This window comes from Maniola hyperantus, chromosome 16, assembly GCF_902806685.2.
Source record: "Maniola hyperantus chromosome 16, iAphHyp1.2, whole genome shotgun sequence".
NCBI classification, from domain to species: Eukaryota; Metazoa; Arthropoda; class Insecta; order Lepidoptera; family Nymphalidae; genus Maniola; species Maniola hyperantus.
Window position 1 is genome coordinate 7,199,647 of NC_048551.1, and position 1,100,560 is coordinate 8,300,206.

General features: G+C 36.6%; 29 protein-coding genes, 3 long non-coding RNA genes and 1 other non-coding gene across 66 annotated transcripts; 15 read left to right on the plus strand and 18 right to left on the minus strand.

The window, feature by feature from the left end:
• Positions 1 to 50,122: 50,122 nt before the first annotated feature.
• On the plus strand, positions 50,123 to 52,068 carry LOC138403427 (uncharacterized). The gene has a single exon (XM_069503917.1). It carries the CDS (start codon positions 50,123 to 50,125, stop codon positions 51,935 to 51,937), a length of 1,815 nt encoding a protein of 604 aa, XP_069360018.1. The 3' UTR covers positions 51,938 to 52,068.
• Positions 52,069 to 115,099: 63,031 nt separating this feature from the next.
• On the plus strand, positions 115,100 to 123,183 carry LOC117989620 (uncharacterized). Of its 3 annotated transcripts, XR_011237694.1 has the most exons (4): positions 115,100 to 116,314; positions 117,597 to 117,728; positions 118,253 to 120,980; positions 121,430 to 123,183. XR_011237694.1 is itself a non-coding variant. In XM_034977008.2 (3 exons), exons 1-3 carry the CDS (start codon positions 115,274 to 115,276, stop codon positions 118,328 to 118,330), a joined length of 1,251 nt encoding a protein of 416 aa, XP_034832899.1. In that variant the 5' UTR covers positions 115,100 to 115,273; the 3' UTR covers positions 118,331 to 123,183. The 3 variants fall into 3 exon arrangements, 2 of the variants coding, with proteins under 2 accessions (XP_034832899.1, XP_034832900.1); XM_034977008.2 differs by having other exon boundaries at positions 118,253 to 123,183; XM_034977009.2 differs by having other exon boundaries at positions 118,256 to 123,183.
• Positions 123,184 to 123,737: 554 nt separating this feature from the next.
• Positions 123,738 to 146,086, minus strand: LOC117989609 (nuclear factor related to kappa-B-binding protein). Of its 3 annotated transcripts, none has more exons than XM_069503896.1 (23): positions 145,326 to 146,086; positions 144,538 to 144,831; positions 144,241 to 144,357; positions 143,041 to 143,414; positions 142,325 to 142,455; positions 141,873 to 142,127; positions 140,666 to 140,778; positions 139,593 to 139,708; positions 139,259 to 139,375; positions 138,156 to 138,341; positions 137,335 to 137,481; positions 136,367 to 136,439; positions 135,508 to 136,206; positions 134,489 to 134,599; positions 133,423 to 133,518; positions 132,772 to 132,871; positions 132,412 to 132,479; positions 131,430 to 132,338; positions 130,819 to 130,962; positions 129,846 to 129,924; positions 128,870 to 128,925; positions 127,854 to 127,904; positions 123,738 to 126,156 (listed from the first exon to the last, which is right to left on the minus strand). In XM_069503896.1, exons 1-23 carry the CDS (start codon positions 145,761 to 145,763, stop codon positions 126,025 to 126,027), a joined length of 4,806 nt encoding a protein of 1,601 aa, XP_069359997.1. In that variant the 5' UTR covers positions 145,764 to 146,086; the 3' UTR covers positions 123,738 to 126,024. The 3 variants fall into 3 exon arrangements, with proteins under 3 accessions (XP_069359997.1, XP_034832870.1, XP_069359998.1); XM_034976979.2 differs by having other exon boundaries at positions 136,346 to 136,439; XM_069503897.1 differs by lacking the exon at positions 127,854 to 127,904 and having other exon boundaries at positions 136,346 to 136,439.
• Positions 146,087 to 146,354: 268 nt separating this feature from the next.
• On the plus strand, positions 146,355 to 159,032 carry LOC117989626 (serine/threonine-protein phosphatase PP1-beta catalytic subunit). Of its 3 annotated transcripts, XM_034977019.2 has the most exons (8): positions 146,414 to 146,467; positions 146,891 to 146,956; positions 148,268 to 148,399; positions 149,607 to 149,822; positions 150,012 to 150,203; positions 155,054 to 155,205; positions 155,657 to 155,791; positions 156,195 to 159,032. In XM_034977019.2, exons 1-8 carry the CDS (start codon positions 146,419 to 146,421, stop codon positions 156,291 to 156,293), a joined length of 1,041 nt encoding a protein of 346 aa, XP_034832910.1. In that variant the 5' UTR covers positions 146,414 to 146,418; the 3' UTR covers positions 156,294 to 159,032. The 3 variants fall into 3 exon arrangements, with proteins under 3 accessions (XP_034832911.1, XP_034832910.1, XP_069360010.1); XM_034977020.2 differs by lacking the exon at positions 146,891 to 146,956 and having other exon boundaries at positions 146,355 to 146,467; XM_069503909.1 differs by lacking the exons at positions 146,414 to 146,467; positions 146,891 to 146,956 and adding an exon at positions 146,534 to 146,591.
• LOC117989634 (chromosome partition protein Smc-like) lies at positions 158,929 to 161,495 on the minus strand. Its single transcript, XM_034977029.2, has 3 exons — positions 161,254 to 161,495; positions 159,879 to 160,082; positions 158,929 to 159,380 (listed from the first exon to the last, which is right to left on the minus strand). Exons 1-3 carry the CDS (start codon positions 161,367 to 161,369, stop codon positions 159,056 to 159,058), a joined length of 645 nt encoding a protein of 214 aa, XP_034832920.1. The 5' UTR covers positions 161,370 to 161,495; the 3' UTR covers positions 158,929 to 159,055.
• A 2,040-nt stretch (positions 161,496 to 163,535) lies between these two features.
• Mf (myofilin) lies at positions 163,536 to 174,803 on the minus strand. Of its 9 annotated transcripts, none has more exons than XR_011237651.1 (8): positions 174,647 to 174,803; positions 170,963 to 171,080; positions 170,161 to 170,400; positions 168,287 to 168,532; positions 166,966 to 167,130; positions 165,837 to 166,067; positions 165,575 to 165,697; positions 163,536 to 163,843 (listed from the first exon to the last, which is right to left on the minus strand). XR_011237651.1 is itself a non-coding variant. In XM_034977014.2 (8 exons), exons 2-7 carry the CDS (start codon positions 171,051 to 171,053, stop codon positions 165,627 to 165,629), a joined length of 1,044 nt encoding a protein of 347 aa, XP_034832905.1. In that variant the 5' UTR covers positions 171,054 to 171,080; positions 174,647 to 174,803; the 3' UTR covers positions 163,536 to 163,843; positions 165,615 to 165,626. The 9 variants fall into 9 exon arrangements, 8 of the variants coding, with proteins under 8 accessions (XP_034832905.1, XP_069359861.1, XP_069359862.1 ...); XM_034977014.2 differs by having other exon boundaries at positions 165,615 to 165,697; XM_069503760.1 differs by having other exon boundaries at positions 165,604 to 165,697.
• A 27,750-nt stretch (positions 174,804 to 202,553) lies between these two features.
• LOC138403424 (uncharacterized) lies at positions 202,554 to 218,234 on the minus strand. Its single transcript, XR_011237696.1, has 3 exons — positions 218,211 to 218,234; positions 202,742 to 202,839; positions 202,554 to 202,595 (listed from the first exon to the last, which is right to left on the minus strand). It is a non-coding gene; the product is annotated as an uncharacterized lncRNA (long non-coding RNA).
• A 15,285-nt stretch (positions 218,235 to 233,519) lies between these two features.
• On the minus strand, positions 233,520 to 251,477 carry LOC117989628 (homeobox protein Nkx-2.5-like). Of its 2 annotated transcripts, none has more exons than XM_034977021.2 (3): positions 251,119 to 251,477; positions 240,276 to 240,487; positions 233,520 to 236,044 (listed from the first exon to the last, which is right to left on the minus strand). In XM_034977021.2, the coding sequence occupies exons 1-3, from the start codon at positions 251,271 to 251,273 to the stop codon at positions 235,449 to 235,451; spliced, it is 963 nt and encodes a 320-aa protein (XP_034832912.1). In that variant the 5' UTR covers positions 251,274 to 251,477; the 3' UTR covers positions 233,520 to 235,448. The 2 variants fall into 2 exon arrangements, with proteins under 2 accessions (XP_034832912.1, XP_034832913.1); XM_034977022.2 differs by lacking the exon at positions 251,119 to 251,477 and adding an exon at positions 242,503 to 242,718.
• A 2,689-nt stretch (positions 251,478 to 254,166) lies between these two features.
• TRNAR-CCU (transfer RNA arginine (anticodon CCU)) lies at positions 254,167 to 254,239 on the minus strand. Its single transcript has one exon. It is a non-coding gene; the product is annotated as a tRNA-Arg (tRNA).
• A 1,192-nt stretch (positions 254,240 to 255,431) lies between these two features.
• On the minus strand, positions 255,432 to 273,468 carry Vps39 (vacuolar protein sorting 39). The gene is made up of 13 exons (XM_069503885.1): positions 273,137 to 273,468; positions 272,389 to 272,538; positions 271,677 to 271,804; positions 270,304 to 270,507; positions 269,641 to 269,827; positions 266,012 to 266,129; positions 265,259 to 265,385; positions 260,676 to 261,065; positions 259,688 to 259,910; positions 259,003 to 259,458; positions 258,700 to 258,929; positions 257,989 to 258,123; positions 255,432 to 257,162 (listed from the first exon to the last, which is right to left on the minus strand). Exons 1-13 carry the CDS (start codon positions 273,204 to 273,206, stop codon positions 257,007 to 257,009), a joined length of 2,574 nt encoding a protein of 857 aa, XP_069359986.1. The 5' UTR covers positions 273,207 to 273,468; the 3' UTR covers positions 255,432 to 257,006.
• Positions 273,469 to 275,751: 2,283 nt separating this feature from the next.
• LOC117989619 (glycogen synthase kinase-3 beta-like) lies at positions 275,752 to 314,329 on the minus strand. Of its 10 annotated transcripts, none has more exons than XM_034976997.2 (11): positions 313,890 to 314,329; positions 296,127 to 296,189; positions 288,695 to 288,885; positions 288,162 to 288,245; positions 287,937 to 287,996; positions 283,937 to 284,047; positions 282,604 to 282,841; positions 281,816 to 281,913; positions 281,091 to 281,186; positions 278,204 to 278,501; positions 275,752 to 278,072 (listed from the first exon to the last, which is right to left on the minus strand). In XM_034976997.2, exons 1-11 carry the CDS (start codon positions 313,996 to 313,998, stop codon positions 278,023 to 278,025), a joined length of 1,398 nt encoding a protein of 465 aa, XP_034832888.1. In that variant the 5' UTR covers positions 313,999 to 314,329; the 3' UTR covers positions 275,752 to 278,022. The 10 variants fall into 10 exon arrangements, with proteins under 10 accessions (XP_034832888.1, XP_034832887.1, XP_069360008.1 ...); XM_034976996.2 differs by lacking the exon at positions 313,890 to 314,329 and adding an exon at positions 296,350 to 296,651; XM_069503907.1 differs by lacking the exon at positions 313,890 to 314,329 and adding an exon at positions 296,350 to 296,612 and having other exon boundaries at positions 275,752 to 278,069.
• A 4,015-nt stretch (positions 314,330 to 318,344) lies between these two features.
• On the plus strand, positions 318,345 to 323,009 carry LOC117989624 (leucine-rich repeat-containing protein 58). Its single transcript, XM_034977013.2, has 4 exons — positions 318,345 to 318,995; positions 321,177 to 321,393; positions 321,850 to 322,039; positions 322,495 to 323,009. Exons 1-4 carry the CDS (start codon positions 318,505 to 318,507, stop codon positions 322,668 to 322,670), a joined length of 1,074 nt encoding a protein of 357 aa, XP_034832904.1. The 5' UTR covers positions 318,345 to 318,504; the 3' UTR covers positions 322,671 to 323,009.
• A 669-nt stretch (positions 323,010 to 323,678) lies between these two features.
• mRpS2 (mitochondrial ribosomal protein S2) lies at positions 323,679 to 325,244 on the minus strand. Its single transcript, XM_034977028.2, has 3 exons — positions 325,084 to 325,244; positions 324,928 to 325,008; positions 323,679 to 324,435 (listed from the first exon to the last, which is right to left on the minus strand). Exons 1-3 carry the CDS (start codon positions 325,100 to 325,102, stop codon positions 323,789 to 323,791), a joined length of 747 nt encoding a protein of 248 aa, XP_034832919.1. The 5' UTR covers positions 325,103 to 325,244; the 3' UTR covers positions 323,679 to 323,788.
• Positions 325,245 to 327,681: 2,437 nt separating this feature from the next.
• Positions 327,682 to 330,510, plus strand: LOC117989631 (dnaJ homolog subfamily C member 17). The gene is made up of 3 exons (XM_034977026.2): positions 327,682 to 327,908; positions 328,318 to 328,918; positions 330,301 to 330,510. The coding sequence occupies exons 1-3, from the start codon at positions 327,834 to 327,836 to the stop codon at positions 330,495 to 330,497; spliced, it is 873 nt and encodes a 290-aa protein (XP_034832917.1). The 5' UTR covers positions 327,682 to 327,833; the 3' UTR covers positions 330,498 to 330,510.
• Positions 330,511 to 330,887: 377 nt separating this feature from the next.
• LOC117989612 (CWF19-like protein 2 homolog) lies at positions 330,888 to 334,711 on the minus strand. 2 transcript variants are annotated; one of them, XM_034976983.2, is made up of 5 exons: positions 334,519 to 334,711; positions 333,584 to 334,426; positions 332,610 to 332,993; positions 331,401 to 331,739; positions 330,888 to 331,126 (listed from the first exon to the last, which is right to left on the minus strand). In XM_034976983.2, exons 1-5 carry the CDS (start codon positions 334,606 to 334,608, stop codon positions 330,983 to 330,985), a joined length of 1,800 nt encoding a protein of 599 aa, XP_034832874.1. In that variant the 5' UTR covers positions 334,609 to 334,711; the 3' UTR covers positions 330,888 to 330,982. The 2 variants fall into 2 exon arrangements, with proteins under 2 accessions (XP_034832874.1, XP_034832875.1); XM_034976984.2 differs by having other exon boundaries at positions 333,584 to 334,434; positions 334,519 to 334,644.
• A 1,103-nt stretch (positions 334,712 to 335,814) lies between these two features.
• mbt (serine/threonine-protein kinase PAK mbt) lies at positions 335,815 to 349,189 on the plus strand. Of its 4 annotated transcripts, none has more exons than XM_034976987.2 (10): positions 335,815 to 336,120; positions 336,437 to 336,593; positions 337,359 to 337,917; positions 338,653 to 338,759; positions 339,835 to 340,026; positions 340,732 to 340,908; positions 341,291 to 341,413; positions 341,908 to 342,072; positions 342,778 to 342,990; positions 343,527 to 349,189. In XM_034976987.2, exons 2-9 carry the CDS (start codon positions 336,453 to 336,455, stop codon positions 342,979 to 342,981), a joined length of 1,668 nt encoding a protein of 555 aa, XP_034832878.1. In that variant the 5' UTR covers positions 335,815 to 336,120; positions 336,437 to 336,452; the 3' UTR covers positions 342,982 to 342,990; positions 343,527 to 349,189. The 4 variants fall into 4 exon arrangements, with proteins under 4 accessions (XP_034832878.1, XP_034832877.1, XP_069359800.1 ...); XM_034976986.2 differs by having other exon boundaries at positions 335,815 to 336,116; XM_069503699.1 differs by having other exon boundaries at positions 335,815 to 336,073.
• Positions 349,190 to 350,241: 1,052 nt separating this feature from the next.
• Rpt3 (26S proteasome regulatory subunit Rpt3) lies at positions 350,242 to 446,489 on the minus strand. The gene is made up of 11 exons (XM_034977010.2): positions 446,479 to 446,489; positions 357,494 to 357,546; positions 357,323 to 357,415; positions 356,649 to 356,820; positions 355,377 to 355,538; positions 354,662 to 354,865; positions 353,982 to 354,129; positions 353,024 to 353,120; positions 352,845 to 352,939; positions 352,237 to 352,395; positions 350,242 to 350,409 (listed from the first exon to the last, which is right to left on the minus strand). The coding sequence occupies exons 2-11, from the start codon at positions 357,524 to 357,526 to the stop codon at positions 350,325 to 350,327; spliced, it is 1,248 nt and encodes a 415-aa protein (XP_034832901.1). The 5' UTR covers positions 357,527 to 357,546; positions 446,479 to 446,489; the 3' UTR covers positions 350,242 to 350,324.
• LOC117989782 (chymotrypsin-1-like) lies at positions 359,540 to 362,638 on the minus strand. The gene is made up of 5 exons (XM_034977192.2): positions 362,106 to 362,638; positions 361,396 to 361,669; positions 361,208 to 361,306; positions 360,504 to 360,697; positions 359,540 to 359,757 (listed from the first exon to the last, which is right to left on the minus strand). Exons 1-5 carry the CDS (start codon positions 362,319 to 362,321, stop codon positions 359,659 to 359,661), a joined length of 882 nt encoding a protein of 293 aa, XP_034833083.1. The 5' UTR covers positions 362,322 to 362,638; the 3' UTR covers positions 359,540 to 359,658.
• LOC117989629 (brachyurin-like) lies at positions 362,636 to 365,399 on the minus strand. Its single transcript, XM_034977023.2, has 5 exons — positions 364,878 to 365,399; positions 364,151 to 364,424; positions 363,923 to 364,021; positions 363,465 to 363,658; positions 362,636 to 362,794 (listed from the first exon to the last, which is right to left on the minus strand). Exons 1-5 carry the CDS (start codon positions 365,094 to 365,096, stop codon positions 362,690 to 362,692), a joined length of 891 nt encoding a protein of 296 aa, XP_034832914.1. The 5' UTR covers positions 365,097 to 365,399; the 3' UTR covers positions 362,636 to 362,689.
• Positions 399,456 to 820,061, minus strand: LOC117989611 (semaphorin-2A-like). Of its 4 annotated transcripts, XM_069503903.1 has the most exons (20): positions 819,769 to 820,061; positions 811,353 to 811,488; positions 798,277 to 798,314; positions 698,687 to 698,719; positions 667,615 to 667,650; positions 614,900 to 615,038; positions 468,886 to 468,973; positions 465,552 to 465,603; positions 465,181 to 465,243; positions 456,643 to 456,750; positions 438,705 to 438,975; positions 434,158 to 434,388; positions 429,670 to 429,928; positions 428,116 to 428,270; positions 410,498 to 410,598; positions 409,067 to 409,239; positions 407,826 to 408,017; positions 406,555 to 406,692; positions 405,179 to 405,287; positions 399,456 to 404,791 (listed from the first exon to the last, which is right to left on the minus strand). In XM_069503903.1, the coding sequence occupies exons 6-20, from the start codon at positions 615,003 to 615,005 to the stop codon at positions 404,735 to 404,737; spliced, it is 2,103 nt and encodes a 700-aa protein (XP_069360004.1). In that variant the 5' UTR covers positions 615,006 to 615,038; positions 667,615 to 667,650; positions 698,687 to 698,719; positions 798,277 to 798,314; positions 811,353 to 811,488; positions 819,769 to 820,061; the 3' UTR covers positions 399,456 to 404,734. The 4 variants fall into 4 exon arrangements, with proteins under 4 accessions (XP_069360004.1, XP_069360003.1, XP_069360005.1 ...); XM_069503902.1 differs by lacking the exon at positions 811,353 to 811,488; XM_069503904.1 differs by lacking the exons at positions 667,615 to 667,650; positions 811,353 to 811,488.
• LOC138403428 (uncharacterized) lies at positions 585,370 to 589,830 on the minus strand. The gene is made up of 2 exons (XM_069503918.1): positions 589,020 to 589,830; positions 585,370 to 588,491 (listed from the first exon to the last, which is right to left on the minus strand). Exons 1-2 carry the CDS (start codon positions 589,819 to 589,821, stop codon positions 585,370 to 585,372), a joined length of 3,924 nt encoding a protein of 1,307 aa, XP_069360019.1. The 5' UTR covers positions 589,822 to 589,830.
• On the plus strand, positions 628,440 to 629,178 carry LOC138403392 (uncharacterized). The gene is made up of 2 exons (XR_011237650.1): positions 628,440 to 628,926; positions 629,016 to 629,178. It is a non-coding gene; the product is annotated as an uncharacterized lncRNA (long non-coding RNA).
• LOC138403423 (uncharacterized) lies at positions 706,536 to 708,441 on the plus strand. The gene is made up of 3 exons (XR_011237695.1): positions 706,536 to 706,750; positions 707,076 to 707,272; positions 707,681 to 708,441. It is a non-coding gene; the product is annotated as an uncharacterized lncRNA (long non-coding RNA).
• On the minus strand, positions 736,388 to 738,175 carry LOC117989623 (uncharacterized). The gene is made up of 2 exons (XM_034977012.2): positions 737,879 to 738,175; positions 736,388 to 737,265 (listed from the first exon to the last, which is right to left on the minus strand). Exons 1-2 carry the CDS (start codon positions 738,173 to 738,175, stop codon positions 736,483 to 736,485), a joined length of 1,080 nt encoding a protein of 359 aa, XP_034832903.1. The 3' UTR covers positions 736,388 to 736,482.
• A 58,737-nt stretch (positions 820,062 to 878,798) lies between the features above and the next one.
• Cpr100A (Cuticular protein 100A) lies at positions 878,799 to 879,963 on the plus strand. Its single transcript, XM_034977027.2, has one exon. The coding sequence runs from the start codon at positions 878,850 to 878,852 to the stop codon at positions 879,675 to 879,677; it is 828 nt and encodes a 275-aa protein (XP_034832918.1). The 5' UTR covers positions 878,799 to 878,849; the 3' UTR covers positions 879,678 to 879,963.
• Positions 879,964 to 926,223: 46,260 nt separating this feature from the next.
• Positions 926,224 to 937,794, plus strand: LOC117989630 (brachyurin-like). Its single transcript, XM_034977025.2, has 5 exons — positions 926,224 to 926,646; positions 927,112 to 927,379; positions 927,988 to 928,086; positions 929,059 to 929,255; positions 935,983 to 937,794. Exons 1-5 carry the CDS (start codon positions 926,425 to 926,427, stop codon positions 936,082 to 936,084), a joined length of 888 nt encoding a protein of 295 aa, XP_034832916.1. The 5' UTR covers positions 926,224 to 926,424; the 3' UTR covers positions 936,085 to 937,794.
• A 5,942-nt stretch (positions 937,795 to 943,736) lies between these two features.
• On the plus strand, positions 943,737 to 950,991 carry LOC117989615 (UDP-glycosyltransferase UGT5-like). The gene is made up of 4 exons (XM_034976991.2): positions 943,737 to 944,824; positions 945,378 to 945,600; positions 946,002 to 946,218; positions 950,448 to 950,991. Exons 1-4 carry the CDS (start codon positions 944,003 to 944,005, stop codon positions 950,761 to 950,763), a joined length of 1,578 nt encoding a protein of 525 aa, XP_034832882.1. The 5' UTR covers positions 943,737 to 944,002; the 3' UTR covers positions 950,764 to 950,991.
• A 2,251-nt stretch (positions 950,992 to 953,242) lies between these two features.
• LOC117989783 (uncharacterized) lies at positions 953,243 to 965,516 on the plus strand. The gene is made up of 10 exons (XM_034977193.2): positions 953,243 to 954,118; positions 955,779 to 956,001; positions 956,262 to 956,478; positions 957,250 to 957,412; positions 959,239 to 959,255; positions 960,446 to 960,470; positions 962,902 to 963,714; positions 964,070 to 964,292; positions 964,631 to 964,847; positions 965,228 to 965,516. The coding sequence occupies exons 1-10, from the start codon at positions 953,297 to 953,299 to the stop codon at positions 965,514 to 965,516; spliced, it is 3,009 nt and encodes a 1,002-aa protein (XP_034833084.2). The 5' UTR covers positions 953,243 to 953,296.
• A 312-nt stretch (positions 965,517 to 965,828) lies between these two features.
• LOC117989616 (uncharacterized) lies at positions 965,829 to 973,823 on the plus strand. The gene is made up of 8 exons (XM_034976992.2): positions 965,829 to 966,658; positions 967,141 to 967,363; positions 968,472 to 968,688; positions 969,149 to 969,441; positions 971,135 to 971,949; positions 972,070 to 972,292; positions 972,597 to 972,813; positions 973,459 to 973,823. Exons 1-8 carry the CDS (start codon positions 965,843 to 965,845, stop codon positions 973,757 to 973,759), a joined length of 3,105 nt encoding a protein of 1,034 aa, XP_034832883.2. The 5' UTR covers positions 965,829 to 965,842; the 3' UTR covers positions 973,760 to 973,823.
• Positions 973,824 to 975,273: 1,450 nt separating this feature from the next.
• On the plus strand, positions 975,274 to 976,953 carry LOC117989635 (uncharacterized). Its single transcript, XM_034977030.2, has 3 exons — positions 975,274 to 975,309; positions 975,669 to 975,808; positions 976,471 to 976,953. Exons 1-3 carry the CDS (start codon positions 975,282 to 975,284, stop codon positions 976,936 to 976,938), a joined length of 636 nt encoding a protein of 211 aa, XP_034832921.1. The 5' UTR covers positions 975,274 to 975,281; the 3' UTR covers positions 976,939 to 976,953.
• Positions 976,954 to 978,100: 1,147 nt separating this feature from the next.
• LOC117989636 (mitochondrial import inner membrane translocase subunit Tim9-like) lies at positions 978,101 to 979,150 on the minus strand. The gene is made up of 3 exons (XM_034977031.2): positions 978,915 to 979,150; positions 978,664 to 978,759; positions 978,101 to 978,311 (listed from the first exon to the last, which is right to left on the minus strand). Exons 1-3 carry the CDS (start codon positions 978,957 to 978,959, stop codon positions 978,177 to 978,179), a joined length of 276 nt encoding a protein of 91 aa, XP_034832922.1. The 5' UTR covers positions 978,960 to 979,150; the 3' UTR covers positions 978,101 to 978,176.
• Positions 979,151 to 979,560: 410 nt separating this feature from the next.
• Positions 979,561 to 993,015, plus strand: Tip60 (Histone acetyltransferase Tip60). Of its 3 annotated transcripts, XM_034976988.2 has the most exons (14): positions 979,561 to 979,691; positions 979,768 to 979,894; positions 980,326 to 980,481; positions 982,351 to 982,485; positions 984,634 to 984,788; positions 985,558 to 985,752; positions 985,894 to 985,977; positions 986,865 to 987,066; positions 988,220 to 988,342; positions 989,015 to 989,177; positions 989,705 to 989,813; positions 989,925 to 990,028; positions 990,955 to 991,003; positions 992,821 to 993,015. In XM_034976988.2, the coding sequence occupies exons 1-13, from the start codon at positions 979,647 to 979,649 to the stop codon at positions 990,959 to 990,961; spliced, it is 1,605 nt and encodes a 534-aa protein (XP_034832879.1). In that variant the 5' UTR covers positions 979,561 to 979,646; the 3' UTR covers positions 990,962 to 991,003; positions 992,821 to 993,015. The 3 variants fall into 3 exon arrangements, with proteins under 3 accessions (XP_034832879.1, XP_034832880.1, XP_034832881.1); XM_034976989.2 differs by lacking the exon at positions 990,955 to 991,003; XM_034976990.2 differs by lacking the exon at positions 982,351 to 982,485.
• Positions 993,016 to 995,422: 2,407 nt separating this feature from the next.
• Atf3 (Activating transcription factor 3) lies at positions 995,423 to 1,077,883 on the minus strand. The gene is made up of 6 exons (XM_034977011.2): positions 1,077,431 to 1,077,883; positions 1,011,789 to 1,012,258; positions 1,005,973 to 1,006,062; positions 1,002,664 to 1,002,819; positions 1,000,586 to 1,000,744; positions 995,423 to 998,647 (listed from the first exon to the last, which is right to left on the minus strand). Exons 2-6 carry the CDS (start codon positions 1,012,050 to 1,012,052, stop codon positions 998,108 to 998,110), a joined length of 1,209 nt encoding a protein of 402 aa, XP_034832902.1. The 5' UTR covers positions 1,012,053 to 1,012,258; positions 1,077,431 to 1,077,883; the 3' UTR covers positions 995,423 to 998,107.
• Between the last annotated feature and the right edge of the window lie 22,677 nt (positions 1,077,884 to 1,100,560).

Consider the following 1,100,560-nt stretch of genomic DNA (forward strand, 5'->3'; position numbering starts at 1 on the left):
AAAGTAGTTGTCGCTAATGCTCATTTTTAGTGTAAAGTAAACAAAGTGATGTATAGACTGATAGGTAGATTATTTTGGCTGTGTACGAGTTAGAAAAGTCCTTTGAAAACTACTTAACTTCTTAGCAGTTATTATAATTATGCTGGAAAACAAAATTGACTTAGAGTAAAAAGCCTGTAGTGTGTATTATTTAAAAAAAACAGACATAGTTTCGTAAGGTCAAATCGAAAGATAAGGATTTTAAAGAATCTTGGCGTAATGCACTTCATTGGCAAACGATCACAAAAACTATCTATCACCCAATAGATGCAGCTCTAAATGTCAAGAAATAAAATTATTTTCAACGAAATTACAGTACGCAGCAGAAAGTAATGTACATCGGCCTTTAGAATGACATTTCGGCTTTGTAGAGCATTGTCTCTGTCACTCATACCTATATAACATTTTATCGGTCTCAACAATAAAGACAATGCTCTACAACTCTGCTATCTCCTTCTAAAGGTCGATATACATTACTTTAAGTAATTGGTTCTGCCTAGATTGGACACCGATATCGAGGTTTCGAATTCAAAAAATGTTTCCACAGATGGACAAATTTTGTTACGTTCGTTCCAACACCTACACCAAAGGAAGTAATTGGCAGCGAATGTAAATTTTGCAAATTGGTAGGTGAGAGAAAGTAAACTGATATATTTAGCACGTCCCCATTCTGTATTGGAAACTGCGAAATCTTGAATCGGGATGCGATTTCACTTATGCACTCGTACAGTTATAAGAATACATAACTCAGCACTCACTGATTTGCTTATTTTGAGACACCCTACTCGAAAATTTCAAAGGTTTGCACAGAACATACCTTTAGTTTTTCAGTCAGAAGAATCCATCTATATAAAAGGAAAACTGACTGATCTATGAACACACAGCTCAAACTACTGGACAGTTCGGGCTGAAATTTGGCATGCAGATAGTTATTATGACGTAGACATCCGCTAAGAAAGGATTTTTGAAAATTCAACCACGGGAAATAGGAGTTTGAAATTTGTGTAGTCCACGCGGAAGAAGTCGCATAAGCTGATTAGAGCATAAAAATTTAAGTTATGTTTAATTTCTCACAGAAAAATCTAGAACTGTACAATTGAATTGTGATGAGAATTATCGACACGATGCCATGATCTGAATAGACCCTTCTGAACTTTTCCATTCGCCCGTTGAAAAAACGTCTCTCCCGCTGTATTGTAAAGGACGGCGTGTTTATGAGGCGGATTAATATTTATCAGTTCTCGGATACAACAATAACAGCGAATCAAGGTATCGGTGTGTTAAAGAGCTTATGAATATAAAGCAAAATTTACATACCTACCCACTTCATCTCATACATACATGTATCTACGACTAAAGTCTCCATGTTTTGTTAGGGTTGTAACTCTTGTAAAGTGACATAAATTACTATACCCTGTCTGTTCATCGAAACGAGCTAATAGGGAGGTAAGAAACTGCACGTCATTGGTATGCAGATAATGCACATAGGGCACGTTGGCGTTACGACCAAAATCTTATTGTCTTAATAGAGAAAGAATCTGTGAGGGCCAGACTTTCATCTAAATATATAAAAGAGAAATACCACTCACTCACTCACTCTCTAAATCTCAGGAACTATAAAGCCTACAAACTTGAAATTTGGAAGGTAGGTTCTTTCTAGGACGTAGGTTTCAGCTAAGAAACTGTTTCGAAAAATTCCCCAAATGGGGGTTGAAAGGTGGTATGAAAGTCCTATGTTTTTGAAGTTAGATACATGAAAATCGACATTTAGGTTGTTAGCTTTAAATAATAAAATTCTGTTTAATTCAATTTGGGAAATTCCCCCCTAAAGGGTGGTAAAATAAGGGGGAAAGTTTTTATAGATTTTTTTTAACTATTGTTATTTTTACTTGAAATTTGAAACGTAGATTCTTTCTAGGGGATAGGTATAAGATAAGAAAGGATCTTACTCAATTCTCTCCCCAAGGGAGTGAAATAGGGGTTGAAATGTTATATGAAAATCCTATGTTTTTGAAGTTAGAGATATGAAAATTGGCATTTAGGTATTCTGGGTTCCGTGCCTTAAGGTGAGACTGAGTGAGTAGGTAAGTGAGGCCTTTTGCAACGGAAAAATTTCCGATCTCATGAGAAACCAGAAATTTTACGCAGACGAAGTCGCGGGCAACTGCTATTTATTTTATAAAACTGAAAGTTTCTCTGCACATTGTCACCAACACAGGGAGGAACAAGCAGTGACTATGAAGTTTAGATCGTCGTGGCTTTGGCAGATAACAGGTAACAAACGTGTATACAGTTTTCTTCAGAATAGTATTACAAATCACGTCATGCATTTCCAGACAATAAGTAAGTATCGTGGCAACCTCCTGCCAGACACCCTCAAAATTTGAAAGTTTTGAGGGTGTATTTTCTTGGTTATTTTCTCCTTAATAAAGCTCAATGCAGTCCGAAATTCTACTAACAAAAGTGGTGCAATAGAGGAAGCATTCAATTCGATAGAGAGACCCGCCACTAGGTGGACATACGATATCAAACGAGTTGCAGAGAGCTGCTGGATTCGGGCAAGACCGTGGCGTGTGGAGGTCCCTACAATAGATATATTTATCAGTTGACGACGACGACGATGATGATGATGATGATGATGATGATGATGAAATTATATTAAGCGTTTTGATATTACAGATATGTAAGAATATAGTCACACTCACAGCCCTAGTTTTTACATGCTTTACGAAATCGATCGTCAGTTTAATAGTCGGCCTCGACTGCAGGGTCGACGAACGATAAAACACTTATAGACATTTATCATGTTCGTGTTATACGGTCATATTTGTGTATAAGCTAAGACAATGTGTCTAATGACAAACTATTTACTCGTCGAGGTTTTATCTCGAAACCAACTTACAACCTCTGGTGACTCAGTGCGTTGCACAAAAGATAGTTTACGCACCTTACTGCACATTAAATATTTACTTATCTAAAACCTGTCGGAAATATCTGCGCACCTCGCTGGAATGCGCCTCCCCTGGCACTTTCCCGCAGCTCGCCTATTTTCGCCAATACCCAAAGAGTACTAAACACTACGTTCTACCAGTACCGCGTCCAGTACCAGTGCCAGTACCATTGCCAACCCAAGCACGTTCGAAGATTTCCGACGGCTTGTAAGTTATTCATAAAGCTTATCACACTCGGGACCGATGATATGCCACCAGTCCTCATATCTTACGATATAGGTCTTCATAATAAATCAACATACGTACGAAAAACCTTCCCACCAGGTGGACAGAGACAGTGCCTGGTCTCCCATAGGAGAACTAAAGTAACCAACATAGTATGGGTTGCGAAGCTAAAGTGGAGACCTTGCACCGGAAAATGCAGCGTTGGAAGACCCACTACTTACTAGGAGGCCAGACGTCATCAAACGAGTCGCAGGAAGCTGCTAGATTCAGGCGGCGCAATACCACAATACCGTAGCGAGTGGAAGTCCCTACAAGCTGTGGACGTGACGAAAAATGATGACGCTGACGAAAATTCCTGTTGTTCCTCGTAGTGCGTCAAAATATTATAGGCATAACATTTATGGAAACTTAATAAAAAAATAAAATCTTGAAGTGGGCAGATATTTAGTTTCAGAGGTTCTGCCCAAATTCTTCAATTTTAAATATACATGTTAATCAAATTTAAAAGTAAGTATCTAGTAAATCTAATAGGTAAGCGGTATCATTTTCTCTATAAAAAATGGTCCTAGGTCGTACAAAAATGGATTAGCTGAATGTTTGGTTAAGTATAGGTACTAGCAGTATTATGTTGCTATACGTATGAGTTGTATTCGTTCAAATACCTAGGCCATTGATCCATATGACCTAGGCACAAAAAGTAATCCATTGGAAGAACAAAGCATTTTTAAAATCATGAGAGAACACAGTCATTTTGTTAGAAAAAGAACGCATCGAAAAAACTGCTGGTAAACTGTATGTATTCCTGCTGGTGAGAAAAGTGTTATTCGCTGCACTTTTATGAAGTTTAACCGCATTCTTCAAGTTTGAAACCGCAACCATATAAAGCTTTCATAGCCGTTGTCCCTTTTATGTTAGGGCTCCATCATCGGGGTTCGTCAAATGATTAAAAAATTCGGGCATACGATAGTTCGGCATTTGGCAAATGAACTGGCCACATTATTCAGAACACAGCGAATCTTTTGCGTTTGGCAAATTTTTAAATAAGTTTGGCAAATCAACCAACCGGCAGACGCGACATTCTGTGACAGCAAGTAGTCTTCCCTGTGGTGCATTAGTTATATCTCGGAAAATAAAGAGTTTTTATAAAAATCTATATTTGCTCCAACCTTTCGGGTTAGCGCCAATATGCAGAACGATACGATACCGGGCACACAATTCGCGATGCCACTAATCATTTCCCGAATCCCTATAGTGGAGCTGAGTCATTAGCACAATAAGTGTATCCAATACCCGTCGTTCGCCAATTATTGTTCTTTGAAAAAACCAACCCTAGCTACGACCATGCGGGTCGCGTGCATCGCGCGTGTCCCCTATGCTACGCAAATTTAAACAAAGAAGTTTCAACAGCACTCAAAACACGAACGCACTACGCGATGAGCTATTTAAAACGAACAGCAATATGCTTTAATGTAATATCGTTTAGAAGGGACTTCGATCATTAAAGTACAACATAAATACAGACACAAAAAATATTAAATCTGTAAACGAAAAAATATATTCTTCGTTAAGTACTTTACAGACAGGCTAAGCATTCATGTAGGTACTATGTGTCTATAGACACGAGGGCTTTATGTATTATTATTTTTCGCCCAATGTGAATGATTGGTCCCAAAAGTGTTGAAAATGGAGGACGGGAAATCCCATCGGGCAAACGGCTAATATCTTATAGAAATGGTTTAGGTACGCATGGTTACGCTTCGAGTTTAAATTTTTGCAGTTATCAGCAGAACCAAAAAAATAAGCAAAAGTAATTTTTACAAACTACTTTAAACCTGATTCTGTGTTTATATATCCGAAGTTTTATTTCTGTATACAAAACTAGTTGATGAATGATTGACTTTGGACTGGATTTAGGCTTTAAAAATCTCATGGGAACTTCGATTTTGCGGGATAAAATACCTACGTGATAAGTCACTCTTCACGTCTTTATTCATCTTCTTTTTCTCTATATATAAAAATGAATCGCTAAATGTGTTGCTGATAGCAAATCTCGAGAACAGCTGAACCGATTTCGCTAATTCTTTTTTTACAATATTCCTTGAAGTACGAGGATGGTTCTTACGGAGAGAAAAATTTAAAAATTTTGAATCGACTGTTAGGCGGTACGAAGTTCGCCAGGGCAGCTAGTTACTCATAAAAACCTATATAACCCACCCATACAAACTCATATAACCAACCCATATAAAAAAACTACGTCGATCTGTTGCTCCTTGTGGCGTGATCGAAGGTCAAATCGTCAAACAAACACACTTACTACTAGTATAAATAATATTAGTAGGATACTTGTGCACAATCGTTGCTCAGCACTTATTTCTAACGGACACTTTTTGACGACCAACAACATATCTTACACATTAATGATCAAAGCCATAATATTATATATTAGAAGGGGTGAACAGCGAACACCGAGGGAAGGTGTGAAAGATCAAGGCTCCGGCGGTATAAACAGATTTACATACAGAGAGGTTTTACGAAGAGTACACACCGGTTGATATTTCAAACCGGATCCTATTAGTAACATCATCTGTCATTATGAATTCACGACTGTTTGTAAAAAATTGAAGTGGGACTAATTAATGTAGAATATTAAATACAAGTAAGTATTCGCGACATCGCTTATTGAGTTCAAGAGTTTAGATTATTCTTATTTTTAAAAGTTGTAAATTTTTTACGTGATTCATCAATGAACTAGTGAAGACCTGCCTGGCGTAGTGGTGAGCGCTGTGGTCTGTATTAGCAGGTGGGATTAGCACTAATTAAAACACTAATTAAACACATTAGATTAGCACCTGGATTCGATTCCCGGTAGGGGAAATTTGGAATTTTATAATTCCTAAATTTTCTCTGGTCTGGTCTGGCTGATTGACCTCATGATTATAGACCGACAGTCGGCGACTGAGTCAGTCGACTGTTCGACGCCTAGGTACCTATGTACGCGACAGGTCGAGATGGCAATCGGGATATGAGGCGGGGACGCCCCGCACACCTGCACCTCACCCGCGCTATCTCGCACCGGGTTAGCGCGTTAGCGCGGAGGCTGTGCGAGTGTGCGGGGGGTCTCTACCTCGATTGCCACCTATACCTATCGTAAGTTTGTTATTAGAGGCAAATATCAAACAATTTTACTAAACAAAGAATATTACCAGTTTATTTAGTAAATTAGCAGTCATTCTGGGTTATTAATTTAATTAGGTAATAAAACAAAATTAAGTTTTATAGTAAGTAGTAGGTATAGATATTATTACAGACTACAGTATAGAGATAATAATATTCGGGTGCATTTCAAACCAAAAATAAAACAAAAATTCCCATGAAAACATATTTTATCTAATGTTTTTTTTACAAACCCGTTTGAGAATTAAAGTGCTAATGGTGTTAATTGCATTTTCAACGATCAAAGGACCTGTCTTGTGAAGGAGACTGATGTCTTTTTTTGTTTTTATCATCCATACTATCACACTAATATCAACTAATATTTTACAGGCGAAAGTTTGTATGTATGTATGTGTGTGTGTGTGTGTGTGTGTGTGTGTGTGTGTGTGTGTATTTTTGTTACTTTTTCACGAAATTTTAACCACTTGACGGATTTGGCTGACATTTGGAATGGAGACAGCTTATATCCTATAATTTATTACATAGGCTTTTTATCACGTAAAATCAAAGAGTTCCTGTGGGTTAAATAAAACTATAGCGTTTTATATATATATATATATATATATATATATATATTCTTAGGTCACGCCACCTCTCTTAATGAGCTTAGCTATAAAAGCTGAGCGCGCGCGAGCACTGGGCTCATTTCGCTACTGATTTTTGTGCTGTATTCATCGTGGTCTGGTTTGAATTATGTTTTTCTTTATTACTGACTTTTACTTTTTGTGTCTTTCGTGTTAAATTTTGTTCCAATCATTAAAAGTTTGATAATTGTAAAAGTATTTGGTTTTGTGTTAATAAATTGTGTTTTTTTTAATTGAATTTTACTTCTGTACCTAAATTCAGAACTGGGATTCCTATTCAATAGCCCACTATAGTTAAAATCTAGTCACTGACAATCAGTTTGCTTAAATTGGAACAAAATTCTAACCTTTAAATTTTTGTTGTTGTTCTTGTACGATGTCGGATCGCGGGTATCGTAACCGCGATCGTAGCCGTGATGTGCCGTGATCAACATCGAAGTTCTCGAAGCAGACCACGTGGATGTGAAACAGCAGGGCCTAGATGTAGGTCGCGAGATCACGCACTTAGTCGTGTTTTTATCCAAACGTTGCACTCAATAATGAATCAATACTCCGCGATCGAGAAAAACGTGTCGAGACTTGTCGAAAATAGTTTAACCTCGGTAGTAACTAAACGCGAGTGTAATATTAATCGTCTCGGTAACACTGTGACCGTTCAAACAGAATGCAACACTCCCGTTTCTGCACCTTGTTCCGAACAAGATGAAGTCACTGCAATTAAATCTTTAAAATCAAGTACCTAAACCTTTGGCTTTATGGCTAAGCACGTATTGGCCACGCGAACGTATCTAGTTCAAGTGTGTTTATCCAAATTGAATTTTTGTCTAAAAGTTTTCACGTCTACCCTACGTGTTTTTGTGAATTAATAATGCCGTCGTCTAAATCTACTAATCGATTTAAGTATAAAAGTAATTCACGTAAATTGAATAATGAACAAAGGCGTGCTAGTCGGTGTCGTACAATTAGTGGAACGTAGATGTCTTTATTTTTGGTCTCGATTTTTAATGATGTTGATGCATGATGTAAAAAAAGTTGATCATGTTCGTAACCTCAACCGATGGCATAGCCGTGTGGTAGTTTCGTAAAGTGGAACTTGTACAAAGGTTTTTGTTATGATCAGTCTTAGATCAATTTTAAAACGGAATTTATTCCGCTGTGTCCACGAGAGGTCGATATTGAGAACATTTATGTCGGTCCATTAGTCACTTCATGAAGTATCTCACCAAAGATACCCGCAATTTAAATTTGCAGTTTAAGACTAGAAAGCGTAGTCTTAAACTGCGAAAGTCTAAAGTTTTAGTCTAGTACTTTCCAATCACGCTGTTTTCTGAGTGAAAATTAGGATCACAGAGTGTACCTACTGTACGAAAACTTAAAACTTATCGAAAACCAAAAACATCGGTTTTGATGCAGTTTGTTCTTTTTGTAAAAAGAGTAACCGTAATGTAGGTAGATGAGTTTTTGCTAAACAATTATTTTTGCCACGAGATAACAAATTGAGTTTCCACAAGATTAGAAATCAGTCTTCATGTGGTGTTAGATCGTTGTATGAATAGGTGGATCTGTCGTAATAAGGACTGTACTAAACCAACTGGGAAATACTTATATTCGAACACGATTCGAACATAGTCGAACATAGTCGAACATAGTGCTCACATTTATCTTTCTTTTCTCGAATGTTCCGACGCAATGCTGCACGCTTGGCTGCGGGCTTTGGAATTCTGCATGAGAGCGAGGCTGGCTATGCTCTGGCCTGACGCTGCGCTGGCGTTGCTGCGCCGTGCCGCGCCGCCGCCGCGCCTTTCTGCGCTCTGCACGAGCGTGACGCTGCGCTGGCGTTGCTGCGCCGTGCCGCGCCGCTGCCGTGCCTTTCTGCGCTCTGCACGAGCGTGACGCTGCGCTGGCGTTGCTGCGCCGTGCCGCGCCGCCGCCGCGCCTTTCTGCGCTCTGCACGAGCGTGACTGTGCGCTGGCGTTGCTGCGCCATGCCGCGCCGCTGCCATGCCTTCCTGCGCTCTGCACGAGCGTGACGCTGCGCTGGCGTTGCTGCGCCGTGCCGCGCCGCTGCCATGCCTTTCTGCGCTCTGCACGAGCGTGACGATGCGCTGGCGTTGCTGCGCCGTGCCGCGCCGCTGCCATGCCTTCCTGCGCTCTGCACGAGCGTGACGCTGCGCTGGCGTTGCTGCGCCGTGCCGCGCCGCTGCCATGCCTTTCTGCGCTCTGCACGAGCGTGACGGTGCGCTGGCGTTGCTGCGCCGTGCCGCTCCGCTGCCATGCCTTTCTGCGCTCTGCACGAGCGTGACGGTGCGCTGGCGTTGCTGCGCCATGCCGCGCCGCTGCCATGCCTTCCTGCGCTCTGCACGAGCGTGACGCTGCGCTGGCGTTGCTGCGCCGCTGCCGCGCCTTTCTGCGCCGTGCCGCGCCGCTGCCGCGCCTTTCTGCGCTCTTGGCGAGCCAGACGGCGCGCTGGTGGTACTGCGCTGCGTGCGCCGCTGCGGGCTATGGTGCTTCTCGCGAGCATGGGGCTCACTGGTGTCGCGGCACCAAACCGCGCATGCTGCTCCAAGCTTCGGCGCCCTTCGCAAACGTTGCAGCTCACTGGTATTGTGGCACGATGCCATGCGCATCGTGGGGCAACACAAGCGCTGCCAAGCCCTTGTACGAGCTGATTGGTGAGAATGTTCTTTTTTTAAAGTTAGTGTCCATGATTTCGATATGCACGTGTTGTATTAAAGCACGTGACCTACGCATACCGTCTTGGACTTGAAGGTGTTTCGTATGACATGCTAGCCAGCGACGCACTGTAGTGTGTTCGTAAATAATGTAACGTGGGTAGATTCAACTCTTTTAGAAAATCTGATAATTCCCGTTACCGATTGTTTCCGAGTTTACCATTTTTATGAGATTCATTTGTTAGGGTCAGGCGAGGCCGAGTCTTTAGGACAAGGCCATAACGTAGGTAAAAGTCCTTACCCCTTGAGTACATTAAACAAATCTGGCAATCTAAGATCTAGCTGGGTACTTTCGGCGCTACGTTGAGGAGTATGCTATTCAGACAGCCTGCCTTGCACGTTTGACGAAAAAAAGAGGTTCCTTTTCATTGAGGCCCTGAACATGAAAAGATACGTCAGAACATCACTGAGCGACTCACCACTGAGTCTAAGGTAGCAATCTTTGCTGATTTACCCAGGGTGCAGTGAGTAGGTAGTACTCCTACGTGCTGGAAGCGACTTCCGCCACCATTTGGTTTGTCTTCAGTGTAAGGGTGTGACCAACTACAACGCTTTCACAGCCACCGAGCGCTGCTGCTGCCGCTGCTGCGCGTTACCCGTAAGTGGATTTATTTCCATGACTTCATCTTCGCCTTTGAGTACTAAAAGCGCACGATGATGTGTTGTGGCGACTATCTTAGCTGCAACCCTTTAAGTCAACGGCATCACCAAGCCGAGCAACTGGGTTTAGATGGTGCAGGTCGCAGATCAAGACACGCTCGTCGAGTATCTGTAAGTGGGACAGCTAGACTCTCATCGGTATGTGTACTAAAGTGTTACGCTCTATTACCGCTACTCACCAGTAGGAGCGGAAGCGTGGTTTTCGTGATACCGTCTTAGTCTGCTGCAAGTCTTCGTCGAAAAGACTCTGGACCTGACCCTGAAGTACTTCTGGTTTCTTGGGCTACGTGAGTTCGTAGTCAAGCGTGTGGTTTACTGCCTGGTTTGTATATCAAACAAGCAGGTCTCCAGAGTTCCTCACCAGCACACAATGTGGTTGCTGAAACTGTACGGCTTGATCGAGTGGCATGGCGTGAAATGTGACGCTCCAGGGCAAGTAAGCTGCTGAGGTGAAATCAGTCCCGGCAGGATGCCTATGCTAACCAGAATCGTCGTCCACCTCGCGTGTTGAAGGCTGGAGGCATGGTGTTGGTGATCAAGTATTCCCAGTCAACGGGGAAGTTTGACTCTGGCATGTGAGGTCCATGCAAGGTCCTGAATCGGCCGCTACGAGCTGGAGCTGCTGAGTGGGTCGTATGGCAAGACCGCTCAGGTGGCGGCGGAGGGCATGGTGCCCTGGCAAGGAGTGGTGCCCGGATGCGTGTGGTGCCTTCTTCGAATGTAAGTTCAGCTTGTTGACTACTTTGTGGTGGTGAAGATGAAAGTCGTGATTTTGTTAATCATAGCCCCAAAACTCTCACCCTCCTTACTAAAAAGGCCTTGCTTGCTCCCTTACGTACTTATCTACTGACGGACTGATCCACGACATCTATTTTTGTGCTATGACTAAACAAATCACGGTAATGCTTTACTCCTCAAGGGAAGTTCAACGATGGCTGGTTGAGATGCACTTTCATAGACTGTTGCCCGAGCCCGGTGGTCTGATGAAGTTCATCTCAAGTTCCTGCTCCATAGACCGTTGCCCGAGTCTGGTGGTCTGAGACCGTTGCCCGAGTCTGGTGGTCTGATGAAGGTCATCTCAAGTTCCTGCTCCATAGACCGTTGCCCGAGTCTGACGGTCTGAGACCGTTCCCCGAGTCTGGCGGTCTGAAGATGACGAGAAGAAGCGCGCGCTAGGTTTGAGACGTCTCATAGGTTGTTAGGTGTCACCTCCTCTGGGTGATAGGGACACCCCATAAAACTAAATGATTTATCTACATGTCTAGCTAATACTAAGTCGCATTTCGAATTGCTTACCCATTGTGTTACCATTTATAGCTATGGAGTTGTGCTATATCGAAGCTAATTTCAGGTGATGACTATGAAGTAGTTGGCCCAGGTGCTGGTCCCCCTTCCGCACCTGAGTCTGCCCCGGCACCTTACGCGGTAGAGGCAGAGGCATCGCTCCATTCGGCGAGCTCCTCACCGGTCTCCCCTCGCGCACCGCACGCCGACAGCGTTGCGGCACCAGCTGCAAGTCTCCGCAGAGAAGATCTCACGACCTTTTCTGGCTATTTTGGCGGGCGAGGACGCCGCATAGTCAGGAGAGGCCGTCTTAGGTCACGCCACCTCTCTTAATGAGCTTAGCTATAAAAGCTGAGCGCGCGCGAGCACTGGGCTCATTTCGCTACTGATTTTTGTGCTGTATTCATCGTGGTCTGGTTTGAATTATGTTTTTCTTTATTACTGACTTTTACTTTTTGTGTCTTTCGTGTTAAATTTTGTTCCAATCATTAAAAGTTTGATAATTGTAAAAGTATTTGGTTTTGTGTTAATAAATTGTGTTTTTTTTAATTGAATTTTACTTCTGTACCTAAATATATATATATATATATAAAACGAAGTCCCGGGTATCGTCTAGTGTAGTTACCTACTATATATGATACGTACGATGCCTGCGGCTTTATCCACGTTGATTAAGTTTTTTTTCTAGTATCCAATGGGTATTCTGTGATTTTCCGGGACACAAAATAGCATAAGTCCATCGCCAAGGTATGTTACCCCTGTACTAAATTTCTGCAAAATCTGTTAAACGGATGAGCCAGTGAAAAGCTAGCAGACAGATAGACCTACTTAACCAGGATTGATGATTGATTTTTTTAAAATATTAGACGAGCTTTCTTATGATTATAATAATAATTTATTGTTACCTATAGGTATGTACTTGTAAGACTGGTAACTGTTTTGTGTAATCAACCCTACGTTAACAGTTGATAAGTGAATACGTTAACCTTTACCCCGACGAGGGTGCGAGCTCGTCCGTTAGCGACTGTAATGAATCTCACCCCTCAGTCATACACGACTAATTGAGTTACGTGTCTGTATAATACTAACTGATGCCCGCGATTTCATCCGCGTTTTAAAGTTAGGTTAGGTTTTTAAAAATCCCGTGGGAGTTCTTTGATTTTTCCGGGATTAAAAGTAGCCTATGCCACTCTCTAGGTCTTACTATACCCATGCAAAAATTACTTCAATCTGTTGCTCCGTTGCGACGTGACTGAAACTTGAAAGACAAACCAACAAACCAATAAACCATGAAACAAACACACTTTCGCATTTACAATATGAGTCGGGATAGCTAAAGTGTTATAGTTTTAATATTTCTTTTGTTTAAATTTAGTACTAAAACATAATGCCTGCTACTTTATCCGCGTGGATTTAGGTTTTTTATAATCCCAAACAAACTATTCGATTTTCCGGGAAACAGTAGCTCATATCTTTAAACGTGATGCACCAAATAGACGATGCTAGCGGCTACGTCCACGTGGAATTAGGTTTTTAAAATATCCCGTGGGAACTCTTTGATTTTCTGGGATAAAAAGTGAGTAACAAATTATCAAAGAATTACTTTATACACATTTTTAGGGTTCCGTACCTCAAAAAGAAAAACGGAACCCTTATAGGATCACTTTGTTGTCTGTCTGTCTGTCTGTCTGTCTGTCTGTCCGTCTGTCTGTCAAGAAACCTACAGGGTACTTCCCGTTGACCTAGAATCATGAAATTTGGCAGGTAGGTAGATCTTATAGCTGACATTTGGGGAAAAATCTGAAAACCGTGAATTTAGGATTAGATCACACAAAAAAAAAAAATGTGGTCAAGAACTAATAATTGGTATTTTCAACTTTCGAAGAGAGTGACTATATCAAGTGGGGTATCATATGAAAGGTCGTCACCTGTACATTCTAAAACAGATTTTTATTTATTTTTATGCATCATAGTTTTTGAATTATCGTGCAAAATGTCGAAAAAATAGGACTGTAGTACGGAACCCTCATTGCGCGAGCCTGACTCGCACTTGGCCGGTTTTTTTATGTTAACTATAAAGAAACAATACGAGGAAATCTTGCAATGTTTAAACACTTATTTAAGTCAAGCGTATACGCTTCCGTATATGAAAGGGTCAAACGCTGAACGTTAATACATTTATGTCATACTGCAATGGTTTCTTCCGCCTTGGTGATTTATTGTGTTTAGCTAAGCTCAAGCCGCGTCGGTCGTTTCTGTTCAAATCTAGCGAGTCTTTCAATAGATAATTTCATAGGTACGCCGCCTGTCTTTTAAAAGTTAAAATTACACTCTCTAATTTAAAGAGAAAGAGAAAAAGAGAGAGAGAGTTGTCAGAATGTTTAATTTCAACATCTCTTTTAATTTCTCCTTCTAAATATATAAAAAGAAAAGGCAACTGACTCACTGACTGGCTGGTCTATCAACGCACAGTTCAAACTACTGGACAGATCGGGCTGAAATTGGGCATGCAAGATACTTAGCTAGTAACATGACGTAGATATCCGCTAAGAACGGATTTTTGGAAATTCAAGCCCTAAGGGGGTAAAATAGGGGTTTGAAATTTGTGTGCCTAGTGGATGAAGTCAGGGGCATAAGCTATTTCTTTCATAAAGCCAACAAAGGGTTTTCTCAGTTTCGTAGAATCTATCTATAGGTATTGTAGTTTCGAATTAAATTTCCTTATTTTTCAGAAACGTTCTGGCATGGTAGGTACGTTATTTACGTTCTGAAATTCAGATTCAGATAAAAAGTAATACTATTAATGGTAAGTACTATAAGAAGCGCTTGGGCCACATCTGTCACTGCACATTATGGAGAATTCTCAAACATGCAGGTTGTCTCACTTTGTTTCCTTCACCGTTAAATCAAGTGATATTTAATTGCTTAAAACACACATAATTCCGAAAAGTGAGAGATGCGTGCCCGGTACCAAATCCCCGATCCCCGGATAGGAGGCGGACGTCTAGGCTAGGCTATCACAGATCACAGCTTCGCTTAGTTTATTCGCTTGCCCATGGCGATATTATAATTTCTCATGATGGAGCTTGTGTGTACGCAATTTCTATAAAACAACAAACTCTACCCCAATCAACCCGTCCGTCCCCGTGATTGTAAGTTTTTCTGATAGCGATAATAAATAACTAATAATAATTATAAAGCTATCAGGATCCCACGTCAAGTTCCCATGGCATCAATCTTCCCTGTTTTGATTTCCACGTTAATAGCAGATTGCAAAAATTTCGGCTTCCCAAAAATAATATTTAATTTGAATCATGTTTCTTTATAGTTAAGATTTATAATGCGGTGCGTAGTTTAAATGTGGATAAAATATGTTATAGCTCATGAGGACCCGCATGTTTTGCCCTTCACACAAATTGCGTTATTTTGGGGTGACCAGCCCCTACACTATATTATAGTTCAAGAGCACTAGCATATGATAAATTCGGTTAACGATCCTTTATTGCTTTTCGCGCCCTCTACACGTCATTTCTCCTAATTAATGTTCTCACACTGATCTTAAATTTTACATTCTTGACATTAGATGCATTCGACGTTATTATTCAAAGTATAGGCAAGTAGGTAAGTAGGTAAGTATGCATAATAATTATTCAGAACAGAATAAGCACGAGATTTTATCGTGGTATTTAAATCCAACTCTAAATTACTCTAAAATAAAAACAGACGAAAATATATTTTATTTTTATTTAAAAACTAGACGATGCCTGCGACTTCATCCGCAAGGATTTAGCTATTTAAAAAACTCCAAGGGAATTTTCTGGGATAAAAAGTAACCTAAGTATACCTACTTACCTATCCATATAGCAGGATGGACGCTATCCTATCGCTGCATACCTATCAAATAGATGATGCACTGACTTAGTCTACGTGAATTTAGTTTTTTAAAAATCCCGTGGGAACTCATCAATTGGAAAACTTTTACTTAATGTCACGGAAAATAAACATTTTTCGGGACATAAAGTAGCCTATTTTCATCCCCGGGATGCAAGTTATTTCAGTACTGAATTTCCTAAAAATCGTTTAAACGGATGGGTCGTGAAAAGCTATCAAACAGACATACACATTTCGCATTTATGTTACTATGGATTTAAATATGAAATAAGATAAAGACTACATTTTATATAGGTAATTAGGTACCTACCTACATACCTACGTTTGATTCATTTAAATTACTTAAAACTTAAAAATTAAAATCCATAAGGCGACCATTGAACTATTATAATATTATGTACTAACAAGTCGAGGCGAGTGCATATTATAAACAACTTAACCTCCAATCCGGGTTTATTAGTCTTGGGATGACCCTAATATGAATCAAACGCAGTTCCAATGTCCACAGTCTTATATTCAGGTACACTTGTCACATCCACTTAGTTTATATCTAGCTTAATTAATCACCTAGTACTTATATCTCCCTTAATTACTTTTATATCGTCCCTCTTTTTACTCCCGCGCGCTGTCACACCTCCACTGACGGGTGACAGATGCCAGGTTTTCTGTGTTGCCCACAGTCGTCCATCCTGCTCCAGATATGTCCCCATATCTGGCCACTCGGCCTTCCAACCGAGGGTAATGCCCTCATACCCATAACTCAATAGGAGCAACATAGAATACCTTAATATTATAATTAATATGATTAGTATAATAATTCCTCTAACAGATCAAAGCTAACATTGTTAGATTTAACAAGTGCACAAAACAAGTGCCAATGAGACCTACAAAATACTGGTATCAATAATCATTATGTACATTGCAATCAACATCTGTAAGTCTAATTCTTATAAATACACAACAAATCACACTGAGATAAGTAAATAGTAAATACTATAAGTCATTCTGATTTAAGCTTGATATTAAGAAAATTCTATAATCTAGTTATTGTTAGTGATATACGTATACAACCAATTCACAATAGTATAATCAAATATTGAAATCAACACAATTCATGTTAATACTTAATACAAGGAAATTATAGTGAAATCAATAATTTAATTTTTAAATATTATTATGAACTACATATTCTTCAAGTTTGTATTTGTATTTAGTAATACGTGAATAAATATTTGCATGGCAAATGTGGCAATACTAATTATGAGAATTATAAAACATCTTTGGTAAATTGCATTTAAAGCGAATAAAATATAATCAAACTTAAACAAAACAACAACGAGGAAAGAAAAGAAGGATGGTGAATTATCACCAACTTGAATTCTGAGTGCTAAGTACTCTATGATTTTAAACCATGTCACTATCAGTTTTCAATTAAAGTAAGTTTGTTTGCCCTTTCCTTCTTACCACTGTAATGACATGAATTCTAATCCTACATAATGCTCTAATGCAACACAAATACAATATTTTCATTAGTATAAACATTTTAAGAGATATGGTAAGAGTTGTTGGATCCCATTGACCATTACTAACACTTTATACAAAATTAATCACAAAGTTCTACAATATACCAATGAACCTAACTACTTCTGTAGACTTCATAATTTCTTTAAACTTAAAAATAAATTAAAAGAATATCTTATAATCCAATGTTCTCATACAATTGATAAATATTTGATATGAGTTGACCTTGATTATAATGTCTTTGTAGTGTTTCATGAATTACCAATTTGACTATCGTGAATTGACATTTAATTATTCTCAAGTGGTACCTACTGATTGACACCGTTGAAAAAAATAATAATATTACAATATAAGTATGTAACGTAAAACAAATAATAAGAAAACCATATACCAATCTTTAATTGCATATATGTAGTATTATACTAAGCAATATCGGTAAGTATATGAATAATGATTGTAAAATAATTTTGCAGACCAGAAAGGCAGAGATGTCGGCACAGATATTATGTGACCATATTTTGTACTCTACTTGAATAACAATAAAAGATAATTACCTATCAAATTGAATTATTGAATATTGAACCTATGTCTACGAAATCAAGATAAATAATATGGTTAAATGTAGTTGTTATTATTAATAAGTACTAAGATCGAAACAAACCACAATGTATTCTAAGGAGACCCCCAATAATCATATTATAATAATATAATATAATATATTTATTTATTTAATAATAATATAATATATTTATTTATTTAAAAAACTCAGTACAGTAATCAACTCTCTGGAATCCTGACCCCTAAACTAGGAAATCCCGTGTCTTAGGGGCCAGTGCCTTCCCAAACATAATTTGAATAGTTAATAATTTACAGCTAGGTATTACAACTATATAAAATAAATAAATCAACAAAACACAAGGTTAAAGCGTGAAACAAACCATGGGACGCGTCCGTAAGCTATGGCTAAGAACCGCGATTGTAATATTATTTCAGAAATTTAAAGAAACATGAATCCACTAATTGATAATGATACACAGTACAGATCACTATGAGATCTACAATGTGCACAATGTAATCCTATATTTTCAAATAACTGAGACGACTGCCTCTGACTCTATCTCGATTGTAGTACAACAAATACTATTATTAATATAACAAAATAAGTCACAATTATGTTAGCCAAGGTATTATTGTATTATTATAAACTCGTTACCCGTGATGCCCCATATCATCCTTGCACTAGGGGTAGATGCATGCATAACTGTGTCTACCATAAGCCCCGTAAGTGCGATAGAGAGCGCAACAGACGGCGTTTTGTTGCCCCATTTTATTGTCTCGCAAGCAACGAGTCCTTGATGGCACTATAGACTTAATTGATGTAACATACAATAAAATCTGATTTCTGGAAACTTCCATTCTTGTACATTCTTGAGCGCGTAAGGACGAACGATGCCAGAGACCCTCGTCCTCTTATGATAATATGGTTAACTTGAACACGGTGATTGAGGACAGACAGCACCCAACGCTGCACCAACCCAGCGTCATGCTGAGCCGTGAATTGCTGCATCGGTCACCGTTGCTTGTCTCGTGTCAGTGTGTGACAAATGAATGACAAAGATGTAGGAAATTATTTCGTGATACATTGGTGTACTTATACGCTTTGGTAACATATCAACGATCCATACATTAATACCTAGCGAGTGAAGTAAGCAAGCCTTCGTGCGCGAACTGCTTATATAGTCTATTGGAATATATGTTACTTGAAATAGTATTTAAGAATTTGCTCTGTACTGTGCTGTTTCCACCAAACATCAACGTAATACAATGAGTGACTGCGAAGATGTACATTAACATGAACCGATATTTAGCATTTACAATCAGCATGTCATTTTAGATCTACTTTAAAGGGTCTATACAACTTCTACTACGTACCGAATTCAGCAAGACATAATTAATATATTATTACTGAATACGTCCATTATAAGAACTTTAATTTGAATTTAAGTAACCCTTGAACATTAGTATCTGCTAGAACAGGTAAAGTGATTTCCAACCATGATATCTACTTCTGTACCCCTATTCTGTAGATAAATCTATTATTATTAATAAAAAGGATACACCCTTTCCACTTGCCGACCGAGTTAGTCTGCTTGTTTTCCATCAACTTAACTGGACTCCCTCTTGTCACCATCGCGACCCGATCAGTTGCTGAAGTTCATACTGAAGATCACCGTCCACTCGCATCGGGATTATCGAATCAGGTTTTACCAGACTATTATTGTTCGTCATTTTTCAGACGCTTCGTCAGCCGTTTTCCAATTCGTTTGTTGGTTCTTACTAGGACCAGCTTTTGTCACCGGAATACGATCCATTGTTTACGTTAGTATTGCCACCTTCCATTTGTCATTCTTGATTCCTTATTCTTAGGTTTATATTATAGTCAATGCTGCCCTCCTTTGGCACGATTGCTACAAAATCAAAAATTTCCACTTGCTGTATGTCACAATTGGGACATGAATTAAATTTTCCAATAACAATATGTCTCATTTGGAACATATAAAATAGACAACCTTTGACACAATTGGGACAAGGTATATTACATAAACTATTCTCAGCAATTACCGCTTATCACACCAGGAATAAGTCCATACATAAGTCGGTATTCTTTTCTCTCATTTGCCGGTTGGTTCATCATAAAATATTCTCAGGAATAACCGCTTATCACACCAGGAATAAATCCATACATAAGTCGGTATTCTTTTCAACTATTCTCAGGAATCACCGCTTATCGCACCAGGAATAAGTCCATACATAAGTCGGTATTCGTTTCCCTGATTTGCTTGTTAGGTTATTATAAAATACTCTCAAGAATCACCGCTTATCACACCAGGAATAAATCCATACATAAGTCGGTATTCTTCTCTCTTATTTGCTCGTTAGGTTATCATAAAATACTCTCAAGAATCACCGCTTATCACACCAGGAATAAATCCATACATAAGTCGGTATTCTTTTCAACTATTCTCAGGAATCACCGCTTATCGCACCAGGAATAAGTCCATACATAAGTCGGTATTCGTTTCCCTTATTTGCTTGTTAGGTTATCATTAAATACTCTCAAGAATCACCGCTTATCACACCAGGAATAAGTCCATACATAAGTCGGTATTCTTCTCTCTTATTTGCTCCTTAGGTTATCATAAAATACTCTCAAGAATCACCGCTTATCACACTAGGAATAAGTTCATACATAAGTCGGTATTCTTTTCAGATATTCTCAGGAATCACCGCTTATCGCACCAGGAATAAGTCCATACATAAGTCGGTATTCTTCTCTCTTATTTGCTCCTTAGGTTATCATAAAATACTCTCAAGAATCACCGCTTATCACACTAGGAATAAGTCCATACATAAGTCGGTATTCTTTTCAGATATTCTCAGGAATCACCGCTTATCGCACCAGGAGTAAGTCCATACATAAGTCGGTATTCGTTTCTAATATACTCAGGGATCACCGCTTATCACACCAGGACTCAGTCCATACATAAGTCGGTATCCTTTTCTCTCATTCACTGGTTGTCAGTTTGTTTAGAGTCTAAAAATAATAATCACATTTATAACAATGACACGTTATATCATAATAATATTAAACACCATTTTTTTTTTTTCAGCCACCAGAAGCGATTATTTGTGTACAGTCAATAGAATGAATATTATAGTGTCAACGGTTATGGCAAACCCGCTAAGTGTTTGCTCCCTTAATACCTCATTTGATTAATCTTCTTCTTAATTTGCTTTATGGCTTTTAGTAATTTGATTAATGATTTGAAAGACTAGTTATCGAGACTACTGAACTCAATACTCAAATCGATATTCTCAACGATTTGTGGAGTATCTACAGTAGTAAACACCTTTAGTTCACCGTGGGCTCTACCGCGGTTGTTTGACAGCTACAATGTCACGATCGCAATCATCTCTGATTGGTTAATGCTCGCTCACTATTGGCCACAATGCATTGTTGCAACAAGAATCGCACAAATTCAGCCAATCAGAACAATAATGATTGATGCAGGTTTTAGACAATCGCCCTACGTGTAATGTCTGCAAGTGATAATAATTGTGCAACTCGTTTGAAATTTTAATATAATTTAAGGGCACACACACAAGAGAGCAATCCGTCTTTTGTTTATAATAATTATATTAATAATTTATTTATTTAGTAAAAATATGCATCTCATAAGCTCCTTTTTCCAAAGTCAAATAGCTAGTCAAAATTTGGGCAGTAAAAGTAGGGAATCCGTTTCTCCACTATTTATCCGATGGGGCTTGCAAGGTTAAGATTTACACTTCTCTGTATACTGACAATTTCATTTCTTATTTCAGATCTAAACCTAAGTCAGAGATCGAATTATTCGTGTATTATTTATACCCGATAAACAACGATATGATAAAATTATGTGTTAGTAGGCTATATAAAGAAATACAACAGTCCAGACCCTGTAATACATAACATTGCCAGTAGTGGCGTGCACAGAGTTCGAAGCCAGGGTAAGCATTAGTAAGATAGGCCTTAGATACACCTTATATAGACCTACTGAATGGCAGGTCATAAAGAAAAATGGGCACTGGTCATTTCAACTAGGGTAAGCAGTACTTTTATGCCTCTATGAATTGCACGCCACTGATTGCCACAGTCATTGCCACTTCATTTAATAACACCTTCGTAACTCTCTTTTGTTATTAGAGACACATGTTTCAAAGTTTCCTTTACTCGTACATAAAAATTGAACTTCGTAACTTAGTATTTCTTTCGAATTTCTATTATTACAGCAGATAGTATCATCTATTAAGTTGGTAAGCCAATCCAATAATAACAACAGTAAATATGATGTACTTGGTAGTTAACCTGTTGTTCAGTGCGTGTTTTTCCGAGGTAGTAAGTACCTAAAGGCTTTGATTTATGATAGCAGATTGTACAACAAGGGCACCAAACAAGCCACTTGAGCAGAGTTATAAACACTGCTTTTCACTTTGCTTGCGAGGAAATGTAACAATAATATTACTATAAGTACATATCTATAGATTGATCGAAAAGAGTAGGGATTAAATGAGGGTGCTGTAATGAGTTTGTAGGTATAGGTCGCAACCTCAATACAAGTGCAAAAGTTCACTGGCACCATAGAAATTACATACATTCTTTCTCATCCATATGTCATTCAGAGAGACTGTTGTTTACCTATAAATACCTTGTGCATAACAGCATGAAACGCACTTTAGTCCTCTTATAGCCAGCGTAAAATAGAACCTTACGAGCATGAGAAGTGGAAACGTATTTTTATTTTATTATTATTGTTATTTTCCGAATTCTAAAAATCACGAATGCATGTCATCTATTAGTATAAGAGGATGCCAGCCACTAGTGACTTTATATGAATGTGATAGCCCATATAATTTTACCTTTTTAATTATAAAACTCTAAGAACATTTGAAAGAACCACTGTTATGCTGATAAATAAATATTTTAATTCAATTCCATTTATTTATTTTCATCTGATCTGATCAGTTAAATTCACTTTAGGTTAATATAATAATGATTCAATTCATTTTCCTTTCATAACCTCACCTCTCCTTAAATGGTAGTTGCAGCCAATGTAATTTATAATTTTCACAAGGGTGAGCAAGCGGAACAAAAGTACATACTAGCACTTAATATAAATTTTATTGGTATAAGAATCAAATAAAATTCCAACATCCACATGGCTACTTTCGTGAGCATGAGTGTTGTATGTCTTTCTGTTTCTGGTATGTACATAGTTAGATTAATTCAAACCTGATATTTCATACCCTATACCTACTAGGTATTCAAAGTAATCTAATAACTCTAATTTGGTCGAATAAGTAAACCTACAGATTCAAAATAGGTTCAATGTTACCTACTTTATCTAGTGGACCAATTAATTATTTATTAGCTGATCCACCCCAGGTAGAATTTTCCAAAATCTTTTCTTTGTGTCCAGTAGTAGCTTAGTAGAGAACTCAAATCATATTTGATTATGCAGGGCCTGCGGGTTGATCTATGTCTGTCAGTACATAATACAGACTATTCAGTCGGTAGATAGGTATTAAATGGGTGCATCTAGCAATCGACTCTATTAGTCTCCCTATCACTGTCTATCATTCTCACAACCATACCATGCCTACCATAGACCCAAATCCAAAAATCTTACATTAAATGGTAGGTTATGAAAACACATGCACCTGACACATATTTCAGGCATTCTATCCTTAAATTGTACTAAAATATTACTATGTGTATAGTTAAGTATGTAATTATTTAATTAAACAAGAATAACTACTCATATTGAGACTATTCAATTCAAAGTTTTAAGACTTTATTTTAGTTACTAGGTAAACTAGATTTGCTTCAATTAACCATAGTAGTATTCAGATGTTTCTTACCTTCTTATTACTGTATTACATAACAATACCTTGAGGTTACACCCTCCATCATAATGAGGCAGGCAGGGATGGCTTTTTTTTTTTTCTTTTGTATCATTATAACAGGCCTCACACCAAGAGTTACTGTGTTCTTATCCGATCCATGCAGGTACATGACTGCTTCTAATCACAACTTGAAGGTTATGTGCACTTCTCCACCACAGATGCCGGCCAAAACCACTTGTTCATCTCACATTCGTCGACCTCATCGTCAAGTCGGGGTCACATGGTCGTGGACATCATCAGAAAAGTTGTCGAACATGAAAAAAATGGTAACAGTTGAATAATCTCGAAAATATTGCATTTAAGTGACACCAGTATCAAGTACATACCTACTTGATTATATCAGACCCCTGTATATAACCCAAATTTTGCACTAAAACCATTGATTGACCCATTGATGTAGATATGACCGTTGTTATTGTAAGATTATTATTTCTATTTTTAACTAAAGCACATGTACATATTTCTTTTTTAAAATGATTGTTGAATGATTTAAATTAAGACTTGAATAAAATTATATTGTCAACATTACTTCCTAGATAGATAAAGTTATATATAAATGAGTTAAGTAGATATTATTCATTCTAAATTTTCACATTTTATTATGCTATGATAATGTACTATAGGTAATAATTTGCACACTCAGTTATTGGTTGAATGTGTTAGATCAAAACAGATTTACGACCAAATTGTACCACATTCTAGCAAATAAACTCTACTTTTTTATTTCTACATTAGCTCATGTATCAAGTACTTACCTACATAATAATCTAATTGTTTTCTTGATTCTACTTTAATATAGGTAGGTGCCTATTTGGTTTAAAGTATTTGATATCACTTATTACCTTATTTCGATTTTAAAATACAAGGTGTTAGTACTACGGTGCGTTGCATCCAGTCTTGAAATTAATACTAATACTACTTATAACTTCATAGATCAAATCTTGGGCTAGGTATGTTCCTACATAATAATCCATTAAAGCGGTCAGAATAAAACTATAATCCCTTACTTTGAACTCTCAAATAAGTCATAATGCTGATATCTACTTACTATTAATAATTATAGCCTTCACTTACTCTGTTCTAAAAGTATCAATTGGTAATATTGTGACTTATCAAATACCTACTTAGGTATTTTGATGCAGTAATCTTACATTAGGCACTCTTAATATTCACCCATGCTTTAATGAACATCCACTGTAAGAAGGTAAGTACACAGATTCACCGCTTTCAATACAACCTATGGATGCATTGGACCCATCGACCTACGTACTTCTGCTTGTTCCAGACAGTATAAGGTGCTTTCCTCAAACCAATCTCTTGAGTAGTTGCGTTGGAGACAAGTCCTCCAACTCGACACAGGTCTACTCAAGTACTCCCAAAGTAATAGTGTAGCACCATTGCAGTTTGTATGTTTTTCATATTCACTTTGTTATTCGTTCAGGTAGGTTTCTTCATATAATTTCCGATATAAGTACCTAATAAATATGTTGCTATGCGTCTTGTACAGGCACTTTTAACATCTTCCAGGATAGACCCGCATTTTTGGGCATGAATCACATCCAATCTTCTGATATAAACAACTTAACCTCCAATCCGGGTTTATTAGTCTTGGGATGACCCTAATATGAATCAAACGCAGTTCCAATGTCCACAGTCTTATATTCAGGTACACTTGTCACATCCACTTAGTTTATATCTAGCTTAATTAATCACCTAGTACTTATATCTCCCTTAATTACTTTTATATCGTCCCTCTTTTTACTCCCGCGCGCTGTCACACCTCCACTGACGGGTGACAGATGCCAGGTTTTCTGTGTTGCCCACAATATGATACATCGAAAGTGGCTTTGTTTCCATTTTAATTGTAAAAAGTCATTGCTTATCAGAGCAAAATCAATATGTTAATCAGTATCGCCAACCGCCGCTTGAGAAAAACAACCAGTGGGGAAGCGCGGCAAATGTGAACTACCCGCATGTGAGGTATAAATTATAATGGCAGTGCGCCAATCTAGTTTTTCCCCTCACCGCCTTATTTAACACGAAAGGGGCTTTTAAAATGGATCAACAGGGCAACAATGTGATTATTATGCGATCATTATAACGGTTTATGAAGCGTGCATAGAGCGGTAGCACTTCGGTTCCTCAGAGTTCAATACCGAGTAAGCATTGTCAAACAAGAATATTTCATTGTACGAACTATATAGCTTATCAATTACTTTATTTATACAGATTTTGTTAATTAATAAAACTATTAAGCGCTTTTGAATAACCTGTCATCATCCTCATCAACCAATCGCCGGCTCACTACTGTGCACCAGCTGAGGAGGCCTCCTCTCAGAATTGGGAGGGTCTGACCATAGTCTACCACTGGACAAGTGCGGATTTGCAGACTTCACAAAGCTTTGAGAACATTATGCAGAACTCTCTGGCATGAAGATTTCCTCACGATGTTTTCCTTCACCGAGGTATAGTTACTTAAGGGTTTTCACCAGAATTCCTGGAGGGATAGGTTAATGATGATGATGATGATGATGATGATGATGATGATGATGATGATGATGATGATGATGATGATGATGATGATGATGATGGTGAATGTATTAGACCCGTGCAGTTCGTCCGCGTAACTATTTACGAGTTGATGTTTTCCATAATTATTATGTACCAGCTGATGCCCGCAACTTTGTCGCGTGGCCCGTGGGAACTCTTTGATTTTTCGGGATAAAAAGTAGCCCATGTCCTCTCCAGGTCTTTAACTAACCCATACAAAGAATCACGTCGATCCGTTGCTCCGTTGCGACGTGATTGAAGGACAAACCAACAAAACCAATAAACTAACAAACTAGCAAACAAACACACTTTTGCATTTATAATATGGGTACTTACAGCCGCACTCAAGAGTCGCTAATCGTTACTTAAGATTGGGTTAAAACGAGACAGATTTATGTGAGAAATACTTATAGCTCTGTCTCGATTTAACTAAACTTAAGTAACGATTAAGCGACATTTACAACCGTACAGGGTCGCTTAATCGTTACTTAAGTTTAGTTAAAACGAGACAGAGCTATATCTCTCACATAATCTTAAGTAACGATTAGCGACTCTAGGCGGTTAGTGAGGTAGTGACTAATTACTATGTATGAATGAACAAAAGTTTTAAACTACGTGAATCATTACGTCTTAAAGGCTAAGCTAAAACACGAGAATCTAAAGGTAATGCGCACACAAACGTCACCTCGCCAGAGTTGGCCAAATTAAGTTAATTTGCGTGCATCTACCACGCCAGTCACGTTCAAAACCGAAGGCCTGCGGCCACCGACCGCTTTCCGAGAACACTCAAGAACAACATTTAGTTCGTCCCTCTGAGCGAAATAATTCCACTCTACAGAATCCAAGAGCTGATTTTTCTAGCGTATGTGTATTTTTAGGGTTCCGTGGCAAAACAAGGAACCATAATTCATAATTCATAATTCATAATTCATAATTCATAATTCATAATTCATAATTCATAATTCATAATTCATAATTTTTTATTGCAAAAAATACACGTGATACACATAATACACATAATAATCTGTATTAGCGTTTAAAGCTATTTTAGGGTTCGAAACTAGTCGGGCTAACGTCGACTAAACACGTGAGTACAGCCGGGACAGATATCATTATGAGCTGTCTGTCCGTATGTCTGTGTGTCACAGCCATTATAAAAATAAACTTTAGCAGGTGTAAAGTTGAAACTTAAATATAAACCTACTAGCGACCCGCCTCGGCTTCGCACGGGTAGCTTATTACAATTTTCATAGGGATCTGAATTTTTTTCAAAATAAAATATAGCCAGGAATAATGTAGCCTTCTGTCGGTGAAAGAATTTTCAAAATCAGTTCAGTAGTTCCAGAGCTTACTTCCTACAAACAAACTTAAACTTTACCTCTTTACCGCAACATAGAGGCAAATTGAAATTTTGAAACAAGAAATTTTAGTGTATCTCCAGAAGTCCAGAACATGAAAAGCGAGTGCAAAAACAATTTTAGATTACCCCGTGAGTGATACCTCATTAAATAGGTATTTTAAAATCATTATGAGGTTTGTTAGACAGTTTTTCGAAAAGAACTGACCGTCAATTTTTTTTAGTACCTAACTAGCATGCTACGGAACCCTACCTAATACGAATTCTGACATGTACTTGACCAGTTTTTTACGTCCACTCGAATACCATGTGATTTGCTTGTTAGAGATTGTTTCTTGAAATGTAAAAATGAGTTCTTGTCTAGTGGTCTTTAGATTTCGTAATATTTCAGTCTAGTAATTAATGAACCTAAGTAGGTATAATGTGTTATACTGATTCGAATGTTTTTGTTTTTCCGTAACCTGGTATTGGATTAGCGTCAATCCAAGAGCTTGGCCAAGTAATGAAGACTGCGACTGTGTCCGCGTGGTATATTAGGTATTTAAAAATTCCGTAGGAACTCTTTCATTTCCGTCTTTGTCACTCTCCCATTCAACTAAATTCCATTTAAAGGACAAACCAACATAATATACAAACACACTTTTGCATACTTATTTGTAATCTATACATATACATAATACATATGTACTTAGTGATTTTAATACTGCCATCGAACGCAGAAAGTCTTCAAAACGCGATGCAGGATCGATCCAGTCGCATAATCGCCGATCATGAGCACAGAGCATCGTGTCTGCTATGGCCCAAATGCCTTAAGCAAATGTCAATACAGCAAAACTCAAACTAACTTTGTTCGAGCTGTGCCAAACTTAGTTAATTTGTGTGCATCTAAGTCGCGAGTCACGTTCAAAAACAAAAGGCCCCCGGCCACCGACAGCTTTCCGAGAACACTTGAACTACATTTAGCTCGTCCCCCTGAGCGAAAATAATCCCGCTCTGCAGCATTCGCGAGCTGAGTTTCTAGCGTAAACAGTTTACTTTTTGTCGAGTTTACGAATACTCTGTAATTTACTTGTTGGTAATAATTATTTGTAGGGCTGTTTATTTCAAAGAGGTTGAATATAATTATTACTAGATCTTGTGTCTAGATCAATTTGGGAGGTTCAATCCCGGGACCTCTAATTTTTCCGAGCTAGTGCGTCTAAGCACTTATATCACTTGCTCGGTGAAGAAAAACATCCTGAGAAAACCTGCGTGCTTGAAAGTTCTCCAAAATGTTCTCAAAGTTGTGTGAAATCTGCCAGTCCGCATTTGGCCAGCGTGTGGACTACGGCCTAAACCTTCTTCAGAGACTAATCTGAACCTAAGCTCTGCTCATTCTGAGAGGAGATTTTGGCCGCCGATGGATTGATAATGAATAGTAGTAGTAGATGATGGTAGACCTCTAATACTTAACTAACCACCTTCTAAGTTAACCACCTATACCTACTTTACTTACATATTTGTGTTAGCCATTTACAAGTTTCTTATATAACATTCACCACTACCCGTCTAAAACTACTTCATACAATATAATACTATGTCATTAAATTTCCTGATAGAAAATGTAAATAAACCGGTATTGGGGTTGTACACGAGGCATTATAAGATATGAAGGCGCAATGAGACGGTTGTCGCTATAAATTGCCACTTCTGGTTGCCACACCCACTGCATGCCTAAGCACCATTTACAATACGCAATCAAGGATAAATGGCTAGATTTTGATAAGATTTCCATACTTAAATTCACAATGAATTGCGCAATTACATTAAATAATTTAATTATCGGTACGTGCCCACGTAGCGTTAAGATTTACCTAAAGATCATTTATGGGTTCTTAAGATGGAATAAGATAAGGGGTTTATTAAGCAATTAAAACCCTACCAACTGATTCACTAAATCATTTTATTACGCAGATCAAATGCATTACCTATGACAAATTTTATAGTATGTAGGTACCTACCTATACCTATCCACTAAACCAGTGATCTGGTAATTGGTAGCAACTGTGGCTCAAATACTATAACTTTTCCGATGACCTAGCTTATCTAGTACTAGCTTCTGCTCGCGGCTTCGCCCGCGTGGCCTACAGGAAACAAATGGCATTTTTTTCAGGAACAAACATTATAACATCAGGACGCGCACTATGAACAGCACCGAATAACACATAATATAACCTTCCAACCCCCATTTCATTCCTTTAGGGGGGGATTTTCTCATAGTCGTTTCTTAGCTGACACCTAACCTCAAGAAAAAACCTACTTTCCAAATTTCAAGTTAATAATATCAATAATTAAAACTTTCCCATACAAACTTTCATCCCCTATTTTACCACCCTTATGGGCGAATTTTCAAAAAATCCTGAAACACGTATTTCTTAATTTGTGACCGAGAACCCAAATACCAATATTCATGCAAATAACTTGAAAAATGACGGACTTTCACACAAACTTCCATCCCTCATTTAACCCACTTAGGGGTAGAATTTCGAAAAATCCTTTCTTAGTGGATACTTACTCTTTACAAAGAATAGACACTCCAAATTTCATGTCTTTAGGACCAGCGGTTTAGGCTGTGCGTTGATATATATGTCAGTCAGTCAGGACTTTGAATTTTATATTTATAGATTATCTGTAACTACTGACGGATGGAAGTTAAAAGAAAAACTATCACAATACTAAGTAGGCTTTACAAGTTAACGAGTAATAGTCAACCCACTTACAAAATTCACCTACTTGTAGTACCTACCTAGTATACAAATTGAAAATTATACATATATGAAGTTGTTAGTTGCATAAAACAGCAAATAAATATTATGTTACATGTTACAACTACGGAACGGAACCGTATAGGTACCTACTTATTTTGCCTGTATTTTTCTCTACATTTTCATAACCACGATATAACTTATAAGCTTCCTTGTTAGCGTATCATTGACAGCATACCTACTATATTGCAGAAGGGTAGGTATATTGGCATAATACAGCTTGCGCAGTCCTTATTTCCGTTAGATAAGGTTCACAATGTAATTTATGGCGATATCGAGGGGAAGAGGTCGAGGCTATCTAGAGATAAGGAGTCCACCGCGCGTCGAGTTGAAAGCCCAAATGACAAACTCACGATTGTTGATAGGTACTCGTATGAGTTAACGTTGTTTGCTTCGACACACCCGGGTGCTTCTTAGAACCTTGAAAAAAGCTCTTGTAGGTACAAAAAACATGACCCTTTTTATCTTCTTAGGTTTGTAGATGGTATCTATATAAATATATTATTACCATCATATATAAAAGGAAAAGCTGACTAACTGACTGACTGAACTATCAACGCACAGTTCAAACTTCAAACGACTGGACGGATCGGGCTGAAATTTCTCATGCAGATAGCTATTATGACGAAGACATCCGCTAAGAAAGGATTTTTGAAAATTCAACCCCTAGGAGATAAAATAGGATTTTGAAAGTGTAGTCCACGCGGACGAAGTCGCGAGCATAAGCGCGAGCTAGTTATAATACATAAAATATCTATTTTTATTTAAATATTTACAAAGCTTTGTTTAACAAAATTGTTATAAATAACAAAACAGTTATTATAAGTATATGTGGTTTACTCATATCTAATTTGAGATTAAGGCCCATATAAGGTCCCTAAATATAAAAAAACCGGCCAAGTGCGAGTCAGGCTCGCGCAATGAGGGTTCCGTACTACAGTCGTATTTTTTCGACATTTTGCACGAAAATTCAAAAACTATGATGCATAAAAATAAATAAAAATCTGTTTTAGAATGTACAGGTAAAGACCTTTCATATGATACCCCACTTGATATAGTTATCTAGGTCAACGGGAAGTACCCCGTAGGTTTCTTGACAGACAGACAGACAGACAACAAAGTGATCCTATAAGGGTTCCGTTTTTCCTTCTGAGGTACGGAACCCTAAAAATGGTAGGTATAGATATTAATAAAAATACCTACTTACATTATATTAATGGTAGGTACCTACTACCAGTCGATAATTCGATTATTTTCTAAATCGTTTATAATAATTAGACGCTGTTATCTGAACTCTATTAATAAATAGTTAATAACATATTACTCATAGAGCTTATATAGAGCATTAGTTAAGTAAGTATAAATAAATTATTATTTATATTATTTATTATTATTATTTGATTTAATTCGTTATTTATTTACCTATCCTATACATATTTATGAATCTTAGGTTAATTTTCACGCTAAACTTTGAATAAACTGCCAAACATCAAAATGATAAAATGAATGGTTACACAAAATAAGTATAAATAACTATTTTAGAAATTCATAAGTTGTTTAATTAATACTCAATTAACTACCAAAATAGTGGAACTAACCAGGTAGGTGATTTGCGACTTGTCTATAACCTAATGCAGGTCGATATAAACTCTGTATTAAATAACTCACATAAATTATTATCTAACAAAATATTTCAAGTCGAGAATCCGGTTTCCATAAATTATTACGACAATATTCTCTAATCCGATTAAGGAAATCAAGGTCTGTAGGGTACAAAATAACGTCTAACGATCTTACAACACAGAAAGCGTTCACTTTTACTTTCAACACGATCGCTCTGCCCTCACTTCCCACTTAAAAAAGGAGGGATGTGCTGCAGACTGTCTCTTTTACTCCCATTTCGTTATTATATTCCATCGTCTTGCTCTTGCCTTAGTATCTTCGAGATTTAAACGAGTTTTCTTATAAGAGCTTAGTCATCTTGGGTCAGCGATAGGAGGCCGAAATGTCATTGCAATCGACTTGAATAGCAATTTAAATTTGATTCACAAGTAACGAAAATACATAACATTCATCGTTTTTGTTAGATCGTCCAAGGGCTCACCTTGGCTGGAAGTGAAGGTACCCCTTAAAGCTCGCACCTTCGGCGGCATAAAATTGGAAATATTGTTGTTATTATGACTGTTGAAAGACATTTCTGGATACCTACCTACTTTGAACCAATGAATCCAGCTTAAAGGCATGCTACTGTCTGTATTTATTATCGGAATCAAGTTTCACAGTAGGTATAGGTATATTCCTAAGTTCCCAATAAATTATCCTAGAGTAACTAATATTACCTATTAAACGAGTGATCTCTTTTTTAGGGTTCCGTACCTCTAAAGGAAAAACGGAACCCTTACAGGATCACTTTGTTGTCTGTCTGTCTGTCTGTCAAGAAACTTACAGGGTACCTACTTCCCGTTGACCTAGAATCATGAAATTTGGCAGGTAGGTAGATCTTATAGCTGACATTTAGGGAAACATCTGAAAACCGTGAATTAAAAAAAAAAATTAAATTGTGGTCATGAACTAATAATTAGTATTTTCAACTTTCGAAGTGAGTGACCATATCAAGTGGGGCATCATATGAAAGGTCTTCACCTGTACATTCTAAAACAGATTTTTATTTATTTTTATGCATCATAGTTTTTGAATTATCGTGCAAAATGTCGAAATAATACGACTGTAGTACGAAATCCTCATTGCGCGAGCCTGACTCGCACTTAGTCGGTTTTTTTTAAATTACCAATCCAATTTCAGGAATCAAGGTTCTCATGGTATCTTGATTTGATAGACTATCATAGGTCTATCATTTGTTACAATTTTTTTTACTATGAATATTTATTGAGTACAAGCTGTGATAGCCTAGACGTGGTTAGGACATCCGCCTTCTAATCGGAGGTCAATGGTTCGATCCCGGGCACGCACCTCTAACTTTTCGGAGTTATGTGCGTTTTAATTAATTAAATGTCATTTGCTTTAACGGTGAAGGAAAACATTGTGAGAAAACCTGCATGCCTAAGAGTTCTCCATAATGTTCTCAATTGTGTGTGAAATCTACCAATCCACACATGGCCAGCGTGGTAGACTATGGCCAAAACCCTTCTCATTTTGAGAGGAGACCCGTGCTCTGTAGTGAGCCGGCGATCATGATGATGATGATTTATTGCGTTATGGGAGTGGGAACATGGTTTAAATAAGATTGACATCATAATTTATTATTTATAATAAATATCATGATATCATAAAAGTTTCTACTTTGTAGTTTCAAATTCGCTATTATGTTATATTATACTCAGCAGAACGAAATATACGGTCGATCCTATTAATAGCCTTAGAGCCTGCGACTAAATAACTTAGTAGAAATATCATTGTAACAGCTCATGGTACTAGCCACAGGCGAAGCCTCCGACCAGATCTGTTGTATCTCAATCCGTGTGACGTCACGATGCCTTATGAACCTTAACACTAATCGCGACTAGCGTTTTTACGGGGAAAATTGAAATACAAAATTAAAATGCATTTTTGTTGCACTTATCGATCGAATACAATTTTTGAGAATTTTTGGTTGTTTATTATCACCATAGATCAAATTAAGATACTTTTCAAAAAAGGGTAAAATACCCTATTAGGACACCTGTTCGAGATCAGTAAGTTTGATAGCGCGCGCGCGTTCGGATGAGTAAAATCGCTCGCACTTGCGATGATCGCGTATTCGCGTTGTATTAGGACAACGCTTTTCACTTCAAGTAGTTCGTCGCCAAATGCTTATGAGTTGTGGTGTTCAGTTTTAGACAATTTTATGTGGGCTCTTGGTTTAAGTGCAATATCGATTACCAGGGCCCGCATGCTTATCAATTCACAAGGCAAATAGTGCTTAATGTGTCGACTTCACAGCGATAACTTGATAGCCGCTTTGAAATTTATTTAAGGAATCAACTCAGATAGGAAATGCAAATATAAGTCGGAAATGGTTTGTGATAGGGTACATATTTAAAAAGAGCAAAATACAAAGGTTAAATATTTTCTGAAGAGAAGGGAAATACTATGTAATACTTTTACTTATACTTATACTTACTATTAAAATAAAACACATCAAGTATTTATGTCGTAGCCGGAAGATAGCATAATAATCCTAATTTTTTTATCCGATTTCATTACATAAATTAGATGAGGTTCATTGATAGGATTCCTTACAAGTACACAGGACGAGCTCTGATCTCTTCAGGCATTATGGAGATAGCCTAATCCAGCAGCCTCCATTATTCTGTGTTTAGTCTATTTATGTGTCTACAACGAATGCCCGCATACCTCTTCTGTCTCGAAAGCAAGATCCCGGGAGATTCGATTCCCGTTTTATCGGTTGGTTTCAGGGGATAATTTAGTCCAAATTGGCTTCTTTTGGAAATTTACCAGCTTATCGATTGTCGTACTCGTATTTACAGCTTAGTGATAAAATTTACCTCACGATGCCGTGAAGAAGTTAAATGTTATTTCTCATGTGCCAAAAGGAAAAAAAAACTTTACTCATGTACTCATACTAAATGTACCTAATTACTTACCTTTTAAGTAATCCGTCGATTCCATTTACAGTAAATCATAAAAAGTACATACATATTTAAGTAACTATAAGTAACATACTTTTTCCTGGAATTAGAGGTTTTATTTCCGACATAAGAAAAGCCGGGCAGTTTTTTCCGGCTTTTTTTGAGTTTTTGATCTCTTATACAATTTTAATAGTTCGTCTGTTTATTTAAAACCACTTTAATATCCTTTCAATGAATTTTGTAGGACGGAAACTCAGTTAAATTTATGTATGTACTTAGAAATAAATCAGGCAAAGTATTTTCCGGGCAACCTGTTATTTCAGTAATTTTCAAGTTGACCGATAGAGGACAAGCTTTCCCATTCTAAGTTCAGACTTGAGACGCATATTCCATACCTACTGTTTTTAATTAAAGTGGAGTAGAGTTACATCGATACGCGCACATGCAACAAAGCTGTGATCATTTCAGGTATTACAAAGATAGCCTAAAGCGACACTCCACTATTGTGCCTCGTTTAGACGAAATTGTATGCAATTTTCAAATCAGGGGAATCGTGTTTTTCTTCACATGGACAACGGATATAAATGGCTATCTACGCATCGTACCTACCTACTTATCAGCTTATATTCATTTTCTTGTTGTAGTTTAGCTTTAAATATTGTTAAACAAAAACAAGTTAGGTAAGTATATAGTTATAATAGGTACGCCGCCGAGCGAATGTAGGTTTTAAAAAATTTCTATATTCTTTTACGTCATAATGTCTTAAACATATTATGTAAAAATATTAATACGGAGTAGGTAGGTAGGTACATGTACCTATTGCCAATTTATTTTTTACTTTTCTTGCCAATATATGGAGCACCGAACTCTTCAGTTCAAATAATTGCATAACTAGGTACCTACCCTACTTACTTATAAGCATATATTAATTATTGGTCTCGCTCCGCTCTACCTTATAAGGTTTAAAAAATCGATTACCACTAAGAAAGGAGTTTCAGTTTTATCCAAACGAAGCCCGGCAGATCAGCTAGTGCATATAACCATAAAAAAACACAAAAAGTATTTTTATGATAACAAGGAATAAGGAATTGAATACGAAATTCGACATTTATAAATGACAGTTGAAATTATTCAGAGGCAAAGGCAACGCAACCGCGTGTTCTAAATTTCAAATGTGTAATGGCCGTATTACATTAATTTTGTAGTACGAGCAATACAAAACGCAACGTATTATAATATGCCTATCACTGACCTCTACTGAATAGCAAGTACGCTGGACTTGCTATTGCCTGTTCTTTAACCAACTTGATCATCGCAATTTTAGCGCTGGTAACAGCAGTTCACTATCATGTGAGCTCGTACTAAATATTAGTGATGAACAAAGTGTCAATACTTACGTAGACCATTTGACACTTACTTATCTAATATATATTATTCTGTGATTTGACACAGGGTCAATTTTAATTCCGGTGCGCTCGGCAAGGTGCTTTGAAACGGCACAAAATAAATATCATTTTGTATGCTTTGCCTCATCTATATGTCTTATCTGTGATGCCTACCCAACACTATTTAGTACTTTATATAATTTTGATATTTTTAGATTAATTGAATCAGACCTGGAAATTGTAATTTTCTTAATTGATCCTTACTGAATCAACAGCAGAGTTCTCAGAACTCTGCTGTTGATTCGAACGCAGTACTGGACACTTGTAAGGCCAGAGCGCCAACGCGCCAGGGAGATTATAAAAACTCCTCTTGCTAAGACCCTACTTATTCGGATGGATCAGAGTAAAGGTGAAAAACTTATTCGTCCTCGTGGAATTTCGTAAAATCTTAGTGGGATTTAAGGGATTCATAATCCAATCCATCAGGCTGTATTTTTCCACTGCTATGTACATATAAGACCTTTTCAAGAACACGCCATCAAACGCGGTCTTCCGCATTTTTTTCCCAGCAGGCTAGGGGTCGTCCCACACTACGTTAACCGGTGTGGTCTTCATTCCAGAACGTGTCTGCTCCATCGCCTATCTCTTCTGCGACATACATAACAGATATTATGATTATTTTATTATCTGTAGTCATATTATGCACGCATGTTTCTAGATCCAGAAGTTTAAGCTACATATAATTATGATACTAGCTTATGCTCGCGACTTCATTTTCAAACCCCTATTTCACCCCCTTAGGGGTGGAATTTTCAAAAATCCTTTCTTAGTGGATGCCTACGTCATAATAGCTGCATGCCAAATTTCAGCCCAATCCGTCCAGTAGTTTCAGCTGTGCGTTGATAGATCAGTCAGTCAGTCACCTTTTCGTTTTATATATTAGTCAGCCAGTCAGCCAGTTTCACCTTTTATACACATAGAAAATTACGTAATGTTACTAAGCATGTCAGATGAGCAAGCAACTATTCGGAACGTCACCAAGTAAGTGAGCAAGCAGAACGCAAGCGGCATACCAAGGTTACTCGCAGTTCTGCTTGCCTCATACCATCACTTCCTTGTTGGCTCGCGACTTGTGCAAGCGCCTCTCACCTGAATTAGGTACTTGCGTTATTGCATACATACATCACTCAGATTTAAATCTTTTGAAATCTAAACAAAACTAAAAAAGCGTACCTATTGTAAGTTTAACACGTTTTTATTAACTCGATTTCTTGTTGGTTATAATTTACGAAGATCAAAATTAGATGTACGAAATTAAATTAACTTGTTTTGTGATGTTTTTATGACAGTATGTTTTAAATAATTTGTCACTGACCTTTACTAATACTAGTAGGCTAGACCTGCGATTGCCGACCTGTTTTTGAAGCAACTTGGTTTTCGCCATTTTGGCGCTGATAGCAGCAGTGAGCGTCAAGTGAGTTTTTTTTTGCGCTCAACTTTGGTTATTTTAAAATTCTTAACCATTGTCGTAAATAAATATTTATCTTAAGTGTTATATTACCGATATCTAGATATATAGGTAAGAAAATTCTACGTTATTACTTAAAGTTCAATTGTAAAACAACTCGATATAATGCCATTTCCCTATATAATTAAAAAAACAGTTTCCTTATTGCAAAAGGAATAAATATTATGCCGGTATAGCAAGTCCTGTATAAATATTACCTATAGTGAACGTACAACACATTCTCCATATAACGTTAATTCAACATAAGCAATATAAGTACCTATCTACATTATTATACCTAGGTACCTAACTACCTATAGTCCGAGACAGGTCAAGACGGCAATCGGGTATGACATATGAGGCGGGGGGTACGCCCCGCACGTCACCCGCGCTCGCCTGCACCGGGCTAGCGCAGGGGCTGTGCGGGTGTGCGGGGCGTTCCCTCCATGATTGTAGGTATGAGTAGATAACTGGTAAATAATCCACGAGTAAGTACATAATTCGTCTGCGTAAAGATACTTTTATGGCCAACAAGAGCAATACACAAGTTGATTACACAATAATTTACGCCTCTTGCGACACAAAGGTCAAACAGTGACAATGTTTCCCAAATAAAAATTGATATAGGAGCTAGCTCTACATCGAAGAAACCTTACACATATTATTGTGTGAGGTTACTCGACTCCTGTTCTCTGTAGCTCCTCGGAGCGCTCGGTCTGCGGTAGCCCTTAGTAACCGTTATCATTAGGATCGCTTGGCCAACCCAAAGTCTAACTTGCTGCGTTATAAGAACCCAAATAAGCTTTTAGTTCTTTTGTTTTGCCGTAGATAAAGGCGGCTTTTTTCTTTTAATTAAAGGCTACCTACAAACTATCAGATTGTTTCATTAATGTTGACCGCAAATTGCGACTGAGCCGCACGAGTAGTTAGCACCGCAATACCAATACAATAAATGTTATTGATTTATTAAGTAATACCATCCAACCACCCTATCAGCCTGTAGGTATATTGTATCCGACGTTGTTTAGGTAACTTCTTATTAGGTATGTATTATTTTTGTTTCGTATACACATAAAAAACCTACTTTAGTACTTTACTATAAAGTATAGTAGTATAATACTTTAGTATAAAGTATAGTATGCAATTGTTTATGTTGAACGAAGTGTTGCTCGATGTTATACGGGTGAATCGGATTTATTAGTCCAAGAAAACTGCTTCCATTATAGTGTGATTAATCGAAAGGGGTCACAAGTCACGACGCGCTCAGCAATGAGGAATACGACGTGTAGAGAGAAATGCGGAAAATGTGCTTATATGTGCGTTTTTTACCTGCATGCGCCCAATGCTGAAAGAAAGAAAGAAATAACTCATTTCCGTAGCACGCCACTGCATTATCTACTCATGTGACTGCACTTGGACGGCCGCCTTTCTTGTCCACCAATTCCCTGTCCTTCTTGTTGTCGTTAGTCCGACATGCCCGCATCTCATTCTCACCTATTTGGTATGGCCTGCTACTCATACTTACTGCTGACGCTCCGTGCGGAAAAAAACCGTTACGTTCGATGCGTGCGGCTCTTGGATGTACGGTTTACCTGATGTGTGATCAACATAAATCAATATACTAAGTAATATGCTGTGTGGCGGTGTGTAGTATGAAATGAGTATTGGTTCCTACAATTGCCAATTAGTTCTTTGCCGTAGGTAGATAGATATGTTAATCGTATAATGAAATAAATTAACATAAACACAGCACTGGGACTCGAACCGGCCCGTTTATCGGCGACTTGCTATTTAACTTTCAAGGTTGGGACTGAGGCCTGCCGTGTAATCTGTAGACAACAAACTTCGAGCAGACCCTTGTGCAGACTACAGACTACTGCGCACTGTAGACAAAACAAATAAGATAAATCTATGCTCCCATACTAATATTATGATTGCGGATAATAGATACCTACTTATGTATGTATCTGTCTGCCTGTTAATTTCTTTAAGATAGGCTCAACTTCTAAAATTTCGTATAAAGATAAGTGTTTGCACACGTCGCATCCCATACAAGCGACCTGCCCATCCTCCAAGGAACGAGCGTCATACCATCAGTCTCTTGCCATCGCTAAGCGGCAAGCCAAAAGGTGGCTAGGCGGATGATATCGTTAAACGACTTGTTTTCTGTTCATTAAAAATTAACGCTTATAGTATGTAGGTACATTCTTTGTCTCGGGTGTCCAGCTGATCCTACAAAGTTCAAGTTTATCATAATGAGTAAGCAATAAGCATGTCACTTCTTGGTAAGTATGTCGAACTGTAACAAAGAAAGGTTGGATTATAAAAGCTAAATTAACTTTCAAATGTCGTTGGAACAAAGGATGCAACACATTCAATACATTGTATTTCGTAAAACAAGGTGTAGGGTGTCGGATGTTATGCTTTAACAAGCCAGAAATAAAGTGGCTTTGGTTTTTGGATCCAATTTGTGAATTCTGTTTTTGAATTCCCAAAATATTTCGCTGTTAAAACTTCATCTTTGAACCATTTTCCTGTAGTTTATTCTGAGTTTTTCATTCATTGTCTTCTCTCTAATTAGTCATTCTGATTCTTTTATCAAGGTCTCATGCAGGTTCACTTCATTTCATAGACAAAAATCTAAGCTACATCCAAACTACACTATCTCAGAGAGCTGGCTCTCTACTCAGATATTGCTTAATCCACTTATTGAGAATCGAACCTAAATTACTAGGCGAGTACTAAATAGAGCTATCCCATCGCAACGTTAGTATGTAACCGTCTTTATATTAGTAAAGATGGTGGTCAGTGACGTCACAAAGTAGTTCCTGATATGAAGCAGGAAGTAAAGTGGTTCGCGAATAATTAAATCGCGAATAACTACTGCTCTACTGATGACTTTAATAATATTTACGGACGATTAAGAACAAAAAAACAGGTTATACGTTCTGGTTGATCGGTTAGTATTACGACTTGCGACTTCGTAACGTGATATTTACATTTAATCTATTTTAGTTACGTTGTTAAAATTCGGTCTTTTGGGGCCCTGTACGGAAAAAAACCAGCCAAGTGCGAGTTAGACTTGTCCCCTGAGGGTTCCGTAGCTTGGGCAGAAACATAATATCTGAGTGCTGATTTTTATGTAGGTATGTTGTAGAGAATAGGTATAGTTAATAACTCATTAAATCCAATTAATCCCACACATTTTGTTACTTTGAGCTAACATTGATCTTGCTCTATAAGCAAAGTCAAAGTTAGCACTATTCTATAGATCCTGAGATCTGAGATAACACAGATGTTAGGCCCACAGCCCACTAATAATACCACGTGATTGAGTAACAAAGGAAGTAGGACAGAACACTGAACTGAACTGAAAATAGCATAAAAATTAATGATTTTGAGAAAGGCATGCACGAGCAATATAAATTAGCGTGTTTGGCCACGGAACCTCGGAACGAATTCGTGAGCTCGACTTCAAATGACCGATATTTTTTTGTTATACAATGTAAGTAGCTTCTTTTATTTGATGAAATTGCGCAAGAGCAAGTTTTTAAGATCATTCCTCACGATTTGCTGGTTTTGTTGGTTTTAAAATGAGATGTTTGAATTTCTGGTATTTAATGCTTACACCTACTTACTTATTTATAATTAATTTCAATTCAGTTTATAAGAAAAATGTTTTGCAAGAATGTGATGCCATAAGGGCATTGCAGGTAATGCAAAGGTTTTTGAACGCAGTTTCTGAACTACGCTACGGCTAATGAACTTTATAATAATTATTATTATCATCTTTTGTAACACACATTATGCAAATAAATCATTCATCTGTCACAAAATCATAAGATTTTACATTATTCATCACAAAATCATAAGATTTTGTGATGAATAATAAATCATAGATTCACAAATCTATCATTTCTAAACCTAACTAAAAATATCTTCATTGAATTTTTTTTTAAGTTTGCCTAGATATACCTACCTACTACCTAGATTGTATGCATGAGTCTGGATCTTAGAATTCTTAGAATGCGCGGCGTAGTGGCTATAAGAGTAGACATAGGTATAATAATATGTTTGAATGACCATAAAGTCTGTGGTATATTTGTGAAGAATGCGTTTTAAAACTGGTTATCTTTATTAAAAGTGAAACAGGTGATACACTACTTGTAGAGTTGTTTATTCCATCAATGGCGGCGGGATTGATACAAAAAATACATAAAAGGTTTCATTGGCATTCAGTGTTAGTAAACAAAGTAGGTACCGAGGAACATACGCAATAAGAATATACGTAAACAGATAATAGCCAATTACCATAATATATATTGCTGACAGAGTTTTTTATTAGCAGTATATTTATTTCGGTTTTAATAATCATGCTTTTATAATAGGATTTTATGCTACCTACTTCGAATTCGAATAGATACCTAGGTATGCTTAAAATACAGAACGAATTTAGATTTGATGATAATTTTTAGCAAATTTAAATTTTAAACACAAATTGATAGTTAAAACTAATGCATGGTATTGTTACGTAAGCGGACGTCATAATTATTGCATAGGTATTTCCGCGTAATAACAATAAAATTATTGTTTTAGGTAGATAGAAATAGTGTTGAAACTGAATAAAAAATTGACCAAGTGCGAGTAAGACTCGCGCATCGAGGTTCCGTACTACACTTACAGTCGTATTTTTCCAACATTTAGCACGATAAATCAAATAATTTCATGCGTAAAAATAAAAATAAATCGCTTTTAGAATCTATAGGTAAAGCCCTTTCATATGGTACCCCACTTGGTATAGTTATCTTACTTTTAAAATTGAAAATACTATTATTTGTTCATGAACACATTTTAATTTTTTTGCGATGTAACCACAAATTCAAGATTTTTGGATTTATTCCTTTACTTGTGCTATAAGAGCTACACGAGACGAGAAGTAATAAAGATCCGTGACCAGAAAGTTAAAGTGGCCATTGGCAAGATGTATCCTTGAGCAACACATTATGACCAAAGTCGCTTCCTCATTTTTTGCAAAGTATAACGAGCTTTACATGTAGAGTATCTTAAGTGCGTACTTAGAAGTATCTTCTATTTAGTTTAAAAAAATTAAACTGTCACATTAATTAAGTTTTTAGGGAAAAGGACTATTTAGTTAGACAACATATATGGAGTAAAATTATTTAGCAATTTTTAGCTACTTAGTAACAGATAAATCAGGTATTGTTGTTAGGTATGTATTACACGTTCACTTGTGCAATATGCAAGTGCATTGCAATCACCTATGAACCAAGCTATAAATCGTTCACGCAACATCGCAATGCATAACTAATAGATACAACTAGGTAATAATATGGCAGCCTCTATGTTTCAAACATGTAAAACATGTATAAAACAGGACAAAGAAACTAAAAACTAATATATAATTCGCCTGAATACATAGATTTTATCTTTGAATTCTTTTGATGTAAAATAACACAAGTAATACTTAATTTCCGGAGTAGGTAGGTTCTCAATTAAACAAAACCGTGACTGCATACCTACAAACTCTGTGTGATAATTTAGGATTCTCTTAATTTTGTAAAATCCGAATAAAACAAATCCTACTCCTGATGATATAATTTAGTCCGGCACTGCATATAAAATTACATAATATCTCTTTACATAATAGCTTAGTCTAGTAGTAGTCTAGTACTAGTAGCACTAGTCACGTTTTCTCAATCATGAAGTCTCAAAAAATTACCTATAACATCAATAATAATAATAATAATAATTATAAAGTTTCTTTCTCAGAAGACGCTTGATGATATCTAGGAAATTAGAATAGGTAAATGCGTAGCTTAGCAACCAGTTTTGAGGCTTGACGTAGCAAACAAAAAGAAAAACTACCTAATTTTTCTTAGTGCAGAATAGATTGTAGAAAAAATCCTTGAACTTGATACTTGATAATGGAAATAAAATGAAAGCTGCATCTAAAAGGTGACAAAGAAAAATAATGTTATAAGTACCTACTCCTTATATTATTATATATTATACTCTTGTACATCTATTGATTTCTGAGACCTCCTCTAGATACCTATCTAAGTAATTCGATGGCTCGGAGGACACTTTGTTTGAGCGTCAGTTTATTTGCGAGTCTCTATTTTGGGACGAATTTACTTACTTAATCGACGTTGAGCTGAACTGCTCACGTTTTATCATTCTAAACACGCGAACTCATTGCTGAATAAAAAAAACTACGTATAATCTTGTATGTGTATCTATGCTCGGGGCGGCAAACTTCGTGATTCTTTTTAAAACAGGTTTACTTGTCCGTAACGCCCGCAAGTCTGCCTCGCCCAGTGTTATGTTGTAAAAAAGTAAAACCTCAACAAAAAAGTAAATCGATTACGTGCGAACCCACTCTATATTACCGGGGTTCTGCAATGAAAGTAAATCCTGATAAACGACCTTTATACGCCTAACAATATTTGAAATTGAGTTTTATATATAAATAGCGCCGCAGAAACTTGTCGACCTACGAAGGAAATTGATTAAATGACTCACTTACTACCTACCTAGTTGTTCCAACTTTTTTAATTAGGGGATTTTGTGACTTAAGTGCATGTCAGCCCCACATAATATAATAATATAATATTTACATACCATATTATATTAAAAACAAAATAATGTTCATTTAACAAAATAACACAATAAAAATAAATCATTAATATGTAATAATTAAGTACAATTAAAAACAAACAAAAGAAACTCTTTAAGTGATAACAACATAGAACGTTTAACCGAGGAATGACTTCTGACAGTTTTTATATAGAAAAGTAAAAAAATTTAATTCCTTAATTACCTACTTATTTAAAGACTAGATGATGCCCGTGACTTCGTCCGCGTGGATTTAGGTTTTTAAAATCCCGTGGGAACTCTTTGATTTTCCGGGATATAAAGTAGCCTATGTCCTTCCCCGGAATGCAAGCTATCTCTGTACCAAATTTCGTCAAAATCTATTGAACGGGTGGGCTGTGAAAAGCTAGCAGACAGACAGACACACTTTCACATTTATAATATTAGTATGGAAGTATGGATTATTAGGTGATTGAAAGATCAGGCTAAATAATAAATTATACGGATCGTCTTTAGCTCGGCCCACATTAAGGTTAACGTCAATACACAACAACGGGTATAATTATCGCGATAATTCAGCCGATAATTAACGCGTTAAACTGAGTGGCCACACTTGAACGGTTAACGTCTAATGCCAATGGAATTGGCACTAAAATCGTCTAAAGCCAAACGGCAATGTGAATGCCGTTGTCAAATTATCGCGTTAGGTCGTGGCTACACCTACGATTAACTGCCACTAACGCGTTTATCAACGGCGTTTTCCATTAATGTAGCTGGAGCATTAGGTAAACGAGGCTTCATTTGGCATACAATATGTGCATGACTGAGGTATTTCATTGGACCGCCTTTTTTTCTCCAACTGAGCAAAGTTTTCTGATTATCAATGACGCTGTGAAGGCTAAAGATAGCTTGCTTTTGACCCCAATTGCATAGCTGTACATATATCCCTTTATTATGTAACCTACATTCCAGGTAACCCTACAAAAGCAAAATAGGATTCGCTGTAGTATTTTTATTACGGAACCACATAGTATTGAATCGTTAATGATTACCTTTATCATGTACTCGAGAAAATGTCAACAGTGTAAAAAATTATCTAGAGGATTAATTTCAAACTGGACAGAGATATGAATTAAATTATACTTGTTGTAATATATAAGTAGAATAAAATTGCTTTAATTAAATCGAACTGTTGAACATGAATACATGATTTGCATTTTTAAAAGAACAGAGGATACAGGAAAATCGGTGATTCTTAGTCACCCATAAAGTTCAAAGTTTATAGGTATCATAAAAGTAAATTGTGGTTATAGGTAGACCAGAATCTCATGAAATGAAATTCCAAATTTAGCAACACAGTAATCTGTGAATATCCTATGTACATAGTACTCTGGCCACAGAGTAACACATAGGACATTCACAGAGTACAGAGTTGCTAACTTTGGAATTTCATTTCAGTATTTCTCATGAGATTCTAGTCTACCTAAAACTTTTATGCGTTCTTAAGATTTGAATGCATTCTAAACTCAGATTATTATTATCGTCTAAAGTTTAGGCCCTATTAGCTATAGGCACCTTAAATATCTTAAATATTTTGTATAGTTTAAATTTAGAAAATAAGTAATTATAAGATTACCATTAAAATGAACATTTTTTCGCATTTATCTCCTCTATCTAGAAGCTTACAATTTTAAATTTATGGACCAAAGTAGTTGCAAAGCTTCTTTCTTTAGCATCCTCATTTCATGTGAAGTTATGCGATGATGCAGCCTTATTATGAATCATTTAGTAAATAGAGCGCTTACGTATTTATTGCCATTTAGGTAAATAATTTTATTAACTTCTTTATGAGCCTTTTTCTAGTAGGTAGGTATTTTTGTTATTTTTTCCTCGTTAGCCATGCCTAGTTCAAATCGATAAGTGGTCTTCTTCAACATCTCGACTTGTATCAGAACGGGTTAAAAGCAAAAAATCTCAACGCGTTTACTTCGCTACAGTATTAAGCTGACGAGTTACATAAACAATAATTATCAAGACCTAATATTACACATGCAAAGCGGGAATGATTTATTATGGCAAGGGCGATCCAGCGATCTCGTTTGTGCAAATAACTGGTCTCTCGTACATTCTTAAAGTAGGTAGGTATAGTACGTGACAATTCGAGATGACTATCGACTTACAGTACTTTTTCCGTTCTAGGGACGTTTATTATACATTAAGTACCTGTAGATATACCTATTTCTACTTTCAGATAGATACTTGAGAGCGTGCTCCATTATTTTCATTTTCATCGTCTTACCTATTCTGATTTTTCGTCTTTTCTTACAATGGTTCAATGCAGAAAAGAGTGTAAATAAATTCATCGATATTATGTAGTATTAGTATCAATAATATCACAGCCATCCCGTTTTTTCTTGTTTCACAATAAATAAATAAATAGATACTTAGCGATTTATTTATACTTTCATGTAGAGTTCTAGACACCGTCACAATATTATTGTGTTACGCCCCGATCTATCTCTCTTGCTACAGGAGAGAATATTTATAGATGATAACTTACTTAAAACAATACAATACAGCCATCAGGATTATCGAAGCTAAGAAAATGGTCTATAAACTTCAGTAACAGGCATAACGACGTTGCCAACGCGTTAATAAAATACTACCGGCCACTAAAGGCTTGGAAATACTAAACGTAGGGCGGCAACGCGACATGTCGTTGGGTGCTTCCTAAAAGTTGTAAACCGAGGAACTGTGTGAAATGTGGTGTGTGTGTGCAGACGCATGTACTGCAATCAATACCGCATACTTGCCGGATCGCAGGATTTCGACAACATCCGGATACATTGCGATCCTGTCAATACCTACTTGTATCAATATCATCACGAGATTTGCGATATAGAGGCGATCATGTATTCTGTAGCATGACGTTCTTAATGTGGTATTATGAGATTTTACATCTCATCAACGTTGATAGAATTCGAGCGTCGAAACACAATAAAGTTCGAGTAAAATAGACCTAACCGTCCTTGATTTACATTAAAAAATTCAATATCTATCGCTGATTTAATTTCGCAAAATTAGCGCTTGCCTGTAGATGTATTATAGGCGGTTGGGCAGATTACACCAACCGAGTAGTGAAGCGAGACATTAAAATGTCACTCGGCCGAGACAGAGCTGTGGCTGAGAAACCAGTCCAACCAGCGAGTCAGTGTCCTCGGCCGAGTACTGCCGAGGACACTGACTCGCCACTGTACTCGGTAGGTGTAATCTGCCCATCAAAGTCCAAGGTTTTACTTTTAATGCTAGTGTTTCGACGCTTGAATATAGTCTTGGACTGTAGTAATATAAAATGAAGTCATTTTCTGTAAAGAGGTATTCAACGCTTTACTTATCTATATAAGTTCCTTGTGTTATGAATTAATTGTAGGAGTGTACAGTTGCCGTTGCGTATCGCTACCACATGAGTAGAGTGTCGCGACCGCAGCGCTTTGTGTGTGTCCAAACCTTATTTTAAGAGTGAAACAAAAAGTTACCGCGATACATGACCGGTAACGTCTAAATAAGGAGAAGAATGTACTTGAAAAAAGACTGAAGCAAGGTTTTTTTTCTACTTATCGCTTGGTTCGGTATAAATTCAATTATCTGAATCGTAATGTCAGACTGAGCTTTGAAGATGGGCTTAAATTTCTGTGACATGTCTTTATTTTGTACTTATGAAATTCAATTCGAGGCTGACAAAAAGCCATCGCATCGGTCTACTCTAGGGGTAAGTTGGGAAGTATAAGTCCCGCAAATTGCTATTGCGCTGGAACCAGGTCTCATTAACATCGAAATGACGTCATTTTGACGTCAGCCGAAATAAAAATAGCTTCCATCAGCTCGAAACTTCAGTCTAGTGCTGACGTCACTAAAAAGGCGGCCACGCGCTTTAGCAATTTGCGGGACTATATACATAGGTACAGCATCACTACCGTTATTTTATAATAACATTCATATATGCGATGCGAAAGTGTGTTTGTTTGTTGGTTTATTGGTGTGTCCTTCAATCACGTCGCAACGGAGTTTATTAATATCTTTGTTGATTGCATTGAAAATCGCATCATCATCATCATCATGATGATCAACCCATCGCCAGCTCACTACTAAACAGGGTTTACGCCAGGGCTCTCAGAACGAGAAGGGTTTGGCCATACTCTACCACGCTGACTCACTGTGGCACATCGATGAGTCGATGACTGCGGCAGACTGGCAGACTTCACACATCTTTGAGAACGTTATGGAGACATCCAGGTTTCCTCACAATGTTTTCTTCACCGTTAAAGCACGCAAATAATTTCAAAAATTTAGAGGTGCGTGCCCGGAATTGAACCTCCGATCTCCCGAATAGGAGGCCGACGGGCGTCTTGACCACTAGGCTATCACCGCTATAACGCGAAAAACGCTTGGTATTTTCCAGTCGAAAGACTTTTCAATGATGTAATAAAGATTTACCCACACGTTTGTGTTAGTGGCGACAAGTGAAATTTCACAGACCTTGACTTTGTCCCCATTTCCTTATGTGAGGGTTACGTCAGACACGTAACGTCGAGAACTCGAGACACGTCGCGATAGCATACGAAATTATGCGTTTGACAAGTGGACGGACGTGCTTGAAGTAAACGTGTCTTATTTCACTTCTTGGCGTTAATTATATTGTTGGTTACAGGTTTGTTAAGTACCGGGTTTCATTGGAGACTCCACAGAATCCATTTCACGGCTCAAACTTGACGAGTTGACGACAGCAAAGTTTTGAGATACTTAGGTAGGCAGGAAGGCAATAGGAAATAGGCAATCTTTATTTTTACAACTCCTTGGGGTATAGGTATTCTCTTAGCCGATGCTCGACTTTCATAAATAACTAATCAGGGAAGTTATTGTTTAACATCATTGGCACGTTATTTAGCTACTTGCAATGTATCAATTTGTACATTATCTAGCAATATTCTCTATCATTATTAAATAACAGATCAGGAAATATTTTATTTCTAATACCGGATCTTAGACCATAAAGTCGGCAAGTTGGCCGGCGCGCGCGGCATGGCGAGATACCTACCTAATGTATAGAAAATAATATGGTACCTATAGTAGGTACGCGACAGGTCTAGATGGCAACGGGGAGGGAACACCCCGCACAGCTGCACAGTCCCCGCGCTAACCCGGTGCGGGTGAGCGCGAGTGACGTGTGGGTGTGCGGTGCGCCCCCGCCTCATACCACGATTGACATCTCGACCTCTCGCGGGCTATACAAGTAGTGCGACTTGTCGTATAGGTATTAGGTACCTACACGTTCACCGAGTGTATAGGCCGAGTCATCCCCGGCGTGGCAGAGCTAGTTAATGTTTCTGGGTTTCAGCCGTTATTTTAAGGTGGCCCACGTCTCATTCGCTAGTTAGGCTAAACGAGGCATCCTTCATGCAACCGGGCGGGTCGGCGGGGTTGCGGATTGCCGGTGTCCCCTGGACCCTGGACAAGAAGGAACTGCTACGGTACCACTCCCAACACCTGAGCAGAGCCTAGACCATACTCCCGTGTTCCCACCATCCGACTCCGATCCAAACAACCCTCCATTAAACTCCCTACAAACCACCCTAAAATCCCGCACACTCCACAAGCACTTACACACATACATACACACACAAACACTACTCAGATAACACATTTAAACCCAAAATGGCGGATCTAAAAACACGTATCGGTCTCCTGGTGGGTAGCGGCTTAACGCCCAAATCCCACCCTGGCACCCAGGTGCCGTCCACGGACGGCGCCCAGGGCCCAGGCTGCCCCACCGTATCAGGAGGGGGCATAGAACCGCTAAACATCGGAACGACAACGATGTTACCAACGACCTCGGCGAGCAACACGGACATGTCCTCCATAGCCGCAGCGATCCCTGCGCCTGCTAGCGCAAGCGCATGGACGCTCGTGGCCCCCAAAAAGAAAAAGAAGGGAAACAGGACAGACAGACGGACCAAGAAACACACGAGCACATACGCTGACAGACAGACGGACTCAGATGCCAACCGACCGACTGACACTAGGGACGAAGGCGGGAAGCGGAAAGACTCCGACTGCCTGACTGCGGACACCAGCGACCTGGTCGGGGGAGGCAAAAGGAGAAGCGAAGGGAGGCCACCACTAAGTGGCGACCGTCCTCTCGTGGACACTGGCGCAACCCCTAACCGCCTCGCGGGTGAACACGCGGACGGGCAGAGACCGGCCTCTGACCACAACCCACAAGCCTCGGGTGAGTCGGGCACCACCACCATCAGGGCTGGGCAAACCGTGGCCAAGGAGAGGGCAAACGTTGGTGGTCACACTGACCCCGACGGGAACCCCATCCGGGTGCGGGGCGCAACGGGCCCTGGCGGTTCCAACACCGCCCGACCCCCAAAAACAACAACAGAGACAACAGACAAAACTGGAACAAACATACCTGAGACCCAGAATCCACCTAGATCGCGGGCACACCCTCGGTTTAGGAAGCGAAACAGGGGACCAGGGAAAGCCAAACAAAATAACCCCGGACCGTCATCGAGCCAACCCCAAAAAAGAGACAGACTTGATGACACGATTTCACCCCGGGGTGAATACAAACGCGCACGGACGGAAGGCGGGCAAACTCGAGATGCGAAGGGCTCCTATGCTAGAGCAGCCCAATCGCACTTGAGCGTAGCCATAACCATAACACCTAGAACAGACCTTACCCAAACTGAGGCAAGTTCCATACAGGGTCAGATACAGAAAGCGATTTTCGCGGCCTGTATCGAACCCTTGGCACCAGGCCAGACCCGATACGCCCCGGCGTTCGAGGGAAAAGCCTTCCTCAGTGAGGGTGTACTGAAAATGTGGTGCCACGATGACAAAGCCCTCAGCTGGCTTGTCAACGTGGTGCCCAAACTAACATCGCCTAGGAGCGGAACGAGGCTCGCTGTGATACCTCAGACCGATATACCAGTCCGGGTCAGATCGGGACTCTTCGTCCCCGACTACGACGGAGAGATAGGCCTTTTACACAAAGTCCTATCTCACCAAAACCCATGGTATGACGTATCGCAGTGGACCCTGTTCAGCTACAGCAGAACGACCAGCAGCCCTCCCGGGGTGTTCCTGATTCTAGGAATACCCAATGAAGAGCTGCCAAAGATCATAGAACGCGAAAGGAAGGTCGCCTACTCCACGGGCACTATCTATGTCAGGTTCTTCACGGATGAAGGACTGAGTGATGTACCGCCCGGGCATAGCTCAGAGCCTGAAAACCGGGAGGAGCCTGATGTGGGTGGTGACATGGATGTGGATGAACCAACCAGACAGCTACATGCAACACCTGAGCCCTCCGTAAGCGCAGTCCTCGGCAACATCGAGGAACTGCTAGCGGACTCCCGGATTAACCCTATACAACCCCGGGAGAGAAAGGCGGAACAAAACGCGTCAGACAAAACTGCCCCTGCCGAACTACCCCCGGCACAGAGGGCGACAGAAAAATAAAAATTTTACAAACCAACCTCCAGCACAAACACCTCGCCACGGCCTCACTACGAAGGCAGCTGGAGGTTGAAGACGAGACCATCGCCCTGATCCAGGAGCCGTGGGTCAGGGGAAAAACCATATGTGGTTTCGGAAGCTGTAATGGTAAGATCTATTCACACAGTAATGACGAACCACCGAGAACATGCATTTACATTCCACGCTGTGTTACAGCACTATTACTAACACAATACTGTTCCAGAGATCTGACAGCAGTCAAAATAAATAATGGAATACAACAAGGCATGGGGCGACCGCCAAGACCGGTGGTTCTAGCATCAATATACATGCCCATCGAAGACCAAATACCACCAAAAGAACTGGTGGAACTTGTAATACACTGTGAGGATAACGACATCGATTTAATTATCTCTGTCGATAGCAACGCGCATCACAACCTATGGGGATGCAAAGTCAACAACAAACGTGGTGAGCAATTTGTGAACTATATACTAACCACTTACCTAACAATTATTAACATAGGCACCGAACCGACCTTCGTGACGAGTAGGTACCAAACCATAATTGATATAACCTTAGCGTCAACCAGAGCCGCAGATCAGGTAAAAAACTGGCGAGTCAGTGACGAGCCTTCACTATCTGACCACAGGCGGATATGCTACGAGCTAGATCTCATGATAACTCCACACGTACCAAGGAGAAACCCAAGAAAAACCGACAGATTAAAATACAAAAGCCTGCTGACACATCAGATAGGCGTAAATAAACCACAAGACATCGATGATATCGCCAACATCGAAGAAAACGTAAATAAACTAACGAAATATATTAAGACAAGCTATGAACAAGCTTGTCCCCTAAAGAAAAACAACATAAAGCAACCATCGAAAAACAACTGGTGGGGTCCTGATCTGGAAAGAATGAGGAAAAAACTCAGACATCTTTTCAACAGAGCCAAAAACACCAAGCAAGAACAAGATTGGGACAACTATAAGGAAGCCCAATACCAATACAATAAACGCGTCAGGGAAAAGGAAAAAGCTTCCTGGCATAAGTTCTGCACAAGCATAGAATCAAACGATACTGCTGCTCGCATACGCAAAATTCTAGCAAACGACAACACCCGCACACTCGGCTCACTGAGGAAAGCGGACGGAACATACACCAAGGACGACAAAGAGATAAGCGAAACGCTCATCGAAACACACTTCCCTGGCTGTAGAATAGTAGATTCAACAGACTGGGGAAGCACCCTTGGTCACCATCCAATAGAAGAGGATTGGGACTTTGCCAACAACATAGTCACGCGAGATAGAATCAGCTGGGCTATTGACACCTTCCACCCTTTCAAAACAGGAGGGACCGACACCATTTTCCCAGCACTTTTACAATGGGGAAAACTTCAACTGACACCATGGCTGGAAATAATATACAAGGCCTGCATAGCATACAAATACATACCAATGGCCTGGAGAGAAGTGAAAGTGGTCTTCCTACCAAAACCTGGAAGGAGTGACTACACATTGCCGAAGTCCTTCAGACCAATCAGCCTTACATCTTTCCTACTAAAAACGCTCGAAAGACTTGTCGACAGGTCCCTCAGGGACAGAACCTTAAAACATCTACCTTTACACTCACATCAACACGCTTACAGTACGGGCAAATCAACAGAAACCGCACTTCATTCTGTTGTTACCAAAATCGAACATGACCTCGAAAACAAATTATCGACACTAGGCGTGTTCATAGACATTGAAGGAGCCTTTGATAAAACAACTTTCGATAGCATAGACAAAGCCTTGGGAAGATACAAGGCGTCAAAAACCATACGCAGCTGGATAAGAGCTTTACTAGAACAGAGAATCATACAACTAGACATCAACGGAGTCACAAAAGGCATAGTGGCGAGAGGCTGTCCTCAAGGAGGTGTCCTGTCACCAATACTATGGAACCTTGTAGTTGACGACCTGATAACCAAACTAAACAAAAGTGGGTTCTATACCATTGGTTATGCAGATGATCTCACCATCCTAATCAGTGGCAAGCTAGAAAACACATTATACGAAGTCATGCAACGAGCTTTGCGCTTAATAGAAAGATGGTGCAATGAAAACGAACTTACAGTAAATCCGAAGAAAACAGAGATGATACTGTTTACCAACAAAAGGAAAATTGAACTAACCAAACCACCAACTTTGTTTAACACAAGCCTTGAACTGTCCGCAGAGGTAAAATATCTCGGTGTGACACTGGACAGCAAACTCAGCTGGAAAAGGCATACAGAAGATAAAACCAAAAAATCACTAGCAATACTAAACCAATGCAAACGCATGCTAGGGAAAAAATGGGGGCTAAAACCAAAGATAATGAAATGGTTATACCTATCGGTAGTAAGATGTTCACTAACATATGCTGCACTTGTATGGTGGCCAAGAACTCTCCTTACTACCGCCCAGCAAGAACTACAGAAATTTCAACGACAAGCATGCCTCGCCATTACCGGCTGCATGAGTACCACACCAACAGCAGCGTTAGAAGTCATATTGGGCATTCCGCCCCTACACATACACATCAAAGAAGAAGCAACACTCGCAGCCCTGAGACTGAAAACCTCAGGGCATTGGAAAGAACAAAACACAATGCACACTAAAATTCTAGGGCAAAGCATAAACAAAGAACCACGTTTGCAGTGGAAATGCGACAGAACCGAAAAACAACACATACTAGACAAAAACTACAAGATAAACTCAGAGAAGAACTTAGATCCGAAGCCAGCACAAGACACAATAGAAGTGTACACCGACGGATCCAAAACGAAAACGGGCACAGGAGCTGGAGCCTACTGCCAAGAACTAAACATGAGAATAAGTCACGCACTCGGTAAGGACAACTCTGTCTTCCAAGCAGAGTGTGTGGGCATTATGACCGCGGCTATAGCCGTGGCCAATCGACAGGTAACAAACTTTAAAATTAACATTAACTCTGATAGCCAAGCTGCTCTTAAAGCCTTGGCTAGATTCTCGACGACCTCACAACTTATACAAGACTGCCACAAGACTCTGGAAACACTCGCCATGTCAAACGACATCACCCTAAGGTGGGTCAAAGGACATGATGGAGACCAGGGAAACGAGGCGGCCGACGCACTAGCACGAAAGGCTACGACATTGAAGGTGATCGGGCCAGAACCTATTGTTCCCATACCCTTCAGTGAGTATAAAACCTGGTTGCATGAACTAACACAAAAAGAGCATTCCCAACTATGGGCGAACACAACAGACTGCAGGCAAGCCAAAGAGGCTTTCCCCAACATAGACAAACGGCAAACTAACAAACTACTCCGCCTGGACAGAGGTAAACTTAGAATGGTGGTGGGACTCATAACAGGGCATAGCCCACTAAACAAACACCTTTTCGTTATAGGTGTCACCGACAGTCCTTTGTGCAGGGCATGCATGGAGGTCGACGAAACACCGACGCACGTGGTCCTAGAGTGCACGGGCGTAGCAGAACAACGCGAACGCCATTTGGGTTCCCCGACCTCATTCCATGAAGCCCTCGGCAACCTGGGCGGTCTACTCGGCTTCTGGAGTGAGCTTGGATGGCTGGAGTGAAGACTTCAGCGGGGAGGGGCAATGCACGCACAACAGACGGAAACGTTTAAGTGCGGAAACCAGCCCAGAGCGAAGAAGAAGAAGAAGGCCGAGTCATCATCATCATCATGATCAACCCATCGCTGGCTCACTACAGATAACGGGTCTCCTCTCAGTATGAGAAGGGTTTCATAGTCTACCACGCTGGCCAATTTGCGGATTGGCATTTCACACGCATTTGAGAACATTAGGTATGTAGAACTCTCAGGCATGCAGGTTTCCTCACGATGTTTTCCTTCACCGTTAAAGCAAGTGATATAATTATCATTTCTTAAAACGCACATAACTCTGAAAAGTTAGAGGTGCGTGCCCGGGACTGAACCCACGACCTCCCGAATAGGAGGTGGACGTCCTAACCACTAGGCCATCACGGCTCACACCGTGGACCACACTCATGTGATTGCAGTGATTGCACTATTGGCCACCAGGGCTCCACTATTGGCTGAGCGCATTGGGTCAATGTGTTGGCTTGGGTTTATAGATATCTTGCATTGATTAGTTATGACTAAAAACTTATGTTATGAAAAAAAATGTGTCTTTAAATAGATACCTACATATTTTCAAGTAGTATAATAATTGGCAAAAAATATCAGGTAGGTACTATATATTTCATTCAAAGATTTAAACAAAAAATTGACAGTCGTATTAAAATTAATTAATTACTTATGAAAAAAATACAATAACAAAAAAAACTCCGGTTAGCAACTCGTGTTACAAGAAACGTTTACCCGTTTCAATAATTACGTTAACATCTGAGAAAAGATAATAATTATTTGGTGCAATGCATTGTCCGATAACATTTTGATAAACTTTAATACTCTATGACTTACGGGACATTTTCTGTGAACTACAATACTTACATTAAAATAATTTTAGATAACGTCAATTATTCTGAGTTGATACATCCTCAGACATTAGTCAATGTTTCACTGGCATATCTATGTATGTCCTTCGCCAGGATGCAAGCTATCTCTGTACCTCATCAAAATTGGGTAAACGGATGGACCGCGAAAAGCTAGCAGACAGACTTTCGCAATTATGATAAGTATAATTAGATAAGAAATATGATAAAGGTACGTAACTAAGTGAGTTTATTCCCGGTATGTTCAGAACACATATTATTATGAATTCAACCTCAAGAGTACGCATATACAAGGTTTTGCATGAAAACAAAATAGTAAAATGTTGGCGGAGGACAGGAGAGAATGCTTTGTTGTGACTCAAAAGTCACGTAATCAAGACAATATGCGGAATGAGGGTACCGAACGGGGGTGGGCAGACTTTGCTAAGCAACTGCCTAAGCTTGGCGATCGGGGGTGACCGGCTATTAGGCGTCTGTAGGTGGTAGTCTGTTCAGTATCAGCATTCTGTACCTACTGGTGGTAGGTTCTCTACCAACAGGTAAACGCTATGAGTCACTAGTGTAGTAACTGTACATTTAAAGGTCTTCTCGAATAATTATTGAGTTAGGGATAAACATAGGATAACAATCGTAAAGTATTTTTAAGTGAAAACTTCTTTAGGAATGTTGGTTGAGTTCTGGATGTGTAAAAACTTCGAGGTCGCATCACCGACATGCTAATGTTAATAATGTGCTCGGAGTGCCGATAGATGTTTTAATTGACAAATTATGATTTTTTTTATCTTATTACTATACAAATCATGCCCGCGTGGAATATAGCCAGCCCGCGAAGAATACTGGCTGCGTTTCCGCGCTAGACAGCCAGGCTGATCTATTGCACAAAAAATGAATATTTAATTACTGACACTACAATTATTACTTTAAAAATCAAAAAACCGATATTAAGTATTTCATAGTTTTTATTTATGCCGGCAGTCCCCCCTGATTGCCAATTTTTTTCCATTTGTTGGAAAGAATTTCAAAATTAAAAACATGTGCAATAGGCTACTTGACTCATATCTAATTTCGTCCAATAAATGATTATTTATTATAGTATTTTGCTTAAGACAACGAAATATATCAATAACAATTATTAAAAACGCAGGATGGATATATAAATCCAATTTAAAAAAATACAGTTTTTATTTTTATTTGAAACGCAGAAAACGCTGTCAGCCATGATGTGACGTCATTAAAATATGTAAACAAAGAAATGTCATCCCTATGTCACGCGGGGACTAACGTAGTATCCATATATATAAAATTTAGAGTCCTGACTAACTTATATATCAACGCACAGCCTAAACAGCTGGTCCTAGATACATGAAATTTGGTGGGTGTGTTCTTTGTAGGTAAAGAGAAGGTATCCACTAGGAAAGGATTTTTTGAAATTCCACCCCTGAGTGGGTTAAATGGAGGTTTGAAATTTATGAAGTCCACGCGGGCGAAGTCACGTGCATAAGCTAGTTTTTATATATTTCTAAAAACTCATAGTAAACGTAAAAAAATATCGTTTTCTCTTTATAAATTGAATAAGTTATTAAGTAAGACTTACAACAAAGTGATCTTTGCAAAAATAAATTTGGGTTGAAGTCGTTAGTCATATAGGATCCCTTTAAGCAAGTCTTTGCGTGTTACGTATATTTATTTCACTGGGCACTCTAATCCACAACTTTCCTGTGGTCTTTATCGATGCGTTTTTTACTTTCTCGGATGATACAATAACGATAATTACTATATTTTTCATGTAAACTAGTATAGAAGTCATGTTTATTAAACTTTGGGAGGTTATGCTGTTGTTTACAAATGCATGACGTCAGAGCACAGATAATCTATCGGCCAAACATGGCCGACCAGTGTTTTCACCTGTCTAAGAAAAATATATTTTTAAATTAAAGTTTTACGGTTATTAGGGCGCAAAAAAATATAGTGTTAATTTTTTTGATATAATAGGACAAATATTAACCATTTAAGACCAACTTAAAAAAAGAGTCAAGTAGCCTATTGTCCACTCATAAACATTATTATTATTACGAAGGTTTCTTTCGAAAGTGGTTTCGTAAAATTGCATTTTGATTTTTAATTGCACTACCTACTACTACTTTGCGTAATTTACACATTGTTGCCATGGTTAGGTACATAGATATTAAATACGAATATTATATTATACTTGCAATTATTACAATACGATAAGCAACAAAGAAATTGTTTTTCTTCACCGCTAACAGTGATATTTTATAATTTCTTCAAACACACTCCGAAAAGTTAGAGGTGCGTGCCTGGAGTATTCACTTGATAGGTACACGCGATAAATTTTTGACATAGGTACTTCCAAAAAGGAGGTGGTTCTCAATTCGGCCTGTTTTTTAAATTTATATACACCAATTATTATTGAACTTCAGATCCCAACTCTTCAATCCTGATGCTGCAAGGCACTGAACTCCTAAGTCGTGAGGATTCGGGAATTTCTGACGATGAATTGATATTTTAGGTATCAAGCAATAGTTTCATGATTACAGTCCAAATTAGAACTCCTCAAACCTGATGATGCAGAGTACAGCACTCCTAAAGCATAGAGATTCAGGAACTGCTCCTGGTGAAATAATACTGTGAATGCCGAGCAAAGATATTTTGTTATTTAATTCCAAATCCCAACTCCTCAATCCTGATGCTGTTAGGTACTAAACTCCTAAGCCGTGTGGATTTGGAAAGTTTTGCTGGTGAATTGATATAATTGACTACTTAAACTAAAAAGCTTAAGATAAAGAAATAAATATTTAATAAATATTTAAAAATCGTTTGTTTTCTACACGTGTATGTACCTATGTGAGAAGTCGGGCGAGCATAATAAAAGAAACTAGGAATTAAAGAGTGAATGAAGCTCGCCCAACTTCAACATACCCAACACGTGTAGAAACAATTTTTTTTATTTGTAGTGGTTTTGGAGATCGATCCCATTAAAAATCCAATCAAAGTTTATTATTATACGATAAAAACTTAGTTGACAATGCGACATAGCTTGATTAATGATTACAATTCAGGACTTATCAGTTATCAAACAGCGTCCGTGTCAGGATTTTTTGTATGGTAATTTGCAATTTAATGAGCCCAATGCTTTGTGAACAATTGTATTGAATAAATAATTCTTCTATGCATAAATTTTATTGCTACTCCTACGCCGACATGACGTATTAATTTATAATACTTATTTTATCTTGGGGTTAAGGGAAATTAAGCTAAGTGAGATATAGTATAGTACGCGACAGGTCGAGATAGCAATCGGGGTGGGGACGCCCCGCACAACCACACAGCCCCCACGCTAACCCAGTGCGGGATAGTGCGGGTGAGGTGCGAGTATGCGGGATGTCCCTCCGCCTCATACACCGATTGCCGTCTCGACGTGTCGCGTATCGGTAGTCTTCGACAAAACATGTAAATATGTAGGTATATACAAATCAATGTAGGTATATTTTTATCATGTTATTTTATTAAAGGACTTGCAAAATTACATTATATAGTTATTTACGAAAGATGTTCTAAAAAACAACGATACAATGTGCATAACAAAATCTTAAGTGGGCTCAGTTCGGTGCTTTCTTCATACAAACGTAGGAGGGTAATTACTACATTATTTGATATTGTATGCTCAAAACTAAGTATTATATTGATTAATCTCGTCATTATCTAGGTTTATTGATATATGAAACATTAAAAAAAATATATGTTTTAAAGTTACGAGCCTCAAAAGATTCCTATTTTAAGACAAAATTTATGACAACTTTGGGCGTTAATAAATAAGATTATGGGTATGAAAATTGTACAAGAATTTAACATTAGACATAGTTTATTTATTCATTAGTTGAAATAACTATACTTTGTAAACATAAAACTAGTAATTTTTTCTCAAAAATACTTTTCCTAAACCCTTGATTTTGGTGAAAATCATCGTGCCTCTCACCTTTCTCATACAATGTCAAGTGAAAAGCAAACAGGTTCGGTCGATCGTACTGCGTCACCTTAATAAACTCAATATAACCGCATTCAGAAATTGGAAACAAGAGAGCGCATCCAATTCAATAAGGATATTTACAGCTGTGTCATCAAGTGTTGTAAAGTAGGTATTGAATTGGTTTACAATTTTACATATTGTAATTAAAATAAATTGTAAACGTTACAGTTGCGGACCTGGACGATGCGGCACCTGGGGACCGGTCCCACTCGTTCTGTGACTCTACAACTCACAACCCACGCAACCACCTCTAGCAACTATACAGTCGGACGACAAAATAATGTGCTTGCACAGAATGCGGAATGCCGCAAGATTTTGGAAACCCACTATTTGAAAACTATATAAATACAATAACTTTGACATAATTATTACAACTTGCTTTTTGCTTGTTTAGTGTTTTTTGCGTCTTTGATGAAATGTTTTGTCATTTAAAATAGAATATGATTGGTTGTAATTTTACAAAAAAAAAAAAGAATTCTCCGGAGTTTATTTTTAATCGGAAACGGTTATTACTTAACTTTTATTTGTATGATGAAAAAGCCAGTAGGAAGTGTTATCTTAAGCTCTGGGCTGTCATATACTGAATGACGCGTCATTCAGTGTCATCATAGTGCCCACAGAAGGCCCACAGAAAGGGTTTTAGTTTTGTTATTAGATGGAGGATCACTAAGAAACCTCTTATCATGGCATATACTAACTACTTAGATGATGAATTTCACGATTTTAGCTTTGGTGTTAGTTCAAGTTATAAGCTATCTTCATTGCAAAATTCAGCCAAATCGGTTCAGTCGTTATGGCTATGAATATGCTACTTTTTATCCCGGAAAATCAATGAGTTCCCACGGGATTTAAAAAACCTAAATCCACGCGGACAAAGTCGCGGGCATCATCTAGTCCCGACTATAATATTATAAAGGCGAAAGTTTGTATATGTGTGTGTGTGTGTGTGTGTGTGTGTGTGTGTGTGTGTGTGTTTGTGTGTGTGTGTGCGTGTGTGTGTGTGTGTGTGTATGTGTATGTGTATGTTACTCCTTCATGCAAAAACTACTGGACGGATACATTATACTTACCCTGGATTAAGACATAGGCTACTTTTTATACCGGAAAATCAAAGAGTTCCCGCGGGATTTTGAAAAACGTACATCCACGCGGACAAAGTCGCGGGCATCATCTAGTTAATAATATATTAGTATTATAACGTATTCAGTGATGATGAGTCAATGCTATATTATACCTACCTACTGTAAGTGACGGCAATGCTATCCTAAGAAACTGGAGCTTTAGTTGATGAAAATGAGCATTAGAATAAATTTCAATATCAAGAAAGCATGGTTAGTTGCCTATAACACTTACTAAATTAATCAATATCCATCGGTGTGATAATGTGATTACTGAACTTTTCTTCTACCAAGGAATCCTACACCACTAAGTCTCAAAAATAATCACAATTGCAAATATCTATACATTATCCGTTGCATATTACGAAAAACATAATAATGTGCGTCAAATACCTACAGTACCTACTTAATACATTTTGAATATTCAAATAAAGATACCTAAGTAGGAAGATAATTAATTCTTGGCTGTAGAAGCGCAACTCTCGAGTGGACGCCTAGGTAGTTGCCAAACTTTTTGCGTGGATTAGTATTATTCCACAATAACTTGACCTCCCTTGTGTGAAACATGTATGAGTAGGTATCCTATTAAAAGATGAATTACAAGAACTCTAGTATCTGCCTGCTTTAAATGTTAGACATCGTATTTTTTTTTTCAATATTTCTAGTTACATAGGTAGGTACGCGAGGTACCTATCCTAATACATAGTTACTCTGCTCTGCCGTTTAATATTAAGTAGATACCTACTTATATAAAATCTATTCTGAGCTACTGTTTGGTGATGTTTTTTTGACTTTTTAGGGTTCCGTACCTCAAAGGGAAAAAAGGAACCCTTATATGATTACCTTGTTGTCTGTCTGTCCATCTGTCTGTCCTGTCTGTTAAGAAACCTATAGAGTACTTCCCGTTGACATAGAAACTTTGAGACTCTCCCATTTCCTGTCGTGAGCAAATTGTCAGATTATTGAAATGCGCACTTTTCTACATCTAATTAGCTGACCTTGCGTTAATCTGCCGCTCTCGAGTAAATCTCAAAATCCCCGCAGCCGCTTGGGCTCTCCTAGCATACACTAGTCAATACACCTATTTCATGTATGTAATCGTTGAAAATTGAGCGAAAGTTGACCGAGCAGCGAGCACGGCTGATAAGGCGCAGCTATGGCGGGCGGGTAGCACGCCGGAAGTGACGTCGTCCGTCACCGCCTTCCGCTCGGAAGCAACGAGCTTCCTGGAACGCTCTACTCGAGGCCGTATTGCTGTTCCGGAATCCGGAGCGCATATGTCATTATATGTGTATAATAGTGTTGTTTGTCACATTTTGTTATTGATTTAAGTAAGTACTAACTTTTTGATGTTAAAACATCTCTAGGCGCGTTGGGCGATTTTGGACTGGGTACCTTCAAGGTAGCGTCACCGACATGCTAACGCTAATAGTGCTCGGAGTGCTAAATGCTGATAGATCAAAACTTAACTAGTGTATGTATTTAAATGGTTTTAATTTACAAATTATGAAATTTTAATTTTAGCCAAGTAAGTACAATTAATTTGAAAAGGTAAAAAGCACCCACTTTCATTAATTTAACATAGTTTTAAGTTTTCATTTCTGTCGGCAGTCCGTACTGAGTACTGACTGCCAATTGTTTTTCTTATTACTTTTTATTTTTCTACCATTGCATCGCGCATATAATCATAGGCCTCAATAGCTCAACGGTTAAAGGAGCGGACTGAAAATCGAAGGGTTTAAACCCCACCCGTTGCACTATTGTCGTGCCTACTCCTAGCACAAGCGTAACTTCGATGGAGGGGAAAGGGGAATGTAAGTCATGACAAAAATGGCTAATATTCTTTTAAAAAAAAGAAAAAATATAACTTCATCGACCTCTAGTCATAGTGTACCTAGAATTAGATGGGTCTTTTCGAACATCGTGCTATGAAGATGCCTGCGTGTGTCATAACTCATAACTTTCATTGCGGAGGGTCGTGAGCCTTCTATTGATCATTATACTATAATAGTGAGAGTTTCCATGTAAATTGTAGATAAGTACTCAATATTTTTTATCAAAATGTGAAAATAAATCAATCAACAATCATAATTAAATATATTGGAAACGCAAGCGAGTAGAATATTAAAAGTTTAAGGAAGGAAGGTATGAAAACGGGATCACCTTCACGTTTTATCTTATCCTTCCTGCAGTGCGGAATGTTTATTAAAAATTTTAGTACTTACTGCTTTTAGTCGATGATTTATTACTCTGGGAGTAAATATTTTCCTCTCATGCCATATTTTCAAAGGTGTTAAACATTGATTTACATATAGATACTTAGGTATCATAATACAGGTTGTAACCAGAACGCCAGCAAAAACAAAGACAGGTGTTAGTAATACTGCTGCTCGATTGCGGTAGAATGACAGCTACAATGTCACGATCGCAATCACCTCTGATTGGTTGACGCTCGCTCACTATTGGCTACAATGCATTGTTGCAACAAGAATCGCACAAATTCAGCCAATCAGAACAATTGAGATTGTAATAATGATTGATGCAGGTTTTAGACAATCGCCCTGCAGATGATACCACAAAAAAAGCGATTTTTTTGAAATCCTATATTTTGTAAAAGTTCACGATATATTGCAAATTAAACTTCTGACTGACGCTAGAGGTTAACGAACTTTGCGTAAGTAGGCCTTTCGGAGTCAATTCCACGTCGTAAATAGGACATTGACAACATTTTTGAACGCTATACAAGGGGCCGATTCTCTTGTACACAATCTCTAAACTAAATTAAATTAACAGGTCTAAATCCAGTGCTATCCTTTTCCGCAAGCAACGTTATGAAAGGGATGGCAATAGATTTAGACGTGCCGTTTTAGTTTAGTTTAGAGATTGTGTACAACGGAATTAGCCACATTGCGGATTTAAAAATACCAAACCACTAAATGACTAAAACTACAAAATGAGGCAAATGGTTATTGGTATTGGATGGTGTTTAGATAGTATAATAACGCTAAGTTCTTGCTAGCGTCTGGTTACACCCTGTCTATACAAGTATAGGTACCTACTTAGGTATCTATTATCAAATTGATCGCTCTCCATTGTAAACGCAAACGGAATTAAATTTTTATTGCAATTTTCATTGGTTTGTAAGCTTCCACATCACAACAAATGCTAAAGCATTTAATAAGTAGGCATTACATTTCCTCTGAGTCATTTGAATGTGAATTCAAATTATTGTTCCCTTTATTTCCGCACATACTGTTGCGTTAGTTCCACCAAGTCGCCATGTGTCCTGCATATTTTGCACATTTCGCTGATTCGCGTGAATCACACTGTATGCACAATACACTATTGCGAAAACATTTGAAACTATCATCATATTGCCATATTGCTTAATATCATGATAGTTTCGTATATTATATATCCTCTTCCTGTCAGCACTTTGTGAATAACTTTTACGATACATTCGTGTAGATTGTAGAAGTAGTAGTAATAAGTATAGTTCGCGACAGGTCGAGATGATAATCGGGGTATGGGGAGGGGGGGGGGGGGGGGCCCCCCGTTTGCCATCTCGACCTGTTGCGTACTATTTGATCAGTGAGGTTGACCTTTGTTTCACGTCGTGATATTTGGACTTTAGCCGTTTCTCTTCCTAAAAGTACTCAAGTGCTCTTCTAACAAGTGTTTAAAATAAATAACATAGGCTCACTTCACAAACTTTTAATTTTTGATATCTTGTAATACAATGACGCAATCTACAAAACTGTGGTCAAATATTTGTGGCATACAAAACGGCGATAGTCACGCCACGCTTCGAGTCAGTTACATAAGAAACGCATTTCAAGATTTACTAGTGTAAGTGTCTTTTCACACGTTCCGGCTTCGGTTAACGTGCTAGAGCCTGCCGGGCCTGAGCCGTGCTACGTTCTCGAGGCACGTGCGACGCACGGACAATCAAGCGACTGCAATTTTAAATGAAGAAACGTAACTCGGACCGGACTCGGAAGACTCGAACATGGCACGGTCTGATGTGACTTCATACAAATTTCCAATCTCTGTGCCTCAGACGCGGACATGGCACGGCTTTGGACCAGCACCGTGTTAGCGCCCGCGCGGGTACCCGGATGTGTATACCAAAGTGTATACACATTTTACCGAAAATCTACGCCACTTTTCCACTACGTGTAAAAGCTTTTATACACTTTGCTACTGACTACTCAGTGCCGGTATACCAAACAACGGGAACGTGTGAAGAAGCATTATAAATTATTGTGCCACTATAAATTTAATGCATTAGGGTACCATAATGAATTAAATTGCGTAACTAATACGTAAAAGGTTAATAAACGTATTGAATGACGTGTGTAATCTTATGTTACGTTCATGTAAAAGCTACTTACTTACGTCTTTGGCGTTGTTGGGGCGTTTGTGCACTCATCCGTATTCGGTTCGTTTCCGTGATTCTTCGAAGTGGCCATCATACAAATACATAATTCAATTCATATTTTGACGGATCCGTAAAATCACGGATGAGTGCACCAGACGCCGTTATAGTGTGTAAATATAGAATAGATATAACTAATCTTAACGCAGTTTCTATAAATTATTAATTTTTAAGGTTCCGTACCTCAAAAGGAAAAACGGAACCCTTATCACTTTGTTGTCTGTCTGTCTGTCTGTCTGTCTGTCTGTCAAGAAACCTATAGGGTACTTTCTGTTGACCTAGAAACATGAAATTTGGCAGGAAGGTAGGTCTTATAGCAGACATAGGGGGAAAAATCTAAAAACCGTGAATTTGTCGTTACATCACAAGAAAAAAATTAAAATGTGTTTATGAACAAATTGCTATTTTCAACTTTCAAAGTAAGATTACTATACCAAGTGTGGTATCATATGATAGGGCTTTACTTGCACATTCTAAAACAGTTTTTTATTTATTTTTAGACATAATAGTTTTTGATTTATCGTGCAAAATGTCGATAAAATACGATTATAGTACGGAACTCTCAGTGCGCGAGTCTGACTCGAACTTGGCCGGTCTTTTGTTGTTACACACTCTCTTGACCACGACCATGCCTAACAACTGATAATAAGCAATTATTCCATTTTTTTTAAATAGAGATAGCGAGCAAACGAGCAGGCGGGTCACCTGATGTTAAGTGATTACCGCCGCCCATGAACATTTGCAGCACCAGAGGAACCGCCGATGCGTTGCCGGCCTTTTTAGAATTTGTTGACATAATATGTTGAAATTGTATTCATTTTGACGCTACTCGGTGTGGCATTCCGTACAGTTAATTCTCCATAATATTGTTCTCCGGAAAGTCCTTGAGTGGAGACCGCGTAGCAAGCGTAGTGTGGGACGCCCTCCAGCACGATGGACCGACGATATAAAGAGGCTGGCGGGAAGTGGCTGGATGAGGAAGGCTGAGGACCGGGTGTGGTGGCGCTCTTTAGGGAAGGCCTATGTCCAACAGTGGACATTCACAGGATGATGATGATGATGATGATGAATATTGTTCTCACAAAGTGTGTTTGCCGATCCGCTTTTGGCCAGCTTCTCATTCTGAGAGGATACTCGTTCACAGTAGTGAGCCGGTGATGGGTTGCAACTTTCAAATTTCTTACTGGATCTCAACGCAGTCGTCACGACAAGGTGTAGGTATAACTATTACACGTTCAGAAGACATCCACATACCTACATTACATTACATACTTTATAGAATAAGTAAGCCCATTTGTACGACACCCGGCGAATCAGCTAGTTATTTAAACTTATCTTGAATACTTTAAAAAACTTGTCCATACAAGAGTATTTCAGCTCTATTATAAATTGTCATGTTTGCCAGATGACATAGTAGGTATAGATAGAAGTAATTCTATGATATAAAAATGAATCACTAAATGTGTTGCTCATCGCAAATCTCGAGAACAGCTGAACCGATTTCGCTAATTCTTTTTTTATAATATTCCTTGAAGTACGAGAATGGTTCTTACGGAGAGAAAAATGTAATTCAAACTCCCCCTCAATTTTCTAAACTCCACCCGAGCGAAGTTGGGGCGTGTCAGCTAGTGTCTCATAAAAAAACAGGCAACACCTAAAGTCGTATACCTACCGAGTTATTCTGTTCCGCGAATCATTTACGAGTTTTATAGTGGTGTTTACAAATATTTATCAGATATTTCTGTCGATCGTGGGCTACGGTGAGACGCGTTTGAGACAAGGGGGTCATTAAACCTTTCGGCGGATTAACAAAAAGATAAACATCGTAATTAGGTAGATATATAGCAGTAAGCTTAGGGTTGTCAATTGCCATTCGTCCCGAATCAGGACATGTCCCGATGCAATGCACCGGGACTCCCAATACATCCACAGTATGTCATGACAGGAGTTTAAATCTGCATGAAAAATCATCAGTTTGAAATGCCTATATAAGTCCCGCAAATTGCTATTACGCTGGAACCATGTCTCATTAACTTCGAAATGACGTCATTTTGACGTCAGCCGAAATAAAAATACACCATCAGCTCGAAACTTCAGTCAAGTGCTGATGTCACTAAAATGGCGGCCACACGTTTTAGCAATTTGCGGGACTTATGCCAAAATGTTGTTCTTGATGCTAAACATAGATCCATACCAGTATTTAAATGCGAAAGTGTGTCTGTCTGTCTGTCTGCTAGCTTTACACGGCTCAACCGTTCAACCGATTTTGACGAAATTAGGTACAAAGATAGTTTGCATCCCGGGGAAGGACATAGGCTACTTTTTATTCCGGAAAATCAAAGAGTTCTCACGGGATTTTTAAAAACCTAATTCCACGCGGACGAAGTCGCGGGCATCAGCTAGTATAAGTATATGTATGACTTTAAATATTCAAATTGAATCTTCAGTATTTAGCATCATTATTAGTATTTCAAGGCTTATTTCAATAAAACAAACACATTTTTAAACGACCGTGCCCCGATTGCGTCTAATTAAACTCAAAATGAAAAATATGTTTAGGATTAACTAACGTAAGATTTAATAAGTCTCGCGTAATTATGCAAAGGAGATTTTGCGACACTGCGTAAACAGATGCGCTCGCTGTTTTGCATATTATATGTACATAATTAAACCGATTACTGTTCTAGAGAATTGCACGAGAATATCCCTGACCACAGAGATGTCATATTACAAGAGCATGCATGTTTCGCAAAATTGGTTAAACTTGACTAGTAGCTCAACAAATTACGAGTAGCAAGCTAAAGTGCCTCTAACTTTTTGGATGTGCGTTTTAAGTAATTAAAAATCACTAGCTTTAACGGTGAAGAAAAACATCGTGAGGAAACCTGCATGCTCGAGAGTTCTCGAGTGTGTGAAGTCTACCAATCCGCACATGGCTAGCGTGGTAGACTATGACCAAAACCCTTCTCACTCTGAGAGGAGACCCGTGCTCTGTAGTGAGCCTATGATATGTAAGATCATGATATGAAGCTAAAGTAGCGGTGGACAGTTCAATGTCTGTCGCAGAACCGATGACCGCTGGGACGTCTCCTGGAGTTCCTAGAGATCGCGTACCAATAAGCGCAGTGTGGGATGACTTTCAACCCGTTAATCTGGTACTCAGCAAGAAGTGGTTAGATGACGAAGGCGGCGGACCACAACTGGTGGCGCGCTCTCAAGAAGTTCCAGTAGTGGACGCAAACATGCTGGTCGATTGACAAGGACACAGTCTTAGGTACTTTTTATCGTTCAGTGAAATGGCACTATATACCTGCCGATTGGCGGTATCATTAACAAACTCTGTCTGCCAATATAATGTTTATTATTTATTACATTATATTGGCAGACAGAGATCTTAATCATATGATAATATTATTATTTAAGTAAATAATATGATAAATATGATTTTAAAATTTATTAGTTCCTTTACATCCTTGTAACTTGAACGAATTATTTTTTAATCATTAGACGCTTTTTTAATTTATGGTTACGCTAATTTATGAGCTCTGTTTCTCCATAGATGTTTATCTCGATGTCCACAACAGCTTACCCTAGAAGCTATTATTTTAAATAAAACCAGGCTAAAAACTGGTTTACACTTGCGGCTCCCTTTGATACATCGTTGCGAGGATGCTTAAAATGCGAAAATTGCTATTGCTTACTTAGAGCTAAAAATATTTACAATTTGACACTACTTTAAAATTCTTTAAGGTACAATCTTTTAATATTAAAGGTAAGTTAATATATTGTATGATAAATAGACCTCAACTTTCCAAATCTTCAAAAAAATTATACCTACTTGCTGTGAACACTTGGAAAATAATAATAATAATAAAGGACTAGTAGGTAAAAGTAGGTGTTGTGTCATACAATAATATTTAGGTTTACTTAGGTAGTAATACCTGCAAACTAGTATCGAATAGGTAATATTTTAATAACTAATAAGTATGCATGTAATGTAAGTATATAAACTTGATTTTGAGAAGGATCTCATGTAATTTGGTGATGTCTATGTAGTTACGCTTAAAAATGCCTTATAAGCAGAATACGAGAGATTTTATATTATCTGATGAACGAAAATAGCCAAGACGTGCCAAATTTTAGCCGGGAACAAAGACTGGCTGTTCCAACGTCCCGCGCCCAAAGTTAATTGGTGCCTTGAGATTCCAAGAAGTCACTAAAGTCTCTTATATGTAGACACAAAGGACTTTTTCATCGTTAATTGGCATGAGTGGTTCATAATATAAATATGGATGAACGTTTACTAACATTTGCCTCGTCCTACTTTGGGTGTTTACTGAGTCTTGAGTTAATGACCAATCCATACAAGACGAATAAAATATAATAATAAGACAAGACAGGTTCTTTCTTTTCCGTATTTGGATTTATTTTTTATTGGATTAGGTGAAAGTGATCTCATGATATCATAAAACAATAGTATCCTTAGAACTTAGACCTCGCACTAGGTGGACGGACAACATCAGACGAGTCGCAGGGAGTCGCTGGATTCAGGCGGCGCAAGACCGCGGGGTGTGGAAGTCCTTACAAGAGACCTATGTCCAGCAGTGGACGTCAATCGGTTGCTGATGATGATGATGATAGTACATATCCTTAATGTAGAGATTAATTAGGCCACCATTCGATCACTTTCCTGCTGTGTGAAGTTTGTCAATACTTGGCCAGAGCGTGGTATGGGTACACTAATGGCCAATCCGTTCTCATTCTGAAAGGAGATCAGTGTTCAGTAGTGAGACGGCAATGGGTTGATCATGATGAATTCCAGATGTACCAATTCCGTGGGAGTCCCAGAATATTTGGTAACCCTATAGAATATACAACTGATGTGAGGAAGACAAAGAGACCTTGTGCGCAATGAAGGCCGACAGCTTGCGCCGACGAGTTACTTGCGCCTCGCACTGTCTCGTCTCTCCCACTAGCAATGTACTCGCACATTCGTTTCACCGAGTTCATGGCTGCTCTTTATTTTTGTGTGAGACTGGCCTTTGCCCGTGGCTCCGACCGCCTGAATAATTATTATGGTTAAAATAATGCGTATGATTGAATTTGTGATTGCATCACAAAAAAATAAAAATGTGTTCATGAACTAATAATTAGTATTTTCAATAATTTTCAAAGTTAGATAACTATATCAAGTGGGGTATCATATTATGAAAGGGCTTTACCTGTAGATTCTAAAACAGATTTTTATTTATTTTTATGCGTAATAGTTTTTGATTTATCATCCAAAATGTTGAAAACATACGACTGTAGTACGGAACCCTCAGTACGCAAGTCTGACTCGCATTTGGTCGGTTTTTTCGTAAATATAAACACACAGTTTAAATTTAACAATAGTAGGTAGATAAACTCTGATGAAAAAGGTCAAGGACTGTGTTTTTGGCGGATGCGCGTTCGGCGGCTGCCAACAACACCGTTTTCAATTTGCTTTCTTTGTTTGAGTGAAGTCAGGTGGTATTAATGGGCCTGTAGTAAACACATTTAATTTCATTCACGGACTTTTATAACGATATAAATCAGATTTACTAGCTTTACATTTCACTCAACTCTACTACTACTAGATTTTAAGTCAATAAAAACTAGTAGACTTGAGTGAAATAAAAAGCTAGTAATTTTTTTTGGACTAGGTAGGTAGGTACCATTCAAAGGCGAATTATACCTATGGTATGTAGTAGATAGGTAAAAGGTTACCCTGAGCACCAAAAGCGTTCCTTTTTTACCCAACTACGGCAATGCTAAAAGGAAGGGTTATGGTTTTAGTAGTATGTAATATGTATGTATGTTTGTATGTGTGTCCCACCGAGGTGCCTAAACTACAGAACCGATTTTGATGAATGGGGTATCAATCGATTTGTTATTAATTATTATAGTCGGGGTGACATAGACTACATTTTAAATGAACAAAATCAATATGGCGGATGTTGCACTCAAAAAGTGGGGGTCTCAATTTTTTTGTTATCTATTTAATAGTAATTAGTATTTTCAATTTTCGAAGTAAGATAACTATATCAAGTGGGGTATCATATTATGAAAGGTCTTCACTTGTACATTCTAAAACAGATTTTTATTTATTTTAATGCATCATAGTTTTTGAATTACCGTGCAAAATGTTGAAAAAATACGACTGTAGAACGGAACCCTCGTTGCGCGAGCCTGACTCGCGGTTCGCGGGACTCGGTTTTTTTTCTAAAGTTCGCATAAGGTATTCATCGTAGCACATGAATTAGCATTTGGCTGGCGATTCGTTGGTGTCTGTCCTTGAAATAAGGATGTGTTGAATTGCTAACTGTTTGCTTTAGGTCTTCATCGACTTTACTATTATTGTTACTCATTGAACCAGTACCTAAGTAATGTGTCAAACGAGTACATTAACGACTTTGTTAAGCGTAGAGAAAACGATTTCAAAAAAATATTAAAAATATCTCACTCTGAGAGGAGACCCATGCTTTGTTGTGAGCCGGCGATGTGTAGATCATGATGATGATGATGTAAGTATAAAATGTATTTTTGAGTTAAATACAAGAAATCCTTTATGTATTTGTGATAGTAAAATAATCCGGTATAATATGTACGAAATATACACATAATACTAAGTAATGAGTAATGTCATGGTCGTTTTCGGCGTGTATCCGTCTTGCAAATATACTCTGTAAACACATTACACATGTAAACTGTCATACAATGCATAAGCCTCGTTAAAACTTAAAATATTTTGACCTCATCATAAATATTAACCAAACATGATTAATATTAATATGTATGTTTATTACTTCTGTAAAATCAACAAGTTGTTCTTGTTAACCGCTTGTCTAACCGCTTATAAAATAATTAGGTATTATAGGACTTTTTAATTTTCTTTGGCTAGGATCCCATTTTCCGGCTTATTTTACGGCTTACCTATGGGAGTACCTATAATAAAAATTAAATGAAATTGGAATAGGGTTTGTTTCTTGTTCTTGTAAAGTTAGGTATAGTAGATTTTGTAAGAATAAGGAAGAAAGGAGAAATTGTTTCTCCCCAAAGAAATCGGGTACCATAATATTATACTTACTTAAGAAGATTACGCCACTAACAAAAAACTCAGCTTAAGTATACTCGTACATCGCTTAGCTTGAGTCTGATTCCATAAAAAAAAATGAGTTTTAGTAGATATCTCACCTACCAAGAAGAAGCACTTGTGTCCGCGTTTTTGTTGCAATAATCTTAAACTACCTATGAATAAATAAGAGTTTGAATTACCTCGTGATGACGCACTGGCTAATAGCTCTTCAATTTGTAGCTCTATTGATAACTTTGACAAATAAATTAATCCTTGCACATTTTTTGTGTAACAAAGAACAACTTACGCCTCAAGAGGTACCTACCAATGGCGGCACAAGCGACTTGAGCATTTCAAATATTTTTTCTTCATAAAATTCTCAAAGTTGTGTGTAGTCTGCCAATCCGCACTGGGGAGGTGAGGCGCGTTGGCGATTGGCAGACTTCACACATCTACTATGGCCCAAACGTTTGCCATTCTGAGAGGAGACTTGTGCTCAGTAGTAGCACACGAGTGAGATATCTACTCGTGTGGTAGTAGGCCCACGATGGTTTGAGTTGAGAGAGAAAGACATACATACCTACTGAATGTTTTTAAAAGTGGGTTAGAGAGATTTTATTTCGTGATAAATTCATAGAAAGTTAATCTAAGTAGGTACATATTATTCATAAGTAATTCGACAAATATTTGTATCATATTTGTACTAGGTGATTCTTGCTTTATTGAGTTTACAAAAGGGTTATCAAGATTTTCAAAACAGTACAACCACTACAAATGAAACCAATGGATGTGTAGTATAGCCTATTTCAAACATCAAAGGTTACCTAGGTACCTACCTACCTAATTGTTGCATAAAAACCCGTGATAATAACATACAATTAAAGACTCTGTTTCGCGTTCGCGTAGGAGATCAATTATTTAAAATAGCTTGCTTCAAATCCAACTAAATGTATCCACCACTCAATGTAATCATCTGTACTTCTAATGACGTGATCCGGAAGAACTGTGACCTCGTCCTCAAACGAGGAAGGTAAAATACTGACACATTAATAAGCTCCAGATTTAGTTTTCTTTGTTTGAAACGAGAATTTGGGTTTATAATGAGAAAAGCCTGTCCAGTTACAGACAAAGATTGAAAATCAAAACTAAATAGATTATTTATTTTTATTAAGTTAGTAAATGTTCAGAATACATACACAATAAATAAGTAAAAGTAAACAGGTAGAATATTGTTTATAACTAAGTATTTAATCAATACCAAATAGGTACCTATAGGATATTTTTTATGGAATCTTGCATGCTTTTCACTTATTTATTATTTTTTCAGAAAATATGCTAAAAGTGAAATAGGTACAATCTTATTGTATTTTTCCTTAGAACTCCTCCTAGGAGATATGTAGGTAGGTATTTTAGGAGTGTGTACTTTCTTAGGTAGTTAAGTACATAGGTGCGTGTATATATCCTTGGTTATTTAAATATTAAATAGTCTAGCTAATAAATATGACAATTAAATTCACAGTTCCGTAGATAAAACAAATACGTCTTATAGTTTATTTATTTGCTATAGGTAGGTACGAGTAAGTGCTAATAAATTAATTACTTCTCTAGTAACAGAGCTATTTATCTTTCTCATAGCAAAAACAAAGTCACAAAACATTTACATTTACTTACAACCTTGTTAGTTGTTTTGCTGACGACTTTTCAAAGTATAGAAGCATGGAAAACATTGCCAAGATTTTATGATCGAATACACTGAATACTTACTTACAGGATGGCGTGACTTATACGCGGCGTGGCTATACCGCGGTATTAACCGTATCAATGATACGGGGTCCCCAGGCTAAAGGGGCCCTGAAAGTGTGTCAGAAGGATTTCCTAAAATGTTATCCACAATCTATTATAGATTAATAATATTTTTGAGAATAATTGCTGGGTCAACTATTTTATTTACTGTCTAAGGCAAGCTACGCCACTGCTTAGTTATTTATAAATAGTGATTGGATAGGTAAACTTCTTGGGTATTTATTGGATTTTGGTCATCTAAGTAGGTAATTTGCCAACACGAAAGAATAATTAAAGCGCGCGATAATTGTTCGCGAAATCTTGAATTTATTGAACCCATGGGACCGTAGTTTTTAAAACTCTACCTAAAATAATTTAGCAAAGTATAAAATAATTTTGTTATAAACTTGAGAAAAAAAGAAAGCGCCCCTGAGGACTATCCTCGAGACAATGCTTCGAGACGCATTTAGGGAAGTGCGTGACCGGCATTATGACTTGCGGTCACACTTTACAGAGCTGCGCCTACAATACGTGTTCGTTTCAGTATCGATATTTTGTATCGATATTATATGGCAATAATTTTGTGTGTATTTTTAGCAAATGTCTCTCTGTAAAGTGAATTTTACTTCAATGAGGCGAATTTATCATGCGAAGGACTTTCAAACTTCAAAATTTTCCAGACACGCGGAGAGTTCAAGAAAATGAGTCTACTGGTACTTGGGTCTTAGACACTTGGGTATAAAATATAATCGAATAGATGATGCCCGCGACTTCGTCCGCGTGGATTTAGGTTTGTAAAAAATCCCGTGGGAACTCTTTGATTTTCCGGGATAAATCGCCTATATCCTTCCCCGGGATGCAAGCTATCGTTGTACTAAATTTCGTCAAAATCGGTTGAGTGGATGGGCCGTGAAAGGCTAGCAGACAGACAGACAGACAGACACACGGACAGACGGTCAGACAGACAGACACATTTTCACATTTCTAATATTAGTATGGATTACGAAATTTCAGTTAAATTACTTAGTTTAAGTACCAGTTATGTCTAATATTGGCTAATAACAATTATGATCACAGTTGGTCATTTTCTTAGTCAAAATACTCTTAAATTTTACGATGATTTATCGAATACATTATTGTCACTTCCCTTTTGCGGTTAGTCTGCCGCGTCTGTCGAACTATAAAAGTGCATTGTACTTACACCTCTTGGAAAAACGTACGTCATGCAACATATTTACATACTTAGCATACATGCATACATAGAGGTAGAGCTAAGTACTGTTCAACGTTTATTATAAAACGTGCGCCGCTTCATAATGCGTATTTATGCAGATGTTCGTGCACATAGCTCTCAGAGTCTTTAGGATACATAGTACTTACATACTATATTTACGCTACATATTTCAAAGATATACGTACAGAGTGTAATCAGAGCGCTAGCAAAAACTTAGCGTTATTATTATACTATCTAAATCCAATACCAATAACCATTTGCCTCATTTTGTAGTTTTAGTGATTTCGTATTTTTCAAACTCGAAATGTATAGCGTGCAAAACTGGGCCAATTCGCGTTTTTTTATGGTATTATATCAGTACTATCACCTATCTTCGTTTTTGCTGGCGTTCTGGTTACATCCTGTAGTATAGGTACCTACCTTTTTTTTTTTTTTTTTTTCGAGGGGGAAATCTTCTAAAGATACCCAATCGGGTTATGTGGGATTTCTACCCACTAAAACCCCCTCGGTGGCCCTCCTCAGCGCGTTATTGAGAGGCTCCGGGAACTCTAAACAACGTACGCCGGTGCCTCTCTCGCGCGACGCCCGTTGGACACATCCTGGCGAAAGTGCAGCTAGTCGCGACCTCGAAGTCCTAGCGCGTGGGACTATTGGTTAGACTGATCAGGACGTTGATCAACGCCGCGCTGATGTCTCCGCCTTCGAGCAATCAGCTCGCTCGCGAACCCGCTCGGCGGCCTCCTTCTTGAATATACTGTTTCACAGAAGGAGACCACTGCCCGCCATGCTTCATTGTCCTCCAGCATTGCCGCTATGACAGCCGGTCGTGACAAGTCTTTCCCTATGCAGCCGACCAGGGTGCACCGCTCGGACTCCCAGGTAGGGCACTCTTCAAGCGTGTGCTGCGCGGAGTCCCTGTCCTCTTCACAGTGATGACATCGCGGGGTCATCTCGCGACCGATCCGACACAGGTACTCACCGAAACAACCATGTCCGGTAAGTACCTGCGTCAGTCTGAAGGTTACGCTGCCATGTTTTCTCCCCAGCCAGGTTTCGAAGTTTGGTAGAATGGCACCGACAGTGCGTTGGCGTGCGTTTCTCTCCTCGTCTAAACGCTTGCGCCAATTTACTAATGCTTGCCGGTGCGCTTGCCGTCGCAGAATTCCGGTATTTAACCCGCCTGCACTCCTCTCGCAAACTGCGCGGGTCTGGGTATACAGTCTCGCATCCATGTCCGCCAATATATCCAGAGGCGGAAAACGAGCCAGAATAGTAGCCGCCTCGAAGGATATGGTGCGGTATCCACGTGCAACCCTTATGGCTATCTTGCGCTGTACGCTATTTAGCTTCTTCCTGAGACGCTGGACACCTGAAAGCCTTTGCGACCATACAGGCGCCCCGTAGAGAGCTATTGATCGTACTACCCCGGCGTAAAGTCGACAAACCCCTTCTCGTGGCCCCCCGAGATTAGGCAGCAGACCGTGCATTGCACCAACTACTTTTTGGATTCTGGGGACAAGGCGCTCAAAATGTTCTTCAAATCCCCATCTGCCGTCCAAGGTAAGACCCAAATATTTTAGGTATTTTCCTACCTGAACATCTACGTCACCCACGCGAATCAACGAACTGGGTGGTTCCAGAGTCCAGACGCCTGGGTAGCCCGTGGAACCATAGTGCCTCTGTTTTATATATAGGTACCTACCTACTGTGCTATCCAAACTAAGTGTTTCAAAAATAAACATTTGAAACAAATAATAGCGGAAGAATACACGGCTAGAATGTAATAAGTTTACAAAGAATTTGAGACAATGAATGGCGAACATTTGTTTTCGTGCAGCGTGCTGGGTTGTCTTGAAAAAACGCGCCCGCGCCCATTTTACATGCCAGGCTCGACCTCTGCCGCTTCTACGAAATTAAACAAAGACTCACACAGTTACGTCTATCAGATACCTACTAACTAAATGTTAAAACATACTAGACGGAACAGCACGAGGACAAGAACAATTTGGGACGAACGCGCCAAAATGTTATTTAAGTATGAAACTATTTATTAGCAACAACCTAATAGAAGGAAAACTTTATGGAAAATCATCAAATGTAGTTCAGCACTTTAAAGTTAACTTCCTGGTCAGGAAGTTAATCTAGCATTTTTTTATTATTCAGATACAAGTTATCAATCTCACCTGGTGGTAAGCTACGGGCAATCGAGCCTTACCTCGAACGACTGATCGTCTCACGAGAATGGACTTTAATGGAGTGCTACATCCAACCGTCAATCCGGCTCATCCGACATCAAGGGCATCATCTCACTATGTATTTATACAGGTTTCATAGGCATATTAAAAAGAATAACGACCAATTAAGTAAGACACGCCCATTGTGGTCTGAGCCTAAATCAAAAGGTTCATTAACGCTGTAGATAACATCACATTCGCATCGTTTATTTAAAGGTGCAAAAATGACCTAGTTTTAAATAGCCGTAAAATTAAATTCGTATATTTATTACACAGTTGGGACATAATGTGTTACATTTGTGTCGCCAACCTGCGTACTTAATACAATACAGACAGCTTTACAATGTGCCCATTACCGTAGTATACTATTAAGTAGATATATATATTATTCTGTGCCATCACTTTACTACATACTAACATAATTTATTTTAAGTATACACAACTTTTTATTAATAAAGAAGATAAACCAGCTTAGAAGTGGCTCGTTTTATGGCAAATGTTAAACGTCACAGTGAATTAAAAATAAACGTCAAATGAGCTCGGTGGCTTGCATTCAGCGTTGGACAGTGACTTAGCGAATCCTCTTGTTCATCAATCAGGTTCGTTTTGCGAGACTTTTCCACTTCTAGTAGAATGTATGGCTCCGCTATTATAAACATTCATCACATTTATATCTCGAAAATAATCGTTTTCCATTTTCCAAATTATAAGTACTACATTAAAATCTTTTTCAACATTTACACATAAGTTCATTCGTGACCGCATCATTATGCCGCGATGCGTTTTTCACCAAAGGTTTAGTTCATGTTCGCTTACAATTCATTTTGCTCGCTTTTCGCTTAAAAAGCTCGAGCTCGAGCCGAGCCACGTACGGCTGTAATCAAAGAGATCCGCTTGCGATACGTGATCGCATTTCACAAAATAAAGGTTTTATTCATCGTTCTTTCTTACTTTTTATGTAGATATGAATAAGTTAACACAATCTTATAGGTATATAGTAAGCACCTATGTAGACATTAGCGAAAATACTGCATTTTTTATATAATATTTTGAGGATTCCGTATTTTCGAATAAAAAACCGAATTCTTATAGTGTGTCTGTCTGTCTGCCTGCTTCCCATCTAAAAGTAGGTAAGTAACTAAAAATAAAAATTGAGCACTCCAAACCAGAAGAAGTTCTCTTCATAATGTAGACAAGGAATAAGGCCAGAGTTTTCACAATTCCAATGGGAGCGTAGCTGCAGGCGATCGCTAGTTTTGTATGAATAGGTTCCCAATTAATTAACAAATTTTAACATAAAAATAATACTTACAGACAAACAAGGTAATAATTAACATTAACATGGCTACAGCAGAGTCAATTTTTTGCATAACATAAAAACATAATGGCACCAGCAAATTTTACTGTCAATTAGTTATTTATAGTAGAGCCTACGCAAGCATGTTTATGGACCATTAGGAGGTTCTCCAAAGGGCGAGAAATTCAATAACATAAAATCAGTTCGTAAGGGCCTCGAAAGTTTTCCGTTGTCACCATTCTACGGCACATTTTTTTGTTCAAGTTTCGGCCCGTCAACCCCACTCACTTAGAAAACAAAACAACTTAGTGATGTGCACTGTGTATTAAATTGCTTTCCAAGTTCATAATCAACTTAGTTTTTGATTTGTTTTGCAAGTGTTTGTAAATACTATGTAGTTAGCTGTTAGTGGTACCTACGCAGGAGGCATAATAGATCAGAGGCTAGAGAAATAATTTAAATTAAGTAAATAGTTTACTTACTTACTTAATTTAAAAACGTTGCACGACCATATTAAGTGAATAAATTTTTTGAATTGAAACAGACCAAAATTAGGTTGTACTTAACAATAAATATAAATATGGTAAGTAACCTTACCTTACCTACCATGTTAATTATATTACTCACTAGCGACCCGCCCCGGCTTCGCAAGGGTGCAATGTAGATAACTAGATACTCATGTGGTGTCAGTGAGGAGGATTAATAATAATTTCTATAGGTAGGTACTTCCATACTAATACCTATTATAAATGCGACCACCGCCGCCTGCGTCTCGTTTTGCGCGTTAGTTCGTCATATTATTTCAACAAATTAACACAAACCAATATTAAGCTGTACATATAAACCTTCCTCTTGAATCAATCTATCTATTGGTGAAAAACGCAATAAAATCCGTTGTGTAGTTTAAAAGATCTACGCGTTCATACATACATACATACAGACAGCGGGAAGCGACTTTATTATATACTATGTGGAGACTATGTAGAGATAGAGATGTAAGACTAGATTATGCTCGCGACTTCGTCCTCGTGGACTACACAAATTTCAAACCCCTATGTTACTCCCTCAGTGGTTGAATTTTCATAAATCCTTTCTTAGCGGATGTCTACGTTATAATAGCTATCTGCATGCCGATCCGTCCAATAGTTTGAGCTGTGCGATGATAGATCAGTCAGTCAGCTTTTCCTTTTATATATTAAGACTGGTGATATTTTGACCCAGTTGAATATTGTTTTTGACAGACTACGATAGTCTCGCTCGACGTAGGCAGTTTTTTTTAAATATATTTTTCAGTTGCAGCAACGAGAGCGGTGCGCTGCTTCAGGTTCATTAACGGCTGAAATTAATAATCAATCCTATCTGCAATCTGTTTTTACTTAGCAACGTTCTTATTTGCCAATAATTTTATGGTATTTTTTGACAAATGCTTATCGAGCGACGGACTGATTATTTATTAATTTCCGCCATAAGCTGCCACTGATAAGTGATAGTATCTATCTTCCATCTATCTTCTGAAGTTTTAATTCATTAGTGTCACATAATCACGAGATAAGTCCAAAATTATTAAAATTAATTTAAGCACCTAAGTCCTAATAGGTCAGCTACCTATCTATAATACCTATATATAATAGTCAGACATCTATGCTGCGGCCCGCTAATGTATACACAAAAAGTACATTTTAAATAAATTCGATTGTAAAGAAAGTTAGCTAAATAGGTATTAAAGTAGCAAGAAAATCAGTCTGCTTCATTTCTGTACCTGAGTGTTTCAGTATTTTGCAATTAATGTGTTATTTTACAGTCCATGAAATGAGGAATAAAAAATAATTTAATGGCACAGTAAAATAAATACCAAGTTATAATATGAAATATTAATACATATATAATTTCATCGATAACATTAAGCAATAAATCCCATCCCTAACCAGTGGCGGCGTCACTTCACAAGTGCAAGTTGGGCTAGGTCAGGTGTCACACTCGAGTGCACGTGTAGTTGTATATTCGGGACCGACTGTACCAAGTGCCATCGTACACAATACAAACAAACTTGTCTTCGTTTTTAGAGCTTCCACATTTTAACAAAATCTCGGCTAATCAAGGTACCAACGAAATGACGACTTTTTTTAAAATAGGTACCTACCTAATTCGAAGTGAAACTATTTTTAGATGAATCTAAATCAAAAATCTGGTAGATTTTATAGTATATAGAAGGACCAAGCAATCGTAAAAAAATATTTACAAATTTAAAATTAAAAAAATTTACAAAAAAAATAAAAACCGACTTCGTTACATAAACACTAAAAATTGAAATATAATTTAATTTATTACCGAATATATTATGTATACAAGAGTTAATATAGTTCCATAATAATATTTTTTGGGGTCGGTGCCAATGAGGTGGTGCATTTGAGCATTTTATATCTGCCGCTGCCGTAGAGATTGAACTTCTTCTTTAGGCGCTATGGATGCTGGGGAGTGTAGAACTTGTGCTTGGAGTACGTACAACAATAGCCCAACGGGTGGGTAAAATGTTTGACAAGAAAAATAGCTGTGCAGCATGTGAATCAACATAAAAAAATATTTAAAAAGCATTCGTGTGGTGTTTTATTACTGCAAAATGCGACTGCGAAAAATTGCACGAAATATGAGTAGGTAGCGTGCGTAAATCTGATCGAAGCCATATACACCGCATTTGGTACCAACTAGGCTTGCCAGGCTAAAAACTTTTATTTAAGGATAAGAGCTCCGCGGCTTGAAACTACGGGGTGGACTGTGGAGTCCCAAACTTGAACTCGATTATAAGTCCTCCATTTCAGTGACCTCAGCACTAGACTGAAGTTTCGAGCTGATGGTATATTTTATTTCAGCTGACGTCAAAATGATGTAATTCGCCGTTAATGAGACATGGTTCCAGTGCAATAGCAATTTGCGGGACTTACACGGAAAATAACAGCAACAATGTTAACCGTAATCAAATCTGATAAGCCGACCTTCGTGTTCGACAGTTTCTCGCTATTGGATATAAGTGCATTTTAGCAGCAAAAAGTCGACCAGCTGATCACGCGTAGGTATGCTATCAAACGAAAAGGAGTGATGCAAGAACGTTCACAATATGTTGAAGTCGGAATATCAGTATGAGAAGTGTGGAAAGAGAAAAGCAAGAAAAAGAAGAGAGAAAGCAATTAGAGAATCAACACGAAGCAATGCAATACAATGGTTTCGGGCTGACCTGGGTGAAAAAGAGATAGGTACATAAAGAAAGTAGGTATGCTCTTGGAAGTCAGTTTTGTCCAGGAAAATCAAAGAGTTCTCACGGGATTTTTCGAAAGCATGATTTCACGCGGACGAAGTTGCGGGCATCACAGTCCAATATTACATCAAATCCACCATTTTTCGCGTTCCATTATCGATTGTGTGAGGAAGTAGGTATTAATTTATTTCAGAATTTTCAAATTCATGATAACCATCAAAATCATTAATCGTACAATGCTTAGAATAATGTAAACACCAGGAAAACTGCGTCAACAAGATCCTTGACGGAAATTATTTTAAAGCATACCTACATTTAAAACGGGTCAGCCCGCTAATGTTGGGATAGTTGGCAAACCTACGGTTACCTACCTACGGATTCATGGGCTTTTTGTGGGCCCACGTCCGCCATCTGCAAAATCCACACTCTCCGGCGGGACACATGCATCAATTGTTTGGGAAATTATGTGTACCGCAGAGTTCAGTGCACGACAAATAAACAATCTTTTATCTTCTCGTTATCGCACATGTGTAAAGTGTCATCCGTCAACGACTTGTCGCGGCCTACAGTTAACTAACTTCAAAACGTTACCAAGTCTTTCTCGACATCTACGATGACTCCTCACTGACAACTCACATCGTTTCACAGTACCAATTACATGTTTAATCCCCTGATAATTCATTAATCAATTATGCGTATTATATCAATTAGCGTCAAGCGTCAAATCGTCACTCCGGAGTCCTGAAGCCCTAGGCGTTAAAATGCGATGAAGACCCGGGAGGTAAAATTGACCAGAATAAACAGAACTTTGTCGCCATTCACTTGTCGGTATAATGTTATTATTTATTGCAGGGACGTGGAATAGCTCCATTTATAATGGTCGGTGCCACATGGTGTAACGCGGGGGCGGGGGACGAGGCATCGTGGGAACGGTTCAGGAGCACATATGGAGCGCAGCTTTATCTTCCACCATGCATATTACGCGAGGATTAATAATAATAACATTTAGTTAATCTACACCTACTCCGTAATGATGAGCTGCACGTTCAGATTAACGCTATGGTTTTAAGTGGTTTGGAAGATAGGTATATTATGTAGTGTGATCGTGAATGTAGCTGTACCTATCTCAGCTCGCCTTGAGCATCGGTTTTGTACTCGTGTAACGTGCACGGAGTATAAGGAACATGGCTTGTTGTTGAATAAATTACTCACAATGAGCGCAATTATAATTTTATTAGCAACTATGTTTGTCTTGTTCTAACTGCACTCTATACGTGTGTAGGTAATCGTATACCTACGTATCGATGAGTAGGTAATTATCAAATGTATATTTATGTTTAATAGCCGTGATAGCCTAGTGGTCCTACTCGGGAGGTCAGGGGTTCGATCCTGCTCACCCACTTTCAGAGTTATGTGTGCTTCAAGCAATTAATTAATGTAATTTGCTTTAATGTTGAAGGAAAACATCGTGAGGAAACCTGCTTCCCTTAGAATTCTCCACAATGTTCTTAGAAGTGTGTGAAGTCTGCCAATCCGTATTTGATGATGATGATGATGATGATCGCTAATTTATATTCCAAGAAGTTTAGAAGCAAAGATACAACGCCATTGGTGACAGGGCTGTCGTCGTTTTATACATCCCTATAAGGTTAGCCGGTAAAGCACAAATAGCTATCACTCCCTCTTGAAGCTCGTAAGTTGTCTAATAGGCGTGAGTTACAATCAAAATAGGAATCAGATTCTGCGTAGTGGGAAAATGCGAGATTGAAGATTCACTAGTGATTCATTAATACTAAACTGTAGACCGTTGTGAATCACTCGTATTATAAATGTGATGTGGCATGTTTTACAGGTTTTAGAAAATTAAGAAAATTATTTTTCATTTGTCACTTTTGTCTGACTCAAACTGGAGTTCTGTGGGAAATTCTAAGAAACTGTGCCAAATTGTCTAGCCGAGTTTTCAAGATCGTGATTAGTACAGTAAATAGATTGTCAGGTGTAATAAAACTTTTCACAGCTGAGACTATTTTTTTTCAGATTGTATGTTTTCAGGCTCCACAAGTAGATACAAAAAGCTCGGTAGAGTCGATATTCTTAGCAAAATTACAAAGTACTGGGCGTGGCGGACTATGTGTCATCATTTAATTCTGAGATGAGACCCGTTCCCAGTAGTGGGCCGGCGATGGGTTGATCATGACGACGATAATGAGAGTGGAATGCAACTTTTGTGTGTGTGTGTTGTTTCGGATTGACTATGCTGCGTAGGCCCTACTGGCCGCTACAGCGTCACCGGGGAGGTTGGCGAGCGCGAAGCTCCGCCTGGGGGTGAGCCCTAGGGCTCGAAGAAATAATTCGAGAGGTCGGGGGGCAACTTCCTCCTAAGGGCGCCTCCTGTGAGGCTCGGACCACGGCTTAGGATGACGTTGGGATGGGTGGAGATGTTGGACTACTGGTTAGTCCGTACGCCCCCGAGACGCCGTGGCGTGAGTCCACGTCCGGGTGACGTTAGAAATCGTTCCTCGTCTTCGCCGGCGAAGACGCTGTGATGAGGTTGTATTGTGTAGCCCTACGAGATAGGGAGCATTGTCGGTCACGATTTGATCGTCGGGATCGTTAAGGACGTGCTTAGGGCGTCTTTTATCGGGGGGGGGGGGGGGGGGGGAATGCAACCGAGACACAGTGTTTTTATAGCAACTCAAACTATGTGGCCTTCGTTATTACCACTTCAGCTTCGCGATCTATTGGGCTATGTTGAGTACTCTGATTCTTCTCCGGATCTTCCTCGGAGATTCCTGATCACGGCATAGCTCTCTCCGAGAGTGTGTGAGCTTTCTTACGAGGACTGGAGCGACCATGTTTCGGATTCATATTTCTTCACTAGCATAACAACACGGAATGTTTAAAATAAAACACAATTAAAAAATAAAAATACCCCCACAAAGAGTCATTAAATTCTCGACACGGAACTGTGTGCGTCTACCTATTTGTTTGTACTAGATAGTGAAGATAAACATATACTTGTGATATACGCGCACAAGTGCATGTCGTAGAACGCACGTGTAAAGTTCATCGGCCTGCCTCCCGAGCCTATGCCAATGCCAATAGCAACTATTCTATATGCTCCTATGACTATGCAAGTGCATGTGAAATTGTGAAATATTGCCAAAAACTAATATTGTAGCGGCATTTTAAAGCTTTAAGAGCTTCCGAAACGGTCAAGCGCATCAAGTAGCTTGATCAAGCAAAACAAATCTACGTGCTTGATGTCAACCCGCTTGACAGTGGAAGAGGAGTAGTAATCATGTTAAACAATGCTTAAGTATTAGTAATAAGTAAGTATTATTTTTAAAAAACTTTGTAACTTTAAATTTTTGAGGGTAGTTATTTTCTCGCTTAAAATAATTATCTTAGTAATATTCTCCTGACCGAATTAGGACAGAACAGAACTTGACAGAACCCTACCCATATAATGTTTTTTGCTAACCTGGCCTCGAGTCCGGAACCTCATAAGTCATAACAAACTTACCACAAAACCAACGAGGTAGTCTACTCGAGTAAGAGCAGTACCGGCTATGCATACATAACATTTGGATAATGTGAAGTTCGTCGGCCCTGCTGCCAAGCCTATGCCAATGCCAACAAACCCCAATTAATTGCCCATTATAGCGCAGCGGGTAATGAATTGGAACACTGTCGTTTGAAGTGATTCCTCGGGCAAACACGATCGTATTGGTTTTTTTAATCTGGTGTTATTTTGTTTACGTATTCCCCTTTATTTACTCTGAAACTTTAGAAGCTGGCGTCATTAATCAATCGATAAGGTATTAAACGGCAGTTTATCCGTTTCTGAAGGTGTCTAGTCGTAAAGAGTTTTTCTAATAGCTATATTACTTACAATAATACTGCAATGTGATCAGTGATGACATTGCAGAATTATTGTATAGGTACCTATAGTACGCGACAGGTCAACATGGTCATCGGAGTATGAGGCGGTAGGACACCCCACACACCCGCACGTCACCCGCACTCGCCCGCGCCGGGTAAGCGCGGGGGCTGTGCGGATGTGCGAGGCGTTCCCTCTCCGATTGCCATTTCAACCTGTCGCGTACTTATAGGTTTAGGTGTAGTTTTAGGTGGTTTTATTATGTTATTGCGATGTCTGGTACATCACGAGGACCGTTGCTGCGGGTTGAACCGCTCTGCTTCAATCTGAGGCACAAGTTGCGCCATGAAGCTGCTCGACCCAAGATTGTTTAAACTGACTTCATCGTCATCAACTTCAACCACAGACCAGTGAATTCAACCTATCGCCGGCTCACTACTGAGTACGGCTCTCCTCACAGAATGAGAAGGGTTTGGTCATAGTCTAAGTGCGGATTGACAGACTTCAGCATTCTGGTACCTCTCAGGTATGCAGGTTTCCTTCACTGTATTAACGAATCTTTACTTCTAAATATGAAAAAATACGATTGGGAAAAAATACGATTGTGAAAAAACAATATTTTCCACAAAATAGGTAAATTACCCGAAACCTAATTGATGTAACTTTGTTATACGAGTTATTTCACAGAAAGAAAACATTAGATACACTAGTGACTAGACGATAAATAAAAACACATCATCGTGATCTACAAACACAATTGAAGAAGAAATCAGAAATAGCTATAAGTGTAGTAAAAAAGATAATTTGCGGAACGATGCGGAAGGTTCGGACTGTGCGCTGGCGGGTTGCCCAGGCGCAGATATGTAGTGGCATTGGGCCAGCCAGGGTCAGGAGCGGCCGATGCACCCTCCCGTCACAGTCGATCACACGCCAATTATAAATAACGTGCTGACTTGAAAACAATGGACACACATCTTAAGCGTCATCGACGCATCGATATGTTGCAGGGAATAGCTGGTATAAGTGCGTGCTATTGAAGACTGTAGTAGTAGGGGATTCGCCGGTTCTGGCCCACCTCCTGGGCCCCCTCCCAACCTCGGCCCCCTCCGCCGGTCGGTCAACTTTGAAATCTAAAAAAAAAAAAAAAAAAAAAAAAAAAAAAAAAAAAAAAAAAAAAAAAAAAAAAAAAAAAGGTTTTGGGGTGCGCTGAATCGTTTGCGCTAACTCCCGTCTTCGTATCTCTAACCGTTTAAAAGTTAGCTTTTCGTCAAAATTAATCCCTAGTTCGTTATCTACTTGCTAATGACCTACTAATCACCCTCTATTGTTCGCATCCTCGCTGCTTCGTTTCAAAGGAATTACAAAGGAAAGTCTTATCCATAGATTATCTACTATATACTAGAGATAGATGTGTGGATCGGCGACGTGTAAATAGTCACTGATCCTGGGTGCGTGTGCGAAATTAATTATAATAATTATACTGCAATAGTATGAAATTAGCGGCGATGGTATGTGCAACAAAAGACCTAGAAAAAACAACAAAATAATGCCTAAAACAGATATATACAAGGAAGAAATCACTGACCTGTTCTTATGAAATTCTCCAGGACTCCTTGAATCAGCCTTAGGGATGCGTGAGAGCGTTTCTAGATTTTCGTGCTGGTACCAATGCAAGGCCATAGGTGGCCTGCGCGCGAGCGGATGTTAGCGTGTCGTTTTTCAGACTGCGTTTTTACATATGGCGTTGACAGGTGCTCCTATGACGGGAGCGTGTGTGCGCGCGATTTGCCGCGATGCAACACCTATATAGCGTCATCTAGGGAGCTATGAATGAATTAACTAAAGAAAACGGTACAATGATTCTTTCTAGTAATAGGTGTATTAAACAATATTCTGCGTAATAATTTCCAGGGTTCTCATTGCACAACCATACTCCCCGCGTTGACGAAGTCCAATACTTCATAATTATTGCAATAATTTGCGCGAGTGATAATTAATCTAACTAAATAAAATAAAGTTTATTTATAAATCTAATAAAATAGCGGTAAAGAAATTATATTTACATCAAATTAATCAAGTTAAACACTAAGGTATCTATAGCTACTTATTCTAATTACTTTTTATAAATTACAATGCGTTTATTGCGTTGGAAGTGGGTAAAGTTTTACAACAGGACGTTTGAATTCGCCAGATTCGGTTTTCACTAGAGCAACACGAACCACATTATCAGCCCCAGGATAAACCTTCGTAATTATTCCTAGCGGCCATTGTAAAGGCGGTAAATCATCATGCCCAATTAAAACTACCGTACCTACTTTAACCGGACTATCAGGTGTACACCACTTTTGCCTAACTTGTAAAGTGTGTAAGTATTCTAAGCGCCATTTCTTCCAGTAAGACTGAACTAAGCTATCTAGTAGTCTTTTTCGCTGTACGAGGTTAGGGCGTTCGCTAGGTAAAGGCGCTGCTGGAAAATATTGTAGCGGAGTAGACATTAAGAAGTGGGCCGGCGTTAAAATTTCAGGATGCGGATCTGACGATGTTAAACAAAGCGGGCGCGAGTTTAGTATGCATTCAATTTGCGTTAGCACAGTAACTAACTCTTCGTAAGTAAGAAGCTGATTACCGATAACTCGATATAAATGTGTTTTGACACATTTTATATTACTTTCCCACATAGATCCAAAGTGAGGGGACCGAGGGGGAATATTTTTCCATTCAATGCGATTAATTTGTAATTCAAGGTTTAACTTATTTTTATAATCGGAACTATTCAGAAGTGAATATACTTCGTTCAACTGCGATTTGGCTTTAAGGAAAGTTCCAGAATTGTCACTGTAAAAACAGGAAATCGGACCTTTGCGTGCTAAAAATCTTTTTACAGCCATGACAAAACAGTCAGTAGTTAAATCTGACGAAAGCTCAATATGAACGGCCTTTGTCACAAGGCATACAAATAAGCATATATAAGCTTTTTGCGACTGATAACCGCGGCGGCGCGTTGGTGTTACACGAAGTGGACCTGCGTGGTCCACACCTGTGTGCATAAAGGCTTTCGCTTCTTGCAGACGATAAGAGGGAAGATCAGCCATTATTGGCGTAGGATGCACGGGTTTTACTCGGAAACACGTGTTACATTTGTGCACTCTAGACCTAATGATTGTCCTAGCGTCTAATATCCAAAATCGTTGTCGAATAAGGGACATTAAAAGACTAGGCCCGGTGTGACAATTGCGCGAATGATAATGATCGATGATCAAGTTAACCGCATGATCATGTTTCGGAAGAAGTGCGGGGTGTTTCGATTCGTAAGGTAAATCCGATTTAGAAAGCCGACCTCCAATTCGTAAAATGTCGTCATTATCTAAAAACACGGCTAGCCTTTGCAATTTCTTTGAAGGTAATTTTTTATTTTTTAATCGCGTGATTTCATCGCAGAAGTGAACCTTTTGAATGTCCTTTATTATTGCGTTTTCAACAGAATTAAATTTGTCAACTTCTCCGGTCGGCGGTAGAAGTCGTGCGAAGCGTAATACATAAGAAGCGGAGCGAATAAGTTTATTCCATGAGGAAAAGCGTTGCGATAAAACATATAATATCGGTTGTTCACATTGAACATCGGTTGTTATTAAAGCGGTTGATTTGAATTCCGGTAATTGATCGTCCTTGGTAGGCGAGAACTTATTTATTGGCCATTCCGATGGCGAGTCGCGAAGCCATTCTGGGCCGTTCCACCAAAGAGGGTGCGAGAGTAACTGCGATGGCAAAATACCACGTGATAAGCAGTCACTTGGATTTTCGATTCCGGCAACATGATAAAAATGTTGTGGGTTTAAATTTTCTTGACATTGCGCGACGCGGTTGCTAACGAAAGTATTCCACCTATGAGGCGAAGATTTTATCCATGACAGAGCTACAGTGGAATCGGAAAATGCAAAAATTCCTTCAATAGGAATGCGGGAGGAATAAGTATCTCTTACGACCTTAACCAATTTTGACATTAAAAGCGCGGCGCATAATTCCAATCTAGCGAGTGTTGTTATTTTGGTAGGCGAAACTTTCGATTTTGAGCACAATAAATTAACGCGTATGTTACCGAGAGCATCAGTAACATGTAAATAAATCACACAGCCATAGCCATTTAAGCTAGCATCACTGAAGGCGACTATATTTACTCTGCATCCGTCGGTGATACCAGTGTGACGCGGTATTTTTAAATTTGGAAGTACTGAAAAGTCGTGGACCAAGTCTAAGTACTTTTTAATTATATCTTCGGAAGGAGTTTCATCCCAGTCGATTTTTTGGAGCCAGAGGTATTTGATCAACAGTTTAGCGTACAAGATAACTGGCGCGACTAATCCTAAAACATCGAACAATCTAGCGACGAGGGATAAAATTGTGCGTTTGGTGCATTTGTGATCGATTTTTGAAATAGTCATGCGAAAAACATCTTCACTGGGCTCCCAAGACAGCCCTAAGACCTTTGTGGTATTATTGCTGTCTGTGAAGTTTACCGAAGCGCGATGCGTGTCTGGCAGACTGTCCAAAAGCGTTGACGAGTTACTTGACCATTTGATCAACTCAAAGGAACCTAATTTGAACAACTCGATTAATTCTTGCGACAATGTTATAGCGGTTTGATCGTTAGTAGCTGAATGCACAAGGTCATCCATATATAATTGAGATTCAGCTATTTTTGCGGCGTCCGTGAAGCGATCACCTTCGTCCTGGCACAGTTGTCGTACAGTACGCATGGCCAAATATGGACTGGACTTAAGTCCAAACGGTACGCGGTTAAACTGAAAGGTGCGTATTTTATCATTTGCGTCAAATCTAAAGAGGATTTTTAAATACCTACGATCGCGTGGCAAAATTTCAATTTGTAAGTACATTTGCTTTATATCCGCAGTCATAGCGACTGGAAATAATCGGAAATTTAATAAAAGTAAAAATAAATCTGCCTGTAAGTTAGGTCCAGTATGAAGTACGTCATTTAATGATAGGATTCTATCCGCGGTTTTAGCCGATGCATCGGTCACGATTCTAACGCGACTCGAGCTTTTTTCGGGGCGAATAACAGCGTGGTGCGGAATATAATAGCCCTCGTCTGTATTGCTACGATCCGAGACTTCAGGTAAGTAACCTTTTTTTATGTACTCCATAATGACCTCATTATAAGCAAGGCGCAAAGAATGATCCGTCTTCAACTTACGCTCTAACGCTAGCAAGCGGCGGTGAGCGACACAGCGCGAGTTACCTAGTTCGGCTGCATTTTGCGAAAAGGGTAAACCGACTGAGTATCGACCACTCTCATCGCGAGAGACGGAAGCGCGGTATAAGTTCTCGCATTCCGTTTCTGCGGGGCTGAGGTGCGGTTTTTCATTAATTTGTTCCAGTTCCCAAAATTTTTGAAGATTTGTTTCTAAATCCTCCAGTGCGAGCGCGGAGAACGAGGATTCATCCAAATGTTTGGGACTGCACGGCGTGTAATCTCCCATTAATACGTATCCTAACGTTGTTGATAAGGCGGCCGGGACGTTACTACCCGATAATATTTTATCGCCTAGATAAATATGTGGAAACAATTGGGCACCTAAAATTACGTCAATGTCTCCAGGTGCGTTCCATGCCAAGTCTGCTAGGGGTAAATCTTTGACATGGCTTATATCACAATTTTCAATAAAGTGTGACGGTAAATTGTCTGTAAGACAATCTAAAACTAAAGCCTTAATATGATACTTATTAACAGGGTAAACGCGCGATTCTATGTTTAAATAAACATAACCATGTATTGGTTGCGATTTTAAACCTATACCTTTAATAGATGAATTAAAAACGGGAGTAATAGGCAAATTAAGCAATTTACAACATTTATAACTAATAATGTTGTTCTGTGACCCAGTATCTAATAAACAGCGAATAGTTAATTTCTTATTACTATTATAAGGCTGGGCGTATACTTGCGCGGTGGACAATAAAACGCTCGAACGCGAGTTATTTGTAGTGAACGAGCTCGAAGCGTGCGTAGGTAACGAAGTACTTGTGGATTGAACACTAGTCAGAGAGGCGGGCGCGGGAGACACGTCCACAGTTACCGCGGGCGCCGTGCTTGTGTGCGTGCGTCCTAACAGCGAATTGTTATTGTTTGTATCCAAATTATTATTTCGACATAAGCTGGAATGGTGTTTTTTCCTAGCTGGGAGACACCGGACACAAGACGATCTAGACTTACATTTACTAAGAGTATGGAATAAAGATAGGCAATTTACGCACGCGTTCTTAGACTTAATAAAGTCGAATCTCGCTTGCGGCGATTCCATCTCCATATACTTATTGCACTGATATAAGTTTTTATGTATACCCTTACACAGTGCGCATTCGCTTTGCGTCGAGGTGGTGGACTCGTTGTTCTCACACGCGACAAATGACTTGTAGGTACCTCGAGAACTAGCATTCGATTTGTCCGATCTATTAATAGAATAGGTAGGTTTATTTGAGCGCTCGAGAACTTTAACGTGATATTGAATGAACTCAATAAATTGCGTGTATGACGGTATGTCGGACTGACTTGATCGCATCGTCATTTCGAAGTTTTGTATAGTTTGCGAATCTATCTTCTTTAAAGCAAGATATAAAAATATAAAATCAGTAAGATCTGGAATGTCTAACTGTTTTAAAGCGGCGATCGAAGCGGAGAATTTTTCGATAAATGTATTTAAACTATTAGCGTTATTTGTACAGTTCTTTAGTTCAAAAATATTATTTAAATAATGCGTGCCTAGTGCTCGCTTGTCTTGATACTTTTTTACCAAACTATCCCAAATAATATGATAGGTTTCCCCTGTAGGTACAATACCTGCAGTGAAATGCAATGCACCGTGCGATAATTTACTAATTAAATATTGAACGCGCTGTGCATCGGTTAAATTACTATTATTATGTATATTGGCCTTAAAAGATTCATAAAATAAGGGCCAATTCTCATTTTTTCCATCAAAACTTGGAATATTAATAGGCGGTAGCTTTATTTGAGGCTGAAATTGGCTATCATTGTTGCTTGTAGTTGTGGAATCATTGCAACATGATAAGATTTTATTGCGTATTCTCTTAACAGGCGCATACAAATCCTCGAAAGCATCAAGAGGCTGATAATTAGGCGGTTCTGGTGGATCTAATTTCAGCGAAATAACGTTTATTTCGTCTAATATCGATTCAAACTTTGATCGAAGTTCATCTACCGTCTCTGACTCACTCAAGAATCTTTCATTTTTTCTCGAATCAAAATTTGAAATACCTTTAGATAGTTCATATAACCTATTCATTCGTTGAAATAGATTTTCCTTTTTGCAAATTAAAATATTTAAATGCGACGTTAATTTGTCCATTTTAACGACAAATTAACAGCAATAGTTCACAAATAAAATGTTAGCTAAGATGGCGGCTAACAAAGAACAGACAATGCGTTACGAGTAATTTACGTAAATCGAGTATATATTATGTGACTAGAAACAATATCCTAGGTTCGAATGGACCATTAAATGGATCGGCGACGTGTAAATAGTCACTGATCCTGGGTGCGTGTGCGAAATTAATTATAATAATTATACTGCAATAGTATGAAATTAGCGGCGATGGTATGTGCAACAAAAGACCTAGAAAAAACAACAAAATAATGCCTAAAACAGATATATACAAGGAAGAAATCACTGACCTGTTCTTATGAAATTCTCCAGGACTCCTTGAATCAGCCTTAGGGATGCGTGAGAGCGTTTCTAGATTTTCGTGCTGGTACCAATGCAAGGCCATAGGTGGCCTGCGCGCGAGCGGATGTTAGCGTGTCGTTTTTCAGACTGCGTTTTTACATATGGCGTTGACAGGTGCTCCTATGACGGGAGCGTGTGTGCGCGCGATTTGCCGCGATGCAACACCTATATAGCGTCATCTAGGGAGCTATGAATGAATTAACTAAAGAAAACGGTACAATGATTCTTTCTAGTAATAGGTGTATTAAACAATATTCTGCGTAATAATTTCCAGGGTTCTCATTGCACAACCAATGTGCGACTCTAGATTTCTTTTTCAAAGTTACGCGTGTGCTCACATCTAGAGGGCACTAAAAACGCGCTAGGCGTGCGAGAGCGCGAAAATTTAAATGCTATTTAAATGTACTTTACTAGAATATTTTATATTTTTGAACATGTTTTAAAAAAACATCAATAATTCCATTAACGTTTGTTTAAAACATGTTTAAAAATATATATTACAAGACTGACTCTTTAAGATACTAAATTATAAAACACTATAGAAATAAAAAGGTTTTAAGGTTTTGTAAAATATTTTATTTTCATAAATTCGTAACTAGGTACATAAAATACATACCCAAATTCAAGACCCACGAGATTGTGAAATAGGTAACGCTCAAATCCAAAATTTTTGGTTATTTACTTTTCATAACTTTCATATTACTACCACAACTGGTGTATATCAACGATCTTCAAACTGGTGATTGCAAATTTGATAATTCGTAACTATAATATAATATTATTTCATTATCAGTCTTGCTTTCTAAATGTTGTCCTACTATCTCTTTTCATTGTTTAAATGGTTTCAAGGAGAGGAGTAGCCAGGTTTTGGAAAGCCATGCAAACATCTGAAAAAGTAATAACATAAAATATGCATTAGTCTATACTTACTTATTGTACTTAATTAGTTGATAGCTGATACCTATAATATAAAAATAACTTAGTCAATAAAGTTCAAAACAAATGTTGTAAGCACACTTAATTACAAAACAAACAATTTACAGAATTAGTAGTTAATAATCCATAGCAATATGATAAATGCAAAAGTGTGTCAACCTGTCAGTATGCTAGCTTTTTTCAGTAAATTTGTGTAACCGTTTATGATGAAAGTTAGTACAGAGATAACTTGCATCCAGGTAAGGACATAGGCTTCTTTTGTCACGGAAAACTCAAACAGTTCCCATGGGATTCCCAAAAACCCTAAATCCACGTAGACAAAGTGGTGGTCATCATCTGTTTGGTACAGAGATAGCTTGCATCAGACGGTTGTAACTTGTAGGCCACATTTATCCCGGAAAATTGGACTTCTCACGGGATTTCTAAAATAGTTTTTTCGAGCGGACGAAATCGCAGGAACTATATACCTAGTATCATGATAAAATACCTAATGTGCTAATGGTGCCTTAATGGTGCACAGAGTTTGACTCATTGAAGTAATTTTGAGTTAGATTACGAGTAAACTGATTTTATACTTACCGAATTAGTCACATCCAGACACACATCGAGATCTCCGTGGCATTTTTCTGCACAAATATATTCACAGAAAAATCAGAAAGTCCGTAATCCGTAGCCGTGGTCAATCGTTCAGGCATGAATCGATTCACTAAATCAATCCTTAGAATCCAGACTACAGAGTCCTGTTATTAAAGCAGGGTCAGATAAATTTAACAGAAATATAAATATTTACTACAGCACACGAAAACATGAAAACTTGGTTATAATTTATTAATGTCATTAAAATTACACCAATGTGCCCGCCATCTATTGACGTCTTTTGTAAACTGTTCTCTATTTGTTTAGCCGTGCTCGCGCTTAGATGGCACCACAAGCGATTTTTAATTTGCGATTTTTTAATGTTCTAGAGTTGCACCCCTATGGTCTTATCTCTCATAAGTACTGTTTATTGGCCTCCAAATATTGATTTAAATAATTCTAACAAAAACATATCATTCTCTAGTGTATTTTTATTGAATAAATCTAAAAAATCTGAACTTGTATAGTAGCCCGTAAACATGAAATATAAATACATTATACAATATTCGCCGCAAACTGCTGTATAATCATTTTTAATCCTCCTTGTATTGAAAAACTTTGAACTTGTATAGTAAGTAACCAGCACCAATCAACCTGACTGGACATGGGCCTTCCCAAGAGTACACCACCACACACGATCCTCTGCCTTCCTCATCCACCCACTTCCCGCTACCTTCACGCTGAGCGACTTTGAATTGCTAATGACCTACTAATCACCGGTCTATTGTACGCATGCATGGGGATTTCAAAGGAAACTTCTTATATGTCATAACTACTGTTTATTATTCTTCAATATCTACCACAAAAACAAATCATTCGGTACAATATTTTTATTGAATAAATCTAAACAATCTGAACTTGTATTGTAAGTAACCAGTACCAATCAACCTATTTAGCGTTCACAGCTGGACATAGGCCTTCCCAAGAGCGCGCCAACATACACGTTCCTCTGCCTTCCTCATCCATCTACTTCCCACAGCTTAGCATATTATTTTGATGACATTTCGTACAGACTTAGCTTACATCCTGGGATAGGACGCTACTTTTTATCTCGGAAAATCAACGAGTTCTCATGGTATTTTTAAAAACCTAAATCCATGCGGATGAAGTCGCGGGCGTCATCTACTCAGAAATATATTCGTATTACACTAACGATTGCTTTTCTGCATATCGGGCATAACATTTTATCCAATGATAAAGCACATTTAGTACACGTTATAGCATGACCACATGGTCTATAACACATGCCTACTTCTTCTACAAGACAAATTTTACAGCAAAGTTTAAATGTTTCTTCAGCATTTTCTACACATAATATGTTTCTGCCTGCAAATTTAGAACTTATTGTATTGTTATTTACAAATTGTTCAGAGTCTTTTGATGTACCACAAACATCTTTGGCAATAGTTTGTATGTATGTTTCACCCATCACAAGTAAAACATAGGGGCAGGACGGAAACCAACGAGCGTGCTCCGACCATGGAAGATCTTCGATGTCCCAATCTTTGAGTCCACCATCACAAAAGTAACAAATCACTCGATCACTTTTTCCTGTATAAAAAAAAACCAGCGTCTGCCATTTCTTGAGGTTTTTGATTTAAACCTTGAGGCCAGGCATCAAAACTTCGCAATCTTGCGATTTTAGTTGCATAACTAGGATATTTGGGATATAGAAACTCCATTTCGATCTACGAACAATGGATTTCGATGTTAATAAAATATATTATAACAGATTTTTAGTAAGGTTTGCAAGCTTATTACACATTATTATTTATTGAAAATTAATTCTTTAATAACGATTTTACACACATTTACTGCTATTTAAGTATATTTCGATTTTTAACATTTTTAACATTTTATATCTACCTATAAAAAAAAAAACATATTTAAGGTGATGGTGGATAACTTAAAATAAAACAAAAAATATCTTTTAGCATTGTTTTATTACAAACCTTAATGAAAATGTAGATACAAGTTTTGGCTTAATCTATTTACTAGATTTTCTTAACTGCTAGTATATATAATATGATAATTTTTAAAGTTGAATGAGTTTCCTTGTAAGAGTTCCTTACATTCATTTTAGCCATTTTTTTGATTTAATCATTCTTTAGTTTTAATAATTTATCAAAGCTACTAAACCGAACAGAGTGTTTTTGGTCATAATATTATTCATTTCTAATAAGGGGTCCATTTTTCCCAATCAATTTTTTTCTTTATTTTTTTAATGTGTTTATCACCACTACCCTTTGGAGTCTTTAAAGTTCCTTCGTTAGATGTAAAATTCCCTTCGAGCGATTTCATCTGCAGTTGATGAATAAAATCAGACCTTTTAGAATTTCCGATGTAAGTCAAAGGTATTTTAATTGCATGTAATGTCTTAGCAAACTTTTCCCAACCTATTGGATCACTTTTTTTTAGAGGTCTCAATGTATCATTAATTAGATCAACAATATTACTGCCGGGAATTTTTTCATTGTTTATTAACACTGTACCATCAGCATGATCCCAATAAATTGCATTTTTACTCAAAGAAATCGAGTTTAATAACAACTCACCTTTTTTCAAATATGATTTTGGTATCAGACTTAAAATTTGAGTTGTTGTGTAACGTGGTTGATTATTTTCTTTTTCTGTTACATCATCTGTCGGTGTTTTGAATGACATTAAGTTTTCATTTTCTGTGTCTTTATTTTTGTAACTCTTATTTTCATTAATACTGTCAGTAATAATTGGTAACAAGATAGGTTGACGTTCTTCCTCGGTGAAATGTAGATATCTTTGTAGAATTTGTAAATATAAAATACATTTTTTACGATCTTCAATATTACTATTTAAAATCTTTTGCATTTCTACATCTAATCGGGACATGGGATTTTCAACATTGGTTTGCTGTTTGAGTCTTTCTATAAAACTAGGCTCAACAAGCAACATTTTTTTGGCATTTTCCATATTAAACTAATCCACTCAAAATAAACTCCAAAATGAAAGGTAAAAATGCTCCTACTTTTTGTATCAATATATTTTTCTTTAGTTTTTTTTTCCCTTGTGATACAAAGTGCGAAGTATACTTTTAAATTTTTTTAACTTTTTCTTTTGTACATTCACAAATGCAATTTATCTCTTCTTCTCCACACGATTTTAATAATGCTTTTTGACATTTAGGTTTAAGTATATGCAATGCGAGTAACAACTTTTTATGTGTCTTCAGACTTCAGTGCATTATTTGTAAATAATAGGAATTTGACGATTCTTTAAACTTTTACTATTCTTTGTTGAAATATTATATTCTACACAAAATTCATCACAGGTAAATATTTTTGATTTAATTGGACACATCATTTGCATCTTGTTTAAGATCAATCATTAAATATCCATGTGCTTCTTTTGTTGCATCCTTATAGCCATCCTCAATGAATTTTAAATTATCTGGTGACACTTGTCTTGATAAGTATCGTATTTGGTTTTATGATATCACGAGGATTTTAAAAATAAATAATGTAGCTTTAATTCAAAGATATAATATCTATTTAATCTTTTCCATGATGAAAAAAAATTTTCAGTAAAACAAAATGACTTCCTTTAGTGAATTTGTTTTTGTGTTTAATTATTAAAAAAAAAAAAAAAAAAAAAAAAAAAAAAAGGTTTTGGGGTGCGCTGAATCGTTTGCGCTCACTCCCGTCTTCGTATCTCTAACCGTTTAAAAGTTAGCTTTTCGTCAAAATTAATCCCTAGTTCGTTATCTACTTGCTAATGACCTACTAATCACCCTCTATTGTTCGCATGCTCACTGCTTCATTTCATGGGGATTACAAAGGAAAGTCTTATCTCTCATAAGTACTGTTTATTGGCCTCCAAATATTGATTTAAATAATTCTAACAAAAACATATCATTCTCTAGTGTATTTTTATTGAATAAATCTAAAAAATCTGAACTTGTATAGTAGCCCGTAAACATGAAATACAAATACATTATACAATATTCGCCGCAAACTGCTGTATAATCATTTTTAATCCTCCTTGTATTGAAAAACTTTGAACTTGTATAGTAAGTAACCAGCACCAATCAACCTGACTGGACATGGGCCTTCCCAAGAGTACACCACCACACACGATCCTCTGCCTTCCTCATCCACCCACTTCCCGCTACCTTCACGCTGAGCGACTTTGAATTGCTAATGACCTACTAATCACCGGTCTATTGTACGCATGCATGGGGATTTCAAAGGAAACTTCTTATATGTCATAACTACTGTTTATTATTCTTCAATATCTACCACAAAAACAAATCATTCGGTACAATATTTTTATTGAATAAATCTAAACAATCTGAACTTGTATTGTAAGTAACCAGTACCAATCAACCTATTTAGCGTTCACAGCTGGACATAGGCCTTCCCAAGAGCGCGCCAACATACACGTTCCTCTGCCTTCCTCATCCATCTACTTCCCACAGCTTAACATATTATTTTGATGACATTTCGTACAGACTTAGCTTACATCCTGGGATAGGACGCTACTTTTTATCTCGGAAAATCAACGAGTTCTCATGGTATTTTTAAAAACCTAAATCCATGCGGATGAAGTCGCGGGCGTCATCTACTCAGAAATATATTCGTATTACACTAACGATTGCTTTTCTGCATATCGGGCATAACATTTTATCCAATGATAAAGCACATTTAGTACACGTTATAGCATGACCACATGGTCTATAACACATGCCTACTTCTTCTACAAGACAAATTTTACAGCAAAGTTTAAATGTTTCTTCAGCATTTTCTACACATAATATGTTTCTGCCTGCAAATTTAGAACTTATTGTATTGTTATTTACAAATTGTTCAGAGTCTTTTGATGTACCACAAACATCTTTGGCAATAGTTTGTATGTATGTTTCACCCATCACAAGTAAAACATAGGGGCAGGACGGAAACCAACGAGCGTGCTCCGACCATGGAAGATCTTCGATGTCCCAATCTTTGAGTCCACCATCACAAAAGTAACAAATCACTCGATCACTTTTTCCTGTATAAAAAAAACCAGCTGTCTGCCATTTCTTGAGGTTTTTGATTTAAACCTTGAGGCCAGGCATCAAAACTTCGCAATCTTGCGATTTTAGTTGCATAACTAGGATATTTGGGATATAGAAACTCCATTTCGATCTACGAACAATGGATTTCGATGTTAATAAAATATATTATAACAGATTTTTAGTAAGGTTTGCAAGCTTATTACACATTATTATTTATTGAAAATTAATTCTTTAATAACGATTTTACACACATTTACTGCTATTTAAGTATATTTCGATTTTTAACATTTTTAACATTTTATATCTACCTATAAAAAAAAAAACATATTTAAGGTGATGGTGGATAACTTAAAATAAAACAAAAAATATCTTTTAGCATTGTTTTATTACAAACCTTAATGAAAATGTAGATACAAGTTTTGGCTTAATCTATTTACTAGATTTTCTTAACTGCTAGTATATATAATATGATAATTTTTAAAGTTGAATGAGTTTCCTTGTAAGAGTTCCTTACATTCATTTTAGCCATTTTTTTGATTTAATCATTCTTTAGTTTTAATAATTTATCAAAGCTACTAAACCGAACAGAGTGTTTTTGGTCATAATATTATTCATTTCTAATAAGGGGTCCATTTTTCCCAATCAATTTTTTTCTTTATTTTTTTAATGTGTTTATCACCACTACCCTTTGGAGTCTTTAAAGTTCCTTCGTTAGATGTAAAATTCCCTTCGAGCGATTTCATCTGCAGTTGATGAATAAAATCAGACCTTTTAGAATTTCCGATGTAAGTCAAAGGTATTTTAATTGCATGTAATGTCTTAGCAAACTTTTCCCAACCTATTGGATCACTTTTTTTTAGAGGTCTCAATGTATCATTAATTAGATCAACAATATTACTGCCGGGAATTTTTTCATTGTTTATTAACACTGTACCATCAGCATGATCCCAATAAATTGCATTTTTACTCAAAGAAATCGAGTTTAATAACAACTCACCTTTTTTCAAATATGATTTTGGTATCAGACTTAAAATTTGAGTTGTTGTGTAACGTGGTTGATTATTTTCTTTTTCTGTTACATCATCTGTCGGTGTTTTGAATGACATTAAGTTTTCATTTTCTGTGTCTTTATTTTTGTAACTCTTATTTTCATTAATACTGTCAGTAATAATTGGTAACAAGATAGGTTGACGTTCTTCCTCGGTGAAATGTAGATATCTTTGTAGAATTTGTAAATATAAAATACATTTTTTACGATCTTCAATATTACTATTTAAAATCTTTTGCATTTCTACATCTAATCGGGACATGGGATTTTCAACATTGGTTTGCTGTTTGAGTCTTTCTATAAAACTAGGCTCAACAAGCAACATTTTTTTGGCATTTTCCATATTAAACTAATCCACTCAAAATAAACTCCAAAATGAAAGGTAAAAATGCTCCTACTTTTTGTATCAATATATTTTTCTTTAGTTTTTTTTTCCCTTTTGATACAAAGTGCGAAGTATACTTTTAAATTTTTTTAACTTTTTCTTTTGTACATTCACAAATGCAATTTATCTCTTCTTCTCCACACGATTTTAATAATGCTTTTTGACATTTAGGTTTAAGTATATGCAATGCGAGTAACAACTTTTTATGTGTCTTCAGACTTCAGTGCATTATTTGTAAATAATAGGAATTTGACGATTCTTTAAACTTTTACTATTCTTTGTTGAAATATTATATTCTACACAAAATTCATCACAGGTAAATATTTTTGATTTAATTGGACACATCATTTGCATCTTGTTTAAGATCAATCATTAAATATCCATGTGCTTCTTTTGTTGCATCCTTATAGCCATCCTCAATGAATTTTAAATTATCTGGTGACACTTGTCTTGATAAGTATCGTATTTGGTTTTATGATATCACGAGGATTTTAAAAATAAATAATGTAGCTTTAATTCAAAGATATAATATCTATTTAATCTTTTCCATGATGAAAAAAAAATTTCAGTAAAACAAAATGACTTCCTTTAGTGAATTTGTTTTTGTGTTTAATTATTTTTTAAATAAGTTTTCAACTTTTATTTCATTCATTGAATTTTATGGAACGTGAAAACAAAGTTTTATCTCTAAATATTTTTTTGTGTTTAATTATTTTTTTAAATAAGTTTTCGACTTTTATTTTAATCATTGAATTGAATTAAATTTTATTTTATTGAAATAATCCTTGCGATGTTCGTTCTAACAATATAATGTGTTTGGAGAAATTTAAATTTATATGATTTAAACTTTGTTTTCACGTTCCATAAAATTCTATGAAGAAATAAAAGTTCTGTAAAACAAGTTAAAATTTAATTCAATTCAATGATTAAAATAAAAGTCGAAAACTTATTTAAAAAAATAATTAAACACAAAAAAATATTTAGAGATAAAACTTTGTTTTCACGTTCCATAAAATTCAATGAATGAAATAAAAGTTGAAAACTTATTTAAAAAATAATTAAACACAAAAACAAATTCACTAAAGGAAGTCATTTTGTTTTACTGAAATTTTTTTTCATCATGGAAAAGATTAAATAGATATTATATCTTTGAATTAAAGCTACATTATTTATTTTTAAAATCCTCGTGATATCATAAAACCAAATACGATACTTATCAAGACAAGTGTCACCAGATAATTTAAAATTCATTGAGGATGGCTATAAGGATGCAACAAAAGAAGCACATGGATATTTAATGATTGATCTTAAACAAGATGCAAATGATGTGTCCAATTAAATCAAAAATATTTACCTGTGATGAATTTTGTGTAGAATATAATATTTCAACAAAGAATAGTAAAAGTTTAAAGAATCGTCAAATTCCTATTATTTACAAATAATGCACTGAAGTCTGAAGACACATAAAAAGTTGTTACTCGCATTGCATATACTTAAACCTAAATGTCAAAAAGCATTATTAAAATCGTGTGGAGAAGAAGAGATAAATTGCATTTGTGAATGTACAAAAGAAAAAGTTAAAAAAATTTAAAAGTATACTTCGCACTTTGTATCACAAGGGAAAAAAAAACTAAAGAAAAATATATTGATACAAAAAGTAGGAGCATTTTTACCTTTCATTTTGGAGTTTATTTTGAGTGGATTAGTTTAATATGGAAAATGCCAAAAAAATGTTGCTTGTTGAGCCTAGTTTTATAGAAAGACTCAAACAGCAAACCAATGTTGAAAATCCCATGTCCCGATTAGATGTAGAAATGCAAAAGATTTTAAATAGTAATATTGAAGATCGTAAAAAATGTATTTTATATTTACAAATTCTACAAAGATATCTACATTTCACCGAGGAAGAACGTCAACCTATCTTGTTACCAATTATTACTGACAGTATTAATGAAAATAAGAGTTACAAAAATAAAGACACAGAAAATGAAAACTTAATGTCATTCAAAACACCGACAGATGATGTAACAGAAAAAGAAAATAATCAACCACGTTACACAACAACTCAAATTTTAAGTCTGATACCAAAATCATATTTGAAAAAAGGTGAGTTGTTATTAAACTCGATTTCTTTGAGTAAAAATGCAATTTATTGGGATCATGCTGATGGTACAGTGTTAATAAACAATGAAAAAATTCCCGGCAGTAATATTGTTGATCTAATTAATGATACATTGAGACCTCTAAAAAAAAGTGATCCAATAGGTTGGGAAAAGTTTGCTAAGACATTACATGCAATTAAAATACCTTTGACTTACATCGGAAATTCTAAAAGGTCTGATTTTATTCATCAACTGCAGATGAAATCGCTCGAAGGGAATTTTACATCTAACGAAGGAACTTTAAAGACTCCAAAGGGTAGTGGTGATAAACACATTAAAAAAATAAAGAAAAAAATTGATTGGGAAAAATGGACCCCTTATTAGAAATGAATAATATTATGACCAAAAACACTCTGTTCGGTTTAGTAGCTTTGATAAATTATTAAAACTAAAGAATGATTAAATCAAAAAAATGGCTAAAATGAATGTAAGGAACTCTTACAAGGAAACTCATTCAACCTTAAAAATTATCATATTATATATACTAGCAGTTAAGAAAATCTAGTAAATAGATTAAGCCAAAACTTGTATCTACATTTTCATTAAGGTTTGTAATAAAACAATGCTAAAAGATATTTTTTGTTTTATTTTAAGTTATCCACCATCACCTTAAATATGTTTTTTTTTATAGGTAGATATAAAATGTTAAAAATGTTAAAAATCGAAATATACTTAAATAGCAGTAAATGTGTGTAAAATCGTTATTAAAGAATTAATTTTCAATAAATAATAATGTGTAATAAGCTTGCAAACCTTACTAAAAATCTGTTATAATATATTTTATTAACATCGAAATCCATTGTTCGTAGATCGAAATGGAGTTTCTATATCCCAAATATCCTAGTTATGCAACTAAAATCGCAAGATTGCGAAGTTTTGATGCCTGGCCTCAAGGTTTAAATCAAAAACCTCAAGAAATGGCAGACGCTGGTTTTTTTTATACAGGAAAAAGTGATCGAGTGATTTGTTACTTTTGTGATGGTGGACTCAAAGATTGGGACATCGAAGATCTTCCATGGTCGGAGCACGCTCGTTGGTTTCCGTCCTGCCCCTATGTTTTACTTGTGATGGGTGAAACATACATACAAACTATTGCCAAAGATGTTTGTGGTACATCAAAAGACTCTGAACAATTTGTAAATAACAATACAATAAGTTCTAAATTTGCAGGCAGAAACATATTATGTGTAGAAAATGCTGAAGAAACATTTAAACTTTGCTGTAAAATTTGTCTTGTAGAAGAAGTAGGCATGTGTTATAGACCATGTGGTCATGCTATAACGTGTACTAAATGTGCTTTATCATTGGATAAAATGTTATGCCCGATATGCAGAAAAGCAATCGTTAGTGTAATACGAATATATTTCTGAGTAGATGACGCCCGCGACTTCATCCGCATGGATTTAGGTTTTTAAAAATACCATGAGAACTCGTTGATTTTCCGAGATAAAAAGTAGCGTCCTATCCCAGGATGTAAGCTAAGTCTGTACGAAATGTCATCAAAATAATATGTTAAGCTGTGGGAAGTAGATGGATGAGGAAGGCAGAGGAACGTGTATGTTGGCGCGCTCTTGGGAAGGCCTATGTCCAGCTGTGAACGCTAAATAGGTTGATTGGTACTGGTTACTTACAATACAAGTTCAGATTGTTTAGATTTATTCAATAAAAATATTGTACCGAATGATTTGTTTTTGTGGTAGATATTGAAGAATAATAAACAGTAGTTATGACATATAAGAAGTTTCCTTTGAAATCCCCATGCATGCGTACAATAGACCGGTGATTAGTAGGTCATTAGCAATTCAAAGTCGCTCAGCGTGAAGGTAGCGGGAAGTGGGTGGATGAGGAAGGCAGAGGATCGTGTGTGGTGGTGTACTCTTGGGAAGGCCCATGTCCAGTCAGGTTGATTGGTGCTGGTTACTTACTATACAAGTTCAAAGTTTTTCAATACAAGGAGGATTAAAAATGATTATACAGCAGTTTGCGGCGAATATTGTATAATGTATTTGTATTTCATGTTTACGGGCTACTATACAAGTTCAGATTTTTTAGATTTATTCAATAAAAATACACTAGAGAATGATATGTTTTTGTTAGAATTATTTAAATCAATATTTGGAGGCCAATAAACAGTACTTATGAGAGATAAGACTTTCCTTTGTAATCCCCATGAAATGAAGCAGTGAGCATGCGAACAATAGAGGGTGATTAGTAGGTCATTAGCAAGTAGATAACGAACTAGGGATTAATTTTGACGAAAAGCTAACTTTTAAACGGTTAGAGATACGAAGACGGGAGTGAGCGCAAACGATTCAGCGCACCCCAAAACCTTTTTTTTTTTTTTTTTTTTTTTTTTTTTTTAGATTTCGAAGTTGACCGACCGGCGGAGGGGGCCGAGGTTGGGAGGGGGCCCAGGAGGTGGGCCAGAACCGGCGAATCCCCTACTACTGACTGTTTACAAGAAGTTTTCTTCCCTAATTGCAGGAGCTAATAAATATTACAGGATTCTTTAAGAGGAGTGTAAGAATGATTTATAATTCGATGCGTACAAGGTTTTGAGCCCGTGTAACTTTGAAACTACATAGTACAGATATTTTCAGATAGGTGGTGCTTATATGACAAACCACAGCTGTTACAGCTGATAGGCATTAATTTGTAGAGCGTAAAATTTCATTTAGTTTGATTGGTTAGTGCATATTCAAATAAGAATCTTTCTATTTACTCGGTATAAGACAGAGTCTGGATTCGGCAGTTCAGGATGAGACAGATTTCGCCTTGCCGTATACGGCAGCTAAATTGTAGTAGGTACAGTCAAACGATAAAAGTCATAAAAAATATTTAGATTACTTACCTAAGTACTAAAAACTCAGAGGTGTGTACCTACTAGGCAGTGGCGTGCACAGGGTTTGAAGCCAGGATAGGCATTAGTAAGGTAGGAACCTGTTTACTGGCAGGTCATAATGTAAAATTTGCATTAAGCTATTACAACTGGGGTAAGCACTGCATTTATGCCTCTATGACCTGCACGCCACTGCTACTAGGCATTTATACCTAACTTATTCTAAATAGGAAGAGTCGATAAATAATGAACTTTTAAATTTTTTTCTTTTCATTTTAAAAGTTTTGATGGAACAATATAAATCCACAAAATGAGAAAATAATTCATGGATAAAGCCAAAGATATTTTAATGTCTTTGTAGCTTAGGATTTGCTTAAACATGCTATAAATAAAACAAAACATAAAGTCATAACATAAGTTATTAAATGATAAAACATAAAAAATGTAAAAGTAGGTTATCATCTGATATTCTACACTATATCTACGTTTTTTTATAAAGCTTAACTAAATAAAGAAATCTGTTAAACAAAATTAAAATGTACCTTCGCTATCTAAGGCCAAAGGGACTCTCGGATAAGATAAAGTACTTATCTTAACCCCGAGGGACGCGGACGGAGAAACTGTTGATAAAAAACCCGGCCAAGTGCGAGTCGGACAGGCGCACGAAGGTTTCCGTACCATTATCTACAAAAACGAGCAAAAAAATCACATTTGATGTAAGCCCCCTTAAATATTTATTTTATTCTGTTTTTTTAGTATTTGTTGTTATAGCGGCAACAGAAATACCTCATCTGTGAAAATTTCAACTGTTTAACTATCACGGTTCATGAGATACAGCCTGGTGACAGACGGACAGACAGACGGATAGACGGACGGACATCGGAGTCTTAACTCTTAGTAATAGGGTCCCGTTTTACCCTTTGGGTACGGAACCCTAAGAACAACCATAAAAACTTTCTTGAGGCTTTAGAGCCGGGTAGGTAGGACGAAACTTAGACGACTTTGAAAAAAATGATATCGAACTTTTTCTTTGAAAACCTCAATACCTAGTATTTTGATTGTTGGGGTTTTTCTAATATTACATTTGTATTTACTAATTTTATTGATTTTCGAGTTTTTGCTAGGCCCTGGGATTTACATGCTTGCTTTTTAGATTTTTTTAACAAGAATTGATAAAATATTTTTCGATATAGAAGCCTCGATATCCGTGGACGAGCTATACAAAACATTTTGCTCTGTGAAATTTTTAGTTGACCCAAAACTGTCCTCTTACAAAACAAACACCTTGTGTCGCAATAATTTTCTTTGACAAAGGTCGAAGTATTTAAGCATATTTCGCCAATGTTCGTGGCCAAACACATGTGCGTGTGTTTGTTTAGGCAAACTCGTTAAACTGACGGGATGTGCTTTGAACCCTCAAGGTTGCCGAGGTTATTTTCAATGTACATTTTGCCAAGCATGATTTCACTAGAAAACGTGATTTATTTTTAGGGAAGGGTCGTTATAACTTGCTACCTACTTGCTTTTTTGATGTTTTTACCTCAACCGTAGCGTATAATAATAATACTAAGTAGTACCTATATCTATCACGAATCCAACAAAAAGATATTTCCAACAAATGTATCTTTCCTGTAGCAACTAACTGCATATATTGTATGTAAATAATATTACTAGATGATGCCCGCGACTTAGTCCCCGTGGATTTAGGTTGTTAAAAATCCCGAGGTAACCCTTTGATTTTCCGGGATAAAAAGTAGCCTATGTCCTACCCCGGGATGTAAGCTAACTCTGTACCAAATTTCATAAAAATCGATTGAACTGTTGGGCCGTGAAAAGCTAGCAGACAGACAGACAGACACACTTTCGCATTTATAATATTAGTATGGATAAATGTGAAAGTTTGGATGTTTGTTACTCCTTCACGCCCGGGCCAAAATGACTGAACCGATTTGGCTGGAATTTGGAACGGAGATAGCTTAAGTATTACCATGAATTAACACATCGGCTGCTTTATATCCCAGAGAAAATCAAACAGTTCCCATGGGATTTTTAAAACCTAAATCCTTCTGAGAAGAAGCTATAGGCTAGAAGCTTCATCTAAATATATAAAAGGAAAAGGTGACTGACTGACTGACTGATCTATCAACGCACAGCTCAAACTACTGGACGGATCGGGCTGAAATTTGGCATGCAGATAGCTGTTATGACGTAGGCAATTAGGCATCCGTTAAGAAAGGATTTTTGAAAATTCAACCCCTAAGGGGGTGAAATAGGGGGTTGAAATTTGTGTAGTCCACGCGGACAAAGTCGCGAGCATAAGCTAGTCTCATAGAAAATAATAACAAGAGTTTAGGAGGCATTTAGGCAATGGTATGAATAAAATCACGCAAAAAAAATCCTTATAGTTTGCCTGCTATAGAGATTTGTGTTATTGTTGGACTAGTAGGTAAGCATACAGACAACATATTAGGCAGACATATACCTAGGCATCAAGTCAATGAAATGAACAGTTCAAGTAAAGCAACTATAGGTAAAATAATATTTTATATAAAGCTTTGTATCAATGCAGCTATTATAATATATTCTGTGATATAGGTACAAAAGTAATTCACTCCGTAGGTATATCTAAATCGATGGATCGATTAGAACTTGTTAGTAATATTTCCATAATCTCTGCATTTATCAGTGTTGAGCATGGGTAGCTAAACCTACAGTTGAGAGACACCTAAGAATGACTCTTATTTTCTGAGATATACCTACAATCTACATTAATATATATATAGCTGTTCGTGCTGATTCACTGATTGACTGACTGACTCACTCATTGATCACCTCTCCTGAACATTTTTGTATGAAAAAAATTTTTTTTACTGATATATTCGTATAGAAGACAAAAATTCATTCGGAACAAAAATAAGGATAAAGCTGATGATTGAGGATTTCGGAGACAAGTGAAGAGCACGCTTAAGGTATTGAAGATAGGTGGGGGGTGCTTGAGCAAATGTCATTCGAAACGTCATCCAATTGCCAATGAGCTGAAAAAAATTCAAAATGGCGAAAAAAAGATGGCCGCCATACAAATTTCGTCGGTGTCTATCTCGGAGAGTATAAAAAATGGAAGAGTAGTTTCTTCGCAAAAGATGATCAAGATCCGAAGGTCTACTCGACGAATAGAAAAAAAGTTCAAGATGGCGGAATTTATTTTTCCATAGAAAATTTAGCAAATAAAGTCCACATTTTGAAAAACTAACGCTGCATGCTCGCGGACCACTTCAGTGGTCCGCGCACCCACGCACCCTACTAGTATTATAATATATTTATAATATATTGCATGTATTCGTAGTGTTATTTCAGCGGAGTTTTCTGGTCACAATCTGTAAAAACGACACAACAAAGTCCACTAATAAAAATCTGATATTATGAATTATTGTTTAAAAACATGGTGTATCTAGTTCATTATGTATTTTAATTAGGTATTTGAATTAGACACTAATGATCCCAAAACATAATATTATTATTTTATGGTCGATAGATTAAGCTTATTGATCAATAGTTTTTGTACCTACCAATGTGTCTGACTATAATTAATATGTGTATTGCGTGTGGGTTCAAATAAATTAAATATTCACAGTGTTGAATAAGGAAATAACCTATGAATTGAATAGATATTAATCAATCTCTGTTTTTTGTGATGCTGCTATGTACAGAGCTACAGAGGATTCACACGCGAAGTTGGTATCTACCTACTAAATATATAACTATTAACCTTAAAAACGTGTTATTATGTTTCACACTAATTATGTACTTCAATATAAATATAAATTGTAAGACTGAGATAAGAGCCGTGATAGCCCAGTGGTCGGCGGTTCGATCCCGGGCATCGAACTTTTCGGAGTTATGTGCGTTTTAAGCAATTAAATATCACTTACTTTAACGGTGAAGGAAAACGTAAGGAAACCTGCATGCCTTAGAGGCCTTAGAGTTCTCCATAATGTTCCCAACGGTATGTGGAGTCTGCCAATCCGCACTGGGCCCGCGTGGCAGACTATGACCTAAAAACCCTTCTGATTCTGAAAGTAGACCAGTGTTTAGTAGTGGGCCGGCAAAGGGTTGATCATGATGATGATAAGACTGGGATCCCTATTCCGTCTGAGAAAACAACTGATCTGATACATTTCCTGTTCCATGCTGAAAGAGGATCAAATTAGATTTTTTTTTTATCAAAACCTACTGCAAAGTGCAAACTATTTGCCCTGCATCGAAGTGCAACAGCACACACACACGATAGATTAGTTCGCGTTTACATGATGCCCTGCCCAAGCAGTTTTGGCCTAATTCCAGAAACTACCTACTTTTTTCCATGTCATTATACTTAAGTAGTAGGTAAAAGCCTACCTACTAGTTTTCATTCCTTTTAGGGTTTCGTACCTCGAAACTAAAACTAAAACTCAAAACCCTTATAGGATCACTTCGTTGTCTGTTTGTATGTCTGTCAAGAAAACCTAGGTTACTTCTCGTTGACCTAGAATCATAAAATTTGGTAGATAGGTAGTTCTTATGGCACAAGTAGAGGAATAAATCCAAAAACCGTGAAATTGTGGTTACCTACTTTACAAAAAAATTAAAATGTATTCATGAACAAATAATTAGTAGTAGGTACTTTTAACTTTCAAAGTAAGATTACTATACCAAGTGGGATATCATAGGAAAGGACTTTACCTATACATTCTAAAAAAGATTCTTATTTATTTTTTATTTTATTTAGTTTTTGATTTATCGTGCAAAATGTCGAAAAATACGACGTGTCGGACGGAACCCTCGGTGCGCGAGTCTGACTCGCACTTGGCTCGTTTTTTTTAATCCTTTCCAAGCACTGTTCTTCTTTAATTTAAAAGTCAGCTAAGTAAGATAAGTTACATTTTCCTTTAGCTTTTTAGTCACAGCATCTGTTCCATCAATGATGCTCGTCTTCGCAGCGTGTGTTAGTCGAGTAGCGTTTATTTACGCGACGCCCCACGGCGTTGGCTTGGTTCCAGAAGCTCACTAAAATAGCACCTTTGTCCATGTCATTGTACTAAATGAAACCCTACTCAACGTACGCACGCCCTTTGTAACTAATGAAATACTCGTAATTCACTCTTACTTAGATGAATTAGTAAATGTGTGGCTGTTAAAGCAAACAAAACTGTTTGTTAGTGACTTTTTAGGAATCACTTTAATATGGCAGCCTCAGAATACAGATTCTGTATTCTGAGATGGCAGCAATACCGTTGAGTTTTCTTAAGTCGACAAATCTGAAAAAGGTTTCACGAAGAGAAAAGAAGAGAAAAATTCGTGACCAAATAAAAAAGTGTGTAGCTCTTTAAAATAATTAAAGTTGAAAAAATCGTAATATTGATTTCTGTAATTAAAAAAAAATTTCACGTTTCTACAAACTTTGATAGGTATATTACGGGACAGGTCGAACAATCGAAACGCCCCGCACACCCGCACAGCCCCCGCGCTATCTCGGTGCGGGTGACGTGCAGATATGCGTGGCATCCCCCCACCGCATACTACGATTGCCATCTCGACCTTTCGCGGTCTTACATTTATTTCAAAAGAATTTGATAACGAACCAAAACAATTGACACGTTTAAAGAAGTATCTTCACTCTTGAATTACTATCGTCCCCGTCCGTATCGAATGAACGTTTTTTTCTTTCCCGTCCAATCCAAAGAACATTGTAAGGATGCGGAACAAACGAGTCCCTTTATCTAACCCGTCGCTTCATCAAAGTAGAAAAAGATGCTCGACCAACAAAAAGTGGGGCGATTCGTTCGCCCAACCCTTTTATTTTGTTTCGCTCAGCTCTTTTTACTTTTATTCTAAAAATATCGCATTCACGAACCCATTTCGAAAGGAAACGTGATTCTGTCCAAGGTCAAGTGAATTAGTATTCGCATGGTGTTTGCAGTTTGACCGGACGCAAAAACTCGTTAATATGCTGCTTGGTGATTTTTTTAACAATGCTTAGAATTGCCTGAGTCGGGCTCCTTCTAATGTTTCATAAGTTATGTAGGTAATTGAATGAATTTGAAGAAGATAAAAGGCGCAGACAAAAGGAGTGGGTTTTGTATTACGTAACTCTGTTAATCCCATTGAATTATTATGTACCTACTCGTTAATCCATACTTAAAATAATAAATGCGAAAGTGTGTCTGTCCGTCTGCTAGCTTTTTACGGCCCAACAGTTAAACCGATTTTGATGAAATTTGGTACAGAGTTAGCTTACATCCCGGGGACGGACATAGACTCCCGGAAAATCAAGGAGTTCCCACAGGATTTTTAAAAACCTAAATCCACACGGATGAAGTCACGGATATCATTTAGTAAGAAAAGAAAACTTTTTCTATTTTGATCACTAACTAAACTAATAAAATTAATCTAAGCCTCGGTTCGCCTTCCCGGCGAACCGAGTGGAGTTTTCGAATTAATCAGGTGCCGGAAAACCTGGAGGTCCGGAATTGCGAGAAACCTGAGTGAGTCACTAAATGAGAAGCCATACAAAGATGGCAGCGAAATAGGGGACTTAATGACGACGATTTTATATTCGCTCAGTGATGATAAATCATATAGTACAAAGCTAATCCTGGGTATTGTAGAAATAAAAAGAAAAGCAAAGGTTCGTTTGTAAAACTCTACGTTAGTGACTCTACGAAAAGATAGTTCTAAATCGTTATCTGGATATCGAACTTCGTTACCTCAACGTCGACCTCGGTTACCTCAAAGTCGACTTTCATAACATCGGCATCGACTGTCATTACCTCGAAGTCGACTTTTATATCCTTGACAGTCGACAACGAACTTCCTGTCCTCGACATGGAAGTTCGTGCCCGCGAAGTTGACTTTCATATCCTCGAAGTCGACTTTCGTATCCTCAAAGTCGATTTTCGTATCCTCAAAGTCAACCTTTGTATCACTTTCCCTTCACTTTTTGATTTTCATTTTTACGACCTTGTAGAAACTTGTCCTTATAAAGCTTAAGTTAGTACCTACCTAAATATATACCTACTTACATCAATATACCTATTCTAATTTTGTTTCATAGGAGAGAATCACAGAATTCAGAAATAGGTTACTTTATTCAGAGTTCTGTGGAGACCTTATTATTAATTTGAAAGCTGAACCGACCTCAAAAACCACCTATTCAACATTTATAGCTGTATACCCTTCTATAACAATGAAATATGCTCTCGACTGCCTGAGGACGGCTTAACGTTGTCACGTCGCTAATGAGACGAACCGTCTGTTATGTTATTGTTATTGTCATGAGTGCGATGTAGAATTTATGAAGCCGGCATCCAAGTCAAAGCCGGGGCCGTTGAGCTGCCGGAAGACAGTAGGGGAACGCGCAGCCGCTCAATGTTGTCGCGCATGCGTCCCGCACTTGAACCTACCAGAGAACTATCCACGCTGCACAAAACCGGAACAGACCCGACACTCGCACTAACCGGGTACAACATAAATGAACCGCGACACCCGGGTGCGTTTACAAAACGGTGCCATCTTACATTAGTGACAAATACGAGCATGTGATAAGACTAAAAGCAAAAATAATATTTTACGTAGTGTTTCTTTTCGTGACTTAAACTACTATCATGTACAAGACCGTAAGACACGGCGAAAACAGTCTTCAGTATACCATACTACCGCAAACGGAGGAAGTCCTAAGTAATAGTGGGTTGAAGGGCAAAGGCCGAGATTACAGCCCCTCCATCCATGTGAGACGTGCTAATAGAAAGTTCGCGCTCAAGTTCGTTTTATTTATAGTTATCGGGGTAATAGTTTCGATAGGATTTGCATCAATTCCAATTTACAGTGTCCTGTATGCACGAAGAACTCAACACAACCAACATGAAGTTATGACTAGTGCGCCTCTCCCAACACACGGGCAGGATATAGTTAGATCACGGAAAAAGGAATTGAAGATTTATCCGGAAGGATCATCGACTTTAAAAACAAGTTTAGAATCCAGCGTTGCACCTCTAACCACAAAATCGCCCTCAACTTTTAGCCCAACACTAAACAGTGAAAAAGCTACTACGCCACCATGGAATATGCCTGCTCTGAGATCGTGGAAGTTTTCATCATCTTCTACGACCATCCAGCCAATCCCGACTGAGGATAGTGCGGAAATTCCTCTCATTGGAACACCATCTGGAAGTGTCCGTTTACTGGATCATTACATGTCAATGTCGATGAAACCCTGGGAGAAAGATACCATTATCCGAGCAACAGTAACGCCAGAACCGATCACGATCCGAAATGTTTTTAGATACTACTCCCATGCCTTTAGCCCATCAGAGAAACCAGTTACCTCAATTCCGAAACTGTTTGAAGATGTCCTGATAACTACAAAAGGGACAACTACGCAGACTCCGATGACTACGGAAGTAGCGCAAACAAGTGAAAATTCCAAATTGCAGGATTTGAAGGACACACTTCTGTCCGTGGACGACGACGATGAATTCAAAGAATCTCTGGAGGTCGACGAAGTTTTCTCTCTACCTCCACTGAAGCCAGATTCAGCTTCGCCTGGAACAGATTCAGACGAAGTAACAGTTTCAAAGGCAACTGACGGCGGGTGGTACGGCGCTCGGTGGCCATTCGTCGATACGTCGTCTTACTTCCAATGGACGGTAAGTGCAATTACGAATTAGGTATCTAACTTATGTAATGTTTATATTTACGTGAGCGTGAATTGCGTGATCGATATACCTACCTACTACTCGTAAGTCGTAATCAATTCCTAACGTAGTACAAATTATGAAATAGGTAGTTAAATTACTTAGTTAACTTTACGTCGTGATTACTGCATTTTGATTACGAAAAAAATTTTACAAAATTGGCGTAGGATAGGATGAGGATAGAAGTTTACGTCGCATCTTTATTATGAAACTTATACTTAGTAGTAGTAAAGAAAGTAAGTAAGAATTTATGTATATTACTTATAATGCTAATGCCCGGCCCTTCCTAAGTACATATATTAAAAATCTTCAAGCGCAGAATGCACCTATAAATGTTTAACCCAAGACAGTACATGGGTAGGAATAGCAAGGAACACAAATGGCAAATTTGTTCGTGCTTCAGAAGGTTTAACATAATATTTGTATGCATTTATGTAAACTATACCATGTCTTCATTCAAAGCCCGTCAAGCTCTTCCATCACTAATCTTTTAGATCACGATAATATTCAAGTATAATTTACATTAAATGCTTCCTAAGTACCTATTTTGTAACATTTACTTTCCCTCTCAAAGATCACATAGCTGTCGATCCTGGTTACTATTAAAATGTCGTCTGTTGATAATAAATCAATTGTCCTGTCGCGGTCGTAATTACCACCCATGTAATAGGAATCAGCATAACTTAGCACCTAACGGAAATGTCGTAACTCGTACCTGGTAGATATGGTGGCAGACCGGCTAAGTTTCAGCTTTCCAGAGACAGTTTCTCGAGTGTAGAATGAAGATGTACGCTTGGTTAGAAAATAGATCTGTTTAACTAATTCCAGCGGGCCTATAATAATTGCATAAATCACGTAGGTAGGTACATAACGTAGCGACTTTCCACAGAATTCTAAAACATCCAGACGGAAAGATTTTCGAGAAATAACTCCACGCTATAGATAAGCATTTCAAGTTTCTTTCACTCCAAAAAATCGATATGTCCAGGGCACCTGCTAGAAAAGCAATCGATATCTGGGTAAAACAAAAAAAGTCTAAAAATGAATTTGTAGCACAACACCAAAATCACCAGACAGATAAAGCGGCGAACATCTTCAAATACCAGCCTACAATCAAGACTGATTTGCTGAAAGGTGAAAACAAACCCTTTGACCTCTTTAAGTTACTCTCCGAAGAAGACTCTCCATCCATACTTCCATTTTTTTAAAATTATAACTGGAACGTTGTTTATAGGGTTATACACCCGGGGACAACCTTCTGCTGCCGCTGCTCGTGGCGGCGATGTCGTCTATCGCGCTGGTCTTTTTACTAGCGTTGGCAGTCCGACGACGCAAAAGAAATACCACTGCCTCCGCACAAATTGGGGTAATTATAAATTCTTTTATTTTTTACTTATAATAAAACTGTTACTGAACGATTCCTGTACATTTTAAATACCTAAGTATATTTTGAAAGTTCTAATCGGGGCAAGCATTACTAGGGATACAGACCCCAAAACAAATAGGTATAATTGTAGGTATATTTTAAAATTTACTCTGTCTGACAGTGCACGCTTCACACCGAAATTAGGTACCTACTTAATTGATTTAAATGAACTTAACATGGCATACCTACTTTCACCTAATACTTCGGGTTAACATAGACTTTATTATCTTGAAAAACAACGTGATCATATTATAAGGGTTCCTTTTTTCTTTTTGAGGCACGGAACTCTAAAAGTAGATTCAAACTTAAGATTTTACATGTAGGTTGTCTCTACAAATTAGAGCCCCATTAACAAAGGATTTTCAGAAATCCCATCCAATTGAAGCCGGGGTGTTGATTTTATGCTGTACTTACTTATGTAGATAAAGATCTTCATGATGCATAATACGTGACCCTTGTTCTAGAAGTTAACCACCGACCTGCAAGCGGATGACAATACTAACCTGCTAACGGCAGAAAATCCAGAAGAAACCGAGGAATGAAGGCGCTAATTGCTTTTAAGCTTGCTCCGAACTGAATGCCTAATATGTTTGATGAGGAGATACAGCTGGTTCCTTTAATAGTACCTATTGGCTTCGCATTTTACGCACACAATTGAGTAAAACAGTCAATAAACCCATAGCAAAAATTACTTCCGGTTCTGAAATAATATTACTACACGACTGCCCACAAAAAGAAGATAACCCTTTTAGGGTGTATGTGTGCAAGTTTCTTTATGCCACCATAGCTTCTAAATCTCCAAATGCCTCAACAGATTAGAATGTAGGGCCTATGGGGTGCCATCGTCAGAAGGCTATTTTTTTGAAAAAAATCAATAACATAGCGGCAGCTGTATGGCGCCGATTTCAAATGTTAAAAAGTCTTTTAGTTTGTTTTTGGCAGGGCAGTCATAGCCATGTATTTTTTTTTAAATTGCGACTTGTTTTAAGCGTTATGGAATTGAATGACGCAAACAATAGAAGCATACCTACCTAATTACCTACTGGAAATTTCAAACACCGGAGTAGGTAGGTATCTAGGTAAGACTTAGATAATGCCAATTAAAGTTTTTATGTGTATAAGGAAGTGAACATTATTGAATTGCAATCGCTAAATTATTGTAGTAGATCATCAGGAAAACGTGAAATTTAAGGTAAACATTCGACCGCCGACGAGGAAGCGACTAGCTATAGACTATAGTTCTCGCTCAAGAAACGTGCAATCGATAAGTATAATATCATGATGTCGTATAAAGAGATAAATACATATATTATAAGATTATCGCTAATTGTGCACACAATCGTCGAGAACTCTCGATCTACTAGTTTTTCGTAGCAAAAAAATAGTAAAAAAATTTAAATATGTATGACTCGCGCAGCCTATCCGATCGAACGGTGCGAGTAATCGCCCGTCGCAATCGCACACTCCTTTATAGCTTAGCGACAAAACTATCTCAACTAAACGCTCGATTCTCGTTGCTCACCACTAGTTTCTAGTTTTTAGCTAAACTCATTACTCGCTAATCGTCGGCGGTGGGACAAGTGCCTAAAATAATAATGTTCCTATCATTTTGTCTTTTTGACTCGATCCTTATGTAAGGCATTCGAAACAATATTTTGACATAATTATATTGAATCGCCGCCGCGCCGTAGTTCGATGTTTCACTGCAATAAAAACCTAGGTAAGGCGACTGGCGAATCGTTGTTCATATTCAAGCTTAGCCGTGTTGCGTGTTCAACTAAATTTATTGGGTCACATTATGGTTTTGTTGTGAACACGAAAACTATGCGACGTAAAGTTAAATATCTTCAATCATTTAAACTTAGTATGCCACGATCTCGATATGAAATCGCATTTTCAACTTTTTGACCAACTCCAATTTTTTTTTTTTTTTTTTTTTTAATAGATATAGCGAGCAAGCGAGCAGGCGGGTCACCTTATGTTAAGTGATTACCGCCGCCCATGAACATTTGCAGCACCAGAGGAGCCGCCGATGCGTTGCCGGCCTTTTAGGAATTTGTTGGTCCGCCCCTTGAATAACCCCATGTTATAATCTAGTGGGAACACCGCCGATGGGAGTTGGTTCCACAGTTTGCACGTGCGTGGAAAGAAGGATCTGGCGCAGCGGACGGTCGAAGTGCACCAGACACCCAGATGGTGAGGGTGAAATTCCTATTGTGAAATTATGTCATAGTTGAAGATAGCTGCTTTTTTATTGCTATTAAAAATTAAGCAGGCACTGTATTGTTTGATAATATGGTATGTATGGGCAATGGGCATAAACTCTTCTTATAATCGTCTTAAAACATTCAGTGCCTATTATTTGTATAATATAACGAAATTTTAGCTAGGCTTTTTACCTGAAAGCCAAAAGATTGCTTATTCAGAGATACGATATAATATGTAATTCTGTAGTTTAAGTACCTAACCTATATTTTGTAATCACCTAGATTTTGACTGTTTAGGTAAAGTCCAATGCCAAAGCTACTAAAAATATTTTTGTTACGAGTGTAATTCTACAACGTGTTTTATTGGAAGTCATTTTATCATAAGGCTGAAGAAAGTAGACGACATTAAAACTCAACCATTCATCTTTAAGTATTTATATTTAGCTTCAAAAATGTCATGTCAGGCAATGGATTTTATGCTGAAGATTATCCATGACATGAAGTAGTACCTACCTACTTATACCAATCATAAAGTTTGAAAAATTCAAATAAAAATATTCTGCATTTCGCATGTTTGAGCTTCGAAACTTTTTAAAAACTAGGTAAGTACGTCGACGATGTCATATCGATATCCGATTTATTACTGACTGTTGTCAGTCGCAAAAATAAAATTTATGAAGTAATCAGTGAACGACAAAGTATAGAAGGCGCGTTTCTAACAATTGCCATTCGAAAATAGCGAGCAAATTCACGTTTGTTAAATACCTACCTACCTACGTGAATCGCAACAGCCTCATGATTTGTTCGTACTGTCACGCGATAGTGACCGCTGTAGAGCGTGTGGAATATATTATATAATATCTACTTTGTCATTCACTGTACATGGAATTCTTATAAATGTACATTGTAGCTAGTAGCTACGTACCTTTTATCTACCTATGTCTACTTACGAAGATAATTACATGGATTAAATACTGCTTATTAGGTAAGTATGACAGCTTACTTACTTTACTCTTAGGTAGACGAAAGCTCGAAGCTCGAACGTGGACTGTAGCACATACATTATGAGCAAGAATACATGATAGACAATCCACTAGCTATCCTAAAACAAACCTATATCATATCTCTGAACACCCCAATTGTAAGACTCGTCAGTATTAACAATCCCTGTGGTATATCAAAATAAGCGTACCTATTCATTTGTTATTGTGTAGTCATAGGATGTAAGATGGAATTTACTTATTTATTATCAATCTTATTGTTACTCGGTTTCTATGTCTGTATGTATTTCTTCATCAATTCTCACCTCTTGATTATATCATTTTTGTATAGAAATAAGACTGATATAGGCTTGCGTTGTGTTCCAGTAATTGGGGATGTGATTTTTTTTGTGTTGAACATATTTTTATAACAGCACTATTTCTTTTTGTACAGATTTGTACAGGTAAAAAGAGCTCTGGATATGGATAAATACAAGTATGCTAGATAAAGTGTGCCATACAAGATTATAGTTATTTTTTGGTGCCAATTCAAAGCCAAGCCAAGCGTACCAAGAATGGAAATCGATACTTTGTGTCAAATGGTCTTCGTATTTACATTATTTTGACAGATGTCTCATCAATAACATTTAGTACCGAGAACGCTCACATGACACTCAGTGCTGATATCATCGCCAAAATGGCGATTATCAAGTTGCTTCAAGAACAGTCGGCAATAGCAAGTCCAGCTGATACTATACTACTTACTATATAATTGTATCAGTGGAGATCAGTATCTGGATGGCAGTGGAAGGAATGTAACTATAATATAAGCGTTTGGTAACTGTACGATTCTATGGCACGGGAAGCAAAGATTAACTGACGAACCAAAAGCGGGGCATCAGAAACACCCATCGTTGCATTTCACTTCGCACCATGATACACCGAGCGGGTTCTAGATCAGAGTTCTTTTATCCAGGTGGCATATATTATATTAACCCTTTGCGTGTTATAATATAAATCAATGTTAGTAGGTATAACTATAGGTAGACAGTACAGAACTACCACTTCAATCAGTTACGCCGAGGTATCTTCGATTCTGCGCAGAAATCTAATTTTTGAATGGCGCGAAAATATTTCAGCCAATCATAACGTGCATTCGTCCGCTATTGGTTGTTGTCTACGCGCGAATTATGAGCGAGACAGCACGAGTTTCTGATGTTCTTGAGTTTAAAATCTTAACGCCAGGCAAAATGGTATGTATTTCATTGGTGTACATTCGGTTTTAGTCGGCGTTAGGTTGCGCTTTTTGCCTTTTGTTGCGCATATGGTGGTAGTACTGTACTGGCATCATGGCATGTGTATTGTGTACTGTGAGACGAGAGGTAGATAGCTAGGTAATTGAACATGGAACAGACTGGAAGTTAGAAAATAATAAAGGCAGGGGCTGAAGTAAAACTTGGTCAAACGTGGACATAGCAATCATCATCATCATCATCATTTTTAGTATCATCATGGTTAACCCATCGCCGGCCCACTACTGAGAACGGGTCTACTGTGAGAATTTTTATACAATTAAAATAACAAGTAGAATTAAATTAAAAAATATTTTTTTGGAAAATTCTAAATGACAATGTTGGTTGGGGTCCCATTAGGTGCTAGAATGGCGACCTCGCACCGGAAAGCGCAGTGTTGGAAGACCACCATTAAGTGGACAGACGACATCAAACGAGTCGAAGGGAGCCGCTGCATTCAGGCGGCGTAAAATCATGGCGTGTGGATTGTGGAAGTCCCTAGAAGAGACATAGGTCCGCCAGCGGATATCTATCAGTTAACAATGATGATGATGATGAAATGATAAGACGGTTTGGTAGGGCTAGGGACTCATCTTGGCACACTTGATCCAGTTTTACTTACCCCCATAAGTCCCCATAGAACATGAGTAGATATTGCATAGTGCATTATAATCGCGTTGATTGAACAAAAAGACTTAAGAGCCGGACACGCATTTACGTAACACCATAAATACATAAATTATCACGCCAGCAATATTTTATATCATGCAAAATGTATATCGCACATAATAATATATTTATAGATGTTAAGTTTATAATATTAGCTTTTGTGTAATAGTTTGTCTTGAGGCAGTGTGATTATTTTATATGCTGGAAACACCCACCATGTACATAATGAAATAAATTGTTTTCCCACTGAAGTCTTATTTATATAATCTCTTTAGAGTAACTTTAGCAGGCTAATTCTAAGTAACGGTAATAATTGAAAGTTTAAGAATAGAAAAACCAGTGAACGACAAAGGAAAAAATATTTCATTCACTTCATTATAGCGCAACGAAATCTAGGTATACTTTACCGCGCGCATCTTCAATTCGATTGAAGCTCCATAGCAGTAATGTCACTTCGGGTCGGCCAGTCACGGCAGCAGCCAGTGTCGCATGTTACACAGTACGAATCAATCATGAGCCTGTGGCAATTTACGCTAATTGATTGAAATTACTTGTGGCCTCTGTTTTTGAATGACTTTCTGCTATTTTTATACTGGTTTTATAAGACGTGCATAGTGCATACCACGTAGTCTATTATGCCGTTCTGGCGCGCAAACGTAGGTACGAAAGTCGAAACGCACTCTGAATTCTGTTTCGTCGATCATTGCATTGCAAGTTGCAACATACAGCTATAAACAGTAGTTTTATAGCACTAAAGTACACACTAAACAAACTGATAAGTATAAATAAAAGCCATTTTCGTTTCAATTGACTTATATTGTAGAAAATTCCAAATATTGCAACCATTTTAAACATAAGTTTAACCTAACTTACAATTATTATTATAAACTAATTTAAATCTTACATATTTCACAATAAATAAAAACATATTTATCCTTTTTTGTTATTAATAATACACATATTTAGTTAACTAAAATATACACCACACTGGGTCATAATGTACAAACATAACATATTATAAATAATAATTTTTTTATTATTATTATTGATACAATTAAATATCACTTTAGAAGAACAACAAAGGCATTAACTTAATACAAAATCTTTAACCTTTCCAACATTTGGCTCTTTTAAAAGCTTTTTATTATTTTGACTTGTTATTTATAGTGATTTTTAGACACGCGTGGTTTGGATGACAATGGATGATTATGGTACCATTGAGCGTCTCTGATGATGGAGGTGGGACGTGGAAATTGCAACTCCTCGATGGTATACGGCAGGACAGTCAAGTTTGGACGCATTTACATTATTTTCGTGAGTATAGATGTACATAAGAATAGATGATCTAAATATATAAAAGGAAAAAGGTGACTGACTGACTGACTGATCTATCAACGCACAGCTCAAACTACTGGACGGATCGGGCTGAAATTTCGCATGAAGATAGTTATTATGACGTAGGCATCCGCTAAGAAAGGATTTTAGAAAATTCAAACCCTAAGGGGGTGAAATAGGGGTTTGAAATTAGTGTAGTCCACGCGGACAAAGTCGCGAACATAATCTAGTTTATACATAATATGATAACTAGAGTCCGATGATGGAGGTGGGATGTGTGCACTATAACTCCAAATTGGGCTAAGATGTATAGTACGCGACAGCTCGAGATGACAATCGGGCTGGGGATGTCCGGCACACCCACACAGCCCCCCCCTAACCCGGTGAGGGATAGCGCGGAGGACGTGCGAGTGTGTGGGACATCCACTTCATACCCGGAGTGCCATCTCGCCCTGTCACGTACTATACCTTCATGTATTGTTATAGATAAAACAATATTCGTCATACCAGAGCATGACACTCTATAGTAAGAAACAAAACTTCTGAATACTTAATACAATGTTTAGCTATCATTTTAACTAAAAATATTTTCGTAAGTATAATACTACTAAATTTGTATAGTTTGTAAAGAATTTGTCCTTTAAACAACAACACCATATGGTGGATTTGTTAAACAATACAAAAAACCTTGGTTTTAACCTATTTTAGTTATTATATTATTATTATATCTCTCTGGTGATCGTCACTTAATCAGCTATATTGTGAACTTTTTACTTAGCAAAATGTTTAAGCCACATCCAGGTTTTATCAAATCAACCTACTCTTATTCTATATGTTTATACAAAAAACCTAAACCTTATTTGAATTGTGTATATTCTAGTCTACGAGTATTGTACAAATATGGTTATGGTAGATCGGTTTGAATTTTATATTTATCGACTATGTCTAACAAAAGCTGATAGTGAATTTTTCGAAACTTGCCTAAACTATCACCTCACCTGGCTTTGATACTAGGTTTATTTATCTAGATGATGCCCATGACTCCGCGTGGATTTAGGTGTTTAAAAATCCTGTGGGAACTCCTAAAAATCCTATGTCCTTCCCCGGGATGCAAGCTATCTCTGTACCAAATTTCGTCAAAATCGGTTGAACGGTTGAGCCGTGAAAAGCTAGCAGACAGACAGACACACTTCCGCATTTATAATATTAGTATGTACTATACACGACCTAATATTTTTCGCCGCACTTTTCGATTATCAGCTTTGACTAGACAGACTAATAAATAACCAGAACGATATCTTATTATATAAATAATGTACATTGTATATGAAAACACAACATATAATATAATATAATTAATGTATATTGTATATCAAAATACAACGACTTAATTAATGTGAAAACAAAAATTATTGATGACTATTATTATTTTAACTACTTGACGTTACAATACTTCTAATAACAATAAGGATGGGCATAGTTCACTAAACTAGTAGTTATCGATTTTATATTAAACAGCTTTTAGGTAGGTATTCAAATAAGCATTTAAACTTTACGACACTACTAAGGTTACAGGCGTATCCTTAGTATCCGTACAAAAATTCGAGTCCGACCTATCGAAATAATTTCACATAAAGGTAAAGACAGATTGAGGCAATTACGCAACGTATGCAACGTAAATGCCTAAGGTATTATATTATTTTTACCTTAAACCTGAAAGTAAGTAAACCATTAAACAAATTAGCTACCAGTCCTAAGGCGGCGGATGTGCAGGTTTGAGTAATCGCGCCAGGACGTGCCTGCCGCTAACTAGTTTCAATTGCTGGCCGTCCATGAGGACGCTCCTTACGCCAGTTGGCGTCGCTCCTGACGCGCTTGTTACCGCCTGCAGAATAGAGGACATTCAGTTTTATACCCTATCCGCGGAAAGAGGTTAGTCTAGCGCTCTCTCTGTTACGTAATCCTATACAAATGATAGAACCAAAAATCTCAGTGAGGCGCTAACCATTTTGTGTCACCAACTAATGCCAAACAAAACTATGTGTATTCATTGATTTTCGAATGTTTTTAAACACATTTTCGAATGTTTATTGAAAAAATGTTTGTGATTGGTTGGTAATTCGAAATGGTTGACTCACTGAAATTTTTGACTATCATTTGTATGGGATTAAGTAACAGAGCGAGCGCTACACTAACTTCTTTCCACGGATAGGGTAACAGTACATGTGAAAAGTTTTAAGTGTTAAGTGAAATAGTACATTCTTTAAAAATCGTTTAATAATAGGCCATTAGTAGTTTTCTAAATACATACTAACTGCAGATCTTCAATATGTAAATGTGTATTTTACTTTATTAACCAATTATAATAACTACAAAAAAGTAGTTTTTCTAAACAGCGTTAAATAAAAATATCAGAAAGCTTTCGGCACGTAATTGTTATCTTTAAAACTAACAAATTTTGCTCTACGACTTTTCAAAATTCTGTATTAATTTATTTCATACCAAAAATTTAATAAATTATGTTTCCTCTTTGAATCCAAATACACGAGAGTCGAGACCCAGACGTGCGTGTGGTTCGCGTGGCGTTACAGGAGAGAATCTTTGTAAAATATTGAATATTTGATATTCCACGAAATATCTAATAAAAAAAATTGTATAACAAAAATTGTAGTTTTAATAATAACAATTACGTGCCGAGAGCTTTCTGATATATTTTATTTAGTCCTGTATAAATCATACAATCATTTTGGCTGTAGTAGTGTTAAAATTTGAATAAAATTTTAAAATATGCCATTGCAATATATTAGGTAAATTGTGATTTTAAGCAGTGTTAATAAAACCGAGCTACATTAAACCTAAAACCCATTTCGTGGCGTTTACATGCTTTCATTCTGTTTCATGCATAAAGGTGATAGCAGACGTTTTATTTCGAGTGAAGGATGCCGAATGAAAGACAAATGAATAAAAAATGAACCGTCTTATATCATCTCAACCAAGTTTTATTCATCCTTTAGCGTCTCCTTCCACTAATAAAGACCGTACCGTGACCAAACGTAGCATATTATTTTATTTTAAAGGGCTACCTCGAAAATAAATATAGAAGTATGAGGATTTCGTGTATCAAGAAAAAAATTGCAGAGCTGCAAATGGGCAGAAAGTGACCAAAAAATCTGTCATTTTATTGACAAACTGTGCTAATCCATACTTAATATTATAAATGCAAAAGTGTGTTTGTCTGCTAGCTTTTCACTTTTTGAACCGAAAATCCCAAAAAAAGATCCCAGGGGATTTTTTAAAAACCTAATTCCACATGGACGAAGTCGCAGGCATCATCTATTTGGTATATAAACAGACAACTCGCATCCCGATGACCGATGACCGATGACACGGATAAGGATACTATTTATTCTGGAAAATCAAAGAGTTCCCTTAGGATTTTAAGAAACCTGAGAGAAATGCATGCGGACGAAGTCTCGAGCATCATCTAGTATCGAATATAATACGGATATGCTCACGGCACGTTCCTAGATTTTGGGTGAAAATCTTTAACTCATTTCATTGGCATGCAGATATAGTTATCACCTGCTGAATTTTAATTCCCTGCGGAAGTTTAACCTGATGTATCGGATTCACCTGCGGTAACGATAACGGATTGTATCAAAAATAATATTTTGGACGTGCTTGCCACAATGTAAAGGAAAAAGACGGATAGTAAACTGGCACAAATTGGCGACAGTATGATTGCAGCTACATCTGCACAAAAAGCCACCTAAGCTTTGAGTTCGTAAGTTGCCACTGCCATAAAAATTTGACACTGAGGTTGTTCATCTGCCAAAATGGCATTGAGATGTCTATCAATGAATCAACTTTAACATGATCAAAAAAAAAATTGCAAATGGTTACAGAAACCTCGAAAAAAATCGATGTACATACATTTAAAAAAACGGCCCGAATTGAGAACCACCTCCTTTTTGAAAGTCGGTTAAAAAAACACGCCAAAAACTTACGCCTACATCCAAGTCCCGCTTCTTTACTCTAAAGACTTTAAAAACTTTGTCGTATTGTTTCACCTTTAAGCCACTTATTGTAAGAAACCTTCCTGCAAGTCTCAACAACAACTGTACCACGTCTGTATATATTGTTAGTTTTCCCTGTTTTAGTACCGCCTTCTTAAGAGTTCTCTAACCTGTTGCCTGGAAGAGATCGCTTTTTTAGCGATAAGGCCGCATGTTGTACTTATACTATACATTGCGTTATTGTATAATGTATATTTTTTGGTGTACACTGTACAAGTATATTACGTTTACGCTCCAACTCATCGGATGAATGATAAGGGAACGCGTAGGTGGCATTAGTAACGAACAGAATGGGTAAACATTAATTTTTTATGCCTTTCCCAAGAAAGATCTTTTTTAACCGACTTCCAAAAAGGAGGAGGTTCTCAATTCGTCGGAAACTTTGTTTTTTTAATGTATTTTCCTTTATACTGTGGCAAGCGTAACACATAAAAATAGGCAAAATAACATGAATCATTTTCTAAAATTAAAAAGGAACACACACACATTTATATGAAAGACAAAAATATGAAAGTAATTTACCTGTTGTAATTTCAACATTGGCGCTGTAGTTGAGGAGGTTGTGACAGTTTGAGCTCCTGTAATGAGATACATATTTGAAATATTAAATCCATGCTCGGTAGTGAAACTGTGATGAGTTGATCATCATCATCAACCCGTCACCAGCTCACTAGTGAGCACAGGTCTCCTCTCATAATGAGAAGGGTTTGACCACGCTGGCCAAGTGCGGATTCACACACCTTTAAGAACATTACGGAGAACTCTCAGGCATACGGGTTTGTTTCATGCACTCCTTCACCGTTAAAGCAAGTATTGGGGCCGATTCCCTTGTACAGAATCTCTAAACTTAACTAAATTAACAGGTCTAAATCTAGTGCTATCCTTTTCTCCAGGCAAAATTATGAAAGGGATAGCAATAGATTTAGACGTGCCATTTTAGTTTAGTTTAGAGATTGTGTACAACGGAATTAGCCACAATATCTAATTGCTTAAGTCCAGGATGGAATTCCAAACCCTCCGACTGGAATTCGGACGTCTTAACCACTATAAGCTATCACCGTTTTTTTCATATTAAAAATAGGAAACAGTACTCGTATATAAATTACTATTTAAATTACATTCCCGCGACTTCGTCCGCATGGACTATACAAAATACAAAGCCCTATTTTACCCCCTTAGGGTTTGAATTTTCAAAAATTATTTCTTAGACTTCTACGTCGTAATAGCTATCTGCATGCCAAATTTCAGCCCGATCGGTCCAGTAGTTTCGGCTGTGCGTTGATAGATCAGTCAGTCAGTCAGCTTTTCCTTTTATATATTTAGATTTTTTTCATTAGTTCAACTTCGGCAGAGTGAACGTGATTATGAGTTCTTTCAGTTCTACTGAAAGATTATTATTATTATTTTATTTCAACACCTACGTCTAGCTTTACAGCTTTAAAGATGCGTTGCGTTCGGCTTATGCCGTTCGCCTCTATGTGCCATTATAACAACTTACCTATATTGCTAAGCATTATTGTTTGTGAGGTTGGCGTCCCACTGGCAGAAGTAACTCGAATAGCGGATCCGTCGCTTTGCTAAAATGAAAAAAATAACTCAAAATGTGACAACTTCTAAAAACAAATGTTTAGAAATCCAGCAAATGTGTCACGTCTTGGCTAATCCCATTGTATACAATCTCTAAACTTAGCTAAAATGACAAGTCTAAATGTATGTAATGTATTGCTTACATCTTGTATCCTTTCCATAATCTTCCCCACAAAAAACGATAGCACTAAATTTAGATATAATTCAAGTCAATTTAGTTTAGTTTAGAGATTGTGTACAAAAGATTAGCCACACTAGCAGGTAAGACACAGCGCGCTAGCTAGTAGGCAGTAGTAGTCTACTAAGAAAACAAAACTTAAGATTATATATTTACTAGATGATGCCCGCGACTTCGTCCGCGTAGATTGAGAAAAGATTAAAAAAAATCCCGTGGGACTCTTTGATATTCCGGGCTAAAAAGTAGCCTATGGTCCATCTCCAGGATGCAAAGTGCAAACTAACTCTGTACCAAGTAAAACATGACAACAACTTTGTTCATGTGAATTTAGGATGCCTAAAAATGTGCTGTCTGATTTTCCAGGACAAAAAGTAGTATACATAATATGTCCTTCCCCGGGATACAAGCCACAGAGTGAACTAGAATGAGGGATCTTTCGGTTTGATCCTGAATCGACAATATGTCAAATATTAGGCTATTATGACGTGAAATCATAGAAAAAATGACTACCCGTGTCAAATGTACTAATATACGACGCCTGCCAGTGACGTAGAAGCCTTTTGAACTTTGAAGAACGTTTTTTTTATAAGTTCCCTAACTGTCGTGAACTGTGAACTATCTCTGTACCAGTTAAAATTGGTTTAATTGAAAAGCTAGCAGACATACAGACATACACTTTCGCATTTATAATATTAGTATGGATTACCTGTAATATTAGATTGTGTAACGGTTTGGCGGCGGTGAGCAGTAAGGGCCTGGCCAAACGGGACGTGGGCGCCAACACGCGGACGCCTCGAGCTCGCCCCGCCCCCGCGCCGCCCATCATGCTCTCTAGCGAGATCATCTGTGTCTGAATGAAATATACAGGCACTTTTGGTAAATATAAAACTATATAAACCTTCAGGTACTCAACAACTAAACAGGAGTAGAAAAGACTCCTACCCCTCTACTGTGTATCGTGTGATGATTGTGTGTTGCCCCCCACCCCACTCGAAACCGATAATTTTTTGCAAAGAGTTTACCGTGCAAATACTTCAGTATTCGATAATAAGCAAACTTCAAAAAAATTTAGCATGATTTTTAGTCATTTTAACTTTTTTAAACATATGAATGTATTATGCCAACTAACAATATGAACTAAATTTTTTTATGAATATTGAATGGAATTTTCAACTTATTTTTGTATCAATCAAGTGTTTTGATTGTGATTCTCTCAAATTGTTATAGTTTTAGATTAAAAGTTAGATGTTAATTTGTAACGATGGGGCTGGCATATAGGTCACCTAGGAAAGCTTCTTGAAAATTATTAAAACTTACCTGGGCATTGGTTAACAATTTCGCAACAATAGGCTGCGAATTCTTATCACCTGGGGTCTGCGTTCTAACTACTTGAGCTATAGACTTTGGAGTCTGTTGATTCGCTAGCTGTAGCGTCTGTCCATTTGCCAACTGCAAAGTCTGGCCACTAGACAACTGAACCGTTTGTCCACTAGATAACTGCAACGTCTGTCCACTGGGCAACTGAACTGTTTGTCCTCCCGCTAATTGGACAGTCTGACCGCCAATTTGCACTGTCTGAGTCCCTAATTGCACATTTTGTCCACTGGGCATTTGCACAGTTTGACCACTTAATTGAACGTTTTGCCCCAACTGAACGCCTTGCACGTTCCCACTCGCTAACTGAACTGTTTGACCACTAGGCAGTTGAACACTTTGCGGCGGTAGAACACTCTGACTTGCCACTTGTACACTTTGTCCGCTTGGTAATTTAACCGTGTGACCCGATAATTGCACACTTTGGCCAGCCAGTTGCACGGATTGGCCGGCGATTTGGACGGTTTGTCCGGCCAACTGGACCGTTGAGACCGGTATTTGAACTGATTGGTTGATGGGTTTGATGGTTGATATAGCGGTTTGTATTCTCGGGCTTGGGTTTCTGACTTGGGTTGTGGAGATGGCTCGGACTTGTTGCATGGTTTGTGGTGATGCAAGTTGTACTGTTTGTCCGCTGGGTAACCGAACACTGTGGGTGGGCAACTGTAGTGATGACAGTTGCAAAGTGTGTCCTGAAGACAGTTGCACAGCTTGTCCACTGGGCAAGTGGACCGTTTGGTTGGCAGCGAGCTGAACCGTTCGACCGCCAGCCAACTGCACCGTCCTGGTCGTTACGGACGAGGATACAGCCGTTGGAATACTCGATACCACGTTTGTTGTACTTGTAGTGCTCTGGAATAGAAAGAATTCCAAGAATTTCTTTTAAAATATTTCTTGGTTTCTTCCATGCAAAAAAAATACGTACCTGTGCGACTGTCATTACTGAGGTTGTACCTGGTACGGCCGGCCGTTTTTTAGTAGTGGGTGCCGTACCTGAAAAAATAAATTGGTTTATCAATTGAAATGCGTATGGTATCTGATAGAAATTGATTGATTGGACTGACTCATTTTTGCGCAAAGGATTAGCCTGGCTGTCTAGCGCGGAAATGCAGCCATTCTTGGCACCATTCCACGCGGGAATGAGTTGTAGGTACAGTTAGTTTAGGCTAGCAATAAGTTTTATATTAGTATTTTTTTAAATATACATTTATTGACGTTCAACATGTAAGTAGCAATTTCATCGAATAAATCATTAGGGGATAATGTTTTGGAACAGCAAACTTACTCTGTTGCATAAGGGCACGCGGCGAAATAAGGGATTTTCCGGAAGATGGCGCCGCTGGACTCAAAACTCTGACTACCCCTCGCCTTGCACTTGGAGTTACCTGCATGACGAAATTATACATCAATTATATAATATACATCAAATATATAAAGGCATTCCGAACCAGTGGTGGATGCATCCGACTATTCGTAAGTACTTGTAAAAGTTTATTCGAATAAAAAAGATTTTTATTTTATTTTATATATCTATGTATGTGACTGTAATAATGATAAGTTCACAAAAATCAATAAACAACAAAAAATATTCGTGTGACTATAATATGATAAAGTCACAAAATCGTTAAGACAATTATTTATTAATTATTACAAATCTAAAAAAAATGTGCTCATAGGCTAAATTCATGAGGGTAATCAGTTTTATAAAAATGTGCATCAGCGTCAATGCCAACAAGGTTATAGTTCGCGACAGGTCGAGCTGGCAATCTGGGTGGGGACACCCCGCACACCCGCACAGTCCCCGCGCTTATTCAATGCGAGCGCTTCATACCCCGATTGCCGACATGTCGGGTACTACAGGTAAATATTTGATAAATATATTTAGGATAAATAAATCAATTGATTAAAGACAAAATAAATAAAATATATGGCATGCCTGAGTAGTCGAAGTGCACACAGTGATTGTGGGGGCCGTAGCTGCAGTTTGACCCGACGGCGGCCTGATCAGTAGAGATCGCGTCACTTGAGCCAACTGACAAAAATAAACAAAAAGGAGATGGACAAAAATTGTATGGAGGCGTGCCCCAGAACGTTACGTTGTACAGAGATGATAATATATGTACCATTTAATAAATGTCATCATCATGATCAACCCATCACCGGCTCACTGCAGAGCGCGGGTCTCCTCTCAGAGTGAGAAGGGTTTTTGGCCAAAGTCTACCACGCTGGCCATGTGCGGATTGGTAGATTTCACACACCTTTGAGAACATTATGGAGAACTCTCAGGCATGCAGGTTTCCTCACAATGTTTTCCTTCACCGTTAAAGCAAATGATATTTAATTAATTAAAACGCACATTACTCCGAAAAGTTAGAGGTGCGTGCCCGGGATCGAACCCCCGACCTCCGATTAGAAGGCGGACGTCCTAACCACTAGGCAATCACAGCTTATGTAGGCTATCACAGCTTACCAAGGCTATTATCACAGCTTATTAATAAATGTACAGAGATAATATATCTGCCATTTGATAGTAAAAACCTACTTTTAAGAAAAAAAAAGTCGCATATTGTTTTGCAGTCATGGCATTAAGTTCATGATAGGCATAGTTCAGCCTGGGGCAAATTTTGAACATCTCGTTTAAAAAAACCCCCGACACAACGACCTCTAAAAAGTGAAAAAATAATATTAGTATTGGCCCTTTAAGTTTAATATAAATAGTAAAATTTATATCCAATACTAGCTTATGCTCGCGACTTCGTCCGCATGGACTACACAAATTTCGAACCCCTATTACACCCCCTTAGGGGTTGAATTTTAAAAATTCTTTCTTAGCGCATACCTACGTCATAATAGCTATCTGCATGCCAAACTTCAGCCCGATCCGTCCAGTAGTTTGAGCTGTGCGTTGATAGATCGGTCAATCAGTCAGTCAGTCAGATTATATTGTTTCAGATTCAGTATTCAGATAGTAAAATAAAGATATTATTAATTGATATTTTTACCTTAGCAGATTGGTTTATGGTATTTTGTTGGAGAGACACCATATTATTCAAGTTGGGTGATACCATAGTTGGGACTGATGGCGATTGTTGTACTGGTAAATTCAGTGTTACCTATATAATAAAAACATTAAACATTAATTATTGTTATACAAGTCAGAACATAATATTATGAATGCAATTTTTACAAAATGTGGCTAATTCTCTTGAACACAATCTCTAAAATTAAACTAAATTACTATATAGTGCAAGAATCATTATAATCGGTCCACTCGCTTAGTCTCTAGACAGCAACAAAGGAATAAAATCGACCAAGTGCGAGTCAGACTTACGTACCGAGGGTTCTCGGATATTTTTTTCGACATTTTGCACATTAAACCTAAAACTATTGTGCATAAAAATAAATAAAAATCTGTTTTTTAGAATATACAGGTAAAGCCCCTTCATATGATACCCCACTTTGTATAGTTATCTTACTTTGAAAATTTAAAATAATAATAATCATTTGTTCATTATCACATTTTGATTTTTTGTGTGTGATTTAACCACAAATTCACGGTTTTCGGATTTTTTCCTTTACTTGTGCTATGAGACCTACCTACCTGCCAAATTTCATAATTCTGGGAAAACGGGAAGTACCCCATAGGTTTTCTTGACAGACAGACAGACAACAAAGTGATCCTGTAAGGGTTCCTTTTTTCCTTTTGAGGTATGGAACCCTAAAAAAGAAACATTATATAGACTGATGAACACGTAACCACTCCTTTGCGTTCCGCAATCGGGTGATAAAAGACAACATGAGAGCACAGAATCAGTACCCATATTATAAATGTGAAAGTGTGTTGGTTTGTCCTCCAATCACGTCGCAATGGAGCAACGGATCGACGTGATTTGCATGGGTATAGTTAAAGACCTGGAGAGTGACATAGGCTTTACTTACTTTTTATCCCGGGAAATCAAAGAGTTCCCACGGGATTTTTAAAAACCTAAATCCACGCGTACGCTAGTTCAAAATAACTTACAGGTACTTGTGATGTTTCGATCTTCAAAGACTTTTGCTTTGTCAAAGGCGACCGTTGAGGAGTTACAACTATAGATGGCATAGTAGACGGCGCCTGCAACATCGGCTCACTATTATGCTTCGTCATTGTAACATTTTGCTTCACAGTTTGCACGACTATCTGCTTCTGCTTCGGCGACGCCGCACTTTGTTTCACTGTTTGCTTCTGTGCGGCTGTTTGCTTCGGAGTGCTTGGTTTAGTTAAATTTGGCATTGATTTAGGTGGAGTTAATAAGCTTGGTAGTTTTTGATTCGTTTGTGCGGATTGTTTTGGATTTGTTTGAGCTGTCTGTTTCAGGGTTGTTTTTGGTGTTGTGTTCGATTGTTTTGGCGTTTGGTTGGATTGTTTGGGCGATGGGTTTGTTTGGTTGGTTTTTGGTGGTGCGTTAGCTTGTTTTGGTGTTTGTTTTGTTTGAACTAAGGAGGGAGTTTTGGCGTTTTGTTTAGGGGTTATTGTTTTAACTTTAGGGGTTGCTGGAGCGAGTTTGCCCTTGTGTTTGTTCGTGGGAGTCTGTTTAGGTGTGGCTTGTGTAGCCTGCATGAGCAATTGTGCGGAGGAGAGGTGCGGCGCGGCGGGCGGGGCTCCGGAGTCGTCCACGTCTACGTCACTATCCGACGCATTTTCATGCCCTTCTTCTATACTAGGTCCATCTACTTCCATCTGGTGGAGAAAAAAGAAATCTATGACTGAAATCATACTCGATTTTAAATAGGTCAACTAGTTAATAAATATATGCATTGAACAAGATGACAGAATTTGTAAAATTGGGACTAAAAATTTGTTTAAAAATAGTACGTACGGGAGTCGGTGGGGAACTAACTTGAGGAGCTGCTGCAACAGCTTTGTGAGCTCGCCCACGAGCCGTCGTATTTTTCGCCCAATCTTCTTCGCTCCTAAAAACATACATCTATACAAAACATTTAATTAAGCAATTATTTATTAAATTGACATTTTCTAACGACAACTGAGAGCGATTAAGCAATTCATTTCAGTCATCCGAATTATATCCGTCATCCGTGAGAATACCAGTGATTGTCTACGACATAATGTCATAAGCTATCATACTTAACAAAAAGGAACGTATTTTCACGGACTCGGATCTGATGAGTGCGTAATCGCCGTAAGGGAGGTCATCCACGGCCAATTTTTGGTGTTCGATATAGGTGGCGCAAGACCTCGGCGTGTGGAAGTCCCTACAAGAGAACCTATGTCCATTAGTAGTCCATTTTTCCTTAGTTTGCTTAAAAGATAAACAAATCGCACAATTTCTCTCGAAGAAACACGTAAGCGATGCCATTACCCCAGCGCTTTAGACCTTCTGGAGTTAGATTTTTCACTCGTATCATGATTTCAGTTGTCAGTAGCGGTGCCTAACAAGGTTGTTAGGCCCGCGTATAGTTCGCCTCTTCCACATTTCAGCGAGAAGTCACTTGTTTACCTTTTAACTAAGTAAAAAGCTACGATAGCCCAGTGGTTAGGACGTCCGTCTTCTAATCGGAGGTTTGGGTTTCGATCCCGGGCACGCACCTCTAACTTTTCGGCGTTTCGGAATATCACTTGGTGAAGGAAAACATCGCGAGGAAACCTGCATATCTGAGAGCTCTCAATAATGTTCTCAAAAGGTGTGTGAAGTCTGCCAATTCGCACTTGGCCAGCGTGGTAGACTATGGCTAAAACCGTTCTCACAGACCCGTGCACTGTAGTGAGCTGGCGATGGGTTGATCATGATAATGACGACGATTAGTATCGGTAGACGGGAACGATTTGGAAGTTCGGGTTTGTACTCACTTGTGCCTATGCAGATAAGTCCACGTAGCCGTGCGTTGGTCGTACTTGACGATGGGATCCCTCTTGACCGCCACTAGTCGCTCCAGGGCGCTGGCGACTGCCACGGACAACGCTTGCTCACTGCACGGTACTATCCATTGCGACATTCTGCGATCATATCAAATTGTGTGGCGCATGATTATTTAGTAGTTTGAGCTGTGCGTTGATAAATCAGTCAGTCAGTCAGTCAGATTTTCCTTTTATATATTTAGACAATTGTGTCTTTCTTCATACTGTGACAAGGCGTAACAGACGCCAAAACAAACATGCAAACAAATTTTTTTTTCATCTTGTAGTTTTTTTTATAGTTATAGTGTAGTTTTGTTCAAGTTGTTAAAATTGAGATAGAACCGGTTGACAGTTCAGTCTATTTACAGGTTACAGGTAACCAGAACGCTGGCAAAAACTAAAGACAGTTGATAGAACTGATGATTTCTGATACAATATCACAAAAAAACGCGAAAAAAACCTATATTTTGTAAAAGCATATATTGCGAATAAAACATCTGACTGTCGCTAGAGGCAACGAACGTTGCGTAAGTAGGCCACTTGGAGTCAATGCCACGTCGTAGGTGGGGCATTGACCCGAGTTTTGCACGTTATACATTGCGGGTTTGAAAAATACTAAATCATTAAAATTACAAAATGAGGCAAATGGTTATTGGTATTGGATTGTGTTTAGGTAGTATAACACCCTGTGTAGAACTCAGTTCATAGTTGTTACAAACTGTAGGATTTTTTGCGATTAATGAGTTTTTGCAGTAAGCTGAGGATTTACTTACTTGAGCAAAGTGACTATGTCCCGCCGAGTGCCCTCACCATTAGGCATCCTGGCGAGCGCGTCGCGCAGCAGCGCCAGGAAGGCCGCCGCACGCGGCCGCTGCTGCGTGAGCAGCGCCGCGCCCGCGCCGCCCGCCGCGCCCGCACCCGCGCGCTGCCCTGTCGCCGGACCCACCACGGACCGGTAACTGTATGAATAAGGGTCATAGCAGACACGATGCTTTTAGCATCCAATTCCTAAACAAGTTAGACCTTGATTGCGATCTCACCTGGTGGTAATTGAGGATACAGTCTAAGATGATAGCGGGCTAACCTGGAAGGGGTATGGCAGTTTCATTAAAACCCATACTCCTGGTCGGTTCCTGCGCGACATCGCATCGGAAGTCGGAACGCTAAATCGCTTGGCGGCATGATTTGTTTCACGGTATACCTACAGCGATCGAACGCAGAAACGCAGCATCGAGACAAACGCTAAAATCTGCGATTTCAATACAACGATCGAACGCAGCAAGTCGTCAAAACGCGATGCAGCATCGAAACAATCGCTAAAATGCTCGATTTCAGTACAGCAATAGAATGCAGGAAATCGTCAAAACACGATGCAACATCGATGAAGTTGCGCTTCATATATTGACTGTCATCTCAACCTGTTGCGAACTATAGTTATAGCCGGCTACAAGCTGGTAGTAGTGGAGTGCAACTCAAACCGGAACTACTCCCGGACGACTTTATGATTGAGCTCCTCAAACCTGTTGATGTAGAGTAAAGCTCTCCTAAGCTGTGGGGATTTAGGGACTGTTGATAATGAATTCACCCCCCACTAGGTGGACGGACGACATCAGACGAGTCGCTGGATTCAAGGGGCGCAAGACGGTAGCGTATGGAAGCCCCTACGTCCAGCAGTGGACGTGTATCGGTTGATGATGATGATGAATTGAGATTACATATAGGTATCAAGCAGTAACTTCATGATTGAACTCTAAGTCCCAAGCCTCAACCCTGATGATGCAGGGTACTGTAAACGAAATTCCACTTGGCTTCAAGGATAAAAAGACACATTACAGTAACGAAAGTCTAGAATTAGGTACTTAAAACCGTCACTCACCCATATTGCATGTATGTGAATGGCTTGGAGGCAGAGGCAAATCTCTTGCGCTCCTGCGTTCTGAAATCGGTTATTTCTGCCGTCGTCGGCTGTCTCACTATCCATGACGTTGGATACCTACAAGATAAATGAAAAAATCTGTCAAGTGCGAGTCGGCCTCGCGCACGTAAGATTCCGTACCATAGTAGAAGAAATAACATTTTTTTTAACAATTGCCATGGCGGCCATTTCGAAATTTTTATTATTTGTTGTCATAGTGTAAGAATTTCAACTCGGTTTACGAGACACAGCCCGCTGACAGACGGACGGATGGACAGCGGAGGCTTAGAATTACCTGGGCGGTGGAGGTTCGCTGGCCAGCGGCGGCGGCGACACTGCGCGGAGCCATCGCTCACACAGTCTGCCCAATATCGCATCGCAGTCCCGCCCTGCGCCGATCCATTGGTACATCTACCATAAATACAAGGCGAACTGAAATAGTTGCACAAAATACCTAATAGTACCTTTAGGTTAGAAAGAATGGACGAATCGAAAATGAGTTCTTATTTGCACAACATTGCTGCATACAAAAGTACATTTTAAACTTCAAATAAAATATTTTAAAGTTTCTTTATTCGTTTTGCTAATGAATCGCCGAAATGTATGTAGGTACGCGCATAACTTCCGAACGCCTGCACCAAACGGTGCAGGTGTTCGGAATTATTCTTTTCTTGTGTTCATTGGTGTCAGAACAAGGTTGTATGAAATAATTTTTTTTGAGAATCCACTGGAGGGCCGCGGTACGCGGACAAAGTCGCGGGCAACGGCTAGTATGACACAATTATGTACAGTACCCGGAACGAAATATTGTACATCAACCTTTAGAAAGAGATAGCGGTTTCGTAGAGCGTTGCCTCTGTTGTTGAGACCGACAAAACGTCACATGGATATGAGTGACAGAGACAACGCTCTGCAAAGCCAAAATCTCTCTAAAGGTTGATGTACAATATTCTTGCCAGCTACTTCATAATCATCATCATCATCAACCAATAGACGTCCACTGCTGGACATAGGTCTCTTGTAGGGACTTCCACACGCCACGGTTTTGCGCCGCCTGGATCCAGCAGCTCCCTGCGACTCGTCTGATGTCGTCCGTCCACCTAGTGGGGGGTCTTCCAACGCTGCGTCTTCCGGTGCGAGGTCGCCATTCCAACACCTTGGGACCCCAACGTCTATCGGTTGTACGAACTATGTGTCCTACCTGTGTGTACTGTAGCTACTTGCATGTAAATAATCAAAAGGATGATTTTATATGAAAAAGTCAAAACAAGTTATTATCAACATCTGCACTGAAGTAGCCAGTTCTTAACTAAATAAAACTTTTCTAACATCTCTATTTTCTCGACAGATCTTTACGTTCAAACTTACCTGTGTTTCGGACATAAACTGGAGATATGGAACAAAGTCATCAGGGTGAGGTCCTCTCTCGCCGGCCAGGAAATCTAGTGCCGAATTCAACTCTCCGCACCAATCGTCCGACACTGGAATATGATTGCTGTTTTAGCTCTAAATTTTATATTGCACTATATTTACAACATGCGGTTATTCAAAATTTATTGTTTATTTTTAAAAAAATATTTATTATATTTAAAAAAAAAATTATATTTAAAAAAAAATTATTTATTATTTATTTATTCAAGGGGCAGACCAACAAATTCCGGCAACGCATTGGCGGTTCCTCTGGTGCTGCAAATGTTCATGGGCGGCGGTAATTATTAACATCAGGTGACCCGCCGCGCCTGCTCGATTGCTCGCTATTTTTATTTGAAAAAAAAAGTACAAATTGTTTTTTGCAAAAAAATATCCCTATAAAAATAGCCCAACCACAATTGTGAGTTTTTCACGCAGGAGTCGTAAAATAGTAAAGCTAGGTACAATCTAGAACTAACTGGTTCTCTAGATTCAAAGTCGGTGTAAAAAGTCACACACTTGTTAAACTTTACTTGAACAAAAATATATTCTACTTCTATTCTATTCTACTAGACTAGCTGATCCCCACGGCTTCGCCCACGTGGATTTAGGTTTTTAATGATCCTGTATAGCTTATGTCACTCAGGAATAATGTAGTTTTCTACTAGTGAAAGAGAAACTACTTAAAATCGGTTCAGTAGTTCCAAAGATTACCCCCTACAAACCAACTTAACCACATTACCTCTTTATAATATTAGTATAGATGATGCCCGCGACTTCGTTCGCGTGGATTTAACTCTTTCATTTCCCAGGATAAAAAGTAGCCTATGTCCTTCCCCGGGATGTAAGCTAACTCTAACTATCTAACAAAAAAATATATTGTCAAACACTATAGTTTTAAAATATATATAAGTTTTATTATTGTATAAATTCACCGTATCTTAAATAATGATTTCTTCTATATTTATGTTTAAAATTGTTCTCATGTAAGTGAACTTTTGTTCTTTTTTGAGAAAATAAAAGTCTTTAAACCTAACTCTGTACCAAATTTCACCAAAATCGATTAAACTGTTGTACCGTGAATAGCTAGCAGACAGACAAACAGACAGACACACTTTCGTATTTATAATATTAGTATGGATTCTATTCTATCCTAATTACTTACAATTGTACCAAGTATTGAGAGGCGCGATCGGAGATCTCATGACGGCGGCACATCTCGCATGCAGCTGGTGTTTGGACGCGCGGTGCGCCGTCCTCGCGGGGAACAAAGCCCGCACCAGAGACAGGAAGTTCGCATGTGTCGTCTCAGTTAGAGCCTCGTCTGTCTCGAGGTGATTTTCTTCAGTCTCAGTCGACGTGTCCACAGGGACCACTTCGCCAGAGTCGTCGGCTAGCTCTACTGGCAGAGCCATCATATCTGTAAAAAGCAATTTCTTTCAATTTTTTTTTCTAGGATTCCGTACCCTTATACAAGTGTAAGAGTAAGAGTACAAAGCTTAGTAATAGGGTCCCGTTGGCACCCTCTGGGTACAGAACCACAAAAATTACGTCATATCTGAAACCTAGATGCTTATGAAATAAAAAATACCATTTATCTTTATTTGCATTATTTACCTATTCCATCCAAATCTTCCAATTTGATAGGCACTGGTTGGCATATTCGTGAAGTGTTTTGTATTGAAAATGCAGGATCCTGTGGCTCTTGTTTTATTACTCTCTCCACATCATTTTCAAGAAAGTTTGTGCTGAAAATAATTCAAATTATATTATAATAATTATTCAAGCTCATTCCTGCGACTTCATCCATATGGATTTAGGTTTTTTAAGATCCTGTTGACACTCAACTTCATGCAAAATTTCAAGTTTCTAGAATCTAGAAACGGACAACACACAGCGTAAACTGGTCGATCTAGAATCTAGATAGATAGATTTCACTCTGAGTTTTGTCACTTATCAATCATTCAATGAATATCTACAATTCATTTCAATATGTAAAATAAAGATTAACAGCTGATTACTGAAATGTAAGTACAGTACGTGGCCGAAAGTGATGAACATGGGCCTTTAGAATGACATTTCATCTTTGTAGAGCGTTGTCTCTGTCACTCATACCCATATGACGCTTTGTTGTTTTCAATGGCCGAGACAGTGCTCTACAAATCTGTTGTCTCATTCTAAAGATGTTCATCACTTTTGGCCGCGTACTGTATCAATTTTTTTAATTGATAAAATTAATATTTAAAAAGTTAAATAAACAATTCAATATTTTGAGATAAAAATGAGCATTTTCTGAGTACTACTTACTTACTACATTACTAAATAATACTTACTTTGAATACCTCAAGTCAGATACTTCTTGTTTAATATCCATATCCATTAGCTTTTTGTTATTTTTCGGGCTAGTCACAGGGTCTAAAAATGATGAGCTTTCTGAATCTGAATCTTCTTTTTCACATTTTATCTTTATATTAGGCAAAAGTGGTTTGTTTTCTACGCTATCCTGTTCTTCCTTGATTTTCTTATTAGGTGGTTTACCATCCTGCTTCTGTTTAGATGTATCCTTTCTAGCACCTTTTTTTAGCTTTTGTATGGGAGCCTCAGATTTCTGACCACCAAACATAAGCTTCTTGGCTCCGTTCAATAATGCCACTCTCTGTTTTATGTCATCTAATGTAATACCTGTGGTGTTGAGTTCTGGGTGATTCTAAAATTAAGAAACAGAACTTGTAAAATTATTGACCTTGTACAGGTTGAATCACATAATTATGACATCGCCTACGTCCATCGGGAATAGTAGCAGTGGTTCCAGAACTTATCCTCCACATTTTACACATAAATTCAAAAAAGCTTTGGAATTTTTGATATGACATTGGTACTGATTCTGAGCACAACCTAATTTTAGAGTATTCGCATCCTCTTCTTACTAATGTAATAAGAAAAGGAGAGATGCAGTTTGACAGTTTTAGGTTTAATTTTTAGATGGTAAAACCCATGATTTTAGTGCACAGTCGCGAGCCTACTGTTTAAATTTGTAGAGTGCACTAAAATTTAGAGTCATTAAATGTAAAGTTCATGTTCTGTCCCTTTTTAGCATTGTTAAAAAGAAAAGGATGCAGATACTCTAAATTTAGTTTAGTCTTTCTTTCTCTAAACTAAATGGGTCCCAATATGACATTAAAAATTGATTTAAGTCATACTGATATTATGTTTATTAATAACATACTTGTAAAAGTTTAATTGAATAAAAAATATTTTTATTTTATACTAGCTGACCCGGCGAACTTCGTACCGCCTAACAGAGATATTTATTTATAATAGAGGGCAGTGTCATTAAGCAGTCTCAATATATAAAACACAAAAATGTTTCCACCTATGTCCAGTATAGACTTTGAAACCATACAACCAAATGTCCCAAACCAGTTTCATTAGAAAGGGAACGCGAAGATAGGTTTAGACAAAAACTTTTTTGTAGCATAGTACCACATACTGGGTATCCTCTAGTAACTAGTTAATACTATAAATAAATGAACCTCTCTATACTGTCGCCTTGCTCTATGAGTAGCCAGAACATTCTTCAAGCAGTCCAGAGAGGCAGGGTGTGAAGCATCAGCTATGCCAAGTGTTCCAGACACATTTGCATCTCCACTCTGTAAATTAAAACTTAGTTTTAACTGTTGGTTTGCTTGGTTTAAGTTCTATAATAAAATAAAAACAGACTTTATGACTATTGTTTATGATCAAAAACAAAATATATTAGGGATTGAAAATGTTACGAATGTTAGGGATTGAAAAATTATATTAGGAATAAGAAAAATTCTAGTACAGACCTGTCCAAGGTGCATTGTTTTTCTTCTTTTGAATGTATTCTCAGGTGGTCCTTCTGGATAGTTTTCATCCTCAGATTCAAGCCCGCCCACCTCACTCCAAATGGCAGACAGCTCTTCAAAGTACCTTTGTCTCGCTCTAACATATAGAGGCTTATAGTTGTTCTTGCTAGAAGGCTTTGGAGCCATAACTGGAACGAATGGTACCGGTCCAGGAGGTGCAGCTTTTGCTGTAGCTAGCAGTCTCTCTCTAGAGATAAGCACCTCTGGTAACATTTTTGCATAATATGACTTTCTCTGTGAAATAAGAAAAAAATCATTACTTTCTGTTGTTTTAAAATATACAATGCACTAGCTGCCCACAAGTTTGTCCGCGTACACTATACAAATTTCAAATCCCTATTTCACCCCCTTAGGAGTTGAATTTTCCATAATCCTTTAATTCCATAATATAAGATTTAAGTTTTTAAAAATCCTTTGAAAACTTTGATTTTGCAGAATAAAAAGTAGCCTGTGTCCTTCTCCAGGATGCAAGTTGCCTATATACTAGATTTCGTAAAATCTGTCAAACAGACAGGCCATGAAAAGCTAGCAGACACACTTTCCCATTCATATTCATAATATTAATATGGATAAAGAAGTCAAAATTGTTAGTATTTGCAACTTGTACCAAATAATAACAGTGATATCACTTGTCAATTATGCTTATATTGTTTTAAAAATATGGTAATTGTTGGTACCTAGTCTTGTATGACAACAAGACTAACAATGAAAAGTGGCTACAAGATCACCTTATGCCTTTGCTGTTTGGCTCTGGCTTTTGTCAAAAACTTCCTCATTCTAGCAATATCTGGTCTGTAATTCCCTTGCCTCAAATTAGTAAAGAACTGATTCATTGGTGATTTGAAATGAAGTGGTTCAAAGTCAAACAACATTTTGATTGTGGTCTCTTTTTTTTCTTCGTCATTGTCAGGAAATGTTGGAAGTAACTCTTTGAGATATTCCTTGTGTTTGTCTTCTAAGCTGTCCCAAATTTTCATGGAAAAGAACTCCTTGAAAACTGAGTAATCTTCACAAAGTCCTTGTGGAAGTTCGAAGGTATGCCCAAGAATGCGCACTGGCTCTGTGGCCTCCTCCTCGTACTCTGAACTTGCGCTAGAACTACCAGAAGAGCTGCTACTTGTACTCTCACTGCTGTAACTGATTTCACTCTCCATCTTCTCCTCCATGACTGAACAATACGGGTGGGGTGATTATCTTATATGTTCGTGCAAGCCATTTACGGTTTATCACGCGCGAAATGAAAGATTTTCCATACACTACAACGATATTTCGCGATGTTTTGCTACCGATGTTGACGAAAAACCTAATCACCGAATTAATATTATCCAACAGAAAGCCATGGACTTTTTTAAACAGCCGTCAAGTCTTGTCTAAAATAAAATACAACGCACACGACAATCTGAAGAGTTTCATACATACTATGCGCCAGAACGGCACATTGCGATGAGAAAATAGCTTGACAACCCAGAACAGCGACATTTTGCCTTTTCAAAATAGAATTTAAAAACAAAATAAGCCTTGTCTATGCTCTTGACATTTAACTATAGTCTATGGCCAACCCACAGATTATAATAGGCTGATGTTTTGACTCGAAGTTTGCCGTCCGACACTACAAGGGGTTAAGTGGGTTAAGTAGTAGCAGTGCACAAGTTCCCTGACACAGAGCCATCACGCACTCTTCCTATGACTAGGACTAGACTATAGACTATGCTTTATACATCTCTATACACTGTAGTCTTTACTCTTTGGTGTAGTGGTAGTGTCAAAGAGTACCTATATCGTAGAGTATGTAATCACTACGTTTTATTTAGTGTAGTAAATATGGCTGACGAACTCAATGTTGACAGTCTTATTCACAGACTTTTAGAAGGTAAAGTGCATTTATTAATGTTAAATCAACTAAATTTGCAATCTGCACCTACGAAAGTTTTGTGTAAAACATTATTTCAGTATGTGTTTGGCTTATAGTTGCGTAATTACTGCTGAGTGTATAGGTATAGAAACGTCTTAACTCATAAATAAATCGATTATCCTAAATTCTTATCTGAATCTAGTATGGATGTTCATGTTCAAAAGCCTTGTAGACGGCTATTTTTGTGTTAACAATAGCGTGTATTGTAAATTGAACGACAGTCACGACTCCTCTAGTCTAGTATCAAGTATTTTTAAGTGGATGACAGATTCCATAGCATCGAATAGTTTCATGGGCTTATTGTTATGCTTTGTTCGCATTGTATGTTACTTTACTTGTTTAATTTCACTTTATCATGCTGCTTTTTATGGGTTACATCAGTATACAGGCTGCAACAGGAAACTGCACGACGAAAAGGGAAATTCAAAGACATCTTTTCAGGAGAATGTATGGTTACCCCCAAAGTTCTATTTTCAGTATTGAGCTAGAAGTTATACTTTTTCTTATTCTATTCCTTTGAAATGGACTGCTCTTGTTTCGTTTTTATCAATTTACATGTTTTTTATTTTATTACCCATAATAATTATTATGATGACAACATTGAAAATCCTCATTGAATCCCCATTGAACTTTTGGAACAAGGTTGCTTTGGTCCAAAACACTCACACTGATCATTGTATACACTATACAGCATATAACTGCAATGTACATAAGAGAAGACCTAATCTTTATTTGATGTGAATGATAATGTTTATAGAATAAGTATTTAGTTTTATTCCGTATTAACTGTTTTTGATGTAAATATCATAAATAAGTCTTCCTTGAATGTGTCACAAAAATGGTAACTCTAGCATGTCAAATAAACTGTTTAGTTTAATATCCACTTAGTCACCAAATCAAGTTATTTGCTTCCATATAATAGTTTATTAGCAAAGACACATGGCACTCCAAACTAAATAACTTGCACATTAAAAAAATTTAATTAAAAAATTTAAATTATATGAGAAGTAAAATACTGATTCGATTTGGCAATATAAGTGAATGTTAGTTTAGAGGTGTATATTTCTTTTTATGTTGTGCAGTGAACAACAAAGAATAAAAATATACTGTATGCTCCATTATATGAGGGCAGTGCATATATTATTAGAGTATGATATTACTCTAAGCATCTTTTCTTCTTGATTGAAACTTTCATCTTCTATTTGATTGAAACTCTGTACCCGTCACTTGCCAGCGTCACACAGTTGGCAAGTTACAGTAGCAGCCAGTGTCGCATGACCCGCATTAGGTACAGATCAAACTTGAGCCCATTGTGATTTGTTGCCCTTATTTTATTAATGTAGATTGTAAGAAACACACTTATGCTTTGTCGTTCACAGATGTTGTGCAATATTTCTGCAAAATGTTCCTAAGGCAACAAGTTCTTCAAACAAAAACAATTCACAGCATATTATCTCAGTTCAGTAACCATACAGTTGTCCAAAACTGTTGACAGCAGGTGCCTGAGACCACTATGTCTGTATTTAAGCATTTCAAAACACACATCTATTACATATTTATGCTGAAGATTTATAGTGTGTCACTGGCAGCCGTCCTGCTTTGTCACAACATAAAATAGCTAACGCAAACCATACACAGTCAGCTCAACTGTATCATTGCTAAACTGTGATTCATCCTTTTCATAATCAGCATTTGTGTCTGTTGCTTAAAGGCGAACTAAATGAACCAAGAATTAATTTTAGTGTATCTTTGTCGCAGTTCGAGGATGCCGCCCTGGGAAGACTGTGCAAATGTCCGAGTCGGAGGTGCGGGGACTATGCACAAAGTCGCGGGAGATATTCCTACAACAGCCAATATTACTCGAACTAGAGGCGCCACTCAAAATTTGTGGTGAGATTGTAGTGTGAATATGTTAGCCTAATATGAGGAATGTTCAACTATTTTAATTATGCGCCAAGAGTAGGTGGCCCACTCCACAGCCGGTATACGCGACTGGCTGGCAGGGATGACATCGCATTATTATGTACGATTTTTTTCATGCACCATGAGTCACAGAGTGTAGAGGCTGTGGACAGAACTTTACAGGATATCAGAAACTCCGCTGCCGTCATGTCATGGGTGGGATTACTTTTGTATTTGTTTGCTGGAGATTTCCGAGTTCCGACAGACACAGTTCCCGTTGTTAACAGAGGAACGCGTTCAGATATTATCATAACTTGCACCCGTGCGAAGCCGAGGTGGGTCGCTAGTCAGTTAAATTTTCCGCGATATTTTAAACTACTATCCTTACCCTACTGGTTACATCCATTCCATTGACCTAGAATCATGTTTTTTTGTAGATGGAGATAAAGCAACAAAATAATTATGCGATTGGGTTTTTTATAGCTCGACTATATTTTATCCTTTTATTTTTACAAGACTAGGGACAGATCGAGCGGGACTCGCGTTCATTTTTTCGCTGGCAAGTTTGCCCTTAGATTAATTCCTGATTTTAATTGAAAAGATAAATTAAGTGAGAAGTTGTTTGTTTTGTTAAACATATTATCAGTTAAAACACATCTTAATAATCTACTGATTAAATGAATGGTTGTACCTAAATATAAATGTATCCATGTATGTATCAGATCAGTGACCAACTAAAATTGAGTCACCAGATGATTATGTGACTCCTTTCCTCTAGTCTGAGATCTGTGTGCTACGTTATATGCCTTAATTTGTTTGTCAATTCAAATTAAGCCCAACTGCGTTCATGCCTCGTCCAATCACAAATGTATAGACAACTAGACGATGCCCATGACTTAGATCGAGTGAATTTAGGGGTTTTAAACCGTTGGAAACTTGATTTTTGGGACCAAAAACAGCCTAAGTATGTCCATTCAAAGGATGCAAGTCAACTCTGTACCTCGTTAAATCGGTTAAACGGGATGGGCCGTGAAAAGCATAGTGGTTATTTTCCCTTTGCTAGCAGACAGACACACATTTTCACTTTTATAATATTGCTTAGTATGAATTAATTGCTTGTCCATGCACGACTTAACATAAATCATGCTTATGGGTTTCTTCGGTTTTAGTCATTAATCGTAATTTTTGTTTCCAGGTGATATACACGGCCAGTACACAGATTTGTTGCGTCTATTCGAATATGGCGGGTTTCCGCCAGAAGCCAATTATCTATTTTTGGGCGATTACGTGGATCGCGGCAAGCAGTCTCTCGAAACCATATGCCTCTTGCTTGCTTACAAAATCAAGTATCCCGAAAATTTCTTTTTGTTACGAGGCAACCACGAATGCGCCAGCATAAATCGTATTTATGGTAAACATTATTTTACACTACACAAAGAACTCCCACTACCTTTGTTTATTAAACTCAGTTAATGTTTGGTAGGTACAATAGGTACACCAAAATTTTTTTTCATTTAAAATGTTACTTGACCATGTTTATATCTAATAGCCATTCTTAATCTAAATAATATAAAATTTTACTATAAATTATGTTTTGTAGGGTTTTATGACGAATGCAAACGTCGGTACAACATAAAGTTATGGAAAACCTTCACCGACTGCTTCAACTGCCTCCCGATTGCCGCCATCATTGACGAGAAGATATTCTGCTGCCATGGAGGACTGTCGCCCGACTTGCAGGGAATGGAACAAATTAGACGGATAATGAGACCCACTGATGTCCCTGATACAGGTAATCATCATCAAGATCATCAACCAATAGACATCCACTGCTGGACAAAGGTCTCTTGTAGGGACTTCCACACACCACGGTCTTGCACCGTCTGAATCCAGCGGCTCTATGCGACTCGTCTGATGTCGTCCGTCCACCTAGTGGGGAATCTTCCAACACTGCCTTTTCAGGTGCGAGGTCGCCATTCCAGCACCATGGGACCCCAACGTCTATCAGTTTTTCGAACTATGTGCCCTGCCATGCACTTCAGCTTTGCCACCCGTTGAGCTATATCTCCTACAGATAACCTCATTTCTGATTTGATCATGTAGAGTAACTCCAAGCATAAAGGTAACATAGATGAATTTAAGAAAGAGAAGATTATTATGAAAAAATGATTAAGAATGAATGCAATATGCTTTAATGTATACCATCATAAAAAGAAACAAAAATAAAACATTACACTACAAAAATAGTAGTACAATTTGGCGGCCTTATCGCTTTGAAGCGAACTCTGTCAGGCGTACCTAACACTGAGAGTGGAGTGGAGACGAGATGTTTCCCTAGCGCACTTCCCAGCGCTCTCCATACAAATGTAATTTGGGTCTCGCTTGACTACATTATATTACTAGATTTTAGAACTCTTCGATTTTCGGGATAAAAAGTAGCCTATGTCCTACCCCGGGATGTCTATCTCTGTACCAAATTTCGTCAAAATCGGTTGAACGGATGGGCCGTGAAAGGCTAGCAGACAGACAGACACACTTTCGCATTTATAATATTAGTATGGATAGTATGGATTAACCAATCAAACTCAATGAGTAGATATGTACATTCTAGAAACAAATATCTGTCTTGCGAGATTTCTGTAAAAATGTGATCCCAAAGATTCGCATGTAAATCTTTGAGCATGCCCGGGATTGAACTCCGGACACCCCGAATAGAAGGCCCACATCTTACCATTAAGCTATCACCACACTCAGCATCAAATGTTCTTAATTCGCTTAACATTCTTTCGAGTACAACTTTCAAATATGTAATTTAGTACCTAGTAGAGAATACTGTATTAGTTTAAAATCGGATAGAAGTGTGAATGTTCTGTAACTGGATTAAGTGGTTTCCAAACTTAGAATGTTCGCATGCAACGTGAGACTGACGCACCGCACGGTGATCATGATATAGTTTCAAACATTATTTCTAGTATCTGGCTAGTATCTTTGCTTAGCCACTTACATGTTTGATTGCAACAGATGCTATTCGTATAACTCTAGTTTCAATTTATTCTAATGGCGCGATTACACTTGGTCGCTAGCCCGTAATCTCGAGTACACAATTTCCTGCACCTTTTTAGGGCTCCGTACCCGAAGGGTGCCAACCAGTGGCGTGCAGCTCATAGAAGCATAAACGCACTGCTTACCCTTATTGTAATAAATCAATGCTTATTTTTCATTATAACCTGCCGTAAAATAAGTTCATACCTAAATGCATACCCTGACTTGAACTCCTGTGCACGCCACTGGTGCCAACGGGACCCTATTACTAAGACTCCGCTGTCCGTCCATCCACCAGTCCGTCTATCTGTCAGCGGGCTGTATATCGTGAACCGTAATAGGTAGAGAGCTGAAATTTTCATAGAATGTGTAGTTCTTATTGCCGCTATGACAACAAATTATACCTAAACATTTCAAAATTGCCGCAATAAAAATTTAAAGTGTTATTTCTTGTACAATGGGCGTTACCTTCCTGATTGCCATCTCGACCTGACGTGTACTATACCTACCTACCCAACTACCTATTGACTTACCTTACATAAACATTTCTTGATTAATGTGATAAGATTTAGTAGGCATGAGGTTATTCTTGACTCTGTTCGATTTTATAAAAGCAAGTGTTCGATAGCTGGTATACACAAACTAATTTATTTTTGATCTAGCAGATACCCGCGACCTTGTCAGCTTGAACGATTTAAAATAATTTAGATTTAATCAGATGTTCTTAAGCCGGATAACATCCTTTAGAGTACCTACAACTTCTGTTAAAATAAATTGCATTAATTGTTTAACTTTGAACTACGGATTTTCAGTCGGATATTTTTCGCAGTGTGACGCTCACTGACCTTTGCGAGTCACGACTAAATACTTTGTATTATTAATTACTGATACTACTACTAGATCTGTCCGCTGTCAGTTCAGAGATTTTTATACAACCAAGATAGCAACAATGAAAAACCAGCGCCCGCCTATTAACTCAATTTGCAGGCTTTTGTTCGTCAGTTATTCATGTTACAAGTGCGGTATGATGAAAATTACAGTCGAGGCGTTTTTAAATAACGCCAGAGTGCAATTCATAATGCGCTGCACGTGTTTCATATTTTCAATTGTCATTTCTTCTAATCAATGCTCATATTATGCTTATTATGCATTTTTACTTAGGTATTTTCATTGTACTGGTATATGCTGCAAATATGCTTTAGCTTGAATATTCATATGGCTTAGCTCGAGAATCAATTTTTTTTAAAGAATATTAGTAGGTACGACAATAGTGCAACGGGCGGAGTTTGAACCGTCGACCTTTAAGTTTTCAGTACACTCCTTTACCTGTTGAGCTATTGAGGCTCTAATCTATACTCTATACTATCTATACTCATAAATAAAATTGAAGTGTATGTCTGTAATTTCGAAATAACTACCTCATATTGAGCTCATTTGGTTATTTGAACTGTACCATGACTGAATCAAACGTTTTTAAAATTTTAGTCTGTCTGTTTGAACAGGCTATAATCTTCGGAACGGCTGAATCTATTTTGATATGACTTTCACAGAGAAATATAGGATTAACCAGGTAGTAACATAAGCTACTTTTGTAACCGACTTTCAAAAAGGAAGAGTTGTGTTTTTCTACCCACGTACACCGAAATCTCCGAGATTACTGAACCGATTTGCTAGTTTCTTTTTAATTGATAGAAAAACTTTGCAACATTGTTTCAAAAGAAAATTGGATCCTAACTCCTCAATCCTGATGCTGCAGGAGACCTGATCACCTAAACTGATGAGATTTAGAACCTCTCGGTTATAAATTGATATTCGATGTACCTATCAAGTAAAGACTATCGTTGAACTCGAGGACCCAACTCCTCAACCCTGATGCTGTAAGGAATTGCATTCTCCAATCGTGGTGATTTAAAAGCGGGCCTACCATGTCGGTTAGAAAAAGGAACGACTAAACTATACATATTATATAAAATATAAGGAAAAGCTGACTGACTGACTGACTAATCTATCAACGTATAGTTCAAACTACTGGACGGATCGAGCTGAAATTTGGCATGCAGATAGCTATTATGACGTAGACATCCGCTAAGAAAGGATTTTTGAACGTTCAATCCCTAAAGGGGTAAAACAGGGGGTTGAAAGTAAATGTAGTCCACGCGGTTGAAGTCGCGGGCTTAACCTAATATTTCTGTAAATTTTTTGTGGGTTTGTTGTTGATAAACGTTATCAAACTATCCTTATCACGTCTTTTGTCATCCGGAGTATCTGCTTCTATTCGAAATTTTGATAGAATTGTGCATAATCTATTTGTTGGATAGATTCTTGAATAGGATAATAGACTATTATGCTGTGTAGATCAACTGTATTTATCTATATGTAAAAGTCCAAAGCGAATGGCCTAGGATTCAGAGACTCGATGGTACCGTAATCATCTATTGTCATCCAGCCCACACGACACACTCGTGACTCTTAGTTTGTTTACCTGTTCCTACTTAAACATATTTAGTACACGTTGAAAATTGTATCGACAATCAGCGTAGTCTTCCTCGCTAACAATGCTAATCGATTACGTAACGTCAGGCAAATATCAGCTTAAATTCATAACCATAGAGCGTACCTATTGCAAACTCATAATCTTCTACACCTTTACGATCATTAATTATTATTATCCTATATTATTAACTCTCACGCCCGTGTAGAAAATATGTAGATACATATAAAAGTAAGAAGAAACATAATAGGTATAGTACCATAATAGGGTATTTTCGAAGGGTTTCGTGCGTGACATCGGCCGTCGAGGGAAAGAGGCTGCGATCCGCGCTTTTACATCTAAGTATGGCTCACTAGCTTTAAAAAAGCGGCCATGCAACTCCTTCTCCTTCCATAATATTATGGTCTCCCAGTCAGAGGGAGTTATTATCTACATCTACACTTTTACACCAAGTATCCATACTAATATTATAAATGCGAAAGTGTGTCTGTCTGTCTGCTAGCTTTTCACGGCTCAACCGTTCAACCGATTTTGACGAAATTTGGTACAAATTGCCGGGGATACCGGGGAAGGACATAGGCTACTTTTTATGCCGGAAAAATGAAGAGTTCCCACAGGAATTTTAAAAACCTAAATCCACGCGGACGAAGTCGCGGGCATCATTTAGTAATATTATAAAGAGGAAAGATTTGTATTTTTGTATGTTTGTAACGAATAAACTCAAAAACTACTGGACCGATTTCAAAATTTCTTTCACTATTAAAATGCTACGTTATCTCTGAGCATTACTGTATACTGTTGTTAGGCTATATAGCCTTAGTTAGGCTATAACATTTTTGGTAAATATTCCCCAAATTTTTTTAAAAATAAATGTCCACCAGTGCGAAGCTGGGACAAACCGCTAGTTATTATTAAATAGGAACGAATCACTTCGTTCAGTACTGGTACCTGTTTATTAATATTTATCAGTGTTGCAAAAGTAGGTACCCGATTTATTTGTATCTCCCGATTACCGATTCTAGGTTTTTTTTTATTGGTCACGAAAATGATTCCATTCCATCTACAATTTTGAATACTGACATCATTATCATGAAATATGTCAATTTCAGGTTTACTTTGCGATCTTCTGTGGTCGGATCCAGACAAGGATGTGCAAGGGTGGGGAGAGAACGACCGCGGTGTATCGTTTACATTCGGGCCAGACGTCGTCAGCAAATTTCTCAACCGACATGACTTGGATTTGATCTGCAGGGCCCATCAAGTATGTATGCTATGTTATTTTAAAATTTTAGAAAGTGCAATATCATGTTTGTCCTACAAATTAGCGTCTCAAAAGTGCGCATCTGAGTTGCATTGCGACGAACAGACGACCAAGACTACCATTTTTAGGATGCGTAGTAAACAAGGAACCCTTATAGTTTCGCCATGTCCGTCCGTCCGTCCTCGGTTAATCTCAGAGACTAATAGTGCTAGAAATCTGTAATTTGGCATGGGTATAAATATTAATCACGCCGGCAAAGTGTGAAATAAAATTGTGATATTTTTTTAGGGTAGCTCCCCTACATGTTAAGTGGGTATGATTTTTTTTCTCGTCTACCCCATAGTGTGGGGTGTCGTTGAATAGGTCTTTTAAAAATACTGTGTTCTAGTCTATAAGTTTAACCTAACTAAACTCGACAAAATGAAGACTAAACTACACTAAACGATTTTAGGTTGTAGAAGATGGTTACGAGTTCTTTGCGAAGCGGCAACTGGTGACTCTGTTCTCGGCGCCCAACTACTGCGGCGAGTTCGACAACGCGGGCGGCATGATGTCCGTGGACGAAACACTCATGTGCTCATTTCAGGTATGCTACAGTCCGTTCTGAGCCCTGAAATACACGGATAGTACGCGACAGGTTGAGATGGCAATCAGGGTATGAGGCGGGGGGGACGCCCTGTACACCCGCACCGGCTTAACACGGGGGCTGTGCGGGTAAGTTCCCATCCCGATTGCCATCTCGACCTGTCGCGCGGACTATACACAAATTCAGTACCTGAACTGACATTTTTACTTTATGTCGTCATTCGTGTTAATCATTCAAGAAGATAAAGTGCAGCAGTATTTCAGTTTTCGAGTTTGGTTTTGGAGCCGATTCAGCCCTATTCAGAATACAACATGGTCAGCTTGTTGAACTATGGTTTATACCCTTCTCATTTGAGAGAAGATTCATGCTCAGTAGTGGATGATGATGATTGTTTTTTGCACAGATCTTGAAGCCCTCGGAGAAGAAGGCGAAGTACCAGTACAACGGCATCAACAGCGGCAGACCGGCCACGCCTCAGAGATCGCCGCCCAAAAAGAAATAACTGACGTTTGGAATCCAGTGTGCTGCTCAGTGAGAGATGCTACAAATAATTTAATTATATCGAGTTATAATTGTAATTACATTTCACGTTGTCATCGGACAGAGCCGAATAAGATGCTTATATGAGTATTGTTAAAATTTAATGATTATTTATTGATTATTGCTTGTGCCTTCTTATTTTTAATTTTACTTTAAATGTGAGTGATATTAATTTATGAGTTTAGTTTACAGAGGTTTTGTGAGGGTTGTTGGTAGTGTTTATTCGGCGATGTCTCTTGACTTGCTTCTTTCGGTCCCTGGCGTTGCAGCCCGACATCGGACGATCTATGTTATGTTATTGACCTATTAATTTTTGATTGACAAATTGTTTGTTTCATCAATGTTGAAGTTAAAGATGGCTAGCGATCTTAAAGATGCGGGCATTGGACGAGAGCGTCGTTACATTGAATACTGTTTAAGTTGTAGTGGATCAGAAGCACCATTGCTTTGTTTGTTCTATAACTAATGTGCCTATAAATGTAAATTATATATTATATAGGTCTCGGTATAGGTAACGAAAATCTGTTGACTCGAAATTATAGTTCTTGTGAAATAATTTCAAATCATCAAATAAGGTGATGTAAGTTTTTAAAAAACTAAATCATTATGTTGGTTCGTTCCTATAAGGCCAGATTCTTTAAAGGACAAAGTCCTACAAGGACAGAATTTAATACATTCATACACATTAATTTAGTTTATGTACTTTTCATTTATTTATTCACGTGTTACATATTTTTGCCGACGATGTCTTGGGTTTTTATACATATAGTCTTGCTGATTAATCTGAAAAATGCATAAGATTGGGTGGAATGTGGCCCTGGATGAAATACGAGCACCCTGACTCCAAGTCTTGTGTACCCCTCTTGATTGTGGAAAGTAAGAAGCCAGTTGCTCTCGAAGGAGATCGGCGACAGAAGCGAGTCACTGACATCAGTAGCAAAACGAAGTAGCAATGATGTAAATAAAGGGACAACGAAGGGACAGTACGCGGCTGAAAGTAATGTACGAATGACATTTCGGATTTGTCTCTGTCACTCATACCTATATCACGTTTTGTCGGTCTTAATGACAAATACAGTGCTCTACAAAACTGCTATGTGCTTCTAAAGATCGATGTACATTATTTTCTGCCGCATAATGTAAGTCTTCTAGCATAGCCCGCTTAATAAACTTGTCTTTCTTCATGCTCCAACTGATAGGATTGGACTATAATATAGTGGTATGCTATACTTAGATTAGAGTATGAAGACAAGTATTCCTAATGCTCCAATCAGTTCAGTTCCCTAGTTGGAGCACGAGAAAAGACTATCTGAAAGATAATTTTCAAATTTACTTCTATGAAAATTACAGGAATCTGTCCTATTAAGTATTTATCCTAGTGAAAATCTGGCCTTAAAGGAATGGACCATCATGATGTTCTCCACTTATTGGGCTTTATACCAGCTTTATTTATTTGGTACTGAGATGGCCTAAAGACGTGATGATAACCTTTGCAGTGGTAGCTAACACGCTGATTTTCATTTCTAGGACTCCATTGCGATTCCCACTAAGCTAAGAGAGTGAGCTGACGCCCAGTGAAATTTATGTTATTTTGCACACAGTATTACTCTTAATCATTAAGTAGATGTTTCCAAATTGTTTGGCAGATTGGCACAATCGCCTGAGGCTTTAACTTCACAGATATATAATAAGCCTCAAAATGAATTGATTACTAAAGGCGGTAGAAGCAGTGTAGTCCTCGCAACAATAGTGCAATTGCTATATTATAAAATATTGAAAATTATATGCAGGTTTTGCATTGTACAATTTTATTTTTTAGCTATGTTAACAATGTCAAATAATATGCATTAATAAATATTACTATTTAAAGTAAGAAGTTTTTTTTTTGTTTCATTTTCTCAGAGGTATAAAAGTATACAAAGAATTGTAATTTCTTATGATATATAATTATTGTTTCTGTTTAGATTACTGATTTGCTAAAATTATCTCCTGTATGTCTAATTTTAAAAGCATAATTTCACAGTTTGTAGTTTAGACTCCTCATTGCTTTTCCAAATTGAGGATCTTGTCTGCTCTTAGTGCTGCCGCAGACTGGACCACGGGTGGCGACGACTAGTGGCTGCTACAAGATGTGGACGACATTATTCATACATTTTGTATAACATCGGCGCTAACTGAGCGTTTGAGTGGCCTAGTGAGAGCCACAAGCTGCAGAAGTGGTCAGTGCTCGCTTCTCTCTGCTGCCCGCCCGTCCAGTCTTGTTACAAACATAGTACTGAATGTACATAAGACACAATGCATAAAACCAAGTGTTTCCATTTTACACAAACAAACACGTCCAACCCCTGCTGTGGGAAAATGGATTCTCGCCACTAGTGGCTGCGATTGGTGGTTGCGTCTAATGGCTTAACTTAACCACTAGTGATCTCGTTTAGTGGCCGCCACAGTAGCTCAGTGGGTGGCAGCACTTATAGAAATTTAAATTGTTATGCTATTAGCTAATTCATAATACATAGGTTGCGAGATAGATTTTGTGATTTTTCTATTTGTAACTCTATATTACATATGATAATTCTTCTCTTTTTTCTTCTAAGCTGTAAAGATAGTTTCTGAGTTAATTGATTTGAAATCTAGACATAATTTTTTGTTGTACTTTCTCAGATTCTGTGTACATTTTCTGAAATATAAATTTTACTCAATACTTCATTGTATTATGTTATCACTTTATTCATCCATCCCTGAATCTAGTGAACGATTTATGTCGTCCACATCAATATCCATATTTGGTGCCATATATTCTACTAAGTTCCCATGGTTTACAATATTGTCATGTATTTTTGATATTATTTGCTCATTTTTCTTTTGATATTTTTGAATATCCATTTGCAATGCTTTCAAGTATCCTCGTTTTGCTGCAACTGTTTTTTTAAGTCTATTCACTTTAGATTCATTTTCCTGTACCAAAGATACTAGTAATGCCTTTTGCTTTCGTAGGTTTGCTACATCAAAAGCTCTAAGTTGACCTTTCACATCAGTATGCTGTGGTCTCCTAAAAAAATAGCATTATAAAGATAAAGAAAATTGTTTTTAGGGTTACATACCTCAAAAGGAAAAACGGAACCCTTATAGGATCACTTTATTGTTTGTCTGTCTGTCTGTCAAGAAACCTACAGGGTACTTCCTGTTGACCTAGAATTATGAAATTTGGCAGGTAGGTGGATCTTATAGCTGACATTCGGGGAAAAATCTGAAAACCGTGAATTTGTGGTTACATCACACAAAAAAAATTAAATTGTGGTCATGAACTAATAATTAATATGTTCAATTTTTAAAGTAAGATAACTATATCAAGTGGGGTATCATATGAAAGGTCTTCACCTGAGCATTCTAAAACAGATTTTTATTTATTTTTATGTATCATACCTGTTCTTGAATTATCCTGCAAAATGTCGAAAAAATACGACTGTAGTACAGAACCCTTGCGTGAGCCTGACTCGCACTTGGCCGGTTTTTAATTCGTAACTACATAATTAAATGAACATCTTACCACACAGTTTTAATAGGATTGATTTCTGTATATTTTTCCTTCTGTTTCTCTAAGATATCAAGTTTTTTAGACATATTTTCAAATTCCCACATAGAACTGATTTCCTGCTCCATTTCACTCAGAATATCTTCCTTTAAGCAGTTTAATAACTGAACCCATTTCACACCTCTTAGTTTAGAAACTATTTCTAGGAACTCCTCTGTTCTAGAACAATTATTTATTTGCCATGTTATTATAAATATCAAAGGGGCCCTGCAGTCATAATACTGTATGACATTTTGATGCAAAATGTATTTTAACCGGTTATAAATCCTACCTTAGTCCTTAACACCATGAGGATTAAGAAAAATTCAGCCTTATTCCTTGTCTATATACTATACTAACTATAGAAAGAATCTCTACAAAATTTCAGCTTTTTAGATTTATGGGTCAGTGAGTCAGGACTTTTTACATATTTGGATTTTCAACAGTTCAACAATCAAGAAGATTGAAATCCTAAAGATGGACGTTTCAAACCACATCTGTTGCACTGTTATACCTACTCCTAGCAAAAGCTTAATTAGTACAGTTTGAGATTTTTTATCGATTACAAGTTAGCCCTTGACTGCAATCTCACCTGGTGGTAAGTGATGATGCAGTCTAAGATGTAAGTGGGCTAACTTGGAAGGGATATGACAGTTTTATTAAACCTGTACCCCTTTTTTGGAATTGGAGATTAGATTTCGCTTAGATATCTACAGACTTACAACGAGACAGACAAGTTCTATCAAAGACAAGTCACAAGACCCAGTTGCTTAACTGATAGTTACAAGTTCTGTCACTGTAATCTTTGACTGTCAATATAAGTAAAATGGATAGCACAAGTCAGGAGTAGTAAAATTTTTCCTTTAACCTTAATCGTGGCGGTATGGATACTAACTTGTGCAACCCACTTTTCTTTTTGTGGGTGGTTAAAATTTAACGCTAACCGTTATGTAACTTCAACCATATATCATGCAACTGGACCCAAGTTTTGGAAAGGAGGTATGCTACAGATTTCAGGCTTAGCACTTTTGACCTACAGTTGCAGACCACCAACCAATAAAAGACATTGGTCGACTGTAAAAGTAACAATAAACCTAAATCTAATATATTAAAGGAAAAGCTGACTGACTGACTGATCTATCAACACACAGCTCAAACTACTGGACGGATCGGGCTGAAATTTTGCATGCAGATAGCTATTATGACGTAGTGTAGACATCCACATTTTTGAAAATTCAATCCCTAAGTAAAAGGATAAAACAGGAGTTTGAAATTTGTGTAGCCCACGCGGACGAAGTCGCGCGTTAGCGGGCGGGCTAGTCAGTCATAAAATTTAAAAATAATACCTTACCTGACGAGTTTAGCTATATTGCTGAACTCTTTGAGTATTCTAAAATTATCAAATGTTACCACAGAACTGTTCATAGTTGTCTCATTCTTGTTATAGTCTGCTACTTGTTCACTCATTTCATCGACTTAAATTACAGGTGAACAATTATAACTTCTCTTTTTTAATACGTTATTATTATTTGTTTACTTCTCCAAGCCAAAAGCCAACACCAACGTACAAAATTCAAATAATTCAAACAAATTACCACAGACCAATGTAAACCATAGACAACGCATTCTAGAATCTACAATGAGTAAACCATCAAAGAATCTAGATGACGTTTGACGTTCAGGCTCTGCGTTAGCGTTAGTCTTCAGGCTCTGGGTTCTTGTCTATCTTGTTGTCATTTTTTAAAATCTGCTAACCATGGATGTAAGAAACTCATGGATGTAGTTACTATAATTATGATAATTCGAAACTTAATAATTTGCTACTTTTAGTTAGGGCACAAACATCATGGTTCAAGAATATACATTAGATCGACCGGATCTAATCCGGATGAGTAAGTCACTGCATATTATAAGCATCCAAAATTAAATACCTACCTAGCGTGAGCAGCCACGCTAGGTAGGTATTTAATAAAAACACTCAACCTTCCGTGGTTGTAAAAACCGCCTTACCGTTAGTCAAAAAGAAAAATACTGTACCTAATCAGAAACAAAGTTCCTTATTTTTTGTAAATTTTTCTTAGGTACCTATACAGTTATGATACTTACTGTCGATGTCGGTTCTGTGTAAGTTTACACCGACCACACAGAATGTTCTATCTTGGTCGAACTAAAGATCATGTTAAAAGCTAGTTAGGTTAGTAACTAACCTAACGGCCGGTTAGTTATTGCTATCACATTACTTCACCGAGCGAAGCGAGATCTCTGGATCTACTTGAGTAAAATTGCATTTGTCCGTCTGTCTGTCTATCACAGCCTTATAACTTTTGAATTAGTGAACGTAATTACTTCAAATTTTAACATAAAACGTAAACTGATTCAGCCGAATATTGCATAAAAAATATAAAAACTTAAAAAGCTTAAAACAAATACTAAAATTAGATAAATTATTCCTCTCACAATACCTACTTGACCGAGCGAAGCGAGGTCTCTTGAGTCTACTTAAGTGAAATTGCATTTGTCCGTCTGTCACAGGCTTATAACTTCTGAATTACCTACTAAACGTACCTACCTAATTACTTCAAAAAACATAATATGTAAACTGATGGCCTTCAGCCGAATATTGCACAAAAAATATCAAAAGCTTTAATTTAGGGAGGCTCTTATACGAAATGCGGGGCTTTGAAGTGGAGACTGAATTCGACGCTACATGTCAAAAACGACTACAAATTAGAAACTGAAACATGTGTATAATTTCAGTTATTTGACCAACAAATACCTACTGAAATTAGATAAATATTGTAAAAAACGAAATTATTTCATTTTAATGGGTATCAGAATTTTTAACATAACTTTGTAGTAATGTTAATAAATGGCGCTGTTAACATTATAAGACTATCGGGAATTATGGGATACCGCAAGGTTTTAGTCCGGTTCGAACCCCTAGTAATTATACTAAACTCAAATTATTTATTCAGAATTGGTAAAATTTTACCTACGCTTCCTGATTGTCATAAATTTTTATTTGTAAGATGATATGATATAGATGGCCCAAAATCGAACAAGCAGGTATCGTCTGCATAGAAAGTGAAATGACCATGCAATCCTAATTATCGGATGTTTTAATGTAGATCAGACAAAGTCTAGATTAACAACATCCAAGAATGCTTATATGCATATTTCCTTAAAACGGATATATAGGTACTTAACTGTGCGTGCCCAGTCCCGCACCTCCGAATAATATGCTGAAATCTTCACCACTAGGTAGGATCCCGGGCACGCACCTCTAACTTTTCGGAGCTATGTGCGTTTTAATTAATTTAATATCGTAAAACATCGTGAGGAAACGTGCAAATAAATTATTTGATTTGATTTGAACCTGCATGCCTAAGAGTTCTCCATAATGTTCTCAAAGGTGTGTGAAGTCTGCCAATCCACACTCAGCCGTGCACCGTCTGAGTTGCACGTTCTGCACCGTGGTAGGCGGTAGACTCCCGTCACCCCGTCCCGTCGTGGTAGGGTCAATACCCTTCTCACTCGAGAGGAGAGCCGTGCTCGGTAGTGAGCCGGCAATGGATTGATCATGATGATGATGAAATCATAGTTATTGTAGATCTGCCAGGAAAATAAAATAACTTTTGCTTTTTGTGTTTTATTGTTTTTTTTTTTAGTTTTGAAGTAGGTACATAAAAATAATTTTATTATAATAAAAACAATTTCACTGTAACAATGTTCATTTCCGTGGCAGTGACTATGTTAATGCAGTCTTTGAGATCTTAAAAAAAATATAAACCGGAAAAATTCAGTAAGTGATGTAAAAATAATATTAACATAGTCGTAATTGAAACGAATGAACAATTAAAAATAAATGTTTTAACAGGAAGGAATTATAAAAATTAACTTAATAAATAGAGAGCGGTGGCCAGCCCTTTAGTAAGCAGCAGCTGAAAGAAAAATTTCCATTTAATGTTAAATAAAAACCGACCAAGTGCGAGTCAGACTCGCGCAACGGGAGTTCCGTACTACAGAATTATTTTTATATTTTTTCGACATTTTGCATGATAATTCAAAAACTATGATGCATAAAATAAATAAAAATCTGTTTAAGAATGCACATATAAATACCTTTCATATGATACCCCACTTGATATAGTTATCTTACTTTAAAAATTGAAAATCGTAATTATTAGTTCATGACCACCATTTAATTTTTTTATGTGATGTAACCACAAATTCATGGTTTTCAGATTTTTCCGCGAATGTCTGCCATAAGACCTACCTACATGCCAAATTTCATGTTTATAGGTCAACGGGGAGTATACCCTGTAGGTTTCTTGACAGACAGACAACAAAGTGATCCTAGAAGGGTTCCGTTTTTCCTTTGAGGTAAGGAACCCTAAAAATAAAATAAAACAAATGGTAAGGGACTTGACTTGAAGAGTGAGTGAGATAGTTTGTACGAAGATCCAAATAGATCTCGTAATATAGATATATCGTACATCTATGTTTGATTCTTTCAGTATGAACTTAATTTGAATAAAGAACTCTACGATATTTAATGTTCATTATTTTGGAAAAACTATCGTAACTAGGTATAACTTGCTAACTATATATGTCCACGACAGGTGAAGATGGCAGTCGGGGTATGAGGCGGGGGACGCCCCGCACATCCCACGCTCGCCCGCATCGAGGGCTGCGCGGGTGTGCGGGGGGTTCCCATCCCGATTGTCATCTCGGCCTGTCGCGTACGTAAGTAGCGCTACGAAATACAATAATGTAGTGCGTCGTAGCAATGTTCACTAAAATGGCTTCGCTAGGTACTCGTATAGCTATATGCGTAGATATTGTACATTATTTGGAAACCGTTGCTAATTTTGTAAACTTTCTGTTACTGAAGCCATCATATTGCGATAATAAGCACTGTTGTTATTAAAGCGTAGACTGTAAGGAACTGCAAATCAGCAAATTCATAGTGCTACGCAGCGTTGCTACGCGGTACACCGCGCGCTACGCAACCTGTCGAAAAGACCGTCTCATGAAACAACACCATGCAATGTTTATTGATAGATTTATCTCTTATTCGGTGAAATTGTTAGAACAGTAAATCCAGTAGGTAGGTGTTTTGAAATATATTAGGTTTTGTATGTTACGGAAAGTGTTGCGACTAGCAAGATATTAGATAATGATAGAAATAAATAGAGAAGTAACTTAAATACACATAATTTAAAAAACGCTTAAAACTAAGTTAAAATTTACAAACTAGAAAATAAAGTATTTATAAGATTGAAGATATTAGTTACTTGAGTAAGTAGTAGATAGGTATATAGCATCGATCATAATATTATTATTTTGTGCCAAACGTATGAAAGGAAATGGAAAGATATGCAACATGAACATAATCTCTGAAAAACAAATATCTTCCTACAATCCACATACTATGATACACTATTTTAACAAAATAGCTAGTTAGGTACCTTGAAAATGCTGTTAGTAATAAATAGGGCGAAAATATAGAATAAATCAGTTAACATATTCATTGCTAGAAAACTTATGAATAGGGATTGGCAGAGTCACTTTGGGTATAGATATACCAACTGATGCGATTCAAGGAAGTTTTGTTAGATTACAAAATACGTTTTATTGACAAATGGGGTACAATACTCATAACTGTTTACATTCTAGTAGTAATATCCTTTTTACCCACTGAAGAGGTACCTGGTGCTTTCATTATAGACTATGGATGAAGGGCATTGTCTTGCTTAAATCATCCACTGTTAATCTGTCGTACACCATTAGATCTGTCATGATCAGAGATTCAGAATTAGCACTCATTGCATTTATAATGATTAGAGAAGAGCTGCAAGTTCATGATTGATAGGCCAATTTTACAGCTCGCATATAAAGCATTTTTCGTATAATAAACAGCGACCCACTAACCTAAAGGTCTGATCGGGTGCTTGTCCCAGAGGAAGGTGCGTTTGACGGGTGAGAGGTACGAGTCACGGATGTAGGAGGGGCTGCGATCCCATCGGGCTATGGGTCTCAGCTCCGGCCAGTCGTACCAGAAGGGGTCCCGAATGATCGCCGAGTAAGGCAGGGATGGGCTCGGGTTGAAAATGTTAGCCCATGGCCTGCGTCGCAGCCCGCTGGCGGTGTATAGCGGCGCACCTATTATACGTCATAATCATTAATGCCCTGACAACAGACACTCAGTTTATGTTTCGTCATCGCTCCGGCACTGTAAATAAGCGTTACAGCAATTTATTGTTACACAAATGAAGCTGCATGTAGTAAAATGTTCTTTTTATTAAAATATAACTAAAATGTCACGTAGGTAAATAAATACACTTGTAACACACATAAGTCATAACTTGTATATCTATGTGCTATACTCGTATAAGTGATGCTAAAAATGTTTTATTTTTAACAAGAATTAAACATGTTATATTTCTAATGTATGGAATATATTTTTAAGTAAGTATATCTTGTATTACAACCAAGTTTGATTGACGTTTAAATATTTCCTAATAAGCAGAAAAATGTGTTCTCATAAAATTATTTTCTGCAGTTTTCCACTAGAAATACCAAATGACTAAAATATAGTAAGTATTATTAACATGCTATAAGTATTTGGTGCCATGAAAACCATTGTGCAAAATATGAACTATGTTATTCTCTTAAACAACAGTGATTACTGATTATATTTAAAAATAATGAGTAACAAAGTGGAAATGATTATGGAAAACTTAATTGATAGTGATGTGTTTCACATGCTATCACATCTATTTACAAAAGAACACATACACTCAGTTGAATATGTAGGTACTATATCTACCATAGAAAAGGTATTTGTGAATATAGAAAGTCCTGATATCATATTCACAGGAATCATTCATTTTAAAGAAGAGCATTTTTTGTCTGGAAGATTAAATATCTAAATACTTTAATTAATTTGGCAAAGTGCTGGAGTGAAGACGGCAGTTTTACTTGGGTTCAGATAATATTAAAACATTAAAACGTATAACAAGAAAGGGTTTGACGAAGACAAGGTGTCTGTTGCCCTTACCATCGGCATCGAATGCGACCTCGCTATCTCGTGGCGGACTTATCCTCGGCTTGACGGGTGTCGGGGATCTCCCTCGAAGTGTGCGGTCAAAATCGGCCCATTTTTCAGCCTCAGCAAAAAATGGATCCTTTTTGAACACGTCCGATATCCTCGCCGGCCACGCTCCTTCACGGTAAGTCTTATAGTCAGTACCACGCAATAAAACCAAAACTTTTAGCGTGGTACTATTCTTTTGTATAGTTGCATTTTTAATTCTGATAGAGCAGACAGAGTGTTGTGTTCACCGATATGAATATCGTACTTATTAGACGTGAACATTCCAGTAAGTTTTGCTTCGCTATATACAATGCGTTTCATGCACATGTCAAATGAAAAATATGAATGCATGATTTTTTGTAATCAATATTGCGTGTTAAAATCATTTAACTCTTTAGAAAGTTAAGAATGACTTATTTTACATAGACTTAGAAAATGAGAGGAAGGTTACTAATCTACTAAATCAAAATACGGATCGGTCTTTTATATTTTAATTAAAAAAATATGAATGGGTTAGTATGTTTTTTGTACTAATTATTTATAAAGTACGTACCAATACATTCACAAAGTATTAAAGGCCTACTTTTAGTTGTGGGTCTGTGGGTATGTATGTTTTGATTAACAATGATTTGTTCAATATCCATTTGTTTTTATGGTGCTATTGTGTCGTACATTTTATATACAAAAATGAGCTCAAAATAGAAAAACAGAAATAAGTAAAAACTTGTATAAGACTATAAACAATTAGTTAATATTCAAAATATCTTAAAGTCTAAAAGTTGCTTTTCTCTATTTTTATTTTGCATAGATCTTAATAGTTTCATGATAAATTAAATAATCATCTTAATATCATAAGATAACTATAATCTCTCAAACTATTAAGATTCAATAAAAAAATTGTATCCAAGAGAGAGTGATGTTCCATTTGCAATAATCTGTATCCACGTGATTTACCTTAGAACGGAATGATCCAATTTATATGCAAAAAGTTTACTCAATAGGTAATAAACTCTCAATAACATGATCGGAATCATTCATTGTCCAGTTCATAACGCGGACCAGCTTACCTACCAAGCTTCGTCCATTCGTAACTTACAAAAATCAATCAGTCTTTTCGAGACACACTAAAAGACCAAGTGGCAGGCAGGTATCTCAATCATGTCAACTTTCATCGACGTAACCTCAAAGTGAAAATTATTCCGAACGAAATTCGAATGGGCCAATCTTGGCAGCTCTTATTCTATAGCTTTTTAAACTCTGTTACTAATAGTTTTTTAGAATTTACCTTTTCCCCAGTGAGGTTTGGAGTCGGGTTCATATTCGATGCCTCTAAGGCTCTTAGGTGATGAGTAAGGGTCGATAATGGGAGCGGACAGATCGGTGATGGGGTATGCCCTGTCCTTCAAGTAGAGCCCGTAGCGAGAGGGGTACAGACGATCGATGGCGGACAGTCTGTCGAGATGGTCCTGCCAGGCCTTGTGAGCGTCGAAGGGGTCAACGCCTCGTCTCACACGCCTCGGTACATGGTAAACTGTTAGTACAAACAACGTTACATTAACAAAATGTGTAGGTAAAATAATAAACCGAGAGAGAAAAATCAAAAAACATTTCTAAGTAAAAATAGTTAAATCAACAATCAACAATAAAAAAGAATTATATAGATCACAGGTACGAAAAGACTCGGACAAGAAAAGAAATAAGAAATTACAAACTCATGAATATAAATAACTAACAAGAAATCTATCAATAAAATAATAATCATATTTACAATTTGTATTAGTAAAGTGTTAACAAGCATTAGCTTTTAAGCTTTAATTAAAAGTTATCATGTAAGTAAATAAAAAAAGAGTTTCCTGAGAAGAACTCACCTCTTTCCACGCAAGACTTGGTTATAATAATATGATGGTGAATTTCATATTTTTACAGGATAAAGGGTTACTTTTTATTGTAAAAATAAAAAAATGTGTCACCTGAGGAATGCTTGAAGATTTAACAATTATGTCAAAAACGTTTATGAATAGGTATGATATTTATAAATGTGAGTGATTGTTATGAGTAAGAGGTGACTTCTAGTTTTACATGCAATAATGAAACATGAATTGGATAAAACTTGCAAGCAAACATTTAACGCTACTTAAACAATTTACAATACTTAGCAAGATTGAATACGATAGAAAATTGGCAATGTACATAAATATAATATATCAACTGCAGCTTTCGTCTTCAACTCTATAATACCTAGCACTAACTGGTACAAACTTTAACTCTTTAAGAAATAGAAACATGTCGTCGGTTTATGAAATTAAAACAAGAATTAAAGAATTATGAAATATTGAATGGCCTGTTTGTGATTGTGTAATGCATTGATGTGATGTCGATCAATGATTTAAATCTCCGAGCTTTACACAGGCTCCACGTCAATGTTTAAATGCTTAAACTTTATTTTTAAAAATGTATACAAATAGTAACATTTCAAATTTACAGCTAATTTAAGAATAATGATCATTTACAAGATTTTTTTTAGGTAATATTACAAATGGCAAATATATTAAATTTTCCTTCATTCATTATAAATATTATGTTCTTCGATAACATCAGTATTGTTATACAAATATGCCCGCAGTAGATATTTTATAATTCTAAATCATTTTATACAGCCCCTGCCATGGATTTTGCTGAAACAATTTAAAAAAATGCCAATATTTACATCCATGCATCAATTTAGTGTGCGTACTCTACTCGACAGTTTGTTTTCTAGTTTTGATACCTTTAGAAATCTCAAACCATATTTATTAACCATAATCAGTAATAAGTACATAAGATTATAAATGTTTCTTACATAACAAAATACAATAAACAAAAATACTTAAATAGAATATTATAAATGATTATCTGACAAAAAGCCAATAAGTACTGCAAACGCTATTTTAATAGGTGATATTAATATTTAAGAGATAATTTTTTGCCAATGCATATTAAGTAGGTACATTAAGACGTGTTATGTGATGTGAAGCCAATAAATCGTCAACGAATATAAAATTAATGCAAGCTCTCAACTGCTTTCAATTAATAAATATAGCATAATAATAACCAGCTTTAATATATTTGCGATAGCATCCGTTGACGATTTTGCAAGTTGTGTAGAAGTTTGGTACTAACTTGGCCTGTACGCTTCGAGGGGGCGAGGGTAGTTGTGGGCATAGATGGCGCGTGGTGAGTAGCCGTATGTTTCGCGGTGCACTGGCAGGTAGCGGTATCCGGGGACTGTGATCCTCTCGGCGGCGCCGATGGGGTCATCGTAGATGGATTTGCTGTAGGGGTAGCTGCTGGACAGAAGCTCCGGGAATACGCTGCGGCGCGTCGGCCTGTACCTGTCTTCGGCTCTGAGGTCTTCCGATCCTATTCGATAAATTAATACCTTCATATATAAACTCAATCTGAATATATAAAAGGAAAAGGTGACTGACTGACTGACTGACTGAATGACTGACTGACTGACTGACTGACTGATCTATCAACGCACAGCTCAAACTACTGGACGGATCGGGCTGAAATTTGGCATGCAGATTTTTAGGACGATGAGCTATTAGGACGTAGGCATCCGCTAAGAAAGGATTTTTGAAAATTCAACCCCTAAGGGGGTGAAATAGGGGTTTGAAATTTATGTAGTCCACGCGGACGACGTCGCGAGCATAAGCTAGTCAACTATAATTTAATTCCGATAGTTTTTCAATAAACGGTGAAGTCGACCTTTTCGAGGTTCGATCCCGGGCACCTCTAACTTTTCGGAGTTGTGTGCGTCGCAATTAAATATCATTTGATTTAACGGTGTTAAGAAAACATCGTACCTGAGAGTTCTCCATTATGTTCTCAAAGGTATATTCTGTGAGATGATCATGATGATGATGGTAAGTTTTTCAATCCGTTTAATTAAAAAACGTTATAGAGATTTCGACATTACCTTTTAGAGAACGCACGAAGGATTGCCAAAATCTGGCTTTCTTCGATGGCGTCTCATTTCTGCCAATCATTTCTAAATGACTTTTAAACATGTTGGCTGTTTATGTCGAGCTCGTTTTCTGCAAAAAAAATATTCTCATTTAGGTTTTGGAAACTATAGTGTTTGTTTAGTATATTCGATAGAAGGTAAAGAGTTTGCCAGGTGACTGGTGACATAATGAATACAATAGCGCACACGTTCCTCTCGTAAATAGAGCAATGACGTTTGTAGCGTTAGCATCTGTGCCGCAAATAGCCGTCTCTGTGGCTGCGCCGGTTCGAATGGCCCATGGACTTGGCCGACAGCCAACCTAACGAGCGTGAAGAGTAACTCGAAAACGACCGTTTTTACCAATGTTTGATCATCGCTTAGCTATTTTCGAGTTTGTCACGACCTTGTAGTGAGGTTCGACGTGGATAAGTCAGCGGCCTATTCCAGACTATTTATGCAACTCGTGGTGTTAAGTACGTAGGTAGGTAGGTATTACATACGCTGCGTATATTAGTGACAAGCAGGTTTCAAGAGAAAAAAGAGGGCTTGTTTCAAAGTTCCATTCTAATAATTTATATATGCAACTGTCTGTTTGTCTATCTGTCTGTAACCTTTTCGCAGCCCACCCACTTAGCCGATTTTGATGTAATTTGGTACAGGTTAGCTTGCATCTTGGAGTTGGTTATAGGCTAGGTACTATTTATCCCAAAAAACAAAGAATTTCTACGGGATTTTACAAAATCTTATTCAATCCGGATGAAGTTGTAGGTATCATCTAGTGGAATTATATGACTAATTTCAAGGTTTATGATTACACATTAATTCAATAGCCCAGATTTATCGAAGGAAATCTTTACTGTATACGATTAGTGTGATCAAAGTTTTTGTAAGTAGATAACACTGTAAGCACGGAATATACATTGTCAAGGCAGCTAAGACAATTAATCCAATCGCTAGTCTAAGCTACGTGCGTCTTTCTTGATGGATTCCCGAGATCCTTGAATATGCTATGGAATACCCGAGGCGTTTGCGTCATACCTACTGTAATTGTATATTTATTAAGCCATCTATCAAAGCTACTATCGTACACAAATCGACGTTTCGACAGATCGACATTCATAATACACATATTGGTATCTCAAATTAATTAGGTATATTATTGGAAGCTTTATGTGCTTCTGCTGTTTCGTTGACGTACCTACTACGCAGCGATCTCTATTACATATATTATATCTTTATTAAAGATATCTATATAACGTCTCCATTTCTACTATTGTAGAATGTAATATCTAATTTTCACTTTATTTTTTGTATTATTCTTATATATATATTTTTTTTACTTATTAAATATTTAATTTGAATACACTTAAATCTAAAAAAAAAACAACATTAAATTAAAACTAAAATAAACTATTTAATTTATTTTAGTTTTAATTTAATGTTGTTTTTTTTTTAGATTTAAGTTTATTAATAGTTTATTTGTTAACCATTGATAATAAAACCTACTATTGGTTATTTGAATACCAAGAATTTAACATTATCAGCATAAAATATATAAATATATATTCTTATATTGTGATTGATAATAGAAAATGACAACTCTTTTTTATGGTTTTATTCATTCGAAAATATTTCATTTACATTGAAATTTTCATTCCAAATCTCGGTCATCATTCCCTCATACGTAGGTTAAGCAGACAGACCAGTAATTCATAGTTAGGGATATTTCCACTTTGTAATAAATTGGTAAATTTAAAAAAAAATTGTCAAATCACTTGAATCTCAAATGGGAGATGTCAAGCACTAGAACAGTTTATGATTGTATGTGTTGTGTGTTGTATGTTTTCTTACCCTTAATTTTTGTTTTTTTTCTTACCTTTGTGTTTCTTACTTACTACTTATATTGTTAATTCTAAGTTCTTTCGTACGACTTTTCCGTTTAAATTTGCATGCTGTAGCCACCTATAATTGGAATTGTACAATAACTTGGCACCTAGGAGTTAAATAATGTATTTTTTTGTATATGTTCAATAAAATCGAATATATTTTTATATATTCGAATAAAAAAAAATTAAAACAAGCTATACCTACCTAAGTTCAAACAGAATTTTTATTCCAATATATCTCTATCAAGTCGAAAATAATTAGTACTTAATTTTTATATTGGTTTTAATGAACCGATAAATCCAAACTAACAATTTATAGAGAGGTAAGTAGGAATAGACAATTAAGAATGTTTCCACAGAAAATAATCGGCTATACCTCATTTAGATATAAATAAAAGACATCATTTTATAAATATTGTTAATGGTTGTATTATTTACTTTTATTTAGATAAGTAGGTACTCTATTTAGAGAATAGATAAGCTCAAATTTTAAATGAACTGAGCTTTAAAATTTAAAAACGGAAATTAAAAGAAATACTTAGATAGTATTGAAATTGCTAAATAGAATCCCTTTTCTAGTACAACGACTGATTTTTATACGTATAAAATACCTATGTAAGAAATACTAATTAAAAATAAATAAGATACAATGTGCAGATACGTTTATATGTATGAAATGAAATAGACGCGATTCAAATTAATAAATTATTTGTAGGATATACCTAAAAGTAAGTATATAGATAAAACAAATGCATTGATAACAGAAAACTTTGTACTAAATATTCAGGAAAATGGTAATTCTGGAATATAAATAAAACTTGTTGTTTTAGAAAAGCTAAATAAAAAATATTGTAGGTCAAGACTATAGGCCAATGTCAGATTTATTTTGCTATTTTGCCTTTTCGTGTGACCTGTTTAAATTATAGTCATGCCAGACGAAGTCTCTCGCCGTAAATGCCAACAGGCGTACCTGGCTACGTACGTGTGTCGATGAAAGATAGATTACCCGAAAAATGAATTGTGAAACGGATACAAAAATACTCGGAGGCGCGTCGATTTGCCGAGATTGCAATTTTGGCTCGAGTGAGAATCGCCCAAAATAGACGAGCCGCGCTAGGATCAAATTAACAGCATTCTCAATGCTGCAGAGCATCGCGTCGCGTCACGCAACAGGTGGACCGATACCTTAGGCACATTGTACTTTATTTCGTCTTATCATTTATGGCTTCATATATTAAACAGTACTGAGTTACAGGAAGTAGAAAATATTAGACACCAATCTAAAAAAAATGGAGCACTAGATTTTAACACCTTTTAAATTAATATAATATTATAAATAATGCTAACGTTAATGAGACTTTTTATCAATTAAATTTTATTACTTAATTAGAAATTTAAAATTAAATTATACTACAAAATCCTCTAAATGATATTTATTTAAATCACACTGTTAAATATCTGTAGAATTATTGCAATGGGATGATATAAGTAGGCAAATTGAAATGCTCATTTCATCACTGAAAACATTAGATAACTTACGTGCTGTTGAGAAAAAGTTACCCTGTCAATGATGTGCTGGTCTATATCGTAATCACCCGCGAAACGAACCAGAGTAGAGAAGCAGAGAGGGATAATACGTAAACATCCGCAACTAGACAGAGACGGCTACACTTCGGACCACAAGATTGATGGCTTTTTCTTTACGGTATATCACTTTTGCCGCATAAACAATACATTTTATGTAAGAACTGGGAACCACTTATCTTACCGATTAATATATTGATCGTTATATGTTAGGTGCTGTATGTCTGACGAGCCGACGTCGAGTGTCGGACCTGGGCGGGCGCGCACTGAGGGCGCGCGGCGGCGCCCGGTCGCCGTCCAATCCGCCCCCGCGGCCGCCCAGTAAACTTTTCAGTTTTCAGCCTCATTCGCACATACTCAATTTTATATCACAACTGAAAAGATTTGTTTTAATTTCATTTGATCAGAAAAGAAATGGTTGAGCTTTCAATAACACGCTAAGCTTTAGTTGGATAATTGACAAATGACAATAAAAACACAAAAATAAATGGGGTGTATACTTGACATTACTTGATTCCTTTGTATTATTTACTTACACTAGTTATTATAATATTCGTATGTTGATCGTAAAACCGTACTTAATTTATTTTGTAACGTAACTATAGGATATCTTAACCAGTAAACTTAATTCTAAACCATCTTAAACCATCATCTAGTAATAAATAAGTAGATACATTTTTAAAAAACCCACAAAACTTTTGATCTCAGTAGTACTAGTTCACTCTGGTTGAACTATGATCTAAGTACATGAAACCACAGTTTTAGGATCTGAAACCAAAAATAGGTGGCTTTGTTGACATTTTTACAAATAGCAGTTACATACAGTTTTCTACTGCGTAAATAAATTCTCAGTTTATTTCGAAGCGAATCATTTTTATACCACCGGATGTTATGATTTAAGCTCAGAATATACGATTTTAATTTAATTGAATCTTCTTTCTGAAAGACAAGGTCAATCCTATCAATACAGAACGTCCTCTAATGTCTCGAATATTTTTAGAATTGAACATAATACTGCTTCTGTTGAAATATTATGGCTCATTAAAATTTTGCGCTGTTTTTCAATAGTTAATTGGTGAAAAGTTATAGTTAGACGAAATCCATGCTTATATCCTACTAATATTATAAATGTGAAAGTGTGGATGTTTGGATGTTTGTTCCTCAAGCTAGATTATACCCTGGATTAACACACAGGCTACTTTTTATCCCGGAAAATCAAAGAGTTCCCGCGGGATTTTGAAAAATATAAATCCACGCAGACGAAGTCGCGGGCATCAGCTAGTAAAGTTATAAATACGAAAGTGTGTCTGGCTGATAGCTATTCACGGCTCATCTATTTAACGGATATTGACAGAATTTGGTACTGAGATAGCTTACATCCCTGGAAAGGATTTTGCCTCAGAAAATCTAAAACTTCTAATCTATAATAAAATCTAGAATTTTAAAAAGCCTAAACCCTATCGAAGAAGTAGCGGGCATCATCCATTTGGTTTGGATATAGCGTGCATCTCGGAGGCAAATATAGGCTACTTTCATGCCAGAAAATCAAAGTTTCCACGGGATTTAAAGAAATACAAACTAACGCGGACGAAGTAGCGACCATCGTCTAGTATAGTATACCAACTAATTATAATATTGATTTTCTTCCTGGCAATACCGAAATAATCTATTGGGATAAAGTCTATACTTATAACTATATGTATAACATTGGTATTTGGTTTATTTTTAAGCTCGTAGCAATGTATTATTAATTGCGACACATGTCAACAGAAATACCCAATTAATTAAATATATATTTAACAAATTATAACTAGCCATAAGCACTGGTTTCGTATAGGTACTTACTTATTTTACGTTAAGTAGTAATATTAATTTAATTCAGTCTGTTTTTAAGTTTATTTGAGCAGAAGTAATATTAATATATTATTATAAAGAGGTAAAGTTTGTAAGTTTGGAAGGAAATAAGTAATCTCCGAAACTACACATCCGATTTCCGACACAATATTTTCTGCCGCGTACCTACTGTACCTATATCTACATAATAATAATAATTCTGGTGGGAGGCTTCGGCCGTGGCTAGTTACCACCCTACCGGCAAAGCCGTGCCGCCAAGAAATTTAGCGTTCCGGTACGATGCCGTGTAGAAACCAAAGGGGTATGGGTTTAATAAAAACTGCAATACCCCTTCCAGGTTAGCCCGCTATCATCTTAGACTGCATCATCACTTACCACCAGGTGAGATTGCAGTCAAGGGCTAACTTGTATCTAAATAAATAAAAAAAACATGGAATTTTGCGTAGGCACGCGTAGCCCGTATAGCTACATGATTACGCGTAGCATTTCGAGTAGTCATTACTCGGTGTTCATTTCACATGGATAATTATTAATAATTGGCATTCTACTTACATTACAGACACACAAATTTGTCTTCTAGCAGCCACAAGCGATAAAAATACAAACGTAATAAGTAAATAATGATGAGGGTACTAGGTAGTTGGTACCTACTATATTTTAGCAGATATCCTCTTTAGTGAGTCTTTAATGTATGTTTAAAGTTCATAAGCTTTTATAAAATATGTGATTCGGAAATTAAATTAATTACCTACCTCTAATTACCCACTAATTTTGTTGTTTTTATATCACAAATTTTAATCTCACATAATATTACTGACTCTCGGAAAAATAGTTGAGACACTAACTTTGAATGACAGTGTGGCTAATTCCACTGTACACAATCTCTAAACTAAACTAAAATGTCACGCCTAAATCTATTGCTATCCCTTTCATAATGTTGCTTGCGGAAAAGGATGGCACTAGATTTAGATCTGTTAATTTAGTTTAGTTTAGAAATTGTGTTCAAGAGAATCGGCCCCAATAATTACATATACTTATTATATTTTTTCAAATTATCGAGTAGCTCATGCACATATAATGAATTTTTCGAATTTGTTAATTACCTTTTATGTAAAAGTGTGACTACGATTGTATATAGGTACTATGACGCCATTCATCCCACGATTTTCGCTTCAAACGTCACATTTTATTGAGTTTTGGCGACTAATAATAATTTTAAAAATAACTTTGTAACGATCTTCTGCTGAAGATACCTACGCATACAAAGCATTACGGCATAGCTTGTAGAATACTTGAAGCTATCAATATGATTTAAAGCGACATCGTTAACATACTACATAGCTACTTAGTTAGTTATGTAGTATGGTAATAACATCCTGTTAATGGCCAGCAGCTGGGAAAATCTGTCCATCAGCGAGATGGAAGCTGCTACATTGTTGGTTGACTTTAAATAAAGTTAACGTTATTCCTAATTAGGACGTTTACTACCTATCTTCGTCATGATGTTTTCCTTCTGTCAAAAGCGAAAACAATATACAGTCCGCGACAGATTGAGATAGCGATCGGGGTATGAGGCGAGGGGAAGCCCAGCACAGCCGCACGTCACCCGCTTTCACCCGCACCGGATTAGCGCGGGGACTGTGCGGGTGTGTGGGGCATTCCCTCCACGATTGCCATCTCGATCTGTCGCGTATCATACAAAAATTAACACTAAGGGCGATCTGGGGCGATTACGCACTGCATCTGATCCGAATCCGTAAAAAAACGTTCCGAAGAAGTCACAGAATTACTATTTGTGTGGTATCTTATGCACTAGCTCCGATTACCGTCCTCCGAGTTCTCTCTGACATCCGTGGAAATATCTCGGATGTGCCTCGAATTCAAATCGGACATATCACGTAGATAAGTCAAAGATGTCCACTAAATAGCTATAAGATTTCGGTCAGACATCGGATTAGTGCGTAACAGATATATATCCGAGTTTTTTATCCGTATTTTCACGGACTGGGATCGGATAAGTGCGTAACCGGTCTAACAGCACCGCGCCGCCCGTTAGGCTCTTTATGCACTACATCCGACCCAAATCCTAGAATTCTTTTGGGGTTGCGAACTTACTCAGTCCGAATTTCGCTTACTGACTTCAGAGTAGGCACATATGAGGCACATTAATAACGCATTGTAAGCGGCCCATACTTACAAAGTTGTTAACGCAAACTAACAATGAAATCATGATACGATTGAAAAACTTAACTACTTATAGAAGGTTTAAACCGCCAGGCAAATAGTTTCGCTTACGCATTTCTACTTATTTTTTAAGCAAACGGAAAAAGCAGGTGCCTATTGTACACTTTTTGCGAATAAAATAAGATCTTAATTGAAATAGTACTTTTCATGATGTCTATCAATAGTATTTTTTTTTTGTAAATTCGTTAATTACAGACTACTTACCTATTCGTTTGAGTAATAACAATTAAATATAATTGGAGACAATTAAGCTACGATGCGGCAACAGACGGCCTATTCGTTAACCGAGATCCATTTGCCAAATCTACGTGTGACATTAATTAATGTTTTAATATGACTGCCACTTTTAATTTTAGGACTCGTTTCATCATCATCAACCATCACCGGCTCACTGCTGAGCCCGAGTCTTCTCTCAGAATGAGAAGTATTTGGCTATAGTCTACCACGCTGGCCAAGTGCGGATTGGAAGACTTCTAACACCTTTGAGAACATTATGGAGAACTCTCAGGCATGCAAGTTTCCTCACGATTCTTCACCGTTAGAGCAAGTGATATTTATACTCCGAAAAGTTAGAGGTGCCTGTCCGGGATCGAAACCCAGACCCTTTTAGTCTAAGGACTAAAGGATTTAAAGCTGAACCGTACTTCTGACATGACAGTTGACACATACTTACAGCTAAAATGGCGAGTGAGATCTCAAAATGTACACATGTATACTTCTGGATACATAACTTTTTAATGGTAAAAGAGAATTATTAAAATCGTTTAAGTACTTTCATCATCATCATCATCATCATCATCATCAACCAATAGACGTCCACTGCTGGACATAGGTCTCTTGTAGGGACTTCCACACGCCACGATCTTGCGCCGCCTGGATCCAGCGGCTCCCTGCGACTCGTCTGATGTCGGCCGTCCACCTAGTGGGGGGTCTTCCAACGCTGCTTAAGTAAGGCAAGTACTTTTAGACTTTATTGATTACAAATAAATAAACAAATCTTGCCTATTTATATAATATTAGTATCAGATTATGACCTGTTTAAGTATTTGAATAAAATACAATTGCTATTGTAGATAGAATATAATTATACTTTCCACTTTCCGAACAGAATAACTTGAAATTTTTAGGTACCTTTTTTATATTCTTACACAGGAAATGCCTGACGCATATCCCTCCGTCAGGGGAATCGGAAGGGTTATGTGGCGCTTGCACCCACCTGTGTTCCTCCCTCAACAGACTAGCGGTTGCGCGGGTGTTACTTAGTAGTATTGCTACCGCGCTCCCACCAGATTTGACCCGCCACGAACTGACAGGCGCGATCGCTAGCCTGGTTGCTACCAACCCGTCTCAGAAGCGCACTCGGAACACGGCGCGCTACTTCCTGACCTGCTTATATTTAGGTTGACGAACGCCCCTTACGCCCGTCAACCAAATTTTTAGGTACCTAAATCACAATTTTATAATATAGATACGTGACACTTAGGTAAATTATAAATTTTTAGAGAAAAACATGAAAACGATTTCGGTTTCAGAGTTGGTTAACCGTTTTCCCGTTTGCCACTTTCTTTTTTAGATAAGACTCAATTCATTTTCGTCATAAAAATCCATTTATTTTATGTGTTTGCCTAGTTTTTTTATTCACGCGACCATGTAACAATTTTTTAAGATCTTACCTATAATCTAATAATAACTGACTATTCGTAACCACGCAGCTTTAGCTGGAGGCCTAAACAGCGGCACTGTCGTTTGAAGGGTCTCAGATTCAATTACTTCTCGTGAGAAAAAAAAAATTAGCAATCTACTTACTTCATATTCCATTTTTTGTGCGGTTCTTAAAAAATTCTTTGTGGGGTTGATTCTATATTCGACCTTTTACATAATTTGGATCCCGAAGAAAATCTTGAATTATAATTACAAGTTAGTGTAGAATATCATTACCGTTGTTAGTATAAATACGAAAGTATGTTTGTTTGTTGGCCACCGCCTGTCCAGCGTGCAATGCGTAAACCATTTTTATTCTAAATCCATCCTTTTCAAATAGCCTAACTAACCAAAACAGCTTAGGTGCAACGAACCACCAAAAATGGAGAAAAGCATTACACGGGATGCTGTGCGATCTGGAATCGATAATATCTGAAGTTTTCATGTATCTAGATCACCTCATCAGTAACCACGTCCACTCTGTCGAGAGCGTATACCACTGAGAAAATATAACCTACCTATATTGAGTATACGCTAGTAAGCACGGCTTGTCGGAAGAATGTTAATGATACTTCCACCGTCTAAATCCCACCAGAGGAAGTATCCAGAGGCATGAGTCATTTTGACAAAATATTCTCAAGCGGAGGCGATCTTACCTTGGGACAAGGCGAGTATTCATTTATTATACGTGTGTGTCGTCGTAAATTATACAGTCTTGTTTATATTCTAATAAGTAGGTAAGTACTATGTTTATATTATACTTACATGATGTTTACGTTATTCCAAAGTTAATAATAACCGTTTACTAATGTTCATTCAATGACAGAATCCGACGTCACACAGCAATAACATCTATTTTAAGATAAATTATTGATTCACGGCACCATTCACGACGCAATCATCTCCTGCGGCTTTTGCAAGGCTTTGTCGTGTCCATGAAAAAACTGCGAGAAAGTTTTGTCACTTTGACTATGCTTGAACCAAAGAATTTGCAAGTACTACTACGGTGTATTCCTATGTCGATGGCTTGAACTCCTGTAAATGTCGTCTAGTTTCGTTCTGTCTAATTCAACTTCTTATTTTTTTTAAATTATAAAATCTGCATAGTTTTTTAAATATAATTTAAATTACTAGGTAATAGAAATTGATAAAGGTATTAGTATCTATTGGGATTCTAAACGAACTAGAAATTACATCTTCAGATAATTTTAAGATGTAAAAGTACTTATCATTAAAATGAAAAAGATCTAAGTCTATCAGGTACGTTTACGTCTGTTTATGTTTTCAAAGCTAATGCGCACGAGAAGGCACGGTGCATAAATTAGAAAATAGCAGACTTTTGCTTACATGCTACTAATGTACCGTTTCAGACATAGATTAATAACGTAGTAACTACTACTTTATTTTATACTTAGTGAGGTAGAGATAATAAAATATTAATGGGCATAGTTTGCAAATGTATTCTATTATTTGCTATTAAAGTAAAACTGCGGAGTTCAAACAATAAAACTTAAATACCAAATGAAAATACTAAAGCTTTTAGATTATTGGTTATTTAGATACGAGGTTTTCTATTTACCTACCTACTACTTAGTTCTAAAAATACGTACCTTGAAAATCCAGTTTTTAATGCAAGTCATGGTAAACCTAATAGGAAAGGTAGGCCCTCAATAGCTATGATCTCATCCAGACCTGCTTCTATTCGTTTATGGTCGCTATAAACTATTCACGTCAACAACAGCTACGCTCGAAATACCATAGTATATACCTACCTATTGAAAATAAATTAATAAGCTGTAATGAAGTTCCTCTGCCAAATCGGTAAATAAAATACAATATTTTTTTTTATTTTTTTTTATTTTTTTTATTAAATTAACTAACGGCTACTTACACTAATACATTTTAAAAAAAAACTTAATTCTGAAAATATTAACAATATATCTATAGGTATGAAAAATAAAAATAAAATCTTATAAGAATATTTCAATAGGTAGGTACCAGTGGTCAGGGCCAGCCTATCCATCAAGGCGATATAGGCGATCGACTCCGAACTCGTGAGGGTACGGTGAGGCGCGCGCCTCATCAGTTTTGCAAACAACAAAACAAAATTGTAAAAAATAGTTTTTAATAACAGCCATCCATCGTCGTCGCCCCGAGTAATTAGAAAATTTTCGGTCTTGCTTCGCTCGCGCTTATATTCCAAGTTCAAAGTTAATATTTTGTGTTTGTTCGTAGGTATTTATTTTACAAATATTATGAGAATCGACTGGCTCTCGCCATTACTCAGTACCTGAAAATGCCATGATACACCTATATACTTAGCGTGCTGCCCTCTCGGACAATAGATAAAGCGGTTGGAAGTGCGTAGTCTTAATTTTTTTAACTTTCATAATATTAAGTACCTATGTCTTGAGAGAAAATTATTTGAATGGTCATTTGTGCTTTAGTTTTTACGAAATTCTTGTCGCAAGGCCAAGGCCGGGAGTCCAGTAATTCGCCTAGGGAGCCAAGGCCCTGCAAGGGGTTCTGGTAATTAAGAAGCAATCTTGGACAAGTTTTTAAACAATTACTTAAGTACTCGTTTTTGGTCAGATACTCAATTTAAACTACACAAGTGACGTATATTAGTTTGAGTAGGAAGACAATACACAGCGAAAACTATTGTGAACAAATTACCACTCTAACCAGACCCATACCGCTCCTCTCCGCTCTTTATTTGAACGAACTTGAAGGGAAAGTTGGTCGAAACGGCTAAGGTCAGGTATAATTTGGCTGATGAGACTGTAATACTATATCGCCTGGCCTTGCTACGAATAGTGTCCGCCCACGTAGACGCAGTGGAAACGATGCGTTATACGAGTCATTGGTAATATTACCTATACCCACCAGATTTGATCTTTTAAAGTACATCATCGTCATCATCATCAACCGGTACATGTCCACTGCTTGACATAGTTCTCATGTAGGGACTTCCACAGGCCACGGTCATGCGCCTCCTGATTCCAGTAGCTAACTGCGACTGATGTTGACGTCATCCGTCCACCTAATGGGGGGTCTTCCAGCGCTGCCGTCATCCCAGCAGCTTAAGACTCTGACGTCTATTGGTTTTTTGAAATATGTGCCCTGTTCATTACCACTTCAGCTTTATAATCCAAAGAACTAAGATTTTTGCATTTTTATTTCAAAACCAAATTTTGAGAAATCTATGGTCTTAAAAATATAATGTACTTTTAAGTGAATTGCTCAATACTTATTGTGCGAACACCATATTAATTATCGTATGGAACCATCTCCGCGCGAGTTCAACTCGCACTTGTCCGGTTTTCAGTGCTTCTATGCTGTATTTGGAGTAGTAGTATGCCTATTGCTTTATTTTTCAAAATATGGGAATTGATTTTCATATTATGTACCTAAGTACATATTAAAAACATCCAGTTTATTATTAAAACATTGTATGAACTTGAAAAACGAGGCGAAAGAGTCTCAATATTAGGTATTATTGATTTGTGCTACTTCCAAGAAACAAAATATAAATCTCCTCAAGAATTGAATGAATAAAAAGACCCTCAAGGAAACTTTAAGGCATCCGTTCCCGAGTTGACAGCTTGAGACTTTTTGAAGAGAGGCCGGAAACATGTCAGTGTATTGGACAGCTGTAGATGGCGCCACAATAGGAAAGTTACGGGATTCCCTCGCAACGATGTGAGCTCCACCGCTTCCGGGCGGGAATTTTGCGCATAGAAATGGCAGCATTACACATTGTTACACAAAACTTTTACTGTAAAGCTCTCCGCTGCATGCCTCACTCAATATTTCAGGGAGCACTTCCCGTTGGACAAGTTGTTCGATAAACAGAAAAGTTCTCATTCTATTTTCGTGTATCTAGTGAATCGTAAACACAGGAACCTGGAAGTTTCGCTACAACAAATTGGATTTGGAAATACTACTTATATTACTTATTTTATAAGTTGTTACAAGCTTGTAGTGTAGTAGGTAGGTATAGTACGCGACGTCCCGCACACCCGCGCTATCCCGCACCGCGGGTTAGCGCAAGGGCTGTGCGCGTGTGCCCACTCCGAGTGCCATCTTGACCTGTCACGTAGGTACTATGTGGTCAAATCTTGCAATTGAATTTCAAACTTTGAATTTGACGATTGAGTTGTTTGAAACTCAATATAGTAACTGGACATAAGAACTCCTCAACTTCTCAACACAACTCCGTTGTGTTTGGGCTCATTGGATTGGTCTCGACGAGTACAATAGACCTAGATGATATCATTGATATGCCTCTGGATATTGGCTGGGTTGGCGGTGTACTTGTCTTCCTCCAACCTCTACCATTCCCCTTCTAATGATAAAGCCGGAGGTAGTCAGAAGAACTCCTCATGTACCTACCCTTCATAACTTGGTCGTGGTCTTGATATTATATTCGTTTCACTTTTATTAGGTGCATAGCTTACATAAAAGCTTGTTTTTAAAAAGTTCTTTTAAATAGAGCATATTATTTACTTTATTAATTCTCTTGGCCAAATACTTAGATTACTTAGCTAACTTTTCAGGTTAACTACCTTAAAAATCCACTGCTACGCGGATGACAGTACGGGTGATGCCCCCTATAAAGGACATGCACAGCTATCTTGCGTAGTGCTGGAGGAGTGTAGAGCCAAACTTGTGTCTGACATAGAAACCTGCCTAGGTAAAGTGTCAGAATGGGGTTCACAAAAACTAATGCAATTTCATCCGACAAAAACACAAGTTTGTGCGTTTACCGCCAAAACGACCACGTTTACCTAACCTCTTCTCTTTCAAAGCACTTCCCTCACCCAGCATTGGGATTCTTAGAGTCCACATTTCGAAGGAGGTCACCAAATTAGCCTCTTAAAAGCTTGAAGTGCTCAACAGAGCTAAGCGATGGAACTTATATATGTACATTTAAATATAAACATACCTACTTACATAAGTACATAATTATAATCATTTTCAGTTTTCATTTCATAGACTGCTAAAATTGTAAGCCTTCCTTTTGGATTTGCCGTAGTCGGGTAAAAAACAAAGCATACCTTAGGCATTAATTTCAAATCTAGTTCGATCTGCGAGCAAAGTGTAACACTGTATTTCATTTATTTCAACCCCAGAATAGATATTGACACGCTGTTAGTGGGCAAATATGGACAATGTACATTGCACACACAGGCGCGGCGCTGCAAATGTTTGCCGTGCCATACTCGCTTGCCGCCTCCTGTGAACAAACGCATTCTGACATTAACGTTTGCTCAATTTATTACGGCGATGGGCACCTTAATTACTATGTCAAAGGTCAAATATCACTGACCAGATCTCTACGAATACAAGTTCTCTGGACTTGCGATTACCAACCTGCTTGTGAAGCAACTTGGTTTTCGCCATTTTGGCGCTGAGAGCAGCAGTGAGCGTCATGTGAGCGTACCTAACTGTGGCGTAGAGTGAGAAGGTAGATAAAGTACCTCCAGGTCCAGGATTACACAAGCTCAAATCTTCACAGAAAGAAAAATTAGGTACCTTATGCTAAAGTGCAACTAACTAAATAAAACCCCTTTTAAAAATACATTACCTATAATTATTATAAAAAGTGACTTTTACTTAAAATTACATGCACCCTGCAAGTGACACTCATCAATAAAACATTCGCTGCACGACATGATGTTCCAGATAATTACTAGACAACCATTAACGCTCTAGATAAAACAATCACAAATTCAAAAAAATATTTTAAAATGACAAAAGCGTCACAGAATATACGTACAAAAATATACGTAATAATTACATGCAACAGAGTTTATAGTTGCATATTAATTTCCAATGAAATGGGGATTGTTTTTCTTACGGGCAACAAACAGCAATGTTGCAGGGTGTAATTCAAAGATGGCGGCACGCGTCGCGCTCGTGTCGGAAGCGACTTCAGGAAGCGCGGGAAAGCCGCCCTCGCCCGCCGAAACAATACAATCGTGTAAATTGATATAAATTGATGCACTCGCATTGTTTTGCTTACAATAACTTTCACGGGTCATCATGAAAGGTTCTTTATTACCTTTAAAGTTATATGAAGATGTGGAAAAGCGTTTTAAGTGAAATACTTACCTATCTGATTTTTTAAGCCGCTACAGAAGTTCAAGCTTAAAGAAGAAGAAGAAGCTCAAGATGCTTCTCTATGAGATCTATGATATTTGCTTTGAAAATGCTTCCGTTCGGATACTCGTCGTGAGCTACACGTATTGATGTTCATTGATTCTATAATGTTAGTACAAGTTCCAATGTTCAACTCCCACCTCCAATAATCAATATTAAGTAATTAGTAAAATACCTATCGACATCGAAACAACACGTGTCTGAAAACTTCAAATCAATCTGACAAAAAGCCAAAGTACCTACTTAGCCAAAAAATTTGTTACTAATTTCGACGAATAATGACGTAAAAAGCTTCGACTTGCTGAAAAGAAGCATTCATTCAGGCGCTAGTAGCCAATGGGCGACCAGCCCTCAACAGTTTATTTTCTCTCCGAATCCGATCATTGAAACTTGAAATTATTGAGGTCGAGGTGAGAATATCAAACAAATTGGGTATGCATTAAACTAAATTAATAACTAACACACAACCAAGAAAATACAAACAGTTTTAAAATAAACATTGGTAATTAATGACTCCCACGGGAGGGTGAGAGTAAGCAAACGCTAGGGACACGACTACCGTTCCCGCGCCCTCGGTGACTCGTCGCGCTAATTACGCAATCAGTTCACACAATTATGCGACGCCCGCCCGTGTGCATTACCTGACGTTTCACTTATCTACACGCTGATCTTCATAATGTTGGAAATAGTTTATCAGCTGAAACAAAAGTGAAAATATTATTATGGCGCATAGGAAAAGATGCTTAAATTATTTTTTCTATGTTATAGCCGTGTTATAGCGCTATTATTTTAGGTTTCGTTTATCTCATTCCGTTATTTTAGGTCCAAAAATTTAATTAAGTACTGTACGCAGCTATCTACCAACCTAGCGGAAAACCCCTTAAGAGGGTTCCGTTTCTTTGCTGCGACCACGCGTTTTGGGCGTGAAAAAGATTATTATTAAGAACCTCGCTTCTATCCTGCTGCCTGCATATCTGAACTATCACCACACCCAGAGATAATATCTCTGCCACGCCTATCTAAATAACTTATATTTTACTGTGCGTTTTGGCATGTCTGAACTGGCATTTAGCGTTCCTGTCAATGTTTACAAATCAACTAAAGGGAATAAAGGGAAGGATCAAGGAAACTAAAGGGTCTATGCTTGGATTAAAGATTGGTCTCCGCTACGCTCAGCAGAGTTCAATGCTTAATAAGGGTCTGTGAAACTAAGATACCTCTTCAGGATTAGCCTGTTTCTATCGTAGACGCTCCAAACCACGAACCTACCTATTTAGTGTATAGGTATAATAAATAAATGAAGTCGTTATATTACATTAGGACAATGGTTTTATCCGAGGCTCATTAAGTTCATATTGTAATTGAAAGTGGTGGTAAGGCAAGGGAGTTGCCCTTCACATTACTAATAGCGAAGATACGGCAACGGCTTGTTTGTTGCTCACTAACGGATTACGACGCAGCGAAATGATTTGGTGAACAGAAAAAACTGTAGAAAAACCCTATAAATGGTGCTCATGTAAATAAATAAATAAATAAATAAATAAAAATCATTTTTATTCGTATAAACTTTTACAAGTACTTACGAATAGTCGGATGCATCTACTACTGGTCATCAATCATGTCATGAGCATCATTTATCGGGTGTATATAATCCATACTAATATTATAAATGCGAAAGTGTGTCTGTCTGTCTGTCTGTTCGTCTGTTCGTCTGTCCGTCTGTCTGTCTGTCTGCTAGCCTTTCACGGCCCATCCGTTCAACCAATTTTGACGAAATTTGGTACAGCGATAGCTTGGTACTGGTACTTGGTACTGATTTGAAAATCCGATAAACAGTACTCTTATTTCATAGTTTTAAGTTTTGACTTCCGCCGCCGACAGAAACGTGAAAGACTGACTGGCATTTTTTTTTATATAATCATTTTATTTGACGACTCCATAGATGAATGTGATTAAGAGATGACAAATACGCATCGGAAGCGATCCATTTCGGCGGGAAACGCACAGGAAGTCGATTCGCCGACCGCGAACATTGCGGCGCCATAGTCGAGCGAGCCGGCTTGCCAGCTTCCAACTGTTTTGTACTTTTGTTTACAATAGGTACACATTAATGATTAACGAAATGGAAATTTGCTCTCTAGAAGTCAATTCTTTTCTGTTTGAAAATATTTTATACTTAGTAAGTATAAATCGACAGAAAAGAATAGAAATTAAATGAGTGCGCCACTTTCGTTCTTCTGGTTACATATACCTACAGGGTGTAAACCGAACGCTGGCGAAAACTTAACGCTATTGTTATACAACCTAAACAACTATCCAATTACCTCTCACTAGTTGTAAATTCTCCGCGATCTACTTAGGTAGGTCTCAAACTGATATAGGATTTTATTAAATTTTTTTTCGCTTTTTTTCAGCGTGTCAGTAATTATCAGTAGGTACTATCACCTTTCTTCGTTTTTGCCTGCGTTCTGTGTACACCCTGTATACTGCACTGCATCCCACCTGCAACCAAAACAATATTGATATTTGATATTTTTAAAATTATTAAAAAACACCGGAGAATCCTACATCGTAATAATAGTAAAATTGCATTTATAATTTACCTCGTGTAAACTATCAATTTTTTATTAATTTATTTATACTTAGTCGGATTACAGTTTTTAATTTTTTTTTCTTTTTTTCAGTAGTCGTTTTCTTTTGAGGTACGAAGGAACCGAACGAAACGAAACTTTACGAAATTTTATATATTTTTTAGGGTTCCTAAAAAATATATAAAAGGCACAGCTGCCATTCGACCCGCCTTCCATCTGCACATGTTTAAAGAACTACTTAAATAAAATTTAGAAGATCACATAATATAAATTAAACAATCATATTGACAAAAGTGGGTGCGTTTCGAATCACGGTAAAAGGAATGAAACAGTTAGGGTCGCGTGGAGGCCAGGTGCTTCGAAGTCAATCTTCGATGACAAATCATCATTGTGTTTTTTAGAGAGCTCAAGTTTTATATTTTAGACGACAAAGGCAATAAAACGTTGATAATTTTTATGTAACCTTAAATGATGTATTGCATAGGTATATATTTGTCATTTTATAGCGGAAGGTTAAAAACTCGAAATGCTCGAAACGGATTAAGCCATTGTCAAACGATTTCATATAAAAGTTGCAAATGTAATTTCATCATGATCACCCTATCACAGGTTATATTTTTAGTCGTTGACAATTTAGCTCTGGATTGCGATGTAATTTACAGTACTGCATTCTGCAAAGTACAAAACTAAAGAGTTCAAATAGTTCTACACATACCTACTACCTACTTAGTTCTTGATACCCACCCCACACCTACAACATAAATCTTTTATTAGGGTTCCGTACCCAAAGGGTAAGATGGAAGTCGGGACCCTATTACTAAGACTCCGCTGTCCGTCCGTCTGTCTGTCGGTCTGTCTGTCAGTCTGTCACCATAATATACATATATACCACCATAGTAAATTTGTCGATATTGATAACGGCAAGAGGTAGATGCTTGAAATATTCACAGAATAATTACAGTTACATTTTAAAATTAAAAAATTAAATTAAAATAAAACAAATAGCCCCAATAGGTAGCCCACCTTAAATAAGGGGGACTACTAGACAGACGTGATTTTTTTGCCGTTTTTATAGATAATGGTACGGAAGCCCTCGAGCGCGAGTCCGACTCGCACTTGACCGGTTTTTTTTAATTCCACAGATCTTTACGCGACGCAGTTTTTGAAGGCAAGTTTGAGGATTTAACCCAGAGGTTAAAAGTGTACAATATTGTACACTCATGGAAATGAAATTCGTGTGCAAAGTTTCATAGAATAGGCTCAGTAAGTATAATTAAAAATTCGCCGCAAGATCTATAATAGGTAAATTGTTTGAAAACTAACACTGAAGTTTACTTTTTATAACTTTACATATTAGCTCAATTCATCTGCAAAATAGGTATTTTGATATGGCGTAGATCTGCTACGCGATATCTTGTTTAACTACGGGTTAAGAAGCCTTTACTTTGATCTAACAGACTTTCTAGTATCTAATAGCAGGTATGGTACGCGACAGGTCAAGATGGCAATCGGTGAGGGAACGCTCCGCACACCCACCCCCCGCGGTAGCCCGGTGCGGGCGAGCGCGGGTGACGTGCAGGCGTCCCTCCGCCCCATACCCCGATTGCCATCTCAACCTGTCGCGGACTATATGTATTCTAAGGAAGTTTAAAACAGCGTAGACCTGCTACGCGGTTATTTATTTAATTAGGAGTTAAAAAGTTATTTTTAAGTAAATAAGATTTCTAACTAAGTATTTATCTCTTTGTAGATCACCGATCACAATGTTAATGGAATAGAAATTATTCACTTCCTTCCTTGGCTTGGAAGAATTCCATTGTGTCTATCGGCCAGTGAGGGTGTAACCCTTAACGATTCGTATTACGTATAAAGAAGCTGCTTTTCTTTGTACAATGACTTTTGTGATAGAGAGTAGAATAATAATTTTAAGTAGGTAGGTAGGTATATCTACCTAGGTTTAGAACAAAACCCTCAAAATCATTTTCTGTATCCGTCTGCTAATTTTATTTTCAATTTTAAATTTTTTAATCCATGGACTTCTAAATACTTAGTCTCCAGTCCCTTTTAGAGATTTTTTGAGAATTTACAGTATTTTATCGCTTTTGTCCACTCTTAAATTGTCAGCACTTTACCTTTATTACCAACCTTCCTTATTTTGAATCTATCGCTGTAAAAATCAATTGTATCACATGGTCATCTATAGCCCGGACGACTGACGCTATTGTCCATTAATGCATCCTATCGTAGAGGGTGAAATTTCATCGGCTATATTGCTGATTCAGTTTCTAATGCTCGATTAGTTGTAGCAAATATCAACAAAGGTATAGACACAACGCAATGGACTCGATGGTTTTCATAGCTGGTGTTTTAGTAGGGGTTGATTTAACACCGCAGTTACAACTCAGTTTACCATTGCTAGCTAATTACACGGTGTGGTGATGGTTGATAGTATACGATATGCGATAACAGTAAAAGTGCCATAATGGCCGCTCCGACGCCGTGTGTGTCAACAAAGTCGGCCGCTCTTAATGGTGCCATGAATTAATTGCTCGACTGCTATTAAACTTTGTCTTAAATTTATTAGATTCAAAGGGGATGAAAGACCCTCCAGATCAGTAAACTTTGCAGGTACCATAGTTACATACATCCCTTTATTCATTCAAACTTGTTATGTCCCTATTTTGAAGAAAAAATGTTAGCATCCTTGGATGAAATTTTTAACCGAATGGATCAAATTCTGGCTTGTACAATTCTTTGTCAAATATGAAACGCCGACACCTGAGCATACACGAAACTAATGACTTTTAACATCCAAACACAAGTGGCTTAAAAGTTCCGAAAGCTCGTGAAGTCATTTCCGATTGTTAGTAATGAACGATGACCCATTTTGAATTGTGGGTGGAAACATCCTTGCGCGACAAAACGCCAATACATTCTTTGTTCGAGAGATATTGCGTAAAAACCACCGCCTTGCGTTTGTCGGCGGTGAGTCGACGCGAATCGCATCCGCTCTTCCGACTTTTGTAGTTGTCCCATTGTAGCATTGCAGCGTCCGAATATTTTTGATAAAATTACGTCACACAATAGGAAGAACGCTCAATGTCTTGTTGTTTGATTGTTGCAGTTCATTGAGCGAATGATAAATGTCCGGGGGCCTTTAGTTGTTCCTTCCGATTTCATTGCGTTTGCTGATTCTATTGCACAATTAACTCAATGTTATACCAAGGTTCAAGATGAACTGGAAACAGAATTTGTTACAGTTTTATCAGTCTACTTGCCTATTTTTTAATATAATATTTGTAGACTTACCTACCTACATGACCAAGTTATTTAACAATTAAGTAGGTATAGAATTGTACAATATGTAATTCCATAATTTTAGAATAATTACAAACTCTTTGAAAACTAATATTATAAATGCGAATGCGTGTCTGTCTAGTATCTGTGTTAGTTTATCATAGCAAATTCGGTTAAACAATTTTGACGAAATTTGGTACAGAAAGCTTTCATCTGTCACGGAAAATCAAAGTTTCCACGGGATTTTCAAAAACCTAAATCCACGTGGTCGAAGTCGCTGTCATCATTAATTAAGAATTCTGTAGTTGTAGAATTCAATATACTTAATTGGGTATTTGACTACATCAAAAATAAATTATTTCTTAGTAATTATAAATAGAGGGTCTTCCAAAATACGTAAAATCCACGTCCTTTGTTGGTTTTAAGTGTAATAACCATTTTAAATTATCGATTAAACTAAAAAAAAGCACGTCAAATGATTGTGACGTCACACACCGGTATTGCATAGAATCTCGCATACTAAGCGCGCGTTTTGACGTTTGATAAAAGTTACTGATTTGACTAGCTGTCAAATACCTACCGTATTGTAGAATTAGAGACTGACCTACTCCAAGCTTCACGTAACTACCTAAGTACCTACATCATTTCTTGCGTGATTACCATCTGACCTCCATGAGCCGGTAAAGATAATCTGAATCTAGATAAATATCATCTGCAGATAACATTTATTTATCTATATTCAATTTTCCAAAGAAATATCAGTGTTACGAATCATTCCTTTGAGAAATCCTACATTTTTCATAGCAGATTAATATAGCAATTTATTTACCAGTTTTCCGGAACCATGTAGATCGTTGTTGCATATCTGTTCTTACTTTACCTATTTATCTATTGAACAACTAAACAGTAGGTAAGTCAGTCAGTCAGTCAATAAGAAATAAAAACTCTATCTAGCTATAGGTACGTAGATAGATGTATTTGAGCCTTTTTGTGTTCAATTGATGTAAAAAGTACAATTTTCAATGTTCCACGAGAATGGTTTAATGGAAATTATGCGTAGCCGTAAACGTCATAACATGAATGTAGACCGTGCTCAAAGCAACCCTTTCGGGTCCCGTGGACGCTTTGTCAGAATTAATAGCCCGAAAACACGACCCGCTTCCACGGCTGTTGCTACTTTCCTGATTTTCGGATTGTTTTACGCGTTATTAAACTAGCAATCCAATTACATCAGTAAGATTGAAATGTTGATAGTACTTAGGTACCTACTTACTTTGGATATAAAAATATGGCTACAAACCATGCCCGAGTATGGTAAGTAGGTGATAACCAGCAACCGTGTTTCGTTATAAATACATATCAATAAAGTGCAGATCAAATTAAAATATTATTATTTTATGTAAGGCCTATAGGCACTTTACAGGCGCTTATGAGAAGTCACATATAAGTCTACCTGTATTGACTCTAGGCACAGAATAATCTCTAGGTACCTACTGGGTACCTCTATGAATCAGTTGATTGATTTTTGTTCCATCTAATCCAATATACCTAATCATGCACTGATGTTGTTTGTGAAAGTTTTGCTTTTTAAACAAAATAGGTACGCTATTTTCTCTACCTACTTACTTATGTGAGTATGAAATTGTAAATAAGCTTTTATTACTGAGCTACTAATAAAAGCATATTTATACTAGTAGTAGGGTAAATTTTTCGGGTCTGTTTCAAAGTTCTAATGGATTTTATTTTCACTTAGGTAAATACAGTCTCTTGAACTTGTAAATTTTTATAACAATACCATCTACTTAGTATATATTATGTAGTAAAAACATCATGTACCTACTTATTTTATACCTAAGACCTACCAAAACATTTTAGAGAAGAGAAGCTGTGAAAGGAAATTCAACGCCAAAACTGTATTCAAATTAATTACGTTACACACTGGCAAATGTGCGTAAAATCTCTTTAGCTAAGCGGCTAACAATGTGAAATCAATCTTCCGGGGCGAGGCGATGAATGCTAAAACAACTGTGAGGGTGCGAGGGATGATGAGGCAATATTGCGACCCTCCGGCGCGCCCTGCGACCCCTGTTACATCTTACTTAACGCTCCCGAGCCATTTGATCGGACATCTGATTTCTGAGCAGCAATATTAGCTGTGTAAGTACGTTTTGGGGTTAAAGGTGCAAGGCTTACTTATTTGATAGCTTAACGTAAAAAAATAAAACGATTCCAACGAATTCAGAATTGAGAATTGAGAACTTTTTTGAAATCGGTTAAAACGAAACGAATACCTAAATAATTTGATTGATTGAACGGTACTTAGGAGGTACCTATAGTACGCAACCGATCGAGATGGTAATCGGGGTATGAGGCAGGGGACACCCCGCACGTCAACTGCGTTAGCGGGCCACTAATCCTAACGTGTAAAAAGTTTTCAAAAACCTTCCTTTGGTTAGGAGTCGGTAATAGTCTCATAATAATTATGTAGTATGTTAGTAGTTAAGTAACTGTATGCTGCAGATTTATATGAAGCTCTGTATGCTTACATATCAGCTTTATACCTATATAAATTTAGGAGCTTACATTCGCAAAGCAGGCTACTTATTTTAAATGTAAACTACCAAAGCCTAGAATTTATAAATTTTAATGGGCAGGATGTTGGTTGGACGTTTCAGAGCAGATATTAAAAGGATCCATCACAGCAGCTTTGCGGTGTCACCCTTTATTCGCTTAATTACACCGCCATTGTCGCCTCTGTTTATTGTTTACTTTTTAAATAAGATTTTCACCAACTGTTAAAATTTTACTCGAAAATTCAAGTAAAATATAAGTCAATCTGAAAATTCATAAAAAATAAGATGACACTGAACACTCCCTGCTATCTAAACTGGATATCATAACAAACAATTACGAATTACGATAGAATTCTACACAAATATTTGTGTTGTATTCTATCTAATTAAGTAGGTATTAATTTACTGTTGTATTTTTGTGAGCATCATCAATAGACGTAGTATGTAGTTCATTATTGTATCTACCTAATATAATTATTGAAAGCGGAAATGTTTTTAGTTCTTTGATAGTAAGTTTCCAGTTAGTTTCTTAATTTATAGGGAGGTAGGTACCGTTTATTGCAATAAAAATGTACCACATATTAATATGTTAATATGGCTTATCAATTATTATAATATGTCGGATTAGATATATTGGTGTAATGATCTTATTGGTAAAATGTAACATGTACTTTTAAATATTATGTTTTAGTCATTGATAGTTTTCCACATAAAAGATAAGATCACCACATAGTTATTATTTTAACATCTATTGTTTACTCAAACTCGAGTTTGTTTGAACTTGGCAGTTCATTATTATTTCATACAGCAAAGCAACATAAAGTTCTAAAAAGTGTTTAAAAATTAAAATCTGAAAAAATGAATATTACTTATTATATGATTTTATGATAAGTAGGTAGCTTCTTAGCTCTTCATCGTTTAACGTCTTTCGCTAAAAAGTACCTTTATCATTACTGACTAAGTAGGTACAGATAAAATATTATTACTTATGTACCTACCTAAAATAAGGAAAATTATTATACAAAATAAGTATAAATATATTCGATGCTATTAATAGGCATCAAATTTTAATAAAGTTAGCAAATGTAACACACGAGTCAATATAAAACCGGAGGACTGGCTGTATTCGGATTAGTTGTAAATCCGCGCATGGATACGCATACTACGAGGGCGCTAGCAAGTAGCTACTATTACTCTTGTGGCTTAAGTTACAAGCTTTAGCTATAATTTTTCTTAAAAATGTAATGTAATACGTGTTTCTATAAACAATGTAAATTGTTTAGAGAAGCACTATTATTATGTACCTATTAAGAAGTAGACGGAATGACACACTTTTTAAACCTTCGTGGTTTTTTGCTGTCTAAATTGGATTTGTTAAACATTCTTTATGTTGGTAATTTAAGAAAAAATATTGATTTGATAATAAAATTGTACTAAGTATGTTAAGACTTTTCTTTTTTACACTTGTAGCACAACCATTGCGTATTTACCCTAGAGTCCAATTTTTTGCTATTTAGTGACAATTATTGTAAACTGTATTTTATTATTCTATGTAATAACATAGAATCTGGTTAACTACAAAATAAACAGTAGCAAAATGACGTACTATTATTCTTTTTTGGATCTGATGTGTGAACGGATCAAACCATTGATTTAATTTGTAAAACCTGTACTAAGTATAATTCATATATATGTATATTTGTATATTTCAAGTTCACTTTTCAAATTAAGGGTCAAACTTCTAGATAATGCCCGTGGATTCAGGTTTTTAAAAATCCCGTGGGAACTTTTTGATTTTACGGGATAAAAAGTAGCTTATGTCCTTCCCCGGGATGCTAGTTATATCTGTACCAAGAAAAGCTAGCAGACAGACAGACAGACAGACAGACAGACGGAAAGACAGACAGACACACTTTCGCATTTATAATATTAGTACGGATTAAAATTCTGCATTGACTCGGCTAGTTGAAGTATTTTAATTTCATTCACTCTATTTAGTTTTTATCCTATAAAATAAAAACAAAAACACAATCATGCATCAAAAAATACGATATAATATGTACCTAGATACTGTCGTGTAAACAGTCAGTAAAGTTGCACCCACGTATGACCTTCATGATCTCTATGTAACTCCTACGTAATATGACCATATTATGATGATGTTGTATACCTATGTACCTATTTGTATTTATGAGTTATATTTAAGTTGCAAGAATGGTGGAGTGTAGAAAACCTTAGGTACAAAAGATCTACTTGTAGGTTACTTACCCGGCAGTGTACATCCATTAGTAAGACGTCGACAACTAATTTTTAATCGCTTTTCTCTCGTAGCTTCGACTGAGGCCTAAATGTGCAGGGGCGGCTGCAACACAACAATCAAAATGTAATGGTGGTTCTAATATTGTCGACGATTTATAAGGATAAGTCAGCGAGAGTAAATATTAAATTTGTTAGCGATACTTTCAGATTAAGTGGGAGGGACCTCTACCTCTTATTGGTCCCCAGGGCTTCACTAGGATTAACTTTATTGGTACGTAACAGTGTATTTTGTTTGTATAAAATCTTAGGTAACTAGCTGTACATAATTAATAATAAAGAATGTTTATCTGTCTGTTTCTTACATATGCATTCGCGAATCATTCATCCAATTGAATTGAAACTTTTTGCAGTTGTTGTTGGGACTTGCGGAAAGGTTTGTGACATAGATCAAGAGTTAGGTGATTCGCGAATTACACTGCAACGCACGCCGGGCATTTTTTTTTTTACATAAATATCGAGCAAACACACGAAGAACATTTCTCTGCACCAGAGGAACCACCAACGTTGTTGGTGGACCTCTGGTTTCCTACTTCGTGACCCCACCCTAAAGTTTACTGAGAACACCGTCGAAGAGAGTTGGGAGAGGAACTGGAAGGGTGGTCGAAAAAAAAACGATCAAGTGCGAATCAGACTCGCGCACTGAGGGTTCCGTAGTACAATCCTGTTTTACCGACATTTTGCACGATAAATCAAAAACTACTTACTAGATCTCGTTCAAACCAATTTTCGGTGGAAGTTTGCATGGTAATGTACATCATATATTTTTTTTAGTTTTATCATTCTCTTATTTTAGAAGTTACAGGGAGGGGGGACACATTTTACACCACTTTGGAAGTGTCTCTCAGTGTGAAAATGATATTAGAAATCTCAATATCATTTGGGTACCTACGTATGGGTTTGATGAAAAAAAAATTTTTGAGTTTCAGTTCTAAGTATGGGGAACCCCAAAATTTTTTGTTTTTTTCTATTTTTGTGTAAAAATCGAATACATCTATTTACCAAGTTTCAACAGTATAGCTCTTATAGTTTCGGAAAATAGTGGCTGTGACATACGGACGGACAGACAGACATGACGAATCTATAAGTGTTCCGTTTTTTGCCATTCGGCTACTAAAGGCTTCAGCTAAAAAGAAGCCCTAAAATAATAACTGGGCTACTAAACATACACCTACCTCATTTACATGTACGCCCAGTGCTACCGAAACTGAATGAACCCCGCCGATTCACACTGAGATAGTAAGGTACGGCTTATTGTTATTTCAGGCACGACGAGCTGCCTACCCGCTGGCTAGCTCAGTACCCGTAGTATAAGATTTTACGTCTCACCAAACGTTGCTAGAATTCGAGAATCGAAACACAATAACATCAAAGTAAAATGGACCTAAAGAGCCTTGAATTGAAGTAAAAAATTCAATGCCACTGATTTTAATTTCGCAACGTTTCCGCTTGGAGCGCTGGCTGTAGATGTGTAGACAAACTTGAGCTTTAAAACAAGGCCTTTAAGATCCAGTTTACTATAACGCAGAAGTGTTTCGACTCTCGAATTCTAGCAACGTTTGGTGTGACGTAAAATCTTATACTACGGGTACCGATGGGGCTTTGATACGGCTTGCCGCCTGATACCATCAAACTCCACGGCATAAAGTGCCTCTAAGTGGTGATAACTGTCAAATTTGCGAGCTTGCACGGACCTGCTAGCCGTGTTGCTAGTTACTAGTGGACCCAGTATATATAATGTACTCTGTGAGTGGACCGTTTAACTGAAGAAACAAAGAAAACAGCCGATTTTTTTCTGAAGTTTCTTTTTCAGTTGTAATTTTTGGTTAATTCCACTGGAATCGTTTATTTTCGAGGCACCCAGACCCAGGTGGTGAGGGTGAAATTTCTTGCGGTGCGGTATACTTATTAAATTTAAATAAAGTGTAATTACAACTCCCTATTTTAGAAAACCTTTATATAAGTGTCTAAGGTCCACTTCCATGACAGGCGGTTAAAGATACGATACGGTTGTCAGTAAACTGCAAAATTGATGACAGCAGTATCTGATCATTTACACTTAGGTATTATGGTAACGTTGATCTCATGATTTAGCTGAAGATTGGACAAGAACATAATATGTTCTTGTCCAATCCTCTGATGCGATATACTTAGTCAAATTTGGACTACCTACTTATGCACTTATGCACATGGAGATCAGAGATGGAAGGTAGGCATTGGAACTCGCTATTGACATACGTAATGGCAGAATAATTGTGATTGGAGTATGGACTTGCCTACACAGTACACACCTTAAGCACAGCCGTAGCACAGAGTAGGGCCGAATATGAGATGGTTGCCAAATATGAGTTAGTGTGGTTTTAGCGTAACTAATCACCGCCGCTATTTGGCACTACTGTAGACTGTCGGTAGATCAACAGATCGAAACGTGTCTTAGTGCTTTCCGGTCTGAGACGCAGTTAGGTTGCGTACGCGCGGGTTTTTATGGAACCACAAAACTAAATTTTTGACGTCATGTGTATAGTTCATTAAAAAAAGCCGGGACTTCGATTTTTTTTTTTACTTTAAGTTTGATACGTAAATGAACACTATTATTTTAACTAATATTACTCGCACTACTAATACAAAATAATATGTATTCGAAGCTTAAAAGAGTTGTATAAGATAATCGAACACTCCCTTGCCAGCAATAAGCAGCACCGCGCGCAATACCCCACATCATCTATCCTTATTAGCTCGACAGGCCGGCTGGTTGCTGCCGTCATAAGCATTAGGTGCGTTTATTAAAATTTTAAATAAGTCGTATTAGGTTTATGAAGCTATTTAAAAAAGTAGTTTCTAGGGTTCCGTAACTCAAAAGGGAAAAGGGAAACCCTTATAGAATCTCTTCGTTGTCTGTCTGTCAAGACCCATCAAGGAAATCAATACCTAGAGGTAGAGGGTACTTCCCGTTGACCTGAACCATGAAAGGAAATAAACAATGTGTCATAGCACACGTAAAGAAAAAATCCGGAATCCATAGTTTTAGTTGTCTGGCAATTACAAATTTATATTTGCAGTAAAATAATTAAGTACATGTTAAAAAAGGCTGATAGCCTAGCGGTTAGGACATCCGCCTTCTAATCGGAAGTTGGGGGTTCGGGGGAGAATTAAATATCACTTGCTTTAACGGTGAAGGAAAACATCGTGAGGAAACCTGCATGCCTGAGAGTTCTCCATAATGTTCTCAAAGGTGTGTGAAGTCTACCAATCCGCACATGGCCAGCGTGGTAGAGAGATGTAAGTACCTACCCTACCTTATTTACCTTGCATATTCACCTTTTTGTTAGATTGGTACCTAATAACATGGTGCAAACATAATATTATTAGGTAAGGAAAGCGAGCGACAATGGAAATAAGTGGCATCGTAAGGCGTCGTCGTATTCTGCGTACATAAGAAGGTATATAAATCTTCGCATATTGCCTCACATTCAGGGTTGCCACCTTGACCAATTTTCCACCATTCCAAAATTCTTCCACAATTTTTTAATCTTGGAAGTACTATTCAAATTCTAATTATAAGTACCTAACACCTACCTATACAGACTGCATCACACAGGGCATTGAATAACAGTAACTCAAGAGCTCTTCGGTTCGCTGTCGCTACTATTGGTACATGAAGTTAACCTGCATCTTACTGAATCACAAACTAAGGAAACAACTTGGACGGAAGTAAAAACACAAACAGATGTTTTAACTTCTACTCTACTGCATCAGAAGGAGGGTATAATGTTATTACGGTGTCCCTGTTGAATACATGCAATTTGACGACCTCCCTGGCGCAGTGGTAAGCGCTGTGGTCTTATTAGTGGGAGGTTTCGGGTTCGATTCCCGGCAGCGATTTGGAACTTTATCCGCAACCGCCGAGTTTCTTGCTGGTTCTTCTCGGTAGGAACGGCATTCCGAACCAGTGGTAAATTAAACCTGACTATTCATAAGCACTTTTAAAAAGGTTACATGAATAAAAAAACATTCTATTCTATTCTATTCTATTCTATCTAAAATTTCTATTCTGGTCTGGTGGGAGGCTTCGGCCGTGGCTAGTTACCACCCTACCGGCAAAGCCGAGCCGCTAAGCGATTTAGCGTTCCGGTGCGATGCCGTGTAGAAACCAAAGGAGTGTGGGTTGAACAAAAACTATCATACTCCTTCCAGGTAGGCCCGCTTCCATCTATTGGATTGCATAATCCCTTACCACCGGATGAGATTGCAATCAAGGGCTAACTTGTATCAGAATTAAAAAAAGTAAAAGTCGGAGATCCGACTCTTGTGACTTCTTCCTTTTTCAGCCTCCTAAATGTTTAGTAGCAGCAACCCTACTGGCACCAAGTATCACGCCTGAGAAACAACTAACCCTTGGGTGCCTCGTTATTGAGCTCTCACTCCCAAATGCTCTATCCCTTTCCTTCGCATACTGAAAACCAATGTAGCTGAACGTACTTTCTTCCTCCGATTTCAATTTACTCGAGACACATTTTCAGGGATTCGTAAGATCAGTGGGCAGTATATGCAAAAAAATAAACTAGATAGGTACTAAGTAATTGTTTGTTATTTTGTTATTCTTTTAAGACATGCTACTAGCTACTATAACAAATTACCTACTTAAAGTAAATTGTATAGCGTATCTACTAGTAGGTATTCGCCTTAGGTATGTAAGAAGCTATGAAGTAAGTAGATAGATAATGGGAAAGTACCTACCTACCCGTCATAACATGAGGCATTGTTTGCCGCAAGTGGGTAGGCAAAATATTTTTCAAAATTCTCAACAATAGGCAAACTGACTACACATTACGAACCGCCTAGCTGAGCGCGCCGATTGAATGAAACACATTTTTCCGTGGAAAATGCGACGCGACGTCATCAGAATGCCAGTTGGTGGGCGGATAGATTGGCTTGTTTATAAAACTTGATGTGTGATTAGTGGCGATATTTACAAGGTCTGTCAAGGTCCGATTTGCCGAATTTTAGGGTTCCATACCTTAAATGGAAAAACGAACCCATATAGGATCACTTCTTTTTCTGTCTGTCTATCTGTATGCCGTGTCTGACAAGAAAAGAGAATCAAAACCTATACGGTACATCCCGTTGACCTAGAATCATGAAATTTGGCAGGTAGGTAGTTTTTATATCACAAGTAAAGCCAATTTTTTTCATAGTAGGTAAAAATATACTTACAAAAACAAAAAATACAGTTTTATCTGTTTCATTAACTCATACTATTGAAACCGTGATTTGCTAAGTAATAGCAACGACAGCCTTTGTTAGTAAGGAGGGCAGGGTACAGTACCTACTACATAAGTTTGGTACTGCCTTTCTCTCTAAGTAGGTATGATATGAAAACTGAAACTGAGACCTGAAAATAAGAAAATTTGTTATTTCATTATTTTCAAAGATATAAAAATTAAAACAGAAAAGAAAAGGAGAAACTGATTGAGTGACTTAACCAATATACATACAGCCACAAAATCAGAAGCTTCTTGACCACTAAGTAGTAAGTACCTATCGATTTAGGTTTTTAAAATCCCGTGGGAAGTCTATGATTTTCTGAGATCAAAAGCAGCCTAAGTATGTGTCCTTCTCCGGGATGCAAGCTATCTCTGTAACAAATTTCATCAAAATCGGTTAAGCGAATTGGCCGGGAAAAGCTAACAGACAGACAGACACACAAACAGACAGAAAGACATATTTTCGCATTTATAATATTATTAGTATGGATTATGAGGGTTTTATTAAAAGTTTTAGATTTCATCTGCACTTAAAAAAAGATTTTACCTAGGTACTTATAATGTTATCGAAATAATATTTTTTACTAATGCGTAATCTTTGATAGGTACTAACACGTAGAAGGCGGGGAAGTCATCGTTCAGAAGTGGGTGTGAGCTGCTTTATCGCCGACCGAAATAGCGCACATCTGCTCAAATTAATGTATTTCTTTCTTTCATTTGACATTCTGTGGTTTTTATTTGCACTTTTGAGCATTGCATCACACATTATTATCTCATTAAGCTTTTATATCACTATGGTTCATACCTACTGAACTTTACCTACCAACACATAAGTCTACCAGGCAGACTGTTGAGACCATCGATGTGTTGAGACGAGTTTTATTTAACCGAAATCATGGTCTATTTTATTAAAAAAAAAAAACTGCCATGCTCCTTCCAGGTTAGCCCGCTCCCACCTTAGACTGCATCGTCACTTACCATCAGGTGAGATTGCAGTCAAGGGCTAACTTGTATCTGAATAAAAAAAATAAAAAAAAAATTGTATCGTTACAAAGAAAGCAAAATAAAGTTACGATTAGTACAGGAAACTGATAGCTCGGCCTGGTGCGGCCATGGTGGTAGGTAACATGCATTGCTTACAAGTGATTTTTTCAGCTGAACCTACAGCTTTTATACCTAGTTGAAGTGTTAAACAACATTTTTTTTAAAAGAATATTACCTAGCCATGTTAAATGACTAATATTCCCCTTTCCTCTCCAATTAAGCGTCAGGCTTGTGCTAGGAGTAGGTACGACAATAGTGCAACGGGCGGGGTTTGAACCGTCGACCTTTCGGTTTTCAGTCCACTCCTATACCGGTTGAGCTATTGAGGCTCTAACATTAATTGTTAAGTCACGGTTATCCTACAATTGACGAATGTCTAATAGTTAGGGAGGCGAATAGGGGAATTTTCGGTAATACTCGAGCGTGGCAGTTTCATATATGAGAGATACCTTAGACCTAATAGAACAACCTTGTAAAGTATTTAGCTCTATATGTAGTGACGCGCGCCTAGGATAGACGATCAGATTAGTAAAAAAAATTCGATAGTCTGAAATACTCGAGCGCGTCAGATTAAGATATTGGGGGTTGATTTTAGTGTTTTAAGATTAAATTTAACTAATCTGACGATAAGTCCTTGACGCCGCCGAGTTATAGGGTCGCGAACTGGTAAAAAAAACGTTAATCCGGCATTCTCGAGCGCGATTTTTTTTATTTTGATTTTGAAGAATATAATCTAAAACTTACTAAAAATACAAAATCTGCCGGTTTCCGCATGACCGGAAGTGTGGAGGAGCCATTTCGTCTTCCGAAAAACGCGTTGCGGCATATAAGTCGCGAACGATACATTTTACCAAAAAAAAGTTTAAATAAACAAAAAAGGTAATTTTATTTTACACAAAAAAGGTCTCTTTACATTTTTGTCCAAAGTTAAAACTTTTTGACTTGAAGTATCATAAAAACTCAAACTCCCGGTTTTTTGAGAATATCTCGAAAACTGAGGGTGTTAAAAAAAGTAGATATGAAATAACGATAATTAAATTATGTGACTTTTATTATATCTCAAATTTTTTTTTCTAAAGCTTCTCGACAATTTTCGTGGACTCGGAAAAAGTTACGCGTATCTGTATACAAAAGTATCATTAACATGTACAGTTTCATGTAGGTATGTATATTAATTAATAGCCTGTTGATCCTCAAATTGTTTTTTGGACGTACCGTAAGCAAAACGAAGTGAAGAATTGAAGCAAAAAAGAGGAATTTGCCATAAACATGTAATAGAGACTGAGCGCTTCGCGGAAATATGCCGTCCTACCAGTATTTTTCCTTAATTTCGCAACATTGATGGTGGGGGAAGAAGCGGTAGAAGGGAATTTTCGGTACACCCTAATATATATATATATATATATATATATATATATATATATATATACGTTTATAAAGACATTACACTCAGCAGGAAAGAATTGTGGATGAGGAGCCACAATATGAAAGTTCCAGTGAAGAAGAAGACGATGAATTGTATTGAGCAAAAATGTAAAGGTCATACATAACAATACAAATATAATACTATTTTTATAACATTTCATTTTTTTATACGATAAATAATACAATTCGTACTACATTTCATCTTCATTTACGTTGGTTGTATCTATCGCTTTATTGTCATTCTTAAATTCCCCGTTTTATCAAGGAGAAAGAAAGGAAAAAAAAGAAACCAAAAAACCTTTTTCGGTCAGATTAAGAGAACCCACCAACATTTTTGTCAGATTAAGAAAATATGCTTTCAGGATACCGAGATAAACCTCCCCTATAAAAATCTGACGCGCTCGAGTATTTCGAAAAAACTTTATTTTTGCATTTTCAAAAATTCATCGTAACTTATCGTCGCGCCGAAATCGTCAGTTTTTTTAAAGGGAGCTTCCTTGGGGCCTACTCAACACCCCTTCCGAAAATCTGACGCGCTCGAGTAATTTTTTTTTTCTTGCATTTTTGAGTACTTTATATGCCTACCCCCACCACGCAAACCGGCAGATTAGTATACCGTTGTTATCAGAGGCACTTGGGGCATACGTAGTATGAATATCTGACGCGCTCGAGAATGCCCAAGTAACTGTTTTTCTTCAACATTTTTGAAAAACCGTACACGCCAAACCCACCGCTAAAATGGTTTTTACCATACGAGCTTTTCATTTCGAAATTATTTTATCTTTCGATTTTGATAGGTCTCGACGGCGCCGTTGAATTACGCCATTTAGCTACCTCGCCTCCCTAACTATAAACAACAATGTTGCATGGAAACTGTCTTGCTTGTATGGTATATGTATAATTACCTAATTACATATTGTAACATTTTTTAAAGAGGAACTGCTGAGTTTCCTGCCGGCTTTTCTCAGTAGAATCTGTGCGTTCCGAGCCCGTGACATGATATCATAAGTGGCATGTTGTCCGACATGATCTAACAATGAAATTAATTTCAAAGATTAATTATTAATATCATTTCATTTAGTTTATTTTAAATGGCTGAGCCACACAGACAAACATCTGTTTGAATGTAGACAGATGAACTGAACTGGTCAAAACTAAGAAGGTTATTTTTTTTACTTTATAATCCTAAGAAATGGACTAGCCGACTAAACACCCCATTAACCGTAGAGCTATTGACACTTCTTGTTTATCGTCCTGTATCTACAATTTACCTACATCCTACATACTTACCTATTTTATAAAGCGGAATGTTGCTTTTACTTGATTCGGCAGTTATTGGGTGCTCATGCGCAGAGTGTGCGGTCGCCATTCAAGGAACATCCCTCATTGTCCCATTGTCCGTCTGTCAGTGGCATCCCAAACAAGTATTCTCTCTAGGCAGTTGAAAAAATCAATGTTTACCTTTATACTCGAGCACATATTTTTATACAGAGTATAATAAGCACCGTTTACAGAATCACGCTTGTCCACAATGCCCATAATGTGGGCTGGTATTAAAGGTGTGATAAATGGACGCGGCTATCTATGGCTAATGATGGTGGTGAAACAAGGAAGTATTTCACATTCAAGAAGAATACTTATTACAAAGGCGTAGGTAGGTACTGTATGTGAATGTATGTATCTAGGTAGATATGTATGTACTTACCTATTTACAAGTTATAGGAAATTTATCAATAGGTATAGATATTCTAATATATTACAAGATTATGACTAATGTCGTTCGTTATCAAAAATATAAGGGCTTGTTTTAATGGGACTAATATGATACGACAAGCGCATTTTATTCATCTATATTTAGTGAGTAGTTAGGTATTTATTTCAAAATCTTTATTTATAAACGTAATTTATTATCATGTATTTATTATCATGTATCAAAATTTTGCGAATAACAAATAAAAAAATAAAAAAACCGACTTCAATAACCACCAACACTAAAAAGTAAAAAATAATTTAATTTATTACCCAATATATTATGTATATAAGAGTTATTGTAGTTCTTTAGTAATATTTATTGGAGCCGGTGCCAATTAGCCGCACGAACCGTCTCTCTACTCTTCATAGTGTTTTGCGACTCCACATTTTTTTTTTGAATTTTTTTTATTTCACAATTTTTAGTGGCCTCATCGTACTAAAATATGATATGCTTGGTTAAAAACCTACTGTTTCAAAGAATCATTTTAAATCGGTTCATATTTGGCGAAGAAATCGCGTAACAAACATACAAAAAGACATACATTCGAATTGAGAAACTCCTCCTTTTTTCAAGTCGGTTAAAAATATGCTATGCCTGGTTAAAACCCTACTGTTTACAAAGCTATTACACTGATCGCGAGCAATTTACTCTTATTAATTGAGGAGTTCCGTTCTCCATCTCCGAAGATATTCATCAGATCTTTACCAAATTAAAATGGGACCACCTCGAGGTATGTCCTACAAAACAAAAAAAGAATCATCAAAATCGGTTCATAATTGACAGAGTAATCACGTAACAAACATACAAAAAAAAAACATACAGTCGAATTGATAACCTCCTCCTTTTTTTGAAGTCGGTTAAAAATGAAATGGAACCCGTGATCTAAAATTGATAATAATCTGTGGGTATGATCTTTTGAACTGATTTTCTTTCAATGATTTCCATCGGTACGCGAGATAATGATGAAGCTTAAAAATAAATTGACCGTCAATAAACGGGAGCAAGTTTGTATTAAGGCGAAGGTCGGCGCAGTTGGCACACGACGCGATTTTCGCTATTCGGCGCACGATTATGTTTAGTCGATTTACAATTTAATTATTAAATTTAAATATTCCACTATCATTATCGTGAAAGAAACGTGTTTAAATATTGTTGCAAACACAAGTCTTGTTACTTAAAATCCGCTTCTGGCAATCGTTATGCTTTTTTTATTATGTAAAATTACGTAGCAGAGTGAGTCTGTTGTTTGTTCTGACATGAAATGTACCTACTTACAATACAATTGAAGTTATGAGACTAATTAAAAAACATAAGCCTATCTGTTAATCGAATTGATCGAAACGGAAACATGATCTTTTCCAAAAATGCTTAATTTGGTAGAGCTTTCGCTGCATTCCAGTCGTTTGAAAATTGAAAACTTCCTTTGTTTATAGTTCAGTTCAGCGAATATATAATAATAGTAGATATTATAACATTTGTACTTCTTTCAATTTCGGTATTATTAAGTTCCTAATAATGATTTGTTTCGTTTTAAGAGTTTTACTTAAAAAAATATTTTAATACTAGTTTTTCTGCGCTTAGGTTTCGCGAAATATTACATACGTATCAAACCAGCGTCAGAGAATGTCCTGTGACTATATAAGATTCAAGTTATCTCTGTGCGAAATTTTGATCACTGAGCCATCAAAGAAACAGACAGACATACGCGTTTATTATCACTATCCATATTATAAATGTGAAAGTCTGTTTTTTATTAGTTTGTCATTCAATCATGCCGCAACGGGACAACGTACCAGCGTGATTTTTTGCATAGAGTAAAAGATCTGGAGACTTGGAGAGTAACATAGACTTTTATCGAGGAAAATCAATGAGTCCGCACGGGATTCTTTAAAACCTAAATCCACGCGGACAAAGACACGTGTATCAGCTGGTCAACACATCCCCTTTACACCACACCCACCGCTTAGGTAAGTGCGACTCTTTGGGAACCCACCTATTCTATAATAATAACAATACTTTCTTGCGGTTACACTTTAGCACGAGAGTGCACTAGTGCTCTGAGCACACTGGGTGGTCAGGGCTCATTGTGATGGAATGTAAACAGGCCACCACAGTCCATAGTCTCACCGGACGTTTCCGTGCGGATATCGGAACAATCGGATCTAAGAGCTTTGTATGGCCGTATTAAAATTATGAAAGTTTATGCCCGTTTGCAATTGCAAGAAGATTCTGAGATACATTCTCTTTCAGTCCTATAGGTAACCTTTTATTTAACGCGTTTTTCTTACTTATCTATTAAATTAGATACGAGTCCACATTCCTCACTCTTATCTATATATTAAAACTAGTATTTTGCTCGCTGCTCGAGCTGCTAAAGCAGCTCTCGAGGTCTATAATGGCCATTTTGAACAATTTAAAAAAGTCATACATTTTCTATGAAAAAAAAAAATCCGCCATTTTGAATTTTTTTTCCATCCATCGAGTAGACCTTCGGACCCTGATCATCTCTTGCTAAGAAACCACTCTTCCATCTTTCATACCCTCCGAGATGGACGCCGATGAAATTTGTATGGCGGCCATCTTTTTTTCACAATTTTGATTTTTTTTTTAAATTTTTGGCAATTGGATGAGGTTTCGAATGACATTTGGTCGAGCACCTCCCACCTATCTTCAATACCTCGAGCGTGCCCTTCACCCGTCTCCGAAATCCTCAATCATCAGCTACCTCCATCTGTTGCCCTAAAGGAATCTTTATCTTCTATATGAAACCATAAGTGAAAAAAATAAGTTTCATACAAAATTTTACAGGAGGAAATTTTTTGAAAATCTCGGCCGCCATCTTGTTTTTCCAATTTTTTTCACTTTTTCTAAAAATCGTTTGCTAATATCTAAAATAACTGCAAGTTTAAACAAAATCGGTTGGAAAACAAAAAAGTTACAAAAGTCAGGTCGGCCGCCATCTTGTTTTTCTGAAATGTCATAATTTTTCCCTAGTCAAATCCCACTCCTGAACATATCTCCCATACATTATTATATCATTTTCTGTCTCTTTCTAGGAGAACAATTATGTCAATGAGTGAGTCAGTGAGTGAGTGAGTGGTAATTGAGCTATATATAGTATAACTAGTATTTTGCTCGCTGCTCGAGCTGCTAAAGCAGCTCTCGAGGTCTATAATGGCCATTTTGAACAATTTTAAAAAAGTCATACATTTTGTATGAAAAAAAAAAATCCGCCATTTTGAATTTTTTTTCAATCCATCGAGTAGACCTTCGGATCCTGATCATGTCTTGCCAAGAAACCACTCTTCCATCTTTCATACCCTCCGCGATGGACGCTGATGAAATTTGTATGGCGGCCATCTTTTTTTCGGAATTTTAAAAAAAAATTCAAATTTTTGGCAATTGGATGAGGTTTCGAATGACATTTGGTCGAGCACCTCCCACCTATCTTCAATACCTCGAGCGTGCCCTTCACCCGTCTCCGAAATCCTCAATCATCAGCTCCCTCCATATGTTGCCCTAAAGGAATCTTTGTCTTCTATATGAAACCATAAGTGAAAAAAAAAAGTTTCATACAAAATTTTACAGGAGGAAATTTTTTGATAATCTCGGCCGCCATCTTGTTTTTTCAATTTTTTACACTTTTTCTAAAAATCGTTTGCTAATATCTTCAATTGTTGCAAGTTGTAACAAAATCGGTTGGAAAACAAAAAAGTTACAAAAGTCAGGTCGGCCGCCATCTTGTTTTTCTGAAATGTCATAATTTTTCCCTACTCGAATCCCACTTCTGAACATATCTCCCATACATTATTATATCATTTTCTATCTCTTTCTAGGAGAACAATTATGTCAATCAGTGAGTCAGTGAGTCAGTGAGTGGTAATTGAGCTATATATAGTATAACTAGTATTTTGCTCGCTGCTCGAGCTGCTAAAGCAGCTCTCGAGGTCTATAATGGCCATTTTGAACAATTTAAAAAAAGTCATACATTTTGTATGAAAAAAAAAAATCCGCCATTTTGAATTTTTTTTCATCCATCGAGTAGACCTTCGGATCCTGATCATCTTTTGCCAAGAAACCACTCTTCCATCTTTCATACCCTCCGAGATGGACGCCGACGAAATTTGTATGGCGGCCATCTTTTTTTCGGAATTTTAAAAAAAAATTCAAATTTTTGGCAATTGGATGAGGTTTCGAATGACATTTGGTCAAGCACCTCCCACCTTCACCCGCCTCCGAAATCCTCAATCATCAGCTCCCTCCATATGTTGCCCTAAAGGAATCTTTGTCTTCTATATGAATCCATAAGTGAAAAAAAAAAGTTTCATACAAAATTTTACAGGAGGGAATTTTTTGAAAATCTCGGCCGCCATCTTGTTTTTCCAATTTTTTTTACATTTTCTAAAAATCGTTTACTAACATCTACAAGAGCTGCAAGTTGTAACAAAATCGGTTGGAAAACAAAAAAGTTACAAAAGTCAGGTCGGCCGCCATCTTGTTTTTCTGAAATGTCATAATTTTTCCCTACTCGAATCCCACTTCTGAACATATCTCCCATACATTATAATATCATTTTCTGTCTCTTTCTAGGAGAACAATTATGTCAATGAGTCAGTCAGTGAGTGAGTGAGTGAGTGGTAATTGAGCTATATATAGTATAAAGCTATATATAGTATAACTAGTATTTTGCTCGCTGCTCGAGCTGCTAAAGCAGCTCTCGAGGTCTATATTCGCCATTTTGAATAATAAAAATTTTTGTATGAAAAAAAAAAATCCCGCTATTTTGAATTTTTTTCCATCCATCGAGTAGACCTTCGGACCCTGATCATCTCTTGCCAAGAAACCACTCTTCCATCTTTCGTACCCTCCGAGATGGACGCCGATGAAATTTGTATGGCGGCCATCTTTTTTTTCGGAATTTTGAATTTTTTTCCAAATTTTTGGCAATTGGATGAGGTTTCGAATGACATTTGGTCGAGCACCTCCCACCTATCTTCGATACCTAAAGCGTGCCCTTCACCCGTCTCCGAAATCCTCAATCATCAGCTCCCTCCATATGTTGCCCTAAAGGAATCTTTGTCTTCTATACGAAAGTATTAGTGAAAAAAAAAAGTTTCATACAAAATTTTACAGGAGGAAATTTTTTGAAAATCTCGGCCGCCATCTTGTTTTTCCAATTTTTTACACTTTTTCTAAAACATGTTTACTAATATCTTCAATAGTTGCAAGTTGTAACAAAATCGGTTGGAAAACAAAAAAGTTACAAAAGTCAGGTCGGCCGCCATCTTGTTTTTCTGAAATGTCATAATTTTTCCCTAGTCGAATCCCACTTCTGAACATATCTCCCATACATTATTATATCATTTTCTATCTCTTTCTAGGAGAACAATTATGTCAATGAGTCAGTCAGTGGTAATTGAGCTATATATAGTATAAATAACTAGTATTTTGCTCGCTGCTCGAGCTGCTAAAGCAGCTCTCGAGGTCTATAATCGTCATTTTGAATAATAAAAAATTTTGTATGAAAAAAAAAATTCCGCCATTTTGAATTTTTTTTCAATCCATCGAGTAGACCTTCGGATCCTGATCATCTCTTGCCAAGAAACCACTCTTCCATCTTTCGTACCCTCCGAGATGGACGCCGATGAAATTTGTATGGCGGCCATCTTTTTTTCGGAATTTTGAATTTTTTTTTAAATTTTTGGCAATTGGATGAGGTTTCGAATGACATTTGGTCGAGCACCTCCCACCTATCTTCAATACCTCGAGCGTGCCCTTCACCCGTCTCCGAAATCCTCAATCATCAGCTCCCTCCATATGTTGCCCTAAAGCAATCTTTGTCTTCTATATGAAACCATAAGTGAAAAAAAAAAGTTTCATACAAAATTTTACAGGAGGGAATTTTTTGAAAATCTCGGCCGCCATCTTGTTTTTCCAATTTTTTTCACTTTTTCTAAAAATCGTTTGCTAATATCTAAAATAACTGCAAGTTTAAACAAAATCGGTTGGAAAACAAAAAAGTTACAAAAGTCAGGTCGGCCGCCATCTTGTTTTTCTGAAATGTCATAATTTTTCTCTACTCGAATCCCACTTCTGAACATATCTCCCATACATTATTATATCATTTTCTGTCTCTTTCTAGGAGAACAATTATGTCAATGAGTCAGTCAGTGAGTGAGTGGTAATTGAGCTATATATAGTATAACTAGTATTTTGCTCGCTGCTCGAGCTGCTAAAGCAGCTCTCGAGGTCTATAATGGCCATTTTGAATAATAAAAATTTTTGTATGAAAAAAAAAATTCCGCCATTTTGAATTTTTTTTCCATCCATCGAGTAGACCTTTGGACCCTGATCATCTCTTGCCAAGAAACCACTTTTCCATCTTTCATACCCTCCGAGATGGACGCCGATGAAATTTGTATGGCGGCCATCTTTTTTTCGGAATTTTGAATTTTTTTTCAAATTTTTGGCAATTGGATGACGTTTCGAATGACATTTGGTCGAGCACCTCCCACCTATCTTCAATACCTTGAGCGTGCCCTTCACCCGCCTCCGAAATCCTCAATCATCAGCTCCCTCCATATGTTGCCCTTAAGGAATCATTGTCTTCTGTACGAAAGTATTAGTGAAAAAAAAAAGTTTCATACAAAATTTTACAGGAGGAAATTTTTTGAAAATCTCGGCCGCCATCTTGTTTTTCCAATTTTTTTTACATTTTCTAAAAATCGTTTGCTAATATCTAAAATAACTGCAAGTTTAAACAAAATCGGTTGGAAAACAAAAAAGATACAAAAGTCACGTCGGCCGCCATCTTGTTTTTCTGAAATGTCATAATTTTTCCCTAGTCGAATCCCACTTCTGAACATATCTCCCATACATTATTATATCATTTTCTATCTCTTTCTAGGAGAACAATTATGTCAATCAGTGAGTGAGTGGTAATTGAGCTATATATAGTATAATAACTAGTATTTTGCTCGCTGCTCGAGCTGCTAAAGCAGCTCTCGAGGTCTATAATCGTCATTTTGAATAATAAAAAATTTTGTATGAAAAAAAAAATTCCGCCATTTTGAATTTTTTTTCAATCCATCGAGTAGACCTTCGGATCCTGATCATCTCTTGCCAAGAAACCACTCTTCCATCTTTCGTACCCTCCGAGATGGACGCCGATGAAATTTGTATGGCGGCCATCTTTTTTTCGGAATTTTGAATTTTTTTTTAAATTTTTGGCAATTGGATGAGGTTTCGAATGACATTTGGTCGAGCACCTCCCACCTATCTTCAATACCTCGAGCGTGCCCTTCACCCGTCTCCGAAATCCTCAATCATCAGCTCCCTCCATATGTTGCCCTAAAGCAATCTTTGTCTTCTATATGAAACCATAAGTGAAAAAAAAAAGTTTCATACAAAATTTTACAGGAGGGAATTTTTTGAAAATCTCGGCCGCCATCTTGTTTTTCCAATTTTTTTCACTTTTTCTAAAAATCGTTTGCTAATATCTAAAATAACTGCAAGTTTAAACAAAATCGGTTGGAAAACAAAAAAGTTACAAAAGTCAGGTCGGCCGCCATCTTGTTTTTCTGAAATGTCATAATTTTTCTCTACTCGAATCCCACTTCTGAACATATCTCCCATACATTATTATATCATTTTCTGTCTCTTTCTAGGAGAACAATTATGTCAATGAGTCAGTCAGTGAGTGAGTGGTAATTGAGCTATATATAGTATAACTAGTATTTTGCTCGCTGCTCGAGCTGCTAAAGCAGCTCTCGAGGTCTATAATGGCCATTTTGAATAATAAAAATTTTTGTATGAAAAAAAAAATTCCGCCATTTTGAATTTTTTTTCCATCCATCGAGTAGACCTTTGGACCCTGATCATCTCTTGCCAAGAAACCACTTTTCCATCTTTCATACCCTCCGAGATGGACGCCGATGAAATTTGTATGGCGGCCATCTTTTTTTCGGAATTTTGAATTTTTTTTCAAATTTTTGGCAATTGGATGACGTTTCGAATGACATTTGGTCGAGCACCTCCCACCTATCTTCAATACCTTGAGCGTGCCCTTCACCCGCCTCCGAAATCCTCAATCATCAGCTCCCTCCATATGTTGCCCTTAAGGAATCATTGTCTTCTGTACGAAAGTATTAGTGAAAAAAAAAAGTTTCATACAAAATTTTACAGGAGGAAATTTTTTGAAAATCTCGGCCGCCATCTTGTTTTTCCAATTTTTTTTACATTTTCTAAAAATCGTTTGCTAATATCTAAAATAACTGCAAGTTTAAACAAAATCGGTTGGAAAACAAAAAAGATACAAAAGTCACGTCGGCCGCCATCTTGTTTTTCTGAAATGTCATAATTTTTCCCTAGTCGAATCCCACTTCTGAACATATCTCCCATACATTATTATATCATTTTCTATCTCTTTCTAGGAGAACAATTATGTCAATCAGTGAGTGAGTGGTAATTGAGCTATATATAGTATAACTAGTATTTTGCTCGCTGCTCGAGCTGCTAAAGCAGCTCTCGAGGTCTATAATGGCCATTTTGAACAATTTAAAAAAAAGTCATACAAAAATAAATTCCGCCATTTTGAATTTTTTTTCCATTCATCGAGTAGACCTTCGGATCCTGATCATCTCTTGCCAAGAAACCATTCTTCCATCTTTCATACCCTCCGAGATGGACGCCGATGAAATTTGTATGGCGGCCATCTTTTTTTCGGAATTTTAAAAAAAAAATCAAGTTTTTGGCAATTGGATGAGGTTTCGAATGACATTTGGTCGAGCACCTCCCACCTATCTTCAATACCTCGAGCGTGCCCTTCACCCGTCTCCGAAATCCTCAATCATCAGCTCCCTCCATATGTTGCCCTAAAGAAATCTTGGTCTTCTATATGAAACCATAAGTGAAAAAAAAAAGTTTCATACAAAATTTTACAGGAGGGAATTTTTTGAAAATCTCGGCCGCCATCTTGTTTTTCCAATTTTTTTTACATTTTCTAAAAATCGTTTACTAACATCTACAAGTGCTGCAAGTTTAAACAAAATCGGTTGGAAAACAAAAAAGTTACAAAAGTCAGGTCGGCCGCCATCTTGTTTTTCTGAAATGTCATAATTTTTCCCTACTCGAATCCCACTTCTGAACATATCTCCCATACATTATTATATCATTTTCTATCTCTTTCTAGGAGAACAATTATGTCAATCAGTGAGTGAGTGAGTGGTAATTGAGCTATATATAGTATAACTAGTATTTTGCTCGCTGCTCGAGCTGCTAAAGCAGCTCTCGAGGTCTATAATGTCCATTTTGAATAATAAAAAATTTTGTATGAAAAAATAAATTCCGCCATTTTGAATTTTTTTTCCACCCATCGAGTAGACCTTGGGATCCTGATCATCTCTTGCCAAGAAACCACTCTTCCATCTTTCATACCCTCCGAGATGGACGCCGATGAAATTTGTATGGCGGCCATCTTTTTTTCACAATTTTGAATTTTTTTTCAAATTTTTGGCAATTGGATGAGGTTTCGAATGACATTTGGTCGAGCACCTCCCACCTATCTTCAATACCTCGAGCGTGCCCTTCACCCGTCTCCGAAATCCTCAATCATCAGCTCCCTCCATATGTTGCCCTAAAGGAATCTTTGTCTTCTATATGAAACCGTAAGTGAAAAAAAAAAGTTTCATACAAAATTTTACAGGAGGGAATTTTTTGAAAATCTCGGCCGCCATCTTGTTTTTCAAATTTTTTTCACTTTTTCTAAAAACCGTTTACTAATATCTGCAAGACCTGCAAGTTGTAACAAAATCGGTTGGAAAACAAAAAAGTTACAAAAGTCAGGTCGGCCGCCATCTTGTTTTTCTGAAATGTCATAATTTTTCCCTACTCGAATCCCACTTCTGAACATATCTCCCATACATTATTATATCATTTTCTGTCTCTTTCTAGGAGAACAATTATGTCAATCAGTGAGTGAGTGGTAATTGAGCTATATATAGTATAACTAGTATTTTGCTCGCTGCTCGAGCTGCTAAAGCAGCTCTCGAGGTCTATAATGGCCATTTTGAATAATAAAAATTTTTGTATGAAAAAAAAAAAATCGGTTGGAAAACAAAAAAGATACAAAAGTCACGTCGGCCGCCATCTTGTTTTTCTGAAATGTCATAATTTTTCCCTAGTCGAATCCCACTTCTGAACATATCTCCCATACATTATTATATCATTTTCTATCTCTTTCTAGGAGAACAATTATGTCAATCAGTGAGTGAGTGGTAATTGAGCTATATATAGTATAATAATAATAATATAATAATTAGCTTATCAAGTAATGTTGGATGGACATACCGACATGAATGGACATAGCTTAAACTTCACACGAGTGACTTAGTCATTTCGATCATTTGAGAAGCCTCATCATTACTTATAAGTACCTACTAGTGCCTAGTCACATACATATACCTATCTATAATTTACCCATGTCACGACAAAGTCAATAGTAGATACTTATGTAGGTATAGTTTCTCTGTTAAATAAGCTTTGAGGGCAAGGTAAAACTGACACATCTGTTACCCAAATCAATAGGATTCGTGCGCTTTGTCTAACTAGCGTTTCTTCTCAAACAAAAGGATGAACAAGTGTTGAAGACTTCATAAACTGTAATAACTGTGCCATCGTGGGAACCGAGTGGGCAAAGCATTCGCATCCGGACAATTACCTGACTAACAAATTTTTTGCCTTGTAAAACACTCTAGAACTAAATAGACTATTGAAATGTGCGTTAAAAGTGTCGGATTTGATACTCAATGACTAAGAAATTATTCATCTCGAGCTGAATCACTCATTGAAATCAAAAACCCGGTATTTGACTGAATCTGCGGATAGATGTCGAAAATTACCATATTATTAACATTTACTTACGTTAGGTACCTATTTATCTACATAATATAATTGTGGAATTATTATTTTTTTGTACCTTAGACCTATGTATATAAGTACCTATCTACCACTTTATTACTAAATAATTTTTGTGTAGGTAAAACACTATCATAAAAAACTGGCTGGATTGAGAACCACCTTCTTTTTGGAAGTCGGTTAATAAACACTTTATTACTTCTATTACTTCACCCCACATAGGTACGAGTAGATACATCATTTAAATATTAATAATTTCTCTCTAGGGTATTCGGATCGCAGCAAAGACAAAATCTGCTAAAACACTAATAATATGTCTAGGCTAAGATTATCACTAATACCTATTATAATGTTTTAGCAGATTTTGATGAAATGCTTAGTTGCTCGTCTACAGACTAGTTACTAGTCTGTAGTTGACCAACTAAGCATTTCATAAAATAGATGAGAATTCTCTTAAAATATTGATAGCAATAAATTCAAAATATACCTAACATACTTACCCTGTTATCCACGCTTATACCAAGCTTAAATTTGCAGGACACTTTCCTCAAAAAGGATGAATGAATGCGTAAAATATAAAACGATCGCATAGTAAAGTATGAACTACCTGCGACTTGTGAGTAGCCCGTAGTGGTCCAAGTTGTAGAATAAGTATGACTTACGAATGAAAGTCGCTTGAATGAATGAACGATTGGGCAGAAACTTCCGTTTATTCAATAAGCCGGACCCAATCAATTTCACGCATCACGCCGTTGCATAAAACTAATCACAAATACGAGTATCCAGGGTTACGTATTGAAGAAATTCGCCACAATGTTATATATTCTGTGACAATGTTAAGGTGATGGAATAACAAATTACATGTGTGAACGCCTCCTGAGAATAAAAAGAATTCTAACAGTGAATTGGCTTCGATCAATCAGTTTATTTATAAAATGATACTATTTAAGATCATATAGATTTTTTGTTAACCGACAACAAAAATTGTACAATTGTGTCGTTAAAATAATAATCACATATCATCTAATAGGTATATGTATCAATGTAGTTAGTTTTATTTTGTAAAGAATACAATAATGGTCGTACAGGTTTTTTTAAGTGCAGGTCATGCAGGTATACACTATGTCATACTCATCTTTTGCATTATTTATTGACGCTTTGAGAATCATCTGCCTTATGCCAGAGTGAATTAACCACAGATACGTATCTGTGGATTTAACTGTACTTCTATTCCTTTTCAGATAAATTATTTAACTTTTCTTTACAGTAAACGAAGGAAAAAGCGATTATACGATTATATAGATAGAATATTCTAGAATATTATAACGCTCTTCTCAATAGGTAGGTAATAAGTATAGTAGCGGAAAATATCTGTGCTATAATCAATGTTTTTACCAATTAGGTACCAATCATAGCGATACTTAATGTTATCGAACAATACCAATAGATAGACATTAAATCGTTTGTTATCATTATTGTTTATTATCTTTAAATATTGTAAAAGTACTTCACAATATAGATAAAATCAGTATTTCTTATCAAAAATATATCGACACACGTCTCCTTGCAAAGGCTAGATCGCAAATCACTTAACTACAAATAGGGTAGGATTATTAATTAAAATAAATAATAACTGTCTTCCTTCTTAACATTAATTCCTTCCTTTTTAACCGACTTCAAAAAAAGGAGGAGGTTCTCAATTCGTCGGAATCTTATTTTTTTTTTTTTTATGTATGTTCCCCGATTACTCGAAGACGCCTGGACTGATTTTAAAAATTCTTTTTTTTGTTTGAAAGGGTATACTTCAAAGTTGGTCCCATTTAAATTTGGTGAAGATCTGATGAACATTTTCGAAGATAGATAATAGAACTCCTCAACGGATAAGAGTAAATTGCTCGCGATCAGTGTAATAGCTTAGTAAACAGTAGATTTTTAACCAGGCATAGCATATTTTAATACCATGGGGCCACTAAAAATTGTGAAATAATTTTTTTTTACAAAAAAAATAGAAACCGACTTCGATACACAAACACTAAAAATTGAAAAATAATTTAATTTATTACCGAATATATTATGTATACAAGAGTTGATATCGTCCCATAATAATATTTTTTGGGGTCGGTGCCAATGAGGTGCCATTGTGGAGTCTAAAATTCGAAGTCTAGACGATTCGCGCAGCTGAAGCTAATTGGCACCGGCACCAAAAAATATTATTATGGAACTATATCAACTCTTGTATACATAATATATTCGGTAATAAATGTAGCACGATGATGGGCAGGTCGCTTGTTTGGGATGCAACTTGTGTAGACACTTTAGCTGCATCCCACATTCAGGCGACCTCCTCTATGGCGGGTGCAGCGGCCATCAGCGCCGAACAGGCCAAGAGTCGCAAATATGAAAACCTCGATGGGAGCTTCGTATTCGTGCCTTTTGGTGTGGAGACCTTGGGGCCGTGGGGCCCGGGGGCTCGAGCTCTTTTTGAAGAAATTGCGAAAAGAGTTATCGAGTCAACCTAGGACCCGAGAGCTGGCAGCTACCTTGGTCAAAGAATTAGTTTGGCCATCCAAAGGGGTAATGCTGCCAGCATCTTGGGTACAATGCCTCGCTGCGGTGGTCTCGACGAGGTTTTAGATTTAATTTAATTTATTTTAGTTTTAATTTAATGTTGTTTTTTTTAGATTTAAGTTTATTAATAGTTCATTTGTTAACCATTGGTAATAAATTAAATTATTTTTCAATTTTTAGTGTTTGTGTATCGAAGTCGGTTTTTATTTTTTTTGTAATTTTTTTTTTAATTTATAGACATGGCGCTTGGCTGCACTCAGACTCGTTGGCAAGAGATGATACAGCCCTTAGGCTTATGGAGCGTAGTGGAGGTATATGGAGCGCTTCCTAGAAATTGCCTTTTCACTCTTAACTTGAAGTATGCACCCACCTAATATAGTAGAGGGAAGTACTGATGCCGGAAGGGCGTTTCATATCCTAGCGGTCATAACTATAAACGAGGAAGCAAATCGCTTCGTTTCAATTCAAGATTAGGTAGCAAAATATAATAAATAATAATTAAGTAAATGTACCTATGCCAAACTCAGCAAATTTTGGTGGCTTTCAATAGCCACAAACATTGGCGACAGACTGTCTGGTGGAATACAAAGGACGCACGTAAATATTCTCGTACCCTGCCATTACAAATCCTTTTATAGGCGCGATGCCTTGACGTGGGTCTTCTTTCCGGTGGCCGGTATAAAGGCGCCAATTATAAGCATTACCTACGCCTGGCTGTCTTTAAAGACCCTCCAGCTCGGCTTCCGAATTTCAAAGAAACGGCAAAGAATAAGTTAAGGGATTAACGCAATTTAGTTTATTTGTGATGGGTGTATCAAAAATGAAATGATTTGTTTCTTGCAAGAAAAAAACCAATCAGGAAGATGATGGATGTGCATTGTGCAGGAGGTGTGAATTATGAAAACTTCTTTATAATCATAATCATAATCATAATCATAATTTATTATTGCGAATACACATTTTATAGGTCTTTAGGCCTAAACAACCTCATTAAAAAATTGATTGAATTTCACTTTAGACATGTACTGATAATTGGTATTATTATTGTTTCATTTCCTCGCAATTGAAGTGAAAAGCAGAGTGTTTGGTTTGGTGAAAAGCAGAGTGCCGAGTTATCTCGGTCATATTACGTCTACGAGGATAAGAAGTGAAAAAATAATAAATTGTACAACAAGGGTAATCATTACAAAATTGATCGAATTTCGCTTTAGACAATAATATGCTTACTTATAATAATATTATTGTTTTATTTTCTGGCAATCGAATCTTATAATCTGCTTATTATTTAATGCTTAGTTTTGTCCGGTTAATTTTGTACATATCTGCGTCGAAGCAGATAGCTTCAATAAAAATTTGGAACTGAGACAAACTTTACAAAGAACTGAACAGTTTTTAAAATGTAGGAAAACGGAACAAATCCTGATGATGGATAATCTCAGTTGCGAATAACTTTTTTGTTTAAAATTTATTTCATCCTGCTTAGAGACGACGAAATTTGTGTTTTTGTCATTGCAAAGTCCGCATATTCTTTTGTCAACGGGCCGGACCCCCGCTGCTATCTAATTTCCCCGTTTGGTGGACACTGGTACGTGATATACCGACAGTGACAATGCAAGCCTCAATAGCTCAGTGCAAGAAAGGGTAGACTGAATCTACGTTACGTCACCTGGAAGAACTAATATGACCGTACATTATAAGTAGTCCTAGATCAGATTTTTAAGCATAATGAGATTATGGGACATGGAACACTCAGATTTTGTTTCTAAAGAATAGTTTATTATTTCTGTTTTGAATAGAGAATCTCCGATATAAAAATATAAAATAATAATATAAGATGTTGTATTAGTGTAATTCGTTGTACTTACTTACCTAATAATGATTATGATGTCAATATAAAAGTATAATTAACATCATTCTAATAAAACAGACCAAAAATAATTGAAAAATTCCTTGAGTCCGGAAAATTTACCAATAAAAAACAAGTAGGTACCTACTACTCTCGTTCTAGTCAAAAATAGAACACGATTTTTAAAGAGCGAACGATATTTTTTTTCCCGCCGCATCCACTTATAAGTACCTAACTCTGAGCTCTCATCATTGAGCCATCAGCTGGCTTGATTTGGTGGAGTCTTGATAAAGATAATTAATCATGTCCCAACAAACCAAATGACCATTAGCCGGCTGCTGAATCACGCACCTAACACGGTGGTCGACTGAGCACATAAAATATAACTTCAAAGCACTTTGTACGTATGTATAAATTGTTATACATACGTACAAAGTGTATTTTTTATACATTGTACATACCTACCTTACCGACTCAATAATAAAAGTAAGGACGAGCTATTAAAGTGTTGAGTTAAAAACAAATTCCGTAAAAAAAAAACTAATTGAGACATTTCCAGCTGCCATCTTGGCAAAGTTATAGCGGTCATCTTGGTGTCTGTTTGGTCGTTGGTGGCCAATGGTTGTGATAATCTGTGGACAGTAACAATCTGTGGCTCATTAATTGACATTTGACAGGTCTTTCACAACAGTCAGCGGGGGCGCAATTATTGCAGTGGCGACCGGAAGTGCGTCAATATTGACGTCTCAATTCCGTTCTTCCTGTCTCAGCAAGGGGAATCAGGATTCAGGGTCAGGGAGTACAAAATCATTGGAACTTACCACAAAAAGATAAATGAAAAGTCCTTTCGTTTTTGGACAACCTGTTAGTAATGTAAGCCCCGATATCTGTCGATATTTTACTAATTAGGGAAAAATACATGGACGACGGAAGTCGGATGTACTGCGTAAGCTACCATACAAATAAGTATTCGGAACGTATTTTCCGGACGGACTCGGATGGGATGAGAGCACGATCGCTCTTACACCAAACAGACATATTGCAATGCAATTTTGAAATGTTCTTAAGTAGGTACTATTTTAATAATAAAAAATAAAGAAGTTATGTAGGTATCATTTATTTCTACGATTCCAAAATTATCCTAGGACAAATTCATCTGAAACACACACCATGCATCCACGTGCTAATTTATTATTCAACTAGCTCATGTCCGCGACTTCGTCCGCGTAGACTAAACAAATTCCAAACCCCTATTTTACCCCCTTAGGGGTTGAGTTTCCAAAAAGCCTACGTGATGTCTGATTGTCTACGTCATGCCACAGCCCGATTTATCCAGTAGTTTGAGCTGTGATAGTTTGATAGCTCAGTCAGTCAGTCAGTCAGTCAGTGAGTCACCTTTTCCTCTTATATATTTAGACATAATGTACATAAGTGCCCGACGTAGGTACGTATATACTCGTACAGGTGACAGGATTGCACGTAAAAATTACACCGATACTAGAATAGAATAGAATAGAAGAATAGAATGTTTTTTTATTCATGTAAACTTTTTACAAGTGTTTATGAATAGTCAGGTAGTTTTAATTTACCACTGGTTCGGAACGCCGTTCCCACCGAGAAGAACCAGCAAGAAACTCGGCGGTTGCTCTTTTTAATTTTTCAATTTACAATGTTATTATACCGTACTATACAAGCCATTGCAGCCCCGTGCATTGCTGGAGCGAGTCAAATCCAAGCTTTTTTATCGTTTACATAGTCTGCGACTGTATAATAAGTATGCTTTTTTTAGGAGCATACTTTTAACACATTTTTTAAACTTGTGTAAAGGCAAGTCTAAAATTGCTTGTGGCATTTTATTATAAAATATACTTTTCGATAGTTTCAAGGTACCTAAGTATTTTCGCTATGCTGTCTAGGTGTCATAAATTCAAAAGCGAAGACGTGACAGCATAATAATTGCATAACGTAGGTACCTACCTAATTCTTCATGGTTTTTGCACTGAGTATTTTCATGACAAAAATTCTAAATTGAAGCTGTCGCTATTATAGCAAACCCTACCAACCATGTCACATTCCAACTATTTTCATTAAATAAAAGATCTTATACCTACTTTTAATTGACCTCTACGATCAAGGAGGTCATTACAGATCTCTATTTATAATTATCTATACTAAGTACACGTTAGATAATCAGATGAAATCTCAGATAGGAAAAACCCCTGATCAACAAAATAAATCTTCTAAAAGAAATTCATTTAGAGAAGTTACTTTCGATTATTGGAACTTAGCGTAAACAAGAAAAACTATCAAAGTTTGCTTGACACGAGGGCTGAAAGTTGTAAATGGACGGACAGGCGAGTAGACTCGCGGTAAATGCTCGCTTCATATCGATTTTCTGATTTAGCCTCCCCCTGCTGATAACGACAGGCGACAGGTAACCTCGACGATTGTATTACATCAACCTTTTTAGACTCTTTGATAAAGTTAAGTATTCTAGTTTTCATAAACGCCTTTCATAGTAGAGCTATGAGATGGTATCATGTAACTGTACAGTCGGATTACAAGATAATATAGGTATATACCGCAAAGAATAGTCATCATCATCATCAAATCATTTCCAGTCCACTACTGAGTACGGGTCTCCTCTCAGAATGAGAAGGGAATAAGCCATAGTCCACCATGCTGGTCATGTGCGGATTGACAGACTTTACACAACTTTGAAAACACACCTATGGAAAATTCTCAGGCATGCAGTTAAAGCAAAGTGATATTTAATTTCTTAAACGAAAAGTAAGAGGGATGTGCCCGGTATCGAACCCCCGACGCGACCCCCCGAATGAGGCTGACTTCTGAACTAGGTACCTACTAGGCTATCATCGAATCATAGAATATGTAATTCATTCTAATAATCGTATTCATATTATCGTATAGTATCGTGTTTTGTATTGGATGAACCCTTTTCCTGAAGTGCCACAACACAATCATTTTTTCACTTAATATTTTTGTAGACAGAATAAGTAGTTGAAGAAAAAATAGGCTAGGTAGGTATGTAGCCAAGCCAAAAGAGACACTCAATCGTAGCCAATAAATTATTATAAATAACATATAGAATACAATTAAACAATACTATAATAATGGAGCCGATAAAAAGTCCAATAAAATAAAGTATAGCATTAATAAAGATATACGACGATATAGCGAAGAATTTCCTTTGATTGGGCGGCGATTTATCGTGCGGAAATGCCGTTACTCTGTAATATTTCCGCCCCGAACTGTTCATTTTCCCTTTTTTGCTAAAAAAGGGCGCGAGACGTCTTAATCGAACTACTCGTTTCAAATATCCGAACCCTACGCCAGCGGACACAGCCTAAAAATTACTCGTACCATTCTTGAGCGAACGTAACAGTGAGTAAATTTTTTCTGTGTAAATTTTTTACTGAGTTCAATAGTAACAGATAATGATAAAATATTGTCTCCGCGGGAGATCACACGGATTGCTAAAGTATTGTAATACACTTAGGTACTAAGTTCACAAGTACAAAAACTATTAACAATTTGCTTTTAAAGTTTTTTGATTAGTGATAATAGAGAATTGTTTTGGTAATTTTAAAGTTTAAGAATAAAATATTAAGTGGCCACACCACATAAGCAAGAAAAATCTGGTTATGGATTATAAGGTTATAACCTTATCATAACAGTATTAATTCTAATATACTAACAGAATATGAAACTTTGTATACTAAGGACATAGTAACAAGTTCGTGCAGGTAGGTATCTACAACGTAAAAGAGTAGGTATACGTGTGCATGCCCACGCGTTTAAAACAATAGACTGGAAGAAATATACCTACTAAGTGGATTAAACGGGATCACAAATACGAATGAAAAAGGAAATGTCTAGTTTGCGCAACCGATAAGACAAATTGTTACGCCTGGCCCTACGGAATCGAGACGTAACCCCAAAATGCGCGCATCCGCAACGATGATATATGCGAGGGTGTTTCCTGACACCGGCCAGTAGCTACTTGATTTAGCGGAAAGTCAGATAAAACCTAATGCGAACAACAAAAAATATATCACAATACCAGCGCCATAAATATGACGGCCTGTCGTAAACCTTTATGTCTGTGCGTTGTTGCTGGCACGTGAAAAATGGGACTTGCGATACAAATAGAAAAACTAAAACATTTTTCTGCGAACGTCAGATAGTAACGGCGCTTTCGCGGGGCATTGTTGCTATGTGCTTTTGGCTTCTAAACTTTGGGTTAAAATACTATCAATTTATTATGTCTATGCTAATTATATTGAAATAGCAGCGGTATCTATAATAATTATTATTCCACTATCTAACTAACTCGCCGCAGCTTTGTATTGTATGGCTATATAATTATGAAGTAATGAACTAATCAACAAAATATTTTTTATTTAGATAAATTTTTACAAGTACTTTTGTATCGTCAAGTGGACCTACCACTGGTTCGGAATGCCTTTTCTACCGTGAAGAACCAGCAAAAAACTCGGCGGTTGATCTGTTCGAAGATAGGTACAATAGTATCTATGCCATGTATGAAATAATTGCAGTCCCACGCATTGCTGGAGTGAGCTACAGTCAAATCTCGATCAAAAAACGCTCTTTTTCATTTACTTAATCTTCGATTGCGTAATACCTAGGTATGCTTTTTTCAGGAGCATACTTTTAATCGATTTTAACTTATGTCAAGGCAACTGTTTATCACTATACCTCTATTATAAATGTGTGTTTGTTTGTTGGTTTGTCCTTCAATCACGTCGCAACGGAGCAACGGATCGACGTGATTTTTTGCATGGGTTTAGTTTAAGACTTGAAAAAGGACATACCTATGCTGCTTTTTATCCCGGAAAATCGATCGAAAAAAGAGTTCCCACGGGATTTTTAAAAACCTAAATCCACTCGTACGAAATCGCGGGCATCAGCTAGTTAAGTCATAAAATTGATTACGGAATTTTATTATAAAAAAGGCATAAAAGGTTATAAAATCTAAATCAAATAAATTTATTTCATATCCTACTAACCCTACTAATATTATAAATGTGAAAGTGTGGAATTTTGGATGTTTGGATGTTTGTTACTCAATCACGCAAAACGGCTGAACGGATTTGGATGAAATTTGGAATGTATATTATATACATATACGCTACTTTTTATCCTGGAAAATCAAAGATTCCAAGTTGAAGATGAAGATTCAAAGATGAACTCGCAGGCATCGGCTAGTAGGACATAATGGTTACCACTTCAAGACTACTACCGCGCCGCGCGCCGGATCGAAATGCGGATTAATGACTGAACACGGCTAGCTGACTTAAATTATTTGTTAATATAGTTAAACTTACCTACTAGGTATATAATATGTAGGTAGGGCAAGCGAATCTAAAAGCAAAAATCATGGCGGGGAAGCGTGTTATTAATATTCATTAGGTACCTACATAACGTGTTTATTAGACAATAAACCACCGGCTGAGGGTGCTAGCCGCAAAGTGCTCCCGCGTGCCTATTTTACTACGACCATTTTCCTTGAGGTCAGCTGTTTCCTTTCATTTTTAGGGTTCCTTAGCCGAATAGCAAAAAACGGAACCGAACCGGTTATCGATAATTTCAATTTATGCTTTAAATCACATACATAAATAAAACCGGCCAAGTGCGAGTCAGGCTCGCGCGACGAGGGTTCCGTAATACAGTCGTATTTTTTAGACATTTTGCACGATAATTCAAAAATTATGATACTTAAAATAAATAAAAATCTGTTTTAGAATGTCCAGGCGAAGACCTTTCATATGATACCCCACTTGATATAGTCACTCACTTCGAAAGTTGAAAATACTAATTATTAGTTCTTGACCACAATTTAATTCTTTTTTGTGTGATCTAACCCTAAATTCACGGTTTTCAGATTTTTCCCCAAATGTCAGCTATAAGATGTACCTACCTGCCAAATTTCATGATTCTAGGTCCACGGGAAGTACCCTGTAGGTTTCTTGAGAGACAGACGGACAGACAGACAGACAGACAGACAGACAACAAAGTGATCCTATAAGGGTTCCGTTTTTCCTTTTGAGGTACGGAACCCTAAAAAGGGTAAACTAACTAAATGAGTGACATTATCAACGTAGGTACCTACAGCCTAAGTCACTGGGTCTAGAAACTTGAAATTTTGTGAGCAGGTACCTATAGGTATAACTTTTCGCAATAAACTTTATAGAAAAAGTGTAAGAAAAGATTTTGAGAATTTCCACGATAATCAGGCACGGCCTGAATATCGTGTATGCTGTAGTAGGTATATTTATTATAAGCTGTATTTATTATTATTATTATTAGGTACCTAAATCATTATAACCTTGCCCCTGAAAGCTTAATTAAGTATCTGAATATTTTCAAACCATAATCATAACGGCAAAAATAACATTTGTGTTATTCATTAGCCATACAAAGTTCATAACGTCTTTATTAGAGCCAGTAGGCATAAACCGCCGGCACGCCGCAAATGCCTCGCGCGTGCTAACTAAGCTCTTACAACGTTCTTCAGGCCTACTAGAAAGCTTCATGACTTTGATTTACTTATTGGATTAGCTGCCTGCATGTGAACATTGTAAATGCAATTTGTGCAGCCATAAATGACTTTTGGATTAGGCGTAGGTACCTTACCTTCTACGTAATGAAGGTTTGGAATTGATAATGGAAACTATTCCTTTACTCAATTTCAGTTAATAGGTAGATATGTACTTTTAGATAATGCCCGCGACATCTTCCGCGTAAATTCAGTTTAAAAAAATCCTGTGGGAATTTTTGTTTTTCTGGGATAAATAGAAGCCTATACCTACCTATCTGTCTTCGGGATGCAAGCTATCTCTGTACCAAATAGGTAGATAATTCCTATCCGTGACTTTGGTGTGATTTAGGTTTTAAAAATCCCATGGGAACTCTTTATCTTTATTAATGTCTTTCCCTGGGAGCAAGCTATACCTGTATCAAATTTCGTCATAATTTAAGTATTAAACGGATGGCCCGTGAAAAACTAGCAGACAGACAGACATGTAGCATTTATTATTAAATACAGATGGGCAAGTACCTATAATAAAAGTAGGTATTCTTATACTCAGACAACTTGGCAACTATTTAGTTTCCACAGGCCGAGACACCGCGATAGATTACCCCAACTTTGTCTATTATTTATTTATTTTGGGGCGAAGCTTTTTACGAACGTTTGGGCTCCACCTCGTTGGCTTCCGGTAAAATTAAAAACCGTACATCGTACTTACCTACATTACCTTTCTTCAGACAAAGGTACAAGAAACAATTACTATTTTGCTTGACTTCTCTTTGCTTGGTTGGACTGGACCGGTCCGGATTGGACTGAATCGGTTTGGACCGGACCGAATCAGTACACCTGCACCGCCGCGGAAATTAACCCTTACTGAAAAGTACCTCGATAATATACTTATAGCTTCTGTTCGGGAATCCCCCGAGTCTTATATTTTTTTCATCTAGTTACGAACATTATAGAAATACACACTTACTTCTTAGTAATTTAATCAGGCTTGTTAATAAATTGCTCTGGATAGGACATGAATCGGTATTAGGGAAAATATACCTATACCAATGATTTTAAGCTTATTTCATGGTTTAACAACATAATATTTTAATGTAGTAACGGGTACATTACATACCACGATTAATTTGAAGTTTCTATTTGTCGATACTTCAAAACAATTGCACGGGTCGTGGTCACAACGGGATATCGACAAATAAAAACTTCAAATTAATCGTGGAAAACATATAGTTATTAAACTAGCTAAATAGGTGTTAGGTACTTGAAAAATGTAATCTAATGTCCTATTTATGTTTATGATACATCCATTAGATAAATTACTTACATTATCTTGTAATCAAGGAACCATCACACGAACAAGGTGTGAAGTGTAGTCAGTAGTGCATCAATGTTATCGTGTTTCTACTCCATTGCGCACTGACCGGCCACCGCTCGTCCATCATAACGATATTGCGCTTACATCAACAATATTGTCTCAAACCACTACCCATTATTTACGCAATTATACACCTTGCAGCTTTCATTTTTGGCATCAATATAGCTTGACAAACAAATAGATACAACCCTCACTTAATACCAGCGTGGAAGACCAATGAAATTTCAACTGTGTTGCAGAGCAAGATGATTTGTAATAATAAAGTAATGTTTGTCATTTACGGTGTTTTCGCAATGAAGCAAAAGCTTTCTTACGGCTATAATATTATTATGCTGTGTCATAAATGTAAAGCGTCCATTAGTAGCACTGTTGTATCGTTTATGGATGAAAATACAAGTATTGTAGGTAATCACAATAAGTCGGACCTAATAATAAATTCTGTTGTCTAATCTCTCTTGCAAGTGTCTGAAATCCGAACATATTATTATGTAACGAAAGTACCTGCCTACTGAAAGCAACACATGCCACATAGGTACCCCATTCTACTAATTAGTGGCAAATCAGCACAGTGTTGATCAAAACATAATTAGCTCTTTGAATTGGCAGAACGCGAGACTTGAGAACAGGTAAAAACTCATTATATTTACAGATTGAAAAATATTATATTTTAGGTACCTACCAGGTACTTATCTACATATTTTTACTTTTATAATCTATAGTGCAGTGAAGTAATTTATATTGCCTTACATGTTACAATTTACTTCTTAAAAAAACTTAAACTTAAAAAGGTTTAATAACTTTACTTGTTATATTGTTGAAATTGTAGAGCCAAAACACTCAATTTGTAGTTTCAATTTTCACACAAATAGAAATCACATGTGTCAAAATCAGCGTCAGGAGCCGAAAGTACCGAAAGGCTGTATTTGTTGTGTATCGAACTAATCGGCTTAACCGTCGCTCCGACACTTCTATTGGGTCCTTGGGCTTTATCGAAGGCGTTTTGAGAATTCATCGAAATTAATTCCCAGTTTGTTTGCCCATTGTCGAACTACCGACGGCGACGGCGGGCTTTTGTATGGGGGTTATTATTTATTTAATAAACGGCGACATCTCTTTGTGTGACGTGTTCTCAATCAATGCACGGAGGCGTTAGCTCTTTGTGGAAGTAGGTATTTGTCGGAAATGTACACTCCTTCACAAATGCGTGCGCGCTGAGGCACGTCTATTTTGCTGTGTATTTATATTGGAGATTAGTAAATACTCAACACAATAAATACGATCTCTCATGTAGGTACCTACTTACAGGCAACCTCCAAGAACATTGTTGCACAAAAATACAAGAAAAATACAACAGAAAATAAGATATATTTTTTTCAACGATAAGTCCTCTCATTTCATTTTAAGTTTTCATTCAAATTCCTACTATACAATAGTAGGATTTTGAATGAAAACTTCCTACTATTGTATGCTGAAATTACATAGTACGTACGTAATTAAATAAACGCAAGTTTAGAAAATGTCTGCAAATGCGTTTTTGCTCATTGTGCGTGTGGATTTTGAATTCAACCAGCTCCAGCTGTTTCTTTTAATTTCGTGTACTTAAGTAACCATGACCTGTTGGGTAGCTAAAAGCGGTGCTACCTAATCGAGGGTCTGGGGTTCGATCCCGGGTTTGCACCTCTAACTTTGCAGTTTAACGATGAAGGAAAACGTCGTGACTCGTGAGGAGATCTACATGCCTGAGAGTTCTCTATAATATTCTCAAAAGTCTATGAAGTTTGTCAATCCGCACTTGGCTAACGTGGTAGATTATTACCGAATCCTTCAAGGAGACCAGTGCTCGTAGTAAGCCGGCGATGGGCCCACTATTATATCGTCCGTAATCACTCGCGTCTTTATAGCAACCTGAAGCCTAGTACGCTAATTTTGAAAATTAGAATTAGAATTGTCCAAACAAAGCAAGATTTTTTTCTTTGCAATAGTAAATTTTCCTAAAAGATAGTTTTATATATTTGCCGCAAGTATGAAAGATCATCACTAGGCTGAAAGGCTCGACCGATATTTTGCCTATATTTGTTAAGCTCATTTTACACTACGGGATGTAAATTACATTATACTCCGGTCCAACTAGACAGGTCAAGCTTAGCTTATTCGCATAGAGCTTTAAATTAGGGCAGAATTGTGAAAAGTCCCCATCGATTTATATTGATGTACCTAATGATGTTCCTAACATTTGTTCCAATTTTTAGCCCCATGCGAATTATTATAACTTGAATGTCTATTAAGTATAATATTTAAGTAATTTGTATCCCGTAGTGTGAAATTAGCTTCATTGTGTTCATAATTTGATTGTCAGACAAGGTTTTTACAACTAACAAATTTTATTGGAAAATCAACCGGAAAAGTCGGAAAGAATGATGGGTACTTTTGTATGAAAATCTCAATAGGTAGGTACTCTTCACTCATTAGTAAATTATACCCATGTGAAGTCGGGGCGGGTCGCTAGTAAAAAATATTTTTGTAGGCATCTAACATAATAGAGCAGGTGTAAAGAAAACATCGGGTAACAAGTATGTCAGTAATCGGGTCGCGGACTATCGGCAGCCGCAGATTAGATAAATAACGGTACCGCAAATATTTAACTGGCAAACAATGGACGGCGTACGTATGTACCGCAGAACTTTTCATGAAACATTTTATACAGTTATCTCGAAGACGAGAAGGCAAGTCAGTACCTTAGTCCTTATACACCCGCAAGACTCACTTGAGGCGTTAAAACCGCATGACAGACAAGATGAGATCTTCTTTTTCTATAGGTACCAACGTATTGTAGGTATATAGAAGGAATGATCTAGCTCACAAACTACTGGACGGATCGGGCTGAAAATTAGCATGCAGATAGCTATTATGACATGACGTAGGTATACACATCCGTTAAGGATTTTTGAAAATTCAACCCCTAAAGAACTAAAATAGGGATTCGAAATGTATGTACTAAGTCCACGCGAACGAAGTCACGGGAATAAGCTAAGTAGTAATATATGTATATTTTAGTAGATACTAAAAAGCGAGTGACATGTTATATCATTATCATGATCAATCCATCGCCGCCCGGCTCACCACCAGAGCACGGGTCTCCTCTCAGAACGAGAAGGGTTTGGCCATAGTCACGCTGGTAGTGAGGATTGTCAGACTCCACACACAGGATATTATGGAGAATTCTCAGGTTTCATCACGATGTTTTCCTTCGCCCTTAAAGCAAGTGATATTTACCTAATTATTGTTAAAAAATCGCACATAGCTCAAAAAGTTAGAGATACGTTCGCGGACCTCCGACCTCCCGATTAGAAGGTGGGATATCATGGTTTTTGATATGGAAAACATCGAACCATAAAAATGAGAAAGCATAGGTTACGGTAACAGGTACAGGGCCGAACGATACCCTCGGTGCGCGAGACTGACTCGTACTTGGCTGTTTTTTTACTTTTAAACTTGATCTCGTTTCTGGAAGAAAAGTTTGTAGGTGCACATAAAAACAAAAGCATTTTGTCAATCAGTTTAATATTCACATAATAATTTATATTTTAAATAGTTTTATACAAATTTAACATTATTATAGATATAGATAGGTAATAGGTAGATAAGTACTTAGAAACGAATACACCTTTGGTTCTTTTTAAAACACATTTTAGCGGAATATTAAAAAGTTAGGTATACAAAGAAGGTCCCCTAAAAGTAACAAGAAAGGTATAGAAGTACAAAACTGCAAGGTGGTTCGACGTGTATAAGTAGTACTTATTAAGTAAGATTCTGCACTTTGTAAAGCGCCCTGAAATCAATTATATACAAAATATACAATTTCTAATCTACACAATTTTTAAACTACATAAATTATAAATATATTTTTTGGAATAGGTATGCATAAAATATAAACTATTCACTAGGCATATTCGACTATGATAATACTGAGCCTTACAACTAAATATTGCAATCTGATAAAATCTGATCAACTTTCATAATGATATCTTAGATAGGTAATACTTTTACTTTCTTTTTACATTAATATACAAAGGAATGTTATATTGGAATGTTTTAAGGACTTAGCTATATTTTTTTTTAATTTTATGAATATGGAGCATCTGTCAAGGTTTATATTATTGAAAGGTTACATGACTGCAATTACCGGCAAACTTGTCTAGAAAAAGTCTTGAAAAATACGGGTTTCGGATTTTTGTAAGTTTCTCATGACGTGTCTGAGTGCTAGATTTTTTAAAATTAAACAATGGAATGTAGCATAGGAATGTATTGATTGATAATAATTTGCCAATAGTAAAACAGATGAGTGTATGTGATGTGATGAATTTCATAACCCGTTTGTTGAGTTTACGTTGGCACGCATAGATTCTTTGACAGATTTCAAGATGGCTGTGAATTGTTCCTGTTGTGCAAACAAGTTCCTCTTCAAGTTCGCATAATTTGTTGAACTTGAAGAGGAACTAGTTCAATACAGTTTTCAACGAATGTATTTTGGTGTAAATGTTACGTCAATACAAGCTCACGGCAATTTATCTAGTTTATCCTCTCCTATCATTATTCCGAATCTTATAAAAAAATAGGAACCAACACCTCAAATTTAACAATGTATCTAGTAATAGGTACTTTTATAGTATTCGAGTTGTTAACTGATCCACATAATATTGTTTGGTCTTTCGAAAAATATTATGAAAATTTAAAAATCATAGCTACTTAATACGTTATGCTTGCAAAATCATTTAACCAGACCAATGCCAATATTCTGTTTCTATGTTACCTTCATACTTATCAGTTTGCTGTATAAACCGATTGCATGCGTCAGATAGATAAGCATAGCGTTGGCACACACTGGATCTTCACGGATAAAATGTACCTATAATAGGAAATTCCTATGAAATCACAATTTCACGGAATATACTTAAAGAAAAAACGTACCTAACACTATAGCGGAAATAGCCTGATAGTTGGCCTTGTCCACAAGTTGTGGATAAGGCCAACTATCAGTGTGCTATGGAGAGGGCTATGCAGTTGGGAGTCTCTCTGAGGTACAAAATCCATACCGAGGAAATCCGTAAGGGAATCAAAGTACCTAACCAACATAGCTCAACGAATTAGCAACCTGGTGCCAGAGGGCAGGCCATGTCCGTCGTGTTCTGAAGTGGAGACCGGGTATCAGCAAGCGCAGTGTGAGATGACCTCCATCTATTGGGAAGTGAGAGCTCCATCGCTCGGGAAATCTATAACCAGCTGTGACGCAAACAAGTTGATTGCTTGATTGATAGCAGAAATATCATGCCATCAATTTTTGATTTCTTTTAAAAACAGATAGATAACAAAATATGGGCATTGGAATATGGAATATAGTCATTGTTTTATTAATATTGCAAACTTCAGCTACATCGACTAGGTAACCACATTAAACTCATAGATAACCTATTTTTCACCACCAACATCCATTTGGCTGAGGACCGTGCCCCGTAACGGGAGGTTGATGATGCATTGGTTGGTAGGGTGGTAGGCCCATTCCGAGCGGTGGCAATCCGTCTGGTTTACCGATACACGGCCTACCATCCTTCACTAATACAGGAACTACGACGCGCCGCGGTGATTTTATACCACCCATGTTCAGGTCATGGGCGCCCTTTTCTTGAACGGCGCGTTTCGTTTTGTACCTGTGGTTTTGGAACCATATCTTCACTTGTGTCGGTGTTAAACGTATTAAGCTGGCTAGATGTTCTCTTTCAGGAGCGGATAAGTATCGTTGTTGCCTGAATCGCCTTTCTAGTTCGTAGGTTTGTGCTTTGGAGAACAGGACCCGCCGTTTGCGCTTTTTATGTGAGAGGACGTTATCGGCGGTGTGCGGAGGTTGGTCGTGGTCGTTGTCGTCGTCGTGGTCGAGGCTGTGGTCGTGGTCGTGGTCGTCTTGGTCGTGGCGAGGGTCGACTACGGTGGGGGACGATGCGGAAGGTCCCACTGCGTAAGATAAGTCGGAAGCTCTGGACGTGCTGTCCGGACTTACTTGTTGGCCGAGGACACCTACAACAAAGGAAAGGCAGTTTAAAATCTAGACTCTAACACATTACTAGCCAATACTTTCAATTTAAAATATTGAAAGTTAAGAAAATCCTGTCCATCATATTATTATAGTGAGGTAAGGTACCTAGATAGATAAAACTGCACATAACACTTGACGCTTTAAGGATGAATAGACCGTAACCTTGTTCGTTGATTGCATTGATAACTACTAATGACGTTGCAACTTACATGCACCTTCTATACCTACCTAAGAATACCTACCTACCGAATGACTTAATAAAGTTGGCATTAATCTACAATTCACATTTCACACTGTTCTCATGTGACTACTCATGGTAAATTAAAACTACCTGACTATTCATAAGCACTTGTAAAAAGTTTACATGAATAAAAAAACATTCTATTCTATTCTAATAGGTATTTATTCGGTAAGTACCTACTTTTTGCAAGTCAACGTACTTATATCGTTGTATGATAATAAAATTAAAGGCAATTATTTGATTAATTTGTAGGTACCTAACCAAGCCACAGGTAGGTACCACCGTCGAGTAACCCTGTGAGTATCGATGTATAAGTACCTCATCATCGTTATCATCAACCCACCGCCGGCTCACTACTGAGCACATATGTCTCCTCACAGAATGAGAGCGGTTTGGCCATACCTAATTCCACCTAATTCCGAAAATTGCTTGCCCAAGATCGAACATTTATATTAGATGATATTATGTGGCAGGTATGGCTCCCTATGTAGGTAGTTGTAGTCACATTTCAAAATAGTTTTTTACTAAGCGCCGTCTACCTACTTAAAAATGAAATAACAAACAATTGCATTACAACAATACAACATAATATACCTATACCTACCTACTACAGTTTCACACTCACATCTAAATCTCCACTTAATCTGTTGGGGTCGCTCTATTTAACTCTAACTAGAAGCTACCAGAAGAATAATGGGACATGAAAAAATCACCGCAAATATTGCATTGTTCGACTGTTCCCCAGCCTCCCCTCGCGAATTCGAATCAGTTTCACACGATATGCTCACTCATGATATGTAGAGGCGGGAGTGAGGCTGGGCGTGGTGATGCGGGGGGGAGGGGGGGAACACCCACCCGCCGGCAGATGTCTCCATTGTTCTGAGATCGCCGTTCTGATAAGCGCATCTCGGTAATGGAGGTAATAAGTGTCATTTAACGTTCTGCTATCTAACTATAAATACATACCTATAACTTATAAGTATCTAAAATTATTTGTCCTTACTGACTGACTGATCTATCAACGCAAAACCTAAACTACTGGAGTTAGAAACCTGAAATTTTAACCGTACTACTACTTAAGTACTTAGGTAATTTTATAACGTAGGTTGGTAACTAAACACTCGCTAAGTAAAAAATTAGTAAATTCCACTGGTACTTAATTCACGTCATGTGAGTTTTGGGCATGAACCTACAAATTTAGTTTCGATAAATTGTAACATGTGGGATTCTTATAAAGATCACAGATTCAATTAACCCTTGGTTTGAACAATTGGCCATTGGCCATTTACACGACCTATACTTTATTAGGAGACAAAGAAGCAATATTGAAGCCCTTTTATAAGTCCATCTAACATCAGAGCCTAAACAACACCCATTACAACAGTTACAACAATAGAATCTATAACTGTCGTCGAATAATGAACAAATAGCATCCCTAACAGCCGCAAACAGTGTAATTGATAGCCAGCTGCCTCGCTCGTCGATTGGCGACAAATTCGTGCCGCATCGCACCCCTAGCAAGTTAAACAATCGGTTAGCCCCCAATCTGAGGGCGTGACGCGCCTACATACCCTATTTACGACGATCTGTATGAGATTTCATAGAAATTTATATGATATCACCAAAAATCATTTATCATTAGGGATCACTACAAAAGGTCAACGTCAGAACGCATGGATGGGAAAGCGGAAAATCACAGTTTTTGCAAAAATATTCTGACTCGTCTCGTAAACTTATTTACCGACGCGAAGGGAAAACGTTAACAAACAAAATATTTACGAAAATACTTTATTTATTCGTTTTTAGAGTTCCGTACCTCAAAAGGAAAACGGAACCCTTATAGGATCACTTTGTTGTCTGTCTGCCTGTCAAGAACCCTAGAGGGTACTTCCCGTTGACCTAGAATCATGAAATTTGGCAGGAAGGTAGGTCTTATAGCAGACATGAGGAGAAAAATCTGAAAACAGTGAATTTGTGGTTACATCACAAGGAAAAAATTTAAATGTGTGAACACATTGAAAGAAATATTTGTTCATGAATGAACAAATATTGCTACATTTTCAACTTTCAAAGTAAGATTACTATACTAAGTGGGGTACCATATGAAAGGGCTTTACTTGTAGATTCTAAAACAGTTTTTTATTTATTTTTACATAGGTATAATAGTTTTTGATTTATCGTTCAAAAATGTCGACAGAATACGATTGTAGTACGGAACCCTCGGTGCGCGTGTCTGACTCGCACTGGCCGGTTTTTTATATTCGGGTAAAGCAAGTAAGTACCTAAGTAGGTAGTTAATCACAACAGAGGATTAGTGTTTTTCAACAGGCAATCAAAATGTAACGACGAGTGCCGAAATATTAGATAAGCGATAACATAATTAATGACAACCGCAGATTAGCGACGGAAGGCACTTCATTGGAGGAGCATTTCAAAAAATAATCTCGCCCTCTCGAACTAACTACCGAACACCTATTATTTTCGAGTGGGTCAATATATTTGTGTACGATAATTCGTCTAGGTACTTGTCTTCATTGAGTGATAAATTTGAAGATATTCAAATGGATGTTATCAGATTATCCATGAACGAAAAAGAACATATAAATAGCATGTTCCTACCCATATACGAGTAGGTAGGTATAGGTGCATAAAACATTTTGCGATTCAGGTATTTGAATTACGAATTGGTAAATACTTAGATAGTTTTTTTTCTATTCTGTCCCCTATTATGTTATTTAGCGACCTTAAAATTCAAACATTGCTAATTGCCAGTATCCTAGATTTTTTTTTATTTCTCAGCATCAAAATAAACGTTTCCTTTTTCTCAGGGATATCTCGGTAGGGTTCACGTAATTCAACCGTCATACCTACCCTCCAGATAATAGTTATATTACGCTAATATTTAGCAATACCTACTATCTATTACAAATAAATAAAGGATATAAACATAACATAATAATAAGGGAAGGTAGGTATATCTAAATTTATAGTCACCGAAAACGATTAAAAGACTGTGTTACTTTTCCTAATTACTGAGGCCTACCTACCTAGATAAATGAATAAGAAGTTTTATTAAATATCAATGGTTTTTATACCAAAGTAAACTAATACTTATTAACGATGATAACGTCTTCCATGTAGGTAAATTTAAACAGACTTTCATGTAAGATTTAACATCAAATTTATCTGATATCTTCGGATAAAAACGTCAATTTTGTAAGGACAAGTTAAAATTCACTCCTTTTGTACAGTTTACCGTGATATCGAGAAACTGGTAGGCACAGCTGTTACGATCAATTTACCCGCTGAAAGTTATTATTAAACTATGAAGTAGGTAAGTAGGTACCTACATAGCTTATAAGTAGTACAAGTTCTTCAAAGATAATGCCGTCTTATAATATAATATATTATAAGACGGCAATATAAATTGCTTTTGGACTTGATAGAGTTCTCAACCAATCGATTAATTTTTTATGATGTTGATTGAATAGCTAGCTAAAATATCCAAATAAAACCCAAGTATTTAGGTTACCTACTGCCTTATGCTTAGTTAAATAAAACAAGTTTAAAGTACCTACTCTGAGAGCTCCTCATGTTTAGTTTTTACGACTCTACAATATTGGTACCAGCTATTCAGCTAAAAACATTAGTAACTAATGTGAAGGATCATTATCTAAAGTTGCTCTTCATTGTGAAAAGCACGGTCAATATTCGCAAAAGGGCTACTTCTACTACCTCAATTATCTACTACATGCTTACCTCAATTTTACTTCGTACTGTAGAGTAATAAAACTGTGACAGCCAAGTGGTTAGGACGTCCGCCTCCTAATCGGAGGTTGGGGGTTCGATCCCGGGCACGCACCCCTAACTTTTTTATAACTAACGAGTTATGTGCGTTTTAAGTAATTAAATATCACTTGCTTTATACCTATCTTTTTCTATCTGTCAAAACTTTTCAGGTTCGTACTTACCGGTACCATCGTGTTGATCCAAGGATAGCCAAGGTTGATGGTGCCTTAACAACTCCTGCGAGTAGCTGTGATGCGGGGCGTAAGGAGGTAGCTCAAGGGGGTTTAAGCCTCCCTGAGGTGGCGCATCCAGACCTTTAGCTTCGTTCAGCCCGAGGATGTCCGAGATTTGGAAGCCCGGCCGCTGTCCCGGCATCTTCATACTGTCTAGTAACCTGTAACAAAGACGATTTGATCAGACATCACACCCATCCATAATAATATTACATATTTTTTGTAAGTTTTTTTGTAGGAAGAAATCTCTGGAACTACTGAAGTATTTTTGAAAATGCTTTCACCAGTAGAAAGCTACATTATTCCTGAGTGACATAGACTATATCTATTTTATTTTCAAAAATTAGAGATCCTACGAAAATTGTAATAAGCGACCTGTGCGAAGACGGGACTGGTCGCGGGTAAATTATAGGTAAATGAGAAAGTGTGTTTGTTGGTTTGTTGAACCAATAAGAACCAAAAGATTGAGTACTATTAGATATAAGTATAATTACATTTAAATAATTAATTAATATAGAAACCTAAGTATTATAAGCCTATCATTATTTAAGTATAACTTGGGATAAATTGGCAAACATCGGTAAAATAAAAGAGTAATTAGTAGTTAGGTATAAGTCTCATATAACTCAATGAATAGAAGCGGACTGAATTCTGAAAGGTCGGCAGTTCAAACCCCACCCGTTGCACTATTGTCGTAACTACCTACTACTACAAGCTTTTCGCTTAGTTGGAGAGAAAAGAGGAATATTAGTCATGATTAACGTAGATAATATTCTTTTTTTAAATTTTTTTGAACGGAAGGGTTAGTCTATTTCCTTTGTACCTACTTATTGAAATATAATATGGAGAAGATTTGAGACTCAAATATAATATTTTGAGATGAGCGACCGCGACACGATGCGATACAGCCATAGAATGATTAGCTAGTCAATTGCCGACGATATACCTACCTACACAGTCGCTGTAGCGCGTCGGGTCGCGTAGCTCAAAAACTGCCCTATTCAAAAGACATAAACGCGTTTGGTTACGAAGGCTCTACAGTAATTATTGTTTTGGCCCAAAGTTATTTTAAAAGTTTATCTTATTGTTACTTAGTTTTGTTTCTAATAAAGTAAAATATTCCCGTTACTTAATATTACAAAATAGGTATATCTACTAAAAGATGACGAAGCTCAGTAAGTAGGTAGGTAGTACCTATCTACTATTAAAAAAAATTCAAACTCTACATTGATGGATAACAACTAACGTGCCGCGACAAAATAAACATACTAGATACCTACCTACCTAATGTAGACTTGAGTTGAGGGTGTATAATTGAAAAGAAACACACACAAATTCCATCAATTCAACTGCTCAATTGTGAAGTGAGAACCTCTCCAGAAAACGTGACACGCATAATAGGCTCCACAGATTCAACAAGAGCCAAACTGTCGAATGTCTATTAAAATACAAGAATTACATATAGCCGTGAAGGTTCCGTACGTGACCGGATGAAAGGGCGGCGGTACAAGGGACTTTAGCAGGTTGTAAACACTACTATTAACAAGCTCTCAGTGAGTGTGAGTTTCTAGGAATGTAAGGAAACTGTCGCATGTCACGATTTCGGGATTATTGGAATCTTCACATACTTAAATAGTCACAGACCACAGTGATATCTAATAAAAGGAATTTTCTTCATCACTTTATATCTACCTAATTAGACTAACAAGTATACCTATAACAATAAACATATTGAGTCTTTGAGTGTAGGTAGGTAGGTAGTAGGTACCTAATCAGATTTAATTTAAGGATGATTTGTGCTAACACGTGGCGGGCGCGAACCGTGCCACGTACGAGGCGCGGATGAAGCATAAACTGTTTCATATAAATGTTCGTGATATTATGAATCCGTACCTTGTCCGCGCCTCGTACGTGGCACAGACCGCGCCCGCCACGTGTTAGATTAAATCAACCCTTATTTTAATTAGACACAGTTACGTAATCCCAATAGTTCAACTTAAATAAAATTTTCTACGTCATGATTTTCGCAATAAACATTATTCTCACTGAAAACCCATTTTCGCAAAAACGCAAAATTGCATAGCTAGCTGGCATTCCGTCGCTTCAAAATTATAGTTTAATAGTATTTCCATACTACAAGTAACCATATGCTTAGAACGGGCATTCCGTCGCTTACCCTGGAAAAGCAGATCGGAAAGCCGCCGGGTAAAGAGCTGGCAGGAAGGCAGGCCCCCATGGTGGAAGCAGTATGGGACTCCAGGCCAGCAGCGAAGCTGGCGGTAGCAGAGGCGGCGGAGAGCGCGCGCTCTCGCCTTCCTCACACTTCATCTCCCGACCGGGAGAACTCGCCTTCGGAATAATCTTGGAAACTGATAAGACACACCCGCGTGAACACGTGCTACGTCTCGCGACGCCGCGCCCGCACTAAACAACCCTCGAGTGGCCCTCGGGGTGAAGAACACCCCGCGCCGTCGTACTTCGACAGCCTACTCAGCTCAGTTTGAGGGTGCTCCACTGACCTGCGCCAATAGCGACGTTCCTTCGACTGGGCGGGCCTCGATCCAACCAATAGCGGTCTTTCAAAGCCTTCCCAACAAAAAAACTGGAGTATACTTTTGAATAGAGGAGCTTTCGACGTAGCACGTTACGTTATGTTGCTTTTGTAATGAGTGCGCACGTTAAGCCCATTGTTGAGGCCGGGTTCGTTATGGACGCCGCTCTAAATGCCCGGATAACGATTTTCATTTAGAGTGTTTTTAATAAGTCGCATAAGCTCGTGTTGAGATTTTTTCTAAATAATTTTTTTCTGATGTGAGTGAATATTTACTTAGAGCTTACTGCATTCCATCATGTACCTACCTATTTATCTCTTTGGTATTTTTTTTCAAATCTTCAGTATCCACATCGAAAATGATGTAACTTGTAATCATCTGTTATTTCGAACTTCATGTCCTTGGTCCTTGGGACAGCAAAAAGCATTAAGTACAATACAAGTTTGCACATGTGCAAGTACTTAGTACATTGTCACTCAAAAAACAATTAGGTATCACTACGGCGAAGTTCCGTGAACAGTTACAAAAAGTCGTAGGTACCTACCTAGTTATAAGTTTATGACTTGCACGTGTGCGCTGACGCATTGTTTCAGTTCAAGTCTTTCAATTGTTTGTGTTATTTTAAAGTGTTAAAAGGACAAATATTGGTTTTCAAAGGAATTGCTTAATTATATTGAATTCGACCCTGAATTCCCGATGTCTGGGGTTCGATAATAAATTTATTTATTAGCTTGAAATTTCCACTCTTCAATGTGAGCTTTTGGTAAAATGTTGGTAGATATGTATCTACCTACCTACTTTTACCTCATCATCATTATCATCTACAACCAATAGGTATGCATACACTGTTGGACATATAGGCCTTTTGAGTAGCACCAACGTGCTCTATCTTCGGCTTTTCGCATCCATTGATACCAGCAAGCCTCCGGATGTCGTCGATCCACCTTGCTTTTTTATTTCTTCTGGGGAGGAAAAACTCCCTACGAACTTCTGCCTAAAATAACCTTCTCGTGTCTTCCAAGGTTAGCACGGAACTGTGTGGCATTAATTCATGCATGACCTTCCAAATTTAAATCTTCTTCTTTTTCTCTCTCTGCTCTTCTTATCATTGTAGCTCTCAGCATTCGGCTAAATCCTTGCCAGGCGTCTTCGCTCGACAGCATTCGCGCTATAAGATTTCGGGCATTCTCACCCTCCGCGTCGGTCGATCCTTGCGCCTCTGACATCAGGTCGGTATAACCAGGACATTGAAACTCGGGGTGTCTTCCTCGCCGCAGACGTAGCAATCTTAGCTCGGTGCTTTTCCAATTGCAAAGAAGTAGGTAGGTGTTAAACACCCCAGACCGCTAGGAGTCTGCGTCAGCCACCGGTTTATCTCTACATACTTTCTTTTGTGCCACTTTTCTAGGTCGGTAACCAGTTCCCTCTGTTCCCTTGTTCAGGTCCCCTTCCCTAATCCTGTCCATTCACTTTACCATTCCATCAGGGTATTCTCCCGAACTTCTGCAGATTGTTATATAGACTATGTTTTATAAAACACCCAAATGTTAGGCAATAGATTCCTAATAAAGGTTGAAAAGGGATCAAACATCTGTTTGTATTTATTTAAGTAAGTAGATAGATAAATATAGCTTACCTAATAATACAATAGGACTAGGGAAGACGCCAGGTGTGCAACTGCGATTAAGTGAAGTTAGAACAATCATTTGTTAAACAATAACATTTAACTTGAATGGTGTCACGATTTGCTAGATTAAAAAAAATATAATAGGCAAACGCTTGACGACAATCACACTTGGATGGAAAGTATAGGTAATAATGTGGCTTAAAGTGAAGAGATGGGCCTAAAATCATATTTTTTTAATTTTCATTTTTGAGGGTTTGTGTAAACCACATTGATAAGACTATTCACTATATCAAGTCCATAGACCATAACAGGTGTTCCTAATCCATTCCATATGTTGCTGACTTAAAAGTTTTAACGTAAGTATAACAATAAACTCGTTGAGAAAAATGCTGTCTTTAGTACCTACTTATTCTAACAATACTGGCTAAACAATAGCTTATAGCTAGGTGCTTAGCATGATAAGTAGGTACCTACCTACTTAACAGAATTTTTATTTGTATTTTTAACTAGCTTATACCCGCAAGTTCGTCCGCGTGGACTACAAAAATTTCAACCCCCTATTTTACCCCCTTAGGGTTTGAATTTTTAAAAATCCTTTCCGTCCGACGTCCGTTAAGGACGTCTACATCATAAAAGCTATCTGCATGCCAAACTTCAGCCAGATCCGTCCTGTAGTTTGAGCTGTGCGTTGATAGATTAGTCAGTCACTCACCTTTTTCTTTTATAGATTAGATGATGCCCGCGACTTTGTCCGCGTGAAATTAGGTTTTTCAAAAAACCCGTGGGTTATCTTTAATTTTCTAAGATAAAAAGTAGCCTATGTTCCTTCCCCTGGATGTTAGATAACTCTGTACCAAATTTCATCAAAATCTCTTAAACTAACAGACCTAATCGCATTTATAATAAGTATGGAAGTATGGATACTAAACTAAAATCGTTTCACCTAGCATCAAAGCTTATTAACGCATCTACGATGATTTTAAAATCGACCCGCCAACCTCGGCGCATAAAGGGCAACAATAACAAAGGGCAATCATTTATATTAGAACCAGCCCCTAAGTGGCGTGCAGCGCACGTTAAATGTTTAATTGACTTATTGAGAATGAGTTTTAAAAATATCTACAATCTACCCATCGCTTTATAATCAGCGCTTTACGGCTCTAGTATACCCATGCTTAATATGAAGAAACATATTATTTTGCTGAAGGGGACTACAAAGAGAAGCGGGCAGCCCATCACCTTGAAGTCAAAAAAAGCAACCCACAATCTATTGCAAGAAAGGCCGCCGCCGCGCCGCGCCGGTTTGGCAAACCATTGAGATTGACTTGCTACCAGTGTCTACACAGTCACAGAATATGTAATAGTACTAATGTGGTGTACGTGACTTGCCGAAACTGACTTCTCCAAGTTTTATTACTATAAATTTTAAGTGGGCCCTTCGCCTAAATAAAAGTTTGCGTTGTGATAATTATTGGATCATTTTTTTGTTGAAGAATAATAAATTTAATTGACTCATTTTTCACTGAAACCAATCCAAGGAATCGAATTTAGAACGTTCTCTGTTTTTGAAATTATGTAAAAAATCACTTTTTTACGTACCTACCTACTTAATAGGACTATCTACTACCACTATCACAGTGTTAACTCCGCCGACCGCCTCAACTAAAACAAAGGAATTAGTTTTTATTATAAGGTTATTTTTATTACTAGATGATGCTCGTGACTTTGTCCGCGTGGATTCAGGTTTTTTAAAAATCTTTGAGATTGTTATTTTTGTAATTTTGAAAAATCGGTCTGATTTCATATCAGTGCGACGTAGCGCCATGTAATTTTCCCGCGTTTGTGTTTTTGTATTTTTTTTCAATAAACAGCTTTCTATTGCAAGTTGCAAGCCAGTTAGAAATCAAAATAAAACTTTTGATACCTATTTCGGAGTAAAAAAGGTTCCATTTTTAATTACACGACGGATATGAGTTGACTATGTAATTTATTTGGATGCTAAACCTCGACAGAAATGGATTTTCATACAACTTTTGCCGGCCGCTGCTCGCATGTACCTACCTATTTGGCCAGTAGGTACAGCAATCTCGATTTATCCCGAAGAAAGTTGTCATAATAATGCTCAAATTTCCAAGCATGTTTGAGAAAATTGATTTAACGGTAACCTTTAACGTACTTACCTGTATTTTATTTTGTAAAATTAAAGCAACTTAAAATTTCGCTTATACTGCCTCAGGTACGAGTAAGCTGCGAGGGCCAGATTAGTGAGGGGCGCGCGGCAGGTGCGAGCGCCCTCCGCAGGCCGCACCGTGCGCTACCCGTCCGACTCCGATCCGACGTGTGTACACTGTACCAATTTGCTTACCCTACCCCGATTGAAAACTTTTTTAACCTAAGTAGGTATATGGATTTGGCAAAAAAGTTATTTAAACTTGTTTTTGCAGTTGATAAAACAAAGACTACGACTACTAGTCTACTACTAGTAGTACTAGACGACGATGACTACTTACAACTAAGGCTTATAATATTATTATTTATTACTATAGACGATGCCCGCGATTTTATCCGAATGGATTTAGGTTTGTTCCCCTGGGACCTCTGATTTTCTGGGATAAAAGTAGCCTATATCTATTTCTAGGATGCAACTATCTCTGTAGCAAATAGTAGATGGTCGGTCGCTAATTCGTACACGTGAAAATAGGTTTTTTTAAATCCTGTCGGAACTCTTTGCTTTTCTGGGACAAAAAGGTTATATTAGGTATGTATGTATGACAAAAAGGTTACGTAAGGTAATATTAGGTATATCTGTCCACGGGATGCAAGCTCTATGTAGGTACCAAGTTTCGTCAAAATCGGTTAAACAGATAGGCCGTGAAAAGCTAGCAAACAGACATAGGTACACACTTTTAATAATGTATGGATAATATGATTGAACATAATCTTACACGCGACTATGTTAGTAATTTTAATTTTAAATAGGTAGGTAAAAAATATGCTACTAGGTAGGTACCTATATAGGTACTTTAGCTAAGTTCTACCTATCTCTATTTTTGTTTCTTTATTTTACTAACCTAAGTTGAATAGTCAAAAATATAAAGCAGAAAAAATGTTTTTACTTAATTCGATAAACATCTAATCGATAGGTACTTATAATAAAAATGGCAGCCAAACTTTTATGCTTTATAACAATAACAGTTAGCCATTTATTCTTAACAGCTGTAGGTACAGTAAGAAATTCTGCAGAAACAATTTCCAAATACGACATCCAAATTCTACAGTGCTTTCATTTCGCCAGACATAAAACGACGACACAAAAAAGAATGAGTGTTCGAGTCATTTCAATACATTAGCTTTCCAAAGCGCTCGCTCCAGCGAAATTGCTGAAGTAGACTAATAGAAAGAGATCTCAATTCGTTAGACAATAGCATAGGTATTTGCTGTATCTGAACTTGCATTTACCTATTTTAAAATTATTTCATTTCGGGAACTGGTAAGACAAAATAGAATAAGTAAATATTATTTCAAATGAAAAATAACATTTATTTATTTAATAGTCTAGCAGGGGAAAGCGAAAGCCCGTTATTCATTTTCGAAGCTTTTCATTTTGCCCATAACCTATACTTCTGGTGGAAAAGAGAGACAGGTGGATTTCACACACGATCCACGTAGGTACCTATGTACCTACCCTCCCAACCTTTCGTAGAAAGGCGACCTAAGCTAGTGATGAAAATGAAGTCTGGCGAATCAATTACAGATCCTTTACGGATAGATAGTACACTCACCCTCTGTTAGGTGGGTATAAACTCCCGGCAGGGGTAAGTAATTTGTACAACGCATTGTCTGCCTAACTGGTATAGGATTAATAATAAATATTTCCAAGGTTGAATCCAATTATTAAATCTTTAACTCAAATAAGCGAGGTAAGGAAACGATTAGGTAGCTACTAAAGCGCTGAATTCGAAGAGACAATCGTTTGATATTCGCAACAGTAGATAGGTAATGATAAAATAATAGGGGCTGATGGTCGACACGATAGGAAAGTAATTTGTGTAAAAGTTTAGTGGGTTATATTATATTGAACCTACTGTACAGCGCACGACGCTCGTACCACCCGCCGCTCATCGCGAGAAAAAACTACCCCATGACCAGACTTACTCATACCATTGCCTCTTTACAGTAGGTACACCCCGAGTCAAATTACGCGACAGTTTTTACATAATGTCTCAATTACGAACAGCGAAAACAAGCAATAAATATGCTAAATCAAGGCCGAAGGAGCTTATTGTGCCGACAGTGGTGTAATGAGTTTTCGTCTTGCCGCGTTCGTGACAAAAAAACAAACTAATACCAAACATAATATCCGTCAGTCAGCACCTATTGTACTTAAAGAAAATTTATGGCGCAAAGTTTCCCAATATCAGAAACTTCGCGACGCTATGCGTAGAAGTCGATGGGATTTCACGAATATTTCGTTGTGGCGATATGGTTAGGCGCACTGTGCCTAATGGTTGAAAGCACGGCAAGCCGCGAAGAGGGCTTCCGAACCAATTAAGGGTTCCACGAAGGCATGGGAGAAGACGCAGCTGGCGGATTACGAGCTCGATGGTACTCAGGCACTGCCACTGGGACGATTGGCCTGGATCACGCAACCGAAGCCAACGAACCGATAAACGCTTTAGGTTATTAATCGATTAGAAATTTAAATATTTTAATTTTGGTTCAATAAAATATGCTTACTTTACAAAAAAAAGGTACCTATAGGTACCTACCTAATTACTTAATAAATATTGGGGACTATAGGGTTGAGTTTCTTATATAAATCACATGTAGGTAACAAAATGACTCATCCAATGACGTAAACTTAAGCACCGAACACGTATGCACTATGCAGGTCTAGGACTTAGATACCTAGATACATTTCAAAGATATGGGAGATAATATAATTCATCATCATCATGATGATGATGAATTATTCAGTAGGAAATTGATGAACTTTAGTTAGGTTAGGTTATTTTTCTCCCACTTGCTCGGAAATCGCTACTTTACTGAAGAAAGGATTTCATTACAGGGGACTGTAATTGGATCTTTACTGGCCTTCCAATATTACTCGACCAGTAATCGCTTTATTTCAGGCCTGGGCTGTAATGTACCTACTATTAAATGAGTCGAAATATTGAGAAATTACAGTAGAGCTTGAAGCCATATGCTTACCATTTGTTACCAAAAAGAAGACTGAAAAAAGTTGCAAGCTGAAATACCTATCGAGCTACGAATATAGACCGGAGCTTCTATAATCTACCTACCTACACACATAATCTACCTACACAAATAACGGATTCCCATTTTGAGAATTATTTGTTATATAAAAGACTAGCTTATTTCCGCGGCTTCGCCCGCGTGAACTGGGTACACGAATTTCAAACCCCATTTAACACCTTTAGACTTGGAGGTTGAATTTTCAAAAATCCTTTCTTAGCGGATGTCTGCGTCATAATAGCTATCTGCATGGCAAATTTCAGCCCGATTCATCGAGTAGTTTGAGCTGTGCGTTAATAGATCAGTCAGTCATTCAGTCAGCTTTTTCGTTTATACATAGGTATAGGTATAGATTATTCGTAGCACAAAAATCTATATTATGTTACCTACCTAGATAACAAAACACATTTTTATTAATGAGTAGGTACTTAGGTATATCAAAAATTATTATTTTACGTCGGTAAACCTACTTCGGTAAAGTAAATACCTAGGTAGGTATTTATACTATAGGTAACTAGTCTACTTTACTTATCTAGTTATTTTTCAGCTAAAACTTTAACTTAAAATGTAAGCGTAATAAAATTAATCGTTATGCTGTTTAACTGATAGGGAAGAAAGGAAAATTCTGAATAGAAAAGTGACCTATGCCTATGCACCCTATGAAATATTAACAATATGAAGGTACCTATTTTACCTATTTACCTATAGGTACGTAGACCAAGTTTGTCATGCAGTCAATTTCAGCGCACTCAGGCGAAATAGATACATACTTATTTTTAAGTTAGTTTTATTACAAAAGTACTTGCAATAAACAATAACATACTGTACCTAACTATACCTAAAGCTTGTAATCTGTATAACATAGACACGTATATTTTATTTTATTATAATTAAATTTAATTAGATAATTATCTATGTAAGTACCTATAGCATTATAGATATAGGTTACAAGTAATGTGTGGATTACATTTCACTGAAATAAACTTATTTGCCGCTGACAGAGACGACTGAAATGAAATGAATAAAATTTCAGTCATCGCTATTAGCTTAGTGAGGAATAAGTAGAGAATCATGTCTAATAAAAAATGTACCTTAGTATACCTACCCAGAGAAATAGATAGGCACATATTATGGTAAAACATCAAGTCTTAGGTGAATTATTCGCCGCCGCATTAATTTCAAAATATTCATAACGGATTTTGTCTAATAGAGAGCATCTTAGAGAAGGTTCATCGCTAGGTAATTGGTACAGGTAAATAAATATTAGTATAACCGCTACAGACTCATTTAGAGTAATCTCTGTATGAGTCTGTAGCTGTAGGTAGGTAAATTATGTAAAAATGTGCTAGAAACTTACGCGTAAGTACCGTAACGATAGTCTTCTTCTTGCGGCTGCCTGTACTGGCAGCTCGGGTCGGGGCCGTAGTCCGGGGGAATGATGGACCAGCTATTGTCATAGCAATTGTAGTAGTCCCCGTAGCCCGCTTCGCCGTCGCCCATCATTTTCATCATACGCCAACCACCCAAGTAAGAACTAAGAATCACTGCACTAATCGGGCGTCAAATTAATTCCAGTATTTTGACAGTTTTAATCTGTATCAACAATATCCATTTACGATCCAAATCGCCGCGATAAGACGATAGATGCTTAATTATTGAAGTCTGTACGACAGAGTGCAGGCGATCATAGCGACTGATCGATGGCTCACCGGCCGTTATCAATAAAATTGTATCGTTATCATATCTAACAGCTTTTCCCCGCGATACGGGACTTTTATACCTAAATGCGACAACTCGCACCGACGCTAATGTAAATATAAAATATATATAAAAGGAAAAGTTGACTGACTGACTGATCTATCAACGCAAACCACTGGACGGATCGGGCTGAAAGATAGCTATTATGACATAAATGTATGTAGTAGGTAGTAGGTACGTACCTACCTTAGTTCGTGATGGCAATCGGGGTATGAGGCGGGGAGACGCCCCGCACACCCGCGCTATCCCGCACCGGGTTAACGCGGGGGTTGCGCGGGTGTGCGGGGCGTCCCCATCCTGATTGCCATCTCGACCTGTCTACTCGAGATAAGAACCTATCCGCGCGAAATCGCGGGCAAAAGCTAGTATATTTAGTAGGGACCTACCTATATAACAGGTGCCTTTTACACAAGATAGCTTTATCTGATTCAGATGGTAAATAAAGAATCATTATGAAGGAACACAAAATACTGGAATGGCAGGTTGTCGCGCTAGCGTGTTATAAAAATTATTGTTTGTTATAATTATTAATAGGTAACCATTGCTGTAGCCTAATATCAGACGGTTAATTTTTTTCTGTCTTTAATTTGGCATCGTTTACTGTAAATAAAACATCTGAACACAAAATCAAAAATGAACGTGGACTGAAAACAAAATGAATCCCACTCGAGTGAACATTCACTTGAATGAACCGTGTGATATCACCTTAACTGAAGGGAGTAATACTTGTTATAGAGGTACGATAGGCAGATGCTGATAGACCGTACTATAAGTTTACATTTTTATTTACTTTTTTTTTTTTTTTTTTAAATCTGTTATTTTGTAAGGGGCTTTTACAGATAATCTATATGCCAGCCCCATCGTTACAAACTAAATTAAAATCAAACTACATAATTAAACCTAAAACTATATCAATTTGAGAGAATCACTAACAAATTTATACACTTTGATTGCCGAAATGCTCGAAGGCTTGTTCAAAATACAGTTAAAAATACCAATACTCATAAAATTTAAATTTAGTTCACAGGTTAGTGCTTCTCTCAAATTATGATTACGAACACATGCCAATAGTAAGTGCGAAACATCTTCTACCTTACCACATACTTCGCAATTGGGAGAATCCCTTTTCCTCATTAATTTATTTACTTAATAGACAAAACGAAATCCTAAACTAGAAAGTTCGAGCGTGTAAACCTTTAAGATCATGACTTCTTTGCTAGAACATTTCTATAAACCTTACACTTTTGCATGGGTATAGATATAGACCTATACCTACCTACTTAAGGACGGGTGAGTTATTTAGGGAACCTACTTTTATCCCGGAAAATAAAAGAGTTCCCAAGGGGTTTTAAAAAAAAAACTAAATCCACGCGAACGAAATCTCGCGGGCACGGGGCAACATCTAGTTTCTAATTTTTTTTTTGCTAATCGGTAGGTAATTATACCTACCTGGGAAATAAGTATTTAAATTACTGCATAAGTACTATCTACCTGCAATAATTTCTTATCAAATAAATTACTTAAGTGTAAACTTTTATTGATTTAATTGCAGTTTTTCACTTTAAAAGTACATTAAGATAAGTAATACCTACTTACTAAATTAAAATCAAAGTAATCAATGTAGGTAGGTACCTAGCTAGCTACCTTAATAATATGTAATTATATCGTTTGATAAGGTCCAAATGGAATCACGACTACTGTAACAGTAACGAACATTAAATTTGTGAAAAAAACACGATAAAAATGTTCTTACTTCAAATATAAAATTACTAGCTTATGCCCGCGTAGACTACATAAATTTCAACCCCCTATTTTACTCCCTTAGGGGTTGAATTTTCAAAAATCCCTTTTTAGCGGACGCCTCTGCATAATAGCTATCTGCATGCCAAACAGCCCAATTCGTCCAGTAGGTAATTTCAGCTGTACTTTGATAGATCAGTCAGTCGGTAAAATGCATGTAAAATGTAAAGATCCCGTTGAGAGGTTGTAAAGGAGGTCAAATAAACTATTAAAAAAAGTATTTTTGAATAGGAATAAAAATAAATAGATAGGTACAGGTACTACATTTCCGTCAATTTATGATACAAAAATGCAATATTTGTTGACGTAGAGCAACCAATACCTACTTATTATTATATTATAGTAAGGGTAAGGGGTATCTACGCACAGTATAGGTACTTTTGAACATTAAATATAGCGCCAGTAGAAAATGCGTCTATCGCCGAATTGGAATTGGAAGATTGATTCTATCGAGAAGTAGCCGGCAAAGGAGGTAGTCATCATTACCATGATCAACCCATCGCCAGCTCCACTACACAGGTCTCCACTCAGAATGAGAAGGGTTCATTAGGATGGGAATGCGAAGGGTATTTACAGTCTTCACCTACATTTGCGAGCATTATGAAGAATTCTCAGGCATGCAGGTTTCTGCACAATGTTTTCCTTACCTTCTGTTAAAGAAAGTGATATTTAATCCCTTAAAACGCACATAGCTCCGCAAAGTTAGAGGTTCGTGCTCGGAATCGAACTCCCAACCTCCCGAATAGGAGGCGGACGTCTTAACCTCTAGGCACGAGAAACTCAGAAGGTTAATATTGTTTTTGCTTTTTGCATTTTTTTTTATTTTTTTTTGTAAAAATTGTTGCAGTACCTCTGGTGGGACTCGAACCCACAATCCTCGGCTTAGGAGGCCGATGCCTTATCCATTGGGCCACAGAGGCGCGCGGCGGAGCGGCGCGAGAGCCGGCCCACGTTCTTCCAGCGCGACGGGCTTGCGTCACCGCTCAAGCACGACATACGATATACGCGTCACTCGCTAGCTGTAGGTACAATTACTTAGCGCTGATAAATTATTCCGCTATATTTATGAGCATATTTTTATATCGAGACAAATCTATTTTTAGTCTGTCTTGCCGTATTCTTGTTTTCCAATATTGATTGATGCTGTTTAAAGATTCTTGTACTGTGTACAGTACGCGGCAGAAAGTAATGTAGGTAGGTACATGAAAGAGATATCAGATTTGTAGAGCATTATATCTCTGTCGTCGAGACCGACAAAACGTCATATAGGTATGAGTGACAGAGACAACGCTCTACAAAGCCGTAATATCATTCTAATGGCCGATACACATTAGATTCTGCCGCGTACTGAACTTAGGTAGTTTTTCACTTAGATGTAAAATAATTCATCTAAGGTCGTAAGGTCACTTGCCAGCATTTGCGTTATAAGATTTCGGGCGTCCATACCGTCGCTTCCAGTTCTTAGCTCCGCATAACCGGGACATTCAAAGATTGCGTGTCTCGAGGTGTCTTCCTCTAGAAGAAACCGTCAATCGATGCTTTTCGACAGTCGCTGCTGTGTGCCTCGTAGTCTGTGCGCAATATGGTGAATAAAGGCAGGAATTGCCCAGAGCCTATAGCTTGGTCCGCTCTGGGATACTTACCTACTATTATTAATTTGTTTGATATCTACCTAAATAAAAATAAAAATGTATCATCCGACATCCGCACAAATGCAAACGAATCTATTAATTTTGATATACTTCCTAAGGTTATTACGAACGTGCGAACGGGGCCATAAACCATATTCATTACAATCATACGGTTACGAAAATGCCGTAGAAGTCGTTATTGATATAAAGGTATGTATGCCGTTCGGACGCAGGTAGTACACGCAGGTGAAAAGTATGGGCGTTTTTTGTAACCTGTTATCGACTATCCACATAATATTCTTTTTTTACTGTTACACACAACACCAGAACATCAGATTCCAGTTCCATAAGACCTGTAAGCGCGAGCGAGAGGTCTGATAAAAATGATTTATGACCCATTTCGCACATTCGTAATAGCCCAACTATAGCGTATTACAAATTTTAGGTTTGTAGTGGTCCCCACAAAATAAAATAAAAACTATTTCTTTCGTTTGTAAAATTTACTTTAGAATAAAAATATTTATACATGATTACATATTATATTATTATTACTATTACGTACAAGATTAGTATTATTCAGAACAGCCATCGAAAATATACATATAAACAACAGTAGTATACCTATTTATAGAGGTGAAACTACAAGATTTTACACTTATCTATACATTGTGGCTAATTCCGTTGTACACAATCTCTAAACTAAACTAAAATGGCACGTCTAAATCTATTGCTATCCCTTTCATAATGTTGCTTGCGGAAAAGGATAGCACTAGATTTAGACATGTTAATTTATTTTAATTTAGAGATTGTGTACAAGAGAATCGACCCCAATGTCTTAGATATTACAATATAAATAAAAGGCATAGCAGTTCCACACTAAATAAAGATTCATTACTCATTTACTAAAGCTCATGCAACACCAGAGGCGGCAGCGAAGCGACGAGTTTCAAAGCTAAAATGTACGCAGTATTTTTTTGTAAATCCTACAATAAAATTCTTTACAGTATAAATAAAAGCTCGATTAATGGGTGCCATAAATATGGGCTTCGAATGTATTCGGAACAAGGTTTGACTAGTAGCCAGTTGTTTTAACTGGAAAAAAAAATTGTTAGACAATAGGCCAGAGAAATGCTTGTTGCTTTTTTGAACCCCATTTGAACCGGAATGCTTAACATGTATTTTATTAAAGTTGTATCCTTCTCCTAGTGACTTTACCTTATTAAGCTGCATTACCAAAATAGATAGATACTGGTTGAGAGGCTCAAACGACCAGTTTGGTGGTTACATGCGACCTCTCAAATCTTGCAAGTTTAGACCGCTGCCATCTCAGTGTGAGTTGACCCTAAAAGCTGATAATAGTAGATATAAATAGCTAACCCAAATATCAGCTGCCAAATAAAAGATCCAATTTGTCGATAACCGTTGAAAGACGTATCGATTTATTATTTCAAGCCAGATTCGATTGCATTAGCCTAAAAGGTTTCAGGAAATATCTTTAAATCTAAAATTCCAAGATTAAGAAGGTAGTTTCACACTGAGGATTTTATTAAATCAAAATTTAAAAATAAATTGCCACGAAAAATTACACATCGAATTTAGAACCTACGCTTGGCACAGGGCATGCAGTATGCAAATGTGTTTTTTAATGATTCTAATAAATGTAACTTTTTCAATGAGTAAATGAATCTTCAGTTCGAAACCTACAATGGTATGGTACTGATTCTGATGGCAACCTCGCATGTTTTTCTTATCAATGTAATAAGAAAAGGACAGACAAACTTATTCTAATTTAAAACTGTAAAACCCCGTGACTCTAGGTGCTAGACTTGAGCAAATAGTGCTATCTGTAGAGTAAGTTGGAAGTTGTTAATTTAAAATTCATTTTCCGTCCTTTTTTAGTAGTATTGAAAAGAAAAAGCTAAATTTATTCTAGAGAAAGACATCAGAACCGACGCCAATGGCAAAATAAATATCTAAATCACGCAGAAGAAACGATAGTCTGAAACCACTACAACTTCAATAGAGTGTGTTTCTACCATAAAAGATGACTTTTTGTTTACTTATCGAGCCTACAGGAATAGTGCACGATATCGCCGTTAGGATAACGAACAAACGCACTCTGGTTTCCGAATCGTTTCTTGCAAACCGGACACAGGTCATAGTCGTGGATCACGATTTTCTGAGACTCGTGGAAATGCTTCACTTCTTGTACCTGTAAATATTAAAATAATTAATACGTTCACGGCTTCTCGCTGTTTTGTGGTAGAATGGTGGAGGAACGCGGTTGGACAATAATTATTATGATGACTAGCTTATGCTCGCGACTTCGTCCGCGTGGACTACACAAATTTCAAACCCCTATTTCACCCCCTTAGGGGCTGAATTTTTAAAAATCCTTTCTTAGCGGATGCCTACGTCATAATAGCTATCTGCATGCTAAATCGATCCGTTTAGTAGTTTGAGCTGTGCGTTGATAGATCAGTCAGTCAATCAATCCTTTTATATATTTAGAAGAAGAAGAATATGATTGTAAGCTTATTTCGTGATTTAACACCATATTATATTGTAGATAACGGGTACATACCACGATTACATACGGGGTCATGTGTCGTGGTCCCGTCGACACAAATATCGACAAGTCAAAATCATCACATCGTGGCATGTACCAGTTATCTACAATCACAGAGAATTCACCGCAAGAGTACGCATGTACAAGGTTTTGCATGAAAACGAAATCGTAATATGAATGCTTTGTTGTGATCGGTGGATTCAAAAGTCACCTAATCGAGACAATGTGAGGAATGAGGGTACTGAACGGGGGTGGGCCGACTTTTATGCTAAGCAACTGCCTAAACTTGACGATCGCGGGTGTCCAGCTATTAGGAGTCTATAGGTGGTGGTCTGTGTCTACAATATACCCCTTCCAGGTTAGCCCGCTTCCATCTTAGACGGCATCATCACTTACAACCGGGTGAGATTACAGTCACGGGCTAACTTGTATCTGAATAAAATAAAAAAAGATGATGATGATCGATTACCTGCAAGTGTTCAGCATACAGCAGCCCCTTCAGCACCTGCGTGCGTCGCTTGAGCGTGAGTTGACTCTCCAACGCGCTCTCGAGGAAGCACTTCAGACGCCCCAGCGGCACTCCGTCCGGTAATACTGATAACGCCTAAAAACGTACAAAAATACATGTTTGTACTCTTTTCTAGTATACAGAAGACATCAAAATCTAGAGACGTGCTAAACGCGACGATTAAAGGCCGGCCGCATAATATTATTATCAGAAAATGTGGCTAATTCTGTTTTACACGATTACTGAACAAAAATGTATTGTGTCCTTTTCATGACGTTCATGACGTTCCGGGAAATGACAGCGGATTTAGAGCTGTCGATTTAGTTTAGAGATTATGTATTGCACACATTGTAAGTGTGGTGGTGTGGCACGCTTAACTATGTCTCCATTCTTTTCTGATGGCTGCCTTCCTTGTGCACTCATGTAAGGGCACTGATGGGGTCCCAAGGTGCTGGAATGGTGGCGTCGCACCGGAAGGCGTAGCGTTGAAAGACCCCCACTAGGTGGACGAACGACATCAGAGGAGTCGCAGGGAGCAGCTAGATGGCGGCGACGCAAGACCGTAGCGTGTGGAAGTCCTTACAAGAGACCTATGTCCAGCAGTGGACGTCTTTCGGTTGTTGTTGTTGATGATGATGATAGTACCGAATAGGTACCTATTTATTAACGTACCTTCATGGGAGATATTTTGTCTGCGTGCTTCTCCAATATACTAAGAGCAGTTTCCATGTCCTGGACTTTTGACTTCGGATGCCTCGCTACGTTGGCCAGGGGACCAGTAAGAGAATTGCATTGTTCGGGATTCATAAGAATTTTCATTAAAATTACATAAACATCGACGTTTTTGTCTTTGGATTTCTCGCCTACATTTTCACAGTATCGAATTGCCTTTTCCACGTCACCTAAAATGTTATACATAATTTTATTTTTGTTTTTATTTTGAAAGGAGTATTAAAAAATTACGATTGTACTCACCAAGAATCTGTACATAAATGGCTAGCGCTTGTTCATGTATCCCAAGTTTACCCAAAATGATCGCTCGCTCCTCGAACAACGTGTCATTCGGGAAATGCAATATCACTCTCTCGGGCGTGTAGTGAGAGGATGTTTCCAAAAACGTAACAAGTTTAGATTTAATATGCTGCAGTTCTTCCTCAGTCGAATTTGCCTTTTTATCCGTAATTTTCTCCCTATACATCTTTATCAAAGCGTCATGGAAAAATGGATTCGTATCATTCCACGTATGTATAACATGTTCTAAATACGGGATAACTAGAGATTCGTGTTCCCTCAACAGAAAGTCTAGAACTTTCGCACGCGGTAGATTTTCTACTTCGACTATGTCCTCGGTGAATATTTTTAAGCCTTCTTCGGGGTATTCTTTCAGTATCCAATCCGAAAACTTGAATATTAAATGAATGTGCTCCGAACCTGAAATATTCGGTAATTTAGCACATGTTTTAAATTTAAGGATAAGGAAACGTTTAAAAGATTATAAGCGCCATTCAAATATTTGCATAAACTTAATAATTGGTTTCGTCATTTAGACCAAGCAGCATTGTTGTCTTTGTTTATCCAAAGATACATAATAATTTGACAGATCGAGGGTAGAGAGTTGGCTCGTATTGTCTAAATCCACCTTGACATAAAATATTTTTACCAAGATGTTGCAGATAATGTTTGGTCCTGTGGTAGCCCTTCAGGCTGGAGTCAGGCTGCTTGGCCTGCTCGCGCAGCAGCTGCAGCGCCTTGGTGTGCTGGCCCTTGGTCTGGTACAGGATGATGAGCTCGCTGTGCTTGCTGTGCTGCAGCAGCGTCCGCTCCGCTTCGTCAAGACGACAGTAGTTTAAGCGGAGAAGAGCTGCTACGAGAGCATCGTTAGTCTGTAAAGTAGTGTATTGAGTCAAAAACTCTGAAAACTTATAAAAATCATGAAAAAACGTCCTAATTTTGCTCTGACTTGCTCATAGAAAATAACACGTCATGTAGAAACAAGTCTAAAATATAGGGTTTTGTGAAAGACCTTGTGTGGAGATTCAGTTTGGAAAGTCCAAGTCTAACAGGATGATACTTTGCTAGCTAGTAGCTGGTGATTGATAGGTCTAATTTATTATTTAATGAGCATTCACACTAAAGTAATACCAGCCACCGCCTGTGAGAAGGCTCACTGTGACTCTTAATATGAACATTAAATCAGACTGCATTTTTCGTAAACACTATGTTGACAATGCGGTGTTACTACATAGTGATCTATCTGCGTTCGCGATGCATAGTGGCGTAGTATAATAATCGGCCGCTGAGATTCAGCAACCACGCATAGCGTAACAGCATAATGTCGGTTTGGTGTGAGCGATAAGTTAATATGCACAGGAAGGCAGTAAACTTTGTAAAGCTCACACAGTCGGCGCGTGACAGTACGTTTGGCGTGATTGCGCTTAATCCGAACGAATATAGTCCGTATAAAAAGACTTCTCACGCGCCATTTTAACTCTATGGATCAACAGTCATGTCAAGAGTACGGTTCACCTTTAAAATAAGGACTAAAATGGTACTTTTGACATGGACACCTAAAGTTAAAATGGCACGTGATAAGTAATTTTTTACGCATTATTGGCATTATTAATGGCACGTGATAAGTCATTTTTTACCTGTAAATAGCATTTCAACAGCGTTGTATCAATCAACTCCAATTGTTGGGTGACATTCCTTTGGCTCGTTGACTCGTCTTGATTCTCGCTCTCTTTCGCTGGTTTTACGCCAATTTTCCTTCTTAATGCCAATAGATATTCGATCAACGCTTTCAGAGCTTTTTCTAGATCCTTCTTTTTGGCGTCAGTTTCTGTACCTTTCCTTTGACTGTCAGCTGGTTTGTCCAACTCGGGAAAGAGTTTGATGACGTCAGCAGGGTCAGTGTTCAGTTTAAGAAATTCGTTCATGGATTGCGAGTATTCTTTGTTATCAAACAGCTCTAGCGCGAACAGTTTTTGTATAGAATGTACCGTTTGCTTCTTCTCTTCAGCCGAACTATCTGACAAATTCTGTCAAATAACATACACTTTATCTATAATTTCATAATCTTACTAATTTTATAAACTAGATGATGCCCGCGACTTCGTTTGCGTGGATTTAGGTTTTAAAAATCCCATGGCAACTGTTTGATTTTCCGGAATAAAAAGTAGCCTATGTCCATCTCCGAGGTGTAAGCTAACTCTGTACTAAATTTAATAGTTATTGTGGCGTACAATAACTAAACCGATTTGGCTTATACCCTGAATTAACACAGATTACTTTTTATCCCGGAAAATCAAACAGCTCAAACGGAATTTTTAAAAACCTTAATCCACACAGACGAAGTCGCGGGTATCGGAGGCGGGTAGGCAGGCAGTTATATATGTATAAAAACTTGTAAGTGCGAGTCAGACTCGCAAACGAATGGTTCCGTACCATCGTACAAGAAAAACACTTTTTAATATAAAAAACATGGCGGCATTTCTGTTTTTTTTAATTATTTGTTGCTATAGCGGCTACCTATTATGGTTTACGAGATACAGCCCGCTGACAGATAGACGGACGGACAGACGGGCGGGAGTAATAGGGTCCTGTTGGCACCCTCGGGTACGGAATCCTAAAAAGGAGAAACTGACTGATTGATATATCAACTTACAACTGAAACCGCTGGGTCTAGAACCTTGAGGAGGTATTCTTGTAGTCTTTTTCTATATGTAGAATTGTAGACCCCACTAAGAAATGATTTACAGAAATCCCATCCGAACGAACGGTTCTTCTGGTTTTTTTTACAATGGTTTATTTTGTTGTGCCCTGCACCGTTTTCCATATTTTTCTGTTCATTGCAACACTCGTCCATTTTTTTTTGTGTAATTTTTTCCTCTATCTTCCCTTCCCACACGGGCTCTCTGGCGCTTTGTTGTCTGTCTGTCTGTCTGTCAAGAAACCTATAGGATATAGGGTATTTCCCGTTGACCTAGAATCATGAAATTTGGCAGGAAGGTAGATCTTATAGCAGACATGAGGGGAAAAATCTGAAAACTGTGAATTTGTGGTTACATCACAAGAAAAATTTTTAAATGTGTTCATAATTTTCAACTTTCAAAGTAAGATTACTATACCAAGTGGGGTGTCATATGAAAGGGCTTTACTTGTACATTCTAAAACAGGTTTTTATTTATTTTTAGGCATAATAGTTTTTGATTTATCGTGCAAAATTTCGATAAAATACGATCGTAGTACGGAACCCTCAGTGCGCAAGTCTAACTTGCACTTGGCCGGTTTTTGTTCCAGAGCATACTGAAGAGCGTCTATTAGCTTAGTTTTCTTAGTTTCTGTATTATTCTCGGCGTCAATTTGCTTCTTTCCATAGCGTGGCATATTATAATAAGGTATTATATTTTTATTATAACTTTATATACTATAGAATATACATAAAATCTGTTTAATGTTGTATTATACTCTTTACTTACCGTTAATAGAAGTTTCATCGTATCTTTACGTTTTTTACTGTGAACTCGCGGCAAAGGCATGGTTTAAATTTTGGTTTCACTTTGTATATTCAAACAATTAAATATAGTATAAACAATGAATACTTTTTCTATACATACATAACATACATACAGTAAGTAAAATATTCACATTTAGATATTTTACACGGGTATCTCACGTAGATAAAACAATTATTTTTAGAACAATATAAGTAGATATGTACTTACATTAATAAGTCTGATAATTTGGGCTTGTCTTTTTTTGATTTTCGTATGAAACATTTTTAATATATTTTTTTCAGATTAAAATATCAAAACTAGCTGTTTCAAACCTAGTAGTAGTAGTACCTATATAATGTTGTATGGTATTTTTCCTCATCGATATCACTTATCGAATTAATCAGAGCGAACATATACAATTAATTAAACTATTATGTGCCATTTCAAATATTACAGATTCGAGAGTGATTTTTGTTTCTCTGTAATGTTTTCCCGCAAAGTTCAAGCCACTGAACAAACTCAATATTTTAATAAAATATGAAATACAGAAATTCTTTTTTTCTGTTTTTGCTTTGTTTATTGAATGATGAAATTAACAACGATGAAAGAATACAAACTACAGAATCATATAATATTTTACTTTACACCTACGAAAACTTTAATTTTAACTTTTTTTAAATAAAAAACGGTAATCAATTTTTTAATAAACAACGAAAATTTGTGGTTTATTTATATTAGTTAAAATATATGTGTCATATCAATGGTATTTATTCTTGAACTAAATAATATTTAGAATAGTGTAATGTTAATAAAATTATAGGATATTTCAACACTTGCAGATATACAATTAAATAATAACTAATCACAATTTGAGTATAAAATAAGCATGAATAAATAAAATTACATTTAGTAAAATATTAAACTGTTTTTAATTATAATGTACACTTTATTTCAATTGAAAACTGCTTACACAAACTTATGAAGCCACTGTGATACAGGGAAACTGAAGGAGGAAGGAAATTACATTCGTGTTATTATTAGCGACAATAATTATTATTGTAAAATTAATGCGTCTAATTTATCTATATCTGTATATAAAAGGAAAAGGTGACTGACTGATCTATCAACGCATAACTAGAGGACGGATCGAGCTGAATTTGGCATGCAGATATACATATTATGAATTTATGACGTAGGCATCCGCTAAGAGAGGATTTTCAAAAATTCAACCCCTAAAGAGATTAATCAGAAGTTTAAAATTTGTGTAGTCCACGCGTAAAATAAATTTGCGAATCACGCCCAAAAGGACTGAACAATTTAATAAAAAGTACTTTGATTCAATATTCTTCAATATTCTATCAAACGTATGTTTTAATGGAGACAGAACCTTTATCACACATAAATTAATATACAGCAGAACCACCCCTTTTATTGAGGTAAAAATAAGCGCGCTTTAGGGGAGACGGAGATAGGTACTAATAATATTCACAAATAAAAAAGTATACATCTGCATATATACGTAACATCGCTTATAGCTACGCGTGCAGCTTACCGTTAAATCAATAGCAATTTGGAACTGCTTGTCCTTCAGTAGCTGCTGCCGCTGCTTGGTGATGTCCACGGAGCTCAGGCACCACACTTGCCCCACTGACGACACGAATATCAGGCCGCGCTCACACCTGCAGGTACAGAACATCGCTATACCTACGCGTGTAGCTTACCGTTAAATCAATAGCAATTTGGAACTGCTTGTCCTTCAGTAGCTGCTGCCGCTGCTTGGTGATGTCCACGGAGCTCAGGCACCACACTTGCCCCACTGACGACACGAACATCAGGCCGCGCTCACACCTGCAGGTACAGAACATCGCTATACCTACGCGTGTAGCTTACCGTTAAATCAATAGCAATTTGGAACTGCTTGTCCTTCAGTAGCTGCTGCCGCTGCTTGGTGATGTCCACGGAGCTCAGGCACCACACTTGCCCCACTGACGACACGAACATCAGGCCGCGCTCACACCTGCAGGTACAGAACATCGCTATACCTACGCGTGTAGCTTACCGTTAAATCAATAGCAATTTGGAACTGCTTGTCCTTCAGTAGCTGCTGCCGCTGCTTGGTGATGTCCACGGAGCTCAGGCACCACACTTGCCCCACTGACGACACGAACATCAGGCCGCGCTCACACCTGCAGGTACAGAACATCGCTATACCTACGCGTGTAGCTTACCGTTAAATCAATAGCAATTTGGAACTGCTTGTCCTTCAGTAGCTGCTGCCGCTGCTTGGTGATGTCCACGGAGCTCAGGCACCACACTTGCCCCACTGACGACACGAACATCAGGCCGCGCTCACACCTGCAGGTACAGAACATCGCTATACCTACGCGTGTAGCTTACCGTTAAATCAATAGCAATTTGGAACTGCTTGTCCTTCAGTAGCTGCTGCCGCTGCTTGGTGATGTCCACGGAGCTCAGGCACCACACTTGCCCCACTGACGACACGAACATCAGGCCGCGCTCACACCTGCAGGTACAGAACATCGCTATACCTACGCGTGTAGCTTACCGTTAAATCAATAGCAATTTGGAACTGCTTGTCCTTCAGTAGCTGCTGCCGCTGCTTGGTGATGTCCACGGAGCTCAGGCACCACACTTGCCCCACTGACGACACGAACATCAGGCCGCGCTCACACCTGCAGGTACAGAACATCGCTATACCTACGCGTGTAGCTTACCGTTAAATCAATAGCAATTTGGAACTGCTTGTCCTTCAGTAGCTGCTGCCGCTGCTTGGTGATGTCCACGGAGCTCAGGCACCACACTTGCCCCACTGACGACACGAACATCAGGCCGCGCTCACACCTGCAGGTACAGAACATCGCTATACCTACGCGTGTAGCTTACCGTTAAATCAATAGCAATTTGGAACTGCTTGTCCTTCAGTAGCTGCTGCCGCTGCTTGGTGATGTCCACGGAGCTCAGGCACCACACTTGCCCCACTGACGACACGAATATCAGGCCGCGCTTACACCTGTAGGTACAGAACATCGCAGGTTAAGTAACTTATAAGTTAAAACATAATGTAAGGGATAAGATGGCACAATTCTAAAACTTTAGGAAAACTATAATTATAATTTATACCGTATGTATTTACCAGAAACGGATTGCGGGAAATTAGACAATAGGGTATTTTACACAAAGTTAGAAAAATCTATAAACAAGATAGTATATTAGCAATAAGCAATCGAAAAATGTTAGTTTCAGTTTATAAAATTATATAATGGATTTTATAATTCATTTTAAAAATTTCACTTTTTTATCTGTTCTACAAGTATCCGAAAGCGCGGGTGACGTGCGGGTGTGCGGGGCGCCCCCCGCCTCATACCCCGATTGCCATCTCGCCTTTGCCGCGGACTATAGTTTGTTTTTTAAAATCAGTTTTTATCCGAAACATAAAGCAGTTCTAGTAAATAAATGACTCGGTTTACCTATACATCAGTCTTGCTTTATTGAGATCAGGTAGTGTCTGTATGAACAGTGACGGCTCCACTGTTTGCACGATCACTTGGTCTTGTAACAAACCTAACACAAACGGCTCGTCCCACACTGCAACAGAACACACATTGGATAGAAGCAGGCGTTACTTTGCGGAAGTCCAAACAAGAGAAGATAAACAAGGAACCACAAGTTTAATCATTACCCATATTATGAATTCGAAAGTGTGTTTGTTTGTTGGTTTGTCCTTCAATCACGTCGCATCGGAGCAATGGATTGACGTGATTTTTTGCATGGGTATAGTTAAAGACTGTAGGGCGATTGTCTAAGACCTGCATCAATCATTATTACAATCTCAATTGTTCTGATTGGCTGAATTTGTGCGATTCTTGTTGCAACAATGTATTGTAGCCAATAGTGAACGAGCATTAACCAATCAGAGATGATTGCGATCGTGACATTGTAGCTGTCATTCTCCCGCAATCGCGCACCAGCAGGCCGATTGCCGTAAACTGACATGTGACATCGCAATAGAAATATCCTTAAGAATCGTGATCGTTACAGTTGATAAATTTGCTATCGCGGACGACTAATGCACTATATCGCATTTGGTCATTATCGACATTTTGATGACGTATTGGTAGCACGGACCTATTTATAACCCGACTAAATCGAATATCTATGGTAATCACTTGGTAATCTAGCAATTTACATGGACATAACAGTCTCCTAAATTTGGCTACGTTACTTATTACAAATAAGTAGTTAGTCTGTGGTAACTATTTAGAACCCCAGACCACAAAGTACAATTTTTTGTTGTTTTTCCTTAGTTTACGCGTTTGTTTTTTGTGATTATTTCTGCAACTTTGCTTGCTCCTCTGACTCCGGAGACTTAGTTTTTCTCACTGAACTTATACGCAAATGCCTGGGCACTGATTTGCCTAAGTATTGGGACCCTTATTGACGGACTGTGGCTGCTTGGAAGTTAGAACTCGTAAGTTAACAAACGTTATCAATACTTATAATAAATCATTCAATACAAGTAAAGGCTCTCATGCGGGTTTCCTCACGATCTTCCTTTTCCTTCACAGCTAAGCAAGTGATATTTAGTTGTTACAATGGTATTAAACTCCGAAAAGTTAGAGGAGTTTTAACAGCGTTTCATAAAGTACCTATTATACAAATTGAGTCCATTGCTACTGGTGGTTATGACTTCATAGTAAGTACCTCCACACTACAAGTGCTTTCTCGAGTATGTTTCCTTATGTATCTAGAGCTGCCTAAAACGTTGCTCTTCATATGAAAGTTTGGATGTTTCTTACTCCTTCGCACCACAAATATTTAAAGAAACAATTTGGATTAGCTAAATTAGTAACAAAGATACCATATACACTGATTCTAAAGTCTTCGCAGACAACGTCATACCTAAACAGAAGCTGGTAGTGCCTAGTGGTATAGATTAAGCAACACAGTCAGTGGTCACTTACTCAGTTATCATAATTTTTTTTCAGGCAATGGTGATACAGTGCTGCATTCATTTCTTCATCCTGACAAAGATATGGATTGGGATATGTTGTGAACTCGAGCTCTTGGACCCCGTGCAGAGACAAATAAAATAATGAACGGTGCCAGATTAGATTTATAAGAAGCAGATGGTGATATAATTAAAATGTCTGAATCTAATCTACTTTAACAAAAGAATACATAAAAAATCATCAAACTGTTGTTTTATTATAAGAAGCAGATGGTGATATAATTAAAATGTCTGAATCTAATCTACTTTAATAAAAGAATACATAAAAAATCATCAAACTGTTGTTTTATTTGCCTAAATAATTTAAATTCCAAAGTAATTTCCAAAGCTAAATCAATTAAATCAGAAAATGATTTGACTTTTGGACATTACTTTGGGGAATAATTTTAGAAGTTCCCCGAAGAGCCTAGTGGTTAGGATGTCCACCTCTGAATAATTGAAGGTTGGGGGTTCAATTCTAGGTACGCATCTATAAGAGTTATGTGCGTTTTAAACAATTAATTATACTTAACTTGATTTAGCGATGAAGGAAACATCATGAGAAAATCTGCATGCCTGAGAGTTCTCCATATTGTTCTCAAAGGAGTCAAAGGTATACTATTATGTTCAGCTTGTCGCTGGCTCACTATAGAGTACGGTTCTCTTGAGTGTGAGAAGAGTTTTGGCCATAGTCTACCATGCTGGCCAAATGCGGATTGGTAGACTTCACTTCACACACCTTTGATAACATTTTGGAGAACTCTCAGGCATGCAGGTTTCCACACAATGTTTTCCATCACCGTTAAAGCAATGATATTTAATTATTTAGTTAAAATGCACATAACTGTTCTCCAAGAAGTTATAGGTGCGTGTAAAAAGTACTCTGTGATTCTCGTTTCTCAGTGTTAGTATACCTCTATATTTAATGTACTCTGTGCATCAAACCTACTAATGAAAGAGTCATCACATATTCTTTTAAAAGTACTTATGAGACTTACATTAATCTAAAAATACTTTTATACTATTATACTAGCTTCTAAAATTAATAATTGATTTCTTATCTAGCAGAAGAATTACTATAGCCTTTTTTAATCCCTTTCATAACTTTATTTTAATTAATATGAGTAGTAAAACGATTTGCGGATAGCTTATGTCACTGATAAAAACACCTCTCGAGTTGTTTCAATGAAAACCTCATTTGACGTAACATTTGTCGAGGTTCTTATATGACATCAAACTTCAAAACGCGTCCGCAATAGCATTTTTCATACAATAAATTTTATCGATAGTGTAAATGAACTGTCAAAACATTTTTTTGTCCACATCTATCCTTTATGGACTGTCTCACCGAACCGTGATAGGAAAACCATATTTTGACATTGATGCTGTCATTAAATGATAGATGCAGTCGATTCGCAATCGGCCTGCTGGAGATTGACAGTGACTTTTATCCCAGAAATGAGAAAATCAAACAGTTTTAAAAATATAAATCTACGCGGAGGAAGTCGCGGGCATCAGCTATTTCGCTATAATCCGCCAAAAGACATATCTGTATGGTACGCAGCAGAAGCGTGCGTGCGTGGTGCATATGATATGCACCATCAATCAACCCTCTTACTACTAAAAGCAGGAAAAGCAAGCAACACACACCACCAATACAACAGCACACTGTATGTGTTGGCAGGTGTTACTTGTGAATTAGGTTAGTTCCTTAACACAACATCTTTTTGAAAGCCCCAGCCCCTGTAAAAGGACACCTGTCCACTGAAGCGGAGCAGAGCAGAGATATGCTCAACAGACTATAATCAAACAATTATTAAAATATTGAATTAATAATCTGATTAGTCTACTGAACACGTGTCTGCTTGTTTCAATGGACAGACACCCTAAAATCTTATTTACATTGGTCGATAGTTCTGACGACCTCTCTGGCGCAGTGGTGAGCGCGGTAGTCTTTATAAATGAGAACTCCTGGATTCGATTCTCGACAAGAGCAATTTGGGAATTAATAATTTTTAAATAGTCTCTGGTGTTGTCCTCTGGGAGGCTTCAGCCATTGCTAGTACCAAAACCGCTAAATAAAATTAATAGCCAAACCCATTTTCTTACCGACAGCTATAGGTGCTTCCTTCCACTTGATAGTCTTTTTAATCTTAATATCTTCACCTTCTTCCACTAGCACAGAGGTATTATCTCGGCCTAGCAGAAATGTTGCTTCGGAATACTTAGCTATCGTAGGCTCTAATGACTTTGAACTGCTTGTGGGAAACAGTTCCTTTGGCTCTCTGGTTGATATCTGGAAATGTATATTGAACACTTTATTGGAAAAATATGAGCGAGTGGACAACTCCCACGGGGGTGTAATCGCCCGTCATACATTATTAATCCTTGTGCAAACTGTACGAGTATTTTAGAGGCCAAGAGAGGTTCGTCGCTGCGACAATCAATAACTTGTGGAGAGAGAGTTCTCGCTGGCAGGTTGCACAGTCAGCGGTCAACTATTTATATATTTATCGTTTTATTGTCTCAGAATCATACATGTATCTGGCGGCCACAGGATTTGACAAGGAAATGTGAAGTGGAGGCAAACACAATAGATCGAAGATTGTTGTAGTGATACAGGGTATTCAAGAACCTGCATAGCCCTAAAGTATAAGAAGAAGAAGATCATACATCGATTGTACGTTTTTAGCGAGAAAATAGTCGATAGCTAATCGTTTCCTCATCGGCGGTGGAACAAGCGCTTTAGAGTAATTAATACAACATACGAACATCAAACATAGTGTATTCTCCTTTGAAGCCAACACAGAGGTACTGCAGTCCCCAATCCATCACTTTGGGCACATCTGGTATTGTGAATTCAAATGGGTGCTTTTTGAATTCTTTATTTTTCCCATAATATATTTGCAGTTTTCTCCTCACAGCAACACAGAGTTGTACGAGGGAATTCGATTCGCCAGTCATTGAGGTAGCCGACTGAAAACAACAATTTCTCATAATAAAAGTTATGCTATTCATGACAACAAACTGTTTCTATAAAAACTTTTAAGCTTTAAATGTCTTATGTGACATGATAAGACTTAGAGTGAATACCTACTGATTTCAAAAGTTTACCAAAATTTCACTGGTTTTTATAAATCCTGTGGAAACTGTTAACCCAGGGTAAAAGTATTCTGTGACAGCCTTGGACGTTCAAGCGATCTTTGCGCCAAATTAGATCCAGATTGGTTCAGCAGTTGTGAAATGATAAGAATGATAACTGAGTCATTTAAGCATTTATATTATTAGCTGCCTACAACTTTGTCCATAACTTTGTTGATTTTTCAAAAATTCAGTGGAAAAAGTATCCTGTCTGTTTCCAAGATGCAAGCCCAGTCAAAATAGGCTACTTGACAATTTTTTTAAGTTGGTCTTAAATGGTTAATATTTGTCCTATTATATCAAAAAAATTAACACTATATTTTTTTGCGCCCTAAAAACCGTAAAACTTTAATTTAAAAAAATATTTTTCTTAGACAGGTGAAAACACTGTCGGCCATGTTTGGCCGATAGATTATCTGTGCTCTGACGTCATGCATTTGTAAACAACAGTATAACCCTGTGGTTATACTGTTACCACAGGGTTATACTGTTGTTTACAAATGCATGACGTCAGAGCACAGATAATCTATCGGCCAAACATGGCCGACAGTGTTTTCACCTGTCTAAGAAAAATATTTTTTTAAATTAAAGTTTTACGGTTTTTAGGGCGCAAAAAAATATAGTGTTAATTTTTTTGATATAATAGGACAAATATTAACCATTTAAGACCAACTTAAAAAAATTGTCAAGTAGCCTATTAAGTTTCACAGTTGAGCCGTCTATACGCACGGTTGACTAGTCGCCCGTCGACTCAGTCAACAGTGACCGTTAGAATCTGTAATTTATATGGACGTCGTCGTGTGTATGCGAAGCCTGTCGCACCAACTTCCATATAAATTACAGATTATCACGGTCGCCGCCGACTGAGTCGCCGGGCGACTAGTCGACCGTGCGTATAGAGCCTTAAAGGCAACAGACCACATAGCTTTATGTAAATTTAATTTTATAATAAGCGATATGTATTAAGTGTGTTATAAATATGAATAAATCAATGTCCAACCAACCTTGATGTGCAATGCAAACAATGAAGCCCCTTTAGTTTCATGGAATGTGTTGACTAACGGAAAATTTACTCCATTTATGTCATATGAAGATATAATATTGTCAGTGAGACATAGTAGCAAGTGGTCCTCTACAAAAAAAATTGGCAAAAATCATAAAAACAGCATTGATGTTAATTCAGTTGATTACAAATCTCTAACTTAATGGGTCTTAACTTAACGGTAATGTGTAAACATAGTCTTCACCTAGAGAAACACATAGTGCACCCAGAAGATAAACATCTTGGTCAAGAAGCTGCTGCTGTACCTGGCAGCAATGGATGAGAGCTATAGACTGTGGTGATCAATATAGATCAACAATGGCGCCGATTCTGTTGTCTTTCTCTAAACTAAATTTAGAGTATCTGCTTCTTTTTCTTTTTAGTAGTGCTAAAAAAGGATGGAAGATGAATTTTACATTTAGACTCCAAATTTTAGCGCACTACAAATTTAAACAATAAGCTCGTGACTGGCAGCTAAAGTCACGAGGTTTGACAGCTCTAAATCAAATTTAAAACTTTCCAACTGTGTCTGTCCTTTTCTTAGTACATTAGTAAGAAGAGGATGTGAATACTCCAAAATTTAGAATCAGTACCAATGGCCAACAGGGTCTGCAAGAGCCCTGCACAGCTGCCAATGAGAAGTAGAACAGTGGAACTCAAAAGTATTAATTTACCTGGTATGACATCTATTTGCTGAATAGGTTTCTTACTGAAGTTTTTACAGTAGCGAAATAGCTGCAGTTCATATTTTTGATTACCGTTATTGTTGGATAATGAGTACATCAACAGATGGCCCTGTCTTGTACCTAATAACAAGTTTCCATCTGAAAGAGAAATCAGCATACATACTTTATATTAACTCACAAGCTGATGCCTGTGACTTCATTTGCATAGATTTAGGTAGTTTTTAAAAATACTGTGAACTGTTTAAGTTTCCGGATTCAAAAGACTCTGTAAACTTAAACAGTTCCCACAGGATGATGTGTGTATGTCACTCTCCAGGTCTTTAACTACACCCATGCAAAAAATCATGCGACATGTTTGAAGGATAAACCAACAAAGAAACACTTTCGCATTTATAATATTAGTAGTAATATCTCATGTCTAAGTACATTATATTTTGTCAATGAGATAAAAGATTGTTCTTAGTTTACTTTGCTGCTTCTAGAATGTCAGAGGGAATCTAATTCTCAACAGTATTTAGTACCTAAGTACCTAATGTTCCAGAGTACTACAGCCAACATCTAGACCCAGATTAGAAGTTTGAGCCATGATTTTAATTGCTCCTATAGGTAGAACATAGATAGTTGTAAAGCAGCGCCAGGAGCACATAGAAAGAGTTCTTAATAAGGGAAGTAGGTACCTAGTTTGGCAATGTTAGTTATTTATTTTAATGTCTAACTTTGTTATTTTAGTACTTACCATACGCAGCGATTGCCTCTATTTGTACAGTTGCGTTCAGCAAATGAGAAACTTCGTACGCTTCGTGCATTATTGAAATATTAATTATAATGGAACAATCAACAATAAATGTAAGGCCTCAGTCTAACCAAATTTAGTAAAAACAAGCTCATGTAGCTAAACAATAAACATAGCTGGAATATCTAGACATGTTCATTGTAAATATTTTTGAACTCGCGTTAGAATATTCCTTGCTCGATAAAATATGGTTCTTCCTGAATATCCTATGATCCTAGAACAAAACTAATAAACGACGAAAACGAAACAAATTGCCTTCATGGATTGTTAAAATGTCGTCAATTGCCAACTGACAACTTGTCAATGTTTTTTTTTTGTCTATGGGTCAACTTTTATGACACAAGTACAGTTCACCCCTTAAGCGCCCCGTAAACGGTCAAACATGTTTGTCAAACACGCCGTCAATCAAATTTGCCAAACACACATATTTTGTTTGACAATCACGTAGTTTGTTTGACAAACGCAGCCGTAAGCCTTCAAGCATGTTTGACAAACACGTTTGCCAAACACTCAGAATAAGGACTATTAGAAGTAGCCCTATTGTGACACTTACTGTTAGAGCTAGATAGCTAAATGCATTTAAGCTCTTATTAGAACGTGACAAAATGATTATGTTTTGTCCGTATCACCGTGGCCACTATTTTTTGTTTGCCAAAATGTATTTGTACGTGAGATTTTCACATTTCACAAGTAAATACCTCTGCTTGAGCGAGAGGGACTGAGGGGGCCACGCTGGTTGCATATCTGCACATATCTGTGGCCAAACACGTAGGTAGTTTGTTTGACAAACGCATCTAACACGCCAGCATTCAAGACAGCAGACATTCAAATAATTTTACATACATGTTTGATCGTTGATCGTTTACGGGGCACTTTAAGAATAAAAGACTTCTCACTTGACACGTTTCTTATGTTACCCGTACTGTACAGTACGATTCAAACGTAAATGCGCCTCTGAAGTTTGCGCACGACGTTGCGCACCACACACGTTTTGGGTGTCCGGGGTAGCGGGGAGGGTAACAGCGCACGTCTCGCAACTTCACGCAGACGCATTTAAGTTTGAATCGTACTGTAGGTACAATGCGACCATCATCGATATAGTAGGTAATAATTCTTATTACATAAAATTTCTTTGAGTGCGACAAGCCTGTCTTATCGCGTGGCGAAAATCGGAACTAGCGTTGCCGTCAAGCGTAGACGGGGTAAAAAATCTAGACAAAGGAACGTTTGCTTTCTCATTCACACTAAAAAGAGAGCACAGATAAAGTTACTAATGTGATAAACAGAGACGCAGCTAACCTATTTTTGTCCCTTATCGTGTAACCGGTTTTTTCAAGAATACATACAAGGAATGCAACTTTAGTTGTAAAACAAACCATGAGAATTCGTGGCGTGATTGTATTTCTCATTACTCATTTACTTGTTTTCTCATAAAAAACGTTTAATACAAATATTGTTGATCGGTTAATACAAATATAATTCATCGTTACGTCGTGCTATCGCTATCTCATACGCGGTTACACACTACTTTAACCTAGCTTTTTTACTCAATCTACGGACACGAAGCAAAAATTAGATTTTTTTCAACTTATTTTACGGCTTTGGGTTCTAGCTTTTTTGAGAGATCAGACCAAAGACTAAACAGTGGCCAATCAATCCGTAGTTAACTGTGTAACCGCATATGAGATAGCGATAGCACGACGTAACGATGAATTTTAGTAGTCAATATTTGTATTAACCGATCAACAATATTTGTATAAAACGTTTTTTATGTGAAAACAAGTAAATAACTAATGAGAAATACAATTACGCCACGAATTCTCATGGTTTGTTTGCAACCAAAGTTGCATTCCTTTGTATGTATTCTTGAAAAAAACCGGTTACACGATAAGGGACAAAAAATAAGTTAGCTGCGTCTCTGTTTATCACATTAGCAACTTTATCAGTGCTCTTTTTAGTGTGAATAAGAAAGCAAACGTTCCTGTATCTACCTTTATTACTCTAAATACGAATCAATCCATTCCAAAGAGCAACCGCAGTTTCTTGCTGTAAGCTGTTAAACCGTAAGGCGTGCGTAAGGCATTCGAAGCCCTGTGCGCTGTTTCGGACGGTTATTAAAATTGTATCAACCAAAAGCACGAAACAAAGGCTTAGAACATTCAAACACGAACAAAGGGGACACTTGACGGCATTCCAATTTTCGCCACGCGCCAAGATAGCTTTGTCCTACTGTAAAGGCCGATGTACGATGGATGTACATTACTTTCTGCCGCGTTCTGTACCTAGTCCAATCTGAAGCTGCAAGATGGCGGTTCACGCAAGATTATACAAGCCGGAGCTGAGATCTGTTTTTACAATGAGCAGTCTTTCACCTCGTGTTCAAATTTGACTATGTACTTGTTTTGCGCGCACTTAATAATCAGTCGATCCATGAAGCTATCACAACTTTGTACTAAAACGTAGTGATTATATACTCTTTGCTTTGTACGGCAACTTGCTTCGCTAATGACGATGGTTCGGGAAATGCATGAGAAACTTTAAATATATAAAATAAAAACCACGCTTACTATTCATTTAATATTTACTTTTATAATTATGTTATTTTCATTCATAACTAACAACGATATGGGTGTTACGATGTATTCAAATTCAGTAAAACAAATTAAAACAAAATACAAATTTCACTCACTATTAAATTTAATATTACAGTACTATAAGAAAACTCTTTTACTTTAAATAATTTATATAAAGTCAACCCCATTTCGAAGTAATGTTTGCGGTAAATTCTCTTGTGTTAAAATATGTGCTCGTGAATGTGAGAATTCAGTGGGATCAAGACGTTCTGTAACATCGCTTCAAACATTCAGGTCACTAGTATGTCTTAACTTTTTACACAGAGGGTTTTTAGAAGCAACGCGACGTTTGGTTACAAAATTCATCTTAGATAGACTTAATAAAATATGCGTACCTAAACTATCGTAATACCTCACTGACCTCGAGTCGAGCGAACCGCGGCCAGCAGAACTACGACCGGCTAACGTTATCCAGAGTCATACCGTAAAGATAATAATTACTATTATAATATATTTACACGAATTATAAAGGTGTCAGCAAAGGAATAGTCGCAGGGACGACAACTAAGCTCCACTATGTGTGATTTGAAATCGTGCGCCGAGCGCATTATATGTCTTAACATACTAAAAATTTATAAGTAATTAGTACATACAAATATGTAATAATACGAGCGTATTTTATATACGTTAAGGGGCCAGATTTGTATTACAGTTATCAGATGAGCTAATTTGAATTTGCTTGGCACGCTAATGTGATAATTATATCAAAATGTGCTAACATTTCACTCCGTAGCTAATGGTCTAGTGTTGAGTGGTGTCTCGTAAGTTTCTAGCGCACTAGTCGGTGCAAGAGGTGCTCTCTTAAAAGATATGATGCGAACGTTTTTACATCGAATATTACGCATTAAGGCTATGTATATCTAAAAACCTTGCATAGACTTTTGTTACTCTATATTAAGAGGCTCCAAAACATTCTTCTAATAACTGTACTGCAACTCTGAGTGCAAAATTAAATTGCTCAAGTACTTAAAACTATGACGATGAATTTAATTATTACTTTAATATTATAGTTTTTCATAAATGACTACTATCAATGACGTGTTCTCAATGACAATTTTTACATAGCAGAAATATCATTTATAGAATATAGAATACAATATTATCGAAAAACTATGACGTTATAATAGGACACAGACAGTGCTATTAATATATATAAAATACATTACATTTAGCCAGAGCTGAAAAAGAGGTACACTGCGTTAAAAAATACTAATGTAAAGTTGCCCGAATAAACAAATATTTATAATGTAGTAAATCTAAATTTTATATCTTTTGAATTGTTTATACAAATACATAATCATCTGAAATATCATTAAATATTAAAATTATCTTGAGAGATCAGTTTACGCTAGTTATAAAAATTTACAAGTATGCTCATTTTTTATGCAACAAAATGCTTCATCTGCGTCTGTCGTTGATGCGACGGCGTCGCAAGTCGGAAACTTCCCTCAGCAAATATTCTATGCGCTACTGAACTGCTACTGATTACATGGCCAAGCGAGGACACTGCACGGGCTCAGGCGACCGGCGACCGGCGACCGCGCGGGACGAGCGCGTCGATACTCCCGCCGATTATACATCGTTTTAGAAATACATCAGGATATACAAGGTAAAAAAGAAAAGTATAACATTTTACAAAGGGTTTCGACGAAACGATCTCTCATACACCGATCCGTCGTTCACCGCGAGTTATAACACAGCAGTAAGGTATGTACACGAGGAAGGGTTTTGAGCTTACAAAAGTACAAATCAATCACATTGCGACGGCTCAGAATCTACATAGGATTTACCCTTCTCACCGACTACAACAGCTCAAGCTTCATCGACGATTACACTACAGTATCACCAGAGGACCCGCTGAAAACATCTATTATGCATAATTTTTCTGATGGCCAACACGAAAAGTACTATCATCTAAAATAGCATACGACCGACTCCCGACAAGAGAGCGGCGAGCGCCTGAATGCTGGAAGCGGCCGCTGCGGTCGAGCGCGACCGCCGTACAAATTAACATTCTATCAAAAAAATATAAATTCAATAGCGCCCACTAGGAATCCTCGTCAAAAACCAAAATCATGCACAGCACCTCCGACCGCGGTCGATACGGGCGCGGCTGCGGCGCGAGCCGGCGTCTGCGCCCCTCGCGTCAGCTGTTCGGCGGCCGCGGGCGGGCGCGGCGGCAGGCTGCCCAGCCGTCTACGACGCGCCCGGGGAGCCGCCGCTCGGCCCGCTCGCTGCGTTCTCTGCTGCCGAAAACGAACCATTCAAATAGAGCTCGATATTAAATGGCAACTACGACTATATTGGGTCAATTTGTTCTCTTCAACACGTTTTTATTCTTTGGAAAATAAGTTTGCAAACAAAATGTATGGCGTACCTTGCGCGTCGTGGTCCTGCGCGGGGGCGGGCATGGCGGCGGGCGCGGCGTCAGGCGGCGGCGCGGCGCGCGGCTTGAGGAAGTCGTTAAGCGAAGGCTGGATGCCCAGCTCGTAGTCGGTGAAGTTGAACAGCGGCGGCAGCGGGCGGCCGTTGGGCAGCTGCGCGTTGGGCTCGCGCAGCTCGTCGAAGAAGCTGTGCGCGCACGCCTGCAGCGGCGACAGGCGCGTGCCCGGCGTATACTCCAGCAGCCGCGACACCAGCGAGATGGCGTCCGGCGGCGTGCACGCGCGGAACACCTGCGCCACCAGCAACCGTTACATGAGCCACATACATCAAATTAACAACTAAATAACACACTTATCGATGAATATTTAACACAACTTTTATGAGGATGATTTAATGATGGCGAATTTATTTACACTGTTAATGATTAGAAAACGATTAGCAGCTTTTGACGTATGTGTGCGTAATGATGAAAAGTGCCGTTTCAGAGTAAGTCCTGTAAACCGAAGGGCCTTTGTTACGATACGAATAGCGACATTTTAAAATGATAAAAAGAAAAACTGCACTCATGTAGCTTGGCAAGTATGCACACTGAACACCAACAAACGTTACGCAAGAAACCAATTAGTGTAACCTTTAGTTAACACATGCCGAAGGCTGGAACTATACCTGACCTACAAATTTATTCGCAATACGATTCTCGGGTTACAAATGGGTATTAACTAACATGGAAATGGATAACAGATAAAATATAGACTATTTAAAATGAACACCGCTATTTAACTGAACTTTACCGGTTTACACAAAGATTTTTTAGTATAGGTATAGCTGTAATGGTGCGAATAAATTGTACACACTAAATGCCTTCACCTCAAGATGGAACAAATCACTGAAGCATTTAAATATGGGCATAAATTCAAATGAGCGGACAGAAATCAAAAACTTTTATAAGAATATAGCTCTTTAAATCAGCTTGCATCTTTGAATTAATTTGGTGTGTAACCATCGGCGTAGATTTTCTGTATAAAATAACTAGATTTAGCCTCCAAAAAAATTATAACCAATTTTGAGAATATATTTGAGATCTAAACCAAACTTCAGCTTTACCGTGATATATTCTAGGGACTTGATATAGCTAATTCCCCAGGCGCGCGGACGGGGCACTGTAGGGAAAAGATGTATGGTGCTCTTATTTATGGAACTGGGTCCTTGCTATATCAATTCCCTAAGAACAACAATTTTATTGTAGCTTTTGTTTAATACATACTATCCATATTAATATTATTATAAATCCGAAAGTGTCTGACTGTCTTTCACGGCCCAACAGTTAAATCAATTTTGATGAAGTTTGGTACAGAGTTAGCTTGCATCCCGGGAAAGGACATAGTCTGCTTTTTATCCCGGAAAATTAAAGAGTTCCCACGGGATTTTTAAAAACCTAAATCCACGCGGATGAAGTCGCGGGCATTATCTAGTAAGTACATATTGTGTTTGGTCTATTAGTACTACTTCCTTTTATATAGCTATAAAGTATAAATATACTCAAAATTGGCCGTTTCGCAATTTGACGATCTTGTCTGATGTCTCTATATTTTCAGATGCAGAATGATTAGGTTAAATTTCAGAAAGCTCACGTAAAATCATCGCTCACTATCATATGGAACCCGGTAAACCTGCAGATTATCTAGATAATGTTACTACTACTGTTGTACACAATCTCTGAACTAAATTAACAGCTCTACATCTAGTGCTATCGTGTATCGCAGGGAAAATAACGAAAGGGATAGCAATACATTTAGACCTATCATTTTAGTTTAGAGATTGTGTACGACAGGATTATCCACATTGCGTAGATTTACGTACGTCGCATTCATGGTAATAGATACACAATTTAATTAGGACAAAAAGCATGAAGGCATTTAGTTCAGTCGTGTATCTTACTCGGATGCGCTGGTGGTCAGTGGCAGACTTGGGCATCGTCATTCTCTGCAACATGTACTGTAAGCACGGGCCGATGTGTATAAATATTGGGTATAGTATTTTCACAAGAACTCCGCTCAGACACTCAGCGGGCAGTGGAGAGAGCTAAGCTTGAAGTTTCTCTACATGATCACATGATACAGGAGGAGGTGTAGAGTAATAGACATAGCTCAATGAGTTGCGAAGCTGAAGTGGCAATGGGCAGGGCACATAGTTCGTAAACCAGTAGCGATAAATAGCGATATCGCACTGGAAAGCGCAGCATTTGCAGACACCCATTAAGTGGACAGGCGACATCAATCGATGACAGCTCTAGGTATCAGGCGGCGCAACACCGTGGCGTGTGGAAGTCCCTACAAGAAACTTATGCCCAGCAGTAGACGTCTATTGGTTGTCGATGATGATAATGATGATGATGATAGTACTATGACATATTATCAATACATTTTGATATAATTGTATAGTAACAAATATTATGCTGATAGAACATAAAGGATATATAAGTTTTACGCGACGAGCTCATGCATACTTCAGTCAGTCGGTTTCTCTTTTTATATTTATTCATACTAATATAATTATAAATGCGAAAGTGTCTATCTAGCTACTAGATTTCCAAGACCTATCAGTTGAACCGATTTTAACGACATTTAGTACAGAGTTAGCTTACATCCCAGGGATGGACATAGGCTACTATTTGTCCCAGAAAATCAAAGAGTTCCCATGGGATTTTTAAGAAACCTATATCCACACAGACTCAGACGCGTACGTCATCTAGTTTATAGATTAACTAGTTTTAGAATAATTTTATCTTTAAAAAATGTTTGAAAAACAATGATATGACTATTAAACATTAGCTACATGACAATATATTAAGGAAATTTGTTTCAATATTATGGACTTACCTTTGCCCATGGATGACTTTTGATTTGTGGAAACTTGAATTCTGTGTAGTTGGGATTCATCTCGCGTATTTGTTCCCGTGTTGGTGTGCCTAGTACCTATTAAAAACGAAATTACTGTTGTTTATTTAAATTAACAACTTAGATTGTACTGAATCCAAAGTTTTTAGTTAACTCTCACTTCATTTAGTTTTTAGAGTTCCATACCTCAAAAGGAAAAAAGGAACCCTTATAGGATCACTTCGTTGTCTGTCTGTCTGTCGTGTCTGTCAAGAAAACTTACCTATAGGGTACTTCCCATTGACCTAGAATCATGAAATTTGGCAGGTAGGTAGGTCTTATAGCACAAGTAAAGGAAAAAATCCGAAACCCGTGAATTTGTGGTTACATCATATAAAAAAATGTGTTCATGAACAAATAATTAGTATTTTCAACTTTCAAAGTAAGGTACCAAGTACGGTATCATTTGAAAGGGCTTTACCTATACATTCTAAAGCAGATTTTTATTTATTTTTATGCATAATACTTTTTGATTTATCATGCAAAATGTCGACAAAATGGCAGGGGTCAAACCTATATTTGACACTGGGTAGAATATGAAACAACAATTTTTCTTTGATTTCACGTCACCCATATCCTAATATCATCGAGTCAGGATCAAACCGAGAGTTCCCTCACTCTAGTTCATTCTAATTTTAGTACAGAACCCTAATAGTAAAATTCAAAACCTTGATGATTTCGACGAGCTGATCGACGCCCGAGTCTCCGGGGAAGATAGGCTGACCCAGCAGGAGTTCCGCTACTACGCACCCCGCACTCCATACATCTGGAAAATTTATTATATTAATTATTATTGAGCATGACTCAATACAAATTACAATCACGTTAGTTCGGCCGAACAAATTGTTCGAGGTATGGCACAAACATAACTGTTCATGGTAAGGCTAAAGTGTATTAGATTTGGCCTTCTTCTTCTTATACTTTGGGTCTGTGCAGGTTCTTGAATACCCTGTATCACTGCGACCGTGTCCGATCTATTGTGTTTGCCTCCACTTCACATTTCATTGTCAAATCCTGTGGTTGTGAGATACAGCAGCACTTTTTTGACTGGAATTGAAGTAACATCCTCAGGGTATACAATGTGTTTCCTTAGGTGGATGCTACGTTTGTGCATTAAAGCGGGGCAGTCTCGATAGACTCGTGGCACAGTCTGCAGATATCCGAGCCCTGGAGCTTAAGGTTGTACAGGTTTAAAACACAGTGACCTGTTGAAGCTTGCACTAGAATGCACAGATTACTCCTATTAAGCGCCAGCACCTCAGAGGCTGCCTCCTTGTTGAAGGATTTGACCGGCGCTTTCGTGCATCGTCGCTTACCACCACGGCACAGGTGAGATTGCAGGCAAGAGGTAACTTGTATCTGAATTTTAAAAAACTGTGATCCCGCAGGGAGCCACCACAGTGGTTTCATGTACAGCAGACAGAAAAGAAACCCATAACAGAAGAAGAAGACTCACCGATTTTAGTAGTATAGTCTATAGCTCCGAAGATGAGTTCGGGCGCGCGGTAGTATCGCGAGCAGATGTAGGAGACGTTGGGCTCGCCGCGCACCAGGTGCTTGGCCGAGCCGAAGTCGCACAGCTTTAGCACACCCGTCTTGGGGTCGAGCAGCAGGTTCTGCGGCTTGATGTCCCGGTGGCAGATGCCCAGCGAGTGGATGTACGCCAGGCTTCTGAACAACTGGTACATGTACAGCTGCAAAACGACAAGTCACTGCTGTACTCCTGTGCCCTGCACGTCGATCCGAACCGAGTTCAAAGTTCTATGTACCCATGTCAAAACTAACCAGAAACTTATACCAACGAATTTAGATTAAATACCCAAAAATCATATAATCAACTGCCAAAGGTATTTTATTTATAGTTTACAAATTGTAGACTCAAAAGTCGCAAAAGTTTCATTTATATAAAGCCTTAACGCTATTCGTCTTAGACGTGATCTACTGGTAAGTTTTGACAGCAGAACGGAGAACTCAACTCTAGAAATAAGGCCAATGGACCTATGGCCTGTTGGTGAGTATACATTTTATAACGTCAAAGTATTATAAACCTAAAGATCTTAGTTTTAAAGTCGAACTTTGTGTACTCCTCATTTTTGTTTCACTATGTTGCAGGTGGCTGTAGATTACGACAAAAAAATCACTTTCGAAACCGTAAAAATTAATAATAGGCCCTTACAATAAAGAGTTTGTTTAAAAGGTTTGAAGCCAGTGTAGACATTGCTTAGGTAGGTAACTATTTACTGGTAGGTCATAGTAAAGAATGAGTATTGAGCTATTTTTACTACCGCAAGTAGTGCTTGTGTGCCTCTATGACTTGAACACCACTGTGTTTGAGGTGTTTACCATTTTAAATGAAAAAATAGTGGCAATGGAATAATTTTACATAATACATATTACTTTGTGTCTCAGACTGACAATGTATTCTTCAACAATGTACAAAATAAAATGAATTTAGAGACTTTTCTGGTTGTTAAAGTTTTGCTCGAATAACCTAACATTATTTTTAACTCATCATCATCATGATCAACCCATCGTCGGCTCACTACAGAGCAAGGGTCTCTCCTCTCTGAATGAAAGGGGATTTGGCCACGCTGGTCAAGTGTGTATTGGCAGACTTCACACGCCTTTGAGAAGATTATGGAAAACTCTCAGGCATACAGGTTTCCTCACGATGTCTTCCTTCACCGTTACAGCCTGAAACGTTACAGGTGCGTGCCCATGATTGAACCCCCGACCTCCGATTAGGAGGTAGGCGTCTTAACCACTAGGCTATTTCATTTTCAACTCACCTTTATAAAACTAATTGGTATGGTTTGTTCATCTTTGGAGTAGTGACGTGCGACTTTATACACAGTCTCTGGTATGTACTCCAGCACCAAATTCAGGTACACTTCGTCTTTCTGCAAATAAAACCTTTATTAAAACACCGCTATCTCTACAGCAAATATATATATGTACAACAATAAATAAATCTAGTTAAGTATATACTTAGTTCTATATTATGTATGAATCGAATATAAGAAAGGCACAAAATATTATAAAAAATTTATCCTCAATAAATATTTTACGGTATATAATCCCAACCAAATGGTTAACTATTTTTTAACTTTTGTTATTTTCAATGCTTTTCATATTATTACTTGTTTTTAAACAAAAATCACAAGATGTAAATAGAACTCTTTGGGCCTTTTGTAGTGGATGAACATTTGCAAAATATGGTAGTATGGATCTCAAAATGTCACGACTAACGGAGCCCGAATAAGGTAGTTACCAGAGTAGAATTCTGGTATGTAAAACTACTAGATGCTGGATTAAATGCACTTAAATCCACTCCACATCAAAGGAATGAAAAGAGATGAAGAAGCTTCAGTTTAATTCAATTTAGGTAAGGAATATCAACTAGTTGAATTGAATGAACTGTTTCCAAAATGCGTTAGTTTTTCAATTGATTCCAGCAAGAGTGTGCGCAAACTCCTAATAAAACCAACTGAATAGGTACCTACAGAAGTGCGATTGATTTAGCGAAGAGTCTGTAAGACAAATACATTAAACATCATTACTACGAATAAATACTATTAGAATATACTAGTACGGACGATAGTGACTTAATATCAAGGTTTTGCCATGAGGCATAAATTCACAATGACCACTTCAGACATGTAAACCATAACCACAGCCTTGCGAACGTATCAAAATAGGTAATAAAAATAATATTTTCATAATAATACAGTCGCAAAAAAACTCACGAACAAACACAGTTTGCAAAGGAAAAACATCTAAAGAAATATAAACGAGCAACATTTTGAATAGCGATACTCAGTGTCCTATTTTTTGTACACAAGTAAAAACGTAGGATATGTTTACGCGAAAAACTCGTTATGTTAGCGCGTAGATAATAACTGCAAATTGGCACACGTCCAAAGGTTTTGGCGTCTGACTTGAACTGCTAAGGATAAAAATCTTGACCTTGAACTAGTAACATAAAGTGAGTTAGTTATTATAATATTATTATTCTGTAGATTATTGGATTACAAGCTTCTTTGAGGAAATGTATTTATTTATAAACTAGTTTAAAATCTTTAAATCCTTAGATTTCAGACAAGACCGTTTCGTAGTTTATAAGTGCAAATTTATTTTTGTTTTTGTATAGTGCACGAAAACTTTTCAGAAAGGTCATTCTTATTGTAAAGAATTTAAACTTTCATAAAAAATAATATAATAGGTTCTCGTAGTAATGAAATCGTGGCCAATTCGATATTTCGACAGATGAAACAATACAAAAAATTTACCTACCTACCATTCGATTGTCATGTTCGGTGTTTGTCCCACGGTTGAGGAATATTTAGATTTTTCAAATAAAAAACAGGAGTTTCTTTTAGTGTATAGTTACAAAAATATTTATTTGCTAAGACGTGTATTTATAAAATAGGAGAAATTCGACGAGATTTGAAATTTTCTCAATATAATAAAATTATGATTTAAATAATATTTATAACTTTAAATTCGCAATATTGGCATGTTGTTATTATTTTTTGTATTTTTCGATAGTTGCACTTGCAATATTAGGTACCTACTTACTCTTAGAGTTCAGGTTTGGCGTTTTACTAACATTGAGATTAATACCTACATCAAAAGGAGGTTCGGGTTCCAGTGGATTGAACACAAGCACAACAGAAAAATGTTGAAATATTTTCGGCACAAAATATTTTTTCGTCGAAATTTCGGAGGCTCACTCATCTAACCAGAACCACAAAGAAAATGCCACTTGTAAAATTCTTCAACTCTTTATTCTTCACGTGAATATACAAAGAAAATTGTTTCACTACTAAGATTTAAATAAAACAACTCCACAGGAAACTGAAAGCTATAGTAATCTATATATTATATAAAAAAAAATAAAAACCGACTTCGTTACACAAACACTAAAAATTGAAAAATAATTTAATTTATTACCGAATATATTATGTATACAAGAGTTAATATAGTTCCATAATAATACTTTTTGCTGCCGGTGCCAATTAGCTTTAGCGAATCGTCTAGACTTCATATTTTTATGGGACTCCACAATGGCACCTCATTGGCACCGACCCCAAAAAATATTATTATGGAACTATATTAACTCTTGTAATACATAATATATTCGGTAATAAATTAAATTATTTTTCAATTTTTAGTGTTTGTGTAACGAAGTCGGTTTTTATTTTTTTTGTAAAAAAAATTTATTTCACAATTTTTAGTGGCCCCATGGAATTATGCTATGACTGGTTAAAAATCTACTGTTTACTAAGCTATTACACTGATCGCGAGCAATTTACTCTTATCCGTTGAGGAGTTCCAGTATCTATCTTCGAAGATGTTCATCAGATCTTCACCAAATTGAAATGGGACCAACTTTGAAGTATACCCTTTCAAACAAAAAAAGAATTTTCAAAATCGGTCCAGGCGTTTTCGAGTAATCGGGGAACATACATAAAAAAAAAAAAAAAAAAAAAAAAGATTCCGACGAATTGAGAACCTCCTCCTTTTTTTGAAGTCGGTTAAAAAGAGAAATACCACTCACTCACTCACTGACTAATCACGAAATCTCAGGAACTATAAAGCCTACAAACTTGGAATTTGGAAGGTAGGTCCTTCTAGGACGTAGGTGTCAGCTAAGAAACGGTTTTGAGTACATCCCCCCCTAAGGGGGTGAAATGGGGGGTGGAAGGTTATATGAAAGTCCTGTTTTTGAAGTTAGAGATATGAAAATTGGCATTTAGGTATTCTGGGTTCCGTGCCTTAAGGTGAGACTGAGTGAGTAGGTAAGTGAGGAATTTTGCAGCGGGAAAATTTCAGATCTTATGAGAAACCAGAAATTTTACGCGAACGAAGTCGCGGGCAACTGCTAGTTCATTTATAATATAACTGTTAAAATGCTTTCTATTTTAGACTGCATCATCCTTCGTCATCAATCAGGCAAGTTTATATAAACAAAAGCTCATAACAAATAATGATAATCGTTAAAATATAAAACAGTACCTATAATTAAGTACTAACAGCGTAATTATGTAAAACTCAAAAAAGGGTAAGTTTAAAAATCATGAAAAAATTATAGGTGGAAAAATTTGCGAAACATTCGACACCATAACATAACCATGAGTCCAAATAATAATATATGAACTATTATTATAATAAGTTAAACTTACATGATTTTTAGTGCTTTATTTAAAGCAGAGTGCAAGTATGAAAATGAAAACTTAAAACAACACAAAAAACAAAACAAGCAAAATCTGATGGACGGAAGAAAAGTGATAATGATGGTTTCGAGCTTGAATCGATTCAAAACAAAAACAAAAGCTCTGGACTAATGACATGATTGTAACTCGCTTTTGACTTAAAGTTGCATCAACACACAACTGCAAAAGGCTGTATAAGGTCACCGACCGATATTTTATGAAAATTCATTTGTAAGGCCAAGCGCGCACATTAGAATCTTTCTGCCCGCGGGCCTGCTCCAATAATACCATTTTGCAAAATGTGACACAAGCCCGATAAATTAATTGCCTTTCGCAATCGTCGAGCCTACAAAAGTTTAGTCCTCGAGCAGCCTGTCTTCGTCCCAATTGCTAAGATAGAATACTGATAAACTATATACTGTCGCGGTTGGTCTGCTAATGTGCGGCCAAGCTTAAGGAATTAAGGATACGAGCAAAATAGTCATTCAAAATGTTAATCGGTAACCCTAGCCGGAGAGTCCTAGATGTGCGTTAGCACGCTAGCTTAAAAAATTTATTTGTTCATTAGACATACTGCGACTTCTAGAGACTGCATTGCATTTAGCAGAGAGCTAACGGCGTCGGGCACTGCCATCTTTCCCCAAATAAAACATACAAATTACATACTCTGATTAACTGCACTATTAGCATCACATATTATAAAAGGTTCAAACAAATTTTAAATATATTTAACTAAAATCACATATTTAGTAGTAGATACTTGTTATTAATAATTGCGTAGTGATATGTAAGTAATTACCTTTTCTCCACTTGAATAAAAGAAGTATTTCAATTTGACAATATTACAATGCTCCAGCCGTCGCATGATTTGCAGTTCCCGATTCTGTAATATTAAAAATGAACAACGATAGATCAATAAAAACTGTAATATTCATCTATTTACGATAAATATTTTAATATCGACCACGGAGTATGCGATGTCCGACGTGCATATTGATGCATCCATAAACCTTTTCTGAGGCCATACGTCTGCCTCAAAAGATAGTACTCACTTACTTTACTCGTTCAGTGACCGAAAGATAAGAGGATCTTGGCTTTTATGACTAGAGCACTCGCACATCCCCATGCCACTTTTAATCGGGTCTTCTCTTGTCTTGGAGATCTTTGCATGCGATACCTGGGGTGTCCAACAGGGCATTTTCCTATTGGGCAATCCAAATATGCTCTTCCTACAGCACGATCCTTTCTCATCCTCTCTAAGGTACCACGCCAAAATACGATCATTAGAATTTAGAATACGCTTTTAATGTGGCGTTTCAACTTTGGACGTACCTTAAACCTTTTGTCCTGGAGCACCTTCTTGATGGCAATGAGTTCGCCGGTGTCACATAGCTTGGCCTGGTAGACGACGCCGAAGCTGCCGTTTCCGATGAGCTTCATGTCAGCATAGCTCACCTCCTGCGGCCTGTCGGGGCCTTGCCCCGGCGTCGCTACCACGGTCGTCACCTTCGAGCCGTCCTTGCCTGTAACGTAAAGTGTTTCAATTAATATTTATGCTATACTAGAGAACAACACACACCTAAAAGTATGAAGGTTAAGGTTAGTTTGTAGGCTTGCCTGACAATAGTCATGTAGAAAATCGGGTAGAAAGCAATTTTTAGTCCATCGGAAGTACAACAATGAATCGGTCGCCCTTGAAGAAACATAAACTCCCTAAAACCCAAGATTTAGGTTTTCCTAATAGTTGTAAAGGACCCAAGGTGAACTTTGGGTCGTTCTATCGAAATTTGATAATGAATAATTTAAAGAGTTACTAACTACCACCCTAGTTTTCGAGACATCGCATCGACGCACCGATAGCGTCGTCTTCAACTCAGCGACCAAGATAACTAACACTCTAAACATAATTTCATTCGAAAGTAATTATCTAATAGCGATTACGCAGAGATACATTTGAAAGTAGCGTAATTAAATCGATGATAAAAAAGATGTACTTAGTAGATACAGTAAATAGTTGCCTACCTAAAGTAATGACTCTTTCACATAGAACATACAATAGGTACATATTATAATGGCATTTTATATAGGTGTGTTGTCTTGATAATTTATTTCAGATATTAGGTAGGTATTATTAATATCTTCAATTTGTTGCAAGTTACATAAATCGATAAATGAAATCGGTTAGTAAAGTTTACTAAATAGGTAAGTCAAAGATTTCTTGAAGTTATCTTTCTATGTAACAAATAAAAATTATTCTAAATTGTATGTTCTAGTTTTAAATAACTGTAAAACCTAACAAAAAATATAAAAACATATTATGTAAAGTTACGAATAACAATTGTTATGCAAATGGACATAGGTTACTTTTATGCAATGACGAAGTAATTGTTTTTATGCCGAAAAATCCCACGGGATTTTTTTAAACTTTAACCCACGCGGACGAAGTCGCGAGCATCATCTAGTAAACCATCAGGGATGTCCTGCATGAAAGCAATGAGCAAACGAGATGTTGCATCGAGAAGTCCTAATGAACATAATTGCAGGCAATAAATAGTAATTATCACATTCCACTTTGCAATACTTGTAGATATCTTTGTTATCACATCATATTTATCTCAATATTAAGGGTTGATTTTTCAATCGCCAAATAAACTTTAACTAACGAATTCTTGAATAATGATAGATTTCCTACACAAAAACTGTCAAAACGTCAAATTAATCAACCTCAGTTAAAAGTTAATTGACGATTGAAAAATCGGCCTCTATCGATATTTTTAAATGGCTAAACATCAGGCTTTATTGATAAACCTCTCATGAAGTAAACGTAGGTAGCTTTCGGTAACAAATTACGAGCACTGAACTTGAAGCCTATTCAATTACACGCATGTTTACAGTAGGTATGGTACGGAGCTAATTTCATATTATGGAGAGATCACCTCACTATAAAGTTCCTATTTATAGCAATCACTGTTAACGACTAGGACCTAGGTTTACTATTGCGTGGCGCACGACGTACCTAAGTAGAATAGAAAATCCCACTGTTCGCCGTTTGATTAAAAAAAAGGTACGTTTCAAGTGCGGCTTAAATTATTGACATCTCGAATTGCGGACTATGTGCTTGAGTAAATGAATTATTGCTTAAACTCTTAGAAATTGGACTTAAAGTAGTGTAGTTATTTAGAAGGGACTTATGTTTTAGATTTATTAAGCGCTTGACGGGACTAGAGGCCAATTGGTAACAAATTTATGTAAGTTCTTTGTTTTTAAGTTGTAAATCAACCTATTTTATGGTAGAAATAAGTGGGTAAAACTTAGTGTGAACAAAGAGGGTTCTCAAAGGGTGTGCCTGTGCACATTGGCGTGGGAATATTGAACTCGCTGCAATATTTTTCCTGTATGAATACCACTCGTTGAGCCAAATAAAGTTAGTCAGCCCAGAGCACTGGTATACGAAATAGCTCTTTTATTTTAATACAACTATCCAGTATCCACTCTTCGTCACTACAAGTAGTCTAGGTCTACCTGTCGCTGTAGAGGTGCACGACCGGGGTGCACAGGACGGGACGTCAACCAGCCTATAAGATCAGCGAGTCAGCAAGCCTAACGAACATGGTACAAATACTTGTTCGCTTACTCGCTGTAACATAAACGAGCCAACGAGCCAACTAAGGGACAGGGTGCAAAATAAATACCTGTCCACTCACTCGCGCCCCGTCTAAGTGGGACAAGTTCCCAGGCGTTGTAACGCACGTGTTAACCTGAGATGAGACCTACCTACCTACCAAATTTCATGATTCTAGGTCAACGGGAAGTACCCTGTAAGTTTCTTGACAGACAGACAGACAGACAACAAAGTGATCCAATAAGGGTTCCGTTTTTCCTTTTGAAGTACGGAACCCTACAAATGTGTTCATGAACAAATAGTTAGTAGGTATTTTCAACTTTCAAAGTAAGGTACAAAGTGCGGTATCATATTATGAAGTTTAAAATGTCGACAAAAAATTCCTGCAAAACCCCTCAGTGCGCGAGTCTGACTCGCACTTGGCCGGTTTTTTTTTAAATCATTAGCTTTTGTGATCCAGCTAGACTTTACTACATCGAGAACACGTAGTAGATAAGATTTTTCATAGTAGGTACATTTATTCGAAAAGAAATTCGACGCCCAGTTCGTTATGATGACGTAAGAGTACATAAATACGCATCTATTCAACCTATGGAACTAGGAATTCAGTTTTGCTCCATTCAACAAGCGCAGCGCATCCTTCTAGTAAAACCTTGTGCAATTACAACCGATATAGGTAGTACTATTGGATCTTTCAGTACATTAGGTACCTACCCTAAAGTTATGAAATTTTACGAAAAAAGATAGGGACAATTCATTCCATTTCAATTTCATTCCAATTTCATTTTCCGAATCTAAAGATTCGGCAAAATGAAATAGCTTCAGGCATGTAAAATTCGCATACCTAACCGCAATTTTAGTATTTCCTCATCTACTGAAACCTTCCGAATATGGGTTAAGTCTGTAAAAAACTTGTGACATTTAAGTAAATAAGATTTTTAGCATTTCGGCAATCGAACTAGACCAAGGTGCGCCCCAATTTTCGTGTCCCCCTACCGCACGCTCCCTATACTCTTGCAAACATAAATCTTAGTGGGTAGAGTCAACCGTAAAATATAGAATCGTACGAGACACGAGTCTAATTTGTTGCAGAAAGTATGACGAAAAAGGAGGAAATGAGCCAGAAATAACTTCGGAATGTCTCCTTAATTTCAAGTCGAATTTTGGCCTCGTGAAAGACAAAATATAAATACATATTCCAGCAGAAATGGCACATTATTATTAAGCAAATCCGTATGGAATGTGGATGTTTATATTCCGTTTTTAACCGACTTCAAAAAAAGGAGGTTCTTTTTTTTTTTTTTGAAGCATGACTTGTTTGGGAATAATAATAAAACCGGCCAAGTGTGAGTCGGACTCGCGCACAAAGGAATCTGTATCATCTATATTCTATACTATAATATTATAAAGAGGTAATTGTTTGTAGGGGGTAATCTTTAGTACTATACTGAACCGATTTTAAAAATTCTTTCACCAGTAGAAAGCTACATTATTCCTGAGTGACATAGGCTATACTCTATTTTCAAAAAATTAGAGATCCCTACGAAAATTGTAATAAACTAACCGTGCGAAACCGGGGTGGGTCGCTAGTTATCTATAAAAACGGCAAAAAAATCCTGTCTGTTTTATGGGAGCCCCTTAAATATTTATTTTATTCTGTTTTTAGGGTTCCGTACCTCAAAAGGAAAAACGGAACCCTTATAGGATCACTTTGTTGTCTGTCTGTCTGTCAAGAAACCTTCAGGGTACTTCCCGTTGACCTAGAATCATGAAATTTGAAATTTCATGAATAGTATGAATACCTATTCTGCAACTTGAATGGCTTCAAGAGAAATGGATAATTAAGAGCGTTAAGTTTAACTAGGAATTAACGATTAGTTAACACTACATTTAGATCAGAAAAATAAACCTATAAAAATCTCTACAAGCCCGTAAACACAGAATAATACCTACAGGAGTTTTTCTAGCAAGATTGCGTTGCTCTTGACGATAACCATGCTTAGTAAAAAGTAATGATGAGATCTAGGTTTCTCAGGCGCTTGCCCTAGAACTCGCTATTCTTTGGTAGAATGGTGAAGGAGGAACAAGGTCGTGAGGTTCCTGAGCACACCAAAGTATATCCGATAAAAGACCGACAAGCAGACGACATGGCGTCGTCGGTGCTGTAAGCTGAGCAATTTCGTCCGAATGAATCGTCGTGGATCCTTCATACAATATAACCTATCTGATTGAAACCAAAATCATATAATACAAAAATGATACACAAAGGTGAATATCATCATCATCATCATGATCAACCCATCGCCGGCTCACTACAGAGCACCGGTCTCCTCTCAGAGTGAGAAGGGTTTTGGCCATAGTCTACCACGCTGGCCATGTGCGGATTGGTAGACTTCACACACCTTTGAGAACATTATGGAGAACTCTCAGGCCTGCAGGTTTCCTCACGATGTTTTCCTTCACCGTTAAAACCAGTGATATTTAATTACTTAAAACGCACATAACTCCGAAAAGTTAGAGGTGCGTGCCTGGGATCGAACCCCCGACCTCCGATTAGAAGGCGGACGTCCTAACCGCTAGGCTATCACAGCAAGGTGAGTATAAGTTTAGGTAACCTTTTCAAGCCATAAAGGGAATGAAGTAGATACATTACATTAGATAGACACGACGATAAACAAGGGTGTAGAACGCTTAAGGTTGCGTCAACATCCAACAAGACTAGTTCAGGGTGTGGCATGAACCTTTCGATCAGACTTTGACGGATGTAATGACCACGTGGTTAGTAGGTAATAAGAAACAAAAACCAAACTTTCTAAGAAATCTCTCAAACTTTAGTAACATCGCATTAGGTTTTAGATGCTATTATGTTTATTAGTTAATGCTACTCGCGCACCACCCATATTAGTGCGTTGATAGTTGATTTGTACTACTAAGTTACTATGGAAGCAATCACAGTGTTTTCTTTACGTAGCTCAAGATCAATTAAATTTCTCACACAATAAATTAGGGAAATAGTAAATCCGAATATTATAATAATATTTTGAGGCGGTTGGACGATAGAGTTGTTTTAAAGAAAGTCTCAGGCTGAAGATAAGGGCAAACGAAATGAAGGTACAATATAGCTAGGCTAGGTATCTAATTTATGTGAATGCGTGCCCATCTTTTGAAAGCGACCGGGAAGTGAGAGAACGCTAATTGACCTACAAAGTGGAAGCCTCGATGGATTTTGTGTGCCTTCAATTTAGTACCACAAGCTCGATTTAGATCGATCAATCTTGTTAACTCAGAAGTCAGAACAATGTTTATCTATATAAGCTTTTAATTTTTTAGCTAATTTAATAATTACTAGATGATGCCCGCGACTTCGTCTGCGTGGATTTAGGTTTTTAAAAATCCCGTGGGAACTCTTTGATTTTCTGGGATAAAAAGTAGCCTATGTCCTTCAACGGGATGCAAACTATCTCTGTACCAAATTTCATCAAAATCGGTTGAACGGATGGGCCGTGAAAAGCTAGCAGACAGACAGACAGACACACTTTCGCATTTATAATATTAAGTATGGATAGTAAAATATTATTATAGTTAAGTTCAAAAATGGATCTATCTCATTAACGAAGAACAACGTTTACTACGTTAATGTTATCTAAGATTACTTTCCACTTTTTAGGATTCCATACCTCAAAAGGAAAAACAGAACCCTTATAGGATCACTTTGTTGTCTGTCTATTTGTCTGTCAAGAAACCTGTAGGATACTTCCCATTGACCTAGAGTCATGAAATTTGATAGGTAGGTCTTATAGCACACGTAAGGAGTACAATCTGAAAACCGTAAACTTGTGGTTACATTACAAAAAAACCGGCCAAGTGCGAGTCAGGCTCGCGCAACGAGGGTTCCCTAGTACAGTCGTATTTTTTTGACATTTTGCACGATAAATCAAAAACTATGATTCATAAAAATAAATAAAAATCTGTTTTAGAATCCACAGGTGAAGCCCTTTCATATAATACCCCACTTGATATACTTATCTTACTTGGATAATTGAATATACTAATTATTAGTTCATGACCAGAATTTAATTTTTTTGTGTGATACAACCCTAAATTCACGGTTTTCAGATTTTTCCCCGAATGTCAGCTATAAGACCTACCTACCTGCCAAATTTCGTGATTCTAGGTCAACGGGAAGTACCCTGTAGGTTTCTTGACAGACAGACAGACAGACAACAAAGTGATCCTATAAGGGTTCCGTTTTTCCTTTTGAGGTACGGAACCCTAAAAAATGTGTTCATGAACAAATAATTAGTGTTTTCAACTTTCAAAGTAAGATAACTATGCCAAGTGGGGTATTATAATATGAAAGGGCTTTACCTGTACATTCTCTGACAGATTTTTATTTATTTTTATGCATTATAGTTTTTCGTGCAAAATGTCGGAAAAATAAGACTGCATTACGGAACCCTCGGTGCGCGAGTCTAACTAGCACTTGGCTGGTTTTTTATCAATTAATTATAATGATTCAAAATATTTATCTACTATCTATGGCATTTAGAATCAAATGCAGACTAGTTAATAATGACCTGGGTTGTTAAATAGCATTTAACAAAATATAAGCTCCATTTATATACCTACCAACAATAGGTGGATTGATCTAGTTTATATGCAGAACAATAAAATTTATATCTACCTCTCTACGAAGTAAAACTTGTTTTAAGTTACTTACATTTCCAGCTATTTTAACTTTATTCAAATGTGCTTATCAATAGTTTGAAATTTTTTACGTAAAAACTAGAACTTTTAGTTTTAGATTTTTAGTACAATACTATCATTCACGTGACGCGACTTGGATTATATCACTTTTAGCACTTCTTAAACTTACTTAACTCAAAATAATCTTACTGGTTAATATATCCAAAACTTTGAACACTACAAAATCAGGAACACGTACACACACATGACCAAAAAAACTAATGAGTGAAATGAGATGACATTAAGAAATGTTTGAAGCTAAAAAACAATACATTACAAATTAGAGGATAGTTGCTAAAATAAATTTGATACATAATTAAATGTGTAATGTCATGAAAATGTGAAAAAACTAACATCTATTTACAGCAGAGCTAGTGTGCCACATCTAGCACTTACGATGAGAGGCGGCAGGTTTCTTTTCCGAAGCCAGCTCGGTCTTTTTAGGTGTATCCACGTCGCCTGTGTGCCGCGGCAAAATACAAAAGCAACATTAGAACATTGAAATGGACAAACATGTATGAAACAATAGACTAATATGAAATGAGTAGAGGGCGTGATGAATGAACCGGGAGACCGCATCGAGCACTTTCATTTTGCGAAACGGTCAAACGAAACTCACTGATCGTACGCCGCAATTTCTTAAAACAAGTGGAAAGGCGATCACGAGCTCTGCTCAATTGGCCACTTTTATCCGCGTCAACTAATCGTAGCAGAGAGGGTTCGGAGCGGGCGGTCACCTCGCCTACGTGGCGAAGGCCCATAGTCGCGGGACCATCGGAGACTCTTAAACTGTCCAGACATATCGGGCCTCCGGGAAACTCCAGTTTGGCGGAGGATCGCACACGAGCGCGCGTCGTAGCAAACTGCCGGCAAGCTGTGCGACACCCCGCCCCGCCCCAAGAGTACGGCCCTCGCTCGCTAAACTCATACAACAATGAGCTATTCAAACTTCGCAAGTACTCTCTGTTATGACTTGTATACTTAGATACTTTCTGACTAAAATATAAAACAGTGAATCATAACGAAGCATGACTTCAACGGGCATTAGATTTCCGTTTTTTGCCATTTGGCTACGGAACCCTAAAAATAACTGGACACCGAAATAATGAGTGGATGTATAACTTGTGGTACCTAAGTAATATACTTAACAAAGCCAATAGGAAAAGTAGAACGAATTTCAACAACGTACAGCATTGACTAATTACTGTAAAATTTAATTATTTATTTATCAAGCCAGTTAAAAACACTAAGTTAAACAACATCAATGGATGAGATGCTAATTAAAATAAAGAAAATGTTCGCGACAAAAGAACTAGGTAATTGAACACAAATTGTAGACGTCATTTAAAGATAACACGTTACACGACATGTTATATTCCTTTCAGGCTTGATCAGTATCACAAAGCATGAGCGCGTGTTCATCTCTTTATACTGTTGCTGATAATTTAGTCAGGTGACGTCACATATTGTCAAATCATACTATACAAGCGTTAAAAAACTGCGTACACAAATCCCTAATCATAACCAGTGTAATTTACAAATATCTCCTAGATTCTTTTATCAAATCTAAAAATATAATATTTATTCTCAATAATGTCTATCCATACGTTACGACATACAACCATGATGAAAAAATCAAGATCATGGTAAGACGATTTTGCTATCGCTAGAGGATATAATTATAAGCAAATCGCTTGGACAATGCTCCTTTAGGTCAATATCAAAATTTTAAGCACTAAAAAACGAATGCCTTGAGATCTTAAATAAAAATATCTGGATAGGTACTGGATGTATTTTGGCAGGATTATCATATTATGAAGCTTCTTACAATGCATTTTCTCTAGCACTAATTTCATTTTCCTATGTTATTGCTCGATTTAAATATTTTGTTAGTCTTGAAATATTTGAATTCGTACTTCTAGGTTTTTTGCAGATTTAATGTTATACCATATTTCATTCTAATATTATAAATGCGAAAGTGTGTCTGTCTGTCTGTCTGCTAGCTTTTCACGGCCCAACAGTTTAACCGATTTTGATGAAATTTGGTACAGAGTCAGCTTACATTCCGGGAAAGGACATAGGCTTTTTTATCCCCGAAAATCAAAGAGTCCTAACGGGATTTTAAAAAACCTAAACCCATGCGGACGAAGTCGCATCATCTAGTTATTTAATAAATCAAATTATATATTTAACTACTACTTAGGAGCGACGTAACAGTATATATGTCCATTTTCTATAAATATGTAACACATTTCCATTGGATTATATTTATGAAATATAAAAAGAAACTCCACTTACACATACTCGTTAAAAGCGAACATTGTAGCATATAGTGCTAAAACATGTATTGTTACATAACATAAGAATAGCTCTATAAATGGTCATATTCTTTCCGACTATTACATTTATATCAAATCAACAAGCTAATGCTAAACATCTTTGCGATTAACTACATATTAACGTATACCTAGTACCTACCTACTGTGTCACCCGTGTGAAGTCACGAACGAATCAAGGGTAACTATTTGCTCAATTTTATTATTATATACTTTTAGTACATAATCCAGTTAAAATTAGTTTCGTGGTTAAAATAATTATTATATTGGGATTTGGGACGTATTTACATTACATAATTATATTGTAACTAGATGATGCCCGCGACTTCACGTGTAAAATCTTTAATTTCCCTCGGTCAAAAGTAACATATGCCCTTTCCCGGAATGCAAGCTATCTCTGTACCAAATTTTATCAAAATCTGACTGATCTATCAACGGCTCAAACTACTAGACGGATCGAACTGAAAGGAGTATGCCCATGGACAGTACTCTCACCAGAAGCATTGTACCTTAAATATTTTATTTATTTATTAAAGCTTCATGAATATTTGTTTTAGGATATTTTTTTCGTAAATCAAAGTATTTTAAGGCAGTGGTCCGACCGTTTTACTTTCTAGCTGAACCTAACCTCAAAATATTGTAATTTTTTATGGTTAATATTTCTGAAATTCGGAAACCATTTTCGTTAATTTTTTTTACAAATATTCTACAAATATTCTGATGATGTCATTGATCAGATAGAATTTGATTTGATGGTAATACAAAAATCTTGAAGACAGTAGGTACGGTACATTTGTTCATACACTTGAATGGGCATTGTCTTTTGGCATGCAGAAAGCTATTAAATATGACGTAGACATCCGCTAAGAAAAGATTTTTGAAAATTCAATTCCTAAAGGGGTAAGACGCGGGCATAAGCTAGTTTAACGATAAGATAAGAAATTTCGAATGTATTACAAAAATAAACTGTTTTGCTATTTGCTAGTACCACAATCAGTACCCTTATTATAAATGCGAAAGTGTGTTTGTTTTTTGGTTTGTCCTTCAATCATGTCCCAACGGTGCAACGGATTGACGTGTTTTTTTGCATGGGTATAGATAGATAAAGACCTGGAGGGTGACATAGGCTACTTTTTATCCCGGAAAATCAATGAGTTCCCACGGAATTTTTAAAAAACCCAATTACACGCGGACGAAGTCGCGGGCATCAGCTAGTCTAAAATATTTCGAACATAACAGAATTCATTTTAGTTTTAAAATTAATAATATTATACAAAGTATCTGCTGGGCGTTAGGATTTATGACGAGTAGGCTTATAAGAACTCTAGTTAGTGCGGCATAACACAATATAGGACAATTGGATTAGAAGTTTTGGCGAAGTTAGTTGGATTCTTTGCACGCGACAGACCGCGAGTGTCTGCCATTCGATACGCTTTCGCTTTCTAGCAGAATATTGATTGATTTCAAGCTGTGATATATTGCTTCAGGAATCGTTACTACGATAAGCTGGTATATAATTTCTGAGTATTTTTCAGGGGATTGCTTCCAAAAAACCCATATTTCGTAAACAGATGCGCATTCGTTTTCTTAACTTAGTTATTTAGAGAGACCATAATATCTTAGGCCGTTAAAGATGTGCCATTGAATAAAAGCCAAAAGTGATGCAGTACAATGAATGTCTTACGTACTAAAGAATTACTGTATGACACCAGTGAAATAGCAATTTTTCTGATAAATGTATTGGCAGAAAAGGACCCATCCTGTGGTCTTTATGACCAGGCTTGATCCGTACCATAGGACACATTTTGACGATGAACTAACTGTTACCTCCTCCTCTAAATCACAGCTCAAATTCCCTGACTCTAGGGAATCTTAGAGTAAGACTTTACTTGAGGGGTGACTAAATCACAACTCAAATTCCCTGACCCTGGGGAATCTTAGAGTAAGACTTTACTTGAGGAGTGACTAAATCACAACTCAAATTCCCTGACCCTGGGGAATCTTAGAGTAAGACTTTACTTGAGGAGTGACTAAATCACAACTCAAATTCCCTGACCCTTGGTAATCTTAGAGTAAGACTTTACTTGAGGAGTGACTAAATCACAACTCAAATTCCCCGACCCTGCCTGTAGAATCTTAGAGTAAGACTTTACTTGAGGAGTGACTAAATCACAACTCAAATTCCCTGACCCTGGCTGTGGAATCTTAAAGTAAGACTTTACTTGAGGAGTGACTAAATCACAACTCAAATTCCCTGACCCTGGCTGTGGAATCTTAGAGTAAAGACTTTACTTGAGGAGTGACTAAATCACAACTCAAATTCCCTGACCCTGGCTGTGGAATCTTAGAAGACTTTACTTGAGAAGTGACTCAATCACAACAAATTATTATTCTTAAGTAATTAGTTAATACCTAATCGTTGCAGCTAGGCAGAGGACAAACCTCTGTGGGTTTTTCGGTGTTTTAGACTAAGCTTTTTGAATTGTATTTTGATTTGATAATAAACAAAAAAAATCCTTGACCCTGGCGTGCCCTGGCTGTGGCATCTTAGAGTAAGACTTTACTTGAGGAGTGACTAAATCACAACTCAAATTCCCTGACCCTGGGGAATCTTAAGTAAGATTTACCCTTTCTTTCCTGGATATTAACGCTCGAAATAACTGCTAGTTCCAGGAGGAAAATTGTCGCAATCTATTTGCCACTAGTTTATCTCTTAATAAGTTGCGGAGGTCAGATGTCAATCGCGGCGTATAAAAACTGGCAGCGTGCCTAATTATTATTCTAATATATGAAAACCGTGGTAAAAACTATTATTATGGTAAATCGCGATAAGAATTATCCAATTCGGAACATATTTTGACTTAGCCAAAATAATTGATGATACAACTAAAAAATACAGCTAGCTAATTAAAGTATCGTTTATGTAACGAATTGCGACAAAGATCTTGTAATATGAGTGGTTCATTTCCTAGTCACAGTCTGGGCACATGCATTGTTAGTGGAAACCGACACCCTTTCTTACTTGTACGCTGCGTTGCATACACCGGCTGCTTTTGATCGCGACCAAGGCAATGTCGCAACATACCGACCGACATAATAGTGGAAGGAACCGGTCACACCACTTTTGACGCATCATCACATACGTCACAAATGCGCCATTTGTTACTACGCGGTGAGTGGCATCATATATTTTGATAGATTTTGAAGCGCATGTACCTACGTACAACGTTTAACTAACTGAGCGAAGTTTTTTACAACTGAATATACTAAGCAATCTCGTTCTCGTTCTCTCTAAAAAATCTTGTTTTACTACTTTTCCCTGAATTTTCTCTCCCCTAGTCGAGTTTTTTTTGTTTTTCTTATGTTTATTCTATCTGTGAAAACTTGTCATTAGCTTCTATCTTTTTCTGTTTTTACCTATTCATTTTTTCATATTAGCTGTAAGTTATCCTGTTAAATAAAATAAAATAAATAAGTAATAGTTATGCATACAAGAAAGGTCCCGATTATATCGATTAAGTACCTACCAATTTTATTAGTAAAATTCTTGTCGTCAAATCATAAATTAATAAATTTTGAAATACACAGCTCTCCAAAATCCTGATAGTAGAGATCGTATTTAAATATGTTAATTAAGTATCCCCCAATAAGTAAAATCTGATATTTACTGACTGACTATCTGACTGACATTATCCGATATTTATTGTCAATTAACTATATACCTAATAGTTAAACAGTTTCAGATTCGTACAGCAGACAAAAAAATGCGAAAGTGATTATCAACAGTGCTACAATCTCAATTGTTGTGATTAGCTGAATTTATGGCATTCTTGCTGCGACAGTGCATTTTGGCCAATAGCGATTGTTTCACTGTAGCTTTAAATTACGGCAATCGATCCCCGGGTTTTTAAGAACCCAAATGGAAAAGTTGATCTTCCGTTCCGACCCTTTAGTTACATAAGACAGATTGGTGCACTGCCATCTAAGCCTAACTATGTAATATAAAGGTATTTAACTAATTATAATGGTAACTATAATAATTATTAATAGTAACCCGAAAAGTATTCACCACTTCCAATACCAGTAATAATTATTATCTACTGATAAATTTTATCAAAGTTAGCTACTTAACGTGCCATTCGATCTTCAGGAGCATGTGATGCAGATGAGATAACACAACAGATGAGACAAGTTGTTGGCAATTTCTAGAATCTACATAAACTGAATGATGTATATTTTACGTCCTTGTATTTTATCTGATCTTAATCAGTGTTTTGTTATTCGTTGTTACAAGGCGAAATACCAGCTACTATACTTCGTTTGTCTTCCAGGCAGAAGAGTCTGAGGTTACATACTTAGAAGCTCGGATTTTCGATGTTACGATGTCATAGTCGTCGAGTTTACGATGTGAGATTTTAAGCTTTACGAAAGAGTATGAGAAAGGCCCTTTCTGAAAGGGGCGTAACTTCAGCTTGCAGTTATTTAACGGAGATAGCGCTACTAATATAACTTGGTCAGGACTTTCTACGACCGCTCTCTCACGAGCAACACAGCAACCCACAAGTGTAGAAGGCGACAAAGAGGACGCCGCGAATGATATCATTTGGGTCATGTTCGCATGACAACACTAATAAGCGTAGACGACTCGGGTCTCCTGGTCAAGACAATATCGAGAAAGCAATCTTCCCCGTAAGATTAACAGCTCAGGATTAGCAGGAATTTCTGTTCACGATCAGAAGAAAAACCATCGTCGGATGGGATGATTGATATGTAAGTAGAATAGCATCTACGATTATTTACTTCTTGAACTAGGTGCCTACTTAATGTTTGAAAATGTATCATCTATAAGTACATATAGAAAGACGTCCTGACTCCTAACTGACTGACTCACTGTCACAGATGTATCAACGCACAGCCTAAACCTAGGGTTTGAAACTTGAATGATATTAGATTCCTTGTGGAATGTAATATCATTCACGTAGGCGCCGAAAAGATTTTTGGAAATTACACCCCCTAAGGGATTTTCAGACATTCCACCTGAGTGAAGTAGGGGCGGGATTAGGTAGTAATTTTAAAGATAACAATTTAGCGTAAACTTATAAAAATAAGTTTTAAACGGTTTCAAGTCGAAGTCAAAAACCGCTCTATGGCAAAGTCGCATACAAAATCACGTTATAGGTACATGACATAAATAATGGTTGTTAAATCAATACTGTGAGGGAAGACAATGGGGAATTTCCAAGGAAATTCTGTCTAGTGTCTTGATAAATAGATACACTTTGCTAAATAGGTACACTTTAAATTAAATCTATCTGTATAGAAATTAATGTATCTTTGTTTGCTGTTGTTTGCCCCTTTTGTGTTTCTACTCGTATATTCATCCGATTGCTATAAAACTTTGTACAGTTGTTGCTGGGACTTGTGGAAAGGTTTCTGATATACATGGTAGGTACTGTCGACGTAAGTAAATAGATGGATTGTGAATCGTTCATATTATCTTGTTCATAGAAAGAGGCATTGATGAATGAATGAAATAGATGATGCCTACAAATTCATCCACGTTGATTCAGGATTTTTTAAATGCCATGGAAATCCTTAAATTTCCTAAGACAATAGCCCAAGTCCATCCCCAGATATCTTTAACAAATTTCGTCAAAATCGGTTAAACAGATGGGCCTTGAAAAGCTAGCAGACGGAAAGAGAGACAGACACATACACATTTTTATAATATTAGTTTATGGATCAAATATTATTTGGTAACAAATGTTTATTTGGATTTATTTTATCTACTGAAGATTTAATCACTATTATCAGCTAATCGTGTAATGTGCCAATTTAGACAAAAAGTAGGTAGGTCTATGTATAATAATATAATGTATCTACATAATTATTGTTTTATTATGATGATATTGTAAATTAGCAATGTGACTTACTCATCCACACTAATATTATAAATGCGAAAGTGTGTCTGTCTGTCTGTCTCTCTGTCTGCTAGCTTTTCACGGCCCAACAGTTCAATCGATTTTGATGAAATTTGGTACAGAGTTAGCTTACATCCCGGGGAAGGACATAGGACTTTTTATCCCAGAAAATTAAAGAGTTCCTGCGGGATTTTTGAAAAACCTAAATCCACGCGGACGAAGTCGCGGGCATCATCTAGTATAAAATAAACCTTCTTGGCTTATAAACTTTGTTGAATAATTAATTACATAAGTGTTGCACACTTTATCTAAGCTTATAAAATTGCTATTTACCTATCTACTATGCACTAGACGGGTCATACAACTGACCTCTAATAATACAAGTACTTAGTACACTGGACTTGCGATTGCCGACTTGTTTTTGAAGCAACATGATTTTCGACATGTTACAAGTCTTAGGTATAATATATGAAATGTCAAATCCTTATACTTTAAGTGGTGGTAGTAAAGGCCCCAGTAGTATATAACAGCACTGAATTATGATTTATTTATTCATTTGCTTTCATGGTTACATGAAGCCCCGTTAGGGAATTGCAAAGTTAGGTACATTAACAATAGATTTTATCAGGTAATTATATAGGGCGTACAGGTATTATGAGCGTCCTGTGAGCGCAAACTGATAGTTTTAAGAAACATCATTATCATTTAATATCATTTTTTTAACATATTTTTAGGGTTCCGTACCTCAAAAGGAAAAACGGAACCCTTATAGTATCACTTTGTTGTCTGTATGTACGAGGGTCATTCAATAAGTAAAGAGACAAATTCTATAATTTTAAAACTATTCAATGAATGTGTACAATCTTTTCAGGGGTGTTAGTTGGCAACCTTGGGATATGCTCTGATCAGCTGTTTCATCATATGTCAACATAACCTCAAAATGTTTAATTCACCATGGCAAGTCCACTAGAAGATTGCACCTTAAAAGAGCAGCGCTCAGTCATTAGATTTTTAGTCGCAGAAGGTGTAAAACCTAGTGATTTTGTTTCTAGAATGTTGATACAGTACGGTAGAAGTTGTATGAACCGTGCGAATTTTTACAAGTGGGTACGGTTTAAAAGTGGCCGAACAAGTGTAGGTGATGAACCCCGATGTGGACGTACAGTGGAAGTTTCTGGTCCCTCGTTGGAATCGAGGATTGACGGAGTTATGCGTGATAACAGAATAATTACTGTTAAAATGATAGCTGAGGAAGTTCAAGTAAGTGTTGGAACTGTTCACAATGTCATTCAGAACAATTTAAACCGTTTTTGAGCCATTTGTCTCTTTACTTATTGAATGACCCTAGTATGTCTGTCTGTCGGTCTGTCGGTCTGTCAAGCAAACTACAGGATACTTTCCGTTGACTTAGTCATGAAATTTGGCAGGTAGGTAGGTCTTATAGCAGACATTAGGGGAAAAATCTGAAAACCGTGAATTTAGGATTACATCACACAAAAAAATTAAATTGTGGTCATGAACTAATAATTAGTATTTTCAGTTTTCGAAGTAAGATAACTATATCAAGTGGGGTATCATATGATAGGCTTCACCTTTGCATTCCAAAACAGATTTTTATTTATTTTTATGCATCATAGTTTTTGAATTATCGTGCAAAATGTCGAAAAAATACGACTATAGTACGGAACCCTCCATTTTACCAATTTGACGGGTACAGAGATAGCTTGCATCTCGGATACGGACATAGGCTACTTTTTATCCCGAAAAAAAAAGAGTTCCCACGAAAATTTAGAAAAACATACTCGTAAATGCACGGTTACGATGTTGCAAGTTTCATTTAGTTCATAACGAATACCTATTATAAATGCGGAAATGTTATTGGTTATTTGTTCCCTTTTCACCGAACTTGACGAAGGCATAAAGCTAGCTTGCATTCTTGAGACAGATAAATGATACTTTTTATCCCGAAAAATCAAAGAGTTTCTAAATCCACCCGGGCAAAGTCACGGGCTACGGTACTAAAATAGGAATATGCCTGGTAAATCTGAATTAAAAATATTTTTCCGAAATGAATGACTTCTCCAATGAAGTTTTGATCTTTGCAGTACCTTAACCCCTATTGGCAGTTGGCACGTGGTTCAAGCGGCTCTCCAGAGTTGATTGGTTCTTGAACTTGTCGACGACCGCTACAATAAAGCCTTTTGAAAGACAACACGTCGCCAATACACCAACTTTTGTTGATGCCGCGATACATTGTATTTTGTGATGTCGGCATTTCGTACTTTTCTGTACATATATGTATGTTACGAGTTAGGTGGCCAAGAACTTTTTAGATATTATAATTAATTACTAGATGATGCCCGCTACTTCGTTGACGTGGATTTAGGCTTCTTCACAATCCTGTGGAAACTCTTTAATTTTTGGGATATATCCCGTCCCTTTGGCCTATGTCCTTCGTCGGAATGTAAGCTAACTCTGTACTAAATTTTATCAAAATCGGTTAAACTGTTGGGCCGTGAAGGCTAACAGTCCGCTGACAGATGGACGGATGGACGGACGGACGGACGGATGGACGGACGGACGGACAGCGAAGTCTTAGTAATAGGGTCCCGTTGGCATCCTTCGGGTACGGAACCCTAAAACCACTCATACGCAACTTAGTATACTTCAGTATTAAGTACCTACTTAATATGTATATATCTTTTTACACGCTTTTAAACCTATTGTTAATGACCTAGGTCATCGCAGCTATGCAATAGTTCACCTTGCGAGTTGCGGCATCAGCTCGTACGCTAAGCCACCTTCGGGTGAAATGTTTTTATTGCATGCCTACCTAATGCGTAGTTGCGAGTTATATTTAAGCACCAGCATTGTAGGGGGAGGCAAGAGGGTATTTTAATCTTAATCTTAATCTATATATATAAAAGTAAAAGGTGACTGACTGACTGACTGAATGACTGACTGACTGACTGACTGATCTATCAACGCACAGCTCAAACTACTGGACGGATCGGGCTGAAATTTGGCATGCAGATAGCTATTATGACGCAGGCATCCGCTAAGAAAGGATTTTTGAAAATTCAACTCCTAAGGGGGTGAAATAGGGTTTTGAAATTTTGTAGTACACGCGGACGAAGTCGCGAGCATAAGCTAGTCTAAATATATAAAAGGAAAAGGTGACTGACTGACTGACTGACTGATCTATCAACGCACAGCTCTAACTACTGGACGGATCGGCCTGAAATTTGGCATGCAGATAGCTATTATGACGTAGGCATCCGTTAAGAAAGGGTTTTTGAAAATTCATCCCCTGAGGGGGTGAAATAGGGGTTTGAAATTTGTGTAGTCCACGCGGACGAAGTCGCGAGCATAAGCTAGTATTAATTATACTAAGCAGTGACCCACTGGTGTTACAAACAATTCTTTACACTGCAGTTAATAATTGTTTCAAATTACTTAATACCGGAAGTTATGATAGCGATAAAATTAAATGCAATAGAAGAACTAATTACAATATGGTTAGGCACGCCGCTGCCAAACCGAGATTGTGTCTTTGTTGGTTTCTTCAAAATTAACAACTTGATGTAGGTACCTTTGTATAAACTACTTGAATAAAATTGAGTAAAAGGACATTGAAACCACTATCTATGTGCTCGAACCATTTATCTCTTTAGGACATGAAGGTATTTAGTATATACATATACTACACAATATGTATCACAATAAATAATATATATTATAATATGTGTAATACAAAGAACCGATAGAAACGTTACGCCGGTACTTAGATATAGTATTTCATTTCTATTATTTTTATTTGCAAAGTTTTGCATGAAAGATAATATCATTAATCCGAATCTCTACTCAAAATACATGTACCTATATCATAATATCACATAATATGTTTGTATGTATTACTTACATCTTATCTTGATATATTATACTAAAGTACATGTCGTATAATTTAGAACAACTGTCGTAAAACGTGATGACGGTGGTTATCGTCAAGTATCGGTTATTGGGATGATATTAGGCAAAAATATAAAAATCTAAATATATAGAAGGAAAAGGTGACTGACTGACTGACTGACTGACTGACTGATCTATCAACGCATAGCTCAAACTACTGGATGGATCAGGCTGAAATTTGGCATGCAGACAGCTATTATGACGTAGGCATCCACTAAGAAAGGATTTTTGAACATTCAACCTTTAAAGGTGTAAAATAGGGGTTTGAAGTTTGTGTAGTCCACGCGGACGAAGTCGCGGGCATAAGCTTGTAAAATATAATTTACCTATGCAAAAATTTTCAATATTACTGAATAAAAATATGTAATAATATGTAACTAAGGAATATAATATGTATATAATATTATAGTTCTATTAAAAAACTTAATTTATAAACTTTAGACACTTGCTGATGTTAGTAATGAATTTTTATGTGAACGTTCAACAAAACGAAAGTAATATTATATTACTCACTTAATTGAAAACAATAACTGGATTATGTAAATAATATTATATTAATTTCATGTTATAATGTTAGCGCTTATTGTTATCACATACTCAGGTATATTTTAAAAAAAAAATTACAGAGAGTAGATAACTATGCAGGATTAAACTTAATAACCAAAGATTTAAGTAAATCAATAATTGAATCATTGGTTGTCATTTGTTAGAACTTCAACTAAACCTTATGTACAGAAATTTTACTACAAAATGATAGAGGTTTCAAGACTTATTTGCTCTGGCCCATAATAAATTGTATAGTAAATATGAATTACCTAGTTTCTTTGATATAAGTGTAGTTAGATCAGTGGACTTTGTCCGCAGTCCAGAATCAGCATTTACTGTATACGTTCCTCGACGTCGTAGCATGATTAATACGAACTGGATAATATCCGCACAACATTAAATCACCATCAAACTTTTGACACTTAATCATGACTTTTCACACTTAACACCAAGTACAGCTTAACTTGCGCGATCATACACTAACATCACTATCTGTTAATCAATGAATTTGCTACAGTTAAGTAATATATAAAACATGTGCATAGTTTATAATTTTATTTCACAATCGATGCATACAAGCGCGCTAATGGTAAGTGGGTTAACGAACCGATAAATAATTTAGCAACTAACGTGCACTGGCCGCGGCGACCACCTTTCCGACGCAAAAGTTTTGAATGGGCTGTGGGGCGAAAGGCGAAACCCAAGAGTACGTTGGCACGGTTATGACACGAATGGGATGGAAGCGCTCTTGCCTCGACCGCGAGATAGCGAGATCGCCGACACTTGCTGATAACGCGGCCGATAACGTCGACAAATGGTCATATCAAACGATACTAGAAACAAGCAGTAAATGTCACTGGATGCTCTTTTCCGGATCACTTTAGAGGGTGATACACATTTTAGGATCTACTCATGTGCTTTAGGTAGTGTGTTCGGGAAAAGATAAGTGGTCAGAATCAAATTTTGAAAGATGTCCAATTTATTGAACCTGATTTTTTAAATAACCAAAATATCTACTTTTATTAAGGTTCTGTACATTTCCAGAACAAATTGAACATTCCCCTTCCCATTTCCAATAAGTGAGCATACAATTTTGAAAAAAAAATGCATAATATAGTTTTACATAACATAATAAATCTCTGTTATACACACTTACAATATATTCACTGTACGAAACCCTCTTCACGCGAGTTCAACTTGCACTTGTCCGGTTTTTGTCTTAATGCTCTAGTTATGGGTGCAATAGTTCAAAGGATAACATTCAAGCCCACAGCTTTGTAGACCTATAAAAGATTCAGTTGTAAATACGTATGTACCTTGATAATTATTTTTGTAAGTTGTAACACTGCCTCATTAGTAGGTAAGCCACAGAGCGTTAAGCCAAGGTTGTGTCAACTTTATCAAAAATTCAAACTTCGCGTCCTACAAAGTATTTAACAACGACAGTCCCGGGGATGTTGAATTTTTAACGTATCCACATAGCAACAGGAGTGTGCAAACTTACCTATACCTACCCATACATACATTTGGTAAGATTTCAAGGTAGGAGTAATGTGATACAAATAACTAACTGCCTAGATCACCTGAGATAATTTATATAATATCAGTATATTATATTATATCAGTAGATCAGTAGAACTCCACAATTGTACATAATTAAACATTAACTATGCTAAAGGATATCTGTCTGTTACCTTTTCACAGCCCATTTGCTTAACCGATTTTGACATTGTATGTATTGTTTTGATACACAGTTAGCTTGCATCTCGAAGACGTACATAGGCCACTTTTAATCCGAGAAAATCAAAGAGTTCCCACTGGATATAAAAAAAAAACCTAAATCCACTGCAAACGAAGTCTAGAGATAACACAGAATGTATAATTAGGTATCAAGTACTATAAGTATGAACTAAACATCAAGTTTGTCTTCATAGTAGTTATCAGTACCCTTATTATAAATGCGAAAGTGTGTTTGTTTGTTTATTGGTTTGTCCTTCAATCACGTCGCAACGGAGTGCAAAGTGTATAAATAAAACCGATCGACTCATTTTTTGCAAGGGTATAGTTAAAGACCTGGACATAGGCTACTTTTTATCCCAGAAAATCAAAGAGTTCCCCGGGATTTCAAATACCTAACGAATCCACGCAAACGAAGTCGCGGGCATCAGCTAGTTGTAAATATATTGCGAGGCTACTGTAAGGATACCTATTTCCTTAAATTTCTCTCGAAGGGAATCGCGTGGTCTTAAGTTATAAATTGCGTGTATTGCCCTTTTTTTCCCAATATCTGCCGCTTTAACCCATATTAAGATTCCATAAGACGTAATAATATGGAAATAAGGGTTTTACACGTCAGTTAACTGCCGAATGTGTTAATAGATCAGTCAGTCAGTCAGTTAGTCACCTTTTCCTTTTATATATATATAGTAGACTAGGATATCACAGTTCTCATAGAACAAATAAACATTCTTCGAAAGCTAAACATTAAAACTTTTAAATATAAAATTAAAGAATTTTTACTACATAAAAGATACTATTCCATTAAAGAGTATTTAACAGACACAAATTTATAATAAGTTGTAGCATTTTTTATTTATTTTATTAGCAGTCTTTAAATTGTATTGTATTATATTGTTAAATCTAGTAGGTATGTATAAAATATAATTATTAACTGTATTAAATAATAGTAATAATAGATAATTCAATTGTAATTTAAGTCAGTAAGTTGGTTTTAGTTTTTAGGAGTTAGTTTTATTTTTTGCATGCCATAATATGGCTATTTGTGGTGAAACTATAATAAGTGTAACATCTGTATATACATACATACCCACATGTGCAATAAAGAATATTTGATTTGATTTGATTTGATTTGATTTGAAATAAAATTATATAAATCTAGGCTAAGATTACGTTCCATTTTCCTACGACAAATTTATCGGTCGAGTTGCGCCCTTTTATAGTGTACGCAAATTGGTATTGATGAATGGATGACATCCGTATTGCAACAATGACAGGTAATGATAGAGACAAAAGTCTGATGCTTTTAGTTCATCTTGTAGAGATTGTGTGGTTAATGATAAGGTTTTAATAATGATTGCCTTTATATCATGTAATAGTATTTAAATATCATAAAAAGAACTGCTTCCTTACTTGTAGTAAGTGCTTAAGGAACCATAGCCTAGGGCTTATAATCTAGCTAAGGAAGATATCGCAATCTCGCGGGATCCAACATTATTTGAAGCAAAATCTATCAATCAAACAAAATCTATTCAAATCTGCGGCACTTTCAATAGCTAAAGTCTGGGGTGCATGGGTAGAGTAAAGTAGTAAGAGTAACGATAGTCAGCTAGCTTAATTCTGTTCATACATAATCCTAAACTGGGCTATGTCGGCTAATATGCGATGCCCATTGGTGCATTCAGCTTCACAACCCAAATGACATTATTTCGATGTTAATGAGACATGGTTCCAGCACAATAGCAATTTGCGGGACTTATACAGTTTGTATTATAATTTGAAATGAGTTTATTTTTGTAGTAAAAAAACTCAAAAGCATGAATATGGAACTACCACATGCATGTTCTGAGGTGCACTTGACCAGTTTTTAGAGTTCCGTACCCCAAAAGGAAAATGGAACCCTTATAATATAATCACTTCGTTGTCTGTCTGCCAAGAAAACCTAAGAGTACTTCTTGTTGACCTAGAATATTGAAAGGCAGGTAGGTAGGTCTTATAGCACAAGTAAAGGAAAAATCTGAAAACTGCGAATTTGTGGTTACTCCACAAATAAAAAATTGAAATGTTTTCATGAACAAATAATTAGTAGGTATTTTCAATTTTCAAAATAAGATAACTATACCATATGAAAGGGTTTTACCTGTATATTCTAAAACAAAACAAAATGTTTTATTTATTTTATGAAGAAAAGTGTTGCAGAGAGAAAAGACAGATTTTATAGCTTAAGTAAAAATACTTTATGATCACTATGTACCTACTTATAAAATATTGTTTTAAGGTACAATTTTTATTTCAAATACTTAGTTTATACTTATATACTGTACATTTGTAAGCTATTTTCAAATAGCATTTTTAACATAAAAGTAGTCTGCAAAGATTTTTAAGATATTAATGAAAATATCAATATTTATGTAAATTAATTAGGTTATCACTTATCACTAATATGCACAAGCCATTATCAATATTTTCTACTAATTGTGATTTGTGACCCAATTTATGGGTGGTTTGACTAAAATTTTATAGTTTACTATTATGGCTACCGGGTTTAAGCTTTGCAGTTATTGTTCCAACTCCCTAACCTCTTGCTGCAAGGGAAGTCGACACAGTTGTTTGTTTTTTGGTTCATCAGTATCCTAACCTGATCATAAGACTAACATGTTTTTTCACAACTTAGTCCATGAGGACTTAGGTTTTTAAAAGATCTTGTTGGAATTTCCCCAATTCTTCATCATCATTGATTCTAAGAACCTTGAAATACACATACCAGTAACATCTCAGAACTCTAATGGTGAATTTTAATGAGTTATTCAGAAGGGGAAATAACTCAAAATCGGGCACTGTACTCATTATATTGTGAGACCTACTCTTAAATTGTGATATTATTATACCTACCTACACTTTATTTGTACCACCACAAGAAAAAAAATAACAAAAGAACAGCTGATTTTTTGCACAATTTTATGAAAATTGATTAAAATGATAGTGACCCTCCATGACTTTTGGCTTTTGACTTAATTTTGTACAATATAATATACAAGGCTTTTGAAAATGCTCATAGCTCTGGAAAAATTACATACCTACTCATACTTTAAGTTTGTTTTTAAGCAAACTTTGCTGAGCAAAAATTAATTAAACAAAAAATATGATAATTTAAATAAAACAACTGATAGACCTTACAACAAGACTAGGACTTTACTGCTACAACTATGAAAAAAATAAGAATTAGTACAGGTCCTATCATTTAATTACGTCATTAAAATGTAACCTCAAAACCGATTAAATTTACAAATACTCAAGTTTTACCTGATGAAGGGATAATTAAATTTATAGATATAGATCGTGGTTTTAAGTTATGACGTACTTTTATGATAATCCAATTATTTTATGCACAAGTATAGTAATTTGCGTGATATCTGTCACATAAATCAAGGCTTATGTGGCAAGCCCTGACCCAGAGCTTCACAGGCCATTTTATAACTTAAAATGATGTGGACCTTTTTACCTCGATATCGATTTCATTTATAATGTCTAGGTTACATGATTTCTACGTAGATTGGAGACAATCAAAATCCCACCAAATGTCAGAACAGGGAAACGTCACAGTCTAAGAAATCACGATGGCCGACAAAGAATGGTTAGGTGGTACTCACTGCTAATTTTTACGCCTCCTAGAGTTGGTTTTGGTGGTTGATTATCGAATGTCTTTCGAACGGATTTGCTGCCCTCGGCGAATGACGTGGTCCTAGGGCGTCCGCTCATTATTATAGGTATAAAATAAACGGCCGAATCCTGAACTTCATAGATACTACTTCACATTTCTCGTTACCACCCTTGCTTGCACTCGCACTGAACTCTCTCACTTTGCCGACGAAATACAAAGTTAGGGATTCACTTGTCTGATCTGTATCACTACTATAGTGTTAAGATAACAATAAAACTGTACTACGGTTTTACAAGATCATTTTGTTAGATTTTTATTAAAATTTACATCAATAAAGAGAACGACAAATTTTTAGTTTCTTTGGACTTCACAGACTTTACGCTGGCTCGTTCATTCGGCAGCTCGGCTAATTTCGGCTTTCGCTCGGTTTATGCTCGGACCTTCGATCAGTGACGTAGTATCCATTCCTTCGAACGCAGACAATTTACAATGCAAATTTTGTATATTTAAAAATTATAGTATAAATAAAATGTAATCTAAATTTATAAAAGGAAAAGATGACTGACTGACTGATTTATCAACGCACAACTCAAACTACTGGACGGATCGGGCTGAAATTTGGCATGCAAATAGCTATTATGACGTAGGCATCCGCTAAGAAAGGATTTTTGAAAATTCAACCCCAAGGGGGGTGAAATACGGATTTGAAATTTGTATAGGCCACGCGGACGAAGTCGCGAGCATAAGCTAGTTAAAAATAAATCAACAAGTATGCGTATTGATTTATGAATTTTTATCATCCATGGATAAATCAAATGATGATTTTTTTTTTAAATATTCATTTTCTGATTTAGCAATGCAATTAACTACCTATGTAGTTAGTTAGTTTATTAACCTACCTAATTTGTTTTTTATGTGATTTTCTCGGCAACTCAGAGCCTCATTAGACCAAGTGCATTAGACCATCATTAGACATAAAAATGACATGGGTTGATTTCTACATTGCTGCTTCACTAAGTGATATTATAATAATTTTTCGTAGATATGGATTATGGATGTGGATTAATAATAAATGTCTTCGAATTTCGATGCCCGGTAACTATCATTCAAGTGTTGGTCACTAAGTTAGCGAATCATCCCACAGGTCTTCTATCAGATATAGGAGGGTTTGGTCATAGTCTACCACGCTGACCAAGTGCACTTGGCAGACGCCACATGCCTTTGAGTTTGAGAGTATAGTCACAGATTTGTTCTGAGAATATGGTAGATATAGATCATTTATGCCGTCAAAGCAAGTGACGTAAACTCCAAAAAGTGAAAAGTGCGTGCACGGCATTGAACCGGTCCCAGTGGTTAAGACGTCAGCCTTCTAGGCTATCACCGCTTTTTTATATTTTATTAACTGGCGTTTAGTTAGTTGGCGATAGTTAATAAATAAAATTATTCTTATACTCCTTTTGTTTTGTTTGTAGTAATTATAGTAGACCATACCTAAATTATTGTGGTACCTAGTAAAGGAACGTTTTAAAGCTACCTATATGACGTCACATTTTACTGTTTCTAGCGCCATCTCTTGCGAACATTAAGTAAAATGAAAATATAATTCATAGACAATTATTATCTACTTCCAGAGGAAACAGATAAGATAAAGTGTCAGAGTCATTTAATCTATGCACCCATCTCAGATTAAAAATAAGAAACAACAGACAACAACTAAGAATAAGAACAAAAGAAATAATACTTATAAAAGATTACGTTTCATAATTTGCGTTCGCTACAACTTTTACACAGCAATGCAACATAACTAAATGGCTTCTACACACCTTCAATACTAAATGTAAAAGAGGAAACTAAATAAAAACTCGTAATATTCGCAATAAATTACTATCACAGAGGTTTGTTGGGCACAAACTACAACGTGCCCAACAAAAAAAGATAAACTATGACAAAGACAAAAAACTGTGTTTACGTCTCTCTAACAAGGTATTGGGGCTAATTCTGAGCACAACCTAATATTAGAGTATTCGCATGCTCTTCTTACTAATGTAATATGAAAAGGACAGACACAGTTTGACAGTTTAAATTAATTTTTTAGACGGTAAAACCCGTGATTTTAGCACGCAGTCGCGAACCTACTGTTTAAATTTGTATTGTGCACTAAAATTTAGAGTCTTTAAATGTGAAAGTCATGTTCCGTTCCTTCTTTAGCATTAGTAAAAAGAAAAGGATGCAGATACTCTAAATTTAGTTTAGAGAGAGACTAGAGAATCGAGGCCATAATTATTTTAATGCTAAATCTATCTTGATTCTTAATCTGAGGCACCCATGCACCCTATAGAGATTTATTAAGCCTATGATGCACCCTCAGAATAAATACCGATGCACCTCACTTCATCCACTCACCTTATCACCACCCAAGGTGTAGTAGCCAATACATTCTGAGACATAGACAGGTATTTATTCTGAGAGTACATAGCGACAAGGCTCTTCTGGCACTTGAATGACATTGACAGGGGGGCGTAGGTAGTTACCTATAGAATATAATATAGCCAGCATGTAGCCAGCAAATAAATTGTCCTCAATTTTACGGAATAACTAGGTATATTGAAAATGTCAACGTCAAAAATCGAGTTTCATCTAATTTTGACTGAATTAGAAATTGGGAAAGCCGTCCCTGTTTCCAAATCGAGATAGAAGAATAAAAACCATTTATAGGCCATGGACTTGCAACTTATCATGTTTTCCTGCTCAATTACTATATTTACCTAGTGCTTAATATAGCTATAAGGTGCAGACACATTTACGCTGTATTATTATCATGATATATCGTGATGTTATGCATATGGAACGGCTCTAATATTCAACAAAAACAGTGAATTTTAAGTTTTTTTTTAGCAACACCGTATTTAAGGGGAAAGCGTGACACTTCTCAAGATGGCGGCGTTAGTTCCAATTTTAGCTAAGCGCCAAAAGGGTCTTGTCCATAGAGGTCTTGTCGCACTGTACTTCGTGGTCCATAATCATAATGCTCAAGTTAAGAGGACCAGTCACCAGACCTGAGTAGTTATTACAGTAGTTACAGTACGCGGCAGAAAATAATGTACATCAGCCATTTGCCAGGAAATGACATTTCGGCTTTGCAAGAGCGTAAAATGCTCTAAGGTAGAGCGTTGTCTCTATCAGTCATACCTATATATTATATGACCTCGGTCTCCACGACAGAGACAACGCTCTACAAATCTGCTATGTCTTTCTAAACGCCGATGTACATTACTTTCTGCCACGTACCTACTGTAACTAATGTGTTACAAATCAAGTTGTGAGTCGACGTTGAATATTTTTCTCTAAGGAGTCCACATTTCATGAAAATAACAGAAATACGATGGAAAAATAAATACCTAAGTAGTAATGTAATAGTAAGCTGTGATAGCCTAGTGGTTAGGACGTCCGCCTTCTAATCGGAGGTCGGCGGTTCGATCCCGGGCCGGGCACGCAGCTCTAACTTTTCGGAGTTATGTGAGTTTTAATTAATTAAATATCACTTGCTTTAGCGGTGAAGGAAAACATCGTGAGGAAACCTGCATGCTTGAGAATTCTCCATAATGTTCTCTAAGGTGTGTGAAGTCTACCAATCCGCAAATGGCCAGCGTGGTAGACTATGGCCAAAACCCTTCTCACTCTGAGAGGAGACCCGTGCTCTGTAGTGAGCCGGCGATGGGTTGATCATGATGATGATGATGAAGTAATAATGCACTAAAAGTTCGTAGCGCCCGCGCCCAACCGAGCGTACCGGGAATTAAAATTGAAGTGTCACCAATCACCATCCATCTATCCTACCTGACTCCCCATGGCTCAACACAGAGTAGAAGTGCAGTAGGTACCCTGCAGCATCAGGACTCCTGATGCTGCAGGGTACCTAATTCAGGACTAAAGAGTTAGGACTTCGAGTTCAATAGTGAAGTTTATACTTAGACTTCACCACCATTTCGAAATCCCGAGTTCCTTGGAGTTCAAACGAACTCGTTGCTTGATACACAACATACTAATTCAACCTCAACAGTTCCTGAATTTCCATAATTTCTGAAATTTTAAGGAATTGGAACCAGAATTTTTGAAAAACTTTAAAATAAAAATAAACAATTGTGTAAATCGGTACCTATCGCTAAAGAAGTCTCAAAGAAATCGGTTTACATCGTAGGCACACATAAATAAAAAACCTCCGCCTTGGAAGTTGGATAAAGATATTTTAAAATTCATTTAAATGAACCGTTTCAAGCCTGCGATTCATATCATACTACGCAGTACATATAGTATCTATTTGATAACGGTTTGAATAGGTTCATCATATTATAAAGTATACCTAAGTACTATTATAATTTAAGTACATAATGCAAGGTATAATAATTTACAAAGCCCGTAAACAGATAAAGCCGGAGAGGAGAGTAGGCAACAGTCACTTGTATCAACTCAGCTCATTAGTTGCGCGTGCGCCGCGATAGAGGCGACTGGTTTATAAGTAACCGAAGCCAGTTCCGATAATGTGAAATAATAACAAACCTCACAAAAAATAATATCTGGCTTGCCTGCTTGTTATTTTGATCAAAATGGAGTGCTATACATCGGATAGTTGCGACAGTGACAGCAGAGAGCAGAAAACACTCGATCTATCAAATCGATCTTTGGATTTCGAGACAATATCGTCTGAAATGGAGAGCATTATCGAAGAAAAGGGTTGTGTGGCAAAATACGAGATCATTTTGCTCTACAGTAATCAAATAGAGGCACTGCCGAGCTCTGTCAACAAGTTTATCAACCTAAAAATACTAGACATAAGCAACAACAGACTGACCTCGCTTCCCGATGTGCTCAAAAATTGCCCACTTACATCATTGATAGCCAAACACAATCAACTGACCAACGAGTCGTTACCGAAATGCTTCTACACATCAAAAAATACCCTACGAGAACTCAACTTGAGTGGCAACAAGTTAAACTTTTTTCCAGAACAAGTATTACAATTAACGTCGCTGAGATATCTTTATTTGGGCGGTAACAGTATAGTCAATATACCAAAGGATGTTTGGAAGTTGAATAGGTAAGGTATCCTATTGGAAAACTGAACTACTTACCTACCCGTAAATAACTTTAAAATGGTAGGGCAAACAAAAAACTAGCGAGTTAAAAGTGCGAGTTAGTTTCACGCACCGAGGGTTCCGTACGCGGCAGAAAGTAATGTATATCGACTTTTAGTAGGATTTGTAGAGCATTGTCTCTATCGTTGAGACCGAAGAAACGTCATATAGGTATAAGTGACAGAGACAACGCTCTACAACGCCGAAATGTCATTCTAAAGGCCGATGTATATTACTTTCGGCCGCGTACCTACCTACTGTACAGAAGAAGTAAAACGGTAAGAATCACTTTTGTTAACGTACTTTGCAAAACTGGGTTTGTTTGTAGACTTGTAGAGGGATTTTTTCGACATTTTGCAAGATATGATTTATTGAGCAAAATGAAGAAAAAATGTAACTGTAGCACGGAATCCTATTGCACTTGGCCGGTTTTTCGAAAACGCTGCAGTTGGTCCGACCACTAGCTAGCTCTTAGTTAAAAATCGGTCAAGTGCGAGTCAGACTCGTAGTACAGCGATCTAAGCCGCCTAGATACTTATCCACTTTAAAAAGTAAGTATTATAGGTTATTATGAATACTTCAGTGTTAAAGCTGAATCATGTACCTACCTAAGTTGCAGCTGTGATTACAATATTGCTAGTCATACAACAGGTCACAAAAACTTTTTCATTTATACTTTATATGGATAAAATGATAACACTATTATCGTGCCATGTAAACATCAAAGTAATCACTACGGTGAAGATAACTCATAATGATGTCTGTCTAATAACAACCCAAAAAAACTATGTAGTTTCAAGTGCAAAATTCTGCAAAACAGCAATGAATAATTCTTAATTATTATTGTTATGCCATAATTAACTAAATCGGCAAATAATGTCATCAAAATATTCATAGAAATAATTACTAAGAGCAGCTAGTTACCTACTTACTTACCCAGGGGTGTTGCGAATATTCGCATCCGCAAATGCGGAACATTCGTATTAATTCAGACATCCGCATCAATTAATACGGAGTACGCGTACGCGTGCCTCGCGCGTGTTTCCTAGTTGATATTATGTTCGTTCGCTAACTGACCAATCAAAAAGTGTAGGTACAAATTACAATGGTTCCCAACAGGGGTGTTACGGATATTTGCATCCGCATCCGCAAATGCGGAACTTTCGCATCCGCGTCCGCGGATGTCAAAATATTGACTACTTATCACCAGCCATTGTGTGAATGTGACGATCGCTATCAACTCTGATTGGCCGACACCTTTTCACTATTGGCTGAAAAGTGTTGTTGCATACCTACCTAATTCCGCTATAAATTCAGCAGAGTGATTTGATTTAATCATGATTGATGCAGCTTTTCCGTAATCGAGATTCGAGCAGCGGATTTTATTGCTAAATTGTATCATAATTGTACCTCTAAGTAAGTATCTTAAGTTATCACTTGGTAAGTATAAGGTACCTATTAGGTACATAGGTACACTACGCTACGTCTCTATCTTACTTCGAAGAAAAAATAAAATGTATTGTCATTGTAATATCTCGCTTATCACGCGGAGTTTATCGCGACATTTGCACTTTCTGATAAAGTTATTATACTCAAGTCTCAAAGTATTCATCTCTACGTAGGTACCTACTTATTCGTACTGTACCAGACCGGTCGTCTTACTCGACGACGCGACCGGTCTGCGAGATGACATATGCGAAGACTCACGTCACAAGGCAATAGGCATTAGTGTTAATAGTTGCGTGGAAGCAACCGGCTGAGCTTTCAGTTTTATTGTTACATACTTGTTATTGTAACTTTTTATGATTTGAAAAGAGCAACTGTTGAGTTTCTTGACAGTAGAATTTTATTATCACTCGGAAGCGGTGCATGGTGGGCGGTAGAGACTAGAGTCAGATGTAGCATAAGCACCGGTGAGCATAAGAGACACTAGTTGTCCTGCATGAAATAAATAAATTTTGATATTATAGTGCATGAAATTTAAGAAAGTAGGTACCGCCATTTTTGCTCTATAATATGACGCTATAGCAAATATGATCCGATTAGGTAGGGTCACCAAAAATATGATCATTTTCTGTGAACTCTCCATACCTTGCCTTGCCTTATTTATTTACTAAGCTGTTATTTCTTTTTGTTGTCCACAGCTTACAAATATTATCATTAGGAGGCAACCAAATAACGGAGGTACCTGACTCGGTGGGAGGTCTGGTGTCTCTCCAAGCTTTAGTTCTAAGCAATAACCAAATAGAGCAGCTCCCAAACAGCATCGCGAACCTTAAGCAACTCAGGACGTTGCTGATCCACCAAAACAGACTGAAGACTTTACCGACTCAAATCATAAAGCTGAAATGCCTGAACGAGGTAAGTTTCTTATACCATATTAAGCGACGGAAAATTATTAATATTTTCCACTTTGTAGGTACCTACCTATACTGGGTAAGACTAATTGAATAGAATTCAGGTTGTCCGAGGTTCGAAGTCGGGCACACTTCTAACTTTTCGGAGTTATTGCGTTTAAAGAAATTAATTATCCCTTGCTTTAACGGTGAAGGAAACGTGCAAACATCTGCAACGTGAGGAAATCGGCATGCCTTAGAGTTCTCTTTAAAAAACCAATACCTATCACCTATGTAGGTATATTTTAGCCCCTTCACATTAGCTTTTCGCACGCATCAATAATCTGCGCGAGACTAGCGCAGCTGAAATTATTTTATATTGGCTTAACTAGGGTAAAAATAATTTCAAATAGTTCACAAATATGTTCCTTATCCATCCATTCAGCTCCATATCCATTAGCATTATCATATCCATTTTCAGTTGAGTCTCCGCGACAACCCTCTCGTAGTGAGATTCGTACGGGACATGACATTGCAGCCACCTTCGTTGCTCGAGTTAGCCGGTCGAACGATAAAGCTGCATGAAATTCCGATAAAACCCGGGGAAGTGCCCGCTACGTTGATCAAGTATTTAACAACTGCCCAGTGTTGTGTTAATCCGAAATGTAAAGGTTTGTCTCTTATCTTTGTCTATCTACTTAATTAAGAACAGTCCACACAAACGCAAACACAAAATTGTGAAGAGTCACACCTAAGTATGTTTTCATAATATTTTAGGCAAGAAATCTAGAGGCTAAAAATCGTGAAAGAATAATGATATTAACAACAAACCGCTGAAAACGTTTTAGGATTCCGTAGCAAAATCTTAAAAGAAAGAAACTTATAGTATGACTAAGTCTGTTACTTACCACCTGTAGCGCCTGTAGTATGGTTAATTCACCTTGGGTAGTGGTCAAATTTATCCCATCCACCATCCCATCAACCAAGTCGAACCCCATCTTATCCGGTTTCCCATAGTGTTTCATAGTTTATACTGCAGAGAAGTCTTGTCAAAAAATTGTTACTTGAGCGATTGCAGTAATTTAATAGGATATTTAATTAATTTTAATAAAATCTCTAATTTCAGGTGTATTCTTCGATAATCGCGTGGAGCACATAAAGTTTGTCGATTTCTGCGGTAGATACCAGATACCCTTGCTACAGTATCTTTGCAGTTCTAAATGCATCACCGGCCGATGGGAGAGTCGCGAAGTGGATACCCACGCGCCATCACACATGATGAGGAAGGTTCTGTTGGGGTGAAAAGTGTTCCTGTGCCTACCAAATCTTTACTACTATCAACCGATAGACCACAGCTGGTCATAAATTTCTTGTATGGACTTCCACAAGCCACATTACACTCCCTGCAACTCGTTTGATGTTGTCTGTCCACCTAGTGAGGGTCTTCCAACGCTGCGCTTTTCGTACGTCGTTAAAACCTTATCACCCAAAACAATATTTCAAGAGTAAAATGTAGGCAAATACCTACTTGCAACTATATCTTTCACGAGAAGAAGGCAGCAAAGCGGCGTGAAAAGATAGCATTTTTGAAAATACCTACTCACGTCGCGTTTTGTCACTAGACAGTAGACAATAGTCTTAACAATGTGGCTAATTCTATTGTTCACAAGCTCTAAACTAAACTAAATTAACAGGTTTAAATCTAGTGCTATCCTTTTCCGCAAACAACATTATGACAGGGATAGCAATAGATTTAGACGTGTCATTTTAGTTTAGTTTAGAGATTGTGTACAAGAGAATCGACCCCAATGCATAATTAAATTTGGTAGACTCTAAATAGCAGCAAAAGTCGTGCAATGCTCAGATTATGTAAATATTTAATATGCCTTAATCATGTTTATTATCTTTGTTATTTTTTATTCAGAATTAAGAATATATATTATGTAGTTAATAATATGACTATTGATAATTATTATTGTAGTTAATAAAAATTAATAAGTAAGACCGCCACCTCGGCAACAGCGGGAGCAGGGTGGTGAGCAGTGATGCATTCATTTATAGTTTACCCTGCTGTTTTGGAGAACAACGGGAGATACCATAGTGTAAAATATGTATGCATACTTACCATAGATGAAGACGTTTAAGTGCGGAAACCTGACCAGAAAGAAGAAAGAAGAAAGGTACCTATGTATGTGTATTGTAAACAGTGTCATCACCACATTTTAGACGGCGCTCCCACCACCCTACTCAACACTGTCGTCGAGGCAGCAGCCTAAAAGTAATATACAGGGACTAAGTAAAAGATGTAAGAATTCTAAAGACATTAATAATATTATATTATCAATTGTTATTGTTTATGAAACAAATTATTATCCTATTCTATTGCTGCAATAAAACAATTCATTTGCAAGATTTTTGTTTTAATTATTCTCCTGCAAAAACTTCATTCTTGCTTCTTTTCCTCTTGAAATGGCAGCTTTAAAAAGCTTACAATATAATTCGATTGCTACTGGAGTGTCATCATTTCCTGGTACTGGATAAGTGATTAAATTTGGGCTACAATTTGAATCAACAATACCAATTGTAGGTATTAACATTTTGGCACTATCCCGCACAGCTGTGTGTTGACTAAGAATATTGTTCTGTGTGTTTAAAAATATACAAAGATCTGGCAATCTTGTGACAGCTCCAAACTGGTGGTTAGCATTTGTGAAGATACCTCCCCGCCAAAATCTTGTATGAGCATATTCACCGCATTCTTGGGCAGTTTTTTCCACTAAGCGTGCATTTAGAGCATTTCTATTGAAGAAGCAAATAATTCCTCCTCTGTAAGCAATATGTGCACTGAAGTTAAGAGCTTTGCGCAAATGATCAGCTGTTATGTCTAAATCAAAAATTAAATGCCCTTGTCTAGAGCCATAGATGTATGGTATCATATACTCATTAAGGGAACCTTCCTTGTGTCCAAAATGCACTCTGGCTTCGAAGAGATCCTTAACAGTGAATAGGTTATGCACTTGAAAATAATCTGGATGATCCAGTGAATTTGTGCAAAGAGCTTTGGTATCTGTGAATAAGAAAGTAATATTTTATCCATACTAATATTATAAATGTGAAAGTGTGTCTGTCTACTAGCTTTTCACGGCTCAACCGTTCAACCGATTTTGATGAAATTTGGTACATAGCTTGCATCCCGGGGAAGGACATAGGCGTTTTATCCCGGAAAATTGGAGAGTTCCTACAGGATATTTTAAACCTAAAATAAATTAGTCGCGGGCATCATCTAGTAGTGTATAAATACAACAGCTTTGAAACTGGACAAGAATTCATTAGAAATTAGGTACTATGTTGTTAGGGTACAGTTGATATTATCATACTTTGTTGATTCAAAATACACCTCGATGGGGAACAGGCGTTGCACAGACTAACTTTAATTGCTTAAAATGTATTAATACTGCAAACACCTTGAACATCTGGACACGGGATAGATATTTCTCTTAATAAATGCACCCTAAGTCTTAACCTATACATCAATACAAATACTTTATATGAAACATACTTTCTTGTGTAGCTTCTGAAAGCTCTGGTAGCGAAGCTGTAGAATTACTTCGGCTGAATAGAAACGCGTGTACAGGGCGCGCTAAAACAATCAAAAATATAGTAACTTCTTATCATTGTTTTGCATAAATTACATTAATCTTCAGTGAACACATACCGATACATCGCGATATCATTGCGGTTGTTTTATTATTAGGCTGTTAATTTAATATAAGTTGTGTTTTTGTTAACAAAATCCAAAAACCACAAAATCCTATATTCTACTGTGCACAAAATGCAATGCACCGACCAGAAATAAAAAGATGATGAAGATCAAAGAGTATATATGAAGATGATCATAAAAAACACAGACCAATAACATATATAATAATGTGGATAAAAATCATAGGCTTTTTTTAAACTGGAATTTACGGCTCTGGGCTCTAACCCTTTAGAGCCTAAATCATAGGCTCATAGGGGTGCAACTCTAGAACATTAAAAAATCGCAAATTGAAAATCGCTTGTGGTGCCATCTAAGCGCGAGCACGGCTAAACAAATAGAGAACAGTTTACAAAAGACGTCAATAGATGGCGGGCACATTGGTGTAATTTTAATGACATTAATAAATTATAACCAAGTTTTCATGTTTTCGTGTGCTGTAGTAAATATTTATATTTCTGTTAAATTTATCTGACCCTGCTTTAATAACAGGACTCTGTAGTCTGTATTTCCTTTCACCACCTCGATAACTATATTCTAAGGATTGATTTAGTGACTCGATTTATGCCTGAACGATTGACCACGGCTACGGATTACGGACTTGTTTTTGCTTTGTGAAATGATTTTTCTGTGAATATATTTGTGCAGAAAAATGCCACGGAGATCTCGATGTGTGTCTGGATGTGACTAATTCGGTAAGTATAAAATCAGCTTACTCGTAATCTAACTCAAAATTACTTCAATGAGTCAAACTCTATGCACCATTAAGGCACCATTAGCACATTAGGTATTTTATCATGATACTAGGTATATAGTTCCTGCGATTTCGTCCGCTCGAAAAAACTATTTTAGAAATCCCGTGAGAAGTCCAATTTTCCGGGATAAATGTGGCCTACAAGTTACAACCGTCTGATGCAAGCTATCTCTGTACCAAACAGATGATGACCACCACTTTGTCTAGGTGGATTTAGGGTTTTTGGGAATCCCATGGGAACTGTTTGAGTTTTCCGTGACAAAAGAAGCCTATGTCCTTTCCTGGATGCAAGTTATCTCTGTACTAACTTTCATCATAAACGGTTACACAAATTTACTGTAAAAAGCTAGCATACAGACAGGTTGACACACTTTTGCATTTATCATATTGCTATGGATTATTAACTACTAATTCTGTAAATTTTTTGTTTTGTAATTAAGTGTACTTACAACATTTGTTTTGAACTTTATTGACTAAGTTATTTTTATATTATAGGTATCAGCTATCAACTAATTAAGTACAATAAGTAAGTATAGACTAATGCATATTTTATGTTATTACTTTTTCAGATGTTTGCATGGCTTTCCAAAACCTGGCTACTCCTCTCCTTGAAACCATTTAAACAATGAAAAGAGATAGTAGGACAACATTTAGAAAGCAAGACTGATAATGAAATAATATATAGTTACGAATTATCAAATTTGCAATCACCAGTTTGAAGATCGTTGAAATACACCAGTTGTGGTAGTAATATGAAAGTTATGAAAAGTAAATAACCAAAAATTTTGGATTTGAGCGTTACCTATTTCACAATCTCATGGGTCTTGAATTTGGGTATGTATTTTATGTACCTAGTAACGAATTTATGAAAATAAAATATTTTACAAACCCTTAAAACCTTTTTATTTCTAGTGTTTTATAATTTAGTATCTTAAAGAGTCAGTCTTGTAATATATATTTTTAAACATGTTTTAAACAAACGTTAATGGAATTATTGATGTTTTTTTAAAACATGTTCAAAAATATAAAATATTCTAGTAAAGTACATTTAAATAGTATTTAAATTTTCGCGCTCTCGCACGCCTTGCGCGCTTTTAGTGCCCTCTAGATGTGAGCACACGCGTAACTTTGAAAAAGAAATCTAGAGTCGCACATCTATCTCTAGTATATAGTAGATAATCTATGCATAGGCTTATAGTCAAGTCGTAGATAGAGTAATAAAGGTAGATGCAGGAACGTTTGCTTTCTCATTCGCACTAAAAAGAGAGCACAGATAAAGTTACTAATGTGATAAACAGATAGGTACGCAGCTAACCTATTTTTTGTCCCTTATCGTGTAACTGGTTTTTTTCAAGAATACACAAGAAGTTGCAAAACAAACTTTGAGAATTCGTGGCGTAATTGTATTTCTCACATACGTAGTAATACTTCTAACTTCTTTGATTTTTCATGAGTTATTTACTTGTTTTCACATAAAAAACGTTTAATACAAATAATTGTTGATCGGTTATTACAAATATTGACTACTAAACACACCTACCTGTTCAAGCGAGAGGGACTGAGGGGGCCACGCTATTTGCTGATCTGACAGATCTGTGGAGTACCCCTATTGTGACACTAAGCGCCTGTGAATTCACCATCCATCTTGCTGTACGTCCCGCCAAGACCATGCACGATGAGTTATTGGATTGGTCTATGTTTTGTAAAACGTAGTGATTATATACATATACTCTTTGGTGTTTTGAACTTTAATTTTCTTGTAGGCCTTAAAGGACTGTTATCCAGGGCCGTAAAAAAAAAAAATCTTGTCCATCCAATCCTTTTATGTGCATCCAATTCCAATTCCATTTAGTACAATACTATTTATGAATAATTGTTTAATGTTTTCGTGTGGTTTGAGTTGGATAGGTATAACGAGTTTTAATAATCCTCGTGCTACTCATTATCCTGTAAAATGTCAAAGAAAAAGATTGAAGATTTAGATTTATATGGGATACTTGACATCCAAATAACAGCTACTGAAGCAGAGGTATTTAAAATTATTTCTTGCTCCATATTTCATAATTAGTAATCTAATTTTAATACATATCAGCAAAATCTGTCGAGACTAGCCGTTCTCAAGTGATGAGATGATGTTTCATAGCTACATGCAGCAATTGACTTTTATAATAGACTAGCTTATGCCCGCGACTTCGTCTGCGTGGATTACACAAATTTCAAACCCCTATTTTACCCTCTTAGGGGTTGAATTTTCAAAAACCTTTCTTAGCAGATGTCTACATCATAATAGCTATCTGCATACAAGCGATATTACTACATACAGCGAATTTCAGCCTGATCCATCCTGTAGTTTGAGATGTATTGATAGGTCAGTCAGTCACCTTTTATATAATATATTTAGATTGTAAATTTACTGATAACCATTCAATTTCTTACAGATAAAAAAAGCGTACAGGAAAAAAGCTCTACAATGCCACCCAGATAAAAACCCTGATGATCCAAAAGCTGCAGAGACTTTTCATGAATTATCTAATGCTCTCGAGATATTAACTGACACTGCGGCCAGAGCGGCTTACGATAAAGTATTAAGAGCAAAAGCTGCTGCAAAATTGCGACACCAGGAATTAGACAGTAAGAGACAAAAGCTTAAAGAAGATTTAGAAAGGCGGGAACGTGAAGCCGGTTCAAATGTAAATCTAACTGATGAACAAAAGCTTGCTGCAGAAATTGCAAGATTACAAAAAGAAGGTAGTCGACTTCTACAAGAAGAACAACAAAGAGTAAAAGAAGAAATTCAAAGAACTAAAAAAAGGCTCAATGAACCTGTGTGGGATTCAAGTTTAAATAGGTTAAAAATCAGTTGGAAAGCAGATAAAAATGATGAAAGTAATGGTGGATATGATGAATCAAATTTAAGAAGGTTCCTTAAGAAATATGGTGAAATAGTTGCATTGATTATGTCATCCAAGAAAAAAGGCAGTGCCTTAGTAGAGTTTGCTACTAAGGAGGCTTCAGACATGGCTTTGGAATTAGAAAAGGGTAAGAATCTTATTCTCAACACATTGAAGAAATTAATTGTTAGTACTGGATTTCTAAGCTTTTAATCAGTACCCATATTATAAATGAGAAAGTGTGTTTGTTTGTTGGTTGGTTTGTCCTTCAATTACGTCACAACGGAGCAACAAATCGACGTGATTTTTGGCATAGGTATAGTTAAAGACCAGGAGAGTGACATAGGCTACTTTTTATCCCGGGAAATTAAGGAGTTCCCACTGGATTTTTAAAAACCTAAATCCACACGTACAAAGTTGCAGGCATCAGCTAGTTGATTATAAATTGGTTTATGCTTAGTTGAGCTAAGTAAGATTGAAATTGGTTGAATAGTATAAAAAGATATCAAAACGTTATGCTGACTAAATGCTAGGCTATTCATTGATTGAATAGTGTAAATACACAAACACTAAAAATTGAAAAATAATTTAATTTATTACCGAATATATTATGTATACAAGAATTAATATAGTTCCATAATAATACTTTTTGGTGCCGGTGCCAATTAGCTTTAGCTGCGCGAATCGTCTAGTCTTCATATTTTTATGAGACTCCACAATGGCACCTCATTGGCACCGACCCCAAAAAATATTATTATGGAACTATATTAATTCTTGTATACATAATATATTCGGTAATAAATTAAATTATTTTTCAATTTTTAGTGTTTGTGTATCGAAGTCGGTTTTTATTTTTTTTGTAAAAATTTTTTATTTCACAATTTTTAGTGGTCCCATGGAATTATGCTATGACTGGTTAAAAATCTACTGTTTACTAAGCTATTACACTGATCGCGAGCAATTTACTCTTATCCGTTGAGGAGTTCCAGTATCTATCTTCGAAGATGTTCATCAGATCTTCACCAAATTTAAATGGGACCAACTTTGAAGTATACCCTTTCAAACAAAAAAAGAATTTTCAAAATCGGTCCAGGCGTCTTCGAGTAATCGGGGAACATACATAAAAAATAAAAAAAAAAAAAAAAAAAAAGATTCCGACGAATTGAGAACCTCCTCCTTTTTTTGAAGTCGGTTAAAAAGATATCAAAATGTTATGCTGGCTAAATGCTAGGCTATTCATTGATTGAAATTGGTTGAATAGTGTAAAAAGATACCAACATGTTATGCTAGCTAAATGCTAGGCAACATTCATACAAGAATCTATTTAATTAATTTCAACCATTCTTTTAGTTCACTTCTGACATCATTATCATAATATTCAACCCATTACTGAACAGGGAATTATCTCTTCACACAATGGGAAGGGCTTAGGTCATATTCCAGTATGGATTGACAGATTTCACACACCTTTGAGAACAATAATTCACAATTTTTAGTAGCTCTTTGTTTAATAACTATTTCTTGTTACAGGTCTACCAGAAAATCCTCTGAAATTAAAGTGGGTAAACGACAGGCCAATATTAACAACTAAGAGAGATATACCAGTAGTAAATTCAGTAGTAACAGACAGAGATTATGAATCATTGGTGTTAACCAAAATGCGACAAGCAGCGGAAAGGCAAAGATTAATTGAAGAAATGTTGAAGGAAGAACAAGAAAAAATATAAAATAAATTCTATAAAAATCTTATTTAGTTTCATTTTAAAATCTTGCATGAATATCAAATTTTTTTTATCAACTTTTTGTTGAAATTAATTTAGGTTTATCAAGATAAAAAAATTCTTTCTTATCATATTATTGAAACAAAATCTCACAGGCAGACACTTGTATAAGCATAAAACCCCTGTATTTAAAAAAGAAGAACCTTAATTTGTGCTTCCTACTTGTGTTAATATATAAAAAGAAAAGGTGACTGACTGATCTATCAAACAATCTATCAATTTGTGTGGTCCACATGGACGAAGTCTCGAATATAGGTATAGTCGCGATAATTAATTGTTTTATTCAGAAAAGCTTTTGTAGTCAGATTTTTGCAGACAAGAATCAGAAGTCCTATAGATATTGTAAACATTTATTTTAAATTTTATATTTTACAAGAAAATTATATTTTATTCTATAAAATTGAACTTTTAAGTAGATGATGGTTAGTCTATTAATTTTTTCCTTTGAATGATTGTTCAAAAGGTTTCCAGCCTTTTATGAAATCCAATACTTTCTTTCTCTGCAAGTCACCATATTCTTTCTTAGGATTCCTCCATATGGTGTGATCCAAGTCTAACATACCACCAATAACCTCCTAAAACAATATTTAATTTATAAGACTAAGCCTTACTATGTCAGTCTGTCTGTTACCTTTTCACTGCCCATCCATAAACCATCCAATGAACTAATTTTAACAAAAGGTATAGAGATAGCTTGCATCCTAGATACTACATACTTCTACTGCTTAAAGCTTCTTTTTATCCCGGAAAATCAGAGTTGCAATGGGATTTGTAAAAAACCTCATAAAGGGATCACCTAATAAGCTGTAGACTAAAAATGTTATTAAAAAAACTAGTAAATTTATTTACCTCAGCAAAATTTTTTGGAAACAATTGTTGATCTTCTATAACGTGAGCAAATCCTGGCTCCATTCCAAAATCTATCCAAAAATATGGCAACCCCTTTGGGACTCCTTTTCTGATATTTTTGCCCTTTAAATCTACCACTTTCTTGTTCATAGACCATTCTGCCTCACATTCTAAGAGAGCTTTTTTAAAATATATTGAGGCCATGTCTCCCACATCCCTTGGCAGAGGCACACAGTTGATCACCATGTGTGGAAACCTGTACAATCTGGTAGCTGTCTCATAAAACACTACATCCTGATTTTGAGAGTTGAAAAACTGAGTGATCATTTTCCTGTAATTCTGTAAAACAAAATATGCCATAAGCAACTCTTTAAAAATGTCTCCTTAAAGTCTTTTAGACATTTGCAACACTAAAAGAAGAAACAAAGCAACCTTGCACTTTGTTAGTGTATTGAATCTCGTTCAATTATTGATGTTAGTGATGAGGTGACCTCTTGTTGTTCTAAACACTACAATTTTAACTTCCAGCTTACTGGTTCATATCAAAGTGTCACATGTTGTCAGGTGGAAGTTAGCAAATGAATCATCACTACATTAAATCCATACTAAAAAGCAAAAGTGTGTCTGCCTGTCTGCTAACTTTTAAGAGCCCACCGGTTTAACCGATTTTGACGAAATCTGGTATAGAGTAGAGACAGCTTAGATTTTGGAGATTGGCATAGGGTACTTTCTATCCTGGAAAATCAATGAGTTCTCAGAGAATTAAAAAATCAGACTCCATGCTCGGGTATTTTCTCGACATTTTGCACAATAAATCAAAAACTATTATGCATTAAAATAAAAATCTGTTTTAGAATGTACAGGTAAAGCCTTTTCATATCATACCCCACTTGGTATAGTTATCTTACTTTGGAAATACTAATTATTTTAATTTTTTTTTTGTGATGTAACCACAAATTCATGGTTATTGGATTTTTACCTTTACATGTGCTATAAGACCTACCTACCTGCTAAATTTCATGTTTCTAGGACAACGGAAAGTACCTTATAGGTTTTCTTGACAGACACAACAGATGGACAGACAGTAAACAACGTGATCCTATAAGGGTTCCTTTTTTCCCTTTTGAGGTACGGAACCCTAAAAAAAGTCCACACAACAAAGTCACAGGCATGAAATTATAGTTCTATAATAAGATTAATACACTTTACCATTATTTCTTCCCAAATGTCTTCATCTAAGTTGGTGACACATGTAGAATGCTGTATAGTGGTTAAAATACAGTGACCCTGTACAAGGGACTTCTTGGCAGGTACAGCCAAGTATATTTTACTACCACAACTTACTATTAGATGTTTAAGCATATTCTTAGAGTCAAAACAGTGTTCACAGCCTTCCAAAGACCTCTCCAATTTTACATTCTGGTTTATAGCACGCTGCTTTTCTTTCTCACTCTCCTTAGAAGGATTTTTATTTTTAGATATATTATCCAAAAATATATCTTCTAAATCATCATTGGGATTCTTACTCTTGCTCGCAACATGAGCCAATTCTGCATCCTCATCATAGTTTGTACCGTATTTTTCTTCTTGGAACTGAAAATATAGAAAATTTAGGGATATTTACTATGGTGAATTCAAGCAGAGATGGTACGACTAAATAGTGCAGAACTGCTGCGATAAAAATGCTTGAAACTCAAAGAAATAAAGAATTGAAGGAAGTTATCATAACATTATTTTAACTGCAAGAAACTACTATACAAAACGTTTAAAGATAGATAGTTAGATAAGTTTTTACTGCACATAAAATAGGAAAAACAAAGAAACTAAAACTGTGGCCTTTTGCTTATTGCAATCTCAACCTACTACAGTGTGACAAGGCACTCTTGGCACTCAAATGACTCACAGGGAGGCGCTGTTGGAGAACAAAGGCTTAGAATATTCAAACAAGAACAAAGGGGACACTTGATGGCAACATTAGTTCCGCTTTTCGCCATGCACCAAGATAGCCTTGTCGCACTGTAGTTGAGACCTTTGGTGAGAGGACTGACTGAGGTGTGTAGACTGTAGGGTAGCATGTGATGTGTACACATAATGGTTTACAATACATTTTACAATTCTTGTTTATAATAAAATACTATAGAGAGATTGTAGTAAAGATTTATATATATTTCATGGTTGCTTACCATTTGAGCTAAATCATATCTATCATCACTACCAAAGTATTTGACCCTGCCAGAAGAGTCATGAGTTTCAGCCTTTCGTTTGCCTCCTTTGCTCCGAGGATCTCCAGATTTGCTTGTTAGAGGCCTACTATTACCACTGCTAGTGGTTGACATTAGCATAATTCTATCATCTTCTTCTACCATTTTACCAGCATCAGGATTATTCTTTCTATATTCTCTCGCTGCTTCCAATTTAGTTTTTAACTCTTCAACTAATTTCATATTCCCCATGATTTCAGCTTTGACTATCTTTGCAGCCAATTTGTTCATCTTTTCATCAGATAGGTATAAAATATTTTTTTCTTTACTGTGGCTTATGCATGACTCTGTTTTGTCTCTGTCGGAAGTTGGTTCATTATAAATTTTTATCTCTTCTTCTAAAGATTCTGATTTTGTTTCCTTGGAACTTTTACGCCAATTGGATGATTTTCTTTCATAATTCAAGTCAGTCTTTGTAGTATATGAAGATTTACTTCTATCTCTACTAGATGAACTTGATTGTGAATAATAATTGTCATCATCTGATGGTTTAATAAATTGTCTTGACTTACGGAAACTCTCTGCAGTTTGTGGCACACCAGTCCCACCATCCTTCCAATAAGGATTCAATTCCCTACTACTTGTACTTGGATTATAGGAATCAATGTGCTTTTTGTCCTTCACCTCTTGTTTCGGTTTAATATCGTCTTTAGTATATGTTTTGAACATTCCTGTCATACCCATCCATTCCTCCCGATCGGAAGGTTTTGCTGGTTGCTTCTCAACCCATTCATCACAACTGGAAGATTTTGAAGACTCTGAAGACTAAATATCTATTTGAGTTTAATTTAGTTAACAAAACTAATGACTTTAGTTAACGAAACTAATGATTTTAAACTGTATAAGTATGTACTTACGCTTTTTCGCCTGCTTTTCTTTTTCATCTCTTTACAGGACTCATCCTTGTAACTCTTTTTGTGATTTCTCTTGTGACGCTTTTCTTTCATTTCTAGAGCCAGGCGTAAAAACTTAAAAGAACCAGTAGTAAAATTAATAAATCCAAAATTTTACACGATTTATCAATATTTAAAAACACAGAAAACTTCAAATACATTTACCAAAGAGTATAATATAATCACTAGACTGTGATCACTACGTTTACATTTACTTAAAAAATCTACTACTGTCTGTGAGTTGTGAGGTGGTTGGGTTGTGAGTAATGTGACTGTAGTATAAAGTACTCTGTGCTGTAGTAGTATTGTATGTAGCCTGTACGTAGATAGAGTAATAAAGGTAGATTTTTTTTTTTTTTTTTTTTTACTATTTTTTTTTTAATACAATAAAACTTAAGGCTAGCCTTATCTAATTACTATATAAATCATGACCGCGTGGAATGGTGCCAAGAATACTGGCTGCATTTCCGCGCTGGACAGCCAGGCTGATCCGCTGCGCAAAAAATGAGCCAGCCCTTCTGTCACGGTAGATTGAAGTATTGTGTAACCGCGTATGAGATAGCGATAGCACGACGTAACGATGAATAACACGACAATTATTACCATTGTTTAGTAGTTAATATTTGTATTAACCGATCAACAATATTTGTATTAAACGTTTTTTATGTGAAAACAATTAAATAACTAATGAGAAATACAATTACGCCACGAATTCTCAAAGTTTGTTGTGCAACTAAAGTTGCATTCCTAGTATGTATTCTTGAAAAAAACCAGTTACACGATAAGGGACAAAAAATAGGTCAGCTGCGTCTCTGTTTAACACATTAGTAACTTTATTTGTGCTCTCTTTTTAGTGTGAATGAGAAAGCAAACGATCCTGTATGTACCTTTATTACTCTATCTACGGGCTTAGACTGTACTAACAACAACGTTAGTTCTGATCAATGTACTCTGTGGTTCTGATTTTCGCCCCGCGCCAAGATAGCCTTGTCGCACTTTATGTACAGTGTACACAGGATACTCAGAGTACAGCGTTGCTAATTATTCCGGAATCCCACTTCAATATTTTTCATGAGATTCTGGTCCACCTATATCAACAGACCATCAATAGTCTATCGATATTCTACTATTGATACGATAGGCAACTCTAGCAACTGAACTCAACTAAACCAACTCAACTCTCAAGTCTCAACAAAAGCACCATAGTGAGCACCTAGAGCCGTAAAGCCAGTTAAAAAAATTGTAGTTTTTTTTGTTGTGATAATTTTTGTCATGTTTTTGCCTTTGCCCGTTTTTATCACTCTTGTGCTCTTGATGGTTAATAATTTTTTCTTGGAGGAGGTACTTAAGTATGGGGTTTTAAAACACATAATTTATTAAATTGAGTGATTTCCACCATAACTGAACTTTTAGTAAACTTGAAAAGTGCATAATAGGCGGCTTAGCACGAAGATTTATATACCTTATATGTTTTGTGTATGTGTTTTGGCATGCCTACGAAGTGAAATTAAATTATAAGGTGTGTTTCATGTTTGGAAAGGTGTAGACAACCGGTGGTGTTGGTTGGTATGGATTTATTTCCTTTTTGCGTGTAACTTTCTACTAAAGCGTGTAGATGCATAACAATTCGGCTGGAATGATTATTATTTATTGTAATTTGTTCCGTTGTCACTTTCCTTTCGTCGTGTATGTTATCGTTGATTGATATTATTGATGTTTATCGTGGAGCAGGTGGTATGTTGTTAATATTTTTTTTAAGTTATTTCTATTTCCTATCAATCTCTTTTCTAAACTTAAAAGGAAAACTAATTCAGAATTATATTGAAACTAAATTTCCTAAAAACTACTTTCTATCTAAGAGTTATTTCTGCTGCTGTTACAGTTAATTTGTAAAGGCCATGTTTTCAAAAAAAAAGAAGAAGCCGCTAATATCTCCGCCAAGTAATTTTGAGCATAGAGTACACACAGGCTTTGACAAAAGAGAAGGCAAGTTTGTTGGTCTTCCTCTGCAATGGGCTTCCCTGGTTGGCAATAACCAGGTAAGGAATTTATATTATTGGTCATTGTAAGTTATGAGGTACTAAGTTGTTAGGAGAGGCGGCACAATAAAAATGATAGAAAGTCAATATAATGCAGTATTTTTTTATCCACACTCTTATTATCTTCATATCCTAAAAACAGCTAGTCAATTAATTAATTTTTTACTATTTTAGAACTGACCAGGTGAGATATTAACACAGGGGAGAGATATTGATGTTGTTTTACATTTTTACATACATATACATTTTTCATGTTTAAGGTGCTTTTGTGACTAAATTATATACATTTAATAATTGGTGAATTTAAGTGACCATAAAGAAAGTGGTAGCTAAATATGATTTTTTATCATTGCCTTCGAAAATACCTCATAACTTAGAATCACCATGTTGCATGTTACAAATGATTTTAGACAAATAATCACTTTCACTATGATTATTAGATAACTAAAGTTATAAATTATAATTCAAATTATTATGCTATGGAAAAATCAGTCAGTAATTTAAAGAAGTACCTTTTAGCTGTAGGCACTCTAATGAAAGTAAAAATAAAACTGATACTATACTAAAAAGTATTGTAATTTTAAAGACCATGACAGAAACAACTGCTGTAGTATCAAAAGATAACAATATTGATAAGTACCTAGTATTGTTAGATAGTTCTTTTATTGCATTTATTAGGTCATAAACTTAATAATGTTAATCCGATGTGAGTGATGTCATGATAGCAAGAACTATATAAGTTTATCAATATAAATTCCTTTTCAGATATTAAAATCCACAAATAGGCCTTTACCCCTCGTGGATCCCTCAGAGATTACTCCCACCGAAATATTAGATTTAAAGACAATTGTAAGGGGCGATCACCGAACTACCTCAGTTGCTGCAGTGTCCCGTCCAGTGTCCACAAACCCGATAAGTCAGCCACTACAAAATGGTGTTGTTTTGCCCAAAACATCTAATGTTGCGAGATCAAATTCATTAAGAAGTTCAAGTCCGCCTAGAATACGTCGTGATCTTCGAAATCAGCCGAACATCCCTCCATCAGTACCGGAAGAATCGCCTCCCGTTCCTCCTGCACCTCAACAATATCCTAGCTTAAGACGGGAGCAGAGTAATTACGCTTTAAACAAGCCAATATCTAACTCACCTATTGAATGGAGTCATTCACACGAAGCAACAGTGAGACCAGTGTCAGAAATAAATGACAATCAACAGGCAGCCATGATGTACCAAAATATACAAAATGCAAACATACCATATCAGCATAACCACCCGCCTCAGCCAATGGTTCAAGGACATGGCATGAATGGAAACAACAATTTGGGTATGAAATCTGTTTTGCTTTACAAAATTGTTTGAATATTATGAATTCTTCTGAAGAAGTCAGCTTCTTGTTTGCTCAATGTTTGTTGCTTATTCCAATTTCATCTTACTCAACAAATTTTAATAACATTCATGATTCATATAGTCATCGTGATCAATCTTTTGAATCACATTATCTTCTACACCTTAAAAATATGTAAATGAGTTAATGTTTACACTGTGACTCATCAGCTCAGTATATTATTAACCTCCTAAAGATGGTTCTTGCATATTAACATATTTTTAAAATTTAAAACTGGTGCTTTGAACTATTGGGGCCGATTCTCTTGTACACAATCTCTAAACTAAACTAAAATGACACGTCTAAATTTATTGCTGTCTCTGTCATAATGTTGCTTGCGGAAAAGGATAGCACTAGATTTAGACCTGTTAATTTAGTTTAGTTTAGAGATTGTGTACAAGAGAATCAGCCCCACTAATTATTGTATTTTTACCAGATTTAGAATTGCCAACAATAAACTGAAAGTGCATATAAGCTCAAGAATGTAAACATTAAATTGCTACCTATAATAACATAGCTTTTTTGATGCATAATTTGTATTCAGATTTCAGATAGTATTATCGCAGGACTTTATAGCTCCTAAATAGATGAACAAATTATTCTTTTGAAATGATGGTTTTCTTGCTATAATAAATTGTATCTATCTGATCTGATAATGTTGAATCTGTTTTGAAGGTGAACCATATCCAGCTACAATACGCCACCCGCAGCCAGGTCCGCCGGGTGCTCCCCACCTACCTATAACTGAGAACAAGCATGAGTTGCGTCTTACTCACGAACAGGTAAGTTAGTTCAGTTTAGCTTTAAGCTCTAGTTTTTAGGGTTCTGTATCTCCCAAGTAAAAAGGAACACTTATGCTCACTTCGTTGTCTGTCTATCAAAACCCCTTGAAGGTATCATACATTTCCCGTTGATCTAGAATCACGAAAGGCAGGTTACAATGTCGTAAAGCACAAGAAAAGGAAAAAATTCGAAAACAAAAAAATTGTGGTCGCATCACGAAAAATAGTGTTATATTTTCTTCTATGATGGTACAGAGGTTTCCGAGTCCTACTCGCACTTGACCGGTTTTTGTCGAATAGCGGAGCCGTCGTATAACAGTCTCCTAGAGAGCGTTTTTGATACAGTTACAGCCCGTTCCCAACTGTTGTCTGTTGGGCCTGGATTTTAATTGGATGTTCCAGTGGCAGAACATTTTATGTGAAGCTATTCACCCGTCTTGTCTGAAATCTATTTTGTGTCAAAATGTTCTGCCACTGGAGCATCCGATTAAAATCCCGGTCCGACAGCCGACAAGTGGGAAACGGGCTGTAAGGATTCGGGACCGTAAGTTAGTATGTACAAATAAAAATCGCATGAGCACTGTCGTCGCAGTGGCGCGGCCCTACGCCGCCATTGCATTACGACCGTGTCATAAAATATGTGTGTCGGGTAACCGTGTTGAATCTATAATGTGATCTTTATTATTTCCATGTACGACACATCAGATGCAAATGGTCTTTTATGGTATTAAAATACATTGGCGCGTCTCATGTCCTACTTTACAGTTGTCCTGAAAACCCTATTTAACAAGATCGCTTAGGGATATAGTCCGTGACACCGTCGCTCCTCAGATTTGAAAAGAAAAACAGGGTCACTTTAACTCTTGCTTTTCAAAGAAGAGTTTGTTTTTTAATCTCTTTGATGTCGGTGCAATATAAAGCTAATGCTGTGCCAGCTTAACGTGTTTTCCGAGGCACGGAGGAAACGCAAGGTTTAGTAGTTACCGACTTGGGTTAACATTAACAATGGCAATCGATCGATATGCGTTGTCACAACTAGGCTACACGTCGCTAAATATACACACTTGTTTGACAGTTCCGAGCGGCCCTCCGACTGGTGGTGAGCGAAGGCGACCCTCGCGAGACGTTAAGCGGGTTCAGCAAGATCGGCGAGGGCAGCACGGGCGTGGTGTGCGCCGCCACGGACACGCGCACGCGGCGCCGCGTCGCCGTCAAGATGATGAACCTGCGCAAGCAGCACCGGCGCGAGCTGCTGTTCAACGAAGTGGTGAGTGTAATGTATTGTGTACCGTGCATAGACGAGTCGATGAAATAAAATGATATTTATTTCATGTAGGACAGCTTGTGTCATTTATGACAATTTTGATTCGGGAGGTACTGAAGTATGCAGAGAGCATTGCATGAATATTATGTCATTTAATGTTCTCGGCCTACATTCAAAATCCTTTAATGTTTTATCATTTTGTATTTTGTGTCTTTTTTTGTACCTTTATTTGTATTTAAATTTATCATTAATCATCTAGTGTAAGTGGCACTGCCGTTCTAATTAGATATAAAATAAAATAAATAAATGATAAATCAATATTTAACATCGATTCGCAAAACGGCTTCCACTGAAAAGAGCCGGCAAGAAACCTAGCAGTTGTTCTTTTTAAAAGTACATTGTAGATATAGTTATAGGTACAATACATAAGCAATGTAACCATACCTTGTGTGGGATCTGACTGTAAAAAAGCAGACTGATTCTATAATGACACAATTTCTGTGTCATTTCTTAATGACCCAATTGTCTGTTTCATTAGGAAATTCCTTAATTGTATAATAGCCGCGACTTAACTTATGTTGTTTAACAATGTTTATGACTTGCGTAGACGAACGATGACGCTATAACTATAGCTTACATACTTTATAGTCAAAAAATGAATCGCGGGCGCTCCTAGATTTGTTTACATATTTTGTTTGTTTGGAACAGGTGATAATGCGCGACTACCCGCACCCGAACATAGTGGAGATGCACGCATCCTACCTGGTGGGCGACGAGCTGTGGGTGGTGATGGAGTACATGGCGGGCGCGTCGCTCACGCAGATTGTGACGCGCGCCAGGATGGATCCCGAGCAGATCGCCACGGTCTGCAAACAGTGCTTGAAGGTAAACTGATATTGCGTGTGAACAATTCGAAAGAAGATCTCCCGTATCCTAATTCCCAAGCAATGTAAATTAAACTGTAAAATTAAGTTTATAAGTCTTCTTTTACATTAACACTTAACATCACACTTCACTAAAATCACACTAATATTATAAAGGCGAAAATTTGTATGTATGTGTGTGTGTTTTTTACACTTCCACGCAAAAACTACTGGACAGATTTGGCTGAAATTTGAAATGGAGATAGATTATACTCTGGATTAACACATAGGCTACTTTTATCCTGGAAAATCAAACAGTTCCCGCGGGATTAAAAAACTTGTATCCACGCGGACAAAGTCGCGGTTATCATCTATTAAACATGTACTTATAATACCTTGTTCAGGCATTGGCATTCCTGCACGGTCAAGGCGTCATACATCGGGACATCAAATCAGACTCCATACTGATGACGGCAGATGGCAGAGTCAAACTGTCTGACTTTGGTTTTTGCGCTCAAGTATCACAGGTAAAACTTTTGACCATGATCTTTTGATGATATTCTCTATAGTGTATATCCCTACATACTTAGTATAAAACAAAGTTCCTTCCCGTCGCCCGTGCCTCTGTACGCTTAGATCTTTTGAACTACGCAACTGATTTTATTGCGGTATTCATCAATGGATCAAGTGATTCAAGAGGAAGGTTTATACTTACTTAGTTGAAGTATGACGATAATTGTTCAAGATCAAGATCAAGAAATCAAGCCAACTGCGAAAAATCGATAATTCTTTGTTTTCTTTTGAAATATTACAAACTAACATCACATTAGTATCTACATGGCACCCGTGCGTAGCCGGGGCGGGTCGCTAGTTTCTTGCTGCTTCTCGGTAGGAAAGGCATTCCGAACCAGTGGTAGATGCATCCGACTATTCGAAAGTACTTGTAAAAGTTTATTTGAATAAAAAAGATTTTTATTTTATTTTATTATTTTATAATCTCTAAATATAATTTGTATTTCAGGAACTACCCAAACGTAAATCATTAGTTGGGACGCCATATTGGATGTCCCCTGAGGTTATATCCAGACTGCCGTATGGTCCCGAAGTGGACATTTGGTCTCTGGGCATCATGTTGATTGAGATGGTTGATGGTGAACCACCATTCTTCAATGAACCACCATTGCAGGTAAAATACCAGTTGTAAAATTAGCATAAGACTAGCTTTTGCCCGCGACTTCACTCACGTGATATAATTTATGGCCATTTATGGCATATAGTATCGGGAATAGTATTACTGAAAGAAGCCAATGATGAACCGATTTTCTACATACAAGCTAACATTAGTATTGATTTTACTATAATTCACTACCTTTGGTTAGAAATCGAGCCTCGAAACACTTTACGGCGGTTACGCACTTATCAGATCCGAATCCGTGAAAATACGTTCCTTTTGTTTTGTATGGAAGCTTATGATGTATCTCGTGGATAATCGCTGGTATTCTCACGGATGACGGATAGAACTCGGATGACGGAAGTGCAGTAATCGCCGTTAGCGTTAAAGTAAAATGGATCTTAATCCAAGGACTTTTAGGTCCATTTTTTCTGATGTTATTGTGTTTCGACTTTCGGTCGATTTCTGTCAAAGTTGGTAAAATATACCATACTAACCCATTATTAATAATTATACTTTATTAGTGTTAAATGATGTGTGTGTCCATTCAAATTTGGCTGGCTAAAATTCGTTTTCTTGTTTTACTGCAAAACCCTAAGATTGTTATCCAAGTATTTTGCAATCCTCCCAGCGTTTAGCACACAAATCATTTGTTGTCAATCACTAGAATGTGCCTGTACGTACGTTTTCGGTTGTTATAACACTGTTGCTTTGATGCAGGCAATGCGCCGCATCCGCGACATGCCACCGCCGCGACCGCGCGGATCGGGCCGGTGTCCCGCTGACTTGCTGTCATTCCTGGAGTGCGCGCTGGTGCGGGACCCGGCACAGAGGCACTCCGCCGCGCGACTGCTGCACCACCCCTTCTTGCGCAGAGCCGGCCCGCCCGCGCTGCTCGTGCCGCTGATGCCGCATCCCCAGTGACGTCACCAGGTACCTCCACGTAAAAACACTGTCACGGATCGTTGCCGCATCGCGTAACGTAACGCGTACGATAATGATAACCATGCCCACGGGGTGATTACGTAATACGTTGCAGTAGCGACAGCAACGCGACAGCAGTAGCAATGCGACAGTTCATTTGCTGTCTCTCTTCTTCTTCTTATTTTGCTTTGTGGCTATTGCTGTCTCTCTCTAGCCGGACGTTTCGCGCAATGATCGCGAGATTTACACCTGTCGCGAGATACGTAATCACCCCGCCGGTCTGTGGTGTCCATTTTAAATGTTGGGTTATGCTGTCAGTTCTGCGAATGTCAATTCCGTTATTCTAATATATTAAATAAGTAGATTTGTGTCAAGAACTTTAATATGTAACTCTGTACGGACTTCGAAAGACGTTGCTAAATACCGAGCTCTCAAAAACACGATAGTCGCAACTTGCAAGTCGCACAACTTTTAAAACCGAACCATTTTCGAGAGTCCCAGGTGTCAACTGAATGATTAATTTGTTATGATTATTTCATTGACAGGTACTTACTTACAAAGCCGACCAGACCTGAATTAAAACTTCACTTAGATAGTGCAGCAGCTAAATGAATAGTATTAATTTGCGTCCATACCGATATGAAATTGCGTCATTGAACGAGTTCGAGTCTATTTCCACGTAAAAACAACGTCCACGTTGACGGTATTTTTCGATACAATAATTTTTGCTGGACATCGCATTTTTTATTAGTATGGACGCGACTAGAACGCTAAAGGTGGATCTACACCTGCGCACGCGCATGAATCGTGCACATAACGCGCATCGAACACCTATGAACGTGTCAGTGCGTGCGTGAATGTTGCGAACGCATTTATATCATACTAGTTGATGCCCGCGACTTCGTTCGCGTGAATTTAGGTTTTTAAAATTCCCGTGAGAACTCTTTGATTTTCCAGGATAAAAAGTAGCCTATATCACTCTTCCAGGCTTTTAACTATACCCATGCAAAAATCACGTCGATCCGTTGCGACGTGATTGAAGGACAAACCAACAACCCACTAAACCAACAAAACAACAAACAAACACACTTTCGCAATTATAATAAGGATACTTATTTGTACTGACTTCCAAAAAACTCACGAACATAATATTGTGCACGTCGTGACTTGTACAATATGCACCAGAATCGCTCGCAAACCACTCATGGACTTGTGCACGTTGTTCTTATGATGCGCGTTGTGCGGATGGTTTGTGCGCATGCACAAGTGTGGATCTGCCGTAAACAATTATTTAACATGACAAATGGACACTGAATCCAAAAACCAAAACGTGTATTAAAATCATGTCATAATTTATTCAAACAAAAAAAATATTGTATAATGCTCAGCTATTTGTATATTTAACTTATATTCCCTTGTATAGGTATTAATGATAAACTTTTATACAACTATCAATTGTTCGAAAGCAATAATATTATACATTATTAGTAAGTTAACGATTATACACTATTCGTAAGTTAATCATCTTGTTTTACAAATTAGTTTTAGGGCCCAGTGTAATCATTCCATCTCTTTAACTTATCATTCCTTTTCTTGTGTTTATGTATACAAATTTTTCATTGAAGTATTTGCTTTCATTCCATAGAGGCAAAGTCTGTACTAAATCTACGAATAATTTATTTTTAGTAACAGCCAAAAAGTTTATAATTTATTTTCACTTACTAATAATATAAGTTTAAATCTAATATTTTGTGAGCCATTTAGCGATTTTGCTAGTAGAAAACGTAGTAAGTTCATATAACAATTTATTATTACCTCGATTTGGTTTATTGAACTTAACATACCTGGGTGGTCCCATAATGATCTAGCCTGGCTATGAATTAGTAAAGGAAACAAAGTTACACTATTATTATTTCAATTGTCTCCTTTTTAGGGTTCCGTTCCTCAAAAGGAATAACGGAACCCTTATAGGATCACTTTGTTTTCTGTGTGTCTGTGGGTCTGTCAAGAAACCTACAGGGTACTTCTTGTTGACCTAGAATCATGAAATTTGGCAGGTAGGTAGGTCTTATAGCAGACATTAGGGGAATTATCTGAAAACCGTGAATTTGCGGTTACATCACATAAAAAAGTTAAATTGCGGTCATGAACTAAAAATTAGTATTTTCGAAGTAAGATAACTATATCAAGTGGGGTATCCATATGTATGGGCTTCACCTGTGCATTCTAAAACAGATTTTTATTTATTTTTATGCATCATAGTTTTGAATTATCGTGCAAAATGTCGAAAAAATACGGCTAGTACCTACGGAACCCTCAATGCACGAGCCTGACTCGCACTTGGCCGTTTTTTTAATATCAGCATACTTTTAACATCTGAATTAAGTTGAATTACCATCTCCCTTTATAAAAATATTATGCAGAAACTTTGTCTTCAAAATGACTTAAGATGACGGCTTTCAATTCTTCGTCTCTTGAATTTTTTACCCCTCAAGTCTTGCTTCTTTAAGAAAAAATCAGACAGGGTCCGGGGATGATCTATAATGACGTCGATTCTGATATTTTTCTTAAAACTAAATTCAGAGTATCTGCATCTTTTGTCTTTTTAATATTTCCAAAAAAGGACAAAAAAAGAAATTTTAATTTAAAAGCTCTAAAAGTGCACTCTTTAAATTTAAACAATAGCCTCGCGACTGGCACCTAATGCGAGGTTTGACAGTTCTAAAGCAAATTAGGTTGGTATGTCATTGGTACTGATTCTGAGCACAACCTAATTTTAGAGTATTCATATACTTTTCTTACTAATGTAATATGAAAAGGACAGAAGCAGTTTGACAGTTTTAAATTTTATTTTTAGATGGTAAAACCCGTGATTTTAGCGCACAGTCGCTAGCCTACTGTTTAAGTTTGTAGCGTGCACTAAAATTTAGAGTCTTTAAATGTAAAGTTCATGTTCTGTCCCTTTTTAGCATTGTTAAAAAGAAAAGGATGCAGATACTCTTTTAGTTTAGAGAAAGACAACGGAATCGGTGCCATTTTCTTAATACATTGGTAAGAAAAAGAATAATAAAATTTTTTGTTGCGATCAGAATCAGTACTCTTGATAAAGCCGCACTCACGAACTGTCTTTGGAATACGTTTTAATTTAAAACGTGTTTAAGATGAATTTAAGATAGGTACATTATCGTGAGCTATGCAGCATAATAATATGTCACTTGTTGTCGTACATAACTATATCAAGCCAGGTCATAATGGGACCATTTTTAAATAGTTTGTTAAGTTTTACCAGTCATAAGTTCCTGTATATTATATATTTGGTTTTCACTAATATATTTTCTTACTAATGTCATAATATCTTTACCCCGTCCATATTATAAACTACTTAATTGGTATTTTCTATAGTACAATATTAAACTTTATAAAATATATTAATATTTATATCGTAAATTGGTAAGGTTGAATAAAATATTAAATTGTAACGAAATTTCAGTATCTTTTAAGAAATAGATGTCAAAAAAATTATACTTTTGTATAATACATTTCGTCATTTTAATATTACTCTTACCTACATATTATGCATCCTTTCATATAGTGCCAGAATTCGTGCCTAATTAGAAAAAGTATTGTGTCAGTATTAAAGTATCCAATTTAAATTGGCTCCAGTATATTGTATTTTTCTTACATTCTAGTTTTAGAATTTGTAAATTTATGTTTTGAACTAATTTTATTGTATGATCAGTAAAATATGAAATCCTTAAATTTTAGTGCAAATATTGTAGAATAACTTGTACTAGACCATTCTCAGTAAAATACAATATATTCTCTCACACAGTAACAACTAATAAACAAATGGACTAAGAGCCAGCGCGTGCCAGATCTACGTTATTTTATAAAAGCTGAAAGTTTATCTGCATATTTTCCCTAACACAGGCAGGAACAATCAGCGACTATGAAGTTTGGATCACGCGCTGGCTCTCTCTCTAAAATGACTAAGAAAAGTTCACATTGACGTAATTTCTTATTCACAGTAATTTATATTTTGACTTTGTATTCTAAATTATATTTTTATTCCAATATTTACATTCCTAATGATATGGAAAAAATAAATTTTATTATGACTTTTGTCAAAACTTTGTAATATTTGAAGGAATTATGTATTATACGTCTTATTACTTTTAAATATTTAGCAGTATAATTAACATTTTAATATATTATATTCCTTAGGTACTTTAATTAAACTATGAAGAGGCAGTTAAAATGTTTAAATTTTGTTTATTAAGTGTACTTTAAACAAAAGCCATATTGGGTTATTTTAGCTTGGTTTAAGAAAATGTCTGTACTTAATCTATTGTCATGCTCGTACATTTTGGAATGCATAAAAATTATACACGAAAATGTATTGTTAAACTAATTGTAAGCCATTATTAATTTAGTATTTAAATGTTAAGCGGTCGGGATATTATTTATCTTCACTAATGCGCCACGCCCGCCTCTTCTAAGAGATAACTAACGATTAAGATTATTTTTAATTTGCCTTGATTTGTCTGATATTACTTTGCCAGTACCTCACATCTCCAATTAATACGAATACTACTATAATCGTCGAGATAATTAAAAAATAGATAACACTTTAAGCATTCAGGGCTTAATGCTTATCATTTCTCCCACGGCTATCAGTGTCCTGAACAAGGCATGCATGTGTAGAAATGGCAATTTTACAGGTCAGGGTAAAAAGAATAAAAAAATATGGTTTATCAATTATAACTTTTTGTATTAACTATACTAATATTATAAAGAGGTAAAGTTGGTAAGTTTGTTTGTAGGAAGTAATCTCTGGAACTACTGAACCGATTTTCAAAATTTTTTCACCAGTAGAAGGCTACATCATTCCTGAGTGACCAAAATTTTATTTTATTTTCAAAAAATTAGAGACCCCTACGAAAATTGTTATAAATAATAAGGTACCCGTGCAAAGCCGGGGCGGTTCGCTAGTACTATATAAGTACATCACCCTGTTTGTACACCTTTTCGGGTTGAGGTCTACCGTCAAAACAGTAAAGTGCTGTTATGTCTTTTCAGTGTTGTAGAAATAGGTAGATCCGCCCTAATAGTAGGGGAGCCCAAGAGGCTAAATAGGGATTTACTCGAGCGTCGTCGTCGTGGGGATCTATTGGATTGTGAAGATTAGGTGCTAAATAGAAAAAAAGTTTATATGATGCTATTTTATTGGTGGGGAGAGCGTGTACAGGTTATCAAAAATGTACAAAAAATAGTCACAACAAATACTCGAGCGCTTCAGATATTAATAGTGTGTGCGCCCCACGTCTTTCTGTTATTAAAAAAATATTAATCTGCCGGTTTGTATGGTTATATCGAACGCGTCAGATATTGAGAAGGCACGTTGTGTGAACCTCCAAGTAGCTCCTATTCAAAAGACTGACGATTTGGACGCGGCCAAAAGTTATGGCCGATTTTTGAAACTTTGCGACTCCCATTTCTTATGTCACTCTCAAGTTGTCAGATTATTGAAATGCACACTTTTCTGCATCTAATTGCCCTTGCCGCGCTGCTATCTGACGCGCTCGAGTAAATCAGAAAATCCCCGCTTGGGCTCCCCTACGTTTCGAAAATCTGTAGATTTCTGTTTTCAGCTTGATGCATTCGCTTTGTAATTTATTATATCGACGGTTATAGACATTAGTGTCTTAATGTATTGCCTTAAATAGAATAAGTGCCTTAACACAGCCTAGATTGATTGTTGTAGATACGCACGTTTGCACCTGTTGTTTGTTATTTAATAGTGAACTCGGCCTTAATGTGTGTTGTGACTTTGTCGAATCTTACGAAACGAACTTTATACGTCATACTACGAGTATATTGTTATATAGTACTTTGACGATTATTTTATACACGTTCATTTTTTATTTTAAGGAATGTTATGTATATATTATGTTATAATTAGTATAACAACTGTAATCAACTATCAAAATATAAAAAAAAAACATGTTTCTTCTATCCTAGAATTCATTTCTTTATTTTAAGACTGCGCGCCGTGTGCGAAGGCTTTAAATATTATTGTTTGTTTCATCACAAATCAATTAAGTAGTGTATTTTAATGTGCATCAATTTGTCATAACGTATATGCCAAATATATTGTATTATCACATTGTTAAATAAGAACTGTTATCAAATAAAGATTTTGAAAAATGTATCTGTTGTTTTTTTGTATGAAAATGTGCGCAACTCATAGAAGTTGTAATAAGTGCAATAAAATTATTATAGTGGTCTATATTAGCGTTTTTCCAGCGTAGGCGTTTGCCGTAAATATGCGCAGCGCAGAGACTCTGACAACGCTATTTTAGACTGAGCTCAAACAGTTTTCATAATAATAAAACCGGCCAAGTGCAAGTCAGACTCGTGCACCGAGGGTTGCGTACTAGTCGTATTTTTCGACATTTTGCACGATAAATAAATTGTTATGCGTAAAAATAAATAAAAATCTGTTTTAGAATCTACATACATACAGGTAAAGCCGTTTCATATGATACACCCACTTATTCGGATTTTTTCCTTATTTATTTATTCTATGCTATGAGACCAAGACCTACCTGCCAAAACTCATGATTCTAGGTCAACGGGAAGTACCTTTAGGTTTTTTTGAGACAGACAACAAATTAGTGATCCTAAATGGGTTCCTTAGTCCTTTTGAGCTACGGAACCCTAATAATACGTACGTTATATACAACACACAGTACGACGTGTAGTCCGTAAAAAGTGACTCACGCGCCATTTTAACTGTTATGTCAAGTCAGAAGTACGGTTCCCCCTTGGATGTATAATTACCCCCCCCCCCGTGGGTTCCCCTTTAAACTAAGGAAATCTTACTTTTGACGTAAAAAGTTGATATGGCGCCTGAGGAGTTAAATTTTAGACGTTATACATAGAAAAGTGACATCCACGCATGACAAACAACTTGTGTTCATCACACAAAGGCTTATCCAAGGTAGGAATCGAACCCATGGCCCATGGTTTCAAAGAAACTAACGAACCAGTCAATATGAATTTTTATTTTTAACTAGATAATCAATATGAATCTACTTTATCCTATCTATAGACAGATTGTACTTTGTCATCATATTGAGTCAGTGATTCTTTTTGTTTTTGACTTTTGTTTGCCAGGAAATGTTAATTTGCTTTGTTTAAATTAAATCTGACTATAGACTTAATTGTAACAAATAGCAAAGCCAATAAATAAAACCATTCTTATAAAGATTAGAAGTACATTTTAATTCGATATTAATAATACATAAAGAATATTAAAAATAAATATTTAGTTTAATCGCTCATTTATAGAATTCGTATTCACATTCATCCTTTTTGATGTTGTTCTTGTATCCCTTTTCAAAATCTTTCGGCAACACAATATACCTGTAAAAGACGACAAATAATAATAATTACAGATAATCACAGAGATTTTTTGTAAAATCTAAATTAAGTACTATAATTTGATATTTTTCATTGAAACAGAAAGACAGACACTTTTCGCATTTAGTACGTATAGCAGTATGGTGGGCTCGACCGTAATAGGAAGATCTTCCTCCGACCGGGTGTCACACCCGGGGGCCCAGCTGCTCGGACCGCCGTATCATGGAATTTGTGTATAGGAAAATTAGGTCTTCAGAAATTAACACTTTGCGAGCGCGATTCAGTTAGTGAGTGATTGAAGACACCTGTGGTGCCATCTTGTATCATTTTAGAGAGTGTTAGCATGTGGTGACCGCCACAATCTACACTAATATTATAAAGAGGAAAACTTTGTTTGTTTGTTTGTTTGTTTGTTTGTTTGTTTGTTTGTTTGTTTGTTTGTTTGTACTGAATAGGCTCAAAAACTACTGGACCGATTTTAAAAATTCTTTCACCATTCGAAAGCTACATTATCCACGAGTAACATAGGCTATATTTTATTTTGGAAAAAAATAGGGTTCCGTAAGATATTTGGGTTTTTCGGACACAAGGTGTAAAAAATCAACCAGAAAAGTTACTTATTTTGCGTACGCTGCCTAAACTATAAAAGATAGAACCATAAAATGTTCTAATTAATTGTAGATCTTATAAATATCTACAAAAAAGTCCGCGACACACTATACCCATCTATGTCGAGTGAGGCACAGCAACCATTTTTTTATTTAAAAATCTTTGGACTACATTTAAACGCGTTTATTTTACTCATGCTATTAATCCTTATCAAAATAAATGATTTCATCACTAAGAACAGTTTATGGAGATAATATTTGGTCTTTGAATGATTAAAATTGGACGTTTGGTTTTGAAGTTATGGCGAAATTAAAATATTACGATTTCTGCTGCACGGCCCGTTGTATTATATAAAGAGGTAATGTCGTTAAGTTTGTTTGTAGGGGGTAATCTTTAGAACTACTGAACCGATTTTAAAAATTCTTTCACCAGTAGAAAGCTACATTATTCCTGAGTGACATAGGCTATACGGGATCTTTAAAAACCTAAATCTACGCGGGCCGCGGGGATCAGCTAGTTTATAATAATTTGACGACCTCCCTGGTACAGTAGTGAGGGCTGAGGTCTTATAAGTGGGAGGATTTGGGAATATATAATAGGCTACTTGACAATTTTACCCTGTGGTTATACTGTTGTTTACAAATGCATGACGTCAGAGCACAGATAATCTATCGGCCAAACATGGCCGACAGTGTTTTCACCTGTCTAAGAAAAATATTTTTTTAAATTAAAGTTTTACGGTTTTTAGGGCGCAAAAAAATATAGTGTTAATTTTTTTGATATAATAGGACAAATATTAACCATTTAAGACCAACTTAAAAAAATTGTCAAGTAGCCTATTTCTAAATGGTCTCTGATCTGGTCTGGTGGAGGCTTCAGCCATAGCTAGTTACCACACTACCAGCAAAGCCGTGCCGCCAAGCTAATTGTACACTAAATCGCTTGTCATACTCCTCCCAAATTAGCTCGCTTCCTCTTAGATTGCATCATAACTTAACATCAGGTAAGATCGCAGTCAAGACTGGGCGCGTTTGGAACCCCCGTAGCTTTAGTTTTAAGTTAACGTAATTAATTATCATCACTACATCAGTTTACAAGTCCAACAACTGACAACCAAAAAGTGTACAATTTAGTACCTACTTTAAATAAATTATTTGACTTTTACTCAAGGGCTAACTCATAATGGTATTAAATGTATGTATGGATTAATGGATAACACACCTGTTCTCCCGGACGGCGTGCATGCCCGCCTCCTGGCAGATGGCGTTGATGTCGGCGCCCGACACGCGCTCTGGCCGCGCCACGAACTCCTCCAGGTCCACTTCCTCTGACAGGTTCATCTTGGCCGTTATCGTCGAGAAGATTAGACGCTTTTGACGCCTGGGAACACAACAACAGAAGTGCTTTAGAATATTACACAGTGGCAGAAAAGTATAGATTAGGGTGTTTATGCACTAATTCCTGTTCGATTCCTTTTCATCATTCATGAGAATACGACACCATAAATGATTGATCATTGACCATGATTGATTGATTGATAAAGTACTATTCAGCGTACAGCGCTGCGGCCTTCAATTTAATAAACGCTTCCCTTTCTATCACATACACTCTTAAATATCCTATTTCTGTCTCTTATTAGCTACGCACACTAAGCGACCGCCTTTGCAGGGGCGCGCCGCCCTAGGTATATTTGTAGGGTTACGTGACCAAGTGAAACTGGCCTAATAAGACACTATAATCTAGTTATTCGTCATATTATATCTTGTTTAAAAAAGTGCTTCTGCCAAATTAAATATGTTATTGTAAAAATTATAAATTTTTATTTTTACCTGTCAGGCAGAGGGAATTCGATTTTCCTATCAAGACGCCCAGGTCTAAGTAATGCAGGATCCAATGTGTCAGCACGGTTAGTCGCCATAATTACCTTAAAATAAGCAATTTAGATTTAAGACACTGTATTAAAATATCAATAAAAACTAGCCATAATTGCAGTTTATAAAGAACTCACTTTAACATTAGTGGTTTGATCAAACCCATCCATTTGATTGAGCAATTCCAGAAGAATTCTCTGTACTTCTCTGTCTGCACCGGTTTGAGCATCAAATCTGAAAAAAAATTATAAAAAGAAAACGCGTACCTAGCAGAAGTAAAACTAACGTGCGCGAGAATCTATTTTTGAAAATGAGTCGATAAGGGCTGTTATCATAATATCATATTGTAGTAAGTAAAAAAATAGAACATGGCTCTCTTAACGATACAATTAAAAGAGCTCTTGCCACCATAAATATTCCTGCGCTCATTGAGCCGGCAGGGATTAGTCGGGATGATGGCAAGAGACCTGATGGATTGACGCTGGTTCCCTGGGAACGGGGACGGGCGCTAATGTGGGACGCAACTTGCGTTGACACATTGGCCCCGTGTCATATCAGGAAGACAGCATCAAGACCGGGAGCCGCAGCAGAAACAGCTGAAAACGGCAAGCGGCGCAAGTATGCCTCTCTTATAGAGAGTTACATTTTTGTGCCGTTTGCCGTGGAGACCCTGGGGCCATGGAGTCTTAGTGCTAAAAAATTTTTACGAGACATTTCACCGCGATTAATAGCCTCAACTGGTGACAGAAGGGCTGGCTCATTTTTTGCGCAGCGGATCAGCCTGGCTGTCCAGCGCGGAAATGCAGCCAGTATTCTTGGCACCATTCCACGCGGTCATGATTTATATAGTAATTAGATAAGGCTAGCTTTAAGTTTTATTGTAAAAAAAAAAAAAAATAGAACTTTTTATTATTAATCTATGCCATTAACTACTTGATACTTGAAACGCCTCGAAAAGATGGCGGCCTCGGAATAGCTGTACTGTTTCGAGGCAGCCCCCACCATGCGAAAAAAGGCAGCTGTAAATAGGTCAATAGTGCTACCTATTGGTTGCAATGGTGGGTAAAAGTAGCTGTAATAGGTCAATAGTGATACCTCTTAGTGGCAATGGCGTCTATCTCGTCAATGAAGATGATAGCAGGGCTGTTCTCCTTGGCGAGACGGAACACGTCGCGCACCATGCGCGGGCCCTCGCCCAGGTACTTCTGCACGAACTCCGACCCCACCACGCGGATAAAGGCAGCTGTAATGGGTTTATATATTTTGTTGCAAGCAAATCATTTAGTTATCCTATTTGTGCTAATCCTTAGTGCTGTACCTACAGCTTGACATTTTTTCCACAAAATTCAAGAAAGACTTGTGGTGTCACCACAAATTCAACTTTCCGATTTTTCCGTTTACTTGTGCTATAAGACTTTGCTATCTGCCAAATTTCATGATGTCAACAGGTACCCTATTTGATTTCCATGACGGGTCTTGACAGACAGAGACACAGGCAGACAACAAAGTGATCCTATAAGGGTGCCTTTTTTCTGGAAATTCAGAACTCTAAAAATAACTAATATGTTTTTAACAGGAACGACATTCGAAACCAGTGGTTCTAAAGCACTTTGTTTAAGTTTACTTGAATAAAAATATATTCTATTCTAACTATATCATTTAAAATTAAATCATGTTATACAAAAGTAACCATACTTGATAACTAATGAATATGAATGCGACAGTTTAACTGGGTCTAGTTATAACAGTTTGAAATAGAAACATTACTCCAATACCTGTCGTATGATGAGCGACCGCCTTAGCCAACATGGTTTTGCCACAGCCAGGTGGTCCATACATAAGCACGCCTCTCGGCGGCTCAATACCGATCTGCCGGTACAGCTCCACATGTGTAAGGGGCAGCTCCACCGCCTCACGGATCTCTTGCTTCTGTGTGTCCATGCCTCCAATGTCTGAGTATTGTACATCAGGCTTCTCATCTGTAATAAAAAGTTCATTTAAATATTTCGTTATTTACCCAGCTGGTTGATTGCGGAAAAACTGCATCAATCATTATTACAATCTCAATGGTTGTGATTGGCTGAATTTATGGTGTTCTTGTTGCAACAATACATTGTAGCCAATAGTGAACGAGCGTCAGCCGTCAACCAATCAGAGGTGATTGTGATTGTGAAATTGTTGCGTCATTTTACCGTAATCAAGCCCCAGGTATACTAGCATGACTGCATTATAAAGTAAATTTCAACCACTGGAACTGAGAAACAAGTAGGTATGCTGGAAAACTTGCTATACAAAATGACACTTATTTTTTCTGCAGATTCTTCATACAAGCCATCTTAAATATTCTGCAGTTGATTTTTTGGCATTTTTGGTTCATGCAACAAAACTAAAAAATATTATTTGGTTGTAAAATTAAGATAATGTATAAATTGAAGTGTGGAAAATAGTTTAGAATAGAAAAAGAAAAATTACTCAAAATTCTATTCTTACCAGCTTGCAACATAGAGATGGAGCTGTCTGCTTCCGGAGGCAAAACATCCACCAGAGCATTGGAATGCTTGTGTAGAGCGACTGAGGCTGAAGGTTTCAGCAACTCACGGTCTATTGTGGACAGGATCCTTACATAGTAATTTGAGCCTGTCGTGCTGCCAACTGAAAAATTTAGAACATATTATCTTATAAAATGACGCAAAAGTGTGTATTTTGTTGGGTTGTCCTTCAATCATGCCACAATGGTGCAACAGATCGACATATTTTACATGGCTATAGTTAACAAACTCCATTTATTCTGGAAAATCTACTTTTTATGCTGGAAAATCAAAGAGTTCCCACAAGATTTTTAAAAACTATTTGGAATAACACAGCATGCTACAGTACTGTATTCAACATGGCAAGTCCAAAAAGTCCAGAATTGTACATAATATTTAGGACAATAATCTTAAATCTATATCTATATATTATATATCTATACTATTATATAAAGAGGTAATGTCGTTAAGTTTGTTTGTAGGGGGTAATCTTTGGAACTACTGAACCGATTTTTAAAATTCTTTCACCAGTAGAAAGCTACATTATTCCCGAGTGACATAGGCTATAGCCTAAACAGGATCTTTAAAAACCTAAATCTACGCGGGCGAAGCCGCGGGGATCAGCTAGTATATTATATAAAAGGAAAAGCTGACCAACTGATCTATCAATGCACAGCTCAAACTACTGGATAGATTGTGCTGATATTTGGCATGCAAAATAGCTATTATGACATAGGCATCCGCTAAGAAAGGATTTTTGAAAATTCAACCGCCAAGGGGGTAAAATAGGGTTGAAATTTGTGTAGTCCACTCGGACGAAGTCGCGCGCATTAGCTATAGTAGATGCATTTTAAACTGAGTCATCGAGTTAAGTCTGTTTCGCTCGCACTTACCTACGGACCTGTAAGCGAAACAGTCAGATAACTCGATGACAATGTTTAAAATGTGTGGACTATAGTACATATTATACTAAATAAAAGGTTGTCAAAAAACTTCAACTACGGTTTCCTCATCTTTTTCAGCCCATACATTTGAGCCCATAAAATCCGCCATTTTGATTTTATGTACCTAGTGACACTCGCACCATGAAGACAAATCTAATGACATCATTTATCAAAATCGGTTGAACCATTGAGTATTTAAGAGTGGACATACATACATACATACAGGTCAAACAGCCCTTCTTTTGGGTTTAACTGCAGTTGGGTCAAAATAAAGATCAAAGCAGACATACCAATGCCAGTATTCTGATCAACAGCTTCAAGGAACTGCCCAATGACTAGCGGCACTGATTGGATCCTCTTCACCTCTTCCTGGGCATGGAGGTATTCCTTCTTGAGATTTCTTTGTTCATCCTTTATGTATTCCTCTTGCACTTCTAGGAACTCTAACATACGCTGCAGTTTCTGCAAATAAATTCAATGTATTGAAAGCCGGTAATATTCTGTGCTAATGAAATGCAACAATGAACATGATTTGGTTCTAAAACACTACAATCCAAAATTTGTTTCAATTAAATAATTCAATTTTGTTTTAGTGGCACACAGCTGCACTAAATGGGTGCAATTTATTTCGCCAATGATATTGTATAGAAAGAATTTGTTTCACAAGCTCTCCAAGGCAGGAGTTAAGTGGAAGTTTTCCGGCTTTGTACCTCCAAATTGACTCTTTGCTAGTCAGATGAAAATATATCAAGCTTTTAGTTAAGTTTATAAATAAGTAGGTATCTAAAAATAAATAATTTAAAAAGGTCAAACACATAACCCCCCTTTGGCTTCGCTGCAGTCGAGTATAAAGCGAATTGCGAACATGATAATGTGGAAATTTACCTATCCAATGAAAAAGCTACCTTATCAACAACAATGAAAGTAAAAAAGCTATTTACATTTGTTAAAAGTTATACTTTACTTTGTATTTTGTGTATAAATCTTCAGATTCCAATTCCTCGAAAGACTGTGGGCCCGCAAACGGGACTCCCTTGGTGTCGGTGACTTGCTCATCCTTTAGAAACAACAACACAACGTTTACTTACAGAATATTTTATGTAAATTATAGGCAAATGCTTCATTTACTAATTACCTTTTCGGGAAGTACAATACCAATTTCTTCCATGTTTTTCTAAAAAATCTAAATTCTGTTATCACAATGAACAATGCTTATTGCTTAGGTATTTCATCAGTGACCCAGCGAAATGTCAAAATATTACGCCGTCATGCTGTCACTTGTCAGTTGTCACTGTCACCGACGATTTAGGGGTTGACAGCAGCAAATAAAATGTGGCACTAAACAAAATAAGAAGAAAATCTTCTCAATTATACGGAATATATTAAAAACCGGCCAAGTACGTGGCGGGCCACGTGTGAACCCTACTTAGCCATAATAGTTTTCCTTTAAAATTGATAGATATATAGTTATACTGCAGTGAATTTTTTCACGTTCCTATATAGTACCATTTGGCTGATAGAGGACACACACACACACACACACACACACACACACACACACACACACACACACACACACACACACACACACACACACTTGACTGTAGAAATCGAAAAATGATGTTAGCACGCCCACAGTATTTTTAAAAGACCTATTCAACGATACCCCACACTATGGGGTACACGAGAAAAAAAATCATCCCCACTTTACATGTAGGGGAGCTACCCCAAAAAAAAATATTTTTCAAAATTTTATTTCACCACTTTGTCGGCGTGATTAATATTTATTAACCGAGGACGGACGCACGGACAGACAGACGGACGGACATGGCGCAACTATAAGGGTTGCTTGTTTACTGCAGAACCCTAAAAACTAGCTGACCCGGCGAACTTCGTACCGCCTAACAGTCGATTCTTTAATTTTTTTTTCTTCTTTAATTTTCTGAAATCTTTATATTTTTATCTCCGTAAGAACCATCCTCGTACTTCAAGGAATATTATAAAAAAAGAATTAGCGAAATCGGTTCAGCTGTTCTCGAGATTTGCGATCAGCAACACATTTTTATATAATATAGAAGATGACAACGTTGACATCGAGTAAGTTTTATCTAATTAAGTGAGATATTGGGAAAGCCACCCCTGTTTCCAAATCGAAAATAATAATAAATAAAAACCATTTTATTATAGGCCATGGACTTACAACTTATCATGTTTACCGGCTCAAATGCTATACTTACCTAGTGCTAAGTATTAAAGATGCAGACACATTTATGCTGTATCTATTATCAGGATATATCGTGATGTTATGTTTCAAGCAATGGCTCTAATTAAAAACAAAAACAGTGAATTTCATATTTTTTACGTAGCAATACCGCAAGATGGCGGCGTTTAAAACAACATTTTTTGACGTTTTCAGATGCTGCCAGATTTTTAATGATGGCGGGAATGCCCGATTTTTTTGCTGTTATCAGGGCGTGTATATCTTCCTTTTGGGAAAGATTGCTTAGCCCATCCGTCCGTCCCCGGGATGCTGACTCTAACACTGTACCGAATTTCATCCAAATCGGTTAAACTGTTGGGCAGTGAAAAGCTAGCAGACAGACAGACAGACACTTTCGCATTTATTATAATACCTGTATTATAGTCTGGATATGGATGACGATGCATCTAATCTACTATTGTTTCGGAATGCCTTTCCTACCGAGATGACCAGTAAGAAACTCGGCGGCTGCTCTTTTCAAAGATTTGATTGTACAATAGGTATTATGTCTTCAATCTACGCGATATTGGCGAAGTAAATTGTGCCGTGGTGGCACTACCAAAAGCCACTAAGCAAGAAACAACAGGTATTATGTCATGTATAAAAGTAATTGCAGTCCCCGCGCATTACTGGAGCGAGCTGCAGGTCTCATCATTTACCTACATAACTACCTAATTTTCGATTATGTAATATGCGTTTATCAGGAGCATGTACCTACCTACTTTTAATAATTTTTTAACGTTGTGTAAAGGCAAATCCAAAATGTAGGTAATGGATATAGAAAAAATGTAGATAGCTTGACAGGTAGGTAATTACCTATTGATCTTTATCGCGTACCTACCTACCTAATCATTTTTATCATTTAAACTAATTCTTGCTTCATAATAGGTAATTAAGTAGGTGCAAAATAAAAATAAATGATGCAATTTGAAGATTTTTAATTAGGTAACTAGGTACTTAAGTACCTACAACTTAAAATTTTAAATTAGGTATAGGTAGGTACCTATACAAATTGATAAGCAATTTGTAACAGTCTAAGGTTACTTATTTTTCTGGATAAAGTCATTGAATTTCGTAACTCGGGCGTAAGCTGCAGGTAGACGCAGGTCCAAAGCAGATCCAAACGATACAACACCAATCTGTAAAAGAACAAAAGTTTACCACCGTGCCATAACATTCATCTACAGTAACCGGCAAGAAATATTGTACATCGACCTTTAGAAAGAGATAGCGGTTTGGTGGAGCGTTATTTCTGTCATTGAGGCCGACAAAACGTCACATATAAGTACCTACTTATGTGACGTTTTGTCAGTCTCAATGACAGATGTCGGTATGAGTGACAGAGACAACGCTGTGCAAAGCCGAAGTCTCATTCTAAAAGTCGATGTATAAGTTAGAGAGATATAAGTTTCATTGCTCTATGTAATATTTGACGACTTACCAGGCGCAGTGGTTAGCGCTGTGGTCTTATAAGCGGGAGGTCCTAGGTTTGACTCTCAGCAGGACATTCAAGTATGTATAATTGTGAATTGTCTCTAATGTCTAGTGAGAGGCTTACCGTGGCTAGTTATTTTATTACGCTACCGGTAAAGTCGTACCGCCAAGCGATAGCGTTCCGGAATCCGGATGCCGCTAGAAACTGATTAGGGATAAGTAAAGTAGGTATGGGCTTATCAAACTGCCATAACTAAGACCAAGCGCTTTCTTACATGACCTCTGCATAAGTAAAGCTTTTCTTTTTATATAGAACGCCTCTGAAAGGATTTTCAGAATACTTAGGTAGGTGTCTACTAATTATCATGCGCGCTAAGCTGGAACGGCTAAGCTAGTATCTTATAAAAGTAGAAAGGTAATTACCTACTTAGGTATATTATGTGTTTCTTACCTGTATGAGTCGGCCACCCCACTCGGTGATGAGCGGGCCACCAGAATCTCCACGGTCCGGTCCGGATCCTCCTAGAGTGCTAGTACAAATGTGGCTATCTTGTATGATGGTAGGGAATGCCAGATTACAAGCACTGTTCGTAATCACCGAGACTCGTGCGTAGCTCAAAAACTGGTCAGGCGAAATTGTTTCAGCTGAAATCACGAAATTAACAAAATGTATTTAAAATTGTAGGTAGGTAGGTATAGGTACCTACTTATATTTGATTTTAATCTGACTAGTAGGTAGGTACCTAACCTATCTTATGTACCAACTAACTACCGGCAGCTGTAAAAGCCTGTTAATAAAAGATATAAAAAAAAACTACCGGCAGAAAATACCGCTAAAATAGGGAAATACCTACTACTGTCGAGAAGGCGTTGTCGCGACGATACCTTCGTACCTACTGTACTTATAGTGTGTACAGTAGTACGCGACAGGTCAAGATGGCAATCTTTTAGAAAAATGCTATTACGACGCTAAACAATATATTTAATGTAATAATAAAATTGTTTACTTGATAACTGTGGATAAATTTAATTATATTGTATACCTCCATCTCTCTTGTACCAACTTTCTTGCAAATAAAACGATTATTTATTTATTTAGGTAGACAGGTAAATATTTCTTTTAAATTTCTAAAGAAGAAAGGGAAATTTACATACCATTGTCAATTAATCCAAAACCAGAAACTGTAGCTTGACTACCAGAAAAGTCTTGATCCAGTAGAGATCCAGTGGGTATGGAAATGGAAGAAATTGTGTCTATAAACATATTAAAATTGTTAGTTATTACCTAAGTCAATCTAATCACGAAGACAATAATAATTAGTGTGCTAAAACTTTAACAATACCTGTAAATACTACACGGTTGGGTAAATGGGCCATGGCTATGTCATTACGGATTAACCATGGGAACCACTCATCATGCATTTTAACAGCACTGGTTAATATTCTGGTTCCCCCGGTGAAGAGAAGATGGGAGCCGAGGACAACAGTGAATCGCCATGCGTGGTTGCGTCCGTCGAACCAGCAGTGAGCAGCCGTGAGGATTCGGTTGTTGGTAATGAGGGAGCCACCGCACACACCTCTGCCCGTTTGGCCAATGATGTCTGAGATCAGACCCGCCTAATTTGAAAGGAAGGAAAAGTTTTAACAAGAAGAAGAACAAGAAGAGCTCCTCGTATTAACAAAGCAACCATTCATATAACTACACAAAACAGATTTACCTTTGATTTGGTTTAAAACAAAATAAAATTAGTACGTCTAAATTTTCTTCTCCTTGCTTATTGTTTTTAAAGAGTTGATTAAAAAAGTGACGAAATCTTTGACCAGCAAAGTTGGAGCTTTAAGAAATAATATCGCTGCGGTCAGAGGCGTCTCTAGCCCTTGTGGTGCCCGTGTGCAACCAGTACCCTGGCGCCCTCCAGTCTAGTAGGAGCAGGGTCAAAATGGAAGACTAACAGTTATATTTTCAAACAGAAATTCGGATGCAAATGGTGCAATTTTAAATGATGACGGCGTCTAAAAATAGGACTTGTTCAATGAAATAAGAATGTCATACCTGATAGGGAATTTGTGCTCGTGCCGCCGGAAATCCACCGACAATTCTGGATGATTGACTGTTCAAGTAAGCCTCTTCGGCCTTTTGAATTCTTTCGGCTTCTGGGATGCCAAATCTGGTTAGGTACCCATATACAGGGTTGAATTTTGAATAGTCAGGTACTGTCCCAGCTGAAACGAATGCCGCTAAAGAAACGAGAAGTACCAGTACCTTCATGATGATGGTTTAAGGTACCCTAAATGACTTGGATGAAAAATTAATCCTACCTTTTATACTTTCTGAAATGTTAATTTTTAATCTGAATGTAATTAGTAAGATTAGATATGAGTAATTTAAAGCAGATTTCAAAATGCTTTATCTCTGTATTGATTATTATTTTTGTAATAATCGAAATAATTTAGACAAAATTAACTAGGTATTTAATCTTTAAAAATATAGCCTTAGTATTCAGAACGTTTTCATTTATTCTATTCAATCTATTTTTATTTTAGATTGCATATTTGAGCCAGGAGTTTAAAAGAAAATCTGAATTTAAAAAAAATATAATTTATTAACTGTTAACCACGCTTAATAAAAGCTATTCGTTAGAGGTTTTCCTTTATGAAGTCATTATAGGATGTGACCCTGACGAAGACGGCTGGAGAACCCATTTCACAGCCGAGAGCAGATCCAAACGAGGTAATGCCAATCTATAAAGATAAATTCCTAAATAGTTAATGTATATATGTAAATATGTTCCTATTTGTAGTTAGTATACTTAGTGCCGATTTCACCAACGTCGATTGACGTATAACCGAGGAATAAATTAATGACAGTTTTCTATTGAAAACCTGTCAAAATATCAACGCTCGGATAAGAATTATTTTACGTTGGTGAAATCGGCCCTTAAGCAAATTAAAATAAAAATAAAATAAAAATCACAACCGCAGCGGACAATAAAGATTTTGAAAACCTTTGTTTGAGATTGTTTTGTTTTAATTACGGATTAAGTTTTTAATACGGTAAAAATTGAGGAAACCTGCTTGATACCTATAGATACAGTAAAATAGTATATATAATAAAGAATATAATATTTCTCTGTATAGATATATGTATTACTAGCTGATGCCCGCGACTTCGTCCGCGTGGATTTACGTTTTTCCAAATCCCGCGGCAACTCTTTAATTTTCCGGGATAAAAAGTAGCCTATGTATTAATCCAGGGTATATTCTATCTCCATTCCAAATTTCACCCAAATCCGTCCAGCAGTTTTTTGCATGATTGAGTAACAAACATCCAAACATCCATACTTTCACATTTATAATATTAGTAGGATGATCATGTCATTCATATCTTGTTTCCAAAATTAAGGAAACTTACAAGGACAGGTTCACCGTCCTTATCAATAACAAGTGGGCCGCCGGAATCTCCACGGCATGTGCTCTGTCCATCCGTGGTCGCTGTACAGATGTTCGATGGTTGAAGAATAAGTGGGAAGGCCAGTGAGCATCGCAGGTTTGAAATCACGTCCAAACGTACATGACTCAAGAATTGGCCAGCGGTTATACTGCCATCTGAAAACAGTAAACGATTAATGAATTTATTAGAAAAATAATATTAAGTTAGGTACTTAACTAGTGTGTTATGTTTCTACCAGAGTTCAAAATGCACAATGCCACCAACTTATCTGTTTAGGATTTTGAAATGGAGGCTGACGCAGCTCTAATTCTAATATTGCCCTCCTGAACAGATAGGTTGGTGGCACTTGTTTAGGAAAATGTTTGACACAAGCAAGGAACAAAGAGGTAAAAAAATTTACATTTTGGATTGTTACTCACCATCTTTGGTAATTCCAAAGCCTGACGCAGTAGCTTCAGCTCCAACAAAGTTTTCATTAAGTTGGTCTTTAGATGGCAAAGATATAATGCCAACGGTTGCTGTAAAGAGATATTTTTTTACATTAGGACATTAGGACCTATTGATTGCCTAGCTTCAGCTAGAAAGATGTAAAGCTCTGATTTTCAATATTATAGATAGCAGATAAAATAAAAAGGCAAAATATGTACCTGAAAGTGTTACAGGAGAAGGTAAACGAATAACAGCAATGTCATTACGAATCAACTGGGGAAACCAACGAGCGTGCATTACAACATCTGTAGATTCGAGCCTCGTTCCACCACTGAAGAGCAGCACAGAGTCCAGTACAACAGTAAACCTCCAAGCCCGATTTCGGCCATCAAACCAACAATGGGCTGCTGTCAGGACTCGGTTGGGGCTAATTAAAGAACCACCACAAACGCCTCTGCCGGTGATTCCAATGATATCCGAGATTAAGCCAGCCTAGAATAAAAATGATATTATCATTTTAGGTATTTATTAGCTGGTATGTAACACAAAGCATACCTTTTTTAGGTTAATCTCGTATTGATCTGTTGGTGAACCATTAAAAATATTCATAGCTAATACAGCAGATATTAAAAGTATATAAATATTTTTTAATCTGACATTTTTAAGGTGCTTTTATCTAGATGACCTAATATATGACATTATATTGGGTCATCTAGGCATCATCGTTACACACTTAATTAATATCAAACTATGATTAAATCTAAAAATAATTTGAGAGAATCGCTGACATACACTTTCATTGCCAAAATGCTCAAAGATTTGCTAAAAATAGAATTGAAGTTATAAATAACCATATATTTTTCTTAGTTTCATACGTTACCTAGTGTTTCTCTCAAATTGTGGTTGCGAACACATGCCACAAGTATAAAATATCGTCCACAATACCTGATATTTAAATTGTCCATGAGCGGAAGGAGAACCACCAACGATTCTAGACGTCTGACCTTTCAAATATTCTTTTTCAGCCTTTTGTATTCTTTCTCCTACTGGGATTCCATATCTGGTTAAATATCCATAGGCGGTGTTATAATCTGATGTATCGAAGTTGAATGATTTGGCAAAAGCGTAAGCTAACAAAGACACCAAAATCACAGCCAGCTTCATAGTGGTAGTTTAAGGGATAACTAGGTTTATTGGTAAGGTTAATCATACCTTTTATACGATAGATAAAAATTGACTCGCAATTATTAAAGATTAAAGAATTGATAGTATCTATTTACTAATATTTTTGTTAACGTATTAAAAGATAACCAGGATTCACCCTACATTGCTACGCAACTATCACACTTAACTGATAATGTTAAAACAAGTAAACTTAAAAGAATTGGCTCACTATTAATTCAATGCAATGTAAATAGATTATAACCGATCCTAATCGCAAAATGTTTGAGCAAGCCATTTATCAATACATACTTTTATCTGGTGATCTTAGTCAAGATAGAGAATGCTTACTTATCACTTTTCTATAATATCATTGTATTACATCTTCACAATATTATAGTGAGAGGTACAAACCTATGACTACCAGCACGTATTTATAATTATATTATTGATAAGGACAAATCCCGGTTTATACCATTTCCCTGCGTCATAATTTATATAAAGTAGGTGTAGGTATATTGATGTTAAATTTACCATGCAGATAATATAATGTGAAGCAAATTGTTTACGTCAACCTAGTTTCAGAGGGAACTATTTAATTCAGTTGAACCAAGTTGCCGAGACAAGGGGAGCACTCACTGGAGAGTAGAGTGTAGAGACTAGTGACCCTATCTGAAACTGATTTATCTATCTACCTACACGTATAAATTATAATGCAGTTATTGGAAGGATCCTGTACTTACACGTTATATGACTGTCAATCTATCTTCTTATTATTTTATATAATATATCTATATTTTGCGTATAACTTGAAACTTGAAAAGAATTGGCCCAACAGGATCTTGAGTCATTTTGGTCCATTTCTTTAAAGTCCCACAACGGTCCTATGCCGTAGTACCATGCCATTATTATTAACATCCAAGTAGGCAAATATAAAGTGCGACCGCCCGCGTAGGCCGTAGCTTGATGGAATCCCGTGGGGATTCTTTGATTCTCTGCGATAAAAAGTAGCTCTAGTCACTCTCTAGGTATTTAACTATGTATAATGTATATCCATGCAAAAAATTACGTCGGTCCCTTGGTTGCTCCGTTGCGGCGTGATTGAAGCACAAACCAATAACCAAACAAACACACTTTCGCATTTACACTATGGGCACGAATAGGTTTGAAGCACTGAGTACTTAATTTAAAATACTTTACAGTGTTTTTGAAGTTGGTTGGGAAATAGAATAGAATAGATTTCAACAGAAATTAATTTATTTTTAATATTACAAAAAACAAAAATACCAAACTTATTCTAGAACATAAAAATTACAAATCGAAAATATCATCTAAACCACCGCAACGAGGCAGGGTGCCCAGAACGCTGGCAGCGTTACCTCGTTGAATGGCCAGACTAATATGCTGACCGAGGTAACTGCCAGCCCTCCGGTCCTAGAATAGAATAGAATAGTTTTTTATTCAAATAAACTTTTACAAGTGCTTTTGGTTTTACCACTGGTTCGGAATGCCGTTCCCACCGAGAAGAACCAGCAAAAAACTCGACGGTTGCTCTTTTCAAGATCGATTTACAATATTATTATACCGTAGGTACTGTACAAGCAATTGCAGCCCCGTGCATTGCTGGAGCGAGTCAATCCAAGCCTTCTTATCATTGACATAGTCTTCGACTGTATAAAATGCCTTTTAATAGAATTTTTAAACTTGTGTAAAGGCAAGTCTAAAATTATTGTTTGTGGAATTTTATTATAAAATATTACACTCATTCCCACAAATGACTTTCCCACTTTCGCGAGGCGGAGCGTAGGAGTTGCAAGCTTACTACGGTTCCTAGTTTGTCTGTCGTGGAAATTACCGAGTTTTTTGTAGCTGAAAATGTTAAGTCGAACAAAAATTATATATTTGAACAATTTTGAAAAAAAGAGTTTTATTAAATTAGACTGTTTACGTAGAATTACCCCAGACAATACCTACTGAAAATTGGTTATTCGCGAGTGACTGCAGTCTGCACGTTCCGCGATGCGCTACACAAACAATGTCAGCCCCGCATTATTCACACAAGGGTGTGTCAGTCAAACAACCATTTAGAGCTCGATCCTCGCCGCTGTCTTTACAAACCTGATCTCCTGAATATCTGGCTGTTAATCAATAACAAAGGCTCAAAGGATTTGAGCGCGGCTCTGACTAAATTGGTGTTTGATTTTGACAAGTTGGTAAGCTAATTTTATAATTTACTAGCTTATGCTCGCGACTTCGTCCGCGTGGACTACACAATTTTCAAAACCCTATTTCACCCCCTTAGGGGTTGAGTTTTCAAAAATCCTTTCTTAGCGGATGCCTACGTCATATTAGCTATCTGCATGCCAAATTTCAGCCCGATCCGTCCAGTAGTTTGAGCTGTGCGTTGATAGATCAGTCAGTCAGGCAAAGTCAGTCCGTCAGTCAGTCACATTTTCCTTTTATATATTTAGACTAGGGACCCGTCCCGGCTTCGCACGGTTAACACTGATCATTCACCTATAGCCGGATGACTTCTTGTCTTTTTGAGAGCAACTATTCCACTATAGATATTCAACACATTCACATTGTTTTCGCTAAGTATTTACACAGCGCACGGCACCGAAGCTCACGAAAAATAACATGGGATGACTTTTCCGACTATAATCATCATACATTACATTACTGTCGCGATATAATCTTCTGCTGAATCAAGTGTCTTCACTTTTCTCAGTTTTCAGCCAGACTTTGAGAGGGTGTCAATGTGATGGCCTTTTCAGGTATACCTACCTATTTTCTACTAGCGGATAGCCGGCGTATGCTACTACGCTTAAAACATCTTCACATTATTGCCTTTCTAATGAAATCGGTTGGATGGTTTCAAACGGACATAGGTATAAAGGTTTTTGTGTTTTATTTTTTAAAGATTTATTTTTAACTAGCTGATGCCCGCGACTTCGTACGCGTGGATTTAGGTTCTTAAAAATCCTGTGGGAACTCTTAAATTTTCCGGGATGAAAAGTAGCCTATGTCCTTCCCTGGGTTGCAAGCTACCTCTGTACCAAATTTCGTCAAAATCGGTTGAACGGTTGAGCCGTGAAAAGCTAGCAGACAGACTGACAGACAGACAGGCAGACAGACAGACACACTTTCGCATTTTTAATATTAGTATGGATTATTTATTTTTAAAGCCTTATTTTTTTATTACTTGAGTATGTGGTATCTGTCTTTGTATGGAAGATCTGACTGAGGTATCAGTTAGAAGACTGAGGTATCAGTTGTAGTTATGTGGGATTTATACCCTCCAAACCCCCCGGTAGCCATCCTCAGCACCGGGAACAAAAAAAAACCTTGCTTGTGCCTCTCTTGTATGACATGATGCCCATTGGGCTCATCCTGGAGGATGTATCTACTATTTACTCTTCTGGCTTCATGCATCTCCTATGTAGACACGACAGTTTAAATGCCACAGCAAGCTGCCTTCTTACGAAAAATACACCTATCTAAAAGAAAAAGATGTTTTTTCCGTTCTCTCAATGTTTGTGGAGAGTTTAAAGAGGTTCTCTAGTTTACAACTCTCGAGTCTCGCTACAGCATCAGCTCACACTACACTAGATCTAAATTGTCTCTAAAATCGAAACTCTTCAATCCAAACCACGTAACGTACGGATAGTTCCCACTAAAGTGCCCCATGTACCGTACATATCGCATTGCGTTGATCCTCACAGCCTCTTGACATCCTGCAGTAGTTATCTCGAGTTGCTATCGGGTATCGAGTAATCCATGCGCCTATCGAGAGAACCTCGAACGCATACTCCATGTTAGCCGAAGACTGAAATTCGATTAATGTTCTCGCCACTACAAGATATCGAGGTGATGGCATTCGGATCTGATTCAACACAATCGAGTAGATGCCTTTCTGCTCAACGTTTATAGAGTCGTTTGTAAGTGCAGAGTATTATTTAAGTGTAGGCCGTTACAGAACGACTTCTCACGCGCCATTTTAACTCTGTCATCTGTCAAAATTACTTTTTACCTATAAGGACTTAAATCGTACTTTTAACATGAAATTTGACACATAAAGTTAAAATGGCGCGTAAGAAGTCATTATAATATATTATAGTACCTACTCCAAGTGGTATTTATATTTAAGCCTGTCAAACGCACTTGGCCAGTGTGGTAGACTATGACCAAATTCTTCTCATTCTGAGAGAAGACCCGTTCTCAGTAGTGAGCCGGCGCGGGCGATCGGTTGATCATGATGATGATGATGATGATGATGATGATGATGATTTAAGTGAAAGGTAGACTTGACGTGTTAAAACCCGGTTATAGCTTAGTAGGTACTAGGTAGTTATAAGACGTAGGTGTTACAGTCGGCGGATCCGGGGTTCGATTCGATCCCGGGCACGCACTTCCAACATGACGTGACAGCCAGACTAAACATAATTGTGCACTCAGCGAATGTTCGGGATGCGTAATCCAATAGGTAGGTACGTAAGTACATTTATCACTATTATTAACCGATAGACGGCCACTGCTGGACATAGGTCTCTTGTAGGGACTTCGATACGCCACGGTCTTGCGCCGCCTGAATCCAGCGGCTTCCTGCGACTCGTCTGATGTCGTCCGTCCACCTAGTGGGGGGTCTTCCAACGCTGCATCTTCCGGTGCGAGGTCGCCATTCCATCACCTTGAGGCTCCAACGTCTATCGGTTTTACGACCTATGTGCCTGCCCATTGCCACTTCAGCTTCGTAATAAGTTGAGCTATGTCGGTTACTCTCGTTCTCCTACGGATCTCCTCATTTCTGATTTGATCACGTAGAGAAACTCCAAGCATAGCTCTCTCCGTCGCCCGCTGAGTGACTCTGAGCTTTCTTATGAGGCCCATAGGTAGCGATCATGTAAGTAGGTACATTAATCACTGCGTAACGTCATGCTAACGCTGCGTTTAACGTACGCAGCATGCTATGCGTTTACACGCACCAAGGAACTCTACCTTTTATTTTTGTAGACCCTATATTATGTTTTGGCAGATCGGCATTTCTCGTCGAGGACGGTGTGAACACAGAGTAGTCGACGCACCAGTCAACAACTTGGGGTTGGCAATAATCGGTCCGTGCGGGCCATGGGCCGACGCCGCCGAACAGCGACGCCAATTAGGATCAGCGCGTAACGTGGCGCGTCATCATTGCCACATTGCCTAACCTGACGCCTAAAATGATTTTCGTGAACGACACCCAATTAAAATACACGTGAAAATTTTAGCAGATTGAATGAAAAATATGATTTATCGTACGTATTATTTACTGTATCTTAGTTTTGTCACATATTACCAAAAGAGAAAGGGAAATACATAATATGTGCCTACTACCTATGCAAAACTAAATAAAACCGCGTGGAATGGTGCCAAGAATACTGGCTGCATTTCCGCGCTGGACAGCCAGGCTGATCCGCTGCGCAAAAAATAAACTTAAAATAAAAATAAGAATATGTAGACATAGGTATTATTAGGCCTTATATATGGCTAGTTAAAAATAAAAAGATTATTTTCTGTATTTTTAACTAGATTTCATCCGCGTGGATTTAGGTTTTTGAAAATCCAGCAGGAACTCTTTGATTTTCTGAGATAAAAAGTAGCCTATGTCACTCTCCAGGTCTCTAACGAATCCATGCAAAAAATTGTATTTGAAATAAACATAGGCTATAGAAAAAAGCTAGGCTAGACCTAGGGAGTTAGAATAACATTGCTACTTGTCAGAATCGACGCGTCTCTGTAATTAAAAAATATATATTAGTAGGTAGGTATACCTAATATATCCCAAAATCGCACACCACGCCTAAAGAAGTTTTCACTTTAAACATTCAAGATGCGGCATTTTAGTTCGGCGGGTCCTGTCGAAAGCTAAAATTTTTATCGAATAAATTAGTCATTGAGCGTAAATTTAATTAGCGCGATAATTGCTGCACAGGGTTCGTTATATCGCCAAGTAAAGCAATGTGCGGCCCTATTAAAATTCGCCTCTGCCTAAAGAAAGCCCTTTAGTTGACGATCAACAACGAAAACTATTCTAAAGGCTAAATTCCATAGACTTATGGAACTTCAACTCCTTTCAAAACCTGCATAAAGGATTTTTTTAGTTGGACTGGTGGACGTAAATTATCTCTATTTTATAAATCTAAATATATAAAAGGAAAAGGTGACTGACTGGCTGACTGACTGACTGATATATCAACGCACAGTTCAAACTACTGGACAGATCGGGCTGGGCATGCAGATAGCTATTATGACGTAGGCATCCGCTAAGAAAGGATTTTTGAAAATTCAACTTCTAAGGATGTTTTTTTTTTTATAATTCATATATTTATTTCAACTTTTAATCAATTTTTAATTACAAATAAACTATAATTAGATAAGGCTAGCTTTAAGTTTTATTGTTATAATAAAACAAAAATTAGGTAGTTATTTATTTTGGTGCGTCTGGATAGTTAAAAAATTGTTTACCATTGTTACACTAGGTAGAAAATAATTCTGAAACATGATGTTATCATAACAATTATAACATGCTGTGTTGTGTTAGTAATTTAATAAAGTTGGAAGACGTTTTGTTGATTTTACGCAGTCAGATGAATTTCATTAAGTAATTACTCGCAAATTACCAAAATTAAATTAAAATAAACCTGTTAAATTTACTCTGGTAGAGATGGGATATGTAGCTAAAACATGTGCAATTAAGTGCAAATCTCCTTCTACGATTTTAAATTTAACTATTTAGTAGCAATAATCAATAAAACGAGAAAGTAATGAACGCTGCTGGTCGCTCTTTAAAAAATCATCGCTACACGACTCTGCACTCCGCATGCATTTCGTAGCGACCATTCTGTATTACTACTTAGGCTAGTTGCCCGCTAGGCAATATTGAACATGTTATTGAATGTTATAAAGCGTAAAGCGACTTAATTGCTGCATTAAGTCGCTTAATGGCAACATTCATCATCAACATAATTTTTTTTCTTCCTTCCGAATTATGCAGGTCATAATATAAAATAATAGTACTTAACAGTAAAAAGTCTGGATTGAATGCTCTTCATGAAAATTTATTGACTGCGTCCGTCCGTTTGTTTGACGTACCTATTACATATAGATACCCATCATGAGTACATATATCTTAAACGAATGTTAAAAACAGTTGAAATAGTCGATGCATATTAGATACGAAATATACAAAATATGTTGGTGGAGAATCGAGTACCTAATAGTAATTTTAGGGTTCCATACCACAAAAGCAATAAAGGAACCTTTTTATTATCGCTGGGAAATGTGTTTATGCATCCTTCCTCCTCACGTAACAAACAAAAATGTTCAAGACGAAAACTATTCAATATACTGTACATTCTTGTTTACCCAACGACGAAGGACTCTATTCTAGCTGACAAAATATAAAACAGTATTTTCAGATTGAAAATACTTAAAAAATATTCAATACAGGAAAAAACTATGGTGAAATGGTAAAGCTTTTATTTTAAATTCGGAACAGATTTCGGATCAAATTCGCATAGCCTTTAGCAAGGGGGTTGGGTTATTTTCGAATTAATGTCGCGCTTCTGCCGCCATCACCACTTTAGGTTTTTAAACGTGTTAATGTGTTAAAAGGTTGTCCATTAGGGCTTAAAATTCTCTCACCTCTTCCATTATACTCGTAAGTTGCATCTGAAAGCCCTTTCCCTGTAAACTTTTATGGGTAGGTACGTTATACGTTATACGTAGATACATTGCCTAAAACGTTTTGTTAAAAGTTGAAAAAGAAGACTGACTGAATTTTAGACACGTAAAATATTGTTTATTCTTAAATAGTAGGTATATACTTATATAGTGAACACTCAACATAATATTTTTTATTTCTTATAGACTCAAAATTACTTAGACAACTAGATTTAGGAGAAACGGTTATAGTCTATTCCCGTGAATAGGATAGATAGAACTCTTTTTTTTTTGGCATAAAATATATCCTGTGTAAGCTAGGTTATGCTGTGGAAAAGTAATAAACAAAATAGACACCGTTAAGAGCTTCCGACACGGTCAAGCGGCTTGGCGTCAAGCACGCAGATTTGTATTGCTTGATCAAGCTGCGCGCTTGATGCGCCTGTCAAGCGACTGATCAAGCAAACGGCACTTTTCTCATACATCGAACACTGTCCAAACTTCGCATCAAGCAAAAATATAAAACCGCATCAATCACGCATCAAGCACGTAAATACTTGAATCAAGCATCAATCAACCTTTGTAAACGGTCAAAATGCTTGACTCAAGCAAGAATCTACGTGATTGACCGTCTCGGAAGCTCTTTACATTTTTCACATTTACTCGTTTTATAATAATAGTAGGTAGGTAGGTATAGGTTACTGATCCTAAATAATATATTTATCCATAATAGAAACATTATCGAGTGCGTGCTAGCGTTGTAGCTGCAAAGATTATCGACACTAAGCCGGGGCTTATTCATAGTTTACATACGAGTATAACTATCGATCCCGCTCCCAGGCGCCGCGTCCTGACGGTTCAGTACATAATTGAGTCAGATATCTTGCCGTCGATTTTGACACCATTCGCCGTAAACATCGAGTTTTGAACACACAACAACATTGTTTCCGTTTCCGAGAATCGGAAATCAATAGAAACTAGATTTTATATTAAAATTTTATATGGAAAGTAGACAACAATACCTACATAATATAGGTACCTATTTGCTCTAGTGCAATACTTGCCGCAAGTAGCGGTAAGTGCCGCGATTTTCAAATGGTTCAATATGTTAGGAATATCATGATAGAGGTTTTGTAAATCATAAACAACAGGAGTTCGTCGTTCCTTGTCAAAATAGAGTCAAAAGTGAAAATCACCCGCGTTTTTTCCGTACGTCAGAATCATGGAGTACAAAATTTCTACTTCGTGGTCAGAATAGTCAGTTCTGGAGTGCAAATAATATAATATCTTCCACAGTGACGTCTTGGCAAGCTTAGCTTGGCGGCCTCATTCTTACATGAAATTAGGAAGTATTTTGTACTAGGTACTTCTTAATAATTCTATGGCCCTTTGTATTAATTAATCAAATTACAACCGTGAGAAGCCGTGACTTACAGAAAAGATTAGGACTTCAGTTGTTTACAAACATTGTTTTATTCGAAGCTAATAGACGCGAGTTAAAAATATTTTGATACCGTAATATTCTCACGTGGATTAAAATAATATTATAATTAAATATAACGTACATGCGACGACCGCAGACATTAATGTCACCGGACTAAATAACATTAGAGCACCCTTGTTACATAAATTACTCGTCCGGTTAAAATGTCCGACCGGGCAAAAGTTTTCATTCAAATTCAGCGCTACGGTCTAAAACATCAATCGTGGAAACGACATTTTACACCGTTTGTATAATATTTTTACTTACTTTTAATTTCATTTTAAAATTCAGTTGCACTACATTGAGTAAAATAAAATAATAAAATATGCAGTTGTTTATAACTTAGGTTTACAGTTTGAGGTTGGAGGTTTTAGAAGTACTAAAACTACTTCTATGGCAGAAGATACCGCTTTTCCACAACTACATTATTATCAGCAACGTTATCATGCAAACGTGTGCAGTGCGTTAGTAAGTGTATGTATTGTATATATAGGTACATGTATTTGTGTGTGACTGTGTGCGTGTTCTATGCTTATATGTAAATATCGAACAAAATAGTCAAATAAACATAATAGGCTAGTTGACACTTTTTTAAGTAGGTCTTAAATGGTTAATATTTGTCCTATTAGATCAAAAAAATTAACACTATATTTTTTTGCGCCCTAAAAACCGTAAAACTTTAATTTAAAAATATATTTTTCTTAGACAGGTGAAAACACTGTCGGCCATGTTTGGCCGATAGATTATCTGTGCTCTGACGTCATGCATTTGTAAACAACAGCATAACCTACCAAAGTTTAATAAACATGACTTCTATACTAGTTTACATGAAAAATATAGTAATTATCGTTATTGTATCATCCGAGAATGTAAAAACGCATCGATAAAGACCACAGGAAAGTTGTGGATTAGAGTGCCCAGTGAAATAAATATACGTAACACGCGAAGACTTGCTTAAAGGGATCCTATATCACTAACGACTGCAACCCAAATTTATTTTTGCAAAAATCACTTTGTTGTAAGTCTTACTTAATAACTTATTCAATTTATAAAGAGAAAACGATAATTTTTTACGTTTACTATGAGTTTTTAGAAATATATAAAAACTAGCTTATGCTCGTGACTTCGCCCGCGTGGTATTCATAAATTTCAAACCCCCATTTAACCCACTCAGGGGTGGAATTTCAAAAAATCCTTTCCTAGTGGATACCTTCTCTTTACCTACAAAGAACACACCCACCAAATTTCCTGTATCTAGAACCAGCTGTTTAGATGTTTAGGCTGTGCATTGATATTTAAGTTAGTCAGGAGGACTTGAAATTTTATATATATGGATACTACGTTAGTCAATAGGGATGACATTTGTTTGTTTACATATTTAATGACGTCACATCATGGCTGACAGCGTTTTCTGATTTTCAAATAAAAATAAAAACTGTATTTTTTTAAATTGGATTTATATATCCATCCTGCGTTTTTAATAATTGTTATTGATATATTTCGTTGTCTTAAGCAAAATACTATAATAAATAATCATTTATTGGACGAAACTAGATATGAGTCAAGTAGCCTATTATTAGTTCTAGTTAGATAATGCTTAACAATAGCGACTCTACTTCATCATAGTTTAGTGATAACAGATACTGTCTGGGTAGGTATAGTACGCGACAGGTCGCAATCGGGGTAAGAATGCCCCGCACACTCGCTAACCACGACATTAGTATCACCGGACTAATTAATAACATTAGAGCACCCTTGTTCTATAAACTACTCGTCCGGTGAAAATGTCCACTCGGGCAAAAGTTTTCATCTGAATGTGCTTAGTTTGAAACATCAATCCAGGGACACGACACTTTTTAGCGATTATTCAACCTCCCCAGCTTCAGACGGACGTATCCACTATCCATATGTATCAACAAATACCTATTGAATGTACATATCTAGATTACTTCACTGTCCTTCTACCTACTTGATGAAAGTTTAAAATACAAAAGAATCTACTTCTGCACTGGTTCGGAATGCCCTTCCTACCTTTTTTATCTATTGTTTCTTTGTTTAAAAATTAACAATCCAAATTAATTTAGTAATGAAAAATGTAGTAAGGGTAAGTAATTCATAGATAATAAGTTTTCAGATGTAGGTAAGTAATTAGAACTTTAATTCGCAAAAAAGTTATCAATGAAAAACCATAGTTGTAGATAAAAATATAGGTGGTAGGTAGGATATCGTCAAACTAAATAATGTAAGAGCCTTTGATACTGCAATTACGCGTCACTCAAATGTCGACTCGGATTTAGAATGTCGGTTTTTAGTATCTGTCTATCATTCAACGCTTTATTGGAAACTAACATAAATCCATCCATTGCATTTGAAAAAATAAATAATATTATATTCCGATGGTTCTTTTAGGCTTATTATAGACTGATCCTATACCAAACTAACCGGAAAGTATCACAAGTCACAACTCCAGCGGAGGTCTGTCCTTTCGATGTGTAGATACGTCATATCGAAAGTAACAGGAGAAAAAGTGAAAATATTTCTTGTAGGTAGGTAGGTACACATAGTAGGTAATCTAGTATTTTTGTCACTGCAGTCGTGTCCAGTAGAAATGCCCAGACCAGTGAAAGTTTTCATCCCGATTTACGAACACACTACATTGTAAATCAATGTAAAGCGAGGAGTAGGTCTCGACAGATGTATGAGGATAGCAAAATATTTATTTTTGAGTTTCAAAAAATAAAGATTGTAACGTTAGTAATGCAGTGTGTGATGAAAACTTGACAGTCTTGACGTGTTTGCAAAGTTATTAATTATATTATTATGTTACATTTAAAGACCGAAAATGCTTATTGAGCTAAAAACAGCTCACAACGTGTTGTGACAATCGTAGAAAGGCCACATAGTGAAATTCGTGTCGTGGCTATCATCCTATTCGACTATAACTTATTGTGGCAATGAAGAAAAGCCACGACGCATTCTACTCGTACATACGACTCTATTATTAACTTTTGGTAGTCATTAAACTCGTTATCCATGAACATATAACATTTCTATAGTATAGGTACAGAACACAATTATTCTTCGCCCCCAGTCCCAAAGGAATATCTTTCTCTAGCTGATCTATAATGATTCAAAGCCAGGCCATTAGCGAAGCTAAACTTGTAGCATATCGACTTAGCGTGTTACCGCTTCTCAGTATTATTTATGAACTCTATGAATATGTTTCGGCTTTTCAGTTTAGTTCAATGTTTCACGAAAATGATTGTTAATTTTCATATCTCTCTGGCGCAATTGCGTTGCCTGAATTATCTTGATCTAAGATAATGTATTATTATTAATTAAAGGGTTAATCAGTGTTTTGCAACTTTTTTATAAATGGGTAATTTCATGTTTTACGGTTTGATAAAATCAATAATTTCAAATGTTACGTAAGATGAGTAGTAATTTGACATAGTTAGCTAACTAGGTTATCAAATATAGGGCATTTAAATCAATTTAACTATATTTTATCAAAAATAATAATTATGATGAATATTCGCTTGGATACGGTACAGTTTATTTTATATACAGGGTTTAGTTAGAACGCTAGCAAAAACGAAGACAATATGTGATAGTACTGATGATTACTGATAACCATGAAAAAATGCCAAAAATAAATAAAAAACCCGTACTTTTTTAAAGTTTGCAATGTACAGCAAATGAGACATCTGGCTGACGCTAGAGGTCAACGAACGTTACGTAGTTACGTGCAGCGTCGTAAGCAGGGCATTGACCCCCAGTTTTGCGCACTATACATTACGGGTTTGAAAAATCTATATCACTAAAACTGACTAATGGCTATTGTTATTGAATTGTGTTTAGGTAGTATAATAAATAGCGCTAAGCCTTTGCTAGCCTAATTTATAGAGGTGATTATAATATAGATATAATATATAAGTCCCCTCTACTAATTTAGATACCTGTCCTTGTATATATAATAAATTATTTATTTGGCACCTATTGTTCCTCCCTACCTACTTCCTTTCATTAGATATTATTTTGTGCAGTCAAAATGAACCGCGCCAAGTTACGCAGTTCGCCTATCCCTTGAACTTAAACCCTTTGTAAATCTGGCCACAAGAGACACGCTTGATATATCGGAGGGGACTAATGAATGATGATAAATTGTTTTGGCGGTCGTGGCTTGTTTCAAGTATGGCGAACTTTGTTCCTCTGTCAATTTGTAGATGTTAAAGATGCCAAGACAGAGCAGTTTCAACAAAAGTACCGGTTTACTACAATGTCTTTTATAAAAGACTAGCTTATGATCGCGACTTCGTCGGCGTGGACTACACAAATTTCAAAGCCCTATTTCACCCCCTTAGGGATTGAATTATCAAAAATCCTTTCTTAGCGGATGTTTTCATCATAATAGCTATCTGCATGCCAAATTTCAGTCCGATCCGTCCAGTAGTTTGAGCTGTGCGTTGGTAAATCAGTTAGTCAGTCACCTTTTCCTTTTATATATTTAGAAGACACTGACTGACTAACATATCAAAGTACAACCCAAATCTTTCGTTGCAGAAACTTAAGACTAGGTACATATCTACACATGCAATGTATGTTTTCTCTATACGTAGTTGGTGTTTGCGTTTTCGGTTAAAAAATAAAAAATAAGTACGTGTTTCAGGATTTTTGTCACCAATTTTTGAAATTTCCACTCAAGCGAAGCTGGGGCACGCAGTTCAGCTAGCTTCATATATTTTTGACAATCTTTGCAGGTCCTTCTTTTAGTATACTTGTCACATGCGATATGATTTAATAAATGTCCGGGACTGACAAGATTCGTAATTTTGTATGTCATGGATTTGGAAATGGTTGTCATTTCCCTTTCTTTATAAAGGATATTATCAAATCAAGCGTCGGACGCCATGTCATCGCGATGTTTTCCCCCCGGGATAAGCATGACCGATCTTGCTTGACATTTTGAGAAACGATCTGTTTTGCGCAGCGGTAGGCGGTATAAAATTGAAAGATCCAGGGTTTAGTTTTTGACTAAATGGAAAAAGTATTATTTGATTGGCCGGTTGATTGGTATTATTTAACATACATGCTCAAATCTCAAAGACAAAAGTATAATACGCGACAGGTCGAGATGGCAATCGGGGTGAGGACGCTCTCCGGGACGGTTGGCGTGTGCGGGGCATCCCCCCCGCCTCATACCATGATTGTCATTCCGACCTGTCGCATACTATAAGTATATATTCTATGATAACTTGCGATGGCATATTAAAATTCACTTGTCGGGCCCTTACAAGCTCTTAGAATACGACAAATCGCAAGAATGGTCATTCTTCCCATTGCAATTTATGACGAGAAAACGCTAAGAAAAATTCACACATCACCATCGCATCGAGAAAATTTCAGCACATATAGGATATTTCACCCCGAAATTTTCCCTGATTGCCATCTCAACCTGTCGCGTACTATAGATACGATAGCTATCGATGCAAGCTTCACGGCTAGTTTAGGATGGCAAATGGTTTATAAAATTTTATAAGCATTTTTTATTCATTTTCAGCTAAAAATCTTTTTTTTAAATATCTTTTTTTGACCGTGACGCATTGGCCAAGGTTAAGAGCCTACGTCATTACTCATTGAAAATTATGCCTCACTAAGTGGATACTTGGGTAGTAACCAGTCATGCGTATACCCTGTACCGTCCACCGAAACTTCCAAGCGGAAAATACACTGAGTAAGGGAAGTTTTGGATATCCGGAAGTAGCTCCGGCGTGAGTGATGCAATGTTGTGATGTTAGTTTGTTCTATTTATAGGCATAGAAAAACAAAGTTTCATTCTTATGCTTCTTCAATAATACCACGTTATACAAGTAATGGTTTGGGAAGCTAGGGAGAAACATGGGCACTGGGCAAATAACAATTGTAAATGTAGCAAACAATAATAATTGTTACTTGCACTTACAATAGAAAGTGCGAAAATTCACTTTCCATAAAAACCAAACTGCGAAATATCAGCGCTGTTAATTTTGATCTTAATTCCTACAAAATTAATTTAGCAAACGATTGTGTAAAAATCCTTTCCGTGAAAATCACCTGTGAAATTGCTGTGAAAATCATTTAAAATAGTAATCTTGCCCATCGCTTTTTGCTAATTATGTTTGCATATTGCTTACTATGAAGGTCGTACTTAGGTGCATTTTGGGGGCCTTCAACCTCTTCTTGTTAACTACCAACTAAGCAATTTGGATGTCATGACAAAGCCGAGCCGCTGTAATAACCATCCTTAAGAAATGTAGTATTTTCTTACATTGGCTTAACCGAGCAAGCCTTACTCATGGTAAATCCAGGTGAGGTTAGGTGCATTTACTAGTAGCATTTTAACATTGGCTTTTGCAAAATTCGCAACAACTTTCCCGTTTGCGCTCAAACGCTGCAATACTCGTCGAGAGAAAGGAATAAAATAAAACATAGCCGTCTTTAAATGCAGGTGTATAGAGGAAGTTAATAATGGACAAAGCGGTAGTGGAAAGCCTGGCTCATGTTTGTATACCTACTAGTCTCTTCTACCTAATCTCTACGATGCCACTGTTCGGGGTCCAAGCGATAAGCATTCGCATAAATATTCTTTTCATTGTTTCGTATCTACTTTTAAAAAATAACTTTTTTGGTTGAGTTAACATGACATTTCATCTTGAAATTCTATGCTTAATGAAACATACAGATGATTAGAAAACGACATTTTCATATTAGGTATCTATGAAAAAATTACATGTTGGAAATATCTTGTTAGAGTTTACCCCCTCAAACACTTACAGACCATATTACACATTTGAGGATAAAAATAGACGAAAAAAATATTTTCATAAAATGAAATATTATATCATGCCTTTACAAGGCAATATTATAAGTTGCAAGTTTTAAATCGGATATTATTTACTGAGGTCATTGCGCTATTTATTTTTATCATAATATTTAGAATAAAATATTTATTGTATTTATTTAACTCTGCTAAAAATTCAAGATGGTGTTAGAGAACAGTAATAGTAAGTATTTAATAAAAATATCGTACAGTCAACCTTGTACTTCGATGTGGAAATGAAAAGTGGAGGAACCGTTTGGTGTTGCGTACCTATTGCTTACTTTTCTAATATGTGCAGTAATAGGAGCACAGGCAGTGCATAGTGCATGCTGTGCGTTTCACCTTACACAATCTGTGGCAGCAAAGACAAAGTTCATTAGAAACCAATCTAAGAATTAAAAATCAAGCTTGTTGTTGCTCGTGTCTGAGCTATGTATTTAAAAATGTTGTAATAAAAAGAATAAAAGCTTGTGACTTGCACCCCGCATTAACAGTAATGCGCAGCACATAGCACTCACGCGCCGCGATTGTTCTTTTCTACTGGAGAATTAGCAAACATTTCGAAATGGTTTTTAATACCGCACTCCAAATGTGCGAAATGTAAGGAGCTTTTACTGCTAAGTACTTATTTATATAATTCATAGTTGGTTTTACCTTTCGCTCCTTTCGGCTCTGTATGATCGTATTCATATTTAGCTTAATTCTGTATTTTTTTCTTTAACACCCGAAGGTGTCGTTTAAATAATGGGTGTTTATGGCGTGTACAACTTTTATATCCACGCTGCCTATTCGTAACGTTTATTTCATCTTTGTAGATACGTTGAGGATGAGAGAAACAGTAAAATAACAAGTAAGTAGGTAAAGTTAGCGCTCCGCGGTGTCGATGTCGGTCTGTTTAATAGCGCTAATCTCTAACAGTAGGAAACAATTCAACCAATATCTAGGTAGAATAAATAAGTAGATATACGGTTTCTACTCTCATATTATTTTAACGCCCACATGAGTTAAGTAGTTGTTCATAAAGTGTCAAGTTCGTATGCGTGGTCCCATTTTTGAGTCGATTAAATGCGAAATTGTGATTGTTTGTTAATTCATTTGTTTGTCCTTCAATCACGCCGCAACGGAGCTACAGATTGGCGTGAATATAGTTAAAAATCTGGGGAGCAGCATAGCCACTTTTTATCCCGGAAAATCAAAGAGTTACCACGAGATACTAAAAACCCCACGCGGACGAAGTTCCGGGCATCAGCTACTAGAAAAATATTTTTCGCTAAGTGAAACTTTGCCGTGGGTACTTACGCATTATCCGGACCGTTTCGCCGGTTCACTCACCGTCATGTTATTCGGAATTGGGCCGGTAAATGTAAAGTGACGTAAAATATTTAGGGCATGGTTAAACCCGTTCCTTTGGGCCTTGTTTAAAAATATAACATTCTACTTAAGGTCTCATATCGTTCACATGGGTCTGTGAAATTTTGCTTTATGTTTTGAGCTCTCAGGTATCATAGTCGTAAAAGTAAAGTGTAAAAAATACTCGTACCTACATAAATATTAATATTATTAGTAGGCATTAGCATTTTATTTTCCACATAAACTAAGTTACAGCGGAGGAGTAGAGAACCTATCAAATGTTATTAGGACTATAAGTACTAGAAAATATGTAAGTACTGGTTAAATATTTTGAGAATAGTGACGTAAAAATACAGAGACAGTTAATTCTGTACTAATGTACCAATAGAAACAAGCAGGTTCTAATTTCGAACTTTTTAAGTACTGGTTCTTCTTGGCAAAAAGGCATTCTGAACCAGAATTACCTGCCTAGATTAGCTTGACTATTTAAGTAATTTAAAATCATCGTCGGTGTCTCCTTAATTTGCTATATTGTATTCTATTAGGACATAAGTAAGGGCAGTTACTTACTCATCCGATCAGTGTCCGTGAAAATACGTTCTGAAGTACGCACGCACTACATCCGACTTCCGTCATTCATCCGATATCTCTCCATCATTCCTGACAATATCTCAGATTCTAATCGGACGTATGACGTAGATATGTCAATATCCTAGTTCTGTCCGAGTTTTTTGTATTATCACGGACTCGCATTGGATGAGTGCGTAACCGCTCTAACCTTTGATGTTGGAAACCCCCTCTACTATGGCTCCAACCGTAATCGTAGAGTGTAAAAGCGTTAATGACTGTCATTGGTACGAAGTAGTTCTATTCTCGAACTAATATCGTGTGAATCGCCTGATGGCATTGATTCAGAATGCCATGTGTCCAGCAAATATTGGTTTCAGTTTTACAATAGTACGCAACGACATACGCCAGTAAAGTTTTGAGGCTTTTAACAGACAGAGCTCGGAGCACGATAAAAAATCGACACTGCGAAATTGAAATACTTTGGCTACGATGCGATGCTTGCCTATGTAGTATATGTCGTATGAGAGAATATTATTACATCACGCGTCACAAATATTTATTGAAACATCGTACTTTAAGATTGTCGTCAATAGTTGAATTTAATAACTCAATATAATTAGAAGTGAGATAATTATTTGTGTCAACTTAAAATTATCTGTGTCCCGGAAAATTAAATTAAATACCGGGATTATTACAAAGCCTAAATCCGCGCGAACGAAGGTGAAGAACGATCTAGTAGGCAAGTATACAAAGTTACAAAATTTTACAGGAATAACTTAATGAAAATGCAATGTATCCTCTAGTACCTACGAGTATTCAACAAAAGTGAAACGAACCTTCTCGTTAATGCATGGTTTTATTTCATCGCTGAAACGCCTCGAACGCAGTCGTGTCGTGTTCTTGTCGTATGATATGACGTCACAGGAGATGGTGGTGTGGCGTATGTGGTCAGCCACGAACATCGCTCAACAACCACAATCGTAACCAAACACCTGTCTGAAACGCATCCCGTGCATACTGCATGCCTGCGTCTAACATAATTATACAATGTTACACATACCTAACGTTGACCATAGTGCATTATTTGGTCATCTAGATTTACTAGAATACTTATATTATTACCACCAGGTTACGATTTTACAAGTCTAATTTTTGAAAGTCTAATTTTGCAGACACAAACCCAAAGTTAAAAATTAACTTGTAAGTAATACCCGGCATATTATATTGCAATATGACTTGCGCACTACCTATTTATTGTAGCTACGTTGCTGGTACTATGTCAGAAATCTCCACACAAGTATCGATAAAAACTATACAAAGATTAAAGATACGCGAGCAAATAGGTAGTCTGTAATAAAATGGATGTAAGTTCCTCATAATACGTAGCCTACAGGTAATTAGCTACCAAATCTATTGGCACTTCCAATAATGCAGTATGTTGCATGATATAAGGCTCGATGGTCACGATCCGAATGGACATTAGGTATATCTCATCAGCTTTGTGTCCTTGCATTAGCCATACCTAATCCGTCGCTGCGTTTGCACTGACATAAGGGAAGCGTTGATTATATTTTTCAAACCAGAATTTCAATGTTTGCGGCGGCGGCGTAGGATCACGGATAGCACAATCGCTACATTGTGAACTAAAATACTAATAAATGCGAAAGTTTGTTAATTTGTTCTTCAATCAGCGCGGCGGAGCAAACGGAGCCGTTGCGTTGCTCCGTTGACGTAATATTTAGGGTTCTGTACCTCGAAAAGGAAAAAAAGGAACCCTTAGATTTCATCAAATTAGTCAAATTTAGACTTATTGCTCAGGTGTTAAGTTTTATTTTAGAAATTTATTTTTCAAAGTTTAATTTATTTTATGAGAGAATTTTATTTTTAAAGTCACGGACACGATTTAGGTTTTAAAAATTCCATGGGAACTCTTTGATTTTCCGGGATAAAAAGTAGCCTCCGTCCTTGGAACTAATCTATACCAAAAATCAAGTCGATTGTTTGGTTAGTTAAGGCACGAAGGAAGGACAAATAAACAAACACACTTTCGCATTTATAATATTAGAAAAGATTAATATTTTTGTTCTCATTTTATAAAACCCTGTCCGAGCGATGTCTTTTTGTTCATGATCCGTCATCTATATCATTTTATACTTAAGGGGGTAAAATAGAGGTTTGGTGCATTTAAGATAGCTTATAAATAAATCACCCATAAAATGTTAAGTTTTTGTGAGGGTAATGAAGTTGGAAAGATTTATAAAGATGTTATGAATAAATTTCATCTGTGAAATCTGATATGCTTGTGCGTTGTGCGACGGTCTTTGTGCATTTAAATCTTGAGTGACATTAAGCTGATTAACTTTTTTTTTCATACGAATATTGTTCACGAAAATATAGAGGAATAATAGTTACCATACAATTGTACATAAGTAGGTAGGTATAGTTACATATTTAAAACTTGTGTCGTAATATTAAAATAATTTATAATCTTATTAAAATAATTTATAATCTTATTATTTTACCCGGCTGAGTTTGTTGTGGGCTCTTCTCAAACCTGGGCGCGTTTGGAACCCTCGTATAGATTTAGTTTTAAGTTTGCGTAATAATTACTACCACTATATCTTACAAATCCAACAACTGACTATCGAAAAGAGTAATTTATTACCTATTTTGAATATGTGAGGCCGCTATTTGTATAAGTACCTAGTAGCTAGTAGTTTACCTACAATACAACAATTACAAACGTATTTTTTTTAAAATGATATAAAAGACTAATAACTATACAGGCTTTTTCTAATTTATTTGATCATAGATTTGCTAGTTTTATACAAAAAATGCTTTAAATAGAAGTCGTTTGCAAGCAAACCTGGTTTTTTTACTTTTGAAAGAAAACGAAACCTAGTGTACCACAGGGATGTATTTCGTTCCAGCCATGTAACGACTATGCGTTTCTTTGTAAGTATTTAATAATGTTTCTATAAATGCAGTATTATTTTTAGAAACACTATTGTTAATGATAGAAGATGGTACTGCACACATAGTAAGCCTCTGTGGTTTTTAGCTGTGCTACAAAGCAACCTTTTGAACATTATCTTATGCTAATAACTAGCTTATGCTCGCGACTTCGTCCGCGTGGACTACACAAATTTCAAACACCTATTTCACCCCCTTAGGGGTTGATTTTTCAAAAATCCTTTCTTAGCGGATGCCTATGTCATAATAGCTATCTGCATGTCAAATTTCAACCCGATCCGTCCAGTAGTTGGAGCTGTGCGTTGATAGGTCAGTCTGTCAGTCACATTTTCCTATTATATATTTAGACAAAAAGATAACTCTATCCAAGTCAAGACAAACAAAATAAACAAATTCTAGTTTCTTAGTACCTAAGTACTAAGTCACTTCGAAATGACAGCGCAGCAGAAACGCTTATAAAACGTTTCCTCTCTAAATCAACGCTTTGAAATAAACAAAATCCCACCCCTCGCTGATTAACGAACTCCATACAAGATGTACAATGTACGATAATCGAATTACGTGCACCAATCCGCTAGTTGTTTTTATTGGATTTGGCCTGTTGATGTAACCTTTTTGGGGTTCAACGAAAAATTTGGTTCTGTGCCTACTCGTTATTAGAACCTTCCAAACTATATATATATATTTATGTAGGTATTAGTTTTACTTTGACTTGAGACTTTGGCAAGTTAAATAATTTATCTAACTGAACTTATCAATTTAAAAAAAAGAGTAAACAAATAAACCCTCATTTTCGTATAGTAAAAAATATTTGTACTTCTCATACTCGTAAAGTTCTTCTTTATGCTGGCTGTAAGCGGACTAGTGGTAAACAAGCACGGAACAGAAACAAGCATAAGAATTCTAACTGATGATACATGGATGACACAGTAGGTAAGTATGTAATTTCTATAGTGCCCGTAATATTTTCCATATAAAATGCACTTTTGATGAGATTGTATACAATCTCATTATAATCAATTTGTTGATGAGGTTGTGTGAGTCTCCCGACCTAGGCTCTATACAACCTAATTACAAAATTGCTCGAATTTCACTTTAAATTTTAACTAAATAGACATGTAGTGTAGATATTAATATCACAATATTATTACCTCGCTACGAAGTGAAAAGCAGAGTGTATAACTCGACTTAAATGTCTGCCCTCGTCTTTGGCTCAGGTAGATAAACTGCTCGGATAAAATGGCTTGTTTATGCCCTTGTTTTACAATCTACCATTATGCATTTGAAAATGTTACAATGAGTTGCAACTTGCAAGGAAAAGTTTTTAATCTTCAGCTTAGAGGGGAAATATTGCTATAAATTCTCTACTTCATTGTAGGCGTCGTATAAGATGGCGCTTACCTACTATATTCGTGAAGATTCGTTTTATGATTTGGCGTAAGAAGGAAGTTAAGGTTTCCATTTGAATAATGTTTAAAAGTGGTATAGAGCCCGACGTCTTGATAGCCGGTTACACTCAGATGTAAGAAAAATAAAGAGCGAGAGTCAAAGAGTGGAAAGTTTACAAAGGTTCTTTTGTTTTTCATCTTTTCTGAACAAAGTTTTTGAGAAGATAGATACATTTTATGTAAGTTAGGCTAGTTCTATCTTAATTAACAGGTCTTTAATCTAGTGGTATCTTCTTCCGCAGGGAATATTAGATTTAGACCCGTCAGTGTAGCTTAGTTTAGAGATTGTGTAAGTACAACAGAATTAGCTACAATATATTTGCAGATCAACACGCCTTTTCCTACACCTGTCGTTTCCTGGTTAACCTGTCGTCCAATTTGCATGATGGCCCGAGGCTTTATCATAGGAGTTTGTATAATGAATGATTGTCATGCAAAACGTCTCCATACTATCAAGTTTGCATTGATCGAGATTCATGACAATTGGGCCCTACTAAAGTTACGGTCACACCTACGCGTCATGAAAACAGGATGCAGGACGCGATGCGGCAACATGCATGACGAATCTATACGTGCAGGTGTAGTGGTCGTGTAGGTGTGCTGTGTGCATGGCGCCATTAAATATCGTGGGAGACGGCCGCCGCGCGGCTGACATTCCCGCTTCATAGTCGCCTTGGTCGCGCAGGTACGTAGTTTACATTAAGTAGAGAAGTTACAAATTTAAAGCCTCTAAACAAAAAAAAGAAGTAAAAATGAATCATTTGTAGGATATTTTAGGCCTCATCAGTTCAGTAAAACAATCATGATACGAACATTTACGTCGATATTCTGGGTCTTCCTGATCCAATTTTTTTTTCCGCTAATGATGCAGAAAAATAATAAAACTCTTTATTTATTCAATCACCGACATAAGGTTTACAACCGTTTTCATCAGGATTCCAGCTAAATTCTAAAACACTCGTAAATCCGCAGTTCGCGACGCGCGCCGCGGTCGCGGATCGTCATTAGGCGGCCGTGGAGCGTGACTGTTTATGTCCCGTGACTCCACTCGCTTCACCCCTTCACCCTAAACGTGGACACGTGTAGGATTAATAGTGATTTTTCTCCATTTATTCTGAGTTGGCTCGCTCGTGCCGAGTGTTCAGTACTGATTGAATTTTGGTTGTTATTGTGATGATAATTCATTGAAAGAATTGCTGATGAAGAATTTGCGTTGATTAGTTTAGTTGATTAATTTATGTTAAGTAGTTGACTAAGTTAATTTTCATTTTTTTTATTAAATTAAATTTATTTAGTTTCTATGTCACATTGTTATACTGGACTCGCATGACGTGTATATTGTAACGAAGCATAAGTTGGGATGAACTCCGACTTTTTGATATTGTATTGCAAACTACTACATAATATATTATGACTTACACTTTGCAGTGCGCTAATTGAAGGAGCAAGCAGTACTATGTCATCAGTATTTAAATGCAGTTGTTACAGCCTACCGGCATGCTGCTGAGTTCTTCAATTGGCTCGTCCACATACACGCTGAAAAGAAATGGTGACCTCAATCCGCCCTGCCTAGCGCCGCATTCCAGCCCGTGACCTGTAAGTACGAGTCCGAGAGCTCATTTGCTCATTTCACGGACCTCTCAATACAATAGCGAGTTTTTCTCTCTTGTGTTTTTTAACTTATGCCACCATCATCATCATCATTAAAAACGAAATATCAAATTGCTAGACATCATGATATTATGACTACATTAGATGCCCGTTGTTAAAACGTCCACAAATCACAAAGTACATTTGCTTTCGCCTTGGCACCCACGTGTTATGACGAGCCCATCCTTCACTATGGCGGAGAGGGCCCACCAGGTTTTATGGCCCACAATACATGTTTATAAAATTTGCATACCTTCATTCGCACTCTTCCGCGACCATTACCTTTCCATTTGGTAAATAATTTAGAAGCCCTCCAGGACGACGGCCAGATATTAAAAGTGATGGGTCCCCGAGGTTTAATATTAGACTCCCCTCGTATTAAATTCTCTGTCACGCGAAATTCCCAAATGCATACGCGAGATATTTTTGCACATGTTCATATTCACACTTTTGTGCTAGCATTCGATACAGAATGTCACTCCTGTTGCGAGCCTGATTCGTCCGTAATCATCGAATTCGCTAAAAGTTTAATGTACTCAAATGACATGGGTAAATTGATATTGATGTTACGGATATGGTTAGAAAAAGCAATATTTGCAATATGGTGCTTCAGACACCACCTTAGTACTTAATTGGAATTTTTAAATAGTTACAAGCTTCTAATCTACATAATATTATGGACTAACTTCTATTTTTTTTCTTTACGAACTAGTTTTCGCATTTGGAGCTGCTGATTAAAATAAACGTCTAAGTTTTAGACTTTTATTTCAATCAGCAACTCCGAATGCTATATTAGGACTAGGTATATAGTAATAAGCGGTAATAGCCTATTCGGGAGATCGGGGTCTCGATCGCGATGTACGCATCTCAAACTTTTAGGAGTGCGTTTTAAGAAATTAAATAACTTGCTTAACGGTGAAGTAAAACATCGTGGGCCGGTAATGGGTTGATGATGATGATGATATAGTATGTATAATAGGCATTAGGCACAAGTCTTTTACTGCGTACTTATCTGTCAATACAAAATACATTTCACCAAAACTAAAGCATTCCTAATTTTTTTACATATTACCATTCAAATTGAAGAGATATACAAATTCATCTCAAATTTATGTTACCAAGCAAGTTGCGTGGGGCGATGAATAATCGAGCTCATTGTTTATGCATCAAATTCGCAGAACAAAACTAATCCAGAGCTGGGGGCAATAAAAATGTCACACTGCCAGCCGCCGTGTTAAAAATAGATGAGATCAAGGTGTAATCTCAGCGGTCCTTATTATAAAATCTTGCATCTTAAATATTTTACATTTTTCACCACTTAGCTTCGCGCCGCGAGAGTAATGTTGCCATCACCCTACATAAAGGAAGAAAATTACCCGTCAAATATGTACCTGCCTTTGTACGAGATACCCTATTTTGTTTTAATGAATTCATTATAAAGTAGACAGATGTATATTAAAGGGTATTGCGAATTGCGATATACATGAGGTTTTTGTCGAAGTATTTTCGCAATACGTCGCTACGTATGCAAAATCTGCTTTGCGTTTTTTATAATTTTAGTTTTGGATGTTATTTGGTAAGTTTTAAAAGCTGTGTGCATGCAGAAACCCGTTTTTAGCGTGTGTGTATGGGATTTGATCTAAAAGTAAAGTAATGTTTTCAAAAAAATAAGTTTAATAATAAAAAAATAAGTCGATCTACATTTCTTTCTGCCGCGTACTAATAGGAAAAAAACTAACTATAACTAGGATAGCTTATGGGTACAAAGTATTAATAAGTGCTACGCCAAAGCTACGAAAAAACGTTTTACGTAGAGCTGGCATTCAATTCAAACCAACTTTTAATTCGGGTTCACCTAAAAAAATTACTAACTTCACCAATTGGTTGTATTTTCATGATTTTGGGTTATTTTTTTGTCACGGAACCCCCTAATTTAATATAATTCCAATTAAATATAGATTTCTTTTGAACACAAAGGGTGAGACTTAAACATAATAATATAAATCTTTATAACAATAAGCGTTGATTTATCAAAATGAAATCTCTTTGTCGAGAGGAATAATCAAATTTATCAGTGATTTGAATCTTCATTTCATTTGAAAGGGTCTTGAAAACAGCTCTATTTACTGTATTATTTACAATTAGGGTCTGTCTGTCTGTCTGCTAGCTTTTCACGGCCCATTCGTTCAACCAATTTTAACGGGTACAGAGATAGCTTGCGCATCCCGGGGAAGCACAAAGACTACTTTTTATCCCAGAAAATCAAAGAGTTCCCACGGGATTTTTAAAAACTTAAATCACGCAGACAAAGTCGCGGGTATCAGCTAGTAATATAAATAAATTAGACCCGTACCATTATAGTTTTACATTTTTAGTAAGTAAGAAAGGTTGGTAGTTAGGACTTAGGACTATTTTACGCTTTAAAAAAATGCATTTTCCTTTTTCTTTTTATTGATAGTTTAGTGAAAGTAAAACGGAATTATGTATACTCAGACTCTTACCTGCGTTTGCTTTCTTAAAACATATTTTTAGGGATCCCCTTTGATACATGGCGAACGAATAAATACGGTCGGACTTCCCCTATCTTGAGATACAAGGAACATTGTTTGTTCTACGTATTTTTATAAAGCCCCGCAATAAAACGTTTGCATTTTACATTTTTGGGGGTCATAAATAAAAAATGCTCTTGTAAAATTGCATTTTAAGCATTTCTTAACGTTTAGCCGTCACCTTGTTGGGATGGCTTAAGTTATTAGATATTTTTATTACCGTGCGTAAAAATGTCTACTTATATGCGTAGAAACTCCTACGTGTTTCATTTTTACATTTTTGGCATAGCTATATTGTGTGTAAGTTTTGTCTTTCTATACATCTAATTAGCTGATTCCTACGACATCATCCGCGTGGATTTAGGTCTTCAAAAATCCTGTAGGAATTCTTTGAATTTCCGAAATAAAAAGTAGTCACTCTATCCAGGTCTTATATCTCCCAGCTATATCTATACAAATAATCACGTCAATCTGTTACTCCGTTGCATATGTGGTAGTGAAGGATATGGGTAGTGATACGATTTCGCTAACTACAGAATATTAAATCATAAAGTGGTCATCTGCATATACGACATCAATAAATTAAGCAGATTACTTAAGCCTATGTCCGGCAGCAAATTTAAACGTCGAGTTGTAGGGGTTGAAGCGAAATTAAATTACGAGTTGACAAAATGAGTTACGCCCTTTCTGTAGATTAACAAACAAAAACTGATGGTATGAGGGTCACGGTAACATTGTTAGAGGCAAATGAGTCTATTCTTCGTGACACATTCGCCGTTGTTCACAATGCTACAATTTAAGCCTGTGCCATTGTTCTTGTTCATTCAGTGCTCGATTTAGTTTTGTGCTTTTATCGGTGGCTATTTGAATGAAACGAAACGCTCGCTCCAACGGTTTTGTACAGTGGACCAATGTTTATACGCATCTAATATACGTACTTGTATTTATGTTGTATAATATTATGTTAAAAATGGAATGCGCTAACCCAAAAACGGTGGAGTCACCACGACCGCACCAAATAAGCTACTAATATTTACAACCAAAAGCATTGTCCCTTTTCTATGTTTGCGACAATGCTAGAACTTAATTTCTCAAACGAAATCAATACGTCCTGTACAAAATAAAGCGTTTCTTAAATGCCAATAATGAGTTTATAGGGGTAAGTAATATATTATATACACTCATACCGGATAGTAGGCAAATAACACGTGGATATAAAACTGTGAAAATTATTGAAGACAAGTAAAATAAATGTTCCATGTAGTTTGTACTTGAATAATAAAATCGGGATAGGTAACACTTATTAGCGTCTACAAATCCGCGATACATTATGCATGCAACGTTTGTGGCGATGCCGGTGTTTTATAATAGCGGGAAACATTACCTTGTTAAGGAGATCGCACATGGTCGCAAGACTAATAAAAAGAATAGCCGGCGGAGTTTATTGTGGGCTTCTTCTCAGACCAGGGCCCGTATGGAACCCTTGTAGCTTTACTTTTTAAGTTTACGTGATTAAGTATCACCATTACATCATCAACTTACAAATTCAGCAATTGACAGTCAAAAAGTGTACCTGTTTGTTTGTACCTACATATTTTGAATAAATGCTTTGATTTTGAATTTAATCTTCAGGAAGCGTAAGAGCTGCCAAATCACATTTTTCCGAACTGAAAATGAAAATGGCGTCAGCAATATCGGGCGCATCATAAAATGCTTAAGGAGAAGTCTCATCAGCGCAGACCTCTGCTGACATCATCAGGATATTTTTGATGTATCCAATGCGAATGACTGAAGTTTAATTAGTTACCTGAATAGGTAGTTTAGTTACTTTATTATTTATTCAGTCTAGCTAGGCTATTTAACTAACTATACCAAACAAGAACAAGATGTTAATTGTAGGACATTTATTATAATAAATAATAATGATCACTCAATGAACGCGGCAGTTTGAACAGTAAAATCAATTAAAAAAATGCCAATGCTAATGAGGACAGAAGGATTTTTGGTGCCTTTAATGGATTTTGTGGCGTGTATGTTTCTTGGATGATGGTAAGTAGATTTACGATCACTTTTATAAGAGTAGGAAACCTTATCGTGTTAATGTTATAGTTACGTGTAAAAACGGTTTAAGCATTTTTTGTGTCTATCGTTATAGAAGTTTATAACTAATATTACCTTTAAACATTATACGTTACGATAACAAAATTTCTAATTAATTATACTTAAGTAACTTTTAAAGAATGCAATAACTTTAGTTTTTTTTTTAAAACATGCTGAAAAAACATCTATTTAAATAATTGTTATTTGACAAGCGCAATATTTGTATAGGTACAGTATGTAGGTACGTATGAATTATGATACAAAAAATGGTTGTCTATAAAATAAATAAGTTTGAATTATCACCAAAATACGTAGTAATTTAACAAAACGAACGTTTCTAAAAAAGAATGCTACGTAGGAACAAGATTTTCAATTTGGTCCTACGATGACGTAGCTCTCTTCTTTCTAAAAAATAGGTTTAAGTACCTATTTATTATACCTATTAAATACTAAATAAATAGGTAGTATAAAGAAATTTTATCATGTTTTTCAATTATTTACCAAAACGCTACTTTCGCTAGATCCGAACTGACCGCAAAATCGCGGCCCACGGCGAGGGGAATACAAATTTTGCACGGCTCGCAATCCAATTAATTTTAAAAATCGCCATAACGAAAGGGCTTTATTGTTATGTAAATTTGTGCAAACTTCGCCAGACGTAGGCATGACTAATTGATAATTCGGGTAATGCGCTTACGAGAGTGGGACACCGCGGAGCATCCCGCCGCTCGCTGTAATAAAGGATTACACGCCTGACCTCGCCGCAGTTAGCTCAGACGCCGAGTGAGACGGGGAAACAGATAAGTGATGAACATACATAAATGCAAGACATGACCATAGCTGACCGTCTGGTGCTAACAAAGCAATGACCAATGAGCAATGCATCTAGTCTGAGTGGGACGGAATCATAAATTTATAAAAAATTGGAATGATGCAATGACATTATAAATCATAGACACGTTACTTCCATATTACATGGCGTAAGTACTTCGTGCGCGTTAATGAGTTAGAAAGAAGACACAAAATGCAGAAGAGTAGCAAATGCAGGATAAAAATGTGACCCGAGTGTCATAGTGTTAATTCTTTTAAATACACATAGGTGCGTGCCCAGGATTCGTATTCGTCCATATTATAAATACGAAAGTGTGTTTGCTTGTTAATTTATTCGTTTGTTAGTTTTTCCTTCAATCACGTCGCAAAGGAGCAACAGATCGACGTGATGGGTAGTTGAAGACTTGGAGAGTGCCATAGGCTACTTGTTGTCCCGAAAAATAAATGAGTTTGCACCGGATTTTCAAAAACCTAAATCCACACGGACGAAGTTGCGAGCATTAGCTAGCATAGAATAAATGTAAGTTGCTACAGTATGGGATCGATATCTTAATATGTAAAAGCTAATTGGGATAATACGCTTACGAGTGTGGGCCACCTTGGGATAAACCGCCAGTAATAAAGGATTACACGCCTGACCTCACGCAGCTGTAACAACAATCCTTTGTGTTTGTTATAAAGAAAAAGCTTCAGAAAAAGGCTTTCTTACTTACATTAAATGATTATGCCTAAGGCTCTTTATGAGTGGATTTAGGTTTTTAAAAATCGTGGGCACTTCTTTATTTTCTGGGATAAAAAGTTACCTCTGGCCGTCTCCGTGATGCAAGCGATCTCTGTACCTACTAAATTTCGTCAATTTGAATAGATGACAGAGACACTAATTATCGCATTATAATATTAAATACTTATAGATTAGTTGGATTACGCTATAGCGCAGACTTGGTTTGAGTGGAGGCCACGTAGGCACCGGTAAGAGCAGTACGCCCTTCAACCTGCCCGCGCCGCCGCGCTGACTGGTCCAATGACCTGAAGAAGGCGGCAGGAAGCGGGTAGATGAGGAAGGCGCAGAACCGTTTTTGGTGGCGTACTAAACATAATTTTTATAGTTATTTTTTGTACTCTAACTTAGATCGAATTAGTTAAAATGTGTGTACGTAACATGAGAGTACCTACGTAAAGAAGAAAGCTTCTAATCTTTGCAGCAGTATCTACATAGTCCATATTTGAATCCAAATTTATAATAATCGTATCCACAGAACAAATCAGTAGATCGGATTGCACCGACATAAAAGGTGGTATTAGAACTCTTAAGTGTTAAGTTTCGGAAAAGATTTGCATTTGTTGGAATCAAAACTGTCAGAGGAGAATAATTATTGTTATATTCTAGGCGATACTTCCAGGTATTTGTGTGAAGTTATATTACATAATATGCATTATGCATACATTTATTTCTATTGCTGCTGAGAAATTCATAACGAATTCCACATTTAAGTAGCCGTGGGCGTAGCTTAGAGAAATAATAAAAGATGGATCCCTTAGTCACCAAAAATATTGAAATAAAATGTCTAAGAGGTCTCTTAACGTATAATTTTGTCCCGATAATCTTGAAGGAAAAAGTTGTTAAGTCCTTCATCATGTCGAATGTGTCTATACGACACAAACCCTTGTCTGGCGACATATTGGCCGGAAGTAATTTCCAATAAAGACCTCTGTACCCTTGGCGGTAAAATGATAGAAGGACAAATTTTTCGATTACCCTCAGTTTTAGGGTCTATTCTCATTATAGTTGTTGCCGGTTACATGCTGTTAATGCCATTTTAAAATATAAGTCATATTTTTAATAGATTTAGCAATAATTCACTGCTAAGGTGTGGAATGCCTTTTCGGCATTCGTATATTCTACCTGGACCTCATCATTGCTCTGTTTCTCTGGCATGATTGCCGTCAAGTGCAAGCCCATCTCACAATTTAAAAAACTATCTAAGAAATCGATTCGTATACTAATAATACTTCGTATACTAATTATATTGCAATAGATCGACGTGATGGGTAGTTGAAGAAAGCCCCCCCCCCCCTGCATCGCATGAAGCTTCGTAGCCTACAAAAAGCTAATGCATCATTTCAAACGCCCTAGTTTTAAAGGCGCGTAGCGTATAAATCACTATCCAGCCACTAAGCTCCAGTTTTTGATGCAAGTAATTATTTAATAGGACGCAAGCCGCAAGCTCGCCATGAAATAGAAGATTATATACGCTTCGTGGCCATTGAACGCCTGCGATTTGATGTGGTGTTTTTGAGATTATTCTCATCATACTATTACCTATATTAATATCTCTAATTATTACCATTATTTACAACTTTATTTTTTGAAAGAAAAGGTCGGGAGTTCAATCCCGAGCACGCACCTCTAACTTTTCGGAGTTATGCCTTTGCTTTAACGGTGAAGGAAAACATCGTTATCTGCATGCTTGAGAGTCCTCCATAATGTTCTCAAAGGTGTGTGAAGTCTGCCAATCTGCATTTCATTAGAGTGGTGGACTATGGGCAAATCCTTCTCATTCGGAGTGGAGACCCGTGCTCATTAGGTACCTACCTAGTGCACCGGCGATGGGTTGATCATGATGATGATGATGAACTCAGAAATATCACATATAGTACGCGACAGGTCGAGATCACAATCGGAGTATGTATGAGTATGTATCTTAAGTTATACCACATTAACGTAGTCATAATTGTAGCGTAAGCTGTACGACACAACTACAAACTAGAGCAAAGTTAGCAGCAGTTTGTCGCGGGGTGCGGTCCGCAGATTAGATGCAGATCGCGTCAAGGCGTGGAAAGTTGGCGAATTTGTCATACACCTACAACTTTAACTAACACATGAGCACACCTAGCATACTGCATACTGCATATTGCTTGAAGTTCTAGTGCCTACGTACGTCGTGAGTTATATTACTCGTCTAATGGCCTCCTCTACCTGGAAATGATACGGGGAAATTATTAATGAGAGAATATTCTCTATTGCTCTTCATTTTCCATGTAGTAAATTACTACCTACTTTAATAAAATATTACTATTTTAGGTGTTTGCTTTAGGTATGTTATGTGATAGAAAGATCAAAAATTACTTAAAGTGTAGTAATAAAAAATAAATAAAAACACGACTGTCCCGCTATATTGAATTTATTTCAATAAAAATGTATAGCCAGTGCCACTTGGGATGTTGTAAGGATTCTAACGATATCCCATACATTCAGATCTGTTCAGGTTTTTAGGAGTTACCTATGGCGGAACAAAGAAGCTCACATAAATAGATACCTAACACATACCTATTACCTACATGAACCATACTTTGTAAGGTTTAATTTTTCTAATAGATATAAGTAGGTTATTTTTGTGAATATTTCACATTAATAGTTAGGTACTTTGTTAGGTACAACCTTGTAATAATATACGTTATTTTGCGCACATATAATAATTAGAGTCAACGGCACCAACACCGTGAGTAATTTGCGTAAACATCCAGCGCGATATTAGCAATTCATACGAAATAGCACCATAACAATGGTAATCATGGGTTTTGGCGGCGAAATCGAATTTCTTCGGCAGGCAAGGCGGTGCCAAGCGCAGATTTCGGGCAATGTATCGTGAAATTAGTTTAGTGGCACTATATAATTACGAACCCTCACTTTTTATAGTCCCTCGTCCGACCCAAGGGGGCGAACAAGGCGCACCCCACCGTCGCGTTGTTATGACGAAAATGTCAACCCGGTATGTGACTTGATGAATTGACACTATTTTAAACATGTCTCCGTGCCTCTGTCGAACCTCTCAATACCATTTTTCTCATATTAGCTCGGGGAAGTACATTAGCTTGGAAATATAGGGACTATTATTTTTTACTACCAGAATAGATAATCTTCGTGGGTGTATTTTTAAGGAAACCGAGGTGGGTTTTTATACCACACCTTTGTAATGTTACAAGTACATCACTACCCATATTATAAATGCGAAAGTGTGTTTGTTTGTTGGTTTGTCCTTCAATGACGTCGCAACGGAGGAGCAACACATTGACGTGATTTTTGCATGGGTAAAGACCTGCAGAGTGACATACTTAGGCTACTTTTTATCTCGGAAAATCAAAGAGTTCCTAAGGGATTTCCAAAAACCTAAATCCACGCGGACGAAGTCCAGCTAGTCTACTATGTAGCTAGGCATATGAGTAATGAGGTGGATAGTTTGATAGTTGAAATTATGCGGTAAACTATCTATTTTCGTATACCTACTCACTCATTTGTTTAATATCTTACAATTCTTACAGACTAATGCTAAGCGGGTTAATTTAAAAAAAAAAATATTACCTTATCTGCTGACAGAAGGGATGGCTCATTTATGCATAGTATTATTCTCAGCGTGTAAACATTCGACACGAGTATTAGTCCGTTAGTATTATGGTATAAGTATTCTGTGGTATTAGGTACTTGTATATTGTGCACAATTTAAGTAGTCCAATCTGAAGTTACAAAAGGTGGTTTGCAAAGATCATAGACTAAGGATTAAATACACAATCCCAGCCCAGCCTACTGATTCGCAAACTCAGTGTCTAACACTGAATGATAGCCACTGAGCTCATTTGACATTTACTTTTGATCCATTGTTTTAACGTCACTCAATGAAGCAGCAATGTAGAACCAATTCCGAAGTACAATGCGCGTAAGTCATACACGTCTTGTTCTTGGACTATTTGTTTCGCGTTCACTATAAGTGATTACGAATTCAAGAGATTTTGTAATGAATGCACGTATTTCATTTTTGCGTATCGGGTAAATAAAACTCTTTCAGACTGCAAGATACATTTCATAGATTTATTATATAAAATCTTATCTCTACATTTGAAATTAACTTATACAGTATAGTTACATGTGAAATTTACAGAACTATTCCATTAGTACAGACAATAGTAAGTATTTAGCTATAATTATTGCGCAGGATCAACCCGAGATTGGGACATCCTTAATTTTTATAACCACTAAAATACTTAAGTACAATATCTTAAATAGCACATAATTTATCAATAAACGACGAAGCTCAGATATTTACTCCTATTTTATATACTATTTAAATTTTGTATGTACATCATGATATGAGGAAAAAGTATCTGCGAAAACAAATGTAAGCATCTAACGATATAATTTATACTAGTATGGCGGAATATCAGAAGAATTATTTCGTTACTTGAGCCTTTTGATTTATCTATAAAGGAATACGTTTTACATAGTAGTAGTATAAAATGGCCGGTTTTGATTTCATTTAGCTAAATCGAGACATGATATTAAAATAGCCACAACGCTGCATAGGTACAAATTGTTCATTGAAAACAAAAATAACATTATCCAAAAAGCGGCAGTTCTATTTAAGTTACAATAATTACATCAGCTGTAATTCAGCGTGAAAAAATCTTCATCTTGATAACTTCTATGACCCATGATGACACTTCCACTAGTGTCACTTCATATCTACTTTGTCGTTTTAAGTTCATTTTTTTAAATATTATAGCGCTAGGCTGCAATCAAGCCTGGTGGCAAGTGATGATGCAGCCTAAGATGGAGCGCACTTGCCTAGAAGATGCCTATTCACTCTTGACTTGTAGGTACTCATATTATAATTGAAGGGGAAAACTGATGTTGGAAGGGCGTTCCAAATCCTAGCGATTCGAATTAGAAATAAGGAGGCAAATCGCTTTGTACGTGTCCGTAGAATTTCGACTACGTACTGGTGTAGACCTTGGCGATGCCTTCCGGTACATCGTACCTCAAGGCATCGCCTTAGAAAGGTGAAGGAGGAACCAGATTGAAAAGTTCTTGGGCACACTCTCCGAAATATAATTATTGCTAAATGTAATCAATCATTGTTAATTTAACCAACATCAAACAGTAACAAATAAATTATATCACTTGCTAACGGTGAAGGAACATATCGTGAGGAAACCTGCATGCCTAAGAGTTCTCAAAGGTGTGTGAAGTCTGCCAATCCGCACTTGGCTATAGTGTGGTAGACTATGGCCAAAACCTCTTCACTCTGTGAGGAGACCTGTGCTCTGTAGTGAGCCGGCGATGAGTTGATCATGATGGTAGTGATGATGATTGCTAAATGGTAAATGGCCATATTGAAAAATCAAGATTGTCGATAGGGGCACTTTTGTTTTCAATGTTTGAAATGATTTACGAGCAGCCGTTTCATTTCATGAACAAAGTGTAATAAATTGATAAAGTCCAGGTGTCAGTAAAGTTGATATTTTAGTTTGTTTGTTTTTTAAGTTTGATTTGGCTGATCATAAATCGATTCACTTTTTGTATGGCATATTTCTTACTACAATACAGCGGACTGGCATTTAAATACATACAAACAAATTATTGAAAAATTTATCTATATAGGTAGTTCGTCTGTCGATAAAGTGTTAGAAAATATGTTCCTAATAATATTAAGATCTTGTTCAGCTATACATAGAATCAGAAGTAATAATGACGTAAGTATTTTATAATATTAAACAAGCTCTTACGTAGATAAAAATGATATGAAGTCAAGAAGTTTTATTTACACTTTTGTGGTCACTTTATGTTTTTTTTTAGAATATTTGAAATATAAATTATTGTCAAGTCATTGAAAATGAATTTAAAACTTTTAGAAGAGTCTATTTCTGAATTTATGAAATTTGAATTTGGATATCGAATCTGGAACTTTATCAGCGAAACAGGTTATCGCTGTGCCAAAGAGGCTTTCTAATAGTGGCTACATTATAAAGAACAAAAGTGTAAATATAACAAAATATAATCTCAAATAGGTACCAATGAGTATGATACGTGAGGGTCACTTACATACTAATTTATCTAACCACATTTAGATTAAATTTTTTGTACAAAAATATGCAGAGTATTTCCTAAACACTGGCTACTTTATACTATGTAGTATTTTATATATTCAATATAAATATTATGAATAAATATTCTAACAGTAAACATGTACACAAGGACATAGGGAATTTCGTAAGCGGGATACAATGACTCGCCAAGCGTGATAGGCCTTTATTCCGTATGTCTAAGCATACATTTTACTCACATGAGCAAGCTTTGCTGAGACTTTTAGTAAAAATTATTGCCGATTTACATCAAGGTTTACCCTACAAAGAGTCTGTTATGCATTCAGCTTCCTTGTGAATTTTATGGTTTCATGTAGATGCTGTTCAAACTTCACATTGAAATAGCAATGGTATTAACAGATGCCTGATAATATTATCATCCGTGTGACATTCGGTTAGTATATTTTATAAATACTCGCAAAATTCATATTTTTGCTTGCTTTTAAATTTCGCATCTACTGGAAATAACCGGCATGGTTGACAACAAAAATGATATTTGTTGCACTTTTTCTAATTTCAATGCACAAACATATTATTAGATATCCTATTTTAAAATAATATTTTACTGTATCTAAAGTAAAAACACTTAAATCGGATGATCAACTGAGTATTTATTACTTAATCATTATATCTTATTATGTGGCAGTGGCAAAGGAATGTGATACTATCCATATTATACTAGAACTACATCTGTGATTTACCTATTATTTTAAAAAGATATATCGAAGTGATTTCTTTTTAGTAGAAACTTATTATACGTTTAAAATCTTATTATATCTTCTGATGAAACGTTTCGGCTTTTTATTAAAAATTATAATTTATCCATACTAGCTAGTGAATAAACGCTTAAAATTATGTCCTAAACGAATTTCTTATATATCACAGGCTTAAATTATATTCTTTACGTTTAGGGACGTGCATTCTATACGTACTTACATTAGTAGAGAACAGAATTAGGTAACTATTTACACGAATAGGGGAAAAATAATGAGGCGAACCTTCCCACAACCCTCGGAGATTTGAAATTACGGCGAAGCGGCCAGCGGCGGTACGTATTTCACCCATTAGTTTAGCTAAAAGGTATCTTGATCATTTTGTTACTAACAAACTTAATTACGATTCAAGATTAAGATACAATATAGCTTTACAATAATTATTTTGTGAAAACAACTAAATGTTTATTTTATGTGTATTTTAGTAGTCTTACACAGTACAAAATAAAATAAGTTCATGTCGAAGCTTTTTTCAAATGAAGTAAAAAAAAAACATGTGAAAAGTTTAAAAGAATACTGCTGCATCGTGGTATGTCATATTGCATGATAACTTTGCCGATTTATTTGAGATTCAACACAAGAAACACACTTAAATACTTCAGGGTTGCCTAGTTCAAAGCCGAATAGAAAAATGTTGATGAAATGAGTTTCGGCTTCGGACTAGTTTAGGCTTTTCTAGATTGGTCTAAACTCGTTAGGCATAAGCGGAAGTTTTGACTTTGGGCTAAACGCTCTGGGCATTCACTTAATTTGCTGCTTTAGACCAATTACGATGTACCAGTGTTTCAGCTTTGGACACAGATCGACTACTGGAAACGCATCTTGAGCATCATGACTTATGAGTATGACATACTAGTGTGTATGTTTTCATATACTCGTATGAAATGTATGGATTCCTATCGCCTTCTGCCGCATAACAACATGCCACGACACTGCAGCTATTTTGCGTTTTAATTTTTATTGGATAATAAAAGAGGTATAAAGTAAACAGTTTGATTCGATTCAGTGAAATTAAATTGATCATAATACTTTACAGTCGACCAATGTTGGGTCTAAATTTACGTTATTTAGCTAACAATCGAATTCATATTTACTCATTTGCTAAACCTAATAAATTAATATAGTAAGTTCACCATGAAATGACATACAGACCGCTTTTGGAATAATAAAGTAATAGGTAATTGAAAGTACAATAAATAAATAAGGCCGGGAAAGATGCAACGCGTAATGACAGCAATGTGTGCTGGCAACGGCATGGCAGAATGTCGCACTGATTTTAATTTTGAAACATAAAAACTATCGGTGTAAGGTGTTAACTATCGGTGTAAGCAGAACGGTGGTTTGTATAAGACGTTGTTTCAATTTGTTGCTGTTACTCTTTTACAGTATGAAAGAAAAGGTAATAACAACAGATTTAAACATTGTCTACGTAAAAAACTCCTTTGTTTACACAGTATTTATACGAAGCGCACAGTGCGGAGCGCGACGCTGGTTGACGCGTGAAAATCTCTGTTTCTATATGTCATGCTTCTCAGTATGAACACCTTCACAATAGGTTCTTTGTATTTAAATTACCGCCGTCACGCGTTGTATATGTCCAAGGCTTTATAAAATTTCACCCGCTCTACACGTACAAATAGGTTACAGGCAATTTAAATCCACGATACTTGCGTTTCATTTATAACCAAAACTAATTCCGCTCGGATCACTAACAAATCTACTTATTTAACGATCAAAGCGTACTTACATTATGATTTTTTAGATAAAATCTTTTTTTTTATACACACAATCTCCAACAAAGCAACGCACAACGCTAGGAATCCTTCCTTAAATTTTAATAAACGAGGTCCATAAAATTTTGTTTGTCCGATCACCTTTCTCATGTTCCTACTGCGTTGTGGAACGATGGGTTGTCACTAGTCACTATGTCTTTTAAAAAAGCTAGAGGGGGGCACTAGATTCACTATATCTTGAGCTTCACGTTCGTTCACGGAATCTGTATAACCTTCATACGAGTTTGCTCAACTCAAAAACGTTGATTGATTATTCGGTGTGTTGAATTGTTGATAGATTTTACTCTGAGATTATAGTCCTCAAAATTCATCAATATTGTCGAGTTGTGCAAACTAGATGAGATGGCCATTAGACGATCAATTTTGCTTTAAATCAATATGTGATCTTGGTTTTTCGTGTGGATTGAATAGATTGATGAAAAATATTTAGATACCTTTGATTTTCGGCGTCAATCTGACACGGGTTAACTGATGCCAGACTGATCGTTTAATGGTCGCCAATGGGCACTGGGTTGTCAATGGGTTCGTCCGATCCTCACGACAGTACGTTGAAGTACTTGAGAGCGGCCGAGACGTACGGCACGGGGATCGCTCCGGCGTAGTAGTTGACCGATTGGAACATGAGATAGGCGATGTTCAGAAGCTATCACACAATTTCGTTCGGATGCGTGTTTTGATTCGAGTCGTTCTGTCTTGCGCATTGCTGGAAAAGAAATTTTATTGCTATACAAACTACGTGATTGACATTTTTGATGACCTATCGCAGTGATGCGCTGTGGCCCTGAAATGAGCCATCCCGGGTTCGATTCACGTCAGTAAAAAACAATTAATCAACTCAGTCAAAGATTTACCAGCAAGATAGCCGTTAGTTAAGTTTGCTACGATACCATGTAGAAACCGTTTAGGTATATGGGTTTAATAAAACTGCCATACATCTTCCAGGTTGGTGGGTTTTCATCTTAGAATAATAAAGTAAAATCGCCGCAAGTCAAGCGCTAATTTGTAATCGAACAAATGTTTGGTGCAATAAATGAAGGATAATGTTATAAATGCCAAAATTAAAGGTAAGTAATATTGTTTGTAAAATTACCTCTTGCTTTCTTTCCCACGTCTTCATAGCCGTTTTGTATTTCTCAAATTCGTGACACCAATTTGAGTAAATCTTCTGATATTCGTTGCTCTTTTCCGGCGGCGAACATCTGCGAGCAAAAAAATGTATTTAATTCCTATCTAGGTCAGGCCAGAAGCCCATGTTAAGGCTTGTTTTTCACGGTTTTCCGATTTTTACCAAATGTCTGCTATAAGGCCTACCTACCTGCCAAATTTCATGATTCTAGGTCAACGGGAAGTACCCTGTAGGTTTCTTGACAGACCGACAGACAGACAGACAACAAATTGATCCTATAAAGGTTCCGTTTTCCTTTTGAGGTACGGAACCCTAAAAACAACAACTTACTGTCCATTCAACTACCACGGTAGTAGTGAGTTATCAGAACGTTTTATGTTGTAGTGTCATTATAACTGAAGTGGATTAGACGACACTACAATCTAATATCACTAATGAAATAAGTGGCCAAACTTCGCTCGAGACTCAAGATGATTTCCCCGAAGATGGGACCTTGATCAATTGATTTGTTATAAAATAGGTACCTATACCACAAAACTGAGTAACTTTCCGAAAACTAAGCACATAGTATCCCAAGAGGCAAGGAATATTTAAGAGGAAGGTACTCAATTTTCCAAAGAGCGATAGTGTGTATATTCATTTACAAAGAAAAAATATCGAGCTTCGTGTTTCATTTACAAAGAAACTCAAATATGAAGTATTAATGTTTCAAACATTTCGCCTAATGTAGGCTGGTGATTATTTATTGATGTACTGCTTATAATCGGAGATGGAACAAAATCGCAAGTCGGTCCAACGCCGATCGGACGTCAGCCGATCAGTCGGTCGGCAAAAAGTCAGCGAAAATTGAATACTTACAGGATTCCTACTTTAACATAGATGTCTCACAAAAAAAAACCTATAAAAGGCAGTCTTATTTTTCTTTATCAGCCTTTGTTTATTCATTGTTGGTCGGGAAAAATAAGGTTAGGCCTATTTATATGAATAGGCCTAGGACCTTATTTTTCCCGGTGTTGCACGAGTCTCCTTCAAGTTTTATCGCAAGCTTGTCGTCGGGCCAACAAGATGGTAGTTTTGGAAAATCAGAGTAAGTTCGACCAACTTTCACCAGTCTGACCTTATTTTGACGGAAAGAAGAGATATTAGTATAAAAATTGTTTTTATCGCCTTAAAGACACTTTCTTATAAAGGTAACTCTATCCGGTTCAGCTGAAAAGCCTGCGTTATGTCGAAATTTCATATTGAAATAAATCATTTAGGCCACATATTCTAAAGATTGAATAGCAGTTTCAATCTTTAGAATAAATTAAATAGATAAAAAAGGAATAGGTATGAATTACCTGTGTATATCTACGGTGATGTTATAAGAGCAGAGTAAAGAGCCTCCAAGCCAGCAGTCGTACCGCCCCGCGTCCGCCTCGGTCACTGATATTATGAGCAGCCCGTGCTCCGATGTTTCTATGTATTTCTCAGGTTTACTGTAACAAAGGGATAAATTAGATTTTGAAACACAATGATATACACAGCCCGTCGGAAATATCTTAATGACGTCACGCAACGTGCATGCGTTGCCCGGTACTGGCACTGGTACTGGCAACGGTACTGGTAGAACGTAGTGTTTATATACTCTTTGGGTACTGGATAGGCGAAAATGGGCTAGCTGCAAGGAAGCGCGAGGGGAAGCGCATTCCAGCGAGATGCGCAGATATTTTCGACAGGTAATAATAACTGCAAAAAATAGCTTAGCCGAGAAAATTGTACGAGGGAATACTAAAAATAACACGAGGATTTACAAAGGTTCCTACTTACATTAATCCTAAAAACAATACAATCCCTTTTGCATAAGATAGGCAGGCTTGAGAGGAAAATAATGAACAGGAAAGAACTGAAGTTATTAAGGATAACGATACGCAGGAAGGGGAAAAATTACATTTTATTACAAAAAAAAAATGTTATTCATGCACAAGTGCGTGAAGAACAATGTTCACAAATTAAATTCGTACAAAATGGCCTTCAACCCTTTAACCTTACTAAATTTGATATTCCGTCCTATTAACCGTATTTCAAGAAATAATTACAGTAGGTACGGCTAGCGAAATAAACCCTCGTTTAAAAGTAATGTAAAGGATAGCACTCGATGAATTTAAACTCGAGTTTCCCTTTGCATTTTAATTGTACTGGCGGAACTCGGAATTGTGAGATAATGGTAGATTTGGAAACACTTTAATTAATGTTGTTACATGCGTATTCAGTTTATACGTGTGTGGGTATGTAGCGTAATTGTTCTTAGTTACCCTTTCATTTTGTCTTCTGGGTGGTTTTTATTGTTAGCACTGTCTGGAAAATTTTCCGTAATGGAACTGTACTATCTATTGGGACTTCATTATTGTTTTCTGAACATTGCCTACTGACAGCAACTCCTTTGGGCATTCTACTTTATAAGCGAGGCGAAATCGATCTGAGCGGTTTCTTTAGTTTTCTTATGGATAATGTCAAATGATGCCACGATATTATAGAATCACTAGGAGTAGTGAATAATAGAAATCACCCACAAACGCCACAGAAATTTAACAGCTAGCTATTTCAGTAATTTGACCGTTGGTTAACTTACTTAAAAGCAATAGGATGTCGGCCTTTTTCCCTAGAGTAATGGTACCACGTCACTGCTCTTGGTTGGAGGACTTCTGGCATTTTGACAAAACTACCGAGATGCAAGCTTTGACCCCAAGTTGCTGATATGCTCTTCCGGGAGATCGAGGAATCACAGATATCTGCCGTTTCGTTCGCCACATCTTGAATTAGTCTGTGAAAGTATAAAATGTATTAATTTTCTATGAAATTAAAATTCTATGAGTTTTTTAACTCATTCAGTTTCTATACACGTAGACATCATAACCTTTTAGATTTTACTCATTTTATTAGGGTTTTTACTAAGGATACCGCCTACAAAATAATATGCCCACAATCAGCTAGGTAATAAATGTACATAACTTTTTAAGTTTTTTAGTGAACGCTTAACTTTATCAACTCGTAGGTACGTTAATTTCGTAGTTGTACAAGTATGTATGGTTTATAATTTTTTTAAAGTTTTTTTGGCATGGATATTTTTATATTATGATTTATACATCTCATATTGAGACCATTAACCTGATAAAATGTGAATCATAGAAAATTAGTTATTGTTTAATATTGCCGGTCGATTAGTTCATAGTTATGTATCGTGTTATTGAATTTCAGCGCGCTATCATCGCGTCGCGCGAATTGAATGGCCTCTATCGGAGCTCGCTATTTTATGCGCATATTAATGGAAGTTTAGTTTAGTGTTTCAGGCGTTTTCAAAAATTACCTTTTAGTTCAAATCGTTGTTCGAAAAAGTTTCTAAAATAATTCTAGTTTTAATAGAGAATTCACATTCTATTCGGTACTGCCTCCCCTTTTGATGGTTGGGTTAAAGCTGTTAGTACAAAATAAAATGACTAGTCTTGATTGATGGAAGTATGTATAATAGCTAGTATACGAACGTAAGAACCAGTTAAGAACGGAAGTAGGTGTAATACCTAGTCAAGCAAAGGACAGCGCACCACAATCAATCTTAACTATAGCAGTTACATAATTACAAGACGCCACATAAAAATATCAATACAAATAATATACATCTTTACCTGATAAAATTGAATAGTAGGTATATACATTATCTGTGGATGCCGGTGTCCCTGTTCCAGTCACAGTATGGGTCGCACATTGGTCGCACACGCATCTGACACGGGCATAGTAACATCAAATAGGTACATAACGTCAGGCGTTGTTGTAGCACTCGCGTATCAGGTGTCCTGTTCAGAGATAGTAGCTTACCCTGGAGTATATTCCCTGCAAACGCCGGCATCCCTGTCCCAGCCGCAGTATGGGTCGCGCGCGCATCTCACGCATGCGTCGTAGCGTCGGGCGCACAAGGCCAGGCGTAGCTGTAGCACTCGCCTATCGGATGCCGCGTAGAGCGATCCGTGTAATCGTGATAGAGCCATCGCCTAGTTAAAGAAAGTGCATATTTAACTAATAACTTATGTATGTATGAAGAGGAGAGTATTTTAGCGCAATATATTCGCTGAAGTTAGGAGATCTGTAGAATTATCAAAAAAAAACCGACGTAGGTCGAAGAACTGATAGACATTATAGGGTCACAACGTGCTAAGAATGGCGACCTCGCACTAGAAAACGTAGCATTGGCAAACTCTCCATTGGTGGACAGACGACATCAAGCATGTCGCAGGAAGCCGCTGTATCCAGGCAGTGTAAGACAGCAGCGTGTGAAAGTCCCTAACAGAGACCTCGTTCGGCAGTGGCCGTCTATCGGTTGACGATGACGAAAACAACTCGTGACTAGCATAACATTGATTTTATTAGTTCAATCTGCTAATCGGCTAGATAATTAAAATTAAAAGAACAAACGCTTAAGATATGTATTTGGTTATGGTTGTGAATTCAGTGAACATCTTAACATTATTTCTAATAATATTTAGGTCTGCTTATTAAATGTTATTGGTAATTCAAACTTTTTATTTAGATATTTGGCAATGTATAGAAAGAAAAACAATTAGTAGGAAACAATAAAAAGCGATATAAACTGAGTAGTACCTACTTATGCCATAGTTATCTTGAGACTCGTAAAAGTTCAAGTTCTTGAAACTTTGGAATACAAATAGCGTCTAGACATACTATTATTAATCGACTAAAAAAGGAGGTACCTACTTAAATGGATTTGTAATTTGTATATGTGAAAGTACCTGCCTGACTTCGTAAGCTTGCCTTTAGTATTTAACTTTGTACCTACAATGAATATAGAAACCTTCTCTAATTTATTGTATATCGGAGTGACAACCCTTCAGCTCTTTTTGAGATTAGTGCTTTTAAACGGAACTATTTTTTTAGCGTGTAAACTGTCGTTGAGTGACGTGTTTAAGTCAAAGTAAGCTCGACTACCGGTTCGAAACTAGTCGGGCTTAGGTACTTCGACTAAGCACGTGAGTCGTGTTATTTCTATTTAGAAAAATTTATACCTAGCAAGTAAAATGCGAGTACAGATTTGATATTTCTAAAATACCAATTTGACACTAGCGATTTATGACCGGTTTTACATTTTTGAAATCGATGTAATCAAAATATCGAGTGTTTGTCGGAGCAGCACTTGAAAATATTTTCGTCATCAATGTTAAAATTTCAGCTCCAATTTTTAACACGTTCATACGTGAAAAGCGGGTTTTAAAATGCAATTTATTCCTCACATACCTGAATTGGTTCGCCGGGAGTTACGTCGAAGATGTCAAGTAAAGCTGACTGGCTGTCGCCGTTCCGAGTCCACTGTACGATTTTATGAATTTTTCCTTCATCTGTAACAATCATAAAGAACTATATAAGTATTTACTACCTACATAACGTCATTTTCATAGCGTCATATTCCACATTGCTGGGAAACAGGACCCTTTTTCATTAATCACATGGTTAGGGATTTTCGTCGGATGTAACCTATTAATATTGTGGATTCCAGATCTTTCTGTACAGGTCTCGAATATAAGCACAGAATACTTAATACCTTTCTGATACCTATACCTACCTAAGTTTGCGATTTTGATTCGGGTTTAAAGATTGTTTTTAGATGCCAATATCCGGGACCGATGCGATGGCTCAGAGGCACGGAAGAAACCAATGATGATTGAATAATGAATAGTGAGATCACTCGAGTAACTTTTACAATAATATAATCTCGTAATGAAATTTTCAGAAATCGAACAGCAGAAAACAATTCTGCGAAAAAATCTAGCGCCATAATATTATGAGTACCATATTTAGCCACCATCACTCATCACTCGAGACTCGAGAAGTCCTACCTACATAATCACATAATAGATACATTTTGGTTTGGAGTAGGGCTGGCTGCGGTAGACAGGTTACTCCAAAACATGTTTGTATTTCCATATTTTTTTAATGGGAGTTTCTTTGTTTCAATAAAATAACAGAAAAAAACCAGCAGACAGCCAAAATGGGCGCGGCGAATAGCGTGTACTAGTTTCACCATAAACCGAGTTTTCGATTACTTAAAATCAGTCATTGAAGCATTTAACAAACCGCTAGCTATTAAACGGGGCATGCAACAAACCAATCGCGATCCCGACTATTTTTGCTTTTAACAGTTTTATACCATAAAAGGACCGCGACCGCAAACTTTACGAGTTTTGTAACTTTGGACCCTGTGTTTGGACCGCAAAATCGGCGTATTGAATACGCAGTTATTTAAAAGTAGGTGTATTGAAAATAGGAACAGGGCTTACCTAAAATTACCTAAAAACAGGGCGCTGAGTGGAAGATTTCATGTTTACAAAAATAATGGCAATATGGAGCTACGTAACGCCTTTGCATTTGTATGGAAATGTCAAATCACGATTCGCGATGTTTGCTCGTTCACCGATACCCAAAATATAATACCTAATTGGTCTCGCTATGACCTAATATTACAAATGCGAAAGTGTGTTTGTCTGTTATTTGTTAGTTTGTCCTTCAATTATGTCGCAACAAATCAACATGATTTTTTGCATGGGTATAGATAAAGACCTGGAGAGTGACAGGCTACTTTTTATCTCGGAAAATCAAAGAGTTCCCACGGGATTTTTAATTTTGATTGCGTGAATGAAGAACAAACCAAAAAACAAACACACTTTCGGATTTATTATAAGGGTACTGATTTATGTAAAAAATCTACCGATTTTTTTATTTGATACAAATATTACCAAAGGTACACATTCATGACTTCTAAGTTCTAACAGAAGATAAAATAACTCCAATAATGTAGATACGCATAATATTTACAAAAACGTAGATGAATTTATATTTCTACTTGTCTAACCTTGTATTACACTTGTTTAGTATGTAGTTTCAGCTGGTCAGCAAAATATAACCTCAGTAAATACTGTACGTAGTCCGATCAAATTGAAGACGTGATCAGGATTAAGTGTGAGCTCCATTGTAACATAAGGTTAGTTCGGATGCAGCCTCCTTACAAAACCATCAAATTAATATTCGGAGCGCGGATCATAATAGCTAATTGGATTAGATATGTACCGAAATTACCAACTGAGTTACGGACAGTAGTATAGTGGAACGTGGCCAACTTAGGGTTGGCACTGCATAACTATCTTTATTAATATTAATATAATAATAATTAAATAATGAAAGAAAAGATACTCAGACACAAGACTAGTATCGTATTTCGGAAAGTCCGGGACACGCACCTCAGAGTTATAAGCGTTTTAAGCAATTACATATCACTAATTGCTTTACCGGTGAGCAAAATATCGCGAGGAAACATGCATCCTTTAGAATTCTTCATAAACTCAAAAGTGTGTGAAATCTGGCAATCCATACTTTGGCTGGCATGTAGGTAAAGAGAGGAGTATGGCCTAAGTCCTTCTAATTTTGAGAGGAGACCCGTTCTCAGCAGTACCTACCTACGCTTGCGATGGATTGAGATCATGCTTTAAATGATGACTAGATTATGCTCGCGACTTCGTCCACGTGGACTACACAAATTTCAAACCCATATTTCACCCCCTTAGGGGTTGAATTTTCAAAAATTCTTTCTTAGCGGATGCTTGCGTCGTAATAGCTATCTGAATGCCAAATTTCAGCCCGATTCGTCCAGTAGTTTGAGCTGTGCGTCGATAGATCATTCAGTCAGTCAGTCAGTCAGTCACCTTTTCCTTTTATATATTTAGATGATTGTATTTGCATGTGCGCACTACGTTATTTTAAATACTCGCAATAACCATAATGAGGATTGATTTTTTTCTATATGGTATTAATTGTTTTCTTCTTTAATAATAATTAATCTGTTTTTGACAACCCTACGGCACCGTATGTCGTACTTCACACCGAATGGCAAAGCGTCATTGTTGTTGTTAGTTAAGTTATAGTCGTCCTATAAATCAGTAATTGTATTACTAATAAGAGTATTGTCCTAATGAAGGAATAGGTACGCTCCAAGAATCCATACACGTTAATTTCATTTCATATCGCATTCTCTGTCTTGTCAAAACTCTGTTGGTATAAATACCCTTGTAACCTTCTTTCAAAGAGCTGTATTAAATTATTACTCAACACAATTTTTCATAGTTTAAAGAAAACATATCTAGGTACATGCAACGTACAGTTTAAATCCAGCTGTACGTTGACATGCCCGTCAGTTATTCAGTTTTTTTATTCAAGTTACCACTAGAAAGATTATAAAATAGTAGTTATAACTTTTAATCTGAAGTTAATAAACGGATTTGTAGCATCCCAGTGTTACTCTAAGTTTCTAGCATGGCACTGTTAGCATTGTGTTAGCGAGTCCAAATTGAAATCTAATTTAGGTAATTTACTAATTGTGTCAGTTTAGAGTTGGTCTAATTCTTACAACATACAATATTAGGTACGTAATGCTGGATTAAGCTGTTAAGTTTTTTATACAGATTGAATTTGTATCGGTAAATAATGTTACTCCTAATTAGGGTTCCGTAGTAAACCAGCAACCCTTATAGTTTCGCCATGTCCGTCCGTCCGTCCGTCCTCGGTTAATCTCAGAGACTATTAGTGCTAGAAATCTGTAATTTGGCATGGGTATAAATATTAATTACGCCGACAAAGTGGTGAAATAAAATTGTGATAAATATTTTTTTTACGGTAGCTCCCCTACATGTAAAGTGGGGATGATTATTTTTCTCCCCTACCCCATAGTGTGGGATATCGTTGACTAGGTCTTTTAAAAATACTGTGGTTGTGGGAACATCATTTTTCGATTTCTAGATCCGTTTGTAAAATATGATGTTTTAAAGTGATAATTTTTATTAGAGCCAAGTGGGCCCCCCCTCTCCCCCCTTTATCAGCCAAATGGTAGGATACATATAGGAACGTAAAAAATTTCACAGCAGTAGTATATATTATAATCATTATAAGTTAAGGCTAAGTTGTGACTACGGAACCCTACACTACGCGTGGCCCGCTACTTGGCACGCACTTGGCCGGTTTTACTAATATTATTTTTATATGTAAATATTGAGTAACGTTGTTTGTTCCTAACACCCTGTTCAATAGGTATAAATAGATCCGCAAGTAGCACATAACAATCGACAGTCTCATCAGTTATATTACATCGAAAGAAGTAAGAACAGTTGATTGACGTAAACAAGCACCTGTAATTATGTTACTTGAATAGAGTATGAGGTAAGGTAACTACACAGAACTGCTTCAGACCTATAAATATTTTATAGTTACAATTTGTATGAGTTACGGGTATTTTTCATATTTTACGAGGTAGTTTATAAACGTGTACGGAACTACCATAGCTAATTTCACAGTGAAATAAATGATTGAATTGGAAATTCATAGAGTTCCTACATGATTTTTAGTTACCTAAATCCACGTGGACATAGTCAAGTGCATCATGATATGATAATACCTACTAGCTTACGCTCGCGACTTCATCCGCGTCGACTATTCAAATTTCAAACCCCTATTTCACCCCCTTAGGGGTTGAATTTTCAAAAATCCTTTCTTAGCGGATGCCTACGTCATAATAGCTATCTACATGCCAAATTTCAGCCTGATCTGTCTGGTAGTTTAATCTGTGCGTTGATAGATCAGTCAGTCAGCTTTTCATTCTATATTTAGAGTGCCTAAGCGTACCTAAGCGATTTCAATTGGGAGAATGTAATTACCTTGTAACCTAGCACCATTAACTCCAAACACATTGCGTTGATGATTTTCTAAGCTGTTAGAATAATCTAATCTAGGGATTATATCGGCAAATCTGTGTGCATCAGCTAAATCACTTTATAGAGGGAATACTTAATCACACGTTGTCGGGATTGGTCGTGGGCATACTGAACGAATAGATTCTCCTAGTTACTGTGGTTTGTCGTACGAAGATACTTTTGGATTTGAAATAGATGTAGTTACATGTATTTCGATGCAGCCTAACATGTACCTACCTTTTATGCCATGTCATGGAAAACATTCTACCAAGAAAAAATCTTTTAAAAGACAAAATGGTTTAGAGTTCAACAAAATAAAGCAGGTACACAAAATCTCTAATTTTGATAACTCTGAAACGGAAAGCTCAAGCTTCGTAGGGGTTTTCTCTATTTTGCAAATATACAACTCGTCGGAAATATCTGAGCACCTCGCTGAAATACGGGATTTTCCGGGATAAAAGTAGCCTATGTGTTAATGCAGGGTATAATCTATCTCCATTCCAAATTTTATCCAAATCCTTTCACCCGTCTTTGCGTGATTGACTAACAAACATACAAATCTCAACACATCCAAACATTCAAACATCCACACTTTTTATTAGGATTAGGATTAGAAATTAAAATTATTGAAGGGTTACGATAAACAATGCCACATAGGCAAGTATTTGGTTGCATGTTCAAAGTCACAACACGTCCGATTCAATTAGAGTCATTTCAGGGGCAATTGAAGCGGTGTGATTAGCATCGGAGGTATAATAAAGGATAATGAGAAACATATTCAGGGCCAATTGGGGCACAATAAACGCGCTATAGAAAGTAATTACCCGATACCTTCATAGCTGGCCTTCGCTGGCTAGTTGTAGATCTAATCATAGCTTTCACTTAATCACTTGTACTGTGGAGCTAAGCTAATAATAAATGAGACATTTTTCTGTTTTACGAGATCTTAATGAGCTATACAGAAAATAGTGCACGATACAAATTTTAGTTTTTTCGGCTAATGTAATCAAAAACTGCGTGCCTGTACTTAATAATGATACATTGCACCATCATTATCATATCTCAACTACTGAGCACGGGTCTCCTCTCAAAACGAGAAGGATTTAGGTCCACCATCTTGGCCAAGTGCAGATAGGTTGATTTTACACACTTTTCAGAACATTATGAGCAACTCTCAGGCACTGCTGTCTTAATATCTCTCTTCACCTTAAAGCAAGTGAAGTTATATTTAATTGCTTAAAATACACATAGCTCTGATAAGTTAGAGAATCGAACCATGCAGCTCACAAACAAAATGCCGAAACAAGTCTAACCACTACGCTATCACCGCTATTATACTACTAATTGTTGGGATATTGATTTGAAGTAAGTGAATATGTCATCGAATGTAAAACAAAAAACTCTTAGAAAAAATAAGAATAAGAACATATTTAAATATAAACAATTTAGTTTACAGCCAGTTCCAACACTAATACATTCTGTATGTTATTTATAATGTACAGCTACTACCTACATACTTGTCTCTCTATGCTGAAATAGAATTCAGCAAGTAAGAACATGTAACTAGTCATTAGTTTGTTGAGTGCTTCGCGTATGTATACTGAGGCTTTCATTCATGATTCACGCGTGATACCTATATTACATAGGAGATTGAGTTGATTCGATAATAGAGTACAAGGGAAAGCATTCAGATGATAATAATAATGGTATGTGTTAGTCTTATGGCGCAGCTTATATAAAAGTAGCGAGTGGCGCAGACATAGTTTATTTTATACATCAAAGAATTCAATATATTATGTAATGCGAAGGCACCAACTAAGTAATGCAAAATGAAAGATGCAGAGAAATCATAATAATATAATTGGCGTTATTTTTTTTCGTTACTGTACGAAAAGTAATCGTGTAATTTCAAAAACGTGACACCCTATTTACTTTAATATACCGATTTGTATGGAAATATCAAATCACGACGTTTGCTCGTCCATACTGAATTTACATCAACGCTCATGTCACGTTAGCTAGAGTTAGACCGCGATTACACCTGTAAGTTTCACTCACGTAAGTAACTTACGTGATTAATTGACAAACTTATTAATGTAAATCTATAATAAATATATAAAAGGAAAAGCTGACTGACTGACTGATCTATTAACGTACAGTTAAAACCACTGGACGGATCGGAGTGAATAGCTATTATGACGTAGACATCCGCTAAGGATTTTTGAAAGTTCAACTCCTAAGGGGGTAAAATAGGGGTTTGAAGTGTACCCGCAGACTTAGTTTAACGTTAGTTTTTGACTTTAATTGTATGAACAGTGCCGTGTAAGTTTAAGGGCGCCTTCCAATTTGCCGCAAAGTGCCGCGCAGAGGCAGCGCGGCTGTAGTGCTGCGGCCGTGCTGCTTTGTTAACCCGTACAAATAAAAACGCGCGACTGCAACGCTGCACCCGCGCTGCGGCCGCGTATCAGTTCATCAATCGAAATTATATAGGTAAGTAGATTTACAAATCAAATTGGAAGGCACTCTAAACCTGACACCTGAGTTACTTTAATCTGCCGATTTGTATGAAAATATCACGAAAATATCAAATCATGATTTACCTCAACGTTCAATGTCAAGTTAGCTAAAAAAGTCACGTCAAACTGGGGTCTCCGAAATCTGAACGCCAGAAAGCACGTCAATTGATATTTTAGTATTCGAGGAAAATATCTAAATCTCTAAAGAATTTCACACACAACGACTTTTCCTATATAAGACTATTCCTATATATATTTCGCTCCTGAAAGTTTCACACATACCTAATATTCGGCTTGCTTCTTATACAGAAGATCGAGTTGATGCGATAACAGGGTACAAGGGAAAGCATTCAGTATATTTGTTAGTAAATACGAGGTGTTAGGGGAGAGGAAGAGAGCGGAGGGGCTGTGAATCTGTTTACGTCAATCTCGTTACGCATTTTAAGTTCGAAGACGTGAAGTAACGATACCCCTATTTATTTTTGGAATCACTAAGGTCGTTAAAAATAGGCATTATATTTTTAGAAACCGACATAATTTTATTTTAGTTTTCACCTAAACTCTAGAAATAAATATTAAACTATGTGAATTTAAATGATCAAAAAATATAAAAAAAGAGAATTTATTCCAATAGGTACCTTTAATAACAATACACAATAGTTCACACGTAGGGCACATAGTTCGAAAAACCGATAGACCGTTGTGGTCCCAAGGTACTGCGAAACTTAATTATTAGGAGACTTGCAGTTAAATTAATCTAAATATATAAAAGGAAAAGGTGACTGACTGACTGAGTGAGTGATCTATCAACGCACAGCTCAAACTACTGGACGGATTGGGCTGAAATTTGTCATGCAGATAGCTATTATGACGTAAGCATCCGCCAAGAAAGGATTTTGAAAATTCAACTCCTAAGGGGGTGAAATAGGGGTTTGAAATTTGTGTAGTCCACAAGTACCTCATTTATTTAAAACAAAAACAGACGTCTGTATGAATGAATATTTCATACAAGGCTTCCATGGGGATATAAATGCAGAGGACCTATTTTTAAATTAATTCGTTAAGGTCCTTATAGGATTATTCTTGTAAAAGAGCGATGCGATAATTTAATATTCTCCTCACGGTATATTCCACGCAAGGAAAATTAATTAGATTCTAACATCGATACTGTACGAATGTACCTAATCTGTCGAACGCAGTGCTCTCTAAACTTTTATGAGATAATCTGAGATAATATTGAAATACTTTTTTAAGTAATATAATACAGTGGTTATTTTTCCAAAACATTTATAACTGGGATTTTATTGTAATAGCCATGATCATGATCCTTAGCAATTAGGAATACGGCGCACAGAGAAATGAAAACAGTAGCAATACAGAAGTAAAAACTCGTAAATATTGGGAACCACTGGCTTTATTAGCTAGGCTTATAAATTCCCCTACTTATACCCATTAATTCCGATCACAGTCGAGTCTAACAAAATAATTAAACAATCCCACATTGGTTGATCGGGGATTTCCCCCGGGATGCCGGTCTTTAGTAACGAATTAGGTACATAAGGCAATACCGGGCACGTCTGACCGTAAACTCTTTTAGGGCGGCATCAAAGGAATATCTGAGAATAAGCAAGACTACCAACAAAACGCACCGCATGGTACTACACAAATGATGTAAAGTTATTAGAGACTAGATGAGGCTCGCGACTTCATCCACGTGTGGTTAGGTTTTCAAAAATAATGCCGTGTCGTCTTATCGTTGCCGTATCGTTGCCTCGTTGTTGCCATGTCGTTGCCGTGTCGTTGTCTTGTCGATGCCGTGTCGTTGCATTGTCGTTGCCTTATCGTTGTTGTGTCGTTGCCTTATCATTGTTGTGTTGTTGCCGTGTTATTGTCGTATCGTTGCCTTGTCGTTACCGTATCGTTGCCGTGTTGTTATCTTGTCTGTGCCGTGTCGTTGTCTGTTTGTTGCCGTATCCACGAAAGAAATCGTAAAGAAAAACTACTTTGGACAAGAAAATGCCTAAGCGTTAGACCCATAGCTGGAGCTTCTGCTTTGTTACTAAAACAACTAAGATTAGAAGATCCTTCTGAGTACAGGTTGGCGTTGCGAGATACAACTGAAAACTTTGACAAGTTACTTTCACTTATAGTATCATAACTCTATGACTTATACAGAGCGGCAAGACAAAGGCAAGGCAAAAATATAACTAGAAGTAACATAAACAATCTAAACAGAAACAAACGCATAATATAACGGACTAATGCCAGCGACTGGCGCGACGCGTCTACACATGTCCACAACGCTGCTGGCGCAGGGGTTGAGTGAGGGGTATACGGGCTTCACTGGCTTGAAAAATGGCGCTCCATTCTCGCCAGCGCTATTAGTACGCGCTGGCTTGGTTTGAAAAACTGCATATACAAGCCTATACCAAGCTATTGCTGGCTGCCAATTTCACTGCAGCGATGGCTTCGCTTAAACAAAGCTTTAAGGTGTTATAAATCAATCTAACGAGAAATAGAGTGACCTATACAGAAACTGTATTATTATATTATCTCATATCCACTCGATTTCAACAGATCACTGATATAACAATAAAAAGCTGATAGATTTCCGTTATTTCCATTTCTTATTTATTCGATGCAATAAAATACCTTTCAATCAAATTAAAGCAGTATCGAACGTAGGTAAGGGTTAGCGCAGGTCGTAATTATGTTTTCATATTTTCCTTTCCAATGATCACGGAGCCTTCAATAAAGGTTCAAAGAAATAATCCCGCAATTCAATAAAGATTTCGCTTCGACAGACCTTAAGTGAAAACTTTTTTGCGATCCCCGAACAATATAAGTTTTATTCCTCCAAGTGGTATAAATTCCCAAACACAAAGTAGCTCTAACATCTTTATTGGTTTTCATAAAAAGTCCCGGCTTAACCTATAGATTTTCGCTCGCCAATTGGATGGGTTTTCCTTAAAATCTACCTTTCGCGCCGTGACGTTTTACCTTCTGAATTTTCCACGTTTCATTGAAGGCTTTTTAGAATATTTTTATCGTTTGACGTAAAATAGTACAAATGTGTTTTAAATAGCTATAAGATGAGAGTTACCGAAATAGATTTTCATAATTATCATTATTTATCGAACTCACATAAAAAGGACTACTTTGCGAAAGACTACTTGTGTCTTTAAACTTATTGATATTTACGCTTTGTTTATTAAGATGTTAGAAAAGTCTAGGTATATTTTTAAATCTTAGGGCCTGTTTCATATCCACCGGATAAACTTTATCTAATGGATTTTGTCGTTTGGACCGATTCCCGATACAGAAACTGTCATAATCTCAAAATTCGTTAAATAAAGTTCACCTGGCAGTTGTGAAACAGGCCCTAGGTACCTATAGTAATTTTAGTTAAGTCTATTACAAAGCCTTTGTGTCTAAAGAGATGAATCTCCTTAGAATATTATACAAACGGGCTTATATAGGCACGCATTTTATTACTTGATGAAGGTATTTTTGCTAATTAAATTTTACTTTTTATTACTGAATCTTTAATGCTTTACATATTTACGACGTTATTCAATTTAATTTATATGGTTTTAAAATTACAATAGGTAGGTATTATTGACAACTCTGTTCGCTCAGGCTGCCACCTTATGGTACGATTACACCTAACGAGTACAGTGGCGAGTCAGTGTCCTCGGCCGAGTACTCGGTTGGTATAAACACTTACGAGTGCTCGGCGCAATTTCGAAATACGTATAAGCGGCCACCACATCACTGTCTCGGCCGAGTGACATTTTACTGTCTCGCTTCACTACTCGGTAGGTGTAATCAGCCCATTGCCCACTAGGCTATCACCGGTATCAAAGTAATATTTAAGCTCTTTACCGCTGCTTTACAAGACGTCTTTAAGCTTCTAGATTGGAACGGACTTGGCATTAACGTCTGCTGCGAGTACATCAACCATCTTCGATTTGTCAAAAATACGAAAATCATGTCTAATTCTCTTGTACCGTCCCACCCAAGATCTCTGCACTCTAAATAGTAGACGAGTACCTATGTCTACTTGGGGGCTGGGACGCATAATCCAACTATATAGGTCTAATTTCAACAAAAAGGTTAGCCGCCGATTCCAACTGAGCTGGGCGTTCGGGAAGCTTCGAGATTTATTCTCGTCCAAAATTCTTGCAGTACGTGTTGCCAGTGATAATGATGATGAAACGCTTTCAAGGCCTCCTCAATTGACGTGAAGTGGTACATGACAAACATGAGTGGCATCTTCTAGTGCCGGAAAGACAAAGTTCCTCTTTTGGTCAGTGAAGTACGTAAGTACCTAAATACTTTCAAGCTGCCAGTCCATCTTATGTAACTGGTACTGGTGGTTCCTACTGGTACTGGAATACGAACAAATAAAACAGACAAAACATTACAATTTCACAGTAGTTGGTAGAGAACCTTCAGACAATAAAAGTAAATTAATTCCGCTGATATCAGCAAATTGGTGCGGACTTTTATCACAAATCGCAATATGTATTTTATAGGCGCCGTAAATCGAGGAGCGTGGCTTCTAACGTTTGCCTACGAGCTCTCCGACTTTTATGAGATTTGTCGTTAGAAATTTTATGTGATCGAGTGAGCCCTTTGACCGATTTTATACTATTTACTGGGGTTATCAAGGAGGTAGTTTTAGGAACTGAAGGCTAAATCGAAGTATTCCAATTCATTTTATTGAAATAGAAGTAGAGGTGGATTGCGAAAACTTGCTTTTCTTGTAGAGTGTGTTGTGTTCTTCTTTGACGACCTCCCTGGCGCAGTCGTGAGCGCTGTGGTCTTAATAGTGGGAGGTCCCGGGTTCGATTCCTGGCAGGGGTTTGGAATTTTATAATTTCTAAATTTCTGGTCTGGTCTGGTGGGAGGCTTCGGCCGTGGCTAGTTACCACCCTACCGGCAAAGCCGTGCCGCCAAGCGATTTAGCGTTCCGGTACGATGCCGTGTAGAAACCAAAGGGGTACGGGTTTAGTAAAAACTGCCCTATCCCTTCCAGGTTAGCCCGCTATCATCTTAGACTGCATCATCACTTACCATCAGGTGAGATTGCAGTCAAGGGCTAACTTGTATCTGAATAAAAAAAAAAAAAGAGACACATTTCGGATGTTCAAAGAATCAATTTTTGGCCTCGAAAACTACAAATTAGTTTTATTCTTTTTTTATTATTATTAAAACTAAAGATTAGTGAATTACGAGAGCCAAAACACGATTGGCACAATTTGGCTCGATACAAAAAAATCGCGAAGTTTCTCAAATTTTTTTAAAAGACTATTAGGAGAAAAACTAGTTTTATTCGGTTGAGTTAAAACCAATTTCAATAAAATTTCGTACTTACGTTCAACGTTTAATACACTAAGGGATTATGGTATTATTTTATGGTAACATCGCATATAGAGTTTTAAATATAAATATTTATAAAAAAGTGTGCAACAAATTTGCGCTTGGGCGGCCCAGACTACCGCTCCCGTACCCCGTCAGCCGCCCGCAACGCGTCTTAGAGAGCACCCATGCACAACTTCAATCCCATTTCGCCTTAACAGAATAACAAAATTATGATTTATGTATAACGCGTAAAATTTAACCCCTCACTTTTTGTGTCAAATTTCATGTCAAAAGTACGATTTTAGTCCTTATTTTACAGGTGAACCGTACTTTTGACATGACAGTCGACCCATAGAGTTAAAATGGCGCGTGAGGAGTCATTTTGTACGGACTATAATAAAGGACTGCCAAATAGGAATGAAGGATTGATAGAAGGAAAGTCTACTGTATATTATGACACGTTCTACAGTACTTTTAAGTAACGACTTAGTAATAATTTATTTGGAAGTACTATTTGTAGGATATTATGTGAATATCGATGTAAATCTATGCTACAAGAAGGTAGGTTACAACTTACAACCCGTGGCATGCAGGTCATAGAGGCATAAATACACTGCTTACCCTAGTGAACCTAGTCCTAATAACTCAATGCTTATTTTTCACAATGACTGAATAGGTTCATACCTAATTGCCTACCCAGGCTTGAACACCTGTGCACGCCACTGCTTACAACCCTTCTATTTACGCTACGATCAATATCTGTAATTTTGTTTTAGAGCTCAAAGTTTCCACCGTTACTATTGATGTTTCGGTCTTTTTGATTGTGTTTCTCTATTGAAGGCCACAATAGCAATCGGGCTAATCGATAAACGGCGGAATAGACTGTATAGGTGAATACAAAAATGCGTTGTAATAACTTAATGTATTTTTCCACTATTCAAAATGTTCCGAAAGAATCTACCTATACTGGGTACAAAAATTGTGTTAAAATATTTTCAGTCCAGCGTATGCTGTTAAATCCAATAAATATTTAAAAAGGTAGAAAGCCTTGCTTGTTATTTTGTATTTTATAATAAACGGGCGGTTATTCCGAACACGTTCCAAAGGTGTATTTTTAAAGACGGCTTTCGGTGGCCAACATTAGGGACGCCGCGAACGCGCCACCCCAAAAACTTTTTCGCCCGTACACCTTTTGATATTCAATATACACTGGGACTAAGCAATCCTTTGATGAGATGTTTTATGCAAAAAACGTTGAGCGCCTTCACCGGGGCGCGAATAAGCGTTCAAAAGTGAACGCATTAGTATTCCTGATCCCGGCCACCACGGTCGCTCCTCCAGTTTTGGGGGAATAAAAATCAATGTTTATTCCCACTGGACGCGATTTGAATACTAATTATAAGCATAGCTAATTGGTTGTGTTTGTGTCAATGTGCAATCGTTTTTTGAATCGCCCGCTAACTGGTAAATTGGGTTTGCGGATTCTCATTTCAAAATTGTATTGCTACCAACATTACAAATGCTCAACTGTGCTTATTTGATGGTTTGTCCTTTAATCACGCCGCAACCGAGCTACGGATTGACGTGATTTTTTGCATACCTACCATATTTGTTAAAGATCTAAAGATGACATAATGTCTTACTTTTTCATAATGATTACTTTTTATCGCAGCAAATCAAAGAGTTCTCACGGGGAATTTGAAATCCAAAATCAACGCGGGTGAAGTCACGGTTTCCATCCACGAGAATTTCAAAAACCTAGTCCAGGTGGATGACGTCGCGTCGCTAGGCGTCATCTTAGTTTTTTATAGAAACAAAACTTTTCTAATAGAATCTAGAATGTATTATGTGCACCTTTGCACCTGTTCTAACTTTACTCCATCGCTATTAAGTGCCTTAAAGTACGTAGGTCATTTTATAACGAGCACAGCTTACGTGAGGCTAGCGCAAACTATAAATTACTTCAGAAATTCTCTTCAGTATATCGTATCACAACTGGGCTATAAATATTGTTCATTTTCGTCCTGTGGGCAATGTAAGTCGATGAACCCCGGGGCTATACTTCGTCAGAGAACTCCGAGATGCTCCGGGAAGAATATTCCTACCATTACGGAGAGACCCGCTTGAATATATGGCGTCTGAGAATACGATAATTTAACCACCTTCACATATCATTTTGTAGGAATCGCATCTCATGTTTATAGCAAAACTTGGACTCGATGCACTTAGCGAAATGGGTTTCCGATACTTATAAAAGCGATAGCGTACCGTATCGCTAAATATTACAAGCTCGTATGGTAAATAGATTGCAAATTGCCGGCCCAATCATACATAAATTTGAATGTTAAATCACTTTTCCGAAAGGGAATGTTTCTTTATTAATATTTGCAGAGGTAAATAAAGTTTTTCGTACATGGGAACAGTTCGTGTATTTTCCGGGATATCATACGACGTTTTGCGATGTTGAATGTGTATAATGATGTTATCAAATTGCTATCATATCCGCAGCGGCGAGTGGCGACTCGACCGTTGAGCCGACTGTGAATTTTAAATCGTATTTAATAGCCTCGTATTCCACACATGACGTCAAAGCTAGCTTAGGGTGAGCGGTCTACTATTCGATTTCCCAGTTTTTGCCAAACTAGCCACCATCCCTTTAAATATAACGTATATTACAGAAACTGTTCTTTTATCCTTTGGAGCGTTATAATTAAGTTTGGAACGTTATTCCAAACCTGTCTGCTTGCGATATGTTAACATAAATATTGTGTTCATTTGTTTACAAAGGCGCTCTTGATACTAAAGAGCCCCGGTGTTGACGTCGACTCGAGAAATTTAATTAACTTTGTTAACTTCTAAATACTCTTAACGTCTTTGATATCCTAGTACATTTACATTGACAAACAGGGGTTCGTGCGTATGACAGTCACTGTCAAACTTTCATTAGGCCTGCGTCGACGGTGGAGCTCCGAAGTTGTGTGGAAACAGTGATTTAGGCGCGATAAAACAAGTGGAATGAAACGAGACGCGCCCGCATTGCGGGGCATCATACGCTCATTTCTCATTGTCTGGCAACACCTCGAGCCTCGCTACAACTTCGCAGCGGTACCCGCCGATGCCGGTGCAGTTTAATGCATATTATAGCGCGGTAAGCACTCCAAATGGGCTAAGCAGCGAAGTAATATTGCGGCAAGCAAACTCTTTATTGAAAGAGTAAACTGTCCTTTTTCACGAGACGCCTCGAGCTCTTTGTGATTTTGCTCAACTTATTCGGCGCTCGGATGTAAATAATAGTGAACTGAGTGAATTTCGGATTTTCGGTCGGGATTTATTCTTTTTCCCCTTTGCTGCGGTGTGAATGCCCGAAACCATTTATAGTTAACAACTGTTTCGGACGTGGAAGTGGCTGTTGCATTTAAACAATACTGAAACTCTTTATTGCGAGTTTCGACCTACTTTGTTTCAGTGGGTTTCGTAATCGAGCGTTGTTACCGCAGCCACAACGTGTTAATGCTTTCCAAAGGTCTATAGTTCGACTATCGAGCACGGAAACAAAGTTACATTATGCAGATTAAGTTGGAGTAATTATTACGGTACGTGGCTCCGGTACGAGAGGGTACGTCAAAGGTAACGCTTAAACAATTTAATATTCCACACGAGCATTTCAAACGCCAACTCAAACGTAGCTCTCCTTTCGTAAAAGTTGTTCCGTAAACGAACTCCCCCTTCGTTAGATATCTACGTGAGTTTAATCCATTCTGTAGTCTCACGGTAGGGCGGTTCATTCGGGAGCGATTTTCGAGGAAAATTGGTGAAAATTGCAACAACATAGGCGAAAATTACCACTCGGAGGTGTTGTTTAGACTGGTGGTTCGAATTTATATGGCGGCGAAAATGTGACGTGAGGTCTCTGCGGTGCACGGCGACCTGCGGCCGGTACATTGCGCCAAACGACTACGAAAATGTGGTTTTATACACCGAAACATACGCTGCAATCGCAGCTCTGTTTGCTGGCATTACGTGCACTCTCGTCGGAAAATTGTTTGTTCAGAAATTATCACAATAGTGCTCACTTACACGATCAGTCCTCTAATTTATTTTTAACAATTTACACTTACCTAAACGAAATGTTCCTAGATATCATAATTATATACCTCACACATCATTATCATCATCATGATAGCCGACTCAAGTGAGAATTGGCAGACTTCACACACCTTTGAGAACATTATGGAGAACTCTCCTGGATGCAGGTTTCCTCACGATATTTTCCTTCGATCGGATCGAACCCCCTCCCCAATAGGAGGCAGACGTGGTAATCACTAGGCTATCACGGCTCACAAACCATTTATAAATATGAAAGTAAACAGCACTTTTGTTTTTTTATTTCCCAACCCAACTCTTTCTGTGACGGGGTAGACCCATCACAATATTATTACAGATCAAGTTAGTTATAGGTTAGACTTTAGTCACGCTTTTAAAGTGCCCGAAGAGAAATTCTCTCTTTGTTCTGCCGGAAAATACCAAAACGGAATGTTCAGGCATACAGCTTAAAAGCTTTAGTGCAAGCTTTTAAAAGTTAATAAATTGAGAGTTGACAAAAAGCGTTAAAGAGTAGGTGTTGCACACGCTATTTGGCTACAAACAATGAATGTATAATCGGTTTTTCGTGTTTTGAGCTAAATCCCCTGTTTCGGTACTGAATGCATGGCGGAGAGGTGGACAGGGTTGGTATTCGGGAATCCAAATGTCCGTCACGGACGAGACGAATTATGGCCTTTGTGCCACTTTCGCCGCTACTTTTTAATTTCCCCGTGAGCAGGCATTTTTTAATTCGTGCGCCTTTATGAAATTTTATGTCCTCCCGCGATTGTTCTCGGTGTCACCCTGGCTTCGGTCGCACTGATTGTCCCCACAACCGGGTCAATAATTTATTTTTTATGCTGACGCTTATATTTTGGAGGTCGTTTTCGTGAAAAAATAATTTGAATTCTCAGTCGCTTTTAGATTAATATTCAATTTAAAAAATGGTATATTTTGGCATTTTTGTTTCTATAAATGTGATTGTGATTTTGTTGTCTAACAACTAGATAGGCGTTTGATGTTGAAATATTTTTTGTGTCTGAAATCATTGGCTCAGTCTCAGTTACTCTACGTTTTTACGAGTACATCTGGGACTTTACCACCGGTTCCTATCCTTGCTACCAATAATATACTTAATATTAAATATAGTACTCACTGGTGCCAGCATAGTAAACCGTATAGTCGAGCTGGTGACCCATCATATCCACTTTGACTCGGTCCACGACTAGGCGGGTAAAGAACAGGTCCCTCTTATAGTAGATAGGCTTCTCGTGTTCATGAGAAACTGCACTGTCCATTAATGGATGAGATCTGAGAAATAAAAGAATAGTTTAGGTCAATAGCATACGTGTACTTATTAATTTTATTGTAACAAAATACTTGTAGGCATATATAGTCCGTACGAAATGAGGACTCACTCGCCATTTTAGCTCTATGTTTCAACTGTCGTATCAAATTTACGATTTTAGTCCTTATTTTATAGGTGAACCGTACTTTTGACAAGGCAGTTGACACAAAGATTTAATATGGCGAGTGAGATCACATTTTGTAAGCCTTATACATAAGTTCAAGGAGTCATTCCTTAGTAAAATTCCTTAAAAATTCAACTTCGTATGTAGGAAAATAAAATAAACTTTAATGTTAATTAGTTTTATTCATCGACATAGAAATTCTTTGGTTTTATTCTAATAGTTTATCTTTTCAATTAGCTTGAGGCAAAAATAGCGCACGTCTACGATGGAATATTTAATAACATATTAAATCACGTTTAGAATGAAATTTTCATTTAGCAAACAAAAGGGAATGTCGTCGGCGGGAACATTACATGTAACATCGTGTTGACAACAATGTACATAGTCTACATGTGACAGCAAAGTGGGGGCATAGATAAAAGCCCCCGACACGATAGAATCCTTCATTTAATTAAAATATTTCCATGTATTATTTCCACCCTACTGGTTCAGGTGAAGTGCTAAAATCTCGGAAAGCGTGGAAAGTGTGGATTGTGTAAAAAAGCAGAAAAAATAATTGAACACACTCGGCATGAGAGTAGTGGATAATTAACAGGACGTGTCGCTAGATAAAAGTGACTATGAAAGAGTGGATGCCAATGATTTGTCAAGTTGTTTGAAACCAGTTCGAGGACTCATGTTTATTTTGTGACTATAAAAATAGAGCAATATGGAGTTCCGAATGTTCACTTATTTAACAGACTTCATAATACACAATCTCTAAACTGAACTAAAATAACAGGTGTTAGATCCTTGCTATTTTTTTCATAATTCTCCCTGCAGAAAAGCTAACATCGACCTGTCAATTTAGTTCAAATTGTGCACGCAATTCCCGGAAAGTACCGAGAATAACAACGTACCGATATATTTTTAACTAGATGATACCCGAAAAGCTAGCAGACAGACAGATAGACAGACACACTTTCGCATTTATAATATTAGTATGGAAGTTTGGATTTTAAAAGTTTTACTGTTAAAGGTTTGGTTTGGAGATATTTGGAGTCATTACACATTATAGTGAGGATAGGTATGGTCCGCAACAGGTTGAGATGTCAATCGGGGTATGAGGCGGAGAGACGCCCCGCACACCCGCAACCGTCAACCGCGCTCGCCCGCACTGGGTTAGCGCGGTGTCTGAGCGGGTGTGCGGGGCGTTCTCTCCCCGATCGCCATCTCGACTTGTCGCGTATTATAGGTACCTTATAAAGTTGAGCACTGTGTCAGGTAGAGAGGAGGTGTCATTAACGCAGGTCCCAGGTCTTGGTTCAGGTACTCTACTGCTGATGACTGGTAGCCAAGCCGAGCTGGACGTGGCCTGTTCCTTGAACTTCCCCTCAAACGCCTTCTGAATGTCGGCGATGGTGAAGGTGCAGATGGCTGAGCCCATCAAACCGGTGGAGGCTGTGGTGAATACTCCGTAGAACCGACTGTCGTCTCCTGGTACTTTGTAGATGCTCTCTGTTGAACAAATGAGAGATCTTTATCTTTTGTTCACTGTAAAACAACAGGTGACAGAGACAACGCTCTACAAAGCCGAAATCTCATTCTAAAAGTCGATGTACAAATAATTCTTGCTGGCTGCGGTATGCGTGTCCAGATTTGTTGTTCCTCTACCAGATTAGCATACTCCATCAATTCGGTATAATCAACCATAAAATTGCTTTACCATGTTTGACAACAACTTCCAGTAAATCAAAATTTCACTAAGGGTCAAACTTCTATAAAATGTAAGTCTTGTTAGCGAAAATAAATCTTGTAGTTTTATGTTGAGCAAACGATATTCAATCTAAATGCGGTGAATAAGTATTTAGGTACCTAGTACAGTATGCGGCAGAAAATATTGTACATCGACCTTTAGAAAGAGATAGCGGTTTCGTAGAGCGTTGTCTCTGTCGTTGAGATCGACAAAATATCGTCATAGGTACATAGGTATGAGTGACAGAGACAACACTCTACTAAGCCGAAATCTCATTCTGAAGGTCGATGTAAAATATTTCTTGCCGGCTACTGTACTACTATACAAAATTAGTTTTTACTATTGTATAAAATTAAATTTTCATAAATTATTATTAATTAGGCTAATCTACTTAAACGAGTAGGTATTTAATCAGGTAGGTATGATAAAACTACCATATACGTATCGTATAAAATCCTTGTAAAAATGAATAAAGACAATAAAAAACTTGAAGATGCTACATACCTACGCTTACAATTAAAAAGTATTTAATTCTGCCGTTTAATTTAGCAAGCGTCAAGTAGTAGGTAATCACCTTTGTATGGTAAACGGTAATAGTTAATTATACTTCCCAAAATTCTAACATATCGGAATCAAATGAACATTCCTAACGAGACCTGCGTACACATTGAATATTCTACAGCCATCTACAGCTAAACTCATTTAAATTGTCAAATACCAACACAAGTCCTAATCTGTGCATAGCTGTCAAAACTTTCACAAGTTCGCTATTAAATTATTGTAATTGTGGTCCCGAACTTTGTATCTCCGTGTCACCAGACGCTGCCATAATATTAAACTATTTATACAATAATCATCAGTCTACGTAGTAAATTAGTTTCTGTTATATTAACTTTAAACGGAGATTGCGTAGTTAGAGACGAACTTTTGGTTCTAACTTACGAAATTTTCATTAAAGAATTTTTTTATTTTAATTTTGGAGGAGAGTCAAACAACTTCACCTAGATGGTATATCAATACCTATTAAAAGATAAGCCAAATGACTGATATACAGCGTGAGATTTAGCTGTGTAAGTTTTCTCTAAAACGTAGACCCACACAATAAGTAGGTATTTTTAGATATTCGATCCGAGTGGTGCCGGCGCGGGTCAACTAGTATTCTATATTCATCTTTTAATTGAAATGTTAACAATGGATGGCCTTAACGGGACACTTTCATGTCTATGTATAAATAAATGAGAAGTTCAAATCGATGTTATGTCGAGGACTTTATTTGCAGTGCGTTCGAAACGAACGTAGTTTGGTTCTTATTTGAAATCTTTGAGCCTGTACAGCTTTAAAACTTAACATTTTTAAGAAATATAGAAACCCACAGACACATCTATACCTACTAATTTCTAGAACGTAACTATCTACAAAATTTCTTCGAGTTAGTCTCTCAAATGACAATTTGACCATTGCCTTGGAAAGCAATATTTCACTTGATAATCCTACTCTCCGCATTTCCGAAAACAAAACTATAATAAAAAACTGACGTGAGTTTTAGTAAAGATCATAAATAAACCTTGTATTAAATTTAGAAAAGGCGTAAAACGATATTTTTGGGGAAAAGCAAGCACATAATTTACAAGCAAAACACGAAAGAGTTGTCAAACGAAAACTCGACGCGTGCCGACTATAAATATATTACGCCTGGCCTTATTATTTAAATACGACTATATACGAAACACATGTTAGGCTCAGTGTTTTTCTGACAAACACAAGCAATGTTAAATTATTAAAATAACTAACATCAACCGGTTTAGGGTAAGTATGGGATTAATAAAGAGAAAAGGTTAAGAGGAGTGTATTCGTAGCGCACTCTAAGCAAACGTAGTTTGGTTTTCATTTGAATGTTAACCATTATTGTCTGTCTACCGAAATCTAGCAAACCACAGATACAGTGCGACGAGGCTCTTTTGGCGCGTGGCCAAAATCGGAACTAACGCCGCCATTTTGTAAAGTGTCACGCTGTCTCCCACATGTCCCCTTATATAATTATATGCGGTGTTACTATGTAAAACATCTGTGTCTGCATCTTATAGCTATATTTAGCACTGGGTAAATATAGTATTTGAGCAGAAAAATATGATAAGTTGCAAGTCCATGGCCAATAAATGGTTTTTATTATTCTTTCGCGATTTCACAGGAACCCAATTTCTCAATCAGTTAAAATTAGATGAAACTTACTCGATTTTCGACATTGAAATTTTCAATATATTCCATAAAATTGAGGAGATTTTATTTGCTGCCAGACATTGTTTTACAACTATACGCTCCCCTGTCAATGTTATTCAAGTGCCAAAAGAGCCTTGTCGTACTGTGCTTCTTTCTAGAACATGTCTACAAAAATTCATCGAGTTTGATTAGTTAGTTTTCATATGAGAACTAAACTACGTTTGTATGGCAAGCGCAGGAGGAGAGGAGCGCGCTAGGAAAACTTATCTAGAATTTTGAATTTTCCATATTAATTGTGTAAACACAACAAAATACCATTAAAATACCTTAAGAATATCTTTGTTTTTCAGCCAAATATGTGCTGTAGGAATGCGGTAACGAGACGGAAGCTTAATTACCGCAAGTTTACCTACGGATCTAATCACGCTTAAATGTAAATGTACACACAGAAACACTTGAACGTACCTATTACGTGTTCATAAGTTATGCAGGAATGCAATGGGGGCGCGTGAAAAACTGTGGTGAAGCCGAAGCGGTGAACGTTAATATTGTATGAGGCAGACGGAGTCCCGACTCCCGGCTCCGGAGAGGAATTGGCTAGACTTTTGTCGTTCTAAATCTTGCTATGCGCTATTGAATTTCGAAGTGAAATGTTTGCCAGAGATTGACAGCGAATGTTTGCCTGTTTGGGATTAGGGTGAAGCTACGCGAGTTAGTTGTCGGAGTTCGGTAAGTCAGCCTGGATACACAGAATTGTACTTACAAAGGGCCCGGAAAATTGCTACAATATTTAGCATTTACGTGAAAGTTTTGAGACGGCGGAACGAATGAGATTTTCGCTTTGTACGAGAGGAATGTTTTTTTAAAAATCAATGTTGGTGCATATTCATACTTAACATTATAAATGCGAAAGTGTGTCTGCCTGTCTGTCTGCTAGATTTTCACGGTCTATCCGATCAACCGATTTTGACGACATTTGGTACAGAGATAGCTTGCATTCCGGGAAAGGACATACGCTACTTTTTATCTCGGAAAATCAAAGAGCTCCCACGGGATTTTTAAAACCTAAATCCACGCGGATGAAGTCGCGGACATCATTTATTGGGAAATATTTTTAAACTACGGTCTATAGAATTTAAAGGTAAAACGATATGTGTAAGGTAACGTATCATAGTAAATTTACCTAAGTATAGTCTGTAGTACGTGTGGTCCATGCACCATCTCCTCAGCTTCGTGCAGTAATATGAACTACTAGATAATGTCCGTGACTTCGTCCGCGTGGATTTAGGTTTTTAAAAATCTTTGATTGAATGTCCTTCCCCGGGATGCATGCTATCTCTGTACCGAATTTCGTCAAAATCAGTTGAACGTATGGGCCGTGAAAAGCTAGCAGAGAGACAGACAGACAGACACACTTTCGCATTTATAATATTAGTATGGACTAGCTTATGCTCGCGACTTCGTCCACGCGGACTACAAAAATTTCAAACCCCTACTTTACCCCCTTAGGTGTTGAATTTTCAAAAATCCTTTCTTAGCGGATGCCTACGTCATAATAGCTATCTGCATGCCAAATTTCAGCCCGATCCGTCCAGTAGTTTGAGCTGTGCGTTGATAGATCAGTCAGTCAGTCAGTCAGTCAGTCAGTCAGTCACCTTTTCCTTTTTATATATATAGATGACAGTGTAGGCATACTACGCAGCGTTAAATTTCACGAGGGGTCCAAGGGGCAAAACAATAAGATAAATACTCAAATGTTCAATGAAGCACTTACGTATTTCATTAAAATAAAACGGAAACTCTCCGGGGATGCTGCAGTTAAGTCGTGCCTTCAGATAAGTGGCCCAATTCTGGCTGAGGATGTTCTTTCCGCCCGTGTCCCGCTTGCAGACCCTGGCCACTCTGGAGTAAACTGCCTTTCCGCAGTTGATGTATTCCACGGCAGTCTCTCGGAAGAAGAAGAGCACGTATTCCCCGACGTCAAAGGAGCCGACGAAGTTTGGTTCTAGAAAAAAAGCGGACAATTGTGAGTTGAACTCGCGTGGAGAGGGTTCCGTAACATCAATATTACCTATGTAAGTTTGGATGCACAATATTGAGTGATTTGTTTTTGAAGACCATAGACTTCTTACAGGTTTTCTTGTAAGTAAAAATTGTTTTCTGCATTCATTTTAAAGTTTTAGGCTCTGGAGTTTCGGAGATAATGAGAGAGGGAGGGAGGGTTGTGGAGGGAGGGAGATGGTCAATTTTCACTTATTTTCTTAAATAATATTTTAAAAGTTAAGTTTTTAGTTTTAAAAGTTATTGCATAAGTAAAAGGGTTGCATAAAAGAAGTATTGTGCAAAAACTTTAAAATAAATTCCAATTTCACCCCCAAAAGTGATCCCAATAAATAATAAAAAAAAAAAAATATAAGAGATTTCGTGAGTATTTACGTTACATGTCGGTATTTAGACCACAAAAATTCATTTATTTAACTTATTCGATCCAGTAGATTCAGAGCACATTGGCTGTGACAGAAGGACAGGCAGACAGAAAAACAGACAGACGAGGTTTCGGTTTTTCATTATGACGTACTTAAGACGTAACCCTAAATACATTTTTTTTTCAAATAAAAGAGTAGATTATGTTTTATTTATTGCGTAATATTTCCTTAAAGCGTCACTTAACACTACGAAAGCGAAGAAAATTGAAATATAATACTCGTTTAACAAAATCGTTTAATGTTTTCCACGCAATACCTCATCTGTTAGCAGTGAAACGAAGTAAGGTAAAATAAGTTGCAAAAGCTCGTTACAATGAGTTAACGCACGCACCAAACTAGTTTTAATTTTAATAAATATTAAACAAAACCCAAAAGATTTGTCAGTGCCATTACATACAACTGCTAGCATTATATTATGGTTTAATTACGAACATAAATTTTATATATTCGAGGTGCGCGCATGAACGCGTTCCCATGTTAATACCATAGTATCAAATTGCTGTTATTCTCTGTGATATGCAATAAATATTAGATGAAGTCGTGTGTCAATTATGTCATGTACCACGTTCGTAGTAGCTCATATTAATACGTGCTCATTTGTTGCGAACCGAAATGAAATCGACGCGTGTTAAGGATTATAGACACACGATACTTCTGTATTACGAGAATATTCATGGGCGGTTTTAACAGTGTCTGCCCACTTTTGGCCACTAAGATTAATCATTAAAGGTAGGAATTAGAGCTATGTCTTCACGTTCGCACATTTTTTTAAAAGTTTGTTCAAGCAAATTCGAATGTTACGCAACGTAAGTCAGTCAGTTGTCTCCACGGATGAGAAAGCGATTGGCTATCGACTATTTTCTCGTCCAAAAAAACGTACCTATCGATGTGTGATTTCATGTCAATATAAGAGTGATCGCTGACTGTGCACATTGAAAGCGAGAGCTCTCTCTTCACTGATTTGTCGCAGCGACAAGAGCTATCAAAGACAACTCGTTCAGCGATGCTCTCTTAGCGGTTTACTTATAATAATATGGTGTGTGCATGTGTTCATTTATAGTATGGTGAAGAATATCTATAAAGACTATAATGAGTCAATGAATGATAATATACATTTCATATTATAATTAACTATCCCAAACTAAGGCTACTATGCTGTTATTTCACAGTTAAAGTGGCCATAACAGATGCATAGAAATTGGATATTGTTAAAGTAATATGTCCTTATTAATACTGTCATGATATTGTTTCCATAGATTACCGTTTAATATAGCTAAGGGAGTATTAAAATTTAATAAGGCTTTCCTTTCAAATTTATGCTGCAATAAATTATTTGATCGCAATCAGTAAGGCCGATAAACCAGGCTATTAGTTGATGAATAGATATTCGGATATCAATATTTAAGATAGATAACAATATGTAAAGCGAAGCGCATAGCAAGGAATATGGTATATAAAATGTGATGAAAATATAAAGTTTCGTATCCATCAGAGTAGTCGCAACTTGAGCATAACTCCAACTACTCAAATGGATACATTTGCCCGTCCTCTCAGTTTGGCGAGGCTCGACCTGATGGTTTGGCGAAAGTATACTTCATGATTTGAAAATGACGCCATACAGCCGCCATAATTATAGATTTTTTTAGCAAAAAGTAGCTAGTGTCACTTGGGAAGATTTAATTCAGGAATTTAGAAGTCATGGTGGAATATAGAAATTCACAATCACCCTGAAAACATTAATAACACTCCTTTTTTGCGCAATCGTGTAAAAAAGTCGAGATACTGTAGCGATGCGTCTCTAGCTCTGGCCCGTGTACCTACGTACCTTTGCCCACGACTCTATATCGCTGATGTAGCGATTCAAAATTACCGTGGGCGCTTTCCTTATATGCACGCTGACAAAATCGCGGGAAAAATCTAGTCCGATAAAACAAAAGTATAAAACGTTCAAATTTATAGTCTGTAACAAAATTTCGATATGCGTAATAATTTTGGAAATTATGGCCGTGTTTTGAAACAATAGCCGTAAATTAGGCTAGGTAAATTCTACACGCTTGATCGGTCACGAGAATATAGCTTCAACACACAATGGCGTGCGTTACCGCAAATACGTGTAAAATCGGTCGCAGGCATTATTTAGTTGGATGAAACGGACTATGCTTGATTGCGCAATTGTTTTGGAAATGCTACTTCATTAGATTATAATATTATTTAATAGTGTTCATTTCAATATAATTTATTTATCTAGGGGAGAGTCGGATGTATCGTACCAGGTTTCAGTTTTTGTGAATTATCTCTGTTCTTTTCTTTACAAAAGTACAGTTTTATACGTTAGATAAGTAGGTATCTCCTTTATCATAACCAGTGGTAATTTTATTACGGTACCCTAATATATTTGCTCAAAACATACAATTTTCTACAGGTAATCAAATGGTACGATTTAGTGAACTAGTTGGAAGTAGCGAACAATTTAAAAAAAGGGCAAGTGCGAGTTAGACTCGCGCACCGAGGGTTCTGTACCCGTAGTACAAGATTTTACGTCTCACCAAACGAAACCAAATTCGAGAGTCGAAATATTTCTGCGTTACAGTAAAATGGACCTAAACAGCCTTGAATTGAAGTCAAATATTCAATGCCACTGATTTTAATTTCGCAATGTTTCCGCTTGGAGCGCTGGCTGTAGAAGTGTAGACAAACTTGAGCTTTAAAACAAGGCTTTTAAGATCCAGTTTACTGTAACGCGGAAGTATTTCGACTCTCGAATTTGGTTTGGTTTGGTGAGACGTAAAATCTTGTACTACGGGTACTGTACTGCAGTCGTATTTTATCGACATTTTGCACGATAAATGAAAAATTAAAATGCATTAAAATAAATAAAAATCTGTTTTAGAATGTAGGTAAAGCCCTTTTATATACTCCACTTGGTATAGTTAACATTAACTTTAACGTTAGTTGGTATGCATTGATAGTCTTAAGTTTATATAAGTTGTCATATATACCAACTTTCAGCAACTGAGCCGTAAAAAGATAACAAACAGACAAACAGACAGGCGTGCAAGAACTCATTTTTTACCCATTATACCCGAATGTGAAAAGTGAAAGATGAAAAATTGTCTAGTCTAAAAAATTTGCCTATCAATGCAATGGATCAGATAATAATAATAAAAGAGAGCTCAATTTAATTTCAAATCAAATAGCACACAGCTATTTACAGTAAAATTACCTTTTACCTAAATAAATAACGAAAGCAATAAACAAAGAAATCGAATCGAGGGTTAGGAAATACGAGGTATTATGGTTACTGGCACCAATATTAACGGGCGAAGATTGGGGGAACATTACAGCCCGTTAGAGCGAAAACAGTTTAATTTCCATTGTTTAACAAACAGTCCAATTCCACTCTAATTCGTTGTTCGATAATATGTAACAATTCTAATTATCACCTAAAACTGATTGCGGATCGGCAACAATTCATTGATTTAGGAATTCATCCATGTAGCTTTCTAGGACAATGATTTCATTCATCGTGTTGTATTGCTAGTTTAGTAATCTGTGTATTACAAGTACCTATCTACAGAACGCAGAAAGATGTCATATTATTACTGGACCATGCAATGCCCCGCAAAATGACACTGATTTAGGAACCAGTAGTGCTTTTACCCATTCAGTAAAATTGGCAAGAACCTCTCTCTATCTATATATGTGTTTAAAATTATTTACAAATTATTTCACATTTCACATTGGGATCAATTTTTCGCGCTTGATTAAATGAGGTCTATAGATAGTTCAGGGATGACTTGATGTATTAGTAGCTTCAATAAAGTTATAAACTCACTGTCTAGCCATTTGGAGTCGTATTTCAAAGTCCGCTTAAAAGAGAACTCTCGCCGGCCCGTAGTCAAGTTATGCAGGTCGGTCCTGAAGATCACGGTGTCTGCTTTAGTGAACTCCGCGTTAGTCCCCGAGTACAACGCAGGCAGGGAGCCTGGGTTGCCCCTCTCCACCCACAGGGCCGTCGAATTGTCGGCCGGGTCATACGGACACTTCGCGACGCCCATGCCGATGCCTGGCACGTACTCGTGACGCGGCAGGTGTGTCAAGTTCGACTGCAACAAAACAAAACCGTTTATTTTTATTTCCACCCTAAAAATTCGACTTCCCAACAAAGAAGGCATAAAAACACCTAGACGACCATTTGCATCGATCGGAATACGAAGTGCGATCCTTTTCGTAGCTAAACGTTAAATATTAATTTTTACACCCAGCCACTTCGATTTTGTGCGCTATTAATCAAAGGCACTTGAAAAAAAGCATCACCTAACGATTGGATTTATGCGTCTAGCGCACTGCCCACCCCGGTCGGTCGTACTCGAAAACACATCTGCGACTAATTTTTCCAAAAAATCCACGTCCGTTTCACGTCCGGAGCGATTTATTGACCGAAACTTATTATTTAGAAGGAGCCCGCATATTTTCGCCATCGTATAGGCGTTTTCCAGCCAACTCCTCTATTAGTATAATGCGATGGGTGGCGGTACGGTTTTCGAAATTATCATAAAATTACTAAATGTAGCATAAACGTGGGGTGGGCAGCGAGGCCCGTCGCGGTGGATTGAGACTTTATGTAAATTTTAACGACGCTGCGACCATCGGAGGCACCTGTGACCCGCCTTCCCCTCCGCCTCTCTTTAGCCCGCGGCACCTGTCGAAAACCTATGTCGTTTTTATTTCAATAAGCCGAGGATTAAATTAGGCGTGCGAGGACGTGCCCGCGACGAACGCCTCGGGCGAAGAAAGGGCCACGTCTTATTCTTTACTTTTACCGCGCTGTAGCCTTATAAGTTGTCGGACAACGTGTAAGCTGTGTTAACAAAGTAATCGAACCGGTGTTAAGAAACACAGCTCGTTAAATCAATTAGGCTGAAATGTTCGAAGGTTGAATTACAAAATAAAATTTGATACAGCGGCGATTCAAATGTCTTCATAAACAACAAAGATTTATTGAAACTGTATAATAATATTTTTGCTTCTACTAATTTTGATTACCAGTTTAAATATTATTTTAGCTTTCTATTAATTTTGATTACAAGGTTTTCAAAGTTTTAGCAGACTATGTGCCGTTTCTCATGTACGTATAACTCTACCTACCACTCGTTCGGATTCAAGTCTAAAAATTGTATGTACCTACCTACTCGTAGCAGGAAATTTTATTTTAAAGTGACATCAAAACATCGGCGTCCTGTTCACAGCGGCACATCATTATTTTCCCCATCTAAGTGAGCGAAAGTCCAGAGTAAACAACCCAATGAATCGGACGGAAGAGCCCGGGGCCTTCCTTGGAATAAGAAAGTTGTGGACAAACCGGCAACCTTCATTAGGCCTTTGCTTTGTTTGTTTACAAAATTAGCATCTTCAAGCTTCCAGAGGCTATGTCCGCTACGGCAATTATTACACATTGTGTGAAACTTCGTTCAAGGGATTTGCATCTTTTTAGGGTCGAAAATTTTAAGTCCAATACTCAACCCAGTTTTGTTTTCATAAATTGAGAAAAGGTAAAGTTATCCAACTTTAAAAAATAAGCATAAAAATATTTTTATAAATAAAAATTGTCTTTTATTTTATTTGATGGCAAGATCACCAGAGGAACCGCATGTTCATGGGCCCGCCACGCACCTGGGCGGAACCCGCCTGCTCGTTTGCTCGCAATTTTTATAAAAAACTGACTTCAATGCCTAACCATAAACACTAAAAATTAGAAAATCTAAAATCCATATAAATTTGGTGAAGATCTGAAGAACATCTTCGAGGATAGATAATGGAACTCCTCAACGGATAAGAGTAAATTGCTCGCGATCAGTGTAATAGCTTAGTGAACAGTAGATTATTTTTTAACCAGGCATAGAATATTTTAATACATGGGCCACTAAAATTTGTGAAATAATTTTTATTTTATTAATTATAGATTTTACTGTACCTACAAGAAAGCTAGTAACATTATCTTTTTTCTCATTCTTCAATATGACAATAATACAACAAAAAAATGAAAGGTATGGATAGAAAAAATTTCAGAGCCCTGTAGAGTGTAGGTATATTTAAACTGTGTGCTGAAGAAAGCAAACTCAGGTGCGGTGATTCCCCATCGATTCTCCTTCGCTTCCAATCGAACCGTCGCAATATATTAATATTGAGGTTGTCAGTGCATGGAATATGAATATATGCATACACTTAGAGATAACATCTCAATATTCTAGAGGTTCTAGACCACCTAAATTATAATAGAATCTGACTATTACAATATTGTACAACTAGCGACAACCCGTGGCTTCAAATAAATACCATCAACTCATCGCCGGCCCACTACTGAAAATGAGTCTCGACTCAGAATGAGAGGCTGACTAAGTATGGTTTGACAGACTTCACACACCTTTTGAGAACATTTTAGAGAACTCTCAGGCAAACTAGTAAAGTTATTGAGTTACAAGTATTACAACTTTACAAGCGGAAGCTTACATTAAAGTAACTTAGTGGGCATGTATCTCAAGTAAGCTTTAAGTTGTAAAGAGAAAACAGACTATAAACTCATATGTAGTAAAAACTTTAGAGCGAACTCAGGTGCAAGGATCCTGCATTCGATCCTCCTTCACGTCGGGTCGTACGTTCGCAATATATTGGTATTGAGGTTTGCCAACACACGGAATATGTAGGTACCGGGTTCGCTTGAAACTTGAAGCTATAAATGACTGCTAGCTTTGTATGGATGTACCCGCTTTGTGTTAAGAAGTCGAGACTCGAGTCAATTTTACTACTACGAACTACAGTCGTATTTTTTCGACATTTTGCAGGATAATTCAAAAACTATGATACGTAAAAATAAATAAAAATCTGTTTTAGAATGCACAATTAGTGAAGACCTTTCATATGATACTCCACTTGATATAGAAAATTGAAAATACAAACTATTAGTTCATGACCACAATTTAATTTTTTTTGTGTGATGTAACCACAAATTCACGGTTTTCAGATTTTTCCCCGAATGTCAGCTACTACCTATACCTGCCAAATTTCATGATTCTAGGTCAACGGGAAGTTCCCTGTAGGTTTCTTGACAGACCGACAGACAGACAGACAGACAACAAAGTGCAAGACAGTTTGATAGCAAAATCTATGAAATTAGACTAAACGTGTAGTTATTACAAACATTAGACACACAAACACACACACGAGCAATGATGCCTGCGACTTTTATGTACATTTATGTACAAGAGTGTCAGTTAGCTTATTAAAGTATTACTATTTACGCATAATGTATATCGCAAAAACTTGGAAGTTGAGCATTACAACCATAACGTAAAACAATCGAACATTGTAGATGCAACGATGTTGAATTTGATTCCTTTCACTGAGTCATCTCCGTGTATTGCAAAACCTGCGATTGATACATTCCGAACGTGGCAATTTTTAATGATCGATATGGTGCTCTTTCATGTGTACATTAGTTTATTTTATATCTAGTATTTTGATTGTTAAAAGATTTGTTTGATATATACCTAATAATATAAAAATGCACAAAAATAGACATTCAGATCAATAATTAATTTTGACATAGGCCTATTAACTTCGATTGTCGCATACAATTTTCGTAATACAACTCTGGGCTGTTTTCACTTCCTAATATCTCCTCTTGTGTAGATTTAATTGTCTTACTAAGAAGAATCTAATCGTCAATTAAACATTAGTAATCATCATCATCATCGTCATCATCATCAGCCCACCGCCAGCTCACTACTGAGCACGGGTCTCTTCTCAAAAAGAAAAAGATTTGGATTTGGCCGCACGTGCGGATTAGCAGACTTCACACACATTTGAGAACTGAAAAACTCACAGGCATGCAGGTTTCCTCACGACGTTTTCCTTCACCGTTATCGTCAGCATCGTTACTGTCATTCATCAACAGTTACCTATAGAAATTTCATGCAAGTATTATACAATAATTATGTTCATATTTTATGCCAAAAGTTTGTGTCGATCTCATTATTTGATAGTGACACTGTTACCGAAACTTCACCCGCGGCATCCTGAAATTTAAAGGTCCTTTGTGTGCACGAAAGTTCCTCCCGGCCCAATAAATGAGGTATAATGACGTCACAATGTACGCATATTTATACATAATTAATTCGATTATTAACTTTGTAAAATGGTACGAGAAAATTAAATATGGGTTATTAAATATTATGGATAGTTAAGTATGAGTTGCTTGGAAGAGATCACTTTGACTGATAACTTTACCTTTCGTGTAAAACAATTCGTAACATTGGCATCCGCTAGGAAAAGTTTTTTGAAAATAGGGGTTTGAAAATCGTGTCACGTGGACGTCCATCGCGGGAATAAGCTAGTTTTAATATGTCAGTATTGTATTACATTACATTGGATTTCGAGTTAATTTTATTTTCCCTGCTAAGTATAGTTCTTAAATAGCCACTGGCAGAAAAAACTTTCAGATACATTCACGTAACAATAATGAACAATAGCCATATAAATTTTAATCTCAAGAGCGTTTATAGCTTTTACAATTGCCAACACAAAATAGTACAACGATAGTAACGCCCACGGTATTGGTTCAATAGCGAATGGGATGGATATTGCACCTGTGCTCTCAGGCAGAATGTCTTCTGGAATATGAATTTGGATTTCGCTTTTGCACTATAAACATCGGTAATAGAGATTCATTCTGCCGTAAGAATTTTATGTTTCAAACTAGTCGGACGCGGACGAAGTCGCGAGCATAAGACTTGCGACTCCGTCCGCGTGGACTACACAAATTTCGATCCCCTATTTTACCCATTTAGGGGTTGAATTTTCAAAAATTCTTTCTTAGCGGATGCTTACGTTATATTAGCTATCTGCATGCCAAATTTTAGCCCCATCCATGCAGTAGTTTTAGCTGTGTGTTGGTAGATCAGTCAGTCAGCTTTTTCTTTTATATTATAGATATTTAAGCTAAAATAAGATTTCACCGATATACTCGACTTGATATTCTTTTTAAAAACGGTAAAGAAAAGTTATTTGGTTACATGCATCTGACGTCGTAAGAAGAACTTCACAAAATCTGTACATAACTAACTTTAAAAGCGAACATTAGGTTTGTCATAACCGATGTTCAGCAAAACTTCATTTTGCTGCGCTCCCGCAGAAACTTTACCCCGTGTTTCGCATATCAACATTGCTTTACTAAGAAGGAAGCATTTGCAGTAAGAAAACAAGTGTACGAGCTCTCCCAAGCAAGTTTCCTTCATAAACTCATGTTTGCCATCCACCTACTAGAATCTTAATGAGAGAAAACGATAAAAATGTTCAAGTGTGTCTGAATGCTACTTTATAGGTAAAGTAATAGTTTGTATGAAGTTTAACGATAAGCGTAAACTCGGCCACAAAAATGTTCACGTGAGATCTGCGTGGTAGCTGAATGCAGTATATAGCTTATAAAGTGATTTTCCTAAGTGCTCTTCACACGGCGCGGCGCGGCGTCGGCTACAGTCATTATAATTGCGGTAATGACGGCCGCGTATGACACTACACTAGGCGTCGGATTGCCAATTGAGAGGTAAAAAGAATTGCACCTAATTTAAATGCACTAACGCTGCGCTGCGTGACGCGACACAGCGCTACGCGGCACGTCAAATATAGTTTACATGAGTTTGTATTGAGCAAGGCGCACCTGCCGCGTCACGTCACGTTGCGCAGCGCAGCGTCAGTGCGTTTGGATCATTACTATGCAACACTAGGATTCATCATGATTCATATTTGTTTCATAAGTGCCCTATCTATATCATTAGCACACCATTGGTGGCGCTATATCTTTGTTACAGATGTTGTTTAACTAAAGATTTATAACATTAGAGTTATGATTGTTTTAGATTTTTGCTTGAGCCAAGCATTTTGACCATTTACAATGTTTGCTTGATGCTTCGTGCTTGACAGTGATTGATGCGATTTTATATTTTTGCTTGATGCGACGACGTTCCGACAGTGTTCGAGACATAGAAAATTATATAATACTGGTATATGGAAAAGTGTCGTTAGCTCAATCAATATACTTGACGGAAGCCAATACTACGAGTTTGATGTCAAGCCGTTTGACCGTCTCGGAAGCCCTTAATCATGGATGTTTTAAATAATAATTATTTTAATAGAAATAGCAGTACCCATATATTTCTGAACTATTTTTTAAAGAGCTGTTATAAAATAATACATCCATTATCACTGTGATAAGTGCATTTGTTCCGGATCAATTAATTAAATATTTGCTCATATAACAGGACCGCACCTTTAATACTTGTATTTTATTTCATTCGTGACGAGCTACAGATTTACCGATTTCAATTTAAATGGGAACAATTAATAAGCGGGGCTTATCGCATTTATTCGAACAAGATGAACGCGATGTGTTTTAAATCTGCTACCTATACAAATTATCCCGTTGTTGTGTGAACTGTAAACGCGTTTACACTAAATCGAACCGGGCGTATTGCGGATGCTTCAAAATGTCGACTACCTATTTAAAGAGGAAATTTAAATATTCTATAGTTCGCGACAGGTTGAGATGACAATCTGGGTGTGAGGCGGGGCGATGCCCCGCACACCCGCACGTCACCCGCGTTCGCCCGCAGTGGAGCGTGGGGGCTGTGCGGATGTGCGTATCGTGCCCTTCCCGATTGCTATCTCGACCTATCGTATACTATACTGCCAGTCTAATCTGTACTGCCAGTCGACCATATAATTTAGTGCGGCAATGCATCTGATTCTGTTGTACATCATCTCTAAATTGAATTAAAATAACAGGTTTAATATGTTGCTATCTTTTTCATAACGCTCTCTGCGGAATAAAACAGCAATAGATTTAGGCCGGTCAACGTAGTTTAGAGATTTTTTGTCTCGTGTGAGTGTTAATAAATAATTGAACAGCACTCGCGATAAACCTACTTCTTTATTCTTGTTCTTACGCTTTTTAGATGTTGTGGCTAATTTTTTTGTAAAAAATCCCTAAATTAAACTAAATTGACAGGTCTAAAATGTACTGATATCGTTTTCTGGAAGAAGCAATTTAGTTAGAGATTACATACAATACAACAAAATTAGTCACATTATTTGTGTGTCTAAATATTAAAATTTAGAAATTCGTATCCAATGTAACGATCAAAACAATATTGTTTATAGAATTAGGTATTTGAAAAATGATTCAGTCAAAAAGTAAACGAGTGCCAACGGTAACAAACGATACCTTTGTTTGTTTCAAATCACTTTCGTTTTATTCCTCGCATTGACTAATCTTTTTCAGCTAACGGCTGCATCTCATTGTTTTTATTCCCCTTTTATTAAGGACTTTGCTTTGTTTTTGGAATCGTTCGGTAATTGTAGGATAAGGTTTTATATCGACGAAAGGTATAACCAAAATGGATAAATTGAGTAATGTACTCTGACTGACAGGCTGGCTGACATCAATGTAGTGTAGCTCAAATTATACTAGTTGTTTGGAAAAACTAGTTAGGATGAGGCGTATTTACTTGACCAGGTATTTACATCAGGCATGAGCTTCAAAGTATGATGGATTGTTGTATTATAATTTTACTGAAAAACTCAATTCATCCGATTAATTGAGTAACTGGCATATTAATGTACTCTAACTGGCTAGCTCGCTGACATTAATGTAGCACAAACTACTATAAGGATGTGGCTTATTTAGTCGACCAGGTATTTAGATCAGGTATGCCTTCAAAGTATGCATACCTGTGTACTTAGTATGAGATTTTACAGCTCACAATACGTTAATACAATTTAATTATCATAACACCAGAGTCACATATCACTCAGCTTGCAAGTATAACCTATCTCCGAATGCTAGGTCTAGAAACTTGAGATTTTGCATATTAGACATAGATTATTGCGATACGTAGACCACAGACACGAAAAGATTTTGCAGAAGTTCCACCCAAATGAATCCAACGTCGAAGGTGTCTGTATATGACACTGCCCCACAACAATAATAATCGTTATAAAAAATCCTATATTGGGAGAGTTAAAACAAAAACGAGTGAAGTTATTCACTTGCCTTTTGTAGATTAATTTTGATATTGTCCAATACACTTTTTAATAAAAATAGCACTCGATTTAGTTATTTGAAAAATGAATTTTTTATCACAGTTCATACACGAGTATAAATAAAGAAAAACAATAGAAATCAAGCGGTCGGAATGCAATCGCGTCCGTCATTTGTTTCCGATACCCCCTCCATTCGAAAACCACCATTTGTAACAGAATAGATATAAATTGATGGCTGCAGTAGGTAAGGGAGCCCGCACATAGGTCTACTTGAGACTGTCTTAAGACATAAATATTTATTTTAGGAAAATCATTTATCTTAATAGGTATTAAGATATCGTACAGAAAATGAATGGTTACAATATTAAGAATAATAGTAGATACCCAAAACTTAAGCCTCTAATCTGAAGAAAAACATATTGTGGGCTCTATGTGCACACCTTCCTGTTAATACACGAACATTTGATTTCTACATGGGGTTATTCAAAGGGCAGATCTACAAATTTCTGAAAAGGCGGCCTGCCGGTTTCCGTGGCGCTGCCAATGTTCATGGGCCGCGGTAATCACTGAATATCAGGTGACCTACCTACTCATTTGTTTGCGATTCATATTTAAAAACGTAGTAAGCACTGAAACTAAGTATGTCCGTATCTTAAAACGTACTATGTGCTTTTAGAATAATTGAGAAAAACTAAATATGTAGTACACAATATGCGCTAGCTAGGTATTCAAAATGGCGGTAAAGTAGGTAATTGCGGAAAATTCTCATCAAAACATAAAAATATTGACCGATGCGAATTTCCATTAACCGTAGGTCCTCTAAGTGGTCTGATGTTGAAGCCGCATCACCGCAACTGCCCTATCAATTGCGTACATGTGATTTCACTCAATTTTTGAAACTGACGCGCCCTTCCCCTCTTGAGGGAGTGAGCGCATTACTCAAACCACAGATTATACTGCAATATTTTAGCCTTACTGTTTCTAATATGTCATTTCGTAATAAATTAGATAAATCATATACAATAACGATATTAAAAATTAAGTCAATTTATGTACACGGAAAGTGCATTTACGGACACATTAAGGTATCAATTACGCCAATTCATTGTCATACATTTTGGTAAGGTTGTATATTTACGGATCTAAGTGGTTTGACGGTGTTTATTTCTGATCTTTTTTTGCACGTCTCTATATAAAATTAGTTTTTACTGATAGTTTAGAAGGAAGACGTAAATACAACCATGAGATTGCAAAGGTTTACGTAAAATACCACAGATTCCTGAAAGACATGAGTAATGAGTTACGTAGAGAATAAATGAGTAGAAATGTACCGAATGAATTTCTGGTTGCTAATACATTCTTCATTACCTTTATAAAACAGTTTACTTAATTTTGAAAAGATAGTTTTAATTTTAAAGAAGCACTGCGCTTCGCACTTAATTAAAAATAATTTCATAATCTTTAAAAAAAGATTAATTAAAATACAGGGGACTGTCAGCACTATCTCTGTGTCGCCAGCCTGCTCTGTACAGTTAGTATAAGATTTCATAGTTTTAAAAATACCAAAGTCGAAATCGACTGTTTCCATACATCTACAGGCAGCGACACAGCGGAAATATTGCGAACTAAAGATGATCGAGTGTTTGCGAGTATAGCTTTCAACTTTACGATACCAATTACCACATAACTACGTCACCATCGAGAATGGTTTGCGTTTACCTACACCAATACCAATATCGAGTAATTTGGCAGTACGAGTCCTAAGTTTGACGTCCTAAAACTAGTAAATGACGTCATTTTCGCTTATGGATACGAGTCGATAGTCGAATTGTAACTCACCAAAAAATACTCGGTGAGAGAAGCGTGAAAGCTTATTGATAATTAAACAAAATGATGAAATTTAATAAGTGAAGTGCCTTAATTTGCCCACGGAGGCAAGGAGAATGTTTGGGAAGGTAGTCAAAGCTAACCGTCGTGATTGTGTAACTTAAATTTGGTTCAGCGGCGTAATTTGTGATGTGCGCAGTGTATCGGTCAAAGAAACAGGTTCTCACATAGCCCAAACCCCCCCGTAAGTTGAAGTGGCAGTGAACAATCCTTGCCTGTCGTACTGGGTTGAGCATCCGTCAAAGAAACAGGTTCTCACATAGTCGAAACCCCCCAGCAAGTTGAAGTGGCAGTGAACAATCCATGCCTGTCGTACTGGGTTGAGCATCCGTCAAAGAAACAGGTTCTCACATAGTCGAAACCCCCCAACAAGTTGAAGTGGCAGTGAACAATCCATGCCTGTCGTACTGGGTTGAGCATCCGTCAAAGAAACAGGTTCTCACATAGTCGAAACCCCCCAGCAAGTTGAAGTGGCAGTGAACAATCCATGCCTGTCGTACTTGGTTGAGCATCCGTCAAAGAAACAGGTTCTCACATAGTCGAAACCACCCAGCAAGTTGAAGTGGCAGTGAACAATCCATGCCTGTCGTACTGGGTTGAGCATCCGTCAAAGAAACAGGTTCTCACATAGTCGAAACCCCCCAACAAGTTGAAGTGGCAGTGAACAATCCATGCCTGTCGTACTTGGTTGAGCATCCGTCAAAGAAACAGGTTCTCACATAGTCGAAACCACCCAGCAAGTTGAAGTGGCAGTGAACAATCCATGCCTGTCGTACTTGGTTGAGCATCCGTCAAAGAAACAGGTTCTCACATAGTCGAAACCACCCAGCAAGTTGAAGTGGCAGTGAACAATCCATGCCTGCGTTCCTACTGAGTTGAGATTTGGTACCACAGCATACCTACAAGTACCTAGTGGGGTACCGACCGATGGACCGTTCATATTATAGAGTAGGTACCTAACGTGAAGTGGCTGAATGAGGATGCCTCAAGACTGGATGTAGAAGACTGACATCCACAGGCTAAAATGATAGATAATGATAATAGTGCATCTCGGATGAATCATTTTGTGCAGCGATGACTGGATGTAGAAGACAGACATCCACAGGCTAAAATGATAGATAATGATAATAGTGCATCTCGGATGAATCATTTTGTGCAGCGATGACTGGATGTAGAAGACAGACATCCACAGGCTAAAATGATAGATAATGATAATAGTGCATCTCGGATGAATCATTTTGTGCAGCGATGACTGGATGTAGAAGACAGACATCCACAGGCTAAAATGATAGATAATGATAATAGTGCATCTCGGATGAATCATTTTGTGCAGCGATGATTGGATGTAGAAGACAGACATCCACAGGCTAAAATGATAGATAATGATAATAGTGCATCTCGGATGAATCATTTTGTGCAGCGATAGCCATCCATACATATAGCTCGCAGAATGCATTTACTTGTAGCGTTGTAAGATCGATCACAAAGAGTATGTCACACCTTGATCATTGAGGCAAAGGTAAGATATGCACAATTTATTACCTACCTATACCTAGGTACCTAATACCTACATAATATTATTCTAAGCCTTATGGGTAGGTACATCAAACGTGTGGCTCAAATTTCCTACTAAGTAGGTGCCTACTTACATTAATTTATGATTCAATTATACATATAAGTTGGTACCTACATCTGATAAAATCAACCCATTTTTTCACCAGAATAGAAACCTAGGTAGGTACCTACCTACCAGGTATATTAAGAAACATACATACAATAACAGAAAATACCTACCTACTACCTACCATTACTTGCATCCATTCACAAACAAGAAAGTAGGTACTTAATTTATCTATATATAAAAAAGGAAAAGCTGACTGACTGATCTATCTAATTGAAATTTGTGTAGTCCTCGCGGACAAAATCGCGGGCACAATCTAGTATAGAAGGGTATAAGTTAGTAAAATTTTGTATGAAATGGACCTACCTACCAAATTTAGCTAGGTTATTATATTAAGTATTTTTCTAAAATAAATTATTATTTTCAGGTTGCAGATCATCTATGGTACCTAACCTATACTTACCAGATTATGTTGCCTATCTTCCAGCTACCTAAGCTAGGGCCACTAGAACCTAACTGAATTCAAGAGTCAAGACTGCAACTAACCTGGGGGTCATCAGACTTGTAGAATACCTATATAATTTGAACTGTTTATGATGTACCTACTTAAATACACCTTATGAATTTTACAGCTGATGTAAAATACTTATACGCATACCTACCTACTTATAGTATCTAATTTAAATTTAAACAAAAGAATTTAATTTGTTTTATTTCATCCTAAAAAAAGTAAGTTTTCAGATGATACTAATAATAGTTAAAAAGTATTCTGGAATTTGCCTGCCTGGATATTTCCGGGAATCTATGATCAAAACTAAATTAAAATGACAGGTTTATGTGTATTGCTGTTCCTTTCATAAGCTCCCTGCACTGCAGAAAAGGATAGCAATACATTTAGACCTCGTCTAACAGAATTAGCCACACTGTCCCCAACTGTTTGTGCACCAAGTCTCATCAAAATCGGTTCAACACTTCAAAGATTAGCTCACAATTTTTTTAATTATGAGCTTATTGAGAACGTAACAGGCAATTTTCAATTTTGTTTATTTGTATGAACATTTTGAAACGTGCAGCCTTGATGGGGGTAGCTGAGGTAAAAGGGAGGGGAGGGAAATCATTCCCTTGGAAGGAGTGATTTTCCGCCGGGGATGTATACTTTTTTAAATGATTTTTAATTTTGATAAAATTGTCATTGACTTAAAACAGCCTCGGTAGGGGGCGGCGGGGTAAGTCAACCCCTTCACTCCTTCAGCCAGAGACTCACTCACGTTTTGTATGGATGAATCCAGAGACTCCGGAACGTCCCTATCTCCTCTTCTTTTCTCCATCAAGGCGGCAAGTCTCAAAAGCTAGCCCGTTGTATGTAGGTATGAATTAAAATGCCTATAAAAGAATCTTATGGCATGACTAGCTATAAAAACACTATGTTCATAATAGAAAAGCAGAGACAAAAAACATTTTATTTACTATTAAATTTTTATATTGTTATAAAACTGTAGTTTGTTGCGCAGTGTTACTGCACTTAGATGACTTATGAGGATTCTGTAGAGTGTAGTCTTGATGCAGCAAAATCAACTTGCATTCTTCTAACAAAGTGGATTAGGCAGGTGGTGTGGTCATTCACAGGCTGTTAACATAACGTAACTAACTGGTCCACAGTTATCACTGAAAAAATAGAAATTATTGATCTTTAATTTTTTAAATTGCTAATTAGACAAGAACTATTCTTCTTATTTTACTATCTATCTTAATGAGGTCTAAGTTTTATTTATAATATTAATTAATAAGTAGATGATGCCCGTGACTTTATCCGCGCTGATTTAAAGGGTAAAAGTAGCCTATCTCCTTCTCCAGCATGTAACAAAGCTCCACACTAAATAATTTATACTCGCAACTTCATTTATCTTGTGGGAACTGTTCGATTTTCAGAGCCTAGTTTATTTAAAAATAGGCTATATCCATCCCCAGGATGAAAGATCTTTGTACCTTTTGTCAAAATTGGTTGAACGGATTAGCTGTAAAAAGCCAGCAGATAGATAGACAGATAACCTTTATACATACACTAAAATACAGCTCAAACTCAAGGTCCCGAACTTAATTACATGTCTTAAACAAAGAAAACTGAATTGATTATTAAAGAGTTGCCTTTCTGTAGTAGATTACCTAGATGTTTTATTGCAACTTTAACTTCAGTGTACCACAAGATTATGTCTAAAATGTGTTGTCATTTATCAAGCGGTCAGTAGTCAAAACTGTTCTAACAAATATAATTATTAATGATGGCTCAGCCCTTTTTGAACTCATTTAATGCTAGGTACCTAGTAGACAGTAATTATTTAAGTAGGTAGGTACATATGAAGTTATGTTATGATTTAACTATACTCTTCAAACCTGGCCACTTGTCTATGTGTCCAAATTCAGATCAAGAGATTTGTATTACCTAGTAATTAGTACATTATGTGAGCGTGATCCGAAGAGAGAGAGTAAACTTACTTAAGGTCGTCAGTCCAGCGGGTTGGAGGTCGTCCCACACTGCGCTTGCTGATACGCGGTCTCCACTTCAGAACACGTCTGCCCCATCGGTTCTGCGGCAGACGTGGCCTGCCCACTGCCAGTACAGATTTCTAATTCGTTGGGCTATGTTAGTCACTCTGGTCATCCAACGGATTTCGTTGTTACGGATTTTGTCCCTCAGAGTTACCCAATATAGCCCGCTAAGCGACTTTGAACTTGTGGACAAGGCCAACTGTCAGTGTCCACGTTTCAGCACCATACGTCATCACAGGTAGGACACATTCATTAAAGACTTTCGTCTTTAGGCTTTGGGGTATCGACGAATTGAAGACTTGACGCAATTTTCCAAATGCTGCCCAGCCCAGCTTATTTTTCTGTCAGCTTCCTTGTCGAAGTTGTTTCTACAAAGTTGTATTACGTACAATAATATATACCTAATAATCAGTAAAACTTCAGTTTTCTAGTTAAAACTAAAGCGATTGTTCCGTTTGTTTCAGTCTCAACTCTCAGTTTCAGTTATGATAAAAGGTTATGTTGGTTTCGTTGGTTTGTTTTGTTTTATTTTTTTACTGACAATGACAGAGTAACAGACTAGAAAGCGGTAACTTTTTTTTTTATCTGATGAAAATTTGGCTCTGGACACAAGTTTCTTGAGGTTTTTAGTGATCTTAGACAAATTACCATAGACACACACACCATAGACTAAGTGGTGGACTGTCACTTGTTTGTCATTGTCACGCTGTCAATCTGTCATTGTCAATCTGTCAAAAACGTCAATAAACGAAATAATAAATGCCAAACTCAACAAAATGGCAGCGTATATCTGTCCCCCTTTTTTTGCGAACGTGTAAGAGAGACAAATTGTGGCGAGAGTTGGACCATCACGTTTACTATTTCTTTTACTCGATGAGTCCAATACTGACTGTTATGGCCAACTCATACTGCCGGACAATACGTAAACATTGACCGTGAGGAGTAAACGAAACGATAAACGATAAATGCATTGTTCAATCTTGTACTAACTGTACTGTACAAAGGACGGGCAAGTATCAACATTCGCATTCAATGGCTCCTTCCCACAAACCTAATATATTTTCAATTTTCAACCGCCCTCACTCCACTTTGGGTTTTCGACTTTTAATAGGATTTATCGTTTTAGACGAATTGTGCTTTCGTTTGGGCAGCAGTATTTTATGTCACTTTATCCATTAAGGTTTATGAATTTGGCAATTGATAAACCTATAGATACCAAACATATGGTATAATAATATGGTATGATGATGATATAGTAGATGATAGTTTTAAATTATATGCTAAAAAAATAAGCATGTGACTAGACTACCCGTCTTAATAATCGTCATCATGATCAAACCATAGCCGGTTCACTACAGAGCACAGGTCTCCTCTCAGTATGAGAAGGGTTTGGCCATAGGCCACCACGCTGGCCAAGTGTGGATTGGCGGACTTCACACACCTTTGAGAACATTATGGAGAACTCTCAGGCATGCAGGTTTCTTCATAATATTCTCCTTCACCGTTAAAGCGATGATATTTAATTACTTAAAACGCACATAATGCACTAAACGCACGAGCGTGCACGGGATCGAACCCCCAACCTCCTGAATAGGAGGTGGTTGTCGTAACTATTAGGCTATCACGGCTTAATAGGCATGAATGTAATGTACATAAAGATTACATACATTACATATTTCAGATAGAATTACTTAAATATTGTTTTAATGATTTTATTGGGAAATAAACCCTTTATTTTTTATAATACTGTAGACTTTTTACTGTAGCTTCTTTTCTTTTAAATTTATAGAGTAATTTTTTTTTATTCCTCGCGACAAAGTAAAACTTTAATAAAGCAGCTTCTTATGAATAAGAAGCCTCTTATATATTAGTAGTAGATTTTTTAAATATTCAAAAAATCTACTACTATCTAATTTTTCCAATAGGTGTTCAAACTTATTTGCCAACCCAGAAGAGGAAATCAGCCAGCGTCTATCTGCACCTTATAATATTTTTAGGTATCAAACAAACAGGGCTATTTGCTCTATCATACAACCCATTTACTCGTAAGTGACTACCGAGTCTACCGCGAAGGGTGCCGCATCAAAGAGGATGCACTCTTACACCCGATAATACCCCTTTATCGTATTCATACTTTAAAACGAAAATTTGCAAAACGATCATAAAACCCGCCATACATTGGGCCTGATACGCGATAAAACGTGTGAAGGGTCAAACGACCGCCGATACATCATAAAATTATATGAAAGTCAAGTCAGGGAAAGTGAGAGGTGAACAGAGCACGCCAAATTTATTGCAGCCTGCTCTCGATACCTATTGTGGAGAGCTTTTTTTATGAGTTTAAAAAAATAATTTCACAAAAATATCCGCCGTTAACGACACGCATGAGGACTAGACGGTCAAGCCCGGTCAACACATTTTCAAATGGTTTTTTTATTGTTGCAATATGTCATATTAACGTCTATACCGGAGTATGCATTTAAATCTGTATTAAAAATAAAACTTAATATAGACGTTACACTATAATTGTTATAAATTCGTAGTTAATATCGAAACGTCGAATAATATAAATTACACCTTCGCAATAATTTTAAAGGTAATTTATGTCGCAAGCCGTTTATAATAAATTATATGAAATGGAAATATCCATTTTAAAATGTTTACGCCAGAGAGACGTTTCCGCGTAAAATTGTCATTGGATGCCGGCTTTACGGACTCGTTCGGTTAGAAGCTTCGACGTGGAGGAAAAATCTCCTTCCATCTTACGGCGTCATTTGGAATCAGCGCCCGTGAAATTTGTCGCGGTTGCCAGCGCGAAGCTACCGTGCAATGTGCTCGATGCATTTGCACGACAAGTGGTGGTATAAAAGGGACCCTTGTTAAAAACCACAGTTAAAAATGCACTATAAAAGGAAAATATCTGCATATTTTCCTTTATTTCCATTTATGGAACACATGTGCGGATTCTTAAGAACTGTTGCGTCGCTGGCGCGCTTCCAAAGCTCGTGTTGGGATAACTTGAAGTGGTTCTAAAGACAATAATAGCCCCCGTTATACTGTTGTGCCAAGATGGCCTCGCCCGGATACGGTCTTGAGTTAATGCTTGTGTAGTGTACATTCAATTAAGGGAGTTTTGGTGCCAAGTGAATGGATATGTGAGATATGGGCTCTGAGTACCAAGATGCAAATAGTTAGTTTATTTTTGATTACTCTGTCCTACCATTTCAAGGATCATAATAAAATATTTTATTAAACTATGTTTTAAATACAATTACTACGAATCGTAACACTCTACGTTCGCGTAGCATTGTGCTACGAAGTTCAACTATGTAATGATATAAAATTATTAACAAGTCAATGGTAATTGTAGAGAATATTATATGCACTGCACTTTAGTTAGTTTATATTATTGTAACATAATATAATTTATGTCTATCATAATAATATGATATGATGGATTTATGATATAATCTGTGAAGCCTTAATCGAATATCACCATGAAACTCTCTAACCAATCTCTTTTCTAACCTTCTTTCATTTTAGGATTCGCGCAGTTTTTAGTTTTTTAATTTAACCTAAAAATATGTCACACGAGAATAACTAAAATAGTAAGAATACTTACGTATAAAACCCAATCCTTAGGACTGTGAGCATTGGTCCCGCACACGTAAAGTCTGGATCCGTCGCCCATTGGCTGAATGACTCTTACGTGGTTTCGGCAGTCGAAATGCTGTAACAAAGAACACTATTAAAAACAAGCACATTCTATTATAAGATACGATAAGATTCGCGTGGATTTAGATTTTTTAAATTCCTGCATAGGAACTCTGCTTCTCCGAGATAAAAAGTAGCGCTAAAAAGTAGTATAACGTCCGTTCCCGAGATGCAAGCTTTCTCCGTACCAAACGTCAAATTCGGCTTGAAAAGCTAGTAGACCGACGGACAGGCAAATTTTCGTACCTATTTATAATATTAAATATGGATTGTTATCTTTTTAAAATAAACTAGATGATGCCCGCGACTTCGTCCGCGTGGATTGAGGTTTTTTAAAATCCCGTGGGAACTCATTAATTTTCCGGGATAAAAAGTAGCTTATGTCCTTCCCCGGAATGCAAGCTAACTCTGTGCCAAATTTCATCAAAATCGGTTGAACGGATAGGCCGTGAAAAGCTAGCAGACAGACAGACACTTTCGCATTTATAATATTAGTATGGATTACACCTTACTTTAGGCGAAGTTGCGGGTGTCAGATATTTAATAATATATCTAAAACAGAAGATTGTTGATCTTACGTAAGTATTATTGAATCAGGTTAAGAGCACACTTAGTATCGATCCCGTTAACTAAACCATAATCCATTAAGCTGAAGTGCAGTAGAAGTATCATTGTATAAATCAGGATCGAGGTTAATTACTACATTTAATTCACTCATTCTCTTGCATTTCAATCAAAATTGGCGCAATACGGATAATTGGTTAGCCGATACGATAAATAAATGAACTGCAATGAAGGAATACATTGGATGTGTCGGAAATTTTATCGAAATAATAGTACGAAAGTATGGTGAATGTACGCTGTGATTATGGAAATTCACTTCCAACATAAATATTGAACAGGTCATTAATATTCCGTACGACAGGAATATGTGATGACCGCTTTTAGTGAATAAAATGCAGCCAAAATGAACGATTGCCGGTGTTTATTAGGTTTCGATATAAATAATGGTAAACTACTATATTTATAGGAGGACGAAGTCTAAAGCCATTTCTTTGAATAGTGCTTTCTTCTATCTACTCCATCACAGAACAACAAAATATGGAATTCTTTCCGATTTACAATTTAAAGTATAGGTGCCATAAACGCAGTTTGTATATTGACGCCGAGTGGTAAAGACGCAGGGTTCATCATACACAAGTATGACGTTAGGTATAGACGTGGTGGTAGACTGCCACTTCAAAATTCTATAAAAAATGTGCACGAGTAACTATAAACTCTTGCCAAACTACACTACTTGGTACACATATTTTCTACATACATACATTTCTCTACCTTAATATAGTACGCGACAGGTCGAGATAGCAATCGGTGAGGGAACGTCCCGCACATCTGCATAGCACCCGCGCTAACCTGTAGGGCGATTGTCTAAAACCTGCATCAATCATTATTACAATCTCAATTGTTCTGATTGGCTGAATTTGTGCGATTCTTGTTGCAACAATGCATTGTGGCCAATAGTGAGTGAGCATTAACCAATCAGAGATGATTGCGATGATTGCGATCGTGACATTGTAGCTGTCAAACAACCGCGGTAGGGCTACTGGTTCGTCACCATCGAGCGCGGGTGACGTGCGGGTATGCGAGGCGTCCCCCCTCCTCATATCCTGATTGCCATCTCGATCTGTCGCGGACTATATTAAGGTAGAGAAGTTTGCAGAAAATTGCGTGTGGAATTCCGCAGCACTACTTATAGGTATAACATGTTAAAATAAAATGGAACTTTTGGAAATGAAATGAATGGAACGCACCATGCCTGCGCAGACAACGTCGAATAGAAATTTGCAGGCGCAAATCACCGCTATAGATTTGTTCTCTAAATACAGAGCTAACACGCACTTCCTACAGAAGACTTCTATGATATTTTATGTTTATCATCATCATCTCAAATCATTGCCAGCCTACTACTGCAGAACACGGGTTTTTCTTAAAAGAAAAAGGTTTATAGTCTTTTAAGCAACAATTAATTATTATCAGCTATCATGTTATGAAACGCACATCTGATATTCAATTTTGATATCCATACATTGTTTCGTGAAATATAAAATATATCCAAACAGCACCGCAATAGTTTGCGGACGGTTTTCGTCGTGACGTAGAGAAAATTAGTTTCAATCCACCGTCGCACCGCAACCGCACGGCCATCACAGAATAGTCATACTGCCGCAGCTCTCGAAAGTATAACGAGACAACTAACAATTCGCAAATTGTGTTTCTGTTTCATGACATATTATACCAATTTAAACTTTGTTCTAAAACGATTTCATACATAGTCTCAACCTACCTACTTTCAGGTCATACTATGATTAAAGTAAGTAGTGAGTAAGTATGATTAAGTAGGACGTCTTATTATGATTAAAGCAACATACGCAAGTAAAGAAAAATACTGTAAATTTACGATAAACTATAAATTATGGTATCCCTTTTTGTATGTAGTAAAATGGATCAAATTACAATAAAAAAAATAAAGAGTTTCAGGTAAAGTTGTTTAAAGTGTATAATGTAGACAATAAATGAAGCCAATTTTTTCAAAATATACGTCACTGTTATAAATCATCTTCACAATAGTTTATTTCATCTTAATTTAAAAGAGATGTTCAAAAATCTAATTTGGAAATTTGTTTTCGTGATACCCAAACTTTAATGTTTATCATAAGTGGAATTATAATTTTCTTGAAAAACTAATTGATGATTAAAAATAAAAGCCGTGGAAAAAGGAAAAGGAAATCATCGTGAGGAAACCTGCATGCCTGAGAGTTCTCCATAATGTTCTCAAAGGTGTGTGAAGTGTACCAATCTGTACTTGGCCAGTGTGGAAGTATGGCCAAAACGCTCCTCAGTCTGAGAGGAGACCCATGCTCTGAAGTGAAACGACGACGATGTGATTGACAGCGAATGGTTGATCATGATTATGATGATGATGACTAAAAATAACCATGACTGATTTTATTTATTCCTATTTCCGATTTAAAGTATCTTCCAGTATTATGTTTTAGAGCATAGAAATATTATTACTACCTAGAGTTAGCAAGTTTTTGTGTTTCGCCATTTTGAAATCTGACAGAATATCCGCACTTGACTGGACGGCATTCGGTGTGACATAGAGAAAATTAGTTTCAATCTTTCGTCCAACCGCAACCAACGGTCTACCGTCAGACATAGCTTTTGAAAATACACTGAAACCAGTTAGTCGTTTCATTGTGTTTTCAGACATTGAATTCTCGAATACTATAGTAAATAATATATCTACCTAAATCTTTATATATAAAAAAGGTGACTGACTAACTGACTGACTGATCTATCAACGCACAGCTCAAATTACTGGACGGATCGGGCTGAAATTTGGCATGCAGATTGCTATTATGACGTAGACATCCGTTAAGAAAGGATTTTTGAAAATTCGTCCCCTAAGGGGGTAAAATAGTGGTTTGAAATTTGTTTAGTTCACGCGGACGAAATCGCGGAAATATATAGTTAACAATAAAATATGTAACGTCACAAGATATTCTGCACGTCAACATTTTTAGAAAATGTTTCTATTTCCGATATTTCTGGAAGTAACAAAAATACAAAATACTTAACTATAGATCGCGACAGGTCGACATTTATACGACTATTTAAGCAAAACGTGTTTTGTGATATTTCTTTCCAGTATTTCGTTAATTTTAAAATCTGTCATAGCACAATAGTGGACGGGCGGCTTTTAACTTGACGTAGAGAAAATTAGTTTAGTTAGACCGCAATAGCTGGACAACACACAATGGCTCTTGAAAATGTAATGTATTAATAGCCACACTTCCTACTAACTCTTTAGCTTTCTATCATGTTAAAGTTACTAGCATAAAAATATTTGCTGTAGTATAAACCGTCTTTGTTGAAAAATCATATGATCTAATCTAATCTAACTCTACATCCAGGACTAACATCACTATTCACTACCCATATTATAAATGTAAAGTGTATCTGTTTGTTGGTTTGTCCTTCAATCACCCCACAACGGAGCAACGGACATGGGCTACTTTTTATCCCAGAATACCAAAGAGTTTCCACGTAGTTTTTATAAACCTCGGGCTTCAGCTAGTTAAATACATGTTGGTACATATTTTTACAAATGTAGTACGACGCATAATAGTTTTGTTGGTATACCTATGGACGTAAAATAGTTTAGAAAAGCCTGCAAGCCATAATTTTGTAAGAAATGTTAATTGTTAGGTCAAAGAAAAATTATTCAAACAAGAATGTTACGTAACCTTTCGTGACAACCAAGAAAATTCAGAAAATAAGTTACGCAGAAAACTGGTAAAAGTGTTTCAAAGAATCAAATATTGCGGGAACAAATAAGCCACGCAAAGAAAAAGGAACTCCGGCAATAGTGCGGAAAGTAAGGCAATACACCACATGCTACCCCCATTTTTGCTATGAAGAAACTAAATTTGTTTTATTAGTATTAAAGAGGGCTATAAAAAAGAAATATTCCCGAGTCTATCACCCTGATCGCGGGAAGAACGACTACTCGAAAGCTATAATCAAAGTTTCTCGCTGTAAACGAGTTTTTCTTTCTCTAAACACGATGTCGTAACACGGAAAAGGCTGGGAAAACGCCGACGGTGAAATTTTGAAAGGCGGCCACAGGGTCTCACTTTGCCCTTTTAAGTTCATCGCTCTCGCTCGTGTCGTTTGAGAAAAATTGCAAGGTAAATTAGACAAATTTAGATTTCAAGATAAGTTTTTGGTTACCCATTACACTCTTTTATTTTTTACTTGAAACTCTTAATTAAAAATTCTGCGAATTCGTGTTTACAACTTTTATTACTTAAGGAAAAATATTTCTTTAAGAATTCATTGGTACAGATTCTAAGCACAACCTTATTTTAGAGTATTCGCATCCTCTTCTTACTAATGTAATATGAAAAGGATAGACGCAGTTTGACAGTTTTAAATTTAATTTTTAGATGATAAAACCCGTGATTTTAGCGCACAGTCACGAGCCTACTGTTTACAATTTGTAGCGCGCACTAAAATTTAGAGTCTTTAAATGTAAAGCTCATGTTCTGTCCCTTTTTAGCATTGTTAAAAAGAAAAGGAGAAAGACAACGGAATCGGTGCCATTATCTTATTATGTATAGCGGTTAAAAATAACGTTTCCTTATTTGAAATGAAACAACCGTGAACCAAATTCGTCACGAAAGTAGGGCAGTTAGCAATGCAAATGAGAGCTTCGTATATCACTAGCAAGAAGATTCTTTGTGTTAAAAAAATAAGTACATCTCCGTGCGAAAACCATTTGTTAAAAAAAAGCGCGGGGAAAAGTAAAGCCGGCCGTAAATCTACTTACGTACAAAGTGGCGAATAATTAACGAAATGGACCAATCGAAAGCATTAGTTCCAGGCGAAGTTATGCGAAAGCCCAGCTAAGTGCCGTTAAAAGAAACTTAGACGTGAGCCTGATTGTTCTCCTGCTTAATTCTGATTGTTTCCGAGCAAAACACTTCTGTTCACGTCAGTACAACGGCTAAAACGTTCCAAGTGTATTAATCCGATAATTACTTTAGAACAATCTCTAGCAAAGTTACCTCTGTGTGGAGCAAGTTTTTACGAGAAAACAAAGAACTTTCCCTAATTGTTTATTTTCACGCGCCTATTGTATGGAAAAAGTAAAGAGAAGTTTTGATGAACTTGAGAACTCTTGAATAGCCAGAAATTATACCCTATTTACATTTAGCTGATATAAAAAGGAACGTGAGCATAAAATTAGGCATCGCAAAATATATATCAATACACCTACCTATAAAAATAAAGTTCTGACTCACTCATTGTCTGACTCATCAACGTTCAGCCCTAACTCTTGGATCTAACAAGCTGAAATTTTGTATGGACGTTTCTTTCTATAATTTAGACAAGGTTGAATTGAACTTAATTGAATTGACCACCTGTTAGATGTCTCAATAAAAATAACTTACCTAAATTATAAAATGCTGGCTGTCTCGAGTAGGGTTTAAACGAGTTAATTATTTATTCAAAATGTATTTTTATATGTGGAATTTTTATGATAAAAGGTTATAACCCTAATTTACATGGAATTTAAGGCACAGTGTGTTAATGTAGAGGTTGCACACATTTACTCATAATATATTAATTATTTCACCAAGCCTAATGGAAGTAGGCTATAAAGCGAATGTGAAACATTATGCTGTAATACGCCATCTATTCTTAATTACCTCTGTATAGCTAATATGTGTGAACTGTGATGTATACCTAATATTATGTTCGCAAAATTTACTCTACTTTATAAAAAGATTCGCAAACTAAATAAGGGCTATTATGGTCAAAAAGAGAAATCAATACCTACCTAATTTTATAAATCCGAAAGTTTTTTTTAAATATTCACGGTCTATACGTTTAGCCGATTTTGAAAGGTAAGTAAAGGAAAGGTAGCTTGCTTGGTAAGGTGAAAGATAGCTTGGATCCCGGGGATGTACCTACATAGCCCATAGATTACTTTCTATCCTAAATCTATATCTAGGATTTTGAGAACTTAAATCCACGCAAACGAAGTCACGGGCATTATGTAATATTATGAAACAAAACACTATTAGTAAAATCAGCTACTTTTTATCAATCGTCAAAACGCTTGTTTAGTAAGGGAGCTTGTATGAAATACACAGATGTGACGTCATAAACGTTTGACGTAATTTGATGTACTTTTTTAAGTTAAAACGATAATTTCTAAGCAAACTTAAAACTAACACGGTGAAATTTGCCATTTTTGGAAAGCTCTCTATTAATTAACAGTTCCTAAGAAATAATTTATTTTTGACATAGTTATCATCCCAATTCTTTTAACAACAACATTCCGTGCTACTGTTCACAATAAAGGGATTCTTATGAAATTGCCTCCACACTATAAAATAGTTATATCAATTACAAACACAGTCCAGTGGGACCCCAAAATAGAAGAAACCAGTCGAGCGTAGAAATCGCTCACGTCTTGAACATTATCGAATTAGTGAATCGTGTAGTGCCGTTAAGCTGACTTTACACGAGTAAGATTTACAACTAGTCACCAAGCAAATTGATTGCTCAGCAAAAATGGACTAGAATATTTCTATGTTTACAATCCGGGTATGAGACAACAACAAGTAAACAAGAGTGAATAAGCATCTTCTGGGTAAACGCGTCCCATCTTAGGCCACATGATCGCTTTCCATCAGGTGTGATTGTGGTCAAGCGTTTGCCTGTAATGAATAAAAAAAATTGTTTTACAGAAGTTTGAGACCGCTATGAAAATGCACTTTAAGTGAATTAGTGAATCGTGTAGTGCTATTAAGCTTACTTTACACGTGTGAATTACGTGTGAGATTAATAGCTGAAAGTTACTAAGCACTCAATAATTGCAAAAATGTAAGAGAATATATTTTGTATAAGTTGTTCTACAGACTCAATTATATTTATATTATTTATAAACAGAAAATTATATTTATTTATTTGTAATTTGGTACCTACTGACAGTTGATTCCCATACTTCTTATTTAAAGATGCTTGATGATGATTACAAAGTACAAAGCATGTTGATTGTTGATAGATTAACAAAAGAATATCAGCCATAAAAGAGTCGCCTGACGTCTACTAAATCCAAACAAATCCAATATACTTCGCTGAATCCACAAACCGAATTGTTGGCGTCCGCAAACTCGATATGCACGCACCATTAGCCGCACGATAAAATCGGGCAGTGTAAATTCGTTCTAACTTCCACAATCACCCGATCTTTGGAGACGGGGTGTAACCGAGAAATAAAACAAATATTGCTTTTACGCCGCGATTGTAAATCAAAATTAACGGCCTTAATATAGCGAGCAGAACGTAGCTTTAAGCTCCCCACTATGAAATATGCCCGCCGCCCGCCGCTCACAGTTAAAAATGGGATTAACCCTTGATGGAAATAGTGCTAGTTGTGTGCAATTTAGTGGAGAACAAAGGAGTTTCAATTGATTTAATGAGGCAATAATGGAACGTTCTCTGCAGCGGGATAAGTTTATTATGGAGTTAGATAAGAGCTATATCTTGATTCTTGAGTCTTAGAATGAAACAGTATTATACCTTGTAGTAGTAAGAAACTTTTGTACACTTACAAAATCGTTCTGAACTCACAACTTCATCTGTTTTTAAGGAACTTATAACGTGATTTTAATTATAATTTTTAATTATTTCCATGCTCTGTACGAATAAACTATAAAGTTTATTAATCTCCCTTGTCGGTCTCTAAGCGGATTCGTACCGGAGCGCTAAATTATTGTATGCAGGCTGTACGGTTTTGCTAGTAGTAACTAAGCACGGCCGAAGCCTTCCACCAGACATTATTTTTTAATTTACCAGTACCACTTACTTCTGATTTTCCTTTGGAGACACATTGTGCTACGTTGCTTGGCTCCAAATTGATGGCATCCCTCTGCAAAAAAAATTAATAACATTTAGTCTCAATGTTAACGTGAAGTCAGATTGCATTTTTCGTTCACACTATGCTGGTAGTACCTACGCTGTAGCTGCGTAGCCAATCTGCGTCTGCGTAGTGGCGTAGTATAATATTGGCCGCCGAGAGTCAACGACTACGCATATATAGCGTAATATTAGCGTATTGTCGTTGACGACGAGTTTAATATGTATAGAAAAGCAGAAAACTATGTGATTTTTTTACTACATTGATTGATTGTGATTTATGTGACTATTACAACAAGTAAAATGTGTTCAAAAACTTACATCGCAATGTGATGCGCTTATGTTGTTCATATTCAGTCGATATAGTCGGTCCCTGGAAAAAAGAAGATTTTCGTTAATTTACCTACTATAAGCATACCATTTAATTACTAGAAATATTTATATTTAAGTGGGTATCTGGCTACGTTTTGATTAAATTAACAAAAGATTGATCTACTATTCAAATTAACTTTAATTAATTTAAAAGATTGTGTACGGATCCACATACCTAAATTATAATTTTATGATGAGTACAAAACCTAATCTCTATACATAAAAATGAATCGCTGAATGTGTTGCTGATCGCAAATCTCGAGAACAGCTGAACCGATTTCGCTAATTCTTTTTTTATAATATTCCTTCAAGTACGAGGATGGTTCTTACGGAGAGAAAAATTTAAAAAAATTCCTGAAAAAGAATCGACTGTTGGGCGGTACCAAGTTCGCCGGGTCAGCTAGTTTCAAATAGTTATGGCGGGAATACACACCAAGTAGCTTGCATGCCAAAATATTGCATGTGCCAATAAATGGCACACTGAGGGTACAGTTAAAATGAGGATAAAATAAAAGAGTGAAATTGCATGCGATTTGCTTTGTGTACATAAATTTGACATAATAAAAATTACAGGTGACTTTTGATATATGGTTTGGTTTGTAGCCCCCCCGCCGCGGCCCTTGCTTCGCTTTACATACCAAAATTACCATTTGTGGAATCGACTTAGTTGTCAGCTTTGAGCATGTAGTTTAGTAGGTATGTATGTACACATGAGAGTGCAAGCTGGCAAGTGCAAAAAGCTTGTAAGCCATTGTGCAAGGTACATGCATGTGTATTCCCAGCTTTATAAAAGTTACCATATTTTATTACCTCCAATAACAGACAAAATTAGTTACTAAGTTGTAATCATAAACAATAGATTAGGTTATTGCCGAAAATGCCGATTCCCCATACCGAAGTTACAAGGTTGAAAACGCAATCAAATAGCTTTATGGCCGATAATGTAACAATCTTGGGATGGATGTTTCGTAACACGCACTATTGACCCTCTAATAATAACAGACCCAGTATTTTGTAGTAGGTATATAATATAGGTAGGTAAACGAACAAAAGCTATGAAATTAGATAAAAAAAATTATTGGTCTAATCGTTTTAATCAATGATTAAATGATGTCAGTTGTATGACTACTGTGTGTTCTACCTGGACTGTACAAACTATTGAACTGTAGTCAGTAGGGGTGGTAGGTAATTAAAAAATATATTTAACGGCGTATAATGTACGAACCGTGACAGCGTAGGTGCATGCAATCATGCGCACTCATACGTGAGATTAATTAATTTGTTATTTCCCGTGTTTTTATCATGAGTAACAGACAGGGTAGGTGACAGAGGGCTCACCCCTGATAAACGCATCCTTATGCTCCCTAAAATCTGTATAAAAAAAAATTCAAAGTCCTGCCTGACTGACTTATGTATCAACGCACAGCCTGAACCGCTGGTCTTATGGGCTGATTACACCTACCGAGTAGTGAAGCGAGACAGTAAAATGTCACGTATATATATATATATAATACGTATTTCGAAATTGCGCCGAGCACTCGCAAGTGTTTATACCAACCGAGTACTCGGCCGAGGACACTGACTCGCCACTGTACTCGTTAGTGTAATCGTACCATTAGAGACATGAAATTTGGAGGGCGTGTTCTTTTTAAAGAGTGGGTTAAATGGGGGTTCGAAATTTATGTTGTCCATACGGACGAAGTGGCGAGCGTAAGCTAGTAAGCCGTCCGCTGCGCCAGATCCTTCTTTCCACGCACGTGCAAACTGTGGAACCAACTCCCATCGGCGGTGTTCCCACTAGATTATAACATGGGGTTATTCAAGGGGCGGACCAACAAATTCCTAAAAGGCCGGCAACGCATCGGCGGCTCCTCTGGTGCTGCAAATGTTCATGGGCGGCGGTAATCACTTAACATCAGGTGACCCGCCTGCTCGCTTGCTCGCTATATCTATTAAAAAAAAAAAAAAAAAAGCTAGTTTTGTATATAAAACTGTCAAGTGCGAGTCGGACTCACACACAAAGTGTTCCGTACCATCGTACACGACATACAATAATGCACTTTTTGATAATTTTAATTTATATGGCGGCCTGTTTCGAAATTCGCCATCTTGATTTTTTATTAACTTGTTGTTATAGCGTTTACGCAGTGCACACTCTGTTAATGAGTTACAGCCCGCTGACATACAAACGGACGGACAGTGGAGACAGAGCTTACGGAACCCTAAGAAACTAGCGATTTTTCAGTTATCCCATGTTATAAATGCGAAAGTGTGTTGTTTGTTACAATCACATCTTTGCAGCGGAGCAACGGATTGACGTGATTTTTTGCATGGGACCTGGAGAGTAACATAGACTACTTTTTATACCGGAAAATCAAAACGTTCCTACGGGATTTGAAAAACCTAACTCCACGTGGACGAAGTCGCGGGGATCATCTAGTAAGTAATACAGTTATTTGAAATGTGGCGATGGTCTTCATATTTTAAATGCATAATTCAATTCGTTGTACATATTTAATCTTCTAGAACCTCGTTGGACACGTTTTTGTCGCGTGTTGTGTTAAAACTTAAGATCCATTTGTTTTGACCCTATCGACGGACAGCAAATATAACAATATAAAGTATTGCGTAGATATGATAGCCGAGTGGTTAAGACGTTGGCCGCAAGACTATTCGGTGGGTCAGGGGTTCGACCCAGACCTCCAACTTTTCGGAGTTATGTGTTATATCACTTGCTTTAACGGTGAAGGAAAATTGTGAGGAAACCTGCGAGCCTGAGAGTTCTCTATAATGTTCTCAAAGGTGCATGCATTTTGTGAAGTCTACCAATCTTAGCCAGCGTGGTGAACTATGGCCAACCCCTTCTCATTCTGAGAGGATATCCATTCTCAGTAGTGAGCCAGCGATTAGCTGATGATGATGAATGCGTAGGTGCGTTTTATATTTAGATTTCAATAAACACATACCTAAGTACCTATAAAAGGAAAAGCTGACTGACTGACTGATCTATCAACGCACAGCTCAAACTACTGGACCGATCGGCCTGAAATTTGGCATGCAGATATCTGTTATGACGTAGACATCAGCTAAAAAGGATTTTTGAAAATTCAACCTCTAAAGGGATAAAATCGGGGCTTGAATTTTGTGTAGTCCACGCGGACGAAGTCGCGAGAATAAGCTAGTCTAAGTACAAAACTGTTTACTTGAATCACAGTTCAAATAAACTTTAGATTTTTGCACAAAGTCACTCGTTATTATATAAAACGTGAAATGCAAAACTTACATAGCGCCGACGTAGAGCGCGTCGCGTTTGGAATCCACAAAGAAGGTCCTGTAGTATAGAGTCCCGCAGGAGAATTCCCTCACATGATCTGAAAAGAATGAAAAATTGCCATGAACTCCGGGTTCTTACAAGATAAAGAATTTTAGTTTTTAGTAAATATGTTACGATTTTAGACTTTTGACATGACACTTGACCCATCTAAGAGTTAAAATGGCACGTGAGAAGCCATTTTGTACGGAGTATACGTACTGTGTTTTATAGATTCATGCTTCATATAATACGTAGTGATTATACGTTGTACAACTATAATATACAATATTATATACAGCATTGGTGTGTATCCCGTCAACGAATTATCATAAACGAATCTATCTATCTAATACGATCGAACTGTAGGTAGGTATAGTTTATTATAATTTGTTGCAGCGTTCAAAAACGCGAACCTTGTTTTGGCTTCCATATAATTCAAAGCAATTATTTCATGCTTATCTATTATTAAGGTGGGATAGGACACGTAAGGGACGAGGGTATGGGATGGAGTCACGCACCGAACACCCAGTAGTTTTACAACCAATACCCATTTTACGGAAAATCAACGATATAGCAAAGAAATGAGGTACAAATCGTAGAGCGGACGTGATTCAACGTGCGTGCAATTACTTGGGTATTGCCATTAATATTGGTGTTCCTAACATTCGTACCAATTTTCTGAAAATTGATACGAATGTTGGGAAATGCCACAATATTGACCGAACTATAATATAATGTATATCCCGTAGTTTGAAATAAGCTTAACGCAGTTGTGACACATGTTAAACATATTTCATGGCGCGTAATATCAATTCTGAAACAGTCCCTGTATCGTGGACGTTGTATTTAACCATGTAAAATAAATGTTACTTTGAATGTGACGTTGGAAAAAGGCGAACATCTCGCTTCCCGAGTCCCGAGACTAGCCATCCGGAAGACATTTGAATGTGTTCGCTGCTCACCTAGTACCTACTCGCGTCCGTTCGTTGCTTCCACTAGTATATGGAATACATTTTTCACGAAGCCAGCCGTCACTGTCTTTTGTACGGTTTAAGTCTGCACTTTGTGGAATAAAGAAATTAAAGTCTCACGTCACATGTTCTACATTCTGCAGCAGTTGTGTCTTGTTTTTATTATTTACTAGATGATGCCCTCGAATTCGTCTGGTTTCTTAAAAATCCCGTGGGAACTCTTTGATTTTCTGGGATAAAAGTAGCCTATCTATCTCGTATCGAGATGCAAGCCAGTTCTATAACAAATAGCAGATGCCTACAACTTCTACGGTATGGACTTTTAAAAAACCCCGTGGGAACTCTTTGATATTAATGGACAAAAAGTGGCCACACTGATATAGACAGACATACTTGTGAAAGTATGTTTGTAGGTTTTCTTGACAGACACGTCAGATGGACAGACAGACAGACAGACAAGAAAGTGCTCCTATAAGGGTTCTTTTTTCTTTTTGGGGTACGGAACCCTAAAAATCATAAGCTTTCATTTGTTATCCAAATGTAAAAAGGAATTAGATTATCTCTCGATTATCTATTGACTTTCGTAACGTTATAGAGAACTATAAAACAAATGGATGATTAAACTAAGTTTGTAACAGCGACACAAACTTCGCCAGTGACAATGTTTCGCTATAAAGAAACTTTAAATTGAAAACACTAGAAGCGGATCCGAGCACGTACAAAATCAGCCCTCTTGTTTTTTCAATGACTGCTTTTGTTGCGTCGATTTTATGACCCTTTGTATCGAATTTATTTACTGCCAGCTTTCTCCCTGATTTTAGTTACAATTTCACGGCGTTTTCCCCCACTGCTTAGAAAGGAGTGTAATCTTTTTGAAAAAAATCAGTTAGACAGCTGAAAGCCGCCATTTTCAAATGTGTTTTTTTACATTATATTCGTTTTTGGCAGAGCAGTTGTATTTTTTAATTTTTTTATTACGAAATTCATATGTGATTAAATAAACGGCAATATAATGGATGATTACTGATATGATACCATAAAAAAACGCGAAAAAAATATCCTATATTTTGAAAAAGTTCACGATATATTTCAAATAAAACATCTGACTGACGCTAGAGGTCAACGAACGTTGCGTAAGAAGGCCACTCGGAGTCAATACCGCGTTGTAAGTGGGGCATTGACCCGAGTTTCGCACGCTATACATTGCGGGTTTGAAAAATACTACATCACTAAAAGCTAAATGCTAGGCGTTCTGGTTACACCCTGTATTTTGATTCATGTTACAATGTTTTGCCGAAAATCAAGTTCTGCTTATGGTCTAGTAACAATGTTTCACACCAAATGAAGTTTGAATACAACGTATTGGCAGGCAAGGAAATCGAGCAGCTGGGAATCAAGCTACTGTATTGCTGTAATGCCTCTGGGGCGACGTTACCTTGTACGTACAATCGATTTGCTCATGTGAGGTTTCTATGTGTTATTTCATGTGTCAGGTGTCTACTATATACCTAGTGTGATTACAGTACACAAATAATTGTACATATCTCACACCCGGCTTTACTCACGAGTTTATTCGACGTTAGCCCGACTAAAAAACTCCGACCCGAAAAGGACTCCGGATGGGTTCGAAACTAGTCGGGCTAGCGTCGACTAAACACGTGAGTAAAGTTGGGTGTGAGATATGTGTAATGGAAATCACTCACGATAGTACACAAATTGTATAGCTATTTTGAGAATTTACTAATAGCCCGCGACAGCTTGAGATGGCAATCGGGGTATGAGGCAGGGGGACGCCCCGCACACCTGCACATCACCCGCGCTCGCCGGCACCGGGTTAGCAAGGAGGCTCTGCGGGTGTCCGGGGTGTTTCCTCCACGATTGCTAATTCGACCTGTCGCTTATTATACTTTGACAGTTGATGTTTTTGTATGGCAAGCAAAAAACCAACAGGGTATAAGTAAGGTATTGGTGAATCGAATATAATATTATAAAGAGATAAAGTTTGTAAGATTGGATATAGGGGTAATCTCCGTACTGTACATTACATAGCACTCGAAGATAATGTGTTCCTGTAGGTGGCGCGAATGAAGTCCCGGGCAAATGCTAGTATCTATGAAAGCTGTAAAGAACCTGAAAATAGCAAGATTAGGTACTCTACTTAATCCCTATTTAATCGTATTGCATGTTATGAAGACAAAAAAACCTTTAATATACAACGATAATCTAATACTCTGACTAAAAGCATTCTAGGAATTATTATAAAAGTCAGACCAATATTTCAAAAGCTTTTACTTTTAAAGCTTCGTAATAAAGTCTGAAAAGCGTTTTAAGTTGCCGCCGCTCATGTGGGAATTGTTCTCTATATTTATATTATTGGAAAATTCAATCTGTCTGTCTGTCAGTTATTTGTAACATAATAATTCAGACTAGATGTAATGGTTCCAGTAAGCGGTTTGAAGATAACCGACTAGATGGAATAGATTGCGTGATGACAGAGAAATAGACTTAAAACAAACTTCTATCTATGAACTTCTCCAAAGTCCAGAGTGTCTACGTAACTGCAGCATGTAGGTATATTTTATTTATTTACTGTGTATGGGAGCAGTGTATACCTAGGTTTGACCATAACAATAGGTGACCCCGAGTCATAAATTCTATTAGTTATATAACTTTCGTGAGGTAAGCTATACTAAAGTACCTCCCTGTTTGTTATACAATCCGATTATTGTTTTTACTGAAATGATTGTTATACAATTGAGTTGCAAATCACCGCCGCTGAAAATAAAATATACAAAAATCGGTGTCGCAAAATGTGCTATATGAAGCAACTTCCATAATAATGGATTCAGTGGCAATACATTTTTCATCATTCAATCTCTGTGGATTACAATACACATATTTTAACATGTGATATACTGTATTTTTTGTATGCGTTCACTTTGTTTTCATGGATAAAACAATGTATGCTTCCCAGCTTTATGAACCTTTTGGAATAGGTTTTTTGGTACCTAATCTATACGAGATTGTTCAATACTTTTGCCATAGTCTAATTCAAATGGACTTATTTTGATTGAAGTTACAGCAGCCAGCTCGCCCCACGTCTTCACCACCATGGCCAAGTGCAATTTGGTAAACAACATACTAGTACATAGGTACGCATACGAGAACATTATGGAGAACTCTCAGGAAATCAGGTTTCATCACGATATTTTTCTTCAGCGTTAGAGTAGTATTTACACAAAATATTTACCAAATATTATTTATAGTATTTACCAAAATAATTTCTTTCGTCTTTCTTCTCAACTTGTTTATTTATTTAAGTATTTCGTTGTTATTAATTCAAGGACAAACTTTTAAAAGTAGAGCGAATATTATATGAGTTTTAGTGTTAGACGTTTTTAGGCCAAAATAATAAAGGCTAGGTTGTAATATTATACCACTCAGCGAGATTAATATTTTATCAGTTAATCTAAAAAACAGGCTACGACTACAATTTTTTTACACATCTAATCCAATTATTTCCCGTGTTTATAATTTATATACTAAAACAAATCCATGTTATTTCGTCACTTCAATCACTTAACCCTTATCTTGGTTTATTTTGCATAAACATAGCTTATTTATTTAATACTTTAACAAAGGCCTAGGTTCGTATAATTTGGGGCCAAGTTATCAAGATTCCAATGAGCCTTGTCGGCACGCAAACCGTTTAACTAGTGACAGGAAAACATAAGCAATGTTTTTGGAATGTTTTTCGTATTTTATGTACGGTAGGTACCTAACTATTTTAAGGTAAAGTTTTTTCTTAAGGAATTTAAGGAACACAACTAAGAATTCAGCTAACGGAAGAGGTCACGTAACTGTAACCTTATTTCTTAGGTGCCGAATTATCGATATCAGGACCACAATAATGTCCAAGCAACGCTCTAGGAAGCCGCTATCTCTTTCTAAAGGTCGATGTACAATATTTTCTGTCTCGTAATGTACCTACCTCCTACCTCCTACATCCAAACTTACAAACTTTACCTTTTTAGGGTTCCGTACTCGAAGGGTGCCAACTGCCAACGGGGCCCAATTACTAAGCGCAAGCTGCCCGTCCGTCCCTCGGCCCTCCGTCTGTCTATCAGCGGGCTGTATCTCGTGAACCGTAACAGGTAGAGAATTAAAATTTTCACAGAATGTGTATTTCTATTGCCACTATAACAACAATAATAAAAATATCAAAACGGCAACCTTAAAAATTTAAATGTGTAATTTCTTGTACGGTAGTACGGAACCTTTCGTGAGCGGGTCCGACTCACACTTTTCTCTCCTCTCTCCTCGTTTAAGGTAGACTTCTGTAGATCACGGCTGAAGCGATTAACGACCCACAGAATCAACCTCTTGTATTTTTCAACATACTCAAGCGATTATTAGCAGATTAAATAAGTGACCAGCTTGTTACCGCGGTAGGAGAGAAAAGCGTTTACCAATATCGGACAAATTAGATTTGTATCGGATAATCTCGTTTATCTTATCCCGTAAGGATTTGTATTGACCTCTCCATAGTTCTTTGCGCTAAGCTAACAAGATAAATGACTATTAAGGTTACGAGCCGACGAGTTGTGTAAGTTAACTGTGTAAAATAGAATAGCTCGCCAGGCAGTCTTAGTCTAAAAAAAGTTAAAGCTCTTATTAAAATAAATAGTTTGAGTACAATTGCTAGAAGCTATTATTTAAACATACTACTGTGATATTATGTCAACCAAGTAGTACGCGACAGATCGAGATGGCAATTGGGGAGAGAACGCCCCGTACACCCGCACAGCCCCCACAGCGCGAGTGACGTGCGGGTGTGCGGGGCAGATAGACATTCATATTTTTTCTGCAGTATTCAAGAGGTTCTAACGACATGGGCATGGCGACCTTGCATTGGAAAGCGTAGCGTTGGCAGACCCCACTATGTAGGTTGACAGTTGCCAACATCAAAATACGATTTGCAGTGAGCCGCTGGATTCAGGCGGCGCAAGACTGTGGCATGTGGAAATCCCTACAGAGACCAATATATCTATAGCAGTAGGGTTCTATTGGTTGATGACGATGACGATAATAATGAAAAAATTAAAAATATTTATTTAACAAAGCAGTTTTGTCAATTTTAACATTGTCTGATGGGACCCACACTAGGTAGTCCTGTGTCGTGGGTACCTGATTCGCAAACAATAAACAATGTAACCGGTAAATGAGATCGAATACTGAGTGAATTCAAAATTTTCTTTACCCGCTTGTAAAAGGTACAATGGTACATAGGTCTAGGTGCTTAGACCTACATCTGCGACCTCATTATATAATTTTGGGTTCCGATTTGTAAAACTTCGTGTTTCTTACCCCGATGGAGGTAATTGTTTTATCGCATGAGCTCGATGGTCAAGGGGGAAAGGGGCAGGGGCCTCACAGCTGGACTCGAGGAAACTTTAACAACGCACGTTTTCAGATGGTATCGTGCTAAATTATTTTGGTCAAGGATAGTTTCAAACTAATTCTGTTCTTACATTGTATTATTTGTCACAACATTGTAAGTAGCTAAGGTATTGCGGGGTATCAGTGATTACATTGTAAAATATCTTGCAAAATTAAGACGTCAACAGTTGCAATTTGTACTATAGTTACAAAGTAGCTTATCCCCGCGACTTCGTCCGCGAGGACAACACAAACAAACCCTTATTTTACCCGCTTAGGGATTGAGTTTAAAAAATCCTTTCTTAGCGGACGTCTACATCATAATAGCTATCTGCATGCCAAATTTCAGCCCGATCCGTCCAGTCGTTTGAGCTGTACGTTGATAGATAAGTCGGTCAGTCGGTCACCTTTTTCTTTTATATATTTAGACTAGCTTCTGCCCGCGGCTTCGCCCGCGTGGCCTACAGGAAACAAATGGCATTTTTTTTCAGAAACAAACATTATAACATCAGGACGCGCACCCTGAACAGCACCGAACACATATAACCTTCCAACCCCCATTTCACTCCTTTAGGGGGGGGGATTTTCTCATAGTCGTTTCTTAGCCGACACCTAACCTCAAGAAAAAACCTACTTTCCAAATTTCAAGTCAATTATAATATCAACAATAATTTAAACTTTCCCATACAAACTTACATCCCCTATTTTACCACCCTTATGGGCGAATTTTCCAAAAATCCTGAAACACGTATTTCTTCATTTGTGACCGAAAACCCAAATACCAACTTTCATGCAAATAACTTGAAGAATGACCGACTTTCATACAAACTTCCATCCCCCATTTAACCCACTTAGGGGTGGAATTTCGAAAAATCCTTTCTTAGTGGATACCTACTCTTCACAAAGAATAGACCCTCCAAATTTCATGTCTTTAGGACCAGCGGTTTAGGCTGTGCGTTGATATCTATGTCAGTCAGTCAGTCAGTCAGTCAGTCAGTCAGTCAGTCAGTCAGGACTTTGAATTTTATATATATAGATAAATAAAAGATAAAATACAAATACAAATATTAAATAGATTTTATTTATACCAACTTAAAAATTTAAAACAGTCCATCTGAAAAGCTTTATGGCTAAAATATGTTTCGCCTTTGACATGAATATTCTTAATAGAACGACTAAATTTAAAAATCAAAATATACTTATTTATTTCATTCAGACAACTAGTATCTCTTAAAGCAGAGTCTATTGAGAAGAGCCAGCAAGAAACTCAGTGTAATTACACTTTTGTCAAATCTTAAAGTGATAAGTGAAAATAACTACGCTACACATTCACGAAAAAAATCACATTACTTATAATTCGACATAAAAATATAATTACCACAAAGACATCCTGATAATAATAAAAAATAGAGCCTTCAAAGTAAATATTGTTTCCTTTTGATGGATTACACAACAATTACCACTGGCAGGAAGCGCGTATTTTTTTCATTTGGCAATCGCTACGGCACCGATAAAGGTACACAGTACCGATTAGATTTTACAATTGGCTTACTAGAACAAAATTTTCAATGTAAGAGGCAGCAGTCAAATTTCGTTTGCATCTTATACATACAAAAAACGGTCAAGTGCGAGTCAGACTTGAAGGGTTCCCTACCATCGTTCAACATAATATTAACACTCTGTCATGTACTTTTTTTTATTTTTTTATTTGGTTTTTTGTTATTGTAGCGTCAATTCTGTGAAAATTTCAACTCTACCTATTACGGTTCATGAGATAGCCCGTTCACAGACAGACGGACGGACGGACAGCGGAGGCTTAGTAATGGAATAAAGTCTGTTCCTATGAGTTGCGACTGTCTTTATTACAAGTAAATAATGTTAATTATTTATTCTATAAGTAAGTCCTTGAGTGGAGACTGCGTTTAAGCAATCGTAGTGTGGGACGCCCTCCAGCACGATGGACCAACGATATAAAGAGGCTGGCGGGAAGTGGATGAGGAAGGCTGAGGACCGGGTGTGGTGGCGCTCTTTAGGGAAGGCCTATGTCGAGCAGTGGACGTCCACAGGCTAATGATGATGATGATTTATTCTATAGGCTGAAAAAGTAGTAGCCGTCTCTTGTTCTATTTATTTGCCCCATTAGCCCTCTAATACTTACTCCGTGGATTGGGTTAATTTAGAACGTGCCCCGTGGGTGTTTGTGTTTCGTGTTATTGCTGTCTTTAACAATAACACGACAGACTAGAAATTAAATATGGTAGTTTTGAAGTTTTTTGTGACGGTAACCTTTTAATGTTCTTTGAACGGTTTTGGTTTTTAATGACTTTTCACTGAAAACAATTTAAATAATAATAATTTATCGTAGTAGGTAGTATCGCATGGTATTCACCTGGGACTTAAAGTTTTTGGTAAATATGTCGTTGTAAACTTTGCAGTTTTAACGGTTTGGACTATATTGATATTATTTAAAATAATCCAAAGTATATTTTTTTAATGTCTCGTCAAAATTTCATGATATCTCGTTAATTTAAATGGATTTTTATTTTATTTTGGAACAAATTGATTTATTTATAAAGTGGCATACATAGTAAGCTTTAACGGTGAAGGAAAACATCGTGAGGAAACCTGCATGCCTGAGAGTTCTCCATAATGTTCTCAATGGTGTGTGAAGTCTACCAATCCGCACATGACCAGCGTGGTAGACTATGGCCAAACCCTTCTCACTCTGAGAGGAGACCCGTGTTCTATAGTGAGCAGGCGATGGGTTGATCATGATGATGATGATACATAGTAAGTATTAAGTAGTTCATCATCATAAATGCAGGAAATGATCGATATACCTAATATGTCTACTCTATAATAGTTAACTGTAAAGCGTCAATTTTATCCCGCCATTGCATAATCATATTTCAGTCACGATCCTCGATCTGGAGTACAATGTAACTAGCGTTGAAGAGGAGTGACTTGCGCGAATTTATCGCAACTTGTACATCTTGAACGTACCTACAGTACGCAACAGGTCGAGATGGCAATCGGGGAGGGAACGTCCCGCACACCCACACAGCTCACGCGCTATCCCGGTGCGGCCGAGCACGGGTGACGTGTGGGTGTGCGGGGCGTCTCCACGCGTCATACCCCGATTGTCATCTCGACCTGTCGCGTACTACATGTAGCGACGCCTCTAAACTAGTGGTATGCTATATAAGGAGAGTAAATTAAAGCTTGGCAACTAAACTATTTACACTGTAGGTAAATTACGTAGACGCGTGTCGCGATTAACCCGTTCAACTCGCTTAGTATCGTCGCTTCGGTGGCGTTACGTTCAAGCCCAAGATTCGTGACTGAAATCTCATATTATACGCGAGTTAATTTAGTTCTGCGGCGCTCGTAGTTACGGCTTGCAAATGTTCGAAATCATTAGTTTGAAGATGTTGGATAGTTTTAGATAAAGTTACGCTAACTTTGCGTTGTTAATCTAGGTTAACTTTGATACGATACAAAAGTTATTCGATATTAGAGTATTAGGTACATACACTACAACATTCACGATTTTACATAGGTAGGTACAGGATTCAGCTACCTATATATAATTTTAAATTCGGCCCCATTCCTTATCTAGATTATAAAGGGAATCTCTGTGCAAGTATCAGCTTAATAAGTCCAAGGGTTTGAGCTGGGCTCTGATTTTTTTTTTATTCAGATACAAGTTAGCCCTTGACTGCAATCACACCTGGTGGTAAGTGATGATGCTGTCTAAGATGGGAGCGGGCTAACCTGGAAGGGGTATGGCAGTTTTTATTCAACCCATATCCCTTTGGTTTCTACGCGGCATCATACCGGAACGCTAAATCGCTTGACGGCATGGCTTTGCCAGTAGGGTAGTAACTAGCCAGGGCTGAAGCCTCCCACCAGAAAATAGTTAGTCAGTGAGTGAGGCAGGACTTTTCTTTTTATGCTAGACTAGTGTCCTTGTGGATTTAGGCTTTTAAAAGCCCGTGAGATCTCTGTAAATTTCGGGGATAAAAGTTGCCTATACCAATTTCCGGGATGCAAGCTACGTCTGTACCAAATTTCATACAAATCGGTTTAACGGATGGGCCTTTAAGAATCCCGTGGAAACTCTTTGATTTTCCAGGATAAAAAGTAGCCTATGTCGTTCCCCGGGATGTAAGCTAACTCTGTATCAAATTTCATCAAAATTGGTTAAACTGTTGGGCCTAGCAGACCGACAGACATACAGATTTATAATACTAGTGTGGAAGAATGGAAATATCAGCGAGAGCGACAGCTATTAGTAGATAACTATCGCTAATTCCTAATGACATCTATATCCTGTACACTTTACCTAGTGCAATGTTTTTCCATCTGTTTAGAACTACTTTTTTCAGTAGGCATAGTATCAGAAATGTTGGTGTGATGTGTAAAAAAAGTGGCTCGTAGACCTTTTACGCTGTTTTAGTCAGTAAGTAGAGTGCATGGTTCAAGTTTGAAACTTTTATGCATTTTTCCTTCAAAATTAAGGCTTTTTAAAAAGAGTTAAAGCGAAATAACATTTAGAGAGCGTCAAAATTAAAACGCTTTAAAGAGCTTTTATAAACTGTTCATTTCTCTTTGAAGGATAAACATTTAGTATCTTCGTCGCTTGGAACAATGGTTAGAGTAAGTGTCGTTTCGCTCTGGGAACAATTGAGTGCATTCGTATAAGAGACGCTTAACAAAGGACATGAGAATTAGTGCCGGTAGTTTAAGTTACTGCATTAAGCATGTCTCTAAACTCGTTTTATTTATGATACTAGCACATACTTGCGATTTTATCTGTGTCTTTCATAAGGAGATCGTTATTTGCTTTTTAAAACAGTTAGGTACTAATATAGATATAGGAATATGTTAATCTGAGGTTACTATTAAGCACTTGTCTGACTGAGGTGAACTAAAACTAGAAACAAGTTAGCCAGCAACTAGCGAAATAGGCGATTACTCGCATCGGTCGCGCGAGTAGTCGCCCGTCATTCATTAATATAATCCCCGTGCAAGTTGCCTGCGAGTAAGCGAGATTTGTCTTTGATATATTTTGTCGCTGTGACAAACTAGAGCAGAGAGAATTCTCGGCGATATGCAATGTGCATAGTCAGCAATTAACAGCTATTAATACGTATAAGTACGTAATATACGGAAAGCTGTACCTAGCCTAAAGCCTAGTGGTTCGCCCGCCTCCTCTTCAGAGGTCGGGGGTTTGGTACCGGGCACGCACCTCTAACTTTTCAGAGTTATGTGCGTTTTAAGTAATCAAATATCACTTGCTTTGACCGTGAATGAAAAAATCGTGAGGAAACCTGCATGCCGAAGAGTTCTCCATAATGTTCTCCAAGGTGTGTGAAGGCTGCCAATTCGCACTTGGCCGGGCGGTGTAGACTATGGCCAAAAACTCTTCTCACTCTGAGAGAAGACCCGTGCTCTATAGTGAGCCGGCGATGGGTTGATCATGATGAATAGACGTATTTATCTCTTTCATTAACATAGAATTTTATCATCATATACATCGATAGTACGTTTTTTGAGTGAGAAAATAGTCGATAGGTATTCGTTTCCTCGTCGGCGGTGGGACGAATGCCTTAAGCTTGACTACCACCATCAGGACTTTAATAAAAGTAGTTTTTTTTGTATTAGTGAAAACGAAATTATTGTTATTTAACACTATTTTAATCCCTCTCTAGCTATTGCTGAGGTCTCTTTAGTCCATCCTCCCCCTCTTCTATCCTTGGTTATTAAGCATTTATAGGTAATCAAAACTTTTTCGACCCCACTGCATATCACCAGAGCTATAATATTAAAATAAGTACTTATGCTATAATTGAGCGGTTATCTCGTAAAGTCTCTTATGGCATATAATGCTATATTCTTAAGGCGGTGGCCCTTGATGTGTCGGCTGGCATAACTTGGGGTCAATGGAACTCAGTAGCGATTAAAAGTGTCGTAAAATGAAACCAAGTAATCTCATACGAACCGTAATAAAGTATTAACCGAGACTTAGAAGCGCTAGAGGCATCCTCATGACGTTATGAACAGAGTAATAAACCATCGAATTTAAAGAACATTCAGTGATAGACATTAAAACACTTAATCCTTGAGGAATATTAACCGTACATTTTTGGTCTTAAAGCTTTTTAGAGTGAAGCGCTTAAATGGAATTTCATTATTCGGAATAATTAAGGAAATATAACTTGAGAGCTTTTAAAGATACTTTCCATGTTTCATTACAAAAATTAACAAAATAAGTAGTTAAGTGGAAAATTTAAAGACGAAGACTTTTTTTAACTTTTCCAAGAATTTTATACACGAGACTGTTTTAATAGAAGTACTGTAAGTGTAAGTTTCATCTTTAAAAAAATTAACATCTGTATAAAAATCTTGAGTAAAGCTACAGATTACTGTTAGCCTATTTGTATGGATATACAAAACCACAATGTTTGTCCCTCTATATTAAATAAAAAATCACCTCAACGCTCACAGCGCGTCAGCTAAACTCACGTTAATTTGAAAAGTTACACTAGGACCCCTGGAATGAATAGATACCCACAGTTGGACTACATAAGTTACTATGTACTAGTACTATTTTAGATTTTACTAGATAGTAGAATTCACTACGTAATTCGTTTAGATAAACATATTGTATCAAATAGTTAAGAATAATAAACAGTTTTATAAAACAGTTGAAAATCGAGTCGAGACTTAATATTATAAAGGCGAAAGTTTGTATGTATGTATGTATGTATGTGTGTGTGTGTGTGTGTGTGTGTGTGTGTGTGTGTGTGTGTGTGTGTGTGTGTGTGTGTGTGTGTGTGTGTGTGTGTGTGTGTGTGTGTGTGTGTGTGTGTGTGTGTGTGTGTGTGTGTGTGTGTGTGTGTGTGTGTGTGTGTGTGTGTGTGGCGTGTGTGTATGTTTGTTACTCCTTCACGCAAAAACTACTGGACGGATTTGGCTGAAATTTGGAATGAAGATAGATTATACCCTGGATTAACACTTTTTATCCCGGAAAATCAAAGAGTTCCTGCGGGATTTTGAAAAACGTAAATCCACGCGGACGAAGTCGCAGGCATTAGCTAGTTAGATATAAATTTGAGACCTAGGTATATATAAATGTTTAAAACATTAACTAGTAGGTATGTTCTAAAATTAATAACAGTGCGTAGCAAGTGTATTCCGTTATTAAATATGACTACACCATTTCATGAACGGCATTAAACTGACAGGTCACCTGAATTCCGCCCTTTGCTGTTTATCAAGTTAACTTTATTAGATACAGCAACTCGTGACATGCGTCCCATTAAAACGTACTGTGAATATTATTATACCTACTGTAATATGTTATGCTGATATACTGTTCTCTTATTTCAAGCATTTTGTCAGTGGAAAATTCTGAGGTCTGTTAATCATATTCAAGTTTACCAGATATTTTGTTACGTGTTTCGTTAAAGAGCTAACGAGATTTTTTTAAAGATTTAAAAATAGGAGTTACTTATTCTTCTGGGGTAGATTCAAAGAAAATTAAAATAAGACAAAGAAGAACAACAAATAAGGAAATAGAGGATTGGTATAGAAACTCCGAGACGTGTGGCTGAAGTAAAAGTCGTTTCAGGGGAAGGAAAGTAAAAACGCGAATGAAAAAAGTTCCACGCCGATATTGAATTTTTCAAGTAACCGATAAAAAGTTCGATATTTTAACCATAAGGAAAGAATTCAGTCTGTTAGCCATTGTAATCCTTTTACCATTCATCTTTGCAGACACGAAAAGGCTCTCCCGCTTGCGCGGACTAATTCCGAATGCACCTCCAATCGTAAAAGAAGTCGTAAAGAAGCGAGTCTCCCCTCAACCGATGCACGGGAATCAGGGAACAAATAGTTGATTTCTTATTGGCTTCCGCCCAGACTCAGATTGAAAATTCGCCATAAAGACATTGGGACACGCCTGGCCAGATTAAAGGGGGAAACTAATAAAGAAAACTTTTGCGACACCGTATTTTTACCAAACGCGCTCTTAAAACTTTAGAGCCTTTATTAGGGTCTCCATGGAAATAGTTTAGAAAAAGCGAAGCGTTTCTTTTTCCTTCAAGGATATAAAAGCAGATTTCGAGTTTCTGCCATAATAGCTTTGTGAAGTTGATTAACATTTTCAATCTTCATTATTTATTTTGCGCGCGTTTTTGAAGAAAAGGCGTAGTTATTTTTAGATGTCATTAAATTCAAAATGAATTTTTATAACGCAGCGTGCTCAGAGCCAGTTGTTTGTATATCAGATGGCTTTTAGCGAGGGATATAAGCATTCATGAAGAGTAGCAAAAAATTATGAAATACAGCGCAACGTCGCACTGACGCAGGCTGAAAGTAGTGACAGGGAAGACAAGATAATAAAGACAAAACAGGGCAATAAACGTGCTATGAAAACATGTCAGGGCGCGTACACGGCTTCGAATAGGAAACAGGGTAATGTGAATTTCATTTACATAAAATTATTTCGCTGGAAAAACGGTGTCTCCTTGCTGAGGTACGCTGCCTTCGGGACGCTTGTTTACACAACGCGACGTGATGGCTCCATAGGGATTCATTTTTTCAGGCTTTTAAAAAAATATCAAAACCGTCTTCATTAGATGATAAATAAGTTAAACATTTTTACCTTACAATTACAATTTCCCAAAAATAAATACATAACATTGAAGTTCGCGGTTTATGCATATCTTTCAGGAATGTAAAAAGATGTATTGCGGCTGTCTCCTTACAGCAAAATACACTATATTTTCACACCTAAGGGAGAAGTTGTAAATTTTGGCACCGTGTTGGAGCTACATAATTTCACACACGCCTCAACTCATCGTATGGCAAAATATTAAGGTGTATAAAATTTTATTACGAGCATTACCCCCTTACCCTATTCTCCGTATAAACATTTTGTTTCGCGTCCTTCCCCCACTGACGTTACAGAGCGGCGCCTTTCGCCTCGGTTTTTTTTCTCTAATGCCACGTTTGTGTCTTAATAAGGTACCGTATTATGTTTCGAACGTTCCCAATGTTTGATTTTCAATCCCCTGAGATTCTGGATTTCCTTTGCTTTGCTAATGGTTTTCGGAAAATGGAATTTTGAAACAGTATATTCCGTTTTGGGGGTGGTTATTTAAACTACGACTTTAATTTTATGATTTTGATTTCGTAGTGTATTGTACGCCCCGAAATAATGTAAAAGTTTGTACAACGTATTGAAAAAAACCGACCGTTTTTGCTAGCGTTCTGGTTATAGCCTGTATAATAATATTAGGTAGGGTAATGGTCAGTACCCATAATACCTAATGTTTCCTAGGTTTACCGTTTCGTGTGACGGTGTATCGTATCGATAGTGATTTAAAGTGGTAATCGGGCGCAATCTCGGGGAAGCACGCGCCCTTATTACGACATGTCACGTTTATTGATATCGTCTGTTTGTTTTAGAACTAGGTACATACTTACTATTACTATGGGTATTATGGAGTTCCATAACCGTGACTGAATATACAAGGTGTTAGATAATGTCCGTACTCCGAAGCATCCCGGCAAGCTGAAGTTTGAACTGATGAGTAGTTGTACCTACTTAACAAAAAATAATGAGCCTCGTAGCGTGATACCCATGGGAGATATGAGGGCGTAAAAAATTTGGTTAAACTCCAATTTTACAACCCTGCAAACAACTATATTCAATAAACAGTTTCAATTTTATTTGTATAATATTTTGTGTTATTTAAGTAAGTCGTCTTTGTATTTAGATCTATCATCTAAGTTAACTTACTGCGCAATGTGCATTGCTCAGATAAGTTGTCAAGCGCTTACGAGTACTAAGAAACCCAATCCATACTAATATTATAAATGCGAAAGTGTTTGCTAGCTTTCCACGGCCTAACAGTTCAACCGATTTTGGTGAAATTTGGTACGGAGTTAACTTACATCCCGGGGAAGGACATAGACATACTTTTTATCCCGGAAATTTAGATAGTTCCCACGGTATTTTCAAAAAACCTAAATTCACGCGCACGAAGTCGCGGGCATCATCTAGTTTGATATATTTTTGTTTTTGAAATAAATGAAATGTACTTTTAACAATAACATTATGGCACTTTAAGTTCCACCAGATCAAGTGAATCTGTACGAGAAAGAGCCACAATAATACGAGTATGTAAACGCTCTCTTAGGTAAAAGAGGAACAAGTTACTTTAGAACTTAAACAATAGTATATGCATCTTTCTAGTGTAGGAGTTGGTAAATGATGCGACGATAGAACTTGTAGTATTTATTCGAAAATATATGCTATTCGTTATACCTACAATGTTTATATTGCATATCGCAATAGCTTTATGGAAACACTCTAGTCCTGGATATGTAGAGCGAAGGAAGCTTTTAAGATATATGATATTTTAAAGCGTATGAATTGCCTTGAAGTGTCGATAAAAATGTGGTATTTTATAAGCTAACACGGTGTCTAAATGCCTCTTTGTATATCACTATCCCAACAGCGATAGAGCACCAGTTCAATAAAAATTCACGGCTATTTGTCAACGGTGACTTTTCTTCATTGCCACTACATGTTGGGGTAGTATAGCATGATAGCCACGACACGAATTTCGCTATGTGTCTTTTCGCTTTTGCCACAATGTGTTGTGAGCTGATTTTTTGCTCAATGAGCGTCTTCAGTCTTTGAGCGTAGCATATACAACACAATTAGTCTTAATATCTCCTTTAAGTAAGTTGGTAAAGTGGCGATAAAACTGTGACAAGCAAAATGTTTAAAATATTAGATACCTAGTAGATGATGCCCGTGACTTCGTTTGCGTGGATTTAGGTTTTCGAAAATCCTGTCGGAACTTTTTGGTTTACCGGGGTAAAAAATAACCTATATCACTCTACAGGTCTGACAAACACCCACCAAAAATACCCATGCAAAAAATTACGTCGATATGTTGCTCCATTGCGACGTGATTGAAGGACAAACCAACAAACCAACAAACAAACACTTTCACATTTATAATACGGGTACTGATTCTATGTACGTTCGGTGTGTCGAGTCGATGGCGATAGAGCGCGGTAATCGCGCGCAATCTCGGCAGAGCACGCGCTCTTATCTCGGCATGTCACGTTTATTGATATCGTGTCGACTGCAAATATTTTCAATATTGATACCTGTTTGTTTCGCAGCCGGTACTGTCGTGGTTCCATATAAGTTTATATTGCCTCGGTATGGGAGATGAGGTTTTGTGATTGACAAAGAAACGTGATCCTTTTTAAAACTGACGACCACCCTGGACCTTTATCGCAGTTGTGTACGCTGTGACCTTATATAATACGTGGTTCAGTTCCCAGGTTCGATTCCCAGAATAAACGGAAATGAAATGAGTGATTTTAGATGATGACTCTAATGTACATCTCAATAATTTTTAAATTTTATGTTCAAGACAGACAAGTTCAAATAAAAAAATAATAGTTAAATCTGCTAGAAGCATTTTTTCGTTCCAATATGGTATATACTTATAACTCTAAAATCTATTCGAAATATTTTTCCAAGCCTTAACGCTCCAAAATAATTTACATAAAATCTTAAGTAAACGCAGTGAATTGAGTAAACTTCAATCACAGGATCTCCTTCCAGTCTAGTAGACACGATGCCTGTATTTTTATATTCGAATCGCCGCGTACTTTAACAAAGTGGAAAATAAATTATCACCTAAATTTGTTTATTCTGAATTAAACTCAATTATTTGCTCAAGTTAAAAAGTCTTCAGATTCACAAAACTTTGGCATTGTTATGGATCTGGAAAATAGGGTCTTCTGTCTTGGATATTAGTAATAAAATAATGTGATTTTTGTAAAGTAATAATTTTATGGAGCTAGAATTCATTATTAAATAGAATGATTAAAAAAATCATGATTTTTAATTATTTTTAACATAATTAATTGTTAACGTCACGCTCTACGGAAAGCGATTAATGACGTCACAAGGCGTAAACGACAATTTTTTTTAATTTTTTTAACACAAAAAATATTTTCCAGCAGAAATAGTTATGTAAACTACCGCTTTACAAAAAATCACATAATTTTAATACTACAGTCCAAGACCCTATTACTCGTAGATGGCATTGTTTTTATATGTATTGAGTGATGGTTTGCCATGTCTTAGTAAATATAAAATCATAACATATAATTTATGCCTAAACGATTAAAATGTATGTTGTTTGGGATGTTGAATAAAATATTGTAATATTTAAGTACTTGCACATGTATTTAATGTGGAAAAAGCTTATAATAATTATTTTATAGCTTTGATCGCATTGTAATGGCTGGTGCCTGTGTTAGTTATGAAGCAAGAAGGGGCCGGATGGTGTGACCAGATTTTTGATTTAATTTTAATTACAAACTAAGTATGGGTAACTTTGTAATTTAATTTTATATTTAATAACTCTTTTAAACAACTTTTATTTTTATTTTTTACGTACCAGCAGTTATAGGTAACTGAGATCGAAAATTGCATGAGGTGATAATAAATCTACATACAAAAAGTGTTGAAGTAATGTATAGAGACGGGTTTTAATAATTTTTAATAGTGTTGCTAAGCAAAGATCTGTCTCCCCCTGTTCCATATGGCCAGATCTTTAGCCAGTATTTTTTTGTTGCAAATCTGTTGAACAAAACTTTTCAATATCAGCTCTCTGTACATCCCCCTTAATAGAGAAGATTTCCATAGAGATGAGGGATTGAAATTATTACAAGATTTAGTTACTCTTGCTGTAGTCAAAACATGTAATTAAAATAAGATATTTAAAGTCATAATTATAATACATTGTAGTTAAATGTGAACAAAAAAATTGTAGGATCGTTTCAAATCTTTGTTTCATAGAATTCCATTTGGTCGTAATGAAAAAATAAGAGTAGGTACATAATTTTCCTCATGACGTACTTCTACCGCAATATATATTTTATAGTAAATATTTTGATGTACAAGCCTCTTCGACTCGTCGTACCTACAATTCCAGGTAAATTTTGCACCTTTGCCTCTGCAATCGATACAAGCATGAAAGAAAAATTCGGAGCTACCTACCGTAAGGAATCCTATTGCAATTTATGCTCATTGAACCGGCGAAAGTATATGGAGGGCTAAGGTAGTTCGGATTCCTTTATTGCCATATTAAATCAATAAGATGCGTGACGCAGCAAATGTTTTCAGGAACGACTGTTTTAATAAAACTCGTGAAAACCTTAGTAAACGTACGGTGTCGTTAACGAATTAGATGATCAATGTTTCCTTATGAATATAAGGAAAATGCGTGCGAAAGAGACACATTAGCTAACGAGTATTTACCAATGTGTTCTCCTATGTTACATTTTCTCGGTCTTTTATTCGAATCTGCTGATTTTTGGAATAGGATGCCATGTTTACTTCACTAACTTGAAAAAACAAAAGTCTACTAATTCACGCTTTTATATACGAGTAGAATGATTTTCTCTACTACTGTAACCATACAGATAATAAAGTTATTATTAAATTAACTATTAATTAAATAACTAGGTTGTAGTGTGTACGTTATGGTTAGTATATAATCACTGTGACCGAAACGTTGATCGAGCTGATAACCTACCTGCAATATTAAATTTGTTTGAAACTTCACGACGTCAGACGAAGTGTCTCTCGCTGCATCAGCGTACATAATTATTGAAAGTCGTTTTACTTGATAATTATTTAATTGTTAATCTATATCAGCGGAGTGCATACATTTTCAAATGACTAATTACCCATAATGATGAAACAGATTCTCAAGAATACGCTTATGCTCGCAACGTGCTACAATCTACTCGACATCCATGAACAAACGCCCTTTGATGATTGGCGGCAAAACAAACAATTCTAGGTTCTCTACAAGTGCATCGCGGTCTCGAAAGGCTCGCGTAGGTATACTATCTTATGATAATAGTAACGGTAACGGTTACGATTGCGGCTAGTTTTTTATTTATTTATTTAGATACAAGTTAGCCCTTGATTGCAATCTCACCTGATGGTAAGTGACGATGCAGTCTAAGGTGGGAGCGGGCTAACCTGGAAGGAGTATGGCAGTTTTTATTAAACCCATACACCTTTGGTTTCTACACGGCATCGTACCGGAACGCTAAATCACTTGGCGGCACGGCTTTGCCAGTAGGGTGGTAACTAGCCACGGCCGAGGCCTCCCACCAGACCAGACCAGAAATTTAGAAATTATAAAATCCCAAATCCCTGCCAGGAATCGAACCCGGGACCTCCCTCTAATAAGACGACAGCGCTTACCACTGCGCCAGGGAGGTTGTCAAAAGTGAGTGAGCTAAAGGCCACTGAGTCACTACTTACACTATAGGAATAAACTAAAACTTATATGAAAAAAAAGGCAGCGTCGTAGTTCAAACCTCATTCGTTATTTCCAGGATATGTAGAATCCGTGAGAGGGAAACGTACCTACCGTACAAACGTAAACTGCACGCATTTTTCAATACTTTACATAGGCATTAAGCTATTCGATAAAATAACTACTTATTACAAAGTTACATACATGACTGTGATGAATCTAGTATTATATACAGAAATGACTTTTATTTGAACTACCGCTGGGACACAATATATTTTTATGGGCTCAATACATCCATATCGATCACATGTAGACTTGTAGAGGTATAAATCAAACGCATTATGTCTCCAGAGAGCAAATTCAATCGGTCTCTGTACTGGGCAAAATTATTCAGAATACGTTACCGAGTCGCCAAACCGGGCACGCAATAAGTCACAGCTTCCTAGGGGGATAAACTGACTAGTAGGTACGGATTCATAATTGGAAATTGAAATTTGTTTAGGACCGTGCTGGGCTTCTAATTCTATTATGGCGACGCCTCTCGCGCAATCTGAGTGCAATAACAATAAATATAATCAGAGGTGAATGGATGCATACGTTCCCATGTTATGTTTTGTGCGTGTAATCCTATTTTAATTGTTTCGAGTGTTTTTACCTTGACCCTTGTTTAATCTGTGTAATGTTGGGATCCGGATTGCACGGCGATAATAATTTTCATGATTGTTTTGTTCCGTAGAAACAAGAAAGTCCGGAATAAATTTTAGCGAGCATGTTTTGCAAAACGTAAAAATACGAGTAAGTAGTAAAACTAAATTTTGTTTACGACTTCATTTGCGTGTGTTTTGATTTTTTTAATTCAGTAGGTCATCATTATCATGACCGATCCATCGTCGGCTCACTAAAGAGCACGGGTCTCCTCCCAGAATGAGAAAGGGTATGCTATAGTCCACAACGATGGCCAAGTGTAGATTGGCAGACTTCACACACCTTTTAGAACATTATGGATAACAGTCATCGAACCTCCAACCTCCCGAATAGGAGGCGGACATCTTAACTACTAGGCTCAGGTTTCAGAAGGTACTTCTTATTTTATTTCCAGGAAAAAAATTGTGACTCTGGATAGGTGTAGGAAAATATTATTAAGAAATCCTTGAAAAGCAAAGTGACTAAAAAACAGTTTTAATAGGAAAATTGTGAACAAGGCTGTGGTTAAAAAAATACCCATGATATAATAAAAGTAGTAGGTATATTCTCATTGCTATTTCATTTTCATATCGAATATGACTGTAAAATATTAAGCTGTAAATATATCATGCTTATTGAGCACATAATCCCCTACTTTATCACGGGCCGCCAATAATAATTGTAAAAAGTATTTCATAATAGCCTCTCGTTGGCTCTTTTGATTAAAACCCTGTTTCTATATAAGCAATTATGTCAGTTCTGTTAAGAATTTGATATGAAAAGTTGAATTAATCTAAAACTTTCCTCCAAATTAGTAGTGTAAAAAATTTTGTTAATCCAAATATTAGGGCCTGCTTAATCAATTCAGTCTTATTTTATTACATTATATTATTATCTCTATGTACAATATAGACATTCTCAATAGATTAAAACAATTAAGAAACTAATAACAATGTTAAGGGACACACTTCTGTCTGAGTAATATAATATTATCTTCGGGTAGAATAACCGACAATGCAAATATTGAATTAAGGACATATCCCTCCAATAAAGACAATATTATTAGACGTAGTCGTGTGACGCGCAATGACAGAAACAAAAGTACGCACACGTGAACACGCTATATTGGCAATATCCAAGAAATTCCGCCGATACAATGGAGAGAGACACGTTCTGTTATTAGCTAGGGGGCACCTTAGTTCCTTTGCCCCCCTCGCTATCACTCACCTAGTATCAGTCCCCCCACCTACTAATCACAGAGGATGCGGAATAGACGCGCTATGCATATTTATTATTGCCTCCTACCAATTCTCACCGTTCGATCTGAGTGGGACGAGGGTGTTTTTCATTTGCCCGTGCTATTTATTTAGTGGGCCCCAGGTAAGGGCTTAATGTTTGATGAGATCTGATTCGGCCTCCTTAATTTCTATACACAGTACCACTAACTTCGCATCCCTGCGGTCGTTTGTTTCCACTATCCGAGTAAACACTAAATACTGTGTGCAAACGTGGAATAATTAATTAATCATATGGTGAAATTTGTGTCGATCAAATATTTGACGTGGATACCCGAACTGATAATAGAATGATATAATTAGATAAGTGTGAAAAATAGAATATTGACTCTACAGAAAACGTAAACATTACTTTAACTCTTAAAAAGCGGCTAAGGGGGTTTTAAAATACTTCAGACATGCCTAATTAAAGTACTCGTTTTACTTTGTGCAAATGGGAAATAATGAATTTAGAGGCTAAACTGAGGTCTTATAAAAAAAATATTCAGTGGAATCAACAAATTTACAAAGCGGCGAGTAAATATAAGAGATTTGTGTTCAGCGAGACCCGAAAGTAGAAGCGCCGCTTTTTAGGGTTCCGTACAAAGGGTTCCAATGAGACTCTATTACCAAACGACCGCTGTCAGTAGTTTTAAATTACTGGTACATAAATATATAAATAAATATTTATTTGTTAGCCTGTATTTAAAAGTTAGACGAGAGCCAACACAGTAGCTTTAAAATATACAACCCTTAAACTCACAGTGAAAATATCATTACTCTGTAACTCGTAACTAATGCCAGAGGTGGAAAATATGAGTGCGGGATCGACTTTACAAGGTGTGGAGCGAATATGAGAGGTAATGTGACCGCAACAAACAATTTGTGTTCAACGAGACCGGAGAGTGGAAGCGAGGCTTTATAAAACAAGCTACGCACTCCCCGCTCCGCAGTAATTAAAACTTTTGTAGCGAAAAGAAAATCCAATAAAATTAATTGCTTTCCCTTTCAACAAATGTAGTCACATGTGAGAGGGAGAATAGACTAAAAAAGGAGAAGTGTAAATAAACATTTTTCCATTTCGCGAGAATTAAATTCCTGACGAATGCTAATGTTGTTTAACCGGGGAATTCTTGTGCAGTTTAATGGGGGGAGGTTGAGTTAATTAAATATACCCCGCGTTCATTTTCAAGAAAATTATTTGATCTGGCCCGACACGAGTCCAATTCGGCGCAATTCATACGCCAAGATCGCAGACTTAATTTGATTTTATTTTTGTTCTGAGATATTTCGATTTCGACCTCCTTCAGCGTGCCGTTTAAATGGATTGCGAACTTAAAAGACCTTAGAACAATAGATACTTCGGACAGGACTGATGTCTCATAAAGGCTCTTGTTCTGATTTTAGTTGAGTTAGACCGCGGCAGTAATGGTAGGCCAACAAGGCGGGAACATTACTGCTTAGAGAAAGGAGGGGTTTTTAGTCGGTAGGAGTCCGGCACTATGTCCATGAGGATTTTCTCCTCCTAAGCGAAAAAAAAAAAGAGGTGACACTGAGTGAATCAATTTGTTCGCTTATCTTTACTAACATTATAAAGAGGTAAAGTTTGTAAGTTTGTTTGTATGGGGTAAACTCTGGAACTACTGAACCGATTTTAAAAATTCTTTCACCAGTAGATAGCTACATTATTTCTGAGTAACGCAAGCTATAGGTATTTTATTTCAGACAATAGAGATCCCTACGAAAATTATAATAAGCTAGCCATGCGAAGCCGTGGTGGGTCGCTGGTTTTTAATATTTTTTCCAAGTATTTTCTTTCAACTTTCAAAATTGTGGATTAAAAAGCGCTCAATGAAAAGATGATAATAATCAAAATGGTAGGGTTTCGTCCGAAAAGTTGATCAAAATATAGTACGAGACAGGTCGAGATGGCAATCATGTGGGAACGCTCCGCACACCCGCACAACCCCCGCGCAACCCAGTGAGGGTGAGCGCGGGTGACGTGCGGGTGTGCGAGGCGTCCCACCGCCTCATACTCCGATTGCCATCTCGACCTGTCGCGGACTATAGTTATGTAAATTATTTAAATCAATGTTGCATCATATTTTTTTTAATATTATATTTTTCCCTAGATTTACGGTCCGCTTTATTTAAGTAAGTTATTTTGGCTGTGACTTCTAACGATTCAGGTCGTTCAAAGTTTATTTGTAGAGAAACTACGTAAACATGTAAGCGAACTTTATTGTCGCTCTTCTAAGCTCCTACACTTATTTCATTTGGAGAAAGGCTAAAGTGCCGATTCGTGTCAAAGAAACTTAAGTCGTTTCGAATAAAATTTCTATGGAGAACAGGAATAAATTTAAATAAACTCGATATCAAGTTTAAAAATATAGTTAAAAGTAGTAGTACTCTTATAGTAGTAATACATTTTTCAAAGTTTTCCAAATATTTTATCACAATTTTAAAACTTTTACACAGAAACTTGACACTTTTCTGTTTAAATTTTACTAGATGATGCTTGCAAGTTTTAAATCACAATGGAATTCTTTAATTTTACGGGATAAAAATTTGCCTATATAAATTTCCGGGATGCAAGCTAACTCAACAAATTTCATTTAAATCAGTTAAAGTTTAAACGGATGGGTCTTTTAGAATCCCGTGGGAATTTTTGATTTTCCGGGATAAAAAGCAGCCCATGTCCTTTCTCGGGTAAGCTAACTCTGAACCAAATTTAATCAAAATCGATTAAACTGTTGAGCCATGAAAAGCTAGCAGACAGACAGACAGACACACTTTTGCATTTATAATATTAGTATGGATTTGTGTGAAAAAATGTTCTAAGAAATACATAATACACTGTTAACAGAAATGACTATCAATAAAATTATAAATGCGTAAGTATGTTTGTAGTTTGGTTTTTTGGAACTTATGTCTTTCAACCACCTCGCAACGGAGCAACGAATCCGCGTAATTTTTTGCCTGGAGAGTGATATAGGCTACTTTTTATCTCGGGAAATTAAAGAGTTCTTACGGGGTTTAAATTAAATCCACGCGGATGAAGTCGCGGGCATCATCTAGTTATAATGTAGCTTAAAAGAAATAAGTGAATATCAAATACTTTACCTAGCATTATTTTTTTAAGTTCTAATACATTTCCTATCTGGAATGCATCAACTAAAAGCTATTTAGTTAACCGTAGGTATTATAAGACATTAGCTGTACCATCTGGGCGTGTTAGATTGGAGCTTTATTAGACTTCCTAGTAAAATTATGACTCGGAGGTATTACCTAAACAAACGTAGGAGATTTATATCCCTCGAGTGCATACGACAGGCTGCATAATTTAATAATTTCCACACGCCCTTGATTAAAATTTTGCTAACACATTAGTAAGATGCCGAAGGGCGTAGGGCAAGGAAATTAAACGGTCCATAATAATTTCGTTACGCAAGTATGATTAAAATCTTTCAATTAATTAGGAAAACTTTGGTTGCTAGCATACAGGGGTGTCTTGGAACATTAAATGCAGCTTCGGTCGGGAGCTTCTGTCGAATAATAATTTTTCATAATTCATACTCCCCTACTGAAATTATGATGATCGGCGTCATTTAAATTAGATACTCTCACTGTCGGTCAAGTGCGAGTCGGACTCGCTTGCGTAGGGTTCTGTACTATTATGCAAGAAATAACACTTATTAGGTATTATTTTCATGGCGGTAATTTTGTAATTTTTATTACTTGTTGTTATATCTAACGGCAATAGAAATACACATTCTGTGAAAATATAAACTCTCTATCTATTACGGCTCACGAGATACAGCCCGCTGAAAGACAGATGGACGGACGGACGGACGGACGGACAGCGGAGGCTTAATAATTTGGCACCCTTCAGGTACGGAACCCTAAAAATAAAATGCAAAGTTGGAATTGATTTTTGGAATAGAAAAAGCAAGCATACACAATTTTGTTTACATTATACTACTCTATAGAATGATTTTTATTTCTCACTTCGATTTTTTTTATTCCTCGTATTTCTTGGATGTCAAAAGTTTCAATTGCATCGAATGCATGGCTAACTTCTCCGTTGCAGTAATGACTCAGACCTTCATTCAGAGGTGGAAAACTTTGCCGACGTTTAATTATTGAAGTGTGAATGTGCCAATTCCGGGAACGCGGCGTTGCTAAATTAAGCAATTATTGGTCGTCGCCATGATTCTATTCTTGGTTGTAATTATCAAAGCGATTATCCATTGCGATCAAATTTTAATCGCTGCGATAAAGTTCTGTTACATTTTTAATCTATAGTGTTTACCTAATAACGTTACGTTTCCTAATAAAAAGAAAGAAAGTGGAAGCTTAATTCTCGTTTATTAAATCTTAAATAATGTCCGTGACTTTGTTCGCGTATATTTAGTTCTTCTAATACTGAACTCTTTCATTTGCCGGGATAAAATGTCTATGTCTGCCTCAGCAAGACAAACTATATTTTGTACTTACCTAGTTACCTACTTCAATACTTATCGGTTAAACGTAAGGGCCTTGAAAAGTTAACAGATAGACAGACACATTTCGTTCGTGATCATCATCATGATCAACCCATCACCGGTTCACTGCAGAGCACGGGTGTTCTCTCATAGTGGGAAGGGCTTTGGCTATAGTCTACCACGCTGGCCATGTGCGGATTGGTAGACTTCACACACCTTTGAGAACATTATGGAGAACTCTCAGGCATGCAGGTTTCCTCACGATGTTTTCCTTCACCGTTAAAGCAAGTGATATTTAATTTTTAAAAACGCACATAGCTCCCAAAAGATAGAGGTGCGTGCCCGGGATCGAACCCCCGACCTCCGATCAGAAGGCGGACGTCCTCCCGACTAGGCTATCACAGCTTTTTCGTTTCGTTCGTATTTATAGCTAATATTAGTATGGATAGTATGGATTAGATTACTATGGTCCTAAGCCTAAATTGAGACTTAGGTAACAGTTCAGTAAACATTTTTTGTTCTGCATAGTTTGTCAGATTGTTATGAATAGGTTACTTCCTATTCTTCCGCATAACGGAAGGAAGACGTTGCGCGTTGGAAAGCAAACTACGATTCTAACATAACAAGAAAACATCCGAACTTTTACACAACAAACAAGAATAGACCAAGATCGTTTTGGATCAAAGAAGTAGTTTCAATATCCCACTCGCGATTTTGCCGTCTGAATTATAAATGCGTGGGCCGCGACGCGCACTCGCGTGATTTTGCGACAATCTGATTTCGTGTTTTCCCCATTTTGCCAAATGAATACTTTATAACATCTGCCGAATCGGGGTGCGTCTAATGGCACTGTGGCCGTTTATAATGTCTTTGTTTACATTGCTACGTCAATAGTTTATATTCTATACACATAGAGAGCCTATATACGAAGAGAAACTAAGTATAAAAACTTGTCCTGATGAACTGAACTATCATTTTATCAATGCAAACCCCAGATTAGAAATCGGATTACGGATTATAATATTGGGTTAGAATTTTAAAATTTTAACAGTAAGTATAGTACGCGACAGGTCGAGATGGCAATCGGGGTATAAGGCGGGGACACCCGCACACCCGCACGTCACCCGGGCTATCCCGCACCGGGTTAGCACGGGGGCTATGCGAATTTGCGGGGCGTCCGTCCCCTTTCAACCTGTCGCGTACTATACCTACTAAAATGGCTTGACACTGACACCCTTATTGAAAAGCATTTGAACCTGAAAACTGTAAATTTCCAAAGCACTCCTTGGCCCTTGAGGAAAGGGATAACGGGATTTAGTTCAATCAAGTATGAGAGGGGGGCTGAAGTTTCCAATGGCTGTTTATTTATATGCCCCGCGTTTGATCCGTTTCACTTTGGTTTGGTTTGAGAGTTTTCTGTTGTTAGTGAAACTGATTAACCAGTTAACAACAGAGGCAAACTTATGTTCCCCGTTCTCCTTCAACTAATCGTCAAGCTTGTGTTAGGTACATAGATTTTCATTTATTTTTATTTTTATTCAGATAAAAGTTAACCCTTGACTGCAATCTCACCTGGTGGTAAGTGACAATGCAGTCTAAGATAGAAGCGGGCTTATCTGGACGGAGTATGGCAGTTTTTAATAAACCCATGCCCCTTTGGTTTCTACACAGCATCATACCGGAACGCTAAATCGCTTGGCGGCACGGCTTTGCCGGCATGGTGGTAACTGGACACAACCGAAGCCTCCCACCAGACATAATATTATGATGATGAGTATGATAATATATAGTACACGACAGGTCGAGATAGCAATCGGGGTGCGGACGCCCCGCGCCCCGGTGTGAGGGACATGTCGCGTACTATAATAATATATCGCTGGGTAGGATACAGATAAAAATTATGTTCATAATTATTATGGTGGTTGTGAATCAGGCCCTAATCTCTCAATTCAATAAAACATAGTATAGCGATAAACTGACCAGTAACCGTTTATTATTTCTCATAAAACATTTCCTTAATACTCTTTGTCCGTACCGGAACTCGTAATATAAGTGCAGCAAATTTCGGTAATAAAGGGCGACTTTAATGACCAAAGGCAGCGAAATCAAATTCTACTCTCATTTCCCAGGAGTCGCGAACATTTATTGGTACGGGCCGTGGATAAAACAATAAAGAACGGTTAACTGCGTTTTAATGTGAACAAGAACATGGCCATTGTCCGGCTTGCGATTGGGGTCCTGTGGTCATTGCGAACTTACCGCGTTATCTATTAGGGAGGGGACAAACTGACCACTGCGTATCGATATCGATGCTTATGAATTTTAAAATTGATTAATGTTTAAAATAAAACTAATTAATGTTGTAAATATTTAAAATAAAATAAATGTTAAAGTAAAATAATTATGTTGCACGTACCTACTATATAGTTAAACTAAACTAAATTGACAGTTCTAAATCTAGTCCTTTTCTTTTCCATAGGGAGCATTATGAAAGAAATAGCAATATTTGTACTTAGAACTGTCATTTAAATTTAGTTTACAACCGAATTAGCTACAATGTAAATTTTCACTTTCATAAAGTGTAAACAAAAAAATTTAATTAACTACCTCATTACGTCTCAATTCAAAGAAACTATTGTCGTATATCCTTTAATAGATATACTAGCTTACAAACAAGTGATTTAATAGATTGAAGAAAGATAAAAGTTTGATCTAGAATCTTATTATTGAATAAAAGCAGTAATAAAAATCATTGTCAAGACTGATATTATGATTTGTGACTGTAGATATTCTACAATCTACGTACATTCATTTCAAAAATATATTTTTAATATTTTTTTATCGTTTACAAAATATATTTGATGGACATCCCTATTCAACCATAGAAGTCGTTTAAATTTATTTTACCATTTAACGACAAAATCATGAACAAGGACGAAGCTATTGTTCTGCCATATTACCTGTAGTTAGGGCCCAGCGGTCATTTTAACTAGCCGCAGTAGGGTTGGCGGATAAGGCTTAGTATCGATATTAAGAATTATTTTCCTGCGTTTGTTTCTAATCTTATCGACTTAACTTTTAAAAAAAACTGAGTATCTTGTCTGAACCTGCTTTCCAAACTGATGGTAAAGTATTTTTATATTAATAATGGTTGGCCTGATTTGGCTAAATACTTTTTCAGTTAAATTTTGTATTTTTAAGTGAGGGTGCAATTTGGGCGCCTAATCTGCATCACGGTGATCTAATAGTACTATAGACGAGTTATAGGCCACGCTATCGAGTTATAGATATCGATGAGTAAGTCATTCCCAGCACTAACGAATGTGTAGGTAAGTAATAAACGTGCCCGCATAAACCGTTGAATTGCTGACTGGCATCGAACTGTGTGCCCTTTGTCTGTGTCCGCCCGCAAATTGTTTAAGAAATAAAATCTAATTTGATACTTTGCTACATTCATAGGAAACTGTTATATTATGAGACAAGACTTGTATGGTTTGTCGACAATTTGCTGGCAATCTTATTGACTTACGTAAAATCCATGATGAAAAAGTTTTTATATTTAAGAAATTAGAATAAGCGGTAAAAGTTTTGAACTATAAATAAAATGACCCTTTCCGCAATTTACATACGCTCCTACTAATTCACACACGCATATTCATTTTTGCAAGAAATCAAGATTCAGGTGTCTACAAAATGGTGTCCTCGTATTAAGCTTACCATTTCATAGAACAGCTTTAATGATATCATACGGTGTTTTTTTTTTGAAAATCTAAATAAGTTTATGGATTAACGGAGATATGGCCATAAAAACATCCTCGTATTTCATACGGAAAAAATATTGTAGAGAAAAGGAAATATTGAGGCTTTCAATATCTTACTTGTTAGCTCTTATTTATGTTCATCAAATTCGCTTTTACCACTCTCATGCATTAGCAGACAATGGAAATTGGGAACATATTCGATGATAATAGAGTTACCGGAAAGCAGGGGGACAGAAGAAATGCATTGGGCTCATACAAACAGAAAAATGGCCCTGGGCAAGCTGCAGAATGTCCAAAAATACATTAGACGCATTAGAAACACCGTTATGGCTCCCCGATAACAATTAGGGTGGTGGTCTTAAGGGGAATTAACGGCAAAATGGTGGTACTGCTTTAGAAACGAAGTGGACCCTTTTACATCAATGAGCCCAAAATTGTTTTACAAATTACGTAAAGCATGGTAGTATTTGGTATTTTTTTATAAATATAAAAATAATAAAACTATCACATAGAGGTATGATTAGCTCTTTCTATTTCTGTCTTCAAAGAGTATGGCTTCTTTAGAGGTAAATCTACCTAGTTTAATATTATTATAGGTTGCAACATGTTACAAAGATGAAATACCTGTAAGATTTTGAAAAAAATATAATAAAAAATTAGTGATTTATATTGTCATTTACCAGATTATGTGTATGGCAATTTGATCTTAGATCAATTAATATTCTTAAAAATCTTAGGACATAAAACACACTTGCGTACCTACATAAGAAATAAAAATGTTCAACAACCCCATCAGTCGTAACAAAATTCATTCATAATAAAGCAGCGCAGATATAAAGGGCAAGAAAAATGAGACATCAACAACGCCGAAAAGACGTCGAATAAAGACACCGAAATTCTTCAAACCACAGACGCCGAAGAGTCTTACAATATGCATAACTTGTTGAGAGAGTAATCAAAAGACGATATAAAGCGGAGAAGAGGACACCGGTGAAAGGCTAAAAATGTAAACCTTCCTTAGATTTCCTTGAGCCAAGACTTGCGACCCCTCGGGCGAAACTTGCTATAAGATGGGAAAAATTACCGAGCCCGGGAAAGTTTTTCCGATTTGAATTATGAATCCTTATTTTACGCTCGGTCCTAGCGAAGTTTGTTTTACATTGCCCCGATTCATTCTTTGACGTTAGGCGAATATTAATCCTGTACATTGAATAGACACTTTACGCGATCGTAACTGGAGCGAACTTCCGAGCTTTCATATTATTTTTCGAAGTTTGATAAAATTCTCGAGTTAGTCTTGAGCTGAATTTAAAGTAATCGTGTCATGAATGTATATTTTTTGTTTGCAGATGTGATTTTAGATGTTTTGGTTGGTGTTGTTTGGAAAATGAAGTTTTCTTTTGTAATCATAACAGTCTTGCGCTTGATCATTCTATAATTCGTTTATAATCTTTTATAATATCTATATCAATTTTATTTTGATAGGTATATATTATATCTACTTATATACTCTACTATAGCGTTTTAAATACAGACCTTTTTATATTTTTACTGCAAATCTTCTTTTATGTAGGTATACTAGCTTATTCTCGCGACTTAGTCTGCGTGGACTACACAAATTTCAAACCCCTATTTCACCCCTTTAGGGGTTGAATTTTCAAAAATCCTTTCTTAGCAAATGCCTACGTCATAATAGCTATCTGCATGCCAAATTTTAGCCCGATCCGTCCAGTAGTTTGAACTGTGCGTTGATAGATCAGTCAGTCCGTCAATCCTTTTATATATTTAGAAAAATGAATGTATCTTTGTCTGTTTCTGTTTATTTGTTTTTATGCGTTCCTATACTATTCACCCGATTGGTATGAAATTTTGTACAATTATTATTGGGACTTGCGACAACGAGCAGTTTTACTTACAACTCGTCGTTGGTACTTGTAGGCAGGTTTTTGACATAATACCATCATCGTGTACCTACGTACCTATACGTGGCGTACGAGTCTTTCATACAAAGAGGTAATGCAATACATCCCGGGTAAGTTATTCCTATAAGAACACGTAGGTATTCCTACAATTATTATTTTCAGCGAATACAATCTAAACTCAAAGAAAATAAATGTGGGCTCACATACGTTTCCATTTACTAGTGGTAACTTTAAAATAGTATTCTTGTTTAAGCAAGAATTAAGTTTGAAATGAGCAAGGATGCCATAACATACTTTAGCTTATTTCCGTTGGCGCATATTTAAATTAAAATAGCATAAGTTTAGAGCATAAAACCAGTTGGGTAGGCGTGTTCTTAGTCTCACTGCGAGTGTATGCAAACTTTTAAATTGTATTTGCATTTCATGCATGCGAGAAAATATTGGCTTCGTGGTTTAGTTCCGATGGTTGCGTCATTTTTGCTCTTTATTGCTTGATAGGTATACCTCATTAATATTTTCAGGTACATTGTTTTCTAAGATCAGTGAGTGGATAAGAGGGTTAATTTATTCGTAGAGCACTCCAAAAAATGTAATTTAGTTCTAGTATAATAGAATCCATACTAATATTATAAATTATGTGAAAGTTTTTAAAAATAAAAATGGCAAGCAGCAGGCGGGTCACGCCGCCTATGAACATTTGCAGTACCAGAGGAACCACCAATTCGTTGCCGTCCTTTCAGGAATTTGGTGGAGTTTGTCTGTCTGTCTGTCTTTTTGTCATAAATGTAGCTAACTATACACAATATCTATTTCTAGAACATGTTTACAAAATTTCATTGAGTTTGATTGGTAAATAATAAATATGTATTAAAACGAGAACCATACTACATTTTTTTTTACTTTATAGACTAGCGCTTGGCAGCAACCAGACCTGGTGGCAAGTGATGATGCGGACTAAGATAAAGCGCGATTGCCTAGAAGATTTTTTAAAAATACTCTAGAGAGAATTATGAGAAAAATGTAAAATACCTACTCGCATTAATATTCTGAACCTAAGTAAACCAGACTTACAAAATACAATCATAAGAAATTTACCTAAGCGCAATAAACATGAATTTCAATATCTTTTTAATTAAAGCCAATTCGTTTAATTTACACAAGGTACCTTTGTTTGTTTAATTTTACAAAACCGTAGACCTTTTTTGGCAATATTAATTGCTACGAAATTACCATTTGGGGTCCAATATAAGTTTCTGACCTTTGTCTGTGCCCTTTCTGTGACCATAAACGTCAAGGAACAATAAACGGGTGGGAGTGACCCTAGATACCTTTTGCCAAGTTCTTACCCTTGGTCACCCTTCGGTCCAGGAATACCCCTGTCAAAGGCCAGCAGTTTCCCTAGGGAAATTATAGCCGGGCTTTAAAGGGCATTCCTTACGCCAATGTATAAAAAAACAGTGCACTTATAATCGAACTTTGTAAATCGTATCGGGAATTGGTCACGTGACTTTATTACGAATCATGACGTTGAATAGAGTACAATGGATACTTCGGAGAATATTTAGTTAAATTAGTGAAAAATACAAAATAATAATGTTATTTATTGTATTCAAGTTCATTACAATAAATTATTAATCATTATTTTTAGAAACTACGAATTAACAATATCACTCTCAAATGCTCTTTTATGTAGGTATTTAATTAAATAAAAGTTTGTATGGAACCAAAGTAGCTATCTCTATTTTGCCAATAGAAACATGTTCAAGATTTTTGTACTATAGATATACCTTGTAAGATATATCTATTGTACAAAAATCTTGAACATGTTCTTCATTTAGTTTCTCGGCTTATCGGTTCACCCTTCGCTCTCGACATTTGCTTAGAGGCTTAAGCATCTCTAGGCAAACATTTATCTGAATGTTATTTACTTGAACTGGATAAATTTGTCAATCAGGATCAAACAACGTTCCCTACGAAAAACACCAAAATAACGCTCGCCCCGCCATTTTGGCAGAAAAGTTTTCCTAAATCATTGTCGATTCGAATAAAATAAGCGAAATTAAATAAACAACCCTCGAAGAGATAAAAGGTCTAGACGCCGCTGACATAGACCGCACTTTGATGGTGTTGTATTTTAAAAAGTTAGGGGAAAGTTGACACTTGGACGAATTTAACCTTCCATTGTATTAATTATTCAGGGTGGTGCTTCGTGTTTTAAGGTGCGCTCGCAGGAGGGTAATTTGTTTTAGAAAAAAAAATATTGAGGAAAGAATTCGAGCAAGGGAGGTGCATCGAATCTCGCCCGCTCCTACAATAGCCAAAGCGGGAGAAAAGTTTAATAAAATTGTTTTGGAATGCAGCGTGGAACGAGATAAGTTTCTAGTTGAGTATCCTATCGATTTTAAGGGTTTCCCAACTTTGCCGTGTAAAACATGTTTTCGTTTATTTTGTGTTTAATTTCCGTACTCACTTCCTTCAGTACCTCGCAGATTTTTGTGTTAGTAATTTTTAACAAAGGTTTTACAAATTGAAATAAGGAAAAGACAGTAAGTATTATTAGAAAGTAGCCAAATTATACATTACAATAAATTATATCTGTATAAATAAAAGGAAAAGCTGGCTGACTAATCTATCAACGTAAAGCTCAAACCACTGCACAGATCGAGCTCAAATTTGACATGCAGATAGCTAATATGATGTAGGAATCTGCTAAGAAAGGATTTTTGAAAATTCAACCCCTAAGAGGGTAGAATAGGGGTTTGAATTTTAGTGTAGTCCAGGCGGACGAAATCGTGAGCATAAGCTAGTTCAAATATATTTTTTGTTCTGTTTAACTTCTGCGGCATTTAATTTAAGACACTTTACTTAAAAAGCTTTTACTGTCACTCATAAAGTTTTTTGAAAACCAAGCGTTTTTCATTGCATATAAAGTCCACCGCTATTATAATACAATTCTATTTGACTTCAAACAGAGTTGTCACAGACAACCAAAGTTGGTCGTATCACAAGTCAGCGAAAATAGACACTGCTTTAATGCATATGTACCACATTAAAGCAGCCCTATGAAATCATTATAAATATACCACATAAAAGTAAGAACTCGCTAAGGCAACATTGTATCGGACGCGTAAACTTTTATGTCACCTCTATAGACGGCCGTGTGGATATAAATTAGATTTAAATAATGAGGTGGTCTGCATTAATGCTGAACCATTCATCATTATCAATGATGATGATCAACTGACGTCATAGGTCTCATGTAGGGACTTCCACACGCCACGATCTTGCGCCACCTGAATCCAGCTCGGCTCAATGCGACTCGTTTGATGTTCCTGTCCACCTAAGGGAAGAATTCATTTAAACCATTCATCAACCGAAAAATGGAAACTGATAAGGTGTCACTTCAATTGACAACTATAAATTTCTAAGCTCATAAAAATGCATGCGATGCATCCCGCTTCAGCGGTGAATAATACGCGGGAGATGTAACTTAATTTTCTGCATAAAAATTGGCATTCTTTTGTAGCATTCGTTGATTCGCGCACCCCATCGCGATACGAACGATTATTATTTCGTTCGAAAACCCATCAAAAGTTACAATTGAAAAGTTAAAGTATTCCGACGGGACGCTAAGCCGCCCTCGGTATCAACAAATGAGATTGCTGTAGGAATATTCTTTGTGTACACAACCGCCGTCTCACTTAGATACTACACTTAATTACACTGAGTTTTTACTGAGGAGATTCGCTTTAAACCTGCTTATTGTTTGTTGAAAAAATACCATTAAGTAAAATTTTAAAAAAAAAAGCTACGTTATTTACACAGTGCATTAGATTATCCATATCTATCCATTTACTATACTTATAAAATTATAAACGCAATTGAGTCTTTGTCTGTATGCTAACTTTTCACGGCCCATCTGTTCACTAATTTTTGACACGAAATTTGGTACTAAGATAGGTTGCATTCCAAGGATTAAGAAAGGACGTATAAGGCTACTTGTTGTCTCACGGAATTTAAAATAACTAAATCCACGCGGACGAAGTTGCGGGCATCACCTACTTGCTATATACCTGTCGGTAGCACCGTCTTTAATAATTCTAAAAAGATTGCTCATTGAACATTACGTAATCGCCCCACCGTCATTGTGAGACTATAAAAGCGGATGCGCAGTGTGTCCCAAGCGGAGCTTCGCGCTCGCCAACCCCCCCGGTGACGCTGTAGCGGCCAGTAGGGCCTACGCAGCATAGTCAATCCGAAACAACACACACAAAAGTGTCACGAGACATTATTCGTGTGGCTCTTGCCGAGGGCACTTCTCAGTAGACACTATGTGTGTCGTACTGTGTTATTATTATTGTTATTGTTGTTGTTACAAAAACGAAGACAGGTGATAGTATACTGATGATTACTGATACCACAAACAAAAATACGCAAAAAAAATCCTGCATTTTGTAAAAATTCATGATATATTGCTAATAAAACATCTGACTGACGATAGAGGTCAACGAACGTTGTGTAAGTAGGCTACTCGGAGTCAATGCGTGGTCGTAGGTGGGGCATTGACCCCAGTTTTGCAAGCTATACATTGCGGGTTTGAAAAAATACTAAATCACTAAAACTACAGAATGAAGCAAATGGGTTGTATTTAGATAGTATAACATTAACACTAAGTTTTTGGTTACATTAACGCTAAGTTACATCCTGTATGTTACTGTCCCCTTTTTTAATATTTAAAACACGACTTACTCTTGAATATAAATCCACCCTTAAAAACGTAGAGCTTCATTCAGATTCAGGTCCTGAGGCTTAGGAAGGAGTTATGCGAAATATAACAATACTAAATCCATTACCATTAATTCTGGCTCGCAGACAAGCCGGCAACATTCAATAAATTCACAAGCTCACATTTCATGGCAGATAAAACTCATGAATCAGTACTCCATATGCGGAAGAAAAGTAGGTAGGTTCGTGTCCTTAAAAAATCCACTAAGTTAAGGCGGGACGCGAGTCGAATTTCCTGTCTGATATGAATCTTCCCTACTCGCTTTAAGGTGATGTATTTTCCTATTTCTACCCTATGTTACTAAGAGTTCTGTTTCTTCTTGACGTCTCCCGCCTATACTATGAGGGCCCCGTCGGTAAATTGATTTTCAATTTGTTTGAAATGTGGTCCGCAATGCAGCCGGCAATAAGGAGGTGGAATAGCGGAAAATTATTTGACTGAACTTGCGTTTGATGAGATTTAAACTAAATTTGGCCGATTGGGGTAGATCGCAATCTGCCGTCAATATATTATTGTTTTTTAACCTACATATTTAATACTAGCTGATACCCATGATTTCATCCACGTGGATTTAGGTACTTAAGGTGTACCCATCTGATTAAATGATTTGAGTTTGAGTTTAAATATCCTAAGGGAACTCTTTGATTTTTCGAGATAAAACGTTAACTGTAGCACTCTCCAGGTCTTTATCTATATCCTTGAAAAAAATCGCGTTGATCCTGGCTCAGTTGCGGCGTGATTGAAGGAAAAACCAACAAACAAACACACTTTCGCATTTAGAATAAAGATAGCAGTGGTTTTTAAAAATCCCATGGGAAAGTTAATTTTCCGGGATAAAAGTAGCCTACGTCACTCTTTAGGTCTTTAACTAAATCCATGCAAAAAATCACGTCGACCCGTTACTCTGTTGCATGATTGAAGGACAAACAAACACACTTTCGCATTTATAATATGGGTAGTGGTGTAAAAGATAAGGTATAGAATTATTTACCTATCGGAAATACCTTATCTACGTATAATAAGAACATAGCGAGTTTTTACGTGCTTACGAAAACAGTTGTTGCCTGTCGCGGTAAATGAAATATTCATGAAGGTAGACAATAGGCAAAAAAGCTTTCTACGATCTAGAACAAATTTTAGGTAAGAAGCTCTTAGCTACACCAGCGACACTACATATGTACATTATTTCCTGTTTCGTGTTTACGAAACATGGAAACTATACACAATACACAATTTGATTTGTTTATATCAGAAGTTTGATGAGAGCCTACGGCCGTGACTATTTACAGTTCTTGCAAATCACGAAGGCGAGTGGCTCATGCTTGTATTTATGTCGTATCGGTATAAGTAACGTACACTGAATGTGTGCGTTTGCGAGTGCTTGCTCGCGACTGATTGATCCGACATGCACGCACACTTATACAATGCCCGTGTATGCGACGTAACCAAAAGTAAAGTCCACTCGCCTTCGTGGATTGCAAGAACTTTACCACCCTACTGGCAAATTGGGTGTGCTGCCAAGTGATTTTAGCGTTCCAGTACGATGCCGTGTAGAAACCGATAAGGGGGTTAATAAAACTACTAAACCTCTTCCAAGTTGATCCGGTTCCATCTTAGACATCGTGGCAACCCCCTGCCAGACACCCTTAAAGTTTAAAAGTTTAAGGGTGTTTGGCATGGGGTTGCCACGACACTAAGTGTCTGGCAATGCATGATGTGATTTCTAATACTATTCTGAAGAAAATATAAAAAATTAGACTTTACAGTTTGACGTAATTTTTTTTACACCTTTATTACCTGTACCTCCCAAAGCCACCATGATTCAAACAAACATCCAAAAAAACGTTCCTCCCAGTGTTGGCGACAATAATCAGAGAAACTTTCAGCTTTTATAAAATAATGAAGGTCTGGCACGCGCTGGCTCTCTCTCTCTAATAGTACTACTTTATTATGATTAGTAATAAAATAACTGTAATTAAAATTAAAACGATTTCAATAGCGACTTGTCGTCTAAGATTTGGCATAAAAATTCATCACTGTTCTGTCTCCCTCGACAATAATAAATTTCTATTAACTTCTTAAGATGTTACTTCCATTTTATTGTCAAGTGATAGGGATTAATACGGCTGACTTATAACTGCCATACATCTGCAGACTTGAGGGGGATTGGGGAGTATAAAATAAAGCTTCCTTGCGATCATATTAATACATTGCGGGGGCGCGGTATAAAATGATCTGAGACGATGAGGTAAGCCCTCTAAGTGGCTTCAGCTTGCTCATTGTCGATCACGATATTTGATGTCATAGAGACATTAAATTGTAAAATATAAACTATGTATTCATAGTAGTAGTACTCGTACTCATATTATTCAGGAAAAATGTACATAACATAAAAATTCAACCTCCTTATATTTTTGTCCGCAAAACTCGAAATGTAATCGACGGATTGTAAAATCAAAAAATAACCGTTAAATTTTTACACAATTGTATTTCTATTCGAGTCGATAATAAGAATATACATCTTTTTCTGAAGTTCTCACGAGAAAGAGAATTATTTGCTTCCCTAATAATAATAATAATTAATATTAGACTGAGCCACAGCAAAGCTGAGTTTAGCTAGTAGATATAGTCAGGTATCTTATTTTATTACAATGATATACAAGTTTTTGACTTAAAGGTACCTATACAATATACATACCTATAATGTTTAAACTTCAAAGATAAGTTATACCTACAAAGGTACTTGTAAGTTATTATGAGTCTGCATCATAGAGATAGAATCTGCATATTCAATTCATTTTTACTAGTAGATGTCATTGCAGCTACAAGTAAGAGTCAGCCTATTTAAAAAAGTAGGTATTAATATGTGTAAAGGTTTATGAATAATTAGAAAACAAACCAAAAATGTAAAATGGTAGAATATTTCTTGATTTCTTAAATCAAGAGATATTCTAGCCTTTTTAGTCAGCTTGTCAGAAATTGATCCTCGCTAAGATTATTGTATGAAAATCTGAGCTGGCTGTATTAATTTCGAATGACATTTGATATGTTCATGTGACAGGGTCAGATTATGGGGGAGACCTGACAAATGAGTAGATTTTCGTGTCGCTAGGTCGTTGAGGGGTGGGGATTAAACGACTGCGATATATCCGAATATTTCCCATCGACTAACTATTACTGTGTTTGATAACGCGATCTAAGATAAAGTAACAGGCAGTTTATGAAATAGGCATGCAATTTATACTGCAAGTAAATAGGGTGTTATTTTCTTTTGAGATTCTAATGACTCTCAAAATGACTATTGACTCTACGAGCACGTTTAATCAGTAATTTTTTTTTACAACTTTTACAAAATTAGTTCTAGCCTGTTAGCAAAAATATTATAAAACTCCAGATAGGCAAAGCTCATACAAAAAAAAACATATTTTTATAACAAGTGCAGACAAATTCATATGCTTGTGTGCGTGACACATACGCGTAGTTACACAGACTACACAGATATTGGCGTGTGGAACCACACACCTATTGATACCTACAAGCGTGCTTCAAAAAATCATAAACCTCTTATCAGGGTGGCTTGTTAGATAAAATTGCATTTTAAGTAAATAGAATAATTTCATGGAAATTTTCTCAATATTACTGTGAATAGAATTGCAAAGTAAGAACTTTGACACAAGAAGATTAGATTAATTCACAATTCAAGCATAAATTAGAAAGCTTGTTATTAATGCACTCAGCAATTTGTGTATTTATTATGACTGAAGCTGACGTCGAGAGTTGTATTGTACTGCGTTGTATTCACTCAGTTCTTGTAATTTAACATTTTAGTCGGAAAGTCTTCTTCTTTTGTCGTACCAAGGAACATCTTTATGAATATCTTATTATGAACCTAAATTGAGGAGCAGCTTACCTAGTCCTTATTTGCGTTGTAGCAATTTTTGCTCCGTTTATTCAGCCATTCGCAAACAAATTTTAATTGGGTTTTTCGTGTCTCCGTAAACTTGTACTGTCCGTGGAATGGAAGTAAATTTGGTACGAAATTTTTGCTGAGCTTCCTCGAAGTATTCAGTTGCGTTGATTACTTTATTTTAATGATTTTTGTGAACTCAGTGTAAATTTTTGGGTTCTTCATTTAAGAAAATTTGCGCGTTTTTTAAAACGCTTTATAGTATTATAATTAAACTTATATGATATACTAACGACCCGCCCTGACTTCGCATGGGTGCAACGTAGATACTAATGTGGTGTCATTGAGGTGTCATTGCCTCGGAAACTCTCAAATGAGAGGATTTTTTCCGACCTAATTCACATTATTTCAATTTCTCTAGGGATCTCTAATTTTTTGAGAATTAAACTATAGCTATAAACCTTCCTCTTGAATCACTCTATCTATTGGTGAAAACCGCATTAAAATCCGTTGCGTAGTATAAAAGATCTACGCGTTCATACAGACATACATACAGACGCGGGAAGCGACTTTATTTTATACTATCTAGAGATAAGTTTTACTCATAATTTACTTATTATTGCCTAGCCTCTTTTCGCTTGCTCCCAATTTCGTTTAACGACTTATCGATAATTCCCAAAATAAGATCTGATGCGTAAGAGCCTTAGTAAGAAATGCGCATGATTCTTATTCTTATAAATTGTGGAGTTACCTACTAAGATGAATATCCATTAAATTACGAAAAACTTAATAGCAGTAGTCAGGATGCTAGGAATGAAACAACAATTATAATCATTTATTTGTTTTGCTTAGGTATGGTAGGTACATGTAGATTATTAACATGGGGTCTTAAAAATTAGGTAATCACGTATCCTGCCAAGCATGGCGTGCAAAATTAATTGAACCCAGCTTCTCATTTCACCTTCTTAAAATATTATTATGCATGTAAAAGTTATTAATAATTCAAATATCTATTCCTAAGCAATATTTAAATAAATAGCACAACAATAAGCATTTTTTAGCAATTTAGTAAGCATACGATGCAGACAACGCCGCGCTAGTCGCGGTAGTTGATAACGTCAAGCTACCGACAATAATACCGTCGTTCAAGTGTAATTTATAGCAAATTTTATTAAATCCAACAAGATGTAGCATTATAAAAAGGAACGGAACATTTTTCAACAAAGAGTGCTCATTATCATTTGCAAATCTCATTCCAGTGAGCACCGTGTAGTCATGGTGACTTTTGTAATGACATGCTCCGACGCCATGAAATGATGCCATTACACCGCGGCGCGTATATTGCGTGTGAAGTGGCCATATCTACGCCATTTCTAGGACTTTTTCTAGTAAGGCCTGTACTATTACGTATTCTGAGATAAGGCGAGGTCTTGCGTAGGCGATTCCAAGCGAACGCGATTGCGAACTTCAATAGGTATAACAAGGGTATGACAGTTTGTTTGGCGCGCCGCTTTACGTTCGCGTCAAGAACGCTCACGTAGGATGCTGCGTTAAACTTCTGTTAAGAGAGAACCTCTCTCATGAAAATTTGCAACGCTAACGACGCTGTTAATTCGCTCCAGGCTTGAAAGAATGATCGTCGTCATCGTTATACACAAGGGGAATTAACGGAAAATTTACATTCCTTAATTCTGCCATGTAGTTTACACATAATGTGTCCTACTTAAACTTCAATTTGAACTTCTAATCGAAGCAGCAGAAATAGCTGAAACCGGTAAGCGGCGCAAGTATGCATCTCTAATCGAGAGTTATATTTTTGTTCTGTTTGCTGTGGAGACCCCTGCGGCCATGGAGTCTTAGTGCTAAAATTTTTTTACGGGACATTTCATCGGGGTAATTTCTTTATCTGGCGACACAAGGGCTATCATATTAAACTGTAATGTTGATATCCAAAATGTCATCAATTGTAAAGGGTGTTTCTCATAAGTCTAAGCAAATAAAACTTTTTGTCTTGATAATATATTATGTAACGAGTTTGTAATGGTCTTCTCTAGATTTCCAAAATAATATTTTATTTTATCCAAAACTTTAAGTGAAACATGAAGCCATATCCTTAAAAAATATGATATTGATTTGGCATCCCTACGCGTCGTTATTCCCAAGATGCTGGCAGCTCCGGCAATCTGAGATGTTGCTAATAGGACCGCATGAGTTTTAATAATATACCTCTCACATTACTGTAAGAAGCCCGATTTCTTTGACGCGCGTTTCAGGATTGCGTGGAAATGAGGCGTCTCGATAAGAATTTACTGTATGTTGAGAATGGAAAAAAATACCGGATATTCTAGAGGCAAATACATTTTGAGAAGTAGCGATGTACTAAGTGACGTTGCTTTATCAAAGATTTTATTAAAAAATCGCACCTATTCATATTTCTTACTAGGTAAGGATTTTAGTTATTTTTATTTTATAAAACAGCATTTAAAAAATCATTTATAAGAAACTGAAGTATTTTTCCTTAGTTATTTATGAATGTAGTACATTAGATAAATCCAAAGATGAAGGAATATGATAAATCTTATGTTTTGAAGAGTCATGAGACGTCTCCTGATTAGGATACGATATGTCTTCTTCAAAGACCAAGAAGGATGTTAAATTGAACACAGTCGATATGGCACGGTCATCGCCACGTCAATAAGAATCAGTGTTTGCGCCACGTCTCTGCCATTCGTCCCTCCTGTAAAATTCCGCGCCAAGGATAAAATAATATACCTAGTAGGGTTTGTGCAGTATACAGGGTGTAACCAGAACGCTAGCAAAAACTTAGCATTATTGTTATATATACTACCTAAACACAATCCGATACCAATAACCATTTGCCTCATTTCGTAGTTTTAGTGATTTAGTATTTTTCAAACCAGCAATGTATAGCGTGCAAAACTCGGGTTAATGCTCCACTTACGACGTGGCATTGACTCCGAGTGGCCTACTTACGCAACGTTCGTTTATCTCTAGCATCAGTCAGATGTTTTATTTGCAATATATCATGAACTTTTACAAAATATAGGATTAAAAAAGAAATCGCATTTTTTTGTGGTATCATAACAGTAATCATCAGTAGGTACTACCCCACATCTTCGTTTTTGCTAGCGTTCTGGTTACAAATTTAAATTCTACGGGTCAACTGTTATGTCCAAAGTACAGTTCCTTTAAAATAAGGACGAAAATCGTATAATTGACATGAAATTAGACACAAAAAGTTAAAATGGCGCGTGAGGAGTCATTTTTACGCACTATATCTAATTCGAATTAACTAAAAGTTTGTCTAAATGAAACTTCATAATGCACGAAAACTCATTTCAGTGTTTCAATTTCGCTTTTAAAACAAATCCGAGAAAAGAGCGCGGTTATGTTTACCTCGCGGGTGCAACTGCAACATTTGGTGTACCGAGGCACCCCATGTATTCCTCAGGGCATACCGCCCCACTCATTATCCCTATAGTTATTACTGTCATTTTTCAACTCGTTATTTACTCTGAGCTGCGCTGATATCCCGACATTTGCTCGCAAAGGACCAACTTTTAGATTAGGGGTGAAGGATTTTCGGGATAAAGGAAGCTTTTCGCGGCGTTGGAAGAAAATTGAAAATAGCCCTTTAAAAGTACCCACGTCTCGTTCATTCGTGTCTTTATGATTATTATAAGCGAATTTCGTTGTGACAGGGAAATAAGATGACTTACTTAGTTAATACGTTCTTTACGATTTTCTCCGAAATAAAATTATGTAAATACAATTTTTCCGATAAAGGAGAGAATAAAGTACACAGATTTATATTGAAATTTTGGATATCTAAATTAAGCTTTAATATGATAGCTTTTATTTAAAAAGATCAAAGAAAATGCCTAGAATTTATTTTCCAACGAAAAAAATAAATTAAGAGAGTTCGGGAAAAAGATTAAATAGAGTTTTCGGAACTTCGGGATCAGAGACGGAATTTTTATCAAGGTTAATGCTAAGCAAGTTGGTAAATATTCACTTAAAAAGTTTAATTACGTTTTTTTGAATCTCCAGTCTACAAAAGGTTAATAGTCGACAGGTTTACTGTTTATTATTAAGGGATACTTATTATCACTATGGGATTAAAAAAAAAAAGAATGTTAGCCATGTTAAATGACTAATATTCCCCTTTCCTCTCCAACTAAGCGTCAGGCTTGTGCTAGGAGTAGGTACGACAATAGTGCAACGGGCGGGGTTTGAACCGTCGACCTTTCGGTTTTCAGTCCACTCCTTTACCGGTTGAGCTATTGAGGCTCTAAAATTTTTTTCCGTACCCTAGAAGAAAAAAGGAACCTTTAAGCTATTAAGTATTATCATAAGTTATTTATAGCTCCATGCTTCGTTGTCTGTCTGTCTGTGCCTGTCAAGTCCCTTCAAAGGAATAAATACCATTTTGGTAGATACATCCCGTTGATCTAGATTCATGGCAGGTAAAAATGCATTTTCATGGGCAAAAAAGGCATGGGGGAAAAATCCGAAACCGTGAATTTGTATTTCATCACAAAAAACTTCGTGTGCGAGTCTGTCACGGACTTGACCGGTTAATTTGAATTTTAAAAGAAAAACAAACATCTACAGTTTCACAGACGGACAGAATCCCGTGGTAGTTCTTTGATTTTTGGTGTCAAAAAGTAGTCCACGAAATGAAAGCTATATCTGTTGCCGTCAAAACGGTTAAACAGATAGGTCCTGAAAAGTTAGCAGATAGACAGACAGACACACTTTCGCATTTATAATATTATAGTATTAATGTATTTTCTTTAATAGAGATAGCGAGCAAACGAGCAGGCGGGTCACCTGATGTTAAGTGATTACCGCCGCCCATGAAAATTTGTAGCATCAGAGGAACTGCCGATGCGTTGCCGGCCTTTTAGGAATCTGTTGGTCCGCCCCTTGAATAACCCATGTTGTAATCTAGTGGGAACACCGCAGATGGGAGTTGGTTCCACAGTTTGCATGTGCGTGGAAAGAAGGATCTGGCACAGCGGACGGTCAAAGTGCACCAGACACCCAGGTGGTGAGGGTGAAATTCCTTACGGTGGCGCGCGGTGCGGTTGTAGAAAAATGAGGGTGGAATGAGGTCAAAAAGCTCTTCACAGCACTCCCCATTATAAAGGCGATAGAACACGCATAGAGAGCTAACGTCTCGGTCGTCGCGGTGCTCCAGGCTTTCTAGCGAGCCGGTTAGTTTGGGATCACCCACAAGTCGAACCGCCGATGTATAGATTATTCATATCACATGAACAGAAGAAAGATGCGTAAGATGGCTAAATTGTAAAAGATTAATCTAATTCCAGGGTCAGAAGTCTAAATCAAAACGTCATTTGAAGATAAGGAAAATGTCAAGTTGATAAAGAAAGGCTAAATAAGTATTACCAACTTTTGTAAGCGTACTTTAGCATCGCCGAAATGAACAACATTTCCGACATTGTGACATTCAGACAAACACCCGAATTAACGTCACTTTCGAATACAAAGCATTATAAAAATGCTTATTTAGAAAGATAGTGATTAAGTTGCTTTTATTTTGATGTCTATTATAATATATTCAAGGGTGAGGGGCGTATGGCCTAGTAATGACAACGCATATCAATCGAATGAGATTGTTAACGTTGACTTTAGTCGAAAACTGGATGTGTTTGGTCGAATTTGGAGTTTTCGTTTCCTCCGTGTCAGGTCTGCGTGATAACTGTAAAAATCTAAGGAACGAAATCTCGTTCTCTTAACCGAGTTGTATATGTAAGAATCTGGGAACCCACCTCATTTTTATCCTCCGAAAACTCATACCATTATGTGATTAGTGGAAAAGGGTCACGACCTTTAGCAATGAAGAATGCGACACAGAAGGAGAAAGAGATTCTCAAGAAGTTTATTTCCCTAATGCTTGAATTTAATCTAGACATTTCTTTCGTTTGCATTGTATTTTCAAGAAGCGTATGTTCTTCTTTAAATAAGGTTTTTAAAAATAGGCATGATATTTTCAGACTAACATTTAAATGGTATTTAAATAACGTCTGAGCCCTTCATTTAAATTTTCAAGTTAAAAACGTACCTAACTAACGCGAAAATACAATGAGAAAGGTTTAGGCATTTTAATTTTGAGAGTAGATCCGTCCTCAGTAGTGGGTCAGCGATTGGTTGAGATAATTCGGCCGAGCCGGAGCGCCCGCGCCGCGTGCCGGACCGCCGCGCCCGCCCGCCCGTCGCTGAAGTCGCCACCGGACCAGAGGTCGATGAGTTAAAAGCAAGCACCGAAAGACTAAAAGAAGAAAACCAAAAATACGTTACAAAAATGCGAGCCCTAGAGGTGCTCTTTCAGTATATGGAGGACCAACAGAACACTCTAATAGTTTAAAAGACTTTGGACATCATATATGCAACTGAGGTAAATATTGCGCACGAAGATCTCAGCACCAGTCAGACAACGCGCGGGCGTTTTTAGACATGAGAATATTAATTAATTATTATATTTTATAATTTTACAATGTAATTTTCGATTAAATGTATTCGCCAATAAATAAATTATCATCATTTATTACAGCACACATCCGATCCGAGTCCGTGAAAATACGTTCATTTTTGTTTTGTATGGGAGCTTATGACATTTATGTCGTAGATAATCGCTGGTATTCTAACGGATGACGGATTGAACTGGGATGACGGAAGTGCAGTGCTTGATTGCCGTTAATGTAATAGACATCCTGTACGTATTAAAAGTAACAGAAAGACAGATATACTTTTGCATTTATAATATCAGTAGGGATTAAGTATGGATGTACCGCAAAGTGTATATATTTCATGTATACGAGTGAGTACATTGAATTAACTGTTCTGTAACAGCCCAGCTAATGAGTTTTCGCCAATCTCCCGCGTAATGGTTGACAAATTTAAATCTGCAAAGTTCATTGGTACATTAATTATTCTTAAAAGCTTCTCCGGTTACCCAAATAAGCGGTGACATCACTTTGTCAGCCATCAATTAAGTTTTGACAATGATCAATGATGGGATGGCCGGCTGCGTAAAGCGGTTTGCACGCGGGGTTTTGGATGTCTTGATTTGATGACGCTGCAAAATTATGTTTTTGGAACTTTAACTATCAAATATTTCACGATAAATTGCATTTATCTATATATATATAAAAGGAAAAGGTGACTGACTGACTGATCTATCAACGCACAGCTCAAACTACTGGACGGATCGCGCTGAAATTTGGCATGCAGATAGCTATTATGACGTAGGCGTCCGCTAAGAAAGGATATTTCAAAAATCAACCCCTAAAGGGGTAAAATAGGGGTTTGAAATTTGTATGAAAGTCTGTCAGTTTTGAAGTTAGAATCGTGAAATTTTGTAATTTACACTTATCTATATATATAAAACGAAAAGGTGACCGACTGACTGACTGATCTATCAACGCACAGCTCAAATTACTGGACGGATCGGGCTGAAATTTGGCATGCAGATAGCTATTATAACGTAGGCATCCGCTAAGAAAGGATTTTTGAAAATTCAACCCCTAAGGGGGTGAAATAGGGGTTTGAAATTTGTGTAGCCCACGCGGACGATGTCGCGAACATAAGCTAGTCTTAATATATAAAAGGAAAAGGTGGCTGACTGACTGACTGATCTATCAATGCACAGTTCAAACTACTGGATGGATCGGGCTGAAATTTGGCATGCAGGTAGCTATTATGACGTAGGCATCCGCTAAGAAAGAACTTTTGAAAATTCAACCCCTAAGGGGGTGAAATAGGGGTTTGAAATTTGTGTATAGTCCACGCGGACGAAGTCGCGAGCATAAGCTAGTTTTTTATAAGTTTAAATAAAATTAAAAAAAATTGAATTTTGTAAGAGTTTCATCATCATCATCAACCCATCTCTCTACTGAGCATGAGTCTCCCGTCAGAAAAGAAGGGTTAGCCTTAGTCCATCAAGTTGGCCAAGTGCGATTTGGCAGACTTCACACACTTTTCAGAACATTATGGAGAACTCTCAAATACCCAGGTTTCCTCGCGAGTTTTCCTTAACCTTTATATTATTTAAATGTTCAAAACGCATACAATTTCTAAAATTTAGAGCTCGGGATTGAATCTAAGGCTATATTAAACATTAAGCTTATTGAACACTAAGCTACCAATGTTTTTTTTCGTAAGAGTTTACACGTGTTTAAATCGAAAAATAAATGAATTGAAATTAAATTAAGTATCAAATCCAAAATCTCTTAAATGAGAAGGGTTTAGGCATTTTAACTTTGAGAGGAGATCCGTGCTCTGTAGTGGGTCAGTGATTGGGCGAAATAATGATTATGAAATTCTTATTGGTTCTACTGCAGCGAGGCATTGTAGGTACCTATACCTACCTATAATGTTGACAACATTGCCTCTTGGATGTCCAAACTATTTCTTTACTCAAAACAGCTGGTCTACTTTTAATATTACTTTTATTTTAAGCGGTTTATTTAAAGTCATTATAAAGTAAGCCACAGGCAATTCATATGGGTCTTATCGCTAAAATAACAATCTACAAGTATTCAAAATATTTTTTTTGATATTCGTCGTTAATGTCGAAACGATTTAGAATTAAATATTTAAATTGGTTATTAAAATTGCTCATTCATAAGAAAAATTCTAGAGCTCTTGTATTACACGCCCGTTAAATATTTACTCGAAATAAAATGGCCGCAATCCACTTATAATTATAATTAGCCCATACTACACGCAAGTCCGCCCCAGTAACTAATATTTTATAGGTTCGTGACAACGGCCACTGGAAAAGAAAAGTCAACGCGTCTAGACCGACATTCATCAATAAGTAAGGATACCAGAAAATGGCAGTCCTATTAGGGCTCGGGTACATTGAAATTGTGCACATCCATACTAATACATCCATACTTTTTTTTCTTTAAAATAATATTAGCCATGCTAACCATGACTAATATTCCCCTTTCCCCTCCAACTAAGCGTAAAATTTGTTACCTATTAGGGACGGACATCGGCTACTTTTTGTCACGGAAAATCAAAGAGTTCCCTCTGGATTTTTAAAACCCAAATCTATGCGGACGGAGTCGCGGGCAGTACCTAGCGTGTTAAAGACAGTGTTTTATTTTATGTTGTACAAGTTTTTGCATTTCACGAAGGCAAGTGGCTCATGCTTAAAGTCGTATCAGTATAAGTAAGGTACAGTAAGTGAGTGCGTTTTCGAGTGCTTGCTCGCGACTGATTGGTCCGACATGCACGCACACTTACACAATGTCCGGGTATACGACGTAAACACAAGTAAAGTTCACTCGCCTTCGTGAATTGCAATAACTTATAATCAATAATCAAATTATTGCCAAGGGATAAAAAATAAAACCATAATCTTTGCGGGCGATTAAAAACTAAATAGGGCTAAAGTACCTATACTATAGATGAAACTTTGACTATCTATGCTTATAGGATAGGATCTTAATTCCTCTAGATACTTAACTCTGTTACTGCCGCATTCAGAGTCGCTTAACCGTTACTTAAGTTTAGTTCAAATGAGACAGAGCTATATCTCTCACATAAATCTGTCTCGTGTGTTAAGTGCGGCTGTTAGTGTAGTTACTTCTGATATACAATTGCTCCTTAATCAAGTTGTTGTAATCTAAGAAAGTTATTAAATCGTTTAAATTGTAATTTAGGGTAAAAAAATCAATTCGTCTAGACGGCTATCTATTAATAAGTCGTAATAAGAGTTAGAACGTTAGCCAACGTCACGCGTAAAAAAATAAATTTAAGAAAAGATGAAAATATTTTTATTTGCAATCGTCATGAGCTTAATAGTAAAAGGCATCCTTTACTTTTAAAGTTAACGTCACATTTATCAGATTATTTAGAAAATAAAATTATTTTAGAAAACCGACAGAAAATATAGCTTTAACTATTAACCCCCCTACATGGAGTGCTAGAGCACCCCACCGTGAAATAATAAGATTTTTTTTTAATTATTTCCGTTTGTGTTATGCAAATTGTGCACTCGTGTCAAAATATGAAATTAAGTAGTGTATCTTTCTATTTGTCGATACCTTTGTATCTACGAGTATTTTGTATGAATTTTATCAAAATCGCTTTATCAGGTGGGTGCATAGGTAAGTCCCCGCCTCATACCCCGATTGCCATCTCGACCTGTCACGTATTTGCTATAGGATTCTAGGATTATCTAATTATTCAGTTGACAAAAAATAAAATTGTTGGTAAAGGCATAATAGAAAGTAAATCACAAAGAAATATATATACAACTGACGGACTCAACGGGTTGTCATACAGAAGGGCACGTAATTTATCGTGGCTATTCTGAATGATAGGCATAAATATTATAAATGCTATTGATGCGCGATTGACACGTTTAACATAAACAGGTTAGTGGTGATAGATATAGCTTATCGGCGTATTTTTGGGGGTTGCGGGGAGGGGGGCGGGGGAGTTTTTGATTTTCTAGAGTAAAAAATACCCAATGTTCATCTTCAAAATGTTTTTGTGCAAAATTTCGTCAATATCGGTTTTAGCACTTGGGCCATGAAAATGTCACATAGACGGAAAGTCAGACATGCAGTCAGACAGACACACTTTCGTATTTATTCTCATTATTAATATGGAATATGGATTGAATGTAAAGCTGAATCAAGGCAAATGATTTACAAAAGTTTCCAGCGTCTGTTAACAAAATGTCTAGTAAAATCATAGTAGAACTAAGTTGAGTGTTTTATTAAAATGTACGGAAAATAATATTTTCAGTATACTATCTGCTTAGACTATCGTTTTATTTTCTGAAGTGCACAAACCACATTACATTCTTTGCTCAATAGAAAGAATATTACGAACCATTTAACTAAAGTCTATACTGGGTTTTTATTCACCCTTTTTCCATAAGATAGGGCGCTTGGCGAATGGCGAGCTATCATAAAGGGCACAGTAAAAGGCCTCGTAATGCATCGCGGCCACTCAGAATTATACTTGTAAATATTTTATGCTATCTGAGAGTGATTGACAGACGAGCGCCCCAGGCGGTTGCATTGAGGAAATTACCGCGATACCATTTGCTTTTGCATTTGTTAAGCCAGTCTGCCAGTCTTTATCAGGGAAGATAGATGTATTGGCACTTCGGTTTTGTTACTGAATGCACATGTCTTTCTCTTATCTTTTATGCTAAGGATGGGTAAATATCTAACCTTAGCATTTCGCTAAAGCATTAGGATGTTTAACATGACAACTAATTCAGATTTCAGAAAAAGAAGTTATAGTATATCTATAAGCTTAATTCAAACGAATAATAAACAGATCAGGTTTTATTCATGCCAAGGTGCTATAATATCTTGCAAATAGATACTGAATAACAGGTAGGTATTGTTTTTAACCATAATAAAACTGTCTAAACCATAAACAAACCGATTTAATTAAAAGGATTATAATATCTTCTAAATCTGCTCTGAATTTAGATGAATCAATTGAAATGCGTTAGGTATTTTCAGCATAATTGGGAGCCAATATATTAAGTAAACACATTGTATTTCTCAGACCCTCAGGTAAGTTATGGGTTATCATTATATTAATACGCTATAATCGCCTCGGATCCCAACAATTAATTACAGTGAATCCCTATGATCTTATTGGCTATATTATTTAATTTATGACATGTTTATAGGAGAGCGGTTGCCGGTTCACCTGGTGTATTACGTAAGTAACAAGTTAAAAAAAAAAGAATATTAGCCATGTTAAATGACTAATATTCCCCTTTCCTCTCCAACTAAGCGTCAGGCTTGTGCTAGGAGTAGGTACGACAATAGTGCAACGGGCGGGGTTTGAACCGTCGACCTTTCGGTTTTCAGTCCACTCCTTTACCGGTTGAGCTATTGACGCTCAGTTCTACTCGTTCTATGTATACAGGAACTAAGCCATTAAGTTACCATATTTTGTAAAGATACACACATAGGCAAGAACAAATGCATGGCTACTTTCTCAACACTATGTTCATAACACGTAGGTACCTATTTCAATTTTCAACCATCTGCTTTTCCTTAGCTGTTTTAGTCACTTAGCCTGCCACGGAAACGAAAGTATTGAGATGTTGATTGTGTTTAGGATTGGAAATGTACCTACATGTATACGATAGGTCGAGATGGCAATCGGGGTATGAGGCCGGGGGACGCCCTGCATACCCGCACGTCACCCGCGCTCGCCTGCACCGAGTATACGCGGGGGCTATACCTAGTGGGTATACCCGGGGGCTAGTTGGGCCAGGGACCCTGCCCCAATTCCCATCTAGACCTGTCGCGCATTATACAGATTTTTATTACAAAATTTAGTTTTTTACTTATTCTCTTTCTTTACTTATCTTCTTTCTTTTGTTTTCTTTTAGATTATAGATCATGCAAACATTGCACCGATTGAAAATCGAAAGTATGTAATGAGGCTTAATTACTATTACAACTTAGATCAAAATCGATAAATCTGTCTACTACAGCCTTAGATACGTTTGACCCTTTTACTGGGGCAAAAGCTACTTACTGACAATAGGGAAAATTCAGGCCACAAAATGAAAAATTATAATGTATAAGTTGTAAAGTTAATAAAACATGAAACGCATAAATGAACACCTGAATTCGCTTGTTTTCACAAATTAATAAAATTAATCAACATTTAATTCCATATCGTGGTCGTGAGCAAAGGAGCTGGAACGTACGGCCGCCCAGGGACTTCTAGGAAATTAACCTAACCAAAACTCACCTTCTAGGGTTACCACCTACTCAGATATTAAAAGTGTACCGTACCTACCTAAAACGAATATGTATATGTAAGTTTACTTTTTGGATTGTTTAATTATACCGGTGTAGTGCCATGAACAATAGATCACTGTAGGATCGCCTTTGTGTGAGGGGACAGGTTCTATTCCAAGCGCGGCGGTATGCCGCGACTGCACATGCATAGAAACATTCCTTAGTCCAGCAGTACCTTCGTGCGAGACAGAATATCGGACAACGCTATCGATAGTTTACAAATTTGTCTTTTGTTAGAAGAGGAAGATGATGTCGACGACTTGTTACTATTATGGAAAAAAAAATACTCCTAATTTTTTATTTAAAAGTCGAACCAAAGATGGAATACAGATTCATAGAAACTCGCTTGCAGTTTGCGGTCTGCAGCTCATCTCAGACTTGTACCTACCTTTACTGTCACCCTTTGTTTTCTGTTTTTTATAGGTAAGCAATGAAAAAGTTTAAATAAATGAATAAATAGTGGTAAAGATAGTTATTATATCATTGATATCTATAGCTTTAACTCCAGTTCTTTTTTCGTTTACGTTCAATAATTTACGTGATTCTGTCTTTATGCTTTCAAAGTTGTCTTAATCAGTCTATGAAATTAGACGGATAATAATTTAAAAGAAGCTGTCAGCCCTACTTGACCCGTGTTGCAAAATATGCAAATGAAGAGGCGACTCATTTGACGAATTTTAATGGATATTTAACTGTGTTAATTACAAAGTTTCAACTCGACTCCATTTGGCAGATACGCTCGGGCTTGACACTGGGGCGGATGTATGTTTAAACAGATTTCCTACTAACCGGAAAATATATCAGAAAACTGCACAGTTTGTCAATTTAATAGTACGTATGAAAATTGTGAGCTTTATGTAATTTATGATTCTGATTTAAAACTTAGTCGGGTGACACTCGTATTTAACAAATTATATTTTTACAAACTTTTTACAAATACTTTTTTGCTTAAAATACCTGAATTTTTCTTTTGCTATAAACATCTGAATTAAAGCAAAGCATACCCCTGCGGGATCTCTGGTTCCTTTATTTACCTGAAAATAAAAATAAAACAGCCTATTATTACAAGTTTCATTATCCACAGTATATCATAAGTGTAAAGAAGGTATCAAACAGACATGAGCTTTTAGATTACTTATATATTTTTAGATTATAATATTACCTATAAATAAATAACAAGGCAATGCACGCAATTTCATCCGCGTGAATTTCGATTTTTAAAAATCATTTGGAAGCACTTAGATTTTCTATGATAAAATATATCCTATGTCCGTCTCTAGGATGCAAGCTAGCTCTGTACCAAAAAGATGATGTCCGCAAATTTATCTACGTGGATTTAGGTTTTAAGAATTCCGTAGGAACTCTTTAATTTCCGCGACAAATATAGCCCATAGCCTATGTAAGTCTCATGTACCAAATTTCGTCAAAATCGCCTAAGCATACACAGACAGATACACTTTAGTTAGTTATACATACATACATACATATATTAGTTAGTTATAGATACACTTTAGATTATACTTACTCTGGTGGGAGGCTTGGGCCGTGACTAGTTACCACCCTATCGGCAAAGGCGTGCCGCCAAACGATTTAGCGTTCCGGTACGGTGGCGTGTAGAAACCAAAGGGGTATGGGTTTCATAAAAAAACTGCCATACCCCTTCCAGGTTAGCCCGCTACCATCTTAGACTGCATCATCACTTACCACCAGGTGAGATTGCAGTCAAGGGCTAACTTGTATCTGAATAAAAGGGAAGACCTAATATTCGTATGGATAGATTATGTGCACTGATAAAAATTGCTCTAACGTAATCCGCTATTTGACAACTAGTCAAATCAGTAACTTTTTATCAAATGTCAAAACGCGCGCTTAGTATGCGATTGTATGCGAGATTCTATGAAATACCGGTACTTTTGACGTGCTTTTTTACTTTAATCGATAATTTAAAATGGGTATGACACATAAAACTAACAAAGGACGTAGATTTTACGTATTTTGGCGGACCCTGTATTTAATAATCACTGAAAAATAATTTATTTTTGACATAGTCAAATACCGCATTACGGTTAATTGAATTTTTGTTCGCTAAACTCAATGTACAGCACACCTCTAGCTTAATTACTGGGGGTTTGTTAATTTATAACGGTAGACGGACGCAGCTCGAAGGCCCAGGAAGAGGATAACATCGGAACTCCCTTAAGATTAATTTGCCGTGGTGCTCGTGAACTTTAACTCGTTTGGCTCTGACCGAATTCCCAGTCGGCCCTTGGAGTGGAGAATTAAATTTAATGAAATAAATTTAGGGAATCAGTAGTCCAAACTTGCGTCGAGAGCTGCCCGACCGACGCGACGAGGGCAAGCACGCTAGTTGCGGTCCAACTGGGACAGTTAGTAAGAGAAGGTTAGTAAAGTACTTACTACGTGAAATTATAGAAGATGCCATGTGCTTTATTTCGTTAGGTTCACTTTTGCTATTTTAACGAACACAGCTAAAATGGATAAAATTTTAAAAGTTTCGAAATAAAATACTTTATGATTAAACACACAATGAAATATTAACACTGAAGGGCTCTGAAATGTAAATATCAGGGGGTTTGCCGAAAAAAAAAGATTAAACACGGAAGTTTAGTAAGCCTTAATGTGGAGATTCAAAAGTCATGGTACATGGAGATAGAGATCCAAATACGTATGGATTTTGCTATCCCATTAAAAGTGATTCTGAACGAATCCGAAGCCTTGTGGGCCTGTCGATAGTATAAGTAAAATCTTAAGTTTAAATACAGATTGTAATGGACCAACTGTCATCAAAATTGTTGTTGTCAAGTACGAGAGTTTAACGATACCCCAAAGTTTCGGAACAAACTAATCTTGAGTTATATAAGGTACGTTGATGGCTCGAGTTTTATTTATTTTGCAGGGGCAGTTTAATCTGTGATATAATTAGACTCAGCTAAATTAAAAGTCGGCCATTTTGTTTGCCCGCCTTAGAAGACTTATAAATTGCGTTGGGTGGGCTTATTTAGGGTGTAAACATGATGAAGCCGTATCAAGTATTCGTATTTAAGCAAGTTTCGTACACCACTGTGACGAAAAAAGCAATAGTTGCCAAATACGATTACGTTATTTACTGGAAAGAAATTTGAAACCTTTCGAGTGAAGTATGTACGTACATAAAATTTTCCGAGAAAATTTAATTAAGTTTAAGGAAGGAGACCGTTTCGCAAGTAGTTGTGGGGAATGAGTAACAAACTTAAGTATCAATTCGGGCTATTTTCCGCGTACCGTTGCGGTATAAGAGGGAAATTAAAAATTGAAAATCGCCGCCATGATGGTAGTAGCGTTAATGGCTGTACATAATAAATAAACCGGGCCGCGTAGGCTTATGTGCCTTGAGTGGGGGTGTGGTTGGGACCGCGAATGGCCTCTCTTAGTGACATCTGAGACGGGCCCTGTGGAGTGCGTCGCTGTTTCATATTGCCCAGCCCGTTGCTTGAGAGCTCCTTCACTTGGATTTAACAGAAAAAGGCCGGTGTATATCAAACGGGTATAATGGAAATGCTTTTTACGGCTGGAATGGTAAAGGTCATCGATAAGTCTGTATAACTTATAAAGACTTATCGATACGTCTCGTAACAAACCCATGTATGTATAACAAATATGTACCTACTGTCACAATTTATCGATACACATTAATAGACCCTCATACATTATACTTATAAGATATTTATTATACGTTTTTAGGAACTCAAAGTATGCATCCTGCCTTGATTTCAAACGGTGCCTGATCAGAAATTATGACTATCACTCAAGATAATTTAACGCTAAAATTGCTGAACGACTTAAAAAAGGCGAGAATTTAACTCCATTCTCACAGCCGTACACTATCCTGTATAGACTTATGAGCGTTGAATTACTCGTAATTAATGTAAGAACGATTTCAAAAAGTAATACTTGTGTAACAGAAAACATCATAGATATTTTTATTTCCCCAATCATCTAATATCAATACAACTGGTCACAGTATAAGTGTCTCATCGGCTATCGCTCAAGACTTCGACCCCTCGCCGAATCACCTAACCCTTTTGGCGCCAGCGGCCATCTTGCTTTTTTCTTGTTTCGCGCGTCAATCTGACATGTGACAAGCAGCCATTTTGAAAAAACTCAAGAGCGGCTTCCTTCCGCTTCGGTGGGCCGTCATGAGAACTATCGTGTGGCGACACCCCCTTCGTTTTACATACATTGCATTCATTGTTTTAGAAGTGAGGTGTACATACGGGAAACTTTTGTTGTTTGACGCGCCCCGACATGAAACTCGAGTGGGCCGGAGGAATGGCTATAAGTAGTTCAACTAACACACGAGTTTGAACAACTAAATGTCTGTATATTTTTAGTCTGTGGCGTTTGCGACATCAAAAATGTTTGTACAGCTCTATGTTTGCTGGTATAGTTGTAACACAGGAACTTTTTGTCTTTTTTTACTTAGGTAGTTTTTTTCCTGCGGTGCTTTTATCGACGGTAAGAAAAGAGACTCGGATCCTGTATAGTTAAAAAGAGAACTGTTGCATAGAAGGCTGCTAACAACCAAGGGTAAGGTAAGGACTAAGGATACCTTCAATGACTTTAACGATCTACTTAATGAGCGTAGGCACTATTTTAACCAACACATCTACGTAGGGACTCATTAATGTCGAGACGCTTTTTTATTCATTTTTTTAATCAAAAGGAAATGAATCTTTTTCACTCGAAAAAAAATTGATTCTATCCTTAACTTAAAAAAATAACAAGTAAAAAGTGAAACTTGGATCATCAGCTGTAAATTTTTAATGATTAAAAATGAGTTTTTCCGTGTTCGCATCTGCATTTGGAGTTCACATAATATTTTATTGGTAGGAGTAAGGTTGAAACCTGTTCAAACGAAGGCTAAAGTAAATGAGACAATCAAATGGTATAGATATCAAAAAAATGCTTCGTTCATTGATCTACCCGGAAATTGAATCTGAAATCGCAGTTCTTATATTATGTGAAAATTGAATGGAACGTCAGAAAGGTCATGAAAATAAATATAAAAACGATGGTGGAGTAAGTATTAAAATCGTCATCTCGAAATACGTGCCGATACATAATTTACCTACCCAAGTCTTTTTCTGTGAAGTACGGAAACGACAGCGCGGGAGACGTCATTTGCTTCCACTCAGTAGTTACTCTGTACATTCCGTCGAAAAAGTGTTTCTGTAGCATTTTGGACCTTATGTCCTACAAGATAAAGACTCTTTGCGGTAACATGTCTGTTTGATCCCTCACCACTCATTGTTTTAATTGTTGCCCCTGAGAGGTGGGAGGTTCGAGGCTCTCAAGAGTGCTATATACCTATCGTTTTTAACTAGTGTTCCGATACGTATCTCAGTGTGTAAGTATAAACATGCTATGAATAATTGTCGAAAAAGTCTGGCGGCCATTTTTAGGATTTTTATAAGTGTTCGGGGGTTGAGGGATAAGGGTTAAAGAATAAGTATTGAGTGCAAAAATCGGGACATTCTTTTTTGATGAATTATTTGTTTGAGACTGATACAGAGAGGTTAAATGATTTTGGAACACTTGCTTAGGTGAGCAAAAGATGATGGAATTTAACATTCAGCAAGTTTACACTTTGCTTATCAAGTGAACCCGCAAAAAAAATAATGAACATGCAAAAAGGCAATCAGTATTCTATCAAGTTTTTGTTGTTGTACCAAAATAAATCTGGTCGTGTAAATAAATTGTAATTATAGTAGTACAATGGCGATGACGTGTAGCAGAGCAGCCGCCGGCGGTGGAAAAACAAAGGGTCCCGCAGTAAAAACAGTTGAACTAACACGGGTCAAGATTTATTGCGAAATTTTCTGGTTTCAGATGCGGATGAATTTAGTTGTTAATTAGGTTCTACTGTGAAGCTTTTACACAGGTATCTAGTACAGCGTACCTACATTAGCTTCAACATCATCATCAACCGTTCGTCACCCACTACTGAAAACGGGTCTACTCTCAGAATGATTAAGGCTCCTTAAGAGCCCGCTTCGTCGAAGCGATAACTCGTTGGCGGATGGAACCTAAAAGCTGTTTCCACAGATGACGGAAACAACGCTATTTGTGCGTGTCACCCTTTCCCTCTAACTGCACCTCACTCCGAGAGAGGCCAGGTGAATGAATTTTGCTTGACATTCAAGAAAATTGCAAATCGACGTTTGGAATTACATATATATAATTTATATATATGTACTTCTCCACACCAATGAATATTGGTGTGGAGAAGCGCGTAAGAAGTGTACCCTTAAGACTATTGTGCTTACAACTTAAACCAACAGTGAATTTAAATAGATTTTTAAAGATTCAGAAGTCCTAAACTAACAAAATAACATTGTAAGTCAGATAAAAGCTTGTAAGACTCTGTAGTACAGTAAAAGAAGGTTTATAAACCAGTCCTGTAGGTCAAGGGATTAGCTAAGCCAAACAAAATAAGCTTCACTACGTTATTTAAATAGCGGATTTTTAGCGCTAACTTTCAACTTTATTAGTAAGACTGTAAGACTGTAAGTTTCACACTGTGGTGGCGGTAAAGGAGTATTTAAACACTGAATCGTTTCAAGTGTTTTGAGTGAAACTGTTGAGGGCGGGTTGGTTATAAATCAAAGGGCGGAAATGAGTGTGACGACTCACTCAACTCTGCGACTTGACTGCAAACTGAAGATTAAAAACCTACACAGATAAAAGTCTATAGGACACTGATACAGTACCTATTAAAAAGTTTTCATACGATTTTTTTTTCTCATAAGAATGAGACGCGATAATTTATAGAGTTCCGTACACAAAGGGTGCCAACGGGATCTTATTACTTAGCCTCTTCTGCCCGTCCGTACGTCCGCCCGCCCGTCCACCTGTCTGTCAGCGGGCTATATCTCATGAACTGAATAGTTTGAAATTTTCACAGAACCCTTCGTGTGCAAGTCCAACTCGCACTTGACCGATTTTAAAGGTTTTTTTAACACAATTTAGCTTATTAATCAAACCTTTGACGAAATGGCTAAATATAATTACGGAATTTAATTCTTCATTAACTATCTTCTTTTTTTTTATTCAGAGATTTACACAGGATTAAAAAAAATCTAAATCCACGCCAAGTAAATCGTGCGTGTAATCCTACATAATATATATATAATTGTTTTGCTTGTTATGTATTACCCATCGATGATAATAATAATAATACTTAGCTATTAAAATACGAAGTAATTTAGTTAGAGATACTTAATTATACAAATGTTTAAAAGATTAAATATATTTAAGAATATAAACAGTTACATACTCAAGGTTTTTTTATAGAAAGGACGAAGAAGCTAATCAAAGGCAAAGGAAGATCAGCAAACAATCGTTGCCTTGAGCAATCAGAAGTCACCCAGTCAGATGGTTTGTTTAGCTTCTCAGTATAACAAACATGTTTGTTTGCAACAGCGCAATACTGGATTTGTGATTTGAAAAATCAGGGGCACTACAAAATAAGATAAAAAGCATCATTTTTAGCGCTATAAAAATGTTAAAGTTGTGATATGATTTACAAAAAACCAGCCAATTACGAGTCAGGCTCGCACACCGAGGGTTCTGTATGTATTATATAAAGATGTGAAGGTATAATTATTATTATCTAGAATTTCTATTAAATAAAAATCTAAATTTATTTATTTGGGAACAACCTAATGTAGTATTTTAGCGTTTAAACTACCGTGAGTGATTTCCATTATAAATACTATCTGTCCCGGCTTACTCACGTGTGTAGTCGACGTTAGCCCGACTAAGACGTTACACGTGAGTAAGCCGGGACAGATAGTATTCTAATGTAGTATATTAAATTGTGATTATTGCAAATAGAAAGTCCAAGTCTAAATGATGAAGCCCGAAAGATTAACATAAATACAATTTTACCCCTGGATTGGATGCCTGGAAATATCAGGATAAAACCAAATCTGATAGCAGATAGCGATTTGCGTCGTAATTAAGCAAAATCAGCGCTCTCATTTAAATAATAAATTAGGGTTGACCTGCTTCACTATCCTACATATAAAAAACTCAAAGAAACTAATCAAACGCAAAACCAGATTAGTAAACAGGAGTCGCCTTGAGCAATCAGAAGTCGCCCACTCGCGGTGTTTGCCTGGCTCTCTTTTAAGCAGGATTGCTTGTCAATACACGAGACAAATAGCAGAAAGATATACACTATTTATTTGATAAAACCCGTGTGTTCACAAGGAACCAACTAGGAACACAGAACACTTCAAAACATCTTAAAGCTTTAATTACATGAGTTAAACTTAAGTTAATACTAGAGATGGAATAAAAGTTGGCAGGAAATGAATCCGGTAATCTACCTTTAACTTTTTAGTTTTTAAAAATTCATCATCTAAAATTGACCACCATCACCATCATCATCATCATCATCGCCGGACCACTCACTCTAGTCTCCTCTCAGAATAAGAAAAATTCACTGCGCTGGCCTCAGATTAATATTATTCTAGCCAAAGTGCGGATTGGCAGACTTAATACATTGATAACATTATGGAGAACTCTCAGGCATGCAGGTTCCTCACGGTGCAGGTTTCTTTCACCGTTAAAAATCATCAAACTGTGTTTTTAAAAAAGAGAAACGGAAAGGAAAGTTTTGTCACGACAAGTTCATCGTCATAATCGTCATGAACCCATCGCCGCTGGCTCACTACTGAGAACGGGTCTCTTCTTAAGAACGGCATGACAATTGACAAGTTAGTTTAACTTACATTTTGTGTTCTACCATGAGATTTAATTACAATAAATCATTTTTAAGATCATAATATTATAGTACCATAAACAGTTTTATTTATATATCGTTGTTTGATCACAAAATAACATATTGGGGCCGATTCTCTAGTACACAATCTCTAAACTAAACTAAATTAACAGGTCTAAATCTAGTGCTTTCCTTTTCCGCAAGCAACATTACGAAAGGGATAGCAATAGATTTAGACGTGATATTTTAGTTTAGTTTAGAGATTGTGTACAAAGGAATTAGCCACATTATTAGTGTTAATCTAAATATTAAGATGTCACCTTTAGTTTTGTTAACACTCGTAAATGTTTATAAGCTAAAGTATTCTTAAAGAAATACTGTATAGTGCTCAAAAGTAGATTCAGTAAAAGTCAATTTCGTAAGAAATCAAGGGTTTATTCAGTGTGTGTACCTAAATCTCTACCTATTCGCTTTAGTTATTTCTTTAGAGACTTAACACCTTTGTCACTACGGGCCGCTGTTGACTTTCCTTATAAACTTTGTGTAAGGACTCTAGAGTGTAGACTCTCTGTTTAAGAAGTGCACACACAACTATGTACAAATAACGTCTTAGCTGTACCTACTGTTGAAGTTTAAGGAAATAAATATAGCTCTTTGTTATTACTTTATTCAAAGCTTGATATTCAATTTATGTTTCAATGTTGTTGTTTACAAAGGTGTTGTAGCCATCCCACGTACAATTTAGAGTGAATACTATGAAAATGTTTAATTGTTGTCATCATCGTTATAGATTGTGTTTTTTTTATTCCAGTATAATAGTTGATTAAGATCTCACCTGGTGGTAAGTGATGATGCAGTCTAAGATGTAAGGGGACTAATTTGGAAGGAGTATGGCTGGGCAGCTTTATTAAAACCATTCTACCCTTTATCGTACATCGGCATTGTACCAGAACGCTAAATTGCTTGGTGGCATGGCTTTGGGGGGAGGGTAGTAACTAGCCACGGCAGAAGGTTCCCACCAGATGGTACCACACCACACCTTGTACGTAAGGTAATCAGTAGATGGAAGACTTCCACGACAGTGGCCTGATCAGTCAATTTGGAAAAGATATCGTTTACTCTACCAGGACTACTGGGATACGAACACAAAACCTGTAGATATTCTGTAAGTTCATATATTATTGAATATATCACCAAATTCTAAATGCTTCCGAGCGTGCAAGAGGATTTATTCCACTTAGGAAGTAAACAAAAAAGGGATCAGTGCACCGGAGAACTTACGGCTTAAACTTTACCTCTATAAATAAACCTTCGGTTTTACTGGATCCCGTCGATTGCAAATTTCGCTGTGAAACTGTAAAGTCGCATAAATTATAGTATAGTAAGAGAAAAACAAGTGGGAAGTAGCACTTAACAGCTTGACTAATCGCCGCCAATGACAGTTGGGATGCGGAATTTGGCATCGCGCCGCCCGCCGCAAGCCGATCTACTTAGCACTGGATTCTTTGCTCGGAATTTTGATTTACACAAATGCATTTGTGAAGATTTTTGTGATTTATAATATGTACGTGCATTTCAAACTATAGCTACGTAGTAGTAGTTTTTTTGTGTTACTCTCTTTTTCCTCCGTGCCGGAGATTGTTCAGGGTCAGTAGGTACCTTATAAGAACAGCTTTTTTGCCTTTTTCAAGTGTAGTTCTTTTGGGGGTAATTAGTTAATTACGATGAAGAAAAGCACCGTGAAAATATGCATACCTACCTAAGAGGTTTCCATAATTTTCTCAAAGGTATGTGAAGTCTGCCAATCGGCACTTGACCAGCGTGGTAGGCTATATTTAACTCTCTCTTGCAAGCAAGTATTTTTGAGATTAATTTGCGTTTTTCTCGCTGAAGCTTAAACTGATTGGCTATCCAGAACAAACTGTTTTACTATACCTACCTATCATATCTCTCCCTGGTTAGTGTTTTCCATTTTAGGTTGAGATAACAATCTAGTAAGATCGCACCTAGTTAAGGCAAAGAAAATGAAACTAAACCCCCTTTTGTATACAAATTAAACAAGTTCAAACATTAGTTTACGTAAATAAACGCGTTAAACCTTAATTCGGAACCTTAATGGTATAAAGTTACCATAGCAGTTACACTTGCTATTCTAGAATTCCTGATCCAAGGCGTTTTCCCCCTAGTTAGAGAGAACTCGTATATCTCCGAACACGGGCAGTTCATTTGCTTCACGCCTCATACCCGCAAATAAATCACCAACCCCAGATCGAGTCGAGTGAAAATTCTAATGGCATTCTGTACGTACGTTACGGTTTTCTTATTAGGAATATGTTACTGAACGCGCATTTTCTTGTTTGAGGAAAAATAATTGCGACTCAAAAGTTTGTACGAATATTTTCAAATATAAGCCTTAAGGACTACTTATATTTTTGAAGAATATCTCTATTTTTTTAGGTAACAAGCAATGACTTTATGGTTACACTCCAAGTCCGAACTCCTCAAACCTGATGATGCAGGGTACAGCACTCCTAAACCATTGAGATTTAGAAACTTTCCTGGTGGAACAGTATAGTGAATGCCGAGCATAGACATTTGTTATTGAGTTCCAAGTCCCAACTCTTCAATTCTGATGCTGCAAGGTACTGAACTCCTAAGCCGTGTGGATTCGGAAAGTTTTGCTGGTGAATTGATATTTTAGGCACCTACCAAGCAATGACTACTTAAACTAAAGCTTCACGCCTAGATTTTTAGTTTCTTTTATAATGCTCGCTCGACTTTATAGGTAGCTACTATAAATACTATTTAGGTACATACACATGTAGAAAAAAAATTTTTTTTTACTTTGTAGTGGTTTTGGAAGTCAGTTTATTAATATTTTTTTATTTATTTAAATGTAATCATTTTCTTTCACGTATTTTTGTCAAGTTTAATCGATAGTAATACTTATTACTATTAACGTTTTAATTAGTAAACAACAGTTAAAGCAAGTGGTCGGCTTCTCTAATTTAGCTTTCCTTTAACCAATATGTTGAGAGTTAAGCTAACCGGATGCCGAATGGACTATGCTGACTCCTAGGAATTGTTTAGTATAAGTTTGTAGTTAGTTTGCGAGAAGCTTACGCAAATTGTTAAACGCCTGGCAATGTGACCGATTCATATTTTATGGGTTAATGCGACTTAGGTTGTTGTTTTGGTTATGTAATTCTTCTATTTGTGTTGTATGGGTTCATTGCTGAGTTTAGGACGCGATTTAAGTGAATAGTACCTAATGTTTATACAATGTATGTATTTGTATAAACATTAAGTGCGTGTTTATTAATGTTTAACATTAATTTCTTACTTGTTGTTTTATTACGCTTATTTCAATGATTAGAGTTAGGTTTTTGAAATCCCGTGGGAACTCTTTGATTTTCAGGGCTCAAAACTACGTCTAAGCCTACATCCTTCCCCGGAATATAAGCTACCTCTTTACCAAAATTCATCGAAATCGGTTATATACAGATGGGCCGTGAAGAACTAGCGGACAGACAGACAGACAGACACACTTTCGTATTTATAATGTTAGTATGGACGATTCGTAATGCTATCTCAATCGAAGTGTTCTGTCTATTTAATTCTGTCTAAGTCCACGTTCTATTTGCATCCATTATTGAACTAAAGCTAACAGCAAACAACGGTTCACACACGCAGTCCGCCTTGAGACCAACTTTGCTTTCCTTTAACGATTGTTTGGATTTAACTTTCCGGATGCCAAATGGACAAAGCCGCCTCCAAAGAGTTGTTTTGTGTGAGTTTCTGCTTAGACGTTAAGGGAAAACGTTTGTAAGCAGCCTATGTAAACCATTTAACGCCTGGGTAAGAGACCTATTCATATTTTATGGATTGAATCTCCAAATCGGGTCCGCCTTCGTCCGCGTGGACTACGCAAATTTCAAACCCCTATTTCACCCCCTTAGGGATTGAATTTTCAAAAATCTTTTCTTAGCGAATGCCTACGTCATAATAACTATTTGCTTGCCAAATTTCAGCCCGATCCGTCCAGCAGTTTGAGCTGTGCGTTGATAGATCAGTCAGTCAGTCAGTCAGTCAGTCACCTTTTCCTTTTATATATTTAGATTATTTTAATTAAAATTCAAAACATTGTTTTGTATTAGAACAAGACAAGAAGAACAAAACATTTAATCTCATTTTGTAGCGGAATTGTTCCTATACATTATTATCAGATAAGTAAATTGATACGTGCCGAAACGTATCCGCGATCTCTATATACTCGTATATTGGTATAATATTATGTGTGATATAAACTGAACCCGTGTCCGCATACCACCGTTTTTGTGAAACGAGGAACAATTGGTATGATAGATCCATTAATATATGTGACTTGCGAGTCATTCGAGGGGAAGGAATGCCGACTAATAAAACGATAAAGGAATTGCCAATGAATATAATAAAAGATGGATATCATCGCTAATATTGGATGTTAATATATTCTAAGCATTATCGCCTTAACCTTAGTTATTACTAGGGGTTAATTCGGCCAATTAGTTACACTATAGTTACCAAAAATAGTGTAACAGTTGGAACTATTGATCTAAATAAGGTGGTCAAAGTTTCAGTCATTGGGGTACTACTAATAACTTGTAATTACTCCTGCTCCTAGCTTTCATATAACTTACGGAAATTGATAAAAGTTTGAACACTTGAAACGTAGTTACCTACTAAGTAATTCTATATCTATGCTTATACATTTTCTTTACTAAAATAATAATAATATCATGTAATCTAGAAAATAGACAATATTCTCAATTCCTTCAGAGAATACAATATTTAGATCGAACAATAAAAAACCTGTGTAATTATCTTGAAAAACATAAAAACGTGTCGTAATTTCTATAATTAAATTTCTATTTTCACCTGCTATAAATAGAAAAATCCTTGTTCACAACATGGCGTTCGTAATCCGATAGAATAAGCAAACAAGCAATATATTACAGTCGGATTAGATGGAAATTAAAACTTTGTTGCTAATAACAACCGTATATTACGAACTGCTTTCAGAACAGCTGGGACTCGGAGTAACTTTTTACATTGTTTCCGGATTTAACGCGATCTTCTGAAACTGCACTAATTTTACTGCATTAACAAAAAGTATAATTAAAGTTCATAAAAATATTCTATACTTCATTTTTTCTAATGTAAAGGTAGGTATGTACATAATATTAAAATTGGAGAGGACTTATGCCGGAACGGCGTTGCTTATTCTAGTGATTCGGATTAGAAATGAGGAGGCAAATTGCTTCGTACGTCGGTACGTCATAAATATATTGTAACACTACCATTACATTATTAGATACAAATCTACTTTTGCTCAAGTTCGATTCTCAGCAGAGTTTTTTTTATTATTTATAATTTTTAAATTAATAATATTAATAAATACACTTTATTTGCACAACCACAAGAAGAATTACATTAAAGAATAAAAAAACACAGACAGAGGGAAGATACAGAAGGCGGCCTTATCGCTAATTAGCGATCTTTACCAGGCAACCTTAAGGATGGGAAAATATGAGGAAAATTAGACTGCAGGTGGTGTGTAATATACTAAGTAATATACATACATAAATAAATTGTACTTAAGTCTGATCTAGTAAAGATTTCGACCGTGGTTAGTTACATCCGGCTGGCAAGGATTTACTGCCAGGAATTACGGAAATCAATGGATGCATCATCTCTTACCAATTACCACGAGTTGAAATCGCAGTCCGAAGAATTAAAAAAACCACGCTACTTTCAGACCAGCTGGTGTTCTCTACAACTTTTTGCATTGTTCTAAGATTTAATGCGATTTTACGAACCTGCGCTTTTAGATTTGTACTTAATCCTATTCAAAAAAGTATAATTAAGGAAATTTTAAAAGAAACGGCATTACTCGAGGATTTTCTTAGACACGATTTATCTTTGTCGTCATTTGCTGCAAAAGTAACGAGTTTTAAATTCTTAATTAAAGAAAATTAGTGCATTATTTTCACCTTGCTACCGAAAATAATATTAAGAGATTGCTTAGCATTTAGCTTATTAATTTATCCTACACTAAGTTCCACGTTTACAAATCAAAAAAAGTTGATACCTACAATGAATATAAAAGCTCACACACTGTACACAATTCGTGGTACTCAGACAAAAAATAAAAGCCTACAAGATGTTATGTTTATGAAAATTTAGGATGACGAGGCGAAAATTGAGTAAGAATTTGCTACTCGACGCGAGGCGGGCGTATAAAAATGTTTTGTTTTTCCTAATTGCTGTGAGTGGCTGCTTTAGCTGCTTAGCTGTAGGTACGTTGTTGCAAGTCATTGTTTTCGACGTGCCAACTTAGGTAAAGTGAATGTTTTTTGCAAAGCGAACCCGCGAATTTCGTGAAAGAATAGCTGCTGTAGTTTTCTAGGCTACTGAGTAACGTTACATTAAAACGAGATTTTTGGATGAATTTTGTTTATATTTGAAAGAGGAGTCTACAGCTGTACCTATTCTTACTAATAATGTTTAAGGATGCATAGCGTATAATTGGGTTGGCTTAATTTTTTTCTAGCAGAAAACCTATGGTACGCCTACGCGACAGGTCGAGATGGTAATCGGGGTATGAGGCGAGGGGAAGTAACGCATACCCGCACGTCCGTCGCCCGCGCTTTCCCGCACCGGGTTAGCATGGGGGCTGCGCGGATGTGCGGGGCGTCCCCACCCCGATTGCCATCTCAACCTATCGCGTACTATAGTGATCGTTTCTCTTATCATCATTCATCAATTTCGCACGAATACCTGTCACATTTTTATAATATTTTCATTTAGTTCTCATTTTTCTGGGCCCGAAATACGTACAGAACATTTCAAGAAACAATTTCTGAAATTGTTTCTTGAATGGTTCTTACACAAACAATATTAAGGGCTACCTTTTAGGAAAAACAGGTATAAAAGTAAGAACCAATATTAATCTAAAGTTCAAGATTAATATTTTATTACAATCGAAACGCTTATTTCCCCAATCAGAAAGTGCCGACAAACAAAACGGATCCCGATCTCTATAGGCCGACTCCAGAAACAATCACTCAAATAGGCTGTTCATATTGAATATTAATCGCTATTTTCACTGAAGAATGGGAATAATCTAAAAGGCCCGGGGGGTAAAGGAAATAAATTTGTAATGCAAAGTTAGAAATTTCATTCCCGTGTTACCTACTGATAAGTAAACGTTATGCAGATCGCCGCACAAAGGGCAAGAATACGCTTAACTTTTCATTGTTAAATATCTCAGTACGCTTAGTATGTATAACATTTTACGTCTCACTAAACGTTGCTGGATTTTGAGAGTCGAAACTCAATTATTTTTTTAATAGATATAGCGAGCAAACGAGCAGACGGGTCACCTGATGTTAAGTGATTACCGCCGCCCATGAACATTTGCAGCACCAGAGGAGCCGCCGATGCGTTGCCGGCCTTTTAGGAATTTGTTGGTCTGCCCCTTGAATAACCCCATGTTATAATATGTATATAATCAATACCGTCAAAGTAAAATAGACCTAAAGAGCCTTGAACTGAACAATGCCTTTGGTTTTAATTTCGCAACGTTTCCGCTTGGAGCGCTGGCAGTTTACTATAATGCGGAAGTGTTTCGATACTCGAACACTATCAACGTTAGTGAGACATAAAATCTCGTACTAAGCGTACAGACTACAGATGTTATTAGAAAACACTTTCTTTACGATCAACAGTTTGCATGATCGTGCCAATTTGGTAGAACGATCAATAGATAAGGTCCAGATATGTTGTATGTGCCTACTCTAGGCTGCGGTAGGTTTCTTTAAACATAGTATGGTATTTGGTTATTGTTTACGGCTTAAAACTTTGTACAAACATTGTTCTGAACTTAAAGCTCTAATGCAACATTATAGGCTATGTACGAAAAAAAATACTCGCTTTAGAAGTTTTTAATATCATTAAATATGGAGACTTGACGAAAATAATCCAGTGCTGCTTGAACGGTTTAACGTTGAGCCAATAAGGCCTAGGTATTCCGCAATTTATTAGCCTTGCAAATTCGAAGCCACCGCACCCTCTATGAAATATAACGTCCGCCACAACAACCTTCCTGGCCGCCCGCTCCAGTATTACACCCTTATTTTAGCTCTAATTAAAAAGCCATCAAAGACTTTTCAGTCATTAATCATGAAACTGTTAACGGTGAATGCCGACTTCTCTAAGTCCGTGCCGAGTTAAAAAGGAGGATTGGGATATTAACAAAATACCTAAAATATTCAGGGTTACCCGAGTGGCAATCCGCCCGGGGAAAAAATACAGATTTAGCAGTTTTTATGCAGAAGATTCTTGAGTTGTTTTTAGCGGTTTAAAGGATTGGAAACCCTTCATTTTTAAATACGGGGGAATAATGCGGGCGATATTTTTAAGCTTCGTAATTGACTACAACGGTTGCTCTATGCTTTTTTTGTCTTTATTCGAATCGTCAAATCTAAGAAATTATATTTACATTAAGAGACTTGAAACGGCAGATAAAATGGAAAACGTTAATAAAAGTGGTTTAGAATGGATTACGTTTTGCGAAAAGCTTTTATTTGTGATCGCCTTTTTTAATATCCTCATTTTAGTATTCTACAGAATTATATCAATACCTACCGTTAAAATCTTTAACAAAGATCTAAGTAGCATGTATTCTTTATAAATCAGGTTCTTTATGTTATAAGTTGATAATAAGTTGAACTAATAAACTTTATCATACAAGCTGATGCTTGCGACTTCGTCCGCGCGGATATATGCCGGATAATCAAAGAGCTCCCTCGGGATTATTAAAAAACGTCATCTAGTAGTCTATTAAATATTGATGTATATTTTGTAAATAAATAAGCTGCAAAAAAAGTTCTGTAATATAATTTGACCAAGTAGATAAAATACAACCAGTCAAGTGCGAGTCGGAGTCGCACACGAAGCGTTCTGTAATCCGTACCATCCTACAAAAAATAACACTTTTTTTGTGATGTAACAAAAATTCACGGTTTTCGGAGATTCCCTTCACTAATTGTGCTAGACATTGCTACCTGCCTTTCATGATTTCAGGTCAATGGGTCCTATAAGCCTTGATTCCCTTGATGGGTCTAGACAGACACACAAACAGACAGACAAACAACAAAGTGATTCTAAAAGGGTTCCTTTTTCCTTTTGAGGTACGGAACCCTACAAAGTAGGTAGATCTACCTAATAAGGTTTGCGTCTGACGTTAATGTTTTTTGTGGATGAAGAAACACCTACTGTAGTTAATCTTGACGGTTAAGACAAACGACTGCTCCCTGATATAGCCCATGGGAACTGTTCGGTTTGTGTACAAGACACAGCAGCGCATATTGGTTTGACAAATGGTATTTGTCGTAACGTTAGTAGAGTTTAGATAAACGTAGTTTACGTGTATTGGCATAAGTGGGTATGCTCCTGAAAAAAGCATATTGTACAGTTGAAGATTACCTAAATGCTAAAAGAGCGTGGATTTGACCTGCAGCTCGTTTCAGCAACGCGCAGGACTGCAAATACTTTTCTTATATATGGCATAATATTGTATATCAAATCTTTGAAAAGAGCAACCGCCGAGTTTCTTGCTGGTTCTTCTCGGTAGGAAAGGCATTCCGAACCAGTGGAAGATGCTGTTGACGATTCAAAAATACTTGTAAAAGTTTAATTGAATAAAAAATATTTTTATTTATTTATTTAGGTACATATTTATTTATAAGCGAAACCATTTTATGAATCCAACTAACTAACTAACGCTCTAATTTTTATGATGAAACATTATGGTGTATAACATGATTTAAAAAAAAAAAAAAACTAATAAACCACAAACAAACTATCGAGTCGCATCTTCCGTTGCTTATGTCTTTTCAAAGCTGATATAAGTCAATACATACAAACAATAGAAACATACTAGATTTAGGAAAATTGCAAACATCTCAAAATTGTACCACAAAGTCTACTTTTAATATTTTTCTACCACTTACCTACTGACTTAGTAAGTGTATGGAAAGGGTTTAGTTCTTTAAAATACTAATAGGCTATTGACTTGTTTGTTATATAGTATGTATCCAATAATTATACACTTCGTAAAGACATTTGATTAGGGCAAATTCAGTTAACTGATCGATCGTGACTTGTGCAACGTTATTAGCCGTCGCTGTCAGGTTGATTGTTTAAATTTTCGATAATCGCACGATTCCAGCTAAGCTGAAACGCTGAACTAAAGCGAATGCAATTGACAGTCCACGGGCACTCCGTTTATCCGAACACAAGCACATTACGTCCAAATACTATTTGGCAGAGAGTCGTGATCTGTGTTTTGTGTTAGAACATGAAACAACAGCACAAAATCAAATAGCTTAACAGTTAAAAGGTGCTCTGAATGAGGTTTCAAAGTTGATAGATAGATTAATAGTAGAAGTATTGGAGTTTTTCCAATTATTTTACTTAATTATAGTTTTTGCCTATACACGTTGAGCTATGTTGGTTACTCTAGGTCTGCTACGGATCTCTTCATTTCTGATTTGATCATGTAGAGAAACTCCAAGCATAGCTCTCTCCATCGTCTGCTGAGTGACTGAGCTTTCTTATGAAGCCCATAGTTAGCGACCATGTCTCATGGGCAGGGAACATAGTTCGAAAAACCGATAGACGTTGGAGTCCCAAGTTGCTGGAATGGCGACCTCGTTGGAAGACCCCACACTAGGTGGATGGACGACATCAGATGAATCGCAGGGAGCCGCTGGATACAGGCGACGCAAGACCGTGGCGTGTGGAAGTCACTACAAGAGATCTATATTTAGCAGTGGACGTCTATCGGTCGATGATGCTGATGTGTGGCTAAGGCTATGCTAATTAATTTTAAAAAAATTACTTACTTAATATTGAGTGAGAAATTTTGAGCATTACACAATCCAAATAAACAGTGTCCGTGCCCCGTAAGCCGTCAGCTGTGTTCGCATTAATTCAGCGCAAGCTAACAGGATGTCTGTCGCGGGTCGAACGATTAACGAAAACCTAAACAACAAACAGCTCGACCGCGACTGTCAATCACAATGAACAGTCAATCTGTTTCATAGAGATTTGCAGTTGTTTTGTAAAGCGTGCCGATTGGATCAAAATTACGACGGGCATCTGAATATTGTGAAAATGGAACTCAGTTACATCCAGCTATTCACACAATGGAATTACTCACGATGTTTTATTGTTGTTATTTTAGTTTGATCTAACATTGCTTTTGAAAAGAGACGCTATTGATTTTCTTATGTACTTAATATAGGTAATGATTAATTAGAATCTACATCCTATAGGCTTAATCACTGCAAAGACACGTGCTGATTTTGAATTTTGGTTCAGGCTTACTTGGTTTTTGACTAGGTTTCTTTGCCATTTAATTAGACTCACGAACTAAAATATGCGCGAAAAAATTACAATTTTGAGCTGTGATAATAGTTATAAAACCTATGGATTAATGAAAAGTAAAACCAGGTTATAATAAAATATGTTACAAAGAGGTTTTTTAGTAAGTGTATATGACTTCAACCGAAATCCTCTTAACTACGACATTCCTTGCAGGTCGTTTGTTCTACTTGAGCTAATTCTGAACGGGGTTTAAATAATTCAAAAGCTTGTATGTAAGCCTACGAACTTATTACAGCTTTTTTCTACTAAAACTGGATTGAAATCGCTTTTTAACGATTTAAAACAGCTTGTGTAGAGTCTGGAAAGTCTGGCCGTTGATCAGTCAGCCAGCGCGTAAATGAGTATTTTTCGTAAGTAGTTAAGTACCAAAATGCTACCACCAAACACCAACGGGTTCTAAACAAGTTCATGACAGATCATAAAGCTTGAAACCAAATCCACTAATCCTCAGTGACGTGATAAAGGGGTCTTTGTTCGGACGGCTCTCAATAACCGATATCACTCGCGATTTCGATTCCAATCGAGAGCTAGCTGCCAAGTGTCCTCGATCGGACTGTTGTACCGAACTCCTGGTGTAGTGCCTACGTGATATTGGCTTCCAAAACAGACGTTGAATGGATATACAGTTACATAGTATATACCAATAGCATCTACACTAATATTTTGATAAAGAGGTTAATGTTTGTAAGTTTGGGCGTAGAGGGTAATGTCTGGAACAACATATTGTGGGCAACACAGAAAAACCGGCCAGCTGTCACCCGCGAGTCGAGGTGCGAGAGCGCGCGGGAGTAAAAAAGGAACGATATAAAAGTAATTAAGCGAGATATAAGTACTAGGTGATTAATTAAGCTAGATATAAACTAAGTGGATGTGACAAGTGTACCTGAATATAAGACTGTGGACATTGGAACTGCGTTTGATTCATACTAGGGTCATCCCAAGACTAATAAACCCGGATTGGAGGTTAAGTTGTTTATATCAGAAGATTGGATGTGATTCATGCCCAAAAATGCGGGGTCTATCCTGGAAGATGTTAAAAGTGCCTGTACAAGACGCATAGCAACATATTTATTAGGTACTTATATCGGAAATTATATGAAGAAATCTACCTGAACGAATAACAAAGTGAATATGAAATACATACAAACTGCAATGGTGCTACACTATTACTTTGGGAGTACTTGAGTAGACCTGTGTCGAGTTGGAGGACTTGTCTCCAACGCAACTACTCAAGAGATTGGTTGGAGGAAAGCACCTTATACTGTCTGGAACAAGCAGAAGTACGTAGGTCGATGGGTCCAATGCATCCATAGGTTGTATTGAAAGCGGTGAATCTGTGTACTTACCTTCTTACAGTGGATGTTCATTAAAGCATGGGTGAATATTAAGAGTGCCTAATGTAAGATTACTGCATCAAAATACCTAAGTAGGTATTTGATAAGTCACAATATTACCAATTGATACTTTTAGAACAGAGTAAGTGAAGGCTATAATTATTAATAGTAAGTAGATATCAGCATTATGACTTATTTGAGAGTTCAAAGTAAGGGATTATAGTTTTATCCTGACCGCTTTAATTGATTATTATGTAGGGACATACCTAGCCCAAGATTTGATCTATGAAGTTATAAGTAGTATTAGTATTGATTTCAAGACTGGATGCAACGCACCGTAGTACTAACACCTTGTATTTTAAAATCGAAATGAGGTAATAAGTGATATGAAATACTTTAAACCAAATAGGCACCTACCTATATTAAAGTAGAATCAAGAAAACAATTAGATTATTATGTAGGTAAGTACTTGATACATGAGCTAGTGTAGAAATAAAAAAGTAGAGTTTATTTGCTAGAATGTGGTACAATTTGGTCTTAAATCTGTTTTGATCTAACACATTCAACCAATAACTGAGTGTGCAAATTATTACCTATAGTACATTATCATAGCATAATAAAATGTGAAAATTTAGAATGAATAATATCTACTTAACTCATTTATATATAACTTTATCTATCTAGGAAGTAATGTTGACAATATAATTTTATTCAAGTCTTAATTTAAATCATTCAACAATCATTTAAAAAAAAAGAAATATGTACATGTGCTTTAGTTAAAAATAGAAATAATAATCTTACAATAACAACGGTCATATCTACATCAATGGGTCAATCAATGGTTTTAGTGCAAAATTTGGGTTATATACAGACAGGGGTCTGATATAATCAAGTAGGTATGTACTTGATACTGGTGTCGCTTAAATGCAATATTTCCGAGATTATTCAACTGTTACAATTTTTTTCATGTTCGACAACTTTTCTGATGATGTACACGACCCTGTGACCCCGACTTGAGGATGAGGTCGACGAATGTGAGATGAACAAGTGGTTTTGGCCGGCATCTGTGGTGGAGAAGTGCACATAACCTTCAAGTTGTGATTAGAAGCAGTCATGTACCTGCATGGATCGGATAAGAACACAGTAACTCTTGGTGTGAGGCCTGTTATAATGATACAAAAGAAAAAAAGCCATCCCGGGCTGCCTCATTATGATAGAGGGTGTAACCTCAAGGTATTGTTATGTAATACAGTAATAAGAAGGTAAGAAACATCTGAATACTACTATGGTTAATTGAAGCAAATCTAGTTTACCTAGTAACTAAAATAAAGTCTTAAAACTTTGAATTGAATAGTCTCAATATGAGTAGTTATTCTTGTTTAATTAAATAATTACATACTTAACTATACACATAGTAATATTTTAGTACAATTTAAGGATAGAATGCCTGAAATATGTGTCAGGTGCATGTGTTTTCATTACCTACCATTTAATGTAAGATTTTTGGATTTGGGTCTATGGTAGGCATGGTATGGTTGTGAGAATGATAGACAGTGATAGGGAGACTAATAGAGTCGATTGCTAGATGCACCCATTTAATACCTATCTACCGACTGAATAGTCTGTATTATGTACTGACAGACATAGATCAACCCGCAGGCCCTGCATAATCAAATATGATTTGAGTTCCCTACTAAGCTACTACTGGACACAAAGAAAAGATTTTGGAAAATTCTACCTGGGGTGGATCAGCTAATAAATAATTAATTGGTCCACTAGATAAAGTAGGTTTTGAACATTGAACCTATTTTGAATCTGTAGGTTTACTTATTCGACCAAATTAGAGTTATTAGATTACTTTGAATACCTAGTAGGTATAGGGTATGAAATATCAGGTTTGAATTAATCTAACTATGTACATACCAGAAACAGAAAGACATACAACACTTATGCTCACGAAGTAGCCATGTGGATGTTGGAATTTTATTTGATTCTTATACCAATAAAATTTATATTAAGTGCTAGTATGTACTTTTGTTCCGTTTGCTCACCCTTGTGAAAATTATAAATTACATTGGCTGCAACTACCATTTAAGGAGAGGTGAGGTTATGAAAGGAAAATGAATTGAATCATTATTATATTAACCTAAAGTGAATTTAACTGATCAGATCAGATGAAAATAAATAAATGGAATTGAATTAAAATATTTATTTATCAGCATAACAGTGGTTCTTTCAAATGTTCTTAGAGTTTTATAATTAAAAAGGTAAAATTATATGAGCTATCACATTCATATAAAGTCACTAGTAGCTGACATCCTCTTATACTAATAGATGACATGCATTCGTGATTTTTAGAATTCGGAAAATAAAAATAATAATAAAATAAAAATACGTTTCCACTTCTCATGCTCGTAAGGTTCTATTTTACGCTGGCTATAAGACGACTAAAGTGCGTTTCATGCTGTTATGCACAAGGTATTTATAGGTAAACAACAGTCTCTCTGAATGACATATGGATGAGAAAGAATGTATGTAATTTCTATGGTGCCAGTGAACTTTTGCACTTGTATTGAGGTTGCGACATATACCTACAAACTCATTACAGCACCCTCATTTAATCCCTACTCTTTTCGGACAATCTATAGATATGTACTTATAGTAATATTATTGTTACATTTCCTCGCAATCGAAGTGAAAAGCAGTGTTTATAACTCGGCTCAAGTGGCTTGTTTGGTGCCCTTGTTGTACAATCTGCTACCATAAATCAAAGCCTTTAGGTACTTACTACCTCAGAAAAACACGCACTGAACAACAGGTTAACTACCAAGTACATAATAAATTATTTACTGTTGTTATTATTGGATTGGCTTACCAACTTAATAGATGATACTATCTGCTGTAATAATAGAAATTAGAAAGAAATACTAAGTTACGAAGTTCAATTTTTATGTACGAGTAAAGGAAACTTTGAAACATGTGTCTCTAATAACAAAAGAGAGTTACGAAGGTGTTATTAAATGAAGTGGCAATGACTGTGGCAATGTTATGTATTACAGGGTCTGGATTGTTGTATTTCTTTATATAGCCTACTAACACATAATTTTATCATATCGTTGTTTCTCGGGTATAAATAATGCACGAATAATTCGATCTCTGACTTAGGTTTAGGTTTTGAAATAAGAAATGAAATTGTCAGTATACAGAGAAGTGTAAATCTTAACCTTGCAAGCCCCATCGGATAAATAGTGGAGAAACGGATTCCCTACTTTTACTGCCCAAATTTTGACTAGCTATTTGACTTTGGAAAAAGGAGCTTATGAGATGCATATTTTTACTAAATAAATAAATTATTAATATAATTATTATAAACAAAAGACGGATTGCTCTCTTGTGTGTGTGCCCTTAAATTACATTAAAATTTCAAACGAGTTGCACAATTATTATCACTTGCAGACATTACACGTAGGGCGATTGTCTAAAACCTGCATCAATCATTATTGTTCTGATTGGCTGAATTTGTGCGATTCTTGTTGCAACAATGCATTGTGGCCAATAGTGAGCGAGCATTAACCAATCAGAGATGATTGCGATCGTGACATTGTAGCTGTCAAACAACCGCGGTAGAGCCCACGGTGAACTAAAGATGTTTACTACTGTAGATACCCCACAAATAGTTAAGAATATCGATTTGAGTATTGAGTTCAGTAGTCTCGATAACTAGTCTTTCAAATCATTAATCAAATTACTAAAAGCCATAAAGCAAATTAAGAAGAAGATTAATCAAATGAGGTATTAAGGGAGCAAACACTTAGCGGGTTTGCCATAACCGTTGACACTATAATATTCATTCTATTGACTGTACACAAATAATCGCTTCTGGTGGCTGTCTTGAGGAAGCGAATTAAAAAAAAAATAAAAATGGTGTTTAATATTGTTATGATATAACGTGTCATTGTTATGAATGTGATTATTATTTTTAGACTCTAAACAAACTGACAACTAGTGAATGAGAGAAAAGGATACCGACTTATGTATGGACTGAGTCCTGGTGTGATAAGCGGTGATCCCTGAGAATATTAGAAACGAATACCGACTTATGTATGGACTTATTCCTGGTGCGATAAGCGGTGATTCCTGAGTATAGTTGAAAAGAATACCGACTTATGTATGGATTTATTCCTGGTGTGATAAGCGGTGATTCTTGAGAGTATTTTATGATAACCTAAGGAGCAAATAAGAGAGAAGAATACCGACTTATGTATGGACTTATTCCTGGTGTGATAAGCGGTGATTCTTGAGAGTATTTTATGATAACCTAACAAGCAAATAAGTGAAACGAATACCGACTTATGTATGGACTTATTCCTGGTGCGATAAGCGGTGATTCCTGAGTATAGTTGAAAAGAATACCGACTTATGTATGGATTTATTCCTGGTGTGATAAGCGGTGATTCTTGAGAGTATTTTATGATAACCTAACAAGCAAATAAGTGAAACGAATACCGACTTATGTATGGACTTATTCCTGGTGCGATAAGCGGTGATTCCTGAGTATAGTTGAAAAGAATACCGACTTATGTATGGATTTATTCCTGGTGTGATAAGCGGTGATTCTTGAGAGTATTTTATGATAACCTAACAAGCAAATCAGGGAAACGAATACCGACTTATGTATGGACTTATTCCTGGTGCGATAAGCGGTGATTCCTGAGAATAGTTGAAAAGAATACCGACTTATGTATGGATTTATTCCTGGTGTGATGAGCGGTGATTCCTGAGAATATTTTATGATGAACCAACCGGCAAATGAGAGAAAAGAATACCGACTTATGTATGGACTTATTCCTGGTGAGATAAGCGGTGATTCTTGAGAATATTTTATGATAACCCAACAAGCAAATAAGGGAAACGAATACCGACTTATGTATGGACTTATTCCTGGTGTGATAAGCGGTGATTCCTGAGAATATTTTATGATGAACCAAGTGGCAAATGGGAGAAAAGAATACCGACTTATGTATGGACTTATTCCTGGTGTGATAAGCGGTAATTGCTGAGAATAGTTTATGTAATATACCTTGTCCCAATTGTGTCAAAGGTTGTCTATTTTATATGTTCCAAATGAGACATATTGTTATTGGAAAATTTAATTCATGTCCCAATTGTGACATACAGCAAGTGGAAATTTTTGATTTTGTAGCAATCGTGCCAAAGGAGGGTAGCATTGACTATAATATAAACCTAAGAATAAGGAATCAAGAATGACAAATGGAAGGTGGCAATACTGACGTAAACAATGGATCGTATTCCGGTGACAAAAGCTGGTCCTAGTAAGAACCAACAAACGAATTGGAAAACGACTGACGAAGCGTCTGAAAAATGACGAAAAATAATAGTCTGGTAAAACCTGATTCGATAATCCCGATGCGAGTGGACGGTGATCTTCAGTATGAACTTCAGCAACTGATCGGGTCGCGATGGTGACAAGAGGGAGTCCAGTTAATTTGATGGAAAACAAGCAGACTAAATCGGGGTCGGCAAGTGGAAAGGGTGTATCCTTTTTATTAATAATAATAGATTTATCTACAGAATAGGGGTACAGAAGTAGATATCATGGTTGGAAATCACTTTACCTGTTCTAGCAGATACTTACTAATGTTCAAGGGTTACTTAAATTCAAATTAAAGTTCTTATAATGGACGTATTCAGTAATAATATATTAATTATGTCTTGCTGAATTCGGTACGTAGTAGAAGTTGTATAGACCCTTTAAAGTAGATCTAAAATGACATGCTGATTGTAAATGCTAAATATCGGTTCATGTTAATGCACATCTTCGCAGTCACTCATTGTATTACGTTGATGTTTGGTGGAAACAGCACAGTAAAGAGCAAATTCTTAAATACTATTTCAAGTAACATCTATTCCAATAGACTATATAAGCAGTTCGCGCACGAAGGCTTGCTTACTTCACTCGCTAGGTATTAATGTATGGATCGCTGACATGTTATCAAAGCGTATAAGTACACCAATGTATCACGAAATAATTTCCTACATCTTTGTCATTCATTTGTCACACACTGACACGAGACAAGCAACGGTGACCGATGCAGCAATTCACGGCTCAGCATGACGCTGGGTTGGTGCAGCGTTGGGTGCTGTCTGTCCTCAATCACCGTGTTCAAGTTAACCATATTATCATAAGAGGACGAGGGTCTCTGGCATCGTTCGTCCTTACGCGCTCAAGAATGTACAAGAATGGAAGTTTCCAGAAATCAGATTTTATTGTATGTTACATCAATTAAGTCTATAGTGCCATCAAGGACTCGTTGCTTGCGAGACAATAAAATGGGGCAACAAAACGCCGTCTGTTGCGCTCTCTATCGCACTTACGGGGCTTATGGTAGACACAGTTATGCATGCATCTACCCCTAGTGCAAGGATGATATGGGGCACCACGGGTAACGAGTTTATAATAATACAATAATACCTTGGCTAACATCATTGTGACTTATTTTGTTATATTAATAATAGTATTTGTTGTACTACAATCGAGATACAGTCAGAGGCAGTCGTCTCAGTTATTTGAAAATATAGGATTACATTGTGCACATTGTAGATCTCATAGTGATCTGTACTGTGTATCATTATCAATTAGTGGATTCATGTTTCTTTAAATTTCTGAAATAATATGATTATTGGGTTCTCCTTAGAATACATTGTGGTTTGTTTCGATCTTAGTACTTATTAATAATAACAACTACATTTAACCATATTATTTATCTTGATTTCGTAGACATCAAGAATATTGGTTCAATATTCAATAATTCAATTTGATAGGTAATTATCTTTTATTGTTATTCAAGTAGAGTACAAAATATGGTCACATAATATCTGTGCCGACATCTCTGCCTTTCTGGTCTGCAAAAATATTTTACAATCATTATTCATATACTTACCGATATTGCTTAGTATAATACTACATATATGCAATTAAAGATTGGCATATTGTTTTCTTATTATTTGTTTTACGTTACATACTTATATTGTAATATTATTTTTTTTTTCAACGGTGTCAATCAGTAGGTACCACTTGAGAATAATTAAATGTCAATTCACGATAGTCAAATTGATAATTCATGAAACACTACAAAGACATTATAATCAAGGTCAACTCATATCAAATATTCATCAATTGTATGAGAACATTGGATTATAAGATATTCTTTTAATTTATTTTTAAGTTTAAAGAAATTATGAACTCTACAGAAGTAGTTAGGTACATTGGTATATTGTAGAACTTTGTGATTAATTTTATATAAAGTGTTAGTAATGGTCAATGGGATCCAACCACTCTTACCATATCTCTTAAAATGTTTATACTAGTGAAAATATTGTATTTGTGTTGCATTAGAGCATTATGTAGGATTAGAATTCATGTCATTACAGTGGTAAGAAGGAAAGGGCAAACAAACTTACTTTAATTGAAAACGGATAGTGACATGGTTTAAAATCATAGAGTACTTAGCACTCAGAATTCAAGTTGGTGATAATTCACTATCCTTCTTTTCTTTCCTCGTTGTTGTTTTGTTTAAGTTTGATTATATTTTATTCGCTTTAAATGCAATTTACCAAAGATGTTTTATAATTCTCATAATTAGTATTGCCACATTTGCCATGCAAATATTTATTCACGTATTACTAAATACAAATACAAACTTGAAGAATATGTAGTTCATAATAATATTTAAAAATTAAATTATTGATTTCACTATAATTTCCTTGTATTAAGTATTAACATAAATTGTGTTGATTTCAATATTTGATTATACTATTGTGAATTGGTTGTATACGTATATCACTAACAATAACTAGATTATAGAATTTTCTTAATATCAAGCTTAAATCAGAATGACTTATAGTATTTACTATTTACTTATCTCAGTGTGATTTGTTGTGTATTTATAAGAATTAGACTTACAGATGTTGATTGCAATGTACATAATGATTATTGATACCAGTATTTTGTAGGTCTCGTTGGCACTTGTTTTGTGCACTTGTTAAATCTAACAATGTTAGCTTTGATCTGTTAGAGGAATTATTATACTAATCATATTAATTATAATATAGGACTGTTAAGGTATTCTATGTTGCTCCTATTGAGTTATGGGTATGAGGGCATTACCCTCGGTTGGAAGGCCGAGTGGTCAGATATGGGGACATATCTGGAGCAGGATGGACGACTGTGGGCAACACAGAAAAACCGGCCAGCTGTCACCCGCGAGTCGAGGTGCGAGAGCGCGCGGGAGTAAAAAAGGAACGATATAAAAGTAATTAAGCGAGATATAAGTACTAGGTGATTAATTAAGCTAGATATAAACTAAGTGGATGTGACAAGTGTACCTGAATATAAGACTGTGGACATTGGAACTGCGTTTGATTCATACTAGGGTCATCCCAAGACTAATAAACCCGGATTGGAGGTTAAGTTGTTTATAATATGATCTGATTCTAACAAAATATTTCACTGACAGATAGCTACGTTATCCCCTAGTGCTATAAGGCTATAAATTATATGTGTTTGTAACCTATAGGTACGAACTTGCAGGCAAAAGCTAGTATTTTATACATTTAAAATCTATAACAACATCGAATCAGTATCCTTATTATAAATGCGAAAGTGTGCTTGTTTGTTGGTTTGTTGGTTTGTCCTTCAATTACGTTGCAACCGAGCAACGGATTGACGTGATTTTTTGCATGGGTATAGTCAAAGATCTGGCGAGTGACATAGGCCACTTTTTATGCCCGAAAACCAGAGTTCCCACGGGATTGTCAAAAACCTAAATCCACGCGGACAAAGTCGCGGGCGTCAGCTAGTTAAGTATATTTTGGTCATTAAGGCCAAGCTGGATATGAGCAAAATGCGTGGATTGTTCACATATGGCAAAAATCAAGTAAGTACCTAATGTCAACTATTTAATACATAAAATCACAAAATTTGTATACCTATTTGATAAAAAAGAGAGTGTTGGTAGTTATCGAATCAAAATGGCGGATCGACATAAGACAAATTGATATCCCATATGCTACCACTAACTTTCCAATAGAGTCAATTGAAGAACAAATGGTGCCCTAAAATATACAATAGGAAATAGCTTTACAAAGGCAAACCAATAACGCAGTTTATAGTTATAGTAGCGTGATCCCAAGCCAAATACGTTAGTTCGGGGGAACGAAGTAAAAAAAGTATAACAATAAACTAATATAATTTAGAACCAGCGGTGGGTGAAGTCGTTACCTATTTGTATCGGGGGACTTAATTTAATGACGGATTGGGATTCATTTTCATCTTTACGATAGAAACGTTAAGAAGTTCTCTTTCTGAGAATTGAATCGCATATATGCGAGGTGAACCGAATGGATATTATTGCCTAAATTTACATGTAAAAAAGAAAACACTTATTTATTGCACTAAGTACCTACCTACCTATAATTTTATAAAAGTTACATTTAAACTGGATGACGCCCGCGACTTCGTTCTTGTGAATATAGATTTTTTCTAAATCCTCTCTGATTTTCCGGGATAAAAAGTAGCCTATGTCTGACCCGGGATATCAGGGCTGAAGTCAAGCAGTGCTACTTGTATAGTATACTAGCTTTTGCCAGCGACTTTGTCTACAACCCATATCTTATCTATCTCGGGCATAACGTAGCTATCTAGTAATGAAAGAATTTTTGAAATCGAATGAGTACTTTCGAAGATTACCTCCTACACTCAAACTTATAAATATCACCTCTTTGTAATACCTATAAGTGTAATTATATTTATAGACAACGTAACCAATTTACTTATAACCAAAAGAAACATAAAAGATAAACTAACGTAAACAATGCTTATAAGATGATGTTCCTGCTCAATCAACTTTTGATATAATAAACATAACTTTCTGATTATGAAACTTAAATTTAATAACTAAAGTGTCTTAACAACTTGCCAGAGGCAGCCCTCTGTAAATGATGTGTAATTAAAGAGCACAAGATAATTTGGCGCCATAGATTAGATGTCAAAATCAGTAATAAATAAAGATATAAATTGAGTATTTTTTGTAAAATACGTTAATAGGTAAACATAAAACTTAGGAGAGATAGGCTATATAATTAGGGAATCAATAACAGTCTCCACTCGACAGGAGTTCGAAAACCTCCCTGGCGCAGTAGTAAGCACTGTGGTCTTTATTAGTGGGAGGTCCCGGGGTCGATTCCTGGCAGGGGCTTGGAATTTTATAATTTCTAAATTTCTGGTCTGGTCTGGTGGGACGGCTTTGGCCGTGGCTAGTTACCACCCTACCGGCAAAGCCGTGCCGCCAAGCAATTTAGCGTTCCGGTACGATGCCGTGTAGAAACCAAAAGGGGCATGGGTTTAATAAAAACTGCCATACCCCTTCCAGGTTAGCCGCTACCATCTTGGACTGCATCATCACTTACCACCAGGTGAGATTGCAGTCAAAGGCTAACTTCTATCTGAGTATTAATTAAAAAAGAATCTCCTGGACATAGGTACTTTTTTTATCCATCTACTTACATGCCGTCACCATCTTAATAAGGTCGTCAGTTCAGCAAATAGAAAATTGATGACAAATTGACATTGTAAGGACTTGAAATATTTTTTACAAAAGTTCCTAATATGCGATAAATATACTTACTTACTTAAAAAAAAGATTAATTAGGGTACGTTACTTAGGTACTTACACTTTTTTTGAAAGAAGAACTATAGGTACCTACTGTTTATAAAAACGTGTCGAAGAGATGGTTTCTCTGAAAAAAAGAAATATGATTGCAAAATTAAACATCGCTCGGTCTCACCACAAAAACTTAAAATAACTTTAAACACGTGTGTTTTTAGTTTGTACGAACTACACGGGTTTAACGTTCGTTTAATTAAACCGCGTCTAAAGGTTTTTGTGGTACCTAAGTCAGTGAGAACAATAATAAATACAGAAAGCTAATTATAAACTGTCAAACATTATTTAAAGTTTTAGACAAAATGTTATTTAAATACTTGGCAGTTTGTGAATTGCCCAAGGCTGATAACTGATAAGGACACCGCGTAATTAATTTGGAGATGTCTTAAAATTATACGTCTCAAATATCTAAGCTACCTAATACTTCAATTAATTTTACATTTCATAATACTGATTATCATAAAATAAGTGATTATGATTATGAATGTTTATTATATAGACACAACTTTCCTACTACTATTTAGTTCGTCAAAGGTTACATCTATATTAGCTGTACCTATTCGCTAAATTTTGCTTTTATAATGTCAATATAGAAGTTGACATCGTTAATTTATAAAGGCTCTATTTTACTAAATTAATAAGACATTTAAGTAATAAATTATTACTTACAGGACATGTATTAAAATGATACGTTTCAAATATTTAAGTTTTTATATTAATTATTTACCATCCCTTATTAATATTATGTTTTATCATGTATTTACATTGTAATAAAAACCAAAATATACAGAACCATTGTCTTCATTTGTAACATTTTGTTTATATGTATATTTAAGCCAAGTTTCATCATGAAAACCTCCAAACTATACAGTACCCTATATATATTTGCATATCTACTTATACGTTAATCGTAAACTTTCCTTTTACAGTGTCATTAGGGAAATTGACATCGTTAATTTATAAAGCCTCCCTTTAACTGCTTCGCTATCGACGAATTTAAATCGGTAATCCCGCGGTTTGTTTTATAGCGGTGATATCTGGCAATTTATATTATCATGATCGTAAATGTATGCTTAATGTTGTGAATCAATTTTGCTTCGCGAATTGAATAAAATAGATGGGTAATGATGCCTCCTTCCAAGAAGACAGATTTCTGTGCAAACAAAATTGGCTATTATAAAACCATTCATAATATTCATATCACGCCATGTTGCGGATATACCTACCTATATGGATTTTTGTAAATTGTTATTTATCCAAAGCATATTTTTGAGTCATCTTTTTTATTATTATTATTTAGATACAAGTAAGCCCTTGACTGCAAACTTTTACCTAGTGGTAAGTGATGATTCAGTCTAAGATGGAAGCGGGCTAACCTGGAAAGAGTACGGCAGTTTTTATTAAACCTTTGGTTTCTACACGGCATCGTACCGGAACGCTAAATCGCTTGGCGGCACGGCTTTGCCGGTAGGGTGATAACTAGCCACGGTCGAAGCCTCCCACCAGTCCAGACCAGAAATTTAGAATTTATAAAATTCCAAACCCCGGCCAGGAATTGAATCCAGGACCTCACACTAGTAAGACCATATCGCTTACCACTGCGAAATAAAGAAATCTTTTTAGGGAAATTATGTTTTGTCATCATCACTAATTACTTAATGTAGTAAAAAGGACTGAATTTATCGGTACAATTTGTTTGAATTGATGGTAGAATCATGATAAAAAGACAGCCAGACAGATTTAAAAGAGCTCACAAAACCTACGAGCATACCTTTGTGATGCATTTTATCTCGCATACATTATCTTTATAACTCACTAGAACTTAGTTTAGGATCTCTCCCCAATAAACAATGCCTTTTCCGATCGCACACTTTTTTAATCGCTTTTATGTTTTGGTATGAAGTGTCAATAGTAACACGAACGTCTGAGTGTTGTGTTACAGCAAAAACAAACTAAAGGCGTATAAGTGCCAAAACAAAAGGACGTCGATTCAGTCGGATCGAATTACCTTTGACGAAGTGCATTCGAACAAACCGAATGTTGTATTGATTGTACCGGTGCTCGAATTCTCGAAGGAAAACGCTCCAAGAATTCGAGACACACGCCACAATATAAAGGATTATGATTATTATTTTAATCCGGCTGTACAGCTGCAAATAAAATATTTCAATTCAATGATTTTTAATTGGAACTTCACGCCATATTTATGCTCGTAAGTACTTACTTTTTGTTTACTAAACTATATTTTTGTATATTAGGCTGTAGGCTTACCTATCACATACATAGAGGTGCTGAATACGTTGGTTATAACTTGATAATAATATGATAAGAAAAGTAAAATAGAATTAATTTTATAAAAGATTTTTTTTATATTAAAAATATGTATGACAAGTAGATATTGAAATGGATCTTAGAGCAGGATAAGTATCCGGTGTCATGAACAAATAGAAGTGTCTACATTGATTCCAAACTTAATTAAGACTTGCTGGTGGTATCGACAACGGAAACTAATTAAACTTATCTCATTATATTCACAAACGAATATTTTTAAGTAGGATGGAACAGCAAAGGAATAAAGGCGGTTTTCATAGAGACTTGGTTTACGAATTTATTAAAATTAAGAAAAATTATGCGCTTTTATAGCGACGCCTTCTTCGTTATTGGATATTGTTAACTCAGTGGGAATTTGTTTAAATATTTTCAAGTAAGTTTAATTTAATTTGTATTTTTGTAACCTGGGGTGACGAAATAAGCAACTGTAATTTCTCCCCCGGTATGTTGTTTTCAATAAAAAACTAAATTAAAACTAAATTTTTAACCATTCGTGAAAAGACAGCCTGTTTTGCAAAACAAAACAAAACGAAACTTTAGTTTTAAAAATATTTAAGTAAAAACTTATCCCTTGAGTAGGTATTTAATTAATTTTAACAGACAATAATGAAGTATACTCTGAATATTAAAGTAAATAAGTATTACATTAAACTAAGTAGTTTATTTTAAAAACGTTGCGGTGTCGAAAATGGAATAAAATTAACATTGCAAATGCTACTTAGGCAGCGTTGTGTAAGCTCGGAGTACATTGTTCATTTTCACAGGGATCTCCATAAACTTTATTCTTTTAAATTCTAGAATGGGAATAAATTATACATGGAAATTAACTTGAATACGATGCACCTCCAAATTTGCACGAATATGTTTTGGAGATGTTCCAACAGTGACTTGTATGTTTTGTGTAATGAGTTAGGTTTTTATTTTGCATTTAACTATCAGAGAGACGAAGAAATTAAGATAATTGCGACCTAGATTTCCAACTTGGGGCCAATTCAAATAATACTCTCGCCTTGCAAATGTTCTTAAACCTAATTAATTTATTGAGGTTTTATTCAGACATTCCATAAATTTTTAACATCAAAGCTTAATTTTGCGTTACTAGCTATTCATAATTTTCGAAAAGAATTTGAGATAGAATTAAAAAACCAACCAAGTGCGAGCCAGACTCACGCACTGAGGGTTCCGTACTACAGTCGTCAGTGGTATGTTTCGACATTTTGTACAATAAATCAAAAACTGTTATGCACAAAAATAAACAAAAAAAACAAAAATCTTTTTTAAAATGAATAATATGATTAATATTATGATTCCCCACTTGGTATAGTTATCTTACTTTGAAAATACTATATTTTTTTATGATAATTAAAAATTAGTGGTGTATAGAAATTAGTATGATTAGGCAATCCAATATTTGTAGGTAGGTACTAGCCCCAAAAATATAAAAAGGCATTAATTTTAAGGTACCTACAGCATTTAGCGTCCATAAATATGTAGATACCACGGAACAGAAAGAACAGTTTTTTCTGTTCCGTGGTAGATACAACAAAATTACATACACCCGCCCACATACCGAAGTAACAAAATTCGCTTGAGGTGTAATTTCTGAAAGTATTGATGAAAGGGACACAAAAGGGATGGAGCAGAGATTTAAGTAACTTGTTCGGCTTCGGCGGACGGGTTGAGTATAAAGGCTGAAATTTTCCAGACGGGAAGAATTTTGGATTCCTTTCAGCAACAATGGCTGAGAGCACCAACGCAGGCCGCGATGAGTATTCCACGAGTGGAATCTCTTTGCAACCACAATTGTTTTAAAGTGAACAAAGCGGCGCGTTATAAAGTTAATGTGGACGGCTCAAGGTCTGAAGTGCTGAACAAAATTTAATTTATACGCCGTGCCAACTTAACTAAGGATGCGCGGATTAATTTCATAAAAGATGACTTTAATCTAATGCTCGGGAGCCTATTTGCGGATAGAGTATAAAGTGCTTTTGCACTTGTACTTGCGTAGAGCGTGGCGGAGAATGAATTTTATATTTTATGCATGTGAATCGAATAAAATTTTGATATTATATCATACTAAGCTCAGAGTCGGCTGTATAACGAGTTTATTCAAATCTTTATTTGTTGAGTAAAAGTTAAAAGTTGAAATGAAGTCTTTTAAAATTAAAAAATTCTTACATCATCTATACGTTGTTCATTGAATGGAGCGCAGTTTTTTCCTCTTGTCTCCATGAACATAAAAATAAATGTTTGATATCTAAATAAGTATATAAAAGGAAAAGGTGACTTACTGACTGACTGACTGACTGATCTATCAACGCACAGCTCAATCTACTGGGCGGATCGGGCTGAAATTTGGCATGCAGATAGCAGATAGCTATTATGACGTAGGCATCCGTTAGAAAAGGATTTTTGAAAATACAACCCCTAAGGGGGTGAAATAGGAGGTTGAAAGTGTAGTCCACGCGCACGAAGTCGCGGGCATAAGCTAGTAATAAACAAAATGTTCAAATGTATCAAGTTAGGTACTTATACCATCAGAGAGCATTTGATACTCTCACAATAAAAAAATAAAAGTAAATCTGCACGGGGAGAAAAGTGTAATCCGCGAACCCGGTAGTAGAGCTATGTGGTGGTTCGGATTGAAGCACTATACACGTTTCAGAGAGTAAGTCGTTGTCTGCGTGTCCGAGGGTAGTACCTTGTACGTTGTTATAGTAGGTATAAGTCCCGCAAATTGCTATTACGCTGGAACCATGTCTCATTAACATCGAAATGACGTCATTTAACGTATATTTAAGTAAAAATATACCATCAGCTCGAAACTTCAGTCTAGTGGTGCCGTCACTAAAATGGCGGCCACGCGTATTAGCAATTTGCGGGACTTATACCTATTAATGGAGTTATTCGTGATCATCTCTTAGCATCAATAAATCGATTCAGCGTGTTTGTAATGCGACAAACTGTATTCCGATAACACAGTTATTTATCCGAAGTAAATTACATACAATTTCATTAATTAGTTTGCAACAATAATTCGTATAATCCGTTGTTATCAGTAAATCCAGCTCCGTATGATTGCTGGGTGGTTCAATAAATCAAATTGTGTACAATACAATCAACAAAATATTTTATGATTAAACTGTGGAATAAGGATAACAAATCCGTCAATAATGAATAAATAATATTCAGATCTTAAGCCGTTAATAGCCCAGTGGTTAAGAAGTCAGCCTCCTAGTCGGGAGGTCAGGATTCTGTCCCCGGCGTGCACTTCTAACTGTCCGAGTTACTTATTTGCGTTTTAAGCAATTAAACAAAGAAAACATCGGTTCCGCAATTTTCGATATTTTTTTTAAATTATCTAGTATTACAATATTTTTCTAGTGTTAGGTATACTAATGATTGTAGATGGAATGACACACATTGTAAACATGATGATTGATGATTTTACTCATGATTTTATGCCGAGTCATAAAGCAGACATTCTTTTTGCTAATAATAAACATAATACGTTCATATTTTACCCAAGGATATCAGATTTAGACATCGTGCAGCGTGCATGTTAAGTTATTGTTGTCAAATCAAAGTTCAAAAGAAATGTTTATGTTTGTCTATTCAGACATTTTTACGGTAAAGTTGTTTTCAACGTTCCGACACGGGGTAAAGAAAAGGTTTGCATCCACTTTGAATAAGAGCATTTTGTTCGGTGGGATGAAAACTGAAAAGAATACCGGTTAACTATTATTTGCAAAGCTGACCCCGGCTTGTTCTAGTTAGCGTTTGAGTACATCTACTTAAAAATCCATTGCGGTCACTTTCTTTGGTTGCACTGGTACTTTTGTACTGAAGTTTTAAATTTTACATTAATTTAGGACGGTGTACATTAAAAGGGCTTATAATAGTAATACAAATTTTACCTATATTATAATGGAGTTAAGTATTAGGAAGTTCATATAGTTAGAGGCATTTAGAATCTAAATGCCTCTAACTATTTTAGATGTGTACTTAGCACTAGCTTCTAGATTGTTAAACACTTAGTTTAAAGAGTGAGCAGGGTAACTTTTATATGCATTAGGTTTCATTAATGATAGGTATTTATATAGAAGCAGGGAAATAAAAACCGGTTAAGTGCGAGTCGGACTCTCACACAAAGGGTTCCGTACCATCCGTACCAAGTAGGTACTTGATATTTTAACACTTATATGCAAGTTAATGACAATAGCACCATATCTATGTGATTTAGTAAATTATTATTTTTGTGCACAGCTTTTATTTTTTTTGTGATGTAACCACAAATTGACGGTTTTCCGATTGATTCCTTTACTTGTGCTTTAATACTTACTTACCTTCCAAATTTCATTATTCTAGGTCAACGAGAAGTACCCTATAGGTTTTCTTGACAAACACGACGAACAGACGGACAGACATCCAGACAGACAGAGAGCAAAGTGATCCTATAAGGATTCTTTTTCCTTTTGAGGTACGGAACCCTAAAAATGACTTAACAAACAATTGACAATGATGGCGGTAAACATAATGATGATGAATTTGATGACTGTAACGATGGCAATTATTCGTCATTACTTTTAAACCTGTATTCGTTCTGTGGGAGCTTTAATTTAAAAAGTGGGGCTTAATTAGACATTGAATAAGTACGTTTTAAATGTTACGTTGGCGAGAAAAAGCCTAGAGCAATCAATGTATTACAATACAGCCTTTAGATGGTAGATCCGTACTTAGATTAATTTCATTATGAAATTATGAATGATAAAATTTCGCAGGCAAAGCGGCAGGAATAAGCCATTGGATATATGCATTGATATATAAAACGGTAGCAGTAAATTCTTTGATGTTTTTAAAGAGTGTGTTTACATCGCAAAATGATTTAGCGAGTTCGTCGAAGCGTGAACAGGCCTGAGATAAAATGGGTTGATCAGTCGCGAATACCTGAACGTTTGATTCCAAAAAGCGGTTTGACGAAGGTAAGCTTCCTCTCGGCTCCTCAACCCTTTGTCTCGCAGGAATACAATGGACAATCGCAATGCCTACAAGATACGATATGGGACACCCTTCTTACGTGACCAAATTTCCTACAAAATGTTTTGTGTTACGAATGTCTAAAATAAGTAATGTCATCTCCCCTTGGAGTCAGCTGTCTCTCTTTTTAAATGACGCCATTAGAGGTAAGTAGATAAGGTTTGAATAACATTTACCTAATGCCCAGATTTATAAATAAATAAATGGACCCACATTTTTTTCATGGCTCAACTCCATAAAAATTATGTTGCTATCTGCCCTGTAAAAAAATAAGCAGCTATAAAATTATACTATAACTTACATCATAATAAAGATTTAAAATATCTAGGTATTATTGCGCGCGGGTGACGTGCGGGTGTGCTGGGCGTCCCTCCGCCTTATACCCCGATTGCCATCTCGACCTGTTGCGGACTATACTTTAGATTTAGTGAGATATCTATTCTAGTCATATTTGGTCACTACTCAGCGAATAGATTTCAAAAAGTTTCTTTGATCACCAATCTGGATCGCAAATGTTGGATTTGGATCACAGATCAAGGATCGGATGGTGCGTGTACCGAGCTCGAATTTAATTTAGGTATGTACCTACCACATGTACAGTACGCGGCAGAAAGTAATGTACATCGGCCTAGAATGATATTTCGGCTTTGTAAAGCGTTGTCTCTGTCACTCATACCTATATGACGTTTTGTCGGTCTCAACGACAGAGACAACTATCTACAAATCCGCTATCTCCTTCTAAAGGTCGATGTACATTACTTTCTACCGCGTACTATAATAATATTATGTCGATAAGTTAAGAATTTCAGTTAGTACACATCTACAGATCAGAGATAGGTTGCGATATAAAGGATTATTTATTAGGATTGTTATTATATGCTTACTTATTTATTTAAAAAAAATATCACTGCAGTTTTGTGAGATGTGGTCAGCGGTCAAATTAATTTACGCTTCAAGTTTTGACTACACCGGACGTTGCGCGGGACTGTTCCTGCGTCCATTGTGTTCCTTTTTTCCTTTTCACTTTGCCCGGCTGAGTGCGTTCTTTCTTTCAATGCTTTCTTTACACTTTTTATTCGTTCGCCACCACTATGGACATTTGCCTCTGATCCATTTTATTCATAGCTTCCTTAGTTCAAGTAGTGTACAATTTGTCATGGATCTTAAATGTGTATTCCGATTAAGTTCTTTCCATTATACGTATCTACCTACCACCTAAGTTAAAAGTTTTATACACTACGAAGCAAAATATTTTTTTAGACGATATAAATATTATAAGGACATTTTGCACGAAAATCCTTTCATCATGTACCTACTATATAATAGCACGAAGGAGTAAACGTAAACGTCTGTGTAAAATAGCATATAGGTTTTAATGTGGTTCTAACTTCTAATCTATATCTAGAGTATTGACGAGTTTATGTGAAACATTTGGCAGACCACGTTAACTATTTAGCTAACCTCTCTATACCAAAGAATAATCCTAAATTAGTCAGTCCCTTACAAACCATCCCTGCCCATCGTTCAAGGCTGCAACCCCTGTAATTAGCTACATGGCAGTATTCCAGAGCTGACTATTATCCCAGGCGCTTTAGTAGTTGAAATAGGATGTTACCACAAAATGACCTGTATACTAAAAATTCAACTATCGTAATTCGTACGTAATAAGTAGATACACTTCAGAGTAGAATTTTATAAGAAACTAGCTGATCCCCGCGGCTTCGCCCGCGTAAATTTAGGTTTTTAAAGATCCCGTATAGCCTATGTCACTCAGGAATAATGTAGCTTTCTACTGGTGAAAGAATTTTTAAAATCGGTTCAGTAGTTCTAAAGATTACCCCCTACAAACAAACTTAACGACATTACCTCTTTATATAATATAAAGATTACCCCCTACAAACAAACTTAACGACATTACCTCTTTATATAATATAATACAACGGGCCGTGCAGCAGAAATCGTAATATTTTAATTTCGTCATAACTTCAAAACCAAACGTCCAATTTTAATCATTCAAAGACCAAATATTATCTCCATAAACTGTTCTTAGTGATGAAATCATTTATTTTGATAAGGATTAATAGCATGAGTAAAATAAACGCGTTTAAATGTAGTCCAAAAAAAATTCAAGATTTTTAAATAAAAAAATGGTTGCTGTGCCTCACTCGACATAGATGGGTATAGTGTGTCGCGGACTTTTTTGTAGATATTTATAAGATCTACAATCAATTAGAACATTTTATGGTTCTATCTTTTATAGTTTAGGCAGCGTACGCAAAATAAGTAACTTTTCTGGTTGATTTTTTACACCTTGTGTCCGAAAAACCCAAATATCTTACGGAACCCTATTTTTTTCCAAAATAAAATATAGCCTATGTTACTCGTGGATAATGTAGCTTTCGAATGGTGAAAGAATTTTTAAAATCGGTCCAGTAGTTTTTGAGCCTATTCAGTACAAACAAACAAACAAACAAACAAACAAACAAACAAACAAAGTTTTCCTCTTTATAATATTAGTGTAGATTTAAAAAATGTGCCTGTTAGAGGCATGCAGGCGATGTTTGCAGCTGACGCCAAAATATGGCATTATAATATTATGATGTCCCTAATCTACTTCACGGTCGGATGGACGGAGTACTGCTGTCGATAACAATAACCGACTTAATATGCCCGATAATCGGTTTTGCTATTCGGAAATCTCCCTGATTGACACTTTCATGACATTTGAGTTGGAGACCCCGCATTGGCGATCATTTTTCCATTACTCTGTGAATGAGAGGGGGAAAAGTTTAATATTTTTAAATATCCACGGCCAGGGAAATAAGATTAGGTACCTAGAATTATCTGAATAACCAATAAAGCGTTCTAGTAAAATTGTAGCATTTATGTGCTGTGTATATACCTACTCGTATTAACAGGTAAGTTATTATTTTATCGAATTTAGTAAAACCTATAACTATCGGCCAATACCTGTTTTATAATAATATAATTGCTACTGACCTAAGACGGAAAATTAATATCAGAATTTTCGTGCTGATTTTTTTTTAAATTGCGTGTTATGATGAGTTTTTAGATAAAGGTCAAATAAAAATTAAATCAACGAATGTATGAGCAATTGTCAACAACAAATCAAAACTTAATAAAGTACAGACGTAAGCTTAGTATTATAGTGGATCTGGATTCTGGATATTCATTAACGGCGATGAGAGTTAATGATTTAAGTTTCCACATTCATGAAGCTCTCGGTGAACTGTTTTAAGCCACAGTTTAATGGAGGCGGTAAATTGCACATTAATATTTCGGCTTAGATGACCACGCCTGAGCCATTGAGATGGAGGGTATAAAGCGGAATTCATAATATTATTATGTATAATTATCTACCTACTGCGAAACACGTAGGTACTACATAATAATGTCGAAGTTCAAGAAATGCATTTGTCAGCAATTGAAGTGATAACTAGCGTGTGTTTCTTTCAACTAATGGGTATGTATTATTTCATTACCTAGGTACTCTATAGAAAAATAACCTAAACCACTTGGACTGTGTACCTACCTAAGTCCAAAAGATGCTCTAAAAAATTCATTATTTTGTCCTTCTTTCTATGCGTCAAAATGATGTCATTTCGATGTTAATAAGACAATATGGTTCCATCGCAATAGCTATTTGCGGGACTTATACAATTCATACATACCAAAAATTTTAATTTAAAAAAAAGATAGTGAGGAGCAATCCTCGAATCCGCCTCGAATTGAAATTCGACTTCTAGGAAATAAAGTCCTAAGAGAAACAGTTACTACAACTTTTTTATCAAAATCTCTCGACATCATCAGGGAGGGCAATGAAACAATAGGTGTTTTGTCTCACCTTTTCACCTCAAAAATCATACATCTATCTCATTTTACACAACGTACCCTTGAAAGCGTAGCGGCTTTGCATGTGTAGGCAACAGTGTTTAAGACACACATGTAAAGGTCGCACACATGGACGGAGTGTGTAATAGGTATACAGAATTTTATATATGTGTGTGTTTGATGTTTTCTGGTATATCATGAATCATGATTCGCAGGTCTTCTGGGAATTCTTTGAACATTCTTATAGAGAATATTTTTGAATGGGTTAAAGAATTGTAGGTACATTAGAACTTAGATACCACCTTCTTACTTACTTATTAAGTAAAAAGATAGGAATCAATCAGATGGAACCTTAAAAGTTTTTCAATATTATTTACCTGTGACCAGCACTTTTGAAATATAAGTATTATTTCTAATTATCTACTTATTTTGACATTTTAGTACCTACAATTTAACAGTAAGTTGGTGGCATTACAAATAGTTAACAAAATGGTTTTTTTTTTAAATTTAAATGGTTTATAGGGCATTCTGAAACAGCGCAGCAGTGGTGGATTCATGGACGATTCAAAAGCACTTGTAAAAATTTAAGCAAGTAGGTAAGTATTGAATAAAAAATCTTTATATTTCTAGGTAACCACACCGTGTCTGAAATATCTGCAAGAATCTGTAGACTTAGGCAAAAAACACAATAAAAAGATTTCTTTTATACTAACTTATTGTATGGAACCTACTTGGTACCTACTACTGTCATAAAAATGTGACTCACCTCTCTTATGCCTCATAATATGGTATTTGTTTTTTATCACAGGCCCCACACAGCATGGCTGCTCATAATAAAAGTTGTATGAACTGTCTACTTCAGAATTTTGTTGCACAACCTGGGAAAGAACCTGCCACTCCACGCCGACGAGCAGGCACGCTAACCAACGTACGGTTAGAGCCATGACTTCCATAGTCCGCATTTTAACACAAGTCACTTAAAACACACAACACAAACACAAAACAGTTTTCTAACACCACGAATACATTTTCAGCCTGCAAAAGAAAAAATTAAATAAGAATAAATTGAACATAAAATAATAAAGATTTGTTAATACCAACAAAACCCCAGCATATTTTTTCAAGAACGGCTTTTAATAAATTAGAAAAAAAACAACTATGTACACTTGCTTAAAATGGTACCTAGTAGCATGAATTTTTAACCTTAGAAGTAATATGAAAGGTCGCCCGTTAGGCCTAAATAATGTTTGAGTCTGGCGACGGTAAAACAAATATCTTACAAAAAGAATGTAAAATAACTTTGCTAAAATATTACTACACTTGTATGCTAAAGTTATATTATAGTTAGAAGAATATTATAATTTTTATTATTATTTAAAGGTTCATATTTTTTTACTTATTGTATATAACTATTATTAAATGTAGTTACTTATATTATGTACTTTACAAATTATGTAGTGTATGGGCATAGAGAAAAACTGTACTTATTATGTATTGTTGAGATGCCTAATTATAATGTCTTATACCTACTGTGACTTTTTTATGATGAAGATGATGATGATGATACTGTGACTCTATAAACAAACTTTTAAATGAATCCTTAAAATATTTTGTTTCAAATGAAATAGTACATAGTCACAATACTATTGTATCAAAATCCAGAGAATGGGTAAACCTGTTGCTAATGAAGTAGAGCCATAATGCACGCCTATATTCTAATTTCTATTTACTTGTGTAATAATAAGTAATTTGTATCTACCTTCCTTGTATTTAGAATATAGGTAACTATTGGAAAAACTAACAGGACAGGGAATCAGTTTACTCAATGTTCTGTGGGAAAACTTAATTATTGTTGTTTTTTTAGTCAAAAAGATTTCATTATAATGACTTATGTAGGTTTATATTTTGTCGTGATATAATATAATAAAAAAGAAAACGATCCTAATCCATACTTCCAAACAATGCGAAAGTGTATCTGTCTGTCTGTCTGTCTGTCCGTGTCTGTCTGTCTGTCTGCTTGTCTGCTAGCTTTTCACGGCCCATCCGTTTAACCAATTTTTAATGAAATTTGGTACAGGCATTCTTTTCATCCCAGGGAAGGACATAGGCTACTTTTGATCTCGGAAAATCAAAGAGTTCCCACGGGGTTTTAAATAGTCTAAATCCACTCAGACGAAGTCGCGGGCATCATCTTGTAACAAATATATTAATATTAAGAAATAATACCTAACCTTACATTATTATTGAAAAAAATATCCAATAAAGGGCCGCCCGATAACTTTGTTTTATTGTACAAATATACAACCCACCTACTTTTTGAATAAATGTAATAAAATGATTTATATTTATATCGAGAAAGCAATAATTATATTCCAAATGCAAACACAATGAAACCAATAATAAAATAATGGAACAAAAATCGCAACAATACACATCCATTATGAAATAAAAAATGACAATTTTGCCTTCAAGTTTACATTGAAATAGTTGTATTGGGGTGGTATAATGGCCACAGGGACCATTACCATCGGTGATGGCATTAAAAACCAATAGAACATGTAATCGAGACCGCGAGGTTAACTACCTATATCCGATATTTGATAAAGCATGAATCACATTGCAATATACGAGGCAATATACGAGACTTAACACAATGTGTATTCCATCGAGATGCAAAGATAGTGTATGCAATAATTTTGATTTAAACAGTACGTGATAGATTTGGCGTGATATATTATTATAATATTCCCCTTTTTCCGTGGCGTGTGGAAGTCCCTACAAGCAACCTATGTCCAGCTGTGGACGTCTATTGGTTGATGATAATGATGATAGTGTCAGACATCAAAACGTGCCTATGAGTTTGTCTTCACTTTTGAAAATACAATTGTATGAGCTTTATCTATTTGGAGTTTTATGATATCTTTGCATTTAACATATTACCAATACAGTCGCAACTAATCCAAAAATAATCGTCTCTATATCCATTACGTATATTAAAGTATAATCATTCATCATTAGCCAGTTAAGCAAAGAGATCCATATCGGTGGCCATCATTGAATAAATATAAATGTCTTCTGGTAAATTTAACCCGAATCCTTCAGCCCTTCGTCATGTGGCCGATATCGTGAATGCGGCCAGGGTCTGAAAGAGTCCAGCGATGAATTAAATAGATAAGCCCTCAAAAAAGGGACTATGAAAGGGTGAAATAGGTTATCTCTACAAGACACTCGATTAGGTGCAAAGTAATAAATTCTGTCTTTGGAAATATTCCATACGTAAATAAATAAAACTATATCAAATGATTTTTCGTAAGCGCACTCCTATTCCCCCGCTTTCTGTTCCAAATTATAAATAAGGCACCAAAAAAGGATGTCCAGCTTAATTTTTTAAAATAAATAGTAAAAAAAAAATTAAAACAGTTATACCTGCCCCTTATTGCAATCAAATAATTTACCTACTATCTTTACATAAGGGTCCAAAATGGTGATTGAAAAGTTTTAAAGGGGGTAAAAAAACAGTCTCTAATTTAAACAGTTTTTTTTAGAAATCAACAATATTATAATCTATACTTCTATACTATAAATGTGATACTATAAATATTATAAATGCGAAAGTGTGTCTGTCTGTCTGTCTGTCTCTGTCTGCTAGAGTTTCACGGCCCATCCGTTCAACCGATTTTGACGAAATTTGGTACAGATATAGCTTGCATCTCGGGGAAGGACATAGGCTATCTTTTATCCCGAAAAATCAGAGTTCCCACGGGATTTTTAAAAACCAAAATCGGACGCGGATGAAGTCACCGGCATCATCTAGTCCTTCATAAATAGATTAATGTGAGTCCAATAATAATTTAACCATACTCTTTAATAATTCCATAATTTTTCCCAAGGTCCCTCCTTCGGCGGAAGAGACTGACTCGCTTGGCCGGTTTTTAATTTCTGTCTGTCTTACCTTCCCAGGCTTACCTTCGACACGGATGAATCGATTTTGATTGGACTTTCACAGTCAGTTAGAGACTTTAAAAACACGAGAGATGTTAAGTAATTTTACCAAAGAATTTTAGTCCCACAGAAAACACTTATTCAGCACGGACGAGTCGCGAGTAGCTTGGTGTATGTATAATATTTCTGTTTTGCTAGGTAATTTGTTCTCTCTGTATTTATAAAGCAAACTCAATCTCAAAACTACATTATACAAAACAAAATATTGACTGTATTTGTAAAAAGGTAAATGCAATAATGAATTCAGTTCAGATGTTGCTTAAACAAAGAAAGAGCGATATTTTTGCAAGATTTTTAAAAATTACTTATTATGTATTTTTATAATATTATATTCTAGTCCATGTTTGAATTGGTAGGGTGTGTAAACGTTCAACACTAGCTGGATTCTTATCCAATTAAAAATTAACGGAGCCCAGGTAGCTAAGTCTCGGTAGATAAAAGTTTTAATTTTCGTTTATAACCTATATAATCTCGTTTTAATTAAGTATAATAATCTTCAATCCTTGGAAAATCCCTTCACACATTTCTAAGAAGTTTAGTACATATTATTCGACTAGCTTATGTGGACCTTGTTTTACCCCTTCTGGGATAGAATTTTTAAAATTCCCTTCTTAGCGGATCTCTACGTCATAATAGGCTATCTGCTACCAAATTTCATCGATGATTTTCATCTTTCAAAGTAAGATTACTATACCAAGTTGGGTATCATAAGAAAGAGCGTTACCTGTAAACTCTAAAACAGATTTTTATTTATTTTTATGCATAATGCTTAACTACGTAATATACTTGAGTATAACTTACTGGTGTAATCGCGGCCATATTTAAGGATAAGTAGATGGACTTGACTTTTGCCGGTAGGGTGGTAACTAGCCACGGCCGAAGCCTTCCATCAGACAAAAGACTTCCATTATGACATAGCACATAGTCGTATCTTACAATAAAGGATATTGAATTTTGTGAAAAATTATATATTATACGGTATTTTAACAATGTTTACAAACGGGCAACAAAATCCAGGCTCGCTAATTGGCTGCCCAGGAGAGATACGGCCCAGAACGGATATTCGCTTTGAATTATTAATACAATACTGTTACAGCGGCAAATTATAAGCTTCTTAGTGGGAACTGAATAAATATCGGTTAACCGATAGTGGGCGCCCCAGGAAGCTACCTACTTATTCTGTCAAAAAAATACGGTCATGTGTCAACGTGAAGTACCCCGTAGTTTTCTTGACAGACATGACAGACAGACAGACAGACAACGAAGTGATCATAATATAAGGGTTCCTTTTTCCTTTTGAGGTACGGAACCCCAAAAAGAGATATTTCAGAAGATATAAAAGACGATGCTAAAATAAATAATACAAGAGTAAATATAAATATTTAAAAAAACAATCTTGAAAATGTGAAAACCTGGATCAAAATATTTATTGCAGTCCTGAGCAAAGGCGGAAGGACAAACCGTCTGCATGTTATAAATGTAGAGATCGGTATTTCCGATCTCTACATTTATAAACGTACAATTCAAATGTTCTAGGTATTCTGTGTAGGGCAATTGCATTACGATTTCAAGCTTCGCTTACAAAGGCAATATCCAGAAAGCAAGCTATTTGTGGTATGAAACGATTTAAGAAACGCCAACTAACTGCATTATTGTATTCGTTTGGGATTTTATTTTGTAAAACTACTGATAAGACCGTAGTTTTCATTACATTTCATCAGGTTTAAAGACTTTATTTCCTCAAAAAAGAACAAAAGTTCATTTACATGAGAACAAATGAATCACTAAATGTGTTGCTCATCGCAAATCTCGAGAACAGCTGAACCGATTTCGCTAATTCTTTTTCAGAATGTTCCTTGAAGTACGAGGATGGTTCTTACGGAGAGAAAAATTAAAAAAATTTGAATGACTGCTAGGCGGAACGAAGTTCGCCAGGGCAGCTAGTTTGAATTAATATAAATAGAGAAGAAAACATCATCTACGGTACGCTGACTTTATACAACAATAAATACTAATTAAAACATATTATATTGCAAGTTTTAAGACTATTGTGTTTGACAATTTTTTTTTTTATTTTTCTTTAAATTTTGGAAAAGTTTTTTTCCTGAAATATGTCTTTCGGTAAGTCATTATATAGTAGCACTCCCTCAAACTGTATAGGTAATCATTTAAGTATCTATTTATAGGTAAGTATGATTCTTAATAATGTTTAGTAATTTGTAATTTAATTTAATTCAAACAACTTTATTGTTAATAGATTTACAGAGAGTAAAAATACAGGATACACTTAAAAAACTATCACTATCACTATCACTAAAGTAAATTACTTACATGTTTATAACAATGCCCATATCTAGTTAATTAACACACTTAGGTACTTGTTTAGTTTGTACGTCTACAATCTACATAGGTACATTTCAAAAAGGTCCGAAATTAAAAAAGCAGATTTATTATTGTACAGAATATAATTAACAAGCTGTTGTAATATTTCATACTAAACAAGTTGTAGAAATTGTAACGGTCCTTAATTTTACGATAGTATTCAATTACTTAAGTTTTAAGATATTATCATTGAGTTTCCACACAAAATATTTTTATTGCCTAGTATTTGCATATAAAATAAATATTCAAGTGGCGTTAAATCCTATAATCTATATTTGTTGTGTTTTTACAATATAAAGTAAGTGCAAACGCTTAACTGATACTTTAACAGATACTTTATTTAACACTAGCTGACCCTGCGAACTTCGTTCCGCCTAACAGTCGATTCAAATTTTTTAATTTTTTTAAAAATATCAATTCACTATCAGAAATTCTAAAATCCCCACGATTTAGGACTTCAGTACTTTGCAGCATCAGGATTGAGGAGTTAGGATCCGAAGTTTAATGATGTAGCCTATGCTTGGTACCTAAAATAATTTTGCAACATCCGCAGTTCCTGAAACATTATAGTTTAGGAGTGCTGTACGCTACATCATCAGGGTTGAGGAGTTGAGACTTGAAGTCTGAGAATAAAGTCGTTGCTTGGTACCTTCAATATGAACACTTCCTGAATCTTGATAACTCAGGCGGGCAGTAACCCTGCAGCATCAGGATTAAGGAGTTGAATCCAGAATTTTTTATCTGACCACCACGAAAACTTTTTTTGTTAATTTAAAAAAATAATTTGCAAATCGGTCCAGAAACCTCGAAAAAATCGATGTAGAAAAAAGAACCACCTCATTTTTGACAGTCGGTTAAAAACCGATTACCTTGAAATATTTACGGAACAATTTTTAAAATATCCCCTTTCTAACAAAAAAAGAATGAATGAAATCGGACTACGCGTTAATGAATTACAACTCAGTATACATTTTAACTTTCATCCCCTCTCCTACGGGAACCATGCTGAATTTCGGGATAAAAAGTATCCTATATTCTTCCTCATAGTATGACCTCAAATCGTACCAAGTTTCATTGGAATCCATTCAGTAGTTTCACCGTGATGCGCGGCCGTGATACAGACAGACAGACAGACAGACAGACAGACAGACAGATAGACAGACAGACAGACAAAAATGAAAAAAATTACAGTTTTGTGTTCAGTATCGATTATAGAGTGCCCTCGAAAACCTGACCTGTTACAGTTTTATTATAAGTATTGATGATAATACATTACTTTTAATTTAACATAATACATTACTTTTAATTAGGAATAACAGGTAACACAAGAAAGTTTCGATATCTGTGGTTAAAACAGATCCGATTTACATTGTTGCAGTGATGATATAAACCATTTTTTTGTTTATTTAGTGACTGTTGGATTATTCCACTTATGTAAGAACATTAGAAAAAAAAAATGAATACAAAATGGATCGTCGCTTAAAATACGAACGAGTATTATTTACTAACCGAAGATGTGTCGGCAGATATTTTTATTCGGTTTAATGGCATGACATGGATATGCGCAGCGAGGAAACATCAAGTATTGTGTTACAGGCTCAGTGGTCTTTATCGACGCAAAATTTCATTATACTCATACCCCTGTTCCTCCTACCATTCAATTGAACACCTTCGCACAATTAGAAGGGCTGGATTCAATGGGTTGTCGGATGAAATTTCTTAAGATTCTCATAATGAGCGAAGCCTGTCGTGCTATGGGCAGCGGTAACGATGTAATTGTGGAAGGAAATGAAATCGACAGATACAAAGAGAGATTAAAATCCGCTTAATGAACTCGTATAAAATAATGTCACTATTAAGATTTTTGGCAAGGAATTCGCGTTGAAGTTTCCTAATTTTTAATTTTGATTTTGTTAATTTCAGACTAGTTGAAATTCGAGACGTTCCATTCGAGATTTCTGTTATAATTTAGTTTTATCAGTCATCTCGAGTTTCAATCAAACTAATAAGCCTCCACGAACTTTACTCTGGACTCTCTGGAGGTATTTTAATTAGTTTTGTCTACTTTAGCAACTTCTCAAAGATTAAATTAAATGGGACGATGAGAATGATAAGATATATTTCGTCACGGGGGATATATTAATAATACTCTTGTTTGGCATTCATAATGAAGACATCATTATGAAACCGGTTTGAATACTTGAAATGTCCGACCGGCGAGCGCGGGAGACTTGTCGGGCTCGCTTCTCAGAATTGTATGATATAAAAACGGTATAGATAACGTCGTGTTATTAAATTACCTTCTTGCATTAACGGTAACTCAAAAAATATACAAAGACAATAAAACTTTATTACCTTTCCTTGTATAGCAATCAGTTTCGTAATATTATAATATTATATCACTTATGAGAATTTCACTGTTCAATGGAATTATAAAAGTAACAGTAAATGTATATAAAAACTCATCGTCATCTTAGTAAATGTATACAAAAAGTCATCGTCATCTTGGTAATTGGTAAAAAAAGATTCCTCGGGTATTATCGATGGATGGAATCAGAATCAAAAGTAGGTAAACCAAAAGTTTCCTGGTGATTATCGATGGATCACAGCAGAATCAAAAGTAAATCAAAAGTTCCTCATGGATTGTCGTTGGATGAAAGCAGAATCAAAAGTAAAACCATCCAGATGAAAGGGGAGATTTCAAATTTTATATACTTCCTTGAAAGAATCTACTGTCAATTGAAAAATAAAATACATTTAGTTTTGAGCGCACATCATTTATCATATTACACACAATTAAATTACCCTTATTGTGCAGTGCTATTCAAAATTGAATTTATGATATAAATTTGAAGTTCACGAGAATGTATATTTTAAAAGTTATATCGATTTTGATCTTTGGTTTATATAATTTTAAATAATTTTTCGACTCTATATAATACGGAAATGCTTTTCGGCTTCATTCCTTTTACGTTGTACTTACCTATCGCTTAGATCTAACATCGATGTAAGGGCATATTTATGTATATTTAGTAAAATTAATCAGCTCGCAGCAAATTGCAGAAGGGCCAGCTCTTAAGTTATTAATACTGTTCGGTTACAGAAACCTCAATTCTAATTAGTTTTCGGATACAAAATCAATTAAATGCTTACAAACGCGGCATCTCCACCGCAGCGCTAAGAAATGTTTTAAGACAAAGGCTAGCTAACACACAATCATAATAACAATTGATTATTGTAATTTTGCGAGCTACAATCTTTGATATTAAAATTATTGCAGCTTCTAAATTCATATAGTGTTTATCAGTGGAACTTTTAAACCTTCATATATAAATTTTTACAACTTTTGGAAGCTCATTATTTGAAAACTATCTAAGGTAAGTACAATAGGTATACGAAATGCATTGATATATTTTGAACATGTGCTTTTTGGGTATTTAATCTAAATCTACACTAATATTATAAAGAGGAAAACTTTGTTTGTTTGTTTGTTTGTTTGTTTGTTTGTTTGTTTGTACTGAATAGGCTCAAAAACTACTGGACCGATTTTAAAAATTCTTTCACCATTCGAAAGCTACATTATCCACGAGTAACATAGGCTATATTTTATTTTGGAAAAAAATAGGGTTCCGTAAGATATTTGGGTTTTTCGGACACAAGGTGTAAAAAATCAACCAGAAAAGTTACTTATTTTGCGTACGCTGCCTAAACTATAAAAGATAGAACCATAAAATGTTCTAATTAATTGTAGATCTTATAAATATCTACAAAAAAGTCCGCGACACACTATACCCATCTATGTCGAGTGAGGCACAGCAACCATTTTTTTATTTAAAAATCTTGAATTTTTTTTGGACTACATTTAAACGCGTTTATTTTACTCATGCTATTAATCCTTATCAAAATAAATGACTTCATCACTAAGAACAGTTTATGGAGATAATATTTGGTCTTTGAATGATTAAAATTGGACGTTTGGTTTTGAAGTTATGGCGAAATTAAAATATTACGATTTCTGCTGCACGGCCAAGTTTGTTTGTAGGGGGTAATCTTTAGAACTACTGAACCGATTTTAAAAATTCTTTCACCAGTAGAAAGCTACATTATTCCTGAGTGACATAGGCTATACGGGATCTTTAAAAACCTAAATCTACGCGGGCGAAGCCCCGGGGATCAGCTAGTTCTTCATAAAACTCCCAAATTGGATTTAATTTCTTCGATAGAAAATAATCCGAAAACTGCTCCAAATATGACTTTTTAAAAATTACAATCGTTTTCAAAAAATCGTCACAAAATTTGAAATCAAAAATTTTTGTTTATTAACAAGTAGGTACCTTATGTGTTTTTTCAGCTCTTCTTGGGGTGAACTTGCTTTATTGCCACCTCTTTCTAGGTACACTACATAACATAAGTATTTGTGTAATTTTTTTCTCATACATTGGCATTTTTAGCACCATTTTTGTTCAATAGATATTCTGAGCTAATAAAAATATTAAAGTTAGATTTTCACGATTCAATTCGGTTCTATTTCTTTAACAAAACATTACAGGCGCATCACGCATGGGATGATCAAATTCTTCTACAAAATACATCCATAGTTACAATCGTCCACGATGTTTTTAACTCCACTGGATTCAACCCACGTACAGAATAGGTACACGTCTGCTCGGCATTATTGATACAAATATAGATATCAATTGTTTCGGACAAGGATACAGCGTGGCAATGGATAATTTCGTATGGGGAGATGTGTCCTGGCAGTTTGGGAATCACGCGCTAGTAGCTTGAGGAGTTATTTCTGTTTATGTTTTTTTACACAATTTACTGTAGTAAATACAGCTGTTATTATAATTGTATTAATGATAATAATGTTTTTATATGTATAACTATAATTTTAGTGTTAATTATAATATTTGATAAATGCATAACTTTATCTGCTTTTAGCTTAAACAACCCTTCTTTTTTTAATATCAAATTTTATAATTTTAAATTATATCGTAAAGTTATACAGCTTTAACCTACTTATTGTTTTGAAGAATACTACCAGCTACTTATAGATATTGTATTAAACATGGAGATAGCCATTAATATTTTGGAAGAAGGATGCTTATATGAAGAGTTTGGGAAGCTCGGTCAAAGTTTGCGAAGCTATTACTGGATGAAATTTTCTACGCACGTTCCGGCAATAATTTGGAGATGTGGTATGCTTATATTTTTACCTGCTCTTATAAGGAATTTAGTTGGTACAAATGCCTCCAAAAAATTGCAAAAATATTTTTTCGGGATGGATTAAGAGATACTGGCAAGAATTTGCGTGGTATTCAAGCGCGGTAAGTACCTACCTACCTATTAAATTTTCTTTTAGAATGTCAAAAATATATTTATCTACAAATGGTATTTTTGTACATTTAACAACATTTATGAGTATTTTATGCTCTTTAATCTATTAATTATAGAAAAATATATCATGTGAAGGTGTGTAATGGCAATCTTTTAATTTTTATAATCATGAACCCAGTGCTGTTTTCAATTTTCATGCCCAGTCATTCAAGCCTAAATACCTATTTCAAGAATTCAAGCTAGATTAGACTAAAGCCACAATATAGCAACACTTAGAGGTAGGAAGTAGAAACTCCAGGACCGTTACTTTGTCTGCTAATTTTAAAAGCATCATTAGAAAGATGATTTCAGCCAGATAATTTGGTTTGAACTCTTAAACTTTAAATGAAAACAAAAATGATTAGTAGGTATGAAATCAAAAACCATTATCACGGGCAGTCAGTTTTGCTGTACCTAGTACATTTTTGGTTGTCATTATACGTAGGTACCTTTTTTGTCTGAATTTAAAAAAATTACTCCGATGAGATGACTCAAATTGTAAAGCTTTGGAGCATTCATTTCTTTTAAAGAAGAAATTAACACTAGGTAAGTACAATAATTTGAATGTTGGTTAATTGCCCAAAGTTATTGTATTTGAAAAGATGAAAAGAAAGGTAGGTAGGTACTTAAGGATTTGAAAAAAACAATATTTTTGCATCTGCAAAAGTTTGAAATCACAGATAAGAATAATTAACTTTTATTATTTTGTTAATCATATCAATGGATAATTGGTAAGGAGTGGTGTTGCCATACGTAAACTCTTTTAAACTGAAATCCTAGATCCCCGCAGAAATCCTGTTCTCATAATAGAAAAAGTTACCTACCTATTTTTATTCCTACATTATGTTCGTGAATTTAGGCAAGTCAGGGACATAACTTTCTATCATCCCAAATTAATATCATGGGTATATCTAAAGGTAGCTAATTTGTAGGGGAGTCCATGTTTACCCGTGTTTTCTGTGTACTTTCTGTGCGAGGCTATTTATATTGTAAGGTTGTTCAACCCGTCGGTGATGTTATAGAGGCGGTGATTTTTAAAGTTTTAATTTTGAAATTCTTACGGTTCATTTTATCTAATGACTTTAATTCGTGTTCGTCTAATGACTCATACGAGTCTATGTTTCTGGCTTTATAATTGTTTTTGAATTTTAAGATGATAGTCATTATGGTTGTTTGACTTAAAATAATTTCCGGTAAAATTTTCTTCTTTAATAATAATTTTGATTTTGGATAAAACCATATATTTCCTACTTTCCATATTACTTAGATTATTTTGACATCAGAACTTTTTACCTACCTCAAACGAGCTAAAAGTCTACGTAGAGATGCAATTTTAAATGCCGCTGTTATCTTGATCTCTACATTTTTACACAATTCAAATGTAAGAAGGTAGTTCTAAAGTATCTACTACTATAGTACTAAGTAGGGTATAGAATAAAATTAGACTTAAATAACATAAAGTTTACAAATGGATGTTTTAATTATGTAAAAACTCTACAATATGCTGGAGTTTTGGGTTGATTTATGTCTCTATTCGAGATTTTCGTGACGACCAACCTCCTTAGTCCATTGAACTAAACACGTTGCAGTTACACAAAAAAATAAACATCACACAGTGTCTTTAAACGAACAGTCACTTTATTGATATATTATAACTTAATAAATCACAGTTAAAACGCTAAAATCTACAATTTATTGACAAGTTTTTTATACAAGTTTTTAGTATCGAGGAGTTGCGGAGAAGTTTGGCGCTAATACGGCACACACGTCCGTCAATCGTGCCGGCCGGCGCAGAACTAGCTCGTTCGGTTCCATTCCGTTAAAACTTTTTAGGGCAAAGCTTTGCTATGTCGCGCCTCTACAACTCACGCACACCAACAAGCCTAACACCCTATGCACAACACGCAAGCGAGCTTCCAAGTTCACTAAATAAATGGACACCAACACTAATGCGTGTGTACACTGTCTACCCCCTGTTCATGAAACTAGACCGAGAGAGCGATATCAACAATCCATTTCAGACCGCGGGTGTGAGGGAGACTTCGCTATCGAACAGATGTATATCATTTCACGCAGGTAAGTATTGAAAATGTTAGTGTGTATGAGTGAGACGGCGCACAAATTTAGCTTAAGCGAAGCCGGTTGCGTGGGAATGGGACAGGAACTGTTCAAGTCACCCACTATACATTCCTTCCTGATACCGGCGCGCCGTCGTACCTTTCGATCGTTCAAGTGGCAGATGAAGCTCTTAGGGATGTCACTAGCTTCTTATGCTAATTAGTTCTACTTCATCAAGAGACTTTGTAATTAAATAAAAAGGTAAGTTTCACTTTCGATTAATTTTGATTTCAATCCGAAGGAATATAGAAATCATTAAAGAGGGATAAGGCTACTCCTATATAAAACAAGCATACTATGCACTGTCATATTTATATAAGTGTAAACTATTTTGTTAATTGTTTCAAAAATAAGTCGAACATTATAGTATTTTTTGGTTAGGTAAATAAAAGGGACGCCTTATTCTTTTAAAATTAGTTTGGTGTTTAGAGCGCTTTAACATTTTGAGTAGATCCTAAGAATTTACTAAATGTTTTCTTTATTGGCGTGTTAGATCGTTATTGCAATTTGTGCTAAGAATGATATCAATAAAAATTCAATTGATGTAGATGAACCTTAGATATTATATGTAATATCATACCTACCTACTTCATTATTAGATGATTTAAATTTTGTGATATGCACGGTGTATATAAAAAGTGGGGCACGTGGCAACCCTACATCAAGATGTCACAAAGTAGCAGGTAGCGGTGCAAGGTCTGTGTAACAACTACCACGCTTTGCAAATTTTGGACGTTTCACAATCTACATATGTGGATATGCCTTAGAAACTACTTTTTTGTGAAGTGCCTCTTAACCGATGGAGACGTCTGCTCTCAGTTGGCTTTTTGCTTTATTTCTGTAATTAGAACTTGTTCTGTATTGTATTCCATTGCAGGATGAAATTTGGGAAGAGCATTTTATGATTTATCGAGTTCTTTTGCGTCGTATGACTGAAGTTAATGAAAAGAACTGCAGCGAATATAATCCTCAGCAGCATGATTCTCGTGAGTAACATAATAATTTTAGTAGAAAAAAACGTCCGCAACGGTTATCAGAGAGCGTTAAGCGGAACACTTAGGTGAAACCGGAGCCCCGGCGGTCGAATAATGTTATGATGTTAATTCATCTCGACACCATATCACAACAGAATGTTTCCACGTAACAAAACCACGAATTAGTATTATGTTTACACCTCTTTCTACCTTTTTCATTCTGGACGAGAAGCGACAGCATAATAAAGGTTTGCGCGTAGATTTTAGAATAGCTCGTCAAGATGTAGTCTTATCGGGGGCGACGTGGCGATTAAAACACGAAAATACACATGTGAAAATATGACGTGCTCCTGACAGTTTGACACGGGTAAAGTGTTCGCGGTACACTTCATTAACTTTCCGGGTCCGGCAATACTGAGACGTCTGATTTGTGTGAAATCCCGGGACGCGTAACAATGCGAGCGGCTGGATATTGAATGTGACCTAGAATCCCTGAATTTAATATACGTACAATTTTTCGTCACTCGGCACTCGGCAGGTAAATTCCTTTTTTCTCTTTAACCTTCAACCGATTTATGTATAGGTAGTACAGTATAGGTTATATACTTACGTCAATGTTTTTGGTATAGTAGTCAAAGATTTTGAGTTGACAAAATAAATTAGTATTGCATTGCATACTTCCGAACTTATGAGATAAAAGTAAATTTATTTTATCATTTTATTCTGCTGATTATATCTACATACTTTAGTTTTAAGTTCTAAGAAGGAGAATGCATTAAAAGTTACAAGACATTGAAAACAGTAACGAATTTCGAAATAATTTAAAGATAATATACTTACAAGCTTAAAAATATAATATTATCTTACATCGAGTCTTAAAAAGTATCTTTTGCACTACACTGTTCAAAAACTACTGAAAAAATAACTATAAACCTAAAATTATGACGACACATTGTGCCGTCTTAGGATGAAGTAAGTCGCTATTATATTTCCGAGAAGCAGCGTCACAATAGCGTACCATCCATGGCTTTGCTGTCAGCTATACAATAAGCAGCTGTTCATCGTTTATTTTGTACAGGAGTAAGATGTTATTAGGTGTACGACAGATGACGTAAAGCTACCTGTCTTTGTACACGTCTAAGCATCAAGCGATACCATTTTTAAACATTTCATATTTCTGTACTTTGTCACAATTATTGTGCATCCATGTTAAGACAGTCTCTCTTCATATTTTAATACTGCCTGAATGCATCTTTATCTTTATATCAACTTTAACTAAATTAAAAACTTTGTTTTTATTATTATAAGTATGTATAATACCAGATTTTTTTTAATTCATGATACTGCAATACTGTTATTGTAGGGCATATATTATTTACTCATCTGTTTTGGATCCATTTTAGTATTACATATTAATAATTTGGCCTTTAATTCTACCCTTGCATCTTGTGTTAAGTAAGAGTTCTATTGTTAATTTGAAATCACTGATTACTGCATTATTTATATTTATAAATCTGGTTAGTACGTAAAACATTAACCTAACGTAATTTAAAATTATTTTGGTATCCTATTAATGTCAAACATCTTCCCGTAAGGTTAATATTGTCTAAAACTTTGATTTTAGGGTTTCTGTATAAGGAAACTTTAACAGAAAACATTAAATCATTCAAAGGAGAACGATGAGAGCGTTCAATTTTATAGCTGTACTATAAAACCTAAAACGTTCCAGAATTTAGACGGCGGGAAAATCGAGCAAAATGTAAGGCTTGGACGCTCGGGGATACTACTATCGCGTTATTCAAGTATTTCTATGAATTTTTATGCGGCTCGTGCATTCGGGCAGACTGGTTTCCACGTGGCCAAAATACCACAACGGAGAGCACCTGTGCCGTAATGGTGGCAATAACAAAAGTGAGGGCTAACCATTGATTTAGATTTTACGTCATGCGGGCAAAAAGATGAGTCCCTTTGTATTGTGCCCGCAAAAGTCTGGCGGGATGTCGCACCAAATTCACGTCCTGCGAATGTGGAAAGCGCGACGAAATTATTGCTTCGACAGGTGAATACTAAAAGATATTTCTATTGTTGCCAGTAGCTCTGTGTACAGCGACGTTGTACTGACTTTCATATGCGTTGCTATATTGCTTAAAAGCTGTGTGGAGTTGCGATTCAAATGTAGTATTTCGGTAGCCAAAACTACTCATACAGATTTGTTACTATACATACGTTTAGTTGATAATAATCTTATCACGATTGTATTATTTTGAGTTTGTATTGTTCTGTTAACTACTTTCATTCTTTTTTTATTATTATTCCCTTTTTTAAAGTTAAAATTGTTTAAAATTTCAGTCCTGTTATTGTTATCATCATCATGATCAATCTGCTAAGGACGGATTTTATTTCAGAATGAGAAGTGTCCAGCAATAAGCCTGACGTAAATTTGGAATCAGCTTGATGGCTGTACGGTGAGATAAAATTATTATCTTTGTAATTAAAAAGTGCTGTATTATTTTAATGCTTCTTTTCCTAGGTATCTTACTGAGAATAAACTCTTAAAAAGAAACAGTCTTATTTTCAAACTAGCTTATGCTCGCGACTTCGTCCGCGTGGACTACAAAATTTCAAATCCCTATTTCATCCCCTTAGGAGTTGAATTTTCAAAAATCCTTTCTTAGCGGATGCCTACGTCATAATAGCTATCTGCATGCCAAATTTCAGCCCGATCCGTCCAGTAGTTTGAGCTGTGCGTTGATAGATCAGTCAGTCAGTCAGTCAGTCAGTCACTCAGTCAGTCAGTCAGTCACCTTTTCCTTTTATATATATAGATTTCATTGTAAAGTTATTGATAGTACAAAAGTTGCACCTATTTCTGAACAAGTTGTACCTATTTGTGTTAACCAGCGCATTTGTACTTATATAAACCAGACGATTTAGACCAGTCTGGCTGCGTCCTGACTTTAACTTGACATTCACCTGACAGGGAGCTGCAGGGAGCAATGTTGGGAGTTAAAAATGATCGAGCTGTTGTGGTATGACAGGTGCAGTTTTATTACAAGATTGGAAATAAATCACAACTTTTTTTTGATAGCTTAATATGCCGTATACATACGTTTATATGAGTTTGTTCGCAGTTTGTTATATTTATTTTACTTTAATTTTTATTTATTCCGGTTCCCCCGCCCGGCTAAATACTTGCTGCCAGCTAAGTGATTGTTGTTGGATATTATGTAATAGTATGTAAAATAGTAAATATAACGAAGTTAAGAGGAAAATTATCACAACTAGGTAGGCTTTACAAGTTAACGAGTAGTGGAGCCAAGTGCCCTGCACGTATTGTTGAGGGATATCTCGGCGTCCAATAAAATAGTGAACTGTATTACACTTTATCTTTTATTATTTTAGAGAACAATTATTAATTAACTAAGACACAGATTCGTCTGACATGGTCACTTTAAATCGCGTGTATGAAAGTGTGTGGCCCGCTAGTTGTACGCGGTCGCGTAACACCGAGCCGTTGCCGACGCGCGACCTTCTCATCGCGGCCGGATAACCGCGGCTATCCTGAACATACTCCCGGCGTTGAAGTATCTTCAAGACTGGTTGGCAAGGGGCAAATGTTGTTGAACGCTCGTCGAATGATCCCCTTTTTAGTTTTTATATCGGCGACCCTCGCAACACCTTCTCCGCCTGGCAGCACGTGGACAATTCTTCCTAGTAGCCACATTAACGGGGGGCTTGTCTTTTCTTTTATGACAACAAGATCTCCTTCTTTAAGGTGTCTTTGTGACTGCAACCACTTGGTCTTTTGCTGCAGCAATGTAATATATTCATTTGAAAACCGGCCCCAGAAGTGTTGCTTTAACAACTCGATGCGATGAAACCTCGCCAGGGATGAAATTCTGCTGCATGAGATTTGAGTTTGTGGTGCAAAAAGCAGAGATCGCCCAATTAGAAAGTGTGCTGGAGTGAGTGGGTAAAGATCAGAAGGATCGTCGGATAATGGAGTAATTGGACGGGAGTTTAAAATTGCTTCTATCTGTATCAACAATGTGTTCATTTCTTCATAGTCCAAATAAGTTAAACCGAGAACTCGTCTTAGATGGTGTTTAACAGACTTCACCGCGCTTTCCCAAATACCCCCAAAATGTGGACTATACGCAGGAATAAAAGAAAAATGAATACCCTCTTCGATCGTGTCTGCCGGTGAATGCTGGCTACGGACGTTAGACTCAATCGTTGTTATATTGCCGATAACCCTTTTAAATCTGTTGCGACAAATGTTGATGAATCTAAAAATAAGTGCAGTAACGCGTTGTACTTTTGACAATGACGAACAATTACTAATCAATTTAGAAAAAGAGTTTGTTTCATCAGTAGTATGAAAACATTTGACTACAGTTTCTGGCAAGTCAGAAACTTGTATTTCCTGCTTAGGTTTTTCTGGCCAATTAATTTGATCAGACTTTAAAAAAGACGGTCCTGACCACCACAACGACGATTTACCAAGAGCGTCAGCCTTTAAACCTCGAGAAGCGAGATCTGCCGGGTTTTCTTTGGAAGGAACGTAGCGCCACTCATAATCTGCGAAACTTTCCTGTATTTCAGACACTCGATGCCGAACGAAGGGCTTCAAGTGAGTTGGAGAAGAGCCCAGCCAGCCCAAGACAATGGTGGAGTCAGACCACAAAATGCACTTACTAAATTGAAGTGTCAATGAATTTAATACTTTTATGCCTAATCTCGTTTCAAGTAGTGCACTCGAAAGCTCTAATCGGGGAATAGAAATGGTTTTAATTGGAGCTACCTTACTCTTAGATGCTAACAAATGAGTTGTTACTGTACCATCATTGTCTAAACATCTTACATAAATGCATGTGCCGTAAGCTTTCTCCGAGGCATCTGTAAATATATGAAGCTGCATATCAATGGGTGAATTTGAGGTAACACATCTGGGAATATGTATTGTATTTAATTGTGGTAATGAATTAGCAAATTCAGACCAGGCCTGTCTTATGTGTGTAGGAACTGAGTCATCCCAACCACACTTATTTATCCACAATTGCTGCATTATGATTTTTGCTTCCACAATACAGGGTGAAACTAGACCGAGCGGGTCAAAAACTTGTGCAATTGTTGATAAAATATGCCGTTTATTAACAGTGACATTTGAAGGAATGTCAATGGAAAACAATAAAGCATCCGTCGAACATTTCCAATTTAACCCTAATGTTTTAGAGAGGTTGTCACTGCTGAGATCTACTGATCCCGATATCTTTGCCTCACCAGAAATTGCTTGCAGAATATCTTGATGGTTAGAGTACCACTTACGCAGATTTAATTGAGCGGATGACAAAGCGCTCATTACTCCACGACATAAAGATACAGTATCTTCTATAGTTGTATGACCAGACAGAAAGTCATCAACGTAAAGATCATGACGAATCGCACGTTTAACATTTGGATCCTTTGCCTCATGACTTAATTGAAGAAGACATCTTGTGGCTAAATAAGGCGCTGAAGCTGTGCCATAAGTAACAGTATTAAGTTGGTAGCTTTTAAGAGGATGAGAGGGATCGAATCTCCACAAAATTTGTTGAAGTGCGCGTTGATGTTCGAAAATTTCCGTTTGGCGGTACATCTTCTCTACATCCGCAGTAACGACGTACTTATGTTGTCTGAAACGCAGCAGTATAGACAGTAAATCGTCTTGTACTGTTGGCCCAACTCTTAGAATGTCGTTTAGCGCCTTTCCAGACTTGGTAGCTGCGGACGCATCGTAAACGACGCGGAGCTTTGTGGTTGTGCGGGATTCTTTTAAGACACCATGATGAGGTAAATAACAAGCTTTATTGTTAAGAGTTATTTGTTCTGTCATGTGATCGAGGGTCAGATATTCTTTCATGAATTCCACATAAAGTTGTCTCATGTTGGAATCTCTCCCCAACTTGCGTTCCAAAGATAGAAATCTGCTCTTAGCCATTTGATACGAATCTCCTAAAACTTCGGGAGATTCCTTCAGAGGCAAGGAGACAATAAAACGTCCATCAGGTTTACGTTTAGTGGTCTTCATGAAATGTTCCTCACACGCTCGTTCTTCTGGGGTTAAATTATGCTTAGAAGATATGGAATCTAACTCCCAGAAGCGTGACAGATCAAAATCTAAGGAACTGCTTAACATACATATGTTATCGTTCTTACTATTAGTTCGCACTGTACCAGAGACAATCCATCCTAACTGTGTTTCAAAAAGAGTAGGTTTATTTTTACCGAGACAGATGCGATTGGTGCCGATTACACTCCAAAATATATCAGCTCCTACTAAAATATCTATAGTGGATGGAATATGGAATGACGGATCTGCTAAGCAAATTCCTGAGGGTATTTGTAAATCTTGCACTTTAATGTTTGTCGATGGTTGTGGAGTGGTAATGATTGGCAGAACAATACAATCAATACCTGTCCTAAAACAACCAATATAAGACTCGAATGTAACTGAACAAGACTCTGTACCACACAGAGCTTGATTATTTATACCAGTTACTTTATATTTAGCTGAAACCGTATTGAGATTCAGCTTTCTGCAAAAGTCCTTCGTTACAAAATTGGTAGTACTCCCATTGTCTAGCAAGATTCTGGCAGCATGCGACTGCCCGTTGCTATCAAGTACCTTAACCAAGGCTGTGGAAAGTAAAACAGTTGAAGTTGTAAACGAGGAGTCATGTGATTGATTATTGGCTGATAAGGCTACGTTTTCAGTGACAGCAGGAGGAGTAATGGATTCTGAATGTAATAATGTGCTGTGCTTTTTTTAACAGTATTTGCAATTAGAAAATCTACATTTATTTTTTGAATGGCCAAATCGAAGGCATTTCATGCAAACTTTAAATTCTAGAGCTTTCTGAATTCGACATTCTACTGGTAGGAGTCTAAAAGATTCGCACTTATATAGACAATGCTCTTGATTGCATAGTGGACACGAATTTGATTTAGTTTTACTCGTAGAAGCAAGAAGACTTTTAGGTTTATTATTCACCACAATATGTTTAATATTATCCTGCTTTATGGTATCCTGTTTAGTAGTGTCAAGAGTCTCCAAAACATTAGCCCTATTGGAAATAAATTTTAAAAAAATATCTAAGGTTGGAGAATCCTTTAATTTGTTCCTATGAGTTTCCCATTCTCTATTGGTAACACTGTCTAATTTACATGACATAATGTGAATAATTAAAATGTCCCAATGTTGAACTGAATGACCTAAATTGGCTAAAGCTCTCAGATTTTTATTTATTGCATCTACTAAATTACGCAAGTCTGCACTTGACTCTTTTTGTAGAGAATCTATCTTTAAAAGCGAATTCAAATGATGATTTTCAAGAAGTCGCTTATTATCATATCGATCGCATAAGATTTTCCATGCTGATTGATAATTGTCTGCACAAAAATCCAATCCTGATATAGTTGACGCAGCATTTCCTTTAAGTGAAGCGCGCAGATAATGAAATTTACTAATCGGGTCAATACTTTCGTCAGAATGAATTAAAGAATTGAATGTATCCCTGAAACCAAGCCAGTGATGATAGTCGCCATTAAAATGTGGCAAATCTATTTTAGGTAGCTTAACAACCTTACGTTTGTTTATATCTGAAGAATCCTCAGCGTCTGTCGCAACCATGGAGTCATGGGACGGCATCGATAGTTTACGATGGCTCGCGATCAAAGCTCGACCGGAAGACACGAGCGAATAGTATAGCGTCTCAAATGTTTGACGCTCTTTGCATTCATCCTCGATCGCTTCAGATATCTCCTCTATCTCGTTCTGAAAACTATCAAATTCATCGTATAAAGCTTCTAACTTTTCTAACCGCAATTGAAGTTCGATTTGAATTTGGATAGGATCTGTTTCCTCATCTTTTTTAAGAGATTTTAAATAAGTACTGAAGTTTGTAAGCTTCCCTTTAATAATAGCTCGCTTTTTAATTAACTGTTTTAATTGTTTTTGTTCACTCATTTTGAATTTGAAAAAAAATTCTAATCAGAGTATGAAAAAATTCGACGCCTGTCAGAATTATGATGGCAATGTTATTTTTTCTCACTTACGAAAATTTTGTAAAACGTTGAAATTTAAAATTGCTATCAACTTATGTAAGGTGTTGAACCTACCTAACCAAAGTATGAAAAAATTCGACGCCTATTAGAAGTACAATAGCAAATATATTCTAGTCACTTTTGTAAATTTTTTACAAAAGTGAAAATTAATTTACTAAAAATTGCTATAAAATTATGTAAGGCGTTGATTTTTGCTACTATAGGCACGTATGATTTTCAAATTACCCACTTTATAAAAATAAATTCACTGAAAATAAAATACAACAGTCTGTATAAATTTTATTATATGATGTAAAATGATGACATGTTGTGAACTTTAATGAATTATTATGCGTGATATACTTGAAATATGAAGATGAATCACTACTTTATGATTCTAATGATACGATTATACGAAAAATGTTTAACTATTTATGCAATTGATGATATGAATTCTTTTTACTTATTATTAAAAATGGTATAAGTAAATGTAACTAAAGGCAATGAAGGACGATAAGGATGAATAAGAAGGATAATAATGGAACGATCTCACGTTTCTGTGCTATCCTCTTGACAATTCCTTTTTGGTTGGCTTTGTTTGAAGTCCAAGTATGTCAGCTATGTCCAACAATGACTCAGCAATGTTCACACCGGAGAACCAAATCTGAGCACAACACAATTAATATCTTCACTGTCTTGTTGATGAATTCTTGACCAATATTGCGTTTTCAAATTGGATTGTCGACGTCTTAAGACCAGTACACAATAATTATTATAATTATTAATCCACTATCCTGTTGTACGAGATGTATGGCCGAGAATTTATGCTGGTGTTCTAAAATATAACTCAGCACTATTCACTCCGAAAACCACAAAAAATCCAGGAGTCGCGGGAATGATGTACGTGGCGATGAACTTCTGCGTCCAGGTATTGTTCTCTTCACAAACGTTGTTGATTCATTTTGGTGATGAAGGACCATATAGTGGAGCCAAGTGCCCTGCACGTATTGTTGAGGGATATCTCGGCGTCCAATAAAATAGTGAACTGTATTACACTTTATCTTTTATTATTTTAGAGAACAATTATTAATTAACTAAGACACAGATTCGTCTGACATGGTCACTTTAAATCGCGTGTATGAAAGTGTGTGGCCCGCTAGTTGTACGCGGTCGCGTAACACCGAGCCGTTGCCGACGCGCGACCTTCTCATCGCGGCCGGATAACCGCGGCTATCCTGAACAACGAGTAATAGTCGACTTACAAAATGTATTTGGAGTCGTTTAAACATTATAAGATAAAGTTATTTGTGACGGGCAATTCAGAAACTCTATACTACTCGTGGCTCGACACACACTTTAAAATAATATACCTATTAAATTAAACGTCCTTTCAGTGTTATGATTTTTATTCAGTAGGTACCTACTGCTGAAGTCATCAGGTGTGTTGGGAATTGTGTGCAATAAATCAGGCTTCATTGTTGTTATTGTGATTTGTTTCGGCCTCGGATGCGGTTCATCCGAGCTCTCTCCAAAAGACATTAGTTTGATTAGCTAGGCCGTTCCATACACATTTATTGTGCGAACGCCCGAAGTGATTGATTCCTCAAACGCCAACGTTTTGTTAACTTTATTTTCTCTGATGAATATAACACTCGGTTTAGAATTGAATAGTATTGTAATTTTAGTCCAACCAACCTTATTAAAGTTATTTAAAAGGAATTCAAATAATATTGTACTATTTTAATCATCATCATCATCATCAACCGATAAACGTCCACTACTGTACATAGGTCTCATGTAGGGACTTCCACACGCCACGGTCTTGCGCCGCCTGAATCCAGCGGCTCTCTGCGACTCGTCTAATGTCGTCCGTCCATAGGGGTTTCCAATGCTGCGCCTTCCGATGTGAGGTTGCCATTCCAGCACCTTGAGACCCCAACGTCTAACGTACTAATCTGTTGCTGCTAGTAACGCTTGGTATGTAGGAATACCTAAGGTAGCTTTCAAAATTTCATAGATTTTCTATATCATTGAAACTGTATTAAACATTTTTTTTTTAAATATATATAGCGAGCAAACGAGCAGGCGGGTCACCTGATGTTAAGTGATTACCGCCGCCCATGAACATTTGCAGAACCAGAGGAGCCGCCGATGCGTTGCCGGCCTTTTAGGAATTTGTTGGTCCGCCCCTTGAATAACCCCATGTTATAATCTAGTGGGAACACCGCCGATGGGAGTTGGTTTCACAGTTTGCACGTGCGTGGAAAGAAGGATCTGGCGCAGCGGACGGTCGAAGTGCACCAGACACCCAGATGGTGAGGGTGAAATTCCTTACGGTGGCGCGCGGTGCGGTTGTAGAAAAAAGAGTTATAAATATAATAATGGAACGAATAAATATTCAACTTGCATTTTTTAAAGAAAAGGAACTAAATCTTTTTCGATTCAAAGGTGTCCAGAATATATTCTGCTGTGTTAATCAGATTCAGAACCTGGTTTGTGACCTGGGCAACGTTTCGAGTCTCGACGCAAATACGCTTAGTACGAGATTTCATGTCTCACCACCAACGTTGATAGTATCGAGTATCGAAACACTTTCACGTCATAGTAAACTGGATATTAACTGCCTTGTTTTAAAACTTGAGTTTGTCTACACATCTACAACCGGCGCGGCGCTCGAAGCGGAAACGTTGCGAGAGCGAGCGTAGCGAAACCAATAATTAATCTATGGTTGCGAAATTAAAATTAGTGGCATTGAATTTTTGACTTCAATAATGCAAGGCTCTTTAGATCCATTTTACTTTGACGTTATTGTGTATTGACTCTCGAATTCTAGCAACGTTGGTGAGACGTAAAATCTTATACCATTAGTACTATTATATATTCTGTGCTTACACTAAGCGTACAGTTGTAGGCTAGGGTGAATTGAGAAGTGACAAAAACTTGACGGACAAAGGCGAGGTCGAGGCGACAGACCTAAGACCCTCGCGAACGGTGTCCGTTTGAAAGACGATGTCATGTTAATTTGGCTTAAAAGGGAGGCACAGTACTTTAACACTACGACATTTTGTGCCTGAAAGGGTGATGTCAGATGTGAGAGTGAAGAAGTAAGAACATGATTTTTTAAGTTTGTATTTCTGTTGTGTATGTTAGCCTTTTTACAATCATCACTAGTGTTTATGTCCTAAATGTGCTGCGATTTTAGGGCATTAACCAATGCCTTATAATGTTTGGCATTAACTTACGAATTGTGCAGTTAGGAAACTGTGCATAAATATTTAATAGGTATATCGTATTTTATGTTACTACTATTATTTTTTATGTTACTAATATAAACTATGTTTAATTTCTACCCAACTGCGGCGAAGCCCAAAACGAGGGTTATGTGTTTGACCTGTATGTTCATTGTACATGTTTCCAATGTCCGCTAGTAGATAATTCCTCAACGACTCAACCGATTTTGATAAACCACACATCATTAAATTCGTCTTGATGGCACGATTGTCACCGTTGGCATGGATACATATAGTTCTTAAAAAATCTAAGTGGTAGATTTTATGCAATTTTCTTTTTTGTTGTTCACAGAATATTAAAATACATACAATAAAATACACAGATGTGTGTTTGAATGTGTATGTGCGAGCTGAAAGAGATCCAGTGTAAACAGCAGTCTGAGTTTTTTGAAAACTTTTTAAATTACTTGTTGTTAAAAGAATTTCGGCACTAAATTAGTTTTCGTTCAATCCTGGCTACGTGCTCGGCTTAATAATTGCACTTTTTCCTTTCTATCCACAGGTCACGGTGGAGATGCGTATCGTTTCGATTGAGGGAGTTTCGTTAAATCGAAGTCGAGCTACAACTCACGAACTGGACCATCAAACTGTAGGAAAAAGGACAAAACAAAATGTATAAAGGAAATTGCTTCCACAAATCCACTCGTATCTTGAACAATAAACGTGGGACGGCTCGGACGCCCTAATAGCAATGAAATCACGAAACCAAAACTGTCGTATGTCGGATTCCGGTCGATATCAGCGGCTCAAGACATTACAGGTTACCTATTTTGTCTACTGTATGATTTATCTTTCTGCCCTGGTTGCCTCCTATTCGGGAGGTCGAGGGTTCGATCCCGGGCACACAATACAACACAATATTATCGGATCAAATATTCTCTTTTTGCATTCATTTTACAACTAGCACCTTTTTTTTTTTTTGTTTTTTTGCAAGTTTATTTGCAAGTTTTATTAATGAACACAAAATTAAAATAATTTAGAGCGATACAATTTAACACAGAGAACTATAACGAGTAAACATTTCGGAGGTTTTATAATGTAAATTAAAACTTTTGTAAATGGATTCCAGAAACAATTTCGCAGCGAGTTCATTTGGAGTACGTATTTTACAGCCATTAAAACAATATCCATTAAACAAAGGTGGTAAAAAGTTTTCATATTTAACGTTATGAGCCTTAAAGAAAATTGCTGGGGTTTCCATTCAAAGCGCACCTTTTTCGACCTTAACAGCGGTCAGAAAGGTACACCTTATCTACCATCTTTATTGATACTGGTAACCTTCAGAATTTAGAAATAACCCCGATAAATGGCAGGTACAACTTGGCGAGATTGATTTAAAAGGCCTTTTATATTTTTGCTATGATCATAAAACCTAAAAAAAAAAAACTATACTCCCCTAACTTATTAATTTGAAATAAAGTTTAAAAAATGTCAGAGAAGACAGAGTATTGAATAGAAAAAATATAAGTGAAGTAGTAAGTAAATAAAAAGCAAATATTAATAAAATTAATGTTATATTATTTTGTAGGACAAAAAAATATCATGATGCAGTAACGTGCGCTATGGGTTTGAAAGTGAAATTAGTTCAGTTGCTGTTCAGTTCTTTAATATTTAGTCGTGACTGGTTGGAACTTTACCATCAAGACTGTACCATTAAGTGATTCGGCGTTCTGGTACGTCACTGATTTGAGGAATGAACTTAATGAATTGCATAGATCACTTTGATTTTTTTTTTTTTCACGCTATTATCTTGAACTGCATCAGCACGCTAACTTTAGATAAAAAAAACAGTACCCCGGGCCCGTAGGTATATTTAGCTAGGCTATTAGCTTCCTGTCCTAGGTATTAACTATACAATATACTACGTAGTATAGGTACAAAAACTTAATTATCAAGACATTTACGGTTTATGATATTATAGCGTTGAAATTAACTGGGCACGCAAAGAGAACTGTTTATATTTTTAACTCCTCTACCCTTTGATCAAGCTCTAGTGTGCCTGACAGGCAATTTTCTATTAACGTTTATGTAAGTATAGTTCTTTCAACTAACATCATAATATTTTTATTAAGTTTGTAAAGAAAAAAATAATACTATACATTGACAAATAAATTGAGTACCAAATGCATCTAATTATCCAATAGTAATGGTTCAGTATTTTACGCTTTTAGAATCAAAGATGTCCAAATTTATGTAGGATAGTAGGTAGCTGAACCGATTTAATAATTGTTTCACAATTAGAAAGCTACCTAATCCAGAACTAAGATAGGTAATAAATTACATACATGCCGCGGTTAAAACCTAGCAATGTTATAAAATAAAATAAATAAATAAATAAAAATCTTTTTTATTCGTATAAACTACGAATAGTCGGATGCATCTACCACTGGTTCGGAATGCCTTTCCTACCGAGAAGAACCAGCAAGAAACTCGGCGGTTGCTCTTTTCAAATATTTGATATAGGTACAAGATTATGCCATGTATAAAATAGTATTTGCAGTCTTGTGCGTTGCTGGAACGAGCTGCAGGTCAAATCCACGCTCTTTTATCATTTAGATAATCTTCATTTGTGTAATATGCTTTTTTCAGGAGCATATTTTTAATAGATTTTTTAAACTTGTGCAAAGGTAAGTCCAAAATAGTTTGCGGGATTTTATTATAAAAGGTAATACCCATACCCACAAAATGACTTTTGGACTTTCCTGAGGCGGAAGGTAGGAGCTGCAAGCTTGTCTTTGTTTCTAGTTAGCCTATTGTGTAGATCACCAATTTTCTTGTAACTAAGAATATTTTGTCTTACAAAAATTATGTTATTATAAATATATTGAGAGGCTACAGTAAGGATATCTATTTCCTTAAATTTCTCTCGAAGGGAATCCCGTGGTCTTAAGTTATAAATACAATAACCTATACATGAAAACATACGACTCGATAAACTCTAAGTAACAAAGGCATGATTTAGCATGATTAGAAGTGGTTTAAATCGATTATAGAACATCGAATTTAAAGGCAATAATATAAAGGTAATAATGATATACCTACATATATCATTTTAGCGATTGTATTACATTAATAGTAGGTTCACGTCTCCAAAAGTTATGTTCGTTCTTGAAGAAGTTAGAGATGTCTTACGAGCACTCATTGAATATCGATTTAAATTTAATTACAAAATGCGATTTTAACGGGCAATAAAGTTCTACAGAATAAGCATAATATGCATTATTATTTAGCATGAATAAATTCACTTTAGACCTGGAGAGTGACAGGCTAATTTTTATCTCGGAAAATCAAAGAGAATTTCGACGGCACGGGAAACCTGAATACAGACGGATAAACTCGCGGGCATCAGCTAATTATTTATCCATAAATATAAGCTTCCAGTTAAGTAATATAGGTACTTACCTAACCAATAAAATTGTTAAAAATAAAAACAAAACAAGTCAGTATTTTAGGCCTATCAATATACCCACCCTAAATCAAAGAAAGTTCAATTCTAAGGCAAAAAGCTAGAGGTTTTGTCGGATGGGCGAAGTGTCAAAGTTAAATTGAATATTAGAGCGAAATGATAATATCGTCGGCGGAGTTTCGTTGGTTCGTAGCGCGTAGTTAATCCAATGCCACAATTGACTTGAAGTTGAATGTACCAGAACAATTCTCTGTTAGTCACATCGCTTATTCATTGACGTCGATTCAGGTGTCTTTCTCTAAACTAAAATAGGTGTATCTGCATCTTTTTAGGGTTCCGTACCTCAAAAGGAAAAACGGAATCCTTATAGGATCACTTTGTTGTCTGTCTGTCTGTCAAGAAACCTACAGGGTACTTCCCGTTGACCTAGAATCATGAAATTTGGCAGGTAGGTGGGTCTTATAGCTGGCATTAGGAGAAAAATCTGAAAACTGAATTTGTGGTAACATCACACAAAAAATTTTTTTTTAAAAGGATGGAAAATGAATTTCAAATAAAGACTCTAAGTTTTAGTGCTACTCTGCATAACACTATGCTCAAGACTGATACGAGGTTTGACAGTTTCAAATAAAATTAAGTTTGTCTGTCCTTTTCTTATTACATTGGTAATAGGAAAACGACAAAGATGCGAATACTCTAAAATGATTTGCCATCAGAATTAGTACTATTGGTGTTGATTCTAATGTTTTCTCTAAACTAAATTTAGAGTATCTGCATCAAAGAATAATATATAAAGACTCTAAATTTTAGTGCACTCTACATATTTAAACAATAGGCGCACGACTGGCACCTAAAGTCACGAGGTTTTACAGTTCTAAACTAAATTAGGTTTGCGTGTCCTTTTCTTATTACATTAGTAAGAAAAATATGTGAAAACTCTCTGCCGTACTCAGAGTCGCTAATCGTTACTTAAGATTGAGTTAAAACGAGACAGATTTATATGAGAGATAGCTCTATCTCGTTTTAACTAAACTTAAGTAACGATTAGGCGACTCTGAGTACGGCAGTAAAAAGTTCCGCTCAAAATCAGTACCATTCTAACTCGAGACTGTGATTTAAGAACAATGTAGCTCCTTTGCAGTGTCACAAAATAATTTCATTGAAACTTATTGAAGTGGTACAGATTGTCTTACTAAAGGTGATAGGAGGGACGTTTTCAAAGACACCAAAGTTCATTCCTATCTGTTTTGCTCCTTGATCTATGCCCTTCATTAATTAATTTGCTGTAATTCATTTTGCAAATATTATCTATTCAATATTAATTAATTAGTTTTGTTAGAAAGTATAAATGGTAGATTAAAGTAAAGAAACATCAGAGCGATGGATATGACGCTCGTTGCCTGCGACTTCGTCCATGTGATATGATTTATAGTAGCATTCGGGTATAAAAAAGCTATTTATCAATGAAAAATATGCAGAATGGGATCATTAGGGATTCACCAGGGCCCAGGGATTACTCCCTACTACGCCCAAACTTATAAACTTCACTCATTATATTTAGTACTAGCTTATTCCCGCGACTTCGTCCGCGTGGACTACATAAATTTCAATCCCCTATTTTACCCCCTTAGGGGTTGAATTTTCAAAAATCCTTTCTTATTGGATGCTTACGTCATAATAGCTATCTGCATGCCAAATTTCAGCCCGATCCGTCCAGTAGTTTGAGCTATGCGTTGATAGATTAGTCAATCCTTTTACATATTTAGATTAGTGTACCTATATGTAAATTATTACCTATACATGGTGAAGTTTTAGTGGTTGTCTTCCCACTGCAGAACGATTTGCCCTCAGTAGTACTGTCGAAATTTTGAGTTAAACTAACTTATAAAGTAAAAATGTTTTTGTTTTGAAATAATTAAAAAAAAATCATCAACTCGAAAGTGTGAGAAACTATAGTAACTTGCTAGACGTAATGTGAATAGTAGGTAGGTACATCCACTCGAACCGCGCTGAGAATAAAGTGAAAAAGTTTAGAGCAAAATAAACTCTCGCGCGTAGTGATACGGTATAAACTAGCCTGCACGCACGCGGTACTAGTATTGGTTCGAGGTCTCATTCGATTTTTGTTTTTGTCGATTGTAAATTTGACATTTTTGACTCTAATAATTTTTTATATTTTTAAATCGATTGTAATACCACGACAAAATCATTTCGCTTCGGGAAAACAACCATTAAAATTTCAGCGTGTATAATATATTAACTAATAACAAAAATCTCAAATCCAAAATGGACAACTTTCAAATAAACACTTCTAGGATAACCATCCAAAGGTTTAATTTAATAAATTCAAGTTCTGTATACCGTATATTTACTCTCTAATGATGTAGACCTCGGTTTGTCAATGTTAGTGAGGCAGATATTATGGAATTCATTTGTTCTAACAATTGACTCTGACATACGGACAGCCTGACAGGAGGTTAATAGTGATTTAAGATTAGCTCCCCGTAAACAAATTGTGCTCGTATTCCGTATTATGTCAGTGGCTTACGAGACGACAATGTTATTCTTCGTATTACGGAAAACTATGGAACTTGTGAGAGCCTAGTAGTTAGGACGGAAGCTGTGACAGCCTAGTGGTTAGGACGTCCGCCTTCTAATCGGAGGTCGGGGGTTCGATCCCGGGCACGCACCTCTAACTTTTCGGAGTTATGTGCGTTTTAAGTAATTAAATGTCACTTGCTTTAACGGTGAAGGAAAACATCGTGAGGGAACCTGCATGCTTGAGAGTTCTCCAAAATGTTCTCAAAGGTGTGTGAAGTCTACCAATCCGCTAAATCGCTTGGCGACAAACACGACACAGCTTGGCCTCTAAGGTGGTAACTATAAGCTCCCAAGAACGGCAGATCTGGGCTTTACAAATTATAATATGGGAATTACAAGCTGGGAATCGAACCAGTGCAGCTAACAAATGGGAGTGCCAGAGTGGTCATTAGAAAATCTTCATGAATAGAAACAAATACGTTTCATCAATTGAACGTACTTACTTACTTGAAATTATGAAAATATGAAAATAGAGAGTAGGACGGTAGTAATAATAGCCTTATTAAAATCCAGTGAAACTAAATATTACTGGCTTACCTAAATTACAAATTGTAGGATAAAGGACAAACCAAATAGTGATTTGAAAGCTGTTGTAATGTGGTGTGTGTTTATACTCTTGTGTGTAGGGAAGATTAAGTACTAGCACCTACATAGGGAAGCGTAAATAATAGTAGATTTGTCACCTAATCCATAAAAACTATTTTGATCACTTGGTATTTTTACGGCCGAGCTTTAAAAATGCGATTCACAGAGAGACGTCACAAACGTAATAAAACCTACGAAACTACCTATACCTATACTTGGGTACTACTTTGCTTAGATTTCTGTCACATAAAAGGTTAAAAGCAGGGCAAAATATCTTAAAAATAACCCATGGAATGTTTTCCAAGCAGTGTTTTCAAAAGGAAGAGATGAACGCTTACCGACACCTAGTCTGTTTGCATTTCTTTTGAAATAAAGACTCTCATACCGTCTTAGTTTATAGCACATATTAAACTTTGAAATGGACTTTATGCGCGGTTTTAGGGTTATAATGGCAGTTGATGTTTAGAACCGAAATTATTCTTAAAAAGTAGCGTATGAGCTTTTTTATTTGTACGACTTTGAGCCTCAATGTAGGGCAGTTGATTTTTAATTTTCTGAAGGTTATTTTTATGCTCTAGTCCGAAATACTAGCAGTTAATGAAGTACTTGAGTACTTAAATCAATTGCTATGCCCACATAAAAATGGTATCCTTGTCTCGTTCCCGATTTTTAATCAAGCTCGGAGGAATCTGTATGCTAAGGTCGCCCATCCAGCTTTCGATCCATTCAGCCGCCGCGCCGGTCTAGGTTAAAATAACAGATCTAACGCAGTCGAATAATACACTGTCTCTAGGCCAGACTATCCTCATTTAAATAATACATAGGTACATGGTATAGTTATAACTACTATATCACGATTCAACCTGTCGCGTACTATAGTCGAAATGACAATCGGGGAGGGAACGCCCCGCACACCTGCACAGCCCCCGCGATAATGTGGTGCGGGCGAGCGCGGGAAAATTTGCCGGTTTGCGGGGCGTCACTCCGCCTCATAACCCGATTGGCATCTTGACCTGTCGCGGACTATCTAGTGCAAATGTCATTTATTAGCAGTCGGGTTTTTCAGTTTTTTTATTACGTAATTTTATTATGTATGCTGTTATTAAAAAAAAATATTAGGAAAGTCTAGTCAGTTATCCATTGTAAGTCAGCCTAAGGTAGGTATATTAGGCCACCGCCCCCTTGAGTACGTGGATCATAATATCGTATACCGACTTTCAAACGTGTTTCTACGTAATGTTTAGGCGTCGCGTCGTTCCTACAGGTCAGACTTGCACTAGATTTATATTATCAGTACCCCTATTATAAATGCGAAAGTGTGTTTGTTTGTTGGTTTGTCCTTCAATCATGTCGCAACGGTGCAACAGATTGACGTGATTTTTTGCATGGGTATAGATAAAGACCTGGAGAGTGACATAGGCTACATTTTATCCCGGAAAATCAAAGAGTTCCCACGGGATTTTTAAAAACCTAATTCCACGCGGACGAAGTCGTGGGCATCAGCTAGTAAAGTATAAAGTCTTGCGGTCCGTGTTCACTTCTGGCTACAAATACTAATTAGGCTAGGAATTTCACTCTGAATTCCGTTAAGTAGGTACATTTTTTGTCTCTTACTACTTTTAATTCACAAAACAAGGCATATTTTCTAAGAGGTTGTTATTAAAAATTTAATAATCGGCGAACCATTCTTAGGCGGCCCACATCCAATTAGGGCTCAGCTCCCTTGAGACTGCGGATCATATCGTATACACCATACAACCGCTGAAACGTGTTCTTACGTAATATCTACCTCTATACTTTTCCACGATGTGTATTATTTTTGCCTTAGCTTTATGCTAAACAAGATAAAAGAATAAAGAATCATAAATAATTTTTAGTTTTTAAATACATATCAAAAATTGAGTGAGTAACCGGCAGGAATCGAACCTGCATCTTCTGGGTTCGCGCCCGAACCCTTGACCACTAGACCACGGTTTCACTTACTGCCAGTGACGAAAGTGATATGTATGTTCACTCAGTACTGAAGTGTTCTTGAAGTGTAGGTAAAAACACTGCCATAAAAATTATTAAAAAATATATAAATCATATTATAAGCCGTTTAATTTGATAATTATCGCAGCCAAATAATCCCAACAAGGCTTAAGATTCTATTACATATTCAATCAAAAGTAATTGCTGTTTAATCTTCTACTAATACGCACAGCTTCTTTACGATATTTCAGGATTAATTAATTATTAAAATTAAGTTGAAATATAACTAACTAACTTTTGCCCGCGACTTCATCCGCGGTACATATATGTATAATTACATTGAAGATTATCTAAATGATAAAAGAGCGTGGATTTGACCTGCAGCTCGTTCCAGCAATGCACAAGACTGCAAATACTACTTATTTTATACATGGAATAATCTTGTACCTATATCAAATATTTGAAAAGAGCAACCGCCGAGTTTCTTGCTGGTTCTTCTCGGCAGGAAAGGCATTCCGAACCAGTGGTAGATGCATCCGACTATTCGTAAGTACTTGTAAAAGTTTATACGAATAAAAAAAAATATTTTCATAAAATATTTTCAAATATTTATAGCTTCTGATAAGTAATATGTTATTTCTGCATAAAATAGCTTTCTGAGGGAGAAAGAGATATTAAATCGGTTCAGTAGTTTCAATGTTTATCACTTTAAAAAAAATCTTTCCTCTTTATAATATTAGTGTCTATAGATACAAACTAAACCTAGGTACCTATTTTCAAGTAATAAACTGTTGAAGAAAATGTCCGAAAATACAGAAAACAGCAAATACTTATTCTTACAAGAAAATATTATAAACTATTCATGCGCGACCTTTGCCTTAATGAATACCTACCTGTGAAAGCTGTAAAAAAAAATTTATACGTAAACTCCGTTCTTTATTACATGGACATACAAAATAACATTTGCGAAAGGTTGCTTACGGTTTTAGCGTAGCTCGTAAACTAAGCAAAACATTGCTAACGTAAAAGAAGGTAACAAGGATCTCGGAGGCCAAATTCAAAGTGACAAAACTACTAGAACCTTTGTTTTGGGTCGAATGCAAAAAATGTACGGGGACTCATACTATTACTTACATAAATTGCAGGTAGGTATACCTACCTATTATACAGTCGCAGACTATGTAAACGATAAAAAAGCTTGGATTTGACTCGCTCCAGCAATGCACGGGGCTGCAATGGCTTGTATAGTACGGTATAATAACATTGTAAATTGAAAAATTAAAAAGAGCAACCGCCGAGTTTCTTGCTGGTTCTTCTCGGTAGGAACGGCATTCCGAACCAGTGGTAAATTAAACCTGACTATTCATAAGCACTTTTAAAAAGTTTACATGAATAAAAAAAACATTCTATTCTATTCTATTCTACTAGTTACATAAATTCGCACCTGCAATCTACCTTAGCTGTTATACAAAACCCCGCAAGTGTAAATTAGGTTTTCGTCATAAGAAAACCATGTTTTTTCGTAGATAGCTTTAGTACAAGAAGACATTGGATGAACATCTACAGTAGGTACTAAGTTAGGTTAGGTATTTTAGTCGATTATAGCTCGAAAGCTAGTAGAACCATGATGACAATAATTTGTGCCAAAATTCATACCTACCTACTAGGTATACCTATGTACTATTTTTGGGTGTTTTAAGCATCAAAATATGGCGCCTATTTTCTCATAACCAGTTATAATTATTTTTGATAAACCATAAAAGAAACCTCATACGTACAAATAATAATTTTACAAACTACCTACTAAACAAGATTCACCATAAGTTAGACCAAATGTAGGACAGAAGACTATAAGAAAAACTATCAATAAAATTATTTTTATTAGACATAGCCTCTGTTCTCTGACCGATAGAACATTTTATGATAAAAGTCATCTTTGATCTGACCGCAATAAAATAATTTGTGCGATACAATACACACGCACCAGGCGAGAAACAACAAATTTTATCTTCCCTTGTCACGTCCTAGTAAATATGATTAGACCTAATTGCGGATACTAGCTTTGCCAAAACAGGAATGGCATAGAAAATTATGGTAATGCTACTTGAATTTGGACACTGTAAATAGGTAATCAGCTTATAGAGAGAGAGAGAGCCAGCGCGTGCCAGACCTTCGTTATTTTGTAAGAGCTGAAAGTTTCTCTGCGTATTGTCACCAACACTGGGAGGAACGTTTGTTTGGATTTTTGTTTGGAACATGATGACTTTGAGAGATAACAGGAAGGTAATAAAGGTGCACAAAATCTTACGTAAGTATTTTTTTTTAAATATTATAAACGGATTTTTCAAAATTAATAGGCGTTTGAAATTTGTGTAGTCCACGCGGAGGAAGTTGCGGACATAAGCTAGTTTTATTTTATAATTCCAGTCAAGATTTTAGTGGTATATGTTGCTCGATAACATCCCAGTTTCATTCAAAGGAAGCAAAATGTCCTCGAGGAAATGAGGAAAAAATCCACTTTGTGGCAGAAAGTCAGAGTCCCCCGGGACGCTGCAACCGGTATGATTAACGTTGTTTACACGAATAACTGTTCTTCTTTGTCACTAACAATACACGAAAATGACGTGATATACGTATCATGTATCTCTTTTGGCATTTAGCTAATAACTGTTCCCTATTGAATACACATAATATTGTTGATCTAATTTAATAAAAATCTGTTATAACAACATTCAAGGAACCACGATTATTAGGTCGCAAAAATAACCCGGTGTTAAACCAAACCGGTGTTACACTTCAAATAGCCGGGACTTACATTTTGATTATAATAACCAATTTGTCATTAAAAATGATGTCGTTTTAAACAGTTTTGACTGTATTTATTTATTTATTTTCCAGCTGATACCCGCGACTTCGCGTGGTTTTAGGTTGTAACAAATCCCGTGGGTAGGTACTCTCTATTTTGTGGGATAAAAAGTAATCTATAGGTATACCACTCTCCAGGTCTGTAAGTATGTATATCCATGCAAAAAATCACGTGCTCCGTGGCTCCATTGCGGCGTAATAGAAGGACAAACAACAAACACAGAGTTTTTAGCAGTAGGTAAAGGGGGTAGTGATTCATGTAGCAATAAGTTGATACTAAAACGTGTAAGTACAATGAAAAGATGTGCACAAAGGATAAATTATCTCTACTGGAGAGTGGAGAGATTTCTTTCAGAAACCCTAAAATATGTAAATAGGTAGGTTTAGTACGCGACAGGTCGAGATAGTAATCGAGGTATAACGCGGGGTTCGCCCCACACACCCGCACGTTACTCGCGCTATCCCGCACCGGGTTAGTGCGGGGGCTGTGCGAGTGTGCAGGGCACCCTCACCCCATTTGCCATATCAACCTGTCACGAACTATAAGTAGGTATTGGCTAAGTAGAGATGGGCAAAAATAAAATATCTTTCAGGGACTGAAATCGAGAGGAGAGAATCGATTGACATTATATATAAATATAGAAAGGAATAAAATTAAATAGGTATTACTCGAATTGATCTTCAATTTAGCAGAAGTTGCTTCTACATTATCTATGTGAGTACACACATAATAATTAAATCAATAAATCACGAGTAAAAACAAACAAAAGCACCCCGAAAAATATTATATAAATAAATCACTATTTGCATCGAAAAAAACAAAGGAAATTAGCCGTCAAACTTCCAATACAAGAGATCAAGTGGAGGCCCGAAAACAATAGGAAGAGATCTCATTTCAACCCCAAATACGTTTCCGATATTCAATAATACGCTTCAAAGAGAATCACATGTAAAGTCATATCGATACACCGTATCTTGTACCTATAGTAAAAGTGAAATATAAAAAAAACGTTTAAAGTAATATACAAAGAGGTTCAAGATGCATTACCAAATTCTTTGGGAACTTTTATTGTTCGGGTTTGTAGACCGTGAGATCTGTTGCGACCGTGAATTGGGTTTGTGCTTGTAAACCAAGTTAGTTTTTATAACAACCAACCTAGTCATAAAACTTCAGGTTCTAACTCCTCAATCTTTATGCTGTCCTGCAGCATAAATTGAGGAGTTAGAACCGTAGTAAGTACTGCCTGCATAAGTTGTAAGAACTGGTGATTTAAATTTTAGACAATTTGGAATAGATATGTACTCATTAAATAAAATTAATAACTATTTTACTATAACAATACGAATTATAACATCTGAGTCGTCATGTTGATACCAGATAGCTTTTTAAAATGATAAATTTTTATGTAGATATAATTATTATATGTTCATCATGCCAAATAACACTATCATTATTTACATGAAGCTTTATTTATATTATATGCCTCCAACGAAACATGGGCGTTTTCGGAAATTCGATATTTTCTCGCGTACCTTGAAATATTATCAGTTATAGAGAAGACTTATGAAAGGACTTTGCAAGAATTTATTCAAATGTTCGTAACTGGATATTACATTATATTATATACTAAGCTTCTTGGGGTTTCTTCGTATATATGATTACGAGATAAATATTTTATTAAGAATTATAATACCTTATCTTGAAATTTTTCTTTTAAGCAATTTTTATTGCTCGGGGCGCAAGTTTATTTTCCAAGAAATGTAAATCTGATTTCATCATCTGTATTTAGATTAAATTTTTCAAAGTTTGTTCTATATCTACCTACATTGATTAGATACTTAAGTATTTTAAAATATACATGAAAGATATAAAAAAGAAGATTTCTTCTTATGTTTTTTTCTTGTGATGGTCTTCTCGAAATTAACTGACCGTGTTTCCGTTAGAAGCATTTGAAGGCAATAAGTAGGACCCTACGTTCAGACAAAGCGTATCTAATTCTTATAGCCCTGGTAACGTATTCTAGACACATACTAACCTTTCAATATCATTCCAACCCAGACCGACTGTGCGGAAAAAGAAGTCGATTATCCTTGTTTACACACAAAATAAAGTTTTCTTCTCATTGGCTCTGAGATAAAGCAAGGCAGAGATTAAATTCAACTTGTGTTTGCAGTAGGACCGCCCTGCGTAAACGATTCTAATAGCCCGGGAACTTGTGGAATTTTGTGTAAGTACGTTTAAGACTTCTAACACAAGTAAGAAAGTACTATGGAACATAATATAATTTAATTTAATTTAAATCGGACTACCTAGAAATTTATTTATTTATTTTATCTGGATTAGAATTGATTTTTATTAAAAAAAAAAACGATTAAAAAATTAGGAAACCAAGAATTGATGTTTTTCTTTTCATATTTTTTACTATTCAAAAGGCAGAATTAGTTTTTATTTAATTTTTATTCCACAAATCATTTTGCGAACCGTTGCCACCAGCTCTTTATATCTCACTTTATAGCTCACCTATAAATACGAATACAAAAATATTATTTGGCATGGCGTAATGGGTCTGAAGAAATGTTGCTTTACAACTCCTTATTTGGCATCATGTAATGAGTTTTGCAAGGGAAGGCACTCCTAGCATCGCTTTGAAGTTAACGCGTGATACGCAATGTTCATGATGTTAATGTTCTAGAAAATGTGATTTCTTTTGCAAACGGTAATTGCTTGAGCTTAAAAAATACGAATGTAACAAAGTTTCGTACTTATAGATTTAAACGTAAATTGACTTTAGTATCAATCTATAGGTAGGTATTATAAAGAGGTAAAGTACGTTTGTTTGTAGGGGGTAATCTCTGGAACTACTCAATCGATTTTGGAAATTCTTTCACCAGTAGAAAGCTACATTTTATTATCAAAAAACTAGACATCCCTACGAAAATTGTAATAAGCTAAGCCGTGGTGCGAAGCCGGAGCTGATCACTAGTTGAAAAATAAATTGACAACGACAAGTTGAGCTAATTCGTAAATCGTAAGTCTAAAAACAGAGCTATCTTATTCCGAGTGGAACATTGTAACAAATAACAATGATGGCTCTACTATGACTTCCACAATTATATTAATGCATCAATACCAGAAAACGTATGCCGACGCCGTTGAGTCCGTGCAAAGACGTTTCTTACGAAGACTTCTCTTTAAATTCAATAGAAAGCTTGTCAATTCCTCTTATGAAGACAAGTTAAAATATTTTAAACTCGATTGTCTATGCTTGCGCCGTATGCTACTTGATACAATCCTACTGCATAAAATCATCAACGATCAAACGGATACCACACTTTTGTCAAAAATAGGTCTAAATTGTAAAATCCCAAAACGAGCAACTCGCACTTACAACGTATTTCCAACTAAGCCCTGCCGCACTGTGTTTGCGACGCAGTCTTTCCTCAATCGCATTTGTCATCAATTTAATACGCTTCATCAGAAAGATCGACAGCTAAATATTTTTAGTTCTACGACAACCTGCTTTCGTCGTAACGTCATTGTCTCCCTACGAAAGGGAGCTAATTAATCAGTTTGTAACGAGACTTAATCGATTTAACGTGCTATCCTTATTACATTTTGCTTTACTTTACTGCCTTTTAAAGTCATAACATCATTGTACCTAAATCTTTTGTACTAGCCAGTTGTTAACGTTTATGCTATGTGTCCTTTAGTTATAAATCCTTTTGTATGTAAATACTTGTGTTTGTGTAAATGTTGTTGGTTAGTCAAATAAAAAAATATAAAAAAATACGAGGAATCCGTTTGTGAACAAATAAATTAGCACCAGTCCCTCATTTACTACATTTTGTAGAAAGAATTTACCAACATTTTTTCTTCATTCATTTTCATTCGTCAAGTCGCGAATATACTTAATCTGCTAATTTTTTTCTATTTAAAGAAGACAGTATTGTTTAATTTTGTCGATATCATTTGGAAATTCTGCGGTGCGTGACATGGAATGGAGTGAATTTCAAAACGCCAACAACTCGGGTTAAAACTGCAGAGCTATGCGGTTAAAGCCATGTTAAAGTCAATATTTCTCAACGTCAGTATTGGCAGTTATGGGCTCATAAAATTCCAAAACAATTTAAACTGAAAAATATTTTTTGCTCCAAGCCTCAAGCTACATCATACTCAAAGAGTATGTAACATTTTTTTTTATTTCATGAAACTTCAAATTTTTGTTCGGAGCCTGGTTCGTGGATAGTTAGAAATGGGCCACCAGAAAAGTTGTGCACCACCAACAAGCCAGCCTTTCAATACAACATCGTGGAAAAGCTAATTAGAGAGTATACAACTGTACCAACTACCTTTTTCGTTTACAAGTTTCGTCTTGTACTGCATCATAAGTAATTTACCCTAAGGTACCTATAGCACGAGTGATAGCCTAGTGTAAGCTGTGATAGCCTAGTGATCGGAGGTCGGGGGTTCGCTCCCGGGCACAACTTTTCGGAGTTATGTACGTTTTTAGTAATTAAATATCACTTGCTTTACCATGAAGGAAAACGCCGTGAGAAAACCTGCATACTTGAGAGTTCTCAAAGGTGTGTGAAGTCTGCCAATTCGCACATGGCCAGCGTGGTAGACTATGACCAAAACCTTTCTCACTCTGAGAAGAGACCCGTGCTCTGTAGTGAGCCGGCGATGGGTTGATCACGATTATAGCACGAGTAAAAAAACTAGCAGAAAATGTCGATCGCAATATTGTTGCAAGAGTAACACTCAGATGAAAACTTTGTAATTTGTATCTTTGCGGGCAAATTAGTTTTGCAAAGTCAAGTGGCTGTATCTTTTATGAGCGGACCTAATATACATTTGAAACAATGTAACCGAAATACCAATTCGGCCCCAAATTGTTCGACCCAATTAAACAGTTAAATGCATAACCCCCATCATAAAAACGGAACCCCGTCATAAAATTACGTAACTTTAAGTATTGTAAAATTTAATTTTGAAGAGTAATTTATATTATTCTTCTTAATTTCATCATGATCAACCTCTAGCCGGCTCACTACGGAGTACGGGTCTCCTCTCAGTATGAGAAGGGCTTGACCGTAGTCCGTAGTCCACCACGCTGGCCAAGTGCGGATTGGCAGACTTCACACACCTTTGAGAACATTATGGAGAACTCTCAGGCATGCAGGTTTCCTCAAGATGTTTTTCTTCACCGTTAAAGCGACTGATATGTAATTTCTTAAAACGCACATACCTAACTTCGAATAGTTAGAGGTGCGTTCCAGGGATCGAACCCCCGACCTCCCGAATAGGAGATGGACGTCGTAATCACTAGGCTATCAAGGTTTCTTAATATAATGTTCAACATTTAGCCAGAATTTGCTTTGTTTGCTGATGATGCCCATGACTTCATCCACATGAATTTATGGTTTTTGAAAATCCCGTGACAGAAATTTTACGGGATGCAAGTTATCGCTGTGCAAAATTTCGTCAGAATTAGCTAAGTGGATGGGCCGTGAAAAGTTAATAGGTAGATAATAGGTAAATTAATTAGGAAGTAGGCAAGCAGTAAACGGATAGACACAACGCTAAAACTCTACACTGTCACTATGGATTTTCTTGTTTGTGCAGCATAGTGATCAAAAATGACGGCAGCAGCACGGCTGAACGTCAAAGCTGAACGCGTGAATGTTTTTGTACACAAGGAACGTTAAATTTTCGCGACGGATTGAAATGGCAATCGGGGTATGAAGCGGGGGGACGCCCCGTACATCCGCATGTCACGCGCTCTCATCCGCACTGGGTTAGCGCGGGGACTGTGCGGGTGTACGGGGGCGATCGGGGCAAGCCGGGTGGGGACGTCTCGCATACCCGTACAGCCCCCCCGTGCGGGCTAGCACGGATTACGTGTGGGTGTGCGGGGTGTCCCCGCGCCTCATACACCGATTGCCATCTCGATCTATCGCGAACGAAACCTATTAAGTATACCTATTGTTGGAAACGTTTGCGTCAAGAGCTGGGTCTCTCCAAGCTGTAAACATTTTCAGAAACTAGGACACTCTCGTTCGAAACAAATGGGATCATTGTAAACACAAAACATGTAAATCAACAAGAGATATCGCCGCATGAACTTGTTCAACTCGTCAACATGTCTGCCGAATAGGCCAGTAGATCTGTGGCTGCCAATTAAAAGTATAGATGGGAACATGTTGGGGACAAATGGTGTGCTCGTATACCGAACATTGGTAGTTGTTTGGATCCGAAACCTACGTAATACGTTCCGGAATGTTCCGTTTTAAAGTCTGAAATCACGCAAACATTTTTACTCGAGTATGGAAGAGTATATATGTTATTATTTTGTTTTATACAAATATGACTGAAATATTATGTAAATGTAATATAAAGTACCTGTCTTTTTATACTTATAAACACTTTATTACTAGCTGACGCCCGCGACTTCGTCCGCGTGGATTTAGGTTTTTAACAATCCCGTGGGAACTCTTTGGTTTTCCAGGATAAATGTAGCCTGTGTCACTTTCCAAGTTGTTGACTATATCCATGCAAAAAATCACGTCAATCCGCTGCTCCGTTGTGATGTGATTAGAGGACAAACCAACAAACCAATAAACCAACAAACAAACACACTTTCGAATTTATAATAAGGGTACTGATTACAGGGTCCAGGATTCACAATAAGGAACACCTAACGCGATGTTAAAGCAAAATAGCAGGCAATTTCATCTCGCGAAGACAAAGCCTCTTGTAATAAGAGGGTTGAGCTTATCACGTTCGTTCACTGCGGTGTTGTTAAGAGAATTTAAAATTTCCATCGCGAAAACTGCATCCTCGTCAACTCTGAGTGTGTGATTAGTGTTTTTGTCTGCAAGTTGGTTTTTACGCAACTTGCGATCCTTATTTGGATGTAGAGGATTGCTATTTCACTACAATTTTTTTTTAAATTTTATAAACTTTAACAATTTATTAAACTTTAAGGGTGTTTGGTATAGGATATAGGGTTGCCACCATACTAAGTGTCAAAAAAAAATTGACTTTATACTTTGACGTAAGATTTTGTACATCTTTATTACCTGTTATGTCCTAAAGCCACCATGATCCAAACTTCATAACTTCGCTGATCGTTTCTTCCTGTGTTGGGGACGATACGCAGCTTTCAGCTTTTATAAAATAACGAAGGTCTGGTACGCGCCGGCTCTTAGACCATTAGCTTTATTGTAAGACGATTACTATCGCCTCGTTATACAACCACGGGAACAGAAGCCATAACTCAAGCATTAACGTTAAGGTCACGACTAGTACATGTGGATTTTGTCGGACGTAGGCCCCGTCCATTACAATTTTAATGAGAAATATATTCGCCTTATCGGTTCCTATTTGTTTTATGGGAGCTTTCGTGTTACGAATTTTCGTTTCTCCTATTAAGTAAGTAGGTAGGTTGGTAGTACATTGGTTAATTAGTCGGAAGTAGTTCGAGATAATGTGGTGTTCCTTTTTTGAATTACCTAAATAATGTTATTAATATCAGTCATGCGTAGTCGTAGCACAATTTGTAGTAATTTGTTAAAGTAGTAGGTATAATCTTAATTGTGAGTCGTTAAGGTCCTTATTTGATTTTCATATGACAAATACACATTTTATAACTTTTTATTTTATTTTTTTATTCATTATAGGTACGCTTGACCACAATCACACCTGATGGGAAGTGATGATGTGGCCTAAGATGGGACGCGTTTACCTAGAAGATGCCTTTTCACTCTTGTTTTAAAGATACCCGGGTTAGGAAACACATATCGCGGAAGAGTATTCCAAACCTTAGCCATACGTATGAGGAATGATGACGCAAAACGTTTCGTGCGTGTAGATGGAATGTCGACGACATAAGGATGGAAACTCGCCCGACGTCTTGCGGTTCGGTGGTAAAATGGTGAAGGGGGGACAAGATCGGAAAGTTCCTGAGCACACTCTCCGAAATATATCCTATAAACTCTCTCTGTAGTGCCTCTCTCTCGCTGCCTATGTTGATAGCCTTGTGGTTAAGACATCGGCCTCCTATTCAGGGGGTCCAGGGTACAACACCGGACATCGCTGACTTTTCGGAGCTATTTGCGTTTTGTGTAAATAAATATCACTTGCTTTAATGGTGAAAGAAAACATCGTGAGGAAACCTGCATGCCTTAGAGTTTTCCTTAATGTTCTTAAAAGTAAGTGAAGTCTGCCAATCCGCAATTGGTTAGCGTGGTCGACTATAGACGAGATCTCAGTGCAGAGAAGTGCTCAGTAGTGAGTCAACGATGGATTGATCACACCTTTCTGCTTACACTATATTATGTACTCGAGCTTGAATAACACCGAGTAGATAATTATTATGTGGTATCGTGACCAATGTCTAAGCTTCGCCACAAAAGTCTAAAATTCACATTGGAGAGTCTCAATAAGCAAACTGGCATAGAGAGTCATGACCTTCAGTCATGAGACAACGACAACAAAAAGTTAGTCGTCACGATGAAACAAATTGATAGAAATTGTCTTGACCGATATATTTCCAAGTTTTCAACAGTAATATAAGAAAAATATCTTTGGTATAGCAATTTTCAGGAATAAATTTTCATGCAATAAAAATGTGTTCGTTAGTATGCCGACGGCGGGCTCTTAATTGCATCTGTTTTAAGTTCGTGACTCACATTGCAAGTTTCATTAAAGTCACTCTTTATTCGTGCTCTTCGCTTAAATTGATGTTTTATTAGCCTAGTAGCAGTTGCCGACGTTGTATTATGACCATTTTGGGTTTAATTTTCATTGAATCTTATTAAATTGCTACCGTTACGAGGTCCTGATTTATAGTGAAGATAACAATTAAGATTGTTTATTTATCTCAGTTACTAGTATATATGAGAATGAAACTGTATCGTCGTCTGAAAATTATCAAAATATAATATAAGGATAAGAATTCTAATCAACGAATACTTAGATTCTGAGTTTATTAATCATTATAAACGTACCAAAATTGCTAAATAAGGAGGTTCCTACAGTAATTTTATATCAGTAGGTTTATTGGCTATTGCGTAATTTATGAGAAAAGTTAGCAGGGACCTGTTTTAAACAGATATTAAATAATGGACTCGAACCCATTTCCCTCTCAAGTTTTAATTATTGCCGCGAATCACTTCCAGAGAAGCCTAACAACGGGAACAATTCGGAATCCATTCAATTATTCAAACTTTTAATTAATATTAATAGAAGCTCTCACTTTCAAAAGAAAGAACACTGAAGGCAGATAAAAACTCCTTAGAAATCCGCATGGCTTGCAGCTGCGGACTGGAAATTATGTGAATACAATAAGACGTCCGAAAATAGATGAAGACCCGCGAGTAAAAATTAATTCGGTATGGTTATTAGTGGTGGTGATTTCTGAACAAAAGCCGGGCGAGGAGGGTGCGCGTCCATAATAAACGTCACGGGGAGAGATAGGAAATTAAACGAAACTAAAACGAAGTCTTGCATCCCAGGGAGGAAGTGCGGGGGCCCGGTCGCCGTGCTTCAAGTCGAAAAAAGTAAATTAAGAGCGGACGCCCGATTTTGTTTACCTTGCTGTGAGCGACAGGTCAAAAAGTAGCTTTTTCTGTGAACTTTGTTAGGACAGATCTTTACGCTTTTGTACTTTCTCTCAGAATACTTTACATACAAAGGTCGTTTTAAAAGGACATTCTTAAAATTGTAATTAACGCTGTCACAAAGCTGTACATTAAATTGTGAGGTCATTTTCTCGTTGTCAACAATTAAATTAAAAAGTACATTCAGTTAATGCCGTCTTTTTTTGGATACTTTGAATAACTCTGTACTTGTTTTGGTCAATTTAGAAACGAGCTTTTGCAAAAATGACAGTGGGTTTCCTTTGTTTTGAACTTATGACACTGCGATCGTGTGTAAGGCCGCGATTACATCTGTAACGTAACTATTTACTAACGTAAGTAACTTACATAATCGATTGACAACCAATTTACTAAGCTAAATGTACTTATAAAAATGTTTACATTAGTAAATCTGTCGTAACTTATTTACTAAGCTATTTACGTAAGTAAAACTTACAGGTGTTTCTGCAGCCTACCACTCAATTTGAAATAACTATATTTAGCTTACAGTTAAGACTAAACTAAATTATGAGTACAAAAAAAAAAAGATTCCGACGAATTGAGAACCTCCTCCTTTTTTTGAAGTCGGTTAAAAAGCATTCTCTAACTTTTGAAAAATGTTCTAAGATTATTATAAATACCTTTTGGTAGAGGTTCTATGACGATTTTGACAGCATCCACAGCAAGTAGGCTTGAGAAAATCCATAGCAAAGCCATTCTTCTCACGGACTGTACCACTTCATCCATTTTGAGTATACTACGTTTTCCACATCTCAATATCTGAAACAATACAGAAAAAACAACGTTATTGTATGTACAGCGTCGATAGTAAGTAGGTCACTACCTTATATTTCTACTCAGTGGTATCTTCTTCTTCTTCTTCTTCTTTGGGGCTATACAGGTCCTTGATATCCCTGAATCACTGCTACCGTCTCAGATCTACTCAGTGGAATAGACTGTTATTAATAATATTATCTGATAGACGTGATAAAGAGTTTTACGAATATTTAATTAATTCTAACGCAGTATTTTAAGCCCAAAATCGATAGAATCTATAATTTAGGGATTTCCATTTATGAATACCTACTAACGGAAAAAGTTAAACTTCGCAAATCCGTTCCTTTTCGATATAATAAAGTTTGGTATGTACACAGAGAGTCAGAAAAACTCTAAACATTGATTTCTCTTTTCAAAAAGTTTTGAGGTGAATTGAGTTAAAAGAATTATCATAAAACCAATTACATTTCCCGAATTTTTCTACAGCATTAATTTTTTGCTTCTTATTTATACGGTTATGATTTATATTTTAATGTAGGTAAACAAAAATTGAGAAATATCTTTTGAAAGAAATTAGGCCACGAACTAAGCGATTTAATTCTATCTAGGTTTTATAAACCTCTGTTTTGAAAGTGCTGAATTTGAATTCCACCCATGCAGTTCGTCCGTCTTCGGTAAACGTTGCTTAGTCAGCACAATGGACTAATATGTGCTGGCGCAACTAGGCCGTACAGCTCTTATGTAGATAAGTATTTTAATTAGTAGTACTGAGTACATCCAGAAGTTCATTAGAGATTAACATAACAGCCTGCTTATAAACATTGCCGCCTGAAGCGTTGTCATTAGAAAATGCACGAGCATTTTCGTACGATACTTATGAACAATGATTTGGGTGCTAATAATTGCGCCCAATCCTTTGAGCCTCTCTCCCAATGTGATGGAGAAATCTGCATTTTTAGTCCTTGAAAGCAAAAAGTAGCCCCTATTGGATCACTCGTTTGTCCGAGGCGACGGTCTGACTTTGCGTAAACGTTTTACTTTTATTCTTCAGTCTCCCTCTTCATTATTTTGGATCACATTCCAAAAAAAACAAAGTCTATCTATACGTATAGTAAACTACGAGTATGTAAAGATTTTATCTTTGCTTGTTAATCAAATCTTAATAGGTTTTTTGAAGAGCTTTAAGAGAGGAAAGTTTTTATTATTTCGCGGACCTATTTTAACAATTAGCCCATTAAAAATAAGCCTAAATGTCAAGTCATTATTATGTAGTTACATTTGTCTGTAGATAGACACACATTCCTGTATTTTTGGGAGTTCTTTTGAGTCTGAGAGTCTATGTCAGTCTCTGAGCAGGTGAATAATCAAAAGGTCCCTTGACTGCTGTAAAGGTAGGCGTTCTAATTACCGTAGCTGGGAAAGCTAACTCCCTAGTTCACCGAGGTAGTGCCGAGTTTGATTAAAACATCAAAGTTAAGATAAGCCTTGATTTTAGATGGTCTAAAAATATTTTCTTTTAGAATAAAATTTTGGACAAGGCGAAACGTAAAATCTGCTGCTACAAACTGCTGTAAGCATTAAAAAAATATTAAATTATTAGCCAATTCTCACAGAATGCTAACTTTTCGGCGTTATTAAGAAATGTTTTGAAGAAGCCATCCTTTTAATGTGATTAAAATATTCTTAGACTTTCTAAGAAATGAGCTTTCATAAAATATACACAACTTCGTGAATATCTTAGTTTGAATAGTAACTGGGGATCCAGTACTAATCGAAATTAATCAAAAACCGTTGAATAGTCGAAATTTGCTCCAGGTAAACCGCACCTGAGTTTCGTCGTTCGTCGCACTTTCGCCTCAAATCCTATGCAATAATGAGACATGCTCCGGTCCCTTTAAAGAAAATTTATAATGAAAAGCTCTAAAAATATAATAAAAGGGCTGCCGTCTTTTAAAAACGTAATTGATCCTAGCGAAGCTTCTGTATTTAAATTTCACTATTTGTTGGCTTGGCTTAATAGACAGCTTGCAAATGGCTTCAGGCCTACCAATACTTTTTATATTTTTTGCGATCTTCTATAATACGCTTTCATCTCGCTCGGAGTATAAATATTCTTTTACCTCACATTTACCTGGGTAAATTTTATATTTTTATGCTTGTATAATAATAATTTATTTACATTTAAAAGTGACTTTGAGAACGGTTTCAAAGAAAATAGTCGGACGAAAGTATTATGACACTACTTATATTGTTTTCAATGTTTTTAAGGAATGGTAAATTATAATTAGTTTCGCATTTAAATGATCTTATAATGAATTTTACTTTTTCAATAATCATCTCAATTCATTATACATACCTAGTTATTAAATACACCACTTATTATAATATTATGTATAGGTACCTAATATCGACAGCGTTAGGGATGATTTATGCCGACACGTGGCTGGCTCGGGCCATGCCACGTACGAGGCACGGACGAGGCACGAATTTAAAACATGATGCAGTTCATGCTTCACCGTGTGGCGTCCGTGCACGGACACGGCACTGTAAGAGTTTATGACTACATCAGGATTGTAAAATATGTAAAATATGCATGTATATTGTATGTGTATTTTAAATATTTTTCGTATGTAATAAAAAATAAACTTTTATTTTGTAAATCAACCTTCATAAAGAGTATAAACTTTTTAGATTTTCTCCACAATTTACGTACAGTGGTTGCCAATTACTCGCAACGATTTTATTTGCCTGCTTATGTAGAGGGTTGGCAACTATCTCGAAAAACTAAACTATTACGCAATAACAACTACACGGTTATGATTCTTTTCTGTAAAAGTAATACTTATTACATTGTATTATTTAATTGGTTCAAAAATTCAAATTGGGTACTATAGTACACTTTTTGATTTTTAATTTTGGAATTTGTAAGTAATGTTTTCCTTCATACTAAGAATGGGAAAAGTGAAACGTTTGAAAAGGGAGAAAGAATTATCAAAATACTCGTTGGTAGCCCTACTAGAGCAATAGCCTCCTTCAAAAGTTGGTCAAGATTAGTTCGGGCTTCAAAAGTTTCCTTTTGCTGTTAGACTCAGCAATAGACAAATCCAAACAGTTTTTGTTTGTTATGGTTATCGAAAAAGTTGCAAGAATAGAACCGAACATAATAGAGGTTTATAGGACACAGATGGACCGCGCTCGTAAGTTTTGTAACTAAAAACGATATTTTTATATAAGGTCGTGATTACACCTGTATAAGTTTTACTTACGTAAGTAGCTTACGAAGTTAACTTATGACACTCTAAGTAATTTAACGTATAGTCTTACAACTTACGTAAGTTAAAAAATTACTTACGTAAGGTAAACTTACAAATGCAATCGCGGTCTAACAAATACTTTCTGTAGGTACGTAAAATAATTAGTTACAATAAAAGTCAAATATAAATCAGTTTAATCAGTGAATATTTCAGAGGGTTGATTTTTCAATCGCCAGATAAACTTTAACTGAGGAACAATGTTGACAGATTTTCAAACCAACAACTGTTAAAACATCGCTTCTTGGTTAAATTTTATTGGGTGCCAAATCAAAACTGCCATACCTATTTACCTACTTGCAATTTTCTATCCGATGTTCTCAGTATATTTATTGTGATAATATTATATGATCTATATTAATTAATAGTTTATTAATCTATTGTCAATTAGAATAAACTGAATTAATATTGTAATCTTAATCAAAGCGTATAACCGCATTTATAGATAATTCGATAGTCTGAACATTAATATTTAATTTAGCAATGAGTTTCATAATAAGGTTGATTTAAATTATAATTTAAATCAACCTTATTACAATTAACATCCAAGGTAAATGTAAAATATTTTTAGATAATAATTTTAAGTCTAGGTTAGCTGATAACGGTAACATCATTTATATTTAATATATTAAGAACTAGCTGAACCGCCCCGGCTACGCTCGGGTGGAGTTTAGAAAATTGAGGGGGAGGTTGAATTACATTTTTCACTCCGTAAGAACCATCCTCGTACTTCAAGGAATATTATAAAAAAAGAATTAGCGAAATCCGTTCAGCGGTTCTCGAGATTTGCGATGAGCAACACATTTAGTGATTCATTTTTATATTATAGAGAGATGAAGATATAATATATTACGAAAAGTAAATATTTAATGAACAACTAAAATATTTAATCAGTATGCGTTAACCGTATAATATTCATTTCAAATAGTCGCTATGATGATCTTGTTGAAAGTTAATAAAGTATCGTGGAGCCCTTTTACCCAAGGTCCTACTAAATAAATTTATATTTAAACTATTAAACCTATGACAATACTTAATATTTTCAAATCAAGTACTAAAAGTATCACGCTAGGAAGGTACCTATATATTTTTTTTAATTTCATCATTGCCGTTCCATCTTCGTACCTTGTTGAGCTATGTCGGAACTCAGAATAATTCTTGGATGAAAGATAATAAGCCGGCCAATTGACGAGATTTTTCACCGTAACTATATAGGTTAAAATTAGTACTCATGAAATTGCAGGAAATTAACAAAACTGAAAATTATGCGAGCGTGATTTTATTTTCAAATTAAAAACTTTCCTACGGTAACCAGCAAAATTAGTGGAATGGCTATTAGTGGGGTGTGAAAAAAAACGCAATTATACCCTCGTCGGGTCATTAACAATAGTTAAAGAGCGCTTTTGGCCCCGCAATGCGTTACTGTAACCACCTGAAAATTATTGCTAAAAAGGTGGAAACCTAATGCAATTTTCGCCACTAACTACTTGTAATCCAACTAATTATTATCCACACGCTTTACGCCGTGGACATCATTAAAAAAATCAAGGGGAATGTTTTTTTTTAACGCGTCAATCAGTTACAGTAACATTTTAGCCTACGCTTCGTGAATTTGCATCATATTTTTCAGAAATATAACGTTTTTAATGTATTTTTAAAGTTCTTTATAATGCCTCATTGGTCTAGCGGCTAAGTTAGTTGGTTAGCTTAATATTCAGCTGCGCGATTGCGGGAGAATGACAGCTACACTGTCACGGTCGCAATCACCTCTGATTGGTTGACGGTCGCTTACTATTGGCTACAATGCATTGTTGCAACAAGAAACGCACAAATTCAGCCAATCAGAACAATTGAGATTGTAATAATGATTGATGCAGGTTTCCCGCAATCGAGGTGCTGGTTTGAGTCCTCAATAGAATCAATATTAACTAGTAGGTATTGCCATTGGCTAACCAATTTTTGGGGTATTCTATTAAGCACTTCTCAGTAGCACCCCGATTGAGTTGGGTAATTGGCGGTGTTATACACCCGTATCTTAGAGAGCACGTAAAACCGTCGGTACCTGATTTCTCTCCGATTATGTCGGATTGATGACCTATCGGGATATTAAAGTGAAGTTATAGAGAACGCATCTATGTATGCAAAACGGAAAATCTTTCTTTGCCACTTTTATAGATACTAATGACACCTCATACCTGAAGTCGTAATTTCTGATACCTACTTGGATATTTGGATAATAATAATCAAACTTCTTACAGCAGGTAGTCTGGTTAAGACAAAGGGATATTTTCTAGCCTATTATCAAAATTATAGACGGTCGGGCATAAGGTACAGGATAAGACAATACCGGCTCTCTGGGATGTCTTATTTTAATGGCGTCGTCCCAAGAGCCTATATAGCATTTTATTATGAACAGGACATTGTCTTAGACGTTGTATTGTTTGGACGAATGAAGAGATAATCATGACGGTAGTTAAATTTGCCGTTTCGTGCAGATTGTGTTTTGATGCAAGATTATACTAAGTTCATGAGATTAAGGATATTGGATTGTATTGTGTACACCAGTATGATGTGACCTAGTTATTCTATTGATTTCTAACCTAAATTAAGTTAGGTTAAATTAAGTAAGTTAGTCAATGGGTGGTCGAAATATTGTGGGATAGCAACTAAATTTATAATTCATTCAATTGTGTAGTAAGTAGGTAATCATTATGACATTAGTACACCCCTTTCGCTTTCTTTAATTTTTATTATACATATTCTCTACCCTAAGGAAGTAGGCCTGCCTGGAAGAGATCGCTGTTTTAGCGATAAGGCCACCTATTGTACTTGCAAACATCTTTGTAGTATTTACTTTCAATTGTTATGGTTTTGGTGTACAATAAAGAATATTAAGGCAGCTCAGTTCGGTGCTTTCTTCATACAAACGTAGGAGGGAAAATACAACAATATTCGATATTGTACGCACAAAACTAAGAATTATATCGATTTATCTCGTCATTATCTAGGTTCAATGATATCTAAAACATTGAAAAAAATATTGATTTAAAAGTTACGAGCCTCAAAAGATTCCTATTTTAACACTAAATTTATGTCAACTTTGGGCGTAAATAAATAAGATTAGGAATAGGAAAATTCTAAAAAAAATTATCATTAGACATAGTTTATTTATTCATTAGTTGAAATAACTTTACTTTGCAAACCTAAATTCAGTAGTTTTTTCTCAAAAATACTTTTCCCAAACTACTGTTCAACCCTTTTCAAGCGCTAGATTTCGGCTAAAATCATCATGCTTCTCACCCCAAAACATTAGACACCGCGCGGGTGGCGGAGGGAAGGGCCAGCCCAGCGGCGCGCGGCTGCGCGTGTAATATTGTGGTTTCTATGACGACAACTGTTGTTATTAATATGTTTTCAAAAACAAAAGTCGTAATGATTTTATAAAATTAATTTTTATTCAGTGGCTATGCAAATGTGTAGAAGATTGAGCAGAGCAGAGTCAATAAGTCCTTCAAATACTTATTGCATTTTGTACATTGACCTCTGGAATTTGAAATTTGGACACCAATTTTATTCATTGGTTTATTGACCTGACTTTGTTGTTGAGGTCCTAGTAGGGATATCTACTCGTGTGGTCCTAGTACAATAGGTAAGTAACTTTGTTTAGTTATTTATTTTATCTAATTTTAAAAAACCGGCCAAGTGCGAGTTGCTCGCGCACCAAGGGTTCCGTACTCAGGTATTTTTTTGACATTTTGCTCCATAAATCAAAAACTATTATGCATAAAAATAAATAAAAATGTGTTTTAGAATACACAAGTAAAGCCCTTTCATATAATACCCCACTTGGTATACTTATCATACATTGAAAATTGAAAATACTAATTATTTTTTCATTAACACACTTTAATTTTTTTTTGTAAGTTGTAATCACAAATCTATGGTTTTCGGATTTATTCCTTTACTTGTGCTCTAAGACCTACGTACCTACTAAATTTCATGATTCTGGGTCAACGGGAAGTATCCTATAGGTTTGTGTGACAGATACGGACACAGACGGAGAGACGGACAGACAGACAGACAACGAAGTGATCCTAAGGGTCCCTTTTTTCCTTATAAAGTACGGAACCCTAAAAAGGCACCTGTATATGTATAATAATATAGGTAGGTAGGTACCTACCTGGTGGTATTTCTTTGTATTTTTAGGGTTCCGTACCTCAGAAGGAAAAAAACGGAACCCTCTGTCTGTCGGTCCGTCTGTCCGTCCGTCCGTCTGTCCGTCCGTCCGTCCGTCCGTCCGTCCGTCAGTCCGTCCGTCCGTCCATGCGTCTGTCGGTCCGTCCATCGGTCCGTCTGCCCGTCCGTCTGTCCGTCTGTTCGTCTGTCGGTCTGTCCGTCTGTCTGTCTGTCCGTCTATCTGTCTGTCTGTCTGTCTGTCTGTCTGTCCGTCTTACAAATAAAGTACGCAACGCTTCGTACAAATAGTACTTTTTTATTTATTTACTAGCTGACGCCCGCGACTTCGTCCGCGTGGATGTAGGTTTTCAAAAGCCCGTGGGAACTCTTTTATTTTCTGGGATAAAAGAAGGCAGGTCATGCCTGTCGTAGAGGTGATGGCCGTTGGAGCCGGAAAGTTCTTGAGTGGAGACCGCGTAGGTATATGTAAGCGTAGTGTGGGACGCCTTCCAGCACGATGGACCGACGATATACAGAGGCTGGCGGGAAGTGGCTAGGTGAGGAAGGCTGAGGACCGGGTGTGGTGGCGCTCTTTAGGGAAAGCCTATGTCCAACAGTGGACGACCGCAGGCTGATGATGATGGAAAAAATCACGTTGATCCGTTGCACCCCTCACACGTCCCTATCCGCCTTCTCCACTCCTGTCACGCTGGCGAATAAGTTTGGAATAGAATAGGATTTCGATGGAGTGCGTGGATTTTTGTGAACGGAGTTCAACCATGTAGTCGTGGTTTGGTACAATAGTAAATGGTACAATATTAATTCACCAACAACAGTTCCTAAAACCCATAGAATAGGAGTGCAGTACCCTGCAGCATCAGTATTGAAGAGTTGGAACTTAAAGTTCAATAATGGTATATATGTTTGGCATCTACAATATTATCTCACAATCAACAGTGGCTTAGGAGTGCAATACCCTGCATCATCAGGGTTGAAGAGTTGGGATATCGAGTTGAATTATGAAGTCGTTGCTTGGTACCTAAACCAGAGATAGTTTATTCTAAGCGTACCTTTAATATCAATTCAACATCAACTATTCCTAAAACAGCTGATTGAAATCCAAAAGTACAAAAGCTACCCGTCATTATTATGATGATGGTTGAGAAGTTGGAACTTGAAGTTTTAACATGTATGGTTTCTAACAAAAAAGAATGAATGAAATCGGACTACGCGTTAATGAATTACAGCTCAGTATACATTTTAACTTTCAACCCCTCTCCTAAGGGAACCATGCTGAATTTCGGGATAAAAAGTATCCTATATCCTATATCCTCATAGTATGACGTCAAATCGTACCAAGTTTCATTGGAATCCATTCAGTAGTTTCAGCGTGATGCGCGGCCGTGATACAGACAGACAGACAGACAGACAGACAAAAATGAAAAAAAATCCAGTTTTGGGTTCAGTATCGATTATAGAGTGCCCTCGAAAAAAAAAATTTCAAAATATCTTCAATGTACAGAATTTCACCTGTTACAGTTTTATTATAAGTAATAAAATAATAATAATAATATTGATTCAGATACAAGTTAGCCCTTGACTGCAATCTCACCTGGTGGTAGGTGACGATACAGTCTTGCTTACGACTATTTCGGATCGGAAATTCTTGGATTCAGGTTAAATGCAGTGCAAAAAGAGAGATCATTAGGATTCCGTACCTCAAAAGGAAAAAGGAACCCTTATAGGATCAGTTTGTTGTCTGTCTGTCTGTCCGTCTTACAAATAAAGTACGCAACGCGTACTAGTACGCGTAGTCTGTCTGTCTGCTAGCTTTTCACAGCTCATCCATTTAACCAATTTTGATGAAATTTGGTACAAAAATAGCTTGCATCCCGGGGAAGAACATAGGCTACTTTTATGATAAATAAGATTTAGTGGATACCGCTATTTTTCTGGAAATAACGTTAGATGCGAAACTTCAATGGGGCTCTCATATAAATAACTTATCGAACAGACAGTTCTGCTGCAAATGCGGTAAAAAAGATTCGCCAGTTGACAGACATAGAAACGGCGAGACTAGTATATTTTAGTTACTTTCACAGCATTATGTCATATGGCATATTATTAGAAAAGAAAAAGAAAGAAAAGAAAAAACGTTTATTTTTTAAAGCTGTACCACACATTACCAGTTACCAACTGGTTAGGTTATCCCAGCGCCTCTTATACTTGAGTAATAAAGTCAAAAAAACCTCAAGTAGAAGAAGCGCCGGAATAAAGTATGTCATGTGTGGCACAACCCAAAAAAAAGGTCCCTACTCAGCATAAATGCATATTGTCTTGCACAAGTACAAAAACATACAGCGCTGGTTTTCAGTAGAAACCCTGATTCAGATGGCACCACGGAATTATTATGGGGTAATGCTGCTGATATAAATTCTATTTTTGTGCTGCAGAAAAGGGCTGTTCGAGCCATATATAGTATGGGACCACGAGAGTCGCTGAGAACTAAATTTAGAGAAGTTAAAATTATGACAGTGCATAATCAATATATTTTTGAAAATTTATTGTACGTATATAAAAACATAAATAAATTAAAAAAAAAAAGTGACTGTCATAAGTTCAAAGTTTTCATAAAACGTAAACTAATTAAAAAATCCTATTACATTGTAAAGGATTATTTAAATGATAAGCAAGCTTGGGAATGAGTTGCTCGGCTTTGTGATAGTTCTAATAAGTTTAATTTATGATTTTGTAAAGTGGTGATAATAAAAAGAATACCCGGCTGAGTTAGCTGTGGGCTCTTCTCAGTCTTGGGCACGTTTGGAACCCTCGTAGCGTTTGCGAAATAATTATCACCACTATATTTTACAAATCCAACAACTGACAATCGAAAAGAGTAATTTATTACCTATTTTGAACAAATCATTTGACTTTGACTTTTGATCTCGGAAAATCAAAGTTCCCACGGGATTTTTAAAAAACCTAAATCCACGCGGACGAAGTTACGGGCATCATCTAGTGCATACTAAATAGTTTTTGATTTATCATGCAAAATGTCAAAAAATACTATTTACCTATTTATTTATTTTTATTTTTCACTAGCTGCCCCGGCGAACTTCGTACCGCCTAACAGTCGATTCTTTTTCAGGATTTTTTTAAAAATTTTCTCTACGTAAGAACCATATTCGTACTTCAAGGAATATTATAAAAAAAGAATTAGCGAAATCGGTTCAGCTGTTCTCGAGATTTGCGATCAGCAACACATTTAGCGATTCATTTTTATATGTACCGAAATTCTAGTTACATAGTAGTAATAAATTAAGTTACATTGTAAATGCTTATCTCTAAACAGAGATTTAGAGATAAACATTTTACTATTGTAGTACGGAAACCTCGGGGCGCGAGTCTGACTCGTACTTGGCCGGTCGGTCTGTCGGTCGGTCGGTCGATTTATTTTAGAATGCATCGTATCGACAGCTGGTGGTAGTAGTTTACATATATCCTACTAATATTATAAACTAGGTGAAGCTATGATAGCCTAGTGGTTAGGACGTCCGCCTTCTAAACGGAGGTCGGGGGGTTCGATCCCGGGCACGCACCTCTAACTTTTCGGAGTTATACGCGTTTTAATTAATTAAATATCACTTGCTTTAACGGTAAAGGAAAACATCGTGAGGAAACCTGCATGCCGAGTTCTCCATAATGTTCTCAAAGGTGTGTGAATTCTACCAATCCGCACATGGCCAGCGTGGTAGACTATGGCCAAAACCCTTCTCACTCTGAGAGGAGACCCCTGCTCTGTAGTGAGCCGGCGATGGGTTGATCATGATGATGATGAGGTGATGCCCGCGACTTCGTACGCGTGGAATTAGATTTTTAAAAATCCCGTGGAAACTCTTTGATTTTCCGGGATAAAAAGTAGCCTATGTCACTCTCCAGGTCAACCATACCCATGCAAAAAATCACTTCGATCCGTTGCTCTGTTGCGACGTGATTGAAGGACAAACCAACGAACCAACAAACAAACACACTTTCACATTTATAATAGGTGTAGTGATGTGTGTGTGTGGATGTTTGGATGTTTGTTACTCAATCACACAAAAACGGCTGAACGGTTTTGGATGAAATTGGGAATGGAGATAGATAAAAGTGTTAATTTAGGGTATACCCTAAATTAACACATAGGCTACTTTTTATCCCGGAAAATCAAAGAGTTCCCACGGGATTTTTAAAAACCTAATTCCACGCGGACGAAGTTGGGGGCATCAACTAGTAATAAAATATAATTTGGACTTATCCGAATTCCGAAAGTCAGGGTTGTCAAATCACACTTATATTATAAAGGCGAAATTTTGTATCTGCGTGTGTGTGTGTATAGGTTTGTTACCCTTTCACGCAAAAAGTACAAGACGGATTTGGCTGAAATTTGAAATAGTGATCGCTTTTGAAAGAGTTCTCGCGGGATTAAAAAAACCACTATATCCTCGCGGACGAAGTCGCGTGTATCATCTAGTTACAAATACACAAATACATTTTCAAAAAGATTTTCATTTCATTTCATTTCATTTCATTTCATTTCATTTCATTTCAAATATAAGTATGTAGGTCATATTGTGTGCTTAGACAATTTAATTATATACTTGAGTTTTCATGTAACAGAAACAAAAATGGATTGGCGGAAGAGGAAAAAGAAACGGTTTAGACTCGCAAAAGCAAATCCCTTGCAAAGAGGAGATCTATTAAAATTCATCAGAATCTTTCCAAACCATAATATTATCTTGTGATGATAATGCCATTACTTTTTCGGGGTTATTCCTGTGAGTCACACCCGACGTGAGTAACAATGTGACTCGAGGGGAATTTTATTTGACTGAATATGTACTTTTCCGGGATGCTGAATTTGATAATGACATTTATTTTCAAATCCAAAATAGCAGACATGCACTTTTCACAAAAAATAGAAATGGGTGTCGTTTCAGGGTTTCCAGGATGCTGGTTTTGATAATGACATTAATTTTTTAATCTAAGATGGCGGGCCAGCACTTTTTATAAAAAAATAGACGCGAGTGTCGTTTTCAAGGTTCTCCAGGATGGTGAATTTGATGATGACATTTATTTATTTTCAATAAATACTTATATATTATACTTCTATTTTAGTGGATCACAGGATTTGACAAGGAAACGACAAAGCAAAAATCGAATTGAATTAGATTATGATGCTATCACACCGTACCATTTAGAGCCAGCTTCTGAAAATTTGACACTGTGTTTGTAAGTTGATATTATTTAGATACTAGCTAATGCCCGCGACTTCGTCCGCGTGGATTTCACATTTTTCAAATCCCGCGGGAACTCTTTGATTTTCCGGGATAAAAAGTAGCCTATGTGTTAATCCAGTTAAGAATTCTAAATTTCATTCAAATCCGTTCAGCCTTTTTTGCGTGATTGAGTAACAAACATCCAAACATCTACACTTTCACATTTATAATTCCACTAGCTGCCCTGGCGAACTTCGTTCCGCCTACGGCCTAACAGTCGATTCAAATTTTTTAAATTTTTCTCTCGGTAAGAACCATCCTCGTACTTCAAGGAATACCTAATTTAAAAAAAGAATTAGCGAAATCGGTTCAGCTGTTCTCGAGATTTGCGATGACATTTAGTGATTCATTTTTATATTATAGACTAGCTTATGCTCGCGACTTCGTCCGCGTGGGCTACACAAAATTTCGAACCCCTATTTCACCCCCTCCAGAGTTGAATTTTCAAAAATCCCTTCTTAGTGGATGCCTGCGTCATAATAGCTATCTGCATGCCAAATTTCAGCACGATCCGTCCAGTATTTTGAGCTGTGCGTTGATAGATCAGTCAGTCAGTCAGTCAGTCAGTCAGTCAGTCAGTCAGTCAGTCAGTCAGTCAGTCAGTCAGTCAGTCAGTCAGTCAGTCAGTCAGTCAGTCAGTCAGTCAGTCACCTTTTTCTTTTAAATATTTAGATTAGGATTAGGATAATATAATTATTATGTTACTAGCTGCCCCGACGAACTTCGCACCGCCTACAGTCGATTCTTTTTCAGGACTTTTTTAAAAAAATTCTCTCCATAAGAACCATCCCCGTACTTCAAGGAATATTATCAAAAAGAATTAGCGAAATCGGTGCAGCTGTTCTCGAGATTTGCGATCAGCAACACATTCAGCGATTCATTTTTATATAATATAGAGATTTACTATTTGTTGTCAGATTTGTCAATGCTGAATTATGTTGTATTTTAGTGACTCAAGACATTCCTTTTAGAAGAAAACAAGGAAAATAAAATGAATATGCCCAATATACGTACCACTGAAATCCAACATGATACTGCAACATTCAATTCTGTACTAAATATTGAAAGGTCTACCATCCCATACTTGTAAGTTGTTATGCTATGTTTTTTGCATACATTCTATATAGATAATACTCACAATATAATTATGTTGATTGTATGTTTATTAATTCCAGAAATGAAATGGAGAGCTTCAATAGTTCTGCGTCGAATGATACATCTAATGTGACTGTTGAAACAGAAAATGATACATATTGTGTTTATGTGTGTAGTGGGCTTTTAGAGGGAAATTGAATTGTACCTACTTCCTACTTATAAAAATAAAATTTTCATTTTTGAGATCAAAGTGGAATTTATTTTGACTTTTGTATACACAAGTAGATAGTATATATAGTTTTTAGTCGCTACTAATAGATAAGTGTAGGCAACAAAAGTTATTTTCACAGACAACGAATGTGTAATCATGTGTTCCTAATAGGTAATCCGCCAGCACAGAGAATTCAACTCCTAGAGTACGCATATACAAGGTTTTACATGAAAACAAAATCGTAAAATGTTGGCGGGGGACAGGGGAGAATGCTTTGTTGTGATTGGTGGACTGACTAATCAAAACAATGTGCGGAATGAGGGTACCGAACGGGCGTGGGCGATGATTCATTTAAAATTCCGTGGGATCACCACGATTTAGCAATGCAATTCCTTAGGTACAGCATCAGGGTCGAGAAGTGGGTCTTCGAGTTCAATGATAAAGTCTTTACTTGGTAGATATAGGTACCTACCTCCAATATCAATTTATAACCGACAGTTTCAAAATCCCATAAGTTTTGGTGGTCATGTCCCCTGCAGCATCAGGATTGAGGAGTTGAAATCCTGTGTGTCCTATATAAAATGACATTTTATATAGGACAATGTTGCAAAGTTTCTTTATCAATTAAAAAAATACGCAAATCGGTTCAGAAATCTCGGAGATTTCTGTGTACATAGGTAGAAAAACACAACTCCTTTTTTAAAAGTCGGTTAAAAAAGTATCCTTTGTTAATCCTCTACTTGTCTGTAAAAGTCCCGTCAAAATAGGTTCTGCCGTTCCGAAGATTAGCCCGTTCAAACAGACAGACAGACAGACAGTTTTTAAAAAACGTTTGATTCAGCCTTGGATTCAGCTGTTATGGTACAGTTCAAATAACAATATTATGAGCTTGCGGTAGTTATTTCGAAATTACAGACAGACACTTCATAGAAGTATGGATTTCTATAATATATACGAGTTGTTTATACACGCTGAGGCAGTAGGTTACCTAATAGGTATGTATGTAAGTGAGATTTTATAGTATTCATCAAAAGATAAGTAGGTAATCATTATCATTCAAAAAAAAATTAAAAAATATTTATTTCAGTAGGTAAAACAATTTCACATAGTGCGTAGTAATTGGGACCATCCCAGTAACTGTTTTAGTATTGCTACGAGTACTCGTGGCAGGCGACCCCGCTCTTCCATAAAATCTTATACAATAATAATTGAAATAAGTAGTTCCTTCATAAATCATATATTTACAAAAATTCATCGGTGACATCTGTCCAACTATCTGTGTGCCATCATCAATATATCCGGACGCTAGTGTGAGCGCATGCACTCGCTACACTGCTCATCACTGAGTCTATTTCTTTCTATCACAATGTTAGGTGAAATAGCATACAGGTTACCCACGTGGGCCGAGCAGTTCGGACGTGCATCCAGCGTCACCTTAATGTACTTTTTACTTTACTTTACATTTTTATTAAATGATCGACATATCAACATAGATAAAGCTCAAAGCGATGTCTTGAAACATGAGAATTTCCATGTACCTAGGTAATGTATTTTTTTCTATAAACCCTACTGAAAAGTGATTTTCAGCACAGGAGTGAAGCCAGATCAGCTAGTATTATGTTTAATATATAGGTAGGTGTATGTCTAAAATTTGCGTTTTAATCCATGTAACATTAGGTATTACCTTTTTTTATTTAATTTTTATGGGAAGTTTTACCTTGCAGATTTTACCTTGCAGCAAATAAAGGAATATAATAGCCGGTATAAAAATGTGACTCAAAGGTACCCACGGTGTACAAACGACAAAGGAACTAACTGCTTTGGACGTAGCCCTTTGTACAAAGAAATCCGTTGGGCCTGATGCCGGCATCAAAGTGGTTCATGCGCGATGCACACAACAGTGTTATGTATTGCCTTTCGGCAAACATTGGGTTAAGTCTTAGGGCACTTACATACGACGACTTTGGGTTATATCACACGTTTTATTAAAGCATTAACTCATCGATTAGATTAATGTAGAGCGTGGATCGGCAGTCGATCTTTGTGATACACGTACCAAGTACGAACGACGAAATAAATTTCAATTATATAACTTTATTTACAGTAATATGTTCGTTTGCATATGTGCTCAAATTTAACAGTAAGAAGTTTTCTTTAATGATGTTCAAGTTCAAGGGGCCTTTCAGAGGGGGGGAGAGAAAACTACAGCCAATATATTATAAAGCATAATGGTACTCATTTTGATAGTTTCTTAATTGGTAGCATACCTAGTGGTTGTAATACTTGGATTCTTAACAAGCAACGGTCTGCATTCAGAGGTGAAGTCTGACTTTTTCAAGATAATATAATTTTATGACGTAAGTAAGTATCTACTAGCAGATTTGTTTATTTTGGCGAATTATAGTGACTTTTTATAATTTTTATGATAGTGTTTTTACCTACACTTAAAAATTATTTATAGAGACTTGTTATTGCTATTTGTGCATAGATAACGATAAGACAAACAAACAATAATTTTGCTATAAAATAGATAAATTCATTAAAGGATAATATGCAAAGGATGATGGGCAAAAATGTATGGAATCTGGTACCAGCTCCAATCGGTATGATACATCGTTGGAAAGGTCTTTTTGTATAGAATACGAATATCCATGGGGCCAGTCTCAGTTCGTTGTCCAATCGGAATAATCTAACGTTGAAAGTTATTTATTTATTTATTCACTACCTATTAAAGTATTTCAATCTGTGACATTCTTTGGCAGAGTATTTTTATTAACTAGGTAAGTTAATAATAGTTCGTATTAAGTTTTATCATTTATTATAATAAATACACACATATACGGCCAACAAAAAAAACGGGTCCAAGAGAATGCCAGGCTCTATAGTCGACGTGAATATTATGAGAGACGATATAACGTGGTCACTTGCACAATCAGGCGAACGACTGGACTTGCTAGTAAGTACAAGTTGCCCTGGCCACCGCGCGCCGCGCCGCTGCACGTCAGGGAGAGGAACAATACTGGTCCCTTCTCTCTGCGTGCTCTTTCTTCACTGGACTTTTTAATTTTAAAGAATATATTTGAAAGAATATTAGCCATGTTAAATGACTAATACTCCTCTTTCCTCTCCAATTAAGCGTGAAGCTTGTGCTAGGAGTAGGTACGACAATAGTGCAACGGGCGGGGTTTGAACCGTCGACCTTTCGGTTTTCAGTCCACTCCTTTACCAGTTGAGCTATTGAGGCTCTAAATTCTTAACTCTTATTAAGAACTCTAGTGCTTGAGTATGATGTATCATTCAATATCATCATCATCATGATCAACTCATCGCCGGCTCACTACAGAGCACGGGGTCTCCTCATAGTGAGAAAGGTTTGGCCATAGTCTACCACGCTGGCCATGTGGGGATTGGTACTTCACACACCTTTGAGAACATTATGGAGAACTCTCAGGCATGCAGGTTTCCTCACAGTGTTTTCCTTCACCGTTAAAGCAAATGATATTTAATTAATTAAAACGCACATAATTCCGAAAAGTTAGAGGCGCGTGCCCGGGATCGAACCCCCGACCTCCGATTAGAAGGCGGACGTCCTAACCACTAGGCACTTTTCACTATACACATTTTCGCTGACGGTACAGTTTAATTTCCAAAACGGTCTCTCAGGCGTCTCTCCACAATCTACAAAGTAGCGAAAGTGGCGTGAACTGCTCACAGTGCTCACCACGCAGACAATCCGCACCGCCATTGTTGTCTTTGATTTAGCCTCCCGTTCTGTTCGCTCGTACACCGCTTTGCATTCTGTATATCACCACTACATTTCTGCCTTGATTAAGCCCGTATGCCGAATCCACTATTATTGATGCGACTGTACCGCACAACGCGTGAATCGTCAATTGTTGTTTATGCAGTGTGCCTGTACAGGCACACTGCATCGCTGATAAAATTGTTTGCGAATGCAAAACGTAAAAGTCATTTTCATTATTATTAAAATGTATGAGGATGGCACAAAAAATCACTTTAAGAGCTTTTTCGAATAATAAAAACGGAAAACTTCGAAGGATTTTCATTTCATCACGTCGTTCATATTAACTTAGAGACGTAAATATGCACGCAATTTTCATCCATTCCATTCCTAATGACTTTCACTGACACGGCGCAAAACCCCTCATTTTACACTTTGACGCGTTCACTTACGCCTATTTCTGTTGCGATGACATTTTCCAATGGAAATGAAAGCGAAATGAACTTTAAACGTCAATCTTCCCTCTTCATAAATAAAGTCGAATATTAAATGGACTGCCACCACAGCGGGGTGACTTTTGTCTATTCTGGGTCTTCAAGGATAAAGTATATTTGCTGAACGTAATACGACCAATCTCGTACTCTCAGCTTTGAAATATAAACCTTATCACTGCAGCGAAGCATTCAAAATTGTTTATCGGTAGAGGGTTACATATAACCTGTGGTCCGTGGAAGTTTTTGCTGTCGGATCGTTTTGTCTATGGGTAATATGAGACTCGGTTCGCACCTCTGAACAACAGAGCCTTCTTTTTTTCGCGCTCTTGTGAAAAAACATTACAATAGAGTCAGCATGTGTGAATATTAATTGTTTTGACGCGTCACTATTAAATTAAACGTTGGTTTGGCGTGGCTCTTGCTACTGGCATGGTAGCATGGTGTGTAGAGATTTTCCATTTAAATTAGCGTAATATTTTCAAAACTCTTACCTTGCACTAATTCGTCTCTATTCCTAGTTTATCAAGTGAAATGGAAAACGTTGTATAATGAGTCCTAGTCTATTGCTGTTTGATATGAAATCATTCATCCTAACCATTAGTTTGTAGCAAAAACGTTAAACATGTCAGATCGTCATATGTGATGTATCTCATAACCTGTTTTGTTCACTACGTTTGCACTTCACACTGCAGAAAATTGGGTAAATTCTTTGACAGAATACAAAAATTACTTAGATTAGTAGGTACGTATAAAACAAGATTCTGAACAAAAATAAATACGTACTAATTAGCTTAAGTTTTTGACGTAGGTATCTAACCGTTACCTTACTTCTATTTCACTTGAAAAAATAAACTAGGTACTTATTGACATTCAAGAAGTGTACCTACCTATATCAACTTGCATAAAATATTGAACTTGAATATAATATTGACTTGACTTAAATGTTGAAATTTATCAAAAATCTATAGATAAGTACTTAATAAAAATGCGAAAGAAAGTGTATCTGTCTGTCTGTCGGTTACCTTTCCATGGGCTATCCCTTTACCTGACGGGTATTTTAGAGGTCGTATCCGGGGAAGGACATAGTCTACTTTTTATACAGGTAAACCCACATATAAAAAAAAAACTAAATCCACGCAGACAAAGTTCCGGGCATAATCTAGCAAATAAATAAGTTAATGGATAAACGACTCTAAAAATAAATTCAGTACAAAATCTTTATGAGTGTACCTACCCTCTGCACCCCTACATGCCGATTAATCACAGAGGAAAGCACTAAAATACAGTTATTTTATATTCAACTCGCGCTCATGAATCTAGAAGGTAGGCATCGATTTTGCAGACTGATGGCCTAATTCCGACCCCAGTGTGGGTAAAGGTCGTTGCACACTGAACCGAACAAACATGAATTTAATACCAATTTATATGACGACCTATTTATTACCTCCATATATTTGGGTGCCCAAATTGTCGTTTAATAAAAGCTCCATATAGATTATTGTAAATATCGACATTAACTACTTAATTACATTCTATATTAATTAATTCCTCAAGGCATCACACCCATCTTTTTTTTCTTTTTTCTCTTTTACCTTCTTCAGTACAAAATGAATCAAATATATAAAAGGAAAAAGTAACTGAGTGATTGGCTGACAGACTGGCCGATTGATCTATGAACACACAGCTCGGACTACTGGAATAAAGTTTGTCATGCCGATAGCTATTATGACACACCTATACATCCACTAAGAAAGAATTTTTGAAAATTCAACCCCTAAGGAAGTAAAATAGGGGTTTCAAATTTTGGTGTAATCCACGCGGATGAAGTCACGGACATAAGCTAGTCAATCTAAACATGTAAAAGGAAAAGGTAACTGACTGACTAACTGATCTATCAACGCACAGCTCAAACTACTGGACGGATCAGGCTAAAATTTGGCATGCAGATATCTGTAGGGCGATTGTCTAAAACCTGCATCAATCATTATTACAATCTCAATTGTTCTGATTGGCTGAATTTGTGCGATTCTTGTTGCAACAATGCATTGTGGCCAATAGTGAGCGAGCATTAACCAATCAGAGATGATTGCGATCGTGACATTGTAGCTGTCAAACAACCGCGGTAGGGCAGCTGTTCTGACGTAGGCATCCGCTAAGAAAGGATTTTTGAAAATCCAACCACTAAGGGGGTGAAATAGGGGTTTTAAATTTGTGTAGTCCACGCGGACGAAGTCGCGAGCATAAGCTAGTAAATAATAAAAATGCTACTATTCAACGCAAACTTTGAACAGTTGGAGAGTCGTTATAGTGTATGACAACCCTAACATAACAGCTAAAGCCTTCGGCAACGTCTGTCGGCGGCGAGATTTCCCCTTTCATTGGCCATACTTTTTTTCTACACGCTTTCACACTTTTGAAATCACCACAAGCGGAGGTCGATAAGAAAACTTTTCAAATTCGTTGGTGAAGTGTCTTCCATTGTAACTTTTCAAATATAGGTAAGTAGGTACTTTATATCTCTTATTCGCGTAAGGTTTATAAATCTAAATACGGAGTTCTTTTTAAGTACATCTATTCATAAGTGTTATTTCAACAATCATAGTAAGTAATTAGTAATAGCATTCAAAGAGTATCTAAATCTAATACGTAATCCAACGGTTAGAGGAGCGGACTGAAAATCGGAACGGTCACCGGTTCAAACCCCATCCGTTGAATTATTGTCGTACCTACTCCTAACACAAGCTTTACGCTTAGTTTGAGAGGAAAGGGGAGTATTAGTCATCATTGGCTAATATTCTTTAAAAAAAAAAATACAGGGAAACCTGTATGCCTGAGAACTGTTCTCCGCGATGCTGTTCTCAAAAAAAAAAAAAAGATGTGACAAGTGACAAGAAAGTGTGTCAAAAGATTGCAAATCCACACTGGGCTAGCGTGGTAGACCATGGCCTAAACCCTTCTCAATAGTGGGCCGGTGATGCGTTGATCATGATGATGATGATGATGAAACTCTAACCTTTGACCAAAAATCTTTCTACTTGTATTCTTATTAGATGCCATAGGATGATATTATTATCACATAGGAATACAAAAAAACCTAAAGAAGATATTAACTGCATAGGATAAAGCAGATAAGGACGTGTCAGTTAACTTCGCTCTGTAGGTAAGCCTCGCAACCTCTATAACAAAGTGACTCAAGTCAAAATTCGTACATTAACGAAAAATACTTTTCCTTATTTTCAGCGCTCAGGTAAATACTTAAAATATGATTAAAAAAAACCGGCCAAGTGCGAGTGAGGCTCGCGTAACGAGGGTTCCATACTACAATCGTGTTTTTTCAACATTTTGCACGATAATTCAAAAACTATGATGCATAAAAATAAATAAAAATCTGTTTTAGAATGCACTGATGAAAACCTTTCATATATGATACCCCACTTGATATAGTTATCTTACTTCGAAAATTGAAAAAAAATATTATTAGTTCATGACCACAATTTTTTTTGTGTGATGTAACCACAAATTCACGGTTTTCAGATTTTTTCCCGAATGTCTGCTATAAGACCTACCTACATGGCAAATTTCATGGTTCTAGGTCAACGGGAAGTACCCCGAAGGTTTCTTGACAGACCGACCGACAGACAGGCAAGCAGACAGACAGATAGACAACAAAGTGATCCAACAAGGGATCCGTTTTTCCTTTTGAGGTACGGAACCCTAAAAATGTCAGTTTTCATTAAAATAAACTAAAAGTTAAAGTTACTATAAAGTCTAATAATGTTTTCTTTCTTCAAAGTCCATTTGACAAAACCATGTTGACATGGTTGCATAGTCGTGGATTTCTGGATAGGTAAAATATGATTTATGGACCTGGTACTGTACAAGATTTCAACGACATCGGTTGAACTGTTGGGCCGTGAAAAGCTAGCATACAGACAGACACACTTTCACATTTATAATATTAGTGGAATTAGTATAGTCGTATATTAGTAGATTGGTATGTTAGTATAGTAGCATGGATATGGAAGTATGGATAATGTGCGCAAACCTAATTAGGATCAATTTAATATTTATAGACTTTGAACTAAATTAGTACCCACAGAAGGGCTCAAACAAAAATCTTGTTCTCTATAGTTGTCAAAATAAGTATGACACTGGACGTGTTGTAAGCTAGAACGAGTGCAGCCCGCAAAAATTTATTTGTTCGAAAAATTCCTCCTTGTGCGTAGTACCTACATACAACATACTAACATTGAGGTTGTTTTTATACGTGTTTAAAATTGAATTATGAAGAAGTAAGTAGTACGTTATAATAAGGAGATAAAATAAAATCCAGACTTGAGCCAGTTTATTATTGATGTCGCGATTTGTACCATATTCGTGTCAAATACCTATCTCTTTCATATGAAAATGATATTCGTTTAAGCTTATTGTTTTTGGGGGAAAAAATATTCTCTTCGTCTGCGTAATCTGATGAGATACAACGTCATGTGCGAACAGTGTGAAATAGGGTTTGCGAAATACGACTAAGGATATGACATAATATTTTCTATACGTAGAATAGATCATCCTTTAGGCATATTAATTTAAAGCAAACACAGAACCTACCGTGAATCGAACAAGATAATGGAACATACTATAATTGATTGCTAAGCCTTTTTGAATTGTTGGTAATTAATTTATTACTGGATCATAATGATAAATGCGATGTTTTTCTGTCTCTCTGTCTGTATGTTGCCATTTTACAGATTAACCGGTTTGAAATTTGGCATAGGGATCCGAAAGAACCAACTTTTATCATTAACAAAATATAAATAATCTGAGAAGCAAAACAATTTTTTGGACTTTAGCAGACTCGCTACGCTACGTTTTACTTACATTTGGCAATAACAGAATATACTATACCTACACGAATATGACCAAACGATTGGATATTAGGTAGGTATTTGAATTCCTAAAGTTCTAAACTCTGTAATTCTAACAATTCTCACCTGTCACAATATCCATACAAATTGAAACATCATAAAATCTATGGAATTCAGTAATGTTCGCCCGGGTGTCAATTTATGAATTTCAAAGATGATTAATGAAATTATCCGAATATTCGGCCTCGGTTTCAAATAATTTTAGTAATAGAACAAAGATAAGGGACCAACGAGTATTTTGATATTATCAATTTACTTATCTATCAATAGTTTCCTTGATACATTTTTATTTACATAAATGCTTTATCAGTTAATGGTTTGTGCTCGTGTAGTTGTACCTACCTTCGCGTGGATTCAGGTTTTTAATAAATATCGTTAAATAGCCATTTGGATATATACAAGATAAAAAAAGAATAGCCAAGCTAGATTACTTCTTGGATAGTCTCATAAATGTGTTTAACCCGGACAAACAGACGTCTAAGAATCAAAAAATGGATGTCTGGGTTTCGTAACGTGTAATTAACAATCTAAGTATTTATTATTAAGAGTTTAATTAAAAGTACTTATTTAGGATTTACAGACAGCCATTATTTATTTGTATATAGGTACCTAATGGTATGTGAATGAACATCAAAATAAAATCTCACTTTGTAGTGCAAGTTTGAGGTTTAATGTGTGAATTAGTCATATAGCTGTCTAGGAGTTAAGATGGAGCAGGTAAAGACTATGCCGTCTATAAACACCTTTATATTTTAATCCAATTGTAATATGCCTCGAGACCAGCTCAGTTAACCTATGAACTCGTTTGATATTCAAATTCAACTAGACAACGGCGCTCTCAATCCAAATTTATTCCAAGCTATAAATAAATTGAACGGATCTTATTTGGAACGGCAAAAGAAATAATCAAAGAAGTTAGTTATGGGGAGTAGGAAAAATCTAATATTATAATACTGTTCAAAGAAATCGCCAAGAATAGTACTGTTGGAGTTCTTTATGGATTTAAGCGTCGTATTTTTAAGGCGACAAAACGTGACCGGCATTGTCGAAGGTCCATTGTTCGTTTTCAACCATTTTCAGAGTTCCTAAGTTTTCCCTACATAAAAGAATTCAGTTATATGAGTTACGACTACGTAATAAATTTGGATGCAACTCATCATACTAATATAGTGAAGAGGAAGCTTTGACACTTTTGATATTAATACTAGTTTTGTGTCACTTTATTGCTATTAGTAGGTACCTAAAAAAATAAAATGATTTTATGAATACAAGTAGGAGATGCTCCTGCCTTATGCTCTGTCGCCCCCTGTGGGAGATCACTACCCATGTTATGAATGCGAAAGTATGTTTGTTTGTCCTTCAATCAACAAAACAATGGATTAAGGTAATTTTTTGGATGGATATAGTATAAGACTTGGAGTGTGATATACGCTACTTTTAATCTAGGAAAATCCAAGGAGTTTCTGCGGAATTTTTAAAAACCTAAATCCACGCGTATGAAGTAGCAGGCATCAGCTAGTAAATTAACAAAAAAAGTGATTGAGGAAATACCTATTTGTAACTTCTTACCTTTTCTACCTACTGACTCAAATTAAACATTTCGACATGCAAAAGTCTCTACTATTTAGACTAGTTCTCTAGAAATATCAATTACATACTTTAAAAACTTTCATTCAAGAAATAAGTTGCTAAGTAGTCCTTTCATATCAACAAAGAAAATAAGTGTCTTAAAAAGTTTTAAGTGGGAAAACACTGAAAGAAAGATCGCAACCATATTTTTAAAATAATTAGTTTGCAACCGTCTTGCAGTTTCATTTCTGTTATAAAACTAGTTTTTACTGATATTTTAAACAGCTTAGAACTTACCTTTGATATTATTTTTAGGGTTCCATACCTCAAAAAAACCCCTTATTGGATCACTTCGTTGTCTGTCTGTCTGTCTGTCCGTCTGTTTTGTCTGTTAAGAAAACCTATAGGATGCTTCCCGTGGACTTATAATCATGAAATTTGCCAGGTAGATAGATCTTATAGCACAAGTAAAGGAAAAATCCGAAAACCGTGAATTTGTGGTTACATCATTAAAAAATTTAAAATGTGCTCATGTAAAGACGTAAACCGACAGATAAGTAGGTATTTTAGATTTATAATATTACGAGTAAATTACTTTAACGCAAACGAAAAATTATTAGACTTTAAAAATACTCTCAAATTGCTCGGCAACATGAAAAATGACATATACATGAGAAGGCCTGTATGCAACAATGGATAAGTAAATAATAGCTGAATAAGAAAAATCTCTATAGGTACATAGTGCAATCAATTTTTTTGAAATACATAGTCTATTTTTCCATTATAATATTATTTCATTTACCACCATTCCTTATAGGCACTCGTTTATTAGTGACGATTGAAAAAACAGACTAAACCCTGGAGGCCTAAGCGAATGGATGAATTCTAAATGTGTGGAGAACTGCAGCCGGGAAGCCATTAGTATGATAACACCTACGTTCATGAAACTTATTTCTGTCTTATGGGTGTCTGTGGGGGATACCTCGTACTATCCTGATGTATCCAATCCAAATTACGAGGCGAGAGGTATAGACTTTATAAAACTTATTTTTGAGTGATTAAAATCAATTTGTATTGGGAGTTAATAGTAAAATATGAACCATTTTTGACAACTATTCTTTCCTTTTTACAAAGATTGTATTTTCAGGTAGGGCTCATGTAAATTTAGTGAAGATCTGATGAATAGTTTTGGAGCTGCGGGACAGAACTCCTCAACAGCAAATCGACGCCGATCTGTGTAAATAGCTTAGTAATAAATTGACTATCAACCGACATATTATAAATATAATGCATTATATATCCAATCCTTCCCTATTTAGTGACAGATTCGATTTCAGAGGAAAAAAATGTCTTTTTATTTTTTTAAATTTCACTGAGTTTGTGAAATTTGTTATGTGCCACGGGATGTTCTTACCTATACATATTTATCTATAGTATAGGTATAGGAAACTGGGGCGGATCGACTAGTCAATAACATAGGTATAGTACGGGACAGGTTAATATAGCAATCAGGGTGTGAGGCGGGGGCACGCCCCGCACACCCGCACGTCAGCCGCGCTCACCCGCACCGGGTTAGCGCGAGACATGGGCGGGTGTGCGGGGCGTTCCCTCCCCGAGTGCCATCTCGACCTGTCACGTACTATACCTATTCTTAATAACATTAGGGCAACAATGTTTAAAAACTACGAAGTACGTATGAAAATAGAACATACCAGATCTCATTGTCCTTGTTCCCATTACGTAAATACGAAACCTCGCCCGATATCCGAATAATCTCATTAATCATCTTTGAAATTCAATACATTGACACGCGGGCGGCCATTACGGCATTCCATGGATTTTATGATGTTTCAATTTGTATAGACATGGTGATGGGCGGGAATTGTTGGAATAACAGCACTTAGGCATTCGATTATGCAGACAACCGTCGGTATTCGATTGTATCGATTGCTCGTTCGAAATCGTTTATAGCCTTAGAGACGTTTTGATAACTTGATTGCATTAACTGTGGATGGGATTTGAATGATTGAATTTCTGCAAAATAGGTATCATAAAAATAAATCCTTTGATTTCCCAACTCCTAAACAAGATTATACGTGAAAAGGTTCGTAAGCTTACCTTATTTCATTATGAGATTACACATAGGTAAGCTTTTAGCTTTTATTTGCGAACTGCATTATTTTCTTTATTTTTGAAGGTTTATTTATTGGGATACAAAAACCGAGGAAAGAACAGATATCTTTTTCAAAATGAATCAGGTGTTTTATAAAATTGCCAGTAACCTCCTCTGGTATATAAATCCTCAAATGTAGTAAATCTTATGTTCTAACTTTCTAAGTAGGTACTAAAAATGCAGATCGGTAGAAACAAAATCGCAGCTCCAACAAAATTGCAACATCTATCGTTCAATTAAGCAAATTATTTTAAAAAACAGTTTCAATTAGGTACAACTTTGCGTCAGTTAAAAAATGGAAATAGTGTGGTATTAAGTATTTTATGAGTAGTAATTTCACGTGCACGTTATGCACAATTTAAATTCTTTCTCCTTCGATCACGATCGTGGCTTATAGTTTTAGAATTTTCTCATTATATAATAGCTGTACTCGAAGTTCAGGTCACATAGCCGTGTCTCCATATTTCATACTCGGACGGGGAATGCATGGCATGCGACGAGGGAACGTCGAGTATTGGTCAGTGCTAGGCATTTCTGACTAGCTTCATTATTATTTCACCATGCTAGACCTGAAGGAATTGATGGATTCAGGCAACGTATGAGTAGTTAAGCAGTTTACTCAAGAACTTAAAGCCTTACGTGCTATATTTTGTTTAAGGCTAGGGACAAATCTAGCTGATTTTCACGAGCGGAAAAGTAGGCATGGATTTTTTCACATACTTTGTCTGCATATATGGTACTACATGGGTACTACTGTCATTTTCTTCCATTTTCCTAGCATTATGAAAAACTAGCTTTTGCCCGCGACTTCGTCCGCGTTACCTAAGTATGTAATTTATAGCTCATGTTACTTCTGAACAAAGTAGCTTCCTAAGGGTGAAAGAATTATCAAAATTGGTTCAGTACTTTGAGTTTGAGAGGTTATTGATTACAAACAAATAAACAAATTTTTCTTATTTATAATATATACATATAAGCATAGATAATAAAATTGCCGGTAAAATTATATTATTGTTTATTAGAAAACCCTGTGCATTTTAGTAATTCAAAAGTACGTACTAAGTATAGGTGCGAAGCTGTTCCTGTACAAAAGAGCGGAGCCAACCCTTTGATTGCAATGTGATCTAGTGTCAACGATTGGAAATCTCTGTTTGGTTTCAATTAACACCCCCACGTTGTGATTTTCACGGATCAAATGCATAACTACAAGTGACATAACAACACTAGATGATATGAATATATATATATATAATAGAATGACATTGATAAAAGGTAGTCGTTTATACTTATAGCTAGCAAGCTATGAGTATGTCTGACTTTTGGACACTTTCATTTTGCGTTTCGCCATCGCTAATTTAGTTAAGCCACAGTTTAAAGTTTCTCATTGCTATATAATTTAATATGTTTACAGTGGAGAAATATCTACAATTCATAGATCGCTATCTAAGTCGGGTTAAAAGTGATGAATTCCAATTTCCATCGCAATCACGACTAATCTCTGTTTGATTTCAATTACTGATCTATCTTATTATACTTTGCACTTTCTTTTCATTGAAATTCAATATTAGTTCAAAACATCTTTTTCTCTTCTTTTGGATACTTAAAACCGTACCTTTAAGTTCTCCTTAGGTATTTAAAAAATATTTGTTTCTCTTGAATGTCCATACTAGGTAATATTATAAATACGAAAGTGTGTCTGTCTGTCTGTCTATCTGCTAGCTTTTCACAACTCATCCATTTAACCAATTTGAATTAAATTAGGTATAGAGATAGCTTATATCCCGAGGAAGACTGTATAGTAAGTATAGGCTACTTTGATCCCGGAAAATCAAAGTTCATCTAGTATTATATAACTATCTAAATGCGATGCTATTTACGTACAATTAATTAAATATAATTAATAGTTGAAATCAACATGCATAAAAGCATACATTTAAAATATTCATTTATAGAAAACTATGAGATTTTAAATACTAATATTTTCAGCCGTTAATTATTAATTCCATTTATACGACCCAATTTGAGTGTGTAATCCTGGATACTGCTATTTTATAAAATTCATAATATACCTAATAAATTCATTCCAAATGTCGAAATTAACAATTAATGTAAATAGATGCTTAAGGTCACATCAATTTAACCACACAATTAAATATCACGGAATTATAAATTATTAATTATGCCACAAATATAAAATAATTTAAATCGGAAACTCATCAGATTCAAATTTTATCCACTGATTTAGTACAATGGCAATGGTTTAACGTTAAGTCATTACACCACCACAAGTAATATTATAGCGTCCCAAATATAGCGTAATGAAAATTTTATTATGTTTAGTAAATATTTTGTAAGCTTTGCAAAACATAATGTGTGATAGTGGTAGATAGCAAGACTTTTAAGGGAAGTAGATACTCCTCTTGCAAATAATATGCATTTTCTATCTATGCCTCCTTAAACTTATGTTAAGTTTTTATTAAGCTAGAAGCAAAATGATCAAGTGGCCTATCACCTAGTTACTTCCTTGTTTTAGCTCGTTACCTCATTCGTTCGGCTAGATAAAACAACACACAAGCGTTATGCTAGCTAATATTATTAGAAAGGCTGTGGAGCAAACACAGTGGAAGAAGTCAGTGTAAGATTTACGAAGAGCTGCTTTCATTTTAAGATTACATTCGTACAACAAGGTGCAACAAGGCTTAATAAGAACGCAGGGAAAAAACTGACTTATGACCCCGACCTTCAAACATAAAGAATGCGACCAAAAAGAAATAGGCACTCGATGGGATTACTTATTGACACTTTGGAACCGTACTGTATAAATAGTACATAGTTCAGTATGAGTAATCCCATCGAGAATTCCGCTAAAGCTTTGTATGAAATAGAGTAAATAAAATGAACGAAAAATAATTTAGGTAAGTACTATCTTTCTATCAGTACCCTTATTATAAATGCGAAAGTGTGTTTGTTTGTTGGTTTATTGGTTTGTTGGTTTGTTGGTTTGTCCTTCAATCACGTCGCAACGGTGCAACGGATTGACGTTATTTCTTGCATGGGTATAGATAAAGACCTGGAGAGTGACATAGGCTATTTTTACCCTGGAAAATAAAAGAGTTCCCACGGGATTTTAAAAAACCTAATTCCACGCGGACGAAGTCGCGGGCATCAGCTAGTAATATATAAAAATGAATCGCTGAATGTATTGCTGATCGAAAATCTCGAAAACAGCTGAACCGCGATTTAGCTAATTCTTTTTTTATAATAATATTCCTTGAAGTACCAGGATGGTTCTTACGGAGAGAAAAATAAGCCGGTACGAAGTTCGCCGGGTTAGCTAGTTGAAAAAATATATAGTAGGATAGCCTTGCTGGATGCAAAGCTTTATGTTTGGATTTGTTGTTCATTATGAAACAAACAAAATTTCCAAAGTGCTGCGTTCAGGGACGGGCGTGCAAACAGAACGTAGACTTAATTGAGATAATGCAAACAAGGATTCCCATCAGTGGGCGTAGCTGATAACTGAGTTGCATTGCTGTGGGTCGTTTTGCTTATATTTACTTAGCCGGGTTTATGTTGATGTCTGTACCATTAAAATGTAGGATAACTCGCAAAATTTGGGTGAGCAGGGCATTTAAAGAATTAATAGGGTGTTTGTGTTTGCATACGTACTTAGTCGATTTAATATACGAATAGTCGTCCTGAAGTATTTATAGGAACATTTGATGATACAAATGATATTGCTTTTAAGTTTTGTGTACTAAAATCGGTAAAATTTTGTGGAATTGCCAAATAAGTTACTAGATGATGCTCACGACTTAGTCAGCATGGGTTTAGGTTATGAAAAACTCCATGGGAACTCTTTGATTTTTCGGGATAAAAGTACACTATGTCCGGCTCAGCCTGCAAACTATAGCAGTACCTTTCGTCATTTGTTGAACGGATGGATCTTGAAAAGGTTGTTGACAGACAAAGAAATGGACAGATACACTTTCAAATTTAAGTAAAAGGTGACTGACTGACTGACTGATCTATCAACGCACAGCTCAAACTACTGGACGGATCGGGCTGAAATTTGGAATGCAGATAGCTATAATAACGTAGGCATCCAACCCCTAAATTCAACCCCTGAGGGGGTGAAATAGGGGTTTGAAATTTGTGTAGTCTACGCGGATGAAGTCGCGAGCATAAGCTTGTTTATAATATGACAGTGGATTACTTACTCTTATATATACTTTGACTTACTGTAATACCTATTTCGTATCATAGCAAGTCGACTTTTTGGTCTTCATTAATGTGGAATCATTCCCGAGGTCAGACATGAAAGGTTCTATTAGAAGTTTTCTTATTAGAAGTTACCCCATTACAACGGTACCCCTCGTTACGGTGTCCAATCATGATGGAAAAATCACCTTATGTACAAGTCATATATATTACCGTTATCCTTCGTCTTTACTTGTATGTTGTGTTCAGGGTTCCGTACCTCAAAAGGAAAAAAGGAACCCTTATACGATCACTTTGTTGTCTGTCTGTCCGTCTGTCCATCTTATCTGTCAAGAAAATCTATAGGGTACTTCCCGTTGACCTAGAATCATGAAACTTTGAAGCTTGATAGATCTTATAGCACAAGTACCAATTAATCCGAAACTGTGGTTACATCACAAAAAACAATTAAAATGTGTTCATGAACAAATAATTCGTATTTTCAAAGGAAAATACCAAGTGGGGTATCATATGAAAGGGTACCTACCTGTACATTCTAGAACAGATTTTTATTTATTTTTATGCTTAATTAATAGTTTTTGATGTATCGTGCAAAATGCCGAAAAAATACGACTGTAGTACGGAGCCCTCCGTGCGCGAGTCTGACTCGCACTTGGCCGGTTTTTTCTCATCAAGATTTAGACAATATTATTCAACTAGCAGTTGCCCGCGACTTCATCCGCGTAAAATTTCTGGTTTCTCATGAGATCTGAAATTTTCCCGCTGCAAAAGGCCTCACTTACCTACTCACTCAATCTCACCTCAAGGCACGGAACCCAGAATACCTAAATGCCAATTTTCATATCTCTAACTTCTAAACCATAGGATTTTCATATAACTTTTCAACCCCCATTTCACCTCCTTAGGGGGAGAATTTAGTTAGATCATTTCTTATCTGATACCTGCCACCAAGAACGAACCTACGTTTCAAATTTCAAGTAAAAATAACAATAGTTAATAAGTACTTTTCTATAAAAACTTTTCCCCCCTATTTTATCACCCTTAAGGGGGGGATTTCCCAAATTGACTTATACAGTTTTTATTATTTTAAGCTAATAACCTAAATGTCGATTTTCATGTCTCTAACTTCAAAAACATATGACTTTCATACAACCTTCGACCCCCCCCTTTCCCACCCTTAGGGGGGCATGTTCTCAAAACCATTTTTTAGCTGACACCTACGTCTTAGAAAGAATCTACCTTCCAAATTTCAAGTTTGTAGGCTTTATAGTTCCTGAGATTTCGTGATTAGTCAGTGAGTGAGTGAGTGAGTGAGTGGTATTTCTCTTTTATATATTTAGATGTAAATAAAGCATTCACACCTAAGTAGGTACTCTATCTGTAGACGACAGTGCAATATTTTCCACGTGATAACAAGCCCGGGTATAAAATCCTTTCTCGTCTACCCGGTGTCTGGAAGGTTAATTGAAATCAAACATAATTTAGTTGCGGCTGAATAATAATATTAGCTATTCATTTATTCATAGTGATCTACTAAGTTTAAATTCAATTCTGATCTACTCTATTTCCAATTCGAAGGCCATATAATCTGTGGGTAAAATTAAAACTAGGCACTCTTAAGCTGGAGATTGACTTGTACCGTTTGTTTTTAATGTACCATTGCTTGCATGCTCATACATTTAAAACAGCTAAAACTCGTTTTAGTCCTGTTTTAAATATATTATTTTGTTATTTAAAAGAAAAATGTGACATAAAACCGTATTAGGTTTGCAAATCCCTGTACTTGACCTAGTACATCTATTACTAGCATTAGACGTGCATCAGTTGAAAACAACGACTATTCTATATTAAAATACTATATTAAAAGTTAGATAATAGATAACAATTAATATTTCTCGGTTATACAAAATAAAACATAATTTCGTTACGGTATCATAAGGAAGATAAATTTCACTTCAACCCAGTCGTGATTTATGTTTCATTTTAGAGGTTTACCTAGTTTCTAATAAAAACAATCTTAAATCATTAATTCTGTGGACGCCAGTGTAATATTTTCATATTATGATTGCAAAACGGATTAAAAAATGCTTGCATCGTCCAACCAGTTCCATGGCTGGACATTTAATTGAAATCAAACATGATTTAGGTGCGACTCAATATATTTTAACTTTTTACTTCATTTCCATTTCGGTTGAGAAAATAATTGAATACGTGATTAATTTGTTCGAGGATTATCTCTTAGAAAGGTATACCTATCTCAAACAAGGTCGTTGTCTAAACTTTCCTAAATCGATTATTTTGGGGCTTTCATTGACTGTTAATTGCTTTATTTTCCTACATCTATGGTTAATAAAGACATATTGTCTGTTTGAAAGCTTTAATCTTTAAGACTATTTATTGATTGGATTTTATTCTCTTCACCAACAAACTAGCTATTTTAGCAGTTTATTATACAGCTTATTGATAAAACTTCACAATCCCTGAAATGAACTGCAGAAAATCTAATGCTATGAAATGACCAGTAATATATTAATTAGTATTTATTATAAGTAAATAGTCATATTATTGTGTGTTCAGAAAAACTGCAAATTTGGTTTTTCGAATAATTATAATAAATATTGACAACTTTTTTTATTCCTTTTTCTTTAAGAGATCGTGGTGTTTTACGAAATACCTACCCTGTATATTAGTGTATTAGATTACAGCAAGCCAGGTCAAGTCACAAGTCATTTAGTATTATTGTAATAAATGTTATCATCTCCAAATAAATTACCAATTCCGTCGTAGACCTGTCTGTGTTTATCAAGCACTCAGTGATTTAATATGTTCACTCAACTCTCCCCTTTCATTTTACTGATAGACACTCGAAACTATTGCTAATGCAGATAACGTGTATTCCATTTAAATCATTTGATGCCAGATTTTATAGATAGTTGATATTTTAATTTAATTTATTATATTTAAAACCAAGTAAAATAATTGACAAATGTTTCATCATCATCAACCGATAAACGCTGCGTCTTCCGGTGCGAGGTCGCCATTCCTGCACCTTGAGACCCCAACGTCTATCAGTTTTACGAACTATGTGCCCTGCCCATTGCCACTTCAGCTTTGCAATCCGTTGAGCTATGTCGGTAACTCTAGTTCTCCTACGGGTCTCCTCATTTCTTATTTGTTTGATAACAAAGCAATATGACAAATATTTACACTAATTTATTGGACTGGTAATTTTATGGCACTATTCTTCGTCAGGATTATTAGGTATCAGCCATTGGTAAATGGATATTCAATCACTTGCATTTGCTACAACAGACCAACCCACTTGTTTACTCCACTTGAGTAGAAACTAGTTGAAGTTGACTCTCATTTGGATTTACGAGCCGATTGAAAGTACCCGGCGATAGAATCGAGTAACAAACACTACTCAATCTATCCCATCACTAAACCAATGTTCTCGAATTAGCTATCAGCATAGACGGCGACAAAGAGAGGCTGGTCTTATCTCGTGGATTTAGATGAGCTCAACCCCCGATACAAAATAATAGCCGGCTCGATAGCGTCATTGTTTGAGCATGAAATTAAAATTGAACGGGTTCACACGTGCGCACCGCCGAGATAAGGGGTTGCCGTCCGCGCCACCGATTCACAGTTCGTGATATTAGTAGGTAACAGTTTCTGCCTCACGATTCCGCTTCCGCTTATAAAGGGCTTATTCCACCTTCCTAAATAAGACATCCTAAATGGTAGGTATACTTACCGTCAACTAGCCAACTTTGTCAATCAATGATACTTTGCTCAAAAAGCAATTTATAAGCAAATTCGCAAAATGTTTTTTTTTTGATAAATTAACATTTTAACCATGTTCGATTTTGATACCGGGCAAAGTAATCCGGACTTTTAGCCTGATTTTTCAAAATTTTGAAACCTAGGCCAAGTATTTTCCACGTATTTTTAAGAGTTATATTTGTATGAAAAACCTAGGATGTAATTAATAAACGTGCATATTTACAAATCGTTTTGATTATACTACGAATGTTTGCTACTAACATAACGTTTATTTCGATTAAAAATAGGGGAAGCTTTTTACTTAATACCTCAACAGAGTAAGTAGGTACTTGTAGGCAAGTGTACTTTATTAAACTGCTATTGTGCACTCGCCAGTTGGGATTAGGAAAGGGATAAGGATCGCATACATAGGCCTTCCTCTAACTTTCAATGGATTCTACGAAGGCCTTTAAAATGTTTTGTATTATGAATATTTTGAAATAATGAAAATACCAAGAAAGTTGAAAACAATTCTATGCTATATGACCTATATGACCTAAATTATGACTTCAACATAGGACAGCTCTAGGTATTATTTTGTTTATTTGTGTACATAGGTAAATCTATTCGTCGTTCGGAGAGTGTGAGTAATGATTTTAATAAGGTAAGTACATTTAAATCTAAATATATAAAAATAATCCTGACTAACACACTAACTGACTCATCAACGCCCAGCCCTTAGTCCTAGAACGCTGAAATTTTGCACAGAGATTACTTTTATAATGTAAATAAGGAAGAAGGCCGGATTTTTTGAAACTCTCACGGGAGTGAAGCCGCAAACGGTCGCTAGGTAAGCAGTGTAGCAGAAGAAATTCCTCGTAGGCCTATCTTTAATTAAGCGGTATGCGTCAGTTAGGTGCAGTAAATATAAGCCACTCATTATATGATTCTAATTAAAAGCTAAATTCAATGTGTCCCCCAACATTTGGCCTATTAACTTCCCTGTCCCAAAGCTGTTAGGCTCGTTGTCGATTATTTAGCGATTATCAAAATGTGGTGCGCTGGATGCAATTTAATTTACCGTCTCTGTGGTATGTTATGTATACCACTATGGACTGCCGGATGCATCGCAAACTGATAGGTACCCAGTATTGCCTGTTAGTATAAGAGCCCACGAGAGCAGATGCTGTGGAAAAGCCATAGAGCTAATACATTTAGCAAACATACTAAACTGAACCACTACGCTACTATGACCATTTTACGCAAAGGTGTAGTCTCGCTGGCCCCGTTAGCCGTGTCCTCGTTGACGGGGACAGCGTTAATTGAATAAAATTATTAAAAACTCATCCCGTTGTCCCCGATCTCTGTACCCATTTAACGGGGGCAGCGGTAATTGAGTAAAATTATTGAAAAATATGTACCACTTGCTTAAACGGTGAAGGAGAAGATTGTGAGGAAACCTGCATGCCTGAGGGTTCTTTAAAGTGTTATCAAAGGTGTGTGAACTCAGAAGTAAGTTAAAATCTATCACAACTTATACATTAGCTTACAAAGCTTAGCACATTGTTACGACCGTTGGTTGTTATTGTTGGAACTGGCTGTAAACTAAATTGTTTATATTTAAATATGTTCTTATTCTTATTTTTTCTAAGAGTTTTTTGTTTTACATTCGATGACTTATTAACCTACTTCAAATATATATCTCAAACAGGACGTCCAAATTTTTCTTTTTACTGATATTTTTCCTATAAATTCTAAATATCCCAACGCGTTATCAGCACGAAGGGCTCTAGGTGGAAAAATAAAAGTGGAAAAGTGGTATTAATTGTCCATAGTTGCTTTATTTGTTGCGAACATCGATGGTTGTGAACAAGAAAAAATAGAGAAGGATATCCCACTTGGAGATTTAAAATGATTAAATTATTTGCTACATGAGAACCTGTGGTTTCCTATTGATGGGTATCCAGAAGGAGATACGACCGCTGCATAAATGAAGGTGATTCTGTTCGTCATGCTTTCGCGCTGTGGTGGACTGTACAGTGTACATAGTTAATTGTACTGTTAATATTCCACCTAAGATGAATAGTGAAGATATTGCGTACGAGGTGCACTCTGACCGTCTGAGCAAGTATCAGCTCTGGCATAATATGGTTAGGACACTTATGTCGCATAGGCATGAATCAATTGAACTTGAAGAATCATCAGGTAGTTTAGGTCTTAGTTTGTTTTTCTCATGTTAATTTTTCTTGTTCCTGTGTGTTAATATTTTATGTTAAGTTTTTTTTGTAAGACAATTTAGTTTAAAGGGGGATGTTGGAACTGGCTGTAAACTAAATTGTTTATATTTAAATATGTTATTATTTTTATTTTTTCTAAGAGTTTTTTGTTTTACATTCGATGACTTATTAATTTACTTCAAATATATATCTCAAACAGGACGTCCAAATTTTTCTTTTTACTGATATTTTTCCTATAAATTCTAAATATCCCAACAGTTATGCTTCTGACTTTCCAAGTTTTAACTGTGGGCTCCCGGACTAGTAGGTACTCCCAGTACATATTTGCTCTACCCTCTGGATATTAGAACCTGGGCAACGTTTTAATTAAGTGATTGCGTTGGATCATAAACAAATTCGGTTGTGTTTATTTGGTATAAAATCTATTTGTATAACCTTATTTTATTAATTACTACTTTGATATTATTTAATTGCTAACATTTACAATAGAGCTGATTAAATAACAGATAATAATTGGTATAATTTTAGCCCCTAACTGTAGTCTTGAGTCCTTTCCATTGGACCCACCCTTCAATCTTTAAACGCGTGTAAAACTGGTGTAGCTGTTGAAGTCGCTGTGAGACCCACAGGTCCTCCTTGGCTAGCGCTTGGCTGTGATCGACCTGCTGATAAGACGTGATGATGCAGCCTAAGTTGGAGCGCGTTTGCTTGCTTGACTTAGGCGAAAGAGTTTTATAACAGAGAGAATGCATTTATCCAGCATTTTCTAATGTTAGTAATGGAAATTCACTGCCAAGTAATGGAACAGGATTTAGACCAAACGAGAGAATTCCCCACATTTACAGATACTAAGTATCTCTCTTTCTCTGTTTCTGTTTATCCAAAGAGTGCAGATATAGAGCAAGCACTCCCTCGTTTGTTCTATAATCTATATCTTCTATAATCTATATCTTCTATATATTGAAATGCTAGCTGATGCCCGCGACTTCATCCGCGTGGATTTAGGTTTGAATTAAGTATTTGGAATAAAAGTCTTTCTGTAGATTTTTAACTATGAAATATTAAAAAATCTGTATAATCTATAAAAAAAATCCTGCGAAAGTCTGTGTGTGAATGACCATTCATCATCCCGGTGCCGACTCATTACTGAGCATGGATCTCCTCTCAGAATGAGAAGGGTTAGTCCACCACGCTGGCCAAGTGCGGATCGGCAGACATCACACACTTTTGAGAACATTATGGAGAATTTTCAGGCATGCAAAGCATGACCATTATAATGAGACTATTAACAAAAAAATTGTGTTTATCGAAATTATTTTGCAGCATGCCTTTGAAACGACGGCGTTTAAATGTTGCATCAACTTTATAAATCTTTACCACGAAAATCGCATGCAAAGGGCCCATAAACGCAGGCAATGTTGCTAATACGAAAACTTGTCCATTACTGACGATATATTTACCAAATTGTGTTTTGTTTAAGTTTGGAAGTTCCTCCATTTACTACATTTGATCATGATCATTATTGCCATCATAATAATTATTATGGTTATAGGTTAGTTTGGGTAGTTGCCGATAGTTACCGTGATATTTGATATGGATGTTTTATGACTATCATTAGTAAACACACGCATTTTATGTATATTTTTGTTTCTTATACCTATTGATTCTTAGTTGACATTTTACTATCACATTCACAATAATGTTGCCTGTAGGTAACAAACTTTGTTGTTAAATTAAATGCGAAAGTGTGTTTGTTTGTTGGTTTGTCCTTCAATCACATAGCAATGGAGCAACGGATCCACGTGATGTTTTGCATGGGTATAGCTGTTAAAAACCTCTAGAGTGATATAAGCTACTTATTATCCCAAAAAATGAAAAGGGCCACAGGATTCGACCACGGGCATCAGCTAGTTTTGCGTATTTTGTGAAGCTACAGTACTTACAGTACGTTCGCTCCTCGTATTCTTTTTCATTTATGTTTCTACTTGTTATAAAGTTAAAGTCGTGCTCAGTATAAAATGAGAACTCTGTTCATTGAACATTAAAGTAATTCACACATCACTACACTTACCTACTCTAAAAATAGACTTGAAAATTACGATGAAATGTTTCTTGCCATTTCATAATATCAGTATTTTTTATTCGATGTCGAATTGTGTTTTTGCTGCGTTTTCACCTGGTAATAAAATAATATGAAGATGCAATCTAAATTGGAAGGCTTGGAAGGGGTTTGTCATTTTTTAAATAAGTAAAACTTTTTTTATTCGACTGTAAGTCAGCCCTTGATTGCTATCTCACATGGTGATAAACGATGCAGGGTAAGATGGAAACGGGCAAACTTGGAAGGGGTATTGCACTTTTATTAAACTCACACCTCTTCACATCGGTTTCATACGGCATCGTACCGGAACGCTAAATCGCTTTATATCACGTCTTTGCTGGTAGGGTGGTAACAAGCCACGGCTGACCGTCCCAGACCAGTAAGACAATTTTACAATTATTATAATTTCTCCTGGAATCGAACTGGAGACTTTCCACTTATAAAAAAGTTAAAATGTCTGAGTTTGGATCAGTTCAGTGGCCACGAATCTATTGTCCTATGTCGTCTATTCACTGCTGTCTCGACAGTTGTCAACGTTTACCTGTGCTGGATGAAATAATTGATTTTTAGGGTTCCGTACCTCAAAAGGAAAAACTGAACCCTTATAGGATCACTTTGTTATCTGTTTGTTTGTCTGTCGGTCTGTCAAGAAACCTACAGGGTCCCGTTGACCTAGAACCGTGAAATTTGGAAGGTACTCGTAGGTAGATAGCAGACAATAGGGGAAAAATTCAAAAAGAAAACCGTGTATCTGTGGTTACATCACATAAAAAAATTTAAATAATTGTTGCCATGAACTACTAATTAGTATTTTCAATTTTCGAAGTAGCTATATCAAGTGGGGTACCATATGAAAGTGCTTCACCTGTGCATTCTAAAACAGATTTTTATTTATTTTTATGCATCATAGTTTTTGAACTATTGTGCGAAATGTCGAAAAAATACGACTGTAATACGGAACCCTCTTGTGAGCCTGATTCGCACTTGACTGGTTTTTTTAACTAGTGCAACAGAATGGAAGCAGGAGGCAGTCGACCATAATTTGGTATGGAAAACCTAATAGTATTTGGGAACCAATGTATTTTACAGCCAGAGCCCCAGGATATTGGGCAATAATATGTTTAATCGACGGAGTCTACTGCATTGTTGTAAAATATCTAGGTACTTAGCTTTAAAGTTACACGGGGTTAAAGATTTACTTACAAATCTTTGACGGATTTCTGGATTTTTCACGGAAGTCTGAAAACCATAGATTTAGACATTTGTTTCTAGAATGTATCTACAAAATTTTATTGAGTTTGATTGGTTATTTAATATTCAAATGAAAACTAAACTACGTTTGTATATAGGTAGTAGGGTAACTTCTCTTAGGGCACCTGTTATTATAATATATTTGTATTGAGGAAAATAAAAAGTCGAGTTGTACTTGCGCACGAAGGGTTCCCTACTATCGAACAAGATATAACCCTATGTACTTTTTATTTATTTTACACTAGAGGATGTCCGCGACTTCGTCCGCGTGGATTTAGGTTTTTAGAAATCCCGTGGGAACTCTTTGATTTTCCGGGATAAAAAGTAGCCTATGTCCTTCCCCGGGGTGTAAGCTAACTCTGTACCAAATTTTGTCGGTTTAACGGTTGGGCCGTGAAAAGCTAGCAGACAGACAGATAGACAGACAGACAGACAGACACACTTTCATATTTATAATATTAGTATGGATGGATTTGCATGGCGGCCAATTCGCCATCTTGGTTTTTAATTGTATTTTGTTTTGATAGCGGCTTTAGAAATACACACAGTCTGTGACAACTATTACAGTTCATAAGATACAGACGGACGGACAGCGGAAGCTTTGTGAAAAGATTCCGTTGGAACCCTAAAAATGAAGTAAATGTAGAAAGAGAAATTATAGGTACGAGTAAAGTCCGCTACAGGTCGTGACGGCAATCGGGATATGAGGCGGGGGGACGCACCGCAAACCCACATGTCACCCGCGCTCGCCCGCACCGGGTTAACGCGGGGGCTGTGCGGGTGTGCGGGGCATTCCCTCCCCGATTGCCATCTCAACCTGTAGCGTAGATTTGTCATACTGTGGTATTACGTAGCTCAGGCAAATGATTTTACTTGGAGTCAAATGTGATGCCAAATTCTATTGCTCTTAAAATGTTCCACTATCCTGTTTATACTGTTGCAATAGAAAAGCGCTTTGGATAATTTGACTGCAAAACAAATAGCATTGTCAGGCTTGTAACAAACACAAGTGCAACGGTACAAGGTACAGCTCATTGTTCGGCCGACATCATTAGTCACACGCTATTTAGCAGTTAGCTCCAGCCGATTTATCAATACGACATTTATTTTCAGTTAATCGTGTTTGGATATTGAACCTATAGGGTGGCTATGATAGCACCGGCTAATAACCTGTAGGAAATTATTCAATTCTGTAATTGCTATCGGAAATTGGATGAAAAATTACTATGCGTTTCGGAAAATTACTTGAGGTTTTCCGGTGACATTTTATTCATTGACACAATGAAATGAAGTATGTGCGTTAGTTAATAATACATTAGATTTATTTCTGTAACTGGATTTGTTATTTCATTATATGGTAAAAGAATTAATTATTCAGTCTTTTGTATTACAGGTAATACTAGCTTATGCTCGCGACTTCGTCCGCGTGGACTACTCGAATTTCAAACCCCTATTTAACCCCCTATGGTTGAATTTTCAAAAATCCTTTCTTAGCGAATACCTACATCATGATAGCTATCTGCATGCCAAATTTCAGCCCGATCCGTTCAGTAGTTTGAGCTGTGCGTTGATAGATCAGTCAGTCAGGCAGTCAGTCAGTCAGTCAGTCAGTCAGTCAGTCAGTCAGTCACCTTTTCCTTTTATAGGTAATATTAGTACCTACCTAATATTATAAATGCTAAAATGTGTTTGTCTGCTTAGCTAGCTATTCACGGCCCATCCTTTAACCGATTTTGAATAAATTTGGTAAGTACAGATATCAGTAGTAGCCTGCATCCTAGGGGCAGACGTAGGCCACTTTTTGTCTCGGTAAACTAAAGAGTTTTTACAGGATTTTAAAAAACCTAAATCCGCAATAGCTCTCTCCATTAGGTACTGACTCGCTGAGTGACTCTGAGCTTTCTTATGAGGCCCATAGTTAGTGAACTTATCTCGGACTCTTATCATTACTGGTATCACGCACCGTTTGAAGACTTTGGTCTTCAAGCACTTCTCGTGCAAAATTCCTCAATATTTGAGAGCTTTGATATTAAAATTTCCCAAACAGATCCAGCCAAAATATTCCCGATTTCGGCTTTCCAACAAATATTCGTAAATTATTTCCACTGTTCAAATAATCCCATGATTTCCTATTGAATTTACGTAACTCCAGCGAAATTATGGTGAATCGAATATGAGCGGTCGCCATATTTAACCGTTATCAGCTATGCTCGTCCTCGCGCGCATTCATCGCCCAGTGATTTACTTACGGCTTATCCCACCTAGCTGACTTATGGAGTATGGAGCTGACGGTGGGAAATTCTCTCCGTTTATTCCTACGTTTCAGTACCTACCTACCACTTCATAACTAAAAGGTCTTATAAAGTCGCGAAATTCGTACAGTCTGATAAAACTAAAACTAAAAAAGGTCTCTGACATTATGTCAGGGGAAGAAGCTGCCTAAATAGAATCCGAAAAGGTCTATTTAGTAAAAAAAAAAAAAAAAACTAAAAGGTCTTAGGTGCCATCTCCACGACTGAGGGGATCGCAACGAGTCCGTCCTACTATAGTCGGCGATAGTATGTCCCTGTGGAGTTGTATCAAATTTGGTAGCACAGCGAGACTATCGCCGCGATTCTCTCGTCCGTGGAAATGGCGACGAGTAAGCCTGCACTGTGAAATTTAACTGTACGATTATTCCCAACCAAAATTATGTGCCCTATAGAAATTGTATGAAGCCGTTCGCGTATTTTTTGTTGCAAGTGCGTGCGGCTTTCAGATAACAGTTCATTATAGAATTGATATCAAAAAGTTAGTTAGATTGGAAATCTATTCGGACTAAAATAAGAACATAAACTGACAGACTTTGACTTTGACTTTTTAAAAATAATCCATACTAATATTATAAAGCGAAAGTGTGTCTGGTTATCTGTCACCTTTTCACGGCTCATCCATGACAAAAGGCACAGAGTTAACTTGCATCCCGGAGTCGGACGCGTTCGAGGAAGCTTTTATACTGGAAAATCAAAGAGTTCCCATAGGATTTATAAAAAACTTAAATCCACGCGGAAGAATTCACAGGCAATATCTAGTTGTATTGTAAAGAGAGTGTTGCAATTAAAATTTGCAAATACACAGAATTTCAAACTTGAAAATTGATAGGCTCGATTTGAAAGCGTATTCCCTGTTTACAGTTTTTCTAACAGGTTCGTCAGTAACGAATAACAAACTAAACAAATCAAAGGGCGCTCATTACGGCATTCGAATCGCAAAGTGGACTTTAGATTGCTCAGCATTGATTCCGATGATTCAGTCGCTGGGGTCATTATCATTACCGCGCCGGTCGGAATCCATTAATCACGTTGGTATTCCTGCACCGTGCGGAGGCTTCATCACTCCCCCTCAGCCCTCACTAGTGATGGGTCGAATCGATTTTTGAATCGGCTCACATTAATTGTTTCGTGAAGTCTAGACACTCGAGTCTTTGGTCCAATTTTCCAATTAACGATGGAAATTCTGATTTAAATAAGAAGCTTATGTCTCATCATCTCACATTCTGTATTTTTAACCGAATTTAAAACTGGAGGTTTTTCTTGTAGTAATCAATTAGGTAGGTACCTATTTTTTGTGAACCTAGGGAAATAGTAACCTTCTTGCAACTTGGGGTGATATATTATGGTAATATGAATAAGTTTCTTGTTTTGACTTTAGGTACTTAGGTACTTCACGTTGGTTTCTGCACCGTGTAGAGGCTTCATCACTCCCGCTCAGCCCTCACTAGTGATGGGAAGCATCGATTTTTGAATCGGCTCACACTAATTATTTCATGAAGTCTAAATACTCGAGTCTTGGTCCAATACACTAGATTACAACATGGGGTTATTCAAGGGGCGGACCAACAAATTCCTAAAAGGCCGGCAACGCATCGGCGGTTCCTCTGGTGCTGCAAATGTTCATGGGCGGCGGTAATCACTTAACATCAGGTGACCCGCCTGCTTGTTTTCTCGCTATATCTATTAAAAAAATATCCAATTTACGTTGGAAATTCTGATTTAAATAAGAAGCTTCAAATCTTCCATATTGGGTACAATTCAGCTTAAAAATATTTCGGAAATTGGGTGGCTACCTAGTGCCTACCTACTTGTTAGGTAGGTTGTTGGGTTGAAAACAGTATTCTTCTTCTACAACAGTAAATCGTGGTTATGTCAATATAAAGATTTATGCCCATTAAATTTTGTGTCACGATCGAACCCAGTTAACGTGAGCCTTTCAAAATAAGGCTCTTTGCGCACTGCATCCAATCCAATCCAAACGAATCCGAAAATGCTCGATTTGAAGTAGCCGTAGTATCTTTGTGTATTTATTTATTTGTGCGTGGGATTGCGCACTAGATTCGAGTTTCGTGTTTCGAAATCTTTCGAATGGCATGGACCGACTTAACTTAACTGGTTGATCCGAATCCGAGTCATTATGCAAGGAGTGGAGGCTTAAGAATACGATCCGAAACGGACGCACTGTACAATCGACATCCAGATTCGATTCGCGTTTTCTGGATCTAAATTTTCTGGGATTCGCATCGGATGCAGTGCGTACAGAGCCTAAGCAGTCAGAATAGAGATAGTACAATTTAATAAAAGAGAAAAAGGAGAACAACCTTCTAAATTACTAAATGCAATAACCACGATACTGACATGGAATTTTAATACATTCGATGAAGCTCATCACTACCCCAAGTACCTGGACGCACTCGTGCATTCACCCTTCCCTTATCAGTTTTGATGTAGCGAGTCGCGAAAACAGGGCGGAACTAGATAGGAACGGAAATGACAAGTATATTTTAAAGTTTATGCTTTCCTATCTATTATAAACATAGGCCATATTTTATTTCAATAAATTGAAGATCCCTACGAAAATTTTAATAACCTACGCGTGCAAAGCCGAGGTGGGTCGATAGGATCTCATAAAGGAAATCGAAAACTTAATAGGATCACTTTATTGTCCATCTATCTCTATGTCTATCTGTGTGTCAGTGTGTCTAACGCCCCAGCATTACACAGTCAGTAATACAGTCTATAAACTTTATTTTTATTTTTTATTCATTATAGGTATACGCTTGATCAATCACACCTGATGGGAAGTTATGATGTGGCCTAAGATGGGACGCGTTTACCTAGAAGATGCCTATCCACTCTTGTTTTAAAGATACCCGATACTTAAAACATATCGCTTCAGTCATGTGGCCGTGAATCAGTAACAAACATCCAAATTTTCACATTGATAACATAAGTAAGATATATTGTTTGTTTCCAAAGAATAATTGTTCGTATAGAAAACAAAATAAGACATCATCTAAACCACAATTCGTATTAGTTCGTGAACAATGTTTGCCCTCCTTCTATTTCACTAATGCATTGTGGCGCATTGGTATTCAGCATACAGCCCTGCTCCGATTCGATTGGCGATGAGCCGGTTATTAAATCAGTTGGATAAACACCACACACCTGTGCTTCTAGATTTGCATACGAACACACGAACACAATAGTTATATGGCTATGCCTAATATTGCAGTTAAGTTTGTTATCAGCGTCTTTGATTACCTGTAGGAATATGGCAGGCTTGTCAAAAAGGCATCCAGCGGCCTGCATCATCATTATCATGATCAACTCATCGCCGGTTCACTACAGAGCACGGGTCTCCTCTCAGAGTGAGAAGGGTTTAGCCATAGTCTACCACGCTGGCCATGTGCGGATTGGTAGACTTCACACACCTTTGAGAACATTATGGAGAACTCTCAGGTATGCAGGTTTCTTCACAATGTTTTCCTTCACCGGTCATCAAGGTACCTACATATTATTCCCTAATTAGTTTTGTGTTTCTTGAAACACAATCAACCAACTGAGGATATCAGCTTAATTAATTATTATATTAGCATAAATCAGTAATGCAGCTGCGTCATCCCATTGACTGAATTGAGGCAACTCAATTACACGAAATCGAACTATTAACTTGTGATATATGTACAAACCCATGCCATTTATGCCTCGATTACTTGATTGTCTTTATCGGATTCTAGTTAAGATAATCCCTCAGCCCTACATATATTATAATGTATCGAGTTATGGTTTAATCAGCAACCGCTTCAACGTTTGATTGTGTATAACCACCACTTCCCGCAGTGTTATCGAGAATTCCTGATAGGTAACTACAGTGTAATCAAAGACTTGTGTTTGCACATCACACTGGTTTGTAGCAAGCAGGCTGATGAATATTTCTATCACAGAAGAGACCTACAAGAGACCTATGTTCAGCGGTGGACGTCTATCGGTTGATGATGATGATGATGTACTTTTTATTTTTTCTTTCATCTCTTATTTAACGTAATTTCTAAAAATCCTAAAAAATCTTTTTCTTAAGTTATAACCGGAACCTCAAATATCAATTTTCATAGACATAACTTGAAAATGACGAATTTTTGTACTTGCATCCCTTATCTTAGGGGTGAATTTTTTTAAAGTTCTTTCTTAGTAAGCACCTACGCTATAAAAGGAACCCACTTTCAAAATTTCAAGTTTCTAACCTCAGCGTTTTAGGATGTTCGTTGATAGACCAGCGGTCGATAGTCAGTCAGTCAGGACAAGTCCTTTTATATTTATAAGTTATATTTTACCATAAAGCCTTATCTAATTACGATACAAATTATGCCCACGTGAAATGGTGCCAAGAATTCCGCGCTGGACAGCCAGGTCGACCCGTTGCACAAAAAATGATCATGAATGAATGTCACCAGATGAGGCGGAGGTATTAGACGCGGTGAAATGTCTCGTAATTTTTTAGCACTAAGACTCCAGGGTCTTCACGGCAAACGGAACAAAAATATAACTCTGGATAAGAGAGGCTTGCGACGCTTACCGTTTGCAGCTATTTCTGCTGCGGCTCCCGGTCTTGATGCTGTCTCCCTGATATGACACGGGGCCAAAAATGTGTCAACGCAGGTTGCATCCCACATTAGCGCCCGTTCCCGTTCCCAGGGAACCAGCGTCAATCCATCAGGTCTCTTGCCATCATCCCGACTAATCCCTGCCGGCTCAATGAGCGCAGGAACCTCTATGGTGGCAAGAGCCCTTTTGACCATACTATGTGTCAAGTTGTTGATTTCATCAGAAACTTTGACCACATTGTTAGTTCTTACAATGTTATCGAGATTTTTTATTATGAAGGCTATAGTAGGATTTAATTATTAGTTATAATAAAATAAATGAATATCGTAACTTTATTGATCGGAAAGGCATTCCGAACCAGTGGTAGATGCATCCGACTATTCGTAAGTACTTGTAAAAGTTTATGCGAATAAAAAAGATTTATTTTTTTATTTTTATTAAAATAAACAAAAAATTCATTGAAATTTTAAAATTCAATTGAATTCTCTAAATTAACATGACTAACCTGATAGTAGTCTATAATATTAACTCATAATATACCTAATACATTATGTATTAAGACGTACCGTTTATCCCTCAATCACTTAATTGTCCTCATTAGATACCTACCTACTATTAAGTAATTTCCTCAACCGTGTACTTAATAGATATTCATAATTATATTGTTATGGTCATTATGGTTTAATTAAAAACTACTCCAATTTTCTACTTTGAATTTATTGATCTTGAATTTTAAAAGACTTCAATCAGAGTTGGCTTTAAACTATTTTAAGCTGATGTTAAATTAAAAAAATTCTTAATAGATTTCAAGTGTCGTTCAAGGTATATTTTACTTATAAGTAATTAGCTTATGCTCGCGACTTTGTCCGCGTGGACAACACAAATTTCAAAACCCTATTTCACCCCCTTAGGGGTTGTATTTTCAAAAATCCTTTCTTAGCGGATGCCTACGTCATAATAGCAATCTGCATGCCAAATTGCAGCCCGATCCGTCCAATAGTTTGAGCTGAGGGTTGATAGATCAGTCAGTCAGTCAGTCAGTTACCTTTTCCTTTCATATATTTAGATAATAAAAAGGAGCACACCCAGGTTCATTTCAACGTAATATCCTACCTACCCTAGAGTCCTTTTTTTACGTTTTTATGAGGAAAGTTATTAAAACTTGCTAATTATTTAGTGGCTTAATCTTCACCAACGAAAGAGGATATAAAATGTTTTCGCGTCGTTAAAGTAAGTAATTAAACAGGATTTGTTAGTTATGTAAGCTCAAGTTTCGTTTTATGTACTTTTTATTACAGTTTAGACAATTTTGTTTAATTATAAGAGACTCCATTTAGTTCAATATAAAATACTACCGACCCGCTCCATATAGCTAGCAGTCAGTCAGTCAGTCAGTCAGTCACCTTTTCTTTTTATATATTTAGGCATACAAACACTATTAGATACTTGGTTGATCTTTCGATAGAGCTTGACTTGTAAAAATTTGGATTTTCCGGTATTAGTCAGGATATTAATGTTAGATAGGTACGTAAGTAGGGCCACACAAAGGGTTACATTTTACTCTCATTGGGAAAAAACTTTCTTACTTTTAGGTATTGTAGATAATATGACGCGATATCGATTGTAAGCAATGAAGAGGCGTAGCTGCCTGAGAAGTGAGTAATATAATAACATGTACAATTTAAAAACAAATTTATCGAGCCTGTATAATATTAATTGACTAAGAGCCAACGCGTGTCAGACCTTCTTTATTTTATAAAGGCTGAAAGTTTCTCTACAGATGTTTGTTTGGTTATAGTGTTGGAGACATTATACGCAGATAAACTTTCAGCTTTAAAGTCGCAGGTTTTACTAAAAAAAATATGGAATGTTTATTGTAAATTACGAAAAAATAATTTCTATACTGAAGCACGCATCGCTTACGCACGCAGCTAAATTACACAACAACCCGAATGGAAAATGAAATGCCTGCTTGCAAACCATTAAGCAATATTTGAATTTACACTCGTCCCTTCAGTGCTCTGGAGCTGCGGAACTCGCTTCCTCAACCCTACGGAATGGTGTAAAATGAGCACGGAAAACTGGTAATTACTCTCGCTTTTGTAGCTTTATAAAGAGGTGGTTACAACAGCTTTGAAAGTACACAAATGTTACGCACTTTTTCTTTGATAAAGCATTTTTTACTTTACTAATCTAGATTTGAAAATATTACATTGTGTGAGAAAAACCGTACAGTGATCCGACGCATTTATGTTTAGGAAAGAGCTGGCATTACTAGATAGAGTTGGCATCGCTGGCCTCGAGGAGTAATGAAAATAGCGTGTGCAGGTGGATGATTCCTCCCGCGTCTCTCCCTCACATCGCTTAACGGTGGCTCTGCCTAGACGTATCCATTGGTCGACTGTAGTGGTCCTTTTAAACTTGTATTTTCAAGATGAATACCCTACTGGGTGTCCTAGTAGAACAGTTATCGTGAAAAAAAGAATTTCAGTGTGCATAGTTTCATATTATTATATGTTTTTCTAGCCGTGTGCCCGATAGGATTTTCCATCGGTGACATCTCGGGAACCACCTACATTTTTAAATGTTAGTTTTGGTGTCTGTTCTCAGAGGCAAGGGATAAAATAAAAAGGGTAAAAATAAGGAATTAAAGTGTGTTAGGATGTTTGTCATTTTTGAAGTTAAAAATATGGAAGTAAGTTTTTTTAATTGACTGTAAGTCATTCAGAATTTAATTAAGTCGATTATTATTTTAATAATTAAGTAATAATCTTTTTCTTTGATAAAGCATTTTTTACTTTACTAATCTAGATTTGAAAATATTACATTGTGTGAGAAAAACCGTACAGTGATCCGACGCATTTATGTTTAGGAAAGAGCTGGCATTACTAGATAGAGTTGGCATCGCTGGCCTCGAGGAGTAATGAAAATAGCGTGTGCAGGTGGATGATTCCTCCCGCGTCTCTCCCTCACATCGCTTAACGGTGGCTCTGCCTAGACGTATCCATTGGTCGACTGTAGTGGTCCTTTTAAACTTGTATTTTCAAGATGAATACCCTACTGGGTGTCCTAGTAGAACAGTTATCGTGAAAAAAAGAATTTCAGTGTGCATAGTTTCATATTATTATATGTTTTTCTAGCCGTGTGCCCGATAGGATTTTCCATCGGTGACATCTCGGGAACCACCTACATTTTTAAATGTTAGTTTTGGTGTCTGTTCTCAGAGGCAAGGGATAAAATAAAAAGGGTAAAAATAAGGAATTAAAGTGTGTTAGGATGTTTGTCATTTTTGAAGTTAAAAATATGGAAGTAAGTTCTTTTAATTGACTGTAAGTCATTCAGAATTTAATTAAGTCGATTATTATTTTAATAATTAAGTAATAATCAATACCAATTATGTATACCCTCATTTGTAAATATTCTATATTTTTTATGTTACATGTACCTACATTGTACAGACTACAGTACGCGGCAGAAAATAATGTACATCGCCCTTTAAGAATGACATTTTGGCATTGTCTCTGTCGTTGAGACCGACAAAATACTGACAGAGACAACGCTCTACAAATCCGCGATCTCCTTCTAAAGGTCGATGTACATTATTTTCTGCCGCGTACTGTATGTATTTGTAAATAATCTAAAATTAAAAACTAAAAATATATTATCATTAGATTATTGTACAACGTATAGTCCGCGACAGGTCGAGATGGCAATCAGGGAGGGAGCGCCTCGAACACCCGCAAAGCCCCCGAGCTAACCCGGTGCGAGCGACCCATCTCGACCTGTCGCGTACTATACCTATGTCTATTGACAATGAACACGCATTGTTAGAAAATTCTATTCCTTTTGTAATGAACAAAACTTTTTCTATCCTCACCTACCTTTGTCATAGAATAACGATTGAAAAAATGCTAAGCTTTTTTAATCAAACACATCGCAATCCGTCAATGGGATACGCTGACTAAAACAAAGCGATAAATTAAGGCAGGAAACGGGAGGCGAACGGCGCTCGTATTGAAAGATTTACTTCCTCTGTTTAATTGCAATAACGGCTAGGCACGTTGGTATCGTATTTTTCTTTTTACACTCCACCTCTTATTGCCTTCGGGCCGTTAAATAAATTTATGACACCCAACAAAGTTCAGCCCACCTCAGCCTTTGCGGCTGAAATTTGGTGGGAATGTGGAAGATAAATAAAAAGCTCAGTCTCAGGTGCGTCGTAGATGGAGCAGGCTAGTTTGATTATAGTCAGAGAGACAGCCGTAAGATATTCCTTGGTTTGTTATTATCCGTATATTTTTTACACTCACGCTCGTTTACAAAATAAATACATACATATTTATTATAGATAGACCAGAACCTCATGAAAAATACGGAAATGAAATTCCAAAGTTAGCAACACTGTACTCTGTGAATATCCTACTCGTATGTATATAATACACTGTGGTGAATATTGTTAGGCACTCAGTGTCATAATGAAAATTATTTGTTTTTTTAAATACATAAATTTCTTGATTATGCCGAAAAGAGATTATTTGTTTTGAGATTCTGGTCTTACTATACCAACAGAGAAGCAAGTAAGTTAGTTAAAGAAACAGTTGAAACTGGTAAACGAGACGTATCGAGAGTTAAATTTTTTCGTTTCGTTTGCAGTAGAGATCCTAGGGAAGTGCTAAAAATACGAGATATATCAATAAGTGGTGATAGTTGGCTCCAAAATATTTCTATTTTATTTGTGTATTGTATTTTTCTTTTTCCCTCTATCTCCCAGTCTATTAGCTCTTGACTCTGGTTAAATGGCTAGGCCGCTCATAAAAGTAAGTTACTTAACGCTCATAGTTTTGGGCTACCTTCCCGTGGACGCAGAATTTCTCTCTAAAAACTTTCTCGGACTCTAGTTTTGTTTCCCATTGTCGTAACGTTAGGGGAATTCGTCATTAAGCAGACTTGATGGACTGGACCCTAAAACTTTGGACATATGCACTCGCAAACTTTTGATGTTAAATCCCCGCAGTAAAAAAGTTTAATTTCAATTACATTTTCTTTACATAAACAAGGGAAAATTCAGAAACTCACATTAGCGCCCGGCTGTTTTAAAACCGCCGATCTAATCTGAAACAAGGAACAAACACGCCTAAATAACAATAAAATTGTAATAAAAACTTTGAGCACGCAACCGAAATTGTATGGGGAAATTGACCAAATTATTATTTACGGGTCGAAATTAAAACAAGGCATTATAAGATATTACTTTTACCCTCATTCGAATAACTCAAATTATGTTAGTTAATACAAGTGAATACGTTTTCTTCTTTATACTCCATGTATAAATACTTACCTACAGAAAATGTGTCATGACTCATGTCAGTACATTGATGACAGTAATTAAGTTGATGCTGAGACTGAAAATTGGCAAAAAATTGTTTTCAAACCTGCTGCGTCCTATGCATTACCGCAAGCTTTATATTTTTTTAAAGACAAGCTGAAAATGAGGTAGAACAAAATAAAAATAGCGCCAAAAGTGTAAATTTCAATACTGCGATGATATTTTTATCACCGCAGTGTGTATCACAAAGTGGTAAAAATTCTTTCATCAGTAGAAAGCTGCATTATTCCTGAGTGACATACGCTATACTAGCTGACCCGCCCCGGCTTCGCTTGGGTGGAATTTATAAAATCGAGGTGGGGGTTGAATTTCCAAAAATCCTAAAACACGTATTTCTTCATTTGTGACCGAAAACCCAAATACCAATTTTCATGCAAATAACATGAAAAATGACGGACTCTCATACAAACTTTCATCCCCCCCTGACGAATTTTCAAAAATAGTGGAATACGTATTTTTTTACACCAATTTTCATCGATTTCGTTCATCAACGAAGTAAAGTAATTTCAACATCATTCGACTTCAAAAATGACGGACTTTCATACAAACTTCCATCCCCATTTACCCCACTTAAGGGTAGAATTTCGAAAAATCCTTTCTTAGTGGATACCTGCTCTTTACAAAGAACGCACCCTCAAAATTTCATGTCTCTAGGTCCAGCAGTTTAGGCTGTGCTTTGATATATAAGTCAGTCAGTCAGTCAGTCAGTACTTTGATTTTACTTTCAAAAAATTAGAGATCCCTACGAAAATTGTAATAACCTAACAGTGCGGAGCCGGGGCGGGTCGATAGTTTTGTATATTATGTCTGTGCCAGTTTCTTATGAAAGCTAAAATATAATTTAATAAAAGCGTTATATCTTTGCCGGGTCACGTAAGGACGCTGGGGGGAAAATTACATTTTGTTTGGCCACGTTCACGGAGGGACATGGGACAACTCAGTTAACGAGTGTTCAGGATTCTTGGTAATTCTTTCATATCTCTCCGTCCGAGATAAGAGAGTTGCGAAATCTTTTAAATCGGTAACTCGCTTTTTGTTTTTTCGATATCGGATGGATATTGAATAAAATATTTCGCTCGTTTTTTGTTAAGAAAAGTTTGAGAAGAATTGGAAATTTATCGTTACATGTTGTCTAGTAAAATAACGTACAAAAACCGGCCAAATGCGAGTCAGGCTCGCGCAACGAGGGTTCCGTACTACAGTCAAATTTTTTCGACATTTTGACAGACAGACAACAAAGTGATCCTATAAGGGTTCCGTTTTTCCTTTTGAGGTACGGAACCCTAAAAATCATGATATTATTGTAATGTTTAGTAATAATCTATTCTAATATTATAAATACGAAAGTGTGCCTGTCTGTCTGCCTATCTGATAGCTTTTCAGTGGGAGTAACCGATTTAGATGAAATTTGGTAAAGAGTTAGCTTACATCCTGGGGACGGACATAGGTTTCTTTTTATTCCGGAAAATAGAATTTTTAAAAACCTAAATCCACGCGGACGAAGTCGTGGGCATCATCTAGTTCTAAATAAAATTAAAATATTTGCATAGAGACTATCCATTCAAGGCATTAAAATAACTAAAGTATTTTTTTAAATATGTGTGGCAAAAATAAGTATATTTTCGTTTATTAATTTTGAAAGGTTGGCTACATTTTCTCCTGCGATAATATTACTTGTTTTTCCCAAATAATTCAATTTTCGTAAGGTGTTATTAGATATTTATAGGTGTGCAATAACAGAATCACTTGTCTTATCAGGGTTCCGTTATGAAATAAACGTCGGCCGATTATTTATGTGCCGGAATAGGGCGAGGATCGGCCGATTGTAACGCCCCAATAGGAGCAGATATTTTCACGGAATTATCATTTGGGAACGATTTGTTTGCTTAACGCCCGATTGCTCTCACCTCGTTCTAGATCGTATCGACAGAGAAAAGGATGCTTTTGATTTTGAAAGCAGAAAACATATTTGTCTATAGATTCATTTTTGTGACATTTTAACTGGACTAGCATTCACCCGCGGCTTCACTCAGCATAAATATTCTCTGTATTCCGTATCCTGTTAGAATTTTGAAAAATCCGGCCTTTTTAGTTTTCCATATTATGAAGAAAACCTCTTTTCAAAATTTCTAGGTCCAAGGGATTGGGCTGAGCGTAGACAGAGTCAAGACTTTAATATAGGTACATTACCTAGTTAGATGGATACATAATATTTATGACTCGTCTACTACGGTAAATATTTATCACGACCCATAGGTAACATAAATGCGAAAGTGTGTTTGTTTGTTGGTTTATTAGTTTATCCTTCAATCATGTCGCAAGGGAGGAACGGGTCAACTTGATATTTTGCATGAGTATACCTAGTTAAAGATCTGGAGCACTTTTTATCCCGAAAATTCAAAGAGTTCCTAAGGGATTTTTAAAAACCTAAATCCATGCAGATGAAGTCGCGACTCGCGGGCATCATCTAAGTAGTAACAATATAATTATGCATATTTTGTATGTACGGGCAAGAATGAAAACTCGATAAGCCAAGTTAGCGGAAGTTTGAGTTCTTATAGATTCAAGCCATTTTCAACCGAGTTTCAACAAACTACTTGGATTAAATTTTATCGGCAACTAATTGCCTACCAATTTTAAAAGAACATTTTATAAAAATAACTAGCTTATGCTTGCGACTTCGTCCGCGTGGACTGCACAAATTTTAAACCCCTATATCCCTTCTCTAAAGTTGATAAAATTCGAGTATCGAAATACTTCAGCGTTCAAAACAAGGCCGTTGCGGTCCAATAGATCGTAATAGCCTTGTTTTAAAGCTCAAGTACGTATAATGTATATCTCAGCCACTACGCCAAGTGGAAACTTTTATAAAATTTTAATCGATCTATTTTTTACTTTAAATAAAGGACCGCTAGGCCCATTTCATTCTGACGATTTGTATTCCGACACTCGAATTATTCTATTAGCGTTTTTTAAATCTCATACTAAGCACAGTTTGATACCCCTTCAGACCAAAGTGATGGAGGCAGACGCGTATTTTGAACAAGAATGTTTTTGAAACTTCATTATTGACTAACAGCAAACTTTTAAAAATATAACAACTGTGTTAAGTAAGTATTTATTTATTTCTACATAGGTATTTTATATAAGTAAAAATACAAAACTTTTAGAGAACACCTTGAGACTTTTCAAAACGAATTAAGTACCTAATTCAGACAGGATCCAAATGTGAAACTAACTTTACGTGTAAACTATTAATTTTTATAATCCTTAATTCGTTTACTTGTTTTTGCGAATAATACCTATAAAATACCTAATGAGAGACAAGTAGGTACGTACGTAGTGTAATTTTTTTATGAGTTGTGAGCTTATATTTTTCTGTAAAGTGTCATCCAAACCTGGGCGACCAAAGCGACTACGAAGCGGGAACGTCAGCTGAGCGGCGGTCGCATCCTTAGATATGTACCTAGTTTCCTACGATGCACGATCCACAACCTTCACGTATAAATTCGCGTTGAGGACTCTCCCGTATCCCGCATTAATGACGCGCAAGTGAGGCTGGAGTTTTTCATCTCACTGTATTAAAATTATGTCTGCATGAAAATAAATTGAATTACATTTAATTAGAATAAAAAAATTAAAATGTCCAGAGATTAGGTAACATTTAAAGCGCTAGTAGTAATTTTTATGTTAACGTTATTGCCATCTCTAAGCTAATCTCGCATAATTTGCAAAGTCATCTATCTCGCCTCGTGAACGCCTGTAGCCGACACAATGCTACAATCAGAGCTTATGCATAAATTTGAATTTTCAATTAAGAATACTTTGAAGAAAATTTTATTAGACATAAAGAGAAACCTTTGGTCTCCGAGACAAAATACGAAGGTATTAAAGAACAAGAAAATACACGGAGTTTCCGAAACTGAAATTCAATATATTTGTCCGTAATAAATTTTTTTACGACGCGTAGGAAACTTATATTCGTGATTTATTAAGAAAGTAGAAATAGTACCGTCATAGTTGAATGCTAGTCATATAAGTATATAGATCAGATAAAATTATTATTGGTCCAATCCATATCCATATCCATACTAATATTATAAATGCGAAAGTGTGTCTGTCTGCTAGCCTTTCGCGGTCCATCCGTTCAACCGATTTTGAATAAATTTTGTACAAAGATAGCTTGCATCTCGGGGAAGGACAAAGGCTACTTTTTATCCCGGAAAATCAAAGAGTTCCCGCTGGATTTTTAAAAACCTAAATCCATGCGGACGAAGTTGCAGTCATCATCTAGTGTTTTAATATATCTATGTCATTTAAATATATATTTTTTACAGATACTACTTGCACGGCACGGGCGACTCCATTATCGTAGCTGTCCAATCCAATGTACACCCCAAAACGGCTGAAAGGCGTTCGCGAGATATCTTAAATGAGTTTCGTTATCTCCAGCAAAAGAAAATGGGATTAATAGTTAACAGAGATCCTTGCAGGCGCTAAATATCTTCGCCATTTAAAATAACACTCTTTTAGTCACGTTTATCTAATAAATTAAGATTTTAAACTTGTTTTTTTGTTCTTACTCTAATCTATATTTATGTCTCAGTTTCGTTATACTAACTCAATTTTTTACTTGATAGTGGTGCACCCCCACAGATAATGGAATCTGTGTGCACCCCCAATATTTCATAGTACCTAAACGAATAGATAGATAGATCTTCTATTGACAAGGGCAGTACTATGCGTAAATCACGCGGGACAAGGACAGCGCTTTATGGAGTACCCATACATTGACGGCGCGGGGGGAGTGAGCGTCGCTTCTTTACATAATAATAGCTAGTTGGTATAGGTATGTAACAAACACGAAGTTTATAAACTTATAAAACCATCGTTTGCACGGAGTGCTCGTATAATGCAGTACTCTACAATGAAGACCGCTAAACCCATATTGAGAAAAATAATCGTAAGCGTCGATCCTAATACAAGACCCCTCAGTTCTGAGGCTTTATGCAAAGGACCTGAGTCCATAAAGCGACCGTAAAGGGCCGTTGTAGAAAGAATGCAAAGTGAGTCATGCCGTAAACTCCGTTGGCCTCTCTTCGGTGTCTTTTACGATAGATTTATATTCATGACACTATCTCTAGCGCGTAAAATTTCGGCCGATGGCGATCCAGAAGCTGGCATATGTAATTTTGTTTGAATAAGTAAAAAGGGGAGGACAAAGGCTATTTGATCTTCCTTTCTGTCTTGGAATAAATAACGTCGCCCGACTATTTATGGGATATTTCATAAATGGATTTCAAAGGATGGGCTTGGAGATTATTGATTGCAGATTTCTTATTTCATTCTTTGGAACGTTTATTAAAAAGTGATGATAACTACTCTTGGGGCTCGATTCAAAACGTACATTACTTGAAACTGAATTGAATTGTATAAGTCAGATTTTGGATGAGGAGCTGAAAATAAGCTGAGAAATAGAAAATAAAAATATTTTATTCAAATAAACTTTTACAAGTAGGTAGGTTTTACCTTGAACCGTCAAATGCATCTGTCACTGGTTCGGAATGGCTTTCTTACCGGAAGGACCAGCAAGAAACTCGGCGGTTGCTCTTTTTAAAGATTCGATTTACAGAGAGATTAAAGAGAAAATAAGTATCCGTGTCAGTAAATGGATTTTGCGCATAGTAAAGGGACTCTTGACAAAACATGTAGTTAGGTACTAGTCAAAGGCGTACTAGATATCTTAAGTAGGTACTTATTTTACGTCATTGTGTAGCAAAGTCATATAGGTAGGTATATAATACCATAATATTTCGCGGTGACTGACGATTTTTATGTAAACTCGTAAATCAATTACTTATAATAAAACTGTAACAGGTCAAATTCTGTACATTGAAGATATTTTGAAAATTTTTTTTCGAGGGCACTCTATAATCGATACTGAACCCAAAACTGTAATTTTTTTCATTTTTGTCTGTCTGTCTGTCTGTCTATCTGTCTGTCTGTCTGTCTGTCTGTCTGTCTGTATCACGGCCGCGCATCACGCTGAAACTACTGAATGGATTCCAATGAAACTTGGTACGATTTGAGGTCCTATGAGGAAGAATATAGGATACTTTTTATCCCGTAATTCAGCATGGTTCCCGTAGGAGAGGGGATGAAAGTTAAAATGTATACCGAGTTGTAATTCATTAACGCGTAGTCCGATTTCATTCATTCTTTTTTTGTTAGAAAGGGGATATTTTAAAAATTGTTCCGTAAATATTTCAAGGTCATTGGTTTTTAACCGACTGTCAAAAAGGAGGTGGTTCTTTTTTCTACATCGATTTTTTCGAGGTTTCTGGACCGATTTGCAATTTTTTTTTAAATCAACAAAAAAAGTTTTCGTGGTGGTCACATAAAAAATTCTGGATTCAACTCCTTAATCTTGATGCTGCAGGGTTACTGCCCGCCTGAGTTATCAAGATTCAGGAAGTGTTCATAGTGAATTCATATTGTAGGTACCAAGCAACGACTTTATTCTCAGACTTCAAGTCTCAACTCCTCAACCCTGATGATGTAGGGTACAGCACTCCTAAACTATAATGTTTCAGGAACTGCGGATGATGCAAAATTATTTTAGGTACCAAGCATAGGTAAGTACTGAAGTCCTAAATCGTGGGGATTTTAGAATTTCTGATAGTGAATTGATATTTTTAAAAAAATTAAAAAATTTGAATTGACTCTTAGGCGGAACGAAGTTCGCAGGGTCAGCTAGTATTATCTATAATTCCAGATGAAAGAATTATATTACTTACTTTACGATATATAATTAAGAAAAAAAAAACATCCAAACGTTTAAGTTTAATGGGTGGTCAAATCAAATATTACGATTTCCATTCCTAATAACATGTATGTACATTTGTACGCTTTCAAAGCAATTTCGGGTTTTTACGAGTGGTCAGTTTGTGCCTTTCTTTATTATTTGAAGCGTATTCGAGTTACGCCTTGTAATAAAATGTCGGCGTTTTGGAGAAATACGCTCTAAAAGAGAAGAAATTAATGTTTGAACATTAACACCTGCGTAGAAGGTTTTATTGGCAATACTCGTGAAATCCTGCTAAGCAGTCAAGTGTTTGTGCTAAAATTTTATCGTTTACTTATCCTAATTTTTTTATTGAATACCAAAGTCTCTTTCAAGCTTTGAATATCTGAATTATGAATTCTGATATCTTCAGTTTACACAGCTTTTGTACATAAGTAGACATAATTATTTATATAGTAGAAAACAATTAATATAGGGCAATATAAGGCGTACAAACAATTTATCAGAAAATTCTGTTCTATGAGTAAAACTACTTGTCTGTATATTTACATAACCATACAAAGACTTGCTCGGTATGGTTATTAAGTGTCAGAGAAAGAAAAAAACAGAGATAATAAATGACAAAAAGTCCAGGGTTACAGTAATTATTTGTAGGAAAGAACAGAGAATCACAAAAAGTCCAGGGTCACAATAATTAGTTGTAGGAAAAAACAGAGAATCACAAAAAGTCCAGAGTCACAATTATTCCTTGTTATGTGACGATATCATGAAAATGAAGACTAATAAATTTTATTAATTACTTCTCACCTCGATATACAAAACCAAATAGCAAATTTCAACAAAATTATCCTAAGTAGACTTATAGACCGTTTGACTTTTAAAAACAGCAAGCAATTCGAAAACGTGGTCGGAAGAAGACATTAATATGTATTTCAATTGTTGGTATTATTAACATAACGTAACATACGAAGCTCTGTTAAAAATACGAACGCCTCAAATAAAGTTTTACCGCCGCGCTAAGTTTTACCAGATATTTTCATTTTTATTTTGTGTGGCAAACTTAATTCTTTTGTTGTGACACGAAATATTCCGAGAAAATGCCAAAAGATTTTTAAGTGCCTATCAGCCGGCCGTACTCAGAGTCGCTAATCGTTACTTAAGATTGAGTTAAAACGAGATAGATTTATGTGAGAGATATAGCTCTCTCTCGTTTTAACTAAACTTAAGTAACGATTAAGCGACTCTGAGTACGGCTGTTAGTATTATAATTTTATAAAGTTTAGGTACCTAAGTATATTTATTTCGAATATTGCAACGGATTTTTCAATCACTTGTGTAATATTTTGAAAATTACAACAAATTATGGCAATATTTTGTAAATTATATTTCTGATGACCACACATTTCCAAACTACGGAATTAAAATTTGCTATTCAACTGTAATGTAAATGAGACCAAACCACAAATCTACACGCTGCAGTTGAAATCTTTGCTAAATTGGTTAACCATTAATTTGGGAATTGTTTCCGATTCTTTAGCATTTTGTTCACGTGCATATTATTATAAATTAAATTATCATATTATTATGATTTCTAATTAGTGGGCGTAGCTGATCACCGGCTCAGTACTGAGAACGTGTCTCCTATAAGAATGACAGTTCGCCACACTGGCCAAGTGCGGATTGGCAGTCTTTATGAAAACATTATGAAAGAATTCTCAGGAAGCCTTAGTTTAAGTCGTGAAGTTTCTTCTCGACTTACAACTTAAGTAGACTCTAATTATTGTATTTTGAATTTCAAAGGCTTGTATTTTGAAGCTACTCTAAAACTTTTTAAATAATAAAATTGTAAACAAAAAACTATAACAGGAGTCAACGTAGATCAATGAATCAATGTCGCTAAAATTAATTTGCAAAACGGCGTATAACATAACATAATGACGAAATCGTATTAAGCAAGTAGGCAACAAAGAGGAATATTTTAATGAAAGTTTCGAGTTCCTCTAATATATTAGACGAGCGTATAAGAGGCGCGGCTCATAATTACTGTAAAAGCGTTAGATCTGTTGAAGGCAGTCGCACCTCAAAGAACACTTACAATAGGTAATGTACTTAACACAGCGGCCTAGCGTGCCGTATTACAACGTGTCACGGAGAATAGGGGAACTTTGGAGAGGCTTTTATAATTAGATATAGTTCGGGGTAGTGTTAGAAAGGTCTCAGTAACTATAGACCCCAAACACTCAAGTCACAATACCTACCAATTGTATTGGAAAAGTGGCGATTTGATTATTTTATTTGTCTCTCTGTATTTTTTGATACATATCCATACCAATATTATAAATATGACAGTGTGTCTTTCCGTCTGCTTATTACCTTTTAAAGACCCATACGTTTAGCTGATTTTATCGAATTCTGTACAGAGATACCTTGTATCCGACGGATATAAACTAGGTAATTTATTTCTTGAAAAATCAAAGATTGCCCATGAAATTTTTGAAAACCTAAATCCACGAGAACGAAGATGCGGGCTAATCTAATAATAGTTTATGTTAGTCATTTTATACTTAGTTTTTATTTTTTTACGACTAATTTTATCTACAACTACTTATAAGTTATTTAATGTACCTCAAAAAAGAAGATAACAATAAATAGGTATATTGTGATTGGCAGATTACAAGGGCGACATGTTCACGTATAAACCAACCTTCAAAAAGAAATTAAATAAAATTATCAATTTTATCCGCTCGGAATTTTAAGAAATAGGTAAATCGACGAATGATTTCTGGAATTCTTCAAAGATATCACAGTATCCTACTATTCCAAAAAGACTCACCTCTAGTAGGTGAGAAACAAGAAAGTGGTCGTATCAAAGTATCGCATTACGAACCCTCCAAAGGGCGATACAAACATACACAGCGAATGACAACTCCGTAGTTCGTGCGCCCTCGGCAAGATAAAATACATTTAGATAAATGGAAGGCGCAACCTTTACTCGGGCACTCTGCGCTAAACGACAGTCTTAATTTTCCCAAAGTAATAATTAAGAGTGAAAGCCCGGGGGCGAACGTTGGAGGAACGGGCGCTAAATTTTTAAATACCCGCTAAGTACTAAGTCCGATACGTTGGAAGTTAATTGTATTAATAAACAAATTTGCATCGTCCTCTTAGACTTAATGAATATTAAATCCCCATTTCAAGAAGTACTTATAACTTGCTTTTTTCACAAACTTTTCTCGGATATTCGAAAAAGCTCTCAAACTTGGGATATAATCTATTTATCGTGGCATAAAAATCTCACGAAGAAGGATTGTAGTAATAAAAAATGAAAGTTCGAAGCCAAACACGAAATTGTGTACTCTGATGTAATAATAATTGAATATACCAATTCTAAAAACTTGATAGGTAGTAAAAGGCTTTGATTCAACGATTTCTATTTTGAACGTCGAATATAAATACAGCCAAAAATTTGTGAATAAAAAAAGTTTAAAATTTAGTAAAATTTTATTAAAAATCAAAGTTTTCAACTAAAGTTTAAAGCCGATTTAAAACTACGCTGTTCGGAAGTTGACGGACAGACATTTTATGTGAAATTGTCCGTTCCTACGAACATAATTATTTATTCAAAGGCGTCGCAAACTTTCCCAAACAACTGTTAGAGTGAGTTTCCACTATGCCGGTCCATCTTTTCATAATGACTCACTCGATGTGTGATTACAAGCATATACAGATATTATAGAAAACTAGCTTATACTCGCGACTTCACGTGGACTAGACAAATTTCAAAACCCTATTTTTCCCCCTCAGGGGTTGAATTTTCAAAAATCCTTTCATAGCGGATGTCTGCCTCATAATAGCTACCTGCATGCCAAATTTCACCCCGATCCATCCAGTAGTTTGAGCTGTGCGTTGATAGATTAGTTAGTCAGTCAGTCAGCTTTTCCTTTAATATAATATATAGATTTCACACATTACAAGTAGGTACGTTGCGTAGTTCCTCTGCGGATTCTAAAATTATACTAGACGTTTAACTCGAAGCATTTTTTCGTCGATTCCTACATTCTATCTAAATATAGTGCCACAAAATTTTCCGTCTTTTTGTCGGTTCGGTAGAATAGATCGGTCTGGCTAAATGGAAACTCGCTTTAATGGTTTTTAAATATTTATCACAGGCCTAATTTCTATACTTTTCCATTTGAGGTAGACACTTTACTGTTCAATAATACCTAAGTAATATATTTGGATATTTTATTTTTATAACGTACATTTTTTTCACAGAAAAACAATTTGAAATGGTTGGATTCAATATCAAATCAAGAACCACTAGTTTTTAAATATTGTATTGTACTGTATCTCTTATCAATTATATAGTAAGAGATTATAATAGATTTATAAGATTTTCAGAGTCATGTTATGTATTATATGTATTAACAGCATGTTATCTGTAGCTCTGAATGAGACTCATAAGCAATAGGCATACTAATAAATTAATAACGTGGTAGTGTCCAACACGCTAGAATCCCGAAGTGCTAATTAAAATATTAATTTTCCAAAGTGCCATTAACTTTCATATTTTGACCCACGGAAAAGGGCCTATTGGAACGGGCTACAGTTATTAATTAAATTTCCCCGTATCTGAGGGCATTTCACGAATTAGCCGGCCAATTTCTTTGAATGCTTTTTCCGCTTGCTTTACCCTAATTAACTTAGAGACGGTCGAGATAGAAAGGTCTCTCTTTTAGCAAAAATCTCGCTGACTGTGATCATAATCATTTCACTTAAATATTTCAAAATTCACCGGCTGAGCGCTCGCAAAATTTAATATTGGACGCTTAATTTTGTGACTACATTAACCGAGTTTCATATTTAGTAAAATGAATAAATTAAATATATTAATTATAATTTAACGAAATTATTTAATGTTTGTGAAATATAAAACTGGACTCTCTCTTTATTAAGCAAATAACTTTCCTCTGATTAAAGTTACGGTCTAGCCTGGTCTGGCCTATTTATGGAACAAATTTTCTTTTTTAATTTGTCAGGTTTACGTTTGCCCTGAAAAAGAAAGATTCATCTTACGCCGTGCTCGGAACTAGTTCACTCTGTCGGAATGGTCCATGTAATAACCAGGTAATAATATTTGTCAATAACTTTGTGACTAAGTAGAGCATGTGCACGGCACGGTCTTAAAGTTCTGATTCGTGACGAATGGTTCAGTAAATGATTCTTGTTTATAAACTCTAGGTGGCCATTCCTCCTAGAGTTTCAATATAAAACTTTTCTATATAATATAAACCTTAAATTACACTTAAAATTTTAAGATTCTATATTTCACATTTTTAGGGTTCCGTACCTCAAAAGGAAAAACGGAACCCTTATAGGATCACTTTGTTGTCTGTCTGTCTGTCTGTCTGTCTGTCTGTCTGTCTGTCTGTTTGGGGAAAAATCTGAAAACCGTGAATTTAGGGTTAGATCACACAAAAAAATTAAATTGCGGTCATGAACTAAAAATTAGTTATTTCAACTTTCGAAGTGAGTGACTATATCAAGTGGTATATCATATGAAAAGTCTTCACCTGTACATTCTAAAACAGATTTTAATTTATTTTTATGCATCATAGTTTTTGAATTATCGTGCTAAATGTCGAAAAAATACGACTGTAGTACGGAATCCTCATTGCGCGAGCCTGACTCGCACTTGGCCGGTTTTTTTAAGTTAAATTCATTAGAATACCCCCTTTGATGCAGTTAATGTGATTGGTACGAGCAACAGAAAGATCTGCAGTAAATAGTCTAACCTTAATACGTGTTGTTAGCTCCCGGGACATTTGTAAAGAGTACCTACTACCCTCTATTGATGGGGGCTATTTATCGCTCGCTACCTCTGGAGTCGTATACATACATAAGTACGTCGACTCTATAAACATTTTCATGAGATTGCTGGGACTCTTTGGGTTCTGGATGATTGTATGTAACAATAATTACCGAAAAGAGATAGAGATAGTATTTGTTTCATTAAGAGGGGCGAATAATATTGTATTTGTTAGACTATTCAGGTATCGGAGTAGCTAATGCTTCACAACTGTAGTACGCGACATATCGAGATGACAATTGGGGAGGGAACGCCCAGCACCCCCGCACAGCCCCCGCGGTAATCCGGTACGGGCGAGCGCGGGTAACGTGCGGGTATATCTCGACTGCTATCTCAAGCTGTGGAGGCTTGCTACGTCGTAGACTCCAAATGCTACGACGTAGATTATTATCTAAATGCTAAAGTGTATTAATTGTTTGGCCTTCAATCACGCTGCTGCATTGGAGCAACGGATTGACCTGATTTTTGCACGGATATAGTTGAAGACCTGGAGAGTGACAATCAAAAATTAAAGAGTTCCCACGGGATTTTTTAAAATCTTCATACACGCGTACGTAGTCGCGGGCATCAGCTAGTATTATGTATACAAATTTGTAAATTATAGTATGTATTCGAAAAAGTCCAAAATGAATTTATATTTCCAAATATTTCGATGTATCAAAACGGTATCATCTAAATTGTGTGACAAATTTGCAATATTAATACGAGGCCTGAACTAAAATTGTTTTCGCTAAATTATGCTATGTGGTAGATTTAGTCGACCAGTTCGATTAATTGTGATTAGTGTTATTCGAAAATAACTATACAATCCACGGTTTAATTAGAACATCGTCCATTAATTAACATTATAAATGCGAAAGTGTTTCTATACGTCTATCTGTGTGCTTTTCACGGCCCATCTGCTTAATTGTTTTGGGTTGAGATGATGAATAAAATAAATATGTATATGTATTTATCTTGAATGTATTTAAGTATCTGAGACAAGAGTTTCCTTTATAATGTAGACAAGAAATAAAGTCAGATTTTTCAAATTCCCACAGGATCAAAAGCCAAAATATGTTCGTTTGTTTGTAGGATTAATGGTTGGTTGGTTTGTCCCTCAATCACGTCGCAATGGAGCAACAGATCGATAAGGTTTTTTGAAGACTAGAAGAGTGACACAGGCTACTTTTATCCCGGAAAGTAATAAAATTCCCACGGGATTTAAGTAATACACGCGAACGAAGATATTTTCACCGAGTGAAGCCGCGGGTGGTCGCGAGTTAGGTAGTAATAACTTGTTGTATACTCAAGTCTCAGAAAAACATAAAACGTTAAACATAAAGTATTATTAGACCAATTATTTTCCATAACCATAAAGTAAAGAAATTGTCATTTCAACTTTTCTGGACACCTGATACTTCCTTAAGTATGAGGATAATCCTGCTAAACTCACGGAAAAGGGGTTTGGAGGTTAATTTTAACGGGTGAAGTTTATAGATTTCGAGCAGGTATTAATATAACGCCAAGAAGTAGCAGTACTTGTCATTACTTAGGTCCTTAAAATCTACCTACTCATGAATAGTACAACAGGATTCATATTATAATATTTTTGCATTGAAGACAGTTTTGCGATCAGTTACCAAGAGACTCTTTCACTCATACTGTAAAGCTCGAAATTCAATAGCTAATTTTTAATCTTGATTTAATAATTATTTTAGTTTAAATAGAAAATTAAAATTATGGTTTTAAAAAGACTGATCTTTATAAAACTATACAAAACTCAGAATAGCAGTCTTCTTATTGTCTGTACACATCACCAAACCATACAAAATCACCACCACCTGTGTAAACCATACTAAACTCAGAATAGCAGTCTTCTTTTTGGCTGTATAGCATGTGCTTGATTCCCCACATCTTAGATACAAAAGTATCGATTGAAACCTAGTCGTTTGTAAAAAATTCGCAAACAAAACATGGTCGTCGAAAGTTCACAAAATAATTATCATCATTTTTGTCAAAATCACAAGTCCAGTTTATGCTACGATATACATTGCTCAAGAACCGTGAACCACGTGGCGTGGTGGAGACAAACTAGTAGGTAAACCCTACATAAACTATCATTCTGACCCTTACTGCCTTTTAAATAAAGGTTATAAAGAAATAGACATATGCGCCTACCCTACTTGAATTAGTTCCACACACATGCCCCACTTTAATAGGCACTGTTGGTATAGTAACGTTGGCCAAGTGCATCGGGGTCTTAATTTGAATTTTGGATACTCTCCCTTGTTTTAATTTACAAAATGTTATGCTAAAGGAGACGTGACGTTTATTAAAACTCCTCGAAAGATATATATTACACCTAATCACAATAACGGCGCATTTTTTATATTTTACCCTAATACAAATTATTATTATGGATGGTCTCATGTAAGAAATTATTATTTTACTAGCTTATGCCTGCGACTTCGTCCACGTGGACTTTACAAATTTCAAACTCCTATTTTATGGGGTTGAGTTTTCAAAAATCCTTACTTAGCGGATGCTTATGTTATAATAGCTATCTGCATGCCAAATTTCAGCCCGATCCGTCCAGTGGTTTGAGCTGTGCGTGGATAAGGTCAATCAGCCAGTCAGTCAGTCTGGCGTGGATTTTTCAAAATCATCGTGGGCTCCCTTTGATAGTCCAAGATTAAAAGTATCCTATGTACTTATGTTTTCAGATTACATAATACATCTCTGTGGCTTTCATCCAGAGTGATAAAGGGTAATACGCAAACAGACACATATAATAAAAAAGTAAGAATAAAAAAGGGATTAATTGACTCAATCCATATTAAACTCTTACTCGAAAGTATTAGAAAAGCGCGTTCTATTAAAAACAACAAATGAAATAATGTAGTGTGAGTAGTGTAGGTAAGTAATAATCAATATTAAACTTACATTGATGGATAAGAATATAAGTAACTTACATATATACCGAAAGACTCTAACAAGAGGGTCCTACACAAAGTATTAATCCACTACTAATGCGGTATCCGCATTGACTGAAACATGTATTGATGGCTGCACTCGGTCTCTGTCCGCTAGCTATTACATCTGTAACTTCGAACACGTTTCTAATGTTACCTTTTTAAACGGAAGGGTTAAGGGTTCTTAGGTATTTAATTGGAGGGAGAATGAATTGGATTAGCAAGATGAATCGTTTGTTACTTCTTATAGGGAAATCAGATATAAAAAATGGCACTGCGCTACTATGTTATTTAATAGTTTTTGTAACTAATTGATCTTTTAGCTACTACGGTAATAAAATTAGAAATAGATAGATTTTTATGCAAATAAACTTTAACAAGTGCTTTGAATCGTCGTTCTGTCTGAATGGAAGCATTCCAGCTGTTTAAAAAGAGCTATTGCTATGATGATAATAGCCAATGACATGGGCTGTGATTGATATCATATTTAAATTATCATTAATGGTGCGTTAACCAAAATAAAAAAATCTCTTTTCTGATAATTATTATAACGTTTTGTATTATTATTTATATAACATTTTTATTTTATTTTCGAGGTATAGTTCGACGGATCTCTATTAAATTCTAATCTGTCGACATGTCTACTGAACTCACCCTAATATTAATGTGTAGTGTACACACATCTCATAGTCTTTGAATGCAGGCACGCTTTGTTTTTGCTCCGTTTGACACAGAGGTCTGGTATTGGCAGATTTATGTCTTGTTATTTAACCGGGTAATGTTGCTTATGATATGGTATTCTTGATAGAGGAAATCCTACACGGTTACATGACCCACAAAAATCGCACGTTTAAAAGAGCTGCAGTAATAGCCGTAAAGGGCAGTCTCCAGTGACAGCATCAACTGTGCCGTAAAAATCTGTGAGTAGGTATAGGTGACCTTTGGTGATGTCATCAGAATTACTTTGTTGTGCCCGAGGCAGGATAGATTATCGCATACCTACTTATATTTTCAGTATATAAAAGTTGGTTGCGTGTCTTGTGGCTCATGCGCCACCTGCTGCGGATCGTCTCTGGATATGCGATTACCATGGTGGTTAATTATGAGCTTAATAAAAAGTTCAGAGTCACTCAGCGGACGATGGAGAGAGCTATGCTTAAAGTTTCTCTACTTGACCAACTCAGAAATGAGGAGATCTGTAGGAGAACCCGAGTAGCGGACATAGCTTACCGGCGAAACGAAGCTGAAGTGACAATGAACTGGGCGAATGGCGACCTCGCATCGGAAAGCACAGCGTTAGAAAACCCACCACTAGGTGGACAGAAGATATCAAACGAGTCGCAGGGAGCCGCTGGATGTATTTATGCGGTGCAAAACCCTGGCGTGTGGAAGAAACCTTTGTCCAGGAGTGGATATCTATCGGTTGACAATGACAATGATGATGATGAGATCACTTTTAATTCAACTCTTTAAACAAAAAACTCCTCTTATTTAATAAAATACTTTTCGTTGGCTTCCGACTGTGCTTCCAACGTAATTTACGCCCGGATAGGTGTCATCTACTTACAAAGGGAGCGTGGTTCTCTACACTTTCATAAAAAAGTAACGTCACATTGATTGAGGTGCACTACATTCAACACCTATTCATTCTGCCATTCAGTACATTCAAGCCCAAATCTACCTCAAACCAGATATCACAGACGCGATAGTTCAAACTGCTCCTCCATGCGTGGTTTAACCCTAAAGCGGCATACGTTTTCATAGCTTAAACCTTTTTATCTTCGAGCAAAGCCGTCGATAATGATGCTCAGTACTACACTTTCATTAAGTTTTCTACTCCGCAAGCGATGTATTAAATCCGTAACCCTAAAGGCGCGACAGGGAAGGGCAATCAAGTTTTGTAGTGGTAAAAGAGACAAAAAAGCACTCGTATGTGTTCGTACTTGATCCGATTTATCATGCGCGGCACTTATTAAAGCGACCAACACGCGTGTTACTTTTGAAAACTTTAAAGTAGGTGTGTATTAAAGAACAGAGAATACATTGAGTCGACACAGAATATTCAAATTACTGAGTATTTAATTGTGAACAACTTCTTCATAATTAAGCTTATTTTAAATCCATCCAGGATTTAAAATAAGCTTAGTTATGAAGTCTTAAAATCAAAATTTAAAATTATTGTAATTCGATTCTATAAACAAAACATAATAACATACTATTTCTTGCAATATTGCATAAGTAGCCTTGCAATTTTTTAGAACAAGGAACAACTCTTGTAACAAAAGTGTGATCAGTTATAATAATTGTTTACTGTTAATGGTAACAGTAAACAATTATTATAATTGATCAACTGATCCGCCATCTTACATAGATGGCGGATCTATGTATTTGATTGCCACACGTAATGTTTGACACACAGCTAACGATTGTCTTCACTTTTTAAAATAAAATTCTATGAGCTTTGTTTATCTTGAGTTTTATAATAATCTTTGTTTTATTCATATAAAAGAAGTGAGATCAGGTTAACCAAAGTACCTATCACTTATTAAAATATCTAATAATCTATATAAAAATACCTCCCACTCGATGTATTTCGTTTTCCGGCAGATTGTAGTTCCTATTCATATGTAGATTGCAACAAAAAATCCAATAAACAAGACACAGAGCTCCCCCTTGCTGTCATTATTGAAAAGAATGTTAACATTGCAGGCTTATCCAGGGGTCGTTTTAGCAAAGAGTTAGACTAACGAATGGCCTCCCTTTGCCAGCTAGTTACCGATGGGTGGATTTAGAAACACCGGCTTCGACTGTTTTTGCAAATCATTATAGCAATGAGAAAACAAGGAACAGTTTCATTGGAAAAAATACATTAGAGATAGTCTCAAGTCAACACATAAGGGTATGTTGGTTAACAGACAACATTTTCTAGGAAAATTACGCTCCGTTTTACCTTCACTGTTAAGTTGTACCTACAGGTAAACCCCAAAGCTAGCTAAGTACACTGAACACCCTTGCGTATGTATGTTGTTTGAGCCACGAAAGTCTAGAACCTAAAAGTAAGTAGTAAAGACTGGTACATGTTGACCGTTGGTCATGGACCGAATTATCAGCATTTTTTCGTACCGTCACCAGATTAGTTTATTGTGACTGTTGAATAAAAATAACCATACCCATTCTGTGCCCATACATCCAATAACGTTATCCAGATAACATTATAATTACCGGAAAAAGTAAAACTACTAATTATACCTAGAATAATACACCTAACGATGCCGTGTACAAAATATATCATCTTTAGTCTATGGGCATTTACCGTTAGGTAACGATAAAATTATAATGTTAAATCATATTGATATAACGCTACTATTAACGTTAAGTACCATTTTAAGTAACGTACCGAAATGTTTTGGTCGTTTTAACGTTAAAAATTTAGAAGCGGTAGTCCTCCCTGCCGTAATTGGGAATCACTGAACTAAAACATTATTCCTACAGGTTTAGCCTATAAGGTATTTCGCAAGGCTAGTCCTAGACCCTTATTCAGAAAATGGAAATCTCGTTAATGTAGAAAATGTAATAAAACCGATATACTTATAAAATAATGCGGGCAGATAGGCGACAAGAGCTCATCAGCAGGTATGCAGAGTATTTTCTCATATTAGCTCGCGCCACCCATTTTTCCACTTCCATGCCGCTTAGCACAACTTCAGAGGATTCATATTGCCCCGGCGAATGCGTTTGTTTTGTTCAAATTTATTTTATCAAGTAAACGTTGGCCTTCTGCCCAGTGAGTCGAACTTAATACGCAGTAATGCGGGCGGACTGTGCTTTATACGAACCCATAGCTATTATGGGCAGTGGTGTCCCTTATAGGTAAGTTCCCAATTTTTCGGCAATTTTGTTGCATGAAATGTTTAGACAGCTACAAAATAATATGACTTATTTGACTATCATTTTCGTCGTCGTCGTGTGGGAATTCAAAATACACGTGTATTTTTGGGGAAATAAAATTTACTCTTTGACACCTTGAAATAAGTGTAGGCTATTTTGATAAAGCTTCCCCCAGTGGTTGCGTCTCGAAGTCAACAATGCCGACCAGAACATACGCAATGACCAGCAGACATGAATGGATTTAGAGATTAAGAGAACAGTTCTCTCCCTGGCGACGATGATGGTGACGGTGATGGGGTGACGATTCTCTCTCGTTTTATTCTCTGGAATTCGATTCAGGGAAATCATTACAATGAGTTGTGGCAATACAGAATATGGAATTTGCTGACTAATGAGTGAAGTTATTTGCTTAATTATATTCGCACTTTTAACGCTTAGTTGGCATTGTGAGGTTAATTGCATATTGCATTGAAAAGAGATAAATTATAAGCAAATATGTAGTTCGAATGTCGGAATAAATACATCGTTAATGTTCTTTCATCGACAGGCTTTTGCGGGAAGTAATTGAGTAAACATAACATATTGGCTTCGGAGTAACGTGTTTTAAAAATCCACTTTTTCAGCCAGCTTTATTGAATGCAATATTTTTTGATTCATTCATGTTTTCTAGGAAATGTGTAGGGATTTACCAAATGTACTTTAAATTTCAGAACCTCTTATATCTAGTTATATTAGTAAATGTAAAAGATAACTAGATTTATTATTAATAAACTCTTACAAGTATTTTTAAATCGGCAAATGCATCTACAACTGGTTCAGAATGCATATTTATCCTATCGAGAAGAGTAAGCGAAAACTGGGCGTTTGGTCTTTATTTAATTGACCAACCTAGGAATCTAATTCTCTCTGGTAAACTACAAAGGTATAGGTAAGGTACGGCGTTGACTCACCATATCTGCTATCAAAAATATCTTTAAGATGCCCACGGGTTAACTCCCGGCATCGGAAACTGTTTCATATTGCACCAAGTAAGACTAAACACGCTGATAACACATTCATACGACGAAGTTGCAACCAAGCTAATCATCTATTCGCGAAAAGTGATATTTTTCATCTCTCTCTCCATAGGTATAAATTAGCAATTAAGGATGTTATATCAAATTCTGCCTAGTTATAGTTTATATTTTGCTTTAGTTCTGTGTTCCTTAAGTTTACCTACCTAGTTAGTTTTAAATACTCTGTGCTTAGTTTTTCATATGCATACTATGCCCGTGTGTTGTGGACACAATTTTTTATTATAAGTGTTAATTTCTCATTGGAGACTGCTTTGGTTTAAGTGTTTTTATATATATACTATCTAGCTAACTAATTGTAACTGTTTGTCTCTACAAAAAAAAAAAAAAAAAATCATTAAAGTTATTTTTAGTGATCTTTTTAATCGTTGAATCTGTCGGTGACGCTCTTATTCTACCACCAATTCGGAGTGCTTATTCAGCACGTGATAGCCTTGAGGTTAGCACGTCGCCCTCCTAGCCGGGAGTTCGGGGTTCGAGCCCGGACATACACCTACTTACTTTAGGAGCTATGTACTTTTTAAGCAATCACTTGCTTTAACGGTGAAGATAAACATCGTAGGAAAACCTGCATGCCTGAGAGATTTCCATTGTTCTCAGAGGTGTGTGAAGTCTGCCAATTCGCACTTGGTCAGCGTGTGGTCCCGTGCTCAGTTGTGAACCGGTGTTGATCATGATGATGATGATTCAGCAAAGAAGAGGACGCAACAGCTGGTAACTGAACAGTTTTTGTGGAAAAAAATCCGTCATGTAAACATTTGGGTTTGCTGTTGATTAGTACAGCCATTACCGTACCGTATCCCATAAAACACATAAGTATAATAGTGTCCCCCAACAGAATAAAGTGCAAAATCATGCGTCTGGTGCCATTTACTAAAAGCGTTGATGAGAGACGGGTTATTAATCTCGTTTTCATTAACGTCCCGATCCGAAATGACATAGTTATGAAACGCCAGTTCAATCAACTCGGTTTCAATAACAATTTTTCATTCTCGACACACTAATTAAGCGCTTTTCATAAATACTCCACGGAATTATGCATGCGTTACATCGATTTTAAACTTTAGCTTACCGAAGTTTAGGTTTAAAATTGTGAAGCGATTAGCGCCGCGCAAAGGCAGTGTTGTAAGCGACATCCTTAGTAACAAGTGTAAAATATTTTCCCCAATCGTTGTACCTGGCGCCCCCAGGGATATTTCAAGGGTGAATAAGCTCGCATAATGGCAAAGGGTACAATATTTTAAATTTCAATCGCTGCGAGCGGTCCGGCGTCTCCCCGGGGTGGCTAAGAACAAAGATTTCATTCGGTGACTTTCGCTAAGTGTTATAATAATATATTTCTACTGCAAATGATGTTGCATTTCAAATTTCAATATCATAGAGAAAAATTGTATTATTATGACAGTCATTTGTTTAGCTTTTTAGTGTAACTAGCCAAAGTGACAGCCTAGTGATACACGGCGACCTACCTACTATTCGATCCAAGGCAAGAACGTCTAACTTTTCTTTTTAAAATTCAATATCACTTGCTTCAACGATGAAGGAAAACATTGTGAGGAAATCTGCATGCCTAAGAGTTTTCTATAATATTCACAAAGGTGTGTGAAGTCTGCCAACCCACACTTAGCCAGCGTGGCAGACTATGACCCGTTCTCAGTAGTGATGACTAGTACCAATACAAATTAGTATCAATAAAAACCCACTGAAGTTATCGACTGTTTAACTACAAATTTAAATCATTCCACACAAACATGGCAAAATTATTTAATTAAACAAAAGAAAATTATAGCACAGTGAGCACACCTATAGTATAAAACGTAATAGATATAAATTTCGCCATTACTTATTACATTCAATACCTAAAACGAATATCCAAAACGCCTCTCCCCTCAAATCGTTTTTTACTCCCAGATTAATTTTCCGAATCGTTATCTCCACCTTACGATTGCCGAACAATTTGTTACGCCAGAGTACACCTTTTCAGTCAAATCGCAAATTTCAAGCGTCGCACAGTTGATAACGTACCTATAATCATTACAATAAGTCATAAATTTGATTGAAATGTGGTCACATTTTCGAAGGCCCTTATCGCGTGGCTGCAGTGGGTTTGAAAAATATCGTACCTATAGTACGCGACAGGTCGAAATGGCAATTGGGGAGGGAACGTCCCGCACACCCGCACAGCCCGTCGCGCTAACCCGGTGCGGGCGAGCGCGGGTGACGTGTGAGTGTGCGGGGCGTCCCCCCGCCTCATACCCCGATTGCCATCTCGACCTGTCGCGGACTATACCTCGTATTCCGTCGGCGCGACGTCAAGTCGACAGTTCCAATCGATTTACGTTTAATGCTACAATAAAGATTCGTACTTAATCCGAACATTTACATTAATACTTCTACAACGAATCGTGAATTTTATTGATATAATTTGTTAAAAGTTTGGCTGTTGAAATATTTCAGCGTTTTTCTTGAAAAAAGTATCTTTTATAACTTAAAATAAATCGAAAACTACCTATTACGCATAAAAATAAAGATAAAACTGTTTTTGTGTTGTTTTGTGTTGAATGTACAAGTAAAGTCTTTTCATATGATAGTCCACTTGGTATAGTAATCTTACTTTGAAAGTTGAAAATACTAATTATTAACTATTTGTTCAGGAACACATTTTTTTGTGATGTAACCACAAATTCATATACGCGACAGGTTTAGATGGCAATAGGGTTGAAGACGCCCCGCACACCCGCATAGTCCCCGCGCTAACCCGTTGTAGAACAGCGCGAGAGACGTGCGGTTGTGCGGGGCGTTCCCTCCACCTCATACCCCGATTGCCATCTTGACCTGTCGCGTAAGTACTAGGTGCTTTTACACTATGATACATAATAATTTATACTTACATAGATATGAATATATTAATAATTCGTTCTTCAAGGTTCTTGCGAACTAAACCAAAAGAACAAAATATGCAAAATAATTTGGCACGGAAGTGTCGTTCTGGTTTAGGAAACGATGTCGAAATATTACAATAAATAAGACAAAATCGCATTTAACGAAACAAAGCATTCGTAATGTGCCTTGAAAGATCTCGTTAGAGTCCTAATGAATCTATTGAGAGTTCACGGAGCAAATCCGGAAAGGGAGACAAGAGTTGCTCTAATAATTTGCGTTAGAGAATATTTCCATTTCGACGGGCCATCCGTTTATTTTCACGTATAGTATGCGATAGCGCGATATGTCGTATACTATACGTGAAAATAACGCTGACCCGGTGCGGGATAGCGGGTGTGCGGGGCGTCCGCCCGCCTCATACCCCGTTTGCCTTCTCGACCTGTCGCGTACTATACGCAGCCTCATCATGTGATCATCATCATCATCATGATCAACCCATCAGCGGCCCACTACTGAACACGGTTCTTTAGTCAGAATGAGAAGGGCTTAGGCCATAGTCCACCATGCTGGACCAGTGCAAATTCACAGACTTTACATACCTTTGAGAACATTATGGAGAACTCTCTGGCGTGCATGGTTTCCTCACAATGTTACCCTTCACAGTTAACGCTAGTGATGTTTAATTTAAATCGAAATAAAACGCAGAAACGAATGAATGAATTTTTACCCATCCCAAAATCGATCAACGCGCCTAAAGAAGTTTTCACTGTACACCCAAAGCTGTAGCCAAAGCCATTTGGGGTGGTGTCACAGATGAAAATGTTACATTTGTACTTTGTTTTTATCTGTGACACCAACAATAAATAAGTGCATTTTCTTTGTTTCTTCCTTTCGTTCACTTAAAAAAATCTTTATATAATGGACACAAACTTGCAGGGCTAAGATTTTGTGATATCGGAACGTTTTGAATCATTGGGTCGATGCAAAGCCTAATACCATTTTCCTCGGTTGAGCTCAAGAGGTCGCCTAACTTACTTTTCGAGGCGCTTGTTGGCGAATTTAATGTCACAAAAGTATTTGATTCAATTTACAAATAAAGGGCTCAAAGGCAAGGCAGCAAAGCAAATATAAGGAAATATTTTAACATTACTGTTTTATATTTCATCTACTTTATTTTATAAAGGTATAGTATTACTTATCATGTTTTTTATTCCACGATGCTCTTTTGTAATCTATACTAATATTATACAGAAGTAAAGTTTGTATAGTATGCGTCATAAGTAATGTACATCGGCCTTTAGAATGACATTTCGACTTTGCAGAGCGTTGTCTCTGTCACTCATACCTATATGACGTTTTGTCAGTCTCAACGACAGGGACAATGCTCTACATAACTGCTATCTCCTTCTAAAGGTCGATGTTCATTATTTTCTGCCGCGTACTGTAAATTTGTTTGTAGGGGAGTAATCTCTGGAACTACTGAACCGAGTGTGCGAGACCAACTCGCACTTTATTGATTTTTTTAAACCTGAGAGTTGTATTACTTAGTAGCTTTCTAAAGTCCCCCGTGATCCTCAAACTGGGGTCATAATTTGAAAAAGTGCCTGCTATTTTCTTTTTACTCGACCTTTTCGATTTCGAATATATGCACTTTTCCGGGATGCTGAATTTGACGAAGACATTTATTTTCAAATCCAAGATGGCGGAAATGCACTTATTACAAAAGATAGACATGGGTGTCGTTTTCAGGGTTATCCAGGATGCTGATTTCGATAATGACATTTATTTTCAAATCCAAGATGGCGGACATGCACTGAAAATAGACATGGGTGTCGTTTTCAAGGTTTTCCAGGTTGCTGATTTTGATACTGACATTTATCGTACCTACAACGCGCAGTCATGCGCGTCGTGTTCAGATTGAACTACCTACTCGTTTTAAGCGCATCATAGCCATTGCACCGTAGTAGTCGCTTTATCTATAAATCTAACATAAAATGTTCAAAGTGAGACGCCCGCGTTAATTAATACCTTCCATTAGCATCGCTCGCGTTGCTCTATCGCTCTAAACGCAATTAGTTGTCGCAGAGACCGAGACACCGCGACACCGACGCGACGCTCACTCTAAACATAATTCGTGCTCTAATAACATTATATCGTAGAGTGTTTCCTGCAAGTTTCCTGTGAGTTTAAGCTAATAAGCAAAGCAAGTCCTTTAAGTTTTTGCGACGGCAAAATGTCATCAAATATATAAAAAAGAAAGCTGACTGACTGACAGATCTATCAAGGCAAAACTGAAACTACTGCAATGTTTTGTTGATGAATAATCGCAACTTTTGCAATGCTTTGTCGATGAATAATCCGCGAGAAAGCATTGGGGCCGATTCTCTTGTACACAATCTCTAAACTAAACTAAAATGGCACGTCTAAATCTATTGCTATCCCTTTCAAAATGTTGCTTGCGGAAAAGGATAGCACTAGATTTAGACCTGTTAATTTAGTTTAGTTTAGAGATAGTGAATTAGCCACAGTGGGGCCGATTCTCTTGTACACAATCTCTAAACTAAACTAATTTAACAGGTCTAAATTTAGTACTATCCTTTTCTGCAGGCAAAATTATGAAAGGGATAGCAATAGATTTAGACGCATCATTTTAGTTTAGTTTAGAGATTGTGTAAAACAGAATTAGTCACAATGTGGCTAATTCCTTTGTACACAATCTCTAAACTAAACTAAAATATCACGTCTAAATCTATTGCTATCCCTTTCATAATGTTGCTTGCGGAAAAGGAAAGCACTAGATTTAGACCAGTTCATTTAGTTTAGTTTAGAGATTGTGTACTAGAGAATCGGCCCCATTGTTGCACTAATATTTATCACTTTACCTGCAAAAGTGTGTTCGTTTGTTGATTTGTAGGTTTGTCCTTCAATCATGCCACAACGGAGCAATGGATTTACCTGTTTTTTTTACATGGGTATAGTTGAAGACCTAGGTGACAGCTGGACAGTGACGTAAGCTACTTTCTAACCCGGAAAATCAAAGAGTTCCCACGGGATTTAAAAAAATTTAATTCACGTAGACGAAGTTGCGGGCATCAGCTAGTTTATATAATATTTGATATTGCTTGGGTCACAGTTCTGAGTTCCAAAAAAGTACTAGTATAAAATACCTACCGATACGCTTGTAAATAAAAATGCTAGGAAAGTCACATTAATCATTATTAAATGCGGGCAAAGGCGCGGGCACAAGTTATGTTTTCAAATGAAAATCTCTCTTCGTTATTTTCGGAAAATATAGGGTGTTCTTTAACGTATGAGGGAAATAGCATAAAGTACCTACCTTCCAATAAGCGAAACGCTTTGACCTCATACCTGAATGATTTTATCTTAAAATCGTAAAAGCATTCTGCACCGACATTCAAAAGACCCTTTCAGTGGTTCTGCACTTAGTGAAAATATTTAAATTTTGAGATAGAGGAAGCTGCAGGACTTGAACACGATCTATGCATCAGAAATGTCTTTCATACAAAACTTTTTGCATGTTCAATTAAATTTATTTAACTTGCTTTAATGGTTAAAAAAACAAGGTAAGGAAACCCTGTATGAATGCAATAAGAGTTCTCAGTAACATGTGAAAATTCTTGAACTAGTTTCGAATAAACTTGTTTGCTAAGATAGTCTACTGAGTAGTATACCTAGCTTATGCTGGCGACTTCGTCCGCATGGACTACATAAATTTCAACCCCCTATTTTGCTCCCTTAGGGGTTGAATTTTCAAAAATCCCTTCTTAGCGGATGCCTCATGATCATAATAGTTGCACCATACAGACAGCTACGCGACCACTACACCTGCATAAGCACACATTGCATCCCGTATCCCGCGTTCATGACGCGCAAGTGTAGCTGAAGCTTTAAGCTTTCGATGAAAATATTATGAATAATAACAATAAAGCTCAACAATAAACACGTGAGTACAGCCGGGACAGATATTATTTAGAATGGAAATCACTCACGGTAGTTTAAACGCTAAAACAATAAAGCTTAATTTGTTATTAAAGTGAAATCGATAATTTTAATTGACCAACAATAACAATATTAATATAATCTATCTAATGTAACACCATACCAGACTATCAATACGAGTAATTTATTACCTATTTTGAATAAATCATTTGACTTTGACTTTGACTATAAATTAAGACTATCCTTCATTGTAGAGCCCACAAAATAGTCCAAATAAATCACAATGCGATGTAGGTAAGCCGTCGCTTTGTGTTTAATTACGCCTCATAGCTGACGTGATTGCATTTCCGAATAAACCGGGACGTCAGTAGCAACTATAGGGATGAACCATTTCATAGGCAGCATGTAAAAAATCACGTGAAAATTCTTTTCATTATTATGTAACACTAGCTGACCCGGCGAACTTCGTAACGCCTAACAGTCGTTTATTTTTCAGGCAATTTTTTAAAATTTTCTCTTCGTAAGAACCACCCTCGTACTTCAAGGAATATTATAAAAAAGAATTAGCGAAATCGGTTCAGCTGTTCTCGAGATTTGCGATCAGCAACACATTTAGCGATTCATTTTTATAATTATAGAGATGTATTCTTAAAGAATTTTCATGAAGCAATATCTCACCAAAGTTTGAAAATTATTATATTCAATCCCGCTATATTGTTAAAATTTCACGCACGAAATGTCATCGACCCGATCCAAGAAACTAAAGAGCGCGCGAGTGAGAAAACTACATCAAAAGTGTGAAAACGTCTAATTAAATTACTTAATGCAAACAATCATATTATTATCATCGCGAAAATTCACTTTCCATGAAAATGCACCTGTAAAATATAATCGCTATTGATCGTGATTCGTGATCATAATTCCGAGTTAAGTTAATGTAGCAAACGATTGTTTGCCGCGAAAATTGTAAAATCACTTTCCGTGAAATCGCTGTGAAGAAAAATAATAATTTCATCAAACGAAAAGAATTTAAAAGTAGCTATAATGTCCATCACTAGTAGCAAGGTCCCAGTTTATTATTTTGCCAATTTGATACGTTATTAAATTCTTGGAAGTGAAACTGGGGCGTGTGTCGTTAGAACTATTAATGGCAGTTGATAAACAATTTATTACTGTGTAGGGAGATGCATAGTAGAGAGGTAGGTATAGTACGCGACAGGTCCAGATGGCAATTGGGGAGGGAACGCCCAGCACACCCGCACAGTTCCCGCGCTAACACGGTGCGGGCGAGCGGGGCGTCCACCCACCTCATACCCCGATAGCCATCTCAATCTGTCGCGAACTATACATCGTTTAGAAGATATTGATCACGAGGTCTGACGATGACAATATCATCATCGTAGTGAATTGATACGAAACATAATTACAGTAGGTACACGGCAGAAAATAATGTACATCGGCCTTTAGAATAACATTTCGGCTTTGTAAAGCGTTGTCTATGTCACTCATACCTACATGACGTTTTGTCGGTCTCAAAGACAGAGATAATGCTCTACAAATCCCCTATCTCCTTCTAAAGGACGCGTACTGTATCTTGTATGGCATACTGAGCTGGTGCTTGTATAGCTGATGTATAGATCCTTACTAATATATAACCGTGGGATTTTTAAAAAACCTAAATCCAAATCGTGGGCATCATCTATTACTGAATTTTAAACTTAAATAAATTTGAGATTGAGTCGTTATCAAAAAAAAGACGGTGCGCTCTGGCGCTATTCCATTCATTTGGTATGCGCTGCGCATACGCAGAAATAACTCGTTCAATACTTTATTCACTCTCTTCCAAGACTCTTTCAGGACTCTTCCAAGACTCTTTCGAGTCTTCTCGAAGTCTTTTATAATAATCCACTCAGTGACAAGGTAAATATTTGTCAATTTTTTTAATGTGAATTTTTTTTCACTTTAAATTCATCTCTAAGAATTAGATCATCATCATCATCACGATCAACCCATCGCCGGCTCACTACAGAGAACGGGTCTCCTCTCAGAGTTAGAAGGGTTTTGGCTATAGTCTACCACGCTGGCCAAGTGTAGTTTTGCAGACTTCTCACACCTTTGAGTACATTATGGAGAACTCTGAGGTATGCAGATTTCCTCACGACCTTCCTTCCTTCACCGTTAAAGAAAGTGATATTTTAATTACTTAAAAAAGCACATAGCTCCGAAAAGTTGCCGAGGAGGCGCGTGCCTGGATTTGAACCCCCGATCTCCGATTAGGAGGCGGACGTCCTAACCATTAGGCTATTACAGCTTTTAAGTATTAGATAGAAAATTCACTTCAAAACAATTTGTTTGCTACCTCGCAAAGCTTCATACAATACACTATGTCGCAGTATTGGTTCTCGTAAGGCCTAAGCACATCCTTCTAGTCTCCCTTGGTAGCTGTATAACTGGTTGTCACAAAGGCTGCCACGAGCAAGTGATAGAAAATTAGCTTCATTGCTCCTCGTACCATTATATCGAGTAATTAAAGATAATAATAATTGCTACACGGCGTGTGGAAATACACGTGTAGAAGGTAGGGCCTTGAATCCTTTTGTAGACATTAATTAAGTTTTCGAAAGGTCTAGTTTTCTTCGTGTGGAAAGAAAGAAGAGTAAGTAATACTTCTAAAAGAGTATTCAAGAATGCTTCTTAAATGTTGTTAGTATTTTAGAAGAACTCTTGTCCTTATCAGCTGAAAGAATAATTTCGTAGATTGAGATTTGACTGTACCTAATCAGCTTATACGCATCCATTGCTGGACATAGGCCTTTGCAAGAACGCGCCACCAAACCCGTTCCTAGCCTTTCTAATCCACCCGCTTCCAGCCACCATCTTCAGGTCACTTTATAAGTTTATAGACAAATAATATATAACTGAGCGTGATTTCTGTTTGTTGTCTAATTATAATTAGTTTACCTTGTAATGTGCCGCTCATTGCAGAATATCCTAATTTCAGAGTTATGTTTGTTTAAGATGTCCAAGGATAACGAAGGATGTGTACAAACCTAGCTTTATTTTCATAGCTTAGCTAATTAAACCCTTTTCGACCAGTGCTAAACGAAGCTAAGACAACCTTGAACTCTGATGTTTTTTTCTCAACTTTTTACATAATAAGCAGGTCGTTACTTAAAGTCGTGTCGCTTAGTGTAAGAATAGATCGAGGAGGGTGGGAAACACGAAAGCGTTGAATTATAAACACTACCAGCGTAATTATTGCCCCAGGAAATTTTGTAAGAAAGGAAGATTGTACAAAGCGAATTCGTGTTTTGTATAATTATCACTTACCTATCTTGATATTTTAAACGTGTCGGAGGACATCTGAAACAAAATATTATAATTTTAATTATAATAATTTCAATAATGAATTATGAAATTATCAATATTAGCTTGATGAGGATTTGTTTTACAACTTTGTGATGAGGTACATATTCAACGAGATTTTAATCATTGTTAGTTTGTTGTGGGTTCCGTACCTGAAGGACGCCAACGGGACCCTATTACTAAGCCTCCGCTGTCATCCGTCTGTCTTTCTGTCAGCGGGCTGTATCTCGTGAACGGTAATAGGTGGAGAGTTAAAATTTTCACATAACGTGTATTTCTATTGCCGCTATAACAAAAAATAATAAAAAATACAAAATGGTCACCATAAAATTTTTAAAAAAATAGTCTTATTTCTTGTGCGATGGCTAAGGAACCTTTCGTGTCCGAGTCGCACTTTAGTTAAGATATTTAAGTTAAGATAGTTAAGTGATTTAGAAATTAGGTTAAGTACCCTACTTTTTTGGGAGGAAGAGTTCTTGTTAATTCCACACATCGTGGAAATTCAAGGAAACTACGACTAGATTCATTCGTTGAAGTCTATCATCATCATCAGCCTGTGGACTTCCACTGTTGGACATGGGCCTTCCCTAAAGAGCGCCACCACACCCGGTTCTCAGCCTTCCTCATCCAGCCACTTCCCGCCAGCCTCTTTATCTCTATGAAGTCTATGATAGGTACATATTCAGTAAAACAATAAATAATAATGGACTAAGTCCTGTTTTAGAGGTATGTTACAAATGGAAATGTAAATAGCGTGTTAGTCGTAATCATTTCAGGGTTGATGACAATCAGAAAATTGTTCACTTGCCGGCGACGACTCGACGCCGCACCGCCCTCTGTCGTGAGCTCGTGTCTGTAATAGACCCGCAGCGGGAATACGGTGCCTATTACCGCAGCTTTTTACAATGGTATTGCAGAGGTACATAGTAGTAAAACATGCAGTTAAACATGCAGTTAGACATTGTTTCTTTATCACTACCCATATTACTATAAAGAGTGGCGATAGCCTAGTGGTTAAGAAGTCAGCCTTCTATTCGGGAGGTCGGGAGTTCGATCCCGAGTAGGACCTCTTAACTTTTCCAAGTTATGCGCGGTTTAACGAAGTAGAAGACGAAGTCGCGGGAATAAGCTAGTTTGTACATAATATAACTGCTGTTATATGTACTTCAATCACATCACAATGGAGTAGGTAACGGATCAACTTGATTTTTTGCAATGTACTCGTACCCAGAAAATAGAAATAGGTTGTTAAAGACTTACCCTCTAACAAAAAAACCTGGAATAGCGGTGGAATAGTTATACTCTGTTTTGTCTTTTGCCTTCAAATGTCAAATTACTGATGACAGAGAAAGACAAAACAGAGTATAACTATTCCACCGCTATTCCAGGTTTATTTGTTAGAGGGTTAGAGAATGACGTGCGCTACTTTTTATCCCGGAAAATAAAAGAGTTTTCACGTATTTTTTTAAAACCTAAATCCTCGCGAATGAAGTCACGACTTCACCTGATAAGAAAATAAATGAAAGGATAATTTAATTAATGGTTTCTTCCGTCTGGTAGCATCGATTACTTAATATTACATATGCGAAAGTGTGTTTGTTCGTCCTTCCTTCACACACAAACTAAACAACTAGTCGACTTTATTTTTGGCAAAGAGATAGTTTTTTTTTTTTTTTTTTTTTTTTTTAATGCAGCAGGGGAAAATCCTCATGGACACCCGTAGGTAGAGCCGGACTCTTACCGGCTAAAAACCCCTGCTGTCTTCTTGTTGACCGTGTACCCGCCTTTCAGCCTACAACACAGCAACATTCTTGTCTTTTACTATTTTCCTCTTCTTTTTTCTTCGTCTTCCTTTTCCTTCATTATTATTTCAGCAAAGTCTGTTATAGCTGTCCAGTTTTTCTCATTTTCCAGCATTTTTTCTATTAGATTTTCTACTGTTATGTCTCCCATTCTACTGACGATCTCTCTTCTCTCTTTTTCCCACTTTGCACATGCAAATATTGTGTGCATCGCATCATCAACTTCGCTGCAGTAAAAACATCTAGCATCTTGTCTTTTACCAATGCGTACGAGGAAGTCCATGAATACCCCGTCCCCTGTTAGAAGCTGCGTCAGTCGGTAAGACAGTCGGCCATGTTGTCTATTTGTCCATTTTTCCAGGTTTGGAATGAGACAATGTGTCCATCTACCTTTGGTCGAGCTATCCCACTCTCTTTGCCATCTTGCGAGGGTTTCCTTTTTCGAGGTTCTGATTTGTTCGGAGTTTTTGATGTTTCTTGTCTCCGTTCTCTCGAGAGCCAGTAAGTGGATAGGTATTAGGTTCGCCAGTACCAGCGCTGCGTCCGTTGATACAGTTTTATAAGCCGAGCATACTCGAAGCGCCAGAGAGAAAGAGATAGTTGAAAGGACGGAAAGTAACATAGGCTACTTTTTATCCCGGAAAATCAAAGAGTTCCAACGGGATTAAAAACCTAAATCCACGCGGAGGAAGTCGCCGGCATCAACTTGATTTGGTGTCTGGCAAATAATATTTTATAAGCCTTGAACACTTGCGTCTGCGAAAATACTTCAGTCAAGTGCGCTTGAACGCTCTCAACGAATTAACACAAAATAACAATTAAACAAAAACACTTGAACTGAATTAATTCTACTTAAATCATAACAGCGGCGAGTCCTGCAATTAATTGCTCGAAATAACGTTATCATTGAAAGTGCACATTATACCGTGAAACGGTGTAAAGCCCTCAACACACACAATGCGCGACGGCAGCAGCCTGAGCACAGTGAGATACGTCTGTCCTGTGATTTTTGCAATGATCAAAATGCTGCGAAAAAGTGTTATCGCAATTAAAATAAATGTTTAGGTTTGCACTGAAAGACTTCCCACTGATCGCGTAACAGCGGCAACGATGGATTGCGGGAGCAGTTCCTAGAGATTTTTAAATTTTTATTTAAGCCCGAAATGCGGCGTGCCTCACATTAAAAAAATAGAAAATAGATAATTTAAATTTTTCATTTCAGTGTGACGTCTTGCATCATAAAATATGTCCTCCAGACGGAATTTCGCCCAATCTCTATAGCGATTAGCCATCCACGCGATATTATGGTGCATAATTAATGTGTGTTCAAACACACGTGTGCTCTCTATAATTCCCTCACTCTTATACCACCAATGGGACAGAGAGAGATCAGGCCATTGATGTAGAAGGAATCTAGATAAGGCGCAGGATCAGCTTTACGTGCTCTCTGAAGCACAGTCGTCAAACACCGCCTTTCCTAACGCCTGGCTAGTATATTTACTGACAATAATTTCTTAACGCAAAAACCCAATAGTTTACTATTTTGGTTCAACCCGGGAATAGAACCTCGCAGTCCGCAGTCGAACATTCTAATCACTAGACCATTAAGGTAGTTAGTGACTATGTGACAGCTATAAACAGTTCCTAGACATTAATTGTACCATTTGTACCAAGTGCCCCGTAAACGGTCAAACAAGTTTGTCAAATTATTTGAACGTCTGCGGTCGTGTTTGATGCGTTTGTCAAACAAACCAAGTGTTTCGCAAATTCGTTTGTCAAACATGCTTGAAGATGTACGGCTGTGTTTGTCAAACAAACTACGTGTTTTTCTAACAAACTACGTGTTAGGGAAATTTGATTGATGGCGTGTTTGACCGTTTACAGGGGCACTTAAGAGGAACTGTATGAAGCTGTGTGGCTCGCGACGGCACTAGCTTGGCTCTTACATACTCTGCACAATTTTAAAGCCTTTATAATTTTCTAGAAGCTGCGTTGGATATGTAGCCGTCATGTATTGTGTATGACAAAAACCTTAAACATGTTCCACAATGAATAACGGACGCTAAGCTGATTAGCATAAATCGGGTCGGCATTCCCCGAATTACCTAAAATCTGTTAACAAATGGTAGCTTTGCATAATTGAATGAGTGGAAAGTAAACTCGAGCATATGAAGTGGTGTTGAGCCCTACGCATTTTTTACAGTTTTATTAGAGTTGTTACTAACCGGCATTTTATCGATAGTTTCGATACAACCTTTGAAGATATAATACTATATCATCGTCAACATCATCTCATTCTGAGAGTTTGCCAGCTAGCAGAATGAGAAAGCTTAAGGCCATAGTCCATCACGCTAGTCAAATTTGGATTTTCAGACTTCACACACCTTTGAAAACATTATGGAGAACTCTTAGACATGCAGATTTTTTCCCGATGTTTTGCTTCACCGTTGAAGAAAGTGATGTTATTGAACATAACACCGAAAAGTTACAAGTAGGTACGTGCCTAGAATCGAACACCTGATCCTAGAATAGGAGTCCAATATTTTAACCACTAGGCGTTACCATTTTTAATACCTGTCGGTATTTGAGCGTCATATAAATAACATCCCTATTTTGATCAAGTAAAACTAATATACTTACTATATGTATGTAATATATATGTATTTACTTGCGTCGGATCTAAAAAGTGTCGTGGTTTGTTTGTTTTCTAGCGGAAATGTTTGTTTTCTATCGCGGTGTATTTGAATTCTTATTTATTTTGATGGCGCAATATAAATTACAAACAAAAATATACATACGTTGGTTTTATTTTTTCTGTATAGATTGAATTTTCAGCTGCTAAAAAGTTAGTTTTAAATTTATTTATACTATAAATAAAAAAATTGTGCCCTTTTTAAATTAGGTACTTGTTGAACCTTTTAGGAAATTTATACAATATTCAATACGTGTATATACATTTTAATTATTCGATTTTAAGGGAGCCCTTGACTGCAATTCATAGTAGGTGATGATGCAGTCTAAGATGGCAGCGGGCATCTATCTATACCCCTTACTTAAATCAATCAATCCTATCAATACTCAATACTTAATATTATAAATGTGAAAGTGTGTCTGTCTGTCTGTCTGCTAGCCTTTCACGGTCCAACCGTTCAACCGATTTTGACGAAATTTGGTTCAGAGATAGCTTGCATCCCGGGGAAGGACACAGACTTTTTATCCCGGAAAATCAAAGAGTTCCCATGGGATTTTTAAAAACTTAAATCTACGCGGATGTAGTCGCGGGCAACAAGAATGCCTAAATCATTTGGCGGCAACCATAGCGGCACATCTTTGCCGGTTGGGTGGTAACTAGCCACTGCCCAAGCCTTCCACGAGACCAGACTAATTAAGAAATTATAAATATGCAAATTATCCGAACCTAGGACTCAAAAATGGCTGAAAACGGCAAGCGGCGCAAGTAAGCCTCTCCTATCGAGAGTAACATTTTTGTTCCGTATGCCGTGGAGACCCTGGGGCCATGGGGTCAAAATAAATTTACGAGACATTTCACCGCGCTTTTTTGCGCAACGGATCAGCTTGGGTGTCCAGCGCGGAAATGCAGCATTATTTGTATAGTAATTAGCTACGGCTAGTTTTAAATTTTAAAGTAATATCAACAATGAGAAAAAAAAAGTAGGACTTCACACTAATTAGATCAGCGCTCAACACAGCATCATCTTAAAAACATATAAAAATCAACGGAAATCCCAATGTACCAATATCCATCATCATCATCATTGTCAACCGATAAACGACCACAGCTGGACATACAGATCAGCTTTTATTGCGACTTCCATACACCACGGTCTAGCGCCACCTAAATTCAACGGCTTCTTGAGTTTGATGTCACCGACCACTTAGAAAGGAAAGAAAGAAAAGAAATAAGAGAAAGAAAGAAAAGACGTTTATTTTAGAAAGGGTTTTCCAAGTTCCAACGCTGTGGTTTTAGTAGTTTAGTTTATCGAAGTATGTGCTCTGCCCATTGCCACTTTAGCGTCACAACCCGCTGAGATACCAATTTCCACAAGCCTAAAACCCAATCCTTGTACCTTTTTTCGTCTTGTGTGCTAAGAATCAGACCGAGACCGACGCAGCAGCTGTTATTGTATTGCGTTTGATCCGTTCAAGCATTCCATCTGGGATTCGGCAATTAGATCTCACCGTTATTGCTTCAAGCAATCGCTTGGTATTATTGCTTTCGGTGCCTTGACTTTACCTTTGTTATTCCAGGAATGCCATTTCAATTTTCATCAAAGTGGGTAATAGTTAACTAATATCGTTTAGATGAAGTCTGTTCTGTTTTTAGGGTTCCGTATCTTAAAAGGAAAAAAGAACCCTTATGGCTTATAGGATCACTTTGTTGTCTGTCTGTCTGTCTGTCCTACTGTTGCGTCTGTCGTGGTCTAAAGTTAACAAAATCCTGACTTGTGCAACCCAGTTGGCTTTTATTGAGAGGGAAAATTAAACAGTTTGACTAACTGTCGTACTCATTGTCGCTAATCGTTACTTAAGATTCAGTTAAAATGAGACAGATTTATGTGAGAGATATGTTTTATTATTAATTAAAGATCATAGATTATGTGAGATCGTAGTTTACTTACATATCAGCTAAGTCATCTTACCTAAGTACTGTAAGTAGTACCTATCTACTGATTTTTCAATAAAAAATTCAGCAAGATAAATAAATCTTTTGCCATCTGAAAATATTTTAATATATTTAAATTTACTCTATTTTAATATACGGAATTCAATTTTAGTCGCGAAGCTAATTTGAAATCTCATTTCGAAGACGCCTTAAATATAATAAACGAAGGATAAAACTGTCCCAAAGTAATTTTAAACTCCTAGACTCGTTGAATTGCAAATATAAGGAAGTAAAACGATGTTTGGCGTTTTCTATTTTCCTGGTAAGTTTTCAAAAGTTGCATGTAATTGGTTAATCCAACTGCGGTGCGGGTAAAGTTTTCAAAACTACAATGACTTAAAAAATATGCTTTTTCATAATAAAAGTTGGTAGGTTGGTAGGTCGGTCGGTAGTAGTGCACTAGTTTAGTTTTTTCAATTTTTTATTTTTTTTTACTATCTTAATTTTTAAGGACACGCCAGCCCCAGCGTGGCCATGCGGTGGGGCATGGGTGGGGCCATAAAAAAAAGATTCCGACGAATTGAGAACCTCCTCCTTTTTTTGAAGTCGGTTAAAAAGGTGTTTTATTTTGCCAGAAATAGGCGTAATTCCAAACGTCAATTTGAAATTTTCACTTTGCCGTTTTTAACTAAAAAATCCGTATCTCAAGCAAAATTCTTTCACCCAGCCTCTCTCGGGGTCAGGTGCGCTTAGAAGGAAAGGATGACATCCACAAATAACGTTGGTTCCGTCATCTGTGGAAACGGCACTATCAAGCGGGCTCACGGATACAACTGAAGAGATAATTAGCGCCTGTGCAGAAATATTTCATTAATCAATATAAAACCTTCTGTTAGACTGAGAATGCTTGTAAAACCACCTGTCTTATTAATATTAATTTTATATTTCTGCCTAGTAATATTATTAAGTAGGTATCTCTCTGTACGCTATTTATCTGCTAAGGGCCGGTTGTTTCAAACCATTGGTCTTCGTAAGATACGTTCGTTAAAATTTAACAGACGTAGACGAATTTTAACATCTGTTAATTTAAGAGCGTTGCTTCATTGTACAAAAATTTACGTCATGTTATTCTGGTTACGAAACTAAGCCTAAAAATTAACTTACTTTTCCGTATCCTTTTTTATTTCATTTTATATTAAATTATATAGTTATTGATATTGCTACTTCGCATTTTAAACACTTTTTCTTTTTTAAAAATTCTCTTTCATCTTCAAAAAAACTACCATTAAAAGCATTGAATTCAATTGATTCTATTATAATTTGTAAATAAAATATTCCGTTTGTAAGAAGTATGAAGTTACGAACTGATTTGACGATCACCACGGAACAGAAAAAACAGTGGAAGTGCTAAGTAGGCGTGGCACGCGTGCCACAATTAAGCGTAGTTACGTAAAACTGATCCCAGTCGCGTTCTAACATCGCGTGGAGTTGGTAGTCTCGCGACAAATTCATATTGCCCTAGCAATGTTACTGTTCCGTTTAGGAGTGTAAAAATGATAGTAGGAGAAAAAATCTTAAAAATGGAGGTGTTTCGTATCATCGGTAAGTACGATTTTCATTGTTTTCTATAAAATCTTAATTTATTTCAATTTACTAATATTTAATAGAACGGTTAGTCAAAATCAACCTTAACCAATTAAGATAAAGTTTATTTTGGATTGATTCTATTCCGAAAGTACTTCGCTCCGTGTTCGCTACTCAAGTAGTGATGTGGCCAAGTCGAATATTGAATTTATCGATTGATATCGATACAAGGATATAAATAAATAGTAACGCAATAATTAGAATTTATTAATGAGTGAGACGTTGCATTGATCACTAAATAGACATCAGTCGTTCCTCTACCCTTCATTTAAAATATTTTTAGGTTTCCCAAAGATGCAAGCATCAAAGAGAAATGGATAGATGCAACGGGTAAAGTTAATTGGATGCCAACCAAATCAAGCATGATATTATGCTCTGAACATTTTTTTAGAAGTCGATTTTATAATATCAAATAAAGGATATAGATATACGAAACCTACTGCGCTTCCATCAATGAAAATCGTTAAGTTTTTTAATCAAGTAAGTAACCTTGTTTTATTTTATTACTTTCAGTAAGTATTGAAAATACTTGATATTATAATACAAAACAACACCACCTCTTAGTTATATTTTTGTATGAAGATTGACTGACTAAATATCAAATTTAATTCATAAACACACTAATTAATTTTTCTCCTATTCATTTTTATATAGGTACTAGATGATGCCCGCGACGATTTAGGTTTTTAAAAATCCTGTGGGAACTTTTCAACTTTCCGGGATAAAAAGTAGCCTATGTCCTTTCCCGGGATGCAAGCTATCGCTGTACCAAATTTCATCAAAAACGGTTGAACGGTTGAGCTGTGAAAAACTAGCAGACAGACAGACACACTTTCGCATTTATAATATTAGTACGGATTTATTCTCAAAATTTAATTTTGGTTTCAGCCACAAAATGATAAATGTGGTCACTCCAGGTTCTTCAAAAAGACAAAGTGATTCGGAGATTCCTGCGTCTAATCACGTTACCGATTTGATGAAGGCAATAGTCGAAAAATATATACATAAATGTTCGCATACACCGTTTATTAAAATTAAAAATAAGACTTTCGAAACGCCAGTTTCTTAACAAATATGTTTTATTTCAAGGGCAATAAATAAAATTTAACTATTTTCATACGTTGCAGTATTTATTGTGCATACTTGTAAAAGGCATGCATACATACCAGCACTTTTATTCAATTTTATAATTACCTTTTTAATTTTATTTTTGCGAATGAACAAAATAACGAGTATCTATCGATATCGATAGGTAATTCATTGAGCTACGTGGTGCGGCCTTAGCTGAGGAGGAAAAAAAATCGACCGATCACGCAAATGTCAACCATATGTTTAACGTAATTAAGTTTATAATTGCTACCACTTAGAATACCGCCATCTATGGTCAAGTAGCGGAATTAATTGGACAATTGAATCTAGTGTGACGTGAGTGTGACTATAGCTCGTAAATACGTTCTTCCGCTAAAGCAAAATAAATCTTATTTCTAGAACGTCAGGGTTTGTTTCCAAATCTGTGACGTAGGCTAGTTTTGACTAAACTTAAACGACAAATCAAATGATTTGTTTCTTTGTAGTGCAATATATGACTATCGGTATATTTGTATGAGTTTGGCGACAGCGGTTCCTATAGTAATTTTGGTGAATTGCACTTCCACTGTTCTTTCTCTTCCGTGGACGATCACCAATGGTGTCAGCACTGGTTAACGTAAACGTGACTTTTTAACGAACGTTAGGGCTAATAGATGCTGAATCAACGCTTTTTCTTTTCTTACGTTCGTTAGCGCCATATTTAAAGGTTACGTGTCCGTCAAAATTTGTTGAAACAACCGGCCCTAAGAACTTTAGTCGCGCAAATATAAGTAAACTTATTTTTAATTATTGAAAGTTTTTTATATAATGTTTTTCTATACTCTAACCGACGTTGGACAAGAAACGGAACTTCCTCCATTTTGGTAAAAAAAATATTATAATGGTGAGTTAAGTTTTATTTAGCCGCCATCTAGCGGGGGGTTGATAAATTAATACGTCTGACTCTGACTTAAACCAAAAGTAGCGCCACCTATCGAAAACAGATCGTACTACGATATCGCATCAAATTAACATGTGCAGATGGCGCTGTCGGAAAATTTAAAGGTTGGAAAAGGAAAATATTCAGAATGTTATTGATTACTTCAACGTAGTAGTTTGCATTTCAAAGAAAGATGAGGAAAGTAAGCTTTCCTAATAAGCTAAGTAACTTAGAAGAGGACAATACTAATTGATAACATGATTGATGAATTTTAATGCTGCTACTATTTACTGCCTACCTACAATCTAAAATGGAGTAATTTAGACAAAAAAGATACGTGAAATATCTTCTCTGTTTACGGTTTGGTACCTAAGTAGGTGCATAGATGTTGAAAAACAAAAACCATAGGTACTTAATTTAAACACATCGAGAGACATTTAATTAAGCACAAGTACCTTCGTGATAGGTGTCTAACCCGGTGCGGGCGAGCGCGGGTGACGTGCGGGTGTGCAGGGCGTCCCCCCGCCTCATACCTTGATTAGCATCTCAACCTGTCGCGGACAATACCTACTTATTCAACTCTTTCAGGACATTAATTATTTTATTTGGATAAAAACCTAAGCACACAATCTTAAATGATATTCCATACACTACCTACCTACTTTTTATTTTTACACACTACAAAAATGATAAAAGGATTAAGTAAAGAGATTTCGTTAAAATATGCAAATCCCAAAGAAATCTATATTTGCCATTGGTAAAGCCCATTTAGCTGTTTTCTAAGGATGGCTTACCACTATTTGATGTAAAATAAGAAACAGATAAGTAATATTATTAGCAAATCACCCCTTACCTTTTTAGGCATAAATTAAATAAAAGCATCGAATAAAAGATTAGAACCAAGATGTTATAAAATTATCCTCTGCAACATTTTGGATCTTTTTCTGAATCTGAATAAGACTAAAACTTTAAGAGGTTTTTAATATTTTATTAAGTATAGTTCGCAACAGGTCGACGTGGCAAGCGGGGTACGAGGTAGGGGGCGCCACTCACACCCGCACGTCATCCGGGATATCCCACACCGGGCTGTGCGGGTGTGCAGGGCATCCCCGATTGCCATGTCGACCTGTGGTGAATTATAGTTTCCTTCTTCCAGGCTTAATTCATAAAATTAATGGACATACACAGACTACACTAGGTAAATTGCACATAGAAAAAAAGGTTCATGTTCTCATTCATTCCTCTCCTCTTCAAACGTTTAACTTTTACTAAAACTGTGACATACTTACCTTTTGAACTCCAAGCTAATTGTAAAACAAGTCGAAATTAGGTTACTTTCCTTCAAAGCATACGCTAAGTACACTAATCCTCCCATCCCGTATATCCACGCAAATGTCTCTTAAAAACACAGAGCTTTTTACCGCATTTACGTCATACAATTTTCATTAAACTACCTACATAAGGCGTCATCTCCACGGGCGAGGGAATCGCAACGAGTCCGACCTACTGTCGTCGGCGATAAGTATCGTCCTGTGGAGACTGGAATTTGGCCTGTAAGGCGTCATCTTCACGGACGAGAGAATCGCAGCGATAGTCTCACCGTGTGACAAAATTCGATATATAAACTCTATAGGTTAATCTCCACAGGACAAAACTATCGCGGCGATAGTTTGTATAGAATTTTGTCACACGGCGAGACTATCGCCGCGATACTCTCGTACGTGGAGATGGCGCCTAAGGGTAAGCGCACAGTGGCAGACAGTGCACAGACGGGCTAAGCGTCTGGTCCGTGTCATGCCATCCGCCCCAGGCTGCTCGCAGGCAATTTTTCTCATTTAAAAGTCGAGTGCACATGAACAGATAATACACGCTCAATCTTTTAAGCCTAGACTACATTTCGAAACTCTTGTATTATAATAGCACTAGTATGTACCTATCTAGGACAGATTTTATTTTTAACCCGCGACTTCATCTGCGTGGATTTAGGTTTTTAAAATCCCGTGGGAACTCATTTATTTTCCGGAATTTAAAGTAGTGTCCTTACCCGGGATGTAAGCTATCTTTGTACCAAATTTCGTTAAAATCGGCCGGTATGTATGGGCAGTGAAAGGCTAGGAGACAGACGGACGGACACACTTTCGCATTTATAATATTAAGTATGAATAGTATGGATAAGACGTGGAGTTTTCAGTTCAGAAAACTGAAATGATCATGTACCTACGCTGAAGAAGACAAAAAATATTATGACGGTTACATTTTGTGTCAATTCGAAACGCCTATTTTTTTTAGTCTAGTCTATCTATGTAATGTCGTGCCCATGTAAGCTACTATTTAATATTTGTTTCCATTGTTCTTCAAGGCTAGACAGTCTGAAAGAAAAAATCGAGTCAGCTCCCGCCAAACTGTTAAACTGCGTATAGTAAAGCCAACCATACCTATTTTTTGATTAAAGAAAATTTAATATTACTATCGACACTCAAGGACCCTGAACTATAAATATCAGGGGGTTTGCTGGTAAAAAAACCATACCTATTTACCGTAAAAGGTTGGCTTATAAAGGTAATTCACGAGCAATTGACTATGTAGGTAACTATATAATAGCTAGCTGATGCCCGCGACTTCGTCCGCGTGGATTTACATTTTTAAAAATCCCGCGGGAACTCTTGATTTTTCGGGATAAAAAGTAAGCATATGTATTAATCCAAGGTATAATCTATCTCCATTCCAAATTTCATCCAAATCCGTTCAGTCGTTTTTGCGTGATTGAATAACAAACATCCCAACATCCAAACATCCACATTTTCACATTTATAATATTATATATAAGGAATTAGGATGAATATAATATGGTTATATCCCAGCTATCTGTAATCCGGGTCTCCCGATTTTAGGTGAGCTTAAATTTGTCTTCGTTAGGTGTGATGAAGGTAAAATGTCGTATACTCATTTAGGATTACGTAGTTTATCAGAACTGTCTCACAGCCTAATGGAGAGCTTTTCCGACTACAATCATTTAGACGAATGTTTATCCATCAGGTACCTACATACTCGTAAGTAATAACCTACATGTATGTAACAATTAGGAAAACTTTTCCTCCAGTTTCCACTTCTAATATAAGTAGGTAGGTACATTCAAGTTGAGAGTGAATAGCCAACTTCTAGGCAAGCGCGCATCCTCTAGCGAGTCTGGTATGAAGATTTTGAGATGGAGAACTCTCAGGAATGCAGGTTTCCTAGCGATGTTTTCCTTCACCGTTAAAGCATAGCCGGACACCCGCGATCGCCAAGCTTAGGCAGTTGCTTAGCGTAAAAGTCTGCCCACGCCCGTTCGGTACACACATTCCGCACATTGTTTTGATTACGAGACCACCAATCACAACAAAGCATTCTCCCCTGTCCCCCGCCAACATTATACGATTTTGTTTTCATGCAAAACCTTGTATATGCGTACTCTTGAAGTTGAATTCTCTATGTTGCACAATGAAATGAAATAACAAGCCCCTAAAGTTGTGGTTGTGTATCTACATTTTCTTTTTGTTTTCTTTTAGACATCCACATGTTCGGCTTTTATCTGTAATAATATTATATTAACTTTAAAATTTATAACTAAAGTAACTTTTTAATGGCGAAACTAGGGAGCAAAAATATAAGCTAAATTGCGAAAACTTGCTTCCGAGTAAACTAACGAAACAACAGCGCATAAAGTGCATAATATATTTCTGTATCGAAGTTGTAAATGTTCTTACTTTAACACTTTGTGCAACTAACAGATTTTATCTCCTCAGTGCACCTGTAGGTAAGCTTTAGTTTGAAAAGTTTACTTGTGATATAACCTAAATTTCATAACACTTGTAGAGTTGCGTGAAGAAATAGAAACAGACAAGAAGAAAGATTATAATTATTCAAATAAACTTTATGAAGGAATCTTTAAATATGTGCCTAAAAGAGAAAGAGCCTGTGAGGGCCAGACTTTCGTCCGCATTGTCCCCAACACAGGGGGGAACGATCAGCGACTATGAAGTTTGCATCATCGTTACTTTAGCAGCTGATAACAGGTACCTACAGTGCGCGGCAGCAAATATTCTACAACGACTTTTAGAAAGAGATAGCGGTTTTGTAGAGCGCTGTCTCTGTCGTTGAGACCGACAAAACGTCACATAGGTATGAGTGATAGAGACAATGCTCTACGAAGCCAAAATCTCATTCTAAAGGTCGATGTACAACATTTCTTGCCGGCTACTGTAACAAAGGTGTATAAAATCTTTCGTCAAAGTATCGTGGCAAGCCTCTGCCAAACAGTTAAACTTTAATAAATTGTTAAGAGTAGTGAACCGGCTAAGAGTCTATGATGATGATGATAACTACGAAAATGTAGTAGGTATGAAGTTATTATGACAGATCCAAATCTGTAAATTAGAATCATTTCTATCACCGTGTTGTCATTTATTACACAAGTTCACATTCACTATGTAAATGTTACTGTGATATTATGACGTATTACACAGTACATTGCTCTAATTTTAGCCGAAATGTAATAACAATTAGCATAAATCACTCGTAAGTCATTGCGGTAGTTATAGGATACGCAATCATTCCTCATTGGGACTAATTCACACTAACGACACAATGCTATGTGTGTACATATCAATCTCTAAATAATGTCTACAGAGATTTGCAAGTTTATTTAGACGTAGGTAAATACCATACACAAAGCGCACCGTAGCGTAACCAACACGGCTTCTAGAAGTTGTAACAGAAAGAAAGGAACCATATACTTCCATGGGTCATCACTGAAGTGACGGACGCGGCGCGGCTGACATAAGAATGCTAAAAACTATGAAAATGTATGGCATCGGCCGGACGCATGGGGATGGGGACTCAAAATCGGCGTCATATATTTTCATAACGTTTAAAGTAAGTAAACTTCTGTATATCGTAACAAGTGTCCAAAGCGACGCACCGAGGCTTACGCGACAATATTAAATACTATGTACTACGAAAATTAATGACGTCAGCCACTCAAGTCTGTCACACGGAGCTCAGAAGCAGCACCATATATCTATTTATAGTCTTTAGTATAGTCACGTCAGTCACTTCGATCGCGACCCACGATTTTTTTTGTTGTAGACCTGCTCTGTCTGACGAGCAAACTTGGTCTTGTAAACAGTAACGCCGGTTCCACACGTTGGCCCCAACGCTGGCCCCAACACTGTTCACCCAAAACGTGTGGATCGGGAAATTAGCTTTGCCAACGTTGGGGCCAATGCTAATTTGCCGATCCACATGTTGAGCGAACATTGTTAGGGCCAGCGTAGGGGCCAACGTGTGGAGCCGGCGTTAGGTATACGGTGAATGAGCTGTAATTACTGTAATAGCTTACTACTCAGATACCAGCTTTAATATAGTTGATCATAACTCATGCATGCGAACAGGACTAGGTCAACGATATTTGTCACGACGGTAAATGTGACCAACACGCATGACTGGATACCAATATCGAGGGCTCTTGCGTTTCCGATAGACAAATGACCATCTGCCCCTGATGGCTATGTCGTCGAACTGTGCTTTGGCAAAATACCGGTCACATTTTGAAATATTTATGACCCAGCCTTTATGTGACCTGAATTTATTATCGTGGCGTAGGATTGTTACGTCGCACTTGCTTGATATATAATACTCTGTATTTTCTTGGTTACAGGTTTGATTTCGTAAAATTATTTATTTTAGGGTTCCGTACCTCAAAAGGAAAAAAGGAACCCTTATTGGATCACTTCGTTCTTCGATAATCTTACAAGTTTGCGCTAATATCAACCGGTTTGTGATAAAATCATAGTGGTCACACACGTACTCTACTCACGTTCTAAATTGAATTGGAAATGACAGAATTTCCGCTCAAGAAATGGAATATTGCAAAGTGATTTCAATATCAATTATTATTTCCTTTGTTCTAATAAAATAAAGCAACAGAGAATCAAGCATTACAAAATCCATCGATTAATCTCCTTGATCTAATAAAATAAACCTCGTGAGAGAAAAGACATTTGTTTCCGTTAGTTTAATTAAACACATAATAAAGACGGATGATTTACGGGGCCAAATAAAATTGATAGCTTTTTGTCGAAAATTTCCACGAATGTACTACGCGAGTAACACGTATAATATGTGTACGTCATCAATCACAACTTTCAGTTGAATCTGTTCCACTATAATCAATGATCTCTATGTAACTAGGGTTGCCATCTGTACAAATATTATACAATATTCTTGCTCCTTTTCTATGCACCTTAAAAAAAGTGGAAACATCTTAAAAAATAATTTAAAGTAGTCAAAGGTTGAAAATTTACGATATCGTATCAATTTAAGTTTCTAAATCATAAATCCAGCATCAAAAACTGTGAACATTCCTGCAGTTTTAAGCTTATCATTATTATCTAAAAAAAATATCCATTGTTTTGAATATTATTTTGGATTTATTTGGCTTTCTTAATTTTTGTTAGTAGGTATATTATAATAATATTTTTACAATTTCATTATGTTCTGTGTATTAAGTAACTTCCTCAGTAAAAATTTAATTTTTCATCGAGATAAATTAAATATAATTTGCGTTGCAAAAGATGTTTAGTTAGTAGGTAACAGATTATTTTTTAAATTGCGATTGCAGTTTACGCAGTCACGCCTACTTGAGACGCAAAAAGAGTAAACAATGCAGTTTTTTATAGAAATGAGTGTTCATACCCACATTGCATTTAACTTTTTAATGACAACCCTTAATGCATTTACTTCCTTAATTAAACCTTTGAACAGCTGGTGCGGCACTCGCTTCACGTCATAGATTTCAATTAATTTCTGTCACCACACAATATCGCTTACTTATTATTCATAATTAAATATTATTTTATAGTAATTTTATGAATGTACTAGATGATCTCCTCCCCATTCTCCAGACCTTTATCTTTACCTATGCGAAAAATCACGTGGATCTTTGTGCTTTGCTTCTTAGCAATCTCTTGATTGAAGGACTAAAGGTCTCAAAAATAGCATGACGTTCTGCAGGAACTGTTTGTTTTCCTGGATTAAAAAGTAGCCGATGTCGCTTGCCAGGTCTTTAAATATATCATTATGCTAAAACCCATTGCTCCGTTGCGACGTGATTAAAGGATAAATCAACAAACAAACACACTTTCGCATTTATAGTATGGGTACTGATGTGACAATCACAATTTATTTCTAGTTATTCAAAAAATAACTTACTAGCTACTTTTTTTTAGTAAAATACTACAATAAAATACTAAGAAATAATCTTTAGGTAGATAGTTAATATTAAGAAGCCTACTGCTTATATTACAAGTTTATAAAGTCGTTGATGAGATTTACTTACAAGAAAAACATTTAAAAAGATGCTAAGAAAAATTCTAAACACAGTGTTTATCAAAGCAAGCTTTGAAACTGTTGTAAAGTTCTTAAACTTTTGCTTTCGTTCCAGTGAAGTTACTTATAATATAATACACCCCTATCTGAAACTGACATAGCCTTTTCCATTAATTCTTAAGGTAACTTCTCACGAACGTGGTAGCCGGAGCAAATTTTCGCCTTTCTTAACAACATGATTGCAACGTAGTAAATCCATACTAATATTATAAATGCAAAAGTGGGTCTGTCTGTCTGTCTGTCTGACTGCTAGCCTTTTTACGGCCCATTTGTTTAACCGATTTCACTAATATTATAAATGCGAAAGTGTGTCTGTTTGTCTGTCCGTCTGTCTGTCTGTCTGCTAGCTTTTCACGGCCCATTCGTTTAACGGATTTCGATCAAATTTGGTACAGAGATAGCTTGCATGCCGGGGAAGGACATCGGCTAATTTGATCCCGGAAAATCAAAGAGTTGCCACAGGGTTTTTAAAAACCTAATGCCACGCGAACGAAGTCGCGGGCATCATCTAGTATAATACCTACCTATATTATGTTTGCACTAGTATGCAAAGTCACGACACAGAAGATGACAGGACCAAAACCTATCATACCTGTTTAGTGAGTATAAGCCTGGTTGCATGAACTAACTCAAAGAGTATCCCCAACTATGGGTAAATGCTGCTGACTGCTGGCCAGCCAAAAGTCTTTCCATAGCATGGACCAGACTAACACCAAACTACTCCGCTTGGACAGACGTAAACTTAGAAATGTGATGGGACTTATATAACTGGCCATAGCTCATTAAACAAATATTTTTTTCGTTATAGGTGTCACTGGCAGTTCTCTGTATCCGCCATCTACTTCCAACATGAAGGTAGATGAAATACCGACGCACGTGCTGCTAAAGTGCATGTGTGCAACTAGGGCTTTCGAATACCAGATTTTTTAAATAAGTACTGGTATTAATACCGATTTTTTTCCGATTGGTTTAGTGTACGTAGACACACCCGAACTTACGCTACGAATACCGAGACGCATGTCTACGCCATTTTTTTCGTAGCAAGCGGTAGCAGCACGGCTCGTGCTATTATGGCCCGTGAGCAGCCATCATTACTATTTTAGACACATCAATCTTTGTATTGTAGGTATGTTCGGTAGAACAGCAGCTCTTTATTAAATTCACCGTGTCTGTATCACGGGTCGATGTCACGTTTCGAACAAATTAACTTTAACGTTATAATTTATGAAGGCTCTACTTATTTCCTTATACCATCTTTTAATAACAACACGTAGCCTCAATAGCTCAATGGTCACTGTTAGAGAATAGTACCTACCTACGTCTGTTTTAAGTAGCTGATATCGCTTTTATTTCTACCCGCATCTATCTTAGTAGCGTGGTTCAGACGCAACAGTCTTTCTCCGACTTGTATCATGGCTCGTTGTCACATCTCAAGCGCATTAATTTTAAGTCACTGTCATTGTTGTTTGAATGTTTGTTAACTGTTACGTGAGAGGGACGTGTGGCCTAGTTATGACGACGCATCATCATCGTCATAATCATGATCACTCCATCACCCGCTCACTACAGTCGGTCTCCTCTCAGAGTGAGAAGGGTCTTGTCCAAAGTCTACCATGCTGACCAAGTGCGGATTGGCAGACTTCACACACCTTTGAGAACATTATAGAGAACTCTCATAAATGCTGGTTTCCTCACGATGTTTTCCTTCACCGTTAAAGCAAGTGATAAATTTTAATTACTTAAAACGCACATAACTCCGAAAGTTAGAGGTGCGTGCCCGGGATCGAAACCTCGACCTCCAATCCGGAGGTGGACGTCTTGACCACTAGGCTATATAAATATCATAGCTTCACAGCTATCACAAGTAGCTATAGTGATATATCTCCTGAAGCTGCATCATTAATAGATAAAGCTTGTACATTTTGTTGAAAACTTGTTTCACTTAAAAAACTTCCGATCGAAGCGTTAATCAACCACGGACAGCTAGAAAAATGCACCGAATTCCCACGCTTCTCAAAACGAAAGCCGTGGCGGGCCCGTATAAGCCACTAATCGGCTTGTCACCCTGGGGTCCGCCATCGGATTTCAGATCACGTAGATGCAATCTGCATCAGGGTTAGGGAGACCTATGAAAACATTTTAGCGAAAAATGACGCTCGAATTTCCAAAGCCTGCAGTGGTACGATCTTGGTATGCGGCACTTTTAATTTATTACGCATAACATTGTTGAACTTTTAACAATTCATATTTTTTATGCTTAATTTTTTTTGAGTATTACCTAATCCATACTAATTTTACAAATATAAAAGTGTGTCCGTCTGAGCTCACGATGATGATGATTAGCTACTTGTACAATGCGTCGATCGCAATTGTCTATCTCTGATTAGCTTTAATCTCTCACTATTGGCATAGTTATATTATAAGAATATTATTTACTATTTTATTTTGTTCAAAAAAAAGGTTTTTTTTTTAAAAATGTTGCAGAATATAAACACCATGCAAAAAATCTTTGATGCTTAATTTTAATACCCAACCAGGCGAACGCGACGACGCGCCTGTTCTGAACACTTGTCAATCAACCACAAAATGAAATGTCAAACGTCTGACAATTGGTTATGATTAAAGTTATCGTGGAAATCAGAAGCTGTTTTGATTTTGATGCTACACAAAAAAATGTATTCCATTTTTACACGACTGCTCAAAAAAAGAAGTGTAATGTTTCAGGGTAGTGAGTTTCCACCATAACCATTTCTAAATACCTGCATAGATTTAGATGTATATGCTATCGTTAGAATCATTACATCATCTCGAGTGACACTGGCTATAATTTTTTGAAAAAATTCTATATGGAAGGGCAGTCACGTGTTTTAATTTTTTCAATTATCTAATAATTCTAATACTAGATGATGAGTCTTTATTGGAAGACACTTTGTTCTTGTGTTCTTTAAATTGTACCAGCACATTGCTTTCACATTGTTCTTGTGTTTTTTGAATTGCACATTACAAAAGACCTAATATGTCTAGCAATGGACGTCTATCAGTTGATAATAACGATCTTGATGACTATTATGAAGTATGAACGTTAAACTTTCGTATGGTACATGTGGGTATACGATACGTGTTTTGCACAACACACCGGGTGTCATGGCAGACGTGACAGTGACAAATGACGTGACATGGCGAGCGTGGCATGCGTTTTGTACGTCTGACTTGTCTATCATACCTACGGGAATATCTGCGTTTGAGTAGCATTCTGCTTACATTAAAATGTTACGTTGTTATTCTAAGAATGTTACTAACACGCTAAGATAGATATTTGTAAATGGTCTTTGTCTTCTAAATATATAAAAGGATAAGGTGACTGACTGACTGATCTATCAACGCACAGCTCAAACTACTGGACGGGTCAGGCTGAAATTTGGCATGCAGATAGCTATTATGACGTAGGCGTCCGCTAAGAAAGGATTTTTGAAAATACAACCCTGAGGGGGTGAAATAGGGGTTTGAAATTCGTGTAGTCCACGCGGACGAAGTCGCGAGCATAAGCTAGTGTGGTATAAAACTGTAACTGTTTATGATTTACTAGATGATGCCCACAACCTCATCCGCGTGGATTTAGGTATTTTTGAATCTGGTGGAGATCGTTCTGAGCAATAAAGCCGCCTTTGCATACAATTGTTTTTAGTTTTTAATTTCTTTGTTTTTGTTTTGTTTATTTCATGTTTTGCATGCAAAAAAGTTAGACCTATCTATCACGTGGGTACTGTTCAATTTTTTGAGACCGCTATAAAGTAGCCTATATCCTTGTCCAGGAGTAACGAACAGATGATGCCCACGACTGCATTCACGTGGAATTAAGTTTTTTTTAATCCCGTGGAATTTTAAACGGGTTCAACGGGTGAACCGTGAAAACTACAGCAACAGACAGGCAGACAGACACTCTATTATATAATATGCTATATATAATATACACTACACTGCAGACGCATTATTATATATTATACCTATATGCTGATGTATCTAAATCTGTTCAGGAATTTATAAGGTGTAATAAAGAAACTCACTACATAATTTTTTATATACAAGTATCACGTTGAAGAAAGTATCGCAAGGAAACATGCATGCCTGAGAATTCTCTATACTTAATGTTCTCAAAGATGTGTGAAGTCTGCCAATCCACACTTGACCAGCGCGGTAGACTGTGGCCAAATCCTTCTCATTCTGAGAGGAGATTCGAATTTAGTAGTCAGCCGGCAAAGGGTTGATGATGATGATGATTAACCTCCCACATAATAAAGTGTGAAGTTTTTTATTTAAATTTCTTCGAAACTAAACAACGTTTCGAGTAATGTCACGGGATAGTTATAAAACACCGCCATTCGTGGTTACACGGACACGCGACGCGCCCGCCTATTATATTCATGTGCGTGAATTATGATTCTTTGTTTAGTATGACACCGCGGAAGATTTACTGTATGAAAATACCGATGAAATTTTTGGTAAACATTTTTTTACATGAATTTCTATGAAAAATAAATATCAGACACCTGTCCTTTTAACAACCCCGATAAAAGGTGGAGTGTTTATAGCATGGTTTTTTTCGTGTCCTTTTATCGTGTCGTAAGTACCTAGTAGGAAAATATTATGTAAGATTCGTGATTTCTATCAAATTCTTTGTGCCATCTAGTTTTACAAAGGGTGTATTTATTTTACACTGGGTGCCCCGTCGAGGCACAGTTCTAAGAATTGAGTTATTCAGTTAAACTGTGCACAGTACAGTTACACAGTATATTATATTAATACTAGATACTGCCCCCGACTTCGTCCACGTGGATATCAGTTTTTTAGAAATTCCAAGCGAATTGTATTTTTCGGTATAAAAAGTGTCCACCAACATACGGTTATTGGTATATTAAGGTATGTCCTTCTTCGAGGTGCAAGCTAAGTATATCTGACACAATTCGATGAAGCCCGCAACTTCGTTTACGTGGATTTAGGTTTGAAAAGATTCCGTTGGAACTTTGATTTTCCGGGACAAATATAGTCTATGTCCGTCCCAGGAATGTAAGCTAATTTAGTGCCAATCTCGTCAAAATCGGTTAAACGCATGGCTTGTAAAAAAAGAAGCCGACTAACATACACACTTTCGCATTTATCTGATAACATTAATTATGTACCTACTAAATGTCCGGCTGACACCTAAATAAACCTTACCGGCTTTTACCCCAAACATGCACGGCGTAAGATAAATTCTCCTAATGTAGTAACTTTCAAGAAAACTGATGTAATAAAATGCATTTTTTCAAGTAGTACAAACTCCCAGTCTCAACTCTCAAAACACAAACACAAAAAGTGCCATGAAAATTTCATTAATGTTATCACGCCCATGAATTGAGTTGACTGCACATAGCAGCATGTTTTTTAATCTCTACTTGGAAGCTTTTCGCAAAAAGTTCCGGTAAAAGTAGGTCAAAAGATACTTCGTTCTACTAGACACTTGTGCACTGTTTCTGTGAGAATGGGGCTAATGTGTCGCGGAAATTACGAATCATACGCCTGAGTTTCAAAATAAAATCCCTATATTTATTTTGTAATTGAAATAGTTTGTTTATTGTGTTTGTCTGCCGCACCATGCAAATACCTACAACTATCCAAGAGCCTCTTTTAAACTAGGGCGCTTTAGTAAACCTCGGAGCTTCTTCTCTACATAGTATAAAATAAAGTCGCTTCCCGCTGTCTGTATGTATGAACGCGTAGATCTTTTAAACTACGCAACGGATTTTAATGCGGTTTTCACCAATAGATAGAGTGATTCAAGAGGAAGGTTTATAGTTACAGTTTAATTCTCAAAAAATTAGAGATCCCTAGAGAAATTGAAATAATGTGAATTAGGTCGGAAAAAAGTCCTCTCATTTGAGAGTTTCCGAGTCAATGACACCTCAATGACACCACATTAGTATCTACATTGCACCCATGCGAAGCCAGGGCGGGTCGCTAGTTAGTAATATAGAATTGATAAAAATCATAATCATCATCATCATCATCATCACTATAAAAGAATAGGTAGATACATTAATTATTTAAGATTTCGATGTTTCTCATTGATTAAATCTAAATATATAAAAGGAAAAGCTGACTGACTGCCTAACTGACTGACTCATCTATCAACGCACAGCTCAAACTACTGGACGGATCCCTTGTGGGTGCAAGGGGAATTCATATTTACCCGTACAACCACTTTTTTTTAGGTTTTTGTTTTTGTTTGAATACTGATTCCTTACAATATTATTTTATATATTACCTACTTATATTTACTCCGTGATGGCTACCTTCACTCTACATGAGTGCGTGCCTGATTTCATTCACTTTCTCGACATAGGTGCAGTTTTAAAATGAAACGGAATGTAATAAAATCTGGGTCACAGAATCGAGTTGTTGATTTTAAAGAGAGAAATGAAAAATACGAGCCTAGGTTTTATTAATTACCGGATACCTCTTCCTTTTTTTATATTCGAGTAGTTATACATATTCGTCGTAAAGTTGAAAGACTTTATGAATACCAACGAGTAAATGGGTCACCTGATAGAAAATCGTGTCATGGGTCACCTGATAGAGGGCCTCGATTCATATGCGTTGTCACAACTAGGCCATAGTTGTGAGAATGCATACCTATCAATCGGTTGCGATTGTTAAGCAACTTGATCTAAGTTGGTAACTGGATGGTGATCGACTTTGAAGGTTCAAAGGCCTTTTCATTCCCTCAGTAGGTACATACCTCAGACAGAAGGTTTTAAGCCGTTTTTAGGGTTCCGTACCTCAAAAGGAAAAACGGTACCCTTATAGGATCACTTTGTTGTCTGTCTGTCTGTCTGTCTGTCGGTCTGACCTACAGGGTACTTCCCGTTGACCTAGAATCATGAAATTTGGCAGGTAGGTAGGTCTTATGGATGACATTCGGTGAAAAATCTGAAAACCGTGAATTTGTGGTTACATCACACAAAAAAAAATTGTGGTCATGAACTAATAATTAGTATTTTCAATTTTCGAACTAAGATATCAAGTGGGCTATCATATGAAAGGTCTTCACCTGTGCATTCTAAAACAGATTTTTATTTATTTTTATGCATCATAGTTTTTGAATTATCGTGCAAAATGTCGAAAAAATACGACTGTAGTACGGAAACCTCGTTGCGCGAGCCTGACTCGCACTTGGCCGGTTTTTATACTTTTTAAGTAATTAAATTGCTATAGCGGTAAAGGAAAACATCATCAGAAAACCTGCATGCTTGAGAGTTCTGCATATTATGTTCTCAAAGGTATATAAAGTGTGGAAATCCACACTTGGCCAGTGTAATGGACTATGGCCAAATTCTTCTCATCCGGAGAGCAAACGCGTGCTCAGTAGGTTAGCCTATGATGGGTTGATGATGACAAATAATATAAGCTCGCACAGTCTCACTTGGCTACCTTTTTGATTAGCGTCAAATTAAATCATTAGGTAAGTCTTACAAAAGGTGGGACAAAATATGTTGTTAATAAAAAAAGTTCAGGCTTCGTTATTAAATTACTTTTTTATGAAAAAATGGTTCAGATTCCCCATGAAGCGGGAACTTTAGCTACGTTAATAATTTAATTATTCCTCTCCCTAAGGCGGTGGTCCGACCGCCGACGATGAACGAGAAACGAGTAGAACTAGAAACTATAAACGAGTTGGCGATCAGCGGGAAGCGAGTGTGTAGTTTCGATAGTTTTGTCGCCGGGCTATAAGCGAGTGTGCAAGTGCGACGAGCGATTAAGTACTCGCGCCATTCGCCCGCGGTCACTCAGTCCTGTGCAAACCTGCGCGCGCGTTACACGTGTTCAAGCGAGCGAGTATCGCCGAACGAATATCGCTGAGCGAGTTTATTTTCGAAAGCTCGTCGCTCAGCGACAAAACTAGTAAAGCGAGTCGTCGCCGGCAGTGTGAACAGTCAGAGAGCAACTTTTGATATAATATGCATCTCGTTCGTTTACACGGAAGGTACATTTATTGTGCGTTTCTTGAGAGAGAAAATCGCCGATAGTTAGTCGTATTCTCGCCGGCGGTCGGACCACTGCCTTAATAAGTCATAATAAACAATACAGCTTTGACAAAACATATGACGCCCTCGAGAGTCTTTCATTAACGTGTCAAAGTTTTAATGATGATGAATCGTGTTTAAATACGTATTTATAAATCTAGGAGTATGTTCACATGGTACTCACTGCGGTGATTTAATTTTACAAATGTGAATTACTCGCCAACACGAATTGTTTTAATTGTTGTTGTTTTATGTCTGAAGCCCTTATAGGCTAGCGGCATATACCTCTACGGAATTTACCAAAAAAAATCCGGTAGTTTTTATTTTTCAAACATTGTGGTGGGAAAGATTGGATACAGTACCTAGACCTACTTTTGGTACATAATAACAAAAATATAATATACTTAAGCTGCTTTTTTTCCGATGCCCTTATATTCTACAGACAAATTAGTGTAAATGTGTCATATGTCAGTACGCGGCCGAAAGTAGTGTAGGTACATCGACCTTTAGAAGGAGATAGCAAATTTGTAGAGCACTGTCTCTGTCGTTGAGACCGACAAAGCGTGTTGTAGGTATAAGTGACAGTGACAACGTTTTACAAAGCCGAAATGTCATTCTAAAGGCCGATGTACATTATAATTCGGCCGTGTACTGTACTTAGTATTCTCCTCGTGAAATGTTATAAGTAATTTATGTTGGCTGCTATAGAAATCACCAAGAAGTTTAAAAATCACAGTTTTTACGAATGAAAAGATTGTGGTATGAGTCTAAGGAGAAGATAATAATATTATGTAAATCTTGACGGTGCCATGTAAACGTATCCTGTTGATAGGTTGCGTCTTGTAGATAATTACGCCAACCATTAATAACGGCTGTCGACGAATGAGACATGGTATTAATTCCACGTCAGATGCTCTGCCGCTAATAACCCATTCAAGTATATTTGAATGCCTTCCAGAATCTTTACGACTCTACTAATCTTCATGACTTGCCTTCTACAAGTTTAGTGACTCCCTAGTTTAAACTTTACCTCTATCCAACTTTTTACACTTTACAGCCTTTGTGCTTAGTTTACTTTCACGTCATCCAAAACTCATGAATTTAAGTCAACTATGGCCTGGTGCAAAACCTTTTTAGCCCTCGCGACAGGTCGAGATGGCAATCGGTGTATGAGGCGGGGCGACGCCTGGCACACCCGCACGTCACCCGCGCTATCCCGCACCGGGTTAGTGCGGGGGCTGTGCGGGTGTGCGAGGCGTCCCCAACCCGGTTGCCATCTCGATCTATCACGTACTTATATATCTTTTATTTAGTTTTAGAACTGTGTAAGCCCCACGATTTTAATAAATATACAATAAAAAACTTGAAGCTCCACAAAAAGATTTTTCTTTTGCAAACCTTTTATTATAATTAAGGTACTTAAGCAACTGTAATATCAAAGCTTAAAAGATAAAGAATATTGTGTGAGCATAGAACCTTCTCTCTTTTGATGTAGATAAAATAAATAGACATTTTTATTACTTTTTCATAAAAACATTACTATTCTTAGTACCTATATAAAGATTTTGTTTCATTAGATAGGTACTACTTAGATTTATTTTTGCACTTAAACTGGATTGCCTTGTTTATCAGTTACATAAAGTACATATATTATCGAATAATAGGTACACACATAAATTATCATTATTATTTGTAAAGTACTTACATTTATTAATTACTTAGGTACCTGTTATTCTAGCATCCATTGGGTCTTCTGTGCGAAAAAATAGCAATCAGCAAAACCGTACCCAGACAGAAAAGTAAAAAAAGGATAAGTCAATCTTTCATTTAACTGGCGAGTAGGTATTTAAATATTCCTTTGAGTGAGCCAATAGTATCTAACTAGTAAAAACAGGAGGTGAACGATTTTTTACACCTTTGCTTTTGTAACTTGTAAGTGGTTGCAACGAAGACTGTTTTTAAAATGTCGGGTCGTCATAATTCATCAACGTATTATTTTTTCTACTTTATCAAAAAGACAAATGAAGTATGAATAGTTTCCTACCTTTCTTGTTTACCATTACCCACTCAACAAGTCTTTTCAGTTTTTTTTTGAGAATATTATACCTACCGTATAGTTCCGAGTGTAGATTCACCTTTAACTTTGCAATGTACGTTTAAGCAATTAACTTGCTTTAACTTTGATTTTAACATTGTGAGGAAATCTGCATGCCTAAGAGTTATGCTCTCAAAGAAGTGAAGTCTGCTAATTCGCACTTGGCCAGCGTGGTGGACTTTACCCCCAACCCCTTCTTATTCCGAGACCTGTGTTCAGTAGTGAGTGAGTGGCAATGGGTTGATAATGATGAATATTGAATGTTGATAGATAAATAAGTAAAAGTTTTAGAGAAACCTTTTAAGACGAATATCCTACGAACGCAACTAAAACCCATTTCTATGTTAAACAATTTACTCTCGCTTTTTATGTTTGCTATTAAATCGACTTGATGTAATGTAAACTGGTTTTTTTTTCCAGTCGCCATTTCAAATACTCCCTCATAAAGCGCCTGCAGGCAGGTAAAGCCTTTCAAGGCTCCGAGCCACTCTTAGTACACGACAATATTATAGTAGTTTGTTTTTACGTTTCACACGTTCTCAAATGCAACGTGTCGCGAGTTGTTCTCATTTTCAAAGTAGCTCCAGTTTTTCAATGCTCGTGGCTTGAAATTTACGGGACGTAGGGTTGGCTTTGTTCTTATTGTTTGTCCACAGCGATATAAATGTCCCACTAGATGCGGCGTTTTATAGTAACAACATGTTCCAACAATGATTACGTCTAAAGTGAATTACGATTGACAGGAGTGCCGGCATCTGTGTTCGTTGAGACATGTTGTTGAAGCACCCCATCTAGTGGAATATTTATATCGCTGCCCTCAACAATGCATACCATGCTATAAAACTGCCTTCCCACCAGAGATGTGCGAGATTAAAGCTATGAAACTATAATCCATTCCCACCGAAGCTAAGTGGTGTAGCAAAGTGGATAAGATGTGCTGTAAAGATGAGCTTTGCCTTTGCGAGGAATATGCTCTGCTCCATACTTCACATAGTTCAATCACCTGGTAGACTCATACACCTCACATTCTTTGCCATTATTCACTTCAATGAGTATCTAAAAATTGAAACCTTTTAAACTGGTGCTAAGCTGTGAAAATCGAACAAATTGTTTATACCAAACTCATTCCTCGCTGTGCAGCTTAGCATATTATCTCTGGTGAAAAAGTAACCTGGCTAATTTTGTCAACCAAAAGACAATTTTTTTTTAGATTTAAGTTTATGCTAATCAAAAATAATCAAAAATAATTGACACATAAAGTTAAAATGGCGCGTGAGAAGTCATTTTGTGCGCATAATACTTACTTCGTTATTTTAATACACAAAACTTATTAAACGCTGAATACAAAAATCGACGTAGTCAAGATGATGGTGACCGCAAATTAAACGTGGGCTGGGCTGCCTGTCACAGTCAGTCGCTGCGGTCGCTTGGGAGCATTTTGAATTTAATCACAAGAAAGCCCGACTACTCTACATTTTTATTCACTTTTAATTTAGCTTGTTGTCAGCCTCATATTTTTGCAATTCTATACTCTATTTTTATTTATTTATATGCATACTTAATAGTTTTTGGTTTATCGTGTAAAATGTCGAAAAATTACGACTGTGAAACGGAACTATCAGTGCGCAAGTCTGACTTGAACTTGACCGGTTTATCTCTACATAATATAAAATAAAGTCGCTTCCCGCTGTCTGTATGTACGTATGTATGAACGCGTAGATCTTTTAAACTACGCAACGGATTTTAATTCAGCTTTCACTTATAGATAAAGTGATCCAAGAGGAAGGTTTATAAGGTATAGGTAAGGTAAAGGTAAATCAATGCAGATGAAATCGTGGGCTTCATCTAGTATTCAACAGTGTGACTTTATAATGCAATGCTTTTATGAAATAATGTTTTAAATATTTTTTTGGAAATCTTAAGAAGATAATAATTGTCCTCTATAAATAGGTAATTCCCTCTGCTATGTCTTCATGTCACTTCTCTGGACCAAGCATGTCAGAGTCGCAAGTCTATAACATGTAATGGAGATGTATTGGTACGCTCCACATCCGTGTTACAACCGACCACACTGGCGAAGTCAACAAAACGCAACAGCATCCCATGCTAAACACACTTCTTTTTGGAGTTAGCTGCTTTTTAAAAAAAGGGTAGCAGTTCAGAGCAATTGCTAATAGGGCACGATTTCGATGCCACAACCGCAAATTAGTTACAAGAAAACGATCGCAGATACTAAAACCATCATGTGAGTAATGTAAGTATGCGTTAATCCTTAAACGTGCAGTTTCTGCAAAACTTCCAATAGGTACCTACTAATGATTGTATGTGCGGAGTCAGAAGTTCATAATCAGCTGTTTCCGAAAAGCGAACAAACCGTTAATTGATGCTAAGAGCATGGTGTGTGCTCTAGCTTTAAAATAGTGCAATTTTTTAAAACGGTTCAAAACAGTCCATAAATTATTTTTAACGGAACTAAAAATGTGTCAAATGGAAAACCCCTTTGCGCAGCTGAAACAGTGTTATACGTGTTGTGAAGTGTTCATCAAAATTGTTATTTAGTATGCAGTTACCGGTTCCAATTAAAAACCATCCGCAAATTAGAATTTGAAATGTTGACATTCAGTAAATTGCGGAATGATAAATGTTTGATTCCATTAATCCTCTAAAATTCTAATGTACTGATATTTATTGTGTCTATTTATTACGAATAGGTACAAAATAGGTGCTTTGTAATCATCTGAAATATTCGTACCTAATGAATTTTTCAGATGATTACAAATTTTTTTTGAGGATTTTTAAAAACCTAAATCCACGCGGACGAATTAACGGGAAAAATAATCTTATATTAGTTTTCGGGTATCGTTCCAACACCGATGGCTGAACGTCTATACTCTTTAACTGCTGGGCTTTCCACAATAAACATGGGTTAATAGTGAAATTTCTGAAGGTAGGTAAGTTAATTTAAAAAAACCGGCCAAGTGCGAGTCAGGCTCGCGCAACGAGGGTTCCGTACCACAGTCGTATTTTATCGACGTTTTGCACGATAATTCAAAAACTATGATGCATAAAAATAGATAAAAATCTGTTTTAGAATGCACAGGTGAAGCCCTTTCATAATATGATACCCCACTTGATGTAGTTATCTTACTTCGAAAATTGAAAATACTAATTATTAGTTTATGACCACAATTTTTTTTTGTGCGATGTAACATTTTACATAAATCATAATGTTACATCGCACAAATTCACGGTTTTCAGATTTTTCCCCTAATGCCAGCTATAAGACCCACCTACATGCCAAATTTCATGGTTCTAGGTCAACGGGAAGTACCCTGTAGGTTTCTTGACAGACCGACAAACAGACAGACAGACATCAAAGTGATCCTTTAAGGGTTCCGTTTTTCCTTTTGAGGTACGAAACCCTAAAAAACCATATTCGTACCTACTCAAGTACTTCGTGTTCCTAAAAATTCTATAGGTAGGTACCACTTGGACACAACATAGCTCCCTCACGCTCCTGAGCGTACGGTTCACTAATTACTGCGTACCACGGCTCTCCCGCATTTTTCATCCAGATCACGGAACCTCTCCGCTCCCCTTATCGATTGGATGCTGAGAATTACTCGGTCTTTGCGAAGAAAATGGAAGAATGCAATGGGCTTTTTGGAAAAAAGATTTTCAGACAACTGATAAGCTGAGATTGATTACTTTAATGACTGGCAGACTTTACACACCTTTGGGAACTCTCAGGCATGCAGGTTTCCCCCACGATTTTTTCCATCACCGTTAAAGCAAGTAACATTTGTGTTAAAACGTACATAGCTCCGATAAGTTATTACCTCCTGAAAAGAAGGCGGACGTCTTAACCACTAGGCTATCACCGCTTTAATTTAATCTACATAAAAATATATAAAACGAAAAGCTGCCTGACTGACTCATACTGACTGATCTATCAACGCACGTCGCACAGCTCAAACTACTGGACAGATCCGGCTGGGCATACAGATAGCTATTATGACGTAGACATCCGTTAATAAAGGATTTTTGAAAATTCAACCCCTAAGGGGGTTCACACGGACAAAGTCGCGAGCATAAGCTAGTTTACAACAAACCTAATGTACCTACCTACTTATTATGAAGATTGGCTGACCCAGCCTTTGGTATAAACGTATTTCACTAATGATGATACCCTGACATGTGGGCTTTCTAGACCCAATTACAATTTACAATCCGTGTGCTGTGGCCCGTAACTTCGTATATTCATATATATCCATTTTGAAGCTGTATATTTGTAGATCCATTTTGAAACCAAAATTATACTTAATCTATATATAAAATTCAAAGTCCTAACTGACTGACTGACTGACTGACTGACTGAATGACTGACTGACTGACTGACTGATTTATATATCAACGCACAGCCTAAGCCGCTGGTCCTAGAGACATGAAATTTTGAGGATCTATTCTTTGAAAAGAGTAAGTGTCCACTAAGAAAGGATTTTTCGAAATTCCACCCCTAAGCGGGTTAAATGGGGGATGAAAGTTTGTATGAATGTCCGTCATTTTTCAAGTTTTTTGAATGAAAATTGGTATTTGGGTTGTCGGTCATAAATGAAGAAATACATGTTCCAGACTTTTTGGAAATTCAACCCCCACCTCGATTTTCTAAATTCCATCCGAGCGAAGCCGGGGCGGGTCAGCTAGTATCTGATATAGCAACGATAAGTATAAATAAATAAATAATCTTTTATTTCAGACCAGTCTTAGTCCATATTTAAATTATAGTCCACGATAGGTTGGTGTGAGGCGAAGGGACGCCCCGCACTCCCGCACGTCACCCGCGTTCGCTCGCACCGGGTTAGCGCGGGGACTGTGCGGGTGTGCGGGGCGTTCCCTCTCCGATTGCCAAAGAGAATATAATCATTGCCATTTCAACCCATCGCGTACCTACTATACTTACCTAGAGAAAGCCTAGTTTAGACGTTACGTCGATCTCATTTTCGGGGGTCCTAGGTTTGATTTGACTTTAGGTATTCATTTAAGTTATACTACGTGCGTTTTAAACAATCGAAAACATCGTGAGGAAACTTGGATGAGATGATGGATGGTGGATTGCCGATATTATTATTATCAATGGCTAATATTAGCTCATCAAAATAAAATTGTACTAAGTAACGAAATTAACATTTAAGACTATTCAAATTAAATAATAAGATTTTTTATTTAATGCAATTGCAAAGAGAGTCATGGATACTGCTACCGTCAGTACATTCTGTGCTGCCACTTGCAAAAAAAAACCTAAAAACTAGGAATTCAATAATGAAATAAAATTTTAAAATAACTAAGAAGAGGGATTAAATTAAATCCTTTTAGAATAGTTTCAGTCACGTAACAGTACTTCCTAGAAAGAATCCTGCAATTGGCTTTTGGCCACGTGTTCAATAGGTATACCTAGTACCTACCTACTACGGTTTTCATTCGCTGTGCTCGTATGACCCCGATTTAAAATACTTAGTACCTACTTTTTCATGATTTCTCCGAAAAGCGGTCCTTTGAAATGTATAGACTAACGTATTTTTGTGTTCAATACAAAAAAAAGATATGAAAATTACCTAGCCTACCTAAATAACCGGCTTCGGCGTGGGATCATTGTAACATGTACGTAAAAAACAAACAAAAGCTCCGAATATGTAGAAGATCTAAAATGACAAATATTATAATATCAAGACCTACTTACATGGGTTTTTCCACTCAAATTTCTAATAAATAAAGAAATAAACGTATTTTCAGTAAATACAAATACTTGTTAACCAATGAAAACAAATTAGGGCGGTTTCAGACTAGCGTAGTTTTTTGCACGTATAATATGGTCGTTTCAGCATACGCGCTAACACGCGCGCTACATTACGCGCTTCAAAAAACGTATACGGGCATATCTCGGCGTGTTCGCTCGAACCGGTGCAGGCCCGGTGGGTGGTGGTCTCTCGCGGCTCGCGCTTATACGAGCTTAGAAGCGCGTCAACGCTAGTACGAGTTGAGCGTGTGCCAAAAGGCGCGCCTATACGCGGCTACGTGCGCTTCCAAAACCAGCTCATACGCGCGTATAAAACGCTAGTCTGAAACCGCCCTTAGTCTCAGTCGTTGTTTCATTATATTTATTTGACAAAATTTTACTAACTTAATTCTCCGTTTGGGTCAAATAGAAACCTGTCAACAACTAAAAGGACGACTATACAAAAAACACATCAAAAATATTGGTGGTAGGTTGGTCTTATAAGGCCAACCTACCACTTACACATTCTAAAACAGATTTTAATTTATTTTAATGCATAATAGTTTTTGATTGATCGTACAAAATAATCATCGAAAAGTACGATTATAGTACGGAACCCTCGGTGCGTGAGTCTAACTGGCACTTGGCTGTTTTTTTTAAGTAGATTGAAAACTTAAACGGACGAACAGTGGAGGCTTAATTCCGTTGGCACCTGTTTAATACAGGACCCTAAAATTGACAAGCTTTCATACAAACTTTCATCTCCTATCCTATCCATCTCTTAATGAGTGCCTAGGTTATACAACAAACCTACTATCCACACTTCAAGTTACTATCGTCAGGTTAGGCTGTGCGTTGATAGATCAGTCACTCAGGCAGTTAGGACAAGTCTTTATATATTTATAGACATTGTTTATAATTTTGTATCCAATTACCGTGGCAACACGCTAACTATGTGATAATTCGACAGCACACACTTACCCTATCCGTACGCCGCACTCATTGTTTCTTTTTTGCACTTCAACAGCTCTAGGGTGCGTATGAGCGGAGTGGCGTCGGGTGTAAATTGAAACACTTGCAAATTTACCCCATACATTATTCATGTGCCAAACACCCTCGCTGAGCCTGACAGTTTCAGTTCACGCGCAAATTCGCGATACTGAAGGCTTAGCACAGTTTAGCGAGCCTACAGTTGAGTAATGATTGCTTTTGCCAGACTTACATGGTCACGTGATCTGTTTATACTACAGTGAAACCTGGTTAATTGGGATCTCAAGGGACCAAGACATACGTACCAATTATTGAGGGTTTCCAATAATCCAGTTTTCCAATTAAGCCGGTTTAAAACTATAGTTGTCTCATTTACAGAGGCCCCCGCTTACAGAGGGCGAAATGTGCCGTTATTCCATTTTTAGAGGTGGAAATGTTTATAAAAATTCGTTAATCGTCAGCGTACAATCATAATCTGATAGAAGTTTTAATTTTTCAGATAGTGATAACGTTTTATATTTACGTTTGGACATTTTGTACACTTTTATTCCCGTGTTTTTAGGTCAAAACCTGAGATAGTAACTACTGACAAACAAAACATGCGCGAAAGACGACGCGAAATGTAAACAAACATGTCAAAACGTGTTAAAACCTGATTAATTTGTCTGACTTATACAGGTAATTGAGCTACAGAGTCTCAATTATAGAGGTAAACATCGAAAAAGTCTTAGAATTCAAATCTCATTTAACCAGGTTCAAAAAGTCCCATTAACAAAGGTAATTTAATGACAAAGGACCGGGACCTCATTGCAACTCTCAATTATAGAGGTTTCTCACTTATCCACGTCCCACTTAACCAGGTTTCACTGTATATCCAAATATACTTACGGCGGCGCACCCCTTCGACAGCTCTCACTTACCTCTCTACCTCCTATAAGAGATCAGAAATAAAAAAGCAATAGAAAGAGAGGCATTTGTTCAATTTAAGATCGCAGTGTTGTGCGAGCTGAATTGAACTTTATTGCGTCGTAATTTTGTCGTTGCTATTTATTTAAATGTCTTTGCATAGTGATCCTTCTATACCTGGAAAGTACCTACAATTAAGATTTTTGTAGCCATACGGCCTCATGCTAGAATCTAGATAAACAGGGTGCAGACTACATTTCTTAGATAGAATAACTACAACTTTAGTTAAGAAAGTATAAATTACTAAGAAGATTTGCCCACGTCATGCCTTCTTCTAAATACTTCTGTATGTACAATTTGGCAATACTCTGAAAGGTACTGTAAGCATTCTGTTGTAATACTGTCTGTACTGTATAACGCGTTATGTGGACAGAGGACACAGCGCCAGGTTCGCTACAGGATGTCAGCATGTGTAGTAGTTTCATTGTTCAACTGTACGAAAGCTAAACTATGGCGTACCGCCTTTTGAAAGTGGCTTATCAACGCGACCTTGAATCTATAACTGAAACAATAGACCAATGAAATTGATCCCGGGTATAGACTATCAAAAGCATAAGGTCTCTGTATTGTCTAGTTGCTTTACAAATCACACCCATTCTAACGTTTTCGCCACACATAAAGTGGGTCAACCATTATACTCGTAGGTACGTCTAACAAATGGTTGCCCCCTAAGACGGCTATGCAATAAGGAGTCGGTACAGAAACCCGCAAGCTGAATTATTCTGACCCTAATAAATTTGCTGAGTCAAACAGGCATTGTTAGACAAATGAGTTCTAAGACGTGTGGTGTTGAACATATTACTTAGAAGGTGCTTGTTGCGACAGCTTATTTGTATTGTTGTGAATACGGTAAATTAAACGCTTCAAGTACAGTATTAATATTTGCTATGTTTATTCAAATTTGAACTCAAATGAACGTCCTAAGTACAGATAATATTTTTAATGCCTTAATTATACTTTCCTTCTAAGGCCAGGGACAAATTCAGTGGAGAAAAGCCTGCAGTATTATGCATGTGTCGTATTTAAATGTCAGAGTGTCATATTCGCGACGACAAAACGAAGGAGTATTTCGCTCGTGGATTTCCGCTCGTGATTTTCTGCTAGCTATGGCCCTGGCCTGATAGAAATTAATAAAAACGGAAATACACTTCAGCCTGAAATCTCCTGGAGTACACTCACACACACACTGAAACTAATGGACCTATCGGTCATTTTGACTCGCAAGCGTAGCAAGCACTTTTTTCTTTCAGTTCAAATTTCAACTACAAAAATTCTTACACTGACTGATACCTTCATAATCGCTGAGTGCTATGAATTAATTATATAATAATAGTATGTATCACGAACGAAGTCGCTGGCGAAAGCTAAGTAGTTAATAATAAAATCTTACTCTTTGTAATTAGCGAAAAAAAAACTCAATGAAGTGATTACATTCCGCAAAAACTTCTCGACACGAAAATAAACGAATAAAAGGAAATTTTCAACCTTTAAACCTACACGGGCAAGATGTTAATTTACAAAACACATTTGCCTCGGAGAGTTTAATGTAATTTCTTTCTCGCCGAGGCGTTTCCTCAAATAAATTACAAGTGTAAAATTCAGACCAACAAAAGCGTAACAACAAAAGGCTCGCGGCTCGCAACATCCGGACGACCCTTCAAAACTCACCAGCCTGATTACGGATTTCCGAACAAGAAAAGAAAAACTCAACATTTTGTACCGTCAGCTCAAAATGTATGTATCCTCCAGGTCTTAATCCTGCAATTAAATGGGGTTTGTTTACTTTAAGGCCGTCATTCACAGGTCCGGAATCTGGAAGATTGGTCCTCCACGGACCCCGCAATCACTTATCCTCAATAGATTAACGTTCAAGGAGTTGAAAGGTCAACGCATCAAACCCTATTTGATATATTATTGGTTTATCTGCTTCTAACAAGAGATTATTACGTTTTTAAACGTCTAAGAGGGAACAGAGGAATACTAAAATGGCACGTGAAAATCGTATTTTTTTTAAAGCCCTGGTATGAATGATAGCTTAAGAGCGGATCTGGTAGACCTTCGTAAAATCATTCCAGGTGATGTCACGGTTGTAAGACTGTTGTGTGACTTACTCCTGTGAACAATTTAATACTACCAGGGCTACCCACTACTCAGTGCCAAAGATGATTTTTTAACCAACGATATACATAATGTTTTTTTTAAATAAAAATGATTTATTTATTTTATTTTCATATTAATTTAAATAATATTATAAAAGTAAGAAAGTAAATAAGTACATAATTTAGATGCTGACTGTACAAAATGCTCCTAAATAGACCATTGTGATATTTTGCAAAAAATTAGCGAGCACTTCGTGGGTTTCAAAAATGATCAAAACTCATTGTTTATATTTTGAATGGAGCACTTTCTAGTTAACAAAACATTGATGTGAAAATCGACATAATCGAAAAGATCAGGTTGCGGAATGTAGTACTTTACATAGAGATGAAATCGTAGATCTTTGGACGGTTTGGTGTCCCCGCAGGGAGTGGGAGCTGGCGGAGGTGGAGTCCGTTTTACTGCTTTAGGAGATGTAATAGATATTCTAAACGGCCCTCTTTTTTCACATACTGATGGCGGTCGTACCTTCTTCCACAGAAACGGCTTCTTATGTAAAGAACCATGATGTGTATCCAGATGTCTTGTATCCACCATTTTATCAATGGGTTTCGTCAGTTCATACATTTCGGGCAACGACAGATACCAATAGTCGGCACCATCGCCTATAATCGGAAATAACCTCTTATTTGCGAATTTCGGGCGACACTTCCTTACGAACTCGTTGTATTTTCGCTTGAGTCTTCTCATGTACTCAGTGTAATGGATAGATTTAAGAAGCTTCTCGAACTCTGAGAGCTCTGTAGTGGCGGGTTCAGAGTAAACGCCGGCACATACGTACGTTCTAAGTAGATGGTGCAGTTTGAACACGACGAATGCGAGCCACTGCCTTGCCTCTTCTTCTAGAATACGCAGATCATCTGCTCGGCTTCTGATACCAAACTCAGCTGCTTCTGCAGCTCGTCTTTCTCCACGCTCTTTAACAGTGGCCAGCCATCTTCTATAGGAGCGGTAGCAGAACTTGGTGCGTCTTGAATAGTGGCCACGCCATAATGCCTAAAACAAATTTCAGTTTGAAACTTGTAAGCTATTTTGATTCCATATCATGATGAGGTCAATTTAGGAATTTATAATTGCTAAATTGGCTCTATTACCAAAGCCATACCGCCAAGTGATTTAGGGTTCCTGTTCCGATGCGGCGTAGAAATCTATTAGGTATGGGTATTTAATAAAACAGATGCATAACCCTTTCTTGCTAGCCTGCTTCCATCTTAGATTGCATAATCATTTACCTCCAAGTCGCAGTCCAGATAGTTTAATGCTCGAAGCAGTCTCAAGCTCAAACTTATTACCGAAAAAAATACATCGAAGTACCTACATATAATATTACAGCTAAGTTGCAACAGAAAGAAAACAAGTGTAATCCTAATCCTAATCCTACTAATATTATAAACGTGAAAGTGTGGATGTTTGGATGTTTGTTACTCAATCACGCAAAAACGGCTGAACGGATTTGGATGAAATTTGGAATGGAGATAGATCATACCCTGGATTAACACATAGGCTACTTTTTATCGCGGAAAATCAAAGAGTTCGCGCAAGATTTTGGAAAAATGTAAATCGACGCCGACGAAGTCGCGGGCATCAACTAGTATAAAATAAATGTCACCTGTATTCTTGTCGCTGCTCGAGCGTAATACTTGGCATGCTTGTTCCTCACTGCTCTTCGCAACGCTGCTAGGTATATTTTACGTGATAAATGAACTCTAAACGCACACTGTATAATCGTCGCGTTCTTGGATAACCAGGCAATATGCTTTCTGATTAAGTAACCTCTTATCATACGCTGTATAGTCCTTACTGCTAGAAATCTTTTGAGACGTCTATTTTCAGCTAGGTCGGCCTTCTCTTGCAGTTCAGCGTAAAACTCAAGTGGCGATGGCAAAAGACGTTGCACGGTTGCCATCTTTTATATCTTTCTTAATCTCTTATAATTTTAACGTATTAATCACAGAATCATAAGTCCAGCTATTTTTGTAATTATTGGCAAAAATAATTTAACGTTGGAAGCAAAAATACTGTGTTGATTTTTGTTGAACAAGTTGACAGCTGTATGTTATTATGAAGTTGGCATGTATTTAAAACCTAACCTTAAATGAATTAATACTAACTCTATGGTTAACACAGACATAAGGACGGCTATTTGACAGCAGATTTTATTGTTATTTTTTGGTTTATTCTATTCCTAAATCTAAGATTTTTACCACCAAAACAAACTCCGGTCAAAGCAAACATGATCCCAGATGATCCCAAGGTTATGAGTAAGCAAACGTTTCTTGCGCTTTTTAACGATAACGTAGATCTCGCTTTCACGGACTCTTGGACCATATTGACAGGTATTTAAATATATTTCACACACCGCCGTACTCAGAGTCGCTTAATCGTTACTTAAGTTTAGTTAAAACGAGACAGAGCTTTATCTCTCACATAAATCTGTCTCGTTTTAACTCAATCTTAAGTAACGATTAGCGACTCTAAGTACGGTGGTTAGCCTGTGTTTTATTCTGATTCTGCTACATTATTTCTTTCAATGAGAATATAATCACTACGCTTTCGTCTTTAAACTACGGGATGTATTAAACTACGGGATGTAAATTATTCATTATAATATAGTCCGGTCAATATTGGCGTTCCAATTCGTACCAATTTTACGCTAAAAAAAGGAACGCCAATATTTAGAGGGGGATTCCAACATCAATGGTAGATCCCGTAGTTTGAAATAAGTTTGAGAATAAGGTTGAAAAATAAATTATTAAACAAAAAACAACCTTGTCAATTTTCACCTTGTGAGATTCAGTAAAATTTCATATCACGTTGTTATCATTTTTGCAGCAATTCATTTGACTTAGCAAGTAATACGAACCGTTATTTTTATTTTCGCCCCTAAATCGAATTGGCTCACCCATTTCGTTTGGCTCCCCCATGCAATGATACTGGTCGTATTTGGAGAGTCCTCTTCAACCCTCGCCCAGGTGGGCCCACGTGAGACGTCATGAATAATTCAAAGATCGAAATGGCAAGGTGTGTATGCGTGTTTATTTATTTTTCTCCAAAATTTACCCGTAATTTTCATACATATGTATGAATGGAATATACATTGTTGAGTTGAAATTGAAATGCACGCTTTCAAGTTAGAGGGCAATAATAGTAAATACTACTAGGTACCGCGACTTTGTTCGCGTAGATTTAGGGTTTTGAAAATTCCATAGGAACTCTTTGATTTTCCGGGATAAAAAGTTGCCCTGTACCCATACAAAAAATCATGTCAATCCGTTGCTCCGTTGCGACGTCATTGAAGAACAAAACAACAAACCAACAAACCAACAAGCAAACTCATTTATAATATTAGTAGTAAAGTAGTGGTGTAAAAATAGTAGATAGGTACGTTACCTTGGACGATCTAACCTAAGGACGCGCCTCGCATGATTATTCCCCTCTGTCAATAGTAATGGATTTTTAATCCACTGCGTTTATAAACACTGTTTGCGGAATCGATTTTGTCATTGTCAGAATCGTTTTCGATGTGTGACGACGTCTTACACGCTGGGTGAAAAATGCCTGTTTGTGCCGTTAGTGAGTGCAAGAACAAATCAAACACATCAAATTTACAAAAAGATGGAATTTCATTTCATAAGTAAGTATTTTTGGTGTAATAAACGCTTTCTATAAATTAAATTACATAAATTATTATAATAAAATAACAATCGAGAACTTTACCGATTCAGTAATTGAGTACGTAATAATTCGGTAGAAACGAGTCACACTTCTCACGAGACTATATTTTGTTTTTTCTAAACAATTGCAACCCTCGTTATATACAAATTAGGTTAAAATTTGAATACGCGTGAACAGCATGAAATTACGTAGTAGTAAAAATAACACTAGTCTCGTGGGAAGTGCGGTATACTAAAGACGGAGATCCAGCGCCCAAAAAACTGTTTGAATTTACTAAGGCTAATTTTTTGCGCATACTGACCAGCTCTGTCCCCATATTCTGCTGACTAACCATTACAACTTTTATTTATATGCAATATACAAGTTATATAACAATTTTCAGCCTTAGTAAATTCATTTTATTACCTCGCAGGTACGACACCTTTGATAGCGCACCTGAGTCACTGTTCTCAGGTTCACTTGACTGACCGCAGTATGTTTGTGTACGCAACCATTCTAATGAACTATAAAAAAATTAGCCTTAGTAAATTCAAACAGTATTTTAGGCCCTGGCTCTCCTTAAGGTTCGATTTTTAAGAATCATGTGATAGTGATTACGGTTCGATTATCGATATCGATGAAAACATTTTCTTTATTACTAACGACTAAATTACCGTCTTCAAGTCAAGTAAAGAATAGTTATTATTAATAATTTTTTATTTTTAAAAAATTTAAAATTATTTTTAAAAGTTATTATTAAAAATTGTGGTAATTAATTACCACAATTTTTTCGCTACCTATACTTGTAATAAAACTGGTCGATTTCTGTGATTTCACGTACTTAATACATTTAAAAAAATATTAAAGCAACGCAATTTTAGTGATAGGCGAGAAACGGGGTAGGGTGTCTCTGAACTGGGTAATTTGTAGCTAAAAGGTGTACCTTTCTCAAGGATGAGGATTAGGTAATAATTTATCATAATCGTTTTATTTTTACAGATTTCGATATTTTTACAGAGAGAATCGCCAAGAATATACATAACATTAACCTAATGGTAAATAATGACGTGTTAAAAATAGAAGAGGCCACCGTGTGTGTTTACTAATTTATTTTCATAGTATCATATGTCTTATGGAATTTTGCTGTGGGGTAAAAGCGGCAGGTATTGAGAAAATTTTTGCATTGCTAATTTGTAAGGGCAATACGTGTAATATTTAATAACTTACATTTAATTTTTTTGGACAAAGAGTACACCATATTGGAATTACCATGTAAACCCAATGTGCAATAAATAAATGATTGATTGGAAAGAAAAAAACATTTTATTGATTGATATACCTACTAATTATGTTTGGTAGGCTTTTGCGCGGTCAGGTTTATTTTGTATTATATAATAATATAAGTCATTAACTTGGACGATCTAACCTAGGTTAGATCGTCCAAGGTCATTAATAAGCACATTTTCACTATCGAAATTTTAAATGAAAATTTCGTTATATAAAAAAATACAAAAGATTAAAAATGATATAAAATAAGTAAAAAAGTATGTGCATATTTTTTAAATAAATATTTTTCTTATTTTTACGTTGCATTATTAGTTTTTGGGATAATTACCTATTAAGTGAGGTGAATGTATGCAAGAATACGCTACGCTGACCAAACACTGGTTTTAAGTAATTAAATACGAGTAATAAATTCTTACTTCTACTTTTGTTTCTGAAAAACTATCGATATATTTTAAAATATCGATACGGTAGCATCGCAAATAAATTTGACTGTCTTACACTCGTAATGTCTTTGTATGTTGATGTATATAACTTATTAGTGTGCGTAAAATGTAGTAGTGTTGAAGATTTAGATATGTGTGTGTTAATAATGACACAAAACTTTGTTGAGTGAGTGTGTCAAGTTGTCTATGTAGTGTTTCCTCGTCCCGCACCAAAAGTGACAGAAATTTTTATTCGTAATATTAGGCGCGTTACAAGTCCATAGGTTAGATCGTCCAAGTACGTTACATACATACCCAGAAAAAGATATTGGGTCACATTTACCCGGCAGGAAAGATAACCTTGTAAAGAAACTTCGGCTTCGTAGAGTGTCGTCTCTGTCATTCATACCTATGCAATGTAACGGTTTATCGGCCTCAACAACAGATAAATCGCGTTACGAAATTGTTATCTCCTTCTAAAGTTCGATTTTGCCTGCCGCTCACACCAATGTATATTCCATTACTGTAGAACACTATCTCTTCGTCTATCGTTTCGTAGCTTCTGTCTTACTCATCATCGGGCACGAACTAAATACGCCATGAATGAACGTAATGATGTCAATCAGTACCCTTATTGTCAGTACCCTTATTATAAATGCGAAAGTGTGTTTGTTTGTTAGTTTGTCCTTCAATCACGTCGAAACGGTGCAACTGATTGACATTTTTTGTATGGGTATAGATAAAGACCTGGAGAGTGACATTGGCTACTTTTTATCCCGTAAAATCAATGAGTTCCCACGGGAAAAACCTAATTCTACGCGTACGAAGTCGCGGGCGTCAGCTAGTCGTATAATTATACCATTGTAAGTGGAAAACAATTTCATTTAACGCACCTAATTCCTGTTCTCCTTGAATAGTACCTATAAAAACATGAGGGTTGCAAATCGTAGAAACCCTCTTTAAACGATGCAATATTTACAAGAGTCGAATTAAGAAGGTAAACGTATGATGGAAAGTACTTCAAAAGGCTTTATGGCAGCGGATAAGGGGTGGATAATAAGTCCATAATTACATTGAATTGTATTTTTTTTAATTTCCTATGCAAAATTTCCGCGAAGCACAAGTTTAATATTCCTTCTCAAATTTTCCAGTTGCAAACTTGGTTACATATTAGTATTGTAATATTGATGATACACGAGTTTCAAATCAATCTTATAACATTATAAAAAAAAATAATGAGCCCGTGACTTCGTCCACGTGGATTTAAAAAATCCCGTGGAAACTCTGAGTTTTCGGGATAAAAAGTAGCCTATGTCGGTCTCGAAAATATAAGCTATCTCTGTACTTTTCGTCAAAATCGGTTAAGTAGAGTACTTAATTTTATGATTACGCTCTACTGTGCATACAATCTTCTAACATAAATAAGCTCTAACGAGGAAACCATCTTGGTTGGTTTCCAATCTTTATTTTGCCATCTTAAAAACATTAAGGTAACATTTTCTGATAGAGGTGGCATAGTGGCTATTAAAAGGCTATTAGCTACTGAAACCGTAGCATGTTTATACGCTTATACAGTGGGTATTGAAATATGAAAATTCATTAGTCGTAGGCACTGTGCATTTACAAAATCTAATTTTATTTGAATAAAAACATATTCTATTCTATCTATTCTAATTTTGGTACTACCTAAACAACTGAGTTCAAGGCATGTTAATGTATGACAAAATAGTGTACACTTAATTCCATACGTAAGTCCGTGTGTGTATTTTTTTATTAGTAAGGGCCCATGAATTAAAATGTAACAAGTATTTCGGTAACTGCAACAAGCACCTCTAACTTTTCGGAATTATGTGCGTTTTGAGTAATTAGATATCACTTGTTTTAACGGTGAAGGAAAACATCGTGAGGAAACCTGCATATCTAAGAGTTCTTCATAATGTTCTCAAAAGTGTGTGAAGTCTACCAATCCGCACATGGCCAGGGTGGCCAAAACCCTTCTAACTCTGAGAGGAGACCCGTGCTCTGTAGTGAGCCGGCGATGGGTTGATCATGATGATGATGATGAAGTATTTCGGTAATTAAGCAATAATATAATTATGGCCTCATTCGTATACGACGCGTTGTTATTTACCAATAGCACGTTCCAATTGGGATACGAAATTACAAAGCGGTGGTAATTTTGTTGTAATCAGCGTTCGAATCAGGTATTTAATCAAAGGGAATCATTGATTGTGTGAGCGATTTTGCGTAATTCGCTACTGATTTCCCGTCACGTTCTGTGCATGCATGGATGTCGACGTTTTTATCTATACCGTTTGGTATGCCGAAAAACATGTTATATTTTCAACATTTTCCTCATCATCATTGTCAACTGATGGACCTGAGCATTTACGTATACGTCCACAGCTTGACATAGCTTTATCGATTAGACTTCCACATACTACGATCTTGCGCTACCTGAATCCAGCGACTCCCTGCGTCTCGTATCCAACTAGTAGGGATCTGCTGACACTGTGCTTTCCGGTGCGGGTTTGTCGAACTATGTGCCTTGCCCATTGCCAATTTAGCTTCACAACACGGATCCCCTCAACTTTGATCACGTAGAGAAACTCCAAGTAAAGCTGTCCATCGCCCGGTGAGTGACTCTGAGCTTTCTTATGAGATCCCTAGTTAGCGACTATGTCTCGGAACCATATGTCATCACTGGCAGCATTGTTAGAAGAATTTGGTATTCAAGCACTGAGGAATTCTGGACGAGAAGACATCTCCATGCTTCCCAAACGCTACCCAGCCGAGTTTAAAAATAAATAAAAGTAAAAATATTTTTTATTCAATTAAACTTTTACAAGTATTTTTTAATCGTCAACTGCATCTACCACTGGTTCGGAATGCCTTTCCTACCGAGTTGAAAATAATACAAGGAGTGCCCTGTATTTTTTCATCATTCGTCCAAGATCAGCCGCCGCCCCCCCCCCCCCCCCATCCGTTAAGTAAGAGCACTTGACACAGAAATTAAAATATATATCATTGAAATACAACCACGAGAAAAATATACTACAAAAAATATACTGCTCTAATTTCTATAATCCCGTTTGCAAATAATATCGAAACTAGTTCAAGCACTCAGTAAATATACTCGTTCCTGGAACCCGTTACGAGTTTCAACTAATTGTTTAGCAAATACTTGCTTTAAATTTCATACACCGGTTTCGGTATATTTATTAAGCTTAAACTAGGCTAAAATCCTACACAGTATACCTACCTAGGTATTTCCTTTAAGTATATAATTATTCTGTAAATAGCAAAAAGTCGCTATCTGCGTTTGATCGCTTATTTTCGTACAATTTGTAATTTTTTTATTGGATTCCAAAGTAGTTTTCACCATTTTCACATTTGTAAAGAAGGCTTATAATTATTATTTCGAAAAAAAGCTATATGCGCTTTCCTGAAAAGTTAATGCTTTAACTAACGTAACTTTAACTTTTCAGGAAAGCGCATACTATAGGTAATTTTTTTTCCATAATATGGTTAACTAGCTGATCCGCCCTGGCTTCGCTCGAGTGGTAATTTTAAAAATCGGTGAGAGAGCAGTATTCTCAAAATTCCTAAAATACAAGTCCAAAAATATCAATGATTCTTATGAATATAACTTGAAAATGGCAGATCACCGACTTTCATACAAACTTTTACCTTGGAGGGTGGGTTTTCTTTTTGTGAAATTAATTTTTAATCGAAAGCATATAACCAATATTTATTTATTGATGATAAAATTGCATATAATATAATCTATGTATTAGGTGTAGTACAAATTTTGTAGGTGTATTACGGAACGAAATAATCTTAACGTTATTAAAGTATAGAATTCACTTTAAGAACCCATTGTATTCTACACAAAACTTAACGTCCGACATTTATGTCGCAATGTTAACCTAGCTCTCACAGTCCCCAGACTATACCTTAATAGCTGGAAGGTGTACAATTCGCTCGTAATGAAATAAAACTTAGATAATGTACAGAATTTCCGAGCGGTATGAAAGCACTAAAACGCTTTACTAATTACAGTTACACGCCTCCCTAAGAGCTGCAATGCAGAGTTTCAAGTAATATTCACTAATATCTTTAAGTATGAGGCAAGTCTAGGAGTCAAGATCTGGAATGTAGTTTTATAGCTTCTATGATAATTCTTCTACGAAAAATGATTTTCCTTTGCACACTAATAGAATTGCCTACCACAATAGTAGTTTATGAAACGGTTGCATAATGGGTGGTATTAAAACACAATATCAAGGCTTTTAACATTAAAATTCTTACGACCTTAAAGTTTTGCTACAGTTTCACTTAATTCTGTTGTCAAGTTTTCACTCTGTTCTTAAAATAAAAGGAATCAGATGGTCGCAATTCTCCGCTATCACGCTTAACCTACTTTCTAGGTATTTTGTTCTAATAATTCAGCAGTGTAGGCAAATGCAGTGTTCTTAAAAAACCTAAAAAATTATAGTGTACCATAAAATAGTGTCCTGAAACTTTAGTTGATGAAAGATCTTCTAGGTTTCATACCCGAGGAGTACTACCAGGCCCCTATTTCTAAGCTGTCCGTCCGTTTTTTTTGTCTGTCTATCAGCCGGCTGTATCTCATGGACCGTAATAGGTAGAGAATTGAAATTTCACAGAAAGTGTGTTTCTTTTGCCGCTATAACAAAAATAATAAAAAACGAAAATGGTGAATTTCAAAATGGCCGCCATGCAAATTAAAAAATTAAAAAGTGTTAAGTATATTTTGTACGATGCTACGGAACCGTTCGTGTGCGAGGCTGACTCGCACTTAGCCGGTTTTATTGGTTTCTCTTTAAAAAACTTTTGTTTGTTTGTTTTTTTAACAAAACAATATTATGGCCTATAGGGTACACTATACAAGTTGTTAGGTCAAGAAACGCGGTCGAGTGCCGAGTGTATAGCATGCATTTACCTAGTACTTGACCGAATGCGTTGTCTCGACCAAAGACTTTTTTAATACTCTTTTTTATATAATATATATATATTAACTCTTTTTTTTTAATAATTTTACAGTTTTACGTAGTTAAACACTTTACAATTACTGTTTTTCTTATTTTTGTTGTTTGATTTTCATACCGATATATAGGCGGGTTCTTGTAATTTTTTCTGAAGTACCGTCTTTTAAATATCTTTTTTCTTCTTTGACGGCCCGTCGCTGAATTCCTTTAAAACAATTTCATCTTCCTCGTAACGTAACTCATGCGATATTTTGAAAGTGATGAGGGCCAAAGAAAACTCCTTTATACTTTCACCTCCTTTGACCGGGTCACCACTGAAGTTTGCGAATGAGCGCCATATTGCGAAATGTCTCCGTAAAAAAGATCAAAACTTTTCCTCTTGAAAAATTGTTATAGCGTTCAAAGGATATTTTACGATCTTATTTCCCACAGAGGTAAGTTATCGTTATAAAATACTACCCTATGCCTGCGATTTCGTCCGCGTGGATTTAGATTTTCGAAAATGCCGTGGGAACTCTTTGATTTTCTCGGTTAAAAGTAGTCTATGTCACTCTTCAGGTCTTCAACTGTATCCATTTAAAAAATCAAGTAAATCCGTTTCACCGCTGCGGCGTGATTGAAGGACAAACCAATAAACTAACAAACAAACATACTTTCGCTTGTATAATGTGGGTAGTGATATGGGAGAATAATAATTATTATGATTTGATAGATAATTTTTTATTAAGGAGAATGAGTTATGCCTGCACTGAGATTAACATAACATAGAAATAGTATAAACAACCAACAGCTGTAAAATAGTCAATTTGAGTGATTTTATTAAGCAAGCAAAATTGGAAACGCAAATAAATTTACATAGAAAAAAACACGCTTTTCCAACGGAACGAATGCAAATAATAGCTTAGATAAATACGGAATAGTGGAAAAAGGGAATGAAATTTGTCGCACATGTCCGGAATGAAAGGCCCTAACCACATAAATGGTAACTCGCTCTAGTAACTCTGTACCTACTGGTCAGCTCCATTTAATAGCGGCGTAATTATAGGGACATCCAATAAACATTCGCTGTGATGAAAAAATGGCACAAAGACAATTAGGAACAGAACTAAATATCAATACCTACAGATAATTTAAGCAAAGGCCAGACTCACTTACGGACTACAATATTATCAACAACCAACCCAGCACTTCTCGCTTTATCTGTTTATGACTGGAGCAAGAAGTCACCGAGCAAAGCGAGAGGGGTCAGCTAGTAATACCTACATAGTAAATGTACGAAAAACATACAAAGAATTAAAGTCTTGTGACTAAACTAGTGTAAAAGCAATCACGCACTCCGATCCGAGTCCGTGAAAATACGGATATAAAAAAGTCGGATATTGCTTACGCACTAATACGATCTCTGGATCCAAATCCGCGCTACTCAGTGGACATCTTTGACATATCTACGTCATACGTCCGATTTAAATCCGAGGCACATCCGAGACATTCTCGGATCGCTCTAACTGTAGCTATAAGCACAACAAGTAATTTGGCATTATTCTCTTTTGTAAGAAGACCAATGTCTTATCTACAGGTAATGATTACTATAGCTAATCTCCTGTCCTTTAAGCTTGCTACTAGGATATTCTTCACCAACACGCGATAGATATTGTCTAAGGAGAAACTCTTCGGAGAGAAAATAATGTAAGAATCCTTTTTCGTCCCAGTATGTTTCCCGATCCTCCATCAACTCACTACGACTTCCTATACAGCCAATTTTACGCTTCCTTTTTGTGAAATCAGTTAAAATGTTGGCAGTAAACTTAAACGTTATAACTGGAAACTCTTGCCTCGGAATCTTGTTGCGGCATATTGAGAAAGTTTTCATTTTTCTTTAACCTAGTTAAAACGGTACCGGGTGATGTCATCCTTTGACACGAGGAATTTGAAATTGGCCCTTAACATTTGCGTTATGCGAATCGTACAAAATATATATTTCAAAATAACTGCGCCAGAATACCGTTGGCTACATATTTCAGTTGAGGCTAGTTTATGGCCACTGCTTTGGCTAAACTCTACATGTCAAACGCGTCTTGCAATCGTAGTACATTGAACTAGTTACAGTAGCCGGCAGAAAAAATCGTACATCAACCTTTAGAAAGAGGTTTCGGCTTCGTAGAGTGTTGTCTCTGTCATTTATACCTATGTGACTTATACCTTTGTTAGTCTCAACGACAGAGACAACGCTCTACGAAACCGCTACATCTTTCTAAGTGGATGTACAATAATTTCTGCCGCGTACTGTATATTGACGTTCATACTACGATGCGCGAGTAGAATCTGCGCTCCTACAGCCTTAGCATCACGACAAGACAACTATTTCCCGCGGGGCTTAAGTCATAAGTCTTGAGTCTTTACCTGAGCCCAATGTCAGTTTTATCCTTTGATGTACGCCATATTATTCAAGTTGGTTTCAAGTCCCACTAACATGTCACGCAATGTTAGGTATTGAAACAAGTGACAATAAGCAACAGAATTCTCACGTAATTCACCGATTTAAAGTGTATCGTACCCTGCGGAAAATAATAGCGCTAGATTTAGGTTTTTTAATTTCAATTTAGGTCACTTTATACCTAAAGATTGTAGGTACAATAGAAATTAGTCACAACGTCGCCCTCTCACAATATGACTGCGAACGGGGCTTGGTCATGCAGAAGTCCCTTTCATAGTTAAAAACATGCACTTATTGGTAGGAGAGGTTTTAATGAAAAACTTGAATTACAAACATCGTAAAACGTAATATCACGCCAAAACGCCAGCCAACTCATATTTTTTATGAGTTTGGATCACATCTCAAAAGTTAGGTCTGGCACCTCATAAATCGGGTTCGCTATGAAATTCAATCTAATACAACTGCCTGTAGTTTTATTACATCACTCTTCATAAATGTACAAGACGCCTTTATGTTTAACCAACATCAAAAAAGGAGTTTCTCAATTCGACCTGTAGGTATGTTTGTATGATAATATGTACAGCGATGTCTATTAGTATATTTTTTCGATTCAGCTTGCCCAAATTGAATGCGGTTTTTTTAAACACCCTGATTTTTTTCTCTGCATTATATTCCACATTGTCTGAGATCCGTGATCCATTTCATTAATGGCATTATGAAAGGGGTTTCCTGATAAACGCATATCAATCGTTAGTGCTGCTTAATCAAATTGACCCTAGTAAGTAACTGAATGGGTGACCGACTTTGGAGTCCAAATGGCCTTTTACCTGCCCTAATCTCGAAGAGCACGTTATCTGTCCCGTTTATTTACTTACATCCATATAAAACCATCTTAACTCAAAAGTCAAAAATATTATAATATACTCTTCTGATCCAGTACACGGAAAAATCCCACAACATTATTATGGAGACAAGCAAGACGAACGACATATAAACAGAGAGGTATGTATGTATACGTAATATTAATCTTCTAAATATATAAAAGGAAAAGGTGACTGACTGACTGACTGACTGATCTATCAACGCACAGCTCAAACTACTGGACGGATTGGGCTGCAATTTGGCATGCGCAGATAGCTATTATGACGTAGGCATCCGCTAAGAAAGGATTTTTGAAAATTCAACCCCTAAGCGGGTGAAATAGGGGTTTAAAATTTCTGTAGTCCACGCGGATGAAGTTGCGAGCATAAGCTAGTTCATAATATAAAAGTAAACACAACGGCCAACATAGGTCAACCCATAAACCATTTCATATCTGTTGCATAGGAAATTACGCCATTTTTATGTGTTTCCATTCCCGAGTTACTGGCACCTCGTAAATCGTCTTCGCTTGCAAATTCAATCTAATACAGCGATCATTTTATTGCATCACTCCGTGTAAGTGTACCAGATGCATCTTTTAGCTCACCTGCTATTGAATTATTGCAGGTTTCTTGCTCCTTGCATATTTATCGAGGTAAAAATGATTATTTTGCCGTCTTCCTTATTTATTACTAGATGATGCCCGCGACTTCGTCCTTGTGGATTTAAATTCACTCAGGGTGGAATTGGAAAATTCAATCCATAGAGGGTTAAATTCAGGCGGCGCGCAAGTCCCTACAAGAGACCTATGTTCAGTAGTGGACGTCTATCTGTTGATGATGATGATTAGTATTGATGAAAGGGGTAAAACAGGCGTCTGAAATGTGCGTAGTCCACGCGGACGAAGCCGCGGGCATTGTAGTAAATTAGTCACCAGTAACGTATACATATACAATATACATGTTAAGGATTTCTAGTATTTTATTATTATTATGAAGCTACAATTTTGTTGCATTTCTTGCAAAGAGAACTACAATTAGTAAGTAAGTAGTCTCTGTGTTAAATACGGAGCTTGTGCTCACTCGGCTACAAAAATGCTGTAGAATCTCTCTTAACCCAGAATGTCTCCAGAGATTTAGGACGCATTATGTATATGTACCTACCTATATATGTATAAGGCAACCCACTTTCTTAAGTTCATAGAAGAAAATGTAGTCGAATTTTATAAAAAAACCGGCCAAGTGCGAGTCAGGCTCGCGCAATGAGGGTTCCGTAATACAATCGTATTTTATCGACATTTTGCATGATAAATCAAAAACTATTATACCTAAAAATAAATAAAAATCTGTTTTAGAATGTACAAGTAAAGCCCTTTCATATGATACCCCACTTGTGACTCGCACTTGGCCGTTTTTTTTTAACTTTATTTTGATCGTGCAGATATAAATTCGTTTTTATGATGTGTTACTAATTGTCGTACATGTAAGAAAAATTCACCCAGTGCCCATCCGACAACTTTCGGTATAATACATGGACCTAGAATATGTATAATATATTTATGTTGCTGTCCCAATCTGTCCTGATTTGTACATTCTCGGTACTAGCTCGGTACGTTCGTAATAATCACCTTCGCTACAACATAAATAGGGTCTTGAACTGTAGTAGTAAAATCACGTGATAATTAATGGTATAGCGGTAGTTTATGGGGCTTGAATTCATTATGACAGAGAATAATTAAATAAAAATCATGATTTTTACACTTTCGCATTTAAAATAAAAATAAAGTATGGATATTGATTATTTATTGGTCTAGTTAGGTATCAGTTTCAATCAGGTCATCGGAGTAGGTTACGAGGATAGGATAGGAATTCTGTGTCACGATTGACCGTCTAGTGCAAACACTATTAGCCGCACAGCGTTCATCAGTGGTTTACATTCAATTCCCGTTGAATTATGTTAGCGCAAGCGGGTGTTGACTTTGCTTTCTGATCGTTGTTAATAATGTATTTAAGGATAGCGCAATGAGAGTCATTATAAATACCCAGTCTATTCTAAATAAACCCACGAGTTAGAAGAAATATATTTTCAACGCTTTGTCAATGAAAGAGCCGCGAGAAACCTTTGTCGTGTGTGATTGTGCTTAGGCGGTTTATTTGATGAACTCTATATTTTCTCACTAGATGCCCAATGTCATTAAAGTTCTAACATATTATTTTACGCAATTATTTAAAAACTACTGTTTTGCTAGAAATACCTTTTCTCAAATGTGATTTTATTGACACACCTTTATCTATACTAATATTATAAAGAGGTAATGTCGTTAACTTTGTTTGTAGGGGGTAATCTTTGGAACTACTGAACCGATTTTAAAAATTCTTTCACCAGTGGAAAGCTACATTATTCCTGAGTGACATAGGCTATATTTTTTTTAAATTAGATCTTTACGAAAATTGTAATAAGCTACCCGTGCGAAGCCGGGGCGAGTCGCTAGTCGTTAATATTTGCCAAGAGTCAGTTGCCCTCAAAGACGCTATGAAATAATCAAATGAATATTCTATTATTAAAATACCTAAACGAATCAACATATTTTTGTTTGTACGTACAAACAAATAAAGAAAATTGTTCATAAAACGAGCATTATAAGTATCAAAGGAATTTTCGTGCTTCATTTAATTGATGAACTTCTCAAAAGATGTTTTCGAAAGCACTTGACTTAAGTACACGTAGGTAAAACAGTCACCGTATCCTTTTCTTATTTTCAGTGTGAGCTTGGCTTAGGCTCAATAAAATTTACGTTAATATTAAGTTAATGTTACCTTATTTTCATCAGAATCCGGATTTACTCACGTATTTAGCCGGATGGAAATCACTTACGATAGTTTAAACCCTAAAATTTTAATAATAGGTAAGTACTTCTAAGATGTATTGCTATACTAGACGGTCGTAAGTATATAATTTATTTTGAGTAAAAATTCTACACCATACGGCTACGCTACTACAATTTTGTATCTAAATCCTTGCCGTAAATTTGAAACTAAATATTTTAACGGAAATCTGCTAGACTACACACACAAATTATTAGTTTCTGGAACGTATCTACAAAATTTAATTAAGTTTTATTGGTTAGCATTCAAATGAGGGCCACACTCCGTTTGTTTGGAGTGCCCTACGAATAAACTCTTCTGTGTGACCGTGTGTGGTTGTACCCTGGTTGCACGCTCTTGGGACGGCTTATGTCCAGTGATGCAAATAGTCTGATGATTGATTGAAAATACTAATAACTGGTAATCGCAGATGGTAGGTATAGTCCGATACAGGTCAAGATGGATATCGCGGTATGAGGCGGGGGACGCTCCGAACACCGTCCGTGCACGTCACCCGCGCTCGCGGGTTATCGCGGGGGCTGTGTGGGTGTGCGGGGCGTTACCTCCCCGATTGCCATCTCGACCTATCGCGTACTATAGGTACACAATTTCAGCATTTATCTAAGGGAAAGTCGTTAAATATCTATTTTTCAATTTACTTTAAACCATCATGTGGAAAAATTGACGCATTCTCGTGTAAAACAAAATACTTATTTTCCTTCACATCTTTTTTCGAAGCAACCTTCAATTTAAAAGTGGAAAATATTTTCAATAGGTCGCGAGGAATTTTCATATCTACTTTCGCAACTATGCTGATGTAATTCCACGGCAAAACAGTTGCGGTTCTAGGATATGATGTAATATTATAAGCATAGTTAACGTCACAAATAATGCTGTACTTAACTCGACTATGATTCCAACATCAATGCACGTAACCTTATAGATTAATAACTAAGTTAAAAAATACATATTTAGTGTTGGCAATCAAAAAAAATATGTCTACCATACTATTCCCATTGAGTTACCGAGAATGTTTTTTTTAACTAAGATATTATCGTATTATTTGAAACATGACTACGGAAAATTGTCCTTTTCCATTCATAGATATCGAGGCTAAGACTCTTGTATAATTATTATTAAATAACAAACATATTTGATCTGTGTAAGCTCGTAATAACTAAATAAACTACAAGCAAAACGTAAGAGTAATTGACTATTACATTCCTCATGATGCGTTCGCTGTTTAGTTAGACAAGGGGGCATGAATAGCGTTTTATGATGGAAATTTAATGAGCAAGCTGAGGGAGGGCCATGGGAGAGCCTTTAAAAGCTACTGACCATTACACAAGACAAGGGCCGTCTGGTGCATTGCGCACGGCTCTTTATATTCTAAACGGCAGCGGTGCCTTGAAATTCAGGGCGACATTTTTAAGGCTTAGCTGTAGTTTTTTTCTTATATTTCTACAATTAACTAAACCGATTTTTTCATGATGAGCTCATTTTGTAATTTTTTTATAAATGTTTAATCGTTGGTTATTTTATTTGTTTGTAATTTTATGAGGTTTTGAGCATCGTAACAAAAAAACGTCAAAGTCGAATAAAGAATTTTAAGTTTTTGATTAAAGTCAGTACTAGTAACGTTTCTCTTAGAGCGCTGGCTGTATGGACAAACTTGAGCATTAAAACATTTTTAGGGTTCCGTACCTCAAAAGGAAAAACGGAACCCTTATAGGATCACTTTGTTGTCTGTCTGTCTGTCTGTCTGTCAAGAGAAACCTACAGGGTACTTCCCGTTGACCTAGAATCATGCAGCACAGCAGCCACTGCTCAGTGGTGCACTGTATGTAGGTTTATAAGGTATCTACGTGTCGTGTTTAGTACCTACTCTTATGCAGAGTGATGCAATAAAAAGCCCGCTATACTTTCAAATTGAATTTGTGCGCGAGCACGGTTTACGAGGTGCCAGACCTGACTCTGGGATGGAAACGCATAAAAATGCCGTAATTTTCTATGCAACAGATATGAGTGGGTTTATGACTTGGACGGTTATGTGGCTGTGATGTTTACTTCGGATGTAATTGAGAGCGAGTGTACCATAAACTATGCAAGAATAAATCATAATAAAGTTGAAGTAAATTAATATTATTATTAACTAGCTTTTTCTCGGCACTACGCGACGTCCGGATCTAGGTTTTTAAAGATCCGTTGAAACTTTAAATCCTTTCTTAGTGGGACTACGTCATAAAGAAAATCTAAGTTCCGTACCTCAAAAGGAAAAACGTAACTCTTACCTATAGGATCACTTTGTTATCTGTCTGTCTGTCGGTCTGTCAAGAAACCTACAGGGTACTTTTCACGCTTTTCACGGCCCAACCGTTCAACCGCTTTCGGTGAATATGGTACATAGTTACTAGTTAGGTTACATCCCAGGAACATAGGCTATTTTTAATCCCGGAAAGTTAAAGAATTCCCGCAGGATTTTAAAAACCTAAATCCACGCGGACGAAGTCGCAGGCATCATCTAGGCCTGCATATTTCAAAAATTACCATTCTTGTTATTCTGAGTCACCATTATTTATCTGCAGCACGTGCTAAGTTCAAGATAATTTAGCATTGAGCAATTTACGGATAATATTGCACCGCACCCTCCAATACTGTTTTGTTTATATTCTTCATGTTTATGTTTATATTTAAATTATCCAATGTCAGTAAACATAATTTTATTAGAAACACATTTACTCACAAACATAAACAGAACTTATGATCGAAAACATTTCATTAGAAAGGAACATTCAATACCTACAGGGTACACATTTGTGTTTCGTTGGTAGGTATAGTACGTGAAAGGTCGAGATGGCAATCAGGAAGGGGACGCCCCGCACAACCGCACAGCCCCCGCGCTAACACGGTGCGGGCGAGCGCGGGTGACGTGCGGATGTGCGGGCGTCCCCCTGCCTCATACCCAGATTGCCAGCTCGACCTGTCCCGGACTATACGTTGTCGAAACATTTGAGTATTGAGAGTGCACAATGCACATTGTCTCAGGGCTCTATTTCACCGATGCATCAACGTAGGTGACTATTTGGGTTTAGAGAGTAGCTCGGCAGGTAGGAGTTGTGTTTGGCCGTTTATTCAAGAAAACTTGTACCTATATTGAAACTACCCGGCTGATTATAATATTCACGATACATATTATGGAGACTTCATCAATGAATAAGTGGTCTGGTCTTGAAAATGAATAAATGAAGGAGATTTATTGACTGCCGACTTTATGCTCTTAAAGAAGGGAAACAGAATGCAATTTTAATGAGATAAGCCTCAGATAAGAGGCGAAAGCTTTTTCTAAATCAGAGTGATTCAAAGAAGGAATTCTTTGAATCTTGCAATATTTTGCTTATTCGAGTATTAGTACTAAAAAGCTGTTTTATTAATGATCTTGAAATATTCCACCCCCAATATAATTTCTTAATACGAACTTTTCATGAAAGCCTTATTCGTCAAAGATACCTTATTTATGGTATCCTTTGTTTACAAAACATTATTTTAGTCACTATGTCAGACGTGAGCTCACAGCCGTACTCAGAGTCGCTTAATCGTTACCTACTTAAAATTGACTTAAATGAGACAGAGCTATCTCACATAAATCTTTCTCGTTTTAACTCAATCTTAAGTACCGATTAGCGACTCTGAGTGCGGCGGTTAGAGTTCATTCATTTAAAAAATCAAATAGATTTTAGAATACGCATTCAAAGGACATTTAAGTGATCTAGAGTGGTCCTAACAAGGTGCCTCAATTCACGATGAATGTAGAAGTTTTCTTTTGACTTTTCACTAAACGCATTTCTTTACTTGGTGGTAAATATGTAAAAGTGCTATTTATGAAATCTCATTACTTCTCTGCACCACGCTGCTACAGTACGTAGGTACCTTTTACTTGTGATAATTCAAACGTCAAGAATTATTACTCCAGCATCGCAATGGAAACTTTTAGTTGATTTAAACCGTAAAATGTGCTACAGCGGCAGATTGAAATTCTGTTAAGCTGCAAGACAGAGGTCGGGAGTTTGAAGCGGGCACAAAATTTAATTACGCGGCTGGAACGTAGGAGTTGCATCGACCACTGCCCGTGTTTCATTAGTTATTTTAGCGCTAAAACGTACGTCATAGTGTTAAGCTTCGTGATTTACAGTAGGTATAAGGTACGTTCTCTTAATGGAAGTAACTTTTTGTGTAAACGTGTACTTACTTTACCCTTATTATTTGAAATGCGAAAGTGAGTTTGTTTGTTGGTATATTGGTTTGTTCTTCAATAAAGCCGCAACGGAGCACCGAATCTACATGATTTTTTGCATAGATATAGTTAAAGGTGACATAAGCTGCTTTTAACCCCGGAAAATCAAAAAGTTTCCACGGGATTTTAAAACCTAAACCCACGTAGGCGAAGTCACCGGCATCAGCTAGTTTAAAATAACTAAGTAAGAAAGTGGACCAGGACCAAAATCTACAACTTTATCAATTAAGCTCCAATAATTTTACGCATATTATAATTTCCTCTACCAACCTATTATGTTTCATTGGGGCTGATTCCCTTGTACACAATCTCTAAACTAAACTAAATTAACAGGTCTGAATCTAGTGCTATCCTTTTCTGCAGGCAAATTTATGAAAGGGATAGCAATAGATTTAGACGTGCCATTTTAGTTTAGTTTAGAGATTGTGTACAACGGAATTAGCCACAATGTTTTATTACGTGAAATCACTTGCTATTAGTTTTATACTAAAAACTATTTATGGATAAAAAAAGCAACTTCACGTAGGTACGTTACCCTATACTCAGGAGTACCTAGTGTTAGCGTCATTGCGTTGCCTACAGTTGAAGAATTAGGAGGGGATGTTAAAATATGGCGGCCAGAAAAGCCGGAGCTATTGATTTCAAGCAGGGAAAATTAGAATTTATAATTATGTCTTGAAGAAGTTAATAGTTTAGAATTAAGATTGAAGTTTATTAAGCATTGTCTAAATGGAATAAAGTCAGTTCCTATAAGTTGAGATTATTTTTATTAGTAGGTATATGCATAAATTCCAGACTTTCATTAAACAAACTTTAAGTATTGACTGCCCGCAGCAAGGTAATGGTATCAAAAATGTACTTTCACCGTTCCGTCCGAGATTGAGCGTAATTAAAAGGAGATTTCGTTCCCGTTGTTTTACCCCTGGCCAACGACGGACAGAGAGTATACAATATACATTTTATACAGAGTGTTTTATTTATCTTGGGTAGTATGAGGAACGTCACGAATATATAACAAAAGGATTTAGGTTTTTAAAAACCAGTGGGAACTCTTTGATTCTCCGAGATAGCCTATGTCCTTCCCCAGGATGCAAGCTATCTCTGTAGCAAATTTCGTCAAAATCGGTTGAACGGATGGGCCGTGAAAAGCTAGCAGACAGACAGACACACTTTCGCATTTATAATATTAAGTATGGATAGGAAATGCCTAACCACAATCACACCTGATGGAAAGTGATGACAAGGCCTAAGACGGAACGCGTTTACCTATAGAAGAAGCATAGGTAATATGTGGATCTCCGGGACGCGTCTCTGTGATAAATTTAGTTAAAAAGTCAGTTAACGGATTGGCCGTGAAAAGGCAACCGACACATTTTTGGGTTTATAATGTTAAGTACTTAGTATGGATACTGCTCCGAATAACTAAAACATCCTGTATATATCCCGGTGAAACGGAAAACGTGAGAGTCTGTTACTCTTATTTTTCGTGAGTTATGGCTTGCTGACATATGGCTAAGTACGATTTGTCTGTGTGCAGAGTATTTTGGGGATCGTTAATGGCTTTTTATGAAACCTGTGTTGAAATTTTTACCCTCAGTAGCTCAAAAATGTGTAGGGGTGTGGATTGCAATTCAAAAGGTCCAAATATTCGTTAGACTATAATATTGTGTCGTATAGATAAACTACAGCCTATCAGATTGAAAAGAAAAATTGCATATTCCCGTGAAATTCCCGTAAAATAGAAAGAATCTGAGTAGGTACTTATATCTCCAGAACGCAAGCAATCTATAAATAACTAGCTTATGCTCGCGACTTCATCCGCGTGGACTACACAAATTTCAAACCTCTATTTCACCCCCTTAGGGGTTTGAATTTTCAAAAATCCTTTCTTAGCGGTTGCCTTTCAGTCCGATCCGTTCAGTACTTTGAGCTGTGCGTTGATAGATCAGTCAATCAGTCAGCCACCTTTCCTCTTATATATTTAGATTAAAATGTTATCCATTTCCTATATCCTATTTTATTATTTTAAGTATTCTATTTATTTCAACAAATAAAAATGCATTTTTTTATCATGTTAGTCTGAAAATATAAGCATTAGGTTATAATCTGTTTGTTAGCAAACTATGTAGTATTTAGGAAAAAGAAAATCTGTAAAGTATGTCGCATAATTTAAGTTTATAATATGGGTAGGTATTATGGATCTAATGTAATATGATTCATATGAATATATAATTCATATTAGTACACTAGAATGAATATTCTAGAGACACATCACATACATAAGCTCTTAAGCAAATGTTAATCAAGAAACTTAACTTTGCTCTTAATTACTTCGTAAAACAAATACAGCTGACGTTTAAACCAAACAATATTCCCCTTTTCAGTCAGTCCTGTAATTGCCGGTAAAAGATTACAGATTTGAAACAGATATAATCGGTAAAATAATCTCTGTATTTCCATATTATGAACTCAGAAATTAAATTCAATTAAAATTATCTATATTGGCGTAATTAAAATCCCATTAATTAAACGATGTTGCCGTGAATTTAATCTACGTTTATATACGAGTATCACGCACTTTCGCCATATTTGAAACATTTAGCGGGTATTATAATCGAATGCCAAGCGTGACTCGGTAAGTGAAAATTAGCCCTTTAATGATAAGAACTAATTAATTATGAAGATAAGATGAATTATAGTACGCGACAGGTCGAGATAGCAATCGGAGTACCTATGAGGCGGGAGGACACTCCGCACACGCGCACGTCACCCGCGCTATGCCGCACCGGTTTGCGGGGCGATCTCACCCCGATTGTCATCTCAACCTGTCGTGAACTATACTTATTTGAGTGGGCCTTGAGCTTTCAAAACGACCTCGTTGCAGAAGACGTAAGCTTTACATTTATTACGTAAGAAGTTTTAGTAATGTGAAGTCGTCACAACGTTTTGGTAAATCGAAAACCTATTTCCAGCCAGGCAGCGATTTCGTTCTAGATAGTTCCATCAATCTTTTCCAATACTGTAACCGTATCGTGCCTGGTACAAAGTGTGAGCTTCTGTATCACTTCTACATTTTTCATTTTATTTTGTAGTGTAAAAGCGATTGCCTAATATTTTTTTAGAAAGTTTCATAAGTACTTAGCGACGTAAAAATTTCCTCAGCATTTTACAAGTAGTTTTTATAACAAGCATATTTTAATATACTCTGTAGCAGCTGATGTCCGCGATTTTGTCCGCATGGTAGGTTTTTATAAATCCTGTGGGAATTCTTAGATTTTCCGGAATAAAAAGTAGCCTCCAGGTCTTTAACTAAGTATATATCCATGCGAAAGATTACGTCGATCCGTTTACTCTGTTGCAGCGTGATTGAAGGACAAACTAACAACAAACCCACTTTTACATTTTTAATATACCTAGTCATTTTACGTAGGCACTTATAACATACTAGCTTACGCCCGCGACTTCGTCCGCGTGGACTATACAAATTTGAAACCCCTGTTTTAACCCCTTAGGGGTTTATTTTTCAAAAATCCTGTCTAGCGGATGCCTACGTCATAATAGCTATCTGCATGCCTAATTTCAGCCCGATCCGTCCAGTAGTTTGAGCTGTGCGTTGATAGATCAGTCAGTCAGTCAGTCACCTTTTTCTATTATATATTTAGATTATAGATTACTAGGTAGATGATGCCTGCGTGGATTGAGTTTTTAAAAATTCCGTCGGAAATCTTTGATTTTCCGGGATTAAAAGTAGTTATGTAGCTATTAATTCAGGATATAAGCTATTTCAGTTACAAAATTCAGCCAAATCGGTTCAGTCATTGTAGCAACAAACATCCAAACTTTCGCATTTAGGTACCTACTGATTAAGTAAGATAACTATCAGCTAATAACAACTTCGAATACTAATCTTAAACTCGGACTACCTACGAGTAAGTATGAGTAATCATATTATACGTGGTGTACCTATGTTTGTGTGGTAAAATACCCACATGATGATGACAGGAACATATTCCGAAATCCACTAAAACATGTCCAAAAAAATCGAAGCTTTCCGTATATGTACAAACAACGTCTAAAATGTTCTGAAAATACAAGTGCCAAGTTTAGTACATAGATACTATCGTACCATCTATCTAAGCTTCCACTTTGAAATCCTTCAATCTGAAAAAGATACTCAATCAAGTGGATTGAAATGTTGGACCTTTAAAGCGTTCCTGTAACGAATGTATTGTTCTCTTAGCACTGAAAAAAGTGCTCTTGCAATATGGCTCCTCCGTTGAACCGCAGCAATTGGTCTGATGAACGAGCAATGCGGTTGTAATAGCAACATCTTTTTTCTCTCGTTTGTGAAATCCCGGATAGAAAGCTTTTGTAAGAAATTTGAACGAACTGAACCTCATACGTTTTCATGACGTCTTTTTAATTTATATAACGCTATTTTCCCGAAAGCTTCATTGGGAATGCAACTTCGTACGGATTTATTTTTAGCTTTTCAATAATTGGAGTTTCCGTAAATAAACTCAAATTCAGTTACAACTAAAATTAGCTTTTAAAACTCATTTTGAATTGTTAATCTGTAAGTAGCTACTTATGTTTGACGAAATAATTAAATACCAGTTAATACCTACACTTTCTATTTTGCGATGGGTTAAGATGATGAGGATGATGATGACGATGATTATCACTGACAAAGCGTACCCACTAATTGTCAAGAACATGTAGTGTTTTTAGGGTTCCGTACCCGAAGGGTGCCAACGAGACCCTATTACTTAGACTCCGCTGTCCGTCCGTCTGTCCGTCTGTCTGTTACCGAAATGTACCTCGTAAAGCGTAATAGGTAGAGAGATTGTGATTCACAGAAAGTTTGTTTCTATTACGATGGTACGGAACCCTTCGTGTGCAAGTCCGACTCGCACTTGACTTATAATTACCACATTAATTAAGCTTGATACATTATAATTAAAATGTTTATAATATTTATATCTAATTATACGGCAATTAGTTATAAGTCCTGCAAATTGCTAATGCGTGTAGCCGCCATTTTAGTGACGTCAGCACGAGACTGAAGTTTCGAGCTGATCGAACATTTTTATTTCGGCTGACGTCAAAATGCCGTCATTTCGATGTTAATGAGACATGGTTCCAGCGCAATAGCAATTTGCGGGACTTATAACAGTTGTAAATAAAGTTACCAATAATTGTCGATTATTTACAGAAATTCAGAAGGCCATTTTGATCGTGTTTTAATTCGATTGCTGTTGACTCCGCGTACCCAGCGCCGGTTTTTATTGGCCCGTCGTTATTATTGATTGCCTCGATTCGCACTCACAATTGACTTAATGATGAACGTTAAATGTTTAATTTTATTAAATGTAAATAGATATAATACTATGAGCGGAATGAAAGATTATATTGCATTCGTTTAAAAGCATGGTCCACATAATGACCTTTACGTTCCATCATCATCATGATCAATGATCAACCCATCGCCGACTCACTGCAGAGCCCGGTCTCCTCTCAGAGTGAGAAAGGTTTGGCCATAGTCTACCACGCTGGCCATGTGCGGATTGGTAGACTTCACACACGTTTGAGAACATTATGGAGCACTCTCAGGCATGCAGGTTTCCTCACGATGTTTTTCCTTCACCATTAAAGCAAGTGATAGGTATATAATTACTTAAAACGCACATAGCTCCAAAAAGTTAGAGGTGCGTGCCCGGGATCGAACCCCCGACCTCCGATTAAAAGGCGGAAGTCCTAACCACTAGTCTATCACAGCTTTTTTCTTTACGTTTACACTATTAAAATTAAAACAAATATACAACAAATGAATAAATTACTAATTATTATTTTCATGCTTATTTTATACTAGGCAATATCCCCGACTTCATCCACGTAGATTTAAGTATTTTTTACAAAATTTTTGATTTTCGGGGATAAAAGTAGTCTAGCCGTCTGCTCTGGAATGTACTCTCTGTACCAATTTTTATCAAAATTGATTAACAGACAGACACATTTTTTTTAAGAATATTACTCATTGATGACTAATATTTCCCTTTCCTTCACCTAAGCATCAAGCTTGTGCTAGGAGTAAGTACGACAATAGTGCAACGGGTGGGGTTTGAACCAGAGACCTTTTGGATTTCAGTCCGCTCCCCTAACCGTTGAGCTATTGAGGCTCTGAAAGGAAATAAATGTAACTCTCTATTGCAACACTTAAACATGGAAACAATTCGCACAAAAACTTTTATCTAATTGATTCCTGCTACTTGTAATATTAAAAAATAACTTCCGATGTGATGTATCTATCTAGTGAAAGTTTTTGTCATAATACGAACTTCAAGCTTCAAGCAAAAAAACCTAAATCCACGAGGATGCAGTCACGGGAAAATAAAATTGAAATACCTAATTGAATAATACCACACCAAAGTGGTGAATCATTTAACAAATTCATTGCACATTACACGAGAATCGGGCTGCAAAATGTTGTTAGAGGAACAAGGGAATGCAATCTGTTTAATTCGGCAGCGCAAACAAATCTCATCGGGCTCGATAAAAGCATTAGTGCGTGCGGCGGGTGACAAACATGCTGATGGATACGACAAACAGGCTCACAGCGGCGACAACATGCAGTCAGTTGTTAGAATAAACTATTAAAATACTAGACTAGCTTATGTCCGCGAACTACATAAATATCAAACCCCTATTTTACCCCATTAGAGATTGAATTTTCAAAAACCCCTTTTTGGCGGATGTCTACGTCATAATAGCTATCTGCATGCCAAATTTCAACCCAATCCGTTTAGTAGTTTGAGCTGTGTGTTGATACTTATATTAGTCAGTCAGACATCTTTTCCTTTAATAAAATACTAGCTTATGCTCGCAACTGGTGGACGCGTGGACTACCCAAATTTCAAACCCCAATTTCACCCACTTAGGGGTTGAATTATCAAAAATCATTCCTTAGCGGATGCCTACGTCATAATAGCTATCCGCATGCCAAGCCCGCTCCGTCCAGTAGTTGCTAGATCAGTCAGTCAGTCACCTTTTCCTTTTATATATTTAGATGATGCCCGCGAGTCGCAACTGCGCCCGCGTACGGGACAAAACGTAGCCTACGTCCGTCTTCAAGATAATATTATAAGCTAACCCTGTACCCATCAAAATCAGTTAAACGAATGTGCCGAGAAAAAAACTGTAGAAAATAGACAGACACACTTTCACGTTTATAATATTAGTATGGATTATTGCTAATAAAAAAAACCATTATTTCTGTAAAGCTACACATCACTCTAGACAAAGGAAAAACAAAGGAAGTTAAAGTCAAAAATTTCTATTATCATCTGTGTGGGAGGCATCAACGAAAACATTGAATTTACCGTACTCCATTTATCAGCGTGAAGGTTTTTCAGAAGAATAAATCCAGGCAATCACTCTCAACAATTTATCCTCGATTTTTTCACAGAGACAACTAATTAGTCTAATGGACTGAGCTGTTAGAGATAATTAACTTCAATGATAAATTGGCAACGAAATATTATCTCCTATGTATAGGAGTTCATGTGCTTATAATTATTTTTGTCCATTACGTATTTTTATTATTAACATACTATTTTTTGGACCTAGTAGACCCGTTGAGCTACGTCGGTTACACTAGTTCTCTTACGGATCTCCTCATTTCTGATTTGATCACGTAAAGAAATTCCAAGCATAGCTCTCTCCATCGCCCTTAGGAATACGAGTACATAATTTGGAAAAGGTATTAAGTACTTACCTAATGTTCATCTTTCACCTGTATGAAACACAATCGTTAGCTATGGATGTTTATGAATTCGTAGATATCACAAAGAATTATCTCAGTACAATAAATGAATAATGTATATTGTAGGTTCAATGTTCCATCGTCCTGCGACAGGTTGGATTATATTATGTGGGCAGAGCATAATATCGTCTCTGGGGCTATTGTGCAAATACAATCTGCGTTTGCACTTCAAACATAGCCTTATTATTCAATTGTGTTGGACATACCTCTATTACCTACCTACTATACAATTTGCATGATAATACATCAAGCTTATAAAATTCTGAACTATTTTGATATAAGATATAATTACTCATCCGTTTCTAGAAAAAGATCAAAGCTATACTTTAATAAAACCGGTCAAGTGGGAGTCAGACTGGCAAACGAAGGATTCCGTACCATCCTATACGAAATAACACCTTTTTTAAAATTTTATTATTTGCTGTTACCTATAGCGGCAATAAAAATACACGTTCTGTGAAAATTTCAACTCTCTACCTATTACCGTTCACGAGATACAGCCCACTGATAGACAGACGGACAGACAGCGCAGGCTTAGTAAGAGGGTCCCGTTGGCACCCTTCTGTTCCCGTTGGAACCCTAGAAAGGAAGTCGTCTCTTTTCGTTTTAACTCCATCTGTAAGCGCTGCGCCTAATAGGTATACGTACGAGTAGTTAGTTCTGCGGCGCCTAGTTGGTACGTTTTAGGATTTAGTTCTGTACTTTAGTTATACTATGACATATTAATTATAAGCATGTATAGAATACTAGTAGTTATGATTCCGTCTCGAGGGCTATTGTTCAAATACAATCCGGGCTTGCAAACATCACCTGATTATTCAATCGGAGCCCACATAATATTATTATTGTAGGATTTGCACGACAATGCACCTAATATTATGCTAATCTAATTCAGTATGAATTAAGTCATGATATTATAATAATTTAATTTGTGTTGACGTAAACGGATGCCAGACTGATTTTCGCAGTGGGTAAGTAGTGCGTGTTGCCAGTGATGACATATGGATCCGAGACAAGGTCGCTAACTATGAGCCTCATAAGAAAGCTCAGTCACTCAGCGGGCGACGGAGAGAGCTATGCTTGGAGTTTCTCTACGTGATCAAATCAGAAATGAGGAGATCAGACATCCGTAGGAGAACTAGAGTAACCGACATAACTCAACGGGTTGCGAAGCTGAAGTGGCAATGGGCAGGGCACATAGTTCGTAAAACCGATAGACGTTGGGGTCTCAAGGTGCTGGAATGGCAATCTCGCACCGGAAGACGCAGCGCTGGAAGACCACCACTAGGTGGACGGACGACATTCGACGAGTCGCAGGGAGCCGCTGGATTTAGGTGATGCAAGACCGAGGCGTGTGGAAGTTTCTACTAGAGACCTATGTCCAGCAGTGGACGTCTACCGGTTGTTAGTTTGTTTTTATTTTAAAGAATATTAAAATACAAACAAACTAACAGACGCTCATTCCAATCAAATTGCGGTACTTAATAGTAATGAAGAGTAATAATATAAAGCGTAATTCAATTACTCGTACGTGAAACAACAATCGTATTACGACACGAACAAAATGGCTTCCTAGAATCGATATTGCACACCAGAATCTTTATTTGTACATAATAGAGTACAATTCGCAAACGGGAATGAACATGCAATCATTTCATTGTTTCATTAAAAGCTTGTAACGCAAGCACAATCAGTGCGACAACGCTTTCTCGTTGCTCTTGCGACCCTTTGTCGATGCAAAAGCCACTTGAAAAGTTTGTCACTCTTTTAAATATAGTAAGCAAGTATAGTAAGTAGCCTTAGCACAAATTTATACATCTCATTAACGCGACGTTGGTAGTATTCGAGTGTAGAGACACTTTAGTGCTAAAGTAAAATGGATCTCTAGTACTTTACTGAAAGCTCAATTTCATCCTTAAATCTACAGCCAGCGCTCCAAGTGGAAACCTTGCTTTTCATCGTTGAGCTAAATAATGGTACAAAAATAGGCGCATAATGATATTATTTTGTTACCTGCACGAATTACATTAAATAATTGTGATTAGTGTGTCTACGTAAACAAATTTGCGGTGGCGACATTAATTATTAATTAACGCGAATTTAATCACATGAATTTCAATCATATCATTTGATTTTGATTTCCAAAAAATAATTAAATTTGTCAGCGGGTACACCAATTAAATTAAAATCAATAATGCGACATTCTTCCACCTTGGCAAGGCATACCTACAATCTACATATATGTCATAGTTAAGAGATTATTTGGGAGACGCTCAATTTATTGGTGAAAATTTAAATGAAATGCGTTCAATACTGATTGAGAAAAGCGCAGACAGAGTCGGCGCGATACGCAAAGTATGTGTACATTATACGTACTAGGCATCTAGTGTTCATGATGGTGACAAAGTACCATTGCTTAACTTTTGATGCGTTGCTTTAGTAAGGTAAAAGGTACCAAACCCTTCTCATCTTAGAATATAACATCACTTAGGTATCTAGGACGAGAATGATGGATGCAAATGTTACAGTAGTTAGAAACCTATCACCAGTTTTACTACTGAAGCAAGGTGAGGTCGTAATCAATAACAAAAAACCGGCCAAGTGCGAGTCAGGCTCGCGCAACGAGGGTTCCGTACTACAGTCGTATTTTTTCGACATTTTGCACGATGATTCAAAAACAATGATGCATAAAAATAATAATAACTCTTTTTTAGAATGCACATGTGAAGCCCTTTCATAGTATGATACCCCACTTGATATAGTTATCTTATTTTGAAAATTGAAAACACTAATTTGTAGTTCATGACCACAATTTAATTTTTTTCGTATCATGTAACCACAAATTCACAGTTTTCAGATTTTCCCCTAATGTCTGCTGTCTGATTCTAGGTCAACGGGAAGTACCCTGTAGGTTTCTTGACAGACAGACAGACAGACAGACAGACAGACAACAAAGTGATCCTGTAAGGGTTCCGTTTTTCATGCGTTTTTCCTTTTGAGGTACGGAACCTTAAAAATAGTTTAATCTCTACTTTTGAAAAAAAATTTGTTTGTGTTATTTTGCTACTTTAAAGCTTTCTTAGTGTAAAACGGAATACTAACTGTTCCAACTTCCATCAAATTTGGTTCTCTAGATCCCGAGATAGGTAAAGTACAGCTTGACTCAAATTGTCCGGTGAAATCGGGGCAAAAGCTAGTTACTGTTAAGGATAGTTCTACCAAATTACAGTTTCCAGTTCCAATTACTTCGTTCAGGTACCTACTATAACGTAGACATCTCTTTACTTAGGCAAATTAAGCGTCCCCAAGTGACACTTCGTCCAATTAATTAATCGAAATACTAAACCAATTTAAACACGAATGATTTATACCAATTAGTTGAGAAAGCAATCCTGGGAAAACAAACAATAAATCCGTTTGTTATTAGGCGATTGCAATTTAAAACAGGCTGTAATAGATGTCAATCGGAATTGAAAAATTTAAAATAAAACTTGCGATAGAGACGTTAAAGTGGCTATCGGGGTATGAGGCGGGGGGACGCCCTGCACGCCCGCACGTCACCCGCGCACGCTCGCACCGAGTTAGCGCGGGGGTTGTGAGGGTGTGCGGGGAGTTCCCTCCCCGATTGCCATCTCGCCCTGTCGCGTACTATAGGTACCGTGACACCGCGCTGCAGTTACAACATAACGTATGTTGTATATTATTTTAACTTTTAGTGTTGTATGCACCACTAGAAAATCACTTGTTGCGTCTACGCTCTGAGCTACGAAGACTACGATGTCTACGCCCAACAAAAGATTACTTATTATCTATTTTAAATCCATACTGAAATTCGAAAGTCTGCCTGTCTAGTATCTACCTATTATTATCTTACTTCACGGTTTAAATACTAATCTTGATGAAATTTGGCACAGACACAGCTTGCGTTCCGGAAACGGAGAAAAAATATTTTTTTCCGGAACATCAAAGAATTGCCACGAAATTTTATAAAGTCGCAGTCATCAGTTAGTATCACTACCCATATTATTACGACTACGAAAGTGTGTTTATTTGAAGGTTTGTTGGTTTATTGGTTTGTCCTTCAATCACTTCGCAATGGAGCAACGAATCGACGTGATTTTTAGCATAGTTAGAGACCTGGAGAGTGACATAGGCTATTTATTATCCCGGAAAATCAAAGAGTTCACACGGAATTTTTTAAAACCTAAATCCACGTGAAGTCGTGGGCATTAGCTAGTTGTATAATAAAGTAAGAACCAAGTGATAATAATATTATAGGGCCTAGGTTTGACCAAGTCTGTATTTCATAATATTACCCCGGTAAAGAGATTGCAACGACTTGGATTAGATGTTGCCCGAAGAGTGAACCACAAAACCCAAACAGCTTTGTTGCAATTTGACCTTTATTCTTTAAGACTTAAGGATTGGCCATATTTATAGTGTTTATACCCTTTCCGAGCAAAAGATCCCTCAATTGTGGCACAAAGCGGGTTTTACTGAATCCCTCTTTGCTTTTCGTTTAAGCTGCAAAATTGGCATGAATGAGAACGGGTTATATTATGTTTGAAAACTCTCAAGTATGTATAGGTGTAGGTACATGTGTATTGTACAAGCAAACGGGCGGTTTGCACCACTTTGTCTAATTAAAATATCAAAATAGACGCTTTATACAAGAAAAAGAGCATAAAAATAAAGTAAATAAACAAAAATTCATCGAGACATTGATATTCTTCCATCTAGTCCGCGACAGGTCGAGATGGCAATCGAGGTATGAGGCGGAGGGGCGCCCCGCACACTCGCACGTCACCCGCGCTCACCCGCACCGGGCTAGCGCGGGGGTTGTACGGATGTGCGGGGCTTTCCTTCCCCAACGCCATCTCGACCTATCGCGTACTATATGTAGCTGATCCAAAATCTACTTCACTTGTAAAACTACGGAAAATACTAGAACGTCGTCACTTGGAACCTTTATGTTTCACTATTTATTCAATTTCAGTGTACGCAATACCAGGTGCTAACGTACATTCAATAACATTTGTAGCAGCAGTTTATTCGAAGGGTCGATGCTTGGAAGTAAAAGAGCTAATATCATTATTTTCAATCGGAAAACGCTCACGAAATAACATGGCTTTCACCTTAGATTTCTTTACGATAAAAATACACACGTCTCACTTCTTTCGCTTTCCTTTATAGAGAAAACGTTCAAACTATTTATACAGAAGCTCTAATAAAATGACTATCGCTCTTTCCTGATTCCCGCTTACTTTCCTCAAGACAGCAATCCTTGGACACTAAGGGAAATGAAAATTAATGGTGGTCGTGAGTATTTTTTCATGTCGGTTTGAGTACACACCATTACTTCCGCTTTTGGCACGGAACCCTCATTTATTATGTAAGTTGGTAGGTAAAACATTGCCCAAAAATGCAGATCACATAGTGGCGTACGGCGCGATAAAAAGCTATCTGGCAATATTTAACACTTAAGTTTTCCTTTGAATTCTAAGAACACACGATGCTGATTTTTCAGATTCAAAGGTTTCATTTAATTTTATAATAGGTATTTACTTCTAACAAAACTTCATTATCGATATCTTAGTATGAAAAAGGGAGTCAGGGATAAGAGAAGCTCCACAGAAGCTCCTTATAGAAGTAGTAGCATATTACTATAATACTTATTATCAATTCGTCATAAGGGTGAAAATTTATTTCATCAGTCTGGCAGTAGAGTTTTTTTTCAAGTCGGTAGAGAGACTTCAACAAACAATAAATAATCCAAAATCAATATGATACCTGCCGATGACTTAAAAAAAACATTCCTCCTATATGTTTAATAACTGATGCCTATAAGTAATGGCTTTTCCAGATTCTAAAGACCAAAATGTCAGGCCAAGATTGCCGTCTCGAGGAAAATAGTTCCCTTTAGCAAACAAAAATTCATTTTGACCATCCTTCATTATCCTAGCTGACAGATTAGTAAGCGCCGCTCCATCAATCCAATTAGTCAGAATCGAGAAAAATTACAAAAATATATTTAGCCACGCTTTCGTGAATTATGCGTTGTGTCCCAAAATTACTTAAGAGGATAAATGTATTATGAAGCTCAATTTTCCGGGAAAATGTGCTCAAATTTATTTTGTGTAGTAAAGCCCAATCGACTCTGTTTTTCGAATTTGTTAATTTTGAATATTGCAGATTAGGGTGACTTCGCATGTTTATGTTTTCGTACCTACACCACATGAGCTGTGCGTACACGTTGTAATTTTTGTGTAATAAATTTGTAACTTTTTTTTTGTAACTTTGAACTTGATATCAAATTCCAGTAATGTTGTAAATGTCATGTAATCAATCCATATCCATACTTATATCGTAAATATGAAAATGTGTCTGTTTATCTGTAACCATTTTGTGAATGTTACAAAATTTGGTACCGCAAGATATAGTTTGCATCTCAGAGGTTTTTGTCGGGGAAATTAAAGAATATCCACAGTATTAAAAAAAACTAAATCCAGGCAAAAGAAGCCATGGACATCATACGTATTTAGTACGTAAATATTTTTCAGGTGGTAGTATCTGGGTATGTCATTCAGTCATCATATAAGTTCTATTTACCTAAGCACACTTATTCTGCCAGTCTGTAGGTAAACTTGAAAATACAAACTACTCTATTTATAGGATCAACAAAAGAAAAAAACCCTTATATGCTAGAAAATAGAAGCACTCTGTTAGAACTCACACAATATATTAAAGTCCGACATAAACTGTAGATACACATACCAAAATAAGTACCAAATTATTTTGACGATTCAAAAGCACTTGTAAAAGTTTTTTTTTCATTCAACGAGGTAACGCTGCCAGCGTGGGCACCCTGCCTCGTTGCGGTGGTTTAGTATAATATTTTCGATCTGTAATTTTTATGTTCAATTGTTTAGATTCGTTTTATTAATTAAATAAATAATTTATATTGCAAAACAAAAAACAAAAAAAAAGTTTATTCGAATAAAAATCCATTCCATTCACTAAGAAGCATAAATTCATTGAGAAAGTTTAGGCACCATTCGTTCTAAAAGATGTAAGTATATAATTTGTAAGCCAATTCATGCTCTTAATGTGTACAGTGTATACCATTGAATAGAGTTCGCCGAGATGCTTTCAGCTCTAGATGAAACACAAACTGTGTCAGTGGTAGCGGCCGAAATTTTGGACCTATTTGTACCAAACGAGCAGTCTTGTACTCAGGTAATATAGTTTCCGACGTACCCGTTCCATGCGTAGCACTTTGGTTGCACATGAAAGCAATATAATCTATCTAGCCACAAACATGGCAAATCTAAATATATAAAAGGAGATTGACTGACTGACTGGCTGATCTATCAACGCACAACTCAAATTACTGGACGGATCGGGCTGAAATTTGGCATACAGATAACTATTATTACTTAGACATCCGCTAAGAAAAGGTTCTCGAAAATTCAACCCCTAAAAGGGTGAAATAGGGGTTTGGTGTAGTACACGCGGACGAAGTCGCAAGCATAAGCTAGTGGATAATGAAGCTACCTAATTGAGTTGATAGGCATACCGAACGTTTAAATTGACGATGGCATGGCCTATAGGAGAGTAAAGGTGTAGTGGCAACGGACCAGGCATATAGTTTGCAAAACCGACAGACGTTGGGTTTTCAAGGTGCTGCGACCTCACGCCGGAAAGCGTGACGTTGGAATACCCCCTACTAGGTGGACAGTCGACATCAAACGAGTCACAGGGAGCCGCTGGATTATGTCGTTCAATACCGTGGCGTGTGGAAGTCCCTACAAGAGACCTATGCCCAGCAGTGGACGTCTATCGGTTGATGATTATGATGATGATGTCAATGTTGCAAGGCAAATGTTTCTGATTTCCTGATTTGCTTTCGATTTCATTAGTTTCCAAAATATACCTAACTAGCTTTTGCCCACGACTTTGTCCGCGTGATATTATTTATAGCATTCAGGGGATAATGCAGCTATCTATCAATGAAAGAGTTGTGAAACATGAAAACTTTAGCTCTTTGTAATATTAGTGTAGATGTGGAATGTACCTAGATATTACAATAATCTTATGATGTTGTATATTTAAATCAAGCTTAGCTTCTGAGTATTAAAATTAACTATTTATTTGAAGCAACGCGACGAATATTATACAAAATCTTCAACGAAACTCGTTAAATTAAATAAATCTTTTAATTAAGATGCAATCCTTTGCTAAGTAGATAGAAAGTGCTTACCTGAACTTTGAATACACGAAGTTGTGTTTCATTTATCATAATTTGCCTCTCAAGTAATGGGAACTAGGTAACGTCCCGACACTTCCGCACTACCTGATTTACATAATAAGTAACCAAACTACGATCTCTTCATGTGCTTGAAATTCAAATATGAACTCTAGTTTTCAACAATTAAGGTTCAATTTCTTCAAGTGGTATCAATAAATTGCTCTACATTCGATCAATTCTCACATGCGTTCGAGATATTTGAATATGAAAATGGGAAAGCTGCAAACGTATATTTTACTAGTTTCTTGTGTATTTTAGGGTAAAATTTGTGTGTATGCAACAGTTTATCCTAAATCATCTCCTCTCATATTTTTTTTACACAGAGCGAGTAGTACTTTTGACTTATTACCTACTTAAAATAGATAAAATGTTTTCGTTCTCTAGTTGTTTAAGTTACGGTTTACGTTTTTCTAGGGGCAAACCTTTCAACCTCACCGACCTCTAATTAAACGTAAAGGTCAGGACTTTTGATTAAATAACGTATTTTGGTCATGAACATAGAACAAAGTAAGGCTTGCGAGTCATGATGCTGCGCTCCGCCTCAGAAAGACCAAAAGTCATTAATTGTGGGAATGAGTGTAATCTTTTATAAACTCAACAAAACTCCGCAATGAATTTTAGACTTGCCTTTACATAATTTAAAGTCTATTAGTCTCCTGAAAAAAAATGTACAACACAATCGAGATTATGGTGATAAAAGATCGTGGTCTAGATTATATGGATTTTTTTTTTTTTTTTTTTTTTTTATATTTGACTAACCAACAACATTTACACATACACAAGTATTTACATACAAAAGGATTTATAACTAAAGGACACATAGCATTAAACGAAAAGCTGACTGACTGACTGATCTATCAACGCACAGCTCAAACTACTGGACGGTTTGGGCTGAAGGACATACAGATAGCTATTATGACGTAGACATCCGCTTTTTTTCCGCTTCAAGGATTTTTGCAAATTCAACCCCTAAAGGGTGAAATATGGGTTTGAAATTTGTGTAGTCCACGCGGACGAAGTCGTGGGCAAAAGCTTGTTGCATAATATTATTGTAAATTGAATTTTTGTAAAGAGCAACCGCCGGGTTTCTTACTGGTTCTTCTCGGTAGGAAAAGCATTCTTAACCAGTGGTGATGCATTTGACGATTAAAAAGTAAGTAAGTATCAGTAAATGTTTATTTGAATGAACCTATATAAACCTAATTTTTAAATAAACCTATATAAACTGTAACCACAATAAGTAGTAAGTTTTGTATGAAAGAAACTTAACCGAAGCACAAGGAAAAGATTTATTTAAAATTCTATGAAGAGCATCACAAAAACTCGATCTGATAGTGTTGAAAGAAACCGATAGGCAAATACCCGCCCCGAATCATGACCTAATATTGGGCAATTTATCACCGACAGACCTTTGTGCTCCACCCATCAATCTTGAACTTCCTTCGCGCTCAACACTCCAACTAATTATTGTCGATCGTGCCCTGACAGTTTACTTGCGGATTTCGACACTTTTTTGCTATCTCCCGTAGGAAAATATTGGGTAACTCGCATCGGTCTAATATACTTTATCTCTATTCTCTACTTCAAAAACAAAGTAACAATCCACGTTTGTTTATGTACTAGCTGATGAAACCTTAACACTTGAACATAATGTTTAATAACGATTGCAAAATATTTATATTCAAGACCTCTTGTCATCGACAATAAATTTCAAATATTGGAATTTTTAAAATGACAACTAAAATATTTATTCTAAAATAAAACTTAACATCCAAGCAATAAGTCTAAAGTTTTGAGTAATTTAAAATAAGCTTTTTGGCTGATATTTTTCAGCCCACATTTGAAGCACTTATTTCATTTCTTGAGCATTTTATTACAATGAAATATACTCATGCAAAAACGAAGACGTAGTAAAAGTAGAGAAGTAATAATAAAGCACACATTAGCATACTTAGGTAGGTGCGTATAACGTAATAAAATAGCTGTATGCAGCGTGGCAAAGATGAGGCCATTTGCTTTATTACATTACCATCATATCCCCGTTAAATCAGTCAAGTGAAAATGTTCCCCGTAATTTGATACAATACAAATGGGGGTTTTTACGAATTTCCACATCTGCCTATTTCCATTAGCTATACAAATGTCTACATAACACGTAGATTTGTATAAAATATTTTTTACTTCTTCTATACTTACTATTGCAAAAATCGATTGTATTTGTACTGAATAGGCAACAAACAAACCGACAAGAAAGTTAGTTTTAAAATATAATGTAAAATTACACCAACAATTATTTTTTAAATGACGACATTTGAATCTAATATCTTCGCATCCAATTCAACTTAGATTATAATTAATCTAATTAAAATATTAAAATCGTTAGGTAGGTACATTGAAATTAAAACTTTTTTTTTTTTCAAATTTTAAATTATGTCGTGGACATTTTTTTAAACACAATTAAAACTTTAAACTATAAACTGAAATCTTAATGAAAATAATTTCAAAAATACAATGAAATAAAACTAAACTAAGTATACGAAAGGACCTGCAGATTCTAAAACAGATTTTTATTTATTTTTACGCATAATAGTTTTTGATTTATCGTACAAATTGTCGAAAAAATACGACTGTAGTACGAAACTCTCGGTGCGCCTGACTTACCTACACTTAGCCGGTTTTTTTAAACGGTATAACCTCATGGTTTTTACTTCAGTAAGTAAGTACCTGAGATGCTAGCAGCATTTTGGCACAGTTATTGTGATTTTATTTTTTGTATAAAAAACTAAAGTTGTTGCAAAATTAAATCTATTAAAAAACCTAGGCAAACAGGGCTTGCATGTGCATAGAAAATTAAATTTACAATAAAAGAGGTTTAGCTTTTATGCTTACTGCTTAGCCGAAATATCCTCGCTAGTTAAAATGAGCCCGTGTTAAGCGAGTGCAGGCAATTTGCATAATTGGTCCAATCTGAATTTAGCTTCGAAAAGTGGGCATACGTAGTGTGCGAGTAGGATTTCTAACTCACGACAGTTGATTAAATTACTGAAGATAGTCAATGTTGGTAATGGATTTCTGTATTTTGTTGAACTACTTGAAATAGCAAAATTATTATTTCAATTACTTATACTTAGTGATTTCAAGTTTTTTTGGACATTAAATCAGACAGATTGGGAACTTTGCAATATCTTTCGGGGATTCACTAATAAACATAGCTGGGTACCAAAAGTAGGGAGGTAGCAGTAAAAAAAGTATTGTTATTTGCTACTTAATATCTTTTGGAAAATACTGCAAATGAAAACGCGCACCGAGGGTTCTGTACTACAATCGTATCTTTTCGACATTTTGCACGATAAAACAAAAACTATTATGCGTAAAAATAAATAAAAACCTGTTTTATAATGTGCAGGTGAAGCCCTTTCATATGATACCCCACTTGGTAGGTATAGGTATCTTACTTTGAAAATTGAATTATTTTTTCATGAACACATTTTAATTTTTTTATGTGATGTGACCACAAATTCACGATTTTCGGATTTACTCTTTTACTTGTGCTATAAGACCTACCTACCTGCCAAATTTCATAATTCTAGGTCAATGGGAAGTACCCTATAGGTTTTTTAACAGACACGACAGACGGACAGAGAGACTGACAGCGAAGTGATCCTATAAGAGTTCCTTTTTCCTTTTGAGGGAGGAACCCTAAAAACCATTAAAAACTGTTTTACTCATTTAGTCCATAGACTTACTTTCGTAGACTCTCCGAACAACATTGCAAAATTTCAAAACTTTTGGAAATATACCCAAAAATAGCCAAAATAAAGTTTAATTCGGCTAGAGTAGTCTAGTCTAATTAAGTCTCATTTTGGCTATTTTTCCAATAGTAGTTTACAAAATTTCCAATAGCATTATTGGAGATTTTGTGCTAAATAGGTTCGTGTACTAAACATTACTATCTAGCTAACTATAATGGCATTCGGTTCTACGATAAAACGTAGGTTTACACATATTTTAATATAATTGGGTCACTTGGGTTGGTTAAAACTACTTACCTACTACATTTCAGCCTTATCGGAAGAGTATCCTTAGGAAGTGCAATCTTCGAATTAACTATCAAAAAATCCGCCCAAGGGACCTTGCGTTTACGAACAAAATCAAATTCACTATAAGACAGGTAAAGCGTTTAGCTCATCCATAATTTTGTTAATAGACATAATATGTAATATAAAAAGAGCTTTGGTTGTTGCATGAATTAGTTAGCTGTTTATAAATAGGAAATAACATTTTGGAAATAGTGAGATATTTGAGGACTGAATCATTATCATCATGATCAACCCATCGCCGGTCTTTTACTGAGGACGGGTCTCCTTTCAGAATAAAATGCTGTAGGCTGACCAAGTGCGAATTGGCAGACTTCACACACCTTTGAGAACATTATAGAGAACTCTCATTCATGCAGGTTTCCTCACGATTTTTCCTTCACAGTTCATTATCAATTAGTAATATTTAATACGTACCTGGGTTCGAACTCCTGACCTGCCAAATAGGAGGTGGTGACTACTAGGCAGACAGACTGTCACGGTATTGAATAGTCCTACCACTTCATTCAGACCTAAACTACTATCTGTTAGCATAATAGTCAAGCATATTCAAACTGTCAGCCACTTAGATTTCGGGCAGTTTCCACGATTTTATTGTCCCAGAGTTCATTTCAATTGTCCTAACCAAAGGGCAAACGGACAGGTGTCATGTGATTCGGGTATGAAAATAAAATAGTGAAATTGATCGCAATACTCACGGAACGCTGTGTCGGCATCGGCACTTACAAGCGCAAATAAAAATTGAAAAATCTGAACGCCTCAAATCCCCCGAGAGCCGGTCCTCGCACGTTCTACACGCCCCTGTCTCCCTTCGAATCACGAAACAATGAACATTATTTACATTACCCGTTAAAGAAAATACGCTGCATTTACAGTTAAAGACGAGGTGAGGTGCAAACTGCCACACTGGATAAGAGTCGGCAAAACAATTACAAACCACGAAACGATTGTTAGAAAGTCGACTAGACTAAAATGTATGTATTAAATTGAGGAACAGTTAGAAAGAATTCTTCTAATTCCCAGTCCAAATAATAGGTAGTTTTGTTTCCGTTAATTTGACAATAATTTCCATTTAGCTTATTTTAAATTAGCATTTTTTTTATAGTCAAATCATTATTTTTTAACCAATTAATCCGATTAATAAATAGACTCTTATGGAATAAATAGAAAAATATTAGATCTATGAATAGAAAACACAAAAGAAGCTCCCGAAGGATTTATGTTAGTAGCACCAAAAGAACTAACTTCTTGTAACACACATTTCAACCGGACACGTATTACCGGCTCCCGTTATTACAACTATTACTTATAGTCAACAAGAACTCTAGTTTATTATAATAAACTTAGCAAGTATGTACGTGTGAACAAACTTATAGCGTCGTCTATTTCAATATTCTTGGGCACGTAGGTAGTATGTAATCCTCATTTGCGTCCACCATACATTTTGCTTTGCGTAACACGCCAGCTACTTTATTACATGCAAAATTAAAACTAATAGTTCAGGAAACACGAGCTATAATAGCGTGGCATATGTTACGCTGACCTGTTTATTTTGCACCCTATGTCCTTTAGAGCTAGTAGTACATTCTGTTTACTATTGTTCGTCTCGGAAAATCGTTTGTTTTTCATGACTCGTCGTGTAACAAGATGCTTTTTGTAGACATAATTTCTAAGAACATTTCGGCGAAAATAAAAGTCGTCTGCCATCTAAGAAAATGAAAGGTGCTTTGCGGTGTCTGTTTTACAGCCACTCTGCATGATTATGAACTTAAAGCTGCATAATCTCTATGCTCTTGGCAGCGGTGGTTCTAAAGTTTAATGGAGAAACATGCTTTTAACCTATAAATACAGATGATATCTGGTAACTATTATAAAAATAAAAGGATTACTATTTTTCATATTGAAGAACCTTAATACCCATTATCCTGTAAGTAATTTTATAAAACACTGCGATTTATAATTTCAGTAGCTGCACAGTCATCAGGTATAAGAATTTTCGAGTCATGAAATCACTATCCATTTTATTATACCTAAATACGAAATTATGTTTGTAGAATTTTGTTGTTTTGTATGTTTATCCTTCAATCATGCCGCAACTGAGCAATGGGATAGACGTGATTTTTTTGCATGCATATATTTATAGATATGAAAAGTCACAGCTACTTTTTATCAAGGAAAATCAGAGTTTTGCAAAATCCACGTAGACGAAGTTGCGGGCATCGTCTACTAGAATCCATACTAATATTATAAATGCGAAAGTGTGTCTGTCTGTCTGTCTGGTAGCTTTTCCCGGCTCAACAGTTTACCGATTTTGATGAATTCGGTACAGAGTTAGCTTATGTTCCGGGGAAGGACATCTCGGAAAATCAAAGAGTTCCCGTGGGATTTTTGAAAAACTTAGGTCCACGCGAACGAAGTCGCGGGCATCTTCTAGTTATAAGTAAATAGAAGGATAGAAAAATAAACCAATTACAATATCAAAAGAAGTCATAAAGAAAGTGGAGCTCATACGAAATTTCCGCTCGACCAAAACAATCACATTAATATTTCAGGCGTTATCAGTAATGTTAGTATAACCTGTGATAGCACGCCCGCGATCGCCAGCTAGATAAAGAATCGGGCCAGCGACCCCATCACTCTCCGCCATTTTGCGAAGCCCCTATCGCGATCTAAGAGCAATTGTGCCACTGGACTAGTCTTTAATAAATCCCGTAGCACTTTCAGGATTAAAGTAATTCATAGAAGCTAGTGCTTCTATGAATTACGGCGGATGCGATACGATCTCTAACTCTATTAAACTTGGATTGGATGCGGTGGGTCGTCACACGGCGCACCAAAAGACTCATTGGTTACCAATGGCATGCCTATTGAGGATAATAAAAACTATGGACCGGAAGCTGGAAAACAGTTTTTGATTTTAAACCACAAAACAGCGAATCAACTTCCTTTCGAACTTAGAAATATAACATTCATCGTCAATCAAATTGATCATACATAAAATCAGCGGTACAATAATTTAATCACAAAAAATAAAACCGTGAAGTTTTTTCAAAAACCGCAATGTTCATCAATCCGAATTGATAAAAACACCATAAAATAACCGTGGGCTTCATTTGAATTGGCGCATTAAAATCACAACTGAATATTTCCGGACGCTTTGTCAATTAAGCGTAATCAATCATCAGTTTTGTTAAAGTTGCGGACAACAAAAAGTACTCCAAAATATGGATTTTAAAAGCCATTAACAATGCATGATTCGGTTAATCCATTCATCCTGAGTTCCCTCTCGTATTGAAAGCAAACTACGTAATGTCGGTTACGGGGCTTTCCATTTACATGAATGATTATTCAAGTCTAGTTTGCAAGCAATTTTGGTCGTTTATGATTTGATTTCAGAGGTTATTATTGTATGTGAGTGCATCGGTCAAAGTTTATCTGTGTAGACCACATAGAAGGCATTGTTCGCTGGTCTATGTTAACTTTGCCTATTCAGATGAAAATGTTTAAATATATAGCGTCAGTTTTCAGTTTTGAGAATAAATAATTATAATTTTATTCCTGCATGAAGTTGAAACTAAAAGTGGAGGGCAATACGCGCAATTTATAATTTAAAACCACGTGATTCCCTTCGAGACAAATTCAAGAAAATATATAAATAAATATATTTCCCTCTCAATATATTTGCAACAATATAATTTATTGCTAGACAAAATATTCTTAATTACGGAAAATTGATGATCTACACAATAGGCAAACCAGAAACCGTATAATAAGCTTCCATCTTCGCGTAAGAAACGCTTTGCGTCATCATTCCTTATACGCATGCCTAGGGTCTGGAATACTCTTCCTAGATCAGTGTTTCCTCCCAATTATAATCCGGGTATCTTTAAAACAAGAGTAAATAGGCACCTACTAGGCGTCCCATCTTAGGCCTCATCGTCACTTCCCATCAGGTTTGATCGTGGTCAAGCGTGCGCCTATAATGAATTTAAAAAAAAATGCTTGTGACTCCTACGCTCCGTTGATAGGTATGTGTGTACCTTTCAACTTAAACGGAGCAAATTGACCTGTGACAGATGGACAGACAGACACACGATAAAGGTTCCGTTTTTCATTCGGACGACGGATTCCTAAAAAGTTGCACTGGAAAGTGGATTTTGATTTCATAACAACTTTAGCGGAACTGAAAATAAAACTTTCCAAGTATTCGTTCCGTGACACGGTATCAAAGCGCTTATCTTATCCTACTTTTGAAGTAATTTAATTAAGCTTCAGACTTACAAAACACTCGAGTATTACTATGAAGTATGGATCATAATTGAATTAGCTAATTTTTTATTCCTTTAGTGGCTTGCATATTATTAACGTTTATGGAACCTTTTATAGTTATTTATGCAACTGTTGTATAAAGAGGGGCATTAAAACACGAAACTCGGCTTCGCCTCGTGTGATAATAGTATGACTTGAGTGTTTTAATACCTAATTATCAACAGTTGCATACAAGACTTTATCTACACCCATAATATTATGAATCCTCTATAAAAGATTCTGAAACAGTTAGCTTACTGGTACTGCTAACATTAAAACAGCCAGTGCTAGTAACTTAACATCATCCATTACTGAGTTTATACAAATAAACTAAGTGTTAATGAAAGAGTTATTTATTGTAGAAGTAATTTACATTTTGTATAGTGCACTTATTAAAATTTACTTGAATATTATGTTCTTTAATGTTGGAAGGTCCCGATCCCGATATAGTTCCCGATCCCGGTACAGTCTCAGTACACTCATTCAAATACAGAGTGAAGCAGTATTACCTATCATTAATATAGAGTATTTTATATATTATATGTATTTATATTTTTCATATATTATGTATATTATAATTATTTATGATAAGTATTATTATTGTATATAAGTTGATTTGGGTATTTATTATAAGATATTTATGTAGTTTATTAGATTCTAGTACCGTAGACCTATTCCACTTCTTGATACGCCTTACTCACAACCTTGAATGGGAAGCTGGAAGAAATCTCTGTTTAGAGATAAGCATTTCCAATGTAACTTAATTTATTATTACTTTGTAATTACAATTTTTGGTACATGAATAATAATAAAATAAAATAAATAGTTACTCGGCGGAATATTTATATTTAAGTACCATTTCACTATAGCGTTTAAAACACAGGCAGGCAGGTTTAAAATATCTGAAAATTCTGGCAGTGTCCTCTCAAAACATGAATCCCTCATTTTTTTGTAAACAAAACAATAAAAATATCGAAGAAAAATGGCGGGGATTCGAATAACTTACTTTTTTATAAAAAAACTCGCGGCGTTCTGGTAGTGAAACGCGCGTGAATGTCAATGTTCTTTTTTTGAAATTCATAGAAATATCCATAAATACCACGGATCACGACTTGAGGTTCGGTTAGAACGAGACAGATTTATGCCAGCAGTATAGCGCTGTCTCTTTTTCACAGGAGTGTTATAATGAAATTCAGTACAACATTATAACACTCGTTTGGATGCTTTAATGGTTATAAAGATATTGGGTGTTGTAATGTTGGCAATAAGCTAACTGTTTCAGAACCTTTTATAGAGGATTTAAAGCATGGGTGTAGTTAAAAATACAAATACCTTTTCTATTGATAGGTGTACCATTAAGAAATCATCTTTAAGATAATAATTATTATGTAGGATGTTGAAATAGGTTAACAAGTGACTTCGTAGACACGTAGAGCCTTCACTATATTTTCAAACAGTTCTTCAAGAACAATGAGTTCCGAGCAGTTTTCATGTCGGAAGCCGTATTACACTGAACATTAGCTTCTACGATAAGGTGCCAACACAAATTGGTGGAGGCACGCAAGCACACCAATAGCGCACATTAAAACTCTATGAACATAATAGTTTGACTTGGATTCTATTAAAAGTCATTAAAATCCTTTGGCGGGTTGAAAACTGAGCTACTGCCGGTTAGATCGTCCAAGGCTACTGCAGTATATATCCTACTTCTTATTCATATTGCGAAGGTGCATTTGCTTGATGGTTTGTCTTTCAATCACGCTGAACGGAGCAACAGTTCGACGTGATTTTTGGGCATGAATAGGTATACTTAATTAAAAACCTGTAGAGTGGCATAGGCTGCTTTTTATTTCGGAAATTCAAAGAATTCAAATAAAGAGATTTAAAAAGAAACTACGTGACTATGTAGTAGGTTATCCGTTGGCAACTCATAAAAGTATAGAATTATAGATATAGAAAAGTTCATACCTGTAGGTACAATTAAGCTGTGCAGGTCAAACGAAGCATGCCTGCCTACCTATAAAATTTGTTGTAGGTTATCCAATTTTTCTGCACAGTTTAACCAACGGAAATACAACCTTATAAATGGGATATATGTACCTACACACAAAAAAAATCTAATCCATAAAAACAAACTATTCATGTACCTACCAACGGATAGCTTTGACAAAGTTCCTTCTAAAAAAATATGTATGCAGCGTAATTTTAAGGCAATAAAAAAACTTTTAGGACCGTAAAAGCAAAGTTGAGAGATCGATCAGATGTCCCTAACATGTAAATTGAGGCAGCTATAGGAAGCTGTTAGTCACCGCCCTTCAACGCTTCAGTAATAAATTAAAGAGGATATCTATTGAGCACTTCGATCTACCAACGAGATTGCAGCGGAAGATTGCATAATATACTATCGGAAGTTCTCGAACATAAATTATGGGCTTATTCAGCTAAGAAATAGAATGCGGTGCGACCTAGCTGCAACAGTGTAAATCAAAGGGCTTTAGCTGTAGATTCTAAAACAGATTGTTATTTATTTTTACGCATAATGGCTTTTGATTTATCGTGCAAAATGTCAAAAAAATACGACTGTAGTTAGGTGCGTGAGTGTGACTTGCACTTGGCCGGTTTTTTTATAAACATATCCTCGCGGACGGCATCGTGAACATCAGCTTATTTATGATTTTCTACAGGTAAATGAGTAAACATATCATTTAGCACTCTTTCAAAAGTGCCATAGTTGCAACCAAAATAATATAAAAAACCAAAGTAATTCTTTGGTCTTCCGGGATAAAAAGTAGCCTATGTCACTTTGTAGATCTTTACTCTTTAGCTATACCCATGCCAAAATCACGTCAATCCGTTGCTCTATTGCGACGTAATTGAAGGAAAAACCAATAACCAAACACACTTTCGCATTTATTATATTATGGGTAGTGATTACGCGTACCTACGGAACACAGGCGCATTGGTTGCGAATGGCAGCTGTTCAATGTGTTCACTAATCACATCACGATACTTACCATTTTTTTACTTACATCTTAGTTATCTTGCAGACCACTCACATACGAACACTGCTTGTGACATTTTTGCCGCTGTTATACGGTATATCTGAATACCCCTAAGACCTGTACGCTTAGTACGAGATTTTATGTCTCACCAACGTTGATAGTATTCGAGTGTCGAAACACTTTCGCGTTATAGTAAACTGGATCTTAACAGCCTCATTTTAAAGCTCAAGTTTGTCTACACATCTACAGCCAGCGCTCCAAGCGGAAACGTTGCGAAATTAAAATCAGAGGCAATTGAATTTTTGACTTCAATTCAAGGCTGTTTAGGTCCATTTTTCTTTGACGTTATTGTGTTTCGAATCTCGAATTCTAGCAACGTTGGTTAAACGTAAAATCTTATACTAAGCGTACTGAATTCAATTCCATCTATTTTATCGCGAACGCCGTAGGTAGGTACTTAATTGTATTTGTATTGCGAAGCTGACAGCCTAGCAGCGTGGTGCTTAATAGTACGTTCAATAATTCGTACGCACGACCAACACCCGCTTAGGCGAGCTTTACAATAATTACTCTAATGGGATGCTTCGGCTTCGAGCTCGGCCAGTTACCAAACACTGAGAAGATTGCCTTGATACAGGAATCAGTTTGATCACCCTGTCAAGTAATTGTCTTAAATCACATCGCTTCATATATCCAATTGTTTCATTATGCTTTTGCAATACGCCTATGAAATCCAAACTAATATTATAAACGCGAGTGTGTCTGTTTGTCTGTAAGCTTTTCACGGCCCATACGCTTAACCGATTTTAACTATGGTACAGATATTATATAGCTTGCGTCCTGGGGACGGATAGGTATCTAAGAAGGCTACTTTTTGTCCCGGAAAATCAAAGAACTCTCAAAGTATTCTTGAAAAACCCAAAATCTCTGCAGATGAGGTCTCATCATCATCTATTAGTATAGAGTTAGCTTGCATTCTGGGGACGAACATATAATAGAATATTTTTTAACCCGGAAAATAAGGAAGTTCGCACAATTTTTTTTAAATAGCTAAACCCATGCATGCGTACGATATCGCGGCCATCATTTAGCTACTATATACTCCATTGCTATGAAGCTTGTTATGAATCAGAGTTCATAGATGTAATTTATAATGTTGCAAAGCACTCAGTCTAGCTTAGCTTAGTTTTATCCTCAATCTTATTTTTAAGTTGACAAGATTTACCCGAGATCAACTTTATACTACCTTTACTTTAGTAGTAGGTACCTACCTATAGTACGCGACAGGTTGAAATGGCAATCGGGGAGCAAACGCCCCGCACAGCCCCCGCGCCAACGCGGTGCGGGCAAGCGCGGGTAACGTGCGAGTGTACGGGGCGTCCCTCCGCCTCATGCTCTGATTGCCATCTCACCCTGTCGCGGACTATACCTGTATTAATATTCCTTTTAACATTTCACTCAATTATCTCGGCTGTCTAAAATTAATAAACTTCTACTTCGGAATATTATGCCAATACCTATTAATTTTAGAAACAGTAGGTAACAGACAGTAAAAGCTCAAAGCTCAGTGGCTCAACGATTAATATAACGGAATTTAATAAAAAAAAACCGGCCAAGTGCGAGTCAGACTCGCGAACCGAGGGTTCCGTACTACAGTCGTATTTTTCGACATTTTGCACGATAAATCAAAAGCATAATTGAGTTTTATTATATTATGTATAAAATTTAAAGTACGAATAAAAAGGTTAAGTTAAATATTAACCAATAGTGAAATTTTTACATGTATTTCGAAATGTTCTTAATTCGTACACAAAAATAACATTAGCTGTCGAAAATTGCGCAACATAATACCTAACTTTTATGTCCCATAAAAAAAACTTAAGCTATTCCTCAGTTTTGGGGATATAAAACCATAAAGAAACTTTGAAAAATATTGCTCACCTAAAGGGCGTCGACAATGTCGATTGCCTACCATTTATTTTCTAGGATGTAATAAAGCAGTTACATAATCGAGTGTTGCTAGTTTTTATACCATTGGTAGTTTTATTGACTTGCCTGGTTTTTTGTTACTAATTTAAAAACTGGATCCAAGGTAGTTTTTTCAGATACATTTGTTGGGGAGTAGTTAAATCATATTATAAGTAAGTGAGACAGAATACATTTTCACTTCCGTGGGGTTTCTCACAGCACATCATGGCTTTTTTTAAATGAACGTTACTACTTAAATTTTATCTATATACCTCCAGCAGGCTGCAGACTTAGCACCAAAGTTTGACGGCTACAAAATAATGATCTTCGCTGACACCACAGCATTGGCTTAAATGCCAAAATACCGTGAATTCAGGCAATTCTGATTATTCAATGAAAGTTAGGTATGTTTCAAGTTATTGTTTTTTTTTAAACCAACAATACAACTGTTTTTTAAAAAAAAAAAACAATTTGTCATTTTCACACAAGTTATCAACAGGGAATGTGTTTAATTATTTTGATACGCATTGCTTATAATGCGCGATATCGTATGAAGTCACGCATATCCATCCTTCATTTTATTCCTGAAAAATTTAATTTAATATTCCATAAAGAGTTTTACAACTTAGAGAAAGAACGTAAATATATATTTACTCTATTAATTTATACAATATAAGTTGGTATCTATATTATAAAAAACTGTTTAAATAAACTCTGTTGTAGAATTGCCTTGTATGACAATTATGTCCACGTAGGTGGAAATATGAAAACTAAGCAATCTATTTTATTTACTTGTGATACGGATGGATACGGATACTAAAAAATATATGAGCACAATGCACATATACTGTACTATAAATATTCACTTCAAGCGCATTTGCAAACATTGGGCATTTCCATATTTTTCCTTTAATCCTCGGCATTCGTAGCAAAAAAATTATATTCAAAGCGCCATATATTACAGATAGCAGGTGTGCGATTCAGGAATAGTCCCGTCGGCAAACATACGCGGGCCATTATTATTATAGTTGCGTAGTAGCCCGAGAGCTTGTAGAAAATTTCTAGATATGTTTGATATAATGCCTCCCAAGTCTCAACCGAATTTCGGTCACGGCAGTCATCTCCATAGGGATTATAATTTTTGGATATAATAGGGCTCAAGTGTGTGAAAACATAGGCACACTCTCTATTCAGTCACTCTCATAGCCTGATGGGATGGAAATTCGACACGACCGGAGAGAGAACACAAGACGGGTGGATCACGCTTGGCACCAATTAAGTCACGACTGAATATCCCGCTAATCTGTTTTTATTTTAGTTTTTATATTCAGCTATTAATTTTATTAATAAAATTTAAAAATTTCATCTCATATACATGACATTCTGGCTGTCAGGTCTTAGTTAAACATAGTATTAGTAACGCAGGAGAATCACTTTACAAACTTGCGAGCACCTCTTCAAATTTTTCTACTAACTCTTGAACCAAAGTTTTTGCTCTTTCGTAGGCATTTCGTAGGCCATCTTGACATATCGAGGCGAGGCACGAAGAAGTGGTTTGTCATTGATTCAGTGGCACATCTGGCGACGAAACGCCTCGGGCTTTCCATTCTGATGACCTGACTTGACATTTTTATTGCTTGCCATTTTTCCTGCGGCCTCCAAGGCATTCCCGTTTATGGAAGCCACGCGAAATATTTTGGAAGTAAATGAGAACATGGTATCGTATTACACCTATTATAGGTGTGGTTTTAGTAGGCTTATATTGTAAAAAAAATCTGTATTAGGTACAAAAAAATGGGGACACATATTTTAGGTACCTACATATATGTACAAGAATCCTGATTCTGCTATTTCTAGTTTTTGTATTTTATTATTTTTCTCTACACAGTTGCATTTCTTCACTCTCTTTATTATTTTCCTCCAAAGAGTGCTAGTTACTACTTTTGGTAAAAGCAATAAGGGTGCCTTCGCATTTCTGGTTTTTGAGTATCCAATATTTTAAACTTCTCCAATAAATATATTGTTGTTTTTTTTTTGTGGAAATAAAGTCGATTCAAAAACTCGAAAACATATATTATTAAACTCTTCAAAAAAAAATTAAAAGCTTTTAACGCGTTTAAATCAATTTTCCCTTGACAATAAAAATATGAAATCAACATCGGGGCGAACTAATTCAAAGTTTGTCGTGTTTCGACAGAAGGAAAGTTTTGTTTGGTAAACAACTGTCAAACTACGCTACGGGTGCTCTTAAAACAAAACACAATTTGTCATGATTGATCAAAGAACTTGGACGAAACAAAGACGTTTTCTAAACAATAACGCCACTTTATTTTTAGGAAATTTGGCATTTTATTAAGGTGTATTCGAACTTATAATTAATGAAGCTTACAATGAGATAAAAAATTGTTTATGCTTTAATTTAGAAAACGTCGCCTTCTTTTATACTACGCTACTAATAATTTATTAAAACTTCCAAAGATCATAAAATCTGGATAGGAAAATTCCTAAATAAATTTTGAACCAATCAGGGCTAGCACAAACTATCTAGGGATCCAATTCGAGCATTTCCATATTTTCTAGGGCAAAGAAATTGTCAAAGAAGTAGGTAGGTAGTTCCACTGTTTTGAAATAAAAATTTTAGTAACTTAATTATTGTATGTAACTTTAAAATGACTTAATTATTGTATGTAACTCAGACCTTTTATCGGAAGGATCTAACTGCCAAACAAACAGCTATTTTAATCCACGTTAAATTGAGGTATTTTAAAGAACCTTAGATTAAAAGATGTCTATTCCTTTACTTACTACGTCGCATTCTCAAAACTACCTCATTCCAGCAATACTTACTTTCTTTTCACAACGACCACTTTTAATTTTACTTCAACCCCGTGAGTTTACTATGAGTTTACAATTTTTCCATTCGAAAATTATTTTCATCGTATATCAAAATAAACTCAATCTCACGTGTACGGTGTATACTTAAACAGATGCCTGGAATTGTATTCCAAACCGTTATCTGTATGTTCTTTTTTCAAAAACGAACGAGTTGTAGCAGTCACGAGGCTTTTTCCTCGAAAACTCGGTTTCGGGAATAAACAGTGCGATAAATATTCATGAGAGAGGCAAGCTTTCTTGTCATAGGCCTTGAGAGCCTGATGGATGGCGTGTCAGGAGCCTTGCTTTACTTATATTAAACAAAAGTACCTTATTTACGAGTACGTGTGACACCCGATTATTGTTGTCGAAATAAGAATTCATTTTCCGTTTTATGAAAAGTGTTTACCCCCTACATTGACCGAGAGTCGTTTTTCCTGTAGCGCATTTTTTGAAGCACGCTCGATGCCTAATCAAAAAGTGTGTAAACTTCACACTAATAACTTAGTTCTTAGTTATTTTGCGTACAAAATGACTTTTACGCGCTATTTTAACTTAATGTGTCAATTGTTATGTCAAAAAAACGATTTTAGTCACAGATCTGTCATTTTAGTCCATATTTTAAAGGTGAACCGTACTTTTCATATGACAGTTGACCCATGGAGTTAAAATGGCGCGTGAGAAATGACTGTACGGACTATAGTTAGTTTATGTTGTCAGTGTCGCTCAGTGTAGATATGTGTCACACACAGCGTATGAATTTATCTTCACTTTTTAAAATACCATTGTATGAGCTTTGCCTATCTGGAGTGCACTTTTAAAATACAATTGTATGAGCCTATCTTTACTTTTGAAAATGAAAATATTTTTGTAAACATGTAGGTACATATGTATGTTACGAGAAGGATACATGGGAACACAATATATTCAGTGACAAATTTGGAATAAACAAAATTTCCTCGGTGTTGCTAGCGCCTGATTTCCGGCGAGATTCGGAATTCCGTTGATAGCTGCCTACGGCGTTCACCGGAAACACCTAAATTTAGGAAATTTTTCTCCCGTAAGACATCGGCGCCAAGACACAGGGGTGTGGAGCATTTGGCACATTCATCTTATACTCCCGCTGCGACATAATAAGAGTTAAATGCTTAACATCCAGCACATCCGTAGTGCGGCAATGCTCTGTGGATTGATTTCCTTGCCAACTCGTGCCAAAAGCGTTTTTATGGGCCGCTTTTGCATTTATTCTGTAAATTATATTCTGTTTGTTTAAATGGTTTTACGCTATTGAATACTTTTATCTCTAATCTTATTTATGTTTATTTGCAAGCTTTGTTTGTAGCTTACAATATTTATTTCGATGCCCCTTTTGGTTCGTTATAATGGCCTAGTTGTGAGAACGCGGTGATAGCCTAGTGGTCAACAAGTCCGCCTTCTTTTCGAGAGGTCGGAGGTACGATGCCGGGCACGTACCTCTAACTTTTCAGAGTTATGTTTTTAAAACGATTAAAATATATCGCTTGCTTTGACGGTGAAGGAAAATATCGTGAGGAAACCTGCATGCCTGCCAGTTCTTCATGTTCTTAAAGTTGTGTGAAGTCTGCCAATTCACATTGGGCCAGCAGATCCGTGGTCAATAGTGGGCCGGTAATGGGTTCATCATGATGATGGTGATGGCCTAGTTGTGGCAACGCATATTAATCGATTGGGATTGTTAAGCTACGTGGACCCAACGACAACTGTATAGGTGACAAATTTGGCTTTTTCGTTTCCTCCATGACTCGTAGAGCATGTTAAACTGTCAATCCCGATTATTATCACTAATATATTCTGATATTAACAGTGAAAACGTCGGGTCAATGTATAGCATAGTCAGGCAATATATAGCATATAGCATAGTAATATAAATACACTCACAATCATGAGAAACAGGCTAGTATAATTTTATAATAGTAGAAAAATTCCAATATCATGTGCCTATCAAAATATGTAACTAAGTTTTGATCGATTTGACCCTATAACAGTCAAACGTCAGGCCCTATTTATTGCATTATACCTATTGCTATTTATTTCTTTGTTTATGTTTTTTGTCCAAGTCGCAAACATTATTAAATGGAATTCGTTTTTTGTATAGCTCCATCAAAATCGCAGACCCTATTAGTGAAATTGCTGTGACCGGCCTTCCAGAGAATTTCCTTTACTATCCAGATGTATTGAGCTCAAAGATACTTATGTCTATTAAAACAGAAAAAGGACCTTATTTTTTATAGGCACCGTATTTGTTTTCGATACAATAAATAAGCGACAAACGTCCTTGTAACTACATGGATTAAACCTTGCGTGTATCTACTATCTAATGGTAAATAAGTAAAATTATAATATTTCAAAATACGGTAATTTTATAATAACTATTTTAGATTTAAGTAGTCCTCACTGCTAAGGCCCCTGACCCGTTTCCATTAATTTAATAACGGTAGGAGTTTTCTTGGGATAATAATTATCTGCTTTAGTACTAGGTCTAGACCAGGGTAGATTAGCTACGGAAGTTCGGAGATTATCTTTTTTACTCCAAAAAAATCCATAAGAGATATGGTTTCGATGCCAATGTTACTTGGACATACTTTGCCAAGTAAAATAATATTATCATTCAAAATAATTTATTAAGTCTCACTAGCTTGGATATTTCAGAAACAGAGAAAATGTACTACTTATGTGTATAAAAATGTCTATTTGTTTTTAATAATAATTTGTGTTTAGTAGTATAGTAGTAGTAGTTTGGTACTCTTTCACTTCATGATACTCGAATTACTTTGATAGTGTTGTTACTCAAATTACTCTGAACTCATGACCTATGATGATGAGAATGAGTTAGTAAGGATGTACGTCAGTCCTAACCTCTATATATAGGTAATTATTGCAGAAATCGTATCCCTGTTTAATTAACTCTAAATCCTGTACCCGTAGTATAAGATTTTACGTCTCACCAAACCAAAACAAATTCCAGAGTCAAAATACTTCCGTGTTACAGTAAACTGGATCTTAAAAGCCTTGTTTTAAAGCTCAAGTTTGTCTACACTTCTACAGCCAGCGCTCCAAGCGGAAACATTGCGTAATTAAAATCAGTGGCATTGAATATTTGACTTCAATTCAAGGCTCTTTAGGTCCATTTTACTTTGATGTTATTGTGTTTCGACTCTCGAATTCTAGCAACGTTTGGTGAGACGTAAAATATTATACTACGGGTACTGGAGCTTTACTACGCGTCCTGAAAGTTTCCCACTCGTTGTAAGTAGGGTTACTACTGAGAGACTACTCTTAAACATACTAAAATATCTATAATAACATACCTGATTCAATTTAAGATTTAAGTTTTTTTTAGAAATTTAAGAAAACAAAATAACTTTTATTTATTTTAGGTATAGAAAAATCGACTTTAGTACATTTTAGTTACAGATGATAGCCGCGATTTCACCCGTGTGGATTTAGGTTCTTTAAAATGGTTACTCTTTGTTTTCTGGAATAAAAAGTAGTCTCTGTCGCTCTCCAGGTCTTTAACTATACGAAAAATTACGTTTAGTTAATTATTTTTAATAACCCATCCGCTCAACCGTTTCAACCGCTCAATTTGGTACAGAGATAGCTTGCATCCCGGAAATTTACATAGGATGCCTTTTATCTTAGAACATCAAAGGGTTCCAACGGGATTTGAAAAACCTAAATCCACGCTGGTGAAGCCTCGGGCATCATCGGGTTAATTAATTTGTGAATGTTCTGCTTTTAGTTTTTAAAGCCCGCATAAACAGTTACAGTTCTTGCAATTCACGAAGGCTAGTGAACTTTACTTGTGGTAACATCGTTTACATGATCATTGCGTAAGTGTGCATGCATGTCGGACCAATCAGTCGCGAGTAAGCGCTGTCAAACGCACATATTTAGTGTACCTTACGTATACCGATACGACTTAAAAACAAGCATGAGTCAGTGGCCTTCGTGAAATGCAAGAACTATAAGAAAAAGATGTCCTAAGTATATTGCGATAGGCCGCTGACATAGAATATAATATTAATATACAACCCCCCAGAGAAATCCGAACGATAGTGCTCGAGGCGCGCCCTCATTTATCTCAACAATCAAACAAACGGCACGATAATGACGTTACTTACATCCCGGCATTCTTGACTTATTATATTTTATTATATCATTATTATACATAATCTCTTCTTTATGCTTTTCTTTAAGTGCATATTGGCAAATCTCACATATATCTTGGAGAACAATATGAAAAACTCTTAGGCAGGTTTTGAAACTCACATAACTCTAAAATGATAGATGGGCGTACTCGGGATCAAAACCCGGAGCACCTGAATTTGTGCACGAGTAAGTAGTTCGTTTCGTAGCTAAAGTCACGGCATTTGACAGCTCTAAATTAAATTTAAAACTGTCAAACTGTATCTGTCCTTTTCGAAATGCATTGGTAAGACGAGGATGCGAATACTCTAAAATTTAAGTGTGCACTGAATCAGTACCATGGTATAGGTAAATTAATGTTATTTTAATTTATTCATATAAAACTCAAATTTATTGAATTTTGTCAAAAATGATAAATGGGTGCTCATTTCAATAATAATTATTTATCGAATACAATTTTTAATTTCCGTTTGAAAACTGTTAATAATTAATGAATGAGTTTCAACGAGCCATACCTACAGTGTGAAATAAATAATTTTTGGCCTAGGTAATATTTTCCTCGGTCGTGTTTTCAAAATAAATATTAATTCACCTAACTGTGTTATTATTATTGTGATTGTATTTCCTTAAAATCCATAATACGAAAGTGATTCTGTCAGTCTGCATGTCTAATACATTTTTACGACTCAACCGCAGAACCTCAGAACCGATCTTGACATTTGGCACGGAGATACTGTTTTTGCATTGGATAACCAACCTACATATAGTCCGCGACAGGTCGAGATAGTAATCGGGGAGAAAACGCCCCGTACACCCGCACTGCCTCCGCGTTAACCAGGTGCAGGCGAGCGCGGGTGACGTGCGGGTATGCGTGGCGTCCCCTCGCCTCATATCCCAATTGCCATCTCGACCAATCGCGTACTATATAGGATAGTTTTTATCCAGGGAAAACAAAGAATTACCACTTAGAAGTTTGACGGAGACGTTCGACATCTTAGTTCTTACCCATATTATAAATGCGAAAGTGTGTTTGTTTGTTGGTTTTTCCTTCACTCACGCTATAACGGAGCTACGGATCGACGTGATTTTTTGCATGGATGATGTAGTTAATAATCTGGACAGGACATGAGTAGATTACTTTTTATCTAGGATATTTTTATTTCAAAGAATATTAGACATTTTAAATGACTAATATTCCCCTTTCCTCTCCAACTAAGCGTCAAGCTTGTGCTAGGAGTAGGTACGAAAATAGTGCAACGGGCGGGGTTTGAACCGTCGACCTTTCGGTTTTCAGTCCACTCCTCTACCCGTTGAGCTAAGGCTCTAAAAGGTCTAAGGTCCTAGGTCCTAGATATATCTCCAATAAATGATAAGGTAGCCTAGTTCTAGAGTAGGGCTGCCAATTGGAATGGTATTTCGTAAAGAGTTCCTATGGGATCTTCAAAAACCAAAACCAAGCGGCTTTATTTGTCGGCACTAGTTAGAAAGTATACTTATAAAGATAAAAGTCGCACTTAAAAACCCTAACTTAAAATAATGTACCCAACTTTTTTGAGCATTACACATAAAAAGCACCCTATTTACTTCGCTAAAAGTGACAAATGCTATCTCTCCGGGTTAAAAAGGCAAATAAATATTGTTATAAAGGACTCCTTTATCTTCCGCATCTAGTCACATTGGCCGGACCGCTGTCCATCCACCTTATATATCATCTTTTCAACGTTTTATCACTCCACGGGCGAGGGAACTCGGACAATTGCGTAAAATTGTGGATATACAAAAACGAACGTTTTTTAAAAGGGGACTGTCGAGAATGTTTCGTAAATTCGTTGCAAGGGATGTATTTCATACATAGATAGCGGTATAATATTATGTGTTACGATGACATTCGTTTTGTACTTGACTAGCGTATGCTCGCGACTTCGTCCTCATGGACTACAAAGCTCCAATTTCACTCCCTTAGTAGTTGAATTTTCAAAACCCTTTCTTAGCGGATTTTCGTCATAATAGCTATTTGCAATCTGCATGCCTAATTTCAGCCCGATCCGTTCAGTAATTTGAGCTGTGCGTTGATAGATTAGTCAGTCAGTCAGTCAGTCACCTTTTCCTTTTATATTTTTAGATTAGCTGACTAGCTAGAGTTTAGAAAGAGTGTGTTTACCTATTAATTATATCGTGAAGTTATATTACCCAATTACAAGAAAATTTAAGTAATGATGATTAATTTAGCAATATTTTAGCAAATGACAGTTACAGAGGCTGGAAACTACAGTACGCGGCAGAAAGTCATAGAAAGTAATGTACACCTTTAGAATGACAATTCGGCTTTGTAGAGCGTTGTCTCTGTCACTCATATGTGACGTTTGGTCAGTATCGAGGACAGAGACAGTAGTCTATAAAACAGCTAACTCTTTCTAAAGGTTGATGTACATTATTTTCTGCGGCCTACTGTATATTATGGCTGTTGTGCTATGTAATCTGACGTCAGCAGTTTTGTCGACGTTGCACTTGCCCTCTCCCGAACTGTTGGCTCGCGACCACCTCTACTACAGTTTATCCATGTATTTGTAACTAAATATAAATATTAAGCAGATGTTCATCTTAACTTTAGAATCATCTCTTCAGCCCAGTTAGAGAACTCCGCGCAACTCGCAGAGAGTGAGAGACCCGCTCAGTCCCACATATGCTACAGGTACTTACAATATCTTTTCCCTCTGAATTTTTAATTTAGAATTCATGACATAAGGTCAAATTACACATTAATTGTACACTTTCAGGTAAAATAACATCAATAAGCTACCTTAAATACAACTAAAACCAAAACAAATCCACTCACTCACAAATCCCCGCTATCTACAAAATGCATACACAACTATGAAAGTATATACGGTCAGTTTAAAGTTATCCTATGATTCATCAAGCGAAATTGAACTCTACTACAATATCTTAAGGTATAAGTATAGTTTCAAATCTGTATACATTGTGTCGTCCACATTTTCTCCGGTTTTCTACACGGTTACCTCTCGAGGCACTCAATGATGTACATGAATAGACTGTCCGACGTAGGTCTTTTCATCGTTTATCGTATGGCACGGACGAGGGAATACAATCACTACAAGGATTGAATACTTGTTCAGATAGGTTAAAGTAGTATGTTAAATATGTGCGCGGATTAAATTAAACGTTGTATTTTTTATTGAGGAATGCTGTTTGCATAAAGGAATTAATCAGTTATTGTTATACGTCGATAACAAACGCCGCAGCCGCAGTGGATGACGATGCGACGTTCAAATAAGTAACTAACTTCAAAATAGATTCGAGTCCGTGGAATTTCAACTTTGTACACATGCACATTAGAATTACGCTACTGAAGCAACAAAACTGATCGCACATGCAGCTATACGCAAAGGATAACGCAAGTATTTGCTCTCGTTCCTATAGCAATTTATTACCGTAGCGTGTAGAATCCACTAGCTCATATCCTCATAGTTAACGATAAGGGATTTTGACCAAGAGTTAACAATTAAGGGAAGAGTAAAGAGAAACTTGTGCAACCTTATGTTTTTTTTTTGTGGTCTAATTAAGCTTAAAAGTACTTTAACTGTTCAATAAGCGGCAGGTTCTCAATCAACGAAATACGCACACTAGATTGGCTATTCCAAACAAGATAACATGATGGCCAGTGTCATGTTTTGTTTAACAGATTTTTGGAACAGGATTTTTGTTCGGAATAGTCATTCTAATTTATGCCCTCGAGCAATTTACAAAACATAATCTAACCTTATCTTTTATTAAATGTGTTCATGTACAAAAATAGGCTTATAATAGCAAGGCTCGGTTCATTAATGATAATAAAGGGGTGTATCGCGTCCATCAATGTTAGTTTTAACGTGACCCAAATAGCGGTATGGTTTTATGTTATTAGCTAAAATAAAGTCATTAAACAATATGGGGTCATATTGTATAATAAAACTAGTCAAGTGAATGTGGCTGGCCACAAAGTTATTAATGTTTTATAGAACGCTTTATTGGATTAAAAATTCATAATTATATTTTACTACTTTCTAGAATTTAGATTAACGTAAGTGGTTTTAATTGGACGTAAAAGCGGTTAGCTGTAAGTACTGACGTCATTAAAGCACAAAATGTATAATAGTACTAACTATAAAAAAGATTTCCCGATATATTAAAAATAAAACAGGTTAGTTTATATTGGTTTTTAAATCAAATTAATTTATTGATGTGGCCATATTATCTGTATTTGAAACATTAAAAGAACCATGAAATAATTGAAAGTACGTTTTCTACAGTTTTTCTCAAAGAGCATTCATATTTTTGGAATGCAAGACACTAAAATTTTAATTACCAAGGGTAGGTATACTGTGTATTAAAATACTAACTGTCGTACTCAGAGTCGCTTAATCGTTACTTAAGTTTAGTTAAAACGAGACAGAGCTATATCTCCCACATAAATCTGTCTCGTTTTAACTTAATCTTAAGTAACGATTAGCGACTCTGAGTACGGCAGTAAGTCAATCAGACCCTAATACCTAATACACCTTTTCTTCTGAAATGGGAAAACAATTTACAAATAAAATTCTAAATAAAAGCTTACCGTCACTCGTAATCTTCTTCATCCTTACAGAAATATACCTGAAAAAAAATACAGACGGTATTACGACCAGTCATAAATAAGAAGTGTATTTAATCTCTAATTATACTTATAAGAGAAAACGTTCAAATATCGCAATATTAATAATTCAAAACGCGTTTAACGTTTTCTTTTGAGTGTAGGCAAAAACATTTGTACTTTTTCATTTTGTTGAAATACAACCTTCGTACACGCCCGTCTTGCTTATACAACGGACCGGGGAGTTGTAAATCATTTTAATAATTGATCCGTTGGAAATATTCACGATATTCTAGCGGGAGGTAATACTGGAAGAATAGATGAAAAACGCTCTAGCCCTAAATATTTTCCCTCAGGCTACGGTTTTTACGAATTAAATTTAGTACCTACGTAAAAAAGCACTGTATCACGGTAATGTTTTGTTGAAACTAAGTAGGAAGTGATTCATAATTCAGGATATTTGATTAAAACATTTCGGTGTCCACAGTATCGGTAATAATGATGATGACATATTCATCATCATTATTACCGATCACCCATTTTCACGATTTCGGATAAGACGTTGAATAGGTTACTAGTGACATGACGAATTACTTGAAAAATTCTCGATTTATATTTTTCGGTTTCAGACTGGACTTGGTGCATAAACGCTTTTAGGTCCAGTTTCTTAAGAGGCAGTTTTTACATTGGGATTGCCGTTAAAATATTGACCGCCAATTAAAATTAAAATAAGTTGCAAAGTTGTAAGGGGTTTTTAACTATGAACCAAACTTTATCTTTAATCATGGAGGCATGAATACTGACTTAAGTGTAACCCACTTAGCTTTTTTTGGTGATTAAAATTTAAAGGTGACTGACGACTGTTATATAACTTTAACCGTCAGTCATGCATCTGGACCGTAGTCAAAACTGTCACGTTCTGACACGTTCTGAGTTATGAGCTCTACATAAATATGAAAGTAGTACTATAATAAAAATTGTATTTTAAAAATTCAAACGCAATATACGAGATAGCGATGTAGAAGATATAACGTTACCGTTTCCTGTCTCCAAGGGAATTCTGTCAGGAAATGCATTTGGTAGCAAAGTGTGTGTTCTTGAATAAAATTCTCAAATTCAAGCATAATGGTGAATGTTGATTGTGACCTAGTTGTGACAACCAGTACTCACTGATTGTAATTGTTAAGCAAATTTGACCCAAGTTAGTAACTGGATGAGTGACCGATTTTGGAGATCCAATTAGATGAAGAGAGAGCCTCAATAGCTCAACCGGTAAAGGAGTGGACTGAAAACCGAAAGGTCGAGGGTCAAACCCCGCCCGTTGCACTATTGTCGTACCTACTCCTAGCACAAGCCTGACGCTTAGTTGGAGAGGAAAGGGGAATATTAGTCATTTAACATGGCTAATATTCTTTAAAAAAAATCGGTCTTTCCGTTCCTCAGAAATCACGTTTTAAGGTGTCAGTCGGTCACAGTTATTATCACTAACATCTGATTTTAACTGTTAAAACAAAGACAAAAAATCTCGTTATCTTAGTCCAGTTGTACCTATGCGGAATGATCTGAGAATCCAACGCTTTACTATCCCACGTGAACACCTACCATTGTGATTAATGAAAAAAGGTCAACCTTCAGCAATGGGGAATATGACTATTGTTAGACGGCGTAAAAACTAGGTGATTTTATTATCTGTGGCGTGCTCTGCGGAGTAGCGAATCTATGCGAAACGTCATTCTGAAATGGCGCGTAGAAAGAGGTGTTTGCTCTTGTGCTCTTATAATTAAGAATTACTATGTGAACAGTGAATAAAAGTCCTCTAAAGGATATCAAAGTGATTTTCATTCTAATACTATAAAGAAACTCAGATAATATTACCGGATCACATATTGCTTGCACATAATTTTAACGTGCTCTCGGTCGGTTATTATTACTAAAGTCTGATAATGACTGTGAAAAATCCTAAAAGTCGAAGCCCCGTGAGGATTTTTTAAAACTTAAATACCCGCGGACGAAGCTGTGGGTATTGTCTAGTTAATAACACTAATATTATAAAGGCGAACGTTTTTATTTGTATGTAAATGTTTGTTACTCTTTCACGAAAAAAAACTCGATGTATTTGGTTGAAATTTAGAATGGAGATTATACCGTGGATACATATATACCTAGACTAAACCTATATCCACGAAATCGAACGAAGTCGTGGGCATCATCTAGTAATAAAATAAATAGAGCGCATTTAAGTGTTTCTTTTCAATCTGCCGTCTAAAGAAAATAGACGTGACAACAATTGACGGCTAATTCATAATTTCCATAACAATGGGAGGGAAATCTAAAAGAATAAGGACGTAGCCTCGCCAATCTCTTGTAGTCAAATTGATTTCTCGAAAGCTGAATTCATTCCTTTATATTCGTTTGAAAGACTTTAAGAGAAATTGCTTTTAATGATGCTGGCTATACTTTTTTTTTATTTAGATACAAGTTAGACCTTGACTGCAATCTCACCTGGTAGTAAGTGATGATGCAGTCTAAGATGGTAGCAGGCTAACATGGAAGGGGTATGGCAGTTTTTTATTAAACCCGTAGGTAGGTACACCTTTGGTTTCTACACGGCATCGTACCGGAACGCTAAATCGCTTGGCAGCACGGCTTTGCCGGTAGGTTGGTAACTAGCCACGGCCGAAGCCTCCCACCAGACCAGACCAGAAATTAAGAAATTATAAAATTCCGAACCCCTGCCAGGAATCGAACCCGGGACCTTGCTTACCGCTGCGCCAGGGAGCTTGTACAGACTACTATATACTTACTTAGTTAAGATAAATTTTATTAAAATATGTCATGGCGCGACATTTGATCGAACCCATGCATTTTCGGTACGTTTATTACCGACCTCTTTACTGACACAAGTACGGTGGACCTACGATTGCCGACCTGTTTTTGAAGCTACTAGATTTTTGTCATTTTGGCGCTAATAGCAGCAATTATATGAGCGTCATGTGATCGTACAATGAACTTAATTTTGGTGATGAGACACCTGCCAACATAGTGTCAACTCGAAAACCTTTAGAAACAAAGTGTCATTTTTAATTTCCAGTACGTTCGGTGGTGTGTTTCGGGATGCACAAAAAATAACTGTCATTTTGTATGGCACACCAATTCCAGCGTACTTATTTAAGTCTATATCAGTGTTTATTACTCCATGAGTATGTTATATCTCCCCGAATTTGGACATCGGACATGTTCTTAAGACTGGCATCCGTAGTAACCCGAATTCAGTATAACGACTGACTCAGAATTATTTTGCTTGTCTCTCTCTCTCTCTCTCTCTCTGCGTTACTTTCCTCATTGTTGAGGGTCGTGACTATTTTCAATTAATCACATAATGATAGGTGTTTTGTGGGATAATAATACTCTGCTTATAAAAAAATTATCTGTTTCAAATGGTAACTGCAAAAAGTTGAAGAATTTTAGATTCTTATGATAAGAAACGGATATTTTGATTGATCATCATTCATCGCTAAATGACAGTAGGGGAAATATTTTTGTAAATGTAGATATCAAGTGACAAAAGGTGATATTTTGTTTGCTTCACTAATGGTGACCTTCGCACGAAAGGAAATGAGCGGTACCAACAACCATTAAGTAACAAAGCTGCTAAAAATCCGAATATAAATGTCAACCATAGTTTCATTAGTAGCTGCTGCCGCACAGAACAGTTTTTTTTATATTCTAGGTGCTGCAGGTTTGTGAAATAATAATTGAAGTTGATTGAAGTCATAAGTCCCGCAAATTGCTAATGCGCGTGGCCGCCATTTTAGTGACGTTAGCACTAGACTGAAGTTTCGAGCTGATGGTATATTTTTATTTCGGCTGAAGTCACAATGACATCATTTCGATGTTAATGAGACATGGTTCCAGCGCAATAGCAATTTGCGGAACTTATTATATTAATATTACACGAGCCATCAAAATTGTACTAAACAATTATTATTTTTTACTAAATTGCCATATCAATTCAAAGTGCTTAATTTAATTTAAAACATGATGCAAAATGACAGTTCATTTTTGTGCCGATTCAAAGTCCCCATCGAGCGTATCGGAAAATAAAATTTTACATTGTGTTAAATGGTTTTCGTGTTAACACTATGTTGGCAGTTGCTTCGTCATTAAGTCTTACAAAAATTAGCGCAAAAATGGCAACAATCAAGTTGCTTCAAAAACATGTCGGCAAATGCAAGCTCAACGTACTTATATAAGTACTTATTAGCTAGTTAGTGTAAAAGACAAAGACTCCCTTGATATACGAAAAAGCCAGCATTTCAATTATTTGGCAAAAGTAATGGTTCATTGCGTATGTCAACTTAGCTTTACAAAGCCATTCAAACTTTGATCTTATCGACTTGATGAAAGTTTGAAACAAAAAAGTCCCTGCCATCTGGCTCCGGCTCTCTATTTAATAAAAACATCGATTTTGGAGCTTGGAACTTGTGAAATCCATATTTTAATCTCAAGTTAGATAATATTAGTAAAATTCCTTGATGTATAAGCACTCTACGCTCGGGGGCCCAAAAGTTTGGCGAACTCAATAAACTTGAATTATGACTCCGGCGAAGATTTACGTCTAAGAGATTGACTGTATTCGTTAGGCCGTTTGCGAATAAAGACCGCTATTAAAGGCGCTGTATACCTACTTCGTGAATTATGTCCTTCTAAATAATGGCGAAATCTCTTACGACACGCGCTTGTTGTTCAAGTTTATATTTATTTGACTTTCTTTAATAAATTTTATGAGATTCTTGGTGTCTACTTTTTACAAGAGCTTTCACAATTGAATTACAAAAGCTCGAAGAAATTTTTTGTAAAAAAATATTTTTGTGTGCATCAAAGATTTAACAAAAATGTCTTGTCATCAAAAAAAATTGTGTAGGTACCAGTTTGGAATTTGGATCTCTTTCTACTGGTTCGGCAGTTATGTGAAACTATGTGAAATATCTAACATTAAAATCATCAACATGAGCAACACATTGCCGGCTCATTGCAGAGCACGGGTCTTCTCACAGAGTGAGAAGGGTTTTGGCCATAGTCTATCACGCTGGCCAAGTGCGGATTGGCAGACTTCACACACCTTTGAGAATATTATGGAGAACTCTCAGCCATGACGGTTTCCTCTCGATGTTTTCCTTCACCGTTAAAACAAGTGATATTTTAATTACTTAAAACGCACATAGGTAACTCTGAAAAGTTAGAGGTGAGTGCCCGGGATCAAACCCCTGACCTCCGATAAGGAGGTGGACGTCCTAACCACTAGGTTATCAGAACTGTGCTATCACAGCTTATTCAATATAGGTCCCATAATAGTACTGCATCGTCCTTACCTTGGTACTAAGAAATTCATAAATACATAAATGAAATAGCATGATTAGGGTTAATTCAGACCACCCGGCGGAATCCGTCCGGTCTTATTTACATAAGCTTCATTTATTCCTTCATACCTGTAAGCAGGGATCACGCGGATACCGCTACTCAACTGTCTAAAATTGATTAGTATGACGTCCACGCAGAGTAATAATTTATTAGAACATGCCTAGAAGAAGATTCTTAAAAACTTTGCGGTTATACGCGTTTTGGGCGTAAAAGGAGCACCGCGATTGACTGAACGAGGTTTTTACCGCAGTTTAAATCGCATGGCTCGCATCCAAGCGTTATTCGTATGTCTACATATTTTAAGATTTATTAGGTAGTATAGTTTATAGAATTTAAGAATTATATTTATGACTAGCTTATGCTCGCGACTTCGCCCGCGTGTACTACACTTTCAAACGCATATTTTACCCCCTTACGGGTTAAATTTTGAAGGATCCTTTCTTAGCGGTTGTCTACGTATATGTATAGCTACCTGCATGCCTAATTTCAGTCCGATCCGTCAGTAGTTTGAGCTGTCAGTCAGTCAGTTAGTCAGTTTTACCTTTTATATATTTAGATATTAGTTGAATGGAGAAAAAATTACTAAAAAGATTTTTTTTAATATTAAAAAGAAATAAAGTTCAGTGAAGTCAGCTCTCAAGCTACGAGGCAGCCCCTTCACTAAGTCATGCGATAAATTATAAATGAAATATTCAAAACGCTTTGTGCTCTGGTGTGAAAAACTAGGATAATCCCACCACTTTACCAGCTTAATCAGCTAAGGATTAAATGGTTTTTATAGATAATGGTTACGAACAAATTAATGAAATGAGTTAAAATTATATATCAAGTATGAAAATTAGTGTTACAATTCATATAGTAAGAGCGGTACCGCACTCATCATCACATCAAAGCGGGTCAACTTGATTATTACAATGATATAGATAATCACAATGTCGTAACTCGTAACACTCATACAATCAACGCAACGCATACTTAGAAAATTCTTGTCCAACAATTGACGTCTCCAGATTGAAAATATTTGAAAATATGAAGGTACTGATGGTGATCGTAATCTTGTTATTAGCAGAAATAACGATAGACTTATAAGGGTGCATTTCCACTGCGTAACACAGTGCTCGAAATCCTCACTCTACATCAGTAGAAACTATGTGTTGAAGCGCCTACAACATCTTCGCAGCAAATGCGTACCAATTCGTCGACTCATAATTTTATCGTTCATTTAATTATTTAATTGTTTCTTTATAGTATTTTGTTATTGTATATATATAAATTAGTCACTTTTATAACTCATGTTTAATATTTTGGAATCAAACATTAATAATCTAAAATCACACATTTATTATCTTTTCCAAATGTCAGTTCATGCAACATAATATTTTTATAACCACCCGCAATTTTCTATATATTTTTTGTATCGATTGACGTTTTCATAAAATTCCTTTTGTTCTTCTTGTTAAAAACTAACCAACGGTCTGCGCGCAATAAATCATTTTACAACTGCAAGAAAAATCTTTAAATTGTCATCCACGCATCTACACTATGTAATTGGTCAAATGGGGAAGATGACTACTAGTCAAATCAGCGACTTTTTATCAAACGTCAAAAACTTCTATGAAATCACAGATATGATGAACTTTTTTATTTAAATCAATAATTTCAAATGGTTAGCAAACTTAAAACTAACAGTGGACAATGGACATGGATTTTACGAATTTTGGAATTCCTAAGAAATAATTTATTTTTGACATAGTCATCATCGCAATTCACGGTCCGCTCCGCTCCACTCCGCCCAGCTCTGGGCCAGTGGAAACGCACCTTAAATCTGTGTTTCAATGTTAATATCTATGTTATGTATGTTCTGTGTTAATTCGTGTTTAGCCACTACTGTAAAAATATCATACGCACATTGATTTAAATATAAGATGCCAATTCATAGAATTGATACAATCGTTTCAAAAGTAGGTAACAAAAGTTTACCTCCCATTTTCTTTTAACAAGCATACCTTTAGGCCATTTATTCGTAGTAAAAATAAAACAAACAGTAGGGTCAATTTTTTAGGGAGCACTTCATAGGAATCACATCACGTACGTTTAGTTTTACTGTCGCTCAGTTTATCTCCATCGAAGGGATGCGTATACTACCTACATTCTTGCTCAGTGAACTCTGTAAAATCAACTTGGATTGCTTTTCTACTGCGGTTTAAGTTTACTCGTTTACGACAAAAATTTGTACGTTATTTTAAAGTTTTTAGTTTTGGTAAATTACCTACCTACATCATTACTTACAACTTACAATACATCACTCACCTAGATTTTGCCGATGACGATATATTCTTCATTGCAGATACTCTGGAGGACCATAATGCAATGCTTAATAACCTTAACAGAGTTTCTCAAAGGGTATTATCGAGATAGTGTGATAGATATGAGGACAATATTACTTACATAATATGGTAAAACACGACTAGTGATTTTTTGGAAATACTAAAAAGACTAATAAATCACGCAATGCGCAGGTTTAAGATCAGAATTCATTTTCCAGACGCCAACTGAATTATGCTGCTTTTTCGTTATTTTCGTATTACAATATAGCTGCATTGTTGTAGCGCGAAGTGCACACGTAGCATGTTGTGTAGCGAATTATCGTAGCACCGTGGTAGCTTAAGCTACGAAGCCTTTTTTAATCCCTTTGCACTACAGTGTTTGTAGGCTGCGTATAATGTAGTAACGGTTTTGAATTATGAAATGGATCGAATTTTACTTCTTTTTCTGGCAAAACTATCGTCTACTGGAGGAACATCAAGGGAAACAGGGGAAAATCCAGGGGAACATCCATCTACCGCCGTAGAATGATCGCAATCGCGTTTGATTGGCCGACACTTTTGCACTATTGGCAGAAATGCATTGTTGCAGTCTGCTGCTTAATCACTGCCCTTATTATAAATGCAAAAGTGTGTTCGTTTGATGGTTTATTTGTTTCTTGGTTTTTCCTTCAATCACGTCACAGCGGAGCAACGGATTGACGTGATTTTTGCCTGGGTATAGTTGAAGACCTGGACAGTGATTAGGTCTGTTGTAATCGGAAAATGAATGAGATCCCACGGGATTTTTAATAAACTAAATCTACACAGATAAAGTCGCGGGCATTAGCTAGTAATAGATATTGAGCCAATTACAATTCAGATTGTAACAAAGATTTATGCAATTTTTTGCCTCACTTCTGGTGATGTATATCTATAACGTCATCATAAAAATATCTCGCCCCGAAGGAAAAATGAGAGTGAAGTCGCCATTGTATAGCCTTTTAATTACTTTCAAAAGCATATTTCAAATTTCAATTTTAATTAATACCTCAATCTTTAATCAGATCTTGCTATGGTCCTAACCTTTTTTTATGGAATTCGTGACCGTCAAAATCGTTGCGTCGATTCGGGCATATTTTTAATTTGTCGCCCCAGGTTTCGGCGGCCCCTGGCTGGAGGATGGGAGGGAGGTAGGGGAGGCAATAAGTGCCCCCCCCCCCCCCCCCTTTTTCACCGGTACTAAGGGTCTGGTTACACTGGCGAAGCGACGCAACGTGAAGCCGTTTATTTGTGTTAGGCAAAATTTCTAAAAGAGTCATACAGTTTTTACGTTACGTATCTACATTCTATGTTCTCCATTGAATAGGTTCTACAGCACCACTGCAAAATTACTGTTCCTCACAGCTCAACATCACAGGCCTGTTCGACACGCAGTTCCTCTAAAATATCAAAAAGCATACGAAATATGTTTTTCTTTTTAAATTCATAGACTAATTGCTTGGCTGTAATCAGACCTGCTGGCAAGTGATGATCCAGCCTAAAATGGAGTGCGTTTGCCTAGAAGATGTCTATTCACTCTTGACTTGAAGATACCTATATTTATATCATTTCATGTGTTTCCTATGTATTTCTATCTTGCTAAAAAATCTTTTTAACATTATTATGTTGCGTTTTCAGCGGTGTTTTATGTCCACTAAGGGATGCGACTACATACACTATTATATTTCTCTTAGAGTAGATTCTTCTGAAAAAAACGCGCGCCGCTTCGCTCGTCAGGATACGCCAACCCTTACTCCCGTGCACTGATTTGATAACGCCGTTTGTTTCAAGTGGCTCCCGCGAGAACCATCACTTTCAGGCCAGTTTTTGTTGTAATTGAATCCATTTCCGACACTCAACATTAAAAGCGTTTGAATAAAAATTTTAACGAACTCAGATAAGATTGGATAATGATCTCCAAAGTACCGGAACCTTAATTTGGAATGACTCGCTTATTCTGATAATAAAAATATGAAAGAGATTTAAATAGAGATTTAATTTGTAAAAATAACTAGATGATGCCGGCAACTTTGTCCACGTGGATATGGGGTTTTAAAATCCCGTAGGAACTCTTTTATTTTCTGGGATCAAAAGTAACCTATGTCACTCTCAGTCTTAAACTATATCCATGCATAAAATCATACCAATCCGTTGCTCCATTGCAGCGTGATTGAAGGACAAACCTACAAACCAATAAACCAACAAACAAACACTTTCGAATGTATAATAAGGGTAGGAATTATGACCCAAGTCTTTATTAGTTTTTAGGTGCAATTCCTATGCTTAAAAAATGTAAATTTAGTCAAAGAAGTGAGTCTAAGGTTGCCCTTTACAAAGTGTTTTAATTTGAAGGCAGTTTAAAATACATAAAGTAAGTAAGAATTTAAAAAAAGTATACACAAGATTAGTTAAGTATTAAATTGTAGGCAGGTCCTACCTACTTATTATATGAAGCTTCTTGTGAAATGAGAACCTATTTATCTGTTGTCAAGAAGTTTTAGGGATTTTCATCCTTGATATCTGTTCCGAACAATATAATAGTAACCATAAAATGAGCAAAGTTTCAAGGGAAGTTAAATTAATCTTCTGATTTCTGTCGTCTAACTTGGATAAAATAACTTTGAAAGATATCCTCTCATCACAATAATTATAAAGATAATAATAAACCAACAAAACAACAAACAAACACACTTTCGCATTTATAATATAGGTAGTGATTTACTAATAGAAAAAAACTTTGCAAACTTTATAGTTTTATAGAATAATATAAAGTTATCACTACCCCTATTATAAATGTGAAAGTGTGTTAATTTGTTGGTTTGTTGGTTTGTCCTTCAATCACGTTACTACGGAGCAACGGATCAACGTGATTTTTTGCATGGGTAAAGTTAAAGACCTGGAGAGTGATAAAGGTTACTTTTTATCCCAAAAAAATCAAAGAGATCCCACGGGATTTTTAAAAACCTAAATCCACGCGAACGAAGTCTGCTAGCGGCATCAGCTAGTATTGTCATAAGTGTGATAATAATTATATAATGATAATTCAAATTGAAGCATTTCTTTTAAACATGAGATGCTTAAATCTTTAGAAAGCAACACAACAAAAAAGCCATTTTACGATCAAATGGATTAGTGTATCTTGTTCTTAGCTAGGTACTTTTACTCTTTGGATTTCCCATTTTTCTTCAAAGCGCCTTACTTCCCCTATCTCCCCTTCGAAATGCTATAGGCGACAGTGATTGCCACACATCACTCGCTACTCGCTTGTGAGTACACGGCAATAAAAAAAACTGGCCAAGTGCGAATCAGACTTGCGCACTGAAGGTTCCGTAGTACAATAGTATTTTGTCGAAATTTTGCACGATAAATCAAAAACTACTTACTAGATCTCGTTCAAACCAATTTTCGGTGGAAGTTTGCATGGTAATGGACATCATATTATATATTTTTTAGTTTTATCATTCTCTTTTATTCGAAGTTACAGGGTATATATACAAATGATATTAGAAATCTCAATATCATTTTTGAAGACCTATCCATAGATACCCCACACGTGTAGGTTTAATGAAAAAAAAATTTTTGAGTTTCAGTTCTAAGTATGGGGAACCCCAAATTTTTTTTTTCTATTTTTGTGTAAAAATCTTAATGCGGATTACAGAATACATCTTCTTACCAAGTTTCAACAGTATAGCTATTATAGTTTCGGAAAACAGTGGCTGTGACATACGGACGGACAGACGGACAGACAGATAATATGACGAATCTATAAGGGTTCCGTTTTTTGCCATTCGGCTACGGAACCCTAAAAATGTTCCTGTAAATGTTTCAAACAACGGTTAAATTTCAATTGCACATAACAAACAACAGCCTAACTTAAAAGTGCAATCAATATTTTCCATTACTGTCTTTTTTCTATGCAACAAAGCTCAATATTTGCAAACTCTATTCCAATTCAGCTTGAAGGGTAAACAATGGATTTGTTCTCTCTATACGACACTACACCGATTCGACTTTTTGCATTCAAAATATTACGATTTTTTCTTTATTCTATTTATGTGATACTAATAAAACATACTTACTTTAATTATACAAAACTCTCTCTCTCTATACGGAGGACCCTCAGATTTATATAAAAAAGTACATAATAAATTACGTACTTAACATTTTTTGTATCTTGTCATCTGTGTTTTGTGGTTCAATAAAGCATACACATACATACATACATACATATTATATACATAATAAAGTAATATTAGAATTATTGGCAGTAATTTGCCAAACAGGGCACTATACTTGTACCTAACTATCAATTTAGTTCAATTTAGAGTTCGTTAGGTATGAATAAGCACCAATGTCACGATTGTCGTACGATGTAAAAGTGGTCAATGTATGTTCGTATATTGTCTAACGAGTCATGAATGTCAGGTAGTTTGCTTGCGTGTCACTAATTGTTGGTCGTTGTTGCCGACTCGACTCATTGAAAATGTATCGGATTTTTTCAACATGTCCATTTTTAAATATTCCTTTTACGTTGTTCTGGCTATTAATTAAAAATAAAATTGCAGGTTGGTTATAATAATTGTCAGACTCTTGCTTTTATCGTTTTACTCTTTATTTAAAACTTATTTTGTATGGGTGGACTGAATAGCTGGAAATGTTTCAATATACTCGTGGGTATCAATTATATCCGCTGTGAACCGCTATAATCTTGAATCTTTAATCTAATAGCTATTAAAGAAATTGTTAAAGTGTTTGTTTATTTTTCATGCATGTAGAACTTACTACACCAATAATTTAGATGCAACTCTTTCAGTTAGACCACATATTGTTTTTAAAAAACTGCTGCAATAAAGAACAAAAATCATAGTTTACTAGAACCAAAGATTTCAAGCCGTAAAATACGTATGTGAAGCCGTATAATACATAAAATATGAAGCTGGGGATAGCAATAAGATTCTAATAAAGATAGTATTCACATAATAATAGACACAAAAATAAAATATTTCGTGTATAATACTAGATGATGCTCGCGACTTCGTCCGTGTGGATTTAGGTTTTTTAAAAATCCCGTGGGAACTCTTTAGTTAGCCGGGATAAAAAGTAGCCTACGAGTATGTCCTGCCTCGGAATGTAAGCTAACTCTGTACCAAATTTCATAAAAATTGGTTGAACTGTTGGGCCGTGAAAAGCTAGCAGACGACAGACAGACACACTTTCGCATTTATAATATTAGTATGGATAGTGTAATATTGCTTAAGTCGGGATTATCTATAGGAATACGAGTAACAGATATACCTTTATAAGCTTTGTATCCCATTTGAGCAGCCTCTGGCCGAACACCTTCGCTTTAGAAAAACTGAGACTGGTCAAACGGATTCTTCTGCTCATTCGTTTCCACTAAAAGCTTAATCCATATTGAGAGTCCTTTGAGCTAAAAATAACCCAACAAAGGTAGGTACCTATCTTAGCGTTTGAACTATCGTGAGTGATTTTCATTATACACCCGGCTTTACTCACGTGTTTAGTCGACGTTAGCCTTCGAAAAAGGACCCCGGAAGGGTTTGAAACTAGTCGGGCTAACGTCGACTAAACACGTGAGTAAAGCCGGGTGTGAGATATGTATAATAGGTACCTTTCTGCTGTCGTTGAAAGATTCATGGTACATTTTGGGTCAGATTAAGGCTGAGACTAAAGTACAGCCTTCACTCGAGGCAGCTACTAGTTAATATAAAGCATTATTATAGGTCTTTAAAAAAAGGGTTGTCCAGAGGAGGTCATTTTTAGAGTTCCTCAAAAGGAAAAAGGAACCCTTATAGAATCACTTTGTTGTCTCTCTGTCTGTCTGTCCGTCTGTCGTGTCTGTCAAGAAAACCTATAGGGTACTTCCGTTGACCTAGAATCATGAAGTTTGGCAGATAGTAGGTCTTATTGCACAAGTAAAGGAAAAAATCCGAAAACCGTGAATTTGTGATTACGTCATTAAGAAAATTAAAGTTCATGAACAAATAATTTGTATTTTCAAAGTAAGGTATGTAGTAACTCATGTATGGGTATTTACTAATAGTGTGTAAATATCGGCTCGACCATCTCACTGTCCACGTCTTCCCTGTGCGGCGGTCCGAGCTCGACTGACCGCCTCAGTACGATTACGCTCCCACGCACACTGCGTGGGGTGCAGAATGCAGATTCGAGACGACAGTGTCTTGAATGTAGTATAATATTATGTGTTAGTATGAATGTAAGTTTGTATGTATTATTTGCCTGTATGCTACAAGGTAATTAAGTAAGATAACCTGTACATTCTAAAAAAGATTTTTATTTATTTTTATGCATAATAGTTTTTGATTCATCGTGCAAAATGTCGGAAAAATACCCTTGGTGCGCGTACTCGTACTTGATGGTTTCTAATTATAAGACCACCTTTGATGCGTGCTTAATTTTATTATTTGTCCACTTAGTGGGAGGTCACCTAAGTAGTAATGAATGCGACATCGTATTATCCTAAACAGAAAATGGTTTCAATGTTAGAACGTAGGTCAGACCTAGATATATGTGTATATTTTTCATTTTCTTATCCGATGACATTAAATCAGGCCCAGTCTATGAGGCCCCTTATCGTTTTCTACGCGATATCGTATTGGAACACGGTCAATAAGTTATGTACCCAAGTTATGAGCATATTTTAATTAGGTATTACGTATTCTAGACTCATCCTAACTTAAGATGAATATACAAGTAAGGTCTAATAAAAGTGTGTTAAGTAAAGAGATAAACCTGGTTCGCGGGAAAGTTTTAAAGCTTTTCAACGCCAAATGAAGTTTTAATCCTTATTGAGTTGGAAATGTATGTATGTGGTGGGAATCCTTTTTGAATTTATCTTATACAGTGTTTCTCAAAGTGTACGGCGTCGTCGTAATACAACACGCTTACGCGAAAATCGTGTGAATTCTTTTTAAGTATGTTAAGGTATCTGACACAGAGTAGTAGCACTTGATCAAATTGTTAATTAAACGATGATCATTATCAAAACTATCATGCTTAAGGTTTTAAAATAAACCTAATTGAATATGTAAATTTCTTTAAAGAAATTTAGTTCCTATTCTGTTTTATAATAGTATCGGCACTGGTCCATACAAGTTTGAGAGCCACAGATCATGTGGGAGACACGATGGCCTACATACGGGCGGCAGGGTGTGTTTTCATTTCGGATTTACTTCGAACTTCGCGCCAAATCCGAGCAGCTGCGCTATTTCTACGGGATATTTTCTTTTCCTCTTCGACATCCGATCTTGACGACTGGCTTTTGTGATTTAAAAAGATTTGCAGACGAAAAACCGCTTAAAGCGAGTTTCCATTACGCCCTGCCGTCTGTTGACATGGCCGGCGCTCGATCGTGCGTATAATAACTATACTATCTGTTAACAAATTACCAAAATTATTTATTTTCGTATGGTGAATAGAAATAGAAATAGAAATGGGAATATAAAGATTTCTTATTCAAATTTTTTTACAAGTCGTCTTTTGAATCGTCAATAGAATCTACCACTGATTCGAAATGCCTTCTCTATCGCAAAGAACCAATTAGAAACTCAGCTTTTACTGAAAGAATTGACTGCATTGAGTATCTAGTAAAATACGTCCAATTATCTTAATTATAATAAATTAATTATAATAAATCATGTTCCCTCTACTTAAGTAGTGCTACGCTATGAATAGATGTGTGTCGCTGTTATTATCTGGATCGATCTATAGCGACTCGGGAAATTAGACGTTAAGAGAAATAGACGGACCGACCTAATGGTAACTCGCTTTTAACGTTACATCGTGCATGCGGTGTTTTGTCGATAAACGGAACGCTCCTATTTGGATCCATCTGTACGCTTAATATAAGATTTTACGTCTCGCCAACGTTGATAGTATTTGAGAGTCGAAACACAATAACGTCAAAGTAAAATGAATCATAAGACCCTTGAATTGAAGTTAAAAGTTCAAAACCACCGATTTTAATTTCGCAAGGTTTCCGCTTGGAGCGCTGGTTGTAGATGTGTAGACGAACTTGAGCTTTAAAACAAGGCAGGTTAGGATCCAGTTTACTATAACGCTGTAATGTTTCGACACTCGAATACTATCAACGTTGGTGACACATAAAATCTCGTACTAAGCATACTGTATATGCCTACAGATAAAAGATTTCGAAATAACGAGCTCTAAGATCTTCGACTGTACATGTTCTTATTATTGATGTTCTTCTACACTAATATTATAAAGAGGAAAACTTTGTTTGTTTGTTTGTACTGAATAGGCTCAAAAACTACTGGACCGATTTTAAAAATTCTTTCACCATTCGAAAGCTACATTATCCACGAGTAACATAGGCTATATTTTATTTTGGAAAAAAATAGGGTTCCGTAAGATATTTGGGTTTTTCGGACACAAGGTGTAAAAAATCAACCAGAAAAGTTACTTATTTTGCGTACGCTGCCTAAACTATAAAAGATAGAACCATAAAATGTTCTAATTAATTGTAGATCTTATAAATATCTACAAAAAAATCCGCGACACACTATACCCATCTATGTCGAGTGAGGCACAGCAACCATTTTTTTATTTAAAATCTTGAATTTTTTTTGGACTACATTTAAACGCGTTTATTTTACTCATGCTATTAGTCCTTATCAAAATAAATGATTTCATCACTAAGAACAGTTTATGGAGATAATATTTGGTCTTTGAATGATTAAAATTGGACGTTTGGTTTTGAAGTTATGGCGAAATTAAAATATTACGATTTCTGCTGCACGGCCCGTTGTCTTCTTCTTATTATATAAAGAGGTAATGTCGTTAAGTTTGTTTGTAGGGGGTAATCTTTAGAACTACTGAACCGATTTTAAAAATTCTTTCACCAGTAGAAAGCTACATTATTCCTGAGTGACATAGGCTATACGGGATCTTTAAAAACCTAAATCTACGCGGGCGAAGCCGCGGGGATCAGCTAGTTATCTTATACTCTGACATTCAACATAATATTACACTCAAAATAAACATAATAATGCTTTGTTGTGAGACCAACGGCGGAAGATTCCAAATTGTATGCATATATTTATTTAACTAAGTTCTAGACGATGCCCGCGATTTCCGATCGCTTCATTCAGAAACTCTTTCACGAGGTTTTTGCTTCGCGTTTTACAAAAATATTGTAAAGTGCCCTGTTCACTCACTTCTGGTGTTTGGGATTTAATTATTTTTTAGAGAATTACACTAATTTTTAATTGTCTGTTTTTAACTTGGTTTTAACTTTACGTTACTTTACGTTTCACAATGGTCGACCATTTTTGTTTTTAGGTTACTACGAAGTAAGACACTGCTGGCGTGATGTTGCCAGTAAAAAATTAATGTCATTGTATAAATATTATTTATGTTTGTGTCAATATGTCCTCTCTATTCCCTCACTCTTATAGCCAATGGGACGGAAATCTGACACGACTGGACAGAGATCAGTACCCGTAGTACAAGATTTTACGTCTCACCAAACCAAACCAAATTCGAGAGTCGAAATACTTCCGCGTTACAGTAAACTGGATCTTAAAAGCCTTGTTTTAAAGCTCAAGTTTGTCTACACTTCTACCGCTCCAAGCGGAAACATTGCGAAATTAAAATCAGTGGCATTGAATATTTGACTTCAATTCAAGGCTGTTTAGGTCCATTTTACTGTAACGCGGAAGTATTTCGACTCTCGAATTTGGTTTCGTTTGGTGAGACGTAAAATCTTGTACTACGGGTACAGGTGCAAGGCCGACGGCTTTACGTGCTCTCTGATGCACGGGGGTGACACGCCACCAACTACCTAACTCCTACTTTTTTTTATTAGGGTTCCGTACCTCAAAAGGAAAAACGGAACCCTTCACTTCTTTGTCTGTCTGTCTGTCTGTCTGTCAAGAAAACTACAGGGTACTTCCCGTTGACCTAGAATCATGAAATTTGGCAGGTAGGTGGGTCTTACAGCTGGCATTAGGGGAAAAATCTGAAAACCGTGAATTTGTGGTCACATCACACAAAAAAAATTAAATTGTGGTCATGAACTAATAATTAGTATTTTCAATTATCAAAGTAAGATAACTATATCAAGTGGGGTATCATATGAAAGGGCTTCACCTGTGGATTCTAAAACAGATTTTTATTTATTTTTATGAATCGATTTATCGTGCATAATGTCGAAAAAATACGACTGTAATACGGAACCCTCGGTGCGCGAGCCTGACTCGCACTTGGCCGGTTTTTATTATTATAATGCATTAACACGTATAATAACAATTTACATCTCGCCAAACTGTACCTACATCAGTTTGTTGGCGAGTTTACGCTCATGACATTATTTTTTACTTTGTTCTGAGAATTTCTTAACAGAAAACCACATTACCTATTTTTCAATCCAAACATAATAAAGTACATAGCAATCACCAAACTTTCAAATTCTCACCAAAGCCCGTTTACCCCTGCTTTACTTTTACAACAGTACGCTTAGTACGAGATTTTATGTCTCACCAACGTTGATAGTATTCGAGTGTCGAAACACTTCCGCGTTATAGTAAACTGGATCTTAACTGCCTTGTTTTAAAGCTCAAGTTTGTCTACACATCTACAGCCAGCGCTCCAAGCGGAAACGTTGCGAAATTAAAATCAGTGGCATTGAATTTTTGACGTCAATTCAAGGCTCTTTAGGTCCATTTTACTTTGACGTGATTGTGTTTTGACTCTCGAACTCTCGTAACATTTGGTGAGACGTAAAATCTAAATACATAAAACGAAAGGTGACTGACTGACAGACTGACTGACTGACTGATCTATCAACGCACTGCTCAAACTATTGGACGGATCGGGCTGAAATTTCGCATGCACATATATTATGACGTAGACATCCGCTAAGAAAGCATTTTTGAAAATTCAACCCCTAAAGGGGTAAAATAGGTGTTCGAAATTTGAGAAGTTCACGCGGACGAAGTCGCAGGCATAAGCTAGTCTTATACTAAGCGTACTGGATTGCGCTTGAAACTACGCGAGGTGTCTAAAACATGATAACGTCAACTGAACGTGCTCGCTTGGTTTGTCTCAAGAGTGCTTAAGACACTTGCGGTGCCCTGCTTTAGACGTGCATCTAGGAATAAACATACAATGAATACAAATACTGAGCCATGACGAGGCTTAAAATTTTTGTGGGGAATTCAGTTTCTTTATGATGTCTGAATGTCTGAATTGTTAGGGTTCCGTTCCTCAAAAGGAAAAAACCAGCCAAGTGCGAATCAGACTCGCGCACTGAGGGTTCTGTAGTACAATCGTATTTTATCGACATTTTGCACGATAAATCAAAAACTACTTACTAGATCTCGTTCAAACCAATTTTCGGTGGAAGTTTGCATGGTAATGTACATTATATATTTTTTTAGTTTTATCATTCTCTTATTTTAGAAGTTACAGGGGGGGGGGACACATTTTACCACTTTGGAAGTGTCTCTTCAGTTTAGAAAAAATGATATTAGAAACCTCAATATCATTTTTGAAGACCTATCCATAGACACACGTATGGGTTTGATGAAAAAAAATTTTGAGTTTCAGTTCTAAGTATGGGGAACCCCAAAAATTTATTGTTTTTTTTCTATTTTTGTGTAAAAATCTTAATGCGGTTCACAGAATACATCTACTTACCAAGTTTCAACAGTATAGCTGTTATAGTTTCGGAAAAAAAAGGCTGTGACATACATTTAGACAGACACACAGACAGACAGACATGACGCATCTATAAGGGTTCCGTTTTTTGCCTTTCGGCTACGGAACCCTAAAAAGGAAAAAAGGAATAAAAAGGAACACTTCGTTGTCTGTCTATCGTGTCTGACAAGAAACCTTTAGGCTACTTCCCGTTGACCTAGAATCATAAAATTTGGTACGCGACAGGTTGAAATGACAATCGGGGAGGAAACGCCCCGCACACCCGCGCATCTCTCGTGTCAGCCCAGTGTGGCCTAGCGCGAATGACGTACGGGTGTGCATGGCGTCCCACCACCTCATACGGCATACCCCGATTCTAGATCCATCTCTACCTGTCGCGAACTATTTATTTAGACCATCTGATAGTCAAGTTACCATTTCCAAGCATTGTAGCGACATTAATCATAATGTCGCTATACTGGCTAACCTGAAGCAAGTATTTACTATCAACCAGGTCTTACTTAGATATTTCTGAAATGCATTCCGCGCTGAATTGGTGGAATACAATCTTGTAACGCCACCTACTACGTTACGTAAACCCTGGGTAAAGCCGGTACGCTTTGAATAGATCAGCAGCTCGATTGCGGTAGAATGACAGCTACAATGTCACGATCACAATCACCTCTGATTGCTTGACGCTCGCATACTATTGGCTACAATGAATTGTTGTAACAAGAATAGCATAAATTCAGCGAATCAGAACGATTGAGACTATAATAATGATTGATGTATGTAGTTTTTCCGCAATCGACCTACAGGTCCTGACCACGAAAACTCCCAAGATGGTTGATTTGTATTGATCAATGAAAATGAGCTTTGTATAGACCATGTTTTATACTGACTACGAGAACTTACAACATGGTTGAATTGTATTGAACAATGAAAATGAGCTTTGTATAGCCCAGGTTTTATCCTGACCACGAAAACTACCAACATGGTTGAATTGTATTGATCAATGAAAATGAGCTTTGTATAGGCCAGGTTTTATTCTGACCACCAGAACTCCCAACATGGTTGATTCGTTTTAATCAATGAAAATGAGCTTTGTATAGACCAGGTTTTATCCTTTTATCTTTAGCTTTTTTAAAAGAAAAATTTTACAGGTCCTGACCACGAAAACTCCCAAGATGGTTGATTTGTATTGATCAATGAAAATGAGCTTTGTATATACCAGCTTTTATGATTTATGGTTGATTTGTTCAATGAAAATGAGCTTTGTATAGACCAGGTTTTATCCTGACCACGAAAACTCCCAACATGGTTGAATTGTATTGATCAATGAAAATGAGCTTTGTATAGGCCAGGTTTTATTCTGACCACCAGAACTCCCAACATGGTTGATTCGTTTTAATCAATGAAAATGAGCTTTGTATAGACCAGGTTTTATCCTTTTATCCTTAGCTTTTTTAAAAGAAAAATTTTACAGAGTAGTGTGTCAGACACTTAAAAGATTTGATTTTTTTGTTAGGACATCATATTATGTGCTGATATAGATAATCTGAACGTTTTTAGTTTTAAATAGTAAGTGAACGAGCAGGCCTCCTGATGTTTAGTGAATATCGCCGCCCATGAATATCTGCAGCACTAGCAGCTGTCAATGCCGGCTCGGAGGAATTAGTTTATCCATCTATTGAATAGATCCATATCGTAGTTAAATCATTCTTAAAATGTAGAAATAATATCATAAATCCTTCAGAAATAAATTATTGTCCTTTTAGTTATTGCAAGAATATTATAATATCTAGACGCTAGTGAGTGAGGTTGACTGCAACAGGGTGTATAAATCATGCAGTGTATGTCTGAGTGTTTTATAGGCTTGTCATTGTATCACGCATAATAATATGTCCAAAAATTTAAATATCTTTGTTGTAGGTATTGGCTCCGGAGGCGACTTGCGTGTAATTCCGCATGATTTCAATTGAAAAATTAACCCTTTCGACTACAAACTCACCTTCCACAATACTTTTCATGGACAAATTCCTCAACTAAACAATCCACATTGTGCGTTCTGTGCAAACATAAATTACGGGCACTGGGACTTACTGGCATCACATTTTCATAACCTCACCGTTTATTTATGTAATTTATTTAATATTTTTAAGTACGCATATGATAGGGCGCGTGGTACGACCGCGCTCTGCGTTGACTCGATCGTGTGTGTCGTGAAGGTTTGACGGGACGTGATTTTTAATGAAGGGAGCTTTTTGATATGTGCGTGAAAGTACGGTACGTAGTAACGCGGCGGCGGCGCGGGAAAGACTGGTTGGGCGGGGGACTGGTATTGCGCCGCCCGCCCTTACGCCCGGACGCTGATACAAAATTAATACTTGTTTTGCTAAGAGCGATTTCGATTTGTCGGGTCCCAAATTTGGAAAGTTTGATCTTGTTAGCAATTAAAGTTGTCTTGATGTATACTTGTAAAGCTCGTTGGCCCTTTGAGTTTGTTAAAACAAGATTTGGGCGTCAGGAAATTTCGGCGAAATCAAATTTACCTATATACTGTCAAGACTTCTATTTGATTAGAAATAATTATTTGCTTTTCATCGAAAAGTAAATTTACATTAGCTACCTAGCTAATTAACTTGCTTCACTAAATGCTACTTATATTTAAACTAGCTGATGCCCGCGACTTCGTACGCGTGGATTTAGATTTTTAAAAATCCCGTGAGAACTCTTTGATTTCCCAGGATAAAAAGTCACTCTCTAGGTCTTTAACTGTACCCATGCAAAAAACCACGTCAATCTGTTGCACTGTTGCGACGTGATTGAAGGACAAACCAACAAACCAATAAACCAACAAACAAGCATACTTTCGCATTTATAATAAGGGTACTGATTTTCAATACGACGCACTCGCACAAGTAGAAATTAATGTGTTTATAACTTTTTGTGCTTGTAATAAGAGAAATGTATGAGTAACTGCATTTTATTAAGATTTGTACTAAAGAGCCTTACAAAAATGTAAAAAGAATTGTAGAGTACAAAACGTGGAGGTACGTACACACCTATCAAGGTACTACGTGGCTATCTAGGTAGCGGTTCCCTGCGACTCATTTGAGTAAGTAAATCATTAAGCTTAAGTAAATCACTACCCATAATAATAATTATATAAATGCGAAAGTGTGGTTGTTGGTTTGTTAATTTACTGATTTATTGGTTTGTTGGTCCGTCCTTTAATCACGCCGCAACAGAGCAACGGATTGACTTGATTTTTTACATACATACCTATAGTTGAAGCCCTGAAGAGTTATATAGCCTACATTTTATCCGTAAAATCAAAGAATTCCTACGAGATGTTTGGAAATCTCAATCCATGTGGACAGAATAGCAGGAATCAGCTATTCATTAATAAAAAGCGCAATAATATGATAAAATAGGAAGCTCAACGCAAAAAAGCATACTGCAATAAAGTCATATCAAAGGCACTATACTTTGCAGAAGTTATACCTGTGCCACTGCCCCGGTTGTTTCGCATAAAGACAGTCACAACTCAATTTTTAATTAACTACTCATGTCATAAGTGTTATTGTTTGTTGGTTTGTCCTTTAATCACCCTGCAACAGAGCACCGGATCGGTGTGATTTTTGCATGGGTATAGTTAAAGACCTGGAAAGTGACATAGACTAATTTTTAGCCCAGAAAATCAAAGAGTTCCTACGGGATATTAAAAAATAAATCCACGTGGACGAAGAAGCAGGAGTCATGAATAAAAAGCCCATTAATAAAAGGGAAGCTCAACGCAAAAAACGTACTGCAATAAAGTCATGTCAAAGGCATACTTTACAGAAGTTATACCTGTGCCACCGTCCCGGTTGTTTCGCATAAAGACAGTCACAACGCAAATTTTATTAAACAACTTATATCATAAGTTTTATTGTTTGTTGGTTTGTCCGTTAATCACGCTACAACGGAGCAACGGATCGATGTAATTTTTGTATGGGTATAGTTAAAGGCCGGGAAAGTGACATAGGCTAATTTAATGTTCTCACGGGATTTTAAAAAATAAATCCACGTGGACGAAGTAGCAGGAGTCATGAATAAAAAGCCCATTAATAATATGATGAAATAGGAAGCTCAACGCAAAAAACGTACTGCAATAAAGTAATATTAAAGGCACTATACTTTACAGAAGTTATCGTACCTGTGCCACTGCCCCGGTCGTTTCGCATAAAGACAGTCACAACTCAATTTTTATTAAACTGGAACGGTACCAATATTTTCCAAAGTTCGCGGGGGAAGCGCAAAGTTCCATTTCCCTCGTTTAGAAACTCGCATAGGAATTGATGCAGTGTCGGCTCGTTTGCATCACATTAAAGTATTTCTCGATATTCCTTCTAATATTGCTGATAGTTTCACGTTTTATTTCTTTGAATTATAATGTTGTAAAGGTAGCTAGCGAGGTACGTGTGGCCTAGTTGTGACAACGCATATCAATCGATTGCGATTGTTAAGCAATGTTAACACAAGTCGGTAACTGGATGGGTTACCGACTTTGGAGGTCCAAATTTGGCTTTTTCGTCCCCTTCGTGCCTCGGAGAGCACGTTAAGCTGTCAGTCTCGGTTAATATTACTATCATCTGATAATAATTGTAGAACCTAAGAATCGAAATCTCGTTCTCTTAGTGAATTGTATGCGAATGGAAGGATCTGGGAACCCAACGCATTATATTTTATCCCAAGGGAATTTCTGCTACTATGTGATTAACGGAAAGGAGTCATGACCATCAGAAATGAGGAAATACGACTATAAAGAAAGAAAGGTAGCTAGTATATTAAGTAGTATAAGGAGGTTGATGCCCTAGTAGTTAGGACGTCGACCTTCTAGTCGGGGGGCCCAGGGTTAGATCCCGGACACGCACCTCTAACTTTTCGGAGCTATGTGCATTTCGTTCTCCATAATTTTCTCAAAAGTGTAGTCTGCCAACCGTGTGGACCAGCGTGGCATACTATAGCCTAAACCCTTTAAAAGGAGACCCGTGCTCGGTAGTGAGCTGGTGATGGGTTGTCACTCGTGATGTTTTTAAAACATGATGATTAATACCAGTTTCAAGTTTTAAAATACCTCTCATATTGAGAAAATTATTATCATCTGAGCAAGCTTATCATTTCCATTTCCCACCCTCTAAAGTATGAACACGAAGTACGTAAAATAAATGTGAGAACAAATGTGAGACATAAAAATTCTAGTGTAAATCGGATTACAGTAACGGTCGCTATTGTACAAGATTGTAGCTATAGAGAGCCGAGTTCAAGTAGGGAAACATGACAAAGGCTACAGCCATGTTACATGGTCCACAAATATGGATGAGCGCAGTGCTTAGACGTTTGTCTGTAAACAAATGGGATACCCTGTTATCCCTTTTCTATTTTAGAAAAGCTTTACGTTTCAAGCTAAAAGTAGGTAGATAACTCTAGTACAATATATTTCTTTTCTCGTTTTGCCTTTTTTAATGTTACTCGAAAACTATAGAAAACCTATATGTCTCCTTTGTCACATTACCGCCCCCATCAATCCTCCAGAAGTCATGCGGCGATGATCAGTGTTACCGTGCGAAGCCGAGCCGGTTCGCTAATGGGGTGCCACTTGCCAGCCAGTTAACCTCCCAGTGTGCCGGGGTGCTGCGGCTCCCTTTTGGATGCATCCGAGGAAAAGAGCAGTATTCGGGCCGGTGCACCCCAGTAACATTTTTAATAATCTCTTCGGTGATATTGTTGGTTATGGCTAATGACCTGGCAGGGGGGGGAGGTTTCTTCGCGTATTCCTAGTGTGACTAGTAGAGGGCACAGTGGACGAAGCGGAAGATGGGACGTGGGCGACGTGCACGGGGTCTGCAGTTGTCACCCGTTGGGTACACGGGTCGGGAGGCGCACGTACTTCGTTGGTGCGCCTGAGAAGTGCGCCGGGGGGAGCTCGTGAGTGGGTTCCCGGTGGAGGGTTCGCGTTGGCGGTCGTCGCTGGCTAGGTCGCAGTTGATTGCTGGGTGTTCCCGTGACCAAGTCGCCAGACGATACGCAGGAGCGCCGCTGGGTTTTAGTGGGTATTCCGGTCGCCTCTCGGCCGGCGAGTCCCACATACCTTCCCTTCAGTTGGTTGGCTGGCTGGTTAGCTGGCTGGCTTCCAGGAGGTAGGGATGCGTAAACGCATTTCCCAGCATTGCGGTTCGCTACAAAATAAACATATAGCACCCCTTTTTGGGTGGGGGGTTAATAAAAGCAGAGCTCGTATTTTAAAGCCACATTATGTAACGAACATAGCCTACATACAACATAGGGACCTTAAAAAAAAAAAAAAAAAAAAAAAAAAAAAAAAAAAAAAAAAAAAAAAAAAAAAAAAAAAAAAAAAAAAAAAAAAAAAAAAAAAATTATGTATATAATTTTTTTTTTATCAATGTAAGTCAGTCAGTCTAGTCGGTGCATGAGAAATTCGGTTTTTATTTAGGTTTTCATACGGCCGCCAGTCAATGTAGTCTATCGAGGAAAACTGTCTCTAGTCGGTTGGAGCCTGCGGACCAGACGGTCGCGGGAGTTAGAATCAAAATCAAACACTTGACATTAGTTTTCTCTACTGCGTTGGGCCACAGTTCGAACACTTATGTGAAAGAACAAATTCCCTTATCATTGCAAGGGGTGGTCCGCGAGGGCTGAGCAATTAACTGGTGGTCGACCATATGGCTTCTTGTGTGTGAGTGTAATGGAAGTGCGAGCACTTAACGTTCGTAGACTCTAACACGCTGACGAGGACCATAGTGGTAGACACCTATAATGAGTAGAGGCGAGGCGGGACATGCGCGCACTAAGGTGCGTGCAGTCTAGCGCTCGTGTGGTGGAAATATTTGTGGAAATGGGTGCTTGCATTAAGTGTTCTTATAGAGGACATAGTCTTCATTTAAACAGGTCTGTGGAATTATAAAATAGTTGAATGATATGGAGGTGAGGTTGTCTAAGACGGTAGACGTGCTTGTCGGTGGCACTTTGCACTATGTCTATCGCTATTTTTTCCCTAAGGTGCAACTAGTTGAATGATATGGAGGTGAGGTTGTCTAAGACGGTAGACGTGCTTGTCGGTGACACCTTGCACTATGTCTATCGCTGTTTCACTAAAGGAGAATAATTGGAAGAAAGGAACGACCAAGCGGTCAATGTCCTAATGCCGAATCAGTGTTGCGCGTGTTGGGTCCGCTGCGCCATACATTGAATGCTACCACTAAGTGGAAAAAAGGGGTAAAATACAGGGATTTACTGGCATAGCCAGAGGTTATACACTTATGTAAATACAAAGTCTCAAAGCAGGGTGCTATAAAATGAACGCAAGAGCGGGCAGGCATGCACATGATCGTACGTGCTGTCTATTAGAACACCACTATGGTAGGTGGAAACATGGGAGCATGGCTCTATTGTAAACCAAGTTTGGAATATTATAACTTGAGAGCATAGCTCTTATTACTTACAAGCCAGTTTAAATAGATGGTGCAATTATAAATATTATCCAAATATCAATATTTCGTTGGAAAGCGCGTGCGGCATCGCTTCGACCCCATCGGTCGGAACGGTGTGTGTGCTCGCAAATTGTTACGTAATAACGTCCGGATTGTGGATTGAGTAATAACTCAACCGACGTTATAAAAATAGATAATATAATCTATCTAATTAAACTTATGTGCTGGACGACACATAAGATTTATACTCAAGTAAGAAAATTTGAGAATGGGACCACTTTAAGTACAAGGATACTTTTCTTATGTTATAGGGGCGATACTTCTAAAGTCTAAAAGCGATTCATGATTGATCTGGTAATGTGGCTGCTTAGGCGAGGTGAACCGCGCGTCCTTTAGGATACTCGGTAAATCCTTGCTTGAGCTGGCAGACGGAGTTGTACTCTGTGGTTACTTTCGATCTATTTGCTGGTATACGTTGGAGTGCGTTGGAAGATGATTATGCGAAGGAGAACCCTAGTGCCATTAATGGCGCCACTTGGCGCTTTGTGAATCCTTTGCTGAGCTGATTCTAGCATACTTTAATAACTACCGATCACAGAGGGCAGGTAATACTGCTGTTCTGTTTGTACTCTGACATTCGTTGGAATACTTAACCGCCTTATGGTGGTTAGTGAATACACGCATATAACATAAAGCAACTTTAGCGTTCGAGAGCACTTTAGCGAGAGAGGAACATAGCACTCTGGTGGTTGTGCATCCTACCTAAAGGAGAGCCTAGCGCCCAGTGCTTGTGAATCTTTTACTATAGTGATTTTTAACGTACACAAATAAGTGATGACTTATCACTTGAGACCGAGCACTCTGAGTGCTAAATTACAAGGGTATGTGTGTAAAGGGACACGTTCCTTACCTATTGGGCTACGCATGTGTCTGAACATTGAATTGAATTGACTAGAGACACCAGATAGGTCTGTTGATCTCTATGTTACCCTAATATTGCTTGGAGCGTTGCATTCTTCTGATGACTATTTATAAATAATACATAAAGCAACTTTAGCGTTCGAGAGCACTTTAGCGAGAGAGGAACATAGCACTCTGGTGTTTGTGCATCCTACCTAAAGGAGAGCCTAGCGCCCAGTGCTTGTGAATCTTTTACTATAGTGATTTCTAGCGTACACAAATAAGTGATGACTTATCACTTGAGACCGAGCACTCTGAGTGCTAAATTACAAGGGTATGTGTGTAAAGGGACACGTTCCTTACCTATTGGGCTACGCATGTGTCTAAACATTGAATTGAATTGACTAGAGACACCAGATAGGTCTGTTGATCTCTATGTTACCCTAATATTGCTTGGAGCGTTGCATTCTTCTGATGGATATTTATAAATAATACATAAGCAACTTTAGCGTTCGAGAGCACTTAAGCGAAAGAGGACCATAGCACTCTGGTGGTTGTGCATCCTGCCTAAAGGAGAGCCTAGCGCCCCAGTGCTTGTGAATCTTTTGCTAGAGAGTGATTTCTAGCGTGAGTACTTTATCACTTACAAGTAAAATACAAAAAACCCAGCATTAGCGTTTGAAGACACCTATGCGAGAGACGACCATAGCGCTCTGGTGTTTGTGCATCCTGCCTAAAGGAGAGCCTAGCGCCCCAGTGCTTGTGAATCTTTTGCTAGAGTGATTTCTAGCATGGACTACTTTATCACTTACAAGTAAAAATAATAAAATGCAACATACCTTCACACAATGGATTGAGGTCAGGCCTGCGATTATAACTTGCTTCGGCGGTATCGTAGTGCAAGCCGCTCATCCTTGAGATCTCTAAGATCATTACACTCATTCACACACAAAGGATTGAGGTTAGGCCTGCGTTTATAGCTTGCTTCGGCGGTATCGTAGAGTAAGCCACTCATCCTTTAGATCTCTAAGAGATCGATATACCTACACCACACCACACTACACAAACCATTTACAGTGGAACACGCCACTATAAAGTATGCTTGCATGCGCCGTGCTATCTCATGAGAGGAACGCACCTCTCCTAACAGTATGCTTGCATACATTGCGCTATCCCTTGAATGATGACGCGTAGTAGGGGGGGGAGCTCGTGTTCGTTGGTATTTTATGTTCTTAATGTGATAGGATACCAAGGGAAGGCAGAAGCTCACCGTTGAAGGCGCGGCGGAGCTTTCAACCATCATTCACTCCTAACCCCTTTTACACGAACTGGAGTGAATGGTGCCATTACACAGGGCTTCTTCTTCCTACAGTAGGAGGAAGAGCTTACATTTAGGTTTACACACGTTGAGTATGGGTACTAATATTATTACACTTCTTTTAATACGTCTCAATTGCTGAACCCACATCTTAAACCCCAATGGTTTAAATTCTATACCCGAACACGGTAGACATTTGGTATTCAATACGCGAACAACTGAATGATCGACCAGACAACTCCTATACACGAACGCACGTTCCAAAATAATGTGTTAGGTTCTATGCGTGAATACATACCTTCAAAGCCCGAACACCTACAGTCATTTGAGCATTCAATACGTGAATGCCCACTTCCTCAGCTCATACCCCGTAAGGTCCGTTAGGTCTGATGAACTCACTATTTCTGATACTCTAAACGTCCTTGGGTTATTGCGTTCACAACATGTTAAAAGGTTTCTACTGTTAGATGATACGCGTGCCACTAAAAGATATGAAATAGGAAGCGTATTCTTTAGGTAGATCAGTATATGAGGTAGGGTAAATTCATTAGGCAGGCCTCGGTAGAGTTACAATTGGTGCCGTGACCAGGATTCGAAATTGGGTTATTACGGCTAAACAGATGGTATAAAGATTATATAGGTAGGATAAATTGGGCGAAAGCCTACAATTGTTGCTTGTGAAGTGGAGAGAGTCAGAAGAGATCTTGAGTTCATTATGGCCTGGATGACTTCTGATCTGGGGGTTGAGAAATTAGGTAAAGCACACAACCGAATAATTTTTTTTTGTTTACAGAATTAAACGTCACATTGAATAAGTTAACACGTAAGAGACTTCCTTGAGTTTAGTTAATAAAAGTAAAATAAAAATAAATTAGTAACAAGTGTACGAAAAAAAAAAATGGAGCAAAGAACTAGGAGGGGTAGGAAAAGGAAAGCGCAATCACCAGTACAATCAGAGAATGTAGTAACAGAAAATGATATAAATGTTAACCAGCCAATGCCGGGAAGAAATGTTGCTGGTGATGTAGAAGTAGCGCCCAAACGCAGAAGACTAGTAAAAGCAAAGCCTTCTAGTGTAAGGAATAAAGAATTTTCAATGTTATACAAATTGATAAACAGAAATACACGAATGATCGAAGAGAAATTCAAAACATTAGAAAATCGTTTAGCACAGGAACAACAACTCACCGATAATGTAACTTCCGTACAATTAGAGCCTGTAGAAAATACAGCATCTAAGATAGAGGATTATGCAACATGTAATATAATGAATATAGCAACCGAGAAACCAAAATTTTATAATGGTAAGAGTCACCCTGTTACATTTATAGAAGATTTGACTGCATATCTTCGGAAGGTTCCAAATAAAGGGAAAGAATTAGAATTGGCCTATGAATGCCTACAAGGCGAGGCAAAGGACTGGGTTAGATTGTATAAATCTAGATGGAAGAATTTGGATGATTTTAAATATGATTTTTTGCAAACTTATTGGGGAGAAACGGAACAGAATAAAATAAGGAGAGAAATAGTGTGTGCAAAGTGGAATAGATCTACACAACCAACTATGCTTGGACATTTTTTAAAATTAACTTCACAAGTTAAGATGTTGTCCTTTGAAATACCCGAAAAACAATTAGTGTCTGATATGATGAAGCAATATCCAAAATCAATACAACAAATGTGGATTATTACGAAGGGAGAAACCATTTTTGAAGCAACAGAATTTCTAAGAAAACAAGATGATATAAATAAACAAGAAGATACAGGGCCAATTGATAAACCACGAAATGGATATGCCTATAAGGAAAAGACCTTACAGAGAGATCAGAATAGGCAAGGTAACAGGAATTGGCGAAGGCCATTTAACGCAATAAATCGGCAGTATAACGGTCAAGATGAACAATGTAATGCTATACAAGTAGGTGACATAAATTATGGAGAAAACTTGGATGAAATTCAAGGTTGTAATACACATCAATCAAACTAAAGGTGGCTGTGGAAACGGTCCCCAACACAGCTACTAACACAGGGGACAAAGCTTTGAAAATTATGCTGAAATATGGATGGCGACCACGGCAGAGAATAGGCAAAGGGGGGGGTTGTACACGCCAATAGAACACAAGGGTCAAACAGGCAAAACTGGTTTAGGATACCTAAATGAATTAAATTGTAAAGAAATAATTAAGTTACTACAATTTCGGACACACCACGCAGAAACTTACGTATTAGACGGTGAAATTTTAAATGTTTATGAAGAACAAGAAATTTTAGAGACATTATATCAGATAAAATCTGAGATACATATTAAGTTATTAGATTTTGAAGTTGACTGTTTACTTGATACCGGTAGCGATATTACTTGTATATCAGAATCAATGTATTTGCAATTAAAACAATGTGCTGTGAAATTACCTTTAATGCCTACACGTACTATACAATTGAAAGGGGCTATAGGGCAAAAAAGTATAAAAATCCAACAAATGGTTATAGTGCCAACCAAAATAGGTAGTTTAACTTTAGATATTGGTTATTTAATTGTGCCTGGATTGACTCATTCAGTGATATTAGGGTTTGATTGGATAAAGAATAATGAGATAGTTTTAAATCTGAGGAAGGATAAAATGTGCATAATTATTCAAAAAGATAATCAAAAGTATGTAATACCATTTATTAACGGGCCATTGGACATTCAAACAAAAGAAGTAATTGGCATACAAGGGGATACTGATCTTACGATTCAGATTAAAATCGGAACTGAAATAACGGAAGGTGATAGGGTTAAATTATTGGGTATGTTAACGCTTTTTAAAGCTATTTTTACAGAAGAATTAGGGAAGTGTAAATGTTATGAGCATGTTATAAAAATGAACCATGAAGATCCCATAGTGAAGAAATCATATCCTATACCATATGCGTATAGGCAAAAAATGGAACAAAAGTTAGAAGAATTGGAGAAGTTGAAAATAATATCCAGGGCGTCGACGCCTTACAATAGCCCCCTAACATTTACATTGAAACGGGATGGATCAATTAGGGTATTATTAGATGCTAGGGAGATAAACAGACACATGGTGGCTGAGACAGAAAAACCAACATTGCAATTGGATGTGTTAAACTCATTTCATGGTTGTAATTTTATAACTACACTTGATTTAAACAATGCTTATTTCCAAATACCTATCAGTTCGGAAAGTAAAAAATATACAGGATTTTCATTTAATGGAAAATCTTATGTATACAACGTATTACCACAAGGATTGAAGACAGCGGTAGGAAGTTTTAGCCGTGCAATGGACAAGATTTTAGGCCCAGAAGTACGCCAATTTTGTATTAATTATCTTGATGACTTAGCTATCATCACAACGGGCTCTATAGAAGATCACATAAGTAGTATTGCAACAGTCTTAAGGAAGTTAGAACAAGCTGGGATGACATGTAATATAGAGAAATGCGAATTCCTATGTAAAGAAGTAAAAATGTTAGGGTATATCATTTCTACTAAAGGAATTCGAACTGACCCAGAGAAGGTTGAAGCAATACAAAAGTTTCCTACTCCCAAGAAAATTAAACATTTAAGAGCTTTCCTGGGGTTGTGCAATTTCTATAGGAGATTTATACCGAATTATGCAGACTGTATTTATCCGTTGTGTGAACTTCTTAAAAAGCAGAAACGATGGAAATGGACTGAAAGGGAACAAGATGCATTTGACTTAACGAAGAAACAATTCATTGATACTATAGAATTGCAACACCCAGATTTTGGAAGTAAATATTATTTGCAAACGGATTCATCTGGGGTGGGTTTTGCTGGAGTACTATACCAGATAGGAAATGGTGGGGAAGTTAAACCTTTAAGTTATTATAGTAGAGCTTTAAAGGGACCCGAATTTAATTGGACTGTTACAGAACAAGAGTTTTTTGCAGTCATTAGTTGTCTAAAGAAATTTGAAACTTATTTGAGGGGCTCTAAGGTCGTTATAAGAACGGATCACAAAGCTTTGCTGTTTGTAAAAACTTGGAAAATGTTTAATAGTAGAGTAACTCGTTGGTTGTTATATTTAGAACAATTTGATTTTGAGATGGAGCATATTTCCGGTAAAGAAAATATAGTTGCTGATACCTTATCTAGATATCCGGCCGATAGTCGTAAAGCACAAGAAGAAAAAACTAAGGTGCCAGGCATCTACTATTTATGCAAAGGAAACAAACTACTGGCCTCAAAACTTAAGATGCTACCACAATTGCAAAGAGAAGATGAAGAAATACAGAGTCTTGTTAATGGACGAGAGATAAGATATAGGGACAGAATTTCAATAAAGGACGGCATTGTATATTTTAAAACTAATTATGGAGATAGAATATACCTACCTAATTGTGTGCGGGAGGAAATGGTAAAGCAGATACATGAAGAAATGGGTCATCAAGGTGCTTATAAGATAATCAAATATGTAAAAGATAGAATGTTTTGGAGAAATTTAGCAAGAGACGTGAAATCTATTATAAGGAAATGCCATATTTGTCAGCTCACCAGAAGTAATAATATAAAATATGTTGGACCTTGTCAGTCTATAATATCCAATGACATTGGAGAAATAGTAATGGCGGATTTATATGGACCGCTACCAGCAGGAGCATTCGGCTTTACTTACATACTTGTAGTGCAGGATTCATTCAGTAAATTTATTAAATTATTTGCTTTACGGAAGGCTACGAGTCAAACTTGTTTAACAAAAATAAAACAGTTTAATGATATTATAAAAATAAAAGCTATTATGACCGACAATGGTTCTCAATTTATCAGTAAAAAATACAAGGAATGTCTAAAAACCCTCGGAATTAAAGCTATATACACTACCATTCGGAATCCTCGACCAAATACCACTGAAAGAGTCAATAAAGAACTAGGTAGATTATTTAGAGCATATTGTCATAAGAATCATAAAACTTGGGTAGGGTTTTTGCCTAAAATTGAAGAGTTGTATAATAACACGATTCACGATAGTATAGGATATACTCCATACGAGGTTTTGAATGGGGAAAGAACTAGATTAACAATTGATGCTTTAATCCATCAAGGACATGAGAGGCTAAATGTAGAGGATATACGCAAGAGGGTTAAAGAGAAGTTAAAAGAAACAAGTAAAATAAGGAACGAAAAATATGATAGACGTCATAATCTGATTGAATTTCAAATAGGTGATTTAGTCAAACTAAAGAAATGTAATCGATCTAGCGCTCAAAAGAAAGAAATAAGTAAATTTGACCTATTGTATGAGGGTCCGTATGTAGTTGCAGCAGTGCCATATAAAAATGTATATGTTTTGATGTATCCAAACACGGCAATTATTCGGGGAAAATTCAATGCTATACATTTATCAAAATATTATTCTTGAATCGATAAGAAGTAAAGTCTATGCATTTCAGCTGTAAAGACAACAAGTTATGTGAAATTAGCTATTTAATAATTGAGATAAGTGAAGTTCTATTACTGAATTATTATTTTTATTATTGATTGTTAAATGTATTGTAGTTAAAGGGAAGCAATTCATGAATGTAAAAATTAAAACTAATTAATAATTTTTTTTAATTATTTAATGTTAGTAGTGACTGAATTAGTATATTTAGTATATTTAGTTAGGAACACTATTGTTAAAATGTGTTGAAATTAAAGGAGAAGATATGATTAAAACTGATTAACAATTTTAATTTTCAAATTACTTTCTGTAAGTAGTAACTCAATAAGTAGGTTGTTAGAAACTTCGATGTTAAATGTATTGTAATCAAAGGGAAGGAATCCATGAATGCTATAATTCGAACTAAGTGATAATGTTAATTCCAATTTAAGAAGTCATTCAATGTGTAATAACTAATAATTAATGTTGTGTAATCAACTATGTGTGTATTGTATTATTGGGTGGGTGTAACAGTAGTTGATTTTCTAGACAGATATCTATGTATATTCATATTGTAAAATAAAATACGGTGGACGCCCAGTAAACCGACTTGACAATGTTCGCTAATGCAAGATTGGACGAGTTATAACTTTTACGCACCATAACTATAATTGTGCTCGACTCGTTGTAGTTTTGATTCTTATTGCTTAGGTTAAATTAAAGTTAAAGAAGATAGCGATGCGGTCTAGCGTGTGTTAGATTTGTACTGGTTACACAAAACACCGACAATTAAAGACAAAGATATTACATGGATATTTAAGACCGCCTTAATCGTAATTTGTCGGATTGCCGGGAGTCCACTGTAGCAATGAATTTTGTAGTTGTCATGTAAAGCCAATTGTTTAGTTAGTAATTTGTTTAGTTCTATCAAAACACGAACCGACTTTTTTTTTCCCGCTTAAAAATTGAGAAGAAAAGGTAAATTGTCATATGGTAAATTTTATTCAGCATGCCGCGAGGTGCAATGCTTCATAAAAATTTAGGGGGTTGGATGTAACGAACATAGCCTACATACAACATAGGGACCTTAAAAAAAAAAAAAAAAAAAAAAAAAAAAAAAAAAAAAAAAAAAAAAAAAAAAAAAAAAAAAAAAAAAAAAAAAAAAAAAAAAAAAAAAAAAAAAAAAAAAAAAAAAAAAAAAAAAAATTATGTATATAATTTTTTTTTTATCAATGTAAGTCAGTCAGTCTAGTCGGTGCATGAGAAATTCGGTTTTTATTTAGGTTTTCATACGGCCGCCAGTCAATGTAGTCTATCGAGGAAAACTGTCTCTAGTCGGTTGGAGCCTGCGGACCAGACGGTCGCGGGAGTTAGAATCAAAATCAAACACTTGACATTAGTTTTCTCTACTGCGTTGGGCCACAGTTCGAACACTTATGTGAAAGAACAAATTCCCTTATCATTGCAAGGGGTGGTCCGCGAGGGCTGAGCAATTAACTGGTGGTCGACCATATGGCTTCTTGTGTGTGAGTGTAATGGAAGTGCGAGCACTTAACGTTCGTAGACTCTAACACGCTGACGAGGACCATAGTGGTAGACACCTATAATGAGTAGAGGCGAGGCGGGACATGCGCGCACTAAGGTGCGTGCAGCCTAGCGCTCGTGTGGTGGAAATATTTGTGGAAATGGGTGCTTGCATTAAGTGTTCTTATAGAGGACATAGTCTTCATTTAAACAGGTCTGTGGAATTATAAAATAGTTGAATGATATGGAGGTGAGGTTGTCTAAGACGGTAGACGTGCTTGTCGGTGGCACTTTGCACTATGTCTATCGCTATTTTTTCCCTAAGGTGCAACTAGTTGAATGATATGGAGGTGAGGTTGTCTAAGACGGTAGACGTGCTTGTCGGTGACACCTTGCACTATGTCTATCGCTGTTTCACTAAAGGAGAATAATTGGAAGAAAGGAACGACCAAGCGGTCAATGTCCTAATGCCGAATCAGTGTTGCGCGTGTTGGGTCCGCTGCGCCATACATTGAATGCTACCACTAAGTGGAAAAAAGGGGTAAAATACAGGGATTTACTGGCATAGCCAGAGGTTATACACTTATGTAAATACAAAGTCTCAAAGCAGGGTGCTATAAAATGAACGCAAGAGCGGGCAGGCATGCACATGATCGTACGTGCTGTCTATTAGAACACCACTATGGTAGGTGGAAACATGGGAGCATGGCTCTATTGTAAACCAAGTTTGGAATATTATAACTTGAGAGCATAGCTCTTATTACTTACAAGCCAGTTTAAATAGATGGTGCAATTATAAATATTATCCAAATATCAATATTTCGTTGGAAAGCGCGTGCGGCATCGCTTCGACCCCATCGGTCGGAACGGTGTGTGTGCTCGCAAATTGTTACGTAATAACGTCCGGATTGTGGATTGAGTAATAACTCAACCGACGTTATAAAAATAGATAATATAATCTATCTAATTAAACTTATGTGCTGGACGACACATAAGATTTATACTCAAGTAAGAAAATTTGAGAATGGGACCACTTTAAGTACAAGGATACTTTTCTTATGTTATAGGGGCGATACTTCTAAAGTCTAAAAGCGATTCATGATTGATCTGGTAATGTGGCTGCTTAGGCGAGGTGAACCGCGCGTCCTTTAGGATACTCGGTAAATCCTTGCTTGAGCTGGCAGACGGAGTTGTACTCTGTGGTTACTTTCGATCTATTTGCTGGTATACGTTGGAGTGCGTTGGAAGATGATTATGCGAAGGAGAACCCTAGTGCCATTAATGGCGCCACTTGGCGCTTTGTGAATCCTTTGCTGAGCTGATTCTAGCATACTTTAATAACTACCGATCACAGAGGGCAGGTAATACTGCTGTTCTGTTTGTACTCTGACATTCGTTGGAATACTTAACCGCCTTATGGTGGTTAGTGAATACACGCATATAACATAAAGCAACTTTAGCGTTCGAGAGCACTTTAGCGAGAGAGGAACATAGCACTCTGGTGGTTGTGCATCCTACCTAAAGGAGAGCCTAGCGCCCAGTGCTTGTGAATCTTTTACTATAGTGATTTTTAACGTACACAAATAAGTGATGACTTATCACTTGAGACCGAGCACTCTGAGTGCTAAATTACAAGGGTATGTGTGTAAAGGGACACGTTCCTTACCTATTGGGCTACGCATGTGTCTGAACATTGAATTGAATTGACTAGAGACACCAGATAGGTCTGTTGATCTCTATGTTACCCTAATATTGCTTGGAGCGTTGCATTCTTCTGATGACTATTTATAAATAATACATAAAGCAACTTTAGCGTTCGAGAGCACTTTAGCGAGAGAGGAACATAGCACTCTGGTGTTTGTGCATCCTACCTAAAGGAGAGCCTAGCGCCCAGTGCTTGTGAATCTTTTACTATAGTGATTTCTAGCGTACACAAATAAGTGATGACTTATCACTTGAGACCGAGCACTCTGAGTGCTAAATTACAAGGGTATGTGTGTAAAGGGACACGTTCCTTACCTATTGGGCTACGCATGTGTCTAAACATTGAATTGAATTGACTAGAGACACCAGATAGGTCTGTTGATCTCTATGTTACCCTAATATTGCTTGGAGCGTTGCATTCTTCTGATGGATATTTATAAATAATACATAAGCAACTTTAGCGTTCGAGAGCACTTAAGCGAAAGAGGACCATAGCACTCTGGTGGTTGTGCATCCTGCCTAAAGGAGAGCCTAGCGCCCCAGTGCTTGTGAATCTTTTGCTAAAGAGTGATTTCTAGCGTGAGTACTTTATCACTTACAAGTAAAATACAAAAACCCAGCATTAGCGTTTGAAGACACCTATGCGAGAGACGACCATAGCGCTCTGGTGTTTGTGCATCCTGCCTAAAGGAGAGCCTAGCGCCCCAGTGCTTGTGAATCTTTTGCTAGAGTGATTTCTAGCATGGACTACTTTATCACTTACAAGTAAAAATAATAAAATGCAACATACCTTCACACAATGGATTGAGGTCAGGCCTGCGATTATAACTTGCTTCGGCGGTATCGTAGTGCAAGCCGCTCATCCTTGAGATCTCTAAGATCATTACACTCATTCACACACAAAGGATTGAGGTTAGGCCTGCGTTTATAGCTTGCTTCGGCGGTATCGTAGAGTAAGCCACTCATCCTTTAGATCTCTAAGAGATCGATATACCTACACCACACCACACTACACAAACCATTTACAGTGGAACACGCCACTATAAAGTATGCTTGCATGCGCCGTGCTATCTCATGAGAGGAACGCACCTCTCCTAACAGTATGCTTGCATACATTGCGCTATCCCTTGAATGATGACGCGTAGTAGGGGGGGGAGCTCGTGTTCGTTGGTATTTTATGTTCTTAATGTGATAGGATACCAAGGGAAGGCAGAAGCTCACCGTTGAAGGCGCGGCGGAGCTTTCAACCATCATTCACTCCTAACCCCTTTTACACGAACTGGAGTGAATGGTGCCATTACACAGGGCTTCTTCTTCCTACAGTAGGAGGAAGAGCTTACATTTAGGTTTACACACGTTGAGTATGGGTACTAATATTATTACACTTCTTTTAATACGTCTCAATTGCTGAACCCACATCTTAAACCCCAATGGTTTAAATTCTATACCCGAACACGGTAGACATTTGGTATTCAATACGCGAACAACTGAATGATCGACCAGACAACTCCTATACACGAACGCACGTTCCAAAATAATGTGTTAGGTTCTATGCGTGAATACATACCTTCAAAGCCCGAACACCTACAGTCATTTGAGCATTCAATACGTGAATGCCCACTTCCTCAGCTCATACCCCGTAAGGTCCGTTAGGTCTGATGAACTCACTATTTCTGATACTCTAAACGTCCTTGGGTTATTGCGTTCACAACATGTTAAAAGGTTTCTACTGTTAGATGATACGCGTGCCACTAAAAGATATGAAATAGGAAGCGTATTCTTTAGGTAGATCAGTATATGAGGTAGGGTAAATTCATTAGGCAGGCCTCGGTAGAGTTACAATTAATCCAAATCGTCGGGGTCTTTTATGTTTTAAAGTGATCGAAAATGAAGAGCGAAGTTGGTCGAACATTTCATCAAATAGAACAGTTGAACCCACAACAATCCGCCCGTCTAATAAAACCGCGCCAATATACTGGGGTCACAACGACCCTGACCAAACCACATACAATACGATACTTATCAAACTGTAAATGGAAACGTATTCGAAAAGTCCATTTAATTTTAATATGATTCGTTGGCTAAGTTAAAGTATTGATATTAACCTAAATATCTAGGACTTTTATGTAGGTATCTAACTAAAGCCAGGAACAAATCTAGTGGGATTTTGCGAGCGACCAATCGCACGCGATGTTGCTTTCCAATCAGATATAGGTAGTCGTATAGTTAATGAAATATTAGAACGCCAACAACATCTAGGAATACATTACATTTCTTACAAATTCCACAATTGACAATTAAAAAGTGTACAATGGTGCCCAATTTGAATAAATGATCTGAGTTTGAATTTGAAACAACGCTTCCCGGGTATAAGCAAGTATGTATAGTACGCGACAGGTTGAGATGGCCATCAGGCTAGGGACGCCCCGTACAGCCCCCGCGCTAGCCCGGTGCGGGTGACGTGCGGGTGTGCGGGGCCTCACCCCGCCTCATACCCCGATTACCATCGCAATCTGTCGCGGACTTGTAGATACCTGATAATAGCAAAGTGAACAGACAAACCAGCGAAGTTTATTATTTTATATTTTTGATATTTCTTATTTTATCACTGATGTAAGTTAACCTAAAAGGGAATACTGTTTTATTGAACAAGCGTAATAAAGTCCTCCGTCCTCCGTCCTCGGTCCCAACTGACCCGATCGTTCGCGTCAGCTCAATATGACGCCGCCAATAATGCGGTCGGTACACGATTAAATTTCTAACATTTTCTCACACAGCAAAGGCCTGAAATTCCCGCTCCATTCAATAAACTGTGTTATATTCTATAGTCTATAATAATTATGACAGTGTTAGAACTGTTAGAATAAGACGTAAAGTAAGTAAATACTTAGAAAGGAAGCGAGAGTAGAAGCGAAGCGATAGTGAACTTTTTTCTGCTACGTAACGTACAAATTGTGAATATGTGTTTTTATAATAAGCTCCCAGAAGACATATTGGAGATGTCCCCCAACAAGTTCAAAATTTTCACAAAACGTAAACTTATTGAAAAATCTTATTACAATGGAAAGTATTATTTAAATAATAAGAAAGCTTGAGAATGAGTTGCCAAACAGCTTTGATAGTTCTAATAAGTATGCCTAAGTGATTTTGTTAAGTGGTTATAATAAAAAAGAATACCCGGCTGAGTTTGCTGTGGGCTCTTCTCAGACCTGGGCGCGATTGGAAACCTCGTAGATTTATTTTAAGTTTACGTCATTAATTATCACCACTACATCATTGTATTGCAAAATTAGCAATTGACCATCAGAAAGTCATTTATTAAAATGAGATACAATAGTAGGTGCCATACCTACTACAAAATAAAAAAGAGACACGTCAACGCGCGTAATTTTTTTTTAATTTGGCCTTCCAAATGTACTGTATGCAACATTTTAGAAAATAAACGTCGCATCACTTCAGTTCTACCGCATCGTGTCTTTAGCTTAGGTATACTTTATACATATGAATGTTTAATAGCTATAATAATTAATTTTCATAATCTAATCTACAAGAGCTCTTTAGCTAATGATCTTCTTTGATAATATAATAATACACTGCTTGAATACTTAACATTATTTACCTCGGCGTAGGCATTTAGTTGACATTGAATCTCTCCATTTAATAAATGTCTTCTCAATTGAGAAATTTTACCATTCCCGGAGTCAAAATATTTACTCAACGAAACAGATCTCTTTGAACCCTGTGTAACTTGAGTTATCGCAACCTTTATAATTAGATTTTCATATTTCGTTATAAGTAAAACCACTTTACTTTACCTTTTAAATCTCGTGCAATGTCAGTATACAATACGCGACAGATCGAGATGGCAATCGAGGTGGGGACGTCCCACACATCCGCACAGCCCCCGCGCTAACCCCGTAGGGGCGAGAGCGGGTGACGTGCCGGTGTGCGAGGCGCCAACCCCGCCTCATACTCCGATTGCCATCTCGACCTGTTGCGCAGTAAATACGTTTTCACGTCGTGAAGTGATTTTAATATGAAACTTTTTGATTAATTTGCGGCATAATATGGCGGTTTGCGCTAAATATTTTGTATCTTTAACCTATACCAAATTTCCTGAATATTTCTAACGTGAAGTAGCTTTGTATTGGTTTGTAAACCTGACTGTATTAAAAGGATGCCTAGTTAAACTAGTTAATTTCTACAACTGATTTAATTTAACGTAGGTAAGCTTTTTCAGAGGTACGAGTATAATGGGGGTGGTGGTGCAAAAATTCTAAACTTAAATGTGATCGCACACTGCTGCATAAAGAACTAACGTTTTGTCAACAGTATTCTATAGTCAGACATTATTTGCATTTTCATGTTGTACTACTGGGCGCACTGCAGTATGTTGCAGTAAATACTGACAAAAATCGACTTTTGTGATTCATATACGATAAGGAGACTTAGTTACACTTGCCGGCTGTCGGGCCCGGTTTTCAATCGGATGTTCCAGTTGCAGAATATTTTGACACAAAATCGGTTTCATCTAAATATATAAAAGGAAAAGGTGACTGACTGACTAACTGACTGATCTATCAACGCACAGCTCAAACTACTGAACGGATCGGTATGAAATTTGGCATGCAGATAGCTAAATTATGACGTTGGCATCCGCTAAGAAAGGATTTTTGTAAATTATACTCCTAAGGGGGTGTAATAGGGGTTTGAAATTTATGTAGTCCACGCGGACGAAGTCGCGAGCATAATCTAGTATAATATAAAACGTTCTGTCACTGGAACATCCGATTAAAATCCGGGCCCGACAGACAACGAGTGTCCCACTGGCTGCAAGAGACTATAAAACAAATTACTTTAAATAATTATGTTCTACAAAATTGCGATTAGGTAGGTCACAGGCTAACATAAGCATAGAAACAACAAAAATACGGGACGGTTTTAAGTTTGCACTTCAACTAATAATAATAATCTATTCGTACCTATCTACTTTGCATTCATCAACTTCATCATGATCAACCTATCACCAGCTCACTACATAGCGCGAGTCTCCTCTCAGAGTGAGAAGGGTTTTTGGCCATAGTCTACCACGCTGGCCATGTGCGGCTTGGTAAACTTCACACACCTTTGAGAACATTATGGAGAACTCTCAGGCATGCAGGTTTCCTAACGATGTTTTCCTTCACCGTTAAAGTAAAGCAAATGATATTTAATTAATTAAAACGCACATAACTCCGAAAAGTTAGAGGTGCGTGCCCGGGATCGAACCCCCGACCTCCGATTAGAAGGCGGACGTCCTAACCACTAGGCTATCACAGCTTCTTTACACACTTTGCGTTAAGTTATACGAAATTCACCCTAATACAGGCAAATTCCATCATAAACTTACGAAAGGACTAACAGACAAGTTCTTGTACACTTACAACTTCGCGAACACATTATGGATTTAACTTTATAATTTAGACTTAAGCTTCGATAGAAATTGGAAAAGTCCTTTAAACTTATGTTAATGGATTGTTCTTGGAGAACTACTCGAGATAAGAGGTACCTATCCCTACTTGAAATATATTATTTCTAACTTATATTTTAGGTGTTGGTTAAATTACGACAGCTTAGAGCCCTTTCACACTGGCATTTCTCCAGTGTAGGCGTTTGTCGAACGCATAGACGCCGCCGTCGAAGCTACTGAGCTTGTCTAGCATTTTCTATTATAGGACGGTAACCTATTTCTTGAAAAAAAACCAACGTTTTTCCTTCCAACGTGGTGGTTGGTTGGTACCTGTTCTAAGTCGGTACCTACTTACAATTTCGCTCGATCATTGTGTTTGTTCTGTTTTGTTTTTTAATAAAATCTACACTGTTGCGTAAAGTGGTAATTCTATTAACTTATTTGCTTTTAAGTGGCTTATTTGCTTTAGTTTTACTAAATTCAATTATTTTAAGTAACTTATTTGCTTTTTGGACTTTACCTGGACTTATTTATGACGAATTTAAAATAATTACTTACATTTCTTTCTTCGAACTCCACATCCTTTATCCGTCCCTTAGATAAAGGACTAAATAAGTATTATACTGTAAGTACCATTATTTATATTATACCATCCAGTTATTACATTGCCAATGTTGCAACAAGCGCAAATCGATTTATTAAAAGGCTGTACCTACCTTTATCATCTAGGTCACAAAACCTCACAACTTCAACTTACAAACTTGGTAACTATTTTAATAAAAATCAACGAATAGAGCAATGAAAATACAATTTATTTATGTACTTACATTCCGCCACTTACAGTTTGCTCGATGTTTCCAATATATTACCGTAGTTTATACCTACAATTGGTTCAAGCACAAAACTTTGTGCGGTCCATCCCAATAGATCCTAAGAGCCCACCCAATATCTTATCAGGACTCACCCGTTCTTGCCACAAACGTAAATCTTACCTTTACGGCCGCACCTGTCGAAGGAATAATTTACTGCCGGCTTAAAACTTCTAAAGGAAAATCCCAAACACTTCTCAAGAAATAACTGAATAAGAAATATTCGATTGTACGCACAGCGCCAGGCGCCCGCCTTGACAGGAGGAAATTTGAACTTAAAGCTGCCGTAATGGGATAGATAAAATTTCAAGTTATTTTCCTACGAAGAATTTTCAACACGTTTCAATATTACGCGAAAAAAGAGCAACTAAAATATAAATTATACTTTAGAGAAGTTAATAGAATTATCTTCTTAATAAATATATAAAAGGAAAAGGTGACTGACTGACTGACTGATCTATCAACGCACACCTGAAACTACTCGACAGGTTGGGCTGAAATTTGGCATGCAGATAGCTATTATGACGTAGGCATCCGCTTAGAAGGGATTTTTAAAAATTCAACCCCTAAATAAAAAGTAAAGTAAAAGGGAGTAAAATAGGGGGTTGAAATTTATGTAGTCCACGCCGACGAAGTCGCGAGCATAAGTTTGTTTTCTATAAATTAAATAGGTATTTTCAGTGACATATTATATCATAATTATCATGTCTATGTATTTTCGTACAAAGATGTCAGGTCATACATGGTCACCTCAGTCACAGTTCAGGACAGTTACGAAACTTGTAACAAGACCTCGAGGCTTCGCCTGTCAAATGTAGGTTATGAAACGACTAGGCTGTTCCATAATAGTTCCTTAATCTATGGTGACATGGGGTTTCAGTTTTTACGGCTTTTGTTATAATGTTACCAAACTTTCTGGATTAAAATAATAAGCGGGATGTCGCTAAATACCGAGAAATAATGCTCAGTCGAAAAGTACAGCACAGTGGCATGCTATAAAATACTTTCATTATTTCTCACAATGAAATTCGCTTAAAACTTGGAGAGGTTTCAAATTTTTAACCAGAGCCAGCACAATTTTCATTATTGTAACTTAATATGAGACGACAAAAGCTACAAGTTGTTACTTAACTAAAATCTAGATGATGCCTTCAACTTCATCTACCTACATCTTCTTTTATTTCTTTTCTTTCTACAGTAGAAACTCGATTATCCGGCCCTCAGTTATACGGATTCACGATTATCTGGACTACCAATCGAAAATTGTTCGGCCAAGTGCGAGTCAGACTCGCGCACCGAGGGTTTCATACTCGGGCATTTTTCTGCCATTTTGTAAGATAAATCAAAAACTATTATGCATAAAAATAAATAAAAATCTGTTTTAAAATGTACAGGCAAAGACCTTTCATATGATATCCCACTTGGTATAGTTATTCTTACTTTGAAAATTGAAAATACTATCATAGTGAACTACATAATATGCACAAAACCCGCTTTTTTTCATACATTCGATATCTGGATTTTCGATTATCCGAATCCCTAACGACAACAATTAGTCCGGTTAATCGAGTTTCCATTGTATTTTATTTAGGCCTCATAAAATGAAAAGGTAATCAATGACAAACAAACAGTCAGACACACCTCGCATTTATAGAATTGTAATGTACATCGACCTTTAGAAGGAGATGGCGGATTTGTAGAGCATTGTCTCTGTCGTTGAGACCGACAAAATGTCATACAGGTGTGAGTGACAGAGACAACGCTTTACAAAGCCGGAATTGCATTCTAAAAGCCAATGTACATTATTTTCTGCCACGTAACGTAACGTACTGTAACGTTTGCAGGGAGATTAAGTTGCATCAGGTGCTAATGATGTCAGCAAAGTTCATCAGCATTACTGAAGTTATTCGGCAAGTGGCACATGTATTGGTTGACAATATGAGCAGTATAAATTGAAAAATATTTGTCGTTTATTTACATTGTGACGTTAATTATGTTAAAAATAAAAATAAACATGATTAGCCTATAAAGTAGGTACCACTATACAAAAAATCACATCATTTTATTACTACAATCCAACTTCCAAGACTCTTTTTTCCGCTGGTAAAAATGCAATTACGCATCCCGCACAAGCCCAGACCCTATTGATCATAATAATGATGATGACCAAACAATTCTTTACATTACAAAACATTATTGAAGTACAATTCATTATATTGAACTGTTTTATGTAAAAAAAATTGAGCTTTAACTTATTCTGTTGCAGTGAACATTTTGCTCTCGATAAAACTGTTTGAGTAGCCATCGAATTTTGTGAGAGCATGTCCTACCAAAGTAAATCTAGGTGTGTTGGGGAGACGCGGGCAGAGAGGCCCTCTGCAAAATCAAAGCCTGCAACTTGTCAACTTAATTATCATAAGCAAACGACGCTACCGTGTTTTAATGACGTTATTTTAAAGCTTATATTGTAACTAAAGGCGAAAATAATGAATACCTAATAATGTAGTAACTATTAAGTATATTTGTAGACTAGCTTATGCTTGCGACTTCGTCCGCGTGGACTACACAAATTTCAAACCCCTATTTCACCCCCTTAGGGATTGAATTTTCAAAAATCCTTTCTTAGTGGATCCTCACGTCATAAAAGCTAACTGCGTGCCAAATTTCAGACCGATCCGTCCAGTAGTTTGAGCTGTGTGGTGATAGATCAGTCAATCAGTCAGTCACCTTTTTCTTTTATATATTTAGATTACCGCAATGCATAGTACCTACCTAAGTATTATTATTTTATTTATAAAAGTTATACAAATTTTAGATATTTATCGTTAAACGTTGATCCTATATAAACCCGGGCAAAATCCTGTACCTACGTAAAACCGATAAATCGGAACGTTCAATTTTTCCTGTATGAAAAATCTGTAGGGCTCTCACTCGATCGAGTTGAAGTTTTTATTACACATGTTCATTTTCCAACTAAAACCTATGAAAAACCGGTTACCCATTGTCATTGTCGTATGGTGCACTTGCTGACAAATCAAGCCTGTTTTGGACAATTAGGTTTTAGGATTAGGTAGCTTAAGATTACTAACATTCGATGTTTGAATGTGCTTAAAATATGGTCTCTATAGACGAAATAAATGTTTTTTAGTTCGTCAAATATTGAGAAGAGATGTTAAGTGAACACTCAACTAGCTCCTATTCAAAAAACTGACGAATTGGACGCAACCAAAAGTCATGGTCCAAAAGTCAGTCAATAGAATCATTGAATTTAATCGTCTTATGCATTTATCGAACACCGGCATCGAATATAAGTATATTTTTTGAGAAATTGGAAATGCTATTATGCAAACTAAAGGTTATTAAAAGTAATAAAAAGAAAGTGGTTCTATGCGGAGATTGGAATGTAAATATCCTGGCTAAAAATAAAGTATCCGAACAATTGTTATCACTACTAACTAGCTATAATTTAGTAAATCATATTACTAAACCTACTAGAAAGTTGTCGAGCATAGATCTTATAGTCAGTAACATTAAAGACGCAAAATCAGACTTACATTATCTCGCTTTGTCTGACCATGAAACTGCGCAAACGATTACATTCCCAACTCTCACTACCGCTATAATTCTCAAAAATGAAAGAGTCTTTATAAAACGGAGAGATTTTTCAGCTAATAATAAAAGCAAATTTATGCATTGTATGTCTGCATTATCATTTAGTGACGTACTAACAGAGACTTGTACTAATACAGCCTTTGAGAAGTTTCATAATGACGTAGTTCTTTTCTACAATTTATGTTTCCCAATCATAGTAGTGAAATTAATAAATAAACAAATTAAAAATAAATGGATTTCTAAAGGATTGAAAAAATCGTGTTTAGTTAAAAGGAAATTATACTTGAATTACAGACTTTCGGCAGCTAATAAACGCTTAAATAAATTAAAATATTACAGATATTCAAGAATATTGAAATCATGTATGGCCAAATCTCAAAGCATTTCTAATACTAAGTACATACAAAAGTCCAAAAACAAATGCAAAGCATCCTGGGATGTCATTAATTCAAATTTACACGCCAAAAATATGAGTAATGAAATAAAGGAACTAAATACAACTGGAAATGTAACCCTGACAGATTCACTAGATATGGCTGAAGAGTTTAACAAATATTTTATTAGTATAAGCAACTGTAACTCAGATGCTCAAAATGAAACAAGACCTTCAATGAACAAAGTGCCAAACATCTGTCATTCTTTGTTCCTCACTCCAGTCATCCCGCAGGATGTGTATAAAGCTATAATTCAGCTGAAAGATACTAACTCTACGGGATATGACGGGCTTAATACTAAATTAATCAAAGCTTGCGCAAAATTTTTAGCACCACCCTTAAGCCATATAATTAATTTGTCCTTTACAGAAGGTGTATTTCCCAATAATTTAAAAAAGTCCATAGTTAAGCCCCTACATAAAAAGAATAATAAGGATGACTTAAATAACTACCGTCCAATAACGCTTATCCCTATTTTGTCAAAAGTGTTTGAGAAAATTATGTTTGATAAAATTTATAAATTTATAACAACAAATAGTATTTTAAAAGAGGAACAATACGGTTTTAGAAAACAAAGCAGTACTACTCTTGCTTGCTTTGCATTAACGAACTATATATTAGAAAGTCTAAACACTGGTCATAACGTTGTGTCAATCTTTCTTGATATGACTAAGGCTTTTGACCTAATAAGTCACAAAATACTAATTGATAAACTAGAAAGCTATGGAATACGAGGCCAAGCACTACAATGGATATCTAGTTACCTTTTCGAGCGTGAACAATGTGTAGAAGTCTCTAAGACTACTGGAAAAATTATGAACTCATACCGCTCATTATTTAAAACCCAAAATCCATATGGAGTACCTCAGGGGAGCGTACTTGGTCCTTTACTGTTCCTCTTGTACATAAATGACCTCCCCAATACAATCTCACATAAATGTTTTCTATACGCAGATGATACAACAATTGTAGTTAAAACAAAGGACAAACAAAATCTTGAAAAACAAACAAATGAAGCACTTAAATCAGTTGTACAGTGGCTAAATCAAAATAATCTCAGCATTAATATGAAAAAAACTCACTATGTGCAGTTTCAAACACTTAACTCTCATCCAGCAGATATAACGGTAGTGTATGAATCGTATAACATCGATAAAACTGATACATCCTTATTTCTTGGACTGACCTTGGATAAGCTTTTCAATTGGAAAGCTCATATTGAAGATCTATGTAAGAAAATTGACAGATTCGTATATGTCTTGAAAAAACTATCGCAAGTCAGTAATACACGAACTGCCCTACTAGCATACCATGGGTATGTATCGTCGATTCTGCGATACGGTATTTTATTATGGGGAAATTCTGTAGACGCTACAAAAGCATTTATCAAACAGAAAGCTTGTGTTCGATCAATATGTCGAGCTGAAACTCTAGACAGCTGCAAACCATTGTTTAGGGACAATAAAATTCTACCATTACCATGTCTCTATATATACGAAGCACTGCTATTTGTAAGAAAATACCCTAATTTATTTCCCACATTAAAAGAAAAATATCCTAATAAGAGAGGCAGACCATATCCACAATTTAAACTCTGGGCTCCACCACAAAGGTTGACTGTCTTTTCACACAATTCTTCATGCATGGCTATAACCTTGTTTAACAAACTTCCTGATTGCAAAAAAAATATGCCGTTGCTAAAATTCAAGCAAGAAATTTTTGAAATTCTCAATCGGAAAAATTATTACAGTGTAAAAGAATATCTTAACGACAATAACATACTAAAAATAACCAGTTAACCTAACTATTTTAATGTTACATCTATAATCTAGTAATCTGTAATATTGTATAATTTGACTGCGTAATCTATAATCTATAATATTGTATAATTTGACTGAGTAATTTGAAATTGTACTGTTTGACATTATATACGAGTATAATTAAGTGACTAAAGTTTTCGATTTCTATTATAAATGTATAATTATGTTAATATTAAATTCAAACTAAATATTTGCACACTGTCGGTGACAGTCGATTGTGTAAGGGACTGTTGTGTTATTGTCAACTTGTTATGCCCACAATTTTGCAAATAAAACATTTATTTATTTATTTATTTATTTATTTATTTATTTATGGCTGATTTTTGAATTTTTGTGAGTCTCCCATTTCCTTATGTCACGCTCAAATTGTCAAATCAATGAAATGTACACTTTTCCGCATCTAATTAACTTACCTTGTCTTAATCTGACGCGCTCGAGTAAATCCCAAAATCCCCTCTTGGGCTCCCCTACCATAAAGTCTTTCAGCCGGTGTAACTTTGAAACTACAGATTTGTGCGGAAACCTGACAAACCAGACAGATATTTATTTCTAGGACGTGTCAAACTACGTTTGTATTAAAAGGCCTGGGGAGCGCGTTAGGGTTACTTCTCTTAAAATTCAGAGCCGTAACCTAGATGTCAGTTGTGTAGCTTGAAGCCCTCAAGCCTCTAATCGGCTTCTACACGGCAACGTATTTTGGAACGACAATTTCGCTTGGCGACGTAGGTGCAATCGGACATGCTCTGCGTGAGGTCTAGGATTGCTAGGCATTTGGGGTAGTCGTGACGTTTTCACTTAACGTAATCTACATAACATATACCTATAGCCTCAATAGTGGTGCGGACTAAAATTCGAAAGGTCGCCCGGTTCAAACCCCACCCGTTGCACTATTGTCGTACTTACTCCTAGCACAAGCTTCACTCTTAATTGGAGAGGAAAAGGGAATATTAGTCAAGGGCCATGGCACACATTCTTTAAAAAAACATAGTTTAGGTATCTACAAGCCTAAAACTAAAGTTACAACGTGATTTTTTTATTAATTCCGGTACAGTTATCTCTTGAATGCGATTTCGCCTGGTGGTAAGTGATGATGCAGTCTAAAACGGAAGCGAGCTAACTTGGAAGGGCTAGGCAGTTTCATTAAACTCATGCCAATGTTTGACGACCTCCGTGGCGCAGTGGTACCTAAGCGCTGTGGTCTTATTAGTGGGACAACCTGGGTTCGATTCCTGACAGGGACTTGGAATTTTATAATATCTAAATCTCTGGTCTGGTCTGGTGGGAGGATTCGGTCGTAGCTACCTTACCGGTAAAGCCGTGCCACCAAGAGATTTAATGTTCCAGTACGATGCCGTGTAATCGATTGTGATTCAAATTCGCTAAAGAAATATGTTTCTTTAGTAAATTCGAGATCAATACGAACCACGAATAAGAAAGTAGGTATTCAGTACCCATATTATAAATGCGAAAGTGTGTTGGTTTGTTGGTTTATTGGTTTGTTGGTTTGTCCTTCAATCACATCACAACGGAGCAACGGATTGACATGATTTTTTGCATAGGCATAGTTGAAGACCTGGGAAGTGACATAGGCTACTTTTTATCCTGGAATGTCAAAGAGTTCCCACGGGATTTGTAAAAACCTAATTCCACGCGAACGAAGTAGTGTGCATCAGCTAGTATATTATAAAGATGGATCGAGAAGCACTTGCCGGTGCGAACTCTACTTTTGTCTATAAATTCGTGTTTCATACTGACCTCGTTGCTGCGCAAAGCAACTGGACTAAGCTATTCGAATTCATTAAAGAAACTGAAGCTGCTGAATTGTTCATTTTCCTCGATCAAAGCAAATCTGTAACAGCTGCTTTGTCACGTAAACCTATCGTGAATATCTAGAAATAGGCTTTTTAATGGTTGCACCACAGTTGCATATTATGCATTTTTCTTCTATTGTATAGTTTAATTAGTTATCTAACATTTATCTAAGGTATTATATAAAATAATAGTGTAAACCGCCAATCCAAGACACTAATTATTATTTTAAGAAAAAACAAAATATATGCCGTATTTTGTCTGGACCTAGCTAATTACCAATTATAATGTGAAAAATTTATTGCGTGCGGTTCAACTCGGCCGTAATGCCCAATCACAATCGTAGCATTAGCATAGTGTTAATTTGAAAATTAGTCTAACGATCTAGAAAATTATATGAGTGAATTAAAAAAACTTAAATTTAAATAAATAAATCATTATTTTTGAAAGAAAACCCGCTGTTGATTATGAATCGCGCACTTTCAAAGAACTTATGTTTTAAAATAAAATAATTCGCAGGCCCTCACCCTTTATTGAAATGTGTAATTCAAAAGCGTGTTACTCAAGTAGGTAAGCGAGACGTCATCATCGTTTCTTATAATTACTTTTCCTTTATATGAACAGCTCTAACATGAATGCCTCTTAATTACTTATGTTTTTATTAAAATAAAAAGAAAAATTCTAAACATTTTCCAGGACGTTCTAATTACATATTCATTTAATTTTCGCCTTCTTAATTATAAATAGAGAAATGTTTTTAAAGGCTTTTTTCTATAATAAGTCAGTCACCGGAAAATCACCGCGTTGAATTTGTAATTAAGATAAAAAGATCTAGCCAAAGAACATTACTGATGTGTACCTGCCTACTACCTACGTCTAAGAAATTAGTGTACCTGCTTGTCCCAGAGAATGAGTACGTAAAGAAACTTTGGTTTTTATTTTATAAAAATAAAAATCGTGCAAACAATGACGTGCACGCAGCAAGCTACACGTAGGTAACGTGAAACGATTTGTAGTTGTTAGAGGCAATTTAATATTCTACAAGTGTTTAAGCACATACAAGTTTGCTTTTAATTGCTTGTTCTGACTCGAGGATCAAAGTTTACGAAGAAGTTTTTGTCATAACTCATATTTTCTTCTATATACCTTATTTAAAGACTTTATACAACACTAGCTGATTCCCGTGACTTCATACGCGTGGATTTAGGTTTTTAAAAAATCCCGTGGAAACTCTTTGATTTTCCAGGATAAAAAGTAGCCTATGTCACTCTCCAGGTCTTCAACTATACCCATGCAAAAATTCACGTCGATCCGTTGCTCCGTTGCGACGTGATTGAAGGACAAACCAATAAACCAACAAACCAACAAACCAATAAACCAACAAACCAAAAAAACCAACAAACAAACACACTTTCACATTTATAATATGAATGAGTACTGATTAAATAATTTTTGTATGTCATCATCATGTAATTTTTGTATGTCATGTTGATCATCATCATCATCATCATGATCAACCCATCGCCGGCTCACTGAGCACGGGCCTCCTCTCAGAATGCGAAGGGTTTAGCCAAAGTTCACCACGTTCATCAGACTTCACAGAACATTATAAAGAACTCTCAGGTATGCAGGTTTCCTCACGATGTTTTCCTCAAGCGATATTTAATTCCTTAAAACGCACATATCTTGAAAAGTTAGAGGTGGTGCATGCTCGGGATCGAACCCCTAACCTCCCGTGTAGGTAGGCAAAAACGATATTTACAATAAATACCTATTTATTAAATTTAGTCTCAAAAGAGGGGGGAGGGGGAGGTAGGTATCCTCAATTGACCCTTAAAAAAAAAAGGTTATCACTATGAAGCTTAATATTTCAAAAACAGATCCTTAGATCGAAAAATGGTTTACATACATCCTAATCCTAATTCCTAATAATATTATAAATGTGAAAGTGTGGATGTTTGGATGTTTGTTACTCAATCACGCAAAAACAGCCGAACGGATTTGGATGAAATTTGGAATGGAGATAGATTATACCCTGGATTAACACATAGGCTACTTTTTATTCCGGAAAATCAAAGAGTTCCCGCGGGATTTTGAAAAACGTAAATCCACCCGGACGAAGTCGCGGGCATCAGCTAGTAACATTATAAAGGAGGCGCACTTGCCAAACGCAACACATTTTTCTGAATACGGAATATTCTGCAAATGACGTCAGCAACACGACGTTAGCAGCCGAAAACGCATTTATTCGATGCGTCCAGTTTTCCCCTAATTAATCTACTTAATTCCGACAAATCGGATTTTTTTTTATTCAGATACAAGTTAGCCCTTGACTGCAATCTCACCTGATGGTAAGTGACGATGCAGTCTAAGGTGCGAGCGGGCTAACCTGGAAAGAGTATGGCAGTTTTTATTAAACCCAAACACCTTTGGTTTCTACACGGCATCGTACCGGAACGCTAAATCGCTTGGCGGCACGGCTTTGCCAGTAGGGTGGTAACTAGCCACGGCCGAGGCCTCCCACCAGACCAGACCAGAAATTTAGAAACTATAAAATTCCAAATCCCTGCCAGGAATCAAACCCGGGACCTCCCACTAATAACCACACCACAGCGCTTACCACTGCGCTTACCACTGCGCCAGGGAGGTCGTCAAAAATACAGATAAAATAGATTTAATATTTCATCCTTAGTGTGTAGGTACTTGCCCTACATATTGCGACTCCCAAACAACCCGCAATCTCATTATTACTTACAGCTTATAATATTATTACGAGTAAGCACATTTTACTCACGCCACGCGAATGGGATAATGTAATTATTCCCTGTGTCCGCGGGGTTCACACAAACACGCTTCTGAGCAGCCATTACAATCACGTCGTTGCGCATCGCGGGACCCGAGCGCTTTTTTACTAAAGGCCATTACACACACGATAGTTTTAACATCAGCGATCGGCGATTTAATCGCTTTATGTGGGAATGAGATTTTTTATAACAAAACTAGCTGATGCCCGCTACTTCATCCACGTGGATTTAGGTTTTTTGAAACCCATTGGAACTCTTTGATTTTCCAGGATAAAAGGTAGCCTATATCACTCTCCAGGTCTTTAATTATACCCATACAAAAAATCGCGTATATCCGTTGTTCCGTTGCGACGTGTTTGAAGGACAAACCAACAAAACAATAAACCAACAAACACCCTTTCGAAAATGTGATAATAATATAGCAAGGCGCACTTAAGCGACGTTACGCTGCGCGATACGACGCGGTGCGACTCGGCGCGGCAAATAAAATTTATATGAGTCTTTTTGGAGAAAAGCGTACTTGCGCGACGCAACATGCGACTATACGCCGCGGTGCGTCACGCAGTGCAGTGCAAATGCATTTAGTACTTTTATGCAGCATTAATGCCATTATGTTTGCCGATGATAAAAGTATCGTGTGTGCTTGGCTCTAATGAAATATTATAATAATTATTATTATTATAATAATTTATTACGTGATACGGCAATTTCGTGATTGAAATTTGTGTGACGTGGAAAAATGTATTTGCATTATTACGATTAACAAGTTTATGTTAATGATATTGTTGTAGGTCGCAGCGGGTGCAAAAACTCTGTTTTCTAGGGTTCCGTACCTCAAAAGGAAAAACGGAACCCTTATAGGATACCTTTGTTGTCTGTCTATCTGTCGGTCTGTCAAGAAACCTACAGGGTACTTCCCGTTGACCTAGAATCATGAAATTTGGCAAGTAGGTAGGTCTTATAGCTGAAATTCAGGGAAAAATCTGAAAACCGTGAATTTGTCGTTACACCACACAAAAAAAATTAAATTGTGGTCATGAACTAATAATTAGTATTTTCAATTTTAGAAGTAAGATAACTACATAATATATCAAGTGGGGTATCATATTAAAGGTCTTCACTTATGCATTCTAAAACAGATTTTTTTTTTTGTGCATAATAGTTTTTCATTCATCGTGCAAAATGACGATAAAATACGACTGTAGTACGGAACCCTTGGTGCGCGAGCCTAGCTCGCTACTTGGCCGGTTTTTTCTAATATTCTAACGAAATACTTTTTCTTTTTATTATAACCTACTTAATTACCCAAATTCTACGTAATGCTTTGCGAATGATTATGTGTAGTGAAGGCTTCTATTCTAGTGGTTCAATTTCCACGTGTTATGTGCTTGCTCTGTTTTTTAAATTCAGTGTTTTTTCTTGACACCACCGTGTAAACAAAAAAAAACTACCGAATTAAGAACATTATCTTTTATTTGAGGTCGGTTTAATATATTAGTCAAGCATGATAATTATTTAGTTTTAGTTTTTTTAAGCCTTGCTTAAATAGCTAAAGAATGGCGCCGATTCTGTTTTCTTTCTTTTAACTAGATTTAGAGTATCTGCATCTTTTTTTTTTTGATATTGCTAAAAAAAGGTGGAACATGAATTTTACATTTAAAGACAAAATTTTAGTGCACGATACTTTAAACAATATGCTTGCGACTGGCAGCTAAAGTCCTTGACAGCTCTAAATTAAATTTAAAACTGTTAAACTGGGTCCGTCCTTTTCTTATTACATTCGTAAGAAAAGGATGCGAATATTCTAAAATTTAGTTGTGGTCAGAATCATTACCAATGTTCGAATATAAAACTACATTAATTTTTTTTCTCATTAGAAGCCTGCGATGCCACTGACAGACATACAGACACACAGACAAAGCGGTCAAACTTATATGTATAGTTCCCTTTTAAGTAGTCAGGGGTTTAATATAAATAGTTTTAGGTTAGGTTAGCATTTTTTTATTCGAATCACATTTAACGTATACACATAAGTAATACTTCAAAAGATAGGTAGATAGGTACTCCAAAATAAATCTAAAATTATTTGTGAAATTGTACAATAGATATCTGAGCAAGACATCTGGCATAATTTAATTTATTTGGAACCATTGTTGTCCGAAATTAATTTTCTAATTTATTCCATTTCAGTATCGGGGGTGTTAATCAATATTTGCTGCCTCTTTCATACTTAATTATCTTTGTTATGCCTATTACTAGACTTATTACAGACAGTGTATAATGTCTTGCCTTTAAAATTATTTTATTCAAAGCTTTTCTCGCTAGGTAGTAATATTATTTCCTTTTATAATATCTAGAGCTTTCTTATATTTTAGTCATATAATGTGATATCTGCTTGCTGCTTCAGGTCAAAAGAAGCAAGAACAAGAAAAAGTGTCTTCAGAAATTCCATTCACAACTTATTTTAGGTGAAGAACCTAAAAACTAAAAACTTATAAATCTTGCGGCAGCCAATCTGTACCTACTAATGAATTGTTTGCGCAGTCAGGACACAGAGTGCCAGTTGGAATGGTGCCTAAGAGTTGGCCAGCTTCAAGCCAAGATAACCCCTTGAACGAAATACCTACTTTTATTTCTTTTAAATTCACAGTGCACCAGTTGCGCAAATTTTTTATACCTAGAACTTTAGCATGATAGCTCTAATTGGGTATTTGACTACATCAAAAATAAATTATTTCTCAGTGATTATGAAATAGAGGGCCTTCCAAAATACGTAAAATCCACGTCCTTTGTTGGTTTTAAGTGTAATAACCATTTTATATTATCGATTAAACTAAAAAAAGCACGTCAAATGATTGTGACGTCACACACCGGTATTTCATAGAAAATCGCATACTAAGCGCGCGTTTTGACGTTTGATAAAAAGTAACTGATTTGACTAGTTGTCAAATACCATATTACAAAGTAAAATGTTTTAAAAAATGTGGTTTTTTAAAACATTTTACTTTGTAATATGGTATTTGATTGGAAATCTTTTCTTTTTTGTAGTTGATTAATTTATGTCTAGTTAAGTAGGTAGGTCTAAAGGTAGGCATCATCCATCCATACATAGGTTTTTTGGAGAGAACGCTACTACACAAAATCCTCCACCTTCCTCATCTACCCACTGCCCGCCACCTTCTTCAGGTCACCTCTCCTGCGGGCTAGAGGTCATCCTACACTGCGCTGACCGGTATATGGTCTCCACTCCAGAAGACGTCTGCCCCATCGGCCGTCGGCTCTGCGAAAGACATGGCCAGCCTACTGCCACTTCAGCATGCCAATTCTTTGGGCTATGTACATCTGTTTAATATAATTCTATTAGGTATGGGTCAGAGCTGCTCCTACCTTTTTTGCGCTATTTTGTGCCTTGGCCTTACCAAGGACTAATAACAATAAGCGGAAAGTTACGTTCGAAGTTCTGCACACGGAATTCCGCGGCATTGGTCCATAATGGAAACTTTTGATAATAATATGCGCAGACGAAACGTTAGACTGATGTCCCTGGCTTGAGCCAATGCACTAAATAAATGGACATGCAGCTTTAGTAGCTAGAGCATTTAATAATGAAACCTGTTTATAATACCGTGTAAATATTAAGTCTTCAATCGTAAAATATAAAGGTTGAACACAGTAGCAAAAGTTTGACACGTCATCTAGTAAACAATATTAGGGATATATGTATAGTCTACCTACACTTTCATTAAAACAATAATTCACTCATAATAGTATATAACTATTCCATACAATTATGCATATTAGGTCCGCTGGTCCATATCGATGGATATAAGCAATTTGCAAGTAAAATGCGAGTGTCGGATGCATGGCGTCGGCCGTCGACAACCCGCCTCTGGGAACACTCTTTTATTTCACCATAGAATTTCATATGCCGATATTGCGTAGCGTACTCTTCAGTCTCATTCGATTTTACTATGTCTCGTTTGTTATAATGTTTATTTTTAATGTTTTTCGTCGCTTCAATAAAAATTTACATTTCAATATTTTTAAGGATATTGAAACATAATGTTATTCGTAATAAAAATTTATTAACAAAATACATAATTATGTGGACTTAATTACGAGTTGCGAAAAAATAATATTGTATCTTGTTTGTAATGAATAATAATTGTTATTAGAGAGCGATGGTAGCCTAATGGTTAAGACGTCATCCTCCTATTCGAGGGGGTCCGAAGCTCGATGCCGGGCACGCACTTTCCACTTTCCAGAGTTATGTGCGTTTTAAGCAATTAAATATCACTTGCCGTAACAGTGAAAGAAAATATAGTGAGGAGATCTGTATGCCTGAGAGAGTTCCCTATAATCAGTGGCGTGCAACTCATAGAGGCATAAAAGCGCTGCTAACCCAAGAAATAGTTAACTCTGTTGAAATTGCTCAATGCTCATTATTCTTTGACTTGATTACCTAACTACTGCTTACACTGGCTTTAAACCCTATGCACGCCACTGTCTATAATGTTCTTAATGCTAAGTATGCGAAGTTTGCCAATCTGCACTTGGTAGTGTGGTAGACTAAGAAACATTTTGAAAGGGGACCAGTGCTCCAGTATACCTAGTGAGATAGCACAGCGATATGGGTTGATCATTATGATTATACATACACTGTTAAGTTAAATAAACTGTTTTGTCATTGATTTTGATTTTGTTAATAACTGCTCAAAATTACCTAGATCATAATAATTATTACATACCTACTGAATGTAGTTATCGAAATACTATACGGTACATACCTATTAGGTAGTTACTAGGTACATTCACTCAAAGTTAAATTACGCACAAACAAACTTACGTACACGTAGCTACAAGTAGGTATGAAGTACTAAAGTCTGCTTTATAAATTAAAAAATACTTATCGAGTAAACGTAGTAAAATAAAATTAACAACTTAACACGCATGTACAAACGATCATCATTAGGACCCATGTCAACCGTGGAATTGAATAAGTGACGTTAGGTTGCAATCTATCGAATATATCGATAAAGTACTTTTTATTCCGGATAAAAAAAGTTCCAGTAGGATTTTTAAAAACCTAAATCCACGCAGACGAAATCACGGGCATCATCTAGTCTAGTCTATCACTACCCATATTATAAATGCCAAAGTGTGTTTGTTTGATGTTTTTTTTTAAAAAGAATATTAGCCATATTAAATGACTAATATTCCCCTTTCCTCTCCAACTAAGCGTCTGGCTTGTGCTAGGAGAAGGTACGACAATAGTGCAACGGGCGGGGTTTGAACCGTCGACCTTTCGGTTTTCAGTCCACTCCTTTACCGGTTGAGCTATTGAGGCTCTAAATTTGTCCTTCAATCACGTCGCAACGGAGCAACGTATCGACGTGATTTTTTGCACGAGAGAGTAACATAGGCTACTTTTTATCCCTGAAAATCAAAGAGTTCCCACGGGATTTATTTAAAAACCTAAATCCACGCGTACAATGTCGCGGGCATTAGCTAGTAATACCTAAATTAAAAGACCAGTACCTACTCAACGATAACTTTCATCTGTTGTTACCTTCATAACTACTATATGGGGCTATGTAAGGGGTTTAGGGGGCTATAGGGAACAGTTCCTGAAAAAAGAGGCGCTAATGCAAGTATAGGCAGTTCCTCTGGTGTTCATGGGCAGATATTCATGGGCGGTGGTAGTCACTTAAAATCGAGTAACCCCATCTGCTCATTTGCTTGCTATTAATATTTAAAAACCTAGTACTCACGATCTGGTGAGGCGTATTCAATTTTGGGAAAGGATTCAAGCGTGTAACTTAAGAGTCCCCTTCATAAAAAAATCAATAAAAGAATCTTCATAAAAGAATCCAGATTATATCGGTAGCGGTCCCGCATTGTCGTTGAGGTTTCCTAGAACTTTGTAACAATATTATATTTCGTGATTTTCCATTCACTATTTCCTTGAAATCAAAAGTACTTACTTAACAAAGACAAAAGAAGACGACTTCAGTGTGCGGTGATGTGAGCTTTTCACTCTTATTTCTAGAAAAGTTTCATTGGGAAATTTTCTACTTGCATCATTGTTTTAACCCTCCTACAGTAAAAAGCGCTTATAAAAATGACAAAATATGTTAATATCAATTGAAACAAAAAAAGTTTAGGTACATTTTCTTCGTCAGCAGATACCATTTCTATTACTTTTTTAAGAATTCTGTGTCCCTTAAACTTACACTAAAATCTTATGTTCTTACTCGCCATTTTACCTTACGTGTGAACTGGCATGTGAAAAGTACGATTTTAGTCCTTATTTTAAAGGTGAACCGTACTTTTGACGTGACATTTGACACATAGAGTTAAAATGGCGAGTGAGTTTTCATTTTGTACGGACTATACTTCTGATCTCCTTCAAATACTAGTATTATTAAAACAACGAAACGCCTTCCTCGTTTGTTTATGGTAATGGAGTTGACAAATTGCAGGCTTTGATTTTGGGAAACTCCCTTCCTCTTCACTCACCGCGCCAGTCACGCCTCGCTGTGCTTTAAGGAGCAAAGCTCTCTCCAATTTTGATAGCAACTCAAACAGTTAATGGATAGCTAAATGTGTTTAAATTATGCCAAAAATTCAAATAAGTAATATGAGTCATGAATTCCTACCAAAGGTTAAAGAGACACTAGTTGCGATGACTGTATGCCGTCGATTGTTTAGCCAGCCGAGCTAGCTAAACAATCGACTTTAGCAGCTGAGTGCGTTACCAGCTGGTAAGATTAAAAAAAACTAGTCAAGTGCGAATCGGACAAGGCGGGACCCTTCCATCGTATAAGATTAAAACACTTTTTAATTATGTTTAATTTACATGGCGGCCATTTTAAAATTCTTTATTTTTTCGTTTTTTTATTATTATTTTGTTGTTATAGCGGTAATAGAATTTCACTGTCTGAAAATTTCAAATTTGCACCTATTACGGTTCATGAGATAAAATAGAGTAATTTCTGCTGGTAAGTATTTTTTATGTTAAAAAATTTAAAAATATTTGTCGTTTACGCACTGTGACGTTATTATTCGCTTTTTGTACAGCGTGACGTTAGTAATGATTTTGAAATAATTCTCTTTGCTAATAAATTCTAGCCCATTAGCCCCGTAAACAAAAAAACCAGTCCAAGACCCTATTGCGGCCGGTATGTTAACATGTTGTACATTTTCATGTAGTCTACAGCAAAGGTACTTACATAGACCAAAACGTGCGCAGCCGGGCCGACTCAGCTAGTTCAAAATAAATGAAATTCAAGGAATACTTAATTAGAGACACAGCATTTTTTATTATAATTAATATGTGTACCTCTTATAATAACAATAATGAAGACTACGTTGGCAGAGCTGAAACGATTTGAATCTCTTCCAAGTTTTAAGAGATTTTCATTGTACAAAATAATAAGACCGTAAGCTTGTACTACGCTACATAATTTAAAGCACTCGACTGGTGTGGTTTAATGCTTTATCTCTTTTACTTATCAGGGTAGCTGACCCGGTTTGCCCGCTGATGTAAATCTTTCTTTAACGGCCACACCTGTCGAAGGAATAATTTACGGTTAGCCTAAAACTTCCTAAAGAAACCCCAAACTTTTTCACAAAGAAGTACATACTTATATAGTTATAGTTCTACTACTCATAAATTTACTTAAAATGGTGAGAAAAGAAAAGTAGTTGCTTGGTATGTGAATGGTATCTAAGGTAAATCTCAAAAACTCCCATAAAAGTAGTCAGGTATGCAAAATATTTTAGTGATTTTATGCTATCTATACAACAAAGCTGCTTTTAGGTGTAGGTAGGTAGGTATACAGGCGTTAGAAATTAATTATAAAAACCTTTTTTCAGAATTAATTTTGTAGAGCTATTGAATTGGGTACATCGTGTGCATTAATTAACTCACTCTTGAAAATTCAGAGAGGCCATTTTGCTTCTATATTTACGCAGGTATTAAAAAAATAAACATAGCCCATTCTACGAGCTGCTAATAACAAGCGTTTATGCCTATTATACGCACGACATCGCCCGTTTATTTCGTATATAGCAATTAAAGGTGAATAAGTATTAACCCTATACGCACCCTACTTTATTCAATAGACTCAATAAAACCTGGCAATAAAAAATAGCTGTTATGAAGTTGCATTTTTCAGGGTTCTGTACCTCAAAAGGAAAAAAGGAAAAAACCCTTATAGGATCACTTTGTTGTCTGTTTGTCTGTCTGGCTGTCTGTCGTGTCTGCCAAGAAAACCTATAGGGTACTTCCCGTTGACCTAGAATCATGAAATTTGGCAGGTAGGTAGGTTTCGTTGCACAAATAAAGGAAAAAATCCGAAAACATAACAAGAATGCATTGTGATAGCCTAGTAGTTAGGACGTCCACTTCCTAATCGGAGGTCGGGGGTTCGTTTCTCTGTAGTGAGCCGGTGATGGGTGGATCATGATGATGAATTCTTGATTTGTATTTAGGCATATAGAGATCATGAGAGCTTGGCAATTTCAACAAAATTTCAGCGTATTCTGAACGATTAGTGAATCAGCAAACATAAAAGGAAACAGGCGATATCTGAGTAAGACATCTGGCACGCTTTAATTTGTTTGTAAGCATTGTTATCCGAAATTAATATTCCAATTTATTCCATTTCTGTATCGAGGGTTGTAAATCAATATTCGCTATCTCTTTCACAATGGAACCCGTCTAAGGGCGGCCCATCTTTTAAAATAGGTATCGGGTAGACAGATATTTCGAAAATAACCTGTCAAGTTCGAGTCGGACTCGCACAGGAAGGGTTCTGTACCATCGTACAAGATAATATTTTTATGTGCAACACTACAAGTTAAAGACAATAGCGCCATTCATGTGTGATTTAGTAAATTATATTTTTTGTGATTTTTTTATGTAACCACAAATTCATGGTTTTCGGATTTATCCCTTTACTTGTGCTATAAGATAGGACCTTATATCTTAAACTGACTGTGGCTTCGCTTAGCTAAAATATAAATCATCTTTATTTCTTATCCCGTAGGAATTTTGAAAAAGTCAGCCTTATTCTTTGTTAACATTATAAAGAGAACCTCTGTGTAAAATTTCAGCTTTCTAGGTCCAAGGCTGGTTGATAATTCAATCAGTCGGGACTTTTCTTTTAATACTAAGGTAACTATTTAGATTATAAAAATAGCTCAACAGAAAAAGGAAATCATAGCTTAAAATCTAACCTACTACAAAATTTACAAACTATTGTCTGCGATTTGAGCTCGCCAGATTGAGAAAAAAAATCATTACTTATTCTGTTTGTAAGCTTTATTGGAGAAACTGTCGATGACTACAAGAACTGTTTTAAAATATTATATTTAAACCATACCTAGTTGGTTACTCATAACAAACAAATTCACAACAATGCACAATGCCTGCGCTTTCCTTGTGTCGAACGGTTTTTAAGGTTTTTCAACTGGAAATTTTACATGTGTAATAAAAGTTTCGACTCAATCGGCGGCGAATAGCTTTTTTATATTTGTACCTACTGCGAACAATTTGAACAATCAACAGTTCCGACATAAAAGTTTACAGTTGTTTGAAATACATTATAAAAGCAATATCTCCATAAACCTTGTTCTTTTGATGAAAGTATATAAATGGATAGCTCGGTGGTAGCCTCGTGCAGCTCCTCGTTCGTGCAAGTTGTCGGGCACGCAGGGCATCCAGTCATGTGCGCAATAGTCTGTCTCAGATGTCCGCAGATGCACTCCGTATCATGTCCAGAGCTGAAGTCCCACTTCGCTCTGAGATGGTTGAGCGACTTCCAGATAGGCCAGCTGAGGTTGTATCCTTCGGCTAGTCTCTCCTTCACGCCGATGTTCGGGTGTGAGGTGAGCCGGGACCTCATATTCATATATTTGTTGTTGTCGATTCATATATTCGATGTTTTCGTTCAAAGTGAAAGATATTTAATTGTTTAAACCGTACATCCCTATATCCTAAAGTTAGAGGTTTGTGCCCGGAATCGAACCCCAAATCCCCAAACGGGAAGCCTAGGCTATCACCGCTTTATTACAATGTAAAGGATTATTATTTGAATGATAAGAAAGCTTGGGAATGAGTTGCTTAACAGCTTTGTGTTAGTTCTAATAAGTTTAAGTGATTTTGTAAACTGGTGATGATAAAAAAAATACCCGGCTGAGTTTGTTGTGGGCTCTTTCCAGACCTGGGCGCGTTCGGAACACTCGTAGCTTTAGTTTTAATTTACAAATAAAAATTTTGACAATCAGGAAGCGTAAAATTTTACCTATGCTGAATAAATAATTTAGCGATTTTTAATTTTGTAGTAGGCGATGCCCGCGGCTTCGTCCGCGTGGACTTAGGTCTTTGGAAATCCCGTGGAAACTCTTTCATTTTCCAGGATAAAAATTAGCCTATGTCACTCTCCAGGTCTTTCCAATTTAAAAAATCACGTCGATCCGTTGCTCAATTGAAGGACAAACCAACAAACAAACACACTTTCGCATTTATAATAGGGGTAGTGATTATTTTTGCAAATTGGCTTTCAGCAATTTAAATAGTTAAAGTATAGTGTATTTATAAGACAATATGATTACGAACTCAAATAACCACTAAAAATGATCAAATATGAGATAAAAACTATCAGTTTCTTTAAATAGCGACACGTAATAAAGCCCGCATTCGTTGTCTTCATTTCTACAATATACAGGCGTTAGAAGAAATCATAATTAATCGTCCTATTCCACGCCCGCTCGTCTTAATAGAGAGCTCTTCGCTTTCAATGTTTTCTCCAAGACATAATAAATTAATCTTCATTCGCCATTTCCCAGAAGCCAGAAGAAAAATCATGAACAAGAGAGACAAAGAAACTTTATTGCATTATGAATACGATTGTGCTTTTTTACTTCTTATAACTGCCATTATGGGTAAATATAACTTCTTGTTGGTATGTCTTCTCTAGCTGTGATAGCCTAGTGGACAGTGGTTAGGACGTCCGCCTCCTAATCGGAGGTCGGGGGTTCGATCCCGAGAACGCACTTCTAACTTTTCTATTTTTAATTTCCATTTAAGTTAATAAAATTGTTTATTCCTTTTTAAATACTAATTGTTAAAATATACTTACTTGTTTACTCAGTACCCTTATATAAATGCGATAGTGTGTTTGTTTGTTGGTTTGTTGGCTTGTTGGTTTGTTGATTTGTTGGTTTGTCCTTCAATCACGTCGCAACGGTGCAACGGATTGACGTGATTGTTTGCATGGGTACAGATAAAGACCCGGAGAGTGACATAGGCTACTTTTTATCCCGGAAAATCAAAGAGTTCCCACGGGATTTTTAAAAAACCTAATTCCACGCGGACGAAGTCGCGGGCATCAGCTAGTTTAGCATAAAGCAAAGTCGAACAAAACTGGTACCTATGGATGTAAAGTTGTCTTTTGGTGATAGCTACTCGTATGTTTCAAATCCTAAGCCAACATTCTAAGCCTTATTATGCAGGGTGATCCACATAATGTAACTTTGCCTTTAAGAATACGATTTACATAATATTATGTAAAGTTAAGTAAAAACTTACATAAATATTCAGGTCAGCTTCGACGGCGTATCCTTTCAAACTACCTCTTTCGCGAACAAAAGTAGTGATAATAATAAATCACCTGAAAAAATTCTTTCAGGAAGGAGCAAAGGTCTCTCCGCAAAAAGTTAATTTAGAGGGTGGGAACTGGGAAAATGTATGTGGTATTTTGGGCAGCTATTGCTTGGAAATAGACAGCAAATATACAGTTTTAAGGAAGACATACCTAATTCCAGATAGGCAAAGTTCATACATATTATTACGTACCTACTTTAAAAGTTGCATGTTTGTGTTTGCGACACACACCACTGTGCGTAGCTTCACATACTACATGGATACTGACCCAGTGCTGACGCGCAACACTGGTTTTTGACGACCTCCCTAGTGCAGTGGTAAGCGCTGTGGTCTTATTATGGGGAGGTCCCGGGTTCGACTCCTGGCAGAGATTTGAAATTTTATAATTTCTAAATTTCTGGTCTGGTCTGGTGGGAGGCTTCGGCCGTGGCTAATTACCACCCTACCGTGGTAGCTTACAAAGCCGTGCCGCCAAAAGATTTTGCGTTCCGGTACGATGCCGTATAGAAACCAAAGGGGCAAGCGTTTATTAAAAACTGCCATATCCCTTCCAGTTAGCCCGCTTCCATCTTAGAATACATCGTCACTTACCACCAGGTGAGATTGCAGTCAAGGGCTAACTTGTATCTGAATAAAAAAAAGGTAACCTGATAACGTAGGCACCGTCTATTGAAGTCGCTGATAGTAGATTAATCTTAATTTTTCACGAATAATTTTCCTACAACTTTGTAGACAATTCATCTTGAGATTCTCAAGAACATAATTACTTGATTTACATGTTTACATTAAGCTAATGTTACAACTTCTTTGAGGACTTTTTCGTAAAGGTCAATTTATTTGCCTTGAAGGCTGAACTTTTTATTAAGTAAACTAAATTCCAACAGTATAATGACGTCAAAATCTATATGAACTTTAATCTAGTACAATGTACTTAACGTTAGATAAACAAAAATCCTCTAATTTACATCATAATATTTTACTAACAAAAATATGATACCAAAATAGAAAAGTAAAAATGATAGGATATACCTAGTCATTATTTCAATGTCGAGAAAAGTGTTTTTTGGTTCTTGTACTTTAACTTTAACTTCGCCTAAGTACTGATTTTAATAAAATAGACGATGCCTGCGATTTCATCCACATGGATTGAAATTTTAATAAGTACACCTTTTTATACCGAAAAATCGAAGATGTGAAATCAGCACAATTTCACATTTATAATACGGGTGGTAATGCGATCTGAATTTTGAAAAACCTAAATCCACGCGGGTAAAGTCACGGGCATTGTTTTGCTAACACAATAAACTTCAAATGAACGCTATTTAATTTAAAAATATGAAACCAGACACACTTTGTCGCATTAATTATATTGTAGGTCTTGAGTCCATGTGACTGTCTGTCTTGCTATTACGTAACAAATCTGGCTTAGTAACAAGGAGTAGTGGCTAGACAGGGTTTTAGTCAAGGTAAGGAAAAGGTAATAAGAAACGAAGCTACTTTTATGTCGGTAATACGTCAGTAGATATACCAGCGTTATTAACCACAACTATTTCTCCTACTTCCTCTGTCTCTTACAGAAATATTTGAGTAAAATTATGTGATATAATTTAGTAAGAACGTGTTAGGTTATGAAAAATTTGTTAGGTAAGATAGTGCTTTTTGACTCTAAAAAAGAAAACACTTTTGATAAGAAGACAACATAGAAAAAGCTCGCAACAATTATTTATTACAGGCCACATAACATCAACTAGTTTTATGATGTTTTATGAATGGTGATGAGTGTTTATCACCCATTCAATCACTGGCTGCCCCATCGATTCCTCGCCTGTCCAGTTTGGTTATGGGCGAGGAAGATGTTAAGGATCGTGAGAGGGAATTCCGAATTGCCCTCCCCGCAAGCTCTAGCCCTCGGGAGGACCTGTGGATGATGTACACGGGACGGTCTGTCGCTCACAGTGTGGTCCTTGGGTTGGTTGGCATGCTGTGGTTTCGGCATGCCTCTAACGGTGTTTGGAGGCAAGTAGTGCCCCATTGGTAATGCTGCTGTGGCAGACATCCGCTGGCGGAGTAACGAGGCGTTGTTGGTCCCTTGTGCTCCGTCGTCAGCGGTGGGATGGCACTTCGTGAGGTTTTTTAATCGGTAGGCCGACATAACCACTGTACTCCCCCGTGTCCAGTGGTAGGTACCTATCCATGATGGATTTTCCTTTAATAAAAAAAAGGGTGGTCAAAACTAAGGCTGTTTCCTTGTGGTCCTACAAAGTCCTACTAGTGAGCAAGCCATTCTTAAAACAGTAAAAAAATTCAAAATGTGTAAATAAATGATTTTGATTTTTTTCGATTTTAGATTTTTAGGCATCAAGGCTTGAGCCTATCAAACTTAAATGTCATAATTATTTTACCCACAATATATAGGTAAATGCCATGCTAGCTGCCCCCGACGGATTCGATCGTTGTATACAACTCTCGCATACCAAATCAGGTGCGGCCTTGTTCGCGGGCAGCCAGTGACCTTTCAAGTACCAGTACTGGTACCATGTAATGAACGTAACTGAGGCTCACTTTGGATATACGACTATTACTCGCAATTAATAATAATGTCCTCCCGACTGAATTTCGTCATGGCGCAGTAGCCAATCTCTGTAGAGATTAGCAATCTGCGCTGGAGAAATTAAGTGTGTGCACAAGTGCTTTCTCTATTCCCTCACTCTCATAGCCTGATGGGACGGAAATGCGACACGACCGGAGAGAGACCAGGCGCAGGACCAACACCGACAACTCAGGGGGGATGACATACCGCCGCCTCCCGTTGGTTGTCGGCGTCGGTATCTCTGGAAAGTAGGAGCTTAGGTACCTACTGAGAACTTCTTAACAGAAAAACTTACCTTTTTGGCCCGCCCTGGGAATCTAACCCGGGACCTCGTCATCTGCAGTCAAACATGCTGACCACTAGGCAGTATGTACACGTAATTAAACTACACTTAGAGGAAGTTACGATAACCGGTAGAAATCACAACTTTTTATACTTACGTATTTAAAAATAATAATATGTTTCACAATAAAATAATTGTTGTTTGCATAATTAGGTACATCCTACAGACAGGTCCCAAGTAGAGCAATCAATAAAATATAACAGTTTCATAACTTTATTAAGTAGGTCTGTACAATAATTATTTAGGCATCGTCATCGTTAACCGATAGACGTCCACTGCTGGACATAGGTATATTATACAGGGACTTTCACCTACCGTGGTCTTGCGCTGCCCGGATCCAGCGGTTTTTAAGAATCCCAATATAAATACAAATACAAATGGCAACTCTTTAATTTTCCGGGACAAAAAGTAGCCAATGTGCGTCTGCGAGATGCAAGTAAGTACCTAGCCGACCAACAGACAGACACACTTTTATATATTTTATAATATTAGTATGGATTATGTTATTATCCCCGCACACGTACTTTATAGATGATATTATTTTATTGTGTTATGCGGTATAGAGAATAGTATTTCTATATTTTGACTATTACACTACATCGTACTAAAATGATAAATCACTTAGCAGAACAGATATAATTCCGTAAAGTGGTCTTTCACAAGATTAACATTTTCAAAAAACCCCAGAAAAACTATAAATGTAAAAAATGTTAATAATCTTGATACAAACATAATCATAATGAAAAGATATTGAAATCATCATGATAAGCTGATGATTGTGGTGATAAGCTGATGTAACTACCCGTCAACATAGTTACAAGGAAATCGGCTACGTAACATTTACATACTACAAACTAAACAAGTCAGTCAGTCCACTTACATACATAACACCGATTAATCGGAGCAGCAAACAAGGCTAACATCCACGTGCTAACAGTATGTCAAGTTCCATGGACGAATCACGAGCGGAATAGGAAAGCTAATGCTAAATACTTGGAATCTCAGAATAAATACTTGGAATGCAATATAAAACCGTTTCCGGTTGTCTTCCGTTTCATTTTTTGCATAGGTAATGTATTCAATAATGTAGTCTTCCACATTGGTAGAAAATCTTGAAATTTTTCAAATAACTTACTCCGCTTTTTAAATTACAAGAACAGTATTAATAAAAACTTTGAATACAACAATAAAACCTGACTGACTGATCTATCAACGCACAGCTCAAATTACTTGACGGATCGGGCTGAAATTTGGTATTCAGATAGCTAATATGATGTAGACATTGTAAGGGTGGTAAATTGAGCGGAATAGAAATATACCCGGATACGGAATAATCTACCACCTTACAAAGATTAGAGGAAAATAATAATTTACTTTACTTGATCTATCTACCTAGTAAAGAATAGAAGCTAGCCGTCGACTCCCTTGTAATGCATATGAGGTGTTATAAATGAAATTTGCTAGATGTTAGGCAAAATTGTTTTTAATGTAACTTTTACCGGGGTCGCTTAATACAGAATGATGGCTAATAATGCTTAGTTATTCTAGCTTAATGCCAAGACTTAATTTAGATACATTAGAATGACTTAGGTAGATAGTACATAAGATCTATGTTTTAAATTTAAGATGCCATTGGCATGGAATAGACAATGACACAGTAAAATTCATAAAATTGTTTCAAAATAAAAGCTCAGTAGTAAAGACAGGGTTCTTACTGTACACATACACTAAGAAGGTTCACTAAGCAGTTCCAGGATACAAACATTTGGCTTACTTGTAGGTGCGAAGACTGCAAGGTAGCTGAACGGCATCGGCCAAGATCCAAAACTCAATTTATTTGATTCTTCACAACCGAAATGTTTCATTACAAAGATTATTGTACAATCAGCGGTGTACATTTCATAAAATTCACAAAATTTCTCAAAATATACTGAAATAACTATATAAAAAAAACGTTCGGGCGCCATTTTGTCGAATCCACATTACTTGATTTTTCACTCACCATAATTGATGAAACATTGAAATACGTTAGGATGACTAAAATTTTATAACTATTGTATTTTCCCAGGCGAAGCCATGGGCGAAAAGAGTGAGATTTTCCTGGAACGAAAAAAATTCGTCTTCACATGTTGACTCCAGGAAAATTCTAAATCTCACCTATCGGTGTTGCCAGACGCAACCCGAGTGTGGCCGCTCAGAGTTAGTTTGATCATGAAGCCAATTCATTTTTGAATATTTGCGGAACCTAAGGATATATTATAAGAACCGTTTTGTTAATGACTTAACAATAAACAAATGATATTATGGTTTTATTTAATTATTTTGTTTTATTTTTACGACAATTGACAACGAAGCAAACGCCATCTATTGTGGCTCGAATGAACTCTGAACATCGACCCACGCGTAGTTCTGCACCTTGATGCTAGGTGGCACCAACATACTTCGAACAAAATAGATTTTAATTAAAAGCGAAACGCTAGTTAGTAGTTCAAAATTTACAACGTCACAATACTTCCCCTCCTACGAAAAGGTTCAACAGGTTGAACCACGCTGCCCTCAGCGTCATCCAACAACTACTAACAATTTGCCTGAAACAAACAAACAAAAAAAACACAGAAGTTACGCGTGAACGCACATCTACTACTAACAAGGAAAATTGTCTAACAAAATAAATATACTGAAAACAGTGTAAGGTTTTATACATTATACTTAACTACACAACCCTAACTTCTAAAAAGAATATATACAAAAAAACTTCATGGTGTCTAAGACACTTGAGTGGAAACATCTTGGCATCATTCTTCAGCTGACTGATAGAATGCGTCTAGGCCTACGGTGGTTCACTCTTTTAAACTACCATCGTAATATTTGTTACTCAACAAATACGGAAAATCTGGTTGTGAACGGGTCCATCTGATATGGCAACCGTTCTCTATCCCATTCGGAAAAATAAAACCGAATCAAAATCGGAATATGAGAAGAAAAAAAAAAAAACGAAATAACTCTCCTAGAAAATAGATCTCGGAACAGAATCGGAAAAAATAACAGAAATGATCCATTATCTAGAAGGAAAACGAAAACAAAACACAAAACCCCCCCCTTTTCGTTATCCCCAAAGTACGATATTTGCATTTTTACTTTCTCAACCGGTTGGTCTACCACAAGCATTCCAATCATCACATATTCATCCCTACATACATCCACTACATTCATCCTCAACTGAACCATGGTAATGTAACTGTTAATTCAGAACATCACTACACTCATACAAATTCCTAATTGAATATTGATAACTTAAATATTCAAACAGTTTAGACCAAACTAAGTAATGGCAAATATCTACTTCTTAATATCCTTAATATGCCAAGTGCCTATTGGGTGGTTGTCAGCTACTCTAACTAGTTCGTAAACCAAAGGTGACAAAACCTTGACAACCCTGCACTTTTCATACTTAGGTGCCAGCTTAGCTGCGAAAAAATTTGTAGCGTCGCTTTGTGGATAGGTCTTTTTCCACACTATGTCCCCAACAGAATAGCTTGCAGACCTACGCCTTAAGTTGTAATGCGTTGCATACTCTGCATGAGCCTGAAACAAATTTCTCCTAACCTGACCAAATATGTCCTCCAAATTTCCAAACTTTCCTGCGTATTCCTCCCTTGGAATTCCGGCCTCGTACTCCTTATCCGTGTCCTTATAGAAGGAACCATTTAAAACCGGTTCTCTAGCGTGGACAAGGAAGAACGGGGAGAATCCAGTGGATTCATTAACCGCACTGTTTATGGCGAACTGGACCTTGTACAGGTTTTCGTCCCAGGACCTGTGGTTATCTTTCACAAAAGCGGCTACAGCAGTCATAACAACCTTATTGTACCTCTCAACAAGGTTAACTTGCGGAGTGTACAGTGGTGTGTAGTGTAATTTCGGAATATTATAACGCTTAATGAGATTACGGAATTCAGATCCTGTAAATTGGGACCCATTGTCCACAATCACAGTCTCTGGAACACTATGGTTCAAAAATACAAAATTCTCTAGCGCTTTAACAACAGCGGCACCTGTGGCACGCCGTAACGGAAACAACATTGTATATTTCGAAAAACAACACGTCACCACAAAAAGAAATGTAAATCCTGATTTAGACCTAGGCAAAGGTCCGACTAAATCAGCCGAAATGACCTGAAAAGGTCTCTCGCAGACTTTAGGCTTCCCTAGCAGACCTGGAGTGGCTGATGTCGTGTGTTTATACGCAGAGCAAGTATCACAATTCTTAACGTACTCAACCACGTCCTTATACATACCACGCCAAAAATATCTGAGGGATAATCTGCGATGAGTTTTGAACACACCAAAATGACCTGCAGTTGCATCTGCATGGTTTTGTTGCATAATTCTAAGGATGTCGTTCTTGTGGACTACCTCTTTCCAGTCGAACTCACTGAGAAGCTGGTATTTACATTTACTGTAACGATATAGTTTATCGTTCAAAATACTAAAATTCGGAAAATTTGCTGGATTGATTTTACAGCCATTAAATGTTTTGTCATACCAGTCATCTACCAAAACTTGTTGACTAGAGTTATCATTACGATCACCAACTACATCTACGTGTATGAGTCTCGACAAGGTATCCGGAACTACATTATCACAACCCTTCCTATGTTCGATAACAAAATTATACTGTGATAATCTACAACCCCATCTGGCGAGTCGTCCTGAGGGATTTTCTAAATTTAAGAACCACTTTAGGGATGCATGGTCTGTGATAATTGTGACTGGCTTGGAACCAAAATAAGCCTGAAATTTCTCCACTGCAAAAATCACAGCTAGAGCCTCGCGTTCCGTCGCGCTGTAATTCCTTTCGTTTTTATTTAGGCTCCTACTGACATACGCAATGGGATGATCGCAACCATCGGTTTCTTGCGTCAGCATACCGCCAACACCATATGCAGAAGCATCACAATGTATTTTGAATGGTTTTTCAAAATTCGGTACCGCAAGAACAGGTGCGGTTACCAACGCATTCTTCAATGTATTAAATGCTACCTCTGCTTGTTCGCTCCACTCAAATTTAGGTGCGTTCTTTCCTTTACTCGTTAGTCTATTGAGTGGTGCAGCGATGGTTGAAAAATTCCTAATAAAGCGCCTGTACCAAGAACAAGTGCCTAGGAAAATCTTTACCTCCTGTGCAGTTTTTGGGGTCGGAAAGTTCAAAACTGCGGCAACTTTTCCAGGATCTGTGCGTAAACCAAATTCATCCACTATATACCCTAAATATTTCAAAGAGTTTCTAAAAAAATTACATTTATCAAAATTTATGGATAGTTGAGCCATTTTTAGTTTATCCAGAACTCTGTTTAATAAAATTAAATGGGTTTCAAAATCAGCAGAACAAATAACAATATCATCTATATGTCCCTGTTCGGGCGCCATTTGTAAGGGTGGTAAATTGAGCGGAATAGAAATATACCCGGATACGGAATAATCTACCACCTTACAAAGATTAGAGGAAAATAATAATTTACTTTACTTGATCTATCTACCTAGTAAAGAATAGAAGCTAGCCGTCGACTCCCTTGTAATGCATATGAGGTGTTATAAATGAAATTTGCTAGATGTTAGGCAAAATTGTTTTTAATGTAACTTTTACCGGGGTCGCTTAATACAGAATGATGGCTAATAATGCTTAGTTATTCTAGCTTAATGCCAAGACTTAATTTAGATACATTAGAATGACTTAGGTAGATAGTACATAAGATCTATGTTTTAAATTTAAGATGCCATTGGCATGGAATAGACAATGACACAGTAAAATTCATAAAATTGTTTCAAAATAAAAGCTCAGTAGTAAAGACAGGGTTCTTACTGTACACATACACTAAGAAGGTTCACTAAGCAGTTCCAGGATACAAACATTTGGCTTACTTGTAGGTGCGAAGACTGCAAGGTAGCTGAACGGCATCGGCCAAGATCCAAAACTCAATTTATTTGATTCTTCACAACCGAAATGTTTCATTACAAAGATTATTGTACAATCAGCGGTGTACATTTCATAAAATTCACAAAATTTCTCAAAATATACTGAAATAACTATATAAAAAAAACGTTCGGGCGCCATTTTGTCGAATCCACATTACTTGATTTTTCACTCACCATAATTGATGAAACATTGAAATACGTTAGGATGACTAAAATTTTATAACTATTGTATTTTCCCAGGCGAAGCCATGGGCGAAAAGAGTGAGATTTTCCTGGAACGAAAAAAATTCGTCTTCACATGTTGACTCCAGGAAAATTCTAAATCTCACCTATCGGTGTTGCCAGACGCAACCCGAGTGTGGCCGCTCAGAGTTAGTTTGATCATGAAGCCAATTCATTTTTGAATATTTGCGGAACCTAAGGATATATTATAAGAACCGTTTTGTTAATGACTTAACAATAAACAAATGATATTATGGTTTTATTTAATTATTTTGTTTTATTTTTACGACAATTGACAACGAAGCAAACGCCATCTATTGTGGCTCGAATGAACTCTGAACATCGACCCACGCGTAGTTCTGCACCTTGATGCTAGGTGGCACCAACATACTTCGAACAAAATAGATTTTAATTAAAAGCGAAACGCTAGTTAGTAGTTCAAAATTTACAACGTCACAACATCCTCTAAGAAAGGGTTTTTGAAAATTCAATCCCTAAAGGGGTAAAACAGGCGTTTGAAATTTGTGCAGTCCACACGGACGAAGTCGCGGGAATGAGCTAGTAATTCTATAAAAGCTTAAGTTAGCTGGCCATGTACTCCCTTGACTCTAATAAAAATTAGCACTATCGAAAAATGATGTTCCCACACCCACAGTATTTTTAAAAGACCTATTTAACAATACCCCACACTATGGGGTAGACGATAAAAAAAAATCATCCCCACTTTACATGTAGGGGAGCTACCCTAAAAAAATATTTATCACAGACAAACATTTATTACAGATTTCTAGCACTAATAGTCTCTGAGATTAACCGAGGACTGACGGACGGACAGACGGACGGACATAGTGTAACTATAAGGGTCCCTCGTTTACGACGGAACCCTAAAAAAGTAGGAAATTAGGAATAATTAACACATATATCAAACCAAGTACGATCTCATTTAAATGTAATTTTAACTCTGATAACACGGAAAATAAAGAACTGTTTCGTGCAGCTCCAAATTCTTAGCCATTAAGTATTTCTCAATAATCAGCCATTGACCTCTAGATTATAGATAAATGGTGCAGAAACATGCTTGTCACGAAGATATTACAGATAATCTAGTTTACATTGAGTTATATTACTTAATATTGCATTGAAATACTAATAGGTAAGTACATAATAATAGCACTTTAATATTTCGACATTTTTGAAAATGGAGTACGTAAAAATCCCCAATTTTGTTTTGGGGTCGAAGTTGAATAAATGTATAATGGGTAGTAATTTAAGATAAAAAATTATAACCTACTAATTCAAAGAATACAGTGCTTAGACTTGAGAACTATTATAATCTCAGCTTACGCAACCTTTTACATTCATAATTGGACCTACTTATGCAACATGGAACCAATCCACACACATGCCAAAATTGAGATAAGTATACAGAAAGCTTTTAAAATGCACCTTCTATCAACCCTGTAAAAATCAAAATGATCTGACAATTCTAACATAGTAAAACATTTCTATGACAAAGTTATCAGTCCACATTTTAACAGTTGTTCAATAAACTAACAAGATCCATGTCCCATGGTAACCTGACAATCTAAGAAATCATTGAATTTTTATTTTTTTCATAAAGACCCATACCACATGGTCCCTTTTTATAAATCAATTTTGCAGAACCATGCGGGTTGGTTCTTGTTTGCAATAAAAATATGTCATAGTTCTATATTTTTACAAAGATCACATTACTTGGTCCCTTGTTGATATAAATCAATATTTACAACATCTAAGAAAACATGTCCTTTGAATCTGTGTTGTTTAATAAATTTCTTGAAAAAAATTATTTATTAAAGTCAGTGATACCTAGTTACATTATTGTGATTCGCTAGTTTTTCTAAATTCAATTCAATTTTACCCAAAATAACTACATTTTGAGTGGTAATTTTGTTTTGGTATGAATATGGCAACTTAATCTAGATTAAATGGTAGATAAGTAGGTAATATTACAAAGGCAACACTGTGCTTTAAAGCAGATTAGATCAGCTCGTTGTGTGATTTGTAAATTAATTTACTATTTCCAACAATGAAGAGAGAATAAATATCAGGAGACAAACTATGATTTCTAGCTGCCGCCACTTAATTTTTTTTATTTAGCTTTGACCCTTACCACCTTAGAGTAAAACTTAGCACAGATATTCCTTGAGTTATTCTAACATTAAGAAATATACGTCTATTAGGTCTTTTCGTCACCTATACCCCAAAAGTCAGTCAGTGCATCATATCGGTTATGACTTACGGTGCCGAAACATGGACACTGACAGCCAGGCTAGTCCACAAATTCCAAATCGCTCGAAGCATTTGAAGAGAAAAGTTCGAAAAGAAGTAATTCGCCATAGAACTAAAGCACATATAATAGATAATATGGCTCTTGAGGCTAGCACAATGAAGTAGCAGTGGGCTTGTCAGAAAACTGCTCAACCAAGGACTGTTGATAGCTGCTGAAATCGTAAGCTCCCCAGTGGCGACCGTAACTTGGAAAACGTATATCGGGACGCCCTATACGAGTATGGAGCACCCCCTGTGTGGTGTGTGGAGCGATGACATTCAGAGAGTGGCTACCATCAAATGAATGCAAAAAGTTTAAGATAGAAGAGGCCTGTGTCCAACAGCAGATGCAACTATAAAAAGACGATGACTTTAAGCGTTTAACGTAGTTGTAGCGAATTTATAAATGAAATTTGCGATACGCACTTACCAAGTATAAGATATCGCACTACACCGATGATACTACCTTGTTTGCACCAGTGCTCGTCATATGGAAGAGCTACTTCTCAAAATTAAGTGTGTTAGTCTTAAGAGTTCAGATTAAAAATAAACCGCAGTAAATCTATGACGATGGTTGTAGACCGCACCAACAATAACTCGCCCGAAGTTACTCAAACTCTGAACTGGGAGGCTGTCCTATCCTGCATTTCTTGGTGCTTTAATCTTGAACAATGATGGTTGTGTAAAAGAAGTGAAGCGACTATGGCGATAGCAAGAACTGCAATGGAAAGGCTGAGGAAAATATGGAAAAACAGAAAGAAACATCACAAAAGCTACGAAGATCCGGCTTGTTTGGACATTTGTTTTTCTAATTTTTATACGCTGCGAAGATGTGAACTCTGCGACTGATTGAGAAGAAGATTGACGCTCTGGAGATGTGGTGCTGGAGGCGAAGAGTCTCATTGAACGAATTTCGCACCAACGACGTCTCTATACTCCAAGAACTGGGCATTAAACAACGTCTTTTGGCGCTAGTGCAAAGTCGCATGTTCTTCGGACATGTCTCCCGGCATTAGAGTGACTCCATTGAGCGTCTTGTAGTGCATGGCAAGGTGGAAGGTATCAGAGGGCGAGGAAGGTCACTTAAGCGATGGCCCGGCCAGATAAAGTCCGCTGTGGGTGGTCTCGTGCACGAATGTACCAGACTATCAGCCAGAAGGCGACAAGTGGCGAATGCTCTTGAGGCGTAAAACATCACTTCGTGAAAACGTCACTTCGTGATGACCACAGCCACTCTGCCAAGAATATTACGACGGAGCAGAAGAATATACGTGCAATCTAACCATTCTAGCCATCCTACCTGTATTAGCCTAACTTTGTGAGAAGTCTGTATTATTATTAAAAGAAAAGCTGACTGACTGACTGATCTATCACCACACAACTCAAACCACTGGACGGATCAGCTGAAATTTGGCATGTAGACAGCTATTATGACATCCGCTAAGAAAGGTTTTTGAAATTTAAAATAGGGGTTTGAGATTAGTGCAGTCCACGCGGACGTAGTCACGGGCACAAATGACAACTCATTCATGATTTTTATTTCATTTCAACAATAATTAATAGATACTATGCGTTTTTTTTAATTTTTACTATAAAATTATGGCAATGTAACAAGGAACCAACCCACACACAGGTAATTTTCTACAAGGAACCATGACTTCTTTTTTATATTATTATTAAAACTGTTAATATTTTTCATCAATATTATATTTGTATAGATAGTATAAACTATTTCCTACAATATTGTGAATAAACTTTATTCAAAATAACAAACATATCAAACGTACACAAAATTTTCACTTAAACGGCTTTTTCTCAAAACTATCATCGTGTGGGTTGATTCCATGTCGCATAAGTAGGTCCAATTAGAAGGCTTAAAACAGCAAATGCGTTACGAATACAATGAATAGACTAAAAATTACCAGATTTCATCATTTTTACTAATCCCGTGAGAAAATCATGTGTGTGCTAACTAACTATATTATGTTTTTGTTAATGACATTAAAACAAAAGAATACACTATCTTGATGAGCATAATTTTCCCATTACTATAAAATAATATAATTGTGGGGCAAAATATGACTTGAGGTGCAAATATTCGCCTCATTTGAGCTGAGTTCTGAGTTCTAATCTCAATTGGGTCAACTTAGGTATTGACCATTTCTTAAATGGCTCAAGTTTGGATATACTTGTAGGAAGTGTTACGTTGGATCCTACAAGTATATACCCAACTTTAACATCATCAACGTCAACCAATAGACGTCCACTTCCTGAACATATTGATCTTGTAGAGATTTCCACACCCCTCTGCAACATCTGAACCCAGCGGCTCCCTGCGACTCATTTGATGTAAGTAATTTGTCCACCTTGTGGGGTCTTTCAACGGTACACTTTCCGGTGCAAGGTCACCATCACCTAAGGCCCCCAATGTCTATTGATTTTTCGAACTATGTACCCTGCTCATTACCATTATCAACAAGCTATCATACCACTAAGCGAGATCAGTTGAAATAGTAGTCAAGTGTAATAAATAGAAAATTTATGCCAAGGTAAATTCTTAGAGATCCAGCTACGCATTGACATTTTAACTAACACCAAAGATGTAGCTTAAGGACGCCAACAGCTGCAGCCATCACTTAATGTCACTTCCTCGATGCACCCACAGTACATCCGTTACACCACAAAAAGAGAATATATCGCGGTCCCATACGAGTACAATATATTCGCGGTCATACCCGTGAGCCCTTCCAATAGACATCAAGGCCTTTACTTGTCATATAAAACGAGTTCAGTCGCCCGCAGGTACACATTTTGTTACTTTCACGCGAGCAGTGCACATTTAAGCAAAATGTACAGGCTCATAGTATCAGCCTTAGTGATCGCGGCAGTCGCGTGTCAGCAACAAGAGGGTGCGAGACGAGTTCCGAAATACGCGGGTGATCCGAAAACAGCTGCTATCGTGCAAGAAGCTCGGTATCTCAGTGGAAACGGTGCTTTCGGATCCGCGTACCAGCAGGAAGATGGAATCAACTTCAAAGAGGAGACGGATGCCGATGGAAACAGACGAGGCAGCTACTCCTACATCGATCCCAGTGGTCAGAGAAAAACTGTGAACTACGTCGCTGGCAAGAACGGATTCCAGGCTTCCGGAGACCACATTCCTACAGCACCTCAGCCTGTAGCACCAACACCTGGCTACACACCTGACCCACGTTACAACTCTCCGGACTACAAAGCTCCTCAGCAGTACAGTGCTCCTCAACAACAGTACAACGCTCCTGCTCCACGCAACTATGGCGCCAAACCCAACGAAGATGACGGTCAATACTACCCCGAATTATACGAGACCAACAACTACGTAGCTCCCCAAAAGCAATACCAAGAACCTCAAGCTCAATACCAGCCAGAGCCTCAGTACCAACCTCAACCCCAGCCTCAGTACCAACCTCAGCCCCAATACCAAGCGCAGCCTCAGTTCCAGGCTAACAGCATCTACCCAGGTGTCCAACAAGCTCAATACAGTGGAGTTCAATCCCAGCAATACAACGCCCCACAGTCAGCCCGCCAAGACTACTACGAGCCCACCACGCCACCTCCAGCACGGTTCTTCCCTCCAGGCAAGTTCAGCTTGAACCGTGCACCCGATGGCTACACCTACTCTTTCCACAAAGTATAAATCTTAGTTAGAGGAAAGGATCTCGGCGATTTCTAGCGTCCGAAACGTAAAAAGCACGCGTCAATTAGTATTTCGCCGAGTCATCAGGGGTTTCGCTGCGGGTACGTGCCCGCTTGCTTCGAAAGCATTTCTTGATAATTGTTGTTTGCTGTGATATTGTGTGCTAATGGACAATGTGTATAAAGTGCTGGTATTGTTACTAGAAGAGGAATTAATGGAATGCGTCTTATTAAGATTATTTGTATACTTGTAAATAAATTTAATATTACCCTAAAATTAGATAATATTCATTCGTGTTTCAATTTAAAACCCCATTATGCCCTTAGAATTTTTCTGTATCCTAAAGTGATCCAATCATTTGATCACTGCTACCCAAAAATCCATAATAGAATAAACACCATTTTAAATGTTTCCAAAATCCTAACTCCGGATTATCTATGTACCTACTTAGTTACTATTTTTAGTATTACAGAAACTTGAAATTGAATTAAATTAGTAGGAATAAATTTCTCGCTCATATAATAAATACCCTACAAAGTTTATATTCCTTATTCCACAAAAACGTAATATTATGTATTCAAAAACACTGGAGTGTACCTATTCAAAGAAAATGTCACATAATTTAAGCCAGACGAATATCAGAACGTAGCTTTTGATTACAAGACAAAGGGAGGACCTAGTTCCTTTGTTGTGGAACTGGAATTAAAACTAGAATATCTAGACTTTCAACTAAACAAGACAATCCTCTGTGAACCGGGGACTTAGGAGTTTGTTTTGACCTACATTTTGATTACAAAATTACATATGCACATTAATATTACTAAAAAGATTTAACGGCTTATTATAAATAATTTGCACAGCTTTTATTCTTTAATCCTGTTTGTGTGCAAAAGGTTGATTGGTTGGTTTTTTTATAAATAAACGAATGCACCTAGTAACTCTATATAGGCACAAAACACATTATCGGCGATACATATCTAATAATAATGTTGGGGCAGTGAACTAATGTGAATACTTTTATTTTTAAGACCTCAAATATAAAATCTGCTTTCGACTTCCTGCTCGCCAAGGTTTCAGGCGTGGGCAGTGTCCGCATTCTACCGCACTTGCAGACTTACAACTAGATCACCTTACGGCTAATAATGGATATTATATACCTAGGCAGCGGCCTACCACGCCTTTCCATTTACCTGTACTCGATTTTATACGAAAGATCATAAAACAGAAATCAACCTAAAAGAAACCTTCATTAAACGAAGTAAGACTTAAAACAGCTTGTTCTTCTCGAAACAAAATTTGCTGACATTTAATTAGATACTGTCGGGGTTGAGGTTTATAAAAACAAGACCAACTCGCAATTATGTTCATGATATGTGATTTATGCTATTATTAAATTCTAACTAATACACAGAATTGGAGTACGAATATCGAATTAAATCTATAATTGAGGCTTTGTACGCTACGTGATAAATTGAGATTTGGGTCAAATGTTACAAAATACTCCAACAAAATATGTTCTAAAAAAATTGTATTGTCACCATTGATTAATAAGTAGGTATTTCAACATTATTCTGTGTGCCAATACATTAACTATTTTTAAGGAGTGGAGTGGTATAAATGACATTTGACGATCCTATATAACTTGCTGAAGTGAAACAATTTTCATATTGAATATTCCTAAAGTCTGACTAACATTATTAGCATAGATAAACTATTGATATCTGTTAGATTATCATTAACATCAACAAAATGTATCCACTAGCTAACATTATTTCAGATTAAGTACCTATACCTACTTATCAGCCTGGCTGTCTAACGCCGTAATGCAGCCAGTTTTCTAGGCACCATTCCACGCGGGCATGATGTGTAAGGTACATTAATCACTTAACTAATATTTTCAATACTATGAAAATGTCAAAACCATATGAAGCATAAAAATAAACGTAAAATAAAAAAGATGTAAGTTTAATTTTACTACTACTACTATTTAGTAGTAGTAAAATTTATAAGTAATCTTTACTAATTTTATAAAAACGTATTCAAAACTAATAAGGCTCATTCCCCTAAGGAAGTACAAACTGTTTTAGGTACAGGAGGCCACAGATAAAGGAATTCCCTCATCTGTGCAGGAGCCAGCGTCTTCTTTTAATATTAAAAGAAAAGACGTAACAATATAAAAATAAAACAATAATATGAAAATTCAAAAACTACTTATTAATAAATGAAATTTTTCCAATCGTGTGAACTAGCATAGGCACCTACTTACTCGTAAGCAGTCATATTGTAACCTTTAGCTCCAATTGGTCACACCAACATTCCCAATAACTTGATTGAAGCAGTGATTGTATTGTCTTAGGCCTCGCAATATATTGTGTTTCGCAACTATCTTACAATACAATGAAATATGAATATTTCACCACTGCCTTCTTATTCTAAGCATTCATATCGTGTATGTAGGTTGATACACAAATGTGCATAGAAACGATGTAATAAGTTTTGAGTGGAACAGTTTTACTTCATAATAATCATAATAAATTCTAGCTGATGCCTGCGACTTCGCCCGATTGGATTTAAATTTTCAAAAATCCCTTGGGAACTTTTTGATTTTCAGGGATAAAAAGTAGCCTATGTTACTCTCCAGGTCTTCAACTATAGATGTCCATGTAAAAAATCAGATTAATCCGTTGCTCCGTTGCGGCGTGATTGAAGGAGTGACTATGGTTTATGATCAATCTATATCATATGATTTTATTTATGTAGAAAACAACGAGGTCTTTAAAAACGATCGAAGAGATTGCTTACATGAATAATATTCTAATTAGAGAGTTCTAAACAGAATTTTTGGAAATCCACACGGATGAAGTCGCGGGCATCATCAGTATTATGATAATTACCAGATTTACAGTTTAATAGGTAATAGCAATTAGAGCGGAAAAATAACTTAGTTATATTATTAAGACTAATAACGACGTAACACTTGAAATAGTTTTTAAATTTTTTTTAGACTGTACCTATGCTGTATCAGTAATTAATTTTAACCTAAATAAAACTAAATCTATTTACTCGTGCAATACAACCTTCTAGATTGCATTAGGTAAAGCAAGGTTGATCCAAAACCTTTAACAGATTAATTTCGACGCATTAGATTTTTATTTTATTTTAAACTAGCTGATGCCCGCGACTTCGTACGCGTGGATTTATGTTTCTGAAAATCCCGTGGGAACTGTTTCATTTTCCAGGATAAAAAGTATATGCCTAAGTCCTTCCCCAGGATGCAAGCTATCTCTGTACCAAATTTCGTCAAAATCGGTTGAACGGTTGGGCCGTAAAAGGCTAGCAGACAGACAGACAAACAGACAGACACACTTTCGCATTTATAATAATATTAGTATGGATTACTAAAAACCCTATAACTTACATAGGTACGTACTTGTATAAAAACAACCGACGCCAATATTTTAAATACATTTTCTATTTTGGTAACTGAGTTTTTAAAACTTTGTTTCGAAGCGCAAAATTAACTGGCAACATTCCACGACGAAAAAGTATTAAGTTACTAAAGTACATTAAGTCAGGAAAGAAAATATTCTTGAGCTTTCCAAGGCGAGTCCCTCGGTGCCATTTAATAAACTTATCTATTAACAATTTTATTACTACAGGAAATGAAAATCTGAATGTATTTAAACTCAACTGACTAGGGACTAAATGGGGAAAATCAATAGAGTAGTACGAGAGATAGTGACTGCCGGAGGTATTGTATTTGAGCATTATGTGTCTTTTTTGCGCTGTCGTTATTTGCATTATAATAGATTTTGAAAAATGCGTTAGGGTTCCGCCAGAAGAACTGCACGCGTGCAATCGATACTACCCGAAGAACTGCACGCTTGAAACCGATAAGTTTAAATACAGTTGAACTTATCGGTTTCAAGCGTGCATTCATCAGGTAATATCGACCACAAGTGTGCAATCCAACTATGGAGCCTTTAGGCACATTGGCACTTAAAGGCGTAAGAACAGCATAATCATCAAATTATCAGTACTTACCTTCATCATTATTATCGGCACTACAACACTTTGTGGACCCATGCTGGCTCCAAAAGATTCCTCCGTCGATTTCGTTCTTCAGCTTCTTATACAAAAGTGACATAAGTGACCATCAAAAAACCAAAACCAATGTTCAGATTATATTGATTTCAAGATATCGGTACTTTAGTATTATGTTGATATTTATTTTTTACAATTATTTTAACAACAAACCCATTAATAAATCAATTATTTTCCTGGCTTTTTAAAGAATCTTCAAAAGTTTTAAATATCTATTGTAAAGAGCAATATTTTTTCTACTTGCTCAAATGAAATGAGGAGCGTGGTGTCGAGCTCTTAGCCTACAATTCGCTCTCGAAGGTAAAAAGTGGGAAGTGGGGCAGTCATAAACTAATATTTCACCGCTAACAGCCACTGAGTATTGGTAAATGGAATCCTATTAAACCAGCGTCAGTCTCAGATTGACGTTTAAAAGGCGATCTATTTAGCTCTGGTGCATACTGTTATAATTTACTTGCAAAGGATTTTCTACAATATTTAAAGAACCGGTCAAGAGTGAGTCGGACTCGCACACGAAGGGTTCCGTACCATCGTACAAGATATAACACATTTAAATGTGCAAACACTTCAAATAATTGACGGACGTAATTTAAGTAAACTAATTAATTATTTGTTCATGAACACATATTTTAATTTTGTTTATGTACCCAATCACAAATTTACGGTTTTCGGAATTTTTTCTCTTATGTTGTGCTATAAAGCAGACAGACAGACAATGAAGTGATCCTATAAGGGTTCCTTTTTTCCGTTTGGGGTACGGAATCTTAAAGAGCACAATATGATCACTTTGTGCATGGTGAAATATGGATTTTATGTATTTTTGACGCAATATATTTGAATTATCATTTTATTTTAACGGTGAAGGAAAATATCGTGTGACCACCTGCATGCCTGGGAGTTCTCAATAATAATGTTCTTAAAGGTGTGTGAAGCCCGTGTGAAGTCTGCCAATCAGCACTTGGCGAACTATGGCCAAGCCTTTTTCATTCTGAGAGGAAACCCGTGCTCAGTAGTGAGCTGGTGATGGGTTTATCATGATGATAATGATATATTTCAATCAGGAGGAAACAATTACACACATTTTCAATTTGTTTGCACAATTTTTTAAGAAATAAGCAATGTACTTACTTAGACTTACTTACCTAAGAGCCGTAATTTCTAACTTAAGTTAAGTTTAATACATAAACCTAGTGCCGGTATTCGGTGAATTAAAATATGCCTACGGCTTTATATTTTACTGGATTAAAGTCTTGGTTCTTTTTAGTCCAGTTGGTAATTATGTTTTCAAGCGGTGCGTGTCGGTCTGAGTGTTCAATTATTTATATGATTGACCAATGTGTGACCCAATTTTCAATACGTATAGCACCTGATTGACATGTCTATCTGTATAATTTAATACTTATGTGTGCACTACCTACGTTACGCCAGTCACCACATACCATTCATGAAATAGGTACTCCAAAAGACCTACAAAAAATATCACTTTTAAAAAGCAGCCTTATTCGCGACTAGTTACCTACCAATCTACAATGGGGTGAGTCGCTAACGCAGTGTTCAACACTAAATGATAACCACTGGCATTAATTTTCAATCCATTGAAGGTTTTCTACGAAAAGTTATTTTAGTATCACTCAATGAAGCAGCAATGTAGAACCAACCAATGTTAAATGGCTATCATTCAGTGTTAGATATTGATTTAGCGAATCACCCGGCTGGTCTGATAATATGCTTCGTCTGCGGTTATTTAACAACCTACCAACTAAGCCATAGTTAAGCCATAACATAGCCCAAAAAACCGGCCAAGTGCGAGTCAGATTCGCTCACCGAGGGTGTGCTTTAAGATTTATCTATCTACCAAACTTCATGATTCTAGGTCAACGGGAACTACCCTATAGGTTTTCTTGACAGACACGACGGACTGACGGACAGACAGACAACAAAGTGATCCTATTTCTTTGAGGTACGGAACCTTTAGAACTTTAATTAGATACATAGATTAATTATTATTGGTTTCGCTACGTTCTACATTAAATAGGTAATTTTTTATATAAAAGTCTAAAGTAATAATAATTTATTCTTCAATTCTGCATGGAACATTGGATAGAAAAGAATAGCTTTTTGATATGAGTGTGTTATATTACGATAAAATTGGATACATAATTATTATGCTGGAATTGACCCAATCATAAACTTGGAGTCTACAATAAATATTTGTAGTAATAATTTAAACAGAATCGTTATCCCGCGACAGGATATCAACGTCAATGTTACCCAACCCGAAAGGTTATGATTTAGTAGTATCTTATATTCTTTATTGTTGTCCAATTTAATATCTAGGAATGTGACAATACGAAAAATAATATTATGTAAATTATCGATACATATGACTAATTATTTATTGTAAAGTAAATACTGACAACATACTAGGATTGACAGGATATGGCTGGATTTAAAATACAGTTGTCTATAGAAATTATGTGAAATAATATGTAAATCATCAATAGAGTATGGCATTAATTAATGTAGTAAAACAATAATAAGTAAACCGTCAATACATGTTGCAAATAATATTATTTAAGTAAATTAATAATAATGTCAACAATCTCAGTGTTGGTACAATGGTACCTACCATTGTACCAACATAAATAATTATTAAAGATGTCATGTGACGGTGGCCTGTGGTTTGTTTACAATGGAGAGAGGATAAAAACGGGACACACATCGATAAAGGGGCAGTCTCGTATTATAACTCCTCGTGTTAACTACAGCCTTAGTCTAGTGAAGTGATGTGACTTCAGAGTAAACAAAGGCGACAGAGTTACTAAAGTTAAGTATTCTTATATTTTATTGTAATCACTTGCCTTATAAAGGTTTAGTTATTATAACCATGTACCAAATATGTTTAGATATTATGTTATGTATTATGGAATGTTGTAATGCTTTTAAAGATGTGTGTTGTGGAGTTTCTTTGCCCATTTCTTCTCCACAACGAAACACCTTTGGAAACGGGTGGTAGATTCATTTTAATATGAAATGGACCTATGCTGAGAAATACAACAAAATACAGATAGGTCTATAAAGATTAAAGTATTAAAGATCTTTCAATAAATGATTAATTATTATTCGACTTGGTTGGTTTTACTTCTGTATTTATAACCTACCCTCTTGTGCTATTTATTTTATACATTGAGATAAAAGTAAACACTAGGTTGTTAGCTTCTAATTATTATAGAAGCCTGTTTAGATGATTAGGGTTCTTACTTTGAAATAATACAGCAGATGCTTTGCTTGATTTTTAATTACTTAGTATTTGGCCTTACCTGACAAATAATTGATAAATGATAACTTTCATTAGTAATCATTGGATTTAATTTATCATCACAGATAATACAGCAGATGCTTTGCTTGATTTTAATAACTTAATATTGGCCTTACCTGACAAAATTTACAACTACCTACATTTCAATTAATAATTGATAGATGATAACTTTGATTAGTCATCATTAGATGTTATTAGCCATCACTATTAAAGCCCACTGTCTTAACTTCTCTCTTCTTTTTATCAAAATCTCACATCAGAAGTGGGATACGATACTCTTCTTGTCGAAATACTAATACTTTTCAAATGCTTTCAGCAATCGTGGATACGGCTTCTCCTCGAAGCGACAGGCTGCCGCCTGTCGTCGGTGACACTTGGTGTTGGTGCCCGATGATCCCAAAGCGAGGGGCAACTCTGTTGTCAGCGGCACTTGGTGCTGGTGTGGCACCGCCGGTTGAAACGTCGCGTCGTTTGATCAAGCTAAGTACAATTTTGTGCGTTGTGTGTGAAGAAAAGTGTAAATTTAAAACCACGATTTTGTGGTATTGTTTCTATGAAAAAGTTTTTGTGAGGGTAATCATAAAAGATTTTAATTAGTTAGATAAACCACGTGTTGTGGTATAATTTATTTGGATAAGAATAAGTCTAGTTAGAGGTCAGATTGGCCGAACGGTTTTTGATAAAGTATATGTAAATGTGAAATCATTTAGAAAGTTATGATATACCGAAACAATAATAATAATCAAATCAGTAGGTTTGCTTTTAAGAAATCGCACCGTACTTACAGCTCAAAACTTGAAGAAATTAACTTATTCTGATTAATTCAACTTAAACATAAACTATATTTATTTATTTTGCTTCTTAAAATAATTCAACTATTTGTCTTTTCTTAAAACAACACAAGAGATTATCCATCCGTTCTTAAAACAACGCAAAGCAGATTGCCTACTCAAGTATTTTTTTTTTCCTACCCAGTGACGTTATTATAACATTTAACATTTTTTTTTAATAAATAAGGATTAAGATTACCAAACTGTTTCCACATACAAATTAATAATAATAATAATACAACTACAAATTCTTTGAGATTTCTTACATTAATTTTATTCTTAACTCTATAATATTATTATAACTTCGCTTAAGAATAATTCCCCTTAAATATAGTTTGTTTTATTTAATCTTCTTTTGTCGAAATATCTCATTTCAAAAGTATTTTCTTTTTAATAAAATATTCTTATTGTTCCCACATATCAGCAATAAACTTTGAGGTTAGGTTGAACCTGATTTTATTTTATCTTATTATTTTGACAAACCAATCAAGTAAATAGGAACCTATTTTTTTTTTCAATTGGTCATCCAACAAAAAATAATAATACGTCCCACATTTTATTTTAGGAAATACCTACGTTACAACGTGTTATTAATTTATTCCTGTTTTGAGTTTGTTTGATATACATACAAATCAAATAAAGAACATATTTATTCAAGCGGTAATAAAAAAAAAAACTGGAGATCATAGGAGTAAACCAAAACCTGTTTGTACATTTGGCGTTCCTCAGGGATCAATATAAGCCCTTTGTTATTCCTGATCTATATTGATAGTATAAATGAAATAGGTTTAAAAGGAAACATACTGTTGTACGCTGATGATACATGTTTATTTTACTATGGCAACTCAATACACACAATCATCACAGATGCACAAAATGACTTAATACTACTCAATAAATGGTTTCAATAATATAACCTACTTACAATAATACCTCAAAAAAAAAAAAAAAAAAACCATATGCTACATTACATAGTTACATATAAATATAACTACAATATATTTTCATACTAAATTCACATACATGACTATAAAAATAAAAATAAAATACAAACATATAAACATTTTTAAATATACGTGTCGCACTGGTGATGCAGTGCTGTCGTGACTCAGAGAATGACTTTTTCAGAATCGACGAAAAACTGATTATTCACTTCCTGTTATAGATACTTTATAAGGTTTATAAATAATATTAACGCAATTATCATTTACTAATTATTTCAAAGTTACAGGTAGTAACTGTAATTCGCAATTTTTGAGTTAAGACTGTATTGCTAAAAAAAAAAAAAAAGTTTTCAGAAAGAGTAATTATTTTTAGTTGTATAGTTATTGCTGAAAATTTTTGAGTTACTATAAATAATGGTTGACTTTTTCCTTATGGTTTTGAGTATAATTTTGTAGTTACAACAATTATTTAATTTAGTTTTAAGTTTTATAGTTCCCTCCAAAAAAAATATTTCACATTCAGGTTTGGACATTGATGAATAAAACCAGATAATCAAGAAAATTCAATCAGATAATCAGTTTTTATTTATAAAAAGTAATAATTTAATTTCAACAATTTCTGCCTTTTTCAACAAAAAAAAAAACCTTCCAAAACAATAAACAAAATTTGTCTTGAATACAAAAAAAAAACAGAGCCAATCAAAATATTTTTTTTTAACTTAAATAATCAGCTATTGTTGTAACTGCACAGTAATTGTACGTAGTCACTAAATTGGAGCTAGGCAAAATTAAATAATAGTATTTCTATAATAATAGTATGCTTAAACTAGTTTTACATCAGTCTGTTTCTAATAATTAGCATCAAAATGACAGCAATATTTTTTATTTAAGTACTTAAAATCAACCAGTCAAACTTCGCAAGTAAGATTCATAATAGGTCCTGGGAATCATATTTTGTCGAGCAGTTCTTTCGTCTTTTAATATTTTTGTTTAATTGTTTATGCTGGTGTCAAAGCAACAGAAAAATAACGTTTGGTTTCCAGCTTCACATTAAAATTACTACCCCACTGGTCACAATTTAATTCACATTAAAATTACTTACTAAACCAATAAGGGTGTCTTAAGTGAAAATACTATTTTAAATTTCATTTCTGTGAATCGATAATAGTGTAATAACTAGAAATACAGCTACACACTAGAAATATCTATTTAGGTTTAAATCAGCTATATTGTATTAACTCTAATTCATAGTTGAACTTTTACATACCTGATTCAACAATATCGTTCCAATTTGAATTAATGCGGTCTAAACAGTAAACTGTCACGTCCTTGTTCGTCGAATTTAGATGTAACTAACGATGATGAAATATTGGTTAGGGTATCACGACAGTTAGTCAGTCACTCAAATTTGACATGTTTTGGGTTGCGACAGTGTGTCGTCGGTGCGATATATGTATACATTTATATATACTATAAACCCTATACTTACTATAATACATATGTAATACATACACATAGGTACAGATATTATAACTATTATACTACTACCAAGCCGTTTCTAGTAATCCGTGTTTTGCCAATTCTATTTCTACCCACTTTATTTTGTATAAAATCGCAGTGGATGTGTGGATAAGATACCTACTGTTTATTTGTTAAATTTCTCATGTAAGTGAATTTATTTCTTAGTGAGAATAAAGTTCTTTAACCGTAATAGTAGTAACCGTATACATATTAACATTGGGGAACATTGTTTGGTAACAACAAAGAAAACATATTCTATTCTACTCTGATTTCGGTCTGACGTCTGGCTATCCTGGTTTTTATGACAGTAACATTGACATTGAATCATTGAATATCGTTTTGTGAATGGAGCAATCTTATATTTTTTTTTATGTCGGTACTTTTGTTGCCGCTGTTCATTTAAGTTCACTGGCTGCATTTTTCTATTTTTCTATGTACTTCGGGAACGAAGTACTTATCAAGATGGCCGAATGGTAATAAAACATACTAATAATTTATGCTAAATGACAGAACAGAGGAAGAAAAAAAAAAAATATGCTCAATGGATACAAAATGTTAAGACTCACAATGTGACAAAATGTTAAGACTCCCGAATGTAGCAACCAACAAAAAAAAAAACAAAAAAAAAAAACAAAAAAAAAAAAAAAAATCCAATGATTATCCCCGAATGGGACAAATGTTATTATTCCCGTATGGAACGGATGTTATTATTCCCAAAGGGGACAATTTTTTTATTCCCGTATGAAACGGATGTTATTATTCCCAAAGGGGACAATTTTTATTATTCAAACATATAAAACAAAGGGAGTTAGGTTAGTTAGGTCTGCCTGGCACTAATCATTGCCCTTTTCATTGGTCGGGTAATGTTAGACGGCTCGACTTGACAGTGCTGGTATTACACCATTGGTGTGATACATCTTATTGGTGATAATTCAGTAATGTCCTGGTACGAGACCCATTTATGGGGGCGGCAGACAGTTAGCTAGGTAGTTAGGCTGCCCGGCACTAATCATTACTAGACCCAAAAAAAAAAAAAAACAAAAAAAAAAAAAGGGTTAGTAATGTTAGACGGCTTGTTCGGACGGTACCAGTAAGTAGCGAGGTCTAGGTAATGACCTCTACTGGGCAAGAGTCTAGTACAAGACCCATTTATGGGGCGGCAGCGGTTAGGCCAGTTAGTTAGGCTGCCTGGCACTAATCATTACTAGTACCAATAAAAAATAAAAAAATAAAGAGTTAAAAAATATTGGTTAGTAATGTTAGACGGCTTGTTCGGACGGTGCCAGTAAGTAGCGAGGTCTAGTAATAACCTCTACTGGGCAAGAGTCTAGTACAAGACCCATTTATGGGGAGGCAGCGGTTAGGCCAGTTAGTTAGGCTGCCCGGCACTAATCATTACTAGTACCAATAAAAAAAAAACAAACAAACGAATAAAAAAATAAATTGGTTAGTAATGTTAGACGGCTTGTTCGGACGGTGCCAGTAAGTAGCGAGGTGTAGTAATGACCTCTACTGGGCAAGAGTCTAGTACAAGACCCATTTATGGGGGGGCAGCGGTTAGGCCAGTTATTTAGGGCTGCTGGCACTAATCATTACTAGTACCAATTAAAAAAAAAAAAAAAAAAAAAATGTTAAAAAATATTGGTTGGTAATGTTAGACGGCTTGTTCGGACGGTGCCAGTAAGTAGCGAGGTCTAGTAATGACCTCTACTGGGCAAGAGTCTAGTACAAGACCCCTTGCTTTAAAAAACTAATAATAATAAAAAAAAAAAACTATACATATTATACAAAAAAAATAATTTTTAAACATTAAATTATGGGGCGCAGCCAGTTAGGGACAGTTAAACTAGGTAGCTGTAGCTTATAGATCTTTTTAGCTTATAGATCTTCCTTAGCTTATAGATCTTTTTAGCTTACAGTTATTTTTTTTATTTAGCTCTTAGCTAGATTTTTTTCTTTTCTTTCTAATTTCCCTATGTACTTCGGGAACGAAGTACTTGTCAGTATGGCCGTGTTATATTACGATAAAATTGGATACATAATTATTATGCTGGAATTGACCCAATCATAAACTTGGAGTCTACAATAAATATTTGTAGTAATAATTTAAACAGAATCGTTATCCCGCGACAGGATATCAACGTCAATGTTACCCAACCCGAAAGGTTATGATTTAGTAGTATCTTATATTCTTTATTGTTGTCCAATTTAATATCTAGGAATGTGACAATACGAAAAATAATATTATGTAAATTATCGATACATATGACTAATTATTTATTGTAAAGTAAATACTGACAACATACTAGGATTGACAGGATATGGCTGGATTTAAAATACAGTTGTCTATAGAAATTATGTGAAATAATATGTAAATCATCAATAGAGTATGGCATTAATTAATGTAGTAAAACAATAATAAGTAAACCGTCAATACATGTTGCAAATAATATTATTTAAGTAAATTAATAATAATGTCAACAATCTCAGTGTTGGTACAATGGTACCTACCATTGTACCAACATAAATAATTATTAAAGATGTCATGTGACGGTGGCCTGTGGTTTGTTTACAATGGAGAGAGGATAAAAACGGGACACACATCGATAAAGGGGCAGTCTCGTATTATAACTCCTCGTGTTAACTACAGCCTTAGTCTAGTGAAGTGATGTGACTTCAGAGTAAACAAAGGCGACAGAGTTACTAAAGTTAAGTATTCTTATATTTTATTGTAATCACTTGCCTTATAAAGGTTTAGTTATTATAACCATGTACCAAATATGTTTAGATATTATGTTATGTATTATGGAATGTTGTAATGCTTTTAAAAGATGTGTGTTGTGGAGTTTCTTTGCCCATTTCTTCTCCACAACGAAACACCTTTGGAAACGGGTGGTAGATTCATTTTAATATGAAATGGACCTATGCTGAGAAATACAACAAAATACAGATAGGTCTATAAAGATTAAAGTATTAAAGATCTTTCAATAAATGATTAATTATTATTCGACTTGGTTGGTTTTACTTCTGTATTTATAACCTACCCTCTTGTGCTATTTATTTTATACATTGAGATAAAAGTAAACACTAGGTTGTTAGCTTCTAATTATTATAGAAGCCTGTTTAGATGATTAGGGTTCTTACTTTGAAATAATACAGCAGATGCTTTGCTTGATTTTTAATTACTTAGTATTTGGCCTTACCTGACAAATAATTGATAAATGATAACTTTCATTAGTAATCATTGGATTTAATTTATCATCACAGATAATACAGCAGATGCTTTGCTTGATTTTAATAACTTAATATTGGCCTTACCTGACAAAATTTACAACTACCTACATTTCAATTAATAATTGATAGATGATAACTTTGATTAGTCATCATTAGATGTTATTAGCCATCACTATTAAAGCCCACTGTCTTAACTTCTCTCTTCTTTTTATCAAAATCTCACAAGTGCAAAACTATTTACCTACTTATTCTGAAAATTCTGATAAACATTACAAAGAAATGAGGACCTCCCTAGGGACGTCCTCATTTCTTTCTGTCATTAATTTCTACGCTAGCGTAGTGGTGAGCGTTAAGGTCTTAAAAGTCCCGGGTTGGATTTCAGGAGAGGTAATTTGGGAATTTACTAAGAAACTACTTTTTACATTAGTAACTTTCACTATTATGATTTGATTTCAAAAAATTTACACGCAAATAATGCGCAACAAATACAAGTTTAATCTAAGTATAAACTTTTGTACTGGTTTCTTACCTTTGTATAGGTACATAGGTTTTATCAGTACCTCTGTAGCCTTATTATAAATGTGAAAATGTGTTTGTTTGTTTGTTGGTTTGTCCTTCAATCACGTTGCAACGGATTGACGTGTTTTTGCATGGATATAGATAAAGACCTGGAGAGTGACATCGGCTACTTTTTATACCGGAATATCAAAGAGTTTCCACGGGATTTTTTAAAAACCCAATTCCACGCCGACGAAGTCACGGGAAGAATATCCGAAGAAAGAAATCCGAAATCCTGTGCCTTAGAGCCAGTGGATATAGAAGAATCTGTGGATCCGCAGTGTGCTTGGTATGCATTGTGCATCGTTCGGGAAGCATTTGACTGCAGATCACGCGAGCGAAAAGATAGGACAAACAATCGACAATTGGCATCTCGCGCCATTTGATTTTGTTCCATGGCTGTTTTGTTTTGTATTGCAAATCGAATCTCGAAAGTAGGCGACAAAAATCTATAACTAATAATTATAAATTATAATAAATTAACTGATTATATATACTTACTGGGTATATTTCTAATTTGTTACAGGTGTAATTTGTGGAAGCAACTAAACAAGGAAATATCCATGCAAAAAATAGTGTCAATCCGTTGTTTCGTTACAGCGTGATTGAAGGACAAACCAACAAACAAACACACTTACACGTTTGTGATATGTAATATTTTTAATAATATCAGTAGGTCGATGTCGTAAAACCTGCATCAATCATTATTATAATCTCAATTGTTGTGATTGGCTGTATTTGTGTGATTCTTGTTGCAACAATGCATTGTAGCCAATTGTGAGCGAGCGTCAACCAATCAGAGGTGATTGCGATCGTGACATGTAGCTGTTCTACCGCAATCGAGCAGCCGGGTACCGGGACCAAATTTTTCTCCAAAGCTCCAAAGTCGGTCATCCATTCATTTACTAACTTGGATCAACGTTGCTATATCAAGAAATGATTTTCAGAAATTCCACCCGAGCGAAGTCGGGGATATTAGCTAGTATATAAATACCCATCAAGTATACACGTTTATTTAAACCAAGCGTTCTGACTGATCATTAATCTCATAGCTATAAAAATAATAATAAAATGGGTCCTAATTTTCTGTTATAATTTTGCCTGCAAATAAGCAGACGAAATATAAGTACCTGAAACATGCTACGACGAAGAAGAATAGAGTGGCTCTTAGCTTTATACGTACGAAAAGATCCTGTAGAATTTATAACTGGACATACGATACCCGACGTCTTTACCGACGCCGTCCCATGGGACGGCCCGGGGAGCGAGATGCGGTAATACTAAACTGTAGGCTTAGTACAAGTTTGGGTGTCTCCACAACGTTAATAGATTTCGAATAAAGACACACTTTATCGTAAAAATGGAACTTAATCTGTCGCGATACGCCCTAAGCGGTAAGCTTGATAAAAGTCGGTAATAATTTTTTTCTACTTTCTGTATGATCTGCCTAAAACATCAAAGTACTAAATTTATGTCTGGTAACGTCAAAATGTAATCAAATTATTATTTTAGTATTCCCTGTGGAGATAGGTCCATAGAGTTTGTATCAAATTATGTGACACGGCAAGACTATCGCCACGATTCTCTCGTCGTCAATTTATGTGACATTAATAATAGTGTTTCGATGTGTAAAATCCATCAATGTTGTCGAGATATAAAAACTGGTACTAGGGGCACGCGACGTAGGAATACGACGTAACCCGTAAATCGATAGCATTATTTTTATAACTAGCTATGGAAAGAAGACGAGTAGACGAGAAGACGACGTGACGTATGATGTAATAGTTGCTAAAGTGCTCTATATTCGGTTTGATCTTAAGTTGATTCAGTTAGTTATTACTATCCATACTAATATTATAAATGCAAAAGTGCAAAAATCGGACGACTTTCAGAGTGCTTGCTAGTTGCAACATATCGATAAGGGTAGGTAATAACAACACGAAAAAAATTAACCAATGCGCAAAATAAAACAGTCCAAGATCCCAGTGCTAAAGTTTTGGCAACAAGTTTCAGCAACAAATTTTGTCAAAGTTTCAAAAACAAGTTTCGTTAACAAGTTTCGTCAACAAGTTTCTGCAAAAAGTTTCATCAACAAGTTGCAACAACAACTTTCAACAACAAGTTTCATCAACAAGTTTCAGCAACAAGTATAGAACGTTTAGTTTTCAATAGGTATTTCAGGTCTAGTGAGAAGGCAACGGCTGAGTAGAACACAATTTCTAAAGATACAAAGCCTACAAACCTACAATATAGTTACAGGTTATTTTAAATTTTGCTATATCTATTATAGGCACGTTGCTTCTACTATAAATCTACAACAAAACAATAAAAATAATAATAGGTGAAAATGTGTGTGTGTGTAAAATTGCAAGAATACTTATTTATCTAAAGAAAGTTTTCGATATCACATACAGGTGCGCAAGAATAATTTTCATTATTTCAAGACAGGAAACTCCCAATCTTCCAGAAAGTCTTAGTAAATATTAATAAAATCTTTGTTACCTAAACTAACAACAGAGACTACTAACCGAGTCGTAGCACGTATACTCTAGTTCAAATAAAGTGCAACGCGTGTTTACTTTACAAAATTATTGCCGTAAACCTTACCTACTCGGAACAACCTTACTAGACTCCTAACTTCTAACTCTAGCCACGATTGTCAAAATAAAACTTCACCATATTTTAGGGTTCCGTACCTCAAAAGGAAAATCGGAACCCTTATAGGATTACTTTGTTGTCTGTCTGTCAGTTAAGAAACCTACAGGGTACTTCCCGTTGACCTAGAATCATGAAATTTGACAGGTAGGTAAGTCTTATAGCGGACATTCGGGGAAAAATCTGAAAACCGTGAATTTAGGGTTAGATCACACAAAAAAAATTAAATTGTGATCATAAACTAATATAATTAGTATTTTCAATTTTCGAAGTAAGATAACTATATCAAGTGGGGTATCATATGAAAGGGCTTTACCTGTGTATTCTAAAACAGATTTTTATTTATTATTATGCATCATAATTTTTTAATTATTGTGCAAAATGTCGAAAAAATACCACTGTAGTATACGGAACCCTCAGTGCGCGAGCCTGACTGCACTTGGCCGGTTTTTCTTTTGATTACCGCTCTATTAGTTCGTCAGTTAATATTTCGTTTTCTGTATTGTGGGAAAGTAGACCCCAGCCACGTACCTACCTACTGTCCAAATCTCACACAACTGTAAAAATTTATAACGAGTATGAGTAGTCATGAAAATAACGTGAAGCGTTTGAGAATACACACAAAAAACATAATATGTACTTACACGTATTTAGGTATAGGTATATTGCTGAAGTAAGTCTACAAAGAAAGAGAACACATGTCCACCATCATGCGAAGGAGGCTCGCTTTCTTTGGACGTCTAAGTACAGAGTCCCAATGTTGGAAAGTAGAATTACAGGCAAAAGGGCTCGTCGCCAAAGAAGCTAAAAGAGGCGGTTTCAGAAAGTAAAGCTTTTCGGATGATGATTGCCAATCTTAATTTCGAAGAATGCATGAAGAAATCTACAAGTTTCAAGTGTGGAATTGTTCTTATTGTTTCCGTAGGTATAATTTTGCTGTTTCTGTCATTTTTTGTTTTTTTTTTGGCTATCACTTACCATTTATTTCTTTGTAGGAATATAATGATCATTTCCAGAGACTATCCAAAATAAAGGACGTAGTACGTACAGCATTTCTTTCCATTAGTGCCACTAAAAAGCATAAGTTACCGTTGTTTGTAGGTCCAGTCATTACGGCGCGGTCAGCTGTCGCTCTCCCAAGGTTTTTGCTGCATCCCTCTCAAGCGCCCTCCTAAAGCTAAATTGTTTTCTTGCAATCGGTATTCAACTACGCTAACGACCGAGCATTTGGTAGCATATTGCATTGATGACAATAATTATTAAATTCGAAACTTACACTAAACGAGCGCGTACACATATCTAGTATCAGGTTTGTAAGACAAGTAATGAGTAAATAATTTTTAAATACATACTATCGAAAATTGCGGAGCCGGCAGGATTCGAACCAGCTGCGTGTCGTTGAGAATCGCGCCAGGAAGTAATGAGTAATGAGTTCGGCAACTAAGAGGGAATAGATTGATAAACAAACGTCACTACCCATATCACTACCCATAATATTATAAATGCGGAAATTGGTTTGTTTGTTGGTGTGTCCTTCAATCACGTCGCAACGGAACAACGGATCGACGTGATTTTTTGCATGGATATAGTTAAAGGCCTGGAGAGTGATATAGGCTACTTTTTATCCCGGAAAATTAATGAATTTCGATTGGTTTCTCATGACTGAAGATACTTAGTGATAACCCATATGGCGAGTCAACAACTTGCGGTATTTAATGTCATTTTACTGGGTCATCTTTGGGCATAATATTAAACTATATAGTATCGTAAAGCACGCCAGATTTGACCACACCGGCTTTAAGGTTTTCCTCATTTCAGGGCGAACAGAAATATGGAACTTTTTGGCTAATAAAACCTCGGTAGCTCCATAAACAAGATGAATAAAAATCGTAATACAAATTAAAAAGACAACAAACAATATTTTTTCCGCACCACAAAGGGGACTCTTTAATGGCCCATTTAATTTCATGTAACGGCGTATATATTTTCATACGCGGCCCGTATTTCGCGCCACGTTGACACTGCGTGGTGACGGAAAATAAAAGATATTTTTTTTCATTTTACTGTAGCTATATCATATCTCATATTTAGCAGGTCGTAAGTTTAAATATTTTCTGTCATGTGGAATTTTGAACTTGGCTACTTATATTAGGAGTTATTTTAGAAAATGTTCTTAAATAAAGTCTGATTAAAGACATGTTAGCCATAAAGCAGTGGGTATTAGCATGCACATGCGAAAGCAATAAGTAACGTTTCAGTTTTCAACCATTAGTTTCGTTACTAGAAGTACTTACTCTCTTCGGTATCACAGGGTTGTAAGAAAGCAAGCAATTTAAATAAACGTTTTCTGGGCAGGACACACTCAAGAGCGACATGCGCGCTATTTGGTCACGAAAATCAGCTTTGACTGCCACGTTAATGTTCACAAAATTTCAATATTTTTATAACTAAAAATCATTATTAAGTAAAGCATGCCTCTACATAAATTATGAATAGTATTTTTATATAGTTTGTTAACGCACGAAGTTCCCTAAAAATTAATGAAAATGTTTTTAAGTTAACAATTTATGTATGTCCTGCCTATGCCTATACCCGTCACCGTACCCCTCATATATATTTTTCAGACTAAGTATATAAGGCACTTAAGTTGGAACAAAATAAGGCAATGGTACACAGAAGTGCACAGTCACGATTCTCTCATAATTCCCGGACGTGCGGGATGCAGCGAGGCGTGCCCGGACAAAAAGTTTAATTATTCCTTTCGAGCCCTAAACAGATGCAACGCGTGATGGCAGGACGACAGGACGTCACTTGCTAAATAAATGCGCAGACGTACGCATTGAGGGTCAAACCTCTGTGGTTTTTACAATGCGTGCTACCTATTATGTGTAATTTTCTCTTGTATGTTAATAATAAATAAAAAAAATAAAAATTAAAAAAAAACATTCTTCAGTCAAAGAATCGAGATAAAAAAAAATAGTTCTTTGAAAGTGTAGGTAGGTACTTTTCTACTAGCTGAATATGCTACTTCAAGGTGTCAAGTGGGACATTTTCAGCCGCGCTTTCCGACGCGCATTGTATTTCCAAGCCTTAATTATTCCTTTTACTCGTAATGTGAGACAGAATGCAACTGTGATAAATTCAGGTTTTTATTTTTCACTACACCCATGTCAATGGTGGGCGAAATGCAAAATACTTTTTACGTGACAAAATATAAGTCATAAAATGAAATTAACATGCCCATTAAAGGTCCCCCTTTTTTGAAAACTGGTCTTATCTTTGATATATTATGAGAAGTAACTTTGTATGTACATACAAAGTACTGTTTACCTACTATGTTTAAAATACCTGCAAACTGTCACTAGATCCTCTTTGGTTCACCAAACCACCTCAGCACTTTAATCTACATAAAAAAACTTGTCCTGACTGACTGACTGATCTATCAACGCGTAACCTAAATAGAAACTTGAAATTTTGCCTGTGGGTTCCTTTTAGGACGTAGGTACACACTAAGGAAGGAGTCTTGAAAATTCCACCTCTAATTGACGGTTAAAATGTGTATGTAAGTCCGTAATTTTTAAACTTATATGGAACTATGGAATTTGGAATTTTAGTCAAAAATGAAATAAAATCAGTGTTTTTAAAAATTTCAACTTTTCAAATTATAGTAAGATTCTATGTTTGCCACAAAGATACCTATCTGATTTTTTTTAGTCTCCATCGCCGTATCTAAATTGAATAAAATTTAAATTAAGTATATTTTGGATAGGTAAAATATAAATATAGTGAAAATGCTCAAATAATCACCCACTTACTACTATGTAAATTAAATTGTAAATCGACTTAAACTCTTTAACTTACAACTTGTTTCTCGGAGTGAAATTAAAACCTAAACTGAATACATTTATTAATTTTAATATCAATTTCGATTACCGAAAATACGAATTCTAACAGTTGTTAATTACAGCATTCAGCCATTAAGCGAATGCAAGCTTTTGAGTTATTACTCTGTTTCCGCGTCTTCACGACAAGTATTAATGACGATAGCAATTAAAGAAGCAAACAGCAGGTGCAGCAGACTTCAGTAACACCCTCTTAAATGTTATAGTGTGGGAACGAACCGATGCATGGCAAATAATTATCATAAGCCTATTATTACCTACGCTGACATTACTGACATTTGAAGGCATGTATAAACATTATATGAACGCATAGAATATGAGTACTAATATAGATCGTAAAACTGTGCTAATAGGTAGGTAAATAAGCGGGCGGGCTCCGAAACTCAGCAAGGGGCGGGTAAAAAGTAAAAAATACTTTAAAAGCCGACGAATCTTAAAAATCGAATTAACAAAAATCGCTTCTGCAATTTCTAAAATATCTTGACACTTTCCAATAAAACTGTGACACTGTTCACTCGTCGCAAACCCAGCGCAATGGTAAAAATATATGCACAAAAATTCTTCCGAATTTATTTATCAATTCCCATTTTTAGGATTTCAAATCATTGCCACGTTTGCCAGCCGCTGCCAGTTAAAAAAAAGTTGTCCGGCGGGAGTATATCCGGACAACGCACTAATTTCCCTGTTATAGGGAATTATGCCCGGGGCAGATACGTTGGTTGGGGATCAGGCATTTGTAGGGTTAAAGCCACAGAAGAAATCTGTACGCTGTTAATTATCCAAACCATTTTCATACTTATCACAGAAGTCATACAGACTACTTTTCCATAAAGATTTTATTTGGTTGTATACAATATAGGAAATTACTTCCATTGTTATCTTCGGGATCTTTAGTGCTGCAATAAAAATATCATTATTATGTGGCGTGAATACACGGTATCAGAGATTTTCTTGTAACTATCATTCTGATATTTAGACGTGAATTATGCTACTACGATTGTAATTAACATTGGTTATGGTATAGTCTTGGCTGTTTGATTATTCACCCACCGAAGGAAAAGATTGAAAAATGATGAAGAATACCAAAACACAGCGTTCCTAATAATAATGCCTCACGCGGGTTGCCTTCACCAAGTACCTAGGTGGGGTTTTTACTCAATATTGCAAGTATGTCATCGACGTCAACTGACAGACATCCACTAGAGACGCCGCGGTTTTACGCTGTCTGAATCCAGCGGCTCCATGCAAATCGATTGATGTCATCTATCCACAGTGTGAGGAGTCGGCCAATGATACGCTTTTCAGTGCAAGGTCCACTAGTCCAACACCTTGGGGCCCCAATATCTGCTGATTCTTCGAACTATAATAATATATCCGCCCATTGCCACTAGGTTCGGAACCCGTTAGGCTATATCGGTTTATCTCCTGCAAGTGAGTACATGATACTTTTGTAAAAATTTCATTAGAAAGAAAAATTATATTTACAACCAGCTGATACTTATGCTTAAATATAATATTTATTATGTTTAAAAATAATTAATTGAAATAATTTAAAAAAAATGAAGCAAAATGTATTTAAAAAATTTAAAAATCCGTTCAGAAATCCTGATTTAGGTGTACATAGGAAAAACACACCTCCTTTTTTAAAAGTTGGTTAAAAATTTGCCTATGTTTCTCCTCGGTTAATCCTCAACTTATCTGTGAAAGTCCCGTCAAAATAGGTTCAGCTGTTCAGAAGATTAGCCCGTTCAAACAGTTAAAACTTCAATTTTATTTATTAGTATAGATGTACATAAATCGTCCAGTTACAGTTTTATTATAATTTGTATAGATAAGGACCTACCCATGTACTTAAAACAGTTAAAAAAGCATCGTAGATTGCAAGCCCCAGGTAAGAAGGAGCTACATTGTTCGAAGTTAATTTTATTGTGCGGTGGAACACGCGCTAACTAGATTTATGTGCCAGTCGTGTTGCCTCGTGGTGTCCCCTAATAAAAACTGGACTTGTATAGTTTATGTTACACCGATATATGCCACGTAATATTCTTCTGTTAAAATGCTGTAAAGAGACACTGGCCGAAGTTAAATGGATTTATGTGGCGGTTGCGTCGCCTCGAAGTTCCTCTAACGAAAACCGAACCTTTATTTAGTAGTTTAGGTTACGCTAAGGCATATCAGGGAATGATTTATAGAGGCTTTCGTTGAAATGTTGTAGGTTCCTAAAATTTTTTTTTTAAACATGACTGGCCAATGGAATAACAAGCTATATTAAATTGCTATAATCCGCCATACATGACAGACAAATCTGTAAATATGGTATGACGTACCACCATGTACCCTCCCATTATTAAACAGCAGATAATGCAAACAACAAAGCAAGTGGTACGTACCTACCACCACCACATAAATATACCTAAATGCTGCATGTCATACCATAGAGATTTGTCGTTTTTGGTGGGTGTACCATAGACTTCCGCAAAATCCACAAAATGCATGGTAGATGCATCTGACTGTCGATTCACAAATACTTGTGAAAGTTTAATTGAATAAAAAATATTTTATTTTATTTATTTATTTATTTAAATCTAACGTCTCGCCTGCTGCTATCGAAATCAACGGTTTTTAATTTTGTGAAAAAATGAATATTGATAGTGATTTATGAACATATTACGTACGCGACAGGTCGGGATGACAATCGGTGTGGGAGGGACGCCTCGCACACCCGCCCAGCCCCCGCGTTAACCCGGTGTGGGCGAGCGCGAGTGACGTGTGAATTTCCGGGGCGTCCCCCCGCCTCATACCCGCTTGCCATCTCCACCTGTCGCGTACTATACCTACTGATAGATTGTTAATTTATTTCGGCCGTTAATTTAATGAATAACCACTTCAGTTCAATAATCCACCACAGTTGCTGACTTAGGTCAACAGCAGTGATGAACAAAATCGCAACGCAAACATTTGATATGCGCTGTCGCATCAAGGCCTCGCCACCCTCATTAATTCAACAACGCTCTCGTATGAATACATAATGTGTGTACAATAGAGACATGTTTTGAAACATTCCTAAAATTCCAAACTAAGTCCGTAAGTTAAAACATGTTCACATTTTTCTCATGTTGTTTGAATATTTCCATGAGAATTTCTCTTTGTGCTAAATATTTCCGTTTCTGACATTTATACTCAGGTACCGAGAGTACGAATAAAAATCTTGAACACAAAAATCAAAACTATACAGGCTACTATTATATAGCCCGCTATGAGTAGCCTGTATAGTAAACTATATACTAATAGCTCTTTCCCACAACTTCGTGCGTGAGATATAATTTATAGCAGTGGGGAATAATATTGCTATCTAGTGAAAGAATTTTCAGATTTGCATCATAAGTTCCGGAGGGTATCCCCTTCATCCAAACTTACAAACTTTACCTCTTTATAATATTATTACTTTGTAACTACAATTTTTGGTACATGAATAATAAAAATAAAATAAAATAAATAAATATTAGTGTAGATAAAATGAAAATACGCGACAGGTTGCAATGGCAATCGGAGAGGGGAGAGGGAACACCCGCACAGCCCCCACGCTATTCGTCAAAATAATAAATTTACATTGCCAAATACGCAGTTCATTTTACTACCGAAAAGTTGACTCTTTAATGGAGAAAAGCCGGTAGAGTTTACGGCCTACGTTTATGGCCCTTAAACTTGAAATCCTAACCAACTTCTAAATGCCGACGTCTATGTTCAATAGGTACTAAAAATTCTACACTCTTTGTACTAGTTTGAGAAAATTTGCTGATATCTATCGTAACTTTTCCCGGAGTCAACAGGAAAACATGATGTTTTACTAGAACTGCCTATAATAAAAACTAATTTTGATGGTTTACTAGAACTGCCTATAATAATAACTATTATTTTCACGAGTAGGAATTAAATTTTTATGCAGGGTTACTTTTTTTAAAGGGGAAAATGTTTAGTGGTTGACTGCATCTTCGCCTGATTATAATTATTATGACGTGACGAAATGTATAGTGGAGGTTTTGAATATTTTATCAAAGTGTGGAGGTGCGCTAAACAAGGAGAGGTAAGGCACTATAGATTAGTAGGAGAAACAAGGAGGGGTAAGGCACTATAAATTAGGAGGAGAAACAAGGAGGGGTAAGGCACTATAGATTCTACACAGCATAGTACTAGAACCATTTCCTAACTCTATGACTTGACTAGATCAAGGATGATAACCAGCCGCAGCCGAAGCCTCGACCAGACCTGACAAAAAATAAGAATTCCGACTTCGCTGGGCACCAAACACAGGACTTCACAATTAAAAGACTAGAATGCACATCTAGTTAAGAATTTGACCAGTGCAACTCATATACGATTACTTACAATCATTATCGTCATCATCATCAACCAAAAGACGTCCACTGCTGGACATAGGTCTCTGGTAGGGACTTCCACACGCCACGGTCTTGCGCCGCGACTCGTCTGATATCGTCCGTCCACCTAGTGGGGGTCTTCCAACGCTGCGTCTTCCAGTGCGAGGTCGCCGTTCCAATAATAATGTTTTATTTTCAAAATTACCAATACCTTTCTTATAGCTATTATCTACTTACCTATTATCTTTCCAAACATTTCCTCCCCCGGTAGTCCCTAGAGACGATGTCGGATACACGTAATGGCTCCGGGTTATACGATACCAAGTTATCGTTCATGATCTTAAAGATAAAAGCCGTTTAGATGTCGAAATAAATTAATTTTATCTTTCAAATGTAACATTCGGTATACGGAAACAGTTACACTTATACAAAAGTTAAGTAATTAAATGTTTGCATCATTCATAACCTAGTTACCAAACGTACCTACCGTACTATGAATGATGTTCCTATATTAATTAGCTTTTGGTCCTATATAATGTATTGTCCATGTAAAGGTATTATTTTTCAGTTTTCGAACTTGCAGGATTTCCTCAAATAATCTTTACTGGAGTAGAAAGAAAGCCAGCGCGTGTCACACCCTCCTAATTTTATAAAAGCAGAAAGTTTCTCTGCATATTGTCCCCAACACTGGGAGAAACGTTTGCTTGGATGTTTGTTTGGATCATGGTGGCTTTGGGAGGTAACATGCTAAAGGTGTAAAAAATCTTTAAAAATCTAATTTTTAGTGCATCGGTAGTTCTATTAAAAGCCTATAACTATATAAGTATTACGAGAAGGTACGCAGGTGTTTAGTTCATGCCATGTTTCTGCCACTTGTATAAACCGTGTTGTAGATAACCAACACTTTCGCGCGGCTTTTTCATCGACAAAGCATTGCAATTTAAGCGAAATTTGTCGCGTTTGTTGTGCTTGAGCTACAGCCAATGCTCTAATACTCCGTCTGATACTTCATTCAGCCATTTTGGCATAGGTAGGTACTAGGTATTAACCCGTCAGTTTTAAAAGAACTCTTAAAGTCAAAATTTAATGTTCCAGATAAGCATTCTCAGGTAGGTAGGTAGTGGTGTACGTCTTGAAGACATAAAACAACGGTAAATAGCAGTGCACAGTCACGCTTCACTCATAATTCCGGGACGTGCGGAGTGCACCACACCAGTAGCAGGATAAAAAGTCTAATTGCTCCTTTGTAGTGCTAATGTGTGCCTCCGAAGAAACTGCATCCAATCTTATTATAGCTTTTAGGTTTATGGCGCGGATTGAAATTCGAAAAAACCATTGATGTAGAATATTACATCGATGGAAAAAACCATTCAGTAAACCATTCAATAAAAATAAAAATAAATAAAATAAAAAATCTTAACGCTTCTTTTTTAACTAATATTTTAAAACTAGCTGATGCCCACGACTTCGTCCGTGTGGAATTAGGTTTTTTTAAATCCCGTGGGAACTCTTTGATTTTCCGGGATAAACAGTAGCTTATGTCACTCTCCAGGTCTTTATCTATACCCATGCAAAAAATCACGTCAATCCGTTGCACCGTTGTGACGTGATTGGAGGACAAACCAACAAACCAACAAAAACACACTTTCGCATTCACAATAAGGGTAGGTACTGATAAAAAGTAGAACGGCTCTGCCAAAACAATTTCAAAATAAGCGTAGCTTTTGAAAATAGGTCTGTGTCGTTATGAAATTAAATAGGCCACTAGAAAGTCCCTATGTGGCGTAAAAAAAAACTTGTTGGGCACTTATTTAACTTTTTATTAATTTAACAAAGGTGACATAGATAGGGTTGGGATTCAACGATGTTTACGTATGTATATTTATAACATTTAACAGTAGATTAAGTTTATTGAAAGAACAATATTGATATTTGCTTAGGTCGCGACGTGTTAAAACTGAAATCCTCGCAAATTTAAGCTAAAATAATAAAGATATTATCTTGTTGACCTTGCTGTTTAAATATATGAAAAAGGTTTCAAAAACCGATATAATTAATTCAAAATATCTAAATAATTGCAACTCCGCACAGATGCTGTAGATAGATAGGCTTAAAGAAGCTCTGAACTGCTATCAACTACCTTGAACGTTTTAAACTTTAAACGTAACCATTTTTTATAACCATCTAGCTAATTAGTATTGGCACAAATCTTCGAAACTTTTAATGACGCTGAAAGTTTACACATCTCTTAAGTTCCAGCACTTGGCATGCGCGAATATTCTTGCCCTCATTAAGAAGTTGCCGTGAAATTTTCGAGTTGTGCCATTATTGATAATATGCTGGTGGAGCCGTTAAAACGTACCATTAGGAGATATGAACGTGTTATAGTCGTTATTTTTGGCGATTCCTTCGAATGATACGATGTTTTTGTAAGATGGGGCCATTTATGTTTTTTCGTCATAGTAAAAAGTCAAATATGGCATATTTGGTTTTATTTTTGTAGTAACGTTTTCTTAATCTGATTGTACGAATATATTTTAAAACAAGATTTTTATCACTATATAAACAAACGACTCGCTGAGAATCGCTGATCGCATAAGCAGCAGAAGACAATGTATTGGCGAAATCCCTTCTTCTTTCTCAGTCCTTAATCGTTGGACACAAGTCACCTCATGTGCACGCCACTCAATGTTCATGAAAGGATGATGACGACAACTTTATACTGACAAACGCCAGTACTTGAAAACGATGTAAACAAGATCTTCTAGTTAATAAGACTTCTTAGTAGATAAGGCTAAAAGAATACGACATTAAATCCTTAGAAGTCTAGTTGAATGTAGGTACATCTTCAAGTCAGTAGATACGGAGGCATCTCCTGTTATGGAGTGGGGATCACACGTGCCTTAATGGAATTTCATCGCTTTGATATTGACACAGGAACGCGCGGCATACTTTCACACCCTATTGCGTCCTTTATTTGGATAAGATATTGAGAGAACTAGGAAAAATGTGTATTAGAGAACTGCGTGAGAACGAATAATATTCTTGTTGATTATTATTTACTAATTTGCCACTCTATAATATTAGTTTAGATTAGACATGTAACCTGAATCCGCAATAAAGAGGAAATATTTGTTTTTTTTTTTTTAAATAATATTAGCCATATTAAATGACTAATATTCCCGTTTCCTCTCCAACTAAGCGTCAGGCTCGTACTAGGAGTAGGTACCACAATAGTGCAACGGGCGGGGTTTGAACCGTCGACCTTTCGGTTTTCAGTCCACTCCTTTACCGGTTGAGCTATTGAGGCTAAGTTTGATTGGTTGTAATTAATAAACTATGAAACTACTGAACCGAGTTTACTAATTCTTTCACCATTAGAAATTCATCATTATTATGACATACAATAGTAGATATAGTATCAAATTTCACCCGAGCGAAGCTGGACAGATCAGCTTATCATTAATATGATATAGGAAGTTCAAAGAATCCTATGTATCAAGCTCAACTGGAAACTTAACGAAGCGAAAATGGTAGTATTCCAATATACGTAGAATTATAAATGTCCTTATAAAATATTATTTGCCTAAAAGAAAAGAGCGTACATTCAGTCATAAAAAATGTATAAACTTTTCCTTGTTTTCCGTCACAAGTCATAAAATGACGACAATATGTTTACGATCCATAAATCTTCAAATAAACCGTAAAATTTCATTGTCTTTTCATCCCTCGCCTTTAGCTTACTTTTGAATCTTTGATTTCGTAAATAGGCAACTCAAGTACCCTACTGATAGATTACTCTTCGTTTACGAAAATTGAAGCAGAAATAATTCGAAATTGCCAAACAAGTCTTATTCTTTCAAGTATAAAACTTAAGGCAAGGATAAAAGGAGTGATCTCTTGAAACTCTTGAAAGTTGAAATGAAATCATTAAAGGATTTCCAAATTAAATAAAATTTATTATTAATCACAAGATTTTTGGATTTACTTCTTTAGGATAATGAATTCAAAGTTTCATGACTTGTGCGTTGTTATCTTTATGTTTTTCATATTTCAGGTTTAGCCTGAAAAATACGTATATACGAGATTGTAAATGTTAAATGACTTCTCACGTGACATTTTAACTCTGTGGGTCAACGCTCGTGTCAAGTACGGTTCACCTTTAAAATAAACGCATCGGCAGTTCCTCTGGTGCTGCAAATGTTCATGGGCGACGGTAATCACTTAACATCAGGTGACTCGCCTGCTCGCTATTTGTATGTAAAAAATAAGGACTAAAATCGTACTTTTGACATAAAATTTGACGCATAAAATTAAAATGGCGCGTGGTAATTTTTTACGCATTATACTTATCTAACTCCTGTGTCACGTCTATTACTTGAAAAAGAGCGTAGCGAGACCAATAATAATCTATGCTTGAAAAGTTACAGTAGAACCCCTGGGCTCGTGACATTTCTATTGAAATTTAAAAAGCATACGTAAGTACCTATCTAAATTATTTTCACTCATAAAACAACACTTACTTTATAATCTGTCTGAAACAATAACGCAAAGGAACAAAATGAGAATATGGCATAACAAGGTCGTAGATGGAAATGCAAATTGAACGGCAAAGTTCTTCGCTGCGGGAATAGAAAACGTCAGCAACTCGTAGAAAGGCTATTAATTATGCGAACGGAAATTGAAACCCCCGTGGAAATGGAAAAGTAATAAAATGCAACAGTGATTGCGAGATGAGTGCGGTCGAGCCCATCGCGAGCTGCCGCAATCTGTGCCGCCCACAGAACTCTAATTATATTAGGTTATAGAAATGGTATCCTCTGTCCTTTATACGGGGACCGTGTATCACCGATCCTGATCAATTCGCATAAACAAAAATGTGCAAAAATAATTCGAAAGAACATGTAGATTCTTAATTCTCTAGAACCCAGCGCAACGTAAAGTAAGCTGTTAAGCTATGCTTTCAAAATTTGGATTTACGAACGCATATCGAGCATTTTAGCTTGACTTACATAAATACGAATTGCGTAAGTTCTGCGATGCGTCAATTAAAATTCGAACTTTTGAAAACCCTAAAGATAAGAAAACAAAGTTTTCTTATCTTGAGGATACGTGCTCGCTCACTGCTCAGGCCCGAGAGATAATATGAACTTCTACAACTCATCATGATGGGAAAAGTTGCCGAAAGAAGCGTTGTCGTTTGCAGAAAAAAGTCCTGGCTACGCAAGAAAAAGATTCAAAAAATCTACTGTTAGAATAACAAGCACCGATGTATCACTGCCCATTGGTGCGGCGACAATCACACGTACTTCTATAATTTTCTGATTTCTCGTTCTGTGGTGCCGCCCGCTTTATGTAATAAAAGGGTGATTTAAGTTATTATAATTTTAAATTCAACCAGTTAGGAAAAATAGGGCGGTTTGGTTTGACCTACTTGCTAGTGTTGTTAATGTTAGATGGGTTACTTTTTAATTTTTAAGTGGCAAATCTTAATATATAAAAGGAAAAGGTGAATGGCTGACTGATCTATCAACGCACAGCTCAAACTACCAAACGGATCGGACTGAAATTTAGCATGCAGGTAGCTATTATGTCGTAGGCATCTACTAAGAAAGGATGTTTGAAAATTCAACCCCTAAAAGGGTGAAATAGGGGTTTGAAATTTGTGTAGTCCACGCAGACGCAGTCGCGAGCTATATATAGAAAAATATAAATGCAACATTAACAAATGTGACAGAAAAGCGTTCAGACATACTTTGGATTGAAGTAAAACATTATTTTACATCCATGCCATTTTAATATTTGGCAGAAACGCAACTTTGTAGTATATAAATATAAATCGTCGTTATAGATTTTAAAAAATCCTGCTAATTGTCTCCACCTTGTTAAGGTGACGCTACACCAAAAAAAACCTAATTTGAAGCTATGTCTCCCTCAATAAAACGAAGCATATTCGCGTCCCAAAACAGTCATTATTATACTGAAGCTATACTAGGACTTAGCTTCCTAGTAGGTAATTAACTACTAGCTCTAAAGCTTTAAATCCAACGGCTCGTCTGTTAGCAAATGAGCAAAATATGAGTTACAATCTGCGCAGAACAATTTGCGAATATAAAGTGCGTTTGAATTACATCACGTTTCATATTAAATGAGAGGAATATAGTGGATTCGTGTTACAGAGCAAGGCCAAAGCGAAAGGTCATCTTTCTGGATCAACTGTGTTGATTATGTACCTAAGTAGCGCTTTAATTGCACGGTTTGTATTTCACCTCTTGTATGAATAGGATATTGGCCTGTAGTAATAAAATGACGTGATTGTTTGTATAGCGGTAGTTTCATCATCATCATCATCATCATCATCATCAACCAATAGACGTCCACTGCTGGACATAGGTCTCTTGTAGGGACTTCCAAACGCCAAGGTCTTGCGCCGCCTGGATCCAGCGGCTCCCTGCGACTCGTCTGATGTCGTCCGTCCACCTAGTGGGGGGTCTTCCAACACTGCGTCTTCCGGTGCGAGGTCGCTATTCTAGCACCTTGGGACCCCAACGTCCATCGGTTATACGAACTATGTGCCCTGCCCATTGCCACTTCAGCTTCGCAACCCGTTGAGCTATGTCGGTTACTCTAGTTCTCCTACGGATCTCCTCATTTTTAGTTTAGCGGTAGTTTATGTGGCTAAAGAGAATCATTTTTAAAAAATCATGATTTCACCGTGTGGCGTCACGCCACGGACACGCCCGCCACGTGTTAGCATAAATCATCCCTTATACGTTGTTATTTATTTACATGGAAAACAAAACAAATAAAAGTTGCATCTCGCAGCATAGTCGTGCCGCGTGCGGTACCATGTACAACACTTGTATGTGAAACGATTTAAAATTGCTTCAATAAAGTTCCGCCTGAACACGGGCGTTTAATCCAGCTTTATTAGCGGCGAGAGTAACACAGACGACATTTTTTAGGGATTTTCAACTTATAGGTGTTCGTTTTATCATCATGACCAACCCTCTCAGAGAGGCGAGTTTGGCCGTAGTCTACCACGTGCCATGTGCGGATTGGTAGACTTCATAAACCTTTGAGAACATTATGGCTAACTCTCAGGCATGCAGGTTTCCTCAATGTTTTCCTTCACCGTTAAAGCTAGAGGTGCGTGCCTGTGATCAAACCCCCGACCTCCGATTAGAAGGCGGACGTCCTAGCCACTAGGCTATCACAGCTTTTATGGCATAAGCGTATGCCCGTTTATTTAAATTGAATAAGTTGTACCTAATTGAATAAAATTCAATTTCATCAAAAAGATTTTCACGCATAACATGCAAAATGATAAACAAAAGTCTACAACCAAATTAGGGAAAAATATACTATACCTATCTGTATATAAAAGATAAAGCTGACTGATTAATGATTTTAAGCTTATTTCGTGGTTTAACGACATATTTTAATGTATAAAACGGGTACATACCACGATTAATTTTTGTTTTTATTTGTCGATATTTCAACCCAATTGCACGGGTCGTGGTCAGGACGGGACGGGAAAATTAATCGTGGTATGTACCCGTTTTATACATTAAAATAAGCTGACTGATTGACTGACTGACTGACTGATCTATCAACCGCACAGCTCAAAGTACTGGACGGATCGAGCTGAAATTTGGCATGCAGATAAGCATTAAAAAAATGCATATTTTGATTTTTTTGTATGATTTCTAAAACAGTAGGTACATTTCCTGATACGGAGTCGAGTGAGCGATGCGAGTAGGTATTCACGGTGTGCTAAGTAAATATCGTACACAGCAAATCACATACCCTCTGATTTAATTAAAGTCAAAGGGTTCATCTTTAATACTATTAGATATTTCATACTCAAGTGCTCTAGACATTTGAGAATTCCACCACAAACGGTGTACTTACTCGTAATTGAGTACCAACGTATCACTTTGATTTACAACCCTTTATAACCCTTTAGACTAACCCTTATAGGAGATGCGCAGTAAACTTAAGTTAAACTTTATCATATCTACTATACGGCAGGAGATATAGGGAGAATGCAATAATAATAAATTGAGGTTGCTTACAAACATATAACTAAGAGTAGAAAATTACGTTTAAGCATATACGAACTAGCTGATGCATGATCCTCAGGATGCAAGGTAGCTCTGTACCACATGAAAACATTTAAACGGATGATTCTTTAAAAATCCTTAATTTCTTTAATTAATGAATCGTGGGATCACCACCAAGGAGGAATGCAATTCCTTACAGCATCAGGGTTAAGGAGTTGGCTCTTCAAGTTTGATGGTAAAGTCTTGACTTGGTAGTTAACTGCAATATAATATTATAACCAATAGTTTCTAAATTCCATCAGTTTTGGTGATCAGATCCCCAGCAGCATCAGGAATGAGAAGTTGGAATCTAATTAATCCAATTTTAAAAAATACGCAAATCGGTAAAGAAATCTCGGAGATTTCGATATATATAGGTAGAAAACACTACCTCTTTTTTAAAAGTCTGCTACTCCTTGATTATGATTAATCTTCTACTTGTCTGTGAAAGTCGCGTCAAAATAGGTTCCGCCGTTCCGAAGATTAGCCCGTTCATACAGACAAACAGATAAAAAAATTTAAAACGTGAGATTCAGTTATGGTTTGAGGTAGTTATTTCGAAATTACGGACAGACACTTCAATTTTATTTATTAGTATGGATATAGATTACTTACTTATGAGAATCTATAAATAGTGAACATAATACCTACCTACTTAGATATAACATATTACCTAATTAAGTAAGCCTCATGATTTGAATACGTAAAGACTTAATTAGGTATTGTAACTAGATATGGGATCTTCCTTCTGCGATTTTTCTAGTATCTGCCTAATCTTTCTTAAATTGCTCAAACTATTCAATGCTTTAGGACTCCTCTAGTGCGTTGCAACGTACGAGTAGAAATAGTAGTAACAAACGGAAAACTACAGGATAAGAAAACAGTAAATGTAGTAAGTAACCCATCAATCAAACAATCTTTCCGGAACCGATATTGTGCTAGCAAAAGGTAGTAAAACACAGTATAAGTTTCGCAGAAGCGATACTTATCTCCGAGCGCACTCTTGAGCCCGACCCTAATAAAACAGCGCTATCCAGTGACACGTATTTGTTGACGCAGTAAAAAATTAAAGGCAGGTTTAGATTGTGACAGTGACTGGCAACATTCTCATAGGTAGAGTTCATGTGAATAAGACACAATCGCTTGTTGGAATTGATTGCCATTTTATGTTAGCTCCTACAAGCTAAGCAGGCTTTGCTGTAACTCCCACTCTCTTTAAAACTGTAGACTCGTGTATGAATATAGGCATTACAATATTATTAAGCCTTACAGCTGCACTCAGAGTCTGAGTGCGACTGAGTGTTACTCAAGTGCTCCATTTGGGTATTATAGGTCTTCATGAGCTAGTTTTTCTAACTAAAAGTGTGTAGCATTGTGCGTGCGGTCTTACCAAAAACACTAACCGCTTTTTTTAGTTTAAATTGACGTTAAATATGATTGAATAGTCGGGTTAAACGTCTGTACTTGAAGTTGTTGTAATAAGACAGGTAGGTTCCATCACATTAATTTGTATGTGAAGTGGCATTCTTTGCTCATGAATAATTAATTTTTCCTTCAGGAACCAGTATTTTTCTAGGAATTCGCAATTCTGCGATCAATTTCTTGGCGCTGCTGCTGCACGTCTGTGCCACGGTCTATTAATACAAATAACTGGCGACAGTAACTATTGCCAGTTAATATCTCAGTCTAAACCTGCCCTTACTGTCCAGTGTCCACCTCGAGTTACCCGATTTACGAACTTGTTCATTTACGTAACAGTTGAGGTACGCTGTCAAGCTAAACCTAGTCACAAAGGTGTTAGTTAATAGGTAATTTATCGGAAAACGCCTAACGAAAACTTGATAACAACCTAATATGTTGAGGGGTACTTATGTAGCTCTATTATGTTTCGCTAGTAAAGATTTTCCTTACTTCCGCTACTAAGATTTGTAATAAATTAAATTTATACGTACCTACCTACTAATAAATAGGTACTTATTATAATGTAGGTATCTATGTTAATATTAATGTACTTACTGAACCATCTCTTAGTCCTTATCATCATCATGATCAACCCATTACCAGCATCACTACAGAGCACGGGTCTCCTCTCAGTATGAGAATATCCTTTTATATTGAATTAAAATTTTTGAACCTTCTCTATTAATAGACTTGAAAACAGCGAAATTGTAGCTGGTATAAATCATTATTATTTAGGCAACGTAATGGTACCCTTATATAAAACAAAATTTTCCCTATATTTTTTATAATTTTTTTAGTGTTTTTTACCTACACTTCAAGGAAATTACTAAATAATTGTCAAGTGTCAGTGGTCAAGGCATCGCGTGCGATTTGCGAACCCAGAAGATGCAGGTTCGATTCCTGCCGGTTACGCAATTTTTGATATGTATTTAAAATTATTTAAAAAGAAATCCCTTATATTTAATTTTAAAAAAAACCTTTTACAAGGGCGTGTTAATGAAGCTTTGATCTTCCTTTTAATAAACGAGAAGGATTGTAAAACCCGCCTACAATTTTAAACTTCGCAATAACTCTACAATTCGCAAAGGAAAAATAGTGAGCAAATGGAGTTGGCACTCTGATTCGTTTTATTACATTTAAAAATCCGCGAAAAGCCCTACAATTCTGTTCCGTGCTACAAACCTTAAAGCTTAACAAATTACAAAATATTCAGAATTCTACTTCACATTGTACATAATATGAAACTATTCGGAACGTGTAAAAACGCTTGCAGTTTTATTGCCCAAAAAGTGAACTCAATTTAAAATGAAATATCTTCGCAACTTGTAAACGTAGCAGGTAATTCCGGCACTGTAGCGTTGGAGCGATTTTCAAAAGCACCTTACATTTTTTGGCAACCCATGCAGAGATTCTACATGAGTCCTATTTCAAACACATCACGGGTAGTGTTTACAAATGCCCATAGAGTACATACCATGCAGAAGGATAATTTCACGCCCCAGAATACTAAATAAATCACTATCCTCCATATCATAAATGCGAAAGTGTGTTTGTTTGTTGGTTTGTTCTTCAGTCATGTCGCAATGGAACAACGGAATGACGTGATTTTTAGCATAGGTATAGTTAACGACCAGAAGAGTGACATAGGCTACTTTTTATACATATAACATATTCATGCCAAAAAAAACGTCGATCGTCCGTCGTAGTAATTTCTACGTTACGGCATGATTTTAAAACAAACACACTTTCTCATTTATAATATTAGCAGGATATTTCAAAATAATTAAAAAAAAAAATCTATATGATTTCGTCACTGGCAGCAAGCGAGCCGTAGCTCAGTGGTCAGAGCGTCGGGCGCGATCCCAGGAGCAGGGGTTCGATTCCTCTGATCCGCAATTTTTGATGTCTTAGAATTTACTTGAAGTTTAGGTAAAACACTATAAAAATTATAAAAATATTAGCAGGATATGTCTATTACATCACAAATAAAATATTATCAAAGTCGTCTTTAAAAAAACTTGATCTTTCGCACGGCCCCTCATCGTAACCACTGTAAACGAGTCACATTAATTCCTCCTCCATTGTTTCTATACTCGATGACACAACAGTCCGAGTGCGAACGGCTAACAGCAGTCCAACGTGCCTCAACATAACTTTTTACTCGGTTTTTGTTGAGGCACACCTGGCAAAAAAGTTACAGACTACAGTTGCCCAGTAATTCACTGGGGGCATGACATGCAAACGGTACCGGCTGAGTAATCACATTTCGTGCTATCCTTTTGTTGAGCGAGGACCATGGCGAGGACGCGAGGACAAAAACTCCATGATTTGTGGACAGTGGCGAAAATGTCGTATTATATAAATATCGCAATACAAACAAGTAGTCTTGAGCTGTTAAACGAATTTAGTGTGTGTTTTAGCTGTGTAGTGTTAGACGGATAAAAACTAGGTGATTGTTTATCTGTGGCGTGCTCTGCGGAGTACCGAATCGATGCGAAACGTCACTCTGAAATGGCGCGTGGAAAGAGGTTTTTGGTCTTGTGTTGATATAAATAATAATTACATCGGAACAGTGAATAAAAGCCTTCTAAAGTATATCAAAGTGGTTTTCATTCTAATAGTAGCTTCTCTTCGAATTTTTCTTTAATAATAAGCTGGGTTGAGCCGCAGTAGCTCAGTGGTAGATGTAAAGGTATGAGCTACTGAAATATCAACATTTGCTCGTTGAAAGCTCAAATCTCAATAATTGCTCAATATCATCAACCAATATCAACGCACATTATTTGTAATATATCCTTATATAGGTACTTATTTAAATCGAATATTCGCAATAATTATCGAACTACCCATTACAGAGAGTCAATCCACCATAGAAATTGAACGGCATTGGAATTAAAGCGTTGAAATGAAAGTAGCCATTGAAACTCTTTGCTTAATGACCCATGTGACGATAAAAGCCTTATTTTAAAGCAAGCGTTCCAATATAAGGGTACTATCCACTTGCATTAAAGCTTCGGTATACCACTGAACTAAAAGCTTAAACTGATAGAGAGTGCAACGGAAACAGCATGATAGGATGTCACACTGAACGTGCGCGTACTCAAGTACACTTTTTAATACAATAACAGCCGTACTCAGAGTCGCTAATCGTTACTTAAGATTGAGTTAAAACGAGACAGTTATGTGAGAGATATAGCTCTGTCTCGTTTTAACTAAACTTAAGTAACGATTAAGCTACTCTGAGTACGTCTGTTAATTACATAAAGTACGTTATTCTATAAATAGTATAGGTCAACAGAGACGGCAGATTTCAGGAGTGTAGCATATTAAATCTACGAGCGCTACGCAATGTGCTACCGAAGCTAATTCGTAAGGTAGTATTCTAAGCGTTCATAAAATTTCTTGTATTGTCTTGATATGTTTATATTTATCATGATCAAAAGAGTAATTTACTAAAAAGAATTTTTGTAAGTGTGTTTTAGAATCAGTCAATTATGAAGCTGAATAGTTGGTGATCGATGGCTATTCAATAAAATAAAAAAGATAGGTGGAAGGATCGAACTAGAGATATACGGCAGTTAATTGAAGGTTCAGCGAGGGCAAGGAATAGAATGTTGACGAGAGATCACATGACATAACATCAGCATATTGGATGGTTTAAGGTACATGATTATCTATACACATAATACAACCTTTACTAGGAACAATAAGAGTGCAAGTATTTCCGTCACACGTATTATGAGCACAAAATTATTATATAAATAATAATAATAGGTATATTGTAACCTTGTTTCAATTATAGCTGAATCCTAAATGACTTTGACTTCACAAGAATGACCTTGCTATTCATTTATAAAAGTAGTATTCCAGAATTCCACTCTGTTCTGTTACATCAATGTTTTATGTATTTAAATGTATTCAGCTACGAAGACTATCGTGTTTCACAAAAGTTTACGTACAAGCGAAACAATATAAAAATTGTAAAAGAACCAAACCATTTACCACAGTAAAGCGGAATACATCTACACGTTACTGCTATCTCGATATGCAAGTCGCAATGCATCCCGGAAACAATCCTGAAAGGCCACAAACTCTTGGATTATCGCCAGTGCCTGACGTAGATTTGTTACAAGAGTATTCAGTGTTCACCCACCCTAAAGTCTTTTATCGGAATAAAAACTTCCGTAGAGATTTCGTAACGAACGCGACAGAAGTGGAAACTAATTTGAAAATTCTTTAAAGGAGACAATACACAGCCGCATAAAACTCGTTAAACCTACAAAAACCACTAGAGTTGCAAGAAGTGAATCCGTGCTGAAAATACGAATGCTGACAGCAGAATCAGCCGCACCGCGCCATGAAAATTTGTAAGCATAGGCAGTGAGCTAGAGTGAGGGAACTCTCGGTTTGATCCTGAATCGACGATATGTCCAATATTAGACTTTGGGTGACGTGAAATCAAAGAAAATAGGCGATTATGCTATCTAGCGTCAAATGCAGAAACATTTGACGCGACGTCGAAGCCTTGACGTTTTGTTACGAGGTATCTACCTGATTGTTGTGAACTGTATCATAAATCGTAACAGCACTGATCTCTGCTGATCTAATCAGCATTTTTGCGATGCACTTGATGGCTAAACTTTACTACTAGCGTCACAATTCATCTCGTGGTCGAGCACCTTCTGTAAACCTCAAAACTATCAAAAGCAATCTGTGACTCTTATCATCATCATCGATCGAATAAAATAACTATAGAGTAGATATTAGGCAGTGGCTTTTTATCTGTATGCTATAGGTACTTACATGCCAGGGGTGTTCTGTGGTGTAGGTACTGTGAAGGTATTAACAAATAAATCCCCATTACTTTATCCTTAATACGTTCTTCGCCGCAGTCCATAAAACTGGTTCAAACTCTTTCAAAGAACTTTCTTTTGCCATTGATCGTCAGCTTATAACTTTTTTCTATTTGTCTTCCTAACTTTCAAACGAGTATTCCATGTATTTCTCAGTTCTGCTATACGTCGACACTGAGGGGCGTTCCGACACACATCGGAAAACTGTCGGATTACACTGGCTGCGACCGCAAAAGGAAACTTTTATCCTTTACAGTTTTTATATCCCTGTCAACTTCTGCCTACATTATCCGAAATAAACCAACAAAATTTCTCCTATTTACAAGTCCATTCGAAGTCGATCGTGCTCTGCATTTCAAATAAGCCAGGCTTCAATAATTGCGATTTTTGAAGGCGCTTAACGAGCTATTTAACTTTCCTTACCGAACTCCCTAATTTGTCTAAATCCCTCGGCGTAATAAGGCATATTCTTGTGATTATCTGGAAATGAAAACGTTGAAAATAAACCAAAAGGTAATTTTATGCTCGACGTGTATGCAAAGGGATATAATTTGTACATAAAAGCGGTAAAAAGACTTTATAATACGTGGAAGGGTCATTACACGCTTGTTGAGTTCGCAGCACTTGCAAAAACAACCTCGAAATGAGACGTACTGTACTTTGTGCCTACGATGTATAATTATATTTTAACGTGCGAACCGTATTAGGTAGATGTCTTCTGAAAATATTTTTCCATGCCCAAATATAATGAATTTTGGGAGGATAACGAAAAATGTTTTTACTAAAACAAGGTATTATTTATAGTCCTCTTATATCCTCGTTTAGTGAATTTAAAAGCGCTTCGTGTTTAATGATGGTTATTCGTTTACGTGTAGTTTTGGTTCTTAGCATACAATATATCTTTTCAATGTTTGTGTTTTACTTTTTAAGTTTTAGATAAATAAATTAAGACCAAACTAAGTAATTTCTTCTACCTATTGCCAGAGTTGTAATAAATAATCTCTGTTCAATAAAGAAGATGACTGGTAACTTATATGATGATTTCTGGTAACTTATAATTTCATCATGCGTGGCTCATATGCCAATTGGGTTCCATGAACTTTTTCCCCAGAGTTAAACATAAGTACTTAGTAACAAACAACAACTTCATCAGTAGCTACCTAATTAAAAAAAATCTCATACGAGTCGATCACATTTTTTAGGTTCAAATTTTTGATGTTCTGTGCCCGAACAGTGCCAACAGGACTCGTCGTGCCTCCGCTGTCCACGCGTCTGTCCGTCCATCGGTCTGTCTGTTTGTCTGTCAACGGACTGTATATTATAGAGAACCGGGATGCAGTTACAGAGTTTAAGTTTTAACTTTTAACAATGTGTATTTCTGTTGCCGCTATTACAACAAATAAAAATTCAAAATGGCCGCACTACAAATAAAAAAAAATAAAAAGTGGTATTTCTTGGACAATGGTAGGGAAACCTTAGAGTGCGAGTCCGACTCGCACTTGACCGATTTTTTTGTAATCCATTTTGGCATTTATCACTTTTTAGATAATTAGGATGTAGGTACCTAAACATGTTAATAGATTTTAGATAGAAGAAGAAGAAGAAGAAGAAGAAGAAACTGGATTTTAAGCAACTAGCTGAACTGGCTCAACCCACTTCATACTGGTATTTTATGGTCTATTCTATAAACTAAATAATAAGTTGTAGACTGTAGTGCACGTCTATTTCATAACAATTTTAATTTATCAGTACCCTTATTAAAAATGCGAAAGTGTGTTTGTTTGTTGCTTTGTTGGTTTGTTGGTCTGTCCTTCAATCAAGTTGCAACGGTGAAACGGATTGACGTAATTTTTGCATGCGTATATAAAGACCTGGAGAGTGACATAGGCTACTTTTTATCCCGGAAAATCAAAGAGTTCCCACGGGATTGTTAAAAACCTAATTCCACGCGGACAAAGTTTAAATTTTTTCGAATTTACAGTCAGGTGTGAACTGTGAGTTGTGACATTGTTTTATGTTATTTAGAGAAGATAAGAAGAAAAACTACAAATTCAGTACTAGGTACTACCTATTAAGCGCCATATTAGAAATATCGTAAATGCACCAATCCGTCTCTGTCGTCGCGGCCTGACTACCTAGACATGGATTAATGGGTAACGTAATTAAAATAGTAAACAGCAGGTGTGCTTTTAACCTCACTCGGCGCACTGGCAGCGTTTATGCGTATAATGCGACACGTAGAAACGAGAAAAACCGGCCAAGCGCGAGTCAGACTCGCGCACCGATGGTTCCGTACTACAGTCATAGTTTTCAACATTTTGCACGATAAATCAAAAACTAATATACCTAAAAATAAATAAAAATCTGTTTTAGAATGTACGGGTATAGGATACCCTTTCATATGATACTCCACTAGGTATACCTAGTTGACTTACTTTGAAAATTGAAAATACTAATTATTTGTTCATGAAATCATTTTAATTTTTTTTGTAATATAACCAAAAATTCACGGTGTTTGGATGTATGACTTTACTTGTGATATAAGACCTACCTACCTATTTCATGATTCTAGGTCAACGGGAAGTACTCTATAGGTTTTCTTGACAGACACGACGGACAGACGGACAGACAGACAGACAACCAAGTGATCCTGTAAGGGTTTCTTTTTTTCTTTTGAGGCACGGAACCCCAAAAATCTCCTTAATTTACTCGCCTTTGGATAGGCTTCGTTAAGGAAATGTTTCAGCTTATTCACAGATAGGTGAAAGGGTAAGTGTACTCGTTATAAGGGAGATTTTTTTTTAATGTGACTGTCGGAAAATTTCAAGTCTCAATATTGACGCAACTAAGGCTACTAGTAGGTATACATACCTGTATTATAAATGCGAAAGTGTGTTTGTTTGTTGGATTTTTGGGTTATTCTTCAATCACGTCGCAACGGAGCAACGGATCGACGTGATTTTTGCATGTGTATAGTTAAAGATCTGAAGAGTCTACTAAGAGTAAACACAGGCTACTTTTTATCCCGGAAATTTAAAGAATTCCCACTTCTTCTTCACTTCAGGATCTTTAAAAACCTAAATCCACGCGGACGAAGTCTCTTGCATCTGCTAGTTAATATCATAAATGCGAAAGATGGCGTCACAGACGATGTTTTTCCTTTTTCATATAGGTAAACAAGATGATAAAAAATCGGTCATGGCCTAGTAGTTAAGACGTCGGCCACTTATACGGGAGATCTAGGGTTTAATCCCGGGCACGCGCACATAACTTCTCGGAGTTATGTGCATATTAAGCAAATAAATAATCATCTGAGAAAAACTGAGAGTTCTCTATATAATGTTCTCAAAGGTGTGTGAAGTCTGCCAATCCACACTTGGCCAGCGTGGTGGACTAATGCCAAACCCTTCTCATTCTGAAAGTAGACCCGTCCACAGTATTGAGCTGGCAATGTGTAGAAGATGACGATAGAAGATGAATTGGTAAATTTCCATGTTATCGTTGAAGTATTCGTTAGGTACGTAGCCCTAATGGAAATCTGACTTCAAATCATAATATCGACCTTAATAACATTCACTATCTATCCGTATTAATCAGTTTTGCTTTAACGGTCCATATAGTCAAAGACTGTTCAGTATCCCACAGAGATTCATTTTGATTACGGACCGGATTAAGGTCTAAGATCCGTGAGAGACAGCACATGGGGACCCCTGTTAAGTGACGATTAAATACGACCTCGGATTAGCTTCCGTTCGATATAAAAAGAGGGTAAAACAATTTACGGCGTGTGCCCTCCCATAATGAATTGGTGTGCAAATTGCCTTTTTTTTAAATGAAATTCCTTTTTATTTAAATCCAAATAAAAACAAATGTTTAAATAATAGACTTTCAATTTCTCAGTCGTGAAGTCCCTCATTCTGCTAACACTGGCAATATTGCAGTAAATTTATTAGTGTCTAACTAACTATGTTTGTTACTAATGTAAGTTTGGTCGATAACTATGGGCACTCAGCGATGGAGAGAACTATGCCTGAAGTTTCTATACGTGATCAAATCAAAAATGTGGAGATCTATCGGAGAACCCGAGTAACCGACATAACTTAACGGGTTGCGAAGCTAATGGGCAGGGCACATAGTTCGAAAACATGATAGACCTTATGCCACCATGGCATTACCATGACATTACCAAGATGCTAGAATGGCGACCTAGCACCGGTAAGCACAAAGCGCTGGAAGACACTAGGTGAGGATATCAAACGAGTCACAGGGAGCCGCTGGATTCTGGCGGCACATGACCCTGGTGTCCCTACAAAAGACCTCTGTCTAGCAGTGGACATCTATCGGATGATAGTGTCGATGATGATGAAGCACGGTTTTCGTACTTTTTAGGGCTGCTGGAAAAATTTCTGCAGCAGAGATAATTTGTCCTTTGTGCACGTCTGTTAATTGTTCGAGTACTTATAATATGTTTTAGTTTTAACTTTTAAGTTAATTGAAATGAATAAATAAATAAATACAATGGCAACCGACGTACGCGACCGACATTAGACTCAAGAAAGGCATACTTAAGTGTTGCCTGTTTCCTACTTTTAAAAAGATTATTAACGTACCTACCTGAAAATTGGGTATAATTCTTCTTTTACGGTATTTGTTGTATGCTAATTACTTACATGACATTAATAGCAAGATACCAGCATAGCAATCCATATAAAAGGGTTTAGTTAAACGTATTGCAGTCGGAAGCAAGGGCAATTTGGGTAATTTACACTATTAGATAAAAAGTTAACGTGGTGGTCCTCATTATTTATTGTGTTTATTACATATAGCTGACCCTGCGAACTTCGTTCCGCCTAACAGTCGATTCAATTTTTTTAATTTTTTGTAAAATATCAATTCACTATCAGAAATTCTAAAATCCCCACGATTTAGGACTTCAGTACTTTGCAGCATCAGGATTGAGGAGTTAGGATCCGAAGTTCAATGATGTAGCCTATGCTTGGTACCTAAAATAATTTTGCATCATCCGCAGTTCCTGAAACATTATAGTTTAGGGGTGCTGTACCCTACATCATCAGGGTTGAGGAGTTAAGACTTGAAGTCTGAGAATAAAGTCGTTGCTTGGTACCTACAATATGAATTCACTATGAACACTTCCTGAATCTTGATAACTCAGGCGGGCAGTAACCCTGCAGCATCAGGGAGTTGAATCCAGAATTTTTTATGTGACCACCACGAAAACTTTTTTTGTTGGTTTAAAAAAATAATTTGCAAATCGGTCCAGAAACCTCGAAAAAATCGATGTAGAAAAAAGAACCACCTCATTTTTGACAGTCGGTTAAAAACCGATTACCTTGAAATATTTACGGAACAATTTTTAAAATATCCCCTTTCTAACAAAAAAAGAATGAATGAAATCGGACTACGCGTTAATGAATTACAACTCAGTATACATTTTAACTTTCATCCCCTCTCCTACGGGAACCATGCTGAATTTCGGGATAAAAAGTATCCTATATTCTTCCTCATAGTGTGACCTCAAATCGTACCAAGTTTCATTGGAATCCATTCAGTAGTTACAGCGTGATGCGCGGCCGTGATACAGACAGACAGACAGACAGACAGACAGACAGACAGACAGATAGACAGACAGACAGACAGACAGATAGACAGACAGACAGACAAAAATGAAAAAAATTACAGTTTTGTGTTCAGTATCGATTATAGAGTGCCCTCGAAAAAAATTTTCAAAATATCTTCAATGTACAGAATTTGACCTGTTACAGATTTATTATAAGTAATATGTACAGAATTTGACCTGTTACAGTTTTATTATAAGTATATGTACAGAATTTGACCTGTTACAGTTTTATTATAAGTATATTGATATTGATGATTCAAAATATCTTCAATGTACAGAATTTGACCTGTTACAGTTTTATTATAAGTGTTGATTGATTGATTGATTATGTAAAAAAGAAAATTAGTAGCAGTTAATTTTTTGTAAAAAAGTTTTAGGTAAATACTGTTTCTATTGTATATTTTGTCGTAATTTAACTATACTTACGAGTAATTATGAAATCGTAAGAACTTTTTGTTTTTATTTTTACCATGCGGCATGCCCACTGTGCTAAACTGTAAATCAACAAAATGACAACATTTTGAAAGTGTGTTTGTTTGTTGGTTTATTAGTTTATTGGTTTGTCCTTCAATCACGGCGCAACGGAGCAACAGATCGGCGTGATGTTTGCATGGGTATAGTTATACACATATTTTGCTACTTTTTATCCCGGAAAATCAAAGAGTTCCCACGGGATATTTCAAATTAAAACCCACGCGGACAAAGTCGCGGCCATCAGCTAGTTTATAATAATGGCTAGAACACACCGTAGCAAAAACTAAAATTAAAATAATAATTGCGCTTACAGGCTAAAAGCTGCGCTTACAGCATAAGTACTAGATCTCCAGAATGTATGTGCGAATTTTAAATCCTATTTGCCAAGTTTAACCTCGATTAGATTTTCTCTCGATTATCCGTAACATAAGCCATAATAAATTTGCGTGATGTGCCTAACTTGTAAAATAAATTCAATTAGTACATGCGTAAAACATAAATGTAATCGTTGCATTAACATGGCTGTCATACCTTTGAGAAATTAAATTATTTCAAGCAATAACAAATAAGGTAGCCACGAATTAAAATCAATTTTAATAATGTTTAGGAACATTAGTGTCAATTGTATAGTCTAAACTGTGCAGTGTTAATCAAATATTATGTTAGTTTAGTGTTTGGGTTAGTCAGGGTTATACATAATAATAATTACTAGCATTGATTTTAGCTAATGATTTTAGAGCTTGGAAAATATAATAATTTATTATTTATCAACAATGCATATTTGGATAGCATTTTTCTTGACTGTTTCTATGTGTGCGGTAAACGCAAATGATCCTTATAAAGAAATTGACGTTTTTGGTTATCATAGAAAATTTGGTATTCCGATTGCTATAAAAGTGAGAAAAGCTGAAGAAGTGAGCCTTATAGTAGATGCTATGGAAATACGAGGTATTGTTGGAGGAGCCCATGCCGATATTGCAGAAGTTCCTTATCAGGTAAACCAAACCCAATACCAGCAGTGACAAATAAATTCTAAATAGCAATATTCATGGGCGGCGGTAATCACTTAACATCAGGTGACCCGCCTGCTCGATTGCTCGCTATCTCTATTAAAAAAAAGCAGCAGTAACAATAAATTCTAAATAGCAGCAGTAACAATAAATTCTAAATTGCAGCAGTGACAATAAATTCTAAATAGCAGCAATAACAATCAATTAAACGATGTTGCCATATTATTTAATGACAAATTTAAAATCGATAGTAATAATAATAATTTATTGTACTTAGAACTAGCTTATGCTCGCTACTCGTGGACTACACAAATTTCAAACCATTATTTCACCCCCTTAGGGGTTGAATTTTCCAAAATCCTTTCTTAGCGGATATCTGCATGCCAAATTTCCGTGAGTCAATCAGTCAGTCATCTTTTCGTTTTATACATATATAGATTTTCTCACCAGGTTGGACTTGTTATCTCCTTATTGCTTCTGTTAACATCTGTGTGTGGAGGTTCTCTCATCACCGACAAACGTGTGCTCACTGCGGCTCACTGCTATTCGGACGGTATCCTAAAAGCAAATTCGTTCACCGTCGTCATGGGTTCTAATAAACTGTTCTTTGGAGGCCTACGCATCGACACTACGGATGTCTCGGTTCACCCTGATTGGAATCCTAAGAAGATAGAAAATGATCTCTGCATTCTACGTATACCTACTGTAGCATTCACAGGTAAGCAGCGACATACAATATTTCTAAGATGAGAAAAACTAAGTCGAACGTTAACTGGTAGGGTGGAGTTACTCCTATAGTGTTCGTGGTCGTCCAATCCATTACCTATTTGTTAGTGTGTACAGTGTACACTAGTAAAGTGAACTGGAGTGAGGGACCTCTCAGTTTGATCCTGAATCGAAGATTATGTCAATATTATGGTTATTTCCTGCTCTTTGTGAAGTGTTGTATTATGTGCAGCAGCTGATTCCAAAAACTGAGCTCTTGGCAACAAGATCACTATAATTGTATTAATTAAGTAGGTATCGTTCGGGACAGGTCGACATGGCAATCCGGGAGATCACGCCCCGTACACCCGCACACTCCCCGCGCTACCCCGGTGCGGGATAGCGCGGGTGACGTGCGGGTGTGCTGGGCGTCCCCCCCGCCTCTTACCCCGATGCTATCGCGACCTGTCGCGAACTATAGGTAGGTACTTATCTCAAACAAAAACATGAATATACTTATCCTATACTGTATTCTATAGCACAAAATAATATCGAAGCATAAGGCCTACCTTGGCTGTACAGGCAGAAAAAGTGTTACCTACTTATTACAAATTATTTCAGATGTAATTCAAGCAATCGCTCTACCCAGCCATAAAGACGTATGGAATACTTTCGCGGGTTGGACTGCTATCGCATCAGGATATGGAATCACTAGCGATAGTAAGAACTTTGCTATATTTTTATATATCGATATCTTATTTGTAAATAATATGTTCTCCACCACATTTTTAGGGTTCAGTACCTCAAAAGGAAAAAAGGAACCCTTACAGGATCACTTCGTTGTCTGTCTGTCTGTCGTATCTGTCCACTTAAGGGGAATCAAAACCTACGGGTACTTCCCGATGACCTAGAATCATAAAATTTGACATGCTAGCGTTGCTTGAACAATAAAGTCTTCGAACAGCCAGTGCCAGTGATGACATATGGATCTGGTCGCTAGCTATGGGCCTCATAAAAAAGCTCAGAATTACTCAGCGGGCGAAGGAGAGAGCTATGCTTGGAGTTTCTCTACGTGATCATATTAGAAACTAGGAGATCCGTAGGAGAACTAGAGTAAGCGACATGGCGCAACAGGAAGCTGAAGTGGTAATGGGTAGGGCCACGGACTATTTTCTCTCCTCCGTGGGTAGGGCACACATTTCGGAAAACCGATAGATGTTGTGGGTCCCAAGGTACTGGAATGGCGAACTCGCACCGGAAGGCGCACCGTTGGAAGACCCCCACTAGTGACTAGGTGGACTAACGACATCAGACGAGTCGCTGGGAGCCGCTGGATTCAGGCGGCGCAAGATTGTGGCGTGTGGAAGTCCCTAACAAGATCCAATGTCCAGCAGTGGACGTCTATCGGTTGATGACGATGATGATAAATATGTTTACTAAATCATACATGGCGCTGTCCGTCATTAACTTGCAGTGTTGTGTTGGACAGTGTTATTAGAGCCCGACTCGCACTTGGTGGGTTTTTATTAGGTACAAGATAAGCTTGCGTTTGACGACAATCATGGTTAGGTAAGGTTAGGTTAGGTTACTTAGAAGATATCTATAGTTAGGATAGTATGTGGTAGGAAACACGAAATCTCGAAGGGCATTCCACACCTCAGGTGTTAGAGAAAATTCCATTGTTTTTTGTAGATTCCAGTATTCGTATGGGCCAGCTCCTCAGCGCCGTCAGGTTAACGGTCATCAGCAACGATGAATGCGCCAGTTTCTTCGGTTCGGAGTTGATACAGAACGCGAACATCTGCACCAGTGGTGACAACGGCCAAAGCACTTGTCGAGGCGATTCCGGCGGTCCACTCGTCGTCTACATCGAGCACCACAGAGTTCTTGTAAGATTTTGCACTATATACAATTTTTGACTCCTATATTTATACTAGCGGATAGCCGCGGTGTGTCCTATTACGCTAAACTAAAATCATAATCTCATTATTGCCTTTCTAATGAAACCGGTTTGGGGCACATCGGTTGGATAGTTTCAAAGTCTATAACGGACACAGGTAGAAACAACTTTTGTGTTTTACGTAAGTACTAGTTGATGCCCGCGACTTCGTCCGCGTGGATTAGCAGTTGCCCGCGACTTCGTCCGCGTAAAATTTCTGGTTTCTCATGAGATCAAAAATGTTCCCGCTGCAAAAGGCCCCACTTGCATATTGACTCAGTCTCACCTTACAACCTTCGACCCCCGCTTCACCCCTGAGGGGGAGAATTTAATTAGATCCTTTCTTATCTGGTACCTAGGTACCCTCTAGATGTTTACGCCATTTTTACTGTACAAATCCTATGCCTACACACTCGAAACTATATAAAATATTTATTTTTTCCAACCTACTCCTATCCATATACATTGGCCCGGGACCGAAAGAGACAAAACTGCAATCATAGAAAAACTCATTAGGAAGAAGTTTAGTCGCACCTTGACTTACGCCGCCGCTAATCGCTCGCATTGCATAATTGCAATATTTAAATAACAGATCGATCTGACGTGTTACAAAATTAAATTAATTACTTATGGTGGAACGAGTGTTAAAATCAGCGACCAGTGAAGTGTATCTATCGAAGGAAAAATTGATAACACCCAGGTGAGTCCCACAGGGCCCTCCTTTTCACTCAAAGATTTCCACCATATTTTTGGTCCTTCTCCCTCGAATACCAACCCTTTATTCCCGCTTTTCCCGCTATATAAGTTCAATATTATCCCGCTATTCATTTTGATCCATAATTTCATGAATTACGCAGTTAGATATTGACACCACGCATCATTCGCTCACGCTAAACGTACGCAGTTAAAGATGGCCGACAAAAAGGATTTAGAAATCGAGCTCAAAATACTAGAAGCGAAGCAACAAAGCTTTTACAAACATATTCAAGGTCTATACGACTTAAGTAAGGACCTCACCAACGACTTAAGCCTTAAGAACTTTCTTATTAAAATTAAATTATTAGATACATTACGCAGTGATTTCATATCCGTAACCGAGCAGCTAAATATAGCTAATTTAAAAGTCAATCCTAAGGCCAGTATTAATTTTGATACATTAACTTCTTTTGATGAACTATACTGTAATATTAAATCCGCGGAATCGAATGCTTTGTCTAAATTAGCGCAAAATACGTCACAAAATTTAGACCTTCTCAAAAAGTTGCCTGCTTTGGAGTTGAGAAGTTTCGATGGCACTCCGAGTAAATGGACGGCTTTTTATGAGAATTTTAGCACGCTTATTCATAACAATTCCAAACTATCAAACGCTGAAAAAATACAATACCTCTTAGGGAAGCTGTCGGACAAGGCCTTAATTAGCTGCTCGGGTATACAACCCGTAGCAGCTAATTATGAAATAATATGGAATGCATTGATAGAAAAATATGAAGATAAGAGAACTTTGGCATCCATCTACTTTGAAGAGATTTTAAAATTCAAAAGCATTCAAACTGCCTCCCAAAGTTCGCTAGATTCATTCATTGACCAGTTTTGTTCTGCTCAGGCGGCCTTAAGGCGTCTAGAAATAAAGGACTTAGCTGATTTTATTTTCACGCATATCGCTCTAAGTAAACTCGACAAAGAAACAGTTACGCTATTCGAACAGACTTATCGCCACGAAAAGATACCATCCTTCGATTCCTTAGTACAGTTCGTAAAAGAACAAAGTAAAATATATACGCTACGCAGTACGTCAGTATCTACCTCTAAACAAAGTCCAAAGGTTAACAGCTCGCCGCAAACCAAACGCGCCAATAATTTTAAACCTACCGCCAGTTCATTTCACGTAAAAAATAATTATCATTCGGAAAAGCCGCAGACGACCCAATTTCGCACATCACCTCAAAATTTCCCTAAATGCCCTTACTGTGCTACAGATAGCAGTATACATCCGCTGTTTAGATGTAATAAGTTTATGGAGCGTGATCCTATATTTAGGGTGCAATTTGTCAAAGACAATAACTTATGTCTGAATTGTATAGGATTTCATAGTCTAGAAAGTTGCAGAAGTCGAATTAGATGCTTCTGTGGGGCGTCTCACCATTCCAAATTACACGCAGGAATCGAACCCGCGACCCAAGCACCAACTCAAATCGAAACCGCTCGCGCCGCTTCTCAGAAATCGGCCGTGCACGCTACGGTTTACGATAGACCGTCGGAACCGCCCGCGCCGCGCGCTCCTAGTGCCCCGGTGCAAGCGCAATCTTTCGTAGCACGACCGCCTTTTCAAACTTTATCGAACGCCCGCGCCCCTAACTCGATGCATACGATTTTGTTACCTACAGCAGTTGTTTATGTATTTAATAATAACGGGGAACGCTGTACTATGAGAGTATTGTTAGACAGTGGTTCTATGTGTCATATCATAACTAAATCGTGTTGTGATCGCTTAAACTTAAAAATTAACGGGTCTACTTCAGTTATACAAGGACTTGGCCTCTCAGAACTACAAGTTCAAGGTCAAACGCGTATCACGCTGCATTCACGCTTTGATAATCGCTCTAAATATTCGATTCAAGCTCGCGTTGTCGAAAATATATCTGACAAAATTCCAAATGAATTTATCGACCTAACAAATTTAAACCATTTAAAGAGACCTCTCGCAGACGAAGAATTTCATACTCCCGCTGAAATTGATTGCTTGATTGGCAATGAATTATTCCCGTTCATTTTAGGGAGTCATAAAGTTATGTCTCCTGACTCATCGGTGGTCGGCATGCAGTCTGCATTCGGCTACGTATTACTAGGACGAGCGGACTGTCTCGCATCTAGTACGCCGCTAAAGGAAAGATCCTTTCACGCTTTCTCTAAAACTACTGAACCGAATTTAGAGGAATTAACGCAACGCTTTTGGGAACTAGACTCAGTTCCTAATAAAAAACACTTAAGTCCCGATGACGCCGCTTGTGAACGTATATTGCAAAACAGTCTCTCACGCGATACACAGGGTCGGTATACTGTTTCGCTCCCATTTAAGGAAAATCCAGCCGTTCTCGGCCGTTCATATGAAATCGCAAAACGCCGCTTATCCAATTTAGAGAAAAAATTGAATAGTATTCCGGAATTACGCAAGGACTATAACGAAACCATTTCCGAATATTTAAAAAAAGGTTATTTAAACTTAATTAAAAATCCCGCGCCCGGTCCGTGTTATTACATTCCGCATCACGCTGTGTATCGTCCAGACAAGACTTCTTCTAGAACTAGGATTGTCCTGGACGCAAGTTGCAAAACTATCAGCGATGATAATTGTAACCGCTCGCTAAATGATATTTTATACACTGGACCCAATTTACAGGCCAACATATTTGATTTATTAATTAATTTGAGATTATTTTCGATCGCTCTGTCAGCCGACATTGAAAAAATGTATTTTCAAATTAAACTTTCACCTGAAGACCACCGCTATCAGCGCATCCTGTACAGATTCGATACTAGCGACCCTGTCGAAACGTACGAGTTTAACTGTGTCTCGTTTGGGGTCTGCAGTTCACCCTACCTCGCGATGCGCGTAGTGAAACAGCTGGCTGCGGACGAGCGCGCTCGCTTTCCTAATGCCGCCGTAGCAGCTGAACGCCATTTTTACATGGATGACTACGTCTCTTCTGTTCCTTCTATAGAAGAGGCTAAAATTTTATACACCGAGCTCGTTCAGCTTTTCAACGCGGGGGGTTTTAAACTAACAAAATGGATTTCAAACAGTACTCATTTATTAAAGGAAATCCCTACTGATTTACACTCGCCTAGTATTGTACAATTTGACGAAAGTTCTATCACCGCGAATACAAAGATAGTCGGTTTGCAATGGGAACCGAACGCTGACGTTTTTACCTTTAAAGTAAACGCACCTAACGAGTCCCAGTGTACAAAACGCATAATCCTTTCAGTTACTGCGAGATTATTTGATCCGCTATCGCTACTGGGACCGGTAACCGCTTTATTAAAATTACTAGTACAAGAATGCTGGAAACAAAATCTCGATTGGGACGAAGACGCTCCCTCTAGCATTCAAGATCAGTGGTTTCAGTTACAACGTGAACTCCATTTGTTAGAACAGTTACAAATCCCTCGTCACATAGGTATTTTACAAACAACGAATAACATTTCACTGATTGGATTCGCGGACGCGAGCGAGAAATGCTACGGTGCTGTTATTTACCTTCGCGTTTGCTCCGCCGATACAGATAAGGCTCAAGTCACATTGCTGTGTGCGCGGTCGAGAGTCGCCTCGCCTAAATGCAATGTATCTTTGCCGCGACTTGAACTCTGCGCGAACCTTCTGCTATCAAACTTAATCGTCGCTGTCAAGGATTCAATTAGTGAACGCGTTAAAATAAATCAAATATTCGCTTTCTCCGATTCCACGATCGCACTGTCGTGGATTCACGCATCACCGCATAGGTTTCAAACGTTTGTTGCCAACAGAATCGCCGCTATTAACGCTAACCTTCCAGCTGAAAACTGGTATCATGTTTCTGGAAAGGAAAACCCCGCGGACATAATCTCGCGACCTATTATGCCCGCGCAAATCTTAAATAATACCCTTTGGTTTCATGGTCCCGCTTGGGTCTCGCAGCCCTTCTGCGATTGGCCCTTAAACGCACATACGAAAGACGCTACAGACGAATTACCTGAACAAAAAAAGCTTGTCTCTCTAACCGCTAAAGTCTCTGACATCGAAAATGATTGTTACTATTTATACAATTCAGCAAATCGCATGTCAAATTGGAATAAGTTTCTACACTCATGGGTGTATGTATTACGTTTTAGTAAAATCTTAAAGTCCAACGGTGACATAACTGTAACAGATTTGGAAGCGACTGAGATGTACATACTCCGCGTTATACAAGAAAGACATTCGTTTAACACAAACAGCGATGCCTTGCGAAAATTAAACGCATTTACGGACGAAAACGGTATTATACGCGTCGGTGGACGATTGTCACAATCTCAATTAGACTATTCGCAGAAACATCCCGTCGTACTTCCAGCGAAAGACCGTATTGTACATCTGATTGTAGATTATTTCCATAAGCAAAACGCACACACCGGACCTGCGTTACTACTTGCATTGCTTCGTCAAAAATACTGGATTGTCGCCGCTCGCAACATGGTTCGAAAAATCGTACAAAGTTGCAACCGTTGTTTTAAACTAAAACCCAAAAACACTTTTCCTATTATGGGAGACCTGCCTCACTATCGCGTTAGTGAAGTTAAGAGTTTCGTATTCACAGGTGTGGACTATGCAGGTCCGTTCTATATTACTCCGTATCGCCGCCGCGGTGTTAAGTCAATGAAGACGTATTTATGCTTATTCATATGTCTAACTACAGAGGCGCTTCATTTAGAGCTGGTACAGTCGTACTGGCAGAGATGGAGTCGCGAATACTTATCTTCGCTCCAAAGCAGACAAAAATGGAACACACCATCTTTACCCATACAAGTTGGTTGTATCGTCATAATTCGCGATGACAACTCACCGCCTCTTAGCTGGCCTCTAGGTATAATTCAGGAGGTTTACCCCGGTAAAGATGGAGTAGTCCGTACCGCTAGGGTAAGAACTCGTACAGGTTCTTACGTTAGGCCAGTGGTCAGGCTTTGCCCCTTACCACTGCAATAAGAGTACATTTACTTAAATCGCTATAGTTCTAAGTTAGTTTTAATTACGCTTACATTCTCTTTATTTAAGTACTTGTTTATATAAGTTTTGTTGCTTCTGAAGGCATTCCTTCAGCCCGGGGGATGATGTTTACGCCATTTTTACTGTACAAATCCTATGCCTACACACTCGAAACTATATAAAATATTTATTTTTTCCAACCTACTCCTATCCATATACATTGGCCCGGGACCGAAAGAGACAAAACTGCAATCATAGAAAAACTCATTAGGAAGAAGTTTAGTCGCACCTTGACTTACGCCGCCGCTAATCGCTCGCATTGCATAATTGCAATATTTAAATAACAGATCGATCTGACGTGTTACAAAATTAAATTAATTACTTATGGTGGAACGAGTGTTAAAATCAGCGACCAGTGAAGTGTATCTATCGAAGGAAAAATTGATAACACCCAGGTGAGTCCCACAGGGCCCTCCTTTTCACTCAAAGATTTCCACCACTAGAAAGAACCTACGATTCAAATTTCAAGTTAAAATAACAATATTTAAAACGTTTCCATAAAAACTTTTCCCCCTATAATTTCCCAAACTTATACTGGTTTTTATTATTTAAACCTATTAACCTAAATGTCGATTTTCTCGTCTCTAACTTCAAAAACAAAGGACTTTCATATAACCTTCCACCCACCATTTCACCCCCTTACGGGGGGATGTTTTCAAAACCGTTTCTCGTTTCAAAACGTCCTAGAAAAAACCTACCTTCCAAATTCCAAGTTTGTAGGCTTTATAGTTCCTGAGATTTCGTGACTAGTCAGTGAGTGAGTGGTATTTCGCTTTTATATAATATGTACATAATAGGTAAATAGATTTAGGTATTTATACAATGACATGCTACCCATTGTTCATTTACATTTATCTCTTTTACATGTTGTTCTTAAATTATTATTCTCTTTCTCCAGATTGGCGTCACATCGTTTGGTTCCCGAGCTAGTTGCGAATCCGGTTACCCTGCAGCGTACTCCAGAGTTTCACACTTCTTACCATGGATCATCAGCCAATAATTAATTTTCATGTTTGTGATCGCTAGTTATAATAAAGAAGTGTATTAGGTCTTATATCATTTCTTTAGACTGACGGAATGCGTGTTGCAACAATTTTTTTTATTCATATACAAGTTATCCCTTGGGCTGCAATCTCACCTGACGGGTTTTTTTAATTTCATTATAGGCGCACGCTTGACCACGATCACACATGATGGGAAGTGATGATGTGGCCTAAGATGGGACGCGTTTGCCTAAAAGGTGCCTATTCACTCTTGTTCTAAAGATCCCCGGATTATGATTGACAGGAAACACTGATCTAGGAAGAGTATCCCTAGCCATGCGTATAAGGAATGATGACGCAAAGCGTTTCGTACGCGAAGATGGAATGTTGACGACATAGGGGTGGAAACTCGCCCGGTGTCTTGCAGTACGGTAGTAGAAAGGTGAGGAAGGAACAAGATCGAACAGCTCCTGAGCACTCTCTCCGAAATATATCCTGTAAAACACCGATAGGCCGGCAACTTTTCGGCGGTGATCAAGACTCTGAAGCTTCCCCAAAAGTGGTGAAACTTCGCCTATAAGTCTCCTGGCTCGACGATCAACGGCGTCTAAAGCGGCTAGTTGGTATTTAGCAGAGCCATCGAAGAGATGACTGCAGTACTCCATGCACGACCGGACCTGGGCCTGATATAACATTACCAGTTGGTGCGACGTGAAGCACTGCTTGACCTTATTGAGAATACCAAGTTTTTTGGCAGCAGTCTTGGCTTTACCTTCGATAGACCTTCCGAAGTTGATATTGGCTGAAATGTCGAGACCTAGTAAACCTTTCGGAGTTATGTGCGTTTTTAAGAAATTTAATATCACTCGCTTTGGAGGAAAACATCGTGAGGAAACTTGCCTTAGAGTTCTAGGTATACATAATGTTCTCAAAGACGAGTGAAGTCTGCCAATCCGCACATAGCCAGCGTAGTGTACTATTGCCTAACCTTTCTATTATCTATGGCCTAACACTTCTCATACTGACAGGAGACATAGCGATGGGTTTATTGGATATAAACATCCCTACTAGAATATCATAGTATATCTTGCTCTATTTTAAATTATTGCAGCATGTAGCCCTGTGGAATGCCTCAATGTTGCACTGTGTTGCTCTGGCCTAGAAACAGTTCATAGCCCGTTCTATAAAACAAAGTTGTCAGTTTCCTCGAAACCACACAGCAAGGCAATTGCCGAAACAAAAATTTTGAAAACGACCTTCTAAATATTGTATCTTTTAAATTTAGCTTAATTAATAAGCTCACATTTACCATTAGCTTTTAGATTTCCTGCTTTGAGACTTTGTAACACGTTGAAGTAACGAGAATAATTATTAACATTTAAATAATACATAGTATATTCGATAACGGCACTTAGATATAACTGAGAAGGTTGTACATTATGAATAGCACTTAAAACATTTGCTTTACAGTTAGATACTGCTTACTTGCAAATTGAAACTATCCACTTGGGACTACTCACATCAGCTCTAATCTAGCGTTTCTCTTGTATATAGCCAAGTCTGCTTGTACTTGCCCCAGACATAGATACCTATACTTACCTAGATTTTGCTAGATAACAGTTTTCACTTTTGAGCAATTCCCGTCTAAACTCCGTAGTTCGTTAATAGGTGTTCAGTTACTATAATCATGGTAGCTACTACTTATTAGTACATTTTTATCAATACTCTTCAGGTACAGATTTAACGATTTTATTTAACCTTTTTTGAAATTGCAGGATAAGTTTGCGAATGGCGGCAATCATGCCTAATAAAAAGTAAAAAAAGTAATGATGAGCTAACTAGCCTAAAAGATCTCGCACTTTTGCCTTAAAAAGGTGTTTAGGTCATACGTTGCAAAAAACACGGATGCCGGCGCCGGAAGGACATTCTAAAATCTAATCTATTAGAAATTCGTATCAGAAACGTTGAGAAATGTCTTAAGACCAAGTGAACTGGATCTAAAATTATTACCCCTGTATGTTTACTTTACCTGTGTTCCAATTAACGCTATCATTTGCAATAACATATTTTGCTAAGAGGGCCCCGGCCCCCAATACATACGTATCCTACTTACCAGTGATAAAGACAAAAAAGATCTTATAATCATTTATTTATTTTGCTCGGATATGGTACCTACACATGTATTTTATTTACATGGTATATGTAGGTATATTATTTATATTATTTACTTATCTTAAATATATAAAAGGAAAAGGTGACTGACTGTCTGATCTATCAACACACAGCTCAAACTACTAGACAGATCGGACTGAAAGGCATGCATATAGCTATTATAACATAGGCATCGGCTAAGAAAGGATTTTTAGAAATTCAACCTTTAAGGGGGTAAATCAGAGGATTTACGAATTTGTGGCCTACACGTATTTCAAATACGTGTAGGCCACAAAGTCGTGGGCATAATCTGGTTAGATAAATGACAGACAATAGTTATATCTTACAGCCTTTCAAAACAGTCATCACCAACCGATAGACGTCCACAGCTGGACATAGGTCTCTTGTGGTGGCATGTGGAAGTGAAGTGACTTCCACATGCCACGGTATTGCGCCACCTTAATCCAGCGACTCCCTGCTACTCGTTTGATATCGTCTGTCCACCTAGTGTCTTCCAACGGCTAGGATGGTGATCTCCCTCGCACAGGTAAGCGCAGTTACCGGTGCGAGGGAGGTCACTATTCTAGCACCTTGGAACTCCAACGTCCATTGGTTTTTCGTACTATGTGCCCTGCCCATTGCCAATTGAGCTTTTCAACCCACTTAACTATGTCAGTTACTCTGGTTCTCCTACGGATGTCCTCAATTCTGATGAACTTCAAGAGTAGCTCTCTTCATCGCCAGCTGAGTGACTCTTACGTAGAGAAAAATAGTTTCCCACAGAATGGAAAAAAACTTCGCAAAAAAATCCACACATAAATTATTATCAGGGAAATTAGTCCGATAAGCGCATGATGAATTCCAATTAAGTAAGTACATCCAATAACCATTGCCACTAATTTCAGCTACCATATCCTTACATTGCGTAAATTAGACCACATTGTTGATTGTTATCCGGAAAACGTATGCAAATCCGAATAATACGAGTATGTAGGTACCTAGAGTTAGACACGCAGCCTAGGAGCGAAGTATCAATTAGCGTAAATATTGGATACTCCATTATTGTGCTATGTCGATGCAGCCAATTAAACTATCGTCCGACACTGAACTGAAATTTCAACTAACGCCCCAAGCTGCAGCATAACGAGAGTTGGAAACAATAGCACATAATATAGGTACATGGTTTTGTGCTGTTTTCGAAAATGCATGGCCAAATAACTTTCCAGAATAATCCAAGTCTTGTTATTTGTATGGAAAGTGGAAGCTAATTTGGAATACGGTTATGTGCACATATTATGAGGGAAACTTTAAAAATATATACTTTTATATCTATGCTGGCTTAACTCACTTGGTTGTCGGAGTATGCCCGTTTAGTTTTGAAATTCGAACTCGTCCAGGGTTCTTATTCAATGGGCCTTTGGCGCCCAGAAGAATATACGAACCGCGTGAGCTCAGACATGCAAGGCATGCTGAGAGGCTGGTTGAGGTTGAGGAAGAGCACTCTAGATCATCTCCCGATGGTTCCTGCATATCTACGTCGCTGACACCGCCAACGTAGTCCAGGCATGCCGAGCTAATGGTGAAGGTATACCACCAGTATAATATTACCTATTAAAAGTCTTTGATTTCTACATTCCAAGGCTTATTTCCATCGCAGTAAAGAACTCAAAATGGGAGACGTAATTGTTGTAAAGTACGCACATTCCAATCACAATATTCGCAAAATTATCCGCTTCGTTTTACAAGTGGAACGAAATCTAAATACAGCCGTCAAACAACGTAAAAAATGAATAAAGCCATCGACGAAGAGGGAATAATTGAGAGGAGGCACAATCGAGATATGATGGATCTTACACCTCCGCCCTATCAAATCGCTCTTCAAAGGGTAAATCTATATTTAAGTGCTCCGAAGTTCCCGCTTGTAATTACATTTTTATATTGTTGAGGGTTTGGGACTCGTTCTAATGCTTTACAAATGTGAATATAATAGACAGGTTGAGTTGTGTTTCAGGTCTCCTTCCAACATTTTCGTGAAAAGAAACTTTTTGTAACAAAGTTGGGACCCTGTTTTTGTGGAGAGTTTTGCCTATATGAATGTCCGTTGTTCATGTGTATGTTAGTAGGTGTTCTTTACTTTGTGGGTTAATGTTTCAGCAAAGTTTATTCTGCTGTGGTTACTCCAGTATTCCATTCTTTATCTATAGTACACGAGATGGCTATCGGGGTATGAGACGGAGGGGACGCCCTGCACACCCGCACGTCACCCGCGCTGTCCCGCACCAGGTTAGCGCAGGAGGGGCCCGACTTGCAATTTTTTTTTTAATAAACAGAGGATGTTTCCGTGGTGTTTTTTTTTTAGTTTTCATACCACAGGTACCAAGCAACGACTTCATGCTTGGACTCAGGCATTTCTGATGGTCAACTGATATTTTAGGTATCAAGCAATAGCTTCATAATTACACTCGAAGTTCCAATTCCTCAAACCTGGTGATGCATGGTACAGCACTCTTAAACCATAGAGATTCTGGAACTGTTCCTGGTGAAATAATACTGTAAATGCCGAGCATAGAATTTTTTTAACTCCAAGTACCAACATTTCAATCCTTATGCTGCAAGGTATTGAGCTCCTAAGCCGTGTAGATTTGCTGGTGAATTGATAATTTAGGTACCAAGCAATGACCACTTACTCTGAAAAGCTTAAAATAAAAAATATGTAAAAAACCGACTTCCAAAACCACTTACAAAGTAAAAAATAACTTTTGTTTCTACACGTGTATGTATGTATGTATGAAGGCGGGCGAGCATATTAAAATAAACTAGAAATCAAAGCGTGAAGCTCGGCTGACTTCAACATTCATACACGAAAATAAAACAGCCTGTGTCAATCAGGAATAATCTACTTTGGAATAAAGGTGAAAGAATTTTCAAAATCGGTTCAGTAGGTACTTACAAACTTTACCATTTTACAAAATGAGTAGGTATAGATGAAACCAGACCCCAAACATATTTCCCTCCCCGTGAACAATGTGAAAATCACAAAATAAATCCACTTGTTTATTGATGTCATAAATAAAAGCTTTCTGTTATTCACTAACAAGAGCTTTTGTTGTCACAGTATCTGACAAATGACTATAGGTACATTGTTAACATTATTGACAGCTAATGACAAAAGTGTACTACACGGTGAACAATTTATAAGCAAGGTAATTTCTGTGATATGAGGTACGATTTATACAGAAGTGGCGATTGGCGAGGATGTGGCACGGAAACATAATATTTTTTTATTTCGACATTGCGGTACCAGCATCACGTCCCTTATTTAGAACAGACCTTATGTAATGCAAAGTATATAGAGGAGACTTCTGTCGATTCGTAGTTACGCTCTCGTTAATTCTGTATGAACCGCACCTATCAGCGTTTTCACTGCATAAAAAGTGGCGGACGGAGCATGTGAGTGTCCAGCAGTGGACGTCTATCGGTTGATAATCATGGCTAATAGTACTTATTCTCTCCGTACACATTCTCTCCACTATTCTCCCGAGCTCTTTTTACGTGACGCCAACTGCTTAGGATCTTCTCTGTCGTTACACTCTTGGCAAATCGGTCGTGGTCGGTGGTCGTTACTATAGTGCTGTGGCATGCTTAACTATGCATATCAATTCCTCTCTGATGGCTACCTTCCTTGTGCTCATCGGAAGGAATCGTACATCGCAGTCTGCACGCTTCTTTTTCTTGAACTACTAGACGTTCAATGCATATTGTCGATATCGTCGCAGCTAAAATATTCTGTGTGTAGGCACAGAAGATAAAATAGTACTAATTCAGGATCAACTAAAAATTTCAAGCCTCCAATACAATCTGGAAAGGAGCTTAATACAAATTGTTTCTCAATTTGATATCAAGTTTGAATGGGAGAAAGGGACGGACGGGTCTGAAGAATCTAATAATTAGTAGGTATGTGTGGTGTCCATTGTTTCGTGGCCAAATTAGTAACGGTCGGCCGCTTGGGAATAGTTTTCAGTCTGCAGAATTCCCGCTTGGAAAAGCGTGCCTATACTAAAACGTGTTTTAAGTAGATGTACGACTACCGTAATAGTTTCAGTGGTGAAGTTTAGTTAAATTAGTTTAAATTTCTCCTTGAGCTTTGTGGTCTGTGTTAGGTTTTTTTTGTCAAGTTTTTGGGAAGATACAAAACACATAAATCTAGTGAGTGAAAAAGCCCAAAAAAACTATTAATACAGAAGGACCCTATCTCTAGCACCATAATGTATGCGGCTCCAATATGGGTTACGGCCATAGACAAGTGAACACACAGGAAGACAGTGTTGAGCACTCACACACGTCACACACAGACTAACAAACGTCAGTTCATTTTTATATATGTTAGATAGATTTCAATATCAAACGTTCATAGGTACTTTCTAGCGTAAGCGTAACACAGCAAAAGTTCGCACAAAAAGCATTAGGTAAGGTCGTCAGTTCAATTCCCAGCTAAGTCAATTTTGACAAGCTATCGGTGCAAATACCTCTTTATGTAGCATCGATTCCCGATGGTCCAGGTTGGGAAATGTTAAATACATAATTAAATATCCATACAGCTAACAAAAGAAGTTCATGAACTCTTGCCTGACATGTCCGTCAAATAAGTACTCAGTTTAAACAATGACGATAAATAATTATTATGCGCATTTCATAAATAATAATTAAATTAAGAACTCGTTGCGCAACGATAAGAATTAATTAGATACCTACTTTCTTTGATATACCTACCTGTAAAACACATTTCACTTCATATATTAGGGTTCCATACCTCAAAAGGAAAAACGGAACCCTTATAGGATCACTTTGTTGTCTGTCTGTCTGTCTGTCTGTCGGTCTGTCAAGAAACCTACAGGGTACTTCCCGTTGACCAAGAATCATAAAATTTGGTAGGTAGGTAGGTCTTATAGCAGACATTCGAGGAAAAATCTGAAAACCACGAATTTGTGGTTACATAACACAAAAAAAAAATGTGGTCATGAACTAATTAATAAAAGTAATTAGTATTTTCAATTTTTGAAGTAAGATAACTATATCAAACGGGGTATCATATGAAAGATCTTTACTTGTGCATTCTAAAACAGATTTTTATTTATTTTGTATGCATCATAGTTTTTGAATTATCGTGCAAAATATCGAAAAAATACGACTTTACCTCGTTGCGCGAGTCTGACTCGCAATTGGTCGCTTTTTTATGTATAATATCTACAATGCCAAGAGAGAGTTAGGAAGGTAAGTATTTTCCCCCGTTAACAAAAAAAGGTACTTAGGTTATCGCTCTTTGTTTTCTAACATTTACCTCTCATATAACAAAATATAGCTTAACCTTAAATATACAACGCAACCTTATATTCAGACCAAAGTAGACAGCTTATAGGAGGTAGGAGTATACTTAGAAAACTAAAACATAACCATAATGGTAGGTACCTACTATGACACTATAATAATATTATGTAAACAAACAAGAATTATTACTTCGTACATCCATGCAAACAACCAAAGCATTAGTGACATTATTCTTTATAGCGTAGGTAGATAAAAAAACACTAAAACATGGAAATCAGGGTCACGTTCAATGACGCCGCACGCAATCGCCGAATATTTCTGCGTCTTACGACACTACCACACCGTCAGCGGCACGATTACCTCATAGTATCTACCTATTATTAGTTGGATACACAAGCTTCCATCAATGCCGGCATGCCCTAGTAACCACGGAGCCGCGCCGCAACACGAACGTACGAAATGTCAAAATCCGCAGTCCTCGTGTGTTATTTCGTGGCGCAAATACTCGCCGGGCAAGCCTACCGAATACTCGGAATATTCCCGTCCCTGGACCGGAACAATTACCTCACGTACCGCGGATTGTTTCGGGAACTGGCGAATCGGAACCACGATGTGACCCTTATAAGCCACTTTCTATTGCCCGACGCGCCGGCTGGTTATCGAGATGTACAACTCAGTGACAATCATATCTATAAAGGACTGTCGTTCGAATCTGTTATAGTGAATGAAGTTTCGCGAGTGCCTTTTGAGACGTTACGGTCGACTAAAGTTGGAAACGACGACTGCAAGACGCTTATGAATAATCATGACGTACTTCACATGATAAGAACACGTCCTCGATTCGATGTGATAATTGTGGAATCTTACAATAGCGACTGCGCGCTAGCATTGGCGGCAAATTTGAGTGCACCATACATCGCGTTCAACCCTCAGCCGCTCCATCCATGGCATTACAGCAGATTAGGGATTAATTTCAATCCCGCGTGTGTTTCCCAATCGTTGCTACCTTATGGAAAACAGCCGTGGTTTTTTGATCGTGTGAAAAGCTTCGTGCTGTATTATATCACTAATTGGGTGTATTACGTCGGATCGCAGTTGACGGATCACGTGTACCTGTATAAGTATTTAGGGGACGATCTGGCGTCTCTGGAGAGTATAGCGTCGAACGCGAGCGTCGTGTTTGTAAACACACACAAATCAATTTTTGGTGGCGTTGTGCGCCCTGATAATGTTGTGGATGTTGCAGGGATTCACATTAGACCGCCGAAAATTATACCCACGGTATGTTGAACTTGAAATTTTATCATACTTGTATTTTAAATCAATACTCTCTCTGTGCTACTACTATCGTGTGTGATTTCCATTATAAATATGAATGATTTCAGCTATGCTCACGTGTTTAGTCAACGTAAGTCCGACTAGATTCGAACCCATCCGGGCTCCTTTTTCACAGCGTGAACGAAAACGCGCTCATTACGCGTTTTCGTTCACGTGGATGTAAATCCCGTGGGAACTGTTTGATTTCCTGAGTTTCTAAACCCATGACCCACGTTTATCCATTGCTCTGTTGCGACGTTATTGTAGGACAAGCTAACAAAAAACACACTTTCGCATTTCATATTAGTAGTGACCAGCTTATGCTCGCGACTTCATTCGCGTGGACTTTACCCTTTTTTTACTCCCGCTGATTTCGGAACATTATAATAGCTATCTGCATACCAAATTTCAGCCGAATCCGTCCGTTAGTTTGAGCTGTGCGTTGATAAATCAAACAGTTACTCAACCAGCTTTCACTATAATATTATATTTAGATTAGATGTGATTAATGTTTCAGGAAATCGAGCGATTCATAAACGAAGCGGAACATGGTGTAATATACGTGAACTTGGGCTCCACGGTCAAGGACTCGACAATGCCCATAGAGAAGCTGAACGAGATGGTCGCAACATTCAGGAGGTTGCCTCTCAGAGTCCTTTGGAAGTGGGATGGACCCAATTTGGAGAATCTGCCAAGAAATATTATGACTATGAAATGGCTGCCGCAATATGATATCTTGAGTAAGTTTCGAAATACCTTTGCTTTCATGGTTTAAGTTATTACTTGATTCTGCCAAATATTTTATACCCTTTACAAGTTATTTTTCGAGAATAAAGGCGCTCAATCCTACTTTACGTAATAATTTACCTATAAGCAAAGACAATTTTCATATTCTTGACTATTCTGCTATCTCATCAGATTGACTTTCGCGACTCAGTTTCAATACCCACAAGTTCGTATTACGACTTTCACTTACATTATGTAGTGAAAGTACTAGTGATTTTTACAACGCGGCATTAAAAACCAAACCTAGATATTATTAGCATTATCACCTAGATATTATTAGATATTATTAACTGACAGCATACCTAGATATTATTAGCATTATCATAATTAAAAACAATTTTGTTTTAATTTCCAGAGCACGACAACGTGAAGGTCTTCGTCTCGCACGCTGGAATACTCAGCACCATTGAAGCATTGGACGCTGGCATACCAGTCGTAGCCATACCCTTATTCGGAGATCAGTATGGTAATGCTGCTGCCCTGGTAGATGCAGGAGTGGCAACTATTGTAACATACGACAATTTGCGGAAAGAATTGCTATTGGATGCAATGAATGAAGTTTTGGATCCAATGTGAGTTTGTAAAACTATTCGAGCAGTTAGAAGCATAACAAAAATATCTAAAATATCTAGACATAGATCCTCACTCTTCGATAAAGAATGCATAAAGGTAACAGGTACCAGGTACCTTTAGTCCCCTTGGTTGAAGACTAATACTGTAATGCTGCCGTGGCCTCAGGTACACGCAGCAACCATAGTCGCATGAGTGTTATATATACCTACCTTAATATGAACGTAACATAGATTCAGTAAATTTAGTTTTGGATCCAACGTGAGCATAATATAAAGGACTATTCCAAACTCACGGTGAATCCAAAATTCCTGTTTAACCTAGTTGCAATATCACCAACTACAAACTTTACAATATTTGATGTTGCAATACTTTTAAAATTAAAATAAGTTTCTATCCCCGAACGACTACGAAAATAAATAACATCAAGGTCTTTTCTTAGCTTCGTAATTCGTATAAAAGAATAGAATAGAATAGAAATCAATTTATTGGTTGATCCAACACACTATAAACACTATAAACACAAACACACATATTTACAAAAAAAACATTCCTTAAAATCTAATTCAAACAAAATATAGGTACCTAGTGTCTAAAATGTGTCGTGCCAACGAAAAGAAATTTTGTTGATAGCTATGTTGTACCTACGTTTTATTTTTAGAACACACGGTCATACCTACTATAAAATCGAAAGATCCTAACGATTTATACAGACAAAAGTTAGTTAAGAACCCCAGATTCCCAGAATAGTATTCCAAAGTCTTGAAACACTAGACTATGACAGCTTTTTTTAAGGATAATATAACTTTAAAAAAATGTTATTATGTGAAAAGGAGGGTACTTTTCCATAGACGAGTGTGACATAAGCATGAAAGTGTAAAGTAACGTGTTAAGACACGAGTAGGCACTTGCATAAACTCTTGGAAGGCTTTGATATAACACTTCACAAATACTTCTCACGCCCCCGTTGAGTGTTGGAACAGAAAAAGAAAATAACTATATTGACGTGGATTTAGTTTCTATAGCCAGAATAAACAAGCTAAAGGTGCCATTTAAAGTTTTAAAAACTGGTTCCGTAGTCATGCTTTTAAAAAAACGTTTTGTAAACTAGATAACGTCCGCACTTTCTCCGCGTAGATAGGTTTATTAGGGAGAAATTATCCGAGATAAAAATATATTCTATGTTAATTCAGGGTCTATCTCCATTCCAAATTTCAGGCAAATCGGTTCAATCTTGTGGCGTGAAAGAGTAACAAAAATCCAAACTTTCACATTTTATAAGGAAGATCAAAAAAGGAATTATCAGAAACAAAGTTGCTTTTGTGTGAATTTTTTCTCTCGTTATACAGGCTATAATGAGAGAAAAAAGTCAAACTCAAATACACATTATCTTAGGTACACACGTTGGCTTGGCACATTATCTAAAGCTACTCGTAGTTAGTTATTATTATTGAAATCACAACAGTCGTAATAATTTGTTTAAAACTGTGTGCTAATATTCCATCGATGTAATATTCTAAAATAATCAGATTTTCAGCATAGTAGTTTAGAAGTCAGAGGCTTGGAATTTGAACTCGCCTTAAATTGCTACTTCAGAGATTTTTTTTTTTTCGAAAAACTTGCTAAGAATCCTTATAATGATATCAAAATACCTATTAGAAAAGGCTCCACGCGAGGGGGGTATGCAAAAAAATTTTACTTTTACTTTACTCTCACTTTTCACGTTCAAGACTCGGCAGAATATACTCTGAAAGTTATTTTTAACGTTCCGTACCTCAAAAGGAAAAACGGTACCCTTATAGGATCACTTTGTTGTCTGTCTGTCTGTCTGTCAAGAAACCTACAGGGTACTTCCCGTTGACCTAGAATCATGAAATTTGGCAGGGAGGTAGGTCTTATAGCAGACATTTGGGAAAAAATCTGAAAATCGTGAATTTTCATTCATTTTTATCATTGTTTTTGCATTATCGTGCAAAATGTCGTAAAAATACGACTGTAGTACGGAACCCTCGTTGCGCGAGCCTGACTCGCACTTGGCCGGTTTTTTTTTTGAAATGATAAGTAAAATTAATATAGATTTAAGAACTCCTATAGCATGATTTAAAATAAATAAGATGTGAAGAATTTCCCATAATCGTATTTTCTCTGGGCGCATAACTTACGAAAGGCAATCCGTTTGGTCAGTGAAATCTGCTGGACCAGTTGCGAATCAGAGCGAGAACCGTATCCATTTCCTCGCACGTAGCTCGTAGCGTATACTCTTATTCGTAAATCGTGCAAGATCGAGCTACTTACCAATAAATAATCCTAACCATTTTAGCTGTAGTAGGTATGGATTAAAGACAACCCGATAAAAATTGCTTTGGTACCTATCATCATCATGATCAACCCATCAACCCATCACAGAGCGCGGGTCTCCTCTCAGAGTGAGAAGGGTTTTGGCCATAGTCAACCACGCTGGCCATGTGCGGATTGGTAGACTTCACACACCTTTAAGAAGATTATGGAGAACTCTCAGGCATGCAGGTTTTCTCACGATATTTTCCTTTACCGTTAAAGCAAGTGATATTTTAATTAATTAAAACGCACATAATTCCGAAAAGTTAGAGGTGCGTGCCCGGGATCGAACCCCCGACCTCCGATTAGAAGGCGGACGTCCTAACCACTAGGCTGTCACTGCTTTTGGTACGGGGTACCTATACAGGGTTGTAACCAGAACACTAGCAAAAACTTATACTACCTAAACGTTATTTTTATACTACCTAAGCACAATCCAATACCAATAACCATTTGCCTCATTTTGAAGTTTTAGTGATTTAGTATTTTTAAAACCCGCAATATATAGCGTGCAAAACTCGGGTCAATGCCCCGCCTACGACGCGGCATTGACTCCGAGTGGCCTCTAGCGTGCTCTAGCGTCAGTCAGAAGTTTTATTTGCAATATATCGTAAACTTTTGCAAAATTATAGGATTTTTTATACTTTTTTTTCACGTTTTTTGTGGTATCATATCAGTAATCATCAGTACTATCACCTGTCTTCGTTTTTTACCAGCGTTCGGTTATACCTGTAGATATAACATAACCCAGTCTTAGGTAATGTGTATTGAGAGTAGTTTTTAACATCTTAATTTTTATGGGACTTTCGACACGGACACGCCAGCCCCATCGTAGTCTAAATTACAGATACAACTGAAGAAATATTAAACATAAAATAAAAATAACACATATTTTTTAATCAATTAAACTTTTACAAGTATTTTTGAATCGTCAGATGCATCTACTACTGGTTCGGAATGCCTTTCCTACAGAGAAGAAGTATTACTTATTACTTATAATTACTGCCTATTATGCAGATAAGACTCCAATAAATATCTACACTGCATATTTATTATCACCGTAAAAAAATACCAATCACCCTGGAAAATGCAAAGGTCTTTTTAGAGGCGTTAGAAGTACCTATAGACGTCTCTGAGTAGTTTAGCAATCTGGATACTTTAGCAGTTTTTTTTGCTTCTTTATCAATCATAAAGTCAAGTGACCATACGTGACATTAAAGTTTTTGTCATTGTCATGTCACGTTTTCAAAGTGGAGAACGCTCACGATGGGTGACAGTGACAAAACTTTTTTGAAATCGAAGCGTCATTTGCCGACATGGATTTCGAAAAGATTTCGAAGAGACGGTCGTTGTCTGTGAACTAATCAGACTCAGACAGAATTGCGACAAGTTACCCCAAACATTGCTAAATATTATTCTACATAGTTTTTACTTCCCATATTTTTATTTTCAAATTAATGTCTGAAAACTCTTTCAATTTTTTATCATACAGTGCTGGTCTCTTTTCCACTTCTTCTAGAATCATGTCACGATCAGTATCATTATCGTTTTCTCGGATGTTCACGTTTTGTGTAGATTATGACACCATTTTGCGTGCACCAAAGTCGAGAATCGAAATGCAACTAAGAACAAACGACGCGGAGAGTGAAAATTTAGTCACTCGTGCGCGCCCTGCTTGAAAGTGTCTATAAGTATAACCTTGTCACGTTATGTGGTCATAAATTTTAATTACCAGGCCCTTGCTTTCTTTGCGGATGGCTACGTCATAATAGATATCTGCATGCCAAATTTCAGCCTGATCCGTTCTGCAGTCAGAGCTGTGCGTTGATAGATCAGTCAGTCAGTCAGCTTTTCCTTTCCTGTATAGATTTAAAGTTAAAAATATTATTTACAGATGGCAACAACGCGCAAAACTTGTTTCACGAATCTGGCACGACCGTCCAATGTCTCCACTCGAGAGTGCCATCTACTGGATCGAATATGTAGCACGATACAACGGAGCGCCAAACTTAGTGGCGGCATCTGCAAGCGTTCCATGGTACCAGCAAATGCAGCTGGATGTTTTGACCTTCGTCGGCCTTGTAACGTATATTCTTCTGTACGTTTTGTACAAAATATTAAGCGTATGCTGCTGCTGCTGTTGCCAGATTGAACCACCAACTGAGGAAATAACTCAAGGAAGAAGACAGAAAGCTGTTAAGTTTGAATAGTGAAGTGTTTATTTTTATAAGTGCTATAAAATTAAAGAGGATTGATTTAAGTTCGTTGTTCTGTGAATAGCACGAAATAAGATCTGATTATTTTTTTTGTTTTGTATCTTTGAGTACGAGATACGAAAATATTAATGTTAATGTGCATAAATACTTAACTGTAAAATGTGACTAAATAGACTGGTGACTTGATTTAAGTATATTTATTAAAGCGATTTTTTGTTATAAGTTTAGTGTATTTCTATTTATCTTTTTATTTACCCTAGTTGCAGAACCTACTAGTATGAAAGTAGGTATACTACTACTACTTACATATTATTATAAGTATGTACATCTGCAGTAAGCACACAGTTCGATGTTAATGAGACATGGTTCCAGCGCAAAAGCAATTTGCAGTACTTATACGGGGTGATTTATACAATTCGGGACAAGGTTGAGAACCTCTTTGATTGCACCTGAAAGATTAGAAGCTATACTAGTAGCCATCCAAAAACTTCATAAAATAATTATTTGGAAAAAGGGATTCAAACTCTGTACCGGTCAAATCGAAGAACATATTATTTTACAAATCAAAATGGCGGCCTCAAAATGATATAGGTACTAGGTAATGTTTGTAGTAAGTACATATTATCAAGTTTAATCACGTTCACAAATTTTAACATAAAAAAAATTTACGACAATTAGACGGGTAGATTTTGTTCGATGGACATCTTTAGTAGAAAGACCTGTCTCGACTCCGAAATGAAAGTTAAGTTAAGAAATTTTGACAGTAGGTTCCTTTTATGACGTAGGCATAAAAGGAACGTACTAAAATAATTTTTGGAAATTCCATCCCTAAGGGAATTAAATAGGGGATGAAAGGTTTTTATTTTTCTAGTTGTACTATCTATCAAAAAATGAAGAAATACGTGTGTCAGAGTGTTTAAAAATAGGGGATGGAAATTAGTATGAAAAACCGTCATTTTTCAAATGATATTTATGAAAATTGGTATTTAGGCTTTCGGGCAATGAAGAAGTGCTTACTGCGTGTTTCAGAATTTTTGAATATTTCACCTCTAACCGATTTTCAAAAACTCCACTCGAGAGAAGCTTGGGTGACTCAGCTAGTCGAGGATAAAATTATTTGCAAGGTCATTGACAAAATCATATGCTATTAAGCAGATAATATTATAATCTTAAGTATAATTTTATTATTGCTTCAACTTCTAGATAATCCTAGTCTCATCATTAAGATTTGTTTAGCTCATGTGAAAATATTATTACACCTACTAAGATCATAATCAAGAGTCGCAGAGAATACAATGAAATAGAAGAGCGATTATATTTTATCGACTTAGTTTTGTTGCCCGTGATATCATTTCTGAAACAAAGTATGACAATATTAACAAAAAATATACGCCGTCCAAATGTTCATTTATGAGCATTGTGCCCAAAACACTGGCGCTATTACCTCGCTGAACGGCAAGGCTCAACCGTTGAGCGAAATAAGCACCAGCTCTTGGGTCACCAGACGCGTGGATCAGCTTTTGGGACACGACGTTTATAAAAGCTTTCGTGTCCGATGACCATGGGCCCAGAGTCTCAAACATAGTCAGAGTCAATACATAGTCCTTACTAATGACTGAATAGCGATGAATAATCAAGTTGAAAACTCAACCAACAACTGTGTGGATTGGTGGACATGACCATTCAGGTGGCAAATATTCTTTTCGCTTGCAGGAAAGATTACTATGTCATAAGACTCGTAAGACACCTAGGTATGCCAAGGCGTGAAAGTAAATAATGGCTAGTAACATGCACTGTCTCATATTTAAATGCGTTGAAATTCAACCATTGGCACGCAATAGAGATCTTTGAGTGCATAATGAGCACTTGTTTGGTGTTTTGTACTACGTTCGTATGATTTTGAATAATATCGAATCAGCAAAACACTGTCATAGATAAGTAATTATTTACTATTTATAATCTTTAGTAAATTAATGATTTACTATACGTAATATACTAATAGATAACGAGCTGCTCGTTTTTTTGTTGATTTTTTTTGTGCTAATTACTTATAATAAAACTAGATGATGCCCCGCGACTTCGTTCGCGCGGATTTAGGTTTTAAAAATTCCCGTTGGAACTCTTTGATTTTCCGGGTAGCCTATATCACTCTCCAGTTTTAACTATTCGCATGCAAAAAAATCACGTCGATCCGTTGCTCCCTTTCGACGTGATTGAAGGAAAACCAACAGACCAACAAACAAACACACTTTCGCATTTATAATAAGGGTACTGATATGACATTATGACGTCATAGTCAAAGATAAATAAGTAAGACCAACTTTGACTGGTCGATTGTCTTTCCTAGGATTTCACGGGCTTTTATCACCAGTGTTAAATCTCGTCGACGTACGAGAAGTGGTATTTTATATCAGTGATTTATATCTTTTAAGTATGTTTTTTGTATGACATGTCATAATTATAAATCAAATACAATACAGAATACTAGTCTCGTTCATGCTTCTGTCGCGACAATACGCGGTCTGAAATGGCGGGCAAGATCATTTTAATACTTAGTTTAGTGTGTTTATGTACGCAGTTCAATGAAGTGAAACCGTTAAATGTACTTGGCTTGTTTCTGTATCAGGGGAGAAGTCACTTTTTCGTATTCCAGACTTATCTTGAAGAGTTGGTCCATAGAGGCCACAATGTGACCGTCGTGTCATATTTCCCCCGAAAGGAACCCCTGAAGAATTATCATGATATAAGCTTGGCTGAAAAATCCGAGGTCCTCCAAGAGGTGTTTCAAATAGAAAGATCGTATAGGACCATCATAGATATCAGTCTCTTCCTGATCGATGCCGGAACAGAAAATTGCCGGACATTGCTAGGGGACGAAAATGTGCAAAATCTTTGGAAGACAAAGGCTAAATTCGACGTAGTAGTAATGGAGCAGTTTGTGAGTGACTGTGGTCTTGGGTTAGCTTACAAGTTGGGAGCTCCAGTTGTTGGTATGACATCGCATTTACTATTGCCTTGGCATTACAGAAGATTCGGCATACCGTACAACCCGTCATTTGTGCCTGTTTTGTTTTTGGACGGAGGAACTAAGCCTACATTGTACCAACGAGTTGAAAGAACGCTATTTGATATATATTTCAATGCTCTGTACAAGTATATGGGCCAAAGGGTCGACCAGAATACGCTAGCTCAATATTTCGATGATATACCACCGCTCGAACAATTGGCCAAGGAAATGAAATTCATGATCATTTATACAAACTTTATGCTATTCGGATCCTATTTATATCCCGCTAATGTGATAGAGGTTAACGGATATCATGTAGCGAAACCTAAGCCTTTACCTGAGGTGAGAGTTGAATAAAGGTACCTACCTTATCTTGAAATATGTCATCATCATCATCATTGTCAACCGATAGACGACCACGGCTGTCCAGCCGTATCTTGTCTCTTGCACACGCTACGGTCTTGCGCCGCCTGAATTCAGCGGCTTTCTGCGACTCTTTTGATGCCGTCTGTCCACTAAGTGGGGGGTCTTTCAAAGCTACCTTTCAAGTGCGAGGTCGCCATTCTAGCACCTTGGGATATGTATATCTCGAATTAAGTATATCTAAGTATTTATATTTTAAGCAAGCAGACAGATCTATAGATCAACATTTTGGTGTAATCTGCAATCACTAAATGCCATCTAAATACACGGCAGTTATTCTATATCTTCAGTTAGCATCTAATAGGCAGGCGGGTTTATGTGTCGCCTATATCTAATCTTAGGAGCGACTAGATTAGAGTTTGCAATTACATTATGTACGTATTTATATTAGTAGATAAAAATAATAGCTGATAGCTAAATAAAAATATAGAGGAGGACAAGTTCAAAGTCGCTCAGCGTGCTATGGAGCGGGCTATGTTGGGTCTCTCTGAGGGGCAAAATCCGAAACGAGGAAATCCGTTTGAGAACCAAAGTGACTAAAATAGTTCAACGAATTAGCCAGCTGAAGTGGCAGTAGGCAGGCCACGTCTGCCGCAGAACCGATGGCCGCTGGGGCAGACGTGTTCTGGAGTGGAGACCGCGTATCGACAAGGGCAGTGTGGGACGACCTCCAAGCCGCTGCTGGACTGACGACCTTAAGAAGGTAGCGGGAAATGGGTGGATGAGGAAGGCAGAGGATCGTGTGTGGTGGCGTGCTCTTGGGAAGGCCTATGTCCAGCAGTGAATGCAAACAGGCTGATTGATTGATTGTTAGAGATACTTAATGCCCACGACTTCGTCCACGTGGATTTAGATTTTTGTTATCTCTCTCTAGGAACTCTTTGAATTTCCTAGATAAAGAGTAACCTATGTAGTATGTACGTCTGGTTATTGGTTATAAGTAGTCATTCCTACGGGAACTTTTGAATTTTCCGGGATAAAATGTAGTCTATGTGTTAACTTCTCAGGGTAGGTATATAAGCCAGGTATCTCCATTCCAAATTTCAGTTAAATTGGTTCCGGCGTGAAGGAGTAACGAAAATCCAAACTTATCATTTTTGTAATAGACCAGACGACTTCGTCCGCGTCGATTTAGGTATTTTAAAATACCGTGGGAACTCTTCGATTCTCCGGGATTAAAAGTGGCCTATGTCCTTCCCCGGGATGTACCTAAGTCGTTGTCTGGCAGGGGGTTGCCATGATACTTAGTGTCTTGCAATGCATGACGTGATTTGTAATATTATTTCGAAGAAAATATAAAAAACATTAGACTTTATAATTTGACATAAGACTTTTTACACCTTTACTACATGTTATCTCCCAAAGCCACCATGATCCAAACAAACATCCAAATAAACGTTCATCCCAATGTTGGGGAGAATACGCAGAGAAACTTACAGTTTTATATAATAACGAAGGTGTGACACGCGCTGGGTCTCAGTCTTATTAGACTAGGTCTTATTTGTTTGTACATAAACATGTATAAACATAGATACAAAAACACTTCAAGTTATTCGGTATTAATATTTATAATTTTCAGGAACTAAGAAAGTTTATCGAAGAATCGGAACATGGGGTCATTTACATAAGTTTTGGATCGATGCTTAAAGCTGCTTCCACACCCAAGGACAAGATAGAGGCGATAATTGGGGCACTTTCGAAGTTTCCACAGAGAGTTATCTGGAAATGGGAAGACAACACTTTGCCTGGAAATCCGAAAAATATCTACTTATCAAAGTGGCTTCCTCAAAATGATATATTAGGTGAGGATCGCGCTGCTTCTATATCTAAAAATATATAAAAGGAGATATTATATAACAGATAGCTGTTATGACGTAGACATCCGCTAAAAGGATTTCTGAAAATTCAACCCCTGTAAGATATGGGTTTTATATTTCGAAATCGCGGACATAAGCTCAGCATAAGTCAGAGATAACTACATAATGGTATCAATTTTAAAGAACTTTCCTATGGTGAGAATTTATTGCCTAAGTTAGGTACGTACTTTATGTTTTTATTACAGCTCATCCCAAAGTCTTGGCGTTCTACTCACACTGCGGTCTTTTGGGAACTACAGAAGCTATGTATCATGGGGTGCCCATGGTAGGAATGCCTATATTTGGAGATCAGCCAGCCAATGCGGCCGCCGTAGAGGAGAGCGGCCTTGGAGTTCAAATCCAAATAACCGAACTTACCACAGACAAACTTACGGAGAAATTAAAAACCGTGCTGGATCCTGAGTAAGATATGTTTCAAATACCTATATACATTTTAGTAACAGATGTAAGGTACGGTACAGATTTGTGTTATTTTGTTATAACTTTATTTCAACTCGTATCGGTTCTGCCCCGAAAGTTGCAATTGTTACTTTAACACAATGGGATTTGGGCCAACTTGTAAAATAGTTGACCTACATTGTGAGATGGATGCCACCAATGAATTTGCGTTCCGAGAAAATACTGTAAATCAATGAATGCACTCAAGAAAATGCCTTGCTTCATCGTCGTTTCAACCGATAGAATGCTGGACACAGGTTACGGAACACAGTCTTATACTGCTTATGTTTATGGCTCCCAGCAATTCTCTGAAGATCGTCCTCTTCCACCTAGTAAGGACGTTTCTCAACGCTGCGTTTTTCACAGCGAGGACTACATTCCAGCATCGTGTTAACCCAACGTTTATTAATTCTTCTACCTATCTATGTGATCGCCCTATTCCACTTCTGTATCGCGTCTACCTTGTTTTTCTACGGATTTCCTCATTTCTGATTTGATCATGTAGAGATTCTGCTCTATCAACCCCTAAGTGACTCTGAGCATCATTATTAGGCCCATAGTTAGATACATTTTCAAGCCTATTTTTTTACTGGCAATAATCTACCTACTGTTCGAAGACTTTGGTCTTCAGGCTCTGAGATATTATTTAGAAAGATTTTTAAAGAAAGACGTCCAATACAAGATCGTTTTTTATCAAAATCGCTTATTTATTTAGCTACCTCCTTTTCATTTCAGATTCCGAGCCCGCGTAAAGACGTTATCGAAGGCCTGGCGCGATAGACCTATTCCACCAATGGATAGCGCCATCTATTGGACAGAGTTTGCTGCTCGCTATAAAAATTTCACCTTCAGAGCGGCTGCAGCCGATGTCCCACTGAACCAGTACCTCTGTTTGGACGTCTTAGGAGTTTTTGTGCTAATCTTTTTGGGGATCACATTTGCGTTAAAATGTTTATTTTCAAAATCAAAAAAAACTAAATTAGAGTAGTTGGATCATGAACATGGAATGGAACAGTAGGTAGGTAAGTATAGTACACGACAGGTCGAGATAGCAATCGGGGACGGAATGCCTCGCACAGCCGTATAGCCCCCTCGCTAACCCGATGCAGGCGAGCGCGGGTGATGTGCGGGTGTGCGGGGCGTTCCCCCGCCACATACCCCGATTGCCATCTCGACCTGTCGCGGACTTCTAAAATATGTAGCCTGTACCTACTGTTATGATGTCATTTTTTACAAACTTAGCTAAAGTAGGAAAAACCATCAAATAGGTTAGAAAAATGGCAGGAGAATGAATGATGATTCTCATTAATTGTAATATATTCTTTTTATGGGAATTACGATATTTATTTAAAACAATGGGAGTTATAATTTTTTATATTAATACTAATAATTTCACATAATAAAAAGCTCTGCTTACATGCATTGAATTTTGAACACAGGTTTAGGTACCTGTTTTAATTAAGATAAAAAGCCACTTTATGAGGAAAATTTTGTCTCAGTCGTGGAACTATGAGTCAGCTTGGCTTATTACTAACTGCAAATTGCAATACAGCATGACTTTCAAAACTACATAACGCTAAGTACGCGATAGGTCGAGATGGCAATCGGGAAGGGAACGCCCCGCAAACCCGCACAGCCCCCGCGCTATGGGCGAGTGCAGGTGTCGTGCGAGTGTGCGGGGCGTACCCCCGCCTCATACCCCGATTGCCCTCTGACCTGTCGCGGACTTTAACTAAGTAGATATACAATTAATTGAACAAACCGGTCAAGCACGAGTCAGACTCGCACACGAAGTGTTCCGTACCAATAACCGTTCTATGGTGTGATTTAGTAAACATTATTTGTTTTTTTTTTCAAATTCACAGTTTTCGGATTTTTCTTTTAGGTAATTGTGTTATAAGACCTACCTAATTATCTGCCAAAATTCTAAGTACCCCGTACGTTTTGATTATCTTTTCAGGCACAACAGACAGACAACGAAGTGAACCTACAAGGGTTCCCGTTTCCTTTTTAGGTAGCGGAATCCTAAAAACCTAAATTCACGCCGAAGAAACCCTTGGACCTAGAAGGCTACAGTTTCGCACAGAGGTTCCCTTTATAATGTAGAAAAGATGAAATATCGGATTTTTCTAAATTCACACGGGATAGGGAATAAAGCAGATTTATATTATTTCTCCCGAGCAAAGCCGTGGGCGGTCGCTAGTAATCTACCATCGTCATCAACCAATCGCCAGCTCACTACAGAGCACGGGCCTCCACTCTCCCATCAGAATGAGAAGGGTTTGGCCATGACTAGTCTATCATACAATACACGATATATCAATATATGCATATGACTTATATCGGTTTTAATAGAATAAGATAAAAATCTAATACATATTTAGAAATCATGACCTCTGTACAAAAAAGTACCTGTTTCATGATAATCTAAAAAGAATAAGCTAAAAACTTGCCGTGTTAAGCTGTACAATAATTGTACATCATACCTATATAAGTCTCCGATAACCAAGTCGGCGGCCATGTTGCTATCTAGCATACATTTTAAAAAATCTACCACGCTGACCAAGTGCGGATTAGCAGACTTCACACACCTTTGAAAACTTTATGGTAATCTGTAAAGGTACTTATCTATCTATTCAAATAAAAGAAGAAACTGACTGACTGTCATTATTATTAACGTAAGTACAGCTCCTGAGCCTAGAAACTGGAGATTTTGCATGTAAGGTAACTCCACTAAGAAAGTATTTTTTGAAATTCAACCTGAGTGAAGCATGGATGCATCAGCTAGCTATACACCTATACCAAGAAAAACTGACTCACTTATCAAAATACTTACAGCTCAAACCGCTAGATCTAGAAACTTGAAATTGTACATGTTATCTTTCTAACGTAGATCCCCACTAAGAAAGAATTTTCAGTATTGCCATTCAAGCGAAGCCGGGGCGGATCAGCTAGTCTATAATATAAAAGGAAAAGCTGACTGACTAACTGATCTATCAACGCACAACTTAAACTACTGGACGGATCGGATGCCATGCAGATTATGACGTAGCCATCCGCTAAGAAAGGATTTTTGAAAATTCAACCCCCAAAGGTGTGAAACAGAAGTTTGAAATTTGTGCAGTCCATGCGGATATAGTCGCGGGTATAAGCTAGTAAACAAGCCGAAAATTATCGCATTTGACATCACTAGCTTTTATCAAGGTAAGATAGATTTGTTTATTTTGTAACGTGTTATTTATAGTTACAAGTTAATCATTACTTAAATAGATAGGTACCTACTAGCGTAAATTATCACTTAATACTATGTAGGTAGGTACAAGTTGCAAATTTTAGCATAGTGATGATTATTATTATTTTTACAAGAACCACTCTAAAGGTATGTGTGATAACGGCATTTGAAAAATTTCATAATACTATTATGGTTATGGATTTATGGATATGGATGGACGAATATCGATTGATGGATATACCTAGATGGATACAGGTATAATGGATATAGTACAATCGTGTGCCCATACTTAATTAAGAATGATTGCCTAGTGCCTACGGACTTCATGATAAAAATTATGTAGAAAATTAGATTTTTAGTTGTAATATTATATTTTTTACGACAACGTTGTCGTAAAAATATTGATAACTTTTGACCATTTATATCAGGACGAATTAAGATTGTTTATCGGTAGCAAAAAAAAGTTGAACCTGGCTGTCTAAAATACTTGGTAATTACTACTCGTGCGCAATAAGTTGAGACCACAGACGCGTGGTTGTACTGTAGACAAAAATCGGAGCGCGTCGTCGTTGCGTGACGTAAGCAAGTACGAGACTAAGATGTTAAAAAAATGGCGTTGTCTACAGTACAACACGGGAGCTTGAGGGGAAGTTACAGGGCAAGCGGGCGGAGCGGCCTGGAATGCAACCCGCATTCCAGGCGAGTCTCAACTTATCGCGCACGGGTAGTAATGAAGTTCACAAGAAAAATATGAGAGCTGGGTACACATGGGTACCCAGATTACAGATTATGGGTACAGATGGGTCCAAATGACGATGGAGCTTGTTGCAAACTCTGAAGCTCTCAAATACATTTCTGGCTTAAGCGGGAAATATTTTGTTATCTTTCAGGTATCAGAAGTGCCTTGCAACACTTACAAGATAGTTAGGATAAATTTAAGGAATATTTTGATATACCTACCTAAGAAGTAGAAAAAAAAGCAATTTGGTATAAAACCATCCAATCCAAAAACGAGCTTCCTTGTTTCCCTTGATTTAATAATAATAATATAATCTTTATTATCAGACATTACATCCATATTTACAATAAAACCTTCCTTTTATGGTGCACCGGTAATGCATGTGTACGCCCACCCAGTGCCTTATAAATGGATTATCAAATTTTTCCGAGAGGGTTTTCAGAATGCCATTGCTTTGCGCAATCTACGCATCACAGATGCTGCTCTTTTCCTCATAACCCCATAGAAGTCGTCCGTATGAGCCTGAGCAAACATCAGTGATGTACTGCAGAATCACGCACAACAGACGGAAACGTTTAAGTGCGGAAACCAGCCCAGAGTGAAGAAGCACTGCAGAATCGCGGCAACCCCAACAGCACTCTAAAACCGTTTTTATATTGGATACGCATTCGTTGTAGGCCCTCTGCGTATATGACTTGGTAATACTCGTTTAAGTAGAAAATATAATATAGTCGTAGCTCATAGGTTGCATTCTGGGCTCTATACTTCTAATAAATTCATATTTTTAACTAGCTTATGCTCGCGACTTCGTCCGCGTGGACTACAAAATTTCAAAACCCTATTTCACCCCCTTAAGAGTTGAATTTTCAAAAATCCTTTCTTAGCGGATGCCTACGTCATAATAGCTACCTGCATGCCAAATTTCAGCCCGATCCGTCCAGTAGTTTGAGCTGTGCGTTGATAGATCAGTCAGTCAGTCAGTCATTCAGTCAGTCAGTCAGTCAGTCAGTCACCTTTTCCTTTTATATATATAGATATAGAAGAAGAAGAAGATGAAAAAGCTGATTCTGACAAATGATGTTTGTGGTATCAGATATGATGTCCAGCACGTATTACCTACTAGAGGAATGTGGCAGATATAAACGTGCAGAGATAGATGCTTGTGCAGAAATATAACATTAATAAATATGACATACTAGATGATGCCCGCGACGTCGTCCGCGTGAATTTAGGTTTCTTAAATCCTGTGGGAACTCTTTAATTTTCCGGGATAAAAAGTAGCCTATGTCCTGCCCCAGGATATAAGCTAACTCCGTCTCAAATTTCATCCAAATCGGTTGAACGGTTGGGCCGCGAAAGCTAGCAAACAGACAGACAGACAGACACACTTTCGCATTTATAATATTAGTATGGAGTATGGATAGGTGATTTTACGAGTCTTCTCAGTATACCGACAACAGAAGGTTTTCAATCGATTTTATTGAAATATTACTGCATAGGCAGTAATATCTCTTCAGGTGTAATCTGTTGCATTCCATTATGTAAATTTAGATTGTATTTAGGTTGTGATGGGGCTGGCGTATCCGTTATCATAACTCTATGTCCGTTTCGGACAAAAGTCCCATAAAAATTAAGATTAAGCTACGTAAGTAATATTTAAGATAATAAAATAAACAAAACAAAATCTAACCCTGTGAATATATTATTCGACATTTAAAAATCGATAAGTTACTTGTGTGGTTACTTGTAACGTTGTCATTTGTCAAAAAAGACCTTACCGGTTTTGACAAATAATTACGTTGCTAAGTATCTTATCGACAGATTACAGGCAGATTGATTACATAATTATTACTAATTTCAGCCGATAATCACCGTAATATAGTTAGGAGCACAATCAATCCATTCTACTTAAATTTATCAGACTTGACCCTATTATTAAATCATAATCTAATAGGAAGTCCTTTTTTATCTTTTCAACGATATTATTATACATTTGCAGTTTGCAGTTATCAAAGGTCGTATCAATACTTAAATGCATAAAAACCCTGCTTTCAATTAGTAGAGTAATAATTATTGTACTCCTAGCAACAATATTGTGGAAACGAAAAAAACATTCGTATGATGTCAGTGATGCTATTTTTAGCAAGACCTTAGAACAGCGTTGTTTATAGTATTAAGTAGTTGTGTCGAAGTGAATTCGTTAAATATTTTGGGATTGCTACCCAAAAAAATCAGATTTCAACCTAATAAAATTTAACCAAAATGTAATCGGAAGTTCTTGTTATCTTTTCAACGATTATTCGTTATCTAGTCTTCAGCTTTACATTTACATAACTGTGGACTTAATAAATAAATAAAAAACCTACTAAATAATGTGTGAACAAAAAAAACAATATATTTTACGATGACAGTGAAGTTATTTTTAGTAAGAACAGCGTTATTTATAGTTATAAGTAGTGTCCAAGCGAAGTCATTAAATATTTTGGGAGTGTTTCCAATTCCAGCAAAGAGCCATTTCTTTGTATTTTCACCGTATTTGAAGGAATTGGCAGATCGAGGCCACAATGTGACAGTAATATCCTATCATCCACGAACAGAACCCATACCAAATTATCATGACATATGCTTAAACAAGGCTTTACAGGATTTCCAACCCAGTCACCCAGTAACTAGTTCAATTTTTACAATTTATCTTTCACTCGCTCTAGTTCATGCTCTCGGGGGGCCTATGTGTTGTAAGCTTTTACTTGAAGATGAAAACGTTGAAAATTTATTAGAATCACAAACAAAATTCGATTTGGTTGTTATGGAGCAGTTTAACAGCGACTGTGCCTTAGCAATAGCTTACAAAATGAAAGCACCGGTGATTGGAATCACCTCGCATATGCTCTTGCCTTGGCATTACAGAAGATTCGGTGTTCCGTTCAATCCTTCATACGTTATGTTCGATTTCTTAAAAGGTGGAACGAAACCTACGTTATTTGACAGGATTATGAGATCTATTTTGTATCAACATATGAATTTTATTCACGAATACATTACTCATAGTCTAGAGCAGAATGTTATACAAGAACATTTGGATGATGTACCAGCCCTAGGAGAGTTGGTAAAAGATATTAAACTGGTGCTCGTGTATCAGAACTTCATGCTAACTGGTTCGACTCTCGCACCGCCCAACGTCGTAGAAGTCGGAGGCTATCATGTAGCCGAGCCAAAGCCTTTGCCTGATGTGAGTAGATAATCCATACTCCATACCTAATATTATAAATCCGAAAGTGTGTCTGTCTGTCTGTCTGTCTGCTAGCTTTTCACGACCCATCCTCTTAACCAAATCTCGTCAAATCTGTACTACCTATAGCTATAGAGGTAGCTTGCACCCTGGAGAAGGACATATGCTACTTTTCATCCCGGAAAATCAACGAGTTCTCACGGGATTTTTAGAAAATCTGAATCCATGCGGACGAATTCGCGGGCGTCATCTAGTATTATAATATTACAAACTAAACTAATGATTTATAAATCTTAACAAAAATCGTTTAGGACTTGAAACTGAAAAATGTTTGTCATTTTTCTTAATTTTACAGGATTTGAGAAAATTTATCGAAGAGTCCGAGCACGGAGTCATTTATATCAGTTTCGGAACAATATTAAACGCTGCCTCGATGCCAAAAGACAAATTACAGCATATTATAAACGTCCTAGCCGAATTTCCGCAACGTGTTATTTGGAAATGGAACAAACCATCTCTTCCAAGAAATCCGAAAAATATTTTCTTGTCAAAATGGTTGCCTCAGAATGACATTCTAGGTAAGCTTTAGTTGGTACCTACTACCTACCTATACTTGTATAGATTGCCGAAAGTACTGTTATGAATCTTTCTATTTTGCCCATTATTTTAGGTTAAGCCACTGCCATATTTCCTATAGCATTAAGAGTTAAATGATCACCAAAACAATGCTCGAAAATAAGCGCACTCTTCTAAAATTTCTTAGTATACAAAATAATAACTTAAATATTAAAAGCGCCTATATCATAAGCGTTAAGTACCTAATCAAAAAGCAACGCTCTAAGATAAGCGCAAACTCTCTTTCTTTTAAATTTTAAAGAGGGAGTTGAATTGAAATTGAATTGAGACAATTTTTCAGCTCATCCAAAAGTCCTAGTGTTCTTTTCCCACTGTGGACTTTTAGGAACAACTGAAGCAATGTATCACGGCGTGCCAATAGTAGGAATGCCAATCTACGGGGATCAAATCACAAATGCCGCAGCAATTGAAGAAAGTGGTCTTGGGATCCAAATGTCTTTAGATTTTTTAACTAAGGATTATTTACTAGAGAAATTCCAAATTGTCTTGGATCGTGGGTTAGTCTATGTTTTCCAGTTTCTTCCGTAACTATCTGCATACATTTCTACTAACATTTTTTGAGTAGTTCGTACCTATCATACGAAATCTTAATCGTACAAGAACAAACATACTCATCTATCATATTATATTAAGTAATTACTGTTTAATCTGTTGAGGTTCATAATAACTGAACTGGTCATATCATCTAGCCAACTTTTATGTTTTTCCGAAACATCTCCTTTAATAAATAATTCATTTATGCCGTTTGGCGCTACCTCGTACTGTTCCTAATTTGTAGATTACGTAACCCTACGGAAATCAGGTTTAAAACCGGCAGGAACTGTTTATTTCTACGTAGAGAAAGAAAAAATATCTACAAAAATTAATTTATTTCTAGATTTCGACAAAAAGTGAAGCAGTTGTCAAAAGCGTGGCATGATCGACCAATAAAGGCAATGGATAGTGCAGTCTACTGGACCGAATTTGCGGCAAAATACCGAAACTTTACCTTCAGATCGCCGGCTGCTGATGTTCCTCTTTATCAGTATCTCTGTTTAGATGTTATATCAGTTTTAATTGTCTTATTGGTATTTTGTACAGTGGTTCTTAAATATGTGATACGGTTTGGAATGAAAAAAATTTTTGGTGGATCTCGTGAAAATAAGGCAAAATTTAAAGTTAATTAAATTCTTATAATAAGTAAAGCTCTTTTTTAACTAATTTAAAAAAAATAAGTAAGATTAACGGTGGGACATCATCAGTTTTGATCAGATGAATGAATGTGACTAACCGCAAAACAAAAGCTGGCCTATAATTTTTCATTAGTTAATTACTAATTAATAGCTGATAATTCCATTCTAAAGGCTATTATGATAATGTAAATTCACTTTTTGAATAGGTGCGTAATGCGCGTCGATATCATAAATTTCAAAACTACTTGAGTTGAGCCTACAAATTAGTTGCGCGCGGTCAACTGACCTTGCCCCTCGTGTAATTCGAATAGCTTTTGACCATGAATTACTATCATTCAAAAATAGTCACGTTACTTTTCATGTTATCCAACACGGTGAATGGATTAAACATTCTTACAATACTTCCATATCATGGAAAGAGTCATTTCTTCGTGTTTAAAGTGTATATTCAAGAACTAGTGAGACAAGGGCATAATTTAACTATAATATCACACTTTCCGAACGCAAATCTAAGCAAAAACTACCATGACATAAGTCTAGCTGGAAGCATTGAGACCATAGAAGATGGCCAGTCCTTTCACACGTCATATTTAACAATATTAGGTGTGGGTGTATATTTAGCGAGTTCAGGAAAAGAGAACTGCGAAGTGATGTTAGCAAACAAAGGTGTGAGAGATTTAATTGAAAGGAAACAAAAGTTCGATGTAGTAGTAGTTGAACAGTTTAATAGTGATTGTGCTCTGGGTATTGCGTACAAATTACGGGCACCCGTAGTTGGTATTACTTCGAATATTTTAATGCCATGGCACTACAGCAGATTTGGCATTCCAAACAATCCATCATTCGTCCCCTTCCACTTTTCGGAAGGAGGAACAAAGCCCACTTTTGTTCAAAGAATCGAAAGAATCATGTTAGACGTGTACTTTAAAACACTTTTCTACTTTATAAGTCAAAGAAACAATCAAAATGAACTTGCTAAGTACTATGATGATATCCCACCTCTTGAGGAGTTGGCACGAGATATAAAATTCCTGCTTATATATCACAATTTCATTCTCACTGGATCGAGAATATTTCCCGCGAATATAATAGAAGTAGGCGGATATCATGTAAAAGAAGCAAAACCATTAACAGGCGTAAGTGTTTACAATTTCCCTTCTATCCACGCTGGTAACTATTTTTCATAACCAGCTACGAAGATTACTGACTACCTACTTCGTCTCTTCGTAACTGTTTATTAATCCGTACCCTTATATAAATGCGAAAGTGTGTTTGTTTGTTGGTTTGTTGGTTTGTCCTTCAATCACGTCGCAACGGTGCAACGGATTGACGTGATTTTTTGCATGGGTATAGATAAAAGAATAGATGGAGAGTGACATAGGCTACTTTTTATCCCGGAAAATCAAAGAGTTCCCACGGGATTTTTAAAAAACTAATTCCACGCGGACGAAGTCGCGGGCGTCAGCAAGTCAAGAATATTTTTCCGTGTAAGTAACGGAATAACATTCAATCCGATATAAGAATTAACAATACTGGTATTTTCTTTCGACCTCAATTATCATGTGATCATGATCAAGAATATTCGTTCACTTTATAATATTAGCTACTCTTTTTATAGGATTTGCTAAGGTTTGTGGAGGAATCAGAGCACGGAGTGATATACATTAGTTTCGGATCTCTCATCAAGAGTTCTACAATGCCAGCAGACAAAGTCAAAGATGTTTTAGACGTGATGTCCCAACTGCCTCAGAGATTTATTTGGAAATGGGAAACGAAAACTATTTTGCTGGACAAAAATAAACTTTTCCTTTCCGATTGGTTACCGCAAATAGATATTTTAGGTAAATCTAGTAAAAAATTCTTAGAAAAACGACTTTTACCGCTGTCGTGGTAATTATTTTGACTCATATTATTTTTTTGAGTTCTGTGTAGATAACCAACGTTCCTATAATCTTTAATTAGGTATGTTACCCCGATAAGTGTGATCAGATTTTTTGTGTCATACAAATAATATTTCACATTTCTAATCTAAATAATAAGTATATCTCGTAAAAGGAAAAGGTGACTGGCTGATTGACTGACTGATCTATCAACGCACAGCTCAAACTACTGGACGGATCGGGCTGAAATTCGGCATACAGATAGCTATTATGACGTAGGCATCCGCTAAGAAAGGATTTTTAAACATTCAACCCCTAATGGGGTGAAATAGGGGTTTGAAATTTGTCTTAGTCCACGCGGACGAAGTCGCGAGTATAAGCTTGTACTTATTATTTTAATAACCAAATTGATAAAAAATATAAAAGTTCTGTAGACTTTTTTATGTGTAAACAATTTTTTTAATACTTATTACAATAAAACTTAAAAATAACTCCAACCGTAGTCTTATACGGCAAATGCATCTACTACTGGTTCGAAATGCCTGTCAGCTATATGGTTCGAATTTATCCCTGCTGAATCATAAAATTTCTTTGATCTGATACCTAGTAGGTATAATCATTAGGTCCTACCTAGTAGGTTCACAAATTACCTCATTTTTTTATTTTTTTATTCAGATACAAGTTAGCCCTTGACTGCAATCTCACCTGGTGGTAAGTGACGATGCTGTCTAAGATGAAAGCGGGCTAACCTGGAAGGGGTATGGCAGTTTTTAATAAACCCATGCCCCTTTGGTTTCTACACGGCATCGTACCGGAACGCTAAATCGCTTGGCGGCACGGCTTTGCCGGTAGGGTGGTAACTAGCCACGGCCGAAGCCTCCCACCAGACCAGACCAGAAATTAAGAAATTATAAAATTCCAAATCCCCGCCAGGAATCGAACCCAGGACCTCCCGCTAATAAGACCACAGCGCTTACCACTGCGCCAGAGAGGTCGTCAACCATATGAACCATAAAACTAGCAAAGAACTTTAAAATTAGCGTCAATTATTACTTGTCTGCAATTACAGGTCATCCCAAAACTTTGGCATTCTGGTCACATTGCGGCATGGGTAGTACTACAGAAGCCATACATTACGGAGTGCCCATGGTAGCGATGCCCGTAGATGGTGATCAGCCAGCTAATGCTGCAGCTGTCGAAGAAAGTGGGCTTGGTGTACAAATGCAAATCAGAGATCTGAATAAAGATACTTTACTCGCAGCTTTTAAAAAGGTTTTGGGTCCAAAGTAAGTAAAATCAAAACAATTGACTCAGTAGGTAAAAGTTGACGTTTGCAACTGAAATTAAAATCAGTAAAAAAATAGGACTCAAAAAATATAATAATCTGTCATCGATCTCAAAAAACGCTTTACACAGTCAAGATCAAGTACACTTGATCTTGACTCTGTAACCATGATCATGAATATTTTATCTCATTGTTGACTGCGCAATGTAAGCCACTGATAAGTGATAGTAATAACAAGTTAGGTATTATAAATATAACTGTCTGCACCTATAATGTACCTATACCGACGGAGTACGCCCTCTTCCTCCTCCACGCGAGCAGTAATTAATTGATTTTTTTCGAGTAATTAATTGCCTAAGTAATTTACGGGTGGTCGATTTTGAATGCATAGACGTAGACATATTTTGACCACTGAAACCAGAGCTGTTAAATAAATAATAATTTAAAAAAATTGTTTCCAGATTCAGAGAAAATGTAAAGCAAGTATCAAAAGCCTGGCATGACCGTCCAATATCACCACTGAATTCTGCCGTTTACTGGACGGAGTTCGCCGCGCGCTATCCAAACTTCACTTTTACTGCTGCAGCAGCAAAAGTTCCTTGTTACCAGTATTATAATCTAGATGTTATAGCTACGTTTGTTATATTGCTCCTAGTTTTAATATACTGTAGTACAAGAATATTATCATTATGTTGCCGAAAAGCGCAAACTCAAGAGCAAAGTGGCCGGAGTAAAAACAAGAAAAGGACGAAACGCGACTAAAAAGCGTCTTAAAATATCCTTAAAAGGTGTTTTTCTCTCTTGAAATGTATCAACTTAGTACGTGCTAGTAAAAATTTTGTTACAGATGGGACAGATGACAGATGCTACAGATCATTGGTTAATGTACTTATGAACTAAAAGTCAGCGCGTGCCAGACCTTCGTTATGTTATAAAAGCTAAAAGTTTCTCTGCGTATTTTATAAAATAACGAAGGTCTGGCACGCGCTCGCTCTCTCTCTATTAAATATTTGTATTAAAGTATTTTTATATACAATTTACTTAATTTAATTTAAAACAACTTTATTGTTACTAGAATTACAGAGAGTAAGAATACAGGATAGGTACACTTAAAAAACAAAGGGCGACCTTATCACTAAAGTGACCTCTTCCAGGCAACCCATACTTAAGAACTTATAGAACTGTAAGTCGCAATGTAGCTATATATATATAGGTGTACATAAACATACACTCTAATAGGTAAATACTATAAAATATAATATAATATAATTAAATGAAAAATACATAGCTAACTGTACATAATATTATACTTATGGCAAAAAATCTACAGTGGTCAGTGACAGATAGTGTTTCTTGACACGGTTTTTAAAGATTGCTAGCGATTTGGAGCGTTGGTGTATTTCGACGACCGGAAGTGCATTCGACAGCGAAGCTGCTTTTACAGTGAATGATTCCGCGTAGCCATGCGTATTACATTTGGTCGTTTTAAGCTTAAAATAGTAACGTAATCGTATCGTATAATAGTAGAGAAGAGATGTTGAAAATTTCACCTAGATGCATTCTACAGTCTACTCATTAAAGAAGAACGGTCATCTGTGACCCAGACCCGACAGAAACGGGACATCTTATTTTTTTTGTTATTTTAATATCGTTAAATTATATATATTTTTTAATTCGTAATCAATGACTAACAGCAAAATATTGCCTTATGTTTTTGGTCAGGCGTTACACAAAAAAAATACAAAATGCCTATTTATCTACAAATTCGTAAATGTATGTAACTAAATGACGAAAAAATGGCTATGGGATGTATCTAGGTGACCTGAAGGTGCAGCGGGATTATGTAATTTTTGAACTCCTATCTTTAAAACAAGAGTGAATAGGCATCTTCTAGGTAAACGCGTCCCATCTTAGGCCGCATCATCACTTTCCATCAGGTGTGATTGCGGTCTAGCGTTTGCCTATAATGAATAAAAAAAAAAAGGTACAACAATCAATTTAGGATTCATTAAAATCGTCGTATTCGATTGTATCGTCATTTACTTATTACATTACGGAATTTTGTAGATAAATAGGCATTTTGTATGTTTTTTTGTGTAACGCCTGAATAAAAACATAAGGCAATCTTGGTGTTAGCCGTTAATAATTTCGAGCATAAAAAATGTATAATTTAACTATGCAAAAAATAACAAAAGCCGGGGCAGCAAGTTATAAATAAATTCCTACAGCTAATAAAGTCATTTTATAAGCTATGCTATGCTAATTCACTTTATAAAACAAACATGAGTATTTCGTAATGCGCGTCGCTATCATAGATTTCAAAACTACTGAGTCCTGCCTACATAAGTTGAGCTGGGGTGGGGCTGGAGCCGGCTGGGCATACAAATTACAAATCAGTAGCGCGCGGACAACTGTTCTTACGCCTCGTGCAATTCGAATAGCTTGAGCCATGAACTATCATACAAAAATAATTACATTACTTTTCATATTTTTCAACACGGTGAATGGATTAAACATTCTTGCAATATTCCCATATCATGGAAAGAGTCATTTCTTCGTGCATAAAGTGTACATTCAAGAACTAGTGAGACGAGGGCATAATGTAACCATAATATCACATTTTCCGGATGCCAATCCAAGCAAAAACTGCCATGACATAAGTCTAGCTGGAAGCATTGAAACCATAGAAGATGGCCAGCCCTTTCACAGGTCATTTTTAACAATATTAGGTGTGGGTGTATATTTAGCGAGTTCAGGAAAAGAGAACTGCGAAGTGATGTTAGCAAACAAAGGTGTGAGAGATTTAATTGAAAGGAAACAAAAGTTCGATGTAGTAGTAGTTGAACAGTTTAATAGTGATTGTGCTCTGGGTATTGCGTACAAATTACGGGCACCCGTAGTTGGTATTACTTCGCATATTTTAATGCCATGGCACTACAGTAGATTTGGCATTCCAAACAATCCATCATTCGTTTCCTTCCACTTTTCGGAAGGGGGAACAAAACCCACTTTTGTTCAAAGAATCGAAAGAATCATGTTAGACGTTTACTTTAAAACAATTTTCTACTTTATAAGTCAAAGAAACAATCAAAACGAACTTGCTAAGTACTATGATGATATCCCACCTCTTGAGGATTTGGGACGAGATATAAAATTCCTGCTTTTATATCATAATTTCATTCTCACTGGATCGAGTATATTTCCTGCGAATGTAATAGAAGTGGGCGGATATCATGTAAAAGAAGCAAAACCATTAACAGGCGTAAGTATTTACAATTTCCGATATGAGAATTAACAACAGGTACTGGTATTTTCCTTATGCCCTCAGTTATTGTGGTCAAGATTATTCGTTCACTTCATAATGTTAGCTACTGTTTTATAGGATTTGCTAAGGTTCGTAGAAGAATCAGAGTACGGAGTGATATACATTAGTTTCGGATCTGTCGTCAAGAGTTCTACAATGCCAGCAGACAAAGTCAAAGATGTTTTAGATGTGATGTCCCAACTGCCTCAGAGATTTATTTGGAAATGGGAGACGAAAACAATTTTGATGGACAAAAATAAACTTTATGTTTCTAATTGGTTACCGCAAATAGATATTTTAGGTAAGTGTAACAAAAATGACTCAGAAAGACGACTTTTATCGTTGTTCTAGTACTTTGACCTCAGTTATCGCCTTCAATCCGTTAATTCATATTATTTTTTAAAGTTCTGTAGTCTCGGTTCTTTCGCCATTCGTAATGATATCTATAACTTATCTCTTCTGAATCGACAAAAATCACTCTACATTGTACCTATACGTTCACAATTCGTGATTAAAATCATTAGGTTTATCAATTACCTGATAACGGCCATAAAACTAGCAACTTTAAAATCTTACACCAGTGGCTCATATGTCTGCAATTACAGGTCATCCCAAAACTTTGGCATTCTGGTCACATTCCGGTATGGGTAGCACTACAGAAGCCATACATTACGGTGTACCCATGGTAGCTATGCCCGTAAATGGCGATCAGCCAGCTAATGCTGCAGCTGTCGAAGAAAGTGGGCTTGGTGTACAATTGCAAATCAGAGATCTAAATAAAGATAATTTACTCGCCGCCTTTAAAAAAGTTTTGGATCCAAAGTAAGTCAATTTTAAGTTGGGATTAAAGTAAGTAGGTACCTATGTAATTTTTATTAAATACCCATGCGTTATGTCAGGTAATTTATATTGAAAAAAACAGCTTTCTTTTTATGAATGCATACAAGGTAGACCGGTACCTACCTAGATAATGCAGCCATTTTATTAAGTACCTAAATATAAAAATTTGCATTTTGTAATCACTAGGTACTTACCTAGGTAAGTACTAATATCATAAATGTGAAAGTGTGTTTGTTTGTTAGTTTGTCCTTCAATCACGTCGCAACGGAGCAACAGATTGACGTGATTGTTTGCATGGATTGGTACCTATATTATGTATAGTTAAATACCTAGAGAGTGGCATAGGCTAGTTTTTATACTGGAAAGTTCCAACGGGATTTTTAAAAACCTAAAGCCAGGTGAACGAAGTTGCGGGCATCAGCTAGTATATCATTGAATTAATAAATTAATAATTATTGATCAACAATAATTGGTTACATATAATATGTATAACTTAGATTGTGGTGATTTTTTTCGAGTAGGTATTAGGTAATTGCCTAAGTAATTTTCGGGTGGTACTTTTTCGTAGACATTAATTGTCCCTAGAGCTACTGAATAGCTAATTTCAGATAAAAAATTGTTTTCCAGATTCAGAGAAAATGTAAAGCAAGTATCAAAAGCCTGGCATGACCGTCCAATATCACCACTGAATTCTGCCGTTTACTGGACGGAGTTCGCCGCGCGCTATCCAAACTTCACTTTTACTGCTGCAGCAGCAAAAGTTCCTTGTTACCAGTATTATAATCTAGATGTTATAGCTACGTTTGTTATATTGCTCCTAGTTTTAATATACTGTAGTAAAAGAATATTATCATTATGTTGCCGAAAAGCGCAAACTCAAGAGCAAAGTGGCCGGAGTAAAAACAAGAAAAGGACGAAACGCGACTAAAAAGGGTCTTAAAATATCCTTAAAAGGTTTTGTTTCTCTCTTGTGAAGTACCAACTCATGTATCAACTTATGTACTAGTAAGGTGCTGTAAAGTTTTTGCTACAGAGGGTTGATATAAATATTTTTATTAAAATATTTTTTGTATATAGAAAATATTTTTACTGTCTTTTAACCACCGTCTTTGCAACTCGTCAATTTTAGGCCATAAGAAGGACGGGTCCTTCTAAACAGATTATAAATAGACATAGCGCAGTAGTAGGTAAGTAGATACGTACTTTCATGTGTAGACTGTAGTACAGGTAAAGTAGGTGAAGAAGGTTCAGATTCGTAGTCTAACTTTACCTATATAGCTATCAGTACCGATGTAAGTACATCAAGGTAAACTGGCACTGAAGCATGGAACCATATCCACGGCGGCCACAAACGAAATAACAGAATATATCCAAATACGTCTCTGATCTACAGTGACATAATATTATGTAGGTCGCGTTCTTGCGGATCATGGGAATCACGAAAAATAGAAATAATTTTTGTACTCGCCATGAAATAAAAACCATTGATATTTATACTGTTTTCAATGTTTAATAACTTTTTTCCCGAATCGATTTTGAATTAGGTAAATATTTTTATAAATATATAAAAATATTTATTTTTATAAATATATAATATAAAGAAGGTTAAAATACTATCTTTGATTTAAAACTATTTTGGTTCATGTACGTAACTTTTCGCAAAGGCGAGTCCAAAATGGCCAAAACCCTTCTCACTTTGAGAGGAGACCCGTGCTCTGTAGTGAGCCGGCGATGGATGATGATGATGATGATGATGATGGTCCAAAATGCCCGATAACTTTTTTTGCGTTTTTAGGTGATGCGTACACAAACTAATGAACAGAATAATTTGTAGAGAAGAGATATATTCATATTTTATTAAGAGCTTATGAAAATTTCACCTAGGTACGTTACGTTCTACTCACAAAATTAAGAATTCCAATCACAAGCTTATCGTCCATTATCGTCACTATATCAATGTTATCAATCAAACCTATTTGAAAAGTGGGAGAAGAGTGAAATAAAAAAACCTATGACATTATTTAAAAAGCAGCACTGTCAGAAACATCTTGGTCTTGAAGGTCCAAGATTTTCCACAAACTCAAAATGTTAACTCAATCAATATAACAGTCTTTTAATTTGGTCATAATATCTGTACTTATTTTGCGTAAAATGGCTTTAAACAACTACCGCAATGGATAACAATACAACCATTCAAATGGCTGACGTGCAGTAACTTTCAAATCACCCCAAACAAAAGGTGAGTACACCGCGACTTCGTCAACCTTCTGAAACGCCCGAATATGTATTACTAGATGATTCCCGCGACTTCGTCCGCGTGGGTTTAGGTTAAAAAATCTAAATCCACGCGGACGAAGTCGCGGGAATCATTGCGGGCATCGTCTAGTAAGTACTTAATTAATAAATTTTCAATATAATTTTTAAGTGTTGTTTTATCACTAGATCCAAAAATGGCGTGTTGCTGTAAACCTGGCCGATGTAAGTTGACTAATTTAACTTTAACAAAATGAGTCAAGAGTGAATATGCATCTTCTAGGCAAGCGCGCTATATCTTAGGCTGCAGCATCACTTGCCACGTCTGATTGCAGCCAAGTGCTAGTCTATAATTTTTTTATACATTTTTTTTTCTTTTTTAAAAAGAATATTAGCCATATTAAATGAATAATATTCCCCTTTCCTCTCCAATTAAGCGTCAGGCTTGTGCTAGGAGTAGGTACGACAATAGTGCAACGGGCGGGATTTGAACCGTCGACCTTTCGGTTTTCAGTCCACTCCTATACCGGTTGAGCTATTGAGGCTCAATTAACAAATAAAACCTATTCACTTTTATTTTGTAGCAAACAAATCATCAATGAGTTGCTTAGGCCGATGCGATCTACCAAAGCATCGATGTTTGGAAAGAGAAGACATAAAACCTGGACCTGTGCCGAAGCATATGGGATGGCTTTATACAGCTAAGGACTCGCCTGAACATCAGGTTGTTGTTTAATCTTGTCTTAAAATAAAATAAATCTAAAGGTCGACGACATCTGTCTGAACTGTAAATATTCTTCGGTTTAGACAACAAGACAACTGCAAAGCAGCTGCATGTTATTGTGCAATTGACTTTGCAGCCGTAAGCAGGTACCTATGTAAGTATAACATGCGTGACGTCGCATTTGCACGCCTATTGTTTTGTGTGAAATGGTTGGGCCATTGGACTAGTCTTGAAATGGAGTGGATGCGACAATTAGTTATTGTATCCACTCCTAGCGCAAGATTCTTTAACAAAAATACTACTTAGTTTGAATTCAATTTTATTTGGATTGGACCAAGAAATGTTTAAGTTTTTCTGTCAAGAAATTCATACCGCGTAATTGGCAAGTTTCCATTTAAAAATGCCGTGGGCGAAATTCTGTCGGCAGAACATTCTATATGTTTACAAAAATACATTCGCACAATGCCTTCTATTTACTAGTACTACACACTAGACACACTTATAGTTATTGCAAGCAAAAATTGTTGCTTTGATTGCAACTTTGATATCCAGTGTCATACTAATTTGGACAGCTTCGTAGCACACGAGTTTTATTCGGAATAGCCAATGAGCCAATCCATGCATTCCATACATTGAATTCAATAATTTCGCACTTGTTTCAGCTAAGATGCGGCTGGCGTCCAGGCCACATAGCCTGCCCAGTTCTCAAAAAAATCGAGCAGCACAACTGCATGAAATCTAGCGAATGCACGCCTTGTACATCAACCTGCTCCAAGCCTCCTTGTTTAAAGTCATGCTGCGCGACGCCCAAATGTTTAGCCGTCTGCCCCTCACCGACATCCTGTTGCAAGCAACCTCCATGCACCCAACCCCTAATACGAATCATTAGACGCGGAGGCCAATACAGCATATGCACCAAACCTTCTAACATATCCAACGCGCCTTCTGGCCCTTACCCATTAAAATACGTCCTTAACACAGACGACAGCCCATCCACAAATGCAAAATACAGTGTAGAAGCAAAGTTCAATGATTACCATTTTGATTACACTAGCTCCCAGTCATCCTTTGTTCTAGATTTCTCACCGCCAGAGCAGAGATGCTTTAAACCGTGCCCAAAGAAAATGTGACATGCGCAATGTGCCCAACAGAAAACAAACACAAATCCCCATCCAAATAAAATAGTTTAGGAAGATACTATTTACAACATCTAATCATTATAAATCATCGAACATTGCCACCAATACACTTAAAAGTATAAATAAAAATTAAAAATTAAAAGCTCGTTTTTTAATTGTTATTCCAATATGTATTAAATTGTTTAAATTGCAAGCAACTGCAAGGTCTGATGTTTGATACCAGGCTGGTTTAATTTTGGTTGTCCGCCTGGTTAGGCACACAGAGTACATTGAATATGGTTAGGCAGTTAAGCTGAAATCTATAGAGCGCACTTTGACTTAGCTTAGACAAGTTAAAACGCGACAGATTTATGTAAGAGATACATTTCTATCTCATTTTAACTCTATCTTAAGTCTAAGCCAAGTCAGGGTGCGCTCTATAGATCTCACCCTTATTCTGCCAATTAAGATGCTCTTTAATCTAATATATTAAAAAAATATGTAGGATTTTTAAATCCTATGAGAATATTTTAGAATCCATGCATACCTACAAAGTTGCCGGCATCATCTAGTAATAATAATTAATTATAATTGACTGCCTATTATGGTAGAGATTTATTTACAGTACTAGCTGATGCCCGAGACTTCGTCCGCTTGGATTTAGGTTTTTAAAAATCCTGTGGGAACTCTTTGATTTTCCGGGATAAAAGTAGCCTGTCCTTCCCCGGGATGCAAGCTATCTATGTACCAAATTTCGTCAAAATCGGTTGAACGGATGGGCCGTGAAAGGCTAGCAGACAGACAGACAGACACTTTCGCATTTATAATATTAGTATGGATAACTAGCTTATGCTCGCGACTTTGTCCGCGTGGCCTACACAAATTTCAAACCCCTATTTCACCCTCTTAGGGCCCCAAGTGGGTTGTAGGGGTTGAATTTTCACAAATCCTTTCTTAGCGGATGCCTGTCATAATAGCTATCTGCACACCAAATTTTAGCCGATCCATCCAGTAGTTTGAGCCATGTGTTGATAGATCAGTCAGTCAGTCACCTTCTCCTTTTATGTACCTATTAAGATTAAAGGAACATTTAGAATATTTGTATGCTATTCTTTGTGATTTTCTCATAAAGGGCATTATTTAGCTAGCATTATAATAAAAATAGAAGAAAAAATACTCAACAACATTTTATTAATTAACATTCAAACAAAAACACTACTAGGAAAAATTATAACTAACTTAAATGCAAACTAACTTGGATTACCCGACTTTTGAGCTAACGCTATCATGTTCTCATTGGCTATCATTTGGAACTCATGGAACCTTTGCGACACTCGTTGGTTGGTCCGCAAGTACTTTTCCATACAATTTGCTGTGCATTTGTCCTGGAAACAAAATTTTAACGTTTACAGGCAAGCTTGACAAAACTGATCGCTCAATTTAACTCCCAACTAATTTTCAGAGCATCTCAAATAATAAAAGATGGTGTTTTACTCTATGGCCTGCATATCATAAACATAATAAAAACTGGGTTCACACCACAGCAAAAAGGTCATATATTTTTATTTTAAAGCACAATTTGCATGCAAATTATAACTTATAAGCTGGTTGCCTAGCCAGGACAGAGTTTACTAGAGTTTACTATGGTGATAAGTTAGAAGACAGTAGTCCTGACAAATAAATTCGCCTTCCGTCGGTCGGTCGGCTAGACACTTCTTTAATTTAAAAGCATTTTACCTCTGAGGTTCGCAGATTCCTCGAAGTGAAGTCATGTATGCAGTCATTAAAGCAAAGTTCAGACAGTTTATTGTACTGAACCAAGAAATCTTTAAACTGGAAAAGAATAAGAGTTACACAAATCAACGATTGATAACGTATTCAAATCAATATTAAGGAGTTCAGTTTCATTAATAATTGTTTGTTCAAATACAAATTTGTTCGCTTGTTTGCAGTGCTCATATTATAATACTTATTAATAAATACAGTACCGTTTTAATTTGGTCAGCTTCACTCATTACTTGCTGGGAAGTCATTATTGAGAAAAATTAAATAGTATTTAAGAGGAATGTTTTACTTGCTGAATATCTACAAATGCATTAAATGCTCTTGATCTAAAATATTTAAATTACTTTTAATAATTCAAGCGCAAAATCCAAGAAATCACAACACAAAAAACGGAAGCTTTTAAGGTTAGATTTTTGTAAAAGGTTATTGACATTTGAAATTTGAATGACAAATGACATTCGACCATCAACAGTGACAGTTTAGATAATATTTACAGGATAGCCAACCTAGAAAAAAAAACTAGAAATATTTAAATAAGGATCAGACCACACTATAAAAGTTGCGAGTTGACGATCCGGTCGCCCGACCTAGTGCGACCGTGTAAAGACGACTTTTTTTAAAACATAGACAATCTTGAGCAACGGATCAGCCTGGCTGTCCAGCGCGGAAATGCAGCCAGTATTCTTGGCACCATTCCACGCGGTCATGATTTATATAGTAATTAGATAAGGCTAGCTTTAAGTTTTATTGTAATATTTAAAAATAATTAATAAAAAAAAATAAAAAATAAACTTGAGCTCTTTTTCCATGTTTTTTGGTGATCTCATAATATGTCAAAGTCAAAGTCAAATTTTACACTGTCAACTGTCAAAAATCACTCAAATTGTTTGGTTTGGTGGTGATAATTATTATAATAATTTTATTTTATTTACAAAATGAATGATAATGAGGACGAAATTACAACTTTTTGCGATTCAGCTGTACGTCACTAATTATTTGAAATGAGAATACAGGGATTTATTGGAAATGTTTACTAATTTTTCTAACAATAAACAGGCTTCATTGGTGGAAGGATGCAGGTTACCAGTTCGAATGCAGGGCGGTGATGATTGGCCTCTTGCAGAGATCATAAGCATCAAAGAGGTCCGAGGCCAAAGAGGATACTATGTGCATTACGTAGACTGTAAGTTTTCATCACTATTTATAACCTGGAAACAAAAATTGTTAGAACTTGAATATTTTAATATTTAAATGTTAATACATTAGTTAAGAAATAAGTTATATCTTCATTAGCTAATGTATTGTTAAACTAACTTTACAAGGAGTAGTGGCCGTAATTTCTTTGTTTTCATTTTGCTATTATTATGCAGATTTTTGAAATCTGAAAAAATCTGTCTACGTCTTTGAGTTGCATGACTCACAATTGACTCACAGGAATAATATAACTTAAAGCGAATGTTTTCACAAAATTGTGCCAGTATTGAAAGTTGTTTTTGAGACTAATTATTAATTTAGCTGCAATGCTCATGATTTTGTAATGGACAAGCAACATGTTTAAAACAAAAACATATTTTGGGATCATAAATAGAAATACTATGCTTTAAATGTTTTCAGTTAACAAACGCCTTGATGAGTGGGTGGGAGAATCATGGTTGGACACAAGAAAGGTACAGTTTCCCCGGAGAGATGGCAGTGGGCCCACTGGTGGGACCACAACACCAAGAAAGACCCACATTGGATCTGGAGGTGGCTTCATGCCTAATTTTCTTAGTATGTGTGTTTTTTGTTTTGCTATTTCATTTTCTTATATTAATTGGCACTTTTTTGTATTATAACTTTTAGCTAACAGACATTTAAGTCCTTGTTCAAAAATTTTACAGACTCACCTTATCAAAATAACTTATCTCAAAAAATGCCGAATGGAATTGATCCTTTCTTTAAACCAAGTTCTTATAGTCTTACAAAAAAAAAATCACTTAACTCGTTAAATTATTTTTTAAATACTTTTTGCTTCTTTAGATTTAGGCATTAGTTACTTAATTTAATACATAGCATGAATCTACCTACTACCTGATTATAATAGCTTGGGCATATACCTTTTCTTTATTAAAATTTCAGCTGGTCGCCCATTGCTTAATATCAATGAGCTGCTTATTTTCATCTGCTGATTATATTACTTTTAGCAGCTTAGGCTTCCATAGAGTTGCTCAGGGGCGACTCGGGCATCCCGATAGAAGTATTTCAGGAAATGATAAACAAAACAGTGTACTTAGATTCTGATCAAAATATATATTTTTTCTGGATGTTTTTGGTCCACTGCATACAAAGCAAATTTCCAAGCAAAGTTTGGGATTTCGATCACTAATTACAAATCTGAATGCATTTCTTAGAAAAGCAGCCTAAAACTGTGCTAAAATCGAGTCCAAAGTTCGGTGTTTCGATCAAAAACGTTACAATTATTACAGTACTATAGTTTCAACAGCTTTCATTCAATTTTTTGCTCCTCTCCTATATAATTTTGTTCACTACCTATACTTGAACATTTCATGAGTGCTGAGGAGTAGCTTAAGATGCTATGGCTGCTAAAAATAAGATAGCAAGCAATAGTGGTTAATGTGCAGCCAGCTTTGAAGATTCGCCTAATCAAAGCCTCTTATACAATATGCTCAAAAATAATATTTTGGTTGATCACAATATTTTGCAATACTGTCACAAAAAGAATTAAAATATTGTCATTATACAATTCATACTGCATACTGTATAAGTTGTTAAAACTAAATTATTTTCATTTATAACAGCTGTACTTAATACTCTAAATTTCTTTTTTATTTAAGTTGTGAATTTTCAATCATTTCGTACTCCTTGGCCATTTAAATGAAGTACTTATAAGTTTTTATAAAATGTACAGACTTATGGATCAGGCACATTCATAACAGGCCGCCCACCCCACGCCACCCACCCCACCCATGACCCAACATCCATATTAAGCCAGATCTATGTTTTTAGTATTTTCCACACTAGAAGCATACTAAAAATAACGGTACCAGATCACGTTATTCGCTAGTAGTGTTAGTCCGCGACAGGTTGAGATGGAAATCAGGGTATGAGGCCGGGGACGCGCCGCACACCCGCACGTCACCCGCGGCCGCGCTAGCCCGCTGCTTCATTGCGGTAGAATGACAGCTACAATGTCAACCAATCAGAGGTGATTACGATCGCGTAATCACCTCTGATTGGTTGACGCTCGCTCAATAATGGCCACAATTTATTGTTCACAAAGAATCACACAAATTCAACCAATCACAGCAATTGAGATTGTAATAAATGTCGAAAAAATACGACTGTAGTACGGACCCCTCGGTGCGCGAGTCGGACTCGCACTTGACCGGTTTTTACACAGATTTTCTATTCATAAATTAACACTGATTTTAAGACACAGTCTATGTCCAGCATGTGGATTCCCATTGTTTCAGATGTCGATGATAGGTCATAGAAAACTTAATGTGAATATTATTGTGGTGTGGCGTGGCGTCTCGGGTGGAGCGAGGTGGCGTGTCGGTGGCTTTAAAATAAATTTGAATTTATAGTGAATATTAACTAACAATTAAGTATTAAGTATATATAACGTTTTTTCTGCAGATGATAATAACGTCTGCAATGAAAGTCTGAAATGTGCTAATAGTAGAGAGATTCCGATTCACCAAACAACGCCTAAAATACCTGAGAAAATTTATAACAATGCACTCAATGGTTCCACACAAAGATTAACACATGGTACGTTTGATTACTGCTTATATTTTTACTTATTCAAAAGCTTTTGCTCATGTTATAAAAAACTATAATCTATTAAATGAAAACAATTTACTTACCTATTAAAGATTTTCACACTTTTCCAAATGTTTGCATAGATACCCTAAAATAGACTCGGCCGAATACTGAATCGTTTCTGTATACTTAAGAGCTTCCTAAACATTAGGCAAGTTTTTAATGTGTGTGTATGTGTGTGTCTGTATTTTTATTACTCTTTCACACAAAAACTACTTAACGGATTTGACTGAAATTTAGAATGGAGATAGCTTATACCATAGAGCAGAAACAAAGAGGAGATGTTGTATTAAGATTTCCCTATGAAATATCGAGTGACATTTTGCGGGGTGAGGGGTTGTGGAACGCCGCCCACTTCTCAATTTTCCATCTGCGGGTTAGTAGCAAAACTACTCGCTTAGCGACCTAACATCGATATATTGATGTCACTACATAGTTCAGCTATCTCACACTAGATGTCAATAAGTGTAGAAATTACGTATAAAATTACTTACAAATGAAATGTGATACCATTCGTAGCATCAGAACGTCTGTCTGAATAACTTTGACACGATAAAACACAACACTTCATCCTTTTGTTCTTAAAAACGCGAAAACACACCGATAATACGAGTCTCAATATATGTGAACCTGACGAACGCAGACAGCATACTAACTAAGGCCCCGCCCACAGTGATGACGTCAGGACCTAGTTGAAAATCACAGTGCACAGTTGCTTAGGCCAACTCCTCTTTGTTTCTGCTCTATGGCTTATACCCTGACTTTAACACAGGCTACTTTTATCCCGGAAAATCAGAGAGTTCCCGCGGGATTAAAAAACCTATATCCACGCAGACGAAGTCGCGACTCGCGGGTATCATCTAGTAGTTATTGTAATGTGAATATGTATTTGTATGTCGGTTTGTCCTTCGAACACTTCGCAACGGAGGAACGGATCGACGAGTTTTTTTTGTATGGGTAATATGGGTATAGTTTAAAACCTGGAGAGTCAACAAAACTTTTTATCCCCGCTAAATAATAATTAAGGAGTTTCCACGGTATTTTATCTCGCAAAATTAACCACGAGTTTTAAACAACCTAACTTACTACTGTGATAGACGAATCTCATTAAAAAGTCATTTAAAGAGGTGCTAATGTTGCTAAAAGACATTTCAATTTTCAGTATTCGATCGTTTATTCCATATTATCGTTATTGCTTCCACAATGTTGACGTAAACATTCATAAAGCTCAATACATGTAATTCGTTTATTTAATACGAATAAAAGCTCTATAAACTCCTCAAATCTAAAGAAAAAGCAATAAGGATATATGCCTTTGATTCCTTTGGTTTCTTGCCTATAACAATCGTCTAACTTAGAAGTAAGTTAGTAGCATGGTTTACTTTTATCAAACTTTATAGAAATAGAACTATAGTCTAATATAAATCTTCCTTTCTCAACTTTATATAACAGGTGTAAGTATTATCGGGAGTATGTTGTTGCGATGATTTGGCTTCTGGGTTGATTTTAGTAGTGGACCTACCTGGACTTCGGGGACTTCCATGTAGAAAAAATCCTTTCTTAGTGGGAGTCGTAGTCCTATGATAGAAAATCTACATGCAAAAATTCAAAGTTCTAACCTAGCGATTTAGCTGTACATTGATAATGTCAGTCTTTTTTATATTATAAGTAGATTTACTTATATTGATTCCTGAATGAAATACATTGGAATTAATTTGGTGTAAAGCTGATAATAGTAATCCCTACTGTGATATTATAAATGCAAAAGTTTTAAAGTTTTCGGTCTGCTAGCTTTTTACGGCCCATCCGTTTAAGCAGGAGTTTAAGCCATCCGTTGGAGATAGCTTGCAGTCTGGGGAAAGACATGAGCTACTTTATGTCACGAAAAACCAACGAGTTCGTACGAATTTTTTAAAAACCCTCCGCATTGAAGAATTCGTGGCCATCATCTATTTGGTCCAGAGATAACTTGCATCTCGGAGATGGATATAGTATAATACTTTTTAGCCCAGAAAATCAAAAGGTTCCAACATGATTTTGAAAACCGAAACTTACGAGGATGTTGGCGTGTAAATAAATCCCCTTGATGTCGCGTAGGTACGCCGGGTGAGCCCCGTCAGCTAGTGTCGCGGCCCGCGAGCCCCACCCTGGGCCATGACTCGCCGTCGCTGGTCAACGGCGGCGCCGTGCTGGCCGCTGCCTTGCAGAAGAAGATGAACAGGAAACGGAAGGCTAACTCTTTGGAGAATGACGTAAGCTAATTATCTATTACTGAATTCCCTGGGTCACGCGTAGGCATGCGAGGTGAACCCCGTCAGCTAGTTTCGCGGCCTGCGTGCCCCACGCTGGGCCATGACTCGTCAACGGCGGCGCAGTGCTGGCCTCGGCCATGCAGAAGAAGATGAACAGGAAACTGAAGGCCAACTCTTTGGAGAATGATGTAAGTTATAGTCCAAAGCCGAAACAGCGTACCGCGGTTGGCATAGGCAATAGTGGAAAGCTGAGAGCCCTTATTCAAAGCCCAAATCTTCAGCTTCTGTCTAGCAAATTTCCGGTTCATCATCTGCTTCTTCTTCCTAGAATTTGTCCAAGAAGACAAATTTCGGATCTCTACAATTGCTCATTAAGTTCATTCACCCATGCTTGATCAGCTTGATTCAACGTTGCTTGCTCAGTGCAATTGACAGATATACGCTGTTGCAACTAAGGGCCGGCACAAATCTTTCGAGGCGGCCCGCAGAGCATCTTCCATTACCGACTTTGCTTATGTTGACATAATTATAAATAAAAAATCAATTGACACATCTATACTAGTTGGACTTTCCCCTTTTACTCTCGGCAGTTTGTAGTTGAGTAAATTGGTTTTTGATATTATTTCAACGTACCTAAGTAAAGTTGATAATGGTTAAGTAGTGAAAAATGCTCTACGCTGCGCGGTGCGCCTCGCCAGATAAACGCCTATAAGTCAACCAAGTAAGGAACGTCCTTTACTTGGGTTATATAATACAAAATTTGCTCCAGAACGAAACACAAGAGTCTCTCGACGGTGGCGAGCCGGTCGTGAGCGGCACAGCCACGCCCACGACACGCCCGCGAACGTCGGGCAGCCTGGTGGCGCACGGGCACGACGACCTGGTCACGCGCATGAAGAACATCGAGATGATCGAGCTGGGCAGGCACAGGATACGGCCCTGGTACTTTGCTCCTTATCCACAGGTAAGTCTCAGGCCTTTTAAGGTTACGTACCCAAGGGGTAAAACAGAGCCCTATTATTTTCACCCTTGAGCTGATCAAAGTTTGGGGTTCACTGACAAGATATAAAAATAAAAACTCTGTGAAACTATTTTATCTTTTCAGGAAATGGTAAATTTAGCCTGCATATACATTTGCGAGTTTTGTCTCAAATATAGAAAAAGTAAAAAGTGCTTGGAAAGACATTTGGTTAGTATTACATTTTTTGTTATTTAATAGCGATATTAGAATAACTGGTATCGATATACTTGGCTGGTTTTCATTATCGTTACCAAAATACAAAAGCATTCATTAAAAGTAGATTGCACAACAAGGCCATAAAACAAGCTATTTTACTCGAGCCGAAGGCGAGGACAGATATTTGAGTCTAGGATAAAATTGGTCTTATGGCCGAGTTTCACTTCGGTTGCAATGAAATGAAACAGTGATAAGCGACCGCGACCCGTGGGTGAGCTCACTCTCATGCTTCAACTCTTCTGGTCACAGCCTATGCTCTAGCCATAAATCGATAAAATCACCCACTGCGCAGGTACAAGGTCAAGGGTCTTGTAACGAGACGCCAAATATGTAGATATAATGTGTAAAAAAATACTCCTCACGCGCCATTTTAACTTTTTGTGTCAAATTTCATGACGAAAGGACGATTTTAGTCCTTATTTTAAAGGTGAGACGTATTTTTTCACATGACAGTTTACCCATAGAGTTAAAATGGCGCATGAGGAGTCATTTTTACGTACCATAACAACATACCGAATAGCTATCTGCATGCCTTTCAGCCCGATCCGTCCAGTAGTTTGAGCTGTGTATTGCTAGATCAGTCAGTCGTTTTCCTTTTATGAAAACGACTGACTGAGCGAATATATCGCTCAGTGCGCAAGTTCAATATCGGAGATGTTTTGACGTGGCGCCAACTGTAACTTACATGGATAAAGTACGGAGAGCATAAAAGCACAAGATACAGTTGAGGCTAGGTTCAGGCACTATAGATATTTCCATACAACACTTTCATGCACGAGAGCATAAAAAGCAGCAGAAACTTCATGAGCATGAAGTAAAAATTAATGGTTTTTTTTTAGATTAAATGTAAACTAAAACACCCGCCCGGCAACGAAATATACCGAAAAGGCAGTATATCCTTCTTTGAAATCGACGGTAGAAAGAACAAGTGCTACGCTCAGAACCTGTGTTTGCTTGCGAAACTGTTTTTGGACCACAAGACTTTGTATTACGATACGGACCCTTTTTTATTTTATGTAATGACTGAATTTGATTCGAGAGGTTTGTTATTATTGATTGTATTAACAATACATGTGAACTTATTTCGATGTTTTTGAAAACATAACTTTACTGAAAAGTAACCATACCAATTATTATTATGATGATGGTTTGAGAAGGAATTCCATGTGAATGGTAGGATTCATTTAACTATGTAAATTCGCCTTGTGAAAGCTCACTGTCACTCACATTAAAAAAAAGTAAACCAACTTCAAAAACACTGAAAAACATACAACAATAATTTTAAATTACAGTAGATTCTCACTAATCCGACACTTCAACAAAATTACAGTAGATTCTCACTAATCCGACACTTCAACAAAATTACAGTAGATTCTCACTAATCCGACACTTCAACAAAATTACAGTAGATTCTCACTAATCCGACACTTCAACAAAATTACAGTAGATTCTCACTAATCCGACACTTCAACAGACCGACACGTCCAATAATCCGGCACCTACCAGGACCTACCTAAAGAGTAAAGACCGTATTTTTGACATCGTAATCGTAGTTCTCATACATGTGAACTTATTTCGGTGTTTTTGAAAACATTACTTTACTGAAAAGTAACTATACCAATTATTATTATGTTTTTTTTATTCAGATACAAGTTAGCCCTTGGCTGCAATCTCACCTGGTGGTAAGTGATGATGTAGTCTTTGATGGCAGCGGGCTAACCTGAAAGGGGTATGGCAGTTGTTATTAAACCCATGCCCCTTTGGTTTCTACACGGCATCGTACCGGAAAGCTAAATCGCTTGGTGGCACGGCTTTGCCGGTAGGGTGGTAACTAGCCACGGCCGAAGCCACCACCTACCACTGCGCCAAGAAAGTCGTCCCAATTTTTTTTTCCCAGTTCTCTTTTCTCACCAATTTTTTTAAACAACTTTTTTATGAAAGGGTTAGTGTACAATAAATAGTTTTTATAAGTCCCGCAAATTACTATTGCGCTGGAGGCATGCCTCATTAACATCGAAATGACGTCATTTGAGGTATATTTAAGTAAAAATATACCATCAGCTCGCAACTTCAGTCTAGTGTTGACGTCACTAAAATGGCGGCCACGCGCATTAGCGATTTGCGGAACTTATACTACTATTAATAAAATAATAATGTAATCATAACTTAATTATAATTTTGTCAAATGTTTTAGGATTTCACATAGTAGGATATTTTTCAAAGGAGAAAGAAAGTACAGAAGACTACAATGTAGCGTGTATACTGACTCTACCTCCATACCAGCGGAAAGGATATGGAACACTACTCATAGAATTTAGTGAGTATCATTTTGATTGTTGTAGAATTTCATCCTGACTTTTTTTATGGATCTTCTTCTTCCTTACCTTATCCCACGCTACGTGGGGTCGGCACAACATGTCTTTTTCTTCCACTCACTTCTGTCATCCGTTAACGTATTATCCACCCCTTTTACACGCATATCCTCTTTCTTTTCTTTGGCCGTCCTCCTATTTTTAACCGACTTAAAAAAAGGAGGAGGTTCTCAATTCGTCGGAATCTTTTTTTTTTTTGTTTTTACCTTTCTTTCCTGACTTTTTTTATGGATGTCGATTGATCCTAGTAGTCCGCCATTTTACATTTTTTTTTCCAAAATAGCGTCCACGCATAAAACCTATATTAATCAATAGCTGGCATCAATACAAACAAGTATTGTATAAGAGAAAATCTTCACAATTTGATAGTTGAAGTATATCTCGGAAACGTGACACTTTGGAAGATTTTGTCTCATACAATACTTGTTTGTATTGATACCAGCTATTGATTAATGCAGGAACAAAAGAAGTAACCACATTCTATCAGGTGTTTTTTTTAAAAATTATCCTGTAGTCAGACTACTACTTATATAATTTCATTTTATATTTGCATACATTTTTATAAAAATATCACCACTATACTTAAGGAATAGTGATATAATAATGATTTCTTTCAGGTTATGAATTATCAAAGTTCGAAGGTAAAACGGGTTCACCAGAGAAACCACTGTCGGATCTTGGATTGCTTTCGTACAGGAGTTACTGGGCGCAAACTATCCTGGAAATCCTAATTAACATTAAGCCTGTGGGGGACAACGAAAAACCTATCATTACTATTAAGTAAGAATTTAAATTTTTTGGTTAATTTTACATTGATATGTACAAATTTTCAGCTTTTATAAAATAACGAAGGTCTGGCACGCGCTGGGTCATATCTCTAAAGTAAACTAATATGACAAGACTAAGTATATTGTCATCCCTTTCATAATGCTCTCTGCAAATAAGGATAGTACTAAATAAATCTATGAATGATTAAAAATATAATGCGTACAAAATGAGTTCTCATGCGCCATTTTAACTTTATATGTTATCTGTCATGTCAAAAGTACGGTTCATCTTTACAATTATGACTAAAACCGTACTTTTGACATGACAGTTGACACAAAGTTAAAATGGCGCGTGAAAACACGTTTTGTTCTCGTTATATTTTTAATCATTGATAGATTTATCTAGTGCTATCCTTATTTGCAGAGAACATTTTGAAAGGGATAACAGTATACTTAGTCATGTTATATTAGTTTATTTTAGAGAAATGTATGTGCAAATAATTTTCCACAATAAATACTTACATCTGATATTAATTTCAGTGAAATATGCGAATTGACGAGTATAAAGAAAGAAGACGTTATAAGCACATTACAGAATTTGAACCTCATCAATTACTACAAGGGACAGTACATAGTGTCAGTTAATCAGGTAAGTTGAGGATTTTTTTATAGTCTGTACAAAATGGCTCCTCACGCGCCATTTTAACTCTATGGAGGTTTAGAGGTCACTGATGGTAATTGCCTCAATTACAATTTACAGGAAACAATACAACAACATGAAAACGCCATGGAAAAGAAATTGTTAAGGATTGATCCAAAATGCTTGCACTGGACGCCAAAAGATTGGTCCAAACGTGCGAAATGGTAAGTATTCTTGTACCCAATTAGTATAATTATACTATTAGTATATTAATTATACCCTTCCAGAATTTCTCCTCCAATTATAATATGGGTAACTTCAAGGGGGAATAGGCATCTACTATGCATCATCACTTGGTACCCGGTCTGATTGCAGCCAAGCGCTAGTCTGTAAGTTTAAAAAAACCCTACCCCTCCTCATGCCATACGGCTTCCAAGTTAGGCCCGGTCTCCACCTAAGCGGAGAGGAGCGGAGATGTGTTCAGTCAACCAATCAGATTTATAATAAATGACATGAAAAAATTATCACGTGATTTTTTTTTAATCTGATAGGCCGACCGCACACATCTCCTCTCCGCTCCGCTTAGGTGGAGACCGGGCCTTAGCCTGCTTCCATCTTAGACTGCATCATCACTTTTCACTAAGTGAGATTGCAGTCAAGGGCTGACTTGTAATGGAATTTAAAAAATCGTTTTCTGAAACAAAAGGCTTTGTGCACATTATTTAGAAATAGAGTTATAAACCCTCATGCGTATTTGTAAGAATAAGTAATATATTTTTCGGGAATACGTCTTTATGTTTGACTAAAAAATAATTCTGTCTTGTTTTTAGATTTTTTAGCATTTCAATATAAAATTTATATTATTTTAGAAAATATTTCATAAAAATAATACGGTTATGATGTTTCTTTTGTTACTTACAAAATTATTTTATAGTGGGGCCTAATAATATAGCTAAAGGAAATATTTAAAGAAATATGAATTCCTATTTTCAGTTTGCATTGTAGTATTTTTAAACGCTTTTGTAACAACGTATTCCCGTAAAAAACAAACTAGGTGAGTAGATATAGGCACTATAAAGTATCCTACCAAATAGTTATATGAAATGTTGTTTTTAACATAAATATAAAAATAATTTTCTTTTGTCGCCAGTGTTTGAAGTGTATCGGAGATGCGAGCTATCTAACTCGGGCTTCAACACGTATGATCATTTTGTATCTAACGAAATATTTCAATGTACCCTCATTTTATACAGAGTGTAAGGGACATGCTAACGAATAATTAAACCAGGGATTCAGTAGGTACATGATGCTGAGTCTCTCAACATTGGAGTTTTTCATCGATCTTTTCGTGACTTTGATGTATTTTTGATTTTTAGGGTTCCGTACCGCAAAAGGAAAAACGGAACCCTTATAGGATCACTTGGTTGTCTGTCTGTCTGTCTGTCTGTCTGTCTGTCAAGAAACCTACAGGGTACTTCCCGTTGACCTAGAATCATGAAATTTGGCAGGTAGGTAGATCTTATAGCTGACATTTGGGGAAAAATCTGAAAAACGTGAATTTAGGGTTAGATCACACAAAAAAATTAAATTGTGGTCATGAACTAATAATTAGTATTTTCAACTATCGAAGTGAGTGACTATATCAAGTGGGGTTTCATATGAAATGTCTTCACCTATACATTCTAAAACAGATTTTTATTTATTTTTATGCATCATAGTTTTTGAACTATCGTGCAAAATGTCGAAAAAATACGACTGTAGTACGGAACCCTCATTGCGCGAGCCTGACTCGCACTTGGCCGGTTTTTAAAAAGTAATTATAACATATAATTACCTAGAAGTTTTTAAATTTAAAACATCAGGAAATAGGAGGAAAATTCTCTCGCGATCATCTATTTATCAAAACTTCAAGGAGAGTCATATCTCTGTCCAAGTACCTTCAATAACGCTTTAGCGGACGGCAGCGGGCATTAGTTGCGTAGCGTTGTGATCGCATTGTGCTCAAAAATTACAACATTACAGTTACGGCGGTTACGCACTCATGCGATCAGAGTCCCTGAAAATACATTACTTTTTGTTTTGTATGGTATTGTCATGAGCTACCACACAAAACAAAAAGGAACGTATTTTCACGGATTCGGATCGGACGAGTGCGTGATCACTGTTACAGTGCCCGGCAGGAAATATTCCACATCGAACTTTAGAATGAGTTAACGAACTTTTAGAGCGTTGTCTCTGTCTTTGAGAGTGACAAAACGTCACACAGGTATGAGTGACAGGTACGGCGCACTACGAAGTCGAAATGTCTGTCCAAAGTTCGATGTAAGTTTTCTGCCCGGCACTGCATATCATTAACTATCACCTGAGAGAGGGGATTTATGATTTCGTTATGGGCATAAAGTGAACTTATTCACAAAGTTTTCGTTAGCATATCCTTCCCACCCTGAACGTATATGCTTGAATAACACTCATATTTTATTTTTAACGCCTAACATATAATACGCATTGGGCGTCATTTGTTTTATGTGCGACGTTTTACTAATTCGGTCTTGGTAAATGGGATGGACTAATAATGTTTTAGAAGGGTTATTTTTATATGTTTTTGGGATCTGTGTACTCACTTAATCAATTATTAGATCAGTGTTTATACATCCACACTATTACTTATTGGGTTTCATAGGAAATTTATTGAGTCATTGCATTTTTTTTTTTTTCAAATTATTTGTATGATTTGCCGCTAATAATATTATAACATCACTGTTAACTGATCTGCTTAAAGGCTTGAACCATGAGTTTTTTTACATACACCATTATTGTTTCTCGTGCAAGTAACGCACACCAACAGATTTGAATAGAGATCAATTTCAACCGTGTGTCGAAGGAAAATAAAGTTGAGTTTAAGTTTTTATGTAAACAGACGCTGCTGCGCCTAAGATCCACTTCACCTGTAGGTGTGCGTTTTGTCTCATGAAGAGAAATGTACCTAAACATCTAATAACATCGTTTAACATTTCAGGTAGGACAATTTACAAGGATGTTACATCAAAGGATACTTTTCAAACTCCTCAGTTGCATTTTATTATGTTAACCCGTTTTTATAACTGTTTATTTTTTCATCTAAATGAACTCCTCTTATTCTGAAAAGTTGTAAATACCTACAGTGAAACTATATCCTTGTTTAATGTGATATTAAATAAATATTTTTATTTCTAATTCAATCTTTGATTTATTTTACTCAAGCCTCAAAATTATTTTAATAAAATTGACTCTTAGACCGATCACGCACTCATCCGATCCAAATCCGTGAAATACGAATATAAAAAATATCTACGTCATATTCGTATATGTCATAAGCTACCATACAAATTGTTCTATGACTACTTCGGAACGTATTTTCACGGACTCGGATCGGATGAGTGCGTAACCGCCCTTACAAAGTATTGTGCCGCTTTCGTAAATATTTCGGTTGCCGTACCAACTCGTGCTTTCGTTAAAGGTTGAATGGAAGAGATCGCTTTACCGATAAGGCCCCCTTTGCATACTAGCTATTAGAATAAGACCCTGGTATGTTTTTTGATATGTTTACATGTGTTGTATCCAATAAAGTATAAATAAATAAATTCTCACTATACTCTATCCGTGGAAAGAAGTCAGTATTGCGCTCTCTCGGGTAGTCCCATACAATTGATAGAGCCAAAAATCTCAGTGGGCGTTAGTCATTTTGAAGTCGCCCACCAATAACATGTTTTCAAAAATATTCAAAATGAAATCCGTGAAAATCTATTTTCAAAAAGATAGTTTCGTAAACGTATGGAAAATTTTAAAATATATAATGAATTTCTAGCGAGACATGTGAAGGATAACGAGTTATAAGGAAATAAAACAAAATATTTCAATATACGATTTATTTCTCAGTAGATAAGCACAGTAATTTTGCTTCGATTGTCAAAATATTTATATTCAAGAAGCAGGTACAAGTGATGTTTAACACTTATAGACAACATAATATGTATTAGAATAAAATTTTACAATAACAACTTCATTTCTTTAAAACTCGTGAAAGTAACAAGAATCCTTAAGCTTTAATTTCATACACTGGCTACAAACGTCCAAAGATAGTGTATTGTGCATTATTAGGGCAGAATATGTATCTCGATCTCGCTCTAGTTTATAGAAAATGTAAGAATCTAGAGATACATACATTACATCCATACTAATATTATAAATACGAAAGTGTGTCTGCCTATCTGTCTGCTAGCTTTTCACGGCCCAACAGTTTAACCGATTTTGATGATATTTGGTACAGAGTTAGCTTACATCCCGGGGAAGGACAGACTTTTTATCCCGGAAACTCAAAGAGTTCCCACGAGATTTTTAAAAACCTATATCCATGCGGACGAAGTCGCGGGCATCATCTAGTAAATTATAAATTAAGTTTGGGTCTTCGGTTATGTGCTAGCAGCCACATTGGCGTTATTTTTAAAACGAATAATTTGTAGGTAGGTAATTATAAAATTATCAATCAATTTATACAATGTTTTCATGTTTAAAACATACAGATGATAAAATTATAGGTAGGTGTAATATTAAAAGTTTTATAAATCATGTATAGTCCTTCAAAAATGACTCCTCACGCGCCATTTAACTCTACTGGTCAACTGTCATGAAGTACTATTCACCTTTAAAATAAGGACTTAAATCGTTATTTTGACATGAAAGTTAAAATAGAGCGCGAAGAGTTAAATTTTACGCGTTATAAATAAAAAAAATTGTATACTTACATCATTATAAGAAGTGCAACATAACAAATTAATAAGTAATGATAAAATGTTTAAAAATTACTTGTACATACTAAGTAGGTAATACAATAAATTATATAATATTATACTCATATTAAATACAAATAGATATCAAAAATAAATAAATCATTACAAAAATAAAATTATAACCTTTGACATGTTAAACAAAACAATACTTTGTTATTATGCAGATGTTTTATACCAAAATTTATTTAAAAAATAATAATTGATTTTTAACATTATGTTTATCAGTTTTTACGGTAATCATTTTTCCTGTACAATAAGTAAACATTTTGTTTGGGCACTTTTTATATAAAAATTACAATAAAAATCAACATTATTTTTCTGCAAAGATAACATCATTTGTCCCACCGTATGACATGCTTTTAAAGCAAATAAATAAAATTATATCTCTGACTTAATAATATCGTACAAGGTTAATCTTAGGCGTAAGATTACAGCGACGATATATTATTCACAATCATTTTCATTAGAAAATGTGAAATATACAAAAATGTTCCATTCATACAAAATAATAACGTACAATATTTTATATTTATATAATATCAAAAGGTTTTAACAAAAATATAATTAACTTGAAAATCTAGAGTAGTATAGTTTTAAAGATAATAAAAATACTTTAAATTGTTTTTCTGGTACAGAAACAGTCGGTACGTAAAAAATCTTGCACATTTGGTAAGAGCTACGTAATCTGAGTGAATATTTCTAGCACTGTTTTAGTCATAACATTAAGCCTATAGTGCACTAATGCTGTTGTACACAATCTCTAGTCTAAACTAGACCAGGGACTAAATCTAGTTCTTTTCTTTTCCTCGGGGAGAATTGTTAAATCGCGGCACGTAAGTCTAGTGCTGAACGAAACGTGGAGGGGATAGCTGGGACGCCTCGCGCGCTTCCAGTGTACAGTCGCGTTCTGAATTGTATTGTCATTGTTGTTAATTTTTGTAAGTTAATAATTTTTCGTTGTTTTTAATTAAATTTGTTTAATTAATTAATTAATAGCTAAATACTATTAATTAATTAAAGAAATGATTGTATTGCGTGCGCGATAGTACCCATGCGCAGCTATCCCCTCCAAGTTTCGTTCAGCGCTAAACTTACGTGCCCCGACTTATAGCAAATAAATTTTTATGTTATTTTAGTATAGTTTAGAGATAGTGTACACTAAAATTAGCACTGTCAGTATCATTTTACGTCTAACTGAAAGTAGCGAGAAAAGTCAATGTTTTGTTTTTGTTAGCAAATGAAAAAGCGCTATCTGATCCGGTAGGTATTTCTCGAACAAGAGCGAAGATTAAATAGTAATGTATTTTTCATTTTATTTTTTACTTTACAATTTTTGAACAAACTATCACAAAAAGAAAATAAAAATAAATGCTCGCGCCACTGGCTGCGTCTATGCTGTTATACCGCATACGTTGGGCAGCCGTGAGACTAGTTTCACTGGTAGTAAAAGGCACTGTTTCAAGAAATACTGTTATTTCACATACCCAATAATATTAGGTAGTTATCTTTTTATAATTCGCTCAGTACATTGTCTTGCATATATATATAGCTTTTAACGGCAGTTTCTCCGTCACACGCTCCATATAAACGTAGACTGGTTCTCATTTCAATATTAACCAATCAAACTCGATATAGTTTTGTAGACATGTGTTAGAAATCTATGGCTGTAGTTCCGTATATAACTATTTTCAAAATTACACTAGTTTAAAAAAAATGTAAATTCTTGAGACCGAGAAACTTTGAAACTTAATATTTTAACGGAAATATAGAAAACCACAGACATAAATATTAGTTCCTAGAACGTCCATTGAGTTTGATAGATAAGTATTCAAATGAGAGCCAAACTATATTCCGCGACAGGTCGAGATGGCAATCGGGACATGAGGTGGGGGACGCCCCGATACCCGCGCTTGCCCGCACTGGGATAGTGCGGGGCGTTCCCTCCCCGATTGCCATCTCGACCTGTCGCGTACTATACGTTTGTGTGGAGTGTACTACGAATAAACCTCTCTTAGATGATTATTTATTATTGATTACAAATGAAAGTAATCTTTCATAATAATTATTAAGGTGTGTTTTCACAAGGCACTTCATTTAGGTTTTTAAAAAGTCTTTACATTTAGGTATTTGAAACAATGTAATGCACCTCAATTTGTTCATAATATAAAAAGTAGAAACAATTATTCAGGAATATTTTTACACATAAATATTATTTCGCCAATACATTAATTATTATTTGAATTTGAAACAGGCACTTTCTGTGGTGTTTTACTTGAACACTAAGTGTTATTATATTATATATAAGTTATAATTAGTACATAAGCTGAATATGCAATATTTCTATACTTAAGTAATCTATCCGTAATAAGTAATATTATCACGACTTATTCTGAGTTAAAGCGTCCTAAATCTAAGCCTTAACAAACAACGTTTATGGAATATCCATATCCCATTTAAAATCTGTGAAATATATTTCTCTGTAAATAAAATATACGGAATTTTAACAGGAGGTATCTATTTTATTGTACTGAAAGTTATATTTTACTGTGATGCTTGTATTTTAAATTTTGACGTGATAAAATGGAGACTAGACACTTGTAGCTATCGGTTATTTACAATCCGTCCAGCAATTGCACCACCTCTTAAATAAATCAGATCTAAATAAAGATAAATATCCTATCGTAGTGTATAAAACGGGTATATATTTTTTACTGCCGATATTTAGACTGTTGCATTAGTCATGGCGGATATCGTACCCGCGTCGTCGTCGTCGACGGTGGTATGCACCCGTTTTATAAAATACAATTTGTCGTTAAATCACGAAATAAGCTTAAAATCATTAAAGATAAATATTTTGTACAGATCAAAGCAAAATTATAGAACTTAAAAAATAATGAACGCTGTTATATTAGAGTTAATCTAGAATCAAAAAATAGATGTAGGTACCTACCTATCTATTGACTGTTTCACAGTCCTATTGTTACACAGTAATGGTGAATCTTATTATTTCACAACACTTGAAACATTTAAAACAAATAAATTAACATGATGTGACATCGTAATATGCCGCATAGCGGCGACTATCTGTTTTACTCATTTTTTATTTGCAATATTTTAAATTAAGCCACGTTTTAATGAAGAAAGAGATCCGCGATGACAAAAACTGTTTATGACGTCGTGCTTCACCAAAACGTACCTTAACGTTACAATCTCCATACCTACTAATCTACGTTGTTGTTCTACACAGTAGACATACGATTTCGTTTCGAAATACCTTTCCGACGACGCGACGTGACAAATCAAGAAAGTGCTTTTAATATCGAAAATAACTAACTTTAGGTCTTTTTAATAACAATTTTTTAAACACGAAGTAAAATTTGCTGATCGAATTCCAAGGTCTAGTCTAGTTATTACAATACGTATACATGTGAAAATAATTTTGGACCCCAATAACGTGAGAGCAGCGAGGGCGAGCTACTAAACAAGACAGCCGTCGTTTAGGCTGGTGCCGAGTTTAGTTTGAGAATCCTGGAGATTTATAGGGTAGCTATGGCATTGCTGAGCCGTCACATAATTTAAATCGGCTTCATAGTATTCCGCCTCAGGTTCTATGGGGCCTAAAATTGTTGTGGCCTTAGGGAGGAAGCCGTCTGTGTTTATGTAACTCGTGTCGGAGTTCGGGGGCAGACTGAGGACGCTGTCCGGTCTGTTGTATTCTAACTCTATCGCTTGAGGGGTCATATACGTGGCGTCGAGGGACGATATCGTGTCTACAGAGTCGCCGTTGAGGGAGGTGGCGCAGGTGTAGCTGGAAGCGAGTATGTTGGCCGACTCGGGCCGGATGTAGGGAGAGTGCGTGTCGTAGCTCGCGGGGAATGTGGTCGGGGGCTCGTACGCTCGCAGCAGGTTGTAGGAGGCTGTGGGCGACGTCCTCGCGTTGGAGCAGTTGTTCTTAACGCACGAGGCCGAGTGGACGGAAAGCATGTCGATCAGCTGCCGCTTTTGGACTTCCAGATCCTGGAAAGATTTATTTGATTATAAGGCTCTATGAAAACACTTCTGTATTAATTCTGGCCTTTATATGAAACTAGCTCATTACCGCGACTTTGTCCGCGTGGACTACACAAATTTCAAACCCCTACTTTACCCCTTCAGGGGTTGAATATTCAAAAATCGTCATAATAGCTATCTGCATGCCAAATTTCAGCCCGATATGTCCAGTAGTTTGAGCTGTGAGTTAATAGATCAGTCAGTTTTTTATCAGGTTTTTAACTTTCCATTCTTAATCGTTATTTAACTTTTAAAAGAATGTAAAGATGACGAAGTCAAAGTCAAAGTCAAATGATTTATTCAAAATAGGTAATAAATTACTCTTATTGATTGTCTGGTAAAGGACGAAGGCATCCTATAATCCGGAACCAGTGTTAGCTTATTAGTGAAGACTCAGTGGTCTTGGTTTCTATCCCTGGCACGCATCTCTAACTTTTCGGACTTAGTTACGTGCGTTTTAAGGAATTAATATCATTTGCTTTAACAGTGAAGGAAAACATCGTGAGGAAAACTGTACTTCTAAGAGTTCTTCTTAATGTTCTCAAAAGTTCTCAGTAGTGTGCCGGCGCAGCGGCGGGTTGATGATGAGGTAGGTATAAGGTAAGTATCCTCAATTGTTAATAAGTATGCATATTGTTTGTAAGTTTCTTCTAAGCATCTTGATCTAGACCTACTTTAAAGTAGTAACCCACTACCTACTATAATAAGTCAATGGCAATGCCCACTTCGTTAACTTTCACAAACGCAGTTTTAATTCAATAACTAACAATACCCGTATATAAGTAGGTATATGTAACTTAATTTATTATTACTTTGTAACTACAATTTTTGGTACATGAATAATAAAAATAAAAATAAATAAATAAATATATTAATTATAGCATTGATAAGCTAGTTTCCTTTTCTAATTAATTACGGATGAAGGTGGGTTACCTTATCTGAATTTGGTATTTCTATTAACATTTAAACTAACGCTAACGAGTGGGCCGATAAACTTGCATCCGTGTCATTACAAAGCGATAAACTTTTTACTTTTTTATGTGGATAGGTATGTCTAAATAACATTATCGGTACCAAGTATAGACTTGGTATTTGTATTTGAATACTTCGTCTGGTCTATCTGCTTCGTCTGTTTGCCTGCTACGTCTAGCCACCAACCAAAGTCTTGATAACTTCGGTCCTACATGCTACACTACCAGCAAAAGCTGTGCCGCCAAGCGATTTAAAATTCCGATAAGTACGATTATGTGTAAACAGGATTTAATAAATCTGCCATAGTAGGTATCCCTTTCAGGTCAGGCCGCTTCCATTTTAGACTGCATTAATTCACTTTGTACCACCAGATAAGATCACAAAATATTAATAATTTATAATATACAAGGTGTTAGATAATGTCCGGAGTCCAGGCCGATGTACAGATGTAGGTACTGTTAAAAGTATTCAGTCTCGTGATACCCGTGGAAAATATTATGAGAACTTAAAGAGTTTGCTGAAATCTCCAATGTAACAACCCTGCAAATAGTTTATCGCGGAAATGAACTCGTAAAAAACTTCTGCGAACTCAAAAGATCAGTTTAAACGTTTGTCAAGTACAACGAAAGAATCGATTTCACTGTTTGGTGCTATAGTCCGTACAAAATGACTCCTTACGCGCCATTTTATCTCTATGGGTCAAATGTCATGTCAAAAGTACGGTTTATGGGTTCATCTTTAAAATAAGGACTAAAATCGTACATTTGACATGAAATTTGACACAAAAAGTTAAAATGGCGCGTGAGGAGTTAAGTTTTACGCGTTATACATAGTTATATTTTGTCATATGTACCTATCTACCTACACAATTTTTTTCATATTATGTTTTCATATTTTTACGCTGTTTTAAAATTTCCTAGTCATTCAACTAACCTTCAGTTGAGCTTTGAGGTCAATGTTCTGGTTCTCTAGTATTTCGCTCTCATTCACCAGATTGACTGTTCGTTCTCTTTTCTTCATCCTGCACTTGGTTGCCGCTATCTTGTTCCTTTCTCTTCGCCGCCGTCTCCGTTCTTCGTCCTCCGGCGTGAGCTGTAAAAGAAAGATTCTATGAATGAACCGATACAGACGACATCGAACGAATCGCAGGAAGCCGCTGGATTCAGGGAGCCTAAGACCGTGGCGTGTGGAAGCTCCTACAAGAGATCTATGTCCAGCCGTGGACGTCTATTGACTCTATTGATTATTATTTATAATAGACTAAGCAGCTTTCGCTGATAAGTGCTTGGAGTTTTCCAAATGTTCGTCTAATCTGTTCTTGTAGTGGTTAACAGAGCTTGACATAACTATATCCTTGTGTAATTTATTCCATAAAGAAACATACTCATAGGAACCTCCATACACACCCATACAAACTTTCACCTTTATAATATTAGTATCATCAAAATACACCTGCCTAAGCTCCTCTATCTTCAATAATGATTCTCGAGAATGGACTTTCTGAAAATCCTTTCTGAGTCACGAAGTACGTTATAGAGATTAAACTACTTACCTAGAGATAACTGTAACCTTGATATGTCAGTTAATTTAATTTTATAAAGATTGTTTACCTCCAGGCTAATACATTAGGGGACGTCCATAAATTACGTGAGGTGTTTTTTTGAATTTTCTGTCCCTCCCTCCCCCCCTGGTGAGATGTCGTGAGATTTTATTCAACCCCCTTCCCACATCCCACAATCTCACGTGAGATTGTTCAAAATTTGGGTTTCTTAGGGGGCGTCCATAAATTACCGTCGAAGTATGAATGAAATTATTTTCTTTCAAACGAATTAGTGAAGGATCTTAATCGTATTACGATTACGCTTAAGATTAAATCTTGAACATGTAGGTACAATCTGGATTAAATGGACCAAAATATGTAGTATAATTTTTTTTGTTTCAATCAGAAAATAATTGCGTGATATTTGCCAGGGGCCCCTCTCTTCAACGTAAGATTAAATGAGATTTGACTTGACCCCCTCCCCCTTAAAAATCTCACGAAATTTATGGACGCCCCCTTAGAATCAAAAGGAATATAAAATCGAATACCTCAACGAACCTACATGTTAATTAAACTGTCGAAGCTAGTCATTGATGGGTGTACCAGGAACTCATTCATAGGCCAGGAAGATTGCGAATCGAAACTAAACTGGCTTTATAGCTGCCAAGCTGCATTGTAATTCAACGGCTTTATTGAAGTTTTATGAGCTTACAAAGAAGGTTGGCTACTGGCATTGCAAATGGGTTTCGATCGTGACTTAACTTCCCGATCGAAACTTGATGGGAAATTATTGTCTCTGGCAGTGAGGAATCAGGATGCATGCTTTCATTTAGAAATATTATGTAGGTATTCCTTTAACTAATGGAATCGGACTTCTTTGATTTAAAGTATACCTTCTTACCAACTTACTCTTGCGTTCACTTTGAACATGGTTGAGTAGATAAAAGTTTTATATCTTCTGGAATTGAGATGTTTCCCAATAGTAGCCTATGTACATTAGGTACGCGGCAGAAAGTACATCGGCCTTTAGAATGACATTTCGGCTTTGTAGAGCGTTGTCTCTGTCACTCTTACCTATATGACGTTTCGTCGGTCTCAACGGCCGCGGCAGAGACCATTGTCTCTGCAGCGGCTCTACAAATCTGATATCTCCTTCATTCAAAACCACTTGAGACGTGAAAATGTAGGTACTACACATGGCAAACTGACACGCTATTTTATTTTATCCATACTTCCATACTAATATTCCAAAATAGAAGCTCGTCCCACACTGCGCTTACCGGTACGCGGCCTCCACTCCAGAACACGTCTGCCCCATCGGCCGTCGGTTCTGCGACAGGCATGACCTGCCCATTGCCACTTCAGCTTGCAAATATTTTGTCTCAGAAAATCAAAAATTCTCCAGGGCATCAGCTAGTGAAGAACACTTATTAATTTTTGAACTACAGCTAAGGAAACCTTAATTTCTCACCTCATTTTTAGGTGCGAGCGTATGACTACTGTCATAGTCGTCATCACTTTCTTCCTTCTTCATCCGTTTGATTCCACCATCGGTGTCGCTGCCCGACATCTTTCTCTTCGACTCGATGGTAAGCTTCAAACCAGCTTTTATTAGTTCCGAGCAAGTCTGGAAACAAAAAAATCATTTAAATCTCTTGTTGAAATTTTCACAGAACGTGTATTTCTATTGCCGCTATAACAACAAATACATAACAAAAAATTCAAAATAGCCGCAATGAAAATTTAAAAAGTGCTATTTCTTGTACCTACGATGGTACGGAACCCTTCTTGTGTCGATCAGACTCGATCTTGACCGATTTTAACTCTCTAGTTGGTACCATTAGGTACATCGTGATGAAGTAATTACGAAGCGATTATTGTAAAAAACTGAATGTTTAATTTAAATTGATTTAAATTGTTACCTACTAATGATAAACATTTTATTTAAGTACCTAAAGATAAACACTTAATTAAGCTTCGCACGTTTTAAAATGTAATTAACAATTTAATGATGTTGATTTTTAATAAAATCGTGAGCTTAATCTTCTTAACATTGGATTCTATTGATTGGGTAATGTTAATTCCGAAGTCGTGGTCACGCATCAATTTAAATTTTTAACTTTTACTTTTATATGTTTATAATGTTTAAAAAATATTTATCTTTTTTAATTGAATTGAATAGCTTTGTACCTACTTGTTACAAACTGATGTCTTAATATTTTTTTCAGCGTTGCACAACAATGGAACATCCATGTTATGCAGGTAAGGTATTTAGGCAACCACAAAAATACATACGATATATCGTTTTTATTGTAAAAATAAATATACCTAAGTAAGTACCAATTAATTCAATGATGATATGAAATGATATTAAAAATGGGAAACGGTGTTGTTCTCTATAATAGGCCTATTAATATAATTAATCAATCAGGTTATTTTGAAAAAAAAATAGGGTAATTTAGGGCGAATTCGTACAGAAACGGATGAAAAGAAAATCGTAACTGAAAGCACTGATTTCTATCCAGCATCGTACCGGTACAGCTCAAATTCGCTTGAATTTGCCTGTTACTGTTAGGCTAACTGATTCCTAGTTCCATGCTCGAAAATAACTAGCGCAACCTTAGGCTACAATAGAGTACCACGCAGATACCTACCTACTATAAAGTTTCAACTACTCCATCCTATTCCTAAGTCATAAATTATTACCTATCACTACGAGGCTCCTAATAGTCTACTAGTGGATTTTATACTTGCATCGATAATAGTAATTATTATGCCGTCAATTATATAAATTACAATACTTAATCGCAGATAACTATTGGCACTGCAAAGTAAATGCAATCGTATTTTTTACCACTGTAATAGTCGTTAGAAGTGTTCATTTTTCTCACATTAAGAACGTCCGTCCATTGTTGAAGTTGCAAGAAAAAAATCATCGAGAATATTATAACTGATTATATTATTACAAGAATAATTAATAATAAGCATAATTTCCTGAATGACCTTGGCAGAGAAAAAAGTGCCAGTTTGCTAAGATGAAAGCCGCAAGCCATGTAATTTGCCACATGTTATTCAATAGTTTACCAAGGACATTGAGCCTGATCACAGCTTAGAAGTATTTTTTTGTGTTCCTCCTCTTTTTTTTCGACATGGACAAGTCCCGGGCATAAGATAATTTCGCTATATAGAGTTTACACTTTATTTCAAAAGTCGGAACTTTTTCCTACCTAGGATGTTCCTTTAATGCAGTTTTCTCTATTTCATATTGTGTAACTTTGACTACCTTGTGTGCAAAATGCATCATCCATATTATTTTAACTAAACTTTATTTTATAGGTAGTAAGGTAGGTACAACGATTTTTACGTGTAGGTATAATTTTTAGCTCTTGACCCTTGGGCGGGGATTTTCGTTTAAATCGTGATAATTTTTGTGTTCCGCCTTCATAAAAAATTGTTGTGGGGGGCGGAGCTGATTATGATAAGTTAACATTCAATGTCATCAATATAATGATGTATTTAAACGTGAAGGTGATGTTTTATCTTGATTTTATAATTTGCAATTATTTTAATGGTTATAGATGATGGCAAAAGCTAGGTATCTAAAGTATCTAGGTAGGTACTAGATACCTAATATAGTCAGGTAGGTACCTAATCATCATCTATAATACTAGGAAAAGCAGATAGGTATCAAATAGCTAATGTGCACAAATTGCAGTGTATGCATTTGGCATTCCATTTGAAAATTCAAAGAATCGTAGCGGCTATTTATTTTATAAACACAGTCTACCGCTGGAAGACGAGAGCGGTAACACTAACTACCTAGCTATTAAATAAGTATTAGCGTACTTGAAATCTAAAGAATATCTGCAGTTTTGCACCAGATATTACGTGAGGACGGAAGTTTAGTGATGGGTCATTGGATGCGTATGAAACCACAATTAGTAGAATCACTTCATTTTCATATCTTTATATAAGCTATGAAAATGATGCGATCATCGGAGTGACACATCCTTCACTGCACTCTTGCACTGCACAGCCAAAATTAATATAATATTAATAATCAATCCTACCTCTTATCCGTCGATAAGTAACTTAGCAACTTGATATTTGTTAAAAATTTGCTAAGTAACTTATTGACAGATTACAGATAGATAAATTATTTATTTATTAAATTCAGGCGATAGTGAAAAGATTGCATAAATAAATGTAGTGCTGTGTTTTATAAAAGGATCAACATAGAGCTCAATTACGAAAATATGACAGCTACAATGACACGATCGCAATCACCTCGGATTGGTTCATATTCGTTCACTATTGGCTATACAATGCATTGCTGCGACTAGAATACCATAAATTCAGCCAATCATAACAATGGAGATTGTAATAATGATTGATGTAGGTTTTCCGGAATCGACCACCAGTAGGCATAATAACGATTCCAATCACCTCTGATTGACTGACAGTCTTACTATAGGCCAGTGCCATACGAGCAGGCCAGGCCATGCTTGTCGTAGGGGCGATGACCGTAATTGGAGTCCTAGAGTGGAGACTGCTGCTAAGTGGCGTAAAAAAGCCGCTAGGATTAGGAACGCCCTTCCAACATCAGTTTTCCCTTTTTATTAAACCCTTTGGTTTCTACACGGCATTGTAACGGAACGCTAAATCGCTTAGCGGTACGGTTTTGCCGGTAGGGTGGTAACTAGCCACGGCGGAAGCCTCCCACTAGTCAAAAAAGGTAGACTAAAATAGAGTAGGTACGTATCTAAGGGGAAATTATTACCTTTTGTATGCTGGGCGGAGTGCCTGACGCTGGTGAGGTAGCAGACGAGCTGTTTGACATCGAGGAGTTGGAGTCGTTACCGCTTCCATTCTGTAATTTGATTATGCATGATTTAAAAAAAAACTAGACTGGAACTTTTTAAGGCCGAAAAATATGTTCAGACATCACAGGAAAGCTGAACTGATTTCAATGCGGTTTTCCCGTTAAAATTCAAGGTTAGTTTACGATAAACTACCTAAAATAAATGAGTGTGGTCAAATTTGTTTCATACCTCACTATAAAACCTACCTATATATGGATACCAAACCAACCTACCCATAGAAAACTATGCGGATCATATTTTTTAAACTCCCGGATTTGAATCTGAATTCTGTATGAAATTTTCAGTAGCAGCCTTAGAGTTGGGAAATTGGCGGTGTTATATTGTAGAGAACACGTACCTAGGCCGTCTGTTCTGCGCCTGATCTCTTTGTGGTCGTATCGGACTGCTGTGAGTCTCATATGGGACTATGAGAGTAAAGAAATTAGAGAGTGCACCTGTGTTTGTACACACGCTTGTGCTCTATATAACCTCTTGTGTAATTGGCTAGTTTTCATTGAGAAAGCCGCCGTTTTATTTTTGTTTTTATATTATGATTTGTAAGCATATCTCTAAAATAGGTACCTAGTCTATCCATTATGACCAATCTAAAGCCATAGATACTATTTTCGGCTCGCCTGTGGCCGGGAAACGAGCGTCGGGTCTGAGAACGCCTGTCAAGCGGCTAATGGAACATTTTCCATGTCACCGCCCGCCTGCTAAATGGACAATGTATGTTCCTTGACGGTACCATGTTTATTAAAGTGGCTTTTTTATGTGCTTCCTTAGACTATGTTTTAGATTATATAACCACTAAATTAAGTTGTTTTGTCGTGAGAATTTACTTCATTTTTTTACTTCATTTTCAATTTACTTCATTTTTTTACATCAAACTTAACAGGAGTCGGGCGTTTTTCCATTGAAAAACGCCCGACTCCTGTTAAGTTTTTACTGATTTCATCATTAGTCCATACGGAAACTCAAGCTTCACTTTTGAATCAGAAATTAAGATATGTAAACTATTTCCAGTTAATGAATTACATAAAAGGCTCTAGCTAATTACCTAAAGAAAAAAATTGCCTTTCGGTCTTAACTAATTGTTACTTCATGAACACATTTTAATTTATTTTTTGTGTGATTTAACCACAAATCTGTTTTCAGATTTATTCCTTTACTTGTGCTATAAGACCTACCTGCCTGCCTGCCAAATTTCATGATTCTATAGATCAACGGGAAGTACCCTATAGGTTTTCCGACTGACAGACAGACAACGAAGTGATCCTATAAGGGTTCCTTTTTTCCTTTTGAGGTACGGAACCCTCAACACATAAATCCACGCGGATGAACTGCATAATACAGCCACAGTTTTACGATACAGCTGATACAACTTTCCTACCTAAGGCCGCATGTAGGCAACAATGGCAACCTACAGACGGATATGCAAATAGCGGAATTAAACATAATAGCGACGATCGACAAGATGTCGCACCAGATTAGCCTTTTGTTCGTGGCCATTTCACGCTCCACATTCCGCGCTGCATACAATTCTGATGGTAGCACATTTATAACTACGGCAACGGGTAATGGCGTACGATTAGTACCTACGTGTAAATAATTATTATTACGTAACAAATTACATACTAGAACATATTTAACCTATCCAGCTATTGCTCGAATTTAATAATAACAAAATAGTTTTTTTATTTTCTTATTTTTATTTTATTTTTCATTTTAATAACTTAAAAATTGTGAAATTATTATCTACTAGAGGATGCCCGCGACTTCGGCTGCGTGGATTTAGGTTTTTAAAAATCCCGAGGGAACCCCTTTGATATTCCGGGATAAAAGTTGCCTATGTCAATTTTCGGGATGCAATATAAATCGGTTAAACGAATGGGCCTTTAAGAATCCCGTGGGAACTCCTTGATTTTCCGGGATAAAAAGTAGCCTATGTCCTTCCCTGGGATGTAAGCTAACTCTGTACCAAATTTCATTAAAATCGGTTAAACTGTTGGGGCGTGAAAAGCTAGCAGACAGACACCCTTTCGCATTCATAATTTTAGTATGGGTTGACTTAATTTACCATGCATTTAAGAACAACTGATATGAAAATAATAAAAATTGCTAAAAAAAAATTTTACAAAAAAAAATAAAAACCGACTTCGATACACAAACACTAAAAATTGAAAAATAATTTAATTTATTACCGAATATATTATGTATACAAGAGTTTATATAGTTCCATAATAATATTTTTAGTGCCGGTGCCAATTAGCTTTAGCTGCGCGAATCGTCTAGACTTCATATTTTTATGAGACTCCACAATGGCACCTCATTGGCACCGACCCCAAAAATATTATTATGGAACTATATTAACTCTTGTATACATAATATATTCGGTAATAAATTAAATTATTTTTCAATTTTTAGTGTTTGTGTATCGAAGTCGGTTTTTATTTTTTTTGTAAAAATTTTTTATTTCACAATTTTTAGTGGCCCCATGGAATTATGCTATGACTGGTTAAAAATCTACTGTTTACTAAGCTATTACACTGATCGCGACCAATTTACTCTTATCCGTTGAGGAGTTCCAGTATCTATCTTCGAAGATGTTCATCAGATCTTCACCAAATTTAAATGGGACCAACTTTGAACTATACCCTTTCAAACAAAAAAAGAATTTTCAAAATCGGTCCAGGCGTCTTCGAGTAATCGGGGAACATACATAAAAAAAAAAAAAAAAAAAAAAGATTCCGACGAATTGAGAACCTCCTCCTTTTTTTGAAGTCGGTTAAAAACAGTCTATTTTTGTATTTTAAGTATTAGACAACTTAAAACTACCTATTATTACAGGCTAACCTAATTTGATAGCTATGTTAACTTAAATTATTTATACTAAACTTAATACTAATTTCTAGCCTCTAGGCATAATACATTGGTCTTGCTTGAGTAGATACCTAGTACTATTTATTTAAATTATTTAGCTGATGTCAGCAACTTTGTCCGCGCGGATCAAAATTTTTCAAAAATCCCATTGGATTTAATTTTCCGGAATTTGTCTACAGGCAAGTATCCCCACTTTCGTAGCTAAAGTATGGATTATCACCTTATTTACTCGATAACTACCTACCTGCTCATTATACTTAATTAATTTTGAAGGTAACTTCAAGCTTGAGATGTCGGCTAAGCAATCATTTTGTGCAAATATGACCTACCTGTGTACTTGAGGTTTAGAAGATTTTTTTATTTGACTGCATAGCCATCTAACACCTGTAAGTACTTCATTTGGATTTGCATCGTGTATAATACTATTAAAAAAAACCGGTCAAGTGCGAGTCGGTCTGGCATACAAAGAAGACGGCAATCGGAGAGGGAACGCCCCGCACACCCGCACAGCCCACGCGCTAACCCGGTGCGGGCGAGCGCGGGTGACGTGCGGGTGTTCGGGGGGGGCCCCCGCCTCATACCCATTGCCATCTCTGATAAAAAGATAAAAAGGACTGTACCCAATTCCCTTTCGCGCATTATCTCACTCAAATACGACCTTTAGGTCGTATTTCCTATCGTAATATAACACTTAATTCATTCGAATTGACCACATTAATATGATTGTCCTCTTTAACCGCTTTATAAAAACAAGTCATTAAACAATAATTAACAGCGTCAGATAGTCTACTTTTACGTTAAGTAACCAAGACATTGTGTCTGACTCTCAGCTGAGGTGCATGACCTCAAATTGCTTGGCGCTTAGAATTATCCAATGTTTGTAATGGTTGGTAATGACGGCTAATGGTCACGTGGTGTTACGTGGCCAACGCTTGGCAAACATTCAATAAGCTTACTTTACCTACTTTGCATTCGAACGAGCATTTCGCGTGCAACAGACCTAAATACTGCAAGGAGCTCTTTTGCATTTTGATCGACTAGTAATCTATAAAAGTGCAAGGTTGGTAGCTGGAGTTCTAGGGATGTTTTATTACGATTTAATGCTAAATCGCGATCTTACGGAACTCATACTACTAAGTTAGGTTTAGTACTATTATATCTTCTGTGGTTAGGTATAGTACGCAGGAGTATGAGGCAGGGAGACGCTCCGCACACACGCATGTCACCTGCGCTCGCTTGCACAGGGGTAGGGCTGTGCGGGTGTGCGGGGCGTCCCCACCTCGATTGCCATCTTGACCTTTTGCGTACTATAGGTAGGTACTAGGAACTCATGTTATCTGGAAAGGTGATTTTCTAAATTGACCCACCCATGAATCAAAATTCGGAAAAGCAAGGATAGAAAATAGAAATCCCACCACTGTGCAAAGAAGCTCATGCTATGTTTCATCGTTCAATTCATCACCATTTCAATCCAACGCCGGCCCACAACTTAGGAAGATCTCCTCTCAGAATGTGGACGTTTAGTAGACCATAGTCCACCACGCCCGGTCAAATACACACTTCACGCAGAATACCATGGAGAACTCTCAGGGTATACCTACAGGTTTCCTCATGTTGTTTTTCTTGGCCATTAAAGCAAGTGATATTGAATTGCTTAAAATGCGTGCCCGGACCCCGGTCCCCCCAATAGAAGGCGAAGGCTAAACTAGTAAGCCACTTTCGCTTGTATAGTATGGTTAGCCTACCCTTTTTGTACGATGGCTTACATTGTAAATCTAACTACGACTGTTACTGGAAATTTTGCCAAATGGTTACAATCAAACACTTAATCTAAAGTGCAGTTCTAACTTTAAATAGATACCTACCAATCTAGGTCACTAATTAAGAGTTTAGTCGGTAGGTACCAAGGTCAAGATTAACACAACCTACCTATTAAATAAACAACTATTACGTGTATTTGTTTTTCTATTATTCCGTCGGATGATTTACTTGAGACATGACCATTAAATGTACTATTCTAGGTATTCATTAAAATATAAATACTTAAACGTGATGACTACATCGTTATCGATTACCTACTAAGTTTCTATTACTAATAACTTTATCGCACATCGTTAATCTTTTAAATGGAGGTTTTCAGCTAGGTACCCATCTAACCAGCCATATCAAGGCTCCACAAAGTCAAAGAATCAAGTCCAAGGACCTTAACTTATTAAAGAATATTTTAAAAGAGCAACCGCCTAGTTTCTTGCTGGTTCTTCTCGGTAGGAAGGGCATTCCGAGCCCTTTAGTGGTACATTCAATTGACGGTTCAAATCAAAAGCACTTTGTAAAAGTTTGTTCCAATAAAAAACTTTATTTTTCTATTTCAAAAGGTTACCCAGGCGCACAGCGAAAGTGCAGCAGTTTGGCAGAATACTAAATGCGTGTTACACTTTTTTTAGCGTTGCACCTACGCGCACCTTTATCAGGTATCAAGCCAATCCAATCCATCAGCCTGTTTGCGTCCACTGCTGGACTTTCCAAGAGGTAAACTTATTGCAAATTCTATAAGATGAGTTGATCTTTCCGCGTCGCTGTCCCCCTCATCGCAAATTTTATCTGTCCAAACCTTTATCATGTGCTCATAATATTATACGCGGAAACTTAATTCTACAGTACGCGGCTAAAAACAATGTACATCGACCTCTAGAATGAGATTTCGGCTTTGTAGAGCGTTGTTTCTGTCACTCATACTTAGGTGACGTTTTGTCGGTCTCAATGGCAGAGACAATGCTCTACAAAACCGCTATCTCTTTCTTAGGGTCGATATACATTATTTTCTGCCTAAGGATACAAGTTATATATTTACCTTTAAACTAGAATTTTTGTCGTAGTTATACTGATCCAAGGGATTTGTCATGGTGATGACATCGTTCACGATTTCTGGAGTCCGCAGAGTGGTGGTACCACCGGTTTCCGCGGCTAGGAGGTTCATCATAGCAGCACTCAAGTTCACGTTCACACTAAGGTACGCCCCTGACTCCCCGTCCGTTCCCACGGGGCCGGTCGGCGACGGGGAGGTATCCTCACATTTGATCGTCGGCACTGCTGAGCTAATGCTCGACGAATTCATTATATCCTTATACGGAGCCAGCTTCGCTTCTTTTTGGTTACACTTCACACTAAAACTATCGGTTAACACACTAAGTCTATATCACGGTTACGCACTATCACTATGTTACTAAGGCTAAATATCACTGATTGTGGTAAACTGGTTCCCAATGGCACATAAGTCTTCCGAGGAGAAGTCTTCACGGGGAGGTAACGTTGTTACGCGATCTGCAAACAAAAGAGAACCGGCGTAAGTTTATGGAGTTGGTAAACAAAAGTGTAGGATACATTGTGTAATAGAGAAGAGCCAGCGCGTGCTAGACCTTCGTTATTGTGTAAAAGCTGAAAGTTTCTCTGCGTACACGTCAGTGTCATGGCAACCCCTGCCAGACGCCCTTAAACTTTAATAAAACTTCAAGGTCGTCTGGCAGGCGATTGCTACGATACTAAGTGCCTGGCAATGCAAGACGTAATTTCTAAATTCTAATACCATTCCGAAGAAGAAGAAAAATTAGACTTTATACTTTTACGTAAGTTTTTTTACACCTTTATTACATGTTATCTTCCAAAGTCACCATAATCTAAACTTCATGTTCGCTGATCGTATCCTCCTTGTGTTGGGGACAATACGCAGAGAGACTTTCAGCTTTTATAAAATAATGAAGGTCTGGCACGTGCTGGCTCTTAGTTCATAACGCAAAGTGCACTGTACGAGTGTATGGGCTTTTGTTTATCCCCAAATATGCAGTAAAACTGTAGACATGTTGATGTGCAATAAAAAACTTTAAAGGGCATGCTTGGGTTTCGCAACACAACGGGCCCCGGTTTCGAAAGAGCCCGCGGGCAGTGTTTAATTAGAGCTATCCGAACCACGCATGACCTCGCAGCCAGGATGTGACTCCAATAAAACGGTTTTTTACAGACCAATTGAAATTGCGCTATAAAATTTAAACTAGCGCTTTTTTACGACGGACTTTACGCTCTTCCTTGTTTCGTGTCGTCTTGTCCATTGTGTATCGTGCGGATTACCGCGACAAGAACATGTATGGATTAAGCAATTAACAAACAAAAAGATACCGATGTTGGTCGAGACAACAGCGTGGAAATTAAGGTGTTCGAAGTATAAGTAGAACACGCCGTGGTCGTGGGCACGATCTACGAATGCGATTAAAACAGGAGCTAAAATAAGCCTATTTCCCTATATAGCTTTGCGAACCGAAAGCTGTCGGCACCTTAGCCTTGACCCGGCGTTTGTATAATACCAACATAATGTACTACTTATATTCTTATCTCAACATTTTATATGTATGCACATATCTATAGTCATATCAGTCACGTAAAAACAATAAAGCACCGAGCCTGAGTAACCTAGATGCGAACGTTTTCCTCCAGCATGCAAGTTGAATTCTTTATCGACAGAAATATGGCTAGGCGCCCGTCTAATAGATTGTCGTCTTCAAGGTTCGAGTCACTTATAGGTATTTTAGGTTGCCACTCCCTGTGTCGAGTTTGTCTCTACATGATAATTAAAACCGTTTGCCGGAAAATCTATGCCCGAACATCACTCTTGGAAATGGCGTTTGGACTACGGAACTGGTTTATAAAAGTGTGTAGGTAATTTAAATAGTCGCGGACGTCAGCTTTGAAGGATTTCTGTAAAACTAGCTTTTGCCCATAAATTCATCCGCATGGATTTAGGTTTTCCGACCGAAGATCGCAATCATTCGGTGCGCATTTTTTCAATCGATTTATTTGTCTGGGATAAAAACGATTTTATGCTTTTCTCTTCAGGATAAGAGCTATTTTTGTGCTAAATTTTGATATAACTGACGCAGTACACAAGGAACCAAAAGCTTAATTTGGCTATATGATCCGCAACAGACAAATCTGTATGGTGCAACATGCAGCATGCGATATGCACCTCCCGCCTTCCCACTACTAAACATACAGGAAAAGCCAGCCACCAAGTAATTAATACGCACCACCACCACGCAGCACCACACCAATTCCCCAAAACATTTTTGGTTCCTTGTATATCATGGACTTCGGCAAACTAACGCCTGCTTCTAAACAAACTGTATGTATATGTATGAAGTAGGTATATGATAAGCTGTGATAGCCTAGTGGTTAGGACGTCCGCCTTCTCATCGGAGGTCGGGGGTTCGATTCCGGGCACGCACCTCTAACTTTTCGGAGTTATGTCCGTTTTAAGTAATTAAATATCACTTGCTTTGACGGTGAAGGGAAACATCGTGAGGAAACCTATGCAGGTTTCCTCACGATGTTTCCCTTCACCTTCGCCTAAGAGTTCTCCATAATGTTCTCAAAGGTGTGTGAAGTCTACCAATCCGCACATGGCCAGCGTGGTAGACTATGGCCAAAGCCCTTCTCACTCTGAGAGGAGACCTTCGCTCTATAGTGAGCCGGCGATGGGTTGATCATGATGATGATGATGATGATGATGATGTATATGAGTAGCTGTACCTATGCATTATGATTAACTATTTTGGTATTATTGATTACTCATTTTAAAAGAGAAAACTGTATGTGACTGTGATTGTAAATACGGCTAAAGTAAAGAGTGTGTTGCTTTGACGCAATATTGAATTTCACGGCGGCAGCGCGCTGCCGATTGTTTGCGAGTAAATGAAACATCTGCTCAAATAGCTGGAGGTGTAAGTTGGCAAAGATTGCCTACATTACATATAATGAAAGAGTACATAAATATTTTAATTCGTGTATTATGTAAACTTCTGAAGGTGCAAACACATCACTGTGTTGTGGTGTATTGCAAAGTAACGCAATCTGGCGCAGTGATCGCGGATCTTCAACGCGTCAGAGTGAGTTTTGTGAGTAAATGAAACATCTGTTCAATTAGCTGGAGGTGTAAGTTAGCACATAAGTACAGTACATAAATCTTATAATTCGTGTATTACGTAAGTTTCTGAAGACGCAAACACATTATGTAGGTACTGTGTTGTGGTGTGTTGCAAGTTACAACGCGCGACGAACTTGAGTCCAATCAAAGTTCGCCTTAATCTTCAACGCACTATATCGTATATATTCTGGGATAGGTATTATTATACTTCTAACCTTTACTGGAATAAATAGGGTAGATCTAAGCTCTTTCTTTAGCAAAGGGGCAAGGAGTGGTGCAGGCGCACTGAGTTACAAAAGCTATTTTAAAAGATGTGCTCTAAAAGTAAGATGCCTTAGTAACTAAATTGTTATCACTTATCAGCATGATCAACCCATCGCCGGCTCACTACAGAGTACGGGTCTCCTCTCCAAACTCAACTGCGGATTGGCAGACAACTAAGTTGTACAGTCTGGGAATCAAACCTAGGCCTCTCACTTCGCATGTTGCAGAATGCTAATACCAATTTCTCTGACATGACCAAAATCACGACGTGTTGATAAATTACTAGAAGGTAAAAATAAAATACAAAAGCTTTCAAAGTTAATGTCACGCATTCCATATAGGGTATCCCGAGTGGTATATATATAAGAAAGGATATAATATTATGTAGTAAATAACAACAGTTGCTTGGCCGCGTGGGCCGATACAACCATATAATATGCAAATATCTGCCTGGCTGTAGGACGTCCGTACCTCAAAAGGGAAATAAGAAAAATAAATGTATCCGGTCGATACAGCGTGGGCTGAAACTCAAAATATGATTTTATCCCTCATTTATGCATCAGCATCATGATCAACCCATCGCCGGCTCACTACAGAGCACGGGTCTCCTCTCATAGTGAGAAGGGTTTTGGCCATAGGCTAGGATTTTTTTGGGATATTTTTGCGGTGGGTTCCATAAAAAACTACCTACTCGAAAAGTATTCACAGTCCCATTTTATGCACAATAATTCTTTGTAATTCCATCACCTTCATACAAAGAAGCTTTCTGAAAATCTCATAACTGCGTAGTTCTGAAAACTCAGTCAACTTTCATCTCGCTTTATCTATTAGAGTTACAGTAATGAGAGAAAAGGAAGAAATGCATCTACAGAGTACAAAGCTCGGGAGCAAGGGGATCGAGGTTCTAATTTCTAAAACGACGTAACTTCTTGTCATAACAAACGTCGTTTTGTCTCTTTGTCCCTGGACGATGGGGAAATGGGTCACCTAGTTTCCGCCTCACCCATAGCAGCTATAAACGTTTAAATATATGCCCACTTAATTGCATTGGATTTTATTACGGATTGAGTGAGTACCTACTTCGCAGTGAATCGGCTTTTAAAATGGCACTTTGATTAATTTAATATTCTATACATACCTACTTATTGTATCGTTGTGTATTATCTACACATATGTTTTGCTCCTATAGAGTGGTAATTTCATGATTTTCAAGCCACAAAAAAACCGAGAGAATTTTTGTTTTTTAACTAGGTTAATTAACCTGTCTTAGAACCCTTAACTCAATAAGTTCAATTCTGTGTTAGGAAAGAATTCCGAAAGTTGGTACGTGTAAGATAGGTAGGTAGAGTCAGAGTATCGGAAAGAATATCCATACTAATATTATAAATGCGAAAGTATGTCTGTCTGTCTGTCTGCTAGCTTTTCACGGCCCATCCGTTGGACCGATTTTGATAAAATTTGGTACAGTGATAGCTTGCATCCCGGGGAAGGATATAGGCTACTTTTTATCCCAGAAGATCAAAGAGTTCTCGCAGGATTTTGAACGTAAATCCACGCGGACGAAGTCGCGGGCATCAGCTAGTTTTCTATATAGTGTCCGACCGAACCTTCGGCTTGGGGCACCTTCGTCCAAACAAAACACCTTACCTTTATTAAATTACCCACAGCTTACCTAAATTGTCTTCTGTCACAATTCGCAACCTACCTACATTTTGTTTTTCTTATTTATTTTTCATACAAACTAATAAATGATGTACGTTTGATTTTTCCTACGTGCCTTTTAAAAGGTTCTTAGCGGTTAACTTCAATAAGCTGATCGTGAAATAATGAATGAACGTATCTTAATAGGGAAACGAAGGTCGAATGCCTACATGAGCGCGCACATGTGAATCTACCAATTAAATGTTTACCTAGTTAAATGTAAATTCACTGATGTGAATATCAAACGTAGATTTATTGAATTGACCTTTTGGGGAATCAAATCGTTTCATTACGTACCTATATTATATTCATTGACTTATATATTATGATTATATTTTGACGAGCCCCGCGCCTTCGTCTGCGTGGACTACAACCCAATAAAACCAATATTTCACCCCCTTAGGGATTGAATTTTTAAAATCCTTTCTTAGCGGATGCCTACATCATAATAGTTATCTGCATGCCAAATTTCAGCCCTATCCCAGTAGTCTGAGCTGTGCGTTGATAGATCAGTCAGTCAGTCACCTTTTCCTTTTATACGGTCTACCTAAGGTTTGCATATAATCGGATGAAAAAGATACCTCAAATTTTTCCAAATACCTATGGAGCTTTTAATCTACTGTACTATTTCCACATTTTGTTAGTAGATAACTCTAGTAATGTTAGGTACCATTGTTTAATGATAAAGAAAATAATGTAGGATGCTTTTCGTCCACACCATTATTGGTGTGCGAATCTTTATATCAGAGTAAAAATGTTTTTCAAGCATGACTTTACATTTGAGTTTTTAGATAACTAGCTGATCCCCGCGGCTTCGCCCGCGTAGATTTAGGTTTTTAAAGATCCCGTATAGCCTATGCCACTCAGGAATAATGTAGCTTTCTACTGGTGAAAGAATTTTTAAAATCGGTTCAGTAGTTCCAAAGATTACCCCCTACAAACAAACTTAACGACATTACCTCTGTATATAATACTAGCTGATCCCCGCGGCTTCGCCCGCGTAGATTTAGGTTTTTAAAGATCCCGTATAGCCTATGTCACTCAGGAATAATGTAGCTTTCTACTGGTGAAAGAATTTTTAAAATCGGTTCAGTAGTTCTAAAGATTACCCCCTACAAACAAACTTAACGACATTACCTCTTTATCTACACTAATATTATAAAGAGGAAAACTTTGTTTGTTTGTATGTTTGTTTGTTTGTTTGTTTGTTTGTACTGAATAGGCTCAAAAACTACTGGACCGATTTTAAAAATTCTTTCACCATTCGAAAGCTACATTATCCACGAGTAACATAGGCTATATTTTATTTTGGAAAAAAATAGGGTTCCGTAAGATATTTGGGTTTTTTCGGACACAAGGTGTAAAAAATCAACCAGAAAAGTTACTTATTTTGCGTACGCTGCCTAAACTATAAAAGATAGAACCATAAAATGTTCTAATTAATTGTAGATCTTATAAATATCTACAAAAAAGTCCGCGACACACTATACCCATCTATGTCGAGTGAGGCACAGCAACCATTTTTTTATTTAAAAATCTTGAATTTTTTTGGACTACATTTAAACGCGTTTATTTTACTCATGCTATTAATCCTTATCAAAATAAATGATTTCATCACTAAGAACAGTTTATGGAGATAATATTTGGTCTTTGAATGATTAAAATTGGACGTTTGGTTTTGAAGTTATGGCGAAATTAAAATATTACGATTTCTGCTGCACGGCCCGTTGTCTACACTAATATTATAAAGAGGAAAACTTTGTTTGTTTGTTTGTTTGTTTGTTTGTTTGTTTGTTTGTTTGTTTGTTTGTTTGTACTGAATAGGCTCAAAAACTACTGGACCGATTTTAAAAATTCTTTCACCATTCGAAAGCTACATTATCCACAAGTAACATAGGCTATATTTTATTTTGGAAAAAAATAGGGTTCCGTAAGATATTTGGGTTTTTCGGACACAAGGTGTAAAAAATCAACCAGAAAAGTTACTTATTTTGCGTACGCTGCCTAAACTATAAAAGATAGAACCATAAAATGTTCTAATTAATTGTAGATCTTATAAATATCTACAAAAAAGTCCGCGACACACTATACCCATCTATGTCGAGTGAGGCACAGCAACCATTTTTTTATTTAAAAAGAGATTTAAATCATCAAGAATTTTTAAAATCGGTTCAGTAGTTCTAAAGATTACCCCCTACAAACAAACTTAACGACATTACCTCTTTATATAATATAATACAACGGGCCGTGCAGCAGAAATCGTAATATTTTAATTTCGCCATAACTTCAAAACCAAACGTCCAATTTTAATCATTCAAAGACCAAATATTATCTCCATAAACTGTTCTTAGTGATGAAATCATTTATTTTGATAAGGATTAATAGCATGAGTAAACACTAATATTATAAAGAGGAAAACTTTGTTTGTTTGTTTGTTTGTTTGTTTGTTTGTTTGTTTGTTTGTTTGTTTGTTTGTACTGAATAGGCTCAAAAACTACTGGACCGATTTTAAAAATTCTTTCACCATTCGAAAGCTACATTATCCACAAGTAACATAGGCTATATTTTATTTTGGAAAAAAATAGGGTTCCGTAAGATATTTGGGTTTTTCGGACACAAGGTGTAAAAAATCAACCAGAAAAGTTACTTATTTTGCGTACGCTGCCTAAACTATAAAAGATAGAACCATAAAATGTTCTAATTAATTGTAGATCTTATAAATATCTACAAAAAAGTCCGCGACACACTATACCCATCTATGTCGAGTGAGGCACAGCAACCATTTTTTTATTTAAAAAGAGATTTAAATCATCAAGAATTTTTAAAATCGGTTCAGTAGTTCTAAAGATTACCCCCTACAAACAAACTTAACGACATTACCTCTTTATATAATATAATACAACGGGCCGTGCAGCAGAAATCGTAATATTTTAATTTCGCCATAACTTCAAAACCAAACGTCCAATTTTAATCATTCAAAGACCAAATATTATCTCCATAAACTGTTCTTAGTGATGAAATCATTTATTTTGATAAGGATTAATAGCATGAGTAAAATAAACGCGTTTAAATGTAGTCCAAAAAAAATTCAAGATTTTTAAACAAAAAAATGGTTGCTGTGCCTCACTCGACATAGATGGGTATAGTGTGTCGCGGACTTTTTTGTAGATATTTATAAGATCTACAATTAATTAGAACATTTTATGGTTCTATCTTTTATAGTTTAGGCAGCGTACGCAAAATAAGTAACTTTTCTGGTTGATTTTTTACACCTTGTGTCCGAAAAACCCAAATATCTTACGGAACCCTATTTTTTTCCAAAATAAAATATAGCCTATGTTACTCGTGGATAATGTAGCTTTCGAATGGTGAAAGAATTTTTAAAATCGGTCCAGTAGTTTTTGAGCCTATTCAGTACAAACAAACAAACAAAGTTTTCCTCTTTATAATATTAGTGTAGATTATAGATTATTGCATGTAAGTACATAACTAGTATTGTTATTTGATTTTGTTATAACTTATTGACAATTTTGTAATCTATTATGTTACGAATGACTAACCAACTATGATCATTTATTTAAGACCTAACCTTAACCATAACGAGTGCAAATCATTTATTAATCTGTCAAACTACACACGATATTGAATTGCATGTTTATTATGATTATAGCACTCATAGTGTCTATGTATATAATATAGTACGCAACCGGTCGAGATGGCAATCAGGGTATGAGGCGGCGGGGCGCCCCGCCCACCCGCACATCACCCGCGTTAACCTGCACAAAGTTAGCGCGGGGGCTGTGCAGTGTGCGTGTGTGCAGGGTGTCCCCACCCCGTTTGCCTTCTCGACCTAACGCAGACCTGTCACGTACTATACAAAGGTCCTTATTGATAGAATTCTGCCTAACGACTGTCGATACTAAAATCAAAATAAGTTCGTAGCGCGTGAATCGAAAATTTTGAAATTAATATTTAATACTCTTCATTATATCCTTTAGAATATTATCCGACGAAAACATGATTGGACAGGACAAACTTTTCTGATAGAAAAAAAATCAGAAGTTTGGTCTAAAAACTTGAGTCTTTTGATTTTTCTCTTAAATGTTGCTGTCTTGACATAACTTCGGTCAAGACGAAACTTTCATCATAGGTATCATATTAACAAACAAATCCGACTATTTTCCGGTAGACCGTGCCATATTTCAAATTAAATTATTTTATTTTGATATCTCGCTTATCTCGCTTAATATTCTGTTTAAATCGTATAGTACAGAGCGAGTATTTTCTAATTTTCGAGTCAGGCACCAGACAAATCCACCTAACTGAACACACAAAATGTAACGTAGGCGGATAAAAGGAGTCGAAGCGAACTTTCATTTAACATTGACCAAAAAAATATTTAAGCACTGCTATTTCGCAATCGTTAACTAAAGCTGAGACCTATCCATTGATAAAAAAAACTGTTCAAGTGCGTGTCAGAATACCATAGAGTTCCGTAGCTAATTGCTACGAGTAGGATATTAATCACTAAAACTTTGGCAGCCATTATTTTTTCAAAAACTGTCTACAAAACTTCATAATGATTTTAAAATAACTATTTATCAAAATATCATTCGAAGCAGTGTTGGCCTTAATAGATTATTTAATTTGATAAATTTTAATCAAATTAAATTAATCGTGATTAAACCTCATCGTGATTAAGTTAATCGCGATTAATAAAATTAATCATTAATCCGTTCGTACTTCCTAAAATTCAACCAGACTGGACGAAACTATAAGGATTTTTTGTATTACTACGGAACCTTAACAAAAGTCATTCAGGTGGGCGAATCAATAAAACAAAAATAATATAGACACCAACAGAGACGTGCCATACAGGTACCTCCTAGAGGTTATATTAAGTTCCGCAAGTCGGTCTCAAGTTGACTGACGGACAACAACAAATTAGTCGTGCTTTTTGTCATTCAGTAATTTGGCGATTTACCGGAAGGCCTACCACCGTACTTTGACAGCAAAGTGTAGTGTAACGATCGCTATTACTGATTGGCTGACTAAGCTAAACTAAAATAACAGTTCTAAATGTATTGCTTATCGCTTTCATATTGCTCCCTGCAGAGAGCGATAGCATTAGATTCAGACCTGTCAATTAAGTTCAGTTTAGAGATTGTGTACAACAGAATTTGCCACATCGCCAGCCTATGCAATCGTCGAACTGTCGTTGTCAAACAACGGCGGTAGACCTCCTGCTTTACCCTGTCTGTTAACAATATCTTTATTATTTTATCTTATTGTAGTCTAAAAGTAGAAAAGATAAATATTTACAAAAGTAATTAGGTAAGTAGTTACATTACATTTAATATTTGGAGGCTTGCTGTAGGCAGCATAGCTTCTCTATGATTTAAATGCATATCTCAATGGCCACCTGGCACCAATTAAAATAAGTACTTAATTCAAATTCAGACACTAACGATTTGTGATTATTTACGCTCAATTAAGGTTGGATTTAAGTTTAAGTTTTTTTTAAATAATTAAAAAGCCGCTGTTTGAAATCTGTGCTATTTAATCGCCCATTACAAGATATTAGGGTCAAAGACACTCTTAAAATCAGAGATTTAAATCGATTGAATCTCTACTTAAAATATAATTTGATATACCTACCTACCTACTCTACATTCCGCTTTAAAGTCATCATATTTGATTAGGACTGAATTATCATAAACTAGGTAGATGATGCCCGCAATTTCGCGAAGATTTATAGGTATTTTTTAAAGATCATGACGAAACTCATAATATAGTTTTATACTTAGCAGAACCAAATAATTCCAAATTTTAATTTCCAGTCAAACTGGATTATACCTAGGTAGTAGGTAATGTACCTACCTAACTGGCATAGAGAAAAAAGTGTACTTAGTCAGTAGTTAAGTAGGTTCCTACATTTTTCATTAAGACCTGCCAGTAAACAGGTTCCTACCTAACTAATGCCTACCCTGGCTTCAAACCCTGTGCACGCCACTGGCTTCCTACCTACCTACTGAAAACGAGCTGGTAAGCGCTAACGGCCTATAAATTATTGGAATTAAATTGACGACCAATCCCTTCTAAATTCTAGTCCAGCGCTGGAATGAACTTACCTACGACAATAGTGCAACGGGCGGGGTTTGAACCGTGGCGACCTTTCGGTTTTCAGTTCACTCCTTTACCCGTTGAGCTATTGACGATTATGTTATACTTTATATTAAGTTAGAGTACCTAGGTAGAGGTACCTAATACAGAAACAATAAATTTAAAAAAAAGTTCAAAAACCCCAAAACCTTCGAAGTTCAAATTCCCGACGCTAACGACCAAGTTAAAAAGCAAATGAAATGAATTTTGACTTGTAAACAATGATATTAGAAGAAAAATAGGTAGATAGGTTACTTATATCAAATTCGATGTTTAGTAATGGCACGCTGCGTCAGCGCCGAAAGACTCAACACACATAAACGCATAGATAGTATTTTAACCTCACACAACAGAGAGTAAAGGACGGTGAACTAATAACCTCAGCTTCAGTTGCGCACGAAAAAGAGACGGTTATATTTTGCACTACCTCGTCCTGCACAGAAGAGTGGAAGAAGGACGGATATATGCCTAATAATGCGAGCGTAAAAGAGACGGGACGAGACGGTAAACTAGAAACTCCAAAGAAAAAAAAAACAGTAAAGTCTATTCGGCTAATGCCGATTTATGCCTACACTGTAGTTGTATAGTAAAAAAAAACCTTATACTGTGGTATTTAATATATTACGAACTAGCTTTTTCCCGCGGTTCCGCTCGTTTTTAGGGTTCCGTGCCCAAGGGGTGCCAACGGGACCCTATTACTAAGCCTCCGCTGTCTGTACGTCCATCTGTCAGCGGGCTGTATCTCGTAAGCCGTAATAGGTAGACAGTTGAAATTTTCACAGAATGTATTTCTATTGCCGCTATAATAAAAATAATAAAAATTAAATTAAATTAAATAAAGGGGGCTCCCATACATGGAAAAGAAGTCGAAATAAAATTACTAAATTTTACGCGGACGAAGCCGCGGGAAGGTAGGTAAAGGAATAAAATGTGAAATGAAAATATTTTTTATTTTTGAAAATATTTACTATTACACAATCTACATACTCATAGCCAAAATTCCCTCATTGTATGAAGAGACCCAGCAGTGGACCGTAAAAAGATGTTAGACCATAGTTAATTTATCCTTCCCTAAAACAGGAAATATGCACACTATTTGAATTGTCAATACTCAGAAGAGACCTATCTGTTTATTTTATATTCTTTGATCGGAAACTTTAAAATACGTACAACGATAACTTGATACGTACTTATGGCATGTGACATAAGGTACAAATTGCAATGAGTTGCATTTTACACGAACGTGCACGAGTTTGTTATTGTTAAATAAGTGAAAAATACGAATTATATAAAAGAAATAGTTTTACTTACGAATGAAATGTGATTCCTTGACTTTTGGAAACCTTGCTTGTGTAGTTTGTGCAGAATCTCATCACACACGACGGCATTTTCGGTTGTTTTGGGAGACGAAAACAAAATACACATTACTATCAACGACGTCATCGATAGCGCGACGACAGCGGGCGACTGAGCTCAGGTTTGCTAATTAGCTTAGTTTTAACGTGCCACTTGCGGTCCGCGTATAACGTATCTACCTATTTTCTTCTAATATCATTGCTTGTAAAGTTTCCGAACGTATAGCAACAGAAGCGCGCGCGTGTCCTTGACACTCGGCAGCGGGCAAAAACTATCGGCCCGAATTTTCGGCGTCCGTCGGTGGGTGTGTTCGGTGTGTTCCCAGACGCACACACGTAAACCAACGCCATAGAGTAAGCCGCACACAGATGCTTCACGACGCACGTGGTAACTCTTGGAGACTGTTAACCTTTGGAGCTGAGAGTAAAAATACGAAAAAGTGCTTTATGATATTATGCATCCGAATTAAAAGTTCATTTTTATTTTGATACCGTTTTTATGACTTAACATATCGCTGTCATAAAAACCAAGATGTACCTACGAAAGATCTTGAAATACACCAGTGGCCCTACCGCGGTTGTTTGACAGCTACAATGTCACGATCGCAATCATCTCTGATTGGTTAATGCTCGCTCACTATTGGCCACAATGCATTGTTGCACCAAGAATCGCACAAATTCAGCCAATCAGAACAATAGAGATTGTAATAATGATTGATGCAGGTTTTAGACAATCGCCCTGCTGAATATTTTTTTAACGTTTACTCAAACAATTAACTATTATGATTAAAATAATGTAAGCATAAACCTATAATTAGGCCTAAAATAAAAACGCTGCGTTACTTAGACCTATCGTAACAGGTAAAAATTCAATTTATTTTTTAATAGGTACATCGTAAAATAAGTTAACTACTGATCTACTTTACTTATTATAACATGGCCCTACCTTGCCCTATTTCAGACAATTTAGGGCGTTTGTCGTGTTTACGACGTAATTTATGTATGTGCCAACCTGCCTATTTAAAACAATAATGGACTCTTTTTAAGTACATATCATATTCTTTCACAAAGTGAAGATTGTTCGGCTATATTTAATACATTCACAAAAATTATAATTATTATCTACCATTTAATATTACCGTGGCAATTCAATTTGAGGCTAGTTAAGTAATAATATTATTTCATGAACCATGGACTCCAGCACAAACTTATTTTAAGAATAAGTAATTAACGGCTCGTAATGTCTTGTTGCTGCTCAGAATTTATTATGAGTACTTAAAAGATATAAATGTTAAATTGCTAGCATGTGATATTTTATACCCTAAATGCACGTGTTTGAGTAGTGTAGTCGCTAAGCATAAATATTAATTAAGTTATATTGTATATTAGGATTATTAGGTATGTCACATCTGTTTTTTTTATTATCTTAACGTCCGCGTCTCCATAGTATATTTCGGCGCCAGAATATACTGTACCTACATATTATCCACTCATACATAGGTACATCACGTAAAAGGAACAAAGGAAGTTTGGCAACGTATTGTTCACGTTTTTCGCGTCTGTCGAGTTGTAGACGCAAAAATTTGCATTCAATATTGACGCCCACATGTCGAATTTGACTTAATATGTGTATTAATTATTGTTCGAGAAACCTCTTAAATTTAATCTATATGGTGAACTATAACTAGGTGGGTACACTTCATAATATAGGATCTCGCCTTCGTATATTGTATGTACTTATTTAGAACTTTCAGTGTGACCCATGTAATATAACTAAGTCATTATCGCTTAACTATTAATGCGCATTCTTGTTTGGTCACGATTAAGATATCGGATATAACTATCTCGAAGTTAACTCACGAGTTGCTCACAGGATAGCCAATTACCATAATCGGTTAGACGTACCGGAATAAACGTAGCAAAAATTGCATTCAAACAATAATTATTAATGTCAGACAAATATTTAGTTTGTTAAAAATACAATATAAAAACGTGACCTTCTCGTATTTAATATAGGTACATGTTTGTATTTGTGTATAAACATGAAAATTAAGTATATTATTTACTAGCTGAAAATCATTATATTGAATATACGCTGTAAAAAGCAGCGACGGCAGTTAGTAAAGATGCTATGTGAACATCAATTTGCCTCGAGCATGGCTTGCCTCAAATGAAAGTACCATCTGACGCAGGCCACGCTTGAGGCAAATTTTGTTTTGTTACTTTTTCTAGCAGACTTATCTGAGTAGCCTCAGTTTGGCTCAAATCGAGGCTGCTTACATGGATACGAAACTTTAGATTTACTTTAATCTTTGACAGTCCTTTTGACTATCCTTTTTCTTATGATTAATTTATTAGTATAGATTAGCAGCGGCTTAGCAGTTTGTACTGGAATCCGAAAGGTTGCAGGTTCAAATTACATTTTAATCTACTCCTAGCGCGCGTCAAAATGTAAAATGTTGCTTCAAAAAAGTAAGTTGAGAAAATTGCTCAGTCAATTCAAAACGGAAAATAGATTTCATTTTCAACATTTCTGAAACAAATAATAAAATTTTCAAAGAACTAAAAAGTAGGACTGCAGATTACTGATTCTCACATTATTACACATTGACCTCAATGTTTTACCAAGAAACTTTGCAGTTACGAGTACAAGTAGGTAATAAGTTAAAATTAATAAAATATATAGGTATACCTAAGTATTAACTTGGCGTGACGTAAATAATATAATTCCTATATTGCGTTTGTTTTCCTTAGAATTCAAAGTCAAGGGCAGAGGAGATAATAATATGTGAATCACAGTGCATGCACTCAAAATAATATCAAGTGATTTCAATGCTCATTAGAAGCAATTAAAAATTAACAAGTCAGTGTAATTATATGCAATGGAGTTCATTGTATCTCGATCTAATCTTGAACCAAAACTTTACTTCTTATTTTTTACCCAAACAAAGTAGATAGGTACCTACACCATTCTTGTAAGTCGTAATTATAAATAGGAGAAAATACAATCGAAATAGGCGTAGAACTAGATAAACTACCATATTATTTTCTCTCGGACGCAGACCGTAGCAATGCAGTTTGTCGTAACTCGTAGCTTCTAAGCAACTATTTAATTGCACAATGCACAATTTGTCGTAACTCGTAGCTTCTAAGCAATTATTTAATTGCACAATGCACAATAATTTGTTGTAACTCGTAGCTTCTAAGCAATTATTTAATTGCACAATGCACAATAATTTGTCGTAACTCGTAGCTTCTAAGCAAATATTTAATTGCACAATGCACAATTTGCCGTAACTCGTAGCTTCTAAGCAATAAAATAATATTATGCAAATAAGCGAGAAGGGAACTTCCAGTACGACTTCTAGGTAAGTTCTATTTATTGCAGATTTCTTTATCTGTATCTAGTAGGTACTAGTAGTAAGTATGTATAAGGTAGCTTTCAAAGAATTAAAGTAACTACGTTTATAAAGTAGTTATGATAATATGACATTTGTATGTTACGGTTTATCACAGTTGACTGAATTGGATCAAAAATATTAACCTAGATCAAGTTTTAAATGAATAAGTGCCAATAAATACCTGCCAATAAACGAACTTGAAGTAGCCAGTAGATACTTACTTTGTCTTGTTCATTTTTGAAAAGACATACTCACCTAATAATATTAAGGGATAATAATTTATAGTTGTGTCTAGTTACCATCCTACGAGCAAAGTCGTAGCGCCAAGGGTTTCGCACTGCGTAACGATTTCCTTTAAAATTAAATTAAACAGCCATAGGTACCCCATTCCAATTAGCCCGCTTCCTTTTAAGACTGCATCGTCCATAGGCATCGTCACCTAGTTCAGCTGCGCGATTGCGGGAGAATGACAGCTACAATGTCACGATCGCAATCACCTCTGATTGGTTGACGCTCGCTCACTATTGGCTACAATGCATTGTTGCAACAAGAATCGCACAAATTCAGCCAATCAGAACAATATAGAGGCAGGCGTTACTTTGCGGAAGTCCATGATATACAATGCACGAAAAGCTTAATTTGCTGTGTGTATATGATGCAGGTTTTACAAAATCGCCCTACAGTTCATCAATCAACATGACTTCATAGAATAAAAAATAAACGAAAAGAAAGCTTCACGATCGACTCGCGTTGAAATCCTTTACTCCAAGATTATTATTCAAGCATAAAATTTAATAACTGCACTGAAGTGATAAAAGTTACGTGACCTACGTATTTTATTTCTGCATAATATAAAACCCAGCCCACGTACCTATGATAGGTACCAAGGTGCCCACGCGGAAAAAACTGCAACTAAGTATATTGAGGATTTGCAATTTTGTCGCGGCCTCGAACATTTTACGATAGGAAACTAATAAAATGATAATACACAGGACTCACAATGCGTCAAACTAATTACTGAGGTCTATTGTGCTACGAGATTCATTTGTAGCTCTTATTCAGCTCAGCGTAGGTTCTAAAGTGCGATAGAAATCTTGCCTACAGTCCGTGTTATTAGGATTAAAACATACTAGCAACTTTTTCAGCACTATACAAGTCTAAAATTAGTTTTGCATTGCGTGCTCATATTAGGAATAGGTGCGACACGCAATCACGCGACTGAAACATTATATCAATTTAATATAAAAAAATGTACACTTGTTGTATAATAATTATTTTTAATGATTTTAACAACATAAAATTTTAACCTAAACTTATATTTTTAAGTTTATTTTTTTCACATTTTTTGCGATAACGCATACCAACAATTTAAAAAAGTCTGGACATACAGACGGATGGACGGGTTGGACGAAAAATGGGTCCCTCGTTTTAATATTAAACCATAAAAACTAAATAACGAAACGAAATTCGAGAGCCAAATAAATCAAAAGGTTTGTTGTATTTTTTTTTACAAGATGATATCCGCGTGGATTTAGGTTATTTTAAAATCCCATGGGAACTCTTTAATTTTCCGATATAAAAAGTAGACTATGTCCTTCCCCGGATGTCTGTCTGTCTGTCTGCTAGCTTTTAACAGCCCTACAGTTTAACTGATTTTGATGAAGTTTGGTACAGAGTTAGCTTACATCCCGGGAAAGGACATAGGCTACTTTTTATTCCGGAAAATTAAAATGCCTTTCCTACCGACAAGAACCAGGAAATATCAAATTCGCATATATACAATCTTCAATTTTCATGTTCAAAATGCCCTCAGAAAACCGTATTAAGCTAGCGACTAAAAATACCTAGTATCTGTTAAGTCCTAAGGTCCGTGGTAACACATGTTTAGTTATTCATGTAAACAACAAAACTCATCATGTGGTCGTGAGGCGGGCAAGGTTGCTCAATTTAGTTTTATGCATGTGTAATTTTAGGTGCGCTACACATAACATTTTTCATTGTCGATCGGAGGCATTGATACTGTCGATTGAGACGATTGTCCCCAAATGTATAGTTATTTGTATTATTGCTAAATAAATTGACATAACAATAAGTACATAGCATGGTGAAACGTTTAATGCATAACAATATACGATAACAAAGATTATGTTTATAGCACTTAACATCAGTGCACGTGTCCTCGTTTAAAAATTCAATACTAGGTATTTTTGTAGTTCGCTAGAGTGGAATTTTGAAAATCGGTAGGGGAGTGTAATTTCCAAATATCCCGAAACACGTATTTCTTCATTTTCATTTGAAAGCCCGAATACCAATTTTCATGGAAATAACTTGGGAAATGACGGACTTTCATACAAACTTTCAGTCCTTTGGAGCTTGAATTTTTGAAACCGCGAAAATGCGCGAAATACTTATTTCTTCATTTTTAACCGACAGCCTATATATAAGTAATACCATAATATATACTAATTTTCATGGATATTGTATACCTACCTAACTTGAAAAATGACGGACTTAATACAAACTTTCCTCTCCTATTTGATTAGATAAGTTATGTGAAAGTGACTTTTACTACAACAAAGTCGTATGAAAATAAACTTCATGTGGCTATTTGTAAGATTTCTTGCAATAATATTATAATAATGCCCACTTAATTTAACACTATTGTTGATTGACAAGCGTAACCGCAGATCGACCTTTACGCTAAAGCTCACGGAGAACAACTATAATAGAACTATAATAAAAATTATACAACAATGGATAAACAGATGTACCTTTTTTATTTTATTTTTATATCATGGTGCTCGAAATCTATGATTTTTCAAAATAGAATTTACTTTTTCATAAGATCGCATAAATTAAATTATAATATTTGATAATTTTCAACGTTGTCCGACCTCGAAATTGTTGTCTTAAATCAATTAAAGTCAGCATTAGTAAAACGCTAAGCTTCTTAAGGCAGATCGTGTCCATATGAGTTATGAGATGTAATATTTTATTTAGATTCGGATGAGAATAGACATTATTCAACAATGTTTACGAAATAGAAACGTGTGTAAACAGTAGTTTTATCTAAAAGAGTCTTTTAGAAGCGCATTATTGAAACTGGAGGTCAAGATGAATCGTGTTGTCAGTTACTGCGTAGGTGTTATGGATTATGAATGATTTGTTTGAAAATCTGTTGCAACCTTTAGAAGATTTACAGATGCACTTGCTATATATGTATAATATATCTAGATGTAGGTAGGTCAGAATACGGAAGCGTCTCTTTTGTACAACGAAAGACACAAAAAATGTCTAACATCTAATGAAAAAATTAAAATATGTGGCGCAGCAACGATTTCTTTAATATATGACGCAGTGACGGAAAAACCATTTTACCCATTTCATGTATCGACGTCGAATTTAACAACAACGAATAAATCATGCCGGTTCAGTTCTCTTAACAAAAGTTGAATTTACGACAATTTTTAAAATATTTTATTATAACCATATTAAATTATACTTTTTGACTAGTAGTGGACAAAAGTCAAGTAAAACTATTTGAGCTACGCCGTAGACAAGTCGCGATAGCTCTAGCTATTTAATAGGTAACTGTAGGTACATTATATAAGTTATTTCCCAAATTGTTTACATTTTTACTTCAAAAGTCAGAGGTAATTAGGTAAATAAGGAAAATCGCTAGACACTTGTAGAGTCTTGAAAACAACCTTAACCCAGTAAGAAGATAGGCAGATGCGCGCTTGAAAACAATTATTACACGATCTTTATCTAGCTTGTTCTTGATTTATTCATCATTTTAATTATTGTAATTTTATGAAATACTCAATTGCTAGCGATACACTACTATTATGTATCTGATCAAACATGATCGTTTTATAGACTCTGCTATAAAATAAAATATAAAGTAGATTTTCTGAAGAAAGAAATATCTGGAGAGTGAGTAAATCTTTTACGGTTGAATCGTCAAGTGGATCTACCAGTGGTTCGGAATGCCCTTCCTACTGAGAAGCAAGAAACCTGACGATCGCTCTTATTCTTTCTTTGTCCACCCATTTTTGTCCTGGATAACTTCATTAAGACTGCCTTCCCCTTAAGACCTACTTCAAAATCATAAAAATAAACCTGTTTCATTTAAAACATTAGTTTCAATTAGTCATAAAAATAGAACACTCTTAATGAAGACCTCTATGCGCACTGGAAGAAATATCAAACAATGACATTGAAGCAAATATTCGTTAGGCACGTTCGGGTGTGGGCTGAAAAGATTAGGAGCTGCTATATAGGTCACGATACTCGGATATCATATCGTTATGCTGGTATAAAATGTGTGGTAAAGTTATGCTTTTTACTGAGAAATGTTATGAATTTAAGCTTTATCGATTTTATCTGATATATTTTAGTGGTTCTGTTGCAACCGATTTACGCAATGTTTCGGTGTAGCATATCCTGCTTTGATTTGCAGGTGGCCCATTGCAATTTTATCAATTTCTATTACAATTTATAGTCCTTAGACACATTTTTTATATTCCCCAAGAATACACACTCAATTGCCTCACGTTCTGGTTAAAGTGGAAATTTGGCACGACTAAAGTTAGAGGAAGTGTACTTTTGAATAGTGCCATAATTTTATGCTATTTCTGAGTGAGTATTTTACAGTATTCCATAATAATATTATATTTCTTCCAGCTTTAGCCCTTTCTATTTGACTTCCAGAGATTAGTTAATGTATTTTCGTCCTTGTAGTGGACAGACGAAAATACATCTTCTCCGCTAAGTGGACAGGCGACGTCAAACGAGTTGTAGGGAGCTGCTGAATTAAGGAGACGCAAGACCATGGCGTGTGGAAGTCCCTACAAGAGACCTATCGATTGATGATGATAATTAATTTTATATTTCAACTAGCTTATGCTCGCGACTTCGTCCGCGTGGACTACACGAATTTCAAACCCCTTTTTCCCCCCCTTAGGGGTTGAATTTTCAAAAATCCTTTCTTAGCGGATGCCTACGTCATAATAGCTATCTGCATGCCAAATTTCAGCCCGATCCGTCCAGTAGTTTGAGCTGTGCGTTGATAGATCAGTCAGTCAGTCAGTCAGTCATTCAGTCAGTCAGTCAGTCAGTCAGTCACCTTTTCCTTTTATATATTTAGATGTAATCCAAGTAGACTATTCAATTCAGCGTAAAAAAAATCAACAGTCTTTTTAAGAGAGTCTACATTTTACATCCGAATATTCAAATGAGGCAGCAATTTAGCAATTGCAATGAAAGATGTCGTAAAGAATACAAAGAGAAGCCGGTATATTGTTGTGACATGCACTTGATAACGCATTGCATGCACAAGTGTTGTGACAAGTGGATCTACAGTGAAAATTGACTTAGGTACTTGTAATAAATAGGTAGTAGAGACTGAAGACAGATTATTATGTAACTACACATAGATAATATAACTCTAGTCTCTTTTTACGGTTTCGTACAAGATGTATGCCAACGGGTTACGGGATTCTATTACTAAGCCTCCGCTCTCCGTCTGTCTGTCAGCTGGCTGGATACAGTTCATGAGATATCATGAACCGTAATAGCTAGAGATGAACTTTTCACAAAGTGTGTATTTCTATTTACCTAATTGAGTTACACATTTCGAGCGAGGTTCAATTCCGCGATCATTTGGAAAGCAAGGCCAAATTAGCCTCCAAAAAGCTTGGGGTGCTCAACAGAGCAAAGCGGTACTTCGCGCCCGAGCATAGGCTCCTACTCTATAAGGCGCAAGTCCGCCCTCACATGGAGTACTGCTCTCACCTTTGGGCTGGAGCACCCCAGTACCAACTCCTTCCATTTGATCGGATCCAAAGGCGGGCTGTTCGACTTGTGGACGATCCCAAACTAACCGGCTCGTTGGAAAGCCTGGAGCACCGCAGAGACGTTAGCTCTCTATGCGTGTTCTATCGCCTGTATAATGGGGAGTGCTCTGAAGAGCTTTTTGACCTCATTCCACCCTCTTTTTTCTACAACCGCACCGCGCGCCACCGTAAGGAATTTCACCCTCACCATCTGGGTGTCTGGTGCACTTCGACCATCCGCTGCGCCAGATCCTTCTTTCCACGCACGTGCAAACTGTGGAACCAACTCCCATCGGCGGTGTTCCCACTAGATTATAACATGGGGTTATTCAAGGGGCGGACCAACAAATTCCTAAAAGGCCGGCAACGCATCGGCGGCTCCTCTGGTGCTGCAAATGTTCATGGGCGGCGGTAATCACTTAACATCAGGTGACCCGCCTGCTCGTTTGCTCGCTATATCTATTTAAAAAAAAAAGTTACATATCCAAAACCTTATAAATAATATAATAATAAGGATTTTGTTAGGTATATTAAAATTAAAATATCGGAGTAGGTACCTAAACTAACAAAGCTTGTTTTTTCTTCGCTAGGTATCGAATATTTTTTGACGCAAAATATGAGACGCATCGCAACCGGTTCCACGCCCACTTCATAATTTCGAGATGACATTTTGCGAAAGTTTAAATCTTCTACCTTATTATCGTTTAAAGTTTTATGCAAGCAACCTTTTTTATTGCAATATAAATTTTTTTTCGGTTTGCGTAACCTGTTTATTTGCTTGATATTTTATTTCAATAAAAAATAATGCGAAAATACGATAATTTCGTATGTCTTTTTTTTCTTTTTCAAGTCATAGTTCTTGCAAACATTTGCTCGCGATTTTTAATTTAAAAGACTCTTAATTTAATTATTATTAGCAATCCGTATTATTTTATTAAATAATAATACTTAATCTTTTGTTTTAGACGACTGTCCATAGTTTCGGCGATCGACGTGATTGTTTGCATGGGTATAATATAGTTAACAAACATAGGCTACTTTTAAGCTCGGATATCTTAAACCTAAATCTACGCGACTCAAGTTATCTTCAAGTACATTTATCTACATAAATTTAGTACTCCAGTGTTAATTATTTAATTTTTATTTGCTCACTAAAGAACACAAATTTTCACACTTCTCAAGGTTTTAAGGCCATAAGGTAGATTAGATTTTAAGTTTTGTATTATGTACTATATTATGTACCTTTGTAAAATTATTATCAATCACTGAACATTGAACTGAACACGCAACATCAATGAACATTCATTGAAAAAATCTAAAATCAGTCAGTTGTACAAGGTTGTAAAGTTTGATTTTGTTGGTTTGTTTATAAAAATCTTAAAATGTTATAATATTCTACGGCATAACTAATGTTTTTTAACTTTTATTTATGAGTAACTACGTGTGTTATGGCAAGTAGGCATGGCATATAAATACTTTCACAGAGAATGAAATTCAAGTACTTAAATAAAAAATATACTTAGTCAAAAATAAGGTCATAACAGTTTTTTGATTTAAAAAAATATTTTAACCATGACCTCACCCCTTATGTTCAGATGTTCGTGAATCGAGGCTTGTGGTTAGAGAATTCTATTGTAAGTTCCACTAAGTAGCGAGTGTTTGTTTTCCTTGAATTTATTCCGAAGTTGTAATTTAAATGGAATAAGTATGTGTACGTGAGTTTTAATACCTATTTTGTGCCTTATCTTAAACCAAGGTTTTTAATGTAAGAAAAAATAAAATCCTGTGTAATGCCTACCTAATAAGCAACTATTATTTTAAGCTTATTAGGCTCAATTCTTTTTTAGGGTTCCGTACCTCAAAAATGGAACCCTTATAGGATCACTTTGTTGTCTGTCTATCTGTCTGTCTGTCAAGAAACCTACAGGGTACTTCCCGTTGACCTAGAATCATGAAATTCGGCAGGTAAGTAGGTCTTATAGGTCACATTCGGGGAAAATCTGAAAACCGTGAATTTGTGGTTACATCACACAAAAAAAAATGTGGTCATAAACTAATAATTAGTATTTTCCATTTCGAAGTAAGATAACTATATCAAGTGGTATCATATGAAAGGTCTTCACCTGTATATTCTAAAACAGATTTGTATTTATTTTTATGCATCATAGTTTTTGAATTATCGTGCAAAATGTCGAAAAAATACGACAGTATTACGGCACCCTCGTTGCGCGAGCCTGACTCGCACTTGGCCGGTTTTTTTTTGTAGTTAGAATAACTTAACCTACTGTTAAGATGGAAACCACTTTGATATACTGTTACTATACTTTTAATCACGGTTTGCTTATTAAATTGTTTTACAAGTAAGTACAATGAACTGCCGCCGTTCTGCGCGTCACCAGCGAGTCTAGAGTCTATATGCCAAACCATAGACTCTCGGAGAAATGTCAGAGCGTGTTAGGCCGTGTCCAGACTTTCCACAATACATCTAACACTCTATAGCCCTAACACTACTAACTATACCAATATTACTAACTTAACTTTTCTGCCTGAAAAGAGCAGCTCATACTTATAGTACTCCAAGTCTTAATTACTGAAACCCAGCCAGTTATTGACTTGGCTGTGTTAAACCAACATCATTGACCAATTATTATATGCTACTAGCTGGCGGCGATAGCCTAGTGGTTAAAACGTCAGCCTTTTCAGGGGGTCGAGAGTTCAATTCCGGGTACGCGCCTCGAACTTTCCGAAATTACTTAGTACATATTATGCGCGTTTTAAGAAATTCTGCCAATCGGTACTTACTTGGCCTAACCTAAACCCTTTTCATCAATATAATACACATAAAAAAACGTCGAAACTGAATGTCTGGATGACTGGGATTAGAAACTCGAAATTTTGACTCGGGTTTCTTTCATGACGTAGGCGCTCACCAAGAAAGTGTTTTTGGAAATTCCACCTCTAAAAGGGTTGAATAGGGGATAAAAAAATATTTAAAAATTCGTTATTTTTTGAGTTAGGTATACCTATATTATCTTTGGAAGAATGTTGAGAATTGGTCTTTGGATTTTCATTCAAATATAAAGAAATACGTGTTTAAAGGTTTTTGGAAATCCTATCTTCTTCTTCTTCTTCCTAACCTTATCCCACGCTTCGTGAGGTCAGCACAACATGTCTTCTTCTTTCTTATTTTATCCCACGCTACGTGAGGTCAGCACAACATGTCTTCTTCTTTCTTATCTTATCCCACGCTACGTGAGGTCAGCACAACATGTCTTCTTCTTCCTTATCTTATCCCACGCTACGTGAGGTCAGCACAACATGTCTTCTTCTTCCTTATCTTATCCCACGCTACGTGAGGTCAGCACAACATGTCTTCTACTTAAACTCACTTCTGTCATCCGTCAACGTATTATCCGTTTTTAGGAATTCTAAAAACGGATTAGGACCTTCACCTTTTTCAAAAACTCCATTCGAGCAAAGCCGGGCGGGTCAACTAGTTTATTAAATTATCTTAAATCTAAGTGCTGTAGGGAAAATAATTAACAGGATTTTACTGCGTTAGATACAATCGTACCAAGTAATGTACGGTTACGGTACATTCCATGGCCATGAAAAAGACGTTAATTTGATAGTGCGACTCGAACTTTATGGCGTAAGATTTATTAGCACTACGCGTTAGAGCCTTATCCCTTTAGTTTAGCGGGCATAACACTTATGCACCTACATGTTTTTCTATAAAAACTTTGGTCAAAAATACTCATTTACTTCATATTTGTTCTTGAAAGATAATTTTCTGAATTTTCCCAGATTTGCACAAATATGAAGTAAATGAGTATTTTTGACCTAAGTTTTTACGAAAAAACATGTAGATGCATAAATATTATGCCCACAAAACTCAAGTCATTACCATAAGCCTTCGATATATGATTAGTCTACTATTTTCGAAAAACTATCTTTTGAATTTTCGCGGCTGGATCTATCAAACCACCTTAAAGAAGAAAATGTAATGCATGAAAAGGTAGTTAGATGCCTAATATGTATGTAGGATATAGGTTTCATTCAACCGTATTAACAGTTTACCAACAATATACGAAACCCAAAAACGGCCAGATGTGAACAAAATGTGAGACGTTCGACTGCAGCCTACGCGGCCGCGCTCCAAGTAGAATAACTGCAAATCTGCTTTTAAATTGCGTTGTCCGACAGGTAAATGCCATAAAAGATGCCCACAAGCCTACGCAGGACAACGGAGATAGGGTTACAATTTACATGCACGTTAGCAGAGGCTGATCGCATATGTGGCTGCCCCAAACGCACCGAATCCATACTAATATCGAACCATGACCGTCAATTCTGGCTCCACGGAAGACCAGCGCTGTGCTTGTGTTCCCACCACAGGCGCAGCAAATGCTGAGGGGGGGTCCATTTTGGTACCACACCCCACGCATCTTATTTTGAGTGGTTTTTTTTATGTGTACTTTCTGTGGCACCAAATAAACACTATTTATTTCTTTTTTTATTTCTTTTTTCTTCAATTCATCGTAAGCGACTATATTTTTCGAAAAACCGTTTTCTATCGCAACCGTCAACAATACACGAGCCGGATATTGTCACAAGATTTCAAGTCTCTATAATTTATTAAAAAGCAAGATTTTATAAAAGCATCTTTTATCGTACCGAAGTGTTTAATCAATAAAAACTAAATAATATTATGTAGAAACTTATCGTAAGCAACACTACATGCATGTATGTAAGCAACATGAGAATGTTATCGTAAGTAACACAACGTGTTATCGAATGTGACTGTAATTTGGTACTTACGATGAACAAACTCGACTTCAATCATTTTAAAAATATTTAAAAAAAAAAATCTGTAAGTACAATTTAGATTTTGTTGATTACACTAAGTCGGCGATCAAGGCTCTTTCTAAGTGCGAAAATGTGTCTGTCTGTCAGCTAGCCTTTCACGGGCTAACCGTTGGAAAGGTATAGGAACATTTTGGACTTCTGTCCACACCGCTCACATATATTATTTTGTGTCTGAATAAAAATCAGAAGGTACTGGAAACATGAAGTAAAAATGCGTTGCATTAGATGAATGCAAGTGTGCCATCAGCTTTACAACATTATCCTTAGGTACTCCCTACTCCTTTGCAAAACATGTAGGTAACTAACAAGCTTTCTCGTGTTATGACACTTTCTCCTTATATTCTGTGTGATTCATGTCTACTTAACGAATTTATGACGTATTTTAATCTTTCATGTTTCATATAAATTTTAATATGTAAAGTACTTATTTAACATGTTCAGTTTCAAGAAAAATGTCATAGAGAACTTTAAAAGTATTTTATCACCTACGCACGTAGCATATTATCTTGATTATAATCCTGTAGTTTACCCAAAGTTAAATATTATGCGTTTCTTTTCGTCTATAACTGACGAAACAACCACGTACGATTTGCATGAACAATACTAAACTATACTTGTAGCAAAGACTCGCTACCCGCCGGGTAATTGAATTTCTTTTGTGGTTTGCTTCACAACCAAAGAAGTTTTATTGCCTTGCGGGCAGCGAGGTTTTGTGACGACTATAACACAAAATTCTAGTTCAGCTACAATCAAGACCCTCCGCCAATTTTTCATCGAAGCCCTCGACCATCTAAAAACATTCTCTCTCTATAAATCAAAATGTTACGAAACACTCTACATACGTCAGAAAGACGGATAATGAATAGGATTTTTTTCATGAGCAAATTCACTTAATGGAAATCCATTACGATCTCGCCCACAAATTCTACGTCTTTATTAATAGGTCACGCATTCGGGTCATACCTAATGTATAGTGAAATCTATAGAACATAGTTTTTTAATACCGATGTGGCGTTAGGAATTTACTGTCTTGGTACATTTTAATATTTTTGATTGATATTCTATCACCCCATGAACGTATTATTAAATTAATTACAGTACGCGGGCGAAAGTAATGTACATCGACCTTTAGAAGGAGATAGCAGATTTGTAGAGCGTTGTCTCTGTCGTTGAGACCGACAAAACAGTAGGTTACATTACTTTCTGCCGCGTACTGTACTAAGTTATTACGATTCATTTCTATAATCTTTGATAATAATGCTGATTCAGTTGTACACACTCTCTAAGCTAAACGTTATAGACAGGGATAACAGTAATGAGTATGCATTTCCACAGATAACAATTATTGTAAGTGTGAATACTAATGTATAAAATAATTACTTAGTTTAATTTCGATTTGAGTTTAGCACCAATTCACGTGCGGATCAGAGTTTTAACTGTGCCATACTAAAAGAGTAAAACAATATTTTGTACTGCTTTCAGATAAGGGTGTTTTTATATATTTATTTTAAAAACTTCTTCGCCATTCAGTGATGTGACAAAATCTGTACACGACTCTCCCACTTTTATTATTTCTAGAAAAATATTTCAAGTGTTTGATTATAGAGTAGATAGGTACGCTTATCAAGTCACGTAATGTAGATTTCCACAGAAGTATGATTTTAATTATTGTCAGGTGGCTCGTCCACCTACTCATTTGACCACTTATAACACCACACCACAGCTATAAAAATATCGTCTGTTAACCTAAAATTGGGTATAAGTTTTCAAAGTTCTCAAGCCTTCAATCTGATACCTGAAGGTCAACTCGTACCTACTCACCTTGATTTATTGATTAATAGGATTTAATAACACATTTTATACTCGATGCACGATCGTCTCATACGAAAAAACAAGTAATTTACTATATTTTGACAATAATTAATGAGATCTTAGATAGTGGAACCTTATATGGTTTCCGTTTCTATCTGTTACTTAATAATTATTTGAGGCCATGCGTGACCTTTGAATTGGACGACTTCAAATAATAAATCTTAATCAAAAGATAGCTGTAAAAAACTAGGCTTTGTTTTTGATACCTGTGTTCATTGTTTCAATATAGATAAAAAACTTCGTCTATAATACAAATGAACTTGAAGAAGTAAAATAATCTCTACATTATTCTCCACTTGAAGGTTGAGACAAACCTAGAATTCTTATGCAAGGCTTAGCAGCATGATAGGAAGACCATATGTTGCATTAAGCTTAAATGCGACTGTCCAAGACAGAACAGGGTCATATGTAACTGAATAAAGCTTGAGAATTTAATATTTAAACAAGTTGACAATGCTTTGAAAATAAATCGGAATGCTAATTGAAAGTTTCACAATTTTAAAAGCTAAAGGCTTTTAATGCAAATAGATAGATACTCGTATCTAGGTGAGTAAGAGGAAATCCTTTAAATGTTAACTTTTTAAAGGTCACCTATTAATTAAATAAGAATTGTTCGATCTATCATCGTCTATACCTATTGCATATTGCACAAGTGAAAAACTGCCTAATATCACAGTGAGTGATTAATGTAACGCTCAATCTTTTCAGGAAACCATAAAACTATTCAGAGTAGCCCAGCAGAATATCATCAAGATCTAAAAGAGTTCTCAAACTTGTTTAGTATGACAAAATTCACGGGGAATTTTAAGTGCAAAACTTTAATTCGATTGGAGTTAATTCTAAAATCATTTGATAGGTTTATAAAATCAACTGCCATCCTTTTCACAATGTTCTCTATACGGATAAGACTAGCACTACTTTTGTACCTGATGCCCGCGACTTCATACGCGTGGATTTAGGTTTTTAAAAATCCCGTGGGAACTCTTTGACTTTCCGGAATAAAAAGTAGCTTATGTCACTCTCCAGGTCTTGAAATATACCCATGCATAAGATCACATCGATCCGTTGCTCCGTTGCGACGTGAATGAAGAACAAACCAACAAATCAATAAACCAACAAACAAACACATTTTCGCATTTATAATATTGGTACTGATTAGAGATTATTATTGTACAACTAAATTATTACCGATAATTCTAAAAGTCATCAAATTGAATTGCCACTTATCCTCAACTTCAAGGTCGCCTACAAAAATATTGGCATTCGTCTAACCTAGGAATCTTGCGCAAGCACTAGACACATGTGTACATGTAACATAAACCGCAGGTCAGCACGCACATCAGGTGGGCGTGGCCTCGTTTGCAAAGGTGTCTTATTGGCGGCTTGTGTAGCGCAGTTGCATTTCACTTATCCGTCCTGACTGCTAAGTAGGATTGATTTTCACGACTGACTCACAGGATTTTACGATCGGCCTTAGCTCGTTTGAATTCTAGAATAATTAAAAGCTTGGACCGATTTCTTTTGTTCGTTGTTATCTATTGGCGATCATTATCTTTATTTTTAATCGTTCATAACTACTTTTCAACGCCGTTTATAGGCAGGTTACCTGCTTTATAGATTTAAATAATATTTATAAAGGAAAAACTTTCTACCCGAAGAATTTCTTGCCTGACTTTACCAATAGTTTCAAGGATGAAACTACAGTTAAGTATATATTTTCTAGAATTTTCATATAAAACTCCAAGATTATTAGTAGGTAATTATTCAATACCGTAATTCCTTATTTACTATACTTACCTATTTATTAAATGCTATTCGTACCATTTTAGCGTATAGGTATATTAACGCTCTTTCTGCACGTCTCAAGGTTGACTCGGAGATAAGGCTTTTTAAGTTTTAAACACAATGTACCTATTTTATGATAATTTACTACAAAGTGTTAAAAACATAATAAAATGTGTTATTGGTTTTGAGCCGGGCACTTACTATTAAGTAGATAGATAGGTATTATACCTAGTTAATAATTCTGAGCAAAACAAAACCAACTGACCTGGAGAAGTGGAGCTCAAATGCTGTAGAATATACTTATAACTACAGGTCTCGCTATTATATTCAGCTAATTTGGTAAGCCCATCTATCTTTTGTCTAACTGTCTAGTCATCCTCTGCCTATTTTGAAGTTGTTATTGCAGCCCTATAACCCAAATATTATCTAGTCTACATCACTCGTTTCCATACCTTACAAATAGTCCTGTGTCCACAGAGGATTCTAATATGACTCTAGGATTCCATATAACAATCAGAAGTTTTATCACGTGGAATCCACTCCACTGTTTAAAATATTTAAGTGCGCTTTGTTGTTCAACTATTTTAGTACAGAGATAAAACACAAAAGCACAAACCAAAAAGTTCCTCCTCGAATATCACAGCTAAAAGACATAAAAATTGTCACTGCTCTGATCACATCTGTTAAATGACCTAGAAACCTCTGGTATAACTCTGATTATAGTTTAAAACAAACAAAACTTGGATGTAAATTAGCATGCTCATCAATTAATATGCTTCTTCTTATAATCTATCGATCTGTAATCTGTTGATTTTAAATAAATAAATAAAAAGAATTTAAATTCAATTAAATTTTTACAAGTACTTTTGAATCGTCAAATGCATCTACCACTGGTCCTGAATGCCTTTCCTACCGAGAAGAGTCAGCAAGAAACTTTAAGTTACTTAGGTTCAGTTGCATGAAAGGCGGTTATAGCAACGTTACGGTTACCGTTAAACTCTGACCATCAATAAGAGACAAACCGTTTGCAAAAGACAGGGTTTCTTACCTTGGGACCAAAATTTCACCATTAACCTTAATCACGGAGGTATGAATACCGACTTGTTATTAGTGTTTCAAGTTTTAAGGATACGTATCGTAAATTTAACTACCAGTCAAAGTCATGCAACTGGATCTTTAAATTTTTATCTATCAACAAACATCATACAATATGAGTAATTCTGATGTACTTACCTACACAATTTCTAAACTTAACTAAATTGACAAGTCTAAATATAGTGCTATAATTTTCTGACAAATTAATCATTCCTAATATAGGTATGTAATATAAAAAAAAATATCAACAGATTACAGATTAATTTATTATTAATTTTGATCATAAGTATAAGTTAGATAAAATCTTGTTTTACTTTGTTTACTTTAAACTTGATTCTTTATATCGTGGGAACTTTTAAACGCATCTAAAATCTAGGTCAGGTTTCTGCAAACAAAATTACATAAATACTTAATATAAAGTAATATATTATGCAAAACTTTAATGGATATCTTGAACATAAAATTTATTTATATTTTATGTTGTTATTAAGTGAGATCTATCTAATGATTGCAGTCAAGCGCAGGTGTATAATATAGTACCTATATGTGTAGTTATAAAAAAAATTATCAAGTTCCATTTCAAAACAATTCGTCGCAAGATTGCAGTCGCCTTATTATCTTAGTTTCTATCTGTTCTGATTCTATAATCTGAAACTTGCCAGTTAAGTTAAAAGCTCCTTACAAAGGCATGCCGACGTCCAGAACAACATTTTCATTAAAATTCCTTTTTCATTGATATCAATTCAGTATGTCAATCTGGCCTAGATTTCAGACAACCATTGATATATTGACAAGAAGACGGTGATAGATGTATTTTCGTCGTAAACGGACATTGTAGTGCATCTGAAGTATTATCCATCAAACCCTGTTTATACTGGAATTGAGCTCAACAAAGATGTCTACATGTCAGTCCGTAAAGGCTGATTTTACTGTATTGACTACAATTACTAACTCAATACAAGTCCGGATTAAAATAATTTCGTTTGATACTGACTTGAAACCCATACAATTAGTATAAGCAAGTAAGCGATATCACTATTGGGCTCTACAAATTTGTCTGCATGCCAGTCCGTAAAGATAGATGGCGGATACAGATAATTCTTGCGGCTTGAATTAATTTGGTGGAATATTGATTTGTAAAATCCATATACTCCAGCTATATCAGCATTCAGTCAGTACAGATCGGATCATAATTGACCTGTTTGTGTTCTATTCTATTTTTACATTTTTTGAAAATCATTCAAAAATCTTCTATATATATACATACATAAAAGGAAAAGCTAACTGACTGATTTATCAACGCACAGCTGAAACTACTGGATGGTTCGGGCTTAAAGGCATGCAGCATATCTATTATGACGTAGACATCCCCTATTCCCCTAGCAAGGATTTTTGAAAATTCAACCTCCAAGGGGGTAAAATAGGGAACAATGTTGGTGACAATACGCAGAGAAATTTTCAGCTTTTATAAAATAACGAAGGTCTCTCTCTAGAGAGATTATAGAGAGAGAGGTTAAGGGTCAGTGGTAGAGATCTCTTATAGAGATAAGTGCTTCCCTGTCCACTTTTACTTTTTCTTTACTGTAAATGTTTTTGGTACAAATTATTTCAATAGCAGCACAGTATGTAAGTAGCGTTTTGCCTCTGAATGCAGAGAATAATGATTACTTTAGCATTTTACTTTCCAATCAAGAGCATCTAGATTCTAGAGTCTAGACGTAGGTATGTGAGGCTCAACGCTAGATTGACAATACTGGATTAATGTGTACCCGCCGATATAAATACCTCAGACAATCAGGACAAAACCCTTATAACAGATAGAAGTACAAACAACGCGAATGTTTTCGGTACACAATGACTCTAGAACAAAGGGCTCCAATAGAGAATAGATATAATAAATTCAAAACAAACACGTCAAGAATAATTTAGACTCAAAACAACATGCAGACGGCACATTGAATACATACCGAACAATTTGTTAGTATATTTTTATGAGGCCCGATACATGTCCGATGCTAGTTATGTATAGGCCTTATTAGGTAACTTCTCTCGCTACCCTTTCCGGTGACAGGTCGAGATGGCAATCGGGGTGGGAACGTGTGCGGGACGTTCCCACCCCGATTGCCATCTCGACCTGTCGCGTACTATATAGGTAGGTAGTAGGTACCTATGCTATGCCCTGCCCATTGCCACTTCAGCTTCGCAACCCGTTACTCTGGATCTCATGGTTTAATTTATTGTGGGTATATTAGGCTTTTGAAGTTTTTCTAAATAATAAAAAATAAATTAGTGTTCTTCCAATGGAGCGCAATTTTAAATTAATAAGTTACTGTTTACCCGTACTTGAAAAAAATCTCCTAGTTAAAGCGCCATTCTGTCGCCATTCCCAAGACCTGCCTGCTCGGAAAATTTATTGCCTTAGGAAGACGGTATACAACTTGGCGACTGCGAAAATTATTAGCTGTATCACATCACATTAATTAACGTTGCTGAAAATTAAAGTAATTGTAATTTGTTATATTGAAAATATTAAAAGTATATTGAAAACGGAAAATCTTTTAAAAGGATCTTATCACAAAGGGGACTCGCTCTCCCTTTTCTCTATCTTTGTTTTTAACTGTTTTCTGCATATTTATTCCTTATAATATTTGTATTTAGCAAACGTTTAAATATTATAAATAAATAAAGGGGCGAAGTTCTATACCATAATAATAACCCTCGGTTCACAAATACAGTTTCAATTAATTTTTACAGTCGTACCAACTTGTTTCTGTTGAGATTAAATGATGATAAAGTAAGTATTTGAGGTGTGTCTATTTTTAGCCTCTAAAATATTAAGATTTGCTAGTTTTATTCAAATTCTTCGATTTTGTAAAATGTGTAGTTTAAATTTTAATTAAAGATTTATTAATGAAATGGTAAATACATCGAAGTATCAGTTTCCGCTACTATTTCAAGTTTAACTAGATTTTCAGACTATAAGATTTTTAAATAACATATTTTTGTTATGATTAGTTGATTATTTTTATTAATAACGAACTGGTCATTTGTAAACTACATAGGTAGTAAAAAGCTGGTATAGTTATATCAAATGTAAAAGAAAATAAGAAGATGCGTTTGCAAAATGACATAAATATAAAAATATATAAAAAAACTAAAACAAAAAACTACTTAATAAAAGACTAGATCTATGTATAAATATTCTTATCTTTTAAAAATCCCAAACATTACAAGACGATTATGAATGTGATTAAAGGAATCACTTCTTTCAGAACATCATCTATTCAACTCTGGAAAAGATAATCATTTCCTTTACTCCATATAACTACAATTTAGTACAGACATTATTTGTGTAGACTTGCTACATAAACATTGGAAATTGAGTATCCAAACAATTCCGTGATTTGAATACATACTCGTGCCTTGTAATTTAAATATCAGAACCTGAACCAGAATAAGTATACTTAGAAAAGATTCAGAGGTACGTCTTGTTGTCTATTTATCAAATCGATTAAACAACGCAATAGACTCAAATTGACGATACCACGTAGTTAGATTTCATTAACACCCGTCATTTTGTATTATATAAATCGTTAAAAGACAAAATTACATTGAAGTCTGACACACGTAATTTTAATGCTGATGCTTCAAATTCCAATCATAACGAACTTGGTATTCGATGCGATTGTATGTAATGTGATCTACCTTACATAACATATTTTTTATATGTAAATGCATAATAATTATATACAGTGGGTCTTCTAGGAAAGTAGGTATATCAATTTCAGTAATGTAGAGCCTAAAGTGAAAGGTAATGCCGTTTACGTTTCTTTCAAAAAGCCGCATTGCCCATTCTAGCTAATAAGTAGGTACCTACTTATATCTTATTAAAGTGAAAATATTATATTGCAATTTTAAAGATTTTTTATAAAACAACAAAATGTACAGACATTAAGTAATCTAATAAAAAAATCATTTCGATTAAAAATATAATATAACTTGCTTTAAGTAGGTAATAATAAGAATTAAAAGCAAGTTCAATTGAAAAAATCTTTCAGATATATATTGATGTTGGACTTGCGCCAGTAGTACTTAATCGTCCTAATGTCGGTAAACACAATATGCTAAATAGTGCATAATAAAAATTCTTTAGTTAGGTACCAATATTATCAAATAGAAAAACACAATCAACGAGACCGGCGTATAACGAACAAACCGGCGAAGAAAACATTATACATTACTATATTCTATCATCGGAAGGAAGTTATAGTATAGCGCTCTTTCTGTTAGTAATCCCATACAAATGATAGAGACAAAAACCACAGTGGGTGTAACCATTTTGAGCAACCAATTACAAATATGTTTTCAAAAAACATTTGAAATTTAATTCGAAAATATTTTTTAAAAACATTCGAAAACATAGGTAGTTTCGTTTGTGACTGCTGGGAGCGCAGCGCAGCGTTGGAAGATCCCCCAGTAGGTGGACGATTGGTGAAAGATTTTTTGCATTACACCATAATCTTGACTGGAATGGATTTAAGTAACTTTCAAAGAGAAAGGCATAACCATTTGTATTGTTTATATTTCCATAATTTGCAAAAAGCATTTGTGTCATAAGGTTAAGCCGTGATTTATGCATGTACCTATAGTACGCGACAGGTCGAGATGGCAATCAGGGTATGAGGCACGGGGATGCCTCATACACCCGCACGTCACCTGCGCTTGCCCGCATAGGTTTAGCGCGGGGACTGTGCGGGTGTGCGGGGCGTTCCCTCCCCGATTGCCATCTCGACCTGTCGCGGACTATACATTATGTCAGTAAAGGCGTGTCCGTATTCAAAATACCATTCTTGTCATTGACACTTATTATAATGCAAATATAAAGTTTCATTCACGTTTTATCCTACCTTGAAGTTACTTTTATTGACTTCGCGACAGTTACCGATCCTCGATAAATTAATAACAATAAAAAATATTACCTATAAGTACCTTACCTACTCAGTCCATTCATACAGTGTCTTATGTCATGAATTAATTATTATATTAATGAATACAGTCTGAAAAGGCAAGGACTTTGTGAAACAAGCGTCGGGGACATTATATTACATATTTCTTCTTCTTCTCAATCGTTCACTCTTGACAGAGTGGTCGTGGCTATGAATTCTTCACCTCGATGGTACCACTCTTCCTTGTGATGTGCCCAAAGAACAAGACCCTATTATGGAAACCTTTACAAAACATCTATGTTCATTATCCAATTATAGTGGACATCAATCGATTAAAACAGTGATGACAACTCATATATATGTATAAAGAAAGATATAGAAAGGCTGAGTCATTGCGTTGTAGCAAATCAAAATTCATTTTAAAACAATTTTGTTAAAAGCTAGGTAAAACGTGATGTGTGTACGGACGTACACAAAGATTATTTGTAAGATAGATATGTGATTATTTAACACCTTCGAATGCTGGAGTAATGCCAAGTTTAGCGCGGAACTACCTGTCCAACGAACTCTACAGTTTCCTCTGTTACGACGATAACAAAGCAATTAGTAAAACAAATGCATTAAATTAAAAAATGGCGGTTTTTTTTGGAACAGTAATTAAATAGGTTATTTGTAAGTATGCTTTTAGATAGGCGCCTCCATGTTTCTTAAAATACACTCAAAACTCAAATTACTGTTTTTTTAGGGTTCCGTACCTCAAAAGGAAAAACGGAACCCTTATAGGATCACTTTGTTGTCTGTCTGTCTGTCGGTCTGTCAAGAAACCTACAGGGTACTTCCCGTTGACCTAGAATCATGAAATTTGGCAGCTAGGTAGGTCTTATAGCACACGTCAGGGGAAAAATCCAAAAATCGTGAATTTGTGGTTTTTTTTTGCAAAAAAGAGTTTTCTATTTGGCATGGTTATGTACATGGATATAGATATTTTATGATGTATTGGACTTCTAACATCTTAAAATCTTAATGCATATTATGAGGAAAGTAGGTACCTACTTACAGAAAAATAAACCTACATATTTCTTAATATCTAAACAGCTTTCAAGAAGTTATTAGCTCACGCGCGGGACTTCGTACGCGTGGATTTAGGTTTTTAACAGTCCCGTGGGATCTCTTTGGTTTTCCGGGATAGCCTATAAGTAGCCTATGTCACTCTTCAGGTCTTTGACTATACCCATGCAAAAAAACACGTCCATCCGTTGCTCTGTTGCGACGTGATTGAAGGACAAACAAACACACTTTCGTATTTATAATAAAGGTACTGATTATGTGCAGACATCTAAATTGATACTAATCAATATTTTAAGAGGTTTCTGTGCCCATTTGGACTCAAATACAAGCCTAGCTTTTCCTTTTTAATATTCGCAGTTAAAAACATAAAAGAAACACGCAAAAGGAAGTGAAAACCATAAATCAATTTAAATCATATGTACCTATTACGTTGCCCGCGATATAATAAAAACAAGTTCCATTTATATTATTCAATGTTGATAAACGATCGATACAAAGTTATATTAGAGTTTAGACGCGTAGGTAGGCGTGTATTTTTTATTAAAAACATTTTGCCTCGATCGTGTTGGAAAAGTTCCAAACTCTGTTAGATAATACCTGCACATCTTTTGCCGTTCACTATAAAACTGCTGAAATAGCAGCTTAATACTAATTCGTTATATGGTTTCTATCAAAAAGTGCCTGTATTATGTTGTTTAAAAATAACATAATTATAAAGTTGCAATCGCTAATAAAAAATATTCAAAACGAATATCAAATTACATATTTCCATATCGAATGCATAATATTATTAAATGTTTCTGATTGAAAACTTAAACACAAGGATTAATAATAAATAGGTATTTACACACTACTACATTACATATTACTATTAGATACTTTCCGATAATACGCAAAAAATAATAAATAACAATGGAAAATTTCTATGATTCGGCAAGCTCTATTATACTATCATGTACCGCTTTCCACTATCAGGCTTCTTTTTTGTTTATTAAATAATAGGATCACTTTCATAGCTTGGCTCTTTGGACCCATTTTTGCCAGAGATTGAAAAATGAAGCGATCCAATATCATTGGTTTCTCGCATAGCGCGCTACGCAGCCTCTCACATCCCTAGTGGAAATAGAAAGATTCTTGATTCAAATAAACTTTATATAGTATCAGTGTATTCTAGTTTCCTTGTCGCGTAAATCGTCGAATGTTTTGTCGTACAAAAATTAGATATACATGTTTGCAAATATATTGAGAGGCTTCTGTAAGTTATTTTATCCAAAGACATGAATATCATTATACTTTGAAGCCTTTGAAAACTGAGTAATGGTTGCGTTTATAGACTTCATAATCGGTTCACTAGTACTGTAACTATTAATAATTTATATACCTAAGTTAGTATGTACTAATTTATATTAGATATTGTTTCATACGCGACATCAGCAAGGGAAAGAGGTTGCGATCCACGCGCTGAGGCCTACCGTCTTAAGATTGTCCATCGCCATTCAGCGTCGCAATGGTGCCAGCTTGATGGGCACCTTTGGCCCAGGGGCAACCGGGGGCGGACTTTTTGACGACTTGGTGTGTTAGTAAGGTTTGTTTAATTATGTCCATAACTAGTAGTAGGTGATTATTTGAGCATTTCCACTATATTTACATAGAATATATTTTGATATTTTGTCATTTATATTATACTAGATGATGCCCGCGACTTCGTCCGCGTGGATTTGAGTTTTTAAAAATCCCGTGGGAACTCTTTGATTTTCCGTAGTTTATATCTTAAGTAGTCTATGTCCTTCCCCGAGATGCAAGCTATCGCTGTACCAAATTTCGTCAAAATCGGTTGAACGGATGGGCCGTGAAAGGCTAGCAGACAGACAGACAGACAGACAGACACAGACAGACAGACAGACAGACGGAAAGACGGACAGACAGACAGACACACTTTCGCATTTATAATATTAGTTTGGATCAATATTAGTATGGATTTTGAATACAAACTAATGCCCGGTCATAAGCGCACATGTGAACCAAAATGTTCACACCCAATACACATTAAAATTAAATAATAGCTCAAGGCCTCGCTATTTCAGTTTCATACAACGCCGCGTGATACTTTTTAACTGATCAACACCTCCCTGTCACGATTTGATAAATTATAAACCTTGCGGCATCTTGGTTAACAGATTATGCATCTTGCATCTTGTGTGTGCATCTACTTAATAAAATTCTTCAACTGACTGACGACGGACCGCACAGTAACCTCACGTACGACTACGTCTAAGTGCGGAAAAGAAACCCAGGAAGAAAGAAGAACCGTTGTATCTAGACGATAATCACTTCCTTTTATACCGTAGGATTTCATCCCTTTATGTTGGCAGCGAATCGAAGCGAAATTCAAAATGTTTATTTACATAGCATATTGACCTCTTTCCAATCCGCAATTGGCCAGCCTGATGAAGTTGATAATGATTGACCTCTAACTTCATCGCGTACCTAACGCATATTATTTTTTCTCGATGGTGTTCTTCCATATGAGCCTTAGAGTACATATTTGATTTTCTTCACCACTAGTCAGTAGTATGTTATCAAAATCATCATCATCATGATCATCCCATTGCCAGCTCACTACTGAGCACGGCTCTCCTCTCAGAAAGAGAAGGGTTTGGTAAGGGTTTGGCCACGGTTCAGAAGACTTCACACACCTTTGAGAACATTATTGAGAACTCTCAAGCATGCTGCAGTTTACCTCAAGATGTTTTCCTTCGCCATAAAAGTAAAGGTTATTTAATTACATAAAACGTAGTACATAACTTCGAAAAGTTAGAGGTGCGAGCCCGGGATCAAATAATAGTTAGTAGGCACCTACTAAAAATAGGTTACCTGATTCGTGTTAATCAATAGAAGTACCTACCTAACCAAAAAAATGATGAACTTAATTAGGTCGTCGCTGATTAGACACAGTGTTATTTGATGCTATGACAGCTAGACGGCTAGGTACTTTATTTCAATTATTATCTCTGGAGAATTGGCAATTTTTCGCTTCACTAATTAACTTCAGTCACGCTATTCGTATACTGTTGGTTTTTAACTGTCATAAAGTCACTGCCTTCACTATAATTAATTAGGCCAATGTTGTTCTTTAAAAATTCATTTTACTTATATTAATATTGATAAATCGTAAAAGCTAGATGACCAGACCGGGATTTCTGAATATTAAGTATATTAAAAAAAAAAACATGTGGGAGAAGGACGACAAAATGGTACCCATTACTCCATTTTATGTAGATCTACCTATTTTATGTAGATATATAACTTGGTGACATACTTTTTTCTGAGACTGAGAAACATTATGTCTCTCAATGTAGGTATCGATAAAAATTTGAATAAAGTCCGTTCAGCATTTTATAAGAACAACACTTTTTATCTAAGTATGAGTGAAGACTGATGTTTATATCACTTATAAGAAACCTTGAAAGATATATATATATATATATGCTTACTTATATGAAAATAATAATCAATGTCTTAACAAATTAACATATTTATTTGCATTTTATGCCCACCATAACGATAAAATCGTATAATTTTTCTGCTTTATAGTGTTTATTATATAAAATTAATTTAAAATTGAAGCCATAAAGATATGAGAGTAAATAAAGCATGTTGTTCTGTCCTAATATATACATAGTTATTAAGTATGTGTTTTGATGACCTATTACTACAACTGACCTATTAACTGAATACTTTAATTCGTACAAAGTTAAACCCCTAAACCTTACCTACTAGCTGACTCATTGCGTTTTCGGTATGGTATTTCTGAAAATCTTTCGTTTTGGAGGGGTAGGTACATGCCTCAGGTACAAAACTCAAGTTCCTGAATCCAGCAGCTTAAGCCAGACGTTTGTAAGACATCAGTAATGTAACTAAAGTAACGTAAGTAGATATCTCCTGAATTTAAGCAAGTTTGTAATTTGTTACAATAAATAGGTTAAAAAAAAACCAAGAGGCAAATTATTTTTAGTTATATGAGGCAAATAAAGGTTATTATTTTATCCAAATATATTATCTTTGTTAAATTAAAATCGAACTCAAGACTTATGTCATGTGCAAAATAAACTACACAATGTTTATAATCCAATGAAATTTCTTAAATAAATATATATGTCAAAATAATAAATTATTTTATAGAAAGCAGCGAAGAGTTTTATGGCAAAGCTAATTGAGGATATTATTATGTCTTTATGGCTTCAAAAGATTAAGTCCTTTACATATAAAAACATTAATAGTACCTGTTTGAGAGAAACTTTTACCTACAATACTACATCATACAATATTTAATTAAATCTATGTTAAGAAAACATTACCTACTATGTTTTCACATTTCTAAAAAGTTGCTGCTTCTAGAAGTATTTTAATTATGTTCAAAAGTTTACATAATCTTAGCAATCATATATAAAGGAAATCGCACACAGCAAGACGCAAGAGCCTCAAGAGGCGTATTTTTCAGTCCTAAAAATCAGTGGCTACAGCAATGCATAAAAACCCTGATCACGTCATCACTTATGATTTTCAAAAATCTTTCTATACGTGAGATGCGATGGATCTTGTCACATCACGGGCAATTTCAGCATTATTATCACAGTTTTACATTATGTCAAAAATGCAAAAGGGCCTTTTGCAGCTCTGCAGATTTTTGAGCCTTTTGTGAGCCATTTTGCAATATGCGATCACTTTTAAACATTTGTTTTTTTTTAATGAATCGAACTATCCTTATAAGAAACTGCACTTATTATTCGTGGACATAGTACCTAGTACCTACTACTTATCATACCTACATTATTATTTAATACTAGTTGATAACCGCGTTTTCGTATATTATAAATATTTAGATATATTTGTCATCAGTTGACTGCTGAACTAACAATAATATGACAAAGTACTTAAGTAATTATGCAGAAGTATGATCAAAGTGTTAAGTTTTATAACAACAATATATACTTGGAATTGATAAGTGATCAATGATGCATCCTAGGCGTATAACCTAGGCTCATTTAGTTACTAATGATGACTAGGTCTCTTTCTGTAGCGTGATAACTTGCGTCAACTTATAGGCTCGTGAATTTAAAAACCGTTCTAGGCTAAATTATTATCGTCATAGCGACAAAGCCAGCGCATGCCAGACCTTCGTTCGTCTGGCAGGGGGTCATGGCAACCCTCTGTCAGACACTCTTAAACTTTTAAACGGGTGTCGGGCAGGGGGTTGCCATGATACTAAGTGTCTGGCAATGTCGGGTACAAGGCAGGGGGACGCCCTGCACACCCGCACCTCACCCGCGCTATCCCTCATCGGGTGGTGGGAGCTGAGCAGGTGTGCGGGACGTCCCCGCCCTAATCTCAACCTGCCCCCCCCCCGCACCTATCTAAACTTGACTTGGTTCACATTTATTTTGTAGAGCGGCGCTATCACTTCAACTCTTATGCGTTTTTATATTCTGTCTCACTCATCACTATCTATCTATCTATCCATCACGTCTATATGGTGAACGGGCAGTCCTCAAGAAAAGCCCAGGACGTCGCTCGTTGAATTTGATTACCATTTATTTCAACTTTAATTCGCTAATTTTTACATCAAAAATATTTTTATTTTTGTTTGTGCGTGACTTCGCGATCGCCACACCTGCAAGACGGAGGTGAATTCAGTAATAACCGTACTTTTTACGACGAATATTCCTAATTTATGAGGCTGTTTATTTTTAAAAGACTCCTTATTTATTTACTTAGGTACTTGTGTATTCGGACTGCGTGTTTGTTTTTAGCAACGTCTTTGCAACTTTGCATCCAATCCAATCCATCAGCCTGTTTGCGTCCACTGCTGGACAAAGACCTTTCCAAGAGCGCGCCACCAAGCACACTTTGCAAATTTTCAACAAAAAATACTTACTTAATAAGTATCTACTGAACGATTTGCAATTGTTCAAATTTAAGGTTTTGAAGAATATACAGTACTTAGGTATAATACGCGACAGGTAGAGATCGCAATCGGGGTATGAGGCGGGGGACGCCCCGCACACCTGCACCGGCACGTCACCCACGCTATCCCGCACCGGGTCAGCGCGGGGGCTATACGGGCACATGGGTAGATAACTCTGTGATGCGGGTTTGCGGGGCGTCCCCACCCCGGTTGTCATCTCGACCTGTCGCGTACTATAGGTACTCCGTAGTCCGTACTCAGACAAGCCGTCGTCAAACGCTTACGAGCACCAAGAAACTAATTTGATGTGGTACTGATTCTGAGCACAACCTAATTTTAGAGTATTCGCATGCTCTTCTTACTAATCTAATATGAAAAGGACAGACACAGTTTGACAGTTTTTAATTTTTAGATGTTAAAGCCCGTGATTTTAGCGCACAGTCGCGAACCTACTGTTTAAATTTGTAGAGTGCACTAAAATTTAGAGTCTTTAAATGTGAAAGTCATGTTCTGTCCTTTTTTAGCATTGTTAAAAAGAAAAGGATGCAGATACTCTAAATTTAGTTTAGAGAAAGACAACGGAATCGGTGCCAATCCCCGATTCCGTTGTCTTTCTGTAATTTTTGTTTTCGAATTTTTGTTTTGAAATAAATAAACTTTGGATGAAAGGAATAAAATCCACCAAAAGTAACAAAATACTTATAAGTATATAGCAGAACTGCCGTACCTGGATGTATTGTTTATCGAGAATTTATACATCAGATAATATCCACATAACATAAACATTGGAATGGAAGCACTGAGAACATCCTGTCGGCAAAGATTGTAACATTTGTGCTACTACAGTTGTTTATTGCAAAGATTGCAGCTGTTGCATATAAATGTTAGGAGTTTATGTAGTTTTCTTGTAGAGCAGGACGTTTTTAGGGTTCCGTACCTCAAAAGGAAAAAGGAACCCTTATAGGATCACTTCGTTGTCTGTCTGTCTGTCTCGGTTTGTCAAGAAACCTACAGGATACTTCCCTTTGACCTAGAATCATGAAATTTGGCAGGTAGGTAGGATCTTGTAGCACACGTAAGGGGAAAAATCCAAAAATCGTGAATTTGTGGTTACATCACCAAAACAAATTAAATGTGTCCATGAACAAATAATTAACATTCAACGTAAGATTAATATACCAAGTGAGGTATCATATGAAAGGACTTTACTTCTACATTCTAAAACAGATTTTATCCATAATGGTTTTAGTTTAGTTAGTTTTCCATAATAGGTTTGAAAATGTCGAAAAAATACGATTGTAGTACGGAACCCTCTCGGTGCACGAGTCTGACTTACTCTTGGCCGGTTTTATTATAATTGCATTTCAAAAACACCGCGTGTTATCGTTGAGATACCGACAAATTGTTATTGAGTCGCAACTTGCGCCCGATATAAGGCGACCTCTTTGCTCTCTACAATAACATTATCGTGCTGTGTCTAATGTACATATTTACCTACATTGTTACATACCACGGCTCTTTACGCACTGCATCCATCTGAATCCGAGAAAATTCAGTTCTAAGAAATTCGGATCGAATCAGAACGCTTAGTATAAGATTTACGTCTCGTTGCTAGAATTCGAAAGTCGAAATACAATAACGTCAAAGTAAAATGGACCTAAAGAGCCTTGAATTGAAGTCAAAAATTCAATGTTACTGATTTTAATTTCGCAACGTTTCCGATTGGAGCGCAAGCTGTAGATAAACTTGAGCTTTAAAACAAGGCAGTTAAAACCCAGTTTACTATAACGCGGAAGTGTTTCGACACTCGAATACTATCAACGTTGGTGAGACATAAAATCTCGTACTAAGCATACATGATGTCGATTTTACACTACGTACGTACGTAAAGGATAATTTATGCATGACCGTGCCGGGCACGAGCCGTGTACGAGTTTGTACGTGCCTCACATTCATATTACACTGAGTGTAATATAAAAGTGCACGGCCGAGACACGGACGCATCACGGACACGGCACGGAGAAGCATAAACTGTTTCATATAAAATGTTCATGATGTTTCGAATCCGCGCCTCGTCCGCGCGTCGTACGTGGCACGGCTCGCACCCGCCACGTGCTGGCATAAATCATCCCTTAAGTCTTAGCACAGAATACGTGGTCATTCATACAATAATTAGTATTATTGTGGTTAATTTGATCCGTGAACAATGTTACGAATTAGAGATATTATTGGCTTCGGAAAACGAAATTCGGATCTAGTGCGCAACCCTTCATACAAATAGGTAGGTACTACAGCCACACAAGTGGATATCCCTACAGCTACTTCGAATCGAGAATTTATTCTCAGATTCGGATCGGATGCAGTGCGTAAAGAGCTTATTGGTGTAGTGAAGTTTTATTTACGTAAACTAGGATTTATTATTATAATATTTTGTTCATTGAGCTTTCACATTGCTAATTGGATGACATCTTATCAATTAAGGTCTCATTCTCCTTTGTTTTTATTTAGATAAACTTTCTAGAGATTTTACCTTCTGCAGACAAAGGCTCTTTCTTCTTTGTACCATAAAGCTAATAAAATCAATGTACTTATACATATAAATAAATAAAATGTTCCTTAATCATTTTTAATCATACGAGAAATATTACTAACCATACAAAAAGCACGTTTTATCTTTGATTTTTCTGGAAACAAAGTATTCTTCATAATATGCACTCTATTGCACTCTATCTGTGTATCTACGAAGTTCTGCGGTTGGACTGGGAAAAGGTAACAGACCGACATACCAGATACACTTTTGCATAATTGTAATTATATAGTACCTATAGTCTATAATCTTTAGACTTAAACTATATGTTATACAATTTTACCCTTCTGTTTTAATATGTAAATTCCTCACGCATAATTACAATGGATGCACAAATTATAACTATCGCACCCGACCAGTATGTGCCATCATTAACAGCATTCTCTAGAATATGTACCTAGGTATTTTCTGTCGCGGCGGCACGCTTTGATGTAGGCCGGCGCGATAATTAAGAATTAAGGTCAACCTCCAGTGTATACTGTATCGCAGCCCAATGATAAATAATTCATTGTTCCATTCCTTTTCTCGCTTATAGCAGTGTTTATTGCCTTGCAGTCCTGTCAGTATGTTTGTCCAATATAAAAAGTATACTGTGATGGTTTGAATTTTGATTATGTTTTAACTTTGAACAGTAATTCCAAAAGATAGAGTCGATATATAGAGATTACCTATCTTTCTATTAAGTAAGTAGTAAGTACATGATATTTCTACGATAAAAAGCAAGTTTTAAAAGGTCTCCGAGATGTTTCAAAGCTTAATAAATAAAGATTTTATAGCAACTCTCGAACAGTTGCGAAATAAATTCACGCAGAAAACGTTAATCAATGAGCGAGACTCATTAATTAAGTGAATAATGAAGGTCTCCTCGAGTTTGCATTATTGTATTTTTAGGATTCCGTACCCGAGACCTAACGAGACCCTATTACTAAGCATCCGCTGTTCAGCCGTCTGTCCGTCCGTCCGTCCATCTGTCTGTCTGTCAGCGAGCTGTATCTCTTGAACCGTAACAGGTAGAGAGTTGAAATTTTCACAGTGCGTATTTACCTATTTCCATTGCCACTATAACAACAAATAATAAAAATTTCGAAATAGCCGCCATACAAATGATTTTTTTTTTTAGATGTGTTTCTTGTACTATGGTGCGGAACCCTTGACCTTGACCCTTTTTCGATATCGCCTGCACACTTATTTTTATAGCGCAGCTTAGCCTGTGGATAATAAGTCTTAATGATCTGATAAGCTGAGATGATGTAGAGCAGTTATTGCGCCAAATTGTTAGTCAAACGAAGCGGAAGACTTGTGTGTATCGTGTTTGTCTTATTTTTTAGGGTTCCGTACCAAAAGGGTGCCAAATACTAAAAATTCAAAAAGCCCGCCATGAATTAAAAAAAAAACAAGGTAGGTACTTATATTTTGTACGAAACCCTTCTTGTGCGAGTCCGACTCGCACTTGACCGGTTATAATTTAATAATACGTAGGTACATCGCGAGTAGTGACTGATTTGCTTAGTTATTTTGATACAAGGAAGCTGCCTTATACAATGATCTATCGCTCGCCTGTCCCCTTGCAAAAATATTAGATTGTCTTTTTTTAAATCTCTTCCTCAAATCTGATCATGGATGCTTGGCCTTAATGATCCCAATCAATCGCCTTCTCCTTGCAAGAATTAGGCTGTCTTTTTTTAATCTCTTCCTCAGCTCTAATCGTGGATGCTTTGTCTTAATGATTTGATGCAAGGAGATTATTTTTATTACCAACATCCATCGCATATAGGTTGCTTAAAATTTTTGTTTATTTTTCAGCGTTGTATTGTATGGCTGTATATATGTATGTGTTTTATCAGTTTTTATTTTAGGGTCGCCTTCTCGCCTCGCCTATTTCAAAATTTAGATGATATTTACTTCTCTTATTTTTCAAGTCTTTCGCTCAGCTCTGTCAGTGGAAGTATTATCTTAAAAAGAGTCTGTCTTTATCGCTAAGAAGTGCGCTCTCGGTCACCACGCTAGTGCTTGTGCACTAATAGGTACACATATTTCAGACCTTGAGATCGGTTAGCCGATTTAGCGGCTTCGAAATTGAGCGTCGGGGTCACACAGATTTTTACATGAGTAATGTAATTGAAAAAATGGGTTGAATCTATTTTTGTACCTCTACCTACTGCATTATCTGTAAACAGCTGAACTCGTACGTATCTAGTAGGTATAATATTATATAACCTACGATTACTTTGGTCAAGCAAAAGTTGGTAATTCGAGGGGTCACCGAATTTTGATGACGCTAGATTGATAGGTACTTACTTAATGTTGTTGTGTAGTTGTAGATTACTTGCACAATAGATCTTTATCGTACAAGACAATTGTAGATAATAAGAATGCATACCTGAAAAAAAAGAATTTTAAATATAATAAAAATTATTAAAAAGATTTTGCTTTGCACAAATTGTGGACCTAGGTACTAAAATACCAGCCCAGTTCACACATCTGATTTGGATACCTATAGCACAAAGTGGTTCTAAATCATTCCAAAATTAACACTGAAATAAGTACTAAAAATAACTGAACTGTTTTGTATTCGTAAAATTACAAAAGCTTTGCTGTATCAACAATAATTACTGTTATATTCAGTGTTATATGTTTTATGAAATAAAAATATATATCACTAGATTTAACGGTGAAGGAAAACATTGTGAGGAAACCTACATGCCTAAGAGTTCTCCATAATGTTCTTTCTCAAAGGTGTGTGAAGTCTACCAATCCGCACTTTGCCTACGTGGTGCACTATGGGCCATAGTCTATGGCCAAAACCCTTCTCATTCTGAGAGGAGACCTGTGCTCATAGTGCAGCGATGAGTTGATGATATATGTTGATTAACAACTATTATTATTAATTTTTACTAAAAGTATAGTGTTTGTAATTAGTGCTAGTTTTGTAATTCTAACATTTCGATCGTAACTGAAAGAAAACGATTTGTATTATTAGTTATATAGGACATTTTGCTGTCCTCGTAAATATTTTCGTAATGATTCCTACTAGATTTTTGTTATCTTTTTGATATACCCTCTCGAATACCTAGTCATACTAACCCTGAATTTCGATTAAGGTCCTTAGCAATTTATACAAGCGCATACTTACCTACGTACCTATATGACGTATGACCGTCACATATCTTCTAGGTAGGCAATTAAGATGACAATCGCTATGCTCCCTAGAGAGATAAACTGTTTAAATGTTTGTAAGTTCAAACGACTCACGGCTGCAATTAACATTTTGTCGTATGTAAGTAGGTAATAGGTATCTATGTTAATATTGCTTATACTATACTAGGAATGTATTTATTGCTTAATTCATCTAAATCACATAGATAATTCTTGTCTCGTATTCAATACTCATTTAATACGTTGATAGAGATCTTATTCGCAATATGCAAAATGGAAAATTATTTAGTATAGTTTTCTTTATCAGGTTTTGTTTGTAGTTAATATATTTCAGTAATGCAAAAAATAACTAACCTGAACTCAAGAGATGCAGAGCTGTTTCAGATTCGGTTCGAAGGACCAAAAAATAGAAGTCTGTGGAAAAGATAAAGCGTTTTGGTATGCCTTTTAAAGATAAGTTTTCAAACCTAATTTATTCCATGATCATGGATCATACAACACAATGTTGATGTTCAGAAAATAAAAGTTTCCAATATCCAGCGCTTCTTAAATGTATTCAATGTATTCTTTCGCTATTTTTATCATTGTTTGTTATCCATTAAACTTGTTCATTAACATTCATCCCATATATTGTCATTACACGCTGAATATATTAAAAGGTACATTATAGTTAACATTCAGAAAAGAGTCGACACCGATCAATCTTGATACTTATGATTCATCTTGCGAACATTCCGTGGATTGAATATTGACTTAACTATAATAATCTACATCCTTGTAGGAAATGATGTGCAATTGTATTTTATGTAGATATGTATATTTAACCGGACCTATTGGTACTTCAAAGAATAGTGCTACGATAAAAAATCCACTTTAAGTAACCTATAATTATAGCTACTAATTGACTAGATCTACATTATTATTTGAAGGCTTTAAGTAAGGATCTATAAACCACAAAGTTACAAGTGAAAAAACAAACGGAAAAACGAGTAGATACTATCATGATTATACCGAATTTATTACGTTGCAATTTTAAATAGGTAGTTATACCACTACCACTTTTCTGATGGATTTTTCCGTGAGGCTAAGTTTATTTTTCTGGGATAAAATTTTGGAGATGGTGTGATTAAATGTTAAAGCACGTCGTTATTATTGTTGACGTTACGTTACGTTATTATTGTCGTTATTATCTTGCTGGCCTTTCTCTTTGGAATCTGCTTTCCGTCTTCCCCAAACTAAGGTTAATAGAAAGATGGACTAGTAATGTGAGGATCGCAAACACTCCTGCTTGATACAGTTATTAATGTATTTTAATATTATCCTTTGTGTTTGCCCCAGATTGGCTGACACCAGACATTTTGAGATAACATACAAAAATGCACAGTACCCGTAGTACAAGATTTTACGTCTCACCAAACCAAACCAAATTCGAGAGTCGAAATACTTCCGCGTTACAGTAAACTGGATCTTAAATGCCTTGTTTTAAAGCTCAAGTTTGTCTACACTTCTACAGCCAGCGCTCCAAGCGGAAACATTGCGAAATTAAAATCAGTGGCATTGAATATTTGACTTCAATTCAAGGCTGTTTAGGTCCATTTTACTGTAACGCGGAAGTATTTCGACTCTCGAATTTGGTTTCGTTTGGTGAGACGTAAAATCTTGTACTACGGGTACTGTTGCAGCTACAATACCAATCTGGTGACAGAAGGGCTGGCTCATTTTTTGCACAACGGATCAGCCTGGCTGTCCAGCGCGGAAATGCAGCCAGTATTCTTGGCACCATTCCACGCAGGCACGATTTGTATAGTAATTAGTAATTAGATAAGGCTAGCTTTAAGTTTTAGTATTATATAAAGGAAAGAATCACTTAATTTTTAATGGGCATCATTATTTTCAATACAACCTGACAATAATGTTAGCAGATGGCACTGTTAACTATTTTGAAAACTATCTTATGGTAATTATAGGACACCGCGAGGTCCGGGGCGAACCAGTAGTAAGTAAATAATATGATTTTTTTTAAATCTGTAAAAGAGTTTTTATCTGCAGAGAGATACCTACTTCCGCATTTATAGTATGTGTGGATTACATTTTAGCGTCCTTCATCGTTTTATGTTCGGCCATTATTTTTCATCACGAAACGATTTATTTATTGCGAGTTTATCACAGAATCTTAGTAAGTAAGCCCCGTTGTTAAGATTATTTTTATCTCGGAAATTTTGCACTTGCAAATGGCTAAGGCATTTTGTCTGACCCGAGCGAAGTCAAATATTGGTACAGCGTCGTGCAAACATCTTTATCCGAGAACGTTTACTTCGCTCAATATGGACACTTCCCCCAAATGTTTTATCTACAGCGTAATTAGGTGAAGAAAATCGTTACGCCTTTTAGGCTTTGTCTATTGTTATCTTATTTTCCCTGACTGATTCAATGCCGGATGTTCCTAAGCCACGTAAACGACGACTTTCCGAATTCCAATATGTTTGCCAACAATCGGTATCTCAACCCATTTCCCGCCCCTAATGGGAAAGTGATATCTGTCTGCTAGTTACCTTTACACGGATTCTATAGTTAAACTGATTATGATGATATTTGGTACAAATATAGCTTGCAACCCGGAGGCGGACATAGACTTTATTCCACAAAATCAAAACGGGATTTTTAAAAACCTAAATCGTAACGCGCACCATCTAACTACTTAGTAGGTATATTTATAAATGGAGAAACTCTAGCTGATATAATAATATGTACATATCAAATGACAGCTCGAATTTCTCAAATGAAAATACTAATTGTAATGCAGAATTTTCGATGTCTTTATGAAGTAGACCTCCAATTTCCCTACCACAGTATAATATACTACCTTTACTTGGTGTCCCCACTAAGAAAGGCACTTGTCCGAAACTCTAACCCAGTGAAAACAGCGCAAGTCAGTTATAATAAGTATCATGAAAGTTAACGTGTGGACCTTTCCAGAGTTTCAAATTTCAATCAATAGAATAAAAGAGGTCATTCGTATATAATAATCGAATAGCCAGTGACCCAATAAGCGCGGTAATCAGGTTACGGGTCGGGAATGCGCGTGTACATAGGTACTACATAGTCGTATTATATTGACGCCTCCATTGTGCCATTAGCCTTGCGAGCTATTTAGGCTGTTTCGACGTCTGTTTGCTTGCTCGTTAGTGCGTCCTTTGGTCTATCAAATTGTTTGTCTACGATTTTTGTATGTGCGAAACGAGTGGGTGGATTATGTTGTACATATTATTTTGTTTTGTTTTTTATGTAATTGCGAAATGTAGGATGTTTTGGCAACTCTATAGTATCACTTACGCAATTAAACTAAGATCAGTTATGTTGGACATGTTTTCAGACATGACCAGTCCTTCAGACCATCATGATGAACTGCAAAAGAGAAGCGCCCGTAGAAGAAGAAAGTCGTGGATTAGGAACATCCGGGACCAGGATAGCCGACGTAGCACTTTTCCGTTTGGAGAAAGATAGGGCATTGTATGACGAGATTCTTTTTTATATTTTTATTTTTATTTTGTTTATTTGAAAGTAATCAACAGCGTAAATACATAATTATTATTTAAATTTAAATCTAGGTATAACAGAAGGCCAAAAGAGATTACTTAAAATTATAAGTAAAAATATTTTAACAGAATAGATTTAGAATAAATGTAGGTATATACAATAATAAAATTACAACAGTGTGTGTATGGTTGTGTGTGTGTGTGTGTGTGTATGCGTGTGTGCTTGTGTGTGTGTGTGTGTGTGTGTGTGTGTGTGTGTGCGTGTGTGTATGTGTGTGTGTAAGTGGGAGAGTGTGAGATGATGGACAGAGACTAGATGACGGCCAACCTCCAATAGTGGAGAGACACGAGAAGAAGACCGTGGCACTACTCTATAGTTGTATCATAAAATCAAGTTAGTAGTTAATAATATTATAACAGTAGTTCATAGAGACATAGTGTATAAAAACCTACCAAGTGCGAGTCGGACTTGCACACGAAAAGTTCCGATCTATAAAAATGGCAAAAAAACACATTTGTTGTATGGGAGCCCCCTTAAATATTTATTTTATTCTGTTTTTTTAGTATTCATTGTTATAGCGGCAACAGAAATATATCATCTGTGAAAGTTTCAACTGTCTAACTATCACGGTTCATGAGATACAGACGGACAGACAGACGGACGGACAGCGGAGTGTTAGTAATAGGGTCCCGTTTTACGCTTTGGGCACGGAACCCTAAAAAGGTGCTTATTTGAGATATTTACAATATTAAATTGTTAGTTGGATGGACTTTGGATGCTAGGTGAAGAAAACACTCGCGTCGGCATCACGGTATTTTTAATTTGCACTTGAAATATATAATATAATATTCATATATGTAGGTATTTAGGTAAAGTTACAAGGAAAAAGGCAGATGGCTTCTACAGGATATGAAACCCTAGAAAAGGATGAAAAAATAGACTTCAATATCTAGAATATTGTCCTCGTACGTAATAAAAATATTTTGTCGTGACAATAGTTAAGTAATAATGTGACGAGTATTTATTTTAGTGGTCATAAAATAACTAGGACTACAATATTCTGGGCTCTCCGTTTTAATGGCTTGTGTAATTTGAAATGGACCTTCAACTGTCATTATTAACGCCGCCGTGTTGTAGGCATTTAATTTTGGCAGCCGCCGTGTGGTGTGGTAGGAAATTTTAATGTTTATTCAATTTTGTGACATCTGCCGTTATTGGGTGTTTATTTAACATATTGATGTTTATCTAATTTATGTCTTTTTTTGTATTTTTAGGGTTCCGTACCTCAAAAGGTAGGTAATATAGAACCCTATAAAGGTTCCATTTTTCATTTTGAGGTACGGATCTATGGTCTCCTGATGATTAATATGACCATAACAGCCGCCCATGAATATCTGCAGCTTCAGCTCATACGTTGCTAGCTTTTGAGGAATTTGTTCATCCGCTCCTTGAATGGCTCCGTATTGCAGTTGTGAATTATCAAACATGAGAGCGTAAATCGAACTACCAAAAGGACAGGTACGAGTACATTAGAAGGTTCAAAATCTACCGAATGACTCAACAGGTAAATTACAGCCGACAGTCAACTTTGGAAGAAGAGGTAGAGAAACGAGTTTGAGTCCCAGCATATGACTTCAGAATAAACAAGACAATTATTTTGGTGTGGATATTGTGCAACTGGGCGCATCCAAATATACCATCCAATTACCAAGAGCGGACGTGAATGTGACACCAATAACCACAGCTTGATTCAAAGGATTACAATTATGTACTCACTTACATTTTATAATAACAAAACAGTGGTAACTTATAATAATTATCTAATATATAGAAATACTAGCTTATTCCCGCGACTTCGTCCGCGTGGACTACACAAATTTCAAACTTATACTTTACCCCCTTAGAGATTGAATTTTCAAAAATCCTTTTCTTAGCGGATGTCTACGTGATAATAACTATCTGTATGCCAAATTTCAGCCCGATCCATCCAGTAGTTTGAGCTGTGCGGTGATAGATCAATCAGTCAGTCACTCACCTTTTCCTTTTTAACCGACTTCAAAAAAGGAGGAGGTTCTCAATTCGTCGGAATCTTTTTTTTTTTTTTTATGTATGTTCCCCGATTACTCGAAGACGCCTGGACCGATTTTGAACAATTTTTTTTTGTTTGAAAGGGTATACTTCAAAGTTGGTCCCATTTAAATTTGGTGAAGATCTGATGAACATCTTCGAAGATAGATACTGGAACTCCTCAACGGATAAGAGTAAATTGCTCGCGATCAGTGTAATAGCTTAGTAAACAGTAGATTTTTAACCAGTCATAGTATAATTCCATGGGGCCACTAAAAATTGTGAAATAAAAATTTTTTACAAAAAAAATAAAAACCGACTTCGATACACAAACACTAAAAATTGAAAAATAATTTAATTTATTACCGAATATATTATGCATACAAGAGTTAATATAGTTCCATAATAATATTTTTTGGGGTCGGTGCCAATGAGGTGCCATTGTGGAGTCTCATAAAAATATGAAGTCTAGACGATTCGCGCAGCTAAAGCTAATTGGCACCGGCACCAAAAAGTATTATTATGGAACTATATTAACTCTTGTATGCATAATATATTCGGTAATAAATTAAATTATTTTTCAATTTTTAGTGTTTTATATACGTCATATATAGATGTAGGTAGATGTCATAGGTTGAATTATAGTTTGAATAGGTAGGTAAGTAATTAATAGATTTGAAGACAGTCAATCTGCGATATTTATAGATTTTCGACAGTAAAGTGGTTTAGATACAGTTTGGGCGATTACAATTTTATTAATTTTTCTACCACCTGAAATATTTTCAAAGTAGGTTCAGAATTGATAACAAAATCAGACGATCGATAACAGAATGCAGATAATACTATAAAAGCATTATATCTGTATCTACATAATATATCTAATATCATAATATTACAAAAGTTGAAATTTTAAGCCATTCAATACAAGTAAGCATAAGCACTCTCTCTATAAGGTAGCTCTGGCTACTAGTTCTAAAGCTCAACAGCAAAAAAATCTAGCAGAAACAATGATTTCTTTCAATAAGCTTGTTTTTAAGAGGCCCAAACCACAAACTGCTATGGACTCTACCTACTGTTCTGTAAAGTTGAGTAATCGTTACTATAATTTATGGATGGCAGCCATTCATCGATGCCCACTTGAAACATTCGAGAGCCTCTTTAAATTTTCCGAATACACGCTAAATAAACAAACAAACACCATTCTGTTGATGTATCAAAACTAAAAATTCAAAAAATTGACCTCAAACCAAGGGCATCTTTGCGTAGGTAACCAACTGCTCGTAACTATTGTATAGAAACAGCAGCGTTAATTTATTATTTCTGTAAATGCATGACTTCCGCCCTTTGAGCTGTACGTACTGTAGGAAGTGATTAAGTGCTGATTCGATATAAAAAATAACAAAAGTTTGAACATGCTATTCTCACGAGCGTGCTAACACTTGGCTAATACATGTGTGAAGGTAACACGTTGTTTGATTCCACTAGGATAGCTATACGTCCGGGTTAACCCGGATTCGTCCTCCTTGAAATTACTACAAGTTAGCACGTCTCAAAAACTTTGATGTTTTTTATGCCTTTCGATAAACTTTTGCAACATTTTCACTGCGTATTTTTGTACACTTTACACTAGTGTTGTAAATTGTAATTTCCTTTTTGAAATATAAAAAAAAATACCTACTTCTAGGGGATATTATGGAGGATTTGGTTCAGATAGCACATTCGGCCAATATAAAGTCTGGTTAACGAAAGATGAGACTGGGAAAGCGCGGCAAATTTAAAAAAATAGCCCCATAATTAGTAGGTATGTCAGACCTGGAATAACATAATTAAATACTTTAGAATTACTTATTTTTATTTCTGTTCTATCAAATTAGGTTATTCCAGGTCTGCCATGCTAATTTCAGAGCCGCCATACTGATATTTTTTAAATTTGCCGCGCTTTTCCAGTCTCATCTTTCGTTAGCCAGACTCTAACTACTTTTTTTTTGTGTGAAGTGTGTCTTCATATTGTGAAGGTACAATTGAGTCACATAAACTAAATGATTCGGCTCAAAACGAACAACTGTATGTCTAAATAATACCTAACTATAAAAGGATACAAAACATGTGTCAGAAAACATACGGGGAATACCAATCTAAATCCGCACGTACCTAGGTACCTACCTATTTACCTACTACCTAGGATAAGTGAAATGAAGACTACCCGAAGTAGAGGCACAGAAAACTTAACCTGATTAGAGGCAGAAATTAGAAATCACTTGTACAGAAGCCCGCAAGAAATATTGTACATCAACCTTTAGAATGAGATTTCGGCTTTGTATTGTCTCTGTTACTCATACGTCTATGTTACGTTTTGTTGATCTCAACGACAGAGACAAACGAAACCGCTATCTCATTTCTTGCCGGATACTGCAATTACCAATCTCTGGTAGAGGTAAGAATCAGATACTAGCACAAATGATAAAGAAAAAACTGCAGGATTTTGTATGTCTAGGTAAAAAAAACTGATTTTTTTAAACCTAAATATATATATAAATAACCAGGGCGCGTTTGGAACCCTAGTACCTTAAGTTCTAAGTTTACGTAATTAATTATCACCACTATAATATCATCCTACAAATCCAACAACTGACTATCAAAAACAGTACAATAGTACCTACCTTGGATAAATGATTTGACTTTGACTTTATTTGCACAAGTTTATGAATTCGTGCCTAAAAATATTCCTTTGCTTTTCATCTCACTTTGACTTCAACGAGTCGGCGTGACATTGTTTCAGCGTCCACAGTTCCTCGTAAGTTTGGTTTATTTTCTCTAATCAGCAGCAGTTTAAATGAGAAGGCACATTATGCACGGTGTTTACCCTAGTGTGCGTAGCATATGTGTGGGTGGGCCGTAAACAAACATGTACTAATTAACATTCATTCATATATGTGTGGAGGCCTTGTCCAATTCATGTGTGCCACCTCTTATCGCGGATACGTACTTAAACAATATAAGACGCGACAAAACGTTTCTTATTGTTACTTTGCAATAACTTTCAACGTCTCCCGTCTTAATGTTCAAAGAATTAATATTAAGTGGCACCTACTTCGCTACTAACGAAGTAGTTTTATATTATCGTGGCAGATTTCCTTTTTATACTTACCGTTACAAAGTTCTCTCACAATTTTGTTACAATGACAGACTAGACAGAAGCTAACTTCTCTTGTAACTTTGTAGCAAAATTATAAGATTAGCTAATAACTTACTTTTAGTACGCGACAGGTCGAGCTTGCAATCGGGGAGGGAACGCCCCGCCTCATACCCCGATTGCTATCTCGACCCGTCGCGGACTATAATTAATAGTTGTACAATCAATTTGAAACTTCACAACTCACAAGCTAAAATAGCGCAAAGTCTACGCTCACAAGGCTGGAATGGGAATCCCGAATATTATTAACACTAGCATATAGGTAGGCATATTCTATTTAAAATTTAGGGGGAAACCACAATGTTTTTCAGCAGAGGTAAATTATTTATGACCTACTTCAGTATATTATATTTACAAGTGTTCAGATAAACCTAAAGTTTTTATGTATTATTTATTTTATTTATTTTTATTTTTCATGTACCGAAATTGTAGTTACAAAGTAATAATAAATTAAGTTACATTGGAAATGCTTATCTCTAAACAGATTTCTTCCAGCTTCCCATTCAAGGTTGTGAGTAAGGCGTATCAAGAAGTGGAATAGGTATACGGTACTAGAATAACTATAAAGTGAAAACAAGAATCCTTAGTCACTACAATATGTATATACACAAAGATATATGTCTATGGTATCTAATAAAATATTATGTATTAGGTAAGTACATAAAAATATTATCTATAAAAAATCATTTTTGTCTGTCTGTCAGTTCGTTACATATATGTCCGGGTATCGTTTGTTCCGTTGAACTAAAACTTTGAACAGGTTTTCTTGGCACTTCATGAAGGTTTTAGAACTTAATACTTAAGTACCATCAGCGTTGCTTATATGTACTGTACATGATTATTGTTAAGTAAAACAACATAGGTATTAAGTACCTATATTATTTTGCAATTAATCCTTCCGGCTTCTGAGTACCTACCTACTTAACTCGAGTTTGATCAGTGTTACTTTACCAATGCAGCCATTTCATATTACCTACTTAATAAATGCATTTAGTAAACTAGATACGCATTCGTAATCAAGCCACACTATCCGAAAATGTTACCTAGTAAACAAAATTTATTTCCCTCCAAATAAAATTGTTTTAATTCGTACAGTTTTGGCTAGGGCCGCTAAAAACATTTGGTGTGTTGTTAAAACAATTATAACAGCTCAGTGTTGTTCAAGGTCGGTTATAAAAACGTTCGTTAACGCGTGGGCGTCCATCCATTCATATGTAGCTATTAGCAATAATATATTCGTTATATACTTTGAAACAAGGCTTTAGCGGTTTAGCCACATTGTAAAACAATGGAAAGCTAGGTTGCGAGTCTTCCGCCGTAGTTTGAAAGCTTCAATGTAACCATTGGGATAGACATAGACATACGTATTTGATATCGCTTTCGCGAATTCTTGAACACAGTGTAAAAAACTCAAATCTAATCTACCAACTTACTAATATGTTTGTACTTTTGAATAGGAAAAGATGATACCAACTTGCAAGATTATCAAAAAGATACCAAAAACAAGTTTCAGTCTGTTTTAGAATAACTTATACTTTAGACCACCACCTATAGAGTTAGAGTATAATATAGACGCCTATTAGCCGGACACCCGCGATCGCCAAGCTTAGGCAGTTGCTTAGCATAAAAGTCGACGTTCGGTACCCTTATTCCGCACATTGTCTTGATTACGTGACTTTTGAGTCCACCAATCACAACAAAGGATTCTCCCCTGTCCCCCGCCAACATTTTACGATTTTATTTTCATGCAAAACCTTATAATATGCGTTCTCTTGAGGTTGAATTCTCTGTGATTATATACCACGAAGAGCCCCAGACGGCTACCAAACAACCTAGTCGGGCGTCTATAAAATAAATGGGCGTTGATTCCATTGATAGAAATATACTGCCATTCATACATACTATCTGTATTTGTGTGCGTTGCGAACCTATAAAGTACACAATATCTTAGGACATATTAAATTATTGTGCTGGCTCGCTGAATTTCTTGTCATTAGAATAAAAGGGAGATAGGTATTTAATATATTATCTTTGTTGCTAATTTTAAAACTAGTTTTTAGGATTCCGTACCTTAAAAGGAACTCTTATAGGATCACTTTGTTGTCTGTCTGTCCGTCGTGTTTGTCAGAAAACCTATACGGTACTTCCCGTTGACCTAGAATCATGGAATTTGCGGCCGAAAGTGATGAACATCGGCCTTTAGAATGACATTTCATCTTTGTAGAACGTTGTCTCTGTCACTCATACCCATATGACGCTTTGTCGCTTTGAGACAGTGCTCTAAAAATTTGCTGTCTCCTTCTAAAGATCGATGTTCATCACTTTTGGCCGCGTCCCTACTGTAGGTAGCTAGGTCTTATAGCACAAGTAAAGGAATAAATCTGAAACAGTGAATTTGTGGTAACATAAAAAAAATGTCTTCATGAACAAATAATTAGTAGATATTTTCAATTTTCACGGTAAGATACCTAACATGTGGACTACATTAATTCATAACCATGAGCCTGACCAGATATTGCTATTTTAAAATACTACAATACATTTTTCTACAAAGGAGACGTAATTTTCACAGGAAAGTATTATTATTTGAATAACTAATGAAAGGAAAATTCTGAATGTAAACCTGCCTAATATAATTATTTTTTAAATAACGTGAACTCTAAAAGCTTTGCATATTCCGTAAAGCAATTTACTTGCCTACTTAATTTTGGTGTGTCCAAGGTTAGGATGGATATAATAATAAGATCGATCAATACATATTATTTTACGTAAAGTAAAAGAGGAAATTCATTCAGATACTCAAAGAGAACTTTTAGTAGAAAAGGCATCTAAATCTGACTAACCGCCACACTTAAGAGTCCTTTAATCGTTATACTTAAGGCATTCCTTAGTATAGATTTTAAAAAGTTCACTCAAGTTTGTTGTTACTCCTAATATTTACGAGTATTTTAGAGTTCAACACACTAGTTATCGCTGATACAATTTCACTCAAATCTCGGCTTAGTCATAACATCAGACACGTTACTAGTTACATAACAATTGATAATGAATATTCAGGATGTCTGTTAATGTCATATGGACGTGTTGACTCAGTTCAATATGTAGATATAATATATATTATAAATATAGATAAGTTATGATATATATGTATTATAATATGTAGCTTTGTGTAACGCTTTACGTAATATGTTTCCGTGAAACGACAGACAGACTGCACGGCGCTTTTACTAATGTCCAATCTGTAGCTGTACAGTGTAGTGTACGTACACAAATATTATAAAAAGACTTGTCCTGACTGACTGACTGATCTATCAACGCTCAGCTTAAACTACTTGACGGATAGGGCTGAACCTTGGCATGGAGATAGCTGCCAAGCTGCTGATTAGAAACTGAAATTTTTGAAGTACCGAGGTTTTTTTATCTAAAGAAAAGGTGGTGAAGCTTGTCATAAGTTATGCCTATAGAAAATTGGTATTTAGGCGTTCGGTCAAATAGCCAGTTTATAATATAAGTAGATACCACACGTAATTTTAGATGCACACACTATGGCCTCAGATACAATCTCATCCAACAACCAACGATTATTTTTAGGCAAAGCTCGCAAGAAAGAGTTTGGTTCCCGGTTAGTAATCTTACTTAATAATAATTATTATTAATCGTAATCCTAATATCGTAATTCTAATACTTAAGTATTACCTAATTATAAATGTGAAAGTTTGGATGTTTGTTCACGCCACAATGACAGAGCCGATTTGGCTGAAATTTGGAATAACACAGGCAATTTTTTTGGAAAATCAAAGATTTCCCGCGGATTTAATAAATCTATATCAACGTGGAGAGTCGCGGGCATCTTCTAGTCTTCTTAAATATATAAAACGAAAAGCTAACCGACTGATCTATCAACGCACAGCTCAAACTACTGGACGGATCGGGCTGAAACTTGGCATGCATAGCTGTTATGACGTATAGACATCCGCTAAGAAAGGAAATTTGTAGTCCACGCGGACGAAGTCGCGGGCATACATTAAGTAATAATGATTAATCGTTGACTACCATAGAGTCGTTGTAAGGAGTTGGTGGTAAGCTTATTTCAGTGGTGGTCACCACTGGACCAACTTTGATTGAGTAGGTAATCAAAAGCTTATCTTGTTTGTTCACAAAAGGTTCACAATATGCATTACGTTATTATTTTCATTGATAAAGTGAAATATAACATTAGCCATCAGTATTTTTATGTAACAACACAGGCGTTGTCTATGTAACAGGTTTGTTATCAAATCAGATAGCGCGATTGCTATCACAGTTAGGACTTTTATGACTAACTGACACGCCCCGGTTTTGCTTGAGTGTCGTCTAAAGGAACGAAGAGAACGGGCGAAGCCTTCTATCTAAGATTTTTTTTAATATTATCTTTTATCAAACAGTCGGTTTTCTTGATATGCCCGCGACTTCGTTCGCGTGAATTTAGGGTTTTAAAAATCCCGTGGAAACTCATTGATGTCCCTTGTTGAGCCGTGGCTCCGCTGCGGCATGACTGAAGGACAAACCAACAAACAAACACAATTTCGTATTCTAACAACAACCTACTTACCATATCTACAGTATTTTAATATTATACTTAGATATATGCATATGTAGCGTCTAACATAAACATAAACAGGTGCACCTCAAGGTTTAGATGGTGCTAGTAAAATTATTACAACGTTAGCTATTTACATACACAATATTATGTACAAAGTAATTGGCTATTCTTTAATAAATAGCTGACGGGTACAAAATTAGCGATTCTTTGATAATAATTACTTAATAACTAATTATGTTTTGTATTTATGTCATGTTGTTGGCTTTGAATTACATCCATACTAATAATATAAATGCGAAAGTGTGCCTGTCTGTCTGCTAGCTTTTGACGGCCCAACAGTTTAACCAATTTCAATGAAATTTGGTTTAGCTTACATCCCGGGAAAGCACATAGGCTACTTTTTATCCCGAAAAATCATAGAGTTCCAACGGGATTTTTGGAAAACCTAAATTATCAAAAGTATCTAAAGATAATATTCTTGCATAATAAGTATTGAAGAATGATTGAAGATACACATTTTACTTTCTCTGGCATCCGAATCTGGGTCAAAAAATGTAAACATACACACACAAAGGAAGTACGGTACGAAAGTAAATACGTTCGTTGTATTGTAGGTGTACCAACCGAAATCTTTGAAAATAAAAGTTCAGTTTTCTTCAAAATAATTTCAGTCTACTATCTTTTATAATCGGAAGTTAGAATACTAAACAGTACTTAAAATATATAGGTACTTAAAAGGAAAAGTTGGCTGACTGATCTACGCGTTATATAGAAAATCTCACACAGTTAGCTAACTACCTACTAATGTAGAGACGTCCAAATTAGCATAGTTAATTATTTCCAGGGTGGTTGGGTTTTAATGGGAAATGTAATAAAGATAATAATTATTGTAGTGGGTATACCTAGTATGTTAGTAATAATTTTATACAACTAAGTACCTATTGTGTTATTAAAAGTTTTTAACACTTTTTAAACAAAATATTATGAGCTAGGTGAGGGTTACGTTTCCGTGAAAATCTCTCGCTACATTTTCGCTATTTTCGATATCATTCGATGTAATTAAGTTATGCTAATGAAAGTAATGACAATCAAACTACCTAAGTCCAATGCGAATATAATAAGTTATTATTAAGGTACAAGCTTACATTTAATAAGTCTCCAGTTAGAATTTATAGGACATGTTCAAGTGAAAACCATTTTCGCTAAAAGCTTACATCCCATATAATTAATGCTAAATCTAAGTATGTATACTATATATAGTTTTTTTTTTATTGTACTGACCTGTAAATTAATAGTGTAAGAGTATCTATAAATGCTAAATACTAATCTGACTTAGTAATTATTAAATACTCAAAATTTTACAATCTAAGTAATTCAAATCATACTTAATATGAAATTCCTTACTAACTTTTTCTTTTTTTTAATTTTATTAAAAATATTACAATAAAACTTAAAGATAGCCTTATCTAATTACTGTACAGACACGCCGCGTGAAATAGTGCCAAGAATACTGGCTGCAATTCCGCGCTGGCCAGCCAGGCTGATCCGTTGCGCAAAACATATTAATCGCGGTAATACCGTAATAATTTCGTACCTTACTTATTACCTATAACCTATATTACCTTACAGTTTACACTTAAAATAAGTACTTAACTAAATTTTGTATTCCAGTTAGAATTCATTATAATACTAATAAGACCAAATGAAAATCTCTGCATTTTGGTTGAAAATTTTCATTCCATGCAACTATTATGGAACTTTGATTTTTCAATTCCAGTTAGGTAGAATCTGCAAGACATTTTTAGGGTTCCGTACCCGAAGGGTGCCAACGAGCCCTATTACTAAGCCGCCGCTGTCCGTCCATCCGCCACTCAGTCCGTCTGTCAGCGGGCTGTATCTCGTGAACCGTAATACCTAGGTAGAGAGAGAGAAATTTTCACAGAATGTATTTCTATTGCCACTATAACAACAAATAATAAAAATTTCGAAAAAAATATCTTGTAATATACCTACCTACTACGATGGCTCCTATGTGAGTCCGACTGGCACTTGGCCGGTTTTTTCTGTTACGTTGATAATAATAGGTAGTTAAAAAAATTAAAATCTCAGCATTTTCGCTTGAAGATTGCATTCCATGTTTTATATTATGCTAACGAAATGTTAAGTTATGAAAATCACAACCAGACTAGACATTACTAACTACTTAGAAACTTATTTACTAACTGAATAACTGTATACCTATATACCTACCTACCTAGGTACTTACTTAGTAATAACATGCTTTAATGTAGAGACTAGTGACTACCACATTTCTTACTAGAATTTAATACTTAGGACATTTTCAATGGAAAACTCTACAGTTTCCTTTGAATTCATTTTCCTATTCATACTATACAAGATAGGTAGGTAGGCACATAGCTACCTACCTTGTATAATATTCTAATGAAATGCTAAGCAATATTAACCATTTAAATAACAAATCGTACCTATACAAGATTCGCTACAGTTCAGAAGCGGAAATACCTAAGCAAACTCAGCCGGATTAGGAAAGAAAACGTGCTAAGGGTTTAAACTTTTAAGCGGTGCTTAAATACCTACAAGGTCACTTGTTTCTTTGCCAATGAGACTTGGGAGGCTTCGGCTGCGGCCCGTTAGTACTACCTTACTGGCAAAGTACCTCATTAACATTCGGTAAGATGCCAGGTAGAGAACAATTATGGTTATGGGTAGGTATATATAACATTGCGATCCTCTTCCAGGGATAGGGTAGCGTGTTACCGTCTCAGATTGGATCGTTACTTAATTAGTGTAAACGCAATCAACAGTTTAGCTGCCAACAAATAATATCTACTTACCTACCAGATGATTTCCAAAAAAAGCATGTAGGTATAATAGGAATAAGTCATATTTAGAAAAAACGGGCCGAATTGTGAACCACCTCCTTTTTGGAAGTCGGTTAAAAACATATAGATGTCTCTCACTGATTCCAATCCGCAACTCTTTGTACGGATTCATGCAATCTAACCACACGGATGACCACAAGATCTTTAGAACTTACTTCGGTTATAATAAAGCCTTACCTTAGCATTTGCCAGGCACCGCGTGGAGCATCTGCACCAGATCCTTATTCCGCAGTCCCAAGACCCTCAGGCTCGAGAGCTGGCAACACTGTCGCAATTTCACAGACTTGGAGAATGCGTCGAACGCATCCGCACCCGGCACAACACGCCGCGCGATCAAAACATAGCTTCCAACCTTTTCGACACACAGACTCGATTTGCAAAATTTATTCATCGCATCCGCCGAAAACACCGATAATTTTTACGAGTAACGAAAATAGGTACGCACGATCTATCTATCTACGATAGATAGCCTTGGTAAATAATCTCCCTACACGAATTAGCACCAGTGAACTGTCGGAAAACACCATAGGATGGCAGTGGAAGTCGGGAGTCGCCGGGAAACTCAAATTCGCGATAAACACGTGAGCACGAGGCGCTCGCCGGCCAGAGAACCGTCCGGTAAACAGAGAGAACGAGCCTCAACAACACACGCACACACAAACAAACTCTACACAAATACACACATGTGTATGTGTCTCAGCGCGCGCATTCTCGCTTCGGACAAAAATAGATATCACGACATACTTGACTAATCGCAGCTCACAACGATCACGTCATGAACAAAGCCGATTGGTGAAGACTACATTGAAGGATTACTACAGTTCAATTAGCGATTAACTGAAACTTTTTGATAAAACTTAACTGATATCAAATCGTATGGGCAGTTATCGAAGGAAGTATCGGAAAAGTAATTTAGATTATCATATCACATTGTCTTATGGGACCTTTGGAGAACCTTTTTTTCTCGGAATTTCAAGAAAACTTGTTTTTCGTGTGCTGTCTCTATCTAGTAGAGTCGTTGGTAACACGATTTTTAACGAAACGCTCAAGCTTGTTTTACTTCATTTAACTGATGAGATATTAATTAATAATATGTACCTACCTAGTTATATTTTATAAAGGAAAATTATTTAATATAGTAAGTGTTATAAATTGAATAGGTAGGTACGTAATTATTTATTATTCAGTACCTACAGTTAAAGAAAATAGCCAATGCAAAAATGCTTCATTGTATCGATGCATAATTTTTGTGCGAGTGAGTGACTCTGATTAAATATTTTTTCACGAACAAGGATTAAAAAATTATTTAAGAATCAAAAATTACAATCCCACTTCTGATCAAAATTCTCATGATTGAAGATATGATTTAACGGCCGAGTACTAAAACGTCTCTCTTTGCTAAAGAATTTCTAAAAAATATTGAGAGTCTGTCTTTGGACATTAATTTACTGTCGTAGTGCCCCACAGTACGCGGCCAAAAGTGATGAACATCAATCTTTAGAAGGAGATAGCAGATTTGTAGAGCACTGTCTCAGTCGTTGAACTGACAAAACGTCATATGGGTATGAGTGACAGAGACAACGCTCTACCAACCTGAAATGTCATTCTAAAGGCCGATGTTCATCACTTTCGGCCGTTCATCGTGTGTGTATGTGTCCCACATATATATAAATAGTCCATCAGTCAGTACCCATCCGGGTACAAAACTATTGACAATGTTCCGGTCGGCCCAGCTCATGCTCTTAGACCACGAAGGTGTATCGTTAAATAATCATCGCTTATACCTTAAATTAAATAAAGGGGAATAGGGGACAATATTATATTAAGTTAATAAGCACAAGCTGCACAACGCATTCGATTGATCGCGCCTTTGCCTGCATTTTGGATTCAGGGGCCAAGATTAATGAACAAAAACAAGAACAGTTTTCAACTCTTTTCAAATTTCAGTTCAAATTCATGAACATTTTAATTTTTTTGTGATGAAACCACAAATTCACGGTTTTCGGAACTTTTCCTTTACTTATGCTGTAAGACCTACCTATCTGCCAAACATCATGATTCTTGGTGAACGGGAAGTAGTAAGTACTAAGTACCCTATACACTATGGATTTTCTTGACAGACACGACAGACAGACGGACAGACAAATAGACAACAAAGTGATCCGAAGTGCCTAAATAAACGAGTACAAATGAATTTGTAAATAGGTATTAGATACTGTGACTTGAAGTTTCGAAATAATTAATTATTCAATCAAAATTTAAGTCCTAATGATCATTCATTAGCGTATATAATCGATTTGTTACTGTAATGTCATGGAGATAACATAGATCTGTGCTTAATCTCAGGATTAAATAAAAAAGAATAACTTTGTACTTAGATACCTACGGATGGACCATGAAGAGTTAACATACAGACGGACAGACAGACATACTTTAGCATATTTTATAATATTAGTACGTATGGATTAGAGCCGTGATAGCCTAGTGGTTAGAGCCGAGATAGCCTAGTGGTTATGACGTCCGCCTTCTGTTCGGCAGGTCGGGGATTCGAACCCAGGGCGCGCCACCTCTAACTTTTTAGAGTAAAGTAATTAAATATCTAGCTTGCTTTAACGATGAAGAAAACATCGTGAGGAAACCTGCATACCTAAGAGTTATCCATAATGTTTTTTTTATTTTATTTTTTTATTTTTTTATTGAATGGTTTACTAGCGATTTTAACATAAAACTTACTAACTATAATAAATACATAGGTTTTTCTATCATGCACAACTATGTTAAATCATTTAAAAGTAAACACTGCCTGCAAATTCCGTACAGATATAATGTTGATCAAAGGTGTGTGAAATCTTCCAATCCGCACTTGGCCAACGTGGTGGACTATGGCCAAACCGTTCTCATACCTACTGAGAGAGATCCGTGCTCTGTAATGAGCCGGCTATGGGTTGATCATGATGATGATGATGATGGATTAGATAAACCCGCGTTGAATGGTGCTAAGAATAATAGCTGCAACTCTACACTGAACAGCCAGGCTGGTTCAAGATCATACTCCATAAAGATAAAAGTGAGTAGGTACCTATAATCTCATTCAAAGATTCAAATCTCCATTTTGCCTGAAAAAAAGCTTTTAGCTTTGCGAAGCGGCAAAACAGCAATTTTGTAAAAAACACCGGTTCTGCCAAATTAAATATTTATCTAACTAGATATTGCTCGCGATTTTATCCGCGTGTATTTAGATTTTTTTAATCGGGTGGGAACTCTCATTTTCGGGGATAAAAAGCCTAAAAGTATTGCCGCTATGTATTCTATTATGTTACGAAAAAGTTCTTAAAAACAATGAAATTTCTGGCATCGTCTATTTGGTACAATTGATGCAAGTTACAGAGTATAAGTTAACAGAATAGAATAGAATCTAGATAGATTTATTCAATTACTTTTACAAGTGCTTTTGACAAAACATATCCTATCCTATGGCCATCGTCCATTCCCGGAATGCAAGCTATTTCCGTACCAAATCTCGTCAAAATCGATTAAACGAGACAAGCAGTAGACAGACAGACACACTTTTGCATTTTACAACATTAGTAGGTAGGTATGGATTTTTGTTTTGGTATATCACGTACATTATTAAAATTCGTTTTTCTAATCCTAACAATTATTCGGAAGCTTACAGTTTTATGCACGACAGAAGCATAAAACCTAACGTTAAAACGTAAAAATATCCATACTAAAATTAAGGTTTTTTTTGTTGATATATTTTACGACTAAGACGAAGTTTCGTTCCGCGGCGAATTTCATCCGTGAATCGATTAGGGTTTTGATTAAGTAACTTCAATGCAATAAAAGAAACTTATATATTTTCAGCTGGTAAATAAATAAAAGTTTATACTTAGTGCTAGCTTATGCCCTTAGGGGTTGAATTTTCAAAATATTTTCTTAGCGGATATCTACGTCATAACAGCTATCTGCATGCCAAATTCCAGTCAAGCTAGAAAATACAAAAACAAAAATCAACACAATAAAAACTTAAATAATCTAAGTATGAAAAAAATACAGAATATAATTTATTACCACCTAAAATTACTTACTTCCACTAGAATTTTCTATTTGTATTTATAGTAAAATTTTCAATAGTTCCTGTGGTTTCTAAAAAGCTCGCCAAAAGCTCTATTTATTTAGAGGTTTTTAGATGCCCAAGAACGATTGCGACGATTTGCTTTGTCACAAACAAAATCTACGTAATTTAGGACAAAGGTTACAACTTGAACGTAATATTAATATGTTACTTACGTCAGACTTAATAATGATTATATAATCGAATCATTTTTTTTTGGAATATTTTGAAGATTACGTCTATTCTTGAATTGATTATGCTCAATCACTACTCAATCATCTGTATGGGTAATTGATTTAAAGATTCGAATAAAAAATAACATGACTAACACCAATATAGCTATAGATACTAGAGTAGAGCTCATTAATCACGTTGGTTAAGTAAAATTCAAATTTGACGACCTCCCTGGCGCAGTGGTAAGCGCTGTGGTCTTATTAGTGGGAGGTCCCGGGTTCGATTCCTGGCAGGGATTTGGAATTTTATAATTTCTAAATTTCAGGTCTGGTCTGGTGGGAGGCCTCGGCCGTGGCTAGTTACCACCCTACCGGCAAAGCCGTGCCGCCAAGCAATTTAGCGTTCCGGTACGATGCCGTGTAGAAACCAAAGGTGTATGGGTTTAATAAAAACTGCCATACTCGTTCCAGGTTAGCCCGCTCCCACCTTAGACTGCATCGTCACTTACCATCAGGTGAGGTTGCAGTCAAGGGCTAATTTGTATCTGAATAAAAATAAAAAATAAAAAAATTGAACTAAGTCGTTAAATGGGTGGGTGATATTTAAGACCTTGCAACACAACGTCCCTGGCTTCTATTAAAGATTTGGTCAATTTATAGAAACAATTTAGTGAGGCATTTACATATTTAGCCACAGCTAGCGTTGCCAGGCGTCCGGATAAAACCGGGCACAGTCAGGCTTTTTGGTTGCGTGGGCTTATTGTCAGCCTTTTGTTAGGCTTTTTTTTGACCATTTATAGTTTGATTCTTACTTGAATATTAACCAATCAAACTCAATGAAATTTTGTAGCTACACGTTCTAAAAAAAATATCTTTGTCCATGGTTCTCTAAAATCTATTTCTGTAAAATATGTTGTTTTAAAGTAACTTTGTAAAAAACAAAGATTTGTACGTAGATCTTTGAGTCCGTGTGACCGTGTGCAAAATTCAAACTACGTTTGTATGGACCATGCTGGGGAGCGCGTTTGGGACAATTCTCTTAACCACTAAAGAGTTAGATTATTATGATCGCAATCACTAACGAGAGTAAATTAAGTATTGGGTCATTATGAATAGTAATTTCTATTGTTTCGTCGAAACGCTTCATTATTGAACCTCATTGACTAAAACTATATAAAACTAGCTTATGGTCGCGACTTCTTCCGCGTGGACTACACAAAATTTCGAACTCCTGTTTCACCCCCTCAAGAGTTGAATTTTCAAAAATCCTTTCTTAGCGGATGCCTACATCATAATAGCTATCAGCATGCCAAATTTCAGCACGATCCGTCCAGTAGTTTGAGATGTGCGTTCATAGATCAGTCAGTCAACTTTTCCTTTTATATATTTAGATTCCTAGGTTCCACAAATTGTGGTGAACTATTTCAATTTCACAACCTAAAAAAAAGCTGTGACAGCCTAAGGTTTAGGACCTCCGCCTTCTAATTGGAGGTCGGGGTTTGGACCCCGGGCACGCAGCTCTAACTTTTCGGCGTCACGTGTGTTTTAATTAATTAAATATCACTTGTTTTAACGGTGAAGTAAAACATCGTGAGGAAACCTGTATGCCTGAGAATTCTCCATAATGTTCTCAAAGGTGTGTGAAGTCCACCAATACGCACATGGCCAGCGTGGTAGACTATGGCCAAAAGCCTTCTCACTCTGAGAGGAGACCCGTGCTCTGTAGTGAGCAGGCGATGGATTGATCATGATGATGATGACTTCGCAACCTAATTGCTTATGCTTGTAGCTAATAATTATAATCAGCTAAAGTAATGCTTGACTATAAGATTGGTTTAGCAAACAAGCCAATGTCCAAACGTCGGAAACGTCGCTTCGGCTAACGTTGAGCTAACGAGATAGCATCTCGAATAATCTCTACAATGATATCGAAGTCAGCGAACTGGTGGCAATAATCTGCATTCCGAACCGGTGGTGGTAAAGTCACAGACGTAGATACACTAATAGGGTCTTGAGAAAATAGAGTAATTTCTGCGGGAAAATATTTTTATGTAAAAAAATTGAATAATATTCGTCTTTTGTGACGCCATTAATCGCCTTCCGTACAGCGTGACGTTATAATTAATTATCGTAAAAATAATTAATAATCATGATTTATTAAAGTTATTCTGTTTAATAATGAATTCTAGCCCAATAAACTACCGTTATAGCGCTATACAAAACATCACATCATTTTATTACTTTAGTCCAAGACCCTATTTGTGGCATGGTAAAGGGTTAAAGTCACTGGCTGCCATATTATAGGTAGTCATTGGCATACTCGCCGGTAGTTACTTTATTACTTTGTACCTACACAATTATATTCGTTTTATTACTCATCATCATCATCGTAGTCGTCAATCAATGGATGTCCACACTCCACACACCACGGTCTTGCGCCCCTGAATCCAGCGACTCCCTGCGACTCGTTTGACGTCGTCTCTCCACCTAGTCACCTCTGTCAATGCTGCGCTTTCCATGTGCAAGATCATGTGCCCTGCCAATTGTCACTTCAGCTTCGCAACCCGCTGATCTCAGTTACTTTAGTTCTCCTGCGGATCTCTTCATTTATGATTTGATTACGGAGAGAAACTCCAAGCATTATATAGCAACCATACTATCCATACTAGGCCATATCTATATCCATACTGTCTGTCTGTCTGTCCGTCTGTCTGTCTGTCTGTCTATCTGCTAGCTTTTCACGGCCCATAGGTTTAACCGATTTTGATGAAATTTGGTATAGAGACAGCTTGCTTCCCAAGGAAGGAGATCTACTTTTGATCCCGGGAAATCAAAGAGTTCCTGCGGGATTTTAAAAGACCTAAATACACGCGGACGAAGTTGCGGGCATCATCTAGTTTATAGCACAGGTAGTGACGACCTACTCAAAGTTTACCACCAACTCGTGGTCCATAATCTCAACGATGATTAAAGCTTGGGTAGCCGTAATTAAACGCTTCTGAAAGATAAGTACCAACTACGTTCGTATCGTTATAAGCCTCGTATTGTGCGAGTGATAAAGATTTACGTGATAATATTATGGTCTGATAGCGACGGAATATATAAAACCTAAAAATATTTTAACTTACTTATAATGTAGCCCAAAAACATGTTTAAAATTCGATAAAAGATAAAAGCATTAAATATCTATTTATGAGGTCCATAAATTAGGTCTGATTTTTCCTAAATCCAAGGAGAGCAAATCCAGCTTAAAGTATATTATTTTCCGACAGAGCTACTTAATTCGTATTACCACATCCAAACCATCTGAAAAATTTCTATTTTTTTTATGAAGAATATTAGGCATGTTATTCATGATTAATATTGTCCTGTCCCCTCTCCAACTTATGCTAGGAGTGTCTGCGACAATACGTACTACTAGCAAAAGCTTTACGCTTAGTTGGAGGATTAACGGGTGGGGATTGAACCGTTCGACCTTTGGGATTTCAGTGCACTCCTTTTTAACCGTTGAGCTCCTAAGGCTCGATATTTGTATACCTACCTAGCAGGTAGGTAAATGCAGCGCTTGCATAATTATCTAAATCATACATGTAACATGTTCAGAACATGCGCATTAGGCACTATTATTGGTCGTCATTCCCATAGTTTATGATTCACATACCTAATTACTAAGTGTCTAATAAATAATTCCGCCAACAACCAAACACAACAAAAAGTACAAAAGCTACTAAGTACCTACATATGTACAACGAACATATTGTCAACGTGATGTAATGTAATGAAACATCTGAAGGATGAAAAGGGAGATTGTGGTCCAAATCTATTGTTACCGGAACGTAGATTATTTAAGTATTTAATTTATAGGTATTTAATAATTTCGTAATATTTATACCACAAGCTTACGTACGTACGTAGATGTTCACTCAGCTGTTCTTCTAAAAAAGATAAGGAGGTAAAATCAAAGTGCACATAGTATAGTAGGTCTGCGTTCGTGCACCTAAAGTTTTGTATAATGTGTATTGTGTTGTGTAACTATATAAAATCGGGGTTGTAAAACTAAAATAATACCTTTGAAGCACCTACCAAAATGCGAAAACAACGATTTCAGCAAATAATTCAGAACAACCATTCTGTTGATTTCAGTTATGTGGAAAGATAATAATAGCAGTCAGGACCGACCTATTGGGTTATTTTGGTGACTAGTCTTAGGTCGGTTAAAGTTACTCACGTTATGATTACCTACCGTTAAACTTTGACAGCGTCAATATTCCAAGCCAGGGTTTGTTAACTATGGACCAAAATTTTACCTTTAATCTTATTAACCACTAGCTGATCCCCGCGGCTTCGCCCGCGTGTATATAATATAGCCTATGTCACTCAGGAATAATGTAGCTTTCGATTGGTGAAAGAATTTTCAAAATCGGTTCAGTAGTTCCAGAGATTACGCCCTACAAACAAACTTAACAACATTACCTCTTTATAAAATTAGTATAGATAAGTAATAAGTATAGATGGAGCCATGCGTTGTAGTTTGCTTTTTATTGACTGTCAAAGTTTAACGGTTTCGGTAACGTAACTTTAACCGCCTTTCATGCAACTGGACCATACAAAGTCGCGGTTATCTGCTAGTATGTAGTAAAAGTATGGCGTTATGTCATCGCAATGTAAGTGAGGAGCCCCACACTTGACATATTGACGGGACAAAGGCATAGCATACGCTCACTATAAATCTACCACTCCACAATCTCTACCGCGCTAATACGCTAGAATAATATAGACTGGGTTTCCGGATTTTAAAACCATTGTACAGTTTAAAATTTATCTTTTTGCTATGGTAATAAAATCTATATTTATATAAATATGCAAATGTTGTTTAAAATTAAATGCCAATGACAATTGGATCCGACCCGCCTCTGTAGTCCCGAGGCTTAGTTGATAAAGAAATGATTGATTGCATTGGAGCCTTTAAACTTTGTACAATTGTATGTTAATAATAATATAAGTACCTAGTCCTACTGACAAGTATGGGCGCACTACCGCGCAAGATCAACATTGAAACAAATTCTTATTAGAAAACTTCAAATAGGTAGATGGGATAAATATTTATTTGCGAAAACCAACATTATAGGTAGATAACGATAGATATAGATGGGTTCGGAATTATCGATCAAGGACTAGGAATCATAATATTCTACGTCAATTCTTCCCCTTTGACGGTGTTCCCACTGGATTTCAACATGGGGTTATTTAAGGGGCGGATAAACGGATAACCAAATTCCTGAAAAAGAAAAGAAATTCGCTAATATTCATGGGCTACTACTTAACCAAAAAATTATCATCAATATGATATAATAATTTTATCAATGTATTAATCTAATCATTATTGATTTCCTGAAAATGATATAAAAAGTCAAAAGGTTATCGTGTGTATTTTTGAATTATTGAATTGAAAACTTTATGTATTTTATTGAATTAAAGTTTAAGACATACATTTCTGTCTTAGGATACCTCCTATGAGCTCCCCCGTCTTCCAAGCGCAATGGTAGGAATATAGGAGACCCTACTATGGTAGGCAGAGCTCCCAAAGCCCGTCCCATCTCGCCTCGTGGCAGGTACAGCCCTGACACAAGCCTTCGCCGATCGCACTTTGAAAACCCCGCTTCTTGTCGTATGAATTCAAATACCTTTAACTAGCCTTTGAGGTTACTATAGGTATCACTGGGATGGGAATATGTTAGGAATAGGGTAGATTTAGAGGTGCTAAAGTGGTGGATCTGAATCCACCCGACCATCCAAAGCGAGGTGGCGACCGACGAGTCGGACCGATGGAGAAGCCCTTAGGAGGACCGATGGTATCACACGCCAGTTGGTATATATAGTGCCTTTAGTTAAAACCTGCAATAGCGAGATTCAGGCTGCGGTCTTTGATTGGTCAGAAAGCAAGACGTTTTAATGTTTTCTGCGAATACAACACTAGGCTTTAAGGGGCAGCCCCGGTTTTATGTAGCATTTAGTATGTAGGCTCAGAGCTGATGATTTTAAATTGATAGCATGCGTGACTGTTTTTTTTTTAATTTATAGACTTGCAATCAGACCTGGTGGCAAGTGATGATGCAGCCTAAGATAGAGCGCGCTTGCCTAGGAGATGCCCATTCACTCTTGACTTGAGGGTAAATTTGGAGAGGAAAACTTGTGCCGGAAAAGTGTTCCATATCTAAAAAGCTGTATTTTCAAATTGGAATCCCTAACCAAAGAGGAGGTATTTGAGATCAAAGTGGCCAGTACGACAAAACGCCGATTTCATGTCACGACCTAATATTCGGTGGTAGAATATTTAGTAGATTTTTTTAGTAGACGTTATCTACAATTTTGGTACATGAAAAATAAAAATAAAATGATAATGTACTTAGATTATGTTATTTATATTAGACTATCTACCTATGTAAAGAAGCATATTATTGTAAAGAAGCGAAGGAATGTAATATCTACACAAATCCCATCACAAACCCGTGTAGCCATTCCGTTATGTCCCATAGTTCACATGTCACATACAGAATTATTGATGTCTTTTGTTACTCTTTTGTTCTACATAGTAAATCTGCCGTAGACAGAGGGCGTTCAGTGTATCGTTAATAACCAAACGTCGGGAATTTCTCACTAGAGAAAGAATAACACGTGCGCCTATGATAATGGGAACACATTAAAATTATTTAGGGCTTGAAAGTATTAATGAGAAACGCCATCTTTGACTAACGATTGCGTCGTGAACGGGACAAATGGTTCTTTGTTAATAATTTCGGAGAAACAATTTGAGAGACGTCGGGGATCTGTCATGATAGAAAACAAACATCGAGTGAGGAGAAAAATGTGTACCTACTGTGTATCCACAGCCCTGACTTATATATTACTCTCATTTATATCGATGTTCCACAGTAGTTTTCAAGTCAGTAGTACCTATAACTGATATATTTAGTAAAGAAACATAATATATTTGTGTTTGACCTCTTTTTTACTTAGTATAACCTAGGTATTAAGTAGGGCTTTCGAATAGGTACCGGACTATTTCAATACCGGTATTAATACCGATTTTTTTTTCGATTTGTGAAAAAATTGATATATTTTTTATTTTAAACTTACATTTTCTGTATGCGTCCACTGCTTACGTAGGTCTTTCCAAGAGCGCGCTACCAAACACGGCTCTCCGCCTTTCTCATCCACCCGCTTTACGCTTCTTCAGCTTATCGGACGTGCGGGTTGGAGGTATAGGTACGTAGTGGTTTCCACTCCAGAACATGTCATTGACAACATGCACATTGTCAATTCAGCGCTAATCCTTTGAGCTATGTCGGTCGCATTTCTGCGAATTTCCTTGTTCCGGATTTTATCCCCTGAGAGGGATACCTACCCAAGTCCCAACATAGCTCGCTAAGCAGCTTTTAATTTGTGAACGAGAAATTTTTGTAAAATCCAACTATTCATGTCCACGTTCCGCTCCATACGTCATTACAGGTAGGACATAGGTACTCATTGAAACTTGGTTACGTCACAGAAAAAAGAAAATGTGTTCATGAACAACTAATTAATTAGTATTTTCAAAGTAAGATAACTATACCAAAAGGGGTATCATATGAAAGGGCTTTACCTGTACATTTTAAAACAGATTTTAATTTATTTTTTGCATACTTAATAGGTTTCATTTATAATGCAAAATGTCGAAAAAAATACCCGAGTACGGAACGGAACGGTACGGTGCGCGAGTCTACGAGACTCTAAGCAGGTATAGTCCGCGACAGTCGTAGTCGGGGAGGGAACGCCGCGTCCCCCCGCCTCATACACCGATTGCCATCTCGATTGGATGGTACTAAAACATACCACGTTTACAGTACCCTACCTACTCGTTAAAACGGTTTAAATCTTGTCATGAATACATCAAACAATATACGCTTGCTGGTGGGCTATTGATTAAAATTAAACAAACAAGATAGGCGTATCGACGACAAGCCAGCGAGTTGGTAGAACCTTCGCATCTAAAAGGTGCTAATTCTTCAAGCATTGCTCAAGGCGGGTGGCATTGTTGCGCGCGGTTGATTAATAAAGTGGATATGTCCAAACATTGAAATCTTTATAATGATCCCACACTCAAAAAACTTGAACAAACATTAAATTATTGATGTTACGAATAATTGGATAGACAGAGTATTTGCACGTATTTGTACATTGTACCTACGCACTGATGATATAATTGTAGAGATTGATAGTGTTCTCGCAAACGTCTGTGTCACACGTAGTCTTAAAAAAGCTTATTTTAGGGTTCCGTACCCGAGGGGTGCCACCGGGACCTACTTATTACTAAGACTCTGCTATCCGTCTGTCCATCCGTCTGTCAGTGGACTGTTATGGGTAGGTTATAGGTAGAGAGTTGAAATTTTCACAGAATGTGTATTTCTATTGCCGCTATAATAACAAATATTACAAACTAGCTGATAGCTGATGCCCGCGACTTCTTCCGCGTGGAATTAGGTTTTTTAAAATCTCGTGGGAATTCTTTGATTTTCCGGGATAAAAAGTAGCCTATGTCACTCTCCAGGTCTTTATCTATACCTATCCTTAAGGATGAGAGATCTCTACCAATGAAACTGTACACTTGTACAGTGGGATTGTACTCTTGTTCATCGGTCACGTTGGGGCCATTTTGTGGGGTATCCACCTCTAGTGTATGGCATCTCTCTGACCGTGAACGTCACTAGTAAACGAAATAATTTGTTTACAATATTGCGGTTAGTAGGTTTAGGTAAGTATGACCTAACCTATATCTGTGATGACTAAAAGGATCCAAGCCCACGGACAATAAGGACTCAGCTCAAGGCAACAGGTTGTGACCGTGACTCAATCCTTCGATGATGTAATGTCTCGTAATTGATACAGTGATTCGATTCTAAGATCGTGATAGTGATGCCAACATTGTTTTATTATGTCGATGATTTAACATAAAGCGACTAAAGTCTAGCCAATTTTAGCGGCCATAAATATAAGCGGGGAACAGAGCACAGAGCGTAAGAGTTTTTAATAGATACTTACCTACTATATTTATTACACCTACTTCCTATGAGTGTGTGTCACATAGTAGGTACATTGGTGTATGTGCAGTGTGCAGTGTGGCATCAACATTAAACAATGTTATGATTGCTGATGTTGTCTAACACTGGAATTCATATCCAATGTAGGGGCTTCTTAAGACGTATATAGAGTAAGGGACCATTTGACGGCATATTGTGTCATATTCAAACTTTATACAATTCATTAAGGTTGAATATTAACATGTCGTCTGAACGGTACCCTAAAGAAGCCCCTACATCTTAACTATGCATTCCAATGTAAGATGGAATCTACCATACGGTGTAATTCTCAAAGAACCAATCGAAAATAGGTACCTACCAACTTGTATATATTATTGTCGATCACATTAGACAATTACGATAAGGTCACAAATCACAATGCTATCATGATAATTTCAATAAATGAAAACGTTTTTAACACATATTAATTTATTTTTGCAGCAAGTTTATTTTCAAATATCGATAACCTCTGACTTTATCAGAGTTAATATCTATCTACTTATCATTTTAATGGCGACATAATTATAAAACAAAATTAATTAAAAAAAAAACATAATATTATGATTGTGTTATAACACTTGCTTTTGATAACACTATATAATCGGGTCATTTTTACCACAAACTTGAAATTTATCTGACAAAAAGCAAGTAAGTATAATATTTTTTAATACTTAACTACTTAACCAGTTTAGTCCTATTTATTATGAGGTAGGTAGACCTATTTAACTCAGTACGGACCGATTAGATATTTTAGGATATCAAAGCTGTTAACTAACAGCTATAACTGAAACTGTATATCGTTCTTTAAACGGTGAGATAAGTAGGTACCTACTTAATGTTAGACCTTATAGGATTAAAATATGAAAATATCGATATCGATGTAATGTAGCATTAACAGTCATCCCTTCATCCAAGACAACGTCCGCGTCATGGGTGTTACGCGTTTTAACGTCATCCATGACGCCACACGCTAACCGCCGAAGTGACTGGGCAAAGTATAGTTAATTAGTATCCGATAGGTATATTATGCGTTTTAAGCTATTATTAACCGCTTACATAACTAATAAAATATGGCTCACACGTCTGTTGATTTGATAATGAATCATGATAAACGATTTAAAAACTGATTTGTTTTATTTATCAACTAAAATAAATAAGTATTCTTATATATCTCCTATTCTGGTGGTCCAGGGTTCGACTCCCCAGCCATGCATTTCTAACTTTTCAGAGTTAGGTTTGTGCGTTTTAAGCAGTTTTCTGAATTTTTCTCTTGCTTTAACTGTGAAAAAAACATGCATCGTGAGGAAACCTGCATCCCTGAGAGGTCTTCAGAATGTTATCAAAGGCGTGTGAAGTCTGCCAATTTGCACTTGGGCAGCGTGGGTGGAAGACTACGGCCTAAAGCCTTCTCATTTGAGAGGAGATCCGGGCTCAGTAGCAAGTAAGCCGGTACTGGTTTGAGATGATGAAGCCAACAACAAAAAAAGTATCTACGTTGAAATAGGTATTTTTTACCAGACGTACGTTCAAGTGAGTTTTTAGGGTTCCGTATCCGAAGGTGCTAACGAGACCCTTAAGACTCCGCTGTCCTTCCGTCCATCCGTCCGTATGTCTATCAGCCGACTGTATCTCGTGAACCGTAATAGGTAGAGACCTGAAATTTTCACAGAATGTTTATTTCTATTACCGCTATAACAACAAATACTAAAAATTTCAAAATTTCCGCCATGAAAATTTAAATAAATTAAAAAGTGTTATTTCTTGTATGATGGTACGGAGCCCTACCTGTGCGAGTACGACTCGCACTTGACTGATTTTTTCTTAATCTCTGGTAATGATGTACCCACCTAAATAGTCTTTCTTATACCAACCTACTTAGATGATTGGTCTATCTATACCAAGTGTCGAGCTTAGCATAAAGTTCACGCGTCGCTAATGTATTCCACGACGGCTGAGCTCATAGCCTTTAATAGAATTCTCAATCAGTTTAAATGTTCAACGGTGCTATGGTAAGTCTTGGTGAAACAATTTTCATAGGCTACCTATTGCTTAGAGAGGATAAAAAATACTTAAGATAGTATCTTCACAAACGCTTCATTGGAATTTGGAATTAGCATTTCTTTCTCAAGTAAAAATTCGATTAGTATTTTTTTTATTTTAAGGTTATCAGACATCTTGGAGCTGCATATATTTTTGTAAGTATTATCACAGGTATTATTCTTAACCACTAGCTACTCCATAGAATATCAACATGCTCTACGGGTTCCTGAAAAAAATTGAGTACCTACCTACCTATTCATGGGAACTCAGTGGGCTTCGTGAACTCATACTCCTATATTTTATCCTCTTGAAATATGTATTACAAAAAATTTGCAACGGTTTACAAGTTTACAAGCGGGAAACATTTTAACCTTATTAATTTTTTTTTTTTGGCTATTGATGCTATTGTTAAGTAGGTAGGTATACTTAGTCAGAAAATCTGGCCTCTATGCTTTGAGGAAATTAATATGCCAATTAATTTGTATCATCGTCATCATTATGATCAACCCATCGCCGGCTCACTACAGAGCACGGGTCTCCTCTCAGAGTGAGAAGGGTTTTGGCCATAGTCTACCACGCTGGCCATATGCGGATTGGTAGACTTCACACAACTTTAAGAACATAATGGAGAACTCCCAGGCATGCAGGTTTCCTCACGATGTTTTCCTTCACCGTTAAAGCAAGTGATATTTCCAATCCAATCCAATCCATCAGCCTGTTTGCGTCCACTGCTGGACATAGGCCTTTCCAAGAGCGCGCCAAATTGGCGCTGCTCATTAGAAGTAGTGCCCATACTGACCACGCTGGGCAGGCGGGTTGGTCAGCGCAGGGCTGTAGGCTATTTCGCACCAGTGACGCTGCTGCCCGTCTCTGGTCTGTATTATTTAAAGCCAAGCCATATGGAATGGTTATCCCGCCATTCTTCGGTCGTCATATCCTCGTCCGCTGATTCGCAGGGGGCACCACGTGCAGGTGAGGTTGACATTTGGGGTGATAAGATGTTAGCGCACTCCCTTACCCCCCTTAGCGCACCCCCTTACCCCCCCTATAAGTGATATTTAATTAATCAAAACGCACAATATAACTCCGAAAAGTTAGAGGTGCGTGCCCGGGATCGAACCTCCGACCTCCGATTTGAAGGCGGACGTCCTAACTAGGCTATTACAGCTTGCTAATTAATTTGTATGCTACTTAATATTTACCTACTTACTGAAGATTTCGTGAACTTACATAGCAATTACATAGCTAGATAAAGCCTGGAGCTAGTATACTGGCTGGATTGGTTTCTGGAGAGTTTGGTGAATTGGTCTACTAACTAAATTCATAACACGTAACTATGTTCAAATTAATCGCTCTGTATTGTAATAATGTGCATGTCCTAGGTAAGTGCTCTATGTAAGAGACCTAGGCCTAGTGCCTACGAATAATAATATCTGCCTAGTGCTGACTTCATAATGAAAGGTGTGTCGCTAAGGAATTCGTATTAGCGAGGAACTAATTTCTACTTTGTACTTACGCAGCTGTGCGTAAAACCTATGATTAGCTGTTATGTTCTGCTAACATTTAAAGTAAATTATATACAATAAATAATCGTAAATTAATAGGTACCATACCAACGCAATTTATTTATTGTTATTAACTTATAAACATTTAACATAGAAAGCAATGTTCTATTGAGGTATCGCTGTATCTATCACAATAATATGTCCCTCTGGGATTCAGGTCATTTTAAGTTGACCCACTTCTTACCAGCTAATAAGTACCTTCGGAGGCCCGAAGCGGCATCATTGAATGAGGGCCACAATTTATTTTATGGTCATTTAGGTCAGGATTCTCAAACAGGTGCGAATAAGAAAAACGCACTGAAAACCAAACGGAAGCCAAGAAACCACAATCTTTTTTTTTTTAAAGAAACGCCGAGGACTTCTATGTTTCCAACTAAGTCAAAGTGGCTCTACTTAATGGGCTACTTGACTCATATCTAATTTCGTCCAATAAATCATTATTTATTATAGTATTTTGCTTAAGACAACGAAATATATCAATAACAATTATTAAAAACGCAGGATGGATATATAAATCCAATTTTAAAAAATACAGTTTTTATTTTTATTTGAAACGCAGAAAACGCTGTCAGCCATGATGTGACGTCATTAAATATGTAAACAAAGAAATGTCATCCCTATGTCACGCGGGGACTAACGTAGTATCCATATATATAAAATTTAGAGTCCTGACTAACTTATCTATCAACGCACAGCCTAAACATCTAAACAGCTGGTCCTAGATACATGAAATTTGGTGGGTGTGTTCTTTGTAGGTAAAGAGAAGGTATCCACTAGGAAAGAATTTTTTGAAATTCCACCCCTGAGTGGGTTAAATGGAGGTTTGAAATTTATGAAGTCCACGCGGGCGAAGTCACGAGCATAAGCTAGTTTTTATATATTTCTAAAAACTCATAGTAAACGTAAAAAAATATCGCTTTCTCTTTATAAATTGAATAAGTTATTACAACAAAGTGATCTTTGCAAAAATAAATTTGGGTTGAAGTCGTTAGTCATATAGGATCCCTTTAAGCAAGTCTTCGCGTGTTCCAATCCAATCCATCAGCCTGTTTGCGTCCACTGCTGGACATAGGCCTTTCCAAGAGCGCGCCAAATTGGCGCTGCTCATTAGAAGTAGTGCCCATACTGACCACGCTGGGCAGGCGGGTTGGTCAGCGCAGGGCTGTAGGCTATTTCGCACCAGTGACGCTGCTGCCCGTCTCTGGTCTGTATTATTTAAATCCAAGCCATATGGAATGGTTATCCCGCCATTCTTCGGTCGTCATATCCTCGTCCGCTGATTCGCAGGGGGCACCACGTGCAGGTGAGGTTGACATTTGGGGTGCTAAGATGTTAGCGCACCCCCTTACCCCCTTCGCGTGTTACGTATATTTATTTCACTGGGCACTCTAATGGGCGTTTTTCAAAAAAGTTGTCCCATTATAAAAGTCGTTGTCCGGCCACTTTGATGGTAATTTGATCAAACTTTATGAAAAAAACATGCTATTGTCTATGCTTACCAATATTGTTTAATATTTAATCTTTTATAATTTAATATGTTAATTCATTTTTAAGAGTTTTAAAAACATAAAATACCAAAAAATAAAAGAGAGGAAGTACCTTCTGACATATGTCCCACTAACACCTTGTCAAGTTTAGAGTCAAAAATTATACCGTCCAAAAATATTTCATGAATATTTGAACACTGAGGTAGTTAAGTATGATACTAATTTCAAATTAAAGCCCTAAAACAAAGACATTACGATAGAATTTTATTTAAAAAATACAATTTATTTGCTGTCCCGTGAAATTGATGTTAGTGGAATTTCCGCTTACGCTACCGGCCTTTCGAGGTCTTCGAATGAAAATTGCACCATTTGCAAAATATTTTCGGAATACTGGCAACATTATTAGGCTATGGTAATCGCCATGTTGTATTTTACAAAAGCAGTCGCCAGAAAAACGCAACAGAAGTGGTTGCCTCGACTTGGTTCAAAAAATTTGTTCCACCAACGATACTGATTTTAATAGGTAAGGTTTGATTGCGCATTTGTGTTTGTATGTTATTAAAGAGATTTGTTATTCTTTATTTGGAAAGTAAAATTAAATCAGTCTAACCTTTGATTATTAATATATAATATTGATTTTGAATTTTTAAGGGGTTGTATACGTCACCGCCATTACGCTACCGTGAACCACAGTCGCGTGAATGGAATTGAAAAGTAACGTAATGGAACAATAAAGGTGTTTTCATAGGAAGTTGGATTGTCATCATCATCATCATTTAAACCAACATAAAAAAGATAGAGGTAAGTTTTTAACCTATGATGTATTCTGGTGTGTTAGGCTATATAAACCGCTGTAAAAATATTGCGGATGTTAATTATTTCAAAAATAACGGATGGTCTCCTAAAAACGTTTTCTCATAGCTACAGCGGTTCCAGGACCTCCCCTTACTGACCCACTCAAATGAACCAGCCAGTATATTATATTCTTTAAATTTTATAATTTAAAAACTTTATAAAATATATCTTATAATAATTATTTAATTTACGTCTTAGATAGCCAGCCCACACTATTTCACTTGCAAAGATTTCTATCCTGCGGGATATTCGGGATCAAGAGATGTCAATCGGTTCAGCAGTTTTTGCTGCAGGTTGTAACAAACGAAACTTCTCGTTTTATAATATTACTGTGATGATTAGCTACATAATAATATTTAATTTGTAATGCTATTTTTTTGTCTTTTTTGACCAATTATGCACGATGCCTTATGTTTCCCAAACGCGATTTTGTATTCCACTATACGTCACTGTCCCATTTTTGATAAAGGTTTATTTTTAGAGATATGGCTATAAAGTCAGAGATATATAAATATTTTAATGTTTAGAAATGTTATTAAATAATTACTTATTTGTCACAATTTAATATTAAAAGATTTATAAGAAAATAGTCAGTGTTTTAACAAAATTCTTTAGTACAAAACATCCAAAAGTAGCGTTAAAGAACATTTTTGTTAAAAACTTCAGTTCAATTTGATGTTATATGTTTAGTTTTAATTATTTTTAGAAGGCTGATTTGGTTAATTTTTCGACATTAAAGATAATTAATGTATAACTTGTTTTATTTCCCTGGAAATCCAATAAAAAGTCAGTGACGTAATGGAACTTCAATTGGGTGGTATCAAGTTAAAAATGATAATATTTCCAATTATTACATTTATTTTTAATAAAATTTACTATTTTTATATAGTTTATACTATATATTTACAATATATTTACATTTTAAGGCAAAACTAAATTTTTATTTATGTGGAATTCCTATTACGCTACCGACAACTTTTTTGAAAAATGCCCTAATCCACAACTTTCCTGTGGTCTTTATCGATGCGTTTTTTACATTCTCGGATGATACAATAACGAAAATTACTATATTTTTCATGTACACTAGTATAGAAGTCATGTTTATTAAACTTTGGGAGGTTATGCTGTTGTTTACAAATGCATGACGTCAGAGCACAGATAATCTATCGGCCAAACATGGCCGACAGTGTTTTCACCTGTCTAAGAAAAATATATTTTTAAATGAAAGTTTTACGGTTTTTAGGGCGCAAAAAAATATAGTGTTAATTTTTTTGATATAATAGCACAAATATTAACCATTTAAGACCAACTTTAAAAAGTGTCAAGTAGCCTATTAATCGAAATTTTCCGATTTGTGATTTGACGAGACCTAAGGTGCATTCACACCCCCTTCTGCCTTATCCTTAGTCCGCTGCTTCTTACCAATCTTATTCGACTGCCTATCTAACTCGTAAACCATCCGCAATATTATTTTTAAAAGATTCGTTTCAATAAATAAATAGTTGAAAACACCACTTAGGTAAGTCAGACACTAACTTCGATAAACCTTTTGTACTAAAAGATCTTTATGTATCATCATCGCCAGCCCTACTGAGCACAGGTCTCTTCTCAGAATGAGAATGGTTAGGCCATAGTCCACTACGCTGGCCAAGTGCTGATTGAGGAATATAGAAATAACTCAAGAAAATTCAGTCAGTTAGGTACTCGTTTGGGGCCAAAATAACTACAGTGCAATAAATAAGAGGGCATTTCTTCGCTTGAAAACTGGGGCGATTTCAAATAACATTTCTAAGAACCGACAATACAGCTGCCAAGAGCTCTGTGCACCATTGCCATTGCCAGATAAAATTTTGTCTGTGACCTCTAGTCGATACAATAAATATTTTGACTTCTAGACGTCTATCATCATCATCATCATCATCATTATCAACTAATAGATGTCCACTGCTGACACATAGGTCTCTTGTAGGGACTGCCACACGCCCCGGTCTTGCGCCGCCTGGATCCAGCGGCTCCCTGCGACTCGTCTGATGTCGTCCGTCCACCTAGTGGGGGGTCTTCCAACGCTGCGTCTTCCGGTGCGAGGTCGCCCTTCCAGCACCTTGGGACCCCAACGTCTATCGGTCTAGACGTCTAATAATAATTAATTTCTAGAGGTCGGCAATAATTTAATTCATACACACTACCGCCCGAAACGAAAGTTTTTTTTTTAATTTATTAATTATTCCATTCTACAAGTTAGCCTTTGACTGCAGTCTGCAATCTCACCTGGTGGTAAGTAATGATGCATTCTAAGATTGAAGTGGGCTAACTTGGAAGGGGTATTGCAGTTTTATTAAGCTTTTCGGTATATACACGGCATCGTACCGGAACGCTAAATCGCTTAGCGGCACGGCTTTGCTGGTAGGATGGTAAATAGCTACGCCTGTAGTCTCCAACCACTGCCTGGAGACAATTTAGAAATCATAAATTCACAAATTACCCCTGCCGGGAATCGAACGTCCCACTTATAAGACCACTGCTCCAAAACTATATTTTGGTAGCACTAGTTTGAAGGGCTAGGCCTATCCCAGACCCTAGTATCATTTCAGATTGGTAACTCTTCTCTAATCTGTGTTGGTAACTATAGTCCGCGACAGGTCGAGATAGCAATCGGGGAGGGAACGCCCCGCACACCCGCACAACCCCGCGCTAACCCGGTGCGGGCGAGCGCGGGTGACGTGCGGGTGTGTGGAGCGTCCCCCCGCCTCATACCCCGATTGCCTCGACCTATCGCGTACTATTGGTATATATGCCAATAGTCTTTTTTTATTGAAGTGAAAACTTCTTAGTCGCATTAGGCGATTTTGGTCAATGGGTAAAAACTACAAAGTGGCGTCACCAACATGCTAATGTCTAGTGCTCGGAATGTCAATAAATATGTTATTTTATTTTTATTTATTTTATTGAATCACCAATAGAATTAGACAAAAAAAAACATAATTCAAATCCTAGGTGCCATGTCATTATACCTAATATACAATTCCAATAAACGGCAATTAGGTATAGACGGCTAGCGTACGAAGGCACTTATGTTTAAAAACATATTAGGTACCGTAAAATGCTGCAACTTTGCCTGGATTTTGCCGTTTTTGGTTTGTGTCTCTGAACCTATTTATTTTTATTGCTATTAATGAGTTTTAGAAGAAAAATACATCTTATACCTTGCCAAATAAGACCCAAATCTTTTTAAATTATGCAGTTTTTACAAATTACAAGCACTCAAAGTCATAGGCAAAGATGTAGGTTAAAGACTCAACTTTGCCTAGAAGGATATCTCAACAAATAAAATGTTGATCTTTTCAATACTTTTTTCCCGTATGTATGAGATACCGCGCTTGTCCCTGGCAGTCAAATTATTGCTATTAAAGTGATATTTTTTTATTCACAGCGAATAGGCAAAGTTGTAGGTAGTACCATAAGCTTTCCATACAAAAATATGGCTAACACCAGGGCTGGGCCAAAAAAAATACAGATTAAAACAAATAAACTTTTATTGACTTTTCAAATTATGTTGTGTTCGAAAAATGTTTTAAGTACCTAGGTACTTGTTTCGAAGACAAAATACTATCTTTAAATAAGATTATAAAACAAAAATATCGTTAATTATAAAGGTAATATAATACTAATAATACTAAAGTCTTCTTCTCTCTAAAAGCTAAAATCATGTATGTAATTCAACAACACAACATAGTAACTTAAAAAAACTTTACTTTACTAAAAACTTTTAAAAAAATATGATTTGGTAGGTATACCTATTCATCCTGTTAGGTTTCATATAATTATGGCTTTAATCTACTGACTGACTGACTGATCTATCAACGCACAGCTCAAACTACTGGACGGATCGAGCTGAAATTTGACATGCAGATAGCTATTATGACGTAGACATCCGCTAAGAAAGGATTTTTTTAA

Excerpts from the sequence above, each read along its gene's own strand:
- LOC138403427 (XM_069503917.1), top strand. The coding sequence starts at position 50,123 with ATGGCGGATCTAAAAACACGTATCGGTCTCCTGGTGGGTAGCGGCTTA.
- LOC117989620 (XM_034977008.2), top strand. The coding sequence starts at position 115,274 with ATGTACAAGACCGTAAGACACGGCGAAAACAGTCTTCAGTATACCATA. Across the intron at positions 116,315-117,596 it reads CGTCTTACTTCCAATGGACG|GGTTATACACCCGGGGACAA; the intron begins GTAAGTGCAATT and ends CGTTGTTTATAG. Across the intron at positions 117,729-118,252 it reads CTGCCTCCGCACAAATTGGG|AAGTTAACCACCGACCTGCA; the intron begins GTAATTATAAAT and ends CCCTTGTTCTAG.
- LOC117989609 (XM_034976979.2), bottom strand. The coding sequence starts at position 145,763 with ATGGAGGAGAAGATGGAGAGTGAAATCAGTTACAGCAGTGAGAGTACA. Across the intron at positions 136,207-136,345 it reads TTAGTTCCCCACCGACTCCC|ATGGAAGTAGATGGACCTAG; the intron begins GTACGTACTATT and ends TTTCTCCACCAG. Across the intron at positions 133,519-134,488 it reads CCATAAACCAATCTGCTAAG|TTGGCTCAAGTGACGCGATC; the intron begins GTAAAAATATCA and ends TATTTTTGTCAG.
- LOC117989626 (XM_034977019.2), top strand. The coding sequence starts at position 146,419 with ATGGCTGACGAACTCAATGTTGACAGTCTTATTCACAGACTTTTAGAA. Across the intron at positions 155,206-155,656 it reads TGATCTGCAGGGCCCATCAA|GTTGTAGAAGATGGTTACGA; the intron begins GTATGTATGCTA and ends AAACGATTTTAG. Across the intron at positions 155,792-156,194 it reads CACTCATGTGCTCATTTCAG|ATCTTGAAGCCCTCGGAGAA; the intron begins GTATGCTACAGT and ends TTTTTTGCACAG.
- LOC117989634 (XM_034977029.2), bottom strand. The coding sequence starts at position 161,369 with ATGAGTGAACAAGTAGCAGACTATAACAAGAATGAGACAACTATGAAC. Across the intron at positions 160,083-161,253 it reads AATATAGCTAAACTCGTCAG|AACAGAGGAGTTCCTAGAAA; the intron begins GTAAGGTATTAT and ends TAATTGTTCTAG. Across the intron at positions 159,381-159,878 it reads AATCCTATTAAAACTGTGTG|GAGACCACAGCATACTGATG; the intron begins GTAAGATGTTCA and ends CTATTTTTTTAG.
- Mf (XM_034977014.2), bottom strand. The coding sequence starts at position 171,053 with ATGTTTAAAAGTCATTTAGAAATGATTGGCAGAAATGAGACGCCATCG. Across the intron at positions 168,533-170,160 it reads CCTCGAAGCGTACAGGCCAA|TTTACCATGTACCGAGGCGT; the intron begins GTTAGTACCAAA and ends TTGTACTAACAG. Across the intron at positions 166,068-166,965 it reads GGTCGCATTCGATGCCGATG|GTGCGCCGCTATACACCGCC; the intron begins GTAAGGGCAACA and ends GACGTATAATAG.
- LOC117989628 (XM_034977021.2), bottom strand. The coding sequence starts at position 251,273 with ATGATGAAAATGATGGGCGACGGCGAAGCGGGCTACGGGGACTACTAC. Across the intron at positions 240,488-251,118 it reads TATCGTTACGGTACTTACGC|GTTACTAGACAGTATGAAGA; the intron begins GTAAGTTTCTAG and ends TCTTTGTTACAG. Across the intron at positions 236,045-240,275 it reads GGATCAACACGATGGTACCG|GTGTCCTCGGCCAACAAGTA; the intron begins GTAAGTACGAAC and ends CCTTTGTTGTAG.
- Vps39 (XM_069503885.1), bottom strand. The coding sequence starts at position 273,206 with ATGCACGAAGCGTACGAAGTTTCTCATTTGCTGAACGCAACTGTACAA. Across the intron at positions 271,805-272,388 it reads GCAAATAGATGTCATACCAG|AGGACCACTTGCTACTATGT; the intron begins GTAAATTAATAC and ends TTTTTTTTGTAG. Across the intron at positions 259,459-259,687 it reads ACATTATCTGCAACATCTTG|GTTCGGAGCACATTCATTTA; the intron begins GTAAAAATATTT and ends CGAATATTTCAG.
- LOC117989619 (XM_034976996.2), bottom strand. The coding sequence starts at position 296,491 with ATGGGCCTTCGCCACGTAGGCGAGGTGACCGCCCGCTCCGAACCCTCT. Across the intron at positions 288,886-296,126 it reads GAAACCTGCCGCCTCTCATC|GCAAGGACGGCTCGAAGGTG; the intron begins GTAAGTGCTAGA and ends TTTACGTTACAG. Across the intron at positions 281,187-281,815 it reads AGCTCGTCGAAATCATCAAG|GTACTAGGCACACCAACACG; the intron begins GTTTTGAATTTT and ends CGTTTTTAATAG.
- LOC117989624 (XM_034977013.2), top strand. The coding sequence starts at position 318,505 with ATGGAGTGCTATACATCGGATAGTTGCGACAGTGACAGCAGAGAGCAG. Across the intron at positions 318,996-321,176 it reads GATGTTTGGAAGTTGAATAG|CTTACAAATATTATCATTAG; the intron begins GTAAGGTATCCT and ends TGTTGTCCACAG. Across the intron at positions 322,040-322,494 it reads TGTTAATCCGAAATGTAAAG|GTGTATTCTTCGATAATCGC; the intron begins GTTTGTCTCTTA and ends CTCTAATTTCAG.
- mRpS2 (XM_034977028.2), bottom strand. Across the intron at positions 324,436-324,927 it reads TTCAGAAGCTACACAAGAAA|ATACCAAAGCTCTTTGCACA; the intron begins GTATGTTTCATA and ends TCTTATTCACAG.
- LOC117989631 (XM_034977026.2), top strand. The coding sequence starts at position 327,834 with ATGTCAAAGAAAAAGATTGAAGATTTAGATTTATATGGGATACTTGAC. Across the intron at positions 327,909-328,317 it reads TAACAGCTACTGAAGCAGAG|ATAAAAAAAGCGTACAGGAA; the intron begins GTATTTAAAATT and ends AATTTCTTACAG. Across the intron at positions 328,919-330,300 it reads GGCTTTGGAATTAGAAAAGG|GTCTACCAGAAAATCCTCTG; the intron begins GTAAGAATCTTA and ends TTCTTGTTACAG.
- LOC117989612 (XM_034976983.2), bottom strand. The coding sequence starts at position 334,608 with ATGAAAGAAAAGCGTCACAAGAGAAATCACAAAAAGAGTTACAAGGAT. Across the intron at positions 332,994-333,583 it reads GATATGATTTAGCTCAAATG|TTCCAAGAAGAAAAATACGG; the intron begins GTAAGCAACCAT and ends CTATATTTTCAG. Across the intron at positions 331,740-332,609 it reads ACATTTGGGAAGAAATAATG|AATTACAGGAAAATGATCAC; the intron begins GTAAAGTGTATT and ends TTTGTTTTACAG.
- mbt (XM_034976987.2), top strand. The coding sequence starts at position 336,453 with ATGTTTTCAAAAAAAAAGAAGAAGCCGCTAATATCTCCGCCAAGTAAT. Across the intron at positions 337,918-338,652 it reads GAATGGAAACAACAATTTGG|GTGAACCATATCCAGCTACA; the intron begins GTATGAAATCTG and ends TCTGTTTTGAAG. Across the intron at positions 341,414-341,907 it reads TTTGCGCTCAAGTATCACAG|GAACTACCCAAACGTAAATC; the intron begins GTAAAACTTTTG and ends TTTGTATTTCAG.
- Rpt3 (XM_034977010.2), bottom strand. The coding sequence starts at position 357,526 with ATGGAAGAAATTGGTATTGTACTTCCCGAAAAG. Across the intron at positions 352,940-353,023 it reads ATCAAACCACTAATGTTAAA|GTAATTATGGCGACTAACCG; the intron begins GTGAGTTCTTTA and ends GCTTATTTTAAG. Across the intron at positions 352,396-352,844 it reads GAATTCCCTCTGCCTGACAG|GCGTCAAAAGCGTCTAATCT; the intron begins GTAAAAATAAAA and ends TTGTGTTCCCAG.
- LOC117989782 (XM_034977192.2), bottom strand. The coding sequence starts at position 362,321 with ATGAAGGTACTGGTACTTCTCGTTTCTTTAGCGGCATTCGTTTCAGCT. Across the intron at positions 361,670-362,105 it reads GAGCACAAATTCCCTATCAG|GCGGGTCTGATCTCAGACAT; the intron begins GTATGACATTCT and ends CTTTCAAATTAG. Across the intron at positions 361,307-361,395 it reads CAACCGTGTAGTATTTACAG|ACACAATTTCTTCCATTTCC; the intron begins GTATTGTTAAAG and ends ATATGTTTATAG.
- LOC117989629 (XM_034977023.2), bottom strand. The coding sequence starts at position 365,096 with ATGAAGCTGGCTGTGATTTTGGTGTCTTTGTTAGCTTACGCTTTTGCC. Across the intron at positions 364,425-364,877 it reads ATGGACAATTTAAATATCAG|GCTGGCTTAATCTCGGATAT; the intron begins GTATTGTGGACG and ends TTTTTATTCTAG. Across the intron at positions 364,022-364,150 it reads TTCTCCTGTAACACTTTCAG|CAACCGTTGGCATTATATCT; the intron begins GTACATATTTTG and ends ATCTCTTTACAG.
- LOC117989611 (XM_034976982.2), bottom strand. The coding sequence starts at position 567,920 with ATGCGGACTATGGAAGTCATGGCTCTAACCGTACGTTGGTTAGCGTGC. Across the intron at positions 434,389-438,704 it reads CGACTCCAAATGGCTAGACA|AACCAAACTTCGTCGGCTCC; the intron begins GTGAGTTTATAA and ends CTTTTTTTCTAG. Across the intron at positions 428,271-429,669 it reads ACAGTGCTCAACTTTATAAG|ATCTCATCCATTAATGGACA; the intron begins GTACCTATAATA and ends TTTATTTCTCAG.
- LOC138403428 (XM_069503918.1), bottom strand. The coding sequence starts at position 589,821 with ATGAGTGAACAAAAACAATTAAAACAGTTAATTAAAAAGCGAGCTATT. Across the intron at positions 588,492-589,019 it reads AATTATTCACATTATGTCAT|CCTTGGTTAAGGTACTTGAT; the intron begins GTAAATTAGACA and ends TACTTTCCACAG.
- LOC117989623 (XM_034977012.2), bottom strand. The coding sequence starts at position 738,175 with ATGGCAACCGTGCAACGTCTTTTGCCATCGCCACTTGAGTTTTACGCT. Across the intron at positions 737,266-737,878 it reads GAGCAGCGACAAGAATACAG|GCATTATGGCGTGGCCACTA; the intron begins GTGACATTTATT and ends AATTTGTTTTAG.
- Cpr100A (XM_034977027.2), top strand. The coding sequence starts at position 878,850 with ATGTACAGGCTCATAGTATCAGCCTTAGTGATCGCGGCAGTCGCGTGT.
- LOC117989630 (XM_034977025.2), top strand. The coding sequence starts at position 926,425 with ATGCATATTTGGATAGCATTTTTCTTGACTGTTTCTATGTGTGCGGTA. Across the intron at positions 926,647-927,111 it reads TTGCAGAAGTTCCTTATCAG|GTTGGACTTGTTATCTCCTT; the intron begins GTAAACCAAACC and ends TTTTCTCACCAG. Across the intron at positions 928,087-929,058 it reads ATATGGAATCACTAGCGATA|ATTCCAGTATTCGTATGGGC; the intron begins GTAAGAACTTTG and ends TGTTTTTTGTAG.
- LOC117989615 (XM_034976991.2), top strand. The coding sequence starts at position 944,003 with ATGTCAAAATCCGCAGTCCTCGTGTGTTATTTCGTGGCGCAAATACTC. Across the intron at positions 944,825-945,377 it reads CGCCGAAAATTATACCCACG|GAAATCGAGCGATTCATAAA; the intron begins GTATGTTGAACT and ends TTAATGTTTCAG. Across the intron at positions 945,601-946,001 it reads GCCGCAATATGATATCTTGA|AGCACGACAACGTGAAGGTC; the intron begins GTAAGTTTCGAA and ends TTTAATTTCCAG.
- LOC117989783 (XM_034977193.2), top strand. The coding sequence starts at position 953,297 with ATGGCGGGCAAGATCATTTTAATACTTAGTTTAGTGTGTTTATGTACG. Across the intron at positions 956,479-957,249 it reads AAAACCGTGCTGGATCCTGA|ATTCCGAGCCCGCGTAAAGA; the intron begins GTAAGATATGTT and ends TTTTCATTTCAG. Across the intron at positions 963,715-964,069 it reads AGCCAAAGCCTTTGCCTGAT|GATTTGAGAAAATTTATCGA; the intron begins GTGAGTAGATAA and ends TTAATTTTACAG.
- LOC117989616 (XM_034976992.2), top strand. The coding sequence starts at position 965,843 with ATGAATTACTATCATTCAAAAATAGTCACGTTACTTTTCATGTTATCC. Across the intron at positions 966,659-967,140 it reads AAGCAAAACCATTAACAGGC|GATTTGCTAAGGTTTGTGGA; the intron begins GTAAGTGTTTAC and ends CTCTTTTTATAG. Across the intron at positions 967,364-968,471 it reads ACCGCAAATAGATATTTTAG|GTCATCCCAAAACTTTGGCA; the intron begins GTAAATCTAGTA and ends CTGCAATTACAG.
- LOC117989635 (XM_034977030.2), top strand. The coding sequence starts at position 975,282 with ATGGCGTGTTGCTGTAAACCTGGCCGAT. Across the intron at positions 975,310-975,668 it reads TTGCTGTAAACCTGGCCGAT|CAAACAAATCATCAATGAGT; the intron begins GTAAGTTGACTA and ends TTTATTTTGTAG. Across the intron at positions 975,809-976,470 it reads AGGACTCGCCTGAACATCAG|CTAAGATGCGGCTGGCGTCC; the intron begins GTTGTTGTTTAA and ends CACTTGTTTCAG.
- LOC117989636 (XM_034977031.2), bottom strand. The coding sequence starts at position 978,959 with ATGACTTCCCAGCAAGTAATGAGTGAAGCTGACCAAATTAAAACG. Across the intron at positions 978,760-978,914 it reads AAGCTGACCAAATTAAAACG|TTTAAAGATTTCTTGGTTCA; the intron begins GTACTGTATTTA and ends ATTCTTTTCCAG. Across the intron at positions 978,312-978,663 it reads GGAATCTGCGAACCTCAGAG|GACAAATGCACAGCAAATTG; the intron begins GTAAAATGCTTT and ends TTTTGTTTCCAG.
- Tip60 (XM_034976988.2), top strand. The coding sequence starts at position 979,647 with ATGAATGATAATGAGGACGAAATTACAACTTTTTGCGATTCAGCT. Across the intron at positions 982,486-984,633 it reads CACACAAAGATTAACACATG|GTACGCCGGGTGAGCCCCGT; the intron begins GTACGTTTGATT and ends GATGTCGCGTAG. Across the intron at positions 988,343-989,014 it reads AACACTACTCATAGAATTTA|GTTATGAATTATCAAAGTTC; the intron begins GTGAGTATCATT and ends GATTTCTTTCAG.
- Atf3 (XM_034977011.2), bottom strand. The coding sequence starts at position 1,012,052 with ATGAATTCGTCGAGCATTAGCTCAGCAGTGCCGACGATCAAATGTGAG. Across the intron at positions 1,006,063-1,011,788 it reads ACAAAAATTCTAGTTTAAAG|AATGGAAGCGGTAACGACTC; the intron begins GTAAATATATAA and ends ATCAAATTACAG. Across the intron at positions 998,648-1,000,585 it reads ACCTCAAAGCTCAACTGAAG|GATCTGGAAGTCCAAAAGCG; the intron begins GTTAGTTGAATG and ends AAATCTTTCCAG.